This window comes from Schistocerca gregaria, chromosome 3 (genome assembly GCF_023897955.1).
Source record: "Schistocerca gregaria isolate iqSchGreg1 chromosome 3, iqSchGreg1.2, whole genome shotgun sequence".
Taxonomy (NCBI): domain Eukaryota; kingdom Metazoa; phylum Arthropoda; class Insecta; order Orthoptera; family Acrididae; genus Schistocerca; species Schistocerca gregaria.
In genome coordinates, this window is record NC_064922.1 from 798,992,539 (window position 1) to 800,145,971 (window position 1,153,433).

The 1,153,433-nt window shown below is 42.1% G+C and overlaps 1 protein-coding gene and 2 pseudogenes across 1 annotated transcript; 1 reads left to right on the forward strand and 2 right to left on the reverse strand.

The window, feature by feature from the left end:
- Nucleotides 1–186,861: 186,861 nt before the first annotated feature.
- Nucleotides 186,862–756,321, forward strand: LOC126355609 (5-hydroxytryptamine receptor 1-like). The gene is made up of 4 exons (XM_050005971.1): nucleotides 186,862–186,887; nucleotides 187,039–187,960; nucleotides 729,284–729,649; nucleotides 753,236–756,321. The coding sequence occupies exons 1-4, from the start codon at nucleotides 186,862–186,864 to the stop codon at nucleotides 753,803–753,805; spliced, it is 1,884 nt and encodes a 627-aa protein (XP_049861928.1). The 3' UTR covers nucleotides 753,806–756,321.
- Nucleotides 199,795–199,912, reverse strand: LOC126356699 (5S ribosomal RNA; annotated as a pseudogene).
- LOC126357298 (5S ribosomal RNA) lies at nucleotides 487,001–487,118 on the reverse strand (annotated as a pseudogene).
- Nucleotides 756,322–1,153,433: the final 397,112 nt, after the last annotated feature.

Here is a 1,153,433-nt window from a genome sequence, read left to right on the forward strand (position 1 = left end):
TCGAACAGAAATATTTAAGTGCTCGTTTTTACCATTCACTGTTAAAGAGTGGAACGATAGAGAAATAGTCTGAAGAACCTTCTGCCAGGCACGTAAGTGTTAATTGCAGAGTAGTGTAGATGTAGATGATCGTAACAAAATTCGCACTTGTTAATAAATATCCTTAGTTTCTTCTTTCACAGTTTATGCATTAGTAGCGCATTTTCCAGCTAACATACACTGCTAGCTACAAAAATTACAACGCCAGAAAGGTGACACGAAAGAAACGTAGAAATGACATCAAGCGTACTACGTGCTCCTATATGGAGACAATTAGTTCTTCGGCACACATGTGCTATGTGCGTGGGAGTAACAACTATGGAGCATTTAATGATTAATGCAACAGATTTTTTTCTGAAACCACCTACATCTACATCATATTTCGCTAGGTACCTTATGGTGTGTGGCAGGGGCATTTTGTGCCACTAACTAAGCCCTCCAACACTTTTCCGGTCGCGAACAGCGCGTGGAAAGAAAGATTGTCGGTAAGCCTCCGTATTTGCTCTAATTTCCCCAATTTTCTCCTCATGGTCATTACGCAAGACGTACGTGGGGAGAAGTAATATGTTGTTTCGAAAAGTGCTCTCTCGAAATTTCAATAAATCTCTCCGTGGTGCACAACGCATTTATTATAACGTCTGCCAGTGGAGTTTGTTAGGCGTCTCCGTGATGATACGTGCCGCTCTCCGTTGGATGTTCTCTATCTCTTCTATCGGTCCCAAGTGGCAGAGATCAAGGTGGATGAACAATACCCAAGAACCGTCGAACAAGGGCTTTATAAGCCACTTCCTTCGAGGATGAGTTATATTTACTTAAGATTCTTCGTATGAACCTAAACCTAACATGTGCTTCTCTCAGTATTTGTTTGGTGTGCTCATTCCACTTAAGGTCGGTCTGGATAGTTACTCATACATATTTTACGGCGGATACTGTTTCCAGCAGTTTGTAATTAATAGTGTAGCTAGACAGTAGTTGATTTCCTGTCCTATCTATACGCTATGAATTACATTTATTTACGTTCAGGTCAACTTCCAGAGCCTTCCCCATTCATCAGATCTCTGGACGTCATTTGGCACATCGTTACTATTTTGTGGCGTTTCTACTTTGTTATAGACAACCGCCTCATCTGCGAATATCCTTAGAGAGCATCTTACGCTTTATACTAGATCGTTTATATATATTGTAAGCAGTAACGGTCCTATCACACTGCCTTGGTGTACTCCGGAAATTGCCTTCGCATCTGTCGATTTCTTTTCGTTAAGAGAGACGTTTTGAGTTCTGTCTGCAAGAAAGTCTTGAATCCAGGCACAAATCTGCTCCTATTCTCGATGAGCTACTACTTTTGTCACTAAAAGGCAGTGCACGTCGGTGTCAAATGCCTTCCTGAAGTCAAGGAACGCGGAATCAACCTGAGCACCGTTACATACGGCTTTGCGGATCTTACGGAGGAACAGAGGGAGCTGAGTTTCGCAGGATATCTGTTTGTGGAATTTATGTTGATTTTTCCTAGAACCCCATAATTCTGTAGCATAATACAACATATTGAAGTTAACGATACAAGTCTCTAATTGTGCGCATCTGTCCTACGGCTCCTCTTAGAAACGCCAATGACCTGCGCTTTTCAATAGCTAGTTACCTGTCGTTGGTGAAGCGATTTACGATAAATTACTGCTACAAGCGAAGCAAGTTTTTTCACATAATCTTCGTAGATTCTGCTTACATGGCAGACGCTCTATCCATCTTTTTTTTTTTTTTGCTTGTAATTCCTTTTAATTAATTCTTTGTGGAATGTTCATGAATAATTATAAACTAAAACAGGCATCTGAAAAAAAGGAATCAAAAGTAGTGTAGACAGGTCTTGAACCAGGTTCGCCTGGAAGGATCAGAAAGACTTAATTTACGTTTTCGTGTCCGGAAAATACAATTTGTTTTGCCCAGTATTGGACAATGTCCAATGCTTCTTCTTAAGCCACACATAGATCGTCGAGGGTGCATATAGGGGGGGGGGGGGGGGAGGGGCAGGAAGGGCATTGCAGAAAATGCTCCATGTCCTGTCGAGTGCCACAGTCGCATTTGTCGTCATTTTCGTCCAACAAACCCCATTTGATCAGATTAGCTTTCACAGAAGTCACCCCAGTTCTGATGCGGTTAAGCATTCTCCAGGTTTTCCAATCACCAGAATCGCCGCTTGCTGGGTCCTCTCTTAGTGGACAGTAGATGTTGGGCTCATCTAAGGCGCAACTTAGGAAACGGCGTCTGGATTTGCGTCTGCTGGGGGCACGATCTAGGCCAAATATTGAGTGACGGGCATCAATGGTTTGCTTTAGCTTCTCGGTATGTTCATGGGCTGAAGTTCTGACCACGGTAGGTTTGGCACCCCATTTGCTATTGGACAGCTTTCCTATTAGGGAATTTCGTGCTTCTACTTTATTGCGTGTTTTTTCGCACTGATATTTGTATGTCAATGTTCTGTCCAGCACGACGCCAAGGTAGGTGGGAGTTTCTAGTAATGTCCCACCCCAGGCAACATTGAGCCTGTACTTTGCCTGCCTCGAGTTCAGATGGAATGCACTCATTTGAGTTTTGGAGGGATTGGATTTTAGAGAATTATTTTTGTAGTAGGTTGACATTGTAGAAACCGTGGTTTCTAGTTTCTCCTCGATGGTTTCAAACCGGTTGCCTTGAACTGTTATTGCCAGGTCGTCTGCATATACAAAAGTTTTGGGTTTGTCTGGAGTTGGTTGGTCATTCGTATATATTTTCAATAGGATTGGCGCCAACACGCTCCCTTGGGCGAGCCCATTTTTCTGATTCCGCCACCGACACTTGTTCCCCTCAAGCATTACGAAGAATTGTCTATTTTGGAGCAGCGATTCGATTATCTTGAACAGGTGGTAGTCTTTCAGGGTCTCCTAGGTTTTATGCCGTAGTGTCTGGTGATCTACTGTATCATAGGCGGAACTTAGATCGACTAGTGCCAGCCCGGTGATTAGTTTATTCTCAAACCAATCCTCGATATGTTCCACCAATGCCTGAATTTGACTGGTACATTACTTTCCAGGTCTAAAACCGGCTGGTGTGGAATTAGCTTCGAGTCAACGATCGTCTCTATTCTCTTGAGGATCAACCTTTCATAGAGCTTAAACAGGTGGCAGAGAAGGGTTATGGGTCGATAGCTCTTCGGAGACTCTGGGTCCTTCCAAGGTTTAAGGAGAGCCACCACTTTTGACTTCCTCCACAGTTTCGGGATTTGAAAGGTTTCACGGCACACATTAAAAGTCCAAGTATCCAGTCCCTGGCGCCAAGGCCGAAGTTTTTAATTTGTTCCACGCAAATATCATCAAACCTAGCGATTTTTCCAGTCTTCATGGTATTTATGCCATTGTTCAACTCTCTGAGGGTAAATGGTTTCTGGAAGTTGGTGTTTTCCGTGGGCAGTAGGCTTGTGATTTTAGTTTTCTGACGTTTCGAGCTGAACTTGGCGTTTAGAAGGAGTTGGTTGGAAACCTGGTTTGGTGTTACGTTGGCCAGGGCCTTGCTTAGCCTTGGGTCACCATCCAGTTTCTTAATCAGCTTCCAGACTATTTTGCTATTGTGGGACATATCCATTTTTTCTGGGGTTGCTATCCACCTCTTCTCGCGTGCCTCGCTGAGGGCTGATATTAAAGCTGTGCCACAGGTGATTGTTTCGTCGCTGAATGGGTCTTCCGCGAACAATACTTAATACTTCTCCAGGATGTCCTTTGAGAGCCCTGGGAAATAGTGTTGTCAGCAGCCCCTCGGAATATAGCGTCTAGTTACCTTTCGCTAAGTCTCAACAAAAAGATAAGATAATTATTTGGTTTTGGGGTCAGACTGGCTAATTGCTAATCCAGCGCTTGGGAATATTCTGATCACCTAGCCTTTTCAAAGTTTAATCTCCTACGGAAAGGTATTTTGGTTGTTTTGTTTGTTGAGTAGACACGGATTCCAATAGGTCGATGTTGTGTCTTTGGTATTGCATGATATACTCTTTTTCAGCAGGTGTCGTAGATGCTCCGGCTGACGAAGCAAATATCGGGATTGTAGCCTCGCTTCCAAAGTTTTCTGTTGAAGGAGCAGGGGAGCTTGGGGTCGTGGAGAAGTGAGAGGTTATTTGCCTTAGCCCACTGTTGTAGCAGCTGACCATTGGCATCTGTCTCGTCGTAGCCCCAGGTGGTGCTGTGGCTGTTAAAGTCGCCCACAACTGAAGTGTGTCCTTTGGTTGTTGAAGCTTTCTGGCGTTGAGATTTGTAAGTTCAGACCGGGGGGTTAATATATGGAGCATATTGTTAATGATCCACTCTCTATGGCTAACACTTCAATATTGTTGGTGGTAGTCCTACTCGTCGAAGAGAGGAGCATCTCGGGTCTGGTAAATATTGCGCTCCCATTCCTTCTTTGAGGTGCTTCTACTGCCAAGCGCATTCCTTTGATATTGGGTCTGTTTGCTGTTTCATCTCTATGCGTTTCCTGCAGGCACACTACGTCCCACTTTTCTGATTGGCGTAGTTGCAATATTACATCCACTGTATTCTTGGTGATTCCCTATACGTTCAGGCTGACGATCGTCAGGTTTAGCCCTGAAGAGGACTGGTTTTTATTTCCGGGGAGCGCCGGAATTTTACTTTCTTCTATGTAGCATGTAAGTAAAATGCACACGTATAGGCACCTTCCTTGGTCAGGATGAGGATGTAGTAGGTTTAAATATGATGTTTTATTTATTTATTTCTTTAATTTTTATAACATTTTTAATTTTTTTAAAAAATTTCATATTGTGTTGTATTTATAGATTTATTTTTGTTTCATTACAAAAAAAAGATCCTAGAACTGCCATAGCCGAGCGCCCGAGTCGTATTCTCGTCTGTTGGGAGGGGTTTCCCCCTGTTCCGTCCGTAGAGGATCAATATGCTCCCGGATCTTCTTCATTTTCAGCGTCTCATACCCGGAACGCCCCAGTGAGCAGGAGGATCAACAAATAATGAACCTAAATAATTTGCGAAACGAGTTCTGTACTTAGGGTGGCGACTGAAAGCTGCATGTGTCGTCATCAGTAGGGACCAAAAGTCGAGTGTGCCTTTGGGAGCATCGCTAAATATGTAGTAAAGGGCCTTGTCTTTTAGCCAGTTAACGGTGTTCGTCCTGGTTGATAGAAAGTATACGCCGTCGGGGCGCAAGACATCATCAGGGGAGATAGACTCCGGCCATCGCCGCAAGAGTAATGGCAGCAAGCGCTGCGTCAGTAGCTAGCACGCTGGTCGCGGCACAAGTCAGACGGTTTGCATCCGAGTCAACGACTGAGCTTGTCGGACACAAGGGGTAGCCAGTCAGATGAATAGAATGTAGCCTCTGACTAGTAGCGAACTTCCCATTCACAACCACGTACCACAATGAACGCACCGTCGTAGGTAAGAAAGGCGTGTGTGCCGCTCGGCACACCGTGTTCCAGGCTACTTCAGGATGTCTGTATGCGACCGTATTTACAAGTTGCTGCTGTTGATGGAGGAGATAATCGTCTTTCGTGCTGGGCTTCCATGTCGTCGGAAGTTCTGACCGTAAGTAGCTGAAGTCAATCAAGAACATGTGGGTGAGTGCCGGTGAAATGTGTCCTATAGAAACAGGGGGATGCAGCGAGTGTGGTGCCACTTCCGCTATCAGGGTGCCCGTCAGAGTGGCATGGGCAGAGGTCCACGTACGAAGCATAGTGTTGAGATAAAGCGATCGCGCACGGTTATATACTTAATACCGCCCGCCCGCTGCGGCAGTGTCAGGGTGGCGTATCGGACTTTAAAAACAAGACCGGTGCTTACGAAATGTTTATATGCTGCTTGAGATCTATCGGCCATCGTAGCCGTCAGGGGAAGGACATGCGCAAAATAGTTCAGTTTTGAGACAAGATAGGTGTTGACATAACGTGTTCTGAGGAGCATTTCCAAGTGACGCAATTTGTTGTCCTGCAGCAGAGCACGTGTCTGGTATAGGAGCCGGCGGTACGTAGCCGCCGCCGTGAGGCGGACATTGCTATAGAATTGCACTCCTAAACACTTAAGTACGGGCACCTTGTCGAAGGCCACCGCCGTTACGTGAGAAAGCCCCCCTCCGACATCCATGTATTTTGTCTTCTTCACTTTGATGACGCTCCCAGCGACCGCCACGTACTGGCGTACCCACTGTAGCGCCATATCATCCTCTGATCAGGCCAGGAGGCCGGCCAGGGTGGCCGAGCGGTTCTAGGCGCTCCAGTCTGGAACCACGAGACCGCTACGGTCGCTGGTTCGAATATTGCCTCGGGCATGGATGTGTGTGATATCCTTAGCTTAGTTAGGTTTACGTAGTTCTAAGTTCTAGGGGACTGATGACCTCAGACGTTAAGTCCCATAGTTCTGCGAGCCATATGAACCATTTAAATCTGGCCAGGAACACCACGGCATCGGCGAAAGCACCGCAACGAAAGGTAACGTCCCGCATGGAAAAACCAGTTAATCGCTGCCGTAGACAATCTGAAGCTGATTCATGCGCTGCCGCAAATAATATACCCAACAGGGGGCACCCTTGTCGCACTGACCGTCCGACAACAATGTGACCAGACTGATAACCGTTGACCATCATGTGGGAGCGCGCTCCGTGGAGCAGTCGAAGGACCACCTGTGCAGACTCTGGAGAGAGGCCCATGTGTTGCAAAACTGTGCGTAAGAAACCGTGGTCGACGCGGTCGAATTCGTGGTCAAAATCTACTGCGACAAGGGCGCCTAGTATTTTGCAGCCTACTGTCAAAGCAATTACGTCGCGGTATGCTGCTAACGCCGTATGAATGTTGCTGACACCACCTAAACATGTCTGACCGTTTGTGGATGGCTTTCCCGATAGCGGTGTGGAGACGCACGCGGAGGATGCGGGCGAAGATCTTGTAATCGTTGTTGAGGAGTGTGAGTGGGCGAAAGTCCTGCCACCTACAACCACCATTCGGTTTCGGTACTGAGACCAAGATGCTGTCTGTGAATTTTGTGGGGCAGTGAAATCATGGCGGATCAGGTCTTGAAACATTTGGACCCACTTGTCGTCCATAAGGTCGTAAAAAGTGCCGTAGAATTCCAGGGGTAAACCGTCCGGTCCAGGCGACTTGTTCGGTGCTCCACGTGCCAAGGCCGATGTCAGCTCGTCGGATGTAATGGGCAACAGCTGACTATCATCCTGTGCCACGTCCCGAGGGGCGGGAAAATCATGCAACAGCTCGTCATAATCACGTTCGTTTCGCGGGTCTTCCATGTACAAGGTCCCATAGTGTCTGGCGAACGTGTGCGCTATGTCCGTTTGTGTCACTGCGTGGCGCCCTCCTCCGTGTTTACCGCCGTAAAGAGCTCAAGTTTGCGGTGGCGCCTCTCGGCCCAATGTGCCGTTTCGTTGGGGATAAAGTCTAGCACTCGCGCACGGATGCGGACACCTTCTAGCTGCTCTGCCCTGATGCGAAGTAGACGAGCTTTGATGCGTTGTACGGACATCTGACGTTCAGCAGACGGCGGTTGCGTCGCCAGCTCACGTAACGCTGTACAGTAAATTTCCGATGTTGCCCTTTGCCGTTTCTATCTGTCACGCCCGTAGGCCATCAGGGTCTTTCGGAGTGCAGGTTTGACACATCCAAGCCACCACAGCAACGTGGAAGCATACATGGGCAGGTGCCTGATAAATCGACGCCACGTGTCAGTTACTGCTCGCCGACACGCTTCCACGCGAAGGAGGGAGACGTTCAGCGCCCACGGGCCCTTGCTGCGTCTTGTGAGTTGTCGGCGTAAGGTGATAGTGCAGATGTACGCGAGATGATCCGTGAAGGCCGTCGGCCAGAGTTCTGCATCACGGGTTGCTGTGCAGAGGACACGCGAGACGTAGATCCGGTCCAGACGACTAGCAGAATGGCTGGCAAAGTGCGCATATCCACTCTGCGTCCCGTGATGTAAGAGCCATGTGCCGTGGAGCACGAGGTTACGTATCAATGCTTGTAGAGTCGGGCATGGGACGTAATGCGATATCTGGCCCTCGGACCGAAGAACACTGTTAAAACCGCCCCCCACTATGTAATGTTCCATATTTCCTTGCAAAAGTTGGGTTACCTCCTCCGAATAGAAGACATGCCTGTCACCACGGTGCGAATTACCGGAGGGTGAGAGCTATGCCTCGCCCGTTCAGCAAGTTCGTCACGTCCGTCGCTTCTATGCCATCTCGGAGAAGGATGGCCGTTCCTCCTGCGCCATCACCTGAGGGTAGGCTGCAGGTGGTGTAGCCATATAGATCTAAACGCAGCTTGGGACGGACCTCCTGGAGAAGGGCAATGTCAAAGTCAGCCGCTCTGATCATGTCGTGTAACATGCGGGTCTTGACAGTGGAGTGGACAACATTTACGTTGACTGTTCCCACACGGTATGACTGAGAAATATCAAGTGGCGGAGGCAGTGCTGGTGCTAGCCCACAGTGATCTCACACACCACACAGCCATCCAGCTGCATGCTGTGCAATACTGGGCCGTATGATTCCCTGACTGGCAGAGCCTTCCGGGCTGAATGTCAGCCATGGGCTCTGGTGGAGATATCGTTGTTTGCTGTGCATCATCGGCCTCCATATCGTCTGCCCAATCACCAAGAGAGGATTGTGATGTCAATGGTGGCTGGTCGCTTTCACAGGACCCACATTTCGGGAGTCGAAACAATGCGCCTCGTTTTCTGAGCCACCAGATGTAGGAGAGTGTTCCTTGTCTTCAGGCGCCTTCTGGTGAATGATGCCACTGGAGACTGTTGCAACTGTGGACGAGTCAACGAAGTCGATTTCTTCCGCCGGCTTCACATCCCTGTCCCGTTCATCAACTGACAATCGCCTCTTCTTGCGTCGCTTGGGTGATTTTTGCTTTCGGGTCCGAGTTTCGATATCTACTGGAGGGCGGGCCTCGACACAGTCTCGGACACCAGGAATCGCTGTGTCCGATCCCGACTATGACGGATTTTGGGTGCCCACGACGCTGCGGTGGGCAGAGGCTGTAGGAGACTCGTCGACGGCGATGCCTCTCCAACGGAGCTGGCCGCGGCTTGAGGAGGTAGCAGGTTTTAATCATCCATCACATCTTGTCGTGCCGCCTCCACATACGTTAGCGGGAGAGAGGTCATAGTGGATCGTTGGGGAAGTTCATTGTGGGGCACCTGAACGAGTCGGCGCTGCAGACACTCAGTTCTAACATGGCGCTCCTGGCCCAGCCCGAGCAGGTCCTCGCTTGTCCATCATATATAACAATTGCGCGGTAGCCACCAACGAAAATATATGATGGAACGTGCTTCTTAACTTCTATGCGCACTTGTAGTACACCGTTAAGGACAGGGTACGTTTCGAATGTGATCCATTTCTGCTCTGTGTGGCTCAGAACTGTACCGTACGGCCACAGCGCATCAGCGACAAGGTTGGCAGGAACATCGAACGGTAGTTCAAAGATGCGCACGGTACGCTCCCCCACGCTCACATTTCCGTCTGCGTGACAGAAGCGAAAGCCGTTTGCAGATCGTTGGAGTACTCTGGCACGCCTCCCGCGAAACCCACATTCTTTGCGTATTGCCCCGCACTACATTCGTAGTGCCGCCAAACATTATACTCATTACTCGTAGAGCGTTTCCGAATCCCGTAAGAGTTCGGGCACTGTTTGTGCATTCGCACAGAAGAAGAAGATACTCAAGTGGCTGGAGAGCCTTAACTATACAGGGTGAGTCACCTAACGTTACCGCTGGATGTATTTTGTAAACCACATCAAATACTGACGAATCGGTTCCACAGACCGAACGTGAAGAGAGCGGCTAGTGTAATTGTTTAATACAAACCATACAAAAATGCACGGAAGAATGTTTTTTAACACAAACGTTGGTTTTTTTAAATGGAAACCCGTTAGTTTCTTTAGCACATGTGAACATATAAACAATTCCGTAATCAGTGCCGTGTGTAGCATTGTAAAATGTTAATTACATCCGGAGATATTGTAACCTAAAGTTAACGCTTGACTACCTCTCCTCCGCTGTTCGATCGTGTGTATCGGAGAGCACCGAATTACGTATGGACTCAAAGCGAACGGTGATGGACCTTAAGTACAGAAAAGACTGGAACAGCACATTACGTCTACATGCTAACACCTTTTTATTGGTCTTTTCACTGACGCACGTGTACATTACCATGAGGGGTGAGATACACATAAACACGTGGTTTCCGTTTTCGGTTACGGAGTGGAATAGAGTGTGTCCCGACATGTCAGGCCAATAGATGTTCAATGTGGTGGCCATCATTTGCTGCACACAATTGCAATCTCTGGCGTAATGAATGTCGTACACGCCGCAGTACATCTGGTGTAATGTCGCCGCAGGCTGCCAGAACACGTTGTTTCATATCCTTTGGGGTTGTAGACACATCACGGTACACATTCTCCTTTAACGTACCCCACAGAAAGAACTCCAGAAGTGTAAGATTAGGAGAAGGGCTGGCCAATTTATGCGTCCTCCACGTCCTATGAAACGCCCGTCGAACATCCTGTCAAGGGTCAGCCTAGTGTTAATTGCGGAATGTGCAGGTGCACCATCATGCTGATACCACATACGTCGACGCGTTTCCAGTGGGACATTTTAGAGAACCGTTGGCAGATCATTCTGTAGATACGCGATGTATGTTGCAGGTGTTTGGGTCCCTGCAATGAAGTGAGGACCAAAGAGGTGGTCGCCAATGATTCCGCACTATACATTTACAGTCTACGGTCGCTGTCGCTCAACCTGTCTGAGCCAACGAGGATTGTCCATGGACTAGTAATGCATGTTCCGTAGATTCACTGCCCCGTGGTTTGTGAAACCCTCTTCATCGGTAAACAGGTAGAACTGCAACGCAATCTCTGTTAATCCCCATTGACAGAATTCCACTCTATTATTAAAGTCATCACCATGTAATTGCTGATGTAGCGACACATGAAACGGGTGAAAACGGTGACGATACAGTATGAGCATGACACTACTTTGACCCACCAGCTCTCGCACTGTCCCGTGTACTCATGTGTGGCTTCATGGGAACAGCAGCTAACACACCAACTACACACGCTTCTCCTGTGACGGGCCTGTTACGGACCCGTTTGCGCGCTACGACCATACCTGTTGCATACAGTTGGCGTTAGATGTTTTGCAATGTGCGGCACGTTGGATGCTCTCTGTCCGGGTACCGTTCTGCATACACCCTGCAGGCTTCAGCTGCATTTCGTCGACACTCGCCATAGATGAGTATCATCTCCGCCTTTTCAGAGTTCGAATACACCATGGTCACAGTTCCTACAACACTACACTATCACAGACGTCTGGTAACATGGTGTACTACAGTTGGTCTGCGTGTGGAGACGAATGCAGAATAACAATAGCAGTAAGCGCTACATGCGGACACTGCGACAGCTAGACCAAACCACAACAGTGTACTACAGCCACGCTCCTCAACACGGTCGTTATCGTAAACATGTCCGTGCAGATGCTGCTCGCCGACAGTGGCCCGTGTTTGTTACAACACGCAACTGAACGTCGGGGTTTTCAAAAATGGTTCAAATGGCCCTGAACACTATGGGACTCAACTGCTGTGGTCATTAGTCCCCTAGAACTTAGAACTACTTAAACCTAACTAACCTAAGGACATCACACACATTCATACCCGAGGCAGGATTCGAACCTGCGACCGTAGCAGTCGCACGGTTCCGGACTGCGCGCCTAGAACCGCGAGACCACCGCGGCCGGCGGGAGTTTTCAAGCGTCAACTTTAAGTTACAATATCTCCGGATGTAATTAACATTTTACAATGCCACAAACGGCACTGATTACGTATTTGTTTATATGTACAAATGTGCTAACAAAACTAACGTGCTTCCATTTAAAAAAACGTAGGTTTGTGTTAAAAAACATACTTCGGTGCATTTTTGTAAGGTTTGTATTAAACAATTACACTAGCCCCTCTCCTCACGTTCGGTCTGTGGAATCGGTTCGTCAGTATTTGCTGTTATTTACGAAATATATCTAGCGGTAATGTTAGGTGACTCACCCTGTATATCACTAAGATGGTATCTGTTCTTTTGGACATGTCCGAAACAACAGATACTATAGGTGACCAAGCAGCTCGTTAGAATGAAATTACAATGACAGGTGAAAAAGTGTGCAATACTTTCAGCATTTCACGGCCCTGTCAGCAACTGTACAAATATTAGATTAAAAATTAACAGCCTCAGTTGTAAACATTGTAAACACGTGATGTCCTATTCATATCAAGATCAAAGAATAATCAATAAATGTTAAGACAGTAGTTCCAAATACGTTCTGCACAGGTTAATATATACGCCCTTTTCCTCACTTGCACCTTCATTTTATGGTAAATTCTAATTTAAGAGTTAGGTTGCGTCTTGCCACAAAAAGTACACATCACACAGTTTATGCGCAGGCGCGAAGTAATGCGTCCGCTTAGACGGGCCTCATGATACAGGGTGTTTCAAAAATGACCGGTATATTTGAAACGGCAATAAAAACTAAACAAGCACAATACACCGTTTGTTGCAATATGCTTGGGACAACAGTACATTTTCAGGCGGACAAACTTTCGAAATTACAGTAGTACAACAGATGGCGCTGCAAGTGATGTGAAAGATATAGAAGACAACGCAGTCTTTGGGTGCGCCATTCTGTACGTCGTCTTTCTGCTGTAAGCGTGTGCTGTTCACAACGTGCAAGTGTGCTGTGGACAACATGGTTTATTCCTTAGAACAGAGGATTTTTCTGGTGTTGGAATTCCACCGCCTAGAACACAGTGTTGTTGCAACAAGACGAAGTTTTCAACGTAGGTTTACTGTAACCAAGGACCGAAAACCGATACAATAAAGGATCTGTTTGAAAAATTTCAACGGACTGGGAACGTGACGGATGAACGTGCTTGAAAGGTAGGGCGACCACGTACGGCAACCACAGAGGGCAATGCGCAGCTAGTGCCGCAGGTTATTCAACAGCGGTTCGCCGTGTTGCAGCTGCGGTCCAAATGACGCCAACGTCCACGTATCGTCTCATGCGCCAGAGTTTACACCTCTATCCATACAAAATTCAAACGCGGCAAACCCTCAGCGCCGCTACCATTGCTGCACGAAAGGCATTCGGTAACGATATAGTGCACAGGATTGATGACGGCGATATGCATGTGGGCAGCATTTGGTTTACTGACGAAGCTTATTTTTACCTGGACGGCTTCGTCAATAAACAGAACTGGCGCATATGGGGAACCGAAAAGCCTCATGTTGCAGTCCCATCGTCCCTGTATCCTCAAAAAGTACTGGTCTGGGCCGCCATTTCTTCCAAAGGAATCATTGGCCCATTTTTCAGATCGGAAACGATTACTGCATCACGCTATCTGGACATTCTTTGTGAATTTGTGGCGGTACAAACTGCCTTAGACGACACTGCGAACACCTCGTGGTTTATGCAAGATGGTGCCCGGCCACATCGCACGGCCGACGTCTTTAATTTCCTGAATGAATATTTCGATGATCGTGTGATTGCTTAGGGCTATCCGAAACATACAGGAGGCGGCGTGGATTGGCCTCTCTATTCGCCAGACATGAACCCCTGTGACTTCTTTCTGTGGAGACAATTGAAAGACCAGGTGTACCGCCAGAATCCAGAATCAATTGAACAGCTGAAGCAGTACATCTCATCTGCATGTGAAGCCATTCCGCCAGACACGTTGTCAAAGGTTTCGGGTAATTTCATTCAGAGACTACGCCATATTATTGCTACGCATGGTGGATATGTGGAAAATATCGTACTATAGGGTTTCCCAGACCGCAGCGCCATCTGTTGTTGACAATTGTAACTACTGTAATTTCGAAAGTTTGTCTGCCTGAAAACGTACTGTTGTCCCAAGCATATTACAACAAGCGTTGTATTTCTATTGCTGCTCGTTTAGTTTGTATTGCCGTTTCAAATATACCGGTCATTTTTGAAACACCCTGTATTACTGTCAGTTCCAGTACAACACACGTGGCTGCCGCAACGCGGTCGGGGAGTGGGGCTGAGGCAGCTTCAGTTAAGTTTTTAAAATATGACGACACTTGGTGTATTTGCATTTTTAGTTTGACAGTGTCCATTATGGACAAACATAAGTAAGTGTAATTCTGAAGAAGGTTGGGTTATCCCAATTGAAACCTAGGTAAATCTAGGTAACTCCGCAACTGAGGCTGTTAATTTTGAATTTAATAGAAAATGTGTGCCCCGACCGGGACTCGAGCCTGGGATCTACTGCTTACATGGCAAACGCTGTATCTATTTGAGCCACCGAGGACACAGAGAATAGCGCGGCTGCAGGATGGACCTCTCGCTCGCCTCCCGCGAAACCCACATTCTCAATGTTTTGTCCCACACTACATTCTAACGAGCTGCATGGTCATCTTAGTATATATATATATATATATATATATATATATATATATATATATATATATATATATATATATATATATAGTTAAGGCTCACCGGCCACTTGATCATCTTCTTCTTTTGTGCGATTGCACAAACAGTGCCCGAACTCTTAACGGGTCGGCAACGCGCCGCGAGTGATGAGTATAACGGACGGGGCCACTACGAATGTAGTGCGGGACAATACGTTGAGAATGTGGGTTTCGCGGGAGGCGTACCAGAGATAAATCATGGCAGTCGCGCTATCCTCTGTGTTCTCGGTAGCACAGATGGGTAGAGCGTTTGCCATGTAACCAGGAGATCCCGGGTTCGAGTCCCGGTCGGGGCACACATTTTCACCTGTTCCTGTTGACGGATGCCAACGCGTGTAAACGGCTAAGGGTGTTCATTCCATTGTAATTTCATTCTAACGAGCTCCTTGGTCACCTATGGTATCTGTTCTTTCGGACATGTCCATCTTAGTAAATATAGAGACACATGGAACTGATGTCTTTCAACGATGATTGTATTTGATGGGTATGTTGGTGGTGGACAATATCGTATATGTAACAGATTGAGGATCGATTAGTAATTTACCGCCATTGTGATTGAGCTGTAAGTACAAGAGCTTTTGCGGGAGTTTGGGAGACGAGGTGGGATGGGAAAGGTGATGTTGAGGATACAGAATAAGCTTTTAAGTGGGCTGTTTAGGTTTTTATATTGGTAACGCCACGTAGCGCTCTGTATGAAAATCACTGGCTGTGCTGTGTGCAGTCTGTGGCTAGTTTGCATTGTTGTCTGCCCTTGTAGTGTCGGGCAGCAGCAGCTGGATGCTAACAGCGCGTAACGTTGCGCAGTTGGAGGTGAGCCACCAGCGGTGGTGCACGTGGGGAGAGAGATGGCGGAGTTCTGAAACTTGTAAGAATTGATGTCATGAACTGATATATATATTATGAATATAAAGTTAGCTGGCAGTAGTGGCGCTTGCTGTATTGCAGTAGCTTGAGTAACGAAGAGTTTTGTGAGGTAAGTGATTTGTGAAATATATAGGTTTATGTTAGTCAGGCCCATTCTCTTGTAGGGATTATTGAAAGTCAGATTGCGTTGCGCTAAAAACTATTGTGTGTCATTTTAAGCATAGTCGTGTATAATTTTTCTAAGGGGACGTTTCAAGCTGTTCGAAACAGATAGAAAAGAGTGGGAATGGAGAAGTGTTACATCATGTCTCCGTTCATCTATTATAATTTATTTATTCTGTCATGTAAATATGGCAGTCTTATGATTAAACTTACTCAGTAGAGTACTCAACTACTTTTATAGTTTGAGTAAATATGTAATATAAGAGTATAAATTGCTAACTATTTATAAATTCAAACTGTCAGGAATATCAAACTACGAAACGAAACGTTTGCTGTGCACTTGTAAACGCTATTAAATGTGTTTGCATGAAACGAATGGTCAGGAAGGCGTTTTCGTATTCGAATTGTGATTTTTGGTGGTGGTGACTATGCGAGGCGAGATGGAGGAGACAGCTGTGCCACCAGACAACAAGAGACGTACGTTTGTTACATAGGTCGAATACTGTGATGAACGTCGGCCTGTTAAAGGCCTTCGAGCTGATACTGAAGCACTCGACAGGCGTTTAAACGAGAGAACGCTTGTTCACAACAACTGAAGTAACGACGACGACTCCAGCTCCTGCTACACGACTAAACTGGAAGCGACAGTATGGCTTCTGCAACTTCAGATACGACCGAGTCCGGTTGTGAACCTGAATTATTCGGTCACTCGGTTACAAACAGTGTTTCTGATAATCCACTTCATACCCAGGTAAAGCTATGTGGTACAACCTGTCACTTTATCCAAATTCACCGAAATCAGTCCTCTGTGCTGCGTAATTTAGTAATAACTAGCAGTATATCTCCCCTGGCACCTATTAGGTATCACTAAGTACCGGGTGATCAAAAAAGTCAGTATAAATTTGAAAACTTAATAAACCACGGAATAATGTAGATAGAGAGGTAAAAATTGACACACATTCTTGGAATGACGTGGGGTTTTGTTAGAACACAAAAAAAGGTTCACAAAATGTCCGACAGACGGCGCTGGACACCAAAAATTCTGTGTCTGCGCATGACAATCGTGTATAAAAGAAGTTGTAATGAGAGAATCAGATGCGCCAGCAGTCGCATGTTGACGTTACCTGAAAAGGTACTTTTAGTGAAGCTGTATTATCAGAATGGGGAATGTGCTAGTTTAGCGTTATGATAATCGCCATAGGAAGGCTACCGAAAATCCGAGAACTGTCGTGGAAACGTCATTGCACGACGAGAAAGTCACGGTATAGGTTGGGTTTACCACATCTACCGTTATCGGGCCTTTTTTCTTCGAGGAAATGGGTGATTCTGCTTTTGTAACTGCTACCGTGACAGGTGGGAGGTACGCCGATATGTTACAGAATCGCATCATCCCCAGCCTGGCTGACAAACACCTGAGGGAACGTACGATGTTTATGCAGGATGGCGCTCCAGCCCTATTGCTAGACGCGTGAAAGATCTCTTGCACGCGTCGTTTGGTGATGACCATGTGCTCAGTCGCCACTTCCGTCATGCTTGGCTTCCCAGGTCCCCATATCTCAGTCCGTGCGATTATTGGCTTTGGGGTTACCTGAAGACGCAAGTGCATCGTGATAGACCGACACCTCTAGGGATGCTGAAAAACAACATCCGACGCCAATGCCTCACCATAACTCCGCACATGATCCGCAGTGCTGTTCACAACATTATTCCTCGACTACAGCTATTGTTGAGGAACGATGGTGGACATATTGAGCATTTCCTGTAAAGAACATCATCTTTGCTTTGTCTTACTTTGTTATGCTAATTATTGCTATTCTGATCAGATGAAGCGCCATCTGTAGGACATTTTTTGAATGTTTGTATTTATTTTCTAATAAAACCCCATGTCATTCCAGGCTTATGCGTCAATTTATACCTTTCTATCTACATTATTCCGTGATTTATTCAGTTTTCAAATTTATACTGACTTTTTGACCACCCGGTATCTGCGGCTGAATGACTTGTCTGACTTAGCGGTAATACTGTGTTTTACATAGACAAACTTTTCTAGTTCACTAGTGCATCTCTTTGTGAAAACTGTACCAAATTTACTACAGTAGTTCCTGAGAGTAGCCTTCACATACAGACAGAAAAACGTTGGAGATAGGTATAGTTTACGGCAGTTGAAAACTCACAGAAATTACTTACCAGCACTTTCCTCGAATAAAAATCACTTTATTTAAATATTATTTCAAGCTGCATTGTAAAGAGCAGCTTCTTTAAATTACCTTGCAAAAAAACTGCCGCTTGTCACTTGCCTAATTTTAGGTGAACTAACACGTGTTTTCGGTGATTACTGTAACCCTGTGCTACCATTGAGCTTATGAGTGTGTGTCTCATCGCAGTATGAATCCACAAGCTTATATGGGACATGGCATTTATTTTTCTTTTTGCGTTCACTCCTTTCGACGTGGTGTGGTTTAGCCGTAGTTTGGTGGTGGTTGGTGATGGTTAGTGTTTAAAGTCCCGTCGACAACGAGGTCATTAGAGACGAAGTACAAGCTCTGGTGAGGGAAGGATTGGGAAGGAAATCGGCAGTGCACTTTCAAAGGAACGATCCCGGCATTTGACTGAAACGATTTAGGGAAATCGCGGAAAACCTAAATCAGGATGGCCAGAGACGGAATTGAAACGTCGTCCTCCCGAATTTAGCCGTAGTTGCTAATTCAGCGTTGTATTACAAACTCTGTGATTTATTAGTTGTGTGTATTACGTTTCATTTTAAAATATCTGTTTCTTCTGATTTTTAAATTAATCAACACGTTTTCCGGCAGAGAATTGTGTTTTTTCACATCGCGTTCGATTATGTAACGTCCGTAAGACAAACGGTCAATCAGCTTGGGCCGTAATGAGTCCAATTGCCATTGCATTTAAATCATAAACTTACTTGGCGGTGAGATTAACTTCAGAGCTATTTCTTACATGGAAAATGTATTTGTAGATACGCCAGTACCGTTCACGTCTCCTTCCAGTCCGATCTCAATGTGTTGTGAACGAAAGTTACGGCTTTCGTTTTATGATCTGAACCTATGTTCGGCGGATCGTTTTGTACTTAGGGGACTAACTACAACTGATTGAACGGAGCCGTTCCGCTACGGGATAACAGGAGTATTGATTTCAGTATGGAAGTAAATCAATCAGGGATTTTGTACGCTTGTAGGAAGAGGTGATTGATGTTTGGCTGGGATGTAAGGAATCTGTTCGTATTTTAATAGGAAGATGCAGGGATTTATTGTGGTGAATTACGTGTGGCAGAGTGCAGGCTTTGGTAACCAGAGAGGAAGTAGTTCTGTGCTTGGTGTCATTTTTGTGGGAAGAGTAGGAAATCCAAAGCTGCTACGTGTGGGACACGTGAGGAATGAAGTTAATAAGTTAGCAGATATGGAGGGATAAAAGAAATTTTTTGGAGCGAAAATCGAGCTGAATTGCCGTAAGAAAAGACAGGTCACATTAAGTCTTCACAGGTGTGCGAGAATTCTCCACCATAAGAGCTCTACTAATAATAAAAATTGACCTCAATTTAGGAAATAATTTTCTGAGAATGTACGTTTGAGGTACAGCGTTGAATGGTAGTGAATCATGGATTTTGAGAAGACTGGGGGGGGGGGGGGGGGCGGAGGGGAGAAGAGAATGGAAAAGTTCTAGATTTGGTACTTCTGAAGAATGCTCAAAATTACTTGGAGTGATAAGGAAAGAGGACATTCTCCGCAGTTGTAGAAGGGCTGAGAGACTGGAATGTACCCAATAAATAACTGAGGACTTCTGGCGCATTTGCGCCTCTGAACTAAGTTATATTTTGCAAGTATGCAAGAAGCCTGTGTCTGCCAACTAACTATCGGCTCTACGAGTTCTTCCCCTGCTGACCACTTGTTCCACTTGTTCTTTTGCCTGGCACGCAAGATCGAATGCTGCAGGGACCCCCCATGAAACTTAAGAGTTATCTTCGTTTACTAGGTGTGCGCATAAAGAGAACCTGCTATCCTACTAGATTCGATCATGGCCGTAATCACTAACTTATGCTGAAGGAACGCATTGCAGTGAATATTAAAGGGTTCCTCTACCAACTCACAAATGAAACGCATAGGGATGGCAAGAAATAATTTATTCAATAAGACAACAAGTGAAATGAATGATCTGACAGTGAAAACAAAACTGAATTAATACAGAATAACACCGGATCGCCACCAGCGGAACTCGTTGGACAACTAATATTGAAATGTCGATCACTAAACAAATGGAAGTACATTAAAGTTTATGAAGCCTACTTCAGAGTCAATAGCTTCACAGCTATCCCCAACCTTAATTTACTAATAACACCGCGTCCGGCCATCCTGATTTAGGTTTTCCGTGATTTCCCTAAATCGCTCCAGGCAAATGCCGGGATGGTTCCTTTCAAAGGGCACTGCCGTCTTCCTTCCCAGTCCTTCCCTAATTGGATGAGACCGATGACCTCGCTGTCTGGTCTCCTTCCCCAAACCAACCAACCAACCAACTAATAACACGAGTGTTACCATCACATGGAGAGAAAGGGAATAAGAATGCTCTTGTTGCGCCTCTGAACTTGCACACTGCATAGATACTAGCAATTCCCGTGACTTCAATGGGTCCAACGAAAAGATTCCTCTCCAGACTATTCCACGTTTCAGCGCAAATCTCTCGTACTGCAATGCCGTCTCACTACAGTTAAATTGCGTGCATGGCAGCCGACGGTGCAGCTCTGAGCTGAGCTGTTTTCTCGCATTAGGCGCTCGCATGATTGTCCGTGAAGTGGCGGTGCTTGTAGACTCGGCGTCCCATCTTTGCAGGTGGCGTTCCGAAAGACAACCTATACGACTCAAAACACGAATGGCCAAATCACTTGCCATCCCGACATAAGTCTGTCACACCTCGCCCCTCTCGCTTCCCATCTAAACCTGGAGCAGTGCTGACGTCTCTCCATCACGGCCAATTTCTGCAGGAAACCGCTGCTGTCTGGACCGATTCCCACACTATGGCAATCGTTCGCCATTCTCGCAAAATTTTTGGAAACAGGAATGGGATATTTTAGAAGTCTAGGTTCCGATGTAAGACTTTGAGACCCTATTCCCCGGAGTATATTAGTTCGGCCAGCGAGTGGTGTCCTGCGGCCTTCCAGCAGAATGTTTGCTCTTCAATCTGGCTAACGGGTTAAGTTTTCCTCACCTGTTCCCGTGATCTTTTACAATACTGCGTGGGCCGCATTTCGCCGAAACTAGGATCACAGGTCCATTTTCGTTTCCGCTTTAAGCGGTTTAGCCACGGTCCGCTGAGCGTCAGGTTCTACGTTTCTCGCCCGTTGGCAGCCGACCGAAAGGAACTTATAAAGCTATAAAAATCCACTTCTGTCAGACATGCGAAAATTGCGATTTCCTATATATCTCCATAAATCGATAGCACATGCGAAATTGTTAGACAGAAAAAATGTAGTACTGAAAACAGATTAAAAAAGGTTATAATCAGGTTAAAAATTACCTGCAACACGCATCAAATCTCATAAGCAATCATGTTTTATGTTCTCATCAAAAGCGGGGTGCAAGACACGTTATGCGGTTGTACGTTGATAAAAAATATGAGGAAATGACCGAAACGACGCCGATGCCTCACACTAAGCCAAGATAAAATGATATGAATCAGTACAAGCAGGTCTATCTACGCATAGGTACGCACAGGTAATAATGAAAGCTGTGGAACTGGTAGTAACTAAAATAACTTTAGATACGCGTTTTCGTCGTAGCTGCATATCCAAAATCTCCAGCCATTTATTTTCTGCAGGTACTAAGTCTATGAAAGTCTTTCCAGACACTCATGAATTTTGTTTTAGGCTTCAACGTTTGTTCCGACGTTCCGCAGTCACCTTATACAACGTCGGTAATTCCCACTAGTGTAGCGTAACTTTGGTCACGGTCTGGCCGATTCTGATACGGTTTATGGACCTCCCTGCTTTTCTTGATTGGTTAGTATCCGGGAGTGGGATCGTCGGATGTGTATGGTGTAACTTCTTATGATCATAGAAGGACGTCCACTAATTTTCCATTCATTTCTGCGATTGTAGCTTCCTGGGGCTAGTTGGCCAGTATTTACCCATACTGGTCCCCTAGATTTTAAACGGGTGTGAGAGAAGTTGTTCAATGCTTCATGAACTGGCAAAGTCTCTCGCCATTCATGTATTACTGCTTCTTGTATTCTGAGATCTTCTTGTCATCGTGGGGCAATATTGGCGAGTACTGACAGACATGTTGTTAGTGTGGATTTAAAAGTTCCTGTCACGATTCTCATCGTATAATTTAGGTGGTTATCTATTTAACTGACATGACTGCTTCATCTCACTGACAGGAAGAGATTGGCACAATTGAGGAACTCATGGTGGGCCGCACCAATACCAGGACTGATGAAAGTGTAGCGTCTCGTGGGAGGATGCATTCATTACCCACGCTCGGTAGTTTTTAGTACTTCATCTATTGTGCTCATGGTCTCATATTTCTTATTAACAAGTGCATCCACATCAGAAATACTTGCATTCCTGCGCGGGTTAACATACTGGTTCCGGATTCAAGGAAGCGCATCAAACTCAGATCAAGTACTTCCGGTAGATGGATGACGACGGCCAGTGTGTAGTCCTGCGCGAGTGTGGTGTTCAGACCGTTTCCCTCTTACGACTCGATGAATAGCCAACCCTGCTACACGAGTTGCAAACTTGTCGAAACGCGTTCTCATACTTTCACACGGATAACACTAGAGAGACAAGAGATTCCATCCTTGGAGGAAAATTGTGGCGATAGGAAGGGCATCTAGCCACCTGGTACCATTCACATCCGGATTAACATTCCAAATCTGTGATCATACGGCGTAAGGTTAGGATAAAGACGAAGGCATTTCCACATCAGCTGACGGTCGAAAGACAGTGTGAGGCGGCGGCCTTCTTCAGGCTTTTTTCCTCACACTGCATCATATTTGCATAATAGGCTCTTTTACTTTCCGATTCGTTTTTACCTGTCGGCTTTTCACCCGAATTACCCGTTGATTACGTGAGTAGTTACGAGATAGCATGCAGCAACGTGGGTTATCCACTTCTCTGTAGCTATTCTAATACATCACTCATGTATTAGTTTGCCCCAGATGCATCTGTCCTTGCCTAGGGAAACTCCTTTTCGCTAGCGTGAAATCAGGTGAAACTCTCTCATGCTCTGAGAGAGTCGCTCGTCATTCAGACATGTCTGTATGGGAGCACAGGTACTCGGGAGAGCCATTCAGGTATTATCCTCCTGGCTGAGCTTGCAAGGACAATGGGCGGCGGAACGGAAGTCTGGTGTACACAACTATAGAACAGGAAAAGGTGAGGTAACTCTGCTTGTTAGTAAACGTTTTGTGGAGTCTTCAGCTATCCATTGTCCGCTATCCAGCTCTGTGTGGTTTTCAGAGAGGTTTCCTTGAGTAAAATATATAGCCCTCGTGTTTGCAAACTTCCAAACTTTGCCCTTCTCACGGAAAAACTGTACGCAGCTCAAAAAAAATTGCTGAATTTCCAACAAACAAGTCTGGGTGTGTGAAAAGGGCAACATTCGTCTGCCATTTCCATATGCACGTATCACATTGGTGGATACACTTTAGTTTGATAGCGCATGCTAGTGAATGGACTATCAGATCCTTTATAGGAAGAGCACTAGGCCATTTGTGGGACAGGCTAAAAGAGATTGCGCTCGCTGCCAACCTGAGGTCTGAAAGAAGGCTATGAAAACTGAGTCTGGCATCCCATCACGTTATTCAAACTTTTACTTGGTGATTCTGTTGTCGGAATGCACACTCGTGTTTTTCATTGACTTGGCCTCCTGCCAAGATTAGAAAATTTCATTTTGCATCTGCGACGAGTGATCAAGAGCATGATGACATCCGCGATTCGCAGCTGCCACACATTGGCTCAGCCCAGCTACAGATATCAGGGGTGCATTTCGGCGCAACGAGACTCGACTGCAGTCACGCTAACACCACATTTGGCATCTGCACTGGTGATACATGAACAGCGATGTAGTGGGGGAAGAGGAGTTCATTTTCTGTCTGCATTCTTAGTCTTAGTAATTTGATCTACGTGTTTCACATACTTGAAAGTCAGTTTATCTGAGATCTATTCCTTGCGTTCCGTAACCACTCGTGTATTGCTTCGGTATCGAGTTACTTCACTGGAGCTCACACACCTGATGATGTTTCTTTTTGAATCTTCCTTTATTCATTGATCTGTCACGTGCCCTTTTCAGGTTCATATTTTTTTATTGTGTAGTTATATAGTTTTGCAAACATGACTTAAAATGTAATTGGTGTCCTTTATACGTCTGGGGACCATCTCAGTCGTAACTGTCCAGCATCATGCTGATGACGAACATAGCAACCATTCACTTTCTTATCATTGTTCTATTTTAATTGTGTAGATTCATTACGAAATCTTTTGCGACCTTGATGTTTATGTGTCCTGAGAAATTTTACACATTGTTCGAATGGTCACAATTTAACTGTAATTCAACAACAGTTGAAGTAAACTATCCAATAGAAATGCCATAGTCTTCCAATCACAAGCAATAGGCGAGGCCACTGATAAGTTCAGAAAGTTGTCCAATAACGTTTTCCTATGCTTGCGGTAGTTGAATTTTCAAGTAGCCTGTTAGCCACATGGGAGTAATCGATTCTTTTATATGATCTGGGGCAAAAGATGCAGCATCTGTCTAATGTGAAAACAAATCCACAGAACACCTGATGAGCAAGAGATCATATTCACAGCACATCAAGCTTTTGGCGTTGCGAGGTATTTTAGTGTGTTATCTAAACTATAAGCTGGTTGTAAATGATGAAGAACATGTCTTGGGGATGAAAACTATGGGTGGTTTCTCAAAAAATTATTACTAAACGTTTCCTTACTGTAATACTTTTCAATCTCTATCCCTAAACCTAGAGCTGGAGGAGGTGGTTAGTGGCCTTTTTGTTTAACGTCATGTTGACTACTAAATCTTCAGGGGAGGGGGGGGGGGGGGAGCACAAGCCAAGGTTATAGAAATATGGGGAATAAAATCGGCCATTCCCATGTCAAAGGAACTATCCTGGTATTTGTGTTAAGCGATTTAGAGAAGTCACAGAGAAGCTAAATATGGATGGTCAGATGACGATCTGAGGTAGAGTTGGCTAAGCGAGATCTGATCTACTACAGGCTGTTTCTTTTCAGCCAAATAACAGGCAAGCTGGTAGTGGGACCAAGGGAACCGTAATTGGGAATACTTGGAATACAATTTGCAACATTTGGCATACAAGCAAGGAAAACTGTCGGGAAGTCGTGATCTGAGATGGGGGATGTGAAGTAGTTTTTTGTGATTCCGGGAAATTAGATCACTGACAAAAGTATAAAAGCCTATTGCAGGGTAAATATACGTAATTCCGGGACATATTCGTTGCTCTAAAGTAAGGTGGGCGTTCTACACCACCATCCTCAACTAATGGCAGGGATGTCTGCACGCGGGGAAGACGTTCCGAGTTGGAATGGAAGCTTGGTGGAGGACAGTCACTCCATTGTACGTTGTGTGTAGGGTAACATGCAGTTTGCTTGGCTGATCTTGTTATATAGGTTTGTTAAGGCAAGTACTTCAAGTAATTAATCACATACTTCTATTCAGTTGGATATACTAATGAACATACCTATATTCTTAGTCATCATATACCAAGCGAGGTGGCGCAGTGATTAGCACACTGGACTCGCATTCGGGAGGACGACGGTTCAATCCCGTCTTCGGCCATCCTGATTTAGGTTTTCCGTGATTTCCCTAAATCGCTTCAGGCAAACGCCGGGATGGTTCCTTTGAAAGGGCACAACCGATTTCCTTCCCAATCTTTCTCTAACCCGAGCTTGCGCTCCGTCTCTAATGACCTCGTTGTCGACGGGACGTTAAACACTAACAACCACCACCACCATTAGTCATAATAGTAGCATTTAAATACAATTTTATTGAAATGAACGCTTAGACTTTGTGTTCATTTCGGGCAGAATGGCTCCAGCTCTAAGCTTGCGCAGAAGGCAAGCAGGAGACGAAAAATTGGGTTTTCTGATCGTGGTACCTTTCCTAATGTCTCAATAGCCCTGTCATAGAGCCGATGGACTGACACTGAACTTTTTCTTAAATGTGTTCACTGAATTTTTCCGAGACTTTGGCATGTAGAGTCCAATGATTGTGATAATGGATTCACACGTAAGCCTGGTGACACCAGACACACTAGAAATTGTATCCAAGTAGGAGATTACCATTGTCCCAATACCATGTGTTACCATACACTGTTTCAGTCCCAGAAATAGGCACAGCAAGAAATTGTAACTTACTTTCAAGCTACAGCTGTGATAAGACCAAAAGTGCTGGGATTCTGTGATGTTTGTGTCTGCGATGGTTCCATGAAAGTTTTCGAGTTTAGCTTCACCTGATGCTACTGAATTTAAGTGGAGTATTTGTGCACACCTAGTTTCAACGACGTTGATTCTGGAATTAAGTGAAAGGCTTGTTAACTGAAAAGTGACAATGCAAAGGAAAGTTCTCGTTGAATTAAGCACATTATCAACAAGTCTCGTTCCTTACATTTCATGTATTCAACGGTTTTGCATTTCTTGATTTTTCTTCATCATGGGCTATTACAGCATTGTAATGAGTTCTTGCGCCTAAACTATACGATTTTAGATGATTTAATTGGTTAGATTTCTCATTTACAATCCTTAATATCACAACGTTACGTATGTTTACACTATAATATGTAGGCGTAGTTTACTGCTGCCTGATAGAGTAAATTCGATGTCATGCTCGACATGGCCTATCAGTCTGCACAAACGATCCAAAGATGATTTGATCCGCTGCCCTGCAGTTCGCAGACCAATAGGCCCGACAACATTTTCAAAATAATGCCCACTAAAAGCACATTACATAAGCAGACTGGATATACGAAACATGTTTTCTTTCCAGGAAGCAATGCAGGATACTCACAGAGCTGTGCGTAAATTCATAATACGTTGTTAAACTGAATTGTTGTTGCGGTGCCTCACAGTGGGCCAACTCGCTTCAAAACCCGGAGAGAATAAAAACAGGAAAAATGTGCGCTTTCCGACTTTAGTACCACGGACTCTTGTTTGGATTGCACTGGACTCTACTTGTCCAGTGCTGCCGTGGCACTCCAGTCTGAAGTTCATATAATACGTACCGTAAGAGTTGTTAGTAAACAGCGATTCGGACAACAACACACTTTTCGCTTTCTGTTCGTGTGGCCTGATTAATATATAACAGCGATCCTGCACAGTTGTGTGGAAAACATGAGTTGGCTAGCACTCCAAAAACTATATTTAAAACATTTTTATCGGTGTAATGACGTATAACGACTTTTAACTGCTACCCCTATTACCCAAAATCATTGGCTACAGAATTTCCTCTGCGTTGATCCGCTTTTCTAGACAGCTCTCATACTACCTTGATAGTATAAGTAACTAGCCGAAACGTACGTGAGTGCGCATATTTAAGCGTTTTTATTGGACGGACATTTTTCTATCGTGCGGCAACGCCACACGGTAAAAATGATTTCCTCAGGATTTTTATTACGCCATAAACTATTAACTGCACAAAAAATGCCATTAGGTTTTTCTGCTGACCTCTTTGGGAGTTAGTTTTCATTTTGATGTATTTTCATTTTAAATTGGCAAATAATACTTTTACAGGTTTAAAATTTCCCAGAGTACTATTGTTTTCTTCCCGAAATTCTGCAGAAATATGAAAAATTTTTCAGGAACTTTAGAATTAATTCATAACCATCAAGAACTCTGAAGGGAATGTAGGTTGCCAGACTTCGGATGGGATGATTAGATGAATGTAGGGCGATTTCCTGTATGTTACGTAGTGAAAGTGTTTCCCTACAACTGAAGTTATGTTATAAAATATTATCTCCACAAAAAAGCCAGAAAGGTATTCTGTAGAGGTGTTGGGGAGCTATTCACCATTTTAGTAGTAATTTTTCTCACAAATTGGCAATTAATTTTTTCACAAAATTAAAATGTTCTTCAATACCATTGTTTTTTTCGCGAAATTCTGTAGAACTAATCAAATTTTGTACGAAAGAGTCCAGAACTAAAGGGTAACTATCAAGAATTGTGAAAAAAATGTATTTTTCCCGAAAGTCGGGTCCAATCCTCACCTGCAATAATGGCCGATGACGATATCGGATACACTGCAACCAAAACTGCTCGTCTGCCGATTGGTTGCCTGTCTGCAGATGTGCAGGAAGCTCAGCATAAGGATATCCGCCTTTACCCAGGAGATATTGTAATGTTGATGCTTTAAGTTGTTCTGAAAGCGTTGCTGATATTCAAGAGAATAAAATCGGGTTAAAAGCTGTGAGCTATTTGGGGAAGTTAACCTTGCATTATTGAGCCACTGTTTCACCAGTTATCCAGTCTAGCTTACCAAATTCCGAACCAGACTAACATTAATAATAATGTTTTAATAGTCATCTTACAACAACCGGTGGTATATATATAAAAAGAGAATTTAAATAAAAAGAAATAAATCAGTTTATATTTGGACATTTATTTTAACATTGATCATTGTTCCGTTAAATTATCACCATATTAGACTTCATTCATAACTAAACTGGTGACTTATTTAGGATTGTGAAAATGTGAGTGTGTAATCTTATGGAACACATCAAATATGGAGCCCAGACAGGGACACTGCATACAACACTGCATTCATAAAATAACACAAGAAGAACATTGAAACATATGCAAGAGGAAATTAACCACAACCAACTGATTCAATTTTCACCCAAAGAAGTTACGTTTCGTAGCGCAATCCTGTCCCTCATGAAATTGCCACACACACTGGTATACTAAATTCATACTAACTCTCTGTGATATCTTCCCGAAAAGAATAACTGAGGGCTACTTTGATGATTACACCACATGCTTCACATGGTTAACTTCGTTTACGCAAAGATTGTAACTCCACAATAATGTTGATAGTTAAAATTAATTACATTGAAACCCAATTTAAAGAAAAAATCTGGAACTGGTTACTATCGTCTTTCTATTAACCTGATGGATCAAACAATATTGTATAAGCACGTGGTACTGTTCTCACAAAATACTCCCCACAGGGGTTGAACATAAAGAAAAGTTGCTATTTTGAAAAATATTGTCAGGACGATACATTAGAATCTCACACAGATTCGCATTTAAGATTTATGATCTTAGTTAGAGTTACGGGTCATCAACACGTACTTCCACTTTACTCACAAAGTAGTGACAAAGCAACTACTGGAAGATATTCTGTACTTCACACTCGAATTACACTGCGTTGCAATTTAAGATAACGTAAGATATTTTAGATCTAAACCTGAAATAAAGGTGATTAAATTATCAGTTAGGCTGAACTTAAGAAATCCATTGTCCTACAGACTTAGAAGAGACGCGCTTAGCTGGAGATCTTACCACTTCAGACGCTCGCCACGGACCGACTGCTGTGGGCCCCTACCGAGGGTGCTTCACGGATACAAACGGAAGTGACCAGAGAGGCAGCTTCCTATACCAACGTGACAGGGGACGAATAGGACCATACCATAATAGAAACCTCTTCGCTTTTAGAAAGCATAGCTACCTGTTCCGACGTTGGTCCTGTTGTTCTCTAGCAGACAGGCTTGTCTGCTACCCTCAAGTATTCAACTATAAATACATTTGCTCGTGCATCCTTTCACACAGAAGGTAAGGGGGATGACAGTATCTTATCATATACAGTATATAAAAGAAAGCGGATATAGGTTCCGTATGAGACTGTGCGACATGAATTACATATAAACTGTGTTTTAAAGTGTAGTAGTGAGACAGATCGTTCTTGTTTATGTGTAAAAGTAACACGTTACACTGCTCAGTCTCCTCCCAGATAGTCAGAAACACCACAGTAAATTTAGAAGCGGAATTTATGCCGTAAATGACAACAGATTTAAGAAATTAACATGAAAGGAATCCAACAGAGACCTTTCAATATTACATGCAACTATTCCCGTGATAAAACGATGCAGCCTATCGGCTTATGGAATCCTTAGATCCAGTCAACTCTAGATTCCAGAAAACGGCAACTGAAGAAGATAAACAGATTTCACTCGAGGTTAAAGATCAGCTTTTCGAACCATCTCCCAGTGAACAACATGTCAGTGACCTCTCTGAAAGTGATAATGACATAAGCAACGAATGTGACTATGACTGAAAAAAAGTTGTTCAAATGTCTCTGAGCACTATGGGACTGAACTGCTGAGGTCATCAGTCCCCTAGCACTTAGAACTACTTAAACCTAACTAACCTAACGACATCTCACGCATCCATGCCCGCGGTAGGATTCGAACCGGCGACCGTGGCGGTCGCGCGGTTCCAGACTGTAGCGTCGTGAACCACACGGCCGCCACGGCCGGCTCTTCAACTGAAAAGAATTTAAAATATCGAATCAAACATTTCAGCACGGCAGTTTCGAATTCTAATTCGTTGTCAGCGACCTCAAGATATTTTATAGCGAAAGGTTTACTCGGATCAGCTAAAAGTTATAATTTTCGATCTGCCAAATTATCAGTCATTTAGAATTTTGTAGTTCCGACGACAGATTCCGAATCGGTGGGACTTTATGTCTATTTTCCTATTATGTTCTGGATTTGAATGGAGTTGGCCCATTGCGCAGTGTGACAAACTGGACGGCCGATGTCAGCTGTCGTAAGCGATCAGCCGGTGGCTGCAGACAGTGGCGTCAGACCCTAAAGCGTAGGCAGGGCCTTGTGGGGAAGGTCCGGCCAGAGTTTGCCGCTGCTGCATTATTCAAGGCGGCGTTCTGGGGCGGGCGTATGCGGGCGCGTGTCTGCCTGCCTGCCTGCCTACAGCGCCGACGAGTGGCGAGTTGCGCGGGAGGCACAGCAGGCCTTAGCCGTCTGGTGGTGGAGGGAGGCGGGGGCGAACAAAAGAACGCCGTGTTTACAAACCCGGCGCTCAGCGGCACGCGAGTCTCGGCGGGGGAGGAATCCTTCGGTGCATGTTTACGGTGGGGAGGCGTCTTTATATCGATGTACGTCTTCTGCTCATCTGCATACTGCCAAACATATGAGGACTGTAATGCCTCAGTGTTTTGCTGAGCTGCATAGTAATTATTAGATCGTTATAAAACCATAATATGAGAGAAAGAAATTTGCTGGTTTCCAGGTCCTAGTACATGATCTACTATGGTGACTTACTCCACTTGCCCAGGCGACTATTGCTGTTATGTTCCTTAAGGCGGACATTAATACTTCTTTGTGCAGTTCCTTTGTACCCTTGGCCGCAAGGACAAGGGATTTTACACACTGCTGCAGGGGAAAGAGGCGGCTGTAGGTCCTTTATAGAGTTCAAAACGTCGCGCATCTTTCTTGCTAGTTTAAACAGCTTGTCACTACCGCGTACATTGCTGTTTTTGCTGTAACAAGTTTTACAAGTGGAAGGATAACTTTCCCTTCAGTTCGCTCTTTTTTGTTATCAGCTGTAGACCTCTTATTAATATATATTAATAACTTGCCATTCTGTATTCACGAAGATGCAAAGCTGGTAATTTGTGTCGATGATGCACCCAACAGACAAGAATTAACTGGTGAAATTGTAAACGATGTTTTTCAGAAAATCAATAAGTGGTTCTCTGAAAATGGGCTCTGATTAAACGTTGACAAAACACAGTACTTACAGTTCCACACAGTAAATGGAATGACACCATTAATAGTATAGACTTCGATGAGAAATCGGTAGCTAAGGCAGAATATTCAGAATTGCTAGGTGTATGCATTGATGATGGGTTGAGCTGGAAAAAACACACTGAAGATCTACTGCAACGTTTCAGTTCAGCTACTTATGCTATTGAGGGTCACTGAAAATTTTGGCGATATACATCTCAGTAAATTAGCGTACCACGCCTATTTTCATTTTCTGCTTTCGTATGGCATTATATTCTACGGTAACTCACCATTGAGTAAAAGAGTGTTCATTGCACGAAAGCGTGTAATCAGAATAATTGCTAGAGCTCATCCAAGATCATCCTGCAGACACTTACTTAAAGAGCTACAGATCTTCTCTGCAGCTTCGTGGTGGTTGTTAGTGTTTAACGTCCCGTCGACAACGAGGTCATTAGAGACGGAGCGCAAGCTCGCGTTAGGGAAGGATTGGGAAGGAAATCGGCCGTGCCCTTTCAAAGGAACCATCCCGGCATTGGCCTGAAACGATTTAGGGAAATCACGGAAAACCTAAATCAGGATGGCCAGAGACGGGATTGAACCGTCGTCCTCCCGAATGCGATTCCAGTGTGATAACCAGTGCGCCACCTCGCCCGATATATATATATATATATATATATATATATATATATATATATATATATATATATATATATATATATATGAAATTTGCTATTATCAATCCGAATGAATTCAAAAGTAGTAGCAGGGTACATGGCTACAACACTAGGACAAAGGATGATCTTCACTACTCAAGGTTAAATCTAGCTTTGGCTCAGAAGGGGGTAAATTATGCTGCCACAAAAGTCTTTGGTCACTTATCAAATAGCATCAAGAGTCTGACAGATATATAGCATTTAAAAGGAAATCAAAATAATTTCTTAAAGGCAACTCCTTCTACTCATTAGATGAATTTTTGGATATAGTAAGGGGGTAATTTCCCCATCCCCCACAAAAATTTTTAAATATTTAGTGTCATGTAATATTTTGTGTAATATAATATCTTGTATAGACATCTTTTATTAACCTGACATGTTTCAAATCTTTGCGAAGTGCCGTATACGTGATCTATGGAACAAGAACTAATCTAATCTAATCTAATCTTGGGATGTAGTGATCTATTTGAATCCTTGTCAGAACAGCTGGTTCTTCTGAAGGTCGTTTTTAAATGAACGAGCTCATCTTCCAAGTAATGTGGGTCACCAATTTCTTTAACTCGGTTCACCAAAGTTTTGAATTGTGCTTTTTCTTCTTGTGATGACGCTGTGGTTTAATCAAGATCTAGTAATTACTATGATAGCATGTACAGAGAGACCATGGAAATAAAAAAGCACAAAAACAAGTCCAGGAGAAAAGGAAAACTGAAATTAGCAAGTTGTGAGCCTTAGCGTTTAAAGACAAAAAAGCAGCGCCAACTCTTCCCCACGACAAGCTCGATCGTATAACTGTACGTCGGCACGAATCCGCTATCTGAGACTGCAGTCTGACGACGTTACGAAATCACCATTTCATAGACACATACATAAACAGTTCTGCTTGCTGATCTTGTTTCGCTCTGCAACTGCTATCTATGTCATTAAATATTCTGACGATGTCTCCAGCCTTGGAAGACGAAACGTAGCAATTACGCAAATACCTGACTTGAAAGCTTGCATTCTACGATTAACATTTTAAGTTCCGATACAGAAAAACTTAGGAAAAGCGCTATCACGAAACTGGTTAGGGTCTTCTTTGGAAGTAACACAAAAGAGATTGGAATCAGGATATTGATTGCAAATATAATACTGATAATACTGTACGAGTAATGCCTCAAAGTGTGTTAAAATTGTGTCTTACAGGTACAATTTATGGTGGACCAATGTATTTGTCAGTTGTGTAGTACAATACATTCTTTTCGTGTTGAGTCATCAGTCTTTTGACTGGTTTGATGTGGCCCGATAAGAATTTCTCTCCTATACCAACCTCTTCATCTCAGAGTAGCACTTGCAGCCTACGTCCTCGTTTATTTTCTGGATGTATTCCAGCCTCTGTCATCCTCTACAGCTTTGTCCCCTACAGTTTCTCGTAGTGCCAAGGAAGTCATTCCCTTATGAGTTAACAGATTTTCTGCCAACCTGGCTCTTCTCCTTGTCAGTGTTTTTGACAATTTCGTTTCCTCTCTGATTCGTAGCAGGACCCACTCATTCCTTACTTTATCAGTCCGCCGAGTTTTCAACGTTTGTCTACAGCATCACATAGGAGAGGCTTTCATTCTCTTCTGTTACGGTTTTCCCACAGTCCATGTTTCACTATCATACAATGATGAGCAGCAGGCATACATTCTAAGAATTTTTTTTTTTTCTCAAATTAAGGCCTGTGTTTGATACTAGTAGACTTCTCTTGGTCAGGTATGAACTTTTGGCCAGTGCTAGTTTGCTTTTGATGTCCTTCTAGCTCCATCTGTCATAGGCAAGTTTTCTGTCTAGGTACAGATTTCCTTATCTGTACCAACGTCGTGACATCAATTCTAATGTTACGCTTCTCAGTGTTTTCATTTCTGCTACTTTTCATTACTTTCGTCCTTCTTCGATTTACTCTCATTACACATTCTGTACTCATTACACTGTTCATTCCATTCAGCAAGTCACGTAATTCTTCTTCACTCTCAATCACGATATCAATGTCATCACTCAATCTTATCACTGACATCCTTCCACCATCAGTTTTAAATCCACTCCTGAAACTTCCCTTTATTTCCATCATTGCTTCTTTGAAGTACAGACCGCTTTGCACCTTTTGTACTACCTACTAAGCTACTCCTTATTGCTGTATCTATAGCATTAGAGATTTAGAAGCATATCTCGTCAACCATTAGTGCTCCTGCATCCCACCTCTTTGCATATTGATTCTTCCTGACTAATCTCTTAAACTTCAGACTACTCTTCATCACTACTACATTGTAATCTGAGTCTATATCTGCCCCCAGGTGTGGCTTTCAATCCAGCACCTGATTTCGGAATCTCTGTCTGACCATGATGTAATCCAACCGAAATCACCCTGTATCACGCAGCCTTTCCGAAGTATACCTACTTCTATTGTGATTCTTGAACAGATTATTCGCTATTACTAGCAGAAATGTATCAGAGACCTCTATTACTCATTCTCTTCTCACATTCCTCGTTACAAGCCCATTTTCTCCTGTTACCGTTTCGTTTACTTCTTTCTCAGCAATAGCACTCCTGTACCCATGACAATTAGATTTTAACGTCCCTATACTTACTGTATTACACTCTCAATATCGTAAATATTTTCTCTATATCTTCGTCTTCAGCTTGCAACATCAACATATCTGAACTATCTCAAGCCTCGTTGTCGGTGATGATCTGTGGTCGATTCTGATAAGAACAACCCTACCACTGAACTGTTTGCAGTAATGGACTATCGACCCTATCTTCCTGCTCCTGTTATACCACTTTCTACTGCTGTTGATATTACCCTTTGCCAACGGCCTTGCCGCAGTGGTAACACCGGCTCCCGTCATATCACAGATGTTAAGCGCTGTCGGGCTGGGCTAGCACTTGGATGAGTGACCATTCGGTCTGCCGAGCGCTGTTGGCAAACGGGGTGTACTCATCCCTTGTGAGGCAAACTGAGGAGCTACTTGATTGAGAAGTAGAGGTTCTGGTCTCGCAAAGCGACATATGGCCGGGAGAGCGGTGTGCTTACCCATGCCCCTCCATATCTGCATCCAGTGACCCCTGTGGCCTGAGAATGACACGGCGGCCGGTCGGTACCTTTGGGCCTTCATGGCCTGTACAAGAGGAGTTTTAACTTCTGAGCCCTAGAACTTAGAACTGCCTAAACCTAACTAACCTAAGGACATCACACACATCCATACCCGAGGCAGGATTCGAATCTGCGACCATAGTGGTCGCGCGGTTCCAGACTGTAGCGACTAGAACCGCTCGGCTTCCCCGGCCGGCCCCTATACTCATCTGACCAGAAATGCTTGTCTTCTTTCCATTTCATTTCACTGACCCTTACTGTATCGAGGTTGAGCCTTTGCGTTTCGCTTCTCAAGTTTTCAAGCTTCTGACATTCCTCGCCCGTCCCGACTCGTAGAACTGAATAACCAGAAAGTGGATTGTTTTTGTGGTGCAAGCAGTAATTAACGATGATGGCGTCTCTGTCGCCATATATCTCCAAGTATTGGATTTGCGGTAACTTACTTGTACGGCTGAGAAATTCGGTCAGAAGATGCGAGCAAGCGCCACTAACGTAAGTAACGTAACTCATACTCGAATAGCACCATAAGTGAATTGAGCACGTTTGTATGAAGCAGATCTTAAATATAACACGTGCTGGAATTTATAAACAAGGAATAGGTGCAAGATAATGAATTAACAAGAAGCAAAAGCATTATAAATCCAATGTAATGCCTGAATTAGCAATGTAAACAGACCTAACCAATGGCAAAACGGCACACAAAGCAGACATACACTGATGAGCCAAAACATTATGATCGCCTACCTAATAGCCAGTGGGATCACTGTCTTCATGGGTAACAGTTGAAATGCATCATGAAATTAAGCACTGAGGCCATGGTTGGTCGCTGGAGATAGTTGATACCACATCTGTCAACATAAGCCACCTAATTCGCGCAAATTGTGTGGAGAGTGGCAATGAGCTTTGACGCCACATTCAGTCAAATCTTTCATTCAAATCACAGATGTGTTCGATAGGATTCAGACTCCACCACTTTCCCGTACTTGTGACATGGCGCATTACCTTTCTGAGAAACGACATTGCCGTCAGGAATCATGATCATCATGAAGTGGTGTATATGGTTGGCAACCAGTGTATAATACAACTTGGTTGTTATGATGTCCTGCATGTGCTCAGCTGTACCCACGGATACCCACGTGAATGTTTCCCAGAACATATTGAAACCGCTGCCAGATTCTCTTGGTCCTGCAGTACAGGTGTCAAGATCCTGTTTCCATGGAAGACGAAAGAAGTAGTAGGGTATTGTATGTTCTGGAGTGTTTTGTAAGTGCTGTTTGCATATGGTCTGGGGGAACGTGATTGATTTACACTCCTCCCCGCAACCTATCGTTCTGTTGATTGATTTATGACACCATGGGGATAAACCACCCTTCTGAGGAAGCCCCTCACATCTTTCACCTCCTCCTCACCCACGTCTTTGGAATCCTCAGACAATCCCCCCTCCCTTTCACTGACACAAGTACACCTTATATATCAAATTAATTAATTCAGTAAACTGATAAATTAATAGCCCTTTCCCCCCTGAGAAATCCCCTACTTCTCCCAACCCACACCCCTCCCCTCACCTCACCATCTGCAAACTGGTAGAAAAAGTACTTAGTTTGTGCTGGAGAGAAAATTCAAATCGATGTCAATTTAATAGCAAAGGATATACGGTTTATTTATAAATTCAGTTTGCTGAGGTTGGATCTCTGTTTTATTTTGTGGGTATACATCATTTTCATCTGAGTGGGAAGACACAGGCCTCGTAAAATACACTAAAAAGAATTCATTAAATAGGTCGCTCTTTTTTCCTGATTCTGCAAGGAATACTGTCATGCAAACGATGTCAACATAGTTCACCACTCGTAATAACACTGTTGGTCACACTGTTAAATATGTTCGATTGCATCTTCACTCCAATCACAGGCCAGGTTCCCCTGCCTAAAGAGTATCTCTAGCAGTTCAAAAAATACTGAAACAATCACTCACAAGACAGATTATAATACTTCAAAAATCACACATACCAGATGTCACAAAGAAAAACAAACCATCGGAAAGAGTAACATGGGGCATTTCACAGACTTAACAATCCTCCATCAAAACATGCAATCAATAAAAAATAAAATACAAGCATTAGAAGTTGAGCTCCAATCTTTGAACTGCACAGTAATTTGTATTACTGAGCACTGGTGTAGAGACACAGAAATCCAACATGTAGTATTATCATTGTATGAAAGGGCAAACTCTTACTGCAGAACTACTTCAAGGGGTGGAGGATCATGCATTTATATCAGAAAAGGAACACAGTTCAAATCTAGACATGACCTCAGTACAGTAAGTGAAGACAAACACATTGAAATATCAGCTATTGAATTATCAGGGCTCGATATCACCAAGAAATTAATCATTTTGTGTGTGTATAGATCTCCCAGTGGTAGTGTGGACACTTTTTTCAATAAATTAACAGAAGTTCTAGATAAAGTCTCAAGTACAAAGGTCAACACTAATATCATAAATGAATCCAGCAGCACCTTCATAAATATCCTTCAAAGTTTTGGCATGTCCCTATTGGTCAATAGTGCAACAAGTGTTACTACAATGACTGCATCAGTAATTGACCATGTGGCCACAAACATAGACAGGGAAAAATGTGATGTAGCTGTAAAAGATCTCGGACTATCAGACCATCTCTGTCAAATAACAACAGTAAAACCAGGCATCGAATCATTCCCTAAACTACAAGCCTATAAACGACATCTATCAGAAATCAAAATAAAAGATTTTTCAAAAGAACTAGAAAAAGAAAGCTGGGATGAAGTGTATAAGGAAACCAATGTGAATATGAAATTCTCCAAATTCTCCACATTGTTTAAATTGAACTTTGAAACAGCATTTCCAAAAGTATGCATGACTGTATCAACATCTCACAAAAACAGATGGATAACAGCAGGTATTAAGAAGTCCTCCCAAACACTTAAACACCTCAGTTCCATGAAAAAGATTCACAATGATCCAAAATTCTTAAATTTCTATCATAGATACAAAAAGATTTATAGGAAGGTGCTGATTGCTGCAAAAAAGTCATTTAATGACAAAATAATATATAATGCAGAGAATAAAAGCAAAGCAGTCTGGGATGTTATAAAAAAGGAAACGGGGAGAGGCAAACAAACGCAGAATAACATACTGCTAAGGGAGGGGGATAAGGTAATAAATGATCCACAACACTTAGCAAACTATGTAAACGAGCATTTTTCAAGTATTGCAGAGAAGTTACAGCAAAAATTCCCCAAAACAAATATAACACCTGCAAAAATTGTTGCACTAGATACAATGATGTTACTTCCAACCACAGAGAATGAAGTCAATAAAACTGTTCAAAAGCTAAAAAATAAAAAGTCAGAAGGCTTAGATGATGTACCAATGTGTGTACTGAAACAATGCATAGGGATTATACAAGGCCCATTAACAAATATAATAAATGAACCCTTCACATCAGGGACATTTCCAGAGCAGCTAAAACAGGCAAGAGTTGTACCTTTGCTTAAGAAAGGTAATGCAGAAGACATAGAAAATTACCGGCCCATTTCCCTGCTGTCAGCATTCTCAAAAATAATAGAAGCAATTATAAAAGACAGATTAATGAATTATCTGAATAAATACAATCTTTTAAGCAAATCACAGTTTGGTTTTCGAAGTGGCAAAAATACGGAGTCAGCCATAGTAGAAGTCACAAAAGTTGTACTTAATGCTCTTGATAAAGATGAGTGTGTCACAGGCATATTTTTGGATCTTTCTAAGGCTTTTGATACAGTCGACCACAAGATTCTATTAAATAAATTAGAAGCATTAGGAATAAGAGGGGTAGCTAATGACTGGATCCGATCATACCTAACAGATAGGGTACAAAGTGTAGAGAAAACACATACTTCAAATAGATCTAAACATTTAGTAAAATACTTATCAGAACCAAAACATATTAATATAGGGGTTCCACAAGGTAGCATATTAGGACCAATACTATTCCTGATATACATCAATGACTTTCCCAGTAGTGTTACTCATGGTGAGAAAATTCTCTTCGCTGATGACAGCAATATTATAGTCACTGAGAGAACAAGAGAACTTCTTACCGAGAAAGCAAATGAAACTCTCAAGGAAGTTTACGATTGGTCAATAAGCAACAAATTGACATTAAACATAAAGAAAACTAATGCCATGAACTTCAGTTTGAAGAGGAAAAATGACAATGTTAAATTAAATGTAGATGGCACCTCTATAGACTCTGTAACAAATGCAAAATTTCTAGGAATGAATATTGACTCTCAGCTGAAGTGGTGCGAACACCACAAAGGTACTTGCAAACAGAATGTCATCAGCATGTTATGCCCTTAGAATTCTATCATCTGTGTGTAACATGCAGTGTCTTTTAGTTACATATTATTCATATGTACACTCAATTCTTAGCTATGGCATTCTTTTTCGGGGAACAAAGCCACAAAATATGAACACAATTTTCAAACTCCAGAAAAGAGCCATAAGAATAATAACCAGAAATGGTAGTCGAGCTCATTGTAAAGATCTGTTCAAAACAGTGGGAATTTTAACTGCTCCATGTGAACACATTTACCAGTCAGTTGTACACATCAAAAGTATCATTGGCAATTACTGCACAAACAGCTCTGTCCATGACCATGCAACAAGAGATAGACTTACATTTACCAAGAAAAAATAAACATAAAACTCAAAACAGCATTTTCTACCAAGGAATAAAACTGTACAATAAATTACCAAAAGAGATTAAAGAAATTTCAAAAATACACTTATTTAAGAAGGCAGCTAAAAAGTACCTGTTATGCAATACATTTTATACATTGAAGGATTACTTAGATAAAGCAGAGTACGGGTTTGATAAAAAATGTTATACAAACAAATAATAATAATAATGATGATTATAAAACATCCAATATTCCACATAACACCTTCACTTTATTATTTTTCTTCTTTTTTCCTTTCTAGAGACACTCTCCCCTCAAGCTATGCATAGCACAATACTAACACCTCTTCCTCTTTCTGAGCTCAACATCTCACTCATTATGAAGGGATGCTGACTCAGTTTTTCAGGATAGCAAATGGGAACTTGCAGTACAGAAAATGGCCCAAGGATCACCTGTGTGTGTGTGTGTGTGTGTGTGTGTGTGTGTGTGTGTGTGTGTGTGTGTATGTAGTGAGTGAAGTGTTATGAAACAATGTGTGTATAGTGTGTGCAGTGACTGATAGTGAAATATGAGTGAATAGTGTGGCATTACATTATTTAATGAGTTATTTGTAAATAAATTATTGTATACCAGGAGTAAAATCTAATGATTGTCTCTAACTAGAAGTCTGTAAATATATGTGTATACGAATTAGCTTAATGTAAATTGATCTAAGCTTGTAAATACTTTGACATGTCCTATATCCTTGTAAAAAGAGATCTACGGATGAATAAAACTACTACTACTACTACTGCTACTAGGCGCCCTCTGTTCAATGTAGCGAGGACGCTGTGTTCATATGGTCTTATCTTTGCCATGGCCACGGCGTCCGTTGCCGTGGTAGCGATATGTCGTGGCTCTTCACCCACAGAGAAGTTGTTACTTATTTGACGTTGTGGAAATATCGACAATCCAGAATAACCTAAAAAGTCTAAAGATAGGATATAAGTACCCATTAAAGGAAATAAAATATTAAAATAATAAAAGGAAAAGTAGTATTATTGTGTACAAATAACATTTTTGAACAGCTCGAAAAACTTTTTATTGTGTCTCTCTATCTGTTCATTCGGCATCACTGCCGGATTCCGTTTATTATGTATAAAAATTTCCAGGCTCTCTAGAATATCCATCATAGGTCATTTTTGGGTTACATGCAGTATCTTCAGCTTATCCTTTATATTGATTTCTGCATGTTTTTCCATATCAAAATGCTGTCCGAAGAGTGATTTATTACGTTCTGTTCCAGTAGTATGTTCTTAAAATCTGGTGTTGAAACTTTTCCCTATTTGTCAGATGTAAATTTTGCTACAATCTTTACAAGTCAATTTATAAATTCCTCATTTAGCAAGCATCTTGTTTTTAACATCTGCTACACTACGCCTAAGACTAATAGCTATGGTATTTGTAGAGAAAGTAATTGTTACATCCGAATTCTTGAACAGTTTATTTATCTTATCTGATATAGGCTCCATATACAGCATCTTCGCGAAAGTTCTCTTTTCGCGTATTTTCGGCTGTCTGACAAGTATTTTTTGTTGTACCGTCTCTACTATATTTGTGTTATATGCATTAGATACCGCAATTTGCTTTAATATATTAATCTCCTTCTGTCTCTGGTCTTGTGTTAGTGGTATTTTATTCGACCTACGTGAAGAAGATAGCTATTTATATCTATTAGGGTGGCATGACTTTGCAGGGGTAATGGTATCTTTAGTGGTAGGTTTACGATAGATGCCAGAGTATCCATTATCGTTAAATATAGTTAGGTCTAAATAATTTATAGATTTATGTTGTTCATGTTCAACCGTGAAAGTGAGTTTTCGGTGTATGCTGTTCAACATTTCCGTCAAATCATTTATCTCCTCTATTTTACCCGTCAAATAACATTAGAATGTCATTAACATATCGCTTATAGCATATAATTTTCTGGGGTATGCATGGATGATCTTTCAAAAACATAACCCCTTTATTATTGACGAAAATGTGGGCTATCGTTCCTGCCAGTGAATTGCCAAGAGTTGGGCCGTCTTTCTGCCGATACATCTGATCATTAAACGAAAGGGCAAAGATTACACCAAATGAACACTCCAGCTGCTACCATGACGACGGCGTCCTCGCTAGACAGAGGGCGTCTGATATACACTTTGCAAACCATGGCAACGGCGTTCTCACCACAAGGAGGGCGTTGTAGTCCTTCCATACTAACCGCTTTAGTAAATTGACTCAAATGTTTTCTACGTAAATGCACGAATATATGTATTATAATACAAGACGACACCAGTTTCTGTGTGTCACAAATTGTTTTACTTTATATTATGGCACATAATGTAATATAATTTTACGAATTTTATGAGTTGACTACGGAACATTTGTTATTATTTTATATTTAACACTATAATTGTAACTGTTTTTAAATGGAATTTTTCCGTTTTCTCTTATTTACTGTGACTTAAATTTTTGTTAAACCAAGATTGCGAGGTGCCGCGGCTAGCAGTGTATTTAACACTAAATTCTTCTAGAATCTTCATATGTGAATGATGCTCTAAGCCCCCCCTTTTCTAACTCCGTATTTTTCTGTTGCACATGGATTAAAAAGAGACGCAAACTGACTGTAACTGACCCTGCAAGAGAAGTTGAAAATAGTTTGGCACCTGCAATAATTTAATTTGACAGAAATTAATTAAATAAAGGAAAGTTTCATTAATGTATTGAGAAATGAAAGGGTTGCTCTACCGATTAACAGAATTAAAGTTCTGTCCAAAATAACAATTTGATTTATTATGACTAAACTGAAAATAATAAACAATACTAAATAATAAACAATACTCAAATAAAGGCTGTGAAGGTGAAGTTGTCAATAAACTAGATTGTGACATTTATGACCAAGTGGTATGTGGAGCCAATTCCTTTCAACTCAAATCTTAAGAGAAACACCCAGCCAACCTAACATTAATTGCTGCTACAGTAGTGATAACTCAGACAATGAACACCAAAGACAGATCAAAGTTAGAAAACACGAACATGCGCGTTCTGCTGAGCTCTGATTACCACCTAGCAAAATTGCCTGCTTTGCCGGTGCTGCGGACATACATTACCAAGCTGACTTCTTAACGGCAAGGACACGATCTGGCATACCTGAGGCGATGGCTGGTTGCTTCGACGTCCCGTCGTGGTGATGATAATGTCGTGAGTATGGCCCGAAAGAAATTCTCCTGGTCTGGTTGATCCAGACTAAAGACTTCCTAGCAGCACAAATAAGCCTCTGAGGGAGATGAAGAAGGCCCGCCACACAATCACTGACGGTACAGTGATTGATTGTAACAAGCGAAGTCACATACTTCCTCCAATACTGTCAGCTCTAGCCAAAACTACCCAAGATAGACAACATAGGCTGCTTGTACGCAGACTGCTCAATTGCCAACTGTACTAGAAAAGTTACGTTGAAGTCGAAACTTCAGCAACTTCGTCAACAGTTACAATCGAAGGTAAGTATATTAGACAGCCAACGGAAGGCAGTCTGTCCAGATCAGCGAGAGCTCACTCTTGTAACCTACTCTGATCGAAAGGCGAGAGCCGACTGTCCCAAGAGCACCCATAAAAACAGAACACAGAACATTCCCGCCCCCGTGACAGTGGCCGTGGTTAAACGTTCCCATCAGTAACTCGAAAACCGGCAGAAAATTCCACTCTATTGCCGAAGCACTACCATACCACCAATTGAGATTTTTGGCACCAATTTCTGTGCCGACTTTCCTTCGTCATGGAGCTATGCACTGAGCAAGCCAATGACAGTTACGATTTTGCAGAAATCGCGGTAATTTGCCCGCCAAGAATGCCTGGGAAAACAAGTCATTCCCATGCCTCTCTGGTAGCCCGCCGGATTCGGTTTTCACTAAGTTTCTGCGAAGTAACGGAATCTCTAGCCGAGCCGCCCCTTCTGGGCCATCTGGGCATGTCGCTCCTGCTCTTATGACAACGTGAGCGTCTGGAATGCAACCACTCAACTCCCTCACACCTGTCGGCTTAACCCTTTGAAGCTCAGTAGAACTCGCCTGTCAGTGGACCAGCCGGGTGACGAGAGACGTGCGTGGGAAAATCGAATTACTCATACTAAGATGGAAATATGAGAGAGGGGGCTCATGCCACCTCTCAAGGCGACTAGTAATTACACATAATAAACGGTATTAAATGCCGTTGATCATCGCTGAGGGTGTTGCCGTCTATTACGTGATCTCAGTACACTCTTTAAGCCCATACAAAGGGTTAGTCTTGCATAGTTTCCTGCCGTTATGTAGACAGGAATGACACCACCAACAGTCGACCAATGGGTAACATTTTTTAAATTTTAGCTGTTGTATAATAGAGTCTTTCTGGTGGATAACTACAATTTCACAGTTACGATTTTGCAGAAATAGCGGGAATTTGCCCGCCAAGACTGCCTGGGAACACAAGTCATTCCCACGCCTCTCTGGTAGCCCGCCAGATTCGGTTTTCACTAAGTTTCTGCGAAGTAACGGAATCTCTAGCCCAGCCGCCCCTTCCGGCCCATCTGGGCGTGTCGCTCCCGCTCTTATGACAATGTGAGCGTCTTGAAAGCAACCACTCAACTCCCTCACACCTGTCGGCTTAACCCTTTCAAGCTCAGTAGAACTCGCCTGTCACTGGTCCACCCGGGTGACGAGAGACGTGCGTGGGAAGTCCGCGTGTGAAGTAATAGCAACTTTTCACCGCATGCAATTAGAGAGCAAAATCGAATTACTCATACTAAGTTGGAAATATGAGAGAGTGGGCTCATGCCACCTCTAAAGGCGACTAGTAATTACACATAATAAACGGTATTAAATGCCGTTGATCACCGCTGGGGGTGTTGCCGTCTATTACGTGATCTCAGTACACTATTTAAGCCCATACGAAGGGTTAGTCTCGCATACTTTCCTGCCGTTATGTAGACAGGAATGACACCACCAACAGTCGACCAATGGGTAACATATTTTAAATTTTAGCAGTTGTATAATAGAGACTTTCTGATGGATATCTACAGTTTCACAGTGTAAATGCCCAGAAGATGACCCCTACGTTGGATTGAAACCGGTTGGCGGTATAATAATAATAACTGTTTTTGAGTAATTGATTAATCGTACTAATCGCTGCCTTGTCTCCACAACCATGTTGTTCAAAAATCATGGGAGGTTGCTGATGCCATGGACGTGCTCGCTTCTTTAACGTCTCGTGGCCACAAATAGTTCCATCCTGAGACCACCAGAGTATTCACGCCGGTGCCAGGTTGTCCCAGGGCAGTCCATTCCGTCGATAGCTCTGGGCTAAGTGCTGACTACAGAGGAGGTCACCAGTCTGAGCCGTCGCTAAGGAAGTCTTCAGAATTTCTGACACAATGCTGAAGCCAGTAGCCACCACAACATGGTGCCACCAGTGGCTGTTTCAGGTATAACCAGTAAGTGGCCTCTAACCATAAACTGCAAAGGATGTTGGTATGGGCCTTAGCAATAATGCTGTGCTGTAACTTCAAGCCGAACTCCCAAGGAGCACAGACAATAAATTTCTAACATACTTCGGAGCTGGAAGACAACGTAATTTTAACGTACTCTCTTGTCGGTGTGTTCTGTAGGGGTAACTGTGGAGCTATAAATGTTTGGTAACTCTTGACGCTCGAATGCCCTACACCACTGACGTGTTGCGCAGTTTGTATTGGAGAGCGTTCCTGCCACTATGTGAACGGACAGGCAGGGTTGAGCACAGAGTGGGTAGAAGAGAAGGATATCGCATACTGTCTGTCTATTCGATCAAAATTTGACAGTTGATTTTCAATAACTTCACGGATAAGTAGAGACTTCAAATTTTAAACGGAGCACGGAACTGGACGACAATGCCATACTGACCCACTTTCTTATCTGATACGTGGTGGGGGAGAACATTGCTTACCACTGTAAGACGAGATGGAATTTTGAAACCTTAAAGATAGTTCACAACTGGATGCAATATTAACTCAGTTGCTTCTCGACTGTATGGTGGAGGGTATTTTGCGTACAACAGCCATTTACCGATTTTCCTGTTCCATTTATGAATAGTTGGCAGGAAAAGCATTTGCTGGTCAGCCTCCATGTCAACCCAACACCCTCTAATTTCTATATTTGTGGTCTTTTCACATGATATCCATAGGAGGAAGCAATATACTGGTTGAGTGAATTGAAGTGAAAATTAAAAAGACCTGAAATTTCCTACATGACTCTATCGTTGTCTCATAAAATGTTTAATGTCAGCTGATAAATTTCCCACATAAAATATTGAAAAGCAAAAAATAACTATTCAAATAAAATGATTACTGTTTAATCTGCTATGAATTTAATTTGAGCTGCTAGTTCCCATCCAGATTCCTAACCCCAAACAGGTAGATCTGATTATTTGTGATCCTGTTTCTTAGCTGTGAAAATACTTGTAAGATATCACCATCATCATCATGTTCTTTAGGCCTTTGTCCCACTTCAGCACGGTGTCAGCCTTGTTACTAGGATTTGGCAGTGTTAGTGTCAGATGGTGTCCAGATGCCATTTCTGTCGCCACCCCGAGCCCCCCCCCCCCCCTCCCAAGGATGGATTTAGTGTACCCCAGCTGTCTGTGTCCAGTGTAAGCCATGAAAAAGTGCGAACGTTTTTCAAATGTCTGTGAGTCATGTAACTGAGGCAGAACGGGGAGACCAGCCCAGTATTCACCTAGTGGGATGTGGAAAACCACCTAAAAACCACATCCAGGCTGGCCGAGATACCGGCCATCATTGGTAATCCACCGGGTGGATTCGATCCGGGATCAGCTCACCTACAAGAGTCCAGGAAGCAGCACTTTAGAGCTCTCGGCTACCGGGCTCGTCATATACTTGTAAGATATAAAACAAGGAATCATATAGCGAATGCAATATACTATATAATTGATGCATTAATAGGTTAACCCTTTGTTTTACGCCATGAAATGCTTGATGTATAAATAATCCACTTTCTTACTTCTATCTGCATGTACACCTCAAGTTGATAGTTTTAAATCTTACAGGTATTTTCATCTCGTCGTTGCAGCCTCCCGTCTGAAGAGTTTTTTTATGCAGCTCTCCACGCTGCGCTACAATGGGCAAGCCTCTTCATCTCCGAATAGCTAATGCAATTTACAAACTTCTTTTGGCTTCCCTTTGCGTTTTTTCCCTCTCACTCCCCTCCATTACGAAACCGCTGATCCTTCGATGTCTCAGAACCGATCCGTTCTTTTAGTCAAGTTGAAACACAGATTTCTTCTCTCCCCATTTCTATTCACTACTTCCTCGTTATTTACGTTGTTATCACCTAATTTTCAATTTTCTTCAGTAGCACCATTTTTCAAAATCTTATGTTCCCTTCTTGTTTAAACTTTTCATCTTCCTTGTTTCACTTCCATACATGGCTACACTCCATACAAATATCTTCAGAAAAGTCTTCGTAACACGTAAGTCTATATTCGATGTTAACAAATTTCTCCTCTTCAATGATGCTTTCGTCAGTTTCTTGTCTGTGTAAATAGCAAAACTCATCTACTACATCAAATGTCTCTTCTCTTAATATAATTCCCACGGTATCACCTGATTTAATTCGACTACATTCCTTTATTCTTTCTTTCCTTTTGTTGGTGTTGATCTTGTATCCTGCTTTCAAAATACTGTCCATTCCGTTCAACTGCTCTTCCAAATACTTTGCTGTCTGCGACCGAACCATAATGTCATTGGAAAACAAAGTTTTTATTTATTTTCACTGAGCTTTAATTTCTCCTCCAAATCCTGGTTTCCTTTACTGCTTGCTAAGTGTACAGACTGAGTAATTCGGGGATAGGCTACAATCCTGTCATTCACCCTACGCAACCACTGCTTCCCTTTCATGCCTCTCAAATCTTATAACAGCCGTGTGGTTCCTGTACAAGTTGTGAGTAGTCTTTCGCTTCCTGTATTTTACTCCTGCTACCTTCAAATTTTCAAAGAGTGTATTCCAGTCAATACTGTCAAAAACTTTCTCTAATACAAAAAATAATGTGAACATAGGTTGGCCTTTCCCTAACTTATCTTCTAAGGAAAGTCATAGAATAAGTATTGACTTGTGTGTTGCTGTATTTCTTCAGACTGCAAACTGATTTCCTCAAGGTCAGATTCTACTAGTTTTTCCATTATTCTGTAGGGAATTCGTGTTAGTATTTTGCAAGAATGATGTATAAACCTGATAGGTAATTTTCGTGCCTATCAGTAACGGCTTTCTTTGGAATTGGAGTTATTACATTCTTCTCGACGTCTGATAGAGTTTCGCCTGCCTCATACATCTTGCACACCACATGGGAAAAAAATGGTTCAAATGGCTCTGAGCACTATAGGACTTAACTTCTGAGGTCAACAATCCCCTAGAACTTGGAACTACTTAAACCTTACTAACCTAAGGACATCACACACATCCATGCCCGAAGCAGGATTGGAACCTGCGACCGTAGCGCTCACGCGGCTCCAGACTGTAGGACCTAGAACCGCTCGGCCACCCCTGCCGGCTCCCATGGAAAAGTTTTGCCATGATTAACTTCTTATGGCTGTGGTTCACAGTCATGCGGGATTTTTTTAAAGGACATGATATTCACCATTGACTGTAGGAATTATTTATTTCACCACTTCATTACGTACAAAGCTCAAATTACTGTAGTTCCACAATGAAAAGAGCTACTTTTGAAGATGACGTGTGTACAAGTTGGAGAATTTTAAAGTCTGACATCTGCTGAAACAAAATCTTTTGCTGCTCCACTTGAAAATGGCCCAGAAGCCGAAATTGCAATACTGAAATAAATAATTTCTACAGTAAACGCTAAATATGAAGTCCTATAAAAAGAGTTTCTCATGATTTGCTTTCTCAAGGCTATCAGTGGTTCCGATGGAATATTGTCTATTTTCAGAGCCTTGTTTCGACTTAGGTATTTCAGTCCTCAGTAAAATTCTTTTCGCAGTATTGTATCTCCTACCTCATCTTCATCCACGTCTTCCTCCATTTCTATAACATCGCCTTCAAGATCATCTCCCTTCTTTAGACCCTCTACATACTCCTTTCACCTTTCCGTTATCCCTTCTTTCATTAGGAGTGATTTTCCATCTGAGCTTTTGATGTATATTCAGTTGCTCCTCTATTCTCCAAATGACTCTTCAATTTTCCTGTAGGAGGTACCTATCTTTCCACTGGTATAGTAAGCTTCTTAATCCTAACATTTGTCCTCTAGCCATTTCTGCTTAGCCGTTTTGCACTTTGTATCAATCTGATTTTTTAGATGTTTGTATTTTTTTTCGCATGCTTTACATCCGAGTTTCTATATTTTCTCCTTTCATCAGTTAAATTCAATATCTTTTGCATTATCGAAGGATTTCTAACAGACCTTGTTTTTGATCCTCTGCAGCGTTCTGTATTTCAGCCTTTAAAGTTATCCAGTAGTCTGCTACTGTATTTCGTTTCTCTGTTGTATACAACCGTTGCTTAATGCTTTCTCTGAAACGGTCAACAACGTCTGGTTTGTTGAACTTATTCAGGTCCCACCTTTCTAATTTCGTACCTTTATGCTATTTCTTCAATTTTAATCTATAGTTCATAACTAGTAAACTATGGTCAGAGTCAACAGCTGGATATGTCTTACAATCTGAAATCTGGTTCCTAAATCTGTCTCTTATCATTATATAACCAACATGATTCCTTCTTGAGTCTCCAGGTCTCTTCCACGTATAAAATTTTCTTTCATGATTCTTAAACCAAGTGTTAGCGATGATCACAGTATGCAACATTCTAATTTCTAACAGGGTGATTCCCCTTTTATTATCGTCTTCTTTAACTATCTCAAAAATTACCCTTATCTTATCCTACGCTCCTTGAGTCTCTTCTTTATCTGCGGAGCTAACTGTCGGATAAACTTATACTGCTGTGTTAGGTGTCTATCTTGGCTACGATAACGCTTTCACTATGCTGTCCATTGCAGCTTACTCGCATTCCTACTTTCTCATTCATTATGAAACCTACTTATTTGACTTTGTATTTATAAACCTGTATTCATCTAACCAGGAGTCTTGTACCTCCTGCCATTGAACTTCATTAATTCCTACTATACCTAACTTCAAGCCATCAGTTTGCATTTTTAAATTTTCTAACCTACTTGCCCAATGGAGAGATCTAACATACGAGGCTTCGATCGGTATAATGCCAGTTTTGTTTCTGCTAACTTTTTTTCATTTCTATTTTCAAAGCTATTAAAAATTCGCCATCACCAATTGTAAGGACTTTCGGTAAGAGATTAGGAATTTGTATCCGACGAGAGAAATTGTTTTTACTTTTTGTTCCTATTTGGCTGATCAGGAACTTCAATACATGAGCTATGGGACATATTGTGCGATACTTCTCTCAGTTATCTTCCTTTGCTGTCTCGGACAAAGTGTTAATGACACTTTTCTGGAAGCTTGATACTATGTCTCTAGTCTGACAGATTCGACACACCAAATTCAATCCATTCCGGCTTTCTTGTTTGCAAGTCTTCTAATGTTCTGTCTCTAATCTGGACCCCTGTGTTTTCCCTATGTAACACAAGTTCAGTCTTCACTTTGTGTTCTATTTCTTGTCGTAACCAACTTCTCCTCCTTTCTTTCTCACTTCCCCTATGTCTTCCCTAAGGCCCACAAAAGCAGGCAGCACTTATTGCTCTGTATTGTCTCCCCAGATCTCGAAATATATTTATTGCATTTGGCTGTAAGACAACAAATATTTAATCTTATAACTGGTATTAAAATGTGTGGCTGTAATATCTCATGCACATTACATTAAGACAACTAATAACAGACTCAGATATACACATTTTATCAAAGCTCCATGATACATTAAAAATGATAAACCGACTGCTAACGAGCAACATTAAAATTCAAACAATTAGAGCAAATATTTCAGAAAACTCTTTAAAACGAAATCATTAACTGGGAATTGTGTCCGTGTTAACCCTCTAAATATTACAATTCACTCATAAATATATTTTCCTTTATAGAACATGAGATTAGCCTGGATTCTTCTCCTTTCGTAAATTAGAACGATGATGATTTTGAATCTGACCCTCTCAGCCAATAAGTACAGCCAGTACAGAGCATACACTGTTAACTTCCGATTTGATCTGGTGCCTACAACCGACAAAATTAGTAACAGCCATGAACAAAAACAATACACATATTATTTGGTCCTGACTAGACTAAATTCCAACAGCTCAGTTGATGTTATTTGAAATGACCATAAAAAATGACCGCAGTGTTGCGAACAGACTGAGCATGCAATTATTCAGTGGATTAAAAATCTGGAACACGTCAAATCTGTACCTTATCTTGCAGTAATAAGCTAGGTATACCCATTCTAGCCCTACATACTCTGACCGCTTCTTAATAGCCTAAAAAAACAACTAAAGAAAGAATTATGTTCGCAGTTAACGTGCAGTTACATATTTGAGCAAAACTTTACACAATAACTTACATGTTCTTTACATAATTTCACGGAAGTCACATCGAAATGCTTTGATACTTGCCATATCTGTAGCGTTATTAAAGCTGACATATCCACAGAAAGCCTACTCAAGAACATAAGTGGTGTGTACGCCTGTTAACTTGAGACCACGGAAATCTTCTGGGCTCAATAGAGGGTGACAGACCTTTGCAGCACTTAAGCTCAGTCTTAAAAACATAAATAAAGTGAGCTGAAACTTGAGATGCAACAACAGCCTCTGTCACTTACACGAGAGACCAAAGAATTGACGTAGTTTAACAATACACTAACTCAAGTGCAGTAGGCAGCATCAATAAAGTAACACACGAACATCACACAGAAGACAGCTAAATCTCCAAGAAAGGGAACGTCACACGAACCATAATGACAGAACAATGTGCATCACACTGATAATCGCCCTGTAGCAGCTAAGGACCGTACTAATATCCTGCAGCGTCCGTGTGTGTGTGGCACACGTCATCGAAGTAATTACAGGCCGACGGCCTGTTCCTGAAGTCTGTTGCTCCACAGCGTCTATATAGATCCCGTTCTCCGTGTACGAAGCCGAGAAGTCGCAGACAACCAAACAGCCTGCAGTCCGTACACACAAGTAAGGGCAGACGAAAGTCCATCGTGGTTGCGGCCACCACTCCAATAAACAGGTAAGCAGGTCCCGCACCTACACAAGCGGACGTTTTTTTTCTTTTTCCTTTTCTCTCTTTTTTTCAATTTTTTTCTTTCTTTTTTTAGCTCCCTTGTCTTTCATTCCTCTTTCAAAGGGAGTCTTGTAGCACAGTCACGCAACAGCCAGCGCTGCCTGAGTTCCTGACTTCCGTCTCGGGCAAAGATTACCAGCTTCACAACGTACTTGCGGAGAGCCTCTCTGACACAGACGACCAGAGAGGAAACGGAACGGCTTGCAGATGTCGCTGCCGCATGCCCCTGCCAACTCCTCGCCAACTGTGGCATCCTGTAGGCTTGCGCCGTACTTCAGACCACACAGTAGCGAACAGCTGTGTTTAAGATCAGGGTTGGCGAGACCAGCAGGGCGGGTGGAAACTGAATCTGGCGACAATTTTTTTTTATTTTATTTCACAGCACATTCGAGATTAGGATATTCACAATGAAGCACCGGAATTTTAAACATTGTTAAAAATGATAGGAACTCAAATAATGATCGTACATCTGGCTGGCATACAACTGTATTGTTTTTGCAATAAGTCTCACTACACACTGATAAGCCAGAACATAATGACCACCTACCTAGTAGCCAACACGTCCACCTTTGATGCGGATAAGATCGACGACACGTAATGGAATGGAAGCAATGACCACACAACAATCACCTAACTAAAAGTCACCAAATTTCCGAAATTTCAGTGGAGAGGTGCGATGAGTTCAGATGCCACGTTCTGTAACATAAAAGACGTGCTCGATCGGCTTCAGACATGACGAGTTGGGTGGCCGGCGAGTCAATTGTTCCTCGAACCACTCCATCACACTCCTGACCTTGTAACATTGTGCATTACTTTGTTGAAAGGTACCGCTGCTGTCGGGAAACATGATCGTCATGAAGAAGGCAGCAACCAGGGTACGATACTACTTTGCCGTCGTGGTGACTAGCAGAGCTCCACTGGGCCGATGATTCCCTACATGAATGTTCCACAGAGCATAATGGTGCTGTCGCCAGCTTTTCGCAGTAGAGGTGTCAAGTAGTTGTTCCCTAGAAGGCGCAGAATTCGCGCCCTCCACCGGCATGATGAAGAAGGCATTCGGATTCGTCGGACCATGCAACGCTTTGCCACTGCACCTACTACCAGGGCCATTTTAGTTGCAGTTGCCGATGTCGTCGTGTTAACATTATCACATGCATGAGCCTGCTTTGCGAAGGACCATCGTTAGGAGTGTTCGGTGCGCTATGTGTTGAGACACATCTGAACTCTGCACAGCGTTAAAGTCTGACGATAGTATCGCCATGGCTCCACGCCTATCCTGTTTCGCCAATTTGCCCAGCCTATGACGTCCGACACCAGTAACGAGTGTTGGCCGTCCAACCGCACGACGTCCAAACGTGGTTTCACTTTGGCTTCGCCACCCGTTGAAGGCACTCACCACACTACTACTCGAACACCCAGACCGTGCAGTTCCCGAAACTCTCGAGTCAAGCCTCCAGGTCATCACACTCTGCCCTCTGACAAACTCAGGTAGAACGCACACCTTCCCCTTTCTACACACTGACACCACCCTCACTGATACTGCATGCACTGTGAGTGTGTCTGACTGGAAATCATTCTCCGCCAGGTGAAGCTGCTATCGCCTACACGGGTTTATAATGATACTAGGTCGGTTGCTATAATGTTCTGGCTGATCAGCGTCTATCGAAAGGATATGCTGATGGGAAATGAAGGTTTAAAATGGTTCTAATGGCTCAGAGCACATCCGAGGTCAAAAGTCCCCTAGAACTTAGAACTACTTAAACCTAACTAACCTAAGGACATTACACAGATCCATGCCCGAGGCAGGATTCGAACTTGCGACCGTAGCGCTCGCGCGGTTCCAGGCTGAAGTGCCTAGAACCGCTCGGCCACAGCGGCCGGAAAATGAAGGTTTTTTCGTTGCAGTAGAAAAATACTCAAATCAACCGAGATAGATATTGAAGATGCATGGCAAATTGTTTCGGTAAGGGTCAGTATCGAGGATGGAAATAATATCAACCACAAGACTTACTTCCAGATGTAACAAAAAACTTTAAAGAAAAAGCTCAGTTCACTGAAAAAAAAAAACATTTCTGAACCATACCGGCATCATTGGGGAAACTTTAGTTTTGTTAGTGGTGGCTAGAATAAAACATCCTGCAAAACAGTACTAAATGATTTCTCTGAGAAGTTCTTAAAATAGATGTATTGGAAACCCACGAACCGTGGAACTACTGGCTACAAACGGATTTCATTGCTTTTATGATGAGCATACTGAAACTGGTAAAGGTGATCAGGTCAGTTGTAAAATAAATCATAAGGATGTGGATAGAGAGATACTAAACGAAACTCATTTGACTGATAGTTATCAGAGGAACAATGTATGAAGCCCTCAGCTCCTTTACCTTCCTCGTAAAATATAAAGACATTTTGATCGTATACTAAGACTGCCCGTGACACCAATGTTAGTGTCCAGGCATTCATTAATAACACAGCAACTGAAGTTGAGGTCAGCGAAGCATGGCAGAGGTATCTCAAAACCTTTCTTATCAATGAAAAAGACGTGAGTTTCATTCTCGCATCATTGAAATGGTGCGCCACGCATTTATACGTGTCAGTTGTGCTAAGAGAAAGCTAAACTGAGCAAGAGCCCTGAGTCTGATGAAATTCCTGTTAAATTCAATACACGATTTCGACTGAGTTAGCTCCTCATTTATCTATAATACACAGCAGATGCATCGAACAACATAAAGTGCTCAGTACCTAATAAAAGCACAAGTTGCAACCGTCTACAAGAAGACTAGAGGTTGTCTACGAAGCTTTCTTCGGTGCATTGGTTCAAATGGCTCTGAGCACTATGCGACTTAAATTCTGAGGTCATCGGTCGCCTAGAACTTACAACTAACTAAACCCAACTAACCTAAGGACATCACACGTATCCATGCCCGAGGCAGAATTCGAACCTGCGACCGTAGCGGTCGCTCGGCCCCAGACTGTAGCGCCTACAACCGCACGGCCACTCCTGCCGGCTCAGTACATTGGCACCAATTTGTTGTAGACCCTTAGAACATATTGTGAGGTTAAACGTACTGACGTATTTTGATCAGAAGGGACTCCTCCATACCAGAAAGTATAGATTCTGAGAAAAATCGTCATGTTAAGCTCAGCTTTCGATTTTCTCAGGTGACATGGCGACAGTAACGGATGAAGGCAGTCGGGTAGACGCGGTATTTATTGACTTTTGCAAATTATTTAACTGAGCACCATACCAATTTGTAACTAGATAGATGGCATACATTATGTGATCAAAAGTATCCGAACACCTGGCTAAAAATTACTTACAAGTTCGTCGCGCCCCCCATCGATAATTCTGGAATCCAGTATGGTGTTGAACCACCCTTAGCCTCGATGACATCTTCCACTCTCGCAGGCATATGTTCAATCAGTTGCTGAAAGCTCCTAGGGGAATGGCAGCCCAATAATTCAAAGACTGCTGCACTGAGGAGAGGTATCGATGTCGGTCGGTGAAGCCTGCCACGAAGTAGGTGTTCCAAAACATCCCAAATGTGTTCTATAGGATTCAGGCCTGGACTCTGTGCAGTTTAGTCCATTCCACGGATGTTACTGTCGTGTAACCTCTCCGCCACAGGCCGTGCATTATGAGCAGGTGATCGATCGTATTGAAAGATGCATTCGCCATCCCGGAATTGCTGTTCGACAGTGGGAAACAAGAAGGTGCTTAAAATATCAATGTAGGCCTCTTCTGTTATGGCGCCACGCTAAACAACGAGGAGTGCAAGACCCCTCCGCCTTCGAATTCTACTGTTGGCACTACATACGCTAGCAGAAGACGTTCACCGGGCATTCGCCATACTCATACCCTGCCATCGGATCGCCACATTGTATACCGTAATTTCTCACTCCAGACAATGTTTTCCCACTGTTGATCGTCCAGTGTTTTCGCTCCTTACACCAAGCGAGGCGTCGTTTGGCGTTTACAGGCGTGATGTGTGGCTTATGAGCAGCCGCGCTCGTCCATGGAATCCCAGTTCTCTGGCCTCCCGCTAACTGTCGTAGTATTTGCAGTGGTTCCCAGTTCAGTTGGGAATTCCTGTGTGATGGTCTGGATAGATGTCTGCCTAGTACACATTACGACCCTCTTCAACTCGTCAGCGTCTCTCTCAGTCAATAGACGAGGTCTGCCTGTAAGTTTTTGTGCTGTACATGTCCCTTCACGTTTCCACTTCTCTATCAAATCCGAAACAGTGGACCTAGCGATGTTTAGGAGTGTGAAAATCTCGCGTACAGACGTATGACACTGAAACGTCCCCTTAGAAAAATTATACATGACTGTGCTTAAATTGACACCCAATATTTTTATCGCAACGCAGTCTGACTTTCAGTAATCCTTACAAGAGAATGGCCCTGACTAACATTAACCTATATGTTTCACAAATCACTTACCTCACAAAAATCTTCGTTACTCGAACTACTGCAATACAGCGACCGCCACTACTGCCAGCTAACTAAAAGATTCAAACTACGGAAGGCACTAACTACTGATAGACATAGTTAGCAAGTGAAAGATTTGATTAGAGAACAAACAATGTATTTACCTTAATAGTCATATATATATATATATATATATATATATATATATATATATATATATATATCAGTTCATGACATCCATTCTTACAAATTTCAAAACTCCGCCATCTCTCTCCCCACGTCCACCACTGCTTGCGGCTCACCTCCAACTGCGCAACGCTACGCGCTGTTAGCATCCAGCTGCCCAACACTACAATGGCAGACAACAATGCAAACTAGCCACAGACTGCACACGACACAGCCAGTGATTTTCATACAGAGCGCTACGTGGCGGCGGCGTTACCAATAAAAAAAAAAAACCTGAACAGCCTACTAACATACCACAGAATACAGCAAGCATGCTTGGTTAGGATTTTTTTTGACTGGAGCAAATGTTGAAATAAGAGGGTCGATCTATGGTATGAAGTTTTGGGTTGGACTGCAGTACCAAATGTTACCCTGAAAACAAACACTGTCCTTTCCTTTTGTGTTATCCCACTATGTGTTTGTGTACCCTTGTTTATTTATTTTCTTCCTGTCTCTATGTACTGTTTCATAGATTTTTTCTCTTCTAATACTAAGCTACATTCACTATGATGAGGAATACTGTTACCCTCAAATATAATTTGCATTAATAATATGTTATTTACTTCGTAAAGATGTTTAGCCATTATTTGTTCTGTTTTGTTCTAATGCTCATGTGTGAAGTTGATGTTTCAAAAGTTATTCTGATCTTTTATGTATGTACTTATGTCGTAATTTTTGTAACACTGATGTATTTGTTGTTTCGATTCTTGTGTAAAGCCTTTATTACTGGAAATGTTGTCTGTACTATTATGTTCTTTAATTATATATTTTGTACCTTTGTTATTGTATTCTCATGTTATAAAATTGTAATTGACGCCAGTGCATCAAATTAAGTAACTTGTAAGTTACATTTCACTGCACACATTTCTGTTGGCCATAGTATATGGACAATATGTGAGAAGTAGGGACTGATAGTGTTTGCAAGTGTGTTGATAATTCAGTAAGGGACTGGTTAACAGCATTGCTGGTTCTAAGGACAATTCCAAAAACTTTGTGAGTGGACAAGTGGTGGGTTATGGACTTGCTATATTATCCGCAAGACTCTTTAATGGCGATTGCGCGCCTGCACAGTCAAACAGATGGCTGCTGGCCATCTCTACAAGGACTACAGTGGGTCTACACCTTTGATGACTCACCAATACCATTATTTCTACAAGGACTGCTGTGGGTTTGCACCTCTGGTGGCCCACTAATACCGTAATCTCTATTAGGACTACAATGGGTCTACTCTGTGACGACCTACCTACCAATATTCTTCAAAACTTCGACTGACTCTGCTGTGGGTTTGCACTGTTGTGGCTCTTTACCTGTCTGCATGTCAAGAGTCAGCACTGTCTTTCCGTTGGAAGGACAACACTACTTCTTCAAGACTGCATGGAAATCCACTACTTCCGTGTGCATTTTCTTTTACTACTCAGACTTTGAGAAAAACACTGCAATTTTACTTTGATGAGAGATCAGGACTGTCTTTATGGACTGTGAGAAAATTTTATCTTTTGACCAATATTGTATCGATAAGTGTGTGCATTTCATTTCTTTGTTATTGTAATTATGAACAAATTTTTCAAATCTGTATTGGCCACTGCCCAAAACGTTTTCTATTTTTTTTTGTGGGGAGCATGGGGGCTGTGTAAGAAGGCTGTTTAGGTTTTTTTACTGGTAACGCCGCCAGCGTTTCAAGACAAGTGACACTCAATCACCTGACCACGGTGTAAGTCCTTTATTCTCTCTCACGATGTCTAGTGACTACTGATATCGCTGATATGAAGTAACTGAGAGTAGGTGGCAGCACAATGCAACTAACATGAAGATCGTATGTTTTTGGGGGTGTCCGGATACTTTTGATCACGAAGTGTAGCATATTTCTTCGACGAAGAATCGTCGCTCTTTCAGGTGTGTCCCATTTGTGCTTTTCATGTTGTGTAAATGTGACTTGGTGGACAAAGTTAACAGTTACCTCACACATTTCGGAAGTGATGCAGTTATCTTTAAAAAAGTACTGCCTGCAAAAAAGCCTGCACAATGGAAGATCAGTGAGATCTCTTTTCAATGGTCAGAAATGTAAAATCCAGTATTTTACATGACTCAAAAAGTAGTATCCTCTGACTAACATATGAATGAGTCACATGTTAAATTAGGAGGTATGCATACAAATACCAGAATGTAACTGTTTCGCGGGGGTGGTGGGGGTTGGGGGGGTGGGGGGGTGGGAGGGCGTTTGCTGTGTTATTCAGTGGTTTGATATTTAACTAATTGGTAAATGGAAATGATAATCTTATTTTATTGCATTGAGTAATTACTAAATAATATTTCTCCCGGCTAAAGATTTGATCAAGTTGCTAAAGAACTCCAAGTTTAACGTCGTGTTAAAGTGTTGTCTGTAAGTTGTGTAAGTGTCACTAAAACACAGTTCATACAGCAGATTGCTTACAACTATTGATTAAGATGGAAGCAGTTATCTTCAGCGAAATGATAATTAAAACTACCGAATATCAGCCGCGCACAACACTGACGTATGTTACCTGAAACAACATTCTTCGTAACTCGTGTGTAATTAAGTTTGGCTCCATACATCAGCTACAAAAGTTTCTTATAAGGATCGTGCTATGAGCACTGTTTTTAAAGAACCAATCTGATTGGAATCATTTTCATTAAAATGAGTTCGAGACCAACGGTGCACATTTGTTTTTACGCATTTGTATTACCTTCGGCATTTAGTCTGCCGCTGAGATAATTGTTAAGATGGCGGCAGACAATTGATAGAGGCTTTCTATTGTTAGAGCAAATAAGTAAATATTTAAAATGCTTATTAAATTCTACAAAATCTACTTTCGTATTGTGCACTATTTAGGCTTCATCAAGCAAACATTTGATTTGTTTCTAAGGAAAACACAGACAAAAACGCGATACAAATCGCTATCATCAATGGCTGCGCTCATTGCAGCGGAAAGAAATAATTAACACAGATAATGCTTACTGAGAGAGGAATTAAAGTTACAAATAATTATTCACTCACATTTATAATAATAATGAACTCTATTTTTGAGTAATAATTAACAAATAATTACAATTTCTTAACAGACCTAAGTGCGATATGCGTCCGCAACCTACAAAAGCCTACCAACAAAAGGTAAAACAAAGGGAGACAAACGCAGATCATAAAAGGAATTTACAATTATCATTGCCTTTGTATGATACACATCGATATGTCCAATTACATCATAGAATATTATATAAATACTTATTATTTGTCATTGTATTCACTGTTTTTCCATATGTCGAATCGATAATGTTTATAACTGTTAGAGGCATATTTTCCTCTCGTCACACTGTAGCCAAAAATTTATCAAGTGGGTTTTGCAGGGGGATGGGGAGAGGGGAAGGATACGAACCAGTTTTCGGTAAAGCAGAAAGTTCACGTGGGTTCCTGCAGTCATTCTTCGAAACGTTAGCAAGGACACACTCCAGCGACCTATCCTATAAATGTGACCATTCTGAAGTATTTGCCAGCGCCAAGACACTGATTAGAACGGTAAACGTCTGAGGCCAGGGAAATTTTAAAATCCCCACCCAGACTGTTGAAAGGCAGTCTCTGCAGAATTTACGTCTGTTTAAGATATTAAATCTTTCATTCATTTTAATGGGTGGGAGGCATCTACCGTGATATACTACAACTTAAGGTACAACGTTGATCCGTTGTTGACGAGAAATCCCAAGTTGACCCGCAGTTCAGTCGTGTAAAAGAAACAGTAAGAAAAATTTATTTCCCTTACTGCAATCGGGACGCGTGTGGTTCACTGAATACGAGCTCCAGACGTTTCCCATACCACGTGAAAGGCCTTCTCTGGTGCAATATGTGTGCGCTCAGCGGTTGCTTCCTCTACTGGGCAGAGCCGCAGTCTGCCTTTTCGAGTCGTTTTGCACAGAATGCCGCACTCTCCTTGCTGCAGCAATCTCATCTCACGGTGCTCGCGCCGTGCCGTAATGCCGCGCTCAGCGCGTCTTTACAAAGCAGATCTACGTCCCCCCCACCCCCCGCTACCTCTTTCCCGGTGTCGTACCGCCTCTCTCGCACTTCAAACGCGGGTAAGCCCACTAAAGCTCCGCGCTAAGGTTTCTCTCGACGTCTGACGGAACAAAGACGAGACATTCTTTCGAGATACACCATATTTATTTAAAACGGAACCTACTGAATAAGATGAAATTTCTGAGACTCCGATTCACGACAAGCTCTTTCCGTCTTTCTCCGTACACTTACGTTGTATTCAATGTCACAGACGCCGAAGGGTTTTTATCCCAGCGTGAACACACTTTTCTTTCAGACAAAGCTAGTCTTCCATTTTAGAAAGCAGTACGAAAATTGTTGGGGCTGTAGGCAAATGCGATATCGCAGTCTCTAAGTGCTGGACTATGAAAAACTTGATCGGACGATGCAAGACTGGTACTCCAATATTTTCATGCTTATGCGTTACGTTGATTACAACTCCACCTTTTTTAAAAAAATGAATAAACCGCCATTTGGCTGTGTATTACTGTATTTATCTTCTGTACTAACAAGATTTAGGCTTTTATGCCATTATCAAGTACAATGCTAAAAGTTCTTACAGCATTAACATGTCACATCTATTAAGACAGTCCAAAGATATACAGGGTGTTACAAAAAGGTGAGGCCAAACTTTCAGAAAACATTCCCCACACACAAATAAAGTAAAGATGTTATGTGGACATGTGTCCGGAAACGCTTAATTTCCATGTCAGAGCTCATTTTAGTTTCTTCCACCTACGCGAAAATGAGCACTTTATGATTTCATACTGGATACTCTACCTGTGCTGCTAGAACATGTGCCTTTACAAGTACGACACAACATGTGGTTCTTGGACTATGGAGCTCCTGCACATTTCAGTCGAAGTGTTCGTACGCTTCTGAACAACAGATTCGGTGACCGATGGATTGGTAGAGGCGGACCAATTCCATGGCCTCCACGCTCTCCTGACCTTAACCCTCTTGACTTTCATTTATGGGGGCATTTGAAAGCTCTTGTCTACGCTACCCCGGTACCAAATGTAGAGACTCTTCGTGCTCTTATTGTGAACGGCTGTGATACACTACGCCATTCTCCAGGGCTGCATCAGCGCATCAGGGATTCAATGCGACGGAGGGTGGATGCATGTATCCTCGCTAACAGAGGACTTTTTGAACATCTCCTGTAACAAAGTGTTTGAAGTCACGCTGGTACGTTCTGTTGCTGTGCGTTTCCATTCCATGATTAATGTGATTTGAAGAGAAGTAATCAAATGAGCTCTAACATGGAATGTAAGCGCTTCACGACACACGCCCACATAATATATTTTATTTCTTTGTGTGTGAGGAATGTTTCCTGAAAGTTTGGCCGTATCTTTTTGTAATACCCTGTATAGAGTAATAAACTGTCAAACGGCAGTTTATTCATTCAAAAAATGTTGCATCACTGTGGCTCAACAACATCGAAAACTTTTTAATTCCATCTCTCTCTAGGCTTATTCTCACCATTTTCAATAGGGAAAAAATTGGATCCTACAGACGCAGAATGGTTTGAGTATATGATGCCCGATGGGTGTGTGTGACGTTACCGGAATGTTTCCAGTGGAGAGTCCAAAACTGTGAGAGCAAACGACCTTCAAACGCAATGTACCGCCATTTGCGGCTTGCCACAGTTAAGTGACTGCTTTACGGGGTCTGGCAAAGGATTCAAACAATCGCTTTCAGGATATTTCTCGACCGTTCGACTCTAGAATGGTACGTGGGAAAAAGCAAATATCTAAGACATTCCCTGAGATCTCTACATCTCTACGATGGGACTCAGCGAAATTGACAGGACAATTGATGATTGAAATTACGTAAACAATCTCGCCTCAACGAAAAACGCATATTTTTCAATGAATGGCACCTGAAATGGCTTGATGTGCAGTGGGCCTCCTATTTGGACGAAACAGGGACGTAATACTAAAAGCCTTTACTTCGTGAACTGGTTTTGGTAACGCCGGTGGCTGTGGGAACGTGGTATCAACCAAACATTTACTTCTCGACCAGAGTTTACCCCTGATACAGACACTTCCTCAGAAACACCATTTTAATCTGAACGAGACGGGCTCCTACGAAGCTAATTAGATAAATTTTGGCCCTTTGGTGGCTCTTAAGTTGGCACATCGACATAAATAAGTACATATCATGTAAAATATTCCACAAACGAAATTATAATTGCAAAATTAAGTTATTAAAGGCGTTATTAACGTTAAAATGATGGAACTCCCATCATAAAAATAGATTTAATGTCAAAAATGGTGTTTTATCATAAGCAAAATAAAACGAAGTTAGTTCAGTTCAGTGAATCACATTGACAGGAAGTGAAGTATTCAGTTGGCAATCCTGATATGACAAGCGCTCCTGTTTGAATACACTACACTATGCCGCCTGCTAAGAGTACTGTTTTGGCAACGCTCCATGACTGATTTTACTTCATTAGACAGTAATTGTGGAACGTAGGTTGCTGCCGCTAAATAGAAAACACTACAGTGAGCGTTAATAGAAAATCTGACGAATTCTCTAAATACGCGAGATGTGAGTATATTTACCACAGACCTTTGGCGGTGTATTGACTTAGAGCTCAGCATTGGGATGAGCTGCAAATCTGGGTGCGCTTGGTAGTGAATACTAGATTTTGTCATCGCCACAGACTCTCCGCCTTGGCTTCTACCCACCAAAATGGCTAACCACCGAGTCGTCCCTCCAGCTTGTTACCACTGACTCTCTTTAGTACTAATGCAAAGGGAGGTCACCGAATTTTGCTAGTGCGGACTGCATACATTCAGGGGCAAACGTGATTGATTTGTGACCCTTTCTTCTTAAGCTATTGTTCTGCTAAGTGGGTTATGACCTCTTGGGGATAATCTGTCCTTCTGTGGAAACCTCCTACCACCCCTTCTCCTCCTCCTCCCCCACCCCTCTGGAAACCACCAAACCTTCTCCCTTCCCTGGCAAATACAAGTTCATTGTCAAACCTCAGTTATTCCAATAGTACCCTTCTGCTCTATCAATTTGATTTACTAATTCATTAAGTTGATCAATTGAGTAACACCTCCCCCACCACCCCAATCCCTCCTTCACTCCACCCCCTGGAAACTGGCAGGAAAAAGATTCACTAGATTGGGTATTTGGCAGGAAATTGACTGCAGTGTATGGAATATTGTTTAAACAATTTATATAGAGAAGCCAATGTGTGGAACATCGTTTACTCAAGCATTTTATTGCATACAAGGTAGCATTTCGAATATGATCTCTTTATTTGAAGAATTTGTTGAGAAATGGACAGCTGTATGTGGAGTACTGTTTATTTAAACATTTTGAGGGTGACATTGCAGTATGGAATATTTCAACAATTGCTACACTTTTTTCTCTCACACAAGAAATACCATCAACGTAACTCACCACACACAAGTACACCACTACAGATCTTTCAATTGTGAAGCATGCGCCATCCTCCCATCTTCCAGGCTGCACCAGGCGCCATCTGCCCTGCATGTTTCCACAAGCACAGATTCTGTGACCACTGTCTGGTGCACCACTCACCAGCCTCCTCATGCAACACACAGATAGGACGTTGTGCTAATCCTGGAACAAAGTGTCTGGTAGTGGCAACCGTTTGATAATGATACCCAAGAAATTCCTGTCAAAACTGATTCTCTCTCTCTCTCTCTCTCTCTCTCTCTCTCTCTCTCTCTCTCTCTCTCTCTCTGTCTCTCTCAAATGGATGTATCCTGTGTCTGTGAACCATAGTAAGTAAACAGCACAGACCAAGATGTCCACCCAGCCCTCCTCCATTCCATTCCCCTCCCCTGGGCAATTTGATGTTCCTGCAGAACTGGTGTTAGTAGTCGGTACACCCCACTGTTCTCACACTTAGAGAACAGAACATTCGAGATGAAGTAGGTAGAGTCTGCCTTGTGCCACACTAGCCCCACCTTTGTCCTGAGCAAAGTAGTGCATACGTGATAAACCACCAGCTGTGGATGCCGTGGAAATATTCCCTCACCCTATCAGATTGACTGTCTAATGAATTAAATAGATACCATTTGTTTGCAGCCAGTTTTTACCTTGCATACTATTGATGGATACTACAACCAGTATATTTGGCAGTATGCAATAGCAACTGACGGTTTCCAAACCCTACTGTATTTTTTCCCTTGCCTCCCACTTGTGGATACCGGCACACTTAGGGTATTTGGTTGGAAGTCTACTACATTGGAAGTAGCTGAAAATTTAAAATATCAGCTCAGTTGATACTATGTTGTTAAACAATTACCAGGAGCAGATGGACAGATGCATGCACACAGTACAACTGTCAGAAACAGTAATTTTCTCAATCATGAATTTGACTATTCATTGGGTTTCTAAAGCACTATAGAATTCCTAATCTGGTTCGCTCTGTTACATTCGAAAGGAGGAGGAGGGGCCTACTGCATGATATGATAAAAACTACAGCAACAAATTCTTCTGCAAGCAGAGTCCACTACGATGCAGTGAGAAGCACTAAACATGACACAGTTAAGCAGTGATACATCCCATTACAGTAGCTGTAATGGGTAGGTATCTGAGCTATCTGAAGCACTTGCACACACATGTCCTGAAGTCCAGACACAGTGCACCAGTCCCCTCACACACCACCAGTACCAATATTCAGAGATCCAAGAAAACAGCAGCCACAGCCGCAGCAGCAGTTGTGGATGCACGTTTATACCAGAGCGCACCAATATGGGCCATAGAGGGCGTCCAGAGGTGATTGAAGTGGTAGGAATTCGGATGTTATTAATGCGTCCAGCACCAACACTTGCAGTGATGGATATGAATCGCTGAATTATCTGTGTCAAGTGTTGGCGCTGGACAGAATTATAACATCCGAATTCTTACCACTCCATGGCTGCAATTGCTGCACTCTGGTATACACAAACGACCACAACTGTAGCTGGGGCTGCGGCCGCAGTTTTCTCGGAACTCTGCACGTTGGCGCCGGCGGTGCATGAGGTGACTGGCGAACTGCTTGTGGACATCAGGACATGAGCGTGCTGAATATGAAAGTGTTTCAGCGAACTCAGATGTCTAACCCTGGCAACTATTGCTATGGACTGGATCATTGTTTAAGTGTGTCATGTTTAGTGCTTCTCAGTACATGGCAGTGGACTCCGTCTTGCAACATGCATGAGTGCACTAACAGCCTAATGCATACTGAGTTTTAGTTCAATAATCAGCTATCCAGAGGGCACCGCCGCCGGGACTTACCCCTATAGCTGCGGGTAAGAATCGACTAGTTGGCTGGCCAGAACTTTCAATTGCACTCGCTGCTCACGATAGCGTTGAGCCGGAAATGCCCATTTGCTCCAGCCACGGGCTACCGCCACCATTCGCCCGCAGGTCAAACAGTGTCATCTTAGGAAACCAATCATATATATATGTGTGTAATTACAATTAAACGTTAGAATTGCTGCACCAATCTCATGCCATTTGATAATCAGTGAATTATAGGTGATACCCCCTCCTGATGGCTGTGGCTCTGAAAATATTAAAATCTACATCCCTGTTACTTTCCACATAAAATCCTTCATCCACCTTACACCTATGCTTCTCTTGAAATTTCAGTTTCCTACGTAAAATCCGTACCTCCCTTACGACTGGACAGTCATTTTCTTTGCACCCGTTGGAACACTGGCCAAAATAACTTTACATCCCAACACAAGCCTTATAAGCCTGCCGATCATAACGAATCTATCACATATCCACTACTAGGTATAATATTTCACCAATAATGGAATGCTGGTAATACTAAACAATAATCAGCGAAAATCCGCGACAGATGGACATGCCTCATTTATTTTTCTTGCGAGTGGTACCGGTGCACCCTAGAAACAAAGACGTAAACGTCTTATAAGTGATCAGATGTGAAAAACAGATGGCAAAGGCCATCTCACTGTCACTATGCATAAAGGGCGGTCTGGGCTCTACAGCCACACACAGTACTGTCAACTATCTTCATGTTAAGAACTATATATCCCTTATAAATCCAGGTATGGTATTGCTTTCGAAAGAAGTGGTGTTCCACACAAATACTAACACATTGAATACAGACAGCAATCGAGGAATGTGTATTAGCAGACCGAAAGTACCGGTGCACGTCACCAGTGGCGTAAGCTCGTAAAAAATAACCCTTATCACCCAAATTAGAAATTTATTCATCTAAGGAACGTGGTATTAAACCAATATTAGCAACTCCCTCTCGCTGCTGCTAGGTATTTCCCACGCTGACAAACAGTATTTTTAACGCATTCTACCTTTAAACCACGTAGACAGTGTAACAGAAGTCCTGTGATATATCAACGGAGTTTTAGCGAGGGAGGATGATGGCTAACTACTGATCACATACAATAAATGGTGTACTAATTGTGGAACAACCAAAAAAATCCAGCACTAGATTGAAGTCGTAACAAATTTACAAAATTCTATGACTGCACTGGATTCTAAGATCTATAGTGTTACGCTTTCTGGAGGAAACGGTGTCTGCGATTTGGAATCAAGTCTGCCCATTCAGCCACATACTTGCTTTTGATCCTATGGAGATGCCTTTCAATGAATATATGTATAAATTTTAAATTAATCGTGTCAATAGACACTATTGATTCCAGTCAACTGTCCAACCAAACATAAATTTCATCAGTACTGAAAATGTTGGCCCTACCAATCTCCACAAGAGTAGCTATTTCTTTTTAATATTTTATAAGCCGTTGAATAAGATAATACTTTATTGTATTTGGGTGGGTGACGAGAAACAGCAGTTATCATATCATCTATTGCAGGTGATTCTATACAAACGCCGAAAAAGTATTTTCCTTCATGGTTATAATGGTAAGATAAAGACAATTCATTTTTTTTTGTAATTTTCATGTTCTTCTGTGAACGATACTACTCGCGACACGCCTACTGTCCCACTAACCACCTTAGGCTATGAATTTTTAATTTTTTTAACTTTTTTGGCCTCAGTTTTTGTACTTTTATTGTTTCTGTGTCCCTATTAATTATAACACTATCTGTATTTCAGAGATTCCTCTGAAGATCGAAATTACCACTTTAACAAATATTTTAAGCGATCAAGTCTTTTACACTGTCTTTTTGTTAAATTTTTAGGACGCATCTAATGGAGTATCCAGATTGAAAATTGCACTGTCGTGCAAGGAAGTATAGTATAAGGCTGGTGATTGCTCCAACGAAGGGCACCACTGTTGTGGGCCAGCCTTGGGGATCCAATGGACGTCCAGCGCGTCAGACTCCTCCGATCGGCACTCACCAATGGCCAACCCAGTTACTGTTCGTACTGAGGCTGACCCCTCACCAGTGGTCGAGTGGGAGGTCGCCCTGGGGCGAAGCAGGCGGCGAAAGATATCCCGGGCGGCCGCACGTAAGGCCTCCCCCGTTTGTCTGACAAACAGATTTCCAGTGCTGTCTGTGGCTGACACTGTCGCTGAGCCAGATGCTGTAGCGTGTCCTGTTACAGAGGAAAACACTCAGCCTACAAGATCCAGGCAATCACAGAAGGTGGGATTATTTGTAGTTGGGAGCTTCAACGTTAGGCGCGTTATGGGGCCCCTTAGGGACGTGGCTGACAAGAAGGGTAAGAAAACCAATGTGCACTCCGAGTGCATACCGGGTGGAATCATTCCAGATGCGGAAAGGATCCTCCCGGATGCCATGAAGAGCATAGGTTGCAGCCAATTGCTGGTGGTTGCTCACGTTGGTACCAATGATGTGTGTCACTTTGCATCTGAAGAGATTCTCTCAGATTGCGAGCGGCTAACAGAAGTGGTAAAGGCTGCCAGTATTGCTTGCAAGATGAAAGCAGAGCTGACCATTTGCAGCATAGTCGTCAGGACCTGTGGTACCGAGCCGGAGAGGGTCTGAATCAAAGGCGCAGACGGTTCGACGGCCGTGTAGGCTCAGATTCCTCGACTTGCGCCAAAGGGTGGTTGGATTACGGGTTCCGCTGAATAGGTCAGCTGTCCACTATACGCAGAAGGCGGCTACACGGGTAGCAGGGGCTGAGTGGCGTGGACTTGGCGCTTTTTTAGGTTAGAGGATCTCAGGAAAACACAAGAAGATTTCAGTCACAAAGGGATCAGGCTGGACATAGGAAGATCGAAAATACAGGAACCATTGGTATAACAGTTGTAAATTGTCGTAGCTGTATTGGGGAAGTACCAGAGCTCCATGCGCTAATAGAAGGTGCTGATGCTAAAATCGTTATAGGCACTGAAAGCTGGCTAAAACCGGATATAAGTTCAGGCGAAATTTTAAGAAACTAACGGTGTTCCGAAAGGATAGACTAAACACGGTTGGCGGTGGCAAGTTTGTTGCTGTCAGAAGTAGTTTAACTGGTCGTGAAATTGAAGCAGATGCTTCCTGTGTGTTAGTACGGACAGAGATCGTTGTTGGCAACCGGGATAAAATAATAATTGAATCCTTTTACCGACCTCCCAATTCAGATGATACAGTGGCTGAAAAGTTCAAAGAAAACTTGAGTTCCAAACACGTACCCGACTCATACGACAATAGTTGGTGGGGACTTTAATTTACCATCGATATGTTGGCGGAAATACATGTTTAATTCTGGAGGTACGGATAAAATATCATCCGAAATTGTGCTACACGCATTCTCTGAAAATTATTTCGAGCAGTTAGTTCATGAGCCCACGAGAATAGTAAACGGCTGTGAAAACACACTTAACCTCCTAGCAACAAATAATCCTGAGTTAACAACGAGCATCAAAACCGATTCAGGGATTAGTGAACACAGGGTTGTCGTAGCGAGATTGAATACTGTAATCCCCAAATCCCCGAAAAATAAGCAACAAATATACCTATTCAAAAAATCTGATAAAAATTCACTTGACGCCTTTATTAGAGACTACTATCTACACTAATACCAAATTAATACTATAAGTTTAGACCAGATGTGGCTTAAATTCAAAGAAACGGTATCGGCAGCAATTGAGAGATTTATACCAACTAAATTCACAAACGATGGAGCTGATCCTCTTTGGTACACAAAACAGGTTGCAACACTGTTGCAGAAGCATCGAAATAAACATGCCAAATTTAAACAGTCGCAAAATCCCCAAGATTGGTGATCATTTACAGGAGCTCGAAATTTCGCTCGGACTTCAATGCTAGATACCTTTAGCAGTTTCCACAACGAAACTTTGACTCGAAACCTGACAGAAAATCCAAAGAGATTCTGGTCGTTTGTGAAGTACGTTAGCGGCTAGAAACAATCAATGCCTTCTCTGCGCGATAGCAATGGAGATACTATCGAAGGCAGTGCTGCCAAAGCAGGTTAACTAAACACAGCCTTCCGAAATGCCTTAACAAAAGAAGATGAAGTAAATATTCCAGAATTCGAATAGAGAACAAGTGCCAACATGAGTAACGTAAAAGTAAATATCCTCGGAGTAGTGAAGCAACTTAAATCACTTAATAAAAGCAACGCTTCTGGTACAGACTGTACATCAATTACGTTCCTTTCGGATTATACTGATGCATTAACTCCACACTTGAGAATCATATACAACCGTTCGCTCAACGAAAGAAACGTACCCAAAGACTGGATAGCTGCATAGGTCACACCAATATTCAAAGAAGGTAGTAGGAGTAATCCACTAAATTACAGGCCCATATCGTTAACGGCGATATGTAGCAGGATTTCAGAACATATATTGTGTTCGAAAATTATGAATTACCTCGAAGAAAACTGTCTTCCTGTGAAACACAACTAGATCCTTATTCACATAACGTGTTAAGTGCTATTGACCAGGGATTTCAGATCGATTCCGTATTTCTGGATTTCCGGAAGGTTTTTGACACTGTACCACACAAGCGGCTCGTAGTGAAATTGTGTGCTTATGGAATTTCGTCTCATTTATGTGACTGGATTTGTAATTTTCTAGTTCGAAGTAATTGACGGAAAGTCATCGAGTAAAACAGAAGCGATTTCTGGCGTTCCCCAAGGTAGTGTTATAGGCTCTTTGCTGTTCCTTATCTATATAAACGATTTGGGAGACAATCTGAGCAGCCGTCTTTGGTTGTTTGCAGATGACGCTGTCGTTTATCAACTAATGAAGTCATGAGAAGATCAAAACAAACTGCTAAAAGATCTGAATGGTGCGAAAAGTGGCAGTTGACCCTGAATAACGAAAAGTGTGAGATCATCCACATGAGTGCTAAAATAAACTCGTTAAACTTCGGTTCCACGATAAATCAGTCTAATCTAAAAGCCGTAAATTCAACTAAATACCTTGGTATTACAATTAAAAACAACTTAAACTGGAAGGAACACATAGACAATGTTGTGGGTAAGGCTAACCAAAGACTGCGTTTCATTGGCAGGACACAGAAAATGTAACAGACCTACGAAGGAAGCTTCCTACACTACGCTTGTCCGTCTTCTTTTAGAATACTGCTGCGCGGTGTGCGATCCTTACCAGATAGGACTGACGGAGTACATCGAAAAAGTTCAAAACAAGGCATCACATTTTGTATTATCGCGTAATAGGGGAGAGAGTGTCACAGAAATGATACAGGATTTGGGCTGGAAATCGTTAAAAGAAAGGCGTTTTTCGTTGCGACGCAATCTTCTCACGAAATTCCAGTCACCAAGTATGTCCTCCGAATGCGAAAATATTTTGTTGACACCGACCTACATAGGGAGGAACGATCACCACGATAAAATAATTGAAATCAGAGCTCGTACGAAAAGATATAGGTGTTCATTCTTTCCCCGCGCTCTACGAGATTGAAATTATAGAGAACTGTGAAGGTGGTTAGGTGAACACTCTCCCAGGCACTTAAATGTGATTTGCAGAGTATCCATGTAGATTTATATACAGATGGAGAAGATGCTTAGAATCTCCGAGGAAAGGGGTGACAAACTTTGTATTACAGTGAGCATCTAGTATCTTTTGCGCTATTCTGGACAAAGATGTAGAGACACGGCGTATGTCGATTTGGACGGAAGTAGAGCTATTGACTTTTGTAATTTGGAAGTTTCTCTGCGACGATGGTCTCAATAAACAGAAATAGTCTGCAATACTTTGAAAACTCCGCTGTAGACAGCCTTTGTTTTTATAGTATATGTAGTTAGGGGATCTTTACTTCCAAGGTTTAACCCGGATAGGACTTGGAAATATTTGCACTATCTTTATCTAAATTAGCAACTGGGTTCGGTTGATTTCAATGCTGGTGAAAAACTAGATTCGCTGCTACAGATGTTTATCAGCGTTGTATTTCAATATGTGATGCTGATTTCGCAATAAACAATTTAAGCTGTAAAACTGTAGTGTGTTTGCTATATTGCTATATTCGGAGCTCGAGCTAACATCGATTTCTTTAACTACGTGGTGGATTTAATCACCAGTCCTCAGTCACTACGTGTGATAACAACATATGTTGTATTGAAATTTAATACTTTGTAGTTGGGGAACTTTATTTACAATGCAGCACCTACATTCAACCTGTTACCTTTTAAATTTTGCGATTACATCAGGAACAATATCATTACTTTCATTAACTAAAGCATCATAAATCTCAGTGTAGTTATCATTCCTAGGCAATACGAACCACGTCACGGTGAGAGCTACAAAAATTTTATGTCGCAGTGCGCTTGAATATTCATTTCACCATGGAAATGGAAGATTCTGACGACTGAAACGTTTCTTTTACGGTGGGGTGGAAACTAACCTTTTACTCGTGCAATGGAGGATAGCATATACTTCGTTCCGTCTTCCTTCGTTTGAGCTTTAGCTTTACTTTTCATGCACTGTCATTTAATTTTAACTCTTTTTAGGGCCTAATCACTAGCTGGATCAGATAGCCCACTTATTTAAACAATGAGTAACGCATAACTATCTTTAATATTTTGCACATTAATTAAGGGGAAATAATTGTACATATAATTTCATCAGTTAATTCAACGTACTCTTCCACAAATATTAAGCATATGGAATGGGATTGCAATTGTGAACTACGAAATATTTTGACAGATGATCCACTTATATAAATGAAGATTTAGATTGTGGACTGAGTCTAGACATGACAGTAATATTCAAATACTAATAAATTAGTGTCATCCTCCATATTAAATGAAATTCAACGAATAGCCTTAATGTATCAATCTATATATTGTCGTTGGTGGTTAGAATGGCCAAAGCCTGCCGGAGTGCCCGTGCGGTTTCTAGAGCTACAGTCTGGAACCGAGCGACCGCAACGGTCGCAGGTTCGAATCCTGCCTCGGGTATGGATGTGTGTGATGTCCTTAGGTTAGTTAGGTTTATTATTTATTATTATTGTGCTTTTACGGCCTCATTGGACCACTTCAGTCAATTTCTTTCCAGTCTGCCTAAGATTTCACATTGTTTTTTCCTTCTTGGCTTTTCAGTATTCCTTCATTCTATCCGATCTTTGTTTCCGTTCCTCTTCTGAAAATACCCTTTTAGTTGTTTTTCTTTTATCGATTTTTGGCAAGAATCTCATATTTCTATTTTTTAATTTATTTACTTGTTTTGATTTGGTTTTCAAGTCCTCCAGCGTTATGTCTAGTTCATTCATGTCTTCTTTTATTTCCTTTACCCAGACAGGTTGCTGTTTTTGCTTCCAGAGTTTCTCCAAAATTTTGCGTATTAATCTGTCTTCAGTTGTTCTCATTAGATGGCCAAAAAATGATATTCTCTTCTTTCTCATGGTATCCGTTACTGGTTCTGTCTCCTGATATACTACTGCATTTGGGACAATACGCCAGTCTCCTGCTTTTTGGTACTTTTTATTGATGCATGTCCTTATTATTCTTCTTTCTATTTTTAGAATTTTGTCTGTGTTGTTCTTTTGATTTAGCTTAAACAGGGTTTCACTTTCATAGGTTATTTCTGGTTGGACAACAGTCTTGCAATGTTTTAATTTTGTATTTATTGACAAACATATTTTGTTGTATGTGTTTCTGGATACTTTTTGGGCTCTTGATAATTTATTAGTTCTCTCTGTCCAGGACATTTTTTCATTTAAGTTATATGTTATATTTTCACCAAGGTACTTAAATTGTTTTACAATTTCTATATCAGTCCCACACATCTGGACACTATTTATTACAAGGGATTCTGTTGCCATTATTTTTGTTTTTTCAAATGAAATTGTTAATCCTACTTTTCCTGCAATATTTTGGAGATTTATGAGTTGATCCCTAGCCTCTTCAATGTTGTTGGGTAGTAGTGCCAGATCATATGCCAATCCCAAACAATTTAGGCTAATTTTGTCTTTATTGTACCCAATTTTTATATATTTCTATTTTCTTTATACCATTCTCTCATTAAATATTCCAGATTACAGTTGAACGGAAGGGGTGATAATACATCACCTTGTCTTAGTCCTGTTTTAATTGTGAAGAGTTCAGACATTTCACTTCTGAACTTCACCTTTGATTTAGTATGTGTTAAAGTTAAGGTTATCATCTTCACTACTTTAGGATGTAATCCAGGATTTCGTAGTATTTTCAACATTGAAGATCTGTGAATACTATCATATGCTTTTTTAAAGTCCACAAAAGTTATAATCATTTGTTTCTGTCTTCTTTTGTAAATATCCATTTACAATTTTAGTGTTATGATTTGTTCCGGACAGCTGCGCCATGGTCGAAATCCTCCTTGGTAATCCCCTAATTCTTTTTCTAGATCACCTTTGCATCGATTATAAATTATTCTAGAAAATATTTTATATGTACAATCCAAGAGAGAGATTCCTCTATAGTTGTCTGGATTAGTTCTATCTCCTTTCTTGTGTAGAGGGTGTATTACTGCTGTTGTCCAATGTTCCGGCAATGTTTCATCATTCCACATTTCAATTAAACTTTGGTGAAGTGATTCTTTACTTGATTCTGATGCATTTTTCCACAGCTCTGTAAATGTTTGGTCTTCGCACTAGCTATATAATTTTTCAATTCTTTAATGGCTTGATTTACTTCATTAACGTTTGGTGGACCAATGTATTCTGTTGAAGTTTTAATGGGCGTTTCTGTGTTTATATGAAGCCGTTCATTTGGTTCTTCACCATTCAGTAGTTGATCGAATGCATCTGCTAGAATTTGGGCATTACCTTTATTGTTATATGCTATTTTTACTGTTGTATCTTTTAGCATGAGTGTTGGTGGTTCATATTTTTGAAGTTGTTTACTAAATATTTTGTAATAATCCCTTGAATTTGTCTTTTTATGATCTATTTCTATTTGTTGAATAATGCTCTTTTGATATTGTCTTTTAGTACTTCGGATGGTTTTTTGAGTTAGTTTTCTTTGTTTAGTCAATTCTTCATGTGATTTCTCTGTTTTCTGGCTTTGATGATTTAACCATGCTTGCTGTCTATTTTCAAATGCTTTATCGCATTCCTCATTCCATCATTGATGCTTTTTCCTTGGGTTTGGTGGCAAATTTTTTGGGTTATTTCTTTTAGTTTCGGGACTATCCCTTCTAATTTATCAGTTTTCTCAATTTTTAGAGTTAGTTCTGTATATTGATCATTAGGTTTAATTAGTTCTAAGTTCTAGGCGAATGATGACCTTAGAAGTTAAGTCGCATAGTGCTGAGAGCCATATTGATGGCCAAAGAAAACAATAATTCGGTAAAACCCTTACACTTGATCCTTCAATAACCACCCTAAGAAATAAGGCTCTGCTACTACTACTACTACCACTAGGTCTACCACAAAATTCAATGACAATTCAGCATAGAGAATTGTGGCTAAATGTAAGAGATAGAAAAAGAGCTGAACAACATGAGGTCGCTTCAGCCACAATGCCTCAGTGGGCGTACCCACCAAAGACGCAGACCTCGTTACCTGCTAGCCTAACCCTTTTGTGTGCAATTATACCAGCTATGATGAACTAGATAGACCACTAGGCATTTCCCCTTCAGCTATTGGCAAAAAAGTGTCAGCAGACGAAACTGCAGCAGCAGACAGACAGCTATCTGTGAAACGTCCGTCCCCTTAGAAAAATTATACAAGACTGTGCTTAAACTGACTCACAACATTTTTAGCGCAACGCAATCTGACATTCAATAATCCCTACAAAAGAATGGCCCTGACTAACATTAACCTGTACCTTTCACAAATCACTTATCTCACAAAAAATCTTATTTACTCGAACTACTGCAATACAGCGAGCGCCACTGCTGCCAGCTAAATAAAAGATTCAACCTACAGAAGTCACTAACTAGTAATAGGCACATTTACCAAACGAAAGATTTTAATAGAGAACAATCAGTGTATTTACCTTAATAGTCATAATATATACACTCCTGGAAATGGAAAAATGAACACATTGACACCGGTGTGTCAGACCGACCATACTTGCTCCGGACACTGCGACAGGGCTGTACAAGCAATGATCACACGCACGGCACAGCGGACACACCAGGAACCGCGGTGTTGGCCGTCGAATGGCGCTAGCTGCGCAGCATTTGTGCACCGCCGCCGTCAGTGTCAGCCAGTTTGCCGTGCCATACGGAGCTCCATCGCAGTCTTTAACACTGGTAGCATGCCGCGACAGCGTGGACGTGAACCGTATGTGCAGTTGACGGACTTTGAGCGAGGGCGTATAGTGGGCATGTGGGAGGTAGGGTGGATGTACCGCCGAATTGCTCAACACGTGGGGCGTGAGGTCTCCACAGTACATCGATGTTGTCGCCAGTGGTTGGCGGAAGGTGCACGTGCCCGTCGACCTGGGACCGGACCGCAGCGACGCACTGATGCACGCCAAGACCATAGGATCCTACGCAGTGCCGTAGGGGACCGCACCGCCACTTCCCAGGAAATTAGGGACACTGTTGCTCCTGGGGTATCGGCGAGGACCATTCGCAACCGTTTCCATGAAGCTGGACTACGGTCCCGCACACCGTTAGATCGTCTTCCGCTCACGCCCCAACATCGTCCAGCCCGCCTCCAGTGGTGTCGCGACAGGCTTGAATGGAGGGACGAATGGAGACCAGTCGTCTTCAGCGATGAGAGTCGCTTCTGCTTTGGTGCCAATGATGGTCGTATGCGTGTTTGGCGCCGTGCAGGTGAGCGCCACAATCAGGACTGCATACGACCGAGGCACACAGGGCCTACACCCGGCATCATGGTGTGGGGAGCGATCTCCTACACTGGCCGTACACCTCTGGTGATCGTCGAGGGGACACTGAATAGTGCACGGTACATCCAAACCGTCATCGAACCCATCGTTCTACCATTCCTAGACCGGCAAGGGAACTTGCTGTTCCAACAGGACAATGCACGTACGCATGTATCCCGCGCCACCCAACGTGCTGTAGAAGGTGTAAGTCAACTACCCTGGCCAGCAAGATCTCCTGATCTGTCCCTATTGAGCATGTTTGGGACTGGATGAAGCGTCGTCTCACGCGGTCTGCACGTCCAGCACGAACGCTGTTCCAACTGAGGCGCCAGGTGGAAATGGCGTGGCAAGCCGTTCCACAGGACTACTTCCAGCATCTCTACGATCGTCTCCATGGGAGAATAGCAGCCTGCATTGTTGCGAAAGGTGGATATACACTTTACTTGTGCCGACATTGTGCATGCTCTGTTGCCTGTGTCTATGTGCCTGTGGTTCTGTCAGCATGATCATGTGATGTATCTGACCCCAGGAATGTGTCAATAAAGTTTCCCCTTCCTGGGACAATGAATTCACGGTGTTCTTATTTCATTTTCCAGGAGTGTATATCAGTTCAGACATCCATTCTTACAAAAATTTCAAAACTCCGACATCTTTCTCCACACGTCCACCACTGCTGGCGGCTCACCTCCAACTGCGAAACGCTACGCGCTGTTAACATCCAGCCGCCCAACACTACATGGCGAGTATTACAACAATGCCAACTAGCCACTGACTGCACACAGCTCAGCCAGTGATTATACATACAGAGCGCTATGTGGCGTTACCAATAAAAAAACCTAAACAGCCTGCTTACATAGCCCCCATGCTCCCCACAAAAAAAATTACAAATTGTTTTGGGCACTGGCCAATAATGATTTGATAATTTCTTTCATAATTACAATAACGAAGATGTCAAATGCACACACTTATTGATACAACGTTGATCAAAAGCTAAAGTTTTCTCACAGTCCATAAAGACAGTTCTGATCGTTCATCACAGTAAAAGTGCAGTGTTTTTCTCAAAGTCTGAGCATGAAAAGAAATTGCACTTGGAAGTAGTGGATTTCTAAGCAGTCTTGAAGAAGTAGTGTTGTCCTTCCAACAGAAAGACAGTGCTGACTCTTGACATGCAGACAGGTAATGGGCCACAGCAGAGTCAGTCGACGTCGAAGACTATCGGTAGGTAGGTCATCACAGAGCAGACCCACTGTAGTCCTGGTAGAGATTACTTCTGGTGGGCCAGCAGAGGTGCAGACCCACTGCAGTCCTTGTATAAATAATGCTATTGGTGGTTCATCAAAGGTGCTGACCCACTGCAGTCTTTGTAGAAATGATGGTATTGGTGGGTCATCAAAGGTGCAGACCCACTGTAGTCCTTGTAGAGACGGCCAGCAGCCATCTGTTGCAACTGTGCAAGTGCACAATCACCATTGAAGAGTCTTGCAGAGAATACAGAAAGTCCATAAACCACCACTGGTCCACTCACAAAGAATTTGTTTGAAATGTCCTTGGAACCAGCAATGCTGTTATCCAGTCCCTTGCTGAATTATTACGTCCCTGCTCCTCACATATTGTCCATATACTACGGCCAACAGAAACGTGTGCAGTGAAATGTAACTTACAAGTTACTTAATTTGATGAACTGGTGTCAATTACAATTTTATAACATAAGAATACAATAACAAAGGTACAAAATACATCATTAAAAACATAATAATACAGATAACATTTGTAGTAAAACAGGCTTTACAATAGAATAAAAATAAACATGCACATCAGTGTTACAAAACTTATGACATAAGTACATACATAAAGATCAGAATAACTTTTGAAACATCAACTTCACATATGAGCAACAAAACAGAACAGATAAATAATGTCCAAACATGTTTACAAAGTAAATAACATATTATCAGAAAAATTGTACAACGTAACTCGTATCAGCTAAACACACAAAGACAGGAAAAAATACAAATTCACATAGCGTAATAACACAATATAGAGGACAGGGTTTGTTTTCAGTGTTACATTTGGTACTGCAGTCCAACCCAAAACTTCATTCTGTAGATCTTTCGTCGTATCTCAACATTTGTTTCCACCAAAAATATCCTATCCAAGCATGCTTTCTCTATTTTATTCATATCCTCTTTAAAAAATAGTTTTTCTCCACTGTACACTACTTTTTTTGGCCAAATCACTTTCTTATAGTTTTTAAATGCATTTCTTCCAATTCATCACAACTCGTTCTCTTTTATAGCCTACCCCATCTTAAGCTAACTTAAATCTACTGAGCTCAGATGCTAAACTAAGGGATGAGGCAATGCAGCAGCACAAAACAATTAATACGAACAGCAATGAAAAAAATGGAAATTGTCAAAGCAAGCAGCAATATTACAACTAATATAAGGCAATTCGCAGCAAACAAGAAAAATAAATCCGTAGTAAAACTGGCTTAACAGAGTAATGCAAAGTCAAATTCAGTAACATTATACCTGGCAAACAGCAGCAGCAAATGCAATAACTTATATCTAAACATGACAAAGCTGAAGCAGAAAAAATATTACAATAAAAATGTATAATACGTTTGTCACATCTTAACACTAGAGTGATGCATCACGAGAACATATGCTAGCAGATAACTTTCCAAATCGTAAAAAAATTATTTTTGCAATTCCTGTGAAAGGAAATGTCTATTTGTGCTCCCTGTTGTAAGAAAGTACATCATAAAATGATTCTTTACTGGGTCTGTAGACTGAAAATAGTGTTAATAGTACATATATTAAATTTTATTTTAACCAATGCTGTAGTGCAGATAGAAATTGGATATTAAACAAAATGAGCATTCTCTCAGCTAGAAAGACAATAGATATAAAATGTTTCTCATCATTTCATTTCAGTAAATATCATAAATTAAGAGCTTCACAGTGTAATCATATGTTTTCAAGTTTGGGCGTGTCGTATTTCCGATGCTTTCTACAAAGGAATATCAATAGCGAGGTTAATGACCTCCATTTTTCTCCACCTGTGCCTCTGATAGGCACACACTAATGACTTTTTCTCAAGGGGGCTGGCACACCTGGACGCTCACAACGCATTACGTCACGGTCACTTAGCTTTCATACCGAAATATTTACGACAGCAGTTTCCGCTACTGTGACAGTCTCATATAAAAATATTTCACAGGTCAAGAATTTGCGTTACAAATCTGTAGAAACAGAATCCTTTAAATATAACAGTGTCCAACAAATTTTAATTTTCGCCAGCATAGCGATACATTCAAGCATATACACTCATTTCATAACTCTTAAAGTACGATTCTCGGTTTCCAACACTAACCACTGCTCATTATTCCTTACCTTATTACACATATACATATTCGTCGACACTTCTTCAATATTTCATCATAACAGATATGTAGCATAATCCAATTCCTCTCATAGCATCAGCCTATTGATCATAAACATACCGCAACAGCGTAATACACATCGTCATCATAACATCATAAAACCTCAGCCAAATCTCAATATCGTCGTGGCTTTCTTCAATAATTTCAAAACCTAAGAAATATTCTGTGCTCATGTCAAAAGTGTCATCTACCTCAAACGTACTTTAAAAATCATGATCCCATACCATATACATCATTCAAAGCTCTCATAGTATCAGAATGGTTCTGAAAAAATATGAACACTTCACAAAGTACAGACAAAATACAATTTCGTAAGTGTGAAGTAATCCAACTGTGTAATTGCGTAAACAATGTGTCACTAACATAGAAAAAACATTTTGTTTCTTAGTTAAATAATCAGATAGCTGTGTAATTCTGTGTTAGAGAAATATGGTACCGATGTGTAAAGTTGTATAAGCAAATACCATATTAGCTAGGGCTCCTTGTGCTTGCCAAACACATGGTACACAAAGTAAGCGTGTACCCCCCTGAGGATTAATGTAATTATATCCTCAGGTGTTACAGATTACAGCAATGGAACGAAATGTATCATGGAAAACTTTCTTTGTAATTCAAATACGTTGAAAAATAAATGGTTTAAGTACAAACTTAATCACTCAAATGCGTGTCCTGTAGCGCTAAATGGGCGTCTTGCTGTAAGACAATCTCTGTGGATGTGTCGTAGTTATTGTCCTCCGAAAACTAAGTTCTGCAGAAGTCAATGTACTTACCTCATGATAAACGAAAGTGAAATGCTTTGCGCATAGATATCTTAGTTATTACGCTTATTGTCGTGATGAAGTAAGTACTGTACTGCACGTATTGTTGTGCTACAGAAAAGGCTGTCTCACTGTAGCTATACCACAAACGTTACTACTAAAACATGTTTTACTATCCAGAATAATACAGAACAACTGTGCAGATATAAAACAGATACAGCGCAAAAGCAACATTGTAAATGGTCACTCATTAGTAGCGTCGTGATAAAATCGTGTAGGTGTCACATAAACTAACCACTGAGTCATCTGGTATCTCACAGAAAGTACCTTAAATCCAGAATGTATTTTCAAGTAAACCAAAATGTTGCATTAAAATCTCATTAGCAGTACTGGTAAATGTTCTAAGTATGTCAGTCTTATAGTCGTTACGTAATCGTGCTACTAACAAGCAAGAATGTACACACACAAAATGACACTGTATCGTCTGTTCACTATAACGATGCATTCGTAATTTATGTTTAAATAAGATCTCTTGGTTCTTGACTGGATATTTAACTTCAAACATTGTTGCATGTTAACAATTTCTTAAGTCTGACAAAGCATACTAGTAATGTAAAGTGAAATGTTTTATGGCAAAGACAAAGTTAAAAAGCAGATTATCTTTCAATAAACGGTTTTTCATGGGAAATGTGGTGCAAGCTGTTACTCTTCCTACTATGCATAGCTACAGCTTCAACGGAATTATGATGGGGTATATGGTACATCGGTAAAGAATGCTCAAATTTTTCTCAAGGTTAGCGCCTATGTTATTTTTCTCTGAGCCAGCCGGCGCACGTGGCTGCCTGCGGTGTGAGTCATTGTCTGTCTCTTTGTTGGCGCGCGTCGTTATTGGGATTAGGATAGCTAACTTCTACAAATTCACCTTGACGAGAAGGTCCTGCCCTGTTTGAAGCTCGCCAGTTCTAATGCAATTCAGGTCTGTCGTTATGATTATATCGTCTGTCGTCATGTCGGTAGATTCCATAATTTCTTTCTTGTCGGTCACGTGGTGGAGAATTTCTCCCTGAATCGTAACTGCGCGCTGAACTGTTGCGTCTGAAGTTATTTCGTCTCCCCTGATAATAATTGTTTTGGTTCCCATATTGTCTGTTTCTATGGTTATATCTGTCATATTCATTACTACGGCAGTGCCATCTTTGTAACTATTATTCAACCAACGGTTGTCATACGGGTGGTGTCTGTTTTGGTCACGATTTACGTTATAAGAATAGCCTTGTCGTGTCCAGTTATTATTTCTGACCATCATCAGTTACTTTCCTCCCCAAATAGCAAAACCCCTTTACTGTTTTAAGTGTCTCATTTCCTAATCTAATTCCCTCAGCATCACCCGGCGTAATTCGACTACATTCCATTATCCTCGTTTTGCTTTTGCTGATGTTCATCTTATACCCTCCTTTCAAGACACTGTCCATTACGTTCAACTACTCTTCCAAGTCCTTTGCGGTCTCTGACAAAATTACAATGTCATCGGCGAACCTCCAACTTTTTATTTCTTCTCCATAGATTTTTATACCTACTCCGAATTTTTCTTTTGTTTCCTTTATTAGTTGCTCAATATACAGATTGAATAACATCAGGGATAGGCTACAACCCTGTCTCACTCTCTTCCCAACCACTGCTTCCCTTTCATACCCCAATTGGCTCCAATCTGTGCAGATGATCTTCCAAGTGCCGTAAAGTTACGGTTTTAGAGTTAGCCCAAAACTTCCTAACCAGGTTGCATGCGGCGTCCCCTGCTCATCCCGCAACTTGCCGTTCTCAATCCTTAATCCAGCCAGCAATGCTTGCCTACGAACGCTTTAATCACTCGCGGCTTCTCGAGGCCCATGCCGGGTGCCAGGCGACCCCCAAAACCAACAAGTTGCCGGCTACGTAACCTCCAGCTAACTGATAGTACCATGACCCGCCAAAAACCAACAACACACGCTTCGACCCATGACCATAGCCGTGGCATATGGCTAGAATCGATATCGGCAGCCCAGGTAGTTAGTGGCGCCAGCAGAGTGCCATGCCTGCCAAAAATTTAAGCCGCCACGTCTCAATATGAGAAGGATCTGACGGATTTATCTCACAGACCACTATTACTGAATGTCATGGTTAGAAGAAAAGCCGACAGGAAAGCTGGGACATAGTGAGTACCGCAGGCCAAAAGCTGTCAACAGCTTGTGCAATGTGGCAGTGTCCTACGCTCCACAATACACGAAGCAGCTTGGCATGTAAGCTGTTACACCTAACAAATGGACCTCCCCATCGCAGCCCCCTCAGATTTAATTATAGTTTGGCACAGAGGATGGGCCTTGAAAAACTGAACACAGATCAATCGAGAAAACAGGAAGAAGTTGTGTGGAACTATGAAAAAAACAAGCAAAATATATAAACTGAGTAGTCCATGCGCAAGGTAGGCAACATCTAGGATAATGTGAGCTCAGGAGTGCCGTGTTCCAGCGGGTAGCGTTAGAGCTGTGGTATGAGAGGTCCTTGGTTCAAGTCTTCCCTCGAGTAAAAAGTTAATTTTTTTTATTTTCAGACAATTAACAAAGTTCAGGCATTCACACATAATGAACTTCGCTCTCCAAGATTCCAGCATATGTTCAGATTTGCTTGGACATATGCATGATTTCACGGTCTACACACAAAAAAATTTTAAAACGTTAAAAACATATGTTTTGACAGAGCACAGGAAAACTGTGCAACTGTGAATTCTTATGTTTTCATCACTTTTTTGGGAGGGATTATCACATCCACAAGAAAACCTAAATCGGGCAAGGTATAAGAATCTTTTTACCCATTCGCCATGTGTACAAGTTAGATGGGTCGACAATATATTCCCGTCATGTGACGCACATGCCGTCAACAGTGTCGTATATAATATATCAGACGTGTTTTCCTGTGGAGGGATCGGTTGACCTATGACCTTGCGATCAAATGTTTTCGGTTCCCATTGGAGAGGCACGTCCTTTCGTCTACTAATCACACGGTTTTGCGGTGCGGTCGCAAAACACAGATACTTATTACAGTGAACAGAGACGTCAATGAACGAACGGATAGATCATAACTTTGCAAAAATAAAGAAGGTAAACTTTTCACTCGAGGGAAGACTTGAACAAAGAACATCCCGTTCCGCAGCTGCTTACGCTAACCACGTGACCACGCCACTCCTAAGCGCCGACTCTCCTTGATGTTGCCTACCTTGCGCATTGACTACTCACTTTGTATATTTTGCTTATTTTTTCATAGTTCCACACAACGTCTTCCTGTTTTCTCGATTGATCTGTGTACAGTTTTTCAAGGCCTATATACTGTGCCAACTTATAACTAAATCTGAAGGGGGTGCGGTGGGGAGGTTCCCTTGTAAGAAGTGTTCCAATAGAACGGTTTTACAATAAACAGGTAAGTCATATTGATACGATGGAATGAAATGTTCATGAAGACATTGAACCGCGACTTATTTTCAAAGAATATTCTTAAGAAGACATTTAATCACACTATGTAAGCGTGGAAGTAGTTGCCAAGGAGTCACTGATTAAATCAGAACCAAATTCCTTTTATCGAATGGGAATTTTATTCACTTTAATATTGCCTAAAACATTTCTTAAAAGTAACAGATTTAAGATTATTATCAGAAAGCGCCCTCTAAATATCAACGTTACAATGTATTTAGAGGCAGAACGAAACAAGTTTTGACTGTATGAGCTTTCGGGCACAGAACCTTGCCGCTCCCTCTTGACACGGCCGTAGTTACGACCTCTCACAACAGCCTCTGAATGACTACACTGGTGCAAATCTGCAACACACCAGATAACGTTAAACTAAGAGTTTTAACAGTTTGCACAAGCACAGAAACAATGCACCCTCCGTAGGAGAGATGGAAATAGTACAAAATACAAACAATTAAAATATTAACCTTGCCACCGAAGGTGCAACTTAATTTTAACTTCTAAGAAAAGTCTTAAGGTGAATGATCATTTAAATAAATCCAATGAAATGCAATGTTAAGTAAAATTCTACAAAGTTGGCCAAACAATAGTTAAGATGCTCTACAGTACACAGATACCGCCTCTCAATATCACAGGCAATAATATCAAAGCTTGCAAGGATCAAAACATATTTCAGATATTAGGCCGTCACACCCCAAACAATAAATTCGTTAACACACCAAATCCGACAAACATAACACAGGAAGCTACTAACGTACGGTAGATTGATAGGGAGATTACCTAACAACACTAACCGCACGTTGCTCTAACCGGTCCCTACTGCGCAAGGGAAAAAACGGACCACCCAATTTATAAAGAACCACCTTCCCGCGGGTGGGCAAACTGAGAAGGATGGTGGGATGACCCCATAGCAAAACGGCTGGTCACTTCTCCAAGAAGCCGGCCGCGGTGGCCGTGCGGTTCTAGGCGCTGCAGTCCGGAACCGCGAGGCTTCTACGGGCGCAGGTTCGAATCCTGCCTCTGGCATGGATGTGTGTGTTGTCCTTAGTTAGGTTGAAGTAGTTCTAAGATCTAGGGGACTGATGACCTAAGATGTTAAGTCCCATAGTGCTCAGAGCTATTTGAACCATTTGAACCTCTCCTAGAAAACAAGTAGAATTTAACAAGAGTAAATCAAACAACATATCACCAATCACTTAACTTCTAATAAACTGCGATTTATCGAAAAGACCTGGCGGAGCATCCCCAAATCACTCTCCCGAACCGTTAGCTGCCAGCCACTTCAATGGACGCAAGAAGGCGCGCCGACCTCCCGTCTCACGGCGTCGCAACTCGCACCAGCCAGACTGATGTCGTGGGTTGACTCCTGTTGCTCTCGTGTCGACCGTGAAGTCACTACCCCTAGCTATACGCCGCTGCCCACTGGGTTCACGTAGCGACCTCACATGCGCCCACCCTCAAGACGGACCAGTCATCTTGTGTTTCAGTGCGCGACCGACCAACCGATCGATCTAACCGCCAATGTCCATTCCCTGAGCAAACTCGAGCAGACTGGCAGCCTAACGCGCAGACTCAGATGCAGGAACTAAGCCCCGTCCAGGTGACCACTTGCTGTGTTCTCTTACTAGCGGAGTGGAAAGACTTTCATTTTGCCGGCATTAATGGTTGATTCGAACGACAGACATACTAGCATTCCGAACGACAGACAGGCATTAAATGTCTAACAAATGCGGACGAGAGACAGACTAGCAAGCTGGGGAGGAGAGACTGACCCGGACTGACCGAGTGGCGAGCTCATAGCGCCTCTTAAATACACGTGAACAGGCAACCTTTCCCCTTTCCCAGCAGAGGGAGACACCAAAGCTGCGAAATCCACAGCGGCGCCACCGCAAGAAATGGAGGGCGACTGCTTCACACTACGCGCTGCGGCGCGTTCTTCAAAACAGAAATTTTTACCACGGCTCAGGCATACTGAGTCTCAAGTTTATCATTGATATGGGTAGAAGCTGAAGTAATGAATTAAAATATGTGTGAAGGCCGGGACTTGAACCTGGGGTGAGGTGTAAATTGAAGTACGTTTTATGGAGGGAATGTAGATGTATTACACATATGGCAGGGTAATGTAGTTGGTAACACATCTATCTACCGAATAGGAAATTTGGAGTCTAGTCCTGGCCGTGACACAAATGTTAATTCATCACTTCAGCTTCTATTCATATTGAAGACACCCAATAGGAAAGTTAGCTCGTACGCGAATGGCTGGAACAGCAACAAAGAATAGGTTCAGCGATATAATTGGAAAGCTTTTCCCTATATTTCTTGCTGACAGGCACCTTTCCTTGCGAAGTATAAGAATTGTGTACGTATGTTTATCTGTGACGCGGGTGTGTAGCGTAGTGTCATGTTCGTGCTGATGATGATGATGATGGGAGAAGGGAGAGGGGGAACCCGAGGCCGCACATAGTCTGTTCCTCTCGAAAAACACCAAGGGGCCGCCGAGCTCAACGTCCCCATGCGATGGGTGAATCGCTGACAACAGTGTCACGTGCTATCACTTCATGACACACTCTGGAGATGTTTCGATTTTAACCCAGGACATATGTTCAGGAAATTTATGACACCACCTCTCCTCTTCTTGTTGGCCGAATATTGGCTGTGAAAATTTCATCCACCACCAGGATTCGAACCGCCTTAGTGCAGAGTCGAGTGCCAAGAACAGGCGTCCGTTAGATATCTCGGCTATGGAGACAGATAACAGATTCGTAATGTGTTGCAGTCAGATAGAGTTCGGTGTAGGGATGTAAGTGAAGACGCAGTGGTAAAAGCTTGCCCTATTTTGACGTATGTGTTGAAGAAGTGAAATCATCTTCAATTGACACGACAGTAAGTGCTCTTTCCAACCACCACCAAAATTGAGTTATTTGTTATGTTCGTTAAAAGACTGAGCGCTTGGTGCCATCGGCCGGGAGGCCCCTTGCAGGGCAGGTTCGGCCGCCTTGGTGCAGGTTTTATTACATTCGACGCCACATTGGGCGACCTGCGTGCCGGATGGGGATGAAATTTCCAACCCAGCCGGTAACCGAACCCAGACCCGTAGGACGGCAGTCCGTCACACTGACCACTCAGCTATCTTATCTTCCTTCTTCTTTTTTTTGCACATTGTTCGCTATTGATCGTTGTGTTTGGTCGTTGCGGACGTCGCAAGACATCCTGTTCAAGTTCGGTGGTTGAGCTGGTTGGTCTTTCCACTCAGTTTTTTATTACAGGCTATCGGGGAGGACGTTGAAAGACTATCTTGGTCCTACAGAATGTTTCGGGTATGAAATCCGATGCTGTCGTGGGACATCTTGAATTGGATACACAAGTACAAGGAAGTTGTGTTGTACACCAAAGACTTACACTCCTGGGTCAACGTGATAAATTAGCAATAGCCGGGCCTAATCTGAACACACTGCATCACTTGTCTTGTGGGAATAGTAACGTTTTATCCTGTGCATCGTCGTCCCGGGACTGTGTTATCAAGGAAGCCACACGTGTGAGTGCGGCAGACAATCTTGTCAACAGAGATATGGTATTCAGCTGATCACTACCAGGAATCTAGCACTGGTTGCTATTAAATTACAACGAGACACACATAAACCTAAGTTGCTGACTGGAGGCAGTCTACTCTAGAGAGTTAGTTCTGTTTCTAATCACAGGACGTACGGCAGAACCTTTAATGCCCTCTCCACAATCATCCTGCTCCTCTCTTCGGGTCCTAGCAAGGGAAACTGTGAACGCTAATTTCATTCAGCTGTGTGTGCTTCTCTGCCCACATTAAATCACGTTCGCAGCCACGATAAATCTCGATGCCACGGCGCTAGTATCGTCAGTTGCGTTTGACAGCAGCGACGACATAAACCGTCACCACCAGATTATGTCAAACTGCTGTTTCGACGAAATACTATGGTATTTCACAATGTTATCCGGCGGCAAACTTGGGAATTGTATTAATAACTACAGATTTTGCAAGGACTGCTCTGACATGTGCAAACAGAACGCGTTACACCAGACAAGAAATTCTATTCTGCGTCTCCATCAGACAATCTGGCTGGTGGAGGAGACGATACGCACAAAGGGAAGTTGGGAATTCTTCTGTGTCGTGTTCATAGACGTCCCCCATGCTTTCGACAACGTTTGGTATGATGGCCTCTTTTGTAATCAGGTACCCCCAGTTCAACAAGTCCGTCGCTTCTGGACACACGAGAATGAAAAAGTTCCAAATGCACGACTACCTCACCAGTGCTGGGACTGATCCTCTAACCTCTTTACGTAACGGACTGCATGAAACCTCATGAGCAGTGCGTGGCTCGTGTTCGTGTCATATCTCATTTGACATCCTCTTTTTTATTGTACTACCACCTCGTTATCTTAATTTCAGTTACCAGTCTCACTGAGCTGCCACCTTGCCTGCCCGTGAGCTGACGCAGCGGCTCTTATCGATATAAGTCCTGGCGTATTATCTTTGCTGACTGCTATTACTTCCCGGTTGTCGAGTGTTTGGGGCTAGCTGTAATCTGCCTGGGAGTTGGAACCTGCCAGCAGTTAGTTCTGACCTGGCAGTGTTGGCACACGGCTAAATTTCATTCGGGGCGCGGCAAGAGTGAGGTCCGGACCGCCATGACTCGCCCGACAGTTGCCGACACACATGATTGGAGACGACTTTGGTTGGTCGTCGGTCGGTCGTCTTGCCGGACGACGTGTATTTGGCCGGCGATCGCTTATGGGTTGGCTGTGTGTGCCGTCTCGTGATTGGTCCCTGTTATTGTACAGTCACTGCCGTTAGCATTGTCTAGTTCTTCGTGCAAGTGGTCGTGAAACTGTTTGATTTTGACTGACAAGTTATTTTAAATGTTGTCTGCGTACTGGCTCTGAGGATTCGGTCGGTTGGCGTGGAGCAGCGAGGAATTTTAGGCGGGGGGGGGGGGGATTAGGTCGGGGCTCCCTGGCAGTGCACCTGCGGAATCTTCTGCCTTGTGGCCGTTAACGTTCCGGTTACCTGCCCTGAGTGATGACGTAGATTTCAGGCAGTGTAGTTTCCTCATCGTGTTGTTGCTGTCCAGCACGGTGTGTAGTTTGACAGCTCCGTGTATGATTGGTTGTGGGCGCCAATATCTTCTACGTAGTTTCGTTGAACTCCCTGTTGAGCCCGGGTCGGGTGAAGTGGAAGTTATCTTGTAGGTAGGTCTGCTGACTGTCGATCGGTTGGTTGGTTGGGCCATCATCGGACCGGGAAAGGTTGGCCTCACTGTCTGTCTCACCTAAGCGACCGTTAGTGTTTGAATTACAGGCTGACCCTCAAACATCTGGGCGCCTTTGTGTGTACTGCCATTATTTCTTTGAATTTGTTTTGTAGGTGGTACTTGTATGGCCTCTAGCCGGTTTTAAATTAGAATTGCTTTACGCTTGAGGCCTTCAGCCTAGTTTAAAGTAATGTTTCACCTAAGCCCTTTGGCATTTTAAAAATGTTTTGAATTTTTTAAGTATTTGGTCTTCACCAGTTCTGAATTTAACTTGTTTGCTTCAACCAATTGAACTTTTTTAAGTCTTCAGGTTTCAGCCGGTTTGAGTTTCAGTTGTTTGTTCTTAAGGCCTTCAGCCTAAAGTAAAGAACTGTTCCACGTAAGGACTTTGGTATTTAAAAATAAATTAGTGTTTTGAAGTTTTAAGTGTCCGTCCTTCAGCCAATTTGAATTTAACTTCTTTAATTCAGCCTAACTAAAGAACTGTTTTAAGATAATGCTTGCCTTTTAAATTTTTTATTGTGCTTGCTTTTTAAGTTATTGGCCATCAGCCGTTTTTAAATCAAAGTGGCTTTCTGCCTGTGATGAAGACTAAAAGATTAAAGCTGTGAGTTAAAAAAAATTTTTTGGGCCTTTGTAATGTTTCATCAAATGGTAAAGTTGTATGTTCGAGTGTTACTGACAGCCCCTTATTTTGGTCCCTTTCCACAACTTATTCTATCTGTCCTGCCCTGAGGGTTAAGCAGGGCATCTCACCTCGCACTGAATACAAGCAACACGGAGATCCTTTGAGCTTGAACATACAGTTCGTTGACTGATCGCACAACCATCTGATTGCTGAAGTGACTGGAATTCAGCGCAGACTGAAACTGATCCATCATTATCGGTCACCGGAGCAATGCTGACAACTGTTGGTTGACCCACGTCCTTGCAAACTCACTGCGATGGAGCAGAACTGAATCTTACTTCAGTGTCACGTTGAACATTTTATTCATGAGGTGTCGCACGTGCAGCGACTGGAGAGGTGCTCGGTAGGCTAAAACGCACTGCTCAGACTACGTCAACATCTGCTTAAGAACTCGTCGTCGTGATGTGCAAGTTATGGCTGCGACGGATAAACGGATTGGGCAGCCGTAGTGTGAGACAGTGTAGCGGACTCTCACATTCAGCTATTATAGTCCGTAGTCGTGTGCTTTGATTGGCTCACCGCCCACCAGGAAATTTCCCACAGCGTCACCTGAGCAAGTCACATGAGTGTTCTCTCTCTCTCTCTCTCTCTCTCTCTCTCTCTCTCTCTCTCTCTCTCTCTCTCTCTCTTCCTTCCACTCGAGCGATATTCATGTGACACTGCAAGATTTGATTGTGTTTGCACACAAAATCCATCGTCGGCCATATCTGCAGACAAAATAATTGCTACTGATGAACTCAAAGGGATCGAAAAGTCCGTTAGACGTAATTCCTTAATCAGGCACTAAATAAAATGGAACAAAAACGGTTCAAATGGCTCTGAGCACTATGGGACTTAACATCTATGGTCATCAGTCCCCTAGAACTTAGAACTACTTAAACCTAACTAACCTAAGGACATCACACAACACCCAGCCATCACGAGGCATAGAAAATCCCTGACCCCGCCCGGAATCGAACCCGGGAACCCGACCGTGGGAAGCGAGAACGCTACCGCACGACCACGAGATGCGGGTTAAAGTGGAACAAAAGGCTGGCAGATGGCTTGCTTGTTTGCAATTGAGAGGTCTTGCTTGTTTGCAATTGATATGAATATACGGTTTATTTTAACTAATCTGTTTACTAGTCTACGTGTACGTTCATTAGATATTCGTTTGTTTTGAGGCGATTACATACGATATATTTGTATCTTGGACAACATGTCTCATTTAATACGGCAAGTACAGGTTGCGAAATGCACTCGCTTATTATTCATCAAACGGCTAAAACGGCCTGTTGTTCACTGCAAGAATAGAAGCAGGCGATGCTGTACGATCTGTGAAATATATGTTTGAAGCTTTGGAATTCCATTGGCATTAAACAGCGTGCACGTGTTGTAGTCTTGGGTCTCGAATGGGAAACGAACCAAATATTCCTTCTGAATCTGCTAACTGTATTCTTTCCTTGGTGTCCCTCTCAGGTACCTCCTCCCCCACCCCCCGCACACACACACACTTCCCTCTTGTATTAAATTCGTGACCCCGTGACGCCACAGAAAGTGTCCTATCAAATGACCCCTTTCTTCAGTCAAGTTGTATCATAGATTGTTTTCTCCCCAAATTTGTGCATTACCTCCTCACTAGTTACGCGACCTTCTCATTTAATCTTCGGCATTCCTCCGTATAACCCCATTTCAAACTCCTCTATTCTTTTCTTGTCTAAGCTATTTATCATCCGTGATTCACTTTCATAAACGGCTACACAGCAGTTAAAAGCCTTCAGAATAGATTTCTAACACTTAAATCTATATTCCATGTTAACAAATGATTCTTCTTCAGAAACGCTTTTATTGCCATTGCTGTCTACATCTTATAAATCTTCTACTGCAGCCATCATCACTTAATTTGCTGCCCAAATAGCATAGGTCTACTATTCTTAGAGTCTCGTTTCCTAAACATATTTCGGCCTGCTTGCAGTGATTTATTTCGAGTAAACTCCACTACCCTGGCTTTACTTTTGTTGACGTTCAGCTTCTGTCCTCTTTTCAAGACGCTGTCCATTCCGTTCAACTGCTCTTCCAAGTCCTTTGGTTTCTCTCACAGAATTACAATGTCATCGACAGACCTCAAAGTTTTTATTTCGTCACTTTTTCTTTGCTTTCCTTTACTTCTTGCCCGACGTGCAGATTCAGTAACACCAGGTATAGGCTACAATCCTGTGACACTCGCTTCTCAACCACAGTCCTCGATTCTTTACAACCGCTGTCTGGTTTCTGTACAAGTTTTAAATAGTCTCTCGTTCGATGTTTTTTTCTCCTGCAATCATAGCAATTTCAAACAGAGTGTCCATTCAATACCGTCAAAATCTTTCTTTAACTCTAGGAAGGCTACAAACTTTTTATTTGCCTTTCCTTAACCAATAGTCTAAGAGAAGTTGTAGGATCAGTATTGCCTCGTGTTCTCCTAAACTTCTCTTGTGTCGAAACTGATCTAACGTCTGACAGCAATAAAAACAAGAACCACAGCTCCTTTCGAGTATGTTGGACAATCATGATGACTCTATTTTTGAATGTAAACGGACCACATTTTACCAACAGCTCTCAACACGTCGACTGAAATGTTGCCGCCTGGCAGCTTGTTAAACACTATTTACCAGACGGCACTTTGAACACTATCTCAGAACGTCACTAGCCTTAAAATCTTCATAGACCAGTATCGGGGATACGGAGGACCTGTGAAATTTTAGTACATAAGAGTGTTTCTTTTTATCTCCTATAAGCTGTTTAAAATTTTGTACACGTAGTTTTTCCTACACCCTATTACTCTACCGATTAACCGTCAATGATTGTTCAGGGGTGCCTTCTGCGCAATTTTGGTATCAGATACCCACAGCCTTCAGTGGCTCGTTAGGGAGTAATAAAGTGATCATAATTTAGTTTGTTACCCCTGTTACCTCCGTTTTTGTGCGATTAGCGTCACAATAAAAGAAACTAATATGCAACTACCAAAACGTGAAACACATCTGCTTCCTCGTAGAAGCATATGTACAGACGAAAAAGGACTGCGATGTTGTCATCACTACTGGAATATCACAGCACAGCAGTCGTTATGTCGCTCCTCCATTATGCTCAGTGAACGGATACAAGGAGCGCATATCGGTCAGCTCTTCAGCAGTAAACCTACCCGTTATGTTGTGTATCACTGTTAACGTACAGCTAACAATGCCTGAAAGACAAACTCGAGACGGAACAATGCAGTGACTAAAGTTTAACTGAGGCTGAAGATCAAAGTGGGTATTATTATTTTCAACAGCAAGCACCATGAACGAATGGAACAAGTTTGTTTCAAAATACAACATACGGCGCAACCAGTTGACATTCGGACCATTGTGCACCATTTTCAGCGTCACACGTGTAAAAGGCAATTTTGGGGGAGAAACGAACGAAGTGCAATTATTCTGCAACGAGTCACAGGACATCGCTAGTCCGTCACACAAAAATGCTCAGAATGCATCCGTAAGCAACCTCTGAAAGTCTCTCGGTGGAATTCTGACTCACCCCGTGTGTACAAATTCAGGCTTATGTTAGCTTATGACTTCGCGAGGAAGAATTGTAGCAAGAGAGTTCTGAAGTAGAATTACAGTGAAACAGCGTCACGAATATCCTCGGTAGAGAGTCGCTCTATAGACTCTACGAGAAAGATTAGATTAGATTAGATTAGATTAATACTTGTTCCATAGATCATGAATACGACACTTCGTAATGATGTGGAACGTGTCAGGTTAATAAAAGATGTCTGTACAAGAAATTACATTACACAAAATATTGCATGACACTAATGATTAAGTTTTTTTTTTTTTTTTTTTTTTTTTTTTTTTTTTTTTTTTTTACTTTATATCTAAAAATTCAGCCAATGAGTAGAAGGAGTTGTCATCTAGAAATTCTTTTAATTTATTTTTAAATGTTAGTTGGCTATCTGTCAGGCTTTTGATGCTGTTTGGTAGGTGCCCAAAGACTTTTGTGGCAGCATAATTTACCCCTTTCTGTGCCAAAGTCAGATTTAACCCTGCATAGTGAAGATCATCCTTTCTCCTGGTGTTATAGGTATGCACACTGCTATTACTTTTGAATTGGGTTGGATTATTATCAACAAATTTCATAAGGGAATATATATACTGTGAGGTTACTGTGAGGATCCCTAGATCCTTAAATAGATGTCTGCAGGATGACCGTGGGTGGGCTCCAGCAATTATTCTGATTACACGTTTTTGTGCAATGAATACTTTTCTACTCAACGATGAATTACCCCAGAATATGATGCCATACGAAAGCAGTGAATGAAAGTAGGCATAGTAAGCTAATTTACTGAGATTCTTATCACCAAAATTTGCAATAACCCTAATAGCATACGTAGCTGAACTCAGACGTTTCAGCAGACCATCAATGTGTTGCTTCCAGTTTAACCTCTCATCAATGGACACACCTAAAAATTTTGAAAATTCTACCTTAGCTACAGACTTCTGTTCAAATTCTATATTTATTACTCGAGTTTTGCCATTTACTGTACGGAACTGTATATACTGTGTTTTATCAAAATTTAAAGAGAGTCCGTTTGCTGAGAACCACTTAATAATTTTGTGAAAAACATACTTCACAGTATTCATAACACATAACTTTCACGAGATTCTGGTAACTGCAGACAACGTCTTTAGTTCAAAATGGTTCTGAGCACTATGGTACTTAACATCTGAGGTCATCTGTCCCCGAGAACTTTGAACTACTTAAACCTAATTAACCTAAGGACATCGCACACATCCATGCCCGAGGCAGGATTCGAACCTGCGACCGTAGCAGTCGCGCGGTTCCAGACTGAAGTGCCTAGAACCGCTCGGCCATCGTGGCCGACCTCGTCTTTAATAAAAGAGGCCTTTGTCCCTTTTCACAAATTGATGGCGAAAAGTTCTCGGTGAGCAACACTTTGAAGTACCATCTACTTTTATGTTGGCATTATTCTGGCATTGTGAACCTACACATTCTCAAAAAAGTTTTAGCTTTGCAATATTGAATGGAAGTATAGGATGCTGGATGTTTGGAATCCGAAGGAATTATTCAGGAACAGAATAATACGGCAAGTCACTGTTATACTTGGATACTGTGGCACTTTGATCGAAGGTAGTTAGCGTTCATCACAAATCGCCAGTGGCTTCTCTTGACAGCTGATTCGACACGCTCTCACAGCTTAACATCTTGATGTATACGTTCGGCCTTCAGCCGGTCATTCTACGATGACTTGCTGTTTTTCGAGCTGTATCATGTTACACATCTCGATCAACACTCTCACCAAGAAGTCATCCGACACACCTGTCATTACCCCTAAGCACTGTTATGTTACTGCATAGCAGTTAAACGACGCACTGAATAAATGAAATTTCAGGCTAGGACGATTTGTCCGTAGAACACGGTCAGTATGAGAACTGATTAAGTAAAAAAATGTAATACTGAATTTCATTAATCGAGTGAATGAAGTAATCCGGCGAACATTACTTCCCTCAAAATGACAATGTGGGAGGTTTTCCTTGGTTTGTGCGTTGCAAGGGGGGTAGCAGTTAGACTTGGAAAACTGTGGCTCGACAGCTTCTTGACATAAAGGCTACTGAACACGATTCCTGGCTCACATGCACAAAGGTGGGTATATGCCATAATGCGTAATAAAAAGGGGTAACGGGCTAATGTTATACTTTGTACGGCCTCCACAAGAAATTAAGTTAACTATTGCCGCGCGGGTTTAGCCGAGTGGTCTTAGCCCGCTGCAGTCATGGACTGTGCGGCTGGTCCCAGCGGAGGTTCGAGCCCTCCCTTTGGCATTGGTGTTTGTTTGTCCTTAGCATAATTTAGGTTAAGTAGTGTGTAAGATTAGGGACTGATGACCATTGCAGTTAAGTCCCATAAGATTTTACACACTTTTGAACTTTTTTTGAACATTAGTTAACTATTGTTGAATTTCATTATTTTTTTAAATTTTTTTCTCATAACATTTGCTGCAAATTTCATATACGGTACTAAAACTTAAAATTTTATGTCACCTTTAACTGAAAAACTGAAAGCAGGAAACAATAAACCTTTTTTCAAAGTTTTTGAATATACCTCACTAGAATATAGTAATTTCGGAAGGTGGGTATAAAGCATCCCACGCTCTCTTGGTATTACGAGGATAAAATAGTGGTCGTCAAGTTGATGGAATAAAATCTTGATGGGAAACAAGAGTATGAGCACTCCATTGACCATGGCAGCAATTAACTGATGCATAAATTGGTGCTTCAGTACTAAACTTGAATAACCGCGGGAAGAAGGAAAATGAATACATTTTTCTGGTGTGTTTATATATTTTTCTCTTTTTCTATAATTAATATTATCTGTGATGTGTCTCTTGACGGCTTTTGTCAGTTATTCGGGTCAGCAGCTCCTGCGTTGGTTGCAGTTAATGCTGACGCCAGGGTAGCAGTATGAATAATTTCATCGGCCTTAAACTGAGCACTTGGCTGTAGAGAAGAAGACAGAATAGCAGTTAAAATGGACGAAGTGAATTGTGAATTTTATAGGAGGGGCGTTCAAAAAATAATGCAACATTTTTTTTCTGAAAGCAGGTTGTTTTATTCAGCATTCCAATATACCCTGTTAGTCCCCATTCTTTTGGCTACAGAATCCGGTTTTTCAATCTACTCTCTGCTCAATGCAACCTCCTTACGCCACTTTACTGGGATGGCCCATATGCCTGCACGGTATTGCTCTACTGGTCGATGTCGGAGCCAATGACTTGCAGCGTACGTAACCTCCCCACCATCCTTGTACTGCTTCCTTCGAAGTGCAGCCATCACTGGACGACACAGATGGACAGCGGAAGGTGTGAGATCCGTTCTGTAAGGTGGACAGGTAAGAACAGTCGAATGAAGTTTTGTGAGGTGTTGCTGGGTGTGCAGACTTATGTGAGGCCTTGCGTTGCCATGGAGAACGAGACGTTCGTTCGCATTTTTGTATGGTGACGAACACGCTGAAGTCGTGTCTTCAGTTTCCTGAGGGTAGCACAAGACACTGCAGCGAGGGACAACATCAAAGAAAATAGTCACTTCAGAGTCCCACAAGTCCGTCGCCATTACTTTACCAGCTGAGGTTGCGGCTTTCAACTTTTTCTTGCGTGGAGAAGTGGCGTGGCGCCACAGCATGGATTGCCGTTTTGTTTCCGATTCGAAGTGATGAATGCATGTTTCATCACCTCTGGCAATGTTGGACAATAAAAATTATTACGATCGCCCTCGTAACGCTCAAGTACTTGCGCACAGAAGGTCCGTTGTTGCTCTTTATGTTCTGTTGTTGGGCAGTGAAGTACCCAGTTGGCACAAATTTGTGAGTACTTCCACTGATGGACGAATGTGTCAGCAGTACCATCTGAGACGTCCAGTTGGGTACCGAGGAGTTTGACTGCGATCCGTCTATCACGTCGACAGAAGTGTTCGCACATTCCTACACTGTAGGAGTTACAACTGAGTGCGACCGGTCGGCATTCGTGAGGACAGGTTTGCACGACCTCGTTGCGATGGTGACAGATGCTCCGCCCAATGAGCCACTGTGCTTTTCATTATTTCCATGTTTCCGTATATATTTTACAAGCGCCTTGATATCAGCTGTTCTCTAATATTCAGGCAAGCAGTGCGATATAGCCACATGGTCTGGGGCGCCATGCCATGGTTCGCGCGGCTCCCCCCATCGGAGGTTCGAATCCTCCCTGCAGCATGTGTGTGTGTGTGTGTGTGTGTGTGTGTGTGTGTGTGTGTGTGTGTGTGTGTGTGTGTGTGTGTTCTCCTTAGCGTAAGTTAAAGTTAGATTAAGTAGTGTGTAAACCTAGGTACCGATGACCTCAGCAGTTTTGTCACATGGGAAATTAGCACAGATTTCCAACATTTTCAGGCAAAAGAACGTTGCTGACAAATATCTACGTGGAACGAACCTCTGTCGCATACACAATCTGGAGACTATATAAAACACTAACACCTTTAGAAACGTCATGATACTATAGGGGCTGAAAAGGGGAATATTGCATGATATCCCACAACAAATTATGCACTTCTCCAACGAAAATTGGCCATGAAAAATATTTATTGCTTTACTTGTTGAAAGCCCCTTACATACTTTCAACGGAATTACGTCACAGACTCTACAAAAGTCATACAAGAAAACCAAGAGCACCAGAAAAATCGCTGCGGTGGGACGAGCTCATTGAAGTTTTCAGTATCATGTAGGAATAATAATACGATTGTTATTGTTTTCTTCATTTTGATAGATTATGAAATTAATATCTAAAACACTCTGGCAAAGTAATCACATCATACCTCTTACAAATGGCTCTGAGCACTATGGGACTTAATTTCTGAGGTCATCAGTTCAAATGGTTCAAATGGCTCTGAGCACTATGGGACTTAACTTCTGAGGTCATCAATCCCCTAGAACGTAGAACTACTTAAACCTAACTAACCTAAGGACATCACACACATCCATGCCCGAGGCACGATTCGAACCTGCGACCGTAGTGGTTTCCTCTTACAAAAAGGTGCCGATGTCAGTAAACACCACAAAAAACTGCTACTCAGTTTATGCATGTATCTAGAGAATGACAAACAATGTGATATGCAGATGTGTGAGCACCATACATCAGCGACAGTTACACATATTATGGAGACAGCATGAAACATCAGGTCCTTTGGCAATTTTCTGATTAAAGAAGCACAATTTATTATTTGGTGTGTATTTATAAATATATGTAAGTATTGTCGGATTGATATTTTGTGAACTTTGTTCTTGGCTTGTTTAACACTGTGTTGTTATTTTAACGAGTGCTTGCAAAATAACTGCAATGACTTTCTCTCAATCCTCGTAAGATAGATGTGTTTAGTTAGCATTATATTTAATGGTAATCATTATTTAAGTTTTTAGCTTACTTAAGGGCACATGGGATCTTTTGCTGATCATCGTAATTTTGTATCTTTCGTCTTAATTGGTGGTGGTAAGTGTGCCTTTGTCGAGGAGGTTGTGTGAGTGAGCAACTGTGTAAGTAATTAATTTAATAATGTAGGGGACCTGGAATTGCTTTACGAGGTGAGCTCGAGACTCTGTTTTCAAGCGGTTTACGTCGTTTAACTGCGTTTTTCTATGATTGTTTTTCTGCGACTACACAAAGTTCCACTTTGTTTGCGGATTTTCAGGGAGCTGTGATATGTCTGTGTTCGATGCAGTTGGTAATGTATTATATTTATGTGCGACAGATTTGTTCCCTATTTTCGGAACGATTAATCATAGTATGGTACTTTATTTTCATTGCGGTTATAGTGGGGGGCCGGCCGGTGTGGCCGTGCGGTTCTAGGCGCTTCAGTCTGAAACCACGTGACCTCTGCGGTCACAGGTTCGAATCCTACCTCAGGCATGGGTGTGTTTGATGTCCTTAGGTTAGTTAGGTTTAATTAGTTCTAAGTTCTAGGCTACTGACGACCTCAGAAGATAAGTCACATAGTGCTCAGAGCCATTTGAACCGTTTGCTAGTGGGGGACAACAGCTTCGGATTTTGAATGTGTGCTGTCGATTTTTGTGAAATACAGTGTAGTTAAATGAACTTTGCTCTCTTGTGTTTCTGAATCCAGTGCTCTACTCTCCCTACATTCATACATCTTTGTCTGACTGTTTTTCTTTTATTTAAGTCTGCATTTTATAAGATATATCCATATATGTTAACATTAAATACTAAAGATTTATTTGTTGTCAAAGAAACCTTATGGTTTCGCCAAAAACATTAATCTAACAACATTTGTCCAATCCTTTTTATTTATTAACTGATATTGGCAACTTGTATACTTTCAAAATAATGTTTTAATATTAAATGTAGTGGCCTTAAACAGATGGTGTACAACTAACCTCTACAACACCACAACAAGATAAGGCAACAAATTATGTCATGCATTGCCCCCACTGATAACGGCACATAAAATTCCGGAGGAACTTGTAATATTTCTTTATTTACTGTCACAAATTTATTTGTAATTTTCACAAAAGCTGTTTGACTGAAGTTAATTTTTCTCCTAAGGAAATTACGTGTCATTTTAGTGTATATTCCTATAAAGTCAAGAATGGGTCCACATAAACTTAGCAAAATCAGCGAGGGCCGAGGTACAGCATAACTCACCATCTTCATAAGCACCGAAGTAGGAGTCATTTCTTTGCAGTCACTTTTTGGCATCAAGAAACATTGACAGCGAAATTGAACCAAACAAACTGAGTTATGGGTGTATGCAAAGTGAGACATTAATTTATCTTTACAGCCAATATAAATATTAAAGTTTCGTCTCCCATATTTAATCAAAAAATCCTCACAGGCATCAAATCAACATTTATTACATTCATTTAGTGATTCCGTAACGTGTGTATTTTGCGTAACATACACGTGAACAAATATGTAATCGTCACGTACCTTAGGCTTCAAATTTTTTGTTCCGGCATATAGTCCCTCAATTGAATGTTAAAATGTAGGCTCAGCCACCTATTCACATTTTAAAAGACACTAAAATTCATACAGTTCGAAGGACTAGCCTTCATCATTAAAATTGATGTGCAGGAACCTCTAAATGAGACCAATATAAAGAACAATTACAAAAGTAAAATAGCATGAGTACTTTACTTGCAAACGTGTCTTCTTAAGATGCACATCCACATCATCGGTAGCTGATACGTTTGACTAAAACGGGCTGTCATATGTTATTGGGAGCGATTTAATACAACCAAATGCGTGCATGGCCCGTGTACCTCCCTGAAAGCAGCAAATAGAACACCAGAATATCAAAATTACAACGCTCATATTGCATTAAGGAAACAGAGACTGACAGCAGCGCTCCCAGTGCCCTGACAGTGACCTTTGAATTCGAGAAAGTATGGAACGACAGTCTATATTCCTTGTTATGCAGAACATGAGTACTAGATTATAAATTTTTCATTTATACTTTATTAATGGTAGTAGTAGTCTGATGGTGAAGTGTATTGTTCTGTAATGTCACATCCTGAAATTTCGATCCTGTGGCTGTTATCAAATAGTAATTATTATCCTGATTACGGCCTTCTTGTATGTATAGCACTCTTTGGATTGCATTTTAAATGCGTTGCCCGTATTCTGCTCAATTTTTGCTCTAATCCGAGGTGTTAGGTGGGGTAAATGATCCAACATTTGTTTCTATTTCATATGAAACAGAAGCTGGTTTCGTAGCATGGTAGTCTGTTGGTTCAGATCTGTGTGTTACCGCTTTTGAATTGGTGTGTGAATTTCTCTATGTAAGTGCATTGTAAGTATATTGCTCGTATTCCACGTTATTTTTGTTCCCGTCTGTTTTTCATACTCTTGCATCTAGTGGAGACCACCAAAATTTTCATGGACTTGTGGGAAAATGTACTGTTTGAAGTACCTGTTAATCACGTGTGAAAACAATTGCAAAACTGAGTCGTATTTTTAGCATTTGCAAGGAATAGTGTTCCAGTCACCATGACTACAAAGGATATTCATCTCATCTACATCCATATTCCTTGATTTGCCGGTTAAACTCACGAAATAACATCCCGTATTAATTCTGTGTTTGAGGTATGTGGCTTGCAGGAACATACACCGGCCATGTACGCGTATGGTTGTTAATGTCTCAATACCCAAAACAACATACCTTTCTATTTCAGTTTATTTGATCAGCTGACGGTGATCGCGACGAAGAAGGTCTGGATGAAATGAAAGTAGCAGCGGTGTTTAATTTTTATTGTCCTTGTTCACTTTTCATATTTATCGATTATAGACGTAATTGAACAGTAATTCTCAAGGGAAGTAGCATCGCTGTTTCAATTTTATTGACATTGTTTACTTTTTATACTGGTCGATTATAGAGTTTCTTGTACAGTAATCCTGAAGGGACGTAGCAACGATGTTTCATTTTTATTGTCCTTGTTTATTTCATATATTTGCCGATATAGAGGTTTTTGTAGAATAATTCTGATAATGAACGCCTGAGCGTCACAACGCTTCCATTATAGTTTTTAATACACTGTAAATAGGTGGTTGAGCCAATATTTTGAAACTGATTGTTACAATCACGACCTCATGTAAACTACGAATAAAACCAAAATTAAAGATAGTTTCCATCCTCCCGGCTACGACCAAGGTTGGAGGAAGATATTCCTTTATTGTAAAGTATATGCTTGATTTTAAAATTCCCTTCCAAATGTTTCTAATTCGGATTCCCTTCGTTGCAAAACTGGCTAGCCTGATATTTAACTGGAAAGTCCCTCACCCTTCAATGGGTCATTACTGGAACGATCGGCTATATCTTAGAGATACGACTTTAATGATAATAATAAAGAGAGAGCATTTCTTCCTCAAGGTGACAATCCATGGATAACAACAAGTAACTGTATGTTTGTTGCTCAGCAATAAACTCGTTAACGATATGTGTGTCACATTCACTCCACTAGCAAAAAGTGATCAAAATTACGAAAATTCTACAAGTGTAGTTAAGTGTTTATATTCGCGTTTTTAAGTTAGTACTGCCACTGAAACAAAGCTAAGCAGCAGGAGAAAGTAAGTAAGAAAGTGAAAGAAAAGTAAAAGTGATACAGCTGTAGTAGAAGGTAATATCTGTGGTAGAATGGCCGAAAAGGCTCCAGGAAGGTAAACCTATAGATTTTCTTGCCCCACACCGCAGGCATCGACGTTTCTTACTAACAAGGAATTTGTCTTTAGAAACTGAATACCTCAGTAATAGGCAGCAATAAGTGTAGGAGATGTCGTACAGATTTGGGAAGTACTATATCTGTCGGTACGGAAAGTCTTCATTGGTACAGATATTGAAACTTCTGCACTATTTTGACACCATATTTCCCCGTTGCAACACGTTTAGTAAACGTAAAACGGAAATTTTTTGGTATTGATTTTTATTTCAGCGTGTTTCACCAAATTAGTATAACCCATAACAATTATTGGTACGCAGTGCATCATACAATTTATTCGGTTTCCACATTTCGAAGGGAAGCGTGGGAGCGAGAGCTTGTGTGTGTGTGTCTGTGTGTGTGTGTTTTGTGTGTGTGTGTGTGTGTGTGTGTGTGTGTGTGTGTGTGTGTGTGTGTTAGACATATCCTCCTAAATCACTCTACCGATTTCAACCAAACTTAGTATACATTTCCATTGGTGCCAGGTGACAATCGCTGCGGGAGATCAGAGCAAACTACCTACCATTTTTCAGGAGATATGACGTCATAACAATGAGTCGAAGTAAGGGCCCGGGAGTAGACAACATTCCATTACAACTGATGACGGCCTTGGGAGAGCCAGTCCTGACAAAACTCTACCATCTGGTGAGCAAAATGTATGAGACAGGCGAAATACCCTCACACTTCAAGAAAAATATTATAAGTCCAGTCCCAAAGAAAGCAGGTGTTGACAGATGTGAAAATTACTGAACTATCAGTTTAATAAGTCACAGCTGCCAAATACTAACACGAATTATTTACAGACGAATGAAAAAACTAGTAGAAGCCGACCTCGGGGAAGATCAGTTTGGATTCCGTAGAAATGTTGGAACACGTGAGGCAATACTGTCCTCACAACTTATCTGCGAAGAAAGATTAAGGAAAGGCAAACCAACGTTTCTATCATTTGTAGACTTAGAGAAAGCTTTTGACAATGTTGACTGGGACACTCTCTTTCAAATTCTAAAGATGGCTGGGGTACAATACAGGGAGCGAAAGGCTATTTACAATTTGTACAGAAACCAGATGGCAGTTATAAGAGTCGAGGGGCATGAAAGGAAAGCAGTGGTTGGGAAGGGAGTGAGAAAGAGTTGTAGCCTCTCCCCGATGTTATTCAATCTGTCTATTGAGCAAGCAGTAAAGGAAAAAAAAGAAAAATTTGGAGTAGTTATTAAAATCCATGGAGAAGAAAGAAAAACTTTGAGGTTCGCCGATGACATCGTAATTCTGTCAGAGACAGCAAATAACTTGGAAGAGCTGTTGAACGGAATGGACAGTGTCTTTAAATGAGGGTATAACATGAACATCAGCAAAAGCAAAACGAGGATAATGGAATGTAGTCGAATTAAGTCGGATGATGCTGAGGGAATTAGATTAGGAAATGAGACACTTAAAGTAGTAAAGGAGTTTTGCTATTTGGGGAGCAAAATAACTGATGATGGTCAAAGTAGAGAGGATATAAAATGTAGACTGGCAATGGCAAGGAAAGAGTTTCTGAAGAAGAAAAAGTTTTTAATATCGAGTATGGATTTAAATGTCAGGAATTCGTTTCTCAAAGTATTTGTATGGAGTGTAGCCATGTATGGAAGTGAAACGTGGACGATAAATGGTTTGGACAAGACGAGAATAGAAGCTTTCGAAATGTGGTGCTACCCAAAGAATGCTGAAGATTGTATGGGTAGATCACATACTTAATGAGGAGGTATTGAATAGAATTGGGGAGAAGAGGAGCTTGTGGCTTAACATGACTAGAAGAAGGGATCGGTTGCTAGGACATGTCATGAGACACCGAGGGATCACCAATTTAGTGTTGGAGGGCAGCGTGGAGGGTAAAAATCGTAGAGGGAGACCAAGAGATGGATACACTAAGCAGATTCAGAAGGATGTAGGTTGTAGTAGGTACTGGGAGATGAAGAAGCTTGCACATGTTACATTAACATGGAGAGCTGCATGAAACCAGTCTCAGGACTGAAGATCACAACAACAACAACAAACAATGAGAAGCATCATGCTTGACGTTTAAATTTTTACTTATTTCCTAATAAATCTATTCACAACACATTTTCTAGACTGAACCCACATATTCCTTTGAATGTAACTCCAAAATTATGTCATGATATGGTTTATAGATCAGGAGATATGACGTCATAAACACTGAGACGTTTAAATGTATTCCTTTCTTGCTAGTGACTCTGTTCGCAACACATTTCACTTACTGTATCCATTTATGCTGATGAATGTACCTGCACAAATACATCACAGCACGACACATTGTTCGCAAGATATGACGTCATAAACACTAAGATGCGTCAAGAAATTCCCCATGATGCGTGAAGATTTAATATTTTTTACTGTATCATTAAGACAGTCGTACAGTCATGTCAGCTTAATGATGTACCTCAAATGTGTCAGCGCTTTTCACAGATTTCAACTACGAAGCTCGAATGGTTGTAGGCAGAAACGCTAGCGATCCATAGTGCTATGAAGAGGCGTTGCCATAGAGACGTTTACAAAATGATGTTGTACACACAAGAAGCATTTCTGCCCCACTTACGGAAACTGTCTCGGATCATGCTTCTTAATCCACATTTTGTAGTTACATGATTTCACAGTACGCATTTTTCTCTTTACGACTGTTTCATAATTGCTAAGGAGGTTCCACGAATACGTAAAAACAGAATTTTCTCGAGCCTTCACTACAAACACAAATCGGTTTCTTTCGTTCCAGTAGAAAACCGACGAAACGACTACCCGGACAGCGCTGGATTTGTCGGTTAGTACTCTAATATAATATCTTTGTTATCACTCGTGCTCGATAATTCTTCTAAACAGAGCTCGACTATATACAGATATCAACCAGCTGTAACCCGTCATTTTCATTGCAGTAATTCACGATACGGTCTGCCAAATCGCTAGACACCATATCCTGATTAACAGAGCAATAAACGAACTATGTGAAGTGTAAAACAGCCATTACTCTCACGAAATAGCTTTACGTCGAACATTGATGGCGAACAAAGCATTTTAAGTTGGCGTCGAACAATATCCAACTTTTGTTTGCTACGTTATTCCCATCAACTCCGTTTAATGACAGGCCAAATGGCCACAATTCGAATACAATTACATTTTACTACCAACACTGGAAAAACATCATTGATGTTCTGTGGAATAATTAGGTATTTTTCCTGTGTCTCCGAGTTTCCGTGTTGTCTTCAGAACAAAAGGACTGTACTTTAGATGATTCGTATACACGCTTTGGTTTGTTATTACAGTGTCTATCGGCAAAAGAAATATCAGTCTTGACTCTAAGACGTGTGAGGAAAAGTGTATAAGATGATACACTGGCATTTGAAAAACAATACACACCTCTGTAATCAGGCTCCTAACGCTGTACACTAAGGTCTCCCGTTGCCCAATGCAGTAATCATTACACTGAAATATATCAACGACTCTACTGTGACTGTGTTGAAATCTACATATATAACCCGCATCCACTGTAGAGAACATGAGAATTAATGATAAGACCGTGCGATTTTCTGGCCTAATCATTTCACATATTGAGCAAGAAAACATTATAATGCTTCTCTGTAAGCATCTTACTTTTTTCTCATGGTCTGTATATGAGATACATAATGGTGGCAGCAATACTCTTAGTACCCGACAGCTATTCGGACTCTCTGCGGAATTAGAATGGGGGAAAGGTCAGATATACTCGGGCTTCATACTACAGCCGCTGCTCACTGCCACAAGGGCTCAACTGCGGTTCTGTTATGTCATTTGGTCCTCTCCACTGGCACTTCAGTGGCCGTAAACACCATGTCTCCGCGCTCATTTGGCGGTTCCTTCTATTCCCTGATGTCTTTGGCAAACGCCATTGATAGTAGAGTAATTGAAACTGCCTGTGTTTCCATTTTTCAACGCGAATCGATCCCTAAATTCCAGAATGAGATTTCCGCTCTGCAGCGGAGTGTGCGCTGATATGAAACTTCCTGGCAGGTTAAAACTGTGTGCCCGACCGAGACTCGAACTCGGGACCGTTGCCTTCCGCGGGCAAGTGCTCTACCATCTGAGCTACCGAAGCACGACTCACCCCCAGTACTCACAGCTTTACTTCTGCCAGTATCCGTCTACTACCTTCCAAACTTTACAGAAGCTCTCCTGCGAACCTTGCAGAACTAGCACTCCTGAAAGAAAGGATATTGCGGAGACATGGCTTAGCCACAGCCTGGGGGATGTTTCCAGAATGAGATTTCCACTCTGCAGCGGAGTGTGTGCTGATATGAAACTTCCTGGCAGATTGAAACTGTGTGCCCGACAGAGACTCGAACTCGGGACCTTTGCCTTTCGCGGGCAAGTGCTCTACCATCTGAGCTACCGGAGCACGACTCACGCCCGGTACTCAAAGCTTTACTTCTGCCAGTATCCGTCTCCTACCTTCCAAACTTTACAGAAGCTCTCCTGCCAACCTTGCAGAACTAGCACTCCTGAAAGAAAGGATATTGCGGAGACATGGCTTAGCCACAGCCTGGGGGATGTTTCCAGAATGAGATTTCCACTCTGCAGCGGAGTGTGCGCTGATATGAAACTTCCTGGCAGATTAAAACTGTGTGCCCGACCGAGACTCGAACTCGGGACCTTTGCCTTTCGGGGCAAGTGCTATGGTAGAGCACTTGCCCGCGAAAGGCAAAGGTCCCGAGTTCGAGTCTCGGTCGGGCACACAGTTTTAATCTGCCAGGAAGTTTCAGATCCCTGAATTGTTTGTGCATGTTTGTGATGACTTTTGCTGTGCTCTACACTTAACTTCCAGCTAGCCATTCACTTTTGTGAATTCGTTTAACGCCACCGTCACCAACCACAGAAATGCCTTCTTGTTACACCGGCCTCTGACAGTGTCAGTAATCAAACTGTGTTCTGCCTACAACGGTTTGGAGAGAAAACAAATTTGGCCTACACTATTTCGTGAGAACTACAGGCATTTTTCTTCTGAGTGCAAAGATAGTTCTAGAAAACTTATACATATATCTTTCTCCTTTTATCCTTTTTTTCTTTTCATTATATTCAGTAACGTATTTGAAAATTTCCTTGGAGATAAAATGTGAAATCACTGGTTTAAAACTGATTTATTATCGGTTTTCACTGCATCAATGTTTCTTTAATGAGCAGTTTTATTTCAAGATGAACCTTCCTCATATCGACTGTATGGGTTACAAGAGTATCCAATAAAACTATAAGCATAAGTTCTCTGTAATTTAATAAAATCTGCTCATAGCTGAATGGGTTACCATTGCCTCAGATACAGTCAGATATAAAATGGTTTTGTCGAACCAAAACCGTACACTTAAAAAAATTTAATTAGTCTAAACGCATAACAAAATCAGTTTTAAATTTGAATAGATTCAAAAACTACAAATACATTTTTATGAGCGAAAATTTTGCATTGCATGTTTATGATCTTTGTTACGGAACTGCCTGTCCTGGGTATCTAAACTGAACAATCGAGAGCTAGGGTCAGCGATGAGGGAGGCGGACTGTTGTCTTCAGAGTGTGACTGGTTGCTCGACTTTGGTGTATGAGGACATGGACAATTCATTTGAACTAAGATGTGCACCGTATCAGCCTGAACTGCAAAAAGACAATGTTTACTATTGAGTAAACTATATGCTGTGCTTTTATTCCCGGATGAACTAAAACATTTCCCGTGAGTGCTATGAATGGAAATATATGATCCCTGGTGAGACAACACTTGTGCGTAATACCACTTGAACACTATGAAGACTATACTTTGTTGTGAATAATACTTGAATTGTATCCCGTCACTCAGTGAAATTAAACTGTTGAGAGAGTGACACGGAATAGAACTTCGTATAGACAATATGCTATGTAAACATTGAAAGGGGGGTTGGAGGTGTGGATGTTTAATAAAATTATATAAGCTTGTTAATACAATGGAGGGTTGCCCAAGACTGCAATATGATGTAAACGTTGATCGATAGTTAATGTACTGGGTGATCAAAAAGTCAGTATAAATTTGGAAACTTAGTAAACCACAGAATAATGTAAATTGAGAGGTAAAAATTGACACATGCTTGGAATGACATGGGGTTTTATTCGAACAAAAAACAAACTATTGCTAGCCGCCTGAAACATCTAATGAGCGTGTCGTTTGGTGAGTATCGTGTGATCAGCCGCCACTTTCGTCATGCTTGGCCTCCCAGGTCCCCAGACCCCAGTCCGTGCGATTATTGGCTTTGGGGTTACCTCAAGTCGCAAGTGTATCGTGATCGACCGACATCTCTAGGGATGATGAAAGACAACATCCGAGGCCAATGCCTCACCATAAGCCCGGACTTGCTTTACAGTGCTGTTCACGACATTATTCCACGACTACAGCTACTGTTGAGGAATGATGGTGGACATATTGAGCATTTCCTGTAAAGAACATCATCTTTGCTTTGTCTTACTTTGTTATACTAATTATTGCTGTTCTGATCAGATGAAGCGCTATCTATGGGAGATTTTTTTGAACTTTTGTATTTTTTGATTCTAATAAAACCCTATGTCATTCCAAGCATGCGTGTCAATTTGTACCTCTCTATCTACATTATTCTGTGATTTATTCATTTTTCAAATTTATACTGAGTCTTTGTTCACCCGCTGTATACAGACCAAGTTCTGAGTATCAACGAGCTTGATTCAAGTGAGTAAACAAAGCATTTGAACCTATATCAGTTTCCTTTGGCCACTGATATTATTAAAATTATCACACGAACTCAAAAATACGAGATTGTGTATGGGGTAATTTTCTATCCATCTTAATAAGCAGTTACATGAACACGAGTTCATGTATGGAAGAAATTTATCTGAATATCACTAATTAATTTCCGCTGCCTTTTTAGTATTCGTTACATTATGGAAGTCTGCGGCAAGCAGTCATAAGAGTGCCCTGTTCTGACTGCTCTAGTACAGCAGCACCCGCTGAATTCAAGTCCTACAGTCCAAGTGGTGTTTGAGGCCTGGGACAGTGTACGTCTGAATACATAGATACTTATCATTGAACAACATTGGTACTATATTCTTGAGGCAATTTTAATACCAGAGAACGAAGTTCAATAAGTTTTTTTAATTTCTCGTTTCTGGTGTTAAGGTACAGAATGATTATATACGTACATCTGTCCGGGGCTGTGTGTAGAAAACGTCCCCACCTGTTGACCCAGGGATCGAGACGTGGCTGCACGATCCGTTACAGCCATGCGGATAAGATGCCTGTCATCTCGACTGCTAGTGATATGAGGCCGTTGGGATCCATCACGGCGTTCCGTATTACCCTCCTGAACCCACCGATTCCATATTCTGCTAACAGTTATTGGATCTCGACCAACGCGAGCAGCGATGTTGCGATACGATAAACCGCAATCGCGATAGGCTACAATCCGACCTTTATCAAAGTCGTAAACATGATGGTACGCATTTCTCCTCGTTACTCGAGGCATCAAAACAACGTTTCACCAGGCAACGCCGGTCAACTGCTGTTTGTGTATGAGAAATCGGTTGGAAACTTTCGTCATGTCAGCACGCTGTAGGTGTCGACACGCGCGCCAGCCTTGTGTAAATGCTCTGAAAAGCTAATCATTTGCATATCACAGCATCTTCTTCCTGTCGGTTAAATTTAGCATCTGTAGCAATTGTAATGGCCAGTAGTGTACTAATTCCTTTTTTACCAGTAGTTTTGCATGTAATTTTTCCTGTAGCTCAAAACGGACGGGTTTACCTCGCTGGGATCCGTGGGTATACCTTTTCAGAGGATAATGCGAATCAGCTTAGACCGCTAGACGCAGGTACGGAGCGCCAACACCGCTCTCACGGCTGGCGACATCCAGGCGTCTTCCTGCTGGTTTTAGATAATATTTCGCATGACGTGGTTCAAGGACGTCTTTGACAGGAAAGTGCGGGACACTCAATAAGTAAAGCAACACATTTTTTCGGTGAGTTTTCTTGAAAAAATGCGGAATTTGTAGTCAGACGTTATGGAAATTCCCGCGTCACGCGGTATTGTCTCATGATGTTCCTATACGTGGAGCTATAGGTACCCTTCAAAGTGGTGTCTGTAACTGAGGTGTGTTCCAGGTGGTGAACTAACACTGAGCTTTTTGTGGCTAAAAAGAAGATCATCGCATATATTCGTAGGCGCTTCCGGAATGCTTATGGCGATCTGGCAGTGAACAAAATCACGGTGAGTCGTTGGGCGAGACGTGTATCACAAACGCAACAAAGCCGGTGAACTTGTCTTACCTCCAGGTTGCCGGCTGGCCGCACGCAACTGTGGCTCCTGCAGTGTTGGAACATGCACACACTCTTATTAGAGATGACCGACGGATCACAATCAAAAACCTAGGTTCACAAGTGGACGTCCATGTTGGTAGTGCTGACACACTCGTCTACTGTTTGAGGACTCAAAGGTTTGTGCTCCCTGCGTCCCTCGCCACCTAACACAATACCAGAAGGAGAAAAGAAAGGACTATCCTTTGACTTCGATCTGTTTGCCCAGTGAACGATGCACACAGCAGGCAGCAGTACGTGGATGATAGGGATGCTACGGACGCAGCGAGCCGTTGGCTCCGACGTCGACCAGAAGAGTGGTACCATGTGGTACCATTTGGGCATAGAGTCCCTCCAAATAAGCTATCCTAAGACCGTCGAACTGAACGGAGATTATGATGAATTATGATATTTTGTAGCTGGAAGAATGGGACTGGAATCCTGAAACAAACCAAACTGCTTTTAAAAAAACTACACATTGAACGTCCCTTGTAGCTAACATGGAATGACAAATGACTGCACTCTCACGGAATCGCAATTTTTACAAACTGGAAGATCCTGGCAAATCAAACTTCAAAGTAACTTTGTTTTACACCGTGTCTTTATCTTACAGCAATGCAATGTGAGGAGCAGACATTGATAGACATTTTGATGCTACTTGAGAAGCATCTCGCCTGTTCTGTGAACGGAAATTCCTTTCTCCATGAAGGAGTCAGGCCGAACTCACTGTCAGTATTTTACGCAAGTTGGGTGACCTCTGGCCGTAAAAGTTTTAAATGGCCTCCTCATTCGCTAACCTAAACAAATAGCCGACTGGTAGGGGGGGAATGGCTGAAGTGCTGGAGAGTAATTCAGTACTGTTTAAGAACTGCATGCCTGAGAATGTAATAATTGGTTAATGTTACAAAACTTTAACATAGACTGGAGATTTTTGGCTTGCTAACCAATACAACACAGCGGTTTGCAGAGACATTTTCAGTGGTGCCTGAAAATGGTCCCAATTTGCAGAGTGGAGAGCGAACTTTCCTCCTGGCAGAGGATAATTGTGTTCGAGGTACAGTGGAGATCACTTAGGTTTGAGGAGTGGTAGAGCAGACTTCGGCTTGGAACGGTAAGGGAGACTTATGAATGAGTCAGGGAAGAATACTCTTAACTTAGAGACTACATTCGGGGAGCTGAGACAGAGCTGATATTGTTCAGTTTACAAAGAGATCCCAGTGCCCACTAAGACTGACGTATCTGAGGGCTGAACATGACTGGAGCTTGGGTAGCAGGGCGTGAGTATTAATGTGCGTCTGTAAGTGCGATAGTGCCACTATCCTGACTTCGGTATCAATGCTTTTGTGAGGCTGATTACGACTCATTCTAAAATACAAGAGGTATGTGTAGTTCTCTGATTCTTCTTGAAATTTCACGCAGTCTCTGCGATCACCACAGAGTTACTTTCCCGTAATTCATATACAGGTTACGCTCGTGTCCCAGTCAGCCAAATTATCCAATCTTTGCGAAAGTACTCATGTATTAAATTTCTGTTAACCCATGTTAACAACTAACATCTTTCTAATTCTCACAATTACGTAAACTATGAAAAATTTATTATTCATGTATATCATTAGGGAACTTTATAATGAACAATGGATAACGGGGCCGCAGCTTCATTTCATAGATTGGTGCATAACCTATCTGTTATCTTGTTTGTTACAGCTCAGAGGTTCCGTGTTTGCTGTTGCCATTCCTGTCCAGTTAGTTATCCGCTGGACGACACTTGCTTCATTAACATGGGGAAGTGGGGCACAAGCACGCAAAAATTTTTTAGTGAAATTTCTACTACTCCTCTAACAATAACTGCATGAAAATGAAACTGCTGACGTATGTCAGTATTTTACACTTCTGTGGTCACACTGTTCGAGGTAGTATGAGACCGCACATGAAGTCGAAACACTACTGAAAACTGGTGTATTGGTGTGTCACTGCTGAGGACCAGCTGTCAATCTGGTAGGGTCCGTTCATTTTCACTGCACTGTAGAATCCAAGCAGCCCTTTAATGTTCCACCAGGGCGACTAAAGACACTCAGCTAACATTCCAGATCATTTTGCATGCACTCTAACCGGGACTGCACAATGGAGACGTCTCTACCTTTGGCCATGCTAGCAAATTTGAAAATTTGTGGTGAGGTCTTATGCGACCAAACTGCTGAGACCATAGGCCTCTAAGCTTACACAAACTACTTAGTCTAACTTAAACTAACTTACGCTAAGGGCAAATCACACACACCCATGACCGAGGGCGGAATCGAACCACCGACGGGGGAAACCGAGTGAACCGTGACAAGACGCCACTGACCATATGGCTACACCGCGCGGTGCCACACTAGCAAGCTGGGACTCACCACCCAAGGCCAAACCCCACGGGAACACACAGAAAGGAACTTTCTGGAGTGCGACAACCTGCCCGTCCACCTTTCCTGCCAAGCTGAAACCAACAAACAGACGCGAAGCAAGTTCAGACCGAACTTCTTGTTGTTACGATGTGTACATGGGGTTTTATAAGGACAACTGATTTTTTTGAGGCTCTATGACACAATAAATGGAAAGTATATTCCTTCGGTATACATAATCCAGGACAGACTTAATACCTTCATGTTCAATGAGAGGGTGCTTACCACACTATTTTTAACCAATGGGCAGGCAGCTCTGAATATAAGGTGATGTTTTGAAACTAAGTTACGCAGGGGTATCACGTGAGAGGAGAATTCCTTTAACCTACGTCAGACACCTTACGATGAATTAGTAATGGAGGAGTACTTCCCAAGCAAGGGAAATGACACACTGTTTTGCTTGACCTGTTGGCATGTATACACATTCAGAGGACATGTCAGAGACGAGCGACTCTAGAAACAAGTGAAGATTGTGGACAAATAGTTACTGGTCTGCTCCTCTTCACGTTGTTATAGTGCTGTGGCAGCCCAAATAGTGAAAAACAGGTACTCAGTGACTAAATAGTAGTCTCTGGTGGGGCAGAGTTGAGAAATTATGAACTGAGCTGTGTCTCATCAAGATAATTCCAAAGTCCACATCATCTATTAGGCACTGAAAGTGAATTTACCTCTCCTGCAGTGAACACGAAATGTGTGTCATTATCTTTTAAACACTAAGTGAAACTTGATAAGCTATGTGTGCGACAAGCAGCTGAATTGTAGTGCGTCTTATATTTCAGCGGCTTCTGTCCAATTTTTGGTAACTAACAGTGACACTTGTATGACACTTCTATATTATTTGCTTTTCGATTGTAATACATGGTACATCTGCCAGTGTGACGGAACACTCGTCAGCACCATCAGGGGTATGGCTTTAGATCCTATATCATTCTTGTATAAGACATTTAATAATTGTTAAGTATATTACTTTACAGCAGTTTAGTCCCATAAGATACATTTGAACATTTTGTTACTTTACTACGTATTGGATGAAATGCTGAGGCTCACTACGGAGAGTACAGAATTCATGTTCCATAGTTTTTAAATGTCTATCGTCACCATAGGATGCTGCAGTGGAGCACCTATTCTGCGATTGCGCCTTTCCAAATCACGCACTAACACTCATTAGGTTAGCGCCAGCTCCTTGGTTTCGACCGTGGTTAGCGGTAAGAGCTACTCACAGTCCCACTGAACATGCTATTTCGGCGCTCCTTGCGTCCATTTCAAACCGATATACTTTGCTATTTCACGCTGCGCAAAGCTATTATTAACAAGCCCGCGTCTGGCTTACGTGTACGGCGGCAATCCACAATAAAACAAGTTTTTGCGGTGTCGTCGTTACATTATTTTCCGCCGTGGGAAGACCCGGTCCCCAGGTCGACCACTAACTGCCGTTACTTACTCCTAATTTACATGGGTTTCTCTTAAGCACAATTCAATGCCATTTTTAAGAGTTCATAATAACACATATATTACTTTTTTGGTACTCCAGGCCTTTTGCTTCATCCACATGCGTATGAATCCTAATCGTACTCTTATGTAAGCAATACGCACCAACAATATTATTCTAGAATTCCCTTCTACTCTCACGCGATTGGTATCCAATCCACTGGGATTTGTACCACTGATGGTTCCTTTAGCTTGACTGCATTTGTCCTTACAAGAGTGAAAGCAACATACAACAGGACCACTTCGGCGCTCTGTACTGTGGTGCTCAGAAGGACTGGTAACCGCTGCTGCCGTTCCCTGTAACGCGTGGCACACTGCATCACCTGCTCGGCTTCGATACATCCCTCTTTCTCGGTAATGAATTGACTCACAGGTTGCATAAGGTCCGCCTTCAAAGAGTATATTTTGCTCAGGCAAGAATCCTAACGTTCTCTCCAGGTGGTACAGCTGTGATTGTGTGGCAGTCGGTTGTGCGACCCCTCAAATTGACAATGGTAGATGTAGAGTTAGTCCTATTATCTTGCATGCAATTCCATTAATCAGCACTTCCTCCAAGTTCTATGCATGTAGCTTCGTTGAATCCGCCCCCCTCATAGAAGCTTGTTACTACCACCAGATTTTCGTAGGTGGAGTAAACACAGCGCAACAAAACTCGCTGTAGACTCAGCTTGGGTTTCACTATAACATTTGGGCACTCAGTCTCCTTCTTCCTGACTAGAAACAATTGCACAACACTTGCATTCGGACTGATATGTACCACTCTGAATGGGTACACAATTATACCTCCACTATGGCAATTCTAATTATTCAGTCTGTATATTGAGCAAGCAGTAAAGGAAACAAAAGAAAAATTCGGAGTAGGTATAAAAATCCATGGAGAAGAAATAAAAACTTTGAGGTTCGCCGATGACATTGTAATTCTGTCAGAGACAGAAGAGCAGTTGAATGGAATGGACAGTGTCTTGAAAGGAGGATAAAAGATGAACATCAGCAAAAGTAAAACGAGGATAATGCAATCTAGTAGAATTAAGTCGGGTGATGCAGAGGGAATTAGATTAGGAAATGAGACAATTAAAGTAGTAAAGGAGTTTTGCTATTTGGGGAGTAAAATAACTGATGATGGTCGAAGTAGAGAGGATATAAAATGTAACTGGCAATGGCAAGGAAAGCGTTTCTGAATAGGAGAAATTTATTAACATCAAGTATAGATTTAAGTGTGAGGAAGTCTTTTCTGAAAGTATTTGTATGGAGTATAGCCATGTATGTAAGTGAAACATGGACAATAAATAGTTTGGACAAGAAGAGAGTAGAAGCTTTCGAAATGTGGTGCTACAGAGGAATGTTGAAGATTATTTGGGTAGATCACGTAACTAATGAGGAGGTATAGAATGGGATTGGGGAGAAGAGAAGTTTGTGGCACAACTTGACTAGAAGAAGGGTTCGGTTGGTTTGAAATGTCCTGAACCATCGAGGGATCACAAATTTAGCATTGGAGGGCAGCGTGGAGGGTAAAAATCGTAGAGGGAGACCAAGAGATGAATACACTAAGCAGATTCAGAAGGATGTAGGTTGCAGTAGGTACTGGGAGATGAAGAAACTTGCACAGAATGGAGTAGCATGGAGAGCTGCCTCAAACCAGTCTCAGGACTGAAGACCACAACAACAACAACATGGCAATTCTTCCCTTGAAATTTCGGCGTACCTGCTTCTGTCTGCCGAGATTAGCAACGTCCCCTCAACCCTCACTTCCATGAACTTCCTAAGAGGTCCCCACTTTATTGGATATGGATGGACGGTGTAGCAGTGGAATTTCGCATGCTTCTCCATTACTGGAAATCGAAAGAATGTATACTCGTCTTTGGTCGGTCTTTACTTCCACTAATGCAATGTTAGAGAAAAATAGTAGTCATTGCTTGCTAGGTCGCATTACCAAACTTAACCTAGTGGCAGTTATAATCTGCACTTTAAGTTATCCCAGCATGTACCGGCCCGACGGTAGAGATTTAGTACTCAGCCGCTCGTGTAAGACGTGATCCAAAGCTTCCTGCAGGCCTGTCACTACTCCCAGCACATCCCACACACTGTCAGCTGCTGCTTGCAAAAGCCTCGTCAACACAATCCTGGTATCCAGCACTTCCAAGCGTCCCTGTAAGGCTTTTCTAGATCTTTGTTCACGACGTCTTCCGATCTGCTAGCATATTCTACCACCTTTTGCGTCAACTTATGAACTAACTGCACATTTTCCAAGACTTTCCCTTCCAAGCTCACTGTCTATGTTCTGTTACACCTGCCGTTGCTTTATTCTCCTCAGCTAATTTCTTCACGGTTTCCACAGTCCTGTTCAGTTCTTTAACCTGTTCAAACACTGTCTTGAAAATATTACCATCTGCGTTCAGCCAACCCCTCTTTCGCCTTACATGCCGTGTAGCCTCCACCAATTGTCCCATACGTTCTTGTAGTATGGAATATGTGGACGCAATTTCTCATTTTCCCTGCTACTTGCCCAAGCACTCCGTTGTTTCCTTCATCACGTTTAAGCTCATCAGATATCTCCTCCAATCTCCTCATTTTACTGTTCACCTTCCATGCACTCGATACTAACCTTAACGTTCACTGGTGACTCCTCACCACCACATCGTCCTGCCTCGAGTGCAGTACTCCTTCGTCCAAGTACCGCAGCTGCAAGGCGTCCACCCTGACGACGATGACCAGATGCACCACCGTCATTATTGGTTCAAATGACTCTGAGCACTATGGGACTTAACATCTTAGGTCGTCAGTCCCCTAGAAATTAGAACTACGTAAACCTAACTAACCTAAGGACATCACACAACACCCAGCGATCACGAGGCAGAGAAAATCCCCGACCCCGCCGGGAATCTAACACAAGAACCTGGGCGTGGGAAGCGAGAACGCTACTGCACGACCACGACATGCGGGCATCGTCATTATTATCATTTTCGATAACCTGAGGATGGAGGATCACAATTACCCTTCCTCCCATTTCAAAAGACTGCTCCCCCTATCAGTTTCTGTAATACACATAAAATCAAACATCATAACTAAATTTCTATAAAATGGAACAGTCATTGGCTGCTAACTAATAGAAATAACTACACATACTTTCTACTACTTCCTAGGTCACAATATATATTTTGGGTCTAACGTTCTGTCCAAAACGCATCTTTCTGCTTCTTCCTTTGCTCGGTCTCTTCCTTCGTCCCTTGTAATATAGCTGAAATTACATCTGGACGAACTTCAAACCGCTGCACACGACCAGCGTGCACATTTATCGTTGCCGTGGACAAATCAGGTTCACTGTTGACAAGTTTAGTGGTTTCTACTATTTTGCATGGCCCTTGATACTTAGTGATGAATTTCTTCTTCTTCCCTTTCGGTATATGAGGATTGGACAAAAATTTGGGTTAAATGGCTCTTAGCTCTATCGGACTTAACATATGAAGTCATCAGTTCCCTAGAATTTAGAAGTACTTAAACTTAACTAACCTAAGGACATCACACACATCCATGCCCGAGGCAGGATTCGAACCTGCGACCGTAGCGGTCGCGCGGTTCCAGACTGAAGCGCCTAGAACCGCTCGGCCACACTGGCCGGCTGGAATAGACAGCATCAGCCAGTACCCCACTCTGTTCTGTGACAAGCTCGCCGTTCTTTGCACTGCCTCTTCCAGTTTTTCCAAAGCTCTTACGTTTGCGTTTATCACTCCTTTTCATATCTCCCGAGCAGTTCTCGGGAACTCTAGAACTGGTTACCCACATCTTTCCTTTCCTACCTTTATTAGGACAAATGGAAGTAACATTTTCCGTCCGTATACGACTTCACAATGAGACAACCGGGTATTTATGTGGCCTTTTAAGTTACAGGCGCAGATGACATATTCCAGATATTCGTCCAAGTCCTGATGATGTAAGTGACCAACATCTTACCAATGGTTCTGTGCCTCTCATTTGCCTACGGGCGATGCGCGCTCATCTTAAACTTAACATCTGAGGTCATCAGTTCCCTAGCACTTTTTTTTTTTTTTTTTTGGTCATCAGTCTACTGACTGGTTTGATGCGGCCCGCCACGAATTCCTTTCCTGAGCTAACCTCTTCATCTCAGAGTAGCACTTGCAACCTACGTCCTCAATTATTTGCTTTACGCATTCCAATCTCTGTCTTCCTCTACATCTTTTGCCCTCTACAGCTCCCTCTAGTACCATGGAAGTCATTCCCTCATGTCTTAGCAGATGTCCTATCATCCTGTCCCTTCTCCGTATCAGTGTTGTCCACATATTCCTTTCCTCTCCGATTCTGCGTAGAACCTCCTCATTCTTTACCTTATCAGTCCACCTAATTTTCAACATTCGTCTATAGCACTACATCTCAAATGCTTCAATTCTCTTCCGTTCCGGTTTTCCCACAGTCCATGTTGCACTACCATGCAATGCTGTACTCCAGACGTACATCCTCAGAAATTTCTTCCTCAAATTAAGGCTGGTATTTGATATTAGTAGACTTCTCTTGGCCAGAAATGCCTTTTTTGCCATAGCGAGTCTGCTTTTGATGTCCTCCTTGCTCCGTCCGTCATTGGTTATTTTACTGCCTAGGTAGCAGAATTCCGTAACTTCATTGACTTCGTGCCCATCAATCCTGATGTTAAGTTTCTCGCTGTTCTCATTTCTACTACTTCTCATTACCTTCGTCGTTCTCCGATTTACTCTCAAACCATACTGTGTACTCATTAGACTGTTCATTCCGTTCAGCAGATCATTTAATTCTTCTTCACTTTCACTCAGGATAGCAATGTCATCAGCGAATTGTATCATTGATATCCTTTCACCTTGTATTTTAATTCCACTCCTGAACCTTTCTTTTATTTCCATCATTGCTTCCTCGATGTACAGATTGAAGAGTAGGGGTGAAAGGCTACAGCCTTGTCTTACACCCTTCTTAATACGAGCACTTCATTCTTGATCGTCCACTCTTATTATTCCCTCTAGGTTGTTGTACATATTGTATATGACCCGTCTCTCCCTACAGCTTACCACTACTTTTTTCAGAATCTCGAACAGCTTGCACCATTTTATATTGTCGAACGCTTTTCTCCAGGTCGACAAATCCTATGAACGTGTCTTGATTTTTCTTTAGCCTTGCTTCCATTATTAGCCGTAACGTCAGAATTGCCTCTCTCGTGCCTTTACTTTTCCTAAAGCCAAACTGATCGTCACCTAGCGCATTCTCAATTTTCTTTTCCATTCTTCTGTATATTGTTCTTGTAAGCAGCTTCGATGCATGAGCTGTTAAGCTGATTGTGCGATAATTCTCGCACTTGTCAGTTCTTGCACTCTTCGGAATTGTGTGGATGCTGCTTTTCCGAAAGTCAGATGGTATGTCGCCAGACTCATATATTCTACACACCAACGTGAATAGTCGTTTTGTTGCCACGTCCCCTAATGATTTTAGAAATTCTGATGGAATGTTATCTATCCCTTCTGCCTTATTTGATCGTAGGTCCTCCAAAGCTCTTTTAAATTCCGATTCTAATACTGGATCCCCAATCTCTTCTAAATCGACTCCTGTTTCTTCTTCTATCACATCAGACAAATCTTCACCCTCATAGAGGCTATCAATGTATTCTTTCAACCTATCTACTCTCTCCTATGAATTTAACAGTGGAATTCCCGTTGCACTCTTAATGTTACCACCGCCTTTTAATGTCACCAAAGGTTGTTTTAACTTTCCTGTATGCTGAGTCTGTCCTTCCGACAAACATATCTTTTTCGATGTCTTCACATTTTTCCTGCAGCCATTTCGTCTTAGCTTCCCTGCACTTCCTATTTATTTCATTCCTCAGCGACTTGTATTTCTGTATTCCTGATTTTCCCGGAACATGATTGTACTTCCTTCTTTCAGCAACCAACTGAGGTATTTCTTCTGTTACCCATGGTTTCTTCGCAGGTACCTTCTTTGTACCTATGTTTTCCTTCCCAACTTCTGTGTTGGCCCTTTTTAGAGATGTCCACTCCTCTTCAACTGTGCTGCTTCTGCGCTATTCCTTATTGCTGTATCTATAGCGTTAGAGAACTTCAAACGAATCTCGTCATTCCTTAGAACTTCCGTATCCCACTTCTTAGCGTATTGATTCTTCCTGACTAATGTCTTGAACTTCAGCCTACTCTTCATCACTACTATTTTGTGATCTGAGTCTGTAACTGCTCCTGGGTACGCCTTACAATCCAGTATCTGATTTCGGAATCTCTGTCTGACCATGATGTAATCTAATTGAAATCTTCCCGTATCTCCCCGCCTTTTTCAAGAATACCTCCTCCTCTTGTGATTCTTGAACAAGGTATTCGCTATTACTAGCTGAAACTTGGTACAGAACTCAATTACTCTTTCTCCTCTTTCATTCCTTGTCCCAAGCCCATATTCTCGTGTAACGTTTTCTTCTACTCCGTCCCCTACAACTGCATTCCAGTCGCCCATGACTATTAGATTTTCGTCCCCCTTTACATACTGCATTAACATTTCAATATCCTCATACACATTATCTATCTGTTCATCTTCAGCTTGCGACGTCGGCATGTATACCTGAACTATCGTTGTCGGTGTTGGTCTGCTGTCGATTCTGATTAGAACAACCCGGTCACTGAACTGTTCACAGTAACACACCCTCTGCCCTACCTTCCTATTCATAACGAATCCTACACCTGTTATACCATTTTCTGCTGCTTTTGATATTACCCGATACTCATCTGACCAGAAATCTTTATCTTCCTTCCACTTCACTTCACTGACCCCTACTATATCTACACTCCTGGAAATTGAAATAAGAACACCGTGAATTCATTGTCCCAGGAAGGGGAAACTTTATTGACACATTCCTGGGGTCAGATACATCACATGATCACACTGACAGAACCACAGGCACATAGACACAGGCAACAGAGCATACACAATGTCGGCACTAGTACAGTGTATATCCACCTTTCGCAGCAATGCAGGCTGCTATTCTCCCATGGAGACGATCGTAGAGATGCTGGATGTAGTCCTGTGGAACGGCTTGCCATGCCATTTCCACCTGGCGCCTCAGTTGGACCAGCGTTCGTGCTGGACGTGCAGACCGCGTGAGACGACGCTTCATCCAGTCCCAAATATGCTCAATGGGGGACAGATCCGGAGATCTTGCTGGCCAGGGTAGTTGACTTACACCTTCTAGAGCACGTTGGGTGGCACGGGATACATGCGGACGTGCATTGTCCTGTTGGAACAGCAATTTCCCTTGCCGGCCTAGGAATGGTAGAACGATGGGTTCGATGACGGTTTGGATGTACCGTGCACTATTCAGTGTCCCCTCGACGATCACCAGAGGTGTACGGCCAGTGTAGGAGATTGCTCCCCACACCATGATGCCGGGTGTTGGCCCTGTGTGCCTCAGTCGTATGCAGTCCTAATTGTGGCGCTCACCTGCACGGCGCCAAACACGCATACGACCATCATTGGCATCAAGGCAGAAGCGACTCTCATCGCTGAAGACGACACGTCTCCATTCGTCCCTCCATTCACGCCTGTCGCGACACCACTGGAGGCGGGCTGCACGATGTTGGGGCGTGAGCGGAAGACGGCCTAACGGTGTGCGGGACCGTAGCCCAGCTTCATGGAGACGGTTGCGAATGGTCCTCGCCGATACCCCAGGAGCAACAGTGTCCCTAATTTGCTGGGAAGTGGCGGTGCGGTCCCCTACGGCACTGCGTAGGATCCTACGGTCTTGGCGTGCATCCGTTCGTCGCTGCGGTCCGGTCCCAGGTCGACGGGCACGTGCACCTTCCGCCGACCACTGGCGACAACATCGATGTACTGTGGAGACCTCTCGCCCCACGTGTTGAGCAATTCGGCGGTACGTCCACCCGGCCTCCCACATGCCCACTATACACCCTCGCTCAAAGTCCGTCAACTGCACATACGGTTCACGTCCACGCTGTCGCGGCATGCTACCAGTGTTAAAGACTGCTATGGAGCTCCGTATGCCCCGGCAAACTGGCTGACACTGACGGCGGCGGTGCACAAATGCTGCGCAGCTAGCGCCATTCGACGGCCAACACCGCGGTTCCTGGTGTGTCCGCTGTGCCGTTCGTGTGATCATTGCTTGTACAGCCCTCTCGCAGTGTCCGGAGCAAGTATGGTGGGTCTGACACACCGGTGTCAATGTGTTCTTTTTTCCATTTCCAGGAGTGTAGATTGAGCCTTTGCATTTCCCTTTTCAGATTTTCTAGCTTCCCTACCACGTTCATGCTTCTGACATTCCACGCCCAGACTCGTAGAACATTATCCTTTCGTTGATTATTCAATCTTTTTCTCATGGTAACCTCCCCCTTGGCAGTCCCCTCCCGGAGAGCCGAATGGGGGACTAATCCGGAATCTTTTGCCAGTGGAGAGATCATCATGACACTTCTTCAACTACAGGCCACATGTCCTGTGGATACACGTTACGTATCTTTAATGCAGTGGTTTCCATTGCCTTCTGCATCCTCATGTCGTTGATCATTGCTGATTCTTCCGCCTTTAGGGGCAATTTTGCACCCCTAGGACAAGAGAGTGCCCTGAACCTCTATCCGCTCCTCCGCCCTCTTTGACAAGGCCGTTGGCAGAATGAGGCTGACTTCTTATGCCGGAAGTCTTCGGCCGCCAATGCTGATTATTTATCAAAATTTAGGCAGTGACGGGGATCGAACCCGGGAGCGAAGACGTTTTTGTTTATGAATCAAAGACGCTACCCCTACCCCATCCCCGAGGCAGAATCCGAACGTGCGACCGCAGCAGTCGCGCAATTCCGGACTGAAGCGCCTAGAGCCGCACGGCCACTAACACCGGCTAAGTTACAGTTTACCACTTCTACACCTTTTACCTGAAGGCTTGTAACACTGATTCAGAACATTTCCTGTACTACCACAATTATAACACCTAATGCTTGACGAAAACACTGTCCGCTTATCACGTATCCCTGTTGCTATGACTATGTCCTCATAATGAATCACCTTTCTAGAGATATTCGCCAGCAGCCACTTCAAAAAGACATCCAGTGCCATTTTCTCTGCCCTTGTACCAAAACCTTATTTGCCTCTGTCCCATTTCATAAGTGTGCTCATTCATCTCTGTTATCCTACCTGCGAATTTCTACACCGTTTCCCTTTGCCTCTTTACCATCGTACTCAACATCTCCAAAAGGTACCATGCGCTATTCTGTTTCTTATATCTTTGCAACAACTCTTCCTTCGACTGTACAATCTGAGTCGACTTTCTCAACCCCTCAGAAAACCTCACCTACGTTTTAGCTTCTCCTGCTAACCGCAACCTAGTCACGAGCAACAACTGATTATCTGGCCAGCCATTCCTCACAGCCATCTTTACATCATCCAAAAAGAACTCACATCTTCAGATGCTCTACCCAAAAATAGTCAGTTAAGTAGGCGGGAGCCGGATTCGTCTCCTGTTGTGGCGCATGAGACAATCACTTATGCTCGCCCCTGGCTTGTAACAGATTACTTACATGCGTATTACCAGCTTTTAATTGAGCTACCTATTCCAATAAATTCCGCATCGTCTCGGGTTCTGACACGCCGTGCTTCCCGGACTCTGCCACTCTGCTGCTTCCACCCTTCAATATCGCATTTCAGACACCAGATGAAGTCGCCAGCGGTACATGGATGATGTAGTGGAGGCTGTGGAGCGGGGCGCCGGGCATCTCACTAGTGCAGACAGAGGATGCGCACAATCTGCAAACATTTTGTTTTCCTTTGTCTCAGACGGTACAGGTGTCCGTCGTTCCGCTCACCTGGAATTCTACTCACTTTGCTGTTTAGTCGCTCTGCTTCGTTGAGGACGCAGCACCGTTGCCTTTGGCCAACTGCGGTAGTCCCAACGAGGCACGCTACTTCAGCAGCGATTTCTTTGATGACGGTAGCGCGCCGGTCCCCGGTAACAAGTGTTAGTAGTCCCACACCACCCCACTCCATGCGACGGTAGAAGGTGTATGTTGGTGGGTAGATGTCCTCTGCAACATCCGGGATGCGAACCGCTTGCCTCCAGGCAGGAGTCAACCCTGCTTCTGGAAGGCCTGGTCTGGCCTCTGCCCTACTGCTGGCTGGCTCCGCGTCCCTTGGGAACTCAAAGACCCTATCACAGACTGGAAATGTGATCCTCCTTCAGGAGCTTCATACGGCCACCCGTGTTGCACACCCACGAGAAATGGACTGCATCCTCAGAAAAACAGACCGACCAAACGTCCAAGTGAGCGGAATTCCAAATGGGTGAGACGACCGGCATCTGTACCGTCTGAGGCATAGGAACATAAAATGTTTGCAGGTTGCCGCAGCCTCCGTTTTCAGCAGCGAGCTGCCCGGCGCCTCACTCCTCCGCCTCCAGTAAACCACCCACGTACGGCTGCCGACTCCATATGATGTCGGAAGTGGGATATTGAAGGGTGAAAGGAGCAGAACGGCAGAGTCTGGGACGATTGGCGTGTCAGAACCTGAGGCGATGCGGAGTTTATTGGAATAGGTAGATCCAAGAGAGCTGTGACACATATGACACTGCTATTATCTGACTGCTCCCTTTTTATACTCAGCAGAGGGCGTATGTTCTGCGAATGGTCTTTTTCAAGTCACATACTGACACATATGTATTAGGTCAGCGCCAGTGCGCTGGTTTCGATGATGGTTTTCGGAAAGAGTTATTCGCAAATACCAGTGAGCACATCGTTTCGGCAACTCCTGCGTCCATGCCATAGTTCGCTACTTCACGTTGCACAAAGTTACTATCAACAAGCACGCGCCTTTCTTACTGGTATGGCTGCTACCCCTGCCGCAAATGCACATTAAAACTACCTTATGCTGTGACGCCGTTACATGTGTTAGGTTAATTTTTACATGTTTAATTTCCCACTCGTAATTTAGTTTACCAATACATACTATTATTTTTTGTGCACGTCAACCACATAACTAAGTACCTTGATTTCACAAAATATTTTAGTTGCCTACTTATAGAACTTCGTGTTTACTATTTCTGTCTTTTTGATGATATCATTTGATGTTTATTGACTAAGTTATTGAAATGGTTCAAATGGCTCTGAGCGCTATGAGACTTAACATATGATGTCATCAGGCCCCAACTAACCTGAGGACATCACACACATCGATGCCATAGGCAGGATTCGAACCTGCGTTCGTAGCAGTCGCGTGGTACCAGACTGAAGCGCCTAGAACCGCTCGGCCACCGCGGCCGTCTGAAGTTGTTTTTTTCTATTATTTTGTACTTAAGGTTTATAGAGTAAATGTAGCGTAAACGGTATTTCTAGAGTGATACAAAGAAATAATGCGTTGATAATTATTCGTTTTAATTGAATTTCAGAGTTCGATACCTAAATAAATTTGTATGTCATTTGTATTTTCATGTGCAACAAGGAATATTGATCTAGGTAGTTAGATAGTTCAAATAAGGGGCAATGTGATTTGTCAGTAATCGTTTTAATACCAAATGAATGTGAGTAGTCAGGTAAGCTATCGTTAGATTGAGAAGGAGACAGAGAGTCAGAAAGATTCGCAAATTTGTAAGATTTTATAGGGATATATGTGCAGTACGACCGCAGTACTACTATTGTAAAGTTTTATAAAGAGGATGAATGAAATTTGGAACCTGGTGCATTCCATATTGTGCTGTATTTGCGAAAATAGTTTTCAAGCCGTTTACACCAGCATTTGGAGTGAATAGAAATGATGGCTTTCAAAATGAGATTTTTTAGAGTATTAAGATGTTTCCCCGGCAATGAACCGTTTTTCAGTCATTTCGGCTAACCACTTTCATTAAGGGTAGGAGATCCCATTAATATAAGCTACGCTGTTACACTACGGCCAATCTTAGTGCAGCTACACGTGCTCAAATTCTTCCCTACCGATAAGAGTGATAATATGCAGTAGTCTACTGCCAGACTGGGATGTCTCATCTAACATCCACTATTTGATTTGTAATCCTTGTTATCTGAACTTAATTTCCACCGCTCAGCAAAACGCTTAGTGATTGTAAAGAATAACGACGTTGTCAGAAGAAGGCATATAACAGTATAGTAATTTCTTCTTGTACCGCACGAGGTTTCCATGTAATTTTATCCGTAGCTCAGTTGACTGCATGTGTAACGTTTCACGTAGGCGAGCCATTTGGCCTATTGGAGTTGGTACGACGTGAAGTGAATATATATTGTGCGGCTGAGGACAAGGTGAGCGGCCCGTGGTAGCCAGTACTAGGAAGCTCCATGCAGAGAGGGCTAGCTGTGGCTAGGTGTGGGATAATTCTAAAGCTCGAAATTTCGACGACGTTCACCTCGCTTAGCAGAATGTGGAACGACCATCAATGGCGGGCTTTAAGGCAAACTCAAAGATGGCTTCTTACAGCTCTATAGTAATTTACAGCTCTATAGTAATTTACAGCGAAATATTCCGGAAACAAACTACAGAAGTTAATATTTCACAGAGAATAAACATTTTCCCAAAAAACCTCTGAATTATCAGCTTCTAAATACTTCTTGTCATTTCAGCAAACGAACACTTAGATTACAGCATTGCACTATAGCTACACTACTGGCCATTAAAATTGCTACACTTGAATGCTACAGACGCGAAATTTAACCGACAGGAAGAAGATTCAGTGATATGCAAATGATTAACTTTTCAGAGCATTCACACAAGGTAGGCGCCGGTGGCGACACCTACAACGTGCTGACATGAGGAAAGTTTCCAATCGATTTCTGATACACAAACTCCAGTTAACCGGCGTTGCCTGGTGAAACGATGTTGTGAAGCCTATTGTAAGGAGGAGAAATGCGTACCATCACGTTTCCGAATTTGATAAAGGTCGGAAAGTAGCCTATCGCGATTGCGGTTTATCGTATCGCAACATTGCTGCTCGCGTTGGTCGAGATCCAATGACTGTTAGCAGAATATGGAATCGGTGGGATCAGGAGGGTAATACGGAACGCCGTGCTGGATCACAACGGCCTTGTATCACTAGCAGTCGAGATGACAGGCATCCTATCGGCATGGCTGTAACGGATCGTGCAGCCACGTCTCGATCCCTGAGTCAACAGATAGGGACGTTCGCAAAACAATAACCATCTGCACGAATAGTTCGACGACGATTGCAGCAGCATGGACTATCACCTCGGAGACTATGGCAGGGGTTATCCTTGACGCTGCATCACAGACAGGAGCGCCTGCTATGGTGTACTCAACGACGAACCTTGGTGCATGAATGGCAAAACGCCATTATTTCGCATGAATTGAGGTTCTGTTTACATCATCATGATTTTCGCATCCGTGTTTGGCGACATCGCGGTGAACGAAAAATGGAAGCGTGTATTCGTCATCGCCATGCAGGCGTATCACCCGGCGTGATGGTATGGGGTGCCATTGGTTGCACGTCTCGGTCACCTTTTGTTCGCACTGACGGCACTTTGAACAGTGGACGTTACATTTCAGATGTGTTTCGATCCGTGGCTGCACCCTTCATTCGATCCCTGCGGAATCCTACATTTCACTAGGATAATGCACGATCGCATTTTGCAGTTCCTATACGGGCCTTTCTGGATACAGAAAATGTTCGACTGCTGCCCTCGCCAGCACATTCTCCAGATCTCTCACCAACTGAAAACGTCTGGTCAATGGTAGCCGAGCAACTGTCTCATCACAATACGCCAGTCACTACTCTTGATGAACTGTGGTATCGTGTTGAAGCTGCATGGGCAGCTGTACCTGTACACGCTATCCAAGCTCAGTTTGACTCAATGCCCAGGCGTATCAAGGCCGTTCCTACGGCCAGAGGTGGTTGTTCTGGGTACTGATTTCTCAGGATCTATGCACCCAAACTGAGTGAAAATGTAATCACATGTCAGGTCTAGTATAATATATCTATCCAATGAATACCCGTCTATCATCTACATTTCTTCTTGATGTAACAATTTTAATGACCAGTAGTGTATCTTCTCTCAAAGCTGCCTACCATTATCTACTTTATTTCATGAATTATAGGTTTTTATGTCTTTTTTGTTACGCAATTGTTTAACAGAAAATCGTATAGTCCACCGTTAAACAGCAGATGAATACAGAATTAATACATTTTGTCTTACTTGCTCAGTAACTTTATTTAATTGACAATAAAAATCATGGTACTTTAAGAAGTGGTCAGTCACATGTGTTAGCTGATACCACCTTTGTAAAAGAATGTTAGAAGACATTTGTGACAAGCAGGCCTATATAACTGTTTAAACAATTTTTAACGACATCTTTAACATTTATCATGAGCACACCGGCTAAAGTATACTAACCTAAGTAATTATGGGCAACTCATTATTTACATTTATTGTGAATGGTTTGAGTGTGACCGAACGCTTATACCACTTTTTATTTGAATATTGTAATATGTTAGTTCAGTCTGGGAAGTGGTCAAATTGAGTCAGATACTGTCTGTAGAACGTACGATCAATGTATTTTATCGGGGACAACCTTCAGCCAATGGCAATACAGACAGTAACGGAACATTACGGGAATCAAGTGGAGACGGAGACTTCTCGAAAGTACAGCTGAAGCGAGTGATTCTGGACGCTTTCACGCGTTTTCTGGAAAGAGGCAGACCGCCTGTGGTAGCGAGTGGTATTTAGTCGTGAAGATGTTTGATTCAGGGCGGTGAACAGCGACTGCCATACTTTAACATCTGAAGGGCTTTGTAGTTTGAGAGGTCTCAATGTGCTCCAGAGTACCACTCTTTTTCCACTTGTGTTACTGAACTTCTTAAGGTCTAAAGCTATCAGCGATAAGACATAGAGAATGTAAGGTAACTGCAGTTATAATAGTCTAGGGGCCATAAAATAAAACAGTAGTTGAGAAGAAAGAGCGGAGGACTACCTCCGAAATTATTCCGCCTTTATACTGGAAAATCGTTCATAAAACCATGGAGATATTTGTAACTGAAGCTCGAGGAGATAAAAATTCTGATGACCTTGTTGTAATTGTGTCAGAGATGGAAAAGTATCTGCAAGATCAGTTAAATAGTGTCTTGAAAAGAGGTTAGAAGATGAACATCCATAGAAGTCAAACGCTGGTGATGGAATATAATCTAGCTAACACAGGTGAGTCTTGGGGAATTTCATTCGTAAATGAGACATTTTCAATAGCGGAAGAGCTTTGCTATTTATGTAGCAAAATAAATGACGAAGACCTAAGTAAAGTGAGTATAAAGTGCAGGAAGGCTATTCCCATCTTTCCACGTGTATCCAGGAAATTATTAACTCTTCTCCCGATATTTTGGCTGACATTCTTACTGAAGTCTTCAAGGTGAGTCGCTGGCAAGTATTTAAAGTCACTATATATGGTGTAAATGGGCATGAATCGGTGTTATCTGTGACGCATGCTCGTTTACTCCGTATTATTGTGATTTTAAAATTTTGCAAGTGACTAACATTGAGAACAAGAACAAAATCGCCAGCCAAAATATCAGAATAAGAATTAATAACATGCAGGACGCATGCCAGAAAGATGATGGAATTTTCTATAAGCTGGGAAAATTCTAGGAAACAAAATGCGAAGAAGCTTTCTATAAAAGACAAATTTCTTAATGTCAAATATAATTATAAATGTCTCGAAGCTTTTCGAAAGTCTGAATTTAACCTTATAAGGAACTGACACTTAGACAATGAACAATTCAGACAAAAAGGAATGGAAGCTATTAAAATGTGACGGTGGTGAAGATTATTGAATGTTATTGTGGTAAACTGCCTTTTGGCCGACAACAGTATATTGGTACTGCCTGCCGATAAGGGGAATGCGGCCGTCGTAATGAAGACCGAACATTATGAGTAAAAGATCCGAGACCTACTAGATCCGACGACGTACAGAAAACTAAGCGCAGATCCGACGCAGCGTATCACACGGAATACGATTAGATTAATCAAGGCGTCTTCTCTGCCGGCAGATATACAAAGGAACCTGCGCAACACAGAAGCCCTACCACCTCTTCTATATGGATCACTCAAGATCCATAAGAACAACGTCCAACTGAGACCGATCGTTAGCGCTCCTGGCTCACTGACGTATAAAATGTCAAAACACTTGGACTCTCTGCTCCAGCAACACTTGGGGAAGACCGACACATACATAAAGGACTCAGGACATTTCATTGAGAAACTGAAGAAACTGAAACTTACACCAAACGACATCCTGGTCAGCTTTAATGTTGTTTCGTTGTTTACGAAAGTGCCCCTCAGTGACGCTCTGGAGCACATCGGTTCCATTTTCCCGCTAGACATGAAAGGGCTCTTCCATGCATGTCTCACCACGAGCTATTTCACGGGGAATGGCGATTTCTACGAACAGCTGGAAGGCTTCGCCATGGGTAGTCCTCTTAGTCCACTGATGGCCAATTTCTTCATGGAACATTTCGAAGCACAGGCGCTAGACTTGGAGACTTGCAAACATAAGGTGTGGTACAGGTACGTCAATGACACTTTCGTGGTGTGGAGCCACGGTGAAGAACAGCTCGGTGACTTCCTAAGATACTTGAACAGCCTCCACGCCAACATAGCATTTACCATGATAGTAGAAAAGGATAAGAAACTGCCATTTCTAGATGTGCTGGTCACAAGGGACGGCGTAAACCTGGGACACAGCGTGTATCGATAACAGACACACACGGACCGATACCTGCACAAGCTATCAAACCACCACCCGATCCAGAAAAAAGGCACGATTAATACGCTCGTAAAGAGAGCAGGATGAATATGTGAGCCGCAGAACCTCAGACGAGAAATGCAACACGAGGAAAGTGTTCTGAGGAGCAATGGGTACTCCAGAAATTGTATTAGAAGTGTAACAGAGCCAACACTCGGCAAAGAAACGTCGGGTACGGCCTTTCTGCCACACATTCCCAGAGTGACGGACAGAATCGGCCGTACATTGCGCAAACATGGCGTAAAGACAATTTTCAAACCGACCAGGAAGGTCAAAGAGTGTCTTAGATCGGTGAAGGAGGAAAGGGACCCACTTGCAATGTCGGGAATATACCGTATACCATGCACATGCGGAAACGTTTATGTCGGAATGACTGTAGAATCAATTAACACCAGGATCGAAGAGCATAAGCGACATTACAGGTTGAGGCAGGTGGAGAAATCGGCCGTGGCAGAGCACGCACTGAGTGAGACCGACCACGTAATAAAATTCGTCGACACGGAAGTTCTGGCTATAGAGAAGTACTATCACATGCGTTTGTTCAGAGGAGCTGTAGAAATACAAAAACACGCCAACAGTTTGAAGAAGAAAGAGGAAATCCTTAAGGTAAACAGACCCTGGCTTCCCGTACTGCAGCGAACGACCGTCTCAGGTAGCAAGAGGAGAACCGCAACGGAAATGACGGAGGAGAAGCCCTCGGACGTTGGCACGCCAGATACATATGATCTGCGGCCGCGAGCTGGACTCCGGTTCACCACCGGCAAAGGAGGGTGAAGTTTTGACAATGCCAGCCACTCGTGCTGGCGAAACGTCAGTAAAATCATTAGATGAACGTCGCCCGAAGAATCCGAGACAGAAGCTAATAGGCAGTTAATCAACAGGTGGCCACGAAAGCTTTAAAAATTTTGTATTATTGTGGTAGTTCAGGTAGCTACTGAGGAGCTACTGAGCTGAACTGAGAGGTAAGAAACTTACGGTACAACGTGAGTAATAAAACGGATAGATTAGGACACATTCTGAGGAGTCAAAGAATCGTCAGTCTGTTAAAAATAGGAAGTGGGCGGGGCTAAAATTGTAGTGGGGGACTGAGGTTTGTCTGTAGTTAGCAGGCTCAAACGGGTGTAGGTTTCTCAGTGATAGAAAGGCCTACACTGGACAGACTGACGTAGGGAGCTGCATTAAACTCGCCTTCAGATTGAAGATCACGGCAGTGTTATAAATTTCTCTAATTCCATCTTTTGTAAACAGAAGATTGAGTTTGCGGCTACTCGATGACTTGTAGAAACCAAACATTCAACAGCCGTAAATCTATGGAATAATTTTATTACGACACCAGGTTAGGTGTCTCCATCATCTGCAGACCCCTATTCATGGAACGCGATAAGCCATGTATTCGTTTGTGCATACTGAAGAAACTACTGTATCAAACTGGTTTCCGTAGATATCTTCTCAATAGTCATGGATACTTCGTTAATCTGCATCGATTGTGAAGATATCTACAGAACCCAATTTTATACAGTATGCACAAAGAAATGGATGACTTATCTTGTGTCCTTTATAGGGGTTCAAAGGTGATGCCAAAGAGGCTCTTGGATATCTGTTTCCTACAAAACATTTCAACTTATCGCTAACTGTATTGAGAATCGCATTATTAAACCTAAGAATTTAAATAGAAGCATCATTATGGGGCCAATATTCGCCGTATTTAATTTGTTGTACGACCTGTTTTCTACATATCAGACAATGGGTTTCAGCTAGTAATTAAAGATAGGTTAATAGTCGGAAACTTGCTACATGAGTCCAAATTCCTCTAATATTGGAAACGTTGGCATTATGTGAAGTACATAATGTAGGAAGTCGTAAATTTCTTAACTGATTTTCGAACGTCAGCCCTTCGTAGTTTATAATGCTCTCCGCAGTGCCCGAAAACTGTCTTGTGCTCCCACTTCAGTACACCGAGTGCCCGCATGAGTCCATTATGTTGCCTAAGCAAATCAGAGACAGAATGTTGACTTTGGTCTCGGATTAATCAAACAAGCTTTGTCTCTGAGACCGACGAACCACACACAGAGTTCATGGAATAAGTATTTTCCTAGAACCAGTTGCACTGTAAGTACAACGAAATGTGTAAAACCGACGTTCACAGCTGAAGACAAAGAAAAATTTGCCTACAACGGAACCTCAATATGACAGTCATGCTTTTAGCACTTTGCCTTCATGTACTCTTACATTACGAAGTATGACACGTTTTTAATATCACATTTGATAATTTTTTTAATTATTATCAACCAAACACATAGGGAATAAGTAAAGGTCTGCAATCAACAGCTCACATTAACTATACAACGGATTAAGCAAACTGTTGGTAGGATCTTAGTCAATAACACCAAGTGACGCACCAAATCGTAATTTGTAACGGTGATCTGAATAAAATCAACCCATCAGCTTTCTTGCCTTTAGTGATGCATGAAAAAGAATTCATTAGTAGCTAGTAAAATATCCTTTCATAAAATAGATTTTTTTTCTGATTGACAGGATGCTTTACCCTGGTGATGTTAAGGGCATTGCTTTTCTGAAATACGACACTGAAATTATTAAGGTGTAAAATAAACTGTAGTAAGATGAAGACTCCGCTCACTTATTGTATTATTTACGTGGAAGTAGATAATAAACGAAGTGTTGTGGAAGCTGTTGGTGACTGGATACAGAAGAATAATGGAAAATGATTGGACTTGACAATGAAACACAGACGGCATTAACGGTATCACATTACAAAATGATCATGTTCATTTTTGGAAGATATGAAGGTCGTTAAACTCACCAGATATTTATAGGACTGCAGAATTGTAAAATGCGCGTTACAAATGGATAGATCTCTCAAAACAAACAAACAAATCATTCAGGAAAACATAGTACATCGCTTTTTCTAAGAATCTAAAAATGTATTGAATTATATTAAGTAACGCTTTAAACATCTTAGAAAACTAATATTATGCACACATAAACGATAGTAGCTGTTATTTAAGAGAACCAACTAGGGAAACATCTCATACTATGTAGGAAATAGCAAGAAAAGTCTCGTACTAACGAAATAATCAAAACAGTCATCCAGGAAATCATATTATAAGGTTTTATCTCAAGGCGTTCTAAATTAAATTAAGCAACTCACAGTTTGCACATAGAATAACGATAGGCTTTATCTGATGGTGTACTAAATTAAATCAAGCAACACGTTAAACATCCTAGACAACGAAGATTGCTTATACAATAATGATAGCAGCTGATATTTCAGGAAAGTACTTAGGCAAACAGCATATGTAAAGTAGCAAGCGAGAAAGCAGGTTTAAATGGATCGAAACCACTTTAAAGAAATACAGATTATCAGTGTGCACTGTAAATATATATTACACATGTTTTACATCTTCAGAAATTCCATTTTACAGTTTGTTATGTTGAATTGAAAATGGGTCTCTGCCGAAAACTAGTCATCGAATGAAAAGTAAAATATTTTCAATTTGGACAGGTTTTACGTTCTACTGATTAACAGAAGCTACTGATACAAGCTACTCCAGCATTCTGGAAATTCGTAACAATTTTCATTTTATTGTTGTAAGATCGATATTGTGGCCTTAGGCCATTTTCAACGACAAAACGTATTTACATATCAAAAGATATAAGGCTGCTATGGAATAAAAGGCCTTGTAGAAAAAATGATATCTGGTCATACGGACCACATCTGCCCTTAGTAAAAGCAAAAAAGTCTCTGAAATGCATAAATATAGTGGAGACTTTTATTTGTGGACCTCACAGCATAGATCTTATTTGAAACTGCTAACCAGTAAACAAGTATGCGCAATACTACAGTTCAGACACAATGAAGTGGTTATCAGTTTCGTATAAGAGCCGTCCTATAGGCTCGAGAAACGGAAGTCTGCAATATATTTAGGCTTTTTAGAGACTTTCTCACTTTTACTAATAGCATATCCAGCCTATACGACCAGATATGCATTTCCGACAAGGACTTCAATTTCATAGAAGTCAGATGTCTTTTTACATATAAATAGTTTTTGGTATTTTAAAATGGCCTAGGGCAGAAACCTGAATCGTATAACAATAAAATGAAAATTGTTAAATTCAATTGGCGGCAGCACAATTTTAAAAATTTACCAAGACGGTGGCTCCAGCTAAAATATAAATTATGTACTTTTGGAACTTCGTGGAGGAAAAATAAATATCATTAACACTATTTCCACGCACATATATTTGCATGATACTCGATTTTGGATCAAAATAGTTAGTCTACAGGCAACTTACAAGTATGGGAAAATCAATCGAAATGCATCTATTCCATGTCATAGAGAGCATAACAGAGTGTGTGTTAAAGAGCTTTTGAACTTTGTGTGGTGTCGCCGCCAGACACCCCCGCGTGTCGCCACTATCAGTGAATACAGACCGAGCACCGTCACACTGCAGGTCTGGTCTAGAGAGACTACCTAGCACTCGCCCCAGTTGTACAGCCGGCTTTGCCAGCAATGGTTCACTGTCCACATACGCTCTCATTTGCAGAGATCACAGCTTACCATAGCCTTCAGCTACTTCATTTGCCACGACCTAGCAAGGCGCCATATTCAGTTACCATAATTACTTCAAGAATGTATTCTTAACAGATAATACTGTGAATCATGCACCGTCAAGAGCGACGTTCATCATTAATGGATTAAAGTTAAGTATCAAACTTATTTCGTCCGCTTTCTGAATTCTCATCCCTTGCAATGTTCCAGACCTCATGTCAGTATAGTTCTTCCCTCGAGAAGCCAGCCTGCATGAGCTAAAACGCGTGCATTTCGGCCCCCGCTAGTAACACGGTGTTGGCTCTTTTGTTAACACAAAATTGGCGAGGTGGAGTAAAAACGGTGTTCTTAACTATTCAGACATATATCGTTGAGACTGCCCTGATTTCAATGTGTAATGGCTTCGCCACAATCTCCAGATTCGCTTACAGAATCAGCAGACGCAGGCATTACTGGATGCCATTGTACAGCTCGTCCAGAGTCAACGTACAATGCAAAACGATGCGGCAGCCGCCGCTCCACTGTTAATGCAGCCACAACACGCAGTTGCACGAACCGTCAGACCTTTTGATGCTGCACTGGAAAGCTGAAAGGAGTGGTCACGCCAATTTAAATTACATCTCGCCACCTACAGAATTCAAGGTAACGAGCGGCAGCCTTTTCTTTTGTCGTCCGTCGGTATGCAAACGTACCGTGTGACAGTCAAATTATTTCCCCGAGGCGACGTACCAACTCTGTCCTACGAAAAAATTTTGTATGCATTAGATGCATATTTCAAACCATCAGTCATTGTAGTTGCGAAACAGTATTCCTTCTTTCGTACAAAACGTACGGCAGGTGAGACTAATCGGGAGTGGGTTGCAACCTTGCAAGGCCTTACTAGGGATTGTGCCTTTGAGTGTCAATGTGGATTTCCATATTCAGATACTATGATACGTGATGCAATGGCACAGAACGTTTCTGATGTTCGTATAAGGGAACAGATTTTGAAACTAGTCAATCCCTACCTTCAACAAGTGATGGACATATGGGATCGGCAGGACACACTTGACTTTGCTCAGGAATCATTTGAAACTTCGCCAGCCGTGTGTCAGGTTAACAGGCCCGCCGGGCGAGCTGCACGGAGCAGTTAACAGCCCTCGCGCCCGGCCGCGCCGCTGCCGCCAGGCTCTCAGCCACGTGTGCCGCGCCGGCAAGCAAATGCAGTGCTCAAATCATGCCCACGGTGCGCTACTAAACATTCGCATGAGAATTGCCCGTCACGCCAAGCTATTTGCTTTTACTGTAATAAAAAAGACATGTTCAGAGTGTTTGCCAGAAAAAGCTCAGATCGGAAACTCAAAACCATTCCAGGCCTTTGCTTCGCGCCGGAATCGGAATCGAACCAAGGATACTCAGCCTCGCGAAACTGCGCCCATGGAAATTTATGTCGCTCATTCCACTCCGCCCAGTGCCACTCTCTCTAACAAATAGTGTTCGTCAACATCGCCGGAACTCCCGTCAAGTCGCAAGTGATTATGTACCAGTGTCAGTTCACATTGCACGGGAGAGTCGCTCTTGTCGTCAGCAGGAAAATAAACTTTTTTGTAGACTTGGACATTAACGGCAAAGTGATACCATTCCAGCTCGATACCGGAGTTGCAGTTTCACTGATGAATCAAGACACTTACAAACAGCTGGGCACACCTCCGTTGCGTGCCGCAAATCTTACGTTAACTAGCTATTCAGGTCAAGAGATCACTGTGTTAGGACAGTGCAGCCTTCTTGCAAAATACTAAGGACAAACCAAACTTGTGTTCTTTTACGTCCTTCGTTCTTCTTCTGCAGTGAACTTGTTTGGTTTCGATTCATTTCAGTTGTTCAACTTGTCTATAGTAAATCAGGTCTTATCAGAGAACCAGAATGTGCCTTCAGACAGCGTTTCTCGTCTATGTGAAGAATTTGCAGACATTTTTGCAACGGACCTCGGTTGCACTATGAACCATAAAGCACACTTGGAATTGAAAGTAAACGCGCAACTGAAATTTTTCAGAGTGCGCAATGTTCCCCACGCATTGCGTGATGAGGTCGCAAAAACATTACACGATTTGGAATCACAAAGGTGTAATTGAACGTGTGCAGGCTTCTCTCTGGCCATCGCCCTTTTTTGCCAAAACCTGCTGGAAAATTGAGACTTTGCTTGGGCTTCAAGGCAACAGTGAATCCACAACTAGTGATTGCAACCTTCCCTTTACCCCGCCCTGAAGATCTTTTTGACAAACTGTGCCCCGGCACACATTTTTCGAAGTTGGACCTAGCAGATGCGTACTTACAATTACCGATGGACGAAGAATCCCAGCGCGTGTTGGTGGTTAACATGTATCTTGGATTGTATCAATTCAAACGACTCCCATTCGGGTGTGGACCCTCCCCTGCATTGTTTCAGCAATATCTACAAACTGTTTGTGCGTCGGTCCATACTGCAGCAAACTATCTGGACGATATTGTGATCTCCGGAAAGACAGAAGAAGAACATTTAGCCAATCTCAGAACATTATTTCAGGTCATGCGACATAATGGTCTTCGCTTACGGAAGGACAAATGTGTTGTTTTTTGCTCGTGACTTGCCATACCTGGGCCATCTCCTCAATGCCCAAGGCATACAAGCCAGTTCCATGCACCCCCCTTGCAATACAAGACTTGCCTTCGCCACAGAATTTGAAACAGCCACAACTGCTGACCCTGTCCTTGCTACCGTTCTGCGTTTTGTTGCTACGCAATGGCCCTTGTCAAAGTCACGGATCGGGAACCCGTTGGTTCGCCGATTGTTTGCTCACAAGGAGAGACTTTTTGTTCGACGTGGTGTTTTGCAGTTGCGTTCTGATAATTATCAGTCCAGGGTCATGGTCCCACATTCGTTACAGTCCTCTGTCTTAAAGCTTCTCCACCAAGGACATTGGGGTATAGTGAGAACGAAACAACTTGCTCGTCAGCACTGTACTTGGTTCAGAATCGATGCCGCGATTTCGAATATGTGCTCTTCTTACATGGTGTGTGCCGAACAACAATCAGCACCACCAGGGAAATTCTTTGCATGGCCAAAAGCCACTTTCCCTTGGCAACACTTACACATCGATTTTGCTGGTTCATTCTGGAATGCTCGATGGTTGGTTGTGATGTATTCATACAGTAATTTTCCTTTTGAGGTCCGGATGTCATCCACATCATTTGCCACCATTCAAGCGTTATCTGCTATCTTTTGCATTGAAAGTCTTCCACAGACAATTGTTTCCGACAATAGCCACAACTCATGTCTGCAGAATTTCAGTCATTCTGCAAGGCCAATGGTATTCAACATCTGACATCCGCGCCGTTTTCGCCATAGTCAAATGGTGCGGCTGAACGATTGGTGAGGACTTTCAAGTCACAGATGTTGAAGGTGCAGGAGTCGCATTCTCGGGAGAACGCGTTATTGCTCTTTTTGTCCTCGTATCACTCTCAGCCCCGAGATGGTCGCTCGCCAACTGAATTGCTCCACGGTCGCCATCATCGAACCTTGATGTCGTTGCTACATCCGCTGCATCAGGTTTCTATGCGGCGGCGGACACCTGCTTTTGCCCCAGGCGACGTTGTCTGCTACAGCCACTATCGGCGTTCACGGCGTTGGCTCGAAGGGCCCGCTTTGTATCTGGTTTTGGGCGCCTCTAGAGAGGTGCGTCGGCATCTCAATCAGCTGCGCCTCTGTCGTCGCACGGGCTCTGCCGCTCCCCGTCTGCTTTCAGCGACGGTGCCGTCCGGTCAGCGCCCCTGGGACCCATCTACTGGCTCGCCTCAGCCCCAGGTGTTACCGACGCTGCCTTCCATTTTGCCCCATGGCTACGCGCCGCCGCCGCCTCCTGTTCTCCCGCCGGCGACGCCCGAAGTGGACGCGTCGCTACATCCGGCGGGCGCCCCCATGGGTCACGAGCCGCCGATCGCTCCCCGTGAACACTTGTCCTCCTACATGGAACTCTTGCCCGCTTCGGACCATATGTCGTCTTCACCCAACGGGTGCCCCGGCCCGATGGAGGTCGAATCTTCTGCCCCTCCTGTATCTCTACGGGCGCATGTTGGCGTGCACCCTGAAGTAGGTTTCCAGACGTTCCCTAGCTCCCCGCGGTCCGAATGGCAGGGTGCGGGTGGCACAGCCTCTCTTGTTGTTAGACTCCCCACCTCGTTGCATACGTCAACATGGGGTCATCCCCACGGCGGGCGGAGGCCTTATACCATAACCATAAGCCGATTTGCGGGGGAGGAATGTGGTGTCACCGCCAGCCTTTAAACCGGCCGCGGTCCGTTAGTATACGTCGGACACGCATGTTGCCACTATCAGTGATTGCAGACCGAGCGCCACCCCACGGCAGGTCTAGTCTAGAGAAACTCTCTAGCACCCGCCCCAGTTGTACAGCCGACTTTGCTAGCGATGGTTCACTGTCTAGATACGCTCTCATTCACAGAGACGACAGTTTACCATAGCCTTCAGCTACGTCATTTGCTACAATCTAGCAAGGCGCCATATTCAGTTAATATAATTACTTCAGGAACGTATTCTGAACAAATAAGATAGTGAACCATGTTCCGTCAAAAGCGACGTTCATCATTAATGGATTAAAGTTAAGTATCAAACTAATTTCGTCCGCTATCTGAAATCTCATTCCTTGTCATGTTCCAGACCTCACGTCAGTTTAGTTCTTCGCCCCACACGCCAGCCTGCGTGTGCTAAAACGCGTGCATTTCGGCCTCCAATAGTAGTGTGGGCTCTTCTGCTAAACAAATCTTTGGCTGTTAGCGGTTGTGTCCAACAGTTCTTACATATTTAGTGGATTTACATTGGTAGCAGCATAATAGTGAGACGCTCTGATATCGATAGCTTGTGACTCTGAGTTTAGTTAATATAGCTTAGATGAAAGAGTACTAGACAGATGGAAAAAATCGTAACACCAATTAGGATTTGTGCGCATAAACGAAAGTTGGCGTGCGCTTTCCTGCACATAGAAAATGATGTCTATTCAGATTTCGTGCTAGTAGCATAAGAGTGGCACTAGCGCCACTGTCACGATGCAAATAGGGTTTGCTTTAAATACACATTGTAACGGTCGTGAACATTAGTTACATTTGAGACTGAACGCGGTGAGTTGATGTTAGTGAAGAATGCCTGTAAGGCGACAGACACGCCATTGTCAAGAGACAACGAACTGTGAGTTTGAACGAGATCTTGTAGTAGGGATACGAGTGGCTGGATGTTCCTTCTGCGATATTGCAGAAAAGTTTGGCAGGAATGCAGCCACTGTACGTGATGGCTGGCAGCAGTTATCACAAGAATGTACGATCGCAGGAAGATCCGGATCCAGACGGCAATGTGGCACTACCGAGAGGAAAGACAGTCGTTATCGGAATATGGGCCTGGCACATATCACTGCATCTGCAATAGCAATTCGAACAACACTTGCACCACAGCGACACAAACAACTGCTACAAATGGCTCTGAGCACTATGGGACTTAACTTGTGAGGTCAACAGTCCCATAGAACTTAGAACTACTTAAACCTAACTAACCTAAGGGCATCACACACATCCATGCCCGAGGCAGGATTCGAACCTGCGACCGTAGTAGTCGCGTAGTAGTCGCGCCTAGAACCGCTCGGCCAACGCGGCCGTCAGAACTGTTACAAATCGGCTATTTCAAGGGCAGTTCCGAGTCAGTCACTCTGAAGCTTGCGTTCCACTGACGCAAACTACTTCCATTTACTACTTCAGTGATGTCAGGTGTGATCTCATTGGAGGGCAGGGTTGAGGTCTCTTGTGTTTTCTGATAAAGTCTCGAACTGAGTCGGTGCCAGTGATAGCCGAGTGTTGGGCAAAACGAGGCCAGTCGATGACCTACAACCAACCTGCCCATGTGATTTACGCACTGCATCTGCATCTCCACCTGGCGCGGCAATTTCGTCACATGGTTATCCCACGCACCCTAGCTACCAAAACTGTACGTAATTCTGGTGATTCGACATGGTGTGCTGCTATTGATAATTCAAGGGGATGTTTTCCAACAGGATAACTCTCGTCCCCATACAGCTATTTTAACCCAAAATGCACTATAGACTGACGACATGTCATGGTCAGCTTGATCAACAGATCTGTCTGCAACCGAGCATATATGGGACATCATCGGACGGCAACTCCAGCGTCATCTATAAAAGGCATTAAAGTTCCCTGAATTGACCGACAGGCGCAACAGGCATGGAACTCCATCCCACAAACTGAGTTTCGGCCCCCGTACATCACAATGCATGCATGTCTGCATGCATGAACTCAACATTCTGGCGGTTACTCTTGTTATTAATGTACCAGCATTTATTGTAACATCTCCATTGCCTCAGCCATCATCGAAACAAAATTTTCAAATGATTTCTGATGATTAATATTGCTAGATAGTGGACCATAGCATCTACATGTACATCTACGTCCATACTGGGCAAGCCACCTTACGGTGTGTGGCGGAGTGTACCTTGATTACCTCTATCGGTTCTCCCATCTATCCTAGTCTCGTTTTGTTCGTGGAAAGACGGATTGACGATATGCCCCTGTGTGGGCTCTAATCTCTCTGCTCTAATCTCTCTGATTTTATCCTTATGGTCTCTTAGCGAGATATACGAAGGAGGGAGGAATATACTGCTTGACTCCTCGGTGAATGTAAGTTCTTGAAACTTCAACAAAAGCCTGTACCGAGCTACTAAGCGTCTCTCCTGCAGAGTCTTCCACTGGAGTTTATCTATCATCTCCGTGACGCTTTCGCGATTACTAAATGATCCTGTAACGAAGCGAGCTGCTCTCCTTTGGATCTTCTCTATCTCTTCTATCAACACTATCTGGTACGGATCCCACACTGGTGAGCAGTATTCAAGCAGTGGGCAAACAAGTGTACTGTAGATTAAAACTGTGTGCCCGACCGAGACTCGAACTCGTGACCTTTGCCTGTCTCGGGCAAGTTCTCTACCATCTGAGCTACCGAAGCACGACTCACGCCCGGTACTCACAGCCTTACTTCTGCCAAAAGGTAGGAGACGGATAGTGGCAGAAGTATGGCTGTGAGTACCGGGCGTGAGTCGTGCTTCGGTAGCTCAGATGGTAGAGCACTTACCCGCGAAAGGCAAAAGTCACGAGTTCGTCTCGGTCGGGCACACAGTTTTAAACTGCCAGGAAGTTTCATATCAGCGCACACTCCGCTGCAGAGTGAAATTCTCATTCTGGAAGTGCACTGTAACCTACTTCCTTTGTTTTCGGATTGCATCTCCTTAGGAGTCTTCCAATGAATCTCAGTGTGGCATCTACTTTACCGACGATCAACTTTATATGATCATTCCATTTTAAATCACTCCTAATGCCAACTCCCGGATAATTTATGTATGGAATTAACTGCTTCGCCGACCGGTGTGGCCGCGCGGTTCTAGGCGCTACAGTCTGGAACCGGGCTACCGCTACGGTCGCAGGTTCGAATCCTGCCTCGGGCATGGATGTGTGTGATGGATGTCCTTAGGCTAGTTAGGTATAATTAGTTCTAAGTTCTAGGCGACTGAAGACCTCAGAAGTTAAGTCGCATAGTGCTCAGAGCCATTTGAACCATTTGAGCGAATTAACTGCTTCCAGTTGCTGACCAGCTATATTGTAGCTAAATGATAAGGGATCTTTCTTTCTATGTATTCGCAGCACATTACACTTGTCTACATTGAGATTCAATTGCCATTCACTGCACCATGCGTCAATTCGCTGCAAATCATCCTGCATTACAGTACAATTTTCCATTGTTAAAACCTCTCGATATACCACAGCATCACCCGCCAAAAGCCTCAGTGAACTTCCGATGTTATCCACAAGGTCATTTATCTATATTGTGAATAGCAACGTTCCAACGACACTCCCCTGCGGCACACCTGTAATCACTCTTACTTTGGAAGACTTCTCTCCATTGAGAATGACATGCTGCCTGTGTGATGCTGTAGATTCATATATTCTTTATAAATGGATTAACTGCTTTTTTCCTTTTTTGAATAAATGTTGAAATGATCCTACAGAGGTGAGGGGGGTGGGGGGAGGGGGGATGTGAGGTCTATTGCCATGGGTAAATAAACTTCGGTCTCACTCAGACGAGTGATGTTCCGTAATTTTGTTTGCTAGTCAGTAGCCTTTAAGGAATGCAAATTCCATAAATGGCCAAAGTGAATCAGTTAGAATGGATATAAGTCAGTAGCGCAACGTATAACGACCTTATGTCTCAGTGTAACACACGCTCGGCGTACTTGTATATGGGGAGGTAGAGGTCATGAGAAGTGCAATTATCAATCTCAACTCAGTAGGCTTCATTTTCTTTGATGCTTTTAGAGCTCACATTGGTATTGTTCTCTTTGTTTGATTCCAGAAGTGACTGGGGGAGGGAGATTGTAGTGAAATGGTGAGGACGATTGTTCAGTTCAACGTTAATTCGTTATAAGGTTCATTTATGACATAACGTTACTGACAGAGAACCTCCTGATAATGCTTGGTTATATGGTACGAAGTACAATATAGATCTAACATTCTTTAGGGAACTCGTCAACTAATTAATGGAACCCATGTTAAACAATGACATTTGAAGGCATTCGACAGAAATAGATTCGGTCTATTGACGATGCTCTGGTATTAGTGTCAGTCAGACGTACGACAGTTTCATCTATGAAGCATGCATCTATCCATCTACTGGAATCCAGCAAACTAAGCGTTTGACAGGACCTAGAGAGCACTCGAGGGGTACCAAGGAAGTGTGCTTCGGTGGCACGCACAAATTAATCACCCCCACACACGGAGAAGACGTAAAACTCATGGGCTGCTGGAACTTCCCACAAATGTAGGTGACCTAATTTATCTCAATGGGTTCAAAATACCATTCGAACACGATTCCGTTAGCACACGTACTCAGAACATTAAACGTGCTAATAGCCACGAAAACAAACAGTTACATATAATTCAACACAAATGAAAATAACTCACAAAACGGACAAACGTGCAAGTCTTCATTTGAATCGGAGTGCTGCTCGCTGAACACAGAAGCAAGGAGCTAGCTTGCAACTGGAGAACACGTTCTGGCTGATGGCTACGCCTTCAGACAGTTAATGCAAAGGAAGTACCTCTAGTATCTGGTGAAAACATACAGATAAAACGCACTTCAAGAATAGAAACTACTTCGTATCTCTGTGGAAGTAATGTGGCCTCTATTTACACTGCAGATACTATTACAACAACACGAATTTTTATGTCGTTTTCTAGAGCAGTGATAGTCCTATGAAGGCCCATAAACCCAGTGAATTTATCGGAACAGTAACGTAGACTAATCGAAAGTAACGAAGGTAGTGTATCATTGAAATGATTATCTGTTGCAAATTAGTCACAAAACCAAACCGACACGATTTAACATAATGCTTTTTGCATGGCATATGAACAAATCGAGGCTAATGTATGCGACACTTACCAGACACCAGTGGACAGTTCCTCAAACTTTGTTCTCTGGGGCGCAGCTTGGACTCCGCGAGCAACGAGTTTTAAATTGAGTGGCTATACGTCCGCCATGTTTCAAGAAAATGAAATTCTCTCTGTTTTATTTTCTGTAGTGAGGGCTTTGCCTGCTTGCTCATGTCCCCTCGGAATTGCCTTTAACTGACTTCAAATAACTTTATTTTTCTCAGAAAATAGCCAACAGCGGTGATTTCTGTGCACACTTGAAGCAACAAGTAAAGTATTCAGTCAAAATTGCAAGAAACTTTTCGGTGCAAATAAAAACTGACATTTTCGTCTACACGGGATAACTTCTCGTTGTTCGTAAACTGGCTAATCAAAGCAATCGGAGCAGGTACTACCTGAAAATTATGGAGGATACTTGGAAACGCGTAATGGGTAGCTAATAGAAAAGGCTACTAAAGCAGAAAGTGTGCATCTTGAAAAAACAAACCACTACGGGCGAGAATATTTAAAAAGTACGATTTACAAGTAACTAACACAAGTTTTTCAATAATAATGATGATGACTTACAAAACAATACAGTAATTTATTTCAGTTTCATTTTTAAGATATTTCATCGACATTTTATTTCTACAATGTTTCCATTTCCATATAACTTTTACAGTGTTTCCATTGATGTTCTATTTTAGTAATGTTAACCTGACTTTTAAATAAAATAAGCTTGATACATATTTGTCTTTTAACTTTAACTAAGTGCTCGAAAGATTTATATTTACGTTAATGTTTTATTCTGCAGATAATATAATGCATGAAGAGCAATTTTATAAATAACAGCTTACGGATATTTCGTACCTTCCTAAAATTCAGTTGCTATAAAAATATGGTTAAGTAATCGCAGTGAAGTTTTCTTGAGTCACATAATTTCACAAACTTTCATAGATAGCGGTTTGTCTTTGCAGAATAAAAATATAGGTTCAGAGCCAGTACCCTTATTTGATGAGAATCTTGTGATACTTTACCACTAGCTTCAGTTTCCAAGAGCTCCTTCAACAGATCCGTTGCATTTTCACTATTTGACATACAAGAAACTGAATGACACAGCCTATCAGTGAAGCATCTCAGATTTCTAACTGCATTATTCGTCTTTTGTGTCTTACTTTTAAATTGCTTTATATGGTTGTCAGTAGCACAATCTCTGCTTGTACTCTGACTTACCATGCTTTCAGAGTTTTAGAACTTGTAAGACAGTAACTGCGATCGTTATCAATACTGGATTCGCATTCGGAATGACGACGGTTCAAACCCGCTTCGGGCCATCATTATTTATATTTTCCGTGATTTCCCCAATTTTGATAACAATATTCTGCCTTATAATAAAAATCCCAAGTACCTGTGAGTGACATTAGATAGAACCCTGAGCTATAAACAACACCTCATCAACACTACTGCAAAAATTGGTACTAAGAATAATATCATTCAGAAACTATGTTGCACCAGCTTAGGCTCCTCCGTCTCTAGCTTGCGATGCTCTGCTATGGGACTTGTCTGCTCTGCATCAGAGTACTGTTCCCCTGTTTGGCTAAAGAGCGCTCACACCAAGACGGTGGACACAGTACTGAACCAAACTATGAGGATTATTTCAGAGGCCGGCCGGTGTGGCCGTGCGGTTCTAGGCGCGACAGTCTGGAACCGCGTGACCGCTACGGTCGCAGGTTCGCATCCTGCCTCGGGCATGGATGTGTATGATGTCCTTAGGTTAGTTAGGTTTAAGTAGTTCTAAGTTCTAGGGGACTGATGACCACAGATGTTGAGTCCCATAGTGCTCAGAGCCATTTGAACCATTATTTCAGGTACAATAAAATCAACCCCTATTCACTGTCTACCTGTACAGAGCCACATACCGCCACCTCACTTACGAAGAGAACATGCGCTTCTCAGAAAATTTAAAAAAAAATACAAGACAACCCGCAACTTCCGATTCACGCTTTCAGCAATGGCATTGACAGAGAGGGATTGCGCTCTAGACATCCACCTCTTATAAGGGCCAAAGATCTGGAGGAAATGGTTTCTATCTTGAAGAACACTGGAAAGTGGAATGGGAAGAATCAGCACCACCACAGGTAAACTCCTTACTGAAACCGTCGAACAGATCTCCAGGCTTTGACTTACCACGTAAAACCTGGACCATCCTCAACAGGATCAGGACGGGCCACGGTCGATATGCGGACTCTCTACACAAATGGGGAAGACCACCATCCCCAAAAGTGCGACTGCGGCGCTAAGAATCAGACGATCCGGCACTTCATTGCAAACTGCCATCTGAGAGCCTGCTCAGGTCCAACAACGAACTTCCTGGATGCTACTCGAAATGCAGTTCAATATACACTCCTGGAAATTGAAATAAGAACACCGTGAATTCATTGTCCCAGGAAGGGGAAACTTTATTGACACATTCCTGGGGTCAGATACATCACATGATCACACTGACAGAACCACAGACACATAGACACAGGCAACAGAGCATGCACAATGTCGGCACTAGTACAGTGTATATCCACCTTTCGCAGCAAAGCAGGCTGCTATTCTCCCATGGAGACGATCGTAGAGATGCTGGATGTAGTCCTGTGGAACGGCTTGCCATGCCATTTCCACCTGGCGCCTCAGTTGGACAAGCGTTCGTGCTGGACGTGCAGACCGCGTGAGACGACGCTTCATCCAGTCCCAAATATGCTCAATGGGGGACAGATCCGGAGATCTTGCTGGCCAGGGTAGTTGACTTACACCTTCTAGAGCACGTTGGGTGGCACGGGATACATGCGGACGTGCATTGTCCTGTTGGAACAGCAAGTTCCCTTGCCGGTCTAGGAATGGTAGAACGATGGGTTCGATGACGGTTTGGATGTACCGTGCACTATTCAGTGTCCCGTCGACGATCACCAGAGGTGTACGGCCAGTGGAGGAGATCGCTCCCCACACCATTATGCCGGGTGTTGGCCCTGTGTGCCTCGGTCGTATGCAGTCCTGAATGTGGCGCTCACCTGCACGGCGCCAAACACGCATACGACCATCATTGGCACCAAGGCAGAAGCGACTCTCATCGCTGAAGACGACACGTCTCCATTCGTCCCTCCATTCACGCCTGTCGCGACACCACTGGAGGCGTGCTGCACGATGTTGGGGCGTGAGCGGAAGACGGCCTAACGGTGTGCGGGACCGTAGCCCAGCTTCATGGAAACGATTGCGAATGGTCCTCGCCGATACCCCAGGAGCAACAGTGTCCCTAATTCGCTGGGAAGTGGCGGTGCGGTCCCATACGGCACTGCGTGGGATCCTACGGTCTTGGCGTGCATCCGTGCGTCGCTGCGGTCCGGTCCCAGGTCGACGGGCACGTGCACCTTTCGCCGACCACTGGCGACAACATCGATGTACTGTGGAGACCTCACGCCCCACGTGTTGAGCAATTCGGCGGTACGTCCACCCGGCCTCCCGCATGCCCACTATACGCCCTCGCTCAAAGTCCGTCAACTGCACATACGGTTCACGTCCACGCTGTCGCAGCATGCTACCAGTGTTAAAGACTGCGATGGAGCTCCGTATGCCACGGCAAACTGGCTGACACTGACGGCGGCGGTGCACAAATGCTGCGCAGCTAGCGCCATTCGACGGCTAACACCGCGGTTCCTGGTGTGTCCGCAGTGCCGTGCGTGTGATTCATTGCTTGTACAGCCCTCCCGCAGTGTCCGGAGCAAGTATGGTGGGTCTGACACACCGGTGTCAATGTGTTTTTTTTCCATTTTCAGGAGTGTATTAAAAACCTAAATGTTAATTTGTAATTATATATATGTTGTTCATGACACTACTGTATTTCATTCTTTATGTCTTGTTTTAGTGCCAAAGTCTAAGTTATTGTAGGAGCTTGTTTCTCTATAAACGTGAGTTGTACTTGCCATACGCTACATAAATCCCCAAATCGCTTCAGAGAAATGCCGGGATGGTTCCTTTGAAAGGGCACGGCCGATTTTCTTCCCCAACTATATCTAATCCAACGGGACCCATGACATCGGTGTTTGGTCCCCAGCCACAAAACCAACCAACCAACCATTATCAACAGTTTAACTAGGCTCCGAAACTAATTCCGCCAAATTTTTGCAGTAAGAGCTGCAGAAAACATCGAAGTCACCAGGCTCCGTCGATGTCTCCAGGCGTAATCAAAACCGGGAATTGACACGTGTGATTTTAACTCGTTGGTTGCCGCAAGGTGCAGCGTAACTCGTGTGTTAGCTACTCTATGAAACTTTAATTGGGAAATTGAGCATCCCTGCCAATGCTGTGGCTGAATTACGAAGCGGAGCGTCCTCTTCCTGTTACTGAGCTTAGTCTCTGGTCCTACCGCAAGCAACATAAACATCAAGTTGTTACTACAGATGGGTAAGTGTATGATATCCTCTGAGTACCGGACCAGAGTCGATCAAATCATTTGCATTCTTCCGTTTACTGTTCCGGCGTAACGACAAACACCGACACGAAGATGAAGAACGCAGGGGCAGAGGGGGCTGTGTTACGACGTCAAAAAAATGTTCAAATGTGTGTTAAATCTTATGGGACTTAACTGCGAAGGTCATCAGTCCCTAAGCTTACACACTACTTAACCCATGCCCGAGGGAGGACTCGAAACTCCGCCGAGACCAGCCGCACAGTCCATGACTACAGCGCCTTAGACCGCTCGGCTAATCCCGCGCGGCTGACGACGTCAGCCAGTAGCACGCTGACTCGGCCGTCTCCACGACAGCAGCGGCCTCTAGAAGAAGAGAACATAAGCGCCGCTCCTGCCAGATTCAGCGGGACAGTAGAATACGGACACTGGTAGAGCCGGCTTAGAAGAGAGCACTATCACAGCAGTTATTAGTGGTCTATATCACTTTCTTACATCGACAATGCACATACTGAAGGACATTAATTACTTGCACGTCTCCCACCGTTTGCGACAACTGGTTGTAAACGCAAGTTAAGTATTGTCAATCTGCCTTATTGTAATAAAAGCCATTAATGGGATTTGCTTGAACTGTTGTATAGCTATCCGAGAACGCAGCTTCCTTTAGCCACCATATTAGAGGCGAATTGTCAGGACCCCACATTTACACTGGTTCACACAAACTGTTAGGAAATCTCTGTAGGAGAACGGACCACACTAAGGATAAAATGAATAAACACAAATACGTTCTTTCGTACCAGATCATGTGTCGTTCGCGCTGCAGTGAAGGGAAATTAAATATGGAAATAAACTAGTCGCTATGAACAAGTTGAGCCACAAGTTGAGGTTTCATTTATGAAAATAACGCAGTTGCACAGTACGTCTAAGGAAACGGCGCAGAAATTTTGTGTCATGGAAAAGCGGAAACTTTCACACTTTCACAATACTTTGTGTATTACGTTTTAAAGTACATGATTGTACTTTTAAATTGAACAGTGAAAGAGACACATCACAGAAACTGAATTCTGTCAGCAGTTAATGATATTCTGATGTATCTTTTCGAAGGAATTCTGTTCATAATGAACACAGAAGAATATAAGAGCACCCAGGGTGCCGTTAAGGCACGGAAGAAACCTAAAGATCCTAGCCAGTGTGTGCTCGTATCAGTAACCTCGTATCACCAGTCAAATGACTGGAGGTAAGGTACTTCCTTTGGTGCGTAAGCTGGGAGCACACGAATCACTTTGAAAGGAGCAATGACCATTTGATGGGCATGTTAAATTTCCTTAAAAAATTTACAAGGAGAAGAACAGTGTGAGGCTAGGTCTTTTCTCGTGATGTCGGCCTATTCGTAAAATAAGATAATTTACTAATGAAAACCAGTAAGATTAAGACATCCTTTAATTAAAATTACTAACAACTCTTTTGTAGATTTACCGGCACCAACAAATATTTCATTTTGGAGAAATTTTGGGTCCCTACTATGTTCGGTGCTAGCGGGAAAACAAGAGTGTTTGTAAAGTACCTTACTCCTAGCAACAGTAGATGGCGAACAGATAGGTACCGTCTTCTCCTATTTCCAAATGCCGTTCGACACTGTACTGAATCGTTAAGTACTAGCCAAAATTCAATCATATTGAAACGTCTAAGCAGATCTCCGATTATCAAGAAGGATTTTCCACTGACGGAACTCAGTATGTTACACTAGACAGAAAATGTTGGACAGAAATAAAAGCAAAATCGGGAGTCTATCAACTAAGCGTAATAGGACCTATGATATCCTTATTAGACACAAACGATTTATCAGAGAGCATTCCCAGTACTGTCAGTGTATGATGCTGCTGTGTACAGTCACGGAAGTGCCGTACGAGAATGCCGTACGAGAATGCAGAGAGGGACTGGACAAATATTCCAACTGGTGTAACGAACGACAGTTCTTTTTTAATGCTCATAAATGTGACGTAAGTCCTAAAACAAGATGAAAGCACATCTTAAGCGCGCTTCATCGCACAAGTATTAAGTGTGTTTAAGGAAAGTGATCTGTAAAGCAACGCACACGTAAAATCAGTATTACAGAATATGAATGAAGACTTAGATTCGCTGGAACTGTTCTCTGAACGTTCAGTGTTTCTGTACAGGCAACTGCAAACAACACGCTAGTGCGAACAGTTATAGCTTATTGTTCGAGTAGTTTGAGTCCTTCTGATGTAAGTACGATGACAGACATCTAACGTGTTCTGACACGTACTACTAGAGTCGTAACAGCTCGGAATAGCCGTTATGAAAATTCAGCAGAGAGCGTGAGAAACGTAAATAGATACCGTTGTAAGAAAGGTAATGCAGTTCTCGCGACACCATGTTCGTTAAATTTAGAACTTCTATTCGAAGAAGGCTGTGATAACAGTCTGCTGCCTGCATTGTAGAGATCTTGAGAATAAGACAAGAGAGGCGACGGTGCTTACAATCACATACACAGTCATTCTCCCCTCTCCCCGTGCGATTATGGATTAGCATTGGGAGATTATCTATAATAGTACGATGCACCCTTCGCAGCGCACTACACAGTGGTATGATGAATACGTATGTAGACGTAGATATTGCACTACAGAGGTTCCGTATCCTACTGGAGGGTCCATTCAAACTTAAAATTACTTAGAGACACAAAAATCATTTATTTTAGAGAAATTTGCTAAAACATTTGTTCACAGTTCCAGCAAGATGGGTGTTACGCCACGACTGTAATGCAAAAATACGGCAGAGTTGCGAATAAAATAAATGTTTACGCAGTAGGTAATCGGTTTCGAGTTAATATCTTTTTTAGCACCAACCTAAGTAGTAAAAGTCAATATTACAATGTATCAAAACATATGTTTACATTAAGTACCAGTGCATATTATAAATGGATTGCACATCGCAGACGGTACATACCAAACCTTACAACGTCAAATGTACTTAAAAAAAATTTCTGTAACAGTAAATAAAGCCGATACATACTGTCCGGTCACAAGTGAGCATCACTGAAGTTCGTTAACGAATGATAAAGGTAAAGCTAGGAGCTACTAAGAAATCTAGGGGAGGTAGCGACTTCATTGGGCCAGGATTCTTTTTTTTCGGGAGGGATTGTTTCCATAATAATCCACAATCGTAATATTAAGATTATGGATTACTGTGTAAACAACCTCCCCCGAAAACAAAAACATCACGGCGTTCTGAGGGTGTCACATTTGCTAGCGTTTCTAGTAGCTTCTGGCTTCACTTGTTTATTTCGTTAACAAATTTCAGTGACGTATGCATGAGGTTTCCTTACCGACATGTCCTGGAGAACGTACACCACACACGTAAATAACGAAGGTGAGACGGTCAATGCTCTCTTCCATGCAAATGCACACCAAGCTAGAACTCCTACAGGAATCGGTGAAATGCCGTGAGCAATAAGGATCATGGGCAAGGGGCACTACATTAGTGGTGTTTGGTTAAGCTGAAAATCTAGGTCTGATAGGAGGCGTCCTAGAGTGGCCTGTGGAGTTGCACTGAGCACTGTGTCTACATGGTTTGGCGGTGGGCAACTAATTAAGGTACAGTACAACACGCTTACCCTCCCAGTGCAAGAAGGGTGCATTAGGCTAGGCGCAAATTGAGACACGACACTACAGAGCGACACGCACGTACCGAAAGAGTCGTTCAGGTGCAGCGCATATTGCGACGAGTTCACCATACTTCGCATGCGCCGACTGACGACGCTCTGCGCAGACAGAACAGAATCGCGCGCAATCTGTAATTTTTCTCATACGATTTTAAAGAAACTATTCACTTAAAATATTAGATTTTTGCCTTGCTTGTAGTGTTATGTGTCAGCTCTGTGGTGAAGTGCCCATGATCTCGCTAATGGCCATTCTTGTTGTGATGTACACATAGTAGTAAGACAGTGCGCAAAACTCAAAATGTTTGCAACGGAAATTAAGGGTCGCTATGAATTTGCATTTGGTGCGTATTATACCATATGTTGCTGCGTACGAAATTTAGCTAACATGTTGCATTTTTGTTTAGACTTGGGAGGAGGTCTCTATCTGCCTCCGATCTCGAGAAACCGGATACTATGAAGCGAGCTCACTTCCAATAGCACGTCTGCAAGAATGAAATACTTCCAACGTCTCTCGTATCTCCTAAACCGCTCGAGACATTGAAAAGAATGTTTGGCGAATGATAGAACACAAGGAGGAGAGTGTTTTGCAAATTCTTAACCACACGGAACACTCTTATCTGTGGCTATATGTCAGCACTTATACTTCCCTTTTTATTTTTTTCAATCCAGTGACTAATTTTTTAAGAGTTATCGACAGCTAGAGAAACAAGACCTTCCTAGTATGAAAATAAAAATTAAATTTATTCTTTTATGTTACTGCAAACCGACACTATGAGGTTTTTAGTAAGCTACTGAGCTCTGTGATTGCCAGTTACTTGTTTAATGAGGCACTCCGTCTCGGAATTCTGTAGCAATAGCTGCAGTGAGATGAGACTGGCAAATTTCACTGTGACAAAGGACGTACAATCGAACCTGCCACCAAGAATATGTGGCCGTTACTCATAGATGGGGATGGTTCAACGAATGAAAAAAGGTTAACAACTCACACAAAAAAGCTTGCCAATTACTGTTCACAGTAACACACCCTCTGCCCTACCTTCCTATTCATAACGAATCCTACACCTGTTATACCATTTTCTGCTGCTTTTGATATTACCCGATACTCATCTGACCAGAAATCTTTATCTTCCTTCCACTTCACTTCACTGACCCCTACTATATCTACACTCCTGGAAATTGAAATAAGAACACTGTGAATTCATTGTCAAAGGAAAGGGAAACTTTATTGACACATTCCTGGGGTCAGATACATCACATGATCACACTGACAGAACCACAGGCACATAGAAACAGAGAATGCACAATGTCGGCACTAGTATAGTGTATATCCACCTTTCGCAGCAATGCAGGCTGCTATTCTCCCATGGAGACGATCGTAGAGATGCTGGATGTAGTCCTGTGGAACGGCTTGCCATGCCAGTTCCACCTGGCGCCTCAGTTGGACCAGCGTTCGTGCTGGACGTGGAGACCGCGTGAGACGACGCTTCATCCAGTCCCAAACATGTTCAATGGGGGACAGATCCGGAGATCTTGCTGGCCAGGGTAGTTGACTTACACTTTCTAGAGCACGTTGGGTGGCACGGGATACATGCGGACGTGCATTGTCCTGTTGGAACAGCAAGTTCCCTTGCCGGTCTAGGAATGGCAGAACGATGGGTTCGATGACGGTTTGGATGTACCGTGCACTATTCAGTGTCCCCTCGACGATCACCAGAGGTGTACGGCCAGTGTAGGAGATCGCTCCCCACACCATGATGCCGGGTGTTGGCCCTGTGTGCGTCGCTCGTATGCAGTCCTGATTGTAGCGCTCACCTGCACGGCGCCAAACACGCATACGACCATCACTGGCAACAAGGCAGAAGCGACTCTCATCGCTGAAGACGACACGTCTCCATTCGTCCCTCCATTCACGCCTGTCGCGACACCACTGGAGGCGGGCTGCACGATGTTGGGGCGTGAGCGGAAGACGGCCTAACGGTGTGCGGGACCGAAGCCCAGCTTTATGGAGACGGTTGCGAATGGTCCTCGCCGATACCCAGGAGCAACAGTGTCCCTAATTTGCTGGGAAGTGGCGGTGCGGTCCCCTATGGCACTGCGTAGGATCCTACGGTCTTGGCGTGCATCCGTGCGTCGCCGCGGTCCGGTCCCAGGTCGACGGTCACGTGCACCTTCCGCCGACCACTGGCGACAACATCGATGTACTGTGGAGACCTCACGCCCCACGTGTTGAGCTATTCGGCGGTACGTCCACCCGGCCTCCCGCATGCCCACCATACGCCCTCGCTCAAAGTCCGTCAACTGCACATACGGTTCACGTCCACGCTGTCGCGGCATGCTACCAATGTTAAAAGACTGCGATGGAGCTCCGTATGCCACGGCATACTGGCTGACACTGACGGCGGCGGTGCACAAATGCTGCGCAGCTAGCGCCATTCGACGGCCAACACCGCGGTTCCTGGTGTGTCCGCTGTGCCGTGCGTGTGATCATTGCTTGTACAGCCCTCTCGCAGTGTCCGGAGCAAGTACGGTGGGTCTGACACACCGGTGTCAATGTGTTCTTTTTTCCATTTCCAGAAGAGTATTTTTGACGTGAGCGACTGGAATGGAAACTACCAAAGGCTTTAATTCCTTCTTTTGATCAGAGCAGTATTAAAATGATGACAAGCGTTCCTTCTGGTGGAATGATAGGCACATGCCAGATACTGGGGCCAAGCGGTTCTAGGCGCTACAGTCTGGAACCGCGAGACCGCTGAAGTCGCAGGTTCGAATCATGCCTCGGGGATGGATGTGTGTGATATGCATAGGTTAGTTAGGTTTAACTGGTTCTAAGTTCTAGGGGACTGATGACCTCAGATGTTAAGTCTCAAAGTGCTCTGCGCCATTTGAACCAGTTACTCACCTAGGGCTTACCGAACTGACAATGTGTGATCGCGAATAAAATAGTTGATGTTGAGAAAAATAAACAATTGATATGTCTCACAACACAATGGTCAGTTTGTTGTCAGCAGCGGAGGAAAAACAAAATAAAACTATACAGATTTAAATAGCATAATGTACTAACGAATAAATGCAGAAGCTAGACATGAGTGCCTTGTGAGCTGGAGTTCGAAAAGCATTGTCATGGAAGTAGATCTGCCTTTGTCAGCAGTAAATTTCAACATATTAAATATATCTAAGCATGACACTCTTTTAGGATATTAATACTTTCGTAATAATACCGACAATTTTCTTCATTTGTATAGCCTGTTGTATAAGTAGTTTATTAATGCTGATAATGTGGATCCAACAATTCAAATGAGTTTGCTCATCACGCCGAAGCAGTTAAAACATTGTTATTTGTGACTGCTTTTCGATTGTTTCTAGCTTGCAGTGGAAATGTAACGTTCACATGCATGTAGTACAGTGTGTCGTATTACTTTAGTACATCCATTCCAAGAAATCACATTAAGACTTCTACACTTCAGGTCTTGGGCGCTTTTCACCAGGAGCACAAAGAGGTCACACCTGTGGAGGTTATCTCTTTCCAAATTTTTGTAATAGATCTTACAGATACGCCATCATACTAGGCAGCGAAAAGATAACCTTGTTTTACTTTCCTGCCTTGCTTTTTTAATGACATGATTTTCATAATAATCCTTGCTTCCTTATTCTCTATCCTGTCTCTGTCCCTCTTGCGATCTGAAAAATTCGCGGAGTGGTACAATTTTAGCGGCCAATGGCTCATCAGTTACTGAAGTATTCATTTTTCATGGCAGAAGAGAAACAAAATAAAACTATACAGATTGAAACAGCAGAAAAGTATAATGTACTAACGAATAAAACTGACGCGTTTAAATGGCGAAAAACGAGACACTACACAAAGGCAATAAAATTTAGTATACAGTAAGGCAAAATCTACAGTACGGGCAGTACTACCACTATTCATATGCCCCGTGCCGATGTGAGCATATGGCCGGGCTACTTTACCGCTCCCCGCCTCAAATTTCCACGATACTAACGACGCACGCGCGACGCGCGGCGCGAGAAACTTTGCCACAACCACAACACCACACCTGGTGAGGGCGCGTGTCGCGTTCCAGTCGCGTCACGTCGTAATTTGCTCGGTCCCATTTAAACCTGTGAAGTTCCGAAAACGCGCGATGCGCTCCGCCGCGCCACACATACTATACGCGTCTCAATTTGCGCCAAGCCTTAGTTTAGTGAACGTACACGAGAAGGTGCGTGCCATGTATATTAATGCAATGCTAAAACGGTGACGCAACAGGAATCACTTCCTTACGGGGACGTTCATCGAGGAACTAGTGAAAACATCGCATCCTCCCACGATCAGTGTCGGCCACATATTGCCCCTGTTAACTTACGTGCGCATGTTCATCGTCGAACATAGTTACGTTCGGGCGCATTTACCGACTTCCCGAGAGATGACATCGACGGACGTGTACCATGTGCTTCTTCGGCAGATCACCCGGAACAGGGTGGAACGTAAACACCCTGTCGTTAATTGGCAAGTGGGGTGGCGCAAGGTATACCACCCCCACCTACCTACAACAGTTCAGATCAACAGCCAGAGAATAACAAAAAGTACGCAATACATATGGTGGATTCGCCTGTGTGTCAGCAATGCGGCATGCTCGATAAGGACGACCACCGGCTGGTCTGCGGCGAGACGTTAGCTGTCTAGACTATGGTAAGAAAGATCATAGTGTCCATGCAGCGCACTGTATATATATACATTTCGGCGTAGTATTTTTTCGAGAGGAGAGGAAACGTATATTCCGCGTCATAAGACGAACACAATGGCCTGGATCACGGGTATGACGGTCCATTACATATATAGAGAGAGATACGGCATCTGAACACTCTGGACTACTGTAGTACTTGCAAGACGGACACACAAAACTGTTACGGCTACGAAAGCAGAAGTACTGGTACATATATTTTCTAGAAACTGGTTTTGCGGACCCGCCATATACTTGGGGTGTGGCGGTGCGCAAAGGTGAGCGGCTATGCTGTCGTTTGTGGAACCAAACAAGTAATGTGGTCACTTGAGGAACCCCACCCGTGTATGCGCACCACGCAGAACTAACACTTGCAGAGTTAGCAACGGAATGTTTCTTTTACTGTGATTTTAACACACATAAATACTTTTGAAGTTGTTGGAGGTGGCCCCACTGACTTTTTTGTCATTTCCTGCTGCATGATAAGACGGCAGCGAGGCTCCTTCCCTGACAGTTATGTTGTTATGGCGATATATTATAGTTTTGTGAATAATAAGGGTTTTTGTTTTTCCTACCTTCTTTTAAAAACATTGCAGGACACCGGCTTCGATTTCATAAGAATAGTGGTAACGGGTTTGCCTATGAGACAATGAGACCAGGTGTATAAAAAAAATACATAAATCGTAAGACAACCAAAAAAGAGGGGTTCAGAGCATCTGCCCACATTCGAATGTTGGCCTGGTACAAATGTTCAAATTTCCTCACTCTATCAATGTCTGTAATTTCTTTGCGTCCTCATTTCACGATGTTTACGTCAGGCTGAACGTATATGTTTCGGCGTTATTTACTATTATCTTGGAGCTATATTTAACTTTGCACCTTCAGCATGACCAACACACGAATTGCCAGCGTATGTCGATCCACATGCACCATCACACCTACTAAGCCAGACGTTTCCGAAAGGTTCCTGAACTAATACCCAATTCGTCCAAACCCAATTCCAAAAAATCTCGTCCCCTGTTAGCTCCAGCTGTGCTCACCATTACCTCATCGCCTACACCCCTCTGGAAAAAAAAATCGAAATATTTTGAAGATAAGACTGCTTCAGCGGTCCCGGTTGTGGTGGTCCTGACTACAAAGCATGTTTCACGGACATCTAAACGCATGAGCACCAACACTTCACCCACCACGAATCCAAAAAAAAAAAAAAAAAAAAAAAAAAAAAAATCCAACGTAAACGGATAGTCCAGGCTTTATGGACTGCTAAGCCATTCCATCTGACCTCACATGTACCGAGCTTCATATCTTCCTCCCATTCTGGCCCTAACTTCCTCAAACGCAAAACCCTCCTCCTTGAAATCAGAAAATATATCTCTTCCCTACCCATTACTCTGACCATCACTCCAAAGTACTCCATCCTGATCAAATCCCCTTATCCAGAATTCCGCACTAAACCCTTCCAGAAGATCTTCTGTTCACGTTCTGTCCCTGTACAATCATTACATCCCTTCCCACTCCCACATGGACCAAGCATCTACCACCTCCTAGCCATTTCCCCACTCTCGCCGCTTTGATAAAAAATATCGATTCTGAGACCATGGCAGATGAGGTGGAGTCCGAGCTCTACTCCTATCCTGCCATAGTTCTGAATGCACTCCACGTATTTGACCATCATGACCCAACTTTCGAAGTCTGCATCTTCACTGAAGTCTCATCCACAATCGACAACCTTCTCCACCATGATGCACTGATCTACAAATGACGACACACTGATGAACCTTCCAAATCCCATAGTCAATCCCACCACTTCCAAAGATGTCTAATGTATAATGGCTACGTAGGCACACACTGCAAAGGCATTTCTATCTACTCCCATTGTAAATCCTACAATTTCTTCAATCGCTGTCCAACGTCACTCCCCCTCCTGCATGTAATAATTGTAACCTTCCCACGTGACCTATTCTTCCAAGTGCAACTTTCGATATCCACCTTCCAAACCTGAGATGACGGTTCCTATAGACTCTATTGACAACCCTCTCCTCCCCAACAACACCCTCCAATCATCCCCAGAGCTAAAGATATCATCTGTTCTGTGACCATAATTCTTAAAATCATCCACCCTTTCGAGAGGCCACACAACCTACACCATATGTTTTCCACCTCAACATACATGACACATATTCCCACAATCACTTTGACTTTCTTCTCACCAGTCTCAACACCCTACTTTAATGCCACCCTAACCATTCATCACCTCAAACACTACTCTCCCTAAATGATGGTGCGACAGCAGTATAATATCTAGTTCCACAATACCTGCTCGTTATAGCCTAAAAATACGTCTTCATGCACCCCCTATCTCAATACCACATTGATGCTTTGATCCTGAATGAAATGTTCCTCCAACTTCATCATACTATCTGTACTTTGCCATACAACCTCCACTAAACACATAACCTGCCTCTTGTGGCCTGAGACAGAGTTGGTATTGACCACCACAAGAACAACCCTGGCAACCCCTATTCAGTATTCCTACCAAATACCTTATTCTCACTCTCCTCCTCTTAATCATAACTATTATCTGTGCCACTATCTATATCTGGCCACATAATCCCATCCCCAATGGCTTCCTCACCCACACAGACCATACAGTTTTGACCTATGTTATTGCTACCGACTTTAACATGTATAGCCATCCCACGCAGAACTTCAGCAGTGGACACGGTTTACTGATTCCCTCCATGATATTTCCCATTTCCACTGCATACGCATTGTGCAAGAAATTTCACTTGTGATGTTGTCCTCACCTCTCCTATTCTCTTTGGGCACATTACTGCATTAGTCCTCGACTCCGTAGGAAGTGACCATTTCACAACCCTACTCACCATCCCCTACACCATACACGCTACCCATGCACTCACTCCTCCTGTTTCTCCCAATCATATCCAGGACTACTCGCAGTTGAGATATCTAAATCTCTCGAATCCTCAAACCTTAAAAAAGGTGCCAGTGTTGCCTCCTAGTAGTGTCTCATCACCCTTACCTCTGTGTTTAGCTATCCTGACATATTCATAAACACCTACAGAAACACCTACCCATTCCTGTCCGTCAATGTGGCTTCTATGACCAACTACTGCACCTTACTCATCTATCAAACCAAATCAACTACCACAAATTAGCGATTTTCGTGTCGCTTGACGTCGAAAACGCAAATGACCGAATATACTATCCTGGTCTCCTCCTTAAGCTCCAGACCTATACACTTCCAACAAATTATCTCCATCTCATCACATCCCTTCTCTGTAACCGCCCTTTTTATGTCGCCATCAAAAACTTGATCGTTGACTAATATAGAAGTCACATCAACTAAACATTCAACAAAAAGCCCACAGCGGACTGAAATTACTGAAACTACTAACTGGCTGAACAAATGGATTGCACCCTCCATGAACTTCCATCCGAGCGTAGGTGTTCCCCAATGTTCTGTCGTCTCGCCTTTCCTATATATTCTCTACACTGTCGATATGCCAAAGCATCCTCCTCCAATATAAAGATCTCTTCCAATATAAAGAGGACTCCGCCTTCCTCGCCTTCTACCCTAGGCTCCAGAAATCCCAGCGATCCCTTCAGCTCTATCTCAATCTGTTCAGCTCCTGATGGAGACAATGGTCCCTCAACATCAATCTTACCAAGACCTAGGCAATAATTATATGCCAAAATGCCCGCAGCTTCCACCCCCACGACTTTTACCTTACTATTTACGAATGTCTTTTCCAGTTAACTAACGCGCTAAAATATCTCAGACCTAACTTGATCGCTGGCTAATATAGAAGTCACATCGACTAAACATTCAGCAAAAAGCCCACAGCAGACTAAAATTACTAAAACTACTAACTGGTTTTTGGGTCCGCTTAACCTCCACCACCTGCATCCTCCAACAACTTACCCAATTCCCCACCACACTCTTCTAATACCTCCGAGTTTCCTACGTTACACGTAAATCGACACTACCCACTCCTAGTTTCTCCCCTGCTCCGTTACCCTGGTGCTTCGCCGCTCTTCTACCACAACATTGCCCTAACACTACACCTCCACGTCCTCCACTGCCAACGAAACCTTAATCACCTTCCCTAACCTAACCATGTCGGCCGCCGTGGTCTAGCGGTTCTAGGCGCTCAGTCTGGAACCGCGCGATTGCTACGGTCGCAGGTTCGAATCCTGCCTCGGGCATGGATATGTGAGATGTCGTTAGGTTAGTTAGGTTTAAGTAGTTCTGAGTTCAAGGGGACTGATGACCCCAGATGGTAAGTCCCATAGTGCTCAGAGACATTTTTTTAACCTAACCATAGAATCTGTCCTGATATAAATCCATCCTATCAGATCTAGTTAATCCCCACCACCCTCGTCATGTCACAGCTTCCTTCCCTCCAATCCTCTTTACCCACTTCCCTAGTCTTGGTTTGGTACTGCATCGCTCTTCACTCTCCCCAAATCAATCCTCCAAAATTTTACTCAAAGAAACGTCTTCCTTCGCATTATCCTGAACGCTACGTTGCCACGATATCCTTGTACCTTGCAGTCTACATCCACTCATCACTATGTGACGATCTATGTACCTATTTTAATCACTCGACACATCGATCTTTTACCTTTGGACTTTTAACTTACGCAATTCTCCATCTGTTTTTAAACATTCCAGTGCGGCACTCATTTTCCGTTCATCTGTGTATATTTTATTTAAGCAAAAAATCGGACTTTTATGTTTTATGCTGCTGACAAGTTGTCTCTTTCTGTGCAAATCATTCATTTTTGTCAACTGCTATGTCCAGTTTTCGTACAACGTTGTAAGGTTTTACTCTCCTCTGGGTGAAGAGCGACAAATCGTATCTGCTGACAGAGCATATTCCCTCCATATGTGGCGACGTCGATGAAATAACAATAAAGAAAAAAAAATCTTCATATGTTGCTTCAAAAATAGACACTAATCCGAAAGCTGGTACCTACTGAATAAACATTTTTTATCCGCAACTTTGGCTGTCATTTTCCATCATTCAGAGTTGTGTCACAAGCTGATCAAAAACTATTCTAGTCTACAACTAGTTCCTATTAACCATCCATTGATTTCTTTTACGTGACTGACGTGCACTGGTGTACAAAACTTAAGGACGAAAATAACTTTCGCATGGTTTGTCACTGGCAAGTCACAATGCAGAATTAAATTTGTACCATATATAGAAAGAACTGGTACAATGCAGTACAGAAGCTAACTGAAAAACAGCGCGATTCGTGACGACGCGTTGTATATTACAAAAGGAGGTGCATGGTTTTTAATAGGGTGTGTGCATACTCTGTAATGTGCTCTCTTTATGGCGAAATGGTTCATAAGGAGCTGCTGAAGTCGGCCACTCCTTTCGTCCTCCAGTGCAGCTGACAACCGCTGGATGGTCGTTTTTGCTGACAACTGCTGGACACCTGTGCACGTGGACGTGCTGGAATAAATCTCACTGGCGCGTCCCACACACGTTCGGAAAGGTTTAAGCAGGGGGAATGGGCAAGCCAATCCATTCTCCCAACAGCCCCTCTTTCCAATAACTACTCCACCTGCACTCTTCGATGCGGTCGCGCATTCTCAACCATAAAAATGAAATCACTGCCTAATTCACGCTTGAAAAGACGCACAATGTAAAGGAATACTGTGTCACATATCTCTGACGTGTTCAAAGATCTGAAGGTCAGTACTCATGCAACATTATGCTTCCCCACAAGATAGCGCACCAACGACCAATACTATCATCCTGCACAACGCTGGACGTATTCTCATATAGCGGGGTTCACTTAATGTATCCAGTAACGTTGTCGAACATGATTGCTTTGGTGCACCAGGTTTTACGGGTTGGGCGGCATAATGTTGCATGGGCTTCCCTCTTCCAAATTGTGACTTCCAAAATCTGAACACGGTACACTGACCGCCGGCCGGCCGCCACAGAGACAAGGTCCAAGGCGTTCACTTAAGGTGGCCAATAAAACCGACCGCCCCTGACAACGGTAAATCTGGCAGTCTGCACAATCTGACAACACTGTAAGATGTTAAGGTGGCAGGAGGAAGTATTGTCTACTTCAGAGACGTTCTTGGGTTGTCTGAGACGTTCTTGGGTTGTCTGAGACGTTCTTGGGTAGTCTGAGACGTTCTTGGGTTGTCTGAGACGTTCTTGGGTAGTCTGAGACGTTCTTGGGTAGTCTGAGACGTTCTTGGGTTGTCTGAGACGTTCTTGGGTTGTCTGAGACGTTCTTGGGTTGTCTGAGACGTTCTTGGGTAGTCTGAGACGTTCTTGGGTAGTCTGAGACGTTCTTGGGTTGTCTGAGACGTTCTTGGGTTGTCTGAGACGTTCTTGGGTTGTCTGAGACGTTCTCGGGTTGTCTGAGACGTTCTTGGGTTGTCTGAGACCGTTCATTTATTTATTTTGTAGCACATTTCGGCCCTCGTGCAAAGTTATGAAACTGATTGAACATTGAAGACTATTCACTTCACATTCTACCCACCAGTAATAGCAAATACTTCCAGAAACAATTCCGTAGGACAGCTCGAGGCTCCGTCGCGATCAGAACAGCTTATGCTCCAGCATTTCCTCGCGCTGCAGCGGCTCCTGGCCACCAGCCAGACGCCACCCGCCGCCCGAAAGCAGGTGCCGCCCAGGTGAACGCCTGGCAATGCTGTCTGTGTGTGTATGGTTCAAATGGCTCTGAGCACTATGGGACTTAACATCTGAGGTCATCAGTCCCCTAGAACTTAGAACTACTCAAACCTAACTAACCTAAGGACAACATACACATCCATGCCCGAGGCAGGTTTCGAACCTGCGACCGTAGCAGCCGAGCGGGTCCGGACTGAAGCGCCTACAACCGCTTGGCCACCGCGGCTGGCTGTGTGTGTATCAGCTGTTATTTTCTAATTTGAAATGCTAGTTATCATTTTTCAGTTAAGAACTGGATTTTTCATTCTTGAAAATCATGAACTAGGGTCAAACGTTTTAAAATTGGGTCGCAAGTGGAAAAAGGTGTAACATCTGCAACACATTATTTATTTTGGCATAACAGAGGGGTGAGTGCGGAAGAGGCCGCTTAAAAGATTTGAATTGTGTGTGGAGTGAGTGTTTTTGGGAAAAATACGCCTGAAAAAGATATACTTGTTTCAACAAAGATTGTTCTGGGCTGAATGATTTTCCACATTAAGGAAGTCTCGACTGCTCATATATGTGACTGATTTCCATTTACCCATCATGCGATATTTGCATTCAACAAGCATGGTTAAGAAATTTGGTGTAGGAATACTGCATGCCCTAATTATAAACAACAAAAATCAAAGGAGTAACTATTATTGCAGTTTTGCTAGCACGTCATCACGTCGCTGATTGAGGATTCCTGTGCAATACTGTTACTGGTGACGAGTTGTGTTGCCTTTATCGTTAACTTCTTCCCCAAGGGTGGGTCCATTACAGCTGGAATTTTTTGCCAACAATTCAGACACTTTCGAGTTACAGCGTAAGAAAATCGACCGAAGAAACTACATCACTTATGCTACTGCATGATAACGCACCCTGTTGATTTGAGAAACAAAACTATCCAGGGGATTGATAAGGAAGTCATCTCAGGCGCTTGTGTTGATAGGGATATCATCTCTCAGATACTTACCCGTCTGATCCCATGCTCGTAAAACCTTACCTTTACCGCTCTTGATCGATGAACCGTTACGGCAATTCATTTCTAGATGAAAATTCTCTCCAAACTACACTGGCTTTATGACATCGTTAGAACCAGTACGATTCTACAGGAGTGGAATTTGTAAATTACTTCGTAAAGTGTCAGTTTTAGATATCGTGAAAGAATATACTGTTGCTGATTAATTTATTTTTGGTGATTACTGTCATGTTCAATAAACTAATGGGAAACGTAATTTAAATAGTCACTGTACTAATGCAAATTAAATTCAACTTACTTCAGAAACACCAAGCCGTCAGTCTATTTTTATAAAGTATTAAGTGTCTAAGACGATTGTGCCTATTTTAACACAAATTGGTAGAATATTACGGACTTTTAACTTTGAAAAGGTCTGTATTTAATTCACGTCTTGTATCGTACTCGAGTATTACGAAAATGCGGCAGTTCATAGATAGAATTATGTATTCACAACAACAATATGTCGGCAGAAAACAAAAGTGTCGTTATGAACTTTGCAGTACCATAAGGTTTTCCATTCTCTTACGATTCCCTTATTTAGTTTCTATCTGCCTGCTTGTATCTCTGCTACAAAAGAATTAAAAATCTGGTTTTCGGCGACTCTCGAAAGGCGAACGAAAGCAACTTCTACCTGGCAGGCAAGCACGTTTCCTCGGAACCCAGCGAGGAAGTGCGGCGTCTCCGACACTTAATTGCCCAGCTGATAATTCACAACATGAGACGAGAGGAGTTGTATTTCCCATGTGGAACGATTTTCGTTGACCCAACAGCATTAACTGATATCCTTATATCATACCTCAAAAGAAAATCACTCACATTATTCTGTTGAAATGACACGATAATATCAAGTGAATTTAGCAGGATGGTTCTGTGCCATCAAGGAAGTAACTCGTCGGCCAGAGAGTAGCCAAACATATTCTGAGTTGTTGGCAAGTTTCAGCTATACTGTCAGGAAGGATAACAGCTGATTTGTTCTGTGAGAGACCTCGGAAGTGACTGTAGCTTCGTCTCAAAGTTGTAGGCGGCAAGGGTCGGAATATCCTCGTTATATGTCAATGAGTCTTTTTCGCATTTCTGTAAGTAGATTCAGGGGCTAGAGCATGATTACTTGCAATACATCTATGCACTGAGTGCAAACGAAATGTCGTAATAACTGCGACAATTATTTGTGTGTTACTGTGTTAATCGGACCGAAACCTTGAAAGCGTATTCACCAGACGCGATTCGCAATTTTGGAGCTTCTCCAGTGGATGAGTTGGCAACATATCTTTGTTACACCATATTATTATTGAGAGATCACTCTCATTGGCACAACCGCCAGGAGACAGGCGTAGCCTGGCCTCTTGTTGTCAGCTGCCTTTGCTCTAAACGTGAAGACTTAAGGTGGATTCGAATATTCCATATGACGAAAATCTGATTTTCTATTCTTCCAGCTTTAACGTTCAAAAAACAGTTACAGTAAGTGACAAAAGCGCATGTGAACCAACAATTAATAATGCAGTCATAATTAGTACAATCTGACAAACTCCATCTGTCATTTGATAATTGTGAAAAACTGCTTTTTTCGTTTGCACAGCACCGCAGTATGAACTCAAGGGTTTCGTAGGATGCCCATACTTGATTCCATTGTGATAGTTTTCAGTGACAGTAGAGGAGGAGCAAAACAATTTGACTTGGGAACATACTTTCCAAGCGGGATCTGAATCTTTGGCTACAGCTGCAGTAGCACATCTAGTGAGCTAACAAGAATGTCAGCATCCACACATTGCTGTAGTATAGACTAGGACAGAAAGAAGCAAGTTTCCCACAAAGTCAACGATAAGAGACACTGTTGCTGTGACTTATTAAACAGGAATTGTTCAGAAAATTATTACTATATCTAATGAAATGAGTAGGTACATGCAGCTCCAGTCCGTCACTATCACTGAGTTGCCAAACATTTTCTGAATATCTCCATGGGACTGCATCATCATCATATAAATATATATGATGATGAAACTTCCTGGCAGATTAAAACTGTGTGCCCGAGCGAGAATCGAACTCGGGACCTTTGCCTTTCGCGGGCAAGTGCTCTACCATCTGAGCTACCGAAGCACGACTCACGCCCGGTACTCACAGCTGTACTTCTGCCAGTATCCGTCTCCTACCTTACAAACTTTACAGAAGCTCTCCTGCGAACCATGCAGAACTAGCACCCCTGAAAGAAAGGATATTGCGGAGACATGGCTTAGCCACAGCCTGGGGGATGTTTCCAGAATGAGATTTTCACTCTGCAGCGGAGTGTGCGTTGATATGAAACTTCCTGGCAGATTAAAACTGTGTGCACGACCGAGACTCGAACTCGGGACCTTTGCCTTTCGCGGGCAAGTGCTCTACCATCTGAGCTAACGAAGCAGGACTCACGCCCGGTACTCACATCTTTACTTCTGCCAGAATCTCGTCTCCTACCTTAATCTGCCAGGAAGTTTTATATCAGCTCACATTCCGCTGCAGAGTGAAAATCTCATTCTGGATATATGATGATGATGCAGTCCCATACTCCTTGACATAGCATAAGGGAACGATGCGGGACGCCCGCACCAACTTACTACGCCATGTCTTAGTGGAGGTGGTTTGCCAATACCTGTTGTCGACTGTAATGAGGACGGATGATGATGATGATGATGATGATGAAGACGACAACAATACCCAGTCAGCTCGAGGAAGGTGAAAATCGCTGTCTCCACCGGAATCGATCGCGGGACCCCGTGCTTGGCAAGCGAGAACGCTACCGCAGGACCACGAGCTGCGGTATCGAATGGACATGTCCGAAAGGACAGACACTACGAATCGTTATAGACAGTCTTACCAATCAATTAAACATCGATGGATGTTCAGGCTGTCACAGGGCGTCAAAATACAGCTACGGCGGCAGATGAAAATTTGTGCCTGATCAGGTTCGAACCCGATTTCATGGTGTCTTCATTCGGACATGTCCGAAAAAACAGACAACACACATATACCGAAATATTAGAAGAAGGAGAATTCTTGCGGCTGCAGACGCGAAACTTAATTGAACTTTGCCGAATGTGATTGTAAAGTATCACATGAAGTCAGTAGAAGGAACCACTCGCGAGTTCCCAAGCTCCACCAGCAGTCCATCTAGCACCCAGACTATGCGTAGGGAGTTCAGAAGAAATCCGACCTTCACCGAGGATGTAGAGCATATATTATTACCACCAACTTTTAAATCGCACAATGATCACCATTCAAAGGTAAGGGAAATAAGATCTCGTACTGAGGCGTTCAGACAATCGTTTTTCCCTCGCCTGATCCGCGAGTGAAACAGAGGGGGGAATATGACTTGGCGCGAATTGTGCCCTCCGCCACACACTGCTTGGGGGCTAGCGAAGTATATATGTAGATGTAGAGTATTATGATCGAGCAGCTCCTCGTAAGCCACACATTTCCGTAGTCGGTGCTAAGCTATGTTTGAGGTGGGTTAAAGGGCGACGTCACTGAAAACTGAACAACTAATACAAAGCGTTTTGGGCTGATCATTGACGCTGTACAATGTGGCAGTCCGATGGTAGGGCTTGGGCTTGCTGAATGGTTGGTGAACGTTACCTGCCGTCAAGCGTAGTGCCAACACTGCAGAACGAAAGAGGCAGTGTTGCAGTTACTGGCGTTTTTCATAGTAACGGCGCTGTCTCCTTATCGCGCTTAAGAATATGTTATACGTATATACGTAAGGATATGAGTACTTTTGACAACATACTGCTTACAGCAGAGGATCGTGTCGGAGACGTCCATTGATATATCGGCATTACAGTGCACGCTGATATGGAGAGGTTGTGTGAGGCCATGTTTCGTGGACTTTAGTGACCCGTGTCCCGACCTGAACCCAACTTTTGGGATTTAAGTAATGGAAATGGAACACCACAGTCGTATTTTCAAGGTATTTATTATTCAGACGAATAGTTTCGGCACTACCTCTGAATCATATTCCTGTTCTACTTTTAACCAAATAAATACATCCAGTCGTTTGCTCATGAATCGTAAGCCTCATACAACAATTAGGCGAAGTGGACCGCTGTTCATCAAGAGTGTAAATTCCTAACGTTCCACAGTGGCTAATTATTGTATGGGTCCTATGACATATGAGCGTTCGCAATATACACTCCTAACGAATAGCGGTCCACGATACCTAGTTAACGTATGGATCCTGTAATACGTGAGCCATTGACTAGAAGTACGTATTTTGATCATTGGACACGAAGCTGAGCCGCCCGCTAATCCAGCTGGGCAGAACAGGTAACAGGATTGTGGAAAGGGCCCAAGGCTGAGGCCGTTCCCTTCTAATAGTCATTTATTGTAATTTAATAACCTTTATAACAAAAGCGGCACATAGCCGGAACTTTACCGAATGTAACTCTTTCGCGGCTGAAGGCCTCCAAACAAGAAATCTTAACAACCAATGAGATAAAAATCGAATTAAGATAGCAATAAATTAATTTTAAAAAAGCAGCAAAGTGCAATACCAATGACTGAGGGCCATAATAATATTTAAAAATTTTAGAATGTATTACCATGGACACTGAAAGGCGGAAGGGCAGAATGTTTAACAACAAGAAATCTTACAAGTAGACAAGATTAAAATGCAATTGAAGGGGCAAATTAAATAACTATTTCTTTAAAAAACTTATCACGGCTACGTAGAACGTGTAAAGCTAAGCAGACAGAACATACATATGCAACTTGCAAATCAAATGGCTGAATGCCACAATGAAGTTTCAAGCCTTAAAATATATTACCATAATCATTTAAAGGCACAAGGCCGCAATGTTTAAGTTTGAAAGATAAATTTAAAAATTATTTTTCCAACATTTTTAAGAAAATAAGAACAAATAACGATAAGCTCTAAATTTAAATCAGCTGACAACAGGTAATTAAACACCGGTGGCACTCATAAGCCTCCAGTGAGATCGGTCTGCCCTCGTTCCCTTATGCGAGACAGGGGGTGAGCCCAACTATACTTGAGAAGTCGGAACGCAAACAGGCGACAAACCACGGACCGACCGACACAACCACTAGCTTCCCGTCAATCAGTACATGAGAACTCAAACCGGAAATGCTACAATTTGATAATCCCCAATGGAGTATGTATTAGCCGTCAAAATTACACACCATGTTGGACAGCGACAACAGGTGAGGAAAGGACGCTGCCTGAAATTACGTTAGTGGCCAGGGCAGGTAACCAGAACACTAACGGACAGAAGACAAAATTCCACTGGTGCACTCAAATTGCAGTCGTCCTGAATAGTTAATTGCAGTGCATGGCAGTTCAGCAGTAGAAACGCTCGGTGCTGCTCACAGGAAAACCTCCCGAACAGCAAACCAACGAAACGAGCCACCACAACATGAGCGGACGACCTCTACTCAACTTTGACGTCCTGGGTCGGTGAACCACGAACATCGTAGCGATCGGACAGCTCCACACATGCTCCAACACTGTGCAGGGGGTGCAAGCGCCACAGCCGACTGCACCGCGCGGTGGTAACTTCCCTCGTCCGCAACAACTGACCGACTGCCGTTCGTCACTACTGCTGCTCTGTCGCGACTGCACTGCTGGTGTGTCTCCCACTCACTGCCAGACACACGACGGCGGAAATATTGGCTTGGACCCAACCATGCAGAGGAAACACGCCCTCTGGGTACCCGACATCCCTGTCCCTGGAAGATACCGAGCTAAGTTCGACAAGATGGTAATTGAAGGGGCCCAGAACCGCTCAGAGAACTAGTAACACGTCGCCCGATGAGACAACCGACCTGTCAGAGGCAGTATGCCGACGATATTTAATATATCATGCCAATCAGAAGCTACACACACAATCTGACAAACACTTGCACGAAGACCTGAACGATACCTAACAGTAACTAAGCACGCACGAAGACAAGTCGGGAGTCGATGTACGCACGCACGCACACAGCCGATTCATCAAAGATCGGCGGGCCAAAACGAATCGTCCGGTTAGACGACCGACCGACGATCCACCAAGACCATGGCCCAGCTCAAGTAATACGTGGCGGCAATATTCGGGCGAGCCATGTCGACACAGACCTCACTGCTGCTCCAACCTGACTGCATTAGTGCCGCATTGCAACTTCCCTACTAACACATCTGGACTGGCCTCCCGAACTCGAGACCCGAACTCACTGTCCGAACTGACGACGAACTGCCGCACGACAGACAACGACCCGGAAGTAAAAGCAGTCAAGCAAAGATACTACGAGAGGGGATATATCGATATGCGCTGCTAGTGCCAGTCACGGTTAGGCAAGCAGCAACTCAGTGACAGTAGTAATTTAAAACGTAGTGAGGTGGAAGGACGTTAAAACAGGGTGTAAAATACATGATGGCGGCAACAAGAGCCATGCACGGTTCAGAAGGTTATGCAAACGTAGCGACGAAAATATTCGCTGCATAATAAATTGTGAGGTATTTCATTTTCATTGCTTATGTCGTCAGCCGCTGTCCCACGTCCACATGAGGGATGGACTCTCACCTCTGTGATAAGTTAGAGCGTGGACTTCACTCCTAGGTCCAGCTTACAGCATCACTAACTTCTCCGGTTTCGGCTCTTGAGGAAGATTGGGCAGCCGTTCTACCACAGAAAGTCAGACATCTCGTTGAAAGAGTCCCCTAGCAGAATTCAAGCCGTCATGAAGGTGAAGGGTGGACACCGCCCTTATTAATGTACGCTTGTAGATATCTGAATACAATTTTTTCGTAGTACAGTAAGTCAAAGAAGAGATACCATTCAGTACTAGCTGTACGCTGCCACGCTTTGTCGTGGCTCAGACTGCTTATATGGGAAAGAAAGAGACATCACACGCCTCTAATAAGCATGAGAACGGTTGTACGTCGTAATCTCCCTCTCTTCCCTGTCTCTATCCATCTCCCCCTCCGTCTTTCTTCTTCCATCTCCTCCTCCTTCCCCCTCTCTTTGTCCATCACTTCCCCCCCATCTCTCTGTCCATCTTCTACTCCACCTCCCCCATAGTACAGTAAGTCAAAGAAGAGATCCCATTCAGTACTAGCTGTACGCTGCCACGCTTTGCCGTGGCTCAGTCTGCTTATATGGAAAAGAAAGAAAAATCACACACCTCTAATAAGCATGAGAATCGGTTGTACGTCGTAATCTCCCTCTCTTCCCTGTCTCTATCCGTCTCCCCCTCCGTCTTTCTTCGTCCATCTCCTCCTCCTTCCCCCTCTCTTTTTCCATCACCTCCCCCCCCCATCTCTCTGTCCATCTTCTACTCCACCTCCCCCTCTCCCTCCAACTCTTCCTGCCACCTTTCTTTCTCCCTCTCTAAGTCCGTTACCTCCTCACTGCATCTTCTCCTCCTGCTCTCCATCTCCTTCTGCTCTCCCTCCCTATCCATCTCGTCCTTCCCGTTTTCTATGTCCATTCCCCCCCCCCCTCCCCCAATCACTCTGTTCATCTCCTGCACCCCCTCTCTGCCCCGTTACTGAAAATTCAAATTCCATAGTAGATCCCAATCATAGACCAAAAAGCCATAAATACAACTTTCCTATTATATATGTACACTGGTATCCAAAATTAAAGCAACAAACGGAAATTTTGTAAGGTTGCAATTATTTTGCGGCAAAATAGTATAAACAGGTGACATTAAGGTACAACCAGAGCAAAAAATACAGAACATATGTAACTGTAACGTGCATAACAGCAGACGAAAATGTATGTTTTTTCGAACTTTACAGATCTGAACACATTTCAACGACTGGTTAATACGCTCAGTATAGCGTCTGACCGCCTCTGCCAGCAATATAGACCTGACAACGACTGGGTATGCTGTGAATGACGTCATCATTGTCATGTTACGGCAGTAACGCCCACTCTTCCAGCAAAGCTGCTCATAAGACTTGGAGAATGGTTGGTGGATGCTGACGTGTTGCGACCTGTCTCCCTAATGCATCCCATACATGCTGCAAGGAATTCAAATCGGGAGACCGAGCAGGCCAAGCTATGCGTACAGTATCTTCCGTTTCGAAGGAAATACGCTCTATGAGGTGCTCTATGAGGTCGAGCGTTACCGTCCATCAACACGAAACCTTGGCCCCTTATGGATCGATCTATTTAGACAAAGTCTGGGTGCCAAAATCATGTTCCACGTTCCTTCCAGATGCTAATCCGTCAAGAATCACTCTCCTACCAATCTGGGACTCATATTTGAAAATAAATTTTACACACTCCTCGACCGTTCATGTGGCATTTTGACGACCCCACTGTAGACGTTTCCATCTGAAAAGACACGTCAGATGTAAACATACGATAGGTCTCGATACAACAAGTCCATTGGACGCTGCGAGGTCAGACGCCAGTTGCCGTGCAGTATTCAGTCAGTACTGTCGTGCCCTTACAGCCGAATAACAGTCCACTCTTTCTAAAGTCAAACGTGGTCTGCCCTGCCCTAGTCTTCGGGATGTAGTTTCGGTCTCGATAAATTGTCACATCAGAGAAACAACAGAACGATACACATTAAACCTTCGGCCACATCGTTTTGCGACTGTCCTGCTTTCATTCTTCCTATGGGTCTCCAGGGCAAAGAGTCTGACAGGTGTCTTCTCTCTACCACGCTGAACCATTTTTGACTATGTACACAGTGATTTTGGATATGGGACAACCCAGAAAACAATACCCCGTTTGATCGGTGCACTGACGTCATCGTTGGCGTAGTTGTCCGTTGACCGGAATGTCATCTTCCGTGAAGAACACGATCGTACGGGTATTTGTTGACATTTTGTATGAGTACATAGTGGTCTAGACACGTGACGGGAAAACAGCGGTTCGTTGCTTTAGTTTTGGACACCAGTGTACGTGTCTAAATGTCTCTGAGAACTATGGGACTTAACATCTGAGGTCATCAGTCCCCTAGAACTTAGAATTACTTAAACCTAACTAACCTAAGGACGTCACACACATCCATGCCCGAGGCAGGATTCAAACCTGCGACCGTAGCAGCAGCGCGGTTCCGGATGGAGCGCCTAGAACCGCTCGGCCACAGCGGCCAGTTGTTCATGTCTGAACGTCTATTACAGCACTGTCTAAAAATCTGAAGTAAATCGAAAGAGTACATTTTATGATCTTTCTCTTCCCATATTATATAAGTAATTATCATACATTACATGTATTAAAATAACGTATGTTAAATAATTACGAACATAAAAACACACCCTTATTGGAATTATATATCATGTCAAAAGTTCATAGCAATCGTTCCAGAACATTTGGAGATCAACGATTCTGAACAAAGCAACGTTTACATTTTTATAATGCTTCCCTTTTTATTACTTATGCATTACACACATACCAGATGGCCTTCCAGTATGTACACTCCTGGAAATGGAAAAAAGAACACATTGACACCGGTGTGTCAGACCCACCATACTTGCTCCGGACACTGCGAGAGGGCTATACAAGCAATGATCACACGCACGGCACAGCGGACACACCAGGAACCGCGGTGTTGGCCGTTGAATGGCGCTAGCTGCGCAGCATTTGTGCACCGCTGCCGTCAGTGTCAGCCAGTTTGCCGTGGCATACGGAGCTCCATCGCAGTCTTTAACACTAGTAGCATGCCGCGACAGCGTGGACGTGAACCGTATGTGCAGTTGACGGACTTTGAGCGAGGGCGTATAGTGGGCATGCGGGAGGCCGGGTGGACGTACCGCCGAATTGCTCAACACATGGGGCGTGAGGTCTCCACAGTACATCGATGTTGTCGCCAGTGGTCGGCGGAAGGTGCACGTGCCCGTCGATCTGGGACCGGACCACAGCGACGCACGGATGCACGCCAAGACCGTAGGATCCTACGCAGTGCCGTAGGGGACCGCACCGCCACTTGCCAGCAAATTAGGGACACTGTTGCTCCTGGGGTATCGGCGAGGACCATTCGCAACCGTCTCCATGAAGCTGGGCTACGGTCCCGCACACCGTTAGGCCGTCTTTCGCTCACGCCCCAACATCGTGCAGCCCGCCTCCAGTGGTGTCGCGACAGGCGTGAATGGAGGGACGAATGGAGACGTGTCGTCTTCAGCGATGAGAGTCGCTTCTGCCTTGGTGCCAATGATGGTCGTATGCGTGTTTGGCGCCGTGCAGGTGAGCGCCACAATCAGGACTGCATACGACCGAGGCACACAGGGCCAACACCCGGCATCATGGTGTGGGGAGCGATCTCGTACACTGGCCGTGCACCTCTGGTGATCGTCGAGGGGACACTGAATAGTGCACGGTACATCCAAACCGTCATCGAACCCATCGTTCTACCATTCCTAGACCGGCAAGGGAACTTGCTGTTCCAACAGGACAATGCACGTCCGCATGTATCCCGTGCCACCCAACGTGCTCTAGAAGGTGTAAGTCAACTACCCTGGCCAGCAAGATCTCCGGATCTGTTCCCCATTGAGCATGGTTGGGACTGGATGAAGCGTCGTCTCACGCGGTCTGCACGTCCAGCACGAACGCTGGTCCAGCTGAGGCGCCAGGTGGAAATGGCATGGCAAGCCGTTCCACAGGACTACATCCAGCATCTCTACGATCGTCTCCATGGGAGAATAGTAGCCTGCATTGCTGCGAAAGGTGGATATACACTGTACTAGTGCCGACATTGTGCATGCTCTGTTGCCTGTGTCTATGTGCCTGTGGTTCTGTCAGTGTGACCATGTGATGTATCTGACCCCAGGAATGTGTCAATAAAGTTTCCTCTTCATGGGACAATGAATTCACGGTGTTCTTATTTCAATTTCCAGGAGTGTATATAAAAGACTTGAATGTTAGAATGCAGTATTGCGTCAAGCAATCCATGAAGAACTTCTGGAGATTTGAGATTCTGAAGAAACGAATATCTAATTTTATACTTACACTGATGAGCCAAAACATTATGACCACCTGCTTAATAGATTATTTGTCGGCCTTTGGAACGAAATACATCACTGAATCTGTGTAACAGGGATCCGAGAGTGTGTTGGTAGGTTTGTGTAGGTTCAAAAATGGCTCTGAGCACTATGGGACTTAACATCTGTGGTCATCAGTCCCCTAGAACGTAGAACTACTTAAACTTAACTAACCTAAGGACATCACACACATCCATGCCCGAAGCAGGATTCGAACCTGCGACCGTAGCAGTCGGGCGGCTCCGGACTTAGCGCCTAGAACCGCGAGACCACCGCTGCCGGCTTTGTGTTAGTGTGAGGCATTATATGTCTACGCACACGTCGTAATTAACGTAAATGGCAGGTCTGCGATTTCCGGAAAAGGTGATGGCGCCCGATAGCGACCCATATGGGTTCTGTAAGGTGTACATCAGGGAAATTTTGCTACTGTGGCATCAACATGAGTTCACTATAATGCTCCTTAAACTACAGTAGTACGGTTCTGGCTCCAGACACTGCCAGTTAGTTATACTGCTCAAAGATGACACCGCCGTCTGGAAACCATCAAGCATGGAGAGATGTAGGTGGCTTGCACCTGTCAGAGTGTCTTCGATTGCCACCAAAGGTCCCGTCCAAGCGCAGGAGAACATCTCCCGTAGCGTAATAGGGCTCCCACCAGCCTGCATGCGTGGAGCGCTGCACGTTTGGAACCGCCGTTTGTCTCGATGACGGCGTTTGAGATGACCATCGTCCTAGTGCAGCAAAAATGTTATTCAGCGAATGAGCCGGCACGTTTCCATCGATCGACGGTCGAATCCCGATGGTCCCGTTCCAACTGTGATTGCAGCTAACGATGGGTTTGGGTCAGCAAATGAACATGTAGGGGTCGTCTTCTGCGGATCTCCAAGTTCAAGTCTGTACTATGAACGGTGTGCTCCCAAATACTTGTACGTGCACCAGCATTGTAGTCTTTCGGCAGATATGCCACAGATAACCTTTTGTCCTACATTGCAGAGCTGAAAAGCTTCCGAACACCAGGTTCTGTGAAGAATCGTTTACGCCGAACCATTTAGCGCTTAATGGTTGTTTCACTGTCCTTGTACTTCTTCCCGTAGATGTTCACGACAGTAGGTCGTGAACATTCGAAAAGATTCGCCGTTTTCGAGATAGTTTTTCACAGGCTCTGCTTAGTAACAATCTTTGGCAGAATCGATTATCTCAATGTATTTCCACATTTGCAGTCCATATCCTCGCTAGGGTGATCCCCTGTTTGTGTATGCACATCGTGCGTACTTTGGTTACCGTGTCACGTGCCCGGAAAGCCACCTGGTGGCATCCAACGTTGCGACGAGCAGTGGTCATAAGGTTTTTGTTTATCAGTTTGTATAGAAAACTAGCTCTGAGCCCACTGATTCACTCGCTTAGACTGTATGGCCTTCATGCTTTTTCTTGTTTTCCTTTAGTTTTTACGTTATTTTAAACTTTTCACTCTAGTTAAGACCAGAGAAGCATGGTCTTTTCCGAATGTACTGCTGATCAAAAGGCGATCATAGCAGGTGGAATCCAGAGTTCTTGTTCATCATGCCTTTTGCAATCTTGGTGATATTTCCATAGGAACTGTCATGCCACAACAGATGTCTCTTTATATCTAACTGAATATAAATTAACAATTTTCACATATTGAACTTTAAAGTTTTCGTAGTATAAACAAACATTTTCTTGAAACCTTTCATCCAATATTTTACCCCTTAGGGTTTGGCTTTCCATAAGCAGTGAAACTGATTTTTTTAATGTCTGAGAGAAAAGCAAAATAAAAAAATGGAGAGCTAGCTTGGAAACTGTTTTCATAATGAAATAATTTTCTAAAACTCTTCATACGCTGCTTTAACCCCTTATGTGTAGAACCTATAAAAACACTAAAACCCTTTTATTATTCCTAGCTCAGAAAACAAAGTGAAATTTTGGTAAGGTTAGCTTTAAAAATACTTTCATAATGAAATATTTTCGTAAAACACTTCATCAACTATTTCACTCCCTCAGGGCTCGAATTTCCAAAGACAATAAAACAATTTTTTTTTTGTAACCGAGTAGTCAAACATCAGTTTTCATAGATGTAGGTTTCGAAACATTTTTGTAGTTCTTTAACCCACTATTTTACTCCCATAGGGGACAAATTTTCTAAAATTCTGAAACACGTATTTCTTTATTACTGACCGAGAAACCAAATACCCATTTAGGCACATTCAGCTTAAGAGTTGTCGCAAAAGCGACATATTTACGAAAAACTTTCATGCCATATTTAAGGCCCTTAGAGGTGGAATTTCCAAAAATCTATCCTTCAACTATGCCCACAGTATAAAATCAATACCCTCTCCAAATTTCAAGTATCTGTCCTTAGCGGTTTGGACTGAGCTGTGACGAGCCAGCGAGTGAGTGAGTGAATCAGTAAGTCAGGAGAATGGCTTTTATACAGGGTGGTCCATTGATAGTGATCGGGCAAAATACCTCACGAAATAAGCATCAAACGAAAAAACTACAAAGATCGAAACTCGTCTAGCTAGAAGGTGGAAACCCGATGGCGCTGTGGTTACCCGCTAGTTGGCGCTGCCATAAGTCAAACGGATATCAACTGCATTTTTTAAAATGGGAACTCACATTTTTATTACATATTCGTGTAGTATGTAAAGAAATATGAATGTTTTAGTCGGACCACTTTTTTCGCTTTCCAACATGATGGATATCCGGCACATAGCGCGCGTGCGATTGAACCGGCATTGAATAGCACATTTCATGACAGTTGGATTTGTCGTCGAAGCATCACACCATGGCCCGCACGTTCACCGGATCTGACGTCCCCGGATTTCGTTCTGTGGGGAAAGTTGAAGGATATTTACTGTCGTGATCCACCGACAACGCCTGACAACATGCGTCAGCGCATTGTCAGTGCATGTGCGAACATTACGGAAGGCGAACTACTCGCTGATGAGAGGAATGTCGTTACACGTATTGCCAAATGCATCATTTTGACCATTTATTGCATTAATGGGTTGTTTACAGGTAATCTCGCTGTAACAGGATGCGTTCTCAAAAATGATAAGTTCACAATGGTACATGTATTACGTTGGAACAACCGAAATAAAATGTTCAAACGTACCTACGTTCTGTATTTTAATTTAAAAAACCTACCGGAAACCAATTGTTCGTCTAAAATTGTGAGCCATGTGGTTGTGACTATTACTGCACCATCTATAAGAAAGCGAAGAAAGTTGTCCAGTACATGAAACACGCCTGCATTAGAATGCAAGTTGAGTCACAGTTTCAAAGCAATCTGTCAAGAACTTCCGGAGGTACATGATTTTGAACAAAAGAATATGTACATTTTCATTTACATATATTGGGTAATAACTTTTGGCGTGCGAAGGTTGTTTGCAAAGCATATTTGCAACCTAGTAGCGCATATGCAATACTGGCCATTAAAATTGCTAAACCGCGAAGATGTAGTGCTACAGACTCGAAATTTGGCCGACAGGAAAAAGATGCTGTGTTATGCAAATGATTAGCTTCTCGGAGCATTCAGACAAGGTTGCCGATACCTACAACGTAGTGACATGAGGAGACTTTCCAACCAATTTGTCATACACAGACAGCAGTTGACCGGCGTTACCTGGTAAAACGTTGTTGTGATACCTCGTGTAAGGAGGAGAAATGCGTAGCATCACGTTTCCGACTTTGATAAAAATCGAATTGTAGCCTGTTGCGATTGCGGTTTATCGTATCGCTATATTGCTGCTCGCGTTGCTTGAGATCCAATGACTGTTAGGAGAATATGGAATCGGTGGGATCAGGAGGATAATACGGAACGCCGTGCTGTGTCCCAATGGCCTCGTATCAGTAGTAGTCGAGATGAAGGCATCATATCCGCATGGCTATAACGGATCGTGTAGCCACATCTCGATCCCTGAGTCAATAGATGGGGACGTTTGCAAGACAACAACCATCTGCACGAACAGTTCGACGACGTTTGTAGCAGCATGGACTATCAGCTCGGAGACCATGCCTGCAGTTACCCTTGACGCTGCATCACAGACAGGAGCGCCTGCGTTGGTGTACTCAAAGACGAACCTGGGTGCACGAATGGCAGAACGTCATTCTTTTCAGACGGATCCATGTTCTGTTTACAGCATCATGATGGTCGCATCCGTGTTTGGCGTCATCGCGGTGAACGCACATTTAAGCGTGTATTCGTCATTGCCATACTGGCGCATCACCCGGCGTGACGGTAAGGGGTGCCATTGGTTACACGTCTCTGTCACCTCTTGTTCGCATTGATGGCACTTTTAACAGTGGACGTTACATTTGAGATTTGTTACGAGCCGTGGCCCTACCCTTCATTCGATCCATGCGAAACGCAACATTTCAGCAAGATAGTGCATGGCCGCATGTTGCAGGTCCTGTACATGCCTTCCTGGATTTAGAAAATGTTCGACTGCTGCCCTGGTCAGCACATTCTCCAGATCTCTCACCAACTGAAAACGTCTGGTCAATGGTGGGCGAGCACCTGGCTCGTCACAATACACCAGTCACTGCTCTTGATGAACTATGGTATCTTGTTGAAGCGGCATGGGGAGCTGTACCTGTACACGCCATCCAAGCTCTGTTTGACTCAACGCCCAGGCGTATGACGGCCGTTATTACGGCCAGAGGAGGTTGTTCTGCGTACCGATTTCTCAGGATCTGTGCACCCAAATTGCGTGAAAATGTAATCACATGTCAGTTATAGTATAATATATTTGTCCAATGAATACCCGTTTATCATCTGCATTTCTTCTTAGTGTAGCAAATTTAATGTCCAGTAGTGTACTTGCAACCTAGTAGCGCATATATTTGCAGTGCACATCGGATCGCCGCCCTCTTAACGATGACACGGTGAGCCGTGGTGACGCGGCCCGGCCGTGGCACGCGGTCGCCGCAGCTGGGCCGGAGCGGCGGGCGGCAGCGGCAGCGCGCATGCGCAGACGGCGCGGCCGCGGCGCCGGTCGCCGGAGCGCACAGTGTGCGCCGGGCAGCCGCCGCGTCCGCGTCACACAGCGCCGCGACGCGACCCGACAGCGCGAGCCCGAGCGCGAACGTGAGCGAGCGAGCGCGCGCGTACCTGCCGGGCAGCGCAGCGCGACGGCGCGTCCACCCGCCTGCCGAACGGCTAGCTCCACTACAGGCGTCCGCCACCGGGCCCGCGCGCGTGCTTCGTTATTCTTTATTTTATTTTCTCTCGTGTGACGCAGGTGACAGCCGGGTAAATCAGCCAGTGACGTCAATTTCTTCCACTGCCGGCCGTCTCACAACTCGCCTTGTTATGGATACCACCCATTCTTTTCCTCGGCGCTCGAAGATCCTAAGAATTCCCCGAGACTACCAAAGAGTAAGGTTATACAAGGTCGAAATATGACTATAATATATTGTCGGTATCAGGTAATCTCTTGCAGTGTCTCTAGTATTTCCTTCACCTGCCCCACGTATTGTGAATGTGTTGCTGCCATCGCAGTGACGTATACCGAGTAGCAAGTTATGACGTTTGGGTGATAACAACATCAATATACACTGTGCCATGATTTTGTGAAAACAAAGTCCGAATAATGTAATGATTAATTTGGTAAACGCTACACCCACCCACAACAGCTTCGAACTCAGCCGCTCAAATTACCCATTATTATTGCCTACAAATTCTATCACGCTAAACATACCCAATAATCGCCTCACAAAGGAACTCTGTGCTTGTTAAGGTCCAGTCAAGATCGGTGTTCATCGTCCTACAACCTGTCAATTCTACTGATAGAAAGATAAAAAAAAATCCTCTGCAAAACACTTCTCTTTCCAGCTGGTTTGTAAAGTTTACCCAGCCCTGTAGGACGATACTTGACTCCTGCGAACATTAATTACAGCCAGAGACTGATTTATCGTCGAGAAGCAAAAGAAAAGGGATACTTTCAGTACGATAATCGCTTTGCAAACTCAATCACTATTATGCTTGGCATATTGTCTCCTTCGATGCTCGTACGCTACTAGAAGTTCTTCGCGGGCCAGTGAGACTTGAGCAAAGAGACTAGCGTGGCTTGAGAAGCGGCAGGCACCAGACACTTTAATTTCCACCGAAGGACAGAGTGCGTACCTAGGACTTGCCTAAGGGTCATTCCTTGACGTGCAGCGACAGCGACAAAGAAAGAATAGACAAGAAAGGTCGGAGTGGAGCTCAGCAATAAACGGCCGTGACGAGGCATATCTCAGCCGCGACGTCATCATCAAGACAGGCGAGCTCTTAGCATTTTTTGTGACCCGCCCATCCTGTAGGCACTTTTGAAGGCACGCTTGCGCAGGCAAGCAGATAGCGACGTCCCGGAATCTACTGATTGCCGTCGGTGGTGACGTACCCACGCCCAACTCAAGTGCCACAACGTACACAATATAGCGACAGGAGTTGTGAGAAGTCACGTTCCAAAACCGTTATCTTGAGAGTTATAGACGTCCAAACAGGCATCAACCTATGCGTCGTTTCGATAAGGAAACACCAAATACCACTACAGTGGAGAAGTCAGGAGTTACAGTATAGATAACTCATTTGCAGAAATGATAGAGAGGTGACTTTTTGGCAGTGCTGTCAAGATTCCGCCGAACCTTTACTGCGTGTGTAAATAACATCCTAGACTAAAATATTTTATTATCAAAAGCAAGTACATTGTTACAAATTTACGCTTAATGCGCCAAATATTTTTTCAAATACTAATAGAGATTTAAAGTAATTCTGTCACGCTTGTTCGTTTATGCCGAACACGTCTGATATCTTTCGAAAGCGTAACATTTCTAAATCTGTTTAGCATCGGTAGACAACTACATCATTCAAAAAACTCAGTGAGGTGTACCGACTCACACGCAAAGCTTCACTGATTAATGAACGACTCCGTTAGCGACCTCCCTCGTGCTCTGAAAAATAGGTTTGTGAATACATGAAACACACACCAAGCGTGTACTAGTATGATACCGAAGATACACATACATACTAATATTAATTGGCTTATACAACTGTTAACAGAAAAACCTAAGAGTATGATATATTACGAAATATCGTTAGCAAGAGACATAAGTGAAGTGGTGCTGAGGAATAACCTAGAGGAATGAAATACTACACCGCATGTAAATCACATCGTGCTGGCGCCTTATGAGATGCCAGTTCAGTTATCCGTAACATAGTTTCGATATTTTGAAGTATTCTTCTCTGTGTAAGATACTGTGAAAACAAATTCGACTGTAGAGTTGTTACTGAATAAATTTAGGTTTAAACTCGTTAGGAACCTGTAAATAACACAGTTCCCTACGAATCTGGTTGTGCTTGTGTATAATAAACACCACGCGGTAAAGTTTCTTCTCTTGTCGAGTCTGTGACAAATAGGTAAGACTGATATCGTTCACATTGGGACTGAACGAGACGTATGTGGTAAATGTGCAGTTGTTACGTTGAGCGACAGTGTTGGTGCTATTACTGTGGGCCTTAAACACTGAAACAGGTCTATAGAGAACACAGTACTAAGGGAGACTGGTAGTTTCTGTCGGTATTAAAGAAAACACTTTTGTTTCCACATAAGACAAAGAAAGATTCGGATGAGATCTTAAGTATGAGGAAGCAGCTTCTCAGCCCGAAAGGTGAGACATTCTGTAGATAAGCAGCACACAACAGTTTTGTAAACAGTTGGTATCAGATGGTCAAATCGTGCGATATTTTTGAGTCTATTGGAGAGATGACATGAATGATGGATACTGTTAGAAGCATTGATTAGAGTTCTAATCAGTTCATTTCTGCAGAGGAAATGAACTTCTGTAGCGGAAAGACATTTAAGAGCTGAAAGACGTCCTCCTAATCAAAGCTGTTTAGTTTTGACTGTAAATAGTGAGCAATAAGTTTTCTACACTGTGTGAGACTATCGGGGACAACTGATGGCCGACATTTAGTTAAAAAAAAATTGTGTAGAACAATAGGAGACGATTAATAGATCACGATATACATGTACATTGCTGTAAACGGGACCGAAATAAGTTGAGTGTGAATTCAGGATTCAGTGAACGACTGTCGCAGAGCAAAACAGCAAAGATTAACATTTAAATAACACCGTAAAAGAGGATTGCACAGTGTAGTGACTGAAGGTTCCTCTGGATAGCAGAGAGACAATCAGTAATTTTGCTTATCACCAGTGCCGGATAAGAGTGATACGGCAATATTGCAACCATTAAGTGGGTGTGGTTTCTTTTGAGCGGCAGTGGTGGTACAACCGGCGATATATCACGTAAAACGTGCCGGAAAAGATACGGACTGTGAGGCTATTGTGGTCATTTGGTCGCTGAAGTTGACAGACAGTCGGCGATTTCGCGACTGAGACGTTCGGCAAAGGAGTGATCCACAGTGTAGGACTACTGGAACCATTTGGTGCCCAAACATACTTTTAGAGGATAACTGCACAGAAATTTAGCTTGCGATAAGTTTCGGATAGTGATAGAAGGTGTGAGGCCTGGAACTTAGTGGTGATTGAGGATCGGTCTGATAGTTGTTGGAGAATCGTCCCTTTCGCATACGAGGGCAGTGTAGGAGTGATAAGCAGTGGAAGGCTGTGGGAACGTAGCAGTGTCTGACGTTTCACCTGCGACCATAGACGAGAGCAGCGGATCTCGGGGGCATGGTGAGGGAGGGCAGGCGGCGCCAGTGAGCGCGGTCGCATGGAGGCGCCCGCCGGCGTGGCCGCCGCTACAGCAGCCGCCGCCGCCGCCGCCGCAGCCGCAGCAGCAGCCGCCTCCGGCGCCGGCGCCGGCGCCGCCTCCAGCAACTCGAGCGCCAACGCGAGCAGCGCGGGCAGCGGCGGCGGCGGCGGCCCGCCGCCCGACGAGTCGTGGTTCCCGGGCCCGCGCTCGCCCTACACGCCGGCCGAGGCGGTGCTCATCGCGCTCGTGCTGCTCTGCGTCATCGTGGGCACCGTCGTGGGCAACGTGCTCGTCTGCGTGGCCGTGTGCCTGGTGCGCAAGCTGCGCCGCCCCTGCAACTACCTGCTGGTCTCGCTGGCCGTCTCCGACCTGTGCGTCGCGCTGCTCGTCATGCCGATGGCGCTGCTGTCGGAGATCTTCGGCGTGTGGAGCTTCGGCCCCGTCGCCTGCGACCTGTGGGTCTCGTTCGACGTGCTCTCGTGCACCGCGTCCATCCTCAACCTGTGCATGATCAGCGTGGACCGCTACTACGCCATCACGAAGCCGCTCGAGTACGGCGTGCGGCGGACGCCGCGCCGGATGGTGGCCAGCGTGGCGCTGGTGTGGCTGGGCGCCGCCTGCATCAGCCTGCCGCCGCTGCTCATCCTGGGCAACGAGCACGAGGACCCGCACGGGCTGCCGCAGTGCCAGGTGTGCCAGAACTTCGCCTACCAGATCTACGCCACGCTCGGCTCCTTCTACATCCCGCTCAGCGTCATGATCGTCGTCTACTACAAGATCTTCCGCGCGGCGCGCAAGATCGTGCTGGAGGAGCGGCGCGCCCAGTCGCACCTGCGGGCGCACTCCTACCTCGAGATCAGCGTCGGCAACGGCGGCGGCCCGCCGGAGACGCGGCTCGCAGCCTCGACGACGACGGCGGAGGCGGACCCGGCGGCGGCGGCGGCGGCGGCGGCGGTCGACGGCGCCGCCAACGGCAACGGCGCCACCCCCGCCGCCGACGAGCAGTCGTCGTCGCCGGCGGTGAGGGCGCAGCACCAGCAGCAGCACCGGCCCAGCACCACCAGCACCAACACCACCGTGAGTACCAACAGGTGGTCCACCGCCGGCACCCAGCTACACCGCGCCTATCTTTCCCTTCTGAAGCAACATTGATGCCTTCACAACAGGGGTCATTACGCACTAGTTGTCTAAAATGTCTCATTTATTTAACACCACCTTCCACGGCCATTTTTACAGTCAAACATTATATGAAGCTATAATGTTACTTATAATCCGTCTTGATTGCCAATTTTTTTATTCATATGACCGGTTTCGTTTCATTCAGATCCACCTTCAGACCAGATATTTCAGTTACAGGAGTAACCCGTCCAAATCCACCAAATTTCACTTTTTTTATGTGACGCAGCATGTGAAAGTGCTGGATTTGGATGTGTCACTCCTGCACAGCTACACCGCGCGTATCATAGCCTTCTGAAACAACATTGATGCCTTCAGAACAGGGGTCATTTCGCACTAGTTGTCTAAAATGTCTCATTTATTTAACACCCCCTTCCACGGCCATTTTTACAGTCAAACATTATATGAAGCTAAAATGTTACTTATAATCCGTCTTGATTGCCAATTTTTTTATTCATATGACTGGTTTCGGTTCATTCAGCACCATATTCAGATCTGATATTTCAGTTACAAGAGTAACCCGTCGAAATCCACTAAATTTCACTTTTTTTATGTGACGCAGCATGTGAAAGTGCTGGATTTGGACGTGTCACTCCTGCACAGCTACACCGCGCGTATCATAGCCTTCTGAAACAACATTGATGCCTTCAGAACAGGGGTCATTACGCACTAGTTGTCTAAAATGTCTGATTTATTTAATACCACCTTCCGCGGCCATTTTCACAGTCAGTAAACACCGCAAACCTTATACGAGCTTATATTGTTACTTATAATCCGTCTTGATTAGAAATTCTTGATTCATATGACCGGTTTCGGTTCATTCAGAACCATATTCAGATCTGATATTTCAGTTACAGCAGTAACCCGTCCAAATCCAGCAACTTTCATTTTTTTTAATGTGACGCAGCATGTGAAAGTGCTGGATTTCGACGGGTTACTCCTGTCACTGAAATATCAGATCTGAAGATGGTTCTAAATGAAGCGAAACCGGTCTTATGAATAAAAAATTTACAATCGAGACGGATTATAAGTAACACTAAAAAATCACTTATTGCTGTTATCCCATCAGCATTATGTCTGTTTTTGCAAAATTTATATGAAGTACCATAAGATCATATCCTGGCAGTATAAGCCTGAAAGCGGCCTTCTTGGTACAACAAAAATATCTGCCATCACCATTTCGTGGTCCTGTAAGCAACTGTGTAAATATTAACTTTAATTTTAATAATTAACAGCCTCAGCTGCACAGTTTACCTAGAATTTACCTAGGTTTCATTCGGGATGACCCACACTTCTTCAGAATAACAGTAACTACCGTCTGTCCATAGTGGACATCGTCAAACTAAAACTAAAAATCTATAAATCATCGTCAGACTATAAAAATTATCTGGAACTGCCTCTGCCCACTTCATGAACACGATGCGGCAGCCACTAGTTCAAAAAATGGCTGTCAGCACTTTAGGACTTAACATCTCTGGTCATCAGGCCCCTATACCTCAGAACTAATCTAAAGACATCACACACATCCATGCCCGAGGCAGGATTCGAACCTGCGACCGTAGCCGTCACGCTGTTCCAGACTGAACCGCCTAGAACCGCACGCTCACACCGGCCGGCGCAGCCACTAGTGCTGTGGACAGACGGTAGTTCCTGTTATTCTGAAGAAGGTTGAATCATCCCGACTGAAACCTAGGTAAATTGTAGGTAAACGGTGCAACTGAGGCTATTAAAAACTAAAATTAAAATTAAAAATGTCTACACTGCGATCTCGGTGCACAAAGTGTGTTCAACCACGGTGAATAGAACTCCTCTGTGACCGCATTGTCAATGTGTAAAATTTCCGGCGTTTCGGCGACTATTGCAAGCGGCCTTCCTCGGGGTCTAGACGTCTAACACCCCTCCTCCTCATCCTCAATCGTCTGTCAGAATTTCTTAACAGCCTCTGCTGCCGGTGTATAAGAACCAAACTTTCCTTTCCCACTTGCAATAGTGGCTGAAACGTCGGACGTTTTACGTATTGACAATGTAGTCACCGTCTCAGAAGAGTCTTATTGACTGTGAATGAACACACTTTACGCAGCAGAAGAATTGTATTAACTTACCACTAACAGTTTCGGGACTACACGGTCGTATTATCTACTCCTATAAAGCAACGAAAGAAAAATCATTCTTTCGCACTGCTGCAACACAAAAATGCACTAATATAAAACTGTCTTTTGTGCCGCATACCGAATTCAATAGCCATCAACCGCTAAAAACTGTATAACGTTGTTCCGTATACAGAGATATTCAGCTGCCCCTACTGATGTCATTTTCTGCGACCAGCAAGGTGATACCTTGCCTTTAAGATCCATGAACGAGATTTTCTTATTATCTCGCTTGCCATGCACCAATTATTAGTCTTACTTAAAAACATGAACACAACGGTTTTGTAAGAAATTTAATGTAGTTAAATTTCCTGCTGGGATACGTTACCGCTAGAGGTCGTAGTTTTCGAGTTATTCGAGAAAAACATACAAAAGTCCCCTTCAAATGCACTTCCACTCCCACACTCAGACTCCAGCCGTCAGGATGTCTATTATATTGTTCATAGCACACATTCCTACCACCGTACAAATGCACCAGTTGTTTTCCACGTTCGACTTTCTTTCATAGACTGACCTTATTACGCTATCACCTTAGTTGAGCACTTACAAACTGGAAAACTGACGTTTGTGTAAATTTTACGCAAACGTTTTCTGAATTTTAACTGCATAAAATAAACAATTAAATTGTTGTACTCGTCAGGCCTTCGGACTCCAAAATTACTGTGGTTGTAGGGGTTTAGTTTGGATCGATCAGTCAACGTAATTAGTTTTAGCGTAATGTTTACAAAGTCGTTTTCCTCCATTACCTTCAAGAGCACGTTTAAATCAATAACGTTAACAAAATAGCGATTATGTTGTTTACTTAACAGCCCAATTAATAGAGACTAAAAATGGTCGAACTTCGGTGATAGTTCGTGTAGTCGGTGATTTTTGTACAGTGGTAGGAAGGAGGAATGCCACGAAAACATACTAGAAATCCTGAGTGGGGAGGGATGAATGTGGAGGTAGAGGTGCATTGAAGGTTACTTTTGTTCATTTCTCTTGAATAAATAGAAAATCGTGACCTCCAAAGGAAACATGTCCCAGTACAATATGAAATGTATACTAAATTTCGTACAAAAATGGTCGCGTTCATGTTTCCAGTATGACTAATAACTTTAGCATAAAGGGCAAGAGAATATGAAAATCTTTGGCGTTGTTTTTGAAGGCCAGATTGAACTTTGCTGGTTGCATAAACAACATCGGAGGAGCTGTTGAAATACACTCCATACGAAACAACATCGTATATCTTTTGCTATGTGCGGGCAGTTGACTTTAGTGTACGGCACAACAGACAGGTTAGCAAAACATGCGTGCTATTTTATGTAGCAATGCGAAGTAAAGATTTGTGTTTTCTTGACACCTTCCTTTACGCTGCCATTCCGTACAGATTCTTAAGGCAGTTCTACGATGGCTCACAACAGATAATGATGCTTTTGTCCATGTTTCTCTTGCTACTCGGGGCAAGGATCAGCGAAAGGGACGTATCCAGGATGTGTCAAGTGAGGGAGAGGGGATGGGGGTGAGAGCGGTAAGGCAGCAGCTACACCCTTAGCAAAATCTTCTTCCCGAACCGAGCTCGTATTCTGCTCCGACACGTAGACAAAAATATCAGTGGTATATAGTTTTAAATCACTAGCAAGTTAACCCATAATCGTCTTTTGTGAAATCCCAAGCTATTTCGCGATTCACAACAAAATTAAAATAAGTTGCTCCCCGCTAGCTGAAACGCTTCCTACACTCCTGAGCATATTTCGTTTAAAAGTACCGTTGATTTCAGTTAAATATTTGCGTAGGGTGTTGCATTGCCTAAATCGATTTCTTATTATCAGTAGCCAGTAATAAATAGGTGGGATCCACACACGAGCATTACTAAATCTTTTGACGCTGCCTTAGGCCACAAATTAACTATGGGCTATTGAAAATGAAATCATTTAGATTACAACATCTTTTCTACCGCACTATCAGTACTTTTTGTTTCGATCTTAAACCTGGGTAGTAGTGATTATTAAGTACCAGTACTTATTTAAACGGCCACGTGGCAACATAGTAGTTCTTTATATGGGCAGAAGTCGAAACCAGTTTGGTCGTCGAAATATTTTACGAATTTAACTTCAGTAATCTCTAATGTTGTCAAGAATGCATTGTTCACATTTTTCCGATAAGCAGTAGCTATTTTTGACTACAATAACGAATGCGCCTTGATTATGTAACTAATAAATCAGTATTACTAAACCTCCATCAATATATTTGTGCACATTTGGAACATTCACGTTATAGACTGTAAAGTCCCTTTCCCTCTTGACGCATAGAGTCCCAAGTTTCACAATATTCACAGTCCGGACATAAAATGTCCACTTCGCAGCCCTGTACATGTACCTCTACATTTAGCACTAATACCATTGTGAATAATCGTCAATAGATGGTTCTTAAACAACTGCTCCTACTCTTACTACACTGCTCGTATCATTTCCTTCTTACACAACACAATGCATTTTTCAGACATGTAAATTACGCGATAGATATTTAGAAGTTTATGATAGATACAAAAGCCGAGAACATCTTTACCATACGTCCTGAAAAATGATTCTGTCAGATTGACACTGTCAGCCTTTCGCATTAAGTGAATGTTTTTAATGTACTACCAGCTTCTACCTGTAACACTAAAACATGCCACGAAACTTCATGTTTTCGCACATGCATAACTTATCATTCTCTCGATAATGAAAATTGTCTCAGGTTCATACTAAGAAAACAAATAGCTTCAGATCTAAATCGCTTAAATTATACATGAAAATTTAATTACTTTGTAACATATGGCACGATGTCACTAAACAGCTTGATTTGAAAAGCCGTATCCACAGTACAGTTCCCCCTTAACATAGCGTGGCATAATGTTACGAAATACAAAGTCTGTACAACAGAATTGTTTCTCGTCTACCTTGCAGTGTCGGTCACTGACCTCAATATGACTTTCTATACACATAAAGCTATCATTTCCAATACAAAAAAATGAAGAAATCGATCGCCAGACGAATTACAAAAGAGCGATAGGTATTTTGACATCTGTGTTCCTGCAAAACGTTGTAATGTGACCAGCACAGACGTACTTCATGAGCTTTGCGGCTGCCTCAAAAACGTGTCGTCAAACGAAAAATAGTTTTAAAAAATGTGAAAAACAAAAAGAAGCCTAACATCCATCTCACAAGTATCGGAACTTTGTCAATTACAGCAATAGCATCGTCCTACGTTTTTTACACAGCAGATACACATAAACAAATAAAGTTTCGCTGTAATGAAATATGTTGGGATAACTATATCACTGTGTTTCTAGAAACATAACGACGATGATCATATTTCTTCCAAACACGGGTACGACTTTTAACAATCCAGAATGACTGAAGTTTTTACAATCATAGGTACTGAAGCAAATTTACGCTTTTTGCACCAAAGGTCATGATTTCACAGTAATTTATAATGAGCGAAGAACAGTGCTGCTCGTTGAGAACCTCGGAACATAGTGGATCTGACGCAGGCAGCTCACTCGACAACAACGCTTTAAACGCGAAGCTGATACTCCCTTCCCGGGAAATGAGAAATTGATCCCCATACATAACACAATAACATATTGCGTATTTTGACAAACCGATGGGGAACAGCTGTTCACTCGGTTTAGCAGTGCGGTGTATCTAATCTGCCACTGTAAAATTTTTCGCAACACAATAACACACGCGAACTAGTGTGAAACTAATATTTTCTTTCCGAGAGTTGGTAAATGATAGTGCAGTCATATATCGGTGTTACAGAGTTACACGCTAAGAAGAATATTAACAGCGCCGCTCACCTGTTGTCACCGAACACTACTGCCGATTTATAGTGGAAGACTGAACAAAAAAATCACTCATAATTTCTATTAAATTCTGTGTATGATACTTATTTAAAACAAGGAAACTATTGCTTCGTGTGAATAGTTAAATCGCTAGAGATACAAAGCGACGTCACATGAGAAACATATACTGCTAACAGAAAACGTACGGTATAGCATTGGTGTTACTGTATGTTGCTTTCTTACCTGCTATTGAAAATATGGAATGGCTCAGCATTCTTTTACCAAGTAAGTGATCTTGATAAGCTCTGTAATCTGTTAATCGCATCTGTCAACGTTCTCCATCTGTTATTGCTTGTACGAAACACTAACGGAAGTAAAAGAAGTAATGAGACTCTGAATTTATTACAACTATCATCGCTAAAGAAATTCTGAAGCAATGACATTCTGTCTTTGTGTGTAGCGCAGAGATTTGCAGATATTACTGAAATCGATGTAGCAGACTGTTTGAAACAGGACATCTGTTTTCTTGAGATGCAATAGGAAGTATTCAGCACACGCAACCACATGCAGGGTGACATTTATTGAACAACATGAAATAAAATCGTCACAACTTCTGAACGTTTGCCGCCAGGACGTTCAAACTGCACCATTGGCAGCGGGATTTGATGGGAATTACAGTAGTATGCAGTGTATGGTATGGTTTAGCGACGAAGCCCACTGTCATTTGGGTTGGTTCGTCAATGAGCAAAATTGGAGAATTTGGGGAACTGAGAATCCTCATTTCGCTATCGAGAGGTCTCTTCACCATCAACGGGTGGCTGTATGGCATGCGATATTCCTTTGTAGCACAGTGACTACCGAACGGTTCTCGAAGGTTTAGGAAGGTGATTTCATCCCCATTGTCCAAAGTCACCCTGATTTCGATTAGATGTGGTTCATGCAAGGCGGAGCTCGACCCCATCGAAGCAGGAGAGTATTTGATGTCCTGGCCTGGATGAGCACTCTGAGGACTGATTTCTGGCTTTGGCGTAGGAGCCCAGTGGCATAAACATCGATTGGCCGCCATGTTTTTCGCATCTGGACACAAGCGACTCCTTTTTCAGGATTTATATTAAAAAAAGGTGTTCAGCAATAACCCGAAAACCACTGATGAACTGGAAACAGCCATTCAGGAAGTCATCGACAGCACCGATGTTCCACAAATTCAGCGGGCACCCACAATTTTGTTATTCGTCTGCGCCACATCAATGGTTGCAGGCATACCGAACATGTCATAACCTAAATCGGAGTGTCTTTAGTGTCGTTTACATGTTGAATGAAGGGTGTGCACGTCTTAGTTTGTAACTAATTTACCTTTTTTTCACATACTTCAATAATTGTCAATCTGTAACAGAAAGCTTATCAGCACCTTACACACATTAAAAGAAACGAAAAAAAATAATATTCGGCGCAAAGTGCAGTAATTTGTGATTACGAATTAATTAAACGCTCTGCTAATGCCTACAAAAACCCACTCGCCGGCGGCAATAAGTTAAGACGAAAAAAAATCTTTTATTTTTCATTGACACGTGTTCACGTATCATAACTCTAATGATGTCATTCCTCTTTTGCGTTCTCAATGAAATTTAAGCTGTTACGAAGCAGTGTCAATGAGAACTATTTTGACTGCCAGAAAAGGTTCTCGTTTTTTGTTTCAATTTTAGAAACACCTTTCATCATTCGCACTTGCAAATGACCGAAAAATAATACATCTACCCTTCCATGTTCCAAAGCCGTAAGTACAAGATTGTGGCATTTGTGCATTTAGACTAAAAAGAAAGATCGTACAACACGCATTAGAGAATAGTGTCAATTTAATTTGTTGTATACTTATAATATCATATATATATATATATATATATATATATATATATATATATATATATATATATATATATTCAAGAACTTAATGGAAGAACTACAGTCTATTCAGTACCATTATTCGGTTAGATGCGTTGCGGATTTCCGTCTTACTCTACGTTATAAACTTACAACAGTATGACTTTCGAGATGTTCGTTGCTACGTCTCTTATTTAGAAACTAAACTCTGCCTTCTTACTGTAACTTCATTGATTCAATACAGCGCGCATACATAATAAAAGACCTAATTCTTCATGATGGTCGTCCTTTGCCAAACATCTTTCCTTCTTTTGTAGAAACGGCACGTTATGAGAAATTCAAGAAGACAGAAAGTACTGCAGTATTTTCTTAGTTATATAGCGGTTAAAGCAAAGTAAAAAACACCTTTATAAGATAACTTATGGTCGATGTACTGCAGGGGAACGCTGTGTTTCAAAATATGTACATATCCTAGTGCATTCTTATTAGACTTCAGAAATATTCCGGAGTGCTTCAGATGTCTACGGAATGAAGAAAGTTGTGTGCAGCGTCGAGATAATTTTTTAAAAATTTCTTTTGGATAAAGTATGGCGTCTCTTCGCCCCTCTTCCTCATTACTAAGTGTTAGAGGAACACCTTGCTCTACAGCAGGATACACTTCCGAAACTACGACAACTTTTTGACCCATACTGCATTGGGCTTTCGCAATACACCCCGAGTGTTAACTTAGAAATGGTGAACGAAGTCTGAGACCACCTAGAACTCGGATTCACCCCTTAAGACCCGATGATGATACCTAATACAATGAAAACACGCTGTCTGAAATTTGAACGTAACATAGGATCCTGAAGTGGGGAACAGGTATAAAATTAATTAGTAACTGTAGTTAAAAAACAGCTGATACCGAAAATGCGATGAAGGGAATACTTCTTTCTAAATAAGCTAATGATTTATTAGAGAAGTTCGTCCTCATACACAAGAAAACCAAGAGATTGACAGTACGATACTAACATGAGAGAGACTTTAAACTTACTGGCAGATTAAAACTGCATGCCGGACCGAGACTCGAACTCGGGACCAGTGCCTTTCGCGGACATGTGCTCTACCAACTGAGCTACCCAAGCACGACTAACGCCCCGTCCTCACAGCCTCACTTCTGCCACTACCTCGTCTCCTACGTTCCAAACTTTACAGAAGCACTCCAGCGAACCTTGCAGAACTAGCACTCCTGAAAGAAAGGATATTGCGGAGGTATGGCTTAGCCTCAGACTGTGGGATGTTTCCAGAATGAGATTTTCACTCTGCAGCGGAGTGTGCGCTGATATGAAATCTCCGCAATATCCTTTCTTTCAGTAGTCCTGCAAGGTTCACAGGAGAGCTTCTGTAAAGTTTGGAACGTAGGAGACGAGGTTCTGGCAGATATAAGGCTGTGAGGACGGGGCGTGAGTCGTGCTTGGGTAGCTAATTTGGTAGAGCACGTGTCCGCGAAAGGCTAAGGTCCTGAGTTCGAGTCGCGGTCCGGCACACAGTTTTAATCTGGCAGTATGTTTCATAGCAGCGCACACTCCGCTGCCGAGTGAAAATCTCATTCATGACAGAGACTTAATCAGCAGAAGTATGATGTCCAGGGTGGGATAATGGATTCAAACTGTAGATTACCTCAATGATGTGAATAAAACCCATGATTCTGAATTTTGCTATGTGGTGGCTGGTGTTCGGACTAAAATGCAAAGAACTCATTTTTGTAACTAGAATCAAACTGCACTGCGGCGTCGGTGCTCGGCAATGTCTTGTCTTCTTGGCGGACGTGAATATGTGGGTCAGCACGAGATCTGCACCAGCCCAGAATCTGCGGATCGCGCTATGTTGTCGGTGCGATGGTCCGGTGCAGAACAGCAGATTGGTCGCTCCACAGCTAGAGCCTCTGAGGAGACCGATTGAAGAGAGCTTAACCATGTGTCCCTGCACCACACATCCCCGTTTGCCGCGGCATGGCAGCAAACACCAATCATGTTAAATGATATTTACTTTTGTCGAGATTCATAAAACTGTAATGTTACATACAATGTTAAATAATTTCACAGGACGGAATATATCAAGGGGCACTCAGGACACTCTCTCCTCTCACAGTTTGTTGCGGAAATTCCCGTCTGGTACCAAGAGTGACAGGCGAATCAGAGTATTGTTCATGCAAGTTGGAATTTCCAACACGCCAAGCGAACGAGGCGGTAGCTCCACCGAGTCCCGCTCCCACAGCAGTAGACCTGGCTTCTTCGAGAACAGTGAGTTCTCTCCAGATGGTACCAGGTGGCGGACCAGCCCTTGAGGCTCAAAGGCGCTTTCCGGGCACCGGACACTATCGTGTGCCAGAACACAGAAAATCCCGCCCTTCTTTGAGTGACACTAGGGTCCCACAAGTCGTACTCGGGTGTCTACATCACCCGCATAAGCCAAGGACTTTATGCTCTGAGTGGCGAGCGGACTGCTCCGTTATTCCCAGTGTTGTAGCCCTCAGACATTCGCCATCTTCTGGGGAAACAGACTGCAAGGTTCCCATGTAGTCCTTTGGTCAAAGTGAATAACCCCTGCACCCGCTGTCAAATGCAATACTCAGAATCAAGTAAGATAAATAGAATTAAATAAAGTGACGAGAATCCTGTGTTCCACTTATCTCCAATCATGACAAGGCGCGGGTAGTGTTAGCTTATCAGTGGAAGGAGGCAAGCTTGTAACCCCTCACCTTAAGCATCCACTCATGTATCGAAGAACTGATAATGTCATACCTTGATCAGTAGCAAGTTGGTCAATGTTTCCAGAGGGTAAATTTGATTATTTGGCTCATTAGGAGAAATTAGTATGTGGAGATACTGATTGATTCCATGTACTTAGATTGAAGTGGCGAGTGAAAATTTGCACCAAGGCCAGGAATCGAACCCGTTTCTCCTGCATTTTAAAATGGTTCAAATGGTTCTGAGCAGTATGGGACTTAACAGCAGTGGTCATCAGTCCCCTAGAACTTAGAACTACTTAAACCTAACTAACCTAAGGACATCACACACATCCATGCCCGAGACAGGATTCGATACTGCGACCGTAACAGTCGCGCGGTTCCGGACTGCGCGCCTAGAACCGCGAGACCACCGCGGTCGGCCCTGCTTTTTAGAAAGGCACCCTTGCAGAGTGGTCCATAACAGTGCACTGATTACCCTGGCACGCTTCCCTCCTTGATCTAGATTCTCACTGCCGCCCCAGTCTACTTTAAATTCCACTTTACACACGAAGAGACTGAGACAGCAGTGAGGATTTGGATCAAAGAGGGAGGCATACCATGGTAATCGGTGGACTTGTGCGGACTACTGTGAAAAGATGACTTAGAGGCTGGTGGACCTGCAGAGTACGAAGGAGACCGGGTGCAATTCCCGGCCTTGGTACAAATTTTCTCACGCCGCTTCAGTCTATATCCATCAAATCATATCTATATGAGACCAGCGAAGTCTCTGATATTGTGTCATTTCCTCTGATTTTTTCCCACTGAGCAAAAATGCAGCAAAGCGTATCATAGCTTCCCTTAAATTTCCCAGGAAGAATGCTCCTTGACTATTTGAGAACTACATGGGTTCATTATATTCCTACTTCGAGCCATTCACGTCAGTGTGAATTAATTCGCATCTTGTCTTGACACATTATTATTTTGCATAAAACCACGCTGTCTACAGGCCACAAGTGACCCATCTGGACCATACGACCGCCGTGTCATCCTCAGAGGAGGGTGCGGATAGGAGGGGCGCGGGGTCAGCACACTGCTCGCCCGGTCGTAATGACGGTATTCTCGACCGAAGCCGCTACTATTCGGTCGAGCAGCTCCTCAATTGGCATTTGGAGGTTGCGTGCACCCCGAAAAATGGCAACAGCGCATGGCGGCCTGGATGGTCACCCATCCAAGTGCCAACCACGCCCGACAGCTCTTAACTTCGGTGATCTCACGAGAACCGGTGTATCCACTGCGGCAGGGCCGTTGCCCCATTATTTTGCATAAACTAAAGTTATTTGAAAATTCGTTATGATATGCTTATAAAATATTTCCCATTGCACCCAAAGCTTAACGGGATGGTGGATCTGTTATGACGCTAGATCAGAGAATGATAACTCTTTTGAAGGCAGTTTACCTCCAAGTCACAATCAACAGCTTTGAGTCGGATTAGCTCCCTTAACTAGAACAACTGAAAAATTAATTTTGTTATTGTCGCTTGCTGTGACTAAAGCAGCTTCAAAATTATGTTTATGTGTAGCGGCAGTCATGGTAGTAGGTCTACATTAAGTGGAGCGCGAAAAACTACGAAAGACGTATCTACCAGGCCATAACCTCGCGTATTTTTCCCATGTCGATTGTCAAAGTTGTCGGGATTAAAAAAATTTCTTTCTCGTTTCTGATTTTGCATAGCTCGAAAATACTTGAACAGAGTAACAGATCAGTCTACACTTTCATTTAGGGCCTACAAGACATACTTGAGAAAAGCAATTTGGTAAAAGGCGCCTCGTTGTTGTTGTGGTCTTCAGTCCTGAGACTGGTTTGATGCAGCTCTCCATGCTACTCTATCCTGTGCAAGCTTCTTCGTCTCCCATTACCTACTTCAACCTATATCCTTCTGAATCTCATTAGTGTAGTCATCTCTTGGTCTCCCTCTACGATTTTTACCCTCCACGCTGCCCTCCAATACTAAATCGGTGATCCCTTTATGCCTCAGAACATGTCCTACCAACCGCTCCCTTCTTCTGGTCAAGTTGTGCCACAAACTTCTCTTCTCCCCAATCCTATTCAATACTTCCTCATTAGTTAGGTGATCTACCCATCTAATCTTCAGCATTCTTCTGTAGCACCACATTTCGAAAGCTTCTATTCTCTTCTTGTCCAAACTATTTATCGTATACGTTTCACTTCCATACATGGCTACACTCCATACAAATACTGTCAGAAATGTCTTCCTGACACTTAAATCTATACTTGATGTTAACAAATTTCTCTTCTTCAGAAACGCTTTCCTTGCCATGGCCAGTATACATTTTATATCCTAACGCCTCGTTGTGCGTAACAAAATTTGTTCGAAACTACTGTGAAACATATTTAAATCGAAACTGAATGGTCCGAAGCATTTGTTTCGGTGTTTAAATGTATTTTTTTAAACAATTCAAGAGAGAAAAAAATTTCAAGACCTGTTTTTTCGATTTCGTAAAATTTTGCTTGTGTTTAGCACCTCAGTTTACTTTACGATATTTACTCTTGTAAGTACGTAAGGCTCTGAGCACTATGGGACTTAACATCTGATGTCCTCAGTCCCGTAGATCTTAGAACTACTTAAACCTAACTAACATAAGGACATCAGACACATCCATGCCCAAGGCAAGGTTCGAACCTGCGTCATAGCGGTCGCGCGGTTCCAGACTGAAGCGCCTAGAACCGCTCGGCCAAGAACATACGGTACACAGGAAGTGTACTGCACTATATTATTGTTACTTTAGAAAGAAAGTATGTAATGTTTTTAAACCTTGTTCTTTTCAGCACATATTCCCCCATTCTATGCCATCGATAGTAGGTAAATAAAGTTACAATGCCTTCATTTAAAAATAAAAAGCACGAACCATTCTGGCACTAAATCTACACCATCACTTTAATGTACGGGAGCATACGTAAACATCTTTTTCGATACACAGTTCGCCAACTTCGAGACACCTATCTCCAGACTCGAAAACTTACTTAAGTGACAGTGGCAGTACTCAAACAAACATGGAAACAGCACCTAGCAATGTTTACAGTGATCGATACACCGAAGACAAGAAGCCAATACAGCTGGATGGTGTCGCGGTTTTTCGTATGCGAAGTGCATTTCTTCCATGTTAAACGATTTTTGTTTCTTCGACAAAAGAAGTGAGAGATTAATCAGTAATTACTCAGGGCTGCAGTGATATTTTGTATCAACGAATTTTTTGTGCTTAACGTTTTCTGCTGTAACATACCATCAACGTAATAGCTGAAGTGTTTTCAACTGCTGAACGGAAATATTTTATGTGCATAATATGCAATTACCATTTTTTCCTCATATGACTTATATAGTTTCTGGTTGCTTCGTTTGTGATGGCGTTGCATTAGGGCAGCAGCGAGCAGCTGTGCGGCCCGCGAACTATCATGCTAGGGTCCTCTTGTGAGAGCAGCAAGTACACCGGCAAAAACACCAGCTTTAGAATTCCCATAGTCACGAAATGACAGCTGAGTTAGGCAACACTCAAGTGGTGTGTTGACAGTGGTTCTGCGTCCTCACAGCAAATGTATTTCGTTTCTCACGATGAGTGCACTGGTTGGAAATCCATGACAATAACGGAAAAAACTCCTTTTTTGAGTGATAATGCGTTTCCCTTTGTGCGAAGTCTCAATAACGTACTTAGTAAGTTAAGTAATTTTATACGTTACTCACAGCGTTATCGTAGTATCTTGTATTTCGTAGAACACGTCTCTCTTGAAATTGTTAGTCTTCTGATTTCCCTCTGTATACAAGTATTTTCACTTCTGCGTACTACATACAACATCTACATCTACATCTACATCTACATCCGTACTCCGCAAGCCACCTGACGGTGTGTGGCGGAGGGTACCCTGAGTACCTCTATCGGTTCTCCCTTCTATTCCAGTCTCGTATTGTACGTGGAAAGAAGGATTGTCGGTATGCTTCTGTGTGGGCTCTAATCTCTCTGATTTTATCCTCATGGTCTCTTCGCGAGATATACGTAGGAGGGAGCAATATACTGCTTGACTCTTCGGTGAAGGTATGTTCTCGAAACTTCAACAAAGGCCCGTACCGAGCTACTGAGCGTCTCTCCTGCAGAGTCTTCCACTGGAGTTTATATATCATCTCCGTAACGCTTTCGCAATTACTAAATGATCCTGTAACGAAGCGCGCTGCTCTCCGTTGGATCTTCTCTATCTCCTCCATCAACCCCACCTGGTGCGGATCCCACACTGCTGAGCAGTATTCAAGCATTGGGCGAACAAGCGTACTGTAACCTACTTCCTTTGTTGTCGGATTGCATTTCCTTAGGATTCTTCCAATGAATCTCAGTCTGGCATCTGCTTTACCGACGATTATAGATACTCTTCCTTACCTGTGATAATACTTGACTACAATGCATTTTCCCCTTTTAATGCATCTCCCATTACTGAATAACTAATCCTGAATTCGTTGTCGTATGTTCCACTAAACTGTCTCTTCTACTGAGAGACGTGTTCACAGACTTATTTCACCCTACAGCTTCTTGAACTATTCATCAGTTCAAACTTTACCAGTTCTCTTAATTCTCATATCCCTTAAAAGCATGGCATTTATAATGCTTCCCGTAAATTTATGGCTTTATCACAATTCCACTATTGAGATCGAAATACTATCGTTCCCCAACTGCTGTGTTTCAGAAACATATTTTTCGTTAGCAGATTTCTATTGAGGGAAATGTCTTTTCTCTCACTATACAGTATGAGACGATTTCTTTGTTTGAGCCGGTCGTCAGTCATGCTTCCTTGATGTTCTGTCCCTCTACAACTCTGACATTCCAAATTTTGTTGATTAAGAAACATTCATTTTCTTTCGACTTCTTCCCTTTATTTGCATTTTGAAAGTTACGCTGCTTTCATTAGATACTTCACTGCATAGAAAAAACCCAGGAATTTCTCTCTTTCTTGGGACAATATAGTCAGCAAGGCATTGGTATGTTTTGTGCACAAAATGCTCTTCCTGCTCAGACCCATCGTCTGGTCTTCTTAATTGCCTTTCAAACTTTAAAAATAAACAGTTTTGTCGGTAAGCTATGAGTTTATCTTTAAGTCTTCTTTTCACCAAATACTGTCCCTTGTCCTATACAGTCATTCAGATAATCACCTGCGAAACCTGTCAACACGAAACCAGTGTATTTCCGTTCTGTATCTAAATAATTGATAGTTATGTCAGTTTAAAAAATTTTTGTATTAAGATTTCGTCTTCAGTAAATCTATCACAAACACTGAAAAATTATTATAAAAATAAATTGACACTTGGAAAAATATCACATATTGCTGATTCTCCAAATTTTTAAGAAAGTCTGACGGAGATGTTGTTACAGTTAAGGCACCTCCTTTCCAACTTCCTCACGTTTAAGGGATATGCTGGTTTCGTACATTGGAAATATGTAATTGAGGCTTGTAAGGAGCATCTGTAAAGCGGCCACTTAATATGATTTATGGTGTGAAGCATTAGGAACTGCTCGTCTCCTTGATCTTGTCTATAGTTAGCCATTTTATCTGTACGCCTTACACAACTTTCGCTCAAATGAAACACCTGCATCCTATGCTGCTGAGTATTTGTATTTTCTTTCACTACGGCCGCATTCGACAGAATCTTGCTATCATCATCGGTCCTTCAGAAAATTCTCATGAACATGCATACATGCCACCAGTACAACTAGGACAGTTTCCACTCATAGAAAACTACACCACATTGGCTTGTCAAACTCATAAAAAAGGACATACAGTATATACGCTGTACGAACTGTATGCCCAGGAATGGAGCTCAACAAACTGAAAGTGCAAGATTACCCCAAGCACATCACAGGAAAATGTTCGCTTACATGTGTATTGTTTCCAGTACGTACGGCTATCGAGTTGACGATAAAATCATCTTGAAACTACTGCTGCGGCTTTAGCCCTACAGGAAATCTATAATTTGAAAACCTAATTTTGGATTTGAAGATATTGTATCAATCATATTGAAACCAATGTCTGATCCCGACGACCTTTCTTTCATTTGCTAGGAAGGTCACGGTTTTCCTAAGACGCCCTGTCTTCAGTTGTAAAAAGGAGATTATTTGGACAACGCTAGCTAAAAAATTGACACCAACATCCAAACGATCTATGGAGAAATATGGAATACTTCTTTACTTGAAGCTGTGTTGTTTGACATATTCCACTAATTTAAATCTGAAAGAAAATTTTATTGTACTGCAGAAAGTAGGTGACAAACACGGTGGTGCAATTTTGGGAAACATTTTCTTTTCGGTTCATCCACCATGCCTAAGAATTTATAGTATTTTATTAACCGTACAAGTTTAAAATGTGAGTTGAAACAGGTTTAGTTTTAGATCTCACTAACAACAGCGTCACTGTGGAGACACCAAAACTCTCATATGACAGTGCCCAACAAGGTGTTTGTACCGCGGAGTAGTGAGTGAAGTTGAGAAGTCTCAAAGAAACTGCGAAAATTCAGTGGGAAATTAAAAATTTGTTGTTAGGTGGCAGCACTCATTGCGCACTGTACTTGAAAAGAGGGTATTCGCATTCGAAACTGTGACCGGCACTCACTTCAGACTTCTCATATTGTTGGTATTATTGTTGGTGTTGGTGTTATGGTCTTCTGTCCGATGGCTGGTTTGATACAGCTCTCTACAACTGTCTATCTTGTGGAACTTTCTTCATCTACGCTTAACTACTGCTTCCTATATCCACCTGAAGCTAACTCTAGTCCTGCTTTTCCTCTCCCTCCATCTTGATCTCCCACGGCTTTTTACTCTCCACTCTTCCATATGTTACGAGTTTAACTTTTTCTTGATACGTCAGGATGTACATTACCAACGTATCCCTTATTTTGGAAAACTATAGGACTCTTTTATCCCCAATTCGATGAAGTGAATCTTCATTAGTCACTCTGTCCGCCCCGATAGCTCAATGGTCAGCGTGGCGGACTGTAGTCAGAAGAGCCCGGGTTCGATTCCCGGCTAGGTCGGGGACTTCCTCCACTCAGGGACTGGGTGTTGTGTTGTCTTCATCGTCATTTCATCCTTATCTGGCGCGCAGGTCGCCCAGTGTGTCGTCGAATGTAATAGGACCTACACCGTAATCGGCCTCCTAGATAATGACGGCAAACGCTAATTTCCATTTCCATTAGTTACTCAATCTACCCATCCAATATTTAACATTTCTCTACAACACCAAATTCAGAAAGCTCCTAATCTCACTGTCATTGATAGTATACAACTCTTACCTAAACTTGAATTCCTTTTCCAAAATTTTCCTTTGGTTTCCTTCGCTGCTTGCTCATCGTGCAGATTGCGGAGCGCTGAGAACAGGCAGCGATTTTGTCTCATTCTCTTCTTAACATCCTTGTACATTCTTAGACTCTTATAACTGGGGGTCTCGTTTCTCTCCAAGTTGTAGATAAATGGACGTTAATTACACTTTATCTCTGATAACTTTAGAATATTACGGAGCGTATTACAGTAAATATTGTGACAAACTGTTCCCTGACTCTGTCTACAACGAAAGTCATGTGGTCACTACGACATTATGAGCTAATACATTTTACCATTTCCCAAACAGATCCTTCAAAAGGATGGCTTCCGTGAATTATTCGTGTCAGTATTTTGAAAACGTGCATTATTTAACTCATACGAGGGTTGGAACTTTAACAGTGGCAACTATTAATTTACAGCTCATACCAAATAGACGTGTTTCCAAGTTTTACTGACCTTCAAAGTAGTCACCAGAATTGTGTATAACCCGTCGCCAGCGATGTGGAAGTCGTAGGGAACTCTTAGCAGTGCCAGTTGCATTGACAGTTCGAGCTGCGCGGTCTGTTGCCCGACGACTTTGTAGCTTTTCTGAAGCTAATGCCGTGAAGTGCTTTCTTCAGTTTGGAAATCGAGTTGAACTCAGGGCGGCTTAAGTCAGTGGAGTACAGTAGGTGGTATAGCACTTAGGAGCCCCATTAGTCCAACAAATCAGTGACAGATTGCATTGTACGTGCTTGAGCATTGTCCAGCAAAATGATGGTCACGTCCTGCAGAAAGCGTCATCACTTCTAAGCTGGTCGTAGGTTGTGTTGTAAAAATGAACAGCATAGAGACAGATGTGACGACACTTTCTGCAGGATCTGGCCATCATTTTGCAGGACAATGCTCAAGCACATACAGTGCAAGCTCTTACTGATTTGTTTGACTGATGGGGCTGCTAAATGCTATACCACCTACTGCACTCCCCTGACTTTAGCCGTCGTGAGATCAACTCGATTTCTAAACTGAAGGAAACAATTCACGGCATTCGCTTCGAACTGCTACAAATTCGTCGGGCAATAGACCGCGCCGCTCGAACTGCCAACACAACTGGCCCTGCTAAGAGTATCCTACGACTTCCACATCGCTGGCAAAGGGTTACACACAATGCTGGTGACTACTTTGAAGATCTTACTAGTAAAACTTAGAAACACGTATCTATTTTGTACGAGCTGTAAATAAAAAGTTATCACTATTAAATATCCAACCCTCGTATTTTGTCATTCTATTGTATTGGGAAGTCCACCCCTGGTAGCTGAGTGGTCAGCGTGACGGAATGTCATACCTAACGGTCCGGGTTCGATTCCCTTCTGAGCCGGAGATTTTCTCCGCTTAGAGACTGGTTGTTGTGTTGTCCTTCTCATCATCATTTCATCCCGATTGACAGGCAAGTCGTCGAAGTGGCGTCAGCTCGGAAGACTTGCTCCAGGCGAACGGTCTACCCGACGGGAGGCCCTAGCCACATAGGATTTCCATTGTAATGGGAGAATAACATTCTTCTTTAGCATATGAGGGTATATAGCCTGTCTCACATGCGCTATCTGAACACCTGTTTGTTGACACTGATGTGTTGCATGTCGAGTCTTTGCATTTATGACGTCTTGACCTCTGGAGGCGACTCTTTCAATGAAATATCTGAATGTCTATGGATGAATGACCGACCATTCTTCCTCAAGCAGCGAAACTAGACAAGTTAGTGACGTTGAACGCTGGGATCTGTATAGAAGGTGACGTTCTAACTCACACTAAAGTGTACCATCTGGTTCATATCGTCACTGGGCAGGAAATTTCATTTTAGGAATGTTTTTTTGCACAAGCCATAACCTTGCAGATGCCGTTTATGACAGATGCTAATAGAGTAATGGTCTCCGAACCGTTTCCCCGCTGTACGCAGTACACACACTGACCACCAAAAGCATCGTCATACCGTAAAACCACACATCGTTGTCGGCACTGCTGGTGGTGGCAGGTAATAAGTTCCAGGCACTCCCCAAACCCGAACACTTCCATCGTATTGCCACAGCGTGTAGCGTTATTTACCGCACCGAATCACTTGTTCCCAGTTATCTACTGCACGGCGACGCCGCTGTTTGCACCATTTTAAATTTCGGTTAGCAATGACTACAGACACATTTGGTTTATCAATACCTGGTCGACCACTGAGCCACATTAGATTAGTCAGGTTTGATTTCGTGGGGAATTAATTGCGCCCAGCTACAACATTTATTTTGTGTAATAAAGGGTACCACAATCAGTCGCATATAGTGTTTACAACACATCCGCATTTCCGTTACTGTGTGCCAATCTTCAAAGCAATAAGTGTAAGCTAAAACAGTGAAACCACTTAGATACGCACGTAGTCCCAACTGGACTGTTCGTGTTTTTTTTTTTTTTTTTCTGTATATGTAGTCAGTTTGGACTATAAGCGTGTATAAGTGGTCTTAACGTTTAAACTTACATTTATAGCATTTAGCCGGCCGCGGTGGTCTAGCGGTTCTAGGCGCACCGTCCAGAACCTCAAGACTGCTACGGTCGCAGGTTCGAATCCTGCCTCGGACATGGATGTGTGTGATGTCCTTAGGTTTGTTAGGTTTAAATAGTTCTGCGTTCTAGGGGACTGATGAGCACAGATCTTAAATCCCATAGTACTCAAAGCCATTTGAACCATTTTGAGCCATAGCATTTAGGATGGCGACACAGAAACAGAAATGTGGACGTGCAGTAAACATTATTTGCGACCGATTTTTGTACCCGTTACTACTCGACAATTCTTGTAACTCACTGCGCAAACAAATTGTGCTGGCTGGATTGCTGGTAGTGCTTTGGAACTCACGAGCGATTCCTTCCGATGACTGCAAGCGCTTTTTTACAGCCACCATGCGCAACACTTGACTGTACCCTTCAGCAAGTACATGAGGTCTACTTTGTCACACCTGCAGCCGTTCCTTCGGATTTTTACATAACAGTCATATCGCCAATAGTCACACTGGACAGTTTTAACTGGTTGAAACGTCTCTGATGGCTTTGTTACTCAGGAGACAGCCACTGACTACTCCAAGTTCGAAGAAGTCACTTATCTCTTCCCACTGGCACGTTCTTCTGTTACCGATTCTCTACCGACATAATCCTTCTCGCGTCCTTTCATTCTGGTGGGACCGTCTCTGATGACGTTTCAGGGAACTCCGCACTACACACTGGTGTTAACATACAATTAGGCGACCAAAAATCATGGGACAGCGATAAGCGCATATACATGTGCTCGTGGTAACGTGTACACAGGGTATTAGAGGGTAGTGTATTGGTGGAGCTATCATTTATAATCAGGTGATACATATGATAAAGTTCCGGACGTGAATCTGGCCACACGATGGGAATTAACAGATTTCGAATGCGGAATGGTAGTTGGAGCTAAGCTCCTAGCATGTCGCATTCCACTCATACCAGAAATCGTCAGGGAATTCAATATTCAAGGATCCACAGTGTCAAGAGAGTGCCGAGAACATCAAATTTCAGGCACTACGTCTCACCACAGATAACGAAGTGGCCGACGGACTTCACTTAACGACCCAGAGCCGAGCGGCGTTTGCTTGGAGTTGTAAGTGTTAAGAGACAAGCAACATCCCGTGAAATAACCGTAGAAATCTGACTACGACTACCGTATCCGTCAGAACAGTGCGACGATATTTGGTGATAATGGGATGTGGCAGCAGACGACGGACGTGATAGTACCTTCCCTAACAGCACGACATCGCCTGCAGTGACTCCCCTCGACTCGTGACCATATCGGTTCGACCCTAGACAAGTGAGATATGTGCCGATTTCAGTTGGTGAAAGCTGTTGGTACGGCTCGAGTGTGGTGCAGATCCCACGGAGCCATGGACCCAGTTTGTCAACAAAGCGCTGTGGAGGCTAGTGGTGGCTCCATAATGCTGTGGGCTGTGCTTACGTGGAATGAGCCTATAGTTGACGGGAAATGATTATGTTTAGCTACTTGGAGACCATTTGCAGCCGTTGACATGCTCGAGAGGTCAATTCCTGCTCCGGCAACACTTTCGCAATTATGGACGGCCATGGATGCAGCATGTTCCAATATCTCTGCAGCGACCTACCAACGACTTGATGAGTCCTAGCCACATCGGGTTGCTGCATTACGCCAGGCAAAAGATTCGACACGATATTAAGATGCATACAACGACTTTTGAGCAGACAGAGTACCCTATACACAAACTGGAATAGCTCGGTGATTGTTGGTTGCACTGAAGCGTGTCAACGATTATGAAGCAATGTGCCTTGCTTCAACTTAGGTATTTCATTGATATGTCTTATTTTCTATCGGTAAAATACCCAGCCTTCATTCACTTGCTCTTTCCATTCCATAGCAAGGTTGTTTATTTCCTATATAGAACTGTTATTGACTTACAAACATCGAATTGCGTCTCTTCTGAAAAATAATAGAAAGCCTGTATCTGTACAGTTAGTAACGAAGGCAATGTTAGCTATTACTGACTCAGACAGTAACTAGTGACTAAAGCAGTAATTAAGTAACTCTTTGGATTTCGCCATGTTCTCAATTAGCATAAATGTTTTTCGAACTGTAAGATAAAACTTAATAATTGTGGTAACATTTGCCAGACACCTTTCAAGTAAATTTTACGTAATGATTATTTTCATCAGGGTCTTTTTTAGTAATTTACTTCGATGTGGCTTGCCTAGAAGGAAAATCAGTACGATTCGAAAAATAGCAAGTAGCAGCTATTTTTTACGATATGTTGGTAAACTGAAAGTCCTCTTCATATGAACAGTGAAGATCTTAACATCGGTATCTAGGATTTCTACCTTATATATTTGCGCTGAGTGAAGTTATCCAGCTCGTCTCCGTTGTACGTGATTTTCCAGGGCGATTTTCATCCGAAAGCAAAGATTTCGGTGACCCAACTCATGAACTTCTACATCTACAATTTCCTTTGACGTTACTCTTCTCCAAGCATAGTTTCCTGTTGTACTGACATTGGCCTCTTGTAGCTAAAATGGTGTAAACAAATCTCTCACACAAAGTATAACTTTCTTACTAATGATATTTATACCACAGAAGGAACTTAATTAAATTGAATAAAACCTTACGTAGGCCCAAAATTTGTTGGCTTCCAAATATTACCTAAGGAGGCTTGGGTACGTGCAATTTTACTTTACGACGAGCTACCTTCGCCAGACTTCTCCTTGCAAAACGTAGGCGTTAGTGGACTTTAAACATTTACTGACGTAAGACAAGGCGCCAACCTGAAAATATGTCTAGTTCTAGAGAACTACCTAACCAGCACTAACAATAAGCTGGTAGTGTGTACTGTCTTCGTACAGAAAACTGAACTGATCCTGCCAAGAAGTGATAAAGTGATCACTGACCCATAATTGCCACAGCAAGGTTTGGATATAATACCTGAATTGTAGTAGCAGAATAGTGTAATAATTTCACGTTATTTTGTAGTCCTCATTCCACCAGCTGAACAGTAAATAAAGCGATCATCTGATAGTCGGGAAGAAACCTCATTGCGCACTGTCCATGAACTTGGAACTTAGAAAGTTCTTCGATCAATAGCTATTAGCGCTCTCGGAATTTAACTGCTGCCTCCTTCGAGGTTCCCAGCGCTTATAAAGTTCTCTCGCTTTCATCTCAGTGCTGTACGGAAGCGTGATCCATCCACTCCACTTCAAGTGCATTAATCATGTTTTAACGTATTTATTTATCTCTGCATATAAAAAGAAATGTCCTGATTGATTGAGTCGCTAACTCATCGTCAGCCAGCTGAAAGTGCTAAGGGGAGGGTGCTGATCTTAGTGTTCGGGCGTCGTTTAAGAAAAAGTTTCTAGAAATTTCGTCCCTTAGGGAGTGAAGTATAGGATGAAAAGTTTCCTGAACATAATTCGCTACTAAGGCAATTTCGAAGCTAGCACAACGAAAATTGGTATTTTGTTTCTGGGTCAGAAATAAATAAATACGTCTTTCACCATTTTGGGAAATTTAATACCTGTAGGGGGAAATAGTGGGTGAATGTTTTTTTTAGATATATATCGTTATTAAAGAATCACTGAAACATTTTAAAATTACATCTTTCAAAGTCGATATTTGACTTCTGGGTTAGAAATTAAAAAAAAAGTGTTTCACAGTTTTTCGAAAATCAACTTCTAACAGGAGGAAATTATTTCATTTGAAAACATTTTTAAAGCCAAATCGATGAAAATTTGTATTTGTTTTCTCGGATGGAAGTAAGGAACTATGTGTTTCGAAACCAATAAGGACAGAAACTTAAAATTTGGAGAGGGTGTTTATCTTATACCGTAGGTATCGTTTAATAAGGGACTGTACGAAGTTCCACCCGTAAGGGGATGCCGTAGGACGGCAAAGGTTTTTTTTGAAAATGTGTCGATATTAAGGCAGTTTTGAAGTTACAGCTACTAAAATTGGTAATTGGTTCCTCTGTCAGAAATAACCAAAATATGTATCAATGTTTTTAAAAATTCATTTCCTAACTAGGCAAACAGGAGGTCCAAAACTTTTTTAAAAAAAAATTCATTACCAAAGCATTTTTAAAGGTAAAGCTAAGAAAATTTTTAATTGTTTTCACCGTCAGAAATTAAAAAATACGTGTTTCAACGTTTCCGAAAATTCGGCCCCTGGAAGGGTGGAAAAGACGTTTAAAATTTTTCCGAAAATGCTTCATTATGAAACCATTTTGCATCTAAACCACTGAAAGTTTGTATTTCAGCTTCTCAGTAAGAAATATGAAAAACAAAAAAATAAGGAAGTGATATGGTGGATGACAGGCTTTAGGAAATATTTCATTACGAAAGCATTTTCGAGGCTAAATCTATAATAATTTCTATTCGGCTTTTCTGCTAGTAAAAAATACGTGGTTCATGTTTTTGGAAATTCAGTCCCTAAGAAGGTCAAACAGGGGATGAAAATTCTTACGAAAATATGCCATTATGAAAACATTTATATATCTAAAGCAAGAAACATTTGAATTTATCTTCTCTGTTATAAATTAAAAAGACTAAGAAGACGTGTTTCAGTGTTTTACGCAAGCCAAACCCTAAATGAATGAAATACGGGATAGGATGAAATAAAGAAATATTATTTAGGGGATGAAGATTCTACGAAAATATCACCAGAAGAGCTCAAAAGGCAGGATTAACAAAAATCTCCAAATCCAGTTACTAAAATCGCTTTTTGGGCAGAAGTACATTTGGAAAACATCGTGCTTGTATGTCCTTAACTAACGTAAAAAATTCGGAATGTGTTGCGGTTTGTAGACAACATAAAAATTCGGTTAAAGAAAACAAAATAAAAAAAATCAATTCAGATCATACCCTCTAGGCGAGCGAAGCAGCAAGCGCTAAGCTAGTTATGCTTACAATTTGAAACAGAGATGTGACGCATGTTGAAAAATTTCTCATTACCAGCAAATGAGCAGTCACTCATGAGGTTACTACTCACTGCCGAAACGATTAGCTACGTGCCGGTTGTTCTCTTTTGTTCCGATGGAATTTTTAATCAAATGCACTGTGGTCCCATCCGAACCCGTTTCACGGTAGCGCCAATACTGCGGGCGATTTGATCGTGTTCCATACTTTTAAGTGACTTCCTGCAATGCCCGAATTCCATCATCAGAAATTGAGTCTGCGATTCTAGCTCATATTCAACAAATATGAAACGAATAATGCCACAAATGGAAACGCAGTCGGTGGAATTTTATTTCTATTTTAGGCTAGGTTCACTTCGCGACAATGACGCGCGTTTGCAAACGCAGGCTCAGATATACCAAAGTTGGGTTGTGACCGTTGGCGTTAGCAGAAGTACACAAAAATAAGATTTCATGGCGGCGAGCTTGGGAGATCAGTTGAGATGTTTTATGGAGGAAATTATTCAAGTGGAAGTGAATAATATTGGTCAGTAATTTTGTTTTTCGTTAAGAAGTGAAGTTCCGGATCATTCTGCCATTCCACTCATATCTCTGACGTGCTCAAATACACTCCTATTGCCACTGTAATACTTTCGTTGTTTTTCCGAATATTTTTTTTAAAATCTGCAATACGGTGAGTGGGTTTTCTCCCTGTTCAAATAATGCCAGTTGATTACACTTTAATCCAAAAATCTGGCAGTAAACTTTGATTGAATACCATCCGGGGTGATGTGGCTCGTTCATTGTGGATGTATTGTACACTTCTTAGATTTGGTTTTAACATGTCTTCTTGATTATATCCGTCTCTTAACCTGACGTAGTAGTGACGTACTGTAAAAGTATTTATAACAGTTTCGGCGAAATTCACAGTCACATCTAACAGACGATTTAGTTTTCTCCACATGTTACATGATACAAGAAAAGTGCGTTCCACATAGGTGCGTGTTGAAATTAGTCTGTAATTAAAGAAAATCTTCTTTCGTAAGCCATAATTGTGCCTTGATAGGATTTCATAACGTTTTTCGTCAATCCCAACGCTTCCTCACCTGTCATCATCAAGCAAGGTGGTGTAGTTGGATCTAGTATGCCAAAAGTCTTTTCAGTGAAATTTTATATTGTGCAGAATTTTTAAGACTTCCGAATTATCTTGTTTTTCGTATGAGCCAAAATCCACACACATAAAGTGAAAAATAGAGTCAATAGTAGGAGAGTGTTGCAAGTAAGGTATAGTGTACCTAGGAAAACATGATGGCTTAAGTAGGTATTTTGGTTTACTCACTAACTGATCTTAAAACCACATGGAGAAATGCGCCCAGGAGTCGCCGTTAGCAGTTTACTCCCATACCTATAGTTTTCTTGTTGTTAGACATGACGTTGTTGATCTGTGCAGAATTTGTAAACATTTCGATTCCTACATTTTTAAGCTCTGTATAATATATTAAAGCTGTCTGGAATATATTGTTATTTCTTCAGTTACAAATCTTCGTGGCAAAAAGATATTACTATATGTTTTTATAACAAGCTGTATTACGTGCGGACAGTCAAGCCAAACGTCGTCGGTCACATAACATTGTGTACCTCGAAACGCAAGGTTTTTTTTACTATGGAACATGTGATATTTGGAGTTAATTGAGTTTCGTCAATGTCTTAACATTTTTATCTGTCTTCGAGATATGTTAATTTCCAATAATTTTACTTTGAAAATATATTTAACGTGTGACCAATTTTTGAACAATCTTATGCTTAATTTGATTTCACTTGCTGATTATTGGTGCATAGTAACGTAATAGTGTACCAGACAAACGATTAGATACAGTAGTGGCAAGATTTCCTCGACTGTAAGGCTTTTAACTTTCAGTAGCATAAGATTCAGTAGAGTATTTCCTCCTTAGTATATGACCATGTTGTACCTTGGAAAATATTTTCACATTTTCCGGAGAAATTTTAGTAAATTCAGAAAAATTCTACAGCACATAAAAAATGAATACCGTTATCAAAAACAGAATATGAATGTGGATGAAGCTTCTGTTGCAGGAATAACTAGGGATGGATGTATGAAAAGTGTTCCAAGATATAACAGTCTTCTCTAGTACAGAGAAAAGTGCTTGTAGCTGTAGTACAAGGCATCTAAATGTTCTGGTTTCAGTAGTCTGATGTGCTTTACGACATCTACGTCGCTGCAATGAGAAAACATTGCTCGCTGCTCAAACCGTTGTGTAATTTGTATCCATTTTCCTCTTTCTGGTACTGGCATTGCATTTTTTTCATTTATATCCAGTAATCGTACATACAAATCTTGGTTAGAAGAACGTCATTCCTTTGGCGATACATTTTCGAGAAAGTTAAGCAACTGAATAAAGGACTACATTTTATCACAAGAGCAACCTTAGATAATATTACTTTTGCCAAATAGAAAAATTGTGTTTACAATTGCTTCATTTGTGTTACGTCTCTCCTAGAATATGGTCTCTGTGTAATCTTTAATAATTTGTGTTGGGGTGATATTTAAAATAGTATCTTTAAAAATTCTTGACTCCAAAGGATAGGCATACATTGTAAATAATATGAAGTACAAACCAAATGAAGAAGTCAGAGGCAAAGTAACACCAATAATCAAAAGTACAAGATAATTTTAAGACTATCCTACACATTCTCACACCATTCAGGAAATCCCCTGGTACCTACTACAGTCATACACTTCCGTAACATTTCCACCACAGTTAATACAGTCTGTTTAAGTTCCAAATAAAAAGAAAACGTTGGAAATATCAATGATTGATAAAATAGTATTTCAGGGGAATAAATGGATTTCATAATTCAAATTTCCTCTTATCTCACTGTATCGGTTGTCCGAGAAAGGTCATGATGTCCACCATAGAATACTGCCCACTTTCGCCTTCGATCTTAGTTTTCTCATATGTATGAGCTTGCCGTGCACTGCGATCAGCAAGCCTTCTAACTTGCTTTCAGTCGCAACGGGAACATCGTCTGTCATTCTTAGCATTGGTATCTGTCAGGCTTACACGTATATTCCTGTCCTGCAGATTTTTTTCCGATTCTTTTTTTGCCATTCTTTGTTTTGTACGCAATTTGATCAATATGGCTTGCAAACTACCATGCTGAACTAAACAGTTCTTTAACGCGATATTTTTCTCATTGTTCCGGTTGTACGACTCCAGTTTAGGTTTTGTGCATCACATCACTCAGCATAAACAGGTGCTATTTGGCAGATGAGAAGAAAAACATTTAGGATTTATGCAGTAGTACCTGCAACAGTATTTTCAGTATTTTATCTACGAGATTATGAAAGAACCGCATCACTATGCCAAACAACTTTCAGGGCAGTACTTCCCATGTCTGAATATTTTTATTAATGGAGAAGACCCTTTTTGTGCGATCAGTTGTTCTTGCTTTATGAAGTTTACATAAACGATCATAAAAGTATGGAGCCCGCCACCTGACAGAATTCTAAACATCTCACCTAACCTCACACTTTCCACCACACATCCAAGATAGAGATACTGCAGACAAATAAGAGACACGTATTTCTTTAGCCTGAAGTATCCCAGCGAAGGTTAGCTGTTTACGAGGAACGAATCTCCCACAGAAAACTAATTGCCCAGAGGTACCATATTTCATCTTACGCACATGCAAGACTCCATCTGCATCTATATCTACATCCATACTCCGCTAGCCACCTGACGGTGTGTGGCGGAGGGTACCTTGAGTACCTCTATCGGTTCTCCCTTCTATTCCAGTCTCGTATTGTTCACGGAAAGAAGGATTGTCGGTATGCTTCTGTGTTGCCTCTAATCTCTCTGATTTTATCCTCATGGTCTCTTCGCGAGATATACGTAGGACAGAGCAATATACTGCTTGACTGTTCGGTGAAGGTATGTTCTCGAAACTTCAACAAAAGGCCGTACAAAGCTACTGAGCGTTTCTCCTGGAGAGTCTTCCACTGGAGTTTATCTATCATCTCCACGCCCTGGTTCGATTCTTGGCGGGGTCAGGGATTTTCTCCGCCTCGTGATGACTGGGTGTTGTGTGATGTCCTTGGGTTACTTAGGTTTAAGTAGTTCTAAGTTCTAGGGGACTGATGACCGTAGCTGTCGAGTCCCATAGTGCTCTGAGCCATTTAAACCATTTTACCTATCATCTCCGTAACGCTTTCGCGATTACTAAATGATCCTGTAACGAAGCGCGCTGCTCTCCATTGGATCTTCTCTCTCTCTTCTATCATCCCTATCTGATCCGGATCCCATACTGCTGAGCAGTATTCCAGCAGTGGGCGAACAAGCGTACTGTAAGCTACTTCATTTGTTTTCGGATTGCATTTCCTCAGGATTCTTCCAATGAATCTCAGTCTGGCATCTGCTTTACCGACGATCAACTTTATATGATCATTCCATTTTAAATCACTCCTAATGCGTAGTCTCAGTAATTCATGGAATTAACTGCTTCCAGTTGCTGACCTGCTATATTGTAGCTAAATGATAAGGGATCTTTCTATCTATGTAGTCACAGCACATTACACTTGTCTACATTGAGATTCAATTGCCATTCCCTGCACCATGCGTCAATTCGCTGCAAATCCTCCAGCATTTGAATAAAATTTTCCAATGTTACAACCTCGATATGCCACAGCATCATCCGCAAAAAGCCTCAGTAAACTTCCGATGTCATCCACAAGGTCATTTATGTATATTGTGAATGACAAAGGTCCTACGACACTCCCCTGCGGCACACCTGAAATCACTCTTTCTTCGGAAGACTTCTCTCCATTGAGAATGACATGCTGCGTTCTGTTATCTAGGAACTCTTCAATCCAATCACACAATTGGTCTGATAGTCCATATGCTCTTGCTTTGTGCATTAAACGACTGTGGGGAACTGTATCGAACGCCCTGCGGAAGTCAAGAAACACGGCATCTACCTGTGAACCCGTGTCCATGGCCCTCTGAGTCTCGTAGACGAATAGCGCGAGCTGGGTTTCACACGACCGACTTTTTCGAAACCCATTGTGAATCCTACAGAGTAGATTTCTAGTCTCCAGAAAAGTCATTATACTCGAACATAATACGTGTTCCAAAATTCTACAACTGATCGACGTTAGAGATATAGGTCTATAGTTGTGCAAATCTGTTCGACGTTCCATCTCCGTGTTTTGTCGGTACGTCCTTCTCTTCAAAGAAATGAAGTAGATTGAAGCCTACATTTATTTAGGCGCACGAGACGGCCGCATTGAAATAGTGCACTCAAGGGTTACGGCATTCGTCTACTGCACTCCGTCCTCCGTCCCTGTTTCAGCGCCTGGCGATTAAATACGGACTTCACTAGGTGGCGGGAGCCTTCATTGCGGGTACCCTCTGCAAATATGCGGACAAATTTCTCGATCCCCGAGGAGCCGTTAAGAGCCTGGTATATGTATTTCCGCTGGCTACTTCAGGCACGTGTTTGCACGCGTCCTTGGTGAATATGTATTCTGGTATTATGCGTGTGGCACGCGCGCGTGAGCGTGTGTGTGTGTGTGTGTGTGTGTGTGTGTGTGTGTGTGTGTGTGTGTGTTAGAGTGAGCATATTTGTAATGGTGAGCTGACAATCTGCTAGAGTGGAGACATGACTCAGTTCATTAAATGCCGTTGGATACTTAGCTGACGGAGTAATTTCCCTTAAATACAACTTCACGTATGTTGGCCAGTGGGGATAATCAGCCGCCAGATAATTGTTAAAATTCATGGTGAAGCCTTCAGCTGTCATATATTTTGCACAACTCGCTGCTAGTTTCGGTCGATGACTATTAGTTCAAATGGCTCTGAGCACTATGGGACTTAACATCTGAGGTCATTAGTCCCCGAGAACTTAGAACTACTTAAACCTAACGAACCTAAGGACATTACACATATCCATTCCCGGGGCAGGATTCAAACCTGAGACCGTAGCGGTCGTGCGGTTCCAGTCTGTAGCGCCTAGAACCGCTCGACCATTTCGGCCGGCTCAATGTCTATTAGCATTTCCCAAAACCAGTAGCGAATCGCGCGGAATAAACGACAGCAAGATTTCACCAAGAATTTTATCAAATACCGCAACCTTGGTGCGTCTTCGAGCGTGTCGTAGATTGTATATGCACCACTGCACAGCAATTGCTACGTGTGTGCTTAATTTATTAGCAAATTCTAATGCCCAATTTACGTTTTATATTTACAACAATCAACAGGTAGTTGACAATATTTTGGTACAGCAATTAAGTCTTGCGTTTCTGACAATCTGCTGTCGTCGCTGACTGACATGCAATTCATACAAGTTTAATTCAAATGCGTTTAGATAAACACAGTAGATATATAAAAACGAAGACACCAAAGATTCCAATTTCTCGTGTACGAATGGCAGCACCTTCAGAATGTTCACTGCACTTACGCTGTCATGCAGTAGTTACTTATATGTGCCCCTAACAATGGATTTTTATTGTTTCTCTTCAATTTATGGATGACATCGTCTTCACAAATATCATACTTCTTCACCAATAGCAAATTTACACCTGTACATGTTCCTGTACCCTGAGACATTTATAAGGACAGAGTTAATAGTGTTTACTTACAGATGTCACGGTACAGTACTTCTCGAGTGGCACACAGTGAAAAATGAGACAATTTAGCATGTATCCCCCCCATGAACCATGGACCTTGCCGTTGGTGGGGAGGCTTGCGTGCATCAGCGATACAGATAGCCGTACAGAAGGTGCAACCACAACGGAGGGCCATCTGTTGAGAGGCCAGACAAACGTGTGGTTCCTGAAGAGGGGCAGCAGCCTTTTCAGTAGTTACAGGGGCAACAGTCTGGATGATTGACTGATCTGGTCTTGTAACAATAACCAAAACAGCCTTACTGTGCTCGTACTGCGAACGGCTGAAAGCAAGGGGAAACTACAGCCGTTATTTTTCCCGAGGGCATGCAGCTTTACTATATGGTTAAATGATGATGGCGTCCTCTTGGGTAAAATAGTCCGCCATTCTGATCTCCGGGCGGGGACTACTCAGGAGGACGTTGTTATCAAGAGAAAGAAAAGTGGCATTCTACGGATCGGAGCGTGGAATTTCAGGTCCCTTAATCGGGCAGGCACAAAGTCTGGATGCAGCTGATATCGTAAGTTCCTTCACTTTCCTTTTTCTTCCCCATCCACATCCAATTACAAGAAATGTTCATTGCTTGCAAACCCTGGTGCCCAAAAACTGTTTCCACCAAAGTTTGACCACAAGTAAAATTATGTTCGAATAACGCATAGAACACGAAGTGATACGAGAACTGTTGTTAATGGATTAAATCTGAGAAGCGTCCATTATCAAATACCTCTTTTCCCGAAGGGGTTTAACTTAATCTGTAAAATTCGTAGATGAGCACAAAATGGCCGCAAACCTTGAGAAGTACAGCCAAATCATTAAACCTTCTTTAGATTTCAAAAACATCTTTATCTACAGACAAAAACTTATAAACGTCCAAGATGGAGGTGTCATTTACAGAATATACTAGTATTCGGGATTTCAGCAGTTCAAATTCCAAGCTGCCCATCCAGATACTTTCCCTTAAGAGCATACTGGAAATGACAGATTAGTTGTTTGAAAACCCCTGCTGACTTTCCCTCTTGGAGTAAGAAAGTTAAAATATGTCGGCTCGTAAGTTTGTACCTGTTTTTTTTTCTTCTTCTGTTTAGTCTTCAGTCCTCTGATTGGTCTGATGCGGCTTGTCACAAATTCCTCTCTTTAGGTAACTTCTTCATCTCAGAGTAGCCCTTGCACATAAATTGGTAATTAGCGACGCTTGTAGCAGCTAGTTCAGTAAAATCATCAGAAGATCAAAACGGATTGCAAAATGATTATATGTGACTTATCACAGTGATGCGTAAACTAACATTTGAATCATCCCGGCAGCGTCACATTGTAGCATAGTGAAGAACAAGGATATTTTGGTAAAGCCATTTCTCGCCGCAACATTCCTCCCATGTGTACTATTCAACGAAATACGTAGGAGATTACCTTTCTTGTTTCCATGGAAAGGATAAAACAATCGGCAAGTTTAATTGTTACTCGTACCTCCTCACGTGATGTGTGCTTAATTAAACGCCTACGAGAGTACACATTTTTCCACCAACAGTAAAGACCGTTGTGCAGATCTCAGTGCGTGAAACTATATAAACTAGTTTTTATTATGCCCGGTCACTTCTTCCGACTCGATTACGTCTCTGTAAGTAGAAACTCCGCGTCCATATTGACTTAATCGTTGTTGAAGTGTTGAGTGTTATCGACAGGAGAACTTGGATAAGTTACACATTCCTAGATTTTAGAAGACTCTAGACAACGTTCCTCAAAAGTGGCTTCTAATCGAACTGCGTGCCTACGGAGTGTCGTACATTTGTGCGACTGGATTCGTGGTGTGCTATCAGAAAGGTCACAATGCGTAGTAATTGACGTGAAGTCATTTAGTGGTACCTAATCTGGAGTTCCTCAGTTAAGTGTCACTGGCTCTCTTCTGTTCTCAATGTAAGAGGGTTGGAACCTTAATAGTGGCAACTCTTTATTTACGTGTACCTATTTGGTATGAGCTGTAAATAAATAGTTGCAACTATTAAAGTTCCAACCCTCGTATAAACAATATATGTGACAGTCAGCCATTCGAAGAATCCTACCATCTGCACCTTTTGTAATTCTTCTGTCCTTTACCATACAGTGAAAACATCCGAAGATCAAAATGAATTGCAAAATTATTAATTCTGTCCAACGTATCAGCATGATGCATAAAGTGACAATTGAGGCTAGACATTAAAAAGTGTGAGATTTTCCATGTTGTTGTTGTTGTTGTTGTTGTTGTGGTCTTCAGTCCTGAGACTGTTTTGACGCAGCTCGCCATGCTACCCTATCCTGTGCAAGCTTCTTCATCTCCCAGTACTTACTGCAACCTGCATCCTTCTGAATCTGCTTAGTGTATTCATCTATTGGTCTCCCTCTACGATCTTTACCCTCCACGCTGCTCTCCAATGCTAAAATTGTGATCCCTTGATGCCTCAGAACATGTGCTACCAAACGGTCCCTTCTTCTTGTCAAGTTGTGCCACAAACTCCTCTTCTTCCCAATTCTATTCAATACCTCCTCATTAGTTATGTGATCTACCCATCTAATCTTCAGCATTCTTCTGTAGCACCACATTTCGAAAGCTTCTATTCTCTTCTTGTCCAAACTATTTATCTTCCATAAATCTTCCAAAGCGGTAACAAAAAATGTCATTAAATCCTTTTACATAATAGATAACACAAATTAAAACGATGTAGATTCAGATAACTACATAGGTATTACAATTACGTGCAACTTAAACTGCAACCATCGTTTACAACGTACTGTGGGGAAGGCGAAAAAGAGACTGCGTTTTACTGGTCGAACACTGAAAATATACAGCAAATCTATTAAACAGTGTTCCTACTCTACGTTTATCCGACATTTTCTGGAGTAATGTTACACGGTATGGAATACTTATCAGATAGGAGGGGTCTGAGAAGCGAAGCTCATTTTTTAATATCAAAAAGTAGGGGAGAGTGTCGTAGGTGATAAGCGAACTGTATTGCCAATCTGCTCACGAAACTTCTCTCACTAGCATTTTTATATTCCACTGATTGTTACTTAAGCCGATATTACACTATCATATTTGTCTGACAAAGAAATATGAACAAATATTCGTCAAATGTTTTGAGAAATATCTTCGACATGGCGCTAAAAAGGAGTACACTGTCGTCATATTTTTCGTCAGATTTCAAGATGGCTGACGACAACTTCATATTATGCGCTGCAGTTGCTAGTACCACAATTGCATTGTGTGTGTGTGTGTGTGTGTGTGTGTGTGTGTGTGTGTGTGTGTGTCTATTTGGATGAAAAGCGTTTGGAAGAAAAGGAAACGTACTTGGATGAATGCCTAGGTGTATCGTCGAGATAACAGTAGCAATGAGCAAAATTTGTTAAGAGAGCTGCAAATGGAGGAAGTAAAGTCTTAATGTATACATACTAATGGATGAGAGTGTCTTTCAGTATTTTCTCAGTAAAGTGGCTTCTCATATTACAAAACAGTATACTCTCTTGAGACATGCTGTATGTGCAGCAGGCAGGAAAACTATGACACTGTGATTTCTTGATACATGAAAACCCACTCTAGTTTACAACACAGCACTCGAATATCACATTGCCCATTAACTAAAATAACTCCAGAATCGTGTGAAGCTATTTGTAAAGCACTGAAGAGGGACTATGTGAAGGTAAATGAAGGTCTAGTACACTATATGGGCAAAAACAACTATTTCTGATTTTGAATAATTTAATATTGGAATTAAAATTAACTTGTGGCATCCAGAATTCAAAAGTACACGGAGTAGAATGGAAGGCTAACAAAGTAAATTTTATTTTAGAGTGTGACCACATCCTGTATTCCAGCTTGCTGAAAACCTGCTTGCATATTTCCAGATGTAGAGGTGAATGGCTGTAGCTGTGATTATGGACATGAAAGTTGCCTGCAGCATACTCTGCTTGCCCATTAACACACAATTAACAGCATGCACTGTACCCCTTGCTCACCCACAAACCTAGTTGAAGCAAGTTTATTAAAAAAAAAAGAGTCGAAGGAACAAACCAACTCTGAAGCCATATTACAAAGACATTACAATGACGTCTAGTAACTGCTGCGCTGAGTGGCTGCACGTTTTGAGGCTCCATTTCACGGATTGCGCGGCCTCTCCCGCCGGAGGTTCAAGCCCTCCCTCGAGCATGTGTGTGTGTGTGTGTGTGTGTGTGTGTGTGTGTGTGTGTGTGTGTGAGTGTGTTTTATTCTTGGCATAAGTTAGTTTAAGCAGTTTGTAAGTCTAGGGATCGACAATCTCATTAGTTTGGTCCCTTAGGAATTCACCCACTTTTGAACGTTCTGAAGAAGTAGCTGCAACGACTCCAACGCTCAAAGCTGCGTATATTTCACATTGCAGTGAACAGAAGACGAACGACTTTTATGATCAAATCTAGGGCCACGCCCTACGTTTGATCATATTTACTTGATGACAGGTGAAATCTGACAAAGTGCCCTATTACACCATCAAATTTCTTTGACATAAACATTTGACATATCAACTTTGACAAAGGATTATGATAGTGTAATACCAACCTTACATAGGGAGAAATGGCAATAGTGGTAAAATAAAAGAACGGATACATTCAGTTGTTCATTTTTCCTACGTTGTATTCAGAAAGGAGCGGTAGAGAAATGATCTGAAAGTGTTTCCATGAATCTTTCGCCAAGCTCTTAAGTACGAATTGCGGAGCTATCACGTACATGAACAGACACCCAAAAGTGCACAGGTTTTCCGTACATTTTACAAGTCTGCTGTGACTGGTTTGGCTCTTTTAGAAAGCACGGCACTGCAGGACTCGGACATACACAGTTCTTTGTTCTCGTATGTGCACCTGCCCAACTACTCTTCTTAACTCAATCGCTGTCGCCTCAAAAAAGAATTTCTATGAGCACAATTCGGGCCCGCGCCGTAGATTTTTAGTGAAAATGCCGCAATGATATCATAACTAGTGTTTCGTATTAATATGTAAATTAACTATGAGACTCTTTTATACCGTGCTTACGCAGAGAAGTATAATGGCTACAATGTAGATAAATCACAAACTTATTGTACTTAGCATGGGTCAGTGGGATCGTGAGCAAGCGTCCTGAGGAATGTTGAAAGACGTGCGTAATATCATCGCCGATGTGGTCAGCTACGTAATCACTTTGCGTCGTTTTTTCATTTCCCTTTCGACACTGCTGTAGCTCTTGGATTCGTTCGGCACTGAAATTATTAGACTTTTTAGATTCCTTTGGAAGCGAGCTTTCCTCTTTTATAGTACTGAGCATATTTAAGATCTATGTTAGATGGCATCTTCCTTTATTTTATGATGTTCAACTTAATACCAGTTTTCACTTATTTTCCGTCAGAGTATTTTATTGTTTCACTTTGGGGTCCTAGTAGTGGATTGCTTCGCACACTCTTCGAAATGGCTCTAAAATCGACGTCCTAGCTAGGCGCGTTTCCACGTTTCACCAGTTTATGAAATTACACAACGCTAATTCGTAACAACCACTCAGGCACACCTGCGGTGGTACGATGACGTCACAGGCGGAACAAATACTACTCGACAAACACATGCAGGCACGATCACTCTGTTGTGGTTTCAACCATTGTTAACGCGTTTTCCAGCTCGCAGTTATTATTAGTTGAAATCTCAAGGTATTTCGCAGCCCAAGGAAGTTCGACGACAAGCGAATAAACGTTTTCACGTCAAAAATAGAACAAGTAAGAGTTGGTGAGTGATCATGTAGCATTGAGTCGAGACATGAAATGTATTATAGAGCGAAGTGTTACATCTCTCAGCCTTTCTTGTTTGGTTTTACTAGCCCTCGTTCAAGCAAGTAATTAAAATATCTTGAATAAATGCGGCATTTTTTTAATAATTTGCTAGCTCAGTTAGCTGCCTGTACTTGAACCATATCCATCATTGCATAAATCCCGTCAGCGTGCATCCGTGAGTGTACAGTGAGCGGTGAGAAATAAGGAAACACCCGAAATAGAACACATTACCATGCCTAATACGGTGTAGGGAAGCCGTTGGCATTGAAAGACTTCCAGTCAACTCGTAATAGATAGCTGCAACTCCTCTAAGGTTTTCAGGGGACTCCTACACCATTCTTCCCACAGAATAGTGGCAATTTTAGGGGTTACGGTGATGAACTTGTATAGTGATCATGCAACCTTCTCTCCAAAGTAGACCACAAATGCCCAGTAACAGTGATATTTGCTGGCTTTGTCTGTCAGGAGCGGTGCTGGACGATACCAGCTGTGTGAGCAGAAGTGTTGTCGTCATGGATCACAGCTCATCGCTTAGGAACAATCACAGTAAGAAAGGATCGACCTTATCAGCTAAAATTGTCACGTAACCCTCGGCAGTGTTAGGATCCTGCAGAGTACCCATGGGGCCCATGGAATACTATGATATGGCTACTCAAACCAGCACCGAACCCCTGCCATTGTTTTCACTTGGGACGCAAAATTGGCCAGAAGTTGTAAACAGTGTGAAAGAAGACTCACCCAACCAAATGACACTCTTCCATTACTCCACAGTCGGGGTTTCATAGCTTCTGTACCACGTTCTCCAGTTACGCATACTTGCACCACTGATAAGTGGTTCTGGAGTTCCACTTCACCCTGCAATTCCCAGCTTGCGAAACGTTCTTCGCGTGGTTTTTGTGCAGATAGGGTTTGCAAGTCCAACATTCAGTCTCCAGTAACTAATTTTATATCACAATCCTCTTCAGCGAACGTTTCTGACAGTCACTCAGGAGACTCTTTCGTCCGCATTCTGTGCATTATAAATCGTCGATACGTTCCCTCTTGGGTCACCAAACAGTTCGGCATCGCATCTCGTGGTCGTGTGGCAGCGTTCTCGCTTCCCACGCCCGGGTTCCCGGGTTCAATTACCGGCGGGATCAGGGATTTTCTCTGCCTCGTGATGGCTGGGTGTTCTGTGATGTCCTTAGGTTAGTTAGGTTTAAGTATCTCTACGTTCTGGGGGACTGATGACCATAGATGTTAAGTCCCATAGTGCTCAGAGCCATTTGAACCACGTCGGAATCACTCATCACAGGAGCACCAACAATTTTCCCACGTTCGAACACACCTAGCTCAGACATAACGCCCTCAGAACTACATAGAACACTGTTCTGCCCACGGCTGACACTTGCAACATATTGATGATGGTGCACAGACGTCTCGTCCGTGATTAAATACAAGAGCACCACTTGTCGCCTCAACTGGCATCTGCATTTACCTTCAAGCATACATTTCTCGCAGTAGTTTCATATTTTGGTCCCTCTCCTTTGCACTGCATGGAGCATAGCGTCGAGTGATTTATGTCACATTAGCGATTTTCTGCCGGTACATTCGAATACTGAACTTAGGAAAATAACTGTGTACTCCCTCATCTCCATAAATAGGTATCTGGAAATTATGAGTTTGACAGTGAGGCGTTCATTAACATCAGTAGAAAGTCAGAGATACGAGTTTGTCTGGAACACTCAGCGGCAACACAGTTTCTTGATGTTGTAATACACGATCACGAAAAAAATACAATTCCAAATGAAAACAAGGTGCGGGAATGAACTGTATCTCCTAAGAAGTTCTCTATAATTACTGTCAGTCAGTAATGCAACGGTACTATCAAGACAATGAGGCAGCCTGGGAAGCTGAGGAAATTTTTTTTAACTACACCTGATTTCACTACTCATTCAGGGCTACATGTTAACGTCTGGCTCTCCACCACGACTATACATGTAAGAGCTAGCAAGAACATCGTGGGAATTTTCACACCAGGCGCTCATGAGAACCGCAGAATTATGACGCCAAGGACCCACCCCGTCGGAATTAATGTTATGATGTGAGAAGTGTTTAATTCCTGAGAGTCCATTAATAAATGCAGCGTCAGCGTCCGACGATGTGTATTCTTGCACAACATTCTGTATATTAGGACAGACACACACCGAAATGCGCTAGAACTCTAAACTAACATTTACTTGTCATTACATGCGTATTTCTCTGATGTCGATTGCAACAGAAAATTGCTGATTACTTAAATATGCTGATAAGCCAAGCAATTATGACCACTGTCCGCCGTGAGACCGAGTAGAGTCTGATGGTGCTGCGGGAACGTCACCTGGCAACAAAAGTATTCCAGCAGTACAGGGACAATTGGAGAAACATTCCAGCGACGATAGAGACTAAAAGTGGGGTCCATCACAGATATAAGCAACTCTGATAAAGGGCAGATCGTAGCTGATGGTGTCTGAAAATGAGCGTATCGGAAATGACGAAGCTGGTCCCCTAATCGCGTACTACAGCCGTGAGCATCTATATAAAGTGGCTGAAGGACGGAGAAAACACGAATAGGCGACAAGGCGAACACACCTCATCACAAAACATGGAGGTCAAGGGTACCTTTTTCTGAAACAATGCTGTTGCATGTGCGTTCAGGAGCATACGTTCAGCGCACATTGTTGAACAAGGCACTCAGCAACGTACGACCGTTACTTGTTCCCATGCTTCCTAAAGGCATCGCCTTTTACCTCTACGATCGTGGAGGTTAACCGTGGATCAGTGTAAACATGTCCTGTAGTTCGCTGAAGCACTTTTCCAGATATGCTAGGTCGATGGGCGTGCCTGTATTCGTCGTCATACTGGGTAGTGTTTGCTCGAAACACGTAACTAGTCACGGACGCTACAAGCTGTAGTTCTTCACATGAACTTATATGGGAGCTGTGGTAATGATCTGTGGCACAGTGACAGCTTTGGACTGCGTGAACATTATTCCGGAACATCTACATCGCTTCATACGTGATGTCTTTCCTGACAGAGATGGTGCCTTCCAGCAGGATAACTGCCAGATTCACAAGGCCAGAGTTTTTCTCCGGTGGTTTAAGGAGTAGTATACTGAACTCTTGTTGATGTTTTGGTTGCCAAATTCGTCTGGTCTGGACCCGATGGATACATATCAGTCGATATGGGGCGATAGCTCAGCATCAATTGCCTGACTTGTGCGGAAACCTACCGATGACATATCGAGTCTAAGCTAAGCAGAATCGTTCTCGCATTGTGTTTTGAAGTTGGTCCAGTGTTCATAACAGCTTGGTTCATCAAAGTCGTGGACGTGAATATGAAAAATGGAATTAACAATTTAAATAATATTTGGTGCAATTATTTTTTTCTCCCTCATAACTTTTTATGCGATTGTATGTAGTTAATTAGTTGCAGTAAACTTTTATTTAGTTACTTTAAGAGCGAAAATTTTCAAGGTTCAGAAAAGTAACTGAGAATGTCTGTCCTGATGAGCTAATGGCATTGTAGCTCAGTTAGATCTTTCCATTACATTAATAGAAAGACAGATAACCTCAATATAAAATAAGCTATTGCTCTATCAACCCCTGTATTTTATTAAAATGTGCGTTTGGGGTTAGGGTGGTTCACAGTTATTATTATAGGCTTCAGGGGGGACTTAGTAGAGGGGACTAATGCATAAAATACCGATAAGTAATCTATGTCCGGAAACTGACTTTATACGTGTAAAATAAGTTTGGAGATCGGATATCTTTCCAATCTCGGGCTTTACGATACACACACAAGGGATGCAATGGTCTGGCGAGTGTTTCCTACCACAGCCAATGGCTAGAGCATTGTTCGGAATGTTCAACGTCGTGTTCCGTTCTACGTGGGGGAGGATCTCTTCTGCAAAGTCGAGAGTTCAGCACAGCCATTGTTGGAGTCAGACCAAAATGGTGTGTGATGTTACATGACAACCGCAACTGACGACGGCACCCTCTTCCCAGTTGATGTGCGTTTTGTATAGCGCTAGATTTGAAAGTGATCCGACTTTCAAGTTTCCGCAAATGGGCTGGTTATCAGAACTAAGTCCCTTCTATTGCCCCTAGAAGCCTGTAATAGGAATTGTGAAATTTCCTGCGGATGCGTTCTCCGCTTGTCAGTATAGACTCCTTGAGTTAAACTTCAATTACATTACTAAGCCCTGAAGATATATTTTGCACTCTTATTAACATCTAGGTCAATATAAACCCAAAAACAGACAGTTTACGGACTTCATTGTGTTTTTTGCCACGTGTAACCAATTTTGCACTACTGTTGTTGAATTAACAATTCACAGTAAACAAGAGAGACTATAACTATCGATTGCAAGAGATCAACGAGCTTAATGTCGGTGTATTACTTTTAAGTAACACTAATATTTTATTAGTTCATCAAGTTTTTTTGGACCATATGAACCAAAGCTATTTCATCATCAAACTAGTCATTACATACCTGATAAGCAGCTAATACGTAAATTTACAAACCAAAGAAATACTATAAAATAGAAAATGTGGAAAATTACAATGATATATACAATAAATAACATATTTTTAAATGACTTTCCGTCAGCTGAAGGGTTAACTTGTTATAAGTTACAATTTATTATTTTTGACACAATCACTTTCTTACCTAATAATCATAACCGATTTCGGCCTACAGTGGCCATCTCACGTGCTACAGGAGGAATTTGGTGCACGAATGTTCATACGTTGAACACTTCTCCACCGAATTCCGCTTATAGCATCTGAATGTGGCCATTCTAGACCAACACCGGTTATGATCAGTGAAAACTGATTCAGTCAAAAGTAAAAAAATACCGCTCTATAATAATAATTTCTTCTAAGCCTTTTAAATAAAATAGAGGTGTGAGTCTAGGCGTTGGCTTATCTACATTTCTCTTAAATGGTGTGTTTGAAAAATATTATGTATTTGGCATTAAAATTGTTAGAGAATCAGATTGAAAACAAAGAAATGATGTATGAAAATAGTCTGCAGTAATAACAGAAAATTATGTTCTTTAATTTCACAATGTAGTTGACGCAGAAATGCAAATCGTTCTCTTGGAACAGGATGTCGTATATCACCAATAAATGTGTATACAAAGGAACAGTGTATTGAAGTAAACTGGCTAGCTATTGAAGACGATTTTGTTGTTTTATGTGCAAATCCAGTATTCGTAGAAATGCAAGTCAGTCTCTTGGAAGAGAGTGTCGTATAATAGCAATAAAATTGGAAATAAGGGAACAGTGTATGTAACTGGCTAGCTATTGGAGAAGATCCTGCTGTTTCATCAGCAGATCTAGTATTCGTACATATGTAAGCTAGTCTCATAGAAAAGGATGTCGTTTTTGTTGTTGTTGTCTTCAGTCCTGAGACTGGTTTGATGCAGCTCTCCAGGCTACTCTATCCTGTGCAAGCTTCTTCATCTCCCAGTACCTACTGCAACCTACATCCTTCTGACTCTAATAACTGACATCTGGTTTCTGTACAAATTGTAAATAGCCTTTCGCTCCCTGTATTTTACCCCTGCCACCTTCAGAATTTGAAAGACAGTATACCAGTCAACATTGTCAAAAGCTTTGTCTAAGTCTACAAATGCTAGAAACGTAGGTTTGCCTTTTCCTAATCTTTCTTCTAAGATAAGTCGTAAGGTCAGTATTGCCTCACGTGTTCCAACATTTCTACGGAATCCAAACTGATCCTCCCCGAGGTCCGCATCTACCAGATTTTCCATTCGTCTGTAAAGAATTCGCGTTAGTATTTTGCAGCTGTGACTTATTAAACTGATACTTCGGTAATTTTCACATTTCTCAGCACCTGCTTTCTTTGGGATTGGAATTATTATATTCTTCTTGAAGTCTAAGGACATTTCGCCTGTCTCATACATCTTGCTCACCAACTGGTAGAGTTTTGTCATGACTGGCTCTCCCAAGGCCATCAGTAGTTCTAATGGAATGTTGTCTACTCCGGGGGCCTTGTTTCGACTCAGGTCTTTCAGTGCTCTGTCAAACTCTTAACGCAGTATCGTATCTCCCATTTCGTCTTCATCTACATCCTCTTCCATTTCCATAATATTGTCCTCAAGTACATCGCCCTTGTATACACCTTCTATATACTCCTTCCACCTTTCTGCCTTCCCTTCTTTGCTTAGAACTGGGTTGTCATCTAAGTTCTTGATATTCATACACGTGGTTCTCTTTTCTCCAAAGGTCTCTTTAATTTTCCTGTAGGCAGTATCTATCTTACCCCTAGTGAGACAAGCTTCTACATCCTTACATTTGTCCTCTAGCCATCCCTGCTTAGCCATTTTGCACTTCCTGTCGATCTCATTTTTGATACGTTTTTATTCCTTTTTGCCTGCTTCATTTACTGCATTTTTATATTTTCTCCTTTCATCAATTAAATTCAATATTTCTTCTGTTACCCAAGGATTTCTAGCAGCCCTCGTCTTTTTACCTATTTTATCCTCTGTTGCCTTCACTACTTCATCCCTCAGAGCTATCCATTCTTCTTCTACTGTATTTCTTTCCCCTATTCCTGTCAATTGTTCCCTTATGCTCTCCCTGAAACTCTGTACAATCTCTGGTTCTTTCAGTTTATCCAGGTCCCATCTCCTTAATTTCCCACATTTTTGGAGTTTCTTCAGTTTTAATCTACATGTCATAACCAACAGATTGTGGTCAGAGTCCACATCTGCCCCTGGAAATGTCTTACAACTTAAAACCTGGTTCCTAAATCTCTGTCTTACCATTATATAATCTATCTGATGCCTTTTAGTATCTCCAGGGTTCTTCCATGTATACAACCTTCTTTCATGATTCTTAAACCAAGTGTTAGCTATGATTATGTTGTGCTCTGTGCAAAATTCTACTAGGCGGCTTCCTCTTTCATTTCTTAGCCCCAATCCATATTCACCTACTATGTTTCCTTCTCTCCCTTTTCCTACACTCGAATTCCAGTCACCCATTACTATTAAATTTTCGTCTCCCTTCACTATCTGAATAATTTCTTTTATTTCATCGTACATTTCTTGAATTTCTTCGTCATCTGCAGTGCTAGTTGGCATATAAACTTGTACTACTGTAGTAGGTGTGGGCTTCGTATCTATCTTGGCCACAATAATGCGTTCACTATGCTGTTTGTAGTAGCTTACCCGCATTCCTATTTTCCTATTCATTATTAAACCTACTCGTGCATTACCCCTATTTGATTTTGTGTTTATAACCCTGTAGTCACCAAAAAAAGTGGAAATAAAGGAACAGTGTATTGAAGTCATTGCAGAACTGCAACATAAAACAGACTGTCACTAGACCTGGTTCTAGATCTGCGTGGATCTGCTACAGAGAATCAGAGTCCTGTGCGACAACTATACCTGTCAACTCAGATTTGAATTAGGTCTGTTACTGAAATCTGTGGAACACTATCGCTAACGAAACCAGCAAAATCGTGCGCCCATAATACACAAAGGTAAAAGAACTGTTATCTAAGCACATACTGTTTTCGCGTCTATTTTTCACTGAATTAACTTAGCAGGTCCTTTTTAATAATTCCACATTATTAACAATACTCCCCATCAGAGAGTATATTCATAGGGATGACTTCGAATTTCCACACACTCGAAAAACGACATCCACGGGGTTCGCGAAATGACACCGCTGCCGATTTCTGGGCTAAAAGTATTATTTGGGAACACTCTGTTTCCCCCAAAACGCGTTGCTATAGGATGTAACAAAGTATACACAGTAAATATGATTTCCTGTCTGCAAGTCGTTAACAAGGGCGGTATTCTGATAGTAAAGAGAGAGATTTTTTTTACTCCACAAGTCTTTTTTTCATTCATTTCTCGTCATCAGTTTTCTGAATGATTTGATGCGTCACGGCACGCCTTCCTCACCTGCGCTAACCTCTTCAACTCACTGTCAGAGCAGCAATTGCACGCTACATCCTCATTTGCGTGTTGGCTAGATGTATTCCAGTCTCTTTCCTCCCCTACAGTTCCGACTGGACGGGATCCATCCCGGCTAATTCGGTCTGAATTCTGTAGGAGCTCTTTAAAATTCCGACTCTAATATGTCTTTCTTATCACCTCCAATTCCTTCTTCTGTCACGTCATCAGACAATTCCTCCCCCTGATAGCGGACTTCAATATACTCTTTTCACCTATCCACTTTGCGTGTAACAGTGGAATTCTCATTGCAGCCTAGATTTGAACATCTAGCTCTATTATTGTAATTTCTGGAACACTTAACGTTAATATCTTTGCTTTTAATTTCAACGAAGTTGATTTTGACTTCTCTATGTGCTGAGTCAGTCCTACCAGCGATCCTTTCGTTTACGAATTCTTCACATGTTTCCTGCAGCCATTTTTCGTTGACTACCTAGCACTTCCGATTTATTTCATTCCTTAGGGATTTATATTGCTATATTCCTGTCTCTTCCTTGACATTTTGTTACTTCCTTCTTTCGTCAATCTGTTGAAGTGTTTCTTGTGTTACCTATATTTCTTCGCAGTGACGTTCCTTGCACATTTATTTGTCTGTACAAGATGTTTGGTTGCTAGAGATGTCCACTCCTTTTCAACAGATTTGGGTACTGCTGTATTCCTTATCGCAGTATCCACATCTTTAGCAAACTTAAAAAGCGTCTCATAATTCATAAGTTCTTCAGTATCCAACATTCTTCAAAAATGATTATTCCTGACGATTATCTTAACCTCCTGTCTACTCTTCATCATTACTAAATCGTTGTCTGTGTCTACATTTGCTCCTGAGCACGCCTTATAGTCCCGTATCCGATTTCGGAATCTCTGCCTGACCATGACGTAATCCAGATGGAATCTTTCGGTATCTCGTGGTCATTTTCAAGTATAATTTCTCCTCTTACGATTCTGGAACTGAGAATTCGCTATTACCATCTGAAATTTATTGCAGACCACAATTGGTCTGTTCTCGGCCAAGCCCATATTCCCTCGTAACCTTTTCTTATATCTCTCCCCACACCCGTGTTCCAGTATCCCACCATCATTACTTTTTCATTCCTCATTACATACTGAATTACCCGTTCGATATACTTTCTCTACCTTTCCATCTTCTGCTTGAAATGTTGGCGTGCGTACTTGAACTATCGTTGTCGGCGTTGATTTGCTGTCGAACCTGATGAGAACTGTTTACAGTTGCTCACTTCTCTACCGTACTTTGCTATTCATAACAAATCCTACTTTCATTATACCATTTTCTGCTGCTGTTGATATTGCCCAATATTCTCTGACCAGACATCCTTATCTCCTTTCCATTTCACATCACAGTTAAACTATACATTTAGACTGAGCCTTTTCATTTTGTTGAAGTCAACCGCCAATCTGATTTCTGTAAGCCACTATGTTATACAGCTCCATGATTTCTAAATTGTAGGTATGCCATGTCTTTCACAATGACACTTGCGTCATATGCAATCAGAAATGGTTTTAATCACGCTGTCCATGTTCAGTGGTTGATAATTTACATACGTATTAAGAAAATCAAAGGACAAAGAACAGTCCTTTGGCCATCCAGTGACATACCGCCTTTTGCAGAAACAAAGTCAGAATCCAATCTTGCATACCTATTACGTCAGCTGCCGTGCCTGAAGGAGTTACACATTCGTAGTTCCATATATATTGTACAACGTTGGAGAGGAAAGTAATTCTACAGGAGTATAATGCTAATGACAAAGTGCCAGAATGAGATTTTCACTCTGCAGCGGAGTGTGCGCTGATATGAAGCTTCCTGGCAGATTATAACTGTGTGCCGGACAGAGACTCGAACTTGGGACCTTTGCCTTTCGCGGGCAAGTGCCCTACCATCTGAGCTACCCAAGCACGACTCACAGCTTTACTTCTGCCAGTATCTCGTCTCCTACCTTCCAAACATTACAGAAGCTCCCCCGCGGACCTTGCAAAACTAGCACTCCTGAAAGAAAGGATATTGCGGAGACATGTCTTAGCCACAGCCTGGAGCATGTTTCCAGAATGTGATTTTCACTGTGCAGTGGAGTGTGCGCTGATATGAAACTTCCTGGCAGATTAAAACTGTGTGCAGGACCGAGACTCGAACTCAGGACTCTGGACCCGAGTTCGAATCTCGGTCCGGCACACAGTTTTAATCTGCTGGGAAGTTTCCGTGACAAAGCTTTTTAGGTATCCTGAAGGTTTCTAATTAACTACTCGACCACTTTACCTGTAAATTTTGCACAAAGAAACAATACTTTCCTTATGTTTATTTTCACGGCTGAACTGATAACACCACACAGTTATAGTTGGACACTGGTCTGTTACGAAAGAATAGATAACGTCAGAATATGTGTAAATAGCTCAAACCTCTTACTGCATTATGTATTGGAGCTTTTCCTACATTACAGTGTGCATTGCGGCTGTAATACGAGTGTACGTCCTATGTGAGTGGGATGTGAACCTGTTGATTAGTGCAGGTGCCTTTACTACAGGCCATCAGAAGTTAATTGAAGGCCATGTAACTTTAACAGAATACAACGTAATTAGCTTAATAGCAAGCGGTAGTCTCGTTTTGCAGAAGCCAACCCTACGTTATTTGAAGTCACACCGCAATATTTGAAGTACGTACCACAACTGCCAAACAAAACGAGTTCTTTATTTTCCGAACCCATAGTCCGTAATATGGTAGAGCGTAGTTTGTGGGAGAGTTATAGTCCGTAATATGGTAGAGTGTAGTTTGTCGAAGAGTTTTGTTTATTTATTCAGTCTCACTGCAACCTCACTTGTTAAAAGGTTCTCAACTCGCTCTTCGACCATTCTGATTTGCGTTGTGCTTCGTTTCCATGTATCATAAAAAGTGAGTGTTAGTACTGTTCCTTGGAGGTTTTTGTCCTATCTCACATCAACCACGTGCGTGCTAAGTACCTCCTCATTTATTACTCGATCTGCTCATGTAACTTCCAGTAGTATTTTAAATGATGCAATAGAAAAATGCTGAAGCTTAAATGGGTAGATCAAGTAACAAATACAGAGTTACTGAATATAACTGACGTAAAATGAAATTTATGGTTCAACTTATCTAAGACAGGGAAGTGGTTTTGCATCTACATCTACACAGATACTCCACAAACCACCGTACGATGCGTGGCGGAGAGTATCAAGTACCTCTATTAGTCATTCCCTCCCCTGTTCCATTCAGTATGAGCCCTAATTTCTCGAATCTTATGCCTTGTTTCAAAATTTTTTTAATAGTTTTCCTCGAAAACGACGTCGCCCTCCCTTGAGGTTTTCCCATTTGAGATTCCGAAGCATCTCCGTAGCAGTTACGTGTTGTTCGAACCTACCGCTTACAAATCGAGCAACCAGCCTCTGAACTGCGTCGATGTCTTCCTTCAATGCAACATGTTATGGATCCCGAAGACTTACAGTACTCAAGAATATGTCCCACCAGAGTCCTATATGCGGGCTCCTTTACATTTGAATGATACTTTCCTAAAATTCTCCAATAAGCCGAAGTCAACGATTAGCCTTCCCTACCACAGTCCTCACATTCTCGTTGCATTTCATATCGCTTTGTGACGTTACGCCCAGATATCTAAAAGACTTGACTGTGTCAAGCAGGAGGATACTAAACCCTTTCCGAACATTACAAATTTTACTTCCACCCATCCTCATTAACTTACTTTTTGACACATTTGGAGCTTGCTGCCATTGATCACACCTGTTACAAATTTTGTCTGAGTCGTCTTATATCTTTCTACCGTCACTAAACTTCGACGCCTTACGGTACACCACGGCATCATCAGCAAAAACTGTAGACTGCTGATCACCCTGTCCACCAAGTCATTTATTTATACACATAAAGAACAACAGCGGTGCTATCACACTTCCCTGAGGCTCTCCTGACGATGCCCTTGCCTCTGGTGTATTCTCGTCCTCGAGGACAACATACTACGTTCTATTTCTTAAGAAATCTTCGAACCACTCACATATCTATGAACTTACTCCATACACTGATGTCTTCGTTAATAGCCCGTAATGGGCCACCATTTCAAATGCTTGCCTGAAATCGAGAAATATGGGATCAGTTTGTTGCCCTTCATCCATAGTTGGCAGTAAATTTCGCATGAACGATGCTTTCTGAAACCATGCTAATTCATGGACATAATGTTCTCAGTCTGAAGAAAGTGAAATATATTTTAACTGAGAATATACTCAAGGATTCTGCAGCAAACCAAAGTTAGAGATATTGGTGGGAAGAATTGATGAAGAAGACGAAGGCCTCAATATAGGAAGCAAATTCAAACTGATGTAGGTGGCAGTAGTTATTTGAAGATTAAACGGCTTGCAGAAGACAGACTATCTTCGAGACATGCATCGAACCAGGCTTTGGAATGAAGATCCCAAGGACATCTACGGACCTGTTGCATTCTTTACATGTTTGACTATTCATAGCCGTAAGTCTTCGGTGCAATTTATAAGCTTCACCTGATATCGTGCTGTAACTATGGGACTGAAGCGTCGGCAAGGGTAATCGTGTGTATGCGGGCTTGCTTACAGATAACGCGTTGAAGATCGGCACAATAAATCTAAAAATAATCGTTTTCCGTTTTTCTAAACCAATAAGAGTAGAAGAAATAACGCTGCTGAACAACATCAAGCAATCATTAACAGCCGCGTATCAACCGGAGCTACTTGGAATCGTCATCTAGACGACATTTTTCAAGGTGCTTGTACCGTAAGTGTATGGCAGTGTATTCAAAGGCATGGAGGTGAAAAACATTGTAAACGGATGCACGTCGAATTCTATACACGCTTTCCTTCCTTGAGAAGTTTCCACTTAACTCCGAAACTGGCAATCGAGACTGCGAACTACCTAACTTTTACTGGCAAGAATTTCTGGCCTTCAGAAATGGAAAGGTATGAGCAGGCAAACCGTTGACATTCCCGGATTCACCAATCTTTTAAATATTTCGGGTCGCTAGCTCCTGCAGAGGTAGATCAACGGAGTCGTTTCTCTGCTAAGTTGCCAATGAATAAATTATATGAAATGTTTTGCATATTATGTGTGTTTGACGTTGTCCGAAAAATGTTGTCACCATGAAACAAGAGCAGTGAATACAGTGCCTGAATAGATAAGTGACATGTGTGGCATACTTGTGTCTGTCATTATGTTGTAAACAGAGCCCTCCTTCTGTTCGAGCAACCACTTTTCAGGTAGCGATTCATAATATCATTCTCAGGGGACCTCATCATTACGATCTAACAGTTATTTCAACGTTTTGTACGTCGTTACTTTTATCAGAAATTCAGTTTACTGCATCTGGAAAGTGCAAGGGAAACTTTACTTTCTGCTGTACCACATAACAGGGGATATTCTCATTCCATTCGAATTATGACTGATTACTTGCTTCAAATAGCGCTGTCATTAGTTTAATCTTCTATTTTTCGTGTTACAAAGAGGGCCGTAGTATTTTTATTGTTCCTGACTTGATATTGGTTTTTGGGACTTGGGGGCAGTAACCCGCTGGGATAAAGAACCAAATCATTGATATCGATTTGCAGTAGGATTTTAGAGCGTATACTGTGTTCAAACAACACGAAGAACGTAGGACAAAACGACATATTGACACATAACCAGGACGGATAAAAAAAATACCGTTCTTGTGAAACTCTACAGGCTCTTTGAAACTTGCTGCCGATTAAAACTGTGTGCAGGACGGGGGCTTGAAACCAGGACCTCTGCCTTTTACGAGTAAGTCCTCTACCAACCGAGCTATCCGACCACGACTTCGGAGCCGTCTTCACAGCTTTACTTCCACCAGTACCGCATCTCCTACGTTCTAAGCTTCACGAGAAGTTCTCCTGCGTAACTTGAGAGATTTAACACTCCTGGACGAAGGATATTGATGAGAAATGTCTCAGCCACAGAGAGGTTCTAGGTTCCAGTCACGGTCCGGCACACAGTTTCAGTTTGGCAGGAACTTTCATATCAGCGCACTCTCCACTGCAGAGTACAAATTTCATTTTGGGGACTGGCTTTTTATTTACAGGAAGTAATGACGGCAGTCAACAGGAGATCTCATGTTTTTCCCACATTTCTAGAGTTCCTCAAGGTTTCTGACATAATTACTTCTAATCAAATTACATGTCTGTATACTGTCGTCTCAACTGTACAACCACATATGTCATTTTTCTCTCAGAAAGATCACAGTTAGTAGTAACTCACGAGAAATATTGAGTGGAACAAGAATGACATCCAGCATTCCCCAAGGAAATGTTTAGGGTCTCTGCAGTTCCTAATCTGTAGCACTGACTTAAGAGACTATCTGAGCAGCACTCTTAGCTTATTTACAGATGAATCTGTCGTTTAACGTCAAGTAAAGTCATCATAATATGACGACGGATTGTAAAATTCTTTAGACAAGAATTCATATGATGCGAAAAGCGTCAGTTGTCCCTCAACAATACAAAGTGCGAGGTTGCCCGCACGAGTACTAAAACAAATCCGTTAAATTTAGATTACAAAATTTAACACAGATTTAAAGGTTTTCATTTCTACTAAATACGTATGATTATAATTACAACAACTTAATTTGGAACCATCACAAAGAAAATCTTGTGGGGAACAAGACTCAAGATCGCGTTTTAATCGCAGAATAGTTAGAAGATGGAGCAAACTTCGTTATGCTTTCCAGTCCCGTACTCGACTATTAGTGCACCATATGGAATCTTTGTCAGATAGGACTAACAGAGGACATGTAAACGGTTTGAAGAACAGCAGCCCACTTTTTATTATCTTGAAACGGGTCAGGGGGTTTCGCTGATACGATATGCGAGATAGGGTAGAGTCAGTGAAACAAATGCGTCTTTCGTTGTGGCGAGATCTGTTCACGAAATTTAATCATTACTTACTCCTCCGGATGCTAAATATTTGGTTGACTCCCACCTCCACAGAGAGAAATGATCATCGTAATAAACGTAGAGAAATCAGAGCTCACACCGAAAGATTTAGTTGTTCACACTTCTCACGTATTTTACGAAACTAGAATGGTCTAGGAATAGTCTGAAAGTGGTTCTGTGAACCCTGCTCCTAGCGCTCTGCGGGGCAGCCGTGTAGATGGGGATGTAGATAGTTTCTATCTTCCTTCATGTGTCTGCCATTTCAAATTTTGCAGTATTTCCGTCACGCTCTTCCGTGAGTCGAGCAAACCTGTGTACATTCATGCTGTCCTTTCTTTGTGTATTTACTACGAGATTCACGAACACAATCAGAATTATAGTGTGGCTGATGCGAGTGTTCTGCACGCAATTTCACTTGTACACTGAGCGCATTTTCTCAGAGTCTCACTAATTAACCGAAGTTCGCCACCTATTTCAGCTACGGCTGAGCTTATTTGATCATCTCGTTTCCTATTCCTACACACTGTCACATCGAGGTATGGGTTGACTAATTCGAGTTGCGACTCATTTATAAAGTAGTCATAGGCTTCTATGCTTTTGCGTGTTTTGAACATTTGAACCTTTGCTTTGATACCGTATCAGGGTAAGCTTTTTAGAGCTATGAGACAAATGTAATGAACAGTATCTTCTGGAAGAACGCTCAGTTTACAATAATGATATAATGGTAAATTGCATGATCGAAACCATAAGGTCGCTGAATCGATCCCGTATTTTTTAGTATGTCTCTTAATAGCTTTTACCTCACCATAATGTGAAGATATACCAGGGACAATATGTGGTTAATTAAGATGACTGCGATAGGCCGTGAAACTCAGTAAAGTTCACATCTGCCATTCCCTCTCCCCCCTCCCCCCCAATAAATTCTTTAAATTATTGTATGTGCATTAGGCTATTTACTGATGGGCACCATGTAACGTCCATAGGAATACAATATGATTACTCCCTTCTACAACATTTTTCATGTTACCACTAAAAATACTAAAAAAAATCTTTATTTTTAACGACTGAGGTATGTGGATCAGAGATTTTTATTTATTTTAGAGGTTGCATCATATGCTCTTCAGAAAATATTAGGTTCCAGCTTGCTTATACAAAGTACTCCTTGGCTATTATGCCTTCTCTTTCATAACATGATCCAGGAATATTTTTCTCGTCTTTTAATCGCAGCTTTTAAAATAATTGAATAGCTACAGATTCATACATAACTTCATTTAAAATTAAGTTTTGTTTTTTATATTATATGTTCCTAATTTCGTAAAATTTAGTATGATTGTTAATCCTTACGGGAAATGTGGCACGCTGCTGGGTAAACAGATGGTACATCCTTTGAGGGGGTTTCCAATTCACTCAAGATTTATTGTTGCAACGGGGCATGTGGAATACATAGCTCAAATGGCTCTGAACACAATGGGACTGAGATTCTGAGGTCATCAGTCTCCTAGAACTTAGAACTACTTAAACCTAACTAACCTAAGGACATCACACACATTCATGCCCGAGGCAAGATTCGAGCCTGCGACCGTAGCGGTTGCACGGTTCCAGACTGTAGCACCTAGAACCGCTCGACCACTCCGGCTTGCTGGAATACATGATACGATTACATTTAGAGATCAATAGTACAAGAAGTTTTGAGGTGCTAGATATCGATCCATTCTGAAACATCCATATTAGCACGAGGTGTAACCTCAATGGGCGGCGCTGACTTTGGTGTCTAATCGATCAGAAAGGTGGGACTGCTGTCCTAGGATAACGTTATGCCACGCCTGCTTGACCTCTTTATGTAGTTGGCTGATGAGTCGCACGAGTCACTTCTCGTCCTGTCATATCCCACATGTGTTCAGTTGGAACAAGTCTGGACCTCGTGTTGATCAGACGTTCCTGCACGTCGTAGAGCAAGTTGAGTTCCCCGGGCACTGTGTGGGTGAGCGTTATCCAGATGGAACAACACATCGTTTTCCTGTTGCAATAATAACAAAAGAACTGTCCTAGCAATATTCTGAACGTTCAGGCCATAAAGTCTGGCATGGTGCCAGTGTATCTTCAACGAATGCACTCTGCCGGCCGGTGTGGCCGTGCGGTTCTAGGCGCTTCAATTTGGAACCGCGTGACCCCTACGGTCGGAGGTTCGAATCCTGCCTCGGGCATGGATGTGTGTGATATCCTTAGGTTAGTGAGGTTTAAGTAGTTCTGAGTTCTAGGGGACTGACGACGACAGGTGTTAAGTCCTATAGTGCTTAGAGCCATTTGAACCATTTGAACGAATGCCCAAGTCCACATCATACGCGCAAACAGCCATCATATGCGTACAGGAAGAATCTGTTTTCAGACGCCATTCTATCTTCCACGTAAGTAATCCTCTGACGGGACCAGTGGAGCTGTGCTCGTCGATTCTGTGGAATGAGTGGAAGGGGGGCTAGAGCTGTGTGTGACAGTAGTCCCACTGCCATAACTGGTTCGCAAAAGTTCATGCTGAGACCTCTGGGCTCACGAGCCCTCTTATCTGTGCTGTTGTATCAGTATGATAAGCGACTTTTGCCCATACAATACAGCGATCCTAGCGGGCGTCTGGGTTGCATGGACGTCCAGAACCTCGTTATGGGTGTGAGAATGTTAACTTGACCACTTACACCAGCATCGTTGCAGAACTGGCGCAACGTGTCCAACTTGTGTAGCAGTGCTCAGAAAGGATCATCCCTACAATTGGAAGCGCACAATCTGACACCTTTCAAACACTGTCAGTTGGCTGCAGGGAGCACGAGTGCATCTCTGGGGCATGGTTGCCTGCTTGCTTCTTACGCTTTCACCACAATGGGCTTTCTGATTACTAAAGATAGACACGGTGCTCTGGTAGCTATGCCAGTACCCCATCTGTTGGAGGACGACGTTGAAACCATTACTTCTAATCTACTATCCCACAGATGGCATATGTCATCATCGGCTAAAAGTCGACGCCGACTTTCCAGATGTATTAATCCTTTTTCCCGAAGTATAATGTGTCGTGGATATGGACTGATATAATTCTGTTAATATTCTAACAATTTACATTTAATGTTGAGATTTCAGAAATGATTATTCAAGATTGTTTCAAGCTACATAGAATTCTAAACCACTAGCATTGTGGATATTGGTTCCCTCCAGCCCCCTACATCACACCCACCGCTTCCACCATCTCCTATTTATAGTTTTAACTTTTTCCGTTAATTCGTATCTTCCTCCCCACCCTTTCCCCCTTGAATCTCCCGCAATCTCCACCCATCTCCTCCCCCATCAGTTTTTCCCTTTGAGTGGCAATCTTCTTGAAGACTTAGTCTAGTGTAAGAATCTTTTGGTTTTCATATTTTTGGTTTTTGTCATTCATAAGAATGCCTACAAGTATTTACTTACATAACGCATCACATATTAGACGGTTAATTATCTCACGATGTAGAATTTCCAAGATTCTATATATATATATATATACGTATTAAGGTAACGCATTTTACTATGTTATATTATGTGAGCTTTCAATTTGGATCTCCATACTGCACACGTTACACACTGTCATGTAGTACTTAGTGCAAAGACAATTAACCAGCATGTTAAACAGTTGCACTCTCTTGCTCCTTATGTATCATAGACTATATGGTGCACACTGTGAAGTCTCTGTGATGATTTTTGACGATCGTTTTACTTACGCTGGCGTTAGTTGATGTTTATATTTAGTGACATGAAGCATAAACCTGTGTTTTAGAAGTGTAATTTACGTCACAGCTGCATTATATTTGCCAGAGGTGCAGTTTTGTTGCCTTCGTATGTACCGCTGCAATGTTCTCACACTTAATTACAACTAGATTACATATATTTTTCGGCGATGACTTGTATTTCACACAAGTAGGATTATGTTTCACGTCTAAGTAATGTAACAAAGCATGTAACTTTGTAGATTAATTTTTACTTTTTGTATTCTTGCCCTGCTTTTTGTCATTTTACTTTCTGTTATTTATTTATTTCAGTGTAACACTTGTAATGACGTAGGGCTGAAATCGAGATAGTGAAATAAACGCATCATATACGGTCAATTGTTGCAAATATACTTTCGAAAATTTTACATGACTGTGGCTGCGGAAATGAAAAGCTTCTATAATTTCTATTTATATCAAAATGTTCAATTTTTACAATATGTTCTTAAGACTATATTCTCAAGTCACCTTGAAACTTTCTTTGATATCATTATTCAGTTACCGTGGTCCAGAGGTCCAAAGTTACAGTACTGACGGACATAAAACCTGCACGTAACTTCAGGTTTGAGTCGTAAATGTAGTTTTAAGTGACGTGATGGAACACTGGACAAGGGCTCCGGCGTCATCAGACGTTCTGAGGTCTCCAAACCATGTTTTAGACGCCATTTTTCACGAGTAAAACTTTATGACGCACTGTCTGTGCATAATGGGCACTTCATGCTTATGTATGCGCTGACCTGGAAATTATTCTATGGTGCCACCTCGGGGAGTAAGCACCTAAGAGAAATGATTTTGTAATACGAAATTCTTTGTACTTGCATATTAAACACTATGTCTCAGGTATAATGTAAGCATAGCAGAAAATGTGCATTTTTATATAGATTAGTGCGAAGTGAACTGCATTGGATGGGAAACAGTTTTGGGTTAACCTTACGTAAAGTGTTTTTATTTGTTGTTTATGTCTGTCAAAATATATAAATGTATCGAAGCATATAGTTAAACTGTCAAAACTTTACTCGCCTACGCAGTTCGTTTTATACAAGGAGGGGCAAATAAAAGTCGTCTGTATGAGTGGATATGACTGGATGTGAATGTATCCATACAAGCACATCCCTACACGAGGCAGAAACTGTCCATTCATCTGGCCGATCCTGGGAGCACATTTACACGATATTCACGTCTAACAGAGTTGTTGGCAGAGGTCAGTCTGGTCGCCACCATAGCTAGCTACAAAGGCCTCCTGTTCTTTCAGTGTGCAATTATTTCTTGTGGGGCTCCCTCAAGTCTAAGGTATATTCCTACCATCTTAATAATCTGCAAGAACTGCAACAGAGCATTTCGTATGAGACTGCAGCAATTCCATCAGTCCAGATTCGATCCACCAGAAGGTGGCTGACAAGAGCCGAAAACTGACTGGAGATGAATGGTTGTCACTTTTAACATGTGCTATATGTAGGTTAGTATTGTGTTTCCTTTCCTCTACGGAGTTGCATGGTACCCTGGAACTCTGTTCTCCTGTCCACTTTTATTTGCCCCACCGTGTATAAGCAGCACACCCCGCTGTGACAGTGAAAAGAAGGGAACCAGCAAAAAATACTCCCGTCGGACCACAAGAAAGGTGAAGATGGTCCTCTTTAAAAGACACTGACAGAAAAGTCGGGAACAATCTGCCTCATTCCTCATTCTGCCTTGCTCACCAAAGATTTAGGCAAGCGAACACATTCTCTGTTTTTTATGATAAAAGAAAGGGGCAGAGTAGAAGAGAAAGGAGACATAGCCTTTGGGAGAGAAATAGAGAGGAGAGAGTGGCAATGAAAGAGAAAGACACCTGGATGAGGATAATAGCAGTGGGAGTTAAAGAGCGAGGAGATAGTGATGGTCAGTGAAGGACGGTAGCAGCAAAAGAGAAAGAGAGCAGTGGAGATAACCACTGGGACCAAAAGAGAGACGAGCCAGTACTAATAAAAATGAGAGATGAGTGGACTCCGTACATAGGCAAGGGGTTCTTCCCCCCCCCCCCCCCCCCCCCCCCGTCTCCTTCCCCATCCCAGACCGGCGAACTTTACCATAAAAAAATTTGCCCAGTTTCCCCACGTGTTAATGTTTATTGGCGCAGGAGTCAAACACCCAAGCAATTAGTGCTTACTGGTGTAGGGGTCATATATCTAGCAAACCGTCCCCAAGAGCACGTGTGCAGAGGAGGCAATGGTAGTTGAAGAGAGAGACAGCAGATGTAAACGAGGAAGAAAGCGACAGTGGCAGTGGGAGACTAAAGGAATGGAACGAAAACAGTGGAGTGGCACAGAGATGCAGTGAAAGTGACAAAGGAGACAGTGGTAAATAAGAGCGAGAAGAAGGAATGTTGACAATGACAGTGGTAGAGACCGACAGGAGAAAGTGCCAAAGGGAGAAAAAGGAGGGAACGGAAGTTAGACACATACAGTGACAGTGAGAGAGAGACACTGAGTATGAAAGCCTCTCTACAAGGAGAGACTGGGAGAAAGAATTTAGAATGTTCTGTGTTAAAAAAGCATGAATATGTTCGCATGCCAAAATTTTTGTTATGGAAGTTGAATTGAGGATTGAGGCACGTAGTTACGCACTCACCTGTCAGAGTCTTTTAGAGAGAAGCATATTCGCCTTTTTGTGCTCCGACAAGAGATTTTTTTCACCTGGTGGTAATTATGGACGTCCCACTTGTTAAGTTACTTCACAGGTAAAGACTATTATACTCGTAAATATAACTTCCGATAACGCGTGATGTTCGGTGTGATCCAACTGATTTGTCAAGTGGTACTACGTATATTGCCTTGCTGAAACGCTTGCCACGAATGATATAAATGAGACATCCACTCAGTTTTCAAGAAGAAAAATATTTGCACATTCATTAATTCTGCGTAATGAGCGTACGCTTAGGCACTTTTAGGCGCGTGGGTAACGGATTTCACCCACCTGCATCTGAATTAAGGAAATCATTTTCAAATTATGATTCGTTCGTTTATTTGACTAAATTTTAATTACAGGTTACAATTTTGATTGTACACATCGATTTACTAATTGTGATAGACTTCTGGGCTGACTCTATGCATCTCACATAAATGGGTGGGACCTGTTCTCCAAGCATCATTCCTTGTTGTTTTGTCTCTTTGTCTTCCATAGACATGGCAACGTTCTCTGGAGTCTGACGTCTTCTCAAGGTGAACCGTTCCCTCTCCCTTAACGAGTAACAGCTGGCCCCTCCTCCTATTTCAACGGAGGCTTGTGAAGTAGAGCATTGGCGCCGCATTTCAGGTTTAAATCACTTCCGGAGTGATATAAAATGTAAAAATTTCTGGTTTCTGCTCATCACCAGTACCTTTATCAATGGCGTCATCATAAAGCATGGTTCTTATAGCGTATACAGTTTTAATTTTTCTGTGGGCAGTTTGACACAAGACTTCATTTGTTACTGAAGTCAGATACCGAGGAGTACCCTCCTCTCGTCTTAATTGGAACGATTTCTTTGGAAATATCTCTTCTGGCTCTTTTCAGCGTCACCACGTCTGTCACAATTTCACGCGGCTGAACGAGCTGTCACATTTACGTTGTTGCCCGACAAATGGTGTCTAATCGATTGTATAGCCAGTCTTAGCATCAACAGGAGCGCAGCGCATATATTTATCCCATATGTTGCTGGTTTATCGGGTATGTACTGGCTAATGAACCATTTCCCCTTCAAAGATAGAAACTGTTCGTTGATAGTTACGTGCTCACTGGGAGATAAATGATCGCTAAACATACCAGACAGAAGTTCAAATACTTCTCTGGAAGAAGGAAGCTTATCTTCCACCACCTAAGAAGTACGCGTATTTACATTACCGAAATGCAAACAGCAAGAAAACTATATCTATTCTCACCCATAGTAAGAAACCGATACTCCAATCCGTCACCTTTAGATTTTAATAGTTATACCACAATTGTTTCATTTTATTTCGTCAACAAGGTATCGCACCACTGACATAAACGATGCTGAAGGAAGATCGTATTTCTGTATTCTCTGTCAATCTTCAATCTCTTTCTCTGGTAAATTTTGAACGATCATTTTACGTGTATATCTCAGTACAAGAAAAAGTAATTTGCATGTTTCCATCAGCATACAAATTCACTGTTGGAGTACTGACAGAAAGAACCGTACCTTTGCTTCCAAGAAGATGAATAACAGCGTTACTTGCTGGAGTACGCACATTTTCTTCGAGAACATTGTTTGCCACGTCTTGTTTCAAGATCATTTCCATAGTAAAATTCCGACTGGATCAACACTTACTATTCATTTCAGACGAACTGGATTTTTTGTACTCACCACTCAATTCTGGTACCAATTGAGTGCCGTGGTCACTTGCAGTCAAGTGATCAATTTCATGATTATTTTCATCGGAACACAGGCACGTCCGACGCCTCCTCTTCCTCCTCAAGCCACTGCAGAACAATATCCATATAATGTCCTCTCCGTCTTGTAGCGTTTTGACATTTTTCTTGTTATGTTTGTAGCTGTTCGACTGACAGCTGTCACCGAAAGATGCTTCATCAGAGGATACTTATTTAATACAAACTGTGGACAGGAAGCAGAAGTTTGTTCTTGCCGCCACAAGAAACACCAAAAATAAACGTTCAGCGACAGAAATATCACGGTGGGACAGCTGTCACCCACGGGCTTAATCTAGGATTAAGTAAAGTCTGACTGCTCTGATAATTTTTATCTACTGATAGCTTCTAACCATTTATCTCCGATTCACCAAGCTGCAGACACACTTCATTCCTCAAAACTAGCCTTTTACTGAAACTATAAGACAATGTTTGTAATATTAACCGCGGAGTTTAACTCAAATCCTACAACCACGATTGTGTACCAATGACCATAGGGCCCAAATTGCTTAATTGCTTGGAATTCATGCTGTGCGCTCATCTCGTAGTTTCAAGCTGTTTCCTTGTGGCATATCCTGAAAGTTGATTATTGCGTTCATTCCCTAGTCTCGTATATTTTGACGCCACTACTGACATTTGTAAATCAAGCTTTTGGTCTCAGATATGTAACTCTCTCATCAGCTCTGTTTTAGCGCAGTTGCAGTAACAATTCGACCTTTTCCCCTCTTTCCTTTAGCGGTACCCTTTCGCGCCACTCACTCTCATGCCCCGATTTACAGGTCTCTTCATTCCTAGTCGCAATGTAATAGCATTGTCATGTTTTCTTAATTTTGTTTCCTTTTTCTTCGATTTTCGCATTTTTTCCACAGTCACATCACACGTACTGTTGTTTTGTTGCCGTATTAGTGGTCACATTACATCAGAGTTATTTGTCCGTTCTCCCCATCAAAATTATCGCAACTGAAAATGAAGACTGCATATGTACGGCAACGCAATGTAATAGTATTAAGAATATTAATTAGAATTTTTCTTTAACGAATTTTTAATGACTATCATTTTCACAGTAACCCAATATCAGCGATAAGTAAGGAAAGGTAGAAGAAAACTTAAGTGTCAGAAGGTATCTGCTCATATAATGTCATATTGTATTCTTCATTAATGAGTTGAAGAGGATGTCAAAACAAGTGTTGTAAACATTTGATTACTATATTCAACTACGCTCTGTCCTGACTCGGGAGTAGAGTAGATCGCCAAAAAAATTCTTCAATATATTATCATTGTTTGGTTTCTACACTGTAGCAGCTGCTGTGTTAAGAGATTTAAGTATCGGAGTCCAGTTCCGCCTATTATGCAAACAACTATTCTTTTTAACGTCTACTGTTGATGGCACAATGGTGCTGAAATATATATGAGCCTTAAATAAAATAATTGATTACATAACACGTCGAAGTGAATTCGCTTAATGATTATTATTTATCTCAATACAAAGAAAATATTTCTATTTCATTTGGCAGTTCTGTTGTCTGTTATCTAAATAACCAGTAACACAAGCGTAAATTTTACCTAAGAGTAAATATATCTTCTTCATTTGACGTTTGAAAAACTCGCAATCATTACGCAGGAAAAAAATCCCTACAGGACGTTAGAGTACATAACTACAGCTGCTTTATCGAACAACCGCTTAAATGGTTTTTCAAGAAGAGCTGTTAAAGCGAAGTGCGTCGTTATCAAAGTTTTGAAGTACTGTTCTCCAACAAGAGCAGTTTGTAAATTTAATGGTGCGGTTTTCGCAACCGTTCTATTCTTCCTGTTTTCTTTTTTCTTTTTTTTTGCCTACAAGGGAGCAAGAAAATGAAAGATTACTTAGAAGTGCTTTTAGGAAGTACGTCCGGCATTAAATAACAAATCAAAATGAAACATGCTAGTTGCCACCTACGATGTGGTTCCATTCACACAACTGCTTTTGAGGTAGCGCACTTTCCTAGATCTCTCTCTGCAAATCGGTTTTCCTTTCACCGTCCGTACTACAGCTGTTACAGTCTCGTTACGTTTCATAATGAAGGGCAGTATTACACTCAGTATTATTAGAACTGTGTTACATGTTCCACAAGCTTACCACAAAGCTTGTAACACGGCACTCCCGGGTTCTTTCTCCTTTTACGGGCTCATAGGTTAGTAATGGAAAAAAAAAAACCAAAAAACCACCGATATAGTTCTTTAATATTGTTTCGTTGCCATATCATTTTACGCGTTACACCGTAGCTATTTTTCCGTTCTTCACATCAAAAATTTCGCATTTGCAATTGAACAAGACGTATCTTCTGAAGTACACTGTAATAGTACAAAACATTAATTTCGATTTATCGTTAATCACTTGTTAAAGACCATCATTCTGACTTCACCCCAATAATAACGATGAGCGAGGAAAGGTAGAAGAAAATAAATGTACTGAGTGAGACATATTTACTATCCCATGTCGGTGGTATTTTATCCTTCCAGTAAGCCATAATTCGAACATGTTATCGTCATTGGAACCAGTATATAATAAACAAACTGACCCGTAATTAAGTCGAAACGGATTGTGCGAATAGAACTGCAATCTCTATCCAATACAGAGTTTTAGTCTGTCGAAACAGTCTTTACACCAAAAGATTAGCTACAGTGTAGACACATCTTACGTGCTGTATTCTTACAACAGACGTACACACGTCTTCTTTTATACATTTTCGATAAATTAGGGAAAATTTTTATTTCCTTGATTTACGGAAGTTTGCTCTCACCATCTAATATGACGTAGTCGTTCTGCTATTGAGAACGAGGCAGATTTCTCTCGTTGTCTTCGTACCTTTCGAAATTGTACACAACTAGTGCATCCATGCTTAGAGATGTAAATGTAACACAGTTTACACGGGAGGCGTAAGGGCCGTATTTTCTTCGATTGGTTTGCCGGTATGCTCATCTCTTTCGCTGTTCAGCTAAACTTTTTCCTTTTACGTAGCTATCCTATCCTACCCGCGGTCTAGGGGTAACATCTTAAAGTAGTCGAAACGTCCTCAGTCCCGGGTACACCGCCATTGCTTAAATTTTTAATTAAAATAATCAGTAATGGCGGATGAAGATTTGTGGCATGATACGTCACCCTCGTTTTGTCATCGTCCATGTCAACGAGGACGCAGGAGCGGACATAGGTTGAGGGCATTCTCTTGCCCTTGGGTGGGAAACTCCCCCTGAAGGCGAAAGAATCAGCAAGACCAACGGCATGAGGAAGGAGAAGGCAATGGAAAACACTGTATTAAAGACACGTGCTGTGTATCAAGAGGACATGTGGCCTATAAATGAAAAAGTGTCGTGATGATTTCTCTATCGGTAAGAAATTTCGGAATAGTCCCTCATTCGCATCTTCAGGACGGGACAGCAAAGGGTAAGGTGAAAAGGTGAACATGAGAAAAATATTGAATAACCAAAGAAGGGATAGCGTTCTACGAGTCGGGGAGTGGAATGCAAGAGCTTCGAACGTAGTAAGGATGCTAGGAAATATGAAAAGAGAAATCTAAGGCTCTATATATAGTCAGGATCAGAGAAGTGAAATGGAAAGAAGACAAGGATTTACGATAGTATGAATATAGGCTAATGTCAACAGCATCTCAAAATTGTATAACGGGAGCAGCATTCGTTACGAATTGGAAGATAGGGCAGAGAGTTACTGAGAACAGTTCTGCGACTGTGTTATTCTCATCAGAATCGACAGCGACCTAACACCGACAACGATAGTTCAGGTACACATGCCGACATCGCAAGCAGAAACTGAAGAGACAGAAAAAGTATATGAGTATATTTAAAGGGTTATTAAATATATAAAGGGAGACGAAAGCTAATAGTCATAGGAGACTGGAATGCGGTTGTAGGGAAAGGGGTACAAGAAACGGTTATTGGACAATAATCGTTTGGTACCAGAAATGAGAGAGGAGAATGACTAATTGAATTCTGCAATAAATTTCATCCAGCAACAGAGAATACTCTGTTCGTGCACCAGAACAGCAGAAGGGATATTTGGAAAACACCTGGCGGTACGGGAATATTTCAGTTAGATTACATCATGGTCAGGCAGAGATTCCGAAACCAGCTACTGGATTGCAAGACGTTCCCAGGAGAAGTTAGAGATTCAAATCACAGTTTAGTTGTGATGAAGAGTACGCTGAAGTTTAACAGACTAGTCAGGATGAATCAATGTGCAAGGAAGTGGGAGATGGAACTACTAAGGAATGAATGTTTATATCGTAGGGAAGACTTGTCTGTTGACGTGATAGAAGAAGAAACACGTTATAGAACAGAGAGGGTATCCAGTATTAGAATCATAGCTTAATAGAGCTTTGGAAGACTTAAGATCAAATGTGGATATCATTCCACCAGAATTTTTAAAATCATTGGAGGTAGTGGTAACAAAAAGACTATTCACGCTGGTGTGTAAAAAAATATGAGACTGGCGATATACCGTCAGACTTTCTGAAAAACATCATCCACACAATCCAAAGATACCAAGAGTTGCCATTTGCGAGAATTATCGCAAAATCACCCTGACAGCTCATACATCCAAGTTACTGACAAGAATAATATGCAGAAGAATGGAAAAGTAGACCGAGAACGTTTCAGATGACGATCAGTTTGGCTTTAGGAAAGATAAAGGCACCAGAGGGGCAACTGTGACGTTACGGTTGAAAATGGAAGCAAGGTTTAAAAAACGTCTGGATACGTTCGTAGGACATTTCGACGTCGAAAAAGCGATTGACAATGTAAAATGATGCTTGATGTTCGAAATTCCGAGAAAAATAGGGATAAGCTATACGGAAAGACGAGTAATATACGATATGCACCAGAATCAAGAGTGGTCAAGAGTGGAAGGTCAAGGACGAATCACTGGGATTATAAAAAGTGTAACACACGGATATAGTCTTTCGGCCCTTCTGTTCAATCTTTATATTACAGAAATAAAAGAAAGATTCAAGAGTGGAATTAAAATTCAAGGTGAAAGGATAAGAATGATGAAGACATTGATATCTTCATTGGAAGTGAGGAAGAGTTACGTATTCCACTGAGTGGAGTGAACTTTCTAAAGAGTACAGAATACGGGTTGAGGATAGGTCGAAGGAAGACGATAGTAACGATAAATAACAGAAATGAGAACAGCGAGACACTTGAATTAGGATTGGTGATGTCGAAGTAGACGAAGTTAATGAATTCTGCTACCTCGGTAGCAAAATAACAAATGCCGGACGGAGCAAGAAGGATATAAGCAGCAGACTAGCACTACCAAAAAGGGCATTCCTGGCCAAGAAATTCCTGCTAGTATTCAAATAGGCCTTAACTTGAGGAAGAAACTTCTGAGAATGAACGTTTGAAGCACAGCATTGTATGGCAGTGAAACACAGACGGTGGGAAAATCGGAGCAGAAGAGGATCGAAGCATTTGAGATGTGGCGGTATAGAATAATATTGAAAATTAGCTGGACCGAAAAGGTTTGCAATGAGGAGGTTCTGCATAAAATCGGCGACGGAAAGAATGTGTTGAAAACACTGAAAAGGAGAAGGGACGGGATTGTAACACATCTGTTAAGATATCACGAAATAGCTTGAATGTTACTAAACGGAGCTGTAGAGGGTAAAAACTGTAGAGTAAGGCAGAGATAGGAATACATCCAGCAAATAACTAAGGACATAGATTGCAAGTGATACTCTGAGATTAGCAGGCTGGCACAGCAGAGAGATTATTGGTGGGCAGCATCGAACCAATTGATCACTGATGACTGAAAAAAATACCAAATATTCTCGATAGCAAGTTTTTAACATTTCACGCTTTTCCTGGCTTGGTAATGACTGGACGCTCTCCACTTTCCTCTGCCATGTTATTAATCCGATAGTACATTTATACATTTCTGATATTACCCAGCATTCTAAGTCTTCTTCTTCCTATACCTCTTTCTATCCTGTAATATTCTCTTAGGCCACTGTGAAACGTCCCCTTAGAACAATTTATATACGACTGTGCTTAAACTGACACACAATAGTTTTCAGCGCAACGCAATCTGACTTCCAAAAGTCCCTACGAAAGAATGGCCCTGACTAGCATTAAGCTATACGTTTCACAAATCACTTACCTCACAAAAATCTTCGTTACTCAAGCTACTGCAATACAGCGAGCGCCACTACTGCCAGCTAAATAAAAGATTCAAACTACTGAAGGCACTAACTACTGATAGGCATAGTTAGCAAATGAAAGATTTTAATAGAGAACAAACAATGTATTTACCTCACTAGTCATAATATACATAGCAGTTCATGACACCAATTCTTACAAATTTCAAAACTCCGCCATCTCTCTCCCCACGTCCACCACTGCTGGCGGCTCACCTCCAACTGTCTAACGCTACCCGCTGTTATCATCCAGCTGCCGCTGCCCAACACTACAATGGCAGACAACAATGCAGACTAAACACAGACTGCACACGGCACAGCCAGTGATTTTTTCATACCGAGCGCTATGTGGCGTTACCAATAAGAAAACCTAAACAGCCTACTTACAACTTCTGGTTGCAGGCAATGTCTTCACAATATATAGAACTCGTAAGACATTTACATCTTACCCTTACCACTGGTTTCTTACTCAGATATTTCGAACTTCTTCTGCGATCTTAATTCTATCAGTCTATTCAATTTTAAGCGCAATTCGTCACAACTACGTTTCAGAACTACATTTTTTTTCTCTATTTTTGGGTGTTCCTGATTCTCTAGCACACAGTATCACGCTCTATAAATAAATTATCTGGTAATCTATTCCTATGTGTTGTCGCAATTCTCTTTGCTGGGAATAACTAAAACTTTGCATCTTACTAAAAGGTTGTTCACGAATTCCATGTACTGTTACAAAGCGTTCCCAGTACCTAAACCATTTTTCTTGTCAAAGATCTTTCTCTTTGACGCAAATGGCATATTGGTTGATTGTTTTTGGTTTCGGAGGCATTCAGCCACAGCCCTTCCCATATTTGTGATCCTCTCCATCATAAATTGATTCTGATAAAAGTGTTTTACCTACCGCCGTTTTTCCACTCCGTAGCTCTTTCTAACGGTACGTCAATTATTTCTTCATACTGCAGTAAATTCACACGGTAAAAATTTCTCATTTACAAACAACCAATTTGAGACCCAATCTCCTGTGTTTCCTAAGAAGTTTATGAAATGAGCCATGAGTCAAAACCTGCAGGTTGTGTCGTTTCTTGACAGATAGCGCGGAAGAACTGTTCTTGCAGTGGTGAATGAAAAACGGTATTACAGATTGTGTAAGATGACGTAGATTTCGGTATTGGCTTCATTCCTGCATTTTAGTCTATTTGGCTCTGAAATCATCGGAACATTATTTTGAAACCAATAAATGTAGCTAACTGGGAAAATAAAGAAAAAAGGTTGAAATAATTTTTATTTTTCATCTATGACATTTTTATCAGGTGACATCCCGACCTTCTTCCATCTCCATCACTTCTTTCTTGTGGTAAGGGCTTTTCATGAACTTCATTCAGTCTGTCTAGTAGCACTCCATTCCATAAATTATCTGTCCATTACATTTTGATCGGTTTTCTACAGCATTTAATTTCAAATGCTTCCATTTCCTTCCACGATTTTGCAATGATTCCAGTCTGACTTTACTCTAACTCAGAGTTATAGACACACATTATGAATGTATTGTTCCTAAATTCCCATATAAATCATACTTCAATTTCAGTGTTCTGATATATCTCACTGTCCTTTATCTATTTCTATTATCGTCATACCTTTGTTTATTCTGAATTTTTCTGTACATTCCGTTCTATATAGCTCTTCCTTCGTCCAGGCAGGCCTTGCTGACAAAGTAAATTCCTGGAAATAGCTCTTCCTCGAAGTCCCGTGTGAAGATGTAGTATGAGTCAAACAATTAAAGCGTGTACTTGGTAATATCTCGCAAGACAGCGTCACACAAGCTGTCGTTCTGTCCACAAATGTTGATTTCGTGTGTCATCGTTGTTAAACCTGTAGTAGTCTTCTTCTTTCTGGAGAGGGGTGTTTTGTTCAGGTCCTAGCGTGAAGAAATCAGAGTTCATGCAATGGATGTATTGTGTGGATTGCCTTGTCTGTTATTTGTCCGTCAGGCTCGTTACTAGCTGCATGATAAGGGACACAGTTTCATCATAGAAGCGGATATAAATTGGCACATTTTGATAATCACTCCGAACAAAAAAAAATTGGTTCAAATGGCTCTGAGCACTATGGGACTTAACTTCTGAGGTCATCAATCCCCTAGAACTTAGAACTACTTAAAACTAACCTAAGGACATCACACACATCCATGCCCGAGGGAGGATTTGAACCTGCGACCGTGGCAGCTGCTCGGTTCCGGACTGAAGGTCCTAGAACCGCTCGGCCACAGCGGCCGACCCTCTCCGAACAATCCCGTACCAGACGTATTACAGATTGGTCCAAACCTTTACAGCCAAAATATACGAACGATAGCGGCACCTAAACCGGGACTTTTGGGATGAGAAAGCCTTCCCGTAAATGAATATTTACAGCGGTATAAGCTCTTGAGCGAGCAATTTATGTGTTTTTCGTTTTCTAATAAACAATCAATTCCGGTATCAGATTTGGTGGCGCAGCCTTTAAAAGAATCTGCGATTTGTCCAGAATGGAATTCACCACTGTGCAAAGTTTGTGACGGGTTAGTATAGGTGAAGTAGTGTTTTTTACCCAAATATGCATTCACTGTCGGAAATTTGGGAGGGAGGTTATGACAATGAGAAAACTTGTGATGAAGATGTCATCCTCAATGGAAGATTCTTATTGCTATAGAGAGAAGCTTACGAGAAAGTGAGTACCTCAAGCCATACAGGATCGGGAAAATATAGTTTGCGGGGATGGTATTGCATCGTGAGCGAGATCGATCAGTAAGCGACTGTACACGTCCTCGACAAATGCAGTTTCCGAAGAATACTGGAACGTTAGTAGAGAAATGGTTATTTAGGAAGTGAAACATCCTAGTGGATTTAGTCACCAAAAATAACATTTATTCCAAAACACATTTTTATTTTTCAAGAAGATCTAATTGACTGTTCACAGCTTCCACAGTTACGAGAAGGTTTACTCTCAATACCAGTTATCTTTAGAAAACACAAAATTTTGAAGGCGCAATTTGGTTACATGCGTAATTAGTTTGTAATAACAGTTTCTGAACGCTTCAGTATTTGAACCCAATAAAAACTCTAAAACGTTCAGATTATACACTCCTGGAAATGGAAAAAAGAACACATTGACACCGGTGTGTCAGACCCACCATACTTGCTCCGGACACTGCGAGAGGGCTGTACAAGCAATGATCACACGCACGGCACAGCGGACACACCAGGAACCGCGGTGTTGGCCGTCGAATGGCGCTAGCTGCGCCGCATTTGTGCACCGCCGCCGTCAGTGTCAGCCAGTTTGCCGTGGCATACGGAGCTCCATCGCAGTCTTTAACACTGGTAGCATGCCGCGACAGCGTGGACGTGAACCGTATGTGCAGTTGACGGACTTTGAGCGAGGGCGTATAGTGGGCATGCAGGAGGCCGGGTGGACGTACCGCCGAATTGCTCAACACGTGGGGCGTGAGGTCTCCACAGTACATCGATGTTGTCGCCAGTGGTCGGCGGAAGGTGCACGTGCCCGTCGACCTGGGACCGGACCGCAGCGACGCAAGGATGCACGCCAAGACCGTAGGATCCTGCGCAGTGCCGTAGGGGACCGCACCGCCACTTCCCAGCAAATTAGGGACACTGTTGCTCCTGGGGTATCGGCGAGGACCATTCGCAACCGTCTCCATGAAGCTGGGCTACGGTCCCGCACACCGTTAGGCCTTCTTCCACTCCGCCCCAACATCGCGCAGCCCGCCTCCAGTGGTGTCGCGACAGGCGTGAATGGAGGGACGAATGGAGACGTGTCGTCTTCAGCGATGAGAGTCGCTTCTGCCTTGGTGCCAATGATGGTCGTATGCGTGTTTGGTGCCGTGCAGGTGAGCGCCACAATCAGGACTGCATACGACAGAGGCACACAGGGCCAACACCCGGCATCATGGTGTGGGGAGCGATCTCCTACACTGGCCGTACACCTCTGGTGATCGTCGAGGGGACACTGAATAGTGCACGGTACATCCAAACCGTCATCGAACCCATCGTTCTACCATTCCTAGACCGGCAAGGGAACTTGCTGTTCCAACAGGACAATGCACGTCCGCATGTATCACGTGCCACCCAACGTGCTCTAGAAGGTGTAAGTCAACTACCCTGGCCAGCAAGATCTCCGGATCTGTCCCCCATTGAGCATGTTTGGGACTGGATGAAGCGTCGTCTCACGCGGTCTGCACGTCCAGCACGAATGCTGGTCCAACTGAGGCGCCAGGTGGAAATGGCATGGCAAGCCGTTCCACAGGACTACATCCAGCATCTCTACGATCGTCTCCATGGGAGAATAGCAGCCTGCATTGCTGCGAAAGGTGGATATACACTGTACTAGTGCCGACATTGTGCATGCTCTGTTGCCTGTATCTATGTGCCTGTGGTTCTGTCAGTGTGATCATGTGATGTATCTGACCCCAGGAATGTGTCAATAAAGTTTATCCTTCCTGGGACAATGAATTCACGGTGTTCTTATTTCAATTTCCAGGAGTGTATATACCTTTCTTTAAAATTTCACTAAAAATGCTGTCTCAACAAAGCTTAACGACGTTTTCTTTCCAATTTCATTCAAAATGTGTGGCAACACAGCTAAACAATGTACGTTTGATTACTGAAACAATTCAGCATTCGGGTCATATACTGTGAACTTTCAGTTCCGGTACTGAATTCAGTTGAAACTTCGGAGCTGATAGACCGTGGTCCATGTATGAAACTTTCTCCTAACATTTCACCCAAGCCTGATGGTTGAGTTTTCCTTCCGCTCATTAGTAAGATCGCACATCTCACTGGGAAAATGTTAAGCAAGTACGGTGCAGAAACTACCTTCAGACCCACTAGAGAGATAAAAGGATGTTGAAAATCGGTATACCAGATATATAAAATTCTTACTAATTGTGGCCTGGTTCATACTGGTACCGCAAAAAGAAGTGTAAAATCCGTTTTGCTGAACACAAGAGGAATTGCAGCCTGGAACATACGGATAACTCCGCCGTAGCCTAAATGTTTAGCAATCGGGTGATCATGAAATAAAATTTAGTGTGATTAGCATCTTATCGGAAACATCGCATTATCATGCGCTCATGTGTAGAGAGTCTATTGAGATTTATAATGACCCTAATAGTTTTAACAGAAAAGAGAAATATGTTAAATTAGACAAAGTTTTGTTGTTGCAGCGTAAGAATAACGACCGATGACTTTCGTTCGAGGATGTTGACATTATCATCTCATAGCCGACGCTATGTCATGGCCCGTGTTGCCCTCGACACGACGTATATACTAGGCGCTCCATCAAGTTCTGGTTCTAGTTCGCTGCTTTACCTTTGAGGATGTCTCCCGCAGCCTGAGGTGAAACTTTAGGACCAAGTTTTACTCATTGATCACGGCCTATCAACCCGGAAGTTTCGTGGGAAATTCAGCACTCTTTCGTCGTGCCTTTTAAGCATCATGAACTTTCTGATTATACTTTTCAAAACTTATGCCCTCTGGCAGAAATGCTGCAGTATAAAAGAGAATTAATTTAAGTGCCTTTACATTGCTTGTAAAAATAGAATTATCGTACAAGGGAGGAAGGGAGGGAGGGAAGGGGATTAGGATTTAACGTTCAGTCTACAACGATATTATTAGAGGCGGGAGGTACCATAGACATTGTCCAAAAGTCACCAGATTATGATTACAAAATTATTCGATCACCACCCCTCAAAAGACCAAAAAAAATTTACTTTTAAGTCAGTACCGCCATTATACTCTTTTCTATTTGCAGTGTTACATTTACACGATCATGATTTCGGCTTTACAGTGCCATTACCAATCATTTTAATGCTATACAGTGCCTAAGATGGCATACTGCCGTATTTAAAACACTCTAATAGACACATTTTACCATAAACATTTACCTTAGGCTATGTGTCTAATAGTGTATTTTAAATTTGACAGTATGCCATCTTAGTCACTGTATAACATTAAAACATTTGATAATGGCATTGTAAAGCCGAAATCATGATCGTGTAAATGTAACACCGCAAATAAATAACAGTTTAATTGCGGTACTGACTTTAAAGAAATATATTATGACTGTGGCCCCACATTATGAAAAAATTAAAAAACTAAATTTGTGTGTGTACGTCACGATTGGCAGTGAGTCTCCCCTCCCCCCCCCCCCCCCCCCCGCCCCCTATAAACAATACCAAGAAGCAAGTAGTTCCTTAGTTGTCCACATCAGCTGAGAACTTCACGCTTGCCAAACGCTCTTGGCAGACCGGGACGGTCACCCATCCAAGTGCTAGCCAGGCCCGACAGCGCTCAGCTTCGGCGAGCTAACGGGAACCAGTGTCACCACTGATTCTAGGCCATTGGAACCAGTTCTGCTATAATCAAGAAACTGTGAAGGGCTAGACGATTCAGCTATAATCAAGAAATTGTGAAAGGCTAGACAAGTAACACGTATTAGTAAGAGGTTCGCTGCTGCGATAGAGGTGGCGTAAGCACATACTCATATCAAAATTCTCGCACCGCGATGCTATACAGCCGCACAGTATCGAAAGATGTAGAGAGCACCGTATCGCCGTACAGTGACGTCTATAGCCAGTCCGCCTACGGACACAATCCACGGCACGTACGCTGTGGACAGCTCGGGTGCGTGCTTGTTGACTTCGGTGATACTTCTTGTACAGTTCACAGCTGTTATCCCCGTACTATCGTCGTCTCCATGGCTACTGTTTACTGAGCTGTCGCCGCACACTCGGCCGTCACCGACTTCCTTGTCACACTCGCCAACACTGCGGTTCCGCGCATGTGGTGGCAGGCGCAGTCAAGGAAACCAGAGATAACACCATGATAGCACGCTCTAGAGGGGGCGATTAATCGAGCAGTCGATAGTCACGGATCAAATACATAGTGGAGAGTATAGGTGGAGCAGAGAAGAAGTTATTTTCTCGAAATTTATATGACCGGTCTTACTGACAGATTGCAGACCAATTCTACTAACTCCAACCCATAATTCACGCAAGGCCCATAGAGACAAGATGCTGGGGCTCGTACAGAGGCTTGCTCCATTTCCAAGTTATCTAAAGAGTATGAACAGTGGTGGAAGAAACGGCAATCTCTCTGTCCATTCTGATTTTCGTTTACCGTGCTTTCTCTAATTCACTTAATGTGAAAGGCGCGGTAGTCCCTTCGAAAAGTCACTCCGTCGCTTTTCCCATTCCGAACTTGTCCTTCTTCTCTAATGTCCTCGTCATCGAATAGACGATACACCCTAATCTTCCTTCCTTCCTTCCATACATATCCAAGTGCAGCAGGAAAGGGAATTAGGAAACTACATAGTCCCTCTCCAAGCGATCTGCGGTACAGTATCCTAATTCCCACAAATCTAAAATTAAGTTTGATCCACACACGTCTCCTGTCACGTATTCTGTTTAGTACTTTTTCAATTCTTACTTTATCTGTCCAATTACTTAGTAAGATTCGTCGATAACATCTAGAATCAAATGCGACCCATTTCTTCTTGTTCTCTGGGTTTTTCCACTGTTCAGTATCACTTAAAAACGAAACTGTACTCCCAAAGTATTTTTCGTGGAATTTCTTCAGCCTTCCTATGTAAGCTTACATGCCAGACACAACAATTTTCTCACTTCTGCTACTCTGCGTTTCGCCCATTTAACGTTGAGACGTTTACTATGTCATCTGTGAACTCCATCCTCTTGCACTTTCACTCTTCTTGTGAAATTTTCTTTCACTTGCTTCACTGCTTGTTCCGAGTGCAAGTTTAACGAAAGTGGTGGCCAAATGATACAACCGTTCATAAAACGAACTTGTTTCTCTTGACTTTCACATTCACTCCACATCTAAAAGTCTTGCAGAGTCTTATAGCTCATTAATCCAGTCTTCTAACGATTGCAACAACTCATTGCACCTTACACTGTCAAAAACATTCAACAGGTCCAGCAGTACTAGTAAATTAGTGACATTTCCTTACTTTGCTTCAATCTGCCGTCCATTAGCAACGAGATGTCAGCATTACTTTGCTGGAAACGTTTTTCTCTTCGTGAAACCAGTCTCCCTGCAGTACGTATTCGTATATTTTTTAATTGCTGTTGCTGCCTAGGCAAAGTCCATTTGTCATGTTACACACATCAGGACTTAATACTCAATGCATTATACGAAAACAAAAATAAGAGAACGATAATGTGAGATAACTAGTCAATGTCTTTCATGATGTATAATTACTGCCTGGCAAAAAAGGTGAAATACCAGTAACACTTTAAAAAAAAAAAGATAAATGAATCTTTACAGGTTGAGACGGTATATGATTTCAGAGAATGCAACATCGAATCGCCGTTATAAAGAACTTGGCAGTATGAGGTATCTTACAGTATGACAAGGTATTCACCGTAGCCTGGGTGCATGCAATGGTTCAACTGGGAAGAAGGCTATAAAGCCGTTGAACCCTCGACATAGACAAACTTTCGTAACTTGATTTCCCGGTTACTGGGGCACTGAGACGGGGTTGATGTCCCAGCCGGTGCCACACATGTTCCATTGGGGACAGATCTTGGGATCTTGCTGTCCATAGGAGTGTCTCAATATCAAACAGACAGTTCATACAGAGACGTGCAATGTGTGTTCAAGCAATGTTCTGTTGAAAAATGGCACCACAGTACTGTCTCATGAGAGGTACCACATGAAGAAGAAGGATGTCCCTGACATACCGTTGTGGGGTCAGAATTCCCTGAATCATTATCAAGCGTTAATTGAAGCCATAACCGACAGTTCTGTGTACTGTGATCCCATGAGTAACACAACTGTGTCTCTGCAGATTATTCGAAGGTCGGAACCATCTCCGGTCCCCACCATACTCACTGCGATGATTGTCTGTCGTAGGAGAGATTCGCGATTCATTAGCCGTCCATGTTTCTCGGTCACGGCGCCACTCCAAACGTAGCCATTTGTGTTGTGTTAACGGCAGCCAATGCATGGGGTGGTAATTCCCTGGAACAGCTGCAGGCAGTCTCTGGCCAACGGTGCGGGATGATACAGGATGTGGCAGTGAGACCTTCACTTGTTCTAACATGGGAGGTGCAGTTGTCAAGGAGCTACGATCTGGATGGTGCACTGTACGGAGATCTTGGCATGTAGTCGTCAGACGAGTTCGATTACAATCTGGACGACGAGGAACTCGGTTCTCACGTCCCCCTGGGCCAGTCTTGCATCCGAATGCTACACAAATCTACATCCTGCACGAGTTGATCAGCCGACCACCAGAAAGCCCATAATGAGGCATCTTTCAAAGTCTCTCAGGTGCTGACAACACACTTTCAGTCAAGTGCAAGGCATGTCCGCGTCCTTCGCAGAGGTCACTTAATTTCTGAAGACTTTCACACACCTCATACGGCCTACCAAACGTGGTCCCAACACCAACCTCAAACAACACTAATGCATTCCGCTATTTACCGAACATTGTGGAGATATTCATCAAAAAACTAGTAATATACGATTGAAACGGATTAAACTTTCATTTCATTCGCAACATATCCGTCTGAACATCAATGTGAGACTTGACCTTGCATACCGGAACAAATACACCCTAGTATTCATTGTGCGATAGGAGCCGACGGAGTCCAAATGTCATCTTCAGGAATATCTTGTTATACGGAAGACAACTGCTCTGACATTTTATGAGGACAGCTGGCTACAGGCAGGTATAAACTTATACTTCCCGTAGCATTCCAGACCCGCTCATGGGTGACAACTTACGATACTGAGAAGGCTAACCATGGATCCTTACGACCCTCAAGGCGTTGATGGTGTAAACTACAGTGTGAGGTCCTGCGTTGTCCTAATGGGATACGTCATGAGGTATTCTGCTTCTGAAAAGCATGACAACAGGCTTAATCATTGTTGACATTCCTCAACAGTTACTTAATCAGTCTTGTTACTATATTTGCTAACTCTTAAACTCTTAGAGAAAGAGTTGGAAACTTATGGGCATGAACAACAGCAGCTTCTTGTGACCTTTCACCAGGTCGTCTAAGGACGCGTCAGCGTAAATGTGAGGGGAAACACATCACTGAACGGCACTGAAAGCCACTAAGTGGCCCAGCTGACTCCGACACTGCAGCACGTAAGTCTTTTTTGCCTGTGTGTTGAAGTCAACAGTAAACGGCGAACGGTAACTCGATATCTCAAAACCCAGCTTCCAGTAGTGTCTTCCCAACTTTTCATGGTGACACTTTGTAGCTTCTGCTTGGATTTCAGCTGTTCGATTTCTGGTGGTGTGTTGCCCTTAGTCCAGTTTTTACACTATACTCAAACAAACGTTCGAAAAGACATGGTATATATACATATATATTCTATACTGCTATATAATGAAAATTCGTTGCTTAACTGTGTTGCCAAATTTATTGACAGATTTACTACAGATTTGTACACGATAAACATTCAAGCGGACATAGGTCTTTTTTTTTTTTTACAAACCAACAGTGAAGAAGTTCGTTTTAAAATTAATGCGAGAAGGGAAGTGTTATGTTGTGCTGTAAAAACGTGCGGTTTTGTTTTCTTTATTGCAGTTAGTTTTAACTAAGATAGCACGACATTAAAACCACTAGAAAAATCGCTTCTCCCTTTCATATCCTTTGTACCATACGTAATTTTACATAAAAACTATATATACCGCAATATCTTTGTTTGTCTTCTTCCTCCCAGTCGGTTTTAACAGAAACCAGGAAGGTTGTATTTATGGCTAACTTCGTGATACTGCCCAGTCACATATTAAAACTACGCTAAATATTGTCATAGAAGCTAGAACTCTTACACATCCAATAGCTTGAGGGATATATCCTGTGTACAAATTAATGAATTCAACCAATTTACCCATTCATTTTAAGGAAATTAAATTCCCAATCAACAACCATAAAAACAGTCGAAGTCACAAAGGGGAGGGGGAAAAGATGGACAGAGCTGAGGGGCTGGAAGGGATATAGGAAGGGGCAGGCGGGAAAACTACAGAGAGAGGCGAAGGGGATGTGGAGACAGGGAGTGGGGGGAGGGGATGGACAAGAAGAGGGGTGAGCAGGAGATGGACAGACATAGGGAGAGGGGGAGGGGTAAAGGACAATAAGGGCAGAGAAAGGAGGCATATCTAGTTCCATACAAATTTGGCAATTCCGGTGCATTACCTTGTTCGCTAGCCAAGCATAAGAACAGTTCTTGAAATTTCAAAGTCTCTTTTACAAAGACGAATGAAATGTCGAATACGTTAGGAAGTGGACCTGCATTACGTGAACAATACCATTCTAACTCACCAATGTAATGTGGAGTTGACCAGCAGATGTTACGAGAACGGGACCTCCCAGTTTAAAAGGAGTACTGTGTTATCTACATCTACATCTACATCCATACTCCGCAAGTCGCCTGACGGTGTGTGGCGGAGGGTACCCTGAGTACCTCTATAGATTCTCCCTTCTATTCCAGTCTCTTATTGTTCGTGGAAAGAAAGATTGTCGGTATGCTTCTCTGTGGGCTCTCTCTCTGATTTTATCCTCATGGTCTCTCCGTGAGATATACGTGGGAGGGGGCAATCTACTACTTGAAACTTTAACAAAAGCCCGTACCGAGCTACTGAGCGTCTCTCCTACAGAGTCTTCTACTGGAGTTTATCTATCATCTCCATAACGCTTGCGCGATTACTAAATGATCCTGTAACGAAGCGCGCTGCTCTCCGTTGGATCTTCTCTATCTCTTCTATCAACCCTATCTGGTACCGATCCCACACTGCTGAGCAGTATTCATGCAGTGGGCGAACAAGCGTACTGTAACCTACTTCCTTTGTTTTCGGATTGCATTTCCTTAGGATTCTTCCAATGAATCTCAGTCTGGCATCTGCTTTACCGACGATCAACTTTATATGATCATTCCATTTTAAGTCACTCCTAATGCGTACTCCCAGATAATTTATGGAATTAACTGCTTCCAGTTGCTGACCTGCTATTTTGTAGCTAAATGATAAGGGATCTATCTTTCTATGTATTCGCAGCACATTACACTTGTCTACATTGAGATTCAATTGCCATTCCCTGCACCATGCGTCAATTCGCTGCAGATCCTCCTGCACTTCAGTACAATTTTCCATTGTTACAACCTCTCGATACACCACAGCATCATCTGCAAAAAGCCTCACTGAACTTCGTATGTCATCCACAAGGCCATTTATGTATATTGTGAATAGCAACGGTCCTATGACACTCCCCTGCGACACACCTGCAATCACTCTTACTTCATTATCCGTAGATAAGCAATGGCACCAGAATGCGTCGGTCAGGACATCTCTGTGACTTCGAACGTGAAATTCTTATTGGATGCACACCATTAAAAAAATCGATCAGGTTTATTTAAACTCTTCTCAAGCCGCCCCAGTTGACTGTTTCTGATGTGATTGTGGTGTGGAAACGCCGTCGGACAACCACAGCAGAACCAATACCAGCAGACCTCACTTACTGACAGGCATCGACCGTCGAACATCTCGGACGATCGTTTTACAGAACCACATGAAATCAACGGAAGAAACCAGTCATGACTTCCAAAGTGATACCAGCAGTCTATCTAGCATAGTAACTGCATGTACGGCGTTAATAAGAATGGGATACATTGTGGGCATGTGGGTTTTGTCATTCTGTGCAACGGATTAATCTGAGATGTACTCTTTACCCTGTGGCTCCTGCAAGATACAATTTTCACCCCCACACTACTACAGAAGTCAGACAGACCCTCCTAATGTTCTCAAGAAAAATGCCGGAAAAACTTTCAGCAATAAATATCTTCTGGAGCCGTCTGCTGTAAGGAAATGATACAAAAATTCACAAAATTTCTTATGTAACTAGTCGGATACTTGGGTACTGGAGTAGTGCTAGTTTGTGTAAGAATAACATGGAACTAACGAAAATTATAATTTTGTTTTTGCAAAAACTCTGAGAAATCACAATGACACTTTTAGTTATGAACTGAACAAGTTATTTCCGATTTCTTTTCGGAATGTGAAGTTACCTCTTAAGGATAGGATTCGCTAATGAAATTTCTTTACAAAGTTGAAGATGGTTAATGACTTGGCAGAATGGCTGAGAGGCACACATACTCAACTTCAAAAATTATCCTTTAGAATGTTGCTAGGTATGGTCGTGGCTGTTGCGTGTGAAATGCAGTGAAGTGTACTGTTGTGGAGGAAATATGGGGCTCGCAATAGCTGTAGTGCACAATGCCGTAAGCTGCGATGATTGTTGTCTACGCCGGTCGCTGTTGACAAATAAGATAACTCTCGCTCTATCTGGATTGACCTTCGCCAATCAAACTCTCCCTACGCCTTGATGAATTCCAGGATTCCTATTCCCCCCCTAGTCTAACTATTGGCGTGGTACACCGGTCAGATAACCAGTCCACTGCGATACCGCTCAAAAATTCGCTCACAGTCGTTTAACTACAACTCTCTCCATTCACACCGCACAATAAGTGTGAACAATGCTTAATCGCAAGGACTCAGTATAGAGTCGCACTCCGATTCGCTCTCGACAGAGGTGCTCTCCCAGTGAAGTACTCAGGAGAGACTTGTTCCTCGCTCTTTGAGTTCACGTACAAGCACACACACTCTCGTTACGTGTCTCGCTCCAAGAGCGACAACGGAACGGCCCCTCTCCACGCCAGACGTGAAGAGGTATATCTTTCAGTCTCTTCCATTACTCCTTCAGCTCATGGTCTCAGGAATATCGTCTGCCAATCAGCAGTGCTCAAATAAAACGGGAGAATGACGTTTCGTTTGAGGCGACCAATCTGGAAATCTGTAGCATCGGCGTTTGGCGTTTGCTGTCTCCCTGTGAAAACCTCTGAAACTGTGTGCTATGTTTGTAAAGAATGTGTAGGATAGGCGCTCCCACACAATGTAGTGGAATTTGCTTTTAAGCCGAACACAGGGTCGTTCTCCCTTTCACTCGGGCAAATGCTCTCTGCTCTACGCGCGGTCGGCGGCCGACGTAGATAGGTTGACTCATCCTCTGAAGCGACCGGCCTCCTGGCGTGCAGTTTGCCTTTCCCGAACTAAAAACGTTTGTGACTGTCATGTCTTGAATGTGTGTGTGTACGCCACCGTCGAGTATATCAACCCCGGTGCGCACTTGAGATTTACTGGTTATTTGCATATCGTTACAATGAATTCATACAACATTGACTTTATCTTATCGAGTTTGGGTTAGAATGAAGCGTCTTGATGTGCAGAATATGATTATGAGGGGTACGCAATGAAGGTCAGGAGACCACGACGTCTTACAACACTGGTCGAGCAATTTTATACAAGTCACACATTTCTGTAGTCACTGCTTAGCTCCGCTGGAGGTGTTGTAAACTGTGACACGGTGGGACAGGGGGTGATTGGAAGAGTGTAATTTGGTGTGACGAATCACGCTGTATACAATGACCAATGGAAAGGTTTGTGCTCTAGGAACGCCGGCAGCATGTTACATGTCATCAAGTGTAATGCAAAGAGTGAAGTGCGGAGTCGGTGGTGTTACAGTGTGGGGGAGTTTTTCGTGGCTAGGGTGTGTCTCCTTAATTCGTTGACCCGCTAAATGCGGTTTGACATGAACCCATTTTACAGCAATGTGTACTGCATACAACAGAGAAACAGTTCGGAAACGTTGACTGAATCAGCATTACAATGTTCCGTAATGGTTTGTGAACAGTAACATTTCTGAAAAGGAGTAGCCTGCCCAGAATTTCGATTTGAAGCCAATGCAAAACTTTCGAGATAAGAAACAGTCGACTTCGCTACAAACCCCAGCAATTTCTGTGATTTCTGACCTTGAAAAAGAGTGCGCTGTCATTCCTCCACAGACACTCAGACACTTCATTGAAAGTACCCCCAGCAATGTTCAAGCCGTCCTAAAGGCGAAGGGTGGTCACACTGCATGGTAAGTTCCAGTACTGCTATTTACTTTACTTTACGTGTCTGAATGGTAATATGTAAACTCTTCACCTCGAAACCTCTGCAGCTCTAATAGCCTTCTCATTACACATTAACAGATATTGCGCACTCAGACAAACTCTATAAATGGGCTCGCAAGAAAATGTTCAATTTCTCTGCATTCACACTAGTCATTAGCAGGATAGCCCCACGTAACAATGTTTCCTTTGTATTTTGCGATTCCGGTTTTTGAATCTATTCAGTGCTCTACCTTACTGTAGTTGCTGCCCTTGTGTGATTTCCTCTGCGGGCTGGGGTGGCCGAGCGGTTCTAGGCGCTTCAGTCTGGAACCGCGCGACCGTTGCGGTCGCCGGTTCGAATCCTGCTTCGGGCATGGATGTGTGTGATGTCCTTAGGTTAGTTAGGTTTAAGTAGTTCTAAGTTCTAGGGGACTGATTACCTGTGCTCAGAGCCATTTGAACCATTTGATTTCCTCTTTGGATGCCAATTTCCATGTTGCAGAGAGTCCAACCATCAAAACAGGCGGCTGGTCTCAGGTCGGCATGCTGGCGCTACTGTTAGTTGGATAAAAGTCTTCCGTGACTTAAGGCGAGTTGCAACTGTTTGGTGGTTATACATTAAGCGCTGTATGTCGATTTGCTTCTGCTTCCTCTCTAATTCACCGGCTACTTGGCGTCTGATATCTGGTAGCGTTTGTGGACGGGTGTAGGCCTCAGGCATCCGTTGACATTCCTGAGAGTCTCATTTACAGCAACGTATACTTGTTTAGAGTGGCTAGACGCCTCCCATACTGTTGACGCATATTCTCCGGTTGCAAAACTAGGACCCATTGCTGATGACCGAAGAGCTTGCTGTTGTGTTCACCATGTTGAAGCAGTCAGTTACAATATTGTTTCTTGCACATATTTTTCCTTTTAGATTTGTGCAGTGGTTTTTTAAATGAATCCCAAGTATTCTGTTTGGGTGCAGCGTCGTAGTCTAACCTCTCTTCATTCCATTTCCAACTAGACATAATTTTAAAAGTGGGGCAACCACAACTAAAAGGGTTATATGTGACTGCTTGACAATCCATACAGTGAACAGTTTTATGAAATATAGATGTTAAAACTATTAAAATAGACGTGAACGAAATGTCCAATGGTACGCTGTAGCTGCGTTTGTTCAGGTGTACAGTTCAACAAACACAGCCAGTTTCGCAACGTTTAAGTTCCTCCTTATGTCTGTACAATATAGCGTTTTAAATAAATGCTTTGATAATAAGGAACTGCGGTTACCTGAGATATCTTAAAACGCTGAATGACTAGCCTTAAACATGGAAGAAGATATTACGCATCCAGTTAGGAAGCTGGTGTGTATCACATACACGCCACAAAAACGGCATTATGTGTGCTTAATAAATGCAAATTGCAAGTTCATAGCAAAAGAAAATTACTTACAAATACTGTTCGTATGTTGCAGAATGCCGCAGAGTAATTATATGGAGTGGCTAGGTAAAGTTTTAAGCCCTCCTCAATCAATACAAATCCGTCATCAGTTCATAAAAATACCGTCAGTGATGAATGTTCTGTCTGCAACGAAAGAATGGAATTAGGAACCGTAATTGATCCTTACTTAAAAATTACTAAAACAGTAACTTAAATTAAAAAACTGATGGGGACCATTCCCGTGTGACGTGTATCAACTGCCAAAACCGTGACCGAGTTGTGTTAAGTCGCGGACTGTACAGTGTCCGATTAAAGTACTCTCTTGTCAGTGGCCCATGTCAAGCAAAAAATGCTCCTCATACAAGTTATTCATGGAAGTACCGGGCACTGTTGTGACTCAAGAATAAAATAAAATTAGTGATGAAAACTAGTAAATTTAATGCACTCGAATCTGTAGTTAAATTAATTTTCAGCATTAATTTGAAAATTATTTTAAACGGATATTTGGGCCAGAAAATGCAACTTAAAAGTTGCGAAATCGGTTTTGTGGCTTTGTAAGTGACTTGAACAAATGCAGCTATAACGGACCACTGGTCATTTCATTCAGTTTCGTTTTAATAGTCTCAACATTTGTATTTTACACTATGTAAATTGTTCACCATGTTCACTAAGTAAATTGTCAAGTAATCATGTATGACTGTTTCCAACTGTCTGGAGGCTTTTCTATTATGCAGGTGTAAAGCGCACGCTACCGATTTTTCTTGATTGGGTCGCACGTGGTTTTATTCATAATAGTTGCCCAAGGTATACAAAGCCTCTTTCAGTCTTCTTTCAATCTCTTCAAATGTTATTCCATGAGCAGGTGTCCCGATACTTTTTATCAGATAGTGTATTCATAGCACGTCTTAAATTCTTCTTTGTGTTGTTCAGTACCGGTATGTTATTTTGCTCAGTATTTCATAAGAGCGCCCTGTAAGACCAGTCGTCTACAAAAATAGTTATAACTAGATTGGTACGCTCACGTAGTCGCGGAATCGGCTGCACGAGAGCCTTGGGGCCTAATGCGCTGGAATGGCAGGCGAGTAATTTGTCGCCGCGTATCTCTGCAGCGACGCACCTGGCCTGTGCGAAGTCGCGACCGTGACGATAAGGCAGAGGTCGTACACGCTCTGACAGCTTAACAACAAGGCAAGTGCGGCGTGTTGCGGCACGCCACCCGTTCAGGTGCACCGCACTCCCTGCCGCAAGTCCTTGGCCCGGTTACCTTTCTAAGGCTCCCGCCGTTCCCAGAAGTCGCTCGGCACACAGCTCTGTCCCAAGCCGACGCCACTGCGGCCGGGTCTGGTCGGCTTCCGGAGACTGTTTGTTACAGGTGGCGCGTAGTGACAGCGAAACAAAGGGGCCCACACGAGCAGCGGGCGGAATTGTAGGATGCAGTAGTTGGTTTGGAGGAGTGGGGAGAGGGGGGAGGGGGGAAGGGGGGCTGGAGGAGGGCGTTGCCCGAACAGTCCGATGAGCAACGGAGAAACACGCGGAAGGCACGCACATCCCGGCCTATCTCCAGCTCCCGCTTTGCAGCGTGCTAAGCCGTGCCCATCTCACGCTGCCGGCTCTCAAATACGCTTATCACTGAGCTTTACGCACGGCTTAAGACAGCGAGATTGGGAATATCCGCCTTAGTGCGAGGCTGGGAAGGAGCAGGTAATCACGTGTCGTACACAGTGCGACTAGAGAACCGCTAGCATTACCAGTGTGTCTCCAGAGTCAAAGCCAAAGGAGGTACTTTTTTTCTCCTTAACTTCACCGTCGCTAAGAAGCTAATCGGTCTTCTTTCAAGCTCTGATCTATCAAACGCAAACCATAATCTTGAAAAAAGGAACACTATTGTCGTGTCGACAATGAGCCAAAAAATTTTTTGAAATGGCTGCGAATACTATGGGACTTAACATCTGTGGTCATCAGTCCCCTGGAACTTAGAACTACTTAAACCTAACTAACGTAAGAACATCACACACATCCATGCCCGAGGCAGGATTCGAACCTGCGACCGTAGCAGTCGCGCGGTTCCGGACTGAAGCGCCTAGAACCGCTTGGCCACCAAGTCCAGCGACAATGAGTCCTAAAGACACTATCTCAGATAGATGAAGCTGGTGAAAGAGATTGATCGTGCCCAGCTTGATGGAACCAGTACCGAATCCATACACATGAAAGTGGATGTATGTTCGACATCTCCTGGATCTATTTCTGTCAAACTTGATACACATTTTGCTTATTGTCTGCAAAGGACGGCAATGGGCATAATACCTCTCAAACTGGTTGGGGTGCCAAACAAGCGTAGCTCACGACGCGCAAACAGCCAGACTGTGTTCATCCAGTACTTGCGAGAGAGTCCACTTAGTGACTGGCAACCAACTTTACGTAAAAATTTCGAACTCTTCGAGAATTTTTTTCTTGCTAACACCGCCCACTAAATGACGAAAGGAAGAAAACTTTATCGCTTAGTACATTTTCTCTATCCCTGCAGAATGTGCAGCATCACACATGACCATTTATTTATCACTTCTTTATTACTAACTTTGACTGTAACACATTTTGTAGACAATATTCAAGTAAACCACTGAATGTACTTACAAAATTATATCATTGCACGACGCATGTTTCAGAAGATACGGCGTCGTAAACAGTAAGTTGTATAAAAACGAAACTACAGGGTGAAATTCGACAGACATACAGGTGATATATGTATGCAAATACATGTGAAATATGTTAAATATATGTGAAGCATATGGGACGTATGCGTACGTGGGCAAACGCACCTCATAAACTCCTGGCTCGATATCAGTGAATTACGTATAACATGTTACTTATTACCTGGAAAGAAATACTGTTGTGGTAAGAACCAGGAAGCTCCTGTAGGGATGGGGTTGGACAGGGAAGGGATGAGAAGGAGATGGACAGACAATGAAGGGGAGAAAGAGATCGGGAAGTGGAAAGGAATATATGGACAGAGGGGGTAATTGCAGACGGACATAGAAAGAATGTAGCAAATGGGCAGATAGATGGCGCAGGACAGGTTGACAGAGGGTCAGGAGGATGTGGACAGAGAGTGTTGGGTGGAGGAGGTGGACAGAGAGAGAGAGAGAGAGAGAGAGAGAGAGAGAGAGAGAAAGAGAGAGAGAGAGAGAGAGCGGGAGGGGGGGGGGGGGAAATCGACAGAGAGAGGTGGAAGGAGGAGATGGTCTAATAGAAGAGTGTAGCAAATGCATTCCCATGCAACGCTGGATACTGAGCAAGATTTTTAATATTATTTACTGCTTTCAGGCCAAGCCCATTTTACAAGAAACACTTATTTGACATGTTTTAAAAAACGACATCATGAAATCATCAAAAACTGCTGTTCATATGGCAAACTAGTTTCGGTCAAACAGACATCTTCAGGTCACGTATATCATTACATCAGTTTAAGTGAAGGCTCACTTCTGTCAGTGGTATAAATATTACCTGTTGCTACCTCTTTCCCTTATACTCCAGCTGATTAATTACGTACTTGCCTCTACTCATATACGTTTCAACAGCGTTCCATTTGCCCTCTATTCAATCCTGCCTAGCCATTTTCCACTCTCTGTCAATCACATTTGCCTGCTTCAATTGCTGCATTTCCATAATTTCTCCTTTCGCCAATTAAATGCAATAACTTCTGCGTTATCCGAGGAATTCTGTTAAACCTCGTCTTTCTATCCATTTGATTCTGTGTAGCTTTCTCTGAATCATCTCTCAAAATTCCTTTTTCGTCTTCTGTTCTATGCCTCTGCATTACTTCAGTCCGTTGTTACCTGATATCCCCTCTAAAAGTCACAAAAGTGGAAATTTATTCAGGTTCCACCTTCTTAATTTCCTAAAGATAAGAAACTGTTAGGGTATGGGTATGTATTTCGATTTTATGCAAAACATTATGTTACATAAAACTTCTACCAGTATCTCGTCTCCTACCTTCCTGCGAGGAGGAGAGCTTCTGTAAAGTTTTGAATGTAGGAGACGAGATACTGGCAGAAGTGAAACTGTGAGGACGGGGCGTGAGTCGTGCTTGGTTAGCTCAGATGGTAGAGCACTTGCCCGCGAAAGGCAAAAGTCCCGAGTTCGTGTCTAGGTCCGGCACACAGTTTTAATCTGCCAGGAAATTTCACATCAACGCACACTCCGCTGCAGAGTGAAACTCTCATTCTGGATTATGTTACATACTTTGTAATGAAGTGAGCAAAGTGTCCTGTTTGTATAAGTGTCACATAGTTGTATCAGGTCAAACGGGCTAAAACGAATGGTATGATTAAGAAATGACGCAATGCTTCCTCCAAAGAGGGCATGATCGGCCTTACTCTGCTGACTCACCACAATAAAGACCTGATGTTGCTGAAGTCGTCGCATCGTAAATACGGAAACTGCAAGCTCCAAAGAAATCCATTTCATAACTCGAGGCACGCGACGTATTAGTACGATCCTGCCACGCAGAGCGAACATTATGTCACTCTTATCGTGTGCCAACCGCCTGCGGACGCTGAGATCCTGCGAAGCCTTCACTACTGTGCTCCTGAGCCTATCGATTCTATATTCACAGTTGCGTCATTGGACAAAAGCCAGAAGCAGTATCGCATAGTGATAAACAGCTTCCTAGATGGGTCACAATGCAGTCGCTATCGAGTTCCTGCACCTACTGGTACAACTCATCTTTCTTACTCGGTCTCACAAATGACCAACATTCAAACGCGATTTCTAAATTAGAAAACCGTTCCAAAAATCTTTCCCTACACTCATAATGTGAACAGAATTAGTAGTACCAACATTGTGCTGCTTACACTGAAAGTATAATCCTTTCCATATACAGGCATGAGGTAAAATTAATGTCTATTTGACGTTTGTTACGTGCCGTCTAGTGTTAATTACTAGCAGTGTTCTTTCAAACTTGAAATTGTACATAACAGAAGGAGCGGAATTTGTCTTCAAAGTACGAATGACGAATTGTTGCCTGTTAATGCAGGAAGACTTTTAAATGTGGCTGTACTTCATAGTCACTTGTCGTGGTCTACGTCAAATGTTGTGGAGCTCTAATTATTCTGAATTTAAAGAAAGTAAAAGTGAAGAGTATTGCTTTGTGGCACTGCCAACTACAGAGTGGCCTACACTAATTAACAGCTGTTCTCCGCATGGACAATGGACAATATTTAACTGTCGATATTGGTAAAACTGTCAATGTGAATAACTTAACAGAGCAAATAGTGGTAGATAATTAAGGATGAAATATAATTAAAACACATATAATATTGCGCCATACAAGCGGAGATTTAAGTTTCATTTAATCATCAACAGAGTATAGGAGGGATAAACAGTGATTTAAAATTGCAGCGTGCTGAAACGCTAGTCACTTTTTCTATTGTTCATGTTCTTTTGCTGATATGATAAGGATAGTTTATCGTTGTCGGTAAGTGCAATGCGTGTTTTTTCCTGTTTTAAAGACATGTGTGACGGCGAGTGTAGGTTACACAGCGATTCGTGTCTCTCCTGGTCACAGGTGGTAATATAAGACAACATTGTTAGAATGTATCAAGGAACGTTCAGATCTAGCTGCGCCAATTCTGATTCGACTGTCAGTGTTTCGAGATTTGTGTCATTGTATCCTGGAGGAATACAGTTGATAATACTGTCAAGTATATTTTATTACTTGTAATCAGAAACTATCGTGAATATACCATCTCTCCATTATTTCTTGTAGTAGCTATGCATTCTATTTTCGCATATTCACTTAACAAAAAAATATAATTTCAACAAATGAATGACGCATTTTCTTAATAAGTTTAATTTATGGCACATAATTTCGTAAATAACACACTAAGTCAGTATTTTTTTACACAACCGTTTTATCTGTTGACACAATAGTGCTTTTAAATGGTTGAAATGGCTCTGAGGACTATGGGACTTAACTTCTGAGGTCATCAGTCCCCTATAATTTACAACTACTTAAACAACTAACCTAAGGACAAAACACACTGCAATGCCCGAGGCAGGATTCGAACCTGCGACCGTAGCAGTTGCGCGTTTCCAGACTGTAGCGCCTAGAACCGATCGGGCACCCCGGCCGGCAGTGCTTTTAATATACCGCCTTAACAAGTTTGTTCTTCAGTGCAGGAGGCAATATTTACAAGGATATCCTTTCCGCCTTACAACCGCTTCCAGACACACTTGTAACTCACCAATCATTTCAGCGTTGTACTCAGCCAATAACATACGATTCTTCTTTCTAAACGGGTTTCATTTTGCAGTCTCACAACCATGTCGATAGTAACATGATAAAATCTTAAAGATGTGTTGAATAGCCGGAGTATAGCTATTATTTCAAATATCCTTCTCTGAGCTTCTTTTCCAGATCGTCTTTCCAGCTGAGTAATGATTCCCCGACCCTTCTTATAACTGCGTCCTAAATTCCTTGCACGATTATTGTCTGTTGACTGAGGTAGAATCTGAATCAATTTCTGAGAGTCATAAAGTAGCCCAGAAGCCATTCTTTATCAAGGAAGAGTTGCATTTCAGATATTACCACCAAACTTTGCTGCATGTTTGTGCAAAATATGTTCAGGTTTTTAATGTGGCTTCAGTGAAAATAATCTCAGCTAAACCAGATGATACAGTATATTCCCATTAGAACACACTCACGTCCAACCTACCTTTCTCCAACCATGTTCTACCGTAGGTTACAACCGTTTCGCCTGCTGCTCATCATAGCTTTCTCCACATCATTCTGACGCTTCGTTCATGTGGTCCCATGGGAGCAGGAGTCTTCCGTGTCGCAACACTTCCTTCTCATATCACTTTTTCCTCGTATACTTCCTCTTTGACAAGCCTCCGGGCAGTTGGTTTACTTACTTGCTGACCACCTTTTTAAAACTATCAGACTGCAGTTTTAGGTGCACTTAACGGAGGTTTATTCTTAGTCTTTTTATTATTGTATTATTCATATTTTTCTTTCTTTTAGCTACTGTGGCAGCTCCTTTTGAGAAACAGATTGTATGCGACCGTTCTCGTTAAATCGTCTTATAATACATACAGCTATAATTCTGTGTGTGTCCGGGAACCTTGAGGCATCTCTGTGGCTGAAGCCCTTCGCACGGAGAAAGATGAAAAGTGGCTTCTGTTAGACTCTCGTGATAGTTCCGTTGTTCCCCACTGTTGTTTTCCACTGTTGTTCAACACGTGATAGGGCAGATTATTGACAGAGAGCGGACAGAAAGAAACAGGTCGTATCATTCCAAACACAGCCAGAATAGCTCTAGGGAACTCAATTATTGCTCTTACACGACAGAGTTCATACCTTCACGACCTTTCAGATTAATTATTTCCTAAAATAAGATTATTAACATCTTACGGTTATTCTCTGGCGGTTAGTGATGTAATTTCCAGCTCTAACTACTGTTTCGGGAAAGTTTTGTGTATATTTGGTACAACTTCAATGCGTGATCCTTTTAATAATTTCGACAAGGAATGTCTGTCTCGAAATCCCACAGATAAGCCAGTGAGATTATTGTCGTAAGTAAAGCACGCCAGCGGCAACACTCGATCAGTACCTTCACCACGCGAAATCAATAGTAATGTTACTAATTTCAGTGCCGCTAAAGCGGTGTTTCAGAAATTCTTTCGCCATAAGTGAGTATCTTCGGTATAGTTAAGCAGCTTATATGACTTAAAGGCAAATCTTCCGGTTCAGATTGCATACCAATTAGTTTCCTTTCGGAGTATGATGATATAATAGCGCCCTGCCTAGCAGTCAAAATCATACAATCGTTGGCTCGACAAAAGGTCCATTCCTAAGGACTAGAAGGCTGCACAGACCACACCAATACTCAAGAAAGGTAGCAGGAGTAAACCGCTGGTTTACAGACCCACATCACTGGCGTTTTCAAACTTTACGAATAACCTCTATTGACACGTAATCGGCATTTATTCAGAAAACATCATTTTTGTGAAACACAAGTAGCCCTTTGTTCACGCGAAGAAATGAGCGCTATTGGGAGGGGACCTCAAATTGATTCTGTATTTGTTGACTGTGGTTTTGATACCGATCCTCACAAGCACTGCTAATCAAATTTTGTATCTACGGAGGATCGTCTCAGTTATACGACTGGATTCGTGATTTCCTCTCAGAAAGGTCACAGTTGTCGACGAAAAGTCGTCGAGTAGAACAGGAGTGGTATCTTGCGTTTCCCAAAACTGTAATAGGCTGTCTGCCGTTACTTGTGTGTATAAAGGAAACAATATGAGCAGCTCTCTTAAATTGCAGATGGTGCTGTCATTCATAGCCTAAAAATATCGGAAGATCAAAACAATTACAAAATCGTCCAGAGCAGATATCTGTATGGTGCTAAACGTGGCAATTGACCCTACGTAATGAAAAGTGTGACCGACATCCATACGAATACTGCAAGCAACCTGTTGAATCTCGGTTACACGATAATCAACATAAATATAAAGACTGTGAATTGAACCAAATATCTGTGGATTACATTTACAAGTAACTTAAATTGGAACTGTGACGTAGATAACGTTGTGGGAAAGATAAAACAAAGATGTGATTTATTTTCAGAACAATTGCGAGATGAACAGAGAGTGTCAACACTACGCTTGTCCACACTCTTGTGGGGTACTGCTGCGCGATATTGGATAGGACTGACGGAGGAAATCTAAAAAGTTCAAAGAAGGCAGCTCGGTTTGTAGTATCGCTTAACAGTGGACAATGTGTCACGAATATGATAATGGTGTTGAGATTCAAATGGCTCTGAGCACTATGGGACTTAACTTCTGAGGTTACTTCCCAAAACATCACTGACTCTTCTCCTGCACGTTCTGCAGCAGTTCGCGCTGCAAAATATGTTTATTGAGCCTTTAATGTTGTAAGTAGGCTGTTTAGGTTTTTATGTTGGTAACGCCACGTAGCGCTCTGTATGAAAATCACCAACTGTGCTGTGGATGGTTTGCATTGTTGGACTATTTGCTACTGTAGTGTTGGGCAGTTAGATGTAAACAGGGCGTAGCGTCGCACAGTTGAAGGTGAGCCGCCAGCAGTGGTGGATGTGGGGGGAGAGATGACAGAGTTATCGAATGAGAGTGGACGATCTGGACGTGTTTCAGTCCGAAAAAGGATATTTGTAAGACTGGATGTCATGAACTTGGACACTATTAAGGCAAATACGTTGTTTGTTCTCCATAAAAATCTTTCATTTTCTAACTATGCATACCAGTAGATAGTGCCTACAGTAGTTATAGTCTTTTACTTGGTTGGCAATATGGGCGCTCGCTGTATTGCAGTAATTCGAGTAACGAAGATTATTGTGAGGTAAGTGGTTCATGAAAGGGGCCATTCTTTTTTAGGGATTGTTGAAAGTCAAATTGCGTTGCGCTAAGTACACTCCTGGAAATGGAAAAAAGAACACATTGACACCGGTGTGTCAGACCCACCATACTTGCTCCGGACACTGCGAAAGGGCTGTACAAGCAATGATCACACGCACGGCACAGCGGACACACCAGGAACCGCGGTGTTGGTCGTCGAATGGCGCTAGCTGCGCAGCATTTGTGCACCGTATGTGCAGTTGACGGACTTTGAGCGAGGGCGTATAGTGGGCATGCGGGAGACCGGGTGGACGTACCGCCGATTTGCTCAACACGTGGGGCATGAGGTCTCCACAGTACATCGATGTTGTCGCCAGTGGTCGGCGGAAGGTGCACGTGCCCGTCGACCTGGGACCGGAGCGCAGCGACGCACGGATGCACGCCAAGACAGTAGGATCCTATGCAGTGCCGTAGGGGATCGCACCGCCACTTCCCAGCAAATTAGGGACACTGTTGCTCCTGGGGTATCGGCGAGGACCATTCGCAACCGTCTCCATGAAGCTGGGCTACGGTCCCGCACACCGTTAGGCCGTCTTCCGCTCACGCCCCAACATCGTGCAGCCCGCCTCCAGTGGTGTCGCGACAGGCGTGAATGGAGGGACGAATGGAGACGTGTCGTCTTCAGCGATGAGAGTCGCTTCTGCCTTGGTGCCAATGATGGTCGTATGCGTGTTTGGCGCCGTGCAGGTGAGCGCCACAATCAGGACTGCATACGACCGAGGCACACAGGGCCAACACCCGGCGTCATGGTGTGGGGAGCGATCTCCTACACTGGCCGTACACCTCTGGTGATCGTCGAGGGGACACTGAATAGTGCACGGTACATCCAAACCGTCATCGAACCCATCGTTCTATCATTCCTAGACCGGCAAGGCAACTTGCTGTTCCAACAGGACAATGCACGTCCGCATGTATCCTGTGCCACCCAACGTGCTCTAGAAGGTGTAAGTCTCACGCGGTCTGCACGTCCAGCACGAACGCTGGTCCATCTGAGGCGCCAGGTGGAAATGGCATGGCAAGCCGTTCCACAGGACTACATCCAGCATCTCTACGATCGTCTCCATGGGAGAATAGCAGCCTGCATTGTGCATGCTCTGTTGCCTGTGTCTATGTGCCTGTGGTTCTGTCAGTGTGATCATGTGATGTATCTGACCCCGGGAATGTGTCAATAAAGTTTCCCCTTCCTGGGACAATGAATTCACGGTGTTCTTATTTCAATTTCCAGGAGTGTATATTGTGTGTCAGTCTAGTGTTGATCAGAATAAGTAAAGAGAGAAATGTCTGAGTACGTTCAGTTTTTCTCAGCTGTTTGAAAATCAAATTACGTTGAGATTTTCCAGCACGGTCATATATTAATTTTTTTCTAACGGGATGTCTCATATTATGAACTGCCAGGTAAATGAGAGATTCTAACTACTGAAGGCTCTAACTACCGATAGGAATAGTTAGCAGATGAAAGATTTTGATGGAGAGCAAACGATTTATTTACCGTCATAATGTTCAAAAGCCATATATATCAGTTCATGACATCCAGTCTCACAAATTTCCGTTTTCTGACGGACACACGTCCAGATCGTCCACTATCAAAACTCCGCCATCTTTCTCCCCACATCTACCACTGCTGGCGGCTCACCTCCAACTGCCGGCCGCGGTGGTCTCGTGGTTCTGGGCGCTCAGTCTACTACGGTCTGCTACGGTCGCAGGTTCGAATCCTGCCTCGGGCATGGATGTGTGTGATGTCCGTAGGTTAGTTAGGTTTAAGTAGTTCTAAGTTCTAGGGGACTGATGACCACAGATGTTAAGTCCCATAGTGCTCAGAGCCATTTGAACCATTTGAACCATCACCTCCAACTGTGCAACGCTACGCGCTGTTCACATCCAACTGCCCAGCACTACAATAGCAAATATTCCAGCAATGCAAACCAGCCACAGACTGACACAGCGGTGATTTTCATACAGAGCGCTACTTGGGGTTACCAACATAAAAACCTGAACAGCCTACTTACAATGTGCCTGGACAGTTTATAATTGTATTAAATAACGTATCATGGCATTGTCTAGTGTGACTGATGCTCCAATTCAGCTTTCAGAAAATATAATAACTTCGAAAAATATGTGTTCAGTATTACCTGTCCTTTCCCTGCACTGCTTGTGCAACAATCTGACGGTTGAATGTACTAACGCCTCCACACTCTGCTTTGTAGGTACACATGGAAGAACATGAGGAACCATACGCTGTAACAAAAAATTAATAAACACCGTGACAAATTGATAGCTTTGGGGTACGGATTAATTCGAGATTTTTCATCTGTGGTTTCTTATAAAGCTGCATCCGGTGGTAACAGTGGCAGCCACTTTCAATGAATGTTCCGTAAGCTGCAGTTAAATGAAACTGTGGTTTGCCACGTGGGGTCGCCGAGCGATCTGAGGCGTCTTGTCACTGTCTGCTCGGCTTCCCCCGTCGGAGGTTCGAATCCTCTCTTGAGGATGGGTGTTGTCGTCCTTAGTTTAAGTTAGTTTAAGTTAGATTAACTAGTGTGTAAGCTTTGGGACCGATGACCTCATCAGTTTATTCCCATCAGACCTTACCACAAATATACAAATTTCCAGACTGTGGTCTGGCGATGTTCAATTAAGTTAGCACATTAAGAATACAAACTAAAGTTACTTGGTTCGGGTATGAATTTATCATAATATACCGTCTGTAAGAATACATCTTAAAGAAAACAAGAGGGATTTAACTCAATGTCCGAACAGTCCGCGTAGCTACTTTTTTAAACTCGGGTCACATTACCTTCCATGTCCAATTCACAGTACTATGTTAATAACAGTGCAAATACGAATATTGTTCTGGTGCGTAAGTTTTGTTTATCGTAGACCTCAGTATACGTGACCGAACTATCAACAAATTTATAGCACGCATTGAAGTTGATGGGTCGTACCATATTATTAGCAAAGCGGACAATGACTGTTAGATGTGGCTATGGGATAGTCATCTACGGCAAACAGGGAAACACATATACAGCATAACATTTTGAATATTTCACTCTTTATTGAAAACGCACTGTTTGTAATAATTTAAAAAGTTCTCTGTACATTCTGAACAAACTGTCTTCTTTATTGCAAAGTAACACAGTTGGAAGGAACTACACTTTCACGGTTCAAGCAAAAATACAAGGCAGACCACGTCGGAGTATCTATATTCTAAATGACAACTCCATTACTCGTTACAACAGCGTACCTTCTTCCAAACGTAATCACTACGGTCGCAGGTTCGAAACCTGCCTCGGACATGGATGTGTGTGATGTCCTTAGGTTAGTTAGGTTTAAGTAGTTCTAAGTTCTAAGGGAATCATGACCTCAGAAGTTAAGTGCCATAGTGCTCAGAGCCATTTGAACCAAAAGTAATCAGATAGTTCGTTTGCTCTCTAGCGCAGCCAATAGACACACTACCCAATTGTTCTTGCTCTTGGTCTACTTACTCTTGCAAGCTGTTGCATGCGGAACATAATACTGATAAAGTATAATACTAAGTACTTACACCACCAGAAATATAGTCTTAGCAGTTGTTAAAGTGCACAGGTACTATGACTTTCCGAGCAAACTATGGGTCAGTGCAGTATATGCTTGAATTTACGTTAGAACACAAAATAATATAAGGAATGAGTATAATGTTATGTATTGTCTCATTACAAGCTCCATTGAATAACACACTTTCTGCGGCAATACGTTGCGATAGTGGAGATTTCGCATAGACTGAAATAACAAACAAGGAGCGGTGTCGACTGAATAGCTCACTACATAATATATACACATCCGCCTCGGTATGGCTTTTACGTCACTGTTTGCTTAAGCGTACGTCATGAGACGAGTATGGGCCTAGAAACAGCAACAGAAACCCTAGTAATCACGTTTAGAGTGCGTCCTCTTTTTTTCCTTGGCAACGGCTTGAGTACTTTGAAAGACCAAGTTAACTGACTCAGCGCGTAATGACTTAAGCGTTCCCACGCTGTCATGTTACCAACTGCGCTGTCTCCACAAGACCTTCGTTCAGAAGGACTGTTGCAGTCAACATGTTACAGGAAAGTTAAACAAACTGTTGACTTACGTCCGATATTACAGAAAAGGGCACGAAAACTGCTACTTTGGAAAAAAAAAAATTATGAATCGTTTGTACCATAGAGCAGAGAGTTAATGAAAATATTAAGTACTTTTTGAGTGGCCTAAAACGCATATATCCGGGTCTCCAACGCCAAAATATGCGTATGGCATGTTATAGCCCGCCTGGTGCAAGTCTTTCTAAATTTGAGTCCACCTGGGCGACTTGCTTGTCGATGAAGATGAAATAAAGACGAGGGCGACGTAACACCCAGTCCCTGAGCGAGGACAATCTCACACTCGGAACCCTTAGCTACGGAGGAGGACGTGCATAGCACAATACGCACACCCTAAATAGTTCTTAAAAAATAGTATTCCTTATTCTGACAAGTGAGAGTATGGACCACAATTAGACAAAAATGTCAAGCAAAATTGCTTACCTTAAGAATTATGAGCGCTTGCTTATCTTTACTACTTTAAAACGCATCTCTTCTACTGAGCAAGTGGTTATAGCACTTAAGGTGTGCATTTTAGAGCCCATGTTCACTGGGCGTTTACCTTGTTTTGCTCCCAACCACCATCTCTCAAAATGTGTACATACTGTATAGCTAAGGGACGTGTTGGCCATGTTGTCGTCTTAGCATGGACTGTAATGGAAGAAAAGATATAGAAGTGCTCTCCTCGCTAATAAACTCGTTTTCCATCCCCTTTTTACAGAATTATTTCACTTTAAAGACCTTTTCTTCTCACATACACATAGTAATACGCCCTGACATTGACTCATTTCCTACTACATATGCATCATAGTCCACAACGTTAAGGATTTATATGGTTCAGATGGCTCTAAGCCCTATGGGACTTAACACCTGAGGTCATCAGTCCTCTACACTTAGAACTACTTAGAACCTAACTAACCTAATGACATCACACACTCCATGCCCGAGGTAGGATTCCAACGTGCGACCGTAGCAGCCCCGTGGTTCCGGACTGAAGCGCCTAGAACCGCTCAACCACAGTGGCCGGCTCCAAAAAGTTAAGAAAACATGAAATGCTTTATAAGTGGCCTAAAGGCATAAAATAAGTCTTCAGTGGAAAAATGTACTTGTGGTGTATTACAGCTTGGAGTCCCCTTACAGGAGACACACACACACATGTTTCATTATTTGGTCGGAGCTGTCCCATTTTTCAGTATAATTTCTCCCACCACTTTGCAACTTCACTCTCTCATATATATATATATATATATATATATATATATATATATATATATATATATATATGTGTGTGTGTGTGTGTGTGTGTGTGTGTGTGTGTGTGTGTAAGAGAGAGGGAGAGGAGAGAGACAGAGAGGGTGAAGTTGCAAAGTTGTGGGAGAAATTATACTGAAAAATAAGACAGCTCCGACCACATAATGAAAAAAACAGTGAAGAGATAGAAAGCAAATATTTTATGGAGAAGTATCATCGATTTTGATAAGAATTTCTTATCTGTATGACGAAGTCACCTGAGAAAAGTAAAATTATGTTAGGAACTGTTTGATTGTTTGCTGTTACGCGTCGGCAATCCTGGTACACAATGAAATCACTGTGCCACAGTGTAGCAGCTCATTGCTAGAGTAAACAAACTAATGGCACAATCAACTGATAAACTGCTATTTCTAGAGGTAATTATTTTACTGCATTTCGAGGGGAACAAGTGTAGCGATGTCTTAACACACGTCCTACCATTCTCCGTTCCTCGCCGATATTGCTGAGAAGCTCCTCATTTCTTATCTGAATGTGTCCAGCTAATCATCATTCTTCTCTGGGGCCACATCTCAAATGTTTCGATCGTCTGCACTTCTCGTTTTCCACAGTCCATGAGCATCAATTGTACATTCTCAAAAAATTTATTCCTCAGATTAAGGATTATGTTTGATATCAAGAGTTGTGGCCTCTTACAGCCTTCTTCCTTCATCATGTCCACTTTTTCTTCCAAGCTAGCAGAATTCTTTACTTGGTTTATTTCGCGGTTTCCAAGCATAATGTTTAGTTTCTTGCTAATATCATTATTGGTACTTGCCTTTACTTTCATCTCTCAGTCAATATACACTGCTCATCAGACAGTCCATTGCGATCAACAATTTCTGTAATTCTTCCTCTATTTAACTGAGGATTGGAATGTCATCGGTGAATCTTATTATTGACACCCTTTCACTATGTATTTCAATTCTACTTCTGAAGATTTTTTTATTTCCGTCCTTGCATCTTCGATACAGAGACTGAATAGTATGGGACGTCTTACGCCTTTTATAATCCGACCACATCTATCTGGGTCTTTCATTCTCATTGTTTCCTCTTGATTCTGGTGGATACTGTGAGTGACCCGTTTCTTCCTGTAGTTTATCCCTAACTTTCTCAAGATGTCAAACTTCTTTCACAGTTTTCCGCTATCAAACACTATTTCTAATCCTACAAGTCATGTGAAATCTTGATGATGTTTCTTATCTGTTGCTTTTACTATCAAGTGCAGCGTCAGTATCAGATACGCTTATCGTCAGCTAACACGTCTACAATTTTCTAGCGCAATCTATAATATATTCATCTTGTCATCAAGGAGGTTACTCGATGTGCTCTACCTTTTTCTTGTCAATATTTTCTATGTGTTCTTTTCTGAGCCGATTCCACATAGTTTTCAACATTTTCCGTAGCACCACATCTCAGACAATTCGATTCTGTTGTTTTTCAATTGTCTCACAGTCCATGTTTCACTACCACACAATGCCTTGCTCTAAATACGCTTTCTCAGAAATTTCTTCCTCAGGTTAAGGACAATGTTGTGCTAATAAGGTTTTATCTCCTCCTGGCTTCGTTCGCTGTGGGTTATTTTGCTTCCAAGACTGCAGAAGTCCTTAACCGTGTTTACTTATTGAACCCCAGTTCCGATGTTAACCTTATCACTAATCTCATATCTGCTACAGTCCTTTATTTTCACCAGTTTACTCTCAGTTTATTTTCTGTACTCTAGACTAAATTCCGTTCAGCACGTCTTGTAATTCTTCTTCACTTTCACTGAGGACAGCCATTTCCATCATTGTTTCTTCGATGCATCGATTGAACAGTAGGGGGCGAAGACTGCATCCCTTTTTGATCCGAACGCTTCGTTCTTGCTCTTCTATTGCCGTCTTCGCGCTTCTGCAAAGTGTGTATTATCACTCCTTCACTGGAGCTTCGTCTTATTTTTCTAAGAATTTCGAGAATATTGTGCCATTTTACATTTTCTGGCCCTTTTCCATGATCGAATCTTGATTTTTCTTACCAATCACAACATCAAAACTGCCTCTTTGGTTCTCTACCCTTCCATGAATCAATGAATGTTTGCTTTTTTTTTTTTTCGAAAGTCTGGAGGCATATCTGCACTCCCGCCGATTCAACACAGCAGCTTGGACAGAATGAACTCACCTCATGTGATCACAGATCTTGAAGAAATTTTTCAAATTATGTCTTCAATCCTGGATCCCCTCTATCTTCCAAATAGTCTCCCAATGCTTCTCTCGCGTGCTAGGTGTGCGGTAATCGCTACAGCCGCGAATAGCTCATTCGCGTCGCAGGCCAGTCGCAGCCGGCCGCGCCACCTCAGGCCGGACGAGGTCGTTAGGTGCCCCCCCCCCCCCCCCCCCACACACACGCACACTCGCCCACCCCCTTCCCCACTCCCGCCTCCACCAAGTCTAGCGCAAGCGGAGCCAACGCTGACACCAGAATAGCCCTCCGCAGCCACCATCGGTCATCATCAATCGCTGCAGCTTGTGACACGCCACGCTCGACGCCGATCACCCATACGCCCAAGTTGGCGTCACTACTTCCATGTCAGTGCCAGAACATCGTAGTCCCTGCCGTACGAACCTTTTAGCGTACAGTGTCCTGGTTAAGCCTGTGTCCTCGTCCTTGCGGCCATTGCTGCAACCATTGCTATTGTCATTAAATATCGTTTGTGCAGTATGCGTTCGCCTTATTGAACTTTCATTTTACTCCTTCAGCCGATACAAATGCTTACGAGGGGGCCAGGTGCAAATGGATGCATAAACACTTGTTTTGGTTTGGAGGAAAGCAATGCTATAGTTCACAAGGTTTCAGAAATTGGAAATTTGTGGTAAGGTCTTATGGGACCAAAATGCTGAAGTCATCGGCACTAAGCCAACAAACTACTTAATCTAAATTAAAGGAACTTATGCTATGGACAACAAACACACACATATACCCGAGGGAGGATTCGAACCACCGACGGGGGGAGCCACACGGACCGTGACAAGGCGCCTAAGACGGCGCGTCTACCATGCGCTGTTACCCTGCGCGGCTACAAGGTTTCAGAATTCTGTGGAGACTGCACAATGGAATTTCAGATTTTTTTTGCGTATTAAACATAACATATTACATACATTTCATGTTATACCGTTTTTCAATTCGCTGAGCTATTCAGCTCCTTTTGTAATTCTGTAATGGCGTTTTTCGGCCTTTAAACTGTACTTCTAAGCTCTTATGTAGACAAATTGTTACTATGTATGCTGCTGCCAGATATAATATTGTCTCTTACTTCACGTTTTACACATTTCACCTGTGTAGGTTTAGAATGTTAACTAGCTGGTTTGTATTTGCTGCTACTAGATGGCACTTTTGATATAACGTTCACCTGATCGCAATTGCATAAAGCGGGCGCCTCAGTCCGGTACTACCGCAGCTCGACATGTTGTGCAGACCTTAGTGGCCTGCCTCTACGTTTACTATTTTAATATTTTGTAAATATTTATTTTATATTTCACATGCCAGTTTTAAACGTTTTATTTATTATGAAGGCCCTCTTAGAAGTGGCCGAAACCTAGGTCAAAAAGACTTCATTTTCACGACCGACAGCTACAGCTGTTTTAATTTTATTCGTGTAATGATGGTAAAGCATTTTTACACAGGGTAATTTATATACCAACGCGTTGACGGGATCACAGTGTGTATCGCTTCATCAAGTTTCCCTTTGTCGTTGGTACGTCAGCTCCATTCCTCACCTCATCTCATTCGCATAATCCATGTAAGTCGTCGTATGATGTTTGTGTTTGGTACCTTTGGGTACCTGTTCGTTGACGCGCATTACGCTGTGGTCTTTGACATGGATTAGTGTTAGGGTAAGTGTACGACTGTGGAAGGGTTAGCAGTGGCATTATCTCTACATCGGCAACAGTGACCGACAACGAAAAACTACATTCAGCTGTTCATTCTATAATGACACCATCACATGAAATCTCGAAGAGTTCCACGGCATTCATTGATTCTAGCATGTAAATATAAGTTTCTGTTTCAAGTTATGTAATCCTTAAGTTGCATATCGTAAGCAGTAAACATTATCTAGTTATGCACTAGAAGATACAAACGACGGCAAGACAAACAACGGAACCAAGCAGAGACTGGCATTTGTGATATGTTTTTGAACCGTGTGGCGCCTGGTTTAAGAGTAGGCTGTTAGACAGCGCGAAAGACTACGTGCGTACTCTAAACACACCCCTCCCCCCTCCCCCCTCCCCCCAATCTACTCTCACTTTTTGTTTCTAGCTTTTACTAACCCAGGAAGACCCATAAGGCACATAGATGTCAGTGCTTTGTTTCGAGCTGTATTTTCTGGAGTAGCTTCAATCCAAACAGCTGAGAAGTCCTTCGAGTGAACGGGAATATTCCCATTCAATTGGAATATCTTCACAGCAGAAGACTTTGTTCCATCGGAAATCAGTGAGAGAGCCGAATTTCGAACGAGTCAAGAAGGCAAGTAAGTGTAACAGAGGCCCATGGACTAATGTTGCTCCTCAGTGACGTGTGATTTGCCTGTGCAATCACCAGAAAAAAATAAGAACTTTACGCGAATGCAGTACGAACAAGCGTAGGCTTACCCAGTATTTATTCACTGTAAAAGTATGATCGACCCACAACAAATAATATAAAGTCAAAAAAAATCTGAGTCTTAGACGAACAAGCGAAACCGGACAAAAACAAGAAGAGACAAAATATAATTACCTACAACGCATTATCTCTAGGAATAATCTGGACGTAACCGCGCCATCATCTTTACGATCTACCAAGTTCAAATCAGAGGAGACATGTAACGTTTTGAATTGCCCAGGGTGTGGTGAAATCTGCAGGGATCCTGTCACGGCAGATTGGATTAAGCGTGATAATTGCTCCCAATGGCCGCATAAAGAATGCACAGGTTTCTAAAGACATAGTACGTTTTCTCGTGATTTTTGTTAGTGCGTACTGTTTGACTACATGTCGGAACTCTTTCAGACGATGCAGCTAAGAGTATAAACGAGCAATATGTTACATATGTTTACATTAAAGTTTATGTTAAAAGTTATGCAGCTGTAACTGATATATGTTGTTCCCAATGAATCAGCAATAAGTTGTTACAAGAAAAGCCTTCTTATCTAGTAGATCTCAACGGTTAAATGCTATGTGCGTACCCTCTTCCGACTTTCCCCTACTTCGTTTTGTTTCTGTTGTAGCCTACTGACTTGCTCCTTAATTTCATAAGCGACAGGGTTGTTTTGTCGCTGTGTAAAAAGATTTTTCAAAATCATCACTGCATCTCCGGAGTCGATGAAGATAATGAATTTTCCCTCGACGCAGTTTCCTGCATACGTAAGTGCTTCTTAAAAGGTACAAGCTCTGCGCCATAATAGACATTTCATTAGGTAATCTAGAGCACCCCCAAGCTTATGTTGTCTGGTCTATGACTGCACATCCGGTAGCATTTGCATTTTTGGTACAATCTATATGTAGTATTTTGGTATCCGCTATGTTTGCTTGTCTTATATGGCCATCACAGAATCTGAAGAGTTATCATAGGTATTTTTCCAACTGTTCTCTTCGATTTGAGAGGTGGGTACAAAATATCAGTTGTCTTAAAGGTGCAGCTGTAGCGCGCATAACTTTGTGTTCGAGTTGTTGTTCTTTCAAAGCAATCTAGAACATATATGGGCGCTTGTTAGTTCATCCAATAGCGTCCGGTAAAGTAATCGACAGCCACGGTCCGCAGATTGTGCATAAGCAACGATCTAGTAACCTGATTCAGTTTTAGCATAAACTTCGATGCGGGATGCAGTTGTGCTTCTAATGTCTCACGTGCTTCTAATGTCTCGCTTAACAGTGTACTGGTTGGCTTCGATTTCATCGCACCGACACATGTACGGGGCGCTTGATACCGTGTTTCAAATAGAGTGGACTTGTTTGTAGATGCATGCATAGTCCAGATAGTAACGAATAAGTACTCTGTAAATGAAACTCCCTGGCAGATTAAAACTGTGTGCTTGACCGAGACTCGAACTCGGGACCTTTGCCTTTCGTGGGTAAGTGCTCTACCAACTGAGCTACCGAAGCACGACTCACGTCCGGTACTCACAGCTTTACTTCTGCCAGTATCCGTCTCCTACCTTCCAAACTTTACAGAAGCTCTTCTGCAAACCTTGCAGAACTAGCACTCCAGGAAGTTTCATATCAGCGCACACTCCGCTGCAGAGTGAAAATCTCATTCTGGAAACATCCCCCAGGCTGTGGCTAAGCCATGTCAACACAGTATCCTTACTTTCAGGAGTGCTGGTTCTGCATGTTTCGCAGAAGAGCTTCTGTAAAGTTTTGAAGGTAGGAGACGGATACTGGCAGAAGTAAAGCTGTGAGTACCGGTCGTGAGTCGTGCTTCGGTAGCTCAGTTTGTAGAGGACTTGTCCGCGAAAGGGAAAGGTCCCGAGTTCGAGTCTCGGTCGGGCACACAGTTTTAATCTGCCAGGAAGTTTCATATCAGCGCACACTCCGCTGCAGAGTGAAAATCTCATTTTACTCTGTAAATGCTTAGAATGACACTGGGTTGTGCCCTCGAGATAATACCCGTAACTGCTCGTGGGACATTTACTGCTCTTTCGCATTATTGCGTTACTCTGATAACACATGAACTGCATGGAAGTTTTTGATCTATTCCAAAGATTAAATATTTCACAGTTTTGGGACTATAAGTGTATACTAGCCTATTTTTATTTCATTCAAGCCTGTACATCAGCGTCTAGTGAATACACAGCCGGAGGTTGTCAGATGAGACTGTTACAATAAATATTTTAAAAATTTATACAACTGTGGCACCTTTCGTGACAGTATATACTCCATTACTAATAAACCCAATTATTTACCTATTGATAAACCTCGTTCGTTAAACACTACCTCTTGCTTGCGTGCCTTCGTGCTCCGCTACGCGGCCGCTCGATGCAGAGTACTTGTAGGGCCGGCAATGAGTAACAACCGCCACGGAAACAGGCAGTGGGCTGAGGCGGCTCCCACGCCCACACGTAATTCAGCCATTTCTATAGGTCGTTTCCCTCTAATGCTAATTACTCTTGAAGTTAAGTGTTGCTTCCTGCGAAAACTTTCAGAATTTCGCTTTCTAACAAGTGTTGGGAAACAAGTGCTATCCGAAGAAATCACTCCCTCCTCGAACCAGCGGTGTAAGCCTTACCGCAGCCCGTTTAGAAGGACTAGACAAACGATGACCCCGTTTTCTGATTATGGATAGCCCACTTCCCTTATACCCGAAACCGGCTGTTGCATTCATTTACTTATCTTACTTATTTATTTTCTGTCTTCTTTCAAATCTATTCTACGCTTTTTAATAATAATAATAATAATAATAATAATAATAATAATAATAATAGTAAAGGTGTGTGTGTGTGTGTGAGTGTGTGTGTGTCTGGGTGTATGTGTGTGTGTAGCGAACTTGTTATGTATCAGTACGAGTATTAGTTGAAAGACTAATATGATATGATCAGAAAAGAGGAATACAAGTGAGATTCTTCACAAAAATGAGGTAAATGCATTTAGAGCCTTGTAAGGCAAGTAAAATGATTGTGGCAAATGGTTACAATGAAACCCCACACTGTGGTGCTTCATGGTGAACGAAAAGCGAATTAGTTAGAAGGTTTCACGGAAGAGATAGGTTCATGCCGGATTATAGTGATTTTTTATGTTGCATGTTACCTTTTTATGATACACGTGGAGAGGGAAGAGACCTAGCTGGTGAGAAGTAATATCAATATGGGAAATGTCTTAAACAGTATTGGTTCAAATGGCTCTGAGCACTACGGGACTTAACTGCTGAGGTTATCAGTCCCGTAGAACTTAGAACTACTTAAACCTAACTAACATAAGGACATCACACACATCCATGCCCAAGGCAGGATTCGAACCTGAGAACGTAGCGGTCGCGCGGTTCCAGACTGTACCACCTAGAATCTCTCGGGCACTCCGGCCGGCTCTTAAACAGTATTCTTCCTTATTTTATTCCACTTTCGAAAGCCACAAAAGGTACGGAATTCATGTACGACAATGATTTGTCATAGTTCTAAATAGCAGTTTTACTATAATTAAATTGATAACAATCAACAATAAAGCTTTATAGAGAAAAAGTAAACCACATTCTTTTTAGTTCAGTATATTCCGAAAGCAAAGGGATACAAGTTCAAGCAGACTTTTACGAATTATATCAGACTGATCTTTTGTATTAAACTGTCACTCCATCCGGCAAAACGATAATGCCACAAAGTGTCATTATAGAATGAACAGCTGAATGTAGTTTTTAGTTGTCAGTCACTGTTGCCGATGTAGAGATAATGCCACTGCTAACCCTTCCACAGTCGTACACTTACCCTAACACTAATCCATGTCAAAGACCACAGCGTAATGCGCGTCAACGAACAGGTACCCAAAGGTACCAAACACAAACTTCATACGACGACTTACATGGATTATGCGAATGAGATGAGGTGAGGAATGGAGCTGACGTACCAACGACAAAGGGAAACATGATGAAGTGATACACACTGTGATCCCGTCAACGCGTTGGTATATAAATCACCTTGTGTAAAAATGCTTTACCATCATTACACGAATAAAATTAAAACAGCTGCAGCTGTCGGTCGTGAAAATGAAGTCTTTTTGACCTAGGTTTCGGCCACTTCTAAGAGGGCCTTCATAATAAATAAAACGTTTAAAACTGGCATGTGAAATATAAAATAAATATTTACAAAATATTAAAATAGAAAACGTAGAGGCAGGCCACTAAGGTCTGCACCACATGTCGAGCTGCGGTAGTACCGGACTGAGGCGCCCGCTTTATGCAATTGCGATCAGGTGAACGTTATATCAAAAGTGCCATCTAGTAGCCGCAAATACAAACCAGCTAGTTAACATTCTAAACCTACACAGGTGAAATGTGTAAAACGTGAAGTAAGAGACAATATTATATCTGGCAGCAGCATACATAGTAACAATTTGTCTACATAAGAGCTTAGAAGTACAGTTTAAAGGCCGAAAAACGCCGTTACAGAATTACAAAAGGAGCTGAATAGCTCAGCGAACAGAAAAACGGTATAACATGAAATGTATGTAATATAAGCAATTTAATGAACAAACAGTTACGAATCAACTTCGATAGAAGAAATGTTTCGCTGACTGCAAGAGGGAACACGAAATCAACTATCAAGTAACGGCTTTATACCGTTAGAGAAGCTTTATTCGCAATTGTAGCTGCTCATTAAGGGTGAGGCCACCATTTCAAGAAAGATGTTTAAAAATTTCTAATTCTTCGAGAACATCTAATTTACACCCTTCCTTCTCAATGTGCAAGATGCTGATATCGTGAACAGCTCTAGGCGCCTCACCTGTAATTAGAAGGTGGCCAGCAAAAGACGAATTTTGGGTGTTAGCACCATTTTTTAATAAAAGATGTTCTTTGTATCTGACTGTAAGGGCACGTCCTGATTGTCCTATTTAGTAAGAAGAGCAGGTGTCGCAATGAATCTTATAGACACCAGAGTTTTCCAAACGGGAAAGGGTCCATTTTAAATGATAAATAAAAAAAATTCCAGGCTATTATTGGTTGAAAAGGCGACATTGCAGTTGTATTTATTACTTATAAAACATTGGATCTGGTAGGATATGGGCCCCAAGAAAGGAATACAAAGAAACTTCTTCTGAGAGAGGTGCCGATTGTAGTAACTCCTTTTAAAGTTTTCTTTTTAAGGATGTTATCCACTATGGCAGGTTCGTATTAGTTATTAACTGCTATGATTGTCATAATATTAATTTCTTCCGCGAGATTTTCTTTCTAGAGTGCAATAGAAGTAGCTGTGTGAACAGCAGAGTGAAAGATAGCGTTCTTATGAGATTGTGGGTGCATAGAAAAACATTAAATGGTATTTTATTTTCTTCTGCTGTAAGCGTAAATCAAGAAAATTCAATTGCCAGGCCTCGTTTTAGAGTTCGGTGGTGTAGGATATTTACTCATGAAGTTCGTAGAAGAGATTGAAAATACAATCAATGCCATCAACAGGGCCTTTGTAAACGACAAGAATATCATCGACTTATCTGAAATAGGAGAGGATGCCTAGCGCTCAGCTCAGAAACAGTTGAAGAACTTTTCTTCTAGAGAGTTAATGAAAATGTCAACAAGGATACCACTAACCGATTTCCTATAGAGAGACCGTCCGGTTGCTGATACAATTGTTCATTAAATTCAAAATACACTCCTGGAAATGGAAAAAAGAACACATTGACACCGGTGTGTCAGACCCACCATACTTGCTCCGGACACTGCGAGAGGGCTGTACAAGCAATGATCACACGCACGGCACAGCTTACACACCAGGAACCGCGGTGTTGGCCGTCGAATGGCGCTAGCTGCGCAGCATTTGTGCACCGCCGCCGTCAGTGTCAGCCAGTTTGCCGTGGCATACGGAGCTCCATCGCAGTCTTTAACACTGGTAGCATGCCGCGAGAGCGTGGACGTGAACCGTATGTGCAGTTGACGGACTTTGATCGAGGGCGTATAGTGGGCATGCGAGAGGCCGGGTGGACGTACCGCCGAATTGCTCAACACGTGGGGCGTGAGGTCTCCACAGTACATCGATGTTGTCGCCAGTGGTCGGCGGAAGGTGCACGTGCCCGTAGACCTGGGACCGACCTCAGCGACGCACGAATGCACGCCAAGACCGTAGGATCCTACGCAGTGCAGTAGGGGACCGCAACGCCACTTCCCAGCAAATTAGGGACGCAGTTGCTCCTGGGGTACCGGCGAGGACCATTCGCAACCGTCTCCATGAAGCTGGGCTACGGTTCCGCACACCGTTAGGCCGTCTTCCGCTCACGCCCCAACATCGTGCAGCCCGCCTCCAGTGGTTTCGCGACAGGCGTGAATGGAGGGACGAAAGGAGACGTGTCGTCTTCTGCGATGAGAGTCGCTTCTGCCTTGGTGTCAATGATTGTCGTATGAGTGTTTGGCGCCGTGCAGGTGAGCGCCACAATCAGGACTGCATACGACCGAGGCACACAGGGCCAACACCCGGCATCATGGTGTGGGGAGCGATCTCCTACACTGGCCGTACACCTCTGGTGATCGTCGAGGGGACACTGAATAGTGCACGGTACATCCAAACCGTCATCGAACCCATCGTTCTACCATTCCTAGACCGGCAAGGGAACTTGCTGTTCCAACAGGACATTGCACGTCCGCATGTATCCCGTGCCACCCAACGTGCTCTAGAAGTTGTAAGTCAACTACCCTGGGCAGCAAGATCTCCGGATCTGTCCCCCATTGAGCATGTTTGGGACTGGAGGAAGCGTCGTCTCACGCGGTCTGCACGTCCAGCAAGAACGCTGGTCCAACTGAGGCGCCAGGTGGAAATGGCATGGCAAGCCGTTCCACAGGACTACATCCAGCATCTCTACGATCGTCTCCATGGGAGAATAGTCGCCTGCATTGCTGCGAAAGGTAGATATACACTGTACTAGTGCCGACATTGTGCATGCTCTGTTGCCTGTGTCTATGTGCCTGTGGTTCTGTTAATGTGATGTATCTGACCCCAAAAATGTGTCAATAAAGTTTCCCCTTCCTGGGACAATGAATTCACGGTGTTCTTATTTCAATTTCCTGGAGTGTAGTTGTAATTGACGACGATTAATTGAGTGATTTGTTCCTCTGAAAGTTCTTTTTTGAAATGACGTAGAGTTTTTCCCCAAATGTAAGAGTTTCTTGTATGGGAACGTTTGTATTAAGGTTTTTGATGTCTAGTGAAAACAACTTGGTATCTGGGCTGCATTCTAAATCTTTTATTTTATGGACTGAGGTGCGACTATTGCGGATGGGATAACTGTTCTCGAAACGAACGATTTTTTTCCGCGTTTCATGAAGAAATTTGGCTGAATCAACGGTACGCGCTATTCATACTACCAGAAATCGATCATAATGGATGGTTAGCTTTGTGAATTTTGAATTGAGAACGAAATTTTGGGGTCTGAGGTATCTTGTTGATAAGCATTTTCTTGGGAAAAAGTTTGATTTAAAAATTTGCTTCGCTGATAGCTGACCTGACTTCTTTTTGTAATTCCAGAGTCCGACCCTCATGCAGTTCCGAAATATAATTTTCAAAAAAAATATAATGTTTTACAAATATATTCATAATTGCAGGCAATACCTAAAGAGCAACCTTTGTCGGACTTAGCTATTAACGCATCACCTTCTTTAAGTTTATTATTGATAGATTTACCTACTTTTCTATCGTTATGCGTAAAGTTTTCAAAACAGGCCGTGTTTTTACTAAGGATGTTAGCTAAGTCAAAGGCAATTCTAGTTTGACATGAAATTTCGTTTTTCTGTTCAATTAAGACCAGTTTTTAGGTCGGAATGCATATTTTCTATTCCATTTTTGTCTGCTAAGTTGGACATGACATTGCACTTTAGGCCTTATTTGAGTAACACAGTTTCATTCAGTGTAAAAGACTAACATTATTAGTATGCCTGCCTTTAACACTCCTGTGAGCTATACTGGAATTCTTGGCATACTCTACATATGAGACGCAGCCATTATGTAAGTAATCACAGATGTGATGCTGTGAACTAAACTGTTTTAACCCTAATCCGTGAAGATGGTCTGTGACTGAAACCTGTCTATATTTGGGTTTTAAATAAGAAAGCAGCTGATGGTCAAACATGCATTTTGTATATGCGTTCTATTAAACTGGGTCCGCTATAAAAAGGTTGAGCGATAAACTTTGGTGCAGTACGTCTCGTAATTCATCTCGTCCATAATGTTTCGCGGCGAACTGTTGATCGTCTACAGTAGTTGCTGAAACGTGATGTGGCGGTACGCCTAAAAAGCACACTCTTTCTGAGGGATAAAAACAAAAACATTTCCTTTGTATTGTCGTCAGACTCTGTCATTGAGATCGAGACGCAACAGATTTGGCCACTCAGAGTTGTTTTGTTTACGTCCGCGCTGCAGGTGTCGGCAATTGTATTGATGTTTCGCACGCATTAAAAAAAATGGTTCAAATGGCTTGTGAGCATTATGTGACTTAACTTATGAGGTCATCAGTCCCCTAGAACTTAAAACTACTTAAACTGAACCAACCTAAGGACATCATACACATCCACGCCCGAGGCACGATTTGAAACTGCGACCGCAGCAATCGCGCGGTTCGTGACTGCAGCGCCTAGAACCCCTCGGCCAATAAGGCTGGCGCACGCCTTCAGATCACTGACGTTATTTCCGCAGACTATTACTCGCTTGCTCGAAGTTTTTTCTCTCGGTGTGCTATTACGGCTTTGTTTGTTTGTTTTCAAGGAGGGTGTAGAACAGACGAAAACATCACACGGGTCGATATCTTTGACTACAGTCTACTGTAGAAATTTGAAACATGTACGCTCCCGTGTTATGATCTTTGAGGAGACCGAATATTGTAGGAATCAACGTTGATTTCGTAAACAACGATCGTTTCAAACCAACTCGTTCTGTTTGTCCGCGAAAATCAGAAGCTGACACTACCGGCTTTCACGTTGTTGATGCGTTCCTTCACGTGCGGAAAGAGTTTGACAGCCGCGCTGAAAGCCTTATAAATAAAACACGAGCGTACGGATTACCTGATCTGTTTTGTGATTGGTTTGAAGAGTTCCTAGCCAACGGGACACAGTGTGTCATCTTTAAACTATTAGACTGGTGCGTATGTTAGCAGTGTTATTGTTTTGCATGTTGGTATTGCGGCTGCTATGGCTGTATTTATCGACTGGTTCAGATGATGGTTCAGATGGCTCTGAGCACTATGGGACTTAACATCGGAGGTCATCAGTCCCCTAGACATAGAACTATTTAAACCTAACTAACCTAAGGACATCAAACACATCCATGCCCGAGGCAGGATTAGAACCTGCGTCAGTAGCGGTCGCGCGGTTCCAGACTGAAGCGCCTAGAACCACTCGGCTACCACCAACAGCTTATCGACTATCGACTGTAATTTTTTTATTTGTAGTTCACCGTTTATATATATACCGTGCAAATGTTTCTGTCTGCCTCAGCTGCAGTAACCCCTTCACTGAAGCCAAACAGAAGCATATGTCGGACATGTTCCTTTTTCGACACTTGGCACTCCGTTTTTCAGCGTCCAGAGTTTCATTCACTATCGCCAAATGACAGTCTACCTCCAAATGACATATATATATATATATATATATATATATATATATATATATATATATATATATATATATATATATATATATATATAACTCTGGACGCTGGAAAACGGAGTGCCAAGTGTCGAAAAAGGAACATGTCCGACATATGCTTCTGTTTGGCTTCAGTGAAGGGGTTACTGCAGCTGAGGCAGAGAGAAACATTTCCACAGTGTGCGGAGGTAAACCCGTTGGATAGAGCAACGCATGAAAGTGGTTTTATGGTATTAAGGAGTATCGTTTTGACATTACTGACTCTCCAAATTCAGGCGTACGTTCGGGGTTTGATGAAGCTGGTTGAAACGCCTTAATCCATAACTATACACGTCAGTGTATTCGAGAACTGACAAATGTACTGACAGATGTGATGAACTGTGATCATTCCACCATCGTGCAAGGTTTGGATGCAATGGGGAAAGATCACAAGTCGGGTGTATACGTACCACGTCCTCTAAGCCAAAATCACGTATGTCAGCGGGTGGCCATAACTGCCCCTCTGCTTGCTCGTCACCAACTGGCTCGTGAACAACACCGACCACTCGTGTCCTGTATCGTTACTGGTGACAATAAATGGTGTCTTTATACGGAAGGAAGAGAAATGGATGGCTGAACCCAAACATAGCAGCAGATCTGCGCGCACTTACAAAACGAAATGCTACGAAACAGCGACGGTGTGCTGTTCCACGAATTCCTTCCTCGAGGTGTAATCATCACTGCCGACATTTATTGTCAACAACTGAGACGTCTTGCATAAGTAATCCAAGAATAACAACCAGGAAGACAACGTGAAGTAATGCTACATCACGATAACGCCTGCGCGCTTTCTGCTAGCCTGACAACAAACACCGTACAGAAGTTTATACTTATAAGGATATGGTGTCTGTTCTTTCGGACTTATCCATATAAGTGTGTAATTCTGACAATACCGGCCATGACCTTCCTCTTCTGTGAGGATGCACACATATTACCCGAAATCTTACTGGATTTGGTAAGAATGTATTCCACGAATAATGAGTGTGCTGGGTAGGAACACTACGAATGTAGTGTGTGGACATACAAGTTGAGAATGTAGGTATCACGGGAGGCGTGCGCGAGGTGTCCCTGCAGTCACACTCTCCTCTGTGTCCTCGGTGGCTCAGCTGGATAGAGCGTCTGCCATGTAAGCAGGAGATCCTGGGTTCGAGTCGCGATCGAAGAACACATTTTCACCTGTCCCAGTAGTTATATATCAACACCCATCAGCAGCTGAAGGTATTGATATATAATTGTAACTCCAAACACAAGTTTGGTTGGGAAGTCGTTCTGCACCCACCTTATTCACCTGATCCTGCGCCCTCAGATTTTCAACTTTTCCACTCTCTGATGAAGAACTCTGAAGTTACTTAACGAATAGAAATGCGCTCCGAACATAGTTCGACGAGATCTTCACCTCAAAATCCCGTGTTTTGTACAGTAACGGAATCGAAAAATTACCGCAGGGTTTGCAGACTGTTGTAAATAGTGAAGTAAAATAACTTGTTTATGACTAAAGTCTCTGTTATGTATATTTATTGTGTTTACTAAAATGAGGAAAATCCCTAGGAACTTACGCACCAACCTACTAGCTGAATCTTAAGAAAAAAATGAAACTTTTAACCTACCTCACTCGAGTGATATAGAACAGTTATTTTTCAAGATGTGTAACATTTATAAGTGACCTGTTGAAACTCCATTCCCATTATTGGCTCTCGTCTGATTTCCATGAGGAGTGATCGTGGCCGACTGGAGTGGCCTAGAATTTCAAGGCGCTGGAACCGAACGACGGCTGCGGTCGCAGGTTCGAATCCTGCCTCGGGCATGGATGTGCGTTATGTACTTAGGTTAGTTAGGTTTAAGTAGTTCTAAGTTCTAGGGGACTGATGACCTCAGAAGTTAAGTCCTATAGTGCTCAGAGCCATTTGAACCATTTTTGAGTGATCGTGTCCAGAAATTTGGAAACCAGTGCTCTAACAACCGAAACCCGATGATAGACATTCCACTTCAGGTAACCTCGAAAGCATGGAATTCGATCTTGCTTAGAGACGTGGATCATGTTCTGAAATTATACGCTGCTTGATGAAGATCAATCGTACATACCGTAATCATAACGCCAAAATTTGACTCGACTAATAAAATGTATAGCGCACCAAAAATTTACATCTTCTTAAGCAAAATATATTGTACATTGAAAGTAAAGGGAATTAGAATTTATGGAATTTAAAGTACTGCATTTGACATCAAGATTGAAGTAGCAGTGGATCGTAAGCTTAGCTCGACAAGATTACAGCAAGTGTTGTTCGCAGAACTGTTCATCGTCGGGCGACAAGACTGGTATTGGAGCACCACATAAAAGATGTATTGAAGACATGAAGATGGAAATGGACTGTACTAGATGACCCAAAATCGAAGACAATGGAAACATATGAAATAGAGTAATATCCAACAGAGGAGGGATATGGGCTGAAAAAGAAGTAGAAGAAGGAGGAGAAGAAGAAGAAGTAGAGGGAAGTACACTATTACTTGCAGCGATTATCAGGTTTCACTAGCTAAGATTAACACGGATCTATAAAAAGATAACAAAACCAATGTCCTCTGAATTAAGTGATTGAGGCGAGTGAGAGAGAAAGCTGTGAGCAATGAGTGGAGCCTGCCAGCGTAAAACAAAGCAAACTTACGGCTCCTGAAAGGTAATCATCACGATGTACCAAGGATTCTTACTGCTCCCCTGGGTGCAGGTGCAGGATACATCGGGATTGCCGCCAACATAGCATACACCATGAGGTGAATTATGGTGGACATTCACCTAACCAATGCGGACGTGTCGGCTACTCGAAAAGGCAGAAGAATTTGATACTTGATACTGTGTAAAGATTCTGCTCCAGCAAGCAAACATCATATTGACATAACTATCACTATTCTTCGGTTCACCCTAAATGTATTCTCCTAAAAAGCTTCGGCCATTTCACAAGCGAGTTCCGAGGGAGAATTTCTGACAGGGTTCTATTACCCAGTTGCTAATAGCTGTCAACTACACCTCGCTAACGCATCGTTGCGGTCATGGGATCATGAAATAATTACCAACATGCTGATGAAAATTAATAATTACAGGCTGAGAGTAGTCACATCAAAATTAAAATGAACCAATAATTCGATGTGCCTAAAGAATAATATCTAATCTATGTCTTGTCTCGGTATGAAAATTTAAATATTCATTAATGAACAGCTTATTCGCTAAAATAAAATACACTTTAAAGAAAACCTCTGTATTTTGGGCTATTTCATTATATTATATCTTTGTGTTACACTACGTGGAACCTTTCCCGATGCTATTTCAGGGAAACAAATAAAAACGACAGGGACAGTATGTGTTTGCTTGAAAATATAAAGTGATATTAAGACACACAGGGAAACACGGAATCATTTTTCCCTAGTTCAATAAGTGAATGGAAGTGGACAAGGAATTAGTATGGAAACACAATGAACATAACTTGCAACTAGCAAAGGAGAAGTTGGGTTAAACAGAGAAAGTGGGGCAATTGTTTACAGCAGTAGTTATTAACAGGAAAAATAAATATAGAATATGGATGTACGAACATTATAAAATTATAATGAAAGGTTTTCAATAAATAATTAGCATAATTTAACATGAATAGTTTTCTTCATTTTAGTCATATAAGAAATCGTGACAAGCAAGCCGAAGTTTACGAAGAACCACACTCAAGCCAGAATTGTAGTGGGAACTACCACTAGATACATTGCACAAAGGGATTAAAGGAAACTCCGTGATTATCTACCATACCGGCGTATAAGTCAAAGGAGCCTACAGCCTTCCTCTGTAATGGTGCAAAAGTGTGGTGTCTTGTGGCGTCACGCGAGGACTCAGCGACGCTTCAAACTGCAAAACTGCAAGGTGTCGACACGTGCGAAAAAGGGCCACAGATAGAAAGTTCGTGTGACTTAAGGTGCGTTAGTGATATCACATTGGCACCAAACGTCACCAAGTCTCTGTCCAGTGCCACGGTGTTCGCATCACACTATAGGAAGGTCGTCACAACCCTCTTACGCACATTTCACTCCTTCTTTTGGCGTCACTGCGATGGAGGTCAAAACCGTGACACCCAGAGTTGAAATTACGTGGTTCCATATGAGTGGGCCAGAAAACTTTTCAGATACATCGTCACTCAGAACTGAAACGAAAAAGCCTGAGGAGATGGCAGAAACGGCGTCAATGAACCACCCCTTCCCTTGGTATGTTCATTTCCACACATTTCGCGGTAGAGTAGAAGCACGTCTCGTTTGTAAGAAAGTTCAAGTGCTGGTTTTTAAACAAGGTGCTAATTAGACATGAGCTCTAATTAGTCCTCACTGTTTATTCAGCGACGCATCTCGACGCCTTGTAGATGGATCTGCAAATGCTAAGTCAGCTTTTCCTGTGTTAAAGACAAGCTCTGAATGGAATTAATTTTAGAAAAAATTTCGTCCCTGTGAGTAGGTCGAAATTTCTGTTAGTAGAGGAAATACTGAAAAGGTGCACAAGCATGGAAGTAATTAAAATTAATACACTCCTGGAAATTGAAATAAGAACACCGTGAATTCATTGTCCCAGGAAGGGGAAACTTTATTGACACATTCCTGGGGTCAGATACATCACATGATCACACTGACAGAACCACAGGCACATAGACACAGGCAACAGAGCATGCACAATGTCGGCACTAGTACAGTGTAAATCCACCTTTCGCAGCAATGCAGGCTGCTATTCTCCCATGGAGACGATCGTAGAGATGCTGGATGTAGTCCTGTGAAACGGATTGCCATGCCATTTCCACCTGGCGCCTCAGCTGGGCCAGCGTTCGTGCTGGACGTGCATACCGCGTGAGACGACGCTTCATCCAGTCCCAAACATGCTCAATGTGGGACAGATCCTGAGATCTTGCTGGCCAGGGTAGTTGACTTACACCTTCTAGAGCACGTTGGGTGGCACGGGATACATGCGGACGTGCATTGTCCTGTTGGAACAGCAAGTTCCCTTGCCGGTCTAGGAATCGTAGAATGAGGGGTTTGATGACGGTTTGGTTGTACCGTGCACTATTCAGTGTCCCCTCGACGATCACCAGAGGTGAACGGCCAGTGTAGGAGATCGCTCCCCACACCATGACGCCGGGTGTTGGCCCTGTGTGCCTCGGTCGTATGCAGTCCTGATTGTGGCGCTCACCTGCACGGCACCAAACACGCATACGACCATCATTGGCACCAAGGCAGAAGCGACTCTCATCGCTGAAGACGACACGTCTCCATTCGTCCCTCCATTCACGCCTGTCGCGACACCACTGGAGGCGGGCTGCACGATGTTGGGGCGTGAGCGGAAGACGGCCTAACGGTGTGCGGGACCGTAGCCCAGCTTCATGGAGACGGTTGTGAATGGTCCTCGCCTATACCCCAGGAGCAACAGTGTCCCTAATTTGCTGGGAAGTGGCGGGTCGGTCCCCTACGGCACTGCGTAGGATCCTACGGTCTTGGCGTGCATCCGTGCGTCGCTGCGGTCCGGTCCCATGTCGACGGGCACGTGCACCTTCCGCCGACCACTGGCGACAACATCGATGTACTGTGGAGACCTCACGCCCCACGTGTTGAGCAATTCGGCGGTACGTCCACCCGGCCTCCCGCATGCCCACTATACCCCCTCGCTCAAAGTCCGTCAACTGCACATACGGTTCACGTCCACGCTGTCGCGGCATGCTACCAGTGTTAAAGACTGCGATGGAGCTCCGTATGCCACGGCAAACTGGCTGACAATGACGGCGGCGGTGCACAAATGCTGCGCAGCTAGCGCCATTCGACGGCCAACACCGCGGTTCCTGGTGTGTCCGCTATGCCGTGCGTGTGATCATTGCTTGTACAGCCCTCTCGCAGTGTCCGGAGCAAGTATGGTGGGTCTGACACACTGGTGTCAATGTGTTCTTTTTTCCATTTCCAGGAGTGTAGCTGCAACTGTAAGTAATGGAATTTTACAAGAAACTTTTAATTTTAGGTAGAAGGAACATACAAAACGTTGAAGAGTGGTGTACCCGCTGTCCATAATACGAGTACAAGAAAACGAACTCTACATCGAAATAAACAGACGTTACAGTACATTCCAAAACTCCCAAATAAAAACATGTTCACACTACAGGAAGAATATTTCTCACAGATCGCCATAATGCTCCATGACAAGAAATGGACCTGTGGATACACCACTAAACACACAACATACTGCCGGCCAGAGTGGCGCTACAGTCCGGAACCGAGCAACCGCTACGGTCGCAGGTTCGAATCCAGCCTCGGGCATGGATGTGCGTGATGTCCTTAGTATAGTTAGGTTTAATTAGTTCTAAGTTCTAGGTGACTGACGAACTCAGAAGTTAAGTCGCATAGTGCTCAGTGCCCTTTGAACCATTTGAACACAACATACCATAAGATAAAACAATGTACACAAACAAATACAGGGCGACAAGTATTGAAATATGTGAAATAAATTAGTCACAGACTACGTCGTTCGAACACTTTATTCAACATGAAAACGTCACTACAGACATTAAAATTTATGTTATGACATGTTCGATATGCCTGACATCATAGACGATGATATGGCCCAGACGAATAGCGAAATTCAGCATGACCCGCTGAAGTGTCGGAACATCGATACTGTCGATGACCTCAAGAATGGCTGTGTTCAGCTCAGCAATGGTTTTGGGGTTATTGCTGTATACCTGTATTTAATATATCTCCACAAAAAAAGAGTCGCATGTGTTGAGATGCGGAGAATTTGGCGGCCAATCGAGGCATATGCCTGTGACCTGTTACCCCAGAGCCAGAATGCGTTCCCTAAAGTGCTCCTCGAGAATATCAAACACTCTCCTGCTTCGGTGGGGTCGAGTTCCGTCTTGCACGAACCACATGTTGTCCAAATCAAGGTCACTTTGGGCAATGGGGATGAAATCCTCTTCGAAAACTTTCAAGGTCCGTTCAGTAGTCAACGTACCATCAGGGAATATCGCCCGATTATTCCGTGACTGGACATTGCACAATACAAAGCTACCCGTTAAGGGCGAAAAGGCTTCTAGATTGCGAAATGAGGATTCTCAGTCCCTTAGATTCGCCAATTTTTCTTATTGACGAACCCATCCAAATGAAAATGGACTTCGTCTTTAAACCGAACCATAGAGCACATACTAATTCCATCATGCCCCGACGCCAACCGTACACTTTGAATGTCCCAACGCAAAACGTTTAGAAGTTATGACGATTTTATTTCATTTAGTTCAATAATTGTCACCCTGTGTAAATCCATATACGAGTGTCAAAAGAGAGCCTTGTGACCCAACAGCTACCACTCAACAACCGCAGCCCTATACAGGTCTTAGATTCCCACTATCTCATAATTAACATCAAGCGTACTTAACAATGTTGAGAGAAGAAGTTAAGTGAAACGTTGTATCTGAGGCGTTTCATTGAGCTTACAAAGTAGCCACTCGACATATAAGAAAATAGGACACTGAAAAGTGAGTGTTCCATCTGCATTCTTTGCTAAGCAATGTAAATATTAAGTTAACCCGAAAATGCTACAGTGATACAGAAAAATATAAACCGATACAAATCAAAACAATATACTTACTTTTTTGATACTGCATTACACAATGTATCATGCAAGATCAGTACGATGCTATTTGAGAATATAAGTAATTTTGGATATGTGACGTACACCAATATTACGATTGCTACTGGTACACGTTTTTATCATCACAGTTGTGCTCAAAAGTTCATTGGCTATGGACACTTCAAATGAGACACATGCTAGAAATTACGGTATGGCATAATGTGACAAAACTGATCTTTGACAGGCGTACTGTCCACACATGTGTGCTAAGTCCTTATTAATCTTAGCACATTACTGAACGGATCGTCAGCGTGTTTAATTTATCGCTGGTTTTTGATGCATGGATTGTTTGTCGGTGCTTTCTCATCACGATACTGGAAAATGGTCTAAGGCCGATGTAGTCTCCATCTTTTAGTAGTTTGTACTAAATGAATACGGAAAGGCATGTGTCAGTGTGAGATGGGTGAAATAATGTTTATGGTGCTGGTACGACTGGAGCTGGAGTGGGAGGACTGTTTCTTGCCTGCATTCATAATAGCATTGGCTTTTCAACAAGGTTGTGGAATCGTGTCATGTTGTTTGTTAAAATGCGCTTAACTGCTAGAGAACGTGTATTCTTGACGGAAATTTACTTTGTGTTGAAACCTTATGTTTGTCAGATAAAGTTCACGGGGAAATACGAAATGGAAGCATCAGTGTAAAATGTTGTTCAAAACTTAGTAAAAAAAATCTCGTGAAAGATGTTCAGTCCTAGAAAAGAAACATCCCAAGCAAGGTCAGTTTTAAAGACGCAAGTCATTCAGTATATTACAGCAGCGTTAGAACACCTCTAACAAAAAAAATTTCTTTCAGCACTATGGGACTTAACATCAGTCCCCTAGAACTTAGAACTACTTAACCCTAACTAACCTAAGGACATCACACACATCCATGCCCGAGGCAGGATTCGAACCTGCGACCGTAGCGGTCGGGCGGTTCCACACTGAAGCGCCTAGAACCGCTCGGTCTCAACGGCCGGCACGCCTCTCACATTCCACTTGGTTCAACCCACTGAAAAGTGAGAAAAACACTTAAATTCGTCTGTTCTCCATTAGCTGAATAACAATGATTATGTCAGAAAGGTTGACTACTTTCAGAGGTTGAATATTTTCATTAGAAGCAACATTGGCATTTTATATCAAATGTTTTTAACAGATGAAACTAGGTTTCATCTTTGTGCGTATGTGCGATCCGGGGTTAAGACAACCGGCAAACTGGCTTATCTTGTACGGTTTCAAGGTGACGAATAATAGGATATTTGTATCTGAAACAACTGTCGATAATGTCGTCGACCGAGACATTATCGGACAGTTTATAGTCTTCTGCAAGAGGATGAATGTAACTGCTGATCGCAACACGGCGGCGCCAATGCCATACAGCTAATCTAATGTGGAGATGCTACAGGAATTTTTTGCATAAAGAATCATTTTGACAGGATTGTAGCCACCACGATTCTTTGGTCTTAGTAGACTTCTCTTTGTGAGGCTACTTAAAAAATATTGTTCACAAGGAACAATTCACATACCCCACAGGACTTGAAGACAGACCTTACGAAAGCCGCCAACGAAATGGACAAGGTGAAGCTAAAGAGAGTAGCCAGGAATAGGGTCAAATGTGTCGACAAATTCATAGAAATTGACAGGCAATATTTCCAATATCTGCTGTAATGTTTAATAACTTACGATGTAATTTTGTCAGTAAAAATATTACTTGTACAGGGTGTTACGCAATTCATATTACACACACTTGTAAAGGTTGTAGAGGGGATTTAGCAGAACAAGGTTTACATGAGAACATGTGGCCGGAAACGGTTCGTTTTCATGTTAAAGGAAAATGAGACTTCCTGAATTGGGCGCTACATCTTTCTTACGCAACTCTTCTGTTATGGTAGGCCACCCACAGTCATGAATGGTACGATGATGCCATGTCACGTGGTGTTCTCTGTTTTCTGCTACCTTTTTTTTTAGTGCTTCCTGGTGATACGTCAGTTGACATTACGGCGACTAGCACAGCCGTAATGGGAGAGATATTCAACGTCTGTGCCACGAGTACTTTCTAAATCGTGCGACTCCTTCTCCTATCATGTTTGCCAGAGTAGAACAAGGGCTATGAAAAAGAGGAAAATTCACAATCCGCAGAGCAAACTGTGGTGCTTCAGGAAGGCCGTGCGTTGTGTTGCCGGCCGGTGTGGCCGAGCGGTTCTAGGCGCTTCATTCTGGAACCGCGCGACCCCTACAGTCGCAGGTTCGAAGCCTGCCTCGGCCATGGATGTATGTGATGTCCTTAGGTTATTTAGGTTTAAGTAGTTCTACGTTCTAGGGGACTGATGGCCTCTAATGTTAAGTCCCATAGTGCTCAGAGCCATGTGAACGATTTTAATTTGCCTTGTCGTATTTGATAAGGAAGTGCTTTATCACGTTGAAGAGGATCCATCGACAAGTACTCGAGCCACTGCACGTGACTTTCACGTATTCCATTCTTCTGTCTGGTGTGTTCTGCGTAAACAGCAACGCTACCCATATCGCCCTGATGAGGTTCATGCCGTGCTCTCTGCGGATTTTGTGCCACTTGTCAAACGCTGAACTTGGTTTCTGCACCGTTGTGTGGCTTTTCCTCCATTTCCAAGGCGAATTTTGTTCACAGAGAAGGTGTTTTAAACGCTCGATATAGCCACACTCCCAAGAAAACCCCAAACCACGTGTACATGGAGATTTCAGGACACCTTTGGCATCGATGATTGCGCAGACATCTGCGATGGTCGTGTGATTGGGCCATACGTCCTTCCTCTCCACCTAAAGGGTGCCAGGTGCTTGATATACCTCCAACAGTGCTGGCGTAGTTTTTGGCAGATGTGCCAGTGGAAATTTGGCACGAATTGCGGTTCCAGAATGGTGACGGGTCAGGATATTTTGCGGTTCTTCCGAAACCGTTTGAAGGAAATCTAAGGGGGCAGGTAGGTCGTTCGAGTTGGACCGCATGTTTAGCCATCAAGATTCCCAGATTTCGCCCGTTTGGACTTTTTCTTATGGGTCCATGCGAGGTCGTATGTACAAGACTCTAGTCTAGTTGGAGGAAGATCTGGTTGCACGGATCCTGCTGCGTCAACAGTGATAAACCATATACCACGCATATTGGACAGAGATTATGTGAACTTTCTGCGCAGACTACCTGCGTGCATCGAAATTGGTGGTCGGCAAATCGAACAGCTATTGTAATATCTGTACATCTTGTTTTGCTTGTAACGTGGAAATGAACCTTTTCTGGACGTGGGTTACTATGCAAAACTTGACTTATTAAGACCCCTCTAAAACCTTTAGAAGCGGGTAACTCGAATTTTGAGACACCCAGTAGAATCAACAATTAACTTGAACATCCAATACAGTAGTAATGCAAACAAAGTAAAAATTACGGCTGTTGATGAAATATCGATATCTTTCCTAAAAATGTCGCTGTACATAATCGTTTTTTTCCCCAAGACGTATTGATATGTCATTACCAAAATGTTAATATCGAGTGCCCATATTTTTATTACAAATTACATTCTTTTTACAATTTTCGGTACGTTTCTGGAGTTGTTCCTTTCAAATTGTAGTGGAACATACCTGTAATTTGACTCTCATTGTGTTTACGTCTTAGCACTTTTTGAGTTACCAGCACGTCCAATCTTTGTTTTCTGGCTTTTTTTTTTGTTTTTTGTGCGAAGCACGTTTATGTGGCACGAAAGGAGAGATACGATTGCACTGGTGGGTGACGGTGTGAATGGAATAACAAGATTTCCGATGTGAAGTAACAGCACACGAGTCTTTCTTCGCGCCGGCCGCTGTGACGGAGTGGTCATAGGCGCTTCAGTTATGATCCGCACTGCTGCTACGGTCGCAGCTTCGAATCCTGCCTCGGTCATGGATGTGTATTATGTCCTTAGGTTAGTTAGGTTTAAGTAGTTCTAAGTCTAGGGGACTGATGACTTCAGTTGTTAAGTCCCATTCTGCTGAGAGCCATTTGAACCATCTTCCTTCGCATCGGCATTCTTCAGAAACAGTTGCTGAAAATGATCCAAAAATCTAAATGACAAGATTGGTCTTTGTGGTGGCCCAAATGGCCCTAAGCACTATGGGACTTAACATCTGAGGTCATCAGTCCCCTAGATCTTAGAACTACTTATATCTAACTAACCTAAGGACATCACACACATCCATGCCCGAGGCAGGATTCCAACCTGTTACCGTAGCAGCAGCGCGGTTCCGGACTAAAGCGCCTAGAACTGCTCGGCCACGGTTGCGGGATTACGGTCGCCTGAGACGTGTTAGGGTAAATTGCTGACGTAGTCAGCACTTGGCGCTACCAACAGAAACTGCAACGTTAAGCTGCACAACGCAGTTTTTACATTACAATTGCTATGGCGCCGGCGTTGGAAAAAAAAAACAAAAACAAAAAAAAACAGGAAGTCGATATGAAGGGTTCCGGACAAAATCCGATACGTGACGAAACCGAGCGACGGAACCATTGAGCAATTTTTATTGTGCCCCTTACATGCAGTTACCATTGTTAGATGACTAACGCCAAGGGTGAACGTGCATGACTTTCCATTTAATTCTTGCTCTAAAGAGGGATAGTAAGGCAGCTAGCTTGTTGAAGTATACAGAGTATCAAATAATAAATCAATATTTAAACGTACAGCTCTAAAACTGGGAGTTTATTTACAATGTAAAGCCAATATTTTTATGGGCCCCTAATTCGATATTTTTTCCGTGGGTAACTTTTCTTGATATATCGAAAGGCGATACTGATATTTTTTTTAAAAAATATCAATACATCAGATTCCTCAATATCAACAGTCCTAGGAAGAACTGCAAGCAGAATGGAATCAATTAGAACAAGATAGTCAATAATTGTTGGTGTGGTCTTCAGTCCCGACACCGGTTTGATGCAGCTCTCCATGCTACTCTATCCTGTGCAATCTTTTTCATCTCCCAGTAACTACTGCAGCCTATATCCTTCTGAATCTGCTTAGTGTATTCATCTCTTGGTCTCCCTCTACGATTTTTACCCTCCACGCTGCCCTCCAATAGTAAATTGGTGATCCCTTGATGTCTCGGAACATGTCCTACCAACCGATCCCTTCTTCTGGTCAAGTTGTGCCACAAGCTCCTTTTCTCGCCAATTCTATTCAATACCTCCTCATTAGATATGTGTTGTACCCATCTGATCTTCAGCATTCTTCTATAGCACCACATTTGGAAAGCTTCTATTCTCTTCTTGTCCAAACTATTTATCGTTCATGTTTCACTTCCATACATGGCTACACTCCATACAAATACATTCAGAAAGGACTTCCTGACACTTAAATCAATACTCGATGTTAACAAATTTCTCTTCTTCAGAAACGCTTTCCTTGCCATTGGCAGTCTACATTTTATATCCTCTCTACTTCGACCATCATCAGTTATTTTGCTCCCCAAATAGCAAAACGTCTTTACTACTTTAAGTGTCTCATTTCGTAATCTATTTCCCTCAGCATCACCCGACTTAATTCGACTACATTCCATTATCCTCGTTTCGCTTTTGTTGGTGTTCATCTTATACCATCCTTTCAAGGCACGGTCCATTCCGTTCAATTGCTCTTCCAACTCCTTTTCTGTCTCTGACAGAATTACAATGTCATCGGTGAACCTCAAAGTTATGATTTTCTTCTCCATGAATTTTAATACCTACTCCGAATTTTTCTTTTGTTTCCTTTATTGCTTGCTCAATATACAGATTGAATAACATCAGGGATATGCTGCAACCTTGTCTCACTCTCTTCCCAACCACTGCTTCCCTTTCATACCCCTCGACTCTTATAACTGCCTTCTGCTTTCTGTACAAATTGTAAATAGTCTTTCGCTCCCTGTATTTTCCCCCTGCTACCTTCAGAATTTGAACAGTGAACATTGTCAAAAGGTTTCTCTAAAGTCTACAAATGCTACACACGTAGGTTTGCCTTTCCTTAATCTTTCTTCTAAGATAAGTCGTAGGGTCAGTATTGCCTCACGTGTTCCAAAATTTCTACAGAATCCAAACTGATCTTCTCCGAGGTCGTTTTCTACCAGTTTTTCCATTCGTCTGTAAAGAATTCGTGTTAGTATTTTGCAGGTGTGACTTATTAAACTAATAGTTCGGTAATTTTCAAATCTGTCAACACCTGCTTCCTTTGGGATTGGAGTTATTATATTCTTCTTGAAGTCTGAGGGTATTTCGCCTGTCTCATACATCTTGCTCAACAGACGGTAGAGTTGTGTCAGGATTGGCTCTCCCAAGGCTGTCAGTAGTTCTAATAGAATGTTATCTACTCCGGGGGCTATGTTTCGACTCAGGTCTTTCAGTGCTCTCTCAAATTCTTCACGCAGTATCGTATCTCCCATTTCATCTTCGTCTACATCCTCTTCCATTTTTATAATATTGCCCTCAAGTACATCGCCCTCGTATAGCCCCTCTATATACTCGTTCCACAGCTCTCCAATACGTTTTCGGCGTGGCAGCAAATCCCAGCGACCACTTCACATAAGGAACGAGCTCCGCTGTCACAATTATTCCTGCTGCGCGCCATCTATTGACATGCGCGACGCGTGTCGCACCACGCAGAACCCGTTTGTCAAGCGGAGTCGAGGCGCAGGCGTGAGCATCGCGTGCGAGCTCTGCGGAAGTACTCCTAAACGCGCTGACGGCGGCCACCCTGCAAACTGCTGCCTACCTGCTCTCTCTCTCTCTCTCTCTCTCTCTCTCTCTCTCTCTCTCTCCGCTGCCGGTCGTTATCTCTGCCCGCTGTTCCTCTCACACGGCCTTTATTTTTCCGCGTTACCAGCGGCGTACGTGACCAGAAATGCTCCCACTGGAGAACAGCCGGCTGACGGTAGCACAAAATTGCGAACATATGTACTGTCTCTCCATTACTTACTCATAATTAAAAAGAGCGCTTGTTCCGCGAATATACTACTAGACGATAATTCCTCTGTTTATTAATCACGTCGGGAAGATTCATGCTGCAATATGTGTGTGTGTGTGTGTGTGTGTGTGTGTGTGCTTGTCTTCATAAAAGTGTACATGCATGTTTGTGCGTGTGAGCTGGCAACTGTGTAGATGTGCATGCTTGGTGGGACACATGAGCTTCGCGCGCTAAGTGGGGGCCCACTGGTTTAATTTAGTGCGTGACCGCAGGCATTCCGGCGGAAATACTTCTGCGGACACTACGAGGATTTATTTTCAGCCTCTGGAAGTTACGCAACACCGTCAGAGGCCACGACTGCGAAGTATGTATCGCAGGAGTACCTGTCGTAACGCAGTTTCTACTCTCTGTTCCGGACCAAACCAGTAATTCCCAAGTATAAAAGAACTTCAGACAACTCGTAACTTTATGAATAGCTTAATGTGTCAAATGAAACTTCCTGGCGGATTAAAACTGTGTGCCGGATCGATACTTGAACTCGGGACCTTTGCCTTTCGCTGACAAGTGCTCTACCAACTGAGCTACCTAAGCACGACTCACGCCCCGTCCTCACAGCTTTACTTGCACCAGTATGTCGTCTCCTACCTTCCAAACTTGGTGGAGCCCTTGCCCGCGAAAGGCAAAGGTCCCGAGTTTAAGTCTCGGTCCGGCGCGCAGTTTTAATCTGCCAGGAAGTTTCCTATCAGCGCACACTCCGCTGCAAAGTGAAAATTTCATTCTGGAAACATCCCCCAGGCTGTGGCTAAGCCATGTCTCCGCAGGACTTCTAATTCTGCAGGGTTCGCAGGAGAGCTTCTGTAATGTTTGGAAGGTAGGAGACGAGGTATTGTCAGAAGTACATCTGTGAGGATGGGCCGTGAGTCGTGCTTGGGTATCTCAGTTGGTAAAGCACTTGCTCGCGAAAGGCGAGTTCAAGTCTCGGTCCGGCACACAGTTTTAGTCTGCTAGGAAGTTTCATATCAGCGCACACTCCGCTGCAGAGTGGAAATCTCATTCTGGAATGTGTCAAATGTTAGATATTAAGCAGGTAAGCAGTAAATGGCCAGAAGAGGTTAAATTATGTTTAAACTTCGGTGGAAGTCGCTTACAGCTATCATTATCATACACTGGGTAAGTATATTTTTTGTAATTTGCACTTCGTCTCAAGCAAGTGCTAGTGTTTCGTACATCTCAATGCTTAAGATATCATATCCCATGAAATACGTTTCCTACGAAGATGTAATTTTGCAGGTACATGTGGCTATTGTGTGGAAACCTTGTTGTGAACATATTTTGTAGGAAAAATTAAAACGTCATGCCTGAAACGTCAGTATTACTGCATGAAAAGCGTAAATATAGTAAACGATAAGCGTTTCGTCTTTCACTGTTTTGTGCCAGGTGTCAGCGAGGAAAAGTATAGTAAAGGTTTGAAATTGTGCTTACACTGGATGAATATAGCATGGGTATTTGCGCCCCATGAGTTACACTGTCTCAAAACATGCACACAATATTTGACTGTAATACTTGTTGGGTTGGGTTGTTGGGTTGTTTTGGGGAAGGAGACCAGACAGCGAGGTCATCGGTCTCATCGGATTAGGAAAGGAAGTCGGCCGTGCCCTTTCAAAGGAACCATCACGGCATTTGCCTGGAGCGATTTAGGGAAATCACGGAAAACCTAAACCAGGATGGCCGAACGCGGGATTGAACCGTCGTCCTCCCGAATGCGAGTCCAGTGTCTAAACACTGCACCACCTCGCTCGGTTGTGTAATACTTGTTTTATTGCTTTAAATCTTCAGTGTAACGTTATACCTCTTAATGAGTAGATAATGGCAGTAGTCAAAATTTTTAAATTAGGACAGCAATTACATGAAATAGTAAAATTTTGTTGCCCCTGGAAGTCGTTAGGTAGACAACCTTCAAATTGGGACGTGAACCACGCACCATGAACCATAAACTATGGGCCGAGTTAACCGTGCAGTAATGTATATGGCTTTCCCTAGAAACGATTTGCATTTGCACTGTCAATACGGCTTCAGAGCACAAGTGTGAAAAACGAATACCTACAGCTTTGCGAAAAGAAGATTCATGAGACAAAGGTACATGTTTTTCACGTACACTGGTAAGACTTCACTTGTATTCGTCAGACATGGGAATCCAGTTTGTATGCAGTTGCTGCCTGTTAATGTACTAGTCACTGTTTCAGTTTAGTAATATCAGGGACGATCAAAATGTTTCTTTTCTAAGGCCACACTAGCCCCTTGCCCACATGTCAGTGCTTATAGACCCGTATCGGTGTCGAGCTGGGTTGCATTTCAACCGGAAACTTTTTGCTCGGCCCTTATACTAAAGGACCAAGCATGCGTGCATACGTAAGCAATGTATTTGAGTTTGAGATCATGTCTTTCTTATAAATATGTGAAACACATATTCTGCCATATTTCAATCGTCACTGAGTGGCTATAACAAGAACGTGAGTATACATTGTAAACCACATAGTCGCGTATTTACGTTGTGAAAACGGGAGGAGTCTTGTTAAAGCAACATGTGTGTTACCAATTAAGGTGCCGTTTTTGTACTGTTGGACCAGGGAAAGGAAGAAGAAGATTACAAAAGACGAGTTTTGTTGGCCAGTGTTGATGGAGGAACTATTTTTGTTGCGCTTGCATGGTACTTGTTCACTACACGAGTCGTGAATGCGCTGCAGTGCGGTATTAGCTGTTAAGGCTTTAATCCTATTTACTTACAGTTACTGGCGTTCGTCTGGGAAAAAGACAACTAAAAGGAATTTCCTCCCACAGTGGCTTAGAGCAGACGCAGGCTTCACCGATGAATAGAGTAACTGTTCCGTGCCTAGCACCGCGGTGGTCTAGTGGTTCTAGGCGTGCAGTCTGGAACCACGGGACTGCTACGGTCGCAGGTTCGCATCCTGCCTCGGGCATGAATGTGTGTGACGTCCTTAGGTTAGTTAGGTTTAAGTAGTTCTAAGTTCTAGAGGACTGCTGACCACAGATGTTAAGTCCCAAAGTGCTCAGAGCCATTTGAACCATTTGAACCGTGCCTAGCCTGCAACAAACCGGCCACCACAAAAATTAAACCAGTAATTAGATTCGATAATCAGTTTTCCACTCCGTAGCACCGTCTCCACTGCATAGCGAATGACGAAATCTTGACACAGTGTTGTAGGCTGTAACTAATCCATTTGTCTGCAGGAATTTCTAGATCAGAAAACAAGAAGGCAAACTTTACAACTTTACAGACATAATAAAATTGTTTTAGATTGCAATATGGTTCAAATGGCCCTGAGCACTATGGAACTTAACGCCTGAGTTCATCAGTCCCCTAGAACGTAGAACTACCTAAACCTAACTAACCTAAGGACATCACACACACCCACTCCCGAGGCAGGATTCGAACCTGTGACCGTAGCGGTCTCGCGCTTCTAGGCTGAAGCGCCTAGAGCCGGCCGCAGTATTCAAGCGGTTCTGGGCGCTTCAGTCTGGTCACGCGCGACCGCTAGGTTCGTAGGTTCGAACCCTTCCTCGGGCATGGATATGTGATATGTCCTTAAGTTAGTTAGGTTTAAGCAGTTCTAAGGTGTAGGGGACTGATGACCTCAGCTGTTAAGTCCCATAGTGCTTAGAGCCATTTGAACCATTTGAAGCGCCTAGAACCGCTTTTAGATTGCAAATTGGTCACCGTCATTGTCGTCGATTTTGTGCAGGAAGTGGCATGACTGTAAGGAAAGGACAGAAACATTGTTGAGAGTAATATTTAAAGTCAATGCACAAGGCGTGGTTTAAGGCAGACACGAGAAAGGGGCCAGAGTTCCGTGTGAATTCAGACTTGTTGACAAACTGCTGAGGAAGCTGTGATGCTTTGGCGGCTAGGGAAGGACAACACTCTTGGCACGAAGGCGACAAGCAGATGCTGACATCCAGCCCGAACGCTCGAGAACCTTTCGAAATGTTCTGGAAGCATCTTAGCAAGACTTTTGCAAGAGCACAGAAAACATATCTACAGCAGAAACTAGCACAGAAGCCCCTGAGAAAACAGTATATTAACGGCCAGTGCAGTCATTACCTGGAAGCATAAGAAGCCGTACTACATTACTGTCTCGGAATCTCTGTACAGTGGCTTTTCCATGCTATAGCTGTAAGAACTACTAGAAGCCTTTACCCTTTCGGCGGAACACAACTATTTCCAGTAAATATCCTGCAGGGTATCTTGAGTGTTCTGTCTGTTAGCAAAGAACAAGCTCTGTGGAGTTATCTGTTGTGGCAGCTACGAGTAACAGATCATCCTTCAGTGTGGAAGAATATAATTAGGACCAATTGCTGCCTCTCACTTTGTTCCTATAGTGAATTACTTTTTATAGGTATAATGAGTAATAATTGATATTTTCCGTGTCACAGAATATAGAGAGGAGTAAGTGCTCTCTCGCACTTGTCTCCCGTTGTGATTAAATTATTTGATTGTGAATTGACGGAATGAGTTGCAAAGCGCTGGTCTTTGGTAGTCTGAAGATAGAATTCAGAAGCCGGGAGTTGCGAGAAAAGACCAACATGTACGAGATGTGATCAAAAAATACGGAGAATAATTTTACCATAAAACGTAGTAACCTTACATGGACTACGATTTCATCTCCTTCAAAGTACCGTTGTTGGCTAAGAAAGCACTTATCCATGACTGGAAGCATTTCTGAAAGGCTTCTCTCAAAGGACGTTCATCTGCTCTGTCATCGCCCTCTCAGTCTTAGAAATAGGAACGCAACGCTCTGGTTTAAGCACGACTTTAACTTCTGGGAAGAAACAGAAGTCGCATGGTGCTCAATTTGTTAAGTGAGGAGGATATGGACAGGCAGGAAAACTGTTTCCAACCAAAACCGCACGAATCAAAAGCGAGATGTCGAATGACGCGTTATGATGAAGAAAGATGCCATTTGCCCATTTTATTGGTATCTTTCTTCGTACATCGCTCTCTTTCAAAATTCGGCGTTTGCAGTCGTGCCATTTGGAAAGAACTTTAGACCCACTATGCGCTCAGTATCGAAAAATACAATCAGCATAACTTTGGTATTCCATTTTGACTGACGTGCCACTTTAGGGCGAGATGATTCACAAATTTTCTGATGGGAACTCTGAATTTTTGTCTCAGGGCAATACCCATAGGCTCAAGTTACATCTCAATTTAAAATTTTAAAAAAGGAACTCCGTATCTGAATCAAGACACTCCCTCAACTCTGTGCAAATTGACACATTATTTTCCTTCTGTCCATCATTCAAAAGTTGGAAACAAATTTGGCACTCACTCGTCTCATTTGCAAACATTCGGTTAAAATACTTTGCACGGATCAGTACGAGGTGGTCAGCTCTTCAGTAAACTTTCAAGTAGTTATTAGCCTATTTTAACGAACAATTTTTGCCACTTTTTGCACGTTTACTTTTGCTTTAGAGGTTAATGGACTTGCAGAACTTTGCTCGTCTTGTACCAACTCATTTAGCCTTTCGAAATGGTTTAAATGGCTCTGAGCACTATGGGACTTAATATCTGAGGTCATCAGTCCCCTAAAACTTAGAACTACTTAAACCTAACTAACCTAAGGACATCACATACATCCATACCCGAGGCAGGATTCGAACCTGCGTCCGTAGCGGTCTCGCGTTCCAGGCTGAAGCGCCTAGAACCGCTCGGTCACTCCGGGCGGCATTTCGGCTTTCAAATCGCTCATACAACTTGTAATGAATCTTCAGAGATAGAACAATTTCCACATCTCACTTGTCACTTTTGCAGTTTTTGCAACCTGAAACAGAACTTGATTCACTGTAGCGTGTCTGGCCGTTGACTAACACGTCAGAATGTGGTCCTATTTGACGCTACCTATCAGGCAGTCGGTCAAATTACACCAAATGAATTGAGTCTGAGCAGCTGCTGCTAAAAACATTCATTCGTCGCATTTTTTGATCCCGCATGGTTTATTGGTATGTTATTGGTACATATATAAAGCTACTGCAAGAAATCTCTCCTAATTAAGGTTGAACTATAGGGAAATAAATTCTTCTTAACTTGAACCCTTAAATGTATCCAAACTAATTCACTTCCAATGAAGGAAACAAACTGCGTTCCAAGATCACCGTTGTAACATCCTGGGAGACTTTCTCACTCTCACTCCTTTAAAGGTAACTTGCTAGAGTCCATATTATCGTCAAAGTCGTGATTGCGTCAAACAGGCAAGCTAGTGATAGAATATGTGCATGGACACGACGTCACTTCGCAAATAATGTAGCTGAAAATGACAACGCTACTATTGATGGAGTGCAGAATTATTTCCAACAACAGCATCTGCTAATTAGAGCGACACAAGAATAGGAAATCGCTGATAAACTCAACGCATTTTATGCATAACTCTCATGCGTGTAAGAGAGTAGCTTAGTGCAGGAATGTAAGAAGACTCAGCCAAGAGGTAGAAGGGCTTTTCTAATTAATTTAACTGAGTGATTTCCTAACAGTTCGGGCTCATTTAACAAATCCAAGAACTGTGTATCTTTCTTCCAGCTAATCTTGCTTCCATCAATATACATGTGAATTGGATCTCGCTTTTGGAAAAATTCTCCAGTATTTATCTAATGTCCATTAAACAATAGTAATCATTACAAGAAAGTAAAATTTTAACTTTTTCCAAACCCAGGGGGACCTTTTTATTTCATGATTATAGCATCCATCATTTCTAGAAAAGTAACTACAGATGTTCGTTTAACTATATGCATTATACTTTCGGCAATGGAGAACATTTCTCCTAGAATAAAAGTTCTTTTAGTTTTTTAGACTGAAGAACTTTATTTTAAAGAATTAGTTAGGAAGATGGATTATTTATTTAATTTTGATGAACACACAGGTTGTTGTGTTCAGAGTGACATCAGAATAATTTACAGGGAAAAAGCTTCAGACAGAAAAAAGTATATAAACAAAAGTATCCGGACATCCCCAAAACCATACGTTTTACATGTTAGGTGCGTTGTGCTGCCACGTTCTGCAAGGTACTCCATATCAGCTACCTCAGTAGTCATTAGACATCGTGAGAGAGCAGAGTGGGGCGCACCACGGAACTCGCGTACTTCGAACGTGATCAGGCGATTGGGTGTCACTTGTGTCATAAGTCTGTACGCGAGATTTCCACGCTCCTAAATATCCCTAGGTCCACTGTTTCCGATGTGATAGTGAAGTGGACACGTGAAGGGACACGCACAGTACAAAAGCGTAAATCCCTGACTGACAGAGACCACCGACAGTTGATGAGGGTGGTAATGTGTAATAGGCAGACATCTACCCAGAGCATCACACCGGAATTTCAAAGTGCATCAGGATCCACTGCAAGTACTATGGCAGTTGGGCGGGAGGTGAGAGAACTTGGATTTCATGGTCGAGCGACTGCTCATAAGCCACACATCACGCAAGTAAATCCCAAACGATGCCCCGCTTGGTTTTACGAGCTAAACATTGAACGACCGAACGGTGGAAAATCGTTGTGTGGAGTGACGAATCACGGTACACAGTGAGGCGATCCGATGGTGGGGTATGGGTGTGGTGAATGCCCGGTGAACATCATCTGCCAACGTGTGTAGTGCCAACGGTAACATTCTTAGGTGGTGGTGTCATGGTGTGGTCGTGCTTTTCATGGAGGGGGCTTGCACCCCTTGTTGTTTTGCGTGGCAATATCACAGCAAAAGCCTACACTGATATTTTACGCACCTTCTTGCTTACCACTGTTGAAGAGCAATTCGGGGATGGCGATTGCACCTATCAACACGATCGAGCATGTGTTCATAATGCACGGCATGGCGGAGTGATTACTCGACAATGACATCCCTGTAATGGACTGACTTGCACAGAATCCTGACCTGAATCCTAAAAAACACCTTTGGGATGTTTTGGAACGCCGACTTCGAGCCAGGCATCACCGACCGACCTAGATTCCAGTCCTCAGCGCAGAATGGGAAAGATGGAAAGCGCCACGAACTTGTAAGTCATTTTCAGAAAGGTGTCCGGATACTTACGTTCAGACAGTGAAGCTCAGACGGTGAGAGTATTGTCTGCGAAAGGCATTGTCACTTGTTCGAGTCCCACTACGGTTTAACCTTCAGGCAGGTTTTTCAATAATTTTACACCACCTGCATTTGATCTGGAAGACGCTATGTTTCTTGGTTAATCAATGAACGCTTTTGTCCAAATAGCAGGTAGTTTTCAGAAAGCGGCTCCAAGTTACTTATGACAACTGGTTTTGTTGCCTTCTGAAAGAAAGTCCAAATTTATTGTTTAGTCCCCATCTTACCTCAGGGAATAAACTAATTATTCGAAGTGCTGGAGAAAACAATATGCTCTTCAAAAATTAAGCCCAAGGATCCTGGTACTGCACATGCTTTGGTCTCGGATGTAGAAATATTTTATTCCGGTTCCCAGGAGTAGCGCTCTGGTCATGCTTACGATTTTAAATTAAAATTCCTGTTAAAGTAATTGAGCACGAAAATGTAGAGTTAGGAATTACACGTGATGTCAACTTGCAAGAGAAATACCCTTCCACTAATGGCTATAATAGAATAAAAATAATTTTAAAATACCCAGTTGTGCTTTTTATACTACACGCCAAGTTCGTTTATCTGCAAGACTCTTCATTTGTGCACAGTAGATTGATGTTTGAGGGTTAACAAATCTAAACATTACAGAAACACAAGTCGCTGGAGAAACAATAGCATGCAAAAGGCGGCTACGACCGGCAGATTGAGATGGAACATCCTGGAAATGGTTACAAGAAACTTTGAAAACAGGCGTCGTCCTGCACTCAAGCCGTCTTGTAACGTTAGTAGCCGAATTGGAAATTGTTGTGACAGGCAAGAGGACGTGTTTTGACAGTTGTGGAGGACGAACTGGGCTGTTCTAACTTTGCGGTGTCGTCGATAGGCTGCGGCACTCTTTGAGGTGCGGTGATTGGCAGTTCTGTGAGTATGAGAAACCTAGAACACAGAGCCCAGCTAGCCCGAGTCTCAGTTCGCATGGTGCGAAAAATCCAGCACTTTGCGTGGACTTGGAAGGGTGTCCACCATGGTTGACTTCACTCAATACAGAAAATATCAAATAAGGGTGAAGCTAATAAAAACTATACCCAAGCAGTGACGGAGAAGCCAGTTACATGGCTAAAAAGACAAAATTTAGACGTATGCGTGGGTGAAGGTGCACGCTCACTACAAAGTGTAGTTTTTAATTGTTTACTGTTAAATATTTTCTGTGTAAAACGACATCTAAAAAATTAGTATCTCAATAAGCCCTTAAACGATTCTTACAAACATAGTATCTGTGGATAGCTCCCAGTGAGAGCTATCGAATTGTTATATTATTTTTTATGAATATTACATATTTTAATTTACAGCTCTAAATTCACATTCTTAGCTTAATATCCTGAATTATCTAGTAAACAAGATACGAAGTATTGAAAGTGACAGTAAACAGATATTAGTAGGGATTTATCAAGTCTAAATGGCTTTAATAGTACACTTGTATTGATAGCATGACGATGCAAACTGGCGTCTGCATCGAAAAAGTCATTATTTTTTAATAAATAATGTAAGTTTTTTTAAAAAAGGAAAATCAGTATTATAAAACTGATGAATTTTGCCTCTAAACTGATATAATATTAAAATTGATGTAATACATGTATATAGCGTTAAATTTGGCTATAAATTTATGTTTCGGGAGGTCATAAGTGTGCGAGTTTGACTCGCGTCAGTACGAGGATATGAATAGTAGCAGCTATTTTCGCGTATTTCTGAAATCTGCAAGGTAGTATGTATATGAGAAGTAGTAAATCGCTTCGTTAATGTGTCGGAAATATTTCTAAGTATTTCCTTGTGAACTGATGATTTTCGCGTGTTTCGATAGTGAATACTCTGAAACATTTTCATTGGGTTTTCGCCTGTTTTGATAGTGAATAACCTGAAACGTTTTCATGGTGTGTGGTCTAAAGATTTTACATCAAGCGAACTGGTTGCATTAGAGACATTTGATATTCCCATGTGTTGATACAGAATACTTTTATATGTTTTCGATGTGTGATCTACACGTATTGTTGGAATTTGGCCAGTTCGTGATTGCTGAACTTTAGACTCGTGGTAAAGGAAATTTAATTATTTTTCGTGGGTGTTCAGAAGTTAATTTACACTCTTCCACAGAGTAATCAATATAGTGTTGAACGAGTGTTAATTGTGGAAAATGATCTGTTATTATCTTGAAAAAACTCAGCTTGTTAAGAAATTTCAAAACACTGTAAGTGGCGACCATTACTTCATCAAAAATTCCCTCCTGCACATTTTGAACTTGTTGAATTTATTCAGCGTAATGTAACAGATGGGTTAGTTGGCCCATGGACAGTATTTTAACCGAGTCCTTAAAAATCCAACCATGCATTAAGCAGACCTCATAATCAGTGTTTTTTCTTGCTTTCGAAATTTTACATGCATGTTCATGTTGATGATCTCATGAGTCAGTAACTTGTGTAAGCTACAGTGTTTAGTTTCTCCATAATCCATACATTAAAATTAATTTAACCATACCCTTGATAGGCTGGTTGCGTCCAAGTCATCAACAGGACATTCTACATTACACAACAACAATCGTAACGTCGCAAGGTTCACAGAAGCCATAAAATATTTATTATTTGAAACAATATATCGATGGTAGACAATGAAAACGTCGTAAATCTATTTCTTTAAATTTTACAGGAGAAACAACTACAGTTTCTTAAGAATAGTACAATCTGATACAAAAAAGTTGCTAGATGTGTAACTATATAGTAGAAGCATATTCATTGACAGATTATAAAAATCCATGCTCTTTTAATTCTTTATTTGATAATGTGTTACTCTTTATTGGAATTATGAGGTTTTCAAAGACAGATGATGTTACTCGGTTTTCATTGCCTACCATCGATATGTTAACAAATGCTGCTGAATTATTGCTCAAAAGCGGAGCTTCAGTGCATTGGTTATAACACCGCTAGGCTTAGTAGTATACACCCATGAGAAGGAGGAAATGTGAACATGCAACATCGTTATCGGTATAGGCCTACCTGCACTGGAATAGGCCATAAGTCAACATCACAATGAACACTTTAGCGAAATCTTTGCCACGAGTTGTTGCACATATTTAACGAATATACGACAGCACGACAGCACATTAACTTATATTTTCGTAATTATATTTTTGTATGTACTGTATGTGTAGATATACATCCTTCAAGCAATGAAGCATTTTGCCAAACAGTACTTGATGGCAAATGATATCCGCTGTGAACCTCCTTGTCCTAATTGTATTTTACATGATATTGTTTCTTCAGCGACTCATCCTTTTGTAGGACCTTTAACTATTAAACATTCCGTTGTACATCAATGTAGCATTTTACAATTGAATATCCTTCACGGATGCGAGAACAGTAAAATCTCCATACTTAAAAACCATTTTATTCACTTGTAACCGCTAAAGCTGGAGAACCTATGTTGTTCGTTTTAACGGAAAAAAAAACAAGGAAAATTTTGAGTATTCTACTGACGATATTGCTGCATGGAGGTTCTGCCCTGTAACGTCATGTAAAGTACACATAACTTCTTCAGACTTAAAAAATTACGTTCATTAGAAAGTTAATATTAATGCTTTTGGCGTTAGAAATCGCTAATAAAATGTTTGCGTTTGTAATTATTATAGTTCCTATTTTTCTTCGTTAAAGTGTGCGACTGATGTGTATATACTATATAAGACAATAAGAAAGCCACGCACCACGAATTAAGTATCCGAATAGGATGAAAACTGGTTGATGTGATGTACATGTGCAGAGAAACAAATGATTACAATTTCAGACAAATTGCATGATATATTCAACAGAAGGAGTTTCAGAAACCGAGCAAGACTATAAAACGTCTTCGGTCTGGAATTTTATTAACTGGCGTGGGATTACATTCAGTGATGAGTCCCGATTCAGATGGTTCAAATGGCTCTGAGCACTATGGGACTTAACTGCTGAGGTCATCAGTCCTCTAGAACGCAGAACTACTTAAACCTGACTAACCTAAGGACATCACACACATACGTACCCGAGGCAGGATTCGAACCTGTGACCGGATCGGTCGCGCGGTTCCCGACTGTAGCGCCTAGAACCGCTCGGCCACTCTGGCCGGCTGAGTCCCGATTCAAACTGAGCCCCTATGACCGGAAAAACCGTATCTGGAGACGCTCCGGACTGTGGTGGGATGACAACCTGGCTGTCGCCTTCATATGGCTCGACAACAAGGAGAGATGGCCTCGCGTGGCGATCCAGGGTATCCAGACAATACAGCGGTGTGTTAACGACATTCTATGCTCCATTTTGTTGCCCTTGATGGCAAGCCTAGAAGGCTTAAGTTTCAGTAAGATAACGCCCGCCCAAACACGACTGTTTTCATGTTTGCCAAACCCTACTTTGGCGAGTAAGGTCGCCGGATTTCTCTGCAGTTGGGAACGTCTGGAGTATTGTGGGAGCATGGCCATCCGACCATCTGGGGACTCTGATTATCCGACTGCCCGATTGACAGAAATTGTTACGACCTCCCTCAAAAGGACATCCAGCAAATTTATCATCAATGCCATGCCGAACAATATCAAGGTGGACCAACGCTTTATTGTCTTGCTCTGAAATTCGTTCTCTAGAAAAAATCATCCAATTTATCTAAAATTGCAAATATTTGTTTGTGTCTATATGAAGATCACATCTACTGATTTCCGTCCCATACGGATAATTCCTTCATGGTGAGTCGAATCATTTTTTTTTTTTTGCCATGTTTAAGTGCAAGCTGTATAGTTAGTAGTCTGCACATTTTTTGTGAATAAAACCAGGCATAACCTTCTAATTCTTAGTGTATATCAATCTACGCTCTGGATACTACAAACGTTCAAGCCATTCATAGCAATTTGCAGTTTGTTTATGAACGGTATATTATGTGGTAAATTGTGGTATGTGAGTATGGCTTCAGCTGCCACGCGCTGCAGTCATGTGCCTGTGTGAATTGCGTTTGTGTGTGAGTGTGTATGTCTGTCGTCTATTTTCGACAAAGGCCCTCGTTGGGCGAATGATTCTATTGTGACAGCCTTTTTGTTGTGCGTATCTGCGACTCAGCATCTCCGCTATAGCTGAGGATTTTTTTAAAGTCCATCCTGGATTTTCCATTGTTTGACCTGTATCATCGTCTCTCTCTAGGAGATAATTCGTCATCTTCCACATACTTCAGTCGCTTGTGACGTAAATCTATGTATGAGACAAAAACACGTCGATATAAGTAGCTCTACGTCACTGAAATCCACACTATGAGCATCAAAGTATCTTAACTTCAACGAGGCAGAGTGGTGAGAGTGGCTAGTAATGAAGAAAAAGTTCGGAATACTGAAAGTTAGAGTGCCTACTGCATTTGCATGAAATATGATTCCTGGCAAGACATCACCTGCTAAGGATATTTAATTCAGTTCGACAGGATGTGGCAAGGCGTTACCAGCTGAGAGTATTTACCACTTAACTCAGTTTGACACAAAATGAAATTCGGGTGTTGTGTGCTGTCCTTAGGTTAGTTAGGTTTAAGTAGTTCTAAGTTCTAGGTGACTGATGACCATAGATGTTAAGTCCCATAGCGCTCAGAGCCATTTGAACCAACCAAAATGAAATTCCTTCTCATTTTCACAGAGGATTGCTGTTTCAACAACGGACCTTATCGCTGACATCATATTAACTTGAATTTTAGTGAGATGAAAGGATACATCCTTGCATTACGCCCGTTTTAACCAAGCAAATGTCTGGTGGTTATATTCTCTTCACTGTTCTTTAATATACTGTACATTTTCCAGGTTTTCCTATACGGTATATTTTTCTGGCCAATTGAAACATCATTGACCAATTTAAACTGTCCGACGCTGTACTAGGCCCACAATTCCTGTGATTCATTTTTCTGAAGCTATGTTTCGAGCATGAAGAATAATGTCAGAGGTGTCCGTTTCCTGCCTTTAACTCTCCTCAAGCCAAAATATTCACATCTAAAAGAAGATAGTGTCCAACTAATATAGGTACATGACGGATCTTGCTAGTCCGCCCCTAAAGCGGAATACAATTAAAATCGCAGAGTAAGAACTCGGCTGTCCGGTAGGGTGTGTTTACAGAACGGCTCCTCCCCCCCCCCCCACCCACCCCTTCCGCCGCCTCATCACACCCCCCACCCTCATTATTACGTTACCATCGGTCAACACTTGCGTTTCTTGAGTATATGAGATCAGTCGGTAGTCCATGGAGTTCAGTGATTATTTCGACCGTTTCGACGAGACATTAATTTTCTGGCTGAAATAAATTTTGGTGCTACTCCAAGATCCCTCCTAAAGAGTAACCGCTCACGTTAACCGAAATAATAATCAGAGAAGCAAGATCAAATAGCTTCGAATAGATCCTATCTTCAGGGTAAAACAGAAATACTTTCACTGTGAAATTGCTCCAGACCTGGAACGAGTAGTGACAGCAACACGTGATCCATTATTTGGACCGACCACGTGAATGAATTTACGAACACAAGATTCCTGAGAGAAACAGCATTTACTATTAATGAGCTTTAGAACGCTGGCTGTAATGATAGAAACACACAGAAATATCTTGAATATGGGAGAAATGAGGGAACGATTTGGGGAGAGAGTTTAACTGCGTAATGCAACTTGATTTTCTAGGGATACGGTGACCTCAGTGCTGCGTGGATCCGGCACCGAAAGCGGGGTTCATCTTTCTCGGAGACGATAGTATGACACATCTTTTTTCGTTCAGTGGCCATTTAGGAGTGACTTCTTGCTAGACTATTAAACGTTTTGCTTTTCTTCGGTGGCTAGCTTCAGAGAACCCCCTCCGATGGCTACACTCCACTCTATTTTGACAAACAAATCGAACTTTTAGTGCTCAGACAATAAAGGATATAAGACATGTTGGTTGATTGGTTGTTTGGGGAAGGAGACCAGACAGCGTGGTCATCGGTCCCATCAGATTAGGGAAGGATGGGGAAGGAAGTCGGCCGTGCCCTTTCAGAGGAACCATCCCGGCATTTGCCTGGAGCGATTTAGGGAAATCACGGAAAACGTAAATCAGAATGGCCGCACGCGGGATTGAACCGTCGTACACCCGAATGCGAGTCCAGTGTCTAACCACTGCGCCACCTCGCTCGGTTTAAGACATGTTCTTTCTCGACTCTAGTGTTTCAGATATACACCGAAGAAGCAATGGTGAAAATAAAAGAAAGGAGTGGTATTTTAAATTCAGGATGAAAGGATGTCAGTTATGAGATCGCTGATGACATTGCTGTACAGAATGAAAGTGAGGAAGACACACACAATGAATTGAGAGTGAAACGAAGAAAGACTCTTATAATGAGGATTAACAGAAATGAGATTAGTGAGAAACTTACAAAATTCTGGACAATGAAGTAGTCGAAGAGAGTGAAATATGCTACCTCGGAATCGAGGTAACAAATGACGGACGAAGCAAGGAGGACATAAAAATTAGACTCCCATCGGAAAAGAGGGCATCCCTGAGAGAGAAAAGCCATCTAGTATAACAGAACTTCATTTGAAGGAGGAGTTTCTGAGTTTAAACATGCGTGGGGATCACTGTGTGGAAGTGAATCATGGACTATCAGAAAAGAGAAACTCAGCGTTTGAAATGTAGGGCTATAGTAGGATGATGAAAATTAGTTCTCAGTTCGGTCCCAAAAGCCACTGTGCGAAATTGCTCTGACGTGCAACCAAGGGCCTTGGATGCCAAATGTGAGCCATGTTGTTCCTTTATTATCTTAGTCATCCACGTTACTGAATTTCTTTAAACTATACCCATAAATTACACACACCACAAAGGGTTTGTATCACCTCGGTTCCGAGTGTTCCGGAACCTGCACAGAAAATTGGAATAGATATCAACATACACATCATTTCGGACATTTGTATTGCTCATGAAAACCACACATTGCATGTGATACCACCACACAGCGTGACCTTCAGAGGTATTGATCCAGATTTCTGTACACGCCGGTACCTCTAATACCCAGTAGCATGTCCTTTTAGATTGACGCATACCTCTATTCGTCGTGGAATACTATCCACAGGTTCATAAACGCACTGTTGGTCCAGATTGTCCCACCTTCAACGACGATTCTGCATAGTTCCCTTAGAGTGGTTGGTGGGTCACGTCGTCCATAAACAGCCCAGGCATGCTCGATAGGGTTCATGTCTGGAGAACATGCTGGCCACTCTAGTTGAGAGATGTCGTTATCCTGAAGGAAGTCATTCATCAGATGTGTACGATGGGGGCGCGAATTGTCATCCATGAAGACGAATGCTTCGCCAATATTCTGCCGATATTGCACTATCGGTCGGAGGATGGCATTCACGTATCTTACGCCTTACATTACCACCAGCGGCTCACGTCGGCCCCACATAATGCCACCCCAAAACATCAGGGAAACTCCATCTTGCTGTACTCACTGGACAGTGTTTCTAAGTCGTTCAGCCTGACCGGGTTGCCTCCAAACACGTCTCCGGCGATTGTCTGGATGAGACATATGCGACACTCATCGGTGAAGAGAACGTGATGCCAATTCTGAGCTGCCCATTAGGCATGTTGTTGGGCCCATCTGCACCGCGTTGCTTGGTGTCGTGGTTGCAAAGAAGGACTTCGCCATGGAAGTCAGGAGTGAAGTTGCGCATCATGCAGCCTATTCCGCACAGTTTGAGTCGTAACACGAAATGCTGTGGCTGCACGAAAAGCATTATTCAAGATGGTGGCATTGCTGTCAGGGTTCTTCCGAGCCCTAATCCTTAGATAGCGGTCATCCACTGCAGAAGTAGCCCTTGTGCGGCCTGATCGAGGCATTTCATCGACAGCTCCTGTCTTTCTGTATCTCCTCCATGTGCGAAAAACATCGCTTTGGTCCACTCAGAGACTCATGGACACTTCCCTTTTTGAGAGCCCTTCCTGGCACAAAGTAACAATGCTGACGTCCTCAAACCAGGGTAACTACACGAGCCGTGTAACTCCTTTCTGGTGGAATGACTGGAACTGATCGGCTGTCAGACCCCCTCCGTGTAATAAGCGCTTCTCATGCATCGTTGTTTACATCTTTCGGCGGATTTAGTGACATCTCTGAACAGACAAAGGGACTGTGTCGGTGATACAATAACCACAGTCAACGTCTATCTTCAAGAGTTCAGGGAACCGGGGTGATGCAAAACTTCTTTTAATTGTGTGTATATGGCCTCGTTAGTGCACATTCTGGTGTGTTACAAAGGGTGAAAATGATTGGAGAACTAGAAATTGATAAACTAACCGAACAACACTCCCCGTGGCCATTGGCCATTCGGTTCGGAAGGCTTTCGTATGACGTATGGGACGGCCGGCCATTACACAATGTTTGCGCTCGCCTGGCTTGCCAGTGCACACAGATGCACCACTCGCCTGCTGCTACGATATCAGCAGATTGCAGTCCATTAGGCAGCGAGGCCAGTAGCCGGTGTTTTAGCTGGCTGTCCGTTTGTTTGTTGCGCATCATCAGTCGAGTGAGCAATCTGCACCGACTTTCTTCCTCTTGGCCACATTTCAATGAATACGTCGTTCGCTAAACTGTTTGCCGGTCGTTGAAGACAGAGAAAATCTTTGTTTACTGGACGTACGCTACGAAGAGTCACTCATCTAAATATACGGTTGATGAATTTAGACAACCGGGAATACTAACTTTTCTGGAAACAGTGTTGAGAAACGTAACTTTTTCCATTGGGGAATAGGCTAAACGAAAAATACACTTGTCATCTTCGTTTGGCCATCAGTATCGTAAAAAGACCACATTTGCTGGCACTTCGCAACAGCCCACACGACCCTTGTAATGAAGGTATTAATTGAGATTATAGAGAAACATGTCTGTAACAGAGAGATTTCTAAATCAGAAGACCTTACGCACACTAACAATTGTGGATGATCCATAACTGAGAAAAACCACTCAATTCATTATATTTCACTTGGCATTATAATTGAGGGGGACAGAAGCTAAGAGCTACAATTGACATTCCTCAGAAAAATTAGATAAATGTCACTACAGCATGATAAAGCATCTAAAATTGTTGTGGCCAAGGGATACAAGTGAAATGCCACACACTGTCCCATGGTGAACAAGAAGAGAAGTAGTTGTAGGACATCAAGACTTCACGAAACAGCTAGCATCAAAGAGATACATGTGCACTTGTATGTGAGTTTCTCACATATGGTCCGAAAAAACTAGACAAAGAGGCCAAACTCCCACTAACGTCATTTTGTCATATCTGTGCAACCAGTCTCTAAAGACCGAGCTTACTAATTACAAAAGCTACCTTCCATTTATCCCGCCCATCCATCATGGATTCTTCATCTGCTGCCAGATGAAGAACGACAACCAAGAACAACTAGGACTGATATGTTTGATGCATTTGAATCAGATGATGAGAAACACTTTCTGCTAGCATATTATGAATCTAGGGTTTCTTATTTTGTAGCACTATTTTATATACTGTATCTACAAAATGCATCATGATCGTATAAGTTTACACTGACTTCTTACGTTTTATATTTTCTTGACAACCTTTTTATAATATATGAGAAGAGGAAAGTGATGCACCTCGAAATATTTCCGGTAATGGGATGTTGTATTAAACAGTATTAATTCTTATTTCGTTTTTAATGTTTTTTTCGTTATTACTGTAAGCACAAAAGGTATGCTTTTAATCTAGGATTACATAATTTTTACACCTGTTTTACGGTAACTGAATTGTTAATAACCTATAATAAAGCGTTATATAGAAAACATAAATCACATTCTTCTTAATTCAAAGTATTATCGAGGCAAATATAGACTTTTACGATTTGTGATATAAAACTGATCATTTACGTAAACCTTTTATTCCAACATGAAATTCGAAATAGCTACAAATTATATGTATCTCTATATATTCACAAAATATTTGAAATTTCATGTTGCAGTCCCAAGACAATTCTGAATCCTTGTGAACTTAAACTTCAGTTTTCTCAAAACTCCATGAAGTATAGTGATACCCCCCTTTTCTTCTGATCTCTAAAATTACTAGCGGAAGCATACACGGATGAAACTATACGACAATAAAAGCAAAAATGTTCCAGTAATAATTGGACTGGCAATGGTACGTCTATGATACATACGTTGTAACGAGTCGCCACTGACTTTGGTATGAGATATGTCTAGTTAGTAGAAATTTATTTGACTAGTTGACTTTTTCCTTACGTCCCCATTTAATAATGCTCAAATTTCACCCATGCACTGCCTTAACAAGAAATACAATACTGCAGTTCAGGAATACTGCAAAGAGTGTCGCTGTCCCCATCATACAAGTAACACATTCCCCAATCATGCGAATGAGTGAAGTTTGAGACTCGTTAAATGGGGATTTAATCCAAATTTAATATTTCAGATACATTTCTGCAGCATAAGGCTATATTTCTTACAAAAGCCAATGGTGGCTAATGACCATGACGTCGCGGTTATATGACCCGTTTTCGGACCTATATTTACTGGAATGTTTCCCCTCGATTATCGTACAGTTTCAACTGCGACAGTGTTCGCTGCTAATTACCATATGCTGGGTTGTCGTAACTAAAGTTCAGCTATTTATGAAGGTTCAGAGTATACTGTAATTATCATATAGCGCTGAAATTTGGTGGATGTGCTAATGAGTTAATGCGAAACCCATTTCCGATGAAAATAATAGTTCCAATTTTGGCCACCACGTACATATCTGGCCCTGCAAACATCTCGTCGCCGTCTCCAGTGCTCGTATTGAACAAACTCTATAAGCGGCAGTTAGTAACAATAGGAACTAAGCCTTTCTCATTTGTCTGACCATTTCTGTGTAAGTTCTTTTCCTGATACATTACATATGAAAACATTCCTATACGTCTTTATTGCCTTCACAGCGCTAGATTTTCACCTGGTGGCCAAAATTGGAACTAATTTATTTCCAGCGTAAATCGGTTTCGAATAAATGCGTTCCAATATCTACCCCGTTTCGCTATCATACGATAATTACAGTCTACATTGGACTCTGTCAATAACTGTACTTTCATGATACCCACATCATCTTTCTAACAGTACGATATTTAAACAGTACGCTAGCTTGTCAGTATGTGACAGTGCACTGAAATCGAATACATATACAAGAGTACAAGAGTTATTGCGAGCATATACAGATCTGTGACAGAACAGTATAGTTCCCATAACGCAGAATTACCTGTGGGTGGTCGCCCGGCACAGAAAGTTTAATTACTCTCGTGGCGGACAGGTGATAAGGCCTCATACTCTCAGAGATGGTGCTGCACCTCCTTCGGTTACCGTAACATAGAGTTACGTACAGGTGGTCGCCCGGCAAAGAGACTTTTCATGACTCTCCTAGCGGACGGGTAATGAGAGATGGGCTTCGCCCCATTCGTTAGTGATATATTAAAAAGAACTCGAGCTTTAAGAATGATAACTAGCAGTTGTTGAACTAGAAAATACAATTATTCGTTACTAGTTCATTTTGGGTCTTTGACAGTTTCTCTTAAGCACTATCGAATAAAACATCCAAAGGGGCGTCCTTTTTTTCACGTTAACTGATACAACAATAATCGCTGTTCATTACTTTCAGTATGATCAAAAATACTGGTGTAAGCGGTACACAGTAAAAAACACAGTAAAAATTGTCTTCAGTGAGACTAAGTTCTAATTTGACGAGTTGAATTGTAATACGTAAGCTCTCAATTACCTGCAAAGAAGGAAAAGTCACGACCATCCTCATGAACAAACTGAAAAGCTGCGGTTTAACGAGTGGGGATGAAAGATGTTTTAGAGCAGTATCACTTATAGATAAAGGGATTCCAACTAGAAGCTCATTTTATAATGATGATTGTATCCTACTAATGTCAGAGAATTGAGGAGCTCTAACGGCGTGTGTTATGCGTTTTTACACCATTGCAGTTCGCCTTCATAGTTGAGTGGTTAGCGTGACAAAATGCCGAGCGAGGGGCTCAGAATCCATTCCTAGCCGGATATTTTTCTCCGCTCTACAAGTGGGTGTTGCGGTGTCTTCATCACTTTATCCTCGTCTACACGAAAGTCGTCGAAGTGGCATCAACTAAGGAGACTTGCAGCAGGCGCCCGGTCTACTCGAGGAAAGGCCCTAGTCGCAAGCACGCAATTCGCGATGTTGCATGTCATACCTAAAAAGCACAGGGATTGCAATATCGTAGCTATAAGCCGACATCGCACAAGTGACATTCAGTTAAAACGTCTTACCTGCACGAGAATATACATAATGGATGTACGAGTGCAGACTAAGATAGGTGGTTTACGACGGATGGTAGTTTGGCTGTGAAGCGCGCTCGGAGAGCCTAATGGTACAGCGGCCGTTAAATGGAAAATAGGGTTCGAGCCCTCGACTGGCTCAAATTTTCATAGTGGTCATTCCACTACAAAGTTGATAGTTTTCCATATTCGCAACTGCGAATACATAACATATATTACATTTTTACGTTAGTAAGGAAAGATATCGGTTGCCTGCAAAATCTATTATGCTATTTCCTCATACAATTAACGTTATGAGTATTTAAATCGAAGAAGTTTAAGTATCATCTTTCTCCAACACAACCGAGTCTCTAGAAACAAATCGTTTTTTTTTTGTTTTTTGTTTGCATATTCCTTTCTTTCATTCATTGGGAACATGTGGCTGGCTCTGAGCACTATGGGACTCAACATCTTAGGTCATAAGTCCCCTAGAACTTAGAACTAATTATACCTAACTAACCTAATGACATCACACACACCCATGCCCGAGGCAGGATTCGAACCTGCAACCGTAGCAGCCCCGCGGTTCCGGACTGCAGCGCCAGAACCGCACGGCCACCGCGGCCGGGTGGGAACATGTTAGACAGGCCAGCAACAAAGGCTCCAGAAATGAAAAGACTAGGTATATGGGCAAACAGTTCTTATAATAGAATGAAATTTTCACTCTACAGCGGAGTGTGCGCTGATATGAAACTTCCTGGCGGATTAAAACTGTGCGCCAATGCAGAGTGAAAATTTCATTCTAGAAACATCCCCCAGGCTGTGGCTAAGCCATGTCTCCGCAATATCCTTTCTTCAAGGAGTGCTGGTTCTGCAAGGTTCGCAGGAGAGCTTCTGTGAAATTTCGAAGGTAGGAGACGAGGTACTGGCGGAATTAAATCTATGAGGACGGGGCGTGAGTCGGGCTTGGGTAGCTCAGTCAGTAGAGCAATTGCCCGCGAAAGGCAAAGGTCCCGAGTTCGAGTCTCGATCCGGCACACAGTTTTAATCTACCAGGAAGTTTCGGTTCTTGTAATTATTACCTGCATGGTGATCACCAACTTGCTGTCAAACTGTTGAGCCTTCTTATCAAAAAATCAAGAAGTGGTAAAGGTACGTACAAATCCAGGAGCACGTATGCGATGATATCCCAGTATGCAGTAATATTTCAAGTGCAATTCCACAAACATAAGGCGAAATTTCAAACCTTTTACTACCAACATACGAGTAATTAGCTCACTTGAGTGACACAGAACAGATACCTCACTAGTTGTACAATGAATCGCAACCACATGACAGTACCGAAGTAGATGAACACTGAACATTATTCGTTACCTAACGCCTATATCACTAAATTTAATGTATGCAATACGATCGTTTAAAAATACTTCATTTTAGACACTTTTCGTTGTGGACAGGATGTAGTTTAGTATTCGTTCATGTATTTTACGTGCTTATATCAGAGTTTGCAAGGCCATACTATGTTGAGGCACTAGGTTCAGGGTTCAGGATAACTTTTTACTAAAGTAAGTAGAGAAATATTTGCTCTCAAATAATGCCGAACTTTGTTCATAATGCGCTTTTGAATTGTTTGAGGAGATCCTTGTTGTTTCTAGCATTCAAAATGAGTCCTCCTTCATGATCAATCATGCATTAAATGTCAGGAAATCTTTCTTTTATGAATTCTAATTAATGTTTTTCATACAAGGTCGAACAGCCACTGAATGTACTACCGCATTCACACAAAATATCACAGAGTGTTTGCAAAATATTATGCGGCAACTTTTTGTGAAGTGAACGTTTGTTTTCGTTTAGCCGATGACATATTTGCTTTTCTGCTCCTCCTCATCAGTGGCAATGTATTTTGTTGCTCTGCTAGACAAGTGGTAACACTGTGTGGCAGGAAAACGGCAACCGATCTGTTACGTTATGTGGACCAAATGAAACAGTACTCACAACAGCGTAAAGGATAACAAAACTGTAGTGTTTCAATATTTGCAAATGATGATCCAATCCACAGAAATCATTTGTTATTGCAGCGGCTATTAAATTATCTGCTGGACATGTCTCCCCTTAATGGTTTCATTACTGCGTATTTGCATTTTGGTACGAAAGCGGTTATCGTTAATCTGTAGTAGAGGTACACGTGCAACGCAAATGCGCCTCTCTGAAAACTGCAATCTTTCGGGCGGTAATGATAGCTTTTTAAGTACTCATATTTGCCCTAATTGTCTCAGTTGGATGCAGTTTTCATAAAACAAGTGACTACTATTCAATATTTGGCAGCGCTGATGCTGAAGCAATCAAATTTCATACAAATGTGTATTATAAAAACAGAAAGGATGAGGGAGTGCGCTACATCTGTATTAGTTGAAACGTCCAATTAGAAAAATTATACAAGACTATGCTTAAACTGACACACAGTATTTTTAGCGCAACGTAATCTGACTTTCAAAAATTCCTACAATAGAATGGCCCTGACTAACATTAACCTATACCTTGCAGAAATCACTTACGTCACAAAAATCTTCGTTAGTCGAACTACTGCAATACAGCGAGCGCCACTACTGACAGCTAAATTAAAGATTCAAATTACTGAAGGCACTAACTGCTGATAGGCATAGTTCGCATATGAAAGATTTTGATAGAGAATAGAAAATGTATTTACCTTAATAGTGTTCAAAAGTCATAATGTATATAGCAGTTCATGACATCCAGTCTTACAAATTTCAAAAGTCCTCCATTTCTCTTCTCACATCCACCACTGCTGGCGGCTCACCTCCAACTGCGCAACGCTACGCGCTGTTTAAAATCCAGCTGCCCAAAGCTACAATGGCAGACAACAATGTAAACCAGCCACTGACTGCACACAGCACAGCCAGTGATTTTCATACAGAGCGCTACGTGGCGTTACCAACATAAAAAACCTAAACAGCCTACTCACATAGCCCCCATGCTCACCACAAAAAATTTTACAAATTGTTTTGGGCAGTGGCCAATAATGATTTGATAAAAATTTTCATAATTATAATTACAATAACAAAGAAATCAAATGCACACACTTATTGGTCAAACGTTAAAATTTTCTCACAGTCCATAAAGACAGTCCTGATCGTTCATCACAGTAAAATAGCAGTGTTTTTCCCAAAGTCTGAGCAGTAAAAGAAAATGCACACAGAAGTATTGGATTTCCATGCAGTCTTGAAGAAGTAGTATTGTCCTTCCAACGGACAGACAGTGCTGACTCTTGACATACACACAGGTAATGGGCCACAACAGAGCAAACCCACAGCAGAGTCAGTCGAAGTTTTGAAGAATGTTGGTAGGTAGGTCATCACAGAACAGACCACTGTAGTCTTGTTAGAGATTACGCTATTGGTGGGCCACCAGAGGTACAGACCCACTGCAGTCCTTGTAGAAATAATGGTATTGGTGGGCCATCAAAGATGCAGACCCACTGTAGTACTTGTAGAGACGGCCAGCAGCCATCTATTGCAACTGTGTAGGTGCACAATCACCATCGAAGAGTCTTGCGGACAGTATAGCAAGTGCATAAACCACCACTTGTGCACTCACAAAGTTTTTGGAATTGTCCTTAGAACCAGCAAATGCTGTTAATCAGTCCCTTGCTGAATTATCAACACTCGTGCAAACACTATCAGTCCCTACTTCTCACATATTGTTCATATACTATGACCAGTGAAATGTAACTTACAAGTTACTTAATTTGATGAACTGGTGTCAATTACAATTTTACAACATAAGTATACTGTAACAAAGGTACAAAATGCATAATTAAAGAACATAACAATACAGATAACATTTGTGGTAATACGGGCTTTACAAAAGAATTGAACTAAGATATACATCAGTGTTACAAGAATTATGACATAAGTAAATACATAAAAGATCAGAATAACTTTTGAAACATCAACTTTATACATAAGCATTAAAACAAAACAGAATAAATAATGTCTAATCATCTTTACAAAGAAAATAACATATTATTAGAAAAATTCCACAACATAACTTATATCATCTAAACACATAAAGACAGGAAAAACACAAATATACAAGAGTACACAAACACATAGCAGAATAACACAAGAGGAAAGGGCAGGGTTTGCTTTCGGTGTAACATTTGGTACTGCAGTCCAACCCTAAACTTCATTCCATAGATCTTTCGTCTTTTTTCAACAGTTGTTTCCACCAGAAAAATCCTATCCAAGCATGCTTTCTGTATTTATATGTTCACATATTTCTTACCTCATTATTTATTTTCCATTATCTTACCTCATCATTTATTTCCAAGAAAATCCTACATAAGCCTGTTGTCCCTAAACCCTACTTTTTTGTTCATATCCTCTTTCAAAATTCTTTTTTTCGCTAAAACATTTTCCTATAGCTTCTCAATGCATTTCTTCCAGCTCATCACGACTTGTTCTCTTATATAGCCTTCCCAAATCAAGCTTACTTAAATCTACTGAGCTCAGATGCTAAACTAAGGGACGAGGCAGTGCAGCAGTACAAAACAATTAACACAAACAGCAATGATAAAAAATGCAAATTAGCAAAGCAAGCAGCAGTGAATCTTAATTAACAGAGAAAATGCAACATTACAACTAATATGCAGCAACAGGAAAAATAAATCAGTAGTAAAACTGGCTTAACAGTGTAATACAAAGTGAAATTCAGTAGCACTATGCCTGGTACACAGCAGCAGCAAATGCAATAACTGATACCTAAAAAGACAAATCTAAAGCAGAAAAAATAGTACACTAAAGACAACAATGCAGATAAGGTAAATCTCTATTCACAACTTAATGTCTAAGTAATTAAAGTGGTTTACCACAAAACTTATTCTATGAAATAAATTGCCAAGTACTTGAAAAGAAAATTATGTATGTAATTCCTATGAAGGAAAATATCTTTTTGTGATCCCTCATTTGTTTGGAAGAATATCACAAAATTATTATCTAATGGATCTGTAGACAGAAAATATTTGTATTAGTACATCTATAAAATTTTATTTCAACCAATGCTGCAGTGCAGCTGAAAACTAGATATTAAACAAAATAGGCAAAGCAAGGCGTGAAACGTCATTCACTAACCATATGGCATTTCATAATGCAGTAAACAATCTTTCAACTATCAAGACAATATACATGAAATGTTTCATATCATTTCATTTCAGTAAATATCATAAATTAAGAACTCTACAGTGTAATCATATTTTCGCGTTTGAGCGTGTCGTATTTGCGATGCTTTCTACAAAGAAATATCAATAGCGAGAATAATGGCCTCCTTTTTTCTCCACCTGTGCCTCTGAAAGGCACACACTAATGGCTTTTTTCCAGGCGACTGTCGCGCAGCTGGGTGCCCACGACACATTATGTAAAGGAGGTCACTTAACTTTCTTACCGAAATATTTACGACAGTAGTTTCTGCTACAGTGACAGACTCATATAAAAATTTGACAGGTCGAAAATATGCGTTACAAATGTGCAGAAACAAAATCCTGTAAATATAACAGTGTCCAAAAAATTTTCGACAGCATTGTAATACATTCACGCATGTACATACATTTCATAATTCTTAAAGTACGATTCTTCATTTCCAACATGCTTTTCCACAAATCAGAGTCCCTAACCACTACTCATTATTCCTTACCTTATTATACACATACTTATCCGTCGACACTTGTTCAATATTTCATCATAAAAAATACGTAGCATAATAAAATTCCTCATATACGGTAGCATCATCTTATTGATCATAAACATATCTCAACAGCATAATGCACATCGTCGTCGTACTATGAAACGTCCCCTTAGAAAAATGATACAAGACTGTTTTTAAACTGAGACACAGTATTTTTAGCGCAACGCAGTGTGACTTTCAAAAATCCCTACAATAGAATAGACCTGACTAACATTAACCTATACCTTGCAGAAATCACTTACCTCACAAAAATCTAGATTTGTCGAACTACTGCAATACAGCGAGCGACACTACTGCCAGCTAAATAAAAGATTCAAACTACTGAAGGCACTAACTAATGATAGGCATAGTTAGCAAATGAAAGATTTTGATGGAGAACAAGCAACATATTTGCCTATTTATCTTAATAGTGTTCAAAAGTCATAATATATATATATATATATATATATATATATATATATATATATATATATAGCAGTTCATGACATCCAGTCTTACAAATTTCGAAACTCCGACATTTCTCTCCTCACACATCCACCACTGCTGGCACCTCCAACTGCCCAACGCTACGCGCTGTTAACATCCAGCTGCCCAACACTACAATGGCAGACAACAATGAAAACCAGCCACTGACTGCACACAGCACAGCCAGTGATTTTCATACAGAGCGCTACGTGGCGTTACCAATATAAAAAACCTAAACAGCCTACTTACATAGTTTTTACCTCTTTTTTATTCCCTGACCTGAGGAATAAGTGTTCTGTAATACTCGTTTGTGATCGTTGTCTATGCAGAAGGTAATACCTTAAGGGCAGTTGGGTAAGCCGGCAAATTAATGATGTCACTCAGGGAGCAGGTTTATCGATGATTTGATCCACCTTATATGACGTACTGCTGTGGAAAAAAATTTAATTGGTGTACAAATTATTCTCCTTCCTGAGTAAAGGGGTAAATATATTAAATAAGGTGCCTGTAGACTGAAAAATAAATATTCAATGTGATGCGTATCTGGCTCGCACACTTTAAAATTACTTTTGTTTCGTGTAGATCTTTGTCTGGACATAAAACTTGATTTCGACAGTTAATTATCTGTAGGATGACCCTGGAACTGCTGCAAAAGTAGAAAAATCTGTGAGAGGTGGAAAATCTCCCGCACAAGAATACTAACAACACAATTAGCGAAATATTGGCTGACTATGTCGGGGAATGTGTAAGTAAGTTGTTTAATGCATGCAAGTTGGAGGAAAGGGAAGTGCCCAAGGGACGTAACATTCATCCCATCCATGCCAGTTTTGCATCTCTACTTCTATTTTACGAGAAGGGTGGTGAGAAGGTATGTTGTTTGAATCGTAGATTTTTTGTTTGTGTGTGAAATCTTATGGGACTTAACTGCAAAGGTCATCAGTCCCTAAGCTTACACACTACTTAACCTAAGTTACCCTAAGGACAAATAAACACACACACCCATGCCCGAGGGAGGACTCGAACCTCCGCCGGGACCAGCACCACAGTCCATGACTGCAGCGCCCCTGACCGCTCGGCTAATCCCACGCGGCAATCGTAGATTCATTGTTACAAAGTCTATTGGTAGGTTGTATGGCCGGGCCTCTAAAGACAGTATAGAGTGGCTACTGATGGACGCTGGAGAGCAAAGTGGACTTCGGAAGGGAAGTTTCTCTAATGACCATATTTTTACTGATAACTAACGGTAGTGACTGGAAGGAATATGAATAGCCATTTAGTGTTCATAGATCTCCAGAAAGCGTATGACACAGAACCCCTAAAGAGAAGTGTCCGTAACTGCTTTACAATTCTTGCGGGTGTTTTTGTTCTGTCATTGCAACTACAAAACTGTGTCTTTTTTTTTCCACCAGACGCGTTTTGCTTTATTTAGGTAAAGATCATCAGTGGTCCGTAATTAAGTTATTTACATTTTAATTGCTTTTAGATTGAAAAACAGTTTGTTAAGGATATGTTGATTTATACTTAGCGCGCCGTCCGGAGTGGCCGTGCGGTTCAAGGCGCTACAGTCTGGAACCGTGTGACCGCTACGGACGCACGTTCGAATCGTGCCTCTGGCATGTGCGTGATGTCCTTCGGTTAGTTAGATTTAAGTAGTTGTAAGTTATAGGGGAGTGATGACCACAGCAGTTAAGTCTCATAGTGCTCAGAGCTATTTGAACCATTTTTCTACTTAGGGCGATTTTTGCTTGATTTCTCGGTTACATCGGGAAATGCCGTATGATAGCACATCGTTGTTTTTCTGCGTCGTACATATTCAAAAAGCAAGGCATAAATATTGCTTAAAAAACAAACAACTCACTACTAAAGCACATCCCAAATCTGAAATCAAACCCTGCAGATACCAACAAACTGGTGTCTGTCATCTCAGTTGCAGAGATTGTAAATATATATATTGAAATGATTGGCAGGACATTCGATGCAAGATGTAAACAACACATCATAGAATTTAAATACGGTACAAAGCATTCAACATTAGCAGATCATCTAAATCAACACCATACACCAAGCAATATTGAGAAAGATATGAATATCATAAAATCAGTAAAGACAGACACCTGATCCCTTTCCAACAAAATTTCCATGTGCAGAAAGAATTATCAAAAAATAAACAGTTGTTCAATGAACAAATAAATATTGGAAACCAGACTCTATTATGAAATAACTGATGAAATTACATGAAAATGAAACGAGCCTTTTTAATCCATCAGCCCCTCCCATTCTCCCACAACGCTCCCCCCCCCCCTCCCCCCACTCACAATTTGATTTCATGTCATGTTCCTCACCTTCTCCTCTTAATCACACTCCATCACACTGCTATGCACATATGCCACTCACGATGATTTCTCCCTTCCCTACAAAAAAAAAAAAAAATAATAATAATGATAATCCTTCCTTACTCTTAACAGTATACAAATGCACAGAGGCATAATTAAATAGAATTAGAGATAAAATAATCTAATACTAAAATAAATGGTAGCAGTTCAAAGAGAAAGGAGTGGTAAGGTTATGTTGGCAACACTACAAGACACAAACGACAACACATCTTAGAAGTACGAAAACATACAGATAACAGTGGTGAGCATAAAAGTGTGTTGTGAAAAACGTAAGAAATGCGCGGTACTGCAGAAAAAACATAAGAAATGCGCGGTGCTGCAAAACAAGTAAAAATTACACCAAAATTATCAGAAACGCAACGATGTGCTGGCAGGCGGTATTTCCCGATGTAAGCGAGACATCAAGCGAAAATCACCGTAAGTGTAAATCAGCATATTCTTAACGAACTGTTTTTCGATCTAATAGAAAATCAACTTAAGGGGAGTTTGAATGGAATTTTTTTTCACATTTTCGGATTTTTATCTCATTATAAAATTTTCAATTTCCCGAACAAAATGGTACATATATATCACTTATAAACTCACATAGGAAGTATTTTATTTTATTTTTTTAATATAATCTGCATCAGTTGAAAACCTTAAAATTTTTATGTGGATTACTTCAAGATCTAATAAAATCGGCAATTTTTGTATAGATGGCTGTGGATTGCTTGATGTGTTGTACAGGTCATGTCCAGAAGGGGATGGGCACCAGGTTGAGGAAGCTGAAACAAAGTTTGAGAGGCAAGAAACTTAAAAAAAACGTCGGTTGGGTATATTCAAGAGTAATTCAGTGTTGTTCGCCCCTTTCGACAGCAGCAGGTTGATCCAACTTGAATTTGTAGGCGAAGTAGGTGGAAAAGACGATGAACAACATGCTACTGGCTGTTGCTTGGTCTCCGGATCCTGTTGGCAACACCAGGCTCCTCTACTATAATGACGCGGATATCGAACGATTCCACAAGAGTAGTAGTAAATAGTGACTACTTTGAAGGCCAGTCAAGGAGTTTTGTTTGTAGGTCTTTCCGGATTTACTCGCACAGGTAACAAAAAAGAATACGAAATTTTGGGAGGTGGTGTAGCAACGCTGGGAGGGAGGTGGCGCCGTATGACAGATAGAATGCTGCTCACAGTTTTTTGCCATTTGGCAAATAGTAACCACGGAGCACGGGACGATGTGCAGCGTGCGTTATGGGTAAAAGCCTATTACATGAAAAGAAGTGTGGAGGCTGCGCGTCGAGAATTTCGGAGCCATTTTGTCGAACTGCCTGGTCGTATTCCCTCAGCACACGGGCTCAACTCTTGCGATCCCAATTTTGTAGCAACGGATTCTGCACTGAAAAAGCAGTCTGCAGGATTACACTGACTCGCTCGCAGGGGAGGCAATATTAAGGCTGTGCGAACTGTTTTCGACGACGTGCAGAGTCTCTACAGTTACGTCGTTTGAGGGTTTAACGAAAATTTAATTCTCCATCCGTAGAAACTATAGACCGTTCAGAAACTTCCACCTAACGATCTTCTAATGCGTAGACAACGCATATTAGCAAAAGTGGTCAACAAATCAATTTCATTAACAACTTGTGGTTGTTTTTCGAAGCTCACTTCCACCGCAGTGGTTTTTGTCGGTAGTCGGAATTTTCCCTACTGGCCTCAGCAAAATGCAAGTCAGCTACAGGGGCGTGCACTGCACCGCAACAAGGCCTGAACTCGTGTATCCATTATGTTTATTCCAGCACAGGGGAAAATTTTACTTGAAAGTTGCTTGCTCAGTGTCGGCGGATAAATGCGATAAAGCAATGTCTATGCACGCATGCATTTCCGAAGGGACTTTACATCGTAATTCGGAATAACACAGGCACTGCAAATAACTGCTATCGAGAAAGGTGCTGTTGACACAGTGGTTGTATAATGTAGTTTTTATTGCTCCATTCTCTGTTTTTCAATATAGCCATGATAAATGATGCTTTTGCGAGTCTGTTATCTATCTCAGAACTGTTTCGTAGCTGTATCATTTCAAGGCACTCTGACACTGCCTGGCCCCCAAGATCGCCTGTCCTCATAGCTTGTGATTTTTTTCTAGTGGGGCCGTTTTAAAACCGCGGTTTACCGTACTCGGCTTGCTACCACCGAAGAATTTAACAAGAATGCGAGAGGAACTCTCTAGGATTCGTATCGTAATGTTAGGCCAAGCCATGCATGGAGTCACTATCAGGCTACAGGAATGTGTGCACCATACGACAGTTCATCTGTCGTGTGATATTTGGGAACTAAAGTAATATTCAGTAATGGCATACTCTGTACTATATCCGTCCTAATAGGCCTCGGAAAGCTCAGCGGTAGCGACCTTACCGCTATGTCATCCGATAGGAGAGTACGGTCAGCACAACGTTGTCAGTTTTCGTGACTTGACCCGCAACTTCTTAATCAAGTAGCACCTCAGTCGGCCTCTCAATGGTTGACAAGGGCTGAGTGCACCCCGCTTGCCAACAGCGCTCGGAAGACCCAGATGGTCATTCACCCCAGTGCTAGGCAAGCCGAACAGCGCTTAACTTCGATAACTGGTGTTACCACAGCGGCAAGGCCGTTGACGATGTAAATGAAGATTCACGTAAAAGCTATATGCTCTTAAAACCGGATACTACGTTTCGAGTAAAATCTTCATACTCCTACATACAGACATCGTTTGAAAACTATTGTAAATTGTCAGCGAACGCTTTTTGAGGAATCGCTCGCAGCACCGTGGTCACTCTTTCTTATATATCCGCAGAATTGCAGAGGAGACCTGGTGCCACCAGTACGATTCGGACACCAGGCAACAGTCATTGGTGATTATCGTTTTCCCCACCTCCTTCGGCTAGAAATTGATAACGAACCACCTGTTGCTGTCGAAAGGCACGAACAACTTCGTTTCTATCTTAAACATCATCAGCCAACATTTTTGGGAGCTGCGGAAGACAATGAACACCATTTACAGTTGCCTGATCCCTGGATCGTATTGGTAGCACCAGGTCTTACGTCCGGCATTGCTGGGAATATCTAACAGTGCGTGACCACCGTGCTGCTAGCAGCTTCCAGTGACAATTTACGACAGCTTTACAACCACCACAACAACCATATACGAACATCATGCTTGGTGTCAGACAGTGCGTAATTTCTAAACGTCCGCAGCTAGTGGTCGGGCGGTAGCGTTCCCGCGCCCGGGTTCCCTGGTTCGATTCCCGGCGTGGTTAGGGATTTTCTGTGCCTCGTGATGACTGGGTGTTGTGTGGTGTCCTTAGGTTAGTTAGGTTTAAGTAGTTCTAAGCTCTAGGGAACTGATGACCATAGATGTCAAGTCCCATAGTGCTCAGAGCTATTTTTTTAATTTCTAAACTTTTAGGTGCCATAACGCGCCCCCTTCTACCCCCCACCCCCCACCCCGCTGGCCACAGAGAGACATGTGACAAGACTTAATTTTAAAAAATACTGTTCGGAAACTCAGGTTTTTAAACCATTATATCTTATAATCAAACACATAACACCACAGTAAACAACAGCTGCCACCGCCTGCCGCCGTACCAGTGTCACTTTGCTCCACAGTTCTGCTTCATACCATTGGCACAAGTCGGTAGTCTTTGTGGCTATGACATCATGTTTTCAAATTCTGCCATCCGCAACGTTCGAACAGTTGCTTTGTAGCTGCTGTAAGAACGTGTGTTCAGTATTAATCAACAAGGCATTCAGTGGATAATGACGACGAAGGTATTCCTGTTCCATCTGGGTCTCGTTCAATTCCGATTTCCCACGCCTTCCGGATGCATTTTGTACCATCACGTCACGTTGGCGACCCATTGTCACGTTCACTCGTGCTGGCACAGCGGCAAATTATATTTACTTTCTGATTTAATATACGTATACTATTTCAAATCTCCGGTGCTGAACTGTTCATCTTCATCAGTGTTCTGCGAAAAGGGAGGTTTTCACACGGTAGTTCTCCAGGCTGTCTGGTCTTCTGCTATCCTCTTCAGATCTGCATAATTTCCTCTTCCCTTTATGTCGTCTATCACCTTGTATCTCCTTCTTCCTCTCAGTCTTCTCCCACAAAACAATCCTTCCAAAGCGTCTACTAGCAAGCACTCCCTTCTCAATGAATGTCCCAACCAGTTCTTTTTTCTTACAACCTTCAGCAGACATCTTCTCTCACCAACCCTTTCCAATTATCGTTCATTACTCACTCTTTCCCTCCAGGTTATTCTCCCCATTCTCCTCCACATCCACATCTCAAATGCTTCTGTTTTCATCCTCAAGTCTCATTATCCATGTTCCTGCCCCATATAGTGCCACACTCCAGACAAAACATTTTCCAAGCCGTTTCCTTAGTCCTTTATGTAATTTTCCACACCAGAGTCTCCTCTTTCTGTTGAATGCCTCCTTCACTATAGCAATTCGAGTTTTCACTTTCTGGTGACATCTCAAGTCTTCAGTTATTGTGCTTCCGAGATATTTGAATTCACATACTTGGATAATGGTAGATTGTTCTACATTAGTATTGGACAGTCTGCGTCTTGTACTGACGACCATACTCTTTGTTTTTGCTTTGTTTATTTGAATCTCATATTCCACACAAGCTTCATTCAGATCTTTGTGCATGTTATTCACTGTCCGCTCACTTTCTGCCACCAATACCATGTCATCAGCAAATCTTATACATTCTATTTTCTTTCCACCAATACATATTCCTCTTTTCCCATCTAAACTTTTCGCAATAAGCTCTTCAAGGTATACGTTAATCAACAGTGCGGAAAGGCAACAACCTTGTCTAACACCTCGTCTAATGCTGCTTCCTTCTGACATTTCGTTTCCAATCCTTATCCTTACTTTCTGATGTAAATATTCTGTATCAGTCGTCTCTCTTTCCAATCTACTCCATTCCTCTTCAGGATATCCATCAGCTAGTTCCACTGAACTCTTTCGAAAGCCTTTTCTAAACCTATAAATACAGCAAAGATTTCTCTACCCTTTTCCATATATCTTTCCCCTATAGTTGTTAGCGGGCCAATAGCATCTCTTGTTCCTTTTCCTCTTCTAAATCCGAACTGCTCCTCTGCAGTCCCTCTATCTAGCTTGCCGTATAACCTTCTGTTTAACACTCAGCAAGACTTCAGCTGCATGAGAAATTAGAATGATGGTCCGGTGCTCTTCACATTTTTTAGTATTTCTCTTTCTCTCTATTGGTATCATAACTGTTGCAGCGAAGTCCTCAGATATATGACAAATGGGAACGGCCTGAGGACTTCGCTGAACTGTTAAAGGAATAAAGAAAAAGGTCTCTGGGATGTGCCGGAACGCGTTCCGGCCGAAATTAAGCTCTGGTGTAAGTATCGTTCAGGTCTTATCTGCTGTAGTGAAGCGGTTACCGAACGACGCGTGACCAGGGTGCTTCGAGTGATTCGGCAACAAGCGTTAGTGACACTTCCAGCAGTTTTACAACGGATGTTACAAGCGTGCTGTAGCTGACGGTAATTAGTCTGAAGGCTAGTAAAGGTACTGTAACTTTTTCGATCAAGTTGTATATTATTCTTCTGCAGTGGTCAATCCAAGGATTGGTTTGCAACATCTACAATGGCAGCTTGTCTCCATTCTGTGCGTCTTTCAGCTTTCCTCTTCATTTCTTTATAGGTGTTACATCCCACATCTTTCACGATTTGATCCATGTACCTCAGTCGTGGTCTTCCTCTCGGTCTTTTTCCCTCGACATATCCCTCTATGTGTTCAGGAGTACTTTACGTCTTAATAGATGGCCTGTAAATTGCACTCTTCTTTTAACAATGAAACTCCAGAAGATTCCCTTCTCACCTGCTCTTTCCAGAACCACTTCGTTTGTGACCTTGTCGATACATTTTATTTTGAGCATGCGACTATAGCACCACATTTCAAAAGAATTGAGCTTCTGGTCTTCCTCTGTCCCGAGAGTCCATGTTTCACACCCATAGCATGCCACACTCCACACATACGATTTCTAAAACCTTTTCCTGATTTCAAGGCTGATGTTCTTAGATGTTAAGATGTTTCTCTTCTGGTTAAAAGCAGCCTTTGCTTGAGCAATTCTACTTGTCACTTCTGCCTTGCTCCTTCCATCCCTAGTAATATTACTGCCCAGATAAGTAAATTTATCAACTTGTTCAAGCAGTTCATTGCCTACATGGCCTAGGACTTTCACTTGATCTTTCTTGTCGCATGCCATTACTTTTGTTCTTGCTGTATCGATTCTCGTATTATATTCATTCAATGTATAATTTTATGGTGCAGGATGAATCCTTTTGAAAAACTCTGTGTTTCGGTAATGGATCTCGTGATCAAGCAGTCAGTCAAGGGCTAACGAGTGCGGGGCATCTCCGGCCGCTGGCGGAGAGTCGCGACGCGTGCCGGCTTGGGGCAGGCCAGTGGCCGGGCGTGGGCGAGCGCAAACACGCGTCCATCAGCGGCGGCCTCTCCCGCGGCCAGGTCTAATAACGGCCGAGTCCGCGGGGCCCAGCTGCCGACTCCCAAGGCCGCCACCAGAGGCGACGCGCCGATGCCAACTGGCCTGATCAAAGCGGCGGCCGACCGCGCGCGGCGGGGGAGTGGCTGGCAGGCCGCGGTCCATTTACCAGCCGGACAGCACGCGCCTATAATGAGCCCGCCCCGCAATATGTTTATCTCCAGCCTCACACAGCGCTGCTCTCTCTCCGTGTTCGCGCTGCCTGCCTTCCAGGAAACGTGTCACTCCTTGAGGAATGCGAAATCCGTGTGGCCGAAACGACCTAGAACTTAACCACTGGGAGAATCCAACAAACAATGTCTGTGGTTCCAGGAACAGTCACTTCCTCGCAGTGTGCTCACTAATGAACAAGCCACATACCACCACTCGATACTTCTAAGCGTATTGGCGTCAGCAGAAGTTTATCCCTGATGAGGCAAGATTCTATAATTGTCATTTTTATACACACTACTGGCCATTAAAATCGCTACAACACGAATGATGACGTGCTACAGACGAGAAAGTTAATCGACAGGAAGAAGATGCTGTGATATGCAAATGATTAGCTTTTCAGAGGATTCACACAGTGTTGGCGCCGGTGGCGACACCTACAACGTGCTGACATGAGGAATCTTTCCAACTGATTTCTCATACACATACAACAGTTGACCGGCGTTGCCTTGTGAAATGTAGCTGTGATGCCTCGTGTAAGGAGGAGAAATGCGTACAATCGGCCTTCCGGCTTTGATAAAGATCGAACTGTAACCTATCGCGATAGCGGGTTATCGTAATGCGACATTGCTGCTCGCGTTGGTCGAGATCCAATGACTGTTAGCAGAATATGGACTCGGTGGGTTCAGGAGGGTAATTCGGAACGTCGTGCTGTATCCCAACGGCCTCGTATCACTAGCAGTCGAGATGACAGTCATTTTATCCACATGGTTGTAACGGATCGCGCTACCATGTCTCGATCCCTGAGTCAACAGATGGGGACGTTTGCAAGACATCAACCATCTGCACGAACAGTTCGACGACGTTTGCAGCAGCATGGACTATCAACTCGGAGACGATGCCTGCAGTTACCCTTGACGCTGCATCACAGACAGTAGTGCCTGCGATGGTGTATTCAACGACGAACATGTGTGCACGAATGGAAAAACGTTATATTTTCGGATGAATCCAGGTTTTGTTTACAGCATCATGATGATCACATCCGTGTTTGGCGACATCGCGGTGAACGCACATTGGAAGCGTGTATTCGTCACCGCCATACTGGCGTATCACCCGGCGTGATGGTATGTGGTGCCATTGGTTACACATCTCGCTCACCTCTTGTTCCCATTGACAGCACTTCGAACAGCGGACGATACATTTGAGATTTGTTACGAGCCGTGGCTCTACACTTCATTCGATCCCTGCGAAACCCTACATTTCAGGAGGATATTGCACGACCGCATGTTGCAGGTCCTGTACGGGCATCTCTCGATACAGAAAATATTCGACTGGTGCCCTGGCCAGCACATTCTCCACATTTCTCACCAATTGAAAACGTCTGGTCAATGGTGGCGGAGCAACTGGCTCGTCACCATACGCCAGTCACTATTCTTGATGGACTGTGGTATCGTGTTAAAGCTGCATGGGCAGCTGTACCTGTACGCCCCATCCAAGCTTTGTTTCACTCAAAGCCCAGGCGCATCAAGGCCGTTTTTACGGCCACAGGCGGTTGTTCTGGGTACTGATTTCTCAGGATCTATGTATCCAAATTGCGTGAAAATGTAATCGCGTGTGAGTTCTAGTATAATACGTTTGTCCAATGAATACCCGTTTATCATCTGCATTTCTTCTTGGTGTAGCAATTTTAATGGCCAGTAGTGTAACTGATTCGCTGATGTTGAGAACATGTCGTACCTCAATCATATCTCAAAATAAAATTAGTCCAGTCTGGTTATCTACACCACGAAGGAACTACTTGAATTATTAAAATGTCGGAATAATTGAATGAAATTGACTGATTCATTCAACAGAAAGTGCTTCACAAATTGTGCAGGTCAACAACGGACTGGTCGCCTCTGATCTTATGCGACATCTTATTCCGCTCGGCATTGCTGTTGCCATTTAAGCTTCCCATAAATCTTGGTGCAGAGTGTCATCAACGTACCACTGTGCTCCAAGGGTGCCGCTGATGACAAACAGAGGGGTCTTGCTACGAAAAGAATTAGTAGAGATTCGTGCGTGTGTGCGCCAAGCATACGACAGCTACCACCGTTCTACACTGGCTATAGATCTGGCGGAGAACCAGAAAAATTCAGATCCTATGCAATATCGCTAACCATGTCTAAGGCTTCCATTCAGTCGCTCGTTGACCAGCCTGGTATGGGAGCAGAAGATAGTAAATGGAAGGCCAATGTTTTAGTTTCCACGTTTAAGAAACAGGTCACGCCGGAAAATCGTACAAGCGTACTGTCGTTTGACCATCGCATACAGTCTCGTGTTAAGGACTTTGTTATAAGCATCTTTGGCGCAGAGAGACAACTCAAAGAGTTGACAACAAATAAGTCGTCTGGGCGAGATGGAATCCCAGTTCGGCTTTACAAAGAGTACTCGGCTTTTTGGCCGTTTACTTAGTTTGCATGCATAGTGAACCTTTCGAGCAGTGTAAAGATTCAAGTGACTGGGAATAAGACCAGCTTATGCCTGTTTATAAGAAGTATAAAACAACAGCACCCCAAAATTACAGACCAATATTCCTAACATTGACTTGCTGCAGAATTCTAGAGCATATTCTGAGTTCGAACGTAATAAATTTCCTACAAACTGAAAAACTCATGTACACGTATCAGAACGGCTATAGAAAACACCGCTTGTGCGAAACCCATCTTGCTCATTTCTCACATGTTATACTAAGGAACTATGAGTGAAGGACAACAGGCTGATTCCATATTTATAGATTTGCGAAAAGCGTTTGGCACTGTAGTCCATTGCACACTGTTAACGAATGTACGAGCACATGGATTATCCTCCCAGATATGTGATTGGCTCGAAGTAATATAGTGCGTTATGCTATCCTCGACGGCGAAAGTTCATCAGAGACAGGGGTAATACCAGGTGTGCCTAACGGAAGTGCTATTTTCTATATACATAAATGATTTGGTGGAAACGACGGGCAGCAACATGCGAGTACAGGAAGGTATCGAAGATAAGTGACAAGATGACCTAGACCAAATTTTGTCTAGGTTGGTGTGATGACTGGTAGCTGGCTCTTACTGAAGAAAAACGTATGTTAATGTTCGGATGCAGCATTAGCAGTACCACAATCATGTTTAACTATCTGGGCGTATCGTAGCAAAACTTGTGACGACTGTGGTAGGGAAGGGTAATGGTCGAGTTGGTTTACAGGGAACATTTTTAGGAAAGTGTGGTTCATGTGCAAAGGAGACGGCATATAGGACGCTAGTGCGACCTATTTTTGAGTACTGCTCGAGTGTTTGGGGTCCGCACCAGGTCAGACTGAAAGAAGTCATCGAAGCAATTCAGAGGTGAGCTGCTAGATTTGTTACCGGTAGGTTAGATCAGCATGCAACTGTTACGGAAATGCTTCGGGAGCTCAAGCAGGAATCGCTGGAGAAAAGAAGACGTTCGTTTCGAATAACACTACTGAGAAACTTCGGAGAACCGACATTTGCAACAGATTGCAGAACGATCCTACTGCTGCCAACATACATTTCACATATGGACCATGAATATAACATAGGAGAAATCAGGGCCCATACGGAGGCATATAGACAGTCGTTCTACCCTCGCTCTATCTGTGAGTGGAATAGGAAAGTAAACTACTAGGTGTGGTACAGGGTATCCTCCGACACACATCGTATGGTTGCTTGCAGAGTATGTATGTAGATGTAGATCTAGATGTAGAGGCAGGAACGAAGCGGCATCACTGAGCATTACTCTTTTCCTAGTCGGACCGTATTGCGGTTGACAGTTAGGATCGTACCAAACCACTGACTGGAGAATCTCCAGACCTTCGCTGGTTATCGGGGCTCAATTCGAAGCGGAACTGATCAGTGACTCCAGTCAGTGCTATTCCAGGCCGAAGACCCCGTGGACAGTGGCGGGATACCAACCCGATTGTCGCCCGCTGTACAGCATGCCAACAAGGAGTGATGGTCTTATTTGCCGTTTCATTTCACTGTCCTTTGGTTGGCAATTCTCTACGCCCCCTTCGGTTGTCCTCTGTGGTGAGCGATCCAGGCCTAGCTCTACATTTCAGATTGACAATGCCTGCCTACACATGGTAAGGGTTTCTGCTGATTTGCATACCAAACCCTACCTTGGCCAGCAACGTCTCCAGATGCCTCCATAATTGAGAACATTTTATATACTATCGGAAGGGCCCTCCACCACCTCGGGAGTCTTATAATTTAACGAGGAAATTGGACAGAATTTCGCACGCTATCATACGGGAGGACATCCAGCAACTGTATCAATTGATGCCCAACCAAACAACAGCTTGTATAAAGGCCAGAGAGGACCAATACGTTATTGACTTAGAGTTTCTCTTCAATAATGTCTTCCTCTTCAATAGATCATTCAGTTTCTCTGAAATTGTAGTCATCTACTTGTCTGTACATTTACATCACATCTACCTATTTCCGTCCAGTTCGGATAATGTCTTCGTGGATTGTCGTGATTTTCTTATCTTGCAGTGTACTTTTCTAACTGTGTTAAACCTGTAACATAATATTATGTCTCTTAATGAGTAGGTTATGACAGCCTTTAAATTTGCTAAGTTAGGTCAAAAATGACATGAAATATTGAAAATTCTAATTTTGTTTTCCATGGAATTCATTAGATATGCAGCCTACAAGCGGGACTGGGTGCCATCATTCGGGTTAGCTGTTTAGTGATAAAAATTACATAAATATAGATAGGAGCGGTATAGAAAGACCATGTTGTTTTAGAGCTCCCTACACTCGATCTGTGATGCTAAAGTTGAATGTCTTGTCAGCAAGTCTTGAGGGTACATGAAATACTTTTGTCGTGATATTGTGGGGATTCGGGACTGATTCTACGCCAGAGTACTGCAGTCATGTGTTATTTCTCGTGTAGCGAATAGTTGCCGAAATATGCGCTCACCAACCTGTTGGAACGATCTGTTTTATGTAGCTCCATGTATGACGAGAGGATTGAAGATACAAGGGGAGTATTTTTACAATGATTTATAAATTTTCACATCAGTCTCGGCTGCAGGATAGTGAAGAGCTCGAAAAATCAGCCAACCAATTGAAAAAGAAAGGTTGGTCTTAGTCTCTGGCATGATGTACATAAACCCCCCGTAAATATTTTATCCTGTGACTCCTATTACAATTTTATGTTGACGTGAGCCTCTACCTGTGGGCATTTAATAGTGATCATTCATTGTGAAGCACAATATTCGTAATCTGGCTGCTATCTAAAGCCACAGCTTGGGATAATTCTTGTTTTGTCAATTTGAAGTACAACAAGAACCGCTCGGCTTCATCGAATCTAATGTACCATCATGTGATGTCATAAGGCACACTCTTTCTGAAAAAGATATTTTGGGAAATATTGAGACCTGGGTTAAGGGCTAACTACTCCAACACATAAGGCTCTTTGTGCAGGGCATCTGGAGCTGAAAAACTGTTTCTTGCTCCTGATGCATAGGCTTCCCTGCAAAGCATGTGGGTAAGGCAGGCTGATACCACTCACAAACAAAATACCAGTTTTACAGTGAAGCCTCACTAGGTAGGGGCTGAAAAACACCTTTGCACATATATCGTGCTCTGTTGGTGCTAGGAGGTTATAAACACCACAGCAGTGATGCTCATGACATTTGCTTTCTGCAAGCAAACTTTGGTTAAAATCGATAGGGGCGTTTGTAAGTAGAATCCATGTATACATACATATATTTCCTGCCTACCGAGATGTTGATCGGTGAACAGTTACCTAACGTTTCCATATCAGCGTTGTGTTCTGTCTGTAGTGACCCATTGGGCTTTAAATTGTATCTCTGTTTCTACAAGCTGTGTTATTAGTAGCTTTATTCATCTGTGGATCACCTTTACAGGGATATTATAGCCCTATTAGCCGTAATGTTACAAGTTAAGAGCGAAAAGCATAAACTGTGTGTAAGAGATTGTGCATATGAGCGGACTTCAATAAGTAAGTTTCTCATCATTATGGCATGTCAAGTAACATTTACTCGATGTTGCCGTTCACCTCAAGATGACACAAATACATGGTAGTATTTTTCAATATACTCACCGAGTCTCATTGTCAGTAAACAATGACCTGAACATTCTACGAACCCTTCAATTTCTAGGCATAGGACTCTGTTCCCTGGTCACAGTCATTCGAGGACTGGTGTGGCAACGTCCCCATCGTTGGAAAAAATCTCTTTCGTCCTGGATATTCTTCCAGCTTGCCGTAAGGATTTCCTAGATGGTTTAACTGGCTCTAAGCACTATGGGACTTAACATCTGACCTCATCAGTCCCCTACATTTAGAACTATTTAAACCTAACTAAGGACATCACACACATCCATGCCCGAGGTTGGCTTCGAACCTGCGACCGTAGCAACAGCGCGGTTCCGGACTGAAGCGCCTAGAACTGCTTCGCCACAGCGACCGGCGATTTCCTAGACCTTGTTGACTGTGATAGATGGCTATGGCCTTCCTTTCCGATCAGCATCACCTACGTGTTCGCGGTCTTTTTCACATTCTTAGCACCATTTTACTACTACTGAACGCGATATTGCATTTTGTCCATATACCGCCAGAATTTCACTGCGAGTCTGTGTGCAATTTAGGACGTATTCCCCACAAGGCTAGCATTATCCCGCATACTTCAACTGTGAAGTACACTTCCGGACGTCGCGCTATTTCACTCACACCGTGATGCACATGTTACAAGCACCGCAGAAGGAATGTGTCTCCTATAAACTGTGAACATGTGCTCTCTTCCGACAATTCAAATCTCTTGATGCACTCTGGTATTAGCGTGAGAGGTATAAACTATTTTCTTAAGTCCTAACGTACGTAAAGGTGATTTTGTTCTTTGACGTGGATGAAACAGGTAATCGGAAGTGGATTTCTACTACTAACAATCCTGAAACTTATTTGACATAATTTACGGGTAGCAGAGATGCTCCAAATTGGGATAGCCAGATGGGAATTAGGGCTTCAATTATTCCATTCAAGACCAGTGAGTTAAAAAAGATTTAATTCGTTTGGTTTGTATACAGTTTGTAGTACTCTTCGTGTGTGTCCTCTTAATAAGATCAAATTCGAAGAAAGTACTCCATATCGGTACACACTGTTTGATGACGATCAGTATGAATAGTAATAATGCGTCGTAAAGACGTCTCGAGATGGTTCAATGACATCCCGTTAATTAACGGATATTATAGTGAAAGCCGCTTTGAAATTTCTAATTTAATACGGAGGAAGTGCTGCTAAAAACTTCTTACGAACGGGAAGAAAAGGATCTTTAAGAAGATACAGTGTACATATGGCAATGTTATACAGGGTGCCTATGATTAATGTGTATTACGCATATTCAGGGATAACTCTTTCTTGGTCATACACTGTTGCCTTTGATTGCTGTTATCTGTATACAGTGGCATTTAAACAATTGCTCACAGCTACAATGACTCAAACTCTTACTGTTTGTACATTTGTTACACATAGTTACATTTTAATTTCTTTACGCAGATATCTATTAAGTACATGATCTATTGATACATGTTATTAGGAATCTACAATTCTAGGCAGTGACGTTACTTCAGTTCTAGGTTTCTATCCATTTACATTGCCGGTTAATTACTTATTATTGCAGGTACTAAACCATCCATAACCTACAGGTGGTCATGTATTTTTCCTACATGTGGTTAGTGTGGTGCAAGCAATGACGCCTCGACACTCTATTCTTTATGTTACAGGTGCTCTACTTTATTCTTATAAGTAGTGTTTACAATTTATAAGCAATTTTAGACATTCAAGGTTAGGTGGACAAGCGTATTGTACTTATTTCAGACATCTTATGTCAATGCTGCTAGTTATGTTTACTTCAAGAAACGTATGTTGCGCATTTTATACGTTTCCCAGCCAGTTATTCCGCTGTGACAACTTTCCTTTCTCCTATGGTTATTTTTCACTCTTCGTTTTAGTTACTGACAAGGAACTGTTTCCCCATTTCCTCCAGTTATTGCTTCTCGCCCCTTAGCACTCATCGTGCGCTGTTTTGGGCGATTGTATTTCCTGCTCCCAAGCTACTGACATCTCTACAACGGCATAGCGATGTTTTCTAAAACTTATAGAGTCACACAATTCGTGTAACTGCCGCCAATTACGATTCTGTCACAAAACGTACTTCCTACCTTTACATACCCCAGTGGTAGTTGTTGCCATATACACTTTTGGCCATTAAAATTGCCTCACCAAAAAGATGACGTGCTACAGACGCGAAATATAACCGACAGGAAGAAGATGCTGGGTATGCAAATGATTAGCTTATCAGAGCATTCACACAGGGTTGCGCCGGTGGCGATACCTACAACGTGCTGACATGAGGAAAGTTTCCAGCTGATTTCTCATACACAAACAGTAGTTGACCGGCGTTGCCTGCTGAAACGTTGTTATGACGCCTCTTGTAAGGAGGAGAAATACGTACCATCACGTTTCCGACTTCGTATTGTAGCCTATCACAATTGCGGTTTTTCGTATCGCGACATTGCTGCTCGCGTTGGTCGAGATCGAATGACTGTTAGCAGAATATGGAATCGGTGGGTTCAGGAGGGTAATACGTAACGCCGCGCTGGAGCCCAATGGCCTCGTATCACTAGCAGTCGAGGTGACAGGCATCTTATCCTCATGGCTGTAACGGATCGTGCAACCACGTCTCGATCCCTGAGTCAACAGATGGGGACGTTTGTACAACAATAAGACGTTTGCAAGACAAGAAAAATCTGCACGAACAGTTCGACGACGTTTGCAGCAGCATGGACTATCAGCTCGGAGACCATGGCTGCGGTTACCCTTGACGCTGCATCACACAAAGGAACGCCTGCAATGGTGTATTCAACGACGAAACTGGGTGCACGAATGGCAAAACGTCATGTTTTCGAATGAATCCAGGTTCTGTTTACAGCACCACGATAGTCGCATCCGTGTTTGGCGACATCGTGGTGAACGCACATGGGAGGCGTGTATTCGTCATCGGCATACTGGCGTATCACCCGGCGTGATGGTGTGGGGTGCCATTGGTTACACGTCTCGGTCACCTCTTGTTCGCATTCACGGCACTTTGGATATTGGACGTTACATTTCAGATGTGTTACGACCCGTGGCTCTACCCTTTATTCGATCGCAGCGAAACCCTACATTTCAGCAGTGTAATGCACGACCGCATGTTGCAGGTCCTGGACGGGCCTTTCTGGATACAGAAAAATGTTTATCTGCTGCCCTGGCCAGCAAATTCTCCAGATGTCTCACCAATTAAAAACGACTGGTCAATTGTAGCCGATCAACTGGCTCTTCACAATACGCCAGTCAGTACTCTTGATGAACTGTGGTATCGTGCTGAAGCTGCGTGGGCAGATGTACCTGTACACGCCATCCAAGCTCTATTTCACACACTGCCCAGGCGTATCAAGTCCGTTATTACGGCCAGAGGTGGTTGTTCTGGGTACAGATTTCACAGGATCTATGCACCGAAACTGCGTGAAAAGTAATCACATGTCAGTTTTAGTGGAATATATTTGTCCATTGAATACCCGTTTATCATCTGCATTTCTTCTTGGTGTTACAATTTTAATGGTCAGTAATGTAATATACTCGTGCCCAAGCTTATTTTCCTCTAAAGTAACTTTTCGAGATTTGATAATAGCCAGTGACTGATTATTGTTCTTTCTCTTACTCAATTTGCTGGTTCCAGCCACATGATGCGCTACGCACTTTGTTTACGCTGAGAGGTTCCCTGCTAGCATGCTACTGACCTCACCACAGCTGTCTGGAGATTGTTTCCCGAATTTCCCATCCACAGCGCCACTTGTCGCTGGTATTTCACTCATCATTAGGATTTTATGTACTGTTATTACCCTGTTCATGGCATTTTTCGTTTATGTCTAATGACTAGTATAGTTGTGTAAAATTTTAGTACAATCGTGATTGATTTCTACAGTTAAATCTGGCAATGATGCTTGTCTGTTAGCACTGACGACTCAGTGCAAATTCCGCTGCTCTCGGTCCTTAAGTGAAGGCCGTCGGCCACTGTGATGTGGGTGGTGAGAGGTATTTTCTGAAAATTGATGTTCTTGACACTTTCTTGACACCACGGATCTCGCAATATTGAATTTCCTAACGATGTCCGAAATAGAATACCCCACGCGTCTACCTTCCTCGTTCAAAGTCTGTTAATTCCCGTCGTACGACCTTAGTCACGCCAGAAAGATTTTCACATCACTCACCTGAGTACAAATGACATCTCCGCCAACGTACTGCCCTTTTACAAATTATGTACGCGATGCTGGCACCATCTGTATTCGTGCATATCCCTATTCACTGACTTCTGTCACCTCAGTGTGGCAGCGAAGGACGGTGACGGGACCGGCAGGTACCCGTTGTACAACTTCTACAGCATTCTTACATCATTGTTATAACAGGCTGACCAATATTTTGTCCAGTCCGATTACGAACCTTGGTGCTGTCGGCAAAACTGACTACCTCTACCGGCAGTCGGCTATTATCCCTCTGTTAACGTGCCGCGGTTTGAGGGTATCGGAACAAACGTAAACCAAAGCCCTGCAGCACCCGAGAGGTGAGAGCGGGTTGACCGGCGGGGCGTCCTTCATTAGAGCTGGGCTATTATTAGCCCGGCTGACTGACGGCCCGACTGACGGCGCCTAACGAGCTGGCGGCTAGCGGCGTGGAGCGGCAGAGGCGCGGTGCGGTGCGGCGCCGGTCCGGCCGCGGGTCGAAGACGGCGCGCCGGGCGCTCTGCCCGCTGGACGCTACGAGGCACAGCGTGCGTACTTACGGACGCTGCAATCTGCGCCGTGTAAAGTCAGGCAAAAGTTTCCGTCGATAGGAACACAAACAGTCGGAATTTATAATAGGTACTTACACTACTGGCCATTAAAATTGCTACACCAAGAAGAAATGCAGATGATACACGGGTATTCATTGGACAAATATATTTTACTGGAACCGACGTGTTATTACATTTCCACCAAATGGGTGCATCTATCCTGAGAAATCAGTACCCAGAACAACCACATCTGACCGTAATAACGGCCTTGATACGTCTGGGCATTGAGTCAAACAGAGCTTGGATGGCGTGTACAGGTACAGCTGCCCGCGCAACTCCAACACTATACCACAGTTCATCAGGAGTAGTGACTGGCATATTGTGAAGAGCCAGTTGCTCGGGCACCATTGACCAGTCGTTTTCAATTGGTGAGATATCTGGGGAATGTTCCGGCCAGGGCAGCAGTCGAATGTTTTCTGTATGCACAAAGTCCCGTACACGACCTGCAACATGCGGTCGTGCATCATCCTGCTGAAATGTAGGTTTTCGCTGGGATCGAATGAAGGGTAGAGCATCAGGTCTTAACACATCTGAAATGTAACGTCCACTGTTGAAAGTGCAGTCAATGCGAACAAGAAGTGAGCGAGACTTGTAGCCAATGGCACCCCATTCCATCACGCCGGTTGATACGCCAGTATGACGATGACGAAAACACGCTTCCAATGTGCGTTTACCCGGATGTCGCCAATCACGGATGCGGCCATCATGATGCTGTAAACAGAACCTGGATTCATCCGAAAAATAGACGTTTTGCCATTCGTGCACACAGTTTCGTCGTTCAGTACACCATCGACGGCGCTTCTGTCTGAGAAGCAGCGTCAAGGGTATACGCAGCCATGGTCTCCCAACTGATAGTCCATGCTGCTGCAAACGTCATCGAATTGTTCATACAGATGGTTGATGTCTTGCAAACGTCCCCATCTGTCGACTCACGGATCGAGACGTCGCTGCACGATCCTTTACGGCCATGCGGATAAGGTGCCTGTCATCTCGGCTGCTAGGGATACGAGGCCGTTGGGATCCAGCACGGCGTTCTGTATTACCCTCCTCAACCCACCGACTGCATATTCTGCTAACACTCGTTGGATCTCGACCAACGCTGGAAACGTGGTGGTACGCATTTCTCGCCGGCCGGGATGACGAAGCGGTTCTAGGCGCTACAGTCTGGAACCGCACGACCGCTACGGTCGCAGGTTCGAACCTGCCTTGGGCATGGATGTGTGTGCTGTCCTTAGGTTAGTTAGGTTTAAGTAGTTCTAAGTTCTAGGGGACTGATGTCCTTAGAAGTTAAGTCCCATAGTGCTCAGAGCCATTTGAGCGCATTTCTCCTCCTTACACGAGGCATCGCAACAATGTTTCACTAGGCAACGCCGGTCAGCAGCTATTTGTGTATGTGAAATCGGTTGTAATCTTTCCTCATGTCAGCATGTTGAGTGTCGCCACCTGCGCCACCCTTGTGTGAATGCTGTGAAAAGCTAATCATTTGCATATCACAGCATCATCTTCCTGTAGGTTAAATTTCCGCGTCTGTATCAAGTCATCTTCGTGGTGTAGCAATTTTAATGGCCAGTACTGTATATGCATCAATTGAAGCTCCAATGGACTGCTGTTTCATGGAGTGAGAGAGGGGCCCGTACCCAGATCGAATTCAATTGGCAGCTTAATGACGAGGGCTGGTCACACTGGATGTGGTTTTTAGGCGGTTCTCCACACAATGCTAGCTGAATATCAGGTTAGTACCCCACCAGGCGCCAAAGTTACACTATTTGGAAACATTTCGAAAACGTTCATACACTTTGACATAGGGATGACAAAAAACAGAGACAGATGAGTATACAAATTACGAACCGGCGTGGGGACAGGGGAACAAGGGTTGCCACAGGTATACCAACCAGTCACACTCGACAGGATGTCCCCCGAGGAATGGTCGATAAGTTGGGATACGGTAGGAAAGATCAATCAAAACAAAAAAAAGTGAACACTGGCTCTGAAATGCATACCTGAGAGCTGTGTGCACTTCTACATCTGTTCTACTGCAAGCTCTTTTTTTCCATAATTCTGGAGATGGTATTATGGTCCGAAAGAAGAACATAATTGTCTAGCAAACATGGGCTTTAAATTGCATACCTTAACAGTATGAGCATTTGTTTAGTCGAAGAGATGTGCTTCACAGTAGCGAATACGGGCAAGTACTCATGGCTCCATAGAGCTCACATTTACTGGACACTCTTTTCTTGTGTTGGTCTATACTACAATCTCCCAAAACATGGAAAAATGAGCTCGCAATAGAAGAGATTTATTTCAGAGTATCGATGACTAAGAAGTGCTAGCTACCTAAGTATGCATTATAGAGCCCAAGGTCACTGGAAATTTTTCCCTAGATGCACTTCTTCAGTAGATCAGTTTGACAGTAACGAAGACGAACAACTATTTATAGCACTTAAGGTATGCACTTTAGGACCCATGTTTACTGGACATTACTGTGGTTTCTTTTTTTATACATACTACCACTTCTCAAAGTACGGAAGGCAAAGAGCGTGCAGTAGACGAGGTTTGTTACACAGTATCGAAGTTTAAATAGTGCTCATAGATCTTAAGGTACTCATTTTACAGACCATGATTGCTAGATTTTTTGCTTCGAATAATCTTTTCTGCCAAATCCCTGAACACTTACCATTTCTCCTCGGAAATACTCTGTAAGAGGCCAGAAAAAAGAAGAAAGATTTCGTTACATGTTATTATGAACTTCTTAAGTCTTGGCTGCAAGGCTACTGAAAATGAACCAGCCGAATCTCATCCATAACCTTCCTCCAAGCCGAGCTTACCCTCTGTCCCTGACGACATCATCATGCTAACCTTCCTTCTCTCGTTTCATACTATATTATCCATTTTTGCTGCTGGATCGTAGCAAATGTAGTTATTTCTTTTGTGTTCTCTCTTGATTGGTGTCCACTCGTCTCTGACATTTTGTTTGTTATGAAAACTTCCCAGTGTATGTATGTGTCCACAGCTGATCTTCTGAGCAATTTATTTGACACACAGGTATTCGTTATTTTTATCTCTACAACTCATTTCGTTGCTTAGAATCTGATTTATTGATACATATTCAGGTAACAGTTTCCTGTAGTCGGTGGAATATCATTACGTAATTATTGCATTATATTTACATCAAATTATCTTAGAACATTTGGTTAAGGAAAGGTAAAATTACATTTACAGCATTTGATGAGTTATAGAAAGCTTCTGACCTTGATGACTGGTATACACACTTAGTAATTATGAGCTAGCAGCGATAGTATATTCCGAACAAAAGATCAGATAGTAAAGGACACCAAGATGCATTTTGGAAAGGGAATTATAACTCAGAAGAAATAAAAACTGTATCTTTTACGGAAGACACTGAAACACTCTAAGACTGCGGAGGAGTTGGAAGAGCAACTGTACATGATGAATAGCGTGTCTTTTCGAAATTTAGGCAATTATTTGTCACTGTATTTTGAATATATACACTATGTGCAATTTAGAGCTTGCGAAAACTTTCCTCCCAGTACCTAAACAATGATGACGAACTGATCGAAGCTGTTTACAGTGTTAAATTCCTTGAATTACGACTTGACAGTAAATTTAATTGGCAGGAAGATGTTATAGATATAGTAGCAATAGCCTTCCACATTCAACATCAGATAATGAGGTTCCGACATTCATTAATACCAAGCGGGAGGCGAACAGTGATGTCATCAAGGCCGTCAAATTGATCCCATATGCGTAATGGGGATACAGATAGTCATACAAAAGGAAAACAGGTAGCATACTACGTTTACGCTCATTCTGTAGTGCGATACGGTATCATTTTCTACGTCAAATTCAAAAGCATGTAATGTTTCTGGTGATAACTCCAAAACATACAGCAGTGGCTTTTACAGAGAATTGGTGTACCAAGTACTGCACTCCAATTTATTTAATCCTCAAAGAAGTTCGTCATAAATAATACATTTCTTTTTAAAATCAATTGCTCAGGTCATGGAATCAGTACTAGAATTTAGGATGGTTTTCATAGAGATTAAAAATTTCTTACTTTATTCTAGATAGGTATACACTATTCAGCAACACGCATTTTTTGTAATCCATAAGAAGGGGCACTAATAACAAATATCTGCGACTCACCGAATATCAGCTTTTCTCGATGATGAGTTTCTTAGAAGAAAGGACTGATATACATACATTACTAATAATTAATACAATTAACATTTAAGTTATGACTGATTCACACATAGTTTAAATCTTGACTTCTGTACATCTTCGTTGCAGTAATGTGATTAACGTAAATCTGTAAAATAATTTTATGTTTCACAAAACGTGGCTACAACAGTCGGAAGATTATCATATGCACCTCATTATGTTGCACAACAAGCGGTTCCCAGTCTTGCTTTGCTGTGGTTCAGGCAAGTTAAAAAAAAGGGGAAAAAACAGAAAACACACGTTTCGGAGTTGGATATACGTCCTAATCCTCTTCGCCCCCCCCCCCCCCCCGCCCTCTGTCCTTGACCATCTCCACTCCCCTCCTTGTGTGCATCTACTCCTCCATCCTGTCTCTCCATCTCCTCCAGCACCCTCTCTCTATCTGTCGTCTCCATCACCTTCCTATAGCCATCTTCTCCTCTCCCTCTCTCTTCATTTCTTCATTTCCTCCTTCCCGCTCTCTGTCTCCAGTTCCTCCCACCATAATGTCCATTTCCTCTTCCACCCTCTCTCTCTGACCTTGAGCCAAGCTTTTTCTTATTGGATATTCATATTCCGTGGAAGTGTTCAAAATAGAATCTGATAATCCATGAACACAACTTTCTTTTTCCTAACATTATTTTTGATATATATATATATATATATATATATATATATATATATATATATATATATGTGTGTGTGTGTGTGTGTGTGTGTGTGTGTGTGTGTGTGTGCAGACTGTGTCCACCTGAAACTTCATTTGAGTACTGTGTAAAAACGTTTAGAAGTCTTTAGTGGTAATATTTACCCTTTGTGAATTACATATTTATTTATTACATAATTTTAAATAATAATAAAAATATAATTACTACCTGTGTATTCGTGTATTATATGTAGGTGCATACTTAAGTAGAAACACAAAAACGCGTGCATATTTGAATCCAACTGTGTATCAAAATTTCGAAGCAGTCGGCGAAGAAATTTTAGAAGTTTTAAGATTTTGAACACAGGAGCATTAACATTTTTATTTAAATATATGTCAACGTTCGTTTGTACAAAATCGTAAATCTTCAAAAGCTTGATATGAGTATGAGAATAGCTATTATGAACGCTGCAATAATAGTAAAATAGCACTGGTATTTGTGTGACCACGTTTCGGAAATATCATCTCGAGATTCTGAAAAGAGATTTTTACGAAACCAATGTCAAGTTTCGAACACATTGTACAATGATATTATACATACCAATTAAGGGAACATTCACCATACAGTGTACTGAGTCAACTTAAGTGCGCCACACTGAATAGGAACTGAACATCCGTGATCAAGTGGCTGGAAAGCCGCGCAAGAAGACTAAAGTGGCTACAAGGTGGCAGCATATCATACATAAGTGACGACAACGAATGCCAAAAAACGCACACAAAATTGCAGCAATCATAAATATAATGGTAAAAAACGTCATGTACATACAGTATTGTATCTTGTGGTAAAAATTATAGTTAACGTAATAAAAAATCGTGAAGTGCCTAGGTGGGGGCAGGGCCAATCACAAACGTTTATGTAGATTTGTAGACTATGTCTACGGAAAGTGCGGGACATAATGACAGGGATATGATATGTACATATTGTCATATAACTAGAAAATGACACCAAAAAATAATTCTTGTACACGGAAATACCACAATGTATATATAAAGAGAAAAAAACTTTTAGGTTTCGTGTCCTTATCATTATATAAGACAGTATGCAGACCACCGAAGCAAAACTGAAATATAAAAAACAAAGAGCACACTTCATAGATATAACATGAAATAAATTGTAGAACTGGTCTGTTGTTGGTGGCCTTTTGCTGTTGTAATTACATAAAAAGTAGCGTGCAAGTGAGGCCTTGCACTGTATGTGCTGGTTATGAAGTAGTCTGTAGCAATATCTATCTCTATTTTTTTAGTAGGAACGAACACATTGTCAGCAAAAATATCATGTCCTTTGAAATTTTGCCTCATACTTGCATTAGAATACGTGCTACTGGAGTGCCGCATGGTATGCATGTATTTATGTGTTAATTTACTTTACTTATGAACGAGCATATATCCCTTGTGGCTCTACAGTAAGTATACAAAAACACGCGCATATTCGAATGCAACACTATTTCAAAATTTAAACCAGTCGGCGAAGAACTTTCATACATTTACGATTTTCTAGAAATGAACATTTACATTTTTATCACATAGATTACAAATTTTGTAACAAGTTGGTAATCACCTCTTAAACAAAAAGTCTTTTATGTTCTCCACATTCGTGAGGAACGTTTCACTTCGTATCAATGGAAGGTACATTAGCACTTCTGTTGCTATGTAAGTTCTTCTTGTTTTTCATATGTATTGTACAGGGTGTCTATAGCGTCTGGGTACATTGGGAATTCCTATAAAAAGTAATAAAGCACATTTCAGTCTTTTTAATATTAACAAATAATAATTTATACATGACGTTCGTGCTTCCCAATACATAATTTGGTGCGATTAGCCAGATTTAGGCGAACTCGCTGGAATAGGTTTGAATTGCCGTCGATTTCAGCACACTGACTTGTAATGCGTCCTATCAGGTGGCATATTTTCGTAATCTTCATTGCGTAAAATTGCTCTTTCAGCATACCTTAGAAAAAGAAATCAAGGAGAGAGAGGTCTTGCGATCGATGGAACCACTCCACAAGACCTCAGTCCAGTAATGAAAATTGTCATTCAACAAATCCCTAAGAGCTGAAGCAAAGTGGGCAAGGACCTAATTCTGCTGAAACCTGTTTGAAAGACCCTCACCCAAACACTCAGTTTGGGCATCAATTTGTCTCTGAGCATGTACAGATAAGTCTAACAACAACAAGTTCGGCAAAGAAGAAAGGTTCTAGTACATGAGCTTTCCGAAAATCACACCACATCATCACATTTACGCAACCCTGCCGCTTGGATGCAGTCATCCACTGTAGATTTCCTTGACACCAGTATCTAAGATTTTGTCTGTTGACCTCGCCATTGACATAAAACACAGCATCATCACTGACCAACAGACAGTCTTTGGTAAAATTAATGTTTTCATTCGATTTGTCTGCAAACCATTCGCAAATCTGCATTCGTCTATCGGGGTAATCTTCATTTACGTGATTCAATATTTGTAACTTGTACGGATCAAGCCTCTCCACTGCCAGGATTTTGTGGATGATTGACCTTGGAACACCCAACTCCGTGGATGTCCTTTGAAGCGATTTCTTTGGGCTAGCATAGACATTGGCAAAGACAGCTTCTTTCGTTTCGTCTGAAGTCTCTGGACGACCGGGCGGAGTTTGTCCAACACACTGCATGTTTCTTGAAACTTGTTGATTAATTTCCCGGTGGTAGTGAAACAAATAGATTGACGATAAAGGCGACGAAGATTAAATTCTTACCGGGCGGGGTGGCCGAGCGGTTCTAGGCGCTATAGTCTGAAACCACGCGACCGCTACGGTCGCAGGTTCGAATCCTTCCTCGGGCATGGATGTGTGAGATTTCCTTAGGTTAGTTGAGTTTAACGGGTTCTAAGTTCTAGGGGACTGCTGATCTCAGCAGTTAAGTCCCATAGTGCCCAGGACCGAGCGAGGTGGCACACTGGACTCGCATTCGGGAGGACGACGGTTCAATCCCGTCTCCAGCCATCCTGATTTAGGTTTTCCGTGATTTCCCTAAATCGTTTCAGGCAAATGCCGGGATGGTTCCTTTGAAAGTGCACGGCCGATTTCCTTTCACATCCTTCCCTTACCCGAGCTTGCGCTCCGTCTCTAATGACCTCGCTGTCGACGGGACGTTAAACAGTAACCACCACCACCACCACCACCACCACCATAGTGCTCAGGGCCATTTGATTAAATTCTTCCTGTCTCTCTGGTCTCTCCGTCGATCCTAACGTCAAACTGATAGTCCTTAAGAGAGTCTCAGATTTCTTTTTCATTCTTCTGTATACACAATGCACTGCACTGCAAAGCGACATATGTGCTCGTCCAAGGCGAGTGACTAATATCTTATCCGGTAGCCTTCCTACGTTTGCTAATTGAGATATCTTCCAAATATTTTAATGATATGAAAATTTACACTACTGGCCATTAAAATTGCTACACCACGAGGATGACGTGCTACAGACGCAACATTTAACCGACAGGAAGAAGATGCTGTAATATGCCAATGATTAGGTTTTCAGGGCATTCACACAAGGTTGGCGCCGGTGGCGACACCTGCAACGTGCTGACGTAAGGAAAGTTGCCTACCGATTTCTCATACACAAACAGCAGTTGACCGGCGTTGCCTGGTGACATGTTGTTGTGTTGCCTCGTGTAAGGAGGAGAAATGCGTATCATCACGTTTCCGACTTTGATAAATATCGGATTGTAACCTATCGCGATTGCGGTTTGTCGTATCGCGACATTACTGCTCGCGTTGGTCGAGATCCCATGACTGCCAGCAGAATACTGAGTCGGCGGGTTCAGGAGGGTAATACGGAACGCCGTGCTGGATCCCAACGGCCTAGTATCACTAGCAGTAGAGATGACAGACATCTTATCCGCATGGCTATAACGCATCGTGCAGCCACGTCTCGATCCGTGAGTCAACAGATGGGGACGTTTGCAAGACAACAACCGTCTGCACAAACAGTTCGATGACGTTTTCAGCAGCATGGACTATCAGTTCGGAGACCATGGCTGTGGTTACCCTGACGCTGCATCACAGACAGGAGTGCCTGCAATGGTGTACTCAACGACGAACCTGGGTGCACGAATGGCAAAACGTCATTTTTTCGGATGAATCCAGGACCTGTTTACAGCATCATGATGAACGCATCCGCGTTTGGCGACATCATGGTGAACGCACATTGGAAGCGTGTATTCGTCATCGCCATACTGGCGTTCCATCCGGCGTCATGATATGGGGTGTCATTGGTTACACGTCTCGGTCACCTCTTGTTCGCATTGACGGCACTTTGAACAGTGGTCGTTACATTATAGATGTGTTACGACCAGTGGCTCTAACTTTCATTCGATCCCTGCGAAGCCCTACATTTCAGCAGGATAATGCACGACCACATGTCGCAGATCCTGTATCGGCCTTTCTGGATACAGGAAATGTTCGACTGCTGCCCTGGCCAGCACATTCTCCAGATCTCTCACCAACTGAAAACGTCTGGTCAGTGGTGGCTGAGCAACTGGCTCGTCACAATACGCCATTCACTACTCTTGATGAACTGCGGTATCGTGTTGAAGCTGCATGGGCAGCTGTACTTGTACATACCATCCATCTCTGTTTGACTCAATGCTCAGACGTATCAAGGCCGTTATTACCGCGAGAGGTGGTTGTTCTGGGTACTGATTTCTCAGGATATATGCACCCAAATTGAGTGCAAATGTAATCACTTGTCAGTTCTAGTATAATACATTTGTCCATTGAATACCCGTTTATCATCTGCATTTATTCTTGGTGTAGCAATTTTAATGGCCAGTAGTGTATTAGAAGTTCGGAACAGAAAGAAGAGGGTCAGAATTGTCAGCAGTGTATCAGGGAGACCTTGATAGTTCTTTTATAGCGGGAGCGCACTGGGTTTCAAAGGGCGCGAGGGCAAGAAAATATCCAACGGCAAAACATAGGAGCGGTGAGAAAGTTTCCCGAATATTCCGGTCGCTCGGATGGCAGCAGTTCTCTTTTTTATCGCCTAGGCGATGCCTTGCAGCGGTCTCTGGATATTCAGGGCCGACTTGCAGAGACGTTTTCCGGTGCGCAGGTCCTGCAGCTGACGGAAATAGCGCGCCCGTCATCAGCGGAGAAGACGCAGGTGAGCGGCGCAAGCCGACAGCCGTCATAACGCCGGCGGCGGCGCGCTGCCACGTCTCACCGCCGCCAAGGCACTGCCCAGCACAGCTAGGCAACCCGGGCGAGCAGAGCTCAAGGCCCACGAGCGCCTTCCAAGACACATGTACTATTCGCTGCCACGCCTAAACGCTCCCTATAGTCTGCGTAAACGTAATCACAAATGAGGTTCACTTAAAGTCCTGGAGAGCCGGTTCCTGCTGAGGAGTTGGGACAGTGATGAAACGAACCGCAGAATTTACGAGATGTCAGAGATATTTGCGGAAGATCTGCATTATGTGAACCCGAGGAAATGGCACGTACTGTTTCATCACGAAACGTGGACTCAGCACTACCTGTTCTCCTGAAATCGGCCGAAGGCAGACAGATGCGAAAGTGGAAAGGCTAGTACACCACGTTACATTTTAAACTCCTCTAAACCGTGCTGTGTATGTTATGCATCAGAATACTTACTCTTAGGCAGTTGTAAATTATACATACGATCCGGCTAGAAATTGCTATGTTTGTTCGTGCAAGGGATTTGAGACAGATGAAGTGTAAAATATAATGACGGGAAAAAATCTCAAGACAAAGGAGTTGTGTGACATAAACGGAAGCTGGTAGGCGTATTTATACATTTGAAAGATGTATATTTAAATTTCGGGCCACTCGCATAAGAGTGCCGCTGTGAGAAAGCAAATCAGGACCCCTTTAATTGTACGCTGTAACGGTCGTGAGCGCTAGTTACCTTTGAGATTGGACGTGGTGAGTTGATGTTAATCAAGAACGATTTTAAGGCCACAAAGACGCCATTATCAGCACCTCATTGAGTTTGAAAGACTTTGTGTAACAGGACTACGAGAAGCTGGAGGTTCCTTCTGCAATACTGCAGAAAGACTTGGCAGGAATGTGTTCACTGTACATGAATGCTGACAGCGGATGTTAAGAGAACGTTCGGACACAAGAAGACCTGGCTCCAAGAGGAAAGACCATTGTGTTCAGTGTATGGCTCTGGCACATCGTTCTGCTTCTGCAGTAGTAATTTGAGAAACAGTTGGCTCCAACGTGACAAAAATGTTGCAAACCGGTTACTTCAAAGGACTGCTCCGAGCCAAAGACTCAGCAGTCTCATTTCACAGCCATTTACTTCAGTCGTGTCAAGCAAGAGCTCATTTGAGGGCAGGGTGGAGTTCGGTTTCGGCTTCTGATAAAAGCCGATTCTGCCTCAGTGCCAGTGACGGTAGCGGGTTGGTTACAAGGAAGCAAGCTGAAGGCCTGAAACCAACCAGTCAGTGAGCTAGACTCACTGAAGCGACAAAATTGAAGATATGGTGCGGGATGACGGCAGGAGCACACGCGTGGTTACCTTAAGCATCCTGATTCCTAATTTGTACATCAATCTGGTGATTCGACCTGTTGTATGCCATTCATGTATGCAGGAGGTGTTTTCCAACTTTCCGACTCATAACTATCATGAAAACCATTAATTTTAGATAATGATATGTTAAGGGTAGAACTGGAAGAAAATCGGTGTCAGACAATCAAGGCACTGTCAAATACTCTCAACCACCCTTGGCGACCACACAAGAACATTTTCAGCATATTTCTTAATTACGCAGAGGAGGTGTGTCGTTCCCACAACTTGTTACTTTGGCGACACAGTAAAGAAGCATTTTGTGATCGCTTGATCACTAGAGATGAAAAATGGGTACTCTGTGATAATCCAAAACGCAAGAGAATGAATTTCCACGAACTTAATCGAAGGTCAGATTTCCACTCATGAAAGGCGGTTTTATGTATTTGGTGGAATACTGCTGAAACCTGGACAAACTATGAATACACGCCTGTACTGTAAACAACTATATCGAGTAAAGGATCTTTAATTGAAAAATGTCCAGCAATCTACAACACAAAAGGAGTTATTCTGTAACACGATAACGCAAGACCGCACTGCTCAAGAAGAACCCTGAAAAAAGTTAATGGCGTGGGGTGGAGGGTACTACCTCACCCACCGTGCTCGCCCAATAATGCGTCGTCGGATTTCCACGTACGACTATCGCCACAACATTTTCTGCAAGGCAAAAAAGTGGAAATTTTCGAAAATGTCCAGAATGCCACCTCTAGATTTGGATATTGCATTGAAAATTGGCACAGTGTTGGGCAAAGGTTGTTAACAACGAAGGTGACAACATCACTGATCACAGAAAAAAGCCTTTGAAAATTTATCTAACTTAAAGCTAAAGAAAACGACATTTCTTTCCGGTCTTCTTAATACAAAAGTCGTTCATGATCCTTTATGAGTCCCCAGTAAGACCTGAGAATCTGAAATTATAAGAAGAGAAACTAGATACCCCAGAACGAAGCAGCTACGCAGGCACGAGGAGCAACAGCAGAGGTGCCGCCAGCACAAGAACCTGAGCGCAATCCTAGGACCGAGGAATGTGTCTATGGGAGGGCGGGAGGACTCAAGGAGGAGATGCTGTGCGTGGACGGCGGAAACAGCGACAGATCGGCGAGACGGGGAACAGAAGAAAGAGAAAAAAGCGTCGCGTCACGTAGACGCTTCCCGAGATATTGTGCACGTTACATACTGACATCCACCTGCCACCTGTGAAGTATTTCGTGAATTAAAACCCCGAAGATTTGAAATACTGGAGCTCTTCTCTTCAGGGCGCCTAACTGCTGGATTCTGGTGATGATCTTCCCATACGCAGTGTCTTATTTTGGTTGTCACGTGGCTACTGACGTCCCATTCTGGGTTATCGTTGAATAAACCGAAGACTGCTATGGAGGGGTGGCCTTACGATATGCTAGTGCCTGGCAACAGCGAATCGGCAGCTTGAACCCAGGGGCGGTTTTTCCTGTAGTCAGACGCTGATGCCGCGCGGGACTTCTCTCAAGAGAATTGTCGTGCCACCTCAACGTCTCGCTGCAGGAAAGTACTACCCCTGGATACAAGCTACCGATTCGCTGTGGCATACCTCTAAACTGGAAGAGGCACACAGAAAATAACCTAAAGTATAGCAACCCCACCATAGTTATATTTACTTCGATTTGTGTTTTGGCCACTCGGGATGTAACGTCGGTAGTCACCCTTTAACCGAAGTGAGTCACTATGTAGCGAAGACCATTACAGCAATCATTCACCCTGAAGGACCCACCTGTAAAGTCTGTGGAAACATCGGCATTTTATCTGTCTGATAATGATACGGCTAAACACCCGAAATGATTTTATTCTAATTATAAATTTTCTTTTTTCATCAAATCTGCATAGAACCTGAGGCTTTCAACGGTCGCAGCAATCATCTGGAGATCAGACGTGGAGAGAATTTTGGGAATGTCTTGTACGACAATGTCGCACTGAAAAGCTTCTGAAATTAGTTTGGCTATGTTTTTAGATATTATTAAATATACTTGTTGATCTTAATGTATATAGTGAACAGTTTCTTACACTGTTCTCTGTGTTCGACAGAAGACATTTGAACATCTGGACGTCCTTTGACTTCCCGTAAAATAGAATAGATAAAATTCTAAAACACGAGTAAAACTTAATGACAAACAAAACGGATTTTTATAACAAGAAACAGCCCTTTTTCGTTACATCCGATGCTGGGTAAATGAAGACTGAAGATGCAACAAATATATAGCATTCGCTGCACAGTTCAAAAGGGTTTCCAATAAAATCAAACCAGCTACTGATATTCGAAACGTATACCTTGATACCTGATCAGTATTAATGAAAAGCTATATATGGGCCACACCTGTGTATGACTGCGAAACGTGGGCAATGGGGATACAGATATGAAACGAATAGAAGCATGGTAAATGTGGTGTTCCAGGGTACTTGAAGATTTGATGGATTGTGGAGTTAATAGGGAAGACATTCTGCAACGATCTGACCACAAAAAATGTCTAGTGAATAATGTAATCAATCGAAAATATACAATGATTGGACAAGTGTTACGATGTCATTGTTGAAAACTGTAGTTGAAGAGGGAAATAATCAAAGGGGTGGGTCTAGATCTACATACAGACCTATTTGGCACGTGGGCTATATTCTGGAATGGGTTGCATTGGTTTTAACAAACATTCTCGTTAGCAGACCGCATTTTCCTCGAATCCTGCCACTGAATCAAAGTCTCCAGCTTATAATACCTACGACTGAGCCTATATGGTCATTCCACTTCGTAACCATACAAACTGTTACACTCTGGTATTTGTGTGAGATGACCTGTTACAACTGTGACTTACTGTTATTGCAGTCATACGACACTGCGGTTTTCTAGATTTGTCAATTAAACAATTTTACATTTCTGTACTTTGAAAACAATTGGTCGACCTCTGAATCAGTTTGAAAGCTTATCAATATCTGACAAAAGTTGTGCACCGCCGACATTACATGATTGCAGATGACTGCATCCTTTGCAAAACAGCCTGTGGTTACTAATACTGCCTGTGTAGTCGTTAACATATATCAAGAATAGAATGGGCTCCTACATACTTGTTTAGAGGCACTAAGAAATATCGCATCTACTTGACTGCCTTAATCCATTACTTTGAGGATGTTATATGATGGCCGGCCGTTGTGGCCGAGCGATTCTAGGCGCTACAGTCTGGAACCGTGCGACCGCTACGGTCGCAGGTTCGAATCCTTCCTCGGGCATGGATGTGTGTGATGTCCTTAGGTTAAGTTAGGTTTAAGTAGTTTTAAGTTCTAGGGGACTGATGTCCTCAGAAGTTAAGTCCCATAGGGCTCAGAGCCATTGTTACATGATGGAAGCGTATGATGATGTTTCTGGGAACCAAGCCCATCTTCCCGATCGTAAACATGTCGATACTGCCAAACTGTCTAACTGTAAACAACCAGACGGTTATGTAAATAACGGACACCGCGGATGTACCGAACTTCACAGCCATGTAGCTGACAGTAGTTTTGTATGAAACAAGAATGGGAGGAGAGACAGGTGATGACGAACTGTTCCCCTGATTTCTCGTCCCTGCAGACACGTTTCGCTCAACCTTCCACTAGGCAGGGAGTCCCCAAAGCGGCGAAGTCCGGACTTAAGCCACGGCTTACCTCCAGAGAAGCTCTCCCCCCATCATTCCCCCCCTCCAACCAGGAGAACGCCGCTGGCCGCGGATATTAAACTTCCGCCTCCCCACCACAGCGCCCTGAACCTCTACTCACCCCCACCTCGGAGGGCGCCCGCGTCGTGACCGCCCCTTCTCCACCCACCCACCCCCACCAACGCCGAGACGCAGAGCAAACCTGAGCCTTCTCTTTTCTCACCGCCCCCGCGAAATAGCAGACGCTCCGCCGCTGAAATCTGGCCGCTCGAACACTCACGCAGAAAAATAAGCACGTTACTGCCTTCATGAGGCGCTTCCCCGGGGGCCAATAAAGCGAGAGAGATCAAGGGATGCGCACACGTACTGAATCTTGTGGTTACGGTCTGATGACACGCGGTTTGTGAGTGCGACGTCAGCAGGTAGTTCTCTACTGCTCTCATTGCATTCCCATACTTTCACCAACTGTTATCAAGAACTAGCTGACAAACTCCACATTTCCAGGGTATTCATTTTGACAGTTATCTATTAGAAACAAAAATAATCTATGTTTGCAGAGAAAAAAATAATTCCATGGCATTCGGGGAAACACATTTGAAGTTCTGAAACAGTTGTACAGAGAAAGTATAAATTTAAGTAACCAATTTAAGAAACATCACACTGGACAGTTTCCGCACGCTGTGCGCAGCTACTTTGCGTTTCTACAACGCGATTTTCTAAACGTCTCTTTGCCAGCATCTCTTTGTAATTCTAGACTGCTATCGCCATCACCCACAGTGACTGTACAGTAGGAGTGACTTAGTAGTAAAGAACAAATGCATTAAAATTTCATGTATGATGCGGCATTTTTTTACGTAATATCTCTTGAACTATTGGCCGCACAATTATATATTTGTGTGGGTAAATTGAGCGGCATATTTGTATACTGTCAGTACAAGGTGGTCAGTTTTTCAGTAAGCTTTCATATAGTTATTAGCCTTTTTTAAAGAACAATCTTTGAAACTTTTTGCGTGTTTACTTTTGATTTAGAGGTTAATGCACTTAGTTCCTCGTCTTCTACCTCTGAACACTATGGGACTTAATATCTGAGGTCATCAGTCCCCTAGAACTGATAACAACTTAAACCTAACCAATCTAAGGACATCACACACATCCATGCCCGAGGCAGTATTCGAACCTGCGACCGTAGCGGTCGCGCGGATCCAGACTGAAGCGCCTAGAAACGCTCGGCCACAACGGCCGGGTAGAGTTGGCAGAAAAGTAGTAATAAATTTAGACGTCACGCACAATACGGCACTTTTTCACGCATCTCATTGTTTATGACGTAATGTCTCCTTAAACTACGATAGATAGGTGGTACTTACCCCCACAGCAATTATGCTATGGTAATGAGAAATATGTGTACCAAGTATGGTTCAAATCCGTCCAGTGATTTGGGAGACGATGTGGAACATACACACATAAAGACATACATAAATTTATTTTTATAATATGAACATTCACCGCAGCCTGTGTAGGTAGCTATCACTTGCTTAACGAGCACAGTATTCCTACCATGTAGTGGACTGGTTAGGTGTAAGTATGTTGTCTTTCAAAGAAGAGATCCCCGATCCCAATGCTGCCGCAGACGAGACTGCAGTTTACGTTACTGTATGTGTACCATCTAGGACCAATGATAAAAAGTCGCACGTGTGCGATACAATGTATTTACACTGATAAACGAAAACAGTACGGTAACTGCATACCGCGAAACTGAATGCTGCATGGTGACACTGTAGACACGTGGTACCGTAAGCTACTTATATAAGAGGAGAAGAGACGAACTTCAGCGACGATACGGGGTAAAAATGGAGAAATTCATTGACAAAAGAGATTCTGGCAAAGGACGGACTATTATGGCCCGGCGCCTGAGAACAAGTATCTCCTAAGCACCGTACCTGGTCAGCTATTCGCGTGCTACATTCGTGAATATCCATGGAATGTGGTTGACTGACGGTGAAACGGCTGGTAGGTGACTTGTTGCTGGACGTCCATGGCACATCACAGAACGAACGACTGGCAGATCCATAAATTAGGAGAAATGCTCAAAGATAAAATACAACGCTCTTGCCGGTATACGTGTCTCGGATCACACAGTTTGGCACATATTGCTCAACATAGGGCTTTGCAGCAAAAGACCCCTGCATATTCCCATGTCGACCCAACGATTTCTGTGATGGATCACCTAAAAGTTACGATTGTGGTGGGCAAAGGATCGATGAGATTGGACCGCGGATCAGTCTTGTTACACCAGGTCAATAGTCGCGTCCAAATACGCCATCATTCCAGGAGAACATCTGGTCGTTAAAAGACACAGGCAAGCGGGAGGCACATTCACCTGGTCATCCGTGGGATCTATGGTACCATGCCGACTGTGGACTACGCTAAGATTGATACGGACTGCTTACATCCCTTCATGCCCATTGACTTCCTCGACGGCTATGGCATCCTGCAGTACGATAACTGTCCGTGTCTCAAAGTCAGGCACGCTACAGTTATCTAAGGAGGTTTATAGTGAGCTAACGTTGATATCATAGCTACCAAATTCGCCGGTGGAACGTGCGACGACTATATATGCCACCTACTAACCACCGGACCGTGCGTGACCTACGCGTAGACCTTTGGTACCAGATACCACAGGAAAACTATCAAGAACTTCTCGAATACGTACCACGCAGAATTCTAGCTGTATTGGGTACGAAATGTGAATCAAAACGTTTATAAGAGGGTAGTCATAATGTTCTGAAGGACAACAAACGAAATAAACCGCCAAAAACAGCAGCATAGCTCGAACGTGATTTATAATAATTTCTCTGTTTCTGATGTTAGAGCGCAAGCGTTGCTCTGTGGTTATACTTAGATTACTGTCTCTCGGGGCTTTATATTTCTCTGCCTGTAGCCGTCGTGGGGGAACTATGTCCCAGAGAGTAGTTAAACCAGCTATTAAATTCTCATATTCATTCCTCTCCTTCCATTATCTCAGTGGTCGGCTTCGATCAGGTTTACCCATGCGTTCTTAAACAGGAAGCAATACTCGGCGTCTATTCCCCAATAAAAAAGTGATTTGTTTCATTTCACGTATGGAAGAGCGTGTCAATTCACTCGAAGATTTTTATTTGTTAAGAAAACATTGGTATGAGAACATTTGTCGTTCTAAAATGTCTTTTAGTTCCCTAGAAGATTTTTTTCTCACCAGATATGAGACTTTCTTTACGAAATGCTATTAGTTATAGAGTAAAATTTTGCTTTTCTTCAAATGCTAAGAAAACATAAACAATTATCAGAAAGGCGACTAATCACTTTGAGCAGAATAAGTGGTTGAGAATTCTGATGCTGCATAAATTTAAAACAAAAAGTAGTCTACTAGATTTTTCTGGGTGTAAAAGCCTTATTTGCTGTCCACTCAGCCTTGTTAACTCAAATGACAAACTCCTTGATAAAATACACAGCAAAACCTGACTCACAAAGTGACGGTAAAACGAGAGTTTAGCACCAGCCTCTCTAACGCATATATATTTTTTAAATCGATTGTTTTTTCTTACGTTATACTTCTTCTAACATCCAGTTGAAATATTATTGTCATAAACTTTGCTATAGCATCTTACATCCCATATATATAGAATTTTCTGGAGGCTAAAGAATTCCTGTAATGAAGTGACGAGACAAACATGGCGATCATTAAAGATTTCGAAAATGGCACCCATCTTCGGGCTAACGTCCATATTTCTGCTGTTGGTACTGGTTTTAAGCATACATCTTTCTCCTTCCATTGTCTCTCACTCCATATTTTATATGTGTGCTCTTCATCCTAAGCAAGGTTCAGCATTCATACATTCCTACTGCATCCAGTTGCTTCCACTATCCATGTCTCAGTTATATATGGTTCGTTACTTTATGTCAGTAATAATAAAAATGTCTATATCATTATTAGGAAAATAACTGATACCAGTCTGATCCTTGCATTAATATCTTTGCAGAATAATTTTTTTTTTGAATTTTTAGTCAGCGCTGTCTGATCAGTTATTACAATCTCTACTCGTAATTGGCTGGAATACTAGTTTTTGTGATTTTCGTTTTCACGTGTGTTACATTACTAGGCATAAGAGCTAGTATTTCGTTTAGTATAGGTAGTGACACTAATATTTTGATTCCTTACCAAAAAGCTGGACGTGAAACACATGAGCGAAGTTAAATATTTACGGATGAAAAGCTTTAAATTATCACCGACATGACCTAGGATTATAGCAGAACAACTGCATGGCACATATTTAGCTAGATGTTGCTTTTAGTTGTTTATTTGGAAGAATTTTGTACAATGGCCGTTTCTTGGCTTGGGACCGAAGAAGACAAAGACATTAACCTCTTACAAAACCAGTATTTTCAGAAAACGTAACAAAGGCACTTATTTTTTAGGTTCCTGTGGAAGGAAAAAGACACCAGTTGTCGTAGCAGCCTAGGAGGGGCCACTGAAGTGCATTTCCTGAAATCAGGAGCCGAAAAAAGCCAACGGTTTTCAATGTTGCAAAACCTTGGCGCCATCGTTTCTCTGCTTTTTCCCACGCTCCAAGGGCTTCTGTGTGTTTTTATCATTACAGCTTGTGCACTGAAATGCATTGAGGATACCTGCAGTTTTTTACCAGGGTTCCTGTGTTTTCAAAAAATCTTTTACATAACTTGATCAAATAATAGATTGTGTACTAAAGCTCTCACATATTTTGCAGTCCTAGACTCGCTCCACGGTCAGAATCGCCCTTAATCATGTAACCAATATATTAGCTTAGGAAGAAGTATGTTTCAAGTAAATTATTCTCGAAAGGACAATATTTTATAGACATAGGTTTTCCTGACTGATTGCGTTCTCATATAGTTGGTACAATGCTTCGCAGCAGCCTGGCTGGTGATCGTATTGATTTTTAAGTACTCTAACAACGGAAACCGTCATGTTGGCTAGAATTATTACCTGTTCTAACAACAAATTTGAGGTAAATTTTACATGTTATTACAAAGGTCTTATGAACAGTCAGTGTTTGTTCCAGATTTCTGTGTGTCAATAGCAAAGGTTTTCCAAACGCTTTAAAGATAAAAAAAATGGTGCCATGCTACTTTACTTATGGAAATGAGACACGTTTGATACCAGTTTGGTTAATAAAAGTTCACGCTGATGCTAATAAGTTTATCTCGCACTATTCAAAAAATACACGCACACAGACACAAACACGCAAGCGGAAAGAGAGACAGACACAGAGACAGAATACACCACAACAACAAAACGAAAGACTATCACATCTCCTAACACCACAGAAAGTACACCAATTGTAATTGGATCGACACAACACGAAAACGATAATATTTTCAGAGCCACTGTAGTGCAGAGAACTAAAATCGAACATCTATGTGTGCAAGAAAGGTAGAAATGACGAAAGGAATAATAAATCGTGGATAAATATTTTAATTCGACACTGTTTAATAGCAGTAATTTTAAACATCAGAACTATTTACTGACGTTCTAAACAGATTTTTAAGAAATATCACACAGTTACACTGGCTGCTGAAGATGCACGGAAATACAACGAAACGTCTATGGACTAAGTAAGGCTTTTATTGCAGTCGTGAAGTACTTTATATAACCAACAACTAGAGGCGGACTCCAGATGGCCATGTGACACTAGCACTCAGCAAGCTCTCCGTCTTCAGGCCACAAGTGGTCCATCAGGACCATCCGACCGCCGTGTCATCCTCAGCTGAGGATGTGGCGTGTGGTCATCACACCGCTCTCCCGGTCGTATGAAGTTTTTTTTTTTTTTTTTTTTTCGGAGCCTCTACTATTCAGTCGAGTAGCTCCTCAATTGGCATCAAGAGGTTGAGTGCACCGGAAAAGTGGCAACAGCGCATGGCGGACTGGAGGGTCAACCATCCAAGTGTCGGCCACGTCCGACAGCGCTTAACTTCGGTGATCTGACGGGAACCGGTGTATCCACTGCGCCAAAGCCGTAGCCTTCACGTGGCACTACTGAGAGAGGAAGCTGTAGAATTCGGAGTATGGTTCAGGTGCAACTTTATGTCCCTGCAACAGCAGTTCAAGTAGCAGCTGGCTCCACTTTGACACAACGAACTGTTATAAATCGGTTACGTCGAGTTAAGCTTCGAGCCAGCCGCCTTGTAGAAGTGTATACCATCTAAAGGCAATTCTTTCGAAGGCGGTGAAGTAGATGTACACGAAAAAATAAAATGCTTGGCAAAAATCTTTTTGAATGTACTTCATAGATAAAAGAACCTTGTATTTGTCATCATCATTAATATAATCGTCATCATTCCTCCCAGTATTAGGCCCCTTGAAGTGTTATAGTCTCATACAGAAGTTCTCGTTCAGGCTTTTCATTGGTGTATGTAGCGATCGTACACCTTTATGGTGGTGGTATGAAATAGATTTTAGGATGCTCTTTGTTGTCTTTCGTTGTAACTGCTTTCTCCATTTGTTTCGGTAGTTCTGGGTATAACGTGTGATGGATTCCAGTTTCAATTCCTTCAACACATCGTCATTCCTTTTGTGATCCCATTTAGTGTAACAAGCAGTTCGTTTCGAGAATCTCATTTAACGATTTACTAGTCTTTTCGCATCTTTTGCTTCACGTTATACTGGGTGTTTTCGGCAGAACGTCATAGTTTTTTTGTCTTTGGTGTTGTTGTCCAGGTTGTATTTTTTGGATATAATCCGTAATTGTGTGTAGAACGACGCTACAAGGGCAGAGGAACGATGGTCACCTTCGAAAACTAAAAACATAGCATGTGATTTAGTAGATACATTAACACAGTTTGGTATATTACAAGTTTAAGATGTACAGAAATACAAGACAGTTTATTACACATACACTAACTGAACCCAGCTCAAAAGTTAAACTCCAATGCGAAATATCTGAAACTTTTGATATAAAAGCATGAGTTCATCAGCGAGATGGACTGTCCCCTCTCTGTTCAGTTTTGTACTAGAAAAAAGTAATTACCACATGGGAAGAAAAGTAAAAGGAATAACCACTGACAGACTATGTGAAACCAAAATTCATTCATGATGTTTAGCTTATGCAGAGGATCTAGTGACCTTTTCAAACAACAGAGAAGAGGCCATTAATTCCCTTGAAAAAGTAGCTGCTGAAAGAGTATTGAAATATTCTATCGTAAACACCCAATACATGGAAGGTTCACCCCGATATTTAGGCTGGCAACGCATGTTTATACATTTTGATAAAAGCTCACAAGTATCCGAATGTAAAAACACACGAAAAATCATCCAGCCCTCTTGATTAAATCGTGAAGCAAACGTAGAGAGAATCCTTAAATTATAAAGAAAACATATAATTACGTCGAATAGGTACAATAAAAGAAACTCAGTATCTCGTAATGCAAAATTAAAATATGACATCGTAGTAGCCATACTTGAAGCGTTATATGCACTAGGGAATGTAAGTCATTCGAGGTACACCATTCACTAAAGGCACAGGAAAAGAAGAAAGAAAATTACCAAGGAATGTATTTGAGAATCTGCATGAGGGGGAATTCTAGCGTATTATATGATACTAAAGAAAAGATCTGGGACACGTTCAAGAAAAGAAGACTGAAATTTTATGGCCAAATTCTCAACATGACGATAACAGAGTTACCAAAAACATTCTTTACTTCGCCCCTCAATGAATGTTAAAAACAATTGGTTACCTGAAATTGAAAGTATCTACGGGAACCAGACATTAGAAACGAAATTCTGCAGGACTTAGATGCGTCCCTTACTTTAGTAGGCCAGTGTGAGCTCAAAACCAAACTAAGTATTACATCTAAGGAAACATGGACAGAAGAACACAAGAAAAAACACAGTGAAGAGGAGTTACTGGGAGAAGAATAAAGCAAATAAATCAGTGAAATAACTTCTATCGCGATTCATAACTTGGGTTATTCATATTCCCAGCTGTGGAGCGCGAATGGACTTATTTTCGTGATTTGTTACTTTCTTTCCCTCCCAAAACCTCCTTCCTCTTCTCATTCGATATTTTCCTAGATGTACTATGGGTTTAGTTTTGAACTCACGCTAGCCAGTGTATATACAAACCAAGAGTGCGTCTTTGTCGTACTCCTGCCTCACGCACATAATTTGTTCTCTTTCTTGACATAGATTAAATTTGTTCTGTAAATTTTGTATATAGTAGCAATACGTTTCCTGGGAACATGTTCATCTGCCACCACGTGTAATTATTTGTTTCTGCATTTCGCTGAATGTGGCCATTGATTCTGTAATACGATACTAAAGGGATACGTTGTAATACAGAGTGTAAAACTGCTCACGCATAATGTTATGGGAAATACAGGCTATTCCACTTTTTTAGCATTATAGTATCCATTCTTTTCTTACATATGTAGCATCGATGTCTAAGCCACTAAGCATTCATCTCGAGGCGCTTGAGAACTTGTAGACTCTGTTACATACGGCCGCAAGCTTAACCGGTTAGTGCACTATGGCATCCTCTAGCGTGAAATTTATAGTTACAGCACGTAAGAGGGAGTAAGAAAATTTGGGTAAGCAACTCCTTAGAGCAAGAGACGCACCTGCAGCCAGCAAGCGGGCGTGGTAGTTTCGCGGTAGACTGCACAGTAGTCCACCTGCTCCCTGCTCTGCGGCCGCCCTGTGTCTTCCCTGAGAGCCTGGGGCGACCTCGCGGCGCTTAAGTGCGCACGTCGCCGGCGCGGCGGCAGCAGCAGCTGCACAAACACCGTGTCACCTGCGGTGCCCTGCGCCGCTGTCGCTGTTTTGCTACGCCGCGCCGCCGCTGGACGGACGTGCCGGCTCCGTCGCAAGACACTGACCTGCTTCGCACTGACCCTGGCTTCACTGTACGTTGTTAGCTCGATAAACTCGCCACTGTCATGCCTTCCAGATGGCATGGTTCACCGGTTTTCTGCAGTCTAAATAGGTACCTGACCCAGTGGATAATAAGACAACACTAAACCTATATAAGGGAAAAAAATCTTAAGGATAATGTTATGGAAGGAAAATCGAAAGTAACTGATGATGAGATGGGAGATATGGTCCTGCAAGAAAAATATGGTAGAGCTCTCAAACATCAAAGTCGGGACAAGGGGAGAAGACAACATTCCCTCGAAAGTACTGAGATCCTTGAGAGAGCCAACAGTTTCAATCCGTATACAATATACTGGGTGATCAAAAAGTCAGTATAAATTTGAAAACTGAATAAATCACGGAGAAATGTAGTAGAGAGGTACAAATTGACATACATGCTTGGAATGACATAGGGTTTTATTAGAACCAAAAAAATACAAATCTTCAAAAAAATGTCCGACAGATGGCGCTTCATCAGATCAGACTAGCAATAATCAGCATTCTTCGACAATAGCTTTAGAGGAGGAATAATGTTATGAACAGCACTGTAAAGCATGTCCGGAGTTATGGTGAGGCATTGGCGTCGGATGTTGTCTTTCATCATCCCTAGAGATGTCAGTGGACCACGATACACTTGCGACTTCAGGTAATCCCAAAGCCAATAACAGCAGGGACTGAGGTCTGGCGTCCTGGGAGGCCAAGCATGACGGAAGTGGTTGCTGAGCACACGATCATCACCAAACGACGCGCGCAAGGGATCTTTCACGCGTCTAGCAATATGTGGTGAAGCACCATCCAGCATAAACATCGTACTTTCCAGCAGGTGTTTATCAACCAGGCTGGGAATGATGTGATTCTGTAACATCGGCGTACCTCTCACCCGTCACGGTAGCAGTTACAAAACCAGAATCTCTCATTTCCTCGAAGAAAAAAGGCCCGATAACGGTACATGGGTAAATACAACCCATACCGTGACTTTCTCGTCGTCCAATGGTGTTTCTACGACAGTGCTAGGATTTTCGGTAGCCCAAATTCTGCAGTTGTGGGCGTTCACAGACCCTCGGGGCGTGGAATGAGGGTCGTCGGTCCACAACACGTTACTCAACCAATCGTCATCTTCCGCCATCTCTTGGAACGCCCACTCCGCAGATACCCTCCGCTTCACTAAATCGCCAGGTAACACAGTTCATGATGCCGATGGATTTTGTACGGATAGCATCGGAGGGTACGCCTCAGTGCCAACCAAACAGTAATGTATGAAATGCCGGTGCGACGTGCGACTGCACGATCGCGCACCCCTGTGCATAGACGAACCCGCTACAGTCATCATTTCCTCCTGAACTGTCTCCCCAGCATTACATCTTGTGCTCGGTCGGACACTACGGGATCTGTCGTCGAAACAACACGTGGTATTCTCGCCACAGCTGCGTTTTTCAACGGACCTTTACCCGTTCGAATCCCCTTCCTATGGCGATAGGATCGTAACGTTGAACTAGCACATCCCCCATTCTGATAATACAGCTTCACTAAAAGCGCGCTTTCAGGTAACGTCAACATGCTGCGACTGCTGGCGCATCTGATTCTCTTTCTCTTTACAGCTCCTTTTACACACAATTGACATGCGCAGTCAGTCACTGACATTTTGTTGTCCAGCGCCATCTGTCGCACATTTTGTGAACTTTTTTCGTTCTAATAAAACCCTATGTCATTCCAAGCATGTGTGTCAATTTTTACATCTCTATCTACATTATTCCGTGGTTTATTAAGTTTTCGAATTTATACTGACTTTTTGATCACCCGGTATGTAACCTTTCGGTAACTAGCGCAACACTTTTTTTCCGGGCCAGTTTCGGCTGAAATAAACACGGAATTTGTTGTGGAACATCTTGGGAAACTCTCGCTTCAGTTACTATAGTTTCAAGAATGTTTGACAGGTGGCGATCTATTCATTCATTTAAATGGCGCCTGTAGCAGAGGAACATTCTAAGCAGAGAGTTGTCATTAAGTTTCTTTTGGCGTAAAACAAGAGAATCCAAGATATCCTTAGGCGCTTGCACAATCTCTACGAAAACATAGCAGTGAAGAAAAGCGCTGTGTGTCATTGGACGAGGCGTCTGTCCTCATCGTAACAACTTCGAGCACACCTGTCCGACCTGCCACTTTCTCTTCGACAGCAGACAGCTGAGACTCCCGCAGTGTTAAAATGGTTCAAATGACTGTGAGCACTATGGGACGTAATATCTGAGGTCATCAGTCCCCTAGAACTTAGAACTACTTAAACCGAACTAACCTAAGGACATCACACACATCCATTCCTGAGGCAGGATTCGAAGCTGCGACCGTAGCAGTTGCGCGGTTCCAGACTGAAGCTCTTAGAACCGCTCGGCCACACCGGCCGGTGCGGACACTCTCATCCGAGGTGATCGACGGATCACAATCAAACATTTCGCTGCTCAGTTGGACATCTCTGTTGATAGTGCTGACACACTCGTCCACTAGTTGGGGTACTCAGAGCTGTGTGCCCACTGGTTCCCTTGCCACACGACAGAGGACCATAAAGAGCAAGGAAGGACCATCTGTGTGGCATTTATTCTGCATTAAATGGTTTATCGCAATTTTTTTTAACTTTGTCACAGGCGAACCGGAAACTAAACGGTAATATTTGGAGTGGCGCCACACCATCTCTCCTCCGAAGAAAGGTTCAAAGAAATCCATGAAGATTTTTGGAAAGGTACTTACAGTTCAGGGAGAGGAAATAAAATAATTGTGGATTGACCACGACAATGCAATTCTTCCAGAGGCGGCAATCATGCTGCAGCAGCCCATTACAAACAGTATTGTAAGGTGCTTAAAAATCTTATTAGGAAGGCAAGGAGTATGTAGCACGCAAATAGAATAGCTAATTCACAGGGTAAAATTAAAACCATATGGTCAGTGGTGAAGGAAGTGTCTGATCAGCAGCACAAGGTCGACAATATGGAGTCAGTTCGTAGTAAAAACATTTCTGTTAGTGATAAATCAGATATATGTACAATATTTAATAACCATTTTCTGAGCATTGTTGGTGAATTAAAGAAAAAATTAGTTTCTACAGGAAAAGATATAATTTCTTGGCAAATGCCTTTCCGAGATTGGTGTCTGAAATACTCCTCGGTGATACAGACAAGGGGGAGATTGAGTCAATAATTAAATCACTGAAGACTAAGGACTGTCTTGGTTATGATGGAGTGTCTAGTAGAATATTAAAGTACTGTGCTGCACATATTAGTCCTTAATTTAGCCCTATTCGTAATTTTTTCTTTAGGATTGGTCAGTTTCCTGAAATGTTAGAGAACTCAGTAGTAAATCCACTTTATAAAAAGGGAGAAACGGATAATGTAGACAATTTTAGACCTCTTTCTGTGCCATCAGTGTTTGCTAAAGTCATTGAAAAGACTCTGTATGTAAGGATAATTGATAATTTTATATCACACAATTTGCTATCAAATGTACAGTTCGGCTTTAGAAGTCGTTTAACAAATGAAAATGCTTTATTCTCTTTTCTCTGTGAGGTAATGAATGGACTAAACAAAAGGTTTCGAACGCTTGGCATATTTTTTAATTAACTAAGGCATGTGATTGGGTTGATCACAAAATATTGCTCCATAAGTTGGACCATTATGGAATACGGGGAGCAGCTTACGATTGGTTCACCTCTTACTTCAGCAATATGCAGCAAAAGGTCATTATTCAAAATGTTGATAACGGCTTTGATGTGGGATCTGGGTGATGTACTGTCAAGTGGGGGGGGGGGGGGGGGTGCAGGGATCATTGTTGGGGCCACTTCTGATCCTTATTTATATAAATGATATGCCCTCTAGTATTACGGGTAACTCTAAAATATTTATATTTGCTGGTGACACTATCTTGGTAGCAAAGGATGTTGTGTGCAACATTGGCTCGGTTTCAAATAGTGCAATTCATGACCTAATTTCATAGCTTACAGAAAATATATAACGGTAAATCACAGTAAGACTCTGTTTTTACTGTTTCTGACACACAACTCAACAACTCCTGACGTTTTAATTTCACAGAATTGGCATAAGATTAGTGAATCTAATCAGTTCAAATTTCTAGGTGTTCAGATAGATAATAAACTGTTGTGGATAGACCATGTTCAGGATCTTGTTCAAAGACTGAATGAAGCCATTTTTACTATTCGAACGATATCTGAAATGAGTGATAGTTCGACACGAAAATTAGTCTACTTTGCTTATATTAATTCCCTTATGTCGTGTGGTATTATATCTTGGGGTAGCTCTTTCCATGCTAAAAGGATATTTTTTGGCTCAGAAACGGATCGTTCGGGCAATAAGTGGTGTAAGTTCATAAACCTATTGTCGACCCCTGTTCACGGGTTTCAGTGTTTTGACACTGGTCTCTCAATATATTCATTCCTTACTGTCATTTCGTGTGAACAATATTAGCTTATTCCCAAGGATAAGCAGCTTTCATTCAGTTAATATTCAGCAGAAATCAAACCTGCATTTGGATCATACTTTTTTAACTCTTGTGCAGAAAGGTGTGCCGTATACTGCTGCATCCATTTACCATAAAACGCTATTCGAATTCAAAAATATTAGGAGTAATCCACTCGCTTTCAAATCGAAACTGGAAGGTTTCCTCGTGGGTCACTCCGTCTATTCTGTGGAGGAGTTCCTTGAAAAAGTAAGCTGACTCTTGTTGTATTGTTGATTGCGTTTACTTATACTTATGGACTGACTTTTTTCGGATTCATAATCATTTTATTTTTATCTATTACTACTTTTATGTTGTAATTTCATGTACTAACACGTTCCATGGCCTTGGAGATCTGCTCCTCAACTTTGAAAAAATATGTCTTGTCACATTTCTCATGTAGAGGTTTAATAGTTTAATAAATTTATTTTTTAACCAGCTTGGAAAATCTCCGTGTGCCAGTGATGCTTTCCGTGAATAGCTACGTACATTACTTATAAAGCTGGGACCAATTTTCAAAACTCACTTTGAATTTACATTAACTCCACAAAAGGTTTTGTTCTTTAGAATTTGTAGAATTGTATTAATGTAGGCGAAGGATGTTGGTGCTACATTTGGTTGCTTAATGTTTTGTAGAATGACATTTTTAATATATTCTCTTGCTTCTTCAAAAGGATGATTTAATCCTACATTTTCTTTTACATTTAGAAAGTGTTTGTAAAAAGTACTTGCAGCTTGTGAATTATCAGTCGCAACACTGTCATTTAGTTTAACTGTTATGGAATAATTCATACTGACAGGCTGTTCTGTTTCCCGTTTGACAGTACCCCTTATAGTTTCATCTTATTTTATGCAGTATTTTTTTCTGTCACTTCATGTATATTTCTGGACACAACGCTCTTGAATTTAATTTATTGAAGCATTTGAAAGCTCTTGTCTCCGCAACCCCGGTACCAAATATAGAGACTCTTCGTGCTTGTATTGTGGACGGCTGTCATACAATACGCCATTCTCCAGAGCTGCATCAGCGCATCAGGGATTCCATGCGACGTAGGGTGGATGCATGTATCCTCGCTAACGGAGGACAATTTGAACATTTCCTATAACGAAGTATTTGAAGTCACGTTGGTACGTTCTGTTGCTGTGTGTTTCCATTCCATGATTAATGTGATTGAAGAGAAGCAATAAAATGAGCTTTAACATGGAAAGTAAGCGTTTCCGGACACATGTCCACATAACATATTTTCTTTCTTTGTGTGTGAGGAATGTTTCCTGAAAGTTTGGCCGTACCTTTTTGTAACACCCTGTATAGTTCGTGGGAGTGTGTTGAACTGGTATTAATTTGTAAATCAAACCATGTAATACACTCCGTGTCTCTGTAATGGTTGTTTATTGTCGCCAACGCGTTGTTGCATTTTTAGTAGTCAGCAATGTAATCACTACTATAATGTAAAATCATATGTGGTCCTCGCCCTTCGTCTGCATGCTCTGCTGCTTGCTTCAAATTCAGATAGATTGGCTCTCCTTATGCAACAAACCCAAAATTTTCCTGTCGCCATCTATCTTCTACCATCACTTGAAAGGCTTACGTGTCATGAGGACTGGCAGTTTTGTTTGGAATGTTTGCCGTTTTGAACGCCTATGTTATGCCTGAAAACAGGAATGATATGTTACTCTTTGGCCGCTAGATTTTGTGTTAAGAGTAAATGACAGGTTGAGGGATTCTACTGTGAGAGAGCGTACTGTGTGGTCGGTAGAGTGAGGCGCTGTGATGGCGGACGTGCTGAACGTAGAATAACTTATTTGTGATGCTTCCTGCTGTGGCTGATCTCAGAGGATTATGCTGATTGTATAGAGAGACAACACATTTCGTAAAAGGTAACGCAAAAATCTCTCATTTGCTGCAACCACTATCGGTGTAATTACTTCAGAGCAAAGATTCAATTTTGTTCAACAATACCTAAGTTTTGGAATCCAGGGCGAATTATCGGTCATGTATTCAAAATCTGAATTATTATTCCTCATTCTGAGGAAAAAATAAAGATAAAACTTGTAAACTAAGCGCTGTTTGTCAGGACCAGTGCTCATGGTTTTTATAACGCGAAGGAAGATCGTATTTCCATTTTAGTACAATCCACTTCTGTGTCATTGAATAGACACTCATTTATCAACAATTTACTAAATTTATCCCCATAGTCTGAGGACAAATAATAAGATTAATGCTTTGTCATACTTTGCAGTATTGCGTGATGTGCATTTATGGAAAGGTAGCAAAATTTTGACTTGGCAAAGCAGCCTAAAATAAATACTAAGGCACTTAGCCATGCAGTAGATTATTTTAGGTATAAGCAGTTCAACAATTCATATTACGCAGCTGAGTAGAAAAAGCAGAGCTGAGTTGCCCGTTGCAAGTAAGAAACAAGTGTAAGACCTAGAGGAACTTTAGGAGATGGAGTTAGGAGGAAGCCGTTCTATGCACAGTTGATAGCCATTCTTTGTATTCACCCCCGTTTAAAGATAGATCAGTTTACAATAATTGGTATCCGACACACTGAAAGCGATTTACACAATTAATGTTCGTGTTCAAAAGGAGGGCAAGAAAGACTATTCTAGATCAGAGTACTTGAGCGAGACTGTAATTCGATCTTAGAACACATCCTATCACATTACTTGCACTACACTGAGACACTGTTCATACAACTGCTAAAGTGCACCAACTGGACAGCAATGCTAATAAGAAACGTTCTTAACTAAGTGGTTTTGTCACACGCTTCGAAGTCTATAGTTAGTTATCACACGGAAGTAGTAACCAGAAGGTTCTCATTAAGCAACAAAGCGTAGTGCATTCCGCGCTAGATTACTATTGGCGAACCACACATACTTATTATAAAGGGTTATTTTTGTATGTTGTAACTCTTATTACGGTGTGATAGCCAAGGTACAACTAATTACAATTAGCATTATGTTAAGTTTCTAGTGCTCTATGGCAGAAAGAAATGGGTTCATCTTGTACGTGCATGGAAGCCTTATGCTGCATTCATCTAAACCTCGCTGGATTCCTTAATACAACACCCGGATAAAGCAAACGGAGTGTTTTCGATCTGCACTATTTCTAATGTTCGGTATTATAGATGGTAAAAAAAAGTTAACTGGTGCTACCATTTCTCACAGGTAGATACTCTTCCGTACCCTACATTTGAGATATCTGTTGTCTAGGTGTAATGGAAATATGTGCGTTTCAGAATAACGCCCTCTGTAGACCCATTAAAGACCGTGCAACTAACATATTTAAGGGAGCTATTTGACGATGTTTGCTTAAGACGACGATTAGAAATACGAAGCTTATCGTGATTAGCGAGAATCTTCACGCAATAGCCTTTGTAATGGAAATTTTCTGTTTCTGTAAAATATGCATTAAGAGATCCAGCAGATAGTGGTTTACTGTTGTACACTGTACATTTCGGCTTCTGGTAGATCGGTATCATTTGCTCCCTGCATTACTTTTCCTCCTTTCTAGCGCGCTGAAGTCTTGGAAAGAAATCATGTAAATACTAAATTCACGTTGAAATGGACCTTTATTGTCCAAAGTGCACAGTGTAATATGAAAAAAAGAAAATTAACGACTATTTGGAACTAAAAGTGGTGTTTATTGTGTATATGTGTATTAAAAAAAAATGGCTCTCAGCACTATGGGACTTACAGTCTGTGGTCATCAGTCCCATAGAGCTTAGAACTACTTAAACCTAACTAAGCTAAGGACATCACATACATCCATGCCCGAGGCAGGATTCGAACCTACGACCGTAGCAGCCGCCCGGTTCCGGAGTGAGCGCCTAGAACCACTTGACCACCGCGGCCGGCTATGTGTATTCAGCACAGACACGTCTGCAACTATGAATTACATGTAAATATGAGATAATACAGGTACGTTAAGTCGATAGACATGTATTAAGTTTAGAAAAAATAAACTGCTTCTTGGACGCAATTAACTGCCTTTCTCAACTTATTTTAGGAATTTTTATCTCAGCTGAATTTTATATTTGCGAAGTCATCTTCTCCAGAAGTCACTGACACCTCTATACCTATTACCTCCTGTTCCTGAGAATGAGAAAATGATTCGCCCCCAATGGTGGACATTCAGAATTTTGTGTGTTAATTACCAGGCTGCGTAAATCACAGGAATTTTATTTAGTAAACCAAGTTAAGACAAAACATAAAGTATGTGTTCACTGCACGTGTGGTGTAAGGGGCCCTCAAACGAAAATGGAGCAGATGAAAAAGTAGGTAAACAGTTTATTGTTTCAGAACTAAACGACTTAACTGTTATTTATTCCACTGTGAGATATGACGGTGAGTGTCTTCATGCCGTGATTGTACAAAGGCGTACGTCTCTTTGTCGGAAGCAAATAGACGGCCACGGATATCTTTATTCAGGACTCCATAAACATAAAAACACATGGAGACAGATCGGGACTTCTTGGAGAATTGAATGTGTTTCCCAGAGAAACTCCTCCAGCGCAACAGCAACAGGCGCGACAACTCCAGTAATGAAATGATGACTTTTCTTTGATTGCAATGGCCCGGCGCTCGTTGAAATTTTGGAACACGGTGTCACAATTAAAGCAGAGTGGTAAATCGACAGTCTGCAAAAATTAAGGTACACACGCCCATGAATGTCGACAGAGGGTATCACTCAATTGCAGAATAATCCCTAACCACGTGTACCAAGGTTGTTTCGAGAATGCTGCAGTTGTATCGCCGGAAAGTCCTTTCACAACCTCCATTCAGTCCCCGATGTCTCTCCATGAGATTTCCATATCTTTGGAACTCTGAAGGAAGACATTAGTGGCCACCAGTTTGCTACGGGTGAAAAGGTGCACAACCGGGTATAATTACGGTTTCATAGGCAATCGCCAACATTTTTCCGTGAATGCACTGACCGTCTTGGGCCACACTGGAATAAATGTATTAACTGGTATGGCAACCTCTTTTGAAATAATTGCCGACCTTGGTGACCGAGCCGTTCTAGGCGCTTCAGTCTGAAACCGCGCGATCGCTACGGTGGCATGTTCGAATCCTGCTTCGGGCATGGATGTGTGTGATGTCCTTAGGTTAGCTGGGTTTAAGTAGTTCTAAGTTCTAGGGAACTATGACCTCAGATGTTAAGTCCCATAGTGCTCAGGGCCATTTGAACCATTTTGAAATAATAAACACTTTACTTATTCTTCGTCCACCTCCCTTGTTTTCATTTCAGTGCCACTTACATTGTCAAGTCATTCTTTTTTTTTTCGTAGTTTTTGGTCATGCATACTTTTACAGTTATCCGCGTTGCTCAGCAGCGGGCCAGAAGCGGCAGTAACAATTACGGACGAGACATTCATTGGATGAAAATATGTTTCCTTGTACTGAAACGAAACTTGTTTCCTACGAGTATCATACTGTACGTAAAAAGTGCAACCTTTCTCGTAAATAGTCTTCTAACAAATATTTTATTGGAAAGAAGTTGCTGTTTGATGGCCTTACACTGCATTAATTACTAGCGTCCATTTAACTGAGCTGTCTCATTTAGTGCGTAGAGAGCGGTATGGGTTGGTTGTAGGTGAATGACAAGACTTCGAACATACATCTATACCTCCATCTACATCTACGTGATTACTGTGCAATTCACGATTACGTGCCTGGCAGCGGACCCATCGAACAACCTACAAGCTATTTTTCTTCCGTTCAACTTTCGAACAGCGTGTGCGAAAAATCTTTCCACATGAGCTCTGTTTTCTCTTATTTTACTATGATGATGATTTCTGCCTATGTTGGTGATAGCCAACAAAATGTTTGTGCTCGCAGAGGGGAAAGTTTAAAATGTAATGTGAAGACTCTGCCGTTAGGGAACACGTCTTTGTTTTAATAATTGCAACCCCAATTTATATATCACATTTGTGGCACTCTCTCCTTTATTTCGCGATAATACAAAACGAGTTGCCCTTTTTGAACCTTTTCGATGTTCTTCGTCAATCGCAACTGATGCGGATCCCATACCCCATAGTGAACACAGTCTAAGGATTCTGCCAATAACTTACAGTCCTTGGTTCGCTTGCCCCACTACATTATCTATGTGATCGTTCCAATATGAGTTATTCGTAATTGTAATCCCTAAGTAGTTATTTTGGATTTTCAGCCTTTAGATATGCGTGATTTATCGTGTAACTGAATTTTAGCAGTTTCCTTTTAGTGCCTATGTGGAAGACTTCACCCGTTCATTATCTAGAGTCAGTTGCCGCTTTACTCACTACACAGACATCTTGTCTAAAGCGTTTTGCAACTGACACATGTTTCTCTTGACGGGACATCCACAACTGCTGATATTCCACGTCAGTGGTAAGATCCGCTGCAGTTGCGATTTTTTTATTTTATAAAACGCAAGCACAATCTGATATTGGGACCTGTGCCCCATCTTCAGTGGCATATAGATTGGGACTCCATTAAAGTTGGATAACACACTTTAAATTAGGTTAAAATTTTGCATCCTTGGTACGTAAGAGTATGCTCTCCTATTTCCTGAATTTTATGATATTCGGTTTTTATGGACTCTTATTTTATATGTACCTGAAGATGGGACATAGGTCTCGAAATCGGGTTGTAATTTTTTTCCTCAGAAACTAAAAAACTTAAGAATCAGAGGATTTTATCACAGATTATTTTTCAGTATGTTTTGACCATATGACGACTTTACAAGGCGATTAATGAGAGCATCATCTGCAAACAGTCTAAGAGTTCGGCTGAGGTTGTGTCCCTAAAGCGTTTATATAGATCAGGGAGAACAGAGATCCTACGACCCTTCCTTGGCGGACGCCAGATGTAACTTCTGTTGTACTCCATCTCTTTCCGCCAATTGCTACGAAATGTAATCTTTCACGAATCCAGTTGCACAACTGAAACACACTCCATAGGCAGGTCATTCTTATCAGAAGTTGCTCGTGAGAAACACTGTCAAACGCCGTCTGGAAATCTAAAAATATGGTAACAATTTGACGTTCTTTGTCGATAACACTCATTACTTCGTGAAAGTGAAGGACTATTTGTGTCTCACAAGAACGGTATTTTCGGATTTTCGCAATAAATCATTTTCTTCGAGGTAACTCACAATGTTCGACCACAGTATAAGTTTCACAGTCCTACTACAAATCAACTTGAGTGATATGCGTCTGTAATTCAGAAGATTACTACTCTTTCCATTCTAGAGTATTGGTGTGACCTGTGCAACTTTCCAGGTTTCAGCTACGGATCTTTTGACGAGCGATAAGTTGTATATACCTGATAAATATGGATCTAATGTATGAGCGTACTGTGAAAAAAACGTAACTGATATAGAATCGCCTGCAGCGGTGGCAGAGCGGTTCCAGGCGCGTAAGTCCGGAACCACGCTGCTGCTACGGTCGCAGGTTCGAATCATACCTTGCGCATGGATGTGTGTGATGTCCTTAGGTTAGTTAGGTTTAAGTAGTTCTAAGTCTAGGGGACTGATGACCTCAGATGTTAAGTCCCATAATGCTTAGAGCCATTTGAACCATTTCTTATATACAATGTGCACCGGAATCCTTGCCTTTATTAAGGAATTTAATCTGCTTCCCTACACCGAAGATGTATTGGCAGTTGTTCTAGATTCGAATACTGGAATTTTTGGTTAGTCTTCTTGCCTTGCCTTGCCTTGCCACGGTTCACGTGGCTCCCCCGTCGGAGGTTCGGGTCCTTCCTTGAGCTCGGGTGTTTCTGTGTTGTTCTTAGCGCAAGTTAGTTTCAGTTACATTAAGTAGTGTGTAAGCCTAGGGATCAATGACCTCAGCAGTTGAAACGTCCCCTTAGAAAACTTTATACAAGACTGTGCTTAAACTGACACACAATATTTTTAGCGCAACCTGACTTTCAAAAATCCCTACAAAAGAATGGCCCTGACTAACATTAACCTATACGTTTCACAAATCACTTACCTCACAAAAATCTTCGTTACTCAAGCTACTGCAATACAGCGAGCGCCACTACTGCCAGCTAAATAAAATATTCAAGCTACTGAAGGCACTAACTACTGACAGGCATAGTTAGCAAATGAAAGATTTTAATAGAGAAAAAACAATGTATTTACCTCACTAGTCATAATATATATAGCAGTTCATGACACCAATTCTTACAAATTTCAAAACTCCGCCATCTCTCTCCCCACGTCCACCACTGCTGGCGGCTCACCTCCAACTACGCAACGCTACGCGCTGTTAGCATCCAGCTGCCGCTGCCCAACACAATGGCAGACAACAATGCAAACTAGCCACAGACTGCACACGGCACAGCCAGTGATTTTTATACAGAGCGCTACGTGGCGGCGGCGTTACCAATAAAAAAAACTAAACAGCCTACTTACACAGTTTGATCCCATAGGAAGATAACACAAAATTTCCAAAATTTCAGAAAACAGTGCTTACTATCTCTGCTTTAGTGGCAATGCTATCAGCAAAATTACAATTACTATCACTCATTGAAGGTATCGATGTCGTCTTACCGTTGGTGCAGTTCAAATACGACCAGAACCTCTTAGCGTTTCCTGTGAGACTTCGATAGAGAGCTTCTTTGTGGAAACTGTTAAAAGCGTGTCGCGTTGGAGGTCTATTTTCGAGCTTCTGTAAAAGCTCGTCGATCTGGGGGATATTACATTATTTTTAAATTTGGCGCGCTTCTATCGAGGTTACTGCAACAGTGTTGTGACCTGTTTTGTGTATCGTAGCAGTTCACAACCAGCTGTTATTAATTTAGTTGGTACATATCTCGCAATTGCCGTCGATACTATTTCTTTGAATATAAATCACACCTGGTCCATACTTACATAGTCAGATTGGATGAAAGACTGTCTTTTAGGAAGGCGTGAAGCGAATTTTTGTCCGCTTCTTCAAACATATTTGCTTTACGTTTATTTTTTGTTTATTTGGATGTCATGCTACAGATACCTTGTGTTCACTAACGCCAGTATCCTTCATGATGCTCCGCAAATGCTCAGGATTATTAGTAGATGAAAATGGAAACTGATATGAAACTAAATATCGTCCCTGCGTGTTACGATACGTATATCGCCCAGAGAAACGTTTGAATAATAGAATCGTGGATGGGAGAGGCTTTAATGAGTACAGCACCCATACATAAACTGTCTGCCAATGGTACGCCCTAAAATTCAGTTTTCAGAGACGAGTTGCAGCGGTATTATGATGTCGAGATTGCCGTTAGCAGTAGTCAGATAATCCGGCATCAGCGCTGCACGTCCGCGGCTTTTGGCTGCGTTTATCTACATTTTGCAGGCTTCCAGTAGCAGTAAGCAACGACTGACAGATGAATTTGGCTGTAACGATGGTTACAGACATTGATGCTCTTCACTGTGCGTACCGAGCTGAATCACCGTGTAATGAGGCACATTGATAGTACTCTGCATTGCCATTTGGGAGGAGCGGACTTGAACGTACGAAATAGCCAGCTTAACCAACATTCACCGTTTTCCAAACGGTATGACGTGATAATTGGAACGATTATTTCATTTCAGGAAGGGTGAAGCAGATTCGCCTTTCATCATGGTCAAACAATGCTACCGTATTATCTCTGAAGTAGCAGTCTACATTTTAACACGATTGATACGCCGCTTACCATGGAGTCGATATGGAGGGAGCTGAAAACAAAGAAAACTGAATTAACATGATATTTTACGTGGATCAGATTCTGTGGACTAACGGTAAAGACATGTATCTGAATGTTTACCTGACGTTTTGGCAGCCTTTAGCTGGAATAAAAACTAGTCGGGTTTCAAACCTCGCCGTGTCTGTAACGATCCGGAAAGCGTATCGTTCGTCCCACCTTTGTGACTTTGTCAGAAGATGAGATGAGAGATTTGCTTCACCGAACTTCTCGGAATCCTTCCGGACACGCATTTTTAAACCGATAAACACGTGTTTTTAAACTGAAAAACATGTACTGCCGTTTCTTCGTGCTGTAACGCTACGTACGAAGAGTGTATTTTCTATCCTGTACACTCAGATGAAAAATCTTTGTTTGTTTTGTTTCTTACACGTCTTTAAACAGCAGTAATTTTTATGCACGAAAGACAGCAACGAGACTTTGCTTAATGACAATTTTACTGTGACAAACAAACCCATCCTCGTTAACGTATGCAGCTTATTTCTCAAACTCAGCGACTTGAAAAAGTACTGTAGCTATTTGGAGTGGCAAGCTTGAGGATTCATTTTGGAAAGAAATATCTTATACATGTTATATTTTACACATAAATTGGAGAGTACTGAAAAGTACACAGCTAATGCCACGTTTGAGAGGGAGTCTTGATTCACTTCTACACTGAATAGGTGCTTTTGTACGTAAAGTCTTTTCTCTTGCCGGCCCTTGTGACCTTGCGGTTCTAGGCGGTTGAGTCTGGAACCGCTGCGGTCGCAGATTTGAATCCTGCATCGCGCATGAATCTCAGCAGTTCTCTTAGATTTTTCGCAGATGATGCTGTAATTTACCGTCTAGTAAGGTCATCCGAAGACCAGTATCAGTTGCAAAGCGATTTAGAAAAGATTGCTGTATGGTGTGTCAGGTGGCGGTTGACGCTAAATAACGAAAAGTGTGAGATGATCCACGTGAGTTCCAAAAGAAATCCGTTGGAATTCGATTACTCGATAAATAGTACAATTCTCAAGGCTGTCAATTCAACTAAGTACCTGGGTGTTAAAATTACGAACAACTTCAGTTGGAAGGACCACATAGATAATATTGTCGGGAAGGCGAGCCAAAGGTTGCGTTTCATTGGCAGGACAGTTAGAAGATGCAACAAGTCTACTAAAGAGACAGCTTACACTACACTCGTTCGTCCTCTGTTAGAATATTGCTGCGCGGTGTGGGATCCTTAGCAGGTGGGATTGACGGAGGATATCGAAAGGGTGCAAAAAACGGCAGCTCGTTTTGTATTATCACGTTATAGGGGAGAGAGTGTGGCAGATATGATACACGAGTTGGGATGGAAATCATTACAGCATAGACGTTTTTCGTCGCGGCGAGACCTTTTTACGAAATTTCAGTCACCAACTTTCTCTTCCGAATGCGAAAATATTTTGTTGAGCCCGACCTACATAGGTAGGAATGATCATCAAAATAAAATAAGAGAAATCAGAGCTCGAACAGAAAGGCTTAGGTGTTCGTTTTTCCCGCTCGCTGTCCGGGAGTGGAATAGTAGACAGATAGTATGATTGTGGTTCGATGAACCCTCTGCCAAGCACTTAAATGTGAATTGCAGAGTAGTCATGTAGATGTAGATGTAGATGTGTGATGTCCTTAGGTTAGTTAGGTTTAAGTAATCCTAAGTTCTAGGGGACTGATGACCACAGATGTTAAGTCCCATAGTGCTCAGGGCCATTAGAATCATCTTTCCTCTTGAAATAAATGTGTAAAAAAATACTGACCTGTTTAATGGCACTAGAAAACGCAGTTCTTGTTCACTATATAGTAAGAATGTAGTGATTTTCAAATCTGATTTCTCGTGGCATCTTTGCAAGTCACTACCTATGTGAAACAACATTGCTAGCACTAATGGCGGATGATACGCTTGGAACGACTGACTTTTTTACTGCATAACGTGTCCCACAAACTGGTATGAATATTCAACAGTTTATAAACAGATTGGAAGAACATTGTATCACTAAATTTTAACCCTGTATAGCTAAGGCCAGGAGGAACCAAAATTACTAATGTTGTGTAGGTCAACAAAGCACAATTTATAAACTGTGGAAACTTGGCGCCTCGCAGTCCCATTGGCGTCTGGATTGTCCTGTTGTCGGATGATCTGGACAATGCATGACAACGAAGGCTTTGCCTGCCGGAGATCGCGATGTGTCCAAGGGGGCCCGCACGCTCGGTGGTAGCGCGCCAGTCTTCCACTGTGGGGGCGAATCCGCCCCCACATCCATTGTAGGTCCATGATAAGACGTACCGGAAACGAACCTGTCAACAGTGTTTTACAAATGGTGTCGGCCCTGAAAAGGGCCTTTTTTGTAGCTAGGACATAGTTTATGTAAAGCATGTGCTCGAACTGGTGATCCTGTGATGTCTGTGGACGTACTTGATGTGATGATTTCTCTTGGCCACTAACGAACGTTTCGAGTGTTGTGAAGGCCATACCGATGTAAGGTGCACTCGTCGGTAAACAACACAATGGCAGGAAATTCGGGATCTCGCGCAACACGTCGAAAAACCCTAGCCTGTGTTCATAGTCCGCCACAGGATTTAGGTTTTTCACAGTACGGAAACTAAATGGATGCTGGCCGTCATCCCTCAAAACATACCAGACCAAGCGATGAATGAACCCCGTGTCGTGTCCCACCGCTTGAGTACTTGTCGGATGTGCTTTCTCGAAGTGATCGAGAACAGTCTCTTCAAATGAAGCATCGTGTTCGAGGCCTTCCAGCATCACCTTGATATCCCGCTAACGTGTGTTTCGCCAAGTCGCCGGTGAATTGCTGTAAACGTTTACGGGTGTGGGTGGCGTCTTGCTGGATACCATTCCTCATTCAACCATCGAGCTTCATGCGCATTAACGTCGGCTAGTCCATAAACAAAAAGCATATCTCGTTGTTCTTCAAACGAGTACTGTGCCGTCACGCTTATTGTATGACTACATCGCAGGTGACTAGTGTGTGCTCCGAAGCCAAGCTTACGTGTGAATGCCTCTGACTGAGGTGGAGACAAACAGCAAGACCTAATCGACACGTATGCGTATCACGTTCGGGCAGTGACGGGGCGGGAGACGTTCATATGTGTGAACCGACAACCATAGTGCTGCCTATCAACCGACGCATGGCAACAGGGAAATCCCACGGGTAATCGGAGCGCGTGGCGCCAAGTTTCCGTAATGAAAAAATGGTGCGTTGTCGAAATGCAAAAAAATGATTCAAATGGCTCTGAGCACTATGGGAGTTAGCTTCTAGGTCATCAGTCCCCTAGAACTTAGAACTAATTAAACCTAATTAATCTAAGGACATTACACACTTCCACGCCCGAGGCAGGATTCGAACCTGCGACCGTAGCGGTCGCGCGGTTTCTGACTGTAGCGCCTAGAAGCGCTCGGCCACTCCGGCCAGCGTCGAACTACACAACATTAATAATTTTGGTTCCTACTGGCATCAGCTGTTCAGGATTAAAATTTTGTGATACAGTTTCTCTGCACTCTGTATAGTTTGTAGTACCTTCGATTTTTTTAAAAATATTTGATATAATCATTCTATGAATTTACGCTCCTAAACCACTCACCACATAATTCTTTCTTACTGTTTTCTAACAATTGGACATATCTATCACACACTGGCAGCAAGCCTTCTATTATAGAAAACTACACTGCCCGAGGAAGTGCAATACCTACGAAGACTGTGCTCGGAGGCAGCAGCGCAATAATATGAGCAAACCGAGGTCATAGGCGATGAGATGGCGCTCGGGAGACCTGTCTGCCTGCCGTTTTGACCCTGCAGACAGTGACTGTTCTAAGTTTGGAGGTAGACAGTGTTCGGGACATTCGTTCTAGGATACAACCATGTTCTCCCGACGAGTACGCACTCCTTTTGAATAACTTCAGCCATTTGAACAGTGTCATATTGTCGGCCTCCGGAAAGCTGGGTGTACGTATCGACGGAGTGCTGCACTTGTAGGGCACAATATATCGGTTGTGCGTCGCAGCTTTCTGCAGTGCTCTGTGAAATATTCCCACACCTGTAGAGCAAGTTCTCAACTTCCGCGGTGTGAGAGCAGCGGTAGCCTATCGAACACTATCCAAGGAAGAAACAGGCCATACGTATATTGCATCTGCTGTGTCACCAAGGCACTAAGGACCTCTGGGAATTGTCTTCTTTCAGGAGCACTAAAGTCACGTGTGCCTCTAGCCAGGCTGGCAATGCACCACGTCGTCGTCAGGCATGACTACTCTGGTGTCGTGAAAGAGGCAACTGCAGAGTGCAATGGCGCACTGTTGGCTTCCTTGATAAGAGTAGATTCTGACGACACGTGTCCAGTGTAGACCTGGTGACTGGCTTATTCTGAAATGCAATATCCCGCAAATCACTAGTACCCCTCCAGGCTTCATGGTGTTGAGGGCCACCAGTTACTGCTTCTTGTCACATTTGGTGTTCCTGCACGGTAAAGTAACCGGTGGGTGGCACACTGCACAGGTTTCTTATCCCCTGACTACAAGTAGTTTTTCGAATAGGACAGTGGGGGTCCCCATAGGGCTAGTGCAACGAAAGTGCTCTGCTTTGTGTACAACTACTGTCCAGCCGATCTGGTGGTGGTGGTGGTGTAAGTTCCTTTGGTACAAAACTGCTGAGGTCATCAGTCCCTAGGCCTATACACTGCTTAATGTAGCTTAAACCAACATACGCTGAGGACAATACGCACACCCATGCCCGAGGGAGGACTCGAACCTCCGACGGTGGGAGCCCTGCGAACCGTGACAAAAAGCCTCTAACCGGTGGCTACCTCGCGCGTCTCAGCTGATCCATGCGCGACATCGTGAAGAGGGAACTTAATCGTTCTCCAGAACCTACAGGAACCATTGCCGAATTACAATAAATGGTGCAATATGATGAGCAGTCTATCACAGGAGACCTTTCGCATCTTAGTAATAGTTTGCATGCGAGAAAACACGCCTGCGTTACGGACAGTGCGAGTGTATGGGCTAACTTTTTTGTGATACCGTATGTGTGTTTTCTTGTGTCTGAATCTATTGTCATCTGCTCCTAAAATGATGTATTACCTGTCCCATAACTTATCAACAAAATGACCTTTTCCTTGAGGGTGTTGGATTTCTCGTTTTCAGCAGTGTTCACTTATCAACAAAATTACCTTTTACTTGAGGGTGTTGGATTTCTTGTTTTCAGCTGTGTTGGTTTCGATTAGCCAATATGTAGCTTGTGGAAACGAGGAAAGACGTGAGACGATATTCAGAAGACTAGAAGAATTCTATGCGACTTGGAAAACTAGTGGAGCTAAAAATTCAGTATAAATTTTTAAGTGATAGATCTACGGAAAGAACTGAAAGGAATTCACCTTTTGTGCACGATTTTGAACTTGTCTGCACTTTGAAGAAGACACTGTTCTGCGATACTCTCATTTCAAATCTGCTTTTACAGTGAAGTAAAGAGAATCATTCAATGTCCGAGGTAGGTTTTCTGAATGCCAAAGATGTACATTCATCATCAACTATCGACGTCTTTGTTCTTCATCTTCTCGGGACCATTACACCATTAATGCCACTATTATTTGCAAATAACAGCGCTATTCACTCGTGAGGGTGCGTCATTTCCTATATGCACGAACATTTCTTGGCACAACGTAGTGCTCTCTATTTCTATGCCAAAGAATCTACTGTCTACCAAAGCCAGAGATATTTAAGCTTAAAGTATTGTGTGAAAAGTCGATGGAGCAGCATTTGCAGTCATATGCAAGGACCACTTTACGTCGTATTAAAATTCATATGAGTCGTCCTTCACTTGCTCCGTACTGCAGAAAAACTCTTTCTTCAGTAACAAAACAGAACATCTATTTTCGGAGAACATTTGTAAGATGAAGGTAATAGCCCTAGAAAACTTTAGAAGCCATCCGTGCGTGGCATGTAGATGTAATAAAACATCGTTCACAGTATTGGGAACACCTTCTAGAAGCAGGTACTCGCTGTTTGCACCAGAGAAAAACCTGTATCATGGAGCTGACTACCACTTACCTTTTTGCACCTGTGGAATTTCTCGTCATGACATGATTATTAATTACCAAGATACATTGGGCTTCTTACCTAGATACAAATCAGTCAAGAAGTAGTGAATTATTTCGGTTGTAACGATTCCAGAATAACGGAATCTTTAACTGGTACGATGCACGCACGAAATAGACAAAGTCAAAGGAAGAGAGCTGCTTTTGTCAACGGTTCTCTTGATAAGTGCATCAAATTAGAGCGGTGGGCGCTGCAAGCGAGGCACATTGTATCACAGGGAGGTTTATGGTTAAAGCTCCTTCGTTCTTCGTATATAACGCTAAACGACAGCTACATGAAATCAGAGATAGTAGGTCTCATACGCAGGATTATCAGCTCGTTCATCCCACGCATCATTCACGAATGGAGCAGAAAAATGGAGGAAATAATAGTTTCACCAGGCGAAGCCTCCGCCATACAGCAGAAATCTGACTTCGGAATATAGATGTAAATGTGGAACCATCCTCAAATTCAGACTACTATATATATGCCCAAGAACCCACATTGCAAGACCTGTCCAATATTATATATACAGTATCTTTTGTAACGTATCGCTGTCAAATACGTCACATGTAGCAGCTGACATATGCTGCTTTTGACTGTTTGTTGCGACAACTTCGTGTTTGCTACACTATGTCCAAGTCTTTATCTGAGATATCAGACAGATAGCCAGAGCATCGATCTCCATGATTTTCTCTTGTGAAAACGAGTGACGTGTCAGCTCCGGCACATCGAGGATGACGCAAAAGTTACTAGAGAAAGAAGCTACGCCTGTGCTTTCTGAATGCGACATAAATACCCACAAGAGTGGCGTGCTGATATCGTATCCCTCACGTACTGCCGTTCAACCAAGTCCGAGGCGTAGTCTGAGGTGTTGGTCTCTAGCCTGTATGTAGTGACATAACGGGTCTCACTGTCAAATTTGTGGCACAATTTCGATTATCCGCATACTTTCATGGGTAAATAGATTTACTGGCCTGTCTCATGTAGACTGTTAACTCCTTGGCTCACAACATAAATTTATTTGATATTTACTATTTTAAATCCATATTGTACCCAAAAGTAGTTCGTACTTGAAGTTTTGTAATTTTTTTTTGTATTAGACAACAAATGAAAGCAGTTAGAAATGTACAGTTCCCATCTTCAAGAACATTGCAAATTATTCTTGAGAGGGGGATAAATAGTTCATTGTAGCATGTTACGTTACGTAGCGGAACGCTTCAGTAAAAAGTTTCGTTAAGTCTTCTGTTTTAATAACATACGTCGATCGCATCGCATCGTATCGATACATCGAATACTGTCCTATTGCTAACGACGCAGAATGTATGACTACCTTGCAGCAGGCAGCTGAATGCAAGTAAAGGGTTTTTATTTTTGTTAACAGTGAACTAATATGGCCAATCTGTTTATTTAATTACCTCACGAACGTTCATCACAGCAAGATGACAATGACAGAAAAAATATTTACGCATAAACTTTAAATTTGTAATACTCGTCGCAAAATTAATTTTTCAATTTTACTTTTTATGGGAAAAATATTTTAATTTTAAACTTATTCACACTGTGATATCCTAGCATACAAAATAAATAAATTAAGGATTCCAAACCAGAAGGGGAAGAAATTGTGGCATTAACGGATTGTATTAATATCTATACGTGTACGTGCTTCTTGAATGTGGTAGTAAAAAAGTAATACAAAAACAAAGCGTTTGGATTTCAGACATAAGAGTTAGTTGTTGCTAAGGTTTCACACAAACTCGAAGAGTACCTGCTACCGCCAGCGTCAGATGATTTTTCTTAGAAGTTCAGGTAGGCCAAATTTCATCCGTATTGACTTGGATTGCAAGTGTGATGTATGGTTGTTTCTTTTACGAAATACACACATAATAGGACGACTATGGTTCCTCAAAGTAATGAACTGACATCCTACGAGTCAGAAAGATTCTATCAGTGAAGCTGTGGACTATCTACACTGCTAAAAGCAAGCAGTTGCAAGATATCTCCCAGGACATTAAAACTCGAACCATGAACTATGCCTTTCACGGACAATGCTCTTACCGACTAAGCTATCCTGGCAGCTGCTACCCCAGGATTGCTACTGTAGCAACGTTGGGAAGTAGAAGTAAGGTACTGGCAGAAGTAAAGCTGACTGGGATGTCTTTGAGGCCTATGGAAGACAAGTTCAGAAATAATTTCCAGTATTATCTACATATATCTCTAACACGACAATACTGGTTGGCATAAACACCAGTTAGATTTCAAGAACACCACTGCTTTGAAGAACATGTTCTATTTAAGAAACGACTTTTAGCCTCCAAGAACACTTTGGTTCCCAGATGAATTTTAGTGTTTAAGGGAAATCTAGTGTTCAAGCAGGTTTCAGATTTGCTACAGGAGTTTTACCTCTCAAGAAGATTCACTAAGCTTACTGAAGACGCAGTGTCATATTTTGTATTTTAATGTTATTCTTTGTTGCGGAAAGCTTCAGGATCGTTAAATAAAAAATCGAGACAAGTATAAGTAGGACTCACGTGCTGAGGCTTCTGTTCACATTTAATTATGTGTATAAATAGCTCATCCATCGCTGGAACCGAGAATTTCGAATATGTGTGCTTATTATAGATACCGATACTGGTAAGATGTCGGTCTCTCGAGTTTCAAGACTTCCTAGAATTAAAAAAAAATCGTTTGCTACAATTACAAATTAACATTTTTCGGAATTTGTACTTTCTTGTTTCTCGGTGAATTTCATGATTCTAGGTCAACGGGGAGTTCCTATAGGTTCTGAGGAGCGACTTAAGGAGTATCAAAACATATGACATAAATGAGCCTATATTTTGACTGCATGGTCATAGAAAGCTAAATTATTTACATCGCCAAGGGGTAATGTACTTTAGTATATAACAAACTTCATCTCGATAAGTTCCTGAGAAAAAGAAATATTTTTTCTGACGATTTTCTGATTTTTTCCCCTTTAATTGTACTGTGAAACATTGTTTCTTGCCAAACTTCATGATTATTGATCAACGAGAAGTTGCTTGTAGGTTTTCAAAAGTGAGTTGGGGGAATCAAAATATGCGAGATAAATGCTCGTATTCTCGTTTCCATTTACGTAGAAACGAACTTTTTACAACGCCAGAGAACACTATACAATAGTAGAGCCGTAAATGTCAACCTAATATATCTACTTGTTCATAAGACAAATGGATTACAGCGTTGGACGGACACACACGGACGACATAGTTATACTATATGCGTTCCGCGTTTGCCGGTTGCAATGCGGAACGCTAAAACGGGTTTCTGAGTGATTAAGACGTTCAAATTGTAATAACTGTATATCTCAACTGGTAATAGCTTTGCGCGGCGAAGTCCAGGTTCTTGATCAGGTTCCGGTCAAACATACATTTTCGATGTGATAGGAAGTTTGAAAACAGCTCTCATTCCTCAATAAGACGAATGATTCATTATGTAAGCACAAGATAACCGTTTTCGCCTGAAAATATAATTGCAATTACCACATTAATTTCATTTTCCAGATGTTTTTAGAAATTTGACTACAAACGGGACGACACTACTCAGGGAATTCTACAAGTTGCATATGCATATGTGGGAATATTTCCGGAGCTCTCTACTTATCTTAGCACTACTGCGAAAATTCTAAAGCGTTATTCCTTAGAAACCCAGAAATTGACGCTGTTCGGTGTGGTACGTAAGATAGTTTTGGAATTTAATTTCGTCATACTCTTCTCTCTTCTGGAAGTCACAAACAGCCTCATTACTTGCCCCTCTTTAGTGAAATTACAACAATTTGGCATACGTAGTTGCCTTCCCCCCCCAACCTCTCACGAATGCTGAGTTTTGATGTCAGAGGCCTGGGAATACCATTATATAGAAAACGTTGGCTTAACCTTAAGCACCAACTCAGCGCTGGCTCATTAAACTCTGCGAATACTCCCTAACGAGGGAAACTTCTAAACTGCATCATAACTGAGCCGCTTCCGCCCGTATTGCGATAGATCAAGTTTCGCTCACTGCAAAGCTCGCAAATGGAACGTTCACTTCTTCAAATAACAGTAGATAACTCTGATTCATTTACGATTACTTCATAACGTTCTTCCTCAATTACTTTGTGTAATTACAGCGAGTTAAGTAATTAACGGAAGATACGACTTTTTTTTACTTTCACACTTTCACAATAGTGTCGTATTTGATAAGGCCCTATCCTTTGTAAAACAGTCATTTTAATAACAGTCATTGGACTGGTGCTTTTCTTTCGTATAACGAATAAAACAGCACACGAGATTGAAACAGAGGATGCTACAGTTCAAGGACAATAATCTGCAACGAAGTTATGCTCCGGCTGAATTATAAAGACCCGGTTTTATCCCTGTGAGAATTCCCGCTAGATAGCACGTATTGTGTTGTGACAGCGTGGCGCTCTCTATTTACGTCAACAATAATGTGTACAATCGATATGAGTAGAAAGCCGTGTAGTGTGTGCTGCTACGTAATACATTGTCAACGGCAGCTATTGTGTGGGGCCGCTAACGCTTCTGAAATTCAGAGCTTGTTCCAGCCGCTGTTTCAGACTGTATTAGTAGCACGCGTTCCAAACTTTGCGCCTCACAGGAGCGAAAGTGTTAATCTGATCATATAGAACTAATATATCTTGCGGGGTGATAATAACAAACAGAAAACTAATCCTCTTTCGTGCCCACAGATGATAGACAGCTATTATGCGAGAGGAAGGTACAGTGGCTGGATTAGAAACAATACTGCCCAATAGTGTACTCGCAATGAGCCAAATGTAACAAATGAAGAGGTCAGAATGATTCAAGCGTAAGCCTTAGTATTTATCGACTTAGTATGGCTAGGTACATCTACTGGTAAAGTGATCTGTTAATTTTTCAACAGATGGTCCAGTAATGCATGCATATTTTACTTCAGTAACTCGTATTAACTTGGTTTATGCATTTTTCCAAATCTTTACTTCTCTCCCCCGTAAAACTGGCATTGGTTCTCGTTCCCCAGGAACGCTAATCGTTATTCACGTTTCGGGCCGACCTGCCCTTAAGAATTAGTGGAAGAGGACGCTCCGCCCTAGTGCAAGATCCAGATATTGGGAACGATAGTCGTTTCCTTCTCCACCAGGCGCCTGCATTAGAGGCGCGCCGGAAAAGAAAGTTTTTCTCTCTGTGCGGGCGGGGGAGGTAAGTAATGGATCTGTTTGGCTTGCTCTGCTCTTAGATTTTGAACGAAGTATTCTCTGAACTTATCTCGACTTGCTGTTACAAGTCGTTTTCCATGCAAGATGCTAGTGATGTACCTTCATCTGACAAGTATCCTTGAGATGAATTTCCCAACCAACAGGACAACTCACAAACGAAGAGAGTCTTCAAAACTTTCATTGTGTAATATAGTAGTACTTTCTACGTAAGTATGTTATCTTCTTCCATGTCCCAGAAGTGTGAACGTACGTTCCGGTAGTCATCAGTGATAATGAATTTAGTTGTATCCCACAATTGTCTCCATACTGTTTTAAAAGTCAGTCCAATATTTCCGTTGACATTGGCTTTGACTCAGATTAGAAAGCTGTACATTTATTTATTTCTCAAATTACTCCATCTTTAATTCCTGTAGTCTTTATTGTTTCTCCATCGAGTGTTCGTAGTAAAAACAAAGCTAGTACCCAGCACATGGAAAAAGGTTTAAAATACAGCGATAGCATCGAAGACGATTTCGTTTAAAACATCAATGCCTTCTCTAAACGGGCTAAACCGAAAGCTAGGTTGGTTCCTTTGCAGACGACACGACCTAATGCCTTTTTCCAAGTTGTATAATTTGGATACCTAATGACAGGACGTTAAACTATAGCCTCTTTCTTCCTTCGTTTGATATTCCAACTGTCAGTTTTGAACATGGCTGTCTCTCAGCAAACGGATATAAGTTTCAACATAGAATCACGCAGTCAACGGCCAACGTTTGCGAGTAACTGTTTAGTACAATGATCTAGGTTTCAACACCTCTAGCGACTTCTTCATCAGAATGAAATTTTAAGAAACCGTGAAGTTACATTGCGAGAAAGCAATAGTCACACTTTCGAGTAGATACGCTCAATTCAAAAATTGAAATTAAACACGTTCCATCTCTCTGGCAGGTACGCCTTGCTAGCAATAACATCAGACTTAGAGGTGCCGAAACCTAGGTCAATGTACCAACAGTTGTTTGCAACCGGTGGGGTTTGTGATTCCTATGTTGAGATCCATATGTTGAGCAAGGTGTGTGTAGTACAAGATTCATTTAATTGATTATATTGAGCTTCGATTAGTTTCAGGCTCTCTTCGACTTTCCGTTTCTTATGTAAAACTACCAGCAGAAGTATACGTTAATTCCTCAGTAATTACTCAATCTCGGTCATCATTTTTATCTCTGCTACTTATCTCACTGTTTGGACTAGCATTTGTTGGAATATATTCCCTTGATATTTTAATTCCTCTGCCCCGTTAGAAACCACAGTATACCTCTTGCACATCTGCATCTGTACCCCACAAACCACTGTACGGCGTGTGGTGAAGGGTAACTATGTTACTCACATCCATTCCGATTTCATTTGTGGATGATCGCCTCCTACTGCAGTCTGATGAGTATTTCTGCGACATTATCACAGTGACTAAGCAAATCTCCAATCAGTATCTCAGGATTTATTTTTTCAGTCTTAACTACATGTTCTGTTAATTCAAGTATCAAGCTCAGATGTCACCAAACCTTTTTACGGTAGGCAGTAGAACTAACAAAATGAAGGGCGCGTGCCGCATCATTATTCCCTACAATACTTGCGAGCCAGAATGAAAGCTCTGGGAAAATAGACGAGAAATTAAGTTCAGCATTCCGTGTTAATCATGGGCAAGTGACAAGAGTAGAGTACGAAGACAACGACAGCCAACCTCCTAATTTACCCAAAAAGTTGTTAAAAAACGCGACATTAGCAGAAATCACACAAACGAAGTGGCAAAAAACGTTACTGAGGTTTGTGAAACCGACGTTAGGCTTTCAAAATTTCATCGCTGTTTAGTTAAAAGTTTCTGAATATAATGAAGAGAATCCCTTTCAAATGTTCATCACTCAGTCCCGTTCGTTATGCTGACTTCATCACACACTTCATTCTTGAAAATGTTCGCCCGTACGCATAGGCATAAGTTGTTCCAAACACCAATGCTATAACAGCAACAAATTTCTTCAATTTAAGAAACTCAGCATCAGTTTAGAAGGGCTAAAATTCAAAAAGGTTTCATTCTCTGCGCTTCTCTATCAACAAGTCGTTTTTGGCAGATCAATGAACTCCATTTGTAGGTCAACAGGCACATATCCAAAGCTAAAGCCACACGGTTTCTGGAACAGAAGAACGTCACTCTGAGTCTGTGAAGAGCGGAAAATCTCTCGAAAAAAATGCTTCTTCAGTTCACGAATAAATTTTTAGGATAAACAAAGTAGACATCTTTTGGGATTGAAATGGAAACGAGGAAAGACATCACCGAAATACTTTGATGATCTAGTAGAAATCACGCACTAGTCTATTCTTTACCTAAAATTTCAAGGTCGTTTCATCTAGGTGTGACGTGATTTTGACCAAAAATAACAACTTTAACAGCCATGTAGGATCTGACAGCGGTGCATCAGCTCTCATTTTTGGTGAGAGAAACGTATTCTTTGTTTTGAAATTTTCACAACGAGACAGGACTTTACTGCATCTGAGACACCTTATTGCAGTGTGACTAGGCAAGTCAAAAAATTTAGAAACGATTCCTCTAACAAAAGCCAGGAATTGATGGCGACTGAGAGCGTGTAGCAGAATGAATTACATACAAGAGCCCGTTTACGGTGTTATAACGATGGGCTGATAGGGTCTGTACGCAACATGACGCGAGAACACATGCGTAGAGTCTTGTGTACAAAGATATCCAGCTCTGTACGTCGGGATGCCGGCGGTAGTAGGCTCCATTGTCAGGTTTAACGGCTACTCGTCATCCTAGTAAGATCAGCAGCAGGACAGAAACGTTTCGTGTTCCGTATGGTTTATCAAGAAAATTCAGGTACGGTCGGCGGCTACATGAAGTGCCCAATGGTCATAATTCTGCTACTCCTGATATGGACCGATGGGTTCCAGCCGGTGTGAAACCATTACCCCTGAGTGCACTCTGATATTAGCCAGAACCACCTTCCTTCCGCGTCCATCATCAAAATTAGATTGAAAAAGAATTTTATTTGAAAATTGTCATTTTTAAGATGACGGAAGACAAATGACATTTAATTTCTGTAGACTTCTATTAAGTCATGAACTAATGAGTCACTAAGGCAATTCATACTACTCATTTCTAACAACTTTTTAATAGAACGATGAAGCAACTCTCAGTGCGTCGCGGGTGTCACCTATAACTCCTTCTCAGAAAAGGAAGCTAAAAGGTAGACTCTAGTTACAAAGCATGCTTTTGTTGCACCACTGCTCGCTCTAGTGACATTTGTTTCACCTACATCCTGCACCACCATTAAAAAAATTTTTAATTTGTGTACTTTACTTAACTTGTAATTTACTTGTAGCTGGACTGGTTACTTTTGAACTGGCATATGTTGAGAGACTTTATGTTGTCATTGCTTTGTGTATGACCACTGCCAGTAATGATAACAATAATGATAATAAAAATAATGAAATGTAGACATTGCAGCAATGTAGCAGTCTTTAAATATCTATTGCTATGTTGTCATATCAATTACTTCCTTTATTTGCAGCGAAGTCATTAACGAAACAACTTCTTGTCCTTACGCGAACTACCTACAAAAATTACCTTGTCTACTAAGTCTCGTCTGAAGTCACTACAAGCCAGTAATAGGAATTGTGAAGCAAGTTCTACATGAGGTACGCAGAAGTGCCGCAACACGACGTGGCATGGACTCGACTAATGCCTGAAGAAGTGCTCAAGGGAATTGACACCATGAATCCTGCAGGGCCGTCTGTAAATACGTCCGAGTACGGGGGAATGAAGATCTCCTCTGAACAGCACATTGCAAGGCACCCAGATATGCTAAATAATGTTCGTGTCTGGGAAGTTTGGTGGCCAGCGGAAGTGTTCCTGGAGCTACTCTGCAGCAATTGTGGAGGTGTGGGGTGTCGCATTGTCCTGCTGGAACTCCTCAAGTCCGTCGGAATGCACAATGGACATGAATGGATGCAGGTGATCAGAGAGGATACTTAGTTAAGTGTCACCTATCAGAGTCGTATCTAGAGCTATCAGGGATCCCATATTACTCCAACTGCACACACCCCACACCATTACAGAGCCTTCACCAGTTTGAACAATCCGCTGCTGACATGCAGCGTTCACGGATTCATGTTGCTGTCTTCCTACCTGTACACGTCCATCAGCTCGATGCAATTTGAAACGAGACTCATGCGACGAGGAAACATGTTTCCAGCCATCAACAATCCTATGTCGGTGTTGACGGGCCCAGGCGAGGCCTTAAGCTTTGTGTCGTCCAGTCATAAAAAAGCCCATATCGATTATGTTTCGTTGAATGGTTCGCAGGCTGACACTTGTTGATGGCCCAGCATTGAAATCTGCAGGAAACTGCGGAAGGGTTGCACTTCAGTCACGTTGAACGGTTCTCTTCAGTCGTCGTTCGTCCTGTTCTCGGAGGAAGTTTTTCCGGCCGCAGCGATGTCGAAGATGTTCTACGTGATTCCAGATATTCATAGTAAACTCGTCAAATAGTCCTTCGGGAAAATCTCCACTTCATCGCTACCTCGGAGGTACTGTGTTCCATCGCTCGTGCGCCGACTGTAACATTATGTTCAAACTCACTTAAATCTTAACAACCTGCCTCTGTAGCAGCAGCAGCCTATCAGAGAACAGTGCCAGACAATTGTCTTATAGAAGGGTTGCCGACCGTAGTGCCGTTTCTGTCTGTGTACATACCTCTGTATTTGAATACTCATACCTAATCCAGTTTCTTTAAGAAACAATGTGGTCTTTCGCAAAATTTTGTTATTTGCTGTTGCTTCAGAGAGGCGTCCGCCGCTTGACAGATGAGAGTATAACTGTACGAGATGATCTGTTGGAGTGATGCCACTGATTGTCGACAATGTCCCAGATACTATTTGTAGTAATTAGCTGTCAGAAAACCAGTGTTGTACATATCATGCCAGCTGGTTAATGCGCGACTGCAAGAGCGTCCGTATTTAATTGAGCCCACATCCCGGCACAAAATACGTGACAGCTGTCCATCAGAGGGTTTACACGCGGCTCAGCTCCGCGGTGGCGGGCATAAAACACGGCATGTGCGCGGCTTGCCGTTGCCGTGTCAGCTCAGCCCCGTGATTTACAACCACTGTGCTCCGAGATCATGTGGCGTCCGATAAGCACTTGCGCGAATGGGAAACAGGGGTGTCGATATGCGACCAGGGCCGTTTCTTAATGGCATGTTTTAGTTCACAGGTTGTACAAGTTAAGCGGACGAACGCCTAAACTGCAGATAATGAGATAAATCTGGTTGCTTTCATGACGCAGGAAACTGCAGATTTCACCACCGAAAAAATTTGTTTTGAGGATCAACGGTTGTGATACTACCACTTCCTCAGTCACTTTTGTTTATTGTTTTAATTTATTTGCCGCCGATTTCGAATGAGTTGTATCATGAGGAACGTCAGCACTGTGATCAATGTGACGTACCGTCGCTACTATATCTACACCTACATCTATACTCTGAAATCACTTTGAAGAGGATGGTAGAGGATACTTCCCATTGTATCAGTTACTAGCGCTCTCCATTCACATATATAGCACGGGAGACATCTACGTTACATAATGGTAATCACCCTGTCACATTGTATTAGTAGCAGGCAGTTGCGTATGGCAGAACAAATTGAAATTACGCACATTTAAAGAACAAACCGAATCAACGCTCAACGAACAGTCAATGAAAACATAATGTATATTTTAACATTTATAGCAACATTGATAGTTGTATCATGTCATTCAGTTTCTGTGTTGTGGGAACTGATGACTAATCGACCTTTACTTTTGCATACATGACTTTCAACTTCGTGATGTTCGCGATACACGGAAGTGGATAAGGCCGTGGCTACATGATTGATAGGGGATAGGGATGAGTGGTGGTTTTGGCGGGGGGGGGGGGGGGGGGACTGCATGATAGCCAGAATTCCGAATTTAACTTTTAATTGCTTTATCTTGAAGAAGATCGGAACTACCTGGAAATAAACGTGCCTCATGAGCAATTTAAACATCATAAAAAGAGTAAACGTAAGAATAAGGTACGAAGTAATAGAAGCCGATGCGGGCTGGACAAGACTATTGCCTTTCATCTGCTCCGTTTGAATGAAATTTGATGATTTAGTTAGAAATCGCTTCTAACGACAGAGACGTGTAGCATTAATATGAAAAAGGTAAACAAATGCACGAGATCTGGTAATGCAATGGCATTACTTAAAGAAAATGAGAGGCAGTTCACAATTTGTTAGAGGAACAAATCAGAAGACTAATATGAAATAACGATAACTCTGAAGCAATGACTCATACAGAGCTACAGAAGAACATAAGACTGAAAATTTTTGATGAGATTGTGGGAAAAGGTAACTAGGATCCAAAATAACCACTAACACGGCATGGCATGTAATCAAGAAATCAAAACATGGTTTGATAATTAAAAAGAAATTTAAAATGGAACGAGGAGCATTATCTGTGCTGCATTAACTATACAATGAAGGAAAAGATTAATGAAGTATTTGTATTGAATGTCCTCCTGTATGGAGTCGAACCTTGAAGCGACTGGGATGTGGACCTAGAGATAAATGGAAGATGTGAAATGCACAGATAAAGAAAGGCATTATGTTGTGTTACCCAAGGTGTGAGAAAAGACAAATAATGTAAAAGAATTTAGCTTTGACACTGAATGAAACGAGCGTGTATAATAAACGGTGTAACGAAAGACATGAACCAGAGGAAGAAGAGAGTATCACTTAACTGACGACATCAGTATAGTTGACATATTCTACGCACAGAATGTCACAGTAATTGAGGTATCTAATGGATAGGAAACTTCACTGTCAACGTCAGAATATTTTATTGTATTCTGTTCATAGTCATCCTTTTAAAAAAAAAATGTACCAGTAGCACAGGATCTCACGTCAATGTGCACTTGATCTGGCGCTCCAATTCTGCCATAGAAGTAAGCCCTAGTGTATGACAGACTGGCGTATACAGGGTGTTAAAATTTGTTTGATATTTTGAGATGTGGAAGTATGGACAAAATCAGGACAAAAATGTTCAGAAAATTCTGGCTCTCAATTGCATACCTTCAGAGCTTTGCGTACCTGTTCAGCAGATGTCTTTGACAGTTCGCGAAGATGAACAAGTGCTCATAGCTTTTAAGATATGCATTTTAGAACCGTTGTCTACCGAACTTTTTTGTCTTGCTTTGGTTCATACTACCAAATCTCAAAATATGGAATATCTTTGTTCATCACGCTGTACAATAGCAGAGCTTTTTACGTCGTCTTAGTTGCACATATGCACACCAGCTGAAGTTGGTGTTAGCAAAATTTCTTTATTTTAGGTAACATGGAACGGCAACGTATTTATCTTGTAAGATAAGGAGTAACTTATTTTTGTATTTATTCTAGTTTCAAATATGAGGATGGCCTTATTTGGCTGAAACAGGCCATAACCATACAATAAGAACATGAACGAGACAGTTTTTCTCAATAATAGTAATAATAATAATAAACAAAATCACTGACTCTCTGTGAAATTTTAACTTGTTGTACGAACAGCTATTGCGGTGCAGCGCGTGGAATCTACCTTGAGTTGGCAGTGGCGGCACGTTACGACTATGTGGCAAACGACTAATTAGCATAAGGCCACGAGGAAGACAACCATTTGTTTTGATGTACGGCAATTGTGACTAATGGTAGTAATGACAGCAAGCGGATGACTCGCCACGATTTAAGATGAAGGATACCGCTCGCTGGAGTAAACATATTTCACCGTCTGTGATCAATATTGTCAAGAAAACGTAGAAAGAAAATGACTTGAGTAAATAAAAGCAAAATAACGGAATAACAATATTCTATAACATGTATTACACAGTGCTCTGCGACGAGGAGATGTGTAGCAGGCAGTACATAAGCAGCTTCTGTCCGTAAGGTCACCGTATGAGGACCGATCATGGAGGTACATTGACTGAGACATTGGTCTCACGTTCCGGAGGTCTGCCGGTCAAATCTCTGATCAGCCAGATTGGGTAAGCAATCCCTGTAAAGGTTTGAGATTTCTTTCCTTTGTCTTTAACAGTCAGGGCAGCGTGCACTAAACAAAACAAAGGTGATCAGAGAGTCTGAGTAAGGTATTGTCACTATTTTAATGTATGGTATCTTACACAAAATTAGTCCTGAACAACGGGAATGGGAACGAATGAAATGTAGGAGAGAGTGCTAAAAAGTAATACCTCCTAATTTTTTGTGTGGAGGCACTTCAAGAAGCTTTTTAAATAAAACAAATTTTAGTAATATGCTACATCTTTAATCTTCTTGCCTACAAACTTATTCCTCGGTATAGACGCCCTGGTTAGGAGCGAATTTCTCCCAACGAGGGACAAGTTAGCTGATAACGTCAGTGTGATATGTTTGACTTTGTTGACAAAGTCACAACCTTACCTCTGCTTGCACCACTTCATCACAATGAAAGTAAAATCCATCAAGGTGTACTTTAAGTTTTGTAAACAGACGAAAATCGGATGGGGCCACGTCGGAACTGTGGCGGCGGATTGTTTCCGATGTCGCAGCGTTAGTGTGTGCTTTAGCATTGCAATGCTGAGGGAGAAGGTGCTCCGTGTGTGGACGAACTCATAGAATTCGAAACTCGATTACAGCACACAGTTTCTCACATAGCAACATACTTACGTCACACATAGTCATGAAACACGCCACAATTCTAAACCTTCTAACGGCAGAGAGGGCTGCAGACATGTAGACGTGAATAATGAAGACGTAAAATGATAATAACGGTTGTTTTATCAAAAATAACCTTAAAGGTTTTACATAATAAGTTTGGAGTCATTATTCTTCAGCACGCCCTTGTAGTAGGTTGACTATAGATTAGAACGTCGGATGTTGTTATTAGTCGTGAAGAGTTTCTTTCGTAATGATACTTTGTGAAACAAATTACTGTTCTAGTTCCTAACAGAAATATACAGGCGAAGAGGTTAGGTCTCAGCAAAATCTGTAGCGTTTCTAGAAAATCTGCAGTCCGTTCCTTCAAAGATGTTTGACAATCAGAATTTACACGCCAACAGTGGCATCAGCCATCGTCTTATTGAAAAGAAAAATGAAGGTACATAGAAATTCAACATGTTTTCTCCACCAGTACTGCTTTATAAATGGCTATACTGCTACAAAGGAACAAAATGTGAGTCACACTACCATGGCGTTAGACTCTTTATTGTAACGTAGCCCTGGCAATGGGATTATTGGAGACAGATTTCAAAGAAACTTCCTGGAGTTCACAACACCTGAAATTTTGCACGAGAAAATAACTTCGAGAAAAGAATTATTTAATCGTTAGAATTTTAGTTTTTGGTTGCTCCATAGCTATACCAGTACAAACTGACTTCCGGACGTTCACAATAGAGTTGTGTAAATTATTGAGCAACTCGCTGACCGTGCTACTCGTTGCCCTATCACGACTTCTGCTGTACTGCTTAACGTCAAGGTTCGTAGTGCCTTGGCCTATTAGTCAGTAGATGCTCCAGCAATTGGTCTTACCAAATCAGTTAGTCATGATAACGAAATAGGATGGATTATATTTGAATCAATCCTTTCAGAACTTCCTATCGAGTGTAGAGTACTAAGAAAGGAAAGACTATTTTTATTTTTTACGCCATTCAGAAGCATTGCTTGACATGGTTGTTTTCGGTATTCAGAATACGTAGAGCTTATGTCCATATACAATCATCAGTTACCCGTTACGGAGGGTACTGCTCATCAAATAATACGGCACTGGATTCACATCAGCGCCTAGATCGACACATCTTAGAAGAGCAATACTGATAAAAGTCGAAATTTTCGGTCAGCTACGTTTCCTCGAACAGTTCTTAAAAGACAGTCCACAAGTACCTACGCAAGTGCCGCAAAATAATGATAAATGCTGTCTGTCCAAAAGCATCACTGCCACATAGACCCGTTACTAGCGTTAAAAAATGGGCTTAATTTTTATCGCTACTGAAATTAAATTCATAACACTCGGCGTTGTTTTAGAACTAATTCCTCAAAGCCACACATCAGTACTCGTCCCAGCGTAGACATACCAGCATCGAGGCTAGTATTGCCAGGAGATTTGTTCAACACGTCCGCACACTGCGAAAGCCTACCAGCGAGCCCTCACATAGAAAGCACGTTAGCGCCAGCTCAGAAACTACAAACTGATCCCTTAACTTTGAGAATGCCGCTTCTGCCCATCTATTACGGCTCTGGTTTATTGATTTACTGTGCAAATACACAGAAGTTGATGGATTTGAGAGTAAATCCAAGAAAAGCAATATTTAATTAAATGAATCTATATCTAGATATCTGACACTGTGGCCCTCCAGATGGGGATATCCTGCCACTGTGCTGCCCGAAGAATCTTCCGCGCTACGGAAAGGCTAAATACGATATAAAGATTTGAGAACAGCTTCCCATGTACCCAGCAGCTGACCTACCCTACGGCCACGCGTGGTAACGGAAGGCTTGCTGTGAAGATATCCATAAGCGATACCTAATTCTCTTTTAAAATATACTGTCCGGCCGGTGTGGTCGAGAGGTTCTAGGCGCTTCAGTCTGGAACTGCGAGACAGTTACGCTCGAAGATTCGAATCCTGCCTTGGGTATGGATGTGTGTTATGTCCTTAGGTTAGTTAGTTTTAAGTAGTTCTAAGTTCTAGGGGACTGATGACCTCAGATGTTCAGTCCCATAGTGCTCAGAGCCATTTTAACCATTTTTAAAATAGACTAAGAACAATATTCGAAGTATACGGCACAACAACGTCGACTTATTTCTAGAGTAATAAATTTAAGGGGAGCCTGTAGGAATATTATTGCAATCATGACATTAGGTCTGACAAAATTATTTACGCAAGCCATGGAGGGAAGCAACATCTCCCTGCTGGCCTTAATACTGCTACACTCTGATAGCAGACTGTAGCTAATATCAAACTGCCATCAAATGTGCAGTTTTCTTGGATATCCAAATGATTAGCCATTAACCGTAACCGTATTGGAAATAGAAATGAGCGTTTGGCGTCATTGGCCAGGAGGCCCCTTACGGGGTAAGTCCGGCCGCCTTGGTGCAGGTCTTATTACATTCGACACAATGGGCGACCTGCGCCCCGGATAGGGATGCATTGATGATGAAGAGAACATAACACCCAGTCCCTGGTCAGAGAAAATCCCCGACCCAGCTGGGAGTCAAACCCGAGCCCCTTAAGACTGCAGTCCGTCACGCTGACCATTCAACTATCGGGTAGGACACCGTAACCCTAATAGACAGCAGTAACACCAGCTATGTACATTTTGTATAAAGAGTGATTTAGCTGCACAAACCGGTGTTGTTTTATGTAACCCACAGGGTTAAATCTAGCTTGCAAAAACAACGCGCGAAATTTTCGTATTCTCTCTCTCTCGCTATGCGCGTTGTGTTCGTCATACAAGATAAATGAAAAGCACCTTTTTGTACGAAATTCAATGTAGCTGAATTTTGTACTGGGATACGTTTTTAATAGATGCAGTAGTTTTTGGTTTATTCAATAAAAACAAGCTAAAGTAACCTTCAAACGCAAACTAGCTCCCACCGTCAGTCCCACCGGCCAACGTGTTGTCCATAGCACCACTGTAGAAAAGTTGGCGGCTGCACGAATTATTTACCACATTCTAACTGTTTTGGTCTTTATTGACAGGTCTTATTAGGCCACCTGCGTACTCGAGAACTTACAAATCGAACTGAAGATTGTGAAAATTTTACCTACAATATTGTGAATTTTAATAGCATAAAATAAACAATTACACTGTGTATTCATCAAGCCTTCTGGCAACGAAAGTACTCTGCTTGTAAGAGTTAGGTTTGGATCGAATTATCAACGAAATTAGTTTTAGCGTAACATTTATAAAAAGTCGTTTGTCTTTCATTATCTCCACGGGCACGTTTAGATTAATAATGATAACGAATTAAGCCACTATGCTGCTGGTGTAATAGCTCATCAATAGCTGGCCGCGGTGGTCGTGAAGTTCTAGGCGCTGCAGTCCGGAACCGCAGGAATGCTACGGTCGCAGGTTCGAATCCTGCCTCGGGCATGGATGTGTGTGATGTCCTTAGGTTAGTTAGGTTTAAGTAGTTCTAGGTTCTAGGGGACTGATGACCTCAGATGTTAAGTCCCATAGTGCTCAGAGCCATTTGAGCCAAGCTCATCAATAGAGACAAAATAAGATTGAATCTCAGGAATAGTTCGTGTAGTCGGAAATTTTTGTACACTGATAGGAGAGAGTGCCACGAACAGCATACCACAAATCCTGACTGCTGAGGGATGACTGAGCAAGTGGAGATGCGTTTAAAGGTCACTTTTGTACGTTTACTTGAATAATTCTAAAATAGCACCCTATATCGAAAACGTATCCCAATAAAAAGTTAACTACATCTATTTTATGAACAGATGAATAGAATCATATGAGATGTGGATTTGGAAGAGGCCATGTGGGAGAAAATGCATAGACAAACCGAGAAATGAGGAACTGTTGAGAACAGTGGGTAAAGACAGAGAAATGTTAAAGGTAATCACGATGAAAAAAGACGATTGACTTTGACACTGCATGAGAAGAGAGCATTTACTGAAGAATGTATGGAAGGAACCGTGAACAGACTAAGAAGACGATACAGAAGTTACCAGTTGGTGGATAGTATAAGGATAGAAAATAATTATGAGAAAACGAAGGTGACAGTAAATGTTAGGACTGCATGTGAAGTCATGCCCTAGGGCACAACACTGTTGATGGCAAATTTCCTGTAAAAATGTCCTGTTAATTTTTTTCTGTAGGACTAATACCTTTCGCTTAGCGCGCGAGATAGTATGAGAATCTTGTGCGTGGTATTGAAGGCCAGATTTAGCATTGTGGGTTGGTTAAAACGAAATCGGTAGGGGAAGCTAAATTTTTAAGTTTGTGGTAAGTTCTGTGGGACCAAACTGCTAAGGTGATCGGTCCCGGCAGCTAAATCTCGCTTCACAAGAGAGGGCTACGCCGCAAGTTTCTCATTTAGAAACTGCTTTTTAAAGTTCATTGTTTGTGAAAGATCGATTATAAAAAGGAAAAAGTCTACCAGAAAGTAAGTAGTTCGTCAGCTGCAGCGTCATGGCCTCTCGAGACAGCGGATTGTAGTTCCACGATCCTGTTGCTCGCAATCCAAGATCCCATTACTGTCACGCGAATGTGGAGTTGACTGGTTCTTCAGCATTCTCTGCCAAGGAATAAAACTGTACAATAAATTGCCAAATGAGATTAAAGAAACAGCAGAAGCACACTTATTTAAAAAGGCAGGCTAAAGAGTAGCCGTTATGCAATACATTTTATACACTGAAGGATTATGAAATTTCCTAGGAGATTGAAACTGTGTGCCGGACCGAGACTCGAACTCCGGACCGAGATCGAGTTCGAGTCTCGGTCGGGCACACAGTTTTAATCTGCCAGGAAGTTTCATATCAGCGCACACTCTGCTGCAGAGTGAAAATCTCATTCTGGAAACTGAAGGATTAGTTAGATAAAACAGAATAGGGATTGTCTAAAGAAACGGTTATGCAAATAAATAACAATAATGATTATAAACTTCCAACATTGCACATAACGTCTTCACTCTATGTTTTTCCTTTTTTTTATTTTTCTAGAAAAATTCAACCCCCAGGCTATGCGTAGCACAATACTAACACCTCTTCGTCTTTTCGAGTTCAACATCTCGCTCATTATAGAGGGATGCTGATTCAGTTTTTCAGGCTCGCTAATAGGAAGTTGCAGCACAGAAAATGGCGCAGAGGTTACCTGTGTGTGACTGTGTGTGTTGTGAGTGAAGTGTTATTAAACAATGTATGTGTAGTGTGTGCAACGACTGATAGTGAGATTTGAGTGAACAGTGTGGCATTACATTATTTAATAAGTTATTTGTAAATGTGTTGTACACCAGGAGTAAATCTAATGATTGTCTCTAACTAGAAGTCTGTAAATGTGTGTGTATACGAATTAGCTTATTCTAAATTGGTCTTAAGTTGTAAATGCTTTGACATGTCCTATATCCTTGTAAAAAGAGATCTACGGATGAATAAAGCTGTTACTATTACTACAGGGGGGTATTGCGCCCCACTTGTCATCTGCTCCCAAGCGACAAACTGTCTTGAGAACAACATACTGATCGCTCGGCAGCGAAGGTTTTACTGTGCGTCAGGAAATGAGCATGTCTTAAGAAAGATGGTTATACCAAAGGAGCGCAGGCATGGACTGCCTATGGTGACTCACAAGTCCGAGTCACATACGTTACCTCGCGGGCCTCCCCGTCACGTCACGTGACGTGACAACAACTCTCCTACAGCATGGCGCCAAACGTGTATCGTCTGTGACGTTAACGTTTATGCGATAACGCACCGATATGAGTGCCGTGTCTTTTACCCACACGCCACATCAACAAATTAGGCCTCAAAAGACGCGTTTTAAAGTGTACATTCATTTTATTTCAACCCTCCCTTAGAAGTAAGTTTACATTTATTTACACGTAATGATCATTGCTTCCTCACTTAGGACGTCTTAAAATAGTTGTCTGAAAAACTTCTGCTGCAAAATGGTTCTGCGCTGTTAGTAGAGATACAATATTCAAGACAACGTTACAGCACTAAGAGGAGAAATGTTAGATTACTATGAAAATGTAAAGTTACTCATAATTCATCATAAATTTTAACTCTCCAAGCTTTACTGAAGGGAAGTCTCAATTTATAGGTTGGTTGATTTGTAGATTCGGGGGAGGGGACCAGATAGCGAGATCATCAGTCCTATCGGATTAGAGAAAGATGGGGAAACAAGTCGGCCGTGCCCTTTCACAGGAATCATCCAGCATTTTACCTGAAGCGATTTAGCTAAATCACTGGAAACCAGAACCACTCTCAGCCAGTGTGGCCGAGAGGTTCTAGGCGCTTCAGATTGGAACCGCGCAACCGCTACGGTCGCAGGTTCGAATCCGGCCTCGGGCATGGATGTGTGCGCTCTCCTTAGGTTTAAGTAGTTCTAAGTTCTAGGGGACTGATGACCTAAGATGTTAAGTCCCATAGTGCTCAGAGCCGTTTTTAACTAAACCACTATGACGGGAGGCAGATTTGAGCCGTCGTCCTCCCGAACGCGAGTCCAATGTGCTAACCACTGCGCCACCTCGCTCGGTAGTTTACAGGTTATGCACTCAGTCAGTTACAATTGTTAGATATCCAGTGGTATTTCAAATACAAAATAAGTGCAAAATGCCCTGTTTTATACTCTATAATGACACTTTCACTTCCCAGAATGTTACGGGACTGAAATAATTAATGCTATGCACTAATTAAAATTATTATATTTAATATTACTTCAAGATTGTTTTACATACAAAATGAGTGGAAGGTCTTGTGTTTTCTTCCACTGTCACCAAGGGATTCTTCAGCCGTTTCCTCACTTACAGCATCTACGTCTGGGTCTACATCACTGTCATCTGTACACACAGCGTTATCTTCTGGAAGTATATCTTCCTCTTTACAAAACTGTGCATTCTAAGTGTCTTTATTAGCTCCTTGGACCATATCAGCCCGTATCTTAGTGTCAAAATTAAACTCAACACAACCATTACTGTGCTAATTTCAGTAGCCAAAGATGAGATTACCACTGCAGAGGACAGTGTGATACAACCTGACTCTCTTTTAACTATGACTGCTTGATATTTCACATACGATGCTACATCGAGATAAATTCTAAGCAATAAAACAAGTAAACCGACTATTAGAGAACAGGCACCCAGTTACTAAACACCGTTGACAATCCCGCCATTGAGGGCACATAAACTGCTGCAATTACAAAACATTCGTAATATTTACGACAAGGTCACCAGTACAAGCAAACCGTTCGATTGAGGCAATGAATAATTCAGCCATTGTTAATTACTGTCTTTCCCATGATGGTACTCAAGAGCAGGTCTTACTAATGTATCCAGATGGGAAAGGACCACGAAGAGATATCAACTGCAGACGTAAATTATTCAAGGCAACAGTAATCTAACGTTAAATAAATATAAACATGTGAAGATGAGACAGTAGGTACATTCAAATGTGATGATGGATAAATAAACGTCTATAAAAGCATCTGGTTGCAACCATCATTACAAATTACGTCCTGTTTCTACGTTCAGAATGGGCGATGATTATTTACTAATGTTAATATGAGAGACAACAGAAAAACGAAATACTGTAATTAGACAGCCAGTTCCATTCGACAAGCAATTAAGAGTATAATTTAGTGCGTTAATATCCACAAACACAATTAGCACACATTTATTACATATTTGTCCAGAAACACATTTCATGACTGATCGCATTGACATGGGTTGTTTCTGTAACACTAAATAAATTCAGCCACCATTTTAAAAAGGTTAATCGTCTTCATCGCTTGAACGTAGCACATATCAGCTGCATTACACAGGGGCAAACTTGGACAAATGCAGGTAATACCTGGAGACACGCCACGGGCGAAATACAATGCGAGCGCCACGCTCTCTCTTTCCCATAATAGTATTTAATGTAATGCTCCATCGAATGTAGTGCACATCACAATTTTAAAAATGAAAATCATAAAAATGTATTCGTTGGCGCCTGAGTGGGTAGGCTAAAAATATTTTACACAAAAATGAGCGCATACTTGAACCATCAAACAAACAACCATTTTTAAGTGATCCGTTGTTTTTCTAGTAATTTTCGGGTTTGCAGCTGGATCCCCTCAACATTCTGCCACGATATTTCGGTTCAGAGACGTCCGGCGATCCTCAGGTGAGTAGACGAAGTACTTAAGAGATCTGTAGCAGTCATGGTATTTATAGTGAATTCCGCCCATGCGAATTGCACTTGCGGTTTCCAGCGCATGTGTTAGGAGATGACATGCGCGAGGCAGCCAAGTTGTGTGTGCTGCCCGCAGTGGTGAAGTAAGAACAAATTAATCGCTGAGTATCGACTTAGCATGTCGATACCGTTGTGACAGCATAATTTTAATAATTGGATTTCAATTTTTATCCAGCTGAAACCCGTTATCACGATTCATTAAATTATCATCAAGACGTTTTTTCACGGTTTCTTTAACTACAGACTCTCAGAAGCTGGAAATCGGTGCAAAGGTTTTGGTGTTATTGTATTCCATTGAAGGTTCCATGGAAATGCAGTGTTCTGCCATCACTGGTGCTTTGGTCCTTTTCTAGACAACCGAAACCAAGTGTGCAGTGATGTGGGGTGCAACACGCTAAATTATTCTGTCGGACTCAGTTCCCGGTTTGGCTCGCAAAACCATTTTTCGTGCTGTTCGTGGACGTAACATTTAAAACGTCAATTTTCACTAACTTCTAGGAATTGTAACACATGAAGTCATCCCTCCGGAAATAATAACAAAGTTACTGGCAAGGCTGTACAACATCTTCACGCCATCAGTTAGATGATTACGAAATACATCAACACAAAGTATTGATGGTAGTTTGGATAGCCTGTCAGAACAGAGTTCTCAATCGTTTCGGAATCAGTCAAGCATTAACATTTCAGTCATCCATTCCGTCTCCTGATGTAGAACAATGACGCCATCAGGAAACAGTTTTTTTTTCATTTTCAGAGGTCTTGGGGGATGTTTTCCACTTTAGGTTCAAAATGGTTCAAATGGCTGTGAGCACTATGGGACTCAACTGCTGTGGTCATTAGTCCCCTAGAACTTAGAACTACTTAAACCTAACTAACCTATGGACATCACACACATCCATGCCCGAGGCAGGATTCGAACCTGCGACCGTAGCAGTCGCACGGTTCCGAACTGCGCGCCTAGAACCGCGAGACCACGGCGGCCGGCTCCACTTTAGCTTTAAGAAAGATAAGAGAAGTTTGTGTCCATGTGCTGTGATTGCCAGCGTTACAGTTATGAGCTGTTTATCACACCCTGATGTTCTGATGGTAACCAATTTTGTCGCCTTCTCAAAAATCGTGTAATTACGTAGCATATAAAATGAAACTGGAGTCTCACTAGTGTTGTCAATTTGGCCCATGGAAAAAGTCGTCGTTTTCAGAAATGTGAAGATACACCGCCTCAATTCTTGATGTTTTTTCTCAAAATCATGATTAAGCTTCTGGCATAGAGTTGTACGGCGTCGCAGAAATAAGGCCGCTGGTTTCATAAAACGATCAACCTATCCTCAGCTAGCCTTAAGGTCTTGCCTCGCTACGTTAAGAACTACAGCCACCTCTTTTGCTTTGTGTCCTATGATGTCACTAGTCGCAAGCTGACAATTCTCCCTACTTTCACGGACGAATTCCAAAACCTTTACTTCACTGTCATGATTTCTTCCTTTGCCATGGCCAGTTAATTTCTTTCTGGTAGCAGTAGTTACGAAACATACTGATTTCTGTTTCTTCCATAATCGAATGCTACTCTCAGTCACACTGTACTCTTGTCCTGCCTTCCTGTTATCATACGCACATCAAAAAAGTTTTCCATCAGTCCGGTTCCCAGAACTCCTGAAGACATACGTTGACTGTGGATATCATACACACAGTCCCTTTGACTGTTCAGAGATGTCACTAATCTCGCCCAACGATGTAAACAATCATGTATGAACAGCGCCTATAAGACGGAGGGGGTCTGACAACCGATCAGTTCCTTTCATTCCATCAGGGAAAAGGTACACGTCTTGTGTTGTCTGTAGTTCAACCATGTATAGACGGTCAATATCGCGGTTCCATCGCGTCCGCATAGTTACTTTGTGCCAGGGAGGGCTCTCAACGAGGGAACTGTCCTTGCTTCTCGGAGTGAACCAAAGCGATGTTGTTCGGACATTGAGAAGATAACAGGCAGTAACTGTCGATGACACCCCTCACTCAGGCCGCCCAAAGGATGCTACTGCAGTGGACGACCGCTTCTTAAGGACGGCTAAAAGGAACCCTGACACCTGCGCCACCATGTTGAATAATGCTTTTCGTGCAACCACAGGTCGTCGTGTTACGACTCTAACTGTGCGCAATAGGCTGCATAACGCGCAACGTCACTCCCGACGTCCATAGCGAGGTCCATTTTTGCAACCACGACATCATGCAGCACACTACAGATGTGCCCAACAACATGCCGAATGGACCACTGAGGATTGGCATCACGTTCCCTTCACCGATGAGTGTCGCATATTCCTTCAAGCAGACAATCGTCGGAGATGTGTTTGGAGGCAACCCCGTCAGGCTGAACGCCTTAGACACACTGTCCAGCGAGTACAGCAAGGTGGAGTCTCCTTGCTGTTTTGGGGTGGCATTATGTGCGACCGACGTACGCCCGCTGGTGGTCATGGAAGGCGCCGTAACGGTTGTATGATAGGTGAACGCCATTCTCCGACCGATAGTGCAACCACATCGGCAGCATATTAGGGAGGCATTCGTATTCGAGGACTACATTTCGACCACCCATCGTGTACATCTTGTGAATAACTTCCTTCGGGATAACGACATCGCTCTTCTACAGTGGCCAGCTTGTTCTCGAGACATGACATCTTTCGAACACGCCTGGGATAGATTGAAAAGGGCTGTTTGTGGACGGCGTGACCCACCAACTACTCCGAGTGATCTACGCCGAATCGCCGTTGAGGAGTGGGACAATCTGGACCAACAGTGCCTTGATGAACTTTTGGATTGCATGCCACGAGAAATACAGACATGTATGAATGCAAGAGGATGTGCTGCTGGGTATTACAGGTACCGGTATGTACAGCATCGTGGACCACCACCTCTGAAGGTCTCTTTATCTGGTGGTACATCATGCAATGTGTGGCTTTCATGAGTAATTAAAAATGTGGAAATGACATTTATGTTGATCTCTATTTTAATTTTCTGTACAGTTCCGGCACTCTCGGAACCGAGGTGATACAAAACTTTTTTTGATGTGTGTATTTTTCAGTATAAATAATTACTTTTCGTTTGAAAGTAGCATCATACGGCGTTCTTCTGTGCTTGCCTTCCATTTTGGGTCTACCCAATGCAAACATACGAAGTAAGAGGACGACAGTAAAGTAACGGCCGGACGGTGTGGCCGGGCGGTTCTAGGCGCTTCAGTCTGGAACCGCGAGACCGCTACGGTCGCAGATTCGAATCCTGCTTCTTGCATGGATGTGTATGATGTCCTTAGGTTAGTGAGGTTTAAGTAGTCCTACGATCTAGGGGACTGATGACCTCAGATGTTAAGTCCCATAGTGGTCACAGCCATTTTTTTTCTTTTGTTACTGTTTTCCCACTGTCCATGTTTCACTACTACACAATGCTGTACTCCTAATATACATTGTCAGATATTTCTTACTGAAATTCAGGCTTTTGTTTCAGACTAGTAGACTTCAAGTTGCCAGGAATGCTCTATTTACCAGCGAAAGATCTACTTCTTACTTTCTCCGTGCGTCCATCATGCGTTATTTTACTGCGTGGGTAACAGAACTCCTTAACTTCGTGATCACCTTTTCTAATATTTTCTCGCTGCTCTCATTTATGCTGGTTCTCACTACTTCGTCTTTCTTTGATGCACTCCCAATCCTGAATCTTTACTCATTTCACTGTTCGTTCCATTCAAAACGTACTATCATTGCTTCTTGAGTGTACAGATTGAACAGTGGGGGCGGAAGACTAAATTCCAGTCCTTAGTCTAAGCACTTCGTGTATGGTCTTCCAGTACTATTGTTCCCTCTTGGTTCTTTTGTATATCGGTATGAATGCCAAAGCAGGTGTTTTGAAAAGCCCGTGGACCAAGGAACATTTGTGTACCCAACAGCTGGCCAGGGCTGTTCAGTCTGGAACCGCGCGACCGCGACGGTTGCAGTTTCGAATCCTGCCTCGGGCATGGATGTGTGTGATGCCCTTAGGTTAGTTAGGTTTAAGTAGTACTCAGAGCCATTTGAACCATATGTGTACCCAACACGAGGATCGTCTTCTATGTCCAGCACAGGGTCAACGTATGAATATTACGCATTTATTCCTGCTTAGGCAAATGGAGAAAATTAGTTTATTCTTTTTGCATTTGATGTGGTCTACGGTGCACTTGGTGGAACTTATGGAGGCACCATCAGTTCATCGGCTTTTCCTCGGAAAAACACAGAAAAAAGTATTTTTTACTGTATTTTCAGCGACACCAGCCAACAAAAATCGAGCCGAGGATTCCAAGATGACTATGCATACCAAATGACTGAAGTTATTGCGATAGATTCCTAAGATCCTCTCTTACAGCCTTGAAAATTTTCTTTGTATCTTTATTCCTATGTCAGATACAGAAGTTCAAAGTTACACTACTCAGGCACGTCAAATATGCACGTTAAAATTAATTTTTTCACTGATGAGTTGTGTACCTGCGATTTAATTAAACTGACGGGTATACCCATGAATGAGTAAAGGAATGACTGAATGACATATTTGCTGAAATTCAGCGGCAATTACTGAGGAACCCCCAAAAAAAGCGTTCTTCACCATTTTTTGGCCGTCCGCAGTGGACGAAATTTCACCCTCGTATTCCAAGACGGCTACGAACAGCAATGCTCCTCCTGACACGACGCATCACAACTACGTTTCACCAGGCAACGCCGGTCAACTGCCGTTTGTGTAAGAGAAATCGATTGTAAACTTTCCTCATGTGAGTACATTGTAGGTGTCACCACCGGCGCCAGCCTTATGTGAATGCTCTGAAAAGCTAATCATTTGCATATTACAGCATCTTCTTCCTGTCGGTTAAACTTCGCGTCTGTAGAACGTCATCTTCGTGGTATAGCAATTTCATAGGTGTACATAGGATGCTATCGGCACCACCTCCTCACCTATAAACTACCTGCCCATGATTTATTACAACTGTGTGATCTACCACTGCTCACACAAAGTCTGGTGACACACACCACTGTAGACCAACTACTGAATTGTTGGATTTGTGACAGGCAGAATCACTGCTGCATTACTCTCGAAAGGTGGACCAACACGGTATTAGCCAGGTGGTCATAATGTCTTGCCTCATACTGCCTGATAGAAATAATAGGCGTGTTTGCTATATTAAACGAAGGTGGACGGTAGCCAGCACAAGCGACGTGCTGTGTGTGTTTCCTGGAGGGTGCTTCCGTGTCACGCCCGGAGTAACCACTAGCGGGTTGTGACGGAAGGCTTTGCGTGGCTTGCCGCCGTTAGGACTGTATCCGCGCTCCGCACTGTATGCCTGTGCAGGTCACGACAGCCGCCGGCGCCGAAATGCACAGTATCCGGCAACCGGCTGGCAGAGATCGATGTCCCTTGTCACAAAATCGGTGAAATATTTTCGGCCGAAGAAAGGCAGCGCGTTCCTGGAAGAACTGGCCCGTCTTATCGATAGTTTATCAAGATTTGTCACATTCAACACGTTGTGCATTAACTTTGTGGTAACCGCAGAAACGAACGTGGAACCAAGGCAGCCATAACAGTGCAGCTTCAAGGAACCGTCAGTGAAATCGACTCAAGCAATATATATGGTAAAACAACCCGTAACTTTGTTGTTGCTGATATTTGGGGAATGTGAATTCAACACTCATAACATTGTTCTCGTTGTACAACGCTTCCGTCAATTATGGCTCCAGGATATGACTCTCACGGTCACTTTCAGTGCAGTATTCCTGTGAATACAACCTTCATAACATTTTTCTCGTTGTACAACGCTTCCGTTAATTATGGATCCAAGATATGACTCTCGCGGTCACTTTCAGTACAGTATTCCTATATTCGAGAGTCCATGTTTCTGAGTCCTTGGAAGTAATTGTGCAAAATATTGATGAGCGTTTCCCTGAACTTATACGGCATTCTCAACTCTGCTTATCTCTTGACTGACGGACTGGACTCCGACACTCATTGTAGTAATGTGTCTCCTGCCATCTCAACCATCGGAACTGGAAAACGCCCAGAGAATCGGCTGTTCACGGAATAACAGTTCTGGTTCCGAAAGACAAAGAGAAACAAATCACCTTCAAATAATGTGTAGGCGCGGGAGTCGAACTAGGTTTTAATGACCCGAAGATACGTCAGACTCTAGCAGTGATTACGCATAACAAATACAGTTCCCATTACCTTAAGAAGAACACGACTGAATCGGTTGTCGAAATGTCGAGAAACAAACTTTTTTCGAATAAAAGGGCTAAATATTTTGTTACATCCTTTTTTTCTCAAGAATAAGAAATAAATTAATAAAAGATTTCACTCTTCTTTGAATGATATTCGAAAATCTCCACCGCATATGAGGCTTGTAAAGTGTTTCTCTATTAGATTTCATTTCTTGCTATTAGACAAATCATTTCACACAACATTTGACAGAACTTTTCTTCAATTTTCTTTTATTTTAATATTTTGTTTACAATGCATGAAATATAATATTTAGGTTCGTATAGATCGGAATTCTATTATTATTAAGAGTATACAGAGTAAGCATTAATAAAACCATCAAACTCCAGGGACGGATTCGAGACTGGAAACGGAGGAAAAAGGCCCTATCTAAATGTGTGCAACTACAAAAATCGTTCCGAAACACGGTATGTACAGAGCTGCAACTCTTCCACGTCACAACAGATATTCAAAGCGGCCTCCATGGGATTACAAGTGATAGAGATAACAGTGGTTAGGATAAACATGTCCGTAGTTTGGCTGACACCGTGATCGTGGTTTTATTAAAGTTCACCTTCTATAGATTAATAGAAACCATAGATTTTTCAGTTTATGCTGTAAATCATTTTATTTTTTGAACATGGACAAAGATATCCACCATTTATACACCTGTTTAACTTTCTTATGAGCAAATTAGTTAGGCAATGATGAGGTGCTTACTTTGGTAAGTCATTTATATCGCTAGCAGCAGCTGTTCGAGAATCATTTCAATTTCTCCTAATACCACTGGTTAAGTTTCCTTATTTACCTTTATTACTTTCAAGCAAGTGAATCTGTTTTTGCGAAAGTAGAACTCACACTTGTCAATTTTGGTATCCCGTTCGTCCAGTCCACTGTTACAGTATGCAAATTTGGACAATAGTCCGTTGTGTAATTTCTAGGGCGTTTTCTCTTCACTCCGATCAAATATTTGACCTAAAAAGATAACCAACAACTCGGCCGAACACCCATAAACACATCATTAATCACGCCCAGAAAATATGATAGATTACATGTTGGACATATTTCAGGAAGGATGAAAATTATTTTATGAAAAATATTCCAAACTCATTACAACTGAGATCAACACTATTTGAGTTCTAAAACGTACATGAAAACGTACAGTAATAAAAAACTTTCCATTGGACAGCGTGGAAACAGTATTGTTAACTGTTGTCCGTAAGTAAAGGAAACTGATCCAAAATACGCACGTCCTATTGATGGTATGTCACTTTGGCTTACATCAAGGGCATCGACAGGTCATTGATTGCTTAAGTATGTTGAAAAAATCTGATTAAGTTATTTGCACGCAAGACGTTCGGAAAACCAGATGCTAACACACATAAATTATCAGCTGTTTATCGTAAAATCAAAGAGATTACATACAACCAACATATTCACATTTTAACTATGAGAAGCCAAACATAACGAAAACAATTTCTGTATAGCATCGAACAAATGTACGGGCAGGCGAATTAACATAAATGAACAAATCACGTATACTCATGACGTCTGTGAGCATGAACATCATTATTCTTTACAAATTACGATTGGAACATACATTAAAATCTGACACTTATACACAAGGAAGGACATGCGACGTACGGTTAGGTAGTAATGCTCTCGGCGGATATATTGAGGTTTATTCAATTTTATTTGGCCTTCGGCAGTATATGTACTGAGTTTAGCGGTGAGCTAACGACACACGGAAAGCGGATATTGTCTTACAACACTATCTCCTCTCCAGACTTTCATGCTGTTCTAGTATGTAAATCATAAGGTCCTTAGGCTGTTAAGTAATTCAGACATCTTGAGTCTGTGATTATTAAGTTCCTTGTAGCAGAAAATTTGCTATGTATGTGTCTATGTCTGTTGCTGTATAGCTCAATCTGATAGTATTTTCGGGCAACACTACATGAAAAGTTCCTCAGTTAATCTGTTGTGCTGCCCTACGTCTTGCATTGCAGTTTTGTAACTGAAATAATCATATCCTTGAAAAAAATGAAAAAAACCTTTAGAATGTTTGTCACCATTATTCATAAATGACTTCAATACGTAACAGTTCCTTTTGGGATTTGGCGCTTGATCACCTTCTACCTAAAGCTGGAATTAATTTACTTCATAGATAATCCTTGGTGCTTTGAACATTTTCCATTTAACATCTTGCGTAGGTCTTCCATGTTGTTACGTTTGAAATCGTTCTGTTACATAACCCCATAAAGTTAACCTGCTTATGTTTTCCTACAAATACGTTGAGTAGGCTGCTTTGAAAGCAGAAGTAGGTTTACTTGTGTGACCATTCGTACATGAAATGATTTAAAAAAAATGCTTGTCAAAGAATGCTTCTGTCATTGACTGAACTTGCGAAAAGATATCGACTACTATCTTTAACATGCTAGTATTAATTACGGTTCTAAAATACGTGGATGTTACAACGACCGCTTTAAATCACTTTTAGCAGCACTGTCAGTTGCTGTTTGATTTATAAGAACACGCTGCCACTGCATTTGAATTATAATGTTTCATACCTTACAAACTGTTAAAAATCCTTTACTCAACCAAAGTAGAAATAAGTAATAAATAAATCACACATATTGTATGCAATGAATAAATGCTAGAGTAGCGATTTGCCTTAACATTTGTAAAGTTTAAGAGAGTAGAATTGAGTTCTTCATATCCTATGGCGGGGAAGCTCACGATTAACAGTGCCTTCCTCAATGCGGAACTGGGTAGTCTGTTAATTTTAATGCAGTCCGCTGTTCTAAACGAGAATCAGGGTAATCCGTCTCAGAGATTCAATGAATTCAGTGAATTTGCTTTCATATTTGCTCAGTTCACAGGAAATTTTGATGACGCATCATTATCAGTCAGATAAGGAAAGGGATTTTTACAATGAAGACTTTATTTAATTCTTCTTACACAAGCTCAGTCAGTCCATATGTAACTGGAGACAGCTAAGTATCTCGAAAACGAAGTATCGTACGAATAAAAGTTACAGGTGAAAACTTGATATTAGTAAAGGAGACATTTGTCTTTGCTACAACCTCTCCACTCCCAACCACTCCACCTGAGTGGGGAGGGGGGGGGGGGAATTAAATCTGTATTTTGAAATGGAAATCCCCCGGGGAAGTCCCCACCCCATTTTGCTGTATGTACGGATTCTACGCCAAAAAATAGGTACGGCTTACTCAAACCATTGTCTCCCACTCGTGATAGATAACGCTATAGTCGACAAATATCGAGTGTGCCTGTTACGAAAAGACGCATTTTATTCTCTATTTCATTCACGACGTTAATTTAAAGCTTTTTCTGTTCTAACGGTTGATACTGAAACGTTACTTCAGTGTGATTGCACAGTACAAGTAATATGGCTTGACATTGACCTTTATGGGGGTAAGCTACTTGTATGGTAATGTAGTTCCGTGTTCCCTACGGGTTTAATTGTGCTAAGCCCCAACCCATCGGAATGCTTGATTTCGATGGCCGCTCTCGAGTCCCGCCAACTGGGTGACTGATTTCAGTGTGTGTTTCTATCGAACCCTCGTAACTCTCACCCCGGCTGCTACGCGGCTGCCTGCGGAAAACAAACCACTACGTTGTAATAAGGTAAAATGTCTACCAATTCATACAAAGTGAAAGGCGCAACTGTTACGAATACTCACCGAAACCAAGAACCCCTATGTTGAGAGACAAGAGGACTCTCCGAAATCGAGCACCCCATTAGTGAGAGGCAACTGGACTAACCGATATCAAGAGTGATTACGAGAACGGAAAACTATTACATCCTCATCATTGTGCCTGGATCACGTTAGGCGTAGTTCTTAATGAGAGATTGAAACGGCCAAACATATTATACTGTACCAAATTTGCAACACAACAGTAAATTTCGAACGTAAATAGCAACCGTTAAAACAAAGAGGTTCACATTTACATCGCAAATGAAATGTAGTATCCAATACGTTATTTCTCAATGGCAGAAAAAGGAACACGTGATATTTGTCGAGTCCGGCGCCATCTCCCACGTATGGAAAACAATGATGTGAGTAAATCTTACGTTATTTTTGGCGTAGAATGCGAATATGCAATAAAAATGGGTGTTTCCATTTCGAAATACGAAGTTGACCCCGCCCATGCAGGAGGGTTGGTTAGGAGACGGTTAGCTGTACCACAATCAGATTTCACCTTTACTAATATAAACGTTTCACCTGAAAATTTTTTTTCGTACGATTCGTCCTATCGATACACTTAGTGGTCTAAAAACGAACACCTTCTATATACGAAGAAGATTATTGCATTTACCGGTGAATAAAGAAAGTGTATTTCCGCAGCAGTTTTGCCCTATCTCTCGTAGCGGGAATATGGACGAAGAGAAGAAGTTCTAACTACATTAGTGGCACGTTTGGATGAAATAAACATCAGTGGTCGAATGGTCGAATCACCATTATTTATCATGTGGGCATATGAATCACTGCCGGATAATGGTAAGACTGACGTTGTATAAAAATAGGCAGTAGCTCTGTGGACATCTTCAGTCACAGGATAACGTAAAACAAGGAGATAAAATCAAGCAACGAGTCAATCACTAGAAAAATGGTAATAGTTTAGGACCCTCTTGTAAGGCAATACTACACTAAATAATCTTATAAGCTGGTACTAACTGAGAAATCATTACCTTAGTATTTGTCAATCCAAACTGTCTAAACCATACGTAGCAGCTATCATAAAATCCACTTTACGCATATATTCTCGATGAGAGTTCTTGTCCTGCAGTTGTATAAATTAGGCACGGGAAAATTTACGCTGTTAATATATTTACGGTAGCCAGGGAGCTTTACATTACGTTGGTCTATAAAAATATTCAAACGTGTGTGAAATCTTATGGGACTTGACTGCTAAGGTCATTAGTCCCTAAGCTTACACACTACGTAACCTAAATTATCGTAAAGACAAACACACACACCCATGCCGTAGGGAGGACTCGAACCTCCGCCGGGATCAGCCGCACAGTCGATTATTGCCGCGCCGTAGACCGCTAGGCTAATCCCGCGCGGCGTTGGTCTATAATCGAAGTGTCACCATCAGACTCATGACGGAAGGCACAGAACGTGTTATTAGAGACGTCACTCTCGGGATACAAGGTGAATTATTCAAGAGAGCGTTCACTGTGTTCAGTATTGACATTAGATTAAGACAACGTTCATTGATTGCACATCGGTCGAACAGTTACTCGCTTCGTCGGTGATTAGACGCACATCAGACTTAAAGTTTCAGAAGACGACAGTCACCAAGAAAAAAATGTTAGATAGGGCCACCACCTCCTTCATTCTGAATGAAGTAGAGGTCTAGTCGACTCCTTGGTAAAATGAAAGGGTGGTAAAAGTATCTAAAATTTAATAACGGTGTGGAATATTTTCATGTTATAGCTTGTAACCGGATTTTACAGTGCGCATAAGCAACTAAAAAGTGTAATAAATGAATTTTTTTGCTTTAATTGTCAGCTAAATCAGTTTCCTCTTTTCTTTAGTTCGTTCTTTACCTTCTATTTAGATTTCTGCTCTACGTATCAGCTCAATGATTTACCTTATTTCTTTACTTTCTGTTCACCGCAAGAGGAAAATTACAAAAACTATTCACTGCCCTTTCTTTAGTGACGTAAATCCGGCGCCTTAGTACCGTTTCAAAATATAATAATACATACTGTATATAGAATTTTTCATGTATTTCGGATATACAAATCATCAATAAAGGCACATAAATTATGAAAAATACAACAAAAAACATTTACGTAATGTCACGTAGAGGAAGGTGTAGTTAGACGAATGACGAACACTAACTTCAGTTAACGAAGGTTTGTTCAGAACTTGCACACACAAGAGAGCAGAGCGAATTGCCTCCGGCCAGAACACAGTGTATATACAGCTACAGAACATTCCAGTACGATGATTTTTTACGTTTGTGGATACCTCTAGAATGCACTCGTACCGAATATAGAAATTAAAATTGTACAGTGCAGATGAGCTTTGAACTCGCAACCCTCCATGCAACAGTTCAGTATCATAACGACTTCTTATTTTCTTCATACATTTTTTTCCATTTTGTTCGTTATTGATCGTTGTGTTTGGTCGTTGCGGACGTCACATGACTCCCTTCCAAGCTAGTTTGTTGATCCTTCCACTCAGTTTTTTATTACAGAGACCAATCAGCTCTCTGACCGAACGCGCTGAGCTATTCAGCGGGCAACTACACGACGGAGCTACACAGTTTATTTATAAACGTATATGAACTGGTCCTTCAAAAGGATTTTAACTATTTTAGTTTATGTTTTGCAGTCATTTATTTGGGATCCTGCCCACTCCTGTAATATAGGGTACGTAAGAAGCTGCTTTTTCAGATAGCTAGACAACATAGAAGCAAATCATATTAATGGAGTTTATTACAGTAATTGAATTGACAGTACTTAACTTTCGTTTCGACATGATGGATCGCAAGCAATTGGCGACATGCAAATAGTCAATGCTACAGTCAATATCACTGCTCGTCTTCTAGTGCCTCTCTTCGACTGCTACTCCTCTGGTACGTCTCTTCTAGTGCGGCCGATGCTGGCAGGAGCGGCGCTTTTATTCTCTTCATGTAGAGACGGCTCCTGTCGTGGTGACGTCTTAGTAAGCGTGCTATAGGCTGACGTCGTCTCTCAGCCCTCTCTACTGTATCGTTCTTGACCTTCGTACCGGCACTTGTCTTTACGCCGGAACAATTTACATCGTGATTTTCACTAGAGGTCTAAGCTTTATAAAATGCAGTTCTTAGGTTCATAAGATATGAGTGCTATTACTTATAGTTTGGATAAAGATGCATGTACGGTATGTGACAACGAGACGGTAGGGAAAATGCAAAAGATTTTGCTAATTCTGTGACAGAGAGACGGTACGGAAAATCCAAAAGATTTTGCTAATTCCGGAATTTCATTTGATTTGAAGCTACTCTACGCAGAGCAATAGTATACAAAATTTTCTGTGTTTGTATCATTACTTTAGGAGTATACGACATAGAAAATTTAATGTTTTCTGAAATATTACTTGTTCTCTTTCAGTTACGTTGCTCTGAATGGTGGATGAATATAGTCTCTTGAGTCATATTGTAAACCCAAAACTGAAATATCTCCTAACTTCACCTAACAACTAAAGCCGGGGAAGGTTAAGTAGTAGAGATACGTCTCACATTGCTCGCAGTGGGCATCAAAAGAATTCAACACTCTTCCACTTAGCTGTGAAATTTATAATCCAACCGCAATAAGCATCTGAATGTGGTTTTTGTATCAGTTTAAACATAACGAATACAGTATTAAAATGCACCTAGTTAAAATTTAAAAACATAAAAATAAATCTTTATGCTGAAGCTAGGATATTGTGTTACTACCGGAACTCAGTGTGTTATTACAGTGTTTCTTTCATCTATCAGTATTTCGTATATACCTTTCCTTGTTTGCTCCTTTGTCCGCAGATTAATGTTTCGAATAAACGGAAAATTTGCATTTTTATTGAAGTATACAGTATCCTGTAAGAACGACAGCTAGAGACACTATCCATCTGATTTCAGTAATATTGTTACGTATAATAAGCGTTACTGAGTGTTAAGAAAGTCGACATCTCCAAATTACGAAAGTAATGTGAAATAGACCAGTAGTTTTATGTAAGAATTAATTCGATGACTCCACCAAAACAACTATTTTGGTATGTCATTTCAGCAGCAGCTATACAACTTAAATTTTGTTGCCAATAAACATTTGTACATTTAAATACGGACACCTTTGTATACGCACAACAACGCTGAAAAGGAGTATTTCAATGCTTTTAATGGCCACGATACGTCGTTGAAATCATTTATAGAGCGATAGGAGCCTTCTCTCATAAGACAGAAATTGTTTTTCTAATAACATCACAAAAACTAACTATTCATCTCGATCCAAAATACAAATTGCACTTCCGTAGTGATTCGTGGCTACGAAAATTCGTATAAACTGTTATCATCGCCACTACCATCTGAAATAAACAGATGGTAGCTCAATAGTACTCAACTTGACAAATGCCATATGAAAGAAATATTGTAAAGCACTGTTAGCTGTTGATAATCGTATGAACCGTTCCTAGCTTTGCAGTTGATTAAAGTTACATAACAGAACCTGCTTTGCAAATTGATTATGCACGCGATAAAAATTTCAGATGTATTAGATTTTTAATGGTTTCGATTATGACAGTTAATCGTCTACATATCAAATGCTAAAAAAGGATTGTACATTCATATACATGCAACGTCAGAATGCATTACGGTTTTGTCGCTTTAGCTGCAACCAGCAATAATGCGGAAGGCGTGAGTGTTTAAAAAATGTAAAAAAGAAAGACCAAATCACTAATTATTCTGTCACGATACAATATCATGTTTGGTATTACATGTTTTGGTAACAAAGGGAGCTTAGCTTCCGACATAATGAAACAGTGAAATTACCATCTCTAAATGAGAAGTAAACTCTCAAAATGTGATACTAAATAACGAACATGGAGAAAAGCTACCGGAAAAACACATTTCGTTTCATTTTACGCTTTATAGTGTCAACCATAAGTGGCAGCCAAAATTGACTCTTTTGTGAAACGGGAGTCAATCTGTAAGTGCTTAGGCTTTCCGTGACGATGATAAGTTAACATAAAAGTTTGATCGATAAGGTACTACGGCATATTGTGAAATGTCTGTCGCTGAATAAAAGCGATGTTTCGGCCATGGCTTCAGCCCCTTTCAAGTCATTACAGTCTGAGGAAGGCCATTGCAGCTGTGACTGAAATGTCGGCTTTTTTAGTAAAGCTATGACGTGATACCATATCCATAATACTTTTCTTAAGGAATCATTTTGTCGACACAAATTACGCATAGAAATCGCAAAGTCAAATTAAAATTTTAACTAACTTAGTTCTAATCTCATAATTAATTTAATAGTATTGTTTTATAAATCAATACTATGCATAATTTAATATGATAGATATCCCGTTGTAACATAGCGCACTACACGTTGTACTATCTAAAGGAAATTCTCAATTTTGAGAAGTTTGACTGATCAACAGATGAAGGTAATGCATACGAAACGAAGGACATAAAATTAACACCTTACCGAAACTGAGAAGCTCTTTGTCTAAGGTAGTGTCTGTTTCATCTCCAGGTCAGTGGAAAGCTAGCTACTGTTGTCCGCCTCAGAGATCGAATTATTTTTGCGTAATCTTTAAATATGCCAAATTATGTTGATTATTGGTTATTATAATTTGCCGTAATGAAGAAACACACAAATTTAACTAAGCAATTTGCAAAAGCTGTCATGAATAACGACAAGATGAGCAACCGGGCTACTGTACTGGACTTCACGGTCTTGACTAACAAGTGTGAAGCAGTTATTGTTAAATTTTTTTGGTGCCTCACCAAAAGAAGTTAGGCTGTAAAGTTACGATAATCAATCTATTTGATCTCTTTATAATTTCGATGTTGTTACTCTATTACGCCTAAGTACTTAAAATGTTTGTTCAAAGTTTGTAACTTCACTTGAACAAAATAACCTTCCGCATAAAAACAAACCGCGACCATTGATCATGAGAAACTGAATCCGAGCTTTCGACGCATGAACCCACATTGTAATAACGTATGGAAACTATATTCGTTCCTTATTTCCAATGTTTCTGAAAACTTTTGGGTCACTATCACATTCTTCCATTTTAAAATATCTAGTGTATGTATACTGTTTGATCCGCGAAAATAATTCGCGCTCTGTGTTGTTCAGACGCCGATAGGTATTATACCTGTAGCAATGGAGAAACAAGTAAATGCAATATTTATTAATAAAAGTCTGCCTGCCGCGGTGGTCTCGCGGTCCGGAACCGTGCGACTGCTACGGTCGCGGGTTCGAGTCCTGCCTCGGGAATGGATGTGTGTGATGTCCTTAGGTTCGTTAGGTTTAAGTAGTTCTAAGTTCTGGGGGACTGATGACCACAGCAGTTGAGTCCCGTAGTGCTCAGAGCCATTAGCCAATAAAAGTCTAAAAGATGTTCTACTTTGAATAATAGTAATAAATAGTAGTCTCACTGTAAAAATTATATCAGGTATATTGTGCGTCTTATGTTTTACATTTTTAAACAACTGTGCATGAGGATTGTGTGTATCAAAAGTTGCATGCAAAGTAACCATTACTTCCCTGCAGCAGGTTGTATAGCTTTATTCTCCACGCGATGTTGTAATGCTGTATCAAAACCTACAATGAACGAGCCGCGGCTGCAAATTTCCTACCACCCGCCCGTGTATTTCAAAAAAATATGGACCACTACCAGGATTATCAACCGACTTAAACTGAGCTGTTTTGACTGTCTAGGTAGTTCATAGTACAGCCATTACTCTGTCCTCTGAGGTTTCGAGGCTGCTCACCAACTTCAGAAGGATCGTAGTTAACCTTTTCCTTGTGGCAGCACATGATAGCTGAAGTGTCGCACATTTGGTCCATATTACTAACCCTGTGTGTTTATACTTCATTGTCTTTAGGTTAAGGTACGGTATGTTTTTTTTTTTTTTTTTTAAATTTTATGTCGGTGTCTTCTTGCACCGATAAAGGTGAAGCAGGTAAGTTGCTGACACAGAGTCATTGTCTTGCGCTAACTCGACTCGGTCTTGACTGCGACTGTGCTAAGCTTCTCTGTCTTGCTGAAATCGAAGTAGTCTTTGTTCGTCACTTTGCCTGGCGTTTCTTCTTCTGCAGTGGTGTGGAATGCTCTCTGGTCTGAGGTATCCCTCTCGGCCTCCTCGTTGTGACCAGTGGCGTCGTGGCAACCTGACAGTTTACTGTCTTTGGTTCTTGAAATAACTCATTTGCTAAGTAAATTTTCTTGAGAAATAAATACTGCGGCAGCAGAAGTTTCTTTTACCTTTGCTGGTGAAGTTTGTGGGGTTAGGAAAAGTGTAACGTAACGGTGAAAACGCTGCAAAGTAACGGCGAATTAAATGTTAAATATATTAAGTTATAAAAGTAAATCTACTTACCTGTGATGATAAACTTACATGTGATGTTGTACATAATAGTAAGATTACATAGTCAGTAGATGGCGCCATCTAGATTCGTCAGACCGACATGTACGATGGAAATCGCGTGATAGACGACGCTTGGGTAAAAAAAGTAAACAGCTGAACATCTGTCGTGCACATTAGTTAAACACATTGTCAACAGACGGCACCCTCTACATTCTGTCATAAAAATGTTTTCTAAATAAGATGTTGTAACGAAAACATTAGCATTATACTATTTGTGTATTTTTCGCCACTAATGCTGAACGAAATCTTCAAAATGATGTCTCAATCATTAATTTTTGTTATGTAATGTGGGAGATACAGCGTACTGGCCAAATAAAACTGCCGTTGATAATATTACAATAATTGTATTGATAGTGATACACACAAACTAAAGTAATACCTTAATACCTACTCCGCATCAGGGGAGCATAGTAGCGCCGTTGGTGTTTATGTCATATTAATGATGTAGCGGACTCTATTAATTACAATTTCAAGATTTTCGCTGATGATACAGCTGTCTATAAGGATATTCCATCCGAAAATTTGCTACGATGTCCAGCTGGATCACGACAAAATATCAACCAGCTGTAAAGACTGTAGGCTATATGTAGAGAAATACAATGTTGTGCCCTTCACAAAACCCAAAATTGTGGTATTTTTTTGACTGAAGAGTTAAGTCACAACTTCAGTCAGTCATATAAATGTTCGAGAGTAACATTGACCGCAGACATGAACTGGAACGTCCGCTTAGACTCAACCTTAGATGAGGTAAAACGCAGTCAGCGATTCATTGGTAGAATAACGAGAAATTACAGTTCGCCTGCAAAATAGGTAGCATTTAATACGTGCGCACCTTCTTGAATACCGTACTGTTCAAGTGTACAAGAGCAATGTCAGATCACACAAAGAGAATTCACCAACTACTTAGAAAGAACTTTTCTGTGAGTCGTCAAATGCTTGTTTCCCTGGGGAGAGAGTGTAAAAGAAATTTGGAAAAATGTGAAATGACACACACCTAAATAAAGGTGCTCTACACTTCATGAGAACCTGCTTAGAAAATTCAAGTATTACCTTTCAGGACAGAAACTACGAATAATTTTCAGCATTCTACATATCTGTTCGGTAGAGATCGTGCAAATAAAATCTGGCAAAACAACCGTCTTGGCAGAGACGAACAAACATTCAATTTTCCTACGCTCCGTCCATCAGTGTAACAGAAAGAAACCTTCATTAAGACACAATAAATCCTTGGACTTCAGAGTGATTCGTAGATGCTAAGTACAGAGTACTTTCACAGTGAATATATAGCACATACATTTAATTACTGCATTGAATGAACTGATTTACTAAACTAGAAATAAATGACGAACACTGCATCTACAGACAAAAAGAACGATTAGAATTTCGTTTATACCTTCATTCGTCGTGTTCCGTAGATCCCATCATATTGGACGTGGAAAGAGTCACGTAAGAATCAGAGTAAATCTATGTACTTTATTCCGAATAATCTATCGTTGTCCTACTTAATGTTATTGGTTCACAGGCATAGTAAATTAGAAATAAAGCTGATAGTTGAATATAAGATTGTATTAAAAAATGTTCTGTTTATTGTCTGTTGGTAGCGTAATATTTACTTCAGTATACTGGTATTTCTGCAACAGAGTAGTACTTGCAAAATAAATGGCGCCCGGTTTGCATAATTATTTGTCGCGCTAATTGAATTAACAATACAACCAGTCATGTGATTGATGAGATGGCTCATAGAGTCACTATGTACTGTATGCTAGGACTGTGCATGTGGTACTTCCATTTCATGCAGAAGCTGCTTTGGCTTATCATATTTTCTGTAGGGCTTATACGTATGCTGAATCGATGCAATTAGAAAATGTCTCCTCAGCTATGGGGATGGTCATTACTCATGGAAATTAATACCTCTGTACAATATTTTGTAATAAATACATAAATATATTTCTGGATAACTGTGGATTTTTGCTGCGTTTATGTCGCAACTAATTTTTTTTTTTTTTTTTAACAGAACTTTCCTGTTCTGGAATATCTTCATTGCATTTCAAAACTTTTGGGTCAAATTGAAGCAGGTGATAGGGCTCCACAACCGATTATTTTAAGATATGGAGCAAATGGTCGAAAATGCATATTTATTGCGTTACGGATATAAAGAATGTACACCGCATAACGACAACAGAGGCAACACATGCATAGCAACGGCGCATGAAGTTCTGCCGCACTCTCAAATATCCCTGGCGTCTATTGTACCAGGAGACAGACAGTTCTGGCCCTAGCAAGCAGGTCTCCATTCTTTTGTACGGAGGTTTCATACACCAGCGTCTTCACGTAACTCCAGAGGTATAAGATCAGATGGTTGAGATCCAGCGATCGAGTTGTCCATGGGACAGGCTCTCCCCTTCCAATACAACGAAGAGGGTACACGTTTTCAGGTGCTCGTAGATATTAACATGGAGGTAAGTTGGTGCACCTTCGTGTTGAAACCACATCCTTTCGGGTATAACAAGATGTACAGTCTAAAAGAACTGTAGCTCCACATATCACTGAAATATCATGTTACATGGACCAGTCGGACAGGGAAATAAGCTCCAGTTAAGAGTTCCTGGGCAACGGCCGTCCATTCATTGATCAACTGACAAAGAATCGTTTCTGTTGGCGGCCGATGTGGGTGGCGTGGAGATTGTGGCGTGGGGATTGTCCCCACTCCAGACATGGCTGTGCGGCTTTTGAAAACACCGTCACGGGTGAATGAGGCCTCATCCGTGAAAAATACAAGCTGTACGAAAATCAGTACTACAACACTGTTGTGGATCATCCACCGACAGAATTGAACGCGCCGCTTAAAAATCCACTGGTCTCAGTGCTGGCACACGTTCTTTTTTATAGCGGTGTAGTACTTCTCTCACAAGTACTCTCCACATTGTATTCTTCAAAGTCTACGTTTTAGGGCAAGTTGACGTGTGCTTATTGTTGGGTGGTTGGCCACACTATTCGACACCATCTCCAGGAAGTCTGGTGTTCAGACGTGTTTTTGGCAGGAACCTTGGCTGGCTCTCTGTTTCGTGAACGATCCTGTCTCTCATAAGCTGGAGACAAACTTCTTCCAGATAGGATGGCGCCTGTTGGACAAGAGTTCTCTGTACATTCGTGCTGCTTTACGAGCACTACATCCCGCCGCACCGTACACATCTCATGACGAGTAAGACTCCATCTTTCTATACTTGTCAGGCTCTGTACACATTAACACACCGCATCATGGACACCTCACAAATTGTCTGATGATGTGAACAACTGCCAACGGGGATAGTGGTATGCGTGCGACATATTTTAATTCCGTGGTGAGATGCAAGTGGTAGCCCATTACACACATGCTACGAGCTAAGCCGTGTGCAGTATGTCTGTTTGGTGGTCACGGGTGTATGCTTTTTATCACCCACTGCCTTTTCCAGTGTACAACGGACTCGCGAGGTCTTCACGAGAGTGCGGAAGAACTGCGTACACCGGTGCTATAGATACACTGAGACTGGCGGTCGTGCTTTTGAACAATTACTATGAGCTTGGTTGATGTTATGCTGTGTACTGTGTATGTTCATAAAAAAATAAACGTGCATATCCGACCATTTGTTTTCTATCTCAAAATAATCGGTTGTGGACCCACTATCACCCGTTTCTGTATGACCCAAAAGGTTTGAGACACTCTGTATAATTCATAGGGGTGTACCAAATTTTCTTTTGAAAAGGAAGGAATTCGCAGTTTCTTGTTTCATGTTACGTGACAGCTTGTTATTGTACCGAAACTCATAACAGCACTCGGAAACACATAAAGGGCAACAAAGTCAGCATGAAAACCGTTTTAGTGTGTTAAATTGTGGTTGTGTATATCACTTCTTGGCCGAAACTGTTTTTCATTGTAAGAAACAAAAAGAAGCAAAGGGGGGAAATAATTTACTAGAAAGTGAACAGGTTCAAGGAACAGTACAAAGAGACATCTTCAAGATGTACGATATCTACTTTCCACAGTATCCTTAAGTACCTGCTGAATAAATTTTTGTCTCTCGGAGCACTGTTCCAGAAGGTAATTTCATAACACAGAAAGGAGTAAAGATATACGTATTATGCCATACTTCTTCAGATCAGCACAATGACACATATTTGTGAGAGCAGACCTTCATGAACAGAGCATCTTTGTTAGGTTATGTAGGTGCTGACTCCATATTATCTTCTTATCCTGCTCGAGTTCTACATACAGTGTTTCATTTAGTAGCTGTTAGCATGTCATGTTTTTGCAGTCGCCGAGTTAACCCCTATGGCAGAGCCAGTGTACTTGTGGCTCCGCCCTCGGCGGTCGGCGCAGATGTGTGCGGAGAAGACCACCGTGGCATCTGAGCGGCGCGCGGCCTGGAGCTGGGATTATTTATTCAGCGGCCCGAGTAATTCCCGTGACCACGGCACGGGCCGCGGAATTCCATTACTGCCTCCCACGCCATCCGTGCCTCCGACAGTCTTACGTGTAGGCCCGTGTGCTTTCGCGCACTCACTCGTCGGCGGGAACCGCGTCTGGTTTCTGTTTAACGTACCCAAGTGAGTGTTGATGAAAAAGAATTAGCTGCGAAGCAAGGCTGAACGTTAAAGCATAAATAACTAAAAAGTATCCACATTGTTTTTACTGCTTTCGTGACATCTGTCCAGATAAAAAAGTAGTATATATTTATGGAGAATACACTCTGTCCTGGGCCATTGTTATCGACTGTTTTACGTGGATTCTTAGCAGTTTTCAGGTTCTATTGATCATGTTCATAACGTCTCCGTCATGCGGCACTGGCGTATTATCCTAAATTCACTGTTTCGTAATCGGACATTAATCGAGAGATCACAATGTATGTGCGTTAAATTACAGTTCCTCATATCTGTATCCAATCGAGTAATTCACATTCAGTGCATCTGGGTAATTCAGTGGGGTGAGATAGTTTGTGTTTGTTCGGGTGTCAATGTTATTCGCACTTATGAGTCAAAACCTTCCAAACACTGGCCACGGGACTGAACAATGTCGCTCTACTCAATCTTTTCTACTTAGCCAGCGTTTTGTATTTTTCCTTACTGAGCTTCGATTCCCCCCCGAAGGCGGCGGGATGGCAGCAGCTTAGTATGCCGCTCTTCAGCCTACAGACTTTGTTTGTTAAAGTTGAAGATTATAAAGAATAAAAGCAGGCGATAAAATCGGCGACTTAAATGGTAACATAGCGAAAAGAAAATTGTGGAACTGAAAAGATAGAACAAAGGGATGGTGATGCTAATAAAATACATATGAAGCAGACAGGTAAAATAATAGTCAGACAGTTAAAAAACACGCGCGAAAGTCTGGTTTCTGTTCGGAAAAGACACAAAATTCACACCCAGCAACAGCATGGTTTCTGTTAGAAACACTTTGGAAAGACGAACAACACTGAACATTCACTTGAACACTGCACTAAAATGTTGGCTAATATGACATACCCGAGCCGAGAGCCGGTGGGGGGAAACTTGACAGATGATGAGAAAATAAAAAGGGGAAAAGGAGAGGAAAAACAAAGGGGGTGGAGGGAAAGGAGCCGGTGGAGGATGAGGACCCATAAGAGGGGTGGAGGGTGCTTGGCAGATGCGACAGGGAATGGGGAAGACAGAGGTGGGGAATGCAAAAGGACTCTGGGGGAGGGGGGAGAAGGGAGGTAGGGAGAGGTGAGGCGAGGAGCAAACAGGATGGAAGGGGGGGGGGGGAGACGGAGCCCAGGGAAAGGACGGAGGAAAGGAGAGGGGCTGACGATCGGAGTTGATATGGGGGATAAATGTAGGGAGAGAGGGCATCATCTGGGAGGGGGAGTTGGAAGCCACCTTGGGAAAGGAGACGAGGGTGTAGAGGTGGAGGGTAGTTAATCCAGCCTCATATAATATTAATTAAATGTATTACTACAGTAAGAAGTTAGTGTTACAGATTTTCACGATTTATTGTAGTAATCCTCTTTCAAATGTGTGTGAGCTATTGAGCGTCTCCAGAACACTACATCGTATACAGGGTGGCCCACTGAAAATGACTGGCCCAAATGTCTCAAGAAATAAGCATCAAACGAAAAAAACTATAAAGAACGAAACTCGTCTAGCTTGAAGGAGGAAACCGGATGGCACTATGGTTTGCCTGCTAGATGTCACTGCCCTAGGTCAAACGAATATCAACTGCCTTTTTTAAAATTTTAAACCCCATTTTTTTTCATATTTGTGTAGTATGTAAAGAAATATGAATGTTTTAGTTGGACCACTTTTTTCGTTTTGTGATAGATGGGGCTGTAATACTCACAAAGGTATGAGTACGTGGTATCACGTAACATTCCGCCAGTGCGGACAGTATTTGCTTCGTGATACATTACCCATATTAAAATGGACCGTTTACCAATTGCGAAAAAAGTCGACATCGTATTGATGTATGGCTATTGTGATCAAAATGCGCAACGGGCGTGTGCTATGTATGCTGCTCGGTATCCTGGATGACATCATCCAAGTGTCCGGATCGTTTAGCAGATAGTTACGTTATTTAAGGAAACAGGAAGTGTTCAGCCACATGTGAAACATCAGCCACGGCCTTCAACAAATGATTACGCCTCAGTAGGTGTTTTAGCTGCCCCGGCATAATATGCACTCTTGGGCAAGGGAAAATCCACGATGGCTTCGACAAGTGGAACATCAGGGCACCTGGCCGGTTAATGTATGGTGCTGCATTGTGGGAGAAAGGATAATTGGCCCCAATTTTATCGATGGCAATGTAAATGGGGCAATGCATGCTGATTTCATACATAATGTTCTACCGATGTTACTACAAGCTGTTTCACTACATGGCAGAATGGCGACATACTTCCAACATGATGGATTTCCGGCACATAGCTCGCATGCGGTTGAATCGGTATTGAATAGCATATTTCATGACAGGTTGATTGGTCATCGAAGCACCATACCATGGTCTGCACGTTCACCAGATCTGACGTCTCCGGATTTCTTTCCGTGGGCAAAGTTGAAGGATATTTGCTACCGTGATCCACCGACAACGCCTGACAACATGCATCAGCGCATTGTCAATGCCTGTGCAAATATTACGGAAGGAAAACTACTCTCTGTTGAGAGGAATGTCGTTACAAGTATTGCCAAATTCACTGAGGTTGACGGACATCATTTTGAGCATTTATTGCATTAATGTCGTATTTACAGGTAATCACGATGTAACAGCATGCGTTCTCAGAAATGATAAGTTCACAAAGGTACATGTATCACATTGTAACAACCGAAATAAAGCCTACCTATGTTATGTATTTTAATTAAAAAACCTATCTGTTACCAACCGTTTGTCTAAAATTGTGAGCCATATGTTTGTGACTATTACAGCGCCATCTATCACAAAGCGAAAAAAGTGATCCTACTAAAACATTCATATTTCTTTATGTACGAGACAAATATGTAATAGAAAGTGGTGGTTCCTGTTTTAAAAATAAAGGAGTTGATATCCTTTTGACCTATGGCAGCGCCGTCTAGCAGGCCAACCACAGCAGCATCTGGTTTCCCCCTTCAAGCTAGACAAATTTCCGTCTTTATAGTTTTTCCGTTTGACCCTTATTTCGTATGGTGTTTGGCCCAGTCACTATCAATGGACCACACTATGTACAAGAAACTATATATTCGAAAGCACTACTTTAACAGTGATTCGTTTAGTAGTCCTAATTATTTGTAACCAGGTAAAAATATTTCTGCCGCTCCACATCTGACACACAATTTTGAAATACGAGTTAGTTACTGCAGAGATTCATTGGTCCCCACCTTTTATAAATCCCTTCGAATCATTGAACGCCATGCTCTCCGCATCACCTCCCCCACGCGGATCCTGTACGGTCTCATTCCTTTCCACCACCTCCTCCTTTTCCTTGAAAGGTTATGGATCCTGTACACCTCCCGCAAACTCGACCCTCCTCACCCGCTTGTTTCGCCCATCCTCTCCCTACCACGCCTGCTGCCGCGCCTGTATTCCCACATCCCACCCGGTCTCCATCTCTCCACCCTCCTTACCCTCTCCCAAGGTGGCTTCCAGCAGCTCCCCCTCCCTGATGATGTCCTCCTCCCCTCCATCTACCCCTCCTATGAACTTTGATCCTACCCGCCCCCACTTCCTGTGGCCTCTCCTCTTGGCACCCTCCCTCCCTTCTCTTTCCTTTTCCCTCGTCCCCTTCCTGCACCCCTCTTCCCCTGGGCTCCCCCACCTTCTCACCTCATCGTTTCTCTTCTCTCCTTCTCCCTCTCCCTCTCCCACCCCTCCCTACTCCTCCTCTCTTGGCAGGTCCCCAAACTCGTACACGGTTAGTGAACATTTGCACGCGGGAGATCACCGCCTCATGTTTCTGTGTGTGCCATCGTTTGTGCTTAAGTGGTTCAGTGTTATTCGTTTTGTGCACCTTCGTTCACATGTGACAACTTTCGTCTATGTATATGTCCTGTAGCCTGAACATTTTTATCTTGGACTCAGCGCCCGTGAACAGCTCCATGTATTTTAAAAGTGTTTGTCACCGTTTATATGTCCACCATCTATTCATCTCACATTGTCATCATTTCTGTCTTGTATGTTTCTCTGCGGCCGAAGAGCGGCGTAGTATGCTGCTGCAGGCCTGCCTGTAAATAACAATAAAGGAAAAAAAGGATTCATTTGATGAAATAGAATCTTCTAGCATTTATCTCATGAATAAATAGGTTCAGAAAAATTATTTACTATCAGCAGATTCTATATAGCGCTATATAGTGAGATGTTAACAGATCAGGAAAACCTCTCTGTCACAGTAACTTTTGCTAACTGGTGTAGCTTTGAATGAGTCTATTCAAGCCATGAGAATACTGATCTAGAATGTGAGGAACCTCAACACAATAACACATGACGACATTTGTTTGGAATATTCTTAAAGTAGAAATGCATTACACAGTACTCAACCTTTGTAAGTGTCACTTATTCAAGAACGTCTCAAAAGAGAAGTGAATAGGATGCTTTTTATTCTCTTCATGAAGCAATTTTTCGATTTATACTATACGATCTGAGGAGTACAGTCTTCGTTAAACTTTCTTTATACAAGAGAGTCATTTTAGCATTTGATTTATTATTAATAAGAACGCAAAATTGTCTTTATATAATTAGATTCAGTATTTTTGACAATGAGATAACTTTTGGGTAATGAATATTACGCAACTAAGATGAATGGCTGTCGTGGAATTAATAACAACGTATTATGTGACCATTTTTGTCGAAACTGACATGTATCATAATCAGGCTCAATTAAATTAATAAACACAGAAATAAAAAATAAGTCACTTCTGGAAGTGCGAGTACAATTATAGATAAAGCTGCTACCAGCAATTGGCATATTCCACTACAAGATTTCTATAGCAATCTCTTATTTCGAGGATCGTTTGACTGTGTAGTTAGGAATTCTACTGACTACGTTTTGGGTCGAACAGAAGAGAGCTAGTCAGTTGCCAGCCTTCAGGGGGAGCAGGAGTTTTCTTTGAAAAACAGGCACTACCACAACGGCAGATGATGGAGAAGTCTCGTAGAAGTTTGCGACCAGTCTAATGCATGCGTGCCACGATCCACTGGAGAGAAGCCGTCTGGTTTTGCGTACTAAACAGCAGATAGCTATTGTGTACTGTTTTGAACGTGAGGAGTCCACTGGCACCAGCGAGAGACGTCGCGAATTGACAATGACGCGGGTGCAGTATCGGAATGCTCAGCGCACTACATGAAACCCGTATTCTGTGAACCGTTCGTCCAAGGAGTGAAAGAAGAGGTCATCTGGCTCTTTTGTGCTTTAGAAAACGGCACCCGCATCTGTCAGACTGGCGCCGGCTTAACTGCAGTGTTGTTGAATCTGCTAAGGAACGGTAACAGTAGTTACCATTCGATAAAATAAATACATTCCTGAGTGGGAGCACCGAACTCGTTTGTGAATAAGTGAAGAAGGTCAGAATGGCAGAAACGTAAAGTAGGACAGATGATGGGAGTCAAATGTTGTCTATGAGCGCCAACACAAAAAGAACGGATGTGGTTGGCCACAGCTTGGAATAATCACTGGTACTGGCCAGAAAAATTGTGCACAAGGCTCACATTCAAAAAAATAGAGCAAACATTCTGCTTCTTCCTCGTAGCACTCTGAGGAACTTACATGCTTTCACCTCCAAGCGATGCTTCAGGCTTAGCCCAGATTCTGAGCCAGAGTTGCTTTCAGTGCAGGCGAGATGAATTAGGATTTTCAACCGCTACCAACTCCACTGGTGGGAACGGATAATGCTAGTACCTTGGGCAGCTGCAGCATTCGCCAACCGATGTATGCGATGTAGGAGAAGATTTCGGATTGACATTAGCGTTTTCATATTTTTAATTCCTCAACAAGGGCTCAATCAAGATAATACTTTTTGCAGTTCTTTCCGTCCTATCTAACATTCGGTAATCACTGAGTGACTTCCGAAAATTTATTCGTGTTTCCAAATGCTGGTTTGACTTCAACGAACACACTTCGATCTCATTACCCAATCTTTGCCACAGTGCTGATATGTTAACTCCATTGTTGTATAACTTGAAATCTACAGGGAAACAAGGTTTTATAGTGACTTTGTTCCATTTAGGAGTTTCATGAACTACCAATTTTTATCATCTTGTGACTTATAGCACCCATGTTTCACGTATCCTAGGATAAGCACTAATTACGAGTTTCAGTTAATCATGTTGTCTGTAGTGCAACACCTGTAATTAAATTCACTAGATCCTGTAAAGAGCAGTCCGCTTATTGGTAAGTTCACCTGGTACAGATCTTTCTTACATTCGAAAGGATATGTCAGTGGGTCAGCCATAACCTCGAAATTGTACAAACATTCCACGCTGCAGTCAGGAAGTTACGTGTCCATCCAAGCCTTATTTCCAGTAAAATTGCAGGTAATTTACCCTCGCTTCCTCTCCAAGGTGTTGAATCTCTAATAGTACGTGTGGGCAATCCCCGGTTCACAGTTTGTTTCAGTCTGGCCCGTGAAGGCAATTCATGGGAGATATAGTCTGGAGGAATTATGACTGCGTTACTTTTCAAACTGATGATAATTTATATTGAATTTGCTGCACCAAGTTTCTTTTATAGACGTTTACATTTACATGATGACATTTCAATATCTGGCATAACATTTTCAGAAGCTTACATTTGTTCCTGTGTCGCCGAAGCGTTTCTTCACTAACGGTGTTGCAGAATTCTGCAACTGAAGTTTTTACGACAGCTACTATAAAATGTCGTGGGGTGACCACAAAATGTATGTACTCTCAAAAACGCGTGTTTTGAGGCATACGTTGATGGCGTATAGTGCCTGCAAAGATGTGCCTTTTATATCGGTAAAGTAAATTGATTTCGTCGTTGAAAAATATTGAATGCAGTTTTATAGTAAACGTCAAGACAGGGAAATTTTCATAAAGTAACATATGCCGGCCAGATAGTTCCTACATCTTCTACTTATCCACAGTCACATAAAAAAGCCTTCTTTCATTCTGCTGTTCACCGAGCCATTTCCATCCCACTTTCTAAAGAAAACTACAACGACGAAATCAATTTACTTAAAACAATGGCAGTTAACAACGAGTATAAACCTAACATATTAGATGACGTCCATAAAGAGAGAACTGCTAAAAGATTTACTACGCTAGGCACTTCTGTTATCGAGTCTGACTCAAAAAAGTATTTCTCTATTCCTTTCTTGGGGCCTATCTCTTATCAGATCCAATGCATTCTTCGAAGGAAATACGATTGCAACTTTGCTTTTTCTGCTAATAACAATTAGAAAAAAAACTTTCATTCATAATTTACATTCTATGCGTTCCCCTTTAGAAAATTCTGGTGTCTACAAAATTGTCTGCAATACTTGCTCCTCGTACTATATAGGACACTTGCTAAGAAAAAATGGCACTAGCCCCTAAATTCGTCTTTTGCCGACAATCTTCTAATTACAGGTCTTCACCAAAAGCCATCTGCGATAGCAACATTTTGCTAACCGAAAAGAAACGGCGTAGACTAGATATTCTAGAAGAATCAGAGATTTTCAGAAATTTTGCTCGAAAGGATAGCCTCATCCTCAACAAACAGCTACAGCTACGTAACAAAATTTTTTTCAACGGTATAAAGCCGTTGCTCGATATCTGACTTCGGGTCTCCTTGTGCAGATTGCCGAAATGTTTTTTTTCCTTCTAAGGTAGTCCTATGTTTTTCAATTAACAATTGTTTCTTGGCTGCATTTCACGTCAATATTGCTTTCTACAAGTTGTCATTCAGTCCTATCCACATTTTCATTATGAAGTTTTTCATGTAACCGTAGGCTTCCGCGGCCGTTGTCAATGTCAATAAAATTCTTCTGGGTTAGAGACCGCATTGTCATTTATATATGACAATGCGGTCTCTAACCCAGAAGAATTTTATTGACAAGTTTTTCATGTTTTATGTTACTGTTATAAGTTTTGATGTAGACAAAATGTTATGTTGTATGCGACTATCAAACAAACATTGCTCTCCATTATGTACCAAATACTGTATATTTATAATCATTTCTGCCTATATTTCAATGTGAAGTAGCCTGATTGTATCTACGGTTACTAGATGGCGCGCTCGTTGCAGTGCCATGTCACCTGGGTGCATTTGTTAAAGCGGGCACTTCAGTCCGTTTTGCACCCTGCACCACGCAAGTAACGAGCAGCCCTTAGTGGCTCGCCATCACAATTTTCTTTATCTTTAATATTTTTGTCACTAATGCCCTTTTGGCATATTTGTTATTTAGTAAATGACATATAAGTACTGCCAGTCTTTCACGACGATTCCATACTTATACAGTATCATACATTCTTAGTCGTAATTCTGTGACCATGTTATAGAATATAGACCATTCTTTGATTTAAATTCTGAGGAAGACACTCCTAGCAGTGTCGAAACAAGATTAATTTGTTAAAAATAGTGACCGAGGGCTGATTTTCTTTCAATTGTAACAGAAAGATCGCCTAAGCTGGCTCTTACGGGGACAACCGACATAAATATGGGAACAGACGACAATAATACAGTGAGGCACAAAGAGCTGGTGTTGCAATCAAACAGATGAGCGATACTCGAATGACAGGTCGAACGAGAGTTCTGTAAGCCTTTTATTTTATGGATGAATTACATTTCGAAATATGTTTCCAGTTGAGCGTAGCCTGCGATCTTGTTTTCCTACAACTAATTTTATACAGCCATTCCATTCCGTGCTGTTACTCCTATATATTTTATGGCTGCCACCGGAACAATGATCTTGTCGACTATGTATGAAAAATACTTTACGTTTAGTCACGTTCAGGGTTTGCAGCCCGTCATTGGACCGGTCGGCGATTGTGTGTAGGCTCTCCAGTATCTCACTGCAGTCTTCTGGCCTGCAACATTCCCACAGACAACAGAATATACCTGGTAGGACCACTCAAAACTTGCTATGTCATCAGCCAAATTGGGTACTCCCGAAGCTACTGAGAAATTCACCATAAAAACGACATTTGGAGTTCTGGAAGACCTGTCCGCTACATAGCCAAAGCCCATTCATTCACAGATCTGGTAAGCCAGCTCTTTGTCTACTAAACGGCATTGCGGAACCTTACCCAAGATCATTCGGAAATGAAAAAACACGGCAGCAACCTGGACGACGATGCCTAAGGCGCTCTGAATGTTGAGACGATTTTCGTCACATGAAAAGGCCAGAGAGCAAGAGTGTAAAACCTATGTACAAGGGCTATTCTGGAAGTAAGTTGCAATCGGTTGCGACTTGAAAACCACTGAGAAAATCCGATCTAACTTTGCAGAGGTGTGTTGGGCAGTGTCTCTGGTATGGCCGTCGATGGTATCACGTCGCTCTTTTCTGTTCGGAATGCAAAGTGATCATGTAAAAATGCCTAGCAAACAGCGTCTCCCTCCCACGTATGAGGGCCTGGTGAGAGATTTCGCCTGATGTCATGAGCAGCCTACGTACAGTAACAGAACTGTCATGCGGTTCCTTCTTCATCACAATTCTCGGCCGTCCTCTGTAGGGACAAAGAAGATGCTCCTCCAGCGTTTTCGATGGGAAGTATTTTATCACCCACAATACTGCCCGTAACTGGCTGCCCCTGACTTGCATCTCTGCTCATATGAATCTCTGGCATTAAATACAACAGTGAGCGAGGTGTAGGTCATTGTGGAGTATTGGCTGAAAGCACAGACGGTTGCCTTCTGTCAGAAGGGTACAGCAACGTTGGTACACCGCTACGACGGATGTCTAAGCTGGAGCGGCGACTACGTAGGGAAGCAGCTGGAAGGTGTAGCTAACTGTTGCAAATAAAACATTTATTTATTTCCACAGTGGTTTTCATTTCGCGACCGATCGGTACATACTTTCCAGTACCTTATTTACATGTGACCTACGTAAGAAAGTTCATTCACAGAGCTTAGGCATGAAAAGTAAGTATATTTTCGGGAATTATCCTTTCATCGGTCTCCTAGCTGTTGTGTGTTCTTATTGCCGTCTCCGAAATATTCGATACAGATGATTTGAACAATGGCTATTCATTACATTACAAAAATAAAAGCTCCTCCTAATTTTTAAAAAATAGGTTTCGAGAGCAGGCAACAAATGACAAACAGCGCTTTCAGTAGCCACGAGTTCCATGAAACTCACCTGATAAATTGCACCCACCTGTTGCATTCGCTGTTCCAAGTAACTCCAAGTAATTTCTATTCAAATGCACATAATTCACGTTTCTGCCGTTCTTTCTCGTACGCAGTAAAATGGCTCCATTTATGAGATCGGGTTATTGACATGTGGCTAGGCCCCCATTTATCTTAATGAATCAAAAATATATCTTTTGTCACCAGATCATCAAATGCTCAATGTTTGCTGACTGCCTATTTACTGGATGGCTTCTAGACTCTTACAACAACTTTCAGCCAGACAAACCACATTCACTTTATGAAACAATACACCGCAGTATCACTATATATTTCTGCATATTTCTTGTTCACAGTATAGATTTCGGCTTTCACACCGTTATCGAGTGCAATGTGCTTTGACCATTACCCTCACTTGGCTGCGTAGTGTGCAGGATGACACAGCAAAATGATGTTTATGGTCACATAACATTGTATTTGATAATGGTGTTAAATCCGAAACCTAAACTCTACAAGAAATATGCAGAAATATATAGTCAAATGGGGGTGTATTCTTTCTAGAAATACTGTACCATCGAAAACTTTAAACCAGATTCAGTCCAATATGTAAGTGCGTCCTATTTGGCGTATTATGAAACAAGCAGTTCGCTCTCCCTAAAGTAGCTTCAGATGATGCACACTTCTCCTATAAATCATTATCAAAACCGGATAACGGACTAAAACTAAACAAACTAAAGTAACGAGGAGTAGCAGTCAGGAGATTAGCGATAAACATTAAAATCCGGGATCACAACGGAGACGAGGTTAGGGAATTCTTCTATTTTCGAAGTAAAATAACATATAACGGACGAAGCAAGAAGGACAAAAAAACAGCTAGCGTAATCAAAGACGACATTCTTAGAGGAAAGAAAGCTTTAATCTGATAAAGATTTTTTTTAATGTGTGTTCGGAGCACTGCACTGTTGGCAAGTGAATCATTAGCTGCGGGAAAATCGGAAAATAAGACAATAGTTAGGGATATGGAGCTGTATAAGGATGTTGAAAATAAGTTGGACTAATAAGGCAAGAGTTGTGGAGGTTCCCCGCAGAATCGGCAAGTGGAGGAGCATCTGGAAAACGGTGAGGTGCTGGCTGACAGAATGACGGGAGACTTGCTGAGACGTGAAGAAATAATTCCCATGCTACTTTAGGGAGCTGTGGAGGCGCAGGAAGTAATTGGAATGTATTCGAAGACGTTGGGACGTTAAATGTCAGTGCTACTGTCAGATGACAGTCCATGAGACTCAGAGGGCCATAGACACGGGTTCCCAGGTAGATACCGTGTTTCTTGACTTCCGCAAGGCGTTCGATACAGTTCCCCACAGTCGTTTAATGAACAAAGTAAGAGCATATGGACTGTCAGACCAATTGTGTGATTGGATTGAGGAGCTCCTAGATAACAGAACGTAGCATGTCATTCTCAATGGAGAGAAGACTTCCGAAGTAAGAGTGATTTCAGGTGTGCAGCAGGGGAGTGTCATAGGACAGTTGCTATTCACAATATACATAAATTACCTGGTGGATGACATCGGAAGTTCACTGAGACTTTTTGCAGATGATGCTGTGGTGTATCGAGAGGTTGTAACAATGGAAAATTGTACTGAAATGCAGGAGGATCTGCAACGAATTGACGCATGGTGCAGGGAATGGCAATTGAATCTCAATGTAGGCAAGTGTAATGTGCTGCGAATACATAGAAAGATAGATCCCTTGTCATTTAGCTACAAAATAGCAGGTCAGCAACTGGAAGCAGTTAATTTCATAAATTAGCTGGGAGTACGCAGTAGGAGTGATTTAAAATGGAATGATAATATAAAGTTGATCGTCGGTAAAGCAGATGCTAGACTGAGATTCATTGGAAGAATCCCAAGGAAATGCAATCGGAAAACAAAGGAAGTAGGTTACAATACGCTTGTTCGCCCACTGCTTGAATACTGCTCAGCAGTGTGGGATCCGTTCCAGATAGGGTTGATCGAAGAGCTAGAGAAGATCCAACGGAGATTAGCGCGCTTCGTTACAAGATCATTTAGTATTCGCGAAAGCGTTACGGAGATGATAGATTAACTCCAGTGGAAAACTCTGCAGGAGAGACGCTCAGTAGCTCGGTAAGGGCTTTTGTTAAAGTTTCGAGAACATACCTTCACCGAAGACTAAAGCAGTATATTGCTCCCTCCTACGTATATCTCGCGAAGAGACCATCGGGATAAAATCAGAGAGATTAGAGCCCACACAGAATCATACCGACAATCCTTCTTTCCACGAACAATACGAGACTGGAATAGAAGGGAGAACCGATAGAGGTACTCAGGGTACCCTCCGCCACACACCGTCAGGTGGATTGCGGAGTATGGATGTAGATGTAGATGAAGATGTTGGAACTGGTGGCGGGCTGCATCAGTATGATCTAATGGCAGTAAATAGCAGTTCCCATTGGAACATGTGTTTATGATTATCCTTTTGTTTCGCGTATTCGGCGATCTCCCCGTCAGGAGGTGAATGTTCTTACACTGTCTACATTCAGACACTCCCAATCCTGGAAGTTCAAAGAACGTTAATCCGGTCCGGGTGGAATCACTCATAATAGGGACCTAACATTAAATTGCCAGTGTTTGCCTAATGATTACTTATAAATGATGGCCTTGACTAAAACAATCTGTATCCGACTGCGTTGATGTTAGCTCATCTTCTTCCCTACACGCGAATTGTACAAATCCGAATTCCTTGTAATACTGTTGTTCGCAAGGAATTAATGTTCTGCAATGTTCGTAATTATTTTTCCCACAATAAAATAAAATTGTTCCGTATACTGAACTTCACCTCAAAGGTCCTGCAGCAGTAGATAGCTTCAGTAGCTCTGGACTGAAAACTATAAACAAAAAAACCACCACATTGTACTTCAGGAACGTTACGAATAATACGTCTTACAAGGAATACGCTAACTTTAGCAAAATTAACTTCATTTATACATAAAACAATAAGAAACGCAACGCCACGCATAACTAATGCAATACATTAGCCAATCAAGAACACACTGCAATGACTGACGGTATCGTACATAGTTCAGTGGGCACTAATTGCTCAGCGGCAGTAGTGGTAAGACACTTCATGGCTGTTAGAGTGTTGTCACCCTACCGTTGTGGATTGCAGTCTAGGGCAAGATGATATTATCCTCCCCAACACCCGTGGATACTGCATCATAGTACTCTTTCCATAAGAGTTTTTGTACATATTTGCACATTCCTATACTTTTGACACCGTCACGCTGCTCAGCAATATTGTTCACTAAATTCACCTGCCTTATTTGTACGTGCATTAAATTTACGTAATAACGCTCGTATTAGGCGAACCGTTACAGACATGAGTGTAGTTTCTGATCTACATTAATACCGATAATACTTATTTTACTGTTGTTTTGTGGAGAGATATTTTTAAGAGGTGTTACTATGTGACGTTGTGAACTAATGCAACCTCTGCCAACAGTTAACTGAGAGTAACTGTGTGTTCTAAAAGGTTTTTGAAATAGCGCTACCAATTACAAAATTTTTCGAGTATTTAAGTTATTTAATAAACAACATGTTTCGATGTTAGACCTCATCATCAGGTTAGAGTAGAAGTATAAATACCTTCAACACGAGTGGACATACATATTAAAGGTTTGTGTAGTCTTAGTATGTACTCTGGTCATCCTGTGAAGAAAGAGAAAGATAACGTAATAAGAGGCTTTGTCTTTTTTTGAGTTTGTCTGCTGTACGCTCGAAATTTTTTTAAACAGTCACTCAGTTCTTGTGTAGAGGCTGGTTTCTTTTGTTTCCGGTACTTCCATCTCTATTGCTGTTTAGAAAGTGTCAGCGATTGTTCACAAACTCCTAAAGTTAACTTCAAAAATTATATAACTGAACGAATTTTAGAAAAGCTCTGTAGTCGCAAACAAACAGATACTTGTTGTTTTTCTGTGCATTTATTCCATATGACCAGTTCCGAGTTGTGCCCATCATCAGATTGCCATTTCAAAATAACTTTGACAGATTGATCCTTACTCATAAATTCACAACCCAAAAGGTGTTACATATAATTTACACTTGGAAAATGGTAATGTTGGTTGTAAGATGGACTCACGACAAACATTCCATTCTCCAATTTTAAATTATATGTACGCCTTTTGCGTCGTGAATGTGTGAGTGAGAAACAAGCTGTCAAAGCCGGTTTTGCTATGAAATGGAAATCTGATGGTGTGTAGAGCTCGAAACATGGAATAAAATCACCAAAAAACAACTAGCACCGGTTTGTTTTCAACTACTCAGCTTTTCCAAAATCCAGTCAGTTTTATTAATAGTAATTGTACTATACTTCTACCGACAGTTTCAGTCCTAAATACGTAATAGAAACACGATCTCAGAAGCTATTAAACAATGTAGAAAAACAAGATGTTGGTCAAAACAAAGCTTGTTTTGATTCAACGATCAATATGTCGATCCTGGTCAGTCACTTGAAATGTCTCCCTGATGTCATGCCGTCACATCACTGATGTTCCTTGACGAAATATATTACAATACGATTGACCGTGGTAATTCACGTAAATAAAAATCTAGATGTTCATTTCTAGAGCATATGTGATCTCCGACCTTTCGTTCATCGCGTGCTTCGAAATTTTGACATAGCGTTCCATTGGAATACGCACGTGTGTTTATATATCTACTGGAACGGCATGTGGTATATAAATCTATGTATATTAATCAATGGGATACGTTGTTAGCAAAAATAGATATTTATGTATCATTTAGCATTCCAGTAGCTATATAAAAAAAACAGGCGCATATTCGAATTAAATTTTGGTTCAGATTGAAAGGAAATAGTGAAGAATTTTCGTGGATTCACAATTTTGTCCAAACGAACATTTATATCTACATAAATACAAAAGTAAGTGTATCTTTGTTTGAAATCTTAAATCTATGAAAGTTGGTTATACATTGTTAGCAAAAATCACATGTTTGTTTTTTCAAAATCGCAACCTTCGGAAAGTTCTTTACCCAACTGCTTCGAAATTTTGACACAATAACATCATTTGTATTTGTTAGTTTTCTGTGCACTTTAATGTTTTTGAAGAACTACAATTCAATACTCTTGAAATAGACATTACATAATTCAAATTAAGGTTGCGTAGTTATCTAGGCCCCAGCAAAATCTCTATTATCCCTTGAAATAACTTTTTACGCTGTCATTGGTATATAAAATCTTCACAGTCTCTCATTTTGTAACATATTTTGTCGCCCAATATTAATGGTCGCAGCAACACGTGCAGTGGACATTTCAAGGACTGACAACAAACACCAACATAGACTTGCATATGTTTAACTTGAAACAAGCGTTGTTAGCCGTTGGCAAGGCATCCTGCACTTTTGAGTTATTTGTGTTTCAAGTTAACTTTAGAAGTGTGTGAACAATACCTAAGAAGCTAGAAGGAGCCATAGAAATGGGGTAATAGAACGGATAATACAGTTACCCTTCTCTTTCTCAATAGGATGACTACAGAAGATGCCCAGATTGTACAATGAATTTGAATATATAGTGTGTCCGAAAAGTCTTTCCCTCATTACATAAATTGATAACTCAGGCTAGAAGTAAGATACAAATATGAAACTGATGTCTAATTGTTTAAAAACAATCAAAGTTTTTTTCACACATAGTAAACTTCCACATGAGCACCCTTGGTAGCACGTAGCACATCTAGGCGATATTCAGTTTCCGTCCACACATTAGCCAACATCACTGGAGGGATCGATTCAACGACTGTGGTTATATGTTGCCACAGGGTTTCAAGATCTAGTACAAGTGTTCGGTAGACCTCGTCCTTGACGTAACCCCATAAAAAGAAATCTAATGGGTTTATGTCAGGAGAGCGTGGAGAGCAAACCGTTGGCCCATCACGACCAATCCATCGCCCAGGAAAGGTCCTATCGAAATAGGATGGACGTCCAAACCCCAATGAGATGGTGCACCGTCTTACTGAAACAAGACATCGGGGTGATACTGGAGCAGCTGAGGATTGCCACTAATGCACTCCATGACTTCGCCAGGGAGTTGTGAACCCCAATTGCGCACATTATGGCGATTGACTACGCCGCTGACAAAAAAGGAGGTAGCTTCCTCGGAAAAGGCAATTCGACTGAGATAACCATCACCGTCCTCAATACGTGATAGCATTTCGACCGCAAAGTCATATCGACGTATGTCATTGGGAAACAAGTCCTGAACGATTTGCACTTTGTATGCACGAAATAATAAACGTTTCTGTAAAATCTCATGGAGAGAGATTTTTGGCATCTGTAACTCACGTGAGGCCCTGCGCACCGATTTTTTCGGACTTCGCAGAAAAGACTGCCTTAAAGCTTTCACCCTGTCTGCTGAGGTTCTTGGTCGACCAGACTTCGGAAGGTCAGCAGCCAATCCTGTGTTCTTGCACATCTCATACAAGGCTGTAATGCTCTTGACATCAGGTGGATTTCTTCCAAATGTTGTCTGAAAGTGTCTCTGCACTGTGGTTGGTGATCGTGTCTGATGGTACCACATTACATACTGTGCCTTCCCCTGATTGGCGAACTTGGCTTTTTGGGCACTGCACCTCATCCACTACTTACGTACTGCGAACCTAAAACAGAAAAAAAAACTTTGATAGTTGTAAACAATTCGACACTAGTTTCATAGCCTGAGTTATCAATTTATGTAATCAGGGAAAGTCTTTTCGGACACTCTGATACTTCCTTTTGTGTTAAACGTTAGGCTGATGATGATGTCTAACGTCGAAATACGTTGCTAAGTAAAAAATTTCAATAGTTAACAGATTTTGTGACTAGTAGCGTTATTAGAAAAACATTTTCATATCTTTTAAACAGTCACAGTCGATTAATAGTCAGTATGGCTTTAAATTGACTATTGGTCTGATAGGTCGCGTCGGGGCGGCCTATCTGGCTTCCGTTGGCCAGAGACACCAGCAGCCACTCCCACAGACATACCACCAGCCATACCGCGGCGCCGAAGTTGGACGCAAAGCGTGCGCCCAGCTGTGCGTCGGGGCGCGGCGCCGCACGGAATCCAATAACGGCGTCTCCAGCTCACCTCCAGTTCCAGCACCTCCTCCAGCCGACCGCCCCTCCCCCCCCCACCCCCACCCCCCACCAGTGCCGCAAGCCCTTCGCGCCGCTGGATTATGCCGTTACACGAGACGCGAAGCGACACGCCGTCGTGATTGATGAGGACGCGCCACGGTACCTGACGTCATCGTGCGTGTAATTAAGTACGAGCCCTGGCGAAGATGCGTCCCGCTGCGCACAACTTAGAGCACGCATGCACTCCCGTACCGCCCCCCCCCCCCTCCCCCACACGTTATTTATCACATTCATCGGCGGCATAAATCATCTCTCCACCCATCTACCAAGCGTGCAAGCGTCCGCACACGGTTTACTTTGGAAAGGACTGCTGAATTTGCTCGTATTTCGTCTAGTAAAGTACGCCGGTGGACTTACTCCTTTTCTTCTACATCTACATACATACTTCACAACCCACCGTACGGTGCGTGGCGGAGGGTACCTCGTACCACAACTAGCATCTTCTCTCCCTGTTCCACTCCCCACAACTGCCATTACATGCTTTTCCCACTTCATATCGCTCTGCAATGTTACGCTTACATATTTAGTCGACATGACTGTGTCAAGCGCTACACTACTAATAGAGTATTTAAACAATACGGGATTCCTTTTCCTATTCATCTGCATAAATTTAGATTTATCTATATTTAGAGTTAGCTGCCATTCTTTACACCAATCACAAATCCTGTCCAAGTCATCTTGTATCCTCATACAGTCACTCAACGATGACACCTTCCCGTACAACACAGCATCATCAGCAAACAACCGCATATTGATATCCACCCTATCCAAAAGATCGTTTATAGAGATAGAGAACAACAGCGGACCTACCACACTTCCCACGGGCACTCCAGATGATACCCTCACCTCTTATGAACACTGAACATCGAGGACAACTTACTGGGTTCTATTACTTAAGAAGTCTTCGAGCCACTCACATATTTGGTAACCAATCCCATATACTCGTACCTTAGTTAGGAGTCTGCAGTGGGGCACCGAGTCAAACGCTTTCCGGTAGTTAAGGAATATGGCATCCTTCTGATACCCTTCATCCACGGTTCGCAAGATATCATGTGAAAAAAGGGCGAGTTGCGTTTCGCAGGAGCGATGCTTTCTAAAGCCGTGCTGATGCAACTTCTCTATCTCAAGGAAATTCATTATCTTCGAACTGACAGAGAAAGTGATTCGAGATAGCCATGGAGTATTAGCTGTAACGGAAATTTTACACCGTCAAGTATAATACAAGCACAAAGAATGCTTGCTTCCTTTTCCTTTCTACGAACAGGGTATTTCACAATCGCTAATACAATCTCTTAGGGGTCGTTGTGCGTTAGTCAGCTGTTTACAGTGCCTGCTAGGGGTGAGGTGGGGAGCTGCCAAGCTGTCTTCCTCCACAGTTCCATCGCCACTGCGCGTGGACTGTGTTGTTACTCTACGATCAGCCACTGACGGCAACAAAATGTCTACCGGGCGCTGTGTCATCCTCACCTTGAGCCCGTGGGGTATACGGGCCACACAATGAACTTGTGGTGTCACACTATTTGCCTTCCCCGACATACACCGTGAAATCTCGGCTACATTCGGAGCCAAGTGTGAAATCTTTATGTCAATAAAAAGGTACCGAATAATGCTCTTAATTTTTTTATGTATTATTGAGAGCTTGAGTCTCAACATGCACAAAGAAGTAATTAATGCGGTATCGAATGTATGGAGGTTACAATTACAGCACACCTACTCACGGATGTCCAAGTGGGCTGTAAAAGTAGTATGACAGCACAATTTGGTGGATATTCTGATGTGTTAATGCATATTTTACACTGGAAGAGACATTAGTCAAATTGGGGCCACAAGGTGTAGTCTGTTTGTACGACAGTTTGACATCTGCGCGGTCGTCTGACATCTCATGAAGTGAGTGAAAAGTACAGCTATCGGGAAGACAGACAGTGTGTTGTTATTGAAACTGTTTTATGTGAACGGCAACAATTACAGTGCTGCACTGAGAGAGTATCGCAAACTGAAAGATCTGATGGGAGGCCTGACTCCATTGACTAGTTTAAAGAAGAGGATGATGAAATTCTAAAACACGGGTGAGCTTCCAGAATGAGATTTTCACTCTGAAACGCAGTGTGCACTGATATGAAATTTGTGTGAATTGTTGTTGCACCAGGAGAACGACTGCATCCTATCCTGCTGGAAATTATTGACGAGGTTGCTGCTTCTGCAACATACCGTGCTACTGAAGTGTCGCGAAAATTGTCAATCCATTGATCAACAGTTTCGCGGACTGTTTTACTCTGGTGCCTCTACAACATCCAGATGGTGTAACAGCTGTAACCCCATAACCAACAGCAATGTTCAGAATTTCCTATTTCATTTCTGGCACATACTGAAGCTGATGTTACGTGGTCGGGCAGTGATCTGCGGATTGACGAGACACATTTACACTACAGGGTGCAGTGAATAAGCAGAACTGCCGAATTTCGGGTACTGTTTAACAGCGTATTGTGAATGAAGAGCCATTGCACTCGCCTTGTGATTATGCAATGTGAATTCACAATCACATTGATTTTCGGTCCGTTCTTCTCTGAAGAGAATGTATCCAAAGGACCTGTCAGGTGTGTTATTATCTCTGCACGTTATCGAAACATCCAGGTACAACACGTGGTTCGTGCTACGTAAGAGCGCAGCCGTGGGGAAACCATTGTTGTCATGCAAGATGGGGCAACACCTCATGTCACTCGCCCAGGTAAAAATCTGCTTAATGGAACCTTCCATGAACATGTTACGTCCAGAGATTTTCCATATGCATGGACTGCAAATCATCTGATCTGAATCCGTGTGACTTGTCGCTCTCGTTCTATCTAAAGGAACACTTTTATCAGAGGCACATTCGTTCTCTACCTGATCTGAATGCCAGTATGTAGGAACACGTTGCTCAGATTCCCTCAGAACTCTTGTGAGCAACTGTTGATAACATCGTTTTATGGTTGGGGCATCTCGTCGACGTTTCCAGTGCTAATACTGAACGAACTGCTGAAGCTTCAGTTGATAATATAATCAACATTATGCTTTTATCACATGTTTGACCTTTTCAGCTCACGTCACGATCCTAATCCATTACATATGGAAACATTTCTATACACCCTTTTGGCATTCACAGCGATAGATTTGCACGTTGTGGCCAAAACACTTTTCCATCGTAAATCTTTTCCACATAAACGCATTATAAGAATTGCCAATGCCATACGATAATCGCAGCCCGCACTGGAACTCTGTGAGGAGTTGGACTTCAGTTATACCACCTGCTAGTACACTCGTTCGCGTCTGGAGACAGTTGCTGCACCTCGTAAAACCTGTAGTGTCACGTGCTCCGGCGTAAGCCACTTGGCCCGTGTATCTCATGTGCTCCGGCTGCTGCCTTGTGATGTACAAGAAATGTAGGAATTGGTTGATCTTTACCATCATGGGAGACAAAATAGAGGTCTCAGTTACAGCCTCTCTACCACTCATTCTTCCATTGCTCGTGATGGCTATTAAAATCACCAGCATACAATGGACAGTAATTCATGGATCGACAGTAACTGATAGAACATTTGGCAGCCAATCTACGTTAGATGGTTTGTAGATATTACAGAGAGTGATCTCTTCAAAAAGTAGAGAAACATTATTAAATTCATCAACTGAGATTAGGTGACGATGGTCAGTGTTTAACGTACGTAGCAATATCATAAGCATTGTGGTAAGATGCGGTAGCAAACTAGTAGCCTTATGTCCCTCATCTTTCCCGAAGATCTTTTCGTTCCATGCGACCGTTCCCTGGATTAAAACCATGCCAACACTATTACTTAAAAGAAATTTTGGCAAGTATTCACTTTTAACTCGGCTGATTCCTTCCATATATAGTTACCAAACATGGACTGCAGTCATTACGTCATGAGAACGGACCTTTCCTTGTGTTTAGTGGCCTAAGTTACCCTGCCTGCTTGTAACCTGGAAATCCAATAAAGGTCTGGCTGCTGAGGTACGCTAGCTCATTTAGCCTCACCCAGCGAGCGTGCAATATTTCACTGTGGACGTGAGCTATACTTACACCCCTTGGCAATGTTACGAGTACTCGTCGTGGGGTTCTGTTCTACGTGACGAAGGACGTCCGCTTCAAAATCGAGAAGGGGTTGCGTTCGTGGAGCTCCACAACTAACCCTCCCAGTTGTGTGCGTCAGTTTCTCGCAGACGTTGTTATAGTGGCATGATGGTGGTATCTGATGGAATTGGGTGACAGGAAAACGTTTTCGACAAAATCGTTGTGCAGGTTTACTGTTAAATACCTTAACTTTAGGCGGGAGTCTAGAAAGCGATTCTAAAATGGGTGATTAAAAAGTTTTCGTCTAAGAGTGTTTCTGCAGCATATATCCAACCCAGCGCGATTCCGATGCCGTTATGCAAGCACCTACATGAATGTGACCTCGACACAGAAACATTTTGGTCGTCCTTAATGTGTGGCTGCCCAGATGATAAATTTACGAACATTGGTTTTCCGGATATTCGTTCCTCTAAAACCTTGAAAGCCTGTAATAGGAATTGTGAATCGCCCAATTTATGTTAACAGTCTTTTTGATATGCATGCCACAATTTTCTCTACAGTGACAAGGCTGTAATCTAGCGGCTTAACACATGTCCTGTCGCCCTGTTTCTTTTTCTAGTCGTCCATACGTTACTGTCCCAGCCTAATGTTCAGAGAGCTTCCTTGATTCTTACTTTTTAGAATCCTTCCGTAACCCGACTTCTCAATCGCTTCAATTCTCTTCTCTCAGATAGGCCAGTGAGAAGCTAAGTTGCTTCTCTATCTTCACTGTACCACAAAAATCACTTATTGATAAAGATAATAACGCTTGTGGTGGAAACCGCTACTCAAATAAATTAATAGTAATTGCATTCTGTAATCCTCTCTTGAAATAATTTGATGTCTTTTATAGCAACGCTCACCATCATTAGCTTTTTTAGTTACTTGTTTCATGGATCATTCCTACGATTTATCGTAACTATGTGGAAATAGTCACCTTACATTCAAATTACATTTTACTACGAAAATATGGCTACATACTGACTTTTTACGAGTTTTTAAAATGCAGTTGTGAGTTAGTAATTCCTACCCACTGCCCTTTACACGTTAAGAATGCAGAAATTATTCTACAGAATGGAAGCAATTGACAAGGAGAAACTTTGTCCGTTTTTTTTTTCAGATTTAATTTTCAAATAATGATGTGAGTTTATCATGGAGTAGATTAAATTCTACATCAGCATTGGGCCCATTATAAATTTCATCCCAGATCATCTCCTTCCAAAGACTGTTAAAAATTTTTTTCCTACAATGATAAATTTTTCTAATTGTCCTACACATCACTACATTATTTATCCAATCATATTCAGAGAGAGAATTTGTTATTGGGTGTACCGTTATATCTTTCTTTGAGCTCCATGAAATAAAACATAATCAGTTAGGTCCCTGCTAACTTTGTCCTCCATTGTTGGGAAGATAATTATTGAAATAAAATTGTAGAATCCAAATAAGGTTTCAAAGTAATTTTCTACACGAGACTCCTATAGAAAATCTACATTGAAATCCAGACTATTGATACTGTCTGAGTGACAGATGAGGAACCAATATGCTCCACAAAGATTTCCCAGTGGATGTATATAAATAGTTACAATTAATAACATACTACTAATTCACAAGCACGCATTTCTATGTGCTGATCATTACAAAATCTGCTTTTATATATATATATATATATATATATATATATATATATATATATATATATATATAGTGTTGATTGTGAAATGTGCAGGTGCACCATCATGCTGATACCACATACGTCGACGCGTTTCCATTGGGACATTTTCGAGCAACGTTGGGAGATCATTCCGTAGAAACGAGATATATGTTGCAGCTGTTTGGGCCCCTTCAATGAAGTGAGTACCAATGAGGTGGTCGCCAATGATTCCGCACCATACATTTACAGTCCACGGTCGCTGTCGCTCTACCTGTCTGAGCCAGCGAGAATTGTCCACTGACCAGTAATACATGTTCCGTAGATACTCTGCCCCGTGGTTTGTGAAACCCGCTTCATCCGTAAACAGAAAGAGCTGCAACGCATTCTCTGTTAATGCCCATTGACAGAATTGCACTTGATGATTAAAGTCATTACCATGTAATTGCTGATGTAGCGACACATGAAACGGGTGAAAGCGGCGACGATGCAGTATGCGCATGACCCTACTTTGACTCAGTCCACCGGCTCTCGCGATGTCCCTTGCACTCATATGTGGGTTCATAGCAACAGCAGCTAACACACCAACTGCACCCGCTTCTCCTGTGACGGGCCTGTTACGGACCCGTTTGCGTGCTGTTGCATACAGTTGGCGGTAGATGTTTTGCAATGTGCGGCACGTTGGATGCTCTCTGTCCGGGTACCGTTCTGCATACACCCTGCAGGCTTCAGCTGCATTTCGTCGACACTCGCCATAGATTAGTATCATCTCCGCCTTTTCAGAGTTCAAATACACCATGGTCACAGTTCCTACAACTATACACTATCACAGACGTCTGGGAACACGGTGTACTACAGTTGGTCTGCGTGCGGAGACGAATGCAGAATTACAATAGCAGCAATCGCTAAATGCGGACACTGTGACAGCTAGACCAAACCACAACAGTGCACTACAGCCACACTCGTAAACACGGTCGTCATCGTAAACATGTCCCTGCAGATTCTGCTCGCCGACCGTGGCCCGTGTTTGTTACAACACGCAACTGAACGTCGGAGGTTTCAAGCGTCAACTTTAGGTTGTAATATCTCCGGATGTAATTAACATTTTACAGTGCAACAAACGGCACTGATTACGTATTTGTTTATATGTTCAGATGTGCTGACAAAACTAACGTGGTTCCATTAAAAAAAACGTAGGTTTGTGTTAAAAAAAACATACTTCCGTGCACTTTTGTATGGTTTGTATTAAACAATTACACTAGCCCCTTTCCTCACGTTCGGTCTGTGAAATCGGTTCGTCAGTATTTGATGTGGTATACGAAATATATCCAGCGGTAATGTTAGGTGACTCACCCTGTATATCAACTCCTTTTCACATATTAGTTCTACATGACCACGATAACAGAGTGTGATATTTTATATTCAACTTCTCACAAGAAGCTCTTCTGACTTCTTGAACATCCTTTCCTGTAAATTCTTAAGCATGTCGTTGTTTTAACTTACTTCACAACATAATACCTGATTCTAGACTAACCTAAGAAGAGCACCCATCTGACATCAGAGACTGTCAACATGTACATTTTCTGGAAGAAGCCCAGCCACCCACACTCCCCCACCCCCCCACCCCACCCCTTAGTCATAATCATACCATAAATATGTTTCAGTATGTAAACAACTATGGTACTCATTTTGTATTTTCCATCAATATAAATAGAGAGTGTGTTGTATGGATTTAGGTAAAATAAAGTCATTTATGGATGTGGTGAATCACCGATAAATGACTGTTTTTATGAACTGTTTTGATGTCTCTGATGTGACAATGCAGCCTACTGATACCATAACAGTCACTCCCAGACAGCTCAAGCGGACGTAGACATTCACCACTTCGACAAATTCTCGGAACACATAAAGAAACAGTCGAGCTTCTATTCAATGCGTTTGGGAGCTAACTGAAGTGTTTCACTGATTAGCGGAAATATCTATTTGGCATGTGCCTTCTATGAAATTCACGATGTGATTGGTTTAGAATGTGTTAACAAGTAGTAATCACAGAAATATTTGAAATTCAAGTTACCAGAGGTAGGAGTACACACAATAAACTGTGAAATATTCCATAGATATTTTTCTTGTCTGATACCCTTTACAATTCGACTTCTTTATTTCAAAAACCTTATAATTCTGTGTGATGTTTACAATTATTTTAGAACGCATCGTGAGTTTTGGACATGCAACACTAATAAAAGTATGTTTTCAGAATGTCACTGATGTAGAACCAAAGATGGCGGATACATATGGCTGGCGCGCGGTCGATCGCCCCCTCCCCCCCCCCCCCCCCCTCGGGGCCTCCCACATTGTCACCCAAGCCGCCCCCGCCAGTGAGTCCGCACGCTATTCGTTCGTTTCTTTCGTCAGTCGACACGACTGAATCACGTCATCAAGTAGTTGTACTTTACTATGTAGCACGCGATACGTTATTCTGTCTGGCAATCGCTCGAGAAAACTTGTCAATATTTTTCTGTTTTCTTGTACAGAGAACCTTCGATACGTAGCGCTGCAAACACCGACTATTCGCATTATAGGAAGCTAGTTTACATTCAGAGAAGAAATATTAAGACAGAAAAATGAATAGGTAAAACGTCATACTTGTAGCAAATGAAACTGTGAAGGTGAGTCAAGAGTGAGAGTGATCAGTTGATAGTGATTCTGTTATGCAAGCGTTATCTGCTTATCCTAGATCTGATTATCCTGCTTTGCACACGCTGTAAAAAATATTTGTTTGGCTACCTGCATCTATTGGTACAGTAGAAAGAAGTTTTTCAACATTGTCGCGTACCAGGACATGGCTGTAACATGTAGAATGATGAATTTTGGGATGGAAGAATAATACTGTGGCCATGAGAGTATGGATTTGGGGTGTCTCTCTGGTGTGTTTGAACGTGTATGCTATTACTGGAAAAAAGGCTAGTGCTCGAAAGCTAATGTTAATGTTGTTTTCTGTTAAGTGTTAAATGCTCCATGCATCGCACCACGTACAATTCATCATTTAAAGAAGAGAACCACAACTGTAAGTTTTTTTGTAGCATAAGGCAACATTGTAAAGATGGCTCAAGATATCTTTATCGCCCCCTCCTTCAGGTTTTCCTGTATTCACCACTGGCTGAAATGCTTACAGATCCTTATGTAGCTTACTTGTAGAGGAAGGAAGCCAGTTCGTGATTGTATTCGTTATTCAGGTAAGGAAGAATCTTGATTTTTATCACGACACAAGGTGTATTTGCATCGTGAATGTTTATTTTAAGTGGAGTCTCGGCAGCATTGGACGATAAATTTAAAAATAAATATTGTGAAATTAGAATTAATGCATTTAAATAGCGGCTGGGAAAAAGCAGATTAACAACGTTTGTATTATGTAATGTAATTCTAGCACTTATTTACTGAATTATATCCTTTATTTACCAACGCGTCTAGTTTTATGTAACTATTGGAATGTATAGTGCAATGAAAGCGGTAGTCTGCACATTGTAATTCTCACAGTTATTCAGTGAAACGTGTACGTTAATTAGAAACGTTGTCGCTGACCGTAATCAATGATATAGGCAGTGCTATGGGAAGTAACGGTAATATGCACGTTAACTGCTGCAGTTTTGTATGGGATGTGCAGAGACTGGCAACAGTAATGTAAATGTGATTGAGAGTAACGTCGATTAAAATTCAGTCATGTGTGGGATGTACAAAAACGGAATGCAGGTGTAAAGTTATGTGCTAGTTATGATAATCACCTGCCAAATATTTTTATTGCGATTTACATGAAAAGAGCCTATAGAAGTGTTCATATATTAAAGAAGCCTCTCTAGCTTTGGGTTAAGTGTGATCGAACATGATTGTACTTAAGTTTGTACGGCGCTGCGAATACTCAAACTCATTCCCGAATAATGTTACTTAAAAACCGTCTTGATTGCAAATATTTTTATTCATATGACCGGTTTCGGTTCATTCAGAACCATCTTCAGATCTGATACGTCACGTAGCATGTGAAAACTGCTCGATTTGGAGGGGTTACTCCTGTAACTGAAATATCAGATCTGAAGATGGTTCTGAATGAACCGAAACCGGTCATATGAATAAAAATATTTGCAATCAAGACGGTTTTTAAGTAACATTATAATTTCACTGATTGCTGTTGTCCCAAAAGACATTATGTCTGTTTTTGCTAAATCATTCCCGAATCGTAAAGTTGAGTTTACGCTGGCCATATTTTATGGCTATGGCCGTAATAGATTGTCAACATTGCAGCAACGTAGCTGCCGTACTGTGGTGTGGCTGGACGATGTTGGAGATATTAACGCTATTGCCCACCGAAAGTGGAGAAATGCCGTTTGGTCGAGCCTTATCAGCTTCTGTCCTCTTCGTACGCTTCTGTAACACTCTCGCCCTTGTTTCCACTTCCTCACGAGGGCAGCGTTGGTGTAACAAGTCCCGTAGAACACTGCCGCAGAATAGAGAATATAGAGTTGAAACTCGGCTGCAATCCTAGCACCAAAATTTAGTGCGCTCCTGTGAAGTCTTCTATATTGAAACCGAGTAAACAGCTCTGTCTGAAGCTGAAAGCGAACGAGTACGGTTTGTTTATTTTGTTCTTTGTGCATTTTAGTCGCTAGGCTTACATACATCTAGACAATTGGTACATAAAATTTTAAAGTTAGATGTATATAATAAACAGGAAAGTATCGTGCGTTTCAAACGAAGCGGATGACAGTAGAAAAAGTAATTTTATGAATTTATATCTATAAACAACAAAAGCTCATTACTATGTAAAAATTCTGTACGTAAACGAAGCAAAACTATATCGACTCCTGAAGTTAGTTTTACAGTAGAGGCTTATTCTTCTTTTAGAAAACTGAAAACAACTTGTTACGCATTTGCGAGTTTTCATCACTACTGTACATAATCCCTCTCATATGATTATGAGGAAACTAAGTCTCGCAAAAAATTGATTTATTTCCTATCTTAGTTTCATATCACAACATAATCACGAAGTGTCTAGTTTTTCGATAATGCTCATAATTCCCGTGATACAGTCATTTGTTAGTACTCTGCACCACAAAATTTGAAGACTTTACAGCGAAAAACGTGGTCGCTGGCTGCTTTACGTTTTGATCACTTTAGGTGATGAGTTGCTGTGTACTAAGCGTAGCTCAAATAATAAAAACTGCCTTTACAGTTGTTAGCAAAGCCATACCTGAGCAAAGTATGAAGAAAATAGTATTAAAATACTTTATCTTAGAGCATTTCCTGACGGCGTCACGTGCAGGCACCGTGCAGCTCTGTCGTGTGAACAGTCGTGCAAGTGGACGAATTAGTTCAAATGTTCAAAAGTGTGTGAAATCTAATGGGACTTAACTGCTAAGGTCATCAGTCCCTAATCTTACACACTACTTAACCTAAATTGTCCTACGGATAGACACACACACCCATGCCCGAGGGAGGACTCGAACCTCCGCCGGGACCAGCCGCACAGTCCATGACTGCTGCGCCCTAGATTGCTCGGCTAAACCCTCGCGGCGACGAACTAGTGATCGACATTTATAGTTGAACGTACTGCTGAAAGAAAATGGTGAAGAAAGATATTCTACAAAAACAGCCACATAATGGAAAACATCTCACATTTAGGACAAAGCTTGACATCTATCAATCGTCATTTATTTTAAAAAAGTATGATTCGTGTTTCATAATACTAACAGGTCTGGGCCTAATTCAAATTTGTATCATTTTTTTTAAAGTAATGGCTAGGGGTCGTGTGTCGTGCTTGGATAGCTGAGTCGGTAGACCATTTGCCCGCGAAAGGCAGAGATACCGAGTTCGAGTCTTGATCGGGCACACAGTTTCATATCAGCGCTCACTCCGCTCATTCTGAATACTTACGTTAATTCAATAAATTCATTGACTACGAGTTTCTGGATATCCATTGTGGTAGGTACAGATGTATTACCTGTTAGCGACATCTGAAAATTTGTGCCGGACCGGGAGTTGAACCTGGGTTTTCCGCTAATTGTGAGCGACCGCCTTAACTAGTTCAGCTATTTGTGCAGGCCATTTTCTTTTGAATTAATTTTGGATGGATGTAAAACGTCATCCAAACTCGCTAGTAAATAATACCTATGCGTTATTTTAAGCCGGAAACAAGAATCAATATTTCAGCACTGCCTCTGCTGTTTCTGTTGGAAGTGGGTTTATCAGCTTAAAATCCAAAAAAAATGAAATTGCTGCAATAAGGAAGAAACTGATACTAAAAAATTACCTTCATTGCCATCTGAAGCTAGAAGCAGCGGCAGTTGACATCCTGCACATTTGAACAGTGCTGAATATAAAAGCATATGCTATAGAATTTTACGGCAACCCCATTAATTAGCGTACCTTCGTAAAAGTTTCATTTAGTTGGTTAAATTACTTCTGTTTCGTAAGAGCGTTTAGAGCCGAGCTATAAAAACAGTAAGCAGCCATCGTTCCGTGTTTGCTCTTTTTCAATATGGCGTCGACAGCAACGCTTGACTTAATACGAATGAAAGAAGTTGCCCTCTGCCTTTCTTTCTGTATAATGTCTATTCTGTGACCAGCGATTGTACTGTTAGTAGAGACGAGTGATTGAGTGAACATACTGCAGAGAGAGAGAGAGAGAGAGAAAGAGAGAGAGAGGGAGCTCAGAGTCGTCTTTGAGTGAAGAGATTTGATGGTGAACGTGTCGAACATGGAATGAATATTATCTGAGATACTTCTTTGTGTAATTGAGGACAGAGGATGATTTTCAAATGATTTAAATAGAGAGACAACACATCTAGAATAAGGTAATACAAAAATATCTCTTATTTTCTTAACCGTTAATCACGAAGCATTGTAATTTAAGGTATACATTAGGTTTAAAAATATCCACATTTTGGTAACCAGGGCGAATTGTCAGTAATGTGTTTAGAAACTTCATTGTTATTCGTTACCGTCTGCTTTCAGTTAATGGTATTTCATCTTAGAGATAGAGACTTAGTTTAACATAACTTAAATATTGATTGTCGGAATTTGTTTTCATTGTGTACGGTAACGAAAAGGAAAGCTAATAGTTTATTTTTAATGTTATTTACTTCAGATATCGTAACAACAATTAAATTTCAGAATAATCTTTTATTCAATTGCAAATATTTTATTAAAATTTACCATTACAATTTGAACGAAAATCTTAGTACTACTGTTTTAACAACCAATTCTATACAACAACTGAATTATAAAGACAAAATGAAGGTAGTCCCCATGTTGTAGTAGTGATTGGTTCAGTAGACTATTTGCACTTAGTAAATAGACATTACGCTCATCATTGATCGTAATTAACGCGAACTGACACTCGACGAGATCACATACTTAATACTAGAATTACACACCGTATATTTTACTGAGTTGCTGTGTTTGTGTGTATTAGAGAAACAACAAATATAATACATATATGACCGTTTATTTCAACTGATATTACCTAGATTGCTTCTATTTAGAGCATTGCCGTGTACCTGGTCGTACTTTTGACCATGTAAAATTACTGGAATTGATTATTTTAGACCCTGGTCATAGCCTTCGATGAGACACCGACATAGAAATTATTTCAGCAACGTGTTAACTTTTACTTTTATTAGAATGAATAGTTTTTTAAATTGATTAGCATGTATTTTACACTATTGACTACCTTGCATCAACTGGGTTTCACACCATTTTTTCCGTCCCTTACCATTTCTTTCGTGGTGTTAGGAACGAATCTGGCTAAGTAAATTACGCCACTGTTACTTTAATATGATGACACTACAGAATTTTGCAAACGTAACGCTAGTCTACCCTACCCACTGTTCACTACTAGAAAACAATGAAGTTTGCCAGACATATGTCTGATTGGCAATGCGTACCTTCTCCTTTTTATAATTCTTTATTTAAAGAAAAAAAAGAAAAAAAAATACTATGTTCCACGCCTATGTTATTGTCCATTAGAATAACAGCTTGTCGCTTAAGCTTTTATATACTCCCATTTTTAATACCTGATAATAACCTATCGTAAAACGATTGTGCATATACAGCTTCATTTGTATTTAGTGATACCACGTAAATGGTTAATGTCCAGAGTGATGGCATTTTAAAGCAAATGACCAAAAATATAATTAGTACATTAAAGTTACCCATTATGTTTTATGGTTACAATAGAATTGTTTTGCATAATAACTCATGAATTACTGTTGTTGCACTGGTCGCTTATGTATGGTATGTTGTATTCAGGGCCTGAAGATAATGTAACAACATCGAAAATAGAAGCCAATAAAACCAACATCTCAATACAGCTGGAGAAATTTCGTCATTTTTAACATACATTTCCCGTACGTGACAATTAGCCGGTGTGTTGTAACTATTTGATGAGGAAGTCATTTTTTGTACTGTTCATAGCCATCTTATCTATCCAACTTCATTTACAAATAGTCTCATTCAGTTTAGATTAATGGTATCACACGATCGAAAGTAATTTACATAGTTAATGTTCGTATTCAGAAATAGGATGGCGAAGGCTATTCTAGATCGGAATACATGGGCGACACTTCAGTGGGAACAAGTCACACAGTAGTGAGATGTTTTTGGGACACTACTTGTGCATGCGCGAAGCTTTCAATATGTATATGTACATGGCAGTGGAAAACCACAGCTTCACCCACACTTAGGCCCACGCTGCATGAAGTAAATCACACCCACGAGACTCCAGTACACCGCAAATTGATTCCCTTGTGCAATTTGTGAGCCTTACATCTGTGGAGCCGTCCCGCTGCGACAGATGCGAATCCAGAGCGGTGGACGCGACTGGAGTGCTCAGTGGTTAGACTGGCGCCAGCGCATGCCAATGAGGCAGCCACGCGCTCGCAATCTGCCGCCCCCGCTAGCCTCGACTGTGGGGGCGGCGAAACACTCAGTCCCCAGGGAATGCTCTGCGTCTAGCCTGACAAACAAATTAAAAAAAACACACAGAATGAGGGGGTCGGGGGCTGGCAATCTGGTTGCCAGGGTTGGCGATAGAATCATTCGGCTCTCAGAAAGAAGAAGTGCTCTGAAAGCTGTTGAATTATATGATGAAAGTACGCCGTGCCAAAAGTCATGGGATACGTCTTAATACAGTGGCGGGCCTCGTTTTGTCCAGCATGATGCAGCATCTCGACGAGTCATGGACTCAACAAGTCGTCGGAGGTTCACTGCAGAAATATTAAACTTAGATCCATGGTGATTCTATAGCCGTCCATACTTGCGAAACTATTGCCGGTGCAGGATTTTGTGCATCCCTAATTGCGAAAGTGTTGCGGGGGCACGGTCTTGTTGTTTAATGAACTGACCTCTCGATTAAGCTCAATTAATGTTCGGTGACATTCATGTCGGGCGATCCGTATGGTCCAGAGTGCCTTCAGGTCTTGTCTTGACCATGACGTCCACGAAAGGTAATCTTTCTTTTGCTTCGGTCTCCGTTGTGAATTTGATTCTGGGATGTGTCGAGTTCAAGTGTGTAAGGAAGTCATGGCCCTTCCATGAGGTCAGATGACGGACATCTCATCCATATGATGAACAAAAACACGTGGGTTTGCATATGGATAACACCAGGGCTTCCTCCTCGAGTTCTCGTTATAAATGTTCGCAACCACAGGCTTGAGCGGACTGCCATTGTGACTCCTTCCGTTCGTTCAAAGTATTTTCCATTAAAAAAAGAGTGTGGAGGTGAGGACATACCTGAAGAGATCGGTGGTCTTCTCATTAAATTTCTGGCCAGTAAACTCTACTGACTCTCGAAGAGGCACACTGGTGAATAACGAAAGGACGTTGATAAGCACCGGGATATCTGAGTCTTTCATCCTGAAGCTGTGGAGGGGTTTTACAAAATCCACAGATCTGCGGATGTAATGAGTGCATTTACCCATATAAGAACTTAGTTCTTTCGTCTGGTATTTTGCCAGAAAAATATCTAAGAGCCCTTACTTTACTGACAGTGCGGTGCAACGGCACCCTATATTTGGGGCCTTGAGGGTGTCCATAAAGGCGGCACACGTTCTTGAGGTAACAATTTGAAATCAAATACATACAACCAGCTCTTACGGTAGTGCACATCAGCAAAGAATACCCAGACCTTGCTCCCAACATGGAATCCTTAATCCAAGATATCCAACTTCCCGCATACTTGGACCAAAGACAGAGCAACTAACTACCCACTTCCCGCATACTTGGACCGAAGACAGAGCAACTAATTTCGGTTGTAGATTATATAAAAGTACCTTCGCCTCCCACCAACATCGGACACTATAAGGCAGCATAACAGTGTTAGAAATAATCGAAGTGATAACCTAAGAGAACGCCACCAACATAAATACACTCAAAAGAAAGCAGCTTCACAAAACTACACTAAGACACATACATCATCCACCTCAAAACAAAACCTGTTACCTTACCCACACAATATTACTAAACCCAGTGTAATTAGCAAAAAAAATTTTGGGTATCCAAAACGAAAATGTATCATCCTAGAAAGCTACTAAATATCACTGTTAATAAAAGTCCTATAGTGTGTTGTAGTACATACACACAACAAAATTAGAAAGTATTATATTTTATTGTATCATTAATGAACCTCAAATTGCTTGAAAAATCTGGTGTTGTAAAAACTTTTTAATTGCACTTTTGCACGAAATATGAAAAAATAAATATTTGAAACGTACCTGTGCAACAAAATACGGAAAACGTAATGCAAGCTCTCAAAGAGCCCGTCCCTCCCCCCCCCCCCCCCCTCTCCCTCAAGCAAGGGAATGAGAAGGGCAACAAACAAAGCAGTTTAGGAGCTCAGCAGTTCGTCAGCGCGTCTGACAATCACGACGTGTCTGATCGCTGTAATACTGTGCCCCTTGGGCACTGAACTGGCGGGACAGTCATGGACTTTTCGATGAACAATAATTTATACTTGTGAGTGTCTTTCATCTAGATAACTTTGTCTATACGTATGGATATGTCTGGGTATGAAGCTGTAAAGAAACACTACGGAAACGACAAAGTAAGCTGAGTATAAAACTGGAATAGAAACAGCTTTTATGCCCCAAAACAAAAGAAATAACTTTTTCTCTCCACACGATGTCCTCTTCCTTCGCACAGTGTGTCACTTGTTTCTTAAGTAGTGAAGGTGACTGTAATGAACGTGCCATATTTGCGTGGCGTAATGATGAGAGAAAGGAGGGGGATAGCACAGTCTGCTCCTCCCATGAAGCACCAAGCTCCTGCCGAGCTTAATGTCCCGGTCTGAAGGATCGATCACCATCAACAGAGGCACATGCCCTCACGCCGTGAGACACAGAGAGAAGTTTCAGAACTTATACCGGAAAACTGGCGCAAAGTCTGGTGTTTATAAACTAGGAAACATTTACATATAGATTCTAGATCAGAGTGGTCGTTCAGTACAGACTGTCCAAAATAAACTGCCCTTGAATCAGTTTTTCATGTATTTCGCATTACATAATTTACTCAGATAAATGACTGAAACTAGGACCAAAACAGTGTGTTGACCCGGGACTCGTACCAGGATGGTAAGTGCTTGTACCGTCTAAACTATTCAGGAACATATAACGCCCCGGTTTCTCCGCGATATCCGTTGTTCCAGTAATGCTACTCCAGCAGTGCGCTGAGGAGGACATTCTATGACTTTTGGAAACCAGGAGAGAGAGACTGACAGAATCGATGCTCTGAGAGCGGGTCGTGGGTCGCTTTGTACAGTTACAAGGCAGTTAAGGTTTCCATTTTTTACACGAAAACTAGTTACCGTACGAGAACCAAACATTGTAGCATTAATTTCAAGGACATGGGGAAGAGAAATAATGGAGAATCAATTCAATGGAAACACTTCTAATGTGCTGCTGCTGTACATTCTACCATTACATACCGGTACCATTGCTGCAACAAAAGGGACAATATGGCGCCCATCAGAGTCGAGGAGAGTCTGGAGGCGCAGGATGGCTTTCTGCACAGGAGAGGGAAGCATATCCATAGGTATGCTGGCTGATATGCTGCGCTTCATATCAGCACATGTGTGAATCCACCACTCCGTCTACAGGTCACAAGTTGCCCATCGGGACCTTCCGACCGCCGTGTTTTCCTAGAGGAGGATGCGTATAGGAGGGGCATTATGATGGTCGTTATGATGGTATTTTTGACTGAAGCCGCTACTACTCGGTCGAGTAGCTCCTCAATTGGCATCACGAGGCTGAGTGCACCCCGAAAAATGGCAATAGCGCATGGTGGCCTGGATGGTCACCCATCCATGTGCCAACCACGCCCGACAGCGCTTAACTTCGGTGATCTGACGGGAACCGGTGTAGCCACTGCGGCAAGGCCGTTTCCATACTTGTGTGAATGCTCCCCTTGTAATCACTGTCGTTCAGGCAGTCCCACAACCAGAAATTACCAGGGAGCGAGATCAGGTGATAGAGCCGGGCAAGCCTTTCGAAACGATCGGCTGATAATTCGATCATTTCCAAATGTGTTTCGGAGGAGCAGGAGAACTTGACGAGCGATGTGCGGTGGGGCCCCATTTGGCATGAAAACTGTTAGTTTCAATTCGTCTCTCTCCTGTATCGTGGGAATGACATGCTGGGAAGCATACAGCATTAACGCTGGACAGCCATACTGCACATCTTCCATCCTTGAGCGCCAACCTGTTCAAGAAAGAATGGGCTTATGATGATAGTAGCCTTGAAGCCACATCATATTGAGGAACTTCATGCACAGTGACTGGAGGTGAAGATCTCCACACTTTGCAATTCTGTGTGTGCAACTCACGCGTCAGAGAAAAACGAACTTCGTCTGTCCATAATATGGTCTAAGGCCAGCCGTCGTCAACTTCAATCCCGGCGAGGATCTGGAGAGCGAAGTCAATGCGTCCTTGTGCGTCCTATGGTGCAAGCTGCTGTACGATATGGATCTTGTACGGATACCATTTGAGAATGGTTCGAAGCACCTTCCGTACAGTGGACCACAGGAAGTTCAACTGTCGTGACACAACACGCGCACTGCCTGACGATCGTGAATTGCGCGCAGCGTTGTCTGCCTTAGTAACAGCCATTTCATCAACCACCTGTGGCTGATATATATATATATATATATATATATATATATATATATATATATATATATATATGTGTGTGTGTGTGTGTGTGTGTGTGTGTGTGGGTGGGTGTGGGTGTTGGTACCAAATATTTCGAAAAGTTCTTGGCCTCTTTACTGTAAATTTTTTCACGATACTCTAATGAACAATCACAGGGACATAGGTGTATATGTAATACACCACAAATATATATACGTAACATACTACAAATGGGGAAAGTTGTTACCAAAACCTTGAAATTTCTTTACTGATTTTCTTTGAATTTTTACAAGATACAATAACGGACATTCGGACGGATTTAGGCAGTATATGTTTTTAATATAAATATATCAAAACTATCTATGTACATAGGTATGTAATATATAAACAGGAAATGTTACCCAAATTCTCAATAGGTTCTGACAGACTTACTTCATATTTTTACACGATATATTAATAAACTTTCGGATGGAGATAGATTACATATTGTTTCAGTATGTGTGGTGTTTAAGTATAAATATCACATACAAGGGGACATCGTTATTAGCAATAATCTCTAAAAGTTCTTGACCGAGTTACATCAATGTTTTGCACTGTACCCCAATATACATTGAAATATAGGCTATATATTTCGAAAATTGTAGCACAAAAATGGATTGTCTTGTTTTATTCCTCGCATACGGGTTTCACAGAAAAAAGAAAAATTGTGTTTATGGCTTATCAGCATATTACTAGAATACTGCTACGGAATATGAATCTGTAATAGCAGTAAGAGATACAATCAGAGAGAGGAGGGAAGAGGAGGTGGACAGAGAGGGGTAGGGGAATGGACATAAAGAGGGGAGGGGGGAGACGGACACAGAGAGATGGTAGGAGGCGTTGGAGAGAGACAGGGGTAGAAGGAGATAGACAGAGAGAGGGCGGAAGGGGTAATGGACACAGAAAGAGGCAGGGAGAGGAGATGAAAAGGAGAGGGGAGGTAAAGCGGATTATTGCATATATCAATTCCTATACATATTTAGCGATTGTGAAGCACTGTCGTGGTCGCTACTCAATTATAACACTTCGGCTGACAGTCAGTAAACGAAGTTTTCATTTATTTACTTGATTTTTAATCGCAGAGAATTAATGAAATATGTCGTATGCCAATTCTGTTTATATCTGCTGCAGAAGCGTCTACTCTCTCTAACAAGGATGAACTGAATAATGGGAAGAATTTGACAGTTTCACACTGTGTTATAAACTACGAAATTTATTACAATGTTCATGAAGTCCTTGTCTGAAGCACAGTCCAAAAAATATATGAGGATTATGAGTACTCTCATGGTGACAATGTCTTAGCATCATATAAAATGTCAGCGCAACGGATATGTTGCACGTGTACACAATTAGTGTAGTTTTCTCAGTGGATGAAATGCGATGAACACACTTTTTTATAACGACAAACTGTACTCGTATTTTCAGATACAGCAGAATCTGTTAACGCTTCTAAGTAAAACTCAATACCATGAATCTTTAGATTCAAAGTGGGAATTTATTTACTTTAGACATACAACAATAACTTATCTGTTGTCAGCACGTCTTAATTCGGGAAATAGTAGTAAATCGGACTAACGTCTATGAGCGGAGAATACAATGTCAGTAATCCGAGTATAATCTACCAACGTCGGTGTACATTTCTGCGAAATTTAGAAGACATTATTCACTGGATCTTGCGTCATTTACTTTCTGCTTCAACAAAGTTACACCTTGAACAACAGTAAGGCGTTGTACACTCCTGAAAATGGAATAAAGAACACATTGACACCGGTGTGTCAGACCCACCATACTTGCTCCGGACACTGCGAGAGGGCTGTACAAGCAATGATCACACGCACGGCACAGCGGACACACCAGGAATCGCAATGTTGGCCGTCGAATGACGCTAGCTGCGCAGCATTTGTGCACCGCCGCCGTCAGTGTCAGCCAGTTTGCCGTGGCATACGGAGCTCCATCGCAGTCTTTAATACTGGTAGCATGCCGCGACAGCGTGGACGTGAACCGTATGTGCAGTTGACGGACTTTGAGCGAGGTCGTATAGTGGGCATGCGGGAGGCCGGGTGGACGTACCGCCGAATTGCTCAACACGTGGGACGTGAGGTCTCCACAGTACATCGATGTTGTCGCCAGTGGTCGGCGGAAGGTGCACGTGCCCGTCGACCTGGGACCGGACCGCAGCGACGCACGGATGCACGCCAAGACCGCAGGATCCTACGCAGTGCCTTAGGGGACCGCACCGCCACTTCCCAGCAAATTAGGGACACCGTTGCTCCTGGGGTATCGGCGAAGACCATTCGCAACCATGAAGCTCGGCTACGGTCCCGCACACCGTTAGGCCGTCTTCCGCTCACGCCCCAACATCGTGCAGCCCGCCTCCAGTGGTGTCGCGACAGGCGTGAATGGAGGGACGAATGGAGACGTGTCGTCTTCAGCGATGAGAGTCGCTTCTGCCTTGGTGCCAATGATGGTCGTATGCGTGTTTTGCGCCGTGCAGGTGAACGCCACAATCAGGACTGCATACGACTGAGGCACATCATGGTGTGGGGAGCGATCTCCTACACTGGCCGTACACCTCTGGTGATCGTCGAGGGGACACTGAATAGTGCACGGTACATCCAAACCGTCATCGAACCCATCGTTCTACCATTCCTAGACCGGCAAGGGAACTTGCTGTTCCAACAGGACAATGCACGTCTGCATGTATCCCGTGCCACCCAACGTGCTCTAGAAGGTGTAAGTCAACTACCCTGGCCAGCAAGATCTCCGGATCTGTCCCCCATTGAGCATGTTTGGGACTGTACGAAGCGTCGTCTCACGCGGTCTGCACGTCCAGCACGAACGCTGGTCCAACTGAGGCGCCAGGTGGACATGTCATGGCAAGCCGTTCCACAGGACTACATCCAGCATCTCTACGATCGTCTCCATGGGAGAATAGCAGCCTGCATTGCTGCGAAAGGTGGATGTACTCTGTACTAGTGCCGACATTGTGCATGCTCTGTTGCCTGTGTCTATGTGCCTGTGGTTCTGTCAGTGTGATCATGTGATGTATCTGACCCCAGGAATGTGTCAATAAAGTTTCCCCGTCCTGGGACAATGAATTCACGGTGTTCTTATTTCCATTTCCAGGGGTGTATTAATTTACCCACCACCAACGGAATCAGAGTGATGCGCCATTTACTGGCATTTATGGTTGTATTTTACATGTTTATCAGTCAATATTTATGCCTCTAAGGTGCAAACAGCTTACATTTCATCAAAATAATATACGGTGCCTCTTAAAACACCGAACATCTTCCTCGGTTATGGAAGCCCCCACTGTACGAACACCAACAATTTTCCCTTTTTCGATTTGACTTAGCTCCGACAGAATGCACTAAAAACGACATAGAACACTGTTCTGGCTGCGGCTAAGTTGCGATCTATTGAGGACACTGCACAGGTGCCGTTGGTTCTCAAGCTGCAGGCTTGTTTGGCATCTGTATTTATGTTCAAGCAAAGCTTTTCTCGTGGTGTTTCCATGTTTTTGACCAACCATTGAATACTGGAGTTCAATAATTGCTGCTGATATGTCATAAATGTATGAGGACATGATGTTCCTAAAAAGGTTCCTCGATCTCAATGCACTGCAGATCTCGTGTCGTGTCCCCAACACAGTATAGTTAAAATTTGGGAGCTAGGCTGTTTAACTATGCAAGATGACAAATTGTGGTCGTAATGGTAGCGACTGACTCGTACGTATGTACAAATCGTCCACAAGCATTACAGTTCCTCACCCAACAGTTCGGTAACGTAGGTCATGTGCTCATTGTGAGTTTGAGGCAGCTGCTATTACTGTTCATTGAACACGGTTGCAACAGCATACATGCTATCATACCAGCCTTTAGCATAAGGTGCCGAACCTTTTACGCAAACAGTTCTACATTGGCTGCACAGGCCCGGAGTATAATTAAAAAAAAAAAAAAAGCCGATGGTTAGCATTTCAATTTCCGTTAACTATGAGATAATTAGGGCCTGCATATGCACTAATTGGGAATGGATTGAGAGAGAAGTGGACCACATCTTTTCCCTGAGAAACCATCCCAAAATCTAAGCGATGTAGGGAAGTCACAGTACATTTAAATCTGGATGGGCGGGTGGGCTTATGAAACTTTTCTTTCCTAATGAGCATCCATTATGTCGCCACCCTGCTCAGAGATGACTCTAGAGCCCAGTTTTTTTAATTTTTTTTATAATGCGACTTAAATTCTGAGGTCATCAGTCCCCTAGAACTTAGAACTACTTAAACGTAACTAACCTAAGGACATCACACACATCCATGCCCGTGGCAGGATTCGAACCTGCGACCGTAGTGTGCTCGCGGTTCCAGACTGTAACGCCTAGAACCCGTCGGCCACCTCGGCTGGGTAGTGCTTGTCTGCTACGAGAATACGATCCTGTAATGCTGTTGACAAGTTGCGGAGGCCCATGGTCGCAAGCTGCTTATCACGATATTTCTCTATCTGCTCCCTGCATATATGTTAGTCATCTTAGAATATGTTCTGTTGGAATGAAAATGTGGCAACTCACAGAGATTTAGAATTTAACACGAGCCCACACACATTTTGGTACAGCGTTTGATCTCTTTGAGGCGTAGGAGTATTTGCTTCTACCTTTACATCTTTGTTTGAATGCTCTTCTAACGAACACTCGTCTTTTTTCCTAGCAGATGAAAACAAATAATTTCCTTTTGCATCGTTATTCACCCATGTATTTATTGATCCAAATCGCAATGATTTCAGAGTCAAATGGCAACACTGAAGATTCGGAAATCGAATTCCTATTGCAGGTATCTAGAGGCTTCATAAAGGACACTTGTAGATTAAGTTTTGGTAAGGAACCCATATCCATAAGCTCGTACCATGCGAGCACCAACAATTTTCCCACGTTTGATTTCACTTACAACCGGCATAATGCACTCAATATTATACAAAACACACAAAATAACTTTGAAGACTGGATCACTTTGAAATTCAACGTTTCATAGTACGTTACGTAAAGGCAGAGCTGACCAACGCATGTATCGAAAACGTTTCCGTATCTCCTCAGTCCACTTCGCAACGTTTTTGTCGAACTGTAAGAGCGGTCGCTAGGAACTGAAATGGTGCCAACGACAAGGGCCGTTGTGGCACTCCACGCATGCACAACAGGGTTTGTGGATCGTATGCATGGAAGCATGCGTCGCAGATACAACTTGTGCAGCGAACAACAGGGTCCCCATCGCTCTTGTAGAACACGCAGGTCAGAGTTCACTGTATCGGCTGTGTGCATTCCGAGAAGAGGGAGAATTGAAAGTGACTCAATCTTCAAACTTAATTTACATGAAGAGGGAAAATTTTCAGACTAAGTCCCTCATACAGCCATTAGAATCCTATATTAAGAATTGTGAAACACCCTTTAGTTCTTTTGGATTTACCATCTTACGACAGCGACAGAAGGCCGAATAATAACAGGTTTCCTGACAGGCTTGACAGCTGTTGTATCCTCGTGAACACCGTTACCTTGCAGTGTTATTGGCGGTACACTTTTTCTCTGCGCAGTCTCTGAGTCCATTCGGGCCATTCTTTCTGGTTTTAACAGTAGAGACCAGAAATGTGTTCTCTATACCTGCAGCCGGCCGCGGTGGTCTCGCGGTTCTAGGCGCGCAGTCCGGAACCGTGCCACTGCTACGGTCGTAGGTTCGAATCCTGCCTCGGGCATGGATGTGTGTGATGTCCTTAGGTTAGTTAGGTTTAAGTAGTTCTAAATTCTAGGGCACTAATGACCACAGCAGTTGAGTCCCATAGTGCTCAGAGCCATTCTATACCAGCTTTAAACCCTATAGCGGGTCCTGAGGCGTCCTCTTCAAACTCGCCATCTGTGTATGCTCGGAGAACAGAATACCGAATTGCTGCCACTGCCTTTTACGACCATAAACTGGTTGTTTGTGTGTAGTTGGGTAGAAGTGAACACTACCAGAGTAAAAAGGAGAGCGAGCACACAATTTCGCAAGTATAACCGAGGACTCACGGCAACTGCCGAGCATGGCCAGTATTATATGCAACTACAATGACTGTATTGCTAGCACTGAATGTTAGTCTCCTTGCACTTATTATTATTGTTATTATTATTATGATGACGGCCGATTGAACCCTATCGAATCACGCAAAGTTGTTATGAAACAATCTTCGGAGCTTCCAAACAGCTCATAATTTTTCTCCTTCTATTCTTTTTCTTGAAACTTCCTAGGACATTAAAGGTGTGCACCGGCCCGAGACTTGAGCTTGGAACCCTTGCCTTTCGCCGACCAGTACTCTACCGCGAAAGGTAAAGGCCTCGAGTTCGAGTCTCGGTCGGGCACACAGTTTTAATCTGCCAGGAAGTTTCTTATCAGCGCACACTCCGCTGCAGAGTGGAAATCCCTTTCTTTTTCTTTCTTCATTCAACTTCCACTGGGCTGGTTGTGACTTGTTGCTGTGGCAGTACTTGATAGTTGCTTATTTCTTTTTTGTCCCTAAGAGCTTTTCCTGAAAATTTATGATGGACTTAGATGGCTTCTTTTAATTTCTTTTCGATCCGGTGGATATATGGTGCGTGTGATACATCAGACATACCATGTATAAGGTCAAAAAAAGATTTGGGAAAGGTCGTTTAAGTGCATCCGACATTTTCAGAAGGAACTCATAGGGACAGAAATCAGCAAATAGGATATTTATGGGGAAGGGGGAGAGGAGTGTTAAACCTCTTTATACATTATTGTAAAACTCTTCTACACATTTTAAAAGTGTTAATACAACATTTGTAGTAGTAAAAAGTAATTTTCTTACCACTTCTCAAAACAAAAATAGCTGCGTGTGTGTAAGTTATTCTCTAAATTGTGATTAATAATTAAAATTAAAATAAACTTGGAGGCACGTTTCTTATCGCAGGTTCATAACACTTACGTAGCTCTACGTCCAGTTTTCATTTGACAGAGCGCGTATGTTTCCTTATGGTGGAGGTGGAATGAACAGGAATACTGGCCCCTCGTTTGCGTTGGACGAACTTCGTGTATTTTTCTCTTGAAGGGTGAGTGCACTACAGCACCGAAATTTTTCCAGACGTCATACTTAGCCCAAATGAGCAATTTGCCATTGTGAACACAGCAGCTCTTAGTTTTAGTCTTGCACCCTCCACAGCTTAGCTAAACACTGCTTCGTCAGAGACCATTGTGATCCCGGCAGTCGATTATTACGATTTGTTCAGTGCTACATTACAGTAACAAAGTCTTGCACTGTACTTCCGTAGTAAGTCAAGATTTGCTTTACACCCCAGCATACTTCGCCAAGACACAACGAGTCGACGACTAGGAAGGTTTTGGACGCCATCTTTCTCGCACTCACCATACTTGCGTACTATAGTGAGAAGCAGGAAGCCAATAGGGCACTGGCATGAGAGCGATACCTTGATTTTTGATGAATGCATCCATCAACATTAAACTTGTGCTGTCGCTGTTCTCAAAGACACAATATGTACACGCAGAAAAAATGGTTCAAATGGCTGTGAGCACTATGGGACTGAACTGCTGAGGTATTCAGACCCTAGAACTTAGAATTACTTAAACCTAAGTAACTTAAGGACATCACACACATCCATGCCCGAGACAGGATTCGAAAATATAGTCAACATGTAATCTTAGAATACTACAGAGTAAAGTTCTCCAGTAACGAATGCCTCCTTTTCTTTGAGATATCTCAATTTAGCCTGTGAGTTGATCACTGCTGGTAACATCCTGTTCGTGAGTCACGGCGCGCCACACACACACACACACACACACAAACACACACACACACACGCGCACGCACACACACACCGACAAGAGACGTCCTGCTGGGAGCAGTGGCTACAAACGACGCAATCAGATGGCGGGCGCAAACAGCACCGTATTTCTGGCGCCGCGCCACTTCCGGAAGTTTGGACAAGGGACGCAGTTTCCGGCGGCGGCGGTGGGGAAACTCGCCGTCGCGGCGGCGGCGGCGGCAACGGCCTGCGTCGCCAGGCGGCCAGGTAATCCTCTTAGCCGGGATCGGCGGCGTAATTGAAAGGGCGGCGGGGGCGGCGGGGGCAGTGGCGGCGCAGGAGGCGCAGCATCGACCGGGAGGCTGAGGCTGCCTACATTAGGGCGCGGCCGCTCACTTTCATAAGTCGGAGGCGGCAGTGGAGCCGGGACCGGCGGCGGTGGACGGCGCCACGTCGCTACCATTAGCCAGAAGGCGGCGCCCGTCACGCAGACATTAACGCTCTCTGCCTCGCGCCGAGTTTTATCATGCGCAAACTGTCAGCAAGGGGACTAACTAAATTATAAGGAAAACAGGAGGTGCCAGACGTTGGTTGATTGGATACTGGCAAAATGCAGTCTATCTACACAGAAGATTGCTGACAGAAGACCTCGTACTGTAAACCCTACAATATCGTTAAAATGTGTGGTACCCTTATCGAAGTGGAACAACAGGAGACATCCCTTGTGCTGTGACCGACTCAGTCACTACAAAACACAGGATCATAGACACTTGTTGACACAGTCCTGAAGTGTTAGCGTGTACGAACATTTCACAGGAGACGGTAGTCTCTCCACTGCCGATTGACACGGGCTGTGTCACTGCGAGTAAGGAGCATAACGACGTTGCTCCGATAGGAACTCCCTGAAATTGGAGGGATCCGTCTTCGAACAGAAGTGCCGTCATGACCTATTTCAGGGCACAGGCGTGACGGAGGCGCCTCGGAACTGAAGGAGGAACGGCTTCTTCTTAGCGTTTCATTGGCGCCTCTGATATCGCTTTCCTGTACAGTATCTCTGAGCTGGTCGATAATTCTTGCGCCGCTATCGATATTCAACGACACTGCAACTTCTCAATAAAATTCTTCTGGTCTGTTGACCGCATTGTCAATGTATAAAACTCTCCGAAGTTTCGGCCACTATTGCAAGTGGCATTCCTCACGGCTTTGTGCTGAGCTGACTCAGTGAGTTACCTTAACACAAAGGCTTGAAGAAGGCAACTTGCAATAGTCGCCGAAACAATTTTGTATATTGATAGTGCGGTCAACAGCCGAGAAGAATTTTATTGAAAGTGACAACGGCCGTGGAAGCCTAAGCTTACATTTCACACTGCAACTTGTTTCTGTATGATCAATAAAACGGACTGTGTTGGCCGTCTTCAGGTATCATAAAATATCTAAAAAATATCGCGATACAGCAAAGCGCAGCCTTCTCGACCAGACTGGCCAATCGAGACCTCCAGATCGGTGTGTCATATTCAGCAAAAGGCGTATTTCGGAGGGCCGTGGAGTCAATGCAGCGCTCCCCTATCCGTTGTCTGGTTTCTAGACTTTGGAAATGCTGCTTCTCAAGTAGCTCTTTAAGTAGCACCTTGAGCTTGAGTTCACACCGTTCCAGTCCAGCATCAGTGAACACCTCCTGGCAGTAGCAGCAGTCGAACCCGCGTTATCTGCCCAGCTTTCAGAAAGCCAGAGCAAAATCAAAGTTCTTAAATAAATGCTGTCGAGTTGCTGAAATTTAAAATTTATTAGTCAGTTAACCGGTTTCGATCATGGTATGATCATCATCAGGCCATTAATACTCTGTGATGACAGCTGGCTGGAATGGTTGGGAGCTTAATTGACCGTTGCGACATAACGGGCAGCTCCTCGCCACTCTTTCCAGCCGTCATCACAGTCTATTAATGCTTTTATTACCACATTCGAAACCGGTCACCTCATTAATAAATTTTAAATTTGAACAATATACATGCGATAAGAGACTGTTTCTATTTTAATCTTTTGACCTCTGTTATCCGAGGAACATCGTACCAAAAGATCCAGAGTAGAATCGTCAAGAGATATAAAACAAGATACCTTGCTCTCACATTTACCAACATCGAGAAGCTGAATGTATCCGTAATGAATCTGAGACTCAACAAATATAGTATGAGAAATATCGAACAAATACTGTAGGATCTTCAAGATAGAAGTGCACCTCGGAAAACGCGTGTATTATGAAATGTGGTTAAAGGCGACTTGTGCCTCCATTAACTACGTGTAGATGCCTACGGTATTCCATGAAAATGTTGTAAGCTGTATATCGGGCAGACTGTGCTGACAGTCGAAGAAGGATACCAGGAGCACAGGAGACACACCAAACTCGAGCAACTAACAAAATAAGCAGTTGCAGAATTCGGTATATGTGCAGGGAACTGAATGAAATGTGGACGAACGGAAGTGCTCAGACAGACCACATCGTTATGGGACTGTGTTCCACAGAATTTTGAGAACTAATAATCAATGAACAGTAACACAGATAATTTTCAATATCGACTTTATTAAAAGTGCCATTATAAGTAGCCGACGCCCAGCAGTGACTGATTTCACTCTCAGTAAAGCAGGGGGCTCAGCGATCAACCAGTTGAGGCCACAATGCCGGCGGAGAGCGACCCTCTGCGCCCGATGGAGGCGGCAGAAGCACTGAGGGATCGGAGTTCGTCCTCAACAGAGAGCGATCGCGAGAAAGGAGGCGCAAGGTAACATAGATGCTCATTCTGCAAAGGCCTACAGATGATGGCAAGATACGCTGTCGAAGTATCGTGTTTCATAAACGACTACCTAATGCTGGACACACGAGAGCAAACAATCCAATTACAGGACGCTTCCTGTGGAAAGGCCAATTTACTTATCAATCCGTTGCCAATGGCGACTTGGGCTCCATCTGCTATGAGCTGGTCGTCGGTGGGACGTTGAACCCTAATCTCATTCCCTGCATCGTACAGAGTTATGGATTTCCTTTCCCTTCCTTCACTCCTACTTCATCGTCTTCAACGTGCTGGACAACGTCGACTAACCTTCCAGCCTATCACCGATCGATTTAATCGATTTCATAGTATCAGACAGCTATACTGTGTTTCACAATACACTCTGTAGTGAATGAGCTGCCTACTAGAGGAGACAGTAGATAATAAAATAAAGTTATCAGTTATTTTCTCTCACAATTAGTGATCTAACTATTCTTTCACTATTTATTTAATCCAGCCCTCTTCAACTTCCTCTGCAGTGTTCCTCCGCCTGTGCAAATCTCCTCATTTCAGAGTAGCTGTTACACCGTGCGTGCTCAGTTATTTGTGAGATACTTTTCAATCTCTGTCTCCTCTTGAATGTTTCGCCCTGTGCAGTTTCCTCAAATACCACGGAAGATATTCCCACATAACCTCCCATTCTTGCGCTTAAAATGTACCATCCTTCCTATTCACAATATCAGATAGACGTTGAGAAGAACCAACTGTATACTGTAAGGTAGATTTTAAGCGCTATGCTTGCAATTTATTTCTTACGCAACATACGCGTGAGCTTATACTAGGGCGTGGGAAAGGAATTTCTGAAATGGATGTTTTGCAACGAGCTACTATACGAAAAGTACCATTCCCACTCGTTTACGGAAAGACATCCTTCAAGCAAAGGTTTCATGTTGTTAGGCAGTACCAAAAAGTAACGACTCCGAATTTTTTAATGTAAACACTCTTAAAACTCTTTACATAAAACAAGCGTTACTGACGTCCTACATTTTTCTTCTTCATGTCTTTATTTAACAACATAGTCATCCTGGCAACCAACACAATTCTGCCAACGTGACACCATTGTATTCATAACGTCGCTGTAGATTGACTCTGTTGACGAAGCCACAACCTCATCTTCGCTCGTAACGCATCATCACTATCGAAGTGAAGTCCTTCAATGTTTTCTTTAAGTTTCGTAGGCAAATGAAAATCGGTTGGGACCAAGTCGAGACTGTACAGAGGATGGTCGACAACAGTGAACCTGAGGCGTTAGATTGTTGCATCGCTTGTGTGGCGTCTGGCATTGTCTTGCTGAAGCAGAGAGTGCTCGATAGTTAGAGTACCCTACGCCATATTAAACACTACAATTCTGAGCCCTCTAAAGGCAGACAACAGTAAATATGTAGGCATGGAGAATAAAGATGTAGAATGTTAATAAAGTTTGCACCGAGCGAGGTGCACTCTGGACTCGCATTCGGGAAGACGTCGGTTCAATCCCGCGTCCAGCCATCCTGATTTAGGTTATCCGTGATTTCCCTAAATCGCTCCAGGCAAATGCCTGGATGGTTGCTTTGAAAGGGCACGGCCGGCTTCCTTCCCCATCCTTCCCTAATCCGATGAGACCGATGACTTCGCTGTTTGGCATCGTCCCCCAAACAACCCAACAATAAAATTTGTTTTCTTTAAAAATCTTCGAATTTTCACATATTGAATTCCGAGGAATTACTTTTCAGCACGCTCCCGTTTAGCACAATTTTAGACATCGTTTCAATTTTCAACAATCATTTTCTATACAGAAATGAAACCTAAAAATGACGTCGAAAAAAGTTTCGTAGTTCCCCGAGAACATCATCTTACGAACATGTGGCAAATGGAAGATTTTAATGAAGGCATCATGACGCCTTGGTGACTACCAAAATACGCTACCAGACAGACGCTGTTCAGCTCCTGTGTGGTTAGAAAAATAAAAGAACGCGCAGCTTCATATGACTGAGCAATATTCTTACTCGAGATAGCCACAGTCCACAGTACGTAGTTACCTTCGCAACGCCCCCCGGAAACTGGTGGAGATGGACGAGCATTCATTGAGTTCCTGTCACGTTCAGTATCCATTGTCAGCGGCATTGGTGACTCTCGTCACCGGTCTACTCAATTATGATCCCAATTAAGATACTTTTGAGACATTGTCCTTACTCTGTGTTACATGGCTGCGAGTGGTAATTGGCTCCTTGTAGACACTATGACAGGTCAGACTGATGCTATAGACACGTCAGACCACGACGACTCCTTTCCACGATTCCGCTTCGACCCGTCTTAGTGGGCTGATTGCATGCAGCTGAATACACGCAAAATAACTGCAGCGGCCAACGTGAACGACGGATGATTCCATGGACGCCTAAAGCGCTCCAAGCGACCACTGTGCTCTTTCAAGGCGGTATTACGTCTTCGGTGACCTTATCTGAGCTCTGTCATCCGTGTGGGTGGGAAGATGGAAACGAAATTGAGGAAATATTAAATTCAATGACACATATCTTCCTCAGCGAAAGAGCTGTACTAAGTTTATTTACATCTACTCACTTCCCACATTGTCCTTTGGCTGCTAATCGCACACAGAAAGTACGCGAATTGAAAGTCATATCCAAGAATGACGTGCTGAAAGTAATCCCTACCAGTTTTCGTGTGACAAATCTTAAAGCTTTGTAAATAAAACAGACATTGTTAGTATTCCACATCTCTGTTCTTCAGGTCTACATATCTCAATCTCAACACAATTATCCTGGGGTCGAACATACCTCACAACAAGACACCAGCTTGGTGCTACATTCACTGCAGTATGTTTGACTCTGTTGACGGAGCCACAACCTCACCTCTGCTTCCACCTCTTCATCGCTATCAAAGTCCTCGAAGTTTTGGAAACAAATGAAAATCGGATGGGGAAGTGAAGATTGTGTCAAGGATTATTGGCGACAGGGAACACATGGTGTCTGATGCCGCCACGCTCATATGGTCTGGTATTGCCGTGCTGAAGGAGAGGATGTTCAGTGTGTGGACGATTACAGCAAGCTTTCAGGCATTGATATTCTGTAGCTGCGTCACACAGCAGCTTCAATTCGGGGCCGTCTAGCGGCAGAAGTCTGCAAATACGTCGAAGAAAAAGAATGTAAAATATTAATAATTTTTATCTTATTTAAAAAACTTCAAGTGTTTTCGCATACAAAATTCGGAGGCTCTAATTTTCAACGCACCTTCGTATTATTCAAAGAAGTCTTATTATTCAATTACATGGAAACAATTTAAGAGCATAAGATGTTTAAGACAACGGCGTGATTTGTTCATAACAGCAGGATGTCTTACTCTTCAGTCAGGAAATAAATTACTTCTCTTTGTCAATTTCCATTTAGATTTTCTCGGTTACTTTTCTGGAAAGACACTCGTATTATACGTTTTCAGATGCTGTGTAGCAAACGAGGAACAATGTATATGACAAGTTTTCGCAAGCCTAAAATTTTGAAATACTGTAATTTCACATTATTGTTTAATTTCATATAATATTTCTATGTATGTTTGCATGTTCGTGAGTGCCTCTGTTTAGTTGTGAGTGACAGTCGGTATGATAAGTAAATACTTGTCAGTAACAGTGTGATTTTAGTACCATGTTGGCGCTAGTGTAAGCCGCACATTTTCTCCAAATTCCGGCCATGAGATAATTAGCGCGTGGCTCCTCTACGCGATTCTAGAGAATCCGTCAACAGTATGGTTTATAAGAATCAGAATTCAGTGGGAGTTCGGGTTGAGTGTCACACGTTTTATACGTACAAGTAGTCTGTCTGTACAACGAGGTGCTTCACTAGCGCAGCGTTTGCTAGAAGATGCATGTTATCAAACTGAGGCCCTCTGCACTCTCACCGCTCTTCATCAGATCGGCAACGATGACGAGACGCGCACCCTCTGGGACATGCAGAGAAATACAACAGTATATTATAAACGGGAGAAATGTGTCTAACAAAGAGATGCTGAAAACGATGAAGAAATAATTATTGTGATATCATCATTCCCGAATAGGGCTGAATATTGATCCGTATGTTATTCTGAAGCTTAAAATGATGGTTGAGGGGACAATGATAGTTTGCTAAAAAAATGCCTGAATACAACAAAGCTAATGATGAATTGGCTAATCACTGTTTGTAACAGTGGATCTATTGCGCTGCTCGGTAAGAGAACTGCGCTTTTTTATGCCTTTGAAGGTCACCTCATATCTCAAGTAATGAATACAATGTCTCATTGATAACAGGCCTAGACGTTATACCTGGGGATATGCTTCATATCATTATAAGCACTCATTTAAAGACCAGCTTTTTAGACACTCCTTCCAGTGACTTGTAGAAGATCACACATTCTCATCTGAGAAGCTTAGAACTCCATCATTAACCTTTATCTGGTCGTGGATTCTCCCTTAATGAAGCACAGTATCACCAAAATCAGTCATCACAGGGTTCAAGAAGAGCTTCTTGGCAAGTGCCGTAGTTCGACATGTACTGAGAGAGGTGCAAGACAGAAAAAAAGACAGTGACCAAACAGATACGGGAGACAATCTAATGTGGCAATAGAAGACAGCAGAAGGAAAGTGAAACTTTCAAATTTTGCATTTCAAAAATTGTTCACCTAGGAGTGTCATACGCACATACAGCCGCAGAGAGTCCGATTTGAAGGACATAAGGGTGAGTGGTGCGACTAGCAACTGAAAGCTCACAACAAATAAGAAACCAGGTCCGGTTGGAATCCTAAGTCGGTTTGAACGACTGGTGGCATCATACATAATTTATGGAGTATATCTGGCCCAGCGCAAAGTCCCAAGCGACTGCGAAATAGCCTAGGTGATTTCCGTACACAAAAAAGGAAAATCATGGGTCAATGACCTTAAATTCGGTTTGCTGTGCAATCCTGGAACGTTTTATAAGTTCAAATTAATTTCTTTGAGATACAGGAGGTAGAAAACAAAACTCAACTTCCTTTTTATCGCACGACGCCCTGCAACCCACTGGTGAAGGAAAACAGCTTAAGGCCCAAATTCTATAATTCCATACAGTGCTTGACACAGCGCCACACTACGGACTGTTAACCAACGTCCGATCACAAGGCACAGGTTCTAAAATACGTGAGTGGGTTAATACGACGTACAAGGGACTCACCGTCACGATGGCTTGTGGAGCATATATGTAGATGAATGAAGCTACCAGTAGTATTAGTGAAGACTGTGATGAGAATCCCGGTATTTCTGTATAATGTATCTAATTTACAACGTGAGTAATGTAATGAACATTTTTTGCAGATCGGTGGTGCAAAAATTTTCATCCACTGAGTACATCCTTTCATCCCCAACTCAAAACTAAGGGTGCGTCTTAATTTAGGGTACATCTATATCTACATCTACATGACTACTCTGCAATTCACATTTAAGTGCTTGGCAGAGGGTTCATCGAACCACAATCATACTATCTCTCTACTATTCCACTCCCGAACAGCGAGCGGGAAAAACGAACACGTAAACCTTTCTGTTCGAGCTCTGATTTCTCTTATTTTATTTTGATGATCATTCCTACCTATGTAGGTTGGGCTCAACAAAATATTTTCGCATTCGGAAGAGAAAGTTGGTGACTGAAATTTCGTAAGAAGGTCTCGCCGCGACGAAAATCGTCTATGCTGTAATGACTTCCATCCCAACTCGTGTATCATATCTGCCACACTCTCTCCCCTATAACGCGATAATACAAAACGAGCTGCCCTTTTTTGCACCCTTTCGATGTCCTCCGTCAATCCCACCTGGTAAGAATCCCACACCGCGCAGCAATATTCTAACAGAGGACGAACGAGTGTAGTGTAAGCTGTCTCTTCAGTGGACTTGTTGCATCTGCTAAGTGTCCTGCAAATGAAACGCAACCTTTGGCTCGCCTTCCCGACAATATTATCTATGTGGTCCTTCCAACTAAAGTTGTTCGTAATTTTAACACCCAGGTAGTTAGTTGAATTGACAGCCTTGAGAATTGTACTATTTATCGAGTAATCGAATTCCAACGGATTTCTTTTGGAACTCATGTGGATCATCTCACACTTTTCGTTATTTAGCGTCAACTGCCACCTGACACACCATACAGCAATCTTTTCTAAATCGCTTTGCAGCTGATACTGGTCTTCGGATGACCTTACTAGACGGTAAATTACAGCATCATCTGCGAACAGTCTAAGAGAACTGCTCAGATTGTCACCCAGGTCATTTATATAGATCAGGAACAGTAGAGGTCCCAGGACGCTTCCCTGGGGAACACCTGATATCACTTCAGTTTTACTCGATGATTTGCCGTCTATTACTACGAACTGCGACCTTCCTGACAGGAAATCACGAATCCAGTCGCACAACTGAGGCGATACCCCATAGCTCCGCAGCTTGATTAGAAGTCGCTTGTGAGGAGCGGTGTCAAATCTTTCCGGAAATCTAGAAATACGGAATCAACTTGAGATCCCCTGTCGATAGCGGCCATTACTTCGTGCGAATAAAGAGCTAGCTGCGTTGCACAAGAGCGATGTTTTCTGAAGCCATGCTCATTACGTGTCAATAGATTGTTCCCTTCGAGGTGGTTCATAATGTTTGAATACAGTATATGCTCCAAAACCCTACTGCAAACCGACGTCAATGATATAGGTCTGTGGTTAAATGGATATTACTCCTATTACCCTCGACGTATATTCGGCCAACAACGATAGTTACATTAAATATCGCTCTTCCCACGTACGTCATACGCCACTAAGGCAGTAGCGGGGAGTTATCCAGTCAAAATGATAGGCATCCGCTGCCCTAAATTCACTCTAGCGTCGCCGACAGTAAAGTTACGCTGTTTACTGTGTCTCTGCCTTAGAAGCGTGGCTGTACCACACGCGCGGAGCTGCCCCGGTACACCCGAGCACACATAGAGCGGCGGTCGGTCGCCGTCTGCGGACAGCGCGGGGATGTGGACGGGTGGCGTTATCGGATTATGTGAGTGGCCAGAGCCGGTGCGGACAGCCATAACGCAATATTCCCTGCCACCGGCCACCGGCGACTGCGCAGCCGAAAGCGATTCCCACGTCCCTAGCTGCAGGAGACCAGGACCTCAGGTCTCGGGTAACCGCGGCCGCTCCTCACAAGGGAACCTCCCCATCGCACCCCCCTCAGATTTAGTTATAAGTCGGCACAGTGGATAGGCCTTGAAAAACTGAACACAGATCAATCGAGAAAACAGGATGAAGTTGTGTGGAACTATGAAAAAATAAGCAAAATATGCAAACTGAGTAGTCCACGTGTAAGATAGGCAACATTTTGGATAATGTGAGCTCAGGAGCGCGTGGCCCCGTGGTTAGAGTGAGCAGTTGCGGAAAAAGAGGTCCTTGGTTCAAGTCTTCCCTCGAGTCAGAAGTTTAATTTCTTATTTTCACACAATTATCAGAGTTCAGGCACTCACACATAATCAGCTTCGTTCTCCAAAATTCCAGGACATGTTCAGATTAGCTTGGACATATGCAGGATTTGACGGTCTACACACGGAAAAATTTGAAAACGTTAAAAACATATGTTTTGACAGAGCACAGAGAAAACTGTGTGACTGTGAAACTGTTGCATTCATTTGTTGCAGTTTATGTGACACACTCTTATGTTTTCATCACTTTTTTAGAAGTGATTATCACATCCACAAGAAATCATAAATCGGGCAAGGCAGAAGAATCTTTTTACCCATTCGCCAAGTGCACAAGTTAGGTGTGTGGATAACATATTCGTGTCATGTGACGTACATGCCGTCACCAGTGTCGTATAGAATATATCAGACGTGTTTTCCTGTGGAGGAATTGGTTAATCTATGACCTTTCGATCAAATGTTTTCGGTTCCCATTGGAGAGGCACGTCCTTTCGTTTACTAATCACACGGTTTTGCGGCGCGGTCGCAACACACTGACACTAAACTTATTACAGTTAACAGAGGCGTCAATGAACGAACGGACAGATCATAACCTTGCAAAAATAAAGTAAGTAAACTTTTCGCTCGAGAGAAAACTTGAACCAAGAACCTATCGTTCCTCAGCTACTCACGCTAACCACGGGACCACGGCGTTCCGGTGCTCATATTATCCTTTATGTTGCCTATGGTTCCCATGGGCTACTCAGTTTGTATATTTTGCTTATTTTTTCATAGTTCCACACAACTACTTCCTGTTTTCTCGATTGATCTGTGTTCAGTTTTTCAAGGCCTATCCACTGTGCAAAATTATCACTAAATCTGAGGGGGGTGCGATGGGGAGGTTCCCTTGTCACTGCTGGACGAACGTGCCCGCGGTCGCATAGTGGAAGGATGCTCCCATTTTTGTTTTAACGTTACCGCACGGATTCTTAGAACGTGTTTGAAAACTGTTTGCAGTGCATCCGTACGTTACAAGGAGGACAGCATCATACCGTTGTAATGTTGATGCATTAATTTGTTCTGAAAGCGGTACTGATATTCAAGACAATAAAAGCGGGTTACACACTGTGAGCTATCTGGGTAAGTTAACCTGGCATTACTGAGCAACTGTTTCACCACGTATCCAGTCTAGTCTGGTTGGCAATTTGAACCAGACTAACATTAATTATAATCTTTTAATAATCATCTTACGACAACCGGTAAAAATAAATCAGTTTATATTTGGAAATTTATTTTAACATTGACACTGTTCCGTTAAATTTTCAGCATATTAAACTTGATTCACAAGTAAACTGGTGCCTTATTTAGGAATGTGAAAATGTGAGTTTGTAATCTTACGGAACACATCAAATATGGAGCCAAGATTGGGACACTGCATACAACACTGCATTAATAAAATAACACACGAAGAACGTTGAAACATATGCAAGAGGAAATTAACCACAACCAACCGATCAATTTTCACCCAAAGAAGTTACGTTGGTAGCTCAATGCTGTCCGTCATGAAATTACCACACACTGGTACACTAAATTCATACTAACTCTCTGTGAAATCCTCCCGAAAAGAATAGCTGAGGTCTGCTTTGATGATTACACCACATGCTACACGTGGTCAACTTGGTTTACACAAAGAGCGTAACTTCACAATAATTTTGATAGTTAAAATAAATTATATCGAAACGCAATTTACAAAAGAAGAACCTCGAATTGGTTACTATCGTCTTACTATTAACCTGATGGGTCAAACAATTGTATAAGCACATGGTACCCGTCTCACAAAGTACACCCCACGTGGGTTGAACATAAAGAAAAGTTGCTATATTGGAAAATATTGTCAAGACGAGACGTTATAATCTCACACACATTCGGATTTAAGATAGATGATCTTAGTTAGAGTTATGGACAAAGCAACTACTGGCAGATATTCTGAACTTCACACTCGAACTACACTGCGTTGCAACTTAAGATAACATGAGATATTTTAAACCTAAACCTGAAATAAAGGTGATTAAATTTTCAGTTAGGCTGAACTTAAGAAATCCATTGTCCTACGGATTTCGCAGAGACGCGCTTAGCCGGAGATCTTACCACTTCAGACGCTCGCCACGGACTGACTGCCGTGGGGCCCTACCGAGGGTGCTTCACCGATACAAAACGGAAGTGACCAGAGAGGCAGCTCCCTATACCAACATGACTCATGACAAGGGACGGACAGGACCATACCAAGAATAGAAACCTCTTTGCTTTTAGAAAGCGTAGCTACCAGTTCCGACGTTGGTCCTACTGTTCTCTAGCAGACAGGCTTGTCTGCTACCATCAAGCATGCAACTAGAAATACATTTGCCCATTCGTCGTTTCACACAGAAGGGAAGGATGATTACAGTATCTTATCATATACACTATACAAAAGAAAGTGAATGTAAGTTCCATATGAGAGTGTGTGACATGATTTACAAATAATCTGTGTTTTAAAGTGTAGTAATGTGACAGATAGTTCTTGATTCTGTGTAAAAGTAACACGTTCCACTGCTCAGTCTCCTCACAGATAGAGACAGAATCACCACAGTAAATTTAGAAGTGGAATGTATGCCATAAATGACAACGGATTTCAGAAATTAACATGAAAGGAATCCAACAGAGACCTTTCACCGTTTGTGGCAGACGACAATTTCAAATCATCTGCTCGAGTTATGTAAGTGAATGTTTAGAACCATTCACCATCCGTCAGGAAAGAGCTGTTCCTTGTAATTATTATGTAGTTATTCATTCAGGATGCAGTACTCAAAATGATATAAACATACATATGCATAAAGGGTATAACAGGTACAAGTGCAGATATCTCTATTGCTCACTGACGAAGTTGTACTGAACAACACTACAACAGTCTTTACGAATAATTGTAACTATTAGAAGTCATGGTCAAGGTTAGTGCCTCCAAGTAAATGTGGCAAGAGCAAGCGATTGATGCTTATTTTCCCCTGCGCAGCAGATCAGGCGTTGAAGTGAGCATGCGTGGATACAAAAAAAGTAAGTCTATACCGAGAGGCATAGTCCACTTTGAGGCGCAATTACGACAGTGCAGAACACATTAGGCAGTAAATTATGTGATATGTTGGTGGAAACCCTGTTGGACAAACAAAAAAAGCCATCACACTAATATGTACATAGTAAGATATCACATATGAAGATATTAAAAAATATCTGCGCTTATGCCTGTTAGATCCTATACACACAGAGCAGGGTAAATTAGAATGTTAGTGGTGTTCGTTGCAGGACTATAGTGCGAGTCGCTTACGAGATGTCGTATTTTGGGAAGTTTCCACAGCAACACATGTCTCTGCCCACCAAACCTGCTTAGTTGTTATGTTCGATGTTGTTTTGTATCCTTACTGTGTGTTTGTGTGTTCCTTAAGTACATTGCGACTTGCTAGTTAGTGTGTGACAGTCTAAGCATTAGGTCGTGGGAGGACGATGCTATTTACCAATGCAGAAAAGGCCGGCGTGTTCGAGGTGTATGGAGGGTATAGGAAGAGTGTAGTTCGTTCTTGCACAGTGTATGCGGCAAGATACCGTAATAGACGTCAACGATCTCGGAAATTAGTTATCAGCCGGCCGCGGTGGTCTAGCGGTTTTAGGCGCTCAGTCCGGAACCGCGCGACTGCTACGGTCGTAGGTTCCAATCCTGCCTCGGGCATGGATGTTTGTGATGTCCTTAGGTTAGTTAGGTTTAAGTAGTTCTAAGTCATAGGGGACTGATGACCATAGATGTTAAGTCCCATAGTCCTCAGAGCCAATTACTTATCAACATCTTCAGGCAGTTTCAAGAAAAATACACTTTCAAAGCATTATTACAATCCGTCTGTTGGCTAACAGTATTATCTCCTGACAAACAATCTAGTCTGTGAAAACCGCAAACCTCTAGTACTTTTCATTTTCGCAATATTTACGATTCCAGTTGCAGAGAGAGAGAGAGAGAGAGAGAGAGAGAGAGAGAGACAGAGAGATTGTTTTGGGTATGACAGCAGAGCTTTTATTAGTGACTGAGAACAGTAATTTGCAGGTTAATAATTATAAGGAGTAGTGTTTTTTATGTTGGTTAGTACGTACACGTGCATGTGGACAAGAGCAATCTATTAACGCATTTTTTCCGTGGGCTACAGGACACAAAATAATTAGTGTAGTCCACTAAATGTTGCAGTTACGATGATCAAGTACTGCATGATGTGATGTGTTTTCGGGAAGACAGTTGCATGCAGAGGAAAAGCAAGTAGCACACTCAAATGTATGGTACCAATGTTCACAACATCTGCACGCTTTGTAATTAGCCAAGGTCCTACGGCTCCTACCACATCTCGCATATCAGCCTCCATAATAGCTTTCTTGGTGTGTCTTCATCTGTCAAATTTATATTGCTAACACTCCTTTCTATCCTTTTAGTCCATTAAGTCAACAATCTCCCTTGGCATCTTCTGTTTGTCGATCTATACTGAACTATATTTTAGGGTATTCTTTCTCGTCCCACTGTCATTAACTGTCCAAACCAAGATATTTTCTACGTTCTATTTCATCCACTATGGCATCTTTCTTGTGCGTAATTTTCCTTGAGTCCTCGTTTGTTCTGCGTTCCAAACGAGAGAGCCTTGATGCTCATCTTAGAAAGTATATTTCTGTAGCTTCAACCCTCTTGCAGTTTGTCTCCGTAATCGTCCAGCATTCCGAATCATATATGGAAAATGTCTAAACAACGACTGTGTACGTTATTAGTTTCGATTTTAATCCGATTTTTGTGGACCGTAAAAGGGAGCTCTTTTGATAATGCTCTTCTTCCTTAAATCAGCCTGTTTATCAAGGCATCTTCACTTGATCCAATTTTTATTAATCATACACCCTAGACATTTATAACTTTCACAGTTATTGATGGTTACACATCTGATATTTCAAGATCAACGATTGCTTTCCTGTAGTTAAGTATTCCGTAATTTTTAAGTCTAGTCCCCATTTTATCGCTATTAATCTTTTTTCCATATAGGAAATATCTTTTCACCTGTCCCGGCAACCACCTGCACATCCGTGAATAAAAAGAGTATCCACATTGTGATCTTCTGAGTGAATTCCCCTTGTACTCCATGTAATTTTTCAGTTCTGAAAGACGATTTTGAATAATGTTGGTGATGAACAACTACCTTGTTATCATACTGTATTTATTTTAAACGATGTAGACACTGCCCTTATAATTTCGGGCATATCTTTATCCACGTAACCGAATACATACGTCTTATATATAATGAATCAGTGATACATATTTGCAGTGCTTAGAGTAGCTTGGCTAGTGGCGCGCTGTCATACGTTTTCTCGAGATCTGTGACCACTAATTGTGTTTCCAAACTTCTTTCGGATATCGTTTTTATCAGGTGGTTAGAGAGAATGTACAGCATTATCAATACACTAACTGTTTGCTCTAAATTCACACTGTTCTTAGATAACTACAATTTGTGCTTCGATTCTCTTTCTCAATATCCGACCACACAACCGTCCTATCGAGCTGGTTACAATATTCCGTCTATAAATACTGCAGTCCGGTCAGATTCCATTTTTGTAAATGAAAATATTAAAATCTTCTAGTATATGGTCAACATTCCTCATCAGTTTATAAAGAACCACGCCACAATTTCCCATAAAGTACTAGGTCCATATTTCACTAATTCCATAGAAATGTCTCCTACTCCAGAGACCGAGCGAGGTGGCGCAGTGGTTAGCACACTGGACTCGGATTCGGGAGGACGACCGTTCAGTCCCAATCTCCGGCCATCGTGATTTAGGTTTTCCATGATTTCCCTAAATCGTTTAAGGTAAATGCCGGGATGGTTCCTTTGAAAGGGCACGGCCGATTTCCTTCCCAATCTTTCCCTAACCCGGGCTTGCGCTCCGTCTCTAATGACCTCGTTGTCGACGGGACGTTAAAAATTAACCACCACCACCACCTACTCCAGAGAATTTATTATGTTTTATCAATGTGACAATCTTTTCTACTTTATTCTGCGTCACTGGTTCCACACTCACATTATATACTGTCTTTTTGTACTCCTTTATGTCGTCATTCAACAGCTTTTTGTACTGTTCCTCCCAGTCCTGAACACCAATTATTAGGCCGTAGCATTTCTCCATTCTATCTCCTGTAAGGTGTTTTATTCTTTTCCAGGGATCTCTTACTTTGGTACCTCCCACAAAACTTTTGGTCTTCTCATACATTTTATCCACATCATCTGTTTTGCTTCTCTTTCACAATTTCCTCTATACCATGTGTTAACTACTTCGAGTTCGTATTCCTAGAAATAACTTTTATTCCCATGACCTCTCGTGCTGCATTATGAATGCATTCTTTCGTCTCATCGTACAAGGTTGATGCCTTTGATATGCTGCTGTGCCTAATATTACTTAGGCTCGCGGGATTAGCTGAGCGGATTAGGGTGCTGCAGTCATGGACTGTGAGGCTGTTTCCGGCGGGGGTTCGAGTCCTCCCTCGGGCATGGGTGCATGTGTTTGTCCTTAGGATAATTTAGGTTAAGTAGTGTGTAAGCTTACGGACTTATGACATTAGCAGTTAAGGCCCATAAGATTTCACACACATTTGAACATTCAATCAACTAATATTACTTAACTTGCAGGTAAATCTCTTCTGCAGGAATTACACAGAATTTTGTAGTAAACTTTCCAAGCTGTACTTGATTACATCACAAATTTTATTGCTGTCTACATTCTCAACGTGAGTGTCGGTTTGGTTACAGTTTTCTCGAACTTTTTCTTTGAAATTAAAATGCTCTGATTGATGTTATGCGATTCTGTAAACTGTAACATCTAGCGTCAGCAATTGTGAATTATGCGGTTGCATTATACAGCCTATTAAGGGTCCCAATTCCTTGCAGGATGCACATAGATATGTGTATTTATGTATTTCTTTCTGAGGAAAGTAGCAGTTCTCTATTCTTAACGAGTGCACTCCATAAAATTTAATGAATCTCTAGCCACTCTAATTCTTCATTGACTCCCCATATCATCCTACAACCTCGCTGCTTTGGCTTTTCCTGACCTCCTGTACTTCACTTGTGCTCTCTGTCTTTCCCCCTTATTTTTACCCTCCACATGTCCCTCCAGTATTATGGTGTTATTAATCGTTGTTTTAATACGTGTCCTACCACCTTCAAATCGCTCAATAAGTTGTCTGCCCACGTATTCTGTGGAGACACTCCTCACTCTTAACAATTCACCTGATTTTCAGCATCCTCCTAACCACAACACTTCTAATGTTTCGATTCTCTTTTCTCACGAGCAGCGAAGAAATTTGGAGAGGAGCACGTTGCAGCCCGACGACTCGAAAGATTTTACCATCAGTGAAAACGGGTACGAAGGAATGCAGACTCGTACGAGGGTTGGAACTTTAACAGTGACAGCTACGTAGTTGCAGCTCGTGCAAAATAGATACGTGTTTCAAAGTTTTACTGACGTTCAAAGTAGTCACCAGCTTTGTGTATAACCCGTTCCCATCGATGTGGAAGTCGTAGGATACTCTTAGCAGTGCCAGTTGTTTTTGACAGTTCGACTAGAGCGGTCTACTGCCCCATGAATTTGTAGCAGTTCTCATGTGAATGCCATGAAGTGTTTCCTTCTGTTTAGGAATCGAGTTGAACTCATGAGGGCTTAGGGCAGGGGAGTACAGTAGATGCTACAGCACCTAGCAGCCCCATCAGTCAAACAAATCAGTAACAGCTGTCACTGTACGCTCTTGAGCACTGTCCTACAAAATGATGGTCAGATCCTGCAGAAAGTGTCTCTAAGCTGGTCGTTGGTTGTGTTCCAAAAATGAACAGCATAGATATGATTCCATATGTGTTTAGCAAGTAAGAATAGCAAAAGTAAGTAAATTATTTAATAATTCCATATAATAAGTACCCTACTATCTATAAAGGCTAGAGATACGGAGCTTAGTCGATATATCACGCATGACCTATTAAATTACAAAAAAAAATTAAACCTCTTCTTTTCCTTACATCGTTCCCTGCATTCTTTCGTCTTCATGTTGCCATTTTCAGTTTTGCATTACAAATTTTACGATAAAAGAGTTAATATACAATGATCATTCGGTGTCAGCTTTTGTGTGAAAGTATGCAGTATGATGATTGGAGCTATGGTAACGGCATTTCCCATGCTCCCATCAGCCACCGCGCAGAGTTTCCACTGAATTTACACGAGTATGTATGAGGCATTATCCGTTTTTAATGAAGTTACGAAGGCGCCTGTCTCTGCTGATTGCATAACTGCATAATTCAAATTTGTTTTAATTGTCTAATAAACATCGGGAAATAACACGCGATTTCTCCGCTTATATTTAGACATTATTAGAGCCCATATGAAGCTGTAAATGGTGTCATTGGTGTCATTCCTATGTTTGTGATTGCTAAGATGTATAAACTATTAAGCATTGGAAGAATTAGCCGAAAACTTGGAGATGGGACACTATACTTTTAACGGGCAGTCAATACCAGCGCAAATTTTCTTGCTCGGTTCACTAACAGAATGTATCCTTTTTTGTTTTATTTTGGCACTACTCAAGGAAAATCAGTTTCAATGTAGGAATGAACGAAGATACCCAATGTCGCCTAACAGCTTGCTTGCTTTAAAACCGCTGCACCAAAATCTGTAATCACCTTCCATGTTCCTGCCGCGAATTTATCAGAATGTCTCACCTGTATGTACCCATAACCAGGTAACATATGGGAGTTAAGACATTTATAATTTAGTGCTAGATAACAGCAGTATGGATCCATAACTCACGCCTATTTTATTTGCCCACAGACATTACGTCTGCAAGTATAAAGCATTTCAAAGCTTATGGAATCTCAGTTTATTGACTAATCCGATTTACTTGTGGCTCTATAATTAGAATGATCGGCTATTTAATCGGCTATAGTCGTGGACATGTGAAACGGTGGTGAATACTGTAGAATTCGATTTACAGAAGCTGTCCGATATTCGCTCGCACTTATCCACTAACGATAATCGAGTTGGAGGAATATGTTTCGCAAACAACAGTAAGACAAAATAAAACGATTACCAATTTAGCAGTGAAAAACCAGTCAGTTTGATAGAGTGAAATTTCAGGAGCATCGTTAACTCCTACCAGCTCTGGAAATTTCTGTCCTGGTAGTAGCCAAACGATTAACTTGATTTCACCTTGACAAAGGTGTGTGTTACAAGTAATAACCGTAGTTAACACGGTCAGATGGCAAGATCTTGGATGTAAGAATGGTAAGGTGGTGAACTTAGAAAGATAACCATTTTCTACATACTTATTTTCACAGAAGCCTAATTCAAGGTTGGCATGTTAATTAATGGGTTTGGTAATCTTAGTGATTCAAGGTGGGCGTATGCATTTCCTGTCGCCACAGGGTCGGCAAGTTATCTGCTGGAGTTGGTAATGTTAGTGGTAGAAGGTGGACAGATGCCTTCCTGCCACTGACGAAACTAAAATGAGCTCTAACATGGAAATTAAGCGATTCCGAACACATGTCCACATAATATCTTTTTTTTTTATTTGTGTGTGAGGAATGTATCCTGAAAGTTTGGCCGTACCATTTTGTAACACCCTGTATAACTAAGGATAATTCAGTTAACGAATACACCTGTACCTACAGAATGAAAAAGAAAATAACATAAGAGCCACGGCTATGTGTGGAACTATGAGCAATACGACGAAAAATTCTAAGACGAGCCGCAGATTTCCTAAGCTTTATCCGGTGGCCACGTTTTGTGCTGTTACCCTACATGTCAAATGAGGAAGTCAAACAGTATCACTTAATCCCAGCTGCGCCCTATTTCCTCCTGGCTGCGAGCAACCTGGTATCACAATGGTGGTCATTTCCGCTCAACAAGACAAACTCTCTGAGAATAGCCACTGTGCTGGGTGAACAGTAGTCCGCGGCGAAATGCCCCCCCCCCCCCTTCCACCCCCCCTCCCCCACCCCTCCCGCACCGCACCACACCGCACGCCATCTGACTGGCGAATGCCAGAGGCCGACGAGAGCAGTCATTGTGGTGCCGGGCCGGACGGCTCATTCCGCGGATTGCCTGATGGAAAGCCTTTCGTGGGAAGTGCCGCTGCCTGCTCGCCGGCCGAGCTCCATTCACAGGGACTCTTGCGCCGCCACTCTGAATATTAATCGCGCGTTTAGGATGCGCCTGCGAAGCGCCCGAGCGTTCTCCGCACAAAGCTCGTTGTGGGACAACATCCGAGACTGACAACAACCTGTCCTGGGCGTCGCATAATTTTGTACACCACTAGCATAACCGCAAGTCTCCTGCGAGGCCCCACGAGTTGCAACATAGTCGTAGCAAAATTTTGCCAGTGGTCCAGGAAGATTTTCTTTGCTCCACTCAAGGAACATAATTTTTGGCCTATTTTGTAACACAAGTAGCCAAGGACACTTGATTTGAAATATTTTATTTCGTGACCAGTGTCCGCCCCCGGTAGCTGAGTGCTCAGCGCGGCGCACTGTCAATCCTAAGGGCCCGGGTTCGATTCCCGGTTGGGTCGGAGATTTTCTCCTGCTCAGGGACTGGGTGTTGTCCTAATCACCATCATTTCATCCCCATCGACGAGCAAGTCGCTGTAGTGGCGTCAAATCGAAAGACTTCCACCAGGCGGGCAGTCTACCCGACGGGGGACCCGCGTCGCACGACATTCATTCATTCGTGACCAGTTTTGACAGTAACTAACTGCCATCTTCAGGTTCTCAGATCTAGAGTTTAAGGACCGAACAACATCAGTGTAGTAACCTGCATGATCATGCAACGATTATACACGAGGAACTGTATTATCTGAATTAACAAAAAACTGCATATCTTCCGGAAATATAACTACACACCAATTTCGTAGACATACTCGGAAAGTAATTCAATTACAGTAATACAGCTGCACCCTGGTTTGGCCAAAGTCTATAAAACTCGCTAAATAAAATATTCATAGCACCAGTAAGGAGTACAAGAGCAAAAACAGGTCCATGACGTGTCACCAACAAGACAGGCAGACTGAGATGATGGGTTTTAGGGCCCATGTTAAATGGTAGCAAGCTTGAAAATTCCTGGCAGATTTAAACTGAGTGCCGGACCGAGACTCCAACTCGGGACCTTTGCCTATCGCGGGCCAGTGCTCTACCAACTGGGCTACCCAAGCACGACTCACGCCCCGTCCTCACAGCTTTACTTCTGCCATTACCTCGTTCTCCTAAATTGCAAACTTTTCAGAAGCTCTCCTGCGAACCTTGCAGAACTAGCATTCCTGAAAGAAAGGCTATTGCGGAGATATGGCTTAGCAGCAGCCTGGGGAATGTTTCCAGAATGACATTTTCACTCTACAGCGGAGTGTGCGCTGATATGAAACTTCCTGGCAGATTAAAACTGTGCCCCGGACCGAGACTCGAACACGGGACCTTTTTCTTTTGCGGGCAAGTGCTCTATCACGGAGAAGAGCTTCTGAGAAGTTTAGAAGGTAGGAGACGAGGTACTGGCAGAGGTAAAGCTGTGAGGAAGGGGCGTGAGACGTGCTTGGGTAGCTCAGTTGATGCCGGCACAGTAGTTCAGCGTGTTCGGCCAGAGAGGTGCTGGCCCTCAGAAAAAAAAAAAAAAAAAAGGCTGAGCAGAGGAAAGAACGATCAACTTGAACGGCTGTCCTGTGACGTCCGCCTAGAATAAAAAAACAACGAACGATACCGAACAAAATGAAAAAAAAAGTTGGCAGAGCAGTTGCCCGTGAAAGGCAAATGTCCCGACTTCGCGTCTCGGTGCAGCACACAGTTTCAATGAGCCAGGAAGTTTCATATCAGCTCACACTCCGCTATAGAGTGAAAGTCTCATTCTGGTTACAAGCTTTGTCGCCAGTCGACACCACCGCACTAAGACGACGACGTGTACAAGATTATGCCGAAGACTGTACAAAGCTACTACTTACTTAATTTTTAAAACAGTTTTAGCTGACGACATTATAGACAATAACCTAGATCCAACTATACAATGAACACCGACAAGGCTCGTTAGTACAAAGCCAGTGCATAACCATCCAAAGGGTAGAAGAGATTACAGATATTTATGATTGCTATACACAAAACTATGTACATCGTGGTGGGTTGATTCATAGAGCACGAGAGATCATTGTTTTAAATAACTGCCATTCAGCAAATGGAAGCATGCAACCGTCGCCCGATAGTGGATACATCCTCAGATATAATATAGGTACAGTTGTAACAAACATATATCACGTTATTAGCTTCCATCTGTAATGAACATCTCCAGATCTGATTATACACAGTTCGCTAATCATATCGAGTCGTCATACGAAAAAACTGCACATGCTCCTTCTTATTCACACTCGGTGTTCCAGAAAGAGCGGCCAATAATTATGGATGTGAATGAAATTATCATTCGAGGCAATAATGTCTAGGAAATGTAAGTTCCAAGATGCATACCTTAAGAGTTATGAGCACTTTCCCGGCATAAGAGAAGGGTTTCACATTAGTGAAGTTGAGTAAGTGTTCATACCTCTTAAGATACGTATTTTAGAGCCCATGTTTACTGAACGTTTTTGCCCCAAATGATCGCCCTGCCATATCTCTGAATATTGGCCATTCCTCCTGGACCACACTGTATAAAATTTAAGAAGAACATGGATAGTTGTAACAGACATACTGACTCTCTGAACAAATTTATTAGATAAAATTACACACCAACTACAAATCGCTTGCAGCTTTAAGAAAGGAATGCCTCATCCCAATAGCGACTGCTCTACAATTTACACTGGTGTCCAGAATTAAAGCCACGAACGCATATTTTGCAACGTTGCGTTTACAGTAAATTAGAAGTAATGTTAGAACACAGAACTTAATGAACTGCAACGTACATAAAGATAGACAATATGTTCTTCGTTTATTTCCAACATAACGGATCTGCACACACATTCTGACAACGTTAATGTGCTCACTATGGACTATGACCACCTCTGACACCAATATAGGCCTGTCAAAGACGGGGCATGCTGTTAATTATGTCATCAGTCTCATGTTGAGGCAATAGCGCCCATTCTTCCTGTAGGGCTGTTCGAAAGCCTTGGATGGTGACGTTATTTAATCCGTCTCCCTAATGCGTCCCAGACATGCAATATGGAATTCAAATCGGAAGAGCGAGGAGACCACGCCAGTTTGTAATATGATTCGCTTCCAAAAGAACATCAGCCACCAGTGCTCTACGAGGTTCTAACATGATCGTCCATCAATACCAACTCTTGACTCATAACACTTCATAACAATCGCGCTTAAGATACCAAGATTCCCTACCGGTAACTTAAAGCAGTTACATATTGCAGATTTAAAATTTCTTAAACGTGTATTGGACTAGTCAATATACTCCCTCTCCACACCATCAGGGATCCTTCAGTGTCCTCTTTCCACAATGTTTAGGTCCCGAAATAATGCTCCAGCTGCCCTCCATATGCGACACTGTCGAAAATCACTCTCCAGAAGAATTCGGGACGCATTTGCGAAAAGAACATCGCCCCTCCCCCCTCCCCCCCGGTTCGACCGCCTACGTTACATGTTGACAGCTCCAATCTAGACGTTCCCTTTTCTGAAGACACGCCAAACCTGAAGAAACAGCAGGTCTCCAACAATAAAGGCCACTCTGCTGAAGCCTTCTGTACGCCAGTTGCCTCTATACAACACCCCCAGGGGATGTTGCAAGGTCAGATGCCACTTGCCGTGCAGTACTACAGCCAAATACTCTTTCTGGTATAACACTTGGTGAGGCCTGTCCTGGTCTCCGGGATACAGTTTCGGTCTCTATAAACTGTCACCGCATCCGAGACACCACAGAACGATTCACATTAAGTAATCGGGCCACCTCCATTTGCGACTCTCCTGCCTCCATTCTTCCTGTGGCCCTCCACAGCACAGAGTTTGTAGGTATCTTCTCTGTGCTACACTGCACGGTTTGTGGCTGCGTATACAGCGGTTATGGATGTTTGCTATTGTTGATGTGGTTGTCCGTTGTTCGGAATGCTATCTTCCGTGCAGAAAGCGATCGTAACGACGTCTTGTGACAGTTTATATACTTATATTCTGAGGTCATCAGGCTGTAGCGCCTAGAACCGCTCGGCCACCCCGGCCGGCGGGGAATAGCAGTTTGTGGCTTTAATTTTAGACACCAGTATAATTTCTAACGGTCTCGGTTCCATTGCAAGGTATGCCTGGGCTCGTCAAACTTATCAGACTTTTTCTTGGTTTATCTTCTGTACAGAATGAACCACGTAACACGTACTAGGCGTACTGCTTAAAGGGCAAATTATAACCCTACCTCTACTATTGTAATTTAGTATGCTTTTATTTAAATAACAGAAAACCTGTCTCTATGTTGCCACGTATAACCCTCTTTCTAGTTTTAGTTTAGTTTTCAAATAAAGTACACTATGGGAGGATAGTCCTGTTAGCAGGAAAAGCTAATCCATAGAGCTACCCTTTCTCCAGGGTTTGACCGTGTGCTGTGTCTAATGGATAGGTAAATCAGGCCATTCGTTTCTTTTTCTAAGATCTTACCCATCGGTTAGAAAGAAAGTATTATACTGAACCCAGGACAGCTCAGTTCCAAGTTCATTTTGTGGTTTAAAACGTGTACGAACGGTCTCCAGTCTATACAGGCAATGAAACGGTGAAGTTTTAGAAAAGCAGCAGAATTTTTCCTGCTTTCTTGCTACTGTTTAAGTGGATTCTTCAAATAAATGTTACTCCACTTAAACTACATTGGTATAGACAGTTGAATTTGGTTTTTGACTACTATACTACTTTTTAAAAGAGAAAGGACCAGTAGATAACTTCAAGGAAGCTAAAAAAAATTGGTCATGGGGACCTTTAGAAAAGCACTTTCTGTAAACAACTAATTTAAATACTAAAGTGCTTAAGTACTAAAGCACACACTTTTTATACTGATTCAAAAAAACCTCTTTCTTGCTGGAATTTGTTTCAAAAGCTCACTCTCATTATTTACACATAAACAAATTAAATGGCGATTCCTTATATTAACTTGGAACTTCAAAGTGTGTAAAACAGGATACCCGGGTAATCAATCACCAGGAAAGAACCCTATTTGGGTGTATGATTAGTATGAAATAACAGAACAAGCCAGTTTCTTTAAAGTTGAAGAATGATTATTCATTAATAAAACACAGTTTAAATTAATGGTTCACGCTGTACCTAAGGGGAATACAAAAAAAATCTTATCTGGTGGCTGTAGGCTTGGGTGTGGCGAAACATTATGGCGGCTACACTACCCATAGTACGGCCTGCTGCATGGGCTTCATTTTTCTTCTTCGCGTCATTCAATTTTACATACAGTAGCCCAACAACTCGCAGCTATGTCGTAAGCCGTCTGCGGTCTTCATCCGAGGCATTTGCATTTGTGCAAATTTGCAGGCAAAGCTTCTCGTGCTCCTCAAGGGTGTTGCCTCAATCACTGCTGCCTTCAGACTGTCTGATTTACTTCCCGCGCTTGCTCTAGGTAGCGCGGCAATTCGCCCTTGCAACCTTTTCCGCTCCTCAGAGCCACGTTCGTTTCAAACAAAAGCGCTCTGGCTTTTACATAGCACCTGTTCCTAAGCGTGACCATTTCTTACAATTATCAAATTTGCATCAGCATGATGAGTTTATACACGCAAATATTCTTAAATACAAAATTTTATCAGAAAACTATTTAACGTAATAAACAATTTACATAGCGTTCTACATACATTACTCATATAAAATGCAAAGTACTTCAGCCTCCAATTTATAACACTTTACATATACAGAAAATATAGTACCAATATGCGGAAATTATAAAGCAAAAAATTATAAAAACTATAGATGAACCATGAAACAATAGTCTTATATAATGACCGCCATTCGACAAAATTTTCTCATTGCGTTTCTCAGTCTCTAACAGGCATGATAACAGTATTGATTGTTTGTTTTAGATTTAGTTCTCGCCCTATTTTACGTTGATGCCAAATGCTATTCGTACATTCACATAACAGAGTCATGATTATAACATCGGCTACTTGTAGACTTCAAAAAATATGACAGTGTCTGCTAAGTAATGTTTAACGTACCGCTACTGCAAGGTATCGTGCAAGTAACGGATTATGATTGTAGTATTTTAAACAACTGTAGAATATTTTTTGTACTGTATGAAGGACTATAGCCATTGCGCTTATTACAAGGGGTGGACACACATATGGAAGCATTAAAAACACAACACATTACCATGTCTACTACAATACAGGAAACCTGTTGGCATTCAGAACAGCTTCCAGTCGTCTTGCAAGATTCGAGGGTTGAAACTGTAATAGTTGCAACTGTTAATTTTTAGCTCGTAAAAAGCAGATACGTGTTTCAAAGTTTTACTGACCTTCAAAATAGTCACCAGCCTTGTGTATAACCCGTTGCCAGCGATGTATAAGTCCTAGGATACTCAAAGCAGTGCCAGTTATATTGACAGTTCCAGCGGAGCGGTCTATTGCACGACGAATTTGTAGCAGTTCTGAGGCGAACGTCGTGAAGTGTTTCCTTCAGTTTAGAAATCGAGTCAGTGGAGTGCTATAGGTCGTATAGCACTTAGCAGCCCCATCAGTCAAACAAATCAGTAACAGCTTACGCAATATGAGCATTGTCCGGCAAAATGATGGTCAGGTCCTGCAGAAAGTGTCATCACTTCTGTCTATATGCTGTTCATTTTTGAAACACAACCTACGACCAGCTTAGAGACAGAAGTGATGACAATTTCTGCAGGATTCAAAAATAGTTCAAATGGCTCTGAGCACTATCTGACTTAACATCTGAGGTCGACAGCCCCCTAGAACTTAGAACCACTTAAACCTAACTAACGTAAGTACATCACACACACCCATACCCGAGGCAGGATTCGAACCTTTCTTCAGGACCAGACCATCATTTTGCAGGATAATGTTCAAGCAAGTTGTTACTGATTTGTTTGACTGGTGTGGGCTCCTAAGTGCTGTACCACCTACAGCACTCACCTGACTTAATCCGATTTCTAAACTGAAGGAAACACTTCACGGCGTTCGCTTGAGAACTGCTACAAATTCATCGGACAATAGACCGCGCCGCTCGAGCTGTCAACACAACTGGCACTGCTAAGAGTATCCTACGACATCCATATCGCTGGCAACGGGTTATACATAATGCTGGTGACTACTTTGAAGGTCAGTGAAACTTTGAAACGCCTATCTATTTTGTACGAGCTGTAAATAAATAGTTGCCACTATTAAAGTTCCAACTCTTGGATAAATAAACATCGTTGTACCATTCTTCCTTCAAAACAAATTCAAATAAAGAATGGTGGCGGGAGGAGAGGGGGAGGGGTGAATAGCGATCACGCACTCAATGACTCGATAGTATTGAGATCTGCTGACTCTGGTGGCCAGCAGAGACGTGACAGTTTACCCTCGTGCTCACAAAACCAGTTCTGGAAGATGTGAGCTGTGGTAACAGGAGTCCTGTCGCCTTGCAACACAACATCACCATAGGAGAACAGACATTGCACCGTGAAATGGACCCTTGCCAGTAATGCGACACTGCAGAGTAACCATGGGGCCCAACGAATACCACTGTGTGTATCGCCAAGTCATCGAACGATCTCCTCCACGTTCTATTCTTGTGACGTAATCTCAGCCGGAAGTTGGAAACAGCGTGAAAAAAAGTCTGATCTGACAAATGATTTTCTTTTATTGATCCAGAGGTCAGCATATTAGCGGGTAGATTTATCTCTCTTAATTTATCACTTTCACCACTTGACTCGTTCACCTTAAGGTTACATCCCAGTATCACTAACAATTTCATTCGGTACCCCTGAAAGGGGAGCAGGCTGTTCGAGCAATGATCCCTCGATACTGCAACTGTCCAATTTATTTTTACAGCGTGTTTGCTGCTAAATAAATAACTATTTTCCGATAAATGAACAATGAAAATCTCTGTTTTTCTGCTATGTATACGTGTCACTGCTCATTTCGTTTACATTCGCTGTCAATATTTTTCGATGCCAAAGGTGTATGAACGGAAGTCTTTGGGGCTGGTGACGTATGAAGACGGCTAGTGATTCTGCGATATCTGCGTCTACGGATTTTGCTAAGAGAGCTTGCTAAGAGGGCCTCGTGCCTTTCTTGATTTGATGCAAACATACACTAAAACCATTACTGCGGCTCTTGAGCAAGAAATCGTTTTGAATCAAAACTCTGAAAATCGCAAATAAATTCGGGGCAGTAGGTGAAGGAAAACCAAGATAGGAGTAATACTTCTAATTTACTCACAATTATATTTAATCGCTAAGCCCGATATACGACTTTATTAAGCAAAGAATACCATGAAGCAATCGGATTTTCCATGCCTTCACAAAAATTGGGTTTATTAATCAATCATTCCTCACTTGGTTATGGTAAAGGCCACACTTTTCCGCCACTTATAATCACAGATCAATAGCGCTGTGGTTATAAATCGGTTTGCAGAATCCAAACAACTTTAATCACTTCAAATATCACGTATTTACTCCCCCTTTAAATACTTCTTGCATTAACGTAGCACTAGCGAACTAAATCACAAATCCACCTAGGTAGCAAGCGTACCAAATTTAATACATTACGCAGTAACTCGTCAACTGAACACACCAATAGAGGTGACCACAGTATAAACATACACTATCTTATCAAACGTACCGCAACAGCTGTTAGTGACATTAACATAGGATGCGTTCTCCATTCACCTTGGCGACTGCTTGAATTCTGCCTGGGGACGGTTTCAATGATGTGTCTGAAAATCACTGGAGGAATGGCAGCCCATTCTTCCTCAGTAGCCGAAACCAAAGAAGGTAATCACGTTCGACGATGGGGTCTGGAGCGAGGTCGCCACTATCACTCATCCCAACGGTGTTTCATTAAGTCAGGACTACGGGCAGGTCGGAATGTTAGCCGCGCGGTCTGGGGCGTGTTGCACAGTCCGCTCGGCTTGCCCCGTCGAAACTTCGAGTCCTCTCGGGGGCATGGGTGTGTGTGTTGTCATTAGTGTAAGTTAGTTTGAGTTAGATTAACTAATGCGTAAACTTAGAGACCGATGACCTCAGCAGTTTCGTTCATAAGACCTTACCACAAATTTCCAATTTTCCAGGAATGTTATAGTCGAATCAACCTCCTCACAGGCGTTGCTTTAATCATCTCCGAACTGTTCCTCTATTGTACGCAGTACACGACGTTTTATGATGTGTTCATATCCTTCCCCATTTAGTATTTTCTTAAACTCAATAAGAGGACCACAACCTAACTACGAAATACAAACCCGTACCGTAACATCACCTCCTCCGTACCTGATTGTTGGCACTACACGTGATGACAGGTGAAGGCAGTTAAGGTTTTCCTCGCATTCGCCAAACCCAGGCCCTTCCCTAGAATTGTCATAAGGTATAGATAGCGTAATTCGTCAGTACGAGTCACTCGTTTCACCTCAACCACTGTATCTCGGCATCTCTCTTTACACCATCTCAAGTGTCGCTGTGTGACTTGTAAAGAGAATCTCTATCTTTGTACACCATTCTTCTGTCTTGGTGCTAGATGGACATGTGCTCGAACTTTGTCTGCTTGGTCTTGGCCTATCTTTGGTTCTTCCTTCGCACTTTCACTTCATATACACATCACCAAAAGTAGATTTGGGCAGCTTTAGAACAGTTGAAATGTCCCAGATAGACATCGCTCGACTAGTACATGTTAGAAGTAACGAAGCACTCCTCACCGAACCATTCCCCTGCGACTGCTTCTCCGCTGACAACACAGCACTCCTCGCCTCCTTTTATACTGGCAGGCCCACATCTCGTGACATCTGGTGGTCAGTTCCGCATTATATGCGTGTCCGGATGCTTTTGATCTGGCAATGTACTTCCATTTGTTTATAGGAGCTGAAGACTAAAGTTCACTATTTAACAAAATAAATTTGGTAGCCATTCTTTCCTTCTGGTTATTTCGGGTATACTTGTGATCGCAGTGTAATATTTCATTACTATCAAAACGCGTCTGCAGGCAGGCGTCATCTTTCCTGCTCCTTGTGTACGCTACCTTAGCCACACCATTAGTTACATGATTTTTTTCCTAGTTTCCTTTCTGATAATAATTTCTCTCGCAATCAACGTTATATTGTCAATATTTTTAACCTTAAACTGGCGTTTAGAATTGCTGGCATATTAAGAACAGTTGTAAACGCCAGAATATTGAATGTAAGAATGCAAACGTGAAATTATTGTGTTGTACTGTGCCAAACATCAGATTATGGGATGGAGTTCCATGCCTGTTGCACTTCGTCAGTCAATACAGGGACGGTTAATGCTAGTTGTGGATGACGTTTTCTTCAAAAATATTCGAATGTGTATGAAATCTTATGGGACTTAACTGCTAAGGTCATCAGTCCCCAAGCTTACGCTCTACCTAACCTAAATTATCCTAAGGACAAATAGACGCACACCCATGCCCGAGGCAGGACTCGAACCTCCGCCGGGGTCGACCGCACAGTCCATGACGGCAGCGCCCTAGACCGCACGGCTAATCCTGGGTTTTGGCGTCCGATGATGTCCCATATGTGCCCCAATGGAGACAGATCTTATGACTGACGGAGGCAAGCGACATGGTATGTGTGCAAGCATTAGTCTGTCGGAAGGCACTCCCTGGAATGCTGTTCACGAATAGCAGCACAAGAAGTCGAATCACAAAACCGGCTTACAAATTTGCGGTCAGGCTGCTTGGGATAAGAATGAGAGAGCTCTTGCTGTCTTATGATATCGCACACCAGACCATAACTCCACGCGTAAGTCCAGTATGTCTATCTCGCAGACATTGTGATTGCAGGTCCTCAACGTGCCTCTTCTAACCAACTTACGGTCATCGCTGGCGCCGAGGCAGAACCGGCTCCCATCGGAACACTCGGAACACACAATAGATATCTACCCTGCCATCCATTGAGCTCTAGCTTAACTGCGCGTAAATGGCTGTGGTTAGGGGTCAATGAAATGCACGCTCGATGGTGTCTAGCTCGGAGATGTAAGTAACCGATTTCTAACAGTTCGTTGTGTCACTGCGGTGCCAACTGCTGCTCAAAAAGCTGATGCAGATGCAGTACGATGTGCCAGAGCCATAAGTCGTCCAAGATGGGTCTTCCTTCTCGGCAGTGCCACGTGGCCGTCCTGAGACATTCCCGTTACCACCACAGCCAGCAGTCATATGCAGTGGCTACATTCCTGCAAGCGTTTCTGCAATTTCGCAGGAGGAATATCCAGCTTCTAGTAGCCTTCTTACACGATCTCGTTCAAGTTCTGTGAGGTGCTGATATTGGCGTTTTTACCGCCTTAAAGACGTTCTTGACTTCCTCAACTCATCACGTCCAGTGTCAGAGGTAACTGACGCTCTCGACCGTTGTAGAGTGTATTTAAGACAAACCTGATTTACGTCCTCATATTGACGCTAGTTGTGCCATTCTTATGTGACTGACGGTAAATCTGAATAGACATCATCTTTTGCTTTTAGAAACACGCCTACCAACTTCCGTTCATGTCTCTCAACTCCTTCTTGGTGTTGCGATTTTTTTTCCGTCAGTGTATTAATTCATAAACACAGAAATACTTACATGTGTTGACGACAGTTGCACCTTTTACATCTATTGTCATATTGAGGTAACTACGTTTTATTAGAGGAGCATTGTAACTTTCTTAATGACAGTAAAACCGTGTTTGAAGCAACATATGCTAGCTGAAATTATCACAGGCCCGCCGGGGTGGTTGAGCGGTTCTAGGCGCTACAGTCTGGTACCGCGCGACCGCTACGGTCGCAGGTTCGAATCCTGCCTCGGGCATGGATGTGTGTGATGTCCTTGGGTTAGTTAGGTTTAATTAGTTCTAAGGTCTAGGGGACTGGGGACCTCAGCAGTTAAGTCCCATAGTGCTCAGAGCTATTTGAACCATTTAAAATTATCAGAAAAATAGGTACGAAATTTTGTGAACACCAGAACATTGGTGGACGTCTCCTCCGAAGGCATACATTGGAGGAGAGGATATGTCACATGTATAGTAATTTAAACGTATTGGCCAAAAGTCAAAGGAAGAGTTGGCCGATTTGATGACCCATGTGTGTCCGCAGTTCGTGGTCGTGCGGTAGCGTTCTCGCTTCCCACGCACGGGTTCCCGGGTTCGATTCCCGGCGGGGTCAGGGATTTTCTCTGCCTCGTGATGACTGGGCTTGTGTGATGTCCTTACATTACTTAGGGTTAAGTAGTTATAAGTTCTAGGGGGCTGATGACCATAGGTGTTAACTCCCATAGTGCTCAGAGTCATTTGAACCATTTCTTGTCCCATGTGTGACCCCTTACAGCTGCGGCCAAATGTTTGGGATGTCGCTGTTGCACACTATATCTGAGCATTATTACATGCAGGTTGTAGTGAATATGGCAGCAAGTCTATGATAGTACGATAAATCAGTTGCAAGAAGCTTCGGTCATTGCCTATCAGAAATTACACACGAATTTGGGTCCCGAGGTCAACAGCTTTTAGAGTGGATCTCAAATATGATGATGTTTCCACAAGCGTAATCCGCCATTCGGAATAAATGAAGTGTTTGATTAACGGACCTCACGTCACCGCCGCTAAGCTAGACATGGTGATGAAGGACTTCTAGGATTCAGGTAGACGCCGATTTGAATGTAGACCGTTACTAATCCATTTCCACTAGATATGCGAGGGGATAAATACACCGTCTATGATTCAGAAGCCGACGATGACCCCAAGTAACACTGCGCTCCCATAACGTTAGGTCGCTCAGGACGCGTAAGGGCCTCCCAGCTAAACTTCTTCCTAGCGAGACGTAGTCGTAACAAACTCAATTTTGAAAAGCGTCCGCGTACCATTGTGTGTTAACTGTGGCACCGTGTTCTAAAGAGTCAATTAGCAGTTGGTCCTGGCTGTCAAAGTAAAAGGTCACCAAAACTTTCCCCGAGCTGGCGAGCCTTGTTACTTCGACTACGCTGCTGAAACTGGGCTGGAAAACCTGTATAAGTCCTTCATGAAGTTCGGATAGCAACCCATGCGATTTCTTGTTTTTGGAGGCCCGAAGAAAGATATTCGAGGCCTTTGACTTGCTTCGAAAGACGAAATGCACCCCTGGGTACAACCATGATTCCGTAGGCAACTACAAACATTTTTGCACAAAGGCACTGATAATCTAGGTCTTATAGCTGTACTGTGTAATGTATCGACGAATATGGCGTTTACCTTTGAAATAATAAGGAATTTACTTACATTCTTCCATCTCTCACACGCAGGTAAATGTGTTAGCGAATATGGCTATTAATTCTGAAATAATAAAGAGCTTACTTACTTTTCTCCATCATACTCGTTTTCGTTTGACTGCCCAGCGTTAATAATCGTCTACCGGAGCGCAAGAGGAACTGTCGCTTTGTACAAACTCGACAAAGAAGACCGTGGCAGAACATACTTTACACTGTACAGGCTACGTAATAAAGCAACGTGACACTAGCGATTTAATCAAGTCAGTGCGTTGTCATGCGCTGATGTATAGTTTAAGCCGAAATGACCCTGATGTTTTCCGCACAAGGGGACGAAACATTTGTGATTTTTTTTTCTTTTTCATCGGCTGCAAATAAAAACGGACTCAAAGGATACCACAACAGCGAAGTACTTGTTTCATTTCCCTTTCTTATTGCCAGGAGAATTATTTAAGTTACCTAAAGTTGTTTACAGAATTTTCTGCACGTCAGAGTCACGTCGTTCATTATCTCAGAAGGTAGCACCTAATTCTCAGTATTCCTTTATAGCACATTATTTCAGTATTTTGGTCTTGTCTGTAGTGTTCGTCGTTCACTTTTGAATTTCGTTTATGGTTATTCTCGAGACAAATATTTTTAGAAAATTCGTAATTACACTCGAATTTACGCACGATGTTAACATATTTACTTTGATACCGCCAGACCGTGTAAATAAAGATACTTCTCCAGTGTTCAGCTATTTTTCGCCTTAAATAACCAACTTTGGCTACAGTTTTTGCTGTGTCATCATCACGTCTAATTTCCCGAACATCACTCGACACGTTGTACCCACGCTCCATCATCCTTGTTTTAATTTAGTTGAAGTTCGTCGTGTTACCTCTTTTCAAGATACAATCCATTTCATTCAAGTGGACTTCCAAATATTACTGCGTCTCAGACAGAACTATAATACATCAGCAGCCTTAAGTTTTCTTTCGTCTCTCTAAAGAGTAATTGCCTTTTCTAAGTTGTTTTTTGTGGCCTTCAGTCCTGTCTCTATGAAAGGAAAAAGTAACATCGAGAACAAGCTACACTGTCAGAATTTTGAAGAACGTATTCCGATTAAAACTGTCAATAGTCTAGAAGATTCCTAAGGAAATATATCTTAACGGTGAATGAGGTTCACCTGAGAAATTTCGTTCTATCTATTGTCCGAAATTTATTTTGGTACGCTTATCTGCAAGGATTACTAGAGCTCGTAGATAACATGCAAAGCAATGCTGTTTCATCGAGACTCAAGCGAGTAGATCTTTCCCGTAGCTTCTGGCTCAGTTTCTCATTAAAAAACTGAGACAGAACCTACTGAATGGATCTATTTAAGCTATCTACTATCTTTTTCTCACGTATCTCGCGAAGTGAATGTGATGGTAAAATCCGAGGAATTTGAGTGCATATCAAGGCGTCCTTCAGTCGTTTTACCTGTGAACCATTCACAAATCTAAGAGAATAAGGTAAATAGTGAGGGACGATGAAAGCTTCACCATACGCTATAATGTTGCAATCGGAAATATAGAGATAGGCTGCGATGATTAAACCAACGATGAAGATGATATAGACCGTAAGGTTAAGCTTGTGTTTGGTATTCAGCGAACGTTTGGTGAGCTCTCTTTTTATTCGATGTGTCGCACTTAATTTCTGTGCATTGGATACTTTTGAAACACAAGTGTTCATTGGTCGATATGTTACGCCACAGAGGTTCTAGTTAAGAGCAGTGTGATCTCTGGTGTAAGCAGCATTGTTGTTACCGGCATAGCGCCAAGTGAGAAGTACGAGATGTGCGTAATACATTTTCTTGCATTGCGCTTCGAAGGATTTTTTCTTAGCTGGTTTACTAACGCGTGTACTTTAATATTCACCACTTTCGATTACTATTGAGTTTCCGTTGCAACAAGGTAAATCATGATAGTATGTTACGGCGTTTTTAACGTCATTAACGTTAGAGTAAAATCGTTCACAATTAAGCTTAGCGTTTCAAAATTATTATCAGGCTCAGTTAAATAAAGCTTAATTCAGATCTCATTTACCTTGTCAGACAATCTTATTCTTACGGTCCAATGTTACACATTTGTGTGTGTGTGTCATTTAGTTTTCGAGATGTTACTCAGTCAGTTGAGTACGTAAAATTACTGGACATTTTAGTAAAATTATTTTTGGCATTTACTCTTTCAAAATTCGATTTGTAATTTTATGCAGAATTTTTATTCTGTTATTTTTGTATGTGGAAGTTATAACACAAGAACTGTGACGTCACGAATTGTAGCACTGTTCACTGCAATGCACGACCCATGATTGCACAGGATAACTTATTTAGTATACGGTTTCACGTTGCGTTGTTTAACCATATCAAAGCAGCACAGTAGTGAAGTTTTCAGTCCGCCAACTGTGTAAGTAGGCCGTTTAGGTTTTTATATTGATAACGCCACGAAGCGCTCTGTATGAAAATCACTAGCTGTGCTATGTGTAGTTTGTGGCTGGCTGCCATTGTTGAAATATTCTCTATTGTAGTGTTGGGCAGTTAGGTGTGAACAGCGCGTGGCGTTGCGCAGTTGGAGGTGAGCCATCAGCAGTGGTGGATGTGGGGAGTGAGATGGTGGAGTTCTGAGAGCGGATGATCTGGATGTGTGTCCATCAAAGACAGTAAATTTGTTATATATATATATATATATATATATATATATATATATATATATATATATATATATATATATATATATATATATAATGACTTTGGAACCCTATTAAGGTAAATACATTGTTTGTTCTCCATCAAAATCTTTCATTTGCTAACTATGCCTATCAGTAGTTAGTGCCTTCAGTAGTTAGAACCTTTTATTTACCTGGCAGTATTGACACTCGTTGTATTGCAGTAGTTCGAGTAACGAAAGTTTTTGTGAGGTAATTGATTCATGAAAGGTATAAGTTATTGTTAGTCAGGGCCATTCTTTTGTAGGGATTATTGAAAGTCAGACTGCGTGGCGCTATAAATATTGTGTCAGTTTAGTAATGTCAGAATAAGTAAAGAGAGAAATGTCTGAGTACGTTCAGTTATGCTCAGCTGTTAGAAAATCAAATAACGTAAGAGGTTTTCCAGCACTTTAATTCGTACTATTTTTCTAAGGGGCGTTTCAACTGGTCTGATGCAGCTGTACATGCAATTTTACCCCGCGAATCTATCCTGTGTAAATCTCTTCTTCTCTGTGTCAAGTTGCGCTAGCTACATAGTCTTGAACCTGCTTACTGTAGTCATATCTTGTCTTTCGTCTGTAATTCCTCCCTTCCAGTTATTGCTCCATTACCAAATTAACGATTTCTTGTTGCCTCAAGACATGTGTAATCAGTCGACCCCTTTTCTTAGTAACCTTGCGCCACATTGTTCTTTTCTCTTCAGTTCGCTTCAGTACTATCGGGATTACGATGTGGTACTGTGGAAAATATTACGCATACTGAGAACAGATTTATACGTAAGGAAAAACTGATACTGGGCCCTTAAGTATCAGAGGCCTTCAATTTCTCTTACAGTATATTGTGTGCTGTCATTCATCCAGTAAAATGTATTGCTCCATACATCAGGTCTGTATTCGAATGATGTCATGCCGAAACCGACGGATGCCCCTCTCACTGTCATTATGGTTATCACAAGCCGATCTTAGACGTGGCTGAGAAAATTCACAAAAATAACGCCGCTACTCGAACGTTTCCTGACAGTTCCTCTACTGACCTTAAGGCGAAATATCTGCATCCTCTTTAGTACGCGAGAATTTACTTGTCGTGTCATTAAAAGGTATCGAGCAGTCCTAATCAATAAAATTGTAGTGAGCTCAGTAATATAACAGCAGTCAACTAAGCTCAAATAATTCACAATGCCGTGCAGTACTATCAGGGTAATATAAATTCCGTTGTGTAAGCAACGCCGATATTTGTTAATCGATGTGGCAACCGGATCGCAAAACATAAACTGTGGCTCAATTATTTATGGTTCACTGTATATGTTCCAAAAATATGGCTCACCCATGAAATTACATTAGGCGATAATATTTGCACTCGCGGTAGATTTGTAATTGTAAATTGGCCATATGCCAGACCGTTTCTCTCTCAGGTGCTGTAGTGCGTGACGTGGTATTGATCTCAGTCAATTGTTACCCAGAGGAGCTTGTAAATGAGGCCTCTAAAACAGCCGTCATCAGTAGATAGTAACGAAATTATGGATCCGTCTGCAGTGTTTTGATAATCGCTATCGAGGCGAAAACATAGCGTCAGTGATGATCGTCTGTCTCACCCGCACGTATGGTTATCAGTCAGGTCTCGTTTCTGAAAAAAAAAAATTGCAAATGTGAATGATATCAGGAATGTCACCTATAAAAGAATCTAGCAGACTTTGGCTTAGTATCCCGTCTGATTAGTAATACTCAGCCGTAATCACACTTAGACATTTCTAAATATATTATTATAATCATCTTTTGGGTGTTGTAGTTAATATTAATTTCCGTGACTGCAAAGAAAAATTGACCAGAAAGTTCACCTTGTGCAAAACACAGTTTACCTATTTTATCTTTAGCCAAACATCATCCGCACTTTCTGTGCCCCCCTCCCCCCAACATTCACTTTAACTTATTTGTCTCTGTTCTTTATTTTGTGCTGATACATTACACAGTCTGTATAATTCTAAGGTCTCATTACCTGTTATTGTGGGATGCGTTACAACAATTTCTTCATTATAGAAATTTTATTTATTTTGTCACAAAACATATATAGTTGCAGTAAAATGTGAGCTACTTTCTGAAAACTTGTGTTTAAAAAAAATGCATGTAATGGTTAAAAACGTCGTTATTTAACAAAATTGTTGTTTTAACAAGTACAGGGAAAAGGGAAATGAGACCACAGCAAGGCAAATCACGAAAGACTGTATAATGTATGATTCAGATAATACTACGGTCACAAAGTAACTCATAGTATTGGGTGAGACGATTTACTAACATAAGCCCACTGAACGCAGCACAGAAACCGCTGAAACATGTATGGGTAAAGCAAAAATGGCCCAACTGGGCCTTGCATTAGACGGAATTTTTTCTCCAGTACCTCATTATTATTTGGTGACAGATTTTCGTGACACCGACACTAATTTCAATGTGTCACTGTTCCGTAAGTATTTTACTCATTAGTTGAAAAATAAAATACATGTTACATTTGCAAAAAACGACGTTAATGTATATTGAGGATACGATTTATTTCAAACCTTGTATATCCGTTAAGAGATTTATTTCACTCAAACAGTGACTGCCATCTGACACACGCTGTTACTCACATACGTTAACAGTTACTAGATTTCGTACGAGATAAAATGACTTTTATTCCATTGTGTGAAACCTGTCCAACAGTTAGTAACTGAAATAGTTAAGATTCATAATAACTTTAATATGAAAATATCTCTCATGTATGTTTACAATTAGGCTAATTTTCTTGTAAATGACTCTTAGCAGTTCAAGCTTTCCTTCACGCGGGTAATTATCATAAATTAATTGTAAACTGACCTTAGCACATTTCAAAATACGTTGAAACTGATGTAAGATGTGTAGGAGAATAATGTGTCACTAAGAGACAGTGAATTTTCTTGAGTTATTTGTGTTTCACACATGCTTGTTGTTTATGGCCGTGAGACCTATGAGGTAAATAATATTGTCCCGGTTACTGAAGTGGCTCATCAGGAAGGCTTTTAATTTCTTTGCACCATCATATTTAATGCAGAAGTAAGTTGACATTTATTTCTCGTTATAAATACTTACCCTTTTTATATATAAAAGGCAATATGCCGACTGACTGACTCAGTCACTTACTGACTCTTCATCACCCGGCCCGAACCGTAGAACTTGTTTAAGAAGGGATTTCTCGAAATTCCATCCATAACGGCGTGGAATAGAGGGTGAAAAGCCTTTTTTTTTAAATATCGCTGTTAAGGCAATTTTGAATCTGGACCTACCAAAATTAGTACTTTGTGAGGTTTAAGAAACGTGTTTTCAGCATTGTTTGAACATTTAAACTCCGTGTTTGCGAAATAATGTTTAAAATGGTTTTTTCCATTTTCTTCTTTTTTTAAAAAACTAAATGGTTATTAAAGAAGTAATCAAGTATTTTTAAAGCTACATCTATGAGATTTTTTTTGTGAATAGTTTGAGCAAATTTTCCTGTACGCAACTTCCTTTGGTAAACTTCCTTCGACGCCTTCTTACAGCTTTTTCCCTTCAAGAAAATTTTGAATCACGAAATAAATATTTACGTGACACTGTAGCATTAAATAGCAACCAGAATGCCTACGATGAAGTACATGATTTAGCACTTCAGGTTAAGGCATCATTGTGAATAATAGTTGCATAAGCTCTTAGTCTGAAAACTGTTCTATGTTGTTTGATGGTATGGATTCACCCATCAACTCTTAACTAGGTATTGAAGAATTCGAATTTGTAGTTTTTTACTGAAATCGAAGCGAACCCCTTTTGTTGCATATAATGTGATTGAATTCGATTCTCAGTCCTATATTAAGAGATAGGCAGAATAGAATTTCTCTGTTTCAGTAACTCTAGGCTAATTGTAAGCTACTAACATTTAGGACGGGTGCGCCTTCGCAGGTTAGGAGACTACAGATTTCTGAGATTCAGACCCCAGTGAGCCCGCCATGGTAAATTATACAACTATATTCTAGGAGCTCTGAGAACATAAAACCTGTCCAATTTTATTCCAGTTCATAATCTGCGTTTAATTATTACGATCCTGTGTAAATGATGGTGTGGGGAAAATTTAAGGTCACAGAAAGGCAACGGCATGCCACGTCCTTAGGTCCATATTTCGTAAAGAACGGTTGAGTTCAAATGAACTGTAAGTTTCTGATGAACGCGAGTAAAAAGATTAGAAGGGAAATTGGTACCTGTGCATAGATGTAATGTCTACGTTTGGTGGCTTTTGGTGCTCCACTCGAGATAAATAGTACAGAACTACTGGAGTTCGCGACGAAAGACCGTAACACAACAAGATCAATTCTCATTGGGTATACTGAACAGTTCCACGCCTCAGTTTCCAGAAATAATTGCAAATTTGTGCCAGACGCAATAAAGGCATCACCATGTTCTGTCAATTAGTCTGCCTTTATTACCTTGTGAAGCAATAGCTGGCGTTAATTAATCTCGGCGCTGTCTTCACTTGTCAACGTGAAGTTAATTGAGATACTTCGTGACACATCAAAATAATAATTTCGACAGTGACATGTGAATAGAGACGATAATATCTAATAACGTCACTCAGAGATAAGAAAGCGACAGAAGGGTATTTATTAATATGAAGTGTCGCTATTTGTATGACCACTATTGGCCAGCAGTATTAGCGGCTTGGTAGACGTTCGAGTCACACTGAATGACGCTTACAGAAGCTGGAATTTCTCTTTCGACAGAATACCTTACCCAAAAGAACAAGCAAAGACAGTGAAAAAGTATTATTTCGTGGTAGTTAATTACTTATCCAATAATAGTAAGAGAAGTAGGTTTCAAAAATGGCTCTGAGCACTATGGGACTTAACTGCTGAGGTCATCAGTCCCCTAGAACTGAGAAGTACTTAAACCTAACTAACCTAAGGACATCACACACATCCATGTGTTCGTTTTTCCCGCTCGCTGTTCGGGAGTGGAATAGTAGAGAGATAGTATGATTGTGGTTCGATGAACCCTCTGCCAAGCACTTAAATGTGAATTGCAGAGTAGTCATGTAGATGTAGATGTAGATGTAGATGAGTAATGAGATGTGCTGCTGTTCTTTTAAGGCAGACTGAACTAACTGTGTGTGTGTCGGACCCTAGAAATGGAAAAAAATGAATGAAAAAGCTGAGGAGCAAGGGAACGGAATGGAGTCGATAATGCTGACAGTAAAAGTAAACCAATCGACGAAGATGCTACCAGCGTCGCTGATAACATATAGGATGAGGAGACTCAGAATGCACCTGTGAAAGTGGCAGTGGGTGTGGAGGTGGGAGAAACCGGTAGTCAGAGCGAAGAATGACCGAGAAACAAGCGAAAATAATTATTCTGAATACTCTGAAATAAAAACGCCACGACGAATCAATAACCGACTACGGCACCATGCTGGAAAAATCCGTGGAAAATGGATGCAGTAGCGGAACCTCTCTCCACTGCGACAGTCTACGAAATCTTCATTTCCAAAGTACAATCCAACAGTTCTACGTTGATTAAAATAGACAAGGTAAGCAGTAAAGAAGCTGAGCAATCCATACTACTTTCTCGAATATCAAAGAACTACTAAAGCGCGCCAATCTCTGTGTAGCTTCTCAAAGAATTACATTCTGCAAAAAAACAGGCTGGGGTGATTAACACTGTTTTCTAAACAGAGCCGAGACGGATTCATAGGACGAATATTAAGGAAGTGTAATTCATCCACTAAGGAAGTGTATTACAAGATGTGGGACCAGTACCAGATAGAACTGACAGGAGAGATGAGACGATCCCACGAGACGTGGTGTCTTCCGTTTTGGGATCATTTACGCGTCGCGAGACCATTACAGAGATACTCAACAAACACAGTTGCCATAGACTGCAAGGGGGGCGTTGTGCAACACGGAGAGGCTTACTACTGAAATTTCGAGAGATTAATTTCCAGGAAGAGACGGACAATATCTTTCTTACTCCCACTTGCGTCTCGCGAAATGATCACTGTGAGAAAATCCTAGAATTTATAACTAATAGAGATGCTTGCATACCATCATTCTTCATATGTGCCATTCGAGCATGGAAAAGGGAGAGAGAGGGACGGATGGATTTGGTAGTTGTACGACAAATACCCTCCATCACACACCGTCGGGTTGGGTGTGGACTGTTGATGTAACTGACCCAACGAATAATGCCCAACACTGAATTACGATTGGCAGTAACGGTTATGTGACGCAGAATGATGCAGACGATGTATAAAACTGTTTAACAGAAAAACCGCCAAACTTCAGAAAACAACACACATAAGTTTCCAGGACCATCTGAGGAAAGAAAGATTGAAACTTGTTACAAATCAGGGATTGGGCACCAAATAAGCACCATAGGTATACACAATCATGTTCGACCTTATTTAAGGAAATCTCTAAAGCGTGAACGGTTCACCTTTAATACATACCAGTACATATAGTTCATTTGATCTTAAATAGTATTTTAGGTTAACAACCTTTAAACACAGAAAGTGGCAAAGCATACTCTGCAAGATTCAGGTATTATTTTCAGTTTTCATTCTTCAGATCTTTTAATCAGTTGCATTAAGTTTCTTGCAAAAGTTTGGGATATAAAACGACTTGTCAAAATGACGTTAATTTTCTATTTGTTTTCCTTGATTTTTTGTAGCGCTGTATTAAGGAAGGTTAAAGAAGTATTGTAATATATTATTAAGACACGCCAAATTTAATTTACTTAACGAAATAGTGCCTCGTTTCTTTATTGCTCCTTTTCTAAAGGAGAACATACAATTGAAAGTTCCAACAGCATATAAAAGGATGACGGAGAAGCTCCCCGGTACACGCACAACTGAACAGGGAAAAGGGAAAGAAATGCAGCTTAATAGGTAGAGCGCAAGCACACGACACGCAAAGGTCCCAGGTTTGGGTCAGGTTTGGGGCACAGTGTTAATTTGCCAGGAAATTTCAAGAATAGGAGAATAAATCAGCATGGGCTGACCTATATTGGAAGTCTTATTTTCAGGAATGCAAGGTCTAGTCTTAATTATATCAAAAGTAAGTTGGGAAAATAGTTTACAGGGAGACACGACAGCTGGACAATAATCACCATCAGGAGGCGAAACTCCAAGATGTCCCATATATGTGTCAATATATTTGAGTCCATCGCATCCTCGGCAGTCTGTGCGACCTGCTCTGCTACTATCGACTCGTCTAGCTCCACAATATACTCTGCTCTCCTCCTACAAACTATGTCTTCTACGTTCAAATGCACTAGCTGCCAAGACCCACTTCGCTTAGTCTATTTTTTCCATTCGTTTTCTGAACCGGAAACAACTGTGCAGCTTGTTCATCTCATCTCTGTAGCATCTCATTTGTTGAATGTATTATTTTGGTAATTTGCTTTCGAATGCAAAGGCGAATAAGTTTGGTGATTGTCGAACACCTGAACACCCTATGTATAGTTGTCCATACGAGAAACACGATTCTTTTAAATTCATTCCCCAGATTTAGAATGTTTGACCATGTGCCTATCGATTGTCTTACTAATAATACCGGAAATGGGAGCCTTTTAAGGCTGAATGGTACGTTAGTTACAATGAGTGAAATCCGAAGTATGAATAGTGATTCCGTTCCGGATTAATATTTCTGCTTCTGTGATGTTTAAACGCTCTCATCCGAGGACACCGGGAACTCTTAACTGAGGAACTCTATTGAGAAGTTTACGCTTTCGTCTCGGTTCGTCATTGCATCAACGTACTTAAAGAATTTTTCTTCCCCTGGTGTCATATTCTGCAATTGCTCATTAATCCGTAAAACGACATTGATTTTCTTTGGTTGGTTGCAAAAATGGTTCACTCACATGATCATTCTTTGCCTACATAGTTTCACATTGTACGCAGTTACACTGATTCGATGAGTTTTACCTCCTTTTATAATGATTTGCCGCGCCCAAACATGTTTGGTGGATGGTTAAGAGAAAAAACATACTTTACTGCAAAATAAATTTGGCCGTTGCCTAATACGAAAATGTGTCTCTTCACTTTATGAATATTGTTCGTCAAATTTAAGCTATGAAAGGATAACGTTATAGGTCATTTTAATTCGTTTATTGGCTTTTTGCTCGAAGCACTCTTGCTAACAATGTGTACATGCAGCCATGCCCTGTTAAGTTTGATGTATTTCACTTTCACGTGAAAGATTGCCATTGATTTATTGCTTCTCCGTATTAATCTTTCACGTTATAACTGCCCACGGTAACCTTTTCCAAATAATGGTATGTTCCTCAGATGGAAGCTACCAATAATGACGACACTGTTTCTTTCATTGATTTCAGAGGAATTTACGCGCGTCTAGTGTGAATAAATCGAGTCTTTATTCACTATTGCCTTACCATTATATATAATATCTGATAAATCACAATTCATCATCTTAGCGGACTGTTCAAATATTTTTTCTGCGACTCAATTAAGCGAGACCGTTTCTAAGAAACCCGAGCAACGAGTCACTCCTACACTCTGTGCTTCCTACACTCCTTGCTTACTAGTAAGCCTCTAGCGCCTGGGCATTGTTGAACCAGTTAGCAAGTGAGTATTCTCCCTAAAGAAGGCACACTGAGCTGCAATGATGCCTAAGGCGTACAATTTTCTCCACCTTACCGCTATCGATAATATTACCATTTACACGTTTCCTTCAATCTTTATTCCGTTACACAGCTCATCGGTTAAGGAGATTTTTCTATTCAATATATGTGTCATTTGCAAAATGTATTGTGGAAAACTCTTCAATATTCGAAAAACCTCGAGCAGCAACCTTGATTACATTGAAGTGAAAGGGACACAATGTGATAACCAAATCTAGCTGTCCCTACCTCTGGGTGTTACAGAACCCGCAACGCCTGCAAACACCACACGCAAAGTTTTCATATTCCCTCGCTCTCTCCGCGCAAACTATCAGTACTACAGAAAAAATGAACAGGACCTTTCTGTAGGATATTTGATGTGGCTAAATTTTCTACAGGGTCAAGATTTCGCTGGAGGCCACAGTTCTTGAGCTATTCTAGGAAAACGCGTATGAAAGTTACTTTTGTACGTTGTTCTTCACTAATTCGAGAAATACGGCATCTAGCGTAAACGTATCCCGGTATAAAATGTAACTGTATTAAATTTCCTACAAAAATACCCTGTCCATTTTTCTGAGACTGTCAATGTGCGCTTAGAGAGGGACAGAGCATGAATATAGTACTGATGGTATTTGAAGGTGCTGCAGGCTGCATAAAGCACATAGGTGAGAGCAGCTTAATTACAGTGCATATTACGACAGTAACCCGGGGGGGAGTGGGGGGGAGGGTAAGTGCTTTCGAACAACTCAGTTTTCCTATAAATTTACAGTCAGAAATCCTTAGCACCTTGTCATCATGATCTGATATGGTCAGTACAATTTCGTTTCCGTGTTTGAATCAATAAGTGGTTATGAGGCTACACAGGCGTCACGAGGATTACTGCATTTCAAGTATCTCGAGATATTTCAGTATTAAATAAAAGTTTACTTTGTAAAATTTGCTTTGAATATTATTGTCATCTGACTATTGTCATCTCACTTTCGAGATTAAGAAGGTTTTCCCATGCAAATCATTCGATGTCGATTACATATCTATCGTTTTCGTTCTTTCTCTATTGTCCTTTTTTATCATCACCATCCACTTCCTTGCTTTTATATCAGCGAAATTCGTTCCATCAATTTCAACTGGAATTCATCCAAATAGTAGGTTTCTTTTTAAGGAGCTACGCAAAACACAGTGGCGTTATTCAAATGTCAGCAGTAACAGAACATCACTGTTGTGTGAGTAGTAACAATATTTGCCTCTATGGAAGAAACTGAAACATTATTTCGAGAACAGTCTGGCATATAACGAAATATGGGTGAAAAATTATTTTTTATGGGTTTCATGCTAAAAGCTGAAGCAATATCTGTGTTTATAGCTGCCGCAGAATTTTCTACGTTTCTGTATCTGGAAGAAACATACAGGTGACTGCGTTCTCGACATCAGCGCACGAGCGTAAATTAAATTCGGCGGACGCTGTGTCCCAAAGGAACGCTAACAATTTCAGCAGGCGTGTATGCTTCGCTGTCGCATTCCGCATAGATGCCGTGATCATTTATAATATTTCAGATATTCAAGCGCGATTGGAATGTAACATACTCTACGGTTCAGTAATTTATGATTCTAGCAGTACACTGTTTCTTCTGAAATTATAACACATGGTCAGCGTTGAAATTTGCTTATTTAAATACCTTGCTATAATTCCGATGAACAAAGATAGTACTAAAACACAAATACGTAAGTTCAGAGGTTGATGTTCACTGCTTTCAGTTGTGTGTATGCATCCAGTCAAATGAAAACTGCCGTTAAAAGCAACAAGGCATCTCACTCTGTTAGGTTGTTTTCTCTCTTCTGACTGGATTGATTCTGAACGCCACAGCTTTCTCTCTTGCTTCGGCCTCTTTATCGCAAGGCAGCACTTCCACCCTACGTCCTCGTTTGTTGAATGTATTCCAACCTCTACCTTCCGCCACAGTTGCTACCCTCAACTGTTCCCTCAACTACATTGGAAGTTATTCCCTGGCCTATTGATACAAGTTGATCACTTGTCCGCAAAAAGCAAAGACCCCATATTCGAGCCCCGGTCCGGCATAAAGTTTTAATCTACTAGGAAGTGTCCTGCCACTACAAATATAACAATACTTCACTTCCTAAAGTCTGAACTAACAGGGCCGATAATATGCTGATGACAATGTAGAAGATTCCTCAGCAAAGCCCAACTTACATTACATAACGGTTATCTTCAATGTAATGACTTCTTATGAAACAGTCTATTGATCGATGAGATGGTATTCAAATGATGCGCACCTAGATTTCGGAAAAACCAAGATGCAACTAATAAGGCAGACACCTATTTCACAATCTACTGATATTTTAACCCTCCCTACTTGCACTTAGATTCAAATAAATAACGCAAGTAAAACGCGTTCTCTATCAGTTCAAAACAGGAAGAAACAGATTCAACTTACGGAAACAAATCTTTATAATAATTAAATATTGTTTAGTGAGACCACAATTCGCCACATACATTAATTTAATAACTTGCGCGGAGTTCAACGTTATCGGTCTTTGATAAATAACATAGGAATAGACACATAGAAAGTCAAGTCTGTAATCTGGAATTCGAGATCTCAGTAATGCGAACTGTTAGGAAACTTCTGTTCACAGGAATTTAATTCTCTTCACACAGGTGTTATCTCCGCACAGGTGTTTGCTGTTGCGTCACTTGTGCACAAGTTCTTGAACGACCAAGCTAATGAGTACCTGTGTATGGCATGTGTTTCATGTGGAAAGTGAAATGATGCTAGAAACTAGCTGGTAGCAATAAGTAAAATAATATTTTAAACTAACAGTCTCATGGAAACGATATCATTCTTCAGGCTAATCGATGGTTACGTGACCCTCCAGAAAGATAGTAACAAAAAAGAAATACAATTTAATGTATTCAAAGGTCAGTACACTAGACAATGTAATACTCCCCCTAGATCGCAACTTTAATGTATAAACGACATTTTTACTCGTGTCGCCTATTAGCCATCTTCAGAATTTGTTAAGCGACATGGCACTGTTAAGAAATTCAATGTAACGCATTGCCAAATTATAAACACTGCTTTCTTTTCTCTATCGGATTAACGAACAATACTTACACGCAATCATAATAAGGAATATTTGGGGATGTCAACAGATAGATTTACGAAATGGAACGAATACATACCGTTACTTGTGGATGAAACAAACTGCACGCTAGGATTAGCTGGTAGGACATGTATATATATATTGCACGCATTTCAGGTCTTCCCGGGCTCGATTCCCGGCGGGATCAGGGATTTTCTTTGCCTCAGGATGACTGGGTGTTGTGTGCTGTCATTTGGTTAGTTAGGTTTAAGTAGTTATAAGTTCTAGGGGACTGATGACCATAGATGTTAAGTCCCACAGGGAACTTAGAGCATATACTGTGGTGGACAATAACACAGGCGAACCAAAAGCACTACATACTACCACGCCCAATACGGTACAGGAAAACTGCTGGCAATCAAGAGCTTCCAAGCGTCTTGGAATGGATAAATACAGGTTCCGTATGGTTTCTGTGGGAACGTTGCACCGTTCTACAGGCATGTAACTGTGATAGAGGGGGATAGCGAACAGGCACCCTTCATCATCGAGCTCACAAAACCAATCCTGGACGAAGCGAGCTGTAAGAATGGGGCCCTATTGTCTTCGAACACAGCAGTACCACAGGGGAACAAACAGTATAGCAGCGAATGTCCATGAAAAGCAAAATGGTAATATGAACACTGGCACAAATGCGACCTTACACAGTAAACGCGGGGGCCATTGATTACCACGAATTGTCTACCCAAACCATCACCGAACCCTCGCTATGCTTCACTCATGGAACTGAAACGCGGCCAGCAGTTGGAAACCATGTGAAACACGACATATCCCACCAAATTACTGTTTTCATTACTACATAGTTCACGTATTATAACTCCGGCGCCATGTTCCACTGTTACTAGCGTTTGCGTCACCGATGGGTGGTTCTTGGGTTCTAGATCGCCCTGCAATTCCCAGCTTATTGAGCTCCCTTCGTGTTGTTTTGGTCCTGACAGGGGTAGTGAGCGCGACATTCATTTCTGCTGTGATTTTTGCGAATTTCGTCCTCTCATTTTCGTCATAGCCCTCTTCCACGACCGTCTGTCACGAACACTCAATACACACATTCGTCTGCGATGTGACTTAGCAGACGATGTTTTCCCACTTTCCCTGTATGCGGTACAAATCTTCGGTATGACCTCTCTTGAGACACAAAAATATTTCGGCTGCCTTTTACGGAAGCACCCACCATAAGAGCACCAACAGTTTTTCTCTTGCGAATCTACTTAGCTCCGCCGTAAGGTACTCAAAACTACGCAGAACGCTGTTCCGACCACGACTGACCCTCGTAACGTATTATGAACATTGCACAGGCGCCGTTCGTGGTCAAATACTACACACAATCTACACATTCGGCTGGAATCCCAATTTATGTTTAAGCGTGTAGTTCCCTCTGTGTTTACATGTTTTTGTCAAACCAACGTACAAGGAATGGCAGTGTGTGTCATCACAGGCTTATTTGACAGGCGAAAGAGTCGAGGTTATAAGTACGTTTTGTTCCACATATATACTTAACGAGGAGATAATCAGGGACGTTAAAGAGTTCATAAAACTAGAATACGTAACACATATTTATAAAAAAAAACGGTGAGCTAATACCACTTCCACAGGTCCAAAGTGAAATTATCCTTCAATATGTAGACTAAGCCGAAAGCAGATTTTTCAACAGTTAAGAAACTTTTTCATCGGTGCACGCTCAAAAACTACGCTCTAGATTTCGCAAGAACCCAACAAGATATCTTCATGAACCATTGTTGAATACCTTACATAGAAGCGCTTTTCTGGAAAGGAAGGAATCTTACATACGTGGTGCGATAGGAAGTTTCTTAAAAGGCAAAATTTCCCTAATGAGACTACGATCACTGTGGATTTTTGCGAATCTCCCACAAATCCGATTTAACTCGACTACATTTCATTATCCATATTTTACTTTTGTTGCTGTTGATCTGACAACCGTGTTGTGGACATTGTCCATTCCGTTCAATTGCTTTTGCAATTTCTTTGTGCCTCTGACAGAATTACAATATCATAGGCTAATCTCAGTGTTTTTCTTTCTTCTCCCAGAAATGTAATTCCCTTATCAAAATTCTCGTTAGTTTCCTTTCCTGCTTGCTCAGTGTAAAAATTTAATAACATCGGGGATAGACTACAGTCCTTTCTTACTCGCTTCTTTTCTTTCTATGCCCTACGACCTTTCCAACTGAAATCTGGTTTCTGTACCGTATCTAATCTTTTCTTCCCTGTATTTTTTTCTGATAAGGATGTAGTCCAGTCAGTATTGTCAGAATCCATTAAAATCTTTCAGAGCTGAGTTACCATTTGCCACAAGCAACATAGCTTTGTACATTATTGTTCCTTAGAAATACATGTTTACAGTCAGGTAAAAACTTTATGATCACCCTGTTTATGAAAGTGTGTCAGCGACTTTACTATTACGATAGAATAACAACGCCAAAGAGAAAGCTGAAAACCGGATATGGGCATTTCAAAATCTTGCAAGCTAATGGAAATTGTCGGAAATATAGCAAAAATAGATTATCATTTAGTACTATAAATTGCTCTCCAACAAATGTCTAGGGTTGTAGAACTACGTTCTCTTAGTTGTGACTATCTATAACTACATTGCTTGAGGGAAAATACGGAAGCACTCAGAAGACATGATCAGATGTCAGTGTAATAACTTCGTACACATACACACCATCGGTGGATATGTAAATGATCAGTGTTGCAATTCTCTGTGAGAGATAGACTGGAGCACCACAGTGCAAAAATGTCGTTCATGTTGAGACTTGTTATCAATCCTTGTAGGGTACATAACGGGCTTGAACAGCTTCAGATGTGGAGTGAGCACTGTGAGTGACATGAAAATGCGGTGTACTTGTATGAGACATCGTAACGCACCTCACTGTGTTTGGAAGTGGCCCTATTGCGGGTCTGCATCTGACTGGCTGATCAAGTTGTGTAATATCCAGATTTGTGGGGCATTCGGAAGTGACAGTTGTCCTATGTTGTACTGCGTACGGTATTTCAAGGTACAGGTATACCACGACTGACCACCACAAAGGGGGGATGACCGTTTTGCACGAGGCACATCTGCGCCGTTATCCGGGAACAAGTGATGGACTTTGTGCAACATTTTGTGTCATCCCTCATCACTGGTCGAATACCACAGCCGGACTACGGAATTACTGTTCCATGATGAGGCTACCGTTAGCACAAAAGGCTTCTTTTTTGGGGGTGGTGGGGCGTGAACACAAAAAAGGGCTATTGAGAAATGATAAATGACATCACGTTGTATTCAGAGATGAATGCGAATGTGGACTGTGACAGATGACTATGGTCGGTGAGTATGGCAGCGACCTAGAAAGCGGTTCCGTTCTTCCATTGATTCTGAGGGGCACAGTGGTCTTACTTTTTGTGTCGTGACGAGGGGAGCTACGACATATAACTTCAGGTTACAGTTTGTAGTAGTTGAGGAATTCTGACGGCACAATGGCACGCCACGGCCACCATGCATCCTCATGCTCTACCTCTCACCGACAGTATCGTGATGCCAAATTTCAACAGAACAGTGCTCGTTCAAGCGTGGCGCCTGACTGTGTGAACCGTCTGCCTGACGTTGAGGTACTACCCTGACGAGCAGGATCCCCATATCTGTCCTCGAAAGAACATTTGTTGGACCAGCTTGGATGTCAGCTCCATCACAGTGCTGCCTCCAGGGTATCAAGCACCATTTACAGCTTTTGTGAGCCAGCTCTGCTAAAGAGAGGACGCTTTATAACCCCCTTCCAAGCCGTATCAGTTTATGCATCTACAGGGTGGCACACGAAATGTGTTACCATTTTGTTTTTGAATATAAACTTAATTGTCTATACAATCTGAAAGGAACATATATTACAATGAAGAACCGTCCATGGAGACTTGTTCTAACTCAGCACATGCTCAATATGTCCACCATTTCTTTTCCTAACTTCCTTCAAACGAACACCGAAGTTAGTTCCATAATTTCACTGTAAGCTTGAAGAGTAAGTCTTCTGAGCTCCATTAAATCACGTGGACGTTTCGGGAAAATTTTTTCCTTTAGGTACCCCCAAAGAAAAAAGTCACATGGATTGAGGTCTGGACTATTGGGAGGCGAATTTTGTCCGTCATTGAAGCGACCTGGAAACCTGAGTGAAATGATCCGCATGCAGAAATGCTCGTGTAAAAACTCCAACACAGTGTTTGCAGTATGTGGCCTTGCTCCACATTGCATGAACCACTGCGTGTTGAAGGGCAAGGCAGTAGCAAGAAGTTGTGTAATGAAGCTATTGCGAAGCATGCTCAAATAACGCTCGCTGTTCACAGTTTCTTCAAAGAAACAGGGTCCAATAAGTCCGTGACTGGAAATTGCTGCCCACGCTGTAATCCTCGGAGCACAATGTTGTCGTTCATGAAGTACTTGTGGGTTTTCAGTGACCCAAAAGCGAACATTTTGTTTGTTAACCACACCGTCTAAATGAAAATGCGCTTCATCTGAAAACCAAACGTTGTTGAGAGTTTCTTCCCTATCCTCCGCCCACTGAGCAAACAGTAGTCTCTGCTGCTTGTGTTCTTCAGTGAGCTTCTGTGCACAGGTCGTCTTGTATGGGTACATATGGAGATCACTTTTAAGAGTGCATTGAACGGAGCGTCTGGATATTCCCAGTTGAACTGCGGCCTTTGTACACGATTTCCCGGGTCTTCTCTGTACAGCAACTCGTACCGCTTCAATATTCTCCGGCGAACAAACAGGCTCAGGCCGAGGTCGCTTATCTTCCAATACTGTTCCTTCCTGTACAAATTTATCGTACAACCTGTGGATGTTCTTATTGCAAGGGACCAATCGTGTGTTATACTGTCGTCGAAAACGCCTCTGAGTCACAACAAGGCTTTTGATTTCATGAAGAAGTAACACTATTGCCGGTCGTTGCTGTGTCGTCAATCTTTCATTGTCAGCCATTGCTGCTTACAAGTCTCCTAGCGGCAGTATCGTGGATTACACGTCATTTCCAAGTTTTGCTGGTACTACTATAGAGATCTCGGCCGGACATCTAATGTGCGTCGTAAATTGTGAAAGAAATAATTGGTAACACATTTCGAGCGCCACCCTGTAGGTCAAAGTAACTTCATCGTCATATCGAAAAGTGGGCTCACACTGCTAAGTCCTCTGTAATCAGTGAAATAATATTACATATTCTCTTAATCCTTGAAGTTTCATTTCATTTCTTCATCCATTTGGGGGGGTGATGCATTTTGTTTCTCAGGCAGTGATTTTTTTCATGTATTACGACGTTATGGCTGCTGCCGTCATATCAAATTCTCAAAATCTAGATTACATCAACAGTGTCAAAAAATTCAAATGGCTCTGAGCACTATGGGACTTAACATCTGTGGTCATCAGTCCCCTAGAACCTAGAACTACTTAAACCTAACTAAACTGAGGACATTACACACGTCCATCCCCGAGGCAGGATTCGAAACTACGACCGTAGCGGTCACGCGGTTTCAGACTGAAGCGCCTAGAACCGCACGGCCACACAGGCCGGCTCAAGAGTGTGAGTTGTAATAAGCAGATATTTCGTAACATATGGCTCTGAGTTTTCATTTGGTGATCACTGTAGCCGAGACATTGTACTAATTGAAAATACGTGAAACGATCCATATAGATTTAGTATGAGGAAAGGTCGAAAAAGGAAAATAGTACCCTCTGCCACGCAATCGACCCAACTTGGCTCAACACCTGTGCTGTTTGTATATTACAGCGACTATCAGAAGCGGTCTTCGACTGCTTTATTACATGTTTGTGATTTCGGACAAGTTCAAACACTACGCTGACGGCAAACACGTGTAGCAGACATGCTGCTGAGGTTGCACCAAACAAATGAAAACAAAGGCGCGCTGTGCCGCACCGTGCCTATCAGGCGCTGCCGCCGCAGCGTAGCACGGTCACCGCGACTGATTGCCGACTCGCGTGTGCTGCCCGCTCCTACCTGCCTCCCCCGCACCCCGCCACACACAAACGCCCCATCGCCACGGCCGCGTTATCGCGCGCTCGCTCCGCCGCAAGACCGCCGCGGCAGCCAATTTACCAAATCGCTGGCTCCCGCCGCCTGAGCTTCATTCGAGCTCACCTCTGACCACTGGTACGTGAAATTTCATCAGCCGGCTTTGTTCGCCGACCGCAGCTACCACTGACGATAAAATGCAACCCGTCTTCTTCCAGGAAGACTCCACGTAAATGAAATCTGGTAATACACGCAACCTTGGGTGAGGTATTTCATCTTTTCTTAAATCACCAGGAGCGATGCTGTGGATTATCAGGATTAATTATTTACTACTGTGGCTACATTTACATACATAATCAGCAAGCCACCACACGGTGTATCGCCATTTGCTTTCTTTTTCTACTCAAAAATGGAGCAAGGGACAAACAACCCTCTACATGCCTACATACGAACCCTTCATGGTTCTTCCGCTAAAAGTATGTTAGTGGCAGTACAATCGATGTGCTGTCGGTTTCAATTACCGATTTTCAAAATTTGCTCAACAGTGCCGCGTGAAAAGAACGTCATCGTACCTCCGAGGATTCCCATTTGATTTCACGAAGTACACTACTGGCCATTAGAATTGCTACGCCAAGAAGAAATGCAGATGATGAACGGATATTAATTGGACAAATATATTATACTAGAACTGACATGTGATTACATTTTCACGCAATTTGGGTGCATAGATCGTGGGAAATCAGTACCCAGAACAACCACCTCTGGTCGTAATAACGGCCTTGATACGCCTGGGCATTTAGTCAAACAGAGCTTGGATGCCCATGCAGCTTCAACACGATACCACAGTTCATCAAGAGTAGTGACTGGCGTATTGTGACGAGCCAGCTGCTCTGACACCATTGACCAGACGTTTTCAATTGGTAAGAGATCTGGCGAATGTGCTGGCCAGGGCAGCAATCGAACATTTTCTGTATCAGGAAAGGCCCGTACAGGACGTGCAACATGCAGTCGTGCATTATCCTGCTGAATTGTAGGGTTTCGCAGGGATCGAATGAAGGGTAGATCCACGGGTCGTAACACATTTGGAATGTAACGTGCACTGTTCAAAGTGCCGCCAATGCGAACAAGAGGTGACCGAGACGTGTAACCAATGGCACCCCATACCATCACGCCGGATGATACGCCAGTACGGCGATGACGAATAGACACTTCCAATGTGCCTTCACCGCGATGCCGCCAAACACTGATGCGACCATCATGATGCTGTAAGCAGAACCTGGATTCATTCGAAAAATGACGTTTGCCATTCATGCACGCACCCAGGTGGGTCGTCGAGCACACCATCGCAGGCGCTCCTGTCTGTGATGCAGCGTCGAGGGTAACCGCAGCCATGGTCTACGAGCTGATAGTCCATGCTGCTGCGAACGTCGTCGAACTGTTCGTGCAGATGGTTGTTGTGTAGAAAACGTCCCCACCTGTTGACTCAGGGATCGAGACGTGGCTGCACGATCCGTTACAGCCATGCGGATAAGATGCTTGTCATCTCGACTGCAAGTGATACGAGGCCGTTGGGATCCAGCACGGCGTTCCGTATTACTCTCCTGAACCCGCCAATTCCTTAATCTGCTAACAATCATTTGATTTCGACCAAAGTGAGTAGCAATGTCGTGATATGATAAACCGCTATCGCGATAGGCTACAGTCCCCCCTTTATCAAAGTCGGAAACGTGATGGTACGCATTTCTCCTTTGCACGAGGCATCACAACAACGTTTCACCAGGCAACGCCGATCAAATTCTCTTTGTGTATGAAAATCGGTTGAAGATATTCCTCATGTCAGCACTTTGTAGGTGTCGCCACCGGCGCTAACCTTGTGTGACTGCTCTGAAAAGCTAATCATTTGCATATAACAGCACCTTGTTCCTGTCGCTTAAATTTTGCGACCGTAGCACGTCATCTTCATGGTGTAGCAATTTTAATGGCCAATAGTGTATCTTCGTAATAATTGCGTTGATGATCGACCTACCTGTTACAAATGTAGCAGTACACCATTCAATTGCTTCGATATCTTCCTTTATCCTACCTTGCGGAGATCGCACACATTCGAGCACTTCTCAAGGATGTGTCGGTTTAGTGTTCTATAAGCAGTATCCTTTTTATATGAGCTACAATTTCCTCAAATTCTCCTGCCAACACGAAGTGACCCTTTCCTACTGCCATCCTTAAGAGCTTGTTCCATTTCACGTTACTCTGTAAAGTTACTCATGGATATTTAATCGACGGGACTGTGTCAAGCTGTGCATTAATAATGCCCTGTTCGAAAACTACGAGATTATTTTTCCTACTCGTTTTCTACATTTAGGGCAAATTCGCGTTCGTCACACCAATAGGAAATTTTTTCTACGTCATCTTGTATTCTCGATCACTCACTCACCACTGCATCATCAGCAAACACCAGAGGACTTCTGCTCACTCTGCCTGTCATATTATTTACGTCTATAGAGAATAGTAACGGTCTGTGTCACTTACTGGGGCACTGTTAACGGTACCCTTGTTTCTGATAATCAGTGGCCAACGAGGACAGTGTACCATGCTATAGTACTTAAAAAATTTTCAAGTTAGTCACATACTTGGGAACGCAATCAGTATGCTTGTAAGCCGTTCGGATTTTACGGACCTTACATGAGCTTGATCCATAACGACAGGACAATACAGCATGAGATCCTCAGAAAATAATAATTGCATTATATCAACAAAAGGCAATAGCAGCTAATCTCATGTACCGAAAACTAACAAAACAATTTCTACCAACATATGGACTGGTTGAACAAACAAGTTAAAGTGAAACGCATTTTGGAGACGAACTGGGCATGTGGTTAATGATATCCTAAAACTCCCATTTAGCCAGAGAACGGCGAGCTTCAGCACAGAAAGGGAGAAGGCCAGAACAATACATTATTCCTTTTAACATAAATAAAGCTGGGACGGAGGGTAAGGGGCTGCACGTCATTAACAGTGCTAGGCTGCGAACAAGCAAGAAAGAGAAAAATGTTTACTAACGTCTAGCGAGACGCTGATTGGCTGAAGTCATACTTGGCGACACAGACGTGACACAGTGGAGAGATCCCCATTACATAAAAGCATCTTAAGACCTAAAAATTGCTATCTCTCTCTCTCGTCTTGTGGCGGACTGCACAAGTGTGTGGAAATAAGTAAGGGCATTGAGAGCTTTGGTTTCCGCGAAGTGAGGACGACTACACTTTACGTATCGTCGTGACAGATACCAAAGCCATAGTTAATTATCCCTGCACGAATTTTTGAGGGTAGAGAAATGGTGCAAGTCGCTCCGACCATAGCGAGTGTGCAGTAACCATTATTTCGACTAGATAAAGATTAACATTATACGGAACACTGGAAAGTTGCGACTGAGTGAGTTCAGTCAACGCCAAAGTAGGGAATTAGCATTTCAGTTCCAGCGTGGTGACAACACGGTTGCAGATGCCCCTTGGTAAAGTACTATCACGCATTAGGCAACTGTAATTGTTGAGTCTAGATTTTGCTCACTCAAACTTGCGTACACTTCGACCATTCAATGCCAAAAGCTAGGATACTAACCTACCCCCACACTGAGTACATGAGAGTTTTTTCATTTGTTCATAAAGTAAATTTATTCTCCACCAACTCAATACATTGACCAGTAATCCCAACGTAGATTTAAATTAGCTGATGAGGATTTTTAATAATCATTCTTTCCTGTGGTGAAAAATTTTCATGAATAGAGACAACGATTTTAATAATCGTCATTTTAAAATGTCCAAGGATTAAATATTTTGTTATTGTCAAAAGTAATTGAACAGGATTGTTGTTTACCACTGCAACCCTGAAAGGTACAGTTGGTAAAGTATATGTAGAATAACCCTCTGGCAAGAGCGCTTAAGATTGTTGCGTAAGCAGACGCGTGCAGCGCTCAGTGCCGTCTACATTTAAATACATAAAAAAGCAGCTTTTTAATTTCTTGGTGGAATTAATTATTCATTGTGTATAACATAATTCTTAACAGCAAATTTTAATATGATCTGTATACATATATCTAAGGTGCAAGGGGAAAACTAAAATGGTTGCAGAATATCTGACATACGTTTCCAGGATATTTCCTAGGCGCTACTTTAATAACAAATTCTAAATAAATTATAACCACAAATGTGATTCGATTGTTTACCATTGTTAAAGTAAGAGTTACAAAAACGTGTAATATGTATAAAAACTTTGTAATAATAATAAAGAATGAGGCAGTCAGTAAATACATATCAAGAAACACACACTTTCTTCCACCAGAGAAGCTCTGCAATCATTACATGTGACAACATTATGGCAATATTGCTTGCAAACGAATCTTTTGCAGCTATTGCAAGTGACAGTAGTTTTATTACTTTTTTTACTGCCACAAAAACTGCACCTCTCACACCTTCTTACAGTCTCATCGTGATTGGCGGGGATTGATTGATGAGGTGACAGAAATCCTTGAATATCTCGTGGTAGATTAGAGAGCTGAGGCCTTTCTTTCAAATGACAGTCTATCAGAGCCAAGGCCAGGTTTATTAGGTAGGTTCTTCTTCTGAACCTTTTTTCTGGATTGTTTGCAAAAAACAAGTTCTGGGAATTTATTCCAGCAATATCCAGATAACGAAAAAACAGTGCTAAGGGCCATATTCTTCTGCTCCTTTGTGTAGAGTAGGATGTACACATATAATCCACAGTATCGACTCCACCCTTTGTTGCATTGTAGTCCAAATTTACAAACGACTTGCCTGTAGCGGTGTCGATTTCAGCAGTTTCATGCATTGACGGCAGGAAAAGCACAGCCTTGTTCCTTTGTGTTTGGCACGAAACAAGACAAAAGTCATCGTGAAATCCGAAAAGTCAACTTCCAATTTCTCGCGATCTGTTGGGCAAAAATTCCGGAGGAATCTCCTTGTTCTTTTGCTAAAGGATGCTGGGCTAAAGGGTAGTTGTCCGTAGTCACATTCCTGTAAGTTCCCTTGATTACCACAACCAATCTCTTTAAAATATCCATTGGTTGGTTAGATGCAACATATGGTCCAGGATTCTGTCTGCCACGGTATACTTCAAAATTAAGAGTATAAAATGTCTTGCTATCGCACAATGCACACAACTTCAATCCATACTTGGCGGGCTTATTGGGCATGCACTGAACAAAACCACAACGTCCGCGAAATGGGATAAGCATTTTGTCTGTGGTTGTGAACTCGCCAGGACTGTAGTTATTTCTGCAGTTGTTCAGATATGCTGAGTGGAGATTGCGGACGGCAGCAAGTTTATCAGTTGCTAGTCGTTCTTCCCTTCTAGAGGTATCGTCAAACCTGAGTGACCGGAGCAACAACAGAAAGGGCTTGTATTCAAATGCTGCCCTTAGAATAATCATTCCTCTATCATTCCCGTTCCATTTGATGCCCACAGTTGTAATACATTTGTGTGTCCTCCTTTTTGTACGGCAATGAGAAACAGTACTCCTAAAATAGCCGTTATTTCAGAAGCTGAAGTAGTTTTGCATTCTCTAGCCCTTGAGTATTTCACAGATGATCTCTTGTTATTTATGTACTTGTTTGTGTTTGCAACGACATAATCCATTATCTCAGGATCAAACAATTTGAGAAAATTTTCAATTTCAGTTTTAGCTTCTCTACCATTGCGTTTCGGGCAAGGTAGGACTTTGATTATATTCTTACTTTTCGTTTCCCTGGTAGTGCTAACGGATCATTTATCCACAAAGTTTCTTGGTCCTTCCCAATATAAAAATGGCAGTCACCAAGTGGTATTCCTTTCACCTCATTCCTGTCAACGCATGACTGCTCAGATTCGCTGGAATGATCGGTAGTTTCAATTATTTCTGCTTCCTCATAGTTGTCAGAGAAATCTGCGTAATCTTCTTCGTCAGATAATTGCAGAAGGAGACGCTCAATTTCTTCTGGTGTTAGTCCTTTCCTTTGCGCGGACCTGGGAGACAATAAAATAATTCTAATATCAAAGCAATGTTAATAACTAAATCATCATTCACCCACAGAATTGTAAAACAAAGCTTCTAATCATCAAAACATTCGACAGTGGTACGGCTACATGTACTCACATTACCGAGCGCTTGCGGTACGCAGTGCCGTCTCGGTGCCGTCGTCCACTTCCCAGGTGAGTCACAGCTGTTATGGTGGGTATAACGACGGCGCAGCAATGCAGTTTGGCGCGTGACTGAACAATCGAAGCATATCTAGCACCACTGTTGTGTGCTCGGCGCGCTGACGTAGTTATTGAACGAAAACAAAATTTGCGGCACTGTATGCGGCCACACGCCCGCCGCAGGGTTAAATAGGGAATAGCTGTGCTTTCTTTCTAGAGTAGACCCCAAACTTTCTCTTTTATTAATTCATGCAACAATAAACTGGAGATGCAACAATTTTCTCTAACGCCCCTTCCACTGCTGCCTTCTCCAGACATTTCATCTGCAGTCCTTATTCTTACTTTCTGTTGTAAATATTGGTTCTGTACCAATCGTCTCCATCTATAATCTACTCCTTTCCTCTTCAAAATATCTGTCATCTTGTTCCATTGTTCTCTCTAGAAAGCTTTTTCCAAACCAATAAAAACAACATAAATTTCTCTCTATTTCTCAGCGTAGCTCTGCCGGCCGCGGTGGTCTCGCGGTTCTAGGCGCGGAGTCCGGAACCGTGCGACTGCTACGGTCGCAGGTTCGAATCCTGCCTCGGGCATGGATGTGTGTGATGTCCTTAGGTTAGTTAGGTTTAAGTAGTTCTAAGTTCTAGGGGACTAATGACCGCAGCAGTTGAGTCCCATAGTGCTCAGAGTCATTTGAACCATTCAGCGTAGCTTTCCCCTAGGATTCTTAACAGGCCTTTAGCATCTATTGTTCCTTTGGCTCTTGTAAATCCGAATGGTGCCTCCCAAACAATTTATCGAACATGGCATATAGTCTCCCATTCAGCAGTCTGAGCAATAATTTAGCTGCTTGAGATATTAGTCTGATACTACTCTTCAATGAAACTAAAATCTGGTCACACACTTCTACATCACGAAGCTCTGCATTTTGGCCTAGACGGATCAGCGTGGACCGAACAACCACAGTGTCATCCTCTGCAAATGGCGTCACTTGGATGTCGTATGGAGAGGCACGTGACCAGCACACTGCCTTCTCCGCCGCTGTAGGCTTTCTAGATCTTGGGGTCGCTACTTATCTCTCTGGTAGCTCCTCAGTATTACGAGGCTTAGTGCACCCCTGTGAGCTTGTATATCCTTGGTTTAAATCACGCACGTCCCCAGCTCGTGTTCGTGCGGTAGCGTTCTCGCATCCCACGCCCGGGTTCCCGGGTTCGATTCCCGGCGGGGTCAGGGATTTTCCCTGCCTCGTGATGACTGGGTGTTGTGTGCTGTCCTTAGGTTAGTTAGGTTTAAGTAGTTCTAAATTCTATGGGACTGATGACCATAGATGTTAAGTCCCATAGTGCTCAGAGCCATTTAAACCATTTTGAAATCACGCACTGTCCACGTGAAATTATTACTTGTCTGGCCTCTGGAGATAGCAGAATTAATGCATACGGGCTTCCTGATCCCAGTAAAAACGGCGTTTTAATCGCGCAATACCACCACTCTTGTTTTTCGAACAGTATCTGTTTCGTATATGACGTCACTGCATCAGCGTAAGCATATGCCAATGATCGTTACGTGGAAGTGTCTTTAGCTTTAGCAATGATATGGGCGTCATTATAAAGAGCTTGCAGAGCACTACTGGGACCCAAAACAGAAGAATAATGATATTGTCTGTGAGATGGTCGTCTGAGGGAATTTATCCATTAGGGAGCAAGATTCTAAAATTGTCACTTTTGTGTAACTAATTGATATTGAGAATGTATAGTGACTCTAAAGTCCGTCAGAATCTAAATTTCATAGGAATTACACTAACCTTTTTGTCTGTGAAATAACTTACACGTATCCACAATGATACCGAAATGGAATGCATGTTTCATTATAGAAATTAAAATATGTTAGCATGAATATGAATGCAAATATTTTGATTAAAAAATCCAAACTTACAACTTCACTCTGATTAAATACATAGTCATACACGAATTATTCATGAAAAATATTGTTCTTCTGTCAGTACTGAAGGTTAATAATCTCAAACAGAAAAAATTAATCGTAACAATAGAGGAAAACTGTTGCGTAGCAACAAAAGGAAGCAGGAGAAAAACGCTAAATTATCATTTCAAACTGTAAGAACAAAGTTTAAATATCAGTATTTCCCATCACTCTTAGGAATGCTACATGTGCGGATTCGCAGAAAATGATTGCTACAAATGAAAGTTTTGGAATAAGCACCTTCTAGGTCAGTATCCTCAAATTACAGGAGCGAGCGAGTCCCCCTCTCGCTAAAAAAATAATGAAAGGTGTTGTATGACATGAGTCGTAAACATGCTCTGAATTACAGAAAACGAAAGTCACAGGTAAAGATGCCTCGATAATAATCCAACGAGCAAATACGAGAGCTGGAGCGGCGTCGCAAAGGAAATTATGGAAAAGGTGCCAAAAGTATTAAATCCATGGAGCATGCGTCAGTCAAAACCTACGATTTATATGCTCTGTAGCCACAGAAATAGTGTAATTATTCAATTAAAAGACAATCGCAATTGAATTACGTGTTCAAATGTGTGTGAAATATTATGGGACTTAACTGCTAAGGTCAACAGTCCCTAAGCTTACACACTTCTTAACCTCAATTATCCTAAGGACAAACACACACACCCATGCCCGAGGGAGGACTTGAACCTCCACCGGGACCAGCCGCACAGTCCCCGACTGCAGCGCCTCAGACCACTCGGCTAATCCCGCGTGGCCAATTGAATTACATGTTAGTAGGAAACACTTGTTATGATTTTATCCCGACGTTTTCAAGAAAAATCTACGCCGCTCATCCAATCTGAGACAATTTCTTTTTTATGTTGTAACTTTTTGTTCCTTGGCCCGGAGGAGTTCTCTTTACTTTTTATCTTCTTTGACGCATTGATACGAGTCGGATCATCAACCTACTTCACTCTTGTGGCACTGCAGCCTCTGTATTGTAACCCATTTCTCTGGTTCAGTCACACACGTCAGAAATAATTGCCCTTGCCCTGCAACGGGGACGCCTCTGAATTACGATAATAACTGTCGGTCCCGAAAATCTGGAACCCGGAGAGCGTTCGACAGTCTAAGCGAGGAAATGTTTGCGGCTTTGCCATAAAAACAAACGACGCGCGCGTCGGCGAGCGAAAGTGGCCCGGGGCGCTGTGAGCGCGGAATGCCACACAGTAGCCGCTTTCAGCGCCCCCTCAGAAGGCGGGTAAACACTTTTACAGGAGACCGCACCCCCTCCACCCTCCTCCGCCCCTTCCCGCGTCGCTCCTCTGGCGTAACTACAGCACACCACAGCAGAGCGACGCGCTGCTACGCCGGCCTACACGTCACAGCTACAGCTCTCTGCGGACGGGGCGTCGCTTTGTGAGACGGCCTTTACCTCGCCCGCCAGACGCGAGGGCGGTCTTATTTCTAGACGGCCGCTGTTGCTCTCGCCACCCTCTCTGCTCCGGCATTAGCAGCTTGTCTTGTTTCCAACACTGCTTAGCAGCCGTCTTCTTTGTTTGCCAGCGGCTCTAAATGCGAAGAGGCTGCAAATAAGCGAGACACAGACAGAAAGACAGGCAGAAAAAGAAAACGAAAAAAATGTTAACTTGGGGAGGGAGGGGGGAAGGGGGGAGAGTAGGAGGGAAAGGTGGCTGGGAACAAGAAAACACAATGGTGGAACGAGTTGCTGCTTGAGACACTTTGTTTCGCAAGTTCGGCGTCTGTGGAAGGACAGATACGGCTTTTGACATGCGCGCATTACCCGTGAAGTTTGTAGCTAGCTTAAGTACATCTCCATGTACACTGATGGAAAAAACATTCGCAAAACCGAAGAATAATTAAAGTAGAATAATGGAATTTCGGAAACAGATTTGTCTCGGTAACGTATTTAAATGATGAACACTGCCCCAACATCGCAGGTTAACGTTATTGCAATGTTCTAAAATAAGGACAGATTAGTATGTTGCAAATCACTTCGTACGTTGTCGTATTGTGAACGACAATGCCCAGTAAATGAACGGGCATGCACTGAGTTTTACAGGTGCCGGATGCCAGTTTGTGGGATGGAGTTCGACGCCTGTTGCACTTCGTCGGTCAATATGGGGACGGTTTATGCTATCTGCGGATGGCGCTAGAGTTGTCGTCCGATGATGCCCCGTATGTGCTCAACTGGAGACAGGTCTGGGGATAGAGCAATATGTCAATGCTCTGTAGAGCATTTTGAGATTCAGCAGCGGGGAAATGGGCGAGCGCTCTCGTGTTGGAAAATACCCCTAGAATGCTGTTCGTGATTGGAAGAGCAACAGGTCGAATCATCAGGTTGACGTACAGTTTTACAGTTAGGGTGCGTGGCATAACCACGAGAGACTTCCTGCTGACATATGAAATAGTACACCTGGACAGTAACTACAGCTTTAGGTACAGAGTGCCTAGAAGGCACACAGCTTGGATGGAGATCCTCAACTGGCCTCTTTCTAACCAACATAGGCCGTCATTGGTACCGAGGCAGAACTATCTTTCCTCAGAATACACAACAGACCTCCACCCTGCTCTCCCAAGAGCTTCCGCTTGACACTACTTAAGTCGCAAATTGTTTGATTCGGGATCCTTCAAGTACCCGATTTACAATTCGCTGTGTTACTGTGCTGCCAACCTGCTGCTCAGGTTGCTGCTGCAGATGCAGTACGGTGCTACAGAGCCATGCGGCAAACGCTATCGTCTTCCCTCTTGATAGTGCCACTTGGCCGTCCGGAACCCGGTCTTCTTGCAACCGTACATTCTCATGACCACGGCCCCCAGAATTCATGTACAGCGGCTACATTCCTGCCAAGTTTTTCTAAAATATTGGAAAGGAACATCTTAGCCATATTACACACCCTCGTTCAAACTTAGTGAGGTGTTGATAATGGCAGCCGGCCGATGTGGCCGAGCGGTTCTAGGCGCTACAGTCTGCCGTCATTATATTAAAATATAGGGTTACGAAGATTTTTATTTTGGGGAACCTCCCCCCTACATACGTTGCTACTGTGTAAGTGATACTGACACCTTTAGGGAGACTGCAGTCCGTTTGGAATTTACAGGTAATACTTAACGCGTCGGCGAAGACCGCAGCGTTTTGGATGTTGTTGGCACTTTCACTGCAAGTAGTTTGTACTTGCGTAGTGATAGACGAGACACTAGATATACATCACGTACTTATACCTAAAATGGTCTGCTGCTATGCGTGACTCGGATATCCAGGATTAGGCAGCTTATTAATTTTATTCAAAGAATTTGACATTAAAATAATAAAACCATAATCACTAAGTCATGTGCTCATAACGATCATCGACCCACTCGTAAGATAATACACACACGTTACAGGAATACAATTCATTCACAGAGAGTGATAAATAATTTCCCTAATGAATAACTGCATTGCTCACAGGCTGTTACTGGCAAGGCGCGCATCTCGACTCGCTCACTTCCTGGGGCATTGTCACTGACAACACGGCAACGCACGAAGTGATTGGCGACATACTCATCTCTTCTTATTTTAGAAACTTATCAGTGATATTGTTTTCATAAGTGCGTGCGAATTAGTGCACTGAAGAGAGACATTTTACCCTTCCGCAAATTCTTACTTCACATGTTCTTTAGTTAACAAATAAGATTGAAGATACAAGTTTTGGCATGAAAACCGTATCCTTGTAGCCTATCAGGGTGTGGTATTCTCCGCTGGTACCACAGAATGCAGCTCACCTAACTTTAGTCCTGCAAATGCACGCAGGACTTCTGTGGACACTCCCGATTGGTTATGTTCCCTACGTGCCCTACTTCCATGTGCAGCTTCAGGACTGATTGAAAACGTGAAGGAAACGACTATTAACAGCTGTCCGCTGCAGTGGACGTGTACACCATCGGCTTAATACTGGTGTTGATTACTATTTATGAGGTATTTGTGTGTGTGTTTGTTTGGTGGCTTGATCTCGGTGTCGCCCAGCCTGTTTGTTATTATCATTACTCGAGTATAGCGAAATGTAGCTGTAGGAAATTTGGTTACTAGCCAGTGTCAGACCACTTTTACCGTTAAGCCGAAATTATAAATTGCAATTTGCTTTGTAGTCCCAGCTAGCCTCAGTCGAATGCGTTAGTAGATTTTGTGGTCAAGGTTGCATTCTTGTACAACGCCGTGCTGTCAAATTATAATAAGATGAATGGCCATTTACGTCGATGTATGTTTCACAAGTTGTATCCGAATGCAGATGTAAGTACTGAAAGACAGGGAGCAAGGTGATGGTTGTGGAAGTGCTAGGAGACCAAATAAACTTCATTCACATCGATATTGAAAATGTTTGTTTACTAGAGCCAGGAATGAAATGATTTGATTAAGCACCCAAAAAACAGAAATAAATATGAAAAATATACAATAAAACAAGCTCATGGACATGATTCAGCCAGGTACTTTACAATAAGCTGATAGCGCACCCAGCAAGAAGTCGGCACCGGCCAATAATAATGGAGGCGCCGCCCCACACAACTTCCGTCTGAGGAATACCACAACATCAAGGAAGGGCCTCATTAAATTGCATATAACAGTGTTGCATAAGAACCAGGGCATTTTCTCTAGTGATACTTAAGCCATAATGACAAAAAATATATATAAACAGCAGGGAACACCAACAATACAAAGCATTCTATAGTGTGATAAGTATACCAATTATACAAACAGCTTCGCTTAAAACCGATTAATTAAAAAGGGAAAATAGTTGCTTGTAACGGTCCAAGAACTTTGCGGAAGCTGTAAAAAGAGTTTAAATGAAACTCATATTAATTGTCAAGTAAAGATCGTCAAACCTTAGAATTTCAAAAATCTTTTGATTAGTAGTATTAGTCACGAGAATTCCCAAGTAAGGTAGAATACGTGGGAAGGAGTGTCCCGAAACTAAAACAAATAATAATTTAACTATCAAAACTTTTAAAAGGAAATGAAAGTGACAGAAAGTTTCAGTTCGCAGGTCTTCGTTGTCCCACAATAACGAACAAGAAAAAAATATCAACAACCCTCACCTAAGCTTGCTGAAACAAGCAGCCCAGCTAACCTGCCAAACCACAGGCGTGCTCACCATAGACGACAGATGTTGTGGGCAAATGTTCGGAAAGATGATCACCAAATTCACTTTACAGTTACATCAGCCAGAGTTAAACAAGCTGGGCCCTGCACGCTTCCCTCCCACTGCACCAGTGCATCCAACGCTTGGCTGTGACCGATCCTTCCACTTGGCCCACTGCGTATTGCAGCCGGAAAGCCTCCAGCCAGCACGCTCATTTCGTGTTCTAGTTCGGCGTTGCCACAGTACTCCACGCTCGGTGGGACCTCTAACGACACTCCTATGCGAGGCAGACTGAATACTACCATGACGGCAAGTGCCTTCAAGCTTCATAGGCGGACAGGTCGTGCCAGCTCGCAAGATACACTCAGACTCTTTGCTCGCAACCACCATAGACAATTTATAGAGAAAGAATATCGACATGAGCGAGCACAGCTCAGGTATGTTTGGTAAAAACGTTTTTGCCACCTTCTGTCGAAAGAGTATCATGAATTGAGTAGTAATTTTGTCGAAGCGTCATTACAAATAGAGTCAAATGTGGGGTCAGACATTTCCTTCTATTTGGGAAACACATATGCCGTACAAAAGGATTGCTCTCTTTAGGATGATTCTTCTTTTCTTGCCATTATCAAACGTCCATATGTAGTGCTGTTAACTTTCCGATAACATATGGGCACTAAATTATTTCAGAGAACTTTGACACTTCTATAACATTTTATCTGATTGAGAAACTTTAATCCATATATAGGGTGGTCCATTGATCGTGACTGGGCCAAATATCTCACGAAGCGTCAAACTAAAAAAACTACAAAGAACGAAACTTGTCTAGCTTGAAGGGGGAAACCAGATGGCGCTATGGTTGGCCCGCTAGATGGCGCTACTATAGGTCAAACGCATATCAACTACATTCTTTTAAATAAGAACCCCCATTTTTATTACATGTTCGTGTAGTACGTAAAGAAATATGACTGTTTTATTTGAACTACAGTTTTCACTTTATGAGAGATGGCGCTGTAATAGTCACAAACATAGGGCTCAAAGTTTTACACGAACAGTTGGTAACAGGTAGGTTTTTAAAATTAAAATGCAGAACATAGGTATGTTTGAACGTTTTATTTCGGTTGTTACAATGTGATACTTGTACCTTTGTGAATCATGTCCGTCATCTTCGATGCATTTGGCAATACGTGTAATGACATTCCTCTCAACAGCGAGTAGTTCGCATTTCGTAATGTTCGCACATGCATTGACAACGCGCGGACGCATGTTGTCGGGGGTTGTCGGTGGATCAAGATACCAAATATCCTTCAACTTTCCCCACAGAAAGAAATTCGGAGACGCCAAATTCGGTGAACGTGCAGACCAATCAACCTGTCATGTAATATGCTATTCAGTACCGCAACGCGAGCTATGTGCCGGGCATCCATCAAGTTGGAAGTGCATCGCCATTCAGTCATGCAGTAAAACATCTTGTAGTAACATTGATACAACATTACGTAGAAAATCAGCATACATTGCACCATTTAGATTGCCAGCGATAAAATGGGGACCAATTATCCTTCCTACCATAATTCCACACCATACATTAACCTTGCCAAGGTCGCTGATGTTCCAATTGTCGCAGCCATCATGCATTTTCTGTTGTCCAATAGTACATATTTTACCGGTGTACGTTACCGCTGTTGGTGAATGACGTGCAAAAAATCCCGTGATTTCTCTTGTGCCCAGTGGCAGAACTGTACACGACGTTCAAAGTCGTCGCCATGCAATTCCTTGTGCCTAGAAATATGGTACGGGTGCAATCGATGTTGATGTAGCATTCTCAACACCGACGTTTTTGGGAGTCCCCAATTGTCGTGCAATTTATCTGCTACTGACGTGCGGATTAACCGCGGCAGCAGTTAAAACACCTACTTAGGCTTCATCATTTGTTGCAGGTCGTGATTCACGTTTCACATGTGGCTGAACACTACCTGTTTCCTTAAATAACGTAACTATATGGCGAATGGTCCGGACACCTGGATGATGTCGTCCAGAATACCGAGCAACATACATAGCACAAGCCCATTTGGACATTTTGATCACAATAGCCATACATCAACACGATATCGACCTTTTCCGCAATTGGTGAACAGTCCATTTTAACACGAGTAATTTATCACAAAGCAAATACCGTCCGCACTGGCGGAATATTACATGATACCACGTACTTCATACGTTTGTGACTATTACAGCGGCATCTATCACAAAGCGAAAAAAGTGCTCCAACTAAAACATTCACATTTCCTTACGTACTATACGAATATGTAATAAAAAAATGGGGGTTCCTATTTAAAAGAACGCAGTTGATATGCGTTTGACCTATGGCAGCGCCATCTATCGGGACAACCATAGCGCCATCTTGTTTCCCCCTTCAAACTAGACGAGTTTCATTCTCTGTAGTTTTCTCGTTTGACGCTTACTTCGTGAGATACTTGGCCGGGTCACTGACAGTGGACCACCCTATATAATGTATATTCCACACTTCCTCCTAAACTATTGCACCGAGTCAAACAAAACGTGGTGCCCGTGTCAAATGTCCCCTACAGTATACAACAGGTGCTGTGTGGAGAGACGTCATAAACAACGACATGCGCGAAAAACTGCCACATCATGTATGACATTTAAATGCACCACTTCTGTGGTACCAACTGTATTTGGAATACGTTCTGCAGGCAGTATCCATATACACCGCTAAATGCACCTACAAAAGTACCACACAAAGTTCAGGAGATATGTCGTCATCAACAGAAAATGGTTCAAATGGCTCTGAGCACTATGCGACTTAACTTCTGAGGTCATCTGTCGCCTACAATTTAGAACCAATTAAACCTAACTAACCTAAGGACATCACACAAATCCATGCCCGAGGCAGGATTCGAACCTGCAGCCGTAGCGGTCACTCGGTTCCAGACTGCAGCGCCTAGAACCGCACGGCCACTCCGGCCGGCTCGTCACCAACACTGAGATGCATGCATTGTGCATTACATTTAAATGTATTACTTCTTTGCTACTAACTATATTCGCTGACAGTATCCACATATGCTGCTGAATGTACCTACACAAATATATCATCACTGGCCGACACATAGTTGTAGCCGTATGACGTCATGAACACTGAGATACGTGAAGAAATGCTACATCTTATATGATGTTAGAATAAAATTGTTTCTTAACACTAAGACATTCCGAAGGTCGATTCAGCTTAAGGAAATCGCTCACACCTGGTAGCACGTTTGACAGCCTTCAACTGCGGAGCACAAACGACTGTAGGCGAAAATGATATCCGTCTATACAGGGTGTTCGGAAATTCCAGTTACAAACTGTCCACAGCTCGTGATCTAGCGACTAGCGTTGCTACCTGTGGTTCACAGGGACCCGGTTTCGATTCCCTGCCGGGTTGGGGTATTTCTCTGCCCGGGGGCTAGGTGTTCGTATTTTCCTCATCATTTCATCATCATTATCATCATTCGTCACAGTAGCTAGATTGCACTGCGCAAAAAATAGGACCGTGAAAAAATTGGGAATTGATACGGGCGCTGATGACCGCTCAGTTGAGCGCCCCACATATCGAACATCATCATCATCATCATCCCGTTAAAGACTTCTAGGACCTGTTGAGGAGACTAAGTTGATAATATTTCGAATTGGATCACATGTCCGATGTAGGTCACGTAACCACTTCTACAATTAATTTATTAGGCGTGACGCAGTACATCACTTGTTTCATAATTTTCCTCATTAATAACCAAAGGATCAAAAAGGAAGCGTGATACACTATGGCCTCTTCGAACTCGGGCGTCTCACACCACAGTCCGCCCTCAGCCACTCCCCTCCCCTCCTCACGATTTTGACAGTGATCTACCCCTTTGTAGAAGCCGTTGCGTTATTGTGGCAAAAAGACGATGCGATGGAGTCACGTGTATAACGATCTTGATGAAGGCGACGAGTAGCTCTTCCATTAACGTGAGCTCTGTCATACAGAAGGGTCATATCGGTGTATTATGCAAACGTGTACTCAACCACGTGGCTCTATCACTTACACACACGTAAATGAGGTTCAAATAAAGTCAGGGAGGTATGGCAGACGTCAAAATGACATCAGCCGATTCGACTTAACGACCCCAACCATAACAATCATTTGTATACGTACCTAGGAAATATATTTCGAAACGGCTGTAGCATGGAAATGGTACTGTTCCGGACGTTGGACCCTAATCCAAATGTTATGTACTCACTCCCCTCTACAAGTCGAAGATGTTTGTGACTGGAATTTTCGAACACCCTGTATGGTTATGAAGAGACGTTGCCACAGAAACGTTTACAAAATCGTGTTTCAAACACGAGAAGGTGCTTTGCCCAGTATACAGAAACTGTCTGGGATCATATTTCTTCATTTGGATTCTGTACTTGTACTTTTGTAAATTATGCATGTTTCTTTGTATGACTGTTTCATAATTCCAAAGCCGTTTTCACGAATAAGTGGAACTGAAATTTTTTAGATACTTCATTAACAACAGTGTTCATTTTATGTTTCCGTTTCTAATAGAAAATTGGCAAATTGAATACCTAGGCACAGCAGGATTTGTCATTTAGTATTTTTATATAGTAATACTGGGTGGCTACAATTACACTGCAGCTACTGACAGAGGTCCAACGTTGGTTGCTGTTATCGTATGGCAGCGAAACTTGGTAGATGCTCTAAAGCGTTAATGCGGAACTTATTTACGCTGGAAGAGAAATAGTTCCCATTTTGGCCACCAGGTGCAAATCTGGCTCTGTGGTTGCAATAAAGAGTAATAGAAATGTTACCGTATGTAATGAATTAGGAATAGTAAATGGTCAGAAAAGCTCAAACAACTGAAGAAAGCATAATGTCGATTTCATTGTTAACCGCGGTTTTCACTATTTGTTCGGTATGGGCACCAGAGAATCCGGTGATAAATTACGCTTTACAGCACCACATTTGCACCTGGACAAAATTGGAAATATCTTTTTTTCCATCGTAAGTATGTAGATACCCCATTAACGTTTCTGTATGTCTACCAAGTTTCGCTGCCATAAAACAATTATAGCATACGAAGGAGATGTACTTCAATCATGATCACCAATTATATCCTAATTAATGTGGTGACTATTTCTTATTACAAGAGGCACTAGCTGTGGTGTCCGACATCGCTTAAGGATTTGATATGATATTTTGTGGCTATGGAATGAAAGGAAACACTTCAAAGTATAAGAGCTAAAAAAATTATTGTAAACCTTTCTAACTATTTACAATACATTTTGAAGTATAAGAGACAATTTTTTTTAATGGAAAACATATTCTGACTATTTACAATACTTGTTTATAAACAACATTTATCATTTTGTTATCTAGTGTATATGTGTACAAATTTTACGATTTTCGTAATCGAGAGCAAGTTATGTGCAGTTAACCGTAAGAGAAGCAGGATTCTTTGCTGCTAATGTTACAGTATTTTAATGTTGTCCTTGCGCTTTGTTAATTGTAAAATTGTACGCTAATTTGATTGGAAATTGCAGTCTTTCAAACTGGAATGGCAACCAGTAGAGATCAGTTGTATTCTGGGGATAAATAGTGCGTGAACTTTGTATTTTGCAGCCGTCAGTTCGGTTTCAGTGATGTTCTTTGATAGCCATCGACGATCATCCTTCCATTACATAGTTGAGATTTCGGAGTAGTATGGTCGGAGATCCAATTTCAAGTCAAAAAGAGAGTAAGGGTTTTTCTAGTACCTGCAAAGAGTGTCGAAATTCTGCAGGGAAGTTCACACTTTCTTCAACGTTTACCACCGTGTCGATCGATTTGTATATTCAGTCTTCGCCAGAAATTTTCGTTTGAATGTTCGAACTAATATCTTCGGCAATATCATTTTTAGTTGGCAAAATTGCCCTTTCAAACAGCAAGTCTGGATTCGTGTAGTCGTGAACAATGTTTGGATAAATTTGGTCGATGAGTTCGTTTGTGGCAGTGGCTATTTTGCAGAAATCACTGTCGAGTTAAGTGTGGTCGCTCGCCTGATCAGCCGAATATGTGCCTTTGACTATTTGTAAAAGTGTTTGAGAAAAATGTGCTGCGGTTTTGTCTTTCGTTTGTTCAACTCTCACATTTTTGGTTAGTCGCACTATTTCCATATGTGGGCAGAGATGTGATTTGTTAAAGCATGCATTGATCTCTTCAGCTGATGTTGAATTGAGGAAAACTGTGTTTGTCGAATATCTCTTGAGAGCACGACTAGAGCTGCTCACATCATTTCAGTTTCCCCGTAAGTCTTGTAATGTCATGTCCACGGCTTCGAGAGATTTTTTATGACCCTCTGTGCATTCGTCCCAGAAGATAGTTGTAGCTGCAGATATTTTACATTCTGGGAATTGCTCGTTGGCTATAATGAACGGTAGTCAGAGATCGGACTGTGCAGTTCGTCCTCCTTCCATAATCGTGGTTGTAATGCCGGATGATGCCAGTGCACGTGCGATGTATTGTTTATCACGTATTTCCGCCAAGAATAAAATTTATTAGAAACGTTTTTCCGCTGAGGCCTGCCGCATCCAAGTGAGTATTGCCGCCAATGTTGTCGATCCGCTCCATGATAATGTTGTAAATTTCCTTTTGATTGTCATTGAGTAGTGGGTTATTGTGAGCAAAGTACTGAAGTAGTTCGTTGATGTTGTAGCTAGTTTCCTTTGTAATTTGTTAGTTTAGCACACTGATAGCATCTTTTCGTGGTGCTTGCATCCAAGTTGGGCTAAGGTGTGGTTGTTTATAGTAAAACATATATCTTCTACGCGGATGAGTGTTTAATTGAAGATATAGTGGCCCAATTCAATGGACAGTTCAGGATGAGCTTGTCAGATTTGGTACAGTACGTCATCACTCATATTCTTTTTGGAGTGCGGTAGCCGTTTTGGACACGATAGGTTACATGTTATTAGAATTATGGCGAATAAGTCTCTCGTTTGTTCAACTTCGACTGTGAGTGAGATTTGTTCCAGTGCTACTTCCCAATTGTTGACGTTTTCCAGTAGTATTAAGCGTTGGTGTGCCCCTTTGTATGTCTGGCTTAGGTGACCGCCAACACTCTTGAGATCTGTGAAACTTGTTGGGCCCCATTTCTCGTGTAGCAACATCTGGAGATACAAACCTTCGGCGTCGTTCGGATATACAGTGCATACTGGGCATAGTGCGCCAGTTCTCATGTTTCCTGGATGATGTTGTACTGGAATTCGTTGAAACTTCCTGGCAGATTAAAACTGTGTGCCGGGCCGAGATACGAACTCGAGACCTATGCCTTTCGCGGGCAAATGCTCTACCATCTGAGCTACCCCAGCTTCACTCACGCCCCGTCCTCACAGCTTTACTTCTGCCAGTACCTCGTCTCCTACCTTCCAAACTTTACAGAAGCTCTTCTGCGAACCCTGCACAACTAGCACTCCTGAAAGAAAGGATATTGCGGAGACAAGGCTCAGCCGCAGCCTGGGGGATGACTCCAGAATGAGATTTTCACTCTGCAGCAGAGTGTGCACTGATATGGAACTTTCTGGCAGAGAACGTCCGGGCCGAGACTCGAAATCGGGAGCTTTACCTTTCGCGGGCAAGTGCACTACCACTTCTTTCTTTCGCTAACATGCTGTAGCACATTTACATCTTAGACTACGCACACGTTATCCCACGCCAATCTCGAGCTGGAGCCCGGCACTCGAAGCTGCTCTGCATACTCAGATTTCACCGATCAACGACTTTAAAAGTTAATTGGGAAAAGAGGACAAAAGATTCCTCTTCGTAGCCTCTTTCCACACGATTACGCCGTGTCTTTTGCTACAAACTTGACCTGGATGGAACCACAGCCCTCCATAAAAATATCGTTGTGTCAATTTCGAACTTTCCAAAGAACGGCCATAAACTCACTAAAAGACTTGTGCCTTCACAAATAGGTTTTATAGCAGAGTCTGGGCGTCTGAGCGCCATTGACGTGTCCCAAATAAATTCGCAGAAACACACAGTCGTCTCATCAGTTTCCTGCCTAACAAGAGCACATCCTCTGCTTTATTGCCGGTCATCAATGCTCTATCCATAGCAACAGCAACTCCTTGGCGCTAGTCAGCCTATCTGGACGTGACCGCCGACCGACCGGCGCCATACAACGTGTCTACACAATGAGACCGCGGGACTAGACAGTCCGCAAACGTTTCCATGCAGAGTCCACCGAAAAAACGCTCCCCTTGGCCCTCAGGCACCGTAGACTTCTCTGCAGTCATTTAAATTGGCACCCTCTTTCTTTGTAGGCAGGTAAACTTACCACTGTCTTTCACTAGAGCACAGAAGCAAGAGAATTAACTACTGCCAACCATTTCATCATATGATTGAAGTCAGATCGTATCCAGACTTAGCAACCAAGTAATAAAGATCAACTTCCCGAAGAACAGCCGGCCGTTGTGGCCGAGCGTTTCTAGGCACTTCAGTCTGGAACCGCGCGACCGCTACGATCGCAGCTTAGAATCCTGTCTAGGGCATGGATGTCTGTGATATCCTTAGGTTAGTTAGGTTGACGTAGTTCTAAGCTCTAGGGGACTGATGAGCTCAGATGTTAAGTCCCATAGTGCTCAGAGCCATTTCAGACATTTGAACCCTAAGAACATTACGCAGCATAACGCCGTATGAGAAGTGAGAGTGCCCTGCAATCCCTTGAAGTATAGATCACGTATCGTTTCAAAGGGAACCTTGTACCATTCCTTCTGTAAAACAATGGCGCATCCAAGTAACAATAGTAGCGGTGCATAGCCATGATTCACTCTTTTCTCCAACGCAGTACACAAGGCTAAAAATATTGAGACCTGCTGATTATGGTGGCCAGGGATGTTGCGACATTTCATCCTCATTCTCACAACACGTGTGGCCATAGAACACAGACTCTGTCGTCTTAGAGCACAGCGTCACGATTAGAGGAGGAATACTGTAATATGGGAGAGACCTGATCAGCCAAAATGGTCACGTAATCGTTGACAGTAAAGCTACCTATCAGAGTAACCATGGGGCTATGGAATACGACCATAAGGCTGCCCATATTATCATCGAATCCACGCCGCATTTAATTATGGGTTTGCAAACTCAGCCAGAATTTGGAAACAGTGTGAAACAGGACTCATGCGGCCAAATGACTTCCCTCCACTCCTCATCCTCCATGTTTTATGGCCTGTGCAATACGGATTTTTATTACGAGCATTTAATTCACTGGGGAGTGGTTTCGCCATCGTGCTCCCCATGCTGTTCCATACTTATGGACCCCCTTCGTACAGTTTTTGTGCTGAGTGCGACATTCAGTTCTGAAGTGACTTTTGCAGCTGTCGTCCTGTCAGTTTTCGTCACAGCTCTCTTCAACGACCTTCGTCACGATCACTCCATACACGTTTTAGTCAGCGTAGTATATAAGAGGATGATATTTTTTTCAGTGTGCGGTATAAATCCTAATGCGGTGTTTGTTGAAACACTAAATACTTTGGCTGCACTGGTTACGGAAGCATGAACCACATGAGCTTCAACAAGCTGCCCACGTTCGAATTCACTTAGCTCCAACATAATGTACTCACAACTACACAGAATACTTTTGTGACCACAATAGACAGTCGAAACGTGTTGAGAGCACTGCAGAGGTGCTGTTCGTGATCAGATACAACAGTGCCACGTATAGGCTTGGCTAGAACTTGCTTTTATGTTGACACATTTGTTTCTCGTGATGTTTCCATATTTTGTCCAATTCCTGTTAAAGGAACGTATCCCGAAACGGAGTTACAATAAGGTGCCATATAACTGGTTTTCATATACACAAAAAGCAAAGATCATATCACGGAAGCTAAGGCCTACTCCTGAGAAGTCCTTCATCCTGAGTGCATTATTTATTTCAAAACTGATAACAGCAATGGACTATATACTGTGATTGTGTCTTTTTGAAGTAGTCCGCTTAGAATATCCAGGAAATTACGTACAGTCGGATACTTACTTTGATGTTCAGTAATTGCCCGGTTTTCACACATCAGTGAAATTACTCAGAAGTTTCCGTCTATTTGACAACACGTTATGGGAGAAGAATGTTCACTAGATGACTCGAAATCCTGCAAGCAAAGCAATCTTAATGTTTGCGACGCTGTTACGTCAATATCCAATAAGTGAAGACAAATGTAAACGGATGCTTCCGCGGTCGTTGTCACAGTCAATAACATTGTCATCTATAAAATACCGACGAAAAAATGGCTCTGAGCACTATGGGACTTAACATATGAGGTCGTCAGTCCCCTAGACATTAGAACTACTTCAACCTACTAACCTAAGGACAACACACACATCCATGCTCGAGGCAGGATTCGAACCTGCGACCGTAGCAGTCGCGCGGTTCTGGACTGAAGCGCCTAGAACCGCTCGGCCACCGCGCCCGGCAAATTTCCGTCCTCAGGAAGGAGCTTTGCAACAGTCTCTGAAAGATCGGAATTATATAGATGACAATGCGGGCTCAAACCCAGAAGATTGTTATTGACTACTCAAGACAAAATTCGGGAAACAAGTATTTTGAAGTTCCCCCCTTGAGTGATTGCCTTTCCAGCACGTACCAGTTCTGTAAATTGGAACTGTATAAGCAGCGAAGAGGCTGTTGTTACTGTTGGTTTCCTACGCCACGCGTTCTGTAATTTTATCTGAAAACTCGTGGATCAGTTGCCAACCAACGCTTTGGGAGAACTTTGTTCCGTACGGTCCAGTGGAAGTTTGGTCATGAATTTTTCCTTACTCTATGAGAGACCTCTGGACACAGCGTAGCAGATTTGAGTTCCAGGACAGAAAGAGGGAAGGAGAGAGAGAGAGAGAGAGAGAGAGAGAGAGAGAGCGAATTGGAGCATTGCTGTAAAGGTTATACACAAACAGCCTCAGCCCAGGTGAACTATTCTACTCTGGTCTATTTAAAGCATTATAAATTTATAACACTTGGAAGCAACAGAAAACAGGAGCAGGTATCTAATTGAATGACAGGGACGGACTGTTTGCATTTCCAGAAGAAGTAATGTTAATCAAATGACGATAAAATGATTTGGAAACTAGTTGTAATGCAAATTAGTGGTTTTATTTTTAGTGTGTAGAGAGCTCTTAAAAATTCTTTCACTCTTATAGTCAATCACGGGGGAGTGCTGAAAGTTAATGCCTCCGAAATCTTTATCTGAAGACTCTTAAAGCTTTTTAAATAAAACATGTTATCGACAGTCTTCATCTTTGTTCTTCACGTCCACATATTTGCAGCCCTCTGTGATTCGAGCGCACCAAATTGTATCGTGTAATTATAGTCTATAACTAAGATCATAGGATCAACTGTACGATTTTTCACACAGTTTTCGCTAATAGACACTGCTTGACGACGAAGGTTTGTGTAAATAATATATTACCGCTAAGCATGATATGTCGACCGGCAGCAGACACTTAGTGCTACGCGCGCGAACACGAGAGCCCAGTTTGTTAGTATCGTCATTGAACAATGTCTGACATAGTTCATAGAGTCACAGCCTCACGTTTTCCTGCACCGCTTGTTGACTGTCGAAATGGAGTCCTCGAAGGTGTTCGTTAAGGTCTGGAAACAGATGAAAATCGGATAGGGTCAAGTCGGGACTTTGGAGCATGATCGATATGTAACGTTCCCTCTTTCTGTTTATTTAGGTTTGATTTGTTTGATTGTTATTCTTTATTTCTATTATTCGGAATCTTTTTTTTTATTAAATTGAGCCTGAAACTTACGTAATAAATACTTCGCGTGAAGTACGATTTGCAGCATAAACAAAAATTAATTTCGGAAATGTAATCCACTGAATATTAAAAGTAAAGCTTTTGAACAACGTGCGTGACTGACTAGATACATTCAGAGGGTACGTACATTCGCGTGCGAGTGGTTGCGGTCTGATGAGAAATTTTCATTGTGAAATAATTTCGTCGTAACACACTCGGAGATTGCGAACGTACATTCAGAGTAGAGGCACGTACGTTCTATCATTCCCCGTGGCCTGGGTAAAAGAATGGCAATTATTTAAATCTAAGAGTATTTCTTTTGCATCGGACTAGTATTTTTAGAAGAAAAAGAAGATTGCAGGTTCTGAATGTCTCGGCAAAACGAATCGGAAGTAATTTTAGTGGCCACGAAAGGAAAGTAGAGAGCACAATCACGTACCTCTATTGTTGAGCAGCGCCGTTTTGAAGATCTTCGGTTCCATCTAAAACTCGCCTTCGCTGCTTAACATAAATACTCCATAGGCATGGGAATAAGGCTTGTTGTGCGATGAAAATAATATAAAACATATCTTGCGTCTTTTAACTCATTCATTTACCACACAAACACACTAGTAATTAGACAGTACGACATCCCACCAGCCCATCCGAACAAAAAGTAGTCGTTCATACAAGAAATAAAAAACGAAGGGCGAAATTGTTCCTATGTCTCTCAAAGATAAAAAGTTTACCAGATATTTCTCTGGTGTGTCACTGGAACAATTTTTCAGCACCTCTGCGATTAAATCACAATATTTTCAGTTCCTTTACAGATACTAGTGAACACTGCTAGGACATACACTCAATGAAGGTACGAGTGCAGGGTGTAGACACGTTATACACGACGTATGGAAGTTTGGGTCTGGCCTTAGAGCATGCTAGGATAGTCCGATGGCAAGAGGACAGCTTGCGATAAGCTGTAAATCCGGTCGAGACCTGATCCGGCACAAATCTTCACTGTTTTCATTCCATTACACAAGTGATGATTGTCCATATTCGCAATGCGCATACATTTCAAGTATTTCATAACGGATGTAGTCTCCGCAGTGCCTGTTCCTTCAGACGTGCGTGCAGGTCCGCATGAGCGCTGCATGATACTTCTGAACAAGAGTGGCACCGCAATGCCGTATCGCGAACTCTGAGCAGTGCATTGTTGTAGATGCCACAGCGCTCGTGTGTGGTCTGGCATTGTCGTGCTGAGGAAGAGGATGTTCGATGTGCGGACGAACTCTGCGAATTCGAAACTCGATTACACCGCTCGGTTTCTTAAGCGGCAAGATATTACAATCATGTTACACATCGCGATATTACACGCTACACTTCGACGAGGTCTAGTCTTAAAGGGCTGCAAATCCGTAGACATGAAGAATAAAGACCTAGGTTGTTCATAACATATTTTTTCTTTAAAAATTGTTAAGAGTTTTCAGATAAAACTTAAAACAGCCAGACACACTGACCACTGTCCTACGCAGATGGACTGGTAACAGATAAAACCATACTTTTAATTTATGTATTTAGTACGCTCCTCGTGACGCTGCTATTATTTTTAGATCTGATGATAACTGCAAAGCCGAAACGGATTATTAATTTTAATACAGCAGCTTGTGAAGAAAACAGCGAATGTTATAAATAAACCGATGCCGAGCTCATCGTCACGTCCAATCTGACTCTTTTCCCGTCTTTTAATTTCACTGCAAAGAAAGAATCTTCACCAGTTTCGGTTGGAAAACTTCTAGAGGCTGACGTGCTGCAACCAGTCACAGCACAGGCAATACGCTCTACGGACACCTATGATTTCTGGTCCTTTTACATCCAGAGTCGTAGGGGGGCCAGAAGATGGTCGACAGTATCACCGAAACAGGTTGCAAGTACATAAAACTAATACAGCTGAAGACGTTATTGTTGAGACACATGCCCCTACCATGCAGCAGCTTAATAGGAAAAGGATATTTTTCCCTCATGCACAGTGGCTCTTTCCCTCGCCTTGTGGGAGATGACGTAAATGTACCAGTTATGTGTAGGTTGTTGTAACCGAAGCATATGTAGTGTAGTGTAAAGTTTGAGTTTAATGGTGAAGAGAGAAAGGAGAGTGTGAAAGCGGCTATCATCACGTAACCTAATCTTCGAACAGCGCCAATAAACCTGCCGAGTTCAGCGTCTGCATCAGACGGACGGATCACCGTCAACAGCGTCACATGCCCTCACTAAACGTCACACTGAGGAGAAGTTTCAAATGCAAAGCAGGATGTAGCCGAAAAGTAAAGTGTTGTTTAAAAAGTCATTACAGCCATAGTCATTGATGTACATATCAAAAATTTTCCATCTGTAAAGAAAAGCGGAAAAATGTAATAGACGGTACAGGATTTATATTTTACTATAAATTTCAGTTTCTTAATTTGTGAAATAAAAAGACAGAATTCAAATTCTTATAGTGCAATGAATCTGAAAATGTTGTATCAGTATCCTAAGAAGGTTATAAGACCAGTGGACTACAATCACTAATTTAGTGTACAAATAATATTATTAACAGATTTTTGAGTATTGAACATCCAAAATTACGTTTATTTACAGACAATTCTAAAAAATCATAACATAATAGCAGGACCGCATTTTTTTTTTTTTTCAATGAGAAAACAAAATGTTTCGAACAGCTCCTGAAAATTTCATAGCCTCAGCGCAAATACGTTTTGAGAAATAGGGTTCTAATAATTCAAACAATGTACAACCTAGAAGATTGGGTTCAAACATTTTCTTCTCGTAGTACCACATATAATAAGCTTACCTCAATTTTAAAATCCTCCATAGTGATATGCCTCATCCCCCAGGATTCCCTTCTCTCCCCTTTGAATCTGTGCGGCCTGTATTTGCTGGTAAGGCAATTATCTATCAGATTTCATGACCCTGCTCTCATCGATTTGTAAAATACTTCTGTTGTAAACACACTGGGATATACAGCAACTGCCGGCCGGGGTGGCCGTGCGGTTCTAGCCGCTACAGTCTGGAACCGAGCGACCGCTGCGGTCGCAGGTTCGAATCCTGCCTCGGGCATAGATGTGTATGATGTCCTTAGGTTGGCTACGTTTAAGTAGCTCTAAGTTCTAAGGGACAGATGACCTCAGAAGTTAAGTCCCATAGTGTTCAGACCCAATTCTACACCAACTCTCTTCAACACTTTAGTTCTGACATTATTTCGTTACTATAACATAAAACTGAATCATAAACATCTATTTTGAGTACTTCAAGTCCACAGAGTGCACTTTTTGAGCACCTAATCCATATAAAATTTTTCAGTCTTTCATTTGCTTTCTGTGTCTTCCCGTCAAGACACTTCCTCAGTAAATCACGGTTTCCAAGGAACTTGAATATAGGCTTCATTACATTCATAACAGGTTTTGGTAATGAGTTTATGTGAATACGTGGCATTTCTTCTGTTGTATCTACGGTAATAGTCGTTGGGACACACATTATGCATTGATGTTTGGTCAGTGGATAGTCTGCGGAAAAAAACTGCCCACACAGCAATGCCTGATTACCTCGAAACTGTGTTTTTCTTGATAGGTTTCCCATAAAATAACTGAAGAGAATCAATTTCTTTCAAAGGAAGGCTGAATTTTACTACTCGTTATTTCCCATCCTCAAGAACTTCACATTTCTTCCCCTTCAGCAAGCAATGAAGTCTACCACCAAGCAAAGATATAGAGGTCAGCCAGAGATATCGAAAGAAAGTAGTCTTTACACTCAAAAAAAATCTGCTGAAGAAAGCAGTTTCCCAAATGTTGTAAAGGTGGAAGTGGCTGCCAGTGCAGAGTTCAACAGTTTAATATTATACAGACATTTGTAATGCTACTGATAACAATAAAATTCACACTCAACATAAATTAAACTCTATAGATTAAGAAAATAATATTTCCGTAAAATCGATTTTAAGGACTCAAATCTATGATATCTCCCTTAATCCAGCAAACTGTTGCAAAGTCTGTTGATCAGAAACATTACAACGAAACCTCTATTTCTCTTACCAATCAAATACTGGCAGCGAAAGTTCCTTGCAAGATTAGTATTCAAATCGGCTTCCTCTGTGTCAAGGGCTAACACACATGCATGTATTAACGACCACCACTAAGGACATGGGTTTCACTACAGACAGACGTCGATAAACTAAACAGCTGTAAATTAACCGGCCATGAATTACGCCAATATCTAGGAGGAAACGAGGCGAAAGGTTACAGTTAATGTGGTAAGGCATGGCGGACGTGAAAGGCAGGTTTGGTTAAAAGCTTACAAAGCTGTTGTAGAAAATGTTAGTTTTTGTTTTAGTTATGTCATGTTCCGCATATCATTTTCCCGTTTATTTTATCGATGTGATGTGGAACAAGTCAGATTATTATATATATGCTAATATTAACTGTACTGAAATTTTTTACAATTTCTGGATCAGAAACTCGTCCATGGAGTAGAAGGAGTTGCCCAAAAGAAATGATTACAAGCTAGATTGCTAGATTTAAAACTTGATCTGCTACCAGTCAGACACTTTATGCTGTTGGGTAAATGATCAAAGATTTTTGTTGCTGAATAATGTACTCCTTTTTGAGCAACTGACACCTTCAATAATAGGAAAGGTCATTTCTCCCTCTAGTGTTGTACGTATGAACATCACTGTTCTTCACGAATTGAGATGGATTATTTGTAAGGAATTTCATAGCGAATATATATACTCTGATGGCGCAGTTAAAATAACTAACTCCTTGAAAGGGTGCCTACATGACGTCCCTGGGTGAACACCACAAATTATTCTCACTGCTCTCTTTTGTACAATCAATACTCTATGTCTAAGTGTTGAGTTACCCAGAAAATTATTGCATAAGAGATTAGGGAGTGGAAATATGCAAAGTACGTTAGAAGGCTCATCTGTTTATTACCAAGACTAGCGATTACACGAAGAGCGAAAGAAGCCGAAATTAGTTGTTTGAGAAACTCAGTAATATGCTTCTTCCAGTTCAAGTTGTCATCAATGTGAACACTCAGAAATTTGAAGAAATCTACTGTGTTAACTGAGCCCTGTTCATATGCTACATCAATTGTCGGTATTACTCTATTCGGTGTACAGAACTGGATATAATGAGTTTCTTCAAAATTATGGTAGAGTCCATTTTCTGAGAACCACTTAATAATTCTTTGAAAGGCATCCTTAACAATATATTGAGCAGCTTTTTCTGGAATGGGTTCCATTATAACACTTGTGTTATCTGCAAAAATTGTTAGTTCCGCTTGCTGAACGTTAAGTAGGAAGTGATTCACTTGAATAAGGAACAGCAGAGGACCTAAAATTGAACCCTGGGGAGCTCTCTTTGTGATAACTCCCATTCACTAGAATTTACATTGTTTGTGTTATTCAGTACAACTTTTTGCTTTCTGTTCATTAAGTATGATTCAAACCAGCTGTATGTATAGCCTTCAATTCCATAAAACCTGAGTTTTCTGAGAGTGTGACATGATACACACAGTTAAATGCCTTGGAGAGATCACAAAAAATACCAGCTGGCGATTATTGGTCAGTGAGGGCTTGTACTATTTGATGGGTAAATGTGTAGATAGCATTCTCAGTCGCGCAATCCTTCCGAAATCCAAATTGTGAAATGCTGAGTAAATTACTTTCACTTATATGTGAGACTTCTCTTAGATATATGACTTTTTCAAATATTTTAGAAAATGAAGTCAGCAATGAGACCTATAATTATTTACTTCACTCTTGTCTTATGAAGATGTTTGACAATTGAATATATCAATCTGTCTGGAAAAATTCTCTGTGCCATCAAAGCATTAGTTATATCGCCAATGACCCCATTTATTAAATTAGAACAATACTTCAAAATTCTGTTGGAGACTCCATTAACATCACATGAGCTCCTGTTTTACGGTATATTTATAATTCCCTAGATTTCAGTGGGGGAGGTTGGTGCTATTTCTAAAGGCCTGAAGTTCTGGGGAATGACATTTTTAAGATATTTATTTGCTTCTTCAACTGAACGCTTGAAACCGTTTTTTGCTGCTACATTCAGAAATTTATTGTTAAAAATAGTTGCAACTTGTGAGTTATCTTTCACAACATCGTCATTTAGCTTTATTGCTACGGTATGCTGTGCACTGTCAGGCTGGCCCGACTCCTGGTTGGCAAATATTGCATATAGTTTTAATCTTGTTATCGACATTATTAATTTCTGTCAGAGCGCATAAGCTTCTCGACTTCTTAATGTCTTTCCTTAAAATATTACAGTACAGTTACACGACTATTTGTCAGATGCCAGCTTCATACTTCTTATAACAGAAAGAATATTTTCCAGAATATTAAGTCGGTTTAAACTGTGACAGTGGTCTGTTATCTGTGAAAGAGTGCCACTATCTCATTGGAAGCAAATATTTGCAGTTTACATGTCAAGAAAGTTTCTTTTCCTGCAGAATACATCCATTTCCATAAGTACATTTTTTTCTGGATGACCAGTGTTTTAAGAAGCATGTACATTTGTCCCCTGGAAGCCGTGTTTAATTTAAAGTTGTTCAGACACCATACATCATGTTTCTCGACTAATTCCTATGTAACCTGAAATTATCAAGTAGGTCAACCTTTAATTGCTTTAATGTTTAAGGACTCAAGTTTAAAGTATCTGTCTCTAAAGTCAATTTTTTGCGTTCTCATCTAGTTTTCTTACACGAAACGAACTATTTTTGTCCACTATTTCTCAAAAAAATATTGTTAGAGGGAGATCTTATTTCGAAATAAAGCAGTACTGCATTCCCTGAAGCTTCTCGTTACAATTCAAATTTCCCCTTTTCTCCTAAACAAACGTAAGAATAATCCCCGTAGATATTTTTGAGGAAACATTTATTTGTGCTATCGTGCTGTTCCACTACAACACAGCAGCGCTCTATAATTTTGAAGACCTTGAAAAAATCTCTACAGATGTCGTTCCCTCACTGGAGATTTAACCTTAGGTACCGTTGCACGCCTAAGATGTCTAAGGACGCTTCAGAGCTAAATCATTGACTCATATCTAGCGAATAATTTCGAACACATGCAATCGTATGTCGGTAGCTGTCTGTGGGCTCAGGGTAATGTCGTAATGCTGATCAGGAAGTTGTAATCGTGCCGTTACTCTGTCCTCCAAAATATCACAAAACGAGAGAAATTCTCAGTAAAGAATGCAGAAGTAACTTACAATAAAGCAGGCTACAGAACGTCGAACGGAGCAAAATTTGCCAACTACTTATTGATCGGATTTGCACCGCCGTGAAGCTTTGACAATTCAGCACACTTCGCTCAAGTTACCAGTTAAACCTGCTGCAGGTAAGTAATCTGAAAACTAAATTTAGGACAGCTTTAAACTACTATCCACTGTCTGTTTCGTTAAACGAGCTCTTTTGTGGCGTTTACTGGGAAAAATCTGGACTATATCAATTACTGCACAAGCACCTTTATTCTATAAATCAGTTAAAATAATAGGCAGCACTGTAGTAGTACCATGCTGTGCTGTAAGGTGCAGTGTTACAGGTAACGAATATTCGGCTACATGTAATTGAGGTTTTAGTAATGTACGAAGAACATGTGGTACCCACTACTGCCTTAAGGTTGTCTGGGAGTGGAAGGGCCGGGCCAAATGAGGGTTGAATATCATTCGTATGAAGATATTTATTAACACCTCTAGGAAAAATAACTTAATAACTAGGCCAACAGGACCTTGATACATTAAGAAAAACTGTTCAATTAGATGAAACCAACTGGAGAACCATCACTGATAATCGATCAGCAATGTTATCAAATACTTCGGTGAGATAAAATAACAAAGGATTTTAGTGTTAATTCAGATACTTGCTCTCAACTCCCCAAAAGCCATTCGAGGGAACATGGTGTATGAAAGTTCAGATTTACAAGAAATGTTATTGTCTTTCCGAAAGTGTGCCATTGGTTACTATTGTTGAAATATTTACAGCAAATTTCAGTAAAAAAAAGCAAGACAATATTTCAGCGATTAAAGTTACTGAACAATCTCTTTAAAAATTCTAAGAAAACAATCTTCAAATTGGTGGGCCACGAAGCTACTTAGAATGTGTTTGCCTAGCCCACAATTACCTGAAAAATAATTTATGAAAAGGAAGCAAAAAACAATTAAACCTGTTTGATACGAACCATCCATCCGTCGGATAGTGTGGTCCGGACGAACGGACACGAAATTACGGACGGAAGTCCCGATACGCTGTCCACCACACTACTCCTTTTCTAACGAACAAGTGGGTACACACACCAAGGCAAAAGCATACAATGACAGCCTGATAAACAGAGAAGTAGTTTTTAAGCAAAACGAGTAACTCATCAGATTACTATCTGGCAGCGTAGACAAAACAAAATATTGAACTGTCTCTACAAGATAATGAGCAAAGTCCAGCGTCCCCACTTTTCCTGATATTAAAGAAGTTCAGCAGCCAACTGAGATTCAGCTTCAAATCGCGTTACGAGGCGAAAATGGTAAATACTTACCCATCGTCATGGATGGAAGACGTACGTGGAAGGAAGGCGCGAACGGTCGGCTGGTGAACCTCACCAACGTAAACACAAGCTTAGCTTAGAATGTAACACGCCAAAATACAGTCAACAAGGTCTGGCCCGAGGAGGTGCATAAGGTTACGGCTTCAAAATCACAAAATAATGCGACTTGGCGATTTAGTACAAAACGTACTAGGCAAGAAAAATGTTTTGACGTCACTATTAATGACACTGAACATAAAAGAAATTGGCAAAACACCAATAATTTAAACTAGACAATCAAGTCACAACTCTATGACAATTACCAGACGCATGCTGTTATGTTTTGATACGACCTACACGCTCTTCAGATCGCCTAACCAGACACAGGAACAAGAAACAAAACCACTAAGAGTCTGATACGAGTCAGATTTGGGAGCAGCACGATACAAATACGAGCAGGAAGCGAACCAGTCACAATTATGATGCTCATAGCTGGGAGGAAGATCAATCGTTACGAATGTCGCGTCGTCTCGGCACCGAAGCGACTAACATAAAGTGGCACACTGAGCAAAGGAAGCCGCTAAGCGACGGCAAACAGTGGGAAACCTGGAGCCACCAGGAAACATTCGGATGACGACGACCCACCGCTTGCCTCCAGACCTGTTCGACCAAAGGAATAATGTATTTATTTGAAGATGGTATCTGTCCTTTCGGATGTGTCCGAAAGAACAGATACCCTTGGTGACCTTACAGCTGTCTAAGAATGAAATTACTATGATATCCACACCTTTAGCTGCTTACAGGCTTGAGAAATATCAACGGGGACAGTTGAAAATGCTGCCCCGACCGAGACGTCAAACCGGGATCTCCCGCTTACATGTCAGACGCTCAATTCGACTGAGCTACCGAGGACACAGAGGATAGTGCGACTGCATGAGCTTCCTCGTACGCTCCCCGTGAGATCCAAATTCCCAACTTACTGTCCACACAATAAATATTTTGTAATACCCCTGCCCACTATACTCATTAATCGCGGCAGTCAATCTACCGAATGCCGTGAGAGTTCGGGCAATGTGAGTGCATCCACACTGAAAGAAATCATTGGCCAGTACGTTTTATCTATGACATGTCCGAAAGAACAGATACGGTCCTCATATAAATAAGGCTTACCGGCCAATAATCTTCTTCAGTGTGGATGCACTCACATTGCCCGAACTTTAGGGGAATCAGTAGATTTACTGCCGCGAGTAATGAGTTAGTGGGCAGGGGCACTACAAAATACGTAGCGTGTGGACAGGAAGTTGGCAATGTGGGTCTCACTGGGAGCGTTCCAGAGATAAGTCCCTACAGTCTCACAATCCTCTGTGTCCCCGGTGGCCAAGACGTGTAGAGCGTCTGCCATGTAAGGAGGAGGTCATGGGATTGAGTCTCGGTCGGTGCACACATTTTCAACTGTCTCCGTTGACATTTATCAACGCCTGTAAGGAGCTAAAGATGTGGATTTCATTCTAATTTCAAAGCGTAACGTGTCCAATCCGGTTTCCGGTGCATTTCCCTCGTGTCTGGAACAAGCCCAGCCAGACCAACTTCGAAGTCATACGGGCGGCAGAACGAACAGCCGTCTCGTTGCCCAGCGGACCTCCGCTGTCCGCGCTGCTTCATTGCCTGCCTCAACGACACTCGCGGCAAACATGCCACACTCCCTTCATGCCAGCGGGTTCTATGGGACCCCTGCCTCAGACCAAACACAAAAAGCTATTTATTTAAAAAAAATTTATCAAATTACGTTGGATATAGCAATACAGATTGAATTACAAGGTACAGGGTAGTTATAATCAAAGTTAAACTTTCAAATCCCAGTAGAAATAACAGCGCTGGTAAGAATTACGTCAAATTGCAACGAAATACTATCGGAGAAGTGGCAGAACGTGTGGCAGAAGAAAAATTAATTGTTGCGAAATGTAGCAATAGATGGTGCTCCAAGCATCATAATATAATAGTGGTCGACTACAAATAACAAGTGAATCATACAACAGCGCCTAAGGTGTACGTTTCACGTTAGACAAACTGCACTACTCAGTGTGCACGGGTGAACAGGTTAGTTGCGTAAGCCCACCCACCACGGCTAGTTCACATACATCGGATGGGAAAAATCGGTTTCTAATTGTCCTGGGGCCAAAAACCGCATAAGAAGCATAATCACATGATCTTAATAGTTCTGAGGCCAAAAACCGCATAAAAAGCACCAATCAAAATCAAATCGGATTATTAATTTGCGTGTGACTGGCACAAAACATGTTTAGTGTGTTGTCCACCGTTTTCTGCAACATATAGAAATCAAGAAACACCATGATCGACAACTGATAGAAGTGTTTCCGGTGTCATGTTCAGAATATGTTGCGTAATGCGTGCCTTCAGTGTTGCTAATTTTGCAATCGGATCACTAAACACAACATATTTCAGATAGCCCAGCAGCCAGAAGTCACACGGTTTGAAGATCAGGTGATCGGGTCGGCGAGGATGTAGGGAAATGGCGGCTGATAATTATAGCAATTCCTAAACTGCGCTTCAGCAGTCGCTTAACTAGATTTGCAATGTGGAGAAGTGCACCATCTTGCTGCTGGAGAGCTGGAATGACGTGGTTGCGCCAAAGACAATCATAGCGCCCACCAGTGACGGTACAGGAAACAGGACCGGAAGCACCCGTGTCTTCGAAAGAATATGGCGCTAAGATAAATGATGCCGTAAACCTGCACCACACACCGACCATTTCAGGGTGAAGTGGCACTGGTTGATTTGCGTGTGGAAATTCCGTTGCCCTTATTGGACAGTTCTGTGTATTGACATATCGTGTCAGATGGAAGTGGGCTTCGTCTGTCCACTAAATCTTTCATGCCCAATCATTTTCCACTTCCATCCGAGCAAGAAATTCTAAAGCAAAGGTCTCCTTTGCTGGCAGGACAACAGGAAGCAACTAATGTACATGGGTAATTTTGAATTGATTGCAAAGAAGGATGTTTGATAGTGTTTTACGCACCGTGCTTACAGGTATGTCCAATGTTCGGGCAATTCTCCGGGCGCTACACGTTTTCACACCACTACTTGTCTCCTCCTGCACTGTTGTGGCTACTGCTTCCACTGACGTTGAATCAGTTCGTTTCCTGCCTTACCAAGCTGCACACCAAATGAACCCCTCTTTTCGAATTTACGAATCATTTTCTCCAAACCCACGACAGTCATCGGACCAACGCCTTTTTTTTTCAAATGCTACAGTGTCCGGAACTTACGAAGAGCGACGTGTGCACAGTCATCATTTTTGTAATACAGCTTTACAAGCAGAGAGCGATCCTGCATTGACATAGTCATAGCGAAAGTCGCAGATGCGAAAGGAGAAAAAACCGTGTACCCCGTATGTTTATACCAACTTCGATGGCTCGTGCGCATTACAGGTGTTTTCATTTACGTATTCTGACATATACAACGCCATCTATTAATCAATTTTCACTCTTTTTTCTTCTGCCGTACGTTTTTCCCCTTGTACGATAATATTCCTTTGCAATGTGACTTCATTCTGCTCAGAATGGCGTTATTTCTACTGCGTTTTGAAAGTTTAATTATAATCATCCTGCTGTAGCCGATGTTGCCCTGCTATTTACTTATTCCAATCTTCTGTTTGCCCATCTCTTTCTCCCCCTCCTCTCCGCCCTCCTCCCCCCTCTCTCTGTACTTCTCTTCCTCACTCTCTCTCTTTCCATCTCCTCCCCTCTATCTAGCCACATCCTACTCAAGCCCTATATCCACGCCTCTGTCCATCTCCTCTTATTGTCCGTCTCCCTTCCCCCTTCTCCCCTCTCTCTGCCCATCTCTTTCTCACCATTCTTCACTTCATCTTCTCCTTCCCCACCTCCTCCACCACTTCACCGTCAACGTCATCCGTCGCCTTCTCTGTCCGTCAGCACCCACCCCCACACCAATGGGAGTTGGGTGGTTTTGAACCTCGTAGTATTTCTTTACAAGTAATAAGAAATATATACACCAAGATTGGCTGAAATCGAGCCATCGGCATAGGACGAGATTTTGTACATATAAGATTTACATTGGGCACATATATCTCTAATCCACAGCTGTTTCAAACTCTACGAATCAAGAGAACATGTTAATTGTCTGTGTGGTGTTAATTACTGCCTCGCTCAAGTCTTATTTCTTTCGATCTGGTTGATACAATGAACAGCACGAATAAGAGACAAATTGCATTTCATAGTTTTAAAAGTCTTCCAAGTCAACTAAATACAGAAAATAAATACCAACAGGTCGTTTTCGAACATTTTTACGTCACCCCTTCTCGTCCACACCACTAGTGGTAGTGGTGAATATTACTCCCATGGATTTTTATGTTCTTCGGTTTCCATGCTTCTCATGGAGCTCTTCGTCTGTTCGGCTTTTTCGCCTGATTTCTGAGTTTTAGAGGAATGCACATTGTACACTTACTTTTGTAATATACGCTGATTTATTATGACACAGTGGCCGTCACTTTAGTATAAGAAAACAATCTAATAAATTGAGTTTTTCTAGGCCTACACTAGAAGTTCTATTCTTAAAGAACACTTTACACAACATTACCCTGTTTTTGCAAATATACTTTGTGCATTTGCTGCATACTTCATCAATTTTTGTGTTTAATTTATGTTGCCTCATGAGACATCTTCTTTTCGACAACCTTCGTGTTTACTAATTTTCGATTTTTAGCGGATAGCTCCACAGCGTGCCCTGATTTGTAGACAATTCTTTGGAAGGCGTAAGTTGTTCACTCACTTTTCCATATGAAGATATATAATTTCTTGTCTTAATTCCTTTATGAAAAAGATCTTTTTATCAGATCTGCCTTCCGGCTAGTTGAGATGCTACTGTGAAAATTTTATGAATGTTACATACATTATAAAATTGTTATCCACTATGAATGTGGAACACGGTGACTGTGGTGGTTAAAGGTTGCCAAAAATTACGGCAAACAGTCGCCTGATTGTAGTAATTTGTGGAAACCTTTCTACAACCATTATGTTTGTCCATAAGACAAAAGCCTAACATCCTGATTGCCTCCTGCATTTCTAAGTACAGGCCTTCTGCCAACAGAATTATCTCGTGATGCAGTTTTTAAAACCATCTAAGTTGCGGCTAATTTATTCATAAAATGAAAGATTGTCAGGTACGAAAGGCCTCTGTTAAATACACAATGGTTAAAAATTCTTGCGATCAGCTCTTTCAGATGTTGACTTCCGCGCTCCCGTCCATGACAATCAAAAAATGGCTCTGAGCACTATGGGACTTACTTGCTGAGGTCATCAGTCTCCTCGAACTTAGAGCTACTTAAACCTAACTAACCTAAGGACATAACACACATCCATGCCCGAGGTAGGATTCGAACCTGCGACCGTAGCGGTCACGCGGTTCCAGACTGTAGCGCCTAGAAACGCTCGGCCACTCAGGCCAGCACGCAATCATAAAGGTGCATTCCGATCTACCGTTATTTGGCAAATTGAACTCGATTAGATGTCAGCTACCATGTCCTGACATCACCAGTTTTTCGGCACACTGTGTATGCGTGTGTGATGAACGTAAGTGTAAATGTAAGAATCATGTGCGTAATGAAAAGATCAAAACATATGAATTATATGAGACTCCACTGATGAGTCTGTATGATAATACAGCACACGATCATAATAATAAATGGCACGTAGGTAATAATAATATATTTTTAACGAAGACAGAGGGGAACTTGCGGAAGAAGATGTGAAACGTCGTAGGTCGGATGAAACCTTCTGGCCCGACGGGACCCCTAAGCCTCGCTGCTGTCCTGCAGAGCTGCTTGATCTCCCCGGGCACGCCTCAGGGAGACTACCAGGCCGCAATGCCCCGCTGGCCTCCAAAACTCGGCTGGCAGGGCCTTAGGTGCAGAAGTGTGTCCTGTGGGAGGAGACGCGAACTGGAGAGTGACTTAGCCACAGGCCTGGCTCAGCTCCGGGATAAAATATCTCATCGCACGGCGCGGTCGACATGAAATTGGAAAGTCGGAGGGAAGTAGTGGATGACGGAAGATCTTCGCCACTTCCCCGGTGAAGACTGGATAACGGTATTACAGCGTAACCTTGTAAATAACATATCCAGCATCAAGTTCGTCCCTGATTCGGTTTGTTTTGCTACCGTAGACTAAACTAGAATTTCAGTTAACACATACATTTGTCTGTGCTGCATTGTGCCTGTAGTATGAGGCAAGATGTAGCGCACGCTTCACTTTCAAGGTCCCTTGGTTGGAATCCGTTGGACGTTTCTTGGTGGGATGTTTGGATATCTCTCTGCAAGCTGTTATTAAATACGCCAAAAATTCTATCATTTCCAAACGCATGGCCGTCTGGAGTTCAGCTTATGTCACTTCACTTGCGTTTCCGCGTGTACCCCAAATTTCTTTCTGCGCAGAGGATAGATATTTACAGCATCTCGTCCAGTTTTTTCTCCAAGTCACTGAAAGAATATACGAAGAGGGAATGAAAACTGGCCGGCCGCGGTCGCCGAGCGGTTCTAGGCGCTTCAGTCCGGAACCGCGCGACTGCTACTGTCGCAGGTTCGAATCCTTCATCGGGCATGGATGTGGGTGATGTCCTTAGGTTATTTAAGTTTAAGTAGTTCTAAGTTCTAGGGGACTGATGACCTCAGATGTTAAGTCCGATAGTGCTCAGAGCCGTTTGAACCATTTTTTTGAATGAAAACTACAGCGTTGAGGCTATTACCAGAGGTCTCTGCAACAATTTTAGAAGAGTGAAACACAAAACTGCACAATATCTGATGCAAAATGAATTAAGAAATGAGACATACGTAACAGAAGAAGTCGTGTTGAATATGATTAAGTTAAAAAGAGAGTATTTGAATTTCTTGATGAAGTTCATGACCATCATTCCTCAATGTGTGCAAAACAGTGGAATAATGCTTCAATTAGCGAATAGTTATCTATTTCGCTCTCATTTTTGGAATCACTGATTTCTGCAAACAATGAACATTATCGTGATGCATTCTCATGAAACTCATCTAACAGTTGGTGTTTTCGTTTCTTACATCCCTTCATGATTTGGTGTGTCCTGCCTCTTCTCTATTAGGATGCAGTCTCCCTCTCCCTTCTGAATTACTTTTAATGCAAATATATCACTGCAGCAGTAGTAACACGTTTTAACTGGCGGAGTGCACTGACCGTACAGAATATCCAGCCCTACATCCATTCACGATGATGTAATTGCTCCGTGGATTTCACTTGATGGACTTCCTGTAAGACATGTCTACCGATGCTCTAGTCAGAGGAAATTTCTCTATAGGGCGAAGTACTCTGTCTAAAGATGACAGCGTCTGGCTAGGTTTTTACAATAGATAGGCGCCTATACATACGTCGCATGAATGACTCTAACTGCAATTTAATTAATCCTGTAGTCCTTCTTGAAGGATATGAATCTTTTACGTTCCACGAAGTGTAATCTTTTCCATTTGTCTACATTAAGATCAAGCAGCCCTCATTTGCACCAGACTGAACTATTGGGGAGATGGGACTGGATGTCACTGAATTCTTGTTGGAATAGAATTTGCTCTAAATGCTTTGTGAACAGCACTGTCGTTAACACGGCTGATATACTATGGCTGAAAATATTCAGATACCTGGTGAGAGATTGGATATTAATCGAAGGTCTTAGAGACATTTCAAAACATACATACTGAGAGGAGTACAGTAGTATATCGATTTGCAAGGACAGCACTTCCTTTAACAGGTAAAAGTGGGATATAGTTCTAAAATGAAACTGTGCTAAATTAAGCCGATATTCCTTCCGTTAAGAGTTATTATTGTGTATGACTATCATAGAACACACATAAAAAAATTGTTTGCATCACCTCGGTTCCCAGAGTTCGGAACCCATACAGAATATGGGAAAGAGGTCAACATAAACATTATTTTGGCCCTTTTTATTGCTCATGAAAACCACACACTGCATGTCCCCTTGCACTGATGCATGTCTATATTCGTCGTGGCATACTATCCACAAGATCATCAAGGCACTGTTGGTCAAGATTGTCCCACTCCTCAACGGCGATTCGCTGTAGATCCCTCAGAGTCGTTTGTAGGTCACGTCGTCCATAAAGAGCCTTTTGAAGCTATCCCAGGCACGTTAGATTGGGTTCATGTCTAGAGAACATGCTGGCCACTCTAGTCGAGCGATGTTATCCGCAATCCGTCACTAACAGTGTAGTTGTGCTGCAGTGGATTTATTTTCCTTTGTATATGCAATGTGTTATAGTTACTTCCTGCTGCCAGAGCCTGCACCACTCATCAGTCCTCAGCACGTCATTCTGCAAATCGATACTGTCTTCTGGTGTTGCTACTTTGTTACAGACAACTACATCGTCTGCGAACAGTGTGAAAGAGCATCCGACGCTTTCATTTGTATCCACTGTAAACAGTACCGCTCCTATCCATTGGGTACTCCGGAAATTACCTTTACGTCTGTAGATTTTGTTGTGTTAAGAGCAATTTACAAAAGTCTATCTGCAAGAAAATCTTGAATCCATTCGCAAATCTGGTCCGATAGTCGGTAAGCCCGTATTTTGTTTATACTAAATGGCATGCCTGTCGATGTCGAATGCCTTCCTGAAGTCAAGGAACACGGCAGCAACCTGAGAGCAGTTGTCTACAGCGTTGTACGGTTCATGGAGAAACAGAAGGAACTGAGTTTTGCAAGATCTTTGTTTACAGACTCCATGTTTATTTTAGTAAAGGAGATTTCCGTTCTGCAAAAGCGTCATAATTCTTGGGCATAAATCATGTTCCGTAGTTCTACAGGAGATTGACGTCAACGACATAGATTTGTAATTATGTCCTACGACCCTTTTTAAAAACGGGAACGACTTCTTTCTTCCAGCCGTTTGGTACCTTCCATTGTTCCAGTGACCTACGATTAACTGCTGCTAGAAGGTGAGCATGTTCTTTCTCATAATCTGTGTAAAATATTATAGTCATGATGTAAAAACACCTCTTGAGAAACTAGGTTCTGTCATTAGGAAACACGTTGTTTTACTACGAACGTACCATCATAATTGTCTCAAGTCTCATAAGTCACCGGAGGAAAGTAAGTTTGCGAGTTGACAATCCTAACTTGTCGTGTAGAATCAGACATGCTGAAGATCGAGATTGCATACACAAGAGTGGAAGTTACACTAGTTTGACGCTTCATGGATAAACGTCCATTCAGGATGGGCCCTTGAAGCACCGGGTGATCAAAAAGTGAGTATAAATTTGAAAACTGAATAAATCACGGAATAATGTAGATAGAGAGGTACAAATTGATACACATGCTTGGAATGACATGTAGTTTTATTAGAACCAAAAAAAAATTTTCGAAAAATGTCCGACAGATGGCGCTTCATCTGATCAGAATAGCAATAATTAACATAATAAAGTAAGACAAAGCAAAGATGGTGTTCTTTACAGGAAATGCTCAATATGTCCACCATCATTCCCCAACAATAGCTGTAGTCGAGGAATAAGGTTGTGAACAGCACTGTAAAGCATGTCCGGAGTTATGGTGAGGCATTGGTGTCGGATGTTGTCTTTCAGCATCCCTAGAGATGTCGGTCGATTACGATGCACTAGCGACTTCAGGTAATCCCAAAGCCAGTAATCGCACGGACTGAGGTCTGAGGACCTGGGAGGCCAAGCATGACGAATGTGGCGGCTGAGCACACGATCATCACCAAACGACGCGCGCAAGAGATCTTTCACGCATCTAACAATAAAGGGTGGAGCGCCATCCTGAATTTCGGTTCTAATAAAACCCCATGTTATTCCAAGCATGTGTGTCAATTTGTACCTCTCTATCTACATTATTCCGTGCTTTATTAAGTTTTCAAATTTATACTGAGTTTTTGATCACCAGGTACATTCCAATAGTTCTTCACTGTTTTCCAGATATCACAGGAACTCACATGCATACTTCGATATATTAGCACTCCTAGAATAAAAGATATGTCGACAAAGAGCTCAGTTATAGATTAAATCTTATTTACAAAACTATTTTTTGCTTTACAGAGTATAATATTGTGCTCTGGAACACACCGGACGATGGAAAATCAATCGATAAGAACACTGCTTCAGCCGGCAGGCGAGGTTCCGCGATCGAGTCCTGGTCCGGCATGTATTTTTAAACTGCCGGGAAGGTCGGAAACAGCATCCAAAAGTCGGCGCAATGAGGGTTCGTTGCAGATTCCAGATTTTCGTTAACAGCATTCACACACCGGCTCCAAAACGCTGACGGGACAAAGCGTCTGTTTTCCGTCGACTATCACAGCCTGAATGGTGTGTCACCAATTATGAATGTCTTCTTAGCAGAAAGGAAACCGTGATCAGAGTGATAAAACAACAGCCTAACAGAAAAAAGGAACTTGTAGCGGTAGGATTCTTTCATTGACTCTCGAGCAGTTCCCGATTAACAATATTGTAATGAGAAGGCACTGAATAGAATTGGCGAGAAGAGGAATTTGTAGTACAACTTGATTAAAAGAAGGAATCCGTTGGTAGGACATGTTCTAAGGCATGAAGCGATCACCAATTTAGAAGTGGAGGGCAACGCGGAGGGTAAAAATCGAAGAGGATGGCCAAGGAATGAATACACTTACAAGGTTCAGAAAGATGTAGGTTGCAGTAGGTACTGGGAGATGAAGAAGCTATCACAGAATAGAGTAACGTGGACAGCTGCATCAAACCATCAACATCTTCATCTACATTTATACTCCACAAGCCACCCAGTGGTGTGTGACGGAGAGCACTTTACGTGCCACTGTCATTACCTCCCGTTCCTGTTCCAGTCACGTAAGGTTCGCCGGAAGAACGGCTGCCGGAAAGCCTCCGTGTGCGCTCGAATCTCTCTAATTTTACATTCGTGATCTCCTCGGTAGCTATAAGTAGGGTGAAGAAATATATTTGATACCTCATCCAGAAACGCACCCTCTCGAAACCTGGACAGCAAGCTACACCGCGAAGCAGAGCGCCTCTCTTGCAGAGTCTGCCACTTGAGTTTGCTAAACATCTCCGTAACGCTATCACGGTTACCAAATAACACTGTGACGAAACGCGCCGCTCTCCTTTGGATCTTCTCTATCTCGTCTGTCAACCAGACCTGGTACGGATCCCACAATGATGAGCAATACTCAAGTATAGGTCGAACGAGTGTTTTGTAAGCCACCTCCTTTGTTGATGGACTACATTCTCTAAGGACTCTCCCAATGAATCTCAACCTGGTACCCGCCTAACCAACATTTAATTTTATATGATCATTCCACTTCAAATCGTTCCGTACGCATATCCTCAGACATTTTACAGAAGTAACTGCTACCACTGTTTGTTCCGTTATCATATAATCATACAATAAAGGATCCTTCATTCTATGTATTTGCAATACATTACATTTGTCTATGTTAAGGGTCAGTTGCCACTCCCTGCACCAAGTGCCAATCCGCTGCAGATCTCTGCAGTCTCTGGACTGAAGGCCACAACTACAACAACAACAAGCAAATAGTGATGGACACGATTTGGAATTTCTTGTTTTCGGAATGCAGATACTTTTGCACGGTCATAAATTTTCAAACAAAAGTTTGGGCCACGTCCTGCTTTATTCCGTTAAATAGGTCTTTACATAAAGAACATGTTGTTATCTAAAGAACTGTAAAAACCAGTACTCCTGTTCAACTTTTTCCGTCAACTTTCCTCTTCGCAGGCGCGATTTTCAGACAGTTCAGACAGGCATTTAGCCATTTCGTCGTCAAATATCCGGTGTGAGAGCCCCATGGCTGCAGCACAATGTGTTTGGGAATTCAACTGTGGAATATACCCCATCTGTGCTCTCAGAGCCGCAGTTTTATTTCCGCGGAAAGGACTTTCTGCGCCACATTTTGTGCAACATGCGGTCTCGTCGTTTACGAGTGGCTTTTTGTGTTCGCATCATGCACAATATTCTCACGGTTCATACGTTGTCGTGCAACGTTAATGGGTGCGTGAAATTGCCCGACACATTTGAAATAAATACATTCGGCTGTATAATGTTAGTTACGGATTGGAAGTGAATTCCATGCAAGTAAATAAAACAATATTCAATCGTGTCGATTGGCAGTGTTCAATCCGCAGCAGAATTTTTACAACTCCGGGAAAAATAAATAAAGAGTTTTATTAAATTAATTGTTACACTGTTCCTGTACTGCCAAAGTTGTAGATTTCCTGCATAATATAGGGTATATTTTTTAGGATATTTGAAATATTGTGAGATTGATTACCAATAAACATCATGTTTTTTGCATATAAACACAGAATAGTACGAAATTAATTTATCAGTGATAAAGTTGAAGGGCGTTATTATGAAAGAAAAATTACGGTTTCATATGGAAATCAGTATTCTTATTTTATTCCAGAACATATTTACCTGTTCATTATCATTTGGGTGAAGAACCTATGTCGAAGTTGTGTGTTTAAGCCAACGCTATTGGTGACGCAATAAAGATTCCGGTATATAACTCTCCCGTACTGTGTTTTCGGTTTCTAGTTGAAATGAAGATCAAATTTTCAGCATAATACACAGATGAATGAATTGCCGAGTGGTCAGAGGAACTTAAATTGAACGTGTTTGACTGTAGCCCAGACAGTGAGAACTGGTAATGTCAATAACCGTGGCATCCCAGAAGGTGGTATCTTCAGTTGCCGAACCATAGAATGAAATACGTAATTCTTAATATAGGAAGGTATCCGAAAACATGCCACTAATAAATCGCCTCTAAGGAGTCTTGGAAACCACAGACAAATTGTTGAATATCTATGAGCAAATCTTACTTGTTGCTTGTGTACAATTAATACTGTTACTGCCATAGTTCATCTTCAGAATCTACGAAGGAAAAAAGAGAAATTCAACGCTAAAATCTTAATATAACAAAAATACGTTTCTCAGTTCCATGTAGAAGTGACATTAATTAAAAATCGAATTATATGCGTTTCATACCGATAAAACATAGGGACATATGGCCAGCGAAGTGCCCTCAGTTTACTTTTAATTTGAACAGAATTGTGAGAGACCTTTATCTACGAATGGCGCAGATAATATTTTTATTTATCGCTGTTACAATTGCCTTCAGATGGTGATTCAGATTCGCAGTTACAGAAACACGTAAGATTTTGTGTCTACGATTTCCATAAACCACTTCATAACTATTGTTGGACTGACTAGCGTTAATGCTGCTCATGGATTCAGTCAGGATGTAGGTCAGTAGCCCGTCAATTAAGGTAGAAACAGTTTATCACAGTAATCGTATTCTCTTCAGATTCCTCGAATCATTTCTCATGTCTCATACAAAACATGCTCGAAGATCTGATCCTCTACCGATCTGTCATGCAGACCGTATCGAGGTGATGCTGTACCCGTGGCAGAACTACCATACCTGCCTCCCCCCCCCCCCCCCCCCCCCCCCCTCGCGCCCACCCCTCTCCCAGCAAAAACTAAGTTTCTGCCTTTTTTTGTAAGTACTTACAGGAAATTTTGAAATTTCTAAGGCAGATTTAATGAAGTCGAAGCGTTATAGAAAAATAATACTCAAATGAGCCATATAGACGAAAAACATTACACACAACAAATGAAATGTATCGTTGTGTTAAATAAATTACGGACTAACAGATTTTCTAAAAGCACTGAAAGTAAAACAAAATCTACATCTTTGTTACAGCTACTGCAGACTAATTTTATCATGATGTACAATAAATAACAGATTTTTTCTGCTCCTGTTAAGTTATCAGCAGTGTACGAATTATTAACAGAAAATAACAAATAACTTCAATTAAACGTTAAGAGCAATTACGTATCAAGGAGTTGTTTTTTTACTATAATTTTACTTTCCATTTTTTTCCTATGATAGCAGCAAATTTATAGGTAATGCCACGGGACCTTTTAGCAACTGTATGGCATTCTATAGAATTTGAGAGAATAATTCACCTATATTCGACTTTAACAAATTTTTTACACCGTCGTTAATTTGCTGAAATTGCGGTGAAATTGTAAATATTCTCAAAGCTACTTCGACGTTTGGATAAACACCTTATAACCCATATCTGGGAAAGAAATTCGAAATATCCAACTGGGAATCTGTGACAGTGTTCTTCGTGGTCTTTTTCTACTGCAATTTGAATCGAATTACTTCGTTAACTAGCTCTTATACATCGATAGTTCTGTTATGTCTGTACCAAAATAAGATACAGAGCTCTAATTTAACGCTTTTCTGGCAAAAAATCAAAGTGAGATGAAATGGTGTTGTATATTTTGTACGTGATATCTCTTTGCCATTTAACTTTTTATTTTATCAGATATTTTGAAGCAGTGTAGCTTAAACAGTTCCATTCCAGTCTTCAGTTGGCAGAAATGGGGAAAAATGGGAAGCCTTTGGTTAAGGGAAGATTGTATGTCAAATTCGACTAAATCAGATTTTTCTGCTTTCTATGCCATAATATACTTTCGATTGACCTGAACATTTTGATATATCATACGCTAAAAATAGCCACTTTTAAGACCTTCAAATAATATTCATAAATTAGATATGTCACTGACAAGTTTCACCACCTCCTATGCACTGCCAGTATTGAACAATGATATCTTAGGTACCACCCAGTCTAGAAGGGTGCTAATTGCCTTGTTTTGATGCCACTGTTAGGTCTCACAAAATTCGAATTTATGAATAAACAAATCAGTCCTTTGTTTCTGGCACTCGTTTCACAGAAAATGCCCTGTTAGGCCTTGACGTCTGTAGTGTACTTGCATATATTGTTCTTTTGTAAGTACATGGAATGACTAAGTGTAAAAGAAATGCAAATCTGCAGGTACCAGAATTTACGTCTGAATTTGTGTGAACATTGAGGAAAGCGTAAATAACGTGAAAAACTCGTATGTTTCTGTAGTGACTAAGTCCTATAGAGTTCGGTGTAAGTATTGGGAAGTTGAGTTTTCTGGTAACTTAGATGCATCTACACATAAACCTTCTCTTCCATTACCAATAATGGTAACAATCAAACCTACATTCAAAGGTTTGGCAGATCCAGAGCCACTAAAGAAATGTTTGCATGGGAAGACACCAAATGTGACTGTTCTCGTCAGTAATATTGTGTTGTGCCATGTACATAAAAATGATTTTTTGAGCTGATGACTCTACAAATTGGATATATGTGATACTGTAATAACATTTAAAGGTTACAACTATAAAAGATTGAATATTATGGAGAACTTAAAGGTGACAGTATCGCAGAACACACCTGAAGGAGTGTGAGAAATGGAAGCGCCTTGTGCAGGGCAAGCAGATTTTACTGTTCAGTAAATTACGAAAGAAGGAGGGCCGTAAAGAAGGCAAGCATTGGGTGATTGTCATGCTGATGAAGATACAGAATAAAGAGCAGAAAAGAGAGCATGAAGGCGTCAGAGCGATTAGTCTGTATAAAAGTTTGTAATTAAAAGACCTTTCAACCTTACCGTGTTCAAATGTGTGTTAAATCTTATTGAACGTACCTTTTAAGGTCATCAGTCCCTAAGCGTACACACTACTTAACCTAGGACAAATTCACACACCCGTACCCGAGGGAGGGCTCGAACCTCCGCCGGGACCAGCCGCACAGTCCATGACTGCAGCGCCTTAGACCGCTCAGTTTCAACCTTACTATCTCAGAACTACTTTTCTCGTTCTGAACTTCCTGTAATCTCAAAAAAGTACTGAATATAGAAATATAAAATTTTGATAGTATGCCAAGAATAAGATTCAACACATATGAAACTGGAATAATAAAAATAACTTATGGTGTTTAGTTTTTTATATTCATTTACTTACAAAATCCTCCCAGAAGGGAGGGGAAAATTCCAAAACACGCTTCATAACAATTTATTGCAATAACGTTCAGAATGTCTACAAATGTACATTAATTAATTAGTTAATTCCCCACTTTGTGCCTGCTGCATTGGCCAATCTTGCCACGAGCTTGGAACGGCCCCTCTCTGTGCCTATACCAGTATGTCCCGCACTATTTCCACCTCCACACCATGCTCATCCTGTTTCAAGGAAGCTTCAACACTCGTCCCTTTACTGAGTCAGATATCCGTCTTGATATCTAACCGACTCACAGCTATGTCCCACAAACCCTCCCCACAGTACGCCCATCTCCGTGCGGCCTTAATTTACACTTTCTGATTCGCAGCCCAACATGATCGCCCCGCTCCTTCCTAGACATCTCAGACGCAGTGACGCATTCACCTGTAGCATCCTGTACCCCAGATCTCTCATTCCGACCTGACTATGCCGAGGGACTTCCCAGATGTTTCATCGTCTTAGTAAGAGCCACGCGAGTGTCACTTGCAGTACATTAAAACCATAGTCTGTATGGTAATGTAATCCTACAAGTTTAATATTTTAATTATCATAACTGTGTATGTATTTTATGTAAACTTAAGGTGGGGGGATGGAGGTGGGCGGGGGGGGGGGGGGGGGAGGAATAGTTGCATCAGGACTTTTTCGCGGAATCTGTGGCGACGAGTGAAAATCAGAGCTGGATCCGGCCTCGAACCAGGGATCTCCGCTCACTAAGCAGTTGCATTACCCACTGAGCTTCCGGACACAGTGTACATCGCAACTGTGCAGGCTATCTCGCCACTCCTCTCGATCCACCCACTATTCTATCTAGTTCCACTTATGAGCTGTCCCTGTTCCTGCATCCGCACTCACTACTTTGAGATTCCAGCAGGAGATACGACGGACCTGTTCGTCCGCACTGGAGGTGGTGGATTCATTGTCCGTCGAGACGAATCGATTACATTAATAGGTGGTTCTGTTCTTTTGGACAGGTCTGAAAGAACAGACACCATGCGAAATATTAATATCTATCACAGCCTCGGATTCCTTATGGTGTCCGAAAGAACACACACCACGCATTCATATAACTCATTTGTCTCGATGGGCAATGAATCCACCGCTTTCAATGCTGATACACAATTACGTCCGACCCCTGCCGGACGACAGAGTTTGCAACTACCTAATAAGAGGGAGAGAATATCAGTCTGGAACAATTTTTTTCTCGCCGCTGCTGATTCCTCAGAAGTCAATAATCACTGCCCTTTCTTTTCTCCCCAGCACACATTCAGTTCACATAACAGGTATCGAAGCTGTGGGTTCCGCTTAGTGTCTGTTCCTTCGGACATGCCCTAATGAACAGTCCAGGCATTCATACTACATGCATATATTTTAAACAAAAAATGGCTGAATGGCAGCAATATGGGTACTGCCATTGCGCCCCTCCCATATGGGGGAATAAACCGATCAGTAATACAGAAAAAAATATACTCTTGAAAAAATTTGTTTTGGGCTCTCTTGACAAGCATAAAATAAGCTCATCGTTTCTCGTTCCATCACAAAGAGACTGAATGCAATTCTAAAATATGTATACTCATTAAGAACTTGTTGACACTATGATTTGTTCGGCGTTCATAATAGAGAGCGACTACTTTGACAGTACCTGAAATAACAAAAAGAACTTCACCTAAAGAACACCTTAACATATTTATGAACTTTCTGCAGGTTATTAGGAAATAAATATTGCATGAACTTTAATAGTCCCCATTAATAAAATATTTCTTACTTCGCCACCGCGATTTCCATTTCAAAGACTTCAGTCAAATATATCCTTTCTGTTGACTCTTTAAGTAGTCGTTATTTTTATAGATATAAATTTTTCACCCTCTATCGGAGCTACAATAACTCGATAGAATCACTACCCTAAGCTGCGTGATGAAGATACGGGAAATGATATTGCTAATCCCTTCACGGCGTTACTATGATGAGGAAGCTGATATCGCTTATCAGTTAACGATTCCTCACATTTATTTTCTGCATTGCTGTACGATACCTACTGCGTTATCGGCCGACCAGTTATTTCAATCGTATCAAATACATCATCATGACAAACAGCACCAATACATTTACAATGGATGAAATTGCAGCAAGGGCCTTAAGTAAAAAAAATCCGAGGTCGCCAACGACCACTTTAGGATTGATGCTGAACTTATAACTGTCTTCAAAGTGATTTTCGTCGACAAACTTCGACAAAGTTTTGCTGAGGACTGGGTCAACACTCTTTTGAAATTAATGAATATAGTTATTCCTCTTATGGCTATTGAAAACATTTATTGCGATTGCAGGTTCCAAATTTTGTCACTTTGAAACTTGCCGAAAGTAAAAATTGTTACCACGCGAAATCCTTTGTGGATATGCATCTTACAAGCTTTCATATTTGTACATCCAAACACACACTCTGAGTCTTCACACCCCTGCTTCATTTTACCGCTGTTGTAATCTAGCCACTCTTTCATTACATTAGTGGTTAGTTTCTATGTATACTACAGATGAAATTTTATTTGTATACAAATGGTATGCTGTTTTTTGTTTTCCACGTGGCTTGTTTTGACAGAAAGTATGGAAGCACTGGTATAATAATTTCTTTTTATCAGAACTTAATTTCTTTCTGATTTACTTAAGTTACATCAAAAATAAATTTAAAATTACAACGCCGTTTAAAAATTGGATCAAGGAGTTACCAGACTCGCTGTGCAGTTGCTACACGAAGCGCTGATCAGAGCAGTGGATAGTATCGTCTTCACGATATTTTTCTTTATTTTGTAGGATAAATGATTTGTTTTAGTGATAGACACAGCAGCGTAGGCCACAGGAAAATATAGAAAAACAAATAAAACAAATATTAGTTTTTCAGTGACAGTTTAATTATTCATTATGGTCAAAAGAACGCATGTTTGGAGTGCGTAGCTGTTACGTGAAATAAAGTTTTGATGATGTACAGCAACCAGCCACAAACTGCCTTAGGTTACATTTTTAAAAAGGACAGTTAGCGGTTTCGAATTTATGCAAGTCACCGCCAGACTGCTTTCATGCTCCCGTCGAAACATATGATGCGTTGTTTCCATGCAACTCACCAGTAAAACAACGCAACATTTCTTTTGACGAAAGCATGAGAGCCATCTAGTGATGAACTGTATAAAATCGAAACCTGTAACGGTACGTTTTGAATAAGGTAGCCTGAAACCAGTTTGTATCTGGTTGCTGTAAACCATCAACAATTTTATCAAATGACGCTAATTGGTTCCATAGTCGGTTTCAGGCTCTTGCAGCTCCACAAAGCGATTGTGCGGGGATGGCGTAATGAGTAGCACCTCTTCCTCCTGCGCAGAAGACCCGTGTTCGAGTCCCGATTTTGGTACAAATTTTTATTGGTTACTTCAGTCTGAAAATGTTCGTCAAAGATTTACTTTAATAATTGACGTTTTCAGGATTGTTGTGGAGTTACATTTAGGAAACTTACATAAGCCACATGCCACACTATCTTTATTTGATAGTTGTGGATGCTTTTTATGAACCAATTCCTTATTAAATACAACTTAGGAAAAGTCTCAAGTACACAGGATATACGAAAGTGTCACATATTTCTACACTAGGTAATATTAGTGAATAAAAGTTCCTGCAATGATACTTCCAGAGCCCAATACCGGCTAAGAGCCAATCTATCCTCTCATTACCATTTGTTGCCTAAGAGTAGACATGTGACTACCACGGTTTGTCACCCTCCAGCCCTTCTTAGCAGTGAATCATGCCCACTTACTGATATACCTGACTCCATTCAGAATGCGTCAGTTCCATTGGTTACACTCTCCTGTAACGGCTGCATATGTGGATGGATTGAGCACACACTAACGCATTTGAAAGAAATAGAAATATAGAAATATAACGGCTTTGGAACTGGGAGACTATGCTACCAGATTACCTCGACAAATCCCTCGCCCATGAAACGATCAGTAGAAAATGACATAGTGTCCAGATAGCTCATAAACCACAGTCGTCTTTCTGTATGGGAAACGTTTCCCTAAATCTCTGGCAATTTATGGTGCAGAAATCAGCTGTTAATCTGCTAAAGAGTGTGGCCCTGAGGCATGAACGGTCACAGACACTTCTCGCCCGTACATTGACACTGAAGCGATCACAGTGACTCACTTCCATGATTGCTCCAAGATTTGCTTCTGTCCACAAGTGGTTACTGTGATAATTTGCAATGCAGTCTTCTGTGAATCCTGCCTCTTTTGTAAATAAAATGCAGCCTGTGAACTACGTATCTTCAACGCTTCATATCTCAACAGCTCTTGACTTCTGCACGTACCATTGTAGTGAACTCTCCTTCTTGTTTTGACCAGTACTACCTCCTGTAGCAATATGTTACAGGTTTCTTAAGCATCCTTTGAGGCATATTTCTCACATCAAAACATCAAGAAGTCGGAAAATATTTATTTTTTACCTATATGTTGGACGTTTACGTTCAACGTGTTTCAAGATGATCGCCAAGAGCTCAAGTGTGATACTAATAATCATTTAAATCTGTATCCAACACAAGTCTGCTTACACATACATTCGTTGTTGCTTCGATGGTGATATGGTGTTTGGACACGTTTACATTTGACATTTGTTTACCTTAGTTAGTTAGTCCAACTAGAGCGGTAATAGTTATGACAGACGTGGTACGTGCTCCGTTTAAACAAGGATACTGTTTTAGTCCCCCCCATGAACCATGGACCTTGCCGTTGGTGGGGAGGCTTGCGTGCCTCAGCGATACAGATGGCCGTACCGTAGGTGCAACCACAACGCAGGGATATCTGTTGAGAGGCCAGACAAACGTGTGAAGAGGGGCAGCAGCCTTTTCAGTAGTTGCAGGGGCAACAGTCTGGATGATTGACTGATCTGGCCTTGCAACATTAACCAAAACGGCCTTGCTGTGCTGGTACTGCGAACGGCTGAAAGCAAGGGGAAACTACAGCCGTAATTTTTCCCGAGGACATGCAGCTTTATTGTATGATTAAATGATGATGGCATCCTCTTGGGTAAAATGTTCCGGAGGTAAAATAGTCCCCCATTAGGATCTCCGGGCGGGGACTACTCAGGAGGATGTCGTTATCAGGAGAAAGAAAACTGGCGTTCTACGGATCGGGGCGTGGAATGTCAGATCCCTTAATCGGGCAGGTAGGTTAGAAAATTTAAAAAGGGAAATGGATAGGTTAAAGTTAGATATAGTGGGAATTAGTGAAGTTCGGTGGCAGGAGGAACAAGACTTTTGGTCAGGTGACTACAGGGTTATAAACACAAAATCAAATAGGGGTAATGCAGGAGTAGGTTTAATAATGAATAGCAAAATAGGAATGCGGGTAAGCTACTACAAACAGCATAGTGAACGCATTATTGTGGCCAAGATAGATACGAAGCCCACACCTACTACAGTAGTACAAGTTTATATGCCAACTAGCTCTGCAGATGATGAAGAAATTGAAGAAATGTACGATGAAATAAAAGAAATTATTCAGATAGTGAAGGGAGACGAAAATTTAATAGTAATGGGTGACTGGAATTCGAGTGTAGGGAAAGGGAGAGAAGGAAACATAGTAGGTGAATATGGATTGGGGCTAAGAAACGAAAGAGGAAGCCGCCTAGTAGAATTTTGCACAGAGCACAACTTAATCATAGCTAACACTTGGTTTAAGAATCATGAAAGAAGGTTGTATACGTGGAAGAACTCTGGAGATACTAAAAGGTATCAGATAGATTATATAATGGTAAGACAGAGATTTAGGAACCAGGTTTTAAGTTGTAAGACATTTCCAGGGGCAGATGTGGACTCTGACCACAATCTATTGGTTATGATCTGTAGATTAAAACTGAAGAAACTGCAAAAATGTGGGAAATTAAGGAGATGGGACCTGGATAAACTGAAAGAACCAGAGGTTGTACAGAGTTTCAGAGAGAGCATAAGTGAACAATTGACAGGAATAGGGGAAAGAAATACAGTAGAAGAAGAATGGGTAGCTCTGAGGGATGTAGTAGTGAAGGCAGCGGAGGATAAAGTAGGTACAAAGACGAGGGCTGCTAGAAATCCTTGGGTAACAGAAGAAATATTGAATTTAATTGATGAAAGGAGAAAATATAAAAATGCAGTAAATGAAGCAGGCAAAAAGGAATACAAACGTCTCAAAAATGAGATCGACAGGAAGTGCAAAATGGCTAAACAGGGATGGCTAGAGAACAAATGTAAGGATGTAGAAGCTTATCTCACTAGGGGTAAGATAGACACTGCCTACAGGAAAATTAAAGAGACCTTTGGAGAAAAGAGAACCACGTGTATGAATATCAAGAGCTCAGATGGCAGCCCAGTTCTAAGCAAAGAAGGGAAGGCAGAAAGGTGGAAGGAGTATATAGAAGGTTTATACAAGGACTATGTACTTGAGGACAATATTATGGAAATGGAAGAGGATGTAGATGAAGATGAAATGGGAGATACGATACTGCGTGAAGAGTTTGACAGAGCACTGAAAGACCTGAGTCGAAACAAGGCCCCCGGAGTAGACAACATTCCATTAGAACTACTGACGGCCTTGGGACAACCAGTCCTGACAAAACTTTACCAGCTGGTGAGCAAGATGTATGAGACAGGCGAAATACCCTCAGACTTCAAGAATAATATAATAATTCCAATCCCAAAGAAAGCAGTTGCTGACAGATGTGAAAATTACCGAACTATCAGTTTAATAAGCCACGGCTGCAAAATACTAACGCGAATTCTTTAAAGACGAATGGAAAAACTGGTAGATGCAGACCTCGGGGAGGATCAGTTTGGATTCCGTCGAAATGTTGGAACACGTGAGGCGATACTGACCTTACGACTTATCTTAGAAGAAAGATTAAGAAAAGGCAAACCTACGTTTCTAGCATTTGTAGACTTAGAGAAAGCTTTTGACAATGTTGACTGGAATACTCTTTTTCAAATTCTAAAGGTGGCAGGGGTAAAATACAGGGAGCGAAAGGCTATTTATAATTTGTACAGAAACCAGATGGCAGTCATAAGAGTCGAGGGGCATGAAAGGGAAGCAGTGGTTGGGAAAGTAGTGAGACAGGGTTGTAGCCTCTCCCCGATGTTATTCAATCTGTATATTGAGCAAGCAGTAAAGGAAACAAAAGAAAAATTTGGAGTAGGTATTAAAATTCATGGAGACGAAGTAAAAACTTTGAGGTTCGCCGATGACATTGTAATTCTGTCAGAGACAGCAAAGGACTTGGAAGAGCAGTTGAACGGAATGGACAGTGTCTTGAAAGGAGGATATAAGATGAACATTAACAAAAGCAAAACGAGGATAATGGAATGTAGTCGAATTAAGTCGGGTGATGCTGAAGGAATTAGATTAGAAAATGAGACACTTAAAGTAGTAAAGGAGTTTTGCTATTTGCGAAGCAAAATAACTGACGATGGTCGAAGTAGAGAGGATATAAAATGTAGACTGGCAATGGCAAGGAAAGCGTTTCTGAAGAAGAGAAATTTGTTAACATCGAATATAGATTTATGTATCAGGAAGTCGTTTCTGAAAGTATTTGTTTGGAGTGTAGCCATGTATGGAAGTGAAACATGGACGATAACTAGTTTGGACAAGAAGAGAATAGAAGCTTTCGAAATGTGGTGCTACAGAAGAATACTGAAGATAAGGTGGATAGATCACGTAACTAATGAGGAGGTATTGAATAGGATTGGGGAGAAGAGAAGTTTGTGGCACAACTTGACTAGAAGAAGGGATCGGTTGGTAGGACATATTTTGAGGCATCAAGGGATCACAAATTTAGCACTGGAGGGCAGCGTGGAGGGTAAAAATCGTAGAGGGAGACCGAGAGATGAGTACACTAAGCAGATTCAGAAGGATGTAGGTTGCAGTAGGTACTGGGAGATGAAGCAGCTTGCACAGGATAGAGTAGCATGGAGAGCTGCATCAAACCAGTCTCAGGACTGAAGACAACAACAACAACAACTGTTTTAGTGTTCAGAAAAATATAATAGTTACGTTTGGCCATGTGAACGAAAATGAGCGCACGACAGAACGGGTAAAAACGCGCTTCCTATTACATTAAAACTGTATGCTGCACCTGAAGGCGAAAGAAGCAACTCACCCAAAACTGTAAAAGTCCATACCAATAAGTGTCACAAGCATTTCTCTTTTTTTGTGATATTAATGACATAAAACTATAGGATTTGCCCTAATCGAATCAAGGACTGATGCATACTTTCAGCACTACCGCATTGTAACGAATATTTTCCCAGGCCTTCATTAATCGTTAGTGAAGTTTCCCTCCATTACAAACGTCTGCTGCGTAAATCATTTTAGACGGCCCATAGATAATAGTGCCAATAGTTTCTTGAGTCGTGAAGGCTATTCAACCGTTATGGTGATTTTCATGTGACCCAAATGTGCTCGAGTACCATCAAGTTTTAAACCCATTCTTCCATTGTTTGCAGGACTAGAGCTATTGTTGAAAGTTTTGAGTTCATTCCGGCTTACGTTTAGACAACATATCGAAGCATTAAAGAACTTACGTCCCTATTATGTAATCACCTGCTGTTCCACAGCGTTACTTCCAAGTCTACTCCTACTTGGCCAGTCTTTTGCCGCTCCTCAACAATTTTGTGTACAGGTAAAACAATAAAGATGGCGCTCTCTTTCCTTACTACTTGACTGACTGCTATGGGCGTCTTAATCTTTATCTAAATACTCAGCATTTTGATCATATAGAAATTTGGAAGCACTGCTTAAATTACATTTTCTTTTAGAAATTTGGAAGCTCCAGATTAAATTAAATTTTCGTTTACCATCTGGAGTGAATTTTCACTCTGCAGCGGATGGTGTGGTTTTTTTTCTTTAGCATCCTGGGGGGTTAAAACCGTATGCAACTGTAAGTCGCTCTTTGGTTGTAATTCACAGAGACCAGAGCTATTACCATCTTGATTATCCAGCCGCGACTCACGATTGACCCTCACACCTTCAATTCTTCCAGTACCTCTCTCTCAGTTGTCAAAGCTGACAGATATCTTCTTTCCTACCTTGATGGTGTAGCACTCTTGGAAGAGGTGTTTAGACACAGTCTTTGGTCTGAGGAATGCACTCCAGAGTTTGTAAGTGTATTCCTGGTCCACCTTGTAATTGTAGGCTACTAAAACTCGAGAAGAAATTGGCATGAGCGAAAAATGAAGAACGTTGAGGTCACAGTGTGTGGTATGCATTTCTATAAAGCGATAAGGTCCCGACTGTTATTGGCCAAGCGAAAGAGGTGACCCTCAAGCGATTGCAAGCGGAGAAGGCAGACTGGGACAGCGGCTCGGGTCTTGAGCAGTCGGCTGCGGCATCCGTCACGCCCCGAGGATCCCCTTACTGGAGGACATCCTCCCCACTGCGCAAGCGCAAATCTGATCTCATTCCTGACCGCTAGTGCGTCTCATGCTGGGAACTGATATTGAGGGTCATCCTCTCTAGAAGAACTTTTATAAATGTCTTAAACGGTTCATGTGTTTACTTGTAATACTTCTAAAGGAACCGAAAACTTGCTCCGATAGAAAAATCCAATACCTCTCGAAGACAGCACTTTAAGGTAATATACAGTAAATGTAGTAATGTTATATAATCAACAAACCGAAGTAATATAATAGAACATTCTCATAGTGTATGAACGTATTATCTTGATGTAATTTTACTAATGAAATCCTCTCTAGTTTCCAACCATATCAAGTTGCAGCAGAGGGTGGGCAGCAGTCATCTCCGTATATCTATAATACATTCGTAGTATTATACAGGGTATTCGGAAATTCCCATTACAAGCTTCTAGGACTTGTAGAGGGGAGTGAGTACTTAACCTGTTGAACAAGAACACATAGCACATTTGTTTGCATTAACACTTAATCATTAAGGGTGTTTACATTATTCCAAAGCAAAGAAGAACGCAGCATACCGTAAGTACAGAACAGGACTGATGCATCACAAGGCGGCTCGCTGTGGCGACCACCAATGATGTTACAGGCGTTGTACCTACGAAGCATGTTCTGGCACACACTCTCTACCACACCTGGTGGACAGAACTCGTTCCAGCATATCTTCCTCTGTCTCTACAGGAGTCTCATAACTTAAACTTTACGCCCACTTTACGTGACACTCGGTGACCGTCTCACGAAGTAAACGTCACACTGCCTATCCTGTTGCACACTAGGACAAGGAACTTATTTCATTCCCTTAGCGGACGTGGACACATTACACATGTGAACTGTAACCGCGATTTCCCGATATCGGATCCTATTTTTACTACTACGTACTCCCTTCCCTCTACAAGTCCTGGATGTTTGTAACGGCTGTTTCCGTACACCATGTATAAAGACAAATCGTTGTTACCGAAAACCTCAAGAACTGCTTGACCGACTTAGTTTCCGTTTCCAAATACCTAGAAAAGATCTTGAACATTCTACTTCAAATTTCAACTCGGTAAGCTGATAGCTCTTGACCGATTTATTCACCGAAAATTTTCGCCAGATGGTTTTTACACGCCTATTTAGAGATTTTATGTTGCATATACCAATGCTCCCAGCAAATTTAACATTCATTTTAAGCTACGTCAATTCCCAATCAAAGTTTCGTTTGCAACAAAAATAAACAATGCTGAAACTCAGAGTGTGGGGTAAGAGTACATAGAGGAGGGGGTGGAGGAAATGAACATAGAGAGGGGAGAGTAGGAGACACTGAGAGAGAGGTAGAAGTAGGTGATGCACAGAGAGGGTAGGAGAAGTAAATAGAGAAAGAGAGGTGGTAGGAGGAGATAGTCAAAGAGAAAGGGGGAAAGGAGTTAAGGATATACGAGTATACCCAATTTCCATATACACTTAACAACAGCGAAGCGTTGCCGCATTTGCTAATAACACTGAGGTGACAAAAGTCTGAAATACCTTGTAATATCACGATGGACCTCCTATTGGCGACCGTAGTGCAGCAAGGACTCAATAAGTCGTTGGAAATTCCCTGCGGAAGTCATGAGTCATGCTGCCTCTGTAGCCGTCCGTAATTGCGAATGTGTTGCCGGTGCAGGAGTTTCCGCACGTACTGAACTCTCGATTATGATCTATACATTTTCGATGGGAATCATAGTGGATGATTTGGGAGTCCAAATCAGCCTCTCAAACGTTGCAGTATGTCTTCAACTGTGGCCCAGCGAAAGGCCACATTGTCATCTATAAAAATTCCACTTGAAGACCATGAATGGCTGCAAGTAGTCTCAAGTAGGCGAACATAGTCATTTCCAGGCAATGATCGATTTAGCTGGACCAGAGAACCCGGTCCACTACATGTAAACACAGCCCACAGTGGTATAGAGCCACCACCAGCTTGCACTGTGTCCTGTGTCACGCTTGAATCCTACCATCAGCTCTTATCAACTGAAACCTGGGCTCATTGGACCCAGATACGGATTCCAAATCGTCTAGGATCCAACCGATATGGCCACGAGCGCAAACGTTGTCGTGCTGTTAACAAACACACTTGCTTCGGTCGTCTGACCAAGACCGTTAACTCAATATTTTGCTGCACTGTGAAGATGGATACGTTTGTCGTGCGTCCCACATTGATTTCGGTTGCTTGTCTCTTAGCACTCACAACTCTAGCTAAACGCCACTGCTCTCGGTCGTTAAGTGAAGGCCGTCATGAGAGGTAATGCCTTTAAATTGGAATTCTCTGAACACTACTGACACGGTGAATGGCGGAATATTGAATTCACTAACGATTTCCGATATGGAATGACCCATACGTCTAGCTCCAACTACCTTTCGGCGTTCAGATTCTGTTAGTCCCCGTCGTGTGGCCATAATCGTGTCAGAAACCTTTTCACATGAATCACCTGAGTACCAATGACAAATCGGTCAGTGCGCTGCCCTTTTATATCTTGTGTACGCGATACTACCGCCGTCTTTACTGCGTGCATATATCGATCCCATGACTTGTCATCTCAACTTATAATTAATACATTAATACCATCGTGTGGTGCTAACCGTTGCACGAAAGGGTCAAACCGTCACAAGAGCATGAACAGCGGTATCGTGACTAGACTACAGCAGGAAGCTGTCCATACGAAGTGTTACCCGATGCTGTGCAAGACGGGTGTTTTGGCTCGACGAAAACTCCACAGCTCATACAGAACAGACACAAAACGTAGTCACACGTGTTGCTCCATTCCACTATTAAATTTGTATTCCTCAACCTCCCTCCCTCCTTATTCTTCTAACATGGCACTCAGAGTTCTTCTTACCTCGAATGAGGAAATCATTTTGTGGTAGCAATTACAGCGTTTCCAGGAGGTGACTTTCGAGGCGTAACATTTCCTGAATGCTGATTTCTACGACCCAGGTATCCGCCAATAGATCTACCGTTGGAAAAAGTGTGTCGCACTGAAGGGTAAACACAAATAAAACAGCTAACATAAAGTTTGAGGGTGGAAACATGATTTTTCATCATTCACTCTGGTGTTCCTCTGCCGTGTGAAATGGTACAGTACTGCCACGGGCGAACTGTTAGTGAGGCAGAGCGTCTGAAAATAGCTTGACCTACAACGGACAGAAAACGCGTGAAAATGTTGGTCAGGTTCAGGGATTAGCAACAGTTGTTTATTTAATTCGAGGACAATGCTTCCCAGACTTAAAATGTAAAGAGGTAGAGTATGTGTAAGGTCACATTCTCACAGATTATACACAGCCAAGACTACGACTTTTTCGACGTGTGCAGTGTACCTATGTCACCATTCATCATGGGCGACCACCACAACCTGCGGTGATCGTGCCATGTCTCTCCCTTATATACGCATCGTACTGATTGTGCAGTCACTCGTGCTCAGTCGGAGCCAAAGAAATATTAGGCCCTTGTGGCGTAAGTCACAGCAGTGTCCCAGCGGTGGTCTTGCGAGTTGCATCCAGCCGAGCGCTCGTGATGTGTCGGGGAAGGCAACTTGTGTGACGTCACAAGATCGTTCTGTACGCCATGCTTCCTGTGGGTTCCGCGCTCAGTCGAACCCAATACGAGGTAATGTTGTCGGACCTACATTTTCCATGACCCCTTTAACCGCGCGATAGCCCTATGAAACGCTGTTCTCAGTTTCATGCCGTCATCTTTACTATATTATTAGATCTTTTGATTTCTATAGTTCGGTTTATTACACTATCCAAGAAACAGGTAGCCCTCGCGATGAAAGAAGTGTCGCCGATGGCCATCTTATGTTTATTTTTCAAAACAGTGTTAGATATGCCGATATCTCTGGATAATATAGTCTTTCATATTCGAGCCTGCATGAGTCTAAAGAGCGCACGCTCGGCCCAGAGGAATACTTTCCGCTCGAATACAGTATTTTGTAACATCCAGGAAATCAGAGGCCCACATTACCTTCCACAGATCTCACCAGCGGTGTTGTAGATGGATTCCTGCAGGAGATTTCGAAACTGGACATAAAATTCGACGACTAGTCTATCATCATGATGGCCAACAGTTTCTAGGACAGTGTAATGAAAGCCTTAGAAATAAAAATATTTAACAAAATCCTCTATGATGACGATGGGCTAGTCACCCGTGACATCGTTGCCTATACCAAGGATATATAGTGTTCTAAAATCTTTTGTCAGTTATAACAGTGGCCGAGAAGCAGTTAGCGAAACGAGACTGCATAGGCTTTTCCTTACGCAATAATCCACGATAGCCTCCTCCGGTTTGCTACCGCATACTGAAAGCAACACGACTGTTGACTCTAGCATCCGGCAGCAAATACTAAGCGACTGTGTAACCACCTGACGTTCTGGAAACCCGAGAAGACTATACACAGGTATTAGATATGGCAGCTATAGGTGCGCGACTGCTTATAACTTACAGATATAAAACGAAGCTCTAGTGCAACAAGGACAGAGAATTCGCATGACCTTTCCCTGTACGTCATTAATAGAATTTTGTAATAGAGTTTAAAGAGAGATACACTTTACAGCTATACTTTATTTAAAACACTGTAAGGTCAACGAATTTTCATGAGAATTTTATATCAAAGAGAAGAAAGAATAGGAGATATTTTGAAACTTTTCTGTAATGGCGACAATCACGATGATAAGTAGTTCAAACTCTCACCATGTGTGGGAGAGCAATATCTTACTGAACTGTTAAGTCCAGGATAACTTGGTCCTACTAAGAAATGAAATCTGTATGGCGATAGTCAGGTTGGTATCCCACCGCAGCCCACAGAGTCTACAGACATCTCGCGGACCAGTTCGAAGCAGGACACATTACTGAAGATAGTTGTATTCCAGTCAGTGAGATACCTGGACGAAGGCGTCTCTGGAGCTCAATAACATAGTGCTCCATAATACTGGGGTGACCAGAGGAGATGCGACGATTCATTCTCGTGTTCACAAAGCTGGCCCTGGACAATGAGAACTGTGTGAGCAAGGGCCCTGTGTCTTGAAACACGGCATCACCACTGGAGAACAAATATTGCACCTCGGAATGGACCTGATCGGTCAAAATGGTCATAGAACGCTTGGCAGTAATGTGACCTTGCAGAGAAACCATGGGGCCCACGGGAACTCAAATCATCATTGAACCCTCGCCACGTTTCGCTCGTGAGACTTAACCTCGGGTGGAAGTTGTCAACAGCGTGATTCATGCGACCAGGTTACTTTCTGTCATTTATGGTTTTGGCACCATATTATCCTTTTACGGGCATTTGCATAACTGAGGTGTAGGTCTGGAATTCCAGCTCGCTCTTCACTTACCTACACACTGAGCTCCCGTCGTGTTCATTTGGTGTTGACAGAGTTCGCGAATGCGAACTTCAGTTCTGCAACGGGTTTTGTAAATGTCGTCCTCTTATTTTACGTCACAGTCCTCTTCAATGACCGTCTGTCACGATCATTCAACCCACACTCTACTTCGCGTTTGTGAATTTCCGAATGATTTTTTTCTGCTTCCTCTCTTTGCGGTATGAATCTTCGACACGGTGCTTCTCGGAACATCAAGCAATCCGGTTACCTCGCTTATGGAAGCAACCACCACATTGCGCACCAACAATTTTCCGGCGTTGGAATTCACTTGGCTCCGGAGGAGGAGAGTAGGTTTCGTAGTCCTGGTGACAGCGAGGTCGTTAGAGACGGAGCAGAAGCTCGGATTACGAAAGGTTGCGGAAAGAAATTGCCCGTGCCCTTTTCAAAGGTTCTATTCAGGCATATGCCTGGAGCGATACAGGTAATTCACGGAAAAACTAAATCTGGATGGTCACGTCATTTCCAGTGTGCTACCAACAGCACCACGTTGCTGGGTCATCTAACTCCAACATAATACATTCAGAGCTGCATATAACTCCGGTTGACCACGACTGACACTTTCAAGGTTTTGAGATTCCGTTCGTGGTCAAATACAACAGTGCAACCTGCAGACTTGCCCAGCATTTGCATTTTCTTCAAGCACGCATTTCTCGCGGTGTTCCCATATTTCCATCAACCCTTGTATGTAAAAGGAACACAGGTGACTGGGGAATTTTCTAGCAACGATACAGATCGGTAATATGGAAATACAATTAGACCAACGGCTTTGACAAGGACATAGAATTACAGTATGGCGTCAGGAAATGAGTATTTCGGAAATAGAGAGGGTGGTCGCCTGTTTGAGTGATTGTGTCGTGAGTATTTATGGGAAGTGACTGAAGAACGGTGAAACCATAAGAACACTTCAGGATGTTGAACATGCAGGCGCCCTCAAGGATGGGGAGGCTTGCCTACTCGGCAAAGCTAGACAGGCGACGATCTGTGGTTGATGTGACGAAAGTGCTGGTGCGGGTACAGGTGTTTCGCAACATACCGTTCAGCGCACATTCTTGAACATAGGGCTGCGTAGCAGAGAACGCCAGTGGCTTCCCAAGGTGATCGAACGACATCTATGACTGTGTTGGGCACGGTACCATCGAGAACAGATTTTGAATCAAAGAAAACTTGTCGCCTGGTCCGGTGAGCAACGTCTCACGTTACACTCGGTTTCTATTCATTTCCGGATACTCGCTGCTCAAGGAATCCTCGTAACTTGCTCGGTGCCATGAATGTAGACCGAGGGGGCCAGTGTTGAGTTATGGACGATTTTCAGCTGGAATTCCATGGGATCTGTGATAGCAATCGAAAACACCAAGTCAGATGTGGACTAAATGAACATTATTGCGGACCATCTGAATCCCTTCATACTTGGTGTCTTCTCCGTTAACGAGGGCATCTACCAGTGGAATGACTTTCCGTGCCACACGGCCAGAGTGGGGCTACAGTGGTTCAAGGAACATAGCAGTGAGCTCACGTTACTTCTTTAGCTAAAATGAAATTTGCATGAACTGAACACAATGAAACACATCTGTGACATTATTAGGCAGCAGCTTCGCAACAGCAAACCACTGACTCGTAATTTAGAGTAACTAAATCACCTCTGCTTAGACATTTGGTTCCACGTTTATCCAAAAACCTTAATGTATGCCAAGCAGAATCACTGCTTTAATGCGTCCCAAAGGTGGACCAACATGCTAATAATGTGGCAGTCACATTTTTTACGTTCATCAGTGTATTACATGTCAGGCAGCTGAAACCAGTAACTGCTTGAATGAAAGTTTCGACAAAAAAAAGCTAATATTGTCTTCGTGTTCATCTCGTGTTCTGATACATCATAGGCAGGTATCATAGGTATTTGCACTAAGTCTTCAAAGGTGTGGGTTCCTGAAGCTGATCTGTGCTTACATCATCTCAGATTAATATTCTTTCTAGGATCTTATCCTTCATTTTTGAAAATGTGACAAAGTATCAACGTCTTTTCCATGAGTCTGTTCTCTGCTGACCGCTGCTTACATATTACCGTATACGGGAAATTATGATTTTTGTTGCAGCTATAAGACAGAGATAAATAGACAAACAGGTATGTGAAGGGACAGCACTTTAGGTGCGAGGACAAAAATATTGGGGAGTAAAAAGCTTACGTTAGTACTACAACAGTAGTGTTTACATTGAAGATACCATAATGAGTAAATTTTCGTGTTACTCTTATTTATGTCTTTTAATATACGTTCAACTACCAAAGAGCACTTCGGAGTAAAATGGTTCCTATGCACACGAAGATTATGTGCAATCTACTTTTAGAATCCTATCGCTCGTAATTCCTGTAAGCTAATATCAATCTCTGGTTTATTTGTTACTAATTATGTATAAACTGCAGGCTTTACCATGTCAGTGAAAAGGTTTCCTATTTACATTACCATAGTTTAACAGAGAGTAAATCCTGTTTTCAAATGTTAATGAGTGAACATTGCGAAAAGCAAATAATGACTGAATAAATCCTTTCTTTGTCACGGAAACACAACACTACTCTAGCGATGTTATTCCTCCCCAGTCAGTGATAGCTGACGTTAATTTCTCATATTTTCTAACAAGATGCATTTATAAACGCAATAAAAAACAATTTAACTGCCAGCACCTTACCGCTAATAGTTACCAATTTCAATAATGTATCTCATCCATTTCAAGCATTGGTGTCTATTTAACAATACCCGAAGTATTTTGATGCAATAGTTTGTGGATGGTAATCTGAATTTACTATTAATAAAGTCGCTCAACGACTTGAATTATCCGGTAATGGTAGTAGTCTCCGTTTCACTATCACTTTGCGATTGATGTTGTCCCACCACTGATTTAAAACTCCTGTAATCCATCACAACACACACACACACACACACACACACAAAAGGAAACAATAACATATCTTAGTGGATAAGGATTTTTGAAATATACTTGAGATCTCAGATAACGTCCTGTTGTTAAAGATTTTCAACTCACGTGGTCGGAGTGACTTTTTATGCAGGGAAGGGAAGTAGAAATATTAGCCTAGGTATGATGTTTCTTACCTCTAATATTTAATCGGAAAAGGTCAGCCAATGTGCTGACTAAATTAGAAACTAGACAAACTGATCTGATCTTTGATCGGTCTAGAAAAACATGTAAACAGGACAGTGAAAAACTGTTTCCGAAATTCGGCTTTCGCTTCTGGAAGTTGTGATGCATGTAAACGCAGTTATTCTAAACTGGAACCGAAGCTGTAGAGAGCCAAAGGAAGAAAGTTTTTAACTATTTTAATATTAGTAATATTGTAGGTAATGGCCATCTGTGCTTTATCAGGCGGCGAAATACGATACCGAGGGCGTCTTAACATCGATGGAGATCGCACACAACTCGCTTTCGTTCCCTCGATGTCTGCATTTCAAAAGTTCCTCTCATCCTCAATTTCTTTAAAACACCACGACTAAATTTTACATTTTAAATAACAATATATAACCAAGATAACAATTGAGAATAACCGATACCGCAAACCTCGCTAGGAAACTAATAAAACTGTTGAATCGAGTGATCACGGTAGTCAGCGTATGCAAAAAGATGTTGACGGTGTGGAGACTATGTTTCATTATGACACAGCGTAAACGGAACGCCCAGCACGAATGCGATACGTAGGTTGCCTTTGTGATGATTTTACAAAATTTAGGGAATTATGGAGAAGAGTGAATGTATCAGTTTGAGGTAAGGGACTCTGGTCCTGAAACGACGGAGTCGAAAGTTATAAGCGAAAACCCTTTTGATACCTGTTACAGTGGACCTCTTCTAGTGCAATCTCTCTGTTTTCCATACTTTGGGAAGAGGTAGCATGGACAAAAATAAGAAAAAAATTTCGGTAAACATGAAGTCTAATGTTCATACCTTAAGAGAAATGGGGACTTTCTGATGAAATCTTCTCGGGCTTCCATCCGGGTGGATGCGTCGAAGATTCGCGACGTTTCGATAAGTCCTTCTCATCATCTTTTGGCGAAGCCGCCAGATGATAATGAGAACGGCACTCATCGAAATGTCGCGAATTTTCGACGCAGCTTTCCGGATGGAGACACGAGAAGATTTCATCAGGAGTATTCACCGCGAATCATACATATATATGAGAACTTGTTCACCTTTGCTATTGTGAAACACGTCTCTTCCACTTCTACAGTTCTCAAGAGCCGCTTACTTCATATTGGTACTTTACCCTTCTCCATCGTCCCTGAAAATTTGCATGATTATTACGGATTACCCTGTATATGGGGTGCTTGGAAAGCTATCACACTTGCCCAATAATTCAAGTGGCTGGAGAAAATTAGAGCAATGGTATGGAACCAGAATTTATATCATATTTTTTGATCATGTAATCGCTTTTGTGAAACCTTATCGCAGGAGTAAGTAAACATTTAACGGTATTCGCAGTTACTTCATGGATATGCCTATTATACGTCTCTATTTAGTCAACGCTGCAAAAAACACTACCACTCCCTTATAATCCGTCCCATTCAATGTCGGTGGCACTTTGGCTCTCGGTGGCTTTAGCGGCAGCGCGGTCGGCGCTTAGCACGCTCTGCGTGGCTACCAATTGGTGTCGCCGTGCCGCAGCGATATGGGCCGTGACGGGCCGCCAGCTGCTGAAGGGCGCCTCATTGACGTCAGGTGCGTTATCTGCGTGCGGCGAGCTTCGCTTCACGTCATACTGCGCTGGTATGCGGCGGATCCGATACGTTCACCTTTATGGTGTTGGAGCGTGACGCGTGGCGGGAAGACGACGCTGTGAAAACCCGTAAATGTGCCACCGAATACGCACCACATGAGGAAAAAAAAGAGTGAGGCACGGAGAAGGGGAGGACGAAAGGGAATGAAACTTCAGGAGTTGCGAGGATATGTTATATCATTTCAGTGATTGTGAAATCGAGTGCAATTAAGAAGGAACTTGGCAGTGTGAGCCCATTTGTCGACATGGCGCTGCATCTCCTCTGGCCTGGATGCGTCATTTTGAGGCAAAATAGCCCACAAATGTTGAAACTGGTCCTTGATAGCGTGGATGTTGGCACTGGGACCGAGTTCACACCCAAGCTGGTCCCACACATACTCTGTCAAGGACAAATCTGGGGATCTTACCAGCCACGGGAGTCCCTCAGGATTACGAGGCCAGGTTGGTTGGTTGGTTGTTTGGGGGAAGAGACCAAACAGCGAGGTTATCGGTCTCATAGGATTAGGAAAGGATGGGGAAGGAAGTCGGCCGTGCACTTTCAAAGGAACCATCGCGGCATTTGCCTGGAGCGATTTAGGGAAATGTAAATCATGATGGCCGGACGCGGGACTGAACCGTCGTCCTTCCGAATGCGACTCCAGCGGTCCTTGCACATAAGAGATAGGATGCGACGACGCAGGATGTCCGTGACGTACCATTGTGGCGTCAGAGCTCCCTCAATCAACACCAGCCGCGACCTGTGGTAAGACCCGATGGTTCCCACACTATGTAGGTAGGAGTAATACCGCTGTGCCTCCGTAAAATATTGGAGGAATGGGACATCTCCCCAGATCGTCGCCATATCAGCCGAATAAGGTCATCCTGGGTAATACAGAACGAAGGTTCATCACTGAAAACAATGCGACGCTGTTCATCAACAGTTCACACTTCCCGGTCACGGTATGATAAGCAAACGCAGTTGATTGTGTCGTGGCGTCAAAGGTAGCCTGCGCATGTCACGGTAATTCGCTAATCCAGCTAACGACTAATGGTGTGGGATGACCCAGAATGTGGTAGGGACTCCATTAGTTGGCCTCGAAAGACAGGCGCACATGCGAAGGAGCACAATGCTACGATTCTCTGTTGGGGTGTCCAGTAGCTGGAGACCTGAACCTTGATGACAATGTGTCTGCTTTAAGTAGCCATGCAGGCCAACATCAGGCCATTCTCAAACCCGAATGCACAAATTCGAAATATAGAAAGGTCTTGATCGCTCAATTCCTTATTAAGCGGTACTCATTTCAAAATTTCATCGTGAGACTGAAGCTGTAGAATAAAGTTTACCAGAAACACAATTTTCTCGAGCTCTTCATAATGATAGCGCACTCCACTTTATCCCATGCTTCGGCGGCTTGGAAAACAACACCACGTATGTTATTTGCTTTCCACGCCTTCAGCATAGTCTCGATAGAGTCGTTTACACTTTCGTTCGGCAAGGAGACGAGAAGTGAATGTCGATAATGACATTCAATTGATTCCGAAATTCCCTGCTTCATGGGCTGAATTAGGGCTGTTTACATTGGGTGGTAGAAAGAGTGCTTGTCGATAATGACGTTTAATTGATTTCAAAATTCCCTGGTCCGTGGGCTGAATTACGGCTGTTACATTGGGTGGGAGAAGGGGTGCTTGTCGATAATGACGTTTAATTGATTCAAAAATTCCCTGGTCCATGGGCTGAATTAAGGTTGTTAACATTGGGTGGGAGAAAGAGTGCTTGTACACGTGTACCATCGGACTTTCGAGAAACATCTGAAGGATGACTGGGAGTATTTTCAATTAAAAGGACAGCTTTCAGAGGAAGATTCTTCTTCTTTAGCTGTTTTGTCACTGCTAGCGCAAACGCTTCCTGGAACCAACGATAGAATATTTGTCTGCCCATCATCGATTTCTTCTGAGCGCAGTACTGCACTGGTAAAGTATTTATGTCAGTGTATTGAAAACAACGTGGATGTTGGGATTTTCCAATCATTATAAGAGGTAGTTTATGACTCCCATTTGCATTATAACAGCCATTAATTTTACACTCTGTTTCTGTTGTTTATAATCACAAGCGTCCTTCTCGTTCTTGGCAGCTAATGTTTTTTGAAGGACGCATCTTGTAAAACAGTCCTGTTCCATAAGCATTATGCAAGGCATCAGCAGTTAAACCTTCTTCCTCATTTATCCTCCGTATCTTGCTTACAAACACATCAGCATTCTTTCCGTTAGCTGAGCGACTTTCCCGGTGACTGTCATTTGCCGAATGCCATGTCGTTTTTCCAGTTTGATAGCCAACCTTCGCTCGCTGCAAACAAGTTACAACCGCGTAGCTGTTTTCTTGTTTTTAATGCAGCTGCTTTGTACTTGATAATCGGGCCACTGACTGGAATTCCTTTACTGCGTTGTTGTATGAACCATCTATAAACAGATATATACAGTTCTTCATTCTCACTCTTTCCGATAACCTTCCGTTTTCCCAACTTAATATCCATTTGTGCTGAGTACTGTGGAATAACATCTCCTTTCATTTTTATGTCATTAATTGTTGCTCGTCCCACGATGAACTCAGCAGCAATGGCTTTATACGAAGAACCTAGATCTGGCTCATCTAAAAGTTCGAGTTTCTGCTTGAGGTAGAGCGTAACGCGTTTCCTTTTAGAAGAAATGATTCTGAACTGTAAAGGGAGCAACAGATTCAAACACAGTATATAAAGCGTTGTTTAACTAAGCATGGTTGCGGACGATAATTCATTGTGCACCTGTTTCTGGATGTTGCGCTGGATTGCTGAGAGGTCGGACTACTGTGAGCCGGATTAGCGAGAGTTAGTGTATGTAATTAGAGACCCACTGTGAGCGCCCTTTCAAAATCTGTTGGGTGCTGGTACCGCTGTCTCACAGGAGGACGTGGCACCTCCGTGTGTTCCACAGTGATCACTCAACGCTTGATGCTGTTCACGCCCCATTTAAACCCTGCCAGCCCTGGTAAAGACAATAAACAGGAACAACACCAATTCACTCTCGTTGCCATTCTACCTGTCACGGAGAATTGAAACGTTGATTATTTACACATCCGCCGATGGCGTGAACGTGTACGAAGTTACATTACTATTCGACCAAGCGTTCTAGGCATCTCATCGTTTTTTTGCCATGCAGTGTAGTCATAGTCACCATCTAAGAGACCAAGATTGTAAACCCTGGTCATTTGTTTGTGGAGCAATTTGTGATACATGGTGAAACAACGTTCTGGTGGGCGGTTTGCGGGTTTAAATTACCCGGGGTATGACCATGCGGTGCATTTGACCTGCGGTCGTCGCATGTTGGCGCTGCCAGCAGTCCACATACGCAGAGGTGCGTTGGTACTGTGAAGCGAGTACTGTGAAGCGAGTAAGTGTGCAGACGTTTTCAGACGTGATAGTGGTGACTGTGTGCTGAAAGTGGCTCAAAGAACACGTATTGATGACGTTATGAGGGGTAGAATACTAGGGCGACTGGAGGCTGGTCAAACACAGCAGGTCGTAGCACGGGCCCTCCGTGTGCCACAAAGTGTGATCTCAAGATTATGGCAACTATTCCAGCAGACAGGAAACGTGTCCAGGTGGTGCAGTACGGGACGTCCACAGTGTATAACACCACACGAAGACCGATATCTCACCACAAGTACCAGCAGACGGCCACGGAGTACTGCCGGAAGCCTTGTTCAGGACCTTACCACAGCCACTGGAACAGTTGTCTCCAGCTACACAGTCTACAGACGACTGAACAGACATGTTTTATTCCCCCGGAGACCTGCAAGGCGCATTCCACTCTCCCCTGGTCATAGGAGAGCCTTTAAGGCCTGGTGTCAAGTACGCAGTACTTGGTCACTGGAACAGTGGTCCCAGGCTATGTTCACGGGCTAGTTCAGGTATAGTCTGAACAATGATTCTCGCCGGGTTTGCATCTGGTGTGAACCGGGAACCAGTTACCAACCCCTTAATGTCCTTGAAAGGGACCTGTATGGAGGTCGTGGTTTAATGATGTGGGGTGGGATTATGATGGGTGTACGTAAACCCTGCATGCCTGTGGCAGAGGAATCGTAATAGGTCAGGTGTATTGGGACGTAGTTTTGCACCAGTCTGTCCGTCTTTTCAGGGGTACAGTGGGTCCCACCTTCCTCCTGATTGATGACAACTCACGGACCCACCGAGCTGCCATCGTGGAGGAGTACCTTGAAACAGAAGATATCAGGTGCATGGAGTGGCCTGTTCTCCTGACCTACGCCCCAAAGAGCACGTCTGGGATGCTCTCGGTCGACTTATCGCTGCACGTCTTCAAACCCCTACGACACTACAGGAGCTCCGACAGGCACTAGTGCAAGAATGGGAGGCTATACCCCAGCAGCTGCTCGACCACCTCAATCTCTGAATACCAACCCGTTGTGCGGTCTCTGTACATGTGCATGATAAATATATCCCATATTGATGTCGGGGTACATGTGCAGGAAACAGTGGCGTTTTGTAGCACATGTGTTTCGGGTCAGTTATCCCATTTTGTCACAAATGCTGTGGACGTACAAATGTGTGTCGTGTGTTTTCCCTATGTGCCTTTTAGCCCCAATTTTATATAAGGCTACGGTATATGGCACTACATTCTGCAATTATCCTTAATTTATGAGCATAATTGAAGCTAAGTTTATCGCTAATTACAAAAAATGATTTCTAAGCTATCATGCTTGGTGCAACTAAGCGGTTTGTTGCAAATCGTAGTATAACTCATTAAGCTTTTCATTGATCACTTTTACATGTCTACTCATTTTATGTGTTTTATTCTTCTTTATTTTTCTTTCAAGTGGTAGCTTTAGTTATGAAGTTTTTACTGATTCACGTCCATTTTTCCTCTGATATCTCAGTTACATGATTGTCAGCCATAAGTAGTGTTCCGCTATACTGAGGTTACTTGTTCGCCAGTAATAAATCCAGTTCTTAAAAAGGCGCTTACAGGTGTGGATAGTATCGAAACATCCAACTTAATAAACCATGATTGAATTATACTGGCCCAATGTTTATATCAAAGAATGGAAAGAGTGGTATAATACCACCTCGGAAAAGATCAGGTTGGGTTCGGGATAAATATAGGAAAACTCAAGGCAATATTGATCCACAATTTATCTTAGAAGATAGTTTGAAGCAAGTCAACCCTATGTTTATAGCATTTGTAAATTTAGAGAAAATTACTGACAATATTGACTTGACTACATTCTTAAAAATTTTGCATGTAGTAACAATAAAATAAAGGGAACAAAAGGGTATATACATCTTGTACAGAAACCACACTGCCGGTGTAATAGTCGAAGGAAATAAAACGGAAATCGTAGCTGAAGACTGCAGTGTATCTCTGATGTTTCTCATTCTGTACACTCAGGAAGCTGCAGAGGAAACTAAGGAGAATTTTGGTAAAGGAATTAATGTCTAGGGAGATGAAATAAAAACACTGTTTTTAGCCTATGACATTGTAATTCTGGGAGAGCTAGCCAAGAGCTTGAAAGACATCAACAAAAGTAAGACAAGAGTAATGGAATGTATTTGAGCCAAACCGGACGGAGCTCGTAAAGTTAAATTAGGAAATGAGACATCAAAAGTTGTAGACGAGATTGGTTATTTGGGAAATAAATGAAGAAACGCTGGCGATTATCAGTTTAGACGAGAACAGAAGGATTCGGCGCTATAGCAGAATGCTTAACATTAGATTGATGCGGCACTGAATTGGGGAAAAAAAGAAATTTATGACACAAATTGACTAAAAGAAGATTTCCTGAAGCATCAAGCAATTTTAACCTTGATTGGGGGAAGTAAAGGGGCGCATAACTGTTGAGGGCTATCGAGACTTGAATAGAGCAATCAGATTTAGAAAGGTGTAGACGCATAAGAGCAATCAGATTTAGAAAGGTGTAGATGCATAAGTGCAATCAAATTTAGAAAGGTGTAGATGCATATATGAAAAGCCTTGTACAGGTTAGAGTAGTATGGAGTGCTACACCTGAATAATGTTCGGATTAAACACCACAACAACAAAATACCTGAAGAAACCGACAAAAACTGGTCCACTAGTTTCGTAAATACGTGATACATTTTTTTAAACCGTATAACAAGATCACTTTTTTCCAACTACACAATGTCGCTTTGCAGCAAAGATTATTAAAATACAACTTAATATAATCAGCTTTATCAGGTCCTCATGTGATCAGGGTAGTACCTTGTATCCAATCAAGCAACAAAGGAAGGCTTGTAGCCCGTTACCTATACTATTTTGATCTGTACGTAAAAAAGATTGTATAAGAATGGTTCCAATAGGAATGGGTGGTTGAACCTATCGATAACTGTTGTCGGCTTTAGTCGCTGACGTATTTACTTCGTTCCTGATGTTTAGGTCAATGAATGTTAAAGGTTGAGAGTAAGGTAGGGATTTGGTGAAGTCAACGTATGGAAAAACTGAATCTTAAATGTTACTTCCTTACCTGTAGCGTAGTTATAGGCATAGTGTTTGAGTTTAACGGTTACAGTCTGGTTATGAGCTACCGAAGCCAACGCATGCAAAATCATGAGAATATCATACTGGATTTCGAGTAGTGACCTAAGTCTACCATTCTGATGTCGTCATTCAGCAAAGCAGACTTATAGTATTGGTAATTTTAATATTTTCGATTGTACTTAAGTAATAACAATGAAATTCCGATAATCATGTTCACAGACATTCAGATGCTGATAGGGGTAGCAGAAGACTACTAAAAAAAGAAATGAGACGAAAATTGAATAGAATACTAGGGAAATATGGACCTATCGATCAGGAAACCGTGAACCGTGGCTGATGTAAATGAGATACATGATTTCCTTATTGGTATCTTTCGGAAACGTGCGGGGGAAAGTCTTGAAATGCTTGAAGTGAGAGTGCGTAATATCCGCCCTCGGTAGCTGAGTGGTCAGCGCGTCAGAATGTCAATACTTAAGATCGGGGTTGGATTCCCGGCTGGGTCGGAGATTTTCTCCGCTGAGAGACTGGGTGTTGTGTTGTCCTAATCATCATCATTTCATCCCCATCGACGCGCAAGTAGTCGAAGTGGCGTCAAATCGAAGGACTTGCACCCGACGAACGGTCTGCCCTACGGGAGACACTAGTCACACGACGAAAGAGTGCGTAACACATCACTGAACCTTGTCTGTTTCATGGGAGTGAGATATGTACGAGGGTGAGCTGTGAAGTAATTCCTCCAAACTTTTGTGAAACATCTTTAAGATTTTTGAATAAAACAAACTTTATTGATATTCTGGAGCTTTATTCTTCATGCCTATATATTTATTTCCCAACATAGTCACCTTATCTCCGAACTCATACTATCAAAGAGAGGCCATAAGTGGATACCGTTACTGTAGAATGTTTGACTTTGTTGCGACAGTCTCACCTCTGCTTTCACTGTTTCATCACCATCACAGAGAAGTCCTAGGAAGGATTCCTAAAGTTCTGGATACAGATGAAACTCGGATGGGTCTAGTCGGGACTGTATGGCAGATGATCGACAACAGCAAACCCATTATGTCGGATTTTTGCAGATGTCGCAGGGCTCGTGTGTGGTCGGGCATCGTATTGCTGACGAAAAGGGTGCTCCGCGTGTGGACGGACTCATAAAATTCGTGCTTTCAATTTTTCGAGAGTCTCTCACGCACTGACATAGTTACTTCACTCACTGCCACATTATACGCTACAATTCTGATGACTTTAGCGGCAGAGGGGTGCAGCTTGGGTCAGTGAAGCTGGAAGGTTAACCGTATAGTATGCATGACATTTAATACCTCAATCAGTATTCACAACAGAATAAATAATTCAGAGGTATTACTTTCCAGCACCCATTCTTAAGTTAAGACAGCGTTATAACAGAGGGATAGAAACATCAGGGGAAGAAGAAAACATTTTTGTCACAAACAAGAAGAGTGAATTTACGAGTAAAAATAACAATTGCTTATAGAAGCAGAGAACATGAAATTTATAAGAAGACGGGTGAAGAACATAGCTAGCACAGGCAATCTCTCTCAAATGTACAAAGGATAAACCCAGAGGAAGACAAGTCGGCCGTCGAAAGCAAGATTGAGCCCGATATCGAATTAGTTTCGTAATGGCTTTCTTTTGCCTAACATTGTCTGGAAGAGAAAGAGCAACTATATTACCAGTTACATATACGAATTCAATAATACTAATACAATAATTGTCTTCCTTACTTTGCTAGAAACTTCCAGTTTTCCGTAAGACAGCTCAAAATGTTGATATTGTGGTTATCGAGAAATATGTCTAATTACTGATAAAGTATTTTTCAAGCTATACAGTATTTTTGGAGATTTTCATACATTTGCGATGCTACTGAAGCAAAGTATATTAGTGTAATGTTTAAGAGAACATTTCGACTCAACCGTATTTGTAATGTCAATCACCTTCAATTTCTGGTCATATTAGAATTCGCCCTTTCGCGTCCCAGTAGGTCAACGCTAGCAGAACATTGTATTTCGACAGGACATCATATGGTTTATTCTGTCACTGAAATGTAGGCCAGAACGAACTCCTTCTGGGATTGAAATATTAAAGATCTGTGGAAATATCTTTGGCGGAAGATCTGATTAATTGTAATGGCGGCTTTAAACTCTATAAACGTTGGGAACAGGTGATTTATTTAGTATCTTCAGACATAAGAAATTTTTTAACTAATTACACGTCTAGCGACAGTAATTAGTATTGATTTGACATCTGAATTCTATATCTGCGGGTCCTCATTCCGGCACAAGGCGTGTGTCTAGTGTCACCGTTGTACTTCGGACTGCATTCTGCAGATGGAGTGGTATTCGAAGGGAGTCCTAAAATCGACAGAGAGCGTTTATGTAGTGATTATTTATGGACATGTGGCTCCGTACCAGCTTTTGGTATAAAGTTACTGAAGTGGATTGTCAGTCTCCAGGCGATCATTAAAGGCAGAATCACCCCTTCCTTCCGTCTCCTAGATTTTTATCTCACTGTCTACGGCCGTCCTATCAACCTCACCCCCACCCTCAAGTACCTTGGTGTCACCCTTGACCGTCGCCTCTCCTGGACCCCCCATCTCTGGACGATCCAGCCAAGGGACGCTCCCGACTCTGCCTCTTCAAGCTCCTTTCCGGCCGCACGTGGGATCTGGATCGCTCCACAATCCTCCACACATAGTAATTCCTCTTCTGCCCCATCCTCTGTTATGCTCATCCCGCCTGGGTCTCCACCCCCTCCTACCTTCTACAAGTCCCTTCACATCGTGGAACGCCATGAACTCCGCCTCGCCTATCGCATCTGCCTCCCATCAACCACGCAGATCGTCCATGACTTAATTCCTTTCCCACACCTCCTCCTCTTCCTTGAACAGAGACAGATCCCTTACACCTCTCGTAAACTTGATCCCCCTCACCCACTTGTCTCTCCCATCCTTACCCACCATGGTCCCTTGCCGCACTTATTTAACTCCTTCCCACCCGCTCTCCATCTTACCACACTCCATACCCTTGCCAAGGTGGTTTTCGCCAACTTCCCCTCCCAGATGATGCCCTCGTGCCATCCCTCTACCCCTCATACCAGATTTACTCCTCCCCTCCCTTCTCCTGTGTTTTTCCTCCAGGGCACCCTCTTTCCCTTCTCTCCCTCCTCAATTCCTCCCTCCTCTCTCCCTCTCCTCCCCCTCCCTGGGCTTCGATCCCTCCCATACCCCCTCCCTTCTCCCTCCCATCTTCCCTTCTCCTGACATCCTCCCCCACCCCCCCTATACTCCCATCTTTCCCTGTGGCAGCCCACTCCCCCTTTTTCCGTGCAAAAGTGTGTTTATAGTACTCTAAATATAGCCATCATTGTGTTCGTGTTTCTCTTCATCTTAGTGTAACCTTGTTTCTTTGTCAGTGCTCCTCATTCTAGTGTTCATCTGTTTGTCTACGTTTGTGCACTGAGCTGAACTTCCCTGTGCGATCAGAGCCGTCGGTGAACGACTTCCTTTCTTTTTCATTTGTCTGCCTTCTATTTTTATCCTACTTGTACATCTGTTTTTATGTCTTTCTTGTATGTTTTCTTCTGTGGCGGGAGATTGGCATGGATAGGCCGCTGCTGCCCTACCTTTTGTAAAGGTATAAAATAACAATAAAGAATAAAAAATTGCGTCTCCAGTCCAAAACAAATACCGGAAGAAGAATGGTTGATAAGTCGAAATATCGTGACAGGATGAGGACGTCACCCATGTGCAATCCCCAAAAATTCATGGAAGAAATTCATTCTATGTTTATTTCGATTGTCATCTCTCGCAATAGCTGTTATACATACTGGGTGGCTGTAATTAAACAGTAGTTACTCATAAGAGTTCCAGTGTGTGCTGCAATTAGCGAATGGCAGTAAAACTTGGTAGATGTGCTAACGCTGTAATGTGGAACCGAATTACGCTGGAAAAAATTTGTTCCCGTTTTAGCCACCACGTGTAAGTCTGACATTGTGAATGCAAGAAAGACGTAAGTAACATTTTCCCTTAATAATTAGTTAGGAACAGCACATGGGCAGAAAAGGTCAAACGAGGGAGAAAGGCACAATGCTGACATTAATATTAACTGCTGCTTACACAGTTTGTTGAATATAACCACTATAAAAAACGTCGACGAGGTGCTGCACAGCGCCAGATTAGCACCTGATAGCAAAAATGTGAACTATTTTTTTTTAAATCGTAAATCGGTTCCGCATAACACGTTAGAATATCTCCCAAGTTTAGCTGTCGGACGAAATTTGCAATCTAGAGAACCGCACTTTAATGATTACAGTACAGTACTGTTTCTTCTTTGTGTTAAACATACTACAGTTTAAGACACAGTTACACTAAGTGCTTTCTGCTTTTGCCGACATACATCGTCAGTCGTGGTTCGGTAAATATTGCATACGTATTAAGTTACTAGATTTTGATTCTTTAATTGCAAGGCCTATCATCAGTAGTCGTTCTATAAATATGGCATACATAACAACAGAAAATGGTTCAAATGGCTCTGAGCACTATGGGACTTAACATCTGAGGTGATCAGTCCCCTAGAACTTAGAACTACTTAAACCTAACTAACCTAAGCACATTACACACATCCATGCCCGAGGCAGGATTCGAACCTGCGACCGTAGCAGTCACGCGGTTCCGGTCTGAAGCGCCTAGAACTGCACGGCCACCGCGGCCTGCGCATACACAACAAGTTACTACAGTTTGGTTCTATAGGTTAGAACAGTTTTTCTTTATGAATGTCATATGCAGTACTTACTGTGTTTATGACTACCTTTTTTACGTATTTTGTAGTCGATCGGTTGTTTTTTGTTGCTATAACAGGATGTCGAAAAATTTTAATATAGAAAGACAACGACTTTTCTTTGGAATTATGGAAAAATCTGTCGATATCAAATATATAAGAAAGGAATTTAAAAAAAATGCAACTCAACTGCTCATGCCATTCGTAACCATAAACATTTCTTAATTTGCCCGAATTATAACGTAGAAATGCAATATTAATTGGGAATTTGCAGAACAAACAATGATGGTGCTATGTCTGTTAAACTAAAGTGTGATCAAGACAGGAGAGGAAAATAATAAACTGATATAATATTCCTGTGTTTCGGAAAAAGGAGCTTCCCACTTCGTGGATAAAAACTCCGAATGAAAAGTGTAAATCAGCTCATAAATCAAAATGTCAAATATTTTGGTAACTATCATGTAGATGGTGACCACATAGTAAGTTGAACTGGTTAACAGCATGCATAATTCAACTTGATTTCCTGTGCATTCAGTATGGTGGGACCAACGCACACCACTAACACGAACTTACGCAGTACAACTCAGATAGTAAGCTGCTGATTCTTAAGACGCTGTATATCAGATACTGACGGATTGCTCTTTCGAAACGCGTCAGTTTCAATACCGAGTAATTGTCGCGGATGTAAAATTACAGACATTCTTGAGCAGAAATATTCTCTTAATCAGTTAAATTACATTTGCGAGCTCACTGCCGTCTAGCTAGCCATAAATACGTCCACAGAAACGTAGCTGGCACACGGAGGCGTTAATCCTGTACTTGGTAACTGCCACGGCCTCCGGGAGGTGAGAGTACACGGTGCGAAGTATTTGTGGATAAAGCGCCGTGCGCGTATTTCTGGAGTGCAGGAAACGGACGGATCGTGTGTGTGTCCGGCGTCTTGGCGAGGCGCAGGTCGGGCCTGTGGGCGGCGGGCCAAGCTTTCGCACGTGGCGGACGCGTGCCTTCCTCAGGGCAGCGAGCGGCGTTTGTCTTGGCCGGTTCGCCACCTGTCGCGCAGCCGACCGTTGCTCGTCGCTCGTCGCGCGTCCGTCGGCGCCGCAAAGTACTACAGCTCCGCAGCCGTCGCGGGCGCCGTTTGGCTTGGCAGCCAGCGAACCGGTCGCTCCGTCGTCGCCAGATAACGCAGATCTGGCGCGGGCTTCGTTAGGGTAGATGTTTACCGCTGAGGGCGCACTACAGTGTTTCTGTTTACCTGGAGGTTTGTTTAAGAAACTCTTCTGATGCCTCCGGCTACACTCCTCGTCTTTCTGGTGCCGCAAACTAGACTTCTGGCCTTTCCTGGTGCCACAAGCTACATTTTTTGCCATTACAACTGCAACACCAGGAAGGAGGAGACAAAAGGGAACTTTACTTTTTGCGCTTCTACATTACAGTAGTAAGACTACATGGTTACATTTGTATGAGATTTGGAGATACACGATGTGCATTCAAAAGAAAATAAGCATTTTGTAATTTCACATGTTGTATTCGATAAGCGCGAGTTTTTTTGTTGTTTTGTTGGTAAACATATCTGAATTGTGTTAGCGCCGATCCTGGAGGCCGAGTGGTTCTAGGGGTTACAGTCTGGAGCCGCGCGACCGCTACAGTCGCAGGTTCGAATCCTGCCTCGGGCATGGATGAATGTGACGTCCTTAGGTTAGTTAGGTTTAAGTAGTTCTAAGTTCTAGGGGACTGATGAAGGCAGATGTTATGTCCCAGAGTGCTCATAGCCATTTGAGCCATTTTGAAAGGTATTAGAATAATAGCCAGTTGTTGCCTATATATGTCTCGATTTGACACCTTGTCAAGCTTTAATATGAAATTTTTCTGTAAGAGTGGAATGTTTTGTACGAAACTTTTAGTAATGGTGATATTGATTTTGGGAGTATGCTTTGAGTGAAACAAGGGTTTACGAGTAGTATAAGAGTTGCGAAGGTGGCCGTGAATATGAGGATTAAGGACCCCCAATCAGATGAAACAGTGGAAAAAGGGAAATAAATTATTATGTGCCATAACAGAATCACAAACAGATAAGTAGCTTAGGATGTTAGCATATCAGCAGCCTTGTTAAACGAAATTCTTTCGGGTAGTTTTGGTACGAACCGCGTGAAGATAAAATTTGTGCAAAGTGTGCATTTCAAACAAGAACTTCGGTGGATGCAAGCTGCTCAGGAGTCGTTAGATGAAGTAAACAAAAATGTAGTAATGGTGGAGTTTCCATAATTGGTGATGAAATATGAATATATGAACATGACATGGAAACTACGGCTCAATCGTCCCAGTGGAAGCGTTCTGGTAAAATATATCCCTTTGGCATAATACTATTTTCTATAATAATCGTAAGTTTTTATGAATCATTACTTTCAATGAAGCACGTAAATTATTCCCCAGAATACCTTAATTACAATTCAAATTAACTGGAAGCTCAATAAATAGTATTATAGGTAATCGGTAGCTCTTAGCAATACACTCTGTATTTCTTAGTCAATAGCCAGCTTGAATATTTGATATTAGTTACACTGCCGTAACGTATAGACTCCGAATACAGATTCTGTGTTGGCTGACTGTGGAGCACCATTGATTATGAAAATCAATTAAAGAAGATGTTCTGATGCTTAAAATGAAAATTCTAAGTCTGAAAATACGTTAGATCGTCTTACACAGTAGGAGGCAGACGTTTTATTAACTAAATATTGTCACACATCAATTATGAACAGATTCGTTTCACCCCACATAACGAACAACAATAAAAGCAGAGAGGAAACCCGTGATCCGATGGCGCACAAGATTGCTGCAGTACGGATTGTATAATCTCAGACGTCTGAAAATTCCTTAACTTATTTTACGATATACTTCACTAGACTGCCGAGACCTAGAAAAGCTAAGCTCGACTACTGTGGTCAAATGTGAAATTATGGTCGCTAAGTCCTTCGATAATGCACCACAAATTCTTGCCGTAAAGCTTAACGATCAACAAGCCGTACTACATACAGATGAATATACACTCCTGGAAATTGAAATAAGAACACCGTGAATTCATTGTCCCAGGAAGGGGAAACTTTATTGATACATTCCTGGGGTCAGATACATCACATGATCACACTGACAGAACCACAGGCACATAGACACAGGCAACAGAGCATGCACAATGTCGGCACTAGTACAGTGTATATCCACCTTTCGCAGCAATGCAGGCTGCTATTCTCCCATGGAGACGATCGTAGAGATGCTGGATGTAGTCCTGTGGAACGGCTTGCCAAGCCATTTCCACCTGGCGCCTCAGTTGGACCAGCGTTCGTGCTGGACGTGCAGACCGCGTGAGACGACGCTTCATCCAGTCCCAAACATGCTCAATGGGGGAAAGATCCGGAGATCTTGCTGGCCAGAGTAGTTGACTTACACCTTCTAGAGCACGTTGGGTGGCACGGGATACATGCGGACGTGCATTGTCCTGTTGGAACAGCAAGTTCCCTTGCCGGTCTAGGAATGGTAGAACGATGGGTTCGATGACGGTTTGGATGTACCGTGCACTATTCAGTGTCCCCTCGACGATCACCAGAGGTGTACGGCCAGTGTAGGAGATCGCTCCCCACACCATGATGCCGGGTGTTGGCCCTGTGTGCCTCAGTCGTATGCAGTCCTCATTATGGCGCTCACCTGCACGGCGCCAAACACGCATACGACCATCATTGGCACCAAGGCAGAAGCGACTCTCATCGCTGAAGACGACACGTCTCCATTCGTCCCTCCATTCACGCCTGTCGCGACACCACTGGAGGCGGGCTGCACGATGTTGGGGCGTGAGCGGAAGACGGCCTAACGGTGTGCGGGACCGTAGCCCAGCTTCATGGAGACGGTTGCGAATGGTCCTCGCCGATACCCCAGAAGCAACAGTGTCCCTAATTTGCTGGGAAATGGCGGTGCGGTCCCCTACGGCATTACGTAGGATCCTACGGTCTTGGCGTGCATCCATGCGTCGCTGCGATCCGGTCCCAGGTCGACAGGCACGTGCACCTTCCGCCGACCACTGGCGACAACATCGATGTACTGTGGAAACCTCACGCCCCACGTGTTGAGCAATCCGGCGGTACGTCCACCCGGCCTCCCGCATGCCCACTATACGCCCTCGCTCAAAGTCCGTCAACTGCACATACGGTTAACGTCCACGCAGTCGCGGCATGCTACCTGTGTTAAAGACTGCGATGGAGCTCCGTATGCCACGGCAAACTGGCTGACACTGACGGCGGCGGTGCACAAATGCTGCGCAGCTAGCGCCATTCGACGGCCAACACCTCGGTTCCTGGTGTGTCCGCTGTGTCGTGCGTGTGATCATTGCTTGTGCAGCCCTCTCGCAGTGTCCGGAGCAAGTATGGTGGGTCTGACACACCGGTGTCAATGTGTTCTTTTTTCCATTTCCAGGAGTGTAGTTTTATGAAGCAACCGTAAAAAATCGCCCGTATTTGTGGCGAAACGTTTCCTTTTGTGCCACGATAACGCAACTACATAGCTTAACTCCAAGTTTGTAAATTTTAGCCTGAAGTAATACAGTAATGACGCACTGGCGCTCATATTTGCGGAATATGACTGCGCTTGGCTTCTTTCTTTCCCCGAAAATAGAGAAACTCTTAAGCATCCATAGCTTTGCAAGTACAGATTGAAAACTCATCGCCGACGAGCTGAAAACTATACGAAAGATCAAGTTCCACAAGTGTTTTCGGAAAGGAGAAAGCGGTGGTACAAATGTTACGATTGTCGTCTTCAGTCCAAAGACTGGTATGACGCAGCTCTTGCTATTCTATCCTGTAAAAGCCTCTTCATCTCCGAGTTACTATGCGTCCTACACGCTTCTCAGTCTGCTTACTATATTCATATCTTGGTCTCCCTCTACGGCTTTTACCCTCGACACTTCCCTCCAATACTAACTGGTGATCTCTTGATGTCTCATAATGTGTCCTGTCAACCGATCTCTTCTATGAGTTGAGTTGTGTCATAGTTTTGTCACCCGGTTTCTAGTCAGTACACCCTCATTAGTTGCGTCATGTACTTATTTAATCTTCTGTATTCTTCTGTAGCTACACATTCCTGAAGCATTTATTCTCTTCTTATCTAAACTTCTTATCATCCATTTTTCGCTTCCATACGTGGCTATACACCAGACAAGTACCTTCAGAAAACCCTTCCTAACACTTACATCTATATTCGATGTTCTTCTTCAGAAACAGTCTTCTTGCCATTCCCAGATTACATTTTATATTCTGCCTAGTTCGGCATCACCAGTTATTTTGCTGTCCAAACGGCAGAACATTTTTAGTGTCTCGTACCCTAATCTAACTCCATCAGTGTCACCTGATTTCGTACATTCCATTATCCTTGTTTTGCTTTTGTTGATGTTCAGCTTATGCCTTACTTTAAGACGCTGTCCATTCCGTTCAACTGTCCTTCCAAATCCTTTGCTGTCTGTGACAGTATTACAGTGTCATCGACAAACCTTTAAATTTTTATTCTTTCTCCAATAACTACAGTTCCTACTCAAAACTTTTCTTTAATTTCCTTTATTGCTTGCTCAGTGAACAAATCAAGTTACATCGGTGATAGGCTAAAACTCCGTCTCACTTGCATCTCTACCACTGCTTCCCTTTCTTGTCCCTCGGCTCTTATGACTGCTGTAAGAAAATTAAATGCCTGCAACTGTCCTTAAGATCTTATATATTGTGTAGTTACCAGTTTCGTCTCTTCAAAGCGCCATCTTCATGCCTTATTCGATGTTGAAGGTGTTATCACGATCCATCAGTAGCCAACACAACTGGTTTACGCATATTATCTTAATTGGGATGTCGACACTCCAACCATCAACTACCAACTCACGGTTGAAGTGCTGACATCACAGTTACAGCTAGTCTGCGTAAACCAGTTATATTGGCCACTGATGACGCGTATATCTGGATCGTGATAACCCCTTCAACATCAGCTAAGACCTGAAAATGGCAGACAGAAGCGCCGAAACTGGTAGCAACACAATAAATAATACCACAAGAAGAAGGCGTTTTATTTTCTTATAACAGTGAACGACCGTTGTCCACAAGACTTCCAGTCAAATGGATGGACATATAAAAGCTTATAGCTGCTGTTCACTCTCTGTAGAAGTTGTAAATTGCCTTTCGCTCTCTGCAGTTTACACCTGCTATCTTCAAAATTATAAAGAGTATATTCCAGTCAACACTGTCAAAAGTTTTCTTTAAGTTTACAAATGCTATTAACATAGATTTTCCTTTCCTTAACCTATTTTCTAACATAAGGCTTAGGATAGTAATGCCTACCTTTCTCCATAATTCCAGCTGATTTCCCCCGAGGTCGGCTTCTACGAGTTTTTCCAGTCTTCTGTAGAGAATTCGTGCTGGTAGTCTGCAACTGTGACTTTGAGATTAGTATTATTACATTTTTCTTGAAGTCTGAGGGTATTTCGCAAGTCTCATACATCTTACTACAGATAGCTGCCTTCACTGGAAGCTACATTACTTCTAACGAGGCTGAGCACTGAGTCTAACTGAGCTTGGATGACAAATATGGGTATTTCCTGCCGCTTCAAATCTGTGCCGGATTTCACCAGTCTCTGTGGCTTTAACTGGTGACTTCATAGATTCTCAACAAAATGCAGTCAGAATTTTCTGCAGGAGAGAGGTCTGGAGCATTTGTCGTCTAGGATAACAATTGGACCACCTCATTATCGAGTTAGGACAGGACAGCATAGGCGACATGTGGTCTTGAGTTATCTTATTGTAGGGTAACGTAACGGAGACCTCGAAGAAAGAGCATAGTTAGGGCCACAACGTATCAGAAGTACCTCGCCTGCTCTCCAGGATACGAAACAGAGGTGGAAGTCCTGTACAACCAACGCTGCCTCTTATCTCAACCCCAGGCCACGAACACCGTGTGGTAGCTTTTCTCCTCTGAACCTCCATTCACGGATACGCTCATCGTGATGGTGTACACAGCAAGGGGACAACTATGAAAAGATGACGAGGCACCATTCCAGTCTTAGGTGCTACGTTTGGGAGCCTCTCTGCAACAGCGTCAAGAGGAGTCGCAACACTGATCGCCTTGCTGGCAGTATGCTGTGCCAGTGGCGTTTTCCCTCTAACCGTGTCGTACTTCAAACAAGCAGGGCTCCTGATTCAATGGGTCTGACGTGAGTGTATGATCGTGCTCAGACAAGAGAATACTTCTGCCCTCTCGGGCGCTAGTCACGCGAGGCTGCTGAGTCGTTGAGTACGCCTCTACTGAACCCGTACATTTCATTTTCGCTTGGCGGCCGTGGGACCCTGACCACAGCAAGCTGCGATATCACTGAACGATAGACCGCAGGGACCACGAAACGGCCACTGTGAAATTATGAAAAGAGCTGGTAGATATTTTTGACCTTCTTAACACGGGGCAGAAACAACCGACATTAAAATGCGATTTCTTAATGAGAAACAGGCTGCCTAATCTTTGCACGTGTACAGAACGAAAATCTATTTGAAATGCTAATCCCTTGCATATCCAGTCACGTAATACACTTGATGCCAATTAGACATTCGCTGTATGTCGCGCACATGGTGTGCAGTTGTAATGGCCAGTTGCGTAAATTACACTGGTTCCCGTGGCGACTACGAACTCCCTCTCTTGGCCGCAACGTGAATTCACATACTCTTAGCAATAGCGCATGAAGATACATTACGATACGTATTGCTCTACAGATCTACTCAGATACGTTTAATGGTAGATACGTATTAATTCTGTGCACTACTAAATTTCACAAACTTAAGGACGGCTTCTTCTTTTTCATGCGTGAGACAGGGCTATAATTGTTACTACTTTTATAATGCTAATAGTACTAATCCGAGATTCTGTAACTAGAGAGGAAAATGTGCGCTTCAAACAGCTAATAAACTACCTGCAGCTGGTTTCTACTAATTAGTACCGATTAACCAATACGGTATGACAGTTGTAGGGCAAAACAGAGAAAGAAACTCCCCACATACACACACACACACACACACACACACACACACACACACACAGACATAAAACATCACATTTCGAAACTTGCCCGCAGGAGGTTTCATATAAGCATACACTCCGCTGCAGAGTGAAAATTTCGTTCCAGGACATTTCAAGTTTCCATAGGAACCGGAATTTATCAAGTTTGTTGACGCTCTCAACCAGGAGATAGGCGATCAGTTGTAATTTTTTAAAATTTATGTTAGGCTCTGAAAACCCGTGAAGTCCAGATCACTGACGAAATGAGTATGTGCACAAACTGATTACTATACCACTAAACATCCTTGATTACTGTTGATGCCATTACGGCCCCGCACTTCGGCAAAATCTTCGTTAAAATGACAACATCCATACACGACCAGATTAGTTTTTCATCGTTCATGGCCAGTGTAAGTCAAAGACGATAATGAAACTGAAAATATATTCAATACAGAGAAGAGGCAGCGGAAATAAAACAATTTTTGCACATGGCACGCTCCACTAAAAGTACTGAATGCGAAAATTTTCAGTATTATGAACATCGTTCAATTACACTGGCCACGAACGATGAAGACCTGTTTTTAATTATGTCATGTATGAATTTTGACATTTAAAAAAAGATTATAACAATGTCTGAAGCCATGGCACCACTGATCAAAAGTATTTTGTGGTATTTCCTCCGTAATTAATTCATGTATATATTCTTGAACCCTGTTACAATGTTATATGCAGTTCTGTATTTTGTATGTTCGTAAGAGGAGAAAAAAATCTGGTTTTATATATTTTAGATCTGAAGATGGGTAGATTGTTAGCTGAGACTAATAATCCACCAAAATAAATAAGATTTCATGTGCGATCTTGACGGTTTTCAGTCCATTAAACAAAAAGAACGGAATTGCATTTGTCATGTATTAGACCTCACCAAGTCCGCCTGATTTATCAGCTACCAATTCCAGTCAACTAATGACTCCAAACCCTGCTACTTCGCCTCTTCCTACCGGGTGCCTAGAAAACTGACAACTTAGGCTGAATTCAATGATCGCATACAGTAAACCACTTGAGAACTCATTGAAACTTCTACCTCCCGTCGAACACTTCCGACTTCATGTCGTAGAGAGTGTTGAAACGCACCTTAAGACCACTCCAAGTGAGCGTAGCAGCACAAACCATTTATGAGGATTATGGAAATACCAGACCTTCATGTCTGAGACAAAGCCTTTTTCTCCCCACACAACAATGTTTGACGTCCATGTTAGCAAAACAAAATAACAATATTTTGTTATAACTTTTTGTTAGGTAATAGCTTAGTTATATGATTTTAGTGGACAAAAAACATCTGAATCCAGTTCTTTTCTGTCATGTACGGTTCAGTCACAATGTGATTTGGTTAAAACAACAAGTTTAGCAAAACAGAATGTAACTGTAATGAAATGTAATTGAATTCTACTGTGTGAACAAAGCTTTCATTCAGTTTAGACCAGTCTCATCCTAAGGGAAAAGCGCTGACTACAGATATAAGAATCCTCATCGCCGTCGTTGGCGAAGTTCTAGTGGAAGTGGTTTGTCGTTGCTTTCCTCCTATCTGCAGTGAAATCTGAAATGTGACTATATTCTGTGTGGGTGAGTGTAATTGGTGCTTGTGCAATGTAACGTTATATCTGCATTATTATGAATAACGGAGAGGAAGCGGTTGAAGCCCGTTCCCAGTATGTGGCCTACTTCTCTCAAACAGCGTTAAGGAGACTGCTGAGCTTGACGTCACAAACCGAAGGACAGACCACCACCCACTGCGACATGTTACCTAAAACCAGGGAACTTGTTCGAGGTCCGGTGATGTGGAACCTTACGCTACCTCCTTGCTTTCCTGTAATTACTATAAAAATTTCTTCCATCACCAAATTTGATACAGGCTGTCACCGATTAACGTGTCGCAGTCTTTCTCACCCTGGACTCCCATTTGGGGGACGACCGTTCAAACCAGCATCCGGCCATTCTGATTTATTTTTTCCGTAATTTCTCTAAATCCGTTTCATGCAAATGCCGACATGGTTCCTATTAAAGAGCATGGCCGATTTCCTTCCTCATCCTTCACTAATCCGAGCTTGTGCTCCGTCTCTACTGACCTCGTTGTCGACGGGACGTTAAACAATAATCTCCTCCTCATCGAACAGGCTATTTCCAAGTCGAACATCACCGGACCGGTAAACGTTAGCCATTTCGTCAGGAGAGGCTGCGGCAATTGGGAAGAGTTTCCTGAAGTACAAACATGACAACATGTATTTATAACAAAAATTCTACCTTCGTTAACTGTATTCTTTGCTAAAGCATCTAAGAAAGCCGATTCTGTTATGAATCGCCGCTAGTACAGATGACCAGCGGTACATGAAGGCATCCAATGGCCCTGATACCACGTTCCCAATAAAATTTATGTCTCGATAAAAGCGCCAGTGACATATCATGCTGTTCTACAGCGTCTGACGGTTCTCTTTTAATATTGTATATTGGTTTAATGCTTTTTGATACCACGTAAGATAAGAGGTTAGCATTAATTGTTTTCATTATGTTGGTGCGGCCGTTAGAAGCAGAGTATCTTATAGGACGCCAAAATAAATGTTTGTTTTTAACTTAAATGAGCGCCAGACTCCCTTCAAGGTTTTCATAACTGGCTTTCATCTAAATGCAGTCAAGGCCAAAGTTCGCAGATCTACGACAAATGGTATCTCTGAAATTATTTGAATTCTTGCAAAAGTAATTCACGGAAGTATTCATATTTAAATTAAATAATGTTTTAATAAGATATTATCACTTCTGCACTTGTGGAGAGCTGTAAGAGAAATTAATATTAAGTACGCCGCTTAATGGCGGCCAATTGTTACCAGTCAGCGATCACTGCTTTCGTCTTCTTGATAGCTTAATTCTCTCTTTTCAATCAAAACATTGCGCTTAGTGGCTAGCATGTTCTTGAAATAATAAACTCACATTTGCACATCTATTTCCATCAATAACCTGATACACACCTTTTTTTATCGTCTAGTCGAAAGAACAAAAGGAACATCTACTAGCGTTCAACGCTACACACAATATCTATCTAACAATAGCAACATGAGAATCAGAATCAGCAGAAGAGGTAGTAATAACTTTTCTTTTATATCTTATATAGTTATACAAGGATATAAATGCTTTATTTCACCCCATTCTTTGCTGCGATATTGTTTACCATCGTTATTGTCTTTGCCTACCGTAGTATCAACGTTGTATTTTTTGTAAATAATTTTGTTTCACAATTGGCTTTCAGTCAGCTCTGTTTGGTCTTGTTCAGTATTTTTATACACACTTCACACGCATTACTCTTAAACATCACAAAAGGTACACTACAAGCAGATATGCGTCAGCGACGTACACCTATAATTTTGTTCATCTGTCGGACGACGCTCCTCAAAAAACGGAATGATCTGAGCTTTTTTGTACTAACTTGACTCTCTTCCTTGCTCCAGCGAATTTGCATATTATCTGTAGAACCTCATGGGTGTCTCATTCGGTGTAGAGGCCTAGCCACTGTTGATAGATCGCAGTTGTTTCTGTAGTCTGTGATCACTTATCTCAATATTACTCATTTCAGCGTGGAGTGGAAAGAAGAAGAGAGTTACGAATTTCGTCGGTGAAACAGTTTCGGAAGACCGAATTTAATATTTCGGCATTTTTTCTTTGCCATCTTCAGCTTCTATAATAGTGTAGCCACTGAGGGACTAAACACATAATTTTTATACTTTTACCGACTTTAGGTAAAACCAAAACTTCTTAAGATTTTTAGTCAGGTCGGTTGGCATAACTTTAATTTCGTATTCATGGAATGCTTCTTGTATTGCTCCTCGTGCATTCGTTTCCGATCGTGCACTTATCTCAGTTTGGCTTTAACTCCACTTAAGTGTATGATAGTTGTATCAGCTTTCTAATACGGCTATAGAACCGCGATGTGTCTTTCCTCCACAAACCTTAGTCAGAATATTCTGGTAACAGCCACATCCTCGTGATCTTTGAAGTAGAGTCACTGATTTGTTACAAGGTAATTTTCAAAGACTTAATGTCAGTTAACAAAACATGTGCGGACAGTTGAAGGTCATGGGAGGGAAGAATGGCACGTGACCATCAGGTAGTTACGTCTTCACAACAAAAACGGATTTCCTCAGCACGAGGCAAGATTTGTGGGAGTGAGATTGCAAAGAGGGCGCCTTTGTTCTCCGTGCGATAGACGTGTCCGCCACGTGCGACCAGCCAAAAGAAACACAGAACACCTGGCGCGCCAGAAGTGACCGACCGCCTGTCCCGGGCTCACCTTGGCGCCTGTGTCTCCGCCCAACTAAAACCGTCCTGAGTGGCGTTGCTCGCTCACACGAGCGATCTCCAAGGTCACTACAACAGCCGGAGCACGTGCTCTGAGACAACAACAGCGAATTATAGGGCGAACTAAAATCCCAAAACCCACTCATCAGTGACACTTATAAGTGGTACCGAAGCAAAAACAATGGTGCAATGGAAGAAAGTCATGTGGTCAGATAAATCTCGTATCACACTGTTCCTTACAACTTCCAGCCGAGTTTATTGTCCCAAAAGTGAAACATGGCGGAGATTTGGTTTTGATTCGCTCATCCAGATCGCGTAATTCCATGGGCCTCATGGTTAGTCTGCAAGGTCGAATTACTGCCAACGATTATTTGAACATTCGGGTTGATCAAGTCCATCCCTTGGTACAATATTTGTTGGTTGGTTGGTTGCTCGATTGATTCGGGGGAGGGGACCAGACACCGAGATTATTGATCCCATCAGGTTACGGAAGGATGGGGAAGGAAGTCAGCCTTGTCCCTTCAAAGGAACCATCCCGGCATTTTCCTGAGGTGATTTAGTGAAATCGAGGAAAATTTAAATCACGATGGCCGGACGCGGATTTGAACCGTCGTCCTCCCGAATGCGAATCCGGTGTGCTAAACACTGCACCACCTCGCCCGGTCACAATGTTTCTGCCCCAGTGGTGATGCTGTGTTCCAAGCTTACAGAGGTCACGTTCACACAACTTGCATAGTTCAGGACTGCCTTTATGGGAATGAGGATGAACTGTCGCTCCTGCCTTCGCCGCTGCAGTCAGCAGATTTCAGTATTATTGAGCCTTTGTAGTCTACTTAGTGAGAATATGAGTGAAATTGCCTCTGTTTCGCGGAAGGAATGGTATAAGGTTCCCTTGAAAACCGTACAGGACCTACATCTATCCTTTTTTCAACGACTGGAAACTGTTTTTAATGGTAACGGGTTTCCTGCACAAAATTGACCATTGTTATTTGTTGTATTTTTGGTGTTTCCACACTTTTGTCTGGCGTATGTAACATTAGTTCAAAACGGATTTATAGGAGATGTTGTGAAATTTAATTTATTTTATTTTTCTTGTAATAAGGATGAACGGCTCGCTCACTCTGTACTGACAACAGCTATGAGATTTCCGCTAAACTATTCATCTTTCTTTAGTTCCTTGTTCAACTGATGATAATAATATCAATATCCATAAAACAACAATAACTGAAAGAGGTAAGAAAAAGTAACAGAAAAGAGAGAACACTCTCTTACCGGTCATCTGATCGGTACGTAACTATTCTAGCAGTACAACTTCGAATATTTTCGATGATTTCCTGTAATTCGAGCTCGTTTGGGTCTTAACTGTCGAGACTCACTTCTATACACGGTCTCCACTTTAGGAAGAAGAAAGGCCAGCTTATAAACCATATGAGTAGTTAAGATGCGACATGTAGTCACGTAAGATGTATGCCCATTTTATGAAGTTTAAAATATTGAACGGTACTGGTATGGATGTTGAATAAATATTTAATATTCACTGGCTGTAAGGCAGCTGTTTTACTGACCCATTTGAGATTCATTCAAATTCAGAATATCAGTTCAGGGAGAAGAATTTAGTGCAGGCAGTATGTGGGCACGTGAACCGACACATTCCATAACGTTTCGGAATGTGTCACATTCACGCAGATCGGTCTCCAGCACTTTGTTTCGGGGTCACGTTTACAGTTTGTGAGCGTGACCTTATTCTACGGTATTATGAGATAACCCACATCGCACGAGATAACCTTATGAAGCCAAACACAACTGAAACGTGCCGTTTTTGAGCCAGTAAAGAACTTTGGGGTACCAGAGACTGTTTTTTATATTAAAATTTCTTTGTACCAATCTCAGTTACCACAGTTATAAAGGAATAAATGTTTGGGTTGTGAGGATGGGGTGAGTCTTCATGGATTCTGAAATTATGTCCTTACACAGCCAACTGAACGAAGTAATAGCCACGGTTTTGCTAAAATGGCTACAAAGCTACGTAACTTTATCTCTCATTTCTACCAAATCCTCGAAAGATTGTACCAGTATTTTCCGTACTCTCAAATTTGAAATGTTCGTATGATTCTGACTGTAGACGTGGAGGCAGGCACTTGACAGAAAATTAATTTGTATATTCTCATTTTAAAAGTTTTGCATCACTTTGGTGGGTCATATAGTTCTTTTGCCGACATTCTCAGTGTTCTTTTTTTTCCAACAGGAAACCGCTACGTACAACCTGTGTAATATACGTAGCAAACGTGCATCCTCATTTTGGCCGAGTGGAAATTGCGGTCTCACCAGTTGGGAGGGTACAATGCCGGTTGTGCCACTATCAAACTGTCAATACCTGTGCTGGTTAAATCAAGCTTACAAGGGGACCGCACCTTCTCGTCACAGCCGATTTAGTCCAAATTTGTGGTACACGCAGTCCTTAACCAGAAACGAACGTAACAGAAGGGAAAGCTCCAAATGGCCAAGCGTTTGGAATAAAAAGCATTTTTGGCGCGGTCGGGTGAGATATGATATATTTATGGTAGCGTAGTTTCCCGTTAGAAGTTGGTGCAACGGAAAGCGGATGGTAATTCGAGGTTCGTGGCATCGATTCTCTACATGGAAACATCATTTTATTTTCAATTTTTACGTCACTTACGCTGCTAAAAATAAAAATAATTTTGAATCTATTGTATTTGTTAATGTTTTCATAATTCGTATGAAAAGGAAACATCAACGAAAATTTAGGATTGTAAATACATTTCAAGGGAGGGATTGTAAGGTCTACATGAGAACTTCGTGTGTAAAATTAGATATTTCTTTCATTCTACTGTTCATTATTGGGATGTAGTTTATCGATAAAAGAGGGAAGCAGTACTTAACAGCGGAGGTCGTCAGTCCCCTAGAATGTAGAACTACTTAAACCTAAATAACCTAAGTACATCACACACATCCATTCCCGAGGCAGGATTCGAACCTGCGACCGTAGCGGTAGGGCGATTCCAGGCTGAAGCGCCTAGAACCGCTCGGCTACTTCGGCCGGCCTCTGGTTAAATCTATCAGTTTAACCTGCAGTCGTCAATTACTACAAACAACCCGCTTTACTTCCTCCTCCACCCCTTCCCCCGCAATACAGCGCGTGAACAGGGCTGGTAAAGGAACTTCTGTGATAGAACTTAAGCGTCGGCATCATTCAGAACGAGTATATGGTTTGTTTGCATACAGACGATCGTCGCAGAAGAGTGTAAATTCGGTCATGTCTGAGGTATGTAGCCCGACATAGTGGATTTCGGGCCAGTAACGTGCAAGGATACGATCGTCTTCCATTATTGTGGTGGATAGTTAGAAGGTTATGCAATACTGGGGCAGGGTCTTCGAACCTCATGTCCAGCACTACAGTTAACATTTCGCCGGTTGATTCATGACGGTAATGCCGCAGCCAACAGCACACATGGCAGGAATCAACCGAATGGAAACTGCTTGTGGCAATCGGTGACATTACCTCGACTGAGCATGTTCGTGGATAATTGAATATTACGGTTAGTAGTGAAGGGAACCCTTTTCCACTGGATTTTGCTCGAAGAAATACGAATGACGATGCAGTCATTACAATGAACGGGATGGAGTAACATGGTATTGAATCTTACAAAGCTGACGATTTTGGAAACTCAGGTCTGTGCTTTAGAACAATTTTTTGCAATTCTGTTATCTCAGTGAGGTTTACTTTTTTTCATTCTCTTCAGGACTTGAGTCTTAACACACATACTTTCGCTGATATGCAGCTGATACACAGATCGTAGTTGAACAGTTACTTTTTGGCAGGCTACGAACGCTTCAAAGGACTAAACGGAACAAATATGCAATAACTAAAATCACGAGTCACTATCTTTCGGAACGAACCGTCTTTAGATCCAGGAAGGAGACCAAAATTAGAAATATATTCCATTTTAGACCACAGGTCATTTTTTAAATGAGTAAATGAAACGCTTGTGATAAAAGAAATACTAATATTTTAGTAAATGTAGACACGGATTTCAAACACCTTTGATAATTTTATAGCAACTATCGACAACCAAATGAGGCGTATGGACATTGTTTTCAATGTTAGAATAAATGTTTTAAGACGTCTGATTTGACAATTGATCTCACAGTAATATTAATGGTATGGACGCGACATCGGAAGATTGATAAAATGTGTGGAGTGACGAATCACGGTCCACAACGTGGCGATCCCATGGCAAGGTGTGAGTATGGCGAATGCCGGTGGGACGTGGTCTGCCAGCGCGTGTAGTGCCAAAAGTAAAAAGTTCGGAGGCGGTGGTGTTACGGTGTGGTCGTGTTTTTCGTGGAGGAGGCTTGCACCCCTCGTTATTTTGCGTGGCTATCACAGCGCAGGCCTGCATTGATGTTGTAATTACCTTCTTGCTTCCCACTGTTGAAGATCAATTCGGAGATTGGCGATTGCCTCTTTCAACACGATCGAGCACCTGTTCATAATCCACAGCTTGTGGCGGTGTGGTTACACGGCAGTAACATCCCTGCAATGGACTGGCCTGCACAGAATCCTGACCTGAATCCTGTAGAACACCTTTACGAGATTTTGGAACTCCTATTTCGGGCCAGGCTTCACCGACCGACATCGATACCACTCCTCAGTGCAGCACTCCATGAAGAATGACCTGTCATTCCCCAAGAAAACTTCCAGCAGCTGAATGAACGTATGCCTGCGAGAGTGGAAACTGTCATCGAGGCAGAAGGTGGGCCAACACCATACTGAACTGCAGCATTACCGATGGAGGGCGCCACAAACTTGTAAGTCCTTTTCAGCCAGGTGACCGGATACTTTTGATCACATAGTGTACATGTATAAGGTTTCGCTTACCGCTCTATAGGAATCACTTACCACCCTACGTACCTGAAGAGAATGTGCTTAAGAGAATAAATAGTTTTGTTCTTCAAAACAGGATAATAAGGATCTTGGCAAGAGCGATGAAATTTATGACAACTGATAGAAGGGCGTTGGTGCTCGTCGGTGTGCTACGATACATCTATTAAACGCATCCCACAAATGACAAATGTTGGATGAGGTTTAAGTCGGGGGAACAGAGAGGTTAATCCATTTCTCTAGTTCCAAGAGCTCATGCATCTGCGCTGTTAGATGCTGCCCCATAGTGTCATCCATAAAAATAAAGTACGTGCCGGATGCACCCCTTGAAAGGATGCTCATCAGTTGGGCTGTAGTGCCAAAAGGACACTGATCAGCAAGTGCACCGCATTCAAATAATTGGAGGTCAGTACGCCCATGCAGCATTATGCCTCCTAACATCGTAACACCTGGCCCACCGAAACGATTGTTCGACAATGCCGGGCGCACCCTCGTATGGCGTAATGCATCCAGGAACATGCATCCGACACAAACACCACGAAAACGTGTACGACGCGCTGAGGTGAAAAAATAGTATTGCAGGACGCCCGCATGCACTAGTAACCATCCAGCAGCTGTCAACCACGCTGGTGGAGGAATGGAACGGCCTACTACAAGAACTCCCAACCAACGTTTTGGCCAGCATGGGAACACCTTACCGTTGTTATACATCATAGTCTGTGATCGTCACGTGCCCTATTAAAGATCACATACTGCCTTAAGTAATGTCCAGTGTACCATGATACCGGTGGCTTCAGTGTAATTATTGTTTTAATAAAAGTGTCACTTCTGTTTGTCTCTTTGCGTATTTTTTTTTCATTATTGTGCCTGCTTGCTGTTTGTGATCATCACACGCCTATTAAAAACCATATCCTGACTTTTGTAATGTCCAGGTGATCATAAGAGTGTAGTTACTGTCTTTGAATAAATCTGTCATTTCTGTAAATCTCTTTGCGTTTTTTTTTTCACTTAACTTCTCTACTACAGTGTTCCTTTGTTTAGTTCAAGTACCGCCCGTCTACGTTTCTTGGCAATGTCGAAAGATGCGGGTGTCCTTTAGTTCTGGAGTTTAGCACACCAATGCGTATTAGTATTACACGATTAAAGAAAGATGCTTAAATCATCTTTCTGTTGGCAGTAATGATGTCTACATTCAGTCAGTACGTCATTGGCTGCAGTAATAATAAAGCAATTATGCTTTATCTTGGGTTACAGTGATTTATATACAACAGGCAGGCTAAAAAGTCTGGAATGAAATTAATATTGAATACTTTAATTAAAGCTTTGTGCTATATTATCAACAAATTTTGTACGTTCTAATCACGAAATTATTTTTAAAGGTCACCACGGTCGCCGTTAATTGTAAAATTCACTATCGCAAGTACGTACAGTGGCTGTTATCAAGTAAAGTGCTGCGAAACTGAAAGCACTTACCGTATTTTACACGATTCACTACCGTAGGTACGAGAAGTTAAGAATTAGGAGTCATGTGTCGGTAACTTTTCCCCTTTTAATGGCACTGTTTGCTTCTATTTTAAGTAGTAGCATAACACAATGTGTTAATTGCTAGTCGAATGAACTGTGTTCTGACCGAGTAATACTCTGTGTTATTTGTGTTTCAATTCAAACATGTTACATTCGTATTTCTTTACTCACTTGTGTTCTCTTTTGCACATGCAAATGACAAATAATACAAAGCATATAGCTGTCTGAGACTCTCAATAAATAGTCGTACAACTGAAAGGCACATACTTTGTAGACACAGGCATTCGGCTGAGGTTTTCACTGCATATATTTTGTTCTGCATTTGCAGAACTCGGCGAGGTTTATTCGATTATCGGTTTTTTGTTAACTCCCTGAATATAATGGCGTGGCTACGTATATCCTGCATGAAACTGTAAGGCTCCTTTGAATTCATTTTGCTTTCCTGTTACGCTTTGTTTCGGTGTGACGGTACTAATGCAGAGTGGAATCATGTTTCGTTAGGCAATAGTATATAGATGAATCAGTTTTAAATATTGGATGAGGGTCATTAAAATAATACAAATAATAATAACAATAAGTGAACCTCCGTGATATATTGCACATTATTGCGTTTTGCAGCAGCATGCATACACAAGACAAAACCAAAAGTGTTGCATGCTGATGTCAGCGAACATTTAATTCAAAACCACACAGTATTTATGTCAAATATGTAATTGGTACAAAAGAAGTTTACACACAGATGTCGTACGATATTCCATTAAAAAGGTATCTTGGTTATGATCAGTCACAAACATAGTCAACTGAGGTGAAACCAAGAAGGTTGTAAGTAGGTCAAGAATCCAAATATTCCTTGTATCTAACAATTTTCTGATATTATCTTTTTTTAGCATGCTGCTTAAAATGGACATAATACCCATTAGTTCAAGTACCGCCCGTCTACGGTTCTTGGCAATGTCGAAAGATGCGGGTGTCCTTTAGTCCTGGAGTTTAGCACACCAATGCTTATTAGTATTACATGATTAAAGAAAGTTGCTTAAATCATCATTCTGTTGGCAGTAATGATGTCTACATTCAGTCAGCTTCAGCTACAGGATAGCTTCTTTTATCAACTCAAAATAATCAGTTTCGTATGAACGACTGTAGATGTGGATTATAGTACAACTCACCAGAAATTTTTAAATACCACGATGTGTAAAAAACATGACATTCGGAATATCTCACATTTAATATATCGATAGACGTAAAATATATAAGCTGTAGTAACATAATGCCGAAAGGTGGTGACTCAGTAATGTCTCGTAATATGCGCAGTGCTCTCGGCTGTCTGCAGTTCGCGCAGAAAGCAGTATTGTAACTGTGTTGCTGACTGGTATTCTATTCATTTGAGTACGACAAGTTCCTATTAGATGCCATGTCTGATACATCGAAACATGAACTGGCAAATTTAATTGCGTTCAAGGAAGAGATATACAATTTATCTATTGTAATGAGGTGTATGATTTATTCGATTGTGAGGAAATATACCTAGCAGTTCTCAAATAGAATTAACTCTATTTATAAAGAGTATCTTTCTGAATCCTGTCCTCGCTTGTTGAGATACACCAGTAACCTCCAGACAAAACCGTTCTGCATGACGAAATTTGCAGGAATGGAATGTAAAGAACATTAGCTTAACGAAAAATTTATTAGAGAACCTTAAATGATTCATAGGTCGAATCCTTTAACAGGGCTTAGATACTCAGTCAGCTTTGATAGTGTTAGGCACGGAACAGGAACACGTAAAACTTTTAGGATACTTTGTGACTAAATAGAAAATACTTTACTCGTGAAAAAATTACCGAATTCACCTAATGTCATTCAACGAAAGTAAATTTGTGCCCCGCTAGCTTCGAGCAACAATTCGTCCGTCACTGAATGCACCACCTGACTCGTGGATCTCGACACACACCTCTGGATAATTCAGAGATACGACGAAAACACAAATTTGTAACGTTCTGGTGGAAACGAGTTAGTCTTACTCAGTTTCCAACTTTACTCAAAAGGTCTGGATTACAGGCGACTGCAAATACTGATTAACAGTAAGACCACAATATTTGACTGAAACGTTCTGGAAAGTAAGAACTGTAAACCATGTGTCTAACCCATGGCTCGATCCTGGAACCTTGAGCTTCGTGGGCAATGCTCTTGTCAACAATGCTATCGCGGGTACGGTGCACGAACCGTCCACATAAATTCACTTCTGTCAGTCGCTCACCCGGTGGGGATATGCCAAGCCCCGTTTCCGCAGGTTTTTTTTCCTGTAGTGCTAGTCCAGTTAGGTACGCAGGAAGTCTTTTGTGAAGTTTGGAAGGAAAGAGAAAAGTACTGACAAAGGTATGAGATGGATAATGCCTCGATAGCTGCATTCTCCTCGAAAGGCAAGGAACCAGGTCGAATTCCGGTTTGTGACGCAGTTCAATCTGCCAGAAGTTTCGAAACAATACACACTCCGCTGCAGAGTTAAACATATATTCTGAGGATATTGCTTAACTGCAATGTGATCAGTCTCTGCGAAGACATCAACATACTTCTTCTCTTCTTAAATCTCATTCAGTATTTTCTCTGAAAAGATGTATACAAACTAACTGCCTCATTATTAACATACAGCTCTCACCTACTCTTAAAGGGTAGCTTGCTGTTTATGAAGTGCCTTTATTCTGCTGATTTTCGGTGCACTTTCTTTCCGGCTTAAACGGGGGCTTGGTTATAACGATTTTCATGCTAAATTCAAATCATTAACATACACTGAAAGCGAAAACATTATGACCACTGCCAACTGCAAGACTGAATGCCACCTACTAGCGGTGAGGGTACGTGAAGCCCTAAGGAAACTCTGAAGTGGAGTAAAGACGAAATGCTCTTCTTCTAATGATTTGGAACCCATTAACAAAGGCGACTTTAATGAATGCCAGACTATTATGACCTGACGATTGCCAACGAGCATCTCGGGCACAATGAAGATCGTAGGTTGTTGGAGTTCTGCTTTGGTGAGCATCTACTGAAATTGGTTGAAGGATTGCGAAACCACAGTGGGCCGACATGGTGATCGAAGTCGAGGCCTCATAAGGAACTTGGAGATTGTAGGCTTGCCCTCCGTAAAGGAGGATAGGTGGAGAGCTGTAGGGTATGTGACGACCGATATGAACTCACGATATTCTCACTTACTGTCACAGTGAGCAAGGGCTCTTGGAATAATGGATACTGAACACACACTCATATTAATCTCTTTTATTGTTACGCCAGGTCGATGGCCACGTCCAGGTACGCCGTCATGTAGGTAAAGGCAACATGCTGCTGCTGCAGGTCGCTGGGCGCAGTTTTACGTTATAGGGAACAGGAACGTTCAGCTCATCTTCGATTGGGCCTGTGATATTAATCCAAGGCTCCATGACAGTTTTATACTACATGAATATTATTGCGGACGAAATGGATCCATTCATACTTGATCTATTCTCCGACAGCAATAACATCTTCGTCTAGGATAGCCGTCCGTATCACAAGACCATAATCGCTCTATGTTGGCGACTGTGCGGCTGGTCCCGACGGAGGTTCGAGTCCTCCCTCGGGCATAGGTGTGTGGGTTTGTCCTCAGTATAATTTAGGTTAAGTAGTGTGTAGGCTTAGGGACTGATGACCTTCGCAGTTACGTCCCGTAAGATTTCACACACATTTGGACTTTTCCTACGTGGCTATGCGAGCATGATAATGACGTCTTGGCCACCATTTTCGCTTGACCTGAATCCAACCGGACGTAACACTTTTGGGACGCTATCGGGCTATTGTCGACATTCAATATTTTATTAGATGCAATCGCTAAAACTGGTTTATATCTTTGACCGCTATCGGAAACCATTGGCCAATATCAATACGACTGAAAACGGCATTAGATGGCTACTAAATAATGCTTTTTTGTCTGGTGGAACATCTGTTGCTGCTTTCTAGTGCTAAAGTATAAAAGTTTTGATGCTGGAACGCACCTTGTGATTGATGCAACCCCGCCTCCAAGCCACAAAAATCACAAGTTTCGCTTCTTGAAAACTTTTGTTAACTACAATGAGAAATATTTTTTTACAAAATATTGTCCTGAAATTGAGAACACTAGATGTTACCATGCTACTAGATTGCTGAGGTTGCAAAAAATAGTAAACGAAAAGTGATATACACTAAAAGTCATATACACTATCACAACTCCAGAACGATGCTGAGCCTATTTTCGTTACGCTGTAGATCTCTGAGATTTCCGGCAGTCTTAAACAAAAGACAGTCGACACTAAAATTATAGATACGTACCGATCGCACTTCGAAACGAAGCTCAGTTTATATTGGGTGTAAAAAGACTCCTAGGGAGCTCAGCCGCTTCCAATCGTTGTGATGATGGAGAATCGAAGCCGATAATGAGTAACACTGTGAAAAAATATCTGCAATTTCATAAAATAAGTTATTAAGTGTACAATAAAAATGGTTAGCACTAAATAGACACAAAAAGATATTTCAGCGGCAGCAATGTCTGCAGCCGTAATACATTTTTTGAATGATAGCAGTTGCCTCACTGAGGTTCGTAACTTGTGTTACAGCATCGTTGTATATTTTGTTTTTCACTAACGCAGAGTTTCGTTCTGTATAGTCATTTCCATGTGTAACCTAAATATGTACATGTTATCCAACTGTTCAGTAGAGAAAAAGTCAAAATGAAAGGCTATTCTAATTCGAGATACGACAGTCAGTGAGTCAGATTAACGTCATTGAAAAGAGATATTAACAAGGTCATTCTTTCAGATAGAACATCCTCTATCATTTTTCTCAGTTACTTCAAACAGTTTTCAGTGTGATCCCAGTATACCCCACTTCAAAAATGAAGTCACTATGACGGGACAAAGGTTTTCCCGTGCTTCAGCGTATTAATGTATAGGTTGGAGAGTTGTTAATACTTGAAGAATGGCTGTAAGTGTAGTGATGTTCTGTAACTACAGTCTTTGTGTCTCCTTAGAAAAGCGAGCAAACGACTGCGCTTGACAGTCTGCGCAAGTTTTGCGACAAGGATTCTCCATGCGCTGACAGCAAAGGCCAACAAGATGTCCGCGCCAGATACCATCCCATCCAGCTGCCCACTATTCGAAGAAGCGAACGCCGAAGAAGAATAAGCAGTTAATTGTTAAAAGCTATGGAATCATGAAACGATTATCAAAAGTGGTTACCCTATTGTAATTGGATGTTAGTTCAGTCCTATGCGTGAGCCCTACGCGAGAGTTACTCTGTCGAAGGTCCAGTTAGACATCTCACCTAGACAAAGACAATTGAATGTAGATCTAGTCAGGATCTTGTTAATATAGTCAGTAAGTATGAATGGAGATGCCGTTTTAGAATTTGATTGGATTTTGGATCACTAGATTAGTGTTATCGGGTTTTTTAAAGAAATTCGCCCACACGTGTGCTATGAGTTTATGTTGTTCCGTAAGGGAAATTTATGGTACGCTGAAGTCAATTAATTTGAGACTGCTCTGGTCGTGAGCTCAGCAAAGGCTTAGCTGCGACATAATACTTAGTAGTAGACATAGGGCGTAGGGTGTAGACATAGTTCATTCTTGGTCACGGAGGTGAGAGGTGACGACTTAGGGTGATGAGGAAAAGTTACGCTCGATTCGACGAAGCTGTGTTCCATATGGGTAGATGTTTTGTGTTCATAAGAGTGATAGTGATGGAACTGGACTATTAATGCGAATCGTGGTTTTCCTGGTGCACACAAGACTTTTGAAAGTCGTTGCGGTTGCATTTCATGGTATTTAGAGGAAAGCACTTTCTAAAGTAACCGAACATTTGTGATAATTTTGTGGTTAATGTATGACCTCCAGTCTAAGGTAAATGAGTGTTGAACGGTTGTGGTTGTTGGGGTTTTAATACGCTCTACTGAGATAGCAGCTTGTCGAACGTTATTTATTTGCCATTGAGTTAAAGTCTTAATCTGTGTTTAACAAGACTCAGGAACCAGATTGTGCACGGTTTATATGGAGAAAGCACAGCTACTCTTGCCCGTAAATTAGTGACCTGAAAGAGTGACGGTAAGTTAGTACCCTAGCGGAACGAACAGACGTAACACGACGACATTCCCTTACTTCACAGGGTGACGAGTGGCAACTTGGGGTCTGTTAGAGGGAACCCGAAAGCCAACACGTGGAGAGACTGTGCCTTGTTGGCAATTTTAAATTTCCTAGGAAAGTGGTGGCGGCACGAAGAACTTTAATTTTTTTTTTCGTTCCTCGTTTCCGATTTCTCAGAGGCTTAGCTTCGCGTCGCTAGTTCACAATGAAGTTTAAAAGTTCTACCGAATTAATTAACTGAATTAAATTAAGAAACATTCAAACTTAAATCTGCATAGCGTGATTCAATTTAGTTGAAAGGAGAGAATTCCCACTGAATTATATTTACGCAGGTAGCGTAACCAAGGAAAATATATTATTTTGAGGTTCAAAACATTCAGAAGTGATTGTCGCAAAGATTAGTCAGTTTCAGTAGCGTCAAAGAAAAAGAAACAAAGATAGCAGATTGTCGTACATGTAACTCAGTTACATTTAAAGTCGAGTAAATATTAGGAAGGCTTTAACCGGAATTTCATTTAAGGTGTATAAAAGGATATAATAAATTCCATAATTAAAAGCTTATTTCAACGTTTTAAAGAGATAAAGATAATAAAAGGAATAATTAGAGCTACGAGAGGTCATCGAACTTAATATTTCAGAGAGGTCGTTATCGCTGTATCGCTGGTTTATAATAAAATTCGAGCTTCGATGGCTACGATCAGAATTCTCGTAGAAAGAGACGAGGAGGCATTTAATGTTCGAGAGATTTATTCAATCGGTACTTACTGTAAGTAACATGAGTAGTAGCTGCGGTAAATGTTGAATACATGTGTTTATATGCACTACGTTGCCGGGCGAGATGGCGCAGTGGTTAGCAGACTGGACTCGCATTCGGGAGGACGACGGTTCAATCCCGTCTCCAGCCATCCTGATTTAGGTTTTCCGTGATTTCCCAAAATCGTTTTAGGCAAATGCCGGGATGGTTCCTTTGAAAGGGCACGGCCGATTTCTTCCCAATCCTTCCCTAACCCGAGCTTGCGCTCCGTCTCTAATGACTTCGTTGTCGACGGGACGTTAAACACTAACCACCACCACTATATGCATTACATTTTCGTAATAGTTTAACGATCTCCGCTGTAGAAAATTTACCGATCGATAGCATTGTTCTGAGATAAATAATCAGCTATATTCGTAGTTATCTCACATCTTGAAATTATTAAGTGTCTTAAAGAGATGAAAATAGTAAATAATTGATAACATCACAGTAGGCGTTACATTACGTTTGTAGTATTCCCATAAGAGTTATTGGATTATTGATCTCCTTAGCAACGTACTGTCCTACAGAATTGGAGATCTTGTATGTTTGTAATTTTAAATTGCCGTCGGCACAAAGTTCACTCAACCACCTTTGCTTTCAGGTATAAGACAAGCGCTGCCGAGTACTAACTTTTTACCACTTTTCACGTGTAGTAAAATTATCGACGAGCATAGTAAATTTGATTTAGACTATCTGATGTTAAATCCGCGTACTAGTGGCATATGCCTGAGTTCTTCTGAAATACAATAGGAGATGCTTTATTTGCGAGCAGTCAATAGAACGAATACGTAATCAATAGTCCTAGATTAAAATTTAACGTTCTGTTAGTAATGGGGACGAGGTGTGGATAATCGTAAAGGCAGAGCTGTGTCCTTTGGACAGGTTAGCGTAACGTCTCGGGACGCCATTCTATGCACAGTAGGAAGTTGCACAGTACATCTCCTACTTTTGGACTTATTCTTATATGAGATCTGCAGGATAAGATGTGGCACGGACACGGTCGCTTTTTATCGGAAGTCAGTTGAATAACTGAAATCTTTCTTCCAGGTTTAAATTGGCTTGGTGCCTCGGGCCGCTTTTTCTTCACTTAAACATGAATGGAAAGCTACAGAGGAATTCAACCACGTAAACTGGGCATTCGAGAGTCACTTGTTGCTCGGACAAAGAAAGCGATCCAATAAAGCTCTGCTCAGAAGTCGATAAAAACAAAGGAAAGCTTTAATGCATTTACCTGCTGGGAATTATTTCATCTAAGAAGAAGCAGACTTTCAGCTCTTTTTTACATTTAACTTCAGGAAGTAGAATAATGATCTGTGATAGATTACTGCGCAGGGACCGATGACCTCAGTAGTTTGGTCGCATAGATCTTACCACAAATTTCTGAAATTGCTGAGCGCTATACTTGAGGACTATAAAATGTGAATGTCTCGTGACATATGTGACACCAACACAGTTATATTGACTTTATATACTTCACGCATTTTGACTTCGATTTATTATATCCAAATTATCATTCCTAGACATTTTATATGTTTGTGTTCACGTCCCTAACGTTTAGCTAATTGATGCGATACGTAGTTTCTGAAGAAAGGAAGATTCCTTAAAAATGAGACCTGACACAACAATTATGAAAACCGATTCACTTCTTTTCTGGACGACGAATGCTCGCAAATTTTTACATCTCTTCAGCAACATTTTTCCTGTCACCTTTATCCGTTAAGTATACTATGAAAAACTATAAAACAGAATCTAAATACATTATAATAAAGCTACTCTTTTTTTCGGTTTCTGCAAAGCGTAAAAGTGGTCTGCTTGCCTCTGCTCTTAACTAACAGTGTCAATGATCATAGGTTCATACGTCACACCGCTTCGGGATGACTCTTTAAATGTTACCAACACATACACGCATAGCTAAGCCCTAAATGTAAAGATCGTGGGCAAGACTTCAACGTGCATTCTCTATCATGCTCCTCAAATCACTGGAATATGATACTGGTCTTACGACTCATATATTTATCCTGCTGGAAGATGCCAACGCTATCGACGAAGACATAAAGCGTGAAGAGTTGCAGGAAGTACACAATAATGTTCACATTGTTAACAAATGCCACGGCACCTCCGATTACTATAGCAGGTCGCATGGAAGCCCTAGTGAATGTCCACCGTAGCGTAACACAGTCCCTACCGGTCTCAGTTCGATGCGCCGTACAGGTCATTGCGTGGCATACCCGGACACGACAGTGGACTTAGTGTTAACAAGAAACGTTATCCTTCCGACCAGGTGACGCCTTTAAAGGGGGGAGTATGAATTTTTTTTATTATTATGATTCGTCATTAAACTTACTCATCCTATTTGAGCAATCCAGTGAATGTTGTTTCCAATCCCAAAGAAAGCAGGTGTTGACAGATGTGAAAATTACCGAACTATCACTTTAATAAGCCACGGCTGCAAAATACTAACACGAATTCTTTACAAGCCAATGGCAAAAACTGGTACAACCCGACCTGGGGGAAGATCAGTTTGGATTCCACAGAAATGTTGGAACACGTGACCCAATACTGACCCTACGACGTATCTTAGGAAATAGGTTAAGGAAAGGCAAACCTACGTATCTAGCATTTGTAGACTTAGAGAAAGCTCTTGACAGTGTTGACTGGAATACTCTCTTTCAAATTCTGAAGGTGGCAGGTGTAAAATACAGGGAGCGAAAGGCTATTTACAGTTTGTACAGGAAGCAGATGGCAGTTATAAGAGTCGAGGGGCATGAAAGGGAAGCAGTGGTAGAGAAGGGAGTGAGACAGGGTTGTAACCTGTCCCCGATGTTATTCAATCTGTATATTGAGCAAGCAGTAAAGGAGACAAAAGCAAAATATGGGGTAGGTATTAAAATCCATGGAGAAGAAATAAAAACATTGAGGTTCGCTGATGACATTGTAATTCTCTCAGAGACAGCAAACGACTAGGAAGAGCAGTTGAACGGAATGGACAGTGTCTTGAAAGGAGGATATAAGATGAACATCAACAAAAGCGAAACGAGGATAATGGAATTTAGTCGAATTATGTAGGGTGATGACGAGGGAATTAGATTAGGAAATGAGGCACTTAAAGTAGGCAATGAGTTTAGCTATTTGGGGAGCAAAAGAACTGATGATGGTCGAAGTAGAAAGGATATATTAAATGTAGACTGGCAATGGCAAGGAAAGCGCTTCTGAAGAAGAGAAATTTGTTAACATCGAGTATAGATTTAAGTGTCAGGAAGTCGTTTCTGAAAGTATTTGTGTGGAGTGTAGCCATGTATGGCAGTGAAACGTGGACGATAAATAATTTAGACAAGAAGAGAATCGAAGCTTTCGAAATCTGGTGGTACTGAAGAATACTGAAGATTAGTTGGGTAGATCACATAACTAAGGAGGAGGTATTGAATAGAATTGGAGAGAAGAGAAATTTGTGGCACAACTTGACTAGAAGAAGGGATTGGTTGGTAGGGCATATTCTGAGGCATCAAGGATGACCGCTGGCCGCGCAGTCCGTGCGGTTCTAGGCACTGCAGTCCGGAACCGCGGGACTGCTACGGTCGCAGGTTCGAATCCTGCCTCGGGCATGGATGTGTGTGATGTCATTAGGTTAGTTAGGTTTAAGTAGTTCTAAGTTCTAGGGGACTGGTGACCTAAGATGTTAAGTCCCATAGTGCTCAGAGCCATTTGGACGAAGGATCACCAATTGAGTATTGGAGGGCAGTGCAGCGTGGATGGTAAAAATCGTAGAGGAAGAGCAATAGATGAATACACTGAAGAGATTCAGAAGGATGTAGGCTGCAGTAGGTACTGGGAGATGAAGAAGCTTGCACAGGATAGAGTAGCATGGAGAGCTGCATCAAAGCAGTCTCTGGACTGAAGAAGTGAAATAGGAATAATCCGCTGGATTACTGACCAATATCGCTAACGTCGATTTTCAGTAGGATTTTAGAACATACACTGTGTTGGTATACTGTGAGTTACATTTATTTACAAACAGCCAACACGGATCAAAAAAATGCCGATCTTGTGAAACACAAACAGCTCTTCATTTTCACAGAGTGATGAGTGCTGTTAATAGGGGATGTCAAACTGGCTCCATATTTTCAGATTTCGAGACTGTTTTTTCCTTCGTTCCTCACAACCGACTTGTAATAAAATTGGGTGCCCATGGAATATCGTTTCAGCTGGGAGAGTGGATTTGCGACTTCCTGTCAGGATGGTCACAATTCACAGTCAGGGAGGGAAAGTAATCGAGTAAAGAAGAAGTAATATCTTGAGTTCCCCAAAGAAGTGTTATAGCCACTCTGGTGTTCCTGATCCCTCTTAGATCAATTGCAGATGATGCTGTCTTTAATCGTCTCATACAGTCATTAGACGAGCAGAGCAAATTTCAAAACGACTAAGAGGAGATACCTGTGGGAATTCAAAAAGTGGCATGTGTCTCTAAATAATGAAAAATGTGAATTCATCTACATGACTACTTCAAGAAATTATCTACATGTCGGCTAGAAGATGAATCACACAAATTTAAAGCCTCTAAATTCAACTGAATACTCAGATATTACAATTACAAACAAAATCAGTTGGAACAATCACACAGATAAGATTGTGGGTAAAGCAAACCAAAGACTCCGACCTATTGGCAGAACATTTAGGGAGTAATACTGTGCTGCTTGCAATCTCCGACAGATAGGATCGAGGAAGGACATCGAAAAAGTTCAGCGAAAGGCAACTGGCCTTGTACAAGCGCGAAATAGTGGATATTGTGCCACGGATATGCTACGCGAATTAGAGTGGCAGTCATTAAAACAAAGGAGTTTTCCGTTGTGGCAGGATCTTGTCATGAAATTTCGGTTACCAACTCTTACCTGAGAACGTGAAAATATCTTGTTAGCGTTACATAGGGAGGAATGATAATTGCAAAAAAGTAAATCACAGCCAGCATGGAAAGACTTAAGTGTTCGTTTCTCCCGCTCGCTCTTCGGTAGTGGAAAGGTGGGGAAATAGCTTGAAGGTTGTTCTAGGAGCTCAATGCCGGGCCCTTAATTGCAAATTGCACAGTAGTCATTTGGATGTAGATATACGCCGAAGCAGCTGTTCTCTGTATCCTCTGGGCATATCTACTATACATCACCACCTGTCGTGCTGTACAGAGCTGGCAAGCCTCAGACTTCTATGTTGTGTGATGAGGCGTGGGGATCCGTCATAGTGCTTAACAGTGGTTGCACCGTCCTTTAGCCGGTTTCGATAATTGCCTAGGACGCTAGTACGCCAGTAGCCGAAGGGCTACATCGCTTCCGAGATACTCGTTCCCAGAGACCGTGCTATAGTTCTCTACGTTCTTTGAAAGTCACCCTTGCGAGTGGATTTCCCCATCTGCGTCCGATATCGTAGCTTTCTCATTCGTCTCTGCGAGTTAATAAACAAGTTGCGAACTTCGTAATACCGCATGTAGGGTAGCGGATACACAGTATTCCGCGTTCAGTGGTTAATGGTCTGCATCCAGACCAACATGGCAGCTATGCTATGAGTGTATATCCAAGTAGAACAATGGGAATTTTATGAGCAAGCCCACAGTGAAATTCGTCCCGTAAATGAAACTTCCTGGCAGATTAAAACTTTGTGCTGGACCGAAACTGGAAAGCGGGAGCTTTGCCTTTCGCAGGCAAGTCGTCTACTAATTGAGCAATTGAAGCACGACTCGCGACGCCTTCTGACAGCTGTGTTTGCTTCAGTACCTCGTCTCTTACCTTCCAAATTTCACAGAAGCTCTCCTGCGAAACTTGCAAAAATAGAACTCCTGGAAGAAAGGATATTGCGGAGACATGGCTTTGTCACAGCCTCGGAGATGTTTCCAGAATGAAATTACTTCATACTGAAATTTTATTCTGTCCCATATATGTTTAGAATCGCATGCCATGGAAGTATGTGCTCCAATGGATACAGGAATTCTGCAAAGAACTAGAAAGTGTCACAGTCAATGACCGTTCTCTCTACCCTGCTTATCCAGTCTGCTTCCAATCTAGTGGTATTCCGATGTTCGGAGGACATACCGGTATTGTGGGTTGCAACCATTTAAGTAACCAAATGCACTTGTATATCGCGATTCCACGCGTTCCATGCGAACGCTGCGACAAGAATCTACGCGGCAGGTTTTTAACGCCTTGTCAGGCGATGGCGTAAGTGTTTAAGTTTACAGAGGCTTATACTGAAATTCAAAACAAATTTCAGGCTGGTATATGCGGCTCTGCTACTTCGATCCTAGTTTGCGACTTATTCTTTGACTCACCCTCGTACTTTCGCTACAGCGTCACGTAACCGCAATGTAACGACGAGGCATCAAAAGTCATAGAGGGCCGTGGTCATAATGTCTTAGCTAGTCAGTGAATGTTGCAGGGATGTAAATATAAGACTTAATTTGCGAGCATATTTTACGCACCACGTCGTCCTGAATGCATGTCGCAACAGTACGTCATTGGCTGCAGTAATAATAAAGCAATTATGCTTTAACCTGGGTTACAGTGATTTATATACAACAGGAAGGCTAAAAAGTCTGGAATGAAATTAATCTTGAATACTTTAATTAAAGCTTTGTGCTATATTATCAACAAATTTTGTACGTTCTAATCACGAAATTCTTTTTAAAGGTCACCACGGTCGCCTTTAATTGTAAAATTCACTACCGCAAGTACGTACAGTGGCTGTTATCAAGTTAAGTGCTGCGAAACTGAAAGCACTGACCGTATTTTACACGATTCATTACCGTAGCTAAGAGAAGTTAAAAATTAGGAGTCATGTGTCGGTAACTTTTCCCCTTTTACTGGCACTGTCTGCTTCTATTTTAAGTAGCTGCATAACACAATGTTTTAATTGTTAGTCGAATGAACGGTGTTCTGACCGAGTAATATTCTGTGTTATTTATGTTTCAATTCAAACATGTTACATTCGCATTTCTTTACTCACTTGTGTTCTCTTTCGAACATGCAAATGAGAAATAATACAAAGCATATAGCTGTCTGAGACTCTCAATAAATAGTCGTACAACTGAAAGGCACATACTTTGTAGACACAGGCATTCGGCTGAGGTTTTCACTGCATATATTTTGTTCTGTATTTGCAGAACTCGGCGAGGTTTATTCGATTATCAGTTTTTTGTTAACTCCCTGAATATAATGGCGTGGCTACGTATATCCTGCATGAAACTGTAAGGCTCCTTTGAATTCATTTTGGTTTCCTGTTACGCTTTGTTTCGGGGTGACGGCACTAATGCAGAGTGGAATCATGTTTCGTTAGGCAATAGTATATAGATGAATCAGTTTTAAATATTGAATGAGGGTCATTAAAATAATACAAATAATAATAACAATAAGTGAACCTCCGTGATATATTGCACATTATTGCGTTTTGCAGCAGCATGCATACACAAGACAAAACCAAAAGTGTTGCATGCTGATGTCAGTGAACATTTAATTTAAAACCACACAGTGTTTATGTCAAATATGTAATTTGTACAAAAGAAGTTTACATACAGATGTCGTACGATATTCCATTAAAAAGGTATCTTGGTTATGATCAGTCACAAACATACTCAACTGAAGTGAAACCCAGAAGGTTGTAAGTGGGTGAAGAATCCAAATATTCCTTGTATGTAACAATTTTCTGATATTGTCTTGTTTTAGCATGCTGCTTAAAATGGACATAATACCCATTAGTAGCTCGGAAAGAGAAATTTTCGTATTACGCAACTTCATTTGGTATTATTACACCAGAAGCTATCCTCATCGTATCGACCTGCTGTGAGCCAGTAGTCAATGTTCTCGCCTTCCTGGAAGTGCCATCGAAAGAAATTTTCTGGTATGGTATAATGAAATCAAACAAAATTTAAATACCAATGTCTAGAACATTTACACACATTCTAGGACTTTGCTGCTGTTTCTGCTTAGGTGGTGAACGATTTTGGGTTTGTGCATAGCTTCGTAGGGTTTTCATAAATTTATTACACACAAGAGATACACATAATACAGGCTGTACTTATCAATAACATATTCTCCTTCATTATTTACAACAGTCAGCAGTGCTGGGGTAACTTTTCGATATCACGATTGTAGAAATCATGTAGCTTTCAGGCGAAGAACTCATCGAGCCGTGTTCGGAGCGCTTATTCATACGAAAACGAAATTGCTTGAGGCTATTCGATAGAGAGTGGAAAAGGTGAAACTCTGAACACGCAGGATCAAGGAATAAGGTGGCTGTGGAATGACTTCCAACGTCTAGCAAGGTGTGGACGGGCATCATCATTATCGTGGAGGAACATCATTTCACGCAGTCTTGCGTCAGTGATGGCCCACATCATCACTGTTCCACCACATGCATGCCACTACCTTTTGTGGATGCGGGCAGATTTTTGTACGGTGATTGGTTGCTTTGTTTTGGCTCAACCATTCCTGTCATTTAATCATGCTAGCATAAAGACTCAATCACTCGTCACTAGTAACGATACGGGGTAGGAATTATCGGTGCTGTTCTCAAGCCAATGCATGATGACCAAGCAGAGATTCACATATTGCCACCACCTGATTTTTGTGATTGCGGCTTAGAGAATTCGGTATTAATAAAACCGATTTTTGAACCTTCCCTATTCCATGTAAGTGTCGCGCGATGGTTCAATGACGACAGTTCGTCACATTTGCCAGTTGAGTACACTGGCGTAGATAATGGTGGTTTAAAGCTTTAAATGATCTTCATCAAACACCAAGAATCTCCCTGAACATGGTTAGTAAATAACGCCAAAACGACCCTTCTTAAAACGAAGAAACCATTTTCTTGCCGTGGTCTGTCCAACGGCATTATCCCCATATAGTCCACGCCGATAGCTGAGTGGTCATCATGACGGATTGTCTTACCACGTGCCCAGGTTCAATTCCCGGCCGGGTCGGAGATTTTCTCCGTTCAGGGACTGGGTGTTGTGTTGTCTTCATCATCATTTCATCCTCATCCTACGCTCAGGTCGCCCAATGTGGCGTCGACTGTAATAAGACCTGCACCAATGCGGCCGGACCTGCCCCGCAAGGGGCCTCCCGGTCATTGACGCCAAAGGCTCATTTCCATTTCCATCCCTATACACAGCGCAAATGTTTCTGGTTGTCTCAGTTGCTGTCGCCCCTCTATTGATGTCAAACGGAAGAATATATTGGAAATTACGTTAAATATACTAAATGTATATTAATAATACAACAAATCGAAGAACTGTCAAAATCAGTACTTGGTTTCAGCTCTAAATGGGAAGGATAAACGTCAGCTCCATTGCTTATAGTGCGCAATGACAGAAGCTGGAAATTTTAGCCTCTCTCACGTGATGTAGGTGACGGTTTCAGCCCTTAATGCGACTGAGACAAGGGCGCATGCGGTCTCCAGGGTGAAAAACACATTTGCAGAGTGAAATTCGGCGTACAACGAGGAACAGCAATAACATAGGAACAGGAGGTCGCAAAGGCCACCCTGGGCTACTGGACGGTGTTGCAGGTATTTAGTTACATGCTGCAAATGGATACCCACTATAGGAGACGTTCAAATCTTCATGCACATGCATCGAGACACGCCTTAAATCGAAGCTCCATTGAAGGGTGCATCCTCTCAATGATATCTGATGTATCTCGAAGACATCCTGCTGCCGCCACAGTCCCGTCCACTAGGTACTCCGGCGATGTTGCAAGTGTTTCGTACACAAGGCCCTTCAGACACCCCACAGGAAAAAGATTCCGGACCGATCAAGTTATCATGGTAGCCACGGGAGTGGCCCACCGTGACCAATCCAGAAGTGGGAGAAGATTGCCTGTAGATCCTCAGTTGTCTGCTGAAATGAGCGGAGGATCAGTCGTGCTGAAATCGAAAGCAGCGACCAATACGCCTGCGAATATCATTCAGCATGTCCAGAACCTCTCGTAGCAGTACACGATACGTGTCACTATCAAGTCGATCCAGGAGAATGCGCGCCCCAGTTAAACAGTCATAGACGTTGCCAGCCCTCTTGTGACCTCTGCACTCTCTCGTGGCTTTTGCGACCCCCCCCCCCCCCCCCCCGGGTCTTGTGTGATTATTGATCCTTGTTGTACGGCCGATGTGGCGTGTCATTTTTTGTGAACGGTTTTTGATTCACCGGTATACGTGTTTGTCTGTTTTCATCCACAGTTGAAATGGAGGACAGTGGGACGTCAGCTGGTATAACGGTATATTAAAAATGAAGAAATTCCTCTAGCTGTATTAAAGGTGTTGATTCTATTTTGGAAACTACTTTCAAAGTTGTAACCACGTCATCTTCAGGCTCGCTGTTATCCCTTGGCAGGGACAGACTAAGGTCGGCAGCAACCCGTTGTCGGCAGCCGCTAGATGTGTTTTTGGCGAAAGCGTCTGCGTTTGTTGTCGACGGCCGTCCGTTGTGGCCAAGCGGATCTAGGCGCTTCAGTCTGGAACCGCGTGACCGCTAACGTCGCAGGTTCGAATCCTGCCTCGGGCATGCATGTGTGTGATGACCTTAGCTTAATTAGGTTTTATTCTAGGTTCTAGGGGACTGCCCACCTCAGATGTTGAGTCCCATAGTGCTCAGAGCCATTTTTGTCGTCGGCGATTCTTGTGGTGCTATGTTGTGGTAAATGATCGAACGAATGAAATGCAGCTCCTATTTACAGAGGCATTTATTTTCCTGTGGGCGTCTTTTTGATCGCACTGTATAAGCAGACACGATTTATTGAAGAAAAATGTGATGACGTCGAATTTGGTGGTGTAGGTGCTGATGCGAAACTGCCGGCCTCCGTAACACAGTGTCGGTAACGACCAGCTGTTACGCCAGGGCGGGTGGTGGTTGGGGTGGGGGGGAGGTGGGGGAGGTATTGAAAGGCTGATGGGTGGGCGGGCGGGGGGGGGGGGAGAATAGTGGTGACGGGTGACCTTCTATGCGGGGGCGGCGAGGCGCAATGGTTTCTGAATCGGAACGGCGTGGAGGACATCGATTACGTGGCTCGTTAACGATCAATAGGCCAGCGGCCGAGCTTCGGTCGCGTCACTCACAGTTCAGACGGAGCCACGTTCGTATGGCGAGTGCTCGGTGGCATTCTCCCAACAACGTAAGCGATGAATTAATTAAAAATTGATTTCAGCAGAAAGTTTCACAACTTATCAAGCACGCTACCATCTCTTGTATAGGCTGTCAAAAATGATTAACGTCTTGGGCATGTGGGTGACAGAGGGAACAGAGGGATTTGTATTTAATAGTTTAGGGAACTCTGGTCTGACGTTGTTTTGAATTCCTGGTTTTATCGGTACAGGCAGTTAAGCATCCTACGCTGCTTTCGGGTAAAATATTAATGGTCGTAACTGAATACTTGGTTTTTTTTTAATTGGTGAAAGGCAAGCAAATGGAGTTTATAAGTGATTTGAGAAAATCAGCCAGCCAGGAGCAGGTATAAAGGTTTATTAACAGCCCTCGACTATAATTTCTACAATTGTAGAATTGTGTTCTTCAGAAGTACCAAGGTGTAAATGGTTCAAATGGCTCTAAGCACTATGGGACTTAACATCTGAGGTCATCCGTATGCTACACATAGAACTACTTAAACCTAAATAACCTAAGGACATCACACACATCCATGCCCGAGGCAGGATTCGAACCTACGACCGTAGCAGCAGCGCAGTTCCAGAATGAAACGCCTAGAACCGCTTAGCCGTCAAGGGGTAAAGGATGCACAAAATCACTGGATAACAACATAATAAACAAAATATACTTAAACGTAAAATCACATATTGGCGTTATTAGGAATGAAGAAACACCAGGACAGTTGCTTAATCCTCACTCCTTTACTGTGTACGCACTACCTGATTCGGAACAGTTAAAGTTTCAGGTCAGTTCTGGCAGTGCTTTTGACTCACAATCACCATCAGCTGCAGCGGGTTACTGACAACTTAACTGTCTTACACACTGCAAAGAAACGTCGGGTACTGAATGCACTGGCAGAAATTGAAATTTTAAAACGTCTTCATTTCCCTGCTCTAGATACAATGAATGAACCAACAGAAATATTTTAGTTAAGTATGACATTTTCCAGCCAATTTAAGGTGTCCATCTAACCTAAAATTTTTCCTTGTTTTTTTAAGTGTACAGCTCCTCTTCGCTCTTAATGTTGTGACGGTTCCGTCTCCTTTCTGCTCTGTATTTCCCTTCAAACAATTCACCAACCTCATGTCTGTTTCGTGCGGCACCAGCGCTTGGGTCGTGTGCCGTACTCACGGTTAGTATTTAGTATTTCGTAGTTTTACCGTTTGCGTTGCCGGTCGCACATGACGTGGGAACGGTTGTTATGGAATTCTTGTAAGTAATTCCACGCAATATGTGGTTTCTCCCCCTTCCCCAATTTTTTTGCATTTAACATGTTTCATTTTTTTGGTAACCTTTGTTGCCCATTCGCGATGTCTGCTTTTTCGGATTTTTTAGGTCCCTTTTATTCTTTTGACATAGAACCTTTGATTCCATGACAACACTGGGGTTGGGAGAACCCCAGGTTATTAAGTGATTTTTTTTGTAAATAATATCCTTTTCTCTCTTTTAATTTGTTTTAAGTTACAAAATTTAGAGGCATAGTTCCTTATATGACATTCCAGACTAGAGGATACTCTCACATTCACATGTAACACAATAATTTTTAACTGTACAGTTTGCATCAGATGATGGAATTTTAGCTGTTCCGAAACCGGTCGAGTGTACACAACAAAAGATTACGGATTAAGCAACTGGCCTGCGGTTACTTCATATATGAAAATGGTCTTCCAAAGTTGTGGGTGTTACATAAGTAGAACACTTTACGCATATCGATGACCAGGAATTGCAGAGCAAAGAAGCTCATATCAAGTAACGTAGTATGTATGTCTTTCAGTAAATACAAATAAAATTCATTAGAAAATATTCCCATTTTTGTTTTAGATTTTTAATTGTTTTTATGCTTTTAAGTTATTTTAGTGGCTTTTCATTGATTTTATTTTATTTCATTGACGGTCATATACACCATGTTACTTGACATGAGCTTCTTTGTTCTGAAATTTGTCGTCACCGATATGTCATTTTACGTGTAAGTAATTTTGTTTACTGTGCTTTCATCTAATGGTTTTGCACATCCCTTACACCTTGATAATCATTTTATCTATGATCTGAAAAAATTTCTTCAATGGTTCCTCGTACTTCTCAAGAAGACAATTTTACAATTGTTGAAACCATGGTCAAGTATGGCTAATAAACCTATGTACCTGAAACTGGTTGGCTGATTTTCTCAACTCAGTCAGTTACATTCAACGTTGCTGAAGAGCAGCTACATTCAGAATTTTAACTTGCATTTTATTTTGGAGAGGTGATAATTTAAGCTTTTAAAACTGTTCAAAAATCATTGTTGCACATAGCTGTTTACTCAGTTTTATTACACGACCAGTTTCAGTCGTGAACAGGCCATCTTCAGGTGTCTGTAGACAATGGAAGAACCAAAATAAGGCACGATGAGTCATCGTGGAAAGAGGTGTACGTATAGTACTCAACCTAAATATCAAACTCAGAACTTAAGTTGCGAAATTGTTATAAGATGTGAGACTGCTCATTACAGCAAATCATCAAGACACATGTCAGTATCTTCATTTAACTGTAAGATAGAAGCTTACATAACGTCGAGCAATTCAGTCGTGAAGTGCTGGTCAGTGCTGATGGAAAATTTGTTCTCAGTACGGTACTGAATCTATCGTCAAAAGTTTTGGACAGATAGAAAAATATGTGACACGGCGACAGAGAGCCCTCAAATTTTACAACATGGGTAACACTCGACTCGTATGTTACCTTCATACAGTTGATTCAGAAATAAAATACTAAGGAAAAGGTGAAAAACGCGAAGACATAAATTATTTTGTGTATAACGTCTGGTCACAGAAGATAACAATTACGTTATACCATTTTACATACATCGAATACAACAGAGCTGATTACAATTTTCGGTTTTCGTGCGGTGCAGTTGGCTAGTATATTCGACGGGGTGGTTTCAGCTGCCTGTCTCAAAAGGTGTTCTTCCTCTGCATAGACTGATCCCTCTCCATAAGTACTTGTAAGAATTGTGACGTACGTGCAGTTGTAGAGTATAGGTCTGAGCAACGAATGCGTGCATTGTGTAATGTTATTTGTTCGTTGTATGATGAGAGAAGGGTGAGGGCGAAACCTGATGCCAGCACATAGCCAACCCATACTAAGGCGGCGGCCTAGCTAAGCCTCCCCATCCGACGGACGGATCATCATCAGCAGTGTCACATACCCCTTTTTTTCATGAGACATTGCTGAGAAGTTCTAAATGAAAGCCATGGCAGTAGCGCAGAGACTGGTGAATAGGAACTTTACGTCACAACGTATTCACCCCCAGCACCCTTTTGCCGACCAAAGACTAGCACTGAACATCACCAGGATTCGAACCCTCTTACCTCCGGTCAAGTGGTGTACCACAGAAGCGTACAACTTAGCGAACTTTTGGACGGGTAATTCTTTCAGAATTCATAATATTTTCTGAAGACTGTATTGGGACGACTTTCACCTATCTGTCTGTTGAGAAGGTAAGTTAGAGTTACACATGCATACCTTCATATGTTGTATATTACTATCGTTTGTAAGCAGGTTTTGACTTGGTGTTTTCATTGATGTAGCCAGTTGAATCTAAACGTGATAGCGTTCTTCAGGCATTCAGTTTGTAACGGGTAGAAGTACAGACATTTTTGGATTTGATGCACACCTTCTCATACACACATCAGTGAACCGGTTGCTTTTTATTTACATTTAGCATTTTTCCTACAAACACGTCACAGACATTGTCCTCGATGGTGAGTGTTCATCGGAGGTGACGGAAGTGTGGTAGGTCCACTGTTGTTTCCTATCTACAGAAATGATAGGGTGGATAGCAATGTGCGGCTGTTTGCTGATGATGCTGTAGTGTACGGGAAGGTGTCGTCGTTGAGTGACTGCAGAAGGATACCAGATGACTTGGACAGGATTTGTGATTGGTGTAAAGAATGGCAGGTAACTCTAAATATAGATGTATGTAAATTAATGCAGATGAATAGGAAAAAGAATCCCGTAATATTTGAATACTCCGTTAGTAGTGTAGCGCTTGACACAGTCACGTCGATTAAATATTTGGGCGTAACATTACAGAGCGATATGAAATGGGACAAGCATGTAATGTCAGTTGTGTGGAAGGCGGATAGTCGTCTTCGGTTCATTGATAGAATTTTGGGAAGATTTGGTTAATCTGTAAAGAAGACCGCTTATGAAACACTAATACGACCTATTCTTGAGTACTGCTGGAGCGGCGTTTGGGATCCCTATCACGTAGCATTGAGGGAGGACATAGAAGCAATTCAGAGGCGGGCTGCTAGATTTGTTACTGGTAGGTTTGATCATCACGCGAGTGTTACGGAAACGCTTCAGGAACTCTGGTGGGAGTCTCTGGAGGAAAGGAGGCGCTCTTTTCGTTAATCGCTAGTGAGGAAATTTAGACAACCAGCATTTGAGGGTGACTGCGATACAATTCTACTGCCGCCAACTTCTATTTCACGGAAAGACCACAAAGATAAGATAAGAGATATTAGGGCTCGTACAGAGGCATAAAGGCAGTCATTTTTCCTCGTTCTGTTTGGGAGTGGAACACGGAGAGAAGATGCTAGTTGTGGTACGAGGTACCCTCCGCCACCCACCGTATGGTGGATTACAGAGTACGTATGAACACGTAGATGTAGATATAGACTTCACGACCTGGTGTTTGCTGCTAGGTTGTAACTGCACCAGCCCGGGGACTACTCATTCCCGTGTAAACTATTCATTTTCTGTCCACACGTCGGCACTTCAACTCTAACACGGGAGAATAGGCACTTGTGTCTTGCTAACAGCTTTCTAGGGTGGAGAACCACAGCTCAGAGACATCATGAATAACAATAACAACAATGAACTCTCAATAACCACTCAAATTATCATAAAAATTATTGCATTAAGAAATATAGAATGATGTATTTCCAAAAGTCGCATAGAAGTATGCGGATTTTGGTGACAACTCGTCGTTCTTAACCTGTTAATTGTACAAATTTTATGATTGTAGGTTACTGAGTGTTGTGTATTGTTGTCGTTATTAACGGCTTGCTGTTGCCACATGTGCCAGGAGGTACTAACCAACCTAAAATGTACTAGACCTAACAGCAATAATTATTATTCTGCCAGTGGAGTAAATACTGATGTAATGTTGTTCAGTAAACTGTCCTCAGTCGCAAATGAATACGTCTGCACTTACACCCGTTACTCCCAGTATACTTGAAAGTCACTCTTATGCATGATGCTGATGCCTTAAGAGTTTCAATACTGACCTAAATAAATGAATATCATCAAATACAGCCGTTAATATCTGCATAAAGACAACAAATATTTATTCTATGTGATGTACTTCCCAGTAAACAGTGACTCAATAAAAGTACATCGCGTCTATGTCTGCGGGGCAGGTTTTTTGATGGTTCAGTTGCAACAAGTGTATAACCACAGAAAAAGGAACTATCTGCCTCTAAAATGAGCGGCTTTGGAACTGGTCCTTCATCACCCGAAACAAATGCTCCACTGAAGTTGAGACCAACAGAGTCAGAATCCAGGACGATTCGCGGAGGGAAAACGGATGACCTCGGTTGTGTTCTTTAGAAGGAATCCTTCACGGGATATTGCTTCAGCGATTTAAGTAAACCATTGAAAAGGTAATCCTGGACGGCTGGAACAGTATATGAATTGACGTCATCATGTAAGAGTCTTATACCTGTCACCCGGCACTACCTCGCTCCGTTACAATGCACCAGTACTTTCCTCAGTTTATCTTTTGGCTGCTGCTGCGGCATTCTTCTGGATCTACATACATATTTCACAAGCCATCGTAAGGTGTAGGACGGAGGGTACCACGCACCACTGATGACCATAGATGTTAAGTCCCATAGTGCTCAGATCCACTTAACGTCTGAGGTCATCAGTTCCCTAGAACTTGTTGTTGTGTTGTTGTTGTCTTCAGTCCTGAGACTGGTTTCATGCAGCTCTCCATGCTACTCTATCCTGTGCAAGCTGCTTCATCTCCCAGTACCTACTGCAACCTACATCCTTCCGAATCTGCTTAGTGTACTCATCTCTCGGTCTCCCTCTACGATTTTTACCCTCCACGCTGCGTTCCAATGCTAAATTTGTGATCCCTTGATGCCTCAAAACATGTCCTATCAACCGATCCCTTCTTCTAGTCAAGTTGTGCCACAAACTTCTCTTCTCCCCAATCCTATTCAATACCTCCTCATTAGTTACGTGATCTATCCACCTTATCTTCAGTATTCTTCTGTAGCACCACATTTCGAAAGCTTCTATTCTCTTCTTGTCCAAACTAGTTATCGTCCATGTTTCACTTCCATACATGGCTACACTCCAAATAAATACTTTCAGAAACGACTTTCTGATACATAAATCTATATTCGATGTTAACAAATTTCTCTTCTTCAGAAACGCTTTCCTTGCCATTGCCAGTCTACATTTTATATCTTCTCTACTTCGACCATCATCAGTTATTTTGCTCCCCAAATAGCAAAACTCCTTTACTTCTTTAAGTGTCTCATTTCCTAATCTAATTCCCTCAGAATCACCCGATTTAATTTGACTACATTCCATTATCCTCGTTTTGCTTTTGTTGATGTTCATCTTATATCCTCCTTTCAAGACACTGTCCATTCCGTTCAACTGCTCTTCCAAGTCCTTTGCCGTCTCTGACAGAATTACAATGTCATCGGCGAACCTCAAAGTTTTTACTTCGTCTCCATGAATTATAATACCTACTCCAAATTTTTCTTTTGTTTCCTTTACTGCTTGCTCAATATACAAATTGAATAACATCGGGGAGAGGCTACAACCCTGTCTCGATCCTTTCCCAACCACTGCTTCCCTTTCATGCCCCTCGACTCTTATGACTGCCATCTGGTTTCTGTACAAATTGTAAATAACCTTTCGCTCCCTGTATTTTACCCCTGCCACCTTTAGAATTTGAAAAAGAGTACTCCAGTCACATTGTCAAAAGCTTTCTCTAAGTCTACAAATGCTCTTTCTTCTAAGATAAGTCGTAAGGTCAGTATTGCCTCACGTGTTCCAACATTTCGACGGAATCCAAACTGATCGTCCCCGAGGTCCGCATCTACCAGTTTTTCCATTCGTCTGTAAAGAATTCGCATAAGTATTTTGCAGCTGTGACTTATTAAACTGATAGTTCGGTAATTTTCACATCTTTCAGCACCTGATTGGAATTATTATATTCTTCTTGAAGTCTGAGGGTATTTCGCCTGTCTCATACATCTTCCTCACCATCTGGTAGAGTTTTGTCATGACTGGCTCTCCCAAGGCCGTCAGTAGTTCTAATGGAATGTTGTCTACTCCGGGGGCCTTGTTTCGACTCAGGTCTTTCAGTGCTCTGTCAAACTCTTCACGCAGCATCGTATCACCCATTTCGTCTTCATCTACATCCTCTTCCATTTCCATAATATTGTCCTCAAGTACATCGCGCTTGTATAAACCTTCTATATACTCCTTCCATCTTTCTGCCTTCCCTTCTTTGCTTAGAACTGGGTTGCCATCTGAGTTCTTGATATTCATACACGTGGTTCTCTTCTCTCCAAAGGTCTCTTTAATTTTCCTGTAGGCAGTATCTATCTTACCCCTAGTGAGATAAGCTTCTACATCCTTACATTTGTCCTCTAGCCATCCCTGTTTAGCCATTTTGCACTTCCTGTCGATCTCATTTTTGAGACGTTTGTATTTTTTTTTTTTTTGCCTGCTTCATTTACTGCATTTTTATATTTTCTCCTTTCATCAGTTAATTTCAATATTTCTTCTGTTACCCAAGGATTTCTAGTAGCCCTCGTCTTTTTACCTACTTTATCCTGTGCTGCCTTCTCTACTTCATCCCTCAGAGCTACCCATTCTTCTTCTACTGTATTTCTTTCCCCTATTCCTGTCCTGTCTCTTATGCTCTCCCTGAAACTCTGTACAACCTCTGGTTCTTTCAGTTTATCCAGGTCCCATCTCCTTAATTTCCCACATTTTTGCAGTTTCTTCAGTTTTAATCTACAGGTCATAACCAATAGATTGTGGTCAGAGTCCACATCTGCCCCTGGAAATGTCTTACAACTTAAAACCTGGTTTCTAAATCTCTGTCTTACCATTATATAATCTATCCGATACCTTTTAGTATCTCCAGGGTTCTTCCATGTATACAACCTTCTTTCATGATTCTTAAACCAAGTATTAGCTATGAATAAGTTGTGCTCTGTGCAAAATTCTACTAGGCGGCCTCCTCTTTCATTTCTTAGCCCCAATCCATATTCTTCTACTATGTTTCCTTCTCTCCCTTTTCCTACACTCGAATTCCAGCACCCATTACTATAAAATTTTCGTCTCCCTTCACTATCTGAATATTTTCTTTTATTTCATCGTACATTTCTTCAATTTCTTCGTCATCTGCAGAGCTAGTTGGCATATAAACTTGTACTCCTGTAGTATGTGTGGGCTTCGTATGTATCTTGGCCACAATAATGCGTTCACTATGCTGTTTGTAGTAGCTTACCCGCATTCCTATTCATTATTAAACCTACTCCTGCATTACCCCTATTTGATTTTGTGTTTATAACCCTGTAGTCACCTGACCAGAAGTCTTGCTCCTCCTGCCACCAAACTTCACTAATTCCCACTATATCTAACTTTAACCTTTCCATTTCCCTTTTTGAATTTTCTAACCTACCTACCCGATTAAGGGATCTGACATTCCACGCTCCGATCCGTTTTCTTTCTCCTGATAACGACATCCTCTTGAGTATTCCGCGCCCGGAGATCCGAATGGGGGACTATTTTACCTCCGGAATATTTTACCCAAGAGGACGCCATCATCATTTAATCATACAGTAAAGCTGCGTGTCCTCGGGAAAAATTACGGCTGTAATTTCCCTTTGCTTTCAGCCGTTCGCAGTACCAGCACAGCAAGGCCGTTTTGGTTAATGTTGCAAGGCCAGATCAGTCAATCATCCAGACTGTTGCCCCAGCAAGTACTGAAAAGGCTGCTGCCCCTCTTCAGGAACCACACGTTTGTCTGGCCTCTCAACAGATACCCCTCCCTTGTGGTTGCACCTACGGTACGGCCATCTGTATCGCTGAGGCACGCAAGCCTCCCCACCAACGGCAAGGTCCATGGTTCATGGGGGGTCCCCTAGAACTTAGAACTACTTAAACCTAACTAACCTAAGGACATCATACACATCCATGCCCGAGTCAGGATTCGAACCTGCAACCGTAGCGGTCGCTCGGTTCCAGACTGTAGCGCCTAGAACCGCACGGCCACTCCGGTCGCTGATGCCTCAATGAGCTATGTACCTGGCTATTCAGACGAAATGAAAATTGTGCTACAGACTGTCAGAATTTACACTTACAAAGTTGCAAGCTTACATCTCTGAAATGGAAAAACGCACGAAATTTTAGAAATATACTACGAATAAAAGAGATATCTGAAGACATGTATCAGCCGAGAGCTGGACATGAGTGGCTCGCTTACAAAACGAGCTTACGTTTGTCTACAAAACAAAATTAATGAGCATCTACTGCGCTACAGTCTGAATGAATTTACACTTAAAAAAGCGAATTGAAACTCTTAAAAGGAAAACACGCACAAAATGTAATAAATATAGTGTGAGCCCATTAGATTCGACGAAGACTCACAACTAGTCAAAAAGACCGTCGAGCCGAGACAGCAGCTACGGCAGGCCAATCCAAACGACTTCTTGACACCCAACCACCGTTGACGAGTCCTGCAGGTATTACTGTGAGCCCTAAATTCAGTATCAAACCAGGAAATGATGTCGCTTCACCATCGCCGGCAAAGGTGAAGATCAGACCATCACTGAACAAAGTGATGCCGTTCCTGGGGGCACCCATGGAGTGTTACGAGATTACGTCCGCAAGAACCAAACCGTTCCAGGAACGTTCTACCGAAATGTGGACGAGGCTGCGGCAGGCAATACTTCAGGGGGAGAAGTCCAAGTATAGAAGGGAGTGGTTCTGCTCTACGAAGACGCCATCTCACTCTGCACATGGTGCAGTTAAACGTGCAGTTTCTTTGGCTGGATAAATGCGCCTCCCCCCGCCCCCACTACCCTATTCTCCTTGCATAATTTTCCCTGTTATGGCGGAATTGTTGCGTGCCAACACTTATAAAACGACGACGAGGTAAATCACGAGTTGTAACGTTTCCTAAACAGCCGTAACACAAACGTCTACAAACAAGATCTTCCTCAGTGCACGTATTATTGGGAATAATTTGTCGCTTTCATGGTTAATTTGTGGAGAATGGAAAGCGTGATCGCCAGACATCATGGCTGCAACTTCGATTTTTCGAGCAGCGTGTATCCAGGCGACCATGAGGCCTATCAGTGTCAAAAATGGTTCAAATGGCTCTGAGCACTATGGAACTTAACATCTGAGATCATCAATCCCCTAGACGTAGAACTACTTAAACCTAACTATCCGCCGGCCACAGTGGCCGAGCGATTCTAGGCGCCTGCCTCGGGCATGGAGGTGTGTGATGTCCTTAGGTTAGTAAGGTTTAATTAGTTCTAAGTTCTAGGCGACTGATGACCTCTGAAGTTGTGTCGCATAGTGCTCAGAGCCATTTGAACCATTTTTGAGGCATCAGCGTGTATTGGTGGTACAACAGGAGGGCAGCAAATTGCAAATCTAGGATTTGTCTGCTTTTACATTTTACTTTTTCAGTGAGTCTTGCTAGGATAGGTAGGAAGTATGCATGCTGTATGCAGACTCAGATAGAAAAAAGTCTCGGACTGAATGTTCAGAGTATTTAACCGTAAAATGTCAAACGAAATACTTCAGCTTCCACCGAAACAATATACTTTTTTTCCTCCTTAACGCATGTCGCTATCCCTTCTCCAAACTGTTTATCATCCATTACTATCTCCAGCTGCTACTGTCAGATCACGCCCGGGGGCGTTAGCATGGAGTTATTCTATTTCACAGGTCCCTCTTCGTTCCTCCAGGAGATCCACGACTGATTCCTCAAATCTAGGATCTACCAATACCTTTCCATGTTTGTCAAGCATCTCAGCCTCTTTGCCCATCAGCGCAATGGGCTGCTTCTAACACGCGAGGATTGTCATTGATTTACAGTTTCAATAGCTAATAGCCATTCTCCATACCGTAAAAAGACCCTCTAGCGGCACGCTATCCTCGGAGTTTCGGAGTCGCCAACTTCAAATCCCAAAGTCGTTTCGAGTGCTTCTCTCAGTAACTATTGTGCTCACGTCCTCTGCACGGAATAGAAAATCAACCCATCTTCATTTTGTTGAGTTATGACGTGCAACTATCTGTGACAAGTAAATGTGCATTACGGCAAGTTGAACAAATGATGCAGAGACATTGTGATAGCTGAAAAGTGTTGTAAATGTAACGAGTTAACTCAGTTCACGATAGATACATTACTGGTTGTCGTTAGTGTGGTGTGTCTCTGCATCGTGTTTCGTCAAGTTTCACAGTAATCAGACACCCAGTTCTAGCCGAGTAGCAAATGTAACATACAGAAGGTTTTTATACAAAAGTTTTATCTATAAACCCCATATGAACCTGTGCTGCATCAGTACTTCAGGAGTTACACGCTAATCGGTGTGCTATTCATACCTTAATAACGCAAATGCCGTAATAAATTTATTGTGCGGGATGAATTTGACACATAAGAGGGCACGTTTCCAGAAAGTAATAAATAAATAAAAGGAATGGAAGATTGACAAATTTCCAAGAGAAGGAACGCTCAGAAAAGGAATTATTATGAAACTTTCCTTATTAGAATTTAACGCCGCTCTATTTTCATAATGATACCCGATTTTGTTCAGTTACGGAACACCTTCGAATCGCTCGTAGTTTCAGAGCTGCTAGTCAATTTTGAATGCTCTACACAGCATCGGTAAGTCGACATATAAATTAAAGTAAGAAAACGAAACAACCAATAAGGAACACGAATCTTAATAAGACATCAACTTAAAATAATTTTCGACGTCCTATTAGACAGGATGAAATGAAGTAAAATAGAAACAAAATAAATACGGTGCTCCGTGAAGGATACTACAGTCTCAAATCCCGAGGTGTTTATTTAATTCCCTGTGTTGAGTTATTTGACACTTGGGACAGCGGCTCCAAAAATCAGCGGTGTAGGAAATTAGGAATCTCTGGAATGTCTGGTGACCATGCTCAGCAATATGAATATAGACGAAATTTCGATTGAGCTGACACGCGCTTCAAATAACAGTGACTCAACTATCCAATAGTGAGACAGCCATCTAACTCATGAGCTACGCATTCAGAAAGGCACCCTTTAGCTGCCGGCCACGTATACACGAGGAAGCCGTCTCCACAATATTTGCATCCATGTAAATATGTTATCTCTGAGGCAGACAGTTGCTTTCCTGACGAATGATGCATGATATGTACTCGTACATATATGCTGCAAAAGACCCCATACATCGCTTGGTAGCTCAGACATTACAGTCACACCACTGCGGTCATGTTGCGACACTGAATGATTTGCAGAAACAGCGGCTGTTGGTGAGGCTTCGCATGATTTCTGTGAATATAATGTCATGGTCATTTCTCGAGAAGTTCGTGAGAAGAAATGAAACGTTGCTTGTCTCTTCTTGGTACGTGAATTCGTAGAATTTCAAAACTGAATATCTCCGTGGCAGACGACGCCACTCTTGTTACGCCACTCACTGGAGTTTGATGTGCACCTCGTGACCGTACTGTACAAACACGTGGCGAAAGAGTGGTTGGCATGCTTGACTCACATTCGGTAGGGCGAACCATCATCCGATGGTTCAAGATTTAGTTTTCCCTAATCTCGGGATTGCTTTACCCTCCCCTGACCAAATCCGAGATTAAGCTCAGTCGCAGCGAACGCTGTTGATCAACGAGTCATTAAAATCTAATTTTCCCTCCGTTCGTTTCGTAATGAAACTGTTTTATTATCTTTGGATCTACTCTCTGCCTCCACCAATAGTCCCGCCCGTCACGGGTGGCACGAAATACGCGAGACCTGTCCGAACGATGGTTGTTTATTTCTGAAACTAAAAACTTAATTCCGATCGAACAAGCCTTGGCAGGCCTAACGGTACCGACCGGCCGCTGTGTCATCCTCAGTCCACAGGCGTCAATGGATGAGGATATGGAAGGGCATGTGATCAGCACACCGCACTCCCGGCCTGTGTCAGTTTACGTTACCGGACCTGCTACTTCTGAGTCAAGTAGCTCCTCCTTTTGCCTCACAAGGGCAGAGTGCAGCCAGCTCTGGCAACAGTGCTCGGCAGTCCGGATGGTCACCCATCCAAGTGCTAGCCCAGCCCGACAGCGCTTGACTTCTGTGATCTGACGGGAAACGGTGTTACCACTGCGGCAAGGCCATTGGCACATCTAAGCTATCTGTACGGTGGATAAATTAGATTTTAGTAATGATTAGTCGGCTGAATCCAAATCTACCGTCGGTCTTTTAGACATAGAGTTTCATGTACTCGATCACCAGCGTATCTCTCCGTGCCAAAAAAATATTCTGTATAAATTTCTGTTGTCACTGTTTCCAGCGATTGATCGGCAAACTTGGAATCGAACAATAATAAGTCTTTCCGCATTCTTATTAGCCGTGTTGTACGTTTAGGTATGTTGAGATTCAACTGTCAATCTTTGCACCGGAGGAGGTTATCCTCGGGCCGGCAGCGGTGACCGAGCGATTCTAGGCGCTTTAGTCCGGAACCACGCTGCTGCTATGGTAGCAGGTTCGAATACTACCTCCGGCATGGCTGTGTGTGATGTCCTTAGGTTAGGTTTAAGCTTGTCTAATTCTAGGAGACTGACGACCTCAGATGTTAAGTCCCATTGTGCCTAGAGCAATTTTAACCTTTTTTTTTTACATTATCCTCTGTATGTCTTCCTGCATTTCATTTGAAATTCCTCACGTTTAGAGTTCCTTATATGTATGACCATCATACATACTATTGGCTCAAAAGCGTCCGGACAATTATTTTTGGAGATTCATCCACGCTTTGCCTTTATGACTGCTTGAACAGTGCTGGCAACTTTTCAGCGAGGTGTCTGAATGTATGTGGAGGAATGGCAGCCCGTTCATTTTACACAAATGCCGAAACCAGAAAAGATAATTATGTTGATCTGTCAAGTCTGGAGCGAAGTCTAACTTGTCCCAGAGATGTTCCGTCGAGTTCACGTTTCGACTCTTGGCATGTGAGACCATTTCAGAAATGTTACTACCCACAAATCATTATTTCACTGACGCTGTTTTGTGACAGCATGCGTTGTCATGCTGATACAACAGCCTTCAACTAACTCTTCCTCTATGTATTCAACACTGAGTAGAATGTGTTCATATCTTTTGACATTCAGCGTTGTTTTAAGCGCATTAAGAGGACAACACACTAACCACGGGAAAAAACCCCATACCGTGATCCCAACTCCGCCGTACTTCGCTGCTCAACCATTGTATCCTATTTCCTTTGACCCCTGAGCACTGTCATTGCACCAACTTGTGTACTGATAGCACTCTACTTCCCACTGCTGTTATCATGTGATGTTTTCGTCTCTCTCCGCAATGCGCGACAGTCCATGTTCCTCAGTGCAAGAGGTCTGCGTCAGTCATATCACCTACTGTGACTTGGGTAGCTTTAGGTGGCTAAAAAGGTCTCTTATGGAATTTTTCCTGAAGTGTCATCCAATGACTAGTCCACGTCCGTAGTCACTGACCTATGCTGACTGACCCATTGTGTCGTTACCGCTTCATTTCTGATACCATTATGCTCCCGGTTTCCTTTCATATTGGCAGGTCTTTCGCTCGTGAAATCTAGTGGTCTATTCCGCATAATATATTACTGTCTGGGTACCTTTGATGAGATAATGTACGTCCAGTCTCCAGGATGATTCAGCATCTTCTGCCCATTTGCAGCACTCCTCAGATATTCTTGAAGCTCGTATTTAAGTCGCTGTTGTTGCAAAACTTGGTATTTTCTCTAAATTCCACGCAGGAAGTCGAGCAAGAACAGTTATATATACAAAATTTACCGCGGAAGCTTTGTGGTTGTAACACACGTTAATGTTGGCAATAAATTCAAGAGATATTCCACGGAAAACGGGATGAAAGTTTTCAAAGTACGAATGATAAGTATGCATTTAGTTGCTAATGCAGTTTCGTTGTGGGGTTACAGTTTGTTTGTTTCGTTGGATGCATAGCGTCAAACTTTACAGTGGTGGGTTAATGTGATGCTGAAATATTCGTAAGTAATAATTTCCGCCTGCCACTCTTCCACACGCAGTCCGTGTCAAGAGCCATACGCCAGCCGTGAACTGCGACCTTGCTGGTTTCCCGTTACGTCACCCGGAAAACATTCATATTTTGCTGCCATTGCCACGTAGTGTTGTTCTTCTGGGAACATCCCGGCCCCATTGCAGTGACAGCTTGTTTCGCAAGTGTGCTTTGTGTTATTGTTTTGTTCAGCGTCGTGAGAACGTTTCCTCTTTGCTGTATTCGGTATTGCGCGTGTGATTCAGTAGGTTATAAGTGAACAAAGTGAAACAAAGATCGGATTTTATTTGTTTATTACAGACCAAACACAGACGGAAATAAATGGTGCGTGTCACTGGATAGATGAAGGTTCAAAGTTTCGAGCACAGCTGCGCTGTTGCTTGTTTGTAAAAATTAGCATCATGGCCACTACACCACAAGAGAAATCATTGTGTGTGTTGAAATTTGTGCGGGATCAGTCCATAGTCCAAGTGTAACGTGCATTCTGCCATCGATTCAGCAAGACACCGCCTCTGCACAAGCAGATTTGTGACTGGCATACAAAGTTCTTGAAGTTGGTTGCTTACGCAAATGGGTAGAGCACTGGTCGGCCACGCGCGTCTGATGAAAATGTCGATCGTATCCAAGATGCGTTTACACGGGGCTCGCGGAAGTCCGCAAGACAGGCAGGTCACGAACTTCAGTTTTCTCAGACAACGCCGTGGCGGGTTACGAAATGACATCTGCATATGAAACCACCCAAACTGCAGTTACTGCAACAGTTGCGGCCCGGCGACCATAACACAAGCTAAAATTTAGCATTTCAGTTCTCCAGGACACGGCAGAGGACACTTTTCCCAAACTACTCATCTTTTCGGACAAATCGAATTTTCGTTCATCGGGAAAAGTAAACCGCCATAACGGAACAGTTTGGAAATGACAAGATCGTGGCGTCGTCGTTGAACATGAAAGAAGCTGAACGGAACTAAACGCGATTTGCGCCGTATTTGTTTATATAGTTTATGGACCTTTCTATTTTTCGAAGGCAATTCTGACAGAATGTCATACCTGGTCATGTTGTAAAACTGGTTGTTTCATGAACTTTACGAAGATTCTATTGATTTCAGTTTTATGCATGACGGGGGTCCTCCTCAATTTCACTCTGAGGTGCGGTCTTATTAATAACACCATACCATAACATTGGATTGGAAGAGATGGACAACAAGATCTTGTTCATTGCTTCCGGCGGCCCAGGGTAACACGACCTCACATCTAGCGATTTTTTTCTGCTGGGGGGTTTGGGGAGGGGGGGTGTGGTACATAAATGACGGGGTCGTTTTCCCACCTACTGCAGCTACTCTTTGAGAGTTGACCAAATTGTTAAAGCTGCTGATTCAATAGACAGGTACCTGTTGATTCGTGTGTTGAATGAAACGTACTACCTTTTCGATTTTCCCGAGCAACACATGGTGCACATGTTAAGTGTATGGTACCAGTGTCTGTGCGAACATAAAACTACGAGCCTTCCTCTATCCAGTGACATGCGGAATGTGTTTCTGTCCTTCATAGTTTGTGTATAATAAACAACTTAAATATGTAGCTTTAATTTGAATCGCTCTGTATATTATCGAAAACCGAAGGCAATGGAATAGAAACAGTTTTCCCTTATCGTAGTTACAGTACCCATCATCATCATTATCAATAGCAACATTGTCACCACGACTGCCTTTAGCTTTTTGAAACTGTGGATAGCCAAAGAAACACAGACAAAGAAACTTCCATACTTATCCAGACAGAGATAAATAACTGAGAAACCATTATCACGATTGAAATCATTGATCTGAAACTGGAATAGAGAGTGCAGTGGCTATTGATAAAATATGTGGGTCAAATTGAATTTGCTCTTAATTTCTAATCAGGTTGTCATGGGAATAATATTTGCTAAACAGATGCCATGCCACTAACCGCCGATCTCTACGTACAACATTCTGAAATGCTCTTCGCATTAGTATCACTGATACGGTCCTCGAATCTTTTTTTCAGTTTTTTTTCATCTTCTGATTTTACTATTGCTGCAAGAGCTGCAACGTATTTTCAGTGTAAGTCAAAGTGTAAACTTTAATACTGAACATATTGTACTGCTGCTCGTATCATTGTTTAAGCTACGGCGGTGTCTCTGTGCGTCGTAGTCAGCATTGTGGTTCAGTTGTTAACGCACTGGACGTGAATTGGTTCAAATGGCTCTGAGCACTATGGGACTTCACATCTGAGGTCATCAGTCCCCTGCAACTTAGAGCTACTTAAACCTAAGTAACCTAAGCTCATCACACACATCCATGTCCGAGGCAGGATTCGAACCTGTGACCGTACTGCCGCGCGGCTCCAGACTGAAGCGCCTCGAACCGCTAGGCCACAACGGCTGGCCGGGGAACACGGCGTTTCATATCCCAAGTCGGATATACAATTTAGGTTCTCCGTGTTTTTCGTATTTCGGTTAAGGTAAATACTGGGATTGTTGCTTTTCCATTATTAGTCCTCAATAGCTGACTGACCAGCGAAAGGGACTACCACGCGGAGGGCGCGGGTTCGATGACCGTTACTACTAGGGATTTTTTTTTTCTTTAATGACTGGTACTCGGTGTACTGTGCCTCTTGACCGAGAAGTAGCTGCTCCAAGGTCTGGAAAGTCAGCAAAACCGCTGGAGGAGCGGTGTGATGACCATATGGCCCATCATACGGCATCTCATGATCCCGAATGATACAGGGTGACACCGCTGCCGGTCGACATCCGTTGGCATTCAAGGCCTCTACAAGGAACTCATGTACCTTTCCATACTTAGTGCTTGGGGTCCGTCTCTCGAAAGAACTCGTTCTCGACGGACCGTAAAAACTTTAATCATCCCATCCTCCTCTTTGACATGCACTCTCTGCCACGAGAGTAAAACATTATATCCTCTTTCACAGACGATACTTGTTACCTGGGTTCGCTGCTGTTGTTGATAGGTTGTTGTTCGACAACTGGCTTTATCATCAGAGAGAGGGAGTATATTTGACAAAGTATATGGAACCAAACTGAAACGCACATCATGCACCGTGAATTCAAATCCTCGAACGACACCACTTAAAAAGTTAAACTAGTTTACTGCAATATAAGGTTTTCACCGAACGGATGCAGAGCTTTAGACAGTCGTTTCTTTAGTTCCTCATCTAGTACAGAGCTTTTTTTAATGACATGGAAAAAACGCTGGGAGTCAAGTAGAAAAGAGGGAAAAAATCCGCAGTCTTTGATCACTGACGTAGCTTCCGATAGCGACGAATTGAGTCGAACCTTTGAGTGCAGTCCATTCAAAAGACCGGCCAATTGCAGTTCCATGGTGTCCTAGATAATGTTCATGAATTTTATAAATCTGTAATGCACTTGTCCAACAGCTGTGACCGCGAAGTACTGAAGAGGCACGTGAGAAACTACACACATCAGTTATTTCATCCAGAATACGTGAGACAAAATTCGTTTCACTTTTCTCTTTTCTTATTTTACTTATGAATGTTTTTGAAACAGAAGCGGTCAAGTCATTCCGTATTAAATTTTACACACCTGTGAGCACAGATGAATTAATTAAATGAGGTTTCAGTTTTTCATCATATTCACTGAGACAAAGTATGAGCTCAACGTAATAGCGTACAGTGAAGTTTTGCATATTAGAGCATTCTGATAGCCTCTTGTTGCTGTTGTGAAGTTGCGTACTGAAAGACCTCTGGTTATCAGAATGAGATTTTCACTCTGCAGCGGAGTGTGCGCTGATATGAAACTTCCTGGCAGATTAAAACTGTGTGCCCGACCCAGACTCTCCGCTGCAGAGTGAAAATCTCATTCTGGAAACATCCCCCAGGCTGTGGCTAAGCCATGTCTCCGCAATATCCTTTCTTTCAGGAGTGCTAGTTCTGCAAGTTTCGCAGAAGAGCTTCTGTAAAGTTTGGAAGGTAGGAGACGAGGTACTGGCAGAAGTAAAGCTGTGAGAAGTGGGCGTGAGTCGTGCTTCGGTAGCTCAGATGGTAGAGCACTTGCCCGCGCAAGGCAAAGGTCCCGAGTTCGAGTCTCGGTCGGGCACACAGTTTTAATCTGCCAGGAAGTTTCACCGCTGGTTATGTTGCATGATTCAGTCGACGTCTATCCGGTTGTGCTATTTTGTTCTCCTCTTGAACACTGTGGGCAGTAAAGTTGTGCAGCAGAGACCCACATCCACAATGGCACTGCCATTTCTGGTTTCGGCTCTCAGCGGTACGAATACGTACGGCTGTACGCCTATGTTGTTATAAACCGTTAAGGCTGACTATCGTGTTCAGGTAATCTAAAAGTATATAAAAGCGAAATTTTCATAAAACTGTACATCAAATGAGTAATCAGTCATCAACCTTGACCACGAGTACGTTTTAAAAGCAGGAAAGAAAAAAATGCTTGTATTTGCTGTAACCTCACACCAAGGCCCGCAGTCGTTTCACGACGGAATCTAGCGGCTGGGGGTAGTATGTACCTACAAGCCGTCGAGCTATAGCCGCCGTTTGTCAGTCCACGTCTGAATAGTAACACATATTGAGCGCGAACTTACGAAGTTTGCTGAGAATCATGAAAAATCGGCAGTGATAATACTGAAATATTACGTAATATCGTATTTCTCATTGTAAAGAATACTTTTGATCTTTAATACTTCCGTTAGTTTCACCCTTGTTTCCAGTTTATGCTACGTAACCAATGTTTACCTTAAATCCATGGAATAACCTCACTGGAATGGAGGACGTAAAAATAACCATCCCTGGCACTGAGAATCAACTGAAAGAGCAGAAGACTAATAAGCTGCCAGATCCGATTTTACGGGGAGTATTCTTCACCACTGACTCTTAGGCAGCTTGCATTTATAATGATTCAAATTGAGGCCTATGTTTGATACTAGTAGACTTCTCTTGCCAGGAAAGCCTTTTTGCCAGTGCTAGTCTGCTTCTGATGTCCTTGCACCGTCCGTCATTCGTTATATCGCTTCTTAGGTAGTAGGGATCCTTAACGTCATCTACCTCGTGGTTATCAATCCTGGTGTTAAGTTCTTCGCTGTTCTCATTACTTTCGTCTTTCTTCGATTTACTCTCAGTCCATATTCTGTACTCATTAGCTGTCCAGTCTATTGAGGAAATCATGCAGTTCTTCTCCACTTTCACTCAGGTCAGCAATGTTATCAGGGAATCGTATCATTATATCCTTTAACTTGAATTTTAGTCCCATTCTTGAACACTTCTTTCGTTTCCGTCATTGCTTTTTCGGTGTATAGATTGAACAAAAGGGCCGAAAGACTACATCTCTATCACTTACATGCTTTTTAGTCCGAGCACTTCGTACTTGATCCTTCACTCTTATTGTTCCCTCTTGGTTCTTGTAAATGTTGTATATTACCCGTCTTTCCCTATAGCGTAGCCCTATTTTTCTCAGAATATCGAACACATTTACCAAGTCGACAAATCATATGGACGTGTCTTGATTTAAACGTCAGTCTTGCAACGTCATAACTGCCTCACTGGTGCCTCTACCTTTCCTGCATCCAAACCGACCATCATCTAACAAATTGTCAATTATTTCTACCATCCTCCTGTTTATTGTTCTTGTCAAGAGCTTGGATGCATTAGCTCTTAAGATGTTTGGCTCTTGCTTTGTTGGGAATTGTGTGGACGACGTTTTACGAAAATCTGATGGTGTATCGCCAGTCTCAAACATTCGACACGCCAACGTGAATAGTTGCTCAAATGGTTCAAATAACTCTAAGCACTATGGGACTCAACATCTGAGGTCATCGGTCCCCTAGATTTAGAATTACCTAAAATCCTATCCTACGTAAAGACATCACACACATCCATGCTCGAGGCCGGATTCGAACCTTCGATCGTAGCAGCAGCGCGGTTCCGGACTAAAGCGCCTAGAACCACTCGGTCACAACGGCCGTCGTGAATAGTTGTACTGCTGCTATTTTACATATGATTTTAGAAACTGTGATGGAATTTTATCGACCTATTCCGCCTTATTGGTTATTAAGTTGTCCGAAGCTCTTTTAAATTCTCACTCTAACAATATATACCCTGTCTCACCCAAGTCGGCTACCGTCTCTTCTTCTGTCACGGCTCACAGGGAAGATTATTACGGCCCGGCAGCTGGCAATGGAGCCGATCGGCTCAATGTGGTTGAAAGAGGCTGAAACTAAATGCACGACTGCAGGCGACGAGGTGTTGGTCGTTCAAGTCTTAATACAGAAGTGGAGACCGGAGGTACGGCGCTCGGTATAGACAACGATCTGTGACACATCTGGCAACGGATTACAGTAATGGTACTAGAGCAGGTGATGTACTGTCCACCGTTAGACCCGAAATGTTGAACTCGAAGCTCCGCAGCCGACAATTCGTACGTATTCCGATATTGATCTCACGGCATTGTCAGTGACGATTGCAGTGGGCGCGGCATCATCGAGATTGGCCTGTGGATCAACGAAAGCGTGTCGCATGATCGTATGAATAACTTTCCTCATTACCTCTGGCCGATAATCGTTTCCAGATACACAGGAGAACGCCTACTCAAATCGGACGCTACAGACGCAAGCCGGTTGGGGCAGAATCATGGTACAAAGTACATACACCTAGGCTTCCATGGCCTAAGGTCGTAATTGAAGGCACCATGACGTCTGTATACTAAGTAAAAAATTTTGCAGACCCCTGTACACCTTCAAGATTGATGTGTACCCCTAAGACAGTGGCATCTTTCTGCAGGATAACTCTTCGTCTCACTCATGCTACAGTAGTTTGAGGATCATGACAATAAGCTCATATTGATGTCTTGGCCACGCGTTATAGGATACCAGATCCACGCTCACAGATCTCTGTCTCGTAATTTATGGGAACTGTGTAACCTTTGCGTACAGATGTGTTGCCACATACCTCCGGGAACCTGGCACGAACTTGCCAAATCCATGCCACACACAGTCGCTACATTATCGCGTATCAGAGGTGAAACTACACGCGATTTAGCAGCTGGTCAAATGTTTTGGCTCATCACTGACATTGTAGTCGGAAACAGTGTGCAAAGCTTTTAATGGTGTTTCAGGATATGTGATGCTGAGAAATAAATGTTAAGAAAAAATTTCTATACGTTGCACAGTTTACGAGTTCATAAGCATTAAAGTTAGCCAATCGGGCCGTTGCGTGTACAAATTGAAGCAGTCCGCCAGAGGCGGTGTCGCCGAACGTGTACTTCGTTTGGTTTTCTACAACCGAACGAGGGAGCGATACCAAATTTGGACATAGGTTGGTAGTAAGGATTGAATCCGAGCCAAATGCTAAGCATTTAATCTTCGTTGAACCATTATGGACCATGGGACAACGGCTGGCAAGTATTTCTTGATGCAATAATTTCCAACTGCCGTATGCATTGTAGAATTTTATATTCTGGGGCCTGACGATGTCATGAATGTAATGCCCAAACTGATAGCACGTGAGAAGTACAGAAAATTAATTTATACAATACATATGGCTGTTGGAAATTATTGTATCAAGAAATGCTGAGCAGTCTCGTGCGTATTATCTAGGCTATGACCACAACTGACACTAATTGTATCTGCGGGCCACTTGAATTTTCCCGCATAACGACTCGACTGGCTACATTCAATTCTAATTAATTCCGCAACGGCGCAACGTATCAGTACTTCTTAACATTTGTTTCTCAGCACAATTTACCCTGCAACACCCTTACAAGCCTCGCAGGCCTTTGCTGCCCACCGTCTCCAAACAAAAGATACGAGGAAGAATAAGTACAGAGGGCGTCCTTATCATCACTTTTTGCCAGCTGACAACAAGAACCACTTATTGTCAAAACTTGTTTGTTTACCCATTCTGGCATGGCTCATTAGCAGAATATCACATAAAATAACTTAAGCAGCCAAAAAGCTGTCGTACGGACTTGTCATCTGCTCATATAATGGTCACAGCTTTACTGCGCACACGTTAAACTATCTTTCGTTGATAGAATTGTTGTTGTACCTAAAGAAATTAAAAAAAATATAACGAAAGACGAAAATGTAAGCGTACCAATCAACATCTAAATTCGTAGTTGTCCTTGGCTTGTTATGTATATCACAGTCTTCTGATTTGCTGTAAATATTTAGGAATCCAGGAATGAAGACCTACAGAAGTGCGCAACGCAAAAAAAAAAAAAAAAAAAAAAAAAAAAAAAAAATGCCACTTTCTGCCAGTGCGCATATTTCTAGATGCGAGTATTGAAAAATTACTGCAACAATTGGAAAAAATTCCATCTGTATTTCATTAACCATTTTATTTAATTCTGTACCGTCCTGGAATGAAATATGTGGGTAGGCAAAATGTGAATAACACAACGACATCAAACAAGAGAATATAAACTCATTAAATTACACGGGAGCGCGTGTAATTGGCGTCACTTAATATCATTAAATCAAATTATCATAGCCAGCCGTACGAATCCCACTGCTGAACTAACAATAAGATAACCTCCAAACGTGTCAGAGTATACCTGTTATTAGGTGTAGGTATATTTGTCGATCCTGCAGATGTTTTATTGTTGTATATCTTCCTTCTTTCAGGTATTCTTCTCGGTCTTCGCCTAAAATTTGTTTTGCAATTTTTACATGTGTGTATTACGTACAAGCCGGTAACATTTTTTGGCGTTTCTTGTTTTCCAACCCGGCCGAGATTCTTTCTACTTTGGATAAGTTTAGCTATGGGCAATCGATTTAATACTCTCGTATTTTTACGTTCCTGGACCTACTTATTAATGCATATTTCTCTGGTGTTTATCACTGTTAGCAACGGCCTTGCAGCAGTGGCTACACGGGTTCGCGTGAGATCGCCGAAGTTAAGCGTTGTTGGGTGTGGCCGGCACTTGGATGGGTGACCATCCATCCGCCTTCCGCCGTGCGCTGTTGCCGTTTTTAGGGGTGCACTCAGCCTCGTGATGCCAATTGTGGAGCTACTCGACCGACTAGTAGCGGATTTGGTCAAGAATTCCATCATAACGACCGAGAGAGCGTTGTGCTGGCCCCATGTCCCTCCTGTCCGCATCTTCCTCGGAGGATGACACGGTGGTCGGATGGTCCCGGTAGGCCACTCGTGGCCTGAAGACGGAGTAATCTTTTTAGTTTATCACTGTTATCAGCCCCAATTGTGTTCTTCTCTGGCGGGCCGAAGTGGCGCTACAGTCTGGAGCCGACCGACCGCTACGGTCACAGGATCGAATCCTGCCTCGGGCATGGATGTGTGTGATGTCCTTAGGTTAGTTAGGTTTAATTAGTTCTAAGTTCTAAGCGACTGATGACCTCAGAAGTTAAGTCGCATAGTGTTCAGAGCCATTTGAACCATTTGTTCTTCTCTCCGTATTCGTAAAGCAAATTTTAAGTGATTGTTGCCTCGATTCGTGTTGAAATAACTTCATAATTATAAATGAAAAGCTCAAATTGCGAATGTTCTACAATGGTAATTTATTTTTTTAACTAGTTTTCGATTTTTACATGGCCGTCATTAGACTTCAACTGACCTCCGTTGTCAAAGAGGGTACAACACTGGTGGACAACGCTGAAGACGATGTTACCCATCGCTAGCGAGGTGCAAACAGGGAGTGACCTGCCCTGCAGCAGCAGTTTCCAACTTGTACAGCCTCGCTGCCGCTGCGCCATCGACCGTGCCGCCACCCTCTCTTCTGGTCGTGGTCGCCGGTCACTTCCACCGCAGACCGCAAACTCTAGCGAGCGCGCATCATGGCAAACAGATTCCGTGTAACACAGATCCGTCGACCGCACCAGGGTCTGCGGTGACCCTCTTTCGTGCTTGTAATTAGCTGGGCTCAGTTTCAGTACGCGAGTAAATTCGAAAATAACTGATGAAACCGAATTAGCAGGGGATAAATGGTTTCGAATGGTAAAGAGTTGTTTTGAGTACAGTGGGAGTCATTGGCGCATAAGGTAATAAAAAGGTGCCGTATTTCAAAGCACTCTTACACTATTTTCTATGGGTAATTCGCTGTATTATATAGCACACAGATTTCAAAATTCGTGAGAGCAATTTTATTTGTTCAGTTATTCTACAGATTAGTGTTATATTCGTGGCGTATATGGTGACTGACTGCTCTACGTACAGTTCACAAGTGTTGTTCTGTTTTCTTTACCCAGAGAAAAGGTTTGACGTGGCCTTCCACGCTAATCTGTTCCGTGCAAGCCTCTTCATCTCTGCATAACTACTGGAACATTCATCTACTTGAACCTTATTCTTCATTCAGACTTTGGTCTTCTTGTACAGTTCATACCTCCTCTCCTCTGGCCCCCTCCCCACTTACATTCCTTACCATCTACATCTACATTTATACTCCGCAAGCCACTCAACGGCATGTGATGGAGGGAACTTTACGTGCCACTGTCATGACCTCCCTTTCCTGTTCCAGTCAGGTATGGTTCGCGGGAAGAACGACTGCCGGAAAGCCTCCGTGCGCGCTCGAATCTCTCTAATTTTACATTCGTGATCTCCTCGGGAAGTATAAATCGAGGGAAGCAATATATTCTATAGATCATCCAGAAACGCTCCCTCTCGAAACCTGGACAGCAAGCTACACCGCGAAGAAGAGCGCCTCTCTTGCATAGTCTGCCACTTGAGTTTGTTAATCATCTCCGTAACGCTATCACGATTGTCAGATAACCCTGTGACGAAACGCGCCGCTATTCTTTGGATCTTTTCTATCTCCTCTGTCAACCCGACCTGGAACGGATCCCACACTGATGAGCAATACTCAAGTATATGTCGAACGAGTGTTTTGTAAGCCACCTCGTTTGTTAATGGACTACATTTTCTAAGGACTCTACCAATGAATCTCAACCTGGCACCCGCCTTACCAACAATTAATTTTACATGATCATTCCACTTCAGATCGTTCAGCAAGCATACTCCCAGATATTTTACAGAAGTAACTGCTACCAGTGTCTGTTTCGCTATCATATAATCATACAATAAAGGATCCTTCTTTCTATGTATTCGAAATACATTACATTTGTCTATGTTAAGGGTCAGTTGCCACTCCCTGCACCAAGTGCCTAACCGCTGCAGATCTCCCTGCTACAATTTTCTAATGCAGCAACTTCTCTGTATACAACAGCATCATCCGCGAAAAGCCGCATGGAACTTCCGACTCTATCCACTAGGTCATTAATATATATAGTGCCCTTTGGCGCGCCAGAGGTTACTTTAACGTCTGTAGACGTCTCGCTATTGAGAGCAACATGCTGTGTTCTGTTTGCTAAAAAGTCTTCAATACAGCCGCACAGCTGGTCTGATATTCCGTAGGCTCTTACTTTGTTTATCAGGCGACAGTGCGGAACTGTATCGAACGCCTTCCGGAGGTCAAGAAAAATGGCATCCACCTGGGAGCCGGTATCTAATGCTTTCTGGGTCTCATGAACGAATAAAGCGAGTTGGTTCTCACACGATCGCTGTTTCGGGAATCCATGTTGATTCCTACAGAGTAGGTTCTGGTTTTCCAGAAATGACATGATACGCGAGAAAAAACATGATCTAAAATTCTACAACAGATCGTTGTCAGAGATATAGGTCTATAGTTTTGCGCATCTGCTCGACGACCCTTCTTGAAGACTGGGACTATCTGTGGTCTTTTCCAATCATTTGGAACCTTCCGTTCCTCTAGAGACTCGCGGTACACGGCTGTTAGAAGGGGAGCAAACTGACGATTGCTTGACTCTTCAGGATATGTGGTGTCAAACGAGCCCTTCTTTTACCTAAGTGTTGTCACGAATTTCATTTTTCCCCAGTTCGTTTGTGTAACTCATCATTAGTTATTCGATCTAACAAATTTTCTACATTCTTCTGTAGTTTCAAAAATTTTCTATTCCCTTATTGCCTAAACCACTTGTTCTCCATATTTCACTTCCTCCCAACTACATTCAATGGAATTATCTTCACAGAAGACATCCCTACATTTTATTTAGTTAAATTTTGCACTGAGATACGTTTTCATTAGAGGCCGTAGTTTTCGAATTATTCAAGAAAAAATCGTAAAAGTTATCTCCCAGAACGTTTTTCGTGAATGTATGGAAAATTGTGCCCTTCAGCAATAACGTATCCCATTAGAAAATTTAAGTATACAAAAATTCTTACAAAAAGTTCCTGTTACTTTTTCTGTTGTGAGTGAGGGAACATGCATATGTCACACATTGTTTCTGAAGCCGTTGCAGTTCGCATGAAACCCGATAACTAGAGGCCGCTGAATTACCATTTACAAAAATTGGACTTCCCTGCTCGGTTCCTTTTGTGTGTAGGGGCTGATCTGAAGAACTACAGTAAAAACTTTGATCATGTTTCCACTAACATATAGTTCGGTTCACGACGAAGGTTCACATATACAATTTAGAAAGTGGAAATTGGAAAGTGACAGAAGTGTGAGGGGTGGGGGGTTGAATTTAAGTGCGTCGCAACAGTCAAAACAATTGCATTTCATCTAGTGTTACAGCCACGGCAGCTCCAGAAAATAGCGAAACTTGAGGAGAAGCCATATGGTACCTGGTGGTCTAGCCTCCGTCGCTTGCCTGAAAACTGAAAGGTTGCGAGAACCAATCCCGTTCAAACCACTGATTTTCCATTATTTTTTAACCTGGTATTCGCTAAACCCGAAACGCATTTCAAATTCCATGTTAAACTATAGGTTTCGTTTTCCCAGAGCAGAATCGAAGTCCTGCTTTGTGGCCTAGCGGTAAAGTGCTGGCGTAGTAACTAAAGGTTTGCGAGACCACGAATTCGTATCTCAGAGTGTTTATCCTAGCACACATCTCTTAATAATGCAGAGATTCGCCAGAAACGAAATACATTTCGAATCCCACATTTATCTGTAACTCCCATTTTCCCTGCCGTGTAAATCGCTAGGGAGACGTTAAGTCGCCGAAGTGATGCTCAACTAAATCTTGCACCAGGACAGAGTCACACGAAATTATTATTGCCAGGATATATGCATACAAACATACAGTCTCCTTCTGTACACGCAATAAACTGAACTCACACGCCGCCTTTGACTCCCTGTCCCGGGAGCTACTTTTGAGATCCTAATGAAGTTGCAGCTAATACACCACAGACGTCATTTATAAATGTTTTGTGCAAATTGGCTAAAAAATATCAATCTAGTGCAGCGTTTTTTCTCTGTGGAGGTCCCGCCGACAAAGAGTAGATGTAGATGTAGATCGGCCGCCTAGACGCGGTGTCTTTGATGCACGGCTTGCATAGTTAGGAGGTTGTGGTCGGGCAGTCCACTCACTGCTTTTAGGCGGTATAAAGTACCACGCTTGTCATATAAAGGTCTGAACTAGTGAGCGAAGCGTTCAACTCTGGAACAACCAACGTGTTTGTTAGCCCTATTACTTGATACACCTAACGTGGAAGTGTCCACTAGCGCCCCAGGACAACAGATTCGAAATTGCAGGCCAGTTTACGTCGGTGAGTGTCAAAATTGATGATGTTGTGAAGTCCGTATTTACTCAAACTGAAACTTCTGAGAAGCCTAGGTTGATATTTATTAAGCAGTTACTGTTATCATGCGCAAACAGAATGAAATTACTTTGCATCAATACAGAATTATTGACTGAAGGGTTCGTTTTATGTCGTGTTGGGACAAGCCGATGATTATCTGTGTTTACGTTTCAGAGCAGATGCAGGACGCAAATACCTACGCAGTACTTGGAGGGAAACTGGCCGCCGTGGTCGTTACCAGAAGGACAGAACGACGACGTAGTGCCAGGAGTAGGAATTGGGTTCGAACCTAGCTAGGGAGAAAGGTTGAAGGGTTGAAGGTAGCAGCGTATATACCCCTTGTTAATGAAGGATCTGAGGTCCAAAGATCCACACGAGTTTATGAATTTCGTCAGAATGGATGTGTCATGTTTTGACAGTCTGTTATTGATTCTATGTGATGGGATTCGCACAAGTGACACAGTAATGAGGGAAGCTATTTCGCCCATTATGTTTATAAATTTGTGTTGTGCCTGTGTCACTCCGCTCGGTTCCTCTTTTTCAGTTCGTCGCAACGATGGAAAAGGGATTTTACAGTCCCCAGTGGTCGCTGTCGGCACAACTGCTTCGATCCTTGTGTCTGTTCTCTCAAGAGTATCCTTTTTGGTTCGTCGAAGTAATACAAAGGATGCCATCAAATCAATCATGTAGGGAACTTTTACCGCTTAGGGTGGTACGCACACATATCATAGTCAAATTAGATGCATATTTATGTAAAACATATAAACTCAGAATTAAATACTTGTTGACGTACCTTATTGTGGTAAAGCGGATCTAGAGCATCCTACAGCCACTTTTCCTCGCTGTATGCATCAGTAAGCATTCTTATACTTTCTTTGTCCCATTCTATTTCTTCTACTCTCGGCGACCATTACATAAACAGCTTTTCTCAAGAGAAATACAAAAGAGAGAATGTTCATTTGTTTTATTACTGTATTTATAAAAGATTATGTACTGAAAACTGTATAGAATATCTCACGCAGCTCACGTACATCTCGACTGCTGACCCTAGGTACAAACAGAAAGACCGCCGTGTTTTCCGCACTCGCCTTCATGTAATCTCCACTGTGCATGTGCGTGTCCACAGTAGAACAGAACGGCCCCTATTTCTCCTAGGCGGATAAACCGTCTTCTAAAATTCTAGCTCCACCCATTCTGCCGCTGGGTGTCAGGCCGTCTCCGCCTGACTTTTACACGTTAAGTGTGTCTAGTAATATCGACCTTATAGGCGCTGCAATACGCATGTGCTGCTTTAAATCGTTTTAAGTTATGTCAAAGTGATGGTATTCAGTTACCGCTGTTCTATGATTTTTTTTTATCATAAACCAACTTACCGCTACGCCAGAGAAGTCGACCCGGCATAGATACTTAGTGACACGCTTGCGATGTCGGGGCGGGTTGCTAGTAATTATTATAGCTAAGATATGACTAACATTTTCATTATTCACATGGGAGAAAGAGCACGTATACCGGACAGCTTCTACCTATCCTCCCATCTGGGATATGATATTCCTAAATTCAATGAGCTACATCAAAATTTGGAACAATCCCCATTTATTCTTCAGTCTCAGCTGCACATTTTTTCATTACATAAAGTATTTCGATCATTCTGTATCATCTTCAGATCTAATTAGTTGCTTCTGTTCAGTACCTCATATCAGAAATCAAGATATTTGAAAGACTGTTTTCATCGAATAATTCCATATGTTCTTTCCATTTTACGTTACACTGGGATACTGTATTGTATGTATTAAAGAAAGCTTCAGTCCCTTTCGTACATCATTCCGTCTCTTTTTTGTGTAGGTGTGTACTCTGTCATTAGTCTTAAGTCCCATCTCGATAGTTTTTGATTTCCCCTTGCATAGTCAATTTATTGTCCTGAGCTTGCTGTTACCAAGAGGACTTGATTTCAGGGTTTATAAGTGTCGTAGATTCTTTCAAATTTTTTTATTAATGTGCATACTATCGCAATAATATCTATATTACTAAACTGCCATCCAGGAACCTTACAGCATTTGCAACTTCCATGAGCAAAAATGTTTGACTTCCAATGTTTCATGTAATTATTGATTGTAGATTTACCGTGCTGCCATGAGCTTCTCACTAAGAGTTATAATCTTACGTTAACGGTTTAGCAATATAAAATAGATATTAGAGACAGGAACTGTTCGTCTTGAGGCTGCGTAAGTGACAGCATGCAACAGCACGGACTTTAGTTGAGACTGGACTTCGTGACTTCCAAAAAACTTTGTACATAATTTTTTACGTATACGATACTTTTTCTCGATGGCAGACTCCCCCCACCCCCACCGACAGTCCAATAAAGAAGTGGAAGGCAAAAGTAACCGTTTGTTATAGTTCCACTGTTCATGCAGTCAAACCTCACCATGTCATGGCGTTTTAATTTATTATTTATTTCCTGACTACTCTATTCGCAAAGCAGTTTGAAGATATTATCTACATGTACCACCGCCTGCACTTGCAAAATCATGTCCTTTTACGACGCGTAGTTGAAGAGATATTGCGCCATAAATATTTTGATACGTAAAAACTAATTTATGCTTAAGATGGACTGCAGAATGCTCAATTATAATCAGTGAGTATTCCATAACGAGATAAGTTAGTGACTCTTAACAATCTTTAAACATAATTTTAATCCTTTCTTAAGCCTTTTCTCGCTTACATACTTTGAGACAAATATTTAACACACTGTCTCATTTTTAAAGTAATCCGACTTTCGAAGCCGTTTTGTACATGGGAGTCCAATTCCTTCAGGAATTGGGGGTGTACTGATACATTGTATCCTAAATAATTTAAGCTGCCTGTTTGATCTATAATTTTATTTTAATAACTACTGTACTGTAAACAGCACGGCGCTCTTACCGGAGGGAGGGGATATTCCATTTACTGTGCCGTTATAGTAAGTTACGAAATTATTTCTGACACACGAACGTGTATATCTAGACGAAGATAAAGAAACAGACATGAAAAATATGATCCTAAACACAATTGCTTCCGGGCTGACCACTTGAAAATAGTAATACCTGGCAATCATCGGCATCCTGAGACTTCATTAAAACTGTACTTTCAGGCCACTCTACCCAGCAGTATTTCATATACCTCCGAAAAACGATAACAGGGCATGCGTGAAATTATTGTTATTGACACTTAACCTACCTACACCAGTATGACAGAAGGCTTAACTCAGTCATACAGCGTGGACACGCACGTAACCTATGAACATATATCGTAGCTTTCTTTATTGATTCTTAGGACATTTTACTATGTTTTAGTAGCTGTATATAATTAACAAGTACAAATGTACATTTGAGACTGTACCATACTGTAGAAAGCAGGAATGTCATTACTGAACAATGATTTTTCTCTGATGAGATTATACTAAGTTTGCTTGAGTTTTCATACAGTTTTTGTAGCAGACAGTCAATATTCTTCTCTTTGCATTCGTACGGCGATTTAATTAGAAGCACGTCGGGTAGTTATATTTTTCACCCACTGGAAACCACAATAAAAGGGAAACGAAGGTATAGAGATGTGGTGACACAAAGTGACACCATCAACCCGTATCTATAACCTATCAGAAATGTGATTTTACAGGAGGCTGCAGAAAATGGAGGAGGTCCTCCGCTGAATCAATGGTTAGGATAGAAATATGTAAAGACAAGAGGCAATAAGGTCCATAGCAAAAATTGCACGGTGAGATAGGAATTAGAGTGTATGCAACAGGTAACTGAGAGATACTGTACAGGTCATACAGGATGGGCAACCATACAGGGTTTCATCAATATAGTGAGAAGGCTGATGTCTGCAATTCTGGGGCGAGTGGCATGGCTGGTGATGGCGTGTGCCCTCTACAGACATCGAATATCAACATAGGAGGCCTGCATTAGGTGATGGGCAAAGAGTTTACCACCCCGGGCAGTGGAGCTGCGCTCTGACTCGGACCAACAGCGCACTAGGGAGGATGGTAGGGAGATCTCAATAACCTGTTGTGACTCGGTAGTGCCAAGGCGCCAAGTTCATTGCTTTCACTTAGATCAGGCAGAAGCTTGAATCTATTGATAGCAAGGTCGATTTGTCGTGGCTGGCTTCTTCATCTTCAACTGTTAGGGGATTTCTTCTCACGTCTGTCAGCTGATGTCACTTCATAGCTGGTCATATTGTATACAACTACACAACTGAGACCGAGAGTGTAAGTTAGGTGTCATACATGTCAGTCGGGCTTCCTAGCGCTTCCCAAACGACGGTACTGTTGGCCTGTAAGTCAAAACACGTGAGGCCGACTGCGCATCGCCACTGGGCAACCAAGACTCCTTTCACCTTGGCTTTACTGTCTGTTCAGCTCCTTCAGAATCCCTGTTGGTGCTGTAAAGATTCACAACTTCGGCTTTCGGAGACGCTTGGTGGACATCTTCCATATTGCCATTGTTCTGAGTGAGGGCCCAGGTTCGATTCCCAGCTGGGTCTGAGATTTTTCTCCGCTCAGGGACTAGTTGGTGTGTTGTCCTAATTATCATCATTTCATCCCCATCGACGCGCAATTCGCCGAAGTGGCATCAAATCGAAAGACTTGCACCCACGGGACGCCCTAGTCACACGACATTTTCATTTACTGAAACGACAAAGGAGTTGTTTGTTACACTGGACAAAGCTGTGGTGCCACTAATCATTCGGTTCGCTGTTGTTCATCAGATGTTGCTGTACAACATTCAGTTCCGTACATTGGCAGAGGCAAGGCTATTACTTTATGAAGTTTAATTAATGTTTCTTTCCGTGAGTCATGGTTCACTGTACGTTCCATGGTTACACACAAAATTAATGTCTGAATCTGGACTGTCTTAGCTCCGTGTCATACAACATGGGAAATTTAAAACTGCGGGTTAGATATTGAAAATCTCTTACATATTCAATTATTTGCCCATGTATAGAAATTTTGGCTGTTACGGATTCCAGTCCTTGAACTGCAACCAATTTTTTAGTTTTTGATATTCCTGTTCTTTATTTAATGGCAATTCTACTCACCTTATGTGCCGTAATTGGAACTTTTTTTCAGATTCTCCTATTATAAGGTAATCATGAGCAGATACCAGCATCATGAAATGAAAATTATCGTTTCTTGATGCTTCATTTAATATAATCTCCCTTTGTCAGTGACGTCGTCAATATAAACTTTGAAAGGGCTGGGAGACAGTGAGCAATCATGTCCAAATCCTTGATTCATTCCAGCAGATTCTGTATCATATATTATAGTACGGTTGTTTATTTTATTATTTTTTTATATTGACTGAAGTTCCGTAAACAGATGTGTTGGAACAGGCTTTCCCTTTAGTGATTCGCACAGTTTCTTACTTTATCTGTACTTCATTTAACGCCTTGCTGGCTGCGGTGGCCGAGCGGTTCTAGGCGCTTCAGTCCGGAACCGCGAGACTGCTACTGTAACAGGTTCGAAACCTGCCTAGGGCATGGATGTGTGTGATGTTCTTAGGTTAGTTAGGTTTAAGTAGTTCTAAGTTCTAGATATGATAAGGTAAGGAATGAGGAGGTTCTAGGCAGAATCGGAGAGGAAAGGAATATGTGAAAAACACTGATAAGGAGAAGGGACAGGATGATAGGACATGTGCTAAGACATGAGGGAATGATTTCCATGGTACTAGAGGGAGCTGTAGAGGGCAAAAACTGTAGAGGAAGACAGAGATAGGAATATGTCAAGCAAATAATTGAGGACGTAGGTTGCAAGTACTACTCTGAGATGAAGAGGTTAGCACAGGAAAGGAATTCGTGGCGGGCCGTATCAAACCAGTCAGTAGACTGATGGCCAAAAAACATAATAAAATGTTCTAGGGGAGTGATGACCTCAGATCTTATGTCCCATAGTGCTCAGACACATTTTGTTTAACGCCTTCATATAATCGATGGCGCTACAGTCTGGAACCGTGCGACCGCTACGGGAAAGGATGTTTGTGATGTCCTTAGGTTAGTTAAGTTTAAGTAGTTTTAAGGTCTAGGGGACTGATGACACCAGAAGTTAAGTCCCATAGTGCTCACAGCCATTTGAACCCTTTTTATAATCGATGAAATCGTAAGTTGATAATCTAAACATTTTTTTCTCACATATTCAAACATGACCTATCTTTTCTAAAATCATGTAGTACTTCTTACACTCTTAGCCTACGGGTATTAATCCTTTCTTTACAATTTTAGCGTTAAGTTAGCAACAGGAATTAGCATATTCCTCGGTGGTTTCTGCGCTGTGATTTATCTCCTTTCCAGTGATTTGTTAAAAGTTCCATCAGTCTTCTGACTGGTTCGGTACAGCCCACCACGAATTCCTCTCCTGTGCCAACCACTTTACCTCGGAGTAGCCCATACAACCTAAGTCCTTCCTATTCTCTGTGTGCCTCTACAGTTTTTGCCCTCTACTGTTTCCTCTAGTACCGCGGGCCTTATTCTCTGTTGACGTCTTAACAAATTTCTTATAATCCTATTCCTTTTCCTTGTCAGTCTTCTCCGTATATTCCCGCCCTCGTCATCTCTACGCAGAACTTCCTTATTAATTGCTTTAACAGTCCATCCCATTTCCCCTGTACCACCACATCTAAACTTGTTCGATCCTCTTCTGTTCCGATATTCTCACAGTCCATATTTCACTACCGTATAATGTTATACGCTCCATACTTACATTCTCAGAAATTTCTAGTAAACAGGGCAAATCAAATTTTCATTCCCTTCGTCTGGCACATGTCTGCTCAGTCGTTATATATTCGTAATAATTGAGTGTCTATGCTTTCGTTGATCAGATATATATCTAACCAACTCAATGTTTATGTTATCCGTGCCGGGCGACTATTCATATTTCTTTGTTGGGCCATTTTGTGCAGGTCTTCCATTGCTATCTGATCGACAAATTCACTGATATTGGTGTTTATTTCTACATTACTAAGAAAAAGCCACCTGTAAGTGTGGACCCCTGCCCGGCCACAGTCGTAAATACTGCAGCCTTAAGGCTGGCTGGGAATGCACCGGAGGCCGCGAAACAGGTAGAGGTGCGTGAGCGGTGGGCGATTAGCGGCCCGGCGCGCCCGCGGCATTAAACGCCTTCAGCGGAAGACCGCCCCCGCCGCCAGTGGCGCACTTTGTCGCACCTAACGCAGCAGCTGGGCATAAAATCGATTACGCGAGCCATCGATCAGGAAGGCCACGGGCGAGTGCCGCCTGGCACGTGAGCCTCGGCCGGTAATCGGGGCGCTCTTCCCTGTGGTGTGCTTGTCCCCGCCACTAGCCCACTAGCGACGTTTATAGGCGTGAGTACGAGTAAGTTTCCTAATACAGGACTCAAATTTGTCTCTACTATTGTTTGGGTTTGAGCAAGCAGTAAAGGAACCAAAAGAAAAATTCGAAGTAGGTGTTAAATCAATGAAAAAGAAATAAAAGCTTTGAGGTTCGCCGATGACATTGTAATTCTGTCAGAGACAGCAAAAGACATGGAAGAGCAGTTGAACGGGATGGAGAGTGTCTTGAAAGGAGGATATAAGATGAACATCAACAAAAGCAAAACGATAATAATGGAATGTAGTCGAATGAAGTCGGGTGATCTTGAGGGAATTAGATTAGGAAATGAGACACTTAAAGTAGTGAAGGAGTTTTGCTATTTCGGGAGCAAAATAACTGATGATGGTCGAAGTAGAGAGGGCATAAAATGTAGACTGGCAATGGTAAGGAAAGCATTTCTGAAGAAGAGAAATTTGTTGACATCGAGTATGAATTTAAATGTCAGGAAGTCGTTTCTGAAAGTACCGTATGTGTATGGAGTGTAGCCATGAATGGAAGTGAAGCATGTACGATAAATAGTTCAGAAAAGAAGAGAATAGAAGCTTTCGAAATGTGGTGCTACAGAAGAATGCTGAATATTAGGTGGGTAGATCACATAACTAATGAAGAAGTATTGAATAGGATTGGAAAGAAGAAGGGATCGGTTAGTAGGACATGTTCCGAGGCATCAAGGGATCACAAATTTAGCATTGGAGGGCAGCGTGGAGGGTAAAAATCCTAGAGGGAGACCAAGAGATGAAAACGCTAAGCAGGTTCAAAAGGATGTGGGCTGCGGAAAGTACTGGGAAATGAAGAAGTTTGCACAGGATAGAGCAGCATAGAGAGCTGCATCAAACCAGTGTCAGGACTGAAGACCACAACAACAACAACATTGTTCAGGAAACTGCGAAGGTTACAGTCCACTCGCACTCGACGATCCACCCATTGCAGATATGCTCGCATCCAAAAATCAGAGAAAAATATCTCCCGAAACTTACTATCAACAAGGAAGTAACAAGCACGCATACCATGGTAATGAAGCAATGCGTTCTCACACTAAAATGGCTTATCATCAGGACCGGAAGTTTAAGCACTATAAATCACTAAGACGAAAGGCATTATAAATAGCTAAACTTGGCTATAAAAGGGAATACAGAAAAATTTTACATTACGAATATGCCTATTTATTTTCTAGATTAAACTATTTAGACAATCGCACAAGCAAAACTATTTAGACAATCGCACAAGCAGCAATTTTTAAAATGTTTCTATGTTTGTAAAGGTCAGGATTTTTCGGAACCAACGTTTTGCACTTGCATCTAACTAATGAACCATATATATCCAGCACACTCTTCAATCATTACACTGAATTATCCACAAGTTTCGCTGACTTCCTCAGAGCCTGCCCTGTTTCTTGGAACTGGAAACCAAATTCGGCCGCAATGAAAGTGAAGTCATTTATCAGTTACGCAGATCTGAGAAGTTTCTTTGATACTTCACTTGCATGAGCTTCTTCTTCTACAGCATTAACCACCTTAGTTATACACTGAAAATCTGAAACGTAGTAAACTGCTGCTAAAATCAATGTCCTCCATCTCCTTATTATAGACTGAGGAAGCAGAAGTATACCTGATGCAATTTATTTAAATCTCTGAAACCTAGAAGAGGCTTTCCAAAATATTTTCCTAATACTGGATGTCAATTTGCTTAAATCCAGAAACAAGCTTAGTGCGTCTTCTGATATCTTGTGAAAACCATGTACTAGACAGGTCACTTGAAGCATGCTTCGGAAACACAGTTTTAAAATTGTCGCAGCCGTTTTCGTGCATGGTGCATGGTCTTCATGTCACAGTAATTACCACAAATTGATAAATAACTATGCAGTAGGTGATATACTAACTTATTGCAGACGGATTGCTCTATGCAGAGGTGTTTCTATTGATTCACCTTCTGAAAGATCTAATGGTCGAACAGTGTCACTGGGAGTAAAACGACCGCTAGGATCACTTGACTTGTCGATTGATATTGACAACATTTTAGTTTCTACTTCCTGTTTAATGATTCTTATTACTTCAGTATCATATTCACTAAGTTACATTTTCGCAAATTAGAGTCATTGAGCACAGATTCGTCCGCATATTTCTCCAAAATTTTGTCTTATTGTAGGATTCTGTAATTTGCACAAAAGCGTGCCGACAGCAATAAATGGTGTACATAAGTTGAACCCAAACTGCGATTTTTAAGTTTATGTTGCAGTTACCGTCGGAAGTAGAGAAATGTTCTCCCTAATAGCTTTGGAAAGTGCATTTTTGTGTTGGGTTGTACTGATATGTCGAGAAATTTCTTTTCGTAATTCACTGACTGCTCACATGTTTGCCCAGACGTGTTTCACCGTCAGAAGACAATACGTCGAATCCGAATTATTAATGCAATTTTGCAATTCCCGGAGTAAAGAAACACTGAATTTCGGCGCTTTAGTAGTTAGCTTGTACATCAGTGTCGCAATGGAACCTGAAAGGAAGAGCCATTTAGAAAAATAATGATACCACGTTTTACTTCGCACCTATTGTTGAAGGACATATGAACCGATAGGAAGCCAAGTAAACACAAATGATAATTAAACCCATTACCTACTATTACCTGTTTGTACGGCGACTCTGTTGCTGTTTCTAATAATAGAGGAATAAATGATAATCAAAAAGGCGAAAAAAGCATTTCTTTCGGAATTTGAGAGTCACACAAAAAGGGCAAAAAAAGACAACATGAAACGACGACGTATTGTAACAAAGCTGTAAATCGTGCAGATTCTCGTTCAGACTGAAATCGGATTTGACACATTCAAAGAGGCATTCTGCTATAGGTCCTGTCTCTGCTTATCATAGTCAATACAATGACTAATTAACATCTGCGTGGGATCGAAGCCAACCTCTGCTCGTTGTCACTTCAGGTCTCTCTTCCGTCCAATACCATAGACGTAGGTGCTTCATTCTATCAACAAAGAAATTTTGTTTCTCCCGACATTTTTACTCATGACAAAGAAGTAAAACTTTGAAGGTAAAATGTTAAGGCGCAACATGTTTTTCTCCAATTTCTTCTACCTGATCGACGTTATGACCCATCCGATGGGATCTTGTGACGTTCACGATTAGCTGAACACTGTCAAGGATCAATGCCGTGTTTTCTTATAAAAGGGAGTTATTAACTATTCCTAAATAAAAAAAGGGTGAGGTCATCCACATGAGCGCTGAAAGGAATCTGTTAAACTTCAGTTTCCCGACAAATCAATCAAATTTAAAGGCCGTAAATTCAACAAAATCCCTCGGAATTATAATTACGAACCTCTTAAATTGAAAAGAAGAAACAGAAAATGTTGTGGGGAAGGCAAACCAATTACTGTGTTTTATTGACACAACACTTAGAAAACGTAAAACCGAAAAGCTTATGATAGAACATCGAGAAAATTGAAAGAGGAGCAGCACGTTTTGCGTTACCCCGAAATAGGGAAGAGAGTGTGACTGACATGATTCAGGATTTGGGATGGACATCATTAGAACAAAAGCGTTTTTCTTTGAAGCGGAATATTCTCACCGACTTTCAATCGAGAACTTTCCCCTCCGAAAGCAAAAATATTTTGTTGACGCCAACTACGTAGGGAGACGATCACCATAATAAAACATGGGAAATCAGAGCTATCAAAGAAAGATATATGGGTTAACTGTTACCGCACGCTGTTAAAGATTGGAATAATAGAGAATTATTCACGAGATGGTTCAATGAATCCTCTGCCAGGCACTTAAGTGTGATTTGCAGACCATCCATGTAGTAGCAGATGTAGATGTAAATACAGTTCGATTAACAATCAAAGATTAGTCGATAGGGTGATCGGTGTCAAGGATGAGGGAAGTGTAGGTTGATCGAAGTTGCCCAGTGTGGGAGAGGAGAGCGGGGAATTAGTAAACTGACGCATGACCCTAGCGGGGGATGGTAGGCGGATACGGAAGGCAAGGTTAGTACATAATGTTCGATGGTGGGAGTGAAAATGTTTCGGTGGAGCGCAGATCAGGGCAACATTGGCTTGGGAGAGGATTGGTCTATTGAAGATTTTTTAGATGTATGTGGTGGAGAGCCTCACAATGTTTTGAAGAATACGGACGTAGATATGGGGACGCAAGAATAAAGAGGCGTAAGGATAGTGATAGAAGTTTTCTTCTGTTCGTCATAATCCGTACGAAAGAACTGCGTGGGCCGTGTTATACAGTGACAACGAGGCTCGGGCGAAGGAGAAACTGTGTAGTGACGTCAGCGCTGGCCAAGCAGCTCTTTTGTGCGGTGTTTTCCGCCTCGGCGCACCGACACAGCTCAAGTTTCGGCCGCTGTCCGCTCACGCATGTGGCGCTGTCGTCGCCAGTGCCGGTAATGCACTCTGACGAGGACACGCCTCCCGCTGGAGCGCTGGAACGGCCTGCTGGAACATCGAGGACACGCGAAGCGCCACCTGTGGCCCTGGCCTGCTGATGGCCTCAGGAACCGTCCCACGTCATGTGATGTCGAATGAAGTTCCGCCAAGCGGTGTCAGTGGGCCTGACATTAATCAACAAGTTGCTTGACGACGACGTAAAGTAATTGCTGTAAGCTGCAGCATATCAATAACATGTTCACGGCTACAGAATTTATTGCCCATCAAACATCAATACAACTTAAGGTTCTTGACGTTTGGGAAATCTACGAGGAAACAAGTGAAGTAATAGAAACTGATATCTGAAGTTGCAGAATTTCAGAGTCCCTCACAGGATACATTCAGTAACACCTGATAATAACTTCAGTAGTTTCAGAGTCTTCCGCACTGCGTCTATGTTAGATGAAGACCTGGGTTGTGAACAGTGGTAAAGGGTAAGTAGGTTGTATTGAGAAATTTCGAGGTGAAGTTTTAATAAAATCTCTTAAAAAAGTATTTCAAGTACATTAATTGAGATTTATTTCCTCAATAAGCCACTGTTTTCAAATATTCGTACAGTAGCGGCATTTTTTGACGTCGTATATTCTATCCAAAATTTTATTGGTAAAAATACGTCAAAGGGTACTTACTTCATAATTCAGTGCACCTAACATGGGTTAACACTGACATACCACTCTTTCCTTGCTCTGTGAGTTAACAGAATATTATTGCGAAATTTCTCTCAAAACAAATTTAAAAGATCAGAATTGTTACAGTTTATGACTGTACTATTTACATCGCCTGTTTTTGTAGTAATAGAACAAAGCCCCAGCAGAACAATAAAAATTAATATTAATGTATCCTTACCACTGTATGCACACAAGAAGATGGCCCTGAACGTGAATTCACGTAAACAATGGTAAGGGACACAACATTGTTTACATGCTTAAATACACTCACTTCCTTAAATACATTCACATGTTCACAGTTAACAACAGCTTTTAAATTACATTTGCGTTGAGGAATATATTCGGGGTCTTTAGCGTAGTTTTAGTTATTCACATCACGGATCTGTACAAATTATCTCTGAAAAACAGTATCCTTTAGCGAACACCGCACACATTGATGCTACTACAGCCAAGTTTTCCGCACTTATCTCTCTTTACATAGACACATTCTGACAAAGCTGTCGTTAAAGGATCTGAAATTAGACATAGAGCTGCTATTTCTGGCTTTATCGTGGAACTACAACTAACATGCATAAAGCACATCACGTATCATATTTTACTCGCGGTACTTCAGTCTCCCACTGATTGACCCTTAGCACTGTATACACCGAGATCTACAGGTAACCAATGGAAACGTAGCACACACTATCAGTTGCAGTGCAGCAACGCTGACAAAGCAGGGCAACAACTGGGGAGACAATGAAACAGGTTGAGTTGAGGATAGCAGAGCGATGTCGTAACAAAGTCTAGTAGGAGTGACGGTAAGAGGATGGTGGCGAATCAAAGTACGCGATAATCCACTTGAGGTGGCTGCCTGAAGAGAAACAGAACTTCAGCTTCCTCCGCGCCCTTTTCTGTTGCCATTTTCTTAGTTCACCAGGCGGTCCTATTTGCGTGGCCTGCGATTACGTTGCGTAGAACTACCGTCTTTGGTCGTGAAATGGAAAGTCAGCGAAAATCCGATGAAGCTTTGCATAGATGTGTTGGGCAGAGTCTCTAATATGCCTATCTATCCCGTTTTCAGTTCTGAGCACTCAGTGAGCACTTAAAGATGCGTAGAGCAATAGTATCAGTATTGGTGACCTCTGCGATGTTTCGCCTGATATCATGCAACCTCACATTATGTGTCATGCCTTTCCTTCTTCACGACAATTCAAACTACAGGTACAGCGGCAATGAGGACGCTCTTGCTGTATTTTCTGTGCGAACTGCTTTATCACCCGTCACGCAGCCCGGACTAAAAAATAAGTTCGCTCTGATGTTCATCTCTGCGCACGTGAATACAACATTTTGGTACAGACGTCGAACGACAGACCAGCGTAGAGAAGTCAAGGCTGCCTTCTATGACGAGGGTGTTGGAAAGATGGTACAATGCTACAACAGATGTCAAAATCGAAGAAGCGACCATGTAGAGATTTAGCTAGGTGGCGTAACAAACAGTTGAAACTATAACATTTTTTACTTTACCTGTGGTTTCCATTTCGATGCAGATCGGACCTTACTTTCGCAATAGCCCTGGTCTTTACAAACGTAGAATCTGCACTGTTACATTAAACAACTGTTATGTTAGTTTTTATGTTAGTTAAAAAAACTGGCAATAAATCTGGTGTCAAGTACTTGCAGTCCATATGACCCCAGCGGTACTCAGTGAGACAAAAAAATACTGCTCGTAGGAGTGTTAAAGAATAAAAACGCGGTGACTGACATTTGGTCCAGTGTCATTACGTTCGAAAGACGTGCACCAAGCATCACCTTTTGTGTGTTCAATTACGTGGTCAGATTCTACATTCTAGAACAGACGTTGAAGTGAGTGGTGTGAGAGTAATCACGCATTTAAGCTCTTTGGTTGGTTTTGCGGGAACACGGCGTCTGCTACCAGGAATACGAGTAGCAGAGTGAGGTTATATTTGGCGCCGCAGGGAGATGGGAGGGGGGAGGGGGGAGTTGGAGGGAGGGGCCTGACGTGTCACTAATTAGCGGCTTGCGTCCATTGTGCGGCTGTCGGCCGCGGGACAAGAAAGCGTCGCGGCGCTCAGCAACGCAATTACGCGCGCCTCTGATAGCCGGTGCGACGCCGGGCCGCGCCTAATGAAAACTGCCAGCCCAGAGCGGCGCCACCACCGACACCGCCCCCGCCGCCCCCGCTGAAATCCCTCGCGGGTCGGCTGCATGCCGCCTCTTCGCGCCACTGACACCGCCACTGCGAAAACCTGCGGCCGACATCTCGGCCCAGTTGCCCTCCCCCCCCCCCCCCTCCCACTGCCAGCAGGAGACCCGATGAAAGCCACGCAGAATGGTAGAATCAATGAGCAGTAGGCACGAGTCGCAGTAATTTTATTGGAGGTCAGAAACCACAGTGTTTTGTGTGCAATTTGTTAGCCACCCCATTAATCCATGTGGTATCCGTTACGTGCAAGCCGTACATATGGTGATTGATTTATAGTGCTTCGCACGCTGTCGAGCTTTGTTAACGCTAACCACAACAGTTAATTGTAAATAATACACTTTAGTGCAGTTATCTGACTTCGAAGAGCATAATTTAATTAATTCACTGAAGAGTGCCTTTTAGTTTAACACTGAATAGTAACAATGCAGGAACGCATGTGAAATACATTCACGTTTTATTTCAACATGACTAATTCCTTTCGTATCGCTGCTCAAATGGTGGTAGCGATAAATTTAGCAACAGAATTGCGGGTCACGGAGAAGTCGAGGGACTCTGCTACCTTGGAAGAAAAATAACACAAGACGGACTAATCAACGTACAGATCATATCATTACAGGCTAACAGGGCATTTCTGGCCTAGAGAAGTCTGCTGGTGTCAAACTTTGGCCTTAATCGTATGAAGAAATTTCTGAGAAGGTACGTTTGGTGCATATCACTTTATGCTAGCGAATCATGGACAGTGTGAAAGCAGGAGAAGAAAAGAACCTAAGCGTTTGAAATGTGAAGCTATAGAAAAATGTTGAGAATGAAATGGATTGATATGGGAGGGAGGGGGGGGGGGGTGCTCCGTAAAATAGAGAAACCACTGGTAAGAGAAAAAGACAGGCTAACAGGTTAAGACATCAGGGAATAACTTCCATAGTACTAGAGGGAACTACAGAGGCTAAAATCTGTACGGGAAGATAAAAATGAAGATTTGGAGACATGGGCACAGGAGATATTTTTGAAGTCTGCATCTAACCAGCCAGAGGACTAATGGCTTATTGTTACCCTTAAACGCTTAAACTAAAATGGCAAACATCTCTAAATCACAAAATAAAAATTTAAAGCAATAAAAGGCCCATTCTATTGAGCTGTATTGGGCATGTAGACCATAAACTGCAAATATATAATTTATTTTCCTGACTACATTTAAAGACTGAAGAAAACATTAGAATCCCTAAAAAAGGAAAAATTTCATCCAAATCCAGGTTCTGAAATTCGGCTTAATATTTGTCAGATAGTTCTACCTGACGCAATTTATTCTTTTATTTGTACCTAGTAGGATGTGATCAAGAACTTGATCATAAAAATAGAGATGCCATAATGAAAATGGATCTTGTGGATCTCCTTTAGTGAACTTGGAGGATGGGAAATTTATGGTCACGTTATGGCGAGCAGTTCTGCCATACACATTGAGGGTGCTTTGCCACATTTGTACTGGTTCTTGCCATAGAAGTAACTGCATTTGCATGCGTTGGTCATTACATGGACCACTGTTACATCAGAGTAATTTTCTGTCCCATTTTGAGTCAGAAAAAGTGTCCACTCACAAACGGTTCAGTCTCTTCGAGATTATCGTCGCAGTCACTACAGTCTGCTTAATCCAAACATCAGCACACAGTTTCTTGAAATTCAGCGTCTGATTTGTTCACGCATTATTTTCAGTTTGAATAAGATTCTTTAAGTATCACTAGGTTTCTCCACGTTTCAGATGCTACGATTTAAAAAAAAATCAAGAAATGCAACTAAAAAAAAGCAGGGGAAAGCACACAAACAACGTAGAGCGATCAAAATGACCGCTAGCGATTTTGGAAAGGACGTCACTCACATTAAAGGAGCAACGGAATAACAACTAACATTTTGCTCGGGCGAACGCACCTGAATACGAATCTAACGAGCAAATGAACCCAAAAATAGGAAGGGAACTGGCTAAATCGCAACAGTTGACAAAAGCGCACAGTAAAAATGACCGCGCCACGTAATCGAAGGTTAATGATACCCTCAAAGTTTCTTTCCTATTGTCGTCAGCGAAAGAAGTTCATTAACAGAGTGGGGTTGGGGCAGCTGCTTCGCACGTTACTTCAACCAGTCACGTATGCTTGTTTCTATACGTCTCTATGTCCATGCCTGAATATTGTCACCGCTCTATTCAGGATCACTGTTTTCACTCGCGGCTGTTACAGCTTCGCAGTTAAAATGTGGCTGTCAAGGAACTTCTTTTACACATTCTGCTATGTGTTTTAGCCTTTACTCTGAGACAAACAGAACATTTTGGGAAGGAAAGACGTATTGAAACCACTGATCATGTGACTGGTGACAACAAACTGCTTGCAACAAACTAAAGACCCTCTGATGATGACTATTGGCTGATCAAAACTGGTAACAACATTTTAAATTGCTTTTGTGATTGTTGTCACAATAAAACAAAATAAAGTTCAGAACACTGTTAAGCGTGCTTTCATTCATGAACATTATGTTCATATTTTTGGGACACAGTCGTGTAACAGTATTTGAATGATACTTCCGCCACGTTACTGTGCATCTTCTTTGTTGTATATTACTATAATGATGTCGGTCATAAGCCATTCAAGTACAACAAATCTGAATATAATTAGACTATGTCAATTGAAGTTATCGTCAGGGTCTATGAACTTCGTGTCCTAAATTGCAGATAAGCACAAAATCAACGACGTATATGGCAGACAGGTATCAGGTATGCTTTCCAGCCGTACAACATTTGAGTGAACACCATTACAGTATTTACACATGCAATGAAATGCCATTATAGTCCAATTACATACACAACTTTGTTGTACTTGATAATGGCTTACGGCCGAAATCATGAGAGCTATATAAAACAAAGAAGTTGAAAAGACAGATATCGGATACGTCATTCAGTCATGAAAGAATAGCGTTGTAGTGCCACTTTCGCCATGACATATCTGTATCTAGGGTTGCCAGGTCCAAAAATAGAAATTCCGGACTCGACCTTATATTTAGCCAGACATTTTGCCCTAAAGGCAGGACTCCTATTTTAAATAGAGCCCACGGGTTATTTTCAGTCTTCTATAAGAAATGAGTTACAATCAGTTGCTCCTAGATCAGTCTTAAACGCCCTTAAACTGAAAAAAAATCGGTAAGCATCCTTATAATTCGGCAGTTATGATATCAGCTACCTAGCTCAGTATTCTTAATTGTTCATTCTTTCTAAGATAGTCTTATGTCAGAATAAACTAAGAAGTCATCGTTAGAGAAAATCAACATTTATCGGTTCTTCTCGGGATGGAAAAGGTGAAGATGTTCAATAATTAATGTCATTTCAGCTAGACTTGTAAAGGAATAACATACTGTGTGTTTAAGTATTAATATTTCTCTTTCGAATCAACTGTGGCCAAAACGTTTCCCCCCCCCGCCCCCCTCGGAAACAATTACACCGAACATGATAATTTTATACTACACAACAAGTACGTCATCTTGACTAAAAAGTGATATGTTGGAAGCAAACATAAATAAAATTAAAAATTAAAAAACATCATCTTTCTGATTGTGTTGGTTTTCTGTTTATTGCGTCCCATTGTCCATTGGGGGTTTATAAAACAGAACATACTTTCGGCGTTGGCTTTATAGACTGAAGTTACAAAGTAATAGTCTGCCAGTTACAATAATCCGAAAATTCTCCTGTGATTCTTCTGTGATTTGAAATAAGCTGTCCACTGTTCACACTTCTTAAGGGTAGAGTCGTCTTTTTATTGTTCCATAATTTCGTGAAGTTTCGCTCATAGTCGAGCAATTGTTTACTGTGGCGGAGTGGGTCAGGTTGGCATCGATTGATCGGCACACTTTACGTTGCTCGATCTGCGCATGGCGTGGTTCTGACACTATGTGGTAGGCACATTCGGCCTACGAAGGAAATCATAGATATGGTCATAAGAATAGCATTGGTTGGTATATTTACGTGGCCTTACATTATATTTATACTCCTCGCATTTACGCCATACGTGTGGAACGAATCTTGCAGTTAGTTGTGCGTTGTCTGTTACATCGCTACATAACAAAAGCCGGACAAGCCTGAGTTGTATACATCTGGTCTAACACGAACGTAAAAAAGTGGATATGTCTGGCTTAAAGCGCATACCTGGCAACATTATGTGTGTCGTTGTGCACAACCAGACTCGACCCACGTCTAGCAACAACGATTCTGACTGTTACTTCTTACAGACATTTTCAGACTCCTGCAGGTCAACATACTGATGTGTCCCACATAAACAATTGCATCCTACTGTAGGAGAGCATCACATTCTCTTATATTCTCAGATGTTATAAGGAATTTTCTGTACGTATCGCCTTACTCTTTGTTACCCATCTAAAAGTCTCTAAGCTGCTTTTTTAGTTAAACTTTTCAGCCTGGTTTCCTGCGACCTGCCATGATTTCTTCTTCTGTGCCCACTTTTTCATCTTAGAGTAGTACTTGCAACCTACGTCCTCATTTATTTGCCCGCTGTATTCCGATCTCTATCGTCCTCTACAATTTTTACCCTCTACAGCTCCTTCTAATAACATTGTACTTATTTGCTGATGTGTTAACAGATGTCCTATCATCTTGTCCTGCCTTCTTGTCAGTTTTTCAATATATTCCTTTCCTTTCCGATTCTCCGTAGAGTCTTCTCATTCCATACATTATCCGGTATACCTAATTTTCAACATTCGACCGTACCACCACATCTCAAATGCATTGATTATCTACTGTTCCGGTTTCCTCGCAGTCCACGTTTCACTATCATACAATTCTGTGCTCCAAATGTACATTCTGAGAATTTTTTTCCTTATGTTAAGGCCTATATTGATTGGCACTGCCGGCTGGGTGGCCGAGCGGTTCTAGCCACTATAGTCTGGAACCGCGCTACCGCTACGGTTCGAATCCTGCCTCGGACATGGATGTGTGTGATGTCCTTAGTTGATTGGCACATTTTCGTTGCTCGGTTTGCGCGTGGCGTGTTTCTGACACTATGTAGTAATCAATGGTCACGGACGTTACCCATAGACCATCATGCTACGAATTGGCAAACTTGTTACTATTGTCGCAATAGCATTTTCCCCATATTGAAAAATACACACTTGTCTAAAGCTGTTTCGTACCAAAGTCTAACATTCATTGTGGTGTCTGTTTGTTCTATATCGTGTCTGCCTACCACTTTCGCGCAACGACGCTCTGAGCGTGTTTTTTAGGGAATTAACTAGTTTGAACCTGGGACCTGTTGCTGGTAAGGAGACGCCAAACCACACATGACATGTAGAATTCCGAAGAGTTTAGTGAGACTAGCGATGATATAACCAAATACTTAATGATTTAAGCGTCGGCTCCACTGCACTCCCTATAAAAGAATCTTAATACTAACTAAATTTAGTGGAAGGGGTTCAAGGCTTTCCTATTTTTAGTTAGCTGGTAAAATAACGTCGAAAAAGCAGTTAAGTTCACATTGGAAATTTTATTCTACTCACAAAACATTGTTTATAAATTGCACTATTGATAAATAGAAATGTTTCAATACAGGATGGTAAAAACCAACTGCGTTCAACAAAAATGTGAACGAATATTCCCTGAGTGGGTTTCCAAGTTCTGCAATGGAGCGAAGGATGACCTATGCCATATCACATCTATAATCTATGTTTAAATTATTTTCACAAGAGAGAAAACTATCAAAATGGTCTACAGTGACCCTCAATTATCTTTAATTACTTATCTAACTTGTCATAAATTACAGTGCCAGATGTGGCTTCTCAATAATTATATAACAGAGAAATAATCGCGATTTTTACTTCAAGTGGCAAATGTGAACACCATGAGTTTTAATTAACGATAGACACTAGTATTACGCAAAAAGGGGGTGTAACAGATGAGACTTCTGCAGTTCTGAGTGAAGCCTTATGCGCTCAAAAATGCGGCATCGCGTGCGTTCATTACCTTGTCGGTGTTTAGGCAGCGTAAGGGCGGCGGCGAGCAGCACAGCTCCGCTCACCTCGCCATCTCGGAAGCAATTAATTTCTCCTAACTCCTCCTTACTACAATTTACCGAAGTTGGTTTAAAAAAAACTATCTGGCTGTATTTTCATCTGACCAGTCAGGGTCTCAATGTTAACCTTAAGCTCCGCCCACGTTATACTTTTCGTGGTGCGGCAATGTTTTTAAAGTTTGCAACGTAACAGAGACGCGAAAAAGTCTCACGCTAAAACTTGCAGCTGGCGTTGTCCTAGTGGATAGCTGGCGACGTGGTGGCCAGTCCATCCCTTATCGTAGGGCCTTCTAGCTTAACACGGTTCTGCTCTCGGCTTCTGTTCTCGTTTCTCCCCTCGAAACTGCGTCTGTCTCACGGTGGGAAGGTATGACATGCATTTAGGCATTCTTGTGTTAGTTTGTGGTATTCCATTTGCTCACTCGTTACTCGTATTACTTTGGTTAATTTAATGTCACGATTTATTCGGAACTATGTGACATACTACTTGATTTGCTTATCATGTCAGGGTTTTCATGGAAGGTGTTGGATTTGCCTGACACCTTACAAAAGCATTCCGAAATAAGTTTGGCTATTCACGTGTCTGCCAGAATCCCTGTCCTGTTGAAACATAACTTCTGTGCACTGTCGCTGACGCTGCAGACGATGAAGTATAAGTCCCTTCTCCAGCTAAAATATAACCTGCGAAGAGACGTACAGCATCATATTCACCAGGTAAGATTCTCATTGTTTCTTTGGGATTCATTTGGCAAGGGACATCATGAATGGCGATCCCAAAAAGAATAAGTAATTTATTGTAGTAAGGCACGTCAAAAATACATATTTACCATGGTTGCAGACAACAATTTATGTTGAGATTTCAGCGAAGGATTCCTGAATACCTTGCAGCTCTAGTAGCTTTATTCCGGACTGCTAACGTCTCAATCAGCAAGCATTTTAAAATGCTTGAGTATTATTGTCCCAGAAAAATAAAATAAAATGCAGAACATTGCATATCCAGGAACATTACTAGGAGGTGAATGAACACTGTTCTGGTTTTAAGCAACTCATAATTTACACTCCGTGTTCACTTGTTGTCTGTGCTTCTGTACCCAGCAGTGATGTGAGGTAAGAGACTCCAACCTTTCTCTACTTCTTTTCAAGCATGAACTATTGCATTTAGACCCATTGAGCTGGTAATTCGGGACGCTCACCAACTGCCAATTTTAAGAGTTCGTCCAAAAGACGAATCCCTAGTCTCTGAGATTTGTCTTCTATGAGAATTGACTCATCATTCGTTGTATCTTCATAAGAACACGAGTAATCATGATGGTTGTGATTATCGGACGCCACACTAATCAGGATTGTTGTTTGCTGAAGTCCTTAGCACTTTTGCATGTAGAACGTATAATTAGAAATTATTTCTGCAGTCTAAGAACAACTGATGGAATAAAGTTATCGACATATCGGCTGCTATGTGTGTGGTCGGCCTCGTGTCTGGTGATCACCCTTATCGTATTTCATCTGGTAAACGATATCTCTTCCCCTTTCGACCCCAGCTGTCTAATAGAACATTCAGGCCAGCAAGTGCAGAAACATTATACATAGATGGTGCCATCTGATTACTAAGCCCTTCGTTTCTACAGCAGAACCGTAGAAACTACGTGATTGTCAACGCTGTTCTCCGTAGTTATCGCTGTTTTCATCATTAATTCCGAAGTACTCGCGCTAATGTCACACATGATTGCCGGCCGCTGTGGAAGAGCGGTTCTAGGCGCTTCAGTCCGGAACTGCGCTGCTGCTACGATCGCAGGGTCGAATCGTGCCTCGGGCATGAATGTATGTGATGTCCTTAGGTTAGTCAGGTTTAGGTAGTCCTAAGTCTAGGGGACTGATGATCACAGATGTTAAGTCCCATCGTGCTTAGAGCTATTTGAACTATTTTGATCACACGTGATTCCCTTAGAAACATCCGAACATGACTGACAGAGAAAAGTGGTGAAACCCTTCTTGTCATATTCTGTAAGTAGCAGAAAACTTACGCATCGGCTGCTGCCGTACAAGACGTAAAATGCTATGCAGTAGAATTTCAGACGCAAATGTGTTAACACGCCTTGTTACGAAAGCTATAAAATCGTTCAGTGTCTCGTATAGTTAAGTGCTATCGTGAACGTCGAAAGTGACATAGAAGTTATCGTCTCACCATTTCTTGATACCGCAGGGACTGAAATAAAGAGCTTCAGAACGTCAAAGGCCGTGCCGAGATGGATAAACCCGTTCCCGTCAGATCACCGTAGTTAAGCATTGGGCGTGGCCAGTGTGTGGAGGAGTTAAATCGGAGGTTGTGCGACGTTCTTACATCGAAACAGTTAACTCATCTTGAGAATACGAAAAAGATAATGGTTATTTACATGAGACATGAAGCTATACTGTCAGGAAAAAAGCTAATAAACCTACACAGTGTAGCGAGTCATTCATAAAGTAATTCAGAAGGACGTGAAAAAAGAAAACATTAGATTTATTTGAATTAATTTAGTTTAAGATAATTCTTAAGTTATAAGTGGTTTTAGTTATATATATGGACTGACTTCTTAACTTTTTGCTTCCATCCTTGCTTTGTGTAATTTCTTCTCCATTACAATTTAAAAATTTACAATGGTTTGCTGAGGTAGTAACTTCTTTCTTGAACTAACCGTACTAGTTCGTTTCTCAAATCTCGTTCGAAGTCTTAAGGCCAAAAATATACTAAACACATACGTGTGGTTTTCAAATTCTCTTTATCCACACGTTTGTATCTAACTATCCATTCATACGGCAAGTCTCATCTTTGCGATAACAGTGCTCAATAACGTCTGTCGTCTTTCGATTAGTATTAATGCACTGTGCCAGAATGCAATTACAGCGACCCTTGCTTATGGTGAGTTATTCTCTTTGGATGCACGCTACGACTTCCGTGTTCTGCTGAATGAGCAGCCCACCAGCTCTCAAAGTGACATCAAGGCGTCCAGCTATGTCTGGGAAGTTTTTGCTCTCCGGGGACTGGAATGGCCTACCTCCTTACGTTATATGCCTTGGGGTGAGCGTCAGGACACAACGCGCGTTGTTAACAATTTTCTATTTGCATTTACGGCAGAGATGAGAGAAGGGGCGGTGGCGTAAAGTCCAAGTTGACCAGCAGTTGTGCCAATGTCCGGGATTAATTCCAATTAGGCGGCTACACGTGTTCTTCGGGGTCTCCCAGCCATTAATGCCATATGCTTTACATTTTTTCTTGAAGCTGAAGACAAAAAGGCTTATCAACGTTTTTAAATGCTCCTTTACGAAGGAAATGAAAGCATCAATAGATACATTCAGTATGCACCTGACAGCAAACTTGATCAAAAAAGCGCTAGTGAACGTCACTTGCACATTCACCGGACAAAATACAGAGGTTTAAATCCTTTGTTTGTAGTAAAATACCGCCGATTCCTTGTGCATAAAGTTACTGGCAGTCAATGAGCCGAGTTCGAATTCACCCTAAATTCAAAATGGTAGTATATGGGATTCACTGATTTGCCCCTTACAGCTGTCAGACTTTAAACAAAAAAGAATGACACCCGCCAATTGTTTGTCGCAGTAGCACCGATCTACAGCTGCGTCCACATAACTACTCTGCAATTCATATGTAAATGCTCGGCAGAGGGTTAATAGAACCACTTTCATGTGATATGCAAGAAATGTATTCGTGGCTGCGGATTTCGATATCCACTGCTTATTGCGTGCGGTCGCCTTATTATTATGCTACCCGAACACGATTCACGGTCAGACCTCAAACTTCCATATGTCATCTACCATGTGACTACAACCTGCACTCGTACGTCACTTACCCAGTGTCGGCAGATAAATACAATATTGCAGAACCAGTGCTGTTCAGAAGTACGAAGCAATGTTCCGTAAGACACGCATGCTTGTCCGAAGCAACAATGCATCGGCACTTCTGAACGGCACAGACACTGCAAAATCGCACTCATTCATGTCCGAAAAATGTCGCACGTATGAAAAATAATACAAACAAGCCGTCCTCCTTTGAAATTTTTCGATGTCACCCGCCAATCCTACCTGGTAACGATTCTATACCGAGCGCAGTGTAGACAGTCTTTTTAGCATATTTACTACATCTTCCGAGTGTTTTGCTAGGAAGCAAAGTTGTTGGTTGGGCTTCTGCACAACATTTTCTATCTGTTGGTGTCAATTTAATTTGTTCGTAGATGTAATCACAAGAGGCATAGTTGAATCTTCAACTTTTCAATTTGTGTAATTTTTCATATAAATGAAGTGTAACGGACGTTTTATACTCATTTGGAGGATCTCACATTTTTATTGTTCAGGGAAAATTAAGATTTTTCATAAAATAGGAATAGGATATTTTGTCTAAATGATTTTACGATTACTTTTGATCCTCTCATAACTACTGTAGGCTGTAAACGACACCATCATTTGCAAAGAATCTAAAATAATTGCTCAGATTGTCTAGTGCACCAAGTAAAATTGGGTAGCATTTCCCATTCTGTATATGAGCAGATCTGTCGGTCTGATGTCAAATTGACTGTTAGGGTGCCTCGACTTTAGACAACAACACCACACTGACGCCTGACAATGAAACTGAATTGATACTGGATATCTATTATTGTCACTGATCGATTTACTTCTTCACCCATATAAAGCTGCAGGTGGTTCTGGGCGATATAAAACGATAACAATGGGGTCACATATGTAGTAAATAGGGAAATGTTGGCCAGTGTTATACAGGATACGGAAGCTGATGTTGATCTCTAAACATATACTACGAAGCCTTGGTTACAGCAAGGAAATTTCTGAGTGGGTTGTAATAACGGATATATATTGAAATATCACTCTTAGGTATAAGTGGAATTAAGAATTTGCCTACATTTATTAGCTTGTGTGCCACTAAGGTGTTTCATCAGTGGCTGTGATGACTTACATTCTCAAAATGTTAAAACCTTCGGTTTCAGTGAATAAGTTTATTATCGGTTTCTCTATTGTTGTCACTGGAAGATGTTTGAAATATACTGAATCTTGGGTGCTTCGCAGGTTTCATATACTGCATAAGAGATACCAACATGATGTGTTTTGCATGCTTAAAAATATATCCTTTGCAGAATTTGATATTGCGGCTATAACAAAGTAGTTAACAAATACTGTAGAATAAATAAATAATATGAAACTTCGTATTATCTTTAAATAATTTCAGGATATAAGCTTAAAAATCAAGAAGTCTGTGTGAGTGTGACAACATTTCGTGTATGTGATGTGATTCTGCTTACAATCTTCCTATTATCTGTTGCTAGCCAAACTACGAATTCGAATATTCTATGTGCGTAATTGAATTATTAGATATTATTTAAAAATTGTTCATGTTGAAGATTTAATTCTTTCTAGCCCATCTTACACTGCTTAGACAATTCGAAAAGGTCCTAAGGACAAACATCTGAGTGACGAAACACTTCTGACGTTGACTGCGTCTTACATTGAGTTTGAGGCAGTGTGTAACGAAAATGTTAAAGACGTTCATAATAATGTAACTACATATTCCTGTGTACCGTAAACGGGCAGACACTTGGAGAGATCATTAAGACAGAGAGTGGTGTCAAGCGTGATGAATTAAGCCTTGAAACCCTATCTTTTCTAAAATTAGCTGGTGATGAGGATCTATGACGTTCTTTTATCTTCTTTATGTCCACAAGCGGCTGATAGAATATTAAGAGGCTGCGTGGCGCAAGGCATGGGCTGACGTCAAGGCTGTGTGCAAACGCTAATCGAAACAATAGAGGTATTTTAATTAGCAGTAGCTTATTCGAAAATAAATATGTCATTGCCACACTGCAGCATAGGAGAAAGACACCATTTGACGTGAGACTCAGCAGTAACAGGTTGAAGTAATTTATTCAAGACACATGAGCCCCCGAGCAACCTAATTACTATCATCAATGGTAAATGCTATGGATATGACGCGCAAATTGTGGAAGCTCCTTTGTAAGGCAACTATTACAGACGTAAATAACTATTACAGTTATAAATAACTATTACTATTACAGACGTAAATAACCTCTCGAAGCTTTATTAGGGATGATACAATCCCGATGACAAACCAAGAAAAAGTTTTTGATAATAATACAAGTTGTGTCGGAATAGACCAGTACTGGAACGGTGAATATGCGTAGGATCGTGGCAGGCCACCTGAGTCATGTGTTAGTTTTGGTTTTTTTATTTTGAAATAAAACGTTTTCTTTCCAGAGCAGCTATTAAGATCGTGGTTGCAACAGCCACGACAGGGGAGTAGGATCTGCTAACTACACGCCGTCAGATTACAAAAGATGACGTTAAAAAGGAAGGCAACGCTCAGAAACTGTATGAAGTACAATTCAAGTGTGTTAACCATTGAAATAATTGAGCCGTTGAGCGTTAATAGAATATTACCTCTATCTAAAGCGATAGAAATAAGAACAACAATAGAGTGGCTTTTCCGGGTTAGAAAATAAATTTTCGTAGTATGTATAAATGAAAAAGAAAGAAACAGTCTCCTTGTGTGATCTCTAACTGCACTGTGATTTTAGTGTCAGGCGGTGATCGTATCGTGAACCAATGTTTTTCACACATCTTCAACTATTGTAATCCTGTCTTCTTCAGTTGCGCGTAATATTACAGTATACTGATAATTTTTACTTTATGGGCCGTCTGACTACAACTGAATGATACACAATTTTCGTGCCATATGCGTTTCGCATTAATTTTCTGCAAGGCTTCTTCAGTGGCCTGGAATATGTACTTATTTTTGCTATTTAGTTTATACTGAAGTCAATGTACCTATAGGTTATGAAAAGTTCTGGCGGTTGGTTTTTGCTATTATGCAGTACTATTTTGAACTGTACTTACAGGTTGCTTGGACGATTTTCTACATATTACGTACATGTCGAATTTTTGGTATTGTTCCTCTTGGCATTTATAAGAAGAGGAACACCACAAAAAATGCAACCTAAGAATTTTATGCAATGTGTAAAGCATTAAAATGCTAAGCATTTTTGTATTCTTTCTCTCACTACATGCAAACTATTGGTCCTACAGAATAAATGAACAGCGTTTTTGGCTGGAAATTTTTGTGCTGGGACACGTTTTCGCTACAAGCCATAGTTTTCGAATGATTCAAGAAAAATATACAAAAGAGATCTTCATACGCGAAAACGGTTGCTTCCAGCGAAAATGTGTCCCAGTATGAAGTTTAACTCTATTACATTTCCTAGAAAAAATGTCCCATTCGTTTTTGCTGTGGGACAAATAGTTCCCATGCAGCGAGCGAGAGAGTGTGAAAACCCGCATGTGATTGTTGCTGGAGTTGCACATTGCATAAAACCTTTAGGTAGGAGCCGCTGAATCATCTTGTATAACACTAACGTTAGACACTCACTTATCGCTATCCATTATAGCACAGTAAATACGAAGGTGTGGGCCCATTTCAACCTGTTTTGTGCAAAGTCGGCCACCTTCATATCTTTCAACGATAAAAGTAAGGACAGAGTTACAAATATGCCTTTAAAAGGAAAATATAGGTCAGTGCTTAAAAACCTGTCCTTTGTTCTTTCCTTTAAATCATCGGAGAGGGAGGTGCGTGATTCTACGAAATCCTCATTATTGTTTCATATTTCATGCTTTCAAACGTTTTATGTATACGTTATATTTAAAAAAGCACTACGGGAGATTCTGACAAATGAAATTTCTTAAAATTTTAATAGAAAAGACAGCATGGATATTGGGCATTAATTTATGACAGTGAACTGACAGTACTTTTGAGACTTGTTACTGAGTAACTACGAGAAATGGTGTGTTGTATGTATTTTTTACTATAAGCAAATAAAAATCGTGTCTCAGCGACAGATTAGGAATGCACAAAACAAAGACACATAATCAAGGAGAGAACTAAGTGACACCACGCAGTTTTGTAATATTGTAAACACAAGAGTAGAGTCGAGTTGTCATTTTTGTTTTTTAACATACCTGAAAATGGGCAACATTGCGCAAATGAGGTTATCAAATCCAACGATTCACATGCAGAAAATAAGCATATTTTGTATAACTAAGGAATGTGGATAACTCCTAGGGATGGTTTTATATCCAGATTAGATAAAATAATTTATTCTTAGATTATCTTCCCCGATGTTATTCAATCTGTATATTGAGCAAGCAGTAAAGGAAACAAAAGAAAAATTTGGAGTAGGTATTAAAATTCATGGAGACGAAGTAAAAACTTTGAGGTTCGCCGATGACATTGTAATTCTGTCAGAGACGGCAAAGGACTTGGAAGAGCAGTTGAACGGAATGGACAGTGTCTTGAAAGGAGGATATAAGATGAACATCAACAAAAGGAAAACGAGGATAATGGAATGTAGTCAAATTAAAACGGGTGATTCTGAGGGAATTAGATTAGGAAATGAGACACTTCAAGCAGTAAAGGAGTTTTGCTATTTGGGAAGCAAAATAACTGATGATGGACGAAGTAGAGAGGATATAAAATGTAGACTGGCAATGGCAAGGAAAGCGTTTCTGAATAAGAGAAATTTGTTAACATCGAATATAGATTTATGTATCAGGAAGTCGTTTCTAAAAGTATTTGTTTGGAGTGGAGCCATGTATGGAAGTGAAACATGGACGATAGCTAGTTTGGACAAGAAGAGAATAGAAGCTTTCGAAAAGTGGTGCTACAGAAGAATACTGAAGATAAGGTGGATGGATCACGTAACTAATGAGTAGGTATTGAATAGGATTGAGGAGAAGAGAAGTTTGTAGCACGACTTGACTAGAAGAAGGGATCGGTTGGTAGGACATGTTTTGAGGCATCAAGGGATCACAAATTTAGCATTGGAGTGCAGCGTGGAGGGTAAAAATCGTAGAGGGAGACCGAGAGATGAGTACACTAAGCAGATTCGGAAGGATGTAGGTTGCAGTAGGTACTGGGAGATGAAGCAGCTTGCACAGGATAGAGTAGCATGGAGAGCTGCATCAAACCAGTCTCAGGACTGAAGACAACAACAACAACAACAACAGATTATATAGATAATAACTTGTTGACAAAGTAAATTAATGCTGTGGATCATCTACAATTTTGCAATTTTCATTTATAAACATGTATGACGTTGTACAGTATTTTGGTGGGACTGCTGTATCCTTTCATGTTAGGTGATTTATGTCATCTCATTGTCATTCACAATTTTGTCACAGTCATTAGGTTATTATCTATGATTTAATGTTCTGTTTCCTGGCGTGTACTTGTTGTACGAATGTAGAGGCATTACAAGCCCCTGTACAGGCTACATTTTTAGCATTATCTTCACCTTCATAGTGCAAGTGATTTATAAATGAGAGATAGCTCAAAATTCTTATACACGATTAGGATCATTAGTCAAAGCATTTTCCAAAAAGTTATTGAGATATTTATTATATTTTGGTACTAACAGCAGTATTTGTAACAGTATAAAAATGGAACATTATTTCACTGCAGTACCATTTTGTTTGGAACCATTTACTGTACTGCCTGCAAAAGGAGTCAGAGTGCAGGCAGCATTCACATAAGTGTTTTATGCCTTCAGTTTCCTTCCCTAATGCTGATCTGTGAAAAACACTAGTAATTTATTTTACTACAACAAAAACCTTTTAAAATGTAGCTCAACTATCACGCATATCACCATCATGTTATAAATTTTGCAATACATAGTAGTCAAGGGAGGTAGAGGAGGTCATTAAAAATGTCTGTACCAATTTTTGTGAGTGTAACTTCAGTAATTTAGCAGAAACGTGTACCTGAATGATGAAAATTCAAGTTTTCGGTAAATCGCAAAAGAATATTTACAGAGATATTAACTTACCACTATTCTCAGTTGTCCTCCTGTTTCCTTGTCCTCCATACTCTTTCTCTTCATTCTTTTCTTTATCCTTGGTGGCAGCTTCTGCAGCTGTCTCTGCTTCGGTTACCCGCCACTTATTAATAGCAGTTAGAGCTGAAGCCATATACCTTCCCGTCTGGATGTTCTATTTCTTCATAACACTGATCCTTGAAATTGCACCATCACTGAATGTTGTTATTGCATGTGTTCCACCAATACTCAGTAGTGTCAGCCCAACAAATACAGTTTTACGTATTCTCTCCCATATACAGCCGTCGAAGCTTTCATTTGCATTCTGAGAGACCCCATGCAATACATTTCGTAAATAGATTTTTACTTGCCACATCCATTCATATGGGCCTAATTGCCTCCATTACAGCAAGTGGTAGGGATTGGTCGGTATAATGTATGCCTGTAGCGTTTCTCAACCAATACTTGTACTATGAATCTTCCCCTTTTGGATACAAACTATGCTGTGGGATTTCGACACTCAGTGAAATGATATTGCCCAAGCAGCTCGTCTCATGTTCTCCCAATCTCCTACATTTACCTTATTGCTAGTCCACAATATTGAGGGAAAGAATCAATTTTACTGTTTGGAAGACGACCTGGACCACTTGTGTGTTTTCCACCTGACAGTTGTTTTCGACTGAAGTCTTTACATAATTTTCTCGGCTGAGCCCCCATTCTTTTCCTTACATGGCCAATACATTCAGACTGCTCTATTAGAGTGTCCCCATATGGTCTGTCATTAACAGCAGTAGTGTGTGCTTTACAGTGTCCATCGACAAGGTAGCCTACAAACCTCACACCACCACTAACCTCTGATCTTCTGAAAAGTTTACAACTCCTTTCGTTTCAATGTTGCCACTTGGGCCATCAAAGCTCTTTACACAAACATGGTTGTCAGACATTCATAATCTAGTATCTTACCAGTTCCAATAAATGTGGTAGTTACAACCCCATTCAGAGAAGTATGACCTCTCTTCTGCCAAGATCCATCAAAGGCTGCTACACTATCAGTATTCTCATACAAGGCCACTGCTTCTCCTGGTGCTCTTTTTATTGAATGTTCACTTACACCAAATAAAGCATGTTGTTGCTGTTGTTGTGGTCTTCAACCCTGAGACGGGTTTGATGCATATCTCCATGCTACTCTATCCTGTACAAGCTTCTTCATCCCATAGTACCTACTGGAGCCTACATCCTTCTGAATCTGCTTAGTGTATTCATCTCTTGGTCTCCCTCTACGATTTTTACCCTCCACGCTGCCCTCCAGTACTAAATTTGTGATCTCTTGATGCCTCAGAATATGCCCTACCAACCGATCCCGATACTAAAGCATTATGTATTAATTTATTGTATCTGTCAAACCACAGTGGCGGTGGAGGCAAAGCATCACTGCACAAAACGCCTGAGCAGCTCTCCTTCCTCTTCCAGTACATCGCAATGCATAAGCAAGCTCAATATTTACACTGTAACGTCGATTATCAGTTACTTGCCATGTGATAGTATCACAGTGCATCTTAAACTAGTTACAGGCAATCACTAACCGACGTGAAAGACCCTCCCTTGCTGAAATCGCCTCAGAAACGTCAATACAATCTTCACAATTGTAGTGCTTACATTTCACAGCATTCTTGAAATGTCTTGACAGCGTATTTAAGTTCACACTAACATTACCGCAGTTATTGCTGCTCACAATGCTACTAGGCTTGTTCTTATTACATTAAGAAAGCTAAAGTTAAAGTCGGGAAGCACTACCTGTAGACAGAGTTTTCGTGGGCGCCTTTTGAAGCAGCTGATGTGTATTACTCGGTTGTGTTTGGAGCTGGTTGCCGCGAAACTTTCGTTTCGGGCGAAATTTCTTTACTCTCGGCATTTGTAGCACAGAAACAGAACAACACATAATGACTACAAAACAGCAGGTGTATGAAATTCCGAAATCATATATTCTCAGTTCTTTGTTTACATACAAACCATAGCCTTCTAGATATGCCTCTACTTTGATTCCGGGAGTCAGCGCCTTCTGCAATACACCCGTGTTAACGATCCGTAACTAACGACGGAAAAGACGGAAGGACAAAATAATGCATCACGTATTCCGACTCACTTCAAACTGACAGTTGGGCGTGTCCCTGTGCAACATTACGTTCAACCTCAATTTTAGAACCGACGGAAAATGATAATGCACATTAACTATACATTTTTGAAAACAGCATCAAATGCTCTTTTCTATAGACCAAGATTTTTTTTCAAATTTTTGGTCATTTTTCACAAGCTTGTCCCCTTACGGTGTGTACACTGGCACGTGTGTTGTGTTGCGGTCCGGTGTCCAACCCTGGAGGCTGAGGTCTCTCTGTTTGTGGTCGCAGTGCAGCGGCCAGACCGGCTCGAGCACTCGCTGCTTCGCCACGTCCAGCCTGCCGCGCCGCTCCAACGAGTCGCAGTGCCCCATGCTGACGCCGCGCTCGCGGTCCAAGAAGAAGGCGGCGTCTTCGTCGCCGGGGGCCCGGGCCGGCGGCGGCGGAGGCGGCGTCGTGGGTCTGGGCGCCTTCCGGTCGCGGCGCCGCAAGCCGCCCCCGGCGCTAGCGCTGCCGGTCACGCCGACGGGGGGCGGCGCCGCCACCGCCTCCGCCACGCTGCCGCCGCCGTCCGCCGGCTTCTCCTCGCAGTCGTCTCCGCCCCCACGACAGACGCAGCAGCGCCGGCTGCGCTTCGCGCTGGCCAAAGAGAGAAAGGTAGGTTTCGCGTATGCGCTACCTACAGATTGTCTCGGCTACGGATTATGTCACACAATGCACAGTCACACTTTCAAGGACAGGGCAAAGTGGCGTCTCGCAGCCGAAATAACGTTGTAAATATTTCACGGAGGAAGACGAAATACCGTACCAATTTTTTATCCATTTCCATTAGTTTAACCGTTTTTCCACTAAGCTGCGGATTTTAATTGGTTAATTGACCACTTTGAGATCATGCTACAACTTAAGTTTGTTCTCTCTGTACGGAGTTTAATCTGATTTCAAATCTTCTTCATAACATCGCTACGTTGTTACATAAGTTATTCCGGCTTTGACCTCCTGGTCTTTGGAGTCCTTCGTTTGACTTGAATCCCTTATAAACAATGTGTTTTTTTTCGAAACACGTTCCATTCTCCGACGTGTGCTTCCGTGGTATTACACCCCTGAAGGACTTTCCGAGAGTGGAATGTCAAAAGTTCTAAATGTCAAACATCATATTTCTAAGGGGAATCAAAAACAATATATCTCTTTTTGTAATTAACTTACTTTTATCTATAAAAAAACTGGGAAGATGTTCTGATACCTTGTAATACATTGCAGCAGCCAAAATGAAGCTCCACTGTTATTCCTGTTTTCAAATACGGGATGAGTTGGTTGTCTTCGTAAGCAGTAGGAAATCGCCCTGTCTACTGTCACACGACTGACAGCAGCTGCAAATCGGTGTGTTGGAAGAGCTCCCGAGAGTCGTGTACCTGTCATACCTGTACGATAGGTAACTCAAGTGCAATCCTCTCCAGTGTATCCTGTCTCCTGTGCAGAAAGTACAGGTCCTGTCATTACCCGTCCATTTGACCGCGAGTGGTGACTCAATGGTAGATCTAGACGTCATGTACAGCAGGTTGATTGGGGACCAGGGATGGCTCACGGTGCTGTACTGACCCCCCCCCCCCCCCCCCCCCGTAATCAACAAGTGCTGTCTTTCTCTGAAATTTAAACTCACTCAGTGAGACTCGCTTCACCTTTTGCGGGGAAACCTGTTTTGTCCGGTGTCAGAAGGAGGCAAATGCAAAAAGGTAGTGTCTATTAACCGTCCGCCGTTCAAACATACGCCCAACGATGGCACTTCTTAGAGAAATTGCAGCAAGGGACAGGAAATGGCACCAGGCGCACGAAGTGTGTATGTCTGTGCTCAAATGGTTCTGAGTACTTTGGGACTTAACTTCTCAGGTCATCAATCCCCTAGAACTGAAAACTACTTAAACCTAACTAACATAAGGACATCACACACATCCATGCCCGAGGCAGGATTCGAACCTGCGACCGTAGTGGTCGCGCGGTTCCAGACTGTAGCGCCTAGAATCGTTCGGCCACTCCGGCCGGCTGTATGCCTGGGGGCCTCAATCAACATGCTGAAGAAGCTATTTCGGAAGCCATTGAGGCAACAGGATGCAACTAACTGCAGATTGTGACGCACGTTGGAACTAATGTTGCCATTCATCTGGGCTCCTAAGTCATTCTTGGGTCATTCCAGCGACTGCCAGAGGAGGCTGAGAAGACCAGTCTTGTGCGTGGAGTTTCAACGAAGCACATAATTTGCAGCATTTTTTCCAAAACTGATCGTGGCCCTTTGGTACTGAGTCGAGTTGAAGGACTGAACCAGAGACATCGAAATTTCTGCGACAAGCTAGGCTGTGACCTTCGTGGACTTGCACCATTGGGATGAGAACGGTAGGGTTCCCATAAATAAGTCAGGTGTGCACTACATATCAAAGCCTGCCGATTGTGTGTGAGGTGCACACAAGGTCCTTTTTAGATAGGAGACCCTTCGTCCAATCCAGATAACGGTAGCTGTAGTCAACCCAGAAGTATCAGTATAAGATGAAAGAAATGCGCCACATAGGCGAGAGTACTACAGTCCTACTGGTTAACTGCCCATGCATTCGCTACAAAGTGCAAGAGTTTGGAGCGCTCATGAACAGTAGTGAAGCTTACATAATATTAGGTACAGAAAGCTGGTTGAAACCTGAAATTGATAACAGTGAGAGTATTGGGGAGAATTTCAGTGTATATGGAAAGGAAAGGCAAATGGGAAATGGAGGTAGTATATTTGCCTCAGTAGAAAAAAAAATCTCAAACTGCCAAAATAGAAACTGAAGCTGCATTTGAGATAATTTGGGCAAGACTCAGTATCAGGTGTGGGCATAAAATAACTGGATCCTTCCATCGCCTACCAGACTCACCTCCTGATGTAACCGAAAACTTCAGAGAAAACCTCATTTCACTTGAACATAAGTTCCCCAGTCATACTGTAATCATCGGTGGAGCCTTTAATAATCCAAAAATTAATTGGGAAAAATAGTTTTGTTAGTAGTGGGTGTGATAAGATAGCCTATGGAACATAACTAAATGCCTTGTCAGAAAACAGCCTACAACAGGTAGTTAAGAAACCTACTCATGACGGAAATATATTGGATCTAACGGAAAAAAAATATATTTCACTTCTTTGAGGATGCCCACGTCGAAACTGGTATCAGTGACCATGACGCGGTTGTGGCAACAATGATTACCAAAGTGCAAAGGACGACTAAAACAAGCAGAAAGATATGTATACTCAGTAAACTAGATTAAATCACTAATGTCACCTCTCAGAGAGGGACTTGAAACTTACAGCACAGGTCAGAGAATGCAGGGGAACTCTGGCTCAAGTTTAAAAGAATAGTTGACCACTCAGTGGATAGGTACCTACCCAGTGGAACAGCTCATAATTGGAGGGAACCTCCTTTTAAAGAAACAGATATTATAGCATAAGAGGTATAACACAAAGAGTAGGGCTATTAATAGAAAGACGCTGAATGAAACACCTTTAGCTGTCAATAGACCATTGCGTAGTGCCTTCAATGACTGTCATTGCAGAATATTGTCAAATGACATTTGGTAAAATCATAAGAAATTCTGGTCGTATATAAAGGCTGTTAGTGGTACCAAAGTTAGTGTCCAGTGCCTAGCGAATGAGACATGAACTGAAATTGATGATAGCAAAGGAAAAACTGAAAAGCTTAACCCCGTTTTCTAATATTCCTTTACAAAGTAAAACCCAGAAGAATTGCCCCAGTTTAATCCTCGTACCAGTGAAAAGACGAATGAGATAAGTATTAGTGCCAGTGGTGTTGGGAAACAGCTGGAATCGTTAACACTGAACAGAGCTCCAGGCCCCGATAGAAACCCTTTCCTGAATTTTCGGCTGATTTAGGCTGTATTCTCGCTGTAATCTATCGTAGATTCCCAGTTCTTGGGAAAAGGCACAGGTCACATCCGTCTACAGAAAGGGCTTTAGAAGTGATCCACAAACCTACCTTCCAGTATCCTAGAAAGCGATCTGTAGTAGAATCTTAGAACATATCCTGAGATCAAACATAATGAGGTATCTTGAACAGATTGACCTTCTCAATGGCAGCCAGCTTGGTTTCTGAAAACATGTGAAACCTAGTTCTCAGTTTTCTCACATGACATACTGAAAGCTTTGGATCAAAGCGACCTGGCAGATGCTATATTTCTTATTCCCGACAAGCATCTGACTCAGCACTGCACTTACACTTATTGTCAAAAATGCGTTTATATGGGGTATCAAGAGAAATTTGGACTGGATTAAGAACTTTTTGCTCAAGTGCGTGCGACTCATACCAGACGGGACTAACAGGGGATACTAAACTCATACGGAGATGGGCAGCACGAATGGCTTCAGGTTTGTCTCATCCATTGGAGAGTGTCCCAGAGATACAACTGAAATGGCAGGCACTTGAATACAGACGTACACTATTCCGAGAAAATGTATTAAAGTTTCAAGAACCGGCCTTAAATGTTTACTCTAGGGATATACTACAACTCCGACATATCGGTCACACAGGGGTCGTGAGGATAAAATTACAATAATTACTGCACGCACAAAGGCATTCAAATAGTCTTTCTTCCCACGTTCCATTCGTGAAATTAAAAGGAATAAACATAAATTACAATGGGACGTACCCTCTACCATGCACCTCACGGTGGTTTGCAGAGTATAGACGTAGATGTAGATACCTCACAGCTATGTTCCTCTCCCCACCTTTTCGAGAATTTACGAGACAAATTAGGGAACAAATAATTTGTGGATAATGTTCTGGGTTCCACACCAGGGAACAGACTGGTTCCATGCGCAAAGAACAAAGTTTTGTTGAATGTGTTATTAATACGGAGGCACTACGCTTTTATTTGTGACAATACAATACAGAAATACAGCAGTAATGTTTGAATTATTAATCATTAAAAATCATTTTTATGCCTATGAATTTGGCAAGAGGCTAACGGATTTAAGTTCATGGAAAAAGACACTCAGTATCGACCTCCATTTCTTACATAATATCTTTCTTGGCATCAGCTGTTGCAAAGTTTAGTGTTAAAGTACCTTTGCTGCTGAGGAAGAAATGGCAACTTCGTCAACAGGTCTTTTTGCTTTACAACTGATGAACGTGGGTGGACTTTCAGATGAAATATTGCATCGATTAAATCAGTCACGGCCTTTGTTCCTTTAAATACATTTACATTTTTCCGTCCTTCTGTTGCAGTCTGGGAATTTTTAATAGATATTTGAGGTGGATGAGTAAGAGACACTTTGATCGTACTCCATCAGGAAATCTTACACGCCAGGACAGACAAAACCAGCTTCTTTAAAATCAAAGTACTCGGTAGTGTACGCAGAAATTACATGTGATAATTTCATACCTTTAACTAACTCATTTATCATGTGTAAATCTTGCAAAACAAAAGCCTTGATTACCTTTCTTCTCCAAGTTATTTTAATGTTTTTGTTGCCCAAATTATCTTCCTCCATTACAAATATATTTTACCGATACAAACATAGGTAAACATGCGCACAAACTACGTATGGATAAGTAGTGGAGACATTGATGTTTGTCATGTTTGTCACTTGGAACTCCAGAGGGTAGCAGTGGCTCGTACAACCACCATGCGCTACCTAGTAACCCTTGCTTGAATCATTTTATCCTTGCTTTGGTAACTGAACATATCTTGGGACATGCAGAAGAGTACCGAAAACCGAGTATCACTGGAAATATGCTTTGTGAAAAAATGACTCTTAAAAGGTTTGGCATTCCCACTTTTATTTGTTGGGATAGTCCATCTTTGTTCATTCTGTACAGCTCTCCAAGAAATATCAGCCTCCTTTTCCTTAAAGTCTACGAGATGATCCGCACATGCTGATAGACTCCTTTGTTGCTAGGAAATTTCCAGCTAGTCCCACATAGGATTACACCCAGTAGTTCATCGAGAGGCATTCACTGATGTACTAACATTCTGTTTTCACCACAATATTATAATGTCTTGCTCTTGCATACTAGAACATAGAATTTACCAGTAAAAGACTTTAGTTATCCGATATTATCTCTCCGTTTTTAAGATCTGATCGCCTATCGCATTCTCTGGACCATTTTCATATATTGTCATGAAATTCCTCTATGTTGCTTGAAATTATTTATCCTCGTAAATTGTCGCTTTTCTATTTCAAGTAATTTTGTTCGATATTTCTGATTCATCATGAATCTGGTCTTTTGTAACGAGACTGTAAGAGGCGTTCCGCTCTGGTCCTTGCTGGCAGGTGGCTCTGTATGGTCGCCTCCTGTGGGCTCTCAGAGAGTTTCAGAAAGTCATCCTTAAAGGCCAGTTGATTCTAATTCTTTTCGATTTATGAATGTCAAGTTTACATACTATCGATATCAGCCCTAATCAACATACTTGTAACTGTTTGTTGTAATTATGTTTGAAAGAAGCGTGTGTTAAAAAAGCATAGACTACTCACAAATTAATGATAATTAGCCCTGAGACTTTCACGATAAGCAGGATGTGCATTTGTAATTATCCAGAAAGAAATTAATCGCGATCTGACTCATGAATTTAATAGGAAATAGTCACACAACAAACATATTTTCACAAATTTGGTGCAACGGATATTTGCTTATTTCACAGTGAATATATTACTTCGCAAAGGTAATCGATTGCATTTTATATGAATTGGCCTTTAGTTGATAGAATACAGATGTGTGATGGGACAGCCTCCCGTTTGTGTAAGCATTTCGTGAATAACTGTATACAATTTTAAGGCATGAATGGCCTTTATATATAATATTGTAATCTTATATTAGTTTACGCGACCCAATACTTCACCAACAGTAGTAGGAATGGAGCACATGTCGACCTACCGTTCTCAGCACTTGCAACCGGAATGCATAAGGACAATGACTTTTTATTACTGATGTTGTTTAGTGGCAGGTCTGCAGGTGAGTGCTTCTTGATCTCTTCACTTGTAGGCCGTGAAGTTAGCTCTTGTAATATACGAAGGCTATTCAGAAACTAGGGAGGGTTTCCGCCTGACGCCGCTAGACGGGAGCCGATCGCGCATATTTTGGTATGTAAGTGCTCAGCAGTCCGGCACCCATCCATGACAGCGGGAAATTCTCTGCGTGTCTGGTTGTTTCGATATTCGAATTTGAAATGTGCTTTGCAATTGAAAATCTCGCCTGTTGTGAGATGCGGTCTGTGATGTGGTTTTTCTTGTTAAAAAAAACTAATACCAATAGAAATTTATCGTGCACTGTGCGAAGTGTACGCAAACAACTTAATGAGTGAATGTTCCGTCCGGAAATGGTGCATTCCGTTTAAAAATGGCCAAACCAACGTTCAAGACGAAGAGAAGAGTGAACGCTGGAGCATTGACGATCTGGTCCCTAAAGTTGACGAAACGATTCGTGAAAACCGTCGCTTCACAGTAAAGGAGCTTGTGTAGGATGGGTGCCCAAAATGCTTACAGAGCACCACAAAGAACAAACAATGGGGGCAACGTTGACATTTCCGGAGGCCTACAACAAACTTTTTGATCATTACTGGATCGATTCGTAACCGGTGACGAGACTTGGGTTAAACACGTCAACTGCGAGACACAATTACAGTCCATAGAGTGGGGACACACAAGGTCCCCCCAAAAACGAAGAAAATGTTGGCAAACCTTGTCGGCAACGAAGTTGATGGCGATAGTTTTTTGAGATAGGCAAGATGTGCTTCTTATTGATTTTCTCGAACGTGGAGCAACCATAAATTCTGCCAGGTACTGTCAAACTTTGCACAGCCTTAGAAGAGCAGTTCAAAACAAACGCCGAGGAAAGCTGACTCCCAAAATTTGAATTTTGCAGGGCAATGCCCTACCTCACACGGCAAACTGTACAAAACAACTCCTTAATTCATTTGTATGGGAAATTGTCCCTCATCCGCCCTACAGCCTATCTTACACCAAGCTACTGCTACTTGATTCCCAAGATGAAGAACTGGCTTACAATGCAGCGCTTTGATGACGACGCGGAACTCCAGGCAGGCGTGACTAACTGGCTCTTGCGTCAGGCGGCAGAATTTAGCGACGAAGATCTTTCAAAGCTCGTCCACCGCTATGATAAGTGCCTCAAAGGGGTTGGTGACTATGTGGAGAAGAAGTATGTCAGTTTCCCTTTCAGATGTATATAAAAAATGTATTTCTAGTACTTTGTTTTAATGCCGGAACGTTCCCTTCTTTCTGAATAGCCCTGGTAGTAAGATGGTGGCGAAGCAACCGGGGACATTCAAGTAGCAGAAAGAAAAAATAAATGGCAGGATTCGTGAATTGAAAAGCAAATATATTGTCAGTAAATATAAGCGGAAAACGTTAGAGCCCCGTAGGGATATTGAAACCTACAACGCAAGATCTTAAGGTACAAGTAGAAGAACATCGTAACATAAGTTTACAGCTGTCACTAAATTAAGCAAACTAAAGCATGAGAGATGCCTTAACTAGCTTTAAACAGCTGTACATTAGTGCTACTTATGAGCCCTATTTCAATGCAGTTGAGCATACGACCCGACACCTGTTCACGGAAATGTCTTCACTAACAGTGCCGAAATAACCTCGCCACGATATGTAAATCTCATCACAGGAAATAAATCGTAATTATCTCAGCCGATTCCTTATGCACTGTAGTATCTCCGCCACAGAATGTACATCCGTCAAACAAAGGCAGCCTTACGACGAACATGAGGACGCAGCGTTGATTTGAAAGTAGTTCTGGAAGTTCAAGTACAGAAAAAGAATAGCAAAATCTCCTCAAACAGGGAAGTTCACATGGCTAACAGTTCACGAACGAATTCTATTGGTCGAATGCAAAACGAATCGCCGAAGACAACTGTGATAACGACCAAGCAAACATTGCTACAAAGCTTGCACTGAATGTGTCTGTGAAGACATGATTCCATTATTACGTTATTGGTATTATTATGAACACCAAGCAGAGTAAAAAATAAGCAAGCAATGCAATGTCTCTACTGATATCGTGATAGGTTTGTTCTGTGGCCTCACAACTGGCAGCTCAGCTTTTATCTGATTTTGCTATGAATTAGAGATAAATGTTACCTGAAAGTATGTTTTGCGGAACCAAAACGTGAAGAAAATACTGGATGTGCATGAAATATTCTAGTATCGAAGAATGTAAAGATACTGAAGCGGACAGATAAGGAACAAAATGAAGAAGTAGCAACATGAATACCTGAAGGAATAAGTTTGTTTACGTCCTTTACCACAGGAAGACACAGGTTACAGGGATGCATGCTACAGCGTCGAAGAATCGTAAGTTAAGAAGAGCAGAAGAGCCTTCAACATGCGAAGCAGGTTATACGGTTAGTACCGGATTTAAGAAAAAATGTTTTTCTATGTGGTACCTTAAAATGCGCACACCTGAGCGTAAGTTGTCGTTTTCTCTACGTCGAACTCTCTTCGCAAAAATACGTCACAAACATGACGCCTTGATGTTTTCTGCATGCGGGCCGCGAAATGAACGACGCCTGTCAGTATAGACTTCGGGTTTTGCATTCCTGCTTCCACACCTCATTCTCTGACCTGCTGCCATGGGGAAAATAAATGTTATTGGCTTCCTTGTGCCACATGTACTTACAGGTACTACCTAACCAAAAAATATATGGTCTGTAATTATTACTCCACAAATGACGTAGTTGCTGGTGTAATGTTGTGTAGTACACCACCCCTAGTCACCAATAGAAATGTCTGCACTCATACCCCTTTCAACCTGCATAGGATGTTTGAGGTAGCACTCACTTCATTACTATGTACTGGAAGAAATCCCAAACTTTCCTATTTATCTATGATAGATTCATGTTTAATATTAAACAGCTAGCCCACTTCATGATCATGGTGTGAGATCCCAGTTGCTGGTTGCGTACCTAACAGCTGTCAGATGCAACAAAAAAATTATTTTCAATATTTTCATATATTTATGGAAGAAAATTTAAAATATGAGTCGTTATCATAATCTAGTCATTAAGAGGTATAGTCTTACGTAAACTAAGGTGTGTATTACAATTATAAACTGTGTTTATCTCCTGAGGAAGCGTATCCCGCGGTGCGCAAGTCACGCTGAATATACTGAAACAGTGTCAGAGAATAAGAGCACGTAGCAACTTCCAAAAAACTTTGAAAATAGTTTCCAATGTCTTCTAAACTTTGTCTCGCTTACATGCTGAACCTAAGACATTTAACACTTTTACCCTTTTGTAAAGTAATCAAACGGTTGACTGTTGAATATGAGAGTGAGATTCGTTAAGGAAACTGGTGTATACTGGTGCAGTACTGCAAAAAGAAAATATTTCTAACGCATGTTTCCCGTGCTTGCGCTTTCCTCCCGTGATCCAGCAACAGTAATGCCTAGCAAGAAAGGGGCACCGCAGGGGAGGTCGACCCAACGCCGTAACGTTTAACGTACTTCTTCCCGGGTTACGGCAAGCCGCAGATACAGTTAACCGGGACGCTGAGTGCAATCTCCTGCGTTGCTTTTATGGAACACGTTAATGAAGTAGTGTCTAGTGCCTTACAGTCGTTTACTACACCAGAAAGCTTAAAGCTGCTTATGAAGGTCTTACAAAGCACTGGACTTCACTCCGTGTTACGATCTGTGTTAATATCGTCGCCTTAATCGCCTTAACTTGAAGTGTGCTCTTAAGTGCTGGGATCTGCTGTATTGTGAATTCGTTTTCATCTCAGAATTTAATTCCGTTCGCTAGATCTGGTGAGAGGCCATTTACTGATTATCCGCAAAACCGACAGTTGTGTTGCGTACTTTATGAGATAAAAATTTGCATACAGGGAATTTGATTTGAAAACGTAAGGCGAAAATCCTCTTAATATCCTCTGAAATTACAATCGATAGTAGCAGTTTTAGCACAAAAAATCAGTTGAATGCTGTGGCTCAGACGGTGTTTGTTATTAATTTCGTAGTATTTATTTTGAAAAGGAGATTATTGAGATCAGATTCCATATTTGTCTATCCCGAGATTAGACATGGTTGTGGGCGGTCTTCCTTGTGAGCACTAAAAATACTACAAGTGGTAACGTGGAAGAAAATGTTTTGTGGTCCAACTTCATTATGCCTAGTAATGTAGCTGTCATTCAATCACGATGTACAAATGTGCTTATTTGATAGCAGGAATTTCTCACATTTTACGTTACAGCTCACAAAGGACATGCTATTCGTCAGTATGTAATGTATTTATCACCTAAAATGTTGATGTTTTCGAGCTGTAGTATATTAACTCGAAAACGTATTCAAGCAAAGAAACATATGTGCGGTGAGCCTACAATTGCTATGAATATTTTTGGTGCTAGGCTTCGCTTCATATACATTCAATAAGTACCATTGAACAATTTTACATATACTAGTTCTCATGAAATATAAGAATGTGGATATGTGACACATTAATATCCTGTGTTACTTCGCAGGTAATAAATAATTTGCTGATGAGACATAATTCTATTATTTGTTCACTAATGGCTGTAAATAAGCCACTTCAAGGTTAGACATTCACAGCTACATCTGTATACTTCACACAACTATGAAGTCCATGCCGGCCTGTGTGGCCGAGCGGTTCTAGGCGCTTCAGTCTGGAACCGCGCGACTGCTACGGTCGCAGGTACTAATCCTGCATCGGCCATGGATATGTGCGATGTCCTTAGGTTTGTTAGGTTTAAGTAGTTCTAGGGGACTGATGACCTATGATGTTAAGTCCAACAGTGCTCAGAGCCATTTTTGTCGTCGGCGATTCTTGTGGTGCTATGTTGTGGTGAATGGTCGAACGAATGAAATGCAGCTCCTATTTACAGAGGCATAAGTCCATGGTAGAGTCAAACAAATCTGTCACTATAGATGTTACTTTCCTTCGTGTTAGCCCTATCTGCTTTGGTTCCCCAAGTATTAGCAATATTGTATGACGGGTGACTTGACAGTTTTGTACGCTGCCACCTTTGCGAATTAATCGTATTTTCCCTGCATTCTACGAAACACCTCAAAGTCTACCGCATTCTTCACCCACAACTGGTTCTATGTGCACATTCCATTTCATGACTCTAGAAATTGCTACCTCAACGTATTTTTACAATGTAACTGTTCCCAGTTGCAGGTTTTCGTTTTGTGAAGGTCATAATTTTAAATTTTGGCAGTTTTAAGCACATTCTACATCTACATCTACATCTACATCCATACTCCGCAAGCCACCTGACGGTGTGTGGCGGAGGGTACCCTGAGTACCTCTATCGGTTCTCCCTTCTATTCCAGTCTCGTATTGTACGTGGAAAGAAGGATTGTCGGTATGCTTCTGTGTGGGCTCTAATCTCTCTGATTTTATCCTCATGGTCTCTTCGCGAGATATACGTAGGAGGGAGCAATATACTGCTTGACTCTTCGGTGAAGGTATGTTCTCGAAACTTTAACAAAAGCCCGTACCGAGCTACTGAGCGTCTCTCCTGAAGATTCTTCCACTGGAGTTTATCTATCATCTCCGTAACGCTTTCGCAATTACTAAATGATCCTGTAACGAAGCGCGCTGCTCTCCGTTGGATCTTCTCTATCTCTTCTATCAACCCTACCTGGTGCGGATCCCACACTGCTGAGCAGTATTCAAGCATTGGACGAACAAGCGTACTGTAACCTATTTCCTTTGTTGTCGGATTGCATTTCCTTAGGATTCTTCCAATGAATCTCAGTGTGGCATCTGCTTTACCGACGATCATCTTTATATGATCATTCCATTTTAAATCACTCCTAATGAGTACTCCCAGATAATTTATGGAATTAACTGCTTCCAGTTGCTGACCTGCTATTTTGTAGCTAAATGATAAGGGACCTATCTTTCTGTGTATTCGCATCACATTACACTTGTCTACATTGAGATTCAATTGCCATTCCGGCACCATGCGTCAATTCGCTGCAGATCCTCCTGCATTTCAGTACAATTTTCCATTGTTGCAACCTCTCGATACACCACAGCATCATCTGCAAAAAGCCTCAGTGAACTTCCGATGTCATCCACATTCCCTCCATAAAATCTGTCCGAGCACATGTAGTCTACTTGTAATACAGTATTTCATTACACATGCCTGGCACACCCGCTGAGTAATCTGAGATTGTATTTAACGTGAAACTAACTTGGGGCTCGTCTCAAATTATTTCTATATCCGGTGATGCCTTTCCTCACAAGACAAAATTCTGCGTCGTCTCTATCAAGAATTTCTCGCTAAAGGTGACAAATTCCTTTTGAAACTCTATTTTAATATCGAGGATCCCAACAAGCTTCCCAGGGAGCACCCTAAATAACTTTTATAAGAGTCAGTGGCTCCTCATACAATATAATGTTCTTCGTCGGGCCTACCGAAAAATGCTCACAAAAGTCACAAGTTTCGTTTGATTACAGGACTAATCGTACAATTATTAACAAGTGAACTGAGTGAAATAAGTTTCGAAGTCAATAAATGTTGCATCCACGTGATCGCATTGATCTGAGACTTTTAGAGTGTGAAAAGTGTGAGTTTAGCTTCAGCCGATGTTTTAGAATTGGTGATGATTAGCCTGTTAGTGTTCATAGTGTTCAAAGTACCTCAATACATGTGACAGCGGAATATGTTCTAAGATTCCACAGCAGTTGTGTTGCCCATTTCCCTAACTCTTAAAAGGTGATCACGATTCGAAGAAGTACCCTATGACCACGGTATGCTGTTATCTCTCGAATTTATGTAAAAAAGGTAAACACCTAAATCATATAATGTTTTCAAACCATATACTGAAATATTTAGTTTTCCGCCTCCTGCTGCTAGACAGTGCCACAGGTTGCTCACTGAGCTTTACAATCTTGTTAAGCCCGTAGGCGTGGTGGTCAGAGTCGATTTCTGCGAGATCCTTCTGCTTCGTAAACCACTTCCTTTTGTAAAATGTACATTTCATTTACTACTGCAACTGTCCTTCTTCAGGGCGTGCAACACTAAGTCGAAGTCAGCTTCCGGTTGTGGCCGAGGTGATGGCACAATTTAGAATACGCCATGGTTTTCAACAGAGAAAGATGTGATGAAAGTCGAGCCAATATTAGATTTCGGTCGTGCGGGCACTGAAACTTCATTTCTTCAACTGATATTTCGGTGCACACCTTTCCGCCGTCATCCGGATTAGCCGACAGACTGAAGCTGTCCGCAGCTACATGTTCCTTATACAGTAAAAGCTCCAAAGGACATTGTGCCCGCATGAATTCTGACTTTACTGTAGACGAACAGATGAATGAGGACGTATGTCAGTATCCGATCAAAAGTAGACGGACTCCTTATCACGGTGTGTTGCCAACCTTCGTTTTTATGACTGCTTGAACTTTCCTGGGGACACTTAAATTAGCGGTCTTAATGTCTGAGCGGCAAGCGGGGTACATTCTTCTTCAAGAGCCGGAAACAGAAAAAGCTGCAATGGGAGGCTGGGATATGGAGCGAAGTCGACCTTTCAACCTTCAGACCAGTCCTTAGAGGAGTCCAATCCATTTTAGGAATTTTATGTCATCAATAATACTCTCTTTCAAGTTCTGAAGGTGACAGGGATCAAATACAGGGAGCGAAAGGCTATTTACAATTTGTACAGATATCAGACGGTAGTTATAAGAGTCCCGGGGCATGAAAGGGAAGCCGTGGTTACGAAGGAAGTGAGACAGGGTGTAGCCTATCCCCAGTGTTATTCAGTCTGTATACTGAGCAAGCAATAAAGGAAACAAAAGAAAAATTTGGGGTTGGAATTAAATTCCATGGAGAAGAAATAGGAACTTTGAGGTTTGCCGATGGCATTGTAATTCGGGCAGAGGTAGCAAAGGACCTGGAAGAGCAGTTCAGCGAAATGGACAGTGTCTTGAAAGGAGGATATAAGATGAACATCAACAAAAGCAAAACGAGGATAATGGAATGTAGTCAAATTAAATCATACGATTCTGAGGGAATTAGATTAGGAAATGAACACTTAAGGTAGTAGATCAGTTTTGCTATTTGGGGAGCAAAATAACTGATGATGGTAGAAGTAGAGAGAACATAAAATGTATGGCTATGACAAGGAAAGTGTTTCTGAAGAAGAGAAATCTGTTAACATCGAGTATAGATTTCAGTGCCAGGCAGTCTTTTCTGAAAGTATTTGTATGGAATCTAGCCATGTATGGAAGTGAAACGTGGGCGATAAAAGGTTTAGACAAGAGTGGAATAGAGGCTTTCGAAATGTGGTACTAAGAGAACGCTGAAGATTAGATGGATAGATCAAATAGCTAATGAGGAGGTACTATTCATTGTGGCACAACTTCACTAGAAGAAGGCATCGGTTGGTAGGACACGTTCTGAGGCATCAATGGATCACCACTTTAGTATTGGAGGGAAGCCAATGATTGTGAGAGTTACTATTACAAATCTGTTAGGCTTCTAGCATGCATTCATGTTTTCCGGGACAGTTATGAAGCTATAGTTGACGTCAGGTATTGTTATACAATTGAGAATCTTATCGAATTGCCAAAGTTGAAAAAATATATTGTTAATTTAAAAACTATGTCTGATATAATGATGGGAGACCGACCACCGTTTTCAACTGTTTGCTTGTTTGCTTCCTTAGAGTCTCCTTCTTTGCCGTCAAATTACTGCAGTCTAAAACCGCTGGTAAAATTTTTGTCTCTTTCCCGACGTGTGAACAGTGGGTTTTCCGTTACTTTGAACCGTTCATAATAGGCTTTCACTTCACCATGGCCTGCTAACATGGCTGTAAAATTCGGTGATAACAGCAGCTTAACTGATAAACATTTGGCGATCGTAGATAACTGCGGATTCTTGTTTCTCCAGTTTTTAGGTCGTTGACACTCAATCTCCCATTTGTTTTGGGACTTTTGTCTTAGTTTTTCCTTTGTTGCACTTACAGGTAGTTGGCGGCAACTGTCTTTTTTCGTGATCGGTCTGTCCTCTCAGCTATATTATCAGCTAGTTCATAGTCCCGTGCTTCTGGACGGACTTTAACTTATCCGAAAATTATCTACCAGATGAAATTCTATATATTCCTGTGTTTTGATCGTATTTATTAAATTATGAAGCTATGATTTTTCGAAGTTCGTAGCGAATCCGGTATTATCCTGTTGTCCGTGATGAGCACTGCAAATCTTGGCTCATTGCAGTTAGAATGGCAAATTGGTAGACTTGGCTGTTTGAGCATTCAGTATGGACGTTGAGCAGTCGTTGATGAATAAGCTTGTGGTTGATAAATATTGTCATTCCTGAACTCACTTATTCTGGATAAATCGGCTGTTTCTACAGTTGTCTATGTCATACCATTCGGTTGTTTCTCGCATCTTGTTAAGTGCGCGAGAATTGCTAAAACACACAGCTCCTCATAGCATGTAATCCTGTATGCTTTCACTATCTATAAACTGCTTAACTTTTGTGCTCTATTAATTCCAATTCGGTTCGTATTGTAGCTATAGTGCTTCTATCCATACGGGCGATGTTTGCCACAATCGCCGTTTCTTTGCAGTTTTGATTTCTGTCCGTTGAATCGGAGTTTGCTGTCTGCGGCCCAAGTTGCGATTTGTTACAAATCCTGTGTTATAGATACTCTTAGTTTCAGGACCGCTTTCTTTAGTTAAGAGAATTGGATCGTCCGCACAAGCGGCTATAAGAGAGTGCCTTGAGTAGGGCAAGATAAGTTAACTAATTACACAACATGTTGCATAGACCTTCACTGCACCAAATACCCTGTGGCCATTCTTTATTTGCTGTCCTCTCTTTTCACAGGTTACTGGCAGATAACGATGCAGTTCTGTGGTGAAATTAGCTGCATGTCAAGTTATATAGCCTCCCAGGATACTGAAATTCATACAATGTTTTCGAAATACTAAGCTACCGAAAGGCGTCGGAGGCCTCTTGTGTATCAAGACTCGCCATTATGACATACATTCTGCCTTTGAGGCTGCTACTGACTATAATTCTGAATTTCATTAGAGCATTAGTTGTGTCTGTTTCTGACGTGAAACTGTATTGATTATTACGTAGAAAATCTCTGGAGTAGATGAAATAGTTACCCTATGTATAGAAGTTTTTCCAGGATCTTCGCTCTGTGTATAAAAGACTAATTGGGTGCAGTTTGGTGATTTATGTGCTGCGTTCTTTTCAAGGTTTGAGTGTTTGCAATATTTTAGGTCCGTTTCATAGTTTTGATGTGCATCTGGTTTAAAGGAAACGGTTGTAGACTGTTGTAACAAGCTGCGGGAGGGTGCTGAACACTCGAAGTAGAACTGTGCTATTAACGCCTTTTTGGGATCCATATGGTCTGGTATTTCACGAATTACCCGTTTTGTGAAGCCCTTACCATATTCTGTTCTTCCAGATGCTGCAGTAAAATGCCTAACTTTCTTATGGTATTTATTATCGTCTTCATCTTTATCTGCGAATAGACACTGACGTGTAATTCAAAGTATGCTCCAAGTTTAATGTCATCGTACCGTCTAGGTTTTGTAGCGACGTCAGGAAGTAAGCCTTCCTTAATTTCTCTGATGCTATGAGATACAATGCATTCCAAAGATTGTTACCAGACAAGTAGCTACAATATTTCTTCCTTGTTTGTCGCTTTTCTTTACGAACTGTCTCTGTATATTCTTTCCTCTGCTTAAGACACGCCTCTTAACGTCAATCCGACGTTCTTCGTTATCTGATGGGATCGCCTTATCCGTGGATCGTTAAATCTGCTGTTTAGCATGGGACTGACCGCCTTTCAGTCTCAGATCGTAGTGGTTCGGCCTTGTTGCATGCAATGCCTACAATACTTTTGTAGTCGGTCACGAAACTATCGAAGTCCGTTTCTTTCGCCACCAACATATTAGTTCCACGTCCATATTTATTAAAGTCACTGTTTTCTATTCCATTTCTTGTATAATACTCTTTTCAGAATCATTAAAATTTTCCCATTGACTGTGTAATACCGTCCAAATCACTGGCACTGTGATGCGGTGAGAGTGTACCTATATCAAAAGTGATGATTCCGTGATAGGAGAAAATTTCTTCGTCACAGCATTTCCAGTCTGCTGGCTACAGTCGCTAGCTAGTTTTATCTACATTAGTCTTTCCAACTCTAATCTCACATGTAGCACTGTCTGACTATCACTCAAATAAGCTTCCTTGATTTCCCCCAACCACCTGTAGTTTTGTGCGACATTTTTAATCGTACATTATTGACTACAGCGGTTAGGAGGGAAATCCCCTTTTAAAACTTAAAATGTTGTCTACTTTATCGAAGTCTGTATTTACATCTCTTGTTATGTTGTGGACATGCTGTCTGCATAAAATTTGTAAGCGGCTTTGGTGAGCTCAGGTATCAGTATGTCCTTATCTGGAACTTGGTGCAACATAACGATAACTACTGCTTATTTTTGCGTATTAGCTGTAATAAAAACACTGTAATATCTTTCTGCTCCAGACACATAATGTTTTTGCACTTCACGTTACACACGATTCGGGGTAGTCGCTTAAGAATGTTGCAGATTATCCTCCATGTGTTTAATGGGTTGTGGATTCAGTGTAGTATTTAGATAAATTTTGTTAGAGTTGTCAAAGGAGGTCGATTAACCATTTGTGTTCTGTTGATATTTTATAACTGAAGCCATCACTACGTAAATTTCATCCTGTTTCCTTTTCTAACGCTAGTGACAGTCTTTGAAATTTGTTGTGTACGTTTACGTGTTTTTTTCTTGACGAGGTTTTCGTCACTGATTGGTCCCGGCTTAACAATTCTTTTTATATGTTTTGGCCATGGGTAAAACCTTTTCTCTATTTCTGGTTGCCCTTACGAACGATTTGAATTCTTTCACTGATACAGAGTCTTCTTCAAGCTGTTCAGCTTAGTGTGACATGTTCATCATGGATGCATCCGAAATAGTTGAAACCCATTCAGAATTTCTATCATCACTGTCATATCGAGTTTCTACAGTTGTAGGCTGGGGAGGGCTGTTATTTGACACCGTGGGACAGACGGGAGTGGCTGCTTCGCACAAAGTTGTTTTTAATTGAGAAAGGCCGTTAGATGCTGACAGGGAATCTGACACAGTTGGCGAATCGCTGGCATATATTGTATGAGAAACTTTCCTTTTAATCCCAAGGGCGTTGTGCTGCGCATGCGATCTCAGATGCACATCATCCACAGATGTTGTGCGGCGACAAAGAGCCATGGACCAAATAAATCTACTATTAGACGCTTGGTCCAACTGGTATATGTGTGCGTCAATAGCATTAGCAGTGTATCGACGTCATTGTCGGTTAATAAAAGAAAGTGTCGCATTCCATACACTATCGGGGCTGAAACCGGTATGTCTACATATTAAAATTTGGAAAAACGTATTGCCGCCGCAATTCATCACCACTGCGTTCGAGAAAGATGATATCGGCGCCACAATTTCTACATTATATTATAGCATAGACCACCGTCGATGCAATTCTCTGGCGCAGACAAATTATTGGACTGTAAGAACCGTGTGTACTTTTGGTGTTCCGTCCATCTGTCATGGACTGTAAGCACGGTCCGTATAATGCATGACAGGCCACGCTTGCAACCCATTGTGTAAATACTAGGCATGTAGCATCGCTCCATTATGGACAAAACCAAAATGTCCCGCTTTCTACGTTGGAGTGCGAAAGATTAACATTGTATTTGATTAGAACCCTACCGATGTTTGCCGATAGACTTCCTGCATGTGACAGTGATGCCATAGATCTTAATCTCTCTACAACTCCTCCGTTCTTTACATACACGTTAAGTTTCACCCCTAAAGCCTTGCGTATTGTTGTGGAGAATATTTACTTGCTCAAAAAATAGCAGGCCTGATATTTAAAAGGACGGACGCTAAATTTGTAGCTTCGGTCTGTATGCCCAGTCGACAGACTGTCGAAAGAAATACCGCTAAATTATAAATTTAGAAACGGAGCCTCAGCGGCTGCGAGCCCGAAAACTAATCGATGGGGCAGTGTACCGAGAAGACACAGATGGAAACTACTTATCACTGAAGAAAAACCTGCAACCAGCCACAATTTTTGAGTGAATGATTTAGTTCACCGTTACTAGCTTCGAGTCTGGCCGCAGCGTCAGACTGCAGCGTGGATTTCTCGTACTAATTTTTCGTTAATTCTGTCCTGTAACATAACGGAATATTCATTACTTTATTGTTCACAAAAGTTTAAACATTTTGTGTAGGGTCCTTACATTTAACTTACTTCATGAAAGGTTTTACTTATACGTTACCAGATGGAAGTGTGCATCATTAACAGGCGCGCGCAATTAGCCGAGCGGTCTTAGGCGCTGCAGTCATGGACCGTGCGGCTGGTCCCGGCGGAGGTTCGAGTCCTCCCTCGGGTATGGGTGTGTGTGTTTGTCCTTTGGATAATTTAGGTTAAGCTTAGGGACTGATGAACGTAGCAGTCAAGTCCCATATGATTTCACACAGATTTGAACATTTTTGAACATCATTGGCAGAGACATAGTGAACAAGAGCTAGACTAAAAATAAGTTGGCAGCCACATTTATTTACATCAGCCACCACGTCAGTTAGTGAATTCATTGGCAGTGCCAAGGCAACAAGACAGTATCGTAATGGAATACTTCCAAAAATATAATGTATATTATGATTCGTGTGTTCTGTAGAGTCAACAACTACTTGAACAGAATGTACGGAACTTTCATACATTGTGTGACATTACCAGAAATGTTCGTCTTCGAGATGTTATGGCTTGAATGTTGTTTATGTCGTCAACGTTCATGTGCATTTCTAGGCTATGCCGTTTTGTGGCTGGGTCGTGTTGATAACACCCGTTACCCGTGATTATCTTTTTAAGGTAAGAACGATCCGTGTTTTGCATTTCAGTCAAATCGCGGTAGGTGTCCATTCGTTTGGGTCTTCGTTTCGGAATAAAGTTGTGCGAGAAAAACTTTGCACACGTTTTTCTCTTCTTGAGAACGTTCTAAAGAAATTCTCGATCACATGAGTTACAAATGGTGTTCCATTCCGATCTGCGTTGCAATAACGTTGACACACCATGGCATCACGTCGAGTGCACATCTGTAGCTTACAGTTGTTGGTAGAGGCTGCCACCGTAATTACTGCGCTGACGTCACTTATTCTCCGATAATAAGATATTTCTCAGAACATTTTGGACGGTGTATTTCATTGAGTTTATCGTGGAGGGAGCGTTGTTGTAAAAAGTTGCTGTTTGTTGTTGACATAGAGCTATTTTTCTAGCTGTAGTTGTTTTTAATACTGCTGAGAAGCTTGTTGATACCGTTAGGTGTTTAACTACTTTTGTCAGCTATTGGATTATTTACATTAAGTTCTTGTAGTTTCCTTCAACATGTAATGGAAATTACAGTTTAAGACGAAAAAAAGGCGATACAGCAGCAGGAATTATACGAACGGAATGGAAATCGGCAGCTACGATGTACAGGCAAAAAAATTATTGGGCTCTGAAGAGAAAGAGCTTCACAATTTGAGCAAATCAGTAAGGCGTTGGTCCATCTCTGGCCCATAAGAAAGACGTCATCGGCTTGGCACTGATTGACAGAGTTGTTGGACGTCTCCCGAGGGATACCATGCCAAATTCTGCTCAAATGACGCGTTAGATGGTGGGAGAAATCCAGCTAAAAACGTTCCGAACTATCTCAATTGGGAAGAGATCTGGCGACAAGAGATCCGGCGACTTTGCTGGTCAAGGCAGGGTTTGGCAGTCATGAAAACAAGCAGTAGTAACTCACATCGTCTTATCTAGCTTAAATGTAAGTCCGGGATGGCGTGCCATGAAGGACAACAAAACGGAGCGTAGAATATTGTTGACGTATGGCTTCGCTGTAAGGGTACCGCAGATGGCAACAAAAAGGTCCTGCTATGATATGAAATTGTACCCCTGGCCACCATCCTGGTTGTCGGGGCATATGGCGGAAGACTGTCAGATTGGTATCCACTGCTGTCTGGGACCTCTTCGGCCTGGAATCTCATCGATTGGAATAGAACTGTCTTCGGCGACAAGTTCAGCTTCGATATTTTCCCCGTGGACCAGCGAAGACCTGTCGGGAGACGCCATGGATAGCAATGGGATACGAACTTGAGAACCGCTCACATTACCATCCGACAGCCACAGGTGATGGCGTGGAGCACCATTTCAATTCACAGAAGGACCCCTTCGGCTGTCATCCGCAGCACTCTTATAGCACAGCGTTAATTTGACGATAATCCGTGTCACGTTTTGTCGCCCTTCATTGCAAGCCATCCTGGACTTGAATTTCAGCAAGATAATGCCCGCCCGCACTGACGAGAGTCCCTACTGCATGTTTCATGACTGACAAATCCTGTCTTAGCCAACAAGCTATCCGAATTTCTCACCAAAGGCGAAAATTTGAAGCGTTATAGGCTGGATTCTCCTCATTATCTCGGGATTTTGACGATCCAACTTGCCAGTTGGACTTAAATTGGCTCGATATCCCTACAATCCCAAAGAAAGCAGGCGTTGGCAGATGGGAAAATTACCGAACTATCAGTTTAATAAGTCACGGCTGCTAAATACTAATAAGAATTCTTTACGGACGAATGGAAAAACTGGTAGAAGCCGACCTCGGGGACGATTAGTTGAGATTCCGTAGAAATGTTGGAATACATGAGGCAATCCTGACCCTACGACTTATCTTACAAAATAGATTAAGGTAAGACAAACATACGTTTCTAGCATTTGTAGTCTTAGAGAAAGCTTTTGACAGTTTTGACTGGAATACTCTCTTTCAAATTCTGAAGGTGGCAGGTGGAAAATACATGGAGCGAAATGCTATTTATAATTTGTACAGAAACCAGATGGCAGATAAAGCAGTTGAGGGCCATGAAAGAGAAGCAGTGGTTGGGAAGGGAGTGAGACAGGGCTGTAGCCTATTCCCGGTGTTATTCAGTCTGTAAATTGAGCAAACAGTTATGGAAACGAAAGAAGAATTCGGAGTAGGTATTAAAATCCAGGGAGAAGAAATAAAAACTTTGAGGTTCGCCGATGACATTGTAATTCTGTCAGAGACAGCAAAGGACATGGAGGAGCAGTTGAACGGAATGGGCCTTGTCTTGAAACGAGGATATAAGATAAACATCAACAAAAACAAAACTAGGATAATGGAATATAGTCTAATTAAATCGGGTGATGCTGAGGGAATTAGATTACGAAATGAGAAACTTTAAAAGTAGTAAATGAGTTTTGCTATTTGGGGAGCAAAATAACTGATGTTCGTCGAAGTAGAGAGAATATAAAATGTAGACTGGCAATGGGGTTTCTGCAGAAGAGAAATTTATTAACATCCAGTATAAATTTCAATGTCAGGAAGTCGTTTCTGAAAGTATTTGTGTGGAGTGTAGCCATGTATGGAAGTGAAAGATGGACGATGAATAGTTTAGACAAGAAGAGGATAGAAGCTTTCGAAATGTGGTGCTACAGAAGAATGCTGAAGATTAGATGGGTAGACCACATAACTAATGAGGAGGTACTGAAGAGAATTGGGGAGAAAAGAAATTTATGATACAATTTGACTAGAAGAAGGGATTGGTTGGCAGGACATGTTCTGAGGCATCAAGAGTTCACCAGTTTAGTATTGGTTAGTATTGGAGGGCAGAGTGAAGGGTAAAAATCGTAGAAGGAGACGAAGAGATGAATGCACGAAGCAGATTCAGAAAGATGAAGGTTGCAGTAGGTACTGGGAGATGGTGCAGCTTGCACAGGATAGGGTAGAATGGAGAGCTGCATCAAACCAATCTCTGGATTGAAGACCACAACAACATCTCTCAGACTGACATCCAACAACTCTGTCAACCGATGTCAAGACGGATAACTGCTTGCACAAGAGCCATACGTAGACCAACTCGTGTTGACTTACTCAATTCGTGAAGCTCTTTCTCTTGAATAAACCATCGAATTTTTCTGAAACTGTAACTATTTGTTTGTCGGTACACGCACATCAAATCTACAGATTTCCGTCCTATTCATACAGTTTCTTCTGGCTGCATCGTTCCTTTCATTTTTAAGTGAATTTTTTCTTTGCTTGTGCAGATGTTTGTGAAAGCGAAGGTCTGAATGCAGGCCTCTGTTTATAGCGTTGTCCTGCAGTACTGTTGCCTGTGTTTCAGGCTTCAACGACGCTTGGCATCATCATGAGCGCCTTCACCTTCTGCTGGCTGCCCTTCTTCGTGTTGGCGCTGGTGCGGCCGTTCACCGACATCCCGCCCTCGCTGTCGTCGCTGTTCCTCTGGCTGGGATACGCCAACTCGCTCTTCAACCCCATCATCTATGCGACGCTGAACCGCGACTTCCGCAAGCCGTTCCAGCAGATCCTGTACTTCCGCTGTAGCTCGCTCAACCACATGATGCGCGAGGAGTTCTACCACTCGCAGTACGGCGACCCGGACCACCACCAGTACTACGTCATCAACACGGCGGCGGCTGCCACGGGAGCCGGCTGCAGCGGCGGCGGGGGCGGCGGGCTCGGCGGGGGCGGCACCGGAGGCCGCCCGCTGTCGGCAGCGTCCGGGGCGGCGCCGTCGTTAGACTACCGCGAGGACGACGAGCGGCTGTCGGCGGCCGGAGACGGCCCGACGCAGTCGGCAGCGGGCCTCGTCGTCGACGACGACGACGATGACGACGACGACGACGAGGAGCGCGACGCCACCACGGCGCTGGCCGACGAGTCTTTCCTGTGATACGAGGAGCACCGCTTCTGAGCCCGAGAAGCGCATGCGCCGGCGCCACGGCCGGCCAGTCCTGAAGAGGACGCCGAAACTGCCTCAAAAGACTGACCGCACTAAAGGACAATCCACTTTCCGGAACAAGACCCGCTACCCAACCCATACACTGACAACAAAGACTATTACGTACCACGCGGTCAGAAAAACATTCAAAACCACCAGGTGTGCTTGTAAATTCTTGGGCAGTGTGGTGATAAATTTTTAGAAGAAATTGTGCTGAAACATAAAGGGTATCATCTGATTTGTGATGTGTCTACGGTTTTAACGTCCAGTACTAAAAAAAATTATGGCTGATCGTCCATCTCGACTTTCCCTAATAATCGTACCTACACTTGCTGTTTGTGTCAGTTTCTGAGCTCTGGTACATGAACAGTCGCGACTAGATCGTCAATTTTCTGTTTACGGAAGACTACGTGAAATTGAGGCTTCCACCAGTTGGCGAGAAGCTACGCACGTTGAAGGGAACATGGGATGCAAGTCTCTAGTTAGGAGGGGGGCAGCAAGTAAACGCTTGAAGAAACAGTGGGTCGTTAGTTCCTGAACAGCTTAGGCAATAAGCCAAAAGGAAATGGTATATTAACACCTAGTTTCTGCAAGAAGAGCCTAAATATAATGCAAAAGAACACTTGGTCTCATACATGACTACGCATTAGCTGAAGGAAAAGATTGTGTCTGATACTACCAAAGAACATTTTCGATACAGTTGTAAAGCGAAAAGAAAAGAAAATATTGCCTGTACTCAAATACCAATAATTTTCCTCTAGGCTGACGTAACACTGCAAGTGTGTAGAAGGCTGTAGCTACAAGAGACCCTTGAACCATAAATCCTAATTGTTTACTCACTGAAGTAGATAAATCTGAAAGCAAATTGCAGGACAATCAACTAAAATTATTTAGTACATTTTTTGTAAGTCTCTGAACTGTACTGCGTACTTAACCTACCACTATGGACAGGGCAGCTCGTTCTTTTACGCAGTTAGTGTCAACGAAATCGTAAACGTGCTTCACACCTCTGGTCCTCACTGAAGCATACATCTTTGGCTGCAACTTATTTACGTCACACCAACAGCAAATTCCTCTGTAGCTAATTTTCTTTCCGTGTGTAGCTTCCCTTACATCAAAACGTTGCGAAGTACCAACAAATTATATAATCGTAACGTTACCATGCACATTCACTAAAATATTTTCTTTCCGGTTAGAAACTATACTGTAGGATTCCTGAAGAAATGACGAACTAAGACTGATACATTACTGGTATTTGGAATGGACCTTCTAAAAGTTCTGAACTATTGCTTCCTATTGTACGTGCCAGGTAAAGCCATTAACGGTTTCAAAAAAGCGGTTTTCATGTGCTTCATTTTAGTAAGGTATGAAAAACCTGTTTCTTTTCGGTTTTGCCACACATAGTTTATTACTGCTCTTAGTTATCGTGGGAAGTTATTCGCTTTAGGTGTGAAAACGTAAATGTTATTGGGAACAAGAGCGATGACATACCATGATATAAGAATAAATGAGAATTGTGAATTGTTCTCCTGAAGGGAGAAAATTAAAGAAAAATACAGACATGAATAGTTGCAAATTATTAATGTGGATGCTATACACGAAAGCTTTATTTTCTCCACATCTGTTTCTCCCATTTACATGCATGTTTAAGATGAATTATGTGTAAGATTCGTCACATACGTTGATTTAAGGAAGAAGGTAGAAGCGTAACTGTTTTGCAAAGAAAACTACGGAATCGTGTATTTAGTGATGTGAAGTGAATGATGAGTGGACATGTTTCCGTTCTCTTGTGAGGCACTCTTCCAGACCCACATCCTGTGACTTACTGTCGTAAGCTAACTCTGTCTCTCTTCTACTAGAAATACGCATTATTTTAAAGCGACGAGCGTTCATTTGGAATGGAAAGATACCTTCGGGACGTACTGCTTCGATGATTAAGTACGTAAACTGACCAACAGGATACTTGGGCGTGGGTGGGATTCTGTGTGATTCTTAAAAGCGTATGAGAATGAGGTTTAAGTAAATGTAAAATTAACGAGTTATATGTATCATAAGCAATACTATGAACGTGATTTCCCGTATTTTGCTATCGTAACTCTTTCTACTGAGGCATTCAAGTTTTGGCTCCTCGTGTGTAATACCTCCTGTCTTTCACGAAACACGAAGAGATTATTCGTCAATGCCGATTCATCTTGCCTACACTCAGATTTCTCCTACAAAAAACCAAAGAATGTTAATTGTAAATATTAGTGTAAAATAGAGATAAACTCTTTATATGGTGTTTTCTATAATTTCAATCAGTGTTTTCGTCAAATGAATCATTTATTTTATTTATTGCTACAATAAATTCCCAAATCGTTACTTTAATATGAATGTGTGATGAGCACTCGATGGAAATAGAAGTAAATATCCTGTTTTCGTCTGTGAAAAGTATAGTTGGAAATAAAAATGAAACTGTATTTACAGAATGACGTTTTTCTCTCACCTGTTCAGACTATTTTCCTACTTGTTCACAAAATTAATTTCGTATAGCATTCGTAAGGCCATCTTGAATAGAAGAGGACTCACTGTAATTAGGATTCAAATACATTATTACTTTATTTCAGAGGTCGGAATGATAGAGGAGGTAACCTTACCAGAGCATCTCTTCAGTCAAGATAAGTAATATTTGCAATATAAGCTAAAATATAAGAGAACGACATGTACGCAATCGTTTTGTTAGCTCTAATATTCTTATCACTTAATGAAACAGTCAAAATCGCTCATAATCATTTATTTAAAAATGATGACCGGTTTCGTCCTTTATGCTGGCCGTCTTCACGGCACCATATTGTTGAAGTGGCGGTATACTTCAGCCATATGGTCCAGTGATCTCTACACACAGTGGCGGATACCGGTTATCATTGTTAATAAATATGTGCGATCTTGACTGTTGTATTAAGTGATAATTTACAATAAATTGCTGTTTTATATCCAGTTATGTTACCTGAAACAGAAAATCTTTGATGAAAGAGCAGATGGAGAGGAATTACAGAGATGACGCTGGATGAGAAAATGGGAACTGTTACCGCTGCAAAACGGATCTCTTTGAATGATACAAACTTATTTGAGATAAAATGTAATCTGAGCTGAAATAAGAGTCAGGTGTCAGCAGTGTAATCTCCTGTCAATGGAGCTGCGACTGTCGTGACATAGAACAGTTTACCTCACTTTTGTAACTATTTATTCAAATACGTATTTCACCTCGATTTGTTCCACATTTTTCTCTCTAACCTTTTTGTCCATTCTAGCATTTTTGTTTATATACTGGATGTAACAGAGAGCTGCGGTCGAACTTTGACCTAATACTTTTCCCACACTTAAATCTAAAATATTTTATTAGGACATGGGATAGGAATCAATTTATTTTCTGGTTAGACCTCAATTACGATACGTCTCACCCCAAATTCATCAGTGAAACTTCAAACGTCAATTGCTTTACAGACCCTTTAATGTATTATATATTTCGCATTAGGCATTTAATCGAGAAAAACTTTGGAATCGGTTTGAAATTATAAGGTTTGTTTCAAGTCTCTAAGAGCTCTCGTTCAGAAAAAGTGGGTGAATAAAATCTGCGCACCATGACTTGAGCCTGCCTCGTGACATGTATGCACAGTTTCTAACACTAATACTTGAGTGTACACCTTAAGGAATAGATAATGTCACGATTTTACATACTTAAAGTCGCTCAACAATTATATAAAATACTGAAGATCTTTCTGTTGTTGCCCTGGAAGCTGTTTCGTAGGCGCCCTGCAACACAGAACCGTGTATCATGAACCAGGTTGGTACGTCAGTAACATAGATTTCCACAGCTCTTCATAATACACTAATTAGGGGACCTGGGCCTGATTCACCATGCAAGTGTTGGAAAACGTCATCAACAATGGCTGATGTCAATTTTTAGGCCGCCATTTTCGGAGACTCTTCGGTCCTCATGTACTTCCATATACTTTCAACAGACGAACTAAGCAGTGCTTTCTTAGAGATTACCTAATCTCGTAGAATATGTGCGTACATCAGCCCATTGGAACATGTGTCTCATGTAGTGTAGAATCACGCTTCAATTCTGTGTTAAAGTCCGTCCGCTTCCATATCTAAATCAGAAGAGCAAAGTGACTATCAGCTATTTTTAAACAGGACAGCTGCCATAGCAGCAAACAATCATAGCAGAAGTTCTGTCAAACCTTATGGCCTGTGCACAGTTGTCATATCGCTCTTGTACCTCATGTACCTATTATCAGCAGCGTACAATTACGGTGTGTAACATAATTGTTATGAGTTGTACTTATGTGCTTTGTAGCGCTGAGCTGTGTGTTTCTTTTCAGCACTTAAAGAGATTACTACGGAATGGTGTAGGAAAGTAGCAAGGCTTTTAAGATAGTGCAAAATGAACTCCACAATGAAAGTTTACAGAAACGTGTGAGCGTACTTAACATCACAGCTGCTGTAACCGGTGCAAATTATAATTGAACGTAACGGCCTATTGACAACACTTTGTCCCCTCCCCATCGCTGCTTAATTGTCAATCATTTTTTTATTTTAAAATCTTTAGGATCATTCATCCAGGAAAAACAACGATCTTTATAATCTTGTAACTTATTTCAATACACGCAGTCTTGACTTATTTAACTTTTCATCTTTATTTTTAAATGACCGATTTCTATCTTCTAAGAGATGGTCCTCAGAGCTGACATTCCTCGATGATTGTAAGAGGTGTTGGCTCCAAGCCAACGGTCCCTGTGCTTATCAAAGATCTGAAGACGATCTCTTAGAAGGCCGAAACTGGCCATCTAAAAATTCAAAACAGGCAATTCAAATGCTATCACCACTGTGTATACCGAAATAGGTTATTCATTGTTGTTTTGATCCAGGCGTAATAAAATTTCCGTTACAGATTTGTGGGAAGAGGTGAACAAATTCCTTGGTCTCCACGTTCCCTGGACCTGACCCGAGCAGACCGTCAGTTGCGGTAGCATTTAAAACCTCTTTTGTATGTACTACCTACACAAGCTGAGCAGCAAAGAGCCTTCGTGACCGTATTAATGATGTTACTAAATCATAGGTACTACTTTAGAGGTCGATGTGTCCATCATTTAAATTGACTAGGCATTGATTCACAAATATCAGTGTCGATTATTGTACTACGCTAGTACGCTTTATTTCTACGCGTTCTCCTTTATCACTGTATTATGAAGAATTAGAGAGAATGATATCCAATACAGAGAGCGTTATTGGCCATAGTGACGTCGTTGGTGTTTCAAATATAGTATTGAACAAAAGGATACTACAAACTTTTTGCACTCTTTTCCGCACACAGAGAACTGTATGAACATGTCTCAAGTATTTGGTACAGATTAAAAGTGCAAGCTGAAGTGGTAGTCGGATGCAATGTAGTTGGATTAAATGAAGCCATCATAACAATATGCTGAAGACAGATTTTAATATTCAGTCTGTTACTCCCATTTCCACACTCTAAATATGTCACTGAAGTGAAAAGTAACGTAGATACTGGACTGTGAATAAATCTGAGTTAGGAACTACGGAAGGACACCCAGGACGTTAAGGATTGTGAATAACAGACACTTGTGATTACTCGCCACAAAAAACAGGTAAGTTCTTTTACATTCAGCTATTGAAAAATGTACTCATTATTTAATTACCTAATTTCTTCGACGCTTATAGTGGTATTAACCGAAGAAACATATAAAATCACGCAGAAAAACACTAGCTCACACCTCTCAAAGACATTAGAACCGGAGAAGGTAGTAGACTACACGGCTGGAACTTCAACGAATGTCTGTTGTCTGCCTGTGGACTCCACATTTATACTGTGGCCATCTAAAGTAGATGGAAGATCTGTTCTGTAAGCTATTAGAAATTTCACACAGTACACTAACGTTTTATCGTTAAATAAAGAAAAACGTAAAAACTAGAGTATTACCTATTGGTGCATTACTCACTGGAATAAAGACAGAACATTACAAACAGTTTTATATTAGCAAAAGAAAAAAAATTAAAATTACATTGCATTTCTGTCACAATGACATATCAGAGCAGTAAAAGGTATGTACTTGCAGATACTCTTACAAATTCAAGAGATACCATTCTCCCTTCATCATTCTCAAAGGAAAGGGAGGTTCCTACTGGAAACGCAGATGCAACCAGAGGTTTTCTCTGAAGCAGAATCCCGTAAGAAAGAGAAGTGTAAAATTTTGAATTATGTAAAAGAGTTTGAAATACCACTGATCTGTAAAAATAGTTGCAAAAGACATGCAGTTATTATAACTCAAACGCAAGAAGATGTAAATGCATATGTAAGATAATAGTGAATCACAAGTGTAAAACATCTGATCAGCAGTCAGAAAAACAGGTATGTGGTCTTGCCTCTTGCGTTTTCATCGTACGGTATGTCCCTCTATACCACAAGCAAATAACTCAATATGGAAGTTGATGACAAAGTGACTGGTTTGCAAAGCCAGCTCCTCGGAGGCCCATTTCGGAGTACATCTAGTTTTAGTATACCGTTGTAGGCTTATACCAAAAATACATACAGATCGTGCCTACCTGCGTCAGCAAAACTGAGGTATGAAGCCAACACATAAGTTTCATGACGTGTTATGGGATGTGGAGCTAAAGGTTAAAATTTTATCTATTCAGAACTGAAATCAATCATAGAACTGAGCAACATATTGTGTTAGTATTACACATAAAATACTGTATTCACCTACATTTCTGTGAAAGAACCATAAGTTTATAGTTTTAACAATCGACCTGGTAAAAACACAAATTCTAAGTGACCAAATTTGCTGCACTAAATCTGAAACGCAAGTGACCATTTTTTAAATGAACACAAATAACCACATTTTACTACTAACAAATATTTGCAGCACGTTATGCTTCTGACGTTTTCGTCTCAGTACCCTATAAATGCTCTTCCAATAGCCAACCTTATTCAACAACATGGTCTCTCTGGTAGATGGTTACGCAAATTAACAGAAGTTCAGCTAAATGGAATAAAACTGCTCATTTCTGCGAATGAAACTGTAGGATAGCTATTTTCTTTACACTAATTTCGATTAAATTACAAGTTTAATTCATCTCATATTTTATATTCTGAGGCAGATGATGCACTTAGTCTGCCACTGCAGCAGGCTTCAAGGTAGGCATTGTCCTCTCAATGAGCAGTCCGAGAATCCCGTTTCCTTGCAAATTTTTGCCACCTCATTACCATACCATTGCAACAACTAATTTTTGACACCTTGTTACCAATAATTCACATACTGCGAATTACAACCATTGCTATCCGTTACCAGTTCCTCATGCATATGTTCCTTATTCGTCATAATAGTGTACCTATGGCGTCTCCAATGTACTGTTTGGATGTATACACGTATTATACCGATATTAGTGTGATATCCATGATTTCCCATGTGCGAGTTGCCTACATATAGGTGTAGGAGCGACGGGATGATTTTATCTTGTCCTTTCCTTCTCCTAAACCACACTCCTTTCTTAGATAGAGAGCTTCTAAGGCAACACACATGTTCATATGAACGTACAAAAACACACACACACACACACACACACATATATATATATATATATATATATATATATATATATATATATATAAGCGGCCTGCCAGGGGCGGTGTTGCCAACGAGTGCTGAAACTTGAATTTACGCGCGCGACGATTTGATTGGCTAACTTCAATGCTAAGCAACTTCGAAACGGCGCAACGTATCGAATTTTTTTGTAAGATTCATATCTCAGTACAACCTGCCCTGCAACATCCCTGCAAGCGTTTCATTTTCTGACCAATATATATATATATATATATATATATATATATATATATATATATACACCAATCAAAACAAGACAACAGTCATTCAGTATGTCACCCTAGAGCGGCCAATTTGAGCATTTTTAAAATCATGCAAACGACCAGAATTGGAGAATTGGATAACTGTTGCCATGTTCAAGATTATATGAACCACCTGAACTGTGTATAATGGCCCCATGTTCAAAAGTTTCTGAATGAATGACCTGAACTGTGTAAAACTGCAGACATATTCAAAACCATCCGAATGACCAGAAATTCATAAAGAAGACTTCGCATCACCATGTTGGCCCTGATTAAAAGTATTCAAATGACGTTTATTATTTATGAAATATAGATCAAGACATTGACAATACAGCTGTTACAGTATTGACATGTCTAAAACGACTGTATGATTTATGAAAAGTACTTGTGGCAGTGCTTTTCCGACTTACACGTTCAGTTGCACTGGAAAGTGAGCATACTTCAATCCTTGTGTCACACTTGAAACAAGGCCCAATGCCGCCCGAAACTAAGCATCAGCACATTCAATTTGTTTGTGTTATAGTTCCTCAACTACATCTACATCTATATTTATACTCCGCAAGCCACCCAACGGCCGGCCGCGGTGGTCTCGCGGTTCTAGGCGCGCAGTCCGGAACCGTGCGACTGCTATGGTCGCAGGTTCGAATCCTGCCTCGGGCATGGATGTGTGTGATGTCCTTAGGTTAGTTAGGTTTAAGTAGTTCTAAGTTCTAGGGGACTAATGACCACAGCAGTTGAGTCCCATAGTGCTCAGAGCCATTTGAAACCCCCACCCAACGGTGTGTGGTGGTGGACCCCTTACGTGCCACTGTCATTACCTCCCTTTTCTGTTCCAGTCGCGTAGGGTTCGTGGGAAGAACGACTGTCTGAAAGCCTCCGTGCGTGCTCGAATCTCTGTAATTTTACATTCGTGATCTCCTCGCTAGGTATAAGTAGGGGGAAGCAATATATTCGATACCTCATCCAGAAACGCACCCTCTCGAAACCTGGCGAGCAAGCTACACCGCTTTGCAGAGCGCCTCTCTTGCGGAGTCTGCTACTTGAGTTTGCTAAACATCTCCGTAACGCTATCTCGGTTACCAAATAACTCTGTGACGAAAAGCGCCGCTCTTCTTTGGACCTTCTCTATCTCCTCCGTCAACCCGATCTGGTACGGATCCCACACTGATGAGCAATACTCAAGTATAGGTCGAATGAGTGTTTTGTAAGCCACCTCCTTTGTTGATCGACTATATTTTCTAAGGACTCTCCCAATGAATCTCAACGTGGTACCCGCCTTACCAACAATTAATTTTATATGAACATTCCTTTTCAAATCGTTCCGCACGCATACTCCCAGATATTTTACAGAAGCAATGCTACCAGTGTTTGTTCCGCTATCATATAATCATACAATAAAGGATCCTTCTTTGTATGTATTAGCAATACATTAGATTTGTCTATGTTAAGGGTCAGTTGCCACTCCCTGCCTAACTACTGCAGATCATGTACAAAACATGTTAGCTAAAGGACCGTGTGAATCAGAAAATAGCAGTTACTGGGTACCTTACATGTTAAGATAAACTCATACCTAGGAAATAAGAGCACTTTGCAATTAAGTGCCACAATGTAATTCCCATTTGTTAACTGTGTCTATTGTTGTTTTATAACAGGAGGAAGACCTCATCATGCTTTACACTAGACAAATACAATTAACGCTACTGGCTGTCTACTATTGCTTTCTTTACTGATGTTGACTTTTGACCTACCAACATTTATGTTGCAATGAACTGTCGAGGAAAGCTTTGTCATTTACTGATCACAACTGTGTATATTGTTGCTGTGGCATTTACTGAACAGAACTGTGGTGCCAAGGCTATCTAAAGAGATATATAGACTATCACCATAATCTTTTGTAAATAATACCAACATTTATAGCATCGTTACGCACCAATGTCATATTTTACGATGCTAAGGCACAACTAACCATGCTAAAAAGTGGGCATTTTTCTGAGATCTACAATGCACGTCATTTAAATTGCACACTTTCGTGATAGGCAAGTGTTAACTTCGAAATGCTCCAAATGCGGTTTGTTTATTTCAAAGATTATTGATGTATGTGGTTCCTCACACACATCTGCTCCCAAACGAAATATCTACCTTTGCAGCAAAATAAAGTAGTGCTTCAACTTGTCTGTATTATGTATCAAACTACGTAAACGTATCTTCAGTAACAGTACAAAGCAAATATGGCACTACTATTTTAAGAGGTCCATGACTGAGGAATTTCTCACTAACGCACTCGAGCAGTGCGCGAGGCTGCTTTTACCCTATCCTACAACGCTCAGGCTCCGTCATCGCTCCACCACGACCGGCCCAGGCAACACGATACAACCGACTGCTCGCTAGCAACTACTTAATGCTAACACACAGTTCCTACTGCAGTCAACACTGCTCTTTGGTCTGAGATTCTCTCATAGCTTACATATGGCAGGCAGCGAGTGAGCAATCCATCGAAATTACATCTGCTCGAGTGCGCCAGCGAGAAATTCCTCAATCATGGACCTCTTACACTACTGTAGCTTAGTAGTTTTATAACAGTAAAAAATACACAGTGCTCACATATAGACACTAATAATCTAGCCAAGAGCGTAACCTGAACATGACCATGAGGGAAGTTCAGAAGAGGTCATGATGCTCTGGTGAGATCGTGGGAGCAGGCAGTTGGTACTTTAGGTACATAGAATGAAAAGTCAAAATATTGTATTAGAAAACATTCGACTGCACTAATAGCGTCATGATGAAAACAGCAGCCACACCCTATTGCTGCATGTGGTGAAATTGGCATGTGATGGTGTTGAGCTGATGGCTACCGTGCGGTTACTTTAGCGACGCGGAATGCTAAGTCCAGAGCTCATATAGCGGCGGAGTAAACTGCCAAGGTGCTAGCAGGGAACTCCAGCCTCCAGTGTTGACACTTGCCCTAGCAGGTGACAGTGCGTCGCACATAGGTGCCTGCACCGGCATGGAGGAGTTGATAGCTGTACCCTCCTGGTCTCGTTTTGCTACCATCGAGGTCTGGAGTCTGGTCGCTGCTGGGGTGGGCCAGGAGGCATTCCGCGGGTAGAGAAGTACCAAGGAGAAGGATTTGACACTCTCCGAAACTTGACTTGTAGTGGCTACACTCTGGCCCGTATCATCCAGTTATTTAGCGTCAACCTCTCATCTAGAAAGCCGCTGCTGGGCTGCTGACGCCTCTACTGAAATGTTCGTTCATAGCTCTTTTGTTGTTCCCATGCTCCGCTTCCAGATATGGTCAGAACAACAAAACTTTGGACGGCTTGGTTCACCCTGCAGGAGCTCTGTTTCGTTATATCTGTGCTTGGACGAGTCAGCATCGTGCTGTCTAAACAGCCCGATACTGTAACTGTCAAGGTGACACTTTGGCACCCGCCAGCTGTCTCCGACAGCTACGGCTGAACTGCTGGTTTCTGTGCATCACAGCAAAAATGGCTGTGGCGCTACGTTGACTCCCCTCCGTCGATGACCCAACCCTAGGATATCTACCATAGACTGGTCTGCCATAGAACTCAGCATTCATGGAGGACAACGCTGAATGTTAACAAGTCATTGTTCTTAAAGACTAGGTGGCTTGAAGCAGAAGTTTCAGAGGCTATGGATCTCTTCTGTAGGTTTACTCCTTTGTTTCCACGTTTATACGAGGGCAAGTGTGAAAAGTTGTGCCTCCGATTTTTTCTATGTGAAATCTCTTAAAGCTTTTTAAATGAAGCAAACTTTATTAGCATTCTGAATCTTTAGTCTCCATGTCTACATATTTATTTCTCAACATAGTCATCCTGGCGAGGAACTCATTTGTAGAATGATTGACTTCGTTGACGCAGCCACATCCTCACCACTGATTCACCTCATCATAATAGTTTCTTCTAGTTGGAATTTTGTCCATACAGGTCTCACCGTGCATCCAGTTCGGACAGAAAATTTACTATGAAGTGTTCTGTAACTTTTGGAACATGACAAAAATCGGATGGGGCCAAGACCGGATCAATTACAGAGCACCAAAGCAGTTGGATGATTGCGTAAGTCGAAGTATTTGTGTGTGGTCTGGCATTGTCGTGCTGAACGACAGGGCTCTCCAGAGTTGGCTCTTTGAGTCTTCTGATGGATTACAGCACGTTTATTCTGACGCACTGGCATACGTTACACGCCACCATCTTATGTACTACGATTCGGATCACTGTAGTGTTGCAACTTGCGTCTGTGAAGCGGGAAAGTCAAGCGAGTAATAAACGTGGCATGTAGTATCTCAACCGACTTTGAGAACAGAAGAAAACATTCAAAGATGTTGCTTTTCAGCACGCCATCATTTATACTTCACCATTACCCCAACTCTACCTTTATAACTAATAGAGTACATTTTCCGTTCTCTCCCTCAACAGACTGACACTTACTCATTACACTTTATAAGTACCATAACAACTGCTATTGTCTCTTTATGCTTAGTCATTTCATCACGAAATCTCTCCCAAATCTCTCAAGGGCCCCGTGACCAGCTCTTTAGTGTTTCACAATATCTTGAATTTGGGATGATACTGCTAATTTCCGCCTGCATCATAATGCTCTACCAACAAATAATAATTATCTTTTACTATTCGCTTTCAAACAAAGAATGACGTGGCAAAACTCTTTCTGCTTTAATACATTATCCTAACAAATCATCTTGAACAGCTTATGGTCTGGTTCTAATGACTTCTTAAGCTCAGCGTTTCCTTTCTCTACGATGATTTTTTTCATCTGTTGTTGTGGAACATTATCCCGAACTTCGTCCCTGCAACAGTTCCTCTTATTGTTCCCCGGAAAATACATTCTCGAACCCATCCTCATACATTAACCATACACGGATCTATCACTTACACTACATGGGCAGGCAGTTCCACTTAGCACTAGTGCTAATCACAGGCTGTATTCACCTCGAAACGCTCGGCATTCTGGTACTGCAATTTTCTATTGCTTAGTGCCACTGTATAATGCATAGCCTTTTTGTTCCTAGTAGACAATCGACTTTTCCCTTAAGGTGGACGAAGCTTGCCTCAGTGATCCACTGGAGAGTTTTCCCTATCTGGAATTTCGTCCCTACATGTTTCACCTCGCGTTCTGTTCGGATAGACACGTACTCATAGGTGTTCCTTGTATCTTTCACCAACATTATACTCATCGAGTCCTCGTATCGCAACATTGCGAACCTCAGGCACGAAATCGTCAACGTTGTCAGTCCAATAGCTAACTTTACCATAACGTGTCATCTTCCTTTTCCTACGGCGATCCTGCTCCTGTGGAAATACATGCGTACATACCGTTTCTTCCACGGCACATTCAGCACAGCTATCAACATCAATAACTTCTTGTACCTTCCTTGTGGTATCAACAACAACATCATCGTCTGCAATTCTTCTCTACACATCAGTGGCATATGCACTACTCTGGAGATCTGGACCAGGCTCTACAGCCTCTAAGCTACACCGATTATCACCAGTGGCGCAGATACTACTACACTTAAATTAACAAATTTTTATCCACTCACTTATTCACTTTGGCACAACATAAACTTAATTTCGTCTGCCACGACAGCTAATTCAGATTTCATAGTTTCATTCGATTTTGGAGGTGATATTTCTACTTCTCTTACATTCAGCAACATCAACACTCCACCTACTGCGACAACTCTGCACAACGTCATTAACATTTTCGTTTATTATCTTAACTTTTCCACTCATCAGACCTTCAAATAGGCGTCCAATTCTGGCCTACTCCCCACCGGATTGACGGTATTCTGACGTATTGTAAGAACATGTAAACTAGAGACACACCTGTTTCCCCACCACTAGATTCGTTCCTTCTCCATCCTCTGTTCTTAATCGTTTCTTTCTTATCAGTTTGTTTGTTCCTTCAGATCTCCTCTGCAAATCCTCACTCCCAAGACTTGCTGAAAGCTATTTCCTTCTTCCCAGCCTGAAGTGTTTTCAGTCTCTTAGACAACTTCACATTTTCGGCTCGTATCGTAACTACTTCCTCCTTCACTGTTTTCAATAACGTCTCCCTGATCACTACATGATAATACTTTAACAGCTCTACGTGGATAAACGATAGAGACAGTCAAATATAATACTATCCCAACAATTATCTCTACCGTACATGCTTATATACTGAGCCTTATTCCTTGCTCAAAACCATTGTCTTTTCTACATGGCGCAAACTAAAACCTATTTTCTACAATTCTGAGACTCTGGCGGCATGACAACTTTGTTCAATAAACACATTGTAGCGACAAAGCAAAATAAATCTGAGGAGTACACGTAACCATAAGAGTATCCTAATTCCTCTTACTGTAACTTCAGTAGTCTGCTTGTGAGTGGCTACTCATAAATTCTACTCCACACACTGAAAACAATGAATGCCCCTTGACAGCACTCAGCCTCACCTTCTGAATAGCTACACATGGTTAACACCTCTGATACTAGCCACTGGGCCAGGCCTCTCGGTCGTGGTAACACGTACTGCATAAACTAAGATTCTTATGACATACACCATCTGCAACTACCCATCACATACTGAGTTTCCTATTACAGTTACACATTTGTCATATGCCCCACTGACTCTCTACGACAGTCACAGTCAACGAAAAATATCAACAAAAATGACGGCACTCATTCCAACATATGCTGACGAAACTGCAGGCCTTTAACATTAGAATCATTTTCCTTATCAACTGACGGTTACTGTAAGCGTTGTCATCCCCACTCTTGTCACCAACTGAAGAGATGACGAGGCTGAATATCCAATTTCTGCCTCTAACTGAAGCGGTTCATGGGAGTAAAACCACTTCTGCTTGGGGTTGGATCATGGTGATGTGACGAGGACATGGAATCAGGCTACTGACATAGACTTAGCATCAAAGGGAAAAATAAAACATTTTATTAGCACATGTTTGACTACACTGGCAGCGTTTCGGTAATGGCGGTGGCAATGCACTCTCACAGCACCTGGTGACGACAGCAATTGACAGTGGTGAGCCGACGTCTGTGGTAGTGTGACATTCCCACCCAGGAATGCCATCTCCAGAGTTTACAGAGCAATATGTAGCCCTGTTAGTGGCGACGCCTGCTCGTGATAGGAACTGTGCCACTGAAGAATGCCGAGTTGCTTGCAGGGGTACTAACCTCCAGAGATCGAACTCACGACAACAAACGACGGTGTGCAGCGCCTGGGTACCCACACTAGCGTGGAGGCATGAGTGGCTGTATCGCCTGTCTCTTTCTGCTGCCCTCCAGTGCACCATTCTGGCTGCTGCTGCGATAATCCAAGAGGCAGGCTGCATACCAGTAGAGAAGTACCAAGTTCTGGGAGAAATACTTGGCAGTGTGAGAAGGTATGGTGGAAACCTGAAGCTATAGTAGCTAAATGCATATCGCCCCATTCTCCAGCTTGCCCGTCCTGTCTCTGTAGGTACTGCTGTGCCGCTGATACCTCTGCTGAAACTGATGATTACTTATACCTGTCCAGTTTCTGCTTGTTGTGAAAATATGCAGTTTCCAGACCGGCTCTGAATAACAAATTCATGACCTGGCGGTGTGAAAATACTTGGCTTATTCTGCAGGAGTTCCCTTTTGCCACTGCAGTGAATTATTGCGGTGCTTGGTCCAGTCTGCCTCGAGCTGTCTAAACAGTCCCGATGCTGCAACCAGCATGCTGATACTTTAGCACTATCGCCAGCTGGCTCCAACTGCTGTGGCAGACGTACTAATAACTGTAGCGGACAGTCAGTGCTTTATTGTCTGATGTAAGCTAACAAGCTGCAAGGTACCAGTTGGTTTCTTTCAATTAAAAGAAGTAAAATTTATTGACATGTGGATTACTTGCTTCTACCTAACCGGCCGTGGCCAATCACACAACCATTTCATAAATTTAGTGGCTCATCTACTAGCATCAGCGTCCCGCTGTGTGCTGTAGCACTGTGCCCTCAGGACACTTCTTTAATCATAGTAACCTTTCCCTAGGAACAGTCCCTCAGTGTAAAACAGTCATTAATATCAATTTTTAATTAAATGAAATGGATATAGCCTGTTAGGACAAACATGTACCTCGGCACCATAACTATGTTCATTGTCGGATTGTATTCAAATCAGAAAGAAACAAGTTACAAAATCTGTGGTATTATAATCTTTATACTTCATACAGTAATTGAATTTGATTTAAAATGGTATTGCTAGTAGAGCAAGCAGAGCATACATAGGCAACAGTAGTGTCCAGTGCCTTATTTTGTATAAGCAAATTTCCACATCCCATCAGTTCACTGGAGTTAGACAAATAATTGATTCGCAGCACAAAGTTATACACAGATATTCATACTAACACAGATGTGATAAATTTCTAGAATCGCAAACTGTTCCATTGAACTTACTAAGCCCAACTTCGTTTACGTCACATTATCATAAATAGCACGTACGCTATACAAACTCTTATCTACCCGAGAAACAGGAAACAAAAGACCACTAAATATGCTCCATCCTTAACTATGCCGTGCGACTGCTACGGTCGCAGTTTCGAATCCTGCCTCTGGCATGGATGTGTGTGATGTCCTTAGGTTAGTTAGGTTTAAGTAGTTCTAAGTTCTAGGGGACTAATGACCACAGCAGTTGAGTCCCATAGTACTCAGAGCCCTTTGAACCATTTTGAACCTCAACTATGTCAGCTCTTAACTTCCATAAAACCACAGCAATTATTTACAATACTTAAATAAACCTCACATCAACAGTACAACAAAGAGTTTGATAATTCGTTCAAATTACATTAATGCGCAAATTAAATTATACACTTTTGCAGTCATACCTTTTAGATAACAATTTGATACTGTAAATCACCACGGTTTCTGCTCTGTGACTCTGCAGTACTACACCAATCAACAAGTGTTCTTAGAACCTTATATTACCAAAGTTTCACTTCAAAGTACATAAATAATGAAATGCAGCAGTCTCTATAATTTTTTCATAGGATAACCATTAGTTTAATGACGGAGAATTTCTATTCTGGCACCCCTTAGCAGTAATGTAGTATTTTATTTATAACAAATACCACACTTGTTTAATATTATACCATACATGCTTCTTTCTGTTTTAAATAGCACATCATTTGCTAATAGAATTTTTTGTAATCGTGAATGCTTTTACTATAAATTATTTTAACATATAAATGTTAATAACATAGCTAATATTGATTATTTATGGACAATGACTATTCTGCTGGAATCGTCGTTTCTCGCGACTACAATGATGTAGTCAGGATCGCTGAAGCTAGTGTGGAAAAAAAATTACTGTTTTTATTTGAATATTTCAAGTATTGGTGTATTAAAGCTGGCAGTTTCCCGCCATTTTTGAGTCACTTGAGAAGAGGCACATAGACGAGCTTTCAGAATGCCAGACAGGGTTCTCTCTTCTGACTGCCACTACGTCGATACTTGACATCGCTGCCAAGTTTCCCATACGTATTTTAGTTGCTACCCTTCATATATATTTGTGTGTCTGACCTACTGCTTGTACCACTACAACGCGTTACAGAGAATCATCAAACAAAATTGTAACACATAGCTTCATACATTGCCAGTTTCAGAGAAAATGTAAACCAATTGCCCAAACATCACCCGTTACAGATAAGCATCAGCTGAAACTGTAAAAAATACTGCATATGTAGCCATTTTATATTATAATCGTTTATTTCTTCACATTATTCCTGTGATACCAAATAAATATTTGATAATGTGAAAAAATAGGAAAAGAATGCTCTTAGGTAAGGAGCATTAACTAACTGATGATTGGCATTACCTGGATCATGATGAGGACTCTTATCGAAAATGTTAAGTTTTATTCAACAATTCAAAGAAACTAAGCTACTGAGGGTGGGTGTAAGCTATTGTATGTGAAATCGTATTGTAACCCCAAAAGTAGCAAGTCAGGTAAGATGTTAAGGTTTCTCATACATGCATATCAAGGACACTAAATAAAATCGAAAAGGTTATTACTGACGTTACTCTTAAATTCTGGGTTTCTGACTAGACACAATAACAAAACGATCACAATAGAAAATTTAGTGATGAAGAACTTCAATTATAGAATCTATCCCCCTACAATCTATCTCCCCACCCTCCTCACAAGTGTCTGACGTCAGTGGGAATCTGCTAAGATGTGCAGGAATGATCAGTTAGCTAGCACTCAGGTGAGCAGAGACTTGTTCTAAATTTAGGAGCTATGACCAGAAGTGACATGTTTATGTAAGATGGAGCTATGACAATCAAGTTGTCTATGAGAAAACATACTTGCATATATGTTGATTTGGTGAGATACGACACACATATAAATTGCCTCAGTGTGCATGTGAACTCTTCAGCAACTCTGAGCATTGGATAACATTAACAGCAGAAGATGACAAATGTTTTGCGCTAGAAGAGAGCGTTAACTCCGTTGCATGGGGTCACTATAATGTAAACATGGTTTGTACTTGATTTATGTAAAAATAAACTCACATAAACTAATTTCACTCTTTGATTTTCATCCACATATCTCTTTTATAACTCTGGAATTGATTTTAACACTAGCTGGACATGAAAATTACAACTCACATTTATGTTGTAATGCTCTTAACAATACTAACATTCAGGAATACAGTCATCATTCTGAAAGACTTAAGACGGCCAGTGAAAGCTGTGAAAATATCACAAATATATGGTAATACTAGTTTTGGAAACAGATAGTAGTCAATTGCGTTAAAATTATAATATTTTCCTCGAAGTTTGAAATAAATTGTAAAACGTAGTTTTCATTTATTTCTTGATTTGGTTCACTCTGAAAAGATGGACACTGTAGCAAATTTCTCCTTTTCATTAATATTGACAATCTCAGTTTTGACAACTTTCGTGAAAATACGAGTGTTTTAGAGTGAATATTTTCTTTTAACTTATTGAGTGGAGATATTTAATGCTTTGCAGGATGCTTTTGACTTCAGAACTTGTAAAGTACTTCCATTTCTCTTACTTGAATTCTCTCAGCTTCTGATGTTAGAATGTTATTTGAGAATCAGGAACTGGCATTCACTATCAGGTTGTGTCATGGACCCACACTCAGTTCATTGTGGTGTGTGGTGGCACACTATCTGAGTTCCACTGACACACACACACACACACACACACACACACACACACACACAAACACTTTTTCTTTGGTAACATAACAAAAATTTTAAGAAAAACTGCTTTAAAATACTCAGAAAAGAAAATATGAAGATAAAATGGAGATGTATGGGGCATTTTGTTACAACTTTGTTTGATAATTACATCTTGTAACTACCAAATTGTGGGACAATTTGCTACAATTTCATTTGATGCTTGTCTGTGACAACTGATTTATGGGACGGTTCATTAAAATTCCATCCATCTGCACTATTTTTTACCTAAAATTTGGTACAAATCTCAAAGTATTGTCACCAAGAAGTGCACGTTGACCAGTATTTCGGATTTTGATAAATAACACAGACAATTTTTACTTCCCTTAATGTGTGGTACAAGCATTAAAGTATTCTCATAGAAAAGTGTGCATTAACTTATAAGTTATAGGAGATGGACGAAAATATACCCAATAAGGTGCCGGAAATCCGTTCGCGTTCAAAACATCATTCAGTCTTCTTAAAATGGATAAATATGGTTCCTGGGGCTAGTAAAAGATCTTGCAAAATAGTGGAAAATGGCGATAGAGGTTGATAGTGATCATGTCTCCTTCTCTCCAACTTGCGTCACTGACTAGTAGTTTTGGAATTCTGGTTCGTCCTGCGATTCCCAGCTTACAGAGCTCCCTTCGTGTTGTTTATATGCTGCCAGTTATACAAGAGAGACATTCATTTTTGCAGTGGTTCGGAAGGTTTCGTTATCTTATTTTCACCGCATTTCTCTTCGAGGGCCACCCATCACAAACACTCAACAATTTAATCCAGGTACTGACATAGCAAATGACGTTTTTCACTGTTCCTTGTATGTGATATAGGCTTCCATAATGGTGCCTCTTGAAACAGGCAACACGCCAGTTTCTATAGTTATGGAAGAATTCACCATACGAAATCAAGCCATTTGTTTACGTTCTAAATCACTTAGCTCCCACTCATAACCACACAGAAAACAGTCCTGACCATGACTGACACGTGGAACGAGTTGAGAACATTGCACAGGGGCCGTCTGTGGTCAAATACAACAGTGCAGCCTAAAGGCTTGGCTAGCATTTAAGTTTATGTTCAAGTATGCACTTCTCACATTGTTTCCATTGTTTCGTCCGACACCACCAGATCAGTAGCGCCATGTGTCTATCATAAAAATACAGAACAAATATTTTTGATAAATAATACAATTTTCAGTCTCTTTAAGATATGATAGAACGACCGAACGTAACCCATTGTGGAGTGTAACCCAATGTGACAGTTAGGTCAATACTGCCAGTGTGTAATCCATGTGTATTTTTATTGTTACAGAACATATAGGCTACAAAAATAGTGCTCCACGTGTTTTCTATTCCCATGGAAGAAATCTATAGGTATTTTGATAAATAAAACTCAAAATTGTAAGAGACATTTTATTTCGTCCAAGATGAGACATCTGTGTCGAATCTCATCCATCATTCCTTTTATGTAAGGAAGCGAGCAGTGTTTACGAAGCTAACACATCGTATTTGGTTCAACTGGTTCAAAGCACTATGAGACTTAGCATCTGAAGTCATCAGTCCCTAGAACTTAAAACTACTTATACCTAACTAACCTAAGGACATCAAAGACATCCATGCCCGTCGTATTTGGTGCATTTTGCTGTTATACGTGATCACAGGCATTGGTTAGTAGAGATTCGTGAGTCTGTGAAAAAATCTAGGAGCGAAGCATACAACTACTACCATCGTCATACCTCAGCAAAAGAATCTGGCACAGAACCGGAGAAAATTATGGTCGTATGTAAAATTGCTAAGTGGGTCTAAGGCTTCACTCCAGCCACCTGTTGACTAGTCTGGTATCACAGTTGAAGATAGCAAAACGAAAGCCGATGGTTTAAGTTTCACGTTCAAGTAATCTTTCATGCAGGAGAATCGTACAGACATGCCGTCGTTTGACCCATCGAGCAGACTCCCGTATGGACGTCAGTAATGGGCATCCCAGACGTAGCGAAACGACTGGAGGAGTTCAAAACAAATAAATCATCAGATCCGCCGGAAGGAATCCCACTTCGGTTTTTCAAAGAGTACTCTACGGCATTGTCCTCTCGCCTAGCTTGCATTTATCACAAGTCTCTCCACCAGAGCGAAGTCCCAAGCGAATGGATAAAGCGCAGGTAACTCCTATGTATACGAAGGGCAAGAGGATGGACCTGCAGAATTACAGCCCAGTATCTGTTTTCTGGATAATCCTTGAACATAATCTCCGTTCGAACATAATAAACTTTCTTGAGACGGAGAAGCTTATGTGCTTCGAATCAGCATGGTTCTAGAAAGCATCACTTGGGCGAAACAAAGATTGCCCTTTCTCGTATGATATGGTGCGAACTGTGGATTAAGGGTAACAGGTGGATTCCATATTTCTAGATTCGCAGAAAGTTTTCACCACGTTACCCGGGCTGTTAAAGGAGGTACGACCATAAGGAGTTGGTTCACAGATGTGTGAGTGGCTCGAAGCCTTGTTAAGCCTTATGTGTTTTATCCTCGCCGGCGAGTGTTCATCACAGACAAGGAAATCGTCAGGAGTGCCCAGGGAAGTGTGATAGGACCGCTATTGTTCTCTAACTACGTAAATAATTTGGTGGAAAGGGTGGGCAGCAATCTGCGGTTGTTTGCTGATGATGCAGTGGTGTGTAGTAAGGTGTCGAAGCTGTGTGACTACAGGAGGATAACAGATGATTTCGACAAAAGGTATAAAAATGTAAATTAATGCGGATGAGTAAGAAAAACAGTCCCGTAATATTCGAATACAGCATTAGTATTGTCCTGCTTGACATATTCACGTCGTTTAAACATCTGTTCGTAATTTTGCAAACCGATTAGAAATGGAGCGAGCATGCGAGGATGTGGTAGGAAAGTGGAGTTGTAGGAAAGTGTCGTTCACCAGCAAAGAAATACTGCTCTCCAGTGTTTGTCACTCGTACCTGGTCGGATCAAAGGGAGACTTCGAAAAAAATGAGAGGGGGTGGGGCTAGATTTGTTAGTGGTAGGTTAGAACAACATGCAAGTGTTATGGAGGTGTTTCTGGAACTCAAATTGGAATCCCTGGAGGAAGGCGACATTCTATTCGTGGGACACTACTGAGAAAACTTATAGTACTGGTTTTTTAAGCTGGCTACAGAACTATTCTGCTGCCTTCAATATGTATAGCGCGCTAGGACCACGAAGATAAGATATCAGAAATAAAAACTCGTACGGCGGCATATAGCTAGTCGTTTTTCCCTCGCTCTGTTTGAGAGTTGAGCAGGAAAGGACAAGACTGTTAGTGGGAAGACTATGGAGTACCCTCTTCCACGAACAGCACGGTAAATTGCGGTGTGTGGATGTCCACTACTGGCCATTAAAATTGCTACACCAAGAAGATGACGTGTTACAGACGTGAAATTTAACCGACAGGAAGAAGATGCTGCCATATGCAAATGAATAGCTTTTCAGAACATTTACATAAGGTTGGCGCCGTGGCGACACCTACATCGTGCTGATATGAAAGTTCCCAACCGATTTCTCATACACAAACAGCACTTGACCGGCGTTGCCTGGTGAAACGTTGTTGTGATGCCTCGTGTAAGGAGGAGAAATGTGTACCATCACGTTTCCGACTTTGATAAAGGTCGGATTGTAGGCTATCGCGATTGCGGTTTATCGTATCGCGACATTGCTGCTCGCGTTGGTCGAGATCCAATGACTGTTAGCATAATATGGAATCGGTGGGTGCAGGAGGGTAATACAGAACGCCATGCTGGATCCCCGTATCACTAACAGTCGAGATGAGTGGCATCTTATCCGCATGGCTGTAACAGATCGTGCAGCCACGTCTCGATCCCTGAGTCAGCAGATGGGGGCGTTTGCAAGACAACAACCATCTGCGCGAACAGTTCGACGACGTTTGCAGCAGCATGGAATATCAGCTCGGAGACCATGGCTGCGGTTACCCTTTAGGCTGCATCACAGACAGGGGCGCCTGCGATGGTGTACTCAACGACGAACCTGGGTGCACGAATGGCATAACGTCATTTTTTCGGATGAATCCAGGTTCTGTTTACAGCATCATTACGGTTGAATCCGTGTTTGGCGACATAGAGATGAACGCACGTTGGAAGTGTGTATTCGTAATCGCCATACTGCCGTATGACCCGGCATGATGGTATGAGATGCCATTGGTTACACGTCTCGGTCACCTCTTGTTCGCACTGACGACACTTTGAACCGTGGACGTTATATTTCAAATGTGTTACGACCCGGGGCTCTTCCCTTCATTTGATCCCTGCGAAACCCTACATTTCAGCAGGATAATGCACGTACGCTTGTTACAGGTCCTTTACGGGCCTTTCTGGATACAGAAAATGCTGCCCTGGCCAGCTCATTATCCAGATCTCTCACCAATTGAAAACGTATGGTCAATGGTGGCTGAGCAACTGGCTTGTCACAATACGCCAGTCAATGCTCTTGATGAACTGTGGTATCGTGCTGAAGCTGCATGATCAGCTGCACCTGTACACGCCATCCAAGCTCTGTTTGACTCAATGCCCAGACGTATCAAGGCCGTTATTACGGCCAGAGGTGTTTATTCTGGGTACTGATTTCTTAGGATCTTTGCGCCCAAATTGCGTGAAAATATAATCACATGGCAGTTCTAGTGTAATATATTTGTCCAATGAATACCCGCTTATCATCAGCATTTCTTTTTGGTGCAGCAGTTTTAATGGCCAGTACAGTAGGTGTGTTACGAAACGACGCAGTTTAAGTGATACAATGCACTAAAGATTTCATTACACAGCACCAATTTTAGTATTTTACAGACTATAAGAGACACTTTTTTGTTCGAAAAATTGCCTCCAAAATGGAGGTGCGGTTTATACTCGAGATTAATATAAAAATTCCCAGTATTTGATTTAAAATTCCAGCTAATGTTAAAGATGGCCACTATTCAATACTGCGGAAACTTATCTCTATTTGTCAACCTTGGATTCAACTGACGGCACCATGGCACATGAGTTGTGGTGAGTCACATGCTTGCTAACACTGTCTCCTTCCCGCCCCGCCATCACAAACCCAGAATAAAGTTTAGCTATAGAAGGGTCATTGCAGTGCACTGTGCCGGTGAACTTAAACAGAAAGTGATTTGGTTTACGGTGACAGTGCAATACTTTTCTTAGCACCTAGTTTCTTAATGGAAGACGGCAGTGAAGACCGTGAAGAGGACAACGATGACGAGTAAGAGGAAGAAGAGTAAGAAGAAGAAATTTCGGATTGCGATTATCAGGGATTTTTAAGGTGAGTACGATTTTATAAACTAAGAATTTTTGGTCCTAATTGGGAAGCTAAGAATAAAAAGATAAGCACATAGTTTTTCAACAAGTTGCTTAAAAATGAAAGTGCGTCTTACAGTCTGTAGCATCTTATAGTGCGGTAAAGAGTCGGAAAACGTGACAACAGTGGGTAAGCATGCTACAGAATTGTTATTATTTAATGGTTGATAATGGTGATCCAGTCTCTTTTGAAAACTTTGGCGCCACAGGTAGGACCAAGATGAGAAGTAATTTAAAAAAAAAACCTGACGTAGCCAGCCAGTATTCTAAATTATATTTTTCTTGTGTCGAACATGTTCAGCATTGCTTCTTTCTCATAAAATGGTGCTCTCTGAGGGGAATGAATGTTCATTTGTATACCACCATTAATACAGCCTGAAGTAGGCCTGAGAGAAGGCGCGGAAACAACATTTGGCTTTTATTTTGATAGTCCAAAGCCAAGTTTTAGGTACAAATGTGTCTAAAGCTATAAATTACACAATAATTGCAGTTTTCAGTAGCTGTTACATTACGTTACTCGAAACATTTTTTACAATTATAAAACAGTAACACAAACTGTTGGATGTGGAAATATTTAAATTTGCGTCGCAAGTTTTTCTTAGTAAACAATTCGTTCTGTTAGTCCATGGAACGTGTTACAAAGATCCATCGACTTTCTACAAGAAACACTTAAAGCGCATATACACACAACTTTATTTTAGAACACCAGATCACAGCAGCACCAGGACAAGGAATTTCGCGAATGGAGAGCTGGTTCTTTCATTTGACTCATATTTTCTTCTATTTATTAACACACAACTTTATCACATACATGAGAGAGCTATAGCAATTTAAGAGGATCTTCTAAGGTTTTCGACTTCATACTGTGTCGACCAAATAGTTACAGGGGTAATGGAGAACGCTATGGTTATTCCTTGATCATGAAATGCAGCAAGTTGCCAAAAGTTTTCGTTTGATGGCCGAGCGGTCTAAGGCGCTGCAGTCATAGACAGTGCGGCTAGTTCCGGCGGAGGTTCGAATCCTCCCTCGGTCATGGGTGTGTGTGTTTCTACAAAGGATAATTTAGATTAAGTAGTGTGAAGGCTTAGGGACTGATGACCTTAGCAGTTAAGTCCTATAAGATTTCACACACATTTGAACATTTGTTTTCGTATGATTAGTGTCTTGCACTTTTCGATAATATTCCCCTGCAATACAGAATTCCCTGAGAATGTAGTACATCAATGCTCAGTAATGCAGATGGCTGTATTTCTGATCATGCATAGAGGTGCATTTTGTTTAGAAGTCGGGTACCCGATGCTGTAAGGCTGCATCAGCTGCCAAACGTTCAAGTAGCTTGTGTTCATCCCATGAGTGATGCCTGGCTGGTAGCTGATAGAACTCTACATGCCCTGCCTTGCTCCACATAGAAATCTGAGCCCGAGTGAGTCAACATCACCGTACATGTGGCAGTCGGCTGCTGCGACGAGATGTATCTGTGCAGTGTGTCATTCGTAAGGATTTTGTTAGTTGTCCAGGGCAGCTTAGTTTCTTAGTTAGGGCAGTAGTGTCACGTATATTTTGATAATGCAGTCATTTTATATGTGGAAACAATTAAGTAGTATCACTATCTTCAGCCTTCTTTGACAGAGATTTCGTATTTAGAAATAACATTCTGAGATTTGACATAGACATAATGTGTATATTCCCACAAAAGCTTACATAATTTTGATAAATAATACAAGTTTAGAAGAGGGAGGACTGGTGTCAGTCTTGTCATCTGTGCGAGGTTCACCCAGAGAGTAATGCACTGTATTTTTTTGCTTCAACAATCCTTTATTGAACATAATAAGAATCACACACATGAAATAATGGTGTTTTATCCACACATCCTGTTTTTTTTCATGTAATCTCAATCCCTTTCTATGGCCTTCCTCCAGTGCGAAACAAGGGCGTGTATGCCCTGTCAGTACCACTGCTTGTCCTGGTGGCGGAGCGGGTGCTTCACCTCCTCATCGTCCTCAAAATATCTTCCTCGAATGGCATCCTTTAATGGCCCAGACAGGTGGAAGTCCGTTGGGGCAAGCTCAGGTGTGTCAGGTGTGACGGCCGTGGATTGTGTCCACGACCGCTGTAAATCGTGGAGATCCGCCGAACCGCGTTCTGATGACCCCACCCTCTGTGCCCAGCGACTAACTGTTCTTCTGTCCACAGCAGATGTTCCATATATTTTGCACAAGCGTTTGTGAATACTCTACATAGTTTCTTTCTCTGCACAGAGAAATTCAATGACTGCCTGTTGCTACTAACGTACGTTACTCACAAACGCCATTTTTAAACTGTTCTGTAGCTATGATGTCTGTCGGAAGTGATGGAAACTTGGCTGTTGATATACTTTCCGGGATATGAGGTCATGGTCCAAGAACTTTTCTGCTCCTTACGTTTCGTCTACGACTGCGCTGGACTTCCTCAGAGGCGCTGCTCCGCTGAGTCTTGCCGACTGACTGGTCGGGTGTCTGAGAGCGACTTATATATAGTGAGACACGTGATGAGCAGTGATAATCCATAGCAAAGATAAGGTTAACTATCGATTACCACCTTGTCAATTTTGTAGAGCCACTGTCGATATATCGCTAAGTTTCATAGCCTTCGCTTTCCTATTAAAATTATCGTGATGTTTATAAATTTCAATAGCTTCTCTATATAGCCGTGGATAGTAATTTAACGTTGTAGATAAAACTTCGGTTTCCGGAAACTTCACTTGGTGGTTGCCTGGTTGAAGAGCACGTTCCGCTACAGCAGATTTTTCTATTTTTCCAAGTCGACAAAGAATTTTATGCTCTTTCAGTCGCGTATTTACGCTTCGTTTGGTAGTACCAATATAAACTTTAATACAGGTACATGGAATTCTATACACACCACAAGTCGACAGGGGAGGGCGTTTATCCTTCACAGATCGTAGTACTTGACTTATTTTCTTTGTTGGTTTAGAGACCGGTTTTACACTCCTGGAAATGGAAAAAAGAACACATTGACACCGGTGTGTCAGACCCACCATACTTGCTCCGGACACTGCGAGAGGGCTCTACAAGCAATGATCACACGCACGGCACAGCGGACACACCAGGAACCGCGGTGTTGGCCGTCGAATGGCGCTAGCTGCGCAGCATTTGTGTACCGCCGCCGTCGGTGTCAGCCAGTTTGCCGTGGCATACGGAGCTCCATCGCAGTCTTTAACACTGGTAGCATGCCGCGACAGTGTGGACGTGAACCGTATGTGCAGTTGACGGACTTCGAGCGAGCGCGTATAGTGGGCAAGCGAGAGGCCGGGTGGACGTACCGCCGAATTGCTCAACACGTGGGGCGTGAGGTCTCCACAATACATCGACGTTGTCGCCAGTAGTCGGCTGGGACCTGGGACCGGACCGCAGCGACGCACGGATGCACGCCAAGACCGTAGGATCCTACGCAGTGCCGTAGGGGACCGCACCGCCACTTCCCAGCAAATTAGGGACACTGTTGCTCCTGGGGTATCGGCGAGGACCATTCGCAACCGTCTCCATGAAGCTGGGCTACGGTCCCTCACAACGTTAGGCCGTCTTCCGCTCACGCCCCAACATCGTGCAGCCCGCCTCCAGTGGTGTCGCGACAGGCGTGAATGGAGGGACGTATGGAGACGTGTCGTCTTCAGAGATGACAGTCGCTTCTGCCTAGGTGCCAATGATGGTCGTATGCGTGTTTGGCGCCGTGCAGGTGAGCGCCACAATCAGGACTGCATACGACCGAGGCACACAGGGCCAACACCCGGCATCATGGTGTGGGGAGCGATCTCCTACACTGGCCGTACACCTCTGGTGATCGTCGAGGGGACACTGAATAGTGCACGGTACATCCAAACCGTCATCGAACCCATCGTTCTACCATTCCTAGACCGGCAAGGGAACTTGCTGTACCAACAGGACAATGCACGTCCGCATGTATCCCGTGCCACCCAACGTGCTCTAGAAGGTGTAAGTCAACTACCCTGGCCAGCAAGATCTCCGGATCTGTCCCCCATTGAGCATGTTTGGGACTGGATGAAGCGTCGTCTCACGCGGTCTGCACGTCCAGCACGAACGCTGGTCCAACTAAGGCGCCAGGTGGAAATGGCATGGCAAGCCGTTCCGCAGGACTACATCCAGCATCTCTACGATCGTCTCCATGGGAGAATAGCAGCCTGCATTGCTGCGAAAGGTGGATATACACTGTACTAGTGCCGACATTGTGCATGCTCTGTTGCCTGTGTCTATGTGCCTGTGGTTCTGTCAGTGTGATCATGTGATGTATCTGACCCCAGGAATGTGTCAATAAAGTTTCCCCTTCCTGGGACAATGAATTCACGGTGTTCTTATTTCAATTTCCAGGAGTGTATGTTATGTTTTCGTAAAATCTTACCGATCCGATCTGTTACTTTTTTTAATAAAAGGGAGAACTACTGTATTTTTCTGTCGTTGTGGTTTATACTTATCTTTTGGTCTTCTGTCCCTTGGATGCAAAATTCTATTTATCTCTTTTCTTGAGTAGCTGTTTTTCTCAAAAGCCTGCTTCAGATGTTTAACTTCAGCACCCAAATGTTCAGGTGTACATATCCGTTCCGCTCGATCGACAAGACTTTTTATGACACCCCTTTTTTGTTGTGGTTGATGATTAGAATTTTTATGTAAATATCTGTCCGTATGTGTTGACTTCCAAAAAACTTTATATTCGAAGCGTCTATCGGACCGTCTCATAACTAAGACATCCTGGAAATTTAAATAAGAACAACGTGAATTCATTGTCCCAGGAAGGGGAAACTTTATTGACACATTCCTGGGGTCAGATAGATCACATGATCACACTGACAGAACCACAGGCACATAGACACAGGCAACAGAGCATGCACAATGTCGGCACTAGTACAGTGTATATCCACCTTTCGCAGCAATGCAGGCTGCTATTCTCCCATGGAGACGATCGTACAAATGCTGGATGTAGTCCTGTGGAACGGCTTGCGATGCCATTTCCACCTGGCACCTCAGTGGGACCAACGTTCGTGCTGGACGTGCAGACCGCGTGAGACGACGCTTCATCCAGTCCCAGACATGCTCAATGGGGGACAGATCCGGAGATCTTGCTGGCCAGGGTAGTTGACTTACACCTTCTAGAGCACGTTGGGTGGCACGGGATACATGCGGACGTGCATTGTCCTGTTGGAACAGCAAGTTCCCTTGCCGGTCTAGGAATGGTAGAACGATGGGTTCGATGACGGTTTGGATGTACCGTGCACTATTCAGTGTCCCCTCGACGATCACCAGAGGTGTACGGCCAGTGTAGGAGATCGCTCCCCACACCATGATGCCGGGTGTTGGCCCTGTGTGCCTCGGTCGTATGCAGTCCTGATTGTGGCGCTCACCTGCACGGCGCCAAACACGCATACGACCATAATTGGCACCAAGGCAGAAGCGACTCTCATCGCTGAAGACGACACGTCTCCATTCGTCCCTCCATTCACGCCTGTCGCGCCACCACTGGAGGCGGGCTGCACGATGTTGGGGCGTGAGCGGAAGACGGCCTAACGGTGTGTGGGACCGTAGCCCAGCTTCACGGAGAAGGTTGCGAATGGTCCTCGCCGATACCCCAGGATCAACAGTGTCCCTAATTTGCTGGGAAGTGGCGGTGCGGTCCCCTACGGCACTGCGTAGGATCCTACGGTCTTGGCGTGCTCTGTGCGTCGCTGCGATCCGGTCCCGGGTCGACGGGCACGTGCACCTTCCGCCGACCACTGGCGACAACATCGATGTACTGTGGAGACCTCACGCCCCACGTGTTGAGCAATTCGGTGGTACGTCCACCCGGCCTCCCGCATGCCCACTATACGCCCTCGCTCAAAGTCCGTCAACTGCACATACGGTTCACGTCCAAGCTGTCGCGGCATGCTACCAGTGTTAAAGACTGCGATGGAGCTCCGTATGCCACGGCAAACTGGCTGACACTGACGGCGGCGGTGCACAAATGCTGCGCAGATAGCGCCATTCGACGGCCAACACCGCGGTGCCTGGTGTGTCCGCTGTGCCTTGCGTGTGATCATTGCTTGTACAGCCCAGTGGGTCTGACACACCCGTGTCAATGTGTTCTTTTTTCCATTTCCAAGAGTGTATTTCCATGGTAAACTGTATTTTTGGGTGAATTTTATTTAGATAATCAAAGAAATCGTCCAAGGTCTTTCTGCCATGGGACCAAACCACAAATGTGTCATCTACATATCGATACCAACGAAATGGTATGTTATTTGCTTTGTCTAGGGCTGATTGTTCAAATTTCTCCATGTAAAGATTGGCAATCGCAGGGCCTAATGGATTACCCATTGCTACTCCATCAAGTTGTTCATAAAATTCATTATTCCACTGGAACTGACTTGATGGAAGACAATGCCTGAAAGGAACAGTCAAATCTTGTGGAAAAATATCCGCTGTGAAAATCATAACTTCGTTAACAGGGATCATTGTGAATAAGGATACAATGTCAAAAGTTACAAGAATATCTTTAGGGGCCAGAGTTAGTCCCTCTGGTTTTTCCTCTGAGAAAGTCCAGCGCAGTCCTGGACGAAACGTAAGGAGCAGAAAAGTTCTTGAACCACGACCTCACATCCCGGAAAGTATATCAACAGCCATGTCAGCCGGTCATGAAAGCCTTCATTCTACAATGATTGAAACTTGTTGCGCTCACCCAGGAGACTTACAATAATACATACATACATACGTAACGTTTCTCATTCGTAGCATTGTTTTCGGCTGAGTAAAAAATCCGGTGCATTACTTTCTGGACAACCCTCGTATTTAGAATAAATGCTTCAGACTGTAGCGGAGTGTACACTGATATGAAACTTTCTGGCTGATTAAAACTGTGTGACGTACCAGGACTCAAACCCAAGATCTATGCCTTCCGCGGAAAAGTTTCATTTTCATGTACTTTCGATAAATAATATAAGCCATATTGACACTTTTGAACATGAAGTCATTTTACGCAATTCGGATCATTCATTTGTTTCCGAACATGGCTGAGATTGTGGCTCTTAGACCACAGACTCGTTAGCTGTTTCGTCGTAATCACCGGTAGAAGAACGAGTCCTTGCTTAAGAAGTTAGGCAGCATGATCCAAAGCTAGAATACTGGGTTTTGGGTGCCATACGAACATATTAATACACCACGTGTCGGAAGCTTTCACCCTGACCTGTTTCCAAGAAAGGGGGTTGTCTTAGGGGAGGCTATGTGCTCCATGATGTCATCCTGCCTCTTGTGCCCCTGGAAGTACGCAACGCGTATGTGTGATGTCACGGGTACGGTAGTAATTCTAAGTATGTTACGGTACTACGCCAACAGTAGTAGCACCGGTTTCCGCCGGAATACCTAAGTTAAGCGCTTTCGGACTTGGCTAACACTTCGATGAGTGACCGTCCGGCTCCATCAAGCGGTGTTGGCAAGCGAGATGCCAATTGAGGAGCTATTTGTCTGAAAAGAAGCGGCTTCGGTCTCGTAAAGTGGAACCACCCTAGAGAGCGGTATGTTGGCCATATGCCCCTCCCATCAGCGTTCAGTGACGCCTATCGGCTGAGGATAACATGTAGGTCGGTCGATAGGTTCCAGCTGGACCTTCCGAAAGCCTGTTCGGACGGAGTGTGTGTGACAGAGAGTGTGGTATATGTATATACCCAGTAAGTGCGGAATCATCATTGTTATCACCTCCATTATTAATTGGTGGTAGTATTCTCTAGACATTTCCACGAATTACCATCTTCTATTATACGCAGCCATGCTGCATCTGCGTGTTTTCTGTTGTCACCCACCCAGCTTCCATAAGAACGTCGGCTCAGATGTTTCTTATGTCTGTAGTTCAGCAAATTTTCTTGGCCCATCTACCATTACGAAAGACCGGTAAAAGATTTGATGCATTATGAATGACGTTTAGGTCATCAGTTCTTAATTTTCCTTACCATTACGTCTGTAGTACATTGGTTTTAGTTCCTCGCTTCTCCATTGCTTGCTGGGTATTGCACAAGTTAGAATAGTTACGGCCGGCCGGAGTGACCGAGCAGTTCTAGGCACTACAGTCTGGACCCGCGTGACAGCTACGGTCGCAGGTTCGAACCTGCCTCAGGCATGGATGTGTCTAAGTTCTAGGGGACTGATGAGCTCAGAAGTTAAGTCCCATAGTGCTCAGAGCCATTTGAACCATTTTTTTTCTGAATAGTTCTCGTGTAAGTTTAAACTGGTAATATGCAACGATTGCCAACATTTCGTTTGCGATACATTGGAAGCTTTGAATTGAAACCCATATTTTCTTACCTTAAGTAATCCAGGTTCTGTGCTGCTGTTTATTTCATCCCCTATCTAACTACTGCTCGTCAGCTACAGTAAAGCCGTCATTCATAATGCAACATACCCTTGATCGGTGAAGTAGTACTATTCTGATCTAACAGTAGCAGTTTGTTCCAATGTTTAATCTTTGCAGTACGTATATGGTAAAAATTACTCTTGATTTTATTCTGGAAATATTCGTAATGTAATTGTTATATTAATTTAGATCTGTTTATCAATTCGTTTCTGTACGCCATTATTGATCGTCCTTTTCTCGACGTTTTTAACGCATTTGGAGAATGGCAGTAAGTTTTCTCTCACACGAAGACTTTTTCGTGACTTTTCTACCTATTCACATAATTTTGGCTTGTAATGTTTACCTTTCCGCTTCCCTAGAATTCACTCACTACTAGTACACCCTATGATATCCTAATAAAACATCTTCCTTAAGCCTACTTTAGAGTTGTTTGTCTATGAACTGCCGTCGCACTATTGCTTCTGATACTGTTTGAACGAAAGCTAATATAATCCAGTACTATAATTTTTTGTCCTGTGTCGTTTGATTATTTTCCTCTTTGTGTAGATCTTTGTGCAAATGTTCAAATGTGAGTGAATTCCTAAGGGACCAAACTGCTGAGGTCATTGGTCACCAGACTTACACACTACTTAAACTAACTGAAGGTAACTTACGCTAAAATCAACACACACACCCATTCCCGAGGGAGGATTCGAACCTCCGGCGGTTGTGGTGGCACGATATGTGATCTGGCGCCTCTAACCGCGCGGCCACACCGCGCGGTGTGCAATTCTTTACGTGCCAATTACTTGCTGTGTGGTTTACTATAAAACGTGAAGTTACATGTTGAGGCACCAAAAAGCAATAGAAATCCAACGACAATATCATTTGGTAATAGCGTCGAAGACTGGTGAACAACACTGTCATAAATCACTCTCACTGAATGAGGGCGCAGTCTCTTTACGTACGCTGGACAAAATTCTTGATACTTATTGAGATGCGTCTACTGTTAACGAGCGAAGACGCACAGAAAATTTGTTTTCGCTTTCCCACGAGAAATTAGATTCACCATCATCTCGCCGCCGTTCTTTGCGTCACCATCCTTCAAGCGTGCGGCATTACCTGATTACTTTCGCGCCATTAAGCTACCCGTTAAAAATCTTCCCCTGCTTTTCTGAGGCCTCAGAAATACCTCGTTTCCTGCCATCATTATGGAGCATTCATTAATGTAATTAAAGTGTTAACGTTAAGATTCCCGCGAGTAGATTGCGTGCCATAAGAGAATAACAGTTTAATTCAGGTTTCTGGAATGATTACATACACACAGAACAAGTACTTTTAATTTTCAGAAGGAGCACAAATAAACTGTGACATCTACAAAGACGTGAGCTGTTCAAAACATCGTGCCAACAAGTAATTTAACTACTTTTATATATCTCTCACTCTTGTTACTCGTTTTGATTATGTACAGAGGGGGTGCGCGAGAAATTTTTATTTCTTGGTGCTCCTAACGCGGAAAAACTAATGACAGTTTGAATTGTGCGGCATGGATATTTGTTTTACTTTAATATGAATCATTTGAATATTTGTGCTTGATCGTGTTATGATAAAGTTTACCATGTAGCACATGGTATTATTGATTCAATTACATTAGACATCGTTAAGGGAGAAAATTAAAAAGTTATTTTTGTTATACAATCATATTTTCATACGTGTAATAAATGAAACCATTTAAGGAGAGAAGGCCAATGTTCACCATGGATGACGAAGTAAATTGTGAGTTTCATATTTCGCTTCACTGTAAATAATCTATCTAGTTTATTATACAATCATTTGCATCTTTATCAGACCTTTAATAGACACAAACCACATAAGGAAGGAAGACTAAATTACATCGTGGATGGTGGAGAAGCTTGTCGGTTTCAAATTCCTCTTCAAGATACAATCAACTGTGAAGAATAATACTTCTAGATTCCTTAAAAAATTTAAGGAGTACGTTTATCCCGAGAAGTGTTTAGCCATTTCTATGTGACTCATAAAACCTCTACAATTTTTGACGTAAGAGAAGCGTGACTAAGAGGTCTCCGGTACATCATTTCCAGACAGATTTGGGGGAAATGGAATAATTTTTCTGAAAGTTTTCCTGTAGACACAACGTTAAATACAGAAACCTATCAGGAACAATATAAGTAAACTGAAATCTCAGATATTATAAGTGTTCTATCTTCAGAGCCACTCTGCCACATGTAAGTTACATTAAGATTTTGAATGCGATGATAATAATGGTGGAGAAGGAATTGTAGCTGAAATTACTAGTTGGTACTATGTATCATACTTTCAAACTATACGCTTATGGGCACAAGTAAACACATGTTTACATTTACACGGACGTATGTGCCTAGAAAGAAAACAAAAGTGTTTTATTTGAGACACATACAAGATTAATTTCCCGTTGTAACTTGAAAAATTTTTTTTGCTGAAAAGGTCATTGATGTTTGCATGCCAAATTATACTACTGGTCTCTAGAACGGCAACTCCAGGAAGGACAGTTAATAACAAAACTATACTTATTAAGTGTAGATTCTAGAGTAAGAAGAATAAGTAATTAAATTTGTCGGTAATTTGGAGCTACAGAGCGAGGAATTCGGTACATGCCTCTAATCCCACAAGGCGTTGAATCGAACGCAGCCTGATTAACAGATTCGGGATGATCGCTCCATGCCAGAGACCATCAGTCGTAGTGGCTTCTGAGCGGCAGAGTGCCAAGCTCTCCTGAAATGATACGCCATGGCTCAGAAGAGGTCGATCAGTAAAGGACACGTAAATTTTTTCGTGTGAAATTGACACGTATGTGTCATTGTTGTTACAAAAATACCTTAATAGGACCAAAAAACGGTTATAAATATTAAACCAAAAAGGTACAGTTATAATCTTAGAACTAAGATTTCAATACGAGAGAATAAGTTACAATGTTGAGCAAAATGCGCTAATTCAAAGGATTTTGCTAAACTTTTACTTAAAGATTTACCACACTTACGCTAAGACAATTTATTTCTATAAGGCAAGACTCTGATCGGCCCAACGCACACAAACGTGACATTGAATCCCGTTTTCTCTAAAGGTTTCGTAGATGGTACAAAACTGTTTCCTGTTCATCGCGGAATGTTCTCTTAAAACTCTCGTTGTTTCCTAAAGCAGGTTTCAGTGCCACCTCTTCGGTTTCCCACAAATCTTTACTTCAATCATCTAATATACTTTTTGGAACTGAATATTTCTCACTACATCCTCTGACTGTAAGTTCAAGAAGTCTGACTTATTCTACTGCTTCTTTCACGTTATTTTTATCTAATTCAAGATGCACTTCGCCATACTCGCCCGTTAAATAGAAAACGTAAAATTGTTTCGTGTTATGTGTTTCCTCCAGTACATCCCGATATAGCTTTGTCCGATGAAGCACGAACATAACGCTGTGGTAGCTTAACATTCCCATTGTCTTTCCTTGTGGTAGACATTGTCACAACATTCAATATACAGAGTAATATCAGTTGCATCTCTATATATAAAAGGCAATGTACCGACTGACTGAGTACCCACTCAACAATTCATAATTGCCCAGCCCAAACCACTAAGGATGGAAACTTGAAATTCGCAGAGGGTGTTAGTCTTATACTACAGGCGTTACTTAAGAACGGATTTTTCGGTATTCTATCAAGAAATGGACGTCTTTTTAACAAAAATATATTGCTATTTAGACACTTTTAAGACTAGATATACGAAAATTGTTATTTGATATCTCGGTCAGAAATAAAGAAATATGTGTCTAAGCGTTTTTGAAAATTTATCCGGCAAGGGGGTAAAATAGTGGATTAAAGGATTTTTGATAATAAATCATTATTAAAGGTATGGTAAAGCATTTTTGTAGTTACATCTATGAAAGTTGTTGTTTGACTTCTCGGTTAGAAGTTAAAAAGAAAAGAAAAAAAAACGTGTTTCATTTTTTCTGGAAAGTCAACCACTAAGGAAGTGAAATAGGTGGTGAAAATTTCGTTACACTAAAAAGTTTTAAGAGAAATAATTCAAAAGCCAAGGTCGCTTAAATACTGTTTACTGGATAACCGGTTTCAATACACTAAAGGTGCCATCATCGGATCTGAATGTAGCTTAACATTTATAAACCAACTTGATATAACGATTTGTTAATGGTAAGCTAGATTCAGATCCCATGATGCGATCTTTAGTGTGTTGAAACCGGTTATCCAGTAAACAGTATTTAAGCCATCTTGTCTTTTGAATTATTTTTACAACAGAGTGATCGCCACACTTCTCACTACGTGTTCGCTGCAAAAAATTTTAAAGCTACATGTATAGAAACTAGTATTTAAGTGCTCGGTTATGTATTGAGAAATGTGTGTTACGGAATGGAAGTTACTACCGCAAAATCTCCACTAGAAAGCAAAAGGCATGATTATCCACAACCTCGATTCCAACTACCAGAATAGCTTTTTGGTCAGAAGTACATTCGGAATAGACTATGCTTCTGTGGCCCTAAAAACGCTTAGAACGTGCTGCAATTTGTGAACAACATAAAAATTAGATTTTAAAAAAAAAGCAGTCTATTGAACCGAATCAGCGGGTCCTAAGATATTCTAAAATAAGAATACTACGGCATATTAATTACGTGCGAACAATTCAAAATGGTCCGCAGCTCGTGGTCGTACGGTAGCGTTCTCGCTTCCCGCACCCGGGTTCCCGCGTTCGATTCCCGGCGGGGTCAGGGATTTTCTCTGCCTCACGATGACTGGGTGTTGTGTGCTGTCCTTAGGTTAGTTAGGTTTAAGTAGTTCTAAGTTCTAGGGGACTGATGACCATAGGTGTTAAGTTCCATAGTGCTCAGAGCCAATTCACAATGCTCCAAAGTTAAGTTGATCCATGGAAAACTCCATAGAAACAGGTAGTTATTGTCAATGCGAAATGCACAGCTGTTTCGATTTACAATTATTTGAGGATTCTTGTTTCTCCACAGATCACGCTGCATTAGTGCTTTAGGTACCCGCAGGCGCACTAGAAAAACTCTCGTCCGATACATATGCCTGCTCGAGACCATCCACCTTTCCACTGCTCGAAGACAGAATATAGCAACTAGGTTTATCACTTGAGGAATGTAGCGACTGTCGTTCAAATATCAACCAGATGTGATAGTGTTGCTTACTCAATTCGGAAAAATACCGTCAAACCAGATGCTAAGGCCATAAGGTGACGACGAATGGACTCGTGTGAACTTCTTCCTCTTCGGACACTCCACTCAGCATACGTTCGCAGGATCGGGACTCCACTGAATTGACGTCGAGGTACCAAACCCGCACCCAGAACTGTAGCAGCGCTATCAGCGCCCCTCTAATTGCTGCCGCATCTCGAAGAACCTGAACAATGGCCGCCATAAAGCCCTGCAGTTCCTTTTTGTGAAGTTAGAAGCAAGGGAGGTAAGAGTGTAATGGGAATTCCACTGTTACGTACCGATGGTGGAATGAGTACACTGAATGCCTCTGAGGGAGACAGCTCGTCTGACGACGTGATGGAAGAAGAAATAGGAGTCGACAGGGAAGAGATAAAGGATCCCGTGTCAGAATCAAAGTTTAAAAGAGTTTTTGACGTCTTAAGATAAAGTAAAGAAACGTTCCAAAAATTATTGCGGGATGTGCCAACAAAGCGACTATTCACGTTGGTGTGTAGAATTTCAGAGACTGGCGATAAGCCATCTATCGGAAAAACATCATCCACACAATTCCCAAGACAGCAACAGCCTCAAAGCGCTAGAGTTATCACGCGATCAGGTTGACAACTCAGGCATCCAAATTCCTGACAATAGTAATGTATAGAAGAATGGAGAAGATAACTGAAGGTCTTTTAGGTAACGATTAGTTTTCCTTTAGGAAAGCTAAAGGTACCAGAGAGGCAGTACTGATGTAGCGGTTGATAATGGAACAACGGAAGAAAGGCTGAAGAAAAATGAAGACACGTTAATAGAATTTGTAGAGCAGGAAAAAGTGTTCGACAATGTAGAAGCTAGATGTCCGAAATTCTGAGAAAGACAGGGGTCAGCTGTAGAGGGAGACAGGTAGTACACGATCTGTACAAGAAACAAAGGGAGCAGTAAGACTGGGAGACCAAGCGCTCGGTTTAAAAAGGATGTAAAACAGGGTTAGAGATTTCGTTCCCGCCGTTCACTCTGTTCACCTAAGAAGCCATATCGGAAATAAGTAAAGGTTCTAGAGAGGGCTTAAGATTCGAGGTGAAAAAATATGTGATAATTTTGGCTGATGACATTACTATTATCGCTGAAAGTGAAGAAGAATTACAGGATCTGCTGAATGGAATGAACAGTCTAGTGAGTATAGAATGTGGACTGAGAGTATACCGAAGAAGGATGAAAGCAGTGACAAGTAGCAGAAGTAATAACAGCGACAAACTTAACATCGGGATTGGGGATCACGAAGTAGACAAAGTTAAAGAATGTTCTGCATGCCTGAGTCTTGGGCAGTGGCGTGACTTTTGAGAGCTGACTTATGCGCGGCTATTTGGTGATCACTGACAAGGGAACCTCCCAATCGCATCCCCCTCAGATTTAGTTGTAAGTTGGCACAGTGGACAGGCCTTGTAAACTGAACACAGATCAATCGAGAAAACAGGAAGACGTTGTGTGGAACTATGAAAAAAATAAGCAAAATATACCAACTGAGTTGTCCATATGCAAGATATGCGACATCATATATAGTTTGACCTGAGGGGCGCCGTGGTCTTGTGGTTAGCGTGAGCAGCTGCGGAGCGACAGGTCCTTAGTTCAAGCCTTCCCTCGAATGAGAAGTTTATTTTCGCATAGTTATTATCTGTCCGTTCGTTCATTGATGCCTCTGTTCACTGTAATAAGTTTAGTGTCTGTGTTTTGCGACCGCACCGCAAAACCGTGCGATTAGCAGACGAAAGGACGTGCCTCTCCAATGGGAACTGAAAATATTTGATCGCGAGGTCATAGATCAACCGATTTCTCCACAGAAAAACACGTTTGATATATTCTATACGACACTGGTGACGGCATAGGCGTCACATGACAGGAATATGTTGTCGACCCACCCTTGGAGAATGGGTAAAAAAATTATTCTACAGTTCTCGATTTAGGTTTTCTTGTGGTTGTGATAATCACTCCCAAAAAAGTGATGAAAACATAAGAGTTTGTCACATAAACTGCCACAAATGAATGCAACAGTTTCACAGTAGCACAGTTTTCCATGTCCTCTGTCAAAACATCTGTTTTTAACGTTTTCAACTTTTTCCGTGTGTAGACCGTCAAATTCTGCATACCTCCAAGCAAATCAGAACATGTCCTGAAATTCTGGAGAGCGTAGTTGATTACATGTGAGTGCCTGAATTTTGATAATTGTCTGAAAAAAAATTGAGCTTTCCACTCGATGAAGACATGAACCAAGGACTTCTCGTATCGCAGCTGCTGACGCTAACCAAGGGACCACGGCTCTCCGCAGCTCACACTTTGCTTGATGTTGCCTGTCTTGCACATGGACTACTCAGTTTGTATATTTTGCTTATTTTTTCATAGTTCGACACAACTTCTTCCTGTTTTCTCGATTGATCTGTGTTCAATTTACAAGGCCAACTTATAACTAAATCTGAGGGGGGAGGGGGTTTTCGATGGGAAGTTTCCCTTGTGAGAAGGAAAGCTATTGCTCTTTCGAAAGTATATGCTGCTTTGCAGTAATGAATGGAGTGGAAAAAAAAATCCTTTAAGGAATAGAATTGAAAATGGAGTCAATAGATTTCGTTTGTGCTGTGAAATTTCTGTCTTTCTGCTTTCGGCGGATATAATTAAAACAGCGGCAGTGCGGCTGTGCCATCCAGTTGCCTTCCACGAGTGTATGTGTATGTGTGTGTGTGTGTGTGTGTGTGTGTGTGTGTGTGTGTGTGTGTGAAGCCGACAGAGCGTGGTGTAGCCGAGCGTTGGCGTAACATCACTGCTTCCGTCAGCGACATCCTCCGGGCAGAGTAGCTAAAGTAGCAGCGGTTGAGGCACGGCCGATGTGTCTCCAGGGCTGCGTCGGCCATGACCCACTGTGGGAGCGCTGCGGCCGGTGCGCTATGTCCCAGGACTCGTCGTGCCCCGCGGCAGCGCCAGCTCTGTGTCTCGTGTCTCAGGGCACGCTGCTCTGATGCGAGGCCTGATTCTACCGGGTGATCAAAAAGTCAGTATAAATTTGAAAACATAATAAACCACGGAATAAAGAAGATACATAGGTAAAAACTGACACACATGCTTGGAATGACATGGGGTTTTATTAGAACCAACAAAAAAACAAAGTTCACAAAATGTCCGACAGGTGGCGCTGGACAGCAAATCGTCAAAGTATGCGCATGACAATCGTGTATAAAAGGAGCTATAATGAGATAGAGAATCAGATGACAGTGCCTTCCTTGCCCTTGCCCCCACCCTGCAGCGCTCCCAACACCTTCTCCAATCCCATCTTGACCGGTTCACCGCTTGGTGCAACCAGTGGTTGCTTAAGGTCAATCCTGTCAAATCCCAGGCGATCATAGTAGGCAAAACCACTCATCTATGGCCGTCCTATCACCCTCACCCCCACCATTACGTACCTTGGTGTCGCCCTTGACTATCGCCTCTTCTGGACCCCCCCCCCCCCCCCCCCCCACCTCTGGACGATCCAAGCCAAGGCACACTCCCACCTCTGTCTCCTCATACTCCTCTCCCGCCGAACTTGGGGTCTGGACCACTCTACCATCCTCCATAACTATAAATCTCTCATTCGCCCTATCCTTTGTTACGCCCACACTGCCTGGATCTCCGATCCCCCTTACCTGGAACGCCATGCTCTTTGCCTCGCCTATCGCATCCGTCTCCCCTCGCCCACGCGGATCCTGTACGATCTTATTCCCTTCCCTCAACTCCTCCTTTTTCTCAAACGCTTACGGATCCTCTACACCTCCTGCAAACTCGATCCTCCTCACCCACTGGTCTCCCCCATCATCTCCCGCCCCCATCTGCTGCCGCACCTGGACTTCCATGTCCCACCTGCTCTCATCTCTCCACTCTCCACACCCTCTCCCAAGGTGGCTTCCGCCAGCTCCCCCTCCCTGACGATGCCCTCCTCCCCTCCATCTACGCCGGCCGGAGTGGCCGTGCGGTTCTAGGCGCTGCAGTCTGGAAACGAGCAGCCGCTACGGTCGCACGTTCGAATCCTGCCTCGGGCATGGATGTGTGTGATATCCTTAGGTTAGTTAGGTTTAATTAGTTCTAAGCTCTAGGCGACTGATGACCTCAGAGGTTAAGTCGCATAGTGCTCAGAGCCAGCCCTCCATCTACCCCTCCTACCACCTTTGATCCTCCCTCCCTTTTCTTGTGGTTGTTTCCTTTGGGCACCCTCTTTCCCTTCCCTCCCCTTCCCTCCCTCCTCCTTTTCTCACCACTACTGCACCGGGCTTCCCCTCCAGCCCTTCCTCCGTTCCTACTAGTGGGTCTCCTACGCCATTGGCATCCTTGCTCACCCCTCTCCCTCCCACTCCCCCTTCGTCCCCTCTTGGCAGGCCACCGGGCTCGTACACGCTATGTGGACATTCGCGCGCTGGAGGTCATCGCCATCAGTTTCGCGTGTGTGTGCCGTCGTGTTGTGTTATTTTTAGTCTCCGCTGTCACGCTCATACGTTCACCCATGCCGTCGAATTCATCAGTGTTATGTGCGCCGAGTCAACATGTTTTCAGTATCGTTATCGTCGAGTGTGAACGGCTCCGTGTTTTTTGTATTTCTGTGTCCACTGTTTTTGCCTGTCACTATTTCCATTCTGGATCTTCTTTCTGTGTTACATCATTGTCAACTCAAAGGCTGAAGAGCGGCCGCTGCCAGCCTACCTGATTGTACAGGTATAGAAATAGCAATAAAGGGAAAAAAAGAGGGAGAATCAGATGCGCCATCAGTCGCAGCACGTTGACGTTACCTGAAAAGGCGTTTTTAGTGAATCTGTACTATCAGAATGGAGAATTCGCTAGTTCAGCGTTACGATCCTATCGCCATAGGAAGGGGATTAGAACGGGTAAAGGTCCGTTGACAAATGCAGCTGTGGCGAGAATGATTTCGAAGTTCGAAGCCACGAGTTGTTTAGACGATAGACCCCGTAGTGACCGACCGAGCACAAGGCGTAATGCTGCTGAGACAGTTCAGGAAGAAATCGAGACTACAGCGTATTCTTCTATGCACGGGGAAGTCAGTGCTCGTGCAGTCGCACGTCCCACCGGCATATCATACACTACTGTTGGGTTGGCACTGAGACGTACCCTCCGATGCTATCCGTACAAAATCCATCGGCATCACGAACTGTTACCTGGCGATTTAGTGAAGCGGAAGGCATTTGCGGTGTGGGCGTTTCAAAAGATGGCGGAAGATGACGATTGGTTGAGTAACGTGTTGTGGACCGACGAAGCTCATTTCACGCTCCGAAGGTCTGTCAACGCCCACAACTGCAGAATTTGGGCTACCCAATATCCTAGAACTGTCGTGGGAAGTCCATTGCACGACGGAAAAGTCACCGTATGGGTTGGATTTACCACATCTGCCATTATATGGCCTTTCTTCTTCGAGGACATGCGTGATTCTAGTTTTGTAACTGCTACCGTGACGGGTGAGAGGTACGCCGATATGTTACAGCATGGCATCATCCCCAGCCTGGCTGCCAAACACCTGCTGGATCGTACGATGATTATGCAGGATCGCTTTCCACACCTTATTGCTAGACGAGAGAAAGATCTCTTGCGATCGTCGTTTGGTGATGATCGTGTACTCAGCTGCCACTTTCGTCATGCTTGGCCTACCAGGTCCCCAGACTTCAGTCAGTGCAATTATTGGCTTTGGGGTTGCCTGAAGTATAGGCAAAAAATACCACGCCGTGGCTGCGACAAAAGCTTCATCCATAGACTTGGGCTCTAAAGAACACACCTATACCACCAATAAATTTGAATTAGGCTTAAATACGTAAAATGAGTGATGCAATACTGGTAGTACTGACAAACAACTAAAAATTTCTGATTATGATAAAAAAAGTAAAGGGTTGGGCATTTTAGAAGAACAGGAGATTTGTGTCACGAAACCAGGTGATCTCCTCTATGAAAAAAACGATATGTCAGCTAATGCATATTTCTTACGAGGAGAAAACGGCAAGTTTCATACACCGACTCCCCAGAAACATCGCTCAACGGAAAACTATGACGTGTCTCAGATGATACGTAGATATTCGACTGTTTCTTAAGAAACAACAGTCAAAGTCGAGGCATTTTCCAGGTAATGTCTGTGCGTTTTATTGCTTGATGTCATCAGACGAAATGGTGGCACAGTGGTTAGCGCCACGCTTCATCAGTTTTGCGCCCCGTGTTTAGAAACCGTTTTTTTTTTATTTTTGTTTTTCGTTTATGTATCCACATCTGTAGAAGATTAATATACGAATGTTTTCGAGTGTATATTGATATAACGTTGCACTTAATCGTCCACAAATTCTATGTCATATGAAAGAATTACAACAAAAGTAAAGAATGAGAAACTTATTTGAAACTGTTTTCTGTGAAACTGATGTAGTGTAAGGTATCTAGATTCGTAATCAATTGCAAGCACAACTCTTCGGATAAATGATGTGTCACCCACGATCTGCGGGAAATTAATGCCAACGCTCGAATATCTTCACCAATGTTAACGACTTATCTTCGCCGATTGAGACCCATATGAAGAAATGTCACAGTGGTAAACCTGCCTCCGTGCAACGCTTGTAGTGTTCGGAATATCTGTGTTTCGTATGCTTCTACGATCGTACTAGCCAAGGAAATTAACCAAATCTTCCTGAAGAATTAAATTATGAATAACGTATAAGAATTAGTATCTGAACTGATGTGAGAAAGAAATATCAGAATATGACCACCAGCACAACGTAACTCAGCTCTAAGTACCTTGGTACTAAGAGCCAGGTCGATGTGTAAGAGCAAGAGTTGGCCGCATGAGTTAGCACATCTGCAGGAAACCTTCCGAAAGAACGGCTACACCGAGTCACAAATATGACACGCCTTGCATGCAGACAAGAGGCAGGAGGAGAAACCATAAGAAGACGAAGCAAAACGTGTGGCGTTTCTGCCGTTTACTAGACCGCCAACAGCCAAGATCGCAAGAATATTAAAGAAGCACGAAATAACGACCATCTTTCGCCCAGCGAAAAAAGTGAAAGATATACTTAGTTCAACCAAAGACCAGCTGGGGTATCAGACGCCGGGAATTTGCAGTATTATGTGCGAATGTGGGATGGAATACATCGGGCACACGCAACGTTGTATCTCCCAACGCTGTACTGAACACATCAGGAACGTACGACTAGGACACACAAACAAGTCCGCGGTAGCAGAACATAGCATTATCGAGGGACACACCTTCGAATTCGAAAAAACGAAGAAGCTGTGAAGCGCAAACGTTTTCTGGGACTCTATCTTCAAAGAGGCAATGGAGATACATGTGCACAACAATTTTGTAAACAGGGATAGCGGTTAGCGGTTTTCAGCTCAGTGCAGCGTGGAATACCATAATTGAAAAACATGCGCAAGGAAGGCTCCGATCTGAAGGCAGCAGCGTCCGCAGACAGACTAGATAACCACCAGGTCTCGACGCCGGTCCGAATCGCCCCCCTCCCCCACCCACCACCACCACCACAGCCGAGGCGGTACCCCCTTCCGGAGGAACGTATTTGGTTGGCCTACAGTAGCGGAAGACGGCCAAGCAGCTATATAGATATGCAGAACACAGCAGCCCGACACTTCACCCGAAGATGATGGATACGGAACTCATTGAAACGTTGCGACAAAACGAAGCCACCACTCGGCGGATAACCCGAAAAGAATTCATCAGTGGAATACACCGAGAAAGACTGCAAACTTTAAACGCATATTGTGCTTAAGGTCGTACTTAAAATTCCAGTTCCAAAGACTTTACAATTATGGACGAAGTGTTAGCAGCTGTGGAATGATTCCAGACACAGACGAAAGTACTCATTCTAACTCGATTACTCATACCTTTGAAACCGGTTTCCAGCACCAATTGACGAAAAATGGATCCTCTGAGTAACAAGATGCGTCAGAAAAGGTATTCCCCTGGGTTCTGTTATGTGTGCAAGAAACATTCGCGAAATTTGGTTCTTTCTTCAACAATGAATTCACGATGTAATTGTTACCTGTATGAAATCAGGTAAGTTAACGAAAGTGCTGTAGGAAGGATTTTTTGAAATTTGTCGTTTTCCCTATGTGGAAAAAAAATTCTTCATACACTCCTGGAAATTGAAATAAGAACACCGTGAATTCATTGTCCCAGGAAGGGAAAACTTTATTGACACATTCCTGGGGTCAGATACATCACATGATCACACTGACAGAACCACAGGCACATAGATACAGGCAACAGAGCATGCACAATGTCGGCACTAGTACAGTGTATATACACCTTTCGCAGCAATGCAGGCTGCTATTCTCCCATGGAGACGATCGTAGAGATGCTGGATGTAGTCCTGTGGAACGGCTTGCCATGCCATTTCCACCTGGCGCCTCAGTTGGACCAGCGTTCGTGCTGGACGTGCAGACCGCGTGAGACGACGCTTCATCCAGTCCCAAACATGCTCAATGGGGGACAGATCCGGAGATCTTGCTGGCCAGGGTAGTTGACTTACACCTTCTAGAGCACGTTGGGTGGCACGGGATACATGCGGACGTGCATTGTCCTGTTGGAACTGCAAGTTCCCTTGCCGGTCTAGGAATGGTAGAACGATGGGTTCGATGACGGTTTGGATGTACCGTGCACTATTCAGTGTCCCCTCGACGATCACCAGAGGTGTACGGACAGTGTAGGAGATCGCTCCCCACACCATGATGCCGGGTGTTGGCCCTGTGTGCCTCGGTCGTATGCAGTCCTGATTGTGGCGCTCACCTGCACGGCGCCAAACACGCATACGACCATCATTGGCACCAAGGCAGAAGGGAATCTCATCGCTGAAGACGACACATCTCCATTCGTCCCTCCATTCACGCCTGTCGCGACACCACTGGAGGCAGGCTGCACGATGTTGGGGCGTGAGCGGAAGACGGCCTAACGGTGTGCGGGACCGTAGCCCAGCTTCATGGAGACGGTTGCGAATGGACCTCGCCGATACCCCAGGAGCAACAGTGTCCCTAATTTGCTGGGAAGTGGAGGTGCGGTCCCCTACGGCACTGCGTAGGATTCTACGGTCTTGGCGTGCATCCGTGCGTCCTTGCGGTCCGGTCCCAGGTCGACGGGCACGTGCACCTTCCGCCGACCACTGGCGACAACATCGATGTACTGTGGAGACCTCACGCCCCACGTGTTGAGCAATTCGGCGGTACGTCCACCTGGCCTCCCGCATGCCCACTATACGCCCTCGCTCAAAGTCCGTCAGCTGCACATACGGTTCACGTCCACGCTGTCGCGGCATGCTACCAGTGTTAAAGACTGCGATGGAGCTCCGTATGCGACGGCAAACTGGCTGACACTGACGGCGGCGGTGCACAAATGCTGCGCAGCTAGCGCCATTCGACGGCCAACACCGCGGTTCCTGGTGTGTCCGCTGTGCCGTGCGTGTGATCATTGCTTGTGCAGCCCTCTCGCAGTGTCCGGAGCAAGTATGGTGGGTCTGACACACCGGTGTCAATGTGTTCTTTTTTCCATTTCCAGGAGTGTATTTAGCCGCGCGGGATTAGCCGACCGGTCTGAAGGCGCTGCAGTCACGGATTGTGTGGCTGGTTCTGGCGAAGGTTCGAATCCTCCATCGGGGATGGGTGTGTGAGTTTGTCCTTAGGATAATCAAGTTAAGTAGATTGTAAGCTTAGGGGCTGATGACCTTAGCAGTTGAGCCCCATAAGATTTACACACACACTTTATATTCACTCTTCTGGAGAGCAGTCTGTTCAGACATTTTACAATAAAAGTTTCCAGATGAAATACAAGAGTGCACCTGTACAATAAAACTTATCCCATCCAAATGTAGTGCCCGTTGCCAAACCTCTGACGTTTATTTTCCAGACAGTTTAAAATTTTCGCAAAAAATTTCAAAATCCTCTAGACTTGCTAAAGACTGCTAGAGAAATCGCTTGAGGGAAGAGTCTATAAAAACACATAAGTTAATTCTGCATCAATTCAGTACATCTCCTTTCACTGGAATAATCAAGTAGGAGTGGTTCGCGTCGACGTTAATCGAAGAAAGAAGAACTTTTTCTAATTTAAACGAACAGTGTTGTTTGAAATGCAGCAGCTTTCGTTAAAAGGTGCGCGGTGATCTACGAATTTGTGTTTCGGTTGCTTCTACTACAAATACTATCCGGTGTTCTATTGCAGCACAGTGAGTGATGCAAGCTAGAGCGAGTAAGATGATTCTGTAATGTATTAGGTAACAAACGGAATATTCATTTGGAGAAAGTTTGCTGCAATGATTGTCTTATTAATGAAAGTCCTGTTTTTCAATAAATTTATGATATTTCACACGATGAAATCGGAAAAAAGGAGTTCGGAGGTGGGAAGAAAGACGGGTTGGGGAAATTGAACCCGTACCACCTGCATGTTAGACGTACAGCTCTGCTACACTCGCTCTCTCGGAACATCATTAACGAGACAGATAGGGAACGTACGCATATAAACTTCAACAACGATTTTCGCGGAAAATTTTCTCGTAAACAAGGGGCCGTCGCATGAAAAGTGACTAGCCGGGTGCACAGGACAGGTCTCTCTACAATGGATCTAAGACCAATTAAACGGATTTGTTGCTGTACAGACGTCAAGGCGTAAGTGACAATGAACTCAACTCCCTTTCTGTGAGTCACTGAAGCACCAGCTGTCCGTCGGATCTATGATAATGTTGAACGCGGGCCTCTGATTTCCTATCTGACGATTTATCGAATGTTCCCTGCTTATTCTCCTGGTCAGCTGCTCCGTGGAAATGCGCTACAGCATCACACGTTCGTCCACAGCCTGCCAATGTCTAAAACAGCGCATTGTCCATCGATACCAGTGTGATTTCATTTTGTGACCATATTACATAGGTCCTTCGTGTTTTCTGTCTGGGAGTGTATATTAAAGCCTGTTTGGACCACATTTTCTTTCTTAAAGTGAGCGTGAACGTTATTGTGGACATTGTGGACTGCTTGCGCCCCTTCATCCTTGATGTCTTGGCAAATGCAGGATGTCTGTGATAGTGAACTCCTACTGCTCCACGCAGAATCTCCGATATGTTAAGTTCGAGGCGCAGTGCAACACGCTGTTAAGCTGGCGATCTTGACGTTTTGGATTGTCAGTGTATGCATCGTTGTACCATTGGGCATGTGAACACTGGAAAATTTTTGTGTGATGACAAGATACTATTTGATTAAGATCTGTTTTTGCAGAGTTCACTAGAGGAGACATTCGTTGATTTCTTGAGTATAGTGCAGTGAACGAAAATGTTGCATAATAACGAAAGACAAATGAGATCACATATACTCGATCACACTATAAATGAAGCACAAGTTACGCCGTCAACCGATATATCACCTGACTACGTCTGAGTAATGGCCCGGACTGTCACATGGTGATTGGAGCTTGCCTGTGAGGATGTTAGTTCCTACCTGACGCCGAAGAGGGTGTTTGCCTCCTAAGTGAAATACCACTTGATTTTCCAAGTGTCCTAAAAGACCATTTAGAATACTTCCATTAGATATTTCTGACATTATGTTCTATCGTAATGGTTGTTTGTTCAATGGTGCCAGACACAGAAACAATTCAAACCTGTATTTATGCTGTCAGATGCTGTTCTGGTCTTGTATTAAGCTAATCACAAATATTTCTTGCATCATTTCTTTTCTTAAGTTGTATATATGTTAGCTATGTACAGAAAACGTGTGCATTGGAAGAGCTACTGCAGGAGATGCGAAGGCGTTAGGCTTAAAGTGTAAGTAGGCTGTTTAGGTTTTCTTATTGGTAACGCCACATAGCGTTCTGTATGAAAAATCACTGGCTGTGCTGTCTGCAGTCAGTGGCTGGTTGGCATTGTTGTAATACTCGCCATTGTAGTGTTGGGCAGCTGGATGTTACAGCGCGTAGCGTTGCGCAGTTGGAGGTGAGCCGCCAGCAGTGGTGGACGTGGGGGGAGAGATGGCGGAGTTTTGAAATTTGTAAGACTGGATGTCATGAACTGCTATTAAGGTTAATACATTGTTTGTTCTCTATTAAAAACTTTCATTTGCTAACTATGTCTATCAGTAGTTAGTGCCTTCAGTAGTTTGAACCTTTATTTAGCTGGCAGTAGTGGCGCTCGCTGTATTGCAGTAGCTTGAGTAACGAAGATTTTTGTGAGGTAAGTGATTTGTGAAATGTATAGGTTAATGTTAGTCAGGGCCATTCTTTTGTAGGGATTTTGGAAAGTCAGATTGCGTTGCGCTAAAAATATTGTGTGTCAGTTTAAGCACAGTCATGACGTTTCAAAAGGGATGTGTGTTTCAGATCTACAGAACACTCCAGTATACCAAAGCGATGGCTTGTGATTCTGAATTCAGTGCTGAGTTTAGGTTACGACGTCAACCACAAAATAGGGACCGCTGAGAACAGTCATATGGTCCATATCCGCTTTGTGTTACAGCCCTGACCTGGTACAAGCTCCAGAACATCTCTACCTAACTACTGCCACTGTCGTTTGGGTATCTCTGTGACGTTCTCAAGGTAACTTATTGAAACTCTTCTTGAATCTTTTTGAGTAACTTAAAACTATCCCAGCTAATAAAGAGTCCAGCGACGACTGGTTTCGGTATCTGATCTTCGCCGGCGTTGTCACGACAGCATACTCCTGGTCCTCCGTCGGCAGCGGCAAGCTCAGTTGGGAGTACGGGTGGTAGCACTGGACGCGCCACTCGCCTGACTACGGACGACTGCGCCTCTCTCGAACCCGGCCAAATGCTTGGACGGCGCTGCTTGCCCCCCAGGACCTGAGAGAACTCGTGTGAAGTTTAAAACACAAGAGGAGTGTTACTGGTGGAAGTAAAGCTGTGAGACCGAATCGAGAGCTATGTTTGGATAGCTCAACTGGTAGAGCAGTTGACCGCGAATGGCTAATGTTCTGGATTCAGCTTTCGGTCGGGTACACAGTTCTAATATGCTAGGAATATTCGATTGAAGCATTGTACACCACGCTCCTTAGTTCGTTACTTGTGCTGGTAAGCAAGTGGACTAACCAGGAGAGGTCTCTTTGGGATTTGGGTGTCATTACAGCCCAACTGATCACCAGAATAATTGAGAGTGAATTTGAAGGAGACTTAATGAGAAGCTATGGAAGTAAGAGACCACTCAGAGCCCAACCTGCCTGCATAAACCTTACGCTAATGGGTGGCAGTAGGCTCCCCATATGTGACCCACTATCAGTTCTTCCACCCCAACAGCCATGCTTCTCATCAGTCGACAGCAAACTTAGATTTTTTTTGAAGTTTCTATCGTCCTCGCGTTCCAGGCTGTTAGGCCAGTAGCTTCTCTCCCTGTAACACACAACAATCCGGCGCTCGTGGTCAACCAAGCATGCCCAGAGACTACGGTTACAGAGAACTGACGATGCTCATCAGTCCGAGCTCAGCAAACGCAGATTAGCCAAACCCTTACCCAGCCAGTCACGTCTGAGCTCCCTGAGGTACTGGCCATTAAGAACGACCTGTAGAAATGGTGAGGGGGGGGGGGGGGGGGGATCAGCATCAATCTACTCCAGCTGTCTATCCCCAGCTGGAACCGACATTTCACTACAGTTATCTACTGTTACGACTTTCTTTAATACAAGAGATGCGGTTATTACGAATGTCAGTATCTTCGATTTTTTTTGACCACATAATTCATTTATGTTGTACTAACACAGCTTTCCTTATTACGCACGAGAGTGCTATCTCTTGGTTGGCGATCTTTGGTTTTTCTCTTGTCTTTAACCAAATTATGAAGATGATGTAGCACAATGCAAGCGAAGGTGTACGGTAGTGTAGGATGTTAATAACGAAGTATCATCCGCAACCAAATGGTGCTTGTAGTTAAGTAGTTGGTAGACGTATTGTAACTGAATTTTAATTGCATCTACGATTGTCTTACCTGATTTCGTTCCTTTCTCGTTGTAGATTAGATGAAGATGAGAAATTCATAGCAGTATCCAGTAGCCGATGCCATACTTCGTCATAAGTCACCCAAAGGTGATAATTAACAACTGATGTACGCTGCAGACAAAGATTGTTTGGTGTTTCGAATCTCAAATTTGAAAAACTTTCATAGGTTCAATATGTGGGGTATAGTATACGGACTGAAACTGGTACAGAATAATAGTTTTTGTGATGTCTTGGGTATGAGGTATGGTTTGGAGGTTCTGAACAGCATGTAGTAGCCATTTTAAGTTCAATATCAGCGACCTTACTACAAGCCATTCATTAACGCACACGGAAATTTCATTTTTACCTCTTTGGAAATATACATTTGATATGCTATTTAACATAGTGTCTGTATCATCTCTAAATGGAAAGAACTTCTGATTTGTTTCTTAGTATCTGAATGTCATTAAAATGCGAAGGAAAATATAGAGGCTGCAATATGGAAAATTGTGGGACATCACACGTGCTTACTTATCGTTACGTTGATAACCTTTGTTCCTTGATAGACAGATATTTAACAACAAGTCCTGCTGCAACACATTTCTCATTCGTTACATCCACTTACGCTACATAGACTGCGAAGACTTTGTGTGAAATGCGCAAGAAACACAATGATAAATAATCCTTACCCTTTCGTTTTGGAACTGAAAGATAGGGTCTTGTTCAATCGCCTTCACTTTGCCATGAACGTAACGTATTAAACGAGCTTTCATATGGAATTTCATACTGTGAAACGAGTAATTGAGAAATGCCAACATAAAACATCAAAAATTGGATCTGATTTAGGAAAACAAATTTTTTGTAGCAGCTCTACACGTTCCAAGATAACCAACTATTAAAGTAAAATTATTTTTAAACGAAAGCAGAAAAATTTAGATTCTTGGATCGTTCTGGCATTATGTTTACAGTGCACATACACATTGATGACAGATTGGATAGCCAAGCCTACTCAGCTCTACACTGTTTGCCGTACAGGTGTCAGGATATCTAAGTTGAATTACATGGATCAACACAGCCCTTGGGCTGTAGAATTAGGCATCTGTCAATAATGGCTGCTCTGTATTACGAACTATATATAAATCGTCGTTCTACGTCACTTGTTCGCTTGAGTTCACTGATATGAACTGAATTTGGCGGAGTGATATTTCTATTAAAATAATATAATTGGGAACTAAATGCAGAACACCCTGACACTGAAATCAATAAGTGTTTGTAGCTTAATTAACTTAATTAACTTAAATAATAAATGTGTGTAACTTAATTAACTTAATTAATCTACTCACTTTAGCGATACACAATAAAGACAGGGTAATATAAAAGGGTTATATGTCCCAGATCGGTCTGGTAATTTGTAATCTATGAAATACCTCCTAGTATCTCTTTCCAGTTCTTTACAGCTGTAATTAACTCAAGACGTAACGTCTCTAGAGACTCTTTTGGAGTTGTAGAGAATCAGCTACCTCAACAGACCTATTCGCAGTAGCTCATCACTACTTTCCTAATAACTGCTGTGGATAGGACAAAGTCAATAATGTATTAGAGTCTGGAGAAACCCCTCTGATGCGCTATACACAATTTTGGGATGAATTAAATTTGATCTCGCGAACCACAGTTTATCACAGATACGTTCAGCAGAGATACCTGCACCATGACTGCGAAAGAGCAAAGACAACCTACAAAGAAGAAGTAGAGCCGATCCACAGAACTATGCCCTCTATCATATCTCCTGTATTGTGACAAAATACTGTAATATGTCCAGGGTTCTAAGATAATGACTTATTAGGAATAAAGTAACAATCTAATGGGAATTAGTACCGGGGCCGAAGGTATCAGATATGTGATATGCGACTCGAGCTCTTGGCACGGAATATCCTCATAGCAGTTTGGATTTTGCAGATTTTCGAAAAAAATTTCTGCTGAGAGAAACAAAAAAAACAAAAACAGAAAATGCATACGTTTCTATGGGATATGTAAGTTTCTTTTCAGGCGGGACACAGCAATTTGATTCTATCCATAATGGGTACAACGACCTGATGTACAAGTCAATTAAAAACGTTGCTAATTAACCGACTTACAGAGTAAAAAAAACACATGAATACACCCGTTTAGAACACTTCGCCTACATCATCACAATTACTGTATAAGAACCTCTAGAAGCGACGGTATAACGCATATAAAAGTGCAGTAAACATAAAATGATGTTTCTATTTTCCTTGCACTGTTTTTCCTTAAGATGCACATGCACATAACCGTCAGATGTTGTAACAAAGTAAAATGGAACGCCTTACGTTTTCCATGGATACTTGAAGCCCCGGCCTGGGTGGCGGAGCGGTTCTAGGAGCTACAGTCTGGAGCCGCGCGACCGCTATGGTTGCAGGTTCGATCCTGCCTCGGGCATGGATGTGTGTGCTGTCCTTAGGTTAGTTAGGTTTAATTAGTTCTAAGTTCAAGGTCCTGATGACCTCAGAAGTTAAATCCCATAGTGCTTAGAGGCATTTGAACCATTTTTTTTAATACTTGCAGCGTCCTCAAAACAGCAATACAATGATGAGGGAAGATATGATGACAACTTGATTAATAGCTTGTTTGTCAGTCTTTGGAGCGAAATAAACAACCCATTCTGCTTGTCAGGGATCCGACAGATTGTATGTTGGTTTGTGGACGTATTTGGCAACAGGTATCCACGCACGAATTATGTAATTCCCGATTAAAAAAAACAGGTCCACGGTGATGGCATCCGATAGCAACCCATATGCAGTCCATAGGATTTACATCAGACAAATGTGGTCGCCGAGACATCAACGTGAGTCGCAGCACGGTTCTGGTTCCACGAAATGGACAATTATACTGCTGAAAGATGACATAACCATAGGGGAAGATATTAAGCCTGTAGGGATGCAGGTGTTTGGCAGCTGTCAGCTTGTCTTCGATTATTACCACAGGCGCCATGTATGTCCCACATAGCATAGTCTGCTCCAGCAATCATGCGTCCGTGGCACGCTGCGCGTTTCGAGCCGCCGTTCACCTATGTGGCGGCATTGTGGAAACGACCATCGACTCAGTGTAGTAAAAATGTGGTTGCCCGAAGAACCGTCAGGTTTCCATTGATCGACGGCCGAATCACGATGGTCCCGTGCCCAATGCAGTCGTATATCACGATGTCGTTGGGTCAGAATGTGAAGAACACGTTGAGGTGGTATGCTGCGGAGCTCCACGCTCAACAATGTGCGACGAACGGTACGTTCTGAAATGCTCTTTCGGCAGAGATGTCACAGATCACCATCTTGATTTACAGAATAGACTGTCCTTCAAGCACCATACTCTATGAAGAGTCGTTGACGCCCAAACATTTAGCTCCTAGTGATGGTTTGTAGGGCCTTTTACCCCTTTCCGCAGATGCTCACGACAGTAGTGCGTCAACAGTCGACCAGCTTCGCCACTTTCGCGATAAAAATTCACACACTCTGTGCAATAGTAGTCCGCCCTTTGTCAAAGTCGCTTATCTCAATGAATTTCGACATTTGCAGCGCGTATCTTCCCTAGGGTGATCCCCAGTTCGTGTAAACTCCTTTTACATACTTTTGTTACAGTATCACGTGCGCTTTACGACACCAGGGGCTATCCAGCTTCGTGGTGGTCAATGGTAGTAATTGGTTCAACTGGCTCTGAGCATATGGGACTTAACTTCAGAGGCCATCAGTCCCCTAGAACTTAGAACTACTTAAACCTAACCAACCTAAGGACATCACACACATCCATGCTCGAGGCAGGATTCGAATCTGCGACCGTAGCGGTCGCGCGGTTCCAGACTGAAGCGCCTGGAACCGCTCGGCCACACCGGCCGGCAATGGTCATAATGTTTTGGCCCATCAGTGTATGTGTTGACAGCCCGCGTTCATTCCTGAAGCCACATCCACAGACAAAAGTAATGCTTCTGAGCTCTTCGTGAATGAGAACATAAAATCAAAGAGATAACGAAGAAACAAATGTAATGTACAACTGTTGCGCTGAACCCGGAAATTCAAGTCCTGTTGTGAACAGAAAGTAGTTCAATAAATTAAATGAACAGCTTGCAGGTGATACAAAGAAATTTAATAAAGCAGGTATAAAGAACAAATCTATCAGCAGTTACATCAAGCTTAAGTTAGTAATACGAAGTCCCCTGTAGGTAGAACAGTGGTCGAGCAGGCGCAGAAAGTTTTACTTGCAGCCGGAATTATGAGGAAAAAGATTCCATTGACGAACATTTACTTAGAGTCTATTTTGAAACTGCGAATGCAATGCACGCTTTACGTGCGACAAACATAAAGTTGAGAGACGAAGGATTGATAGAAAATAAGGAACCGACGAGATAAAAATATTTAGAGAGATTGTGACAGTAGTGCAATAGTTATGGAATGGAAGGAACACTACAAGAGGTAGTTTTAGTTTTTATTCGAAGGTTATTAAAAAACCACAATCACACCTAACGAAGTTGAGTTAAATAATGAAAAAAAAACAGCGAAAGATTTTATTGCAGGAAAAAAAATCATAACTTGTGTTGCTATATTAAATACAAATGTAAGCCAGCGTGTAGCATATAATCTGACTAAGATCATTAAAAGCAGAAAAACGTAGACTCCCAATTAGAGGCTACAATAGTAGTGAAGATTACGAACGAGGCACTTCTGTATAAGGAAAGCTTGATACTGATAAGCGGCCATCACCACAGCTGATAAGTGCAATGTTAATGAACAAATGTCCGTAAGCCTAACAACGCAAATTACTGCTATTGCTAGAGACCCAACTGAAAAGATAAGAGTTGGGTTCAAAAAGTAATTAAGGAAAGACTTTTCTACTACTGAGAGAAGATGTAAAAGTGTGTTGTTCTATAATGAATTAGGAAGCTCCTCGGCTTAGGACTCGATTAAAACTAGACAACGTAAGTCGTCCTATGATAATTCTTTATGTAAAATTACCAAAATCCTTTATAAAATATTAAATGAGTTTTACGTCTTCGAGGATATTCTTTCAATCACTAACAGTCCGGCACTTATTGGTGGAACCAAGGGTAACCCTATTGCGACACTTACCCCCAAGCCCCCCCCCCCCATCTTCTATATTTAGACATTAAATACCTTCATGCAAATATACCTGTTAATAAGGCCACTGAGATCGTCAAAGCAGGTCTGCTGAAGTATAAAATATGTCGGTAAGAAATTGTGGAATTCATGAGGAGTTAGAAATTTTCCTTCAACAGTAGATTTATTTGCAAAAACGATAGAGCCTCAGTATACCTGGAATCGTAGCAGACATTACCATTAATCACCCTGCAAAAGAATCTTCTTAAATCCGCAACATCGCATCGACAAAATCTTGTGCTACAGTCCGTGTGGAATAACTTGGCCGGCAGATGCAAAGTCGGCAGGGTACGCCTAGGAGGGCGTTAGCGGTGGGGTCCTGAACAAACGCTGTAGATGAGATGCCAAGCGCTGGAGGGTAAGTGCCATTTTAAACTGAAGCCTACCCCCAAGTTCTTTGTAAATATTAGGTGGAGCTCTCCACACCGACACTTTTCACTATTTGTAACATTCAGAGGAGCGTCATGAGTGGCTAATTTTGGGTAAAACCTAAACATTTATCTTGTTCCCCTGTTAAAATTTGCTTCTTTTGTCAAAGTGCCACCTCTCTAACATGATGTACAGACCTAATTACGAGAGAATTCTGAAAGAGTGATTTATTAAATTTATTAAGTGTGGAACTGAGGTAAAGTAAGATCAGTAGCTTGTGAAATAGCCCATCCTAGGTACAAAATAAATGTGTATAATCTTCACCAGTAGCATTTCTCACTTCACCAGTTATCGATGGCTCTTAAAAATTATATCGATTAGTTGAAAAATATCTGTAGTTAGTGGAATAACAAAAACTATAATGAAGTTTTGCATAATAACCATATGGAAAATACTCTCCCCTTCGCATGCTTTCATTTGTCAAAATCTCATTTCGATATCTCAAACCATTTATGAAAGATAAGGAATCTTGTCGACATTCATTCTGGCTGTATCACAATCTTGGCGGGATCGCAGGTGAATGTGTTACATCAGATCAATTTTCTTGAGATTGAAGACAGATAGAGACCTCCACACACCTCCACAGAAAAATTCTATATACGAGGTCAAAAAAATGTTCAAATGTGTGTGAAATGTTATGAGACTTAATTGCTAAGGTCATCTGTCCCTAAGGTTACACACTACTTAACCTAAATTATCCTAAGGACAAACACACATACCCATGGAGGACTCGAACCTCCGCCGGGATCAGCCACGCAGTCCATGACTGTAGCGCCTGACCGCTCGGCTAATCCCGCGCGGCTACACACTGTCTTTTTTTTAAAATCCATCTTTTATCCTATATGTTTGAAAGTTTTACTGTGTGTAGATACATCCTTTAGGAACAATATTTTCATTTATCCACATAATTTCCATCCCTCTCAACTTCCTTACGCCATCTTGGAACCAGCGCCTGTATACCCGCACGGTAAAATTCTGGATCAACCTGTTGGAGCCACTGTTTGGCATCGTGCACAAGGGAGTCATCATCTATGAACCTTGTTCCACGATGAGAGTCTTCCAGTTTCCAAAAGAGATTATAGTCACATGGAGCCACGTCAGGAGTGTAAGGCGGGTGTTTCAGTGTTGACCATCAGAGTTTTGTGATCGCATCCATGGTTTATTGCTTGACATGCCGCAGTGCATTGTCGCGCAACAGTAAAACACCTTGCTTTTGCCGATGTGGTCGAACACGCCTCAGTCGAGCTTGAAGTTTCTTCAGTGTCATCACATATGCATCAGAATTTATGGTGGTTCCACTTGGCATGATATCCACAAGCAAGAGTCCTTCGAAATCGAAAAACACCATAGCCATAACTTTTCCAGCAGGTGTGGTTTTGAATTTTTTTTCTTGGGTAAATTTGCATGATGCCACTCCATTGATTGCATCTTCGCCTCTGATGAAATATGATGGAGCAATGTTTCATCACCTGTCACAATTCTTCCAAGAAATTCATCTCCACCACACTCCCACTGTTCTAAAATTTCGCAGCATAGCGTTTTTCTTGTTTCTTTGTGAGCCACTGTCAACATCCTGGGAACCCACCTGGCACAAACCATTTTTAACGCCAACATTTTCAATATTCTGCAAACACTTCCTTCCCCTATCCCAACTTAGCATGACATTTCGTTCACTGTGATGTGTCTGTCAGCAGTCACCATTTCGTTAACTCTCTGCACATTGTCTGGAGTGTGTACAGTACGAGGCCTACCGCTGCGAGGACAATACTCAATATTGCCATGCACGCTTTCATCACATAACCTGCTTTCCCACCAACTAACTGTACTGCGATCGACAGCAGCATCTCCATACACATTTTTCAACCTCTTGTTGATGTTTCCCACTGTCTCGTTTTCACAGCACGGGAATTCTATGACAGCACATTGCTTCTGACGAACGTCATGTGTAGCAGCCATCTTGAAGATATGTTGTGACGGCGCCACTCACGGGAACAGGTTCAACCAAGTTTGAAAACAAGCGGGGAGGATGTATCTACACACCGTAAAACTTCACACATGCAGAATGAAATCTGTATTTTCACAAAAATAATCTGCGTTTCTTTTGGAGAGACGCTCGTATTACATTAATTTCATATGCAACAGTATTTTCCGTAATTAACAATATATTGTGTAATATGCACCAAGTGTAAAATATATCTTCCCCCATTTGTCACTGATAACTTTTCGAATTTCACGCAGTATGCTACCTTCACGTAAATATACCAATAGCTATCTATTAACGAAATGATGGGCATATCATTATAAAGCCGACACATAAAGCTATAAGTAACGCAAATACGAAATTTTTCGCCGAATAGTTTCTGTAAAATCGTTTGAGAAAGACCTCAGGACTTGCGCCTCCATTCTGTCATCTCAGACCGAGCAAAATATGGCAAAGACTGTGGGCCTCCCTTTCCGAACAAACGAATGAACTCGCCCAGGGCTTTGGACGAAAACTGATCTCTGCACTTTATCCACCTAATCCTACACAGATTCTACAAGTGGTGTGTAGGCAATACGCTGATTCTTAGCGATGTAGGGAGAAAAGAAGTTACCGAAATAATTAATGAATTTAACGACTTAAATATAATTCGCTGTGGCCATGCGGTTCTAGACGCTTCAATCTGGAGCCGAGTGACCGCTATGGTCGCAGGTTCGAATCCTGCCTTGGGCATGCATGTGTGTGAACGTCCTTAAGTTAGTTAGGTTTAAGTAGTCCTAAGTTCTAGGGGACCGATGAACACAACTGCTAAGTCCCATAGTGCTCAGAGCCAGCCATAATTCGATGTAGAACATGAGGAAAATGGTGAACTGCAGTTTTCCGACCTTCAATGAGAAAGATAGAATACCTAAACTATCATAAAACAGGTAGTAGAGCTAACGGCTATCACGAAAAAAGTGTGAATAAATGAAAACGCCAGAAACAGTGCACGAATGTGAAGGAGAATGCCAGTCGGAATACTAAGAGACTCACAATTCCATACTTCGGTAATCTTTCTCAGGAAGTGGCGAATATTTTTCAATACTTTCATTGCTGAACATGAGGAAAATTGTGAATTCCAGTTTATCGACCTTAATATTATGATGCAAAATGGTCGGGTCGCATTCAAAGTATGAGGGAAACGACACAACAACAGTAAATCTTGTAATACGAGTAGTCAAAACCTTTCTGTCTTTCGTTGTCTAATAGGTACAGCGTTTGATGTCCTGGTGAATGAGAAAGACAGAATAACTCACCTAAACAACTCGCAATTTTGCATATACAAGATAAAGGCAAGAGTCTGGATCTATTAGCACTATTGTAAATTACTGTACATAGCATGGGAAACCATAATACATTAACTGAACAACTTATTAATTATTTGGCGCCTTTATAGGAAATTGTTTTTAATTTTCGGGCCACGTGGCCAGGATAGACATCGTCTCTGTTTCACTGAGTTCATGTTTACATTCACGAAGATCTGACAAGCATAATTTTAAATGCGGGGAGATGCTTTCAGGAAGATACAGGCGGTGTGCACGCATATAGCTGTTACTGTGACGCTACCAGCTACTCATGGACAAAATATGCCATCCTATTTTAAACTACTTTATCAGATGATGGCGATGTGGAGGTACATCTTAAGAAGACTTGGTTTCTATGGATGTAGCCATGGTATTTTATGTCTATTGCCAATGTTTATGTTTACTATTTGTCGCTTTTAGAGGTTCTTATGAAGGAAGTCTGACGATGAAGGCTTAACCTTGAAATGCATAAATTCCTGCCTTCTTCACACTTTCAATAGGTGGTTCAGCAGACATTTCAACACTGAAGACGCAGCAAATTATCTTGGACGGACCCTCATCTACAGACATTTAAGGCGTAATTAACGTGCCCCAAGACATTGTAGTAGGATGTTTGCTATTCGTGTAATTTGTGAATGACTCAGACGAAAGTACCCTGTCTGATCAAAAGTATTCGGACACCTGTCACTGGACGCTAATAGGGGGTGACCGGTTAGAAATCTGCTGTGGATAAATTCAGTGAAGGATAAATTCAGTGAAGGACTAGCAGCCCATTAATTATCGAGAGTCGAAGCTAGACTAGGTAGTAAGTTTGGACGCTGCTATCTGGAGCGAAGTCAATGTTCTAATTCATGGAAAATGCCTTCCACTGGGTTCGATTTGGAACTCCAGGCAGGTCAGTCCACTTTAGAACTGTTACTGTCGACAAGCCATTTCTTCAGAGACGCTGCTTCATGACTGAGTCCGTTGTCATGCTGACACAATCATCGTTCCGAACTCTACTATACATAGTGCACATTGATGTAAAACTTGTTCATATCCTTGAGCATGTAACACGTCTTAAACACAACAATGGGAAGAGATGCCAACCACGAACACCACACAAATATCATAACACTATCTCCATACTCCACTGTTGGCACTACGCGTGACGACAGGTAACGTTCTTCTGGTGTTAGCCAAAGCCGTGTAGGGTGGCGAGAAAGTTACTTCACTGGTTTAAAGTTTTGATGCCGTCTTTAATCACGTGATCTTGGCAACTAATTTGGTGGCCAGCCAGAAAGAGAAGGGAAACATACTGACCTTAGTTTCCAGTCTGCACGGCCACATTCCGGTCCAGCCCACTGAAAGAAAAGTCTCTGTTTCCCATTTCTTTGCGGGATCAGCACTATGACTTCAGTAAAAGTTTAAAGTTCCAATCAAGATTTAATTTAATTAAAGTTCCTCACAAACAACACTTAAAATTGCATTATGTTGAAATGAAAACAAGTCTTTCTAATCTAACAGCATCTTTAGTAATTCAGAGGCGACCTCTACAGTAACTTCCTACCAGATTGTTTTTCGCCCTGACTAACATCACTCAATTGAAAGTTCGCAATAAATGTTCAAAAATTAATGCTCGCCATAAAATTGGAAATAAATTGACAACTTGCCTCGTGAAATTGAATTTCACACTGACGACACACTAACAGTTACTTTACCGAATTCTAAACTATCCAGAACGGTGTACAGTCCTCGCGAGTTCACTATCCGTTTTCACTGCCAAACCACGCTTGTCACAGCTCGGCTCTGACGTCATCCGAGGCAGAGCGCGACCAGACATTTAAATGGCGTTGACCGCACAGTCTCTGAGATCGAAGTGAACCCTCCTACTGCTTCAGGGGCTGTATTTAGAAGGTGCCGGTTCGGACTGCCGAGAAAACATCTGTTGTCTCTGTCTATTTGCATACGGCGGCAGTCTACAAGCGACTGCTATCTCGGGCACATAATCTTTAATAATATAGTTACCAATTACTTGAGAATCTTTTTAATTTTTGCTGGTATGCCGATAAGCAGTTTGAAAGCACGTAGAAAATTTCAGCTCGCTAGAATGAAAACTTTGCTTATTAGAATTTATTTAGTGTAAGGAACGGTAGATTGTTACCTCTTAACCATAACTTTGCTAAGACTTATGTCAGTTGCTATTTATGTTAGAAGTCTTAAACATGGTGTTGCTCTATTATTTGATATATTTGATCATCTGGTTTAACCAAAATCCTCTATCATTAAAATTTCAAGTACTTAATCTAGAACACTTAGATACATTTTAGATACAAAATTAGTTTTTATTTAATTTCTCAAAAACTATAAGAGGTAGCTTAACCTGGACTCTCTGTTATTATTTTTGGGGTTTACTGAAGCGTAAAACAAATTTTCAAGTTTCTAAGTCCATAATTTAGCGACTCTGATTTTTTCGAAAAACGTAGATTCTGGCGTTTATTTTTGATTTAGGGTTTTGGAAACCAGCATCACTTATTTATAGCTTCTGGCTGCACCTTCTGACCAGATTCTGGCTTCCTAGCGTCATTATTTAGCGCCTCTGATTTTTCTCTTTAAACGGCATTTTTCCGTAAACTATTAAGTTTAGAACATCAAGACTTGTTATTTGGAACATTATTACACTAAACTATAATTTAACAAAGTTTTAAACATAAGTTTTGATTTTTAATTTCATACTAAATTGTGGTACAATACTTGTGCGCTACTTGCAGACGCGTTAAGGTGACGTGGCGCTACTAGCAGTGAACTGGGGTAAGTGCCGGCGCACTCGCTCGCCTCTGTATCTCGCACGTGATACAGCGCTTGGTTTGCTTCAGCCGGTCCGTGCAGTCGGATTGCCACATGGTATAACGTGATCATCACTCCAAACAAGAAGTTTCTATCCATCCAATTGCGTCGCTCTTTACACCACCTCAAGCGCCGCTTACCACTAACGAAGAAATTTGAGACTCATAAGGAGTCATTCTTTGTTACTCCCTACGCACAGTCACTGGGCTGTCTGGATTGTCGCTGCACTTTGGAGCTTATCAGTCATTACTTCTGTAGAATTCTTGCAATTACTCTCCGCAATACTAGATGATGCATGTCCTTGGTGGTAGTGGTAAGTTCCTATGGCACTTTTGCTAAGGTCATCGGTCCCTAGGCTTACACACTACTATATTTAACTTAAAATAACTTACACTAAGGACAACACACATACCTCTGCCCGAGGGAGGACTCGAACCTCCGACGGGTAGAGCCGTGGGAACAGGCGCAAGGCGCCCTAGACCAAGTGGCTACCCCACGCTGCTGTGTGTCCTTCAGTGCATAAGGTCTGCTTAGTGTTAGTTTGGCTGTAGTTGTTCATATAATGAAGTATGAGAAGTAGTAGAAATGAGAACAGCGAGAAACTTAACATCAGGATTGAGGGTCACGAAGTCAATGAAGTTAAGGAATTCTGCTACCTAGGCAGTAAAATAACCAATGACGGACGGAGCAAGGAGGACATCAAAAGCAGACTCGCTATGGCAAAAAAGGCATTTCTGGCCAAGAGAAGTCTACTAATATCAAATACCGGCCATAATTTGAGGAAGAAATTTCTGAGGATGTATGTCTGGACTACAGCATTGTATGGAAGTGAAATATGGACTGTAGGAAAACCGGAACAGAAGAGAATCGAAGCATTTGAGATGTGGTGCTGTAGACGTATGTTGAAAATTAGGTGGAATGATAAGGTATGGAATGAGGAGGTTCTACGCAGAATCGGAGAGGAAAGGAATATGTGGAAAACAATGATAAGGAGAAGGGATAGGATGATAGGACATCTGTTAAGACATGAGGGAATGACTTCCATGGTACTAGAGGGAGCTGTAGAGGGCAAAAACTGTAGAGGAAGACAGAGATTGGAATACAAGCAAATAATTGAGGACGTAGGTTGCAAGTGCTACTCTGAGATGAATAGGTTAGCACAGGAAAGGAATTCGTGGCGGGCTGCATCAAACCAGTCAGTAGAACAAAAAAAAAAAAAAAAAAAAAAAAAAAAAAAAAAAAAAAAAAAAAAAAAAAAAAAAAAAAAAAATATGTTGTTCATATTCGTCCACAAACAGGGAAGTTAATGACCTGTGCGTGGAAATTTAGCGTCACATTCCCTGAAAATCTTCTGTATTACCTTCCAACGGTGGGCCAGTACAGATTTTGCTGGTGATATTAATTTTCAGGCTGATCATTATACACCCAAAAAATAATTGAAGACGTTGATAGCAAAAGGTAATCTGATAAAGTGATTGGCATAAGAGAGGTAATCGTGTAGGGCCTCGTTAAATCTGTTACAAGAATGAAGACTCCGCAAAAGAAAATAAAAGGAAATAGGCGACTAATAAACCGTAAGAAACTCACCACTTTCCACCTCCCCTAGCTCGCAATGTGAGGCACCTTTTCTTTCCATAAGTCGTCGAACGGATTGTTTTATTTTTTTTCACATATCCATTTATTTCACCTGGCAGGATTGGGGACTTCCGGCCCTCATAGACATCTAACCAGACGTCGGTGACGATTCCACATTACAACAACCATGTTACATGAGAGATCGATGCGAATTATTTTCTAATTTGTCGATGACCTCACCTATCCTGAACCGAAACTTTTGATTATACTGTTCAAAAAATGGTTCAAATGGATATGAGCAGTATGGAATTTAACATCTGAGGTTATTAGTCCACTAGAACTCAGAACTACTTAAACCTAACTAACCTAAGGACATCACGCACATTCATGCCCGAGGCAGGATTCGAACCTGCGCCCGTAGCGGTCGCGCGGTTCTAGACTGAAGCCCCTAGAACCGCTCGGCCACATCGGCCGGCTTTACCCTGTTCATCAGGTCCATGTAACGTTCCACGCTGTGAGACAGTCAGTTGTTGTGTGACGGATGCTGTTCCGACGAAGTGATATTGCAGGGCTCCACATACAATCGAATTATTGGTGTCTGTGGAAGCTGAAACACATATAGCAGAACCGCGGATAGTATCGGCCTTCAAAGCTTCCTGTCTGACGATATATCATGGTTCTACAGCCGCATATATTGAAGCATGGGTGGGTAAATACACCATAGTGGGTGTAGGCGCCAGAGAGTGGACGCACTGCTTGCCTGCGGGCGCTGTTAATCCCATCCACTTGTCCGCTACCACCGTTCATTTGTTACCGGTGCGCTCGCCGTGATATGAGTCACTCTACTTCGTGTCGTTATTGTTATCGGTGCCGCAATCCCTTTGGCATTCGTTGTACAACAAAATTATTCAGAGAAAAATAGCTGACAAATAGCTGACGATAAGTTGCGATCCTCAAAAAGAAAATCGGCCGAATCCCTACACATCAAACCACAGCAGGAAGAAGATTATTTTTTATTGAAACGAAATGCTATTTCATCGGCGAGGAAGAAGTACAATGTGAATCGAAATTTTCAGCTCATTCATGAGAAATTGGTGATCACTTGCAATCCTGGGGAAAGGAAGGCCAAATTTCTCGAGATTAAACAGGGGACAGAAAAAGAGAAAGTTTATTTACATACATGTCACGTCTTCAAAATGTTATTATTTATGAAGCACTAGCGGAGAACCCAGTCAATGAAAAAATATTTATTTATAGCTGGGCCTCCACGTCTGGTCTTGTGCTTAATGTTTACGACGTCATTTCTCCTTAACTGTGGGTCGTACAATGATATAACTTTGTACGTGCGTTCAGTATTATATGTGTGTACTGTCTGTGAAATGTGCCACGAATATAGGTGGCAGTAAAAAAGTAATAAATCACAACATGATCTATCATGTGGTACTTTTTGCATTAACAACGAAAAAGTAATAAGTCATAAACGTTATTCCTTTCATGATTTGGTGGAGGTTTCAGTCGAGATAAAGTTTCGTAGAGGTTTGAAATTATGTGCAAAGTTTATGGTGGAGGTTTCAGTCGAGATGAAGTTTCGTAGAGGTTTGAAATTATGTGCAAAGTTTATTTCAAGTAGATAAGTGTTTTCTTTTTCAAATGCTTGATGAATAAAGTCATCCAGAACGTTCATTAGTGGATCGTGCAGAAACCTGTAGAAAACCGGCCAATAAATTTTGGAAAGTTCTCATAATAAGCGTTCCCCTTCATAAATTACACATGTTTCAAGTCAGATTATGAAATCTAATGCAAACTGTGATCATCCTCTCGTCTTGAAGGAAAGTGCCCAAATTCCACGAATAGCGGGATAGAACTGTAGCTTTTTGTGAATCACATACAAACGAAGGATAATCTTCTTTATATATTGGGTGCATAGGTCCTGAGAAATCAGTACCCAGAACAACCACCTCTGACCGCAATAACGGCCTTGATAAGCCTGGGCATTTAGTGAAACAGAACTTGGATGGCGTGTACAGGTACAGCTGCCCATGCAGCTTCAACACGATACCACAGGTCAACAAGAGTTGCGAGTGGCGTATTGTGATGAGACAGTTTCTTGGCCATCATTGACCAGACGTTTTCAGTTGGTGACCAGTTTGGAGAATGTGCTGGCCAGGGCAGCAGTCGAACATTTTCTTTATCCAGAAACGCCCGTACATTACCTTCAACATGCGGCCATAGTTATCCTGCTGAAATGTACGGTTTTGCAGGGATCGAATAAAGGGTAGAGCCACGGGTCATAACACATCTGGAATGTAACGTCCACTGTTCAAATTGCCGTCAATGCGAACAAGAGGTGACCGAGACTTGTAACCAAGGGCCCCCCATACAATCACGCCGTATGATACGCCAGTATGGCGATGACGAATACACACTTCGAATGTGCTTTCACCGCGATGACGCCAAACACGGATGCGACCTTCATGATGCTGTAAACAGAACCTGGATAAACAGAACCTGGATGACGTTTTGCCATTCGTGCATCCAGGTTCGTCGTTGAGTACACCATCGCAGGCGCTCCTGACTGTGATGCAGCGTCAAGGGTAACCGCAGCCCATGGTCTCCGAGCTGATAGTCCATGCTGCTGCAAACGTCGTCGAACTGTCCGTGCAGATGGTTGTTGTCTTGCAAACGTCCCCACCAGTTGACTCAGGGATAGAGACGTGGCTACACGATAAGCTACAGCCATGCGGATGAGATGCCTGTCATCTGGACTGCTAGTGATACGAGGCCGTTGGGATCCAGCACGGCGTTCCGTATTATCCTCGTGAAACCACCGATTCCTTATTCTGCTAACAGTCATTGGATCTCGAACAAGGCGAGCAGCAACGTCGCGATACGATAAACTGCAATCGCGATAGGCTACAATTCGACATTTATCAAAGTCGGAAAGGTGATGGTACGCATTTTCTCCACCTTGCACGAGGCATCACTACAACGTTTTACCAGGCAACTCCGGTCAACTGCTGTTTGTGTATGAGAAATCGTTTGGTAACTTTCCTCATGTCAGCAAGTTGTTGGTGTCGCCACCGGCGCCAACCTTGTGTGAATGCTCTGAAAAGCTGATCATGTGCATACCACAGCATCTTCTTCCTGTCAGTGAAATTTCGTTTCTGTACCCCGTCGTCTTCGTGATGTAGCAATTTTGATGGTCAGTAGTGATTAAGGCGTGTTCTGTTGCTGCCGCAACAGTCTTGTGTCCAGCACACTTCCAATTTTGGAAGTAGTTTCTCTTTCACTGAGAAGAGAGTGCCGACGCACCGAAGAAATGACGAAATAAGTGCAAACACCGCTGAAAGGTAAGGCTAGAGATTTTTTTGCGGATGAAAAAAACATGGTGATGCAGATTTTGTTCAGTTTGCGGTATATGGGAGAGGTATTGATTCTGAGATCAGTTACATGGCGAATCTGATTTTGCGCAAATGCACGTTGCAGCGAAGGGAAACGACATATTTTCTTGCCTAGGAAACATTATTAACAAATATGACCGCTGTTGCTAAAAGTTCTTTTAATTGCAACAGTTGTAGCCCCTGCAACGACTCGTCAAAAGTTTGCTGTAGTTGCTTTGGTAAGGAACAAGTGGAAGAAGTCTATATCCAGCAGGAATAATCAGAGATATGTGGCGTCCGACATCGCCCTAATCCGCTGGGAAAGTGTGACAAAAAAAGTTGTGTCATGGATGCTGTTGTAAAAAGTTAATAAACTGAGCTCGCGCGGGTTGGGACATCGGCACTTAAAATACTTACTGGCAGAGCTGCGTTATGATTGCGGCGGTGAGCCACATGTTTGTGAAGTGCGCTGGCAGTGTCGAGGTGGCGTTTTAGAACGGTTTTCCATCTCTCATAAAGGTGTGAAATGTATTTTGAGAAGAGATGACACATAAAAGCACGCACCGTAGAATTAATTCATTTAGTTTTCTTAAGCTAACTATTGGTATCTTTCCACTCTCTGGCACTTTATCTATCGGTAGATAATCTTTGAGACAATACCGCAGAAAATACTGTGCACATGTTACATTGTGTCCTAAAAATTCATTGCATTGTCGTACTGTAATAATTATGACAATGCAAAGAATACTAACGTGACTACAAAATCGAGCGTCAGTTGACAACAGTGCATTGTCGGGAGCCTTCAGTCGTGTTTGTGAGTAAGCGAATGGAACCTTTACGTGATTCGTGTCTACATGACGATGGATATACCCACAGTACCCCCGTGCAGTCTCGTAGAAACATATGTCAGCAAGGAAAAAAATCATCTTCATTATTTAGAATTGGTAGTTTTCTCAATTCTGTTTTACTGTAAGTATACCTTTATACAGGTGGTTGTGGGACTTCGACTGTTCAGTATAAAATGTCGAATCAAAACACATTCTGCCGCCTAAATTTCCTGATGTTTTATATGAGTGACCAATTTCAGCGTCGTTTTCAGGCTCCCTTGTTTACACAACAATGATAACCGTGTGAAACACATAAGAGAAAGGGCAGTGTAAGTGTTATATTCAGTGGTAATATGCAGTACCATAAACACTACCAAAATGTACAAGGAGTAACGCCCTAAGTTAACGATAAACTGAGGAATAAAGTGAGAGAACAGTTACATTCTGTATCAATATAAACTAGGGAACAAAGTATGGATGCCAAATAATCGTGGAAAACCTAGTAAACACAGGTTATATTGCGTGTTATGCAATAAAATATCGCTGTGTAATGCTATTGTCAATGCTCTTGAAACATGTGTACGAAAACGTTCAGAGTGATTCACTGATGAGTGAAAAGTGAAGTTAATGTGTATATTTATATGTTGTATTGCACTAGTAACAAATTGCACCACTTACTGGAGGTCAACCTCACTCTAAATATCTGTATCACATAATAATAAAAACTAATAAAACAAGAATATAAAGTTAGATGAATGCAATCTGTAAGTCACAGATTCGAAAGTTTGACCTACTTAATAAAAACAGTTTTATGACTAACTGAAACCCTCAGCTGCCGACAGGTGTTGTTGGCATACCTCGATGTAGACAGCTGAAAATGTGTGCCCCGACCGGGACTCGAACCCTGGATCTCCTGTTTACATGGCAGACGCTCTAGCTATATTTTTTTATTATTTTTTTAGTCTCAATTTGTTCGCTTTTATTCGTCGCACCTTCTCGGGGAGGACGTAGCAAGACATCCGTTTAAGTTCGTTGTTCATCGATTAGTTCAGTTTTTTTATTACAGAGGGCTGCTAACCCTCTGACCGAACACGCTGAGCTACCGTGCCGGCATACTGCGACTACAGGGACTTATCCCTTGCACGCCCCCCGCGAGACTCACATTCCCAACTGTCCACAATTCTACACATGTAAAGTAACTTATATACATTTGCCCATCCGTTCATTACTCGCGCACGCTTTGGCGATTCCCGTAAGAGTTTGGGCAAACCTGTGCGCATTCGCACAGGCGAAGGTCAATGGCTGGGTAGCCTTTTAAGAAGACAGTAACTGTTCTAGAAAGAACTGATACTGTTGATGACCGTGCAGCTTTTCCGTGGAATAAATTATGAGTAACTGAAACCCTCAGCTGCCGACAGGTGTTGTTGATATATATAGAAAACGTCATTGTGGGGACCTGCCCACTCGTATTTGGTGCCTAAGGGACGCTGCGCTCTCGAAATACTATACAACAATTACTGCAAATAACATTAATAGTTTTTATTACAAAAGAAATTTGACAAAATTTCGAATTTACAACGGTGTCGCAAGCGATGGGCGACATGCAATCAAACTCCTTTGCTGTATACAACGTCCATGTAAGCAACTGGTATGGGTAGCACGTTACTGCTATCTAGTGCCCTGTGCTAGTACTGTACTAACACTGTCCGCCAGAGGCTGGCAGGAGCGTTGTTTATACTCTCTTCTGCTAGACGGTGCTCCTGTCGTGGTGCTCTCCTTGTAGTTGTCTCACTGTCTTCTTTGCTCTTTCGATCTTCGTCTCCTTGCAGAATTGTAGGTGCAACGTAGGGCTGGAAGCTGTGGCTGCAGTGGATGCCAAGCTTCCGGTGATATCCCGCCATCCAGCCTGCGCTCTGGCGGAAACGTCCCCATGAAATCGACAGAAGTATACGTGTCAACCTCCTGATGGCATGAACCAGATGAAGAAGGCAGCGACTGCTGCGGTGTGGGCGAGTCCAGCTCCATCGGTAGGAAGAGAGGAGGCAGAGGAGGTGAAGGCTCCGTCTCCATGGGATCGTCCCGTGATATCATGAGGACACCTTCTGGTGGCTGCTGTGGCCGCGCTGTCCTGTGGACCCATGAATCTGGGGGAAGAGACACTGAAAGCACCTCGTGCACGACAGAAGAGTGGCTAATTTTGATGTTTCTATAGTTCGTCACATAAGACTAAAGCAATTCAGAATCCTGAGCATCGCCGGCCAGAGTGGCCGAGCGGTTCTAGGCCCTACAGTCTGGAACCGCGCGACCGCAACGGTCGCAGGTTCGAATCCTGCCTCTGGCACGGGTGTGAGTGATGTCCTTAGGTTAGGTTAGGTTTAAGTACTAAGTTCTAGGGGACTGATGACTTCAGCAGTTAAGTCCCATAGTGCTCAGAGCCAATCCTGAACATCGATGTTTCAACAAGATGCAGTAGAAGCGTCAAAGTCTGCGACAGGACGAATCGGAAGACGTGAAAGCGAGTCCGCATCACTATGTTGAGCTGTGAGACAATATATAACCTCATACTAGTCTTCAGCCAGCAGCCGAGCCCATCTTTGCAATTTTTGGGAAGTTCGTACAGGAACCGCTTTCGTCGGATAAACAAGGACTGAAAACGCTTGTGACCCATTACTAAGTAGAATTTTCTGCCATACAAATAGGGGTGAAATTTAGTGACACCATATACAACAGCCAAAGCCTTTTCCCAGTCTCAATAGTTACACTTAGCTTTGGACAAGACTTCTGATTCGAAATCAATAGGTCTGTCTTTAACACCAATTCTGTGCGAAAGCGCTGCACAGATTCCGTAAGAGGAAGTGTTAACTTGCAACTCATTTGGTTTGTTAGGATCAAAGTGAACTAAGCATCAATCGCTAAGCAATGCATCTTTAAGTGTCTGAAAAGATACTTGGCACTCACCTGTCCAAACAAAGTGGATGTTCTTGCGACGCAAGCGATGCAATGGAGCTGCGAATTGTGCAGCATTCGGTATGAACCGAATGTCATAGTTCATTTTGCCTAAGACTGACTGCAACGCTGTGATACTGCTAGGAAGTGGCAAATGTCGTTTGGCTAACAAACGCGAATGAGGACTGTGTACACCTTGACGGTTTGTGACATGATGAAGATACTGCAGCTCAGGTTTTAAAAAAATCTCACTTCTCCAGTCTACACTTTATTCCTGCATTATATAACACAAGAAACAATGCACGTAAATTTACAGTACGTTCTTCAGGTATATCACCTGCTGCGACAATATCGTCCAAGTAGTTTGAACAGTTTGACACTTGCGCCAACACCTGTTCCTTATATCTTTGGAATATGGTGGACGCGAAGGCACTGCCAAAAGGCAAACGCAAGTACGAGGCCCAAATGAGTATTGACTACACACACTTTTTGAGATTCCTCACCGAGGGTATTTGAAGATACATGTCGCGAAAAATCAGTTTTTTAAAAGTAGTGTCCAGTGCTTAATCTGGGCGTGGCAAAGGATAACTAACAAAGTTTCTGGGTTGACTGTAGACCTAAAGTCAACACAGAGTCGAATGCGACCTGAAGGTTTAGGGAGAAAAACCAGTGTACTTGCCCCTTTGACTATCTGATAAGGGCGAAATAACTCCTCTATCTTGCAATTCTTTAAGTTCAGCTGCGATTGTGTCCCGTAAGGCAATGGGAAAAGTTGTGGCCCAGCAACATTTTGGCTGAGCATTGTCTTTCAGCGCAATATGTGCAACAAAATTATTAGCTTTGCCTAAACCTCCAGGGAAGAGTTCCAGGAATTATTTTAGCAAGCTAGCTACAGTGTCTTTTGAATTGAATGCAGACACTGACAACACGTTGTCCTGAATATTAAAGCCAAACAAATCAAAAGAATCAAGACCAATTATGTTCTCACACTCGCATGATTGTACCATTGTGAATGTCACTGTTCGCGTATGCGAGCTGTACATGTCAGGCAATGTACATTTTCCATTATAAGCCGTCAGTTGCGTGCTAGTTGCAGAGAGGCATGGGGAGCGTAAATAATCACATGTGTGACGATTTAGCAATGTGACATAGGCACCTGTGTCTAACTGAAATTTCACACATTTTCCACAAATAAGCAAATCAACAAAAAGTTTGTTTGACTGGCGTATCATTGAATAAACTGCACGCTTGCTGTTGCAGACATGGAATACCCTGTGTTAATGACACGGCCATTCTGACTAGATTTTTGTGAGTGGGCCGAATTTTTATCTTTGTTGCATTGCAACCGTATGGCTTGTACATGTACCTTTCCTACCACAATCATAACACTGCGCTTGTCGGGACGGGCAGTCGTGGCGTTTGTGTCGTGAAAAGCCCTGCGCGCGAGACTAAATTCTGTTCGCCTGCATTTTCGCCATTTCAGCGACAAGCTGATGTGGTGTGCAGCGCTGTTTGTTTACTCGGCGTGACTAGCGGGAGCCGCCACTGAACGAGCCAATCGCGAGCAAGGGACTCAATCAGACAAACAGTCGGTTGCTCTGATGTATGAGCCGACAAGGCACCGGAATCGTACTGATCTATTATTTGCAGTACCTGCTGAAATGATGGATCGGACTGTTCCAAAATCTGTGCTCTGAGTTTGACATTAGGCACATTGTACACGATAGCATCACGGATAGTAGCATCTGAATATAAAGCACCGCAATCACATTTGAATTTGCATTTCCTTATCTTACCCTGCTAATCTTTGAACCACTCGCGGTTAGTTTGTCCTGACCGTTTTTGGTAACCTTAGATGGTGGGGTCATGTTACACGCATGGGAGAGGCAAGGTTACCCAAGAGACTCATGGGTTCAGCAGTAGAGGGTAGAAGTCGGATCAGACCACGGAGAAGGTACTTGGATTCGGTTAAGAATGATATTGAAGTAATAGGTGTAACATCGAAAGAGGCACCAATGTTAGCACTGAATAGGGGAACATGGAGGAATTTTATAAGGGGTCTATGCTCCAGACTGAACGCTGAAAGGCATAATCAGCCTTAAATGATGATGATGAAAGAATTGTTACCTACCTGCTACCTCATTCACTTGTTGGTCTTAATAGTTAGTTAGCGAGGTTACCAGTTCGTAAGACAGTTCACTGGGAGTGGCGTTAGGATAGAGTTTTTGAATGAGGAAGAACATTGCACTTCCTACCGTTGATAATAGATAGCGAAGTTCTACAGTACCTGGTACATTGTGGACGGTGATTTGTGTTTCAAACTGGGACAACCACACTTGGTCCTAGTGACTAAACTGTCGAAAAGGTGGTATGGCAGCTGGAGTAGGCGGTGCCGGTTCTGTCGGGCACGCAGCGTTAGCCAGTAGCTGCAGCACCGTGTTCAGTAACGTGCGTCAGGAACTAAAACATCTGCGTTAGGTGTACGGCATCTAACACTTGCAGCTGCGCCGCCTGCGCAGGGGACAGGAGAGGCGGTGTGGGCATTTTGGAAGACACAAATGCAAGAAACATACAAGGCAAGCAAGCAAAACACGTACAAAGAAAGTTTCTGCAGCGCCATCCTGAAAATACTGATTAGGAAAAACAAAATGAAACCGTTAAAGCAATAAGCGCCCCGGCAAAGTAAAGACAAGAGAGCAGAATGCCACCATAAAAATAAATAAATAAATTAATTCCGTTGCCGTCAGGTGCGGATTCGGTGGATTCTTGTCGCGTATTGCGTGCCTAAGTGATGCTGCGTTCTCGCAATGCTATACATCAATTCAAACAAATGTTGACAGTACTTAAGTTTGTATTTACAACGGTGTCGCGGACGATGGGCGGCTTGCAAACAGTTAAAGTCTTTTGCTGAATACAAGGTCCATGTAAGCAACTCATATGGATCGAAAGTCACTGCTATCGTAGTACTCTCTGCCAGCACTGTGCTAATACCGTTCTCCCGAGGCTGACAGCAGCTACGCTTATATTATCTTCGGCTAGACGGTGCTGCTGTCGTGGTGCTGTCCTTGTCAGAGAGCTATTGGCTGACATCATCTCACCACCTTCTTTGCTCTTGCGATCTTCGTCTTCCTGCCATCGCTTGTAGATACGCCAGAACAATCATAACCAGCGTTGTTATAAAAGCGAGAAGTCTTCTAGTAGGCAGGCACTTGGATGGGTAATGTACCAAATTGTAAAGCATGAAGTAAGTCTTAGGAAGAGTACTACAATACATATGCAGTATGTGTGAAAGACATTCATTTCAATCGAAACGGTTAGAGACAAGTAACTGTATATGACATCTTGCCCGTAAAGAGGAAAGACAGAAAAAAGAACAACCAGAAAACATGTCTCAGGATATACTACTGTTTGTAGGTTTCCTCCATCTGTTGAAGGCCAGACGGTATTGTTTAGTCGGCACGGTTGCAGTTGTTTTTCTTCTTCTCGTGTTGACTGGCGCCACTCGGTTTAACAAGCGTTGCCTGTCCGCTTGTGGCAGCAGCGGCGGTTATCGATATGTAGTAACTGTTACCCTACATCTATATCTACATCTATATGACTACTCTGCAATTCACATTTAAATGCTTGGATGAGGGTTCATCGAACCACAATCATACTATCTCTCTACCATTGCACTACCGAACAGCACGCGGGAAAAACAAACACATAAACCTTTCTGTTCGTGCTCTGATTTCTCTTATTTTATTTTGATGATCATTCCTACCTATGTAGGTTGGACTCAACAACATATTTTCGCATTCGGAAGAGAAAGTTGGTGACTGAAATTTCGTAAATAGATCTCGCCGCGACGAAGAACTTTCTTGCTTTAATGACTTCCATCCCAACTCGCGTATCATATCTGCCACACTCTCTTCCCTATTACGTGATAATACAAATCGAACAGCCCTTTTCTGCCCCCTTTCGATGTCCTCCGTCAATCCCACCTAGTAAGGATCCAACACCGCACAGCAATATTCTAACAGAGGGCGAACGAGTGTGGTGTAAGCTGTCTGTTTAGTGGACTTGTTGCATCTTCTGTCCTGCTAATGAAACGCAACTTTTGGCTCGCCTTCTCCACAATATTATCTATGTGGTCTTTCCAACTAAAGTTGTTAGTACTTTTAACACCCAGGTAATTAGTTGAATTGACAGCCTTGAAAATTGTACTATTTTTTGAGTAATGGAATTCCAACGGATTTCTGTTGGAACTCATGTGGATCATCTCACACTTTTCGTTATTTAGCATCATCTGCCACCTGCCACACCATACAGCAATCTTTTCTAAATCGCTTTGCAACTGATACTGGTCTTCGGATGACCTCACTAGACGGTAAATTACAGCAGCATCTACGGACAACTTAAGAGAACTGCTCAGATTGTCACCCAGGTCACTTATATGGATCAGGAACAGCAGAGGTCCCAGGACGCTTACCTGGGGAACACCTGATATCACTTCAGTTTTACTCGATGATTTGCCATCTATTACTACGAACTGTGACCTTCCTAACAAGAAATCACGAATCCAGTCGCACAACTGAGACGATACCCCATAGGCCCGCAGCTTGATTAGAAGTCGCTTGTGAGGAACGGTGTCAAAAGCTTTCTGGAAATCTAAAAATATGGAATCAACTTGAGATCCCCTGTCGATAGCGACCATTACTTCGTGCGCATAAAGAGCTAGCTGCGTTGCACAAGAAGGATGTTTTCTGAAACCATGCTGATTACGTATCAACAGATCGTTCCCTTCGAGGTGATTCATAATGTTTGAATACAGTATATGCTCCAAAACCCTACTGCAAACCGACGTCAATGATGTAGGTCTGTAGTTCGATGGATTACTCCTACTACCCTTCATAAACACTGGTGCGACCTGAGCAGTTTTCCAATCTGACCTATCTTCGGGGCGACGTGGTTGTTTTAGCGGGTCGTGTGAGTGGCGAGCTCGGTTGGGAACTCAAGAGGAGCCAGGTCCGCGCAGTGCGGGAACATGCCGCGACTGCTGCCGGCGCGCATGGACTGTCGGATCGAAGGCCTGTGGTCACGAGGGTGCACGACCTCGCCGTAAACCGGGTCCTGCAAGTTTTAAGTTGAGTGCATTTGGATTCAAGTAGAGTAACCTCCACCATTGCGAGCTCTACCGATTCTCCAGTGACTTGGTTTCGTGTTGCTGCTCGTAGTGTAGCCGAGGCGAAGAGCAGCGAGAGGAGTGCTTAGAGAAAGAGGATCTCATTAGCTAACATGAGCTTCTAATTATTATTTAAAGCATTTAGTTCGTTAGAATTTGCTAAGTTAAACCAGCGGTATTTTTCCTGCCTCGTGGCCGCTAACGCCCCATTTACCTGCCCTAGGGGTTAGTGTATGTAACGGCAGTGTATGTTTCCTCGCCTTGATGCTGCTGTCCGGTGAGGTGTGTAGTTTTGATAGCTTTATTGATTGTAGTGGCTGGCGATTCTTCTACTCGGGTGGCAGTGGTTCGTTCTCGTTCTGGGCGCTCGAACCACAGTATTCTGCGGGTGGAGTCCAGACCGGCGGTTCCGGCTTTGGCGTATTTTTACATCTTTGCATTTGGTTTATTGGACGTCACGTAGCCTCAGCAAAATTATTATTAGTCATTCGTTAGACTGCCACTAGTCTGAGTTACCATCTTGTGAAGTAAGTGCAACTATTGGCTGCCTGTCTCATTGCTGGCGAAAAAGTTTGTCGCCAGACCTACTCAGAGGTCGTTTCCTGATGCATCGTCTGTGACTGGCCCTTGTGTTTTATCATTGTATTTGTTGTGTTATTGTATGTTTCTAAATTATTTATATAATTGCCATTCTTGCCGTTACAGCAGGTTTAAATGGTTGTTCTACCAAGCTTACCATCATTTTGTCTCACCCGTTTGGTGATTAGTTGCCTATCTTTTTAAATGAACCTTCTTATTGCATTGCTGTTTTACACTATGTTTGTTAAATCTTTTTGTTCTTGGCGTTAAAGGCCTTCGGCCGTGATTGTGGTTACTTACCTTATACTGATAATTGGGATCACATTGGCTTGTTTTTAAAACATTATTTGTTGTACCTGTATTTTATGCTCATTTGGCAAACTGTAACGCACTGAAAGCATTATTAATCACACAGTTGTTTATTCCTTCACTAATAACGTCTGATATCTTTATTTATTGCGGAGTCTGGAATTATCGTTTTAAAATAAATGTGTGTAATTGCAAAAGGGAACCAACAGTAACTGATTACGGCCCTGTCCACAATCGTAACCGAATCCTGCCTTCCTTGACTACCAGGTTTCAACTATACAAAGTATAACAGTTGGTACTATGGCATAACTTTTCGAAAATGCTGTTAATTTGTACAATGATAACTGTATAGTTAATCCTATTGAATGAAATTGTTTTGCAAATACTCATTTGTGTTTGTTAAAAAGTACGGTTAAATTTTCTCAGGGCGCCATCACCAGAAATATCATACGTCCCCATGTGAAGACATCCGTCTTACGATAGATTCAAAACCTGTCATTCATATCAGGCGATAATCCGTTAAACACAATGCTGAATTTATTTTTCTGTGAGGCTTGATGCTCCAGGATAGCTGCCTATGTGCAATGGCACCGTAAGCATTTACAGAAATTCCTGTTAATAAAAAAACTGTACCTGTGGCCAAATACGAATTGGAAAAATTACAAGACCCCGTTTTCCATTTATTGAGATTGTTCTTTTTAATACTTTTGGGCATGAAATGACTATTAAAAGAGCTTATATAATTTTTATCATTAATAGCGCCACTACAACAATTAGCCAACACAAAAATGGCCAGAGCAACATTTAATTATTTCACAAGTGAATCATGTAGTGTCACCGCCAGACACCACACTTGCTAGGTGGTAGCCTTTAAATCGGCCGCGGTCCGGTAGTATACTTCGGACCTGCGTGTCGCCACTATCAGTGATTGCAGACCGAGCGCCGCCACACGGCAGGTCTAGAGAAACTTCGTAGCACTCGCCCCAGTTGTACAGCCGACTTTGCTGGCGATGGTTCACTGACGTCTACGCTCTCATTTGCCGAGCCGATAGTTAGCATAGCCTTCAGCTACGTTATTTGCTACGACCTAGCAAGGCGCCATTATCTATTACTATTGATACTGTGAATCATGTAATGTGAAGAGCGACGTTCGTCATTCATCGATTAAAGTTAAGTATTCCACCAGCTACGTCCGTTTTTCTCAATTCTAATTCCCTTGCCATGTTCCAGACCTCACGCCAGCCTGCGTGAGCTAAAACGCGTGCTTTTCGGCCTCCTTTAGTAACACGGTGGGCTCTCCTGCCAACCACAACAAATCATATTCAGGAAAGTTACTCACCACTGACAAAAAAAACATTTTATATCAAGTAGTTTCGCATGTATTCAAACAAATTCTATTATTGCTAGAGATAACTGTGTGAATTACAGACCGTGAACAACAAGCGTCCGTCAGCTAGAACACCAGAATCGAGAAGACAATGAAACAAAAAAACGCTCTTTCATTTATACAAATGGACAAAGATCATAATTATTTCGATTCGGAGAGCGCAGATCAAGCTTCTTTATTATTTAGTATCGATAACCTTTTTATACTCGTTTTTTTTACCAGAGGCTATACTATAGTACCTGCGTGAGTAGCACTAGCACTCCGTCTTCAGGCCTCAAGTGGCCCATGGGGACCATCCGACCGCCGTGTTATCCACAGTTGAGGATTCGGATAGGAGGGACGTGTGGTCAGCGCACCGCTCTCGCGGTCGTTATGATGGTTTTCTCTGACCGGAACCGCTAGTATTCAGTCGAGTAGCTTCTCAATTGGCATCACGAGGCTGAGTGCACCCCGAAAAACGGCAACAGCACATGGCGGCTGGATGGCCACCCATCCAAGTGCCGGCCACGCCCGACAGCGCTTAACTCCGGTGATCTCACGGGAACCGGTGTATCCACTGCGGCAAGGCCGTAGCCACCTGCGTGAGTAGGTGGTTAACATAACAGAAAACTTTGTTGTGGGTGTTGCCAAGACATTAGAGGTACTGCCGTGCAATCTACATCTACATCCATACTCCGCAAGTCACCTGACGGTGTGTGGCGGAGGGTACCCTGAGTTCTCACTTCTATTCCAGTCTAGTATTGTTCGTGGAGAGAAGGATTGGCGGTATGCCTCTGTGTGGGCTCTAATCTCTCTGATTTTATCCTCATGTTCTCTTCGCGAGATATATGTAGGAGGGAGCAATATACTGCTTGGCTGTTCAGTGAAGGTATGTTCTCGAAACTTTAACAAAAGCCCGTACCGAGCTACTGAGCGTCTCTCCTGCAGGGTCTTCCACTGGAGTTTATCATCTCCGTAACGCTTTCGCGATTTCTAAATGATCTTGTAACGAAGCGCGCTGCTCTCCGTTGGATCTTCTCTATCTCTTCTATCAACCCTACCTGGTACGGATCCCACACTGCTGAGCAGTATTAAAGCAGTAGGCGAACAAGCGTATTGTAACCTACTTCCTTTGTTTTCGGATTGCATTTCCCTAGGATCCTTCCAATGAATCTCAGTTTGGCATCTGCTTTACCGACGATCAACTTTATATGATCATTCCATTTTAAATCACTCCTAATGCGTACCCCCAGATAATTTATGCAATTAACTTCTTCCAGTTGCTGACCTGCTATTTTGTAGCTAAATGATAAGGGATCTATCTTTCTATGTGAACAACATGCTCATTTCAGATAGCAAAAGTGTAGATGTGTGAAAACGAACGTCCTTCTCGTACCACCAAAACAATGTAGTGAGGGAAGAACTCTCGACACTGACACCATAATGCCAACAAAACCACATGATACTGCAGTGATTGTATTATTTCTAAATATTGTAGGCACTACCGTATCGTATTTATCGGCCGACACTAGGCAAGCGACTTACGAGTAATTTCTCTCCTTTGTATGAGAATGTATATTCATAATGGACGAACGAATACAGATTGTAGACACATGATTAATGACATATGGCAGCTCGGTTCTGGCGGTGAGTCGTGCTTGGATAGACAAACAGCAAGGCTACCGCACTGATTCGAGTCCTGGTCACTCTCGACACTGACACCATAATGCCAACAAAACCACATGATACTGCAGTGATTGTATTATTTCTAAATATTGTAGGCACTACCGTATCGTATTTATCGGCCGACACTAGGCAAGCGACTTACGAGTAATTTCTCTCCTTTGTATGAGAATGTATATTCGTAATGGACGAACGAATACAGATTGTAGACACATGATTAATGACATATGGAAGCTCAGTTCTGGCGGTGAGTCGTGCTTGGATAGACAAACAGCAAGGCTACCGCACTGATTCGAGTCCTGGTCCGGCATAAATTTTCAGATGACGGTTGTCCACATTCGTACCTGCGACTACATTTGATGTATCGTGGTATCGGGTCGAAGAGTAAAGGTTCTATCGATTTATTACTTAACTTATCCCTAACTTTTGAAACGTCCCCTTAGAAAAATTATACACGACTGTGCTTAAACTGACACACAATATTTTTTTTTTAGCGCAACGCAATCTGACTTTCAGTAATCCGTACAAAGGAATGGCCCTGACTAACATTAACCTACACGTTTCACAATTCACTTACCTCACAAAAATCTTCGTTACTCAAACTACTGCAATACAGCGAGCGCCACTACTGCCAGCTAAATAAAAGATTCAAACTACAGAAGGCACTAACTACTGATAGGAATAGTTAGCGAATGAAAGATTTTAAGAGAGAACAAACAATGTATTTACCTTAATAGTCATAATATGTATATCAGTTCATGACACCAATTCTTACAAATTTGAAAACTCCGCCATCTCTCTCCCCACGTCCACCACTGCTGGCGGCTCACCTCAAACTGCTCAACGCTACGCGCTGTTAGCATCCAGCTGCCGCTGCCCAACACTACAATGGCAGACAACAATGCAAACCAGCCACAGACTGCACACGGCACAGCCAGTGATTTTTCATACAGAGCGCTACGTGGCGTTACCAATAAGAAAACGTAAACAGCATACTTACACTTTGATATTACTCCTTGTACAGTTTGGTACTGTTACATGCTACTGCGTATTACGACAGCATATAGTACTTACACCGCTCGTTTTGTTATGTATTTCACACTTTTACCATCGTACCTTTAAACAGGAGCCTGAAGATGGCGTAATGTAGGCCTGAAACTGGTTGTTCAAAGAAAATAGGAGCTGGAAATTTAGACGGATGAACGTGTGTTGATACGACATTCGGTACCTCAGTATCCCTCCCAGAGGACGTCACGATGGAGGCAAATAGGCTGACATGAATAGAACAGAGTAGTTCAGAGACCTGCCATGGAGGGCGCACTTGATGCGTCATGTGGTTAGTCCCGCTGACGGAAGTGTCTACGTGCGAGTGGCTGGTGCTCATGTGGAGTAGAAGCGCCGCGGATCTAGCCTTGCGCTTCGTGCCGAGACTTGGGTTGCGCTCAGTCGTTGGCCGTCCAAGCCAGCCGCGTGCTGCGAGCAAACAGCCGAGCGCGTATCTGCGTGGGTTCAGACGCTCCACTTCCCGTAGTTCAATTCGCACGGCGACTTTGTTCCACTCACAGGGTCCTGTTCCCCGGGTGTTACCGAGTCATTGTCGGGCGTGAAGTACCCGCGCCGACTGCGATTAGTACCCCTGTTGTTAGGCCTTCTGTAGATCAAAGATGTCAAATGCACATTAGATCCAGAGACTGTCTCTTCAGTCCATCGTCTGGGGATGGCTTCTTTTATTGGTGATTGAAACGTCGTCGGTCTCGGATTCGGAACCCACCACCGCTTGAATTTTGATTAATAATCAGCAGTGGCAGCCATAAGAGGTCACAGGCATAAGAGGTCACTGCCATCCTGCCAACGGCCTTGTCAATGAGGTCGTAGAAGTGGACGGAGATTCAGCGCACTCTCTTGTCCTTCTGGTAGGCAACTGCCCCTAAAGGCCGAAGAACCAGCGGTGCTCAACGGCATGAGGATGCACAATGCAATGGAAACAACTGCATTAAAGGCGCATAACGTATATTCAGAGGATGTGTGGCCTGTAAATTAAAACATAAATGTATGATGATCTCAACATTGCAAAAGATTCTTGAACAGTCCCCCATTCGGATCACTGGGAGAGTACTGCCAAAGCGGTGTTCACCACGACAAGAAAGATTGAATGATCGTTGAAAGGATAACGTTCTTCGAGTCGGGGCATGGAATGTCAGAACCTTGAACGTGGTAGGGAAGCTAGAAAATCTGAAAACGGAAATGCAAAGGCTCTATCTAGATACAGTAGGGGTCAGTGAGGTGGAAAGGGAGGAAGACAAGTATTTCTGGTCAGGTCAGTTTAGGGTAATATCGACAGAAGCAAAAAATGGTAAAAGGGGAGTAGGAATCGCTATGAATAGGAAGGTAGGGCAGAGAGTGTGTTACTGTGAACTGTTCAGTGTTTGGATAGTTAGTATCAGTATCGATAGCAAACCTACACTATCGATGATACCTCAGGTATACATACCGACGTCGTAAGTTGAAGATGAAAAGATAGAGAAAATATCTGAGGATATTAAAAAGGTATTACACTACGTAAGGGGAGATGAAATTATAATAGTCACAGGGGACAGGAAAGAAATTGTAGGGTACCGACTAGAAGCAAGGGTTACGGAATAATACGGGCCTGAGACAAGGAATAAGAGAGAAGAAAGGCTAATTGAGTTCTGTAATAAATTTCAACTAATAAAAGTGACTACTCTGTTAAATAATCACAAGAGTAGGCGGTAGACTTGGAAAAGTACTGGTGATACTGGAAGATTTTAGTTTGAGTGAATCGTGGTCAGATAGAGATCCCGAAATCAGTAACTGTATCGTAAAGCGTACCCAGGGGCCGATATAGAATCAGATCACAATGTAATAGTGATGAAGGGTAGGCTAAAGTATAAGACATTAGTTAGGAAGAATCAATTCCCAAGGATATGGGATATGGCAGTACTAAGGAATGACGAGGTACGCTTGAAGTTCTCTAACGATATACATACAGCAATACGGAGTAGTTAAATAGGCAGTAGAGATGAAGAGGAATGTACATCTTTAAAAAGAGCAATCACAGAAGTTGAAAGAAAAACATAGGTACAAAGAAGGTAAGTGCTAAGAAACCATGGGTAACAGAGGAAATACTTCAGTTGATCAGTGAAAGAAGGAAGTAGAAAAATTCAGGAATAAACAGGGTGTTCCAAAGTGACCGGTATATTTGAAACGGCAATAAAAACTAAACCAGCAGCGATAGAAATACACCGTTTGTTGCAATATGCTTGGGACAACAGTACATTTTCAGGCGGAAAAACTTTAGAAATTACAGTAGTTACAATTTTCAACAACAGATGGCGCTGCAAGTGATGTGAAAGATATAGAAGACAACGCAGTCTGTGGGTGCGCCATTCTGTACGTCGTCTTTCTGCTGTAAGCGTGTGCTGTTCACAATGTGCAAGAGTGCTGTGGACAACATGGTTTATTCCTTAGAACAGAGGATTTTTCTGGTGTTGGAATTCCACCGCCTAGAACACAGTGTTGTTGCAACAAGACGAAATTTTCAACGGAGGTTTAATGTAACCAAAGGACCGAAAAGCGATACAACAAAGGATCTGTTTGAAAAATTTCAACGGACTGGGAACGTGACGGATGAACGTGCTGGAAAGGTAGGGCGACGGCGTACGGTAACCACAGTGGGCAACGCGCAGCTAGTGCAGCAGGTGATCCAACAGCGGCCTCGGGTTTCCATTCGCCGTGTTGCAGCTGCGGTCCAAATGACGCCAACGTCCACGTATCGTCTCATGCGCCAGAGTTTACACCTTGTAGAAGTACAAGTCACTGAGATGTAAAATAGATAGGAAGTGCAATTAAGCTAAGACGGGATAACTGGATGAGAACTGTGTGAAATCGAAAAAGAAATAATTGTTGGTAGGAATTAGTCAGCATATAGGAAAGTGAAAACAACCTTCAGTGTAATTAAACGCAAACAATAGAACGGGAATTCCAGTGTTAAATGAAGAGGAGTGAGCGAATAGATGGAAAGGGGACACTGAAGGCCTGTGTTGGGGGAGATTAATCTGATGTAATAAAAGAAGAACAAGGAGTGGATTTAGGAGAGATAGGGGGTCCAGTAACAGAATCAGAATTTATAAGAGCTTTGGAGGACTTCCGATCAAATAATGCAGAAGGAACAAAAACATTCCACCAGAATTCCTCATATCATTCCAAAGACTGAAGGACCTGACAAGTGCGAGAATTATCGCACAATCAGCTTAAGATCATGCAATCAAGTTCCTGACAAGAATAATATGCAGAAGAATGCAAAAGAAAATTGAGAAGGGTTAGATGACGATCAGTTTGGTTTTAGATAGGGTTAAGGCGTCAGAGAGACAAAACCGACGGTGCGGTCGATATTGGAAGCAAGACTAAAGAATAATCGAGACACGTTCATAGGGTTCGTCGACCTGGAAAAAGCGTTCGACAATGTAAAATGCTGCAGGACGTTCGAAATACTGAGAAAATTAGGGATAAGCAATAGGGAGAGGTGAGTAATGTACAATATGTACAAGAGCCAAAAGGGAATAATTAGAGTGGACGACCCAGACCTAAGTGCCCGGATTAAATGGGATGTAAGGCAGGAACGTCGTCTTTCGCCCCTACCGTTCAATCTGTACATCGAAGAAACAATGATGTAAATAAAATAATGTTTCAGAAGTGGGACTAAAATTCCAGGTGAAAAATATCAATGATTCGATTGGCCGATGACATTGCTATCCTGAGTGAAAGTGAAGAACAATTACATGATCTGCTGAATGGAATGAGTTTTGTAGTGAGTACAATATATGGATTAAGTGTAAATTGAAGAAAGACGAAAGTAATGAGAAGTAGCAGAAATGAGAACAGCTAGAAACTTAAATCAGAATTGATGGTCACGAAATGAAATTAAGGAATCATACTAACTGGGCAGCAAATCAACCTATGACAAACGGAGCAAGGAGGACATCAAAAGAAGACTATCGCTGGCTAAAAGGGCATCCCTCACAAAGAAAAATCTACTAGTATCAAACACTGGCCTTAATTTTTGAGAATATATGTTTGGAGCACAGCGTTGTACGTCAGTGGAACATGGCCTGTAGGGAAACCAGGACAGAAAATAATCGGAGCAATAGACGTAAGGTGCTACAGACGAATGCTGAAAATCTGGTTGACTGATAAATAAAGGAAGGAGGATGTTCTGCAAAGACTCGGAGAGGAAAGGAATCTGTGGAACGTACTGACAACAAGAAAGGACAGGATGGCAGGATATCTGTTAAGACATCATGGGATGACTTCCATAGTACTGGAGGGAGCTGTAGAGAGCAAAAACTGTAGAAGAAGACAGAGAGGAATACATCCAGCAAATAATTGAGGACGTAGGTTGAATGTGCTACTCTGAGATGAAAACGTTGGCACAGGATAAGAATTGGTTGTCGGCCGCATCAAACCAGTCAGAAGGTTGATGAGACAAAAAGAAGAACGAATATGGGCAATCCAAGGCAAAAACGTTGATTATTTATGACACGCTCAAACCAAGTGTCTGACTTCAAAATAGGACGTGACGGTAGCTTAGGGCAAACATAGGTAGCTGAATCAGATAAGGTAACAAAGCTACGGAGGATACTGGAGCTGTTTGCAACCATGCCTCGTGACAATACCGTAGGCTGTGAGAGTGTTTTGGCTGTCATCAGCGCAGTGGATGGAGCGCCGAAGAGAATGTTGTTCTGCCACAGTCAGTGATTCGATCTGGATCCCGTTCCGCAAAAACATCTCCCAGAAGCAATAAAAATTTCTCTAGCTGGAGGAATTTTTCAAAACCATGCTCCATGAATGAACAAGACCGTTTCGACTTTAGTCAGCGGATGACTGCATCGCGAATCTACATATAACAGCCGACGGGGAGGTTTAGTAGAAACAAAATGACAATGTCTGATAAATCCTTTCCTATCAGCAACGCAGGCTATGTCTGTAAATACAGCAGTTGTATAAGACCTATCCTAACCACAATGAGATTAATTTTCTGCATGAAACGTGCAGTGAAGCCATAAAAACTGGAGAAAGTACAGTGTTGTTTCAGTTAGTGTAACAAGCATAAAGAGTGAGAGTGAGTTAACAAAAGACAACAAAGCCAGCTGTTTATCCTTGACTACCTGAAAAGTGTAAAAAACTTTCTTCCCTGCCTTTGAGTCCGGTCACCTGTGTAGTAAAATTATGTGGAGCAAATGTAAGACGTAACACCGTATTTTGCTACTTTAATAAGAACTGCTGATCTCGCTTTACTCTGTTTTATTATCACAGAATAATTTCCGTTTGTGGCTGTCAATACAGTTCTTGAGATTCTCTCTTCACTTCATAAACTTCGAGAAGGTTGCGTTAGTAACACACGGAAAAAGTTTCAGAGAGTTGCTGATGCTGGTGTCTACGTGCAACATTTACAGTCTCTTTCAAAATGGTGAAGACATTTTCAAGTGACTGTAAGAGTTGTTTCCGATGAGGTAAGGCATTATGCGATTATATGTAAGGGAACATCTTCTCAAGAAGTCTTTTTGTAGCAGTGATCTCCAACAATAGGCCCAAAAAAGAAGGCATTAGCGTATTAAGTTCTGCAAGAATGAGCCCGCGCCAGATTTTCAACGCAATATTATTTTCGCTAAGGTTTCTTACCTTGCTTAACGGCTCGGAGCAGCTGAATTCCACACCGCCTTATGTGCATGGCTTTCCTCAGTACACTTTGGAAAGCCGGCTTTAGCGCTACTGGTTCTCTACTAGCAGGAGTCGTTTACTTTTGTGGACTTCTGAAGAACGTTTCTTTGGTCGGCTCAAAATTTTCCATAGCTGATGGATTGCCGCCTTCTCTTTTTGTCTTTACAGTGACCTTCTCCTGTTTTCTTAATTTACTATTCCCACTCTTAAATGGATTGTCTGTTAGGAGGAACCTCGTTAAAGGAGACCCAGCTCTTACGACGCATTGGGGTGACGGATTCACTCTTGCAAAACTCCATCACGAAAATTGCCTCCACCGTTGGTCTAGGAGCAGTGTTGATGGAAGTCACTTATTGAGTTGCTATATCTATGCATGGAATCATATAACACCTTACCTCAATACAGTCATTTTTCAGAACAACTGTAAAATGTTTCTGTCATTATTCAAAACCTGAATTTATAAACTGCAAACGCTCATAAAGACAGTTCACATTATGAGGCACTAAGACGGGCCACCCAAAATTCACTACTTGCCATTAACATTGCTACACCAAGGAGAAATGCAGATGATAAACGGGTATTCATTAGACAAACATATTATACTAGAATTGACATGTGACTGCATGTTCACGCAATTTGGGTGCATAGCTCCTGAGAAATCAGTAGCGAGAACAACCACCTCTGGCCATAATAACGGCCTTGATACGCTCGGGCATTGAGTCAAACAGAGCTTGGATCAAATGTCTCTGAGCACTATGGGACTTAACATTTTAGGTCAACAGTCCCCTAGATCTTAGAACTACTTAAACCTAACGACATTACACATATCCATGCCCGAGACAGGATTCGAACCTGCGACCGTAGCAGTCGCGTGGTTCTGAACTGAAGCGCCCAGAACCGCTTGGCCACCGTGGCCGGCAAACAGAGCTTTGATGGCGTGGACAGGTGCAGCTGCCCATGCACCTTCAACACGATACAACAGTTAATCAAGAGTAGTGACTGGCGTATTGTGACGGGCCAGTTGCTCGGTCATCATTGACCAGACATTTGAGTTAGTGAGAGATTTGGAGAATGTGCTGGCCAGGGCAGCAGTCGAACATTTTTTGTATCCAGAAAGGCCCGGACAGGACCTTCAACATGCGGCCGTGCATTATCCTGCTGAAATGTAGGGTATTGCAAGGATCGAATGAAGGGTAAAGCCACGGGTCGTACCACATTTGAAATGTAACGTCCACTCTTCAAAGTGCCGTCAGTGCGAACAAGCGGTGACCCAGACGTGTAACCAATGGCATATCATTGCGCCCGTTGATACGCCAGTATAGCGATGACGAATACACGCTTCCAATGGGCGTTCACCGCGATGTCGCCAAACACGGAGGTGACCATCATGATGCTGTAAACAGAACCTGGATTCATCCGAAAAAAATTACGTTTTGCCATTCGTGCACCCAGGTTCGTCATAGAGAACACCGTCGCAGGCGCTCCTGTCTGTGATGCAGCGTCAAGGGTAACCGCAGGAATGATCTCCGAGCTGATGGTACATGCTACTGAAAACGTCGTCGAACTGTTCGTGCCAATGGTTGATGTCTTGCAAACATCCCCATTTGTTGACTCAGGGATCGAGACGTGGCTGCACGATACGTCACAACCATGCGGATAAGATGCCTCTCATGTCGACTGCTAGTGATACGAGGCCGTTGGGATCCAGCACGTCATTCCGTATTGCCCTCCTGAAGCCACCGCTTCCATATTCTGCTAACAGTCATTGGATCTCAACCAACACGAGCACCAGTGTCGTGATACGATAAACTGCAATCGTGATAGGCTACAATCCGACGTTTATAAAAGTCGGAAACGTGATGGTACGCATTTCTCCTTATTGCACGGGGTATCACAACAACGATTCACCAGGCAACGCCGGTCAACTGCTGTTTGTGTATAAGAAATCGGTTTGAAACTTTCGTCATGTCAGCGCGTTCTAGGCGTCGCCACCGGCGCCTGCCTTGTGTAAATGCTCTGAAAAGCTAATCATTTGCATATCACAGCATCTTCTTCCTGACGGTTAAATTTGGTGTCTGTAGCACGTCATCTTTGTGGTGTAGCAATTTTTTTGGCCAGTAGTGTACATCGAAAATTGGTAAATATGTTGAGGTGCTGTTCCCCCTAAGTTATAATATGGTAAGTTTTTTGACCTGCAAAAGTCGGTTTCAAATTCGCTAATTATGCTACAGAAAATATCACACATGCCTTCCACTATTTCTTTTCTTTTCAGTTTATCAGTCAATAACCATTTTATCGTAACATACAAACGTAAGTTCGTCGCACTGCTCCCTCCACGCAGAGTTCTATAGGAAGGGTTTGGTAACTAACACCTTCAAGTTGTTCAAAGATGATACTTTACGATTCCATAACCAATGCACCGAATACGGGTCGTTACGTAAAGCGAGGTATTTTATGCTTCTGCCCGACATTGCTTAGGCAGACGAGAAACCTTACTAACTGTGTATACAGGGTGGTCCATTGATCGTGACCGGGCCAAATATCTCACGAAATAAGCGTCAAACGAAAAAACTACGAAGAACGAAACTTGTCTAGCTTGAAGGGGGAAACCAGATGGTGCTATGGCTGGCCCGCTAGATGGCGCTGCCGTAGGTCAAACGGATATAAACTGAGTTTTATTTGAAGGAACCCCCATTTCATGTTACTTATTCGTGTAGTACGTAAAGAAATGTGAATATTTTGGTTGGACCACTTTTTTCGATTTGTGGTAAATGGCGCCATATTAGTCACAAACATATGGCTCAAAGTTTTAGACGAACAGTTGGTAACAAGTGGGATTTTTAAATTAAAATACAGAACTTATGTTCGTTTGGACATTTTATTTCGGTTTTTCGAACGTGATACATGTTCCTTTGTGAACTTATCATTTCTGAGAACGCATGCTGTTACAGTGTGATTACCTGTAAATACGACATTAATGCAATTTATGCTAAAATGATGTCCGTCAACCTCAATACATTCGGCAATACGTGTAGCGACATTCCTCTCAACAGCTAGTAGTTCGCCTTCCGTAATGTTCGCACATGAATTGACAAAGCGCTGAGGCATGTTGTCAGGCGATGTGGGTGGATCACGATAGCAAAATATCCTTCAACTTTCCCCACAGAATGAAATCCGGGGACGTCAGATCCGATGAACGTGCGGGCCGTGGTATGGTGCTGTGACGACCAATCCACCTGTCATGAAACATGCTATTCAATACCGTTTCAAGCGCACGCGAACTATGTGCCGGACATCCACCATGCTGGAAGTACATCGCCATTTTGTCATACAGTGAAACATCTTGTAGTAACATCGGTAGAATATTTCGTAGGAAATCAGCATACATTGCAACATTTAGATTGCCATCGATAAAATAGGGGCCAATTATCCTTCCTCCCATAACGCCGCACCAAACATTAACCCGCCAAGGTCGGTGATGTTCCACTTGTCGCAGCCATCGTGGATTTTCCGTTGCCCAATAGTGCATATTATGCCGGTTTACGTTACCGCTCTTGGTGAATGACGCTTCGTCGCTAAATAGAACGCGGGCAAAAAAATCTGTAATCCTCCCGTAATTTCTCTTGTGCCCAGTGGCAGAACTGTACACGACGTTCAAAGTCGTCGAGATGCAATTCCTGGTGCATAGAAATATGGTACGGGTGCAATAGATGTTGATGTAGCATTCTCAACACCGACGTTTTGAGATTCCCAATTCTCGCGCAGTTTGTCTGTTACTGACGCGCGGATTAGCCGCGACAGCAGCTAGAACACCTACTTGGCATCACCATTTGTTGCAAGCCGTCGTTGACGTTTCACATGTGGCTGAACACTTCCTGGTTCCTTAAATAACGTACCTATCCGGCGAACAGTCCAGGATACCGAGCAGCATACATAGCACATGCCCGTTGGGCATTTTGATCACAGTAGCCATACATCAACACGATGTCGACCTTTTCCGCAATTGGCAAACTGTCTATTTTAACACGGGTAATGTATCACGAAGCAAATACCGTCCGCACTGGCGGAATGTTACGTGATACCACGTACTTAGACGTATGTGACTATTACAACGCCATCTATCACAAAGCGAAAAAAGGGGTCCAACTAAAACATTTATATTTTTTTACGTACTACACGAATATGTAATATAAAATGGGGGTTCCAATTAAAAAAAAAAACTGTTGATATCAGTTGACCTATGGCAGCGCCGTCTAGCGAGCCAACGATAGCGTCATCTCGTTTCCCCCTTCAAGCTGGACGAGTTTAGTTCCTTGTAGTTTTTTCGTTTGATGCTTATTTCGTGAGATATTTGGCTCCCACTATCAATGGACCACCCTGTATAGTCAGAAAATTCAACAGTTGGTCCTCTACAACTATTTCGAAAACCAAACGTCAGTATATTTACTCGTCCGGCGTATGTTTTATATCTCCTGTCTTAACTACCTCACATATATAGCAAGACTGATACAGCACAAATTGATATTCTGTCACTGACAATATATTTATAATGCTTCTTACCACGTTGCTGATACAATACATGTTGCCACACACCGTCAGGTGGCTTGCGGAATATGGATGTAGATGTACTGAATTTAGTATACTTCTCCGCGCTGGTAGGTTTTGTACACTGCTGGACAGGGAACTCACAAAGAATAGTAGATGACGAAATTTTACTGATTGTTTATCTACAGAGCAATAAGAAGAATGGGGTTTTAGCAGGGTTGGAAAATTCAGAATACACAGCTTGAAGTACACCAAGTTGTTGAGGGCCTGTCGTTTATTCTGATTATCATGAATTAATCACTGGTCATGTAGTAGTTAGATTTTTCGCTTCCCTACATTAATTCTGGCTATGATACCAAACTGGATGATACAGATGATTGCAGTTATCAAGCCGCCGGTCTACAAAGTAAATTACCTTGTTCAGCATCGAGTTAGCATGCAGTACTGGGCAAGAGAATTTGGCCGAATCTTGGGAGCCATACCCACAAGGACAACTTGCCAGCCACATATCAGGTGAATGACTGCAGGAGACAGCTTAATCGGAGATCTGAAGACACGCTGCACTGTACAGGGCGATGTCCCAGAGAGGCGGACAGGTGCCCCGTCATGAAAAGGTTCAAATGTGTGTAAATTCTTGTGGGACTTAACTGCTAAGGTCATCAGTCCCTAAGCTTAGACACTAATTAACCTAAATTACGCTAAGGACAAACACACATACTCATGCCCGACGGACAACTCGAACCTCCGCCGGGAACAGCCGCACAGTCCATGACTGCAGCACCTCAGACCGCTCGGCTAATCCCGTGCGGCGCTGATGGTAAAAGAATGGTGTGGGGTGACCGGGGGTATAGGTAAGATGTTCTTTGGCTCGTAAGACTCCAAAAGTCGTATTTGGAAACTGAATGTAAGCCGCGGTTTTAACGAGCCGGTGTGCCGATTTTCTGCGACCCGGCTATGTACTTTACTGACACGAGCATTGCAGAAAAGAGCTGGAAGATAAGTGTGCAAGAGGACGCTGTTTTCCGAGAAAAAAGAAAGCAGGGGTGAGACACATTTTGGTTAGTACAGAAATTATCCTCATGAGTGAGAAATTGTTGTTAGATTGTGAATATTTTGTCATCTTGGGAAAATAAGAGGTTATCTAGCCTAAAAAAAAAAGACTTTGAGGAGAGAGAGCAAGTTTTGCTATAAGCTTTCTCATTGGGATAATGACTGACATTTTCAGTGAAGGGCGATGTGTTTTGGTTGGTGTTCTTGAAGAGAGGATTTTGCGAGCTTAGATTATGGAACTTGGATTTCGACTTGAGGCCAAGAGGTACTCAGACCGTTGATAGATACATTCGTAGACTGCAGTTTTCAGATGTGGCTCACTTCGAGCATCTTACAAGGAGCCATGAGTAGCAAGCCATAAAATTCTGTCGACATGCAAATGGATACGAGAATGAAGGTGCGTTCATGTAACTTAAAGTGATCTTGTTTCAGAGTGGCACTAAGTAATTGATAACTCGCTTATGATTCAGGCAACTTGGGATTTTCCGTGTGATGGCCTTCACACAATTATCATGTCCTCAGAAGAATCCTATATAAGCAATTTGTTGTAGATGAACTACGAATTATTAATCTGATCCCGTTCTTCACCGAATCATTCCTGGATATGTCGTACTGCAGTCCCATCTAACTAAGTCTGACGAAATACGTTTCAATTTCCATTTATCTCCAGTTTTTGAAATTAATGCCGTGCCATTGCCAAATCATGTTTGTTCTTACTTGTATTTGTTATTTTAATTAATGTAGGTCAATTTAGAACAACCTTTTATTTGAGTAGCTGGATGATGAATGCCATACCCTGATAACGCTTTTGACTTTCTTAAGACCAAACGCAAGATACAATTGTTAGAAGCATTAATTTTCTAACTTTTGCGTTTCATGAGAGTGTTTCAGTTCACCTATGAGTCTGCAGGGAGCCACCTGCACCCTGCGAATGACAGCAGCTTAGAGGCCGGACTCTCTGTTCATCTTTCTTTCCAGTTTTCTGCTGGTTTGATAGGCCGAGAATCCCTCTCCTGTACCAACTTCTTCATATCAATAACCTACGTCCTCAATTATTTGCTGGATGTATTCCAGTCTCTGTTGAAATATGGTAGTCAAGGGAAAGTAGGATTCGGTTACGACTGTGGACGGTGCCGGAACAGTTCTTATTGATTGCCTTATACTGTTATACACAATTTGTTTTAAACCAGTTATTTCAGACTCAACCATAAATAAAAATACCACACATTGTTAGTGAAGGAATAGAAAGAATGGTTCAAATGGCTCTGAGCACTATGCGACTTAACTCCTGAGGTTATCAGTCGCCGAGAACTTAGAACTACTTAAACCTAACTAACCTAAGGACACCACACACATCCATGCCCGAGGCAGGATTCGAACCTGCGACCGTAGCTGTCCCTCGGTTCCGGACTGGAAGGAATAGACAACGGTGTAAATAATAGTGTTGTTCGTGAGTTACAATTTAGTAAATCACCATTACATACAGATACAGCAGAAAGTGTTTTAAAAGCAAGCCACTGTGATCTGGGCAGAAGGCCTTGCACGCCAGGAATGGCAATAAATTAAGAATTGTTTAAATTTCACTGCAACGTACAAATCAGGTTTTGAAATATTACGGGCAAGTCACCACAAACACAGCAGAAGGCGTTAGACGCCAGAAATGGGAGTAAATAATGTTTTAAAGGCTTACTGCGTAAATACAAATACCAAACTAGAATTTTAAGGTAAGTGACCACAATTACGGCTGAAGGCCTTACACGAAAAGAACAACAACAACATAAAATATTTAGAAACCTGCTGTAAAACAGCAAATACAATAGCAAAGGTTAATTAAAAACAGCACTGATCACCAAACGGGTGAAATAAGATGATGGTAAGCTTTGTAACACAGCCTATAGCATCCACTGAACACTACACTGCTAGATTTAGTCCAGAAGATGACCAGAACTATTAAGTAGACAATATAACCCTTAAAGTAGGCATTACAAGGTGTTGTAACAAATAATGCAATAATAAAACACATGTACCAGTACATAAGTTCATTAAAGGGTACTGAGGCAGATCATACACGCAGAAGGCGTGGGCTGAACAAGCGTTAAACTGAACTGCTGGCCATCAGGCCTCCTTTTAGAACTCACATGTCTTACAAGATCCAAGGGGCCACAGACGGTGTTGCAAAAACCCTTCCGCGAGCGATGAGGTAATCGGCCAAGAGTTGCATTCAGGTCTGAAGATGGTAGCTCAGACTAGTGACTGTCTAACGAATGACTAATGATATTCTTGCTGAAGCTACCTGACGTCCGATAAACCAAATGCCACTATGGAACAACATGCCAAGGGCGGACCCGGCGGTCTGCACTACGTCCCCAGACTGTTGTGCTTAGAGTGCCCGTAACGAGGATGGAATCACTACCACCAGAGTAAACGAATCACCAACCGGCCTTCAATCAAGAAATCTTGCAAAACTACACGCCTTTACCGGACAGCAGCGGCAAGGCGAGGAAACATATATTGGCGTTACCTACATTTACCCCCAAGGTCACGTAACTGGGGAGTTAGCGGACAGCGGACACCGGGCAATAAAAATTACCGCTGGTTGAACTTAACAGACTGTAACAAGCTGAAAGCACTAAATAGCAATAAGAAGTCGTGTTGTTGGTTTCATGCAGCTTTCCATACTACTCTGTCCTGTGCAAGCTTCTTCATCTTCTAGTACCTGATTTTTACCCTCCACACTGCCCACCAATGCTAAATTTGTGATCCCTTGATGCCTCAGAACATGTCCAACCAACCGGTCCCTTCTTCTTGTCAAGTTGTGCCACAAACTCTTCCCAAATTCTATTCAATGCCTCCTCATTGATTACGTGATCTACCCGTCTAATCTTCAGGATTCTTTTGTAGCACCACATTCTAAAGCTTCTTGTCCGCAACTGGTGGTCATGCGGTAGCGTTCTCGCTTCCCGCGCCCGAGTTCCCGGGTTCGATTCCCGGCGGGGTCACGGATTTTCTCTGGCTCGTGATGGTTGGGTGTTGTTTGATGTCCTTAGGTTAGTTAGGTTTAAGTAGTTCTAAGTTCTAGGGGACTGATGGCCGCAGATGTTAAGTCTCTTAGTGTTAAGAGCCATTTTTCTGTTCTCTTCTTGTCCAAACTATTTATCGTCCATGTTTCACTTCCATACATGGCTACGCCCCATACAAATACTTTCAGAAACGACTTCCTGACATTTAAATCTATTTTCGATGTTAACAAATTTCTCTTCTTCAGAAACGCTTTCCTTGCCATTGCCATTTTATAACCTCTCTGCTTCGACGATCATCAGTTATTTTGCTCGTCAAATAGCAAAACTCCTTTACTACGTGAAGTGTCTCATTTCCTAATCGAATTCCCTCAGCATCACCCGACCTAATTCGACTACATTCCATTATCCTCGTTTTGAAGTCGAGGAAAATTATTCAGATACGCCTTCCGCAAACACTCCACTCACTGCTCTTCGCCTCGGCGAGGCGACGAGCAGCAACCCGAACGCAAGTCACTGGAGAATCGCAAGAGCTCGCCATGGCGGAGGTTTCTCTACTTGAATCCAAATGCACTCAACTTAAAACCTGCAGGACCCGGTTTACGGGGAGGTCGTGCACGCTCGTCACCACAGGCCTTCAAGCCGACAATCCATGCGCGCAGCCAGCAGTCGAGGCGTGTTGTCGAACTGCGCGGACCTGGTTCCTCCTGAGTCCCAAACCGAACTCACCACTCACATGACCAGACAAAACAACCACGTCGCCACGAAGATAGGGCAACAGTTACTACATATCGATAACCGCCGCTGCTCCTGCTAGCGGACAGGCAACGCTTGCGAAACCGAGTGGCGCCAGTCAACAGGAGAAGAAGACTAACAACCACAACCATGCCAACTAAACTATACCGTCTGACCTCCAAGAGGAGGCGGGAACCTACAAACAACCCCAATGCGAGCCGCAGCACGGCTCATCTGTCTTCCTCCACAGTTTTTTCCCCTTTATATCTCCCTCTTGCACCACAGACGTCATTTCCTGTTGTCTTAAAAGATGTCCCATCATCCTGTCCCTTGCCCTTCTTAGTGTGTTTCACCTGTTCCTTACCTCTCTGATTCTTGGCAGAACCTTCTCATTGCTCGCCTTCTCAGTCCACTCAATCATCAACATTCGTCTGTAGCATCACATCTCAAATTCCTCGATTCTCTTCTGCTCCGGTTTTCCCACATTCGATGTTTCACTAACACACAATACTGTGCCCCAAACGTACTTTTACAGAAATTTTTTTCTCAAATTGAGGTCTATGTTTGATACTCACACAATTCTCTTCGCCATAAATGTCGTTCTTTCCAGTGCTAATGTGCTTTTGATGTCCCCCTTGCTCCGTCTGTCATGGTTATTTTGCTACCTAAGTAGGTGTCTTCGTCTACTACGTGATCATCAATCGTGATGTTAAATTTATTGCTCTTCTCGTTTCTCCTCCTGCTCATTACTTTTGTCTTTCTTTGATCTATTCTCAGTCCCTATTCTGTACCTATTATACTGTTCATTCGATTCAATGGACCATTTAATTCTTCTTCGCTTTCACTCAGTGTATCCATTCACTCTGAATTTTAATTCGACCCATGAACCATTCCTTTATTTCCATAATTCCCTATACAATGTACAAATTGAAGAGTAGGTTCGAAAGATTGCATTCTTGTGTTACACACTTTTAATTAGAGCATTTCGTTCTTGCTCTTCCACTCTTATTATTCCCTCTTGGCTTTTGTACGTATTGCCGCATAGCTGTAATTAAACTTTCTCTGTTTAACCTGTTAGAACACAGAAAGTAATTAACGTACGAGTACCAAACGTGATAACGTTAATGTCCAGACTGTGATCTGCATGATTTAAATGTGTCACAGCGCCACCGTCCACTTTCAAATATGGCCACCATGTTCCGTGATCAGCCATCGTGATTCATAGTCTCTCTGAACCCACTGATTCCATATTCGCTTTATGGTCGTAGGATTGCGACCAACGAGAGCAGCAATATCACGATAGGACTTACCAACGTCTCAGCAGGCCCTCACACTACCTCTGTCAAATTGCAACAACTGGTGGCAGGTATTCACTTTCATGCACCACGGACAGCACGATTATCTCACAAACAAACAAGTATCATCCCTTTTGTTATTGATGTAGACAGGCTACGGCAACAGGTTCGAATCCTGCCTCGGGCATGGATGTGTGCTATGTCCTTAGGTTAGTTAGGTGTAAGTAGTTCTAAATTTTGCGGACTGATGACCTCACATGTTATGTCCCACAGTGCTTAGAGCCATTTGTACCGTTTGATGTAGACAGTGTTACATCTACTTACTTTCTACAGAAAAGCTGGAATGCTGTTTGATCTCATATTGAAGCGTTTCGTGATGTACTTTGCATGCCACCTTCGTAGTTTGTAAAGTGCAATGATAAGTTGTCCTTTTATTTCTCTACTGTGATCAATAATTTTATGTAGCTAACTAGGACTCAGTGAATATTTATTACATGTGTCACCAATGACTGCTACGTTCACCGTTTACAGTATCAGCCCAGAGTTGAAATATTATTAGACAGCTGAAGAAATGGAGGACGAAATCACACAAGCAGCCATTCCGTTGACAATATACACAGTTAAATCCTTTCTTTAACAGGAAATAAACATGTTTCGGTCTCGTAAACTGACATACGGCTGAGAGATCGGTGTGCTCACCACATTCCCCTCCATATCAGCATCCAGTGACGGCTGTGGGCTGAGGATGACACGGCGGCCGGTGGGCACCATGTGGCCTTTATACTCTGTTCGGGTAGTGTTTAGTTTTTTTAATAAGCATGTATAAATGATATCGGAGTTCCACTGAGACTAGCAAAACGTTTCTGTATTCGAAAGACAGTAAGAACGTTTAGTTTAGAGTGTGTTCTCGCTATGGAGATCTGTAAAAACGAAGGCAACATCTCTTGGAGGAGTATTACAGAGAGATCAGTTGAACGAACTACGGAATCGGTCGCCAGATGCTAATACGAACCGCAAACGGATCCAAAAAAATAATCATCTACATCTACATCTACATGACTACTCTGCAATTCACATTTAAGTGCTTGGCAGAGGGTTCATCGAACCACAATCATACTATCTCTCTACTATTCCACTCCCGAACAGCGAGCGGGAAAAACGAACACCTAAACCTTTCTGTTCGAGCTCTGATTTCTCTTATTTTATTTTGATGATCATTCCTACCTATGTAGGTTGGGCTCAACAAAATATTTTCGCATTCGGAAGAGAAAGTTGGTGACTGAAATTTCGTAAAAAGGTCTCGCCGCGACGAAAAACGTCTATGCTGTAATGACTCCCATCCCAACTCGTGTATCATATCTGCCACACTCTCTCCCCTATAACGCGATAATACAAAACGAGCTGCCCTTCTTTGCACCCTCTCGATGTCCTCCGTCAATCCCACCTGGTAAGGATCCCACACCGCGCAGCAATATTCTAACAGAGGACGAAAGAGTGTAGTGTAAGCTGTCTCTTTAGTGGACTTGTTGCATCTTCTAAGTGTCCTGCCAATGAAACGCAACCTTTGGCTCGCCTTCCCGACAATATTATCTATGTGGTCCTTCCAACTGAAGTTGTTTGTAATTTTAACACCCAGGTACTTAGTTGAATTGACAGCCTTGAGAATTGTACTATTTATCGAGTAATCGAATTCCAACGGATTTCTTTTGGAACTCATGTGGATCATCTCACACTTTTCGTTATTTGGCGTCAACTGCCACCTGACACACCATAAAGCAATCTTTTCTAAATCGCTTTGCAGCTGATACTGGTCTTCGGATGACCTTACTAGACGGTAAATTACAGCATCATCTGCGAACAACCTAAGAGAACTGCCCAGATTGTCACCCAGGTCATTTATATAGATCAGGAACAGTAGAGGTCCCAGGACGCTTCCCTGGGGAACACCTGATATCACTTCAGTTTTACTCGATGATTTGTCGTCTATTACTACGAACTGCGACCTTCCTGACAGGAAATCACGCTCCCTATCTCAGCCTATGTTTCAAGGAGCAAGAAGGAAGGCGCAAAACCTCACTTCGATTGTGGTGGTATAATCTTGAACAGAGCCGTGTTCTTTGAGAATTATTTCACCAAGAGAGGTCGTCGAACAGACGTAAAGACTATACGCCTATATCCCTGACCTCGGTCTGCTGCAGAATTTTGGAACATATTTTAAGTTCGCGAATTATGACTGGAGGCTGAAAATCTTCTCTGTAGGAATTGACATGGGTTCCGAAGACAACGATCGTGCGAAACTCTGAACGCTCTTTTGTCCGCGAGACGCAGAAGGCTGTAGATAGGACCCCCAGGTAGGTGCCGTGTTCCTTGACTTCTGTACGGCATTCGGTACAGTTCAGCACTGCCGTCTTTTGAACAAAACACGAGTGTATGGAATGTCAGACCATCGATGTGATTGGATTGAAGATTTTCTACCAAACAACAAACAGTACGCCATTCTCAATGTAAAGTAGTCTCCAGACGTAAAAGACACCTCAAATGAACCACAAGGGAGTGTTATAAGACCATTATTTTTCACAATGATAACATAGGAAATTCTATGATGCCTTTCGTGGATGGTATTATTGAATAAAGAGAAGTCGCGAAGCTAACAAATTTTAGCGCAAGGCAGAAACACCTTCAGAGAGTCGACGTTTGGTGCAGTTAGCTGAAACTGATTCTCAACACAAACAGATCTAACCTACTCCGTATACACAGACAGAAACACCCACTGTTGTATGTTTGCACGATTACAGAACAATCACTGGAAGAAGCTGTTTCTACAAAATATCTCGGAACGCATGTACGGAGCAGTTTAAAGTGAAGAATTTGAAACTAATTGCGGGAAAGGCAGATGTGAGACTGAGATTCGTTGTAAGAATCCACAGGTAACTTAGTCCGTTAATAAAAGAGATAACTTACAAAAGCGTAGTTCGACCAATACGTGTATACGGCTCTTCAGTATGGAATACTTGCCAGATTGGATTGATAGAGGAAACGGAGAATATCCAAAGAAGAGGAACGCGCTTCGTCAAGGCTCATTTCGTAAGAATACAAGTGGTATAGAGATTATCAACGAACACTAGCGACAAGTGCTGCAAGAGAAGCGTTCTACATCACGGCAGTGTTTCTTCCAGAGAAGCCATTCGCAACTGGAACAGGAAAGATAAGTAGAAGTGGAACAAAAATACGGTCCATCACATCTGCGGAGTGTAGATATAGTTGAAGATGTAGAAAAAAATAAAAGAGATTGATGATACCCCTACCATAATATTCAAAAAATATTGTGTGGTACTTGTTCTTCGTAGAGACATTAAATCTGTTGTAGCCAAATAAGTATCTTCGTTTTATTCATGTCCTTGATATAATTATTATTGTAATTCACGGTCCGTAACTGGAAAAGTGTGATGATCTCTTCATTCGTAAAATGTTCCCTATTAGTCACCCACTCGAAACTCCGGGTGGGAACTGCCAAGGTCGAGATAACCATGAGGAAAAGAATGAACACTCAACGAAAGGAGCTGGGAGTCGGGGCGTGGTAGGCCAAACGTTTAAACGTTGTAGGGAAATTCGAAACTCTAAACAGGTTCGGTCCAAGTACATAGAGACCAGTGAGTGACTTACAGTCAACATTTCGGACACAGTGTTGTTCTCGTCCGATATGACAGTAAACCACCAACAGTAGTTGAAGTATATATGGTGATCATAAGAAAATGTATGAGTTCACTTATAGGATACTTCAGTAAGTCAAGAAGGGATGATAATCTAATAATTGGAACTTGATAACAGAAGAAGGTAAAGAAGACAGAGATGTGGGAGAAATTAGGGTTGGTAGGAGTGATTAGAGAGTACAAAAATATTCAATGAAGTACAGGAATACAGCAGTGTATGGCACTTATGAAGCAGGACTCACAAAGATGCCAAGATGAAATGGATCCAGGTGAAAAGTGAAGAAATCGAGTGGGAAATTGTCATTGAAATGACTGACACAGCGTATAGAAAAGTTAGAACAACTTTCGGTGAAATTAAAGCAAGGGGGAGGGACGTTAAGAGTGCAATGAGAATTCTGCTGTTCAATGCTCAGGAGAGAGTTAATAGGTGCAAGGAGAACACTGAAGACCTCTACAACGGGTATGACTTGTTTGGTGACGTGGTTGAAGAAGAAATGAGAGTCGTCGTGGAGGACGAAGGGGAGTTGCCGAAGCTTTTAAAGTCTTTTCGATCAAATATGGCAGAAAGAAATAATGACATTCATTAGGATTTCTCAAATCAATGGGGGAAGCGGGAAACAAACGACAACTGGAGTTATAGCATAGAATCCATGACACGTAAACACATATAATCATCCTTGCGGAAATGTATATTGCATGCAGTCCTTAAGATAGCAAGAGCAGAGATAAGCGTGTGAATTAGTGCACAAGCAGCGGCGGATGATAGTCGCTAACAAGAATCAGAAATAGAAAATGGAAATAAAGAAAGGAAACAAAAACTGAGGATCTGTTAGATAATCAGATTGGCCTCAGGGCAGTTATAGACACCAGAGAGAGAGAGAGAGTTTCGTTGTTAGCTACATACCAGAAGCAAGACATCAAGAGACGTTTACAAGATGATATAGAACAAGCGTTCGACGACGTAAAATGTTAAATGTGTACGAAATGATGAGAAAAATAGCCGTAATCTTTGGGGAAACGCGGGTGATATATAATAAACCCAAGAACCAAAAGAAACAATAAGAATGGAAGACGAAGAACGAAGCACTCGAATTAAAAAGGGTGTACGATAAAGATGTAACCTTCCGTCTCTGCTGTTCAACCTATACATCGAACAAACAGTGATAGCAATAAATGAAGGCTGCAGGATTGGGATGGAAATTAAGTGTGAAAGAATATCCATGATAAGTATGGCTGATGACATTGCTACCGGCAAGGAAAGTGACGACGAATTACAGGACATAGTAAATAGAATGGGCAATTTAACGAGCACATTCTATGAACTGAGTGTAAACCGAATAAAGACGAAGGTAGTGAGGAGCAACAGAAATGAAACTGACGATTAACTGAACATCAAATCTGGGGACTACGAAGTAGCGAAAACTGATGCTACGTTAGAAGCCAGGTAACATATAACGAACGATGCCACGAAGATGTAAAAAGCAGAGTAGCATAGGCAAAAAAGTCTTTACTGGCGAAAAGTAATATACCAACATCTGCCATCGTGGAGCGCAGCATTGTATGAAATTGAGCACCCTTTCTTGCAGACTGTCTTACAGAAGATGGGACTGTCCTCAATATCGGTATGTGTTCCTTCCTAATCTGTACATATCATAGAATGAACTAAAGTAGCCTCAGCAAAAAGTAATTAAGTAATCTCAAACGGCTGCTTTTGGCAGATAATTCTATTTTCAATAAGACGCTGACTCTAAGCAAAGGGCAGAAGCCTCTGCAAAAAGTAATTAAGTAATCTCAAACGGCTGCTTTTGGCAGATAATTCTATTTTCAATAAGACGCTGACTCTAAGCAAAGGGCAGAAATTGTTCCTCTGTGATTGTTGTACCATGCTCCCTAAATTCTCCTGTTTCCAACACAGAGCGCAGACTGAATCCAAATGGACATCTTTAGGGTAGGCTCGAAACAACGGTCATAAAAAAAATTACCGAGTAAGAATACTCTGAAACAATGTCCGCGCCGCGAATGTCAAAATATTACCTCGGAGAACAGTAAAACACGTTCACTTCACGCCAAAGATGTTAACAAAAGTGATAAATAGAAGAGGAATGCCTTCAATGCACTAAAACTATCATTATATTTATGTTTATATTTATGTAAATTATGATTTAATTTTAGTGTGAATACATTTTCCCTCTGCGTGACGCTAACTGGTACAGAAAATATCATTACATTTTGCTTAAGGCAAATTTAGCTAGTTCATTTGTATACAAAATGGGAAGAAAACCCCTTACCGTTAGTTTATCAAATAGCATCTCAGAGTGTGATCTTTACTGCTAATAAATGCACTAATTCTACATGAACAACGGTATATGAAATTTTTCCCATAACTGTATTTGAGTTTCCCCGTGGTCTAACAGCTTAGAAGACGCTGGACGGTTCTCAGCCGATGCATCGACAGATGATACTAATCTGCTTATCTGACACGGCTACATTTCGGTAAGTTTACTCACAAAGCAGTATGTCAAGAAAATGTAAAGTTTCTAACGAATCCCGTTGTTTATTTCGATATCGTCGTTGATCAAGTATTGCACTTCCTTTTACTTCTCATGATGCATATGTTGTGGCCTATTTCTCCTTCCAAGATGTCAAACGCCATTTTCACACACGCACAGCCTACGGAAATGCCTCCACCAAAGAATACGAAGCAAGCATTCCAGAATCCGAATCAACAACATCTGCCAACACGAATAACTTAGAAGTAGATATCCTCGGATTACTGAAGCCACCAAAATCACTTAATAAGAGCAAGTCTTCTGTTCCAAACTGTATAATAATTAGCTTCCTTTCAGAGTAAGCTTATGCAGTAGCTCCTTACTTGACAGTTATACCGCTAACTCGAGGATATATCCGTGCCCAAAGACTGGTAAGCTGCACAGGTCACACCAATATTCAAGGAAGTTAGGGGGAGTAGTCCACTAAATTACAGGCCCACATCATTCACGTCGGTATGCAGCAGGAGTTTGGACATATATTGCGTTTGAACACTATGGATTACCTCGAAGAAAACGGCCTATTGACACAAAGTCAACAGGAATTGCTTTACACATACGAAGTGTTGAGTGCTATTGACAAAGGTTTTCAAATTGATTCCGTATTTCCATATTACGAAAAGGTTTTTCAAAATGTACCACACAAGCGGCTTGCTGCTTGCTGATGGAATGTTGCGTTATTTCTGTGACTGCATTCGTGGTTTTCTGTCAGAGAGATCATAGTTCGCAATAGTTAACGGAGAGTCTTTGAGAAAAACAACAGTAGGTTTTTGCGTTCCCCAAGCCAGTGTTATAGGCTCTCTGCTGTTACCTATATAAACGACATTGCAAAACGATTTAGAAAAGATATTTGAATGGTGCGAAAATTGGCAGTTGACCCTAAATAATGAAAAGTGTGAAATCATCCACATGAGTTCTAAAAGGAATTCGTTAAACTTCAGCTACACCATAAATCAGTCATCTAAAGGCCATAAATTCAACTGAATACCTAGGAATTACAAATTTTAAAGAACACATAGAAAATGTTGTGGGGAAGGCAAACCAAAGACTGCGTTTTGTAGGTAGAAGACTTAGGAAATGAAAATCTACTATTGTCTGTCATTTTTCGGAATACTGCTGCGCGGTCTGGGGTCCATCCCAGGTGGGACTGACGAGTAAATCAACAAAGATCAAAGAAGAGTATCACATTCTGTATTACCGCGAAATAGGGGAGAGATTGTCACGGACGTGACACAGGATTTGGGTTGGACACCTTTCAAACAAAGGCGTTTTTCGTAAGGCGTAATCTTCTCACGAAATTTTAATCGTCACCTTTCTCCTCCGAAACCGAAAATATTTTGTTGACGCTGACCTACATAGGGAGAAACAATCATCAAAATAAAGTAAGGGGCACCAAATCTCCCACGGAAAGATTGTTAGTTTTCTTGCGCGCGCTGTTCGAGACTGGAATAATAAAGCATCATTAGAAAGATTGGTCGATGAAGCCTCTGCCAGGCACTTAAGTGTGATTTACAGAGTATCGATGTAGATGTAGATGGATACATTAATTCCTGATCTGAAGAAGAATCAAGTGCCCTATCGCATCCCCATTAACGTGTTTAATAACTCGATCTTAATCCGATAGACAGTGTCGGAGGTGTTTGGAACTACTGGAGAAATATGTCAGCATCCTTGCACTGGGTCTCCAGCTGGATATGCAGCAGCTCAAGAAGGTTGCGGGTTCTCCTTCTTGTCCGATTATCACTGTTGCCTGTGTTACACGATGTTAACCTCACTTCTACTCGGAGTGGTTAATTTGGATGTCCAGAGCTCTTATGAACCGCACACCTGTAGATTACGAATCGAGGATAGGGACACATTCCTTCGCTCAGTCTAAAACCAAAGCCACCTTAGGGCGGACTGCGTCCAGCCACGGAGCGGAAGGGTCAACCGGACGGGCGCGCTGGTTCGCGGACTCGGCAGCACAGAAGTCCCGGCGCGTCCCCAAAACAGCCGCCGCCGTCGCAGTGGGCAGTGGGAGGGACCCACCTAGGCAGCGGGCACAATGGCCGCGATAAGAATGGGCCACGCCATTCAGCCGCCGTCCACCCCTTGGCCGGTAAATTAATCAGAGCGGCGCGGCGGGTGTGCGATCGATAGGAGAGCGGGGAGCAGCAGCACAGAGCCGCGTGGAGTGGAGTGGACTGGCGGCCCGCCGGGTTGCGCGTCGCACGCGCCGCGGCCGGGCGAGTCCCGCGCTCCGCGTGTGGCCTCCAGCGTGGTGCCCGGCGGCGTGTGAAGAGCGCCGACACGGCGCGTGGCCACAACTCTGCAGACACACACTGCTGCTCGCCGCGAGGACGCCAGCAGTATAACTAACAGCGCCGACAGTTCCCTTCCCCTGCTGTCAGAGTAAAACCTCCTGGAACGAAACTTGTGCCTGGTGATCAAAAAGTCAGCATAAAATCTGAAAACTTAATAAACCACGGAATAATGTAGATATAGAGCTAAAAATTGACACACACGCTTGGAATGACAAGGGGTTTTACTAGAACCAAAAAGTTCATAAAATGTTCGACAGATGGCGCTGGACAGCAAGACGTCAGTGACTGCGCATGACAATCGTTTATAAAAGGAGCTGTAATGAGAGAGAGAAACCGAATGCCTACCGGGATACCCTCTCCACCCAGGCGATAGCCAACCCTTCACCTACCACAACCCTGACGATGTAACCCATGCCGCCTCCTTTCTCCAGGAGACCTTGTCTGAGGCCGTGGAGGCCTACGTCCCTACTGTCGCCATCCACCCACACCGTCCTAGCTTACCCCCACAGGCCGTCCTCCTCCTCCGTGAATCCCGCCGTCTCCACCGTGCCTTCCTCCACACGCGTGACCCAGACACACTACGACGCCACCGGCAACTCTAGCGACACATTCGTAATTTGCTCGCGGCTAGGAAACGCCGGGACTGGCGACAGACATGCACCTGTTTAAATGCTACCCTACCTATCAACTCCTCCAAGTTTTTGTCAGCCTTCCGTCGCCTTACCGGAACTATACCCTCCCCCTACTATCCTCTTCTCCATGATGATCACTCCTTCCCTGACACCCTTAGTAAGGCCAATCACTTTGCGTTTTCCATCCCCGATGATCCACAGTTCGATTACTCCCTCTTCCCGGATGTCCGCGATCGAACTGATATCTCTGTCCCTCCCCTCGCACCTGGTTTCCAGTACTTGGACAACATTGCACACACGGAACTCAATGTCCCTATCACTACACAGTATCTCATTGCTACTCTCCGCACAAAACGCAACACCGCTCCTGGTCAATATCGTGTCACCTACCGTCACCTTTGTGAAGCTCCTGTCTCTTTCCTCTCCACCCTGGCCAAACTCTACAATGTACTGTCCACTGGTTACTACCCCGACCTGTGGAAAACCTTCCGTTACACGATGTTCCATAAACCTGGTAAACCGCCGTCCACCGTCTCCACCTACCGTCCCATCAGCCTTTCCTCGGTCTACAGCAAGGTCCTGGAATCTATCCTCACCCGCCACATCCACCAGCATCTCCGCCAGCATCGCTTATCGCTTCCTTCCCGTTACCCAGTGTGTCTTTCGGCCGCCCTTCTCTTACGACGACCTTCTCCTTTACCTCACTCATCTCCTTTCCAAACAGCCTAATTCCCGTCGCTATGCTATCTTCCTCTCCCTGGACCTCGCGTATGGCATTCCGGTCTCCTCTTCAAGCTTCGCCATTCCCATTAACTACGTCCGTCTCATCGGCTCCTTTTTCTCCCACCTTCCTTCCTACGTCACCATCCATAACACGGATTCCAAAACTTTTTTTCCCTCCGTCGGTGTGCCCCAAGGCTCTGTCCTCTCCCCCCTTCTGTACCTTTCATATACGGTGGACCTGACACCACTGTCATCATCACTTGGTGCAACCAGTGGTTGCTCAAGGTCAATCCCTCCAAAACCCAGGCGATCGTTGTAGGCAAGACCACCCCTTCCTTCCGCCTCCTTGATTTCTATCTCACCATCTATGGCCGTCCTATCGCCCTCACCCCCACCCTTCAGTACCTTGGCGTCAGCCTCGACCGTCGACTTTCATGGACCCCCTATCTCCAGACCATCCAAGCCCAGGCACGCTCCCGACTCCATCTCCACAAGCTGCTTTCTGGCTGTATGTGTGGTCTGGACCCCTCCACCATACTCCACACCTATAAATCCCTCATCCGCCCTATCCTTTGTCAGACCCATCCGGCCTGGATCTCCGCTCCCCTACCTTTTATAAATCCCTTCAAATCCTTGAACGCCATGCTCTCCGCCTCGCCTATCACATCCGTCTCCCCTCCCCCACGCAGTTCCTGTACGGTCTGATTCCGTTCCCCCACTTCCTCCTTTTCCTTGAAAGGATACGGATCCTGTACACCTCCCGCAAACTCGATCCTCCTCATCTGCTTGTCTTGGCCACCCTCTCCCACCCCCGCCTGCTGCCACGCCTGTATTCCCATGTCCCACCCGGTCTCCATCTCTCCATCCTCCTTACCCTCTCCCAAGGTGGCTTCCGCCAGCTCCCTCTCCCTGATGATGTCCTCCTCCCGTCCATCCACCCCTCCTACCAACTTTGATCCTTCTACCCTCTTCCTGTGTTTGCTCCTTTGGGCACCCTCCCTCCTTTGTCTTCCTCTTCCCTCCCTCCTCCATTTCTCCCCACTCCTCCCCCGGGTTTCCCCTCCCCTGACCCTCTCCTCCCCTCCCCATCTCCTCAGCCATTGGCATCCTAGTTCTCCCCTCTCCCCACCTCACCCTTATTCCCCTCTGGCCGGTCCCCATACTCGCACACGCTAAGTGGACATTCGCGCGCCGCAGATCATGGCCATCAGTGTCTCGTGTGTGCCGTCGTGATTAGTCTTCAGTGTTCACCGTCACACTCCATCGTTCACCAGTGCCATCTACATCTTCAGTGTTTGTGCTTCGTGTCAACAGTTTGTAATGTGGATTGTCATCGAGTCTGAACGGTTTCATGTTTTTCTATTTTCATGTATCTACTGTTTTTTCCCTGCCGTTTTGTTCCAACTCATGTGTCTTCTCTATTTTTATCATTGTACTATCTCTGATTGAAGAGCGGAGTATTGTTCTGCTGCCAGCTTACCTGTTCTACGTGTTTTAAAATCACAATAAAGAAGAAAAAAAAGAGAGAATCAGATGCGCCAGCAGTCGCAGCATATTGACGTTACATGAAGAGGCGCTTTTAGTAAAGCTGTATTATCAGAATGCGGAATGTGCTAGTTCAGCGTTACGATCGTATCACCATAGGGTGGAGATTCGAACGGGTAAAGGTCCGTTTACAAATGCAGCTGTGGCGAGATTGATTTCGAAGTTCGAAGCCACGGGTTGTTTAGGCGATAGACCCCGTAGTGGCCGACCGAGCACAATTCCTAATCCTGCTGAAACAGTTCAGGACGAAATGGAGACTGTAGCGGGTTCATCTATGCACGGGGAAGTCAGCGCTCGTGCAGTCTCACGTCGCACCGACATTCCACACACTACCGTTTGGTTGGCAATGAGGCGTATCCTCCGATGCTATCCGTACAAAATCCATCGGCATCATGAACTGTTACCTGGCGATTTAGTGAAGCGGAGGGCATTTGCGGTGTCGGCGTTTCAAAAGATGGCGGAAGATGAAGATTGGTTGAATAACGTGTTGTGGACCGACGAAGCTCATTTCACGCTCCGAGCGTCTGTCAACGCCCACAACTGCAGAATTTGGGCTACCCAAAATCCTCCAACTGTCGTGCAAACTCCGTAGCGCGACGAGAAAGTCACGGTACGGGTTGGATTTACCACATCTACCGTTATCGGGCCTTTTTTTTCTTCGAGGAATTCGGGTTTTGCAACTGCCACCGTGACGGGTGAGAGGTACACCGATATGTTACAGAATCGTATCATCCCCAGCCTGGCTGATGAACACCTGGTGGAACGTACGATGTTTATGCAGAATGGCGCTCCACCCCATATTGCTAGACGCGTGAAAGATCTCTTGCGCGCACCGTTTGATGATGATCGTGTGCTCAGTCGCCACATTCGTCATACTTGGCATTCCCGGTCCCCAGACCTCAGTCCGTGCGATTATTGGCTTTGGGGTTACCTGAAGTCGGGAGTGTATCGTGATCGACCGATACATCTAGGGATGCTGAAAGACAACATCCGACGCCAATGCCTCACCATAACTCCGGACATTCTTTACAGTGCTGTTCACAACATTATTCCTCGACTACAGCTATTGTTGAGGAATGATTGTCGACATATTAAGCATTTTCTGTAAAGAACATCATCTTTGTTTTGTCTTACTTTGTTATGCTAATTATTGCTATTCTGATGAGAGGAAGCGCCATCTGTAGGCCATTTTTTGAAAGTTTCTATTTTTTTTTGTTCTAATAAACCCCATGTTATTCCAAGCATGTGTGTCTATTTTTACTTTTCTATCCACATTATTCCGTGATTTATTTAGTTTTCAAATTTATACTGACTTTTTGATCACCTGGTACATGTTCTTATACTTGTTGTCAGGATTTTTAAGAGAATTTATCTGGCACCCGGCTGAAGCTCTTACTCACGGGAGACCAGAGAGAGACTTCCTTGAACCAAGAGACTTATGTACAGTGTGTTTCGTTTATCTTTCTCGCCCAAAATAACCTTTTTCTGACTTTTTATGTATCCTCAGAGGTGTAGAAGATACGGGATAGAAGTTACAATTTAGTGGCCAGCCGCCGTGGCCGGGCGGTTCTAGGCGTTTCAGTCAAGTACCCAGAGGCTGCTACTGCCCCAGGTTCGAATTCCGCCAGGAGCATGGATGTGTGTGATGTCCTTAGGTTAGTTAGGTTGAAGTAGCTCTAAGTCTAGGGGACTGATGGCTTCAGATGTTATGTTCCATTGTGCTCAGAGCCATTTTAACCATTTGTAAAATATAGTATTAATTTGTGACTTATTGTATACTATAAATTAGACATATGTGCTCTCATTTATATATACAGTTATATGATTATCATTACAGTTCATAAGTTAGTTGCAGGAAATGTAAAATTAAAAAGTTTGAGGGTAGCATGAGAGAAAGGTGGGATGAGAGCAACATATTTTGTCTATCATGATTGTTTACATTTACACAATTGTATGCTGATATCTTAAACTACAGAGCTGTAGACGTTAGGAAACCAGTTTATGTTTGGTATCTGTGAACAGCCCACTTATGTAAGTGAACACAACTATTTTGCATCATACATAAAAAAATGCAAGCACTATACAAAATTTTTATACATTGGAACTAAGACCTGAAAATTTCTTGTTTAGTGTGGGAGCAGACGACGCGTTGTTAGTCAAAACTTCTATGTAACTAAAAATATGAGCCATCTGAAGATGAGAGTGGTAGCCCGAAACCGGTTGTGGTGCTAAAATAAAACATTTGAAAAGTATTTGCAGCTGGTTCTGTCATTCGCTAACTATCATTAACAGCCGTAGTGTACACAAGATCTAGCATCATTAAAATAACATTGAAATAATTGCATTTTCAAAATACTTATCTCCTCTGGTTGTTTTACGTGTTTCACTGTGTGAAACTAAGAGTCGGAGTTAGATACTTCTGCACTTATAATCCAATTGATAGTCTCATTTGTTTATTATGCCGCCACAAAAAGGCGACAAGATGGAAATGTAGAATTATTAATTTTCAGAAGGGCAGTTCACAGTGGAATTCAGTTCCTCGGATTCATTTCACAGAGTTTTTGCATGCAATAACCAGAATTCGCAGTGAACTATTACTGCTAACTAATAATTTTGGTTACGTTCTTCCGTTTCCTAGGCATTTGGCAAAATACGAGATGAAACTTATATTTATCTCATGAAAAAATTACTGTATTCTCTCAACGTTGAGTAACAGTTGCTCATATACACTCCTGGAAATTGAAATAAGAACGCTGTGAATTCATTGTCCTAGGAAGGGGAAACTTTATTGACACATTCCTGGGGTCAGATACATCACATGATCACACTGACAGAACCACAGGCACATAGACACAGGCAACAGAGCATGCACAATGTCGGCACTAGTACAGTGTATATCCACCTTTCGCAGCAATGCAGGCTGCTATTCTCCCATGGAGACGATCGTAGAGATGCTGGATGTAGTCCTGTGGAACGGCTTGCCATGCCATTTCCAGCTGGCGCCTCAGTTGGACCAGCGTTCGTGCTGGACGTGCAGACCGCGTGAGACGACGCTTCATCCAGTCCAAAACATGCTCAATGGGGGACAGATCCGGAGCTCTTGCTGGCCAGGGTAGTTGACTTACACCTTCTAGAGCACGTTGGCTGGCACGGGGTACATGCGGACGTGCATTGTCCTGTTGGAACAGCAAGTTCCCTTGCCGGTCTAGGAATGGTAGAACGATGGGTTCGATGACGGTTTGGATGTACCGTGCACTATTCAGTGTCCCCTCGACGATCACCAGAGGTGTACGGCCAGTGTAGGAGATCGCTCCCCACACCATGATGCCGGGTGTTGGCCCTGTGTGCCTAGGTCGTATGCAGTCCTGATAATGGCGCTCACCTGCACGGCGCCAAACACGCATACGACCATCATTGGCACCAAGGCAGAAGCGACTCTCATCGCTGAAGACGACACGTCTCCATTCGTCCCTCCATTCACGCCTGTCGCGACACCACTGGAGGCGGGCTGCACGATGTTGGGGCGTGAGCGGAAGACGACCTAACGGTGTGCGGGACCGTAGCCCAGCTTCATGGAGACGGTTGCGAATGGTCCTCGCCGATACCCCAGGAGCAACAGTGTCCCTAATTTGCTGGGAAGTGGCGGTGCGGTCCCCTACGGCACTGCGTAGGATCCTACGGTCTTGGCGTGCATCTGTGCGTCGCTGCGGTCCGGTCCCAGGTCGACGGGCACGTGCACCTTCCGCCGACCACTGGCGACAACATCGATGTACTATGGAGACCTCACGCCCCACGTGTTGAGCAATTCGGCGGTACGTCCACCCCGCCTCCCGCATGCCCACTATACGCCCTCGCTCAAAGTCCGTCAATTGCACATACGGTTCACGTCCACGCTGTCGCGGCATGCTACCAGTGTTAAAGACTGCGATGGAGCTCCGTATGCCACGGCAAACTGGCTGACACTGACGGCGGCGGTGCACAAATGCTGCGGAGTTAGCGCCATTCGACGGCCAACACCGCGGTTCCTGGTGTGTCCTCTGCGCCGTGCGTGTGATCATTGCTTGTACAGCCCTCTCGCAGTGTCCGGAGCAAGTATGGTGGGTCTGACACACCGGTGTCAATGTGTTCTTTTTTCTGTTTCCAGGAGTGTAGAACTGTTGTGTACATAGTTCCGCGTAGTCAGCGTGTACACAACTTTCCCACTAGAGCTCGCCCCGCTAAGCACAACAGCGCAGGCGCAGCGCTCGTTCGTCTCCGCACTACGAGATGGCGCTGTCATAGAGACGGATAAAATTCTACTTCCGCCGATTCGCGTATTAATATGTAACGCAGCCAATGAGATTGGTGTTAACGTAGAACCTTTTCTCCTCGCGGATCAAGCTATCGCTTTGATATCTGAACGCGCGAGGTACTATAACGAGTGTACAGACCTCCGATTAGTCAGTCTGCATTAGTCTGCATCAGTCTGCATTAGTCTGTACCAGTCCATAGTCAAGTTTCAGTCTGCGCCTAATAAGATTATCATAGTCCTGTACATAGCCATGAAGATAAATGAATAGAAATGTCAAGTATCAGAGTTATGCGAGAATAAGATTAAAGTACCAAGACCAAATGAACTTGAGAATGTCAATCGTAAACATCACCCAAAATCAAGTAACGTAATGTCTATGTTATTTATTATTTTAATAAATGTGTGTGAAAATTAATCAAGTTCTGTTTATTGTTGCTCACCGTCAATCTGCTACTCTAAGTGTGCAAGTGGCATTTCTATCGTCTGACCTAACAGCAGAAGATAAACACGGCGCGATAAGACCAGGAGACATATTGCTGACACTCGCCTACTTCGTTAGAGCAACAAGTCAAATAATCTGATGGTGTGTGTACCGAAGGTCTTACAGTACGCACACCACAAGAACCTTGTATCTGGTAAAAAAGATTGAAGGTAAGTAAGGTGGCGGTTTTTCGGAAATCTGTATGAAATCGATCTGGACTTGAGTTACCTAAATACACCGAACAATAATACAGCCCATAATTATAGATATGTGTTTAGGAGCTCTTTATACAAAAATTAAAACGTCAAGTATGTCCAAAGTAAGTACGGATTCACTATCGATATCTGTAGTGTTTGTATTAGTGTCGACATATATGTATTAATTTTTGAGTTGCTTAAGATGCACATAATAACACTAAAAATAATAGTTCTATTAATAATAACACAAAACATAGCAACCGAATTTCGTAGTACGAAGGAAAAGAAGACATGAGGTGCATTCAAAAAAGAAACGATCCTGAGAGAGTAAAACTAAATCCGCTGAAGAGATAGTTATGCTGATGCCTCCGCAAGAAGGTGCGGTCGCTGTAAGGGCGCTGAGGCTAGAAACTCACCGCTGGAGGGACACGGATGCACAAACAAATGACGGCAGAGCGAGCACGTGCCGGCGTCGACCTTCCATTGCATTCGCCCGTTCTAAAGACAGCGAAATAGAGGCCTCAGCAGAAAAGCAGAGTGGTACACCATTTTACTACAGTGCACTTCCTAGTGGCGAAAGAAGTGCGGGGAACGGAAATAAATGAAAGAATGACACAAGCGTATCAGGAGCACAGCATGTCCTTTGCAAGTGACAAGGTGTGGCGCAAGTGACTCAGGGAAAGATTAATGTTGTTGGCCAATGACGCGCGATCTGGAACCCCCCACCGCATTACCAACACACCAACACCATTTTCCAAACAGATGGATACCCTCGTTATTGAAGACCGACGTGTTAAGGATCCTATAGACAAGCGACGGATCGCAGCGATCCGTTGAATGGGTAGCCGATCGCCTGGTAGATTACAAGTGCGCGGGAAAATGGCAGTGATCTGTAGCTGATCGCTGATCGCATGTAAATCCCAGGCAGTCTTACGGATTTACGCGATTCGTTCACACCATATGGTTGCATGGATGGTTAGCAGCTGTGTGAGGCAATGTGGCTGCGAGTCGTTTCTCTACTAATTAAGCGCGGTCGTGCTATTCGGTTTCGTATCGCTTTGTGCGCGTTGACTAAGAAATGTACATTAGACTTTGTGGTATCCACGGACGACGAACTACCCCGAGAAGAAATATACCCTAGTATTGTGCAGTGATTAGCATTTGGAAGCTTGTGCTGTTGAAGTAGGAATGATCAGAAGTTCAAAGCATCTCATAATTATGCATTATTTATGAATTAATTAGGCTTTTTGACTTCTAAGGAGAGTGATATATGTATTTACTGTATTGTTGAGAGGACACTTTAATTTAAATGTTCAGAGCAAATCTATTACACAATTTTACTAAGTCCTTTGTCATTTCATATAATCTAATGGTCCTTCACACAATTTATAACAAGAGTTACGGTAATCAGTAGTGTTGCTATTAACGCCTCTATACTTACATCGAATAAATATTGTAGGCCTGAATACTGAAAGATAAACAATAAGACTAATGAATAAAAAAGGAGCTGAGGACCGAAAACGCTGAAACGAATTATGTTGACACACTATAAAGATGTACACATCCTATATGGCTCCAAAGGAATACGTAATGTAATCTATGATTTTCAAGAAATGTGTCTCAACACAAGTTTAATAACTTATAATTCCCGTCGGTTCTGTTATGTTTTCCCAGCATTCTTGGGGATAAGGAAATCAACCGCATCTGCTACTGGCATTAGAGAACTTCTTGACACAGTGACAATCAAAATAATGATTGAAAATGCTTGAAAAGTCAGTCGTGTCGAGTCGAGCGACCGACTAAAGGCAACATCGCATGCGACGGATCGCTACTATCTATCGCTGGTGCGCGTGAGTGTGTGTGTGTGTGGGGGGGGGGGGCGGGGGTGGGAGGGGAAGGGGGCTTTACGGTGGCAGCCATTGTCACAGAGATCGGACTGAGCGCGTCGGAACTGCCACGGACATACAGTGACCTCCGTACATTTGTGCCGCTCTTCGACGAATTTCTTCTTCCGTACACAACGGGACTAGCATCGCATGAGTTCTCATTCTACATCCCCTAGCAGCTTATTGCATCTAGTACGGCACAGTTACAAATATATTATCTAATACGGCATACTTGCAAATACATTAAATAAAAAATTTAAAAAATACACTGCTTACGTAGAGAATATTACAAATGCAAAACCCCAAATCATACTGGGAAATTAGCAGTGGTGATAAAAAACGAGAGACATCAGTACTAACAGGAAACAGTGTTCCTAAAAAAATGTTCAACTGTGTGGCATATCTCATGGGACTTAACTGCTAAGATCATCAGTCACTAAATTTACACACTACTTAACCTAAATTATCCTAAGGAGAAACAAACACACCCATGGCCGAGGGAGGATTCAAACCTACGCCGGGACCAGCGGCTTAGTCCATGACTGCAGCGCCTTGGACCGCTCGGCCGATCCCGCGCGGCATAATGTTCCTAATAATTGTGCTCAACAGACAGAATACAGGCGCAGAAAACCGCCGGTTACATGCTCGTAAAATAACATAAATTGTCTTTAGTACAGTTACCATAGCTCAAGAACTGTGGACACGTCTGGAGTAACTTTAAATGCCACCTGAACGAAGGAAATTGGCCCAAAAAGCCGTGAAACGCGCAACTAAAAGGACAGCCAGGAACTCCAAGGATGCCTTACATCATAGAAAGTACCTTTGAACCCCTATGTAATGCTGAATTGACCACTAGATGTCACGAGAAGCGGACCCAGCGATACAAAATGAGGCGAGGAATACTTTCGTTGTCAGTAGAGAAACAGTAATGCCGGCATGAGCCGTTGAGGAGAGTTCACCGTCAGTGATATCGAACGTGCACTAGTCGGTGGATAACTTGAGTGACAAATGGAAAGTTGAGCAGGTTGAGTGTTGGCGATGTGATTAAGACGTGAAAACATAAAGGAACAAACCAAGGCCAGGCAGACTCATGTACTGACGGACAGGCATCGTCGAGGCAGTCCACCCAATACAACGACTACTCTAAAGAGTTGAAAAGAATAGGGGTACAGTGGTCGACCTGTTCCTTATAAGTCACATTTCTGGAGACGGCGTTACGTGATGCTTGAGGTTTTGTAAAGAGAGACACCACTGTACAGTGGAAGAATGGAAATGAGTGAACGCTCGATACCTTGTGGCAATCCGATGGATAGGTTTGGGTGTGGCATATACCAGAAGAACGTTACCTACCATCTCGCGTAGTGTAACAGGGAGGTATGGCGAAGGAGATGTTACAGTAAGGGGGTGCTACTTGCGGTTAATGTGTCGTTCATTATAGCATTAAAAACTGCTAAATGAGAAAGACGTGAACACATTTTAGGACGTTGTGTAGTGTGCGCAGTAGACCAACAGTTCGGAGGCGGTGACTGACCGTATTAGCATGACAATGCACTCTGTAATAAAGCAGTATCGATGAGGTACTGGTTTGCGGACGACGACAGCTCTGAAATGCACTCGTCTGAAACCAATGGAATACCCATGGGAAGAGAGAGAACGTGACTTCCCTCCAGACGCCAGCGTCCAGTATCACTGCCTTGTCTATCTTCTGTTCTTAAGGGAGAATAGGCAGCCACTCCTGCACATACATTGAGACACTTCATTGAAAGTGATCCCAGCAGAGTCTGCCATAATGGCGAAGGGTGGGCACAAAGGGCTGTAAGCACCATGGGACTTAACATCTGTGGTCATCAGTCCCCTAGACTTAGAACTGCGTAGACCTAACTAACCTAAGGACATCGCACACATCCATGCCTAAGGCAGGATTCGTACCTGCGAGCGTAGCAGCCGCGTATTTCTGGACTGAAGTGCGTAGAACCGCTCGGCCATAGCGGCCGGACAGGGTGGGCACGCCGATATTGATGTTCACTAGTACTCCTGTCTGTGTACCTTTCATCAGACAGTGTATGTACTCGTATTACTGTAATATTGAAATAATAACAGGGAACGAAGAAAAATAAAAGAACAAGAAGGAGAGAGAGAAATCTTTACTGCCAAACAGTCAAGAGTGTGTCCAGTATAACTGGTCTGCTTCTAATCTCAAGACCAAACACTATGAGCGCTGGAAGTATTTGACACATTGGATGTTTCTTCAGCTTTCAAGCTATCGGGAAAGCTCCTATCGTTATTGACAGAACATTGTGCTCTGGTTGTACAGCTAGCTTTATCAGTTCACTTATAGCACCCTATGCTGCTACTCAGATGTGTCTATAGTTACATCTCTACTCTGAGAATCAATCTGTAGTGTGGGATATTAGGTACTGGTTGTTATGCTTATATTTTAGTTTCTTCCAGTTCCATTTCCTTTTGATTTTTGATTGCTTATACACCTATATGTGAGCTGTTTTTTGTGTAACTTTATTTGCACTACCTCTACGAGATATACACTCCTGGAAATGGAAAAAAGAACACATTGACACCGGTGTGTCAGACCCACCATACTTGTTCCGGACACTGTGAGAGGGCCGTACAAGCAATGATCACACGCACGGCACAGCGGACACACCAGGAACCGCGGTGTTGGCCGTCGAATGGCGCTAGCTGCGCAGCATTTGTGCACCGCCGCCGTCAGTTCAGCCAGTTTGCCGTGGCATACGGAGCTCCATCGCAGTCTTTAACACTGGTAGCATACCGCGACAGCGTGGACGTGAACCGTATGTGCAGTTGACGGACTTTGAGCGAGGGCGTATAGTGGGCATGCGGGAGGCCGGGTGGACGTACCGCCGAATTGCTCAACACGTGGGGCGTGAGGTCTCCACAGTACATCGATGTTGTCGCCAGTGGTCGGCGGAAGGTGCACGTGCCCGTCGACCTGGGACCGTACCGCAGCGACGCACGGATGAACGCCAAGACCGTAGGATCCTACACAGTACCGTAGGGGACCGCACCGCCACTTTCCAGCAAATTAGGGACACTGTTGCTCCTGGGATATCGGCGAGGACCTTTCGCAACCGTCTCCATGAAGCTGGGCTACGGTCCCACACACCGTTAGGCCGTCTTCCGCTCACGCCCCAACATCGTGCAGCCCGCCTCCAGTGGTGTCGCGACAGGCGTGAATGGAGGGACGAATGGAGACGTGTCGTCTTCAGCGATGAGAGTCGCTTCTGCCTTGGTGCCAATGATGGTCGTATGCGTGTTTGGCGCCGTGCAGGTGAGCGCCACTATCAGGACTGCATACGACCGAGGCACACAGGGCCAACACCCGGCATCATGGTGTGGGGAGCGATCTCCTACACTGGCCGTACACCTCTGGTGATCGTCGAGGGGACACTGAATAGTGCACGGTACATCCAAACCGTCATCGAACCCATCGTTCTACCATTCCTAGAGCGGCAAGAGAACTTGCTATTCCAACAGGAGAATCACGTCCGCATGTATCCCGTGTCACCCAACGTGCTCTAGAAGGTGTAAGTCAACTATCCTGGCCAGCAAGATCTCCGGATCTGTCCCCCATTGAGCATGTTTGGGACTGGATGAAGCGTCGTCTCACGCGGTCTGCACGTCCAGCACGAACGCTGGTCCAACTGAGGCGCCAGGTGGAAATGGCATGGCAAGCCGTTCCACAGGACTACATCCAGCATCTCTACGATCGTCTCCATGGGAGAATAGCAGCCTGCATTGCTGCGAAAAGTGGATATACACTGTACTAGTGCCGACATTGTGCATGCTCTGTTGCCAGTGTCTATGTGCCTGTGGTTCTGTCAGTGTGATCATGTGACGTATCTGACCCCAGGAATGTGTCAATAAAGTTTCCCCTTCCTGGGACAATGAATTCACGGTGTTCTTATTTCAATTTCCAGGAGTGTATAAACAATGGGTATGCAAGATTTTGAAATTTATGTCATAAAATATTTTTATTGAGATTTTGGCAGAAAGTACTTCCGAAATGTAAGGCATCTTTTCTCGAGTGTGCCAGTTAAGACTTTTCAACGTTTCTGTTACACTCTCTATTCTGTTAAACAATCCTCTGGCTATTTGCTCCTTTTTTCTTCGTATATGATCCATGTCCTTCGTTAGTTCAACCCGTTGAGGGTCAGCTACACATAAGATTATTTGTTTGCATTCAGTGTTTTCTAGGGACAAACTGCTACTTCCCCGTATCTTCCAATTGAGTAACAGCCTGCAATTCCCTTTGTTTACATCTGACCCAATTTGACAGTTTTGCACATCGTTACTTCAAATATTTATATTACCTGACTGACTCTGCTACCCAAAGCAATACAGTCATAAATGTTTTACAAATCACTGGTTTCAAACTTTCCAAACGGTCCTCTCCATAAGTAAAAATAGTAATTAAAATTTCTGTACAATGAGAGGTGTCACACGCAAAACGTGTATTTACATTTCTATTGTAATATCAAAAGGCATGAAGTCTGGAGGAACTCCTCTAACTGCAGATTTTTTTCCTGTTGTTAGCGCAGTTCTTCCTAATATCATTCGTTGCAAGAGCTGTGGTAGCCGGGAATGTAAGACAGTTTGGGACTACTTTAAGAGTATCCTGCATAGCGAACAAGAAGTAACAGTACAAACTGCACAATGGACTAAATCAGTTTATAATGGACGCGTATCTACTGTAGATATCTGCCCAATAAGAAACCCACACCTGTTGCTCAGCTTTCCAACAATATTAACAGCAACAGGAATAAACTAAAATGTAAACAAAAACGAACAGCTGGAGGGGAAGCGTTCTCTAGTGGACCTTAGTCATGGCTGTATCTATACTTAACGATTAGTTATTACATTTATCTTGTAAAAAGTAATAAGAATTCTCTGCCTGTATTATCTTCATTTTAATGAAACTGTTCCCTACGCATGATGTATTTTCATCGCTTTTGTAATCACAGAGACCTGTCGATAAAGGTGTTTTCTTCCTTTTTCTTTTCAATTCCTCTGTATAAGTGTAGAATAATATTTTTAAGTTAGTGACAACATACGGTCCTCCTGACGAGCTATGGTTATGAGAATTTTTTATTATCTCTGTATTTTAAAGTAGTACATCTTTTTCATGTGTAATATCTTATTTTTGGATCTTGACAGCTTTGTTATTGTTGTCAGCCTCATAGCTATCATGTTTTTCCAGCTGTTGTTTTGCGAGCAGCCTTTTCTGTCAAACAATGTGATAAATGCTGTCATGGCACGCTGTTAAGAAAGTGGATTCAGCTGGAACGACACTAGAGTCCCTAGTGAAGAAGAGCAGACCAGAGTTTCATTTTTCCATTCTTAATTATTTTTCTAGTTAATTAACCTAATATTTATTCCATTTTTTGTACCAAGCATTAGTAAATCTTCAAGAGTTATGAGTTACCGTCAACTAAATGTAAAAACACGCGAATCTCTCTGATTCAGTGAAATAAACTATACCAAGTTCATGAACAATTACTTTCGAACATGTGCAGCTTACTCCGCTGAAAACAAGACAAAATAAACACATATTTCACGCTTGTGAAGTGTATATTTCTGGTGTTTGTTCTTATAAAGATAGACACATTTCTTGGCACATAACAACTTTGTATGGCCTCTAATGTTTCGCACATTTTTGCACTACACTCGGGTTTCCAAAGCACGAATATTTTTGTAAATGTAATTGCTTTTGCCTCAGAAAGTAATATGTTGAATGTTCTTGTAGATGTAACAACAGTTGCAGTATTGGTTGTTTGCGTGTTGGGAAACAGTTTTGTTACCCTAACGCTTAATTTTCGCGCCTGTGTCGTGGCTTATTTGGTACGTTAAGTAATTTAGGTATTCCTTTCCAGGCAAATCTCCTTCGTTCCGAATTTGTTCTTTTAACTGGAAGGGTAGTGAAGCAGACTTCATTTAGTTGATTAGATATACGACGTGTTCCTGCAAACGTCAGGCTTCTGCTTTTTACTAACCGCTTTCTTAGTTCTGAATAGAGACCTATATTCTTCAGTAAATATCAGTGGATTAAAAGAGAATAATAAATAAACTGTCCTGTGATGTCCCGTTTCGCTACTCTCTGTGTCCAAAGTAAACAAAAAAATCTTGTTGGTGTTACAATTTATAGCGCTGCACACGCTCCCGTTTGTAAAAACCAGTCTACAAACCTAAATAAACAATATTACCATTAGGCTTTCGTTATCACAAGACCCCCCCCCCCCCAAAAAAAACCGAAAAACAATCAGCTTTATAGCTTGCCGCCTACTTTGCGCGGTGTTATCGGAGCGGGTAACGGAGTAACGAAAACGAAACGGAGTTCAAATGGTCCAAAAGACTTTGAGCACTGTGGCACTTAACATCTGAGATCATCAATCCCCTATAACTTAGAACTACTTAAACCTAACTAACCAAAGGACATCACACACATCCATGCCCGAGGTAGGATTCGAACCTGCGACCGTAGCGGTTGCGCGGTTCCCGACTGAAGCGCCTAGAACCGCTCGGCTACATCGGCCGGCCGAAACTGAGTGTCCCGACTGTTATGTTAGACTGTGGGTATGATAACTGTGCCTGTAAGCTGGTACCTATGTCGTTGCTACTGATATTGCACAGATGTTTAGTGTTAAGGTCTCAGGGGCGACTGACAGATTCGCCAATGAACAGTCAAGGTGGCCAGAGAGACGGCATGGCCTGTAGTTTTGAAGATCAGGGATTCCAGTTCTGTTATGGCTATGGCGTTGTTCAGTTTTTGTGTGTAATATGGTGTGATAACAAACGTGACTGCTCTGAAATACCAGTATAGTGAGAAGGAAGCAGAGTGATGTGTAATTGCAGCCTGGGTTTGAAGCTGTGGTAGTGTTACGAGAATTATGAATCGTAAATTCTTTGTGGATGAGCGGATGTCAACAAGGTCATATTTGCTGCAACTGCGCACATGGCAAGCAGTGCTGAAATAAAGTGTTCTTGAGTGGATTGAGGCATTATATGCGACAAAGTGGGCCCGTTCTCGTATTTTCTAGAAGACGTATTAGATTCGTAACCGAACTGACTAAAGACATTGTTATTCACCGAGCAAATCTTTTCCACTTTCCTTAACACTTAGTAAATGAAGTTTTGGTGTCGTAGACCTGTAAGAACCGCTTCGTTCTTGTAACACCCCTACTGATATTTCACGGAAAGCAACTGTATCTTTCATGTTCCATTCATTATCAACTAATTAGTAGTGTCTTACATTTACTTCCATCATTAAATTGAGGATACACATTTATACAACAATTGTCTTTTAGGAACCATGAAGCTAGGCACATACTCTGTTAACTGACTGTGTTCTTGGGCCTTGAGCACTATCATTACTTCAATGAGAACTGTTTTTCATGTCGTACATTGAACGACTAGAGATAGTATTTTCCTAAGCACACAACATATACATTCGTATATTCAGAAATGACTAGCATTTGGAGCAAGGCAACCCGCAGGTCCAGGGTCAATAATGATATCGTGGTGTAATTGCACTGCTGGTAAAATGTGCCTGTGGCTCTCGTTGTCGCTATAAGCCGAAGCTAATGGATCAGTGCGAATAGACGTGAGTTTGATACAGGGCGCGTTATTGGCATGAGAGAATATGATGCATCAATCCAGGAAATTCCTGCCCTTATGGGACAAAGTATTTCCGCATTGCAACGGGTGTGCGCATGGTTCACGGGAGGCTGTCAAACACGACGCACGATGAGCTGGACCTGGTAGCACAACCCAAACCACCGCCCTCCCTCCCCCATCCCCTCCGTTAACATCGACACCTAATAGAAATGGCATTGCAGAGAGATCTGCGTCCTCCTCGGTTCGTACGCAACAGTGGAATAGTGTGGCACACTGTACACTATCAGGGGCGATAGTCAGTCGCCGTTTATTACGGCATGGGTTACGTGAGCCTCTGTGATTCTCCGCCTATCCTTCAGCAATGTGCAGAAGCATGCTACACGGCAATATGGTATGGAACGACGTCACTGGGGACAGGAACGGCAGCAGGTAGTATTTTCGGACGAATCCAGGTTCTGTTTGTTTGAAGATGACATCCACATTATGCTTCGCCACAGGCAGCAAGAGCGACATCACAGTGACTGCATTCGCACAAGATATATAGCGCCAATTCAAGGTATTATGGTGTGGGAAGCTTTTAGTAACAACCACAAATGGCAGTTGGTGTGTGTCCAGTGAGCTGTGACCAGTGAGGTCTACATTCTGCGACCCCTAGCTGTACCCTTCCTGAACAACACCCCAGACGCCATTTTTCAGCAAGACAGTGCACCGTCACATGTTGCCTTCTTGTTATCACGGTATGTCAATCTTTTCGCCTGGCCCACCAGGCTTCTTGCAAATCTAAAACGTCTGGGATATGGTGGAACGATGGGTGCAGCGCTGTGACCCAATGCCAACTACCACAGATGGACTTTGGAACCGGGTGAATGCAGTGTGGATGGCTATACCATAGGACGCCATTGCCTTATGCACATCGATGGCGTCAGAAATGGAGCGACTTATCACGGCACGTGGTGGACCCTTTTCCTAATAGGTTACAGGATACATGCTGAACAGAGTTGACGGAAATGCTAATCATTTCTGCCCAAGCATACTAATGTACATGTCCTCTGCATATGAACGTCCTATCTCTAATCGTTCTGTTTTCATCTGAACATGAGTATAAAACTTGACAGTTTAAGTGTTAGGTTTCTCGATACGAACTTAATTATTACAGAGATTTCATCGGTATGAATGCCAAATTTAAATGTCTCACGAAGTAAGTTCGACTTTCCAAGATTGCTCATAACAACAGCTTGCAGATAATGGTATTTTTATACGCCAATATTCCTAGAAACGAGGGAATTATCGTGAGGTCCAATTTCTGTGGGGTTTCAATGTCCACTCTGTTTATTTCCAATAGACAAGCAACTTACAGTATCAAGACGCCTTTGAGATTATCCAGATTCATCATTTTAACTGTGGTGTCACCGCCAGATACCACACTTGCTAGGTGGTAACCCTTAAATCGGTCGCGGTCCGCTGGTATACGTCGGACCCACGTGTCGCCACTATCAGTGATTGCAGACCGAGCGCCGCCACACGGCAGGTCTAGTCTAGAGAGACTCCCTAGGACTCGCCCCAGCTGGATAGCCGACTTTGCTAGCGATGGTTCACTGTCTAAATACGCTCTCATTTGCAGAGACGACAGTTTAGCATTGCCTTCAGCTACGTCATTTGCTACGACCTAGCAAGGCACCATATTCATTTACTATGAATGTATTCTGAACAGATAATATTGTGAATCATGTACCGTCAAGATCACGCTCATCATTAATGCATTGAAGTTAAGTATCAAACTAATTACGTCCGCTTTCTGAATTCTCATTCTTTGTCGTGTTCCAGACCTTGGAAGGCGCGCCACTATGGGCTGCTCATACCTATGAAGCTACAGGTAGCAGCAGACTGAAGAGTCCGCATTAGCAACTGCCGGTAGGTGAACATAGCACCAAAAGTGTCATCTAGCAGCCGTAAATATAAGTAGGCTACTTAACATGAAATTTATTAAAATGATTGAAAATACGGCCAATGCCATCAGTAGGTCCCTCGTAGAAGACTTAAATATAATCAACGGGTCTGACATAGGAAGTTCATGAGAAAATATCTATACCATCGAATTTGAAAACGAGGTCCGCCAATTAAACTTTCTCAACTTGACGCTTGTAGTAGAAGAAAATAAAATCTCATTCAATGCTTTTCGTAAAGAAACATACACTGATCAGATTGTACCTGCGCCCTCCACGCACCCACAATCTCATAAAAAAGCTATCTTTCACTCTGCTATTCATTGAGTTACTCCTCTGCCACTCTCGAAAGAAAAATGAAGTGAAGCAATTAATTTACTCAAAACGATATCAGTTAATAATAAATATGAGCCTGGCACAGTGGATGACATCCGTAAAAAGAAAACTGTTTATAGAGTTTTACGCTTGGTATCTCTATCATTGAATCTAACCCAAAAATCTATTTTTCTATCCCTTTCTTCGAGCCAATCTCCTATCACATTCAACGCCTCCTTCGTAATACATAAAACTATAACTTTGCCATTTCTACCAACAATAATTTGAAAAGAAAACCCATTCATAATTTTAAATGGAAAATTCTGGCGTCTACAAGATTTTCTGGGACACGTGCTGTTGTTACTACATAGGACAAATAGGACAATAGTTTACAATCACATGAAATGAAGAATTTTTAAGAAAAAAATGGCAATAGCACCCAAAATTTGTCTTTTGCAGAAAACCTTCAGATTACAGGTCACGCGTCTAACGTTGTTCACGATATCAACATTTTACACACCGAGAAGAAAGGGCATAGATTAGATATTCTCGAAGAATTAGAAATTTTTCAACATCTCTCTCGAACGGTAAAAAGCCGTTACTTGATATTAGATTTCGGGTTTCCTCGTGCAGTTACCGAAATGTTCTTCCCATCTAAGTCAACTCATAATTTTTGGTTTATTAAATGGTTTATATTTTCTGCATTTCATGTTATATCGTTTTTGTACAGACTGTGTCATTCAGCCCTCTGTCTATTTTCTATAATGGAAACACCTTTCATCCTTCAAATAGTACTTATAAGCTCTGATGCAGACAAAATGTTATCTTATCTGCTGGTATCAAACAAAATATAGCCTTTTACGTCATGTACTGAATAAAGTTCATAACATTCGTCTGACCTTACCTGAATGTTAAGTAGCCAGTTTGTACATGAGGCTACTAGATGGCACTCTCGGTGAAATGCTCACCTCCCCGCAGTTGTTACTGCGGGCCCCTAAGTCTGATGCTACCAATAATTCTACATATGCCAGCAGTCCGTAGTGGGTTGCTTTCCACGCATTCTACTTCAAAAATGGTGACTAAAGCTTTATCGCTTGATATCTATTTTATACGTGACATGTAAGTACTGTCATTTTTTGTATTGTTAATAAGTTATCAGTTTTCAAATTGTACTTTTATGCTCTTGCCTAAACAAAACGTTATCATGAATGCTGCTGTCAAATAAAACTTTGCCTGTTAGTTGTACTGAACACTATTCACTTCAATATTCATAAATCTATATTTTAAATGTTAAGTAGCCTACTTATACTTACGGCTACTACGTGGTGCTCTTGCTGTAACGTTCAATTTCCGGCAGTTGCTAATGAGGGCGCCTCAGTCTGTTGCTTCCTGTGGCTTGATGTGTATGAGCATCCCATAATGGCTCGCCTTATTTTCTGTTTAATTTTTGTGACTAAAGCCTTATCGGCTGCTACTTATCTTATATGTGATATGTACGTACTGTTTCTGTCTCATACTCTTAATCAGTAATTACAGTTTCATATAAAATATTTCAGATACTTTTGTACTTATGTTATAGGCCAATTTGAATATTTACGTTCTGATGAAGGATTCAGAGAAGTGTCGAAACCTGGTCAAAAGACTTAAATTTTGTGACCGAGAGCTGTAATTGCTTTAACATTACATTCACCTACTTTATTCAAGTATAAGCTAATAACTGAGTGTCAGTTAATGTTATCCCAACTTGTTGGTTTCGGTTTTTTTCAGTTCTACCCTCTTTCCCCCTATTATCTTTTCCTTTTCTTTACATTTTGCTATGTTATAGTGGATCTTTAAAATTCCACTTTACAGATTTAGTTCCACTCGCTTTCCTGTCTTATGGTTACACTGGCTAAAATTGCAATACTTTTCTAACACCCAGTTCAGTTCAGTATGCTTCCGTCATTATAAATTTATTACTGAACATTTTGTGATATTAGCTTTCTTTGCTTCTATGTTCGTTTTATACTTAATACGATCTATTTCGCAGATGTAAGTAGTTTACTTTAAACCAAAGGCTACATTGTCCCACTTTGGCTGTTAGACTAAAGCTTCACTTGGCAACTATGCTGAACTGTCATTTTTGATATGGCGCAGTCTTTGCCTGCTTTCCGTGTACTGCTTTACCTATTTCGTCTGATAGTTTGTTATTGACTTTCAGTGTAGATAAACTATCGGTTAACAATTGCTCAGTACAGCTACAGAACTGCTGACAATATTACTGAGTACACTTGACCTGCAACCTCAGCTCGTAATCGTTTATATCATAGTGTAACTAACATTCCTGACAGTTATACTGTAAGTACGGTGATTGTAACATCACACTAATTTGCCAAATTGTAAAATCTGTAAATTTTCATACCTCCTCGTTTAGGCTAAGCTTTAAAGTAGTCTATCACTTCAGCTAGCAGAACCGCGCAAAGTAAGACAGCTGACGGTTTTCACCACGAACTTCCACGACTCTACATCATAAAGAATTTGCTGCACCCTGCGTGCCAGAGTATTATCGTATCAGCCCCAGCTGTAGTTGCATACTTACAAACAAAGAATCAAAGTCAGTTAACTTACAAAGTGAAAATAGCAGTGGTTAGCAAAGTGGACTCGCATTCACTAGGACGACTGTTCAGATCCCCGACAGCCCATCCCAGTTTATGTTTTACGTCATTTCCCTAAGTCGGATAGGTAACTGCAACAATACTGTCGATTCCGTTCTTCATGCTTTCGCTATTCTTGCTTGTGTTCCGTCTCTAACGACCACGCTGTCGATGGGTATGGTAATCTCTAGCCTTCCTCGCATCTTTGATGAGTCAGCTTTGTTTCCACTATCCGTGGCGGAGAGGATAGGTTATGTGGAAGTTGGATTTCCCATGATAGATCTTTTTGGAGCCCATGCGGATTTCCGTGGAGTAGGCCGTTTAGTTCCAGGAAGATTACCCTGTTTCAGTTCAGGAGACTTTTGGTATTCTTATACTTTTAGAAGTGGGCAATATCACACAATTGATCTGTCGATCAGGTCTTCTGGGGTGCAAACTAACATCCCAAAGATGTTCGGGCTCCATGCGGATCCTTTTCGTCGAAATGTCTTGGTTCAATCTCGTCTAGCGTTGAGTCTCACGTGTCGCATAACACAGCCTAAATTAGACACTTGTAACCCATTGGTTAAATTGTTTGGCTGATGGCAAGTGTGCCAAATAAAAGGTTAACATAAAATATAATAAAAATAATAATAATATCGGGAACTAAATTTACGACCCATAAATGATGTAGCCCAGACAGTTGCGATTTGGTTACAATAATGTTTATTCAGAAAGCTAACTAATAGCGAAAGTGGTCTATTTACAGCTATACTCGAGCGCATATCCATTTGACACCGTTCAACCATTCACAATGTCGTCGCAAAATACAAGTTATCTGCCTTGAAAAGTTAGTTCACACAAGGCGCGCGGCTGCTCGCCGCTCAGAGACCAAGTCCCTCGACACTGCATAACACGAAATTTTCTAAGTCGTTTCACTTCCTAGCTGCCTATAGACGGACTATCTATCCTCTTTGGTGTCTCAACCGAATTGTTCAATTTGGTGTCTCCAGCCGAACTGCCCGCTTTCGCGTCTGCACCAGCTCTGACTGTCTGCGTGTCCGTGGCCGCTTTTCCCGCGCGACCAACATACTCGATCAACTCAGGTAACAGTTCCCTTTCCTGAAGCCGTCCATCTGATTGGATACAGCTTATTCTACGTTATTTTACATTTTAACATAGTTCAATAATCAAAGCTCTACCACTTTCACGTTCTAAATAAAGTAACAATAATATCCATTGCTAAATTCTTTCACATAAATCCAATACAATTGCCTTCTTAACTTTGTAAGTCACAGCCAGTAGCACTGCACCAATGTGCTTTCTGATAAATAAATAAGGAACAAAACTTACTACTATGCACTACTCATTACAACAAATATTTTACTACCTAATGATTCAATATCGCGTCATGCTGTCATCGTTCAATGTTCCTTGTTTGGAGGAAATGATGATCTGATGATTAACTGAAAATACTGATATTTTAAACTTACATTTGTAAATAGGCTGTTTAGGTTTTTGTGTTGGTAACGTCACGTAGCACTCTGTATGAAAATCAGTGGATGTGCTGTGTGCAGTCTGTGGCTGGTTGTCATTGTTGGAATATTCGCTATTGTAGTGTTGGGCAGTTGGATGTGAAAAGATCTTAGCATTGCTCAGTTGGAGGTGAGCCGCCAGCAGTGGTGTATGTGGGGAGAGAGATGACAGAATTTTGAGAGCGGACGATCTGGACGTGTGTCCATCAAGAGTAAATTTGTAAGACTGGATGTCATTGTGACTTTTGAACACTATTAAGGTAAATACATTATTTCTTCTCTATCAAAATCTTTCATTTGCTAACTGTGCCTCTCACTAGTTAGTGCCGTCAGTAGTTAGAATCTTTTATTTAACTGGCAGTATTGGCACTCGCTGTATTGCAGTAGTTCCAGTAACGAAGATTTTTGCTAGGTAAGTGATTCATGAAAGGTATAGGCTATTGTTAGCCAGGACCATTCTTTTGTGGCGATTATTGATACTCAGATAGCGTTGTGTTAAAAATATTGTGTGTCAGTTTAGTGTTGATCAGAATAAGGAAACACAAATGTCTGAATACCCTGACTACAAATAGGGTATACTTTTCATGAATCACTTACCACACAAAAATCTTCGTTACTCAAACTACTGAAATACAGCGAGCGCCAATACTGCCAGCTAACTAAAAGATTCTAACTACTGAAGGCACTAGCTACTGATAGGCATAGTTAGCAAATGAAAGATTTTGATAGAGAACAAACAATGTATTTACCTTAATAGTGTTTCGTGATACCCAATATTACAAACTTACTCTTTCTAATGGACACACGTCCAGATCGTCCGCTCTTAAATTCTGCCATCTCTCTAAAAATGGTTCAAATGATTCTGAGCACTGTGGGACTTAACATCTGTGGTCATCAGTCCTCTAGTACTTAGAACTAATTAAACCTAACTATCCTAAGGACATCACACACATCCATGCCGGAGGCAGGATTCGAACCTGCGACCGTAGCGGCCCCGCGGCTCCAGACTGAAGCGCCTAGAACCGTAAGGCCACACCGGCCGGCTGCCATCTCTCTCCCCACATCCACCACTGCTGGCGGCTCATCTCCAACTGCACAACGCTACGCGCTGTTCACATCGAACTGCCCAACGGTACAATAGTGAATATTCCAACAATGCCAACCAGCCACTGATTGCACACAGCAAAGCTAGTGATTTTCATACAGAGCGCTACTTGACGTCCCCAACATAAAAACTTAAACAGCCTACTTACATAGCTCCCATGCTCCCCACAAAAAATTTTAAAAATTGTTTTGGGCAGTGGCCAATAATGATTTGATAAATGCACACACTTATTGATACACTGTTGGTCAAAAGCAAAAACTATTCTCATAAAGACAGTCCTGATCAATTATCAATATAGTAATTGCAGTTTTCTCTTTTTTCTCAAAATCTGGGCAGTAAAAGATAATGCACACGGAAGTAGACGGTTTCCATGCAGTTTTGAAGTAGTGTTGTCCTTCCAACGGAAAGGCAATGCTGTCTTTTGACATGCAGACAGATAATGGGCCACAACAGAACGAACCCACAACAGTGTCAGTAGAAGTTTTGAAGAATTTGGTAGGTAGGTCATCACAGAGCAGACCCACTGTAGTCCAGGTTGAGATTATGGTATTGGTGGGCCATCAAAACAGCAGACCCATTGCAGTCCTTGTAGAGATTATGGTATTGGTGGACCTGCAAGGATACAGACCCACAGTAGTCTTTGTAGAGATGGCCAGCAGCCATCTGTTGCGACTGTGCGGGTGCACAATCACCATTGAAGAGTCTTGCGGACAATATAGCAAGTCCATACACCACCACTTGTGCACTCACATACTTTTTGGAATTGTTCTTAGAACCAGCAAAGGTGTTAACCAGTCCATTGCTGAATTATCAACACACATGCAAATGCTAACAGTCCTTTTTTTTCTCACATATTGTGCATGTACTATGACCAACAAAGACGTGTGCATTGAAATGAAACTTTATTTGAATAAATGGTATCTATATATTTTAAAATTTACAAAATAAGAAAACGATCATAAAGGTACAGAAAACATCATTAAAAACATAATAATACAGATAACATTTGTAGTAATGTAGGCTTTACAAAAGAATAGAAATAAACATATACATAAGTGTTACAGGAATTATGACATAAGCAAATAAATAAAATAATGATAACAGTTTTCGAAACATTAATTTCACACAGGAGCATTGAAACAGAACACAATTAATAATGTCTCAACATCTTAACGAAGTAGATAACACAGTATTAGAAAAATTATACAATATAACTCTTATCAGAGAAATATGTAAAGATAGGAAGAACACAAATACACAAGGGTACACAAACACATAGCGGAATAAAACTAAAGGAAAGGACAGGGTTTGTTTTACTGCAGTATTTTGCAGACAAAACTTTCATCACATCTCGGAGATCTTCCTTTGTTCAACATAATTCCCGAGAAGTCGTATCTAAACCTTGTAAGAGGTCCATGATTAAGAAATTTGTTGTTAGCGCATTCGAGCAGATGTAATTTCGATGGATTGCTCTCGCGCTGCACGCGATATGTGAGCTATAATAGAATCTCAGACCAATGAGCAGTGTTGTATGCAGTAGGAACTGTGTAGTAGGAGTAGCTAGCAGTTTTCTGGTGTCTCATGTTGGCTGGGCCGGTCATGGGGAGCGATGGCAGTGCCTGAGCATAGTAGTATAAGGTAAAAGCAGCCTCGCGCATATGTAATATTGTTATATCAAGTCCCATGTAAATGTTTAAAAAAAAGATCTCTTAGTAATAATCTTTCTTATAAAAAGTAACTTTTGACAATAATTCATTTCAGTTTAAAGAATTTACTAATTTCTACAATCCTTGGTCATCCCGATTATTAAAAAGAAAAATCAGTTGTTTCCTTTTATACATGACAAATCTATCGGCCAGGATTGGAAAGGGCTGTGCCATATTAATTTCTTATAGGAGCAGATATATATGCGTTATCCGGCGACCTTATTGAGGTAAGAACTTTCAATTTCTTCAGAATGATCTTTTAGGGTCATGACGCAGCACTGCTGACACCCAAAATTTACCAGTTTAAATTCAAAGTCATTTACTGAAAGGTTATAAGTGAGTCAAATTTTTATTATTGAGAGATTAGTCACATTTATTATTGATAGGTTACGCAATTTTCCTGTTGGTGGGTTATACTGAATGTGAATGACATAACTATATTTTTTACTTTTGAGAGGTTTAGGAATTTTTCTGTTTTGAGGTTACACTAAACGTGAATAATATTCATATTATTTTATTTTGTGGGGAGGTTACAACCTGTTGTACCTGGACCCTACTGTTTTGTTCATATCCACTTTCAAAATAATTATTCTTCATTATACACTACTCACTTTGGCCCAAATCGTTTTCATATAACTTCTCATTGCATTCTTTCCCTATGCTTCATAGTTAGTTTCTAATACAGTCGGTCGTCTTAAGCTAACTTAAATCTACTTAGCTCAGATACATAAACTAAGGGACGAGGCAATGCAGCAGCACAAAACAATTAACACAAACAGCAATGACAGAAAATGCAAATTGGCAAAGAAAGCAGCAGTAGATCTAAATTAGCAAAGCAAATGCAACATTGTAACTAATATGAGCCAATGTGCAGCAACAAGAAAAATATATCAGTAGTAAAACTGGCTTAACAGAGTAATACAAAGTGAAATTCAGTAGCACTATGACAGAAAAACAGCAGCAGCAAATGCAATAACTTACACCTAAATATGATATAGCTCGACGGGAAAAATAGTACACTAAAGACCACAATGCAGATGAGGGAAATGTCTATTCACACCTTATTGTCTATGTCATTAAAGTGGTGCACCACAACAACTTATTCTACAAATATTATTACCAAGTACTTGAAAAGAAAATTATGTATGCAGTTACTGTTATGGTAAACGTCTTACGTTATTTGATTTTCAAACAGCTGAGCAAAACTAAACGTATTCAGACATTTCTCTCTTTACTTATTCTGATCATCACTAAACTGACACACAATATCTTTTCAGAGCAACGCAATCTGACTTTCTATAATCCCAAAAAAAATGCCCCTGCCTAAAAATAACGTACACCTTTCATGAAACACTTACCACACAATAATCTTTGTTACTCGAACTTCTGCAATACAGTGAGCGTCAAAACCGCCAGCTAAACGAAAGATTCTAATTACTGAGGGCACTAACTATTGATAGGCATAGTTACGAAATGAAAGATTTTGATAGAGAACGAACAATGTATTTACCTTAATAATGTTCAAAAGTCAACATATCAGTTCATGATATCCAATATTACAGGTTTACTCTTTCTGATGGACACTCGTCCTCTTCGTCCGGTGTCAAGATTCTGCCATCTCTCTACCCACATCCACCACTGCTGGCGACTCACCTCCAAGTGCACAACGCTACGCGCTGTTCACTTCCAGCTGTCCAACACTACAATAGGGAATATTCCAAGAATGCCAACCAGCCCCAGACTTCACACAGCACAGCCAGTGATTTTCATATAGAGCGTTACCAACATAAAAACCTAAAGAGGCTACTTACACTATATCTTTTAAACAAACAGTGTTACAGAGTTGGTATTTACAATGAATGTCATATTAAGGATGCACTTCTATATGAAATGTTGATCGTTGGACAGTGTGTCTAAGGCTTTCACTGGGTTGCCTCGAAACTTGTCTCCGGCGATAGTCTGGTTGAAATCAGATGCGACACTCATAGGTGAAGACAAAGTGATGCCAATCCTGAGCGGCCCATTCGGCAGAGTTTTTGGCGCAAGTGTACCGCGGTGCAAGGTGTCATGGTTGCGAAGATGGACTTCGCTATGAACGTCTGGAGTGAAGTCGGGCATCATGCAGCCTATTGTACACAGTTGAAGTCGTAACATGACGTCCTGTGGCTGCACGTAAACCGTTATTCAACATGGTGGGTCATCCACTGCAGTAGTAGCCCTTGGGTGGCCTGAGTGATGCATGTCATCGACAGTTGCTGTCTCTGTGTATCTTCTCCACGGCCGGACAACATCTCTTTCGTTCACTCTGAGACGTCTGGACACTTCCCTTGTTAAGAGCCCTTCTTGGCACAAGGTAATGATGTGGACGCGATCGAATCGCGGTATTCACCTCTAGGCATGTTTGAACTACAGACAACAAGAGCCATGTACCTCCTTCCTGGTGGAACGACTGGAACTGATCGGCTGTCAGACCCCTCCGTTAAATAGGCGATGTTCATGCATGGTTGTTTACATCTTTGGGCGGGTGTAGTGACATCTCCGAACAGTCAGAGGGACTGTGTCTGTGATACAATATCCATAGTCAACGTCTGTCTTCAGGAGTTCTGGGAACTGGGGTGATGCAAAACTATTTTTTATGTGTGTAGTAATATCGGATGGCTATAATTAAACTGCAGCTACACACAGAGGTCCATCGTGTGTCTAGTAGGTGTCAGTGATGTGAAGTGGAAAGAAGACTAGGATTTCTGGTTAGATGAGTATAGGATAATATCAACAGCAGCAGAAAATGGTGTAACGGGAGTAGGATTCGTTATGAATAGGAACGTAGGGCAGAGAGTACTTTACTGTGAAGAGTTCAGTGAAAGGGTTGTTCTTATCAGAATCGACAGCAGACCAACACCGACAACGAAAGTGCAGGTATACATGCAGACGTCGTAAGCTGAAGATGAACACATAGAGAAAGTGTATGAGGATATTGAAAGAGTAATGCAGTATGTAAAGGGGGACGAAAATCTAATAGTCATGGGCGACTGGAATGCAGTTGTAGGAAAAGGAGTTGAAGAAAAGGTTACAGGAGAGTATGGGCTTGGGACAAGGAATGAAAGAGGAGAAAGACTAATTGAGTTCTGTAACAAGTTTCAGCTAGTAATAGCGAATACCCTGTTCAAGAATCACAAGAGGAGGAGGTATACTTGGGAAAGGCCGGGAGATACGGGAAGATTTAAATTTGATTACATCATGGTCAGACAGAGATTCCGAAATCAGATACTGGATTGTAAGGCGTACCCAGGAGCAGATATAGACTCAGATCACAATATAGTAGTGATGAAGAGTAGGCTGAAGTTAAAGACATTAGCCAGGAAGAATCAATACGCAAAGAAGTGGGATACGGAAGTTCTAAGGAATGACGAGATACGTTTGAAGTTATCTAGCGCTATACAGGTAGATATAGCAATAAGGATTAGCGCAGTAGGCAACACAGTTAAAGAGGAATGGACGTCTCTAAAAAGGGCCATCACAGAAGTTGGGAAGGAAAACATAGGTACAAATAATGTAATTGCGAAGGAACCATGAGTAAATGAAGAAATACTTCTATTGATCGATGAAAGGAGGAAGTACAAAAATGTTCGGAGAATCTCAGGCTTAGAGAAATACAAGTCTCTGAGGAATGAAATAAAGAGGAAGTGCAGGGCAACTAAGACGGAATGGCTCCATAAAAATTTTTAGACAGAGAAAAAGAAGTGATTGTCGCAAGTACAGACTCAGCATACAAGAAAGTCAAATAACCTTCGGTGACATTAAAAGCAAGGATGGCGGGAGTTCCACTGTTAAAAGCAGGGGAGAGAAGGGATAGTTGAAATTAATACATTGAAAACATCTACGATGGGGATTTGTCTGATGGGATACAAGAAGTATCTGGAAACGATTTAGAAGAGATAAGGGATCCAGCATTAGAATCAGAATTTAAAAGAGGTTTGGAGGACTTAAAATCAAATAAGGCAGAATTTCTAAAGTTATTGCGGGAAGTGGCAACAAAGCGACTGTTCACGTTGGTTTATAGAATGTATGAGTCTGGTGACATACCGTCTGACTTTCGGAAAAGCATCATCCACACAATTCCGAGGACGGCAAGATCAGACACGTGCGAGAATTATCGCACAATCAGCTTAACAGGTCATGCAACGAAGCTGCCTACAAGAATAATATACAGAAGAATGGAAAAGAAAATTGAAAATACGCTAGGTGATGATCAGTTTGGCTTTAGGGAAAATAAAGGCACGAGAGAGGCAATTCTGACGTTACGGCTAATAATGGAAACAAGGCTAAAGGAAAATCAAGACACGTTCATAGGATTTGTCGACCTAGAAAAAGCGTTCGACAATGAAAAATTGTGCAAGATATTCGAAAATCCGAGAAACGTAGGCGTAAGCTACAGGGAGAGACGGGTCATATACCATATGGACATGTACAACAGCCAAGAGGGAATAATAAGAGTGGACAACCAAGAACGAATTGCTCTTATTAAAAAGGGTGTAAGACAAGGATGTAGCCTTTCGCCCCTACTGTTAAACCTGTATATCGAAGAAGCAATGATGGAAATAAAATAAAGGTTCAGGAGTAGAATTAAAATTCAAGGTGAAAGGTTGTCAATGATAGGATTCGCTGACGAAATTGCCATCCTGAGTGAAAATTAAGAAGAATTACGTGAGCTGCTGAACGGAATAAACAGTCTAACGATTACAGATAATGGAATGAGAGTAAGTCCAAGAAAGACAAAGGTAATGAGAAGTAGTAGAAATGAGATCAGCGAGAGACTTAACATCAGAATTGGTGGTCACGAAGTAGATGAAGGTAAGTAAATCTGCCATCTAGGCAGTAAAATAACCAATGACGGACGGAGCGAGGAGGACATCAAAAGCAGACTAGTGGTGTCAAAAAGGGCATTCCTTGCCAAGAGAAGTCTACGAATATCAAACATCGGCCTTAATTTGAAGAAGAAATTTCTGAGAAGGTACTTCTGGAGTACATCAGTGTATGGTAGATATACATTGACTGTGGGAAAATCGGAACAGAAGAGAATCGAAGCATTTGGGATGAGGTGCTACAGACGAATGTTAAAAATTAGGTAGACTGACGAGGTAAGGAACGGCGAGGTTCTGCGCAGAATCGGGGAGGAAGGGATTATGTGGAAAAGGTGGAGGGATAGGATGATAGGACATCTGTTAAGATATGAGGGAGTGACTTCCATGGTACTAGAGGGAGCTGTAGAGGGCAAAAACTGTAGAGGAAGACAGAGATTGGAATACATCCAACAAATAATTGAGGACGTAGGTTGCAAGTGCTACTCTGAGATGAAGAGGATAGCACAGTAGAGAACTTCGTGGCGGGTCGCATCAAAACAGTGAAAAGACTGATGACAAAAGGAAAAGAAAAATTATAGGTGAAGTTGCAGGGGAAAGGCAACGGGATAATAGGGGATTTATCCACATTCACATACATACACCGCAAGCCACCGTATGGTGCGTGGAGACGGGCATCCTGTCCGCTACCACTCATTTGCTTTCCCGTTCCAACGTAAATTAGAGGGAGAGAGAAATGACTGTCTATATTCTTCCATAGGAGCAGTTATATCTTTAATCTTTGTAGAGCTTAGACGAAATGGGTGTTGGTGGTGGTAGGATCGTTTTGCAGTAACCCTGAAATGCCGGTTATGTGTATCTCAACAATAGTGCTCCTCGAAAAGAACGTCGCCTTCCCTCCAGTGTTTCCTGTTTGAGCTCCCGATGCATCTCCGTAATAGTTGCTTGTTCATCGAACCTGTCGGTAACAAATCTAGCAACCCGCCTCTGAAGTGCTTCGGTGTCTTTCTTTAATGCGACCTGGTGCGGATCCCAAACAGTCGAGCACAACAATGATTCAAATGGCTTTAAGCACTATGGGACTTAACATCTGAGGTCATAAGTCCCCTAGTCTTAGAACTACTTAAACCTAACTAAGGACATCTCACACATCCATGCACGACGCAGGATTCGAACCTGCGACCGTAGAAGCTGCGTATTTCCGGACTGAAGAGCCTAGAACCGCTCGGTCACAGCGGCCAGCAAACAGTCGAGCAGTACTCAAGAATATATCGCATTTACGTCGTATATACGGTCTCCTTAACAGATGAACTACACTTTCCCAAAATTCCTCAATAAACCGAATTCGACTATACGCCTTCCCTACTGCAACCCTTACTTGCTCATTTCGTCTCATAATGCATTGGAACGTTACGCTTGGATATTAAATCGGTTTCAGGCAGCATTCTGCTAATGGTGTACTCGAATATAAATCTACAGTAATTTACATTTTTCTACTTTTAGAGCTAGCTACCATTGATCACACGAACTACAAATTATGTGTAAGTCATCTTGTAAACTCCTACACTCACTCAACGACTACACCTTTCCGTATACCACAAAATCAACAGCGAACAGGCACAGTCTGCTGCTTACCCTGTCCGCCAGATCATTTACGTATATAGAAAATAACAATGGCCTGTCACACTTCCCTGAGGCACTCCTGACGACATCTTCGTCTCTGTTAAACACTCTGCTTCGAGGACAATGGTTCAAATGGCTCTGAACACTATGGGACTTAACATCTGAGGTCATCAGTCCCCTAGAACGTAGAACTACTTAAGCCTAACTAACCTAAGGACATCACACACATCCACGCTCGAGGCAGGATTCGAACCTGCGACCGTAGGGGTCGCGCGGTTCCAGACTGAAGCTCCTAGAGCCGCTCCGCCTTCGAGGACAATATACTTGTTTCTGTTAAGAAGTCATCGAGGCCCTAACGTATCTGGGAACCTATGACGTATACTTATACATTCGTTAACAGTTGGAAGTGCGGTTCCGCGCCAAATGCTTTATGGAAATCTAGAAATATGGAAACCGCCTACTGTCCTTTATCCATGGTTCGCAGGGTATCATGCGAGAAAAGGGCAAACTGATTTTCTGAAAAGCGATGGTTTCTAAAACAGTGTTGACTTGTGGACGGAAGCTTTTCCCTCTCAAAGAAATGTCTTAAATTCAAACTGAGAATATTTTCAAGTGTTCTGCGACAAACCGATGTTGAAGATATTGCTACGTAATTTTCCGGGTCCGTTCTTTTATCCTTCTGATACGCAGGAGTGGTCTGAGCTTTTTTTCCAGTTGAATGGGTCTTTGCACTGGACGAGAGATTCCCGATAAATGCAAGCTAATTAAGGGGACAGCGTTGTTAAACTGAATTCGGATTCCATCAGGACCTTGCAAATTAATTGCTTTGAACTCATTCAACTTTTTCTCAGCACTAGGGATGCTTCCTACTACGTCCTCTATACCGGAGTCTGTACCATGGTCAAACGACAGGTTGCCTGCACGATTCTCTTGCGTGAACAATCTCTTAAATTAGAACTTTAAAACTTCACCCTTTCTTTTACTATCTTCTGCTACCACATGAGACCAGCCAACGAGAGTCTAGATACCTTCTTTAGACAGCCGGGTATAGTCACTTAGAAATTTTACGTAGGACAAGAATTTTCTCGGGTTCTTGGAAAGATCTACTGCTAAGGAATGCCGTATTAGTTGTTATAAGCTATGCGCATGGATCTTTTTATAGGTGCACGAATTTCTGTTAACTTTTGCTAGTCTAAATTTTAATATTCTCTTTTGAAATGTGACTGCTACACCCTTTGCTTCCTCAGCATTTATCGAATTCCGTTCTATTTTCCTTCCTTAATCCACTTACTTGGTCATTCTTCTCGAGAGCGTGGTTTACAGTTCATTTAAACTTTGTCCAAAATTTCTCTGTCCATCGCATCAGAATTAAGGGGACATTGTATGTGAAATTCGTTGAAATTTGACATTTTCTGATTTCTGCTCCACAATGTAATTTGAACTTTCCTCAACGTTTTCGTGCATAATACATTAAAATCAGACATTTGTGAGACCTTCAAATGATATTTTGAATGTTGACGTGTGACTGTCAAATTTCGCGGCTACTCATACTGCCACTGTTGAGCACACATATCTTGGGACCTACACAGTGTAGAAGACTGTGAACTGCTTTGCTTTGTGCCTACTGCTCCGTCTAGGAACTTAGCATTACGAATAAACAAATCAGGTCTTTGTTTCTGATACTAGTTTTCGTTGAAAGTAGTGTCATTATCGGCTATTTTTATAGTAAGCTAACTTCAATTGCTTTTTATACGTAAATAAAATGACTAAGCGTAAAACTAACTTCAAGAAACGCAAATTTGCTGGTAACAGATATGTGAGACCTGCGTTTTCTTCTGAAGTACTTGAAAATACGTGTGCTAGCAGTGAAGAAAATCACGATAATGTCTATGAAGTGACCACACCCGCTAGTGCATCGAAAAGGAAAGTAACCTTAGAAAAATTTTACATTGTCTTCCTCTGGCTGTAATGGAGGTAATCAACATATTTCCAGAGATTTTGTAAGTACTGAGCTACTAAAGAAGTGTTTACATGGGTAGACCTAGAATGTGAATGAGTCCTTCAGTAATGCTGCGTATTGCTGTGTGCCTGAAAATGTATTTGTTGGCCTTATGACTCTAAAGTTAGCAGTGTCTGATGCTGTAATAACTTTTAATGATGAGAACTATGTAAGACTTAAGGTTCTGGAGAAGTTAGGGGTACTATTTGGACAGAACACAGCTAAAGGACAGCGGGAAGTGGATGAACTTCGTATATGTGAAGCAGAGTTAGCTGAAAATGACAAAAGAAGCAAGAAAGAAGAGGAGGAGGCAAGCACTGGGCTGTTGTGATAATGAAGAAGACACAGACTTTGGGCCAGGGCAGTTCTAGTGTATAAAAGACGAAGAAATGTAAGTCTGTAACCTCAGTATCTTTGAACTACACTTTTTGCAATAAATTACCCATTTTCTAAAAAAGTACTGATGGTAGAGACATAAAATGTTCACAGCATTCCAAGTGTGAGATTCAACACATATGGAACTAGAATAATTAAAATATCCAGAGTTGTTTGGCGTTTATGTTCTTTTATTTACAAAATTCTGTCAAAAGCTTGAGTGTTCGAAAAAAAAGATAACATGCTCCACAATATAATTTTAGCAATAATTCTAGTTCAGCGTATCTAGAAAGGTGCATTCAATAATTATGGAAAATTGGAAGTTGGTGTCTTAAAAAGTTTCCAAGATAATGCGTCACAAAACTCTATAATTTAACATTGGTGGCATTGGGCATACAATGTCCCCTTAAATTTCAATCCATTGTCCGAGTGGGACGCTAACAACTATCAATGTGCTCGTTGTAGCAGAAATACTGTTCCACCCGTCTTGACTGACTTTTTTTATCTTTAGTAACCAAAGTGGCTATGATGACATCATGATCACTAATGCATGTCTCTAAATTGACGCACTTGAATACCTCAGGCCTGTTTGTAGCTACCAGGCTTGAAAAATATTTCCATTGCGTGTCAGCTGTCGAACTAGCTCCTCAACAAAGGTTTCAGAAAACGCATTCCAAAGAATTTCGCTTGACTGTCTGTCTGTACCCTCTGCTGTGAACGTATAGACGTCCCAGACTATAATCCATTGGAGGAAAGAGAAAAGAGAGACTATTTTAGTTCTGGAATACATTTCAGCAAACACTAGTGACTACTTCATTCAGAAACTACGAGAAGAGGCATACTTGGAAAGGACCACGAGACACGTGAAGATCCCAGCTGGATTATCTCATGTTCGGATATTCTCAAATCAATACTGGATTGTAAGGAATACCCAGAAGCAGACATAGACTCAGATCACGATTTAGTAATGATAAAGGATGGGTGACTTTCAAGAAAATCGTCCAGAAGGGTCATTGTGGAAGTAAGTGTAATTCTCAAGTACTGAGGTTCGCTAAGGACGCGCATATTAAAGTAGCAGTTCACCTGAAGAGCTTTGCACATCTCTAAAAATGACAATACACGTTTACGTGGAACGTAATTGCGAAGAAAACTTAAGCAACAGAATAAATACTTCAACTGACCGACGAAAAAAGGAAGTACAGAAATGTTCAGGGGAAGGCAGGAATACAGCAATACAAATTTCTTAGGAATGAGATAAATAAGTGCAGGGCAGGCAGGGCGAAATGGCTGCAGGAAAGATGTGAATCAATCGAGAAACAAGTGTTCGTCGGAAGTACTGACTCAACATCTGAAAAGTCAAAACAACCTTTAGTGACAATAAAGTAATAACATAAAGAGAACATCGGAAACTCTACTGATAATTGCAGACGAAAGAGGACTAAGTGGGAACAGTACACTGAACACCTCTAAGTGGGGATGACTTGTCTGATGACGTGACTGGAGAACAAATTGGAGTCGCTATGCATAATAGAGAATCCAGTATTAGAGTTTAATAAATATCTGAAAGTTTTGCAACCATGTAGGGCCGAAGACGCAGAAGATATGCCTTCTGAACTTCTGAAATCTTTGGGGGAATTAGTTACCAGACGACAGTTGAAATTGTTGTATAGAAGCTTTGTGTACGGAGGTCTACTATCAGATTTTGGGAACAATGTCACCACCGGAATCCAGAAGTGCAAGTGCAAATAAGTGCGAAAACTCTCACACAATCAGCTTAAGGGTTAAGTCAAGCCCCTCAAGTTATTAACAGAAATAACATATAGAAGCCTGGAAAAGAAAGTTGAGGATCTGTTTGATGACGATCAATGTGGCTTTCGGAAAGCTGAGAGCACCAAAGTGGCACGGGCGCTTCAGTTGGTAATGTAGGCAAGATATGAGGTAAATGAAGACACTTGATTTGTTGACCTGGAAAAAAAGATCGAAAATGTAAAACAGCCCGAGATATTCGAAATACTCAGCGAAATAGGAACAAGTGGTAGGGCAAGGTCGCTAATACACAATATCTAGGAAGTGCTCCGATTAATAAGGATGTGAGACAAAGGTGCAGTTTATCGACATTATGTTCAATCTATCCTTTGAAGAGTAATTACGGAAAGAAAATAATCTTTCAATAGTAGAATTAAATATTCCGTGTGAAATGATACCAGTGTCAAGATTAGCTATCCCTTTGAAAGTGAAGGACAATTACGGAACACGTTGAATAAAATGTTTAATGAGTATAGAAAATGGGCTGAGAATAAACCGAAAACAGACAAAAACAGTTAGTGGAACCAGAAACGATATTAGCGAAAAAACTCACCAGAATTGAGAATTACAAAGTAGACGAAGTCTGTAAATTCGACTACTCTGGAGGGAAAGTAATGTGTGACTGACAAACAAGGAGGATATAAAAAGCAGACTGCTAGTATAAAAAATTGATCATGGTTTGAGGATGAAGTGAGAACTTGCGTTTGGAGCACAGCATTCTATGATAGTCATGGACTGTGCCGAAACCGAAAAGAAAATAATGAAAGAGTTTGAGAAGTCCTACTACAGGACAATACTGAAAAACTTAGGAGTTTTCCCGCAGAATCGCCGAAGAAAGAAACATATCAGAAACCTGTTAACAAAAAAGGTACGGCGGATACGACTTGGGATAAGACGTCAGAATCACTTCTATTTTTGTAAAGAGAGCTGTAGAGGTGAAATCTCTGGAAGACAATGACTGGAATACACCCAACATATAATTGAGGACATAGACTGAAAGTGCTACTCTGAGATATGTAGAAGTTGACACAAGAGAGTAAATCGTAGCCTGCGCCAACGAACCACTCAGGGGACTAATAATTAATAGAAATTGTAACTTATACCATTTTCTCATCACTGGGTACATATATGTTCCTGCAAGCTGATTCCTCTTTCTTTGTTAGTGCTTCAAGACTTATAACGTCAATTTTTCCGGTTGTTTATGTAATTCGTTTGGGTTTCGGGCTAGCAAACGACCATGAAGATGAATTTGAGATGTGTGGCTCTACAATCTTATGTGTGGGTTGCTTGATCAGAAAAGTGCCGATTACACTCGTAAACTTTTTTATATCTTACAAAAAGAAATGAATCATACAAATTGTTTTAAAGTGCTGAAACGGTGAGAATGGATTACCACTCAGAAACTAACTTATGTAAAAAGCTATTCCGACTCACCATCAACTGTTCCGAAAGACTACCACAAAGACAAGAGCAGGATATTTCTAAAAGCCTCTTCTTTTAAACATCGAAAAACTGTACAACAGTAGACACGTTCACAACTTCTTTATTATCTATTTTGCACATACTGAAATGAGTATGTCCGTGATTTACATAATATTCCTGTACATAATTTACCCTAAATAGTAATAAAAACATGATATGATGGCATCATGTGGGACTATTAAAAACAAAAATACAAATAATTAGCTTCACGTACACGAGTGTGGTATATGAAATCGGAACATATTTTTATGCTTGTTTACGTAGTGCTACTGATTTTTATATAGCACACACCATATTGAAATTACGGTTAGTTTAACTGGACTCTTGTTTCAAGCAGACTGAAAAATTCTTAATTTGCCACATAACTAAATTACCCGTCTAAACAAAAACTTAGAAAGAGGAAACTGATATCATCACGTGCTGATGTCATAATACGTGTAACTGTGTAGTAGCGCTTCCTGTTTACCAGTTGTTTTTCTTTTTACCTTTTGATTTATAGATAGCAAAATTCAAAGTGGTTTTGTAATAAATTCGTACAAAAATATTATGCTAATTAGAAACTAGACATCACGCAGCGTACTACATAGAACTCGTATTTTCGAGACGCACAATTTGATAACCCCACATATTTTGTAGGTCCATTAGATAATGTTTAGAACTTTTTACGTAATATGTGCGAATAATATTTTTCCACTGGATGGGGCATCTTGACAGTAGGCCACGTTACCTGCTGAACCAAGCCGTATATACTCTACATCCTGACCTGGTAAAACTCAAAATATTCCATTCCGCGAGGAAACGGCCCAGACCAGGGAAAAGTGCAGAGGCAACAATTTCTAGTAATTTTCTGTCTTGTGAGCGGTTCGTTGCTGCACGCCACAAATTCCTGTGTTTACTGCTACATATCTCAGAGTAGCACTTTCACTATGTGTCATTAGTTATTTGTTGTATGTATTCCAATTTTTGTCTCCTAGAGGTTTACCCTTTATAGCTCCATTTAGTACCGCGTAAGTTATTCTGACGTCTTAACCCAAGTTCTATCTCTCGTCCCTTTTAGTTGCCACGTTTCTCATGTTCAGCAATGTATGATGAACGGTGAGCTCCGAAACATTTGCGCGTGCACCGGCATTGTGCTCTTTTTGCAGAGATGCTACTGATCACCATCCGTTCTACTTCACAGTAGACAAACCTCCGTACCACACGTTCTGTGAAGTGTCCTGGACGTCCTACCATTTAGTACCTAGTGATGGTATCACCGTCCTTCTTCCATAGAAGCTCTCGAAAGTAGCTCGTGATCATTCGACCAGCTTCGCCGTTTTCGAGATAATCGTTCACAGGCTTTGCATCATAACACTCGCGCTTTGTCAAAATTGCTTATCTCAATGGATTTGTCAATTTGCAGCCCATGTCTTCACTGGCGTGACCGCCCGTCTATGTCTGCTCCGCTTACGTACTTTTGTTACCACGTTACGGGCCCGCAACCCCATCAGGTGGCATCCAACTTCGCGTTGAGCAGAAGTCATAATGCTTTGTTTACCAGTGTATACTGGGTGTCCCAGAAATGTTACGAGAGACTTCGACGGGCTGTAGAGTGTTCCTTATTGAACAAATTCAGGATAGGTACCCGTGTCTGAAACGTCATCCAATGACGCTATAGAGCGTCTAAGTTACATGTGCCATCACCTGTCACTAGGCCACTCGTTGTACGCTCACGGACAGTAGACGGAACGCCGCGCAATGTTGTTTGTTATTCAGTAATCGCGACTGATTGCCAGGATCGTCAGTGGAGAAGATCGAGCTATCTGCTGCGTAGAATGGCCTTGGCTACTATGGATGTGATTCTGTGTTGCCTCGTTGTATGACGGTTTTCTACAGGGGTTTTCATCTCCAGTTTGTTTTTCTCTTTTATACCGTGTTTTTAGAGAGTTCCGGGAGAAAAATACAGATCGAAATCTGCGTCCGAAACCGTATCGCATTCGTAGGGGACAAGGCCTGGCTACCCAGCTACTAGCTCCATCTTCTCCACTGGCTATTGTGACAATTAGTCGCAATGACTGAATGACAAAACAACACTGCGAGACGTTCCGACAACGATCCACCAGCATACAAAGTCACTTCAGTTCCCGAAGGGGTGATCTAGTGGCAGGCGTCAGCGCCTATAACTTCAAATCCCTTTAGCGTCGTTCAATGACACTTCCGGACAAACCGTGCGGAATGGCCACGCGGTTTCAGGCGCCTTGTCACGGACAGCGCGGTCCCTGACGCCGCAGGCTCGAGTCTTCCCTCGAGCATGGATGTGTGTGTGTTGTTATTAACAAAAGTTAGTTTAAGTAGTGTGTGAGTCTAGGGACCGATGACCGATGACCTTGGCAGTTTGGTCCTTTGAGAATTCACACACACATACACTTTCGGACAGGGCTTCCTACCCCGCCAAGGTCGTTGCAATATTTCTGGGACACCCTGTACACTTCGCAAGCCACTGCACAGTTCACAGTGGAGCGTACTTTGTAACAATATTCGAGATTTTACAGTTTATTTCATTCACATATTACGCGAGGGAAAAAAAAATGAATCAACATGCCTCTGTACGAGCTAAGATCTCTGTTACCTAGTTCTTCTGAAACCTACGCGAGACATGCTATGGTGATGGCAGAATGATCATATGGTCTGCTTGGAAAAAAGTTCCCTAAATTTATCCAGCACAGGCTCTCGAAAACTGCAGTGTCTTTCTTCCAGAAAGAGTGTTATGAGTTTTGCCTGTTACACATCCACATGGACTATATCGCCCTGGAATGACGGTAAGGTACTAATACGTTATTTTCGGCTCCCTAGTATGTCTGAAACAGTGAAATTACTGAGGTATACGTTAGTGTATATAAAACAAAGTTGAGTTGGGGGATGCAATGCATTAATTTTTCGATGTTTTGTGTACCTTGTGAAGGACTGGTGACCATCAGTGATTTAGTGCTTCAGGACCCCAGTGTGTGATCAATAAACAAAATGGACCATGGTTGCCGTCCGAGCAGCCAAAGGGAATTTTAAATCAGCACCGGGAAATTGGGACTGTGCTGAAGTTCGTGACTAAGGAAAGGAGACCGCGGATCTCAGACACAACTCTAACAGTGTTACATGTTCATGATGAACTTGAAATTCAATAATGTGAACGATATCTTCTTGTTTGTGCGCCTTCTCTTGTTTTTCTTTCCCTTCTCTTTTTGTACTGCATCGATCATAGACGGACGTGTTACGATGACAAACGTTTGCTCGGTCTGCCTTGGCTGTGTTATCCTGTTCTGCAAATCCTAATTTTGAGATGCTTTAATTTTCCTTCCATCTCATATGTTAATTCCGATTTCCTTTTATCATATTTTATTTCTCTTCTACTGAGGTCAACCTCTTTTCTAACAGTAGGATTTCTTTGATTGTCTCATCATTTTCTCATCCTTAATGTTCTCAAAAACATTCTTCTGGTGCCTGGATGTGGCTCATATTTTCTGTTTGTGAGCTATAGTTCGCTTTCATACTATAATATAGGAATTGCCATTGTATTGTAAAAACTTTATAATTGCTTATTTTTAAATTTTAATTTTTAAATGTCTTTTTGCCGTTCCAGACATATATTCCTAAAGTTAATAGTTTCTATCTAAATTTATCGTACTCATAGCTGATGTCACAACCTGTAGCGGGGCTCCCGTACCTTTTTGTGCTCCGTATTTCGTTACTCCTTCTCATTGACTACCATTTAGCAAATGGATGAAATATGATCATTTCTACGGTGCTCTTAAGACCTTGTTCTTTCTTCAAATATCTTCATTGTTTTCTTTGGTATTAAATCAGTCAATGGCTGAACATCTTTCCTTAAAATCGCACTGAGTATCGTCCTTCTTTTCACAAACCATCAGGGCCGGTTCGAAAACTTGTTTCCACACAAGAGACGCACATCTGACCCACAACACCTCTCCTCTGTTTCCTTTTCCTGACATTCTGTCACCCGTGTCTGTTTCCGCTGTTTATTGTGAAAGGCGCTTGGGTGTACGTGGCTCCCCTCTCAGCTTCACGTCCCAGGGCGGCCGCTAATAATTGCGATACATCCGTAAAACCGACTCTGCAAACCATAGCCAGGTATACGCATAAACTCACTCAGTTTCACTCACAGTAACAGTACAAAAACAACAAAGAAAAAACAATAGAGGATTACAACAGCGAAACGATAACTGAATAGTTTTTTGAGTGTACGCTGACCAGTCAGAACTTACGACCAACGACCTGTTGCCGACATATATCCGTCCGTATGGTAGCAGCGTCACCTGCCGAGGAATGATTGCTCGTCAGACACACACACCGAGTATGTAGTATCAGTGAGCATGCTACCAAATGGTTCAAATGGCTCTGAGCACTATGCGAGTCAACATCGGAGGTCATCAGTACCCTAGAACATAGAACTACTTAAACCTAACTAACCTAAGGACATCACACACATTCATGCCCGAGGAAGGATTCGAAACTGAGACCGTAGCAGCAGCGCTGCTCCAGACTGTAGCGCCTAGAACCGCTCGGCCACTGCGACCGGCAGCATGCTATCGGTGGATAGAATGGGGAATGCGTGCTATGTACTTGACCGAGGGCAGATTGTGATGGCCCGGAGGCTCGGAAGGAGCATTTCGGAAAACGCACGACTTGACAGGTGTTCGAGGAGTGCTGTGGTGAATGTTTCAACACGTGGCGAAACCAAGTTGAAACCACGTCCAGACATCGTGGGGTTGGGCGGACACCCCTCATTACAGGTATCGGACGTAGTCGCCTGGGCAGACTGGTAAAATAATGCAGGCGGCAAACTGTGGAAGAAGTAACATCAGATTTTAATACTGGGCAGAATGTAAGTGTGTCTGAACCCAAAGTGTACAGAGCACTCCTAAATATGGGCAACGCAGGCGACGACCCATGCATGTGCCAATGTTAACATTACGTCGTCGGCAACTACAACTGAAAAGGGCACGTTGGCGCAGTAGCAGACCACTGCATGATCTGATGAATCCCGATACCTTTTTCATCCTGCTGATGTGAGGGCACAAACCCGTCATCTGCCAGGTGAACAGCTCCTTGACACTTTCACTGTGGGACGGGGAGAAGGTGGCGGCGACCGCCTTGAGCTCTGGAAACATTGACGTGGGCATCCATTTGACCAGCGGAGCCCGTGCAATGCACCATGAAGGCCAATGAGTATCATACACTGGTTGCAGACGACGTACACCCCATCAAGGCGATCATGTTTCCCAACGGAGGCGGGGCATGTTTCAGTAATATAAAAAGTCGTATCACAATGTTAGGAGCGTGACTGAGTGGTTAGAGGAACACAGTGGCGAGTTCGAGTTCATGTGCTGGCACACACACTCGCTAGGTCTGAACCCAGTCGAACACATCTGGAATGTGGCTGAACGTGAACTCAGAGCTCATTGTCCCCTTTCCCGTATTTTCGGGAGTTAGGTGACGTGTGTGTGCAGATGTGATGTCAGATCCCTCCAACGACCTACCAAGACCTCAGTGCTTCCATGTCACGACGCGTCGCTGCCGTCATCCGTGCCAAAGGTGAACATACCAGCTGTTATGTAGGTGGCCATAATCTACATCTAGATGGATACTCTGCAAATCACATTTAAGTGCCTGGCAGAGGGATCAGCGAACCACCCTCACAATTCTCTATTATTCCAATCTCGTATATCGCGCCGGAAGAATGGGCACGTATATCTCTCTGAACGAGCTCTGATTTCCCTTATTTTATCTTTGTGATCGTTCCTCCCTATGTAATCGTTCCTCCCTATGTAAGTCGGTGTCAACAAAATATTTTCGCATTCGGAGGAGAAAGTTGGTGATTGGAATTTCGTGAGAAGAGTAAGTCGCAACGAAAAACGCCTTTCTTTTAATGATGTCCATCCCAAATCCTGTATCATTTCTCTGACACTCTCTTCCATATTTCGCAATAATACAAAACATGCTGGCTTTCTTTGAACTTTTTCGATGTGCTCAGTCAGTCAAACCAGGTAAGGATCCCACACCGCGCAACAGTACTCTAAAAGAGGACGGACAAGCGTAGTGCAGGCAGTCTGCTTAGTAGGTCTGTTACATTTTCCAAGTGTCCTGCCAATAAAACGCAGTCTTTGGTTAGCTTTCCCCACAACATTTTATATGTGTTCCTTCCAATTTAATTTGCTCGTAATTGTAATTCCTAGGTATTTAGTTGAACTTACGGCTCTCCGATTACATTGATTTATCTTGTAACCGACGTTTAACGCGTTCTTTTTAGCACTCATGTGGATGACCTCACACGTTTCGATATTTAAGGTCAATTGCCACTTTCCGCACCATTTTTATATTTTTTCTAAATCGTTTTGCAGTTTGTTTTGATCTTCTGGTGGCTTTATTAGTCGATAAACGACAGCGTCATCTGCAATCAACCTAAGACGCCTGCTCAGAGTGTCTCCCAAATCGTTTATATAGATAAGGAACAGCAAAGGGCCTATAACACTATCTTGGGGAACGCCAGAAATCACTTCAGTTTTACTCGATGACTTTCCGTCAACTACAACGAATTGTGATCTCTCTGACATCAAATCACAGATCCAGTCACATAACAGACGATATTCCATAAGCACGCAATTTCACTACGAGCCGCTTGTGTGGTACAGTGTGAAAAGCCTTCCGGAAATCCAGAAATACGGAATTGATCTGAAATCCCTTGTCAATAGCACTCAGCAATTCATGTGAATAAAGTGCTAGTTGTGATTCACAGGAACAATATTTTCTAAACTCATGTTGACTGTGTCAATAGACCGTTTTCTTCGACGTAATTCATTACATTCGGACACAATATAAGTTCCAAAATCCTGCTGCATATCGACATTAACGATATGGGCCTGTTCTTTAGTGGATTACTCCTACTACCTTTCTTGAATATTGGTGTGACCTGTGAAACTTTCCAGTCTTTGTTCTGGCTGATCACTGTATATGCGTTAAATAAGGCAGGGGTAAATTTTCAGAATGTTCAGCTGCTTTCAATATGTAGGAACCGTAACCAGTCTTACGTATTTCGGCCATTTTTGTTGGTAACCAGTCTCGCTTGCTACAGACAATGGCTTTATTTAACATAACTGTAAGGTAACAGCTCTAAATAAATCCGTAAACAATGTTCCAGCACAGAGGAATAACTGTAAATCTACATTAGTGAATTTAACAGTACCCTCTGAAATAACTTCGTTCTTAAGTGAGCTTATATACACTAATGGAGTAGTACTAACTTCGTGAGAGAGTCTGATTTATAATGTAACACACAAATATTTCTCATTGCTGACAAGCTGCTCACTATCTTTAGAGTTTTTTTCTCACGATGTTTCAGTTAAATTTTTAACTGAAACTGTCGTCACATTTCTATAGCGTCGTATAATCGTGCTTTATCAGCCTGTTTATTTCGATGTGAAAACAAATGATACGAAATCAGGTACTTCTGTGCCTCGCACTGTCATTTCAATTGTCTCTGGCCGTTGACAAAATGATCTGATGAACCTACCTAAGTTGATGCTAGTGCTGACAACTAATAAGGCGATGTATAAATAATATGGCCATTATCGTATCAAAAATGAAATGAACTGAAAATTTTCTGAACTGAGAATATAACTTTGGAATGGTGTTAGCGACGAGAGATGCTCCAAATGACTTCAGGTGGGACTTATGAATGGGATTCACTGAATTACTTCCTAGATCCCATACAAACGTTCAACAAACTTACAGGAAGGCAGCTGGGTGACATCGTCGAGAAACAGTTACATTTCGACAGGCGCACAACGTGTCATTAGGAAGGCCAAACTGCAGGGAATAAGCTCGGTGCAAGGGAATTTAAGACCTTGTTTGGCAGAGCAATTCCAGCAAGATGATACACACACACACACACACACTCACTTACACCCACACACACACACACACACACACACACACACACACACACACACACACACACACACTCTATAAACACTAGCGCCTCACACAATCAAAGACAACAGACATCATAAGTAAAGGATAGTGAAAACTGATACGCAAAGTGTGAGGAAACAATCATAGTCCCTCCAGTTTTGGCTAGGGAGAGAGGTTGATTAGACGGCAGAATTTAAGAAAAAAGCTCTATCTCCCATTTATACTGATACCTGCTAATGTAATTTCAGCTGCTTCCTCAATAACACTATCCCAAGAGCTGGAAGTACATGCCAGAATCTCCGTGTTAAATTTCATAGGATGAACGGCCCCACAATAGTGGTCTGTAACATCAGAACTTCTTGGCTGTGGTAAGCGTGTGTAATGCTGATGTTCCATATAGGGGTCCTCCACGATCTTAATAGTGTGACCAACATTTTACATGCCACAACTGCAAATAATGTGGTAGACAACCGTCTTTACGGAACCTAAACTGACCCTAATCTGAGACTGTGGTCCAAAATCTCATTGACATCATAGTTCCTCAAAATACGACCAATCGTTTTGGAAACTCTCCTTGCGTAAGGCAAAAAGGCCGTAGACTTTTATGCCAAGTCGGTATAATCATCACTCAGGCGAAACACGGTTGGCTGATAGTGCAAAGCACGTCTGATCTGTGTTTCACCGCAACCATTCTCACAGAAGGCAAATTGAAGATGGGCTACTCTCAAGGTTTGAGATGACGTGGGGCCCTTTGCAACCAAGTTACGAAGTACACTTACACATTGTGCCGATGGTAACAGCTATAACCCTTTTGATACAAGATTGTGAGTAGGCTTCCTATAAACTGTTATACTGAGACAGATCAAACGCGCATTGTGCTAAATCTGATACTGCAGAACAGTGTCCTTTCAAGGATACTCCTAAGGAATAAAAAAACACGGAGATTGTGGCATGCACTTCTAGTTATTGGGATAGTGTTATTACTGAAATTGAAAGTAAAATAGCAAGTAACCTTATAAACAGAGATGGAGGTTTTTACTTAAATTCTGCTTGGAATCCAGCGCTCTCCCTTGCGACGAAAGACGGACGCAGTTCACTTTACCTCAATCATTGATTATTCATTTTCACTATCGATATCTTCTGACATAGTTTGCCTGCACATTGCTTGCTTGCTGAAATTTTACCTGTTGAAATATTGGCGGTTGTCGACGACGTCTTCCAGCTTCATTCGTACAGATCTCAGACACAACCGTTACTGACAACAATATCCACCCACGTAATCAATTATTTTGGGAAGTGCAGAGTCAGTTTATTAAATGTTTTCACCCCATTTCGATGTGTCTTACGTTAGTAGTTAATGATGACGTCTCCGTAGCGTTGAGTGCTTCTGTAAGGAGGACGGTGTGGTAGGTAAAACGTTTGGTGATGATGGACAGTGATTCACGGTTTTACATGTGCCAGCTATCTGTGTAGGTATTACGCAGCTTTTCTGCATGTTATTTGCTAGTGTTACAGCTACAGCATCACCACGTAGAAAGAAGTTTAGTTATGCCTTCTGATTTTGATGGACCCATTATCTGTATACGCTACTATTCTCGCAAAATAAAATGAGTATAAAATCCATGGAAGGTTAATAATTGTCGGTAACTAATGTTTCTGCTACAAGTTTTGTCGTTCTGTTCGTCAGTGCTCAGGTGATAAAATTTGTTAGTTGCTAAGTCTTAAATTTCGAGTTAGGTAGCCGGAAATATTGATCTGGAAGAGGAACTGATTGGTAATCTTTTCTACTTACACTTGCTTTGAAAAAGAAACAAATGACAGTTCGTTAGTAACTGTATAGCGATTGTAATTACTTTGTAAGGTGTATGATATTCGTTGACATTTAAGACACACATGTGGAGGAATTGGGAATTGTACTTCCATTTTTATATTCAGGGTGTCCATAATTAAAGCGCCACTTTCAAAACGGTGTAGCAATATAACCACTGCGGAGAATGACGTTTATTTATAACAGTATATTATTGACACAGGCGAGAGTGCCATGGGACAGAAAGAAATTAATAGATGGCGCTGTAAGCATCTTAATGTTAATGTGGTCGTCTACAAAATACAGATGAATCGCAATACTAAGGCTACGATTTAAGTCACACATTACCGTACTGTTAAATGTGGATGACTCTTCGTACAATATTGGACAGGAAAAACCGGTTTTTGCTCTCCCCCCCCCCCCCCACCCCATGCCGTGGAGGTTCGAGTCCTCCCTCGGGCATGGGTGTGTGTCTGTTGTCCTTAGCGTTACATTCGTTAGATTAAGTAGTGCGTAAGCTTAGGGACTGATGACCACAGTAGTTTGGTCCCACAAACCCTTACCCCAAATTTACAAATGCCGGTTTTTAGTTGGAGTGAGGACAAAAACCGTGTAAAAATCAAAATGACATCGATTTCCAATTGTCGTATGACGGGTGCAAGACATATTCAATACACTGTCCACCGTTTCCTGCCACAAGTTGAAATTGGGAAACAGCATGCTCCATAAAAGATCTGAGCGTCTATGGAGTCAAGTTCAAAAGGCGTTCCGCAGTGCGCACCTTCAGTTCATCTAAGTTTGTAATTTGAGCACTGAACACAAGGCCTTTCAGGTAACCCCACAGCCACAAGTCACACAGCTTAAGATAAGCTGATCAGGACGGTCTGGCTGTAGGGAAATGACAGCTGATAATTATACCTTTTCGGAAATGCCTCCGCTGGAGCCGCCTCTCTGGCTATGTAGTCTAAGGAGGAGCTTCATTTTGCATACAAGTGATCATGCCCACACAAAAATGGTTCAAATGGCTCTGAGCACTATGGGACTCAACTGCTGTGGTCATTAGTCCCCTAGAACTTAGAACCACTTAAACCTAACTAACCTAAGGACATCACACACATCCATGCCCGAGGCACGATTCGAACCTGCGACCGTAGCAGTCGCACGGTTCCGGACTGCGCGCCTAGAACCGCGAGACCACCGCGGCCGGCCTCGTGCCCAAACATCCAGGCTGTTGAAGGGGCGGCATGCTGTTGGTACGCAAAGGACTCTCATGGAGTTTACCAAAGACTGTCAAAGTAGCAAGGCCCGCAGACTCATCTCCTCGGAAAAGTACGGTCGTATGAAAAACTATGGCATCGAACCACTCCACGGAGTGACCTTTTTCGGAATGAAGTGGTACCGGTTGATGTGCGTGCGGATTTTCCTTTGCCCATTTTCTGCCATTCTGTGTATTTATATGTCCTTGGAAATGGAAATGGGCTTCGTCTTTCAACAGAATTTTCCATGGCTGTTCATTTTTCACTTCCATGAGAGTAAGAAATTCCAGAGCGAATGTCTCTCTTGGTGGTAGGTCTGCAGGAAGCAACTCCTGAACATGGGTGATTTTGTATGGACAACAATGCAAAATGTTTCATTGGAGTTTATGCACCGTGCTCAGAGACATGTCCTAAGTTCTGCCAGTATTCGGTGCACTGTATGTTTGCACACCACCGCTCGACGCCTTCTGCAATGCTGTGGCCATATCTTCGACGACAGATGTCGCAAAATCTGCTTTCCTTCCTCTGCAACACTACACTTCAAAAGAAACTATGTTTTAGAACTTTGTAATGATCTCCTCCACACCCTTAGCATATATCGGAACAACGCATTTTTTCATACCATTGAGTGCCGGGAACTGATGTACAGCCGCCGGTCTTGTAAGAGAGCTTTAGCAGCAGCACGCCATCCTTGATGAAGACAGCGATAGTTAATAAAAAATTTTAAAAATCGGTAGTCGATATTTCATCCAGAGTGGGATCTCAATGGCGGCACGTCGTGGCTTCTATGTAAGACGTTCTTGTTTTCCTGTGACGAAACTTGCCCAGTCTCTTCGTTGCCGGCCGCTTGCGCATACGACTGAACGCCAGCAATCCGCTGGGGCGCCCGACGCCGTTCAAACCAATAGGTTTCTGATTACGTCAAAGTAAGCATTTATGTTAAACGGATTTTGTTATTTCAGCAGTAATTCCGGTGGCAGTTTTTTGTACATAAATTTCCATATCCTCGAGTAGACTCAGTAACTGTCCCTTATTCTCTATGTTTCCTACGTAATGTTTCTGTCTGTCCAGATGCGTAACGAAAGCGGTCTTATTCTGTTTATTATTATGCTCTCTAGAACAAGTGTTGAAATTCCTTCCTGTGCGACTAATATAAAAGTTGTCACAGTCTGGGCAGCTGACCTTATAGACTCCAGATTCAAAATATTTGTTGCTGTTGTTGCCAACTTTCTGGTTTAGCTTACAACCAATCGTGCTTTTCGTTTGAAATCCCATTTCTTTCATTTTCGTTTTTCTGAAAGCCATTTATTTTCGTTTCTTCGGCAGAATTGCGGTGTATTTGAAGTATGGATCTAATTCCACGTGTAGTATGTCACTAGATGTTTTATTGTCACACGCTCGTTTTGCTATGTGTAGTAATTTTAATTGATGACTAGGCATAACGCGTTTTTATCATTATATTTGGGATACTGGTTACTCATGTACCCTAGCTATAGTGCCTCCTGCTGGCCTCATTTTCTTTGTATAAAACCCAGACGCATTCTGATCGTTATCGGCACTTACTATGTACCTAAATGTTTAGTTTGGCTGATTATAATCACAGTATTTTAATGGTATGTATGGCTCGTATTCATGGCTGTTAATTATGTAAAAACGTTTTATCTCTCTTATGTAGCACCAGGCCTATCATAGATTTAGTGACAGCAAACTCAACTTAGTTACACACTATTTTTGTTGTATCTGATGTGAAGATGGCAGTAGACAAAACCAATAACAGTGAAGCGTAAAAGTTTGTGTGATCAAGATGGTCCTGTAAAACTGTAAGTAGGCTGTTTAGGTTTTCTTATTGGTAACGCCGCTTAGCGCTCGGTATGAAAAATCACTGGGTGTGCTGTGCGCAGTCTGTGGCTGGTTTGCATTGTTGTCTGCCATTGTAGTGTTGGGCAGCGGCAGCTGGATGCTAACAGCGCGTAGCGTTGCGCAGTTGGAGGTGAGCCGCCAGCAGTGGTGGACGTGGGGAGAGAGATGGCGGAGTTTTAAAATTTGTAAGAATTGGTGTCATGAACTGCTATATATATTAAGACTATTAAGGTAAATACATTGTTTGTTCTCTATTAAAATCTTTCATTTGCTAACTGTGCCTATCAGTAATTAGTGACTTCCGTAGTTTGAATCTTTTAGTTAGCTGGAGTAGTGGTGCTCGCTGTATTGCAGTAGCTTGAGTAACGAAGATTTTTGTGAGGTAAGTGATTTGTGAAGCATATAGGTTAATGTTAGTCAGGGGATTGTTGTAAGTCAGATTGCGTTGCGCTAAAAATACTGTGTGTCAGTTTAAGCACAGTCTTGTATAAAATTTTCAAAGGGGACGTTTCATATAGACCAGTCGTGTACAATTTTTCTAAGGGGACGTTTCATATGGCGACCCTGCCAGGATACCTCACTGGAATCTTCTGATTTTTCTTCTAGTTAGTGTAATTAATGTAGCTTTTGTTTATTGCTAGCGCGTAATCATAGAGAGAATTTCCTTTGTAGTTGCAGTCTTTCATTTTTGTACAGTAAAAAAGTTTTGACATCCATGTAGTTTTTGCACGAAGTATTTCGCAGCTGTGCTTGCAATTAACTAGTTATTATTTTCAGTGCTATGTTAATGTGTTTTCTTATTTTGCTCTTCAAATTGTGCTTTTCTATGTTGTCGTGTGAAATATTGTGACATCAAAGGCATGTGAAAAACGTAATACTAGGCTCCAAAGTAAACTGAGAAATGGCAGTGAAGACGAAAGCAGTGTGTTATCGCCACCATGTAATGGGTTAACTAATGTTCAAAGTAGTAATTTGGTAATTGTACATAGGGAAATGGAGTGGGCTGCAAACAATGGTTTAGACAGTGAAACAAGTAGTGAACAGGGAAGCATTATCGATCGTTCGGTTGGCAACCGCTCGCCTCAGGAGTCCGAAATGACAGGACACATTCTTGCAAATACTGTAGATTCAGGTTTTGCATCCTCACCGGTTTCTCAAATAAGTCAAGACACATTTTCTGTTTTTCAAACTGCGAATATTGCCGGTTCAAATACATTTCCGAATAGCACTAAGGAACATGTTTCAGACACCAGTGCACTGTTATTACAGTTAATGCAACAAATGGGACAAAAGCTTCAAAAGTTAGACACAATGGAACAAAATCAGAGACAAACACAACAACAGTTGGACACAATGGAACATAATCTTCAAAAGTCAGACACAATGGAACAAAATCAGAGGCAAACACAGCAAAAGCTTCAAAAGTTAGACACAATGGAACAAAATCTTCAGAAGTTAGACACCACACCTGAACAAACACGTGAAGATTTAACTATTGAGTTACATAACATTGAATCGAAATGTCAAAAAATCTGTAATGACGTAAAAACACAAATTTGTGAGCATTTTCAACCTATTTTTACGCGGCATGAAAACGCATTACAGAATCATGCAGCAGCCATAAAAGAATTGCAAACTGTTGTTCGTGAAAATCACGACACCTTGCAAGCTAAAATGGACTCAGCTGCATCCACCAGATCGGTTACGCAACTTGCAAGAACTCAGGAAAACTTAAAGGACACAGTAGATTTCAACACAAATGAACTCTCTGAAACTTGGTTCAGAAAAACACACTGAGGAAATGTGTTCACTGTCGGAGAAAGTAGCCGAACTTTCGGATCAGTTCACTAATTTATCTACGATGGTAGATGATAATCTGAATGACACAAAACCGGTAGTCTTTAATGACACAGAAGAGTGCGAACAAATTAGGAAATTCAAACAAAGTCTGAATCAAATTAGTACGCAACACCAAAGAGAAATCCGGGAAGTACAAGATCAGCTGACACAGGTAATACAACAAATACGTATTTCAGAGGACACTCGCACTCCAATACGGGAAGAGGGACATAAAAATACGGAACTGCCACAAAATAAATAACACAGGGCACTTTGGAGATTATGAAAGAAATTGGCAAAGTACACCGAATTTTGAGATGGAACCGCCGAAACGACGTAACAATGACCGACATGCGACTCGCCGACATGATGATTTTGACTATAAGCTGTTCATTACTACACGTAAATTCAAAACATTTAAGAATTCTGGCAACGACATTCATCCACAAGCGTGGCTTCATCAATTCTCTCATTGTTTTCCCCCCAACTGGTCATTAGAACACAGATTAGAATTTATGTGTGGCTACTTGGAGAATGAACCAGCTGCAAGAATGCGATCGGTCATTCACGATTGTCATAGTGAAGGAGAATTTTATCATGCCTTCCTCTCAGCATATTGGTCCCAAGCCACACAAGACCGAGTAAAACATAGCATCATGATGATGAAACACTTTGAGCAATCTGAATTTTCCAGTCTTGTGAAATATTTTGAAGACATGTCGCACAAGAATCAGTACCTGTCAAACCCATACAGCCCGTCAGAACTCATCCGCGTTTGCTTAATCAAATTGCCTGAACATTTACGGCATATTATCTTGGCAGGGCGTTGCAAAGACGACATTGAAGCTTTTCAGGGACTCTTACAAGAATTAGAAATTGACACACACAGTCGCGGGATGCGTAAACAGGAAAACAATCACTACAGGTCACATCCGTCGCAATTCCGCGATGAAAGAAACAATAACTGGACACGACAAGGCTATTCTCACAATACAAATCGTGACCAAAACAGACACCACCCGTATGACAACCGTTGGTAGAGTAGTAATAATTACAGGGAAAGGTCACCTCTCCGCGGTAATGACTATCACAGAGACAATCAGAGAAACAGACAATATGGGAACCAAAATAATTACTATCAAGGGAGACAGAATAACTTTAGACGCAACGGTCCAGCGCGCAGTTACGATTCAGAGAGAAATTCTCCACCACGTGACCGACAAGAAAGAAACTATGGAATCTACCGACATGACGACAGACGATATGATCGTAACGACAGACCTCAATTGCAGCAGAACTGACGGGAATCAAACAGAGCAGAGCCCTCACGGCAAGGTGAATTTTTAGAAGTTAGGTCTCTTAATCCCAATAACGACGCCCGCCAACAAAGAGACAGACAATGACCCGCACCGCAGGCAGCCACTTGTGCCGGATGGCTCAGAGAAAAATAACATAGACGCTAACCTTGAGAAAAATTCCAGTATTCTTTACCGACGTATACCGCATGATAATTGCATTCAAGTTCAAACTCTGAGTACTATAAAGGGTAAAAGGTTTACACCACATTTCACATGTAAAACCGTTTATTGCAATATAATCTGCTTTTTAATTTTGTCTTTGCCATAAAGCTGTTCACTTCACGTTACTAGTATGCTTTGTCACACTGAGAAACTGTTAACATGCAACAATATTTTGAAGTTAACTATACAGTCTAGAACCTACGGAACATATTTAGACAGTATTTACGAGTGCATTGTTATAGTGAACAGACATCACTGTGTTATTGCGTGTGTACATTCTTGCTTGTTAGTTGCACGATTACGTAACGACTATAAGGCTCACATACTTACAACATTTACCAGTATTGCTAATGGGATTTAAATGCAACATTTTGGTTTACTTGAAAATACATTCTGGATTTAAAGTACTTTCTGTGAAATACCAGATGATACAGTGGTTAGTTTATGTGACAGCTACACGATTTTATCACGACGGTACTAATGAGTGACAACTTACAATGTTGCTTTTGCAGTTTATCTGTTTTATATCTGCACAGTTTTTCTGAATTTTTCTGGAAAGTAAAACATGTTTTAGTAGTAACGTTTGTGGTATAGCTACAATGAGACAGCCTTTTCTGTAGCACAACAATACGTACAGTACAGTACTTACTTCATCACGGCAATAAGCGTAATAACTAAGATATCTATATGCAAAGCATTTCAATTTCGTTTATCATGAGGTAAGTACATTGACTTCTGCAGAACTTAGCTTTCGGAGGACGATAACTACGACAGTTCCACAGAATTGTCTTACAGCAAAACGCACATTTAGCACTACAGGGCACGCATTTGAGTGATTAATTTGGTACTTAAACCATTTATTTATCAATATTGTTGAATTAAAAAGAAAGTTTTTTGTTATACATTTCATTCCATTGCTGTAATCTGCAACACCTGAGGATACAATTGCATTAATCCTCAGGGGGGTACACGCTTACTTTGTGTACCATGTGTTTGGCAAGCACAAGGAGCCCTAGCTAATATGGTATTTGCTTATACAACTTTACACATCGGTACCATATTTATCTAACACATAAATTACACAGCTATCTGATCATTTAACTGAGAGACAAACATTTTTTTTACTACATCAGTGACACATGTTTACGTAATTACACTGTTGGATAATTTCACACTTACGAAATTGTATTTTGTCTGTACTTTGTGAACTGTTCATACATTTTCGGAACCATTGTGATACTATGAGAGCTTTGAATGAGATAATTGGGTATGAGATCATGATTTTTAAAGTACGGCTGAGGTAGATGACACTTTTGACATGAGCAGAGAATTTGTTTTAGGTTTTGAAATTATTGGAAGAAGCTACGACGATATTGAGATTTGGCTGACGTTTTATGATGTTATGATGACGATGTGTATTACGCTGTTGCGGTATGTTTATGATCAATAAGCTGATGCTTTATGAGTTATTTGATTATGCTACTGATCTGTTATTATGGAATATTGAAGAAGTGTCGACGAATAAGGTAAGGAATAATGAGTAGAGGTTAGGGACTTTGGTTTGTGAAAAAGGTTGTTGGGAACCAAGAATCGTACTTTAAGAGTTATGAAATGTATGTAAATGCGTGAATGTATTACAATGCCGACGAAATTTTTGGACACTGTTATATCAATCGGATTTTGTTTCTACAGATTTTTAACGCAAATTCTTGACCTGTGAAATATTTTTTTATGAGACTGCCACTGTAGCGAAAACTGGTGTCGTAAATATTTTGGTAAGAAAGTTAAATGACCACCTGCATGTAATGCGTTGTGGGCGCCCAGCTGGGCGACAGCCACCAGGAAACAAGCCATTAGTGTGTGCCTTTCAGAGGCACAAGAAAAAAAAAAGGGGAGGCCATTATCCTCGCTACTGACATTCCTTTGTAGAAAGCATCGCAAAAACGACACGCTCATCACTTGGAAAAGATACTTATTTACTTCTGCACAACTGATAATGAAAAGCGTCTTTCTATGAGGGTTGAGAGAATTTGTACTAACTTATGAAATGTCACATGACTATTGAATGATAATTTTATGCTTTGCCTTTCATAGTTGCTTATTTCATTTGATATCTGGTTTCCAGCTGTGTTGCAGCATTGGTTTTATAAAATAAAATTAAATGCATTTGCTAATGTGAACACTTTCTGTCAACAGATCTATTAAATAATTATTTCATGATCCACATTCTTCGAAAAAGGAGCTCTTGGAATGGAAAGAGCAATAAGAAGCGACTAATAACAATAACTGTATATATAATTTTCTTTTCAAGTACTTGGTAATTTGTTGTAGCATTAGTTTTTGTGGTGCACCATTTTAATTACATAGACATTAAGATGTGACATAGGTATTAAACATTTTTTACTGTAATACTTTTTCTGTTTCAGCTTTTTTATGTTTAGGTATAAATTATTACATTTATTGCTGCTCGCTATGCTTACTTGCTTTTTTTTGTTATTGCTGTTTGTATTAATTGTTTTGTGCCGCTGCATTGCTTCGTCCCTTAGTTAAGCATCTGAGCTCAGTAGATTTAAGTTAGCTTAAGAGGGGGTAGACTATATAAGAAACTAACTATGATGAATTGGAAGAAAAGCATTGAGAAGCTATAAGGAAATGGTTTGGCCAAAAAAGTAGTGTACAGTGGAGGAAAACTATTTTTGAAAGAGGATGAGAACAGAATGCAGAAAGCATGCTTGGATAGGATTTTTTTTGGCTGGAGTAAATGTTGAAATAAGAGGGGCGATCTATGGAATGACGTTTTCCGTTGGACCCCAGTACCAAATGTTACCCTGAAAACAAACCCGTCCTTTCCTTTTGTGTTATCCCACTATGTGTTTGTGTACCCTTGTGTATTTGTTTTCTTCCTGTCTCTGTGTGCTGTTTCATAGAATTTTTTCTCTTCTAATACTAAGCTACATTCACTATGATGAGGAATACTGTTATCCTCAAATATAATTTGTGTTAATAACATGTTATTTACTTCGTAAAGATGTTTACACATTATTTATCTCTTTTGTTCTAATGCTCATGTGTGAAGTTGATGTTTCAAAAGTTATTCTGATCTTTTATGTATGTACTTATGTCGTAATTTTTGTAACACTGATGTATTTGCTATTTCGATTCTTTTGTAAAGCCTGTACTACTGCAAATGTTATCTGTATTGTTATGTTCTTTAAAGATGTATTTTGTGCCTTTGTTATTGCATTCGAAGTTTTAAAATTTTGTAAGAATTGGTGTCATGAACTGCTATATATATTATGACTATTAAGGTAAATACATTGTTTGCTCTCTATTAAAATCTTTCATTTGCTAACTGTGCCTATCAGTAGTTAGTGACTTCGTAGTTTGAATCTTTTATACAGCTGGCAGTAGTGGTGCTCGGTGTATTGCAGTAGCTTGAGTAACGAAGATTTTTGTGAGGTAAGTGATTTGTGAAACATATAGGTTAATGTTAGTCAGGGCCATTCTTTCGTAGGGATTGTTGTAAGTCAGATTGCGTTGCGCTAAAAATACTGTGTGTCAGTTTAAGCACAGTCTTGTATAAAATTTTCAAAAGGGACGTTTCATATAGACCAGTCGTGTACAATTTTTCTAAGGGGACGTTTCAAAACAAAGTGCCAAAATATGATCACTGACATTTTTAGAGTTTATGTCTTCTGTTGATATAATTATTTGTACCGAGATATTTTAAATGTGTAATTTATTAAGTACTGTCTCTAGTGGACAGTTTCTAGAGGGTTCTTTCAGTTGTATATACTAAGATAATACGTCAAAAATGGAAGAATGTCTGAAGTATGTGTATGGGACCGAACTGGATTTCCTGTTCTTTCAGAGAGATAGCATGATTATTTATGTGTATATGGAGATTCATCTCCTCATAGAAAACCCGATATAATAAAAATTACGTAGTACGCACAAGAATACATGATATGATCGTCAGTGTACAAAACCTATCGTCCAAATAACGTACAGTCGCAAATTTTAGCGATATATAGTTCCAAAGAACTTCGTTTGTTATACTCTTACAGATAACTGTAAGATCCAGGAATGTATCACAGGAATGTTCGTAGTTGACTAAATGTGTGGGGTTTTTTGAACCTAGCGCAATAGTTAACACATGGTCGCACTCCAACAACATTGACTAAGGTTACCATAGTTAGTGGTTGTGTTGCTGGAGTAGCTAATAACCATAATACACTTTGGCAGTTCAGATGCTCTGAAAACTTTGTGCGGAGAACTTCAGTTTCTAAAAGCACTGCCTGTGGCACTTTTTTCTCTGTTTCCTTTTTTGCTACCTACCAAGTTGATCTCTTCGCGATTCTTTGAAACGAAACGCCTCCATAACTCCCAATAGCGACAGAGCGAACAGTGAGAAATTATGTAAATTCTGTAAAACATTTCTATAAATTTTCGGCAAATAATGCATGTAGAAAATGTTCACTAGTCATAAGCACCTAGGAACAGAGCAGTAAAGCGAAAGGCTCCATATAATATTTCTGGGTTTATTAACTTGAGGCAGTTGTGAATGAGGGTAACAGAAATAAGTATTCACTACATCAGTATTTATGTTATTACGAATTAGAAGCAATAGATTGAAGGATGGTTTTCCTCCTTCCTTCTGGTTAGTAAAAGCCCGCCTTCAGTAAACAGCTTTTGTAGTAACATTGACAACAGTTGTCACATTATAGGGATGCTGGTAAAGATTCCAAAACCGTTTCTAGTTGACATGACACTATAAATATTTCATTTGTAACACCACCAGTCTGATTTCAGTGTGGTTCATTGTGACCGCAACAGAGGAAGGAAGCCAGAAACGTCATTCTAGAACTTTGGTGAAATGACTGAGCTAACCAATTTCCATTACAATACAGTTCTAAATGATACTGTACCTCAAATATCAGCAAATAATGCTTGAACCAAGGAAATCTGTAGTGTGTTTGACGATTGAGAGTCCGGGACGATACGATAAAAATGTATTAGGATTTACACACTCTAAAAACAGTCACTAATAAAACTTTATCTCAAGCTGTGGAGACAATACATGCCGCTTTGCGTTTCGAGCCTAAGCTCGTCATCAGCCCATTATTCAGAATAAATTTTGGATTGAAATGGTTCAAATAGCTCTGAGCACTATGGGAATTAACACCTGAGTCCCCTAGAACTGAGAACTACTAAAACCTAACTAACCTAACATCCAGGCAGGATCAGAACCTTCGATCGCAGCAGCAACGCGGTTCCAGACAGAAGCGCCTAGAACCGCTCGCCCACAGCAGTCGGCTGACTGGCACATGAGCCTAAAAATCTTATTTATATTTTTGGATTTTCCTGAAAAAGCAGGTTAGTCACTTGTAACGACAACTCCTCCGCAGCTCACTTTATCCACTTGTACTCGAGGCGGAACTGGATACTTAACGTTCAACTTTATTTAAAATGTAAAGATGCACAAAAAACATTTCTTAAAGTTATAAAGAGGCTTGTTACAAAAAGACTTTACTTGAAAAATCCTTGAACACTATGTTACGTGTGGTTTACAACTGTTCAAAGAAATGTTTACGCCTTTGCCATTCCACCTCACCCACGGGGCACAATGGGATAAGGCCTTTTCTGTGAAATTACTGCATAAACGTTGAAATTAGTTAAATGTCATCCTAGAACTAAGATATAAAGTTGTTTAGTGACGAATTTATGCTACGGAAGATAAAATCTTTTAAAAACTCGTTGACGCTAAGGAAACATTATAATAATTTTTTTTAATGTAGGCCGCGTACCTAGTTTCTGGCTTGCGAGTAGTCAACATAGGATACCTCGTAATAAATCTTATAACTGAGTCCAGCCCTGCTAGCCATGTTTGCTTGGCCAATCCCTGTGATAACCACTTAATTTCTGTTAGCTGGTGTGCTACTGATCTGACAATGAGATGTTTCATCGTTGGACTAAACAGTCTGCTCTCCATCGACAGATTGGTATGCTACCAGCTCGTCTTTTTGCTCTGCAGTGACGCCATTCCTAATTCTCCGATTTGATTTGTTAGCTCTGCAGTTAAGATTATTCTTAACTTTACGAACGTATTTTTCCAACTTCCTCCTAGTTCAGAAGATAAAAAGGCTGAGACTGCAGTTTCCATTGATATAATACCCACATGCCGTCCGTCAGTCCGTCAGGATATGTTAGAAATATTACGATCTCTTCACTTGGCACTCCATTTTCTAGCGTTCACAGCTCCAGTCACGATGTGTAAATGAGAAAATGACAATATATAAACTCAAATAGCAATTTTGAGCTATAAATGAAAAATGGCAAACGTTAAATAAACCCATAGTAACCGGAATACACGAATTGAAAGCAAAACGGCAACGAACCTACGCACCAATATAATAAAACTGTGGTTCTAACGCCAGTCACCGACAGGATTCAAGGAGCCTTAGTGACACCGGAGCGGCAGTCAGTTAACACTCTCGAGAAGGACTAGATTTTTGGCACTTACATTCTGTGTCGGACCTGTTACATTGATCATCTATTTCCGCTCCGCTCGATGACAGCGAAAAAATTACGGCAACTGACCAGGAGCATATTTTCAGACTGCGCTACGAGAGTCTAACGAAAGCACGTCACTTACGGTCTTATCCCTCCGTGATATTCAGCTCAATTAGTCTCCGTATACTTTCAGCAAATGACTGCGATTCTTATCTGCGAAATGAAGAGGCCTGTGCCAACATATAAAACTTACTTTGACTACTCGCTGGAAGTGGGTGGACTGTTTGAATGCTATTGCACAAAGTCTCAGCGCGGTTTCCTACAAGACCGTGTAGCCCATTGTTAGTCTCCCGACTCATATACATGGTGGACCATTGATAGTGACCGGGCCAAATATCTCACGGAATAAGTATCAAACGAAAAAACTACTAAGAACGAAACTCGTCTAGCTTGAAGGGGGAAACTAGATGGCGCTATGGTTGGCCTGCTAGATGGCGCTGCCATATGTCAAACGGGTATAAACATTTTTTTTAATAGGAACCCCCAGGTTTATTACATATTCGTGTAGTGCGTAAAGAAATATGAATGTTTTAATTGGACCTCTTTTTTCGCTTTGTGACAGATGGCGCTCTAATAGTCACAAACGTATAAGTACGTGGTATTACGTAACATTCCGCCAGTGCGGACGGTATTTTCTTCGTGATACATTAGCCGTGTTAAAATGGACCGTTTACCAATGGCGGAAAAGTCGATATCGTGTTGATGTATGGCTACCTGTTGTGATCAAAATACCCAATGGGTGTGTGCTGTGTATGCTGGTCGGTACGGCATCATGCAATTGTCCACTCCGTTCGCTGGATAGTTACGTTATTTCAGGAAACAGGAAGTGTTCAGCCACATGTTAAACGTCAACCACGACCTGCAAATGGTTATGCCCAAGTAGGTGTTTTAGCTGTTGTCGCGGCTAATCCGCACATCAGTAGCAGACAAACAGCACGAGACTCGGGAATCTCAAATACGTCGGTGTTGAGAATGCTACATCAACATCGATTGCACCCGTACCATATTTCTAGGCACCAGAATTTGCATGGCGACGACTTTGAACGTCGTGTTCAGTTCTGCCACTGGGCACAAGAGAAATTACGGGACGATGACAGACTTTTTGCACGCGTTCTATTTAGCGACGAAGCGTCATTCACCAAGAGCGGTAACGTAAACTGGCATAATATGCACTATTGGGCAACGGAAAATCCACGATGGCTGCTACAAGTGGAACATCAGCGACCTTAGCGGGTTAATGTATGGTGCAGCATTATGGGAGGAAGGATAATTGGACCCCATTTTATCGATGGCAATCTAAATGGTGCAATGTATTCTGATTTCTTACGTAATGTTCTACCGATGTTACCACAAGATGTTTCACTGCATGACAGAATGGCGATGTACTTCCAACATGATGGATGACCGGCACATAGCTCACGTGCGGTTGAAGCGAGTAGCATAGTATGTGACAGGTGGACTGGTCGTCGAAACACCATAGCAAAGCCGGCACGTTCACCAGGTCTGACGGCCCCGGATTTCTTTATGTGGGGAAAGTTGAAGGATATTTGCTACCGTGGTCCACCGACAACATGCGTCAGCGCATTGTTAATTCAATGCATGTGCGAACATTACGGAAGGCGAACTACTCGCTGTCGAGAGGAATGTCGTTACACGTATTACCAAATGCATTGAGATTGACGGACATCATTTTGAGCATTTATTGCATTAATGTGGTATTTAGAGGTAAGCAAGCGGTAACAGAATGCGTTCTCAGAAATGATAAGTTCACAAAAGTACGTCTATCACATTGGAACAATCGAAATGAAATGTTCAACCGTACCTAAGTTCTGTATTTTAATTAAAAAAACTACCTGTTACCAACCGTTCGTCTAAAATTGTGAGCCATACGTTTGTGACTCTTACAGCGCCATCTCTCACAAAGCGAAAAAAGTAGTCCAACTAAAACATTCATATTTATTTACGTACTACACGAATATGTAGTAAAAAACTGAGTTTCCTGTTTTTAAAAAACGCAGTTGATATACGTTTGACCTATGACAGAGCCATCTAGCGGGCCAACCATAGAGCCATCTGCTTTCCCCCTTCAAGCTATACAAGTTTCCTTCTTGGTAGTTCTTTCGTTTGACGCTTATTTCGTCAGATATTTGGCACGGTGACTATCAATGGAGCACCTCGTATATGGTAGGCGCCTCTACAAGGACGTCTACATGGTACAGGCAAGTTAATAATGGTTTCTTTTTATTGACATTTGTAACTGATAATTTTTCCGGTGTGCTTCTTGGATGTACTTCAGTATCGACTTTTTATCTCCTTGGTAACTTTGTTTAGTCCGGAAAAAATGTCGCTCTTATCTGCTGAAAACGTTTATCCTATCGCCGTTACCTTGCTACCACGTATGTACGTTCCATGTACGAAAAATGTTGTACTGTCATGCGATCGGTTTTATTCTGCCATTCTTCAGGGTGTATTGGCGTTTACATGTAAATAAAGAAAAAAGAACCTAGGTCTCAGTCAAGCGAGTGAGTACTTGTTTCCAAGGGGGCAGGATCCCTGTATCGAATCTCGCTGCCGGTATTGTTTCCTTTTCTTCATTCCCTTGTGATTTTGGCCACACCTGCAGACTATACTGGGTGATGGGTTTATTATTTTCATACTCGTTATCCTGAAAAACAGGCTAGCAAGAAATCGATGGTTTATTAAAAGAAGGCAGAAAAATTTAAATAAAAGTTGGCAGAGGCCCCATGAAAGGCAGAGGCCCAAGTTCGAGTTACAGTTCGGCACATAGTCTAAATCTGGTAGAAATTTTGGTACAGCGCACGCTCCGCTGCAGAGTGCAAACTCATAGTCGAAACTTACTATTTCAAGTTGTTACAAAACACACATGACCTAGTACGGAGGCTCAAGCAAGAAGAAGAAAAATTGCTCATATGAGTACTTAACATTTTTTAAGGTAAGGTAATCTAAATTTAAAAAAGAAGTGTTAATTTTATTACATCGAGATGAACTCTTATCGAAGATTTTGACGAAATATGATGGTTCATTTCAAGCCCCAAAACTGTTTGGTGTGTTAGGTTACTTTCTAAATCTTAAGACGAGTGTATCCAAACGTCCAGTTGCACATTCCACATTGCTGTTTGGTGTGTTAGGTTACTTTATAAATCTTAAGACGAGTGTATCCAAACGTCCAGCTGCACATTCCACATTGCTGCATGTATAGCTGTCTTATATTCTGAATTAACTCGGTTTTCTACTGAATATGCACACAATCGTCATTAATCTAGGGAATTAGTTGGTAGCTGTCTGCCGTTTGTGCACGCCCACCTATATACTGTGGAGCCTCTTAAACGGACACCCTGCTCACTGCTCTACCATGTGTTATTAAATTGATGTTATTTTACAACGTTGTGTCTTATTGGTCTTCAATCAACTCAATTAAATATATAAATTAAACACCTGTTGGCCTTATTTTTATACGACCTAGAAATTCGATTGGGTACCATCGCAGTAAAACTCATAGAAGGATATAGTTATTTTAAGCGAGGCAAAAAACAAATTCTCTTAGTTTATACGGTGTGCAGTGTTTCACCAAGAGCACAAACTGGAGCAAATTAAATCACTTAATTTATCCACAGTGGTTTTTATGTGAACTACATAAACTGATTAAAATGAGATTTTGTCTATCTCTGTAACTTTCTTAGTGTCAAAAATATGTTAATACATTAAAGACGCAATTGTCCTTGGGGCAATCTTCTTCGGCGGGAACTCCCCAAGAGCGTGACATTTTAATTCCAGCGATAACTCCTCTGCGAATCCCGCGTGAGCTTGGCTTCAAATACACGGTGTGATAAGTCCGCCCCAGTGCGCGAGAATTCAGTGTTAATGTCACAGTGCATAATGCTGAAACCCCTATTTGATCTACCGACAGCTATTCAGATCTTTTTTACACTTTTGTTTTTGTCTGTTCCTTTCCAACCATACATTGTTGTCAGCAGAAGTGAACACAAAATTTCATCAAATATTTACATAAATTCAATATAAATTTGCATAGTTTTTCATTGGAAACTTTGTTTCAAAACGTTCATTAAACACATACATGATTAAATTCAGATTCCAGAAACGTGGTAAGTGACAATTAAGTGGAATGTATCTGTTTTCGTAGCAGCCCGTTTACAAAATGTCGGAAAATATGAGTACAAGTTATTCTGGAGCTGAATTGTATAATAACTTAGGCAAATCTGCATGGCTTCATTGTTATAAATAGGAGCTCTGTACGAAAAGTTGAAATTTCTGTTGTCTTTAAGCCCTCAACACGAACCTAGCTTTTCTTGTGAAAAAAAATCTTTGGAGTCAGAAGTCACCTTAGGCAGTCACTGGAAGGAAATGCCTTATATAAGCACAAATGTTCTCACAAAGCGAAAAAATTCATGCAACAGATGTCTGTTTATAAATTAGCATCATTTTCTATATTCATGCCTCTACTGTACAATTACAGTGTGCTAATTGGCGAGGTCCTAGCGGAGGTGGCTGGCTGCTGCCCAACACAACCTCTTGCGACATGTCAATAGTGTGTCTGTTTCCTGAGGATAATTGTGGTTTGTGCTTTTACAGGGTTGTATAGAGGGCAGAGGCTAAAACATGGTGTCGGCACAAAGAGTCTGTAAGTAGGCTGTTTAGGTCTTTTTATTGGTAACGCCACATATCGCTCTGTAAGAAAAATCACTGGCTGTGCTGTGTGCAGTCAGTGGCTGGTTGGCATTGTTGTAATGCTTGCCATTGTAGTGTTGTGCGGCTGGATGTTAACAGCGCGTAGCGTTGCGCAGTTGGAGGTGAGCAGCCAGCGGTGGTGGACGTGGGGAGAGAGATGGCGGAGTTTTGAAATTTGTAAGAATTGGTGTCATGAACTGATATATATATTATGACTATAAAGGTAAATACATTGTATGTTCTCTATTAAAATCTTTCATTTGCTAACTGTGCCTATCAGTAGTTAGCGACTTCCGTAGTTTTAATCTTTTAGTTACAGGCAGTAGTGGCGCTTGCTGTATTGCAGTAGTTCGAGTAACGAAGATTTTTGTGAGGTAAGTGATTTGTGAAACATATAGGTTAATGTTAGTCAAGGGCGTTCTCTTGTAGGGATTATTGAAAGTCAGATTGCGTTGCGCTAAAAACTATTGTGTGTCAGATTAAGCAGAGTTGTGTATAATTTTTCTAAGGGGACGTTTCAAGTCTTTCCCTCAAATAGCACCAAGCAGACGGTTGAGCTTAACGTCCACATCTAACGAATTCTGTGAGACCTTGCGAAGATGTTTTTTATTTCAGTGGAGTTACTGGCGCAAAGTCTGGTTATCAGCAATTTTACGCCCTCACGTCCCTCTCCCTGACCTTCCAGGCAGATTGTAGGTGCGAAAATTCTTTCCACCATCTAGATTCGAACTGGCAATAACAAAGTCAAGCACAACTGCACAGCCATGCGGTAATAATATCCTTAAGTAGGCAAGTAACTTAGGTGGAGTAAAGGTAATGAAATATTGCTGGTGCTATGTGTGGCGTATTGCTGGTGTGAATTTTTCTGCATACCATTACTTTTAACCTGGTTGTATTTATCATTTTTCGCAGGTTTCAACAAATTAATGCCAGACCGTGAAGCAAACATATCGCCACTTCTTGGAGCAGTATTCGTTCCACGGGACAATCCCAGCACACCCCACGGTTCCCCTTTAAATTAAAATTTATCACTGCTTCCTCTCTGTTTCAAATAAAAGAGACCTACAGACTGTAATGCCAGCCATACGAGAAACGCTTCAGTGGACACTGTATTTAATGACCGCCGTAGGTAATTAGTGGTATTAACTGTGTTCAGTACTTGTTAAACATGCCAGTTTTACCCAAATAACTCCCATAAAAAGGAAAACACGTTTTAATATCCCAGTTCATTTCAGTGGCAGTATAAGTGCAAGTCTAGATAATTATAGACAACACCCTTGTTATAAAAAGTATTAATTCTGAAAGAATATCGAGTTATTAGTGGACATGGCGGCGGACTGCGTAAGTCAATAGACTACTGTTGGATAGGAGCACTGATGAAACACAGGTGAAGACATTCTGATTTAGATTTCCAGAAAATCCTGTGCAGCACTTCAGTCGAACTGTTATATGTGACAAGCCACAGCCAAAGTACTTCTTCGTCCTAGTCTAAATAACAATGTTGACGGGATATTAAACTCAAACTGTATACTTTTCTGAGACAATGAAATGACAGATATATAACTAACACCTAACACAATGTTTACCATTACTGGAGCTGTCTAATCGTTACCATAGCATTTTGTTAACTGTAGAATATAATTTAGGCAGAGGATGATTCAATGTTGCTTCATTTGATACAAATGCAGTAATTATAGTATCAAATATTGACAAAGTTTTCGCAGCGAAACTATATTAACATTTAATTCCATATGTATGAGTTTGCAATTATTTATAGAGACAGGGAGTGAAACACGCTTAATAATCAGTATTAAATATTACTGCATTCACTATTCTTATTGGCTTCGCACCCAATTATATAGTAGGTAAAAAATTTAGCAGGCTGTTTTCCAGGAACTTCAAACACGCTTTATGCGATATGTGGAATAGAGGCCAAATTTAAGTTCCAAAACAACCTTCAGGGTCTTCTACCAGCCAAAATGTGTCATACTAATTTGTTAGTAAACAAAAAGGTGGTGGGGGGTGGGGGTGGTGGGGGGTGGGGGTGATGGGGCGGGGGGCAGCATAACGTGGAAGGGATATCGTATGTTAGAACGCATTCGACGTAGCATTCCTGTATATTTATATACTGATCATTTGCGAATTCATTCATGATATAATCATGTAAACGGAAAATATTTTATTAAATGCTTTCTAACATAATAATGTCATCGACATTACGGCGCAAACCTGCTGGTAGTCACGATTTCCTGCTTTGGAATCTAATTTCAATTTATAACTATGCAACTTTTCATTGGTCGTTGAAGACTAGCTCAGTTACTGCATGGCAGCGGTGCAGTTCTCTATGCGTCCGATTCGATGGAAAAATATTCGCTTTTGTACTCGAAGCTCCGCAAACACTCCCATACCTTTCCATGATTGAGAACCATACGCAATATTCGTAGCAGGATTACTTATGTCACCAGTGACAGTGTTCAGTTTCTAATTTCTCGTACATCGAAGTTGTTTTGTATCAATACTCTTACAGCTAACAACTGCAACTCTAGATAATCATCTTGGAGGTCACATTAAAGCACTTTTACGGGTATAAATAAATGTGGGAGACCTCTGGGCAGAACGAGTTAGCGAGGCACAGCGGGACTATGACTTTGCTGATGTACCGTTCCGCCTCTTCTTGATACAGGTAGATTTCAACAGAGTCGGTTTTTTCCTTTCTTTGCTTGATGATGAAATCGGAATATTTCTAACATATTCCTTTGTCTGAGTGCAGTAGAAGGGTCACAGCAGCGGAGTCAGCCAAGAAAATTTGTCCCCTGCCTGGATATAATGCCACTGGACAGAGCACGGCAAGAAAATGGTTTTCTCGTTTTATGGACGATCATTTGGACATTAGTGACTCTTCATGTTCAGGAAGGTTTTCGGTGTTTGAAGAACATCGTTTAATTGCACTAATCCACAATGATCCATCTCGTTGTACTTGAGAACTGGCAGATATGATGAACTGTGATGATTTCACCATCGTGTGACGTTTGCATGTAATGCCAATGCGTGCAGCATTCTCTATGCCAAAATCACAAACATGTGCGCCCACATCTCGTGGTCGTGCGGTAGCGTTCTCGCTTCCCACGCCCGGGTTCCTGGGTTCGATTCCCAGCGGGGTCAGGGATATTCTCAGCCTCGTGATGGCTGGGTGTTGTGTGATGTCCTTAGGTTAGTTAGGTTTAAGTACTTCTTAGTTCTAGGCTACTGATGACCATAGATGTTAAGTCCCATAGTGCTCAGAGCCATTTGAACCATTTGAACAAACATGTGCATCTGTACTCACCCGTAATGAAGTGGCTTATGAGCAAGATCGACCATTCCTATCCTCTATCGTTATTGGTGACGAAAAATAGTATTTTTATGTTAACGTAAGGAAAATAAAGGAATGGTTGAGCCCATAGGAAGCAGCAACTCCCCACACAAAGACCTGCACACAACCACTAAAGGTAATGTTAAGCATCTCGTGGAACCGCGACGGTATTGCGTACTTTGAATAGCTTCCCCGAAGTGTAACCATCACTGTTGACATTTAGTGTCAACAAATTAGACGCCTTGCAGACGTAATCCAAGAACTACGTTCAGGAAGACTGCGTGAAGCGATTGCACTCTACGATAACGGCGGCCAGCATTTTGCTAGGCTGACAAAAAACACTACACCGTAGTTAGGTTGGGAACCCATTCCGCACCAACCTTAATCAACTGATCTTGCACCACCAGCTTTTCACCTTTTCTGCTCTCGATCAACCTTCAAAGAACCTCATTTCCGGATCAATATGGGCTACGGACCTGACTCGACGAGTTCTTCGCCGCAAAACCACGTGAGTTCTACAGTCGCGGAATCCTAAAGTTACTCAAGAGTTGACAGACTGTTATAAATAGTGATGGGGAATATACTGCTGATGACTACTGACGGTATAAACTTGTGGAAAAACACTACGAACTTCCGCAGCTACCTAATAAGAAGACAAGCGACGATGATAAGCACTCGCGAAATGCCATGGTCAATCAGAAGTCGCCCACGAAATAAATGTCTCGAAAGCCTGAAGGTCGAAGATTGAGGCACGCTACAGGGGCACAACAACAAGCGGCTGTTACCCCTTCAGCAATGGAACATCGTCACTTCGGCGCAGGAGAATCACCCCATCGTCAGCGTTTGCCAAAACCGTTAGATTACCATCAGAAAGGGTCATACCTGGAAGCTTGACAGCAACATTCTGAAGCAGCGGTCCAAGAGACAAAATGAATAACGATATTGATAGCAGACTATCCTGGAACACTCCTCTGCGGATGGCAATCAGGTGTTCAAAATGGTTAAAATGGCTCTGAGCACTATGAGACTCAACATCTTAGGTCGTAAGTCCCCTAGAACTTGAACTACTTTTTTTTTCTTTTTTTTTTTAGATGGATCAGGTAGGGGGCTGGCGGAGGAAATGTGGGCAGGGGTCGCGACCCGAGGCCTGTCCACGATGTCTCCTCCCTCCCATCCTGGGTATGTGATGTGGTACAAAGGATACAGTTGGTGTATTATTGTGATTTTTTTATTTATTCACTTTTTCATTTTTATTTTTTTTCTTTAACAGTAAGGAACAGAAAACTAGTAAGTGCACTCGTTGCGTCGAGTTGGGGACGCACGTAACTAAAACCATGCTAATAGTTGTAGAAAGAGGCATAAAGAAAGAAAGCAATGTGCGGGGCGAAGGAAACCATGAAACAAAACTGAAGGGTGGAATCCATACCACCATTAACCAGTGCTACATCTTGCACCGGATGGGAAAACTAAAACTGCGAAGACCTTTTCGCACCGGGGACAAAAAGAGGAAATGGGACAAATACTGCTACAGAGTGTGAGGGTTCACAACGAAACTCTCCATCTGCTGTATCATCCAGGTATGACTTCTCTGACTTCTCGTAATGATGAAAGTAGATCCCACGTTGTACCGTGTAGTGTTCTATTATCGTATTGTAATTTTTGCTTCTCTTACCCGTGATGTTCCAGGTACGTGGAGGGTCGTGGAACGCACTCCACAAAAAAATGGAAAAATATTGTCGATACTTTGGATTACGGAGGATCTTGCTATGTCGTTCCTGCAAATAGTTCCAAAAGTCTAAAGTGTCCTTAGTGCCGTCTTGAAACAAATAATGCACTGCATATCCACGAAGCCACGTCATTGCATTAGTTTTAGTGCGTGGGTAATACGTTTCATCCGGGTATAAGATAGTCTTGGGGTCGATATGATTCGGCGTTACCCGAAGGAAGTATGCTGACATTTGCCTCACTAAGTGCCACACTGCTGTAGACTCGCCACAGCTAAGACGGTGTTCATCGTTGTCTTGAACGCCACAGCTCGTGCACGTGGGTGAGTCTACCATGTGGATCGTATGTAGCCTTGATCTGGTCACCTGCTTACCGTTGACAGTGATATACCACATCGCCGTGACGTCAGTGTCCAGTGTTACGTGGTGAATTGTCCTCCACACTACCCGCCAGTTGACGTTCGGGTGCTTCCTCTCCACTACGTTATCGGGTCGTCCATGTTGCAGGACCCTATAAACCATCTTTGACGTCGCCAGTTGAGTCGCTGGTAAGGCAAGTCGAACGTAACTGAGTTCGAGGTAAAAGACACCGATGTAGAAGAGCGAGAAGGGGACATGGTGTATCGGCACAGGCGGCAACAGGGAGGGCGGTGCTACTTCTTCTATTAACAAACTGGTCAGACTGTCCGGACGTCGGTGCCATAGTTTGACTAATGAGCTCACAAATAGGGCGACCGCTCTGTCATAAACGTGATAAAGGTCAAGCCCTCCCCGATCCGGGGGAAGGGCGAGAGTCTCATATTTGATCTGGAAAATCATTCCAGAACTCACGAAGGACCCAAAAGCCGCAAGTATACGGCGAGCTAACATCACCGGTATAGGTAATATCTGGGCGTAGTGCGGAATGCGTGACGCTAAATGTGTGTTGACATACTGGGTCCGTTGGACGATATCCAGGGCTCGTAGGCGGTTGTTGGCAATTCCATTCCGAACATTTCGTAAAAGCCGTCGAAAGTTGTGAGCAGCAGTCCGTCGTATATCGTCTGTAAAATCAATGCCGAGACATTTCAAACTATCACTGAGCTGTAAGGGAGTGACACTGATCTCAGACAATCCGACCCCGATGTTCATCGCCACCGATTTTACGACGTTGATACGACTACCAGTGGCCATGCCATATTTCGCTATCCAAGTTAGTGCGATAGCGGTGTCGTCACCGTTGCGGATACACAATCACCAGGTCGTCAGCGTACGCTTTACATCGGAAAGTGTGGCCTCGTAACGTCATACCTGTTAGTCGTTGGCGCAGGCCGCAGAGGAGAGGTTCTATGGCCACAGCGTAAAGTAAAGTGAACAGAGGGCAGCCTTGGCGTTTCGATCGAGAAATGGTGAGGGGCTGCGAAGGTCGGCCGTTGACGATCATCTTGGACGTCGCGCCATCGAGTAGTGGCATGACGACAGTGACGAATGGCTGTGGGTACCGCATATGTTGGAGGACCGCTTCCAAATAGTTGTGGTCCACTCGGTCGAAAGCTTGACTAAAATCGATGGCCGCCAGTGCACCCTTCAGACGACATGCCCTCGCCAGTGAGATCAAATCACGATATTCGCTGAGTGCCGTTTGAATATTATGAATATTATTGTCGCCTCCTAATGACGTCTGATCGGGTGAGATAACATTGCGTAGGGTCTGGCGTATCCGCGCGGCCAACAGTCGAGAAAAGATCTTTAAGTCGCAGTTCAGTAGCGTCAACGGGCGGTAGTCCTGCAGTCGTGAGCCACCGGAAGGTTTGTGAATAGGAATAATCATCCCTTCCACAAGGGCCGCAGGGAGCGGCACGTCCGGGGATAGTAGATCGCGACAGATGTCCGTCCATCGGGAGGCTAATAAATATTGAAAAGTCCGGTAAAATTCCAAGGGGAGGCCATCAGGACCCGGAGACTTGTTGACAGCTCCTTTTCTAATAGCGTTGATCACTTCTTTTTCTGTAATTTCTTCCATCAAGGCCGCTTCTATTACCGGGGTGACGGTGCCGTAAATCGTCTGAGAGACGTCCTCCAGTGCTGTCGGATCAGGGGTCTGAGCGGAATAGAGCTGGGAATAATGATTATAGAACGCTGTGTTTATGTCTTGTTGCGTGATGAGGCGATGACCGTCCTCCGTGTCGATGAAGCGTATCAGCGCTCGTTGGCGTCGTTTACGTTCACGAAGGACGTGGAACACTGACGGGCGTTCGCTAGGTATCCCATCCTGCGTCCTCGAGCGGATGACTACCCCCTCTAGTTGGCGTCGCATATGAGCGAGGATCTGAGCCTTACCACGGTGGACCGCCGTTTGTCGTTCCGGAGACGGCGCCATAGCATCGCAGTCGCGCAGGACCCGGAAGTAAAAGTCGAGTGTATGTCTTCGCCAAGTAGCGTGGTCGCGACCATAGGTTATCAACGTTCGCCTCAGTGCCGGTTTGGCGCAGTCCAACCACCAGCGGATCGTTGTGGGATATGCACGGAGGCGATTTTCACACGAATGCCACGTATCCTCAACGGCTTGGCGGCAATCCGGGTACGACAGGTGAGCGATGTTTAATTTCCAAGGGCCGCGGCTTCTCCACACTTGTTGTCGCCGCAGGGTGACGGCACAAATGTAAGCTGAGTGGTCCGAGAATGCTGCAGGCCACAGTTCCGCATCCTGTGTTCCAGCGGCGAGAGAGCGTGAGACATAAATCCTGCCGATACGACTGGAAGAGTGACTCGTGAAGTGCGTGAATCCCGGTCGGTGGGCGTGAAGATGTTCCCAAGTGTCCACCATCTGCAGGTCTCGAATTAGCGTCTCGAGTTCCGGACACGGATTATGTCGTGGGAGTTGGTCTCTGGGCGCCAGTACGCAATTGTAGTCACCTCCAAACAACAGATGGTCGTGGTGGGCCTTGGAAGAGCGGGGCGACGTCTTCCGCAAAGAATCGTGAACGTTCGCGACGTTTGTTCGTCCCGGAAGGTGCTTAGATATTGATAAGGCGGACACCCAGTACTGTGAGTGCCATTCCTCTTGCCCCAGGCAGAAGCAGGATATCGTCCGCCACTATCCCTTCCCGAAGAAGTACAGCGACACCGCTGCCTGTTGGGGAAGCTGGAGAGACGCAAGCATCGTAACCGTACATGCCTGGGAAGTCGTCAACGTACACTTCCTGGAAAAGGGCTATGTCGATGGAAGCAGAGTTCAACATATCCTGAAGCAAGGATAACTTAGCGCGCGTCCATATAGTGTTGATGTTTATAGTTGCAATGCGATAAGTTTGAGGTCTATCCACAGCATCCGTGTTGGCCATCAGTACCCCTGTAAGGCTGTCTCGTCACTCTAACTGATGGCGGGAAAGGGTCAGAGCTGGTGGGATAAATTTCCCCCCGTGTCGTCCGACACGATGGGCAAGGAGTGTGCCTCACAGTCGTCTGCCCAGTCGCCATGAAATACCATCGGCTGTTGGTGGCTGTTAGTGGCTGCTGCGGCACTCGGCGCTGACTCCATCGGCTCTTCTGGCTGGGAATCGGCAGCGGCTGTCAGCTTGTGATCCTGCTGTTCTGTTGGGTCGGAGGGGCTGAAGCCGTCAGCACGGCGATCTGTTGAGTTTCAAGTTACAGCGGCCTCGGTACCGTCGTCGGAATTTCCACAGTCCATGTCAGACGATGGCTGCAAACACTCGTCCGATGGAGCACGCCGCCGTCTCTTGTGTTTTCGCGGGGAACGCTGCTTACGGACGTGTGCTTCAGTATCTGAATGTGGGTGGATTTCTTCAGCTGCTCCGGTGTCTGGAAGAACAGCCGCTGTCGGTACAACCCGTGGGTCAATGTCCATCCTGGCATCCACGCCTTCTTGCAAGGTCGGTCGGTGATTATCTTCAGGGGGGGGGGGGGGGGGGGGGTGTGCCGTTGTAGAGGCCGGAACCTGTACTGCAGAAGCCATAATGTTCTCGCCATTGGGGGCGGCTATCGGACTAATGTCGTCAGCATCGGTAAAGGTTGCTGCCCGTGTAACTTCGGCGTAATTGAGAGGAAGGGTCGTCACCGTAGAATGAGTCATAGATTCACCTGTCGGGATTTGAGTAGGCAGTCGTCGGAGACAATCCGAACGGACGTGCCCTACTTGGCCACAACCAGAGCAAGTGTGTGGCTGTCCGTCATACATAATGATCGCCCTACATCCGCCGATGACAAGATATGACGGAACATGTTTGGTCAATTCAATTTTAATCTGTCGTACCCCGTTAAGAACGGGGTACGTTGTAAAGGTGGTCCATTTTTCGGCCATATGGCTGATCACTCTGCCGTAGGGCTGGAAAGCCGCGGTGACTACGTCCGGTGGTACTTCAAAAGGGAGTTCGAAGACGCGTATCGTACGTAGGCCTAGCCCCGCGTCATCGATAGAGACCGCCCCAATATGGACATCAGAATGTTTGAATTTAAGACCGCTCGCTTGTGCGCTCACGATTCTGTTGCACACCTCGTCACTTACTAGCTTGACGTAGACAACACTGCTCGTGATAGAGAGATGGCTACCAATTATGTCTCGCGGGTCAATTTTAACGTCGCCACGTAGGAAACGTTCCACTTCAAAAGCTCGCGATCGTGCATGATCGGGTTGAAAACTGATCTTGATGGTGGTTTGTCTGTATGAATGTGCCATGTTGCGTCGTAGTGATGGACTCTAAACTAGCGACAACGCAGTAGTAAACAACTACGGGCACTCGCGACCGCGCGGACGGGACGTAAACAAGACGTCTTCGCCGCAGCGCTGCGGAAAGCAGACTGAAAACCTAACCAACCTAAGGACATCACACACACCCATGCCCGAGGCAGGATTCGAACCTGCGACCGTAGCAGCCCCGCGGTTCCCGACTGCAGCGCCAGAACCGCACGGCCACCACGGCCGGTGGCATTCGGGTGTATCAGGTGCTCATTGACCACCACTCTAGTAGTATTATGAACAAGTTGGAAAAGACAGCACATGCCACGGCAGTAAAATCTGTGGTATCCAACACAGGAACCGAGAAACCTGGATAACACTGTTAAAGGCCTTTTAAAACTCCAGGAAAGCAAAGGCGTAACGAACATTATCAATGCGTAAACGAAATCATATTCTGATATTCTGCAACCGATGTAGAATATAATGACCAGAAACACCAATGAGCGCTTGTTACACACCCAAGCACAGATATCAGCCTGTTATTAACTATCGTCGCAGCAGTTTTATAGTCGAAATGCATCAATGTCCGGGGACGGAGGCTGTCAACAGGTAAAAGTTCAGCGGTTTACTGAATTAAAACCATTGTGCCCACATTAAAAGCTGCAGGCACAGGACCCCCTTCGTGAAACTCACTAAAATAATTCAATTAATGAAAATAAAATTCTTTACCGAGACGGTCGGGACGAGGCGACCTACACGATAGATATCTTGCAGCAAAGTCGAATACTTCATCAACATGAAATTCCACGAGAAGGTACTTCATCGAAAGGGCCCCCTGTAGAATCATACGCAGAATGCAGAAACTCATAGCAGCGGACAGCACGAACAACTACACCTTGAACGCTGAGCTGGCTACCATCACCAACTGTCAGTGAAGCAAAATCGAGCGACGGCGACGTGCATGATGACCAAGCAGATATCACAAGATGGCTAATTCACTTTCAACAAGGAGTGGGGTTTGGACTTCCGTAATCGATCCATTTGTTGTCGTTTAAGCGTCAACAACTTCTATTTAATACGGTTAACATAACGGAGACGCAGAGGAGCAGCACCTGTTCCGTCATGAGGTTCCCGTAGGAAAGTGTAATAAAATTCAAATGCTCTCGAAAATCCCTCGCCCTGGCACCACAGTAAGAAATCAATGTCCGACGTATCCATGGCTTGGCAAAACAGCCTACCGATCCAGCAACGCAGAATAGCTCCCAACAGAGCAAAGACATTGCCCCTCCTCATAACGCCGTACACGTCATCAATGGTACTGTCCTCAAGGTGGTCTTTTCAGTGATGTCACTAAACCCGCCTAAAGATGTGAACAACAATGCATGAGCAGCGCCTACCTCCAGTCATTCCACCAGGAAGGAGATACACGGTTCGTGTTGTCTGTAGTTCAATCATGCATAGACGGTCAATACCGCGGTTCGATTCTGCGTTGTTACTTTATGCCAGTAAGGGCTCTCAACAAGGGAAGTTTCCAGGAGTCTCGGAGTGAACCAAAGCGATGTTGTTCGGACATGGAGGAGATACAGAGAGACAGGAACTGTCGATGGCATGCCTCGTTCAGGCCGTCAAAGGGCTACTACTGCAGTGGATGACTGCTACGTACGGATTATCGTTCGGAGGAACCCTGACAGCAACGCCACCGTGTTGAATAATGCTTTTCGTGCAGCCGCCGAACGTCGTGTTACGACTCAGACTGTGCGCAATAGGCTGCAAGATGCGCAACGTCACTCCCAACGTCCATGACGAGGTCCATCTTTGCAGCCACGACACCGAGCAGGGCCGTACAGATGGGCCAAAAAACATGCCGAATGGACCGCTCAGGATTGGCATCACGTTGTCTTCACCGATGAGAGTCGCGTACGCCTTCAACCAGACAATCGTTGGAGACGTGTTTGGAGGCACCCAGTCAGGCTGAGCACATTACACACATTCACCAGTGAGTGTAGCAAAATGGAGGTTCCCTGCTGTTTTGGGGTGGCATTATGTGGGGCCGACGTACACCGCTAGTGGTCACTTAAGTCACCATACGGCTGTACGATACGTAAATGCATTCCTCCGACCGATAGTGCAACCATATCCGCAGCATATGGGCAAGGCATTCGTCTTCATGGACGTCAATTTAGGCCCCTATCGTGCCAGTCTTGTGAATGACTTTCTTCAGGTTGACGATATCGCTCGAATAGAGTAGCCAGCATGTTCACCGGACATGAACCCTATCGAACACTCCTGGGATGGATTGGAGAGGCCTTTTTATGGATGACGTGACCCACCAACCACTCTGAGGAATCTACTCCGAATCGCCGTTGAGACGTCGGACCAACAGTGCCTTTATGAACTTGAGGATAGTATGCCACGACGAATAGAGGCGTGGATCAATGCAAGTGGGGGTGCTACTGGGTATTAAAGGTATCAATGTGTACAGTGATCTGCACCAACACCTCTGAAGACCTCGCTGTATTGTGGTACATTACGCAAAGTGTGATTTTCATGAGCAATAAAAAAAAGGAGGAAATGATGTTTATGTTGATCTCGATTCTAATTTTATGTACAATTTGGGAACTCTTGGAATCGAGGGGATGCAAAACTTCTTTTGATGTGTGTACTATAGTGGCCGTGAAACGGCAGTGGTCTGAAAGACAAACAGGAATGACATCGCCAGCGAAAATCTGATCGCGTTAAACTTCAGATAAATAGCATCTGCCGAGTTGAACTGATACGGTCACGAGTTCAGGAGAGGCGCTGCAGACTATTTCGTGATTTTAGCAGAGGCACTCGGATAGATGGTCAGTTGCTATAGGTCATTAACGACAAATTTCACCGCACTGGCCACATTGATGTCTGCGGTTATTTCCCGCAATGCTACTTACGTGTTGGCTCTAACAACTCTTCACAAACCCCGTTGCTCTCGGTGTTTAAGTGAAGACCGTCAGTCACTGAGTTGTCCGAGGTAAGAGGTAATACCTGAAACGTGGTATTCTTGGCCCACTCTTAACGCTGTGGATCGTGGAATATTTAGTTCCCTAACGATTTCCGAAGTGTAATGACCGACGCTCCTAGCTGCAGCTACTGTTAGGGTTCAATGTCTGTCAATAGCCGTCGCGCAGCCATAATTACCTCGGAAACCTCTTCCCTTCAATTACCTGAGTATAAATAGCATTGCTAATACTGCCGCTATCTGCGTATGAGCATATAGTTACCCCATGACTTCCGTCATCTCAGTGTATGAGCGCGGGATTAGCCGAGCGGTCAGGGGCGCTGCAGTCATGGACTGTGCAGCTGGTCCCGGCGGAGGTTCGAGTCCTCTCTCGGGCATGGGTGTGTGTGTTTTTCCTTAGGATAATTTACGTTATGTAGTGTGTAAGCTTAGGGACTGATGACCTTAGCAGTTCAGTCCCATAACATTTCACACACATTTGAACATCTCATTGTAGCAGCAACACATCAAACCCTGGAAAAACAGTGTATCCGCCGTGCAATCGTAGATGAACTGTAGGAAACAGGCAAGACGAAAATCAGGCTCGATGTGATTAGCGTTTAAAACAAACGGAAGTGTATTCTTGAATCATATAAGCGACAAGGGAAAGAAAACAAATTTGTCAATTTCGCCGCTTTGGCTTCAAAAGCCATGGCAGGATATATGGCGAGTTCGATGAAGGGGCGGGCTAGTCCGTCGCTCTGCAAATTCCTTACGCTTCGATTTTTTTCCGCGCAACAGTGTGGTGGGGCTGGATGCGCATCTGACACCTGCTGAGAAGCAAATGACCTTCAGCCATTTGTGAAGTGGGTCGATCAAAGACGGCATCAGATTCGACGCATGCCGGGCCAGATGTGGACTCCGGGCTCGCGGAAGGGACGTTCGGCGTCACCGACCGTCACCAACATCAGTACCGGCTGGTGATAAATCAGTCACAAGGAAGCAAACCTCCGGACCTAGATGTGAGTCTGAAACATCCATAGCAAGCGCAGCACGTCGACGTCAGCGTGGCTGGACAGGGAAACAGGACAGTGCAGTGACTCCACTTACTGTAACAACTGAGATGACGGAGAAAAAGACGACGCTGAAGGAGCCGCGTCGGAGGCCGGAGGAATACCAGTAGACGCCTCCGCAACCGCGACTTCGTAGGGCAAGGAATATCTGTGGGTACGGATACACTCGTCGCCGGGAGGGGGATAAGAAACGATATACCTCTGGGTCCGGCGCCGCTTATTTTGTAATGACAGAGCATCCACTCGAGGGACTGCCGGAGCAACATCCGTCTTCGAGCCTGAAGGGGGTAAAGTCACTCTCGGATAACCGCTATCCTTGCTATGGAGCACCGTCAAGTACCACTAGAGGTAGTCTGGCCGACACCGAATCAAGGCTGACTGGAAAGAGATCAGCAACTGTTAAACCACTGCGCTGTTTGAGAGAATTTTCCAAAACAGAAATCCAACGTGATGGCGACTCTCATTACATACAAAAACACGTCCCAACCTGACGACTGTACGAGATATGCACACGATACCTACAAATCTGAATGTGCGACGGAATATTTCGTTCGACAAGCATTTCAGCAGGATTAATGCCACAGTAACACTGAAATCGATGTTAGCTAGAGCAAAATTCGAGCCAGATGTCCTTAACGTTGCCATACAAAGGTAATTCTTTTTTTAAGACACATGTAATCCGGTGGGAGATAAAAAACGGAAATTTTTGTATACAACATTAGCGCTAAAAAGCAGAACTACACTAACCGAATCATTTCGGTGATGAAAGAAACTTGACTACCGCCGCAAACAACAGACAATCTATCAACGCGAATGGCCTTAACAGATTTAACAAAAAATAAATTGTATATCAAGCCGGCCGATGTGGCCGAGCGGTTCTAGGCACTATCGTCCGGAACCGCGCTGCTGCTACGGTCACAGGTTCTAAACCTGCTTCGGGCATGGACGTGTGTGATGTCCTTATGTTAGTTAGATTTAAGTACGTCGAAGTCTAGGAGTGATGATCTCAGATGTTAAGTGCCTGGAGCCATCTGAATTTCTACACTCCTGGAAATTGAAATAACAACACCGTGAATTCATTGTCCCAGGAAGGGGAAACTTTATTGACACATTCCTGGGGTCAGATACATCACATGATCACACTGACAGAACCACAGGTACATAGACACAGGCAACAGAGCATGCACAATGTCGGCACTAGTACAGAGTATATCCACCTTTCACGGCAATGCAGGCTGCTATTCTCCCATGGAGACGATCGTAGAGATGCTGGATGTAGTCCTGTGGAACGGCTTGCCATGCCATTTCCACCTGGCGCCTCAGTTGGACCAGCGTTCGTGCTGGACGTGCAGACCGCGTGAGACGACGCTTCATCCAGTCCCAAGCATGCTCAATGGGGGAAAGATCCGGAGATCTTGCTGGCCAGGCTAGTTGACTTACACCTTCTAGAGCACATTGGGTGGTACGGGATACATGTGGACGTGCATTGTCCTGTTGGAACAGCAAGTTCCCTTGCCGGTCTAGGAATGGTAGAACGATGGGTTCGATGACGGTTTGGATGTACCGTGCACTATTCAGTGTCCCCTCGACGATCACCAGAGGTGTACGGCCAGTGTAGGAGATCGCTCCCCACACCATGATGCCGGGTGTTGGCGCTGTGTGCCTCGGTCGTATGCAGTCCTGATTGTGGCGCTCACCTGCACGGCGCCAAACACGCATATGACCACCATTGGCACCAAGGCAGAAGCGACTCTCATCGCTGAAGACGACACGTCGCCATTCGTCCCTCCATTCACGCCTGTCGCGACACCACTGGAGGCGGGCTGCACGATGTTGGGGCGTGAGCGGAAGACGGCCTAACGGTGTGCGGGGCCGTAGCCCAGCTTCATGGAGACGGTTGCCGATACCCCAGGAGCAACGGTGTCCCTAATTTGCTGGGAAGTGGCGGTGCGGTCCCCTACGGCACTGCGTAGGATCCTACGGTCTTGGCGGGCATCCGTGCGTCGCTGCGGTCCGGTCCCAGGTCGACGGGCAGGTGCACCTTCCGCCGACCACTGGCGACAACATCGGTGTACTGTGGAGACCTCATTCCCCACGTGTTGAGCAATTCGGCGTTACGTCCACCTGGCCTCCCGCATGCCCACTATACGCCCTCGCTCAAAGTCGGTCAACTGCACATACGGTTCACGTCCACGCTGTCGCGGCATGCTACCAGTGTTAAAGACTGCGATGGAGCTCCGTATGCCACGGCAAACTGGCTGACACTGACGGCGGCGGTGCACAAATGCTGCGCAGCTAGCGCCATTCGACGGCCAACACCGCGGTTTCTGGTGTGTCCGCTGTGCCGTGCGTGTGATCATTGCTTCTACAGCCCTCTCGCAGTGTTCGGAGCAAGTATGGTGGGTCTGACACACCGGTGTCAATGTGTTCTTTTTTCCATTTCCAGGAGTGTATATCAAAAGAAACCGTATGCACTTGTTTCGATGTGATACCAAAAATAAAGATACAAGTGAAGGATCTAAAAACAAATAAGTCATCAGGTCCGGATGGAATTGCAATTCGGTTTTAGAAAGAGTACTCTACGGCATTGGGCCCTTTCGTACCTTGCATTTAAGGTGTATGCCTCGTCCACCACAACCTCCCAAGCGACTGATAAAAAGCACATTTGACTCCAGTTTATTAGAAAGGTACAAGAACGGATTAGCAAATTAAAGCTAATTTCCCTAACTTCTGTTTGCTGCAGAATCCTTTAACATATTTTCAGTTCGAGTACATTAAACTTTCTTCAGGCTAACAAGCTTATGTCCACGAGTTAGCATCGTTTTAGAAATCATCACTCGTGTAAAACTCATTTGTCCTCTTCTCACATGATATACGGAGAAACATGGATAAAGGGCAACGGGCAGATGCCATATTTCTAGATTTACCGAATGTGTTTGACTCGGTACCCCCATTGGAGGCTGTACTCGAAGGAACAAACACATGGAAAAAATTCACAGATATGTGAGTGGCTCGAATACTTGTCCTCGATGGCGTGTGTTCATCAGAGGCAATGCTACCGCCAGCAGTGCCCCAGAGAAGTGTGATAAATGTACCATAAATGATTTGGTTGACAGGGTGAGCAGCAGTCTGTGGTTGTTTGCTAATGATGTCGTGGTGTAAGGTAAGGTGTCGAAGCTGATTGACTGTAGGACGATACAAGATGACTTACACGAAATTTCTAGTGCGGATGATGAGTGGCAGCTAGCTCTAAATGTGGAGAAAGGTACGTTAATGCGAATGAGTAGAAAGAACAAGCCTGTAAAGTTCGGATATAGTATTACTAGTGTCGTGCTTGACACAGTCAAGTCCGTTAAATATCTGGCGTAACGTTGGAAAGCGAGATGAAACGCAACGAGATTGTGAGAATTGTGGAAGGGAATGCGAATTGTCGACTTCGGTTTATTAGGAAAATTTTAGGGAGGAGTTGTCCACCTGTAAAGAAGAACGCGTATAGAACGCCGATGCGACCTAGTTTTCAGTGCTGCGCGAGTGTTTGGGATACTTACCAAGACAGATTGAAGGAAGACGTCGAAGAAGTTCAGGGGCGGGCTGCTAAATTTGTTACCGGTAAGCTCGAACAACAAGTAGGTGTTACGCAGAAGTTTCGCGAACTCAAATTAGAAGGCTACGTTCTTTTCGAGAAACACTATTGAGTAAACTTAGAGAACCGGCACTTGAAGCTGAGCGCCGAAAGATTCCACTGCCGCCAACATACATCGTGCGTAAGTACTACAAAGAGAAAATATGAGAAATTAGGGTTCATTCGGAGGCGTACATACCGTCGTTCTTCCGCCGTAATATTTGTGAGTGGAACAGGAGGGGAAGTGACAAGTAATAGTACAGGATACCCTCCATCACGCGCCGTATTTTGGCTTGAGGAGTATCTAATGGCCAGCCTTAGTGGCCAAGCGGTTCTAGGCGCTAAAGTCTGGAACCGCGCGTCCGCTACAGTCGCAGGTTCGAATCCTGCCTCGGGCATGGATGAGTGTGATGTCCTTAGTGAGGTTTAAGTAGTTCTAAGTTCTAGGGGACTGATGACCTCAGAAATTAAGTCTCATAGTGCTCAGAGCCGTTTGAACCATTTTAGCCAGTATCTATTTAGATGTAGTTGCATTTACTGGCTAAACATGAAACTCAAGATAACTACTCCAAAACTATCCGTATACCTGGCTGAAAATCACTTAAAAGTTTCAACATGGTGTTGGCCCACCCTAAGCCTCGATGACACCATCCACTCTCGCAGGCATACGTTCAGAGTCACGTGCTGGAAAACTTCTTGGGGAATGGCAACCCCCTCTTCACGGAGTGCTGCACTGTGGAGATGTATCGATGCCGGTCGTTGAGGCCTGGCACAATATCGGCGTTCCAAAACGTCCCAAGAAAGTTCAATGGGATTCAGGTCAGCACTGTATGCAGGCCAGTCCATTAGAGGGATGATATTATCATGTAACTACTCCGTCACAGGCCGTGCGATATGAACAGGTGCTCTAACGTGTAGAAAGGTGCAATCGCCATTCCAGAATTACTCTTCAACAGTGGGAAGCAAGAAGGTGCACCTCCCTTCAAACTGTCTTATTACTTGCAGTGGATTCGGATGCTGTTTGGAATTCCTGTGTGATTGTCTGCATAGATGTCTGCCTATCACACACTAGGACCTTCAACAATCGGCGGTCTCTGTCTGTCAATAGACTAGGTCTGCTTGTACGCTTTTGTGCTGTACGTGTCCCTTCACGTTTCCACTTCATTGTCACATCTTAAAGAGTGGACCTAGGGATGTTTAGGAGTGTGGAATTCTCGCGTACAGAGGTATGTCACAAGTGACACCCTGTAACACGACTACGTTCGAAGCCCATGACTTCCTCGGAGCGCTCCATTCTGCTCTCTCACAATGTCTAATGACTGCTGAGATCTCCGATATGGAGTACCTGGCAGTAGGTGACAGTACAATGAACCTAAAATGAAAAACCTATGTATTCGGGAGTCTCCGGATACTTGTTATCAAAAACTTTTGCGTAGGTTCTAACTGGAAAGTAATTTGACAACGGAGTGTCGGAACCGCTACAAAAACACATGTAAATTTAGATAAAAGATGACGCAACAAAGAATAACCACTCACAAAAGTGACAACTCACCTCATAACTAATTGCTACAGTTCGAAACGCCGCTGCTGAGCGGAAGAGTAAACACGTCCGACATATTAGGTGCTCCAATCGGAACTACCAACTGACTTACCCAAGCACGACCTGGCACCTTTACTTTCTCCTGTTCCTCATCTCCTACCTTCCAAACGTACAAATGCTGTCCATCGAAACTTGTCGCGTTACCAATACTGCAAGAAAGTGTACTGGCGGAGACATGAATTAGCAGCAGCCTTGGGGGCTGAAGAGCTACCGTGAAGTCAGGAAATTGGGGGGGGGGAGGGATATGAGGAACTGCTAGATGTAAAGGTGTGGGCAGTGAGTCGCCCGTGGATGTAGTGGTTGTATCAGTTGGTAGAGATCTTGCTCGTGAAAGGCACATGTCGAGAGATTGAGTGTCCGTCCGGCACACAGTTTTAATCGGAGAGGAAGTTAGAATAATTACTTTTAGTCCCGAGATGCTCTTATTTGGTACTGCCAAACGTATTCCTGTTCTCTAGAAATGATTAAGCGTTTTGTATTTTTTTTCAGGCATTAAAATACGTAGTTTCGATGAAGCAACGAATACGCGCCACAAGCTCGCCATTGTTTATGCATTTCAACATTTATAAGTCCAGTCTGCAATCTATGTCTTTTATGAAGTCCCATTATTAATACTACTACTATGCAAGTCATTTCCTTCCATTAAAACTTAACATAGTCACGGTTTTGTATCACTTTTCACTTAAAATACTTGTTTTATGTACACGGCGGAATGGCCTACATGTCCCATAGTTTCCATCTCCTTAAAGGTGTTTAGCATGATGGATGTCAGACTTGCACAGTTCCTGACTTAATTTTGTCAAAGCAGGCTAGCAGAAGGCATGAGCGCATTCAGCAATGAATTTGCACTCGTTAAACCCTCCGTCAGATTTTAGACATTATATTTTGATTTAGAGTAGGCACTTTTAAACATAATGACAATGGACGCGGCGACTTTTCTTCTGAGAAAAGCGATTTCCTTTTAGCATTATGTTGCTGTAACAGTGACAAAGAGTAAGTGAACTGCGATTGATTTAATTTCTACACATGCAATAGAAAAGTAGTAAATTGTAGGTGAAAAAGACAAACAAAATCTTCGGAAGGCCATCTGTAGCTGAAAAATCAATCATCGCACACATCAGTCATCGACTTCCAACAACTGAGATAGTGCCTGCAAACTATTGTTTGTTGCATTATTTCACAAGTATCTTGACGCCCGTTGTCCAGTGCCGCAATGAGCACTTCCTCAATAGAAACCGTCATCACCGTTTTCGGACGTCCTTCATACGAGTGCGATCACATCTGAATTTAAACCTAGCACTTCGCGATTGTTTCAAAAGTCTTCTGTGCGTGTTGTGAGTACTACTTGTATAGCGGTTGCATTGTTTTTAAGTATCTGATATTTGCATATATATGGGTGAGTTGAGTCCGCTTTCTGAAAACACATTACAAAAATGGATCTACGTATATACATATGTATGTATGTACGTATGCAGGCATGCAGGCCCCTCTTTTCCACTGGGCACTTTAGGGAAGGGTAACAGGGGCCCGCGATCAATAGAGGCTCCCTAGTTCCTGAGAGATCACCAAATGATAACCGATATTTATTACCGAGAAACAAATGGAACGATAATGACTGAATACAATATCTTTTCGCAGTGAACAGTTCTGCACGGGGCGAATAGCGACGTAAAATTAAACGTGACAGTCCGACTTAAATAAACCGACTCGATGATCGGGAATTCTCTTGTATTCGTATGCGGTGTTGTGACGTTCGTTTTGTTTGTAGTTGTTACTGATTGCGATCACAGGTATGCTTTGATGAAATCGTCGTTTGCTTGTTTCGTTTTGTGTTACCCACTATTTTCGGCATAAAAATAAATACTGAATTATAAATTGTCGAAAGAGTCATATCCTAGTGGGTCGGAAAAAATTAAAATAAAGCTGTATATCAGAATGAAGTAATTGAAAAGTGGCCAAAATTACCAGCGTATCTTACTACTACTACCGGAGCAACTTCTGTGAGTAGCAACCAAATAATAAATCTTCCACATGATGAGTCGTGTGAATCACAAATAGTGCGAATTTCTCAGTGTTCATGTTCTACATCAGTCTCAGATTTCTACCAATTTAGGAAAAGGGCTTGAATCAGAAAGCGACCTTCCCTATGACGAGAGTGCAACTACTTCGATGACTTAACCAACACCGACAACTGTGATAGTTAAAGAACAGTTTTTCAGCCCAGAAGAAATATCACAAGAGTCCGCTGACTATTTTCATGAACATTTTACAGAAATAAATCGCGAAATTGTGATTCGAGTGTGACCTGTATATTTTGAGAATAAAGATTCTGACTTTTACCGAGGTATCCAGAACCTACGAAGACTAATAAATCAATAACTAGCTATTTCAACAAATCATTATTTATTATCAAATTAAAGAACAATGAAAGCTTCGAAAGAAAATGGTCGTTGTACTCGCCTTCCAAAGACTCCCTATTTTGTTTTTCATGCTGCTTATTCGACCTTTTGGTGTAAATCTATGGTCTCCGAGTTGATCTAATGATTGAAACCACATTAATCACATAACTTTAAAACATGAAAATAGCCCATCACATAGACAATCTATGACGAACTATCTGGCATGAATAAAGCTGTTGGTAGAATAGACTTTTTTTTCCTTGGTCATCATTCTTCTGACTAGTTTGATGCGGCCCGCCATGAATTCCTCTCCTGTGCCAACCTCTTCATCTCACAGTAACACTTGCAGCCTACATATAAACTCATTATGTCAACATAAAAAAGAAGTAGATTACAGAGAAATGTACATAAAAGGCTAGAGGTTGAAAAAATTTTGGCGTCGAGAGGGCTTAAATTTAGCGGTGACAATGAAATCCTACGATCTCTCAAAAATGGAAATTACTTGGGATATGTGGAGTTATTGAGTGAATTCGATCCATTTCTAGCAGCTAGTAAATACACAGTGACAGGAACATGGAGGACATGGACTAGCAAAAGATTTAAATTAATACTTACACAGGTAACGCCGGGGACTCAGTTGCTATGAAAAAAGAACTGAACAAAGAAAAACTCGTTGGAGAATATTTTCGTGTAAATGGTAACAACAGCACCTACGTTTTGTTTTGATTTATTATCCGGTTTTATCTTTGTACTGTTCTGAAACTTTGTGCACAACAGGACAATCACCGATGTTATGTACAGTGTTTAGAAAGGCTCCAGAATACTTGCTATCGACAGTAGTAAAGCACATTGTAACACAGCTGCTGAGGCAGGAAACGAGGTTTCCATTCAGAAGTATAGAACACTGAGCATGCTCGCTCCCATTATTGAGAGCTTCCTACGGGTTTGGGGAGATTAGAAGAAACAGCGCTGCCCGCTAACGTGCCCGCCTGGCTGCAGGCGAATGTCCTCGTGAAGCGCCACAGACGGCGCTGCCCAGACGAGACGAGACTTTGATACTCGGCCACCGCCGCCGGAAACGAGCCTTTGATGAAACAATGGCCGGCCGGCCCGAGTTTAGACACTGGAGCCCGCTCCGCGCTGCTGCCAACTTCGTGGGGACGGGCTGCCCGCCTGCACACATACGCGTACGCTAGCTACATTGTAACTGTACGTACTATAAGGGCAGCGTAACTCAGCAGCGAAACTACCACATACAGGCAGCAAAACTTGGAGTTAAAGTAGGGTTCACACCACCACAACTAAGCAGCAGAGTGTCCGTAATTAAAGTTCAACTTTCAAAACGCTGTAGAAAGAGATCCGCTGCTCAGAACGACGTTAACTTGGAACAGAATGTTGCTGACGTAGTGGGAAGTGTATAGGTAAAAAAAGAAAATAAAAGGACGCTGTAAGCATCAGAATATGCACACCAACAGACACGTGGCGCACTGCTGTTCCTCAGTTTGCTTCTTACATGCCCAATGTGACTGTCTTTATGAAGAATCGCGTGCTGCTGATGAAGCCCTCTCCAAGAACGATTACTGTACGCCAGTTGCCCTTTTCCGGACACTCAAGGGTATAGTGGCGTACCAACTATTACTTTAAGGGAGGGGGGAGGGGAGGCACTGGCTCTCCCTATGGAACAAGTGAAATTCCAAATGGATTTGAGGGGGGCGGGCGGAAACCGTATAATGCGGCCCCCCGCCACCCTAGTTTGAAGTGGCGGCCGACTGCCCATCCTGAGCGCCCCCCTCCCCCCCCCCCCCCCCCCGGTTGATACGCTGCTCAAATGGCATCAAAAAAGGCGTTGTTCCGACGTCTGCTGTCTGGAGGTAATGATTACAGTATTCAAAAATGTATGTTCCTTTGGAGTGCAATGTGGCGCAGAGAGAAAGCAGTCGATTCGATATATGTCAAAGATGTGGCCACAACTTTGCAGGAGCGGTCAAAAGGTGGTGCGCAACATTTAGTCCAAGGGGAATTGCCCGAATGTTGGGCACTACTACAAGTACGGTGCATGAATTCCTAAAAAAACACCCGGTATGCGTGTCGATACAAAAGTACCAATGCTCAGGAGATGCTTCCTGGTCACCTGCCAGCAAGACAAATGTTCGCTTTGGAATGTTTTGATATCTTGGAAACGGACAGGCGCAGCCCACGCCTATCTCCAAGGACATGTCAGTACAGAGAATTGCAGAATATGGGATACGGAAAATCTCCACGCACATCAACCGGTACGCTTCATTCTGCAAAGGTGACAGTGTGCTGTGCGTTGACGGAATTGTTTATCGTCGGGTGCGTTCTGCGAGTCCTGCTATCTTTACAGTCGCTGGTAAGCGCTGTGAGGGTCTTCTACACACCTTGAATAGCGTCGATGTATGGGTAGGAGCATTCTATGCAAGACGGCACTCCTTCGCAGATTGCACAGTCAATGAAACGGCTGTCGCAAATGCATTTCTGAAATGGTTTAATTATCAGCCGTCATTTCCCTACTGGCTGGTCGCCGAGGTTACCTGATCTTAATCCGTGTCACTTCTGGCTGTGGGGTTATCTGTAAGACTTTGTATTCTGTTCTCCAGTTACAAAGATGGCTGAAATAAAGACTAGCATTGTGAATAGGAAATTGGAGATTTGTGGTAAGGAGTTAGGCGATCAAACTGCTGAGGCCATCGGTCCCTAAGCTTACGCACTACTTAATCTAACTCAAACTAACTTACGGTAAGTACAACACACACACACACACACACACACATACCCATGTCTGAGGGAGGACTCGAACCTTCGATGTGGGGAGCAGTATAGCGAATAGTGTTCTGAACGACACCTCCAAGACATGCCGATGTGATGTGGACCTTGCTGATTCCCGATTTATATTCGTTGGCAGTATATTGAACATGTCTATCGCCATTCTGACGACAGTAAGTAAACGGTGTTACTTTTGCCTTTTTTGCGGTTTTTGACCCAAGGACTATTAAAGACTGATGTAATTTTTGTTTTTGTACGGTTTTGGACTCAAAACAATGAAAGACCGATTTTTGCCATTCGGTGTGATACGTCCTTGCCTTGGTGCATGGGCTTACCTAACGAAGAGCGCCACAACTGTTGACTGCCGAACGTGTGCAGTCATGCACGGTGAACAGTAAGGATGGTGTAATTTGGAACTCAAACAGTAGCCGTCGCAATGCAATTCATTGTCATCTGTGCGTAACCCCTTTGACGTTACGACGCTTACAGCGCAATCTATCGGTACGATTTAAAATTTTTTGTACTGTGACATTTCCCCCTGTGTCGATAATATTCTGTTCAAATTTGACGTCATTGTCAGCAGTAGTTCCCTTAATACAACTGTTTCAAACTGGAACTTTTACTATGTATTTTGTACGCGATTGTGTTCCATCCTCTGACGTAAATCTATAATACAGTCTTTGAGACTTGTTTGTCTTTCAGCCTAATTATAATGTTTACGGAAATTGCAATTCTGTAGCAGTTCGACATGACAAAATGTTAGTTATGAAATTCTGCCTGCTACAGAGAGATTAATATCGATTCCTTTTAGTATATTTATCACAACTCGTCTCCCAACGGCAGGCGTGAATATGGCACATACATAATTTAACGCTGTTTACGGCTCCCTGCCTAGATCTGGAAAAAAGGAACCTTTATAGGGCTGCTCTCCCGTCCTTTGTCTGTCCGTTTGTAGTTTGTTACAACTAAATTTGTACTATTGTCATATGAAGTCCCATGTAAATGTTTTTAAAAATCTTTTAAAAATAATCTTTCTTATAAAATTAAATTTTGACAATCATTCATCTGAATTTATTAATTTCTCAAATTCATGGTCATCCCGATTATCGTAAAGAAAAGTCAGTAGTTTCTTTTTATTCATGAGAAATCTAGCGGCTAACATTGCAATGGGCTGTGCCAGAAAAATTTCTTATAAGAGCAAATATATACGCGTTATCTGGCGACATCATTGACGTAAGGATTTTCAATTTATTCAGGATGATCTTTCAGGGCCATGACGCAGCACTGCTGACGTCCCAATTTACCAGTTTAGATACACAGTCAGTTAATTATTGAGAGGTTATATGTGAGCCACAATTTCAATGGGAGGTTAGTCTCGTTATTATTCGTTGTTATTGCGAGATTACGGAATAATAAACTGTTGGGAAGTCACACTAAATGTGAAGCTCCAGTGCGCTAGCCCTACTCGCAACTGCCTAGTTTTATTGGGTCATCATTCTTCTGTTTGGTTTGATGCCACCTGCAACGTAATTCTGTGCCGTGCCAATTATTACGGATCAGGACGTTTCAAGAGTTGTTCACATAGATGACGAGGCCGGGTAGTTCGCTGGACAGCAGCTACGAAGAACCAGTTCCTCGGCCGTCGAAAGACGGAGCTACCCCACTAAAAAGCGCCGCTAGATGCCAGGCCGAAAAGGCTTCCGCAGCGAGAGAGAAGTTTCAGCGCCTGACCGAGATTTTAGGCGTGTAGCGGCAGCAGATGTGAATGAGGATAGGCTCCCTGAGTGTCAGGTGCTGGAGGCACCCAGGTGCGAAAAAAAAGGACTCATTACAGGCGCACAGGAGTCGGCTGACGTCAGCCAGCAGCAGACCCCAGCTGGTAGGCGCCAGCTCAGTCGCCGGCTAGCGGAGGGAGACTGGATGCTCCACACTGAGTCGCCAGATGCTGTGGAGTCTTTCTCCCTGTAGGCAGTAGTCGACGACAGATATTGTCTGGGTGAGAAGTATTTGCACATGCTCGGGTTGGTGTTATTATGAAAAGGTGCTACTTCCAGTTATACACCACTGGACATTAAAATTGCCACACCACGAACATGACGTGCTACAGACGCAAAATTTAACCGACAGAAAGAAGATGCTGTGACATGTAAATGATTAGCTTCTCAGAGTATTCACACAAGGTTGACGGCGGTTGCGACAGCTACAAAAGGCTGACATGAGGAAAGTTTCCAACCGATTTCGCATACACAAAACAGCAGTTGACCGGCGTAGGCTGGTGAAAAACTTTGTTGTAATGCCTCATGCAAGGAGGATAATTGGGTACCATCACGTTTACGACTTTGATAAAGGTCGGATTGTAGCCTACCGTGATTGCGATTTATCGTATCGCGACATTGCTGCTCGCGTTGGTCGAGATCCAATGACTGTTAGCAGAATATGGAATCAGTGGTTTCAGGAGGGTAATACGGAACGTCCTGCTGGATCCCAGCGGCCTCATATCACTATAGTTCAATTCTTTTATCTTGGCGGTTTACACATGCCCGCCCAGACGCGGAAGATTGCTGCGCTGCCAGTTGTACTCACCAAGAGAAGCAGCGCCATAGTATATAGTTCACAAACTTACGTTTAAGGGGGAGCGCGCAGTATATGAAGTAAAGTCACCACGGCCGCATTAACCACTTCGCTGCTACAGAGATGTGCTATCCGCATTCCACGATGTGCACGATTTTGTCATCATTGCATTGCTCGCCTGTGCAGACACCTGGTGTTTCCACTCATTTGACACTCTTTATCATTCGGTTTCATAAAAACTATTTGGCCCAAAAATTTGATTTTTACACATCTTCTTGACTGGTACCTTCCCCCCATAAATGACTTAATTTTGTTTCGATGTTCAACGCAGTTATTGTGCAGCATTAGATGCAGTAAACCATTGCACGAAATTTTGAAGAGTTTGCAGAGGTGAAAGTCCATAGCGTATACTTTGCAAATGGTCGATTTTAGTTGCCACTAGAAATTTCAGAAAATTACATTAAAAAGAATAAAATTCATGAAGTAAGACACTTTGTAACCTCCTCACAAAATAAAATAATATGAATAATTTTCTCATTTAGTGTAACCTCAAAACACAAAAATTCCTAAACCTCTCAACAGTAAAAAAATATAATTATGTCGTTCACATTCAGTATAACCTACCAACAGGAAAATTGCGTAACTATCAATAATAAAATGTGACTAATCTCTCAATAATAAAAATGTGGGTCACTTATAACCTTTCAATAATTGACAGTCAATTTAACCTGGTAAATTTTGGACGTCAGCAATGCTGCGTCATGGCCCTGATACATCATTCAGAATAAAATGAAAAATCTTACCTTAATTAGATCGCCGGATAACGCGCATATATCTGCTCCTATAAGAAATTTTCCTGGCGCAGCTAAGTGCAATGCTGGCCGATATATTCGTCTTATATAAAAGGAAAGAACTGATTTTTCTTTTCAATAATCGGGATGGCCAAGGATTGGAGAAATTAGTGAATTCTTTAAATTGAGATGAATGTCAAAAGTTACTTTTTGTGAAAAGATTATTATTAAAAGATTTTTTTAAAACAATTACATGGGACTTGATGTAACAGTACTACATATGCGCGAGGCTGCTTTTACCCTATCCTACAACGCTCAGGCTCCGCCATCTCTGCACTCGACCGGCCCAGCCAACACGATACACCAGACTGTTCGCTAGCAACAACTTACTCCTACTAACACACAGTTCTTACTGCAGTCAACACTGCTCTTTGGTCTGAGATTCTCTTACAGCTTACATATCGCAGGCAGCGCGTGAGCAATACATCGAAATCACATCAGCTCGAGTGCGCTAGCAACGAATTCTTTAATTATGGACCTCTTACAACTTCAATATTGTTTTTTAATAAAGAAAATATTAAGCACTGGCTAAAGTTTGAACTCAGAATTTTTCACTCGGCAGCCAGACACTTTAACCATTACACTAACGCGGCTCAGCATTCAATGCAACTCTCGGAGGACTTTAAAACACGCAAAATACCGACAAACACTCTTGGTATGACTAAGAATTACTTACGTTTCGTCGAAGTACAACAGGAAATATCAATTAACGCTGTTCTTTATTGCGAAAAAGCGGTTTGTGAGAATGATACAAAACACCTTTCCTTGCTATCGCCTGAATTAGGTGGCTTACTGCTTGTTTGGTTTAATTAATTAATAGAATATGAAGCAATTAGTATAAGAATGCTTTTTCCAAACTTTCTATAAAAGAAAGACTGCTATCAAGACATTGCTTTTGTTCAACTACTTTATTTATGACTGAACGTTTCTAGAACTAAAGACAGTCGTCCGTGCTCTGCACTGCAGTCGAGCTCTGGCAACGTCGTTCTCTGTTCATTGGCTGACTGTGTTTTGTGACGTCAGATGCGCAGAACGAACCTAAACCCGGCCGCCGTCATAAATGACGCGCACTTTAGCAGTCGAGATGACAGGCATCGTGGAGCCATGTCTCAATCCTTGAGTAAACAGTTGGGACGTTTGCAAGACAACAACGATTTGCACAAACAGTTCGACGACGTTTGCAGTAGCTTGGACTATCAGCTCGGAGACCATGGCTGCAGTTTCCCTTGATGCTGCATCACAGACAGGAGCGCCTGCGATGGTGTACTCAACGACGAACATGGGTGCATGAATGGCAAAACGTAATTTTTTCGGATGAATCCAGGTTCAGTTTACAGCATCATGACGGTCTCATCCGTGTTTGCCGACATCGCGGTTGACGCACATTGGAAGCGTGTATTCGTCATCGCCGTATTGGCGTGTCACCCTTCATTCGATCCCTACGAAACCCTACATTTCAGCAGGATAATGCACGACCGCATGTTGCAGGTCCTGTATGGGCCTTTCTGGATACAGGAAATGTTCGACTGCTACCCTGGCGAGCACATTCTCCAGATCTCTCACCAATTGACAACCTCTGGTCAATGTTAGCCAAGCAACTGGCTCGTCACAATACACCAGTCACTACTCTTGGTGAACTGTGGTATCGTGTTGAAGCTGCATTGGCAGCTGTACCTGTACGCGCCATTCAAGCTCTGTTTGACTCAATGCCGAGAGGTATTGAGTCAGTTATTACGGACAGAGGGGCCGCCCGGAGTGGCTGTGCGATTCTAGGAGCTACAGTCTGGAGCCGAGCGACCGCTACGGTCGCAAGTTCGAATCCTGCCTCAGGCATGGATGTGTGTGATGTCCTTAGGTTAGTTAGGTTTAATTAGTTGTATGTTCTAGGGTACTGATTTCTTAGGCTCTATGCACCCAAATTGCGTGAAAATGTAATCACATGTCAGTTCTAGTAGAATATATTTGTCCAATGAATACTCGTTTATCATCTGAATTTCTTCTTGGCATAGTAATTTTAACGGCCAGTAGTGCAATATGCCTGTTATTCGCTCATTTATTTTCCAGCGATCTACTTTATGTTCTTGAAGATATATTTCTATATAACTATCTCTGAGATATGAAGTCAGTGGACTGTATCACTCAAAGAATGAATGTGTAATGAAATGAGTGAACTTTAATTCTCCGAAAGGTAATTAATTGTTCGGAGGTAAGAAACATCGCAGTGACCACTACTCGATCACATTAAAAACATCAATAACCACAGTTTTGATGTTGACCTGGAAGCACACTGTGGACTTGCGGGCATCTCGGCTTAATCTTCTCTCTCTTTGCTTGTGTGCAGTTTTAGAGCAGACGGTTGTCGCTCTCTGTACCTTCCGCTGATGTGAGAAATGTTGTATTGACAATTTACTTAACGTGCGTCCTTCGCGTGTCTCAAAGAGAAGTTATTTATGGCAAACTGGACGTAAGTGGTACACATCACGCTATGTCCTGACTGTGAATAAGGTAAATGGTGAATTTATTCAGAAAAGTAACGGGATTAATAGTTATTATAAGCTAGAACGATATGTCATGTCTTCAGCAGCAATAGTAGGTGAAAGTTTTGTTTTAAAATGTTAAGCTATGTAAGCCCTGACTTTGTAGTGCTTTAGTTTGGTTATGAATAGCCCCTTTAGTGTTCCCTTTACGTGAATCATATTCTTTTGGCTATGAGATAACATGATAAATGCTCGCCTTTGTAAGTGAAATGTTTGTAAAAGTAAACGGTAAATAGGGTGCTTTATTTTTGGAGTGGAGGGCAGCCCTACAGCGGGAAACGTTTTCCGAAAACTTCACAATATAATTCCAGGCTTAACTCGTATACTATGCGAAAGATATCTGCTATTTTCTGATTTCGTGTAGAATAAGGTGCAGAGTCGTCACTGAGGAGCGGAAAGGCTTCGTTACCGAGGTTCGTGGTACTGATGGAGTATGATGCAACAAACAATTTGCGTTACTTAGAATCAGTAGCTGTACTTCTTGTAAACAGTTGAAGAGGAATGGATGTCTCTAAAAAGGACCATCACAGAAGTTGGAAAGGAAAACATAGGTACAAGGAAGGTAGCTGCGAAGAAACCATGGGTAACAGAAGAAATACTTCAGTTGATTGATGAAAGGAGGAAGTACAAACATGTTCCGGGAAAATCAGGAATACAGAAGTACAAGTCGCTGAGAAATGAAATAGGTAGGAAGTGCAGGGAAGCTAAGACGAAATGGCTGCAGGAAAAATGTGAAGACATCGAAAAAGATATGATTGTCGAAAGGACAGACTCAGCATACAGGAAAGTCAAAACAACGTTTGTTGGCATTAAAAGCAACGCTGGTAACATTAAGAGTGCAACGGGAATTCTACTGTCAAATGCAGAGGAAAGAGCAGATAGGTGGAAAGAATACATTGAAAGCCTCTATCAGGGTGAAGATTTGTCTGATGTGATAGAACAAGAAACAGGAGTCGATTTAGAAGAGATAGGGGATCCAGTATTAGAATTGGAATTTAAAAGAGCTTGGGAGGACTTACTGTCAAATAAGGCAGAAGCGATAGATAACATTCCATCAGAATTTCTAAAATCATTAGGGGAAGCGGCAACAAAACGACTATTCACGTTGGTGTGTACAATATATGAGTCTGGCGACATACCATCTGACGTTCGGAAAAGCATCATCCACACAATTCCGAAGACGGCAAGAGCTGACAAGTGCGAAAATTATCGCACAATCAGCTTAACAGCTCATGCATCGAAGCTGATTACAAGAATATTATACAGAAGAATGGAAAAGAAAATTGAGATTGCGCTAGGTGACGATCAGTTTGGCTATAGGGAAAGTAAAGGCACGAGAGAGGCAATTCTGACGTTACGGCTAATAATGGAAGCAAGGCTAAAGAAAAATCAAGACACGTTAATAGGATTTGTCGACCTGGAAACAGCGTACGACAATATAAAATTTTGCAAGCTGTTCGAGATACTGAAAAAAGTAGGGGTAAGCTATAGGGAGAGACGGGTCATATACAATATGTACAACAACCAAGAGGGAATAATAAGAGTGGACGATCAAGAACGAAGTGCTCGTATTAAGAAGGGTGTAAGACAAGGCTGTAGCCTTTCGCCCCTACTCTTCAATCTGTTCATCGGGGAAGCAATGATGGAAATAAAAGAAAGGTTCTGGAGTGGAATTAAAATACAAGGTGAAAGGATACCATGATACGATTCGCTGATGACATTGCTATCCTGAGTTAAAGTGAAGAAGAATTAAACGATCTGCTGAAAGTAATGACCAGTCTAATGAGTGCACAGTATGGTTTGAGAGTAAATCGGAGAAATACGAAGGTAATTAGAAGTAGTAGAAATGAGAACAGCGAGAAACTTAACATCAGTATTGATGGTCACGAAATCAATGAAGTTAAGGAATTCTGCTACATAGGCAGTAAAATAACCAATGACGGACGGAGCAAGGAGGACATCAAATGCAGACTCGCTATGGCAAAAAGGCATTTCTGGCCAAGAGAAGTCTACTAATATCAAATACCGGCCTTAATTAGAGGAAGAAATTTCTGAGGATGAACGTCTGGAGTACAGCATTGTATGGTAGTGAAACATGGACTGTGGGAAAACCGGAACAGAAGAGAATAGAAGCATTTGAGATGTGGTGCTATAGACGAATGTTGAAAATTAGGTGGACTGATAAAGTAAGGAATGAGGAGGTTCTACGCAGAATCGGAGAGGAAAGGAATATGTGGAAAATACTGATAAGGAGAAGGGACAGGATGATAGAACATGTGCTAAGACATGAGGGAATGACATCCATGGCACTAGAGGGAGCTGTAGAGTGCAAAAACTGCAGAGGAAGACAGAGATTGGAATACGTCAAGCAAATAAGTGAAGACGTAGGTTGCAAGTGCTACTCTGAGATGAAGAGGTTAGCACAGGAAAGGAATTCGTGGCGGGCCGCATCAAACCAGTCAGCAGACTGACGACAAAAAAAAAACTTCTTATACGAAATGCAGATTGCAAGGTGCGACTTGTATGGCGCAGATGAGTATATGAAGGCGCCAAATCGATACGTCACCAAAGTCATCATTTCCCAACGTAGTTAAGTAGTTGAAAGATAAACTCTGTATACATAATTAGTGAAGATTTATGGAGCAATTACCTCTAAATAGAAACGTAAATCAACTGAGATAACATTATTATTACAACCAAAATTAGAGAGAAAGAGGAAATGCATATTTATAATAAGGCAGTCGCAATGCAACGAGATTTCCGTTTCTCATTATATTAAAAAAATATGAAACATGAAATTAATTGAATCAATGCAAATCATTTGAAACGATACATATTATATAGTTTGATCTCTGACAAAGCGAGATATATTAATTTATTACACCAATTAGCTACAATACATATAAATACTAACAGGTTCATAAACCCTGTGCATAATCACTGCATCGGAAAGCTTGTGTATGGTGAGCTGTTGGCCTACTGCCAGTCACCTGTCTTAAGCGGTAGAGCTTGCTGTCTGATTATCTTTCGAAAGGAAGTCAGCCATTATTGCGGCATTGCTTTCGTTTGAGAGTCGGATTCTGAATCCTGGAGTCTTAAGACTAGCTTGGATATGGTGCTGCATTCTGTAGGAGCACACAATTCTGAAGAAATTACATTTGCCCGATGGATTGATATGTGGTTGAATAATTTATATGGTGTGCAAAATTAATGGTAAGACAATTGCTAGGTATTTCATCCTGCTCAACTTCTTGCTGTGGTTTGAGGTGAGTTAGGGCGTGGCTTTGTATCCTTCCCCACTTGTTTTCTAAAATGTATTCATATGCAGCGCTATAAGCTGCGAGAGGATGTGAATTTATCAAGCATTGAGAAGCCGGTCGCTGAATAATTTCTAAGTTCATGTCACTTTTTTTGCATTCCTCTACACTAACAAGGAAGCCACAAGACAAACGGACTTCCGTATTTTCTTGTTTGTATAGCACGTGAAATTCAAAACTTAAGTATCATCCCAAGCAACTTTCAAAAACACTTGATAAATCGACTTTGAAGTTTGCGTAGGGTCTTCAGTACACTACATTAAGTAATTATTCAGAATGGACTGGATGGTTCTGTGGTAGAATGCTCACCTGCTATGTTGCAGGCTTGGGTTTTATTCTTGAAGGGGTAAGTTCTCAACAAAGGTAAATTTTTTACTAGCATTTCTGTGAATCGCAAATACAAGAAGATGGAAAACATATGTTTGTGTGCGATATGTGACCAGAAACAGGAAGACAAGGTTGGTATCATTCGTGTCACTATAACGTGAAGGCTTGTATATCACTGTCTCTGAGACTGAGCGATGCTTAAACACAAAGAAACTCAACTTTCAAACTCACTCACGGGGCCCCAGACAGCAAACGACAGGGACCACTGTGTGTTAATCATACTCGTCAAAGTACCTGAGCTGACACTTTCACCATGATAAAGCAGCTATCTGGCTGTGGCAGAGGAATTTGAAGACAGACTCCCTACCACTATTTTACTTATTCTTGCCAATGTTTTCACATGTTCTTATTTTTACCGATTGTGCAGATAATCTTATAACGTCGTTCTATAACACCACAACTCAAACTCTTCGATTCTTTTCATTTTTCCGTTTACCCACAGTCAGTGATGAACTTGAGTACAATGCAGTGGTGCAAACGTATATCCTCAGAAATTTAGTTCTCAAGTTAACCTCTATATTTGCTACTACATGTCTTTTTACTTCTTCCCTGCGTTATTTTTTATGTTATAACTGCAGGGCTACCCTAGCACATCTCATGTCAGAACCAAATTCTCAACTTGTCCCACTGCCCATTATCTTCTTTACTCGTTGCCCGAATGAACAGACACTATAAAGATACATAAATACTAACGCATCACGTCCTTCATACGACGCCCAGTGTCGACCTAAAGGTTGTAAGGTGTCAGGCAAATCCAACACCTTCCATGAAAACCCTGACATAATAAGCAAATCCTGTAGTATGTCACATAGCTACGAATAAATCGTGACATTCAATTAACGAAAGTAATACGAGTAACGAGTGAGCAAATGGAATACCACAGAGTAACACAAGAATGCCTAAATGCATGTCATACCACCCCACCGTGAGACAGACGCAGTTCTGAGGGCAGAAGCTGAGAGCAGAACCGTGTTAAGCTAGAAGGCCCTACGATAAGGGAGAGACTGGACACCCACGACGCCAGCTAACCGCTAGGACAACCCCAAGTGCAAGTTTTAGCTTGGGACTTTTTCGCGTCTCTGTTACGTCAGGACCACCCCCCACCCCATGTTTAATCTAGAGCCATCCAGAAGAACAGTATAGATCTTACGATAACACAAAAAGAGCCACCCCCCAGCCGCAAGTTTTAGCTTCAGACGTTTTGCGTCTCTGTTACGTTAGGACCACCCCCAGCCTAAGTTAAAAGATAGAGTCCTCCAGAAGAACAGTATAGATCTTACGATAACGCTAAAAAGACCACACCAGCTGCAAGTTTTAGCGTGAGACTTTTTCGGTCTCTGTTACGTTGCAAACTTTAAAAACATTGCCCCACCACAAAAAGTATAACGTTTTTCATTGGATAGACAGAATTTTTGTAGGCAGAGCTTAATATTAACAGTGAGACCCTGATTGGCCACATGAAAACACAGCCAGATAGTTTTTCTTAAACGAACTTCAGTAAATGGTAGTAAGGAGAAGGGAGTTGCTTCTGAGACGGCGAGGTGAGCGGAGCTGTGCTGCCCGCCGCCCTCTGACGAACACCAACAAGGTAATTAAAAAACGCGATGCCGCATAACAGCGCATAAAGCTTCACTCAGAACTGCAGAAGTCTCATCTGTTACACCCCTTTTTGCGTAATACTAGTGTCGATCGTCAATTAAAGCTCATGGTGTTCACATTTGCCACTTGAAGTAAAAATCTGAAACGCGACGATTTTTCTGTTATATAGTTATTGAGAAGCCACATCAGCCACTGTAATTTACGACAAGTTAGATAAGTAATTAAAGATAATTGAGGGTCACTGAAGACCTTTTTTGATCATTTTATCTCTTGTGAAATTTAATTTAAACCTAGATTATAGCTGTGATATGGCATAGGTCATCCTTCGATCCATTCTAGAACTTGGAAACCCACTCAGGGAATATTCGTTCACATTTTTGTTGAACGCAGTTGGTTTTTACCATCCTGTATTAAAACATTTCCTTATATCAATAGTGCAATTTATAAACAAATTTTTGTGAGTAGAATAAAATTTCATCAATAGTGCGATTTATAAACATTGTTTTGTGAGTAGAATAAAATTTCCAATGTTAAACTTAACTGCTTTTTTGACGTTATTTTACCAGCTAACTAAAAATAGGAAAGCCTTGAACCCCTTCCACTAAATTTAGTTAGTATTAAGATTCTTTTACAGGCAGTGCAGTTGAGCTGACGCGGAAATCATTAAGTATTTGGTTATATCATCGCTAGTCTCACTGAACTCTTCTAAAATCTACATGTCATGTGTGGTCTGGCGTCTCCTTACCAGCAACAGGCCCTAGGTTCAAACTAGTCAATTCCCTAAGAAACACGCTCAGAGCGTCGTTGCGCGAAAGTGGTAGGGAGACACGATAAAGAACAAACAGACACCACGCAGAATGTTAGAAGGTTCCCGTTACCAACAAAGCAATTTTTGAAGCCTAAGTTTCGATTCGATGGAACGGTTCTAAATCAGTCTAGTGAGATATTCGTTATATCGATACAGTGAGGGTAAACCACGAACAATAACCAGTATCCCAGCAGTGACGGAATCGCCCTGGCTCACACTGACTGCTGCCACGAAGCAGCAGCGCTGATGTCGCTGGTGGAGTATTGGTTAATTTTCATATTTGACTGTCACTGTTAATACATATCAGTATAACCAACATCTCGCTCGGCTAATTTGGGACAGCTCTATCGAATTGGCTAGTAAAACTGTGCTTTAAAAATGGTTACCGTGTGACTGCTACGGCCGCAGGTTCGAATCCTGCCTCGGCCATGGATGCGTGTGATGTCCTTAGGTTAGTTAGGTTTAAGTAGTTCTACGTTCTAAGGGACTGATGACCTCAGATGTTAAGTACCATAGTGCTCAGAACCATTTGAAACATTTTGAAAAATAGCTAATTTCAAATGAAAAACAAATAGACATTTCCACCGTCACTGACTGTCTCATAGCAGACGCAATGAGCAGTATTTATTTGGGCTAACGAGAAGGATAACCCTGTCGGAGACAAGGAAGACGTTGTTGCGAGGTGGAAACAGTACTGTGTAAAGCTGTATTCTGGAATTAACAACAGTACGTACAATCAAGCAGTTAAGCAACTTCCTTTGGAGCCTACAATTTTACGCAGTGATATAGAGAACGCCATTCAACATCTGAAGAATTATAAAGCCCCTGATGGAGATGGTATTTCTGGAGAAATGATCAAAGAAAAGAGACAGTAAGGTATTGATGTGCGGCATTCATTACGTGAAAGAACATGGGAAACTGGGAAGTGGCCGGATGACTGTTCAAAGCCTCTCTTCATCCCCTTACAGAAGAAAGGGTCTATTAGTAACTGCTCCAACCACCGAACGATTGCCCTCATATCTCACTCAAGTAAAATTTTGCTCCACGTCCTGACCCAACGTTTGTAGCCGTACATTCAGCCTCATAGCCACAGAACAGGCAGGTTTTCTTGAAGGGAAAGGAACTTTTGAACAGATCCTCAACATAAGACAAATAATAGGAAAATCGGGAGAGTTCTGTGCTCCTGTTTTCATCTGCTTCCTTGACTATAGGAAAGCCTTTGAGCGTTTTGTCTGAGAAAAGCTTTGGCAGGTGCCTGCAGAGTTCGGTGTCCCACTCCACTTGATAGTGTTGATCAAAAGTCTATATAATAATCACTCTGCATTTCTAAAGACAAGAGCTGGCACGTCCGATTCCTTCAGAGTATCAAAAGGTGTGAGATAGGGTTGTGTCCTATCCCCACAAGTATACAACATCTATGCAGAACATGTCATCAGGAAAGCTCTTGTTGGTTGGACCAAAGGCATCTCAAATTGTGGGAAGACTATCGACAACCTTCGTTTTGCTGATGATACTGTGCTTTTAGCCAACAGCGAAGATGAACTTGCTGAGCTACTAACAAGACATAAGACCTTAGCCTAGCATATGGATTAGACGTCAACAAATCCAAACTCATGATAATTGATCGAGAAGAACAGATAGAGCTCGCAGGTCGATTAAACGAACTGGAAGACGTGCATTCCTTCACCTATCTTGTGTGAACCATCTGCACCGCAGGAAGTTGTGAAAGTGAGATATGAAGACGGATCACGTTAGGGCGAGTGGCTATGAAGAAGCTCACCAAGATATGACAGAGCAGAGCAATAATGGATATTACGAAGATCTGGTCAGTCGAAACACTCGTGTTTTCCGTCTTCTTATATGATTGCGAAACACGGACAATCAAGGCCAGAGACTAAAAGCGCATTGATACACTTGAGCTTTGGTGCTCGAGTAGGATGTTACCCTTAAAATTGACCGACAGAAGAACAAATTTGTCCATTATTGAAGAACTCGATATCTCCAGACGCCTATCTTTTCGAGTCACCGAAATATTCTCCAGTTCTTTGGCCATATTGTGAGAAGACATGGAGAAAATCTATAGCGATTAATTTTGCAAGGATAGATCGAGGGCACGAGACCAAGAGGAAGAGCAGCGAGCAGATGGATAGAACAAATCAATAAGATCTCCGGTCTACCTGCTCAGCAGACACTAAGAGAAGCTGAGAACCGTCCGGGATGAAGACGCCTGGTATATGGGAGTCACGACGCTCAGCAGTGAGCACAAGGACTTATGATGATGAACTCCAGCTACACATCAGAAAGATAATTTTTCATAAAACACCAGAAAAAATACGGCTAGCTAGGGATGTTCTGGAAAGAGAATGGATCGAGGACTGCGAACAACTCATTCTCTACAATCACAGATTTCTCGTCTTGCGTAATAATAGCACGACGATCAGAATTTATAAAACAAGATCCATCTTCGGCTGTGCAAAACGTAATGCCGTTCTCAACCTGAATATTGGTTTCAGTACCTTTTTTAAGAGGGGCAGTCAAATGTAAACGACATAGGTGGAAATATATAAACTCCGTCCTAACAGTCATTGGTGTGTCCAACGGTATCGACCTGCCCATGTGTGAACCTCAGCCCACAGGCGCCACTGGATGTGGATACGGAGGGCATGTGGTCAGCACAGTGCTATCCCGGCCGTAATGTGAATTTACGAGGCCGGAGCCGCTACTTCTCAAGTAGCTCCTCAGTTTGCCTCACAAGGGCTGAGTGCAGCACACTTGCCAACAGCGTTTAGCAGACCGGATGGCCACCAGTCCCAGTGCTAGCCCAGCCCGACAGCGCTTAACTACGGTGACCGGTGTTACCACTGCGGCAAGGCCGTTGGCGAAAAAGGTAAGCAAACAGTTTAGTATTTCAAAAGTAATCTCTGTAACTGTTAATATATTTACCTTCTTGTGAAACAAGACTGTTAGTCCAATAACAGATAAATTTTGCCTTTGAATATGAATTCATGATTATACCCAGGCTACGTTCGAAGCAAATCGAGGGCCACGAATGTCTTTCTTCAATTACAGACATCTAGTGAGGAGAGATTGGAACTGTATGGTGGATGTGTATGTGCTTTCCAGTGAAACTTGTGCAACGCAGTCGAAACTACAGGATCGCCTGCTCTTGGAAAGTCATTATAATCTTCTCCTTTCACTGCAAGGGCCCTCTGCTCATTGACTTTGGAACACGGCGCCAAAATTAACGCACAGCCGTCGGACTCTTTGCAAAAATTGATGCGCGTCATCAAGTCCAAACGCCTAGGAATATTGACGGACGCGTCATTCCGTTGTAGAGTAGTGCCTGCCCAAGAAAGCCCTTAGACATACTCTGTACAGTCCTGATCTCCGCCATGACATTTCCATTGTTTTGAGTCCTGAATAACAGGGTCATGCCTGAGTGTAATTATTCTCCCGCAGGCCACCGCAAAAATGTTTCCGTGAAGCCACTGAAAGTTTTATCTCACAGAGGGTTATGGTTTAAATGGCAAATAATTTTTAAATTATAAACTATTTAAAAATTTCCAAAGACCATTCAGTAAATAACCAGAAAAGTTGTATAAAAAATACAGACCTTCGAGAAAGTTAATGCTTCTCTCTTTTTTTAATGGTTTCCTAAAACGATTATCAGATGGGGCTGGCACGCCTACTTTGCGAACGGGATGCTGGGAATCACTGAAACAATATGGGGGCACCCTTCCAGATTAGTTCCAGCGTGGAGCAGCAGAAGGTCATTAGAGTTCTGTTAACTGAAGGGTCGACGATGCATTGACATTATTTCAAGTCTCTAGTTTTTATTTGACTGTCCCTTACAGTATGTTGATTTGGATGTATTTACAATTTTTTTAATATGTCTCTTAAAGTATCATCCTTGCCCTCCTCCAACTTTTTTAACTGATTTACCCAGCCAGTTTAACGTTTACACAAAACCAAAGATCGACCTGACAATTTCGATATCAGCAAATAATTGTCAGACTGATAGGAGACGTAAGTGATTGCAAAAGTCTCACACGAGAATCAAGCGTCAGACCTTTGGATTAGTCGTCCATATTGAAATGCTGAGACACCAAGAACCTTACGTATAAAAAATAAATAAAGATAGCGTTAATGAATTGAATTGAGGTACCCTACTTTTCTAATACACACTTTTCTTTCTCAGGAATTAGCCCTCGACTTTTAATACGATGCAACTATCTCCCAGCTGCAGAGGACATGTTTTGTCAGTTCTAAACATTCGGAGACAATTTTTATTCATGGTGTACAAATGACGTCGGCGCTGGTGTTGCTTAAACTGACGACTGTAAACATCAAATCCACATTCGACCTGTCGATTTCTAACAAGCTGTGTTAGGTAGTTATCATGTGGCCGTAAAGTATCAACATTGTAACGTGACAAATCTCTTTAGATAAACCTCTAAACCAAGTCTTAAAGACATTGTCCACGATGTTTTGAACAACTGAAAGGAATGTGAAAGCCTGTCTAGCATACGTTAGCCCTAAACAAAAACAAAGATGACGAAACGTCTGTTCCGGCTCAATGTAATGCAAAACGCTGACCCTTCTTTTCTGGAAATAATCATCACGGGTGACAAGGATTGGTGTTATAAATATGAACCTACTGCAAAATTCATATGAAGGATCAAAGGTCTGACGACATAACAGACGTTCAAGTCAACGTGAAGCGCTATTTGGAAAACATCCAAAAGGACTTTTCTGACGGTTACAAGTGGCTGCAGAAAGCTTTGCGTCGCACTGAGGTAAAGAGGTGCTATTTAGAATATCTAAAGTACTAAGAACTCCATATTCGCGTTTGTCTCTTTTTTTATTGACTCAGTATCGAAACGTTTTGGCATTCATACTTTAATAGGATGGGTTTTCTCATGAGCTCCAACTTTCTTTTATTTTAAGCTTCTACAAAGGTAAACAAGAAATAACAAAACAAATAAATCAATAATGTAACTCCGTTGTTGTTTACAAGTTCTTTCCAACGTTCAGTAAGCAGTTTAATACCTCGACGGTATAAATAGCCAGGCAACACTTCAATTCCATGTCATTATTAAGCGAAACGCCACATAGAGCTTTCGAGATGGATCAGAACATACAAAAACCCGAACTGGCCGAGTCGGGAAATATGAAGGATACAGCAGTAGTTCCCAGCCAAGTGTTTGAACTGCTTGCACGCCGATGTGAGGGTGTTCCAGAAAAATATCACGTTGCCGACCAGGCCGTTTCTGCTCGATAGCGTTGCAGCTTCGTTGAGTAATTGTACTTCTTGGTGGCCGCACTGAGTATTTCGCTTTGATCAAGCAATTAGTGATAGATCGTGCATGTATTAAAGGCCGAATCTACCGTCTTTGCAACGCTTAATCAAATTTTTGGCAGTCCTAAGAGGTGTCGTTCCTTTGCACATATACTTCATAACCTCCAGCAGTGTCTGTCTTTGGCATCTCAATTAAACGCAGAAAACAGGCTACGTCGGCTTGATAATCCAATTTAATGACATGAGAGGAACAAAAGTTATATTCGATCAAAAGAAAAGCTAAACAGATTGTTTTCTATGTGCCTTGAGGCGGCGTAATAGCAGTCGAGCAAATTACCAAAAATTTATTGATCAATTAAATCAGGGAAAGAGCACTTAGCAACTCCCTACAATCTCTCAAACCTAACTTCGAAGCTTATGTAAACTTTCTTCAGTCTAAAAGTTTCACTTTCATAACGTTAAATATAGTATGTTAATTGCCTGCACAGTACAGGTTTCAAGTCAAATTGTGAATTACCTCAGCACGAATCCAGAAAACATCTTTCTTGTGAAACACAGATAGCTCTTTATTCTCATGAATTAATGAGTGCTATCTACAGGGGATGTCAAATATATGTTCAGATTTCCAGAACGCTTTTGACACCGTTATTCACAAGCAACTTCCAATCGAAGAGAGTGCCTGTGGATTATCGCGTCAGTTGAGCGACTGGATTCGTGAGTTCCTGTCATAAAGGTCATAGTTCGTAGTAACTGACGGGAAGACATCGAGGAAACCAGAACAAATGTCTGGCGTTCCGCAAGGAAGGCCCTCTGTTGTTCCTGGTCTACATAAAAATCTGAGCAGCTCTCTTAGATTGTTGGCGGATGATACTGGTGTTTTCCGTCTTGTAAAGATATCATATCATCGGAACCAGTTGCAAAATGATTTATATGAGGTATCTATGAGGGGCGAAAAGTGGAAATTTACCGAAAATAATGAAAAGTGCGAAGTCATTCGCATGAGTAATGAAATAAATCTGCAAAATTTCGGTTAAATGATAATTTACACAAGCTTACAGGCTGTAAATTCAACTAACTACCTAGGAACTAGAATTACAAATAATTTAAATTAGAACGATGTCATAGATAGTGTTGTGGGTAAAGCGAATCAAAGATTGCGATTTATTGGCATAATACGTAACAGGTCCACTTACAACACGATTCTCCACCCTTTACTGGAGAACTACTTAGCTGTGTGGGATCGGCATCAGATGGGACTGACAGCGGACATCTGCAAAGTTGAAAGAAAGGCTGCTCGTTGCTTGTTATTGCGACATAAGGGAGAGAATGCCTGGGACATCATACTTGAATTGTGATGGCAGTTATTGAAACAGAGGTGTTTCTTGTTGCTGCAGGACATTCTTGTAAAAATTTCAATCACCAAATATTTTGTTGACACCCACCTTCACAGGGAGAAACGATCATCATAATAAAATAAGAGAAATTAGAGATTGTACAGAAAGATTTAAACAGTCGTTTCTCCTGCGCGCTGTTCGAGGCCGGAAAAGTAGAGAAATAGTTTGCAGGCAGTTCGATTAACCCTACGCCAGGCATTCAATTGTGAATTTCAGAGTAATCATGTAGAGGAAGATGTAGATAAAATAGTTAAACAGTAGTTACATTGTGAAGTAATCAGATGTTTGGAATATTTTTCTACAAGTGAAGTGGAGTACTTAACTCTAAATCACTGAACACTAGTAAAATTTAGGGTTGCAATCTATATATATAAAGGAAAGTCGTGTTAGTTACACTATTTACAACTCAAGAACGGCTTGACCGAATTGGCTGAAAATTGGTGGAGAGGTAGCTTAGAACCAGGAGACGGACGTAGGATACTTTTATCCCGTTCGATCGCTATTACACGTCATATAACAAAAACGCATCTGGCATGGAATAACAATACGCAAATGTCAGCTAAACGACGGCTGGACCGATTTGTCTGAAAACTGGTGGAGGTAGCTTAGAACCAGGAGACGGACATAGGATACTTTTTATCCAGTTCGACCGCTACAAAACGTGGTATAACAAAAACGCATCTGACATGGAGTAACAAAACGCAAATGACAGCTAAACGTCTATGGTCAAGTATCAGTATATATCGTTAATTAAAAATTTAAAGAAATAATTTGTATTTCCTCTGAATGGCTCTTTGCATTACCGTTAAATCTTCAAGCTATGGAAGAAAAAAAATCTAGTATTACAAAAAACTCAGCAGTAGCCAAAGTTTTATCAGCATCGACATCATCTGGGACGAATGCACAATGGCGCATGAACGTGCATTAGAGTCACTTAACCGAACGTTGAATGATCTACGCTATGACTCGAGATGGTTTGGAGGAGCAATGATTTCACTGTCTGGCGGTTTCCGCCAAACACTGCCAGTATTGCCACGATTGGCGACTACAGAGAAATAAATGCTTGCTTCAAATCATCGAATCTATGCCGCTATGTGAAGAATCTTGACCTGACAACAAACGTGAGAGTCGCACCGCTTAATGATACATCTGCTGAATATTTTTCTGAGCAATTGCTGACTATCGGTAAAGGTCGATTGGCTCTGAGGACTATAGGACTCAACTTCTGAGGTCATTAGTCCCCTAGAACTTAGAACTACTTAAACCTGACGAACCTAAGAACATCACACACATCCATGCACGAGGCAGGATTCGAACCTGCGACCGTAGCGGTCTCGCGGTTCCAGACTGCAACGACTAGAACTGCACGGCCACTTCGGCCGCCTCTGTAATGGTCGAGTACCTATCGAAGAATTGAGCGGATTGATTTCAATTCCTCATAATTTCTGTATCTTTGTCTCATCGAAAGACGAACTTATCAACAAAGTATTCCCAAACATCACTACTAACCACAGAAGTAATGAATGGTTGAGCGAGTGAGCAATTTTAGCGGCTAAGAGTAAAGATGTAGATGACCTAAACTACATAATTCACATCGAGATCATTGGTAAGACGCATTCATTCAAATCTATTGACTGTGTAATAAATGAAGATGAAGCCACCAACTATTCAATTGAATTCTTAAACTCCTTGCATGTGCCTGGCTTACCACCGCACAATTTACGCCTAAAAGTTGGCTCCGTAGTGATCATGCTTTGAAACATAAACCAACCAAAACTGTGCAACGGTACGCGTTTGGTGGAAAGTAAATTGATGAACAATGTTATTTACGCGACGCTACTCAAAGGAAAATTCAAAGGTGAGGAAGTTCTCATTCCGAGGATACCGATGATTCCAACCGATATGCCGTTTGAGTTTGAAAGACTTCAATTTCCGATCCGTCTTGCATTTGCCATGACCATTAACAAGACACAAGGCCAATCCTGGAAAGTTTGTGGTTTAAATCTGGAATATCCATGTTTTTAACACGGTCAGTTATATGTGGCATGTTCACAGGTCGGAAGGCCGTCTGCGTTGTTTGTTCTTGCGCCTGATAATAAAACAAAAATGTCGTATATTAGAAGGTACTTAATTAAAGAGTGGAAGCTATGCACCAAAAAACATACAGAATTAAGAATCATTGAAATACTTAATTTTTTTGTATTCCCTAATAAAAAAGTGGACTTAGCGTCCAAAATCTGATTATTTATTGATTTAAGGCGGAACAGAGTTCGCCGGGCCAGCTAGCAAGGTATAAAAAAGGATATTTTATACTTAATGTGACATGTAACATACTACTACTGATTACGTAACTGTAATTACGACGTTTTTGAATAAATTGGGAGTAGTACAAATTAACATTTCTGCCCTTTAATGTTCCAAGCTGGGGTTGCGTGGCTGGTTGTAGTCTTTTGATGGAATCTTCAACAGTTCGGCCTCTCCCATTCGAGCAGATGGGATGGGACCAACTATGACAGAGCCAGTATTAAATTTTAAGTGATGTAGGAGCCTGGAGTCATGGTGCACGGATGTACGTAACGTGGATCTGACGGGTAGGCATGAGCGACGGACGGTGTGGCCGCCGGCCATTCCGAGTAGCGGCGGCGCAGTGACGGGAAATCGATGTCCATCGACCAGAGTCGGCGTGGCGCGGCGCGGTGCGGAGCTCTGCCCCGGAAACTACTTGCAGTGTCCGCGCCGCGGCCCGCTAATGACGACTCTGGCCGCGCCGCACAGAGCGATAAGCCTCCGCGGGACGCGCTCAGCTAGAGAGGCCACGCTACCTGGAATCAGGCCTCCGCCGCGTGCAGCTCCGTATTCCAGTCTTGCACTTGGGCTGGCGGTTTTTCCTTGTAAAGATCTTTCAGGGCCCAATAAAGTTTCAACTGAAGGTACAATTCCTAAAGAGCTTGAGGAGTTCAGATGTACAACTTAGTCATTCACAGTAGCCGGCCGCTGTGGCCGAGCGGTTCTAGGAGCATCAGTCCAGAACCGCGCTGCTACTACGGTAACAGTTCCGAATCCTGCCTCGGGCATGGATGTGTGTGATGTCCTTAGGATAGTTAGGTTTAAGTAGTTCTAACTTTTAGGGTATTGATGACCTCAGATGTTAAGTCCCATAGTGCTCAGAGCCATTTCAACTCTTTTCATTCACAGTGTATGCTAGACATCTATTACTAAACCCATTTTGTTAAAAACTGACGTTCTGTTTTGTTTATAGGGCACCACCGCCCCAAGAAAGTAATATGGTTCAAAGGGCTCAAAGCACTGTGGGACTTAACATCTGAGGTCATCAGTCTACTAGACTTAGAACTACTTAAACCTAACTAACATAAGGACCTCGCACACATCCATGCCCGAGGCAGAATTCGAACCTGCGACCGTAGCGGTCCCACTGTTCCAGACTATAGCGCCTAGGACCGCTCGGCCACCTCGGCCGGCAATCGTTCTTGGGATTATATGTACTGCAAAAAGTGAAGTACAGAAGAGGTGGTATTACGACGGTTAGAGTGTGTAGCCCTTATTGCAGTTCTACGTCTACATCTAAATTTATAATCCGTAAGCCACCCAACGGTGTGTGGCGGAGGGCACTTTACGTGCCACTGTCATTACCTTCCTTTTCTGTTCCAGTCGCGTATGGTTCGCGGGAAGAACGACTGTCTGAAATCCTCCGTGCGCGCTCGAATCTCTGTAATTTTACATTCGTGATCTCTTCCGGAGGTACAAGTAGGGGGAAGAAATATATTCGATGCCTCATCCAGAAACGCACCCTCTCGAAACCTGGCGAGCAAGCTACACCGCGAAACAGAGCGCTTCTCTTGCAGAGTCTGCCACTTGAGTTTGCTAAACTTCTCCCTAACGCTATCACGGTTACCAAATAACCCTGTGACGAAACGCGTCGCTCTTCCTTGGATCTTCTCTATCTCCTCCGTCAACCCGATCTGGTACGGATCCCACACTGATGAGCAATACTCAAGTATAGGTCGAACGAGTGTTTTGAAAGCCACCTCCTTTGTTGATGGACTACATTTTCTAAGGACTCTCACAATGAATATCAACCTGGTACCCGCCTTACCAGCAATGAACTTTATATGATCATTCCACTTCAAATCGGTCCGCACGCATACTCCCAGATATTTTACAGAAGTAACTGCTACCAGTGTTTGTTCCGTTATCGTATAATCATACAATAAAGGATCCTTCTTTCTATGTATTCGCAATACATTACATTTGTCTATGTTGAGGATCGGTTGCCACTCCCTGCACCAAGTGGGTATCCGCTGCAGATCTTCCTGCATTTCGCTACAATGTTCTAACTCTGCAACTTCTCTGTATATTACAGCATCATTCCAAGCTGTATTATTAAACATACGAGAATTTAAAAGCCGACATTCTGTTTTGGTTATAGGGCACCACCGCCACAAGAAAGTAACATGGTTCAAATGGCTCAAAGCGATATGTGACTTAACATCTGAGGTCATCAGTCCCATAGACTTACAACAACTTAAACCTAACTAACCTAAGGACATGACACATTTCCATGCCCGAGGCAGGATTCGAACCTGGAACCTTAGCAGCGACGTGGTTCCGGACTGAAGGGCGTAGAACCGCTGGGCCACCACGGCCGGTGAAATAACGTCAGTTGGGAAAACAAAAGACGAAATCTACTATAAAATGTATCTTAAAGTGAATTATCCGTCTGAAGATAAACCTGTCGTTTCGAAACCGGTAACGGAGCTTCTAACATACATAAATATTGCTGTAGAAAGTGGCTGGTTGCTGTCTTCTTCTATGAAGAGTCAAGCTATATTACTGTAGCCTGGTTATCGCCCTTTAAATTTGTCGTATTTTGGTATTATGAGAAAGGCATTTCTTTTTCGTTCAGATGCACACAGGGGCTAAAAAGAAATGGTTCTGCTCAGTACTGACAGCATTTTTCAATGCATATTTTTTCAACATATATGGCACGCGTTCATTCGCCATTGACCCTGCCCAAGATGCACTGCTAGATTCATCAGCACGAAGGTTTGCCAATACCAATTTCTAGTACACCACAAATTACCGGTCTTCTGTAGCGTTGGTATAAAAGATACACTACAGGCCATTAAAATTGCTACACCAAGAAGGTGATGTGCTACAGACGCGAAATTAAACCGACTGGAAGAAGTTTCTGTGATATGCAAATGATTAGCTTTTCGGAGCATTCACACAAGGTTGGCGCCGGTGGCGACGCCTACAACGTGCTGACATGAGGAAAGTTTCCAACCGATTTCTCATACACAAGCAGCAGTTGACCGTCGTTGCCTGGTGAAACGTTGTTGTGCTGCCTCGTGTAAGGAGGAGAAATGCGTATCATCACGTTTCCGACTTTGATAAAAGTCGGACTGTAGCCTATCGCGACTGCGGTATATCGTATCGCGACATTCCTGCTCGCGTTGGTCGAGAGCCAATGACTGTTTACCGAGCTAGGTGGCGCAGTGGTTAGCACACTGGACTCACATTCGGGAGGAGGAGGGTTCAATCCCGTCTCCGGCCATCCTGATTTAGGTTTCCCGTGATTTCCCTAAATCGCTTCAGGAAAATGCCGGGATGGTTCCTTTGAAAGGGCACGGCCGCTTTCCTTCCCCATCATTCCTTCACCCGAGCTTGTGCTCCGTCTCTAATGACCTAGTTGTCGACGGGACGTTAAACACTAATCTCCTCCTCCAATGACTGTTAGCATAATATGGAATCGGTGGGTTCAGGAGGGTAATACGGATCGCCTTGCTGGAACCCCACGGCCTCATATCACTAGCAGTCGAGATGACAGGCATCCTATCCGCATGGCTGTAACGGATCGCGCTGCCACGTCTAGATCCCTGAATCAAGAGATGGGGACGTTTCCAAGGCACAAACAATCTGCACGAACAGTTCGACGACGTTTGTATTAGCATGGACTATCAGCTCGGAGACCATAGCTGCCGTTACCCTTGACGCTGCATCAGACACAGGAGCGCCTGCGATGGTGTACTCAACGACGAACCTGGGTGCACGAGTGGCAAAACGTCAGTTTTTCGGATGAATCCAGGTTCTGTTTACAGCATCATGATGGTCGCATCCGTGTTTGGCGACATCGCGGTGAACGCACATTGGAAGCGTGTATTCGTCATCGCCATACTGGCGTATCACCCGGCGTGATGGTATGGGGTGCCATTGGCTAGACGTCTCGGTCACCTCTTGTTCCCATTGACGGCACTTTGAACAGTGTACGTTAAATTTCAGATGTGGCTCTACCCTTCATTTGATCCCTGCGAAACCCTACATTTCAGCAGGATAATACACGACCGCATGTTGCATGTCCTGTACGGGCCTTTCTGGATACAGAAAATGTTCGACTGCTGTCCTGGCCAGTACATTGTCCAGATCTCTCACCAAATGGAAACGTCTGATCAATGGTGGCCGAACAACTGGCTCGTCACAATACGCCAGTCACTACTCTTGATGAAATGTGGTATCGTGTTGAACCTGCACGAGCAGCTGTACCTGTACACGCCATCCAAGCTCTGTCTGACTCAATGCCCAGGCGTATCAAGGCCGTTATTACGGCCAGAGGTGGTTGTGCTGGGTACTGATTTCTCAGGATCTATGCACCCAAATTACGTAAAAATGTAATCACATGTCAGTTCTAATATAATATATTTGTCTAATGAATACCCGTTTATCATCTGCATTTCTTCTTGGTGCAGAAATTTTAATGGCCAGTAGTGCAGTTGCCTTTTTCACATTGGCTGAATGCTGAGTCATCCTTAAATTGATTAGTACCTTTGGTAGGCTGGTATTACAGACGTTACATGCTACGATCATTGTTGTTTTTTTTCATGCTTTAGCCATAAAATTTCGTGGCTGTAATTATATTTTATACTAGGTCTCATCACCCCTGTACTACCTGGTACACAACGGCAAGGAGAGGAGGGCTACAGAGTGGTGCAGGAACCGTTGCCGAAGGGAAGCGGGACAGTATCAGTAATAATAAGCGAACATGTAAAAACAGTAAAAAGAAGTTTTACTTAACTTATAGCTTTCTCCGAGCGTTGCAAAGGTACTTTACAAATGAACAAACAGCAATAAAATCTAGCAATTATAGAGCGTGAACCGAAGAGTGTTGTGCAGTGAGAGGCTCCTCCTACGTATGCACGAGTGAACTGTCGAATGCTGAAGACTGAAGACTGTCGAGGGCTGGGACTGAAACTGTGCTCGTAGTTGCCGCCGGCCTTCCTATATCAACGAGGCAGAGGGAGTTCGTAGTCGGAGTCACTGAAGGCGTGACTCAGAAGGCACCCATCACGGGATCATGGGATCCGCCGAGTTACCGTGTGACGGTTATCTGCATCTGCGTTTCCGCTGCCGACAGTGAGACGCTGGTGGAGGGTGGTATCGATCTATGATACCACAACCTACGGGTGCTTATGCCAATGTTACTACTGACAGGACTTTCTCTGCCTCGTAATGACTGGGTGTTGTGTGATGTCCTTAGGTTAGTTGGGTTTAAGTAGTTCTAAGTTCTAGGGGACTGATGACCATAGATGTTAAGTCCCATGGTGCTCAGAGCCATTTGAACCATTTTTACTACTGACAACAGCCTATAATGTATTAACATTTTTGATTTGCTGGACGTCGTAGCTTTCGAACTGTTTGCGGGCTTATCATACGAGTAATAGTTTTAAAAAAATATTTTTCGTGGTTTTTCAGTTTATGTAAATTTGTCAGATTTTTAAGGAATTTATAAAATTTTCCCCTCTTTTATAAAATCTGATTCCAAAAAATTGCATTTTAAATAACAATACATCAGTTGAGGATGATTCTGTAATGATGTGAAACCAATAGTGTTCCCAATAAATCATAACAAAATAGCCGAAGTGCCTTTAAGATTCTTCATTCACTGTGAAACCCATTGAGCAATGGATGGTTCGTGTTTCCACCATATCTCATTTGACATTCTGTTTTTACTGTACTACCACCTCGTTATATTAATTTTAATTAATGGTGTCACTGGGGTGCCACTTTGCCCGTCCGTGAGCGGCAGCAGTGGTGCTTATCGATATAATCCCTGGCGTATTATCTTTGCTGACTGCTATTACTTTCTGGTTGTCGTGTGTTCGGCGTTAGTTAGGATCTGCCAGTTAGTTGGGAGGCGCTAGCAGTGCAGTTCGGACAAGGCAGTGTTTGACTTAGGATGCGGCAAAAGTTCACTTGGGGCGCGGCTGTAGTGATGTCTGGACAGCCAACACATATCACTTGAGTGCGGACCACCTTGGCTGGTGGTCTTGTCAGACGTCCTGTATGTTAGCCAGTGATCAATTATGGGCTGCTTGCGTGTGCCGACTTGTGATTCGTCCTTGTTATTGCACCGTCGCCGCCGTTAGTATTGTTTAGTCCTTCGTGAAAGCGTTCGTGAAACTGTTCGTAGCTTGGGATGTCGACTGCTCAGTTATTTTAGTGCTGTCTCCGTGCTGATGTGTGGCAGTCGGTCGGTTGGTGTGGAGCAGCGAGGAATTCTCCACGGGGTTTGGTTTGGCCAGGCACACTGGCGGTCTCTACGCAGTGTCGGAGTGTGTGGGCCTGTTCCCAGTGCTGCGAGGTCCGTGGCTCAACCGACCCTGGACACGAAAGTTGAGTGTGGATTTAATTTACCAGCAAGTCAAGCCTGTAGATCTTGTGCCGTTTGGTTCTCGTTGTTGGGTGTTGGAAGATTCCGGCGAGCAGCAACGCGTGTGATCAAGTTGGCGAAGGTTTAGCCACCGGCCGGTGGAGTGTAACTGTATTTAGGTATTTGCAATTGAAGTGCACCAGCGGATTTTTCTGCCATGTTGCCGTTAATGTTCCGGTTACCTGTCCTGGCCGTTGACGTAAATTCACGCAGTGTCCTTTCCTCGCCGTGTTGTCGCTGTCCAGCACGGAGTGTACTTTTTCAGCTTAATGTATGCTTGGTTGTGGGTGTCCATGTATTTTTCGTTTTGCAGTGAACTCCCGGTTGTGTGCTGGTGGAGTGGAGCGCAAGTTACATTTTCGGTGGGTCCGCTGACTGTCTGTTGGTTGGGTCAGATCAGGAATGGTTGGGCCTACTGCCTGTCTCGCCTATTGTTTACAGATGAAGCATTGGGCCTTCTGCCCACTAATAATCATTTAAGTTGTGTTCTGAGACCTGGCCCTCCAGCTGTTTTAAAATTAAAAGCTTCTTGCTTGTTAGGTGTTACATTGTTTGGAACTTCAACCTGATTAGTATATTGTCTGAAGATAAAGCCTTCGGCCTTCTGCCTACTAAAAATTATTTTAGTTGTGTTTTAAGTAATGGGCCTTCAGCCATTTTAAAATTAAAATTCCTTGCTTGTGAAGTGTTAGATTGTTTGGACCTTCAGCCTGATTAATATATTGTTTAAAGATAAAGCCTAGGGCCTTCTGCCTAATAAAAATTATTTCAGTTGTGTTTGAAGTCATGGGTCTCCAGCCATTATAAAATTAAAGTGCCTTGCTTGGTAAGTGTTTGGGGCCTTCAGCCGTTTTTAAATTAAGGGTCTTTGCCTTTCAAGCAGCAGACAGTTTGGGGCCTTCAGCCTAATTGAAGATAAGGCCTTCTGCCTTGTATTTTTTTATTTAATTTTAATTTGAGTCTTAAATCACCGGCCTTAAGACGTCTTTAAATTAACGTTGTTGCTTTTCAAGTGTTAGGTTTCTGGGCCTTCAGCCAAATTATAGAACTTAATTAACGTGTGGCCTTCTGCTTTGTAAATATTCTCTTTGGAGTCAGAATTTTGACTTAATGGCTTTTAGCAGTATTTTTTTTAAATTAAAGTGCTTGTGCCCTTAAGTTATAAGATAGTGTGGCGTATTCAGTCGATAAATAAGTTCAAGAATTTGCACTGTAGTGTTTGGTCAAAGGAATGAAGTTATATGTGTTCGAGTGCAACTGACAGCCACTCATTTTGACCCCTTTCCACAATTCCAACTACCTGTCCTGTCCTGCGGGTATAGCAGGGCGTTTCACCCATCAGTTAATAAAATTCTTACTTAGTGCAAAACGGTTTGAAGGTTCTTAAATGTTAACGTGAGCATACGTTTCGATTCAGAGTTCTTACATAAATTCTTTCTTATTCACTTAAGGTGCAATTTGGCTACAAAGATTCAGACTAAGTTATCCTTATAAGGTACCACAAAATGCGCTTTTTACTGTTCATTGTAGCCTTAAAAACTAGTCAACAGTGCAAGTCAACAATACACACGTTCGCAGGGAGAGAAAGAAAAAATTATAGGCGCTGTCGAAACATATCATCAAGGATGCTCCAATATATACATTTTAAAGGAATACCAGGTGAATATACATACTGGGGTCAACCTTTGGCAATGTGTCACCAGACCGTGAAGCATGAGACAACACTGGTATGCAAAAATTTAAGACGATAGTAAGTTTCGAATGTTGTCACTACGATGTAAGAACGACGAGACTCGGACCACTCACAGTGCTGACCTGAAGGTTATCGAAAGACAAGGCCATGGCAAGACATATGTGGAAAGAAGTACAGAGTCACAATCACGTTAACTACATATTGACTATTACACATCGGTATTGGAGCCGAACCATGTAGAATTGACAGAGGACCTACAGAAGAGCCAGAGATGAGCAGCACGTTTCGTTATAGTTTCATTTAGTAAGCACGGAAGTGGAACAAGTTTGGTACTGTAGCGACAGAGATGAGCCAATTGCGAGCGTCTCCGCAAGTTATCGCCGGCCTACATGTGTTGTGGCGTCCGACTAGGTAGTGTGGCAGTGGTGCTACGAAGATGTGATTCATTGTCGGTATAGTGGTTAAAGCATCGGCAAAGCAGGGAACTCGGGCTCAAATATCTGTACTGGTAAAAATTTTCATTCGTCTCTTCAGTATGCATATACACATGACGCACATTTGAGACTTGAAAAGGTCTCTGGAACCATACCGTCTCGTTTGATAGCTGTGATTCAGTGTCACCGGCGGGGCTGTATTCTTACAGTCGTGGCAGGCAGTCAGTACAAGCGTAACCCAAAGTGTCTGGAGACTGCTATTTGAGTATCAACGTGCGTTTAGCGGTGCCGCAATGTCATCACATGTGTGCAACTGCCGTAGTGACAATTTCGGTTGAAGGTGACCCGAGTCTGTCGGATGTTGTGATCAAGTTCGGTAGACTCTAAGCTTCTCAGGCTGTACCCGGCTCCATATGCAGTTGTTTGACGTCATTGACAATTTTCAGCATGTTGGCCGTTGATAGTAATGGCAGATTTTGGAACTAATCTAAGCATGTTGGAGAAGTTGCTCCACAGCATTCGTAAAGTTGTATTATCGAGCTGCAGGTAATCGTTTGTGCACACAGGCCGAGGCGAATACTAAAGTGGCTTCTGAATTGCTGTGATGGAATTTTTTGTAATGTTACATTTAAGATTATGGATGAATTCAAATAAGTCTTTCTTCATACACTTCTGGTTTCAAGTTTTCAAGATACGTTATATCAAGCTGGTTCAGTTAGCGGAAATGATGAAAGGTATTACCATTCTTTTTCCGGTTACTTGTAAAGTGGTGTAAATTTCTGATTCAAATAAAGATTTGTCAGAAACACACATTAAAAAAAAAGTATTGCATCACCTCGGTTACGAGAGTTCCGGAAACTGTACAGATAATGGGATTAGAGATCAACATAAACATCATTTCCGCCTTTTTTATTGCTCATGAAAATCACACATTGCATGTCGTACCACCATACAGCGAGACCTTCAGAGCTGGTGGTCCAGATTGCTGTACACACCGGTACCTCTAATACCCAGTAGCACGTCCTCTTGCATAGGTGTATGCTTGTACTCGTCGTCGCATACTATCCACAAGTTCATCAAGGCACTGTTGGTCCAGATTGTCCTACTTCTCAACGGTGAAACGGCCTAGATGCCTCAGTGGTTGGTGGGTCCGTCGCCTATAAACAGCCCTTTTCAAACTATCCCAGGCATGTTCCATCCGGTTCAGGCCAGGAGAACATGCTGACCACTATAGTCCAGCGATGTCGTTATCCTGAAGGAAATCATTCACAAGATGAGCACGACGGGGGCACGAACTATCGTCCATGAAGACAAATGCCTCGCCAATATACTGCCGGTGTGGTTGCACTGTCGGTGGGAGGATGGCATTCACCTATCGTACAGCCATTAAGACGCCTTCCATGACCACCAGCGGCGTATATCGGCCCCACATAATGCCACCCCAAAACATCAAGGAACCTCCACCTTGCTACACTCGCTGAACAGTGTGTCTAAGGTGCCTCCAAAGACGTCTCCGACATCTGTTTGGTTGAATGCACATGCGACACTCATCGGTTAAGAGAAAGTGATGCCAATCCTGAGTGGTCCATTTGGCAGGTTTTAGGGCCCATGTGTACCGCGCTGAATGTTGTTGTGGTTGCAAAGGTGGACTTCGAGATGGACGTCGGGAGTGAAGAAGTTGCGCATCATGCTGCCTAGTGACATCTCTGAACATTCAAAGGGACTGTGTCAGTGATGCAACATCCTCAGTCAACGTATACCTTCAGGAGTTCTGGGAACAGGGTGATACAAACATTTTTTTGAATTGTGTATATTTCAAAACGCCTTTTGTGGCCTGGTACAGAATGTTCATCGTAATCTTCGCTAGCCCTTTCAAAAGCGTGACGCAGCTGATAAACCAACTCCAATGTCAGCCGTCATAAAAGAAGCATTCTGTATCACTCAGTTTTTCAGTTAAAGTTCTGAGAGTAAACGTTCGTTGAAGAGTGAATAAAAATATTGCTTCTTTCTCCATTTATTTGGCGAAACACCATGAAGATAAAATTACTGAGATTGGAACCTACAGGGAGGCCTGTCGGAATCCGTTGTTCTTCCCGCGAACCATCTGCGAATGGAACAGGAAAGGGGAAAGCGACAGTGGTACAAAAACCACACTTTACAACAAACCGTAACGTAATTTGCGGAGTACAGTTGTAAATATAGACAAAACTGATGAATGTACCGTCTTCCAAGATTTACATCGGTGTCAGGAGCTTAGGAACTCGGCGATGAGGAGTGGGGTCGTGTGCTCTTCTTGGACGAGAGAAGATTCAGTTTGAGTTCCCATTCAGGACGTATCATCATAAGGTGAGAAGTGGGAATACGTTATGCATCCAGGAACATTGGTGAACACGATGATATTGGTCGTCCAAGTGCTATGGTGTAGGGACGCAAAATGTTGTGTGGACCAACTGACTTTCGAAACTTTGAACTCGGAGCACTTTTTGGTCAACGTTATTGTGAAACTGTACTTCTTCCTCATATGCGTCTTCTCTGGGGTCTATTTGGCTCTGACATCGTTTTTTAGATGGTAATGCGCGACCGCACCGAAAAGCGCTGTTGGAGGACCTGTTGGATCGAGAAGATGTTCGGCAAATTGACTGACCTGTCCTTTTCCCCAGAGCACGTGTTGGATGAGTTGAGGAGAACGACCGTAGCACGCCTACATACACCAACGACCGTCCAGTAACAGTCAGGTGCATAGATAGATGAATAGAGCGTGCTACCACAAGATCCCATTGTCATCTTTGCGACCAGCATGGGAGTAGACTGCAGAGGATTCATTGCCGTCTATGGAGGATCACGCATTCTGTACGAACCAAGGAAGTATATAATCTACATAGAGTGGCTATCTGTGAGGTAACAGCGCTCCCAGCGGCAGCAAAAAGCAACACCGGTCGCCATTTTTTGAAACGTCTACATGTCAGTATATTTAAATTTGGTGTATAGTACTGGCGTTAGAAAATAACTGTTTTCCGGTTGTAATTTGTTTTAAAACTCTTATTGACCGATCGCGAATCATGCCCAGTGTATGTGCAGCGTACAATAGCGCTAATAGAAGTGATAAAAGAACTGGAATATCATATTTCAGGTGAGTATCTAATTGCGTTTTGTACTTAGCGTCTTGTGCATCATTTTCCTGTTTAAGCTGTATACAAAAATGTAAATAAGCTACTGTATACACGTCTCTTTATTTTTAGATTTCCTCGGAAAATGAAAGAGCTGTTAAGTCGGTGGGTAGCCAATATGGGGCGAGATAAGTGGCAGCCAACTCAATATAGGTACATATGCTCGTTTCACTTCGAAGATTGATACATGTATAGTACAAACGAGAAAATGCGACTTCTGGCAAACGCAGTACCGACAATATTTACGTTTCCTGACCATCTGCTGAAAACAACTATAGTATAGAGACAACCAAGGAAACGGCTTGTCAGTGAAGAATCAGCTTCCTTATCAAATGAACCAGGTAAAAATGTTTTCCTGTTATTTATTTGCTATATGGGTTATGTGTGAATCTTACTATTAATCAATGTATGTTTAAAGAAAATAAAGCTTAACAATAGTACCTCATTTTTGTAGGTGAAAGAGTGAATCAGAATGATCATAAAGATCATTCTTACTGTTTGCCTAGCCCTAAAAAATTGAAACAGAATTATGAGCCACCACAGAAAAGGACCGAGAAGCTGAGGAGGCAAGCGAAACATGCAAGGCAACGTGTTTGAAGAAAGAAGAAACAAATTGGGACATATAAAACAGTGGTTGTAGGCCTAAATAAGTGACTTCAAGACCGTGCTTCTCAAGTGATAGGATGTGACAAAAATAGTGATATTCTGAAGCACTTTTTGCATGCAAAACAAATGTTTAATTCCTGAATATCCTAAAGAAATAAGACAGTTTGCCTTTACAGTCAATTTTTCTTCTCCAAAGCTTATAATTATTTGAGGCAGTTTGTTAAATTACCTCATCCTCAAACACTCCGTAGGTGGGCACCTACAGTAAATGGCAGTACTGTATTTACAGAAGAAAGCTTAAAAAAATTAGAAGATGAGGTTCAATGTAGTTCAGGACCTACTTTAGCTGCACTTATGTTCGATGAGGTGGCTGTTAAAAATGACTTAATATGGGATGATAGTAAGGTCTGAGGTTATGTTGACTTGGGGCAAGAATGTGAGGAAAGTGATGATAGCCAAATAGCAAAAGAGTCACTAGTGTTTATGGTTACTGTGATTAATAGGAGTTGTAAAATTTCTGTTGGCTGTTGTTTTCTTAATGGTATAACAGCAAGTGTGAAACTTAATTTACTGCAGCAGTACCTCGGTAAATTGGAGGAAACTGATGGAAAACAAGTTTCATTGCAATAAAATGCATCAAAAATAGTTTTTATACTGCTGTAAAGGGTGTATTCAAATTGTTAACAGTGGCAGAAATGGTTCTCAGGGACTGTCAAACCTTAATAAGGAAGAAGAACTTCCTTCTGTAGTTGTGTGTGGAATTGTTCAAAATGTTGGGTGACAGGCCTAATTTATTTACCCGATTTTGACCATGTGATGGTGCCAGCTGAATTTGGACAAGAATCACATTACTCTTTCTAGTCAGGATGCTGTTAAAATAGTATTTTAATTGAAGGTTACACCATTTGTGCAAAAATCAGGCCAATGGAAGAAAGAGGGAAACATATTCGGCAAATATATACAAACGTATAGTGTTTAAGGGACAATGAAAGGTCCTGCGCTGTCAATCGATCCGTTTTGGACTTACTGAACTATTTGAAATTGTTTTTGACCTAATCTATATGGCATTGCAGCGAAATGAAGTGCAACATTTCGAAACAAACTTTTCAATTAATCGATGTCAGAAGTGTGTTTCATTTCTTTAGGCTTCATCACTATATGCTTTACAGTAGAGAAATCAGATTGTCGTATTAGTAGACGACGTGTAGGCTGCACCTCGACGTTACAAGCCACAGCGGCTCAGTTTTCAAGTTTCTTCAAAGATGGCGGTGCCACAGCCAGTCTATGTTGTTTATATAGGTCGTTGGTACGAACCATATCCTGCCTTCTGTAATGTGCTGTGGACCATCATAAACTGGAGTGACTTCATTGCAATTATTGTCTTTGAATAGAAGTGTCATTTCTGTTCGTCTCTTTCCGAATTTTTTTCAGTTACCTTCTGTACTACACTGTAGCAGTTATTTCCATATGTGGTCTAAGTTTCATCGAGCTATGTTACTTAGCATGCTTGTCGTTAACTTTTACAGACCACTGTATCTCTCGATTCGAGTTCTGACGTTCAGAGAGATAATCGTGCATGGTCAGCTTTCACAAGTGGTTGCCTTATGTGTTTAAACGTGTTTCACAATAACGATACTGATAATGATAAATTACAGAAAGGAAATAGTTACGAATCTCATACAGTGAGGGGTGTTGTGGCGGGAGAGTTTCGTGCAGAATTTGACCGTAATATTGGATGAGGCGTCGGCCCTCGTAGTCTCCCGGGTTCGATTACCAGCAGGGTCAGGGATTTTCACCTGCCTCTAGATACCTGGGTGTTGTTGTGTATTCTTCATCCTCATCATTCATGCTCTTTACGGTCGAAAGAAGGCAGCGGCAAACCACCTCCATTAAGACCTTGCCTAGTATGGCGGTGCGGGTCTCCCGCAATGTTCCCCTACGCTCTGTCAAGAAGCATGGGACTCCATTTCCATTTTCCATTGGATGCAGCAGCTGGGGAGGATAGCACAACAAAAACAAACTGTCAAAGATTCTGAGGCCACCTTACAATACAGGGAGTTTCAAATTAGGGTAATGAAATTGACACACTATATCTTCTACTTAGTATCTTCAATTTGATTGAAGATATTTGCATCGGGTACATTGTAACTAACGCATGTTTCTTTACAAGAACCGTCCGATTTTGGAATGGTGTATCCTTTACCTGGATGCATGTAGAACATTTCAATACTATTTTATCTCTAAGAAATCTTCCTGTGCCGTGCACCCAACGCACGACAGACATCCGAAGTGAGTCAGATCCGTTCCGTAGTTTTACTGTTATATCCGAAGCTACTGAGTTCACTGTTCGTAGTAACCGTTGTTCCAGATTTGCCCAGAGTTGTTGGAAGGGATAGCCCACAGAAGGTCTTAAGGAAACATCATTAACAAAAATTAAATGCCATGACAGCAGCAGCCCTAGTAAACAATGGTGAAAAGCGCTATTACCACATTACGGTCTGCACAATGTTGAAGCTGCTCTTTGTTCAGAAGTGTTCTCGCATGCAGCTGCCAATGTGGACAAACACTTTACGTAAGGCTAATTCTTGATGGATATGGTACCTGGACGTCTGTCTACTACTACAAACGTCTTGAAACTGCAGATGCAGTGGTCGAGTGCTCTCAGATGTAGTAAGTCCAATGCTGCAGTCTGGACGAAAATCATGCCGGACAGTGAACGTCGAGTGTGGCAGAGGGTAATAGTAAAAAATCGCATGCAATCAGTGGAAGGGACCACTCGTGAGTTCCAAAGTGCAACCAGCAGTCCAGCTAGCATTATGACTGTGCTTGAGGAGTTCAACAAAAATGGAGTACAATAGTCAGGTAGTTCCTCACATGCCACAGATTTCAATATCCGATGCTGAGGTACTGTACAGAGGGACGCCACTGGACAACGGATGACCGCAAACCAGTAATTGGCAGTAATGGATCAAATTATACCCTGTAGTTATCCGATGGCAGTGTCTGGGGTTGACGAATGCCGGGAAATCGTTCCTGGCACTATATGTGGTGCCAACAGCGAAGTACAGAAGAGGTGGTGTTACGGCGGTTAGAGTGTGTTGCCCTTATCGCAGTTAAGGAAATGCTAAACGCAAAGGAATATGAAAACATTTCTCAGAATTGTACGTTGCCTAAAGTAGAGGAACAGTCTGGAATCGATGATTATCTCAGCATGACAGTACATCTTCTCACAAAGCGTTATCTGTGAGGCAGTGGTTGGTGACAATAACATTCCTGAAATACACTGGCTTGCCCAGAGGCCCTACCTGAACCACGTGCAACGGCTCTGGATGAGTTAGAACGTCAACTTGGCTCCAGACCTCAGTGTCCAACATCACTACTTTCTCTGGTTTCGGCTCCTGAGGATGAATGAGCTGCCATTACTCTACAACCATTCAGACTGTCTACTGGAACCATCCGCAGCGGAGTTCAAGCCATCATAGAGACTAATGGTGGACACACCCCATATTAACGTCTGCTCATAAGTGGTCGGATACTGTTGATGAGATTCTGTATTCGACGAGTTTTTTATTTTACGCCGTTTGCACCACTAGTCGCTTAAGACGATTTTACGAAGTGCGGACCAATGCGATATGTGCTGTTTCCAAGCTGTATTCTAAAACATGCGAGAACAGGCCTCTGCCTTCTAAAAAATTCGTTACCATTCCAGAATATTCGTAGTACCTCGAGACCATTACGTGATCATCTCGAATTTTTCAATCGAAAAATACGTTGATATCCTAGTGGGCAGCACTATGTGATGGCGATTCTCCTGTCTTCACAACCCCAACAGCTATCATCGCATAAACACTATAATACACAATGATCGAAGTGCAGCATCAGACCTAAGAAACAGTGATTGGCGATGGTTGCGTTTGAGGTCTCGTCAACTCCATCTACGAACTCTTGTAAACCTTCTATGTAATTTTTCTATGTGTGAAATACCGAACATTTTTTCCAAATACTTTCTCTTCACGTAACGTGTCCTTCAGTTATCGTATTCAGTTGCTCAGGAATACTAACTGTTCAAAAAGGATCTGAGCACTATGGGACTTAACTTCGGAGGTCATCAGTGCCCTAGAACTTAGAGCTACTTAAAATTAACTAACCTCAGAACATCACACACATCCATGACGGAGGCAGGATTCGAACCTGCGACAGTGTTATTAAAGAAATCATTAATTTTAACGAAATGCAGCATTTGAAATAAAGGAAATGAAACTAAATTTCAATAAAACCATGTACTCAGTGAAAATTATTTCACTGAAACTGAATACTGAGGTACATTATGGAAGTTACGAATCATGAAGTGCTTCGTCTGACTTGGCTGTATTCCTTGTGCACTTTTGTCTTTGTAAACGTCATTAAACCTTACGAATTTCACTTGTATTTCTCCTGATTCGTTATTTGCAAAACGAAACATACACCTTTTTGGCCTCTAGTTGAGACATCCGTTATTTCGTCGGCTTTTACTGATATAAATGTATTATTTTTTACTTCAATTGAAATCAGTTCTTTAACAACAACCATAATACCAGTTATTAATTGGTTGTGTGTGTCATATGGATTACCTTTAAATACTCCATATTATGATAAATGGTCTTTCACGAATTCTTCTTCTTCCGCCAAGAAATCGAAATGTTCTAAATAATTTCGTTTGTTTACTGACGCCTCAGATTCGTCATGACCACGAAGAGCTAATTCTTGCCGCGCTAAAACGCGGATAGTCGAAATGAGTCTCTTCATTATACTCCTGTTTCTATAAATCTTCTCGTTATGTTTGAATGTTTCCAGGCATGTTGCTTCTGTAAGAGGATGATCAATTCTTACTGTACCTAGCTGATTTGTATTTAACACCTACTGTGATATGTGGAGTGGAACATTCATGCATTTAGTTTTCGAAAGGAAATATTGAAAACTATTCGCCTACTTCCCACTTACTCCATTCAAAATCGTCATTACCCACGCCAAATAACACACTGTAAAAACAGAAACGTTCGTTCCTTACAACATTGCCACTTAACCACAGATTTCAATTGTACCACTGTGTTTGGAAACGTCTTCCAAAATTTTCCATAAGATGTTTTAAGATACAGACTTGGAGTCGGTTTTCGTTCTTTCACCAGGAGTTCATCTTCCTAAGAAATACGAGAGAAGAATGCAGGTTTTATAATTAAAAATTTCATTTGGTCTTGTCATGAAATAAATTTCAATGCTGGGCCATCAGCAAGTGTCAACGTTCGAACCATTCAACGAAAAATCATCGAATGGGCTTTCGGAGTCGAGGACCCACTCGTGTACCCTTGATAAATGCACGAAACAAATATTTACAAACATGTTGCCTGGTTTGATGAGTCTCGTTTCAAATTGTAATCGAGCCGATGGAAGTGCACGGGCATGGAGAGAGCACCACGAATCCATTGACCCAGAACGTCAGCAGGGGATGTTCAAGGTGGTGGAGGCTCTATAATGGTGCGGACGTGTGCAGTTGTAATGATATGGGACTCCTGACACATCTAGATCTCCATCCCCTCGTACTCCTACGGATTTATGGTTGGCCCTGCAGAATTCATGGTGTCAGTTCCCTCCAGCACTCCTTCAGACGTCATCGAGGCCATGTCACGTCGTGTTCCGGCACTTCTGCGTGCTCTCGGGGACCCTACACGGTACTAGGCAGGTGTACCAGTTTCTTTAGCTCTTCAGTGTAAGTTGGACGAACATACGAGGGTGTGCTGCAGAGGAATGCTTCCGAGTTTTTTTTTATCATTCTCCGTATAGGCTGAGGTATTACATGTCTTGCGTATTAAGCGGTCGACTGTTCCGCTTCACTGACGCAAGCTGCAACACTCAACCGGTAGAGCGCTCCCAATTTACAGCCTGTAACGTTACTACGCCGGTGCATGAGAAACACGGAGCCTGTAATCGAGTGTATCACCGCAGAAGAGTTCGTCCACACTTCGCCTCTCCTCCACATAACAATGCCATACCACACACGAGCACTGCGACACTTGCAACCTAGGGTTCATTGTCATCCATCATCCTCAATACAGGCCCGGCTTAGCTGCATCCGATATCCATCTAGTTCCAGAATTTAAAGAACACCTTCGAGGACTTCTCTCTGATAGTGATGAAGCGGAGCAAGCAGAGAAGAGCTTGTGGCTCTATCAACAGTCAAACATTTTGCAATGACGATAATTACTAACTGGTCTCTTGCTGCGAGAATGTGACAGTGTTGAGAAATAAATATGTAGAAGGAAGAATGAAGCTGTAGAACCTTAATTAAGTTTGTAGAAAAAAATCCGCTACCTGTCACAATAAGACGTTATTTATTTTCCACACGACCGGTTTCAAAGATCTAAGTTGTCAGAGATCTAAGTTCTCTGACAACAGTGTGGCTCAAAACAGTTCTAGCTGTCGTTTTTTAATTTTTAATAGCTTTTAATAATTTCATATATATAATATCACTGTACTTCCTAGATCTAAGTTCTCCAACAAAAATGTGAATCAAAAAATTTTTTATGTGTATCAAAAAAACTTCGCAGTCTATAATAGCTTTTTAAGTTTCTATATGTGCAACATCTTGGCACTTCCTGTGGCTCAGTTCTTTGACCATAACCTACATGTTTCTTTATGGGCAACATCTTTACATCTGCTACGTCTAAGTTCTTTGACCACGGCTCACATGTTTCTACGTAAACATAGCGTATTTCGCGAGTGCACATCTCGATAGTAAAATATGCAGCTAAGTTCGGTAAAACTGAAATATGGACTTGAAAATGATACAAAGTGTGTAACTAAGTAGCAAAACTGTCACCACAACGTAACTATAATAATGGTGCCACATCTTTATGTAAGTACAGATGTATTTTCGTCAAATGCTGCCTTGCCACTTACAGTTGTCCCACTTGGAACCGTTTAGTCACCAGCAAATAATTTTTTGTATTTATACAGTGATCTCCAACAGTATATACACGTATACGAATGTATAGACACCTGAGGATGGGCGCAAGCCCGAAACCGGTCGTGTGACACATAAATAACCTTTTAATTGTGAGCGGTAGCGGATATTTTTCTACACCCTATAAAGGAACAGTAACGGAGCTCGACAGCATCCGCTATGGATAAAATTCATTTAATTGAGTTTGTTTTGTTTACAAAGCCATAACCGTTTTTACGTTAAAAATTCGGATGAGTTACAATTCAGCACGCCCTCTTATCATATATAATATTCGTAGTCGCTATGGGATATAATTGTGTGTGTGTGTGTGTTTGTGTGTGTTTTGCGTGAGCGCTCGTAGACACACACACACACACACACACACACACACACACACACACACGTGTGTTTGTGTAACTGTTTTATGTGTCAGAAAACTAAATTGTGAGAAAGGATTAAGTATGATAAATAGCGAAACCAAGCAGCTGAACAGTATTTATAGACAAACATTTAAATGATGATATGATTCAATACCTCCTATTTTTCTATTTACCATACGCTGCCTACGGTTGGCTTTAATGTTGTTGCATTCGATAATCGGTACAAGAGTGCAGGTGAGACAAAGAAATCTCGCATGTCTCCTTATAAGACTACAACAATCTCCACGCGCAGTAATCTTTATGAAAGGCAGCAGTGAAGTGCTTCTTCCGGATATACAACAGCATGCCCAGCGGCACTTCTGCCCATGTTAACTCCCTTCATAAACAGCAGACTTTATAGTCGGGCTCATGGGAGGCGGCAGCAAGTAGTAGCCCAGAAAATGACTTAAAGGCTCACTTCTCTCCAGCATCCCACGGCGCAATTTCGTTGGTTACCTCCTTGGACGTAAGTGCTACTAACAACAACGACGTAGAGAACTTAGAATATCAGCTATATCACAGGGAACGTACAGGTATAGACTTTCGTAAAGGTTAATTTATTTATAGCACCAAAAATGGCTCTACGCACTATGGAACTTAATATCTGAGGTCATCAGGCCGCTAGACTTAGAACTACTTATACCTAACTAATGTAAGGATAACACACATCCATGCCCGAGGCAGGATTCGAACCTGCGGCCGTAGCAGCAGCGCGGTCCCGAACTGAAGCGCCTAGAACCGCTCGTCCACAGCGGCCGGCAATAGCACAAAATAAACTGTCTTAATATACTGGATTTTTATAATCATTGCACGACTTTCTTAACCTGATTATAGGTAAAATGCCTTAAAGAATCAGGACATATGTAAAATTATCGGGGTTATTCATATTCCATACATTTCAATGAGGTGCGCCTGCCAGATGAAGAAGAGAGAGCGCTCTGTGTTTGAAGTTTTGATGTTTTTTCTGCCATAGCAATTTTTCACCTTTACCGTATTGGGACAAAGATGAATGAGCGTGCTGCACGAGAAGTGGATAATCTCCTTGACACTCCGTTTAAAGTAATCTGTGGTGCGCCTCGTCGCCAGTCAGTTGTACAACCTTACTGGAGATATAGTAGCCTGCAGTTGGGTTTTACAGAAGCAGATCTGATATTTGTCAGTCTGGGAGAAATTATCTCCAGTTGTTTATTATGGAGCCGAAATTTTTTTGTGAAGATACTTTCTTGACTGTCTATATGGAGAAGATCTGGGACGAATATTTGAAGATAGTGAAGATAATTTGAAAATAAATGGTTTAAAGCAATCATTTAAATTTGGGAAGACCCACCATATGCAGTTCAGAACCTGTAGGAGATTTCCTTCCAGCATGCGTATAACGTATGAAGAAAGGCAAGTAAAACAAGTAGAAAGCGTTAAACGTCTTGGCTTAGAACTTGATAATAAGTTCAGTTGGGAAGGGCATACCATAGAACTGCTGAAGCGCCTAAACAAGTCTCTATTTGCAGTGTGAATGATGTCAGATGTAGGACATATAAATACAGTGGTGAAGCGAGCATTAAGGCTCTAGTATGGAATCTACCCCAAAAAATCCAAGGTAATTCATCGAAACTGAATTTAATCCGATTTTGTCACACACCCTCGTTAATGTATTATATTGTTTTAAGTGTGAATGTTGGATATGCACCCACTAACTCACTCCTCTAACTCTGCAACCCACAGCAGCTCGGAATTCCGTGCTTGTTACGAGCATGCGCGATAAGCATGTTTCTTTCGTGCGGCGGACTGGGGCTTCTAGAACTTAATTCCGGTTCAGAAGTTGGCGTTTGATTTGATTCCACTTACCGCGAGCAGATGGATACACGCCTACGTGGACTGACAAGTCGTTCAGCGATTTCCTAACAGATATTACCACTTTGCATCGTCTAGCACACTAGCAGCAAGCCAGGCACAATGAGAAACAATTAACTCTTAATTTACGTGTTTCTTTAAAATGCGAAGAACAAGAAGAAATTTGTAATTCATAGAAAATAAACCTAAATTCATTATTGTTGTTGCAACATGACATATATACTATGGTCATTGTTTCTTACATTAAGAATTTAGAAGCCCTACTTATTTCAAATGCTGGTAGTTCCGTGGTTTGTCTGCATGTTTTCATATCAGTAAAGATGCGTTTATGATGAAACCTGGAACATGAATTTTGTAGTTAAAGTGTAGTAAGTAGTGGTAGTGATTAACTGATTCATGGAGTATATTCCAGTGTGCTCCGTTACGTGTGAGATGTCGTCATCAATTTGTCTTGTCATTGTGTAGTCGAAAGGGAAACTGTAAGTTGTTTGATATTTAAATCATCATCTTGTAACGCATAGTATTGCTGACTACCTCGAATTGCCATGGCAGAAAACGGCCGATAGGTATCTAAAGCAACTAGTAGTAAATGGTTTCATAGCCGACAAAATGGTTTGCCGAATGATAAGCTCATCAGACAAAATTATAGGCACGCACTGAAATCAGCTCAGCAGCTCTCTCGGAGCGCCGTAGATGATGTAGAACTGACGTTATCATGTGACTCCCATCCTCTTATGTAAGTTGTGGTCTAATATCTCTTTATATTGTACTAATTATCCCTGCACAATTCTATGATTGAATTACGTTTCCTACTTGACCATCTATATACTCGCGGAATCGATGCGCAAAGTAGTAAAGTACTATTTCTATTCCATGAGCTCATAATTACTCTTTGTAATATTCTCTCTGGTGAGTGTTGAGAGGACTTCTAGGATGTTCTCCGTGCCGAATAGCCGTATTGAATAATTGTAATTTTGCTATCGATACTAATGGACGAAAGAGATTGAAAATCTATTGTATGCTAACCAAAAAATATATACACTGAGCATTTACATCAAAGGTGTGTAAGGAACTTCATTATATATGTAGCCTCGAATTGGAAATTTGTACGGAGGTGTCGTCTCGTTGGTAATCAGAAGGGACTTCCGATGAATTGGAAAGGAACCTGCAATTGTTAGATCCAAGAGCTCCATTATTTCATCGGATAATTAAACTCTATCAAAGCAAACTTTTCGCTTGATCTGAGGTTTCCCGACTCACTACGCAACGGAAGAAAACCAAAACACTTCATTTATACAGGATTGCAGATCGCTTCGAATAATCGAGACTGCGGACAAGGAGAGTCATCTTCCGATTATGATTAAACAATTAAAGCTTAATTATAACTTTCTTGAGCGACTTTGATGATTGTGATATGGCTGCTTATGAATAAGATCATTAATGAAATACTAATAACTAACTTCCTTCCTCACCATCAACTAGTATAAACACAATATTAATTAAAATTATAATGGCTGTGGATTAGAGTGTATTTGGCAGTCGCTTCCATGGTATAAGTGCAGTAAGGTTGGTCGATTAAGTTACAGAATGACAGGAAATAGCTCTCGTGTTTGGACATGGCTATGGCTACACGGCGTTTACTGTGCCCCATATATTGCGTTTCGTCACTTATTGTTCTACAAGGACTTCTGTACTATCGCAGCCAAGAACAGCGATAGTGAAAAGTTTCTAACCGACACGGACCGCAGACGTGTGTGATACCTTGTCGAGAACAATAAAATTCTAATAAGACATAACTCTCTCCCACTGTGTATGTCACCCATACATTAAGTGCAGGTGTAATAAACTTGTGCATAGAAGTCCATCACCTAAATGCCGATTTACTTGCCATATCAGTGTGAGCACAGACCATAGGTTTGAAGCTTGACCTATCTAAAACACAAGCAAACTTAATTGCTCACAAAAGACTTATTACCGCTCAGTTCCGGGAATCTCTTCTACCATTAATTCTAGATGGCACAGAAGTAACCTGTTCTTCTTCTGCAAAGAACTTGAGGATAATTCGCGACCACTATTTAAAGTGAGCTGAATAGGCAACTAGTCTGCAAGAACATGTCAGCGTTACTTCACTCATTACAGAAAAATAAAAGAATGTATTCTATCGAGTTTAAAAAAAAGCACGTGGAGACAATATTATTCAGCTGCTTGACTATGGTAATGCAACTCTCCAAGGACTTTCGTACGAAAGCTCACACAGGCTGGAACTGGCGATGAATGATCGAGTACGATATATTTGTGACATTCGCTTTTTCGACCGTACCACACCAGTCTACGAACAATTATCTTGTCTACGTGCCTATGAACTTAGAAAATATCATTATGTTTTCTCTACCGACTTCTCAGTCACTGCACTTCCTCTTATTTTCCTTCCACTCTTTCTGAGCAGCGAATGAGAAATACTCTTTGTCTACGAAGTAAAACTGTCTCTGTTCCATCATATAGCATTGCTGTGTTCTCTAAATCGTTTTCCGTATCAGGAAACTGACTTTTGAACGATATTCCTCAATATATCTCAGAAATTAAATTCCCTCCAAACGCCAAAAACACGTAACGGTCCACCTTCTTTCACAACGGCCATCTCTTTGACATTCCGTGCATTTCATTGTCGTGAGTCCTTCGGTCCCACAACCTTTCCCTAGCCGTTGTTGGCGGCCTTCTCTATTTTATGTTACGTCACTGTCATTTCATTTCTCCTCTTCCTTTATCAATTAATATTACACTTAGCTTGAAACGTGATAAATTAGTCTATATGATCCTAAATGTCCTTTGTTACTGTTATTATTATTAGTTACTACCTGGGGTACCCAGCTTCGCTCAGGGAGTTGATACGAGATTGCTTGTAAACTGAAATAATAGAACAAACTTTAAAATATAAGAGGCATTCTCAATACTTGTTTATTAACAACAGTTTTCATCTTGTTATTCGTAGTATGCACTGACAGATTTTTTTAATTTCCTACTCGATTGCTAACTATGTGTATTTGACCATGAGAGAAGCAGGATTTTTTGAGGTTGAGTCTGCAACATTTTAAAGTCTGTCCTTGTGCTTTGTTAATTGTAAAACTGTAGGCTAATTTGATTTTATATTGTAGCCCTTTAAACCTCTATGGCAGATCAATAGAGATCGGTCGTATTCTGGGGATAAATAGTTTCAGTAATAAGTTCATGTTCAATGGTGTTATTCGACAGCTGTTTGTCGACCATCCTTTTTCCATTACATAGTTCTGGAGAGTTGAGATTTGTGAGTAGTATGATGAGAGGTCCAATTTTAAGTGGAAGGCAATGTTATGTCATTGCTGGTATTCTAGGGATGTTCACATTTTTTTCAAAGTTTACCATCGTGTCGATCGATTTGTACATTCTCTCTAACGGGGAGTTTACATTTGAATATTAAAGGTGACATCTGTGACAATATTATTTATAGTTGCTAAAATTGCCCTTTCAAATAGCCAGTCCTGATTGGTGTAACTGTGAACAATTTTTTTTATAAATTTCATCTATGAGTTCGTTTTCAGTTGTGGCTATGTTGTAGAAATAAGTGTTGAGTATAACGAGGCCGGTAATCTGGTCAGCAGGATATGTGCCTACGCCTGTTTGTAAAATTTGTTACACAAAATGTGCTTTTGTTTTGTCTTTCGATAGTTCAACTCATATTTTTTGTTAGTCGGAGTTTTTGTATGTGTTGCCACAGATGTGATTTATTTTAAAGCATGTCTTGATCTCGTCTGCTGGTGTTGACTTGAGTATAACTGAAATGTTTGTGGGAAATGAGCAGAGCTCCTCCCATAACTATAAACTTTCCTCGCAAATCTTGTAATGTTCTGTCCCTGGCTTCGAGAGATTTTTGTATGTGCCATTGTGCATTCGTTGCAGAGGATAATTTTAGTTTTTGCGTTAGAAGGTCATCCCTTCCAGACGCCCGTAAAATTTTACACACCGTGAATTATATTTTGAAGAAAGTGTTTGGATTCTTGATCGTCCCCGGTCCTGTGTAAGAATTCCTGCGTAGGTGCTTCCAGTGGTGGTAATCGAATTTTTCCACTCATGCAACGGAATCCTGGTGTTCGTCTACAGAATTTTTTCGCGTTGAAAAATTAGGAGATTTTATCCATTTTTCTGAATACAACTGTTCTTTCGTCGGGTCTTAGTGGAATGCTTCGTTTGCTACGTTGTACTGTTTACTTGTCCTCGTTCGCGCGCATCTCGTAGGGTGATATTTTCATGGCTGGCTTGAGTTTGCAGTCTTTTGTTACAAGACTGTGTCGCAAGCCTTGATTCTTCGATCAGTTCGTTTCGTTGTTCTTCTGTTTCACAGCTTCTCACCCTGCTCATTCTCGTTTCTCGTTCGTTTGGAACTTAAACGTGCTAAGCTTTCCTCGTCTGTTTCGTTTTTTTTTTTTGCTGTTCTTTTTATATTCGCCGTTTTGCCTCAGAAATGGCAAGATCTCCCCCTGTTTTACCTTTGCGAATTGTGTAAAATATAGATCAAATCAACTTTCTACTAACAAATTCACCAAGTACTCTTTACATACTTCTTAAACTTTATTTTTGATTTATATTCAGTTACTACATCACTTTTACTACATATATTTCACTGTTTGTTTTTATTCAATCACTGCACCACTTTTTCCGTCCCGCCCTTCCTTTATGATAAGAAACTGACTTTCGAACCGACGACAGGCCTTTGTCGATAGGTGGTAGCCCCAAGATTGGCAAATTTAAGAAAATAACAATATGACCTTGAATGGCCCCACAACGTTCGCGAACATTCCCCAACATTCGAGAGTTCTGGAACGTTCCACGATGTTCGGGGATGTTCCCAATCGTTATGGAATCTTCCGAAGGTTTCAGACTATTCCCGTACAATCCAGAACATTCCGAATCGTTGTGGAACATGCCAGAACATTCCTGAATGTTGTGGAATGCTCTCGAATATTCTCAAATGTTCTGGATTATTGTTGAAATTTATAGAAAGCGAAACTTCACAACCACTATATCTTAAAAAACACGCCATTTAGGTAATAACTGGAACCTTCTCGTGGATGGGGATAGAGGACTATCATACCATGTAACCCCCTTGTTCCTACCGGAATTCGTTTCTGAGTTTCACCGGCACGCAGATTATACAGTTTTATAATATATATTGATTATTATTATTACCATCATTATTTTTATTTCTATTATTATTATTACTATTGGGAAGGTATTGTAATATCTTTGTTATGCTAAATCTAGTCAGTCAAAGCTGTATTTCTACGGATCCATTAATAATATAACTCCAAGAGTTAGACGTATGGGTCACAAGTTTTGTCTCACTGTAATTCATGGCATGACCAGTGGAAATACAGTGTTCGGCGATGGCAGACTTACGAAGCTAAAGAAGTTGAGTATGCTGCTGATGTTCTGCGATGTGATCCTATACAGTACGAGTCGTTTGCCCTATATAAGGTTTTTCGCATACACATGGAATCTTATAAACACTTGAGCCTTGAGTAACTCTAGGTCGTCTTTGACAGATCCCAACACATACGAAATTCTTGCAGAAGGGTGATAGATTGCTTTCACTTTACATTTTCTTAGTATTCTGTCCATTTGCGCTGAAATATTACCAATATATGGTAAAAAGGACGTCGTTTTCTAGGCCTCTTCATCTTCTTTGTTTTGTCGTTCACAGGTCTGTAGCGCTCTCTCCACTTGCTGGGACGAATAACCATTCTTCAGAAATACAGTCTGCAGGTGCTCCAGTTACGTTTGCAAACTATAGGAGTCAGATATAACGTATGCTCGGTGAATCAATGTCATAGAAACACCCATCGTTTAATGCCGGATGGTGACAACTAGCGGCTTGTAAGTAAAGGTCTGTGTGAGTGGGCTCTCTACACAGCGAATGACCAAGTATGTCATCGTTCTTACGTCGCACCAATACGTCTAAAAGCGGCAGGCAAACCTCCTTTTCCAAAGCCATAGCAAATTTTATGTTTTCGTGTATGGAGTTCAGATGTTGTAGGAACTCTCGCAGACGCCCGAAATTTTGTGGAACAATATGTATGCTGGGAGAGTCTTAAATCTCACTTGTTAACGTTATTGATTCAGTTTCTTTCCCTTCTAAGACTGTGTAAGTAGCAAGTTTATATGTGTCTATGCTGTTAGCGCTATAGACTGCATTAATATCACTAACAGCGTTGTGAGCCCTCTGTGCTGCTGCATTTTCTGGTTCTCTAGTTTATGTATCTAAGCTCAGTAGATTTAAGTTAGCTTAAGAGAGGGTATGCTATATAAGAAAATGAGTTATGATGAGTTAGGAAGAGATACATTGAGAAGCTGTAAGAAAAAAGCTCTGACCAAAAAGTATTGTATAATAAGGAATAATTATTTTGAAAGAAGAAACGAACAGAGATAAGTAGGGTATAGGGACAACAGGTTTAGGTAGGATTTTCTTAGAAACGAATGATGATGTAATACAGATAGCATACTTAGATACTTTCTTGTGAAAACAAATATTAAAGTAAGAGATGTAAATGAAGCTTCGGTTGGAAATGAAGTAGTTTTGGTTAAAAGTTAAGGAGATATGAGCATGAAGAGTACTACTGAAAGGAGAACAATAAAACAGAGGGATAAAATGCTCACCATAAGTACTGCAGTACCAAATGTTACACTGAAAACAGATTTCTGTTAAATTTTGTTATTAAGAATTTTACAAATTAGTATTGGCCACTGCCCAAAATACATTGTAAAATTTTTTGAGGGGAGCAGGGGGTCTATGGAAGTAGCCTGCTTATATGTTTATATGTTGGCAGCGCTATAGACTGCTTTAATATCACTGACATCGCTGTGTGCCCTCTGTAAGAATCTGTGTCGCTGGTCGAACTCGCAGTTAGATGTTAATAGTTAGCAGTGATGGAGGTTAGAAGTGTTAGCACGGGTTGTCGGTTTGGACGTGTGTCCGCCATGGATATTTATAGTGGTAGCAAAATGATGATGGATGTATCTGCTAACGTTTGTGAGCCGTGGTCGGCTCGCCTTAATGCCGTTTGTCCTTTTGGGCATTTTGCCACCATCGAGTGGTGTCTTATTCCTCCCTCAGTTACTACCAACGAGTTGCTCACTTGCCTCCTTCAGTGGTAGCAGCACCGTTTATCGATACTAATACTGCTGTAAATTCTTTGGTATGGCAGATAGGTTTGGTTAGTAGTGTTTAACGTCCCGTCGACAACGAGGTCATTAGAGACGGAGCACAAGCTCGGGTTAGGAAATCGGCCGTGCCCTTTCAAAGGAACCATCCCGGCATTTGCCTGAAACGATTTAGGGAAATCACGGAAAACCTAAGTCAGGATGGCCGGAGACGGGATTGAATCGTCGTCCTCCCGAATGCGAGTCCAGTGTGCTAATGGCAGATATATTTTCGTGTCATGGTGTGTGAGGTCTTTGGACCGGTTGCAGCGGAGCAGCGAGGGAAACACTCCAGCGTGTGATCAGGCCGGGGCCACTGGTGGCGTGCATGTGCGGTCAGAGTTGTGTGGCATTAGCTGCGAAAACTGCTAAGTTCGTCGCCCACCGTAGTTGCACACTGGATTTGAGTAGTCAGTGAACATGTCATGAAAGCTCAAGCGTTGTGACATCTCGTCTTGATTGCTGGTTGTTGCATCCTGGGCTGTCCCCGCAAGCACCGACGGTATGGTGTGTTGGAGTCGGCAGACTTTAGCATGTATGGTGTTTAACCTTTGAAATGATTATAATTTATTAGTGAAGTGCACCAGCAGTATCTTCTGCCTTGTGGCCGTTAACGTTCCGATTATCTCACCTGGTAGTTAATGTAATTTTGCAGCAGTGTGTTTTCCTCGCCATGTTGATGCTGTATGACATGGCTTGGTAGTTCGACAGCTTGGTGTTGTTCTCTTTTCACTTTGAGTGTTTATTGCGCCTTGAATATGCTTATATGCCAGTTGTTAAGACGTAATCCTGCGGTTTATCGTATAGCGACGTTGCTGCTCGCGTTGGTCGAGATCCAATGACTTTTAGCAGAATATGAAATCAGTGGGTTCTGGAGGGTAATACGGAACGCCGTGCAGGATCCCAACGGCCTCGTATCACTAGCAGTCGAGATGACAGGCATCTTATCCGTGTGGCTGTAACGGATCGTGCAGCCACGTCTCGATCCCTGAGTCAACAGATAGAGACATTTGTAAGACAACAACCATCTGCATGAACAGTTCGACGACATTTGGAGCAGAATCGACTATCAGCTCCGAGACCATGGCTGCGGTTACCCTTGAGGCTGCATCACAGACAGGAGCCCCTGCGATGGTGTACTGAACGACGAACCTGGGTGCACGAATGGCATAACGACATTTTTTCGGATGAATCCAGGTTCTGTTTACAGCATCATGATGGTCGCATCCGTTTTCGGCGATATCGCGGTGAACGCACATTAGTATCGTGTATTCGCCATCGCCCTACTCGCGTATCACCCGGTGTGATGGTATGGGGTGCCATTGGTTACACGTCTCGGTCACCTCTTGTTCGCATTGACGGCACTTTGAACAGTGGACGTTATGTTTCAGATGTGTTACGACCCGTGGCTCTGCCCTTCATTCGATCCCTGCGAAACCCTACATTTCAGCAGGATAACTCACGACCGCATGTTGCAGGTCCTGTACGGGCCTTACTGGATACAGAAAATGTTCTACTGCTGCCCTGGCCCGCACATTCTCCAGATCTTTCACCAATTGAAAATGTCTGGACCATGGTAGCCGAGCAAATGGATCGTCACAATACGCCAATCACTACTCCTGATTAACTGTGGTATCGTGTTGAAGCTGCATGGGCAGCTGTACCTCTACATGCCATATAAGCTCTGTTTGACTCAATGCACCGGCGTATCAAGGCCGTTATTACGGCCAGAGGTGGTTGTTCTGGGTACTGACTTCTCAGGATCTATGCACCCAAATTGCGTGAAAATGTAATCACATGTCATTTCTAGTATAATATATTTGTCCAATGAGTACTTGTTTATCATCTGCTTTTCTTCTTGGTGTTGGAATTTTAATGGCCAGTAGTGTATTTGGTCACAGGTACTGAGCTAGGCCTTTAGCCATGTATTGACATTGTCTGCTTTATGTTTAGTATATGGCCTTCAACTGTACTTCATTGCAACTTTAAGATTAGGTTTTCGATCTTGTTTCATTTAAAATTCTTGTTGCTCTTTAGTTAGGCCTTCAGCTGGATTTGTACCAGAGTCTGTGGCTTTAATATGTAAACCCTTGTATGTAAGCTTTCTCTTTAATTATCTTGAATTCTTGGAACGGCCTTCAACCGTATTCTGTAAATGTTTATCCTAAGGTTGTCTTTCATTATTCTTGAGTCATTGTTTGGGCTTTCAGCTGACAAGATACTTCAAGTATTTTAAGATGTTTTTCTGTTGTACTGTGTAAAAACGTATCTTTAAAGCCCCTCTTTTATTATGTAAAACAAATTTTTTATTGGGCTTTCAGCCGAAGAGTGAACTTGAATTACCCTTAATATGTCCTTTAGCCGAATTTGTAAATTCTTGACTGTTAAAGAATTTCATTAGCTGATCTGAAATAAAATAGAAGATATTGTTATTTTACTTAAGTAAGCTCTTTAACCGTTACTCTAAATCCTGGTGTTTTAAAGGCAATCATTTAAACTTATTCTCGAGAAGTTACTTGGGCCCTCAGCCGTGAATTGATCTTTGTTGTCTTAAGATAAAAATGTGCTTTGGTTTGAAGAATAAAGTTGTGTGTGTTTTTGCATAACTAACAGTACTTTACCTTGACCACTTTCCAAAAACTAATCCGCTCTGTCCTGCAAAAAGAGATTTCAGTTTGGGTAATGGAATTATTGACGATTATTTAAATTTTGAAAGTGGATGTCACATAAACAAGGTAAAATAGGGTAAATACGTTCTTTGCTCTGCAACAAAATCTTCCCTTTGCTAACCACGTTCCCTATTTATAGTTATACCCTATAGTAGTTAGAATCTTTTTTATTTAGCTAGTTGTAATGGCTGTTTGCACTATTTGCTGTAGTTCGAGTATTGAAGATTTTCTGTGAGGTAAGGGACTTATGAAATGTTTCGGTTATTAGGATATTTACTGATCCAGTGCCATTCTTTAGTGTTAATTATTGGAAATCAGATTGCGTTTTGTTTCTATATTGTTGGTAATAAATACACTCCTGGAAATGGAAAAAAGAACACATTGACACCGGTGTGTCAGACCCACCATACTTGCTCCGGACACTTCGAGAGGGCTGTACAAGCAATGATCACACGCACGGCACAGCGGACACACCAGGAACCGCGGTGTTGGCCGTCGAATGGCGCTAGCTGCGCAGCATTTGTGCACCGCCGCCGTCAGTGTCAGCCAGTTTGCCGTGGCATACGGAGCTCCATCGCAGTCTTTAACACTGGTAGCATGCCGCGACAGCGTGGACGTGAACCGTATGTGCAGTTGACGGACTTTGAGCGAAGGCGTATAATGGGCATGCGGGAGGCCGGGTGGACGTACCGCCGAATTGCTCAACACGTGGGGCGTGAGGTCTCCACAGTACATCGATGTTGTCGCCAGTGGTCGGCGGAAGGTGCACGTGCCCGTCGACCTGGGACCGGACCGCTGCGACGCACGGATGCACGCCAAGACCGTAGGATCCTACGCAGTGCCGTAGGTGACCGCACCGCCACTTCCCAGCAAATTAGGGACACTGTTGCTCCTGGGGTATCGGCGAGGACCATCCGCAACCGTCTCCATGAAGCTGGGCTACGGTCCCGCACACCGTTAGGCCATCTTCCGCTCACGCCCCAACATCGTGCAGCCCGCCTCCAGTGGTGTCGCGACAGGCGTGAATGGAGGGACGAATGGAGACGTGTCGTCTTCAGCGATGATAGTCGCTTCTGCCTTGGTGCCAATGATGGTCGTATGCGTGTTTGGTGCCGTGCAGGTGAGCGCCACAATCAGGACTGCATACTACCGAGGAACACAGGGCCAACACCCGGCATCATGGTGTGGGGAGCGATCTCCTACACTGGCCGTACACCTCTGGTGATCGTCGAGGGGACGCTGAATAGTGCACGGTACATCCAAACCGTCATCGAACCCATCGTTCTACCATTCCTAGAGCGGCAAGAGAACTTGCTATTCCAACAGGAGAATCACGTCCGCATGTATCCCGTGTCACCCAACGTGCTCTAGAAGGTGTAAGTCAACTATCCTGGCCAGCAAGATCTCCGGATCTGTCCCCCATTGAGCATGTTTGGGACTGGATGAAGCGTCGTCTCACGCGGTCTGCACGTCCAGCACGAACGCTGGTCCAACTGAGGCGCCAGGTGGAAATGGCATGGCAAGCCGTTCCACAGGACTACATCCAGCATCTCTACGATCGTCTCCATGGGAGAATAGCAGCCTGCAATGCTGCGAAAGATGGATATACACTGTACTAGTGCCTACATTGTGCATGCTCTGTGGCCTGTGTCTATGTGGCTGTGGTTCTGTCATTGTGATCATGTGATGTATCTGACCCCAGGAATGTGTCAATAAAGTTTCCCCTTCCTGGGACAATGAATTCACGGTGTTCTTATTTCAATTTCCAGGAGTGTAAATAGGTGTAGCTTGAATCTTCCTTGTCAGGCAAAATTCTGTAGGTCAGTGTTGAAATAATAAAAAAATAAGTAACGAGACAGTACGTTGAGCTTCACTCAGCAGTTTAAGGACATCCAGTAGGCATTCAGGAGTTTAAGTAAAAACGTAGAAGCTTCAACAGCAATAAAATTTTGTCCTACGTGAATAACGATGTAAAGTAAACTTTAGTCTTTCAAAATTGAAGGTGAGGAAAGGAAATGGAAAGGAAGGAACTGGTGATATCAGGTGCATCAGGAGTGTATGAAGAATCGGCGGCGAAGGGTGGAAATGTGCGCCGGACTTGGAGACGAACGCGGGAACTCCTGCTTACGAGCTGGTTACTTCAGCCACTGTGCCAACCATACACAATGTTTATCACAAATGCACGGACTATGTTCGCACGCTATGTGGCCGATGCACATTCCTTCATAGCGTCTCTATTTCCTCCATGCTCGCTAATTTTAGATTCCTGCTGGAGGTTGAACGACACTGAGCATCGCCACTGGAGGTTACTGCTTCACTGTCCATCGGGAAAAATGAATGATGTCTGTTCTTCCTGACATGCCGCAAGTAACAGACACTACGTGTTCATATAACATGAAAATCGTGTTCTGATAGGCTGGGTTTCTGTGACTGCGGTAGATACACCTGCGGGCCACTGGACAACACCGCCTACTCGCAGTTTTAAGACTACAATACACCCAAGATAATACGATCCCGCAGTAGTAATATTGTCATAGAAAAACGTTATTTTAAATTAGGAAATAGACATATACGGTTGACATCTTTCGGCGTAGATCTACAGTTATATCAAATAGAGAAATAAATTTTCAACAGCTAAGACAGTTAATTATAATTTTATTCTAATGGCCAGTTTCTGTAAATATAAGTAGCTATTGTCGGATATTATACATATACAGCTCAATACATCGCCAATATATCGTGTTTAGTCGTAACACGTCATTTCAAGAACCTGAAGAATGGGATACATCGGCATGTCAGCAATAAAACATTATTTACATAAAGTATCGTACATCGTGGACCGACCTCACAAGCTCATGTTCACACAACAGGTGAAAGAAGCTTTATGTTCCTGAAATGACGTGTTACGAGTTGACACGAATATTGTACATGTGATGGAGATGTATTGTGGTGTATTTGCATAAGATCCGATGATGATCACTTAGATTTGCCAAAACCGGTCATCAAACGAAAATTATGGTTAGCGATTTTGGCTTGTGAAAATTTTACGCCTAAATTCTCTGCAAAGTTCCTCGTAGAAACAGTAATTTAAAATTACGCAGTATGTTGACACTGGTTGACATGCAGCTCTCTATATATTTGTGTTTTGACGAAACGACATTCCTACTCACTAATAGTGTGACATCGGCTGCTTCAGTACTCCAGCCTATGTTTACCTTCAGTTGATGTACATTTTTAGAGCATATATTCATACGCTTCTTTTTTAAATGTCCCCGTAGAAATCACAAGTACAAAGCCCAGTGGACCAGACGGCTATAGAACTTTGTTAATTGTGAGATCTTTAGTGAATGCATCTCGGGGACGAGGCAGCGTCCGACAAAATGTACGTAGCTTTGTCTTTCTAGAGAAAGCAGTACTGCCTTTCAGGGTCCTTTAATTGAGAGTAGAAGTTCTCGAAAAGTCCGGGTTGACCGTGATTACAAAGAAGATCGACTTGGTGTTGTTCAACGACACAAATCACGCTCGAGACGTAGTCTTTCCTTTCACAGTGTTGAGGAATTTAAAGAAAAGTTGAGAGTTTTCGGAGAACCAATGGCAATTATTCTGGCTATTCACATGGCCAGAAATCTGAAAATAAATTTCTAAACCACAGTGCCTACTCACGTTCACTCGCCACAGTCCTTCTGCGTAAGCATTTGGAATACTTATGCCCCTTTAATCATCTGGGAACAATGCCTGGACACAAATAACGTGCAAAGATTTTATTTGTTATCGATGTTCTGGTTAGATGTATTCAAATTTTTATCTTGCTTCAGCTTCTGTAACTGATTACAAATGGCTACTCTATCTACATGTCCTGCTCACAAGGGGCGGTGAAAACCCGGGACAGCGAGTATCGAAAACCGACACACAGGGAGCGATACTTACACAAATTGTCAAATCACCAGCCGAGCAAGAAAAGGGGTATTATTAATACGTTCTTAATGCGAGAAAGACGAATATGAGATCCGCAGCACCTCAGACCCGAAATGCAACACCTGGAAAATTTTATGAATCGCAATGGATACGGGACCAGTTATACTTATTAGAAGTAAAACAGATTCAAACACGGGTGAAATGACATGTCGGAAAAAGAAATGTCGGGTACGGCCTTTCTGCCATACACTGACAGAGTGACGGACAGAATAGGCCGTGTACTGCACAAACACGGCGTGAAGACTTTTTGTAAACCGACAAAGAAGATCAAAATGTGTCCCAGAATGGATAAGGAAAAAAAATATCTACCTGTAAATTCGGGAATACACCGCGTATCATGCACATGCGGTAAAGTTTATTTTGGAATGAGTGGACGATCAGTGAACGTCAGGATCACAAAACGTGAGCGTCATTCCCCGTTGGGGCAGGTGGGGAAATCAGACGAGGCAGATCACCCACTGCGTGAGGCCGCCTACGTAGTAGAATTCGCCGACACGGGAATTCTGCCTGTAGAGTTGTTCAGAGAAATAATGGAAATACACAAACATGAGAACAGCTTCAACAAGAAAGAAAAAAAGCCTCAAGGTCAACGCTGCTAGTGGTTCTAGGTGCGCAGTCCGGAACCGCGCGACTGCTACGGTCGCAGGTTCGAATCCTGCCTCGGGCATGGACGTGTGTGACGTCCTTAGCTTAGTTAGGTTTAAGTAGTTCTAAGTTCTAGGGGACTGATGACCACAGTAGTTGAGTCCCATAGTGCTCATAGCCATTTGAACCATTTTGAACTAGTGCTGCAGTGAACGGGCTTTGCAGGTAGCAAGAGGAGAACCGTACCAGAAGTGACTGCGGAGAAGCCCTTGGACGTTGGCGCACCAGGGAAATACAATCTGCGGCCGCGAGCCCGACTCCAGTCCACCACCGGCAATGGACGGTGAAGCTTTGAGAATTCCTACCACTCGCTGGCGGAACGCCGGAAAAATCGTCATGCAAACGTCGGACGAAGAACGCGAGACAGAAACCAACAGGCAGTTTGTCAACAATTGGTCACGAAAGCCTAAAGAGTTTTGTAACTGTTTCATTTGTTAGGTGCCTGACAGCTTTCTTCGGGTTGGCAGCAACTTTCTGCAACTTGTTTGGAAACGCATCTGGGATTCCAGCTGAAACTATTTTGTTATCAAATTAAGAGAACTGTTACCTGAAGGAATAGATGAAAACTTATCTTAAACAGATAAGAGTGGATTTCAGCTTCAGGTACAAACATCTCTTTACAGAAAACACCATTTTATAGAATACTATAAACTTTACTCGAATAACGAGAAAACGATCAAGGCTGTTTCAAGCAACAACTGAATCTGTAACAACGAATCTAGCCAATCACGTTTTAGGTAGCTCGGACGTCGGGCACACAACAAAAGTTTACGGTATTGGGCAGCCTTTATCTACAACATGCTCTGTTCTATACATTTCCGAAAGAGGAAATACTACACAAGAAATTAAAATCGAGGAAAAGGACTGTAATGAAAGAGAAGAGGATTATGAAATGTACAGATTGTCAGTTAACCCACTGAAGCAGCTGCTCTTCACGTGCAAGATTTGAAACTGGAAAAAAGTTAAAAAAACAACAGGTGAAGATGTGCGGGATTTGATAGTTGAAGTCTAGGAAATTGTTAATTAACTCTCAGCATGATATGTCTGATAATGATCTTAACGATTAATCGAAACCACTTATCTATTTTCATACTGTAGATAATTGCAACAAGCGGTTGTCAAAATGAAAAATTGTAGGTAGTATTTATATCAGTGCAGCAATGTTATGGTCAGCGAAAACATGTCACTCGAAGTATCACACACGTCAAACAGCGTTGATGAAATATCCGATTATAGGACTGCACTAAATGAGAGGGTCGTCTGCATTACCCTCTTCGAAACCTATCGGATCCAGAGCAAGAATGAAAGACGTATAATCAATGCCTCGGCAACGATCTCAAAGAATTAGTATTCCTGCCCTCCAGGCGTTCTACAGTTTTAATTAACACTGAACCGTGACGGCTGTAGGTGTATTAAAGAGAATTCCATTAATTAAATATAAGCCTCTTGGAGCAGAATCGGCATTGTAGAGGAAAATCTCCCTTTTTCGTCTGCTTTTCCGGCTGTTGATTACTTTAGAAGGTTTTGTCTTATGAGCAACCGAAGGAGACAGAACTGAATACATCATCAGCTCTCGTACTTCTACAGGAAAAGAAATTGTTTTGCAGATTTTAAATTTTTGGTCACCATGCTCGGATATCGTTGTACAGTGTGAAATATATCAGATCTTCGAATAAAATTTCCATTCAATAATGTAACCATTGAAAGAAATACTATTAACGACGTGTTTCTATTTTAATGATTCTGTTCAAATTGAAATAATTTTAGTTCTGTGATCTGAAAGCGACTCCGCAACAATAATTATGCAGGTGATTGTACGATACCTCAAACTAAAGTAGTGTAATGAGGCTACTGATAGTAAATAAAATGCTTATACAGTTGCTAGTCACATTAATTTATTTCATACAAATGGGTTTCAACGTTTATATGCATAATGATGTACATAGAACAATATCAACGTTCAGTAGGGTATTAGTTGTTGTTGTTGTGGTCTACAGTCCTGAGACTGGTTTGATTCAGCTCTGCATGCTACTCTATCGTCTGCAAGCTTCTTCATCTCCCAGCACTTACTGCAACCCACATCCTTCTGAATCTGCTTAGTGTATTCATCTCTTGGTTTCCCTCTACGATGCTAAATTTGTAATCCCTTGATGCCTCAAAACATGCCCTAACAACCGGTCCCTTCTTCGCGTCAAGTTGTGCCACAAACTCCTTTTCTCCCCAATTCTATTCAATACCTCCTCATTAGTTAAGTGATTTACCCATCTAATCTTCATCATTCTTCTGTAGCACCACATTTCAAAACCTTCTATTCTCTTCTTGTCCAAACTATTTATGGTCCATGTTTCACTTCCATACTTGGCTACACTCCATACAAATACTTTCAGAAACGACTTCCCGTCACTTAAATCTATACTCGATGTTAACAAATTCCTCTTCTTCCGAAACGCTTTCATTGCCATTGGCAGTCTACATTATATATCCTCTCTACTTCGACCATCATCAGTTATTTTGCTCACCAAATATCAAAACTCCCTTACTACTTCAAGTGTCTCATTTCCCAATCTAATTCTCTCAGCATCACCCGACTTAATTCGAGTGCATTCCATTCAGGATATTCAGTCTATACATTTACGACAAAATTTTCCTCGATTGAAAGCACGTACACGCACAGTATGTCGTAACATCTTATTGTTCTTAAAACACTATCCGGTCACATTTTGCTACCTACTGCCGATCGATTTTGGCGTGCAATAACAATTCACAGATGCTGGTATTGGGGCGCAGCAGCAGGCGCCTGGCTTATGTACCCACTCTGGCAGCTGTTCGTCGGCGACAAAGGCTGTAACTTGCACTGGACGTCCACTGAGTGGTGACAGGTGGCCTTTTCAGATTAAACAGGCTTTCTGCTCTTTAGCACAGATGGCCAACAGTGAGTACGGTGCGAAATGGCTGCAAGGAATGCTTCCAGGCTGGAGGGAGAAATCATTATGATCTGTGGAATGTTTTCGTGGCATTCCCCTGGTGATCTTGTTCTGGACGGCACAAGCATGCATCTATTCTTGGGGACCAAGTCACCCCAACATGCAGTTTGTTTTCCTCAGCAGAATGGCATCCACCAGCAGTGCAAAACAACTGGCCACAAATCTCGCACTGTACATACTTGGTTCGAAGAGTACTAAGATGAATTAGCCGGTCGTGGTGGCCGAGCGGTTCTAGACGCTACAGCCTGGAACCGCCCGACCGCTAAGGTCGCAGGTTCGAATCCTGCCTCGGGCATGGATGTGTATGAGGTCCTGAGGTTAGTTAGGTTTAAGTAGTTATAAGTTCTAGGGAACTGATGACCTCAGAAGTGAAGTCACATAGTGCTCAGAGCCATTTGAATCATTTTTTGAACTAAGATGAATTGACCATACTCCCCTGTCCACGAAACATACCGCACTTAAATCAAACCGAGAATCTGTGGGACCAAATCGATCACGCCGTTCTGTCATTTATCCTCAATCTAAAAATCTAGTGCGGAAGACCAGGCACTGGAGTCGGCATGTCTCCTCGTCCCTATTGCTAACTTTCAGAACCTCATTGGTTGTCTTCCTGCACGTCTGTCAGTGAACCACACTAAGAAAGGCTTTTGACAGATAGTCACAGACCTGTCGGTGGAGCAGTGTGCGTAATCGTTCTAACAGTGTCGGTATGAGCCACATTTCATTGCCGTCCGGTATCATACTTAACTCAAAGGTCTCCTTTAACTGAACGACGGATGGTGGCCGTGAGAATATAATTAATCGTTCTGAATGTCGTTAGCAAAGCAACATTGGAACTTTTAAATTTCATTGAATGTAGCATGGCGAGGCGGTATCGTAAGGCCAGACTATAATACTGATACCAGTTTTAATCAAGTCCTATAACGAAAGAAATTGCGCCGCACTTATTTCGTGTCCAGTGGAAAGCGATAGGTGCTACTGTGAAACTGTAAGAATGGTTTCCGCGTGGCAGGCGGACACTTTCAACTTGTCATCACTTAACATTTCCGGGCTGAGATGCCGTGGTCCATACATAAAACTTTCCCCTGACGTTTCGCTTTCGACTGCGGAAGCCATACTTCGAGGACAAGTGGCGAACTGCAACGAGAGCGCGAAAGAGCGCCGTATATATATGAGCCATCCAGAGGGCACCGCTGTCAAACACGTGACGTCGGCTGTGCTATAATCTCTGATATTGCCAACTTTCTCAATTGAAATTAATCGATTGTGACGCTGTTGCTGCAATTTTGACACCCCTATCTTATCCAGCTTAATGCATTCATCTTTTCTACTAAAATTATTGCAGTGTTTGGCAATCTCAATAGCCTCTCTGTACATTCGCGCATAATAATGCGACGATATGGATGTCAACATCGGAGCAACAGCGTGACAATCGATTAATTTCATTTGAGAAAGTTGGCAATATCAGAGATTATAGCACAGCCGACGTCACGTTACTGACAGCGGCGCCCTTTGGGTGGCTTATATATACGGCGCTCACTCGCGCTCTCGTTGCAGTTCGCCGTTTGTACTCGGAGGATGTCTTCTGCAGTCCAAGGCGAAACGTCAGGGGAGAGTTTTAGGTATGGAATACGGCATCTCAGCCCGGAAGTGTTAAGTGATTACAGCACCTGCTGTGAAAGCCTTCATTCTATGAACTTTCGCTTTGCTTGTGACAAAAAAAAAGACAGATTCTATTGCTGCGACCGAAAAGAAGTAATTGCAGTGTGCAAGTATTTAGTCAGCCTCACGATGACGTACCGTGCTAACAGCGCATCACGTCGACTTTAGCCTTGATTATGGTTTCAGTCCGGTGAGGAGAACAGCCCAGATTTCTTCGGGTGAGTTGTATCAACCCAATTAATGATTACTATTACGGGCTTTCAGTAAGTAATGCAATACACTTTTTTCTTTATCAGTGCGGAGTGTTGTGGGATATTGTGGACTATTCCTGCTTGAGACTCTGCAGTTTTATGAAGTCCCGGTTAGTGGCTGCGCTATATATTGCCTTCGAGATGGCGTCTGTAAAGGAGGTGTGTTGAAAACAGATAACTGTCTCTGAGTTTGTTTCGCGGGAAAACCATAGCATTACAAATATTGCTAGACGCTTGCAGAATGTCTACGGAGACGTGTCAGTGAAGAAAAGCACGGTGAGCAGTCGGGCGAGGCGGTTGTCATCATCGCGAGGTCGCACAAACCTTTTAGATGTCCTGCTGGCTGCACACAGCTGTGACTCCTGCATTGTTGGAACTTGCACTCACTCTCATTCGAAGTAATCGACGGATCGAACTCAAACACCTCGCTGCAGAACTGCACGTCTCTGTTGGTAGTGCTGACAATCTAGTCTACCATTTGGTGTACTCAAAGCTATGTGCCTGCTGGTTTCCTCGCTGGCAGGGCAACGAGTTCCACCTGTGCGGAACTGTTTGCACCTTACGAGGCTGAGTGTGAGAAATGCGTGTCAAACACTGCCACCCTGATGGAACATGGATTCATCACATCGAACCGGTAAAAAGGCAACACATAGAGTGGCGCCACACCACCTCTCGTCCTAAGAAAAAGTTCAAAGCCGCACTATCAGCAGGTGAAGCAATGGCGACGGTTTTCTGGGACTCTGAAGGAGTTATTCTGTTTCATGCCCTCTCCCATGATGCTACGATCAACGCTGAAGTATGTTGTTTTACTCTCAGGAAACTGGAGAAACGACTTAAGCGTGTTCGTTACCACAAAAATTCGAACCAAATTCTCCTTCTCCATGACAACGCAAGGCTTCACACAAGTTTACGCACCGAGAGGAGTTCACAGAACTTCATTGGACTGTTATCCGTCATCCACCCGACACGTCGGATCTCTCACCTTCAGACTTCTATCTGTTTGGCTCAATGAAATATGTGCTCAGTAAGAAGCGGTACGTGGATGATGTGGAGGATATGGATACAGCAGGACGTTGGCTCCAATGTAGATCTGTAAAGTGTTACTATGCGTGCCTATAGGCCCCACTGGACCTAAAGCAGTCTTGTTGAACGAAGATTAAATTGAGAAACATGGTCTTGTATCCAAAAGAGTGTGGGGTAGTAAGGTGCATTGGAATCTTGAATACAACCAATCCCCGTTTACAAAAAGTGTTGCATTACTTATTGAATGCCCCTCATAGGTCGATTAAAGCTACCAAATTATTACGTTTCACCAACAGTTCTAAACAGTTCCTGACATGTTACGCGGGATTACAGACGGATGATTAAAGAGATAGTCGAGATGGGCTTGGGTGCCTCAGTCTTTGTCGAACCATAAACGTTTGTGTATAGCTGTTTGGACAAGGCTGTTATGATCCAGGTCCAGCGAGCTGAACATTATATTTATTACGAAGATGTAAGAGAAGAGGCAAGACATGGTTTCCATGAGCGTACAAATAAACATCCTGCTTGACGTTCATAGCAACCTGAATGACCGCATCCAAGTCTTGGTAAGAAAAACACATCCGAAACATAGCACCCAGTACACACTTCGATGCTCTATACCTTGCATCATTTGAAAGACACAAAATCGTGGCTCGTAGGACCACGCTACAAGGCTCCACTCGGCTGTTGTCCTGAGTGGGTTGTTTGGCCCAGCGAAGACGTGAACTGTGGTTTGTCCCTGAGAGCAATAGACTTTTGAGAGGTACCCAAGTGTTCAATGCTTGGAATTTCCTTCACAGTGTTCGATTGGAAAATTGTTTAGATGGACCTGCACATACTGCGAGCAGCTTTTGCTACAAGATTAAAGGCCGACTGCCATTGACAAGACGTGCTACTTACCTCCCGTCTATATCGGTTACGATAACTTGACGATGACTGTTCTCGGTACTACGTGGTTGCAAGTGGTAGACAATTTCTTGTAGATACCATTCATATTCCTCACTAGTGAACCAAAACATTGTGCAACTTGATTCGTGGGCGCGTCCAAACGTGACAACTCGTGAAACCTGGACCGAGAATCGACCTCGGAAACTTTGCCTTTCGCATGTAATCGAACTATTTAATGCTTTCGTAGTATTTCTTTTTAACTGTGAAACCTCTACATTTCTATGCAGTTTAATATGAGACAGAATAATGTTTTCAGTTACTGGAAAGAAAATGCTTCTATTCTTTCGAAGTTACGATAAAAAAAATGAGTCATGTTGTTTTATGGCTGAGCAAACACGACTCAAACGCTGCCTCTCGTATCTTCACAGAAAACAATCCAACTCGCCTCTCTCTCTCCCTCTCTCTCTCTGTCTATCTGTCTCTCTTTCCAGAAAACGAAAGCCTTATATTGTTGCATGTGAGCATTGGCATTTATTTTGCGCTATGTAACTGTTCTTAATTTATATATCTTATATATATGATGGAATAGAATGACCACGATAGCAGCTGTTTTTTAATTGTTTAATTTTTATTTCTGCGACAGTGACCCTATATCAGCTGGTCTGCCTCATGTATCGTTATATCCAAATGATTTATGCATTTTAAGCTACATTCAGCTATGTAGTGCTGTACTAATAGTAATATATATAGTGTAACTGATGTAAGCCCACCCTCAAACCTGTCATGTTATAACTTCACAGATCCGATGATGGCACCTTTAGTGTGTTGAAACCGGTCATCTAGTAAACAGTGTTTAAGCGATCTTGGCTTTTGAGTTTTTTATACAAATACCACTGCCACACCAACTTCTTCTTGATTATGCCCCGCTTTAGCACTCAAAAAATTTTGACATCGTCAGACATGGCACAGCTACGTACATACACCTGGCTACATTGTCTATGATTCGTTCCGTTCGATTATTTCCACTCCACTTATCGCTAAAGTCATCCACACAACAGTGGATTTAAACCCGTAAGTGGATTCCCGACTGTTCTATTTCCTTAGTCAAAAGTAATATACTTTTTCAAATAACCTATTAATATTAGAGTCATTACAATTATTGAAACCATTCATTATCATGGTTTTGCTTTTCTTAAACAGTATCTAATATTTATTTATTTATGTAACCTGATCTTATTAGGATATCAGGTTTACATCGGGGCATGGTTTCCCACATAAAATACTTGCTTTACATCTTAGTTACTTTAGAACTAAAAAGTTTCATACGACAGCTGCTATTAAAATGATCTGAGTATATGAAGTGGCAGTGTGAGTAAATTATACTAACTACAAAGTTATGAAGTTAACACTGGCCATACCTGTTCAACTGCAGTTGCTGCCACTGATAACAGTAATCGTAAAGATAATGAAAATAATAACGACAGTAACATCAACAATGAGAGTGGCAAACATAAGAAAAATTTAATGTTGTCCAAAATACATGTTTTCTGAGACAGTGAGTTCTGGAGAAAGGAAATTTAAGGAGATTACACCGGCTAAGAATACTGGGAAATGAAAAGATTAGGTTGGAAGCAGGGATGTACGAGGGTAATGAGTGCGTACAGTGTTGCTTTAGTAGACTACCATCAACTGTCTTGTGAAGCTGGAGATGTTATTCAGTTCTATAACATAATGCATGACGTTACTCCAGAGTCGTGATCCTAGTATTCCATTAAATTTTAACATATTGTCAGAGACATTTGACATCATTAAGAAACACCGCACATATAACTTTATTTGAAAACGTCGATACTTTTATGTATCAATTTTTATAGTCACTGTTTAATCGGAAATATTTTAATAAATATTTTGCTAAAATTTCAACTGTTACGTTGCACATGCAGGAGTACTCCCCACAGGTTTAAAAAATGGTTCAAATGGCTCTGAGCACTATGGGACTCAACTGCTGAGGTCATTAGTCCCCTAGAACTTAGAACTACTTAAACCTAACTAACCTAAGGACACCACACACATCCATGCCCGAGGCAGGATTCGAACCTGCGACCGTAGCAGTCGCACGGTTCCGGACTGCGCGCCTAGAACCGCGAGACCACCGCGGCCGGCCCCACAGGTTTACTTCTGTCAGTATCTCAACCCCTACATTCCAAACTTCACAAGTGATCTCCTGCGAAAATTGCGGACCAGCACAGCTAGAATTGTGTCACATTTCCAGGTCACCCCACCAATTGCGCCGATTTCATATAATCGATATGGACATACACGTCAGTTACGTCGGTTGCGGAGGGTCACTGGAACGCCTGATACCTGTTGCACACAGTATACAGCGCACCAGAGTTATTAGTGTGCACATTCAAGGGAGTCACTAGTCTTCATGCACTCAATTTTTTTAGAATTTTGTAGTAATTAAGAAGTGAAAGAGGTTAGGTTATTCACACATTTTGGTTCCTCTGGAGCAAGCGTGCCTTTGAATTGTTGTGTAAAATGAGCTTAAGCGATTTGAGAGGTCATCACACAGTTTATAAAAACAATAACGAATAAATAGACGTGATTTGTGACAGCTGTTTCCCTGAGGTTGTTACATGAAGAATTGCGTACTCTAAAAAGAAGTACACAGAAGGCACTGTCAATTATGATTAAATGTTGTTGTGGTCTTCAGTCCTGAGACTGGTTTGATGCAGCTCTCCATGCTACTCTATCCTGTGCAAGCTTCTTCATCTCCCAGTCCTTACTGCAACCTACATCCTTCTGTATATGTTTAGTGTACTCATCTCTTGGTCTCCCTCTACCATTTATACCTTCCAAGCTGCCCTCCAATACTAAATTGGTGATCTCTTCATGCCTCAGAACATGTCCTACCAACCGATCCTCTCTTCTAGTCCAGTTGTGCCACAAACTTCTCTTCTCCCCAATCCTATTCAATACCTCCTCATTAGTTATATGATCTACCCAGCTAATCTTCAGCATTCTTCTGTAGCACCACATTTCGAAACCTTCTATTCTCTTCTTGTCCAAACTATTTAGGGTCCATGTTTCACTTCCATACATGGCTACACTCCATACAAATACTTTCAGAAACGACTTCCTTTTCACTTAAATCTATACTCGATGTTAAGAAATTTCTCTTCTTCAGAAACGCTTTCCTAGACATTGCCAGTCTACATTTTATATCCTCTCTACTTCGACCATCATGAGTTATTTTGCTCCCCAAATAACAAAACTCCTTTACTAGTTTAAGTGTCTAATTTCCTAATTTAATTCCCTCAGCATCACCCGACTTAATTTGACTACATTCAATTATCTTCGTTTTGCTTTTGTTGATGTTCATCTAATATCCTCCTTTCAAGACACTAGCCATTCCGTTAAACTGCTCCTCCAAGTCCTTCGCTGTGTCTGACAGAATTACAATGTCATCGGCGAACCTCAACGTTTTTATTTCTTCTCCATGGATTTTAATACCTACTCCGAACTTTTCTTTTGTTTCCTTTACTGCTTCCTCAATATACAGATTGAATAACACCGGGGAGAGACTACAACCCCGTCTCACTCCCTTCCCAACCACTGCTTCCCTTTCAAGTCCCCCGACTCTTATAACTGCCATCTGGTTTCTATACAAATTGTAAGTAGCCTTTCTCTCACTGTATTTTACCTCTGCCACCTTCAGAATTTGAAAGAGAGTATTCCAGTCAACATTGTCAAAAGCTTTCTCTAAGTCTACAAATGCTAGAAACGTAGGTTTGCCTTTCCTTAATCTAGCTTCTAAGATAAGTTGTAGGGTCAGTGTGATTAAATAGTATGATTAAGTAGTAACCAAAATAAATTCAAACTGATTCACATTTCAAGAAAAAATGTAATCCTTACTGATCTGAAAATCCATACAATGATACTAAATGCGGACTGTCTGTAACATCATGACAGTTCCATTGTACTCATAAATACACTGAATGACTTGTGAACAACAAGGAAAAAAAGACAAGGTATCTTCTACCACTAGCGCCACACCCCACGTCAGAGCGCTGTACTTAAAACAGAGGTATTGCTCGCGTCATACATCCTGTTGACAATCAAACGCGGTTTGCATCTTGAACTTTGAGTTTCCTTTATTCGCTAAAATCAAGCATCCATGGTAACCTATGTTACCTCATGTACACACAACAGTTGCCACAATCGTTGACTATACAATTAGGTGGAGATGTCGATTTCCGGAGTAGATCGGACAGATGACAGTGAAAATCGACTGTGACGAAACAAACTAATGATTCTTTCATTATGGTTCTTATCATGTTACTATATACTTCATGTACAAATATTAGTCGCAAATATCCATCTGAACATTCTCAATTGTCCGTCATGTATTAATCTTGAGTCAACGTAACACGGTACACGGCACTACAATCTAGGTCAATCTTTTAAATAAAGAAAAATGAAATGGTTTTCCGTCGGCCAGCAAACGAATTTTATTCTTGTTATTTATTGAAGAGCGCCACCCCAATTAGTTGAAGCTTATGTTCTTATTTGAGTAGGGCGTGATGCATAGAAATCCTTCTGGATCATATAGTTAATTTTCAGTGATTACTAATTCCGAATCTTGTAGCTATCTTAATCGTACAAAATAACTGTTACACTCAACTCATTTCAGATCTTTACACTTTAATAGGTACAAACAATTACTCAAATTATTTGTAAATGCTTTTAATACGTCATACAATACTAACCTGTAGGAATTTGTGCCTCTTTCCAAGACATTTTAGATCTGAATATGACTTGAAAGTCTAAGCTGATAATAAATTAAAAGAGCTGTATTCGATGTGGCCTGTTTTCCTGTGCGATCCGTAGTGTTTCTGTGCGCGAATGTTCATTTATTTCGCCCAGGCAACAACTCATCTGACAATAAATGTGATGAAGTGGGGTTGCATTTATTCATTAGAAATACTTGTGAGTAAATGAACCACTATACAAGGTTATTTCACATTTTCACCGACCTCATAATGTGTAAACGATAATTAGTTCTATAATCTATGTATCCAAAACTACCAACGAAGTGCATAGCAAAGGGTACTTCCCATTATACCAATTTTTAGGGCATTTTCCAGTTGCAGTCGTGTGTAGAGCACTCGAAGAAAGACTGTTTACACGCCTCTGTGTGCGCTGTAATTAATCTTGCCCTCGTGTTTCTTACGGGAGCGGTAAGCAAGGGGCTGTAGAACTTGAGGCTTCAAGCTTAAATTACGGGTTGATTAATTTTCATGTTCCGATACAAATACGCTTCGGGTAATGAAATTCCTATAGGTACCAATGAATGCAAAAATGATATGAAATGGAAAAATATGTCACTGTCAGCCATATCGTTGGTAGGTGGTATGGTGTCGGTCTCATTTAACAAATAATACAGGACTATCACATGGATCGTAAAACACAGAAAAAACTGTAACGCTCTTTGTTTGAAACGATAGCCGAATCATAATCAAGCTTTTGATATTTATGCAATATAATCTATATCATTGTTATAACATAAACTACGAGTGGGAAATCTGGTAACAAATTAAAATTGTAAGCCGGTCCATGTGGCTGAAACTAGTCAACAGATTTTTGTTGACGACAGTCTCAGGAAAGCGAACTCCCTTTGGCTGCCTCACTCTCTCGAGTCTCTATAGGACATTCAACTTTTGTGTTACTAGTGCTCCCATCAGTTGGATGCGACGAATGGTAAGTTTCTCATAGCCTAAGTGTTATTTACGGAAAAAAATTATTTTTCTACAAAAACTCAGCAAAAATGATGTTTTTTTTCGGTACTGACTAACTGTTGTGTGAATGCCAAGACTACATCTACATCTACAGGACTACTCTGCAATTCACATTTAAGTGCTTGGCAGAGGGTTCATCGAACCACAATCATACTATCTCTCTACTATTCCGCTCCCGAACAGCGAGCGGGAAAAACGAACACCTAAACCTTTCTGTTCGAGGTCTGATTTCTCTTATTTTATTTTGATGATCATTCCTACCTATGTAGGTTGGGCTCAACAAAATATTTTCGCATTCGGAAGAGAATGTTGGTGACTGAAATTTCGTAAAAAGGTCTCGCCGCGACGAAAAACGTCTATGCTGTAATGACTTCCATCGCAACTCATGTATCATATCTGCCACACTCTCTCCCCTATAACGCGATAATACAAAACGAGCTGCCCTTTTTTGCACCCTTTCGATGTCCTCCGTCAATCCCACCTGGTAAGGATCCCACACCGCGCAGCAATATTCTAACAGAGGACGAACGAGTGTAGTGTAAGCTGTCTCTTTAGTGGACTTGTTGCATCTTCTAAGTGTCCTGCCAATGAAACGCAACCTTTGGCTCGCCTTCCCGACAATATTATCTATGTGGTCCTTCCAACTGAAGTTGTTCGTAATTTTAACACCCAGGTACTTACTTGAATTGACAGCCTTGAGAATTCTACTATTTATCGAGTAATCGAATTCCAACGGATTTCTTTTGGAACTCATGTGGATCATCTCACACATTTCGTTATTTAGCGTCAACTGCCACCTGACACACCATACAGCAATCTTTTCTAAATCGCTTTGCAGCTGATACTGGTCTTCGGATGACCTTACTAGACGGTAAATTACAGCATCATCTGCGAACAGTCTAAGAGAACTGCTCAGATTGTCACCCAGGTCATTTATATAGATCAGGAACAGTAGAGGTCCCAGGAGGCTTCCCTGGGGAACACCTGATATCACTTCAGTTTTACTCGATCATTTGCCGTCTATTACTACGAACTGCGACCTTCCTGACAGGAAATCACGAATCCAGTCGCACAACTGAGACGATACCCCAGAGCTCCGCAGCTTGATTAGAGATCGCTTGTGAGGAACGGTGTCAAAAGCTTTCCGGAAATCTAGAAATACGGAATCAACTTGAGATCCCCTGTCGATAGCGGCCATTACTTCGTGCGAATATAGAGCTAGCTGCGTTGCACAAGAGCGATGTTTTCTAAGGCATGCTGATTACGTGTCAATAGATCGTTCCCTTCGAGGAGATTCGTAATGTTTGAATACAGTATATGCTCCAAAACCCTACTGCAAACCGACCTCAATGATATAGATCTGTAGTTAAATGGATTACTCCTACTACCCTTCTTGAACACTGGTGCGACCTGCGTAATTTTCCAATCTGTAGGTACAGATCTATCGGTGAGCGAGCGGTTGTATATGACTGCTAAGTAGGGAGCTATAGTATCAGCGTAATCTGAAAGGAACGTAATCGGTATACAATCTGGACCTGAAGACTTACCCGTATCAAGCGATTTGAGTTGCTTCGCAACCCCTAAGGTATCTACTTCTAAGAAACTCATGCTAGCAAATGTTCGTGTTTCAAATTCTGGAATATTCCATTCGTCTTCCCTGGTGAAGGAATTTCGGAAAACTGCGTTCAATGACTCCGCTTTAGCGGCACAGTCGTCGATAACAGTACCATCGGCACTGCGCAGCGAAGGTATTGACTGCGTCTTGCCGCTTGTGTACTTTACTTACGACCAGAATTTCTTCGTATTTTCTACCAAATTTCGAGACAATGTTTCGTTGTGGAACCTATTAAAGGCATCTCGCATCGAAGTACGTGCCAAATTTCGCGCGTCTGTAAATTTTAGCTCATCTTCGGGATTTCGCGTTCTTGTGAACTTCGCATGCTTTTTCCGTTGCCTCTGCAACAGCGTTCGGACCTTTTTTGTGTACCACGGGGGATCCGTTCCATCTCTTACCAATTTATGAGGTATGAATATCTCAATTGCTGTTGCTACTATATCTTTGAATTTGAGCCACATCTCGTCTACATTCGCATAGTCAGTTCGGAAGGAATGGAAATTGTCTTTTAGGAAGGCTTCTAGTGGCACTTTATCCGCTTTTTTTAAATAAAATTATTTTGCTTTTGTTTCTGATGGATTTGGAAGAAATGGTATTTAGCCTAGCTACAGTGACCTTGTGATCACTAATCCCTGTATCAGTCATGATGCTCTCTATCAGCTCTGGATTGTTTGTGGCCAAGAGGTCAAGTGTGTTTTCGCAACCATTTACAATTCGCGTGGGTTCGTGGACTAACTGCTCGAAATAATTTTCGGAGAAAGCATTTAGGACAATCTCGGAAGACGTTTTCTGCCTACCACCGGTTTCGAACAAGTATTTTTGCCAACATACCGAGGGTAGGTTGACGTCCCCACCAACTATAACCGTATGAGTGGGGTATTTATTTGTTACGAGACTCAAACTTTCTCTGAACTGTTCCGCAACTGTATCATCGGAGTCTGGGGGTCGGTAGAAGGAGCCAATTATTAACTTAATTCGGCTGTTAAGTATAACCTCCACCCACACCAATTCGCACGGAGTATCTACTTCGACTTCACTACAAGATAAACCACTACTGACAGACACAAACACTCCACCACCAATTCTGCCTAATCTATCTTTCCTGAACACCGTCTGAGACTTCGTAAAAATTTCTGCAGAACTTATTTCAGGCTTTAGCCAGCTTTCTGTAGCTATAACGATATCAGCTTCTGTGCTTTCTATTAGCGCTTGAAGCTCAGGGACTTTTCCAGCGCAACTACAACAATTTACAACTATAATTCCGACTGTTCCTTGTTCCAAGCACGTCCTGTAATTGCCAAGCACCCTTTGACATTGCAGCCCATCCCGCACTTTCCCGAGGCCTTGTAACCTAAAAAATCGCCCAGACCACGCCACACAGCCTCCGCTACCCGTGTAGCCGCCAGCTGAGTGTAATGGCTAAAGGAAACCCATCTGCTCTTATACTGCCTTCACTGACACTTACAGAACACCCGATGGTTGTTTTTTCATGGTGCCAAACTATCTAATAGTTATACTTTCCTAGCCTCACACTGGATGTTAAATTGTGAGTCCCATCTCCAGCTTCAATAATTGGATGGCGTCGAAGGTAGGTCAGCAAAGGCCACATTTATACAGTAGATAGGAGACTATGTAGAGAGATCAAAGTACATTGAAAGAATAATACGGATTGTTTATTTGTATTTCTCAAGAAAACAAAGAAAACAAACTACAGGATTTGTACCTATCACAGTGATTCTACCTGGGGCGAAGGTAAATCGTGCATTAATTATTCCATTAAGCCTCTGAAGTTGAATACATGAGAAACGACTGAGTCTGCTCCAGTATCATAAAAAAGAATGGGTTCTATTCGAACACTCGGGAGTCCGTTTGCTACAGCCTGGGCACCTAGGTGGGCCATTTGGGTCAACCGTGGCATATAGTCTTAGCCGTTGTTAGGTTATCAGGCGACAATGAAGACAGGAGATGCGCACTGCTCATAACAGCGACGAGAAGCGACCAGGCATGTCAGTTCTATTAGAAATTTTTCTCATGTTTTTTTAGGAACTTTCTTATATCGTTTCTGGAACATCATTTTTCTTTCATTTTGTGCAGTTCTCAGTAAATGATACTTAATCTTGCCACCGATGGAAGTCTGTTCTTTCTTCCCAGTTCGTAACATCACTGCCCAGAAGCTCCATTTATTTATGTGTGGTTATTGGCCTGTGAAATATAATAATACTGAATGTTTTCGAAATTACAGTTTTAAAAAGCACCTAAAATTATGATATGAGCGCAGTCGAATAGAAATCAAACACCTAGCACAACGGGCCCTATTATCTGAGAGAGAACTTGCTTGTCTCCCATGCAGCGGGTCCGGGTCGATTCCCGGCCGGGTTGGAGATTTTATCCGCTGGGGGTGGGTGTTGTGTTGTCTTCATCATCATTTCACTCTCGTCAGTGGACTGCAAGTCTCCCAATGTGGAGTCGACTGAAATAAGACTTGCACTCGGCGACCGAAGTCCCCTCCCTGTCAACGATGCCACACGCCCATTTCAGTTTTTACCGCACACGGTATGTCATGAATCTCACTGGGAGACTAAGCGATGAATTCTTGTTTCGTACAAAGCGGTCGGCAGCAGGCGGATCCACAACCGCACCCACTCTTGCTACTGAAACCAACGTACAAGAATACCTATTTTAGGTCGACGAACATTTGAAAATCACACGTAAGATTCGTGCTGTACGGAGGATGTTACAGTGTTTCCCAACCACATCACTGAAGCATAGCCTTCATCTCATTGTCAGTGTGGGAATAACGTTATCGTTCAACCGGATGCTATTGGTTATCCGTACTAGAACAGTTGACATGGAAAAAAAATCTCATTAATATATCCTGTCACATTTAGTACACTACTCTCAGGATAATTTCGGGTGGTTCATCAGTACGGGATTCAATTCAATATATCCTGTCACATTTAGTACACTACTCTCAGGATAATTTCGGGTGGTTCATCAGTACGGGATTCAATTACAAGTTCATTAAAGGATACTTTGGTTTCAGTACTTGGTATTGGTTCATAAGTACATAAGTTTGTCTGGGGTTAGAACTTTGACTCGCCTACTATAGACTTCCAGTTCAATGGGATGACGTCTATCACCGACTTGTATTTACAATTCGCCTACCTCAGTACGTCACACGAATTAAAACACGACACTTTTCACTTACACGTGTTCTGCGATTGTAACAACTCAGCTTAGTCATTAATGAAAACATACCAACGCCTGCCATTCTTTAGAGGTCAATCGTAACACGGAAATCGTCGTACCATTAAATGTTCATAAATAAGGTTGCATACAATATCATTTTACTAATAGTTACATATGTCATAAATAAGGTATCTCGGCACGTGTCTCTTTCTTACATTGGAAATTACCCTTGAGTTCCTAAAGCAAGTGATTAATCATACAGCTCTATGAGATCATTTTATAGTCTGAAACTTGTGCAACAAATAGAAACATCTAATAATAAACCAACATCTCGTGCACTTGATACTTCTTTTCTGATTTAATACTGAAACACTATTATCAATTATACTTAAATAAATGAATACTGACAACTATATCTATTATTAGTATTCGCTTACATAAATTTCATTTCAACAAACATAAAACGTTCTAATAATTATTTCTTCAGCAACATGGATAATATTCTAAATATATTTTCTTTTTTGTGCTATTTCTATTATCATTGGAAACAAACAGACATGTGAAAGTGGAACAACTAATATCAACGACTTTTCTGGCATAGTTCATAAAATTTATCCAATAATTCGCAAACAATGTGGCACTTGACATATGAATATATATCTCTTTTTCAGGTCACATCTATGACAAAAACTGTTTTAAGTCTTGATTGCTAAACATTCCTTTGGTCACTCCTTTTGTATTCGACAGAATGTAACTTCCAAGATGAGGTATTTTGGTTATCCTGGAAGGAATCCCGTATTTTAATTACCACTTTTTATTCGATCGTTTTATAGTCGATGATTTTGGATGACATCTTAGAATAATGTTATCTCCTACTCAGTATTTAATAGATTTGATTACGTCGAATTAAGTCGGGTGATGCTGAGGGAATTAGATTAGGAAATGAGACACTTAAAGTAGTGAAGGAGGTTTGCTATTTGGGGAGCAAAATAACTGATGATGGTCGAAGTAGAGAGGATATAAAATGTAGACTGGCAATGGCAAGGAAAGCGTTTCTGAAGAAGAGAAATTTGTTAACATCGAAAATAGATTTAAGTGTCAGGAATTAGTTCTGAAAGTATTTGTATGGAGTGTAGCCATGTATGGAAGTGAAACATGGACACTAAATAGTTTGGACAAGAAGAGAATAGAAGGTTTCGAAATGTGATGCTACAGAAGCATGCTGAAGATTAGCTGGATAGATCATATAACTAAGGAGGAGGTATTGAATAGGATTGAGGTGAAGAGAAGTTTGTGGCACAACTGGACTAGAAGAGGGGATCGGTTGGTAGGACATGTTCTGAGGCATCAAGGGATCACCAATTTGGTATTGGAGGGCGGCGTGGAGGGTAAAAATCGTAGAGGGAGACCAAGAGATGAATACACTAATACTGGGAGATGAGGAAGCTTGCACAGGATAGAGTAGCATAGAGAGCTGCATCAAACTAGTCTCAGGACTGAAGACCACAACCACAACATGTGCTTATCATAATATGATTTTCTTAAAAGTGAATGGTGCAGGATAGCAACACGTACTTGATTATGAAGTGTCATTTTATTTACTGGTGTGGTTTCATTTAATTTAGGTAAATCTTCATTCCATTGGTTACACTGACAGCACCCAAAGAAAACATTATGAGGAGGAAACCCTCCTGGATGAGTATGGTAAATGATTATATATGTTTACAAATTTTTGTAAATATTCAACCCCACGATAGTGTTGGTGAGAAACATACGTCCTCAAAAATCCATTTAATTCGCGAAATACCCGTTCAACAGGGATACTCTTTAGATTAAACATGGCGGTCTGGATGTGCCCAATACCTTCACCACGAAGACACTGCTTCCAAGCCCTACACGAGAAATAGGAGGCATTGTCCGTTAGTGAGGTTGTTGGTTTTCCAACTTGGACAACGTACTTTTCGTTCAATATTCTAACCATGGGTTTCACTCTCACAGATCTCAGTGGGTATATTTTCATTAGCTTAGTAAATATATCACAAAATGCGATCACCTTTTTAATGTTAACTTTGGAAGTTGGTAAAGGACCCATTACATCACATGACAATAGGTTAAGAACATCGTGTACTACTATGGGTGGAAGCTCGATTTTAGTAGAGTAATTGAAAGGTTTTTTTATCTGGCAAATCATACAAGTTCTCAATACTTTCTGGACATTACGTTTGAGGTTAGGATAATAGGCATAAGATGCTATTAACTTGATACATGACCCCATGAAAAATGTCTATGCCAAAGAAACTTTATCACATATGCAGAAGGAATACAAAATTACCATTGACGAAATGAATCCTTATTTTTATAAAATAAAACCTTAACGTATAGGCATAGTTTGTTACTTTGAATACTCTCCTTATCGTCATAAAGTGATTATTTAATTAATTTTCATTTATAATCTTTTTCTTGTTGATCAACAATATTTGCGGACGTGAATTTTATATCCTTTTCCTACAAATTATGTTGCATCAACATGACATGAAAGTTATGGGTTCTCTTGGATACTGCAACCGTTCCTGCGACGCTACGCGGTAGTCTAGAAAGTGCGTCTGCCATTACATTGTCTCTGTCTCGAATGTGTCTTATCTCTAATAAATATTCCTGCAATAGCAAGGCCCACCGAGTTAATCAGCCGTGCAATAATGTACAAGTCATTAAAAAAGTTACTGCTCTGTGGTCACAATATGCAATAATTGGTTTACCATAAATAAAATACCTAAACTTTTTTATTGACCACACTAAGGCTAAAACTTCCAGCTCTGTAGTGGTATACATTCTTTCACAACTGGTGAGCGTGCGACTTGCGAAGATTATAATTTTAATGGTATTAATATCTTCAAGAATATCCATTTGAAACAATGTTGTCCCTACACCGGCGGATATATATATATATATATATATATATATATATATATATATATATATATATATATATAATTGCTTATCCATCTGAGGATAATGTAGTATTTGGGCATTTAATAACGCGTGTTGCAGTTTTTCAAATGCTTCGCAACACTCAGGTGTCCAATGCCACGAAGTGTTTTTCCTTAACAGATTTAACAAAGAATCATGGTGTTCAATACCTGATCTGGCAAAATTTCTCTAAAGAAGGATGCTAGTCCTAGAAATGATTTTAACTGCTTAAGATTACCAGGGTATGGGCATTCACTTACGGCTTTTAACTTCTTAGGATTTGGAGTTACTCGTAAAGGAGAGATAATATGACCAAGAAACTTAACTCTCTCTTTCCCAAACTCAGATTTGGAAAGGTTTACACTTACTCCATAATTTTGAAACCTACAACACACTCGCCGCAACAACTCCAAGTGACACTCCCATATATCAGTAGCCACTAGGAGATCATCAGCATACAATGTCACTTCATTAACCAAATCCGGGCTCAGCACGGTATCAAGTGCGTAAATGAAAGCTCTGCCACTGATATTCAAACCAAAAGCCATAACTTTAAAGAGATAACTCTTACGCATAAAAATGAAAGCTGTATACTTCCTAGATTCTTCATCTAAACGGACCTGCCAAAACGGACTACGGAGGTCTATGGAGGATAGATACTTTACACCACAGAAACGCTGTAATAATTCATCTAGATTTTCTGGCCTTGTTTGGACAGGTATTAATTTTTTATTAATATTCCTAGCGTCAAGTACTCATCTTACGTCTCCATTAGGTTTTATTACTGCTAAGAGTGGACTACTGTATTCCGAATTGGATGGTTCAATGATACCCCATTCCAACATCCGTTGAATTTCTATTCTACACGCTTCACATTTTGACCAGGGTGTAAAATATGTGGTCTTACAATAGGTGTCATAAGGTCTCACACGTATTCTATATTTAAATCCTCTAATCACACCAGGGTGACTATCAAAAACGGGAGCATATTCATGTAACAACTGTGATAGTTCCTGTCGTTGTACCCTAGACAAATATTCTGATTCACTTATTTTATCTCGTATAATGTGTTCAAGATCTGGATTGGGATTAGCTGTTGACAAGTTCTCTGTGTCACACGATATTACATTACTATAATTACATACTACTGATAGATTCTGACAATATGTATCAGGAATCCTCATTTCCTGCAATAGAGACAGTTTAACAATTCCGTTGACTGTGTGTAAAGGACATACTCCATTTTTAACGTCGATAACTGCCCGGTTGACGGCCAAATAATCCCACCACCAAATGCATGGTACGGATAAATTCTTAATGATCAGGTAGGTGATTTTAAGTCTTTCCTCCTGAGTACATAGTTCCGCCATCACGTGAGCTTTAATGGGTTTAACTGTAGCGCCAAAAGCGCCGGAAACAGTACATCCCGTAACTGGAAAAGTACTTTCTCAACTCTGTTAATAAATGGAATAAATCGAATGACATCACGTTTGTTGTAGCCCCCGTGTATATCAGTACATTTTCTGGTATTGCATCTATGTTACGAACTGTCACAGCTTGAACATGTTCTTTCGGTTCCAAACGTTGCGTAGTTGCCTAAATCATTATTTCATCTCTGATATCTATCCCTGTATTATATCTTAGCAAATCTACACAATGATTATCATGACCTCCATTGCTCGTAATAGCCACCCCCGGAAGTCTAGGACTGGCTGGCCCTAGGTTGTTGGATTCACAGGTTCACTACGCGGTTCTTCAACAATCTCTACAACATGCACATTATGGTTTTGGGAATTATACACAGGATTTCGGACCTCTGCTGCACCACTTCCTAAGGGAATGGCCGCAGAAGCGTTCTGACACGAAGAATTTGGTATATTACCTGACTTCATTTGGTTAACCCAACGAGAATTAGTCGGAACCCTTTGGAACAATTGATTCTGAATTCCAGTACTATTCGGTTCTTGACTTATATACGGTCTACTACCATTAAATTTTCGTTTTCGATTCTGTATATTAGATTAATTAAAACGTATAGCATTCACCTGCAGTGTAGCCTGTCATTTATTACACTTATTTCTATTGTTTTGGTTTGTGTGATTTGGATCATGGAAATTAAGGTTGTTAAAGTTAGGTCTACGCTGTATATCTCTGTTATCAGTTTTGCACCGATTGTTGGTGTTATTCTGCGAATGATTGCCATTATTGTAATTATTACTGTTACCATTCTTGTAGTACATTTCTCTGTTATTTAACTGACGGAAATCCTCCTGTATAATGTCAATAGAGTCTACTGCAGCTAGAAATTGTTCAAAGTCCAAATATCTCACGGATATTAATTGGAACTCTTATCTTCAAAATACAAATAACCTCGCGATGTGATATCGGCTCCGTGCAGTACCGAGATTTCTTCATATATTTCTCAAAATGTGAACGTAGTGTTCCTCTTTTTGGATTGTAAAACTCAGGATTACATACTTCTTTACGCAAACGTTCCTGTTTAGTAGTGGACAAATACTTAGCTAAAAACAGATTTTCAAACTCGTGACAGGTTTCACACGTATCACTGATCTCGCTGGCCCAGAGTGAAGCCTCTCCGACCATTTTAGAGACTATGAACTGGATCTTATCATATTCCGTCCACACCTTGGGGAATATTCTCTTAAAACTATTAATAAAGATCTTAGGATGTATAGTATTCTTTTCACGTGAGAATATTGGGAATTGTCTGCTTATAAAGATATTATTTTCAATTTTAATGGAAGACAATGCAGTTCGTTCAGTAAACGATTCTGTATGGGCAAAGATCAATCCTCAGTATCGATTCCAACTGCCTAAGATTCGTAACGTAATCTTTTTTCAGACAAAACGTTATCGGTCTGACTGTTACTGGCTATTTCCCGCCCGCTTCGGCTACACTCCTTAACACTTTCGTTCAGAACGGCACCCAAATGACCGGTACTCTCCATTACTATTTGAATTTCTTTGACTACTCTGTTCTTAATAATGCGAAATTTCTTTTTGAGATGTTCTAAGTCTTCAACATTGGAGACATTCAATTTAGAATTACTGATAGAAGACAATCTACGTTCTACCGTATCATCTTCCTCCTTTTTAATCTCTTCAAATTGCTCGTCTATCCAATCAGACATCCCGTTTTCCCACTGGCTAGATCTTTTAACTAAGAAAGAAACAACATTCTTCTTAGTAGTTAGTTCTAATATGTTCATCTTTTCTGACAGGTCCGCAACTTGAATCTTGTGTTGACTTTACTACTGTTAAATTCTCTTCTAGAGTTTGAACAGGACTAGCTATGTTATTAACCTCATTGTGTATCTTGCCTATCTTCTGGTTGTTCTTAAGACCCCCCCCCCCAACCAATTCCTTTGTAATTCTAATATTTCTTGCCTAAACATTCTATTTTCCTCGCTTTCTAATTCACTCCGTTTTATATCTTCCTCCATCTTCGACATGAAACTAAATAATATATTCATATCGAAGAGCTGCGTGGGAGAACCATCGGCCACTCCAGAAGCTTCTCTTGGTTCGTTTATTATTGTTACCTGCGCTTCAACAACGTCCGGAATTTTCTCAATTCATCATCGGAAGTTGTGGGCATGTTCAGTCCATTCATTCGTTCTATTGACTCAATTTCAGGGTCAACAGAAGGAATGCTTTGTACATTCTGATTTATCTCTAATATCGAAATCCTCTTTGTCACGTTCTAATCTACTTTTCTTGGTTCTCTTAGACAACTTGAATAATACTTGACAAATACCAGTTTACGAGACCTATTTATCTAATAATACTTAGTCAGTTGTCTATGTGGGTGCACACAATATCCTACTAATACTCAATGGCACAAAGATTCCAATGCTACACCACACACAAAACAAGAGATCATCTACTACTAACTAACCTGAGTTGTACCGTACTTTACTATTTGTTTCTGGGTTGAGTCGAGACGACAGACGCCCAGTCAGCCTTAGGAAGCCTCAGCGCTCCCGATCTTCACGGCGTCGCACGTCATCGCTCTCATAGTCGGCGCGTCGCTGTAGGTTGGTGCGGGCTAGGTCCTGCGACGTCGACTCGAAGTTCTGCGTCGGTGGAGAATGTGGCGCAAAATAAGCGCCTACGCCTGTCTTGCGTTGTAGTTTAATCTGCTTCAGGTTTTTGAAACCGGACGCTTGTAGGTGTCTTCTTGATCTAGCCTCGCGTTTAATGCGCCAGTTGTAACGGTTTCTTCGTGATGGTGCTCCACGTTATGGGCGGCATTTTTTTGTAACGTCCTTCGGGTCTTCGGTCTTGGCTAACACTCAGCGGTACAGCAATGAAATTGTTCTTGCTTATGTATCGATATCGACGTTATAAACAGAACATTGATGAACTGAACTTGCGACTTGTGTGAGATATTTACTTCACCAAATTTCGTAATTAAATCGTTTATAATCGATGGTTCATCAGTTGCTGTAATAACTTCAAATTAGTCCCAGTGGCACCAAATTCCCTATAGACTGGTTGTAATATCGAATCTACAATCAGTCGTAACAGTATTATTAATTGCTAACGTCAAGGAGTTTCTATTTAAGCGCCAAGCGCTTCAGTCAAATAATATCGCAGCATGTTGTCTCTATAAATAACATTGTAAAATTTGAATGATAAATGCGTGAATTGACATGATATGCTGGTTTATTACATAATATTGGTCACTTCTTAACAGAGCCGTGAGGGAATAGCTTTCCCCGGTGTTGGGGGAATTATAAATTATAAGCTTCGTAACTATCGTCAAGTACCATAGTCTATTAGTTATTACGAATGAAATTCTCTATCTGTGTTCACTTCTTACTTAGTGTTAACTTCAGGTTATCTAATCAAAAGTCACTTCCATCTAATATATGCTAGTCCTCTATCTGAATTCTAAATAGCGTAGTATTTGAAGTCAAAGTATCGTTTCACCGCGTCATAGTAGATCGCAATAATCAATTCAGAAAAAACAATCTAATTGCGCCTACATATACGAGCATTCAAAAGTATGACCTAATTCGGCTAACTCTCGTAACGTAACACTGGATAGAATTATTCTTATCCATTATTCACGAATCTGCAAGAGTACACACACGGAGTATTCTTTGGGATCGTTGGTTCTACATTGCAAATTTTAATTATAATTATTATGCCATTTATTATGATTTAGAATGTTGAGTTTGATTTTTACTGGAATCCTATCTTTCTTTCGTATGTTAATAAATTACTAATATTAGATTCCTGAATCTATTACTGGTTAATATCCAAATAATAGTGTTAAATAGAAATTTCTTTGCTTGTTAATTTTTCATGGGATCTGGAACCTATTTTGTGGAAATCTTTGGGAATTTTAGAGATAATGTTTGATTTTCATTTCTCGTCCGAGGAAGTTGCATTACAGTGTGGAACCTGAGGTAGGTTCAGTCGATAAGATACATCAACAGCTAAGGATAGTAAATACAAAAGTTAACGTGCAGTTAGTCTCACAATGTACATTCTTAGTGGTATGTGACATTCCCTTTATTTTGAAATCGCTAGATATCCGATGCACCCTACTGCAGCATCTCTGGTTACTGAGCGGTATTAGGCTATTAGGTGAGGAATGGTGTTAGGGTAGGAGGGGAAGAAAAAGTGTCTTATCGGATAGCGAGACGTCGGAGGATTATTAACCGAATTATTTAAGATGGCTCGAAAGGCTGTATATGCCGGCTTGAAGAGTGGGATATCTATATTATAACTCTCTTTCGTCTGTTGGATGGCAACGAGCAAGTCGATTTACGTAAATATTGGTATCCTGTTTACTGTGGTGTAAGAAAACTGTAGGACCACTGGATATAGGAGTTCCTGAATGAAATACAGCATGCTTTGATAACAAAAAATTCTACATTTTTAGTGGGAAAACAATATATGGTTCTGACAAGAAACCTTTACTCAAATCACAAAGTATGCATATAATTTGACGATACAGTCACAACCAATCAGCCGAGCTGACGATATTTAGGATCCCATTGCTATGAAATGTTGAGTTTTCGTCATTCTGTGATCCTGGCAGCAACCCAAACAAATAAAGTATTGTACATGTTAGTGAAAGCGGGCACCTACAAATGCAGTTGTCGTTGCAGGCAGTCAATGGGTACCATTATGCCATCTGAGCTTTACTACAACCACCTTTAGTGCCTTTGTGTGGACACAGCAGTCCTTCTGTTTTCGATACTAGTAGACAATGAACTGGTAAGGTTAGTTACTGTTATTTATTTGTGGGAATAAATCAAAGAGTTCGTTAATATGATAAATATTTCAACAGGGACCTCATTGCGAGGCGGCTGTAGTTTTATTCGTAAACCCATCTTCGCCAGTCTCGCATTAAATATCGTGTGCTAAGTCAAACAAAGAGCTTTGTTTCTGATCACTTGCGTTATGGGAACGACTGCTGTGGTAGGTAATTGCTGACGCCCGAGATTTTCTGAGCATGTTAACGCGTCACCTGCTTCTGGAACACCACTTTATGTGGACTAACTGCTGTGCCAGTTGCCCTCGGAGCACTGAATGTGACAAAGTGTACGGACGCTTCTGGACGGGCCGCAACCTTTTGTATTTTTCTAAACGGCAGAGTAATAATGTTTCGAGTTATGCTTCTGATAATAGATTCATAATTAGAAAATCCCTGATTTGGTAGCCGCTTCGGAAGTGCACGGTCATTAAACGATAATATTACATCTTAAGGGCTATTGTTTTATTCTCATCGTTGCCAGGAATAAGGATGAAATACGTAGTCTTAAGTGTTGTATCTTCTGCGGTCACAGTGGCCGAGCGGTTCTAGGCAATTGAGTCCGGAAACCCGCGACTGCTACGGTCGTAGGTTCGAATCCTGCCCCGGCATCGATGTATGTGATGTCCTTATGTTAATTAGGTTCAAGTAGTTCTTAGTTCTAGGGCACTGATGACCTCATATGTAAAGTCAGATAGTGCTCAGAGACATTTGAACCATTCTGACATTTCTCATCGTAGAGAAATAAATCAAATTTACAGTTACATATACATAACCACTCGCAATCGTGGATAGAAACTTACATTAACAGCAGCATCAGAATCAACGTGAGGAATAGTGATTGTTAAATCATTACCTTAATCGAGATAGCGAATCTTGCAATAAACCAGCTTTGATTTTTTTTTTTTTTTGCTGGATTCTGCGTTCGTCATTATTGGCTAGTTCCATATGGTTCTGGCCAGTAAAATTCGTGTCGTGGTAAACATAAATAAATGGTACATTTGTTAATACATGTAACTGAAGAAAATAACTTAGATTCGACTTTAATTCAATTGACATTAAAACAATCAGTGTCTTGTAAACTATTCTAAGACAGGAAAGGAAGAAAATAAACTTAAATTTGTACTGGTAAATGATAATAGGGAGTAACAGAGATAAAAAATTAGTAAGTGATCTTCTGACTCGTAAAATGTGTATGGTCGAACCGTGGATCCGACTCCGCAACAATTAAAATTACTAACATGTGTCCGCAGGCAGTTCATTCAGATATACAATTCAATAAAGTTGTATTTGTAACAATCTATACATCTGTGATCCTGGGAATGTCGTCATGTGACGCAGCTGATGGCATTTCCCACAAATAATGCAGTGATTTTATCTTGAAGTTTCCTCTTCTTCCAAACTTGGTTGGGAAAAGACGCAGTAAACTATAAGTCAATAACAACGTCACGAGCAACGATGACAGATGCTTAAATAAGTATTCTTAGAATCGCGAAAACTCCGTTCTAATAAACCATAACCGACAGATCGATTGCAGAAGTTACGTTGTCGTATACAGTCTTTTAAATTCACGCACTGATTGGTGGAGAGCGACGCTCAAAATGAAAGTCAGAACTTTGCGGTAACCATGTGAACTTTACCATTAAGTTGTAACTCAGATTTCGTATGGGGGTTTACCGTCACATTTATATCGTGTAGTCAGACTTATATTACACGCACCCATCGATGAGATTTTATGTGTTCAACAGTGACCACGTGCTGCAGAGTAGACGTAATATTCAAGTAAGTTAACCAGTGATCAGTGATTTCTCACCATGCATCTGCTCAGGAAGTTGTTGCCTCGTCCTCTTCCTTCTCAGAATGTAAGCACGTTTCATGCAGACGAGTAGCAGTGATATGATACTAATACGGTTTCCGTCTTCCACGCTTGTCTCTATATGGTCATGAACGACAGATTTCTCTGAAGAGGAGTGTTCATTTAACACAACGTGTAGATGGAACCCTTTGACAACGTATTTGTTAAAATTTTGTACATGGCTGCACGTTCAGAGACAGTGAATAGTTACAATTAAATGAAAACAGCCTTCAGTCACAAATTTTTAACGAATTAACCGGGTTTGAATACTGCTAGGAGTGTCTTCCTGATAATTTAAACCAAAGAATGGCCTATAACATGGTCACGTTTTTAATCATAATTCTGTGACCGTGTTATAGACCATTCTCTGGTTTAAATTCTGAGGAAGACACTCCTAGCCGTGTTGAAACCCGGTTAATTAGTTAAAAATTAGTGACCGAGGGCTGTTTTCTTTTAATTGTGATTGTATTTGTTTCCTGGTTTCCATATAAAAGTTGCACTGAAGTAATATTTTGTCTAACTTGATTAACTTCAAGAGTAGATGTAGACCGTTGTACCTAAGTACTTTTGCAGAGGTAGATCTTCAGCTGCACAGGTACCAGTTTTTAGCTCTACGAGGAGCAGTTTCCTTGAGTGATTCAGAACGATAGAACATCATATATATTATCTTTAAACGGTGTTTATTTGTCGTTACGTCATAGCTTCCGTATTACTGAATCAAAATTTACGATTGACACGTCATTTTCAAGATTACGTTAATCACTAACGATGAAAAATACATAAATAGTTTAAAGTTAGTTTTCGACAATAAAATTTATTTTGATAATATTTTATTTATAAAAATAATGTAGAAGGTGCCGTGTACTGACAACCTGTTTAACATAAAGGACACTTGTTGGAGTTGTTTAGATTCTTTACACAAGCGTGAGAGCCTACGCTTGGTTAAAGAATCTAAACAACTCCAACAAGACACGCACTCAGACAGGCTCCATCAAGAGAACAAGAAAAAGAAACAGAAGAGTACACATTATTGGCGTGCATTCCGTTTATTGGAAACACCTGAAGAAAAATCGATAGAATCCTGGGGAAACACAATGTGAAATGTGTATTCCGACCCCCTGCTAAAATCTTGACTCTACTGGGTTCAGTGAAAGATGACCTAGGCCTTCGAAAACTAGGTGTTTATCAAATTCTCTGTCAGTGCGGGAAATCATACATTGGGGAGACAGTCTGCACTGTAGAAGAGAGGTGCCGCGAACGCAAGCTCCATACCGAATTACGCCAGGCCACTAAATCATCCGCAGCTTTACCATTGTCTAGACAGGCCATACTATGGACTATGAAAAAACAAAAATACTCTGTCTATCTTACTACTTCTAGGACTGTGTTATTAAAAAGATCATCGAAATCCGAGTGCAGGACGATCTGATAAATGAAGACAGCGGCCTTCAACTTAGTCAGGCTTTCAGGCTTGGAGCACTTCACTTAGCCTGGAGAGAAAGATGTGGTTCCACAGATCGAGGTCTCCAGTTCAGACACAGGAGCTGCTTCCCCCACCACCTCCAGTAGCCACCGCGCCAGCCGCACCGAAGACACCACGAGAGGAACGGTGGAGGGGGTAACGGCTAGTATATATAGGGTCGGATACCCGAGAACTGTTCAAACTCCCACAACTGACCTTTAGGTTAAACAGGTAGTCAGTTCAAAGAATTTAGAAAGTGTCGTCTGTCGACAGTCTAATTTTACTACCATCACAAGAGCGGTTCGAGTTGATTAATTTCTTTAAGTGAGCATCGTGTACTGCGCGAATAAACTTAATTACATTTCCGTCCATTATGACATGTAAGTATTATTTACTCTGGAATGAGATTTTCCCTCTGCATTGGAGTGTGCGCTGATATGAAACTTCCTGGCAGATTAAAACTGTGTGCCGGACCGGGACTCGAACTCGGGACCTTTGACTTTCGCGTGCAAGTGCTCTACCATGTGAAGTATGGAAGGTAGGAGACAAGGTACTGTCAGAAGTGAAGGCGAGGATTTAGTCGTGCTTGTGTATCTCAGATGGTAGAGCACTTGCCCACGAAAGGCAAAGTTTCCGAGTTCGAGTATCGGTCCGGCAAACAGTTTTAATCTTCCACGAAGTCCTCAGTTGCTCTCATAACTCAATTCAGTCAAATATATTGTTGTTGTTGTCTTCAGTCCTGAGACTGGTTTGATGCAGCTCTCTATGCTACTCCATCCTGTGCAAACCTCTTCATCTCCCAGTATCTAGTGCAACATACATCCTTCTGAATCTGCTTAGTGTATTCATCTCTTGGTCTCCCTCTACGATTTTTAAGCTCCACGCTGCCCTCCAATGCTAAATTTGTGATCCCTTGATGCCTCAAAACATGCCCTACCAACCGATCCCTTCTTCTAATCAAGTTGTGCCACAAACTTCTCTTCTCCCCAATCCTATTCAATACCTCCTCATTAGTTACGTGATCTTTCCACCTTATCTTCAGCATTCTTCTGTAGCACCACATTTCGAAAGCTTCTATTGTCTTCTTGTCCAAACTAGTTATCGTCCATGTTTCACTTCCATATATGGCTACACTCCAAACAAATACTTTCAGAAACGACTTCCTGATACATAAATCTATATTCGACGTTAAGAAATTTCTCTTCTTCAGAAACGCTTTCCTTGCCATTGCCAGTCTACATTTTATATCCTCTCTACTTCGACCATCATCAGTTATTTTACTTCCTAAATAGCAAAACTCCTTTACTACTTTAAGTGTCTCATTTCCTAATCTAATTCCCTCAGCATCACTCGATTTAATTTGACTACATTCCATTACCCTCGTTTTGCTTTTGTTGATGTTCATCTTATATCCTTCTTTCAAGACACTGTCCATTCCGTTCAACTGCTCTTCCAAGTCCTTTGCCATCTCTGACAGAATTACATTGTCATCGGCGAACTTCAAAGTTTTTACTTCTTCTCCATGAATTTTAATACCTACTCCAAATTTTTCTTTTGTTTCCTTTACTGCTTGCTCAATATACAGATTGAATAACATCAGGGAGAGGCTACAACCCTGTCTCACTCCTTTCCCAACCACTGCTTCCCTTTCATGCCCCTCGACTGTTATGACTGCCATCTGGTTTCTGTACAAATTGTAAATAGCATTTCGCTCCTGTATTTTAACCCTGCCACCTGTAGAATTTGAAAGAGAATATTCCGGTCAAGATTGTGAAAAGCTTTCTCTAAGTCTACAAATGCTAGAAACGTAGGTTTGCCTTTTCTTAGTCTTTCTTCGAAGATAAGTCGTAAGGTCAGTATTGCCTCACGTGTTCCAACATTTCTACGGAATCCAAACAGATCCTCCCCGAGGTTCGCATCTATCAATTTTTCCATTCGTCTGTAAAGAATTCGCGTTAGTATTTTGCAGTTGTGACTTATTAAACTGATTGTTCGGTAATTTTCACATCTGTCGGCACCTGCTTTCTTTGGGATTGCAATTATTATATTCTTCTTGAAGTCTGAGGGTATTTCGCCTGTCTGATACATCTTGCTCGTCAGCTGGTTGAGTTTTGTCATGACTGGCTCTCCGAAGGCCGTCAATAGTTCTAATGGATTGTTGTATACTCCGGGGGCCTTGTTTCGACTCAGGTCTTTCTGGGCTTTGTCAAACTCTTCACGCAGTATCGTATCTCCCATTTCATCTTCATCTACATCCTCTTCCATTTCCATAATATTGTCCTCAAGTACATCGCCCTTGTATAAACCTTCTATATACTCCTTCCACCTTTCTGCCTTCCCTTCTTTGCTTAGAACTGGGTTGCCATCTGAGCTCTTGATATTCATATAAGTGGTTCTCTTCTCTCCAAAGGCCTCTTTAATTTTCCTGTGGGCAGTATCTATCTTACCCCTAGTGAGATAAGCTTCTACATCCTTACATTTGTCCTCTAGCCATCACCGCTTAGCCATTTTGCACTTCCTGTCGATCTCATTTTTGAGACGTTTGTATTCCATTTTGCCTGCTTCATTTACTGCATTTTTATATTTTCTCCTTTCATCAATTAAATTCAATATTTCTTCGGTTACCCAAGGGTTTCTAGCAGCCCTTGTCTCTTTACATACTTTATCCTTTGCTGCCTTCACTACTTCATCCCTCAGAGCTATCCATTCTTCTTCTACTGTGTTTCTTTCCCACATTCCTGTCAATTGTTCCCTTATGCTCTTCTTGAAACTCTGTACAACCACTCGTTCTTTTAGCTTATCCAGCTCCCATGTTCTTAAATTCCCACCTTTTTGCAGTTTCTTCAGTTTTAACCTGCAGGTCATAACCAATAGATTGTGGTCAGAGTCCACATCTGCCTCTGGAAATGTCCTACAATTTAAAACCTGATTCTTAAATCTCTGTCTTAGCATTATATTATCTAACTGATACCCTTTAGTATCTTCCATGTATACAACCTTCTTTTATGATTCTTGAACCATGTGTTAGCTATGATTAAGTTATGCTCTGTGCAAAATTCTACCAGACGGCTTCCTCTTTCATTTCTTAGCCACAATCCATAATCACCTACTATGTTTCCTTCTCTCCCTTTTCCTACTGACGAATTTCAGTCACCCATGACTATTAAATTTTCCTCTCCCTTCACTACTTGAATAATTTTTTTTATCTTATCATTCATGTCATCAATTTCTTCATCATCAGCAGAGCTTGTTGGCATATAAGCTTGTACTACTGAAGTACGCATGTGCTTTGTGTCTATCTTGGCCACAATAATGCGTTCACTATGCTGTTTGTAGTAGCTTACCCGAACTCCTATTTTTGATTCATTATTAAACCTACTCCTGCATTACCCCTATTTGATTTTGTATTTATAACCCTGTATTCACCTGACCAAAAGTCTTGTTCCTCCTGCCACCGAACTTCACTAATTCCCACTATATCTAAATTTAACCTATCCATTTCCCTTTTTAAATTTTCTAACCTACCTGCCCAATTAAGGGATCTGACATTCCACGCTCCGATCCGTAGAACGCCAGTTTTCTTTCTACTGATAACGACGTCCTCCTGAGCAGTCCCCGCCCGGAGATCCGAATGGGGGACAAATTTACCTCCGGAATATTTTACCCAAGAGGAAGCCATCATCATTTAATCATACAGTAAAGCTGCATGTCCTGGGGAAAAATTACGGCTGCAGTTTCCCCTTGCTTTCAGCCGTTCGCAGTACCAGCACATCAAGGCCGTTTTGGTTATTTTTACAAGGCCAGATCAGTCAATCATCCAGACTGTTGCCCCTGCAACTACTGAAAAGTCTGCTGCTCCTCTTCAGGAACCACATGTTTGTCTGGCCTCTCAACAGATACCCCTCCATTGTGGTTGCACCTAACGGTGGGGGTGGGGGGTCAAATATATTAATTGTATAAAAGTGTTAAAAGGACTTGACGGCGCGGTCGTACAATTGCATTCAGAGTCTGTCGTTTAACAACTCATCATTGACCAAGTTGACATATACTTGAGCTGTCGTTTTGCAAGTCTACTAGACGCTATATGACGACTACACAAGAGCCGACTTTATCACGGCTCTCATATAATCGGTTGACTGCCTATCCATTTACTGCAAAAACATGTGGGGTACTTCCAGGCAGGATACGAAGTTGCTGTCCTTAGGTTAGTTAAGTTTAAGTAGTTCCAAGTTCTAGGGGACTGATGACGATAGATGTTAAGCCCCATAGTACTCAGAGCCATTTTTTTTTTTTTACAAAGTTGTTAACCTCCATAGGGAATTCAAAGTCACGGTATATTTGAAATTGTGCATTGGTAATATCACCGCTCGCAAATAACCTTACCGCGGTATTCAGAACATTTTCTATGGTCAAACAACACTGGATTAATCAGAAGAAAAAATACCAAATACCTTGGACGCATCTACAGTGACATTCCGACTGACATAGAGTACCACTTCTGCACGTCAAAGGACTGCAGCTATTTGGCGATCTACGTACAGTTGATGGAATACTGTGGAACTCATTTTCCCAGGATGCAGAAAAACTATATTTCGTCATTAATGTAGGAGGTATCGACAACCCCACATGCCAAGGCAAATGGGATGGCTTTTCGCCATCACCTGCATATTCTGTTCTCCTGCCAATATGCCTGAGTTGTGGACAACGTTTTAGGGTGCACTTCCAGATATTCGAAGTAAAGCCTACAACCTCACATTTAAATCTCATGGCAAATCTTCCCAACAATACTACGTGCCGACCCCTCCCGTGATCGTCGTAAAATACACGACGGGAGACTACAACGTAGATGAACTTTCGAACGGCAAGACAGCTTTCGAAAAGATAAACGAAGGACGGAAGGCAATATCTGAGAAAGTCTTACATTCCGTGAGAAATAAATTCTTATCTGTTACTTCATTAACGGACGGAGATATTCCGATTAAATGTTTGTCTACATAGCTTTTCCGGGGTGAAAAAAATTGTTTTAACAGTGGTATGGAGAGGTATTGCCGCCAATATCCCACCAGGGAGTGCACATCGGATTCCATTTCCAAACTGCCTATATCCATCTTGAATAAATTAGTCTCACCCCAATCTCATCGTTTCGGACGAGACTTCAGTGGTTCCCAAAGACGTCCTAAAATTTGTCGATCGAATTTTAAGGGACATCTCCCTTACGGACCAAAAATAATTCTATTTCCCCGTCGTTTGAATGCCAACAGAACAACCATGTTAAAATTCTTAAGTTGACTCAATATATGAGGGAAGATGGCGAGCAAGAATTTACTGAATGGTTACTTAAACAGGGCAAAGGTGATTTAGAGAATCAGTGTACTTCAATGAAGCAGTCACAGGTCCTAAACTTTGTACGGTTGTTTTGTCACTAAGATATTCAGTGCCACAAAAATCAGTGAACAAAATGTTTAGCAAATCTATTCAACGGCGATTATACGTCCAAAAAATGACTATAGAACAGTATAGAACTGTTGCCTGGAGAGGCAAAAGTTTACCTCAGTTCCCGTTCCGTCCAACTTGAAAAAATAAAGAAACCCCGTAATATTCTTTAACATTTTAAATCTGTCTAGTTTACCACCTAATGAATTTATTTTAAACAATAATACTATTATTATGCTAATTGAAAATATTAACCGTATTCAGGGCTTAATTAATGGGGAAACATTAATGGTACCTGCTAAATTCACTGACTCCAACAGAACTATACTCATACCACGCGTAAACTTCACACTTTCTGAACCGACCATGCCTTTTCAAATGATAGAAAGCAATTCCCACTTACAGTAGCTTTCACTATGACCATTAATGACCCACGAAGTGAGACGCCTCACAGAGCAGCACTGTATTTACCAGAAGCTGCTTCTTCGCACGAACAGTTATATGTGGCTTCTTCATGAGGTAGCGCTAAAAACATATTATAAAATCGTAATGATGATCACTTTATTACTGGTAACACTGATCTGTTTTCAAAGAAATTTCTAGAAAAAAAATTTCTAAAAAATTAAACTTATCTGGCGAAAACAATTTCTGTTTTTATTTCTTTTAAAAGTAACCACATGGCATATAATGACATCAATTTTTTTATAACGAGGCTAATATTTGTTAAGTGTTCAAAATATAATAGCAATTATTAATAAATACTTGTATTTACTTGTTTCTCAATTACTGTGTTACAGATAAGTTACCGATCAGACGGTTTAAGTAGTATATTTAATTCCTCGTAAATTCAAGGTAGAATCAATAACAGTTAAACGGTTGTATTGGCGTAGGAAATTTCATTATTATTGCCAAGAATTGGCACTTTACCCCACTGCTTATTTTGTTAATCATTACAGTGTATGAGTGTGCACCATCTGTGTATCTACATTATACAGTAATTGTCTCACTTGCTTTCCAAATGTATGCAAAGGATTCGCGTCCAATTATTACAAATTTTGAAACACGAAAGGCAGAAATCAGACAAGAGCAAAAGATTTTTAATTTTGAAAACAAACTAAAAAATATAATGTCGACTTGTATAACCACTGACAAAAACTGCCAAATTATAGTCTGCCAACAGTCACCATGACCTACAAGCCGACTGAAAAGCGAAGTGTCGTACGTCCGACAGCAAGATGGCTTCCGGGGCAGACCGGGCACCATGTTCCATGAGAAAGAAGAAGGCGATGATTTAGTCCAGAGTGATCTCATTTCATGACACATTAATTTTCCTCACTGTACTGGAATAAAACATTAAAAATATCTACCTGACGTTTAAGATCCATTGTCTCGGCGTTCTGCTGTTCGGCTCTCTGCCAGAAGTCCCTATCGTGCTCCAGTCTAACGTATCTCCTATACAAAAATGTGAGCTTCTAATACGGTATAAATCTCTATGATATTTTAAACTTGAAATCTTATTTCGATCTGGAATGAACCTTTTTTTTAGGAATTGGAAGTAGTTCCACACTCCTGTTGTCATTACCTGGAAAACTATTGTGCTCAGTGAGACGCTTCTTTTGTCACTATCGAAGTTCATCACTCGTCAACATATCTTTTCAAAATCGCCTAGCACATTGAGTTTGGTCGCATAAGCTTCGGAAAAGAGGATGTTTTTGCTATTTGACTATATTTAAACCATAACATCAATGATGTCTTCATCTCCTACAAAAATCACGTAAAAATACCGAAACTCCCCTGTAGTATAGGTCGTTATAGTTTCTCCAAGCATTTTGTTGTTGATATGAGCTTTATTATAGTTACCCTGGGAAGCTACCTTCTTGAGAATTGGCAGGCAGAATGTGTTACGCACAGACAACCGAGTGCGAGCCGACAGTAGAAAGTGTATGACTTGTGGAAGCACTTCAGGAAATGCCAGATAGCGCATTGCCCGTTGGCTTTTGTCTCGGTCTTCCAGGGGAGTTTGTTTATTGACTTTTCTGGCTTATAGTCAGCTTGAGTAGTTGGCATTGTCAGAGAACTCTAATGTTGGAGGCTGACAGAAGATCGTTGACAACGTGCAGTACGTCAACAAGTTGTCACTAAAGACTCATGAAGTGTTGGTTAATTGGTATGCATGTGGCAGGGCGCTTACCAAGATGTTAAACGGGATTTTCCGGTGTCCATTCCTCGCGTTCTATTGGTGATAAAAAGGTAGGGTCAAGTGCTATCGATAGCCCTTGGGCTAGGGACAGAAGGATCGTCTTAGTGTCACTGCCCTACAAAACAGGGTCGATGTATGAATAATACACAGTTCCTCCTGCTTAGGGAAATGGAGCAAATCGCCTGGTTCTTTTTGCATTTGATGTGTACACGGTAGAATTAAAGGGAATTATGGAGGCACCATTAGTTCATAGAAGATTCCGCGGGAAACCCGTAAAAAAAGTTTTCTTACTATATTTTCGCCATCACAGGTTTCCCAAAACCTAGCCGAGGATGGCTATGCGCAGTAAATGGCTGTAATTTTTACGATATATTCTTAAGATCACGATCTCGAATAAAAATGAAATTTTTCTTGATGTCTATATCCCTTTCTCGGATAAAGAGGATCAAAGTTACCCTACTTGTACAAGTAAAATATGCATGTGAAAATGAAGTAGACTATTGGTGACGGATATACCCGTGATTTAATTAAACTGACAAATTTACCGGTCAGTGAATGAATAAATGAATCGTGCATCGGCTTTAATTCATGGGCACTTCCCGAGAAAACCACCCACAAAAATGTTTTCACCATTTTGTCCCCATCAGCAGCTGACGAAACCCCAGCAGATTTCAAGACGGCTATGCATAGCAAATGCCCGAAATTCTTACGATATATACCTATGAACCCGATCTCGAACATTTTCTCGATATCTTTATCTCTTTCCGATACAGAGGTTTAAAGTTACACTACATGTATACTCCTATGTTAAATACGCACGGATAAATTATTAAATAAATCGATTGATGATTCACGATGGCAGCAAATCAGTGATATCCTCTGTCTTAAAAATAGCCAGTTTTACCAGTGATGAATGAATGAATGTTGCATTTGCGTAAATTTTTCGGCAACAGTTCCTTAAAATATTATTAACTGTGGGCTCAAAAATTTTGAAAACACAATTTTTATTAACAAACCCAGCTACAGAATCGAAGACGGCTATGCACAGAGAATACCTGCACTTTTTACCATATATTCCTAAGATCCTGATCTCATACAAACTTGAAAGTTTTATTATCCTTATCCATTTCCCAGATACAGAGGTTCGAACTACCTTTCGACGCACACGTAAGATATGCACGTAAAAATTAAATTGACTGATGAGGGTTATACTCGTGATAAACCTCTGATTTAATGAAACTGAAGGGCATACCCGAGAATAAACAAATGTATGAATGGGTGAATGAATGAATGAACGATGCATTTGCGTTAGTTCGTGGGCGGTTTCTGAGGAAACCCAAAAAAACCATTTTCACCATTTTTTCGCCGACTGCAGCGGACAAAACCCCATACGAGGATTGCAAGGCTGCTAAGCACAACAAATGCCTGTAATATGTATACGGTATTCCTGTGATTCTAGTCTCGACCAACCTTGTATATTTACTATGTAGCTGTATCCGTTTCAGAGATAGAGAGATTGAAAGGTACCTTAGTTGTTCACACAAAATACGCACGTTACACGCGGCGTGAGGAAGAACGTTGTTTATAAAGTGACGTAGTAATAATAACTGTAATGTTAAGCATCTCTGTTATCATCGGAAGGGTTCTTGGAATCCTGCGCTGTAGTAGTGAAGCACATGCAAAATTTTTGTGCACGTTGTATCCGATCTGTTGCGTAAACTTTCTCTTTGCATTATATCAGTTTCAAATAAGTAAACCGTCAACGTTTTACTGAGCCATCAAGTTCTTTTCATATGTGTGGCATGCTCTGCTGTGGCAGGAAAAAGAAGGTTTGCAGAAAAAAGGCTGGTATGCCCCTCTTTATTAAAAGACTGAGAAAGGTGAGGTACCAGCCGACTCGGTGTACCTTCCATAGCACCCTTAAAAATTTTGGCAATAACTTTGGAATGTGGACGTATTCGCGATTTTTTAAGTTGAGAGAGATGGGGACAGTGGCAGCGGTAAGGAGGTGAAGAAACAAGAGGTACTGGAAGATAGGTGACAGTGGTTGTGGTATGGAAGGAGCGAAGGAGAATATGGCAGTTTGACAAAAAAGAGGAACACTGTGGCAGTGAAACACGGTAGGCAGTGAGAGAACAGAGCTACAAAAGGTGTGAACGAAACAGTGCCAGTGAGAGAGGAGTAAAGAGAAAGGAAAAGTGGAAGTGGGTGACAGGCAGTGGTAATGAGAGCCAGAGGATATGACAGTGACAACGGGGAAGAGAGAGATAGTGAGGAGAACAGCAGCAGGGAGACTGAATGAATGAGATACTAATAATAAGGGAGAGCAAGAGGGGAACAGTGAGTGTGAGAGGAGACGGTAGTTGTAGTAGAACATAGCGAAGGCGACTCTGCTTTTCAGACAGGACACAGAGGTAACTGGATAGCTATGAAGAGATGACAACGAGCCGGACCGGGAGTGTGAGTGAGAACGTGAAGTTAGGATTGCAGGCGCATGAGAGGCTTTGGGTTCGAGTGAGTTACAGCTAGGGCAGCTTGTGGGAGTGGGGGGTGAGGTGTATGTTTAAAAGATCGCAAGTATGTTACCATGCCAACATTCTTGCGAAAATTTTTAAACGTGCTAAGAAACGTAAAAGTGCAATACTTAGTACATTACTTCCCAGTCAGAGTCTTTTAATAAACATTGGGATATTTTCTGTTCTGCCTGGAGAACTTTTCCTCTTGTTATTTAAATCGCTAATAGAGTTCCTGACAATTATCCTATTCAGATTAACGAATAAGGATGCAGCCTCCTCTCCCCAGAAGCTGGTAAGTACCTTAAGGCCTGCAGTTCTTATTTCACAGCAGGGCGACATTATCTGGGAGGTGCCCAATGCATCACATCACATGGGGTGGCGCTACGGGCGTACATGTTTACGGCGCCGTAACTCCGCGTGAAGGCTTTGGCAGTGGTAGGGGCGGCCAACCTGTTCGGTGCAGAGGCGCCCGCCCCATAAATCCGGAAGCACCACGGCGGCTATACAGCGAGCCTGTACTAAACCAGCCATCTTCCGGCCAGGCCTCACCTAACGTGGCATTTATACGCCCATTTGAATCATATTCGGTGGCCAACCGAATTTACGGCCGCACAAGAGACGAAAGTTTTTCCGAACGCGTCCCGCATTGGACGCTGGAGCGATTGTTTCTGTTTCCGCTCGTTCAGTTGACATAAAACCAGCTGCATGGAAGGTAAACCGCTCTCTGTTAAGAATTTACACTAACTGAGATGATTGGCTGGGAAACAGGACTCTTTCAGTGAAAACCAGCTGAACATTCACTCAAGATATTAGACTTACTAACGCAAATATTTTAACACTAAAAGCTTTAATTCTTTGGCACTACAATAGTATACATCGGTAATTAATCAGCAAATATTTTACTCTGCATAAAACTGAACATACAGGACCAATCCCAGCGGAAACAACATTAATGTCAAACAGGATGATAGAACCAAGTGGGAGCTACTGACTTACAATTTCCTTTTAAAAGAGAACAGTTGCGTTCAACTACTTTTTTATTACAATATAGAAAACATTTAAACACTAAAAAAGGTCTGCGGTCATATTGCTAGTAATGGAAGTTCTAAAGTGTTTACCAGAAATGTTTATTATCAACAAATACTAGTATGCAATCGCGCAAAGTCAGCCTTACCCACCTTTTTGCAGCCCATTATGGGAGATAACAAAATGACATACCTTTGTATCTCAGAGCAACATACTGTCATCAAAAGACGACTAGTGATCCTCTGCAACGGGCTACAATAGCAGCGAGTAAGGCAGAGGGAGTAAAACACCCTCCAAAACGTAAGTTCGAAAAACTCGTGTACTCATACCCGAACATCGAGTTCAATGAAACCTTTCGAACCGGAGCCAGAATACGCGTTATCCCACTGGCTGATAGCGAGAAAACCCACTGCAGGCCGCTTTCAATTACGAAGCAGTCCACAGAGTATTATCAAGCGTCCAAAACAAACAGTGAAGTGAAATTAGTTAACTCAAGGAATACACACTTTAATAAAAGTGCCTAAATAGCTGCTGCAGTGTGCGAAATCGACAAAAAGCCGATGTCCAAAGCCGTTCTTACGAAAATGTCGTACTTGTCAGCTACAAATGTCAAAATTGCCAGAATTGCTTCTGTCGCAGTTTCAGCCTCTAGCTAAGAAATATGCAAGCAGCCACCTGAACAGAGGGTGAGGTGAGATTAATACTAGCAACTGAGGACTTAGAATGCCCTCACAGACATAAATTCAAAATCCAGCGACCTTAGCAAAAAACGGTTCAAATGGCTCTGAGCACTATGGGACTTAACATCTATGGTCATCAGTCTCCTAGAACTTAGAACTACTTAAACCTAACTAACCTAAGGACATCACACAACACCCAGCCATCACGAGGCAGAAAAAATCCCTGACCGCGCCGGGAATCGAACCCTGGAACCCTGGCGTGGGAAGCGAGAACTGTAGCAAAGACATGCATAACATGTCTAGTGAGCCGTGACGCCAACAGTCTTCCAAAGCTCGGAGCTCCAACTCACCACAGAAACAGCCTTCTGAAACTGATTCCGAACGCCTCACACCTCACAAAACATCCGTACGCTGCATCTCATTAAAACAAGTCTTCTAATCCAGCCCGCGGTGCTCGCTCACTCCCGACATCCGCACAGGTCTTTCGTGACTGACCACCGCTCTCTCTCCACACACACACACACACACACACACTCACATAGAGAGAGGGACAGGCAGACAGACAAACAGACACTACCGGCGCTGGCGTCTTCCGCACCACCTCACGGTCCCCTCGCCAACCTCCCACTCTGTCCAACCACACAGCATTCAGCAAACCAACAGTGATGTTGCTAGAATCGATTGCGCTCGCTATAAAACCGGTCAGAACACAAACAAACACATTAAAATTCAGAGTGTCTTTAGGCCAAAAAACGTGTGCACTCGCCAAGACTTGTTGAGGCGTTGACGTGGGGAAAAGTTTTATAAAATGCTTACCCCTTTCTTTACCATCATTCTTCTAAATGATTCGACGTGTAGCGGAATTCTTCTCTTACGAAAGACGCAAAACCCTCAGGGTGGAATTTGTACGCTCCTTCTTCAAAATTATGCCGGACATATTCCAATCTCATACTTCCCCTGCAGTTCTACCGGGGTACAGGTCCGGAGTTATATGAGTGGTGTCTGTTTTTCGAGACACGTCCGAAAGAATAGCATCCACATATAAACACGTACTTACATGAATCTTGCCGGTGAAATGATACATTCTGTGCAGATGCACTCAGCTGAATAGCTGCGAGCAAACAGGCGATAATGGCCGGAGAACACTACACGTGCAGCGTGCGCCAAGCAGGAATTTTTGCGGAACCGCAGGCGTGCTCGGATGGCCAATTCGGTTAAGGCAACAGTTCTGGAGAAGTGTGTCATCCGGATTCGAGTCCGGATTGGGCACAAATTTTCGCATGTCGCCGTTGCTTTTAATGCAATTCCTGCATGCAGCTGAGATGTGAGAATTTCTCTTTCAGTATAGTGGCCCCTCAAACACAATCGAAGATATCCCCCGATGTCTTAATGCATGATCTACCGCCCTGTCCCTTCTGATTGTGAAATCTCTGGAAGCCAGTTTTACACATGACTTTAAATCACACTTCAGCACGCTACATTTTCTTCTACAACCGTTTTCCGCCAGCCAGTCTATGGTATATGGGGAAGGTCACCTATCCTGTTCCACTCGCCAGTATAGGGAGGGAAAAACGCCTACCTGTATGCTCCCGTAAGAGCCCTAATTTGCCGATATCTTCGTCGTTCTTCCGCGGAATGTACGTTGGCAGCTATGGAACCGTTATGTGGCTAGCTGCAAGTACCGGTTCTCTAAATTTCCTCAGAAGTGTTCCTCGAACTGAATGTCGTCTTTCCTCCAGAGATTCCTATGTACGTTCTCAGAGCGTCTCCATAAAACATGTGTGTTCATCGAACCATCGGTAACTAAATATTGCAGTCTGCCTCTTAATTATTTCGATATCTCCTTTAACCAGACCTGGTAGGGATCCGAAACACTTAAGCAGTGTTCAAGAATGGCTCACACGGGTCTGTTCTGTCAGCGATATCCTTCACAAAAGAATTCTGCTAATATTCAATATACATCAGCAGCACTAGATCTCAAAACATTCGATGCGCTTATTTTGTGGTCTCTGTGAGGCACCCGGTTGGATTAAAGAAAGACATCGGGTAATTAAGAGGCCGGGTCCTATATTCGTTACCTTTGGTTTCGAACAACACGCAAGTGTTACGAATCTGTTTTGGGGACTGAAATGGGAATTATTGGAGGCAAGGCGTCGTTCTTTTCCAGGAACACTACTAGAAAATTTAGAAAACTGGCATTTGAATCTAACTGCTGAACGATCCTCCTGGCTCCAAAATACACTTCGTGGGAGGACAGGGAAGATACGTCACTAGAAATCAGGGTTTATATGGAGGCATATAGGTAATAGTTTTTTCTTCGCTTTATTTGCAAGTGGCACAGGAAACGAAACGACTAGTAATGGTTCAAGCACCATCCGCCACTAAATGTGCTGTGGCCTGTGGATTATGTATGTAGACGTAGACGCACATGTCGATGTAGACTGAAAGGATCGACTATCTAGTTAGAATTATCGCTGGGGAAATGCTATTTTTGATAACAAATAGGGATGGAACTACGGGACAGGTATCTGGGCAACGTATTCTATAGTAAACAAGTATTCAGAGTGAACAAGTGGTAATATGGTCAATCAACGTGGTGCCCTAACATATCTCGCACAGAAACTCAATGGAAAGTCAGAGGAGGAATCTCGATTTTAAACTTATGGTAAGAAAGCCCAACATCACTATCAACCGGATTTCAACGATTTTTTTTTTTATGTGTCAGAGGAAAAGCTTCTTGTGATTATATTTTTGTTTCGCTCAAGATGGCACTACATCTGAGTAATTAACGTTACAGTGGACGTCAGTCGGAAGATAAGGAGGATACTGGGACAGTTTTAATTTATTCAAGATGGCGGCTCTCCATGGGTGGTCTTCCATTTCCTTGTGGTGGTTCATGCGACAATGTCATACTGATGATGTCACAACCCCACACTTACTCCTCCCCAACTTCCTGTACCCTCACACATTTCTGCCTTCCCCTCGCCCACTTCGCCCCCCCCCCCCCCCCCCCCCCCTCTAACCGCCAACATGGGAAATTGCCAGGAAGGAGACTAAGTCTGTGCTGAGCTGCTGGAGAGAAAGGATGTAAAGTACTATCTTTACTTGTTTAATTTGCTTATTTTGAAGGGTGTTATACTGCTGCTGGATTGTCCTACAGCTATCTTCACACTCTGTCTTCCCTCACCTTTCCACCGCCCCCTTCACCCACTTTCCCCGATCACGCTTGTTTATGTTAGCCCCGAAGTTTGAAGACCAACTGCTCTATTTCACAGTAGTGCCACTACATGGTTCTCGAAACTGTCCTACAGTCACTCCCATCTGCCCCCACTATCCAATTCCCCCCACCTCCTCTTTTCCCGATAGCATGTGTTAATGTTTCCTTTTCTGAGTACCCTAGTCCTCAATACCACTCTAAATCGGTGGGAAACTGTCCTATAGCTGCTCCTGGAAGAACTACCGTCTACCAATCGATTAGTGAAATAGGTGCTGAGCAACGTATGCGCAGATACATGGTATGAGGAGAGAGGGCAGCAAACTATACTTGAAATGTAGGAGGGCCAATACCTTCTACCACACCTGATGGAAAATCCTACACTGCTCTAACAATGGATCATAATGCAAAAGATACACAGGAAATTGTGAAAAATAATTATAACAACACGACAACTGCAAAAACCGACCCCAAAAGACCTCGCCAGGAGAGAGTGGCGACATCTGCGTGTGTGTTATAGTCTTATCTCCCCTCCTACTTACACACCTTCCTCCTACTCTTCCCCCAAAGGTTCTCCAAGCCTGGCTGAAAATGACAAATTCGTGGCACCCTCCAGCGGTAATGCTGGAATTCAATATGGTGTTGGCCTGCCCTTACCCTTGATGACAGCTTACACTCTCGCAGGCATACGTTCAATCAGGTGCTGGAAGTTTCCTTGTGGAATGGGAGCCCATTCTTCATGGAGTGCTGCACTGAGGAGAGGTATCGATGTTGGTTGGTGACACCTGCCACGAAGTCGGCTTTCCGAAACATCCCAAAGGTACTCTATAGGATTCAGTCAAGACTCTGTGCAGGGCACTCCATTACAGGGATGATATTTTCATGTAACTATCCCGCCACAGTCCGTGCATTATGAACAGGTGCCCGATCGTGGTGAAAGATCTTCAACAGTGGGAAGCCAGAAGGTGCTTGAAACATCAATGTAGGCCTGTGCTGTGATAGTGACTCGCAAACCAACAAAAACAACAAGAGGTGCAAGCTCCTCCATGAAAAACACGACTACACTATAAGACCACCATCTCCGAATTTCATAGTTGGCAGTACACACGCTAGCACATGACGTTTCCCGGGCATTTGCCATGCCCACATCTGTACCGTGATTTGTCACTCCACGCAACGTTTTTCCACTGTTCACTCGTCCAATGTTTACGTTCCTTACACCAAGCGACGTGTCGTAAGGCATTTACCGTGTGAGCAGCTGCCATAGTACTTCTGTGGATCTGAGACAGTTTTTAATATCTGTGTGATGGTCTAGATAGATTACACCTTTCGACACTGAATAAAACGTTCTCGGTTTTCAAGCAGCGTCAGTTCGAATAAGATCCTCGAGCTTTCAATGACCAGCTCCGAGATCGTCGTCAGAACTTCACTGACTGCCGAGGCTGCTACGGTTTCTCGCTTATATAGGTGTGATACATCACCAGCAGCCAGTCAGATCGACCCAATGAGAAGCGCGCGCGAAGTCGACAAGGGCAACTAGCAGAGCTATGGCCTGTGGCAGCACCAGTGACGTCAGGTGGCGCCAGGGACAGGCGCCAGGTTTGAAGCTGCCGCTCCCGTGTCGCGCGTCCGTCTTTGCTTTCTTTCGATGTCCAACACCCACCCCCATGCCCTGCATAATGTGTACCCCTGGTCTCTGTTGGAATTGTTGTTGTTCGTTTTATATGGCGCTTGTGCTCAGCACAAAGCTCCGCTAACGTGCGAATTGTTTGTCCGATACACATGCTGCCACATTCACAGGGTACACCATACACGCCTGACACTCGAAGAGCAATTTTATCCTTAACAGGGCGCAACATATCTCGTATCTTGGGAGCGGGCCGGAACACTGGTATTAGTCCATGTTTCTACAGTAGAAGTCCTAACTTCCTACTAGTTGCTCGACAGTGTGCAGGAATGCAGTCCGTTTGGCCTCTTCTACTGATTCACCTGGCGTCTTTCGTCGGCGGTCCTTAAAAGCGTTTGCGATGTCTCTTTTGATGTATCCATTTTCCCTGAAAACACTTTTCAAGTTCTGCAATTCAGACTGTAGGTGGTCGTAGTGAGAGTTAATCTTGGCTCCATGAATCAAAGCGTTCAGGACCGCTTTCTTGTGTACAGGATGGTGGAAACTATTGGCATTCAAGAGTCCATCAGTGTGTGTTGGTTTCCGGTACACTGAATGACCAAGCTTGCCTCCTGCCTTCCGCTCAACCAAAACTTCCAAGAATGGTAGCTCGCCGTGCTTCTCCATCTTGACAGTAAATTTAATTTAATTTTATCCATTGTTTACCATTGTTTCGTCCGCGACTGTTTTACTTTCGTAAAATAAAGAACAAACCGCCTTCAGTCACAAGTTGCATTTATTTATTGCACTATGCATTTCGAGCCCTGGAGGCTCATCTTCAGGTGCTTTTTAGTGATTTACTTCATGTGTTTTAGTTGTTTGCCTGTTGATATTACATTTTTTGGTTACAACATGGTATATTGTAAATATAAGTTTAACAGCGTTAATAATATGAAAGTAACTTACAGTTAACATTGTATACTGTCTGCTTCTGTTGTCCAGTTGGTATACACAATTCACATCTTTAATTTTACGGTACATACTGGTATTTAAAATAAAATTAAAGATATGTATTGTGTATACCAACTGGACAACAGAAGCAGACAGTATACAATGTTAACTGTAAGTTACTTTCATATTATTAACGCTGTTAAACTTATATTTACAATATACCATGTTGTAACCAAAAAATGTAATATCAACAGGCAAACAACTAAAACACATGAAGTAAATCACTAAAAAGCACCTGAAGATGAGCCTCCAGGGCTCGAAATGCATAGTGCAATAAATAAATGCAACTTGTGACTGAAGGCGGTTTGTTCTTTATTTTACGAAAGTAAATTTAATGTTGGGATGGACACCGTTCATACGATCTACGAACTGCTGTAGTGTATCTTCACCATGAGGCCATATCAGGAAGGTGTCATCAACGTATCGTAGAAAGCAAGACGGCCGTATATCGCAGTTCGCAGAACCTTCTCCTCAAAGTGCCACATGAAGAAATTGCAACTGCTGGAGACAGCGGTGATCCTATGGCTGTGCAGTCCGTCGTCTCATAATATTCATCTCAGTGCAAAAAGTAGGTTGTCGTTAGGACGTGACAGAACAACTTAATGATTCCAGATAGAAAATGTTGGGCCAAAATATCCAGCGTAGCTTGTATTGGGACCCTCGTGAAAAGTGACAACGTCTAGGCTATCTAGACTAACCATGAGGTCGTTTGGGCCTATCTTCATTCTCTTGAGTGTCTCAACAAATTTCTGCTATTTGACAACACTGTGTTCACAATGCCCCAATATTGGTGCTAATAATCCTGCCAGATGTTTAGCAAGTCTGTAGGTGGGCAGATTGATTGCACCAGCAATGGGCCTCAGAGGAGCACTTTCCTTGTTTATCTTTGATAATCCATAAAGCCTGGGAGATACAGCGGCACGTGGCGTTAATTTCTTCACCACTTCATCTGGTAAACCAGAATCCTTTAACAACTATCTTTCTGACAATGGCCTGTGTGTGATTACGACTAAGTTTATGGTACGTGGCGTCTTCTAATCATTGTAGCATCTTCAGGTAGTAGTCTGCATAGTTCAGAACCACAGTGGCATTGCCTTTGTCAGCTGGCAAGACAACCAAGTCTTCATTTTCACGTAATAACTGTAAGTAACGTCGTACCTCCTTGTTAACATTAGATTTTCGTAGCTTAGCTTTCGCCAGGATATTGCTGGTAGTTAGCCTGACGTCCTCAACTGCATCGTAAGAAAGATTCCTTATGCACTGCTCTATCCCACTAATTACATCCAGTATTGGCAGACGTCGTAGGGCTGGAAAAAAGATGAGGCCTTTACTCAGGGCTGATATAGAGCCGTCGTCCAGCTCTTGGTTGGAAATATTAACAACCGTTCCATGGGCCTTATCGGATTTCACAACAGTTCTTTCATGATTCAGTCGGTCGAACTTGGCAGATTTCTTCGACGTTACCTTGGATAAACTTGTATGTTGTTGCGCTGCCGTGGCTACATCCACCAACTCCCAATCGAATGGAGACAATGTTGATGACAAAGACAGATGACACTCAAATAGGTTCCTGGCATTATGATCAAGCTCGTACCTTGTCTGTCGTATCCGCTGTTTCACTATGGCGAGACTAGTCCTCTTCAAAATTCTGTCCACTTCAGCAGTTCGAATGTGGTGCTTGACTACTGCAAAGCGAGGAATTACCTCCTTGCCCTGGCAGCGTTGTAAAAATGCCAAAGAACTCAGCAGGACGCATTACGACCCTCTTCAACTGCCACAGTCTTTATCAGTCAACAGACAAGATCGGCCTGTACGCTTTTATGCTGTACGTGTCCCTTCACGTTTTCACCTCACTATCACATCGGAAACAGTAGACCTAGGGATGTTTAGGAGTGCGTAAATCTCGCATACAGACTGTAAGAGGTCCGTAATTAAAGAATTTGTTGCTAGCGCACTTGAGCTGATGTAATTTCGATGTATTGCTCACGCGCTGCCTTCGATATGTAAGCTAGAAGAGAATCTGAGACCAAAGAGCAGTATTGACTGCAGTAAGAACTGTGTGTTAGTAGCAGTAAGTTGTTGCTAGCGAGCAGTCGTGTCTGGTGTATCGTGTTGGCTGGGCCGGTCGTGGGGAGCGATGGCGGAGCCTGAGCGTTGTAGGATAAGGTAAAAGCAGCCTCACGCATATGTAGTATTGCTACATCAAGTCCCATGTAAATGTTTTAAAAACAAACCCGTCAATAATAATCTTTCTCATAAAAAGTAACTTTTGACATTTATCTCAATTTAAAGAATTCACTAATTTCTCCAATCCTTTGCAATCCCGATTATTGAAAAGAAAAGTCAGTTCTTTCCTTTTTTATAAGACAAATCTGTCGGCCAGCATTGCACTTATCTGCGCCAGTAAATTTCTTATAGGAGCAGATATATACGCGTTATCCGGCTATCTAATTAAGGTAAGATTTTTCAGTTTATTCAGAATGATGTATCAGGGCCATGACGCAGCATTGCTGACGTCCAAAATTTACCAGGTTAAATTGACTGTCAATTATTGAAAGGTTATAGGTTTGTCACATTGTATTATATTTTCACTGTTGGGTTGTTACGCTAAATGAGAGTATTATTCATATTATTTTATTTTGTGGGGAGGTTACAAGACGTATGACACAAGTGGCACCTAATATGGGAAGCGTATGTTTCTGGAGTTGTCCGGATACTTTTGATCACGTAATGTTCTTTCTTCCTTTGGCTAAAAATCGTGTTATTTTGACATTTCGGCAAAATCTTTCCAATCTGATCTGTTACTTTTTTAATAAAAGGTAGAGAAACTGTATTCTTCTATCGTCGTTTTTCATCCTTGTCCTTCGGCCTACCGTTTTTTTGTCATAGAATTCTTTCCCCGAGTTGCCATTTTTCTCGAAAGGCTGCTTTAGACGTTTCCATTCGGCGTCCAGGTAATCCGTGGATAAATCTTTTTGGTCCTATCGGCAAGAATACTACTATTCAAAGAACAGTGACTGACGGAAATCGGGATTTGCATAATAAAATCTAAAAAGGACGACTGATAGCTGCACTCTATAATTTATAAGTCACATACAGTCGCTGAGTGCCTCTACTCTCCGAATGGAGTGTAACCTGATGAAAATTTATAATGCACTTGAGACTGGAAGTAAGGCAGTTTTTGAAAAAGAGGAGTCAAATCTCCTGGCAAAATACCCATTACTGTCTGGGAACATGGTAAATAAAGACAATTTGTAGTAATGTGCAAGAATATCATCAAGTGCAAGAATTAGACCTTCAGATTTCTTTATGAAATGAAGCAAGTGTTTCAAATATGGGTCACTTTTCTCAGTATATGGCTGTATTTGAGTTGCCAGATGTCTTGCTGTTTCACACGAGAGGGAATTGATAGAACTAAAGTGGTGGGTCTCACAGGAAGATAAATTTTAGGAATTTTGGGTAGGCCATAAATACTAATACAAATCATCTTTTAAAGTCGTCTGCTTCTGTTCGAAAAGAAAAAAAAGAACGTTATAGAAAACTGAAGCTTTTGGTACTACACTTTGGCCTGAGGAAAATATAAAAATCGGCTGCAGCAGAGAATTCTCTTGAACCAGAAAGTCAAGAAGTGAAGTTTTCTGAAAGAAGAATATTATCTTCGACGACGAAGCTATGTAGAAAAGCCATTGAAATACATAAATATATGGATAAAAAGACTATCGTCGACCTTTCAGCAGGAAAGATTCAACAGAACAGCAGCGTCTCAGAAGATGTCTAGACCAGTTCTGGACGAAACATTAAATACAGATGAGCTTCATGTACCAAAACCTTATACCCAGACAGGTTTACGGGCAGCAGCTTTCGGGAAAGTTTTATTTTGTTTTAACTTGAATTTTTTATGCAGTTTCTCATCTGTGATGAAAAAATATATTTTGGTGTGATTACAGACTAACAATTTGCGGAATTTTTTCGCTACTTTTACTGTAGAACCTTACTACCTGGTAAATTTCATGATTCTAAGTTAGTGGGAAGATTCTGCAGGTTTTGATGAGTAATTCTGCGAGTGTCAGAATGCGCACACAAGTGGCCGTATCTTTTGATTGGATTGACTTAGAAGCTTAAACATGTTACAGCGCCAGAGGACATAAATTTCAACTGGAACCATTATCTGTTCCTGAGAAGCAGGTGTCTTAACAGGCGAACAGAGAGACACCTCTACTCCTCCTCTCATCTGCCAATCAGGCCTTGGAAGGCCAAATGGCTCTGAACACTATGGGACTTAACATCGGAGGTCATCAGTCCCATAGAACTTAGAACTATTTAAACATAACAAATCAAGGACATCACACACATCCATGCCAGAGGCAGAATTCTAGCCTGCTACCGTAGCGGTCTCGCGGTTCCAGAATGAAGCGCCTAGAACCGCTCGGCCACGACGGCCGGCCTTGGAAGGCCCAACGGTACCTATCGGTCTTAAGAGGCATCCTCAGTGCACAGGCGTCACTGGATGCGGATATGAAGAGGCGCAGTCAGCACACCGCTTTCCCGTCCGTGTGTCATGAGACAGAAGCCGCTACTTCTCATTCAAGTAGCTCCTCAGTTTGCCTCACAACGGATGAGTGCAGCCCTCTTGCCAACAGCGCTAGGCATACCGGATGGTCACCCACCCAAGTGCTAGTCCAGCCCGACAGCGCAGAATTTCGGTTATCTGACGGGAAACGGTGTTACCACTGCAGCTAGCCCGTTGGCATACAGTAAAACTGTTAACAAAATTAACATTTTTGAATCAGATATAATTAAAAATTGATAGTTTTCAGATATTCTCGTTGAATTGGCCTGCGGAAACCTTACTTCTTGCCAAATGTCATGGTTCCAGTTGCACGCGAAGTACCCTACAGGTTTTTGTGAGGTAGCTAGCAAGTGTTGAAATATCTGTCATAAATAGCTTCATGTTTTGACTGCATTTATTTAGAAGTTTATATGTTTTACGCCGCCAAGTGACCGTAGATCCATGTTTGTGATATAAATTGGAACTAGATACCTATATATGTCTACCCGTTCCTGAGAAACTGAGGTCTTAACACTTGGACAGAGACCCGCGCGGGAATCGCCGAGCGGTCTGAGGCGCTGCAGTCATGGACTGTGCGGCTGATCTTGGTGGACGCTGGAGTCATCCCCCGGTCATGGGTGTGAATGTTTATCCTTAGGATAATTTAGGTTAAGTAGTGTCTAAGCTTAGGGACTGATGACCATTGCAGTTTAGTCCCATAAGATATCACATATATTTGAGCAACTTGGACAGACATACGGACAGATGGACAATAACCTGATCGTATCAGGTTCCTTTTGTACCGACGGACGTACGGAACTCAACAAACACGAAATCTGTACAAGATATCTTCGCTACTGTCTGACGTTTGGCCAAGTCCCTAACCAATTTATTGTGAAACACATCATTGATTAAAAAAGCATGGTAGGTTGCAGGTTTTTCTTTTAGTGATATTCGCGAAATCAGTAGCGACGTTGTCAAACAATCATGGGAAGTTCAGCTTGATTTCCTCGAGAAATTCGATTACAAATGGACCAGCCGAGGCTGACTCATAAATCGCTCTCGTAGCCTCAGTTCCACCTACCTTGTAGGCTTCCTCGAAGCTTTGCTGCATTTTCCACCTTTTAATTATCGAAATGATATGTGATAAAAACTTAAAACAGTGACTAAGGGCATAGGCAGCCCCGAAACAAGGATGCAGGCAAAAGAACTAAATGCTCTCCAGATTTTTCCATACTAAGTTAGAAACAGTACTCGGGACTTGTTTGCCGTCTCAGCGGTTTCTTGAGGACCTGCAACCAGGTCCCCGTATCTGCCCACCAACACCCACCCCTTCGGCCGCAGTGGAGGAAGGCGCGCACCCAGCCGGCCAGGTGTGTGCGTTGCAAGTCGCGCTCCCGCCACCGGCTCATAACTTCATTACGCGTGATGAATTGGTCCATCAAGTTAAGGCAATTACGCGAGCGGCAGCGGTGGCGGCAACCGGCACACCTCGCGGCTTCCCACGCCCATTCCCACCTCACCGCCCACCCCTCACCACACTTCCTCGCCACGTTCCTCGCACTCCACGCAGTCGTACCAGTAAGGAACGCTGGGGCTCTTTGTCACAGAGAGGATGCAAGCTGTCGCCCGCACCCAGAATGGAAAGCCCATTTCCATTAACTGGTGCTCATAAACTAATCTCATTACATTAATGAGAGGGGGATATGACCCAGTTCCTGGCGGCGAACAGAAAATTCATATGAAGTAGTTTGGGTGAAGGACAAATTTCGATTTCAACACCCTGGTACTGGCAGCTGAATACACGGTAAACACGAGCAGCACCGACAAAATATTAGGGACTTTTTAGAGATTTTTTATGAGCATTTTGGTGTAAGGGACCAGCGGCTTCCGGTGCCTCCTTACAGAATTATAGTATCTACTTTTGAGTTCTATCAGCAATTTGTACCTATATTCCTACAGATATGGTTCTACTAAAAATGGCTCTGAGCACTATGGGACAACTTCTGAGGTCATCAGTCCCCTAGAACTTAGAAGTACTTAAACCTAACTAACCTAAGGACATCACACACACCCATGCCCGAGGCAGCATTCGAACCTGCGACCGTAGCGGTCGCGCGGTTCCAGACTGTAGCGCCTAGAACCGCTCTGCCACCCTGGCCGGCTATGGTTCTACTAGCGGAGAAATTTTCCTACTGGAGTACAAAAAAGGCGAGTATACTCCCGTTTATTAAATACTCCTAAAAGTAGTATACCAGGTGCCTCAGTGTACTTTCATCAGCAACTTTTAATATTTTCCCAAATAGCAATCATAGCAATCATATACAACCGCTCGCGCACCGATAGATCTGTACCTGAAGATTGGAAAATTGCGCAGATCGCATCACTGTTTAAGAAGGATAGTAGGAGTAATCCATCGAACTACAGACCTAAATCATTGACGTCGGTTTGCAGTAGGGTTTTGGAGCATTACTGAATTCAATCATTATGAATCACCTCGAAGGGAACGATCTATTGATACGTAATCAGCATGCTTTCAGAAAACATCGTTCTTGTGCAACGCAGCTAGCTCTTTATTCGCATGAAGTAATGGCCGCTATCGACAGGGGATCTCAAGTTGATACCGTATTTCTAGATTTCCGGAAAGCTTTTGACACTGTTCCTCACAAGCGACTTCTAATGAAGCTGCGGGCCTATGGGGTATCGTCTCAGTTGTGCGAATAGATTCGTGATTTCCTGTCAGGAAATAGTAATAGGCGGCAAATCATCGAGTAAAACTGAAGTGATATCAGGTGTTCCCCAGAAAAGCGTCCTGGGACTTCTGCTGTTCCTGATCTACATAAATGACCTGGGTGAGAATCTGAACAGTTCTCTTAGGTTGTTCGCAGATGATGCTGTAATTTACCGCCTAGTAATGTCATCCGAAGATCAGTATCAGTTGCAAAGCGATTTAGAAAAGATTGCTGTATGGTGTGGCAGGTGGCAGTTGACGCTAAATAACGAAAAGTGTGTGGTGATCCACATGAGTTCCAAAAGAAATCTGTTGGAATTCGATTACTCGATAAATAGTACAATTCTCAAGGCTGTCAATTCAACTAAGTACTTGGGTGTTAAAATTACGAGGAACTTCAGTTGGAAAGACCACATAGATAATATTGTGGGGAAGGTGAGCCAAAGGTTGCGTTTCATTGGCAGGACACTTAGAAGATGCAATTAGTCCATTAAAGATACAGCTTACACTACACTCGTTCGTCCTCTGTTAGAATATTGCTGCGCGGTGTGGGATCCTTACCAGGTGGGATTGACGGAGGACATCGAAAAGGTGTAAAAAAGGACAGCTCCTTTTGTATTATCACGTAATAGGGGAGAGAGTGTTGCAGATATGATACGCGAGTTGGGATCGAAGTCATTAAATCAAAGACGTTTTTCGTCGCGGCGAGATCTATTTACGAAAATTTCAGTGACCAACGTTCTCTCCCGAATGCGAAAATATTTTGTTCAGCCCTACCTACGTAGGTAGGAATGATCACCAAAATAAAATAAGAGAAATCAGAGCTCGAACAGAAAGGTTTAGGTGTTCGTTTTTCCCGCTCGCTGTTCGTGAGTGGAATGGTAGAGAGATAGTATGATTGTGGTTCGATGAACCCTCGGCCAAGCACTTAAATGTGAATTGCAGAGTAGTCATGTAGATGTAGATGTAGATTTTGAGATGTGAACATATTAGCGTACTTTTTAACATGAAACTGATTTCTCACTCTGAGAAGTTCCTCTATCTGTAACTCACTCATGCCCTCTAGTCCATCGCTATAAGTCGCTCATGCATTTCGATTCCCACTTACCCAGCCGGTTGGGGTGGCCGAGTGGTTCTAGGTGCTACAGTCGGGTACCGCGCGACGGCTACGGTTGCAGGTTCGAATCCTGCCTCGGGCATGGATATGTGTGATGTCGTTAGGTTAGTTAGGTTTAAGTAGTTCTAAGTTCTAGGGGACTGATGACCTCAGACGTTAAGTCCCATAGTGCTCAGAGCCAATCGAACCCACTTGCCCCTTCTCACTCATTCATTCAGCTAAACTCATTATCATTGTCTCTCTCTGTCTCTTTAACTGTTACCGACCCCAGTTTCACAGCCACTGTGCACTTCTCTCTCTGTCTCACTCCCATTACTTCATTCGCACTTTCCACATCACAACCACTGTATAGGGTGCCCCATTAATGTTGACCACCGAAAATACAAAGTACAAAATGTTTCATGCAAATGTTCTTCAGCTGTCAGGGGGACACTAATCAGCATGATTGGCTTCGTTGTAGCTTTATTTTTTGCAAAGATATGAACAGTGGTATGACTTTCTTAAATAACACCCTGTATTTTTTATTCGGTGATTCATTTCCTCTTCTAAAGACCTAATCAGAATTGTATCTCAGTGTACCTTTCACTGAAACAGAACGTTATTAATTAAATAACACATCATTGACTTTGAGCCCGGGATCACAATCTAGTCCACTGGCTGGAGTTGTCAGAAAACAAATCAAAACCGAATAGAAATATAGCACAAAATTTACTTTGACTCTCTTGTACCATTAAAACGTGCTCAAAGTTGTAGTCCTGGACACCGATACACTGGTGCACTCGTTGAATGAAAGAATTCTTTACTGCTTTCAGTGTTGCGTGTTGAAGAGAATTACAAGCAAACACGATACGTTCCTGCATGTCCTCTAGAATTGTTGGAATATCGCGATAGACAACGTCTTTAATGCATCCCCAAAGGAAAAGGTCCAGAGGATTTAAACTAGGAGACCTAGCAGGTCAGGGGGCTATGCTCCAGACTGAACGCTGAAAGGCATAATGTCTTAAATGATGATGATGATGATGATGATGATGAAGATGATGACCTAGCAGGTCAAGTAACTATTAGTAATCGACCAAGCCATCTAGCATGATACCTTCGCTGGACATCCATTGTGTTGATACTACATAAACATTCTGGTTCTTAGCGGCACTTCATCCAGAAGAGGAGGAAGAATTCGCCTGAGGAAGTTGGCGTACGCTGCGCCGTTTAGACTACCATTGATGAAAGAAGGGCAAATAGTTATAGAACCAAGTATACCACACTAGACGTTATCTCCCCATTGACACTGATGTTCCATCTGCCTAAGCCATCGTGGGTTGTCGCTCCATCAATGACGCGTTTTCCTTGTGTTGACCTGTCCTTTGTTTGAGAAGGAACATTCATCGGCAAATTGAACACTGGAGAAGTTCTGGTTAGCGAGGATTTGCTACTGTGCCCACTGACACCACTGTACACTATTCTGGAAATCATTCCCATGCAATTCTTGTTGTAGGTGTACATGGTAAGGATGGAACCAGTGAAGTATAAGAATACGACGTACACTAGATTTAGGAATGCCAATCTCGTGTTCAAGCTGCCGTGAGTTCACATGTCAATTCATAGCAACGGAGGTGAGAACAGTATCTTGGGCAGCTTCGTCTGTGAACGTGCTACGACGATTGCGTTGTCGTGAGTTGAAACTTCCCGTTTCCTGAAGAGTTGCAACAAGACGAGAAAACATCCGTCGGGAAGGTGGGTTCAACTTCTCTTCATTGATGTTCATTCTACTCACACAACTCGTCAAGTGACGATGATTGACGGAATCACGGATGAGTATTCTACTTTTGTTTACATTTGTACTCTGTCAGCGTCAGCACGTGTTCCATTACCCCGAGTAACTGCACTAAGCGCTGAGAATGTCAATGTCAATGTTCTGTTATGTAATTAATAACGTTGTGTTTCAGTGAATGGTACATTGTGATACGTTTGTGAATAGGACTTTAGGAGAGGAAATGAATTACTGAATAAAAAACAGAGGGATGCCATTTAAAAAAAGTCATACTGCTGTTCATATCTTTGTAAAAAGCGAAGCTACAACGAAGGCAATCATGCTGATTGATGTCCCCCTGACGGCTAAAGAACATTTCCTTGAAGCATTTTGTAATTTCCACCTAGACAAACAGTTATTTAGGTTGGTGAAAATAAATGGGGCACCCTGTATACTATCTTCCAGTACTTTGTACTTTTCCGTCTCTTTCCCAATTCCATTGCTTCCTTCTCTTTCAGCATAAAAAAGTGCGAATATGTTCGGATCCCTAAATAGTAGAGGAAATTTGTGAAAGTGCAGACGGAGGTGGAATGAGGAATTTGATGCCGCACTTTACAGTCAGAGTCTTTCAATAAACACGAGCAAATTCGGTTTTTTGCGCTCCGATAGGAGAATTTGTCTACTGGTTAACTTCTTGTCCCGGCTTCACGACGGCGCATCACTCATATGAAAAGAACTTTAAGGGTTAGTAAAATTCTGATAGTTTACTTACATGATGATTAAATAACACATATATACGTAATTTTACACATCGGACCGGATTTTACACTCAAAAAATATTTTTTGTGCTTCATCACTCCAACAATACGGCGTTCCCAGAAGCCTTCTAATGATAACGGAGACAGTTTTACAGCATATTTCTCCATGCTACGTCACTTTATAAACTACGTTTTTGCATCACATCGGATATTAATGACACATTTTATTTCTAAAAGAAAAGTGAATTTGAAAATCTGTAGCTCTGAAACGGGTAAAGACATCAAACTACAAATTTCAAAGTTCTTCACGATCTGGATCTTAGGAACGTATTTTAAGAATTTAAGCCATTGTCTGTTCATATTCGTCTTCGAATCTACGGTTTTGGTACCAAAACTTCCCAGTATTGCAGTTTTCTTGTGAACCACCAGTGAACTAAATAATCTTAAGGCGCATCGCAGACAACATCTAACGCCAAGTTTCCAACTAATTGGTTCAATCAGCCCGTGCTGTAGAATGTGTGCAACATTTGAACTTAGAGCTTGTACTGTTGGATAGTTAGACGTTCCATCTGGGATATGCAAATGGTCCCTAGACCAAGGACTACCCATAACATTTGACCTTACCGGTCTGTCACCAACTGAAGTGTGAGCCCCGGAAGAATACCGTTTTTATGCGTGGCGTTATTGGAATGTCTTAGGTAGAGCATGCTGTCAGATGCGTACCCATCTCCTAGCACTACCGTGACTTGCTGATCATGTGATACTCCTTGGAGACTAAACAATGTGTCTTGAAATAACAATAGACAGGCTTGAAGAAGAATTGCAGCAGTATAAAGTGGAAAATAACACGAAGTAAACTGAAATGATGGGAGTACATGACAAAGAAGATATGAAAGTAACAGACGGTCAATTTAAAATGGTTGCAAAGTATAGATATATGGGCAGCAAGCTAGATGATAACTGGACGTGTTAATTACAACGAAAAATTAAGCTTTGCTTAAACAGAAACGCTTAATATACAGCAAAGTTGGATCGAAATTGAGAAAAAAAAGTGATTAAGTGTTTTGTGTGTAACTTTTCTCTGTACGTCTACGAAAGGTGCACATTTTGTAGCAAAAAGTCAAAACTGTAACGTGCTAGACGTGGATTAGGAGGGTAATGGAGAAAATAAAATGGATAGGTACTGTGAAAATAGTGTTGTAGAAGAAAAGAACGAAGAACTCTCCGTAACACTGTTACGAAAAATGGTCCGGGGGGGGGGGGGGGGCAGATTGAAAGGAAAAGGAACTCTAGCAACAGCTATCGAATATACAAAGGAAGGATACAAGAAAATAGGAAGTATAAAAGTTATTATGTTATATCAAGTATGACAGAATCATCTGTAAATCGTTTTACTGATTACTGGTTTCGACAGATCTGTGCTACCACCTCATCTTGGCGGAGCTGATTTTTTAGAACAATATAATATTTCAGATCGACCCTAACAGTTTATGCAATTTCAAACATGTTTAAGAATAATAGTGCTGGATGAAGTAAAATTAGGAAGAAACCAAACTGTTGGAACAGGTGACGCTCAAAAAAATCAGGTCAAGACAGCGAAGGTGTCAGGAATCCAATGCATAGCACCATTTCTGATGATCATTACCCCACAAGGATGCTAATGTCGCGACGGTGCTCACTGTGTGCCTACTTTGGAAACAAACTTGATCTATATAGGCCTATACACTAAGATGGAATCTGTTCTTTCGGACATGTCCGAAGGAACAGATACCATCTTAGTATATATATAGTTAAAGCTCATCGGTCACTTGACCATCTTCTTCTTCTATACGAACGCACAAAAAGTGCCCGAACTCTTACGGGAATCGGCAACGCGCCGCGAGTAATGAGTATAATGGGCGGGGGCACTACGAATGTAGTGCGGGACAATACGTTGAGAATGTGGGTTTCGCGGGATGCGTGCCAGGGATAAATCCCTGCAGTCGCGCTATCCTCTGTGTCCTCGGTGGCTCAGAAGGATAGAGCCTCTGCCATGCAAGCAGGAGATCCCGGGTTCGAGTCCCGATCGGGGGACACAGTTTCATCTGACCCCGTTGACGTATGTCAACGCCTGTAAGCAGCTAAGGGTGTTCATTTCATTGTAATTTCCAACTTGATCTATTCACTCACGGTGCTTGCTGTAGGAAACAGTAATGTCTGCTTTATCCTTGGCACTGAGGCTTTCATTCAGCACTGCCGGCTCCTGTCTTGACTTTTCCGGGCAGCATCAGTTGTACATTAACAATCGTACGCAGCAGTATCGATAAGCTGGTAGATGAAAAGTTGGTCGAGACTCACCTCTACAACTGGTTCACTGAATGCCATGGAAGACTGACGCAAAGGTACTGCTATCAGTTGTTCCTGCAGCGATCGCCATCACAATGCAGTACTTCTGTATCGTCTGACGGTTGTCGGTTTTCTCTGTGTTTATTATTCGACCTTTGGTGAATCCATTTCAGAGCCTCTTTTACTGTTGTGAAGGTATTTTCAATGAGACGGAGGTAAGTACAGTAGCATGCCGAATAAATCATGCATACTTTATAACTCTGAAACCAGCCACCGGCGACCAAAGGTTCTGCGTACCAAAATTGTTAGAAAATATTTATGAACCGCTTCCGAAATATTTTCATTGTATTCTGGATCAGGCCGTATAACAATGAATAAAAGATCGTGAAACTCAGGCAGGTAATACCAATAATGAACTGCCTGAATATGGCGCTGATATATGTAATGAAACACTGTCTGAAGTCCGCTCCCGGCAGCTGAGTGGTCACCGCGCCAGAATGTCAATCGTAAGGGCCCAGGTCCTATTCCCGGCTGGGTAGGAGATTTTCTCCGCTCAAGGACTGGGTATTGTGTTGTCCTAATCATCATCATTTCATCCCCATCGACGCGCAAGTCGCCGAAGTGACGTCAGATCGAAAGAATTGCACCAGGCGAACGGTGTACCCAACGGGAGGCCCTAGTCACGCGACATTTACGTTCATTTTACTCTATGAAAAAAAGCTGCACGACTATCCAGCCAGATCTTGATATTTCAGAATGTTTGGAACACTGACAACTTCCTTTGATTGTTCAGAAATTTAAAACAAAGCACTTGTTAAAATGAAAAACCTCAATATCTTCTGACACCTCCATCAACGCTCCACATTCGCAAAAATGTCAACTCATACGAATGCAAGGGAGTAAGAACTATGGAGACATGAAAGGAAATGATCATATAGTTCAGTCCAAGGTAACACAGGTAACACATTTAGTTCGTTCATAAGATAAAACTGCGCATCTTGCCGTGAGAGACATTTGGGTGATCAACTATTCGCTGTTTAATAGTGGAACACACACACACACACACACACACACACATATATATATATATATAGGACCAAAGACACACATATTTCACTGTAGTGACCTACTGTTATATTTCCCCTCTTCTCGTTGCACAGCTTTCCAACGGGCAGGTGAGGGATTTTTAAGATACAGTCAAAGCAAATTTGACATTACGCACATCTGACAAAAGTCGCTTGTCCACATGCCAAATGACTTGCACACTTAAATAGTGCAGCATCAAACGCCAAGAGAATTACATTATCAAACGATGAAATTGGTATGGCGGTATTGAATCCTCCTTTTGGCAGTCGTATTGTAGCAGAGGCTTCTATTTCTTGTAGAAAGTTGTGTTACAGTTCAGTTCCTCTTTGTCTTCACCGCATCATTTAAAGCCCACAACTGTGCTTTGAAGACTGAATAGTTGTGCAGCACAATGTGCCCAGTAGAAAAATTTTGTTGCCCAGCAGTGAGAAACACAGCAATATATCACAAAATGCAGAAATATGTGTTTTTGGTGCTGCTACGTTGATATATTATTTCTTCGTGTTATGAACGTTCTTCAGTTAGAACTTGAATATCCCATCATTCAGATGTCTCTCGTGATAAGACCAAACACGCGCAGTTTCACGAGCGAAATGTTCCTGCCATTGCTTTTGGGATCAGCGATTTATATTCTAATCACATTTCGTGTGGTTCTGAGCTGCGGCTCTCCCGAAGCCATAATTGCGGCAAATCGTTCCAAAAGTACATTATTTTCATATTTTACCTCCATTTTTGTATATCGACCTTTCTGGGCTTTCTTACACATCCGTATTCTGTGACTGATGACAACGCAATTTTGCAGTTTCTATTAAAACATTACAATATGGTGTTCCTTATTCAAATGATCGAGTGTACTAACTGTGAAATATTTTAAAAATTAGAGAAACAGGGTGCTTTCAGTCAGCTAGTGCATATGTCTCTTTGTTGCTACATCTCAGGTCGTTATCATTACATAATTTTGCATGATGCATTTACAATGAAAAATACCAGATTGGGAACTGCACATGACAATCGTATGCTGCTACATCATTACAGTTCGTAAAAATCTGTCCATATATCGTAACAGGCTGCGAGAAAACTTGCGATTTACCGTAAGCTGTGGTTAAAACAAATACAGAGAAGGACACGAACATAAAATCTGTGTACATCAACGTTTTTGTAAGAAGAAATAGTTAAATAACAGATTTTCGTTTCTTTTCAACTCCGCATGTACTGTATTGAAACATATTGAGGTGTGTATATCAGCTTTCGTTGAAATTCCGACACATACACTTAAACAACTACTTAACTCAACATCATTACAAATTTTAAATTCCGATACATACCTCAAAATACCCTCAAAAAAGCGTTTAAACATGTACTTGCCATTGACGCAGTGTGTCCACTGTAATGTATATCACATTCTGCTAGCTAGTTATGTTCGTGACACTTGGATAATTTAGTAATACGTTCTGTGATAGCTCCAGCTATTAATGTTAACTTAGCGCCACCATACTAAATGACTGTTGATGCACTGACACGGTAGGTTCTGTTGCCGAAGCCGGGTACATGGAGACAGAATGGACTGTACTTAATTGTCAGCTGATGCTCGATACACCAAGTTGAAACCTTTGAGTGTCGGGTATAGAATGACACATTCGTTTTGGATTCCATGGCTACAGAGTCGGTCGTAGGAGAAACAGAATTGAAACAGAAGCAAGGGAAAGGTTTGTGTGGCAGCAAATAATAAAGTAGATACAGTTTCTTTTTACTTCGATTCATGTAAGGAAGGCACATATATATTTTTTATCGTAATAAACACCAAGATTGGATGCAGCTATCTGCTGGCAGACCGAACAGAATTAAAGGGAGGCTTGGAATTAATACTGGATTTAGCATAGAAAGGGAATGGAATCCAGCACTGTTCTACTACTACAGCACTGCGTGAAACGGCAGTTACCGTAAAATAAGAAGAAGTACCCTTGGGTTCTATATCCAGGAATAGCTGATCGGCCAAGAGAAATGTAATTTATCCAGGAAAGATGTGCTTTCCAAACACTACTACAGATAAAATCGCGTTTTGTGTTAAGTTGTGGCTACTAGTATTATATGGCTGAAATGGCTCTAAGCACTGTGGTGCTTAACATCTGAGGTCATCAGTGCCCTAGACTTAGAACTACTTAAACCTAACTAACCTAAGGACATCAGACACATCCATGCCCGAGGCAGGATTCGGACCTGCGACAGTAGCAGCAGAGCGGTTCCGCACTACTAGGATTACATTAGGCAGATATAAAAGATAAATATTTCGAATTTCAATATTCTGCGTATGGCGTACTCGATTCTCTTGAGGGTCATTGTTTATTTCGATTATTTGTCACCTAAACATCTCTGAAGTTACAGAACGATTTCACCAGACCCCTCGTCAAATTTTTTTTCATATTTTCTTCCTATCTCTGTTTCTTCTATTCAGATGTATTCGATGATGCAACTTTCGTTGCGAAACTGGCATTGTTTAACAAGAATGCGTTCTTAGAGCTGTGCTTGCCGACAATATAAAGTGTGTTACTATCGAGGGCATGTATTTCCGTGATAGTGGAGTCAGTTACTTATACAGAAGGAAACTGCGTTGTGCCACGGCAGGAAATGTTGGGGACTGTGGTATACCTCCGACGACACCCCACACAGCCGAGCCAGGACACACAGGGGAGGGTAGTGGACACAGCCGAGCCAGGACGGAGCGGTAGGTAGGTAGGCTTCGCACTCTCGGTGAGAAAGGCTTACCTTGCTGGTGGGTGTTAATTGGGGGCGAAGAGCTATCTGCTCTTGTGAAAGCCTTCGGCAGCGTGTAGCCTGTCCGTTTAGTCTGTCTCCACCTGAGGAAGTGTGCAGTGCACCAGACTGTGCTCACGCTGGTCATCATAATAAAAACCTCTTACACTTCGCTTTGAAAACATTACTAGACGTATCAGCGATCGAAATATAATCTTTAAAAATAATTATGACTGTCTAGATAACAAGGCACATTTATTAAGAGGTTACTGGTTTCCACCACCACACGATCATTTTCAGATAAAAAACCGTGTTGGTGGATAATGGCTGTGAATTCTTACTTTTCATATTCCACATTGAACTTTAGCGTAAATATGTACAGAATAACGAAGAACTCGTTAAATAATGCATTCATCCTAGTCATGCTACATCCAAACATAGGTGATGAATGTGATGTACTCCGTATGTGACACAGCAGCAGATAGGTTTCTAATAACCACCGTTATTCACAATTACACAATGTCGTAGTATCAGGCACCTCTTTAAAAAAGAAAAAAAAAAGCTCAGCAAAGACGCTCAGAGATGGACTGCTTGCAGAAATGTCATTGGCAGAAATGTTTTTCATTTTTAATGTCCTTAGTCTTGTGAATGGTGTGACATGGCGCGGCACAAATTCATCACCTGTGCCAACCTCTTCATGCGAGATTAGCACTTATAACCTGTGTTATTAATTATTTTCTGGATGTATTCCGATCTCTCTCTTCCTCTACAGTTTGTGCCCTCTACAGCACCCTCTAGTACCATGGAAGTCATTCTCCGATATTTTAACAGATGTCCTATCATCCTGTCTCTTCTCCTTGTCAGTTTCCGAAATATTCTTTTCCTCGCTGGATCTGTAGAGAAACTCCTCATTTCTTATCTTACTATGCATCTAATTTTCAAAGTTGTTCTGCAGCATCACATATCAAATGCTACGATCATCTTCAGTCGATTTAATTTTTAGCTTCAGGCTCATTTTATTTTAATAAAAAATAAAGATTTATAATACACATGCTATGAAGAAAATGGCATAGAAATTTTCTTCTTATTATGTTTGTAAGACATCTTTTTTTCTTACAATAAAATGAGCCTGGACCAACAAACCATATCTACTAACTATTTTCTTTCAACTGATAAACTTCAGCCTTTACTTTCTATCCCCTAAGGCATATCAGTCTAAGAATAACAAAAAATAAGTAAGTAGGCAATGAACAATTAAGTACACACACACACACACACACACACATCAGTCTACCTTCAAAAAACAGAAAATCCCAGCTAGATATTAATTTCAAATATCTGTGTAGCAAAAGAATCTTATGCTCGTTATTAAGCTCCATACATATTTTTCCTCTGTATTTAGTATTAAAATGTTCACATCCAGTTCTGTTATAAAAAGCATTTGCGTTTATCTCACTAATTTCTTGAAACAAATTCGGCTTGCTTGCTTTATTGAGCTTTTTGAGCAGTGGCTTAATTTATATGAAACATTTTTATCAATAAAATTTAACAGAGCTCCAGGTCATATCAGAGGAAGCTGGAGGGGTTTTCTTGTTGTTTCTTTCTTCCTTAAGTTCCCTCTTGGTTTTTTTCTGGTGCTTCTGATGCGTTACTTTCTTCTTGAGAGTGCTACAGTTCCATCTGCTTCCCTTTTAGATTACTGAGCGGTCTGATTAGCTGAAAACAGTTCTTGAAGAATGTAGGACGGCAAATGAGTTAGCAATTACCAGCTGAACTATTTGCTTATTGGGTAAGAAGGGGAGAGGGGTGGACAGGAAAAACCGGGTACAAACCATACTTCATTGAAATTGACACTTTCCCATCAATTTGTTTTGTTGTAAATATATATTATTTTCTTTCGGTTATGGCATTCTTTAAAAAGAGACAGATTGTAAGCAACATGAAAATTAAGATTAGAACAGGGATTTGCATAAAAAATAAAGTACATTTCTATACCTTTTTGAATGGAGATTCCCTCAGTGGCACCTGTGAATCAAGTTATCAGCTGCTGTGCGTATGGTGTAGACATACTGAGCATGCAAAAGACGTAGTTTGATATCTGTATCAATCATGCCAACTTCCTGAACAGGCCAGTCGAGTCGGTTCTCTCAAACATGCAAGACCTGTTTAACACACCACACCTACTGAGCTCCAGAATAGATCAATTTTTCTCGGCCAAATATTAATCTGTTTTAGCAACTCAAAAAGTTATCACAATCTACACGAAAAGAACTATCCAGAAAAAAAATCATCTACCTTATTTAAAATTGTTCACTTAATATCCAGTGCCATACATGCTATGTGATACCCTTTTTACCATGCATAATTACATTAGCAGTGGTATCTGCAGGAATTGTATCATTAAATGTTGCACAAAGTTTCATTGGTTTTTATTTGAGTGAAAACTGCATTCCTTGTATGTGTCATATATGACACAAATCCGCTAATTCGTCACAAAATTATATGAATTCATATCAACATCATCTTTGAATTGCATAACTCGTTTAAAGTCGAGAAAATAATCATAAGCTTTCAAATAATTATTTGGTGGACCTAGGTTCCACATTTACTATGAGAAAACTTAATTTCTTGCGGTCTTATGATAAAGTATGTGTAACTTAACAGGATCAAGATGAATAAAACAACTGATTATTTTTTTCGGTTTGTCTGAAGTGTAACAAATATGAAGTAAGGCTTTTTTGGTTTTGCTCAGTCTCTGGTTTTACTTAATCTTGAGCAACGAAAGGTACCTAACGACTGGAAAAAAAGTCCAGGTCATGCAATTCAAAAGTCCTTTCACCACTCAATGCAGAGACCTTTACTGTTTCTAATTTATAAAAAGATATCAGTAATTTTGGATATTTCAAAATTACTTCTCTTTGTCCAAGCACATAACTATGTCTTTATTTAACTACAGACACATATTATTCCATGAGTTCCACTACAATTGTATCTTCGTTTGGAAGACTACATTATATTTCAGATTTTGGCCGTATGTGAAATCAATAAGTGGGTCAAAATCTTCTATTCATTCTCTCAGCGACCACACCCACACAGAAACGGAAGATAACAGAGAGAAGGGCGAAATACTGAAATCGGTCTTCCGAAGTTGTTCCTCCGCGGAAGATCGTAATACTGTGCCTCCTTTCGATCGTCCGAACGTCGAAATGGCAGACACTGAGATAACCTATCGCGGAATTGAAAAGCAGCTACAGTCGCTTAGTAGTGGAAAGGTTTCAGGACCAGATGAGATACCTTTAAGATTATATAAAGGTTATGCGAAAGAACGTGCTCCCCTTCTAGCAGTAATTTGTCGTAGATAGCTTGAGCAACGAAAGGTACCTAACGACTGGAAAAAAAAGTGCAGGTCACTCCCGTTTCTGAGAAAGGGCATAAGACATATCCACACAATTATTGACCTGTGTCGTTGACGTCAACATGTGAATTATGGAACATGTTTTATGCTAAAGAGTTATGACGTTCTTGGAAAATGAATAGTTCTTGTATAAATATCAATTTGGATTCCGCAAACAGAGATCCGACGAAACTCTGCTCGCTCTGTTCCTCCATGAGGTCCACATAGCAGTGGACTACGTCGCTCAGGCTGATGCCGTGTCCCTTGGTCCCTTGACTTCAGTAAGTCGTTTGACACTGTCCCACACTGAGCTCTAATTAAAAAAAAAAGCTTAAGGAGTATCAGAGCAGACCTGAGTTTAAGTTCACGGGTCCTCCTTGGAGGTAGAACTGAAGTATAAAGGTAAAATCCGGAGTACGACAGGGATGTGTGATAGGACCGTTGCCTTTCACAATACATATAGATGGTTACGTACAAAGCGTCGGATGCCTTTTAAGGCTATTCGCAGATGATGCAGTTGTTTATACCAAAGTAGCAACCCCAGAAGATAATAAGAATTTGCGTAATGACCTACAAAGAACTGATGACTGCTGTAGGCTCTGGCATTTGATCCTGAACCTAAATAAATGTAACATATTGCGCATACATAGGAAAAGTAATCTGCTGTTGTGCAGCTACATTATTGATAAAAAAAACAGCTGGAGACAGCGTCTGCAGTAAAATATCTAGGCTTATCTATCCAGAGTGACATTAAATGGATGACCATATAAAACAGATAGTGGGAAAAGTACACACCGTATTCATATTCATCGGAAGAATCTTAACGAAATGTAACTCATCCATGAAGGAAGTGGCTCATAAGGCGTTTGTTCTCCAGATTCTTCAGTATTGTTCATCTATCTGGGATCCCTATCAGGTAGGGCTGATGGAAGAGATAGAGAAGATCCAACGAAAAGCGGCGCTTTTTGTCACGGGATCGCTTAGCTGGTGAGCAAATGTCACTGGCAGACGTTACAAGAGAGACGTTGTGCATATCGGAGAGAATTGCTATTGAAGTTTCGGGACAGCATTTTTCAGGAGGAGTCAGACAACACGTTACTTCCCCGCACATACATCTCGGGGTATTGTCCACGAGGAGAAAATTCGACAGAGCCAATACTGAGGCTTGTCGACAATCACTCTCCTCATGCACTATTTGCGAGTGGAAGAAGCTTGGAGGGATCAGATAGCGGTACCGAAAGTACCCTCCGCCACACACCATTAGGTGGCTTGCGGAGTATGATGTAGATGTAGAGTTCGGTCCACCTATAACATTAGCCTGTCGTGACACAAACTAATGTTACCCTCTGAGAGGATTTATAATTTTGACCGTGCGTGTCTAATAGGTAAAGGTATTGGACAGTAATTTGCAAATGGTGAATTTAACAGAAAAACTAAACACGCTTTAAGCTTTGGGGTTTAATGAAAGCAGTAAATTTCATATACGAATGAAAAATATGAACGGTTCCCTGCCCAATTAGGCAAATGAATTGGGAAATATATGTTTAAGGAAATTAAATATTACTTATTGAAGCTACTTTCATTAATATTTCCCTTTGAATAGCACACACGATGCAAACAGCCACAGTGGACTCTGAACTGCGTATAACGGCAGTTACGAACACTACCCATACCAGTGATCATTGTAAGCAAAATTTTTAACAAATTCACACTAGTAAGAGCAACACACAAAATTGTTGCTTGGATCAGTATTGAAATCTAACTGCAAGATGTGCAGAACTAAAATTGGTCAGGAGGTGTTTCTGACTTAACTGACATATAAATACCACAAATAAAAATAAATAATACCACAATCACACGGTTTACACTGCCATTTATAGAAATGTGTCAGATTTTCTTAGCAGCAATAGTATTCCGATTATCTTTCTAATATGTGAAGAATGTGGTTGGGACCAATTAACTAATATTGTGTCACTAGTCAACCTCAATGATTATTTCAGTAGCAAAATTCAACTGAACTAAATTTAGTTCTTAGCTTCACTTGGAATAGTTTATGTTTTTACTCTTTTCAAGTCGAATTATTAAACACTGAGCTTAATTAACTTCAAAAATCTATTCACGATAGTAATCAAACCTAAATTAAGTTTCAAATGAGTATAACTTATTTGCCTTTATCCATCACCTGTGAATCAGGTATTCTAGACAGTAACATTTACACACTCTAGCATTTATTTTTTTCAAAACGATAGTTCGCAATAAGCTGAGAATATTTAAGTAAAATTCTAACTAGCTTCACTTTTAATAGTCCTTGCGCATCAGACAAACATAAATAAACAATAATAGTGCATTTGAAAAAGGATACTCGGTTTTATAAACGCTTAGGAGGGGTTCCTATATAGATTCATGCTCAGGATAAAAGTTATAGTTCTATACGCGGGTTTATAGCACTTGGATTATTATTAAAAGAACTCATACAAATTAAGTGGACCATGCTCTGATACATATCCGCCAACGGCCTTGTCAAAGAAGGTGGAGGAGCGGATAGAGGTTCAGGGCACTCTCTTGTCCTAGGGGTGGGAAATTGCCCCTAAAGGCGGAAGAGTCAGCAATGATCAACGACATGAGGATGCAGAAGGCAATGGAATCCACTGCATTAAAGACACGTAACGTGTATCCACAGAACATGTGGCCTGTAGTTGAAGAAGTGTCATGATGATCTCTCCATTTTCAAAAGATTCCGGAATAGGACCCCATTCGGATCTCCGGGAGGGGACCGCCAAGGTGGAGGTTACCATGAGAAAAAGATTGAATAATCAACGAAAGGATAACGTTCTACTAGTCGGGACGTGGAATGTTAGAAGCTTGAACGTGGTAGGGAAACTAGAAAATCTGAAAAGGGAAATGGAAAGGTTCAATCTTGATATAGTAGCGGTCAGTGAACTGAAGTGGAAGGAAGACAAGGATTTCTGGTCAGATGAGTGTCGGGTAGTATCAACAGCAGCAGAAAATGGTATAACAGGTGTAGGATTCGTTATAAATAGGAAGGTAGGGCAAACGGTGTGTTACTGTGAACAGTTCAGTGACCGGGTTGTTCTAATCAGAATCGACAGCATTCCAACACCGACAACGATAGTTCAGGTATTCATGCTTACGTCGCAAGCTGAAGATGGACAGATAGAGAAAGTGTACGAGGATATTGAAAGGGTAATTCAGTATGTAAAGGGGGACGAAAATCTAATAGTCATGGGCGACTGGAATGCAGTTGTAGGGGAAGGAGTAGAAGAAAAGGTTACAGGAGAATATGGGCTTGGGACAAGGAATGAAAGAGGAGAAAGGCTAATTGAGTTCTGCAACAAGTTTTACCTAGTAATAGCGAATACCCTGTTCAAGAATCACAAGAGGAGGAGGTATACTTGGAAAAGGCCGGGAGATACGGAAAGATTTCAATTAGATTACATTATGGTCAGACAGAGATTTCGAAATCAGATACTGGATTGTAAGGCGTACCCAGTAGCAGATATAGACTCAGATCACAATATAGTAGTGATGAAGAGTAGGCTGAAGTTTAAGGCATTAGTCAGGAAGAATCAATACGCAAAGAAGTGGGATACGGAAGTTCTAAGGAATGACGAGATACGTTTGTAGTTCTCTAACGCTGTAGATGCAGCAATAAGGAATAGCTAAGTAGGCAGTACACTTGAAGAGGTATGGACATCTCTAAAAAGGGCCATCACTGAAGTTGGGAAGGAAAACATAGGTACAAAGAAGGTAGCAGCGAAGAAACCATGGGTAACAGAAGAAATACTTCAGTTGATTGATGAAAGGAGGAAGTACATGTTCCGGGAAAATCAGGAATACAGAAATACAAGTCACTGAGGAATGAAATAAATAGGAAGTGCAGGGAAGCTAAGACGAAATGGCTGCAGGAAAAATGTGAAGACATCGAAAAAGATATGATTGTCGAAAGGACAGACTCAGCATACAGGAAAGTCAAAACAACCTTTGGTGACATTAAAAGCAACGGTGGTAACATTAAGAGTGCAACGGGAATTCCACTGTTAAATGCAGAGGAGAGAGCAGATAGGTGGAAAGAATACATTGAAAGCCTCTATGAGGGTGAAGATTTGTCTGATGTGATAGAAGAAGAAACAGGAGTAGATTTAGAAGAGATAGGGGATCCAGTATTAGAATCGGAATTTAAAAGAGCTTGGGAGGACTAAGTTCAAATAAGGCAGAAGGGATAGATAAAATTCCATCAGAATTTCTAAAATCATTAGGGGAAGTGGCAACAAAACGACTATTCATGTTGGTGTGTAGAATATATGAGTCTAGCGACATACGATCTGACTTTCGGAAAAGCATCATCCACACAATTACGAAGACGGCAAGAGCTGACAAGTGCGAGAATTATCGCACAATCAGCTTAACAGCTCATGCATCGAAGCTGATTACAAGAATAATATACAGAAGAACGGAAAAGAAAATTGAGAATGCGCTAGATGACGATCAGTTTGGCTTTAGGAAAAGTAAAGGCACGAGAGAGGCAATTCTGACGTTACGGCAAATAATGGAAGTAAGGCTAAAGAAAAATCAAGACACGTTAATAGGATTTGTCGACCTGGAAACAGCGTACGACAATATAAAATTTTGCAAGCTGTTCGAGATACTGAAAAAAGTATGGGTAAGCTATAGGGAGAGACGGGTCATATACAATATGTACAACAACCAAGAGGGAATAATAAGAGTGGACGATCAAGAACGAAGTGCTCGTATTAAGAAGGGTGTAAGACAAGGCTGTAGCCTTTCGCCCCTACTCTTCAATCTGTTCATCGAGGAAGCAATGATGGAAATAAAAGAAAGGTTCTGGAGTGGAATTAAAATACAAGGTGAAAGGATACCGTGGTACGATTCGCTGATGACATTGCTATCCTGAGTTAAAGTGAAGAAGAATTAAATGATCTGCTGAACGGAATGACCAGTCTAATGAGTGCACAGTATGGTTTGAGAGTAAATCGTAGAAATACGAAGGTAATTAGAAGTAGTAGAAATGAGAACAGCGAGAAACTTAACATCTGTATTGATGGTCACGAAGTCAATGAAGTTAAGGAATTCTGCTACATGGGCAGTAAAATAACCAATGATGGACGGAGCAAGGAGGACATCAAAAGTAGACTCGCTATGGCAAAAAAAAGGCCTTTCTGGCCAAGAGAAGTCTACTAATATCAAATACCGGCCTTAATTTGAGGAAGAAATTCCTAAGGATGTACGTCTGGAGTACAGCATTGTATGGTAGTGAAACATGGACTGTGGGAAAACCGAAACAGAAGAGAATCGAAGCATTTGAGATGTGGTGCTATAGAGGAATGTTGAAAATTAGGTTGACTGATAAGGTAAGGAATGAGGAGGTTCTACGCAGAATCGGTGAGGAAAGGAATATGTGGAAAACACTGATAAGGAGAAGGGACAGGAAGATAGGACATCTGCTAAGACATGAGGGAATGACTTCCATGGTACTAGAGGGAACTGTAGAGGGCAAAAACTGTAGAGGAAGACAGAGATTGGAATACGTCAAGCAAATAATTGAGGACGTAGGATGCAAGTGCTACTCTGAGATGAAGAGGTTACACAGGAAAGGAATTCGTGGCGGGCCGCTTCAAACCAGTCAGTAGACTGATGACAAAAAAAAAAATGCTTTACGTTGGTGGAGCAGTGGCGAAGTAGTGGTGGCATGCGACGTGGTGACTAACTGTACTCAAGGCTCTTTATGTTTGAATACTCTACACAATTTCTTCTTGGCAACTGGTTTTTAATGTATTAAAGCCATTCCTTATCGCCGAGATTACCATGCAACAGCCAAATCCACATCTGAGGCAAAATTCCTTGCAAAGGCCCTTCCAATTGCCTCCATTGGCACCATCGCTGTGTACCATGCAATGGCTAGCCACTGTCTGCTTACTGCTCACACCAAGGAGCCTCCCAGTGCGACCGCCAAAAACCATATTTTACATCTCGCCAAACCACTTCCATTGCGGATGGATGTCCATGTAACTTTTATATATGAAACTAAAAGTGTCCTAAGCATGAACCAGCTTCGAATATACAATGATTTTCTTCTAAATATACACTTATTGTAAAATTTCATTATTTTGAACATAATTTACCTTTTTCCATACATAGATTGCTCTACTTTAAATTTCCTGTCACAAATCAATGGCGTTAATCTAAAAGAATACACAGTTTGTAACTACAGATACACAGTTACATAATATAAACCTACTTCTAATCGATATACTCGTACCTGTTACAGACCCACCTTAGAATTAGCAAGTCCAGCACTTGAAAAGCATGTAAAAATTACAGGAAGAGCACCCCCAAATTCGACCTCCTTATAATCCTTGAAAAATTCACCAAGCATTCCAAGAGCATAAAGCAACTAAATTTGTCCCCTGTATGTTTCCGCTGTTAAATTTATGACTGTCCTTGCAACAAAATTGATGATGATATCAAAGGATGATCAATAATACAAAAAAACATTATCTTCTTTCTGTGTGGTTATCACATCAAATATCCTTGCCACATAATTTTCAACAAATTTTTTATTGGATATTATATTATATATTTTGTAATCTGACCTATTCGCTTTAACAATACTGAAGGTCATGTATAATTAAGTGTGACTAGGATGAATCCATTAATCTCCTATATGGTTCTTCATTTCACTATCTTGTTGGGAAGCTTAAGGTTATATATACTTTTCTCAGTCACAGGGAATGAATAAGACAGATAGCTTACAATTTCATTCATTTAATAAGGATGAAATTAATTAGGTCATTTTTAAATCAACTATCACAGAAGCGCTCCCCCCCCCCCCCCCCCCCCATGAACCATGGACCCCGCCGTTGGTGCGGAGGCTTCTGTACCTCAGCGATACAGATGGCCATACCATAGATGCAACTACAACAGAGGAGGATCTGTTGAGAGGCCAGACAAGTGTGTGGTTAATGAAAAGGGGCAGCAGCCTTTTCAGTAGTTGCAGGGGCAACGGTCTGGATGATTGACTTATCTGGCCTTGTAACACTAACCAAAACGGCCTTGCTGTGGTGGTAATGCTTAAGCTTTGCTGAAAGCAAAGGGAAACTACAGCCACCATTCTTCCCGAGGGCATGCACCTTTACTGTATGGTTAAATGATGATGGCGTCCTCTTGAGTAAAACATTCTGGAGATAAAATAGTCCCCCATTCGCATCTCAGGTTGGGGACTACTCATGAGGGCGTTGTTATCAGGAGAAAGAAAACTGGCATTCTACAGATCAGAGCGTGGAAAGTCAGATCCCTTAATCAGGCAGGTAGATTAGAAAATTTGAAAAGGTCAAAGTAGATATAGTGGGAATTAGTGAAGTTCGGTGGAAGGAGAGACAAGACATTTGGTCAGGTGAATACAGGGTTATAAATACAAAATCAAATGAGGGTAATGCAGGAGTAGGTTTAATAATGAATGGAAAAACAGGAGTGCGGGTAAGGTACTACAAACATCATAGTGAAAGCATTATTGTGGCCAATATAGACACGAAGCCCATGCCTACTACAGTAGTACAAGTTCATATGTCAACTAGCTCTGCAGATGATGAAGAAATTGATGAAATGTATGATGAGATACAAAAAATTATTCAGATAGCGAAGGGTGACTGCAATTCGAGAGTAGGAAAGGGGAGGGAAGGAAACATATTAGGTGAATATGGATTGGGTGTAAGAAATGAAAGAGGAAGCCATCTGGTAGAATTTTGCACAGAGCATAACTTAATCATAGCTAACACTTGGTTCAAGAATCATAAAAGAACGTTGTATACATGGAAGAATCCTGGAGATACTATAAGGTATCAGATAGATTTTATAATGGTAAGACAGAGAATTAGGTAGTAGGTTTTAAATTTTAAGACATTTCCAAGAGCAGATGTGGATTCTGACCGCAATCTATAGGCTATGAACCGTAGATTAAAACTGAAGAAACTAATAAAAGATGAGGATTTAAGGATACTTGACCTGGATAAACTGACTAAACCAGAGGTTGTACAGCGTTTCAGGGAGAGCATATGGGAACGATTGAAATAGAAGAAGAATGAGTAGCTCTGAGAGACGAAATAGTGAAAGCAGCAGAGGATGAAGTAGGTAAAAAGATGAGGTCTAATAGAAATATTTGCGTAACAGAAGAAATATTGAATTTAATTGATGAAAGGAGAAAATACCTAAATGCAATAAATGAAGCAGGCAAAAAGGAATACAAATGTCGCAAAAATGAGACTAAGAGGAAGTGCAAGATGGTTAAGCAGGGATGGCTAGAGAACAAATGTAACGATGTAGAGGCTTATCTCACTAGGGGCAAGATAGATACTGCCTACAGGAAAATGAAAGAGACCTTTGGAGAAAAGAGAGCCATTTGAATGAATATCAAGAGCTCAGATACAAACCCAGTTCTAAGCAAAGAAGGGAAAGCAGAAAGGTGGAAACAGTATAAAGAGGGTCTGTGCAAGGGCGATGTACTTGACGATAATATTATGCAAATGGAGGAGGATAGAGATGAGGATGAAATGGGAGATACGATACTGCGTGAAGAGTTTGACAGAGCACCGAAAGACCTGAGTCGAAACAAGGCCCCAAGACTAGACAACATTCCATTCGAACAATTGATTGCCTTGGGAAAGTAAGTCCTGACAAAACTCTACCATATGGTGAGCCAGATAGATGAGACAGATGAAATACCCTCAGACTTCAAGAAGAATATAATAATTCCAATCCCAAAGAAAGCAGATATTGACAGATGTGAAAACTACCGTACTATCAGTTTAATATGTCACAGCCGCATAGTACTAACGCGAATTCTTTACAGACGAATGGAAAAACTGGTAGAAGCCGACCTCGGGGAAGATCAGTTTGGATTTCGAGGAAATGTTGGAACATGTGAGGCAATACTGACCCTACGACTTATCTTAGAAGAAAGATTAAGGAAAGGCAAACCTATTTTTCTAGCATTTGAAGACTTAGAGAAAGCTTTTGATAATGTTAACTGGAATGCTCTATTTGAAATTGTGAAGATGGCAGGGGTAAAATACAGGGAGCGAATCGCTATTTAAAATTTGTACAGACAGCAGATGGCTGTTATAAGACTTGAGGGGCTTGAAAGGTTGGAAATGGTTGGGAAGCGAGTGAGACAAAGCTGTAACCTATCCCTGATGTTATTCAATCTGTATATTGAGCAAGCAGTAAAGGAAATAAAAGGAACATTCGGAGTAGGTATTAAAATCGACGGAGAAGAAATAAAAAGTTTAAGGTTCGCCCATGTCATTGAAATTCTGTCAGTAACAGCAAAGGACTTGGAAGAGCAGTTGAACTGAGTAGACAGTGTCTTGAAAGGAGGATAAAAGATGAACATCAACTAAAGCAAAACGAGGATAATGGAATGTAGTCGAATTAAGTCGTGTAATGCTGAGGGAATTAGATAAGGAAATTAGACACTTAAAGTAGTGAAGGAGTTTTGCTATTTTGGGAGCAAAATAACAGATGATAGTCAAAGTAGAGAGGTTGTAAATTGTAGACTGGCAATGGCAAGGAAGGCGTTTCTGAAGTAGGGAAATTTGTTAACATCGAGTATAGATTTAAGTGTCAGTTACTCGTTTTTGAAAGTATCTGTATGGAGTGTAGCCATGTACGGACGATAAATAGTTAGGACAAGAAGAGAATAGAAGCTTTCGAAATGTGGTGCTACAGAAGAATGCTGAAGATTAGTGTGGTAGATCACACAACTAATGTGGAGGTATTGAGTATAATTGGGGAGAAGAGGAGGTTGTGGCAGAACTTGACTAGGAGTTGGGACCGGTTGGTAGCACAAGTTTAGCATTGGAGGGCAGCCTCGAGGGTAAAAATCGTAGAGGGAGACCAAGAGATGAATACACTAAGCAGATTCAGAAGGATGTAGGTTGCAGCAAGTAGTAGGAGATGAAGAAGCTATCACAGGATAGAGCAGCATGGAGAGCTGCATGAAACCAGACTCAGAACTGAAGGCCACAACAACAACAACATCACACAAGCACCAATGAAGTCAATTCACTTATCATTTTCATCTGCTGTAGTTAATTCCAAAAAACTGGAATAAATACAGTGTAATGTGGTTCATGAATTAGTGGTCCACCAAATTTAGTGTTAGACTAGAATAAAGCAATAATGTTAGTTTGTAGATGATTAACAAACATTCCTTGCTTTCAGCACGAATAGATTGGCTACTATATCCAAGCACAGTTCAAATATTATCGTTTATATCCATAAACAATATAATACCACTTTCAATAATAGCTCTATTTAAAATGTAAATATTTGGATTATTTGAATGAATACACTTTTAAAAGCTTTGCAATTTATATTGACCAACAGGGATTTCTATTTTCCCTCACAATAAAATTCATTATATTTTGACATAATATTTGAAGTTAAAAATCTTGTACAATAACCAAGTGCAAATTGTCTGGTATAGGTAAAGTCAATACTTCTTTGTTTTGAGAAAAGATGAGTTACCACTCAGTTGAAATAGGTAACTCAGTTACTACTAACAAAATGTTATTCATTAAATGAAAACTGATTGGGTATCAAATACTAGAATTCCAGGGAAGAAATCAAAGAATAAGTATGACAAGCTTCTACCTAATTCTGTTTGATGTGGAAGAATAGGGACAAGCAAAATTTGTAAACGCAACATTAAAGACTGACAGCTGTATTCTAGCTCCACGATGTCTGTACTGTAATAAAATCTTCATCTATGTGTCAACTATAAAAGCTTAAGTCAGCCAAAATATCAACAATTTATAAAAAGTTGGAAGACAAAAATCATGAGGAGATTACGACTTTTAATAAAAATAATGAAGAAATTATACCATTAGTTAAATTTCAAGACAACAGGCTTGTATTATTCGATGATTTCATTCTCAAAAATCAAGAAGTGATTAAGGAATATTTTGTTAGAAGCAGATACGAAGGAAGCACAGCTGGTAAGTGACAATCTACAGTTTTGATATATATTTTGACAGTGGACAAAATGATACAAGCTTAAATCATATTTACCATGATTTTGTTGGCAGTGATTTAAAGATTGATGATTTTAAGAATATTTCAGTGAATGATGAAAAAAAGATCAGTTCAGATTTTTTGTTATAGACACAAGTAGGTAATTTAATAAAGGTAAATACAGACATCCTACTAAATATTTTTTACAAAATCTAAACATGACATGTAAAAGATATTTGTTAACTTTTTAGTAAAAGTTTGCAAAGTCGTTGTTAAAAAGCTAAGTAAATTGGGAAAAAATGATAATGATGTGAATATGTTAGTTTACCAACCTATTTGGAGACTGCTAAACAGGTGATTTTTTCATCTTTCTTCATTTTGTCCCTGAAGGCCTTCTTTATTTCTTCTGTCCACTTTGGTCAGTATGGTTTGGGTTCTATCTCTGAAGTAAACTTCCACTTATCAGTTTTGCTTCAGAATGTAACCCTGTCTGATTTGTATGTTACATCAATTTTTGCTTTCGTTAAATGCTTCTTAACTTCGGGTACCCATTGTATTGGTGCTTCAAGTGATGTCAGATGGTAGAAATTTAGTTAGTCTGTTTCTGTGTAATCTGGCTAGGTGTCCATAGAAGTTCAATCGACTTTTTCTGATGTCAGTCTCCATTTTTGATACTTTTTCTGTTGTCTCGATGGTTTGCTGTCTGAAGTCGTCTCGTGTGTATTGGGTCCTAGAATTTTTGTTATAATCTTTCTCTCTGCCTTTCTTAATTTTTCCTAACTCTATTTTTCGATTCAGTATCAGTGTTCCACATGCATATGTGACAGTCGGTTTGATTGCTGTGTTGTTGTGTCTGATTTTAGCGTCGTTCGATAGGCATTTTACGTTACAGAAATTTGAACCAAGACTGGAGGATTTATTCATTTTCTGCAATCTGTTTCTATGCTATTTTTTCAAGCACTGTTAGTTCAATAATTTCACTGAGATACCTAAGGTCTTTTATTCTGTTGATTTTACCAGTTTGATTTAAGCTCCAGAATACCTAACTTGGAACACTTGAATTCAATCTTCTCGTAGGAAATTTGCTGGCCAACCTTCTCTACACATTCCCTGAGGCTCTCGATTTGTTGTACTGCTGCTTCTTCACTGTCTGCGAATGCTAAATAAGGAATGTTCAATTTTCGTTGACCTCTTCTTAGTTTGACTGGCTTAAAAAGTTTTGTTCATTAGTTACATTTTGCACTCTTCTATTATTTTGTCTACAATTATGTTGAATAATAATGGCTAAATCCCTCCTCCTTGTCTTACTCCTGTTTTAACTAAAAATGGTCCTGAAATGTTATCTTCACAATTAAATATTAATTAGGTTTCTGACAGTGTTTGTTAGATTAGTTTTCGAGTTTTGGAGTCTAGACCCCATTCTTCTAGAATATTGCATATAGATTGTCTGTTTATAGAATCATATGCTTTTCTAAAATAGGCAATTGTGCTGACTATTAGTTTAGACCTTATTGCCTTGATTTTTGAAGCACTTTAAAGGTTGAAAATCTGTTCCAGGCGCAACCTGTTAGATCACAAGCCCTCGAACTAATCTGAAATTGTATGTTCTACTGTTCTTATGCCCTCTTGAGAAGACACATGGATAAAATTTTCTAAATGTAGGTACTACTCCATGTCTAAAAATTCATCTATGGATTTTTCATTCACTAATTCTTTTATTTTGTTTCTAAATGTTGATTTGCTAACTGTCTGACTTAATTTTATTTGACAGATGAGTAAAGATTTTTATGGCTGGTTGTATAATCTCTTTCTATGACAAAGTAAGATTTAACCCAACATAGTGAAGGTCATCCTTTCGTCTAGTGTTGTAGCTATGCATTTCGCTATTATTTTTGAATTTTGATGGGTTATTAATAACCAATTTCGTAAGTGAATATATGTATTGCCAAGGTGCTATGAATATACCGATTTGGTTAAATATATGTCAGGAAGATGATCTTGTGAGGTCTTCAGCCATTAACCTCATTACAAACTTTTGTGCAACGAAAACTAATACTCTCTTAATCATGAATTACACCAAAATATGATACCACATCAAAGAAGTGAATGCAAATAGCTACAGTAGGCTATCACGAACATTTGTAATTACCCTAACAGCATAAGAAGCTGAACATAACCATTTCAGATGGTCATCAACCAGTTTCTTCCAGATCAGTTTCTCAGCAATGCACACACCCATACATGTTGAATAAGATGACTTAGCTACATATATCTGTGCACTGTCTATATTTATCAATGGTGTTATACCATTTACTGTGCAAAATTGTATGAAACTGTGTTTTCTCAAAATTTAGTGAGAATCTGTTTACAGTGAACCACTTAATAATTTTCTAAAAACATTATTTACAATTTCTTCAGCTAATTCTGGCATTTTGGTCGTGATTATTATACTTGTATCAACAGCAAGGAAAACTAGGTTGGAATCTTCATGATTGTAAAGTGGCAAGTCTTAAAAATATTTTCAGAATGATTAGAAAACCAAGACTAAATTCATAATACCTCCACAATTAGAGCACTGTGCTGGTTTTTGCATTTATCTCCATTGTTAATTTCAGCCTGCTGCATTCATCCAGTTACATATGAATTAATGCATTTGGCCAGTCTCCCTCTCATACCACAGTACTTTAGCTTATCTAGATTATCTATAAGGCTGTGAGAGATCAGATCCCAATTGGTGATGTTCAGTCTTTCAGAGCATACAATATTTGATCAGTGAAAATGAAACTGACATTTTGTTAGTACTTCATTTTTGCAGATATGTGAGGCTATTCTTGGAACAGATCTGTTTTTCAATAATTTTGTATAAAGCTGTCACAAGTGAGACTGGGCGCCAGTTGTTAGGCTCAGACTTATCCCCTTTTTTAGGCAATGTTTCAACAATTGCATCTTTAATTCTATCTGGATAAATACAGTGTTTCAATCAGCTCCTACATATGTGGCTGAGAATCCTGCATATCTATTTGGAACAAACTCTTAGTACTATGTTTAAAATGCCATTAGTTCCATGCAAGCTTTATTCCTGAATGGATTTATTATTTCAGTAGGAGAGGTGGATTGAATTACAATTTTATCAAAGTGTATAGGTAATGCCTCTTCCATTTATGGTCTTGCAGTTTCTAATGAATAGCTGGATGCTATTACCTCAACAACATTTAAAACATGATTGTTAAACATATTTTCAACTTCTGACTTTTTGTTATTAAATTTTTCATTGAGTCTCATAGAAATACAGTCTTCCTCTGCTTTTGGTTGTCCGGTTTCCCTTTTAACAATATTCCAAATTGTTTTAATTTTATTGTCAGTGAGGCTAATCTCAGACATAATGTACATACTTCTGCACTTTTTAATAACTTTTCTTAATACAGTGCACTAGTTAGTATAATGGTTGACTGTTTCTAGATAATTAAGTTACATTTCCCTTTTGTATTTATGAGATACTTTTATCCCTTTGGTAAGCCACTGTTTTTTTCATACTTCCTTACAGTTATATTTCACTATTTCCTTATTAAATCTGTTTTCAAATATACTCATGATCGTGTCATGAAACAGGTCAAATGTTAAATCAGGTTTCCTGTACACCTCATCTCAGTTTTAACAGTTGCAAGCTTTCAACTAATATTTGCAATTGTGAAATTGTTAATTAAACCCACCATTTTGAAGAACTGCTTTGCATTACAGTATGGAGCTGTGTCATATACTGTAATTAGCTGTGCATCATGTTCACATAGACCATGCTTAACAGTAAATGTTTTTATTTGAGTAAATTTACTTGATCTACTAGTGTGCTGCTTTCCTGCACCCCCAAAGTGGGAAAATCTATAACTGATGTCAGATTAAAATAACAAAGTAATACTTCTAGGTACAGTTTTCTGCTGGACTCTTTCAGAAAATCTACATTGAAATCCCTACAAACAATAAATTGCTTCTCTCTGTCTGACAGGTAGCACAACGAGGAATCCCAGTTTCTCAAAAATTGCTGAAAATTTACCCATGCAGGCCAATACACAGATGTGATTCTAATAATACCATTATTTAGACCAGACTCACAATCACATGCTTTGATATGTTGCTCTACACAAAACCTTTTACTTTCTAAATTTTCCACACTGTGATAACTTTTAAGATATATAGCAACTCATCCTTTCTTCATAGTATCTCTACTTACATGTGTTGCATCTACATATACATACACCTTTACATATAAATACATATACATATACATATAAATTTTCCTTATCTGTGATCATATGACGTTCACATAAGCATAGTATATCTATTCGACCCTCAGTTCCCAAGTCATATAAACGAACAATAGCCTCATCTACTCATTCTTTTATGCTCTGATATTCTGGTGCAATTCATTGACATTATTTTTCACTGTGCTTCTATCCGAATCTTGTGACAATACTTGGACAGTATTCACTGTACTTTTATGAGAATCATGTAATATTTTAACATTTCTAGTACCTGCCTGTCTGTACTTCTCATTAAGCTTAATTTCAATCAAAGTTGAATCATTGGACACTGACCTTCGTCTGAAAAAGGAGTGCTCCCATGTGTTTCAGTGCCCCCCCCCCCTTTAAAGATCTTTCTATCGTGCTAACCAGTTTAAACCACCACTTCCTACTGAGGTATATGCCATGCCCTGCAAAGTGCCACCTATCAATAGCATCAACAGGAATCAAATCTGTGCCTCATTGAGATACCTGTAGTATATGGTCTAACTCCATAATGGCACTCTTGACAGCTGTTCAATTGGGGCCAAACATACCACATGAATTCAAGAACCAAGTCAACATCTTTAGTTGCGGATGCTGTTTTCACGAGGTCACTCTCAGTATAGCCGTCCTGATGCCTATCACTACTGTTTCCAACTCCTCCCACTCTCTCAATATGATCCTGCTTTGTCAAACAATTCCTCAATGATCTATAGATCATTTATCAGTTGGCTAAGACATGCACTGAGCTTGATAAAAACCTGTGTCCAGGGACCTGTCGACTAATTTTTCGTGGAAGATCTGGTCCATATTCCTACCATGGCTACTACATAACTAGAGAATTTTTCATCTAACATTCACTTTTTTTGAAACAGTATGTTTCCTGGTAAAAGTTTGTTGAGTATTAACCATATTTACATCTACTGAGGTAGCAAGTCAAATTGTTGTTCATCCCAATGGTGCAGCTGTCAGATATTGTTTTTTTTCTGTGGCCCCTGTTCTTTGCTACCAATGCCAACCTGTTTTTAACCTTCTCTGCTCTGAAACTCAACAGTTCCTCGCTTGCTCTACCCAATTTAGCTGTATGGGTTCCAAAGCTACCTTCCTATTCATACTCTACAAGTCCATGGAAGAGACTTCCCATTTCCCATGCCATTACATTCCCCCAATGCAATGTAACCATCTGTCACAACAGCTGCATAGAATCCTAGAACCAACATTCCTATGGCAGTTCAAACACTTCTTGCTCATGCTTCTTTACAATATTTTTAGAAAATTTATCCAGACGATAACAGTAATACTTTGTGTACTATTAATATTTCAACATAGTGCACTTAACGTTGAAACTCAAAACTTGTATGCCTGAAAAATTAGCCCTCAGATCGAGTATTCCCAATATGGTACGTTTTTGAAAAGAAATAAAGAGATAGAACTGAAAACCCTTAACACCGAGTAGATACGGCACTGCTAAATATATGTGTAACGAAAACAACATAAATTCTACATGTAACGCTGATGTAAACATCTTACATTGTATGTAAACCTACATCTGCAGTATGCGGAACCTGGCCCTAATATTATATGTTTCATTTCTGAGCAGTACTTCGAAATAAGTGAAGGCTTAAATATGTAATATGAAATAGGCTATAATTAGCTTCCTTATGGTGTAATATTATTCATTTAATTGACTATTAGTATGGAATTAACTGCCAATCTCAACCCATTTACCATAAAGAGCACACCTTTCTTTAATTGAATGAAAGATTCAAGCTTTAGAAACATCATCCAAGTATTTCATAATAATATCAGAAATTACAGGATTTCGTGAATATATTCGGTAAAGTATTAAGAAAAACAGAGAAGTTGAAAAACAAATGATTCCTTATGCACACACTTCTCTTCCAGAAAAAACTGGTGACATACCACAAACTTAACAATATGATGATTATAGCAGACGCTATACATTAAGTCAACAAGAGGTAAAAGATGTTTTGAGTATATATGAATAAAAGAAAGAAGTAGAAAAAAATTAGAACATAAGGAACCGAATGAAGAGGAAAAAATAGAAAAGAAATTAATCTAAGTGAAAGATCATAGGAGTACATCAACCATGGTGACGATATTGTTTTTCGGTTGACACTTGTCTGTCATTTTAAATTTGAAGGATCTCTCTCATTTCAGTTCAACAGAGATTAATGAACTATTTGTCAAAATGAATATGAAGGTACAGGTGTGCTGATGAATTTTTAAACTAAAAGACGCTTTACTACAGCTTGTGTGGAAATATTGTGCCATTTAGGAGATGTACATTCTATTAATAATCCAAATAAAAGAAAATCAAGCAGAGGCAAAAACTTAAAAGTTTGATAAAGAAATGGTTGATGCCTATTTCCCCAAATTAGAAGCAGATTTAGGATGAAGTTTTGATGAGAAAATAGGACAGGGCTTAGCAAAAAATTATGTTGTAAAACCAGTTGAACACATTCGAATGAAAAATATGTTCACGTAATCTACAGATAAATTTAAATCATTGACAAGAAATGGCTGGAATAAAAAGTTATTATAGAGAAGAAATACTAATAACATAGATGTAACGAGTAAGTTTAGTTTTTGCACTATCAACAATCCTAAGGGAATCTCATATCCAATAAATTTCTCAACAAACTTCCTCAAACATTTGGGAAAATTGAAAAATATGGTAAATACTAGTTAAATTGAACTTCAAATAATTTCCATTGCCAGAGATACATTTACCAGAATTTTTGTTCTGTGGACCATTTATTAAACTAGATGGCTGACTATCATTTGGTGATAAAACTATAAATCGGTTAGATGAAGCATCTAACAAAGACATTGCCTATAGATACCACAGAAATTTAGAATCTAAACACCAAGCTAAAAGAGAAATTGAATTAGCTGCAAAAGAGAGAATGAATCTTAAAAATGCATCACTTGAAGAATAATTAGCTGCAGAAAGAGTTAGATAAATAAGCTATGGAAAGAGAAAATTAGGCACGGATTAGATGTTGATAAAAACTGATGGAGATTTTAAAATTATTATTTTATTTGTATTGTATTTGCATTTAAATCAATGTAATAAATGGCCCAAAGTACAAAATTACTAATAACACTGACAATGAAATATATGTAGGGAGTACAACAATAACATTATGTTTAAGAATAAATGATCATTGAGCCGATGCCACAAAAGGAAATTTAAAACTCATTTCTGATCCTACAGGAAATTCAGGAACCTAAAATTTCAGTATTGAATCTATGAGATCTGTTGCAGTTTCATCGATGAAGAACTTAGAACTGAGGAGTATAACAACACAGGTAACTATGATAACCCAATTTTCTTCTATGAACTCTTAGCATATTCTTACAATCATGAAAAGGCAAGGGACGAAGACAAAAAAGTGAAGTTCAGAAAGATTATTACCATAAACATATACAAGTTCCAGAATGGTGTGAAAATGAAACAAAACTAAAAAAGCAGAAGTAAATGGAGATTGAGAATCTATCATAATAAGGAAAAGTTATTCAGTTAAGGTCTTAGGGATTTGTGCAAAATAGAACTATGAAATTCCAATATCACCATTTGACTGCTAACTAAAAATATTCATCTTCATACAAATTTTTATTTTGTATAAATGAATAAATTCAGCATTGGTTACAGTTCGCTACCTTGTAGCAAAACTAAGAAAAAAGCAATAAAATTAAACTCAATAATGATCTACTGCATAGTGCTCATCAAATTTTGTCTGATGCTCAAAAGGAAAACAGATACAAAAGCTGGTGGTAATCTACTCATAATACATACTTGTCAAGAAAAAAATTATTATGTAACCATAAGGAAAGAAATGTCTGGAGTAACAAAACACAAAGCTATTTATGTACCATTATTTTGGGCAGCCCTATGATTTTAGCTACTATAGGTTAATTAGAAGGAGGAGCAGCTGCTGTAAGAAATTCATAATAAACAAGGAAAGCAGTGATAAAGTAGTGGAGGAAAAAAAATGGTAAGACCTAACATTAGAGAAGAAAGGAAATGCAGGAAAAAAATCTCCGAAACATAACGAAAGAATATTATAAACCTTTATCAAATTTTGGTGTAGGAATATCAACTAAACAATTAAAAACAAATCGCTTTGATAAATTACGTGATAAACCAAAAACCTGAATCTGGAGTAGGTAATTTAAATACTTTTGATCATGGTGGCACGCACTTGATATGTTATTAGAAGAATAATGATAAGAAATATGTTTTTGATTCATTTGGAGGAAATATTACCGAGGAACTGATTAAAGAGCATGGTATTAGTGACCTATTCTACAGTAGAAATCGAATATTAAATACCTAACTTACACAAACACACACATATTCAAACACAATTGTATTTGTGAGCACAAATGATAGCCTCATAGTCAGAGGTGAATGATAGTCAGTGGGGAATGATAGTCAAAGGAGAATGACAAGATGACAGTCATGAGGCCATGAGTCATTTCGAAGTGTTAGTGCGATTTAATTCTGGCTACTATTGAATGGGATAATTTACATGGGTGACTTCCATTATCTTTACAATAAAAGTAGGTGAAATAATGAAGGTCACCGTCTCACATGTCCTCTCACACAAACACACCTGAAATTGTAAATGTGACCATGAGCCAATTCAAAGTGCTAGTTCTATTTTATTCTGGATATTATTGAATGGGATAATTTACAGGGGTGACTGCCATTATCTCTTGAATAAAATTAGGTGGAATAATGAAAGTAATCATCGCACATCTGCTCTCATGCTACAGAACTGAATTTTGAATTACATTAAAAAAATTATCATTATGAATATTTTAGCATCACATTAAAAAGATTTCTTGTCATTACCAACACACACACACACACACACACACACACACACACATGCACACTCATGCACCTTCATGTTAGAGTGTATGGGCAACCACTTTTTGCAAGAGAAAAAGAGGCTAATACCAGAGATATCTCCTCAAGTCTTGGATGTCTGATAAGATACAGCACAACTGAGTCTGCTAAGAGAGAGAGACAGAGGGAGACAATGACAGTCAACTTGCTAATATTAAGTTGTTGAAGAAAAACAACATGACACAGATTGAGTTAGAAGGTCAAAACGTCAAGCAAATAATGATTCAGATACATAATTTAATATAGCTTTTTTCAAATGATGTTTTTATATACACAATATTTACAGTCCATGCTTTTATGTACCATGTTTACATTTTCAATGTGTTTTAGACTATTTTTTATAAACGATTATGACACTTCACTAAATTTCCACTAGTAAACAGACATGCAGGTGACGACACTGTCGGTGAAGACTATTTGAATTCACCTTCATTTACTACCTTTAATTACAATTACAGTATACAACTTAATTTTTCAGTTACTTATTTATCCGTATTTTTTCTGGCATGTATACTATTAGCAGATATTTACATAGTGACAACAAGCCAATGTATTTAACTTACACAGAAGTATTATAAATATATCACCCTCTGCAGATAAACCACATTTGTGTTATTTGACAGTAGAAGTATCATGTTGCTTTGACTGAATTGCAAACTGCACAATAGACTTTGCACCCAATTCCTGTGCACATTGCCTCTAATTGTCAGTGGTTAACCAATCATTCTTCATACTTTGTTTCTAGTTGTCAGTGGTTCATCAGATAAAAGAAGATTTATTCTTCACACTATGCTCCCAGACTTGGTATCAAGAGTGCATATTTTTGTTCATAGACCTACATATACTGTAACAGATTAATTGCGAAGTATGTCTTGAATTCACCCCATTTCAATTTTGCTTCTGATGTGTAGGATGGCGTAAATGTTATCAGTGAAAATCAAACTGTCAAACCACTTACATATATCACCTACAAAAAAGGTTTTCATATGAGATAGTAGGCTATCAGTATATGTGTAGCACTTTTTACTATTACTGAGTCATATTTCTTTAACTTGTAACTATAATGACAATCTACAAGCAGTGTCTTGTTAATATTTACAATAGCCATTCCTAATGCAACGGGTTTAATGAGACTACATTAACTATACTCAGTTCAATGGCGACTAAATATTTGATAAAAATAACTCTCCTTTAAAAATTTTGTGTGGCACTTAATTCAGCTGCCACAAAATTGTCCTCCTACGATGTTGCTTGTCTTATGTCCTGCTTATTTTCCAGTTTTTTCTGAACAGTTAATTACTGATCAATTTGAAAACCTTCTTCTTGAACTCATTGCTGACGATCATGGATATTTACGTTTAATTTCAGTATATGGATTCATGTATGAAACTGGTCTAAATGACTAAATTCAGTGAATCTTTCTTAAAACGGATTTATGTGGTAAAGACTGTTTCAGATATGTGCAATAAATAACATGAGGTCGAAAATAATTTCTTAGGTCTCTTACTATTGGATGGTGATCACATTTTGTTCAGACTTAAAGCATACATGAAAGAAATTCCTGAATATTATAGGGATATTCCAGATCCACTTGTAAGATTTTCCCTATGTTGGAATCACCTGGTACACTTTCCACGACGAAATTTTACAGTCTTTGGACAAAGCCTAACAAAAATTGAACACCAATAATACTGTAACATCCCTCAGCCACAAAGACTACTAAGATCAACATGGATGATACAAGATAGATCAGTTTTGTTATCATACTAAACCATGCATCTGCTGTTGATAAGGGCACATCTGCGAGAACAGTAGGTAAACCGCCACTTTCAACAAACTCGAGTTGTTCAAGATCAGACATCAGCAATAAGCTGGAGTTCCATTTTAGTAATTTTCATCGAAGTGTGACATGAAAGTTCATGGGAGGTAATTTAATTCACTGGATAGAATTCGTAGGTCGCAAAGGAAAAACCTTCAAACTATTGAAACACATAAGCTAGGAATTGCATTCAGATTTCAAACGCAAATGACAATTACTTCCAAATGTTGTACACATGACTACATTCAACGTATTGTAATCTCTTATTTACTCGGCTTGTGATATCCTTTCACGAATTCTGATCTTTTAAACTTTTCAACTGAGGGTAATTGTAGTTCCATCAACATTGATTTGCTGTATTGTAAACATTTTGCTGTGCATTGTATGCCGTGTGTCATCACTATAGTTCTGGCAGTCAGTCGACAGAATGTTTATGATCATTGTTTTTGGATTTGGTCTATGACACTAAATATGAGAACCAAACTATTTGTATCATGACTTCAGCACAGTTTGGCAATCTGGAGAGCTTGTGACAAATGATGTGTAATGATACAGCTGACAGGCTTCTAATTGAACATTCACAAATATTTTTCATCAATAAATACCCACGATCATTGCTCAGAGTGTGGAATTTGAAAGGTACTGTCTAATGAGGTCTGTATTGCAGCTGTGATAAGTTGTGCCTCGGTAATGTTGGTGAACTGGCAGTAGTCTCTGTGAATCGTATCGCATTTATGAAGTGGTTCCTGAAAAACATGAAGATTTCTGTTGCAGAAACTGCTAATATTTCTTTCGGAATTAATTCTATCTTTTTATTTTGCAACATCTTCCACACTCTCATAGATTGCATACACCTGTTCAGCGAAGCATTCCACGCAATTCCCCGGACTCTGTACAATTTAAATTTGGGATATTCCTGGCCATAGCCGCATGGTATGTAGTAGACCTAACTGGATGGTCTATAAAGTGCATCTGGTAAAAAATATGGACCATAATTAGTGCCACAGCTGCAGCTACAAACTGGTGCTAAGATACGTTACATATCATCATCAACTAAAAAAGGCAGTTTAAGATTGCTACTGAACTCTAAATTTTAGAAATCTATTCTTGTCATTAGTCGCTATACTATTGGCTGGTGTAAATTGTGTGCAATCAACAAAACGTGTACATAATTTTTCATCTGAATAAAAATAACGCAGACTGTGTCCAGCTGCTACAACGAATGGTGATGACCAGAAATGTTATTTCTTGTGATTTTTCACAAATTTCTTGTATAGCAAATTTACAGATTTCTGGCAATCGTGATGTGAAATATGTAGCTTCATAATCTAGAAAGAAAAAGTTTCTGGCATTCGTGATGTGAAATATGTAGCTTCATAATCTAGAAAGAAAAAGTGAAGATGTTTCCACTCTGCAGGAAGCTATATACTTGCAATGTCATTTAATTTATTTAAATATTTAATATATTTTAAACGCCTTCTGTACACATACTTACAAGAAAAAACCTGCCAGAACGGATCAGATGAAACTGACTTTGTTATAGGACTGGGATTACTGACTATTTATTTGGTATAATCTTGTGCACATTCAAAGATACTTATTCATAAAATCACTTATTATCATCGACAATAACACGTTTTGAAACATTTCCTTCAGTGCCCAGTTCGAATCTGTATCTTGAGGAGTCTCATGTTTCCTTAATAAATCATCAGAGACATTAGTTAACCACCATTGATCAATAATTTGGATGTAATTAAACTACCTTTCTTTGTACTGAGGTAGACATGTTTTTCCTTGCTTCATTTGCAGAAGAGGAACTTGCAGATGAACGAAACATTAATTTTAAGACCTTGCTTAGTAAGACAAAATCTGTTCTAGTAAATGTGAAAACAGGTATCCAAGAAATGTCTATGTTCCTTATACCACACTCTATTATCTACCACACCACTACATATTCTACCTTTAATTGAAGACTCAGCAGCAAACCACTAATGATCATCTAATTTAAAGTCTTTTCTAGTTGGTTAATCTATTATTCTTAATACAGTAAAGTTCCAAAGTAGATGAACTTAAGCCTATAAGTTTCTTCTTCAACTGCTGTAGATTCTCTACTACTGCTGCTTGCAGATTCTCTGCTGGTCAAACAGTGCGAGAACATTAGACTGTAGATTGTCAACTGCTCAATCAGGAGCAGACTAAAGGTTATCTATTCTTACTTGCTGAATCTGTAATATTATTTGGAAAACTTGCCTGAGCTGTATTCGTACATATGTTAAGGTATAAGCGACAGATGGCACAGCAGAAGAATCAGTAGGAGAAAAACCTCAGACCTACGTTTTTGTAGAGAGTTGATGCATATCTAGAATCTCGATGAAGTTTTCCAGGAGACAACTCTGGTCTCTATTGCTGCTTACACAGATTGAAGTACTGAAAATGAAAATACATTAGAAGTCAGTGAGTTAAATACATAAAACGTAAAGATGTAAAACATAACCAAATTATTTATATGATATACTTTTAACGCAAACTCAAGTTTGGCCGCATTTGTTCATCTCTGGACTGAATGCTTTCTTTCTGTCGCTTATGTTGACATGTATGTTGCATTCTATTTTTAGCTTAAGCCTAATCTGAACAACACAATTTTAAAAACAAAATTAAATAGAGAAAGTAAATATAAAAGCTATTTGACCCTACTTCCATGACATTATTCCCATCATGTTTGGTCAAAAAGGCGCAATACTAAAAGTACGACATAGTTAGTGTCATTAAAAATTTGTCATCCAAAATTTTTATTAATTTAATGGTGTGAAAAAGTGAGACTAAGAAGGAGCTCGAAGTAGTAAATTACTGAGTGATACTATGTGATGCCTGTACCAGAAAATACATATTTATGAATACAGATCAATTCGATTAATGAGTCAATATATTTTGTGGTTTGGTGGAAATATAGCAAATATAGCAACTTTGGAAGCGTGGTATAATCAGTCAGTACAATAATTTGTAATTAGTATTATAATTAATCTGTACAAAACTTTAATCTCTATAGAAATCTATACATACACCTATATTGAAGGCACTAATCTATGTTACAATAGGAAATAAAATCAGGATTAGGAGGCTTACACTAATACAACTACTCCAAAAGAAAGTTTAACCTTTGGCTGAGACCAGGCAGTGAGCCATAGCTTCATGAAGTGTGAAAAGCAAAGATATTTAAAAGTGCAGTTAAAGAAATGAGTTCCCATTAACTACAGTGACGTGTACGGACACGAATGATTAATTTCAGACAGAAGCCCACACATGCGAATGTATGACAAATGTTCAAGGACATGCACCCAACTGAAAAATGACTATCCACTTTATGGTTAAATTTGCAATTAACTTTCCAATTATAAAAAATTATGTTTAACAAATGGTTAGTGAACTTAATAAATAAAAACCAAAGTCCACAGCTGGATTCCATTAACTAAATATTTTTATCCAAACAGAACAGATAATACTCTAAATAAGACATCGGGCTCGACGCTAAGCAAAGGAAAAATAAAAGAACTGGTAGTATTCTTAGTAAAATATACTTACACACTAGACAATTTGATTAAAATAGTGGGAATACAACCAAAAGCAGGGCTACATTAAAATACGGAAATTGTCAGGTCACTAAAATATGTTGCAATCATCTCACAGTCTTTGTACATTATCTACAATATACAAGAGACAAAAGCAGCTGACGCATATAAACATAAGATGAATTTCATCAACATAGCATCCTGCACACTCTTCTTAGCAAATTGGTTAAGTGAAGCACAGAGTACAAACACTTGGAAACACCGAATAATATGCTCGCCAAAGATATCCGTATGTTTCCTTTGCTTCTAACTGTCTGCATATCTGCAAGGAACAAGACCGTCATGAAATTCGAGTGCCATGTTTTCCATCAATGCGAGTTTGGCAACGCAGACGTCTGTTCAAAACATGGCAGAATTCCGACATGTGCTTGAAGCCTTCCAGCCTCACATAACCGCCACTCCCTGCTATCCGATGGCATTCCTCTGTTGAGTAACGGCTGATCGCGAGCCGATTCTCAGGGGAATTAAGTGAGCGCGCCATGCTGCACCCACGCCATTTCGTGGGACATCTGTGGGCGACCAACAGAGAGCTTACATTGCGCGTCCCATTAGATATCAAAAGCTCGAAAAGCTCAGTTACTTTAGCTTTGTGTAACGGACGAATACCTAGGAAAACATTCTATAAATTTATGAAAACATTCTTGTTATTAGTAATAAAATCTACATAGTGCAAGAGACTGACCTATCGTGGTTGATGCAGAATAAAATTATCATATGTCTCCCACTTTATTGATTAGCAGACTACGGATGTAGCTGCAGAACAAAAATGTAACATCAGAGGTGTCACAAGCTTAAGTCGATGTCATGCTCACTTTATTAATTCACAGACAGGCCTAATGAAGGAATGAAGTAAGGAAACACAACATCGAGGGAGAAAATGATGCGAGTACTTTCAATGAAGTAGCAGATACTGGAGAGGGAATATTTTTATTCTTCGCTGCAGAGGCGAATCTTAAGTCGCTGCTTGGGCATCGAGTCACATGGCCGGCCTGTGAGTTAATAAATTAAATAAATTTAAGAGCACGCATTACTGAAGCTTGCACTCTTATAGTGGACAAAACACTGTATAGAGTCTCTCATAGAAGTTGCCCACGTGAGTGCTGTGGAACTGTAATTCATTTACGAAGTTAGCCTCCGTCCTGGAAATGGCATCACCGTCAGACAACGAAGTGCGGTGTTTGGCGAATTTATCGGCTGCTGTGTCCAGAGCAAAATTTTCTGGTATGGTAAAATTCAGGAATCGAGCTACCTCTCTGTTGCCTAACTAATACCAATATGCTTAGCATTCTGTGAAAAAGCCAGAACCTCTTCTGAACAACTGCAGTAATGAACAAGAGAACTCCTTTCAGATCGAAGCATTACTCTACCGCTTTAGCTACGAAGAGATACACCGTCTTTGCAACCAAGACTTTATATTTCTTCAAAATATTTATCAATGGTTGCTGTGTCATCCCGCCATAAACTGGAAAAATTCTACATTTCAGTTACTTTTAAAGAGAGAAAATGCTTCAGGAAAGATGTGAGCTACCTGCAGTGAAAATTTTGGCTGAAATTAAAAGACGAAAGTATGAAAGTGAATTTCGAGTCAACTAATTCAGTGTACTATTTTCTTTAATACACAGGAAATAGTTTAAACGGTATTAGCGAGCCGTTTGGGGCCGGGCGGTTCTAGGCGCTTCAGTCCGGAACCGCGCTGCTGCTACGGTCGCAGGTTCGAATATTGCCTCGGGCATGGGCGTGTGATATCCTTAGGTTAGTTAGGTTTAAGTAGTTCTAAGTCCAGGGGACTGATGACAGGTGTTATGTCCCATAGTGCTTAGAGCCATTTGAACAATTTTTGAAAGGTGATACTTCCCTAATTACAGTAGTTGTAACGCAGTAACCTGCAACAAATGACGATGGTCGTTATGTGATAACAAAACAAACGATGCGAAATTTAATACTTGTAAGACTCATTCCGAAATGCTTTGGGGAGTTACAGTTATCTTAAAGTACATTTTTACCGCTAACAAGACAAGGATCAACGTTCTTTTAGAGTTTATGTAAGCTTATATGTTGCACGTAGGCAGGATTACATCGAGCCTAAAGTATTTATCTTACGACTAGTTTATGTCAATAAATATTTGCTATCAGTGTCTACAGTACAATCACACGTCGTATGCGTTTTATTAGGGAACTATACATTCCATGTCCATGTTCATGTCCAATTTACTACAGCGCCATTGCTTGGGAAAGTATGCTGATAAGACGCATGTGACACGTACTTACGTGCATGCACTGCTTCAAAAAGGCTAAAATCAGAAAGTAGCCACGAAGAAAATGCGATAAAAACAATTTTGTGCTGTCTACTTGAAACAATCGTTACACCATTTTCACAGTATGTTCCATCTGCAGAGCACTGAACAAACAAAAACTGTACGTTTTAGTTTGTGTTTTTTACAGATGACTCTTCAGATAGTTATCAGACGTAAAACAGATCCATTGTGAAGCGTTTAAACCGTCTAGTTACCACCGAGAGAGCGTACGATAATGGGTCTTCGCGGAAAGTCCTACTATGCAGAAACGGCACGAACAGAAAACACGACAGCATTATGTATGGGTATTTAACCGCTGTGTCTCAGGCCTAAAGCAGGAATTATCGGTACAATCAGTGCACGAGACTGTCAAAGGTTCTTTCTTGAGGTCTGCCGGAAATGATTGTTATTTCACAGATACTTTTATTATCTTCTCATCATTTCTCTTTTCTCGATTAGTATCCTCTAATATATCAGTGACATTCAAGTTTGCTTCTAACTGTATTACCTGCAAAGTTGAAGAAAGTTTGTTACGAGAATGTATTATAGGTTTACTTCGGAAAGTTGTGTTTTTTACTCATAAGTGTACGATAGATTTTAATGGATTACCTGCGCAATTTTCCCCTACTTGATAATCTAAGTGGATAATTATTTCACTCAATATGTGCTAATCTGAAACATTTAGCCTTTTCAGATAGTTTTGATTGTTCTCCAATAATTGTGTAACCTCTAATATTAATGCACTGAATGCTTAAGTTTGTATTTATATCTAGATTTCTTTGAATCATGAGTCAATAGTGATCGCCTTAAGGAGAAGTGTTTTATTAACTGCATTATTATGTAGACATCATATTTTATTTATTTTCCGTGATGTATGCCTTCCATAGAAGCCACTTAATTAATTGAAGCTTCCTTGTTCACAATAAATCTCTGGTCAAGTTGAGTGGGATGTAGAATACCTGCAAATAAAAAACGATGAAACAAAACGCAGAAGCTGAAGCTTCCATCTCCAGATACTCTACTCTGTCCCACACGCTAATTAGAGTGAAGAACAATGCGGGGAATCGTGATAGGGGTATTTACAGCAGAAACAATGGAAGATATCCTCAACACTTCAGCTTTTCTCGGAAATAAACCTCTTCTGCACAACTAGGCTACGAAAGTCATGAGCGATGGCACAACTCTCGAAGGTTTACCCGTATCGTAGACAGTTTCCAGTAGGTTGCCTTTATCAAAAACTCTACAGGGTCATCTAACAAGAAGATCCAGATATGCGAAAAACATGTGACTCGTCTTTTTTTCTACAGTTTAGGAACAAAAACAGAAGGCAAGAAGATTAGTGAACATCAAATTTGTGTTTTGTAGAATCATCATTTACTAAATGTACACACTGATACATACGACTTCTGTGTAACGGACGTAGAAGTGCTTGCGACATACTCGGCCTGTTGAAGCCTTGGTTCTCTGTAAGAAATGCTAAGTCAATGGTAAGCTTGATTAAATGCAAGATTAAATGTACTGCATATTGAAGCTGCTCTCAACTTACTCTTCCAGACTTAGCGAGAACCACCGGCAGTCGTACCACGTAACACTTAAATCTACTCAATTGACGTAGTACAAAATACTGAGTAATTACGTAGAGGTACATATAGTATATACAAATTCGCTTATTCAGCATCACAGAGGGAACAGAGTACCACGCAGCAGCGTGGTCCTGGACCTCATGTAGGGAACAATACCTAAAACGCGAAAGCTTTTTGTAATAACTTGACTCTGAGTTTCGACCTGAATGAACTGAAATTGAAATTCAGCAGTGGAATTAGGCCAAGATTGACTGAAGTCAGTAGAAAATATTTGAAAAATGAGAATCTGTGACATTGAGAGATGAAACAGCGAAGTCAGCAGATAATGAAAAAGATAAAACGACAAGGACTAGAAGGCAACCATGAATATGCATGAGCTGTTGTATTTGACTGATGAAAAGGAAATGTATGAAAATATAGGAAATGAAGAATGGAAAAATGAACAGAGATGTAAAAAAAAAGAATGCAGTAATTCCTGTTCTTACTACAGCAAGATATAACGTGACAATTCTGCCGAAACTATGTAATACTAAACCAAATAAATTTGATCCGGCATTAAAGCAATGGGTAACTTCAAATAATTATTGTGGCTGTGTGATATAGGGGACAGTTTGTTTAACTGTGCTCAGAGCATATGAAGCACGTGATCGTCACAAATGACAGTGACACATGAGTTCCCTGTTACATGCCTCCACTATAAACATCCCCTTTGCAAGGTTGTCTTAAGCCTAAATGTAGGTCAAAGTATGTTCAGTAGCGTGAAATGGGCGACTACAATCGCTATTCCATAGGTTGGTCCTCATTCTGTGCGGGAGTTTGTGAAGCCTCTCTAACCGCTTGTCATGATTTCATTGTATTCTATTCTTTTTTTAAATTTAACTTCCCAAAACTACTGTTTAGGGCAATCTTTCACAACCCAAGTAATAAGTCAGTTTCAGTCGTAATCATACCACAATATATTGAAATATGACGCTTGCAGAGTGGGTGCGTTCTTCTCAGGGGTCTCCTGGAAGAGCAACTTTATCCCTCCGCCTAGACGATTGTGAAATGGTCTTCAACAGAATAGATCACCATTCGCTGACTTGGCCTTGTCTGTCACACTGGGCAATATAAACTGGTAAATAAATAAAGGCGTAGAATCGTCGTCTCTCACCAGCAGCAATGTGTCTCTTCACGAGGACATCAATTTAAAATTATAGTGGGCCTCATTTGTTAATTAATCTACTTCAAAGCTAATCATATTAATACTTACTTATAGTTGGATATATTTAAAGAGAAATGAATTGTTTAGTTTTTGCAAGCGATATCGTAATAATAAATGGAAACTAAGAGAATGCAAAGAAAAGTGCATGACTTCTGAAGGAAACAGCTTAAAATACTGCCCAACAAATATGGTTTGAAAATACAGAACACATGACCGATGAAAGCAATTCATTAATAATTTAAAAATTAGTATGGCAACATCAAGAATATGGCAAACTTTAAATATCTGAGTTAAAGTATAAACATAAAAAGTGGAAAAGAAGTAATTAAAAGCTTACATTAAAGTGAGACCTCTGTAGATCTGCAGTAAAAAATGTTTTTATAAGGATGTTAATTAAAAAACTGTAATACAGTTGCAAAACCCAAAGTGCTCTATGGCTCGGAACAGAGTACGTTGTCTCGATTCAAACAGGCAGTAGAAGATTTGGAAAAGATGACACTTGGGAAGAACAGAACAAAGATGGGAATTGGGTTTTGCGAATAAATATTGCGAAAATTCATTCTACCGAAAAGTAATAGATAATATCGCGAAAAGCTGCAGGACGTGATGTATCCACGGTTGGTGCGATGTTTAATAAAGTTTTTGTGTTCAACGAAAACGTCGCAAACCGCAATTCAACTCCAATTATTGGGCGTATACGGTGCGAGTGGAACGTCACAAGCAGAGGTGGTGGTTTGTAGTCTCCAATTTTTTAAGGCAGTAGAGAAGCAAAGGAAAAGGCTATCAAGCACGTCCTTTGGGTGCCATCTCAGATCCCGCACAAAGTGATATTCATCTCTTCGGTTCCTCGTGCAGTTAAAGAAGAGCCTGCGTTTCGCTCATATACAGGCAGGCAAAATAAAACTCTCCAAAGGAATATTTAATGCACCTCAATGTCGACGACCCAACGTACATCATCCATCAGGGACGTGGAACATGGGTTGCCTATCTTAACATGTTTTACATATTTACTGGGCCAGTTTCATTTTCCGCACGCTATACAACTACCACTTCCAGTTACCCAACTCAGTTAAAATACCTCGGAATAACTCTCGGTCACATACTGAAACGAAAACAAACTTATTATATCGCAAACAAAAAGCCCACTTTACGCTAAAACATGGAGAGTGTACCCTCCACCATACACATCTCATGAACTCTCTCTTACATCAATGTCACCTGGATTTTCACTCCATCATTATCTCCTGATCCTCTAATGCCATCTATTCAGCTTTATCTTTCCTATACGAATGTGTTCGTATCTGAAAAGACACGGTTTCGTACAATGGTTGTTATTTTTCTTGTCTCCTCTCCCACTTTGAACGCCTTCGAGTTGCTGTTACTTGGGTATCCCAAAATTTGAAACCAATCAATTCAGTATCAGACAGCATTTTTGGATTCCCTTCCTATACCCTATATCAGTATGGAGGGAAGGTCTGAGGTATTCAGGCTTCTTATCACAGCTGCAACTTGTTCCTGTGGAGGGTGCCGCAGCTCCACAGACCTGTCCACTGACACATGAGTGACCGTGCATACCTTGGCTCCCCACTTGTACCGTAGTTCTCACTATCCCCTGAAGTCATCTAGGCACACCATCGACAGCAGAATGACTAGCCTTGAAATTTTCGCGTTTTTTGTTTAGGATGGTTCCCTGGACTACTCGTGGGCGCTTCAGACGACTTACACACACAAGACTTTTCAATTCACTATATTAACTCCACCGTCATTGAACACCAATGTGAGAGATCATTAACTGAGTTATATCTCCGCCGTGTGGGATGGAAATACCTAAGTATCATGTCAGCCTTGATCCTCAACTTTTGTACTCTGCTGCGTTTATACTAAAAAGCCCAGAGTTTCTATTTTTAATATGACACTAATCTTGCTCTCCATGTCAGAGCTCCACCTCGCCCTCTCTACACACTTCCCTCCCTCCAGTTCCTGCACTTGCTTCCGGGACCTTCTCGCCAACTCTCGCATTCCACATTCTTTCTTAAATATTACCCTTCCTACAGACTTCTGTATCTATTAATATATATCAAAAAGGTACTTATCTACTTATCTTCCTTGCATTTTCCAAAGCCACTGCATCAATTTCAACTAAATTTGGCGCACATGTAATTTAATGTCCGGAAATAAACGTTGTGGAGGTAAGAGCCACCCGGCTGTCAAAGAGATGGGGAGTGAAAAAGAAGTGTGACAAACAACTCATTCAGTATTTGACAATGAGAGTACTTAGTGACTTGCAACATAATTTCGAATTTTTACCCAACTTTTTCTCACTAATAACACCCCACAAAGTGGTGAAAGGAAAATTGAGCATTGGTTCATGGGAGCCGCATCGCTAATGTTTTGGAAGTTGCACAGTATTTCAAAGCAACAACTCCTCGTCATCTTCAGGTGCTTACTGACGTGTTGTAGCAGTGGCTCAACTATATATATGCTGACACGGTAGAAAAGTGGTGGCGCCAACGGGTGGGGCTGTAACGTCATCGTAGACGAATCATAGACCAAGGTGACATCCAGTGCCCCCTGCCGGAGAAACAGGTTACGGTGTTCACATGCGCGACGCGGCAAAAGCGCTGCCGCAAATCGTGGGCCAGTGAACGCACGGACAGACTGTTGGTTCCTCGGTGTAAGTGTGCGAACTAGGATTCTCAGTCTGTGGTAACTCGGATTCGTTCTTCTGCCACCCATAATGACTTACTGCCGCCAATACTGGTTCCCTTTCCTTGACGATCTGAAATCGCGTTTCTCTTTTAATCAGATCGTAACTTACACATATTTAGAATGCTTCTTTAACCGTGGAGTGCCAATACGTGACCGTGCGTGGTGGCGCAGTGTTTACCACTCTTGACTCACATTCGGGAGAACGACGGTTCAAACCGGCATCCGGCCATCCTGATTTAGATTTTCCATGGTTTAAATCGCACCAGTCAAATGTCAGGATGGTTCCTTTTAAAGTGCATGGCCGATATCCTTCCCTAATCCGATAGGACGGCTGACCTTGCTGTTTGGTCCCTTCCCCCAAACCAATCAACCAACCAGTGCGAGGAAGTGGACGAAAGGATCTTTATCTCTCGTATTTCATGCTGCGTCCAGTGTCAAGACAGTGTTCAGCCACAGCAGACTGTTCTGGATGATCCAACCTGGTGTTCAGCACATCTATCCTGAACAGTGCGACACATCTGTCCAGTGAATGATTTCCAGTACTGATACGGGATTTTATGTATCCCTGGTCTCCGCAGAACTAGGCTGTCTTTAAGATTATCCAGTATCGTTTCTACTATCGCGTGGGGTGGGGGGAGGGGTGGAGGAGGTGGAAGACAAATTTTATTCGATGATTACGAATTCGTTAGGAATAAAGGAAACGACTCACCGAAAAGCATAAATTCTGAGTCGTGGATTCGCAGAAAAACAAAACGTACATAGCTTGGCTAGCTCTCCGAATGCACTTCCTTTTCCACCACTCACTAACAGGCATATACATGTCTTTTCTACAGTGTGATCAGTTGACTGCAGGCTCTTTCCTGGCCTACGGAGAGTGTACTGCAACGAGGTGGGGGTGGGGGTTGTGTGGGTTGAGGTATGGAGTCTCTCAAAGAAAGATACTATGTTGACCTCCATGATATCTTTCAGTATGCCGTGGCCAATTGCACGGTCCAAATTTCAAATACTTTTTAGAGGTACTTGTAATTCAAATACAGACAAGTCTTTCTGGAGTCCAAGAGTAAATGCTCCAAAGATGTGAAACAGCGGTTATAATTGATTTTAAAACAACTTATGTTTTAGGATGGTGTCTTCCCTTAACTTGAATGTTCAAACTTAAGTTCTGAAACATCTTTTGAACTGGTAAAAACACGTAGGGTTTCTCGGTCAGTGTCAATTTCGTTACAAGCATTTTGGGAATACTGCCAAATAATCTTATAAAACACATGAAATAGAGAAATGTACCGACATTTCGGTTGAGTTGCAGTGGATTTCCAACAATGAATTTTTCAGGCAGACCTTGTGATGATGGAAACTGATAGTAATACGCAATAGTGACGCAAAATAAATTTCGTTCATATGTTGCATAAGAAGTAAATAGGTTAGTTGATATTAACGCAGGAGATCAGCAATGCTAACAGATTTCTAATGTAAAGACGTTCGTCTTTCAGACATTTACTCGTGCAATGGACTTGTGTAGCGCATTTATGGGATCTAAGCTACTACTAAAGTCTGAGATAAACCTCGAAAAATATGAACCTCTTAGTTAAATTTGTGGCTGAGCTGCATTCATCAGCAAGTAGCGAGACAAATACTTAGGGAAGGCTGAAATATTACCTAAAACAAGAGAATAATCTGTGGCGCTAGGACAGGAGTGTACAGCTTGACTAAACAGGACTGGTAAATAGGGAAAGATTCAGGATACGACCATTATTGACACATACCACGTGGTTCCAAAATCGGACAAATGGAACATCTGCGTAGTAATCAAGCGAATGTGGACTCTGTGGAAAAATTAATCTACTACGATCAGAATCAGATATTCCATGCAGGGGTATGATATTAGGAATTCTTAACATATTTAGCGAGAGTAGGACGAATGCTCTCAGAGAAATGAAATACGACTGGATATCGCTGTCCACGTGAACGCGCGATTTCCAACTGATTACCAAGAAAGACTAAGTTCAGTTTTAGTTTGAAAAACTGTACGACACACGAGAATTTACTCCAACAAAAGGTGTTTCGGTAAATGAACGTGGTCGTCGTGGATACATTTGGTCACGCGTGAAAAGCATTGTTTAAATTAAGAGCATGTTACGATCTCATCCAAGAAATATCGTGCAGTGGGACGGAAACAGTAGCCAACTTCCCTCACGTCATAGCAGGAGAGAGCGGTTTTCCAAGAGGATAGTGTACCTACGAAGCTGTGGTGTAGTCCAGTATGTATACAACACCACGCAGAACGCAACCCGAAGTTGGAAATAAGAAATGTGTCGGCTCCGACAATCCGCGGCTGGTACGAGTACACGGTTACACACCTTCTGCAGTAGGTGCACGCACAGCACCCACTGGCACGATATCACATGATACCGCAACAGGAGTGTTTCTATTGTATGGTGTGAGGTCGGCCACTTATGCAAAACAGCGTTTTTTCTCAGTACCCAAGCATGTTTCAGCACCACTGTGCCATCATCAGTGGGTTTCCATTTTATTTATTTTTTACACTTGGTGTGCATGAATTTTCCGGATCACTTGTGTATTGACAACTTGGATATTCGGGAATCCAGACGGATGTTCGCGTCGTTCTCGCACGATATTTCAACAGCGTGCCTCGCTGTCTTCTTCAGGTGCTAACTGAGACTGGTCCTTGGGTCGATCGAGTCCAGTATTTATGCCTTGGAGGAGCTGGGCGTTCCATAATCGGTCCGCGCCGCGTCGAGTGTTCCATCTGTGGTCCGCGCCCGCCAGACTCAGCTGCAACGGACCCCTCCAGTCGCGGATGTACCCGACTGCCGTCGGCGCCGGTTTTTGCCGTCCTCAACGGTTGTGGTTGTCATTTGAGGTGTGTCAGACCCGATCTGAGATGTTGGGTACTCTATCTCATGACTGTTACTACGGTTTCCACTTCTGTTGCGTGCTGGGCGCTCCCTAATCGGTCCGCGCCGCGTCGTGTGTTCCATCTGAGGTCCGCGCCCGCCAAACGCCAAGCGCTCCAAAATAAAGCGCTCCGAAGAATTTTTCATGTGCACACGCAGTTCCCATCACGGTATCTCCATGACGCGGCGTCGGAACTCGAGGTCCTCGCCAGATTTCAAGCAACAGCACGCAAGATTTATCACCAGGTCGCCGCCTCTGCTAATCCCCTATTGCGGGCGCTCGGAGCTCCTTCGGACGACAGAGATGTGTATAAAAACCCTGTTGCGCTGCTAAACAGGTAACAAGCACTTAGCCTGAAGCGCGGCTAAACAAACCAGAAACCCAGGTTGCAATGACCTATCCCACACATAACGAAGACATACACAACTCCTGAAGTCAATCTACTTCCTATCCATCGAAGCCGTAGTAAATGCCTTCGGGTAAAAGCTACCTTGCCTCACTTGCAGTAGTTTGAAGACGTGAACTGGAGCCCGCCAAACGCAGCTACATTGTCCCTCTCTGGTCGCTGGTGTTCCCTCCGCCGTCCGCGCCCGGCCTGGCCGTCGTCTGAAGTCGAGTTCCTGATCTGGGGTGTGTCAGATCTGGTCTCAAATGTCCAACACCTTGTCTCACGTCTGTTCCCTCGGTCTCCACTTATATTTCTTGCAGAATCCCGGAGTGTCGTGCGTTGAGTTTTCACAAGCTCAAGTGCAGGATTCCAGGCAGTGCTGATTTGGTACCCCGAGTCACGGTTGATTAGATTGTCTGTGACCTTAATCTCAATTGCTTCTTTAATGACACTGTCCCAAAATCTTGAGGTCTGTGTCACAATCTTGGTGTCATTGTAATCCATTGAATGACCAAGTTCCAGACAATGCTCTGCTATGGCTGATTTAGTTGCCTGCCTGAGTCTGGTATGTCTCTGGTGTTCTTTACACCTGATGTCCACAGTTCTGGTGGTCTGGCCAATGTATGACATCCCACACTGGCAAGTCATCAAGAAGCTGCGTCCCAAAGCGCCAACACCACCTAGACTTTATGGAGTCCCCAAGATTCACAAGGATGGGGTTCCACTGCGACCTATTGTCAGCAATATTGGTGCAGCAACTTACCCTACTGCAAAATACCTGAAGAAGATGTTGACACCACATGTGGGTAAATGTGCACATCACATCCGGAACTCAGAGGATTTCCTACAACGACTGGGCCAGCAACACATCACAGACAAGTTGTCAACAGATCCCCGGGAAAGCATGAAGAATTACACTTGTGTATTATTTACTACGGGTAGCTTCTCATGTTTTCCTCTGGCAAGCCCTTTTATTCTCCGCCTCATTGTGAGGTGTCGTAATGCACACGTAAATATAACACGTATTTTCTACAAATAAGGTAGTGAAACACTTTTCACTTCACCGAAACACAGTGTGATTGAAGTTTGTTGCGTGTCCCAGCCCAGCCCAGTAGTTTCTCTGTATTTTGATCATGTATGACGATTGGACTCTGATAGCGGACCCTAGTGGACTTGTTGTTTTAGTTAAGTAAGGACAGTGCCATCCGGATTACGAGTGCTTCAAATGCTTTTCTGCTTTCTGTCTAAGCATCCACGTATTCCTCAGTATCCACCTCTGGGGTGTCCAACAGAAACCCATGGATATGTGTGGTCGCTGCTTCAAGATCGTCACTGATTTTAGAAACACGTTAAGGAATGCTGACTAGCAGACCCCACAAGCAGGGTCCGCCATCTTGTACGGTTTTTGTTGTTGCTGGAAATGATGTACTGTTTTGTGCTGCATTTGTAAGTATTTGGAGTTCTACACATATAAATTGTGCATAATAAGTTAAAGTTAATGGTATTTATCGTTAAGTCTTCACTTGCAAATTTTTATGTAACGTAAAATTCCATACTTTTTAAGACTAGTTAAGTACTTCACAGGCTATGCACCATCTTCTACCCTAAACAGATCTTTACCATGAAAAATGTGATATTTGTTAATGAACTGAGTTTCTGTAACGTCTTAACAGTTTTAACTGTCTTGAAAATGGAAATTTGTCTTCGTTTCTAGTACCTTTTATTTCAAAACGTATTTACAAAAAGCCAATCCAGCAGCAGAAAAATAATATTTACTTACTTTTACCGAGATGTTTCTGTACAACAAACGTGCCTGTTTCGGCTTATAACGCCTTTTTAGAATTCACCTGTCGGTGTTGTGAATAATGACTCTGAATTACATCTCGCTTATGATTCAGCAATATTTTTATTCATTACAGTTCTACTGATGTCTATGCGTAGTTCACGATTATATGGCATCCAAGGGGCCAACTGTGATTATCTTGTTACTGTTTTTATTATCACGAACTAATTTTAATAAGAAATGTTTCGTGATCTAATACTTTGACTTCCACTTGACAGTTGTGATCCTTAGACGCTATGCGTATACAGATATTCTTATCTTTGGGAGTCAGTTATGGTGTATTTGTTGTATAGACGTAGGGGTAAAATATTTTTGTGTGTGAGTTATCTGTGAGTTAATATGTTTATTTTTTCTAGTGATCGAAAATTTCAATAATATTTGATAAATAGGGATTGTGTACCATGTCAGTTTGTTTATTGAGTAAGTCATTTTGGAATAACTGGAGATATACACATTTACGAGAATATTGTCAAAGAAATTACTCAGTGAGCAAACCGACATGAAGCACAAACCATATTTACAAAATGTAGTTGACATTTTCGAGCACAGTCTAAGATAAACGTATTAAATCACAGACAACACATACATAAAAAATTTCTACCCTATAAAATTTATGCAACAAACACAACGTGCCTGACTCCCAAAAATAAAAAAAATCTGTAAACGTTAGTATCTAATAACCTCAGCTGTCAAACAACTGTCAAACAATTACTATTACGAAAAATTTCATATTATCATTTCTGCGTGATTATGACAATACTTCACAACGGAACGTTGTCCCCTAGATGCGCTATGATCACCAGCTTCACTTAAACGAAGTAGAGGTGTAAATACGTGGTTTATAATAAGCTAGATGCAAACAAGATTCATTGTTGTCAACACCCAAAGATGCACATGAAAACTGCAGTACAAGCCGTAACAGGCAAGGTTGTTGTGCAGAAATATCTGATTACTACTGTTTAGGAGAGTAATAACGTAACAGGCATACGATTAAATGCTGGACTTTTTCCTATGTACATGACAGTGTTCTACTTTGGAACTTGTTTCCGCACTCTACGAAACAAATTTTCTGGTGTAATTTTTGTTATTTCACAAAAAGGCTGCCTCATATAGAAAGTAAATACCATCATTTACAAATGGAATAATAAACTGCGTTTACCTTCTATTGCATGGATGGCTAGACGGTAAAATGTTCCGAGTTACAACACTCTCCACTATGAAATTCGGCCACAGGTAGCTCCGAACGCATCTGAACACAGCGCAGGCATGTCCCTTTCGGCTGACCATGCCTCACGCAAATGAAATTACGCAGCCTAGGGAATGATTGGCTCGTGCTAGCCAAAGTTCATGACCAACGCAAGGTTTTTCAAGTAATCAGCTACCAGAGACGTCACTATCGACCAGCGCGTGTGGCATCAGGTCTAAAACCATCTTTCTCTTTGAAAAATAACGGAGTAATTAGTACCTAGGAAAGGAGCCAAGGTGAATAGCAAAAAGATTTCAAACCTTTGCCTACTTCTTGCGCAGGTTTAATGCATATCCTTCTGACCAGCTTGCACTCAGAATATTCAGTTTATAGAATGACAAAAGAGGGCTTGGCGTTCCCTCAGCAGGCAGACAGCTTTGACCACTTGGTGTCGGTATCCTGTTAGCAGGACAAAAGTCATTAGGAAAAATACCTTTATAGGAAGAGCGTAAGCAGTATCACGTGGCAGAGATGAGGACAGTACGGCCAATGACGGACATCAGAGCCTGCTGGCTCGGACGCGGGGGTGTAATGTGTGTAACGCAACGTGAGGGTAACAAGGTCTCATTACGGTGGTTCGTTCGGACCGGGCACGTCTCTAACAAGCTCTCTGCACTGCGCCTGCTCCTCCTTTTATCTCTTTCAGGTTTATCTCGTTCAGTCCATCGAAACTCATCGAACCTGTGGCGGATAGGCATGTGCAGTGTTTAATAGATTCTGTAATATTTCAACGAAAGTTTCCGCCAGTTGACTGTACACATTTCTTATTCTATTGTACGATTATGATTCCGGCTTTCAGCCATTTTCAAGTACCACACTTGAAAAGATGTTTATATACAGGGTGCATGAAAAATACAGCGCACCAGAAAGTTAGCAACATTTTGCCAATAGAATCTAGAACTAACTTTTAAATATTATTAGAATTAAAAAAAAATTTAAACTGTGCTACTTACATGTTAAGCATGATCAGACTTCTGTAAAAGAAGAAATCGTCGAAATATATTAGACTTGGTTATACAGCGTGCCCCATTTTAATCTATATCGGCCGATATCTCTCGGGCGGCACAATTCTGCTAAATAAGTGTTGTGTACATAGTTCCGCGTAGTCAGCGCGTACACAACTTTCCCACTAGAGCTAAGCACAACAGCGCAGGCGCAGCGCTCGTCCGTCTGCGCTCTACGAGATGGTGCTATCTTAGAGACGGACCAAATTCTGCTTCCGCCGATCAGGGTATTAATATGTAACGCAGCCAATGAGATTTCTGCTGACGTAGAACCTTTTCTTCTCGCGGATCACACTCGCGCAGTGATACCAGAACGCTCGAAGTATTATAACGAGTGTGCAGACCTCCGAGTAGTTAGTCTGCATTAGTCTGTACCAGCCTATAGTCAAGTTTCAGTCTGCGCTTAATAAGATTATCATATTCCTCTACATAACCATGAAGAGAAATGAGCAGACACTTTGTCAAGTATCAGAGATATGTGAGAATAAGATTAATGTACTAAGACCAAAGGAACTTGAGATTGACAGCTGCGAATAGCATCCACAACCAAGTTAAGTTATTTTTATGCTTGTTATTATTTTAATAAATGTGAGTGAAAATTAAACAAGTTCTGTTTAAAGTTGGTCACCGTCAATCTGTTACTCTAAGCGTGCAAGTGGCTTTTCCATCGTCTGACCTAACGGCAGGAGATAAACACGCCACGATAAGACCACGAGACATATTGCTGACACTCGCCTACTTCGTTAGAGTGACAAGTCAAATAATCTGATGGTGTGCGTACCGAAGGTCTTATAGTACGCACGCTACAATAAGTCTTTACCAAAAGTTGTAAGGTTGGAAGCGGGTCATGGAATGGTTACCTTGAAGTGACCTTCAACACTCTTCTCAAGGTCAGACCAAGGTCAAGTTAACTTTTGCAAATGATACCCCCAATTTTTATTCCATATTCGTATTCCATGCGAAAAAATAGGCATTGTTTGTAGGGAACATTTTTTTTAGAAAACCCAATGGTTTCTGCCTCGATAGATGAGTGGTCACGCGACCGAATGCTGTGCAACGGAGCCCAGGTACGTTTCCCGGCAGTGTCGTAGGTTTTCTCCGCTCGGGGACAGGGTGTTGCGTTGTCATCATCATCATATCATCCCATCGACACGCAGCTCGCCGAAGTCACGTCAACTCAAAAAACTGGCACCAGGCGACCGGTCTACCCGACGGGAGGCCCCTGTCACACGACATTTCATTCATTAGTGGTGAAATTTTCGTGAACTTGAAATTCCTCAGTAGGGATTAACCTGAAAACCAATAGCGTCGGCATTAGCAGAACCCAATGAGCACGAATTGGAGGGTGCTGAATCAGAGACCAGCATTGTGCTTGTGCCGGCACAGTCATTGAAGAGGTGGGTCGAACTTTGAGGCTAGCTAATAAGCGTCATTGTAGGAAAATTTTTAATCATGCTCAATTAGAATGATTCTTGACTGGTCTGATTCTCATACATTTTTCTCTCATGGACTCAGACAAAATTGTGTTAAGGGATTTAGAAAAATATCACTTCGCGAACTCTGATGAATTTCGCTTCGTGTGTCTCAGTACAATCTTCTCTCACGAGACTCTGTTGAGTTCCTGCAAAGTGAAATTTTTCCAAATCCATACAGGAAAAGTTATCTCAACACGGATGTTCGGAGCCCACAAGAGAAAAATTTATCTGAATCACCTCTCGCAATCGACTTTCTAGGGGCCGTCTTTCGCTTCTGCCTTCTCTCCATATTTGAAAAGAACGGATTACCATGGGGTATTTCATTATTTTATTAATTATACCAATATCGAGAAATGTAAATGTGCCTTCTTGAAAGACCCACATCCGTCAGATACCTAAGTAATAATCTGAAAGAGCGCGCTTGGCTTCACTTTATGGCGTAAACAACAGTGAGCATGGGTAAACGAACGGGCAGCGTATACAGTAATAAGTTAGTTGTGCTGCAACACGGTTGCCGGATATTTCGTTGAAGGAAAAACTGAAGAAAACAGATAATAGTTTCCAGAATGAGATTTTTACTTTGTTGTAGAGTGTGCGCTGATAATAAACTTTCTGGCAGATTAAAACTGTGTGCCGGACCAAAACTCGAACTGGGGACCTTTTCCTTTTGGGGGCAAGTGCTCTCCCGAGTTCGAGTCTCGGTCCGGCACACAGTTTTAATCTGCCAGGACGTTTCAATAGTAAAAGTGATCAGTAAAATTTATTTTTCGACTGTAATCTGTCAGAAACGGCTAATTACACGCCGTTAGAATTAGTGAGAATGATAAATAGTGTTTCCGAGCATAGCATCAATTATGGAGCCCCGCAGAGACTGTACGCCGAAAGGTATCTCTTTGCCCGTGTGCCCACGAAGGTTACAGACAGGTCTCTGGTAAGACGAGCTGAAATAGGGACCCTGAAAACGCAGAGACAAAAGACATGCACGAGAGACGATTGCTGTGGGAGTTCGCGCTATCGTCGCTGAAGATTCACACCTTTCGACTCGACAGATTCACCGAATGCTTGGCGTGCCTCGATAAACGGTATCCAGTGTTTTAAGGTGCTTTAAATTCCAACCATATCGCTTATATATCACCCAAGCAATTGAGTCTGTGGACCCTGAGAGACGCCTGGCATTTTGTCGACGGGTCGATACACAAATACGTCGTGATGCCTTTTTCTTCGCAATCACTCTCTTTACAGACGAGGCAAACTTCGACAACATGGAAGCAGTCAATTTCCATAACGCACAATACCGGGTGGAAGAAAATCGTCAGTGACACCGATATCACCGAACACAGAGACGGTGGTCAATGAATGTCTGGGCTGGTGTAGTTGGAGATTACGTGATAGGTCGTGTATTCTATAGCGAAACAATGAACGGCTCGCTGTAAAACGACTTAAAAAAATATCATCAATATTTATATAAGTGTTTGGAGAGAGATAGATTGATTTTTGGTTGAGATTTTTACTTTAACTCGTAACTGGTATCTGAATTTCGGTTACTGCCTCCTTGAATGATCAGTTTCTGCATCAGTTGTTGATGTATTGCAATTTGGAAGAATTTATTGTTCTTTAAGGTTTAAAATACGACTGTGTTAGCTACTTTTTCGTATTGCGGATAGCTTTCAGCCCAAGTTTTCGTAGGTTTCATACCTGGGGGACCACTATTGTAAGTAAGTAAGATCAAACAACAATCTGCTTTTCGTAAGAAAAGGAGATTCCTTGACACACAAACTTTCTTCAAACTTCACGTCCTGCTATATCAAAGTTGATCAGTGGAGTTCAACACCATACTACTGTACAAGAACATAATCCAGTTACTGTAATTAAGAAATTATGAGAGGTTGTTACTTATTAAATGAAAACTATAGAGAATGCATTTCTTTTCCTGTATTTTAGTGAAATTTATACACTCACAATTCTGTCGATTGATAGACGGCAACGACAGTGAAGTTCACCTCCTTTTCCAAAAACCAGATATTTCTATTATTCACTTCCAGGTAATCTGTACATATTAATGTTTGGCAACTCTTATACATACTTCAATCAGTTTTATCACAAGAATATCAATTTTCATTAAGTGTAACAATATGTTCTGAGCGACGGCCTAGCACCACGTCCTCTTTCCACAAAATACAGAGTAACAGTCTTTTTTTTAATAAAATCAATTGTGTTTTTTTGTAGTTCATACTCAAAGATTCTCTAAAACTATCGTTGCGGGGATTGCGCGATGAAGATTTTCTTGCTGTCCAGCGGCGTTTCACTTCACTTCAAGTACTCTTTGAATCACATTTACATTTTCGGTATGTACATACATTACTGAGCTTCTCAGAATAAAATCAGGCAAAAATTACTTAAAGAAAAAAGCAGTCAGGCAAAAATAGCATTACATCGCGCTATCTTCATTATTTCCAGAAGCTGGTGCTTCCTTTACTAGAAAATATCCCCCAAGACATATGGAAACGTATGCAATTTCAGCATGACGGTGCCCCTGCAAATCAGGCCTTACCTGTCAAAAGGTACCTTAATGATGCACTGGTGTCGATAGTGCAGTTCGCGAATTCCCGCCAGGATCGCTAGATTTAACATTTGACTTCTACTTACAGCGAGATATGAAGCAGAAGGTGTACTCCACTTCCACGACGACGCCAGAAGGTATGAGAGAAAGGATTGTGTCGTTTTTCCAGGCCATCACACATCAGACATTGGATGATGTCGAGAGCAGTTTCCGAAAGATAGTGCCGATGTGCATTAGGCAAAATGGGCAGTTGATCGAGTATCTGAGACAGTAAGTTTCCAGTGAGAATCGTGTTAATCAGCCCTTTTCAGTGATAACGATGTGCGAAGTCCGCTGGGCGAACTCCACGTGGTGCACATTGGGTTCCGCTATTGCTGACGCTGCTTGCTTTCAGGTTAATCCCGACTAAGGAATTTGAGGGCCATTTCAAGTTCAAGAAAATTTCACCAGTGGACTGAGTTCAAAGACCACACTAGATTTTCATTTAAAACTTCTCCGATCTCGCTTCGTTTTCGAGATACTGGTAACTTGGGAAAGTTACAGTGAAGCGCCCACTGGAGACAAACAATTGGTTATTAGAAAACAATGCGTATTTTTTCAAGTAGAATACGTGCGCTGAATAAAAATAGGGGTTACTATTTGCAAAAATGTACTTAACCTTTGGTTGACCTTGAAAACAGAGTCCACGGTCATTTTGCGGCAACCACTCCATGACCCTCTTCAAACCTTACAGATTTCACTAAGTCCTTTTTTGCGTAATTGTGTCGCTCCGGAGACATTGGCCGGTATATATTAAAATGGGTCTCCCTGTATACTGCAGATGTCACAGCAAATAAATGAGAACATATTCACAAAATATCTGGGAGAAATAGTACAAATATGTGTGACATACATTGTGTAACTGCGCTATAAAATGATTACCAAAAACATTGCATGTGCAGGCACATTACTCTAAAGTCCTACTGTCGAATTTTCGAAATTAAAGGAAGCCAAAGATGAACACCATAGCCTATCGTTTTGTGTGGATTACTCTGTGATTGAATCCAGAGAAGTGTTGTAGGCAATAGACCATAGTTACATAAATTTAATGAGGTTCCTGTATGAGACTTCCTGGCAGATTAAAACTATGTGCCGGACCAAGACTCGAACTCAGGACCTTTACCTTTTAGGGGCAAGTGCTCTACCAACTGAACTATCCAAGCAATGTCTCCGCAATATCATTTCTTTCAGGAGTGCTAGTTCTGCAAGGTTCACAGGAGAGCTTCTTTAAAGTTTGGAAAGTAGGAGACGAGGTTCTCGGAGAAGTAAAGCTGTGAGGACGGAGCGTGAGTCGTCGTTGGATAGCTCAGTTCGTAGGCGTGAGTCGTGCTTGGATAACTCAGTTGGTAGAGCACTTGCCCGTGAAAGGCAAAGGTCCCGAGTTCGAGTCTCGGTCCGGCACCCAGTTTTAATCTGCCAGGAAGTTTTCGTATCAGCTCACAGTCAGCTGCAAAATGAGGTTCCTGTATCTTTAGATGGTCATTCGAAATTGTGAATGCGTATTGTAAACAAATGCGCTCTTACCAAGAAATTTAACGGTGGTAGCAAGGGACTGTCGTACTTCATGTATTATAATACATACGAAATATAATCATGCATTAGTTCAAGGTAGGTCAGTTATAAAAGCAACATAATGCAAAGGGCATTCAGAGTTTTTTATGAAGTGGGCCTATGGATCATATACAATCATACTGTAAAAGAGGCTATGAATAATACCTATAAAACATTTTATGCTACGCATGTTTGAGATAAAATCATTGTATACTGTAATGTATTACTTTATTTGGGAAGCAATTGTGCGCATGGGTAAAACGGGAAAAAATTAGGCAGGGAAGAAAGGAGGCATTGGGGGCGGGGGCGAAAATACTTATGGCAAAAAGTCGTGGTGTACAATGCTTTTACGGCAAACATTCCTAGTACAGTTGTATGTGATCTGTAGGTGCTTCACCTATGTTCCTTTAATGCATGATTATATTTTGTATACAATACAGTGTGAGTGTATTACAGTCCCCTCCTAAGACCCTTAAATTACTTTGCATAGGAGCATTCATTTAAACTACGTATGCACAACATATAACTACCATTTAAAGATATGTATGAGACTTATTCAGTCTATGTCTGCATTCAACCTTTAGAACGCCACATAAAGTGACTACGTAGAATGTTCACATTTTGCTTCCATTGCATTAGTAAATTCGACAATGTGATTTTAGATAATGGCACCTGCATATGTAATAACTGTTTCTGGTGTTCATTTTGTGACACAGTTACCCACTGTATATCAGACACATTTGTTCCATTTCTGCAAGAAATTTAATGAATGGGTTCTCGATTCTATGCTGTGACACTAGGTTTATACAATCAAGTTTGTCATATTTCGACGATGATTTCACAGAATTCTGAGCAAGTTCAAAATATATGCAATAGAACTCAATAATTTTTAAATTCAAAACAGTTTTAAACAATTTTAATCCTACATTTTATTTACATATTGTTACCTACTTTATGTTCCACTTTTATATTTCATGTATCCTGTAAACTGATTTCTTCTTGGTGTGGTATCTGAATATGGCCAAAGGCCGAACTCATGATTGTACAGTAGAGTAAACTATCTATACAGTCAACTGGTGGAAATTGCATTTAAACAATGTTATATGGCTATGGTCCAAGCTGTGGAAAGATTATAGGTTCCACAGTAGGAGGTCCTAACAGCAAGTATTTTAACGATATTTGGAAACTACTGTACGATTGAGATAATTTTCATGTCGTAACATCATTTCACTAATTAATTGGCCCATCGGTGTTTCAATCGTGTAGAATGGTCATATAGATAAAAATTCAAATTTTACACATGTTGACAAAAGACTATGGAGGGGAAGTATTCAGCACACTGCACATTAGTGTTATGGGTTGTTCGTTCTTCCTGACTTCGGAAGAGTAATAATTACATTCTTATGCAAACCTGATGTAGCATTTCCAGTAACATATATACATAAATTTTTTTCATCATCTTGTATGTTCTACTGCGTCTCATGCCTGTAAGAGGTGAACTAGTATTTCATAAATATATTGGCATTGTTTCATTTCGCTTCCAATCATAGTTCCTTCCTTGTAATTCAGAAGGAAGTAAGAAATCTCCATCTTCTTTCTCAGTGTCTTCAGTTTTAGTTCACCAAATATTTTATGAGCAAATGTAGAGTTATCGGAAGTATTGCTTCCTTAATATCAATTTACTCTAAACACAAACATGACTAAAATACCTTTCATACACAAACAATCTGTCATTAACTGTAAGTGTATTCAGTTCAGCATCTAGAATTTCCGTGCAGCAAGTCAATGGATAAGAAACTTTTAGACATTGAAGAGTTCATTCCAGTTTTGCAGATAAAATCAGACTATATTAAAAGTCAGCAGAAGTATAAGACCGATACTGACTATATTTTGGTTTTGCGGGCGAATCCGTCTAAATCTCCTAATATAGTTTTGTTTATTACAACTTTTCGTTTGCTACCATAATGATATAAAAACTTGGTGCTCGTTGGTAGCAATACCATACATAAGCGGGGTGTCAACCGCAAACGTCGCTGGTTCTAAGTTTCGATCCTATGGTGGCAATGTCCAAAATGTTTTAATAAATAATGAATTGTATTAAGCAATCAAGACGGGTTTGATCATTAAGTTTCCGCAATGGTGACAGTTTTAGGAAATTTATTTCCTTGAAGAAGGAGACAAACAAGGTGCACGAGGAATTTCTATTACATTGGGAATGATTCAAAGCTAAAAGGAACTTAAAAGGTAAGTGAACAGCGAAAAATCATTTGAAAAGCACTAAAAAGGATGTACACGTTATATTTCCAAGGAGGAAAGAAAAAATAAAACAAGTATAAGAATGAAAAGGTTCTAGGAAGAGAGTAAAAGAAAAGCCAAGGAGGCTTACGTTCTACACAGTTCATAGTTGAGCACGGTAGAGTGAAGGAATTAGTAGTGAAGTATGTTGTTCAGTTAGGTCTTTAGTATTCATTCCGTTTTCAGAAATCTAAGAAACAGGGTGCTCTATTAGTTAAGAAAATGACTGATTAAATTTATAACATCAATATCACTAAGTAAGACCGCTGGTCACTTCATTTCAGAAACCATGATTCCTCAGGACACACAAATGACTAAAATCGTAAAAAAGTACATTCAGTAACTGGCTACTAAAAATTTGTAGAGGCAACAGCCTTGCCACAGTGGACACACCGGTTCTCGCCGGATCACCGAAGTGCAGTTTAGCGTGGCCGGTACTTGGATGGGAGACCATCTGGGATGCCATGCGCTGTTCCCATTTTTCGGGGTGCACTCAGCCGTGTGTTGCCAATTTAGGAGCTACTCGACCGATCAGTAGCGGCTACGGTCACAGATAACCATCATAACGACCGGGAGAACGTTGCACTGACCACACGACCCTCCTATCTGCATCCTCAGCTGAGGAAGACACAGCCGTTGGATGGTCTCGATGGGCCACTTGTGGCCTGAAGACAGAGAGTTATAATAATTTATAGATATTAAAATTACAAGTAGCCTTGTAAATAAAAACTTTAACACAACTGCAATGTACATAACGTAATGCATAGTCGAAGGCGAAGGCGGCAACCAACTCCTTTGTCATAGCATGTAGTTCAAATGGCTCTGAGCACTATAGGACTTAACTTCTGAGGTCATCAGTCCCCTAGAATTTAGAACTATTTAAACCTAACTAACCTAAGGACATCACACACATCCATGCCCGAGGCAGGATTCGAACCTGCGACCGTAACGGTCGCGTGGTTCCAGACTGTAGCGCCTAGAACCGCTCTACCACTCTGGCCGGCAGCGTATTACAAATATGGTACTGGGCAGTTTTCTTTCTCCATCAGCTGCTCAGCCCATATCATTTGTTCTGCCATAAACAACTTAAATTGCTTGCCCAACAACATGGTGGTCATGGAATTAATTACAGGAGCCGAGGAGCAGTGCACTAAAACAGTACAATTTGCATTTATCACGAATCTCTTGCCCAACGTTAAGTCCCGAACGACTGGAAAATAGCGCAGGTGATTTCTGTATATAAGAAGGGTAGAAAGACGGATCCTCAAAATTGCAGACCAGTATCCTTAACATTGGATTTGTTGCAGGATTCTCGAACATATTCTCAGTTCGAATATAATGAATTTCCTTGGGGGCAGAGAAATTGCTGTCCATGCATCAGCACGGCTTTAGAAAGCATCGCCCCTGGGAAACGGAACTCGCCCTTTTGCACATGATATCTTGCGAACGATGGACGAACGGTATCAGACGGATTCCATATTCCTCGACTTCCGGAAAGCATTTGACTCGGTGCCCCACTGCAGACTCCTTACTAAGGTACGAGCAAATGGGATTGGTTCCCAAATATGTGAGTGGCTCCAAGACTTCTCAAGTAATAGAACCCAGTACGTTGTCCTCGATGGTGAGTGTTCGTCGGGGGTAATGGTATCATCTGGAGTGCCCAAGGGAAGTGTGGTAGGTCCGCTGTTGTTTTCTATCTACAAAATGATCCTTTGGGTAGGGTGGATAGCAATGTGCGGCTGTTTGCTGATAGTGCTGTGATATTCGGGAAGGTGTCGTCGTTGAGTGACTGTAGGAGGATACAGGATGACTTGGACAGGATTTGTGATTGGTGTAAAAAATGACAGCTAACCCTAAATATAGATAAATGTAAATTAATGCAGATGAATAGGAAAAAGAATCCCATAATGTTTGAATACATCATTAGTAGTGTAGCGCTTGACATAGTCATGTCGATTAAATATTTGGGGGTAGCCCTGCAGATCGATATGAAGTGGGACAAGCATGTAATGGCAGTTGTGGGGAAGGCGGATAGTCGCCTTCGGCTCATTGGTAGGATGTTGGGGAGATGTGGTGCATCTGTAAAAGAGATTAATAAAACACTAATACGACCTATTCTTGAGTACTGCTTGAGCGTTTGGGATCCCTATCATGTCGGATTGAGGGAGGACATTGAAGCAATTCAGAAGTGGGCTGCAATATTTGTTACTGGTAGGTTTGATCATCACGCGAGTGTTACCGGAAATGCTTCAGGAACTCGGGTGGGAGTCTCTAGAGCAGGAATTCCCAAAGTGATCGATATCGTCCCCTTGGGGTCGATTTCGGTCGATATCGACCCCTTGGGGTGATATCGGTTTCCTAGGGGTCGACATAAACGAAAACAGATTTTGGGGGTCGACGAGGTCTAAAAATCGACCCCTATTAAGTTAACAAAAGTTCTTACTTAAAACTTTCAAGATAGTTAGGTACTGTATTAATACTTTTTTAAATAAAATTTGCTATCTAGTTAAGATGATTTAAGTACTTAATTTGTAATAATCATTATAAATTGAACTTGATATTTACTGAATTTTATGTCTTTTTATTTTGTTACATTTTGATGGGAAAATGAAGTCAGCTTTACTCACTTAACCAAGTGCGAAGTTTTCCAATTGGTACCTTAGTACCTAGTTATTTTGTATCAATAGGAAAAAACTAAAGATAGGTGCCCTTATTCGTAATAGTCTGCTAACTTAAAGCATTGCTAATTCTCACTCTGTCTTCTTCTATTGACCTAAGTCAGAATGAAAAATAACACTCTGTAGCAGCTGCTTTAAGTTAGGGGACCATTATGAATCAGGGGATTGATCTTAAAAGTAGGTAATTTGGCCATGGGGGCCTGAGGCAACAGTTCATTTTGGAAAAGGAGTCACTTGTCTAAAATAGTTTTTGGATCCCTGATCTAGAGGAAAGGAGGCGTTCTTTTCGTGAATCGCTACTGAGGAAATTTAGAGAACCAGCATTTGAGGCTGTCTGCAGTACAGTTTTATTGCCGCCAACTTATATTTCGCGAAAAGGCCACGAAGATGAGATAAGAGAGATTAGGGCTCGTACAGAGGCATATAGGCAGTCATTCTTCGCTCGTTCTGTTTGGGAGTGGAACAGTTCCGAACATTAAGCTCGAGAGAAACATTCACAGTCAGCTTGTGAACCAACTCCTCACTTCTGGAACAATTTTTAAACTTCAATTTGTCCTAAGCGCAGGAGGGCTCGCCGTTTTTAGTCGCTGGAATTGGTCCCATCAGGTAGCGTACATAGTGATATCAATAGAGACGAGGACACCACATCACAGCTCCACGGACCACCTCAGCGAAAGACAATTGTAACCAACAAATGCGCAGCAGCCAATTGACTACGGGCCCACAGCACTTCTCCAAACTCCTTGCCGCAACCACCGTCCGCACGCGTCCACATCCATTCGCTCCGCAACTCCGACCTCTCCCATCTAGTTTGTCTACTCTACCTCTCGAAATTATCGCAAAGATTTCCTTGCATAATGAAAGCGTCCTCTCTCATGGTTGAGACATCACCTGATAAGGCTCCGTTGTCCAGTTTACCGATTCTACAGTGAACATTGCCTGTGTTATCGAATCTGTATTCCGTCTCATCCATTCCTATATGTACTTAGATCGTCACATTGTACAGTTCTTTCTGTGTCTGGCTCGCCTATTACAGAGGTGCCTCAGAGCAGTTTCAGCTCTTGCCTGTTCCTCATGTGTCGGTAGCGGAAGCAACTTTCGTGCTCCCTCACCCTGCTACCGTCGTCGAGCGATAGTCTCCACGCCAAGTAGCACCGAGGTTCAAATATTGAGTCCGACGTCGACCAAATGCTTTGGACAAAAGGATACCACACCAAGATTGCTCCTGCTCTACCTAGGCTCATGGTAGTGCCTTCTTGCCGAATCCTCGACCAATCGCAGGACAGACAAGAGATTTAGCTTGCAATAAGAAGAAATTTGGAATAAAATGTAACCTCCCACTTCTAACAACCCAACCACAAAAAAACTAAAAATTTAATGATGATTGTGGTGTTGCTCACGCTGCTATATACTGAATTTTCGGGCAACAACAAGGCTATTATGTGGCAGGTGTCATTAGAGCACAGTTAATAAAATCATATCATGTAATAATGAATAAACTAGGCACTCATCTTTTCGTGTTTCCCACGCTGGTCTCGTTGTAAAATCATGGCTCAATCGTCGAAAATCTAGGTGGTGATGATTCCAAGCTCGGATGCAAAAAGGCCTAGGTTTTATTCTACTGTATTCAAAAGTTTTGTAGATGCACTTCACAAACCATTCTTGAAGATTAAACCTTACAAAGATATCACAATAGTGATGTAAAAAAATAATCAGCACTCCGAATTTAAGTTACACTTCCTTTTAATTGCTTTTATTGCAATATCACGTAACACACAAAACATCACTTCACAATACAAAAAATACTTGAAACCAAATTCCTCACTGTTACAGTTCACATTTTTATAAGCTGACTACGTTATGCGTCTTTCCAACATGACGTCCAAGACATGACTTTTTCAAGGTCCGACTCTTCTTACCGAGGCAACATTGTTGGTTAAATCATGTGTTATATATACACATCAAAAAACCTTTTGCATCTCCCCGGGTCCCAGAACCCTTGAATATAGACGTTGACTGTGGATATTGTATCACAGACATAGTTCCTTTGACTGTCAGATATGTTACTAAGGCCGCCCAAAGCTGTACGCAACCATGCATGAGCAGCGCCTATTAGACAGAGGGGGTCCGGCAGCCGATCAGTTCCAGTCATTCCACCAGGAAGGAGGTACACGGCTCCTGTTGTCTGTAGTTCAACCATGCCTAGACGGTCAATAACGCGATACGATCGCGTCCGTATTGTTGCTTTGTGCCAGGATGAGCTCTCAACAGGGGAAGTTGAAACATCCCCTTAGAAAAATTTAAAAATGAAAGTGCTGGAATACCTCTACGGTATTTGATTTTCAAACACCTGAGAAAAACTGAACGTACTCAACATTTCTCTCTTTACTTATCCTGATATATTCTAAACCGACACACAATATTTTTAGACTAACGTAATCTAACTTTCTATAATTCCTACAAAAGAATGGCCCTGACTAGCAATAACCTATACCTTTCATGAATCACTTACCTCACAAATATCTTCGTTACTCCAACTACTGCAATGCGCCAATGCTGCAAGCTACCTAAAAGATTCTAACTACTGAAGGCACTGACTACTGATACGCATAGTTAGAAAATGAAAGATTTTGATGGAGAACTAGCAATGTATTTACCTTAATAGTGTTCAGAAGTCATTATATGTTCATGACATCCAGTCTTACAAATCTCCTTTTTCTGACGAACACACGTCCAGATAGTCCGCTCTCAGAATTCTACCGTCTCTCTCCCCACATCCACCACTGCTGGCGACTCACCTCCAACTGCGCAACTCTATGAGGTGTTCACATCCAACTGCCCAACACTACAATAGCAAGTATTCCAACAATGCAAACCATCCACAGACTGCACACAGCACAGTCACTGACTTTCATACACAGCGCTACGTGGCGTTACCAACATAAAAACCTAAACAGCCTAGTTACATAGCCACCATGGTCGCCACAAAAAAAAAAAAAAAATACAAATTGCTGTCGGTGGTGCCCAATACAGATTTGAAAAAAAAATTTCATAATTACAATAACAAAGCTACGTAAGTATCGTGTGAAATATTGTGACAACTATGGCGTGTGAAATACGTAATACTAGGCTCCAAAGTAAACTGAGAAATGACAGTGAAGACGAAAGCAGAGTGTTAGCGCGACCATGTTCAAATGGTTCAAACGGCTCTGAGCACTATGGGACTTAACATCTATGGTCATCAGTCCCCTAGAACTTAGAACTACTGAAACCTAACTAACCTAAGGACATCACACAACACCCAGCCATTACGAGGCAGAGAAAATCCCTGACCCCGCCGGGAATCGAACCCGGGGACCCGGGCGTGGGAAGCGAGAACGCTACAGCACGAACCCACCATGTAATGAATTAACTAATGTTCAACATAGTAATTTGGTAACTGTGCATAGGGAAATTGACCACTCGGCAAATAATGGTGTAGAAAGTGAAACAATTAGTGAACAGGAAAGCATTATCGATCGATCAGTCGGCAACAGCTCTCCTCAGGAATCCGAAATGACAGGACACAATCTCGTGTAGCTGGCGGAAAGAACGAAAACCTATATCTTTCCGTACGAGCTCTGATTTCCCATATTTTATCATGGTGACTGTAGATGGGTAGCAACAAAATATTTTCGCATTCGGAGGAGGAAGTTGGTGATTGGAATTTCGTGAGAAGATTCCACTGCAACGAAAAACGCCTTTTAATGATGTCCAGCTGAATCCCTGTATAATTTCAGTGACATTTTCTGAAATATTTCGTGATAATACAAAACGTGTTGTCCTGCTTCGAACTTTTTCGATGTACTCCGTCAGTCCTATATGGTAAGCATGCCACACCACGCAGCAATACTCTAAAAGAGGACGGACAAGTGTAGTGTAGGCAACCTCTTTAGTAAGTGTGTTAAATTTCCTAAGGGTCCTGCCAATAAAACGCAGTCTTTGGTTAGTCTTCGCCACAACATGTTCTATGTTTTCTTTCCTAGATATTTAGTTGAATTTGACCTTTAGATTAGACTGATTTAAGGTGTAACCGAAGTTTTACGAATTCCTTTTAGCACTCATGTGGATGACTTTACACTACCTAGGGTCCGCTGCCAATTTTCGCTCCATTCAGATACATTTTATAAATCTCTTTGCAATTTATTTCGATCTTATGTTGACCGTATTAGTTGACAGAATACAGCATCATCTGCAAACAACCTAAAACGGCTGCTCAGTTTGCCACCTAAATTGTTTATATAGATAAGGAACAGTAAAGGGCCTATAACACTACCTTGGGGAACGCCAGAAATAACTTCTGTTTTACTCGATGACTTTCCGTCAATTACTACGAACTGCGACCTCTCTGACAGGAAATCACAAACCCAGTCACATAACTGAGACGATATTCCATAAGCATGCAACATCACTACAAGCCTCTTGTGTGGTACAGTGTCAAAAGCGTCCCGGAAATCCTAAAATACGGAAACGATATGAAATCCCTTGTCACCAGCACGCAACATTTCATGCCAATAAAGAGCTAGTAGCGTTTTACAAGAACGATGTTTTATAAACCCATGTTGACTGTGTTTCAATTGACCATTTTCTTCGAGGTAATTCGTAATGTTCGAACACAATATATGTTTCAGAATCCTGCTGCTCATCGATTTTAAGGATATGGGCCTATAATTAAGTGGATTACTCCTACTACCTTTCTTGAACATTCATGTGACCTGCGCAACTTTTCAGTCCTTGGGTATGGATCTTCAGTCTAGCGAACGGTTGTATATAATTGGTAAGTATAGAGGTAATGCATCAGCACAGTCTGAAAGGAACCTACATGGTGTTCATTCTTCAGCAGATGACTGGCTTTTATTAAGTGATTTAAGTTGCTTTACAACTCCGAGGGTATTTACTTCCAAGTTACTCATGTTGTTGTTGTTGTTGTTGTGGTCTTCAGTCCTGAGACTGGTTTGATGCAGCTCTCCATGCTACTCTATCCTGTGCAAGCTTCTTCATCTCCCAGTACCTACTGCAACCTACATCCTTCTGAATCTGCTTAGTGTACCCATCTCTCGGTCTCCCTCTACGATTTTTACCCTCCACACTGCCCTCCAATGCTAAATTTGTGATCCCTTGATGCCTCAAAACATGTCCTACCAACCGATCCCTTCTTCTAGTCAAGTTGTGCCACAAACTTCTCTTCTCCCCAATCTTATTCAATACCTCCTCATTAGTTACGTGATCTATCCACCTTATCTTCAGTATTCTTCTGTAGCACCACATTTCGAAAGCTTCTATTCTCTTCTTGTCCAAACTAGTTATCGTCCATGTTTCACTTCCATACATGGCTACACTCCAAACAAATATTTTCAGAAATGACTTCCTGACACTTAAATCTATATTCGATGTTAACAAATTTCTCTTCTTCAGAAACGCTTTCCTTGCCATTGCCAGTCTACATTTTATATCCTCTCTCCTTCGACCATCATCAGTTATTTTACTTCCTAAATAGCAAAACTCCTTTACTACTTTAAGTGTCTCATTTCCTAATCTAATTCCCTCAGCATCACCCGATTTAATTGGACTACATTCCATTATCCTTGTTTTGCTTTTGTTGATGTTCATCTTATATCCTCCTTTCAAGACACTGTCCATTCCGTTCAACTGCTCTTCCAAGTCCTTTGCCGTCTCTGACAGAATTACAATGTCATCGGCGAACCTCAAAGTTTTTACTTCGTCTCCATGAATTTTAATACCTACTCCAAATTTTTCTTTTGTTTCCTTTACTGCTTGCTCAATATACAGATTGAATAACATCGTGAGAGGCTACAACCCTGTCTCACTCCTTTCCCAACCACTGCTACCCTTTCATGCCCCTCGACTCTTATGACTGCCATCTGGTTTCTGTACAAATTGTAAATAGCCTTTCGCTCCCTGTATTTTACCCCTGCCACCTTTAGAATTTGAAAAAGAGTATTCCAGTCAACATTGTCAAAAGCTTTCTCTAAGTCTACAAATGCTAGAAACGTAGGTTTGCCTTTTCTTAATCTTTCTTCTAAGATAAGTCGTAAGGTCAGTATTGCCTCACGTGTTCCAACATTTCGACGGAATCCAAACTGATCCTCCCCGAGGTCCGCATCTACCAGTTTTTCCATTCGTCTGTAAAGAATTCGCGTTAGTATTTTGCAGCTGTGACTTATTAAACTGATAGTTCGGTAATTTTCACATATGTCAGCACCTGCTTTCTTTGGGATTGGAATTATTATATTCTTCCTGAAGTCGGAGGGTATTTGGCCTGTCTCATACATCTTGCTCACCAGCTGGTAGAGTTTTGTCATGACTGGCTCTCCCAAGGCCGTCAGTAGTTCTAATGGAATGTTGTCTACTCCGGGGGCCTTGTTCCGACTCAGGTCTTTCAGTGCTCTGTCAAACTCTTCACGCAATATCGTATCACCTATTTCGTCTTCATCTACATCCTCTTCCATTTCCATAATATTGTCCTCAAGTACATCACCCTTGTATAAACCTTCTATATACTCCTTCCACCTTTCTGCCTTCCCTTCTTTGCTTAGAACTGGGTTGCCATCTGAGCTCTTGATATTCATACACGTGGTTCTCTTCTCTCCAAAGGTCTCTTTAATTTTCCTGTAGGCAGTATCTATCTTACCCCTAGTGAGATAAGCCTCTACATCTTAACATTTATCCTCTAGCCATCCCTGTTTAGCCATTTTGCACTTCCTCTCGATCTCATTTTTGAGACGTTTGTATTCCTTTTTGCCTGCTTCATTTACTGCATTTTTATATTTTCTCCTTTCATCAATTAAATTCAATATTTCTTCTGTTACCCAAGGATTTCTAGCAGCCCTCGTCTTTTTACCTACTTTATCCTGTGCTGCCTTCACTACTTCATCCCTCAGAGCTACCCATTCTTCTTCTACTGTATTTCTTTCCCCTATTCCTGTCAATTGTTCCCTTATGCTCTCCCTGAAACTCTGTACAACCTCTGGTTCTTTCAGTTTATCCAGGTCCCATCTCCTTAATTTCCCACATTTTTGCAGTTTCTTCAGTTTTAATCTACAGGTCATAACCAATAGATTGTGGTCAGAGTCCACATCTGTCCCTGGAAATGTCTTACAACTCAAAACCTGGTTCCTAAATCTCTGTCTTACCATTATATAATCTATCTGATACCTTTTAGTATCTCCAGGGTTCTTCCACGTATACAACCTTCTTTCATGATTCTTAAACCAAGTGTTACCTATGACTAAGTTGTGCTCTGTACAAAATTCTACTAGGCGGCTTCCTCTTTCATTTCTTAGCCCCAATCCATATTCACCTACTATGTTGGCAGTTTTTTATTCGAATTCTGGAATATTTACTTCCTTTGTGAAGGCATTTCGGAAGGCTGTGTGCAGTAACTCTGCTTTGGCAGTGCTATCTTCGATAGTATCTCCATTGCTACAGCGCAAAGAAGGCATTGATTGTTTCTCGCCGCCAGCATACTTCACATACGACCAGAATCTCTTTGGATTTGCTGCCAGGTTTCGAGACAAAGTTTCCTTGTGGAAACTGTTATAAGAATCTCGCATTGAAGTCCCCGCGAAATTTCGAGCTCCTGTAGAAGATATACAGAATGGATGTGTGAGGGTAGGTCGCAGACTCATGGTTGATGACATATGGAAGTTTTGGCGTGGCCGTGTGTCGTACACGGATAGCAGAATAGTAAGCCGACCGCTCTCGATGAGCAGAAAATCCGGGTTCGTGTCCTGTTCTGGCACCAATTTTCACTGTCGCCATTCTATTCTATAGCTGATGGTAGTCCTTATTCGCAATTGCGAATTAGTTTGATAAGCGCATTGTTACTTATTGTCACGGTAGACTTGGAGGTGTACCGTTTGGCAGTCAAATTATTTCGAGACCTTTGTCCAGACGAGGTACCATTTGATGAATCTCATTCTGAACCTCAAGTATGTGTGTCAGCGGCCACATATAAATTCTTTCGGCTTAAACGGCAGATTGGATAATTCTATAAATATGGACCAAATAATTGCATGGGTTAACATCGCAACGTCAAATGAAGCTTTCGTACGTCCAAATTTGTGGGCGATGGTCCATGGAACCGGCCGGTCATTTACGTAATAATATGAAATACCTTCAGCCGACGTATCGATGTTTTTTTAAATTATATTGTATATTGTAATAATAAAATACCATCAAAGCTTCGAATATAGGTTTTTGATTTTATTACCTATTGTCAGTTCTAGTGTTCTTGTGGCTTAAGTCAGAGTGATGTAAAGCTTCGTGATATTATTCACAATGTTTCGGATGCACGCTTCCGAACGTGGACCTGAAGACTGTGTTCAAAATATTTGAGTCTCAGGACATACTAGATCTTACTGAACTTCACATGAAATCTCTGGCCATATCTATGGCAAAGAGCCAGCAAATTTAGCGATCAGACTCCCCCCATTCAGGCCGGACGCGGCAGAGTTTGTTTCGTGTTGTCGGTACATGACGCAGCACGCGAAATTTTTTCAGGTATCCTGGGAGAGCTCCGAACGAGTCACGACGCCTGACTCGTATAACGACTAGATAATGGCCTTCCGGGCCGAGACCGTTTTTTAAAAGAAATAAACTACTGTTGACATTTATTTCAAAATTGTACACAGGCAGATACAGCCGGGTCAGGCTTCGCAGGGATGTTGACGTGTGGGAACAGGAAGTTGGTTGAAAGATCGTTATGACGAGCCATCAACTTTGCAGCTCTAGTGTTGCTGTTAACAATAAATTGCAATATACAGGAAACTCCAGTACTTGTAGAAGAAGTGAAATGTGGCAGACTTCCTTCGTTGCGAGGAAACATAACGAAGAGGAGGATTGTTTCTAGACAGTTGTTACGGTAGACACGAAGCCGAATGATTACGTAAGCCAGTCTTAGGTTTCAATAGGCTGACACGAGGTGTAGTGGTGTTGTGTGAGAGAATTATTAAATAGATGACAGTGAAAACGGGATTAAGACATCCTTAGTACAGACAGCGTTTCTGACTACGAAAGGATTGATGGTTACAGATTTCTAATGTTCGTTGCTTCATGACCATCCACGTCTCTACATAGATACAAGACCATGAGAGGCCGCTTATAGTCGTTGAAAAGTACAGTTACAATGCGAATATCTCATTCGCTGCTGATTACTGGTTACTCTTCGTGTTTTATTGTCCCTGTCAACACATATCGATGGAACGAATATCGCACTAGATTGGGGCCAGTCTATCGAATGATAGCGGAGTTTTCTGCTTTAAGAAACAGTCCGTTCCAAACAGGAAAGAAACCGGCGACTTCGGTCGACATTGAGTGTCGCATGGAAGATGTGAGCACAAGATCTCGTTTGGGATGACGCCTGCTACGCAGCCAAACTAAACCGCAAATATCTGCCAAAACTGCAGGGAAATGTGTCTGACGTCTATTAGGAGAGACACCTTTTACATAGGGTGAACCACAACTCTACCGACACACTTTCAGAGGTGATAGTATGGACCAAAACAATAACAAAATGTACCTAAAACATAAGCTCTTACATTCATCCCTTCAGAGCTATGAGCACTCATTCAGCAAAAGAGATGTGTTTTCTAGTAGCGGAGATGAACAAACGCTCATAGGTCCCTGTTATGTAGACCATTTTGTTCTTGTTTTTGTCCAATCTACCACCATTGCTCATCACAAATGTAGACCTTTTTGTTCTTGTTTTTGTCCAATCTACCACCATTGCTCATCACAAAAGACGAGTCAAATGTAACGAATGGAAGATGAAAATGGTCAGGAGTAACGAGAACGGAGAACATACTCAACTGTTGGAGTCTAATTTAAGAACTTATCATGCTTAGTCTACTGTGTACAATTTCCTTGCTTCTATAGATTTTCTTCGTACCTACAGTATTTCGCTGCATATTCTCCATTCTCGTTACTCCCGATCATTTTCCTCTTCCATTCGTTAGCTTTGACTCATATTTTGTGTTTAGTGAACCGTCAATTCCGTGCAAAAGGCCTTCTACAGAATCCCTTTTCTCAATCAGAACAGTTACATGGTCGACAGACTTCAAATTTATGGCAGCCTCTCCTACACTTCTTATCTGTTCGGTAAATATTTCACCTGCAGTTGTAAAGATTTTTGATTAATTTCATATTACATTTTTATCCAGAGATACGCTTCTCAGCTCTCCATCAGTATTTCTTCTTCCTCAAACACAGTCGAGATAAATCATTACAGTGACTTACATCTCTTCGTACACGAATTTGTCTCTCTTGTTTTACAGTTTTTATTACTCTTGTTTTTCGTGGTATTGAGTTATTCGTCAGAAAATCCAACATATGAGAGTTGCCCTTTCTAACATGTGTTCGAACTATTGAGATGCTCTTCGTAAGACTCTGTATTGAAAACTGAGATATAAATGAAATGGCCGATTTCGAAATTGTGAAATTTGTCACCTCGTTTTCTATTAACATGAAAGCTAAAACTTTAATTCATTCTTACAGACGTATAAGTAAAACTCCTTGCTTCATTAGCATATACTTCGCAAAGCGAAGTAACAATACGGATGTATCCCATAGGATGTTGATAGTTCTAAAATGAATCAAATAGCTCTTAGCACTATGGGACTTAACATCTGAGGTAATCAGTTCCCTAGAACTAAGAACTACTTAAACCTAACTAACCTGAGGACATCTCACACATCCACGCTCGAGGCAGGATTCGAACCTGTGACCGTAGCGGTCGCGTGGTTTCAGACTGAAGCGCCTAGAACCGCTCGGCCACACCGGCCGGGCTGTTGATAGTTGCTCTCAGTGCATGTCGTAAAGTACTATCCTCTTTTTTCCTGTTCCGTTGCCGAATTCTGTGAGGGAATCGCTTGAATATAGATTGTTGGTACCCCTCTGCAAGTCCGGAATTTACGTTGGCAGACAATGAAAATAACCCCACCATGTTATAGTTCTGGGTGGAGATTTTAATTTGCCGGATATAGACTGGGAGACTCAAACGTTCATAACGGATGGCAGAGACAAATAATCGAGTGAAATTTTTTTAAGTGCGTTATCTGAAAACTACCTTGAGCAGTTAACCAGAGAACCGACTCGTGGCGATAAAATATTAGACCTTCTTGTGACAAACAGACCCAAACTGTTTGAAACACTTTATGCAGAACGGGGAATCAGCGATCAAAAAGCGGTTACTGCAATGATGATTTCAGCCGTAAAAAGAAATATTAAAAAAGGCAGGAAGATTTTTATGTTTAGCAAAAGTGACAAAAAGCAGATTACAGAGTACCTGACGACTCAACACAGAAAATTTGTCCCAAGTACAGATAGTGTGGAGGATCAGTGGACAAAGTTCAATACCATCGTACAATATGCGTTAGATGAATATGTGCCAAGCAAAATCGTAAGACATGGGACAGAGGATGACAGACTAAAGGCCGAAATACTAAACGTCTTTTTCCAAAGCTGTTTTCCTTTTTTAGATTTTCGCACATATGACAAAATGGTAGATATCGAAATAGACGACAGAGGGATAGAGAAACAATTAAAATCGCGCAAAAGAGGAAAGTCCGCTGGACCTGATGGGATACCAGTTCGATTTTACACAGAGTACGCGAAGGAACTTGCCCCCCCCCCTCCCCCCCCTTCTTGCAGCTGTGTACCGTAGGTCTCTAGAAGAGCGTAGCGTTCCAAAGGATTGGAATAGGGCACAGGTCATTCACGCTTTCAAGAAAGACTTCAAAAAGATGTGCAGAGCTATAGACCTATATCTCTAACGTCCATCAGTTGTAGAATTTTGGAACACGTATTATGTTCGAGCATAATGACTTTTCTGGAGACTAGAAATCTACTCTGTTGGAATCAGCATGGGTTTCGAAACAGACGATCGTGTGAAACCCAGCTCACGGTATTCGACCACGAGACTCAGAGGGCTCTAGACACGGGTTCACAGATAGATGCCGTGTTTCTTGACTTCCGCAAGGCGTTCACTACAGCTCTCCACAGTCGTTTAATGACCAAAGTAAGAGCATATGGACTGTCAGACCAATTGTGTGATTGGATTGAAGAGATCCTAGACAACAGAACGCAGCATGTCATTCTCAATGGAGAGAAGTCTTCCAAAGTAAGAGTGATTTCAGGTGTGCCGCAGGGGAGTGTCGTAGAACCGTTGTGTATTCACAATATACATAAATGACCTGGTGGATGACATCGGAAGTTCACTGAGGCTTTTTGCGGATGATGCTGTGGTGTATCGAGAGGTTGTAACAATGGAAAATTGTACTGAAATATAGGAGGATCTGGAGCAAATTGATGCATGGTGCAGGGAATGGCAATTGAATCTCAATGTAGACAAGTGTAATGTGCTGCGAATACATAGAAAGATAGATCCCTTATCATTTAGCTACAAAATAGAAGGTCAGTAACTGGAAGCAGTTAATTTCATAAATTATCTGAGAGTAGGTATTAGGAGTGATTTAAAATGGAATAATCATATAAAGTTGATCGTCGGTAAAGCAGATGCCACACTGAGATTCATTGGAAGAATACTAAGGAAATGCAATCCGAAAACAAAGGAAGTAGGTTACAGTACGCTTGATCGCCCACTGCTTGAATACTGCTCGGCAGTGTGGGATCCGTACCAGATGGGGTTGATAGAAGAGATAGAGAAGATAAAACGGAGAGCAGCGCGCTTCGTTACAGGATCATCTAGTAATCGCGAAAGTGTTACGGAGATGATAGATAAACTTCATTGGAAGACTATGCAGGAGAGACGCTCAGTAGCTCGGTACGGGCTTTTGTTAAAGTTTCGAGAACATACCTGCACCGAAGAGTCAAGCAGGATATTGGTCCCTCCTACGTATATCTCGCGAAGAGACCATGAGGATAAAATCAGAGAGATTAGAGCCCACACAGAAGCATACCGACAATCCTTCTTTCAACGAAGAATACGAGACTGGAATAGAAGGGAGAACCGATAGAGGTACTCAGGGTACCCTCCGCCACACACCGTCAGATGGCTTGCGGAGTATGGATATAGATGTAGATGTAGGTGAACCCAGCTGAATCAGTTCTATAGAACTACCATAATTAACATCCTGAATAGGAGGAAAAAAATACGGTTGGGTTCAAAGCCTCGTCGACAACGAAAGCATTAGAAACAGATCACAAGGTCATATTGTAAAAGGACGCTAAAAAATCGGCCATGTTATTTTCATACAAACCATGCCGATTTAGGGTGCCCGAATGAAGATTTGAAACACCATCTTCCAATACACGAGCTAACTGCAACACTGGATCATTTCGCTCGGTCACTTTTAGAAGACAGCCGTCTAGGGACATTACCCCAAGCAGAGAAAGCTGCCGGTCTGGTACATGTGGAAATAAAGCATGAGACCTGAAGAACTCTACAACCGATAATTATTACAAGAGATTTATTGCATTGTTATAAAAATGACTGATATCTCCAGAGGTAACGGGAGTTACCGCTTATGCCGATACCCTCTCTGACAAAAGTACATGGACTGAAAGGAGAAAGGGAAGCGAAACTTCATTCATTGAGACGGTAGGTGATTTTTTTCTTGTGGTTGCAAAATAAATACAAGTGAGCTACAATGATGTAGGTATGTGCCTCCATGTGTTGACTGGCTTGTTTGGGGAGGCTGTTGTAAAGACTGTGTATCCGCTCCTGACATATTATGGGATATAACTGTTACAGACCGAGCTCTGTTTCTTTGATATTGACTCACAGATGAAGTAGGGGCCAGACATGATACCTCACAAGTTGTGTTTGGAACAAATCAGGCGATCTTCTTGGCGAAGGGAGTACAGCATAGTCAAGCAGGAACTTCATAGTGAGATATGCTACATGACGACGAGCGTTGACCTGTTGAACAGCAATACCTATACTGTCTCGTAACAGATAACGACACAATGTTTGTGACGTATTGCTGTGCTGCCAGAATTTGCTGAATTACTGCCAAAGGTAATCTCAAATCTTATATAACTGCTCCTCATGCAACGGTACTTCCGGTAATACCGTCATGTCTATTCAAAACATGCCGAAACATATCTTCTCCGTCGGCGACACCATGGTCGTAGACGACGGTGGTCCGAGGCTATGAAGCATCGACATTCACAGGTGGAAATGATAAGACCAATTCGTCAACTGGTAACTGCAGCACTTCTCAAAACCCAGTGGTCTCAGTCGTCTTAGTAACATCAGCCTATCCAGAAGCCCCGTTTCTGCTAGTGCATAACTATTGGTGCAGGATGTGAAAGGGATGTTGGGTCCAATGCTTGTGGCTGGAGGCCAGGTACTTGTGTGAGGGGTTCCACGACACTTGGTGCACACGTGCAGTGATCGGATAAGGTCTACCTGAACCCGGGTTTTCCTCATGCTTTCATTCAGTCCACCATTCGATCAATGTCCCATACAAGCGTCCCTACAAGTCGACAATCCGACCAGTTGCGGACTGAGAATTTCTTTAACTCTGTTACCTTGTGTGAACACGTCGCATTTCAGCTACGCCCATTACATTAGGAATCAAAACATACTCGAAAATGTTGGTAAACTGTTTATTATTTCGAAAGTAATCGCAATGACTGGTAAGGTAATTATTCCGCTGTGAAACAAGATGGTCAGTGCCTTCATAGGGAAATGTTTGCGGTCGCCTAAGGAACTACACTACTGGACACTAAAATTTTTACACCACGAAGATGAGGTGCTACAGTCGCAAAATTTAACCGAAAGGAAGAAGATGCTTTGATATGCAAATGATTAGCTTTTCAGAGCATTCACACAAGGTCGGCTCCGGTGGCGACACCTACAACGTGCTGACATGAGGAAAGTTTCCAACCGATTTCTCATGCACAAACAGCAGTTGAACGGCGTTGACTGGTGAAACGTTGATGTGGTGCCTCGTGTAAGGAGGAGAAATGCGTACCATCACATTTCCGACTTTGATAAAGATCGGATTGTAGTCTATCGCCATTGTGGTTTATCGTATCGCAACATTGCTGATCGCATTGGTCGAGTTCCAATGACTGTTAGCAGAATAGGGAATCGGTGGGTTCAGGGGGGTAATACGGAACGCCGAGCTGGATCCCAACGGCCTCATATCACTAGCAGTCGAGATGACAGGCATCTTATCCGCATGGCTGTAACGAATCATGCAGCCACGTCTCGATTCCTGAGTGAACAGATGGGGACGTTTGCAAGGAGTGCCTGTGATGGTGTACTCAACGACGAACCTGGGCGCACGAATGGGAAAACGTCATTTTGTTCAATGAATCCAGGTTCTGTTTACAGCATCATGATGGTCGCATCCGTGTTTGGCGACATCACGGTGAACGCACATTGGAAGCATGTATGCGTCATCGCCATACTGGCGTATCATCCGGCGTGACGGTATGGGGTGACAATCGTTACACGTATCGGTCACATCTTGTTCGCATTGACGGCACTTTGAACAGTATACGTTACATTTTAGATGTGTTATGACCCGTGGCTCTGCCCTTCATTCTATCCCTGCGAAACCCTACATTTCAGTAGGATAATGCACGACCGCATATTGGATACAGAAAATGTTCGACTGCTGCCGTGGCCAGCACATTCTCCAGATCTCTCACCAATTGAATACGTCTGTTCAATGGTGGCCGAGCAACTGGCTCGTCACAATACGCCAGTCCCTACTCTTGATGAACTGTAGTACCATGTTGAAGCTGCATGGTCATCTGTACCTGTACACACCATCCAAGCTCTGTTTGACTCAATGCCCAGGCGTATCAAGGCCATTATTACGGCCAGAGGTGGTTGTGCTGTATACTGATTTCTCCGGATCTATTTACCCAAATAGCGTGAAAATGTAATTACATGTCAGTTCTAGTATAATATATTTATCCAATGAATACCCGTTTATCATCTGCATTTATTCTTGGTGTAGCAATTTTAATGCCCTGTAGTGTATGATTGTGCTCCAGACGTGGATCTCTTCACCCCTAGCAAATCGGTTGTCAAGAATGTCCTCAAGGCTCCAAAACAATGGAAATCGCGTTAGGAAAGATCAGGACTGTACGGATTATGTGTAGGGGCTTCCCAACCAAACTTCTGCAGGGTAGTCGAAACAACTTTGGCCTTATGTGGGAGAGCATTGTCTTGCAACAGAATGAAGCCGTCCGTCCACATTCCAGGACATTGGGACTTGATGGCGTAAGGTTTTCCCATACCTGTGTGCGTTACTTCTGGCATCTTGTTACAGAAAGTCAAGGAACAGCGGGCCGTTGCAGTCATGGATGAAAGGTCGTCAAGACTTTTCCGGAGCTGGAGTGCCTCTTGTTACAATTCAACTGCAGAATTTTCGCTGGGAAGCCCTTACACGTCCTCCGCACAGTCACCACCTCTCCCTTGCGATATAGATATTTTTCAGGCTTCAAGGCAAACATTTGCCGTTGACATGCTTCGACCGAAGACGTGTGCGCCTGGGAACGATCATAGTTCCGTACACCACCGTAAACATTTGTCCCGTGTAGGCACTGACCAATTTGTCTTACTGTGGGATAAACGTATTAACAGCTACAACGATTACTTTTGAAATAATAAAGAGTTTGCTTCCTTTTTTACATCTGTCTCGTGTTTATTTGACCGCCTCTTATACAGGGCTTCCCAAAAAGGCACAGGCAACGCTTAGTGTGTTGAGCGGAAAGGAAAAGTGATGGATTTTGAATAAGGAAACCCACGCGGGGAAATCACCACTGGGCTACGAAGAATCTCCGAGTCTGAGAACGAACGGTTGTAACGTGTTTTTTCTTTTTTCAGTTTCGTTTTTGTGTCTGAATACGGAAGGTTTGCAATCCTTTAGCCACCTGCATACTGCGAATGGACGACATGAGGTTCATAACATTCCTGCGCGTACGCCACATTCCTCCACACAGCCACCGTGCGCATCCTACAGCTGACCCCGTGTGGTCTACCAGTGCAACGTTGACAGCAGTGCGCCATGTACCAATACACAGCTGCTGGAATGACCGACATGGTGCCTGCATGCAGCAAAGTGGATTTCAGTGCGAGAGCTGCTGAAAGACTGAATGTGGAACGTTTACCAGACAAACGTACCCTTCATCATTCCACGTTCGTGGCCATCGAGAGACGTCTCAGAGAAGCTGGAAAGTTGTTCCTAGGTATTTTCCCGCTGAGGAGGGTCCATTGTACAGTAAGATAGTAGGTGTTGCACTTTGTGCATGCTACTTGTGAATAGCATTCACAATCTACTGTCTGTCTTCTGGTAGGTGTCAAAACGTGATGGTTGTCGTCTACTTTCATCTCTAACACTGAAGTTGGAGGACGAAGTGCTGACAACGTTCGAAGAGGACCCAGCCACCAGCAGCCGGGAGGAGGTTCACTCGTGATGGGTAGAGTTTGCAGAGTAATATGTACAACAATTCATACTTCAGCCACAACTCCCGAGCTTTGTGTTATTTACGGGGGAATGCAAGTTTACTGGATACTGAACTTTACAACATGCAGTTCGGGCGGACGAAGGTCCTCATGTTGAGGTGAGTCAAAAGCACCAACATAGGGTCGACATTAACTTCTGAGCCGGATCATTGGTGAACATGTCATTGGGACATATATACTGCAAACAGACTAACAGAACCGATCTACCTCACGTTTATTAAAAACGTTCTGCCCACCGTATTGATGGCAGTGCCTGTAAATGTTGAGCTGGACATATGGCTGCAATACGAGGAGCTCCAGGACACTTTGATCTCGATATGAGAAATCACCCTCTTATATCCCAATCAGTACGGTCACAACATCTGAGGCCTCTCGAATAATTCTATGGGGAACTACGCAGAATCTGAGCCATCAGCGAAGTTCCGTATCGCTTTAGTCCATAGAGCGACTGAAGTACATCAAAGACGTATTCGTTCATGTACGTGAGGTTCATCATAGCCGATGTGGATCTGCACTGACGTACTAAGTATACAGTCCGAAGCATCGTTTGTAATGTAGACAGTGAGATGTGCTACTCAGGTTACGTTGACTGACGTAATGTGGAACGCACACCCATCTCAGACTTCGACAACCTCCAGCGCCCAGCTGCGTGTTTCCGGATATGAGTTCCTTCCTGAAAACCGATCAGTGTGCCTTCCCGTACAACCTATCAAGGGTTGTCGGCCTACAGATGAAACCTACTACTTCTTCTGGTTGTTACAGATAAATGTAGCTCTTATCATTTGTACACCTAATGATAATGTGTTTGGTAACGGAATTAGCTTACATTCATCCATTCTCTTCTAGATGCTTCACATTTGTGTTAGTGAGCGTATGTAAATGTAGACTACTGCTCAATGAAATTAGAGACCAGTACGTGCTGCACTCACGGAATAGAACAGCCACTGGGCTGAGAAATTAAGTGTAACTGAAACATTGCAAGCTTTCACAGATCGTGAGGTTGCTTGTGGTTAGACGCAAGTGCGAATAGGGTGTCTGCTCTGAGAGCAGAGTATTTAGACGTTAACACGCCTCTGTACACACAGGGGCAAAGCTTGCCGCTACTTGGTAATTACGCTGTAATTAGCAGGTAGCTACGCTCTGCAGTGGTCCGCGTCTGTTTAGTCACGCCAGGAATACGAAAACAGTCGGGCCCTTCCGCTAGACAGGCTCTTTCCAGCCTTCTGCTCACGAATAAACAAACCGTCCTTAGCTTCGAGCAGATCACCACCTCGCTCGTCCTTCTCCCTTATTTTGTCCTCTCCTACCTGCATCCCTCTTTCCATCCCTGCCTTCATTCCGTAAGTCCAAATCTTTCACTGACCACGTGTCATGTGAACTCCAAAACTGGATTGCCAACGACTTTAAAGGTTTTGGAAGCGATCGGATGGAATGAAATTCAAAGTAATCTACTGTTCACCAATGTCATCATTCGTCTTCTATTCTGAATGATTTGTTAGTGTTGAACTGACTATAACACTTATAATGAACTTGCGAAAGGTTGCATACTGAGAGCAGGTTAGCAGTTTAAGGGACATTGCCAGAGTTTTCTTCTATATTTGTGCTCCACAAAGTAGCGCTATAGTTTTTCTCCTCATGCTGTTCCAGTCTCCAATTTTAGCCTTGTGGTCGCTAAGTAAATTATATGTGGACAGAGACAGAATAATCCTGGGATTGGTTATGTGAGAGCTCGTAAATATGTAAACAAAGATGTTTGCGATTCACAAGCACTTGAAGTTCCATCGCAGTTTCTGTGACGCTAATACGCAAACAGTTAAACGATTAGTAGAGCCCTTTTTTCAATTCTGTCTCTTTGTTTTGTTAATCAGGATCCCTGATGAGTTCATTTCTTACGCTATAGACTGACTATATAAGTCCTTCTCAGTTGCCGTCACTCTTTTCATTGACAGGCTTCCATACTTCATAAGGCTAGTAATAATGGTTATGAAGAATGTTTTCCTTTATTTCCTTTCTAATTGTACATTCCATAAAACAACATTTGGTGTTCCAATAGCAAGCTTTGAGCATTTATGTGATACTTATTTTTCTCATTTTGTTTATCATTTTATGTGACTTTTAAAAATGACTCTGCGCACTATGGGACTTAACTTCTGAGGTCATCAGTCCCCTAGAACTTAGAACTACTTAAACCTTACTAACCTAAGGACATCAGACACATCCATGACAGAGGCAGGATTCGAACCTGCGACCGTAGCAGCAGCGCGGTTCCGGACTAAAGCACCTAGAACCGCTCTGTCAACCCGGCCGGTTTATGTGATTTTTACTCCCAGATACCACGCAGTTAATACCTTCGCTGCGCAGTGCCGATGGTACTGTTATCGACGACTGTGCCGCTAAAGCGGAGTTATTGAACGCAGTTTTCCGAAATTCCTTCACCAGGGAAGACGAATGGAATATTCCAGAATTTGAAACACGAACATCTGCTAGCATGAGTTTCTTAGAAGTAGATACCTTAGGGGTTGCGAAGCAACTCAAATCGCTTGATACGGGCAAGTCTTCAGGTCCAGATTGTATACCGATTAGGTTCCTTTCAGATTAGCACTCATATACAACCGCTCGCTCACCGATAGATCTGTACCTACAGATTGGAAAATTGCGCAGGTCGCGCCAGTGTTCAAGAAGGGTAGTAGGAGTAATCCATTTAACTACAGACCTATATCATTGACGTCGGTTTGCAGTAGGGTTTTGGAGCATATACTGTATTCAAACATTATGAATCACCTCGAAGGGAACGATCTATTGACACGTAATCAGCATGGCTTCAGAAAACATCGCTCTTGTGCAACGCAGCTAGCTCTATATTCGCACGAAGTAATGGCCGCTATCGACAGGGGATCTCAAGTTGATTCCGTATTTCTAGATTTCCGGAAAGCTTTTGACACCGTTCCTCACAAGCGACTTCTAATCAAGCTGTGGAGCTATGGGGTATCGTCTCAGTTGTGCGACTGGATTCGTGATTTCCTGTCAGGAAGGTCGCAGTTCGTAGTAATAGACGGCAAATCATCGAGTAAAACTGAAGTGATATCAGGTGTTCCCCAGGGAAGCGTCCTGGGACCTCTACTGTTCCTGATCTATATAAATGATCTGGGTGACAAATAGTACAATTCTCAACGCTGTCAATTCAACTAAGTACCTGGGTGTTAAAATTACTAACAACTTCAGTTGGAAGGACCACATAGATAATGTTGTCGGGAAGGCGAGCCAAAGGTTGCGTTTCATTGGCAGGACACTTAGAAGATGCAACAAGTCCACTAAAGAGACAGCTTACACTACACTCGTTCGTCTTCTGTTAGAATATTGCTGCGCGGTGTGGGATCCTTACCAGGTGGGATTGACGGAGGACATCGAGAGGGTGCAAAGAAGGGCAGCTCGTTTTGTATTATCGCGTTATAGGGGAGAGAGTGTGGCAGATATGATACACGAGTTGGGATGGAAGTCATTAAAGCATAGACGTTTTTCGTCGCGGCGAGAGCTTTTTACGAAATTTCAGTCACCAACTTTCTCTTCCGAATGCGAAAATATTTTGTTGAGCCCAACCTACATAGGTAGGAATGATCATCAAAATAAAATAAGAGAAATCAGAGCTCGAACAGAAAGGTTTAGGTGTTCGTTTTTCCCGCTCGCTGTTCGGGAGTGGAATAGTAGAGAGATAGTATGATTGTGGTTCGATGAACCCTCTGCCAAGCACTTAAATGTGAATTGCAGAGTAGTCATGTAGATGTAGATGTAGATGTACTTTCCATCAGAAACAAAATGGGTGTATAGGTTTGATTATTGATTTTGAAGAACAAAAACGTATGGGGGGTAAGAAACGTATGCCACAGCAGAGATCGTCTCGACTGATAAAGGAACTGGAGCTGGAAGGAAGAAAGGAAGGAAATCATGATGGTCACTTCTTCCAACTTAGGTGCATGCGAAAAATACATTTTTGCATTCTAAGGAGATAGTTCGTGATTGCAGTTTCATAGGAACATCCTGCCACAATACTAAATTACTTTGTTTTACTGATTACTACCCCAGTTTGCGTATCAGATACGTAGTAGAAAACGAGCTGCCCTTCCTTGAACTTTCACGATGTCCTCCGTCAGTGCTATCTGATGTGGATCCCAGACTGCGCAGCAGTACTGAAGAGGGTAGACCGCCGTAGTGTAAGTAGTTTTTTTAGTAGACCTGCTGCATTTTCTACGTGTTCTGCCAATAAATCGCAATCTTCGGATCACTTACCCCCCACGACATTATCCTTGTGATTCTTTGATCCTTCGAATTTGAGTTATTCGAAGTTTTAACCCCTAAGAACTCAACTGAATTCACAACCTTCAAATTTGTGTGGTTTATGGTGTAACCAAAATTTTGCAGATTCCTTTTAGTACTCATACGGAAGACTCTACACTTTCCATTTTTTGACTCAACTGCCAACTTTTGCTTCATACAGGTACCTAGTCGAAATCATTTTGCAATTTCGATTTTATCACCAGACGACTACACAGGACGGTAAATAACAGCATCATCTGAAAAAAATATCTAGGAAGGTTGATCTAATTGTCTCCTAAATCGTTTATGTAGCTCAGGAGCACCAGATAGCCTGAGGAACTTCACGCGGTTCCAGGCTGAAGCGCCTAGAACCGCTCGGCCAACCCGGCCGGCCTCTATGACTTTCCGTCAGGTACTACGACCTGACCCTCCTGACGGGAAATCGTGAATCCAGTCACGTAACTGATAGGATATTCCATAAGCATGCAATTGGCTTCTGAGGTACGGTGTCAAAAGCCTTCTGGATATATAGAAATACGGAATATGGTGTGACAGCTGCAACTTCCCAGACTTCAGGCACGGACCTATTGACGAGCGTATTCTTGTATGTGATTTATAAGTATGGAGCTACCTTAACAGCGGACCTTGAGACGAACCTAACTAGTATACAGTCTAGATCATAGACATTCCCTTTGTTAATTGATAAAAGTTGCTTCGCTAAAACAAGAATATCTGCAACTAAGATGCTCATGTTTGACGTTGTTCTTGATTTGAAATGCGGAATATTTACTTCTTATTCTATTGTTAAAAAATTTGGTAACGCCACTTTAGTATCATTGTCATTAGTAACATTATTGTTCTCGAGCAGTGAAGGTTTTGATACAATCTTGAAGTGAGTGTATTTAAAATATGATCAGAATCTCTTTGGATTTTCTGCCAGATTTCAAGATAATATTTCGCAGTCAAAATTTTCTTTGAAACCCGTGCTAAATTTTAAACTTCTTCAAAACCTCGCCTGCCTTGCTGATTTTGCGTTTGTTTCAAATTTAGGGTCATGTTTTCGTTGCCTCTGCAACGCTTTTCTGACCTGTTTTATGCACCATTGAGGGATCAGTACCATTTCTCATTAACTAACGTAGTATAAACCTCTGAACCGCAGTCAGTACCATGGACACTGTCTATTAGCAATGATTGAAGGGAATTTTCATCTGCTTTTTAAAATATACATATTTCGCGTTTATTTTTGATGGGCTTGGATGTTACGCTATAAAGTCTTCCTATAACGACCTTGTGGCTACTGATCCCTATATCCTTAATGATGATCCATCTTTCTTCAAGGTTATTTATTGTTGAAAGATCAACCATTTACGTATCTAATGAACTAATGGTTCAAAGTAGCTTGTACAGAATTCAAGCGACTGCCATCGTGTACTTTCGCCAATATATTGAGCGTAGATTAAAGCCATGCCACGAACTGTAATTGTATGTTTTGAGTGACTATTTGAAATGGCACTCAAATTTGCTTTGAACTATTCAGCAACTGTGTCATCTGATTGGGCGCTCGATAAGGGGAAACAATTATTAACTTATTCCTCTTCTCAAGAATGACCTAAATGACCTCCGCCCATACTAACCCGCAGTAAGTAAGTGAGCCGTGGTAAAAGTTGCTGTTTTGAAGAGCGCGCCGCAGCGTGTAGTGTAAAGCAGTCGCGCTCCGTTTCGAGCGGTGGCGCCGCTGTGGCAAACGCAGCTTTGGTGTCTCCCTCTGGTGTGAAAGGGGAAAGGTAGTCTGTTCACGTGCATTTAAGGGGCGCTATGAGCTCGCGCCTCCCCCCATGAACCATGGACCTTGCCGTTGGTGGGGAGGCTTGCGTGCCTCAGCGATACAGATGGCCGTACCGTAGGTGCAACCACAACGGAGGGGTATCTGTTGAGAGGCCAGACAAACGTGTGGTTCCTGAAGAGGGGCAGCAGCCTTTTCAGTAGTTGCAGGGGCAACAGTCTGGATGATTGACTGATCTGGCCTTGCAACATTAACCAAAACAGCCTTGCTGTGCTGGTACTGCGAACGGCTGAAAGCAAGGGGAAACTACAGCCGTAATTTTTCCCGAGGACATGCAGCTTTACTGTATGATTAAATGATGATGACATCCTCTTGGGTAAAATATTCCGGAGGTAAAATAGTCCCCCATTCGGATCTCCGGGCGGGGACTACTCCGGAGGATGTCGTTATCAGGAGAAAGAAAACTGGCGTTCTACGGATCGGAGCGTGGAATGTCAGATCCCTTAATCGGGCAGGTAGGTTAGAAAATTTAAAAAGGGAAATGGATAGGTTAAAGTTAGATATAGTGGGAATTAGTAAAGTTCGGTGGCAGGAGGAACAAAACTTCTGGTCAGGTGACTACAGGGTTATAAACACAAAATCAAATAGGGGTAATGCAGGAGTAGGTTTAATAATGAATAGGAAAATAGGAATGCGGGTAAGCTACTACAAACAGCATAGTGAACGCATTATTGTGGCCAAGATAGATACGAAGCCCACACCTACTACAGTAGTACAAGTTTATATGCCAACTAGCTCTGCAGATGATGAAGAAATTGAAGAAATGTACGATGAAATAAAAGAAATTATTCAGATAGTGAAGGGAGACGAAAATTTAATAGTAATGGGTGACTGGAATTCGAGTGTAGGAAAAGGGAGACAAGGAAACATAGTAGGTGAATATGGGGCTAAGAAATGAAAGAGGAAGCCGCCTAGTAGAATTTTGCACAGAGCACAACTTAATCATAGCTAACACTTGGTTTAAGAATCATGAAAGAAGGTTGTATACGTGGAAGAACCCTGGAGATACTAAAAGGTATCAGATAGATTATATAATGGTAAGACAGAGATTTAGGAACCAGGTTTTA

Coding starts and splice junctions, on each gene's coding strand:
- LOC126355609 (XM_050005971.1), top strand. CDS start 186,862: ATGGTGAGGGAGGGCAGGCGGCGCCA. Junction 186,888..187,038: donor AGGGAGGGCAGGCGGCGCCA/GTGAGCGCGGTC, acceptor CAGCGCGGGCAG/CGGCGGCGGCGGCGGCCCGC. Junction 729,650..753,235: donor CGCTGGCCAAAGAGAGAAAG/GTAGGTTTCGCG, acceptor CCTGTGTTTCAG/GCTTCAACGACGCTTGGCAT.